The sequence below is a fragment of the Pongo abelii genome, chromosome 11, assembly GCF_028885655.2.
Source record: "Pongo abelii isolate AG06213 chromosome 11, NHGRI_mPonAbe1-v2.0_pri, whole genome shotgun sequence".
In the NCBI taxonomy this organism is placed as follows: domain Eukaryota; kingdom Metazoa; phylum Chordata; class Mammalia; order Primates; family Hominidae; genus Pongo; species Pongo abelii.
Window position 1 is genome coordinate 50,061,209 of NC_071996.2, and position 1,134,067 is coordinate 51,195,275.

The 1,134,067-nt window shown below is 37.4% G+C and overlaps 4 protein-coding genes, 1 non-coding gene and 4 pseudogenes across 52 annotated transcripts; 6 read left to right on the forward strand and 3 right to left on the reverse strand.

Annotated features, from left to right (window-relative positions):
• The first annotated feature begins 121,893 nt into the window (after positions 1 to 121,893).
• LOC129057820 (large ribosomal subunit protein uL24-like) lies at positions 121,894 to 153,646 on the forward strand (annotated as a pseudogene).
• A 24,438-nt stretch (positions 153,647 to 178,084) lies between these two features.
• Positions 178,085 to 264,594, forward strand: ACVR2A (activin A receptor type 2A). Of its 3 annotated transcripts, none has more exons than XM_054549362.2 (11): positions 178,085 to 180,108; positions 231,521 to 231,728; positions 234,688 to 234,797; positions 234,974 to 235,128; positions 250,379 to 250,522; positions 252,475 to 252,618; positions 253,637 to 253,782; positions 255,443 to 255,557; positions 258,194 to 258,332; positions 262,672 to 262,802; positions 263,724 to 264,594. In XM_054549362.2, exons 1-11 carry the CDS (start codon positions 180,054 to 180,056, stop codon positions 263,916 to 263,918), a joined length of 1,542 nt encoding a protein of 513 aa, XP_054405337.1. In that variant the 5' UTR covers positions 178,085 to 180,053; the 3' UTR covers positions 263,919 to 264,594. The 3 variants fall into 3 exon arrangements, with proteins under 3 accessions (XP_054405337.1, XP_054405338.1, XP_063568867.1); XM_054549363.2 differs by having other exon boundaries at positions 179,271 to 179,612; XM_063712797.1 differs by lacking the exons at positions 178,085 to 180,108; positions 231,521 to 231,728 and adding an exon at positions 233,491 to 233,554.
• On the forward strand, positions 212,558 to 212,673 carry LOC112132444 (U6 spliceosomal RNA; annotated as a pseudogene).
• A 2,427-nt stretch (positions 264,595 to 267,021) lies between the features above and the next one.
• ORC4 (origin recognition complex subunit 4) lies at positions 267,022 to 359,901 on the reverse strand. Of its 23 annotated transcripts, none has more exons than XM_063712508.1 (17): positions 359,567 to 359,706; positions 327,371 to 327,418; positions 321,132 to 321,162; positions 319,831 to 319,984; positions 313,675 to 313,748; positions 311,199 to 311,275; positions 310,491 to 310,581; positions 293,806 to 293,881; positions 293,304 to 293,389; positions 290,282 to 290,330; positions 287,308 to 287,459; positions 282,973 to 283,146; positions 278,367 to 278,453; positions 274,111 to 274,219; positions 273,264 to 273,359; positions 273,115 to 273,182; positions 268,922 to 270,668 (listed from the first exon to the last, which is right to left on the reverse strand). In XM_063712508.1, exons 5-17 carry the CDS (start codon positions 313,729 to 313,731, stop codon positions 270,480 to 270,482), a joined length of 1,311 nt encoding a protein of 436 aa, XP_063568578.1. In that variant the 5' UTR covers positions 313,732 to 313,748; positions 319,831 to 319,984; positions 321,132 to 321,162; positions 327,371 to 327,418; positions 359,567 to 359,706; the 3' UTR covers positions 268,922 to 270,479.
• Positions 359,091 to 834,686, forward strand: MBD5 (methyl-CpG binding domain protein 5). Of its 24 annotated transcripts, XM_063712781.1 has the most exons (21): positions 359,676 to 359,806; positions 363,106 to 389,854; positions 390,274 to 390,360; positions 392,758 to 392,816; positions 405,385 to 405,461; positions 450,437 to 450,560; positions 451,887 to 451,971; positions 479,481 to 479,602; positions 514,528 to 514,621; positions 567,404 to 567,554; positions 669,496 to 669,618; positions 779,198 to 779,866; positions 783,574 to 783,676; positions 784,732 to 784,912; positions 789,417 to 791,552; positions 804,235 to 805,260; positions 806,868 to 807,076; positions 810,516 to 811,724; positions 823,559 to 823,632; positions 831,189 to 831,264; positions 834,002 to 834,686. In XM_063712781.1, exons 12-21 carry the CDS (start codon positions 779,754 to 779,756, stop codon positions 834,071 to 834,073), a joined length of 5,199 nt encoding a protein of 1,732 aa, XP_063568851.1. In that variant the 5' UTR covers positions 359,676 to 359,806; positions 363,106 to 389,854; positions 390,274 to 390,360; positions 392,758 to 392,816; positions 405,385 to 405,461; positions 450,437 to 450,560; positions 451,887 to 451,971; positions 479,481 to 479,602; positions 514,528 to 514,621; positions 567,404 to 567,554; positions 669,496 to 669,618; positions 779,198 to 779,753; the 3' UTR covers positions 834,074 to 834,686. The 24 variants fall into 24 exon arrangements, with proteins under 24 accessions (XP_063568843.1, XP_054405322.2, XP_063568858.1 ...); XM_063712777.1 differs by lacking the exons at positions 359,676 to 359,806; positions 363,106 to 389,854; positions 479,481 to 479,602 and adding exons at positions 392,300 to 392,417; positions 402,195 to 402,237 and having other exon boundaries at positions 450,437 to 451,971; XM_063712783.1 differs by lacking the exons at positions 363,106 to 389,854; positions 390,274 to 390,360; positions 405,385 to 405,461; positions 479,481 to 479,602 and having other exon boundaries at positions 359,693 to 359,806.
• On the reverse strand, positions 594,637 to 594,771 carry LOC112132486 (small nucleolar RNA SNORA48). The gene has a single exon (XR_002914252.1). It is a non-coding gene; the product is annotated as a small nucleolar RNA SNORA48 (small nucleolar RNA).
• Positions 629,221 to 727,789, reverse strand: LOC103889956 (ubiquitin carboxyl-terminal hydrolase 12-like; annotated as a pseudogene).
• Positions 834,687 to 914,978: 80,292 nt separating the features above from the next.
• LOC112132366 (small ribosomal subunit protein uS14-like) lies at positions 914,979 to 915,149 on the forward strand (annotated as a pseudogene).
• A 50,541-nt stretch (positions 915,150 to 965,690) lies between these two features.
• Positions 965,691 to 1,108,459, forward strand: EPC2 (enhancer of polycomb homolog 2). The gene is made up of 14 exons (XM_002812468.6): positions 965,691 to 966,137; positions 1,011,140 to 1,011,299; positions 1,064,575 to 1,064,720; positions 1,074,916 to 1,075,122; positions 1,082,739 to 1,082,887; positions 1,083,632 to 1,083,764; positions 1,085,915 to 1,086,106; positions 1,090,123 to 1,090,212; positions 1,091,765 to 1,091,910; positions 1,092,017 to 1,092,360; positions 1,102,491 to 1,102,627; positions 1,104,479 to 1,104,638; positions 1,105,553 to 1,105,886; positions 1,107,199 to 1,108,459. The coding sequence occupies exons 1-14, from the start codon at positions 965,985 to 965,987 to the stop codon at positions 1,107,269 to 1,107,271; spliced, it is 2,424 nt and encodes an 807-aa protein (XP_002812514.4). The 5' UTR covers positions 965,691 to 965,984; the 3' UTR covers positions 1,107,272 to 1,108,459.
• The last annotated feature ends 25,608 nt before the right edge of the window (positions 1,108,460 to 1,134,067 follow it).

Genomic DNA, 1,134,067 nt, shown 5'->3' on the forward strand with positions numbered 1-1,134,067 from the left:
GCTCAGATCATCAGAGCACTCCAGCTGAGCCCAGCCCAAGTTACCAATTTGTGAAAGCATCACTTAAATAAATGGTTATTGTTTTAAGTCATTGTCTTAGTTCAGCCCGCTAAAACAGAAAAAAATAAACAACCATAGTGTGAGTGGCTTAAACAACAAACATTCACTTCTCACAGTTCTAGAGGCTGGGATGTCCAAGATCAAAGTGCCAGCAGATTTGATGTCTCATGAGGGCTCCCTTCCTGGTTTACAGATGGCTGCCTTCTTTTTGTGTCTTTTCACGGCATACAGACAGAGAGTTCTAGTTTCTCTTCCTCTCCTTATAAGGAGGCCATGGGACTCCACCTTCATGACCTAACCTGAACCAGTTTACTTCCCAAAGACCCCTCCCTCAAATACTATCACTTTAGGGGCTAGGATTTTAATATGAATTTCGGGGGGAATGCAAACATTCAGTCCATAGTAGCCACTATGTTTTGGGGTGATTTGCAATGCAGCCAAAGCTCACTGATGCAATCTGAAAGTTTTTGTAATTATTAACTAATTCATTTTGTTTTCCTCTATTGGAGTTCCTGTTTACCATTTAATTTCAGTTGCTGGCCATCCTGATCCCTGCTTTATACTGCTTTTGATCATGCCTTGGGCAAGAAATAAACAATATTAAACAAGACTAGCACTCCAGTAATACACTTTCTTGGGTGAGAAGCAAACCTATTCTCTTTATACCAAATTTCATGCCTTGATAACTTGCATTATAGCAAAGTACCCAGGAAATTGCCAAACATAGAGTAGAAGAATTGAGTTCAACTGTGAATAATACAGATCCAACTATGACTTTAATACCCATAGATTCCCACCACATTTACAGGTGAAAGAAGACATACTTTAGTCAACCTAAGGCTAATATTGGGGCTCCACAAAGTCATCAAGTACCCAGGCTTTTTCTGTCTGTTCTGCCACACACAACTTTCATAGTCCAAGATGGCAGTTTTCCAGCCATTACATCTGGATTCCAAGCAATAAGAAGATGACATAAATTTCTTCCCACCCCTGTCCCCTGTCAGTTAATAACTCTGCCCACACAGCACTACTCTTCATATCTCACTGGCAAGCACTTTAGTCACAGGGCCACACATCACTACAAAAGAGGCTGGGAATAGCAGCCCAGGTTCCGTTGCTAAGGAGGAAAGGTAAATGGATGTTGCAAGGTCATTCACTATTATCTGCAATAGACGATATTTCACTATCTTCGTAACAAGGTATCAGGTTGTTGGCAATACAGACCAACTTGGTGTCCTGCATCATAAAAGTCTAATAAACTCTCAAGAGGCATTGGAAATAATATCAATTGGAAGATTTATTTCATGGAGAGGGCTGATAGGGCCCTTTTGCCAACAATCAAGATCTGAAGTATTGGTTCCAATACCTGAAATGTTTACCCAACCATGATTCAGGCAGTTATTGGCAGCAATTTGCAGTCCAAACTGTACTGCTACCTCCAGACTTGTATATCCAGCTACCTACTCAATATCTCCTCTTAGATGTTTTAAAGTTGATGCAAATCCAATGTGTTCAAAAGTAATTTTGCTCAAAAAACCCAGTCCTCTTCCAGTATGTCTCATCACAGTGAGAAATACCACCATTCACCCAGAAGCTTAAGCCAGAGTCCTGGGTGCCATCCTTGGCCTTCCCATTTCCTTAGCACTAATAACTACTCAGTCACCACCTCCTGCCAATTTTCACTCCCTAACGCCTATTAACTGTACTTATTTTTCTCCATCTCCAAAGCTACTGCCCTAATCCAAGCTGACTTCATCTCTCGCCTGGACAGCAGAAATAGTTTCCCAATTGGTCTCCCCACATCCATTCTTACCATACCTCCAAACCCACTGTTTACATGACAGCCAAAACATTTACTTAAAAACATAGATGAAATCATATCACATCTCCTCATAAAATGCTTCAATAGTTTTCCATTACTTTTAGCATAAACACTTAAATTCTTCACATGGCCTGCAAGGCTAAGTACTTCTCCTGTTACCCAGTTCCACTTATTCACGATGACCTAGTCACACAACCTTCTTCAGTTCCTCAAATAAATCAGGTTCTTTTTCACCTCAGAGGCTTTACACGCACTGTTCCTCTGCATTGAAGGTTCCACTTTTTTCCTTTACCTGGTTAACACCTCCCATGCTCCAGAACTCAGTTCAAATGTCACTTTCTCAAGGAGTGAACTAATCAGGCTAGTCCAGTGCCTATTATCAGAGACCCTGATAGTACACCACACTTTTCTTCTATTGTCCTCTTCACAACTGTAATTGAGTATTCAATCATGTCTACTGGCTTCTCTGCTTGAAAGGAGGCTCCATGAAGATAGCATTGTTCTGTCTTGCTCAGAGCTCTATCCTCAGTTCCTGACAGTGTTGAGCATTGTGCTCTCAAAAAATATTAGTTGAAGGGTAAGTGAATGAATAAAGAAGTACTGTACCATGCAAGCAGAAAGTCTCCTCATCTTAGGATGTCAGCGGTAGATTTGACCCCATCAAGAGAGAAGATTCAGTCATTGGGGAGGGTAGTATGAGGAGGATACCAAGAAATAGGGTGAATATGGAATACTTTTAGTCACCGTAAGATTAGAGTTGGACAGCAATTATGTCCGGCAAGCAACTGAAATGGGGGGTTTTGTACTCATCCCAGCTAGGACTGGTTAGATTCCAGGTCCTTGGGCTAAAGCTGATGGGTATTTGATAGGCTCAAGTGTAACCATGAGGGTCACTGCTATGGCAAGTTGGCCTCATCAAAATATAAACTCCATGATGACAGGGGTCTGATCTAGTCACTGAGTATCCCAAACACCTAGAATGGTGCTGCTAGAAATCAGTGCTCAGCAAATATTTGTTGCATAAATCTCAACATTCATAGCCACAAGTAAGAAAGAGGTAAGTATTAACAGTCACAAATTTTAAACAGACACAAGAGGCAGGGGATGATTAAAAAGTATACAGGCTTGCATTAAAAAAAAATTAAAATTAAAATTAAAAAAAACTTTTTTACAACGGGACCCTGTGCAGTCTTTAGTCCTTTTTTACCCAAGCACAGAAGCTGCAGACCATCTCACTTTAGTCACATTTTTGGCACCTTTCAATTTCTTCTTAGAGCTTTGCCACTTTACTTTGCCTAAAATGTGGTGTTTCAATACCAGTTAATTCCTTTATAGAGCATATTCTTATACCATTTGAACCACACCACAAACCAATGAGTTAAGGTGTATTCAGTCCCACTTGGCACATGAAAAAAAAAACGAGCATCAGGAATGTTAAGGCATTTGCCCAAGTTAGCACAGCTCACAAAGTGGCATAGGTGAGATGTAAAGAAAACTAGTTTTTTTTCTCTCTACTCACACTCAATGCAGAACACTTGTATTACCAGAAATGGCAGGAGTGGGGGTTCCCTACACACTAAGCAATTCTCCAGCAGACACCAACTTCATGTCCTCTAATTCAATTCCATTCTGACACTGTCTACCAGAAGATAGTGTCAGATTCCACAGGGTGAGGACTCAGTTCCACAAGACTGCTTCCCATTGCAGATGTGAATCGCAAGTAGTAGGTTGTCCTCTATACTTGTGACTAACTGGCTATAAATCAGGGTTCCCACTAATCCCTCCCTGGATTCTATTAATTTGCTAGGATGACTCACAGAACTCAAGGAAACACTTACTTGCATTTACTGGTTTATTATAAAGGATATTTTACAGGATATAGATGAACAGCTACATAAAGAGATGTATAAGGCAAAGTGTGGGGAAGGATGTGGAGACACTTCTACCACTCAGAAAATTTCAATTGTTTTAAGAGCTCTTGGACAGGAACTGGGGACAATTATCAAATATATTCCATGTTACACCACTTGACATGGTATAACAAGGGGACTTAACATGGTCTTTTACTTCTAGAGTCTATTCTTCTACCATACTCACTTCTGGGTGATGATCGTGGAGAATGGAATAGCACATTGAAAATCAATGTTTAGGTCTGGTGACCTAAACATAGAGAAACTATTAAAAGTTTAAGGAGATCATCATTAAAACCCTGCTTATAACAGTTCTCTTTTCTTACCTTCAAATGCACAATTTCTGTCTCTCTGACAGCTTCTTCTATTATGGTTTAAAAAACAATGCATGTGAGTCTCACTTGAAGTTTACTGGTGTGGAAAGCATATGATGATCAAACGTTCTGCATTGACCGATACAAGATATGGTCACATGGGGATAGATATTTGCTTTCCCACAACATACTTTAATACATTTTAAAGACCCAGTTTTCTAGAACTCATCTTCCAGCTATCCTGAAACAGTCAAAGGAGAAACAGTTTTCGGCTTCTTCTTCCTAAATTATTCCAACTGTCACTCTAATCTCCACTCTCTGTCTTGCATTTGCTCCAGAGTCCGGCCTGCAGTGTTTGTTCAGGCAGGATCAAGAACCACACATGGCAAGCTTTTCTCATTGGAATGGAGCTGTGATTCAGGGCCCCCACTGATTCTGCACAATCATGGTAGACTGGAGCTGGGAGGTCTGAGCCACAATAATCAGATTGAAAGTAGATGCTCTCATGGGATCACTCTTCTGAGGTGAGGAGCTTGTTAAAATGCAGACTCTGAATCAGTTTTTACTGTGGTAGGATCTTCATTTCCAACAAGCTCCCAAGAGATAGCAATGCTGCTGGTGAAGGACCTCATTTGGCATAGCAAGTCCCTAGACTAGGTCAACACAGCCCCCTCCCAGTTCCATGCTGTCATTGTACATGTACTTCATAGCATATTTCAGTGTGTCATTACATGTTTATGAGACTATTTGAATAATACCTGTTCCCATTTTTAAAAACTTTAAAGTATTGGGATTGTATCCCATATTAGTCCATTCTCACACTGCTATAAAGAACTATCTGAGACTGGGTAATTTATAAAAAAAAAAAGGTTTAATTGACTCACAGTTCTGCATGGCTGGGGAGGCCTTGGGAAACTTACACTCATGGCAGAAGGTGAAGGGGTAGCAAAGCACATCTTACATGGCAGCAGGAGAGATAGAGGGGAAGTACCACACTTTTAAACCATCAGATCTTGTGAGAACTCACTCGCTATCAGGAGAACAGCATGGGGGAAACCGCCCTCATGATCCTATTACCTCCCACCAGGTACCTCTCTCAACACCTGAGGATTACAATTCTAGATGAGATTTGGGTGCGGATGCAGAGCCAAACTATATCATACCCCTCAAAGCCTAGTCAGGTAAAGAGAGACCACACCAGATAGTCTAACGGAAGGAATTCAATTTAGGAAACTAGTTACAAAAGTGTTGGAGATACTGAGAGTGAAACAACCCAGATTTAAGCAAGAGCAAAAAGCTGCTACCATTTTTAGGGCTGGAGGAACAAAGAAAGAAAGGTATCTTACAAATCCCAAGGCCTGGGTTGCCTGTGGAAGCTGGATTCATGGCAGAAGCTACCATGGGAGCTGGAACACAGAGAAGATGTAGCCACTTCCCAAAGTGGTAGGTGGGGGACACAGTAAGAAATACCATTGCTCCTCCTCTTCCTCTTGCTCTATTATCTCCTTCTAGTGTCTCCTATTAGTCAAATATACCAAGAAGCCACTTGACAAGGGTACCTGGAAATAGAATTTGCAGAGAAAGATTAGGAAATGAATCTACTTGCAGATAACAGTAAGAGCATGTCTACACTACTTACGCTTAGAGCATAGTGCCAAGCATACAGTGGGCACAGTCAGTAAATATTTGCTGAAAGACTGAACAACTAAAGGAGGAGTAAAAGCCAGATACCCTTCTCATGCACACACATATACACACACTACATAGACACATACTTATTAAAACCGTGGTAATGATCATCAGTGACCACTAGCCTTGAAATCCTCAGCCTCTACATCATCCAAAGTTTACCACCATGCCCAGACTCTAGCCAGTTGAATGAATGGTTATCCTGCAGCAGTGAATGTGGCAAGCAGCTACTATAGTTAAACAAATTTGTTCTTCAGTAGACTGTGGTTCAGCCTTGAGAGAACAGGGATAGGTGAGCATAAAAGACTCTCAGGACAATTCAGTTTCACTATGGCATTATCTACAGCCAGTGCAAGCCTGATAGCAGAACAAGCAGAAATTTAATTTCTCCTAAAGATTCATCTTTTGTCAATACAGCATCCTACCAGCCATTCACTTATAGGACAAGCTCGACTAGTATTGCTTACTACTTGGCTCTTAAGAATCAACACGGACTACAGAAATCACTTATAATAGCAGCCACTATTTACCCAGACCTCATTATGCACTCAGTGCTTCATCAAAAACCTTTCATGTTTTGTCTCACATAGTCCTCACCACAACTCTGTGAGGTTGGCACTATTATCACTTCCATCTTACAAGACAGGAAACTAAGCTCATCAACTAAGTTTTCCTGCTTAAGATCATGCAGCAGGTAAATAACAAAGCTGGACTGAAACCCAGGCAATGTGACTTCAAAGCCACTTTCCACCTCTGATTCATCAGGGAAGATTCCCATCATAACGACAGGGATTCCCTATGTGGGCTTTGATATATGACTTCCTTCTTCAGAGCACAGCACTGTGCTGACTACAAAGTGAAACTGATATTCCTCACATCTACTTGTATGTGCCTTTCTCAGCATCTGTATATCACCTTGACTTATTGTCTTAAGAAAGGACTTAGATGTTCAGTACCTCTTCATAATCTCAGAAAGTTTTCCTAGAGATCTGAACAGAGACTAACAGCCCTTCTTAGATTTCTAGCAGCATTCTAAAGCATAGCTACGCAAGACAGAGCAAAATGGATCTTTTGAGCAGTCCTTCCTCACTCCTTTGATGATGGAAAATGACTATGACACAATGCCATCAACTCTGACCCACCTGACCAACATCCACGATGCTCAGCGATTTTCTCTGGCAGTCTATTAGCATTTGTCAGAGCAAGCTTTACTAGGAAAGACAGGCATTCTAGAAAAACTGTCAAATGAGATTTAGACTCCAGAAGGTGTACTGGGTGTTTGTCCTCTGTCAGCTCCTCTTTAAAGAGGACTGTGTCACCCAGCAAGGTATCCTAAAACTCACCAGAGCCCAGGGAGGTGGGGCAGGGAGAGGCTTCACTTTCATACAGAAAACCCACAGAGCAACCCACCCAGCCTCCTCACCTTCCCCCTTTCAGGGGCTGCCTCTGGGGCCTTCTTTCCCCCCTTGCTGAAAAGTTTTAGAAAAGTCATCAGCGTTAGTTCAAGAAAGTTCCCATTTTTCATGACTATGTTTATAGTACAGGCTCAGAATCCCTTATATGACATGCTTGGGACCAAAAGTTTTTCAGATTTTTAATTTTTTTCAAATTTTGGAATGTTTGCATATACATAATGACATATCTTGAAAATGGGAACCCAAGTCTAAAGATGAAATTCATTTGTTTCATATACACCTAATACATGTAGCTTGAAGATAATGTCATACAATATTCTTAATTATTTTTTGCATGAAACAAAGCTTGTATACCTGAGGTCAGGTGTGGGATTTTTCCACTTGTGATATCATGTTGATGTTCATAAATGTTCAAATTTCAGAGAATTTTGGTTTTCAAATTTTCAGATTAGGGATGCTCAACCTGTATTAAAATCCTTGACAGTATCTATTAACCTAATCTATCAATTACTGTTTATTTATTGAACACTGGTAAAAAAAAAAAAAAAAAAAAAAAACATAGAAAAGATGTGGTCCTGCCCTCAAGGAGCAGTCTATTTGGGTAGTGTTTCAGTTCTACATTTCCATAATAACACTGACTAACAAATAATCACATGCAAAATAAGTGCTTAGTGCTTGCCTATTGGAGGTTGTCAGGTGGATCTGCTGACCATGGCTGGGTTGTGTCACATATCTGGGGCTTGGCTGGCTATAGGCTGGTCTAGCATGGCCTTGGCTAGGTTGACCAGGGTGACTCAGCTCCCCTCACACGTCTTTCGTTCCTCTTCTGGAACTAGTAGGCTACCCTAGGCATATCCCTCTCATGACAGCAGCAGAGTGCAAAAACACAGTCAAAATGCACAAGCACTTTTTAAAATAGGTCTGCAAACGTCTTATTAGCCAAAGCAGGTCACATGCCCAAATCCAGATCAAGGGAGAAGAACAGACTCTGCCTGTCTAGTAAGAGGAACTGCAATGTCAAATGGCAAAGAGGAAGGTCACAGAAAGGGGTGAGAACTGGGTCTAGGAATAGAATCAATCTACAGCAGATAGCTAAGAGGGAAAATGCAGGAGGGAATCTATGACCAAGCTCCTTGGGCATGGCCTTCATGATCTGTCCAGTTCTGACCTACAGCTCAAGCCTCCCGGTCTCTTCTCCACTCACCATGTCTCCTTCCCATCCATATCACTCCATTCCTCTCACTAAGTGACCTAAGTGTTCTCTCACTTCTTGCTTGGCTTGGGCCCATTTCTCTCTGTCTGAAAGGCTCTTCCTTCCCCATCTCACCTGACATTTGCCCAGTAAGCTCCTAGCCATTCCTCAGGCCTCAGCTTGGCCATCAGTTCCTCTGGCAAGTCTTTTCTAAACTCTAAAACTTGAGTTAGAAGCTCATCTATATGCCCTCCAGCAGCCTGTTCCCACTCCATCGTGGGTATTGTCATTTTCTGTTTACCTGTCTCTAGCTTCCACTAGACTTCACATTAAGCTGTGTGTTCAAAGAGGGTCAGTACTGCAGCCCCAGGGCCTCACACAGCCCCTTGCTCAGAGCTCTAAAATCAATAAGTGTTTGATGAATGAAACTGCTTAGGGCCCTGACACAGATGGGGTGGGGAGAAAAGGGCAGCAAAAAATGCATTCAAAAAGGGAAAGGGGCCGGGCGCAGTGGCTCACGCTTGTAATCCCAGCACTTTGGGAGGCCAAGGCAAGCGGATCACTTCAGGTCAGGAGTTCGAGACCAGCCTGGGCAACATGGTGAAACCCTGTCTCTACTAAAAATACAAAACTTAGCCGGGCGTGGTGGCAGGCACCTGCAATCCCAGCTACCCGAGAGGCTGAGGCAGGAGAATTGCTTGAACCTGGGAGGTGGGGGTTGCAGTGAGCCGAGATTGTACCACAGCACTCCAGCCTGGGTAACAGAGTGAGACTCCATCTCAAAAAAAAAAAAAAAATTGGAAAGGGTGGATTTTTCCTAAAGCACATGAGTAGGAATGGTGCAGGTTAGAGAAGGCCCTGAAAACTAAAATGAACATGTAGACCATGGATGGGAATAAAGTACCACTGAAAGTTTCCAAGAAAAGGCATGTGGGGTAGATCAGTTTTCAGCAGATACTTGGGAGTGGCACTGTTCAACAGAAACATAATATGAGCCACAAATGTGGGCCCACTTATGTAATTTTACATTTTCTGGAAGCCACATTTTTAAAAAGTAAAAATAAACAGGCAAAATTCATTTTAATAACATATTTTATTTATCCCAATGTATCCAAAAGATTCTCATTTCAACATGTAATCAATATAAAAAATGACTAATGAGATATTTTATGTTTTTTATACTACATCCTTAAAATCTAATGTGTGTTTTACACTTAAAGCACATCTCAGTTTGAACTATCCACATTTTCAGGGCTAAATAGCCACAGTAGCTAGTGACTACTGTGTTGAACAGTGCAGCTCTGGGGCCAAGTAATCATCTGGGACTAATCCAGGATGATAATAGTAATGAAAATGATGACAGTATTGAGAATGGAGAGAAAGGCAAGTGCGTGACATTCCACTGGCAGAATTAGTGTGTCAGCTTATCTGAGAGCCGGAGCACTAGTAATGTATATTCACACATTTGGCGTTCAGTCTGTATTGGAAAGGAGAATCGGTTCACATACAAGCTGTGATTTTGTTCACATTTCTGTTCTCAGAGATAACTATTTGTTAGTGAAATCTACCACCTTTATCCAAGCCATGAAAATAGTGAAAATACTTTCTGAGGCTGATTCCTAGTGTGGAACGCAAGATTTGTGAAATTCGAGCATACTTGGTATAATTCAAACCCATTTTTATGTACTATGGGTCACAATCAATTCAATTCAACAACCATTGAATGAGTTCCTACTAATTGGAAGCCTGGGCTACTGAGCAATTATCCTTAGGAGAAAAGTAAACAAAAGCATAATTTATTAATATACTTGTTGTTCTCCCAGTTATACAATTAGTTAACTGTTATACACTTATTTGTTATGTGTCTGTATGATATGAGCATGTGCAGATATATTTTATTAGACTTTATGTTAAACCATACTTAGAAGATCTATTCTAAGTGTATCTCTAGCTTTAATTTCTTCATTTTGCAAGTGAAAAAACTGAAGAAGAATAAAGAACTTGCCTAAATGTAGCCGCTGGAAGATCTGACGAGAGAATCCTGGTTTCTTTCTCTTTCCAGGCAAATGCTTCTTTTGGGGTATATTTTACATAATGTAATGAGTTTCATAGAAAAAGTTAAATAAGCATTCACAGACATTGGGTTATCTTTAAAGATATTTCTAAGGCTATGTGTGTGTATAATAAACAAAAAGTATTAATTAAACAATTTCCCATTTATGGAAATATTTTAAGTGTACATGTTTCTAATAAAATGGATTTCAAGCAAAGATCTCAAGGCTCTTACTGCTAAATTTGATTTGTCCCCAAACTGTATCTTCATATTAGCTGATAACTCTCTTACTCTTATGAGCATCTTTAACATATCTTTTTAAATGATCTGGATTGACTGTCTAGACTGTTTCAAGTTCCCTGGATAATTCTGCAACTCCCTCTTTACTCTAACAGTGTGCATGTGACCTTGAGTTAAATTAGAGAGATTTCTTCTAAGTGCTTCATATGCACTACATACATTACTTAATATTGAAGACTTTTGCTTTATAAGTATAAGGGGAAAATTTCCTGTTGAGAAATATTAAATACCACTTATCTAAGGTTATCAGGTTATGTGACTGCACATTTCCAGCTCTTTCTTTCAGAAAATGAATCCATTGTTATTGAAATTTAAAGAAATTAATGCATTTTTAATCAGATCAATATACATTTACTATAACAAGCACACAATCCATCTTGAGTTGAACACTATGTTTTTTGAAACTAACAAAATTACTGTAGGTCAAGAAACAAATATATGGGAACTTAAATGTATATATATTTGTTACTAATAATAACTTATTTTCTTCAGGAGCATCTGATAAATCTCAAGGATGTGATAAAGTCAGGAACACTTTGCAATAGGAAGCAGATATTGAGAACATTCTCTTGTTCTGCTTTTTCACTTGACAACGTGGGCAATTAAGACTTCATAAATTGGCAGGGGGTGGTGGCTCACGCCTGTAATCCCAGCACTTTGGGAGGCTGAGGAGGGCGGATCACCTGAGGTCATGAGTTTGAGACCAGCCTGGCCAACATGGCGAAACCCTGTCTCTGCTAAAAATACAAAAATTAGCTGGGTGTGGTGGTGAGTGCTTGTAATCCCAGCTACTCGGGAGGCTGAGGCAGGAGAATCACTTGAACCCGGGAGGCGGAGTTTGCAGTGAGCTGAGATCACTCCATTGCTCTCCAGCCTGGGCAACAAGAGTGAAACTCTGCCTCAAAAAAAAAAAAAAGACTTCATAAATTAGTTTAAAGGACATTCATTTCAGGATAAACTCATCTCATGAAAATATAAGGATCCTGAAGGCTTAGACCCTTTGGATTCAACAGGTAGTTTCCAAATTGGACACGAAGCATTTTTTTTCCTTACAGAATTTCAACCCCTTAGAGGAAGGAGGAAGGGATACACCCCGAGGCATCTCATAACTTTCACTAATTATATATAGAGCCACAGAATATCAGAGACTCTTGGAATTATTCTAATCCAAGTCTTTCAATTGCAGATTCAGTGTGAAACATAAACAAATCCCATGTCCACCTGTTAGCATGTCTTGAGGTAAACATCCACAAATTTGTTAAGCACCCTCTTAGAATTCTACAGCATTTCTTTTGTATCACTAAACTATTTGTAAAGCTGCAGCTAAGTGCAATGAGTTAGCCCTTTAAGCTTTAAGGCATTGACCAGGGCTTTAGCTTTCAGAGATTTGGTGAGCAAGTCTGTATTCACTCTTCCAGACCTTTTGTGACTTTATAGACTTCAATCACACCCCCGCTAGCCTTCATCTTTCATATTAGTCCATCCAAACTAAAGACATCTGAGGATTTGAAACATTTGGAAGCATTCCCTTTCATTTCCAGCCAAGACAAAAATAAAGGGTTCCATTGTGCTCTCAAGGAAAGAAGTCTATGTTTTTGGTACTTGGGGCTGTCTCCAAAAATGGGATCTTACAAAGTATAATCCTGTAGAAGGCATACCAATGGGAGCCACTTGGACCTAGAAGAGACCCAAATATAAATATCTACATCCACTTTCACCTTGAAAACACTACTCTTGCTAGCAGCAACCTTTCAGAAGTGGGGATGCTGCCTCATTTCCTTCTTTGGTATGTGTTGAGAAAAACATGTTACCAGAGGAGGAAAGGTACAATGTTTCAAGGTATTTCTTCCACAAAATATTTCTTCTTTACCTTTATCTTGCTATAGATATTGCTGATGTCTTTGATTTAACAGATTCTATGGGTTTTTTTTTTCAAGTAAGAATATTTCTCCTAGCATGAGTTGTAAAATGCAACTGCCTCTGCATTAATTTAGCCATTATCTAGTCTCATTGTGAACTGCTTTAATCAGGTCGCTTTCCTGACTGATACCCACATACGATGAACACTAAGAGAACCGTGAGTTCTGACTGAGAGAATAAAAAGAGAAGTCCCGCGCACTGAGAAAAACATAAGGTTTGCATTGGCACACCAAGATGAAGCATTGGATCACCAGTGGATAGTCTGAGGTTCATGACTTTTGGGTAGAGAGAACTAAACAAGAAAACACAGGGAGGAGAAAGAGAGGCATGGAGGAGAGAGGGGAAGATGCCAACACACCTGGACAACGGTAGGTGTTTTCAAAAAAACATTGATTGAAATTTTACATTCATTATGTCATTTAACACTCACATGTCTTGCACATTATAGATTATTGCATCGATTTACAAATATAAAAAATGAGGCTCCAAACATCACATCTAATGAAGTTTCCAAAGACCGTAGGGATAATCTGCCAATAATTGAATATTGTGTACTAAATCCTTTACAATAATTTTTTCATATAATCCTCACAACAATTCTGCAAAGTAGGTATTATTATCTGCATTTTAAAATTGAGAAAACAGAGGCTTGAGGTACTGAAGATATTATCCAGAGCTAGTAAGTCACAGAGCTGGGATTAGAACCCGCTTTTTCTGACTCCACAGCCATGGCTCCAGACCACTAAGCAGCACTTTCCCTCTAGCTCAAAGCCAAAGCATTTCTGTTACCCTACAGCAGCCCAGGGCCTTGATGGTGAGAACCCTAGTTTGCTGCTTAGGGCCTTTAGTCAGTAGTTTTTCTGGGAGGGTCTTTGTGTAACCCAACCTCCCTTCCTTTCTTGATTAAGATTACCCAGCAGATTATCACTCTATCTTCCATTATGCATGTTTGCACACAATAGTCTTTGTCAGAAAATCAGGTGTGTTGGGTAATGGTTCCAGACCTTCCAACTCCTCGTCGCATGTTTCTAGATCAACCACAGAGTCACTAGGGAGAGAGTCACATCTCTGATGTGAGGGAATTGGAGGACTCCTGGCAACAAATTCCACAATCCTATCACAGCCTTCTGTCAACCTGATGTCCTTTACATCTTTTCCTAAATATTGAAACTTGGCGTATGCTCAGCAGGTCCTGGAAGAAGTGGAGAATGGAGGCAGAGGATGTGTTGTTTAACCTCCATTGTTTCTTCTGCCACACACAAGGTAGTGTTGTTGGGAATAACATGCATCTATTGTGTTCTTGGTGCAGATACTCCATAATATTAGCTGTGAGGCTTGGATGGTGTTTGCTTATTTTGTTTTGCAAGCTGGATTACACACTGTCACTAAGAGTAAGGCATTTATCCATTCAACATCTATTGAGAACCACATATGGGCCAGGATCTAGAAAAATAAACACAATTGTTGATATTGGCTCCAGTGGGATTTCACAGTGTAGAGGAGGAGCCACACAATTAATTATTATAGCTAGCTAACCTTTAATGAGCCTCCAATATATGCCAGGCAGTGTTCAAAGCATCCTACGTGGATTATCTCCCTGAATCCTCATACCAGCCCTCTCAGGTCAGTACTAGCGATGCCCTCATTTGACAGAGGAAGAAACTGAGTCTCGGGGAGTTAATTAACTTGCCTAAAGTCACACAAATGGTAAGTGGTGGAGCTGGGATTGAACTTCAGCCTTTAGGTTTTATTTTATTTTATTTATTTGAGACAGGGTCTCGCTCTGTCACGCAGGCTGGAGTGCAGTGGTTTGATCATGGCTCACTGCAGCCTTGACTTCCCAGGCTCAAGCCATCCTCCCAGCTTGGCCTCCCAAAGTACTGGGATTACAGGCATGAGCCACAGTGCCCGGCCAGCCTTTAGGTTTTAGCTTATACACTTGCCTTCCTTGCTATACTATGTTCTTACAGCACTTGTATTAAGAGTTGTGTTAAAGGCATCGATGGGAAACTGTGGGACAAGAGATAAGGGAACACAAGACCTAGCTAGAGTTTCACAAATTTGGGAAAAAATGTACCTTGAACTTGAGGCCACTGATTTTTCTTCAGTGCAAAGTGGGGAAAGGAAAAGGGTCTTTCCCTCAGTATTAATTTATCAAATGCATTTTAGTTAAATATTACTTATTATTCATAACATTAATATTAGAATTGAGAAAAAAATTTATTTCATTAAAGGAAAAGGGATCTGTAGAAACACATCTACTTTGGAATTATTTAGTCAGGTTATTTGTTTTAATTCAACACAAACTCTAAAACTATTAGGACAAGTATCATGAGGATAAATTCTGAATAAGTGCAGAGCTATGGAGCAAAGGATAAACTTAATGACTTCACACATAGTGTTTAACAAACCAGTGGAAGGTGTTTCTTTTTAAGGCTCTCTTAATAGTGCTTCAGAAAAAAAAACTTTTAAAGAAATGTGATTTTGCTTCATGTTAAAAAAAAGAACAAAGGAGGTGGTAAATGTTTTCTGAAAACACCAACCTGAGACCGTCAACACGGAAGTTTACTTTTGACATCCTGGGCCAGCCTCATCTGGCCTCTTTTGGTTATTTTCCCTAAGCAGAGTTTCCATTCCAACTCCATTTTCTTCCATTGCTATGTCGTTTAATTTAAAATCAAAGATGAAGTTCAGACTAGACAGTAAAAATAGTCTTGCTATTGGGATATATTTGTGGGGGTCAGAAGGGTAGAAGAGTGAGAACAAGCACTTCCTTGCACATTATCAACCCCCTGTGATGATACTAAGGCCAGTCATCTATGTAACCTCTAGGAGATGGTGAATTTCTACAGAGCTTTCCCACTGGAAGAAGGGTGGCAAGGAAGCCAGAATAAACCACCCAACTTTTAGGGTCATGCCCATGCATGCTTATGGCAAAGAGCATTGACAAGCTCTTTTCTCTACCACCACCTCTCATGCATCCCTACCAAACCTTAAGGCAGAGTTATGACCCATGCCTGACATTGAAAGCAATTCTCAGGTCCTGATGTACAATCTGTAGCCCCAAGGCCTAGACACTGGCTAGCTAGAGTCTTTAACCAAGCACTAGCAAGCAAGAGCTTTTAGACTTAATCCTCTCACTTTCCTTTCCCCACTTAACCTACTGGCCCTGTATATATCGCCCAAATCCCCAAGAGCAGGTTTTACTTACCTATCTTTTACCTATCTACCTCCCAGATAGTTGTTTGAAGATGACTCCCTGAGGATAATTGACTAGGAAAATTCTGTGTCTTGAAACATCTCTAATAACTTCCTCATTTTTGTCTAGTTTTATGCATGCTCCAGAATGCATCTGAGATCTTTTACCAAACAGGTTTTTTATTTAGCCTTTAAATCATTTTATTTTATTTTTAATTTTATTTAATTCTCATTTAGTAAGAAAGCAGAGGACTGAATAACACCATTTCTTTACATCACTTTCAACTTCAAGATTTTATGATCACATAAGAATTTGTAGTAAAAGTATTAAGGCCAACAAAGAAAAGCAACTATAAAAGTGAAACAGAATTGGCTTGTGAAACACAAAGAAGGAATTTTTAAATACCTGAATATGTTAAAACTAGGACTTTGTGGAATGCTTTTTTTTTTTTTTTTTTTTTTTTTGAGACCAAGTCTCATTCTATTGCCCAGGCTGGAGTGCAGTAGCAAACTGCAACCTCCGCCTCCTGGGTTCAAGCAATTTGCTGTCTCCACCTACTGAGTAGCTGGGACTACAGGTGCCCACCACCACGCCTGGCTAATTTTTTTGTATTTTTAGTAGAGACGGGGTTTCACCATCTTGGCCAGGCTGGTCTTGAACTCCTGACCTTGTGATCTGCCTGCCTTGGCCTCCCAAAGTGCTGGAATTACAGACATGAGCTGCCGCGCCCGGCCTGTGGAATGCCTTTCTATGGTAGACATTGAGGGTAAACTCATTCTATCTTTGAGGATAGACTGAACTTATTTCTTGAGCTTCTTCCTCTCCTAAGACAATTTTATTTATACCTTAAATCAGTGTTTCTCAAAATGAACTCAGGGACAATGACTTCAGAACTACTTAGGGCATTCCTAACTATTATGATTCCTGAGCCCTACTTAGAATGTAAATTTTTATCAAGCCTCCTAGTCAATATTTATACACCCTAAAGTTTAAAAACTACCACTGAATTAAGAAAAGACCTCCAAACAGTATTGCCACGTCTTGCTCACCAGGTGCAAATTAGATATCTAGGTGGAAACCTTAGCTCTTAAATATTGGCCCCTTCTGTTAATACCAAGTTACAATGCTAAAGAACTCTGAAAAAGGAAATTGATCCCTTAAGCACTTGACGTTTTAGTCTGCTGAAGTACTAGGTTGATTTTTTAAAATTCATCATAGAACTTTTAAATGCTGAAGAGCCTCAGAGATTGTCCTGACCCAACCCTCTTGCTTTACAGAAGAGGAGACTAAGGATAGAAATATTGCAGCTTACCCAAGGTCAGTCAGCTTGGAGAGTCAACAGAGGGCTTAGAATGAACCTCTTGGCTCCTGTTCCACTGCTCATTCTACTTCACAAGGTCAATTTCTATCTATATGGACCACTTATAAAATATATGCTTTTAACAACTGCTCTTTGATTTATTCATTTTAATGAGTGCTTCAAATTTATTTTAAACCAAAGATGAGCAAGTCACAAAATCAACCACTTGGTATTACAACTCACATTTTACCAAAATTTACCAAGGCCATCCTTTAGTTTCCCAGCTTGGGTAGTAACAACAACTATATTTTGGAAAGAATGATAGATTGATAGATAGATGATAGATAGATAGATAGATAGATAGATAGATAGATAGATAGATGACACACATATACATATGGTGGCTGGGATAATCCTCAGAGACATTTTTAGCAGAGCTATTGAATTTTCTAGAAACAGCGTCCCCTGTCACTCTGTTCTGATATTTATATATTCATTAAACCAATATTTACTGAATGCCAACCATGTGGTAGGTATGATGCCATTCCAGTGTAGTTTCATTGTGTTCTAGGGTCAGCACTTGAGACAAAAATCATAGAGAATCAAAATTATCCTTACAAAAAAATCCATTAGGAAGACACATAATCCCATTTTCCCTCATTCTTTCATTGACCATCAGATGAAATTGTTAGTTTGCTTTGAGTGGCCATGTTGTTTGAAAATTATCTTATTAAACATTCAAATCACTCATGGTACACACAGATACTCCACGTGAGATGCACATAAGAACTGAGACCATACTAGGAGACATCCTGGGTTCATATCTCCCATCTCAGGCTCATTCATTAGGTAATATGGCAAACAGAATCACTCCCCCCATTTAAATTATTCTTTTCTCTTTCCTTTTCTCCCAAGGAGACAGAGTTGAATCCAAGCCATTTAAATTTAGGTATGTTGGGATCTCTCAACATTTGTCATTTTGCCCTCGTTTTGCTGCTTAACCTAGATGCTATTTTCTTAAATTGGCCACCCTAGTTCATTTTGTGTTGCTGTAACAGAATACTCAAGACTGAATAATTTATAAAGACAAAAAGTTTGTTTAGCTCACAGTTCTGAAGGCTGGGAAGTTCAATATTGAGTGACCACTTCTGGTGGAGTCTGGTGAGGGCCTCATGCTGAATCAAAACATGACAAAGAAACGAAGGTGAACAAAGTATATGCAAAAAAAAACAAAACAAAACATGATAGGCAACCTCCCTTTACAACAACCAACCCTGGAGGAAACTAATCTAGTCCCAAGGGAATTCATCCATTCCCACAAGAACCAATCTAGTCTGACATCAATTCGTATGAATGACCTAATCACTTCATAAAGGCTCCACTTTCTAACACCAATACATTGGCAATTAAATTTCAACATGAATTTTGGTGGGACAAACCATATCCAGAACATAGCATTGGCTTCCTTCACCTACTGAAGAGAAAAATGTAAGAGACTTTTTGTCAAGAAGGAGCGCCTCAGTTTCAAACTCTCTATTACTAGTATATTAAGTCTGTTATTCAAGTCTGTGCCCAGTGTTTTTCCATCTTCCTGTCCTTGGCCCTCATGTGTCCTTGGCCTGAAGACTGCTCACCCTTTCCATAGTGCTCTCTAGGCTATCAGGCCGATGATGGAGTCCAGCTTCCTTTGACTCTCACAGTTCTTGCCTCCTATCATGGCCCCATTCTCCATGTAAGCCTAACAATCTTGGAACAACTCCAAATCACATATCTGGATCAGTAATGAAGTTTGGTTACACTTCTTTCTATCAAATTGCCTAAGCTCTTAGGACGGGGGATAAATTGTATATAAATTGTTTCCAGAAACCATTCCATTCACAGCCCATTTATCAACCCTATGTAAAAAGGGATACCATGTGGCACTGAATTACGGGGATTCTTGTTCATTAAAAGTAGGATTGACAGCAACAGCTTATTTCACAGGATCCTCTAAATGGAGGTCATTAAACCCAATGTCTCCTTGATTGGCCCTAAACTGAGAAATGAAAGATGAAAGACTCCACATTTCCCATCTCTAATCTCATGAGCCACTCAACCCAAATCCAGGGCTTTATTGTCAAGCATCATACTACATATAGCAGCATAACAAACCCCTTACCAGATCCAGCTTACCCAAGATATAGCATAACAGTATTGGCATTAGTAACTTCCAGGCTAGTAACCATAAGCCATGGAAAGCTAACATTTCTCCAGCTTTGGAAAATGTGCAAACATCATGCCACCAAGAGAAATAGTAATGGGACAGCTGGCAAGCACTGGAACTTGGGACTCAGTTGTATTTTATTTTGCTTTTATTTCCCAGTTCTCATTATGTTTCTTGCCTCCCTCCTTTTCAATAAATGTATCTTAATGAAAGACTTCAAGAAAAAAAGTTACTAGAAACATGTAAAGAAATAATTCTTTAATACACAAGTGGTAATTAAAATGTTAGCATGTCCTGAGGGCAGAAAATGGATACCTCTGTTAGGAATTTCAAAGCTAATTAAATACAGCAATATAAACACACCATTAAGTTGTATTGTAACCAACAAACAGATATGTGAGTTATTGAGCCATACATAAACTTTGGGACCTGACTGCTGAAAAGGGCAAAAAGCAAACCAAAGAAAAAGGCCCAAATTAATTGTACAAGTATAGGATCCAGGAGAGTAAAAGGCTTCAAACTGGAACAGCTGATGTATTGAAGCATAGATTCTCAAAAAGAAGAATCCCAAGAGGAGAAAGGGAACAGAAGAGAATCAACATAGAAAAGTTCAGAGGTTGGTCTGGTAAATGTATACCTTGTGGTTTAGATCTCAGCATTGATGCCAACCAGATTCTGAAGACAGAACATGCTTCTAGAAGCACAGCTGTGGAAACAAAATATGATTCTGTTTTGAATATAATATACAGCACTGTCTGGATCCTTCTTAAAAGTCTACTGTGGGCTTCAATAATGGAGTATTGAGGACCAGATTTACCCTCCCACCTTAAATAACTTTAAATAATAAACTAAACATATGAAAACACAGTTTTCAGATATTGGACAACAGAGAGTGCAGGACAGTGATCCCTGACAGAAGGGAAACAAACCAGGTGAGTTCCACCTTGATTTCTCCCTTTTATTGCCTGGAAAGACTTCCAAAGCTACACCAAATGGAGGAAGCCCAAACAGAACCTGGCTTTCTCCCTGAGTTGAGGAGGTAGAGTCGAATGTTCAGAGAGGGAGACCACGATGGCTAGAATTCACAGCACACAGGACCAGAGAGGAAAGAGCTGCACAGACAGTAAGTACCCTGGAGGTCTCCGTGGGTTCCTCTGTGTTTTCTGCTGAGCACTGACCAGCATGCTTCCTGTGTAGGAAACTACTCAGGACAGATAAAGGCCACTGATAAGGAGCAATCCACAGTGCCCACACAGCTCTAGAAAGAATTCATGCTTCCCTCCATCAGAGTGGAAAAGCTCACAATACACAGGGCATCAGGTAGAGTACTCATCCACCTAGTGCCTCAGTAGTGGGGAAAAATGTTCCCTAAATTAGAAGTTACTCTGGGCCCAGCTGAAAAAGTTTAAAAACACGCCTACAGGATCACACTGTCTGTGAGTAACTTAAATGTGTCTAGAACAAAGCTCAAGAATATTTAAAAGAATACAAAAATATCCAGTACCCAAGAAGATAAAATTCACAGTAGATGGCATCCAGTAAAAAATTACCAAACATGCAAAAAGCATAATGAGAGAAAAGCCAATTAATAGAAACTGACTCAGAGATGATACAGATGGTAAGACAAATGGACAAAGACATTACAACAACTACTCTAACTATATTGCATATGTACAAGAAGGCAGTGCAGGGCTTCTCAACCCTGGCACTGCTGACATTTTGGACCAGATAGTTATTTGTTGTGGAGGCTGTCCTGTGCATTACGGGATGCTCAGGAACACCCTTGACCTCTACCCATGAGATTCCAGTAGCATCCCAGCCCTGTTGAGACAACCAAAAATATCTTCAGACATTGCCAAATGTCTGCTGTGGGGCAAAATCACCTCCAATTGAGAACCACTAAGGTAGAGGAAAACATGAACAAGTTAAGAGACATGGATAATACAAAATAAACCCAATTCGAATTTCTATAAATGAAAAATACAGTGTCTGAGGTTACAAAAAATACACTACAAAAATGAACAGGTTAGACACGGCAGAAGAAAACCTTAATGAACCTGAATATATAGCAATAGAAACTTTCCAAAATAAAACAGTCTACCATGTAGTATAGTTACTTATTGTAGCAAATGTTCAAAGAATGGAGTTAGGAATATTAGCTACAGGGCTATCATAGCAACCCAAGCTAAAGAAAGCGGACGGTAGGGTGAGAGTAACAGTAGTGATGGCAGTACATTAATATAACTACTGCTATTATATCAGTAAAAGGACTAGCTAATATTGAGTTTTTGCGCCATATATTTTACCAAGCATTTAAAATGCACTTCTCATCAAATATTCACAACAATCCTGCAGTGTAAATGTTATCACCCCCTTTTAAAGATTAGAAAGTGGAATTTCAGACAGTTTAAATAAAAAATAAAGATCACAAGGTCACATAGCTAATAGTAGCAAAGGAAGAATTTGAACCCAAATCTGTTCTACTCTAGAACCTGCGCTCCTAACTACAGGGTTTCCTGATACAAATTGTTTGGTTGAAAGGAAATAATTTGAGAGATACTTTGAAGATGAATTAAAGTAGAATTTGATGACTGACTTGAATGTGGAGGAAAGAGAATACTGCACATGGAAAGTATATTGCCCACAAAATAGCAAAAGGGTCAAAAATATAAATAAAGTTGTACACATGTGCAGCCCATTGAACTTTAGTGTTGAAAGGAATATAAAAGATAATTTCTTCTAGACACATTTGTGCACATATGCGCGTGCACGCGCACACACACACACACAATTTTAAACAGTAAAATAAACACAGGTCTGGAGAATTTGCTTTCCTTCCTTACATTTGTTGAGTGCTTTAAATGACTTATTTAGTAACCCCCACTAGTTAGAGATCATGCCAAGACTAAAGCTCTAATTGTTGTGCCCTTGCTACTTCAATACCCTGCTTCTCCTGAATAAATATGTAAATGTTCCTACTCCATGCCTAGCACATGGCAGATTCTTAATAAATATTAGATGTTTCTATTGACAACCAATTAAGCTATTCAAAACGACTTATGTATATAGACACAGCATTATTGCATAGGCCAGACCCACTCTAAAATTGGCTCAGCCTTTTCTTCATGGAATAATCTTATTTACTATCAAATGATGTAGCCAAGTCACAGTGACTAGGGGAAAGAGCAGATGTTCTTAGGATTATTTTCTCTCATATAGTATGTTCTTGAAACCCTCTCATGCTACAGTGCCTAACACCCAAACAGAATGGGAATAGAATAAACATTTTCACATAAACATTGCCCATGTTTACAATCATTTTCACAGGAGGGATGAGTTGATGAAGGCAGCCAGTCTGAATGTACAATTACATGAGCATGACAGAAGCCAGGTAAGCCATTTTCCACAGGGCTGGCTCTGTAATGTTCAGACTCCGTTTCGGCCCCACACCAAAAGGCTGGTCTTAATCACTTTATCCCCACATTCTGCTCACGCAATTGGTGTGCCCAGTTAGAGATGGCTTTCTCTGCATGAGATTGCTGTCCTGAGCAACATGTGACACAGTTTGTCTTTAATGAGCCTCTCCATTGCCCTTGGCACCAACATTTCCTAATGTTTATGTTTTTAAGATGAGAGTGTTGGTGATAAAGCTCTTGGTCACACGGAGGTGCCTTTTTGCTCTGGCGGTTCACAAGATCTTCAGTTTTATTTAATGGCTTAACTGCTTCGTAATTGCTCATATTCAGCTGCTCCTAAGCCTGAATGATCTCAGCTTTTAATATGGCTTGTCTAATTTTTAGGTACATCAATCTATACAACTAGCTCATCACTACTCTGAAATGCTAATGGTTGTCACATATTTCAATCGCCTCTATAAGACCTTGTTCCTGTGTTCATAAATCTTGTTAACATTTTAGGACCTTTATTTTCTTGTCTAATGATTTAAAGATATATACACACACATATATAAAAGGCCTAATCTTCTTCTCCAAGGTTGGAATTCTTTAAAAATATAAAATTAAAAGGATAAGAAACCTATTTTTTCACTAGTGCTGCATAAAACAATTTGTAATTATTTGTAGCGTTTTATATCCTTACCTAATTTTTATGATTATTTTTATGTTTTTCTCACCTCTCCTTTTTTATAAACACCTTGGGATAAGCAAGGAGAATAACTAAGGGGCTTGGGGAGGTTGTCTAGAGATTGGGCGGCCAGAGGCCACCCTGATAGATGGGATCTGAGCTGGGACCTGAAAACTGGCAAAGATCAGCAGCAGTGAAAACTGGTTCAATATTCTCACATCCTCTAGTGTAACAGCAAGCTAGTCAGCCAGCCACTCAATGACAGTGACCTATTTCATCAAAATGCTAATTTCTTTTTTTTAAGACAGGGTCTCACCGTGTCTCTCAGGCTGGAGTGCAGTGGTTAGACCTCAGCTCACCACAACTTCCGCCTCCTGGACTCAGTCTATCCTCCCAAGTAGCTGGGATTACAGGCACATGCCACCAAGCCCAGCTAATTTTTGCTTTTTTTTTTTTTTTTTTTTTTTTTTTGATAGAGACAGAGTTTCACCATGTTGCCCAGGCTGGTCTTGAACTCCTAAGCCCAGATGATCTGCCCACCTCAGCCTCCCAAAGTGCTGAGGTTATAGGTGTGAGCCACCAGCCCCAGGCAAAATACTAATTTCTACAGTGAGGTTAAGTGATGACATCATCATAAGGGGATGGAAAAAAAATAAGAAAAAGTTTCCAGAGGTACCCTATAACAGGGCAAACTAGACACCATGTCCAAGTTGAGATTCACAAAGATCCTCTGAGTTGATGATACCATATCTCTATATTGATATGATGATAAGTATGTGCTGATATATTAGTCTCTCCAACTACACTGAGAACTCCTCCAAGGCAGAAACCATTTCTCAAATGTTACCTCTGTATCATTGTTATTGTTCATTGCCTATCACTTCCACTAAAATATAAGCTCTAAGAGTGCAGAGACCCTGTTGTCCTAGTTCATAACTGTATACTCAGCCCTCGAATAAAGGTCATAATAGGCACTCAGTGTGCTAAATAAATAAATGATACCAATCTGGTATCAATGTGAACATAAACTGGTCATCAACAAGACTGTATGTCCCCTGGGTCAAAAGAGAAGCCTTTATAACTAACTTAAATGGTGTTTATTTTTAAAACCAATAAAGTAACACTAAAATAAATGACTCTTACAATAGTCCTATATTCTTTAGGCTGCAAGTGCTGGATGTGGCAGACCTGACCAGCATACTATGCCTGCCCCTCTTTCAATGCCATGTACCCCGGAGACCCAGGCCCAGGGAGAAAGCAAAAAAAAAATGGTCACAGGAATCTTCTAGCAAGAACAGGTGCTCATAAAGGGCACTTTCAGAGCACTACTATTGGGTTTAAGAAGGCTGACCATCTGGTTCCCAGCTCCCAGCCCTCCCCCTCCTTACACCCTATTCTAAGCAGAAAATGTATAGGCTTTCTCTCTCTTTTCAGGAGCCTAATAGCATATAGCACCACAGATTCAATTCCTACATGTAAATATCCATTTGCCTTAAACCCAGTGTCATCACCTTCAAGGGCATAATCATTTACTGGACTAAGTGTTTTTAGGTGTATCTACCAGAAATCATCCTTACCCAAACCCAAACACTATAAGATCACTTACAGATCATGGTGTTCCCCATGAACTGGAAAATATGATACTTAACAGAATTCTCAACTACATTAACTGGACCTTCCATGAATGTTCCAAGAAAAGAACTGTTCAATCTTACTCTCTAAGTACTTATTACCCTTAATAACACCTGTTATGACTGAGGCCTTTAGCAAAAAGAACGTTAGCTTAAAATTATATGTTGTTAGTTATAATTCACCTGCTGGGGAAAATGTTGCCTAAGAAATAAAAACATTTTATTCATACAAAACTAGGTCAGAATTTAAAGACATTCCCTCTCCAGCTACCTTTCTCCTCTCTCCTTAATTTGTGTTACTTTCCAAAAGCTGCAAGTGTTCCCAGGAATGATTACAGCAGCTGGGGCAGGGTTTGTCTTACAAGGCCATCCCTAGGAAAAATACCTGGATTGGTCAATTGGCTTCCTGTGTTCTGGCCTCCCTTTTCTGCAACATGTTACCTTTATCATCCCCCCACCATCCACTTTCATGAATGCACTCACACTAAAACATCAGAGGCATGAGAGACTTAGTAAGTCACCCCATGCAGGGTATTTGTGTTTCAATAGAAGGTATGAGAAAGAAAGGGCAATGTTTAAAATGAAATAAATTCCTAATAGTGGAATTTAAAAAATGATGAAAGATCTACAACTGTCCTTCCCATCGGCCAATAAAAGCCAACTATGTGCAGATCTCAGAAGGCATTCATTTTGTCATTCATTGATTCAGTCAGTCACCAAATATCAATTGAGGGTTTATTATATGCCAGTCACTGAACCGGGGCTAAAGATGTATTACATGGTGGGCCTAGACCTTGACCCCACAGAACTTATAATACACAATTCTCTTGATCTTGATTCAAAAAAAAAAAAACTGAACACTGATTTCATATTTGGGCCAATGTATTTCAAATACTCTTCACTTATTAAAGGCCTCCAAATTCCCAAAACTTTTAATACTAATTTTAGCTAAAAAGCATCATTTAGCTCTGATTTCTGTTGTCTTTCATTTATCTTCAGCCTCTGTGGAAGAAAAGATAATCTGCCACAAGTGTTCCAAAGCTTTTCTCAGAAAGTCTTCAGGGTCCATTTCAAACTTACAAACTAGAGAGACCCCTTAAAGAGTTTCTACGTAAAATCATTCTCAAAGTAGAGGTAGCAGCTTTCTTCAAACAGAAAAGCTGCTCAGCACTTTAGGAAGCAAGACCCCTCTTTTCCAGAAGCCCATCACAGAGAAATAAGTAGCAGACCAGCGGCCCCAGAGCTTGAGAGAATTCAGGCAGTAGGAAGATTCCACAGGAGGCCACCAGTAACAATAAGCACCAGGACAATAGTAACAGGTATTTACATCCAGCCTGTGTTGTGATTATCAGTGCCTATGACTTACTCCTAAATATACCCCCTTTTAATCACTTTTTTTAAAAAATTTCATATAGGTTCTTTCTGTTTTTTTTTCCTTTTTTTTTAATACAATGATCATATTTAGGTTCTTTCTGGTTTTACTCAACTCTCTATTTTCCTACTTTGTTTAGGCTTGTCAATTTAAACATGGATAGTGTGTCTTTATTCCCTCCTGCAGAACCCTGGAACAAAAGACGATTTTGCGACTGAAGCCCAAAGTTTGCCATCAAAATATGAGGAGATTTATTATAAAAAACAGTAACAGGCAGAAGACTCATTCCTACATGATCTGGAGGTTCCAGGTGAAATTTTCAGTGGCTGCACAGGAGCACTGTGGATGACATCCATGATCAAAAGCACACTGAACTAAATAAAGTTGTAGTCATAGTGAAGCAAAAGGATGCTATGGTAGAACAAACAACATGGGTAAATGTGGGCATGGCTAACTTAAATTAGTAGGGTGAATAGAAAGTTAACTATTTCTGGAGACAATTTTCTAGAACTTCTCTATTAGACTTTGAGGACTAGGACTTAGAGATACTTTTAAAAAGGATTTGATCTATATACAGAGAAAAGAAGCTACGTAAAGGAAAAGGAAATACTGAACTGGTCCTATATGAAGCAGGGCAAAATCTTCTCCAGTGATTTTTTGCATGTAGAGCCATGCTTCAGTTTCTTTAAAATGATTAAGCGAATAACTGGAGCACCCAAACAATATTACAGGTCTTTAGGAGGCTGTAAATCTGTAATTATTAGGACATTTGGGAGATAAGTTTAAACAGGTATACAAATCTTAATGATGGCTAAATAAATAAATGTTCCAAACAAAAACAAAAAACCTGCAGATAATAATGATCAAGATTTTATATTTCTCCTTTGGATTTAAGCCAAAGACATCTACATCTAAATTTGACCTACAACTTTGGCCTTCTCATATCTATTTTTGGTGGGCATTATCCATCTCCTGTCTTAAGATTTTATGATTAAAGCATAAAAATCCTCTCTTGCTATTATCCCCAACTTCTTTCTTGCAAGGAGACAGACAAGACATATTCAATATTTGAAAGAAATTCCTTATTGCCGCAGCCCCTGCATACACACACATTTTCTTTTCACACACATTTTCTTTTCACACAACCACTCTTCCCAGCCATGCAGAGGGGCTGGCACTTGGGAATGGTACCCTCACACTGTCCTGACTACACATGTCCACAGGAACCACAGTCTGAGGAAGGGGTCTTTCAAATTAGAGCTATGGATTCATAATCCTTGCTCATGAATTTTTCCCATCTCTATGATTCAGGACATTCTACTCTGTCCCCTCTATCAAGCCAAATTCTACCTGCACTTCAAGGTTTCATTCAAGCTCCACCTCATCCACACACATTCCCTGATCCATCTAAACACTTTCTCCACTGAGCCACGTGACCTCTACAATAAGGACACTATAGAATTTGGGGCTATCCCAACCGGGATAAACACTCCTCAGCCACTGACTGTGCGTGGTTGAATAATGTCCACCCCAAGATTCATATCCACCTGGAACTCAGAATGTGACCTTACTTGGAAATAGGTTGGTCAGACTTCCAGAGGTCCCATGGCTCTGTTTTGCACATACAGTTAACATGGTGTGTCCGGAATTGGTGGGTTCTTGGTCTCACTGACTTCAAGAATGAAGCTGCGGACCCTCGCAGTGAGTGTTAGTTCTTAAAGGTGGTGTGTCCAGAGTTTGTTCCTTCTGATGTTCGGATGTGTTTGGAATTTCTTCCTACTGGTGGGCTCGTGGCCTCGCTGGCTTCAGGAATGAAGCTGCAGACCTTTGAGGTGAGTGGCCATGCGTCTGGAGTTGTTAGTTTCTCCCATCAGGAATTGTTTGTTCCTCCCGTCAGCAGTTGTTCATTCCTCCTGGTGGGTTTGTGGTCTCGCTGGCCTCAGGAGTGAAGCTGCAGACCTTCACGGTGAATGTTACAGCTCATAAAGGTAGTGTGGACCCAAAGAGTGAGCAGCAGCAAGATTTATTGCAAAGAGTGAAAGAACAAAGCCTCCACAGTGTGGAAGGGGACCACAGTGGGTTGCCCCTGCTCCTTGGAACAGCCTGCTTTTATTCTCTTATCTGACACCACCCACATCCTGCTGATTGGTCCATTTTACAGAGAGCTGATTCATCCATTTTACAGAGAGCTGATTGGTCCTTTTGGACAGGGTGCTGATTGGTGTATTTACAAACCTTTAGATAGACACAGAGTGCTGATTCGTCCATTTTACAGAGAGCTGATTGGTCCTTTTGGACAGGGTGCTGATTGGTGTATTTACAAACCTTTAGCTAGACACAGAGTGCTGATTGGTGCATTTGCAATCCCTGAGCTAGACACAGAGTGCTTATTGGTGCATTTACAATCCTCCAGCTAGACATGAAAGTTCTCCCAAGTCCCCACCAGATTAGCTAGACACAGAGCACTGATAGGTGTGTTTACAAACCTTGAGCTAGACACAGGGTGCTGATTGGTGAATTTATAATCCTTCAGGTAGACACAAAAGTTCTCCAAGTCCCCACTAGATTAGCTAGACACATAGCACTGATAAGTGAGTTTACACACCTTTAGCTAGACACAGAGTGCTAATTGGTGCATCCACAAACCCTGAGCTAGACACAGAGTGCTGATCGGTGTATATACAATCCTCCAGCTAGACATAAAAGTCCACCTGACTCAGGAGCCCAGCTGGCTTTGCCTAGTGGATACCACGCCAGGGCTGTGGGTGGAGCTGCCCACCAATCCTTTGCCGTGTGCCTGCACTCCTCAGCCCTTGTGCAGTCAATGGGACCAGGCGAAGCAGGGAGCAGCACCCCTCCGGGGAGGCTCAGGCGGCACGGGAGCCCACTGCGGTGGGCTCAGGCATGGCAGGCTGCAGGTCCTGAGCCCTGCCCTGTGGGGAGGCAGCTGAGACCCGGTGAGAATTCCAGCGTGGCGTGGGCGGGCCAGCAGTGCTGAGGGACCTGGCATCCCCTCCGCAGCTGTTGGCCCAGGTGCTAAGCCCCTCACTGCCCAGGGCCGGCAGCACCCGCCGCTCCCAGTGCAAGGCCCAGCAAGCCCACACCCACCCAGAACTCGCACTGGCCCGTGCAAGCACCACATGCAGCCCCGGTTCTGCCCGCGCCTCTCCCTCCACACTACCCGGCAGAGGGAGCCAGCTCCAGCCTCTGCCAGCCCAGAGAGGGGCTCCCACAGTGCAGCGGCAGGCTGAAGGGCTCCTCAAGCGTGGCCAGAGCAGATGCCGAGGCCGAGGAGGTGCTGAAAGCGAGCAAGGGCCGCCAGCACATTGTCACCTCTCAATGGGATCACACTGGCTTAGGATGGGCCCTATTCCCATGACTGCTATCCTCATAAGAGAACAGACACAGATATGCAGGGGGAAGACAGCCATGAGAAGGCAGAGACAGTTATGCTGCCCCAAGCCAAGGGACATGAAGGAGTGCCAGCAACCATCAGAAGCCAGGAAAGGCAAGAAAGTTTTCTTCCCTAGAGCCTTTGGAGAGAGCATGGCTCTGCTCACACCCTGATTTCAGACTTATAGCCTCCAGGACTTGAGAGATTTCTGTTGTTTTAAGCCACGATGTTTGTGGTGATCGGTTTCACCAGCTCTAGGAAAATTTTATAATAGTTCATGTCTTACATTTGTGTTTCTTCAGATTTCACAGAGCTGTGAGCTCATGGCTAGTAATCAATAATTGATAATTCTTGACTAACAGGAAAATGGTCATGAGAGTCCGGGCAGCTGGCCTGTGCTGACAAAAGTGAGAGCTAGTCTTTAAGTGAAGACAATGGACCATTTTCAAGATACCTGTGAAGCACAAGAACCCTGTTAGTGATTTTCTAGTGCCATTCAAGTTCAAGAGGTGAGCAAGAGAAGTTTTATGGATTTGTTATTTGTCGTTATTTGTAACAAAATATATTTGTTACATTAATATATTTTCTATTCTAAAGCATCTTCTCTCAACTATGTGTCATCTTCTCTCACCTACATATTATTTATTTACTCCTCTTTTGAATGAGAGCTGATAGAATGGCATTATAAGCAGGGACAAAATTTCACCTTAAGAATCGTTTTGCTCTGAGTCTTTGATATGCTAATTTGATCATTAACTTCAATGACCATATATAGTTTTCAAATTTTCCATATTTATTTTATCATGGATTACTTTGAGTTGCATGGATTTTGAATTGCATATTTTGAGAAGCTGACCTAATTAATTATTCTTGCCTGTTTTAAAATATTTTTAATTGACACACAAAAATTGTACATATTTACAGGATACGTAGTGATGTTTTAATACACATAATGTGTAGTGATTAGATCAGGATAATTAGCATTCCATCATCAGAAACATTTATCATTTCTTTGTGTTGGGAACATTCAATATCCTCCTTCTAGCTATTTGAAACTATGTAATATATTATTGTTAACTATAGTCATCCGACAGTGCTATAGAACAATAGAACCTCTTACTTCTATCTTGCCATGAGAGTCTTTGGACTGAAAGTCATGGAGAAAATAATTCAGAGTGTCTTAAACCATAAGAAAACTATTTTCTCCTATAAGAAATTTATTAGGGGTCCCTAGGGTGGTTAATTCAGCCAGTCAGTGATGTCATCAAGCCTTACAGACTTTGTCTCTCTTTGTCTTTCTCAGTATTTGTGTGCCTCTCCTCATGATTGCAATAGCATCAGCCATCACAACCATCTACCCCAATGTCTACCAGACAAATATTCTTTTTCCCCGACATGTTTCTTTAGTTGGAGAGGCAACCCTTTTCCAAAAACCTCCTGTCCAATTCCCCTTACACCTCATTGGCCAAAATTATGTCACACTTCCATGTTTAACCCAACCATTGGCAAGAGGAATTGGACCACCATGATTGGCTTAGATCATTTACAAATCATGATTTATTCTTTAGAACTGGGAAGGTAGCCTCCCAGCATGAATGAGTCACACTCCCATGATAGTGTGGAAGAGAAAACGCAATAAAACTGTGGTTGGTTCGTGTATCAGACACTGTTGGCTGGCCCCTCAGCAATCATCTACTCCTTCTTTCATACCAATAGAACCATGATTTTGTGCAGAATAGCAATGTGCTCAGCCCCCACATGTTTGAACCATGTTTAGCTAAGCCATTTCTAGCAACCTCATTCATTTTTCCCAGATATTTGCTTTGCTAGACTTTTGTATTGTGGGTGACCATAGAACACAGTTCTAGTCAATCAGATATGAGTGATAGTCTTCTGGGTCGTCTAAATAATATATCTCTGTATCTGTATCTAACTGTATCTGCCTATCAGTCTATCTACACACACAGAAAGAGACACAGAGAGAGATGCAGAGAGAGAGAGAGAATTAGCTTAATTAGCTTAAGCCACTTTCTCTCTCACCTACCCCCACCTCTACTCTCTTCTTTCTGCCTATGAATATGGCCATATTGCCAAGAGCTATGACAGCCACCCTGTAGTCATGAGGTAACCAGCACAAGAGCCAATTGCCAGCACACTGAGAATGACTGAGCGTTAGACAAAAAGAGCCTGGTTCATGGACGTCATCACTGAGCCACAGAATACTCTTTATATAACACCTATTCCCATCAGACAGAACATCTAGAGAATACAGAAAGCATGACTCTGGAACCCCAAATTCTAGAGTGGAGACACTGCCACAGCTGAATAATCCCCTGTCTCCCATCCCATCAAGAAAAAAGGAAAGAAAGAAAAATATTGGTTGGAGGAAAGTATGTTAAAGATAGTCAGAAAAGCACTCACAAGGCAAGTTTGCCTACAGTTTTCACTCATCCTACACCATTTGGAGATGCATGAGGGAGGTGCTCAGAGGTGCCTCTGTACTCCTCGTGTTGTGGGAAAGGACACACACAGTGCTTCTGGGCTGCAAAGCAGTATGTTGGAGACTCAGGGAAATCAGGGATGGGGAGAGGAGGCAAGTATTTCCCTGCAGGGATTCCCATGATAATCATTTTAACCAGATTTTGACTGCACAAAACCATGAGGTAGAAAGAAATGACCCATCCAGGATTACTGGCACTGGTTCTGAACCCCAGGATGGTCTTGGCAATAAAACACTCTCTTGAGTACCTCCCTACACTCCTCCCCCAAATTCCTTCACAGTCTCCTACTGATTTGTGGCCACAATTTTCTAAAGTGCAGGCAAAACACTGGACTTTGCAAGTATGCTTAGAAAAAAGGAAGTGAAATCAGTAATGAAATAAGCATCAGTAATGAAATCTGATGATAATGAAATCTGATGATGAGCTGGCAAAGCAAGCACACACTGGAGGCTGAACCACTGATAAAGAGGAACTTGACAAGGGTGTGGAATCAGCCTGCTCACTTTCCTCAAATTATTATCACGCCTTCATTCTTACCAATAGTACAAGAACCATATCATATGCCTTCCTCATGCATCTTCATCATGTATCATGTAAGTTTAAAACACTCTCTTTCATTTATTTGTGAATTATATCAGTTTAAGAAATATACGTATGATTCATGGCTTCTGAAATTTTAAAATCTGAGTTCAGGTCAAATGAAAGAGGACAAAGAGGAAGACTCTGGAATGAAGGATGAGGAAAAGAAAAAGAAGTAGACTTTTTAACAAGAGGTCTCCATACAGGTTTCCTCATTTTACACCCTTCTCTATTCAGGCAAAGAACAGAGAAATTAGTTTTGTGCCAGGATAGGAATCTGTATTTCTACATTTTTTTCTCCATTGCTTTCCTCTAAGGACTCATATTTTAATTAAACACAAATTTGTCAGACTGAAGGGTGGGAGAATTTTAATCATAAATTATTTGCCTGGTAGCACATTAAGAACACACCATAAAAGATATACATGCCTTGAAATACATAAAAGTATTGCCTTTCCTACCTTCTAGCTCTTTGATTGGTATCATCAGTGATATTGATTAGGCTCATAATAGATGATGGACTAAAAAATGCTTTAAAAGGCTTTGCAAGCAGGATTGTGGCATCCATCATTGGGCTTTCCAACCAAGAGATTATCAGGACTGACAAATATTCAGCCAAAAATGCTATCCAAAATCACCGAAGGTCTTATGAGTCCAGATCAATTCCCCCGCATCCTTAAGGAGTGGTAGAAGCAGAGGGAGTTGGGGAGGAAGGTCCCACGGATGCTCTAAGGCTTCAGGAAATTCCTCTGGCTCTGCCTTCCAGAGCTCCCTTCCCAGCCTTCTGGTTCTTGCTGGTTTGCATCTTGCATCCTCTCATGGCCATGTCATTGATTTCCATCTCTACAGTTCCCACAGATGGAAACTTCAATTTGGACTGAACAGTGGACTCTCATCTGGTCAGACTTCCAGAGGTCCCATGGCTCTGTTTTTTCACAGTCAGTGAGCCAATCTCACCTACTCCATGTCCCCCATCTCCCCAAGTCCTGCTAGCTCAGGTCAAACCCTTTGAACTCAGTTGGGGATCAAACATGAGCAAAAATGAGTTTTGTCAGCTTTGCTTTGAAAGGTGAGCAAAGGGAAACAAATGGAGAATGAGCATAGATTTGGCTTGAATATATGGCCAAAAAACCCAATTTGGAAAATGTCTATGTCATACCTGGAAATAGCACTGTACCAGGAGTTAGAAGACCTCTAAATAGCTGTATGACCCTGATTAAAATAGCTCAGTTTTCTAAAGTCTATGGTCAAAAGATTTGCACTACTTAATCCATGTGGTTCCTTCCAGATCTAAGATTCCATGCTGTGATGAAGTGAATGGATCAGAAAAGTTGAGTATATAAACTTTCTAGTAACAAATGTTCCTTTAAAAGCACAAGAGGACTGGGGGAATCTAGGAGGGGGCATCAAGCAAGCAAAAATTAAGATAGCCAAATTCTCCTCCATTCCCTCATCCCTCTCCTAGAGAAAACAACAGAGATGTGGTTCTAGGAATGCTCACTAACAACCCAAGAGAAACCAAAGGCATTTATTTACAGGATTGCCAAAACCTAGCCATTTCCCCAGATCAGTGAATGTTGAATCATGATTAGGAAGGTAGATGTGTGGTATTGTAATCTGATTCTTTTCAAGTTCCAGAGGTGGTTAATTTTATGTGTCATCTTGACTGGGATAAGGGATACCCAGACAGGTATTTATTATTTACCCAGATAGGCATGATAAAATATTTCTAGATGTGTCTTTGAGGGTGTTTCCAGAAGAGATTAGCATTTGAATCAGTAGCCTGAGTAAAAAAAAATGACCCTTACTCAATATAGGTGAGCATTATCCAGTCCACTGAGGGGCCAAATAGAACAACAACAACAACAAAAAAAAAAGAAAAAAAAACAAGAAGGGTGAATTCACTCTGTTTCAGCTGGGACATCCATTGTCTCCCGCCCTTGCACACTAGCACTCCTGGTTCCCGGGCCTTCAAACTCAGACTGAATTACACCACTTGCTTTCGCGATTCTCCAGCCTGCAGACAGCAGATCATGGGACTTCTTGACTTCCATAACTGCTTGTGCTAATTTCTGTAATAAATCCCCTCATATAAATACAGTTGACCCTTGAACAACACAGGTTTGAACTGTGCAAATCCTCTTACATGAAGATTTTCTTCCCCTTCTGCCACCCCTGAGGCAGCAAGACCACCCCCTACCCTTCCTCAGCCTACTCAATGTGAAGACAGCAAGGATGAAGACCTTTATAATGATCCACTACCATTTAGTAATAGTAAATGCATTTCCTCTTTTTTTATGATTCTTTAACATTTTGCTTCCTCTGGCTTATTTTATTTTAAGAATACAATATCTAATACATATAACATACAAAATACATGTTAATCAACTGTTTGTTGTTGGTAAGGCTTCCAGTCAACAGTAGGTTATCAGTAGCTAAGTTTTGAGGCATCAAAAGTTATATGTGGATGCTCAGGGGTTGGCACCCCCAACTCCAGCATCGTTCAAGGGTCAACTGTATGTGAATGTGTACATACACACACACACACACACACACACACACAATGTCCTATTAGCACTTTTGTTCTAGAGAACCCTACCTCATACAGAATTTATTATAGAACAATTTTCATCTGATTTGGAATAAGTCTGAATATTAACTTTTAAACGGTCCAAACTTAAAGTATATACAATGAAATAAACAAAACCCCCTGAGTTATATTCAAATACAGTACAGAATATACATTTTGTCACAATTTAATCATGTATTCAATAGAATAAAGCACAGCAAACATACAAATGCTGAGATTTAGCCTGCTAAAGTAAGGAAGACATTCAGAAAGTAAGACTTACCCCCAACAAACCCTGGCCTCCACTTCCCTTGCTTACATATCCAATTTCTGCTGCTCTTCAACCAGTTTTCATTGCCCAAAAACCTTATTCTTGCTGTTTATCAACCAGGCTGTCTATAGATAATGCCTTTTATCTAATAGTGCTATTTATCAACCAGGCTCTCTATAGATAATGCTTTTATCTAATAGTGGTTTAATGTGTTTCTTTTCCCAGGTGTATTTCCATATATAAGTGGAAGTTTAAACAATCAGCATCAGGTTTAATGAACTAATTAGATGAGGGGGGTAGAAAGGTAGAAACTAGGAAGGTTTTGGGGGTTTTTTGTTTGTTTGTTGGAAAATTCTCAATTGGCCAGCTCCCTTTGTCAAAGTCCAAGGGAAAGAGAGTTGCAAACAGATATCAAGGTATTTAAACCAAAAACTGTCACCTGCCGAACTTTTATATTTCTTTGACTTGAAAGTAACAAAAATATTGGACTTTGCTGGCTCATGATATTCAAGAAAGGAAAGAAGAGTACAACATGGGAAGAGCAGGTACATTGTTGAACTTCTGAAATTCCTAGAATCGGGACTCAAACACTCACAAATGCACTCCGTTCTTCGTTCCTGCCTCTCGGCCTGTCAGCTTCATTCTCTCCCAGCAGATTGGCAATCTTTAAGTGAGAGGATACATGGCCCTTGACAGTTGCTAATTAAGTCTGTGAGACATCCTGCAGACTTAACTTCTAGAAAGGGATTGCACTCAATCTCCTTCTAGTTCCCTGTCCACCGAAGGAAAGGACTCATTAGCCAAGCTTGAATTGGCCCTTGGACAAATCACCTGGGGCCAGAGGAATAGCCACCAGGATTGGGCATTTTCAGGGTGGACTTGTCAGGTGGGAACTCAAAATAGAGACATGAAAGGTACTCAAGTGTTTGTTCCTATGAGAAGAGAGTAAGGGAAGAGGGAGTTCTTAGCAAAAGGATCCTGGCAGTTAATCCTAGATGTCAGATACCCTCTGCATCTGGACACAGCACAGTGCTGCTTTACCCTCAATGTCTCACATTGGCAGAAAATCCTCAATCCTTCAATATGGAACACTACAATGTCTTCAGCTCACTGGGGACCCTAAAAAAACAGTAGCTTTCTTGGATAGAACCATTATAATTTAGAGGTAGCAGCAAGCCAATATTGAGTAAACACTCAAACAGGGGGAAAGGATTTGGTAGATATACCATATACTGATCTCCACTGGACCACACCCAACAGACATTCTCTGGGAACTCTCAGAAATATTGTGGGGTGGGGAAAGGAAGAGTTGCTGCAGACTAGAGTTTCTGCAGTAGTAGTTAGATGCTGCAGCCAGCAATCTAAGAATTATTGCAGTTAGTGTATGACACAACATATGGGGCTAAGAGCTGGGGTTCTGGAGTTTGACTTTCTGGGTTTGAATTCTTTCTCTACTACTTCCTAGCTGTGGGACCCTGCATTCCTAATGCCTCTGTGCCTCAGTTTTCTCATCTGTAAAATGGGAATAATAGCAGTACTTACCTCACAGTGCTGTTCTGAGGACAACATAGGTTTATATATATATATGTTATATATATTATATATATTTATATGTGTGCGTGAGTGTGTATAAGAACTTTAAAAACTTCATTACCAGAGAGGAAAGATCTTCTAACACTAAAACATGTCCAGATCCAAAGAAATGACTCTCTAGTGGTAAAATTGCAGATATTAAGAAGGATATTTCAGGGCAGAGAGTTATGCCAAAAACCCCTCAATCTACCCACCATATAGACACCTAACACCCTGATTTTGGGTTTCTGTGCCAGGCAGGAAGGGGCTGTTTTCATCATTATTCTCCTCCTACCATATCTCTAAGGGTCTGCTCTCAAGCAGCTTTATGATGGCTTCGGAATTCTTAGGTCCAAGTCATAAATCAGACCCCCAGTTTTTGCCCCCTCATTCTAGTCTCTGAAACTTGGAACTACTGAAACCTGAAACCTACGAATTACTGGTCGGGCAAGAAAAGGGAGATAAATCCTGAGAGAACTGAGGAATATCTCACCAGGGGCCCATTGAAGGAGGTAAGAACTAAATGAGAAAAGTGTGTATCTGCACAGCCTGGTGTAATGGTCTAGCCTGTCTCAGAGACAAATCATAACACCTAGCTGACCTCTAGGACAAGGTCAAGGCAAACACATTCATCCTTGACCACCTACCATGGCTCTGAAGTACAAGGGAGGCAGAGGACAACCACATTAATCCAGGGAAGCTAAGACCAAAGGGTGGCAACAGCAGGCAGTCTGTACACGAAATCAGAGAAGTGTCAACTCAGACACAAAATGGAAAAGTGGACTCCTTTGAACTGTCAACTGAAGACAACCATTGGTTGTGAGTGCAATGAGGGGTTTGGGTTTTTTTTTTTTTTTTTTTTTTTTTTTTTGCCTCTTTAAAGGAAGTTGCTAAACTTGTTACTGGAAAGAGTTTGATTCCTTAGATTGTTCCATATGCCCAAATCTGACAGTTACACTGGCACACTTTGATTCCCCATTTCAAAACCGTGTGTGGAGACAAAACTGAGCGACTTCCATGTCACATCCTGTTCTCTCAACCGAGCTTTGACATTTGCAGAGGACTCTTCCAAGGGAATAAACTAAGCGCAGATAGAACTCAGTCTTTTCCCTTTAAGCCATCTCTTGCTATAACATATTCTTTATCAAAGATGCACTAGAAAACACTGTCTAGTGTGTAGAGAAGGTGTAATTTTTCAGTTTCTCACTGAGACGCAGGTTGGCAAATAGGTTAATTTTAACTTCGCAGATTGCAAGGTGTGTGAATAGAACAGCTATATCAAGAACAAAATAGAGCTGAGAAGAAAGAACTGCTCTGAGCCACCAAGCTGTTTCATCCCTAAGGTCATAGAGGGCATCAGGGGCCACCACGTTAACTACTGAAACAGCACTGGATTGAGGAGCCTCAACAATATATGCCCTTTTCATTCTTATCAAGAATAGAGAAGTGTGTGGAACACAAAAGGAAAAAAAAGGACACCTAAAATTGTCATAGATAATAATTATAGCTAACATTTATTGAGTGTTTATTACATGCCGAGCAGTTGGCTAAGAATATGACATGCACGATCTCATTGAATCCATACAACTCTATGAGAAAGGGACAATTTCAGTCTCCTTTCATAGATGGGGAAGCTAGGGCTCAGACAAATTAAATAATTGCTTGGAATCACATAGCTGTGGATGGTGGAGGTAAGATTTGTACCTAGGTTTGTCTGACTTCCAAACTGGTACCCCGTTTCTCTATTCTGGCTTGTGCCACAATCCCAATGACAAGAAAAGATCATTTACTACCAGCCCCTATTTTCCCAGGGTTCCTCGCACAGTTTGTGGATTATACAGCCTCTTGCTGCTTTCTTCCCAGCACCCATTTGTTTGATACTCCATCAGAGGAGTAATGAGCAGGGACTTAGAGCAAGGGAAAGAGGATACACAGAGCGATTGATCAGACCCACACTGGCATCAAACCCATCAAGGAAGTAATTAAAACGAATATATAGAGTGAGATTTCAGGATTATCTGCATGTTTCAGTTATCAAAAGCATTCACTGTTCTTCATAAACCTACATATCAGGTTGGCTCCAAAGCTGTTTTGTTTGCTTTGTCCTTTTCCCAACCTCATTAGCCTAGACAAAGACTTTACTTCTGATTTTAGATGAACAAAGTCAATCTGTATGAAACATAACTGGTTCTACAAGTCATACAGCATCAAGGTCCCGCCTTTAGATTAAATACAATTTAAGGCCAGTAATGAATAAGATCATTAAGTCATTTTAAGACCTCTTACTCCTACTGTCTACCAAACCAGGGTGTGTTTATTTATTTTCAAATGCCAGAAAAGTCCAAAGAAGCAAATCATGCTCACCTTAATAATGAGTGAGTCTTAAAGGGTTTAGCTTACAAATGACTTTGATTCATAGTTATGTCATTTCCTGGATATACACCTAATGTTAGAAAATACACACAAACACATACTCAAACCAGTGTTTTAAATGATAAAATATTTAATTAAGTAAATGCTTTGTTTAAAATTTTAAATGCTTTGTTTAAAACTGAGTAATAGCCTTGAGATACTAAATAGCTGCCTTTGCAGGTGAAGACAGAATGTTATTCTTGTTTGATTTAGGGGCAAAGCAGCCAAAGGTAGGGCAGCATGAGGTGCTGAAGTTTTGCAAACTTCAACTTTGAAATAAATATATCTCTTTGGATGAAGTCACAGGTATTCCAATGCCTTGGAAAAGAAGGGCTCCCTTTCAAATACTTTTGAGAAAATTCATCCCTTGAATAAAGTATATCTATTTCTATAGATCACAACAGCTATTAATTGATAAATGGACACTGGGCAGAAACTGTTGATTAAAACCCGTGTTCTCCACCTATTCCTGGGAGCACAGGTAGACTGTATTTCCCAACCTCCTTCTGCAGTTTAGATGTTGCCATGTGGCCAGTGAAATGTGAACAGAAATGATGGGTGCCACTCCCAGGTCTGGCCCATACAACCCTCCCATGTATGCCCCCTTGACCCTTTTCTCCTACAGCTGTGCAAACTTGGAAGCCATATGTTGAATATGGCACAGCCTCCATTGGCCTGAGCCTCTCAATGACTTCATGAAAGAGGCCACTCCACTGACCTGTTCGCTTGCCCAGTATCATCATGTGAGCTAGAAATAAACTTCTGTTGTGTTTTAGCCATAATATATGTTGGGGTCTCTTCTTATGATAGTTACCCTTCCCTAACTAATACAGACACATTTTTCAGTTAAAAATCAGCTCCAGAATTATTTAAATCATTTCAATCTTGACTGATCTCCTAGGCATTACTCAGGGGAAGCACTAACCATCCATAAATAAAACCCTGTAATTATTTCTCTAGAAGCACAGCCACATAGAGTTGCCCATGTGAGAAGCAGCTTGACTGCAAACTGACAACCTTAAATCAGAACATCTGCCCTGAGATTTTTCACTTAAGATTCATTTTGAAACAATGGTAGGTTTTCTCTGTCAAGGGTGCCTTGACGCAGGTGAAGCATCTTTCCCCATTCACAGGCCAAGAGTTACTAATGATGTCTTCATTTCAGCCTCTCTGGAAAATGAGTATCTATCTCTTTGAAGTGGCCCACAGGAACCTCACAAGTGAGTTTCTGATAAGCCATATAGTGATCATTTAAGTAAAATTATTAAACTTTGTATGCACAAATTGTGCATCAATTCCTATCTCAATTGTAGATATAGAAGGAATTTTCAATGTTTTGAACAATGTGCGAACCAACTAGAAAACAATGTGCATACAACCAGTGGAGAGTAAGTGCTGTTTTCTTTACTATTCCATTCAATTACTCTGAAGTATTTTTTAAAAATAGTTTCAAAACTGTTTTTAAATTATTTATTTTTTTAAATCTGCATAAACAACATGTATAATTTATTTGTTGAAACGTGAATTATTTTTCTACATAGAAGAATGCCAGCCCTTCCTTCCTTCCCTATTACTGAAGAGCTGGCATTTTAAGGAAGTTATTTGGTTCCTTCATTTCTGCCTTCACAGTTTCCTGGAACAGGAAATCTGAATAGGGGGCAGAGCAAAGGCCAGTCCTAGAAACCGGAGAGAAAGTTTAGGGAGAAGATAGTAGAGAAGATGTGAGGGAGAGGAAAAGAATCTGAGCTTAAAAACAAAGGAAAGGAAGTACTATACTCAGAAAACCAGGGAACATGGAGTTGAGAGCAGGGGAACTGGAGAGTGACAAGCAGTTGGTTATGCAGTGACTGATGGGGAGGGTGGTCAGTGTACAACCCCCTCATAGGCTGCTTGAACCAGCTCAGTAATACAATCAAGGTATTGAGATTTAATTTACCTACAAATTTCAGAGTACATCTACTTTTAATTCTCACATCACAATGGCTCTCCCTACAAATCAAGATATCAGCTTCCCTGCCCAACCACTCCAAAAGGCTCCCCTACATTGCTTGTAGGAGCCTCCAAAGGAGTAAGTCCTCTGTGCTTAAAAAGAACTGTCTGCTGAGGCAGGAGAATCACCTGGGCCTGGGAGGCGTCGAGATGGCACCACTGCGTGTCCACCTGGACGACAAAGTGAGACCCTGTCTCGAACAAACAAACAAACAAACACAACTATCCACTGGTTACTAGTCAGTGTCTTCTATAGTTGATGCCCACTTCCCTACTAGAAGAAGCTTCTTGGTGGTCACTATTAGCACACCCTTTATGATCTCTATCACTAACCAACTCACAAGGGAAAGCTGGGATGCTGATGGCTATGGTAAAATGAAAAAGCCAAATGAATGGCCTGGGTCTGGATATCCACCTGTCCTCTCATCCAAATTCTACTCATGTGAAGCACTGGCCAAATTAAGTGATTCTTTGGTGGTATGTTATCTCCACTTTTCGGTTGTTCCTCCACTTCTTCTAATCTCAATTTCTTTGGACACATGTCTTGTATTAGTCTGCTCTCATGCTGCTAATAAAGACATACCCAAGATTGGGTAATTTGTAAAGAAAGAGGTTTAATTGACTCACAGTTCCGCATGGCTACGAAATCTTCAGGAAACTAACAATTATGGAGAACGAGAAAGCAAACACGTCTTTCTTCACATGGAGGCAGCAAGAAGTGCTAAGCAAACAGGGGGAAAGCTTACAAAACTATGAGATCTCATAAGAACTCACTCACTATCATGAGAACAGCATTAGGGTAAACACCTCCATGATTAAATTACCTCCCACTGGATCCTTCCCATGACACGTGGGGATTATGAGAACTAAAATTCAAGACGACATTTGGGTGGGGACACAGCCAAACCATATCATGTCTTCAAGGCAAAATAAATCTGATCTCAAAATGGATTCTTGTTTTGGTTTTTGAGGTCTGCCAATAATTTGTACCATCTAAGGGCATCGGGAGCAGCTATTTTGACCATAATCACACGGCTCCAGCTTTCCAAATCATCTGTATCTTCAGCATAACTTTTTTTACATTTGTTTTATGGAAATTTTTGTGAGTCTATTGGTATCTTTATTTTAGCAACAAAAATTTCTCCAAGGAACATCTTTTTGGCCTCCCCCTCAGCTTTTTCCTAATAGTTGAAATTGTGAGTTTAAAATATAAATCGAATAATCTGTTCAACTTTATAATGCTGCAAAGAAATATCAGTAACTGTTTAGTCAGCCATGCAATTTATATAGACAAATTAGTCTGGACCCAGAGTCTCAATATCTCAACCTCCTTCCTCTCCTTCCTTTCTCCATTCCACCCCCCAAAAAAAACTTAAGAAGAAAAAAGTAGTAAATAACATATGCTATAGATAGATAGATAGATAGATAGATAGATAGATAGATAGATAGACAGATAGATAGATTAGATAGATAGATAATCATTAGGAAAATAAGGTTATGCTTAAGCTTGAATTCCAACCAAACTGGGCATAAGATGTGAAGAAGACCCTCAACCCTTTGAGGTTATTATAATAAAGAAGTAACAACTGAGATTATTAACAGTAATTGGTGTGATCAGGAGAGAATGTAAATGGAAGCAATGGAACAGCCATAATTACTGTCATTGGACTGAAACTCACATAAGAATATGCAGCCTCTTTCTCTCTCTCTCTTTCTGTTTAGAGACATGTTCTTCTTTAGAACAACAACATACATGATCCTCATCTCTTTCTTCCAAACGGTAGCAGTAGGAGGTGGTGACTGAGAAGTTTACACAAGACCAGCAGATCTTTTGCATTCATTCCAGTCCTTCAACTGGATCCTTGTGCAGGTTGGTGTTACTCTGGCCATACAGTGATAAATAATGCCTCTTCCAATAGAGCATACCCTGGGAAAGCCTTTGAATGACAGTTAGAAAGGAGTAAATGAGACAAAAAAAGGGAAGAAGGCTGGCTGTGAGGTGGGGCAGAGGGTTGAGGGTGGAGACGTTATTGTAGAAGCAAATGGGTTGCAGTATTAATCTGCATTTTTCTGCACCTAATTTCATTTTTTATACTAGTCCTTAAGTATGTGGAAAAATCACACACTTTGGGTTAATAGACTCATTTTGGAGGTGGCTCGAAGTCTATCCCTCAACTGTGGGGGTCCTTATTTGCACCAATTGTAAATCAAGAACAATTCCTTATGATTTTTTTAGGGAAATGCTGGGAGTTTGAGATGCTAACATGTTGGTCGTTATACATTTCAGTTTCGTATTGTCAGGATAGGCTGGATATGCCAAAGTTAATAACAACAAAAACTGAACTAAACTAAAATATCTGTGACATAAATAACACAAGTTGATTACCTCACACAAAGTCCATGGCAGATAGGAGCCCTGTCCAGGGCAGCGGCCCTCCAAGTCTCAGGGTAGCAATCCCTGCCACTTAGATCCTGAGACTTCACCATCTCAAGGCACACTCCCTTATGACTCTGGTGGTACAGGAGGAAAGAACCTGGAGAGACCAGTGGCACTGCCACTCACCACCTTGGCCATAACTTGTCATATGATGTCTCCCAAATGCAAGGAGGGCAAGGAAGGAAGGTCCCAGAGAAATTGAGAAGTAAAAGTCTCTTTCACAGAGTTATGTCAGGAATACAGAAAGTATATTTTTAAATGATACAAAATATGAAAAACATAGTTAATAGCTTAGAAAATTATCAGTATGCTCACAAGTACCTAAAAAACAGAATCTTTATGCCCAAGATACAGCTACACGCTAAGGGAGCTGTATTAGTCCATTTTCACACTGCTATAAGGAAATACCCAAGACTGGGTAATTTATAAAGGAAAGAGGTTTATTTGACTCACAGTTCTGCATGGCTGGGGAAGCCTCAGGAAACGTACAATCATGGCAGAAAGCAAAGAAGAAGCAAGGACCTTCTCCACATGGCAGCAAGAGAGAGAGAAGCAAGAGTGCGGGAAAAACTAACATTTACAAAACCATCAGATCTGATGAGAATTCACTCACTATCATGAGAACAGCATGGGGGAAACAGGCCCCATAATCCAATCACTCCCCTCCTTCAACACATAGGGATTACAGGTTCCTCCCTCAACACGTAGGGATTACAATTCGAGATGAGATTTGGGTGGGGACACAGAGCCAAACCATATCAGGAGCTGAAGACAATTCTAATAATAGTCCCTTATTTCAAGGAGCTTTCACTCTTCTGGTGGTGACAAGATATATGCTTCTAAGGATCAAGGCAGCTGGAAGTAGTGAAAAGAGCACTCTATTAGGAGCCAGAGTTCTTAGATTCTAGTACCAGCTCTGACACTTACTAGTTGTATCAACATGGACAAGCACTTTAGCCATTCTCAGGTTCCTCACCTGAAAGCCATCTATATGAGCATTACTTTATCCACCTTCCAGGGCTGTAGCAAGGGCCAGATGAGATGACAGACATACTTGCCTGAGCACTGTAAAGGATAAAGTGTTTGTCACATGTAAGCTATAACTAGAGAATACAGAATATAATGGCAATAGTGCTCAATCTATTTCTTAAGCACCTACTCTTTTATAAACACTAGGCTTTACATAGGATTTCTCTTTTTGCAATTTCATTGTGGATTTTAACAGGAAGGGAGAAGAAAGAAATTCTATTGCACATGTGGAGCAAAGTTTGAAACAGAGGGGCTGGATTCCTACGCGTTTAAGACAAAAAGAATGTAGGTCTGAGTTGCACAAATGGTTTCTAAGAACTATGTGGAAGAAATCCGAGTGGTTGAAGGAGGGGCCTGTTGATGGAGAAATTTTGAAGGCAGGCTGACAAGAATGGTCTAGATCTAGGGGTTCAGAAGAAGCCTCAGTCAGTTCTTGGATAGGAAAATGACATGACAAAAATGCTGTTTAACAAGATTAATTGGGCACAATATTGAGGGTGGCTTAGAGTAGAGAGAGGCTAGGAGCAAAGACCACATACAATTATGTTTTACATGGAGCTAGGGAGTGGGGAGGAAGAAAACTTGGCTATGAAGACAAAAATTAATGCTGTGCCAATGGTTAGTTAGAGAAGGGGGATAATGGAAAGAGGATAGTCAAAGATGTTCCCAAGTTGGAATCTGGAAGGTAACAAAAGCTACTTTGCACCTTTGATCATATAAAGATGGCAACTTAAATATTTTGACACATGGAAATTATGTGATTACTTAATAATAAAATGAGAGCTAATAACAAATTGTTCATTTAAATCCATTTGAAATGGCTACATGAGTTCTCATAAGAAAAGTGGGGGTCTAAGTGAGGTTTGAGAAGTATAGATCATACCCCTGCTTCACCCCCTTTCATGGCCATCTCCTCATTACCTCTGAATAATCCAGTCTCCAACATAACACTCAAGGCCTTGGGGAATCTGGCCATAGGACACCTTTTGAACCTTTAATTCACCACATCGTCCCATACGCCTTCATGTTTTCCACACCAAAAATGCTTCAGGCATCTGCAAGCAGGCCAGGTACTTTCTCACCTTCATACCTTTGTTTCTTTAGTCTCTCTGCACAGAATGTTCTTTCCCTCTTCTCTGTGAAGGAACTTGCCATGCTTTACCATGTGCCTCAACACAACTTTGTGCTTCTAGTATGCAACTTGATTTATTTGATTTGGGGCTATGACTAACTGAATAGATGTTCCTCTATCTCTAGGGTGACCAGCTCATCCAGATTTGACTGGCACCGCCACCATTGAAAACTGAAAAAATCATGTCCTAGGAAATCCATCAGTCCCATTCAAACTTGGATGGTTGGTCACCTTATACCTTCCTTGCTGTATATCACAAGCCCAAGGACAGAGAGAACATCCTAGTCTTCTTGAAACTTACACATTGCTGAGCATATTAACCTGAACACAATAGTATGTACTCATGCTATATGTAAGAGGTGTTTCTCCAAGAACTTTATATGTATTATTTCAATCACCACAGCCACCTAAGAAAGGTATTGTTATTCTATTTTACAAATGAGGAAACTGAGGATCAGAGAAGGTATGTTGTCTATGCAGCATGTTTGGAAAATGGCAGGGCTGGAATTGGAACTTAGGAGGTCTGATTTCTGAGTGTATTCAATGGGGGCTCAGACAAGGAGTTGGAATAAGACATAGACAGATGTTTCCCATGTTTGTCCTCAAGCCAAATTCTATTTTTCTTAATAAAGGGATGTTTGTTCTACATTCCAGTTGTGGCAATGACTAGTTAATAAGCGCTCGGTAAACACTCATTGAAATGAGACTAATTGATTGATAAGTGCCTAATGTGAAGAATAAGAGAAATGGATCAAGGGTAAGGGAATCATAAAGGAGAACTATTAACTAATTTTTAACATTACAAGGGAGAAAGAAGGATGGGAATGATGCTTCTAGTTAGCGCTTAAGGTAAAATTCCATCTAGTCTGACTGCTCTCCCAAGTCTCACCTCTTTTCAATCAGATACAAACTAGGCCCTTTTTTCATCATTTTCTCAGAACATTTCCAAGTACTACTTCTCATTATTCTTATATTATTCCATTTGCATTTTAAGTATACAGTGTAAAGGCTGGAAAACAATGAAACATGCAAATAAGGAAGCTGAAAGTGTTCTTTGAAAAGTTAAGTGATGAAAAGTAATGGCATTGAAATTCTTTAAATGCAATACATTATCTCTTAAATCAACTTTCTGTGCTTTTCCTACCTTCCCCTGCTTTTGTTACACTGTGCTTTTAAATTTTAAAAAAATGCACAATAGTATTTTTGCAGGGAAAAGTAACTTTTAGAGATTGAATTATTTGTTTTTAATCTTCTAAGCATAATACCCTTTTTCAAAAAGAAAAGTTTAATTTGAGTGGATAATTCTATGACAATTCTCTATCATTGCTATTTAAGATAGATTATATAATTAACAGAGATGTATATCACACTGAATATTCTTACATTTTGAACTATAATGGCAATCAAAGGTTTTCTCTCTTTCCAGGTGAGGGCTAATGACTTGAATTCCACTAAAGAATGTTTGTAACCAATTGGATCATCACATGGCCATTCAGAGTTTCATTGTGAGGAGTTACAGTTTATCACTTCTGTTTCTATAAAATAAGCTTTTAATTGTTATCTTTAATAATTGTCAAGCTTTTAGAAGAAAAGGAAATATTTCTACTTTATTTTCCTGCTTTTTAAATTGTCCAAGATAGCCCTCCACATGGATCAGTTCAGGAAAAAATGTATCTACATGACAATGGGGACCATAGCCACCGAATAATGGATGCTTCCAGGATACATTGGGTATCTATTTTTAAATACATTAGAAAGATCTCTGCAGCCACAGCATGTCTTATGTAAGCCATGCCCCAATCTCTTCAATATAAGTCCTGGGCTCCCACCCTTGACTTTCACTTCTGAGCCCTGGTCAGACTCATTCTAGATTCTGGTTCTGTCTATGCTGTCCCTAGACAGATAATCTTGGATAGCATCGGGCTCTAGGCAACATATCTTCTGTGTCAGAAAACAATTTACCTTAGCTAGGAAATTATAAGTACAGGTTTTGGGTAAGCCAGGAAGTAGGTGAAGCTTTTCTCTTGCTCTGTCTTTAGGGTCTTACAGTGTCCTCATTCTGCAGCTTTCCCCACACCAAGCTTTCTTTCTCAGTGCCCTGGAAGGTTCCTCCTACTTCTCCTACCTTCACAAGCTACTATCCCAGGTTTTCACCATCTTTTCCTTCCAGGAGTATTTGCATTTTAATCCAAAAAGGGCCCCCCACCCAATTAAAGAGCTTTATTACTTTTAATTATGAAATCAATACATATTTGTCTTAGTCCATTTTGTGTTGCTATAAAGGAATACTCAAGGCTGGGTAATCTAGAAAGAAAGAGGTTTAGTTGGCTAATGGTTCTGTAGGCTGTACAAAAAGCATGGTACCAGCATCGGCTTCTGGTGAGGGACTCCAACTGCTTCCACTCATGGTGGAAGGTGAAAGGAATCCAGTGTGTGTAGAGATCATATGGCGAGAGAAGAAACAAGAGGTCGGGGAGAGGTGCCAGGCTCTTTTTAACCAGTTCTCATGGGAACTGATAGAGTGAGAACTCACTCACCCCCAAGGGAGGGCATTACACTAGTCTATTCATGAAGGATCTGCCCCGATAACCCAAACACTTTCCACTAGGTCACACCTCCTAACACCACCACCTGGGGATTAAATTTCAACACAAGATTTGCTGGGGACAAACATCCAAGCCACAGAAATACTTGTCTCATAAAATTTGGAAAATTATAAAGAAGAAAATAAAAATTACTTATTCCACCACCTAGAGATAGGATGTGTTCTAAATTATTTTCTAAGCTTACCTGCATATACAAGTGAATGAGACCATATATACATACTCTATTATAACCTGCTTTTCCACTGTACTATTGAGTTAATAAGGGCACTCAAAGCTCTTTTTTAAAGTGCCTTAATAGGCTGGGTGCTGTGGCTCACGCCTGTAATCCCAGCATTTTGGGAGGCTGAGGCGGGCGGATCACTTGAAGTCAGGAGCTTGAGACCAGCCTGGGAAACATGGTGAAACCCTGTCTCTACTAAAAATAGAAAAATTAGCCAGGCATGGTAGTGGGCATCTGTAATCCCAGCTACTCAGGGAGGCTGAGGCAGGAGAATCGCTTGAACCCAGGAGGCAGAGGTTGCAGTGAGCCGAGATTGCGCCACTGCACTCCAGCCTGGGTGACAGTGAGACTCCATCTCAAAAATAAATAAATAAATCAAATAAAGTGCCTTAATACATTTTAGCAGAATGTGAATCTAACATTATGTCTTTTCCTGATAGAAAAAGATCTGCTGCATGCTCTCTCTGTCCACACCCCAACACCACCAACATTTGGCCAGAATAATGTAGAGAAAACTCTTCATTCAGTAAGTAAATCACTGTTTGCTCTACATACACAGTTCAGAACAATTCACTAAATGTGGCAAATCTAACTCTCCCCTACACTGGGCTCCCCAAGGGCAGATATCAGGTCCTGTTGTTTTCCTTTGTGCTGCTGGGTGCTCAAAGCACAGCCTTTATGGATTCACTGAGTAGGTCCTTGCAAGCTGAACATTGGTGTATTTCAACTGTAAGGAAACTGTTTTCTTTTCCTTGATTATTTCTTCTTCATGTTCTCTGTTCTTTCGTTCAGAACATGTTGGACCTCTTGGATTGGTTCTTTTATCTCATGTGTTTTCATTTATTTCCATTTCTTTTTATTATGACTTTACATTCCTGGAGAGTTCCTGTACTTCACTTTCTAGCTCTTGCACTAAATGTTTTTATAGGCAATAATATTTTTATTCTTTAGAGCTCTTATTTTTCTGTTGCTTTTATGTAATATTTTCTTGAATCTCTCTGAGTGTTTTTTAAAGTTTTATCCTGTTTATAAAGATCTTGGTTTCCTTTAAATTTAGGGATTATTTTTTCTGTTTATCTTGATCTTTCTCTTTCATGGTGTTAGTTTTCTTTGTATTCCTTCGCTGTCCTATCACACTTAAGAAAAGGGGATTAAGAGGCTGCTGAGGGTTTCACTGCTGCTGCATAAGCCAATCTATTTCTTGGAAGAGTTCTCCCCTAAATTGGAAACCTAATAGATTTATTAAACTATGTGTCCATGGATAAAACATAAATTAGCAAGCTTCATGGATTAGTCCATTTTGTATTGCTATAAAGAAATACCCAAGGCTGGGTAATTTATAAAGAGAAGAGGTTTATTTGGCTCACAGTTCTGTAGGCTGTACAAGGAGCACAGCACCAGCATCTCCTCTGGTCAAGACCTCGGGAAGCTTACAATCATGGCAGAAGACAAAGAGGGAGAGGGCACATCACATAGCAAGAAAGGGAGCAAGAGAGAGGAGGAGGTGCCAGGCTCTTTTTAATAACCAGGTCTTATGTGAACAGATAATGTGAGAACTCATTTATCACTAAGTGGATGACACCAAAACATTCATGAGAGATCTGCCCCATGACCCAGTACCTTCTACTAGGCCCCATTTCCAACACTGGGGATCATATTTGAACACGAGATTTGGAGGGGACAAACATCTCAACTATATCACTTCATTTAGGAAGTGAGGGTACGAAGCCCACTCAGAGGCTAAAGACACTACCACTACCCAAGCTCCCAAACGAAGAATAAGAAGGTCTTCCCTCCAGGGCACCAGTACCCACACCACTGTCCCAACTGTCCTACAAGGGTTTGTTCAATTATTTAAGAGATGAGGTCTCAGAATATCTTTCTGGGAATAAATGGCCCTTTAGGTTGCTAGTGATAAAAACCAATTCACACTAGTTTAGGCACAAAAAAAAAAAAAAAAAAGCCAACATTATTAGCACAGGTGCACAATCTCATTTCAGTTCTGATATCCAAAGAGCTCTGAAAACCAAATGTTTTTTTCCAAGCTTGGGGCTGACTCTTTAGGTGGCAAACCTGACCTGAATTGATTGCAGCTATTACGATCTTGGTTCATCTTAGTGTGAATAGCCAGAGGCTTCACTGTAGAAATATGAAAGGCTCTGATTGTGAGGTGTTATCCCAGATCTTTCTAGGGTATTATAATATGTAAAATATATATTCCTCCAAAACACCTTTCTTTCAAAAGGTTTTCTCAAAACAAACAAACAAAAAAATTGGCTACTCAAAAGGTAAACTAAAAAAACAAAAAACCTGATTTCCATTTTTAATAGTTATATTTTAGTAGTAATTTTGTTGTTGAAGGTTTTGTTGTTTGGTTTTGGTTTTTTTTTTTTTCAATTTATACCTATAAAGGTTTTTGGGTTTTTTTTTTAGTCTTAAGACTGAGTACAGGAAAATTATTGGTAATCCGTTAATCTATTTTATCACTTTGAGTTGATTGTATGTTGAGTTTTCTTGCCCCCTTCCTAATTTTTTTTAGGCCTGGATCAGTTCTTTAAAGAACTGACTCTATGTCTTCTGACATATGTATAATGGTGAGATAAATTAACTTAAAATCTGTAGTGAAAGATCATGGTGAAAAAAATATGATAATAAAACTTTCATTTAGAAATGGCTTCTCACCCAGAGCCATTCATATCAGCTACATATAATTCACTAGTTATCTTAGCTGGTCAGAATCATATTTCCAGTTGCATATGGAGTCATAAAGCAGAAATCCGATTAGCCTCTCTCTTAACAGAGCCCAAAGCTATTAATAATAAATCCAAGAGACACAGTTTAATTAAAAAAAAACTAGAAACTATTGTCAGACAGAAATCACCTAATAAAAAAGTAATTTATAATGTACCCCCTAATTAATAATTTACCTCCTAGGGTGAAAAAATATCAAGAGTAATTACAATTAGAACACACTATTTCTTTTTTCACAATAATAGGATAATACTCAGAAGCTAGGGTAATATCAAGTAACAAATTCAACTGCTGCTATCATTCCTTTCTGTCAAAACTTATGCTTAATTTTTAATGCTTTTTTTTTTTAACACAGAGGTTCCTTTGCCTCAGCTCACAGTCCGCTACACTGGTCATTGTGACTTCATAAGTGTTAAAAACTTCTAAACATAGTCTGGTATAATCCTATCTAAAAGAGATATCCACTAATTTAAAAGAATTTGAGAAACAAGAACCGAATGCTTAAAGCTTAGATGAGAAATTTAAATTGGCGTAAATTAGGCCACATTAAATTACTGATCTAGAACCAATTTCTGATTAAACAAGAGACTTCAAGGAAGGAGATTAAATACAAACAACCTTCCCCAGGCAATAAACATTATAAGAACAGGAATTTGATGCATATTTTTCATTCATATCCCCAGCCTCTCACATAGTGCCTGGTAAAAATTATACACTTAAGTATTATATTTTGGTTAAGTAAATGAATGATTAAAGAATGACAGAAAAATGTATGTGAATATAAACAGCTGTGGTGGGTGCTCCAATGAGCTTTCCAGATCTCCCTTAAAGAAAAGGACTTCCTCTCCCCAGCTGGGGGCAGATGCTGCTGGCTGATACCTCTCAGTGGGTAGCCCTCTTCATGGTTCTATTTATCAGTGAAGAGGCCACCTCACCCAAGATCACACCTTTTTCCCAGGATGGCCTGCATCCAGGAATAGATCTATGTAGCTGTAAAAGGCCCAGCCTCCCCAACCCCAGCTCTGGAAAGGTGATCCTTGCTTCCAAATTCCCTATAGGGTTGTCTGAGAAATCAGCTGAAATTGCATCATAGCTCAATTTCTTCCCTCTGCCCAGTTCTGCCTTCTTCCATTTTCTTTGAATATGTTGATACCAAGAGAACTCCCTAATGAATCTGTTTGTTCATCTCCATTCCAGAGTCTGCTTCCCAGGGGACCCAACCTGTGACCAGATGTACCCTTTAGTTGAGAAAATTAAAGATTTAGAAAAATAAAATATTTTTAAGACATAATGCCCTAAGTCCTTTTGTCAATTACTGAATTTACAACTAAACTTAGTGAGCCAGTGAAGAAAGACTGGAGACGGCTGATTTCAGTTGAGACAGACAAAAATCACCACAGGCAGACAATCAGGCAATGCCATGTTGTTGGAAGTCAGTCTTGAAAACAAGTGTGAACCTAATTTGTCTCCTTGATATCTGGCAGAAGTGGTACATCAAAGGATTATTGCATGGTCATCAACAACATGGAATTAGATGTCAAATGAAACTGGATTGGAATTCCTTATCTACAACTTATTGGTTCAGTGACCTTGGGCAAGTTACTTACCCTTCTAAGCCTCAATAATGGAGATGATAATATATAAAGTTATTGCAAAATACTTAACAAAGTAGCTAGCATATAGTACGCACTCACTAAATGGCAGACATACTTAATTTTTTAAAATATTGATTGCTAAGAAAGCAGAAAGATGATATCCTTCCACTCTCAGTCTCCCAACCTGAAAACTAAATGACTTCTATTACTGACAAGAAGAAAAATAATCCTCTACACCCTGGTTATCAGCACTCGGAAATGAGAACACCGAGTATTCACAAAGAAATTGAGGAAGAGGTATGGGAAGAACTTAAAACCTGTTTGCTTCTTGAAGGATGAGTAATGCATGGAGTATGCCCATTTGGGGACATACTGTCAAATATAGTGCATGTCTTTTGGAATATGGACTGAGCTTTTATACTTACATGCAAAGAGTATGGACCAGCTCATCTTCATTGAAGATCTTGTCACTAAAACTAAGCATAGGAGACTTGCAACTTCTACCATGACACAAAAAAGGCAGTCAAAAAAATCCTCTGTCCCAAAAGCAAATATAAAGATGGACAACACACTAAAATGCAACCATCTCAGCACTCTGGAATTTGACCAAAGATATAGAACAAACGGAGATGCATTTATTCCTGAAAACCACTTAACTTTAGATAAGAACAGCACACGTCTCTGGAATTTTGCCTGGGGTAACTACCATCCCTCCTTCAGCTCTCAGCCCAGTAGGTGAACCAGAGTGGGTCAGGCTATGAAAATAATATGCTTTCCTGATGCTGCTTCTGCTGCTGCTGTTTCTGGTGCTGCTACTGCTGTTGCTGCTGCAGAGAACTCACTTGATTTAGAGCATTGTTAGTAAAAGAGGAGATCTTGGAGGTTGGACATGGTGGTTCATGCCCACAATCCCAGCACTTTGGAAGGCTGAGGCAGGAGAATCACTTGAGGCTAGGAGTTCAAGACCAACCTGGGCAACATAGTGAGACTCTGTCTATACAAAAAAAATTTTAAAATAGCTGGGTGTGGTGGTGCATGCCTGTAATCCCAGCTACTAAGAAAGCTAAGGCAGGAGGATTGCTTGAGAGCCTGGGAGATTGAGGCTATAGTGAGCTACAATTGAGCCATTGCGCTCCAGCCTGGTGACAGAGCAAGACCCTATCAAAAAAAAAGAAAGAAAGAAAAGAAAAGAAAGGAACAAAGGATAAAAGAAAAGAAAAGAAGATCTTGGTGTCAAGAGAGGGCCAGAGCTACAGCAGCCTGATGTAATTGGCTTCTTTGAGGCAAAATAATGGACTGGCAGACTAGCCAGAGTTTTAACAGGGAGTTGTGGAAAATGAGACATCTAAAGTGGACCTGATAAACTTCAAATATCCTGGATTGACCAGAAGTTATGCTACTCACACATTCCTGGTTGACATAGCTGAATTGAAGTACATGAAAAGGAGATTAAAGAAAGCCCAGAAGAAAGTAAAAGCTCGTGCAAGCTTGAAAATGGCCTGAAGTTTCAATACACTCCCCTGGCCTACACACAGGTCTATCAACAGAGAATTGAAACTATACTGGCTCAAGGTGTTCAAATACAACCTCTGACCAATAGTTGGCTGAACAATAAACCATGTTGACACAGATATGACTCCCAGGAAGTCAGGCTTAAAAATAAAAACAAGAAAAAAGAAAACTGAGTAGAGGCATCTGGGGCCATACATTTCAGAGGAGACAGACTACAGATTTGGTCCAAGCAAGTTATTAAACAAACAATAATAAATCCCTCAGAAGAAAAGGTCACAATTCAGAGTTGCTAAAGCAGATACCTACGATGTTTGGTATTCAACAAAAAGAAATTATGAGACATGCAAAGAAACAAGAAATTATGACTCATACTCAGGGGAAAATAGCAGTCAATAGAAAACTGAGAGAATGCAGATATTGGATTTAGCAGAAAAAAGCTTGAAAGCAGTTCTTATAAATATGTTTAAAGAACTAAAGAAAACTTTGTTTAAAGAATTAAAGGAAAATAGGATGGCAATGCTTGAGCAAAAAAGAGCATCTCAATAAAGAGATACATATTATAAATGAACCAAATAAAACTCTGGAGATGAAAAGTACAGTAACTGAAATGAACAATTCATTAGAGGGTTTCAACAGAAGATGTGACATGGCAGAAAAATATGGAAATTTGAAGATAGATCGATAGAAATTATACAATCTGAAGAACAGAGAGAAAAAAAGATAGTAGAACAATGGAAAGAGCCTCAAAGACCTGTTGGTGCGCAGTATTAAACACAGCAACATATATGTAAAGGGAGCTTCAGAAGTAGAGGGGACAAAGAGACAGATAAAGTTTGAAGACATGATGGGCAAAAAGTCCCAAAATTGAGAAAAACATTAACCTGCATATTCAGGAAGCTCAATAAACCCCAAGTAAGACCAACACAAAAAGATCCACATATAGAAGCATTAGAGTCAGACTGCTGGATGACAAACACAAGCAGAAAATCTTGAAAGCATCAGGAGAGAAATGCCTCATCTTGTACAGGTAAACCCAATGCAACTAATGACTAAACAATGGAGGCCAAAAAATAGTGGAATGTCAAACTCAAAGTATTAAATTTATTGAATAGTACTCTTGCCATATGTGAATTTTATGGCAGATAAACAATAATTCAATAAAGCTGTTTAAACAAAAACAACTGAAGAGTGAAAGATCACAGCACAGAAATACTTGAACCACGTATGAAAGTATTCTGTCACTCCCCTTCTCTCCTTTTATTTCCTCTTTCCCTCTTTTGATTTCCCCTTTTTCTTTATCCCCCATCACCATCTTTTCCTTCTCTCAGGCAGTGCCATCTGTGGCAGCTATAATCCATGGAGATTGCTCAGGCCCAGAAAAATAGAGAGGCTCCAAACCCTATCTCTGAGTGATAGATATTCTCCCATCCAAGTACTAACCAGGCCTGACCCTGCTTAGCTTATGAAATCAGGCATGTTTAGGGTGGTATGGCCATAGACTGAGCATTAGATATTCTGAAATCAGCCTTCTCTGTGTTCAGATCATTCCCCTTTCTTTCTTAGAGAAAAATTTGTATTTCCATTGAGCAGTCTGACTTTATAAATCTTTATAAAAAAGCACAAAAGAGGCAAGTTGGATATCCAAAAGTACAATTTTAGGATGCCTAGCATTCAAAGACAGCTTAAGAAATTTACTTGGCTTTGGCTCCACAATTTGGCACGGCAGTAATTTTTATGTAAACCTAGATGCCTCAACATAATGGTCAACTGTTCACAGTATGCTCTTGTTATTTATGCTGATATTTTATATGGAAAAAACACGATTTACTTCTGTGCATTAATTTGAAGCAAGTTTTGGAGAAAGAATTCCTTGAAAATCACCACACACTACAGGCAGCCTCTTTCTGTAAGATGAGTCAGATACAGGAGAAATTGGGCAGCTTTTTAAAATTAACACTGAAAATGACAGATAGGGGCTAGCATCAGGTGGGAAAAGTTACACAATGTTCTTGGAGCCCGGTGACGTTACTGTACTGGCTAAGCTGGTACACTTAGTTGGTGAAGTATGCTACAAGGACATTCAAATTAAGCTCCTTTTTACAGTGCCGAAAGGACATAATATGATGCAGGCTTCACAAAACAAACTTTTATCAAAAGTGAAATATCAATTATTAGAATTCGACCCAAGCCAGCAGCTTGATCTGGTGGGGAAATCTAAGGCAGCAGACCCTGATAGCAAAGCCTTGTGCTGAAAATCAAGAATTCATTCTGGTTCTACTGCTAAGCAGTTAAATAACCTAAAACATGGCATTTACATTCTTTGGACCTCAGTTTTCTCATCTGTAAAATGAAGGCTTTAGATCATCTACCCTAGGTCCCCTTTCAAGCTTAACTAGAAATGAAGCATATAAAATAGTCACCAAATCCATCTCAATTTTGTTAATTTCTAATTCAGAAATCATTTTTTAAATGTTTGCCCGGTACTGGATGTTACCCTCCCTGAACAATCTGGCAGATGATGATCATGAGGGCTCCAAAGATACCAGGGAACAACTTGTTATAAAAATTTACCAAATTATTTGTGTTATTAAGGAACTTTCAAAGCCAAGTCATAACTAGATATGAAAGAGCTTGAGATTAGCATCCATAAAAATGCCTTCTTCCAGACATCTTTTTGTGTGTGTAATCGTGTCTGGAATTTCATCACAAGATATTCAAAATATTCCACCCACTTTCCATGGAATTGTTAGAAGGTTTAGTCAGATATGAAGCAGGGATCAATTTACCAGCCTTTTCTACTCAGGTTATTCACCGCCTTTGTGCCTAACAAAATGTACCCCCTTATGCTTCTAACATTTTTTTGGAATGAATTTTCCTACCCCAGAAGGAAACTGTGGAGTGCAAACAGACAGAGGTAGAGGGTCTACCCAAACATGTTGTATTTCACTTCCAACAGATAGTCAATGTTGAGTGAAGAGAAAGCAGACAAGAGATGAGGAGAAAATGAGAAAAAGCACATAAATTTACAAATTGAGAATCTGGTCAGTCTGCTCCCTACATTGAGTAATAATCTTACCATCAGATCCCTATTGCCTCCTATGCTCCCTGAGTCAAAGCTCCTATTTTTGTGTTTTTCTTCAGCAACTTATTGCTAAGAAATTTATGTTTTAAGCTATCTATTTCCCTGAATCAATTGATAGAAATTCTTTAATTTGCATTAGCTCTAGTCTAGTCCTGGGAACCTGTCCAGTAAAACAGGAACAGGGAAATTTGCATTTGGGCTCACTGATTTCTCATAATTTAATCAGCAGGTGAAAGAGAATAATCTTGCAAAATACACATTATCTTTAGATGGTCCTTGGTTATCAATAAACAAACTCTTCAAGGATTACATCTGACACTAAGCATCATTTGCTTCACTTTACAGCTCCTTAGAGTAGCAAAGTTGCAACAAGCTAGTAAGAAAACAATGATTTATTTTGGCAAATAGTAACCTTCTTTCTCTAAACCATCTCTGTAATATCTCTACTAATTTTTTTTACACAAATTCAATTCTTAATAAATCAACAAGAAATAAATTCCTTTCATTAGTCATTCCCACCAGCCTCCCAGACTCAATGTTATTTTACTACTGTAGATTTTTATTGACTGTATTCATTCTCTCCAAGAATCAGGAATAAAGGTTCAACTGAAGATGCACGACAATTGGACATAATTCAGGGATGCTGTGCTTGAAACTTTTCATGGTCACACCTCCCCTCCTTGCCTGGCCAAAGCTTACTTATATCACTTCTTATGGTGGGAAGGACAGACTGCCATCTGTGATTTTTAATGAAAGATGATCCCAAGCCATAAGACGCAGCTAACCCTTACCACAGCAGCTGGGCTCTGTCTCCAAAGAGAGTTACAGGAGAATCGTTGCATGCATAGCATTGCTTTGGAAGAATCTGATTAGATACAGTGTGGTAATCAAAAATGTGAACAAGCACAGTACAACTTCAGAAAGTGAGATTTACTATTCTATTTTCAGTTCCACATTCTTTCTAGATTACAAGTAGAAAGCCATTGTCTCTAACTTTCATAGAAGCAAATTATTTTACATTGTCTATCTAGAAGTAAATGTATGGAAGGAGAAAAATTTAATGGAGGTGTGAAAATTAAAGCCAAGTTTATTCCTCCATCACCGCCCCTAAAGAAGGGACAGAGTAGAAGGGGCCCTATACAGGTAGAATACATATTCTTTGTAAGAGCGTAAGTTCAGAAAGGAATGAGAGGAAAACTGAGATCTTGTGAGGCAGAAGAAGTAATATGTGTAATGAATTTAACAAATTTAAGAGTAACTAAAGTTTTTCCACAATGTTCCTTGAAACAAAGCTCAAAAACTCACACCATTTTAGAAGATCACAGAAAAGGGAAAAAAAAAAAAAAAAACCCTAGCAAATGCAAGGATAGCAAATGAAGGAACCTACAGAACCCAGGAAATTGGTTGTGATTTGAGAATGCAAAACCCCTTGGCGCCAGATCTTTCCATTTGTTAAGAAATGTTAAAAATCCTACATTAAATTTCCTGACTTTTAAAAGGACATGTAGCCTAAAAAAGAAAAAAAAAAAAAAAAAAAACCTGTGTGCCTTAGATTTAAACCATGAGCCACCAGTTTGCAACCCTCTCATATCACAAAGTGAGTACACTAACACTCAGGGAGTTTAAACTCAGCATCAAATAGTTACCTGTGGGCAAATCCTGATACCAATTCTGTGTTCTGTCCATGTCCTTCAGCAACTGGATTACCCTAAATATGTCAACAATATGAAGACTATGGAAAAGAAAAAATAAAACTACAGGTGATAAGGACCCTTCCATTTTCCCATATTAGCTACCCAATTTGTAGTTAATGCTGCTGAAGAAAAGAACCTAAGCCTTCCTAACAGGACTAGGCTACAAGAAGCAAGATGCTTACGATGTGTAGCCATGGATCTTTTCAGAGATATGCAGGGATACACAGGCACTTCTCAGATTAGAATCTGACTCAAGGAGTGTAAATCATCTTCTTCTAGGATTGTGACACTTTCTCAAAATGACAAGCATGTTGACATAAGGCAATAAACACAACTGACCAGTACTTTTCTATGAAGATTTTACTCATTAATGCCTTGAAATAACAAACACTATTTTAAAACATTTAAAAATAACTCATACTGCAGTATTTACTTGTTCTTGTTGAGAACTGCAAACAAAAAAAAATAGACACTCATGGAGACTTGCCTGAGTGTACTATGTCTTTCAATAAAATCAAGACCAGTTCTCTAAGGTCAGAGGTAAAATCTACAAAACTTTAACAAAACGAAATAATGCAAACTAAGAGGGATATTTCATGCCTTTAAAAAATGTTCTATGTAAGAATGTTATTGGGATATTGTGACTTGCATCTTACAAGAATGTAGAACGCATTATGTATGCATAATAGATTTGCAATAAAGATGAAAACTGATATTGAACAACTTTCCCTTAAAGAAACCTTCAGCCATGGGCTCTAAGATCTGAGAATTTAAGTCTATGAATACAAATCAAAAATTTTCATGTTAAATGCAAATATTCCTTTTGCAAGTAAGATTTGATACATGTAATACATAGATATTTAATATATTTTTATAATAAAGTTGAATCAAAGCATGGCTTGGCACATTCACTGACTGAAATTCTTTCATCTAGCTAAGAAGAATTCCTTTAAGAAGAGTTGATTAATTTCTTTTCAAATGTTACTATCTAGGTGGTCTGTTTTCTGTGACTCCATAGTCTCTGAAGACTCTGGAAGTATGAAATAAATCATACTTACCAAAGAACATACAACTAAATATCTTCTTATGTTATCAAAAGGAATCAAATTAGAACAGGAGCACACTGTAAACAGCTGGTCACATGATCAGACATTAAACTAGGAGGTCATTTTGTTAGGACGTAGGAGCTTTAAAAAGATCTAAGAACTCAGGAAACTGAACCAATAACTAAATACTACCATGATCTCATGCTTCATTTTGGGAAACAGTGTAGAGGCAATAAAGAGAATTTTAGGACTATTTTAGATACAAGTATGCAAGGATGGTGAGCTTGCTGTCTGCAAAGGAGCTAACTGCTCCCTTATAAATGTCAGAACCGACTTAAGAAGGATCTGGGCCAATATAACATCATCTCAAAAAATAACAGCTATTATTATAGATCATACTGCAAATGGTGTTTTGAATCATGCCATCCATACCAAATTAAGTTTGCAAAAGGTAAATTATGTAATTCTATAACACTTCAGTGGCATACAGGTTCTTAAGACCCACTATTTACATAGGCAAGAAATGTTGGGCCACTATTTTTTTATTGTATTTCTTATAGTGAGAAATAATTTTGCTCTTCCAAATGTGCCATACTTTTTAAATTAACATAAAAATTCCAACCTTATATTATAGCATTTGTCATCTCTCACGTACACATTCCTTAAAGGCAGGAACAAGATTTATTCATCTTTATATTTCTTACCATCTAATGGTACTTTTCACATGTATATTTAAAACATGTTTATAAGTTGATATTCATGAAAACTCCCTTTCGTTTATCTACTCAATTTGCTATTCATTCAGATAATTCACATTTTTAAAGATCAAAATATAAAATTTGTGGTATTGCTTCATATGCTTTTTTTGATACACTTTTATCAGTTAAGTGTTTTTTAAACCAAGTTTTCTGCAATTCTATGAAGCATGTTTTCTCCCTTGACATTCCTAGATTTAGTGTTGCAATTAAGGGAAAATAAAATACTGGTTTAAATGCTGTTTTATAACAGAAATATCGTCCTTAAATCTCTTCCCTACACGTAATGACATATAAGAGTTCCATCATCTCATGGAGAACTTACAAGGGTTGCAATACCAACCTCTTGTGTCATGAAATTTAATCTCCTAATGTCTGGCCAAGTTTAAATTGGAGCACATCCACTGTGTTTTCATAATCCAGGAAGATGCAAGCAGGAGTTCTGGGACCATTTATCTCCTCCTTCTTAGTTAATGGGGGTCCCTTTCCCCCATTACCCTGAGAAATATCATTTGGCAAGGTCCTTAAGCCACTGCTGCTTTTGGATTTTCAGTTAGCAGCTTGAGCTGACAGTGTTAAATTCTGGCTGTGTTAGGGCAGAGACTGTGGCCACTCTCTGAGACTCACACTTCTGCTGATTGCCTACCTCGTACATCTCCAGACCAATTTTCTAAGCAGCATATGGCAAAGAGAGAGATTAGAGCTGGAAGGTAAAAGACCTGGCTTTTGATCCTAGCTGTCACTATTTTCAGTCAGATAGAGCCACCTTTCAAACGTATTTCTTCATGAGTAAAATGAAGAGTTCGAATAAAAATGTTGTCTAAGATACCTTCCAGAGTTGAAAAATCTATTGTTTCAATCTCTTACGGCCATAATTTTCTCATCTGTTAAATGGGGACACTGTACAGATCAAACTAGATAATAGAAATATTAAGGGCCAGGTGTGGTGGTTTATAGGGCCTGGTGGGGTGGCTCATGCCTGTAATCCCAACACTTTGGGAGGCTGAGGCAGGTGGATCACTTGAGGTCAGGAGTTCAAGACCAGCCTGGCCAACATGGTGAAACCCCATCTCTACTAAAAACACAAAAAATTAGCCAGGTATGGTGGTGGACACCTGTAATCCCAGCTACTCGGGAAGCTGAGGCAGGGGAATCACTTGAACCCGGGAGGCAGAGGTCACAGTGAGCCAAGACTACACCACTGCACTCCAGCCTGGGCAACAGAGTGAGATTCCGTCTCAAAAAAAAAAAAAAAAAAAAGAAAGAAAAAAGAAAAGAAAGAAAAGAAAAGAAAAAGAAAAAAGAAATATTAGGTCAGGGAATTTAACTCTTGTCACTGTGATAGCCCAAGTGATCAGAACAGTGCCTGCCATGTTGTAGGCACCCAGTAAATATTTGTGGAGTTATAAATATCAGTGGATGCTTTAACCAGGAGCAACATGAATATAAGTCCTTCTAATTGCTGGCTACATGAGTGCTAACCACGGAAATGATCCAATAGTCTGCCTGTCTACTGAGTAGCACCAGCCACAACAGCTGTCCCACACTTTACATCTTGTCCACTTATCTCTGGTGCAATTTAACACCATGCCTATCTTGGAAATGTCCCATGGTCTTCCCCCCAAATCTCCTAACTACCTAGGCAGCAGTGATAGAATTGTAGGAATGTTCTGGATTACCCCATTTTCAGTATCGTGCACCCACTTTTTCAGTGATGCTGCCAACTTCTGAAAACAACTTTGGCAATGGAGGAACAAAGACACTTGTTTTCAGATGGCTGCCTGGCAAAGTTTGTCAGATCTGGACCACTCCCATCACCCTCTTGGCATGAGGCACACATTGATCAAAAGTCTTGGATGATTTGAAGTAGATCCAATATCAAATTGTCTACTATGAGAAAGCATATTAAGTTAATTGTACTAATTTTTGCTTCCAGGTATGTATCTTCTCCCTTCCCTATTTACAATTCTTATTCAGGAAATTTAAGATATCATTTTATTTCCCAAAGCATTTTCCCTAAAACCTAGTCCTCAGAAATGTTCTGTGAAGAGAGAATTTTTGTGGAAAATCATCTGGGGAGGATATTGGATACATAATGAACATTACCATGTTAAAGGTTTTGAGAAGTCCTGTAGAGAAGAAATCAACTTGTTTTTCTAGTGGTTCCCCAATCTTTTCACCCAGAAATATTTTTCTTTTCCAGGAACACTTACAAACACCCATGGAATGAACGAACACATTTTGAGAAATGCTCATAGGTCGATTTTAATTGGGGGCAATGAAGGAAATACAACACAATTTATGAAAAAGAGACAATCTTAAAATTCATACTGATAAAGACATTTTAACCATAAAATTTACCTATGAATAAACTTCACAGTCAGGAGGCAGCTCTAACTTTGATAAATGCTAGCATTAAACTATTGAAAGCCTGGGCCCCACTGAGGCATGCTTTCTTTATAAGGGAACAGCCTGTAACCTCAGCTATTACAGCCAAATTTGAGGGTGTGGAGGGAGATGCATTTGATAGATTCAAACAGTAAACTGCAACAGAGAAAAGGGCTTCTGACCAACGAGAGAAAATCTTCCAGGAGACATGCAGACAGACCATCTTCTTCCTGCCCACATAACTCCCTACAGATTCACTTTAGATATGATCAAAAATTTTATTTTGTTTTGTTTTAAGTTGAGTTTAGAGCATGTATCCACATTGGAGGAAAACAAACATCCCAAATTTATCCCATTTGCTCCATTTGCACAAGAGCAACAGAAAAAGTTTGAGTCGAAGATGAATGCAAATTGACAGAGGTCGTGTGTGAAGTCAGAAATTATTTGTACTAGAGAATAATGTCCAAACAGGACTGATAACTTTATGGGCACACTGCCCCTGAGAGGTAGACATGGAGCCCAATACCTGCGGAGGGATGTTCACAGGTCTCTTGACTGCTTAATACAACCATAAGTGGCTCTTGCCTTCTTCTGATTTGACCAAGGGGTGCTCTGTGGAGAATTAGGTAAACTGATTAAGTTAGCTGCCCTCTGTGGGTTGGGCATCAGGCACCCAGCCACCTACACTTTATTAACAGTTCTACAACTGATCCTGAGGCAGCCAGAACTGAGTACCACTGCTCAGTTCTCACCCAGAAGATGCTTAATCTCCCTGGCAATGCAGAAAAAGAAAGCAGGAAAAGACAAGAGGCCAAAAATAGCCAAAGCCAGAGTCACAAGATTCTTGCTTCTGTGGCAGACTCTTCACCTGTCAGGTAGGAACTCCCTATGTGACTTGGTAATTGGTTGCAGGGGAGAACAGATCAGAGCTAGAGAGCTAGAGACTGAAACTGACTTTAAGTGAGACCAGTTTACAGAGTAGGGCCGACCATGGTGACAGTGAGCAGAGGGAAAACAAGAAGGCTTTTACAAGCCCCAAGAAGGTTTTCGTATAATAGTATAATACTATTCCTTGTAGCAAATTCACTGTAACCAAATGCCCAAAGACCAGTTTCTTAATGCCATGACATTTTAAGAAAAATATTTGTTTTGCAGAGTTCGTTGTTGCAACGTCTACCCGAAAATTCCAACTGCATCTTCCCATCAGATAGGCACTAGTAACACTAACATCTATTGGGCCTTCATCACATGCCAGGCAACATGCTAAACACTGTAAGTACAGTAGCTCATTTACTCTTCACCACAACCCAATGCAGTGAGTAAAGTTATTCTTCTTATACACAGAGAAAAGTGAAGGTTGGAGAAGTGACGTAACTTACTCAAAGGTACACTGCTAGCAAGCAAGCAATGGAGGCAGCATCAAGTTAGTCCCTGTCTGACCAAAGTTCCTGCTCTTAACCACTGTATCTGACTGCCAGGATAGATGAAGTTTAATTACCTGCTACACTATCCCCAGAGTATGCATCTGTGTTCCGAGCAGAGACCAGGCCGACCTCTCCATCTTTCCTGCTGTGAAAGGATGCTAGAACTAGGGACTCTCCTTATCCCACTGCTTCCTCAAGGCAGAATAGTGTTTCCCTGTGGATCAAATATCTTCAGAACTTACACATTCTCAGATGACCCAGCTTTCACATTTTCTTGGATTTGTAAGCAGGACCCTTACACAGCATCACATGAAGGGTATGTCTGAGAAACACCAGTTCATCCGTGGTGGATCCAGGTGTCATCTGCCAGGTGTCATCTGTCCTAGCTTTGTATCTGGTAGTGTTCATAGCTACATTGGTGATCAGCCTTGCTGCTCCCTCTAACAGGGTTCACTCTGTTGTGAATGGTGTGCTCTTTAACCTTCATATGTGGCACGTATCTGACTGACAAGGGAGCCTATTGTCTGTAGACATTGAACACATGTCTTACAGTATAAGGAATAGTATATTCCTCTCTTCAATTGACTTTGGCCAAATAATTGCAACAATTTCTAGAACAGATTGTGAGTTTCATTCCAAACAGGTAAATTATCATTTAATCAGTTCTGCTTAGTACAGCAATTTCCAGGTCTCCATGGTAGGCCACAGTTACAGCGCTTTGCTGATCTGGTTTCCACACACAAAAAAAATCTATTAAAAGAAAATTCTTTAGAACAGATGTGTTGACAAATCCCTGTCCACAAAGCAGTCAAGCTATTTAACAAAAATGTTAGTTCAGTATTTGTTCTATTTGTTGTAACTGTATGAGTTTGCTGAGTCTCAGCAGGGGTGGATGGAGGAAGTAGCGGGGAGAACAGGGAAAGAAGCATTAGCAGAGCCAGGTGAGGATGAAAGAAAGCAGCAATGGGGTGCCATAAGGGGGAGTCAAAGAGGGAGAGAAAGAGAAGACAGGGTGGGACAGTTGAAACCAAAGTTTCAGAGACAGTGCCAGAAAGCAGGAAAAAGTATTCCGTGACTTTTACCATTCTAGACAATGCTAATCCCAACAGTCTTTCCTCTGATGCAGCAATCTTAAATCATCTTCCACCTCATACCTTCTCCTCCCCCTCTCTTAGGAAGAGAAAGCACTGGATTTTCAAGCCTGATATGAGTTTTCTTTGACTCCTCTCTCTTTGTCATACCAGCATTGAGTCAACCACCAAGTTCCAACAATTCTTCCAATTTATTGTTGCTCAAATCTGTCCCTTTCTCCCCATTACTGTCATTAGCTCTCCAGCAGGCTTTTCCAGTCACCCCCTACTGCCCTCAGGCACACCCTCCTTCAATCCATTCTTCACTCAGCAGCCCAGACAGTATTACTTAAAACCCAAAACATCACCTAATTGTATCCACACACAGTCTTTCTAATCCCACTCTTAATTCTTTCCTTCAGCACTCAACACCAACATGATGCTTAAATGCTCCCCCATGGCATTCCAAATAAAGTTCAAATTTTTTAAATGGCAAACAAAACCGTTTTATATTAGACTCTGTCTACACTTCCAGCTTCATCTTTTCTCCCATCACTCTTACCAGTCTCAATGTGTATTCCAGCCAGCATCCTTAGCCCCTGAGTATTTTCTAACCTTATACCTTTGTACATGCAGAGCCCTCTACATAAATTGTATCAGCACCCTCACCAACTCCTCCTCCTTTCCACTCTTCAATTCTTTTGCTCTGGTAGTGAAATTGGAAGCAAGGCAATTTTAGATCATTTTAATGCAGTTATTCCAGCTGAATAATTCCCCAGATACATAAAAAATTTTAGATAGATGATAGATAGATAGATAGATAGATAGATAGATAGATAGATAGATAGATAGATAGATATAGACAGATACCATGTACAGACATATGGCACAGATTGAGCAGACTCTCCCACTTGCCTTATCCCTGAGCTGCCACAATCCTTTGGACTTGCCTTTCTTAGAGCCGTTGTCATTGTCTTTTGTCTTTGACAAGCCACAGTCTTTTAATCACCAGAAGTTTTTAATCTCTTCAGGAGCAATAACTCTTTCAGGACATTATCAACATCAGCTGAATGCTCCCACACACAATAGCTATTGCTTCTTAAATGGAAACAATTCTTACCCACACCAAAACTTTCAATGCTGAGAAATTATTATTTGCAAAGAGTGCATGCCACAGCAAGGAGGGTAGAAAGTAAACTTTCCATACCCTTCAGTAATCGATTTTTACTTAAACACAATTTGAATTTAACAAAATCATCTAATCCCAAACAAGCAAAAGCTGAATGAACTCATCCCTACTGGACCAGCCTTACAAGAACTGCTCAAGGGATTTCTGCATCTGAAAGCAAAAAGATGATAATCATCATAAAAACAGGTAAAATGATAAAACTCACTTATAAAATAGAAATATAAAGGAGAAAGTAAAGAATCAAACCTTATCACTACAAAAAACTCACCAAACTACAATGATTAATAATGACAGAGGAAGAAAGGAACAAAGGATATAGAAAACAACCAGAAAACAATCAACAAAATGACAGGAGTAAGTCCTCACCTGTCAATAAACTTGAATATAAACAGATTAAATTTTCCACTTGAAGGATAGCTTTTAAGATAAATTCCCCAGCAGCTGAATGAAAGATAACATGACACAACTATATGCTGCCTACAAGGAACTGACTTCACCTGTAAAGACACATGTACAATTGACCCTTGAACAACACAAAGGTTAGGGGCAGCAACCCCCATGCAGTCAAAAATTCCCATATAATTTTTGACTCTAAAAAACTTAACTACCAATAGCCTATTGTTGAGTGGAAGCCTTAATGATAAAATAAACAGTCCATTAAAACATATTTTGTATGTTACATGTATTATATACTTACAATAAAGTAAGTTAGAGAACAGAAAATTTTATTAAGGAAATAATGAGAGAAGAGAAGATATATTTACTATCCATTAAGTAGAAGTGAATCATCATAAACATCTTTATCCTTGTCTTCACATTGAGTAGTCTTAACAGGAGGAGGAAGAGGAGAGATTGGTTTTGTTGCCTCAGAGGTGGCAGAGCCATAAGTGGTAGAGAAGGTGGAAGAGGAGACAGGAGGGTTACACTCAGTGTAACTTTTATTGAAAAAAATATTGCATGTAAGTGAACCCATGTGGGTTCAAACCCATTATTCAAGGGTCAACTGTAGACTGAAAGTGGAGGGATGGAAAAAGACATTCCATGTCAACAGAAACCAAAAGCAAGCAAGAGTAGCTATACTTAAATCAGATAAAACAAACTTTAAGTCAAAAAGTGTAAAAAGAGATAAAGAAGGTTATTATATAATGATAAAGGGGTCCATCTGGCAAGAGGATATAACAATTATAAACATATATGTACCCAACACCAGAGCACTCAGATATATAAAGCAAATATTATTACATCTAAAGGGAGAGATAGACTGCAAAACAATAATAGTTGGGGACCCCACTCTCAGCATTAGACAGATCATCTAGACAGAAATCAACAAGGAAACATTGAATTTAAACTTCTTTAGACCAAATGGGCCTAACAGAAATTTACAGAACATTTTATCTAACAGCTTCAGAATACACTTTTTTTTTCATCAGCACATGGAGCATTCTCCAGGATAGAACACATTAGGCCACAAGCCAAGTCTCAACTAATTTAAATGAATTGAAATTATATCAAATATATTTTCTGACCACAATGGAATAAAACTAAAAACCAACAATAAGAGGAACTTTTGAAAGTGTACAAATACCTGGAAATTAAACAACATGTTCCTGAGTGACCAATAAGTCAGTAAGAAATTAGGAAGAAAATTTAAAAATGTCTCGAAACAAATAAAAATAGAAACACAACATACCAAAACCTAGGGGATACAGCAAAAGCAATATAAGAGAGAAGTTCACAGCAACAGACACCTACTTCAAAAATGTAGAAAGATTTCAAATAAGCATCCTAATGATGTACCTGAAGAAACTAGAAAAACAAGAACAAACCAAACTCAAAATTAGTGGAATGAAAGAAATAATAAAGATGCGAGCAGAAGTAAATAAAACTAGGTCTAAAAACAAGAAAGTGAAAAGTTTGTTTTTTGGGAAGATAAATAAAATCGACAAATCATTAGCTAGACTAACCAAGAAAAAGAGAGAAAAGACACAAATAAATAAAATAATAAAGAAGGAGACATTACTATTGATACCACAGAAATACAAAGTCTCATTAGAGACTGTTATGAACAACTGTATGCCAACAAATTAGATACCTAATGAAAATGGTTAAATGCCCGGGCACATGTAACCTACCAACATTGAACCAAGAAGAAATAGAAAACCTGAATAGACCCATTGTGAGTAATGAGATTGAATTAGTAATAAAAAGTCTTCCATCAAAGAAAAGTCCAGGACCTGATGGCTTCACTGCTAAATTCTACCAAACATTTAAAGAATTATTACCTATTCTGAAACTCTTCCAGAAAATTGAAGAGAAGGGAATTCTTTGAAATTCATTCTATGACACCAGCATAACCCTGATACCAAAACCAGACAGCAGCAAAACAAAATGAAAAAAACTATAGGCCAATATCCCTGATTAAAACAGACATAAAAGTCCTCAACAAAATACTAGCAAATTTAACCAAGCAGCACATTAAAAAGATTATTCATCATGATCAAATGGGATTTAACATTTACAGCACATTTGATGCAAGAATGGTTCAACATATGCAAATCAATAAACATGATACCTCAACAGAATGAAGGACAAAAATCATATGATCATCTCAATAGATGTAGAAAAAGCATTTTATAAAATACAAAATCCCTTCATGATAAAAATCCTCAACAAACTGGGTATAGAAGAGCCATACCTCAACACAATTAAGGTCATATGTGTCAATCCCATGGATACTATTATACTGAAAATTATATTGAACTAACATTATACTGAAAAGCTTTCACCTTTTCCCCTAAGAACTGGAAGAAGACAAAGATATTTACTCTCACCACCGTTATTCAGCACAGTTCTGGAATTCCTAGACAGAGCAATTAGGCAAGAGAAAGAAATAAAGGGCATTCAAATTGGAAAAGGGGAAGTCAGTTGTCCCTGTTTACAGATGACATGATCTTATATATAAAAAACCCTAAAACATTCACCAAAAAACTCTTAGAACTAATAAGCAGATTCAGTAAACTTGCAGAATATGAAATCAACATACAAAAATCAGTCATGTTTTTATGTACCAACAGTGAACTAACAGAAAAAGAAATCCAGAAAGCAATCCCATTTATAATAGTTACAAAAAATAATAAAATACCTAGGAATAAAGTTAACCAAGAAGATGAATGATCTCTACAAAGGAAACTATAAAATACTGGTAACAGAAATTAGGGAGGTCACCAAAAAATGGAAAAACATCTATATTCATAAATTGGAAGAATTAATATTGAGAAAATGATCATACTACCAAAAGCAATCAACAGAGACAGTGCAATGCCTATCAAAATACCAATGACATCCTTGAAGAAATAGAAAAAACAATGTTAAAATTCATAGGGAGCCACAGATGACCCCAAATAGCCACGGTAATATGGAGCAAAAATAACAAAACTGGAGGCATCACACTACTGAACTTTCAAATATACTACGAAGCTATAGTAACAAAAACAGCATGGTGCTGGCACAAAAACAAACACATAGACCAATGAAGCAGAATAGAGAACCCAGAGATAAATCCATGTATTTAAGACCAACTGATTTTCGACTGGGCATGGTGGCTCACGCCTGTAATCTCAGCACTTTGGAAGGCCAAGGCAGGCAGATCACTTGAGGTCAGGAATTGAAGACCAGCCTGGCTAACATGGCAAAACCCTGTCTCTACTAAAAATACAAAAATTAGCCAAGCATGGTGGTACACACCTGTAGTCCCACTAATTGGGAGGCTGAGGCAGGAGAATCACTTGAACCCAGGTGGCAGACGTTACAGTGAGCCGAGATCACAACACTGCACTCCAGCCTGGGTGACAGAGTGAGACTCCATCTCAAAAAATGAAAAAATAAGTAAATAAATAAAACCAACTGATTTTCAACAAAGGTGTCAAGAACATTCAGTGGGAAAAGGACTGTCTCTTCAACAAATGGTGCTGAGAAAACTGTATATCCATTGGCAGAAAAATGAAAATAGATCCCTATCTCTCACCATATACAAAAATTAAATCAAAATGGATTAAAGACTTAAATGCAAGACCTGAAACTATAAAACTGCCGGAAGAAAATATTGGGGAAACACTTCAGGACATTGGTCTGGGCAACATTTGTTGGATAAGACCTCAAAAGCACAAGCAACAAAAGTAAAAATAGACAAATGGGTATTGATTGGGCACAGTGGCTTAGGCCTGTAATCCCAGCACTTTGGGAAGCTGAGGCAGGCAGATCAGTTGAGGTCAGGAGTTTGAGACCAGCCTGGTCAGCATGGTGAAACTTCATCTCTACTAAAAATTAAAAAAAAAAAAATTAGCGGGGCATAGTGGTGCATGCCTGTAATCCCAGATACTTGGGAGGCTGAGGCAGGAGAATCACTTGAACCTGGGAGGCGGAGGTTGCAGTGAGCCGAGATCATGCCATTGCACTCCAGCCTGGGCAATGGAATTTTTTCTGTCTCAAAAAAAAAAAAAAAAAAAGAAAAGAAAAGAAAGAAAGAAATAGACAAATGGGATCACTCAAACTAAAATGCTTCTGCACAGCAAAGGAAACAATCTACAGAGTGAGTAAACAGAATGGGAGGAAATATTTGCAAACTATCCATCCAACATGGGATAAACAACCAGAAAGTATAAGAAACTGAAACAACTCAACTGCAAAAAAAAAAAAAAACAAAGAGTCTGATTAAAAAGTGGGCAAATGATCTGAATAGACATTTCTCAAAGAAGACATATACATGGTCAACAGGCATATGAAAAAAGTGCTCAACATCACTCATCATCAGGGAAACGCAAAAAAAAAAACACAGTGGGGTATCATCATCTCATCCCAGTTAAAATGGCTATCAAAAAGATAAAAAATGGCTATCAAAAAGATAAAAAATGGCTATCAAAAAGATAAAAAATAACAGATGCTAGCAAGGATGCAGAGAAAGAGGAATGCTAGTATACTACTGGTGGGAATGTAAATTAGTAAGAACACTATCGAAAATAGTACAGAGATTCCTCAAAAAACTAAAATAATAAATCTACCACAATCTTCAGCTACCCCACTGCTGGATATATACCCAAAAGAAAAGAAATCAGAATATTGAGGAGGTATCTTCAGGCTTATGTTTACTGTAGCACTATTCACAATAGCCAAGATATGGAATCAACCTATGTGTCCATCAACAGATAAATGGATAAAGAAAATGTGGTACATATGATGGAATACTATTCGGCCATAAATAAGAATGAAATTGTGTCATTAGCAGCAACATGGAAGGAACTGGAAATCATATGTTAAGGAAAATTAGCCAGACACAAGAAGACAAATCTCATATGTTCTCACTCATACGTGGGAGCTAAAAACATTGATATCATGGAGGTAAAAAGTACAATGATGGGTACCAGAGACTAGGAAGGGTAAAGAGGCAATGAGGAGAGGTTAGTTAATGGGTACAAAAATACAGTTAGCTACTCGGGAGGCTGAGGCAGGAGAATGGCGTGAACCCAGGAGGCGGAACTTGCAGTGAGCCGAAATAGCGCCACTGCAGTCTGGCCTGGGAGCCTGGGTGAAAGAGTGAGACTCTGTCTCAAAAAAAGAAATACAGTTAGGTGGAGTAAGTTCTACTATTCAATAGCTCAGTAGGGTGATGGTAGTTAGTTAATGATAAATGATTATGTATTTCAAAATAGCAGAAGAGAAAATTTAAACTGTTACCAACACAAAGAAATGATCAATGTTTGAGGTGATGGATATCCTAATTACCCTGATTTGATTATTACACATTGTGTGTGTACCAAAATAGCACATGTACCCCATAAAAATATGCAAGTTATTATGTATTAATAAAAAGCTGAGTAGCCCGTCTGATCGATTAAAATGGAATTTTTTACCTGCAAATATGAAGAAGGATTTTTTAAAACATTGTATAGTATCTGGATAGTTCTCTTTGATGGTACCTTATCTGGAATTTAATCACAGTGTTTATTGATGTTTCCATAAATATATCTGTATTGAAGCACAGTTTATTTTCTGGACCACAGAGCTCTAATTTCACCCACCCCAGAGAATACTCATCATTTTCATCCAATTCCTTGACTTTATAGGAGGTCTTCCTTCCTCTTCAATGTGAGAAATGAACCATTTTCCATCACTTAAGCTCACAGTAGCTGCTATAGTAGAAGTCCTTTGCACAAGAGAGAATGATTCATTAGGCACTCAGCAATACTACACTAAGTACCATGAGGAGAAATTAAGGACCTAGATAAAGACCCTGCCATTGAGGGATATCCATTTTTAGATGTGAATAGTCAGCAACTTTGAAGAAGCTGCTGTTAGTGCTCCCTAATCTTCCCAGTCTATAAACTTCTTTTCTCTGTTTGCTTTTTCTTTCCCTTTCCTGCTTTACTGGCCTTAGGCCTGACATTAACACTCCCAGGTACTCAAATTCCCAGAGTGATACCAGACTTTTCTCTTGCTTCTTCCTTTAACTTCTACAGCTCCCAGCTCCAAGGGCAGAGTCCCAGCACCCCCACTCTGCTAGTGAGAAATTCTTCTGTAAAGTATTTAACTTCTCTGCACTACAACTTCTATTAATGGAAGTCACATCTGCCTGTTACAGAAAATCAGATCTGGAAAAATCTGGAACAATCTTACAAAAGTTCACTATCTCAGATAAGATAATGAATATAAAAATATGCTACCACCATAAAGTGCTACACAAATCTTATCATGATGACATTTATAATTTTTTCAGTGAAAAGATAAGAAGCCTATGATGCCACCTGGACCAAAATAGCTCATTTGACCTTCATTTACAACTCTGCCCAAATTTTAAGAATCTATATGATGGATAGGTGAGAGTGGATAAGGTGAGTGGGTGGGACTGGTGCAGAGGGGATTAGAGATGGGGGAAGGGTAAATTCAGTGACAAAAGACAGAGATTTCCACATAATCTCTTTGGGAAGCGCTGCTCCCATTGGCTCTAAGGACTATAGTAATAACAGTGTTGATACTATATAGGTAGTATTTATTAAGCGATTTGCTGTGTGCACTAGGCACACTTTTAAGAGTTTCATATGTATTCACTTTCTATCCTCCCAACAAAACTATGAGAAAGGAATTGTTATTACTCTCATTTTACAGAGAGAGAAACTGAGGCACATGAGGTTACATAACTCAGCATCTGAGACTGGAGCCTACAATTTTGACCAGCATGCTCTATTGCCTTTCAGTACAGTACTGTGCACTTAAGCACATGGATTTATAGCCCCAAACTGCTAGGGTTGAAGTCTGTGCACCACTTACAATTACCCTCAGATTAATGAGAGAGTAAGTATCAGGTGCATGGTAAGTACACAGTAGATGTTAGCTAGCAACACATTGGCTCAATTTGCTTTTGTTTGCTCCTCAAACAATGAACTGACTCTTTTGATTGTCCCAAAGCAAAGCCATTTTTGAAGGCAACATATTTAAAATAAAATGCCAAGTGGAAACTCACACAGATGCACAGTGAACCAGCTGAACTAAGATCATTAAATGTGTTAGACTCAGACCCTCCCAAGCTTTACAGTGGAATGGGGCAGCATTCACTTGCCATTTGTGCAATGCTAAGACGATCCAATGTGAATAGAATTAATTGAACTTTTTGTCCCCAAATCAATCCATACAGGGTAAAGCAGACACAGCCTAAGGTCTGTCTCTCTAAACAGATAAGGTGAATGAGGGAGCAAGGCAATTTGAGATAATTTTAATGTAACTAGTCCAGTTGAATAATTTAAGCTAAAGCTCCCTGTTTAGCCTTAATGAAGGTTTTTAAAAATGAAATAATTTGGATAATTGTCCCAGATTTCCATTTCACTTTGTGTCTATTGACAAAGCTTAAACTTGCAATTGAGAAACTTGTTTTTAAAAAGGACTAGAACTTAGCTATCTGTTTAGATAGAAGGGAGAATCTTCTGCAGCCTATACTTATCTGATCAGGACATCCTTAGGTAGTCTTCTTTCACGAGTCCTCTGTCAGTACTTCCCCTCTAGTCTCTCTTCTGATAGAAAAGATATGATCAATTATTTCATAATAGGGTGTGAGTTACACAGTATGTTATACCTCCCTGGAGTATTTGCAATTCAGAAAAGAGCCACTATATGAGGAAAAAGCTCAACAGAAAGCAATGAATCATTATCAGTGGCATTTCAACTATCCACAGTAGGCCTATATCTTTGAGCAGGGAAACTTCCCAGCTTCCTGTCAAATCCACAGGCATCTATTTACACTCTATCCATCGAAAACACTTCAAAATTACTGGCATTTTAAGAGTCAGAAATAGTCCATCATGATATTATAAAAAACAAAGCAATACAAACCTTCATTAACGGAAAATAACAGACAGTATAATTATGTATTCAATATACCAAAAAGCTATGAAATAACAAAAAGCATTTTCCCACTAAAAATGTAGATGTCTCCTATGCCTTAATACAGTATGGAAGCTACAGGAGATATTATTTTCAAACATAATGACGCATATGCATTTTAAAAGCCCTGCAGGTAAGTCTGACCATATTTGGCACCAGACATATGATTTTTTTAGATATGAGACGGGGAAGTGTAGACAAGCACATTTGTCACACAGCAGAGGCACTGACTCATTAAATAATACATGTTTTCAGAGGAAGTTAAACAGTCAGAGTATGTGTGAGGTAGCTGTGTCTCTGTATGAACATAACATGTATGCATTTGCACACACAAAAAAGAAAAACACTTCCAACTAAGCTGTAGAGACATGATGCAATGTTTTAAATTTTTACCAGTTTTTCTTAATCACTATTCAACACCATGATGATCTTTGCAAAAATTGTTTTAATGTGCCTAGACACGTCTTTGTATAGTCATATCTTAAATCCAGAATTCAGAACAATTGCATTATGTAAGGATTTTGACCACTCTCATCATTAGAACTACTGCCTTCAATAGCAAAATTACATTGTGTATGTATTATTGGACATAGCACAATACTATATAGTATTTCAGTTCATGAAATACTATGTGTAAGAATATTATTTTAATTGTGAAAAAATACACATGATGTAAAATTTACCATCTTAGCCCTTTTAAGTGTACTGGTCAGTATTAAGTATATTCCCATTGTTGGCAATCAATCTTCAGAACTTTTCATCTTGCAAAACTGAAACTCTGTAGCCATTAAACAACAACCCCTCATTTTTCCCTCCCTGCAACGCCTGAAAACAACCACTCAATTTTCTGTTTCCACGAATTTGATTACTCTAGATACTTCATACAAGTGGAATTATACAGTATTTTTCTGTTTGTGACAGGCTTATGTCACTTAGCCTAATGTCCTCAAGGTTCATCTATGTTATAGTATGTCTCAGAATTCCTTCCATTTTCAGGCTGTATAGTAGTCCATTGTATGCATAGGCTACATTTTGTTTATCCTTTCATCCGTCAATGAATACTTGAGTTGCTTTCACTTTTTGACTATTGTGAATAATGCTGCTATGAACATGGTGTACAGATATCTCTTTGAGACCCTGCTCTTAATTCTTTTGGATATATACTCAGAGTTGAAATTGCTGGATCATATGGTGATTCTATTTTTCATATTTTGAGGAACTGCCATACTTTTTTCATACCAGCTGCATCATTTTACATTCCCACCAACAGTGTACCAGGCTTCCAATTTGTCCACATCCTCACCAAAACTTGTAATTTTCTATCAACAAGTGTTGATAGTAGCCATCTTGATGGGTATGAGGAAGAATAATTTTTAAAACACTTTTTTCTAAAGTCAAAGTCAAAGATTATTCTCTGATTGCACTCAGTGCTGTTTTGTTGTTTAAGAAAGGATTTGGGTTGGGTGCAATGGCTCATGCCTGTAATGCCAACACTTTGGGAGGCTGAGGCAGGCAGATGACCTGAGGTCAGGAGTTCGAGACTAGTCTGGCCAACATGGTGAAACCCTGCCTCTATTAAAAATAAAAAAATTAGATGGGCATGGTGGTGTACACCTGTAATCCCAGCTACTCAAGAGGCTGAGGCAGGAGAATCACTTTAACCAGGGAAACAGAAGTTGCAGTGACCCAAGATTGCACCACTGCACTCCAGCCTGGGCAACAAGAGTGAAACTCCATCTCAAAAAAACAAAAAAAAAGTATTTGGAAGCAGACATACATGGATTTAAATTACAACTCCACTATGTTCTAGTTTCTTCTCCAGTGATATAGGAATATTTATACTTTCCTTAAAAATTATTCTAAATACTAAGATAATGTAAATAAAACACTTGGCACAGCAGCTAGCATATTGTAAGTGCTCAAAAAATAGTAGTTGCACTGATATTGAAATAAGAAGACTTATGATACCTACTCATAAGAAACTTATCATCTTGTTGAGAAGAGACCACTAACTTACATGAAACATCTAAATAATGAAAGTGAACCCTGGGGCATTCAGAATGTGTTGGCGACATTCCATAAGACAGAAATCAACCTGTAGAGTTCAAAGCACTTAATGTTCATGAAACTCTTGGAGAGGATGAAGGAAAAAAAGCTTCTTCCATCCCCTCCTCCTTCATCTCCATGATTTTTTTACCTCTAGGTTCACTCCCCCATCCAAGAGAGATCCAAGTTGACTTTGTCATTCACTCATTGTACCTCCATTTAAAGAGTCAAACAGGGAGTGAGTGGGTGGCAACTCCAGTTGGCAGGACCTGGAGACACAGATATGGCATTAAGGAAGGAAACCTGAGATGACAGACAAGTTTTAAGGAGTTAGGCAGAAGGCAATAAGTGAAGGTCTAGGAGAAGGGGTGCTTAGGTCTGCTATCAAGTATCAAGTCTTCAGCCACAAGAGTTAGGAGACCAGGGATAAGACTCTAGAAATTATATGTATTCTACAGCAACTGCTATATCAGGCAAATTATCAAGGTAGGCCCAGAGCTATGTTTTGAATACTTTCTCCAAGACACATATTGACATTTAATTGCCATTGTAACAGTATTGAAAAGTGAGATATTTAAGTAGGTCATGAGGGCTCTGCCTTCATGAATAGACCAATGCCATTATCTCTGCAGTAGTTACTGAGATCGTGCACTCTTGATCAAAAGGATGAGTTCAGTCCTATTTTTTCTGTCTGTGCTTCATGATCACTTGCCTTTCCACCATGTTATGATACAACACAGAATCCCTCACGAGATGCCAGCATCATGCTCTTAGGCTTCCCAGCCTCCAGAACTGTGAGCCAAATAAATTTCTATTCATTATAAAACCACCCAGTCTGTGGAATTCTGTTATAGAAGCAGAAAACAGACTATGACAGAAAACTGGTACCAGAGAAGGGTTGTTGCTGTAACAATTATCAAAATTCTAGAAGAGGCTTTGGAACTGGTGGATGGCTGGAGACTGGAAGAATTTGGAGGCACAGGCTAGAAAAAGCCTTGACTGCTGTGAGTGGAGCATTAAGGGCCATTCTGGTTAAGGGCTTGGAAGAAGAGAAGTACTGTAGGGAAAGTCTGAAACTTCTTAGAGATTACTTAAGTGGTCATAATCAGAATGTTGATAGAAATATAGAAGGCAAAGTTCACTGGATCAAGTCTAAGATGGAAATAAAAAATAAGGTACTGGAGTGAGGGCCATCCTTGTTATACAGTTGCAAAGAACTTGACAGAGCTGTACTTGTGTCCTAGGGCTTTATGGATTGCAGAACTTAAGAGTGATAAACTAGGATATCTGATGGAAGAAATATCTAAGAAACAAAGCATTTAATCTGCAGCACAGTTACTTTTAACCACATACAATGAGATGTGAGAGCAAAGAGATGCCCTAAAGACAGAATTTACGATTAAAAGAGAAGCAGAATTGAAAGATTTGGAAAATTTCATCCTGGCCATGTAAAGAATGAAAGAGTATGTTCAGGAGAGAATACCAAGGACTCAGCCAAGTGACAGTTTGCTAAAGGGATTAACATGAATAAAAGGGATTCAGGTGCTGTTCATTAAAACAATGGGAGAGAGATTCTGAAAGCATTTTAGAGATCTTCAAGGCTGCCCAGGGCTGCCTCAGGTCTCTGCTCCCTGTATTCTGGTGTAGTGCCCCTCAGCTACCCCAGCCATGGCTTAAACAGACTCAGGTGAAGCTCAGCCCACTGCTCCAAGAAGGTGCAAGAGGCAAGCCTTGGCAGCATCCACATGGTATGAAGTCTGTGGGCTCACACAATATGAAAGCTGTGGGGGCCATACCTACCTTTACCTAGATTTCAAAGGATGTCATGTACCATCAGGGAACCCAGGCAGAGGCTTGTCACAGGAGTGGAGCCACCTCAGAGAGTCCTCACTAGGGCAATGATTAATGGAGCTATGGGAGAGAGGTCACCTCAGAGACCCCAGAACTCTAGGGCCAGCAGCATGCAACACTAGTGTAGAAAAGCTACAGGCACAAGATTCCAACCAATGATAGCTACTGGGCGGACTAAGCCCAACAAGGCATAAGGAGCAGTGCTGCCTGAGGCCTTGGAAGCCCAGCCCCCACACTAATGTGTCCAAGATGTGAAACAGCCAACCGAGAATATCATCCAGCTTTAAGAGTTAATGTTGTTCATGCTGTTGGGTTTTGGACTTACTTGGGACCAGTTACCCCTTTTTGCTTCCCTATTTCTCCCTTTTGGCATGGGAATGTCTATCCTATTCCGGTCCCATCATTGTATTTTAGAAGTAGATAATTTTATTGATTTCAAAGGCTTACAGCTGGATGTATCTGCTTCAGGATAAATCATGCCTTCATTCTCACTCATATCTGATCTAGATAACTCTGGAATTTGGACTTTTGAGTTGATGCTAGAACAAATTAAGACTTTGGGAGCTACTAGGATGAAATGAATGTACTTTGCATGTGAGAAGGGTATGAATATTGGGAGGACTAGAGATGGAATACTATGGTTTAAATGTCCCCTCCAAAACTGATGTTGAATTTTAATTGCCATTGTAATAGTATTAAGAGATGAGACCTTTAACAGGTGATTATGTCGTGATTGCTCTGCCCTCATGAATGGATAATGCTGTTATCATGTAAGTGGTTAGTTACTGTGGGAGCAGTATCCTGATGTAAAGGTTGAGCTTGGCCTGATTTCCTCTCCCTGTCTTATATGTTCCTTGCCCTTCCACCATGTTATGATGCAGCACAAAGGCTCACAAAGATGCCAATGCCATGCCTTTGGACTTCCCAGGCTTCAGAATCATAAGTCAAAATATTTCTGTTCAATATAAATTACCCAGTCTGTGATATTCTGTTACAGCAGCAGAAAATGAACTAAGACACTCAGAAAAACAACAATATCATTACTGGGATTGAGTACTGAAGCAAAACAATAGCCTATTAGTCCTCCACAGATATAAGAGGTGAACCAGCAAGCACAGCCTTTGGCTCTCTGGATTGTCCCTCTAAAAAACAAAAATAACCCTAACAAAAAGCAGCCTCAAAACAGCAGACAATGCAGTGGCTCCATCCAAAAGAACCAACAGTGCCATGGAGTCAAGGAATCAGAGTGCTTCAAGAACCCTGCCCTCTGCTAAAAATTGGAAATGACCTGGAACATAGACTGTAGGGTGAGCTTACACTCTAAACAATAACTATTTGTTGAATCAATAATTTGTGGCTATGAATCCTCTCTAGCATGATGCCTATCACCTCCCACCACAATCAGATTATTCATTCATGTCTTCCACCAACATTCACTGAACACATTCTATATATTAGTCCCTGTATGTGCTGTAAGTGCTATGAGTACAGAAATGAATAAGCCACAGTCCTGAATGGCTCTCAAAATGCTCCTGATCTAATGGGCCATGAAAATCTCTTGACAACCACAATTCTTTATATCAGACACTGTTCTCCATGGATTATTTCAGCTTTCTACCAATGTTATACCATGAAACTAGAAAACGAGGGGAACATAATTCATATCCATATGATTTCATATCCATGATTTCATATCCATATGAATTCACACATTGTACCCACACACAGGGTAGAAAGGAAAAATGGGAATTGCTTCATTAGTTTTCAGAACATTCTCCAACCACTTAGGCTTTGGTCAAATAGATGGACTGGCTCCTTTATTTACTAGCCATGAAACACTGGACAAGAATTATAAATCTCTGTGCTTCACTTTTCTCATCTTTAAAACAGGAATGATAATGGTATCTACCTCAATGGTAATATTATATATGGAACAAAATAGCCACTCCATAAAAGCTGATATTTTATAAACTTATGCTGCTTTTAGCTTCATACTACAGTTATTAAAATTCTGAGTAGTGAGATTAACTTGGCCACAGTGGTTACTTTAACCAGTGGTGAAGATGAAAATAATACTCAAACTTTGTCTCTCTAAAATTCCTTCTAACATATGTTGCTGGTTCTCCTCACCACAAATCTGAAATATCAGAAATCTTTCTTCAGTATTACAAAGAAAAAAAACCTTTATATCTCAGTAATATGCCACAGCTTAAAAATATATATCTCAATAATGTACCATAACATTAAATAAAATAATTATGCAGTATATTTTTTAAATAAAAGATGAAGGAAGGGATGAAGGGAGGAAAATAAGAGATTGCAGTTATATTTGAGGTTAAAATACATTGCGTTTGGTACTTGGAAACTGGCCCGAGATCTTTGAAATGTGTAATTATCTATTATTCATTCAATAAATATTTATTGAGTACTTACTATGTCCCAGGCACTATTCTAGGTGCTGGAGATTCTACCATGAGCAAAGATAAAATCCTGACCTCATGCAACGTACAATAAATTGAGAGAAATTGGCAATAATCATACGATCGTGTAATATAATTTAGTAAATGGCAGGTAAAAGGAAAATAAAACAAGTTAAAGTGGCATATGAGGGGGATACTTTAGAGAGGGTGACCCCTCTAAGAAGGTAGTGTTTGAGACCAAAATGGAAGAGGAAGCAAGGTAAGCAATTATCTGGGGAAATCCAACCGAAGAAACAGAGAATGTAGAGGTTCTAAGGGAAGAATGAGCTTAGTGTATTCAAAGAATAACAAGAACACCAGTTTGCAAACTACAGAAAGAAATGACAAGAGATAAAAATCACAAAGGTAGGTAGACACTAGATCACCTAGACCATAAAAGGGGGCTGGAATTTGTTATAAGTATGATAGACAGTCACTGGCTACTTCTTAACAGACATGTGACATGATCTGACTTGTTAAAAGCTCATCTTGAATGCTGTGTGGAAAATAAACTAGAAAGAGACAAGATTGGGAACTGAAGGTTATCTAATTCATCTAGATAAGTAATGATGTTAGGAGGACTGGGTTGGCATAGTGGAAGCAGCAGTAGCAAGAGAAAGGATAATAGCAGAGGTAGTAATTAGAATTGGTAGGTTTCAGGATATATTCTAAAGGTGGAGCTGGGTAGGCTTACTGATGAATTGGCTATTGAGAGTGAGAAAAAGAGAAATCAAGGATGACTTCTATGTTTTATCTTGATCAGCTGATGGAATGGCAGATCTCTTTAGTGAAATGGAAAGTACTTGGAGTGGAAGGGGGTTAATCAAGAGTTATACTTGAGACATATTATATTTGAGATGCCTATTAGAAATCTAGGTGATGTTGAGCAGGCAGTTGACAAAAGTCTGGGCAAGAGGCCAGAATTGGAGTTGTAAGTTTGGAAAGCATCACCTCTTATATAGAAGAGGAGAAACTTATATAGAATAGGAGAAACTCATTGATAATTAGTAGAAAAATAAAGAAAAAAAAAAGCTGGAGACAGAGCACTGGGACATTCCAGCATTTAGAGATCTATAAAAGAGGAAGACCCAGCCAAGAGACTGAGATCAACCAGCATGGTAGCAACATCCAGAAGAAAACAAATGAGTAAAGGATAGGAGAATATCGTTCATAAAAAATAAAACACAAATAGCTCTTGGAAACAAAAAGATATTCAGCCTCCCTCAAATAAGAGAAAACAAAATTTAAACTTCATTGAGATACTATTGTTCACCCAACAGATTAACAAAAATCACAAGTTTAATAACGCACTATATTGGTGAGGCTATAGGGAAACAGTCTCAGATATTGTGGTGGGAGGTGGTGCACAAATTGGCACATTCTCTTTCAAGAACAACTTGGCAATATCAAAATTTCTGGTGTAAATATACTCTTTGACTAGGCAATTCTATTTCTCAAAATTCATCCTATAGTATATTTATTTAGACATATTTAGACATATGCAAAATGGCAAACAAACTAGGACATAGATCCCCAAATTAAATTCAATAGCAAAAGATTAAACCAATTTGAATATATATCATCATAGAACTACTTAAATAAATTACACTTCATCTTGAAAATGAAATACTATTCAGTTATTTAAAAGAATGAGGTAGCTCTATAGCTACAATATGGAAGGCTCCTGAAGATATATGACTGAATTAAACAAGTCAAAGTTTGTATCTTTAGTATGTTAATATCTTCAGTATGTTACCTATCTTTTATATAAGAAAACAAAGGAATAAAGAAACATATATCATTGTATACGCCTAGAATATCTCAAAGGATACACAACAATCTAGTTACAAGGTTACCTCTGGGCATGAGAACTGTGTGGGATAGAAGAGAAATTTATTCTCAGTTCATATCCTTTTGTATCTTTTGAATGTTATAGCATATACATGTATTACCTATTCAAAAAGTATTTTTGAAAATTTAAAGAAGGAGAGCTCCAAGAAGTCAAGTGAAATAAGGACTGAAAATTGACGATTGTTAAGGCAAGATGGAGGTTCTTGGTGGCCTTGATAAGAGTGAGTTCACTGGAGTGGTAAGCATGAAAACGTGATTGGACTTTCAGGAGAGAATGGGAGGTGAGCGGTGATAGTGAATGTAAGTTCTATAAAGGAAAGAATACTGCATTTTATTTTAACTTCTGATTCAACCATTTCTTACCCTTTCAACCTGGACAATTCACTTAATTTCTGTGAGCCCCAGTTACATCACAAGTAAGATGAAGAAAGCCATGTTTGCCCTCCCTACTGTAGAGCATCCTTGTTGAGCTCACATGAGAGGGTGTCTTTTAATTGGTAAGCTGTAAAACTCTGACAGGACATGCCATTATTGTTAATAATATACAAGCACTCTTGCATTACAGGAAAAAAAATCTCAAAATAAGTATTTTGGAGAGTTTGAGATTTTTGTTTTTGCTGTACTGGTCCATTTTTCTAATGTAACCTATATTATATTATAGGTGTCTCTATACTGTTGCTTTCTTAAATGCCTCTTTTTTCCCAAAGGGAAATATATTTTATTTCTGATTTTAAACTCACTGGTTTTAAAACCATAGCTTTAGCAAAAAGCTTTTTTTTTTTTTTTTTAACTTATTTATTTATTTATTTTTTTTTTTTTCTTTTTTTTTTTCTTTTATTATTATTATTATTATTATACTTTAGGTTTTATGGTACATGTGCGCAATGTGCAGGTAAGTTACATATGTATACATGTGCCATGCTGGTGCGCTGCACCCACCAACTCGTCATCTCGCATTAGGTATATCTCCCAATGCTATCCCTCCCCCCTCCCCCCACCCCACAACAGTCCCCAGAGTGTGATGTTCCCCTTCCTGTGTCCATGTGTTCTCATTGTTCAATTCCCACCTATGAGTGAGAATATGCGGTGTTTGGTTTTTTGTTCTTGCGATGGATGAAATTGGAAATCATCATTCTCAGCAAAAAGCTTTAAAAAACCTATTGGTTATCTTTTCCTTAACAATATTGTGATAATAAAGAAATACATAAAGTTAAAAAAAAATCACAACAGTCTCATTTCTCAGAGATAACCACTATTAACCAGTACATTTTAAAAATCTTTCCAGACACTTCTGTATCATAGTCAGCAATGCAATCAATGTCCTTGTATGCATTTACTTTGGATTTAAACAAAAACAAGTTGACCTCTCCTGACAGTTCTTAATCCAAAACCGAAACTTAGTCACAGTGTCCCACCTCAAACATACATTACCCATCCAGATTTGACTTACAATAGGAAAAATCAAGAGCTTTTTTTCTTCTGGTGTGAACGGAGTCCATGTAAAAGTGTGAATAGAAACAACCACTTTTGATATTAGTTCCTTCCTAAATGTTAAGTTTCTAGTTTGAGCAGAAGTTGTTGTAGCTAATTTTACCCTGCCAAATAATTCTTATCTTATTGGAAGCTGGGGTAATAATGTGGATGAATGCCTTGCAGAATAAAGAATGCAAAACTCCCTCTGCTACTAACTTCTTTGACCAAGATAATTAGGAATCACCTAATTTATCCCCGAACATTCAAAAGTGAATAACATATTCTCATTTGAAAGAATGATTTTAAGACATAATAAATATTCTTTTTAATCAAATTAATCTTTGTTTGCATAAGCAGACCCATCTCAAGGGCAGGCCCAAGAACAGAATTTGCTCATACATTATACAATACACCTCTGTCTACAACTGTGAATTTGCAAGTGGCAGAAACTTAGCATGCACTGCAGGGATGAGTATACTTCTTACTTTCTAACTATAATGTCAGTACTTGCAACATCACCAAATCAATGGGAAAATAGCCGAATTTGGCCATATGAAAAAAGTATTTTTTAATTGGTTGTTGGCTGCTCATCTCTCATAACAAAATCCCACCTACTATGTGACTTAAACAACAGAAACATGTTCTCTCACAGCTATGGAGGCTAGAAGTCCAAGATCAGGGTGGCAGCATGGTCAGTGTTTGGCAAGAGGTCTCTTCCCAATTTACAGATGGCTGCCTTCTTGCTGTGTTCTCATGTAATGGAGAGAGGGCCAGCAAGTTTTCTGGTGTCTCTTCTTATAAGGGGCTGTAGTCCTATCATGAGGGCTCTATCCTCATGACCTCATATAACCCTAAATACTTTTGTAGGATCCTATCTGCAAATACCATCACACTGAGAATTTGGGGCTTTGATATCTGAGTTTTGGGGAAACACAAACATTCAGTCCATACCATTAGTCCTTTCTATGGTGATTTTATAATTAAAAGAACTATAAAAAGAATGAAAAGTAGTGAAAAATGTCCTGGATTAGAAGTCAAGAGATTTGAGTTGTATTACAACTCCTTGTGTCCTTGAGCTAGACATTAAATATCTCTCAGTTTCTTTCATTTGTTAAAATGAAACAGGTACACAAGAGACTCACCACCAAAGCTAATATTCCATTTATTCAAAGCAAAAGAAATGTTATAGAACTTAATTTTTCTAACACTGGCTAAAATTAATTTCTCTCCAGCTGTGAAAAGGCAATTGAATTACAACCTCCTTTTCCCTTTCAACAATTATCTTTTCCAAACAAAAATCTAGTTTCGTTGCTAGAAATAAATCCCAATATCTATAGGAGAGACAGTTTAACATTGCAAAACCATGTATAATGTATATCACATGACTGATGAAGAATTAACAAAGAGACATTGGAAACAATCCACTGGAGAAAAAGTTTAAATTATTTCAAATTTCTTATTAATTTTCTCTCATCATCTCACCTTCATCTCTGAATTCATTCCTTCATACTATAATGTTATCAGGACCAGATTTAATAAAATTAGTTAATAATCTTTCCACTTTCATAGTGATACATAATTGCCTAAGCTTCATTTTATGAGGGAAATATGTAGGTTACATGACTGTCACAAGATACTTTTAGATACCATGAAATTTAGATAGTAAGTATTTGGGGATTTTGTTATTCACAGGATTCGGACACCTCACAAACTCTAAGAATAAAAACAAAAACTCGAAAGTTACTCAATAACTATTTATTGAGAGTTTAATAGTGGCATGTAACTCAATCAATGCTTAAATTTTTTAAATTAGAAGTAGGCATAGAAAATACTCCACAGTGACACTAGGAAGCCATAAAAATGATTTCTACACAACATGGGATCATTTTCTAGGTGGAATCCAACCAGTGGCTGTTTCCTCATATCAAAAAGCCACAGAAATACTTCTAATGACTTTCAACCCCTCAATATAGAACAGATCAAAACCTCTCAGAGATTCTAAGCTGCAGCAATGCTTGCAAAGTACAATCCCACTCCAAGAACCAAAATGGGGAAAAAGATTTTACAGAGTATAGGGGAAGCACAAGAATCCTTATATTTGATGAAATTATAGAGTTGAAACAAATTACATTTGATGCAATTAGCTAAAAAATGGTTTATAAAGTGCTACTTAGAGATTGTCCTGTGTGATTGTAAATGTAGCAACCAAATATCCTCTTCTAGTCATAACCCAGACTCTGAGGCAATGCATATTCATTCTGAGACAGGTAGAAGTAGGACATGCAGACTGTACGACCTGGAAAAGGAGCCACACAAAGGGACCAACACTGGGTCGGAGGCATTTCTCTGATTCACACTCACCTAAGGTTTCATCAATTTCCTCACGTGAAGGGAATGAATGTTGCTGTCAGAATAATGTTCAATATCCATTGTAGTTTGCTGGATATATGTTCATGTTTAACTTAATTTGAATTATAATAGTACTAATTTTATAGCATGGTTTCAGTGATTAATTACACACATTTCCTTCATACCTTCTTAAAGAATGTTAACTGGGCTAAGTGGTTCCCAAGGCCCCAGCTAACTGCAGTCAAGATTCAGTTGCCCAAAGTGAATAAGCTAAGTGAGCATTACTCCTAGCAGAGGGTGTCTGAACAAGTTTTATATACACCCTACCTGGGTGTATATAGAGTACACCAGCCTTTAAGTAGGTAATAAATGGATGACTACTCTAGAAACTTATTACATAGTTGAGAAGGCAAAAACTAATATACATACACTCACAAATGTAGCAAACGAGGGTCTAAGTGTAAGACACTATGCTACGCAGAATACAAAGATGAACAAGACACGCATGGTCTGGAATTCAAAATGATCATAATCTTGTAGGTAGTAGAGGAAATAATAACAATGACATAATAATTTAAAATATATAGGGCTCACATAATGTGGCAAGGACTACACCAAGAGACCCATAGCACATTCTGTTTAATCCTTTTATTAATACTTATGGGGTAGGTATAATTATTCTCAACTTACAGGAGAACAAACTAAGTTCACAGAGTTTAAGTAAGCAGTTCAAGTTTATAAAGCTACTTAGTAGGACTTGTCTGTTTGACTCCAAAGAGCATTAGCTCCTTTCTGTGACATCATATTTCCACACACAGGCAAATCACTGTGATATGGCAAACACCACAAAAACAGACCAAAAAACTGAAGGACTTTTACAGCACTCATTTCCAGCCAGAGGAAACTAGAAACGTTTGGTGGAAGAGGTGTCCTTTGAGCTGCCCCTTGAGGACTCTAACAGGGGATGAATTACTGTAGAAAGCTGGATTATTCCAGGAGGCAGAAGGCATGGGGGCAAAAACATAGAGGTAGGAGAGCCTACGTTTTGCAAAGGAAGAATGATCAATAATCTATTTTGGTGATAGCCTAGAAAAAATATGGTGGAGTGGTGGGAAAAATGGGTTGGAATTAGGTTGGAATCAAATGGCAACACACAGGTCTGGAATGTGACTTTAAGAAGTTTAGAATATTTGATAGGTACCATTGACCTACTGAAAAGCGTTTGAGGAAGAAGGGCTTAATCAAAACCATGCTTTAGTGTGAACAAACAAACAATAATCCGGGGATATGTGACAACTTAACAAATATTTGATAAAATCTAATGTCAGGAAATATTCTTGTTGTAACATAAGGAGAGAACTAGTAGGCTGTTGAAGTTTGATCCCCCTAGAAGAAATAACAAGAAAAATAAAATAATAAATTATAATAATAGCTAACCTTTGTTAAACTCACATTATGCACCAGGCTCTGTCTCCAAGTTCCTTATAATAACAATCGAGTATTCACTCTGTGAGTCCAGGTTTGCTGCAAAGGAGGTTGTAAGTCAGCTGTCCCCAACCTTTTTGACACCAGGGACTGGTTTCGTGAAAAACAGGTTTTCCACAGACCAAGAATTCAAGTGCATTACGTTTATTGTGCATTTTATTTCTATTATAATTACATTGTAATATATAATGAAATAATTATACAACTCACCATAATGTAGAGTCAGCGGGAGCTCCGAGCTTGTTTTCCTGCAACTAAATGGTCCCATCTGGGGGTGACAGGAGACAGTGACAGATCATCAGACATTAGATTCTCATGAGGAGCACACAACCTAGATCCCCCACATGCTCAGTTCACAATAGGGTTCACGCTTCTAAGAGAATATAATGCTGCTACTGCTGATCTGACAGCAGGTTGAGCTCAGGCAGTAATGCATGTGATGGGGAGCAGCTGTAAATACAGATGAAGCTTTGTTTGCTCACCCACCACTCACCTCCTCCTGTGCGGCCCAGTTAGTTCCTAACTGTTCATGGCCCAGGGGTTGGGGACCCCTGCTGTAAACTATTTAAATCAAGCTGTTAGAGATCAGAGAATTCATCTCTTTTCAAGTGATCAGGCCACTAGTGACATCAAATATAGTCTCTTCCTCCTGTTGAGTGGGCATGAATAAACACTGAAAAATACTCTCACCAACTTTTTCTTTCCTAAACTCCATAAGGACCATTTGTCACTAACATGCCTCCATTTCCAAGATTACAGTTTCTTTTACATTACTTATATTTTGTGGTGCTTGTTTCCCAGCACTTCTGTCCCTTCAGTAAACTCTCTTCTCCAAATCAGACTGTAGGATGGGTTATTTCTAGGAAAAGCTCCTCCAAATAAACTGATTCCACCCACTATGTATTCATTCTGATGTCTTGTTCCTGCAATTTAAAGCACTTTTGGAACCTGAAGCTCACAATTTATAATTGCTTCAACTTTCTCAATGTAAGGAGGGGCAGGGATTGCAAAACAAAAAGCAAGAGAAAGATTTTGCGACCATTATCATTCTTAACTAGCAAAGGAGAATTAGTCACCCATGTTCTCATTCACAAAACACTATCTGTAAGTAAGCTGTGTGCTTACAAGCTACATGAGTACAGAGTACGGGGGAATAAGCACAAGTTTGAGCCAAATTATTACATATCAGTTCTTTAATGATAGAAATTACTTCTTAATTATTTTTATATCTCTGAATTGCCTAGCACAGTGAACTGCACACTCTAGACACTGAATAAATATCTGGTGAATAAATGAATAAATAAATGCTTTCTTAGCAAACTATAGATTAGTAAAGGGAGAGAAAGTAAAATTCAAATGTGAATAATTCATATATTTTAACACTTTGGATTAAAGTATCTCATGAAGAATGAGGATAATGGCTAAATTTGAGCAGAATGTTCGATTTTTGTGGAGATTTAATTATCTATTATTTAACATGACCAATGCAATAAATGCCTTTAATAATAATATTCGATTATTTAATCTGACAACTCAGGCTGTTATCAGGTGTAGCCTCCAAAAAGATATGTCCAAGCCCAAATCACTGAGACCTGTGAATATTGCCTTATTTGGAAATGGGGACTTTGCAAACATAATTAAGTGGAAGTTCTTAACTAAAGATTATCCTAGATTGCCTGGGTGGGCCCTGAATTCAATGACAAGTATCCTAAGAGACAGAAGAGCAGGATGCAACATGACAAGGGAGGCAGAGATTGGAGAGATGCCACCGAGAAATGCCAATGAATGCTAACAGCCACCAGATGCTGAAAGAGACACAACATGGATTCTCCCCTAGAACCTCCAGAGGACATAGAGCCTTACAGACACGTTAACTTTGGACTTCTGCCATGCAGAACTGTGAGAGAATACATTTTTGTCATTTTAAGCCACTCAGTTTGTGGAAATTTGTTACAGCATGCCTAAAAATCTAAGATAAATAAAGACCCCTTCTTTCCCCTAAAATCAACCTTGATTTGCATCTTTTGTTCATCAACAATCCATCCAACAGCACTGCTTTTAAAACATACCCAGCATCCAACCACTTCTCACCACTTTCACCGCTCCCACTGATCCTAGCCACCATCCTGCATTAGCCTCTTAAAGAGTCTCCTTGATCCCACCCATCCCCACTACAATCTATTCTCAGCACCCAGGCTGCAACATTTAAACTTAACTCATATCATGTGAAAACACTGAAAGCCCCCACCCCCCCACATTACCTCCAGAGTAAAAGCAAAAATCCCCACATTGGCCTACACAGCCCCCAGTCACCTACTGACCTCATTTCCTACTACTCTCCCCAGGCATCGCTCTGCCCCAGACTTGGCCTCTAGTCCTCTTTGCTCCCCTCCTGCACTCCAGGCATGGTCCCACCTCAAGGCCTTTGCACTGGCAGTTTCCTCTGTTCTGTAAGTCGTTTCCTCAGGCAGGTACCTTCTTGTTCTAATGTCACCTTCTCAGTGATGTGTAAAAATGTATTGAATATGTAACAAAGAAAATATTTTTATAACATCTTTATAATTTTGTTTACTTTATTGTTTTCTCTATTATTGTTCTTTTTTTATCATATGACCTGGTCTTAGTGTTCCATGCATATTTTCTCAGCTTGTACAGAACTAGATTCCTCTATAATGTCCCATGTGTTAAATCTACAATTTGTTAGTGACTTTGGATATTTGAGAAACATACAATAATGTCCAACATTTTCTGAAGTAGTACATCATGCCTTGACCATATAATTAATTATTTTTAATTTGTGACTTAAGTAAAATAGTCTTTGCTTTATGATCAGGGAGACAATTGTGTATCTCCTCTTTATTTCCAAAGTTACAAACTACTCTCAAAAGCACAAATAGTGATTAGTTAATGAATAATGTAAGAGAGTAGTGAGAATAACATAGAAATTTAGCTTCAAAAATGAGCAAATCTATCAAAGTAAAAGCTATTTCTCCAATATGGTCAGGATGGTAGCAGGTATATTATCACTACAGGAAGCAAATTTGACTGTCAAGTTGATGAGGAATAATTACTATTGTGAGGCAGAGAAATGATGAGATTGTGGGAAATTGAGCATTCCAAAATTCTCATGAAAGTGTTGACTTCATGTCATAGTCCCCAAACTCATTTTAATGCTATAAGATCCAACTCACTTTTCCAGAAGTTATTGTTGCCAGTTTTCATCCTGCCAATTGTGAGATGTTCCAATGTGATTTTTGTGTTTGTTTGTTTTGTTTGGGAATTCATTATCACATTGTCAGATTTCTAGGTCATTGCTTGGAGAGGCAATTCTAGTAGTGTTTTAAATCACCCATGTGATAAACCTTTTCTTTGGAAAGATCTCTCCCCCAATCATCCAAAATAATTTCATAATCTCTCTTGGTTTGAAAGTTTATAGATTTGAGGCCCACATAATTCTTTCCTTGGCTAAGATAATATGCTAAAAAGAACTTTCCCAAACTATATTGAAAACAAAATTATGACATTCTACTAAGTATCCATTTCAACAAATACTTTTTTAAAAATTTAAAGCAGATCAAATACTTCTACAAGTTAGGCATTGTGGGTCCCCTTCTATTTTGTTAGGTGCATGGCTTGTGGAACTCCTAAGACCGCAGCACTTCCTTTGAAATCAGTATTCTTGAAGGCTCTAGAGACAGTGGGCTCAGAAAAGCGCCTCAGGCCTCTATACAGGAGACAGACCTGGTATAATTTGTACAACAGCCCACGGCATTACCAATTCACCCTGTAATTTTGCCAGATCTTATAAACTAAGCAGGCTTGGCCCTAGTCATTACAGAGATGGGAAGCCTCCAGGGTAAACCCAATTGCTGCAGAAACTATCATTAAAACTATTATTGAACATCTATCTGGTGCCAAAAATACATACAACTCATTGTAGTCATTTGGATCTGCAGCAAGACGATGCTTCTGCACTTCACAAGAAACACATGAATGCCTCGGCAATTTTAACCTAGGGAAATGCTGAAATGGAAAAGCACTTGTCCCAAAAGGCACTCAGGCAACATCATGCTGCCCCCACAACCCCAGACTGGATCACTGCCAGTTCCAGCATTCTTTATCATTCCCTCCTGTAGCCAAGACTCTGAAGGGAGACCCAGATACAATTTGGTCATATTTGGACAATTTTATCACTAAAATGCTTCTCAGTCTATCTCCTCTTTCTTCATGCCAAATACCATTGCCTTAGTTTAGTCCTTCACACCTTTGACCTGGACTAACACAAAAGCTTCCTAACTGATTCTCTTAACTCCTGTCTACCTTCCTCCCACACCCCAGATCTATCCCCTTACATACATCCTCCACACTGCAGACAGAGTGATCTGCCTGAAACACACATCCGATCATTTCACTCCCAAGTTTTGAATGGCTGTGAATTCACTCATTGATGCACTCATTTAATTCATTCAATAAATACCCAGTGCTTGGCACTAGGAATACAACAGTAAACAAAACAGACACATCTCTACCTTCTTGAAGCTTACATTCCTGTGGACAAGATGGGAAATAAGCAAACAGATATAAATACATATATATATGGAGAGAGAGAGAGTAAATGATGGGGTGGGGGATCTTTAGAAAGAGTAGTCAGGACAGTCCTTCATCGACACATAGGGATGAGGGGAGAGAGTCAGCCATGAGGCAGGGAGAGGGGGTGTTGGACCAACTCAAATGAGGCCTTGCCTTTCAGGCCTTGGTAAGAATGTGGATTTTATTCTAGATGGGGAAGAAGCCATTGGGGGTTTGAGTACTAGGGAATGACATTATCTAACTTGTGTTTTAGAGGAAACACTCTCGCTCTGTGCATAGGGTAAACCATAGAGGGTCAGAAGTGGGAGCAAGGAGACTTGATTACCAGACTAATTGTGGAGCCATTGATGTGATCCTGGTGGAGGTAGAAGTAGCTTAGATTAGCTTGGTGATGATGATCAGATTTGGGATATCTGGTCAAAAGGATTTGCTGAAGGATTGAATGTGGGTGTGAAAGAAAGCAAGGAATGAAGGACTCAGCACTGCCTACAGAAAAAAACAACCCACATGTGGCATCCAAGCCCTTTCCAATCTGACTCCTTCTTCTCTCTTCAGCCTTATCTCACACCACTCCACACCAGAAACATTTCCTTCCAGTAATTCTGAATTCTGGCAGTTTCTTCACTCAGGCTTGCACACAGCAAAGGCTCAATGAATGCTGATCTGAACTGAACTCCTAAGAACTCTCCATATCATCAGGTCAGCCAGATCACAGACCAGAGGAATGATATCATCAGAGAAAAATGGAAAGCAATGCTTTCCTGGATAAATCCCCTTGCACGAGAGGGTGTGCTGACCACATGAATCAGGAGCTCTTCCTATGGAGTCAAGTCCTGTGGTCAAAGTTAGCCAGCCCCAAAACATCTCTGGATGTGACAAAGATAGGCATCAAAGATAAATGGCTTGGGGAAAAAGAGAAAAAGAACACACTTGCCTGTTCTATTTTACAATGAGGGTAACAGGCATCTAGAAAAATGAAAAAAACAGGCGCTAGCTGCCTGTTACCTCCACGTGCAACCTCAACGGCAGCCCATGCTGCTTTTCACAGTCATGCCTGGTAGACAATGTTGAGAGAATCAGTCTGCAAGCTGCAGGTACAAAGCAGTGTTCAGGGGATCTATAATCATGTTACATAAAGTGGGGTTTATATAAAGTTGACAGAATGTGCTGATGTGAGCCATTTACAGTTCAATTGTAACAGAGCAGTCTGGCAAGCAGCTAGCTTTATCTGGGATACGATGTACTTTGGATTCTGCTATCAAGTCAGATTTAGAATAACAATCTGAAGGGAACGCAATCCCCCTTTTAAAAATCCTGCCTTTTCTTTCTTGGATCTAGGAAATAAAACTAGGTGAGTCTACATAATCCCAGCAAACTTTTCATTACTTTATAAAGAAATAAAAATCATCTAAAAATTTTGTTCAAGGAAAACATATTCAGTGCACAGAACTTGATTTAATACAGTGGACAAGAAATCTTTAAAAATATACATATGTTTCCTTGAACTTAAGATATTTGCCAGATAAATTAATCTAATATTTTAATGTATTTCAGCATAGCTTTACTACGTACCATAGAACACAAAGCCAGTGAAAATTCTACATAAGGATTAAATTACAGAAGAGACACAGACTACCAGTCTATATGTGTTATGTGTGTGAAAAGATTGAGAACTGTTCTCCTTAAAAACACAGGACTATATTGTTACCTGATTTTACTTTCAGATGCATTTTCAAATATGTGTTTAAAATTTAAAATGTTTTCCAAATTTGTTTTAGATTCTTCTGGGTTTTTAAATCTTTTTACTATGCTGAAATTTTTTATTTTTATAGATAAATAATTCAATATTTTCGTGTGTGTGTGTGCGTACATGAGCACGCATGTGTGTGTGTGCTCGTGTTGGGAAAAGGCTTTCCCCACCACAAGAGTGTATATTAGCCACGCTTGTTTGTTTGTTTATACTTCTATTATTTCAGTTTTTCACTAAATATTTAATCCATTTAGGATTAAAGTCAGTATTGGTCTCTTTTTTTCCTGAATGACTAAACAGTTTTCTTCACTATCATTACATAATTCACATTTTTACACTGCCAACTTTATCATAGATTTTGTTCCTCTATTTACATTAGTCTCTTTCTGAACTCATTGTTATATTTCATCCTTCTGTCTATTCCTGTGCTAGGAGAACCACGTACCTTTACTTATCCCTCATCACTTTCCTTTTTCAGAATTTTATTGGCTATGATATCCACTGGCTATTATTATTTTTTTCAATATTGCTGGATATATTTATGTATTTATTTATTATTTTTATTTTTATTTGTTGAGGGGGACTGAGTCTCCCTCTGTCACCCAGGATGGAGTGCAGTGGCACAATCTCATCTCACTGCAACCTCCACCTTCCGGATTCAAGCGATTCTCCTGTCTCAGTCTCCTGAGTAGCTGGGATTACAGGTGCATGCTAGCATGCCCAGCTAAATTTTGTATTTTTAGTAGAGATAGGGTTTCGCCATGTTAGCCAGGCTGGTCTCGAACTCCCGACCTCAAGTGATCCACCCACCCACGCCTTCTGAAGTGCTGGGATTATAGGCGTGAGCCACCGCACCTGGCCTGTTGTCTATATTTATGATCCATGATTATCTTTAGAATTATTTTGTCAAATTCCCTCCAAAAAACGCACTTGTGGTTTTGATGAGGATTACCATTCACATATAGATTTTGAGAACACTGTCATCTTTACATATAGTGTACATTTCTAGCCAAGAAAAGATGTCTTTCCATTATTGTTATCTTCTTTTATGCTTCTTTATTAGTCCATTTTCACACTGCTATGAAGAAATACCAGAGACTGGGTAATTTATAAAGAAAAATACGTTTAATGGACTTATAGTTCCACATTGCAGGAGACGCCTCACAAACATGGCAGAAGGCAAAAGAGGAGCAAAGGCGTATCTTATGGCGGCAGACAAGAGAGCATGTGCAGGGGAACTGCCCTTTATAAAACCATTAGATCTCGTGAGACTTATTCACTATCATGATAACAGCACAGGAAAAACCTGCCTCCATGATCAGTTACCTCCCACTGGGTCCCTCCCACGACACGTGGGGATTACGGGGGCTACAATTCAAGGTGAGATTTGGGTGGGGACACAGCAAAACCATATCAGCCCCTCGGTACATTTTATCCCTTTCTTCATAGGTTATACACATTTCATGTTACATTTATACCTCAGTATTTTGGGTGTTTGCAATTTAGAAATTATAATTTTGTCATGTCCTATACATCAAGATTCAAAAAAAGATCTTAGCCCCTTTCAGTCACACCCTGTTAACGAATCACTAATTTTAATTGCTATCTCATCCCAAAATAAATGTGTCTTTACTGAGTTTCTTCAGTCATAGCCTTTGGAATTTTATCATTTATAGCGGCTTGGTATCTTTTAAACACTCTCAATATTTTGATAGATTCTCACATTGTGAATCCATCCTTGCCAAAGTAGAATTAAACAAAACAAAAGGAAAACAAAAAACACTATTCCTTCCAGACTCACTTGCAGCTACAGTACAAGCATCAGACCTAGACTGTACTAAGCAAATACAACCATAGAAGACTAAACTTGCAGAAGGTAGCAACATGACTAGTGGCCACATGGGGGAAACTGATATGGCAAATGTGGTAGTGTAGGCATCTCATTCTTCAGGAGATGTCTGACTGCTGGTATGTGGCACCACACACAGTCAGTGAAGGGTGGCAGCTGGTTTCTTGGAGATATTAACCCTGCAGCATGGTGAGGCAGAGCTTCAGCCTGTATTGGTGGAGAATGTGTTGCATTGAAAAGGGGTTGATGGCCCTTGCAGAGATTCTGTGAGCTACCTGAGATACTTTAAGACGTCTCTCTTGGAACTATCCAGAGTGGACTCTGGGATTTGCGACTAAAAACCATGACCAATTCATAAATGAAAGATGGAAATTCATGCAACAGGCACTAAGAAGAAAGAACTAGAAGCAAAAGTGGATGGATTTTGTCTATGCTTATCTTTCTAGTCCTCTGGCATTTATTTAATTACCGCCTTTACCATGCAAGCCTCTAATTAGTAAACAAGGCTTCTGTTTGAATTCAAGTGCTGGTAAACTTGGCTCCCTGGTGTGAAGAGCAAACATACTTTCATAACACAGGACTTCGATCCCTCAGTTGTTTAATTAACAATGCCTTTTGGAGAAAATGTGTGAATTTGCTCATTTTTTTAATCCTTATTAATATTGGCCACCAGTATGTCTAGAGAAGATTTAAGTATAGGTATGCTTAAATACACAAATTATGCATTCATATATAACTATTAATCCACAAATAAGACAATAAACATATATATATTGCTAAACTACATACTGGTCTCACCTACACCATTCACCACCAATAATTCTACATATTTTTACAGAGTTTTCAAGCCACGTTAATAAGCTAGAAGAGACCAAGTTTTTAGAATTGAATGGGGACTTATTGCTTTGGTTATTGGTTTCCCATTCCTGAACACCAGCTGAAGATGAAAACAAAAAAAGGCTTTCTTTAAGGTTGCTAGGTATAACATATGGAAAAATGAATCCCAATATATATTCCATTTTTTCTTTGTCTAATTCCATTTTTCTCTCCCCATCTCATACACATAGTTGACCCCTTTACCCTTTTTTGTCTCCTTTCCATTTCCTCAACTATATAGTGAAATCTCTGCTCTGTTCTTCCTTAGTCAAAGTTGAAAGACACCTAGGACTTCTATTTGTCTCAACCAAGACTAAGATCATCCCTATTGATTTCCAAAAATACACCTCATACTCTGTTTAAGTCATCTGCTAGTCTTTAGAAGAATAATGATTAACAGAGGATTAATTCCCAGAATGCTCACACCACCTCGAGTGCCATTTTATTTCTCAAGCTCCAGAACCTGTAACTTCCATTTTAATTTTTTTTTTTAATTACCTTCTCCAGAGCTTAACACAGTCCCTGATACATATGGGGTGCACAAGCAATATTTATTAAATGATGTTTTGGTATTGATCAGTTTCTTGAATATATGTGAAAATGCATTATAACTACATTTTAAATTTCCAATGCATTTGAGGTGGTCCATGGTTCAAATAGCAAAAATATTGTTCATCAGTGCATACTTTTTCCTTCTGAAATTTATTTTTATAATTTACTTTAGAAGAGAGGATGAAAGTAAATTCATATTCATCCAAAAATTGCCTTACATGAATACATTTTTTGAAAAGTTGATGGTTCTGCTCATATTAGCAACTACATGCACCAGACATAGCTTATTCAAATGAAGTAATCAACAGAGACCATTTCACAAAGAGTTGAACTGAAACATTTATCCAGTGAGAGTCAGTGGGATTATCTTCACTATTGTAATAATATACATTATTAATATATTTTGGAATGAGTACTTCTAGACTCTATATTATATTATTATGTGGAAAATTTTCTATCAAATTGAAAAGTCTTTTCTTTTTTCTGATCTAATAGGCCGTCCTATCTAAAGACTCTTTTCCTGTGAGGACATGGCTAAAATGAGTTTTTAAATACTTGTTTCTTTGGCTCTAAGGTTATTCGATTGTCCCTCTAACAGATAAGCCACAACTCAGGTAGCTGCTATAAATTTTATTTTTTGCGCAATGATTCATTTTTCTCCAATTGACCTTCCTTTTTCAATAATAATTGCAATAAAAATTAATAGCATTTGGGAAATCAAGAAGGATTTTACCCAAGAAACTTGACAATGTAAGAAAAATTGAACACTTCAAAGGTAGTGGCCTTTATAAATACTTTCTTGACATCTTGTATTTATTGCTTCAGACTAATCATGTTGCTTGTAATTACTGGCTTGCATATAAATACAATTAAGAAACATTTTCTTTTCATATAAGAAAAGATGGATACTTGTTCTCTAATAAAGCAAAAATGATGACAGAATGAAAAAGGAAAAGAAGGTAAGCTCTCCCAAACCTACAACACTGTGATTGATTCTTCTTTTTAAAGAATACAAAAGTGTCCTTTCTTGGCCCTTTATACACTAGGAATTTATATCCTCAGCTTCAATCCTATTTAACAGGAATCTTATGGTTTAATGCCTATATATCACATTGAAAAGAGAGGACAAGGCGGGTAGAGCCAAGATGGCCGAATAGGAACAGCTGCAGTCTACAGCTCCCAGCGTGAGCGATGCAGAAGACGGGTAATTTCTGCATTTCCAACTGAGGTACTGGGTTCATCTCACTGGGGAGTGTCGGAAAGTGGTGCAGGACAGTGGGTGCAGCACACTGAGCGTGAGCTGAAGCAGGGCGAGGAATCGCCTCAGCCAGGAAGCACAAGGGGTCAGGGAATTCACTTTCCTAGTCAAAGAAAGGGGTGACAGATGGCACCTGGAAAATCGGGTCACTCCCACCCTAGCACTGTGCTTTTCCAATGGTCTTAGCAAATGGCACACCAGGAGATTGTATCCCATGCCTGGCTCGGAGGGTCCTACACCCACCGAGCCTCGCTCATTGCTAGCACAGCAGTCTGAGATCAAACTGCAAGGTGGCAGCGAGGCTGGGGGAGGGACGCCCACCATTGCCGAGGCTTAAGTAGGTAAACAAAGCCTCCGGGAAGCTCGAACTGGGTGGAGCCCACCTCAGCTCAAGGAGGCCTGCCTGCCTGCCTCTGTAGACTCCACCTCTGGGGGCAGGGCATAGCCAAACAAAAGGCAGCAGAATCCTCTGCAGACTGAAATATGCCTGTCTGACAGCTTTGAAGAGAGTAGTGGTTCTCCCAGCATGCAGCTGGAGATCTGAGAATGGACAGACTGCCTCCTCAAGTGGGTCCCTGACCCCCAAGTAGCCTAACTGGGAGGCACCCCCAAGTAGGGGCAGACTGACACCTCTCATGGCTGGGTACTCCTCTGAGACAAAACTTCCAGAGGAAAAATCAGGCAGTAACATTTGCTGTTCACCAATATCCGCTGTTCTGCAGCCTCTGCTGCTGACAGGCACAAAGGGTCTGGAGTGGACCTCCAGCAAACTCCATCAGACCTGCAGCTGAGGGTCCTGACTGTTAGAAGGAAAACTAACAAAGAGAAAGGACATCCACACCAAAACCCCATCTGTACGTCACCATCATCAAATACAAAAGGTAGATAAAACCACAAAGATGGGGAAAAAACAGAGCAGAAAAACTGGAAACTCTAAAAATCAGAGCACCTCTCCTCTTCCAAAGGAATGCAGCTCCTCACCAGCAACGGAACAAAGCTGGACGGAGAATGACTTTGATGAGCTGAGAGAAGAAGGTTTCAGATGATCAAACTACTCCAAGCTAAAGGAAGAAGTTTGAACCCATGGCAAAGAAGTTAAAAACCTTGAAAAAAAATTAGACCAATGGCTAACTAGAATGACCAATGCAGAGAAGTCCTTAAAGGTCCTGATGGAGCTGAAAACCAAGGCATGAGAACTACGTGATGAATGCACAAGCCTCAGTAGCCGATTCGATCAACTGGAAGAAAGGGTATCAGTGATGGAAGATCAAATGAATGAAATGAAATAAGAAGAGAAGGTTAGAGAAAAAAGAATAAAAAGAAACAAACAAAGCCTCCAAGAAATATGGGACTATGTGAAAAGACCAAATCTACATGTGATTGGTGTACCTGAAAGTGATGGGGAGAATGGAACCAAGTTGGAAAACACTCTGCAAGATATTATCCAGGAAAACTTCCCCAATCTAGCAAGGCAGGCCAACATTCAGATTCAGGAAATACAGAGAATGCCACAAACATACTCCTCGAGAAGAGCAACTCCAAGACACATAATTGTCAGATTCACCAAAGTTGACATGAAGGAGAAACTGTTAAGGGCAGCAAGAGAGAAAGATCAGGTTACTCACAAAGGGAAGCCCATCAGACTAACAGCTGATCTCTCAGCAGAAACTCTACAAGCCTGAAGAGAGTGGGGGCCAATATTCAACATTCTTAAAGAAAAGAATTTTCAACCCAGAATTTCATATCCAGCCAAACTAAGCTTCATAAGTGAAGGAAAAATAAAATCCTTTACAGACAAGCAAATGCTGAGAGATTTTGTCACCACCAGGCCTGCCCTAAAAGAGCTCCTGAAGGAAGCACTAAACGTGGAAAGGAACAACTGGTACCAGCCACTGCAAAAACATACCAAATTGTAAAGACCATCAAGGCTAGGAAGAAACTGCATCAACTAACAAGCAAAATAACCAGCTAACATCATAATGACAGGATCAAATTCACACATAACAATATTAACCTTAAATGTAAATGGGCTAAATGCTCCAATTAAAAGACACAGACTGGCAAATCAGATAAAGAGTCAAGACCCATCAGTGTGCTGTATTCAGGAAACCCATCCCAAGTGCAGAGACACACATAGGCTCAAAATAAAGGGATGGAGGAAGATCTACCAAGCAAATGGAAAACAAAAAAAGGCAGGGGTTGCAATCCTAGTCTCGGATAAAACAGACTTTAAACCAACAAAGATGAAAAGAGACAAAGAAGGCCATTACATAATGGTAAAGGGATCAATTCAACAAGAAGAGCTAACTATCCTAAATATATATGCACCCAATACAGGAGCACCCAGATTCATAAAGCAACTCCTTACAGACCTACAAAGAGACTTAGACTCCCACACAATAATAATGGGAGACTTTAACACCCCACTGTCAACATTAGACAGATCAATGAGACAGAAAGTTAACAAGGATATCCAGGAATTGAACTCAGCTCTGCACCAAGCGGACCTAACATACAACAGAATATACATTCTTTTCAACATGACACCACACCTATTCCAAAATTGACCACATAGTTGGAAGTAAAGCACTCCTCAGCAAATGTAAAAGAACAGAAATTATAACAAACTGTCTCTCAGACCACAGTGCAATCAAACTAGAACTCGGGATTAAGAAACTCACTCAAAACCACTCAACTACATGGAAACTGAACAATCTGCTCCTGAATGGCTACTGGGTACATAACGAAATGAAGGCAGAAATAAAGATGTTCTTTGAAATCAACGAGAACAGAGACACAACATACCAGAATCTCTGGGACACATTCAAAGCAGTGCATAGAGGGAAATTTATAGCACTAAATGTCCAAAAGAGAAAGCAGGAAAGATCTAAAATTGACACATTAACATCACAATTAAAAGAACTAGAGAAGCAAGAGCAAACACATTCAAAAGCTAGCAGACGGCAAGAAATAACTAAGATCAGAGCAGAACTGAAGGAAATAGAGACACAAAAAACCCTTCAAAAAAATCAATGAATCCAGGAGCTGCTTTTTTTGAAAAGATCAACAAAACTGATAGACCGCTAGCAAGACTAATAAAGAAGAAAAGAGAGAAGAATCAAATAGATGCAATAAAAAATGATAAAGGGGATATCACCACCGATCCCACAGAAATACAAACTACCATCAGAGAATACTATAAACACCTCTACGCAAATAAACTAGAAAATCTAGAAGAAATGGATAAATTCCTCAACACATACACCCTCCCCAGACTAAACCAGGAAAAAGATGAATCTCTGAATAGACCAATAACAGGCTCCGAAATTGAGGCAATAATCAACAGCTTACCCACCAAAAACAGTCCAGGACCAGATGGATTCACCGCCAAATTCTACCAGAGGTACAAGGAGGAACTGGTACCATTCCTTCCGAAACTATTCCAATCAATAGGAAAAGAGGGAATCCTCCCTAACTCATTTTATGAGGCCAGCATCATCCTGATACCAAAGCCTGGCAGAGACACAAAAAAAGGAGAATTTTAGACCAATATCCTTGATGAACATCGATGCAAAAATCCTCAGTAAAATACTGGCAAACCGAATCCAGCAGCACATCAAAAAGTTTATCCACCATGATCAACTGGGCTTCATCCCTGGGATGCAAGGCTGGTTCAACAGATGAAAATCAATAAACGTAATCCAGCATATAAACAGAACCAACGACAAAAACCATATGATTATCTCAATAGATACAGAAAAGGCCTTTGACAAAATTCAACAACCCTTCTTGCTAAAAACTCTCAGTAAATTAGGTATTGATGGGATGTATATCAAAATAATAAGAGCTATTTATGACAAACCCACAGCCAATATCATACTGAATGGGCAAAAACTGGAAGCATTCCCTTTGAAAACTGGCACAAGACAGGGATGCCCTCTCTCACCACTCCTATTCAACACAGTGTTGGAAGTTCTAGCCAGGGCAATCAGGCAGGAGAAGGAAATAAAGGGTATTCAATTAGGAAAAGAGGAAGTCAAATTGTCCCTGTTTGCAGATAACATGATTGTATATCTAGAAAACCCCATCGTCTCAACCGAAAATCTCCTTAAGCTGATAGGCAACTTCAGCAATGTCTCAGGATACAAAATCAATGTGCAAAAATCATAAGCATTCTTATACACCAATAACAGACAGAGAGCCAAATCATGAGTGAACTCTCATTCACAATTGCTTCAAAGAGAATAAAATACCTAGGAATCCAACTTACAAGGGACGTGAAGGACCTCTTCAAGGAGAACTGCAAACCACTGCTCAATGAAATAAAAGAGGATACAAACAAATGGAAGAACATTCCATGCTCATGGGTAGGAAGAATCAATATCATGAAAATGGCCACACTGCCCAAGGTAATTTATAGATTCAATGCCATCCCCATCAAGCTACCAATGACTTTCTTCACAGAATTGGAAAAAACTACTTTAAAGTTCATATGGAACCAAAAAAGAGCCCGCATCACCAAGTCAATCCTAAGCCAAAAGAACAAAGCTGGAGGCATCACACTACCTGACTTCAAAATATACTACAAGGCTACAGTAAGCAAAACAGCATGGTACTGGTACCAAAACAGAGATACAGACCAATGGAACAGAACAGAGCCCTCAGAAATAATGCCGCATATCTACAACTATCTGTTCTTTGACAAACCTGAGAAAAACAAGAAATGGGGAAACGACTCCCTATTTAATAAATGGTGCTGGGAAAACTGGCTAGCCATATGTAGAAAGCTGAAACTGGATCCCTTCCTTACACCTTATACAAAAATCAATTCAAGGTGGATTAAAGACTTAAACATTAGACCTAAAACCACAAAAACCCTAGAAAAAAACCTAGGCAATACCATTCAGGACATAGGCATGGGCAAGGACTTCATGTCTAAAACACCAAAAGCAATGGCAACAAAAGCCAAAATTGACAAATGGGATCTCATTAAACTGAAGAGCTTATGCACAGCAAAAGAAACTACCACCAGAGTGAAGAGGCAACCTACAGAATGGGAGAAAATTTTTGCAACCTACTCATCTGACAAAGGGCTAATATCCAGAATCTACAATAAACTCAAACAAATTTACAAGAAAAAAACAACCCCATCAGAAAGTGCGTGAAGGATATGAACAGACACTTCTCGAAAGAAGACATTTATGCAGCCAAAAGACACATGAAAAAATGCTCATCATCACTGGCCATCAGAGAAATGAAAATCAAAACCACAATGAGATACCATCTCATACCAGTTAGAATGGCGATCATTAAAAAGTCAGGAAACAACAGGTGCTGGAGAGGATGTGGAGAAATAGGAACACTTTTACACTGTTGGTGGGACTGTAAACTAGTTCAACCATTGTGGAAGTCAGTGTGGCGATTCCTCAGGGATCTAGAACTAGAAATACCATTTGACCCAGCAATCCCATTACTGGGTATATACCCAAAGAATTATAAATCATGCTGCTATAAAGACACATGCACACATATGTTTATAGCGGCACTATTCACAATAGCAAAGACTTGGAACCAACCCAAATGTCCAACAATGATAGACTGGATTAAGAAAATGTGGCACATATACACCATGGAATACTATGCAGCCATAAAAAATGATGAGTTCATGTCCTTTGTAGGGACATGGATGAAGCTGGAAACCATCATTCTCAGCAACCTATTGCAAGGACAAAAAACCAAACACCACATGTTCTCACTCATAGGTGAGAATTGAACAATAAGAACACATGGACACAGGAAAGGGAACATCACACACCAGGGCCTGTTGTGGGGTGGGGCGAGGGGGGAGGGATAGCATTAGGAGATATACCTAATGTTAAATGACAAGTTAATGGGTGCAGCACACCAACATGGCACATGTATACATATGTAACTAACCTGCACGTTATGCACATGTACCCTAAAACTTAAAGTATAATAAATTTTAAAAAAAGAAAAGAAAAGAGGGGACAAAACTGTAAATCGGCATGTAAAGTGATGAGTTTGCTGTTAGAGGTCTTTCAAAGCCATGCTGAAGAAAATCAAGTCCCTAACTGTTGGAAAGAAACAACAAAAAAAGTGACAGTTACTAATAGTAAGTGATCACTTACAAAGCAGAGGATTCTTTTACTCCTAAAGTCTCCACATTGTTGACTTCAGTCTGGATGACCCATTTCTTTGCTATTTCAAATTTGTGTCAACCCCAGTGATCTCTTTTCCTTATGTGCCACACTGCAGATTAAGGTCACTGATTTCACACAGAGCAATATGAAGGGGAAGAAAAGAAAAACAAAAACAAAACAGAACAAGAACCAATTCCAATCAGTAACTATGAGGAAAAAGGTCAGTCTGTTAACAATTATCTATTAAACAGCCACTATGTGTGGAGGCCTGGAATAAATTCTGTGTAGGGAAACAGGAAACAGACGATAGTAACCATACCTCTTGAAGAACTCAAAAGCTAACAGGGATAGAACAAATCTAACAGAGAGAGAACAATTATAAAAATCATGACATACAAAAATCTAGGAAAAAATACATATGAATGGCCTGAGTTTTCCATGCAGGAACAAAATCGAAGATCTTCACTACTTTGCTGAATTTTAAGGGGTAGACCATAGGACAAGAAACCTGGGTCAAACAAACACAACGCACATGTATCAACCTTTCATCATGCAAGTGTCTGAACATTTCAAAGTTTATCCCTTACTTGTGAATTCAAAGGTTTAAAGAAACCTTTTAATATCAAAACTATATTCTAGATAACCATTAACTTAAATCTTCATTGGAAAGTGAATGTTTCCCACACCCTTCTGGTTTAATAAAAACAATTCAATTTTATTACTATTTTTCACTGGATTCCTTGAGAAAAACAATTGGAAAAAAAAATTTCTCCATTTGTGAATCCATGCCAAGGAAGCAGAAGACTATGTGAAAAAACGAAAGATGGCTCTGGCTACCCCGTGGAGCATCAGGGCTGTGTGACTGCTGCTTCTCCTCATAGGGGAGCTGTCCAAACAGAGGGAATTTTTGAAAAATGGTAGAAGATGAACACAGAACAGCAACCTGGGAAAATTCACCAAGCATGCCAAGCTTGCCAAGGAAGCTTTCCCTTCCTTCTTTTGTGCTGGCAATAAGCACCACAAAGACACAAGGTCACATGCATTAAAATTTTTCAAGACAAGTTCCTGTCTCAAAAATAGCAAGTTCCTAGTGGGAGCAGAATAAAAGGTATGTTGATTCTTTTGCAGATAGATGGTTACTGCTGTGAATGCCAGTGTTTTTGTTGGGCTTGGGTTTTTTGTTTTTTTAAGTACTCAAAAAAAAATGCCATCCATCTGTCCTTAATCTGGAAATGACTCAATGGTTTAAAAGCTTTTGTTTAAAGCTCACAGGATTGCTATACATTGACTTGACTGCCTAAATGTGAAACTCAGGACTTCAATTAGACACCCAAGTGAGAAAATTATGAGTAACAGAATTGTGTTTTTTAATAACCATTTATTGTCATCAGTATATTTAACTTAATATCTTATGTCTTCCTTGACATCTAGTTAAAATGTTAGTCTCATTTCACTGAAATTGATGAAATCTAAAATGTATAATTAATGACCTCCTTTGCAGAAGAGTAGAAAATTAACTTTATTTCTTTTAGAAAAGGTGTTATTCTCATGAATAACCAAATTTATCTAAGTTGTTGGAAGTAGTTTAGCTTAATAGTCTTATAAAAAAAGATCACAGAATTTTTATTCTTCCTTTTGCAAAAGAAATAAAAGCTGCATGTTCTGTAACACTAATTCTCAAAATCAGAAATTTTATACTGACTACTTTCATTCTTAGCCCCTCGCCTCATTGCTTGCTATAACCCCCCTTTTCTACCCTTTTGAATTATTTCTGCATTTCTGTGCCCCCTACCCCACTCCCACCCTCACGAGACAGTAAGCTCTTTGGAAAGCAAGAAAGGGGTCTTACTCATTGTAAGTTTCAGGGCTTCCATCTCCTAGTCCAACAATGAGTATCTAGTAGGTGCTCATTAAATATTGGCTCACAAATATTTTAAAATCTAGATTAATAAACAGGCAAAATACTTTTATTTTGTTTCCATATACAAAAAGGGAAAACTGTTGACATCACAGCCCTGATGATGGTAAGACTTCCAAGTAGGCAGGTGATATGTGAGCAATCCCTTGCCCAACTCCACCTTCCCCATCTGGCCTGGAGCTGCCGTTAGAGTGAATCACATAACATTCCTTCCTATCCTTAAGGCTATTCTTGATACCAGAATAAGTCATGTGCTCCAAGATTGAGAACCCACGTCAGGAGAGCTTAGCCCTGATGGTGTCTTATCCCAAATACATATATGGCCTTGGCCTGGAGAAACCCCGCTAAACTTCCCCAGGTCCCTAATCAGTAGGAGGAGTCCATTGCTTGCCTGAGCAGGAAAATGCAGAGTTCCTTAGAGAATGTGCATATGCTTTAGGAAGATGCTCCAATAGCCTAGGTCTGTTTGAAGAAGGAAAGATTTCAAGCTGCTGGAAGTTGGTGATCTAGAGCACTGCAAGCATGGAGGGGGTGAGTATCAAGACTCTGAAGAGTGTTTGTCTAAATGTTCTTGGAGTCAACTGTGTTTCTGCAATCAGCAGATCCTGTGCTCCATCACACATGGGTTAGAGTGTTTGGCTCTTCACTGTCCATTCACATTCCACCCTGGTTAATATCAGGGATCCTCAGTAGGGAATGAAAAGGCTGGAACAGAAACCCTTTGGCTTCAACCTCCCCAGCTCCAAGAGTAACAGCATCTAGGAGAAGAATGATCAGGGTTAGCTTGAGGCTGTGGCCAAATGGGGCTCAAAGTCCCACTCCTGCACTAGATAGCTCAAAGCGTCAACCCCAAGCATCAAGCATAGAACAGAAATAATAGTTCTAAGCACAAGATTCGCTGTGAGAGGCAGAGGGCCAGTGGGTTCAGAGGCAGAGCTGCGATGACATGGCAAGAGTGGAAGCCTTTATTGGAGTTCCATATACAAATCCGCCAACAAACAGGAAACTGTTAGTGGCCATGCTGGTTTGTACTTATTGTTTTCTCAGTACCCAAGAATATCAGAATAGGAGGAGAATCTTATAGGATCCCAGAACATGCCCTTCCAAGAGGTTCTTAATTTTTGAGTTGTTTGTTTCCCAAAATCAGAATCAGAGAATCACCGATTGGCTCTGGGAGGAAAAGAGCATTGATGTGGAAGATGACAAAAATGATATGAAGGCAACATTGGCGATGGCACCAGAAAAAGCCCCAGGGAAGTCAGCAAAAACGAAGACCCATCTATGGTTCCAGGAGTGGCATCCCTGACTGAGACCAATCAAGGGGAAGCCAGAATAACTCTAATACTTGTACTAATGTGTTGCCTTCACCAAGTAACATAAGTATTTGAGTTACACGAGGCACACATAAGGCACAGTTTTCTAAAGGAAACAATCAGGATGCTACACTCTCCTGTAGTATATAAATTCTGTGCCTGTGAAGTAACTGCCACAGTTAGATTGTATGGCTACAACTTGCCTTTAAGAAGGAGGATTCATGTGAGAATGGGATTCACCTGGATGCTTCATGCACAGGCAGAGGGGAAGAGGGGGCCTTCATTTGTCATCTGCATAAACATTCTTCAGCTATTCACTGAATGACCAGTAGGCATAAGATTTTGTTTTAGGCACTGGTGATAGATAGTAGTGAGCAAAAAAGGTAAAATCTCTATCCTCATGGAGTTTTCTTTCTACTTGGAGAAATAGTTCAATAAGCGAAACATATTTTTGAGATGGTAGGAAGCACTGTGTAGAAAATATATCAAGGAAGTTTCTATATATAGAAAATATATAAGGAATGTTGGTGGGGGAGAGTTTACAATTGCAAATAAGATATCCAAACAAGGTCTCACCGAGAAGGTGATGTTCGTTTGACAGGTGACATCCTCAAGCATTTTTTTTACCATGAAAATGCATATTATCTTTAAATAAATATGGAGAGCTGTGTAGAAAGATAAAAGAAGAGGAAAGGATGTCACATAAGGGGTAAGGTGTCTGCTGAGAATTATACGTGAAAATGGGGGAGGACTTGCAGCAGGTCCAGCACTGAAGCATTTATAAGGAACTTGGGAGTTCCCTGGGGCCCCCACCTCCTCCTTCAGGGAAAGGGTGCTTTCTGTCCTCTGGGTGCAATCACAGCCTGTTCTTACTGCTGGTCCTCTCCAGAAGTGGCTCCCTCCCTGCTGGCTTCTTTGTGGGATGCCCTTCAGGACCAGACCTCTACCTGGAGCTCAGAGAACCCAGGAGAGGATGGAATGGAATGGAATGGGCATCGTTTCCTTTTGCTGCACAAGCCTTTTAGCTTCCAAAAAAATAACTCACTAGATTGCACAAAGGCAAATTTCTTTTCTAAAGGATTAGTGGAATTTCAGAAGGGAATAAAACAGGCAGAACAAATATTAAAATTTCATCAATTCCAGCACTTTGGGAGGCTGAGGTGGGATCACAAGGTCAGGAGTTCAAGACCAGCCTGGCCAACATAGTGTAACCCTGTCTCTACAAATTAGCCGGGCATGGTGGCAGGTGCCTATAATCCCAGCTACTTGGGAGGCTGAGGCAGGAGAATCTCTTGAACCTGGGAGGCGGAGGTTGCAGTGAGCTGAGATCATACCACTGCACTTCAGCCTGGGTGACAGTGCAAGACTCTGTCTAAAAAAACTAACAACAAAAATAAAAATATCAACTTGAACTTCTTCCTTGAGTGTCAAATGCACCTCACAGATGCACATCGAGACTTAAACCTTCACAAAGGATGGTCCTGACTTTCCCTAGCTCCAAGTATGTTTCTCTTACTCTCTCTCTCTTTCTCTCTCTCTCTCTTTCACACACACACACACACACACACACACACACACTCCCACACACTCATACAACCAACCTTCCCTCCACCACCACCTCCTTACAGATGGCTATTGATGCTAAGGAAAAACAAAAAAACAAAACGATGTAAAACAATCCTCTCTGGTTTTTATAGGTTCCTAAATGTCACTTGGCTGGTACATACATAAATCCTTCAGTAGTGGGTCTCCTGGATACTTTCTTATTTTTTAGTACTATCTGATAGAACTAGCTCTATATTTACCCTGTTTCCAACCTATAACCAGCCATTTAGTTCCAAAATCCTAGGGGTTTGTCCTCCCATCCTTTCCTAAATTGACTCTGTTTAAGAGACAGCTTCAAGCACAAAAGCAGCATGGAAATTCAATCACATGGAAAAAAATGATTTGAAATAGGAAAATTAACCCAAATTTCCCTCCATACCTAGAAAATATACTTTGAAATTCATCTCTGAAAGTTCTTCTTTGAATGGACATCCAAATGAATAAAGAAAATAAGGTTACCAGTATATCATTTGTTGAACAGCTGTGAATACTCAGAAGAGTGAAGGTTGAATGATTTGCTATTAAATATTTTTGACCTAACAAGCTATTATAGAGAAAAAAGGGCCAGTTTAAACATAACCCACACTGAACCATGCCTCAGCATGGGAAACACATGAGTGTGGCCACTCAGATTTGTCAAGGGTCATTTTAATATTTAGTAGAGGAAAATGTGACTATTCTTCTAACATTTAATTAGAGGAATGTCATCTTTGAGAGCTCAGGGCACTCATGTTTTCACCTCCATCTGATTTAATGAGCACTGTCCCTTTTTCTCCCTATAGATTATTTTCCTGTAATTTTTTCTGGGTAAGATTGCATTTTCATCTAACTAATATTCTCTTTATGTAAATAGATGTTATTTACATATATAAAACTGGTTAAGAAATCAAAATGACATTCAATTGATATTTACAGGCAATTTCATGTGCTTATTTTTCAGTTTCATAGAATTTAAATTTAGCATTTTCTGACTTGGAATCCATTAGGTTGGTATACTTAAGAGTTAAGCTGATTTTCTTTCATTAAAGTTTAGTTTCTCTGGTTTAATCAGTGAACATAAAATTGCTTAAAGTATCCACTTTATAAGATTTTTCAATAAATTATCAAGGATGTTTAAATCTAAAAACTGATGCTATTTCTGTACTTGTGGTCATAGATACACAGCACAATTTTTGCAGCTAGTCAGCTTGCTGTACTTTAATCTAATAAGCCAGCTGGAAAAATGGTTCTGTTTTCTCCCTGCGGATTCTTTTTCCTATATGAATATGACCATTTCATACTCTATCATTCTGTTTCAAAGGCCATCAAGCTTTACTTTTAATCATTTCTTGATTTATCAGGTATACTTAATATTGATTGAGAGCTTACTACATGCTAAGCACAAAGTAATAGATTAACTCATTTGCTCCTCATAACAACCTAGGAGATATCTAGAAATAATGCTCACCTTCCATGTTTGCCATGTCTTCAATAAGTGCAAGAATATATATGTAAAGCATGTAGCTTTGTGAGGTCTGCCATGTTTTTATTACATGCGGTGATATATGTGAAATGTGCAGCATAATACCTAGCATCATCTTCGCACTGTAAGCATTCAACTAGAGTTAGCTCCTGTTGTACTTTCTGTATACATTCCCCTATTATAGCAAGTGGCTCACCACGTTCCAATTATGTATTTAGCTAAATGAACTTAAAGTGCTTAACAGCCAGCAAGTAGCATGGCAGGATTCTTACCTAGGCAGTTCTTGCACTGAGTCCTAGCTCTTAATCAGTACCATATAGTGCTAGATAAACAATGAAATATTAATAATTCCATCAAATCAACACATGTTCCCCCTTACTACACTATTATGAAACACGGGATAACCCTATTACCACAGTTACCGAGAATATCATCCATAGTCAAATCTACATGACAGTACCATGGGGTAAATACCAAGGGAAAATATAAATATGAAATAAGTGCACACAGTAAAAGGTGTAGTCTGTAGTGAGCACTCTATAAAACCTAGTTAAGATTGGGTAGGACAAGAGCATGAGTCACCTAACTCTGAAGAAAAGGGAAAATGCAGAAACCCAGTGCTAAAATAAGAAAGGGATAAATGAAGCGTTTCATTCATGGCCTTCATCTTGGTAATGCTTTTAAGTCAATAAAGAAATTAGTGAAGTAATTATAATTTGTAAAACTTTTAAAGATAGAATCATTCTTACCTGCCACCAGATTGCTCTTTCTGAAACACAAATCCAATATTCCTTTGCCGAAACCTTGTGGAGGCTGCTCACCACCCACGAGGTTCCCCGTGATCTGGTCCTGTCTCTTGCAGCTGTCTCTCCTTTCCTCACCTTGCACTAACCACTTAACGTGGTGGAGAGAAGTTGGGTTTTGAAGCTAGAAAGACACATTGAAATTCCTTACTCCATGACTGCAAACTGAGTGATCTAGAGGAATTTACTTAACCTGTCTAACCCTGACCCTTAACCTCTTTGATTCCTTCTCTGTAAACTGCAGATAATTACACATACCTTTAGGGTAATATTATTAGGATTAAATGCAAAATACATACGTATATATACGTATATATGTGTGTGTGTGTATGGCATGTAACATAATGCTCAACATACCGTAAGTATTGTAGCATTCAATTAGCTTTAATCCCATTATATTTTATTTGCATATTTTTCTATTATAGCAAGGCTCACACTATATTCCAATGCTTTCAAGGTCCTTCATTTATTTAGGCCCCATTTTCCTCGTCTTCAAAATGGTCATAAGAATACACATTTACCTAGAAGAATTTTATGGGGATTAAGGAAAATAAGGAAAGTGAGCTCTTTTGTAATCACTCCATAAATGGTAGCTGTGTTTTATCACTGTGCTGCTGTCAGCCCATGAGCTTCTCCAGGACAGGACTCTGTCTTCTTTTTATCCTGGTGTCTTACGTAGACAGCACCAAACAGATGCTATGCAGTAGGTGTTCAACAAAATCTCAAAGTGTGAACAAAGGACTTTATTCACTCCGCCCTGGAGGCAGGATTCCTTGGGATCCTCCAACAACACTGGAATTTACAGCAGTTTCAAATCTCATATTCTTAGTCCTACTGGAAATTTCAGAATCCAACTTTATTAACGGAGGTAAATATCTACAATTGCTATAGCAGACAACCCCCAAACCTCAATAGTTCAACCCGAAGAGTTTATTTCTTACTCATAGTACAATCCATAGCATGTTGGATTCTCAATGGTTTGTGATGGGGATAAAATTACCAAAAGCTTCTAAGTTCCTTTAGAGTAGGATCAGTGTTGTATAGCATATTTATTTATATATGTGACTTTCTCAATCACCACTACCCCCTTTGTCTATAGATATTAGCACAGTCTCTTGTCCTCTGTAAGAATATTTATTATTTACAAATCAAACCACACAATAAAGTCAGGCCATTGTCCATATATTTTAGAAAAATATTCTCTTATTAAAGAGAAGAGAACTGGAATATAACTTTAGGCAGCTGAGCTCAGAGCCTATACTTTTAACCACCTCCTCTACTGTAACTGTAATAAAGCATGGATTGAAGAAAAAGAATGTATTTTTGGTTTTCAACTACTGTCTTGGTCTTTACAAAAAACTGTGTAGAAAACCACCTGGGCAAATTGTCATTAGAAACAATATAAGCACAATTGTCTTTTATTATTTTAGCTTTTAAAAAGCTAAAGCTTTAGAATCACCTAAATTGACAGCACTTGAGTTATGAATTAGCTTGGGAGCTGCTTTCTTTGATGCCAAAAAGGCATTTGATTTGATGTAGCAAAATAATACAATCCAGTTTTAAGGGTAACATTTGAGCTGAACTTAAGATTTGCTTTTTAAAAAACAATCTGTAATCTTCAGTTACCAATGGCTGATTTCCAGGTTCTATTTTGAAAGTGATAATTAGGCCTGAAATTTTTTTTGCTAACTTTGTTATGTAAATCACACCTTTGGGGGGAAAATTGGACAAAATAACATAATAGCAATAAAAAACCATTTTACCCTGAATGATTTTTTAAAATCTATTCAATCAGATGAGATATATGCTAGGCTTTTTGTTACACTCCATGATTTCTAGAGCATTTAAAATTTCAGTCCTTAGTTTAAAAAAGAATGGTCCTATTTTTGTTTAATCCAACCTCAGATATAATCTGAAGTTCCTTAGGTCTTGAGTCTTCATCCCTTGACTAGTTAGAGGCTCATTATAGAATCTCAAATGTTAAACATTTTTCTCTTTTATATCACATTCCCTTCCCCACCCCTCCAACCCCATTTGTAACAACTCTACTCTGGAAAGACTATAAATAAATCTCCTGTTCATAATTTTTCATTTCTATTTCTACACTTTTTTAAAAACTTTGAGATTAAATTATACAACTCCTGAAGACTTTTCTTATTCAAGGCTATGGCTAAGTAAAAACCCTATAGCCTGCACTGCACAACCAATGGGAGATGGCTTGTTGGGGACATACAGGAAAAAGAAAGAATAACTGTATCAGTTCTTTTGCTGCAGTGCTGCATCACAGTGGGAGACAAAATAAAAATGGTCCTACTGAATAGCACTGAACATCCTATTCTGACTCCTCAAGAAGCAGTGTCTGGTTTTGATGGGAAAGTCCAATTCCAATGACAGACTCAAGACATCTGCAGAACTAAATATATCTCTAAATACAGCACAGCTTGAAAAACAGACCAGATCTGGTTTCAAAACACTATGTTGTTAACCCTTTTCAAGATGTGGAATTCCTTGAAACGATTATCCTCATAGTTATAGAGAAAAAAAAGTCATAGAAAATCATTTGGATCCAAATATTTGCTTTTATCTTAAGATATGACATTCACATAGTGGCTGCATCCTACCTTAAATTACTTACTGTATGGTATCCAGTGACTTACCAATTGCTAAAGCCAAGAACAAAAGCAAATGGATATAATTCTCCCATTCATATGTCGAGGTCAGAACAGAGAGGCTGACTCATCATAGAGTCGTTAGCAAGTCATAGTCCTTGCTACTATCAGTTTGTTCATTTGTTATTATGAGCTATTCAGTTGCTGTTTTGCTTTATTCATTCAGGGCAGAAACATAAGGTCTAGGCCAGAGAGAATGGAATCCTTAATGGCTCTTTTCTCTCTCATTTCCCCACTTGACAGGATGGCCAGTTGGCTTACGAAGCCAGTTGGATACAAATGCCTTTGTCATTTCGCATCCTCATGTCTTCCTGCATTAATCACTTGCCAGTGTGCTTTTGTCTCTTGTCTGTTGAGAGGGTAGTTTTGCTGAGCACATATGCTCTCTTTGTTGCTAGATATGACATTTATCACAGTGCAGCTTAAATTTAATGTGTGTTTTAACAACGCACCTACTTTAAGGATGTCACTTTCCCTTAATTCACATTCTTCCCGATGATGAAGACCCCACATGAATAAGGGGACCTTGCTTTTTCTAACTCCAGATTCTAACGTATCTAGGTTTCAATAAACATGCTGACTCGAAGAAATTTTCTCTAATATCATAATATTTCCCTTTTCTTTCCCTTGGCAGTATTATTTGGAGTACATATTTAATATCTTATTCTATTCTTTTTTAGTCTTGGCTTGCCTGTCAGTGGTTCCCAAATCTATTGTGTATTGGAAATGCTACTCCTGTGCATTGACTCAGTAGTCCCTGAAAAACCCAGAAATTTGTATTGTTTTTAAAGCTCCTACAATTTTTTCTTATTCCCACCCACAAAAAGAGATTGCTTGCATTGCACAATGTGAAACAGATTAAGAGAAGTGCAATGTCTATGAGGAAGTGGCCTGGGAATATACTTTTTTAAGTTCCATTAACGATTCTCAGGTAAACAGTCCCCGGGCCAGTAATTGAGAATTTTTGTCAGCAACTTATAGTAGAAATAGGGGATGTTAAAGTGGAGATAGGAATGCAGAGAAGACTAGCGTGGCTGGAGCATACAAGTAGGGACTAAAATGATAGGTTGGACTGAATGAATAAGGACCTCAAAATGCTAAGGAATGTGGACTTATTTTGTAGATAATGAAATGCTATCAAAGCTTCTTAGAAAATGGGTGTCGGCCAGGTGCAGTGGCTCACATCTGTAATCTCAGCACTTTGGGAGGCCAGGGCAGGCTGATCACCTGAGGTCAGGAGTTCGAGACCAGCCTGACCAACATGGCCAAACCCCATCTCTACTAAAAATACAAGAAACTTAGCCAGGCGTGGTGGTGGGCACCTGTAATCCCAGCTAGTCGGGAGGCTGAGGCAGGAGATTCGCTTGAACCTAGGAGGCGGAGGTAGCAGTGAGCCGAGATCACGCCATTGCACTCCAGCCTGGGTGACAAGAGCGAAACTCTGTCTCAAAAAAAAAAAAAAAAAAAAAAAGTGTCATGATCCAGCCACAATTTTAAAAATATAATTTTGAAAGCTTTAGAAGGGTGGCATTGATGACAGAAGAGACTAGAGTCAGGTGAAACCATTAATGGACTAGAGATGAGGAGGGTCTAATTAATGAAGTGAGGGAAAGAAGAAGTAAATGTGAGATGGCAAAGGAAAACTGAAAACTGTCAGGTGTTAGTGTTAGAACAAAGATGGAGAGTCAGGTGGCAGGAGGGATTGAAAATGAATCTCAAACCTCAAACTGGATCACAAGAAAGTGTGTAATCCCATTACTTTAAAAAGGAGGCACAGGTTTTGAGGGAAAGATGATGACTATAGCAATGTATTTCTTACTTATAAATCAGACTCAACTTAATTTTGGAAAGATACTCGGTAGCCAGTTGGAAGTTTAGGTTCAGAATTCAGGAGAGAGTTGGAAACTGGAGAGGTATGTTTAGAGTCATCTACATAGAGGTACTATGTACTTCTCAGGGAACTAGAATATTGAGAGTGTAAGGAGATTGGGATCAGTGGGGGCCTTAACTTTGAATGTAGGCTAGCTGCATGTTCTTTCCTGAATCTATCGGCTCAGTGAAGAGACCATTGTAGGGAATGTGAGAAGGAATAAATCGAGGAGGAGTAAAAAATCATCTAGCAGCATCAATGGCTGTATCAGGCTTTGCCAACTGCTATCTCAAACAGCCTCCAAAAGTCAGTGGCTTAACACAATAACAGTGTATTTCTTATTTATGTCACAGTTCAATGAACGTTGGTGGTGGCATGGGAGGAGTAAAGGATTAGAGTCAGTGATGGGCTTGCCTCTGCTCTGTGTACTCATTCTGGGACCCCAGTTTCTTCACTCTTCAACAGTGGTGTTAAGGCCAACCTGGCATCATCCAACCAGAGGATGGGAAAAGGCATATTGTGGTGGATTTATAAGACATTTTAGAGGTCTGGCCCAGAAGAGGTGTATATTGCTCCATCCACATTCCACTGGTCAGAACTCAGTTAGATGGTTTCATTCAACTGCAAGAGATGCTAGGATATATAATTTTGTTGCATGACCAGTGGAAAAGAAGACAGACTTGGTGAGCACATGGAATTGTCTTTGCCCTTCTGGTCTCCATATATCTGTTTCAGCCCCTCCTCCTATACACAGAACAAAATCACCACCTCCCCACAAGAGACAATCCCAGTCCCCATTTAATCACCACATCCAGCCAGAAGACCAGGATCTCTAAGTCATGATCAGATGCTCTATCAAGTCCAGCTAAGAGTCCTCAAGTTCTTATAAACTATGAACTAAAAGAGACACAAGGTGTCTGCCCTCAACATACACACAGTCCCAAAATTCAGTGGTAGAATGATCACAGAATGACCATCAAAAAACACCTCCCATTTGGGAAGAGAAAGCAGGCATGAGTTAAAGCAATTCTAAAATTATGCTGGGCAGGCACTGTGAGGGCCTCCTATCCTGGAATGGGGAAGGGGTGGGGGTAGGAGAAGATTTTAGTGTGCAGACCCTGATTCTACTCTTTGGGAGTTGACCATTTTATCCACAGCACTATCCCTTATCCAACAGCTTCTCCAGCCATGTGTGAAATGGGCACTACGGAGTATTTCCTTCTTGCAGACTGCATAGCTTTTATAGGCTGCTTCCTGTTAGAGCAACTTGAAAGTCTAAAAATTGTCTTATTGCTTGAACAGTCAAGTTTTTTTTTTTAAATCCAAGTTTGCAGTGTTTATGGTTCCCTCAAAAGCATAGAATGTCTCTGGTCTACTTTACTCATGTTCATTCCATTAGCTAAATAACCATCGCAAAGTTATTTCTTAGACGAAATTCTCAAATGTGCTTTGTTTCTTTTTCTTTCTCACCCTGAGCCTTGCTGTCTCAATTTAATGACAGTTACCTCAAAGCCATCAAGCTTCACTGTAAAGCCACATCCTTAACCTGATCTTTGCCAAATGCTTGGCTCTTAATTGGTTTGGGGATTTTTTTCAATCTTCCTTCCTACTGATTGGGGCTGAGAAATGGTCACCTTTGCCAGCCCATCAAGGCCCCAAATTTCTAGACTCTTACTTTGATTTCTGCTTGCTAAGTGGCCAATTCTTTCCTGATATGATCTTTTAAAAATATTTTTCAGTATGCAGCCAACAGGAGTCAATACACATGGATACTTTCTTTCCATCCACTTCCTCTAGAGTTATTCCCTCTATAGGGATGTCATCTGCTTCCCGAAATATAAGAGGTGATACTTTTACCAAACCATTTACTACTGTGTAACATGGAGTGCTATCTTTTAGCTTCTAATATCAGTTTACTATCTGCTCCCTCCCCTGAAAACTGCTAAGCCAATGCCACATATTTTCCCACAAAACATGCTATGAAAAACCCATTTTCTTGTCTTTGCTCACACTTTTCTTGCCTTTTGGAATATCAACCCCATCCTTCTCTGCTTATCAAGCTAAGTCCTACGAATTCCTCAAGTCTCTTCTATGCCCTCCTCTGTGGATTTTTCTAAGTATTGCAGCCCACCTCAATTCTCAATTACTAGAACTCACTATTTTATAATATTATTTTAGCATACTATCCTTAGACACCTTTTATACAGCTTCTTTCTGTCCCCAATAGACTTAGAATAAAATGTATTTTTATATTTCTAAACTTCTCAGGCTTTCAAAATTCATTTGTTGGCTAGAATATGTTTGCATGAATTACCTGTTCATTTGCTTCTTTCAAAGCCATAAATTGGCAAATCTTTTTTCAGTGTGGTGTCTAGATATGGCCTTCCCTGGTCAAAAGTGTGAAACAGATAATGTTGTGTAGTCTTTCAAAGCTTTTTCCTGCATATTTTTTCCTTTTTAAAAAAAATGTACTCTATACCACCTTCCTACCACTGCCAGGGTATCAAGGGCTGCCTTAATTGTGTAGTTCTATCTAGGATAGCTCCTATGACCATAGATATTCTTCAGTTTTCTCATCTCTCCCCTAAAAAATATACTCATCCTCTCTTCCACCTCCAGGTGTCCAAACCTAATCTGATAAACAATTTTAAAGTAAGGTATAGATGCTCAAGATGGCAGCAGTTTCATGACATTCAGGATTGTTTGTGAAATTGTAGGCAGTGAGGTAACACTGAAAGTGGGAGGGCAATGTGTAAAGAACTTTGCATGTCCCTCAAATAACAAAACCACATGGGCTAAACTCAGTGGTCCAAGGGTATCCAGTAAAGTATCATCAATGTAAGAGGGAGAAAATTCTTCTCAAAATTGATTTGAGTAGTGAAACATCATAAAATGAGTAATCTATAGAAATAATTTTAGTATTGAGGATTTGTATTCCTATTGTAGCTATTGTGGCTGTCTCTATATTAGTCTATGGTTATAAGAGAACTGCATAGAAGCTGAGCAGCTACTTAATATAAAAGTTTATTTTAAAAAATAATCATTTTCTGACTCATAAACATCTAGTAAGAGAGATATAATAACAAGCAGTGCTTTAGAGAACACCTTTCTGTTTAACAGTAAATTCATCTAATAGAAAAATAATGACTAGATATAAGCATGAAAATATCTACCTTTTCTGCAAGACAAGCTGGATGGCAGGGCCACAAATATAATGACCCAGGCCCTCCAGACATAGTCCAGCCAGGCACTGACCACTTCTGAGAGATAGCTGGAGATGGGCAGGCTCTACTTTTAGATTATGAGCCACATATACCTGGAGACGACCACGTCTCATTGATTCTCCTAGAATACTCTTGCATAGTACCATGTGCATTTTTAAACTCAACTTTCCTTCAGTGCTGATATCAAAAAGCTTTTCATCTTTGCACAGAAGAGAAAACTTCACCTACACTCAAATGTTCCCATACCATTTAAGGCCCAGCAGCTGAGACGTCTTCCCCCACTCCATCATAAAATATTTTATTATGTCAATTATGGGAAACCCAATCACTCAAATAATTCATAGTGAGCTGGAGCAAAGTACCTGGAGAACCATGGGGAATAGTCGTAAAACTGGCGATGGATGTGAGTACCATGGTATATACGTCTTTCTAATTTCAATGATTCCTGATTCCTAAAAATAAAGGAAATTAATCATTCATTCCTCCTTTTTAACTACAAACCTAGATATAAATGGATTTAAATAGAGGAGTTAGGCTGAGCATCATAATCACCAGTTTTCATTATGGATGAGGTCAATTCAAAGAAAGAAGAAAAAGACAAAAACTAGTAACATTCTCCTTCTGTTTCTCCCTGTATATATATATATATCAGTTCTCTATATATCTCTAGAGAGAGAAATATAAACATACACACACACAGTTATCCCCGGCATCCCCGGGGCATTGGTTTCAAGACCCACAAAGATATCTAAACCCTCTGATGCTTAAATTCTTTACATAAAATGGTACAGTATTTTCATGTAACCTACGTATATCCTCCCATATACTTTATAGATTACCTATAATACATAACACAATGTAAATGCTACATAAGTATTATAATAGTTGCTATACTGTATTTTTGTTATTTTTTATTGTTTTATTATCTTTATTGTGTTTTTCAAAAATATTTTGATCCTCAGTTAATTGCAGAAACTGCCGATACTAAGAGCAATTCTGTATGTGTGTGTGTGTGTGTGTGTTCATTAGCAAATCAAGCTTCACATATTTTCATTTAATTTTTGAATAAAAGTAATTTAAGGATCTTTGTTATATAACATCAAAATGAAAGACAGAGTTAATCTCTTCTTTCTTTCTTTTTAAAATAGTCCTACCCATTAATAGGTATTTTAAAGCACATCGAAGGGTAAATTGTTAATTATAAAACTAAGGCATACTGATTACCTGTAATGTTCTTAGCTATATTTTTCTTTACCACACAAAACTACTCTTTTGGTTTTATTATTCTTTTTGTTTTCCATTTCAACAATTTTGCCACCAACTGAATTAATATTAACATGTTTGTGAATTTTACAGACAAACAAAAACCTGTAGAATTAAAAGTCTGCCTAATAGCCTTTTTGTTGTCAGAAATTCTTCTTTTCCACATCTTTGCTGTTACCAGAAAAAGCCAATCCTAAATTTTATTATAAATGACAAACATTTTAAAAAGAAAAATTGGTTTCAGTGAACCTTTTTCAATTCATGGCAAAATAATTTCTCTGATACACCAGTGACAATGGCTTTGCACCATTCCTCATGAACACTTTTCTCTGTCCTATAATACCTAACCTCTCTGGCTTCAAATAACTAAAGGCAGATGCAAAGCTGCAAAGAAGCACACCTTTATGCCTTTCCAGAGAGAAAGAATGAAGTTCTGTGGCTACATGGCTTCATCTCTGAATGGGCGATTAGTCAGCTTTCCCTTCCTTGTGTTCTCTCCTCTGCCCTGGAATGTGCACCCACAAATGTAGGTGGTGGAAACAGGTAGGGTGGCTGTCACAGGTTCAAACTCCCCTATTCGTGGCTGAGTCAATGGGATCTGTTCATGGCCTCAAACATGTTTGTGATGACAAAAGAAAGGAGAAAATACAAAGAAGGGACTTCTCTACCCTTGGCTATTTGAACACTTAAAGATGTCCTGCACCCACCTCCAACAAGTTACTGTTCCTGCAGAGCCCTGTTCAAATTAGAGCATTCATCTCCAAAGAGTGACTTTTCTAATGGTCCAAATAGACAACCTACATTCTCACAAGAAAAACACAGTCTCATTTACTTAAAAAACGTCTTATGTGCTTGGAACCAAAACACTCTTCTAAACAATATCATGTGGTGAAAAGTGAAAGTAATAAAAGATGTTTTAGTAACTGGGTTTTGTTGTGTTAAATAAATGCAGCATGAAGTTTACATATTTATGTGGGTATAATGATGTAATCCAATCTCTGAAAACTCATACATTAACAAATTGATGTTGGGTTATATGCATTCCTGAACAGTGACATTAACAATGCATTTATATAAAACTATAAAAACTGTTGATGAAAAAAATTGGCACTGTTAAGAGAAGAAAAATAAAGACAAAGGCCAGCCATTCATGTAAAGTATCTTGATCAATTCTCTGTTAGCTTAAAATTGAATTAGTTCAATTTTCTCCTTCCAGTTTAACAGTCCAGCAAATTCTCCTTAAGTACTCCTAAACCATCCTGAATCTTCTTTTCCTATTCTTATTTCTTTAATTTTACTCTAAAATTTCCTCTATTTTTTATCATATTATATTGTACGTAAGCTACCATAAATTTTTTTTTGAACAATGTGAAAAAAATACCCATTCATATCTCCTTTCCCCAGTCCCAAGAACAAGATGGTACCTACTCTGCCTTCTTCAGACAGTCTGTGTCCAAAGCTCACCTCAGAACTGCCTTGGGAGAATTACTCAGCCCTCATAGCAGCTCCACTCTTAGCTTCATGTGGTAGAGAAGTTTTGCAGGGATGTGTGTGTGTGAGCATTCAAAATCATCATGTAGAAAGCCTGGCTTGAAGAACATACAGGATCAGATACTATATGTTAGAGCAGCTACAATTAGACCTAGCTCAAGTCTGCCCCTTCTTCCAGGTGACTTCAACAAATTGATTGCTCCTTCATGCCCTTTCCCCAATAACACTAAACTCCTAAGTGGCAGGATTATGGCCCCAACACTCCTGGCATTCCTCTTGCATTTCTTATGACCTCATCCAATCCTGTATACACAATGCAAATATTTGTTGAGCACTTACCATATGCCCAGCAATGTTCTACTACCTACTTAACATATATGAGTATTACTGCATTTAATCACATCAACAACACTATGAAGTAGGGATTAATTTTATCAACATTTTTTGAATGATAGAACCAAGGCACAAAGATGCTCAGTAACTTGCCAAAGTACAAATCCACTTTATAAGTAGCAAAGTCAGAATTTGAAGACAGAGTCTGCAATTTTTTTTTTTTTTTTTTGAAACAGAGTCTTGCTCTATCACCCAGGCTGGAATGCAATGGCACAGTCTCAGCTCACTGCAACCTCCACCTCTCAAGTTCAAGCAATTCTCCTGCCTCAGCCTCCCAAGTAGCTGGGATTACAGGCGTGTGCCACCACACCCGGCTAATTTTCGTATTTTTAGTAGAGCCAGGGTTTTACCATGTTGTCCAGGCTGGCCTCGAACTCCTGACCTCAGGCAATCAGCCCGCCTCAACCTTCCAAAGTGCTGGGATTACAGGCATGAGCCACCGCGCCCTGCCAAGTCTGCACTCTTGACCACTAAGCAACCCTTCTTCCTACTAAGCACACTAAAGATGCTTCATTTTTGTTTGTTTGATCAATTTTTGACATGAAAATGGGTGATTCCAGCAAGCAAGATCATGAAAATGGGAGAAAGCAGTTGAAAGGTCAATTGTTCAAATAAAAAGGTGGTATGGTTTGGCTCCGTGTCCCCACCCAAATCTCATCTTGAATTGTAATCCTCACATGTCAAGGGAGGGATCTAGTAGAAGGTGATTGGATCATGGGGGTGGTTTCCCCATGCTGTTCTCATGACAGTGAGTTCTCACAAGAACTGATGGTTTAAAAGTGTTTGGCGGCTCTGCCCTCCCCCTTCCTGCTGCCTTGAGAAGAGGGTGCCTGCTTCCCCTGTGCCTTCTGCCATGATTGCAAGTTTCCAGAGGCCTCCCCAGCCAGGCAGAACTGTGAGTCAATTAAACTTCTTTTGATTATAAATTACCCAGTCTCAGGTAGTATCTTTATAGCAGTGTGAAAATGGACTAATGAAAAAGGAGAGTATCCTTGATAATTCAGAAGTTCTACCTTATATCATGTGTTCAGCCACTGTGAATGCCACCTCTTGAGCCAGACTGTGTTGTGGACACTGCCATTGCCTAAATGACAACAGAAACTTCCTACCTGGCCTCCTTGTCTCCAATCTCTCCCAGTTTCAAACCATGTTCTCTGTTTTTCAAATTGATGATATTAAGGGTTCTAATGTAGATTGGATCAAAATAATTTAGTAAAATTATTTGTCTCTTTTATTTGTCTCAAAATTTAAGCTCACTGAGATAGGGACTATATCTTATGATTTTTATGTTTGCTATATTGTCTTTCAAGTAGTAAACCCCCAAAAAATGTTGAAATTAGTTTAAGGAGAACCTTGTCAGGTTTGGCTACTTTTCAGGGGGCTGAGTAGGGTGACCTTGATTGACAAAATATTCTGGAAAGAGGACCAAGTGTAGATATATGATGAGAACCTTGTCAGGTTTGGCTACTTTTCAGGGGGCTGAGTAGGGTGACCTTGATTGACAAAATATTCTGGAAAGAGGACCAAGTATAGATATATGCAAAATTATGCCTATATACAGTTTCTTCCTCCAATTCTGTATTGTTAGGAATGTGTTCAGCTTCAACAAATAGATTAGCTACATGTTTCAAATGAACAGAGTTTCTTTTTCTTACATAGCAAGATTAAGAGTAGCAGTTGCCAGGATTAGCTCAGCTGCTCAAGTATGCCTGGGGACCCAGGCGCTTTCTATTCTGCCCTTTCACCATACTCAATGTATTGGCTTTTCCTCTGCATGATTTTTATCCTATGTTTGAATGGTGGCTCTGGACATCACATCCATAGTCAGGGCAGGAAGAAAGGAAAGGGACAACACCAGCCATTCCTTTTATCAGGAAAGTAGTACTTTACCAGAAATTTCTATTCCCACCCCAAGCAGGCTATTACTTATGTATCATTGGTCAGCATTCTGTTACCTGGCCATCCATCTAAAAGGAAAGCTGAGGCAGTACATTGTCTTTTCCAGCCTTCCCAGTGAAAGGAGACAAGAGAGAAGGGGGACTGGAAATTGCTATGGTTTGGCCAGCCAGCAGTGCCTGCCACAGATTCTTCCCTTCCCATCTTCTTTGCCCCCATAAGAACGTCGTCTCTGGGAAATTCAGATATATGTGCTCTTTTCACCACCTCTTACCAGTCTATATATCAAAACTAGTTGTAAGGAAAGAATCTGAAACTTAGGGTAAATTCTGAGTGACAATGACAACTCTGGTATTTACATGTTAAAAGAAACCAAAGCCTTAAGCTAGACTATCAGTACCTCTCACCACATGCAACATTGACGCTGGGGATGGGCTGAGTCGTTCCGCGTAACTGACGGCTCATGCAAGATAGTCTTCATTGTCCCTGTCCCCCACCCTAACTGACTGTACTAATCCAAAATGTTTCCTTTCATTTCCAAATGTCCTGTAAAGAATCTCCAGTTGAGAACCACTGAGCTAAAGGAATGGACCTCCAGGGTATGATGTCAGAAATCACCAGCTGGAGACTGGGTAAGAAATTGGGTTGGGAAAAAGTGTGAAAATGACAGTCTAATGAGTCAATAAGACCTCCTCAGAACCCCTGAAAAGTTAATGCCATCTGAAAAAGAAAAAAATCTAAATAACTTTTCATTATTGTCTGCCATTAGCTCTTCAGAAAGAAGAGATCATTTGGGATTCTTATCTGACCAACATCACTGCATTCCACAATCCATCAAAGACCACAAATGGAAAGAGAACAGGGTTGGTGAAGTAAGTCTGCCACCCAGTTTAGGGAATGGCCAAGGCAGCAGGCATTTACACACACACATACACACACACACACACACACACACGTTATGCAGAATTTTTTTTAAGTTATATTGCAACGTCATCTGCATACCATACAGTTCACCCACTTAAAGCATACAATTACGGTTTTCTTTCCAAGATGGATTTCACTCGTGTCTGAGGACTGAAAGGTTGGGCTCGATGGTCTCTAAGGGATTCTCCAGCTTGCTGTGCTCTTCTACTTTTCTCATTTCTGGGAGAATAAAGGATGATGGCAAGAGGATTGCCTAGCCCTGGAATCAGTGCCATGGGCAGAGACGCTCTCTGCTTCACCACCCTGCACCCAGTACACTGGGAATGTGGTGTCACTGAGCAATAATCATAACAGTTATAAATATGTATTTAATAGTACCATCCTGCAAAGAGCTCAAAGATACCATTACTTTACAAGAGTATTTATTTTCACGTCTGCATTAAGTAGGTTGGGGTTGAGTATGAATATCTTTACTTCACTGATAATGAAAATGAAGGAATTTGTTTTAGGTGGCTTAAGCAAAGTTCCATCATTTCTCACTGGGTTAACTGCACTATTTCCAGTGAGAGTAATCTGCTTTTGGCCAGGAGTGGTGGCTCACGCCTGTAATCTCAGCACTTTGGGAGGCCAAGGCTGGAGGATCACCTGAGGTCAGGAGTTCTAGACCAGCCTGGCCAACATGGTGAAACCCCGTCTCTACTAAAAGTACGAAAATTAGCTGGGCGTGGTGGCGCATGCCTGTAATCCCAGCTACTGAGGTGGCTGAGGCAGGAGAATTGCTTGGACCCAGGAAGCGGAGGTTGCAGTGAGGGAAGATCGCACCACTGCACTCCAGCCTAGGTGACAGAGAGAGACTCTGTCTGGAAAAAAAAAAAAAAAAAAGAGTGCTCTGCTTTTATCTCTTAGGAGAATAAACTTTAATGGCAGTTTTCAACAAAATTGAAGAGAAAACATTACAATAAAATACAATTTTTGTACAATATGCTTAATGTGCTCTTTCAAACTTGATCTTTTGTTACTAACAATGAAGATTTAGCACTTATGTAGCACTTTTAATCCACAAAGCACTTTCCAAATGTTAACTAATTAAACATCACAAGAACCCTAGGAATGAGAAAGTTATTGTTAGAATTATATGCTTTCTGTAACATGTATATTAAATACTTCATTTTGAGTTCATCAGAATATTAGTGAAATCGATGAAGGAAATTTCATCTTAACTAATTTAACTAATTAATTGTCTTCTTTACATAAGGCAATAGAAAATGTTATTGAAAGTATTGATTAGATATTCTGAAATTTTCATTTAAATGGAATAATATATGGCTTGAGACTCTTAATATCTATTTGCTGTGACATATTGTGATTTGAAAACACAATAAAGTAATATCATTAACTAGGATCATTTTAAATCAACCATTGAGAGGGTAAAAAAACATCAACAATAATAAAAATTGCTTACATTTATCAAGCCTCCTCTATGCCAGATACATTTCTAAGTGGTTTGCATTTATCAGTTTAATCCTGGGAATAACCTTGTAATCAAGTATACAATTATTCCTGTTGTACGGATGAGGAAACTGAGGAAGAGAGCTTAAATATCCTAAACAAAGTTAGGGTTAGGGTCCCAGAATCTATGTTCTATAATTATATAATGTACTATTAAATTATACAATAACATACTATCAGTCTCAGGACTCTGAGAGGCTGAGGTGGGAGGATCGCTTGAGGCCAGGAGTTCAAGACCAGCCTGGGAAATACAGTAAGCTTCCACCTCTAAATCATTTCTTTGTTTAATTAGCTGGGCATGGTTGTGCACGCCTGCAGTCCCAGCTACTCAGGAGGCTGAGGCAGGTGGATTTCTTGAGCCCAAGAGTTTGAGGCTGCAAATGAACTATGATCACAGCACTGTACTCCAGCCTTGGCAAAAAAAAAAAGAGATCCCCATCTCTTCCAAAAACAAAAAAGGAAAAATAAAAAGATTTTGCAATCTTAAAGGCCCATGAAAAGTTACTAGTATAAAATCTGTTCAGGCACCTTAAAAGTCTTAAACATATTTAATTGTGAATATAGAAAATGAGCTAAAGTTCTGGCAATGTTTCAAATTTGTGGAAAATAATGATAGATTTCATATTTTTCAAGATGATTTTAATGTTTGATAATTACTTTAAATGCGCATATATTAAAAGTATTCTCCAACACCAACCACAGTTAAATTTTTGAATTTTTAATTTGTCTGTTAATAACATCTAAAAACAACTGTTAAACCTAACACTGAGTGGGGAAAAAAAGCCATATGTAAAATGTTTCCTGTAGATATATAAAGTACCTAAAGATGTGTGTGGTTGTGTGTGTGTGTGTGTGTGTGTGTTTTACATAATATAAGCTCAGAACAAGTGGAATAAAATACTTGTATCAGGAAAGAACCAAATCTATAACCTTGGTAAACATATACTGTTGCAAATACCATAGTAAATTCAGTGGGTATTCAATAAGCATTCTTCATGCACACAGCATCTATTGAGCTTCTGCTGTGAATTTTTGGCAAGGAAGAAGAAATTTAAAAAAAAAAAATTGTCTAGCATCTTATCTATAATTGAGTATATTACTACAAATATCTTCATAGAAAAAGAAATGCTCATTTGCTAGGATTTAATGTGCCAAGATACATGACTTAACATCCCTGTTGAATCAAAATAATGTGTCATCCTGCAGTTAATTGTTTCATTTTACTATGGATTAGATGTATACTTCAATTCAAATAGTGACCTTGAGTTTCTCTCACTAAAATGCAGGAAAAAAACCTTAAGTTATGAATGTAAATTTTGTATCTGATACCCATGTTATAACAGTGGTTCCATTGTATCATCAATGTTTTAAAAGTCATCTTTGAGAAAGCTACAGAATCCTCATCTCCTTGTTGAACCAACCCAGAGCAAATTCCCCACTCTTTGCCCCTCCTCTTGCCATCCTTCTCCTATCACAATGCCCTCCCCACCCCCACCTGCAGAGTAAGAGGCATACCCCTAAAAAGCCATGTATGGTCAAAGACACTAAAAATAGCTCGAATTTTAAAAAACACTCTAGCTATGATGTCACTTATTGGGAAGATATATGCATTATACTATTTTGTTACTTTTTCTCCCCTGTAGCATTTCCATCACTTCCATATTCCTGGAGGTATAAACATACGCTCAAAACAGTTAAAAACAACAAAATTAGTCATGGATTTTACAAACCAAACATGTCAATGATATTTTGAAATGCTTGTTAATGTCAGCCTTATTAATCCTCCACTTGGAATAACTCATTTCTTTTGCTTTGTCAGAAAGACAATTAACTATTTTAAAGGTGTATATCACGATAGGAACAATAAAACTTATAATGCTTAGTGCATAGAAATCAATAAGACATTTTACATTTACCTTCAAGACTGGCAAGTTTTTCTTTCACTTTCCCTTTGTTTTTTAACTACAGCTTCAGGAATAAGAAACACTGTACCTAATATGTGTGTTATGTAAGGCCAGTTGAGACAATACCACTCACAGGCACTTGTAAATCTTAAGCAAAGCTCTCTGATTCAAGATATGGAGCCTAACCATCAAACAAATCTTCCAATTAAGAAGTCAATCATTTTGATAAAAAGCACCAAATTTGGTGATGTTAAAAGAAAGTTACAATAAAAAGAAGGAAATGTGACAAAACAGCAGGGCATACTATATTCTAACTTGTCTCACTAGGGAATTAATGTGCTGTAATGTTTGATCACAATCTAGTTGTTAAGTGAAATGATTGTGTGACAAATGAGTGTAACATAAGTGTCACAAGGACTATCTAGATAAGGAGTGTTTCGTGCCTAAGAAGGACAACATCCTATTTTAATAAATCTATGGTAGGAAGGCATTTGTTTAATAAATGTTTATTTTTTTATCATAAAGATAATGTTTTCCTTTCTGTGTCCACATAGTTGACACTGTATTCTCTATAGAACTATATTTGTATTATATTTGTGAGTATGTATGTATGTAGATTTTTTGTTCTGCTTTTTTCATCTTGCATCTAACACCACATTTTCTTAAGAAAGAGTTTTGAAAATATAATTAAGGGATTCCTATTCTGCTACACAGCCTAAGTCAAAGGGAAGGAAAAGAAAGAGTGAAAAAATGGACAGCCAGAAGCAGGACTTTCATTTACCATCCCCCCAAAAAGATTCTTATCACCATTATTGAACACCTCAGGTTTAGGCATATAAATAAGGGTGTGGCATGTCAGTACATCACTCTATGTTGCAGATGACAGAAAACCCAACTCAAACTGCCTTAAATAATAAAAGAAATGTGTAAGGCTTAAGGAGTTGAATTTCTTCGGGAAGGCTGGATTTAACAGCTTCATTGATTTTACCAATGAGCCAGTTTATCTGTATTTTCTACATTTTACCTTCCTTGATGTTGATTTTATCCTTCAACACCATATATTTGCCCCTAGTGGCTTCATCTGCAGCAGCTGCAAGCCTGACATCTTTATAACACACCAACCAAGAAAAGAAAGACTTCAAAAGTCAAAGACAAATCTTTGGTTCAGGATCTCCTTGGTCCAGGTTGAGTCACATGCCTAACTCTGAACTAATCATGAGGGCCACAAAGATGAGATATCAATAATGCAATAAAGGCCCAGTCCATGACTGAGAATAGTGTCAATCTCATCAACCAAACCATTGGCATGGTTTAGAATGGAGGAAGATACACTGGGAAATGACAAGGATTGTGAGACAGAATAAAATCAAATAATAAAACAGTAAAATATGTACTCTTTGCCAGACCAGTATTGTTCCACTGTGGTTGCTTCAGATCAGACTTTCTTGGATCTATTGTCTTCACAAAATAAAATGGGAAATGTTAAAAATGTGCAGATGATTCATAGATGAACAACAAAAATAACTAAAAGTATTTGGCCCTCTTAGCCTAAGGAAGGAAAATCTGAAATCTGATCTAACAGATTCCACAAGAATTGTTGTTTAAAAAAAGCTACAATCTACTTTATTTTTCCTTGTGGAAGGACAAAGTTGTTGATCTCTTAGATTTTCCCCCGTGACTGAATTTTTCTTGCTGTTACACTGCCTGTTCTACCACAGAGCCAGGCTAGAATGCTCTATCGCTGTATTATGGCTTAGAGTGGCAGAATTAGCCAGGTCTCTTGGCTAAGCATATTGTCACTCACAAGTGTAACAACCACAACAAGGGCCAACTCTATTGACTGCTTACTATGAGCCAGACAGTGTGCTAAGAGCCTTACATGCACGCTTTTTAAGGTTCACAATTCCATTGGGTGGTAACTGTTATTATCCTCATCCTATATATGAGGAAACAAAGTCGAGTTTCTTCTTCAAGGTCACATTCTCTAAGTATTGCAGAATTCTTTCTCCACGTCCAAATGAAAAGCAACATAATTAACCTATTTATAATAAGCCTATTGTAGGGCTCTTGTTTAAGGTACTACTTTTTTAAAATAAGAGACTCATTTTTCTTGAGGATATATTCATGTACTCTGAGGATAGCTACCAAGTTTTATGCTCTTTGAATGACTGTTACAGCTATCCTAGGACAATGACCATAATTGGCCCATATAGACTATATTAGTGGAGGATTAATCTGGTCAAAGATAGTTTTAAGCTATTGTTCAAATATATCTCTCTATTTTATAATGACACATAGACTCAGTTGAGTTTCAAGATTTCTTTTTCATGCTAAGTCTGTAGGTATGGATTTTATCTTTACAATTAAACCCTTTTGTAACAGATAGCTATTTCTCCTTAACAAACTGCCCCAACACTCAAATCAAAAAAAAATAAGCATTGATTATTTGTCATGTGTCTATGGGTTAGCTGAAGTGTCTTTGCTTCAGACTGGACCAGGACTACTCTGCTTCACTGCTGAAGGGGTATGACTACCTGGGGTGTATACTTACCTTGGTGGAGCCAGAAGAGAAATAAAAATAATCCTAGTGTGGAAGCATATGCCAAAACTTTGCTCACATCATATGCTCTAACATCCTATTGGCAAAGGCAAGGTACATGGTCAAGATCCACATCAATGGGATAGGGAAATGTACCTCTTTTATGGAGGTATTTGAGGGAGAAGAGACTAAATGTTGTCTGAACAATAATTTATCACAACTCCTTAAATAAATGAGAAGAAAAGATTAACATGTATTAAGCACATACTCATTTATGCATCATTTTAGAAAATATTAAAGAGTAGGTACAATGTAGCAATTTTGTGCTAGATAACTGAGGCTGCAGTAATGAACAATAACCTAGTGGCAAAACAAATGTTTATTTCCTTGTGAGCCCTAATAGCAATCCCACTGCTAGACATACACTCTTCCTTATTTTGCAGCTGAAGAAACTAAGGCATCAAGTGATTAAATAATTTGGCCAAAGCCACACAGATAGGTAGCAAAGGTGGAATGTAAAGACTAATCAGCCTGAGTAGAAAGCCTTAATTATTTCAACCTCATCAATTTTGCTTTCCAGTAATAGATAAAATCTTATATGGCTTCAGAAATTAATAATGAAAAATAGACCACCATGGGTATGAGTTAGGGTTCAATCAGGTAAGCAGGGCTAATATGAGTGACAGAGAATAAGAAATTCATTTATTAGAGAAATTAGCCCTTACACAGTTGAGGATGTCTGTTGCCTCTAAGTCTGGTGCTGAGCCCGAGGGCCAGCAGTCAGGAGGAGAAGATGGGTATTAAGTAGGAGAGACCAAGGACATACGGGAATCTTTTAGGAGAAACTAAACATTCACCAAATCACTCATTACCTCGAGTTCTAATGACTGGGTGACTTGTGGGATAGGCCAGCATCCTTTAGCATAGAGCTGTATGTGCCCATGACTCTCAGAATCCGAAGGAGTCTAATGAGAGCTGTAGCAGCTGTGGGCCCAGCAGCTGCCCCTTGCCAGCAGCAAATCTGTGACACCGCACACAAACTGCAACTGCACCTGCCTGACAGCAATCTTCAAAACCTAAAAATGGCTCCCCTCTACTTCCAAACCCTGCCCAAATAATTATCATGGCCAACCCTAACCTGAAACCACATAAGAAGGGAATTTGAGGAAATTGACATGGTCCAAAGCCAGCATACTCTCTTAGAACTCTTACTATGAATCAATTAAAAGTAGTATTTGAAACAGGAATATATAAAAGTAAAATGATTCACTAGAATTTTCAAGTGCTGTAGTATGGGAAATACTGAGAGAGATCAGAGAGTTTGTGTCCAGAAGCTTTTCCCCTGCTTTATTGTCACATCTGGGAGTTATTCCTTTTAGGGGTTGGTGACAGATTATGAGTACTTTTCATTTAACATTAAATTTCATGCTTAAGGATTCTTTTTTTTTTTTTTTTTTCAGACGGAGTCTTGCTCTGTAGCCCAGGCTAGAGTGCAGTGGTGTGATCTCAGCTCGCTGCAACCTTCGCCTCCTGGGCCCCAGTTCAAGCAATTCTCCTGCCTCAGCCTCCGAGTAGCTGGTATTACAGGCACGTGCCACCATGCCCAGTTAATTTTTGTATTTTTAGTAAAGACGGGGTTTCACCATGTTGGCCAGGATGGTCTTGAACTCCTAACCTCATGATCCACCCATCTCGGCCTCCCAAAGTGCTGGGATTACAGGCGTGAACCACCACATCCGGCCACTTAAGGATTCTTAACACTTGTTTTTTTCTCAGCATAATTCCTCTCTGACGTATACTATTTTGGCTACAAGTGATAGAACTCCAACTCAAACTTGCTTAAGCAAAAAGAAAATTTATTGGCCCAAATGCCTGGAAATTCAAGGATGACTCTTGCTTCAGGCATAGCCTCAGTTCAGGAGTACAAATTGTATCATTAGGATTAGGCAGTATCCCAACTATGCTAGCCTCTGCTTATCAGTGTGTGTAAGGTTCACATTTTCCTATGTCAAATGGACTCTCTTCACATGGAGGAAAACCTAAGTGCCCATATTCCCAAGTGTGCATCTTTACATCTTGAAATGCAAAAATAAATAAGCCATTTCTCTTCCAACACATGCACACACTGACATTCCTCACAAACGGACTCTAAGTTGTCCTGTCTGGGTCATGCGCCCACCACTTGCATCAAACACTGTAGGCAGAAGGAAGAGATACCATGATCAGACAGGCTTGGGTCTTCTGCCCATTGTTACAGCCACAAGCTGGCCCTTCACTAAGACTGACGTTTCCACCAAAACCCCCGGCATGAGGGAAGAGCAACTCCTTAAAGAACATGAGTGTTCTGGTGAAATTAAAATGACTGGTATCTGATTCAAATGTACTTTAAGGGAAATAATTGTAAGGCCTCCTTTAATTGAGAGAGGGAGGATGTTGACACTTACATTGTTATTTTCCCTTTTCTAGAAAGCATGGCAGTGGCATAAAGAAGCACCTTTATTAGTTTTCTGATAACAGATGGAATATAAGGAGAGAAACACACACTGGCAATAGAACAAAATGCAATTTTCTATAGATAGCTCCGTCTACTACTATCCCAATTTAAAATACATTCAAAAAATTGCCACCAGATGAACTCTTTATAGCCAGCTTTAGCTTTGAGGGAAATAAAAGAAATCTAATGTCCAAGTGATATCTTGTAGTGGTTTGCTTTTGTTCGGGATTTTTTTTATTAACAAATAATCATGCATGCAGCTGTTACACATTGGTCATTCACAACTCATATTTTTATATGAATTTTCTCATATTCTTATATGTGTGTGTGTTTATGTGAATGGAGAGGCTTCTAACAGTGAAGAATGGCCTCTAATTGTAATGGATTTTACTTTTAGGTAAATTGGTAAAAACTAATTTTTATAGCATGACTTTAAATGATTATTTTTCTTAATGATTTTTTTTCCAGACAGAATGTGAATCCAGAAGTAATAAAGTACTGAAACCATTTCACAACTAAAAGTACTAAAGGATTTATCATTCCCTCCTTCCTTCACTCTGTATTGATGGGCTATCTTATGTCATGCACTGAGCTAAGAACTAGGGATACTAAAAAGAGTAATACAGGTCCTTGCCCTGGATAAGCTCACAGAGTGGTGGACGAAAATTCAAGAAACACAGAAAGTGCTATAAGCCACTTATGTCCCAACAACTATTACAGCACAGAAGAAAACACATCTCATTTTCCTGAGGGTGTCAGAGAAGGCTTTTTAGATGAGATATTTATGGAAAAAATAGCAATTTTCTAATCAGAAGCCTAGAAAAGGGTATTCCAGGAAGAAAAAGCACCATCCACTACTATAGAGCTCTTTGAACTAACTAGGTCACTGGCAGGACAAGGGACAGTGGGTAGGAGTGCCCAGGAAGCTGATAGGGGTGAGATCAGACAGAATGGGATGAGAACAATATGTCATGCCAAGGAGTTTGGAAAGATAACTCCAGAAGCAAGGAAAAGGGTTGTGACAAATGAGAGAGACTGGTAACACTGAGACCTTATAGGTTGTAGAGAAGACTTATAGAAGGTTGTAGACAAAGGGCCTAAAGGAAAACAATGGAGAATGAAGACTTCTCCAATTAGAATGGAAATTAAATAATGGATTGAATGAAAGAGCTAAGGAAGAAGAAGGAATGAAAATATTTCTCATGCGTCTAGTTTAGGAGAAATTAGTTGGATGCAGTTACCATTAAATATATTAGGGAAAATGAGAAGAAACAGACATGGGGTAGAGATCGGGGCAGCAATGAATTAGAAGAGAGAACAGAGCTATGTTTGCCTGTGCTACTAGGCATTAATTTTGTGTTCAGTGCGACAGTGCATAAAATAATGTATTTTAATCATAACATATTATTCTTTGATATATTTTGAATAATGTCACTTATGAAAGTATTCATCATGTCGATACACGTTATTAAATAACAGTATGGATCAAGTCACCTATTTCCATATTCCTAATACTTTATGAGAAATAGAGTATTTTGAGTAGCAGTAATCTCATAATATATTTAATATTCTGTCTTCATAATTAGTATATTTATTATAGATGCTTTTGGGGGGGGAGATACTGCCTGTAAGGTATGTGACTGCACAATATTTTGAGACAAATAATTTCTGCTGACCTCAACTGGTGATCTCTTTATTAAAGCTGAGAGCTAATACAGTTCATATTTCCTAAGCTCTATTTTTCATGTAGAGATGTTTTCATCTATAGGGGTAAAACAAATGTTAAACCTTTTCAAATGGTGTCTTTTGGTTTAATTTGTGAAACTGGAGGACTACAGATTCTGTTGGGCTGGGATTAAACTGTGTGCACCAGAAACAATAATAGCTAATGGTTGTTGAATATACACAGCATTTTTCAATGATGCTCTGAGAAACATGCTTACTACTACAGTTTAACTTTCACAGTGATCTTAGATAAGGCAATAAAATGTATTGCAAAAGAGGTAGCTAAGATTTTTTTTCTTATCAAATGTCGGGTCGCAGGGGGTGGTTTGGGTGTCTAGTCTTATTTCACACTGAGTCTTTTTCATTTACTTTTCTTAATGCATTCAAAAGTTGTTAAAGTTTCTTATAAAAAAATATGATTGATTGTTACAATGACAGTAATTGCATTTTAGCAAAAGTAACCATTATAGTAATTTTCTTCAGGGAAGAGAAATCTAACTAACTAAAGTAGCTAGTTACTTCCTCGCACATTAACTTTGAAAATTTTTAACATAAAAATACTTTATAAGGGAAGTACAGAGTGAAGAACATAAAATGGCATGCAATATTTATAAAACTACTTCCATTAGGTGGCTCACAATTTTATGTAGCTGTTAATCACAAATTAAGTGAAACAAAGTAGAGAGAAAAACTAAAATTTCCTTGCTATTGGGTCAATTAAACTAAGTCCTCAATTGAAGCCTTTTAAAAATGACTCTCAGATATTTTTTTTCATTTGTAAACTACAGAAGGTAATGATTTTTTAAACCAAAAAGATTTATTCATAACATGGCCTTAGAAGACTGAATAAAATAACTACATGAAGATATTATGATTGCAAAGAAAAAAACAACTATTATACATGTGCATAGACAGGGTAATGTAGCATATAGTAACTTGTACATGTTAAATCACAAATGAAGCAGCATTAGCATTTAATTCTATGTATTCCACTGCACACCTGAATACTAATTAGCAACTAAAATAAGAAATGTGTGGTACTGCATGTATTGATAAAATCTCAGTTTGGTATTCTTCAGACACCATTAATTTAATATGGATTGCATACTGGGAAAAGAGTTTATCATTTTTACAGTTTTATTTCTAAAATCATTTTTCCTTATTATTGAAAGCAATATACTAATTTCAAAATCAGTTGAAAGTAAGTGGAATGCTGGCTAAATCTGGAATTGCATTTTTAAATATTTATTGTTAACAATGTATAGACAGCAGCTGCCATTAGGAGTACAAAGCAGAAGCTGCAAATTCAGTATGCAAATGCATGAACAGTAATTCAAGATAACTTAAATCAATTGAGTCAACTCAAATTGTTCATTTTTAGTGAGGCACAGAGAACACTGGTACTTTGTCTCTGCCCTTCCTTAACCCTGTTTTTGAAATGGCCCCCAGAACTGCAAAAGAAAGATTTATTTTGAAGGCTGAGATACAGAAGAAAGAGTTTAAACTTCATGATTTTCCCCTGGCCACCTCTATTCATCTCTCTCCATCTCCATTCCTTTGCTAGCCTCTGTATTTAAATTGGCCTTTGCACTACCATTTGATTTATTTTTGAAGTTATTGTTATAGAAGAAAATTTCATTCACAAAACCACATTTCTTTAAATTAATACCTTCCTTTATTTTTCTATTATCCCTATAGATTACAGATCCCCTTCCATTCATTTGTACCATTCTGCCCATCTATTGCATCTATAATGCAAACTAGCTCTTATTATATATGGCAGGGAGTTCAGTGGGGGAAATTGCAGGGGGGTGTGTGTGTGTGTGTGTTTGCTTTTGAGTTGTAGTCTAAGTATTTAGTATACAGTTGGCTTATTGTATTCTTTCAGCAAAGTCCTATTTGCTTAATGCATGGCTGGTGTCTCATGTATTTATTAACAGAACACAAAGGTAAAAGGTAATTTTAAAATAATCACGGTAGCAGACATCAAAATAAAATGTTTCAAAGAGAAGGACTCAATAAATATCTACCAAGAAAATCACAAGGACTGTATTAGTCAGGATACTTCTAGTTATAAACAAAAGGAAATCCAACTCAAATTTGCATAAATAATAAAGAGAATTTATGGATTCATATAAGTAATAGTCCAGAAGATGGGAGACTTAGGTGCAAATGATCAGTTCCAGTTCTATTTGGCTGCCATTCTCTCAGTTCTTTCATTCTTTGATTTTTGGGTCTGCCCTTAAGCTACTTTCTTTTTTTTTTTTTTTTTTTTTTTTGAGACGGAGTCTCGCTCTGTCGCCCAGGCTGGAGTGCAGTGGCACAATCTCGGCTCACTGCAAGCCCCGCCTCCCGGGTTCAGGCCATTCTCCTGCCTCAGCCTCCCGAGTAGCTGGGACTATAGGCGCCCGCCACCACGCCCGGCTAATTTTTTGTATTTTTGGTAGAGACGGGGTTTCACTGTGTTAGCCAGGATGGTCTCGATCTCCTGACCTCGTGATCCGCCCGCCTCTGCCTCTCAAAGTGCTGGGATTACAGGCGTGAGCCACCGCGCCCGGCCCCTTAAGCTACTTTCTTTCCAGGTTGCAAAGCTCTAGCTAGCAGCACGCGGGGTCATGTTATTTCTCATTTATATCTCCCAAAAGAAGGCATGTTCTCCTTTAGCCAAAAAAACATCGAAGTCTGAGCTTCATTCTGATAGGCCCAATTTGGGTAATTCTTGAGTCATTTGTAGTGGCAAGAAGGAAAGATATATTGGTAGGGACCAACTTCAGCATGTACCTGGCACACGCTGATATAACCCCATAGGTATACAAAATATTGAAATGCTTCTATACCGGAGGATAAGTAGCCAATATTCTAAGTTCCCCTCTCCCTCCGCTAAAGTGTTCACTGTACCAGCATCCCAGCCTGGAATGCCCCTGACTTCTCTACTACCCAGCAGTTAAAAAGTTAATACCTGCAAAGCAAGGATTCATTTGGACCCTGTTCCAGCAATGTAGCAGACACCTCTTCTGTTTGGGTGGATCATGTACTGGTTGTTAGACGTGTTGACAGACATACAAGCCTTCAGCTGAGGGCAGGATCAATCACACTATATTGGTTGCATAGAGCTGCCGTAACAAAGTACCACACACTGAGTAGCTTATAACAATAGAAATTTACTCTCATTATTCTATAGCCCTAGAAGTCCAAAATCTAGGTATTGGCTGGGCCATGCTCCCTGTGAAGGCTCAGGGAAGAATCCCTCCTCATCTCTTCTAGCTTCTGGTTGTTGACAGTAATCCTTGGTGTTCCTTGGCTCGATACATAACAATTCCAATCTCTGCCTCTGTCTTTACATGGTGCCTTTATTCTGTGTCTCTGTCTAAATTTCCCTCTTCTTGTGATTCAATTAGGGCCCACTCTAATCCAGCATGACTTCATCTTAACTTGATCATATCTTCAAAGAGCCCTATTTCCAAACAAGGTCACATTCACAGGTTCTGAGTGAATATGAATTTGAGAGGAGAAACTATCCAACCAGTACACTAACCCAAGTGGAATGGCTGTTAAGCAGCAGGAAAGTAGCAAAGTGATGTTGGGGAAATGACCACAATGTCCACTACAGATACCAGACTCTCTGGGCCTTTGCTCTCCTCACTTACCTAGTTGAAGTCAACAGCTTCATGGTTGAACTGGCATTTCAGATTTTATTTGCATAAGACTTTCAGAGTTGGCTCCCATACTGCTTAACCTCATTTTTAACTCTAAGTCCTGAGTCCATGGACTTCAAAAAGTAGTTTAGAGAAGGGGTTTGGCAAAGAGTTCTTAAATCCACATACCAGTTCACACAACATCAGTAGAGTGAACAAGCAATACATCTCATCTGTGTAAGCACTATTGTTTTTCAAGTGTATGTAGCTGTGATTAATTAAATAAAAATTTACTTAAAACCTTCTTGCATTTATAATACCTCATTGTTATTATGTATTTTCTCTATCAACAGATAATAGAGAACAACTGCTACTGTACTTTAGCACACTGGCCTCTATTAGAAGGGCCATGGCATTCAAGTCTGGCCTCTGTAGCAAAGGTGAAAACAACAATGGCTCAAATAAATAGTCATTGATTTCTTTCTTATATAAGTGCTGGAGGGCCAGACACAGTGGCTCAAGCCTGTAATCCCAGCACTTCGGGAGGCCAAGGTGGGCAGATCGCTTGAGGTCAGGAGTTTGAAATTTACTAACATAAGCCATTTCTAAACGACTTACATGGCTCTGCTCACTGAAAACACTGGCTATCACCTCTCAATGTTCATTACCCCAATTTTCTACTTTAGATGTTTATTTGTAAGCCATTTCTAAATTTACTAATCCTTGTTCAAGGCTTTGGGTTTTTTTTTAGAGACTTTAGTGTCTCTGGTATGTAGATAATTTTTTGGTCTACTTTCCATAGAAATTTCCTTAAGTTTTCTGGAGTTCTAAGCTTCTTAACCAATAGATATGCAATATTTGTTATTTCAAGGAAGTAAACGTCTCACTCTCTAAAAGTTTGAATTGGGAAGTGAGGTGAATATAGATAGATTTCCTCAAAATGTATTCCCCAAATTACATTTTATTATGAGCAATACATTGGCAAGTCAGATAGTCCCTCCTCATCTCCAGCTTTTCTTCATCCTAATGTTAGTGCTAGTGGGTCCCAGGACTTAGTCTCTTGTCTACATATACTCATCTTCTGGTATCCACAGTCTACCTACATGGCTTAAAACTCTAATGAACATTTTCTCTTCTTGGTCGAATAAGCATTTTAATCTCAAACTTATCTGAATGAACACTTCTGATCTGTCCCCCATTCTCATTTCCAAACATGTCAATGTCTCAGTCTTAATCTTTCATTTACCAACGACTCCAGTTTCTTAAGCTAAAATCTTTAGAGTCATCCAAAATTTTATTTGCCTCTTTTTTCTCACACCCTACAAAAATCCTTCAGCCCCTATATGCAAAATATATCCAGATTACAACCCCTTCTGACTGCTTCCTCTGCTACCCACAACTCTGATTCAAGTCACCACCATCACTTGTATGGATTACTACAGTAACCTCCTCATTGATCTTCCCTGCCTCTGTCCTGGTCCTTCTAGCAGTATCTTCTCAACAGAGGAGTCAGACTGCTTTCTGGTTAAACCATAGTCAGATCTTGTCATTCCTCTGCTCAATCCCCTCCATTCAGAGTAACACCCAAAGTCCTTACACCGCCTCCAAGGTGCCACATGACGTGGCCTCGGCTATCTTTCTGGCTGCATCTCCTACTCTACCCCAGACACACCTGCCTCTTTGCTTCAGGATAATGTACTTGCCATTATCTCTTCCACCAGGTATTTAAATGGTTCACTCCCTCCTGTCCTTCAAGTCTCTGCTCAAATGTTACCTGTTCCTGGCACAACTTGTTCTCCTACAATGGTGATCATCATTTGATATATTATATATTTCACATGTCTATATTGTTCACTGTTTGTCTTCCCCAGAAGAATATAAATTCTTATATAAAAGTAATATTTCTTAAATAGTCTCAGTTTTTTCATTTCATTTTTTGGGTTTGTTTGTTTGTTTTGAGACAGGGTCTCCCTTTCACCCAGGCTGGAGTGCAGTGGCTTGACCATGGCTCACTGCACCTTAACCTCCCGGGCTCAAGTGATTCGCCTGCCTCAGTCTCCTGAGTAGCTGGGACCACAGACATGAGTCACAGCACCTGTCTAATTTTTAAATAAATTTTTTTTTGTGCAGATGGGGTCTTACTGTACTCCCCAAGCTAGTCTTGAACTCCTGGATTCAAGTGATTCTCCTGCCTCAACCTTCCAAAGTGCTGGGATTACAGGCATAAGCCACTGTGCCTGGCCTATTCTAAGTTTTATTTACTACATATTTTCAGCTCTTAAACCTGTACCTGGCATGAAGAAGAGCACAACAATATTTGATGCATGAATGAAAGGTTTTTTTAATTTTTTAAACATAAACCCTTTCACAAAAGTAAATAGGCATTCAAATATCCCAAATAAATTTAAAAGAAACTCATACATACAGAGTGCCAACCACGTGTCAGGCTCTGGGTAGCACTTTACAAGTATGGAATTTTCATAGCAGGTCCTGTGTGATTGGTCTTATTATAAACAACTTATGATGAGATGTTACATAACTAATTTTAGAAGTGGAAAAAGTCAACACACGCCTAATAAGCTCAAAGTCTGACTTATCTGACTCCAGAGTCCATTCTTTCAACACGCCTCACTGAACAAAAAAAAAAAAAAAAAAAAAAACACCAAAACAACAACAATAAAAAAACATGCGCAGGGGCTGAGTGTGGTGACTCACGCCTGTAATCCCAGCACTTCAGGAAGCTGAGGCGGGTGGATCACTTGAGGTCAGGAGTTCAAGACCAGCCTGGCCAACATGGTGAAACCCCGTCTCTACTAAAAATACAAAAATTAGCCTCGCATGCTGGTACGTTCCTGTAATCCCAGCTACTCAGGAGACTGAGGCAGGAGAATCGCTTGAACCCAGGAGGCAGAGGTTGCAGTGAGCTGAGATCGTGCCACTGTACTCCAGCCTGGGTGACAGAGTGAGACTTAGTCTCAAAACACAAAACAAAACAACAAACAAACAAACAAAGAGATGTCATCAAATCTTTGTGTAAAAGAGTACAGCTAAATGCCTAACTAGGATTCCAAGTGTGTGAAAATTACAAACACAAACTTTCAGAAGAAAAAAAAAAAACTCAGTAGGCCAGGCAATAGACTGAGTGCAGATTGGAATGGAGCACCTGTACAGTCAAGCAGACCAAGAGATTCTGGCTAGAGAAAATGCTCTGAAAACCCCATCTTCTCTTCTCTTTTGTGGCCATCACTGAAGCAGCAGCAGCCAAAACAAAAGCCAATCCCTTTGTGATACTTGACCAGAGCAAGAACTGGAAAAGTCATTTCAATGCACCTTCCAACATTCACAAGAAGATTATGTCTTCCCCACTTTCCAAAGAGCTAAGACAGAAACGAAACGTTCAATCCGTGTTCATCCAAAAGGATGATAGAGTACAGGTTGTCCAAGGACACTACAAAGGCCAGCAAATTGGCAAAATAGTCCAGGTTTAGAGGAAGAAATATATGATCTACATTGAATGGATGCAGCAGGAGAAGGCTAATGGCACAACTGTCCCTGTGGGAATTCACCCCAGCAGGATGGTTATCACTAAGCTAAAACTGGACAAAGAGTGCAAAAAGATCCTTGAACCGAAAGGCAAATCTCACTAAGTACAAAAGGGAAAGGACAAATTCAAGGAAGAAACAATTCAGAAGATGGAGAAGGCCGGGTGCAGTGGCTCACGCTTGTAATCATAGCACTTTGGGAGGCCGAGGCGGTAGGACTGCTTGAGCCGCGGAGTTCCAGGTCACAGTGAGCCATGATCACGTCACCACAATCCAGCCTGATCAACAAAATGAACCCGACAAGAAAGAAAGTAAAGGAAGGAAGGAAGGGAGGGAGGGAGGGAGGAAGGGAGAGAGAGAGAGAGAGAAAAAAGAAGGAAGGAAGGAGGGAGGGAGGGAGGGAGGGAGGGAGGGAAGGAAGGAAGGAAGAAAGGAAAGAAGGAATGGGGAAATAATCTTATATACAATTTTTATTAAAAACTGCTAAAATATTTTTAAAAAAATCTTAGCCCTATTCCTGTGGTACACCTGCTACCCCACATTCCCACCACTCAAAAGGCAGAGGATGGTTTTAAGTTCTTACTTAGTGATTTGATATCAATTTGCACCAGAAGAAAGACATAATCAAAGACATCCAGGAATACAATTAGGGCCTTCTTTATGCAAGAGTTCTCCTGTCTTTGTCAATTATAAAACAGTAGAAAGGGCATTCCTTTGCCCTGCTGCTGACCATGTGAAGAAACCTGAGCATGGCTCTACCTCTGTTCTTCTGGAAGTCTTCTTTCCTTTGAAAGATGCATTACCTTTGAAAACAACTATGTTTTAAAAATAATCCAAAGAGGAAAAAGAAAGAGGGCAAAAGTAACGGCACACCCTAGATATAAGGAAATGTTCTTGGGAAACATTTGCAAGTAGGTACCTGAAATTTTTTTAAACCACATCAATAAAAGAAGAGATTATATGAATGACTTTTGAATATTGAAACTTCAAGTATGTTGGCAAACAAGAAGGCCCATAAAATAAGACAACACCCTTTCTGCCTTCCCCTAAGGTCTCTAGTCCATAAACAGAGATTCTACAGGAACATTTATGTAAGTAATTTCTATCTGGAGCCAACAGAAGCCTCACAATTGCCAGAATCTCTCAGATAATAAAGACAATAATAAATGCCTTAAGATTTTGATTCTTCATGTTATCTGATCTGAAGTTTCACTGGTTTTGTTTCAGAATTTGTCTCAAAGAAAACTAAAGTTTATATAAAAATCTGGGATTTTAAAAGCATTTTATATCTTGGCTTTCTTTAGAGAATTTTGTAGAAGACAGATAAAATATTAAAACCATAGCTGAAACAAGGCAATAAATTTGAATTTACTAGAGGAAAGTCAGAATTTTAGTACCAATAGCATAAATCTACATATTCACAAATTCATTTCTCTATTGTACATATTTTATATTAACTGACACAACTATCTAATATCCATGCTTATGTTTTCTCTAACAATTAGAAACATGGCTTGAGATGTACCGCAAATGAAAGTATTCTTCAACATACTAAATTTCACATTATAATGGCTAGCTCAGTACTAAGACTTGGGTGACAGCTGCAGCTCTTCAGAAACTAGCATTTAAAGGTAGTAATATTCTAGGAAGCACTTAAAGAAGACACGTTGTCCCCATCTAATTTAAGGTAGAGAACTGTATATATAGAAAAAAAAAAACTGGCAGAAATTCAGCAAACAGAAGCCTGTGTCTCATAGCAAAAGACAGTCAGACAACTTCTTCAAAAGATAGCAAGATATTATTTAAGTCGAACACTTATTTCTCTACTAACTAGGAAAAATTAGATTATCTCATCAAATCCAATATGTGCCATTTTTAAAAATTACATGCCCATAATTAAGTGGTTGAGTTCACCTACATATTTGAGCTAACGTATCAAACAAAGAAAACAGGCTTGGCCGCAAAGTCAATGAAAGTCAAATAAAAGGCCAAACTAAACAGATGAGACACCATGCCCTGAAGATCAACAAAGGAGATCACTGTTAGGTGAGGCAGGTTTAGAAACTTTTGGCAAGGAGGATTTGCTGTGCCCATCACAAACACAAAGCAACTCATTCAAGCTAGTTAAACACAATCGTACTGCAAGATTGATGGATAGTTGATTGCCTGCAACTGAATTTCTTTTTTTTTTTGAGACAGAGTCTCACTCTGTTACCCAGGCTGGAGTGCAGTGGTGCGATCCTGGCTCACTGCAAGCTCTGCCTCCCAGGTTCACGCCATTCTACTGTCTCAGCCTCCCGAGAAGCTGGGACTACAGGCACCCGCCCCCATGCCTGGCTAACTTTTTTTGTGTGTGTATTTTTTTAGTAGAGACGGAGTTTCACCGTGTTAGCCAGGATGGTCTCAATCTCCTGACCTTATGATCTGCCCCCCTCAGCCTCCCAAAGTGCTGGGATTACAGGTGTGAGCCGCCGCTCCAGCCACCAATTTTTCGTCCTTTTTAGTAGAGATGAGGTTTTGCCATGTTGGCCAGGCAGGTCTTGAACTTCTGACATCAGGTGATCTACCCACCTCAGCCTCCCAAAGTGCTGGGATTACAGGCATGTGCCACCATGCCCGGCTGAATTTCTTTTACCATACTGTACTAAAGTTAAACTCCAATGAGCTTTACATAGACAGCCGAGAGATATTTTTTAAATTTTTGGTAATAACAGAGTAGTAATAAATAGGTAGTTTTGTATTCATTAATTTTTTTAAATAAAGAGAGGGCACTATACATATATATATATGAAATGTGATGGCAAGAATGATGGCTGATGTTAAGATAATAATGCAGTATTCCTGTTTTAATACAATCCTCATTCAGGTGTATCCCTCCTCAAATAATTCTATACCTTTTTGAACACCTGTCATCACCTGGTCTGGTCTAGGGTACCAAAGAGTCCAGAATATAACCATATTTGCCATTTCTAGGACTTGTCAGAAGAAACCACCATTCATTAAACTTTACAAAGCACAATTTCTTCTCCCTCGTGGCATTCATCGGGATTCTTCCTGCAGGTATTACAATCATACACCTAGAAAACTCAATAGACTTGACTAAAAAACTGTTTAGTAAAGTATTAAGGCACAAAATTAATATACAGAAGTCAAACAATAAACAGTATAAATGTGTAATGGAAGAAAGGACCCACTTACATAGAAAAGCAAAATAAAATACACAAAAGTGTAAGGGACTTTTGAGAGAAATACAAGAAATTTTGAACAAAGGGAAGATGTACCTCATCAGTGGAGTTAACATCCAAAAAATATCAATTCTTTATCAGCTAATTTATCATTTCAACATGAGCCCCATAAGAAAAATATTGACAGTGGGTTTTTGTGGAACTAGGCAAACATCATAGAGTTTATAAAGAAAAATAATTTACCAAAATAAATCAGGAAAACTGAGAAAAAGGAGCAGAGAGGGAATTAGCACTATCTGATATTAAAACATATTATAAAAACCTAAATACTTAAAACAGTGTGGTGTTGGTTCATCAGTACACAAACTGACCAACAGAACATTATAGAAAGTCCAGAAATAATTACAAAAGCATACTTCAATTCAATATATGATAGAGACAGCATTTCAGATCAGTAGGGAAAAGATGAACATTTTAATAAATGATAATAGACTATCTGAGGGAAGAGATGTCTTTTCCTATTTAGATAGGTACTTTCTTCCATTATATATTCATACTAGTTGTTGTTTGATTTCTGTGTATTAATTGTGTGCCCCAGTACTTTGCTAAAGAGTTTCTCTGTCAAGTCTCTTGAATTTTCTAGATATACAATTATAATATCTGGCAGGAAGGATTTTAATGGATGCTGAGAGGAGGCATACTCCAGTAAAACCAGTATAAATTTCAAATGAATCAAAGATCTACACATAAAATACAGAGAGCATATAAATATTAGAAGAAAGCACAGAATTTCTTTTTTAACATTGCAGTGGAGAAGGGAGTTATATTTGTGACTTAAAATTCAGAATTCATAAAATACAATAGTAAATTTAATAAAAAAGCTATAAACAAAGTCAAAAGATAAATGATAAATTGAGAAACTCAAATCATAGACAAATACTAATCTCTCTAACTCATAAAGAGCTACTAGAAACTAATAAGAGCCCAACCACATAATAAGAAAATCAGCCAAAATACGTATATTTGAGTCATAGAAGATAATGCAAATGGCTTGTAAACATAAATAGATGTAAACATAATTAGATGATCAAGTTCACTTAAGATAAATACATGCTGAAACTACACTGGAATACCTTTTTTTCCAGAATGGTAATGGTGTAAGAGCTCGATCGTAGTTAAACAGACCCTCTTATACATTAGGGACAGCTGAAATTAGACAACTCTGATGGAAGGAAATTTTGCAATATTTATTAAAACCAAAATTGCATATACCCATTGATGCAGAATTGTACTTCAAAGGAATTTATACTTATACTTGCCCACATGTGAAATGACTAATGTGTAACTGTATCCATGCCAGTATTGTTTGAAATTTAAAACATGTTTTAAATGTTTGAAACAATTTGAAATAACTCAAGTACCCATCAGTAGGAGAATGGTTAAAAAGTTATTGTACATTTACAGAGTGGAGTACTACACAGTGGTATTTTTTTAAAAAAGAATGAGGAAGCTCACTAGTATTGAGCATCAAGATGTATTGCTAAATGCAAAATTAAAAGCAATGTATAAAATAGTGTAACTTTATGCTGCTTTTTGTAAAAAGTGAAGGAATAAGACTGTATATTCATATTTTCTGGTGTATGCATAAAGAAACTCTGCAAGAACATTTAAGAAAATAACAACAGTGATCATGGTTGTGTGTGTGTAAGAGGGTTGTGGAAATAGTATACAGAGTGAGAGCAACACTTTTCACAGTGCCTTTTAACTTTTTTTTTAAGTTTGAACTATGTGAATATATGACATTTTAAAGAAGGGGTTTGAGGAGACTGTTCTTGCCAAGAGGAGCTCTTCCATCACAGACTTAGTCACAAGACAAACCATTTGCTGTTAGGGAGAGTGGGAAGTCAATTAAAACTACCTTCTTCATTGACAGAGGACTCCTACTAAAAAGTACAACATTAATGCTACACTTTGGGAAGAGAAGTAACATACGTTTTTATTTATTTTTGTGGCTTTACCTAAAAAAAAGGGAATTATGACCAAATAGAATGTCTTCTCCTTTAAGTTTCTCTTTTTCTTCAACTACTACTATTTTTTTTTTTTTTTTTTTTTTTTTTTTTTTGAGATAGAGTGGTGTGATCTCGGCTCACTGCAACTTCCACCTCCCAGGTTCCTCGATCTCTTGACCTTGAGATCCACCCACCTCGGCCTCCCAAAGTGCTGGGATTACAGGTGTGAGCCACTGCGCCCAGCCTCTTCAACTATTCTTAAACGTTTTTTTAAAAACCCACTCCTCACCTTCCTTGTAACCTTGTTTTGTTGTTGTTGTTGTTGCTGTTTTGTTTGAGAAGGAGTCTTGCTCTGTCACCCAGGCTGGAGTGCAGTGGCGCAATCTCAGCTCACTGCAACCTCCGCCTCCCAGGTACAAGCGATTCTCCTGCCTCAGCCTCCCAAGTAGCTGGGATTACAAGCACCCACAACCACACCTGCCTAATTTTTGTATTTTTAGTATAGACGGGGTTTTGCCATGTTGGCCAGGCTGGTCTAGAACTCCTGACCTCAGGTGATCCACCTGCCTCGGCCTCTCAAAGTACTGGAATTACAGGTGTGAGCCACCGCGCCTGGCTGTAACCTTTTTAATGTTATTTTGAAAGCTGAAATTTCCTCTATCTTTGTTGATTTTGCCATTAACGTGGGAAATGATTTCAGTTTGTCTAAAGAACTTTAAAGTTTTCTCATCAAGGTGGAAACACTGTTTTAGTACAAGCTTGTCAAATGAAAAGTGTAGTGGAAAGGATTGTTTCTCCAACTGAATTTATGAGAGTTTCTTTGTGCTTAAGGCTCACCTTGTATGTGTCGCCTCTAATTTCACACTCTGGCTTCAGACTAACATCTTACCAACTTATCAAGGTCATTTTTCTCTCCTCTAAGATATTAATTAACAAACCACCCATTTCAGCTCCCTATAAGTATAACAATATGTTTTGAATTCTTTCATCAGGAAATCAATGAAATATGAAAACAACTACACTCATCACAGCTTTGCACGATCATTTGATTCATTTCCTCTAGAAGCATGGCTATAACTGACTACTCTTCAGCTGCAACTTTGCCAAATTGTTCAACTACCTAGAAGTGGGGTAAACCAGACTGTACTATTTTAGTTCTTTGAAAGCTTCTTCCCTCTTCTTGCAGCTGCTGCAGCTGCTAATACTTCATCATAAGTAGATATCCTTAGACCTCAACCTGCCTAGATTGAAACTGATCCAATCTTCTGTCCAGAGGTTTCACAGAAGAATGCATAACTATGACAACACCAGTTTAATGAAAGAAAAGTAAACTCCAATAATCTAGAATTCCCTTTAGCCATTGTTTCAGAGAGGAATTTATCACACTTTGCATTGTAACTTGGCATATGTGGTAACAATAATATGAAAGAGCTACTGCTGGAATTAAAAGACTTATATTCAGTCCATTTTTCTTTATCTCCCCTCCGCCTCACCACTGTTTTTTCCCCTTGTGCTTCAGTTTGGTTTCAGGACTGTATATAGAATAAAGGGCAGATTGATCTTGGCGGAAAACAATTTTAATGCAATGTGGTGACCAAAAGTGTTTGTTTAAAAAATAAACATAAGCAGGCTGGGCTCGGTGGCTCACGCCTGTAATCCCAGCACTTTGGGAGGCCAAGGCGGATCAGCAATTCAAGACCAGCCTGGCCAACATGGTGAAACCGCATCTCTACTAAAAATACAAAAATTAGCTGGGCATGGTGGCATGCACCTGTAATCCCAGCTGCTCGGGAGGCTGAGGCAGGAGAATCACTTGAATCTGGAAGACAGAGGTTGCAGTGAGCCATGATGGTGCCACTGCACTCCAGCCTGGGCAACAGAATGAGACCCTGTCTCGAAAACAGAAATAAAAATAAAAACATAAGCACACTATAATAACTGAAGTAGCTAAGTGGTAGATCCCTGAAGGTTTAATATACTCTCCCTCAACTTTTGTGTAATCCCAGCACTTTGGGGGGCCGAGGCAGGCGGATCACAAGGTCAGGAGATCGAGACCATCCTGGCTAACATGGTGAAACCCCGTCTCTACTAAAAATACAAAAAAATTAGCTGGGCGTGGTGGCGGGCGCCTGTAGTCCCAGCTACTTGGGAGGCTGAGGCAGGAGAATGGCGTGAACCCAGGAGGTGGAACTTGCAGTAAGCCAAGATCAAGCCACTGCATTCCAGCCTGGGCGACAGAGCAAGACTCCGTCTCAAAAAAAAAAAAAAAATCCATATCAAAATACTAAAATCGGTAAGTATTAAAGTACATTCTCATTCTCTTTTGCTGGGGTGCATCTTATCAGATATCCTCTGAATTACCCTTTGCTTCATCCCCCCAAATTGGATTTAGATCCAGAGACAGGGATTAAAATATAATTGAGGTAAAATGTGCTGTTGTTTTGTTGTATTTGAGAATATAATGGGGAAGGTACAGAGATAACAGCAAAGTGATAGTGATCCCTGAATGCTAGAAAATGGGGGCCACTCAGGTAAGTTGTTGATGTTGATTGTGTATGTTTAGAGACAGGGAGGAGAGAACATGGTGTGGGGTTACACAAGGTTGCTGTGAGGAAATAAGGGTTTAAAGGAACTCTGAATCCAGACAGTCAAGAACACAAGGGGAAAAAAAAAAAAGAACATGCTCAGAAGGTGCTGAGCTCAGGCGATCTCTGGATATTTTTACATTTCCAAAATAAAGGAAAGAAGGCTGATCATGAGATATCTGTGGTTTCAATCCCAATGGCTCTGGATAGGCTGGACACTCAGATGACTACAAGGATTGCTGTTTTAATCTGAAGCTCATCCAGGCAGAAAAAGACCCTGAATCTATAAGACATAGTTTTTTTAAGAAAGGTTTATTTGCCCTTGCTTGAGAATGGAAGTAGAGTGAACTAGAAAGGAAAGTGATGTCACAGGTTAGGATTCAAGGGAAGAGCAGCAAAAGAGAGAATTGAGATTGCTTAAGAGAGATGGTTTATGGCTTTCAGGCTGTACTGAGCTAATGAAGCAACATACAGCAGTAACTCACCTCATCTAGCTATAGCTTGTCCCTGAGATTGCCCGAGAAGATAGTAATATAGTTGTGGGATTGATCAGATTGTGTGTACTATATTTGATGAATGTAATGGAAAAGGTGTGCTCCAGATAGGAAAAGGACTATCAGTCTGTAGAGAGGTATTTGGAAAAGAGATCCCTCCTGGCTTGAATCTTTAAATGGTTGAAAGGTAAGCTTTTGCTCAAGATGAAGGTCAGAGAAAACCCAAGTGAAGTTGCTTTCTGTTTGGGACTTGAGTGTGGTGTTTCATCAAGTATTTAGAACCTAATTGCAAAAGCATAAATAAATTTCCCAAGCCCCTTATTCTCTTTATAAATAGCACCTTCTCACTTATATGCTATTCTTCATTTGCCTGAAAAACAAAATAAGGCTTTCTAGTATCTGTATCTATCTACAGATACTCAGCAGCTTTGTGGGTCCTGCTTTATTATTCTCGTTTGTGATTTCAGAATTTATCTTGAGAATATGCTTATGAAACTCGCCAAAGATGCAAAGTTAGTTGGAATGCCCATTACTTAAGAAAACATGATTAAATTCTAAGTCATCTTCACAAATCTGATTACCTTTAATAGGGGCAAAAGCAGATTAAATCACTTAAAAGAAATAGATGTTATAAATTTATATAAGAAGGCAGAATATTATCTAGTGTCATGACGTATCAGAAACAAACAAACAAACAGAAACCTCTACATTGATCACTGACCAGGTCTTAATCAGGGTACTGTTTTTTTAGGAGAAAGCCTTGTAATGCAGATGAAATGACAAGGCAAGGATCTCTTCTGAAAGGGAGAAATTCAACCAATATGTCAAGGTTTACTAAATGACAGAAGGAAAGCTTAAATGAAGTAGAGAAAAGATCACTAAGGTAAGAAAAGAATCTAATAATCTTCAAACATCTAGAAAGGAATCATAGAATTGTGATCAATCACTCTACATTTGAATAGAAGGCAGGGAAAGAGCAAGTTGTAAAAATACTTATTATTATCATGGAATGACTTCCTTATAAAAAGTATGTAAGATTATAATGAGTAAGCATTAAGAAATCTCATCAAAAGACATGCTTAAGTTGGGATTGGGCATGGTGGCTCACGCCTGTAATCATAACACTTTAGGAGGCTGAGGTAGGAGCATTGCTTGAGGCCAGAAGTTTGAGACCAGCCTGGGAAACACAGCAAGACTCCATCTCTACCAAAAAAAAAAAAAAAAAAAAAAAAATAGCTGGGCAGTGGCATGCACCTGTAGTCCCAGCATCTCAAAAGGTGGAGGCAGGAGGATTGTTTGAGCCCAGGAGTTTGAGGTTGCAGTAAGCTATTATCACACTACTTGCACTCCAGCCTAGTAACAGAGTATAACGCTGTCTCATAAAGAAAAAAAAAAGATATGTTTAATTTGGATGACGAATACTCTTCTGTCTCACAGAGAGCATTAAAAGATGAAATTCAAAATTCTTTCTATCCCTGAAATCCTAAGATTACCTGTAGAATCAAGAATTAATATTGTTCTTTATGAATGACCTAACAGAGATTCTGAAACTTTGGATACCTATCTAATTTTGATAAATTGGTGACTAGTAATATCCTAAAGAAACTGACATGGCAGTAAGTGTGGTAGAAAAGCATAATAATCCTAGAGTAAGACAATCCTGACTCTCTCCTCACAAATCTTATGACTGTCTACATCTGAATCTCCACATTTGGAAATTACTACATTTGAAATCCAATTTCATGAGTTGTACAAATGATAAAATAATATATGTGAAAGTTTAAAAACTATAAAGCATTGTAGGCATATAAGTTTTTGTTAATAGTAGTAATACTATTAGAAATAAATCATTCCTATTTCTCAGTGACACATGCATGAATCTCTCTACTGTGAGTATAAAACCTTTCTCTCCTTGCACGAAACTATGCAAGGGAATTTATCCAAGAATTAAAGAAGGGCCTCAAGGTTAATCATTTACTTTTATTTGTTTTTAAAGTTGTTTTTACAAGAGTATACATTCATATAACAAAGTACACAAAGTGTATTGCTCAAATAATTTTAATAAATGAATACACCTGTGCATCCACCATTCAGGTCAAAATATAGAACATTACCAACATCCTAGAATGTTCTCTTACGTTAATACGTCCTCCTCAAAGATAACCACTGTTCTGACTTTCATTTTAACTATCTTAGAAGTTCACATAAATAAAATCATAGTGTGCACTCTTTTGTGTCTGGCTTCTTTGGCTCAACATATTTCTATGAGATTCAACTATGCTGTTGCATGAAGCAGTTGTTCATTCTTTTTATTACTATAGGCTATTTCAATTTAAGAAAACACCAAAATAGAAGCACTTGTGGAATGACAAAGTAAGGACCTCTGAAAATGTCTACCTCTATAAAAGCAAAAGAACACTAGTAAAAATGGTCAAAACTAACTTTTTCAAAAGTCTGGAAACAAAAAATTTACACCAATCTGAGCAGCATTAATTAAAAACACAACTGGATTTTGGTAAAAACAGTGAGTTTTGTGGCATTTTAACTTGACTTTTTACCATAGTCCTCTTCCCACCCAGATCCAGGGTAGCTTTGAAAATCAGCAGACTTGCGTCATGTTTTGTAAAAACCACCCTAGCAGTCACTGAAATGGGAAAAAGGGTTTCGGGTTCCCAAATACTCCTCAGTGAATTGTCAGTATTCGATCTATCTGGCAGCTCCCTGGGAAAGCTCTTTTCACAAAACTTGTTGTTTTTACCTGACTCAAGAGTTCAGTCAGCGAGGAGAGCTCTATCCCCAAGACAATTTTCAGAAGGATTCAGTGACAATTGTTTGACATTATAGCTGCCTAGGCATTTTAGCCAAATAAGAGGCTTGCCAAAAAACTTTAAATGGAAATTCTGGAAAATGAGTGCATAGTGGATTTTAAAAAAACTCCAACACATTCCTTGAAACGCAGAAGGCCACATGCATGCCCCAGAAAGACCTGGAAAAGCCCTATTCTTTTATCTCTAGCACAATTTGAGGCTCTGTGCAAGTAGGAAGTGAAGGCTAAGGCAGGCTTATAAGATACCTGAACACTGAAGGCATGTTCCAACACAAACACACATAGCGCCTCTGGGCAAAATCTGGGAGACTTATTATTTCAAGGCATTTAAGAAAATCTTCCTCCAATCATTAGCTGACCACTAAGCTAACCAAGCAGAGACTTCAGTGGCTACATGCAACAAAAAGTACAAATTTTACAGAATTAGTCCAGGAAAATCACCAAACAAAAAAGAACAACAACAAACAGTAACAACATTAAATGCTGGAGGGAGGAATTCTGATTTCTGACGTTACCACATTATATTATATAAATAGTCCAGTTTTCAAAAACAAAAACATATAAGACATGCAAAGACACAGGAAAGTATGTCCCACACACAGTGGGGAAAAAAGTAATTAATAGAAACTGCCCCTGAAGTATCCCAGGTGTTGAGCTTTCTAGGCAAAACATTTAAATCAGCCACTAGAAATATTTTCAAAAAGTTAAAGGAAATATGGCTAATGAATTAAAGGAAAGTGTAAGAAAGGTATCTTATTAAATAGAGAATATAAAAAAATATATAGAAGTTACTTTTTTAAAAAAAGAATCAAAGAGAAAATTTGTAAGAACTAAACTGAAAAATCTGTAATAACTAAATGAAATAACTAAAATGTACAATTTACAGAAGAGTTCAAGACCAGATTTGAGCTGGCAGAGGAAGAATCAGCAAAATTAAAGAAAGGACAATTAAAGTTGTCAGTTCAGAGAAATACAATTTTTTATGAAGAAAAATGAACAGAGCCTGTGGAACACACTGAAGAGTACCAAAATGTGCCTAATGGAAACTGCAGAAGGAAGAGAGAGAGAGAAAGAAACAAAGATTATTTGAAGAAACAATGGCCAAATACTTCCCACATTTGAAGAAAAACTTTAATCTATAGATCTAGGAAGCTCAACAAACCCAAATGTAATCAACATGAAGAGATGTATCGCTACATAAATAATAGTCAAACTGCCAAAAAACAAAGAATAGAAATGTAATTTTGTTCATAACACTTTTCTTCTCCTGAATGATTTAAAAGGTAGCTGTATAAAATGATTATAGAACTCTTTTGATGGGTTTTGATGTATAAAAGTATAATTGGTATGATAAACACAAATAGCACAAAAGAATGGGGACGGAAGGAGCTACAGTAGAGCAAAGTTTTGGTACATTCTTAAAATTAACTTAGTATTAATTTAATGCAGATCGTTTTAACACATCAAATGCAATCTCCATGGCAACCACTACGAAATTAACTCAAAATAATAGAAGAAACAATAAAGGAATTAAAATGTTACACTAGAAAGTAATACAAAAGCAGGCAGTGACTGAGAAACAAAAACACATAAGACATATAGAATACAAATAGCAAAATGGCAGGTGTAAATTCTACCTTATCAGTAATTACATTAAGCGTGGATGGATTAAGCACTTGAATCAAAATACAAAGACCGGCAAAACAGATTTTTAAAAATATGACCCCACTATTGAATCTAAAGTCTTTAAAAGACATACTTTAGATTCAAAGAGCAAAGAGATTGAAATTAAAATAACGGTAAAAATCTCTGGGGTTGTAACCAAAGAGACTTAGTACTCAAACGAGACTTTGATTGGCTATATTAATATCAGAAAAATAGAAGCGAAGATTTAAAAAATGACTATTAGAGACAAAAAGAACATTTTATAACAATAATTGGGCCAATCCATCAAGATGGCTAAACAATTATAAACATATATGCACCTAGCAGCATAGCTCCAAAGACATGAAGTAAAAGGTTATAGAATTGAATAAAGAAATAGACAGTTCAAAAACAATAGTTGGAAATGTCAATATTTCACTTTAAATAATGGATATAAGAAAACAAGAGAAGACTAACAAGAAAATAGAAGCCTAGAACAATATAAGCCAACTAGACCTAACAGGCTTCTGTAGAACACTCTCTAGTAATAGCAGAATTCACATTTTTCTCAACTGAACATGGAATAATTTTCCAAGACAGACTGTGTGTTAGGCCATAAAACAAGCCTCAATACATTTTAAAATACTGAAATCATACAAAGTATGTTCTCCAAACATAATACAATGAAATTTAAAATTAATAGAAACAATTAAAGAAATATACCAAAAATGTAAGCCATGAAGTAAAAACAGTGCTCAGAGAGAAATGTATAACTATAATTATCTATATTTAAAAAGACCTCAAATTAGTAATCTAAACTTCCATGTTAAGAAAATAGCAAAAGAACAGCAAGTTAAATCTGAAACAAGCAGAAAGAAATTAAGAAATATTAGCAGAGGGAACAAATAAAATAGATAACAGAAAAATAGAGAAAAAACAAAACCAAAAGTTGGTTCTTTGAAAATATCAACACAATTGGTAATCCTTTAGCTATACTGACCCTCTCTGCCCCCCACCAAAAAACACTGGAAATAGAAGGCTCAAATTACAAAAATCATAAAGGAAAAATGGACCATTACTACAATCTTACAGAAATATAAAAGATTATAAAAATACATTATAAACACTGTATGGCAACAAATTAAATAAACAAGATGAAATGAACAAATTGCTAGAAAGACAAACTATTAAAACTAACTCAAGGAGAAATAGAAAATCTGAATAGACCTATAAAAAGGAAGGAGCTTCAATTTATCATCACATACGTTGCAAAAGGAGAAGTTCAGGCCCATGTGATTTCACTGGTGAAAATTACCAAATGTTTAGAAAAAAAATACCAATCTCTACAAGCTCTTGAAAAAGTTAAAAAAAAAAAAAAAGGAAGTCTTCTCAAGTAATTCTATGAGGCCAGTATGAACCTGATACCAAACCAGACATCACAAGAAAAGAAAACCGCCTGTAATCCCAGCACTTTGGGAGGCCGAGGCGGGCGGATCACGAGGTCAGGAGATCGAGACCATCCTGGCTAACACGGTGAAACCCCGTCTCTACTAAAAATACAAAAAATTAGCCGGGCGAGGTGGCGGGCGCCTGTAGTCCCAGCTACTCGGGAGGCTGAGGCAGGAGAATGGCGTGAACCCCGGGGGTCGGAGCCTGCAGTGAGCAGAGATCACGCCACCGCACTCCAGCCTGGGCAACAGCGAGACTCCGTCTCAAAAAAAAAAAAAAAAAAAAAAAAAAAAAGAAAACCACAGGCCAATATTCCTTAAAAATATAGATGCAAAAAGTTCTCAACAAAATATTAGGAAAGCAAGTCCAGTTACATATAAAAATGATTATATGCCATGACAAAATGAGATTTAACTCAGGAATGCAAAGTTTGCTTAACATTCAAAAGTCAATCAATGTGTTACATCCTATTAATAGAATAAAGAACAAAAATCACATGACCATCTTAATAGATGCAATAAAAAAGCATTTGATAAGATGCAACACTCCTCTGTTAAAAAACACTCAAAAGCTAGGCACAGATTTCCCAAACCTGATTTAGAGTATCTACAAAATGTACAGCTACCACCATTCATAAAGGTGAAAGACTAAATGCTTCCCCACAAAGGTCAGGAATGAGACAAAGATGCCCTCTCTTGCCACTTCTATTCAATATTGTATTGAAAGTTCTAGCCACAGCAATTAGAGAAGAAAAGAAGTAATAAAAGACATTCACTTTGCTAAGGAAGAAGTAAAACTATTCATAGTTGCCAATGGCATGATATTATTATTTACATAGAATATCCTAAGGAATGTGAATGTGCACTAATACATATATTTAGTGTACGTAAAATTACATGATACAAGATTAATAAATAAAATCAATTGTATTTTTATACACTAGCAATGAAATTTCTAAAAATGAATTCAAAAAGACAATTCTATTTACAGTAGCATAAAAAGAATAAGTACTTAGAAATAAATTTAATGAAAGAATGGCAGTGCTAAAAACTACAAAACATTGTCTAAAGAAATGAAAGAGGTTGGGCACGGTGGCTCATGCCTGTAATCCCAGCATTTTGGGAGGCCAAGGCAGGTGGATCACCTGAAGTCAGGAGTTCAAGACCAGCCTGACCAACATGGTGAAACCCTGTCTCTACTAAAAACACAAAAATTAGCCAGGCATGGTGGCACACACGTGTAATCCCAGCTACTCGGGAGGCTGCGGCAGGAGAATCGCTTGAACCTAGGAGGTGGAGGCTGCAGTGAGCCGAGATTGCACCACTGCACTCCAGCCTGGGTGACAGAGTGAGACTCTGTCTCAAAAAAAAAAAGGAAAGAAAACCTAAATAAATGGAAAGACATGTAATGCTCATTGACTGGAAGACTTAATATGGTTAAAATGCCAGGCACAGTGGCTCATGCCTGTAATCCCAGCACTTTGGGAGGCCAAGGTGGGCGGATCAGCTGAGGTCAGGAGTTCGAGAACAGACTGACCAAAATGGTGAAACCCCGTCTCTACTAAAAATACAAAAATTAGCTGGGTGTGGTGGTGCACCCCTGTAATCCCAGCTACTAGGGAGACTGAGGCACAAGAATCACTTGGACCCAGGAGGCGGAGGTTGCAGTGAGCTGAGATGGTGCCACTGCACTCCAGCCTGGGCGACAGAGTGAGACTCTGTTTCAAAAAAAAAAAAGTTAAAATCGCAGTATTACCAAATTGATTCACAGATTGAACATAATTTTTATCCAAACCCCAGCTAGCTTTTCTGCAGAAATTAATAACTTGATCTTAAAACTCACAAGGAGGCCGGGTGTGATGGCTCATGTCTGTAACAGCACTTTGGGACGCCAAGGCAGGTGGATCACCTGAGGTGAGGAGTTCAAGACTAGCCTGGCCAATTTGGTGAAACCCTGTCTCTACTAAAAACACAAAAATTAGCCAGGTGTGGTGGTGCGCACCTCTAATTCCAGCTACTCGGGAGGCTGAGGCAGGAGAATAGCTTGAACTCGGAAGGCAGAGGCTGCAGTTAGCCAAGATCACGCCACTGCACTCCAGCCTGGAGGACACAGCAAGACTGTCTCAAAAACAACAACAACAACAACAAAACTCACAAGAAAATGCAAAGGACTCCAAATTGCCAAAATGATCTTAAAAAACAGGAACCTACTTGGAGGCTAACACTTCCTGATTTGAAAACTTACTACAAAGCTACAGTGACAAAAATAGTGTAGTATAGGCATAGAGTTATTGGGAATCCAGAAATAAACCCTTACACTATCTTCAATTGATTTTAACAAGCTTGCCAAGACAACTCAATAAGGAAAGCTCAATCTTTTCAACAGTTTTGAGACCACATGCAAAAGTATGAAGTTGGACCCCCACCTCATCCTGAGAGGTGACAGCGGGCTCGCTCTTGGCGCCTCCTCGGCCTGGGCGCCCACTCTGGCCGCGCTTGAGGAGCCCTTCAGCCCGCTGCTGCACTGTGGGAGCCCCTTCCTGTGATGGCCGAGGCCGGAGCCGGCTCCCTCAGCCTGCAAGGATGTGTGGAGGGAGAGGCACGGGGGGGAACCGGGGCTAAGCGCGGCGCTTGCGGTCCAGCCAGAGTTCGGGGTGGAGCGTGGGCTTGGCAGGCCCGCACTTGGAGCGGCCGGCCGGCCCCGCAAGCCCCGGCAGTGAAGGGCTTAGCACCTGGGCCAGTAGCGCGGAGGGTGCGCCGGGTCCCCCAGCAGTACCGGCCCACCTGGCGCTGGGCTCGATTTCTCGCTGGGCCTTAGCTGCCTCCCTGTGGGGTAGGGCTCGGGACCTGCAGCCCGCCATGCCTGAGCCTCTCCCCGCTTCCCTGGGCTCCTGCGCGGCCTGAGCCTCCCTGAGGAGCACCGCCCCCTGCTCCACGGCGCCCGGTCCCATCCACAGCCCAAGGGCTGAGGAGTGCGGGCGCACCACGCTGGATTGGCAGGCAGCTCCACCTGCGGCCGCAGTGCAGGATCAACTGGGTGAAGCCAGCTGGGCTCCTGAGTCTACCGGGGACTTGGAGAAACTTATACACCAATCAGCACTCTGTATCTAGCTCAAGGTTTGTGACCACACCAGTCAGCACCCTGTGTCTAGCTCAAGGTTTGTGGATGCACCAATTGGCACTCTGTATCTAGCTAATCTGGCAGGGACTTGGAGAATCTTTATGTCTAGCTAAGGGATTGTGAATACACCCATCGGCACTCTGTATCTAGCTCAAGGTTTGTAAATGCACCAATCAGCACTCTGTATCTAGCTCAGGGTTTGTAAATACACCAATCAGCACTCTGTATCTAGCAAATCTAGTGGGGAGGTGGAGAACTTTTGTGTCTAGCCCAGGGATTGTAAACGCACCAATCAGCACCCTGTCAAAATGAACCAATCAGCTCTCTGTAAAGCAGACCAATCAGCTCTCTGTAAAATGGACCAATCAGCAGGATGTGGGTGGGACCAGATAAGACAATAAAAGCAGGCTGCCCCCAGCCACCAGTGGTAACCTGCGGGTGCCCTTCCACGTTGTGGTAGCTTTGTTCTTTCGCTGTTTGCGATAAATTTTGCTGTTGCTTACTCTTTGGGTCCACACTGCCTTTATGAGCTGTAATACTCATCACGAAGGTCTGCAGCTTCACTCCTGAGCCAGGTAGACCACAAACCCACCAGAAGGAAGAAACTCTGAACACATCCGAACATCAGAAGGAACAGACTCCTGATGTGCGGCCTTTAAGAACTGTAACACTCACAGTGAGGGTCCGCGGCTTCATTCTTGAAGTCAGTGAGACAAGAACCCACCAATTCCAGACACAATATGGTACAGAACAATTAATTCAAAATGCAGCAGACACCTAAATGTAACATGTAAAATTATAAAACTCTTAGTAGAAAACACTGAGTTAGAAAAAAATTAACAAAATGAATTTTATGAAAATTAAGACCCTAGCTGGGCGCAGTGGCTCATGCGTGTAATCCCAAGCCTTTGGGAGGCCGAGGCAGGCAGATCACTTGAGGTCAGGAGTTTGAGACCAGCCTGGCCAACATGGTGAACCCCGTCTGTACCAAAAATACAAAAACTAGCTGGGAGTGGTGGCACACACCTGCGATCCCACCCGAGGTCCTGAGGCAGGAGAATCACTCAAACTCGAGAGGCAGGATCACCTGAACAGTGAGCCAAGATTGTGCCAATGCACTCCAGTCTCAGTGACGGAGCAAGACTCTGTCTCAAAAAAAAAAAAAATTAAAATCCTAAGCACTTCAAAGGAACTCCACCAAGAAACTGAAAGTGACAGCCTACCGAATGTGAGAAAATATTTTTAAATCATATATATAAGGGATTACAACTCTTTTTTTTTTTTTTGAGACGGAGTCTCGCTCTGTCGCGCAGGCTGGAGTGCAATGGCACGATTTCGGCTCACTGCAAGCTCCACCTCCTGGGTTCACGCCATTCTCCTGCCTCAGCCTCCTGAGTAGCTGGGACTACAGGTGCACGCCACCACGCCCGGCTAATTTTTTGTATTTTTAGTAGAAACGGGGTTTCACCGTGTTAGCCAGGATGGTCTCTATCTCCTGACCTCGTGATCTGTCCGCCTCGGCCTCCCAAAGTGCTGGGATTACAGGCGTGAGCCATCGCGCCTGGCTTATTACAATGCTTATAACTCAATAATAGAAGGACAAATAACCCGATTTAAAAATAGGGAAATTATTTGAAAAGACATTTTCCGAAGAAGATATTCAAATGGCCAATAAGTACAAGAAAAGATGCTAGACATCATTAATCATTAGGGAAATGCAAATCAAAACCACAATGAACTATCACTCCACACCAACTAGGATGGCTAAAATAAAAAAAAAAGATAGAAAATAACAAGTGTTGTTAAGGAGGTGGAAAAATTGGAACCCTCATATGCTGCTGATAGGATTGTAAAATGATGCAGTCCCTTTGGAAAATATCTTGGCAGTTCCTCAAAATGGTAACCATAGTTACCAAATGACTCAGCAATCCTACTCTTAGGGTCATACCCAAGAGAAATGAAAATAAATACACAAAAACTTGAACATATATGTTCATAGTAGCATTATTCCTAATAGCCAAAATGTGGAAACAACCCAAATATCCATCATCTGATGAACAGACAAATAATATGTATACTATACATACAGTGGAATATTCTTCAGCATTAAAAAAATTAATTACTGATATATGCTACTTCCTGGATGAACCTTGAAAGCATTATGATACATAAAAATAGCCAGTCAAAGAACACCACATATTATTTGATTCTTTATATATGAACTGTCCAGAATAGGCAAATCCATAGGGACACATAAATTAATGGTTGCCAAGGGATGTAGGGGAAGTTAGGAGTGACTGCTAATGAGCATAGTGCTTCTTTTTGTGGTAATGAAAATGTTATAAAATTAGATAATACTGAAAACTCCACGACTCTGAACAAACTAAAAACCACTGAATTGAACACTACAAAGGTGAATTTTATGGGATGTAAATTATATCTAAATAAAGTTGTTTTATAATCACATACATAAAGCTGTTAGATACGTATCATTGTATTTATTCATCCTACTGTTTATGGTTGTTTTTAGAATTTGGGTATTATAGATAAACCTTTATGGACACTTTTGTACTTGTCATGGACATATGTACCCACTTATCTTGGATATAGAACTAAAATTGTATTTGCTGGGTCATAAGTTAAGCAACTATAGTAGACATGTTAGTAGAAAGTGAAGCAGCTTTCAAAAATACATGTATCAATTTATGTTTTTGCGAGCAACATGTGAGAATTTCAATTGATCTACCTTCTTGCCAACAATGGAATGGTCATTATGATAAAATTTTTAGCTATTCTGGTGGATGTGCATTAATGTCTCATTGTGGTTTCAGGGAGCATTTTCACTCCTTACTAATGATATTACTTTTTCATATGTTTATGAGATATTTGCCTATCTTCTTTTGTGAATTGCTGGTTCAAGAAATTTGCCTGTTTTAAAAAATTCGTCTGAGGAATTCTTTATATACTCTCTTTAAACAGTGTCTTTGATCACAGAAGTTTTTCATTTTGTTACAGTTCAAGCTTTCATCATTTTTTATGTTTAGGTGGTTTTGTGTTTTGTTTTGATTATCTTTAAGAAATCTTCACCAACCCTAAGCTCATGAATATATTTGCCTGTGCTATCTTCTAGAAGATTTGTTACTAAATACTTCTCATGGAGATCTATGATATATCAGAAATAGAATATCATTTTTATGTATGATGTGAGGTCGGGGACAAGTCTCATTTTTATCTATAAGACTGTCCAGTTTATTCAACTATTTATACAACATACCAGCATTTCCTCACTACATTGCAATGGCACTTTTATCATAAAACAGGTGACTGTACACATGTGGATATGTTTTTGGACTGTCTGATTTGTTCCTTCAGGTTTTTTTTTTTTATTCTTGAGCCATTACCACACTGTTTTAATTACTGTAGCTTTACGATAAGTCTTAACATCTGGATGTGAGCCCTCTTTGCTGTTTAAGATTTTTTTGAGCATTTCAGACTGTAATTTGTGATTTCATATTTTAAAATTAGCTTGCCTATTTTTATCAATTTATCTAAATTCTAGCATCACTGTATCCAATTGCCACCAAACTAAAAACAAAAGCACAACCTGTTATGCTTTTCATTAGCAATGCATTGAATCTAGAGATGAATGAAAGGGAATTGAAATCTTTATAACATTATCTATTTCATGAACATGGTATGCCTTTATTTATGTAGATCCTCTCTCATTTCATTCAGTAATATTTTGTAGCTTTCTGTGTAGAGGTATTTTATATCTTTTATTAGTTTTACTCCTAGGTAACATATTTTTAGATGCTTCTGAAATTGGTGTTCTTTAAGCTTTCATTTTCTAATTGTTGCTAAATGTTGATATACAATTGCAAATTGACTTTTTATCAAGAGACTGCTAAATTCACTTTGTAATTCTAGCAGTTTATCTGTGGATTCTTTTGAATTTCCTACATGTTACAATTATGACATTTGTAAATAGAACAGTCTTATTTCTTCCTTTCTAATCCTTATTTATTATAATACTAACACATCCAGCATAGTGTTGAATAAAAGCAATGATAGCAGGCATAATACTTCCTTCCCAATTTAAGGGTGAAAACTCTCAATATATCATCATTAAGTCTGATGTTAGCTATAGTTTTATTTTGTTTTTATTTGTTTGTTTGTTTTGCAGATAGTGTTTATCAGATGAAGAAAATTCCCTTCTAGTCCTAGTTTGTTAAGAATTATATTTTTAAGTTACAATCAGGTGCTGAATTGCATTTAAAATTTTTCTGGATCTATTGAAACATATCTATTGAAATCAAGAGGCTTTTCTTGTTTATTATGTTAATACTGTTAATTACATTTTTTTGATGTGAAATTAGCCATTTATTTTTAGAATAAACACAATTTGATCGTGACATATTGCTTTATTAATATATCACTGGATTTTATTTGCAAATTTTTCTATAGGATTTTTCTGTCTCTTCATGAAAGTTATTTTCCTGTGATTTTTCTTTCTTGTAATGTCTTTGTTAGATTTTGGTATCAAGGTTAAATTCTCTGTAATAATAGCGTTATTTTCTCCTGTACTATTTGGAAGAATTCACAGGTGAAATCATGTACACCTGGAGTGTGTGTGTGTGTGTGTGTGTGTGTGTATGTGTGAGAGAGAAACAGACTGTGAACAGTTTCTTATTAAATGTTTTAATTTATTTAATAGATATAGGATAATTTAGATTGTCTAGTCATCCTGTGTCCATTTTTCTAAGTTTTCTTTTTTAAGGAATTTTGCAATTTCATCAAAATATTCAAGTTTATTAGCAGTACATGTGACAATATTCTCTAGCCTTTAAAATATTTATAGGGTGATGTCACCTTTTAATTTCTAATACTGATAATATTAACTTTTTCTTGATTAGAGTTGCTAGGGCATTGCCAATTTTATTAATCATTTCAAACAACCAAGTTTTAAATACTTTCTCTATTTTATATTTTATTGATTCCTGTTTTTAACTTTATCATTTACTTCCTTTTGTTTTCTTGCATTTACTTTGCTGTTCCTTTTTTAGAATCTCAAAATGGAATCTGAGCATTGATTTTCAGCATTTATTCTTTACTAAATGCACTTATGACTATACATTTCCTGCTATGCATTTTAGCTGCAAGCATTAGTTTTTGTATACACATTTTTGCTAACATAACTCAAATATTTTCTAATTTCCATTGCAATCTCCACTTTGGTCCATAAGTAATTTAAAAATATATTGAAAATTTCCTAACATTGAGGATTTTTGCTTCCTTTTCTGTTAATAGTTTAATAGTTTTTAGCTTCAATCTATTGAGGTCCGAGAATATACTCTGTATAATTTAAGTGATTTGAAATCTACTGTTAGTTGCTCCAACTATACATAGTTGTTTTGAGCAATGTTCCATGGGAATTAGAAAAATGTTTACATTCTGCAGTTGTTAGGTATAGTGTTCTTCACCATCAATTACTAAAATAGGTGTTAAAAAGATCTTCAACTATGGTTCTCTAATTTGTCTATTCTATATTTTATTTCTGTAATATCTTTCTTCCTGTATTTTAAGGCTATATTATTACCCTTAAATTTAAATTTAAAATTCTATTGACCCCTTTATCATTATGAAACTATTATTTTCTCTACTAATAACTTTTGCTTTAGAATCTGCCTGATATGAGTACAGCTGCACCATTTTCTTTTGGTTATATTTTTATGTTATGTCTTTCATACTATTACTTTCAACCTTCAAGAGTCCTTATATTTAAAATGTATATCTTATAAGCAGCATATTGTTGGGTATTATTTTTATTATTTACTCTGATCATCTTTGTCATTTAATTGGAGTGTTAATACCACTAGTTTAATGCAAGTATTGACATATTTGGATTTATATTACCATCTTACTATTTTCTCTATTTTACTGTTTTCTGTTTTTCTTTCTATCAGGTTAATCAAATGTTTATTATTCCACTTACTCTACTAGATTGTTAGTTATATATTTATTATTTTATTTGTTACCCTAAAATAATAGATTCAAATATTAATCCTTGCTTATTACAGACTACCTTAAGTTAGTACATTTGTTACTCCTTGAATAGTGCAAGGACCTTACAACACTCTAACTTCATCTATTCCTTATTATGAATGGAATGTCCATAATGAAATTTGTGTATTGAATCCCTAATCCCTAGCATAATAGTATTTGGAGGGGGGTGCTTCGGGATGAGCCCTATGATAGAATTAGTGCCCCAATAAGAAGATAAAGAGATCAGAGTCCTTGCTCACTTGCGCACTCATGCATTCTCTCTCTCTCTCTCTCTCTCTCTCTCTCTTCCCATGCAAAGACAAAGCCAGAAGGTGGCTGGCTGGCTGCAAGCCAGGAAGAGGGCCCTCACCAGGAACTGAATCTTTTGGCACCTTGATCTTGGACTTCCCAGCCTCCAGAACTTCGAGAAATAAATGCTTGTCATTTAAACCACACAATCTATGATATTTTGTAATAGCAGCCTGAACTGACTAAAATACTGTATTTTTACTTTTTGTGCAATTGCTGTCATGTATTTTAATCTTACATCTGTTTTTAAAACCTGTAATACATTGCTGCTATTGTTTATATTTAGATTTACTCATATATTTACCCTTCCCTGTGTTATTAATTTTTCTGCAGTTCCATGTTTAAATATGAAAAATTAAGCTTAGGTCTAGAAACTAGAAAAAAAAGGAAACAAAAATAAAAATGAAAAAAATCCTTACATTCTCTTTTAGTGTGAGTCTACTAGCAACAGACTTGCTCCAATTTTGTTTGTCTGAAAATATACTTATTTAACATTCCTTTTTGATGGATATTTTTATGATTATAGAATTCTTGCTTGGCAATTGTATTCTTTCAGAACTTTGAAGATGTCATTCCATTGTTTCCATAGTTTCCATTGGAAAGTCAGCACTAAGTCTTATTTTTACTCCTTTGAAAGTAATGTGTATTCATTCTCTATTGTCAGTATTTCATTTTTATCATTGTTTTTCAGATATTTGAATACAATGTTCTAGGTGTATTTATAAACAAATTTATCCTGAATTCAGATTGTGGAGCTTCTCAGATTCATGACTAGATTTCTTTCATTAGTTTTGTAAAATTAGTTGCCAACAGCTTTTCAAATGTTGCTTTTATTCAATTAATGTTCTCCTATCCTTCTGGGATTCCAATTACAGATACATCAGAACTTAAATTGTCCTACATATCTCTTATGATCTCTTCTGTATTTTCCATCCTTTTTACTCTCTATACTTAAATCTGAATATTTACTATGTCCTTCCTCTCAATTCATTATTGTTTTTTCTGCTGTGCTTGATCTACTATATACCCATATTTTAATTTATTATAATTCTTCTAATTTTGGTTACAGCATTTCCATTTGGCCCTATGTTTTATGTGGTTGGTAATGTTTCAATGAATGCTGGGCATTGTGAAAAATTGCAAAAACTCTACATTAAGTTATCTTTTTCCAGAAAGAATATAACTTGCTCCATCAGTCATATAATGTATGGACTTATACCAATTTAGTCATGCTGGATTTCAGATTTTAGGGGGCTCATCAACTTCCAGTTTGTCCTAAATCTTAAAGCTTAGCCTTTACTTTGCAAAGAATAGTCTTCTTGAGTTCTCATCTGAAATCCTGACGTATTTTACCTGGGCTCTCCCTCCTTGGTGGTCCCCAAATTCCCATCTCTGGTTCCCAAGGTCTCCAAAATTGGCAAAATCTTGACTAAACTCTTTAACCTCCAGCTTGCTCCTTTACCCTTAATTTCTCTACATTTCACCCTGCATAGTTGAGGAGTCAGCACCTGCCTTGAAGGAATATTGCACAGAATTTTGGACTCCCTTTTGGTTTTCTCAACTCCTGGACCTTAGTTCCTCAAGTCCTAATCGCTTTGGCACCTCAAACTCCAACATCTGTCTCCCTAACCCCGTGAAACTACATAAGCCCAGATTGCTACTTTCTTCTTAGCCTCTATTACTCATGCCATGAATCTGCAAGTACCAAAGTGAAAAGCTTAGGTGAATGTGGGGCTCAATTCAATATACTTCTCTCCTCTCTGGGTTCTTTGTCCCCCCAGTACTGTCTTCCTTAGTTCCTCTCTAGTGGCTTCAAATAGTTGTTGAATAAATTATTTTAAAATAGTTGTTCATAATAGGAGAGTTAATGTAATACAAAGTATTCTATCATAGCCAGAAGCGGAAATAGAATTATTTACTTTTAATTTGCAATTTAAAAAGAATCTACTTTCAATAATCTTCTCATTTGTGGTTTTAAAATTACAGAGTCAAAATTGAGTGAAAAACAATTGTGTACCTGGGTGGACTTGAAATAAGAGAAATGAGTCAGGAAGGCATTTATTCAAATATTAAATAAAATTTGTACAATTGCTATTTTTCTATGATTAGCCTAAATAACAAAGGGTAAATTGGATGCCTGAATTATCTTGGTGTTTATCTGATACAGCAAATTCACCATTCTGTGTAACCCAGGTTTCATGATAGCATTGAAAAACAATATCAGACATTCTTTTGGTTTTATAACTATAAAATTTAGTGCTTTTTTGTAACAGTTATTTTGTATTACTTTTTGAATTGATACCAGTTATTTCTTCTTTAACAAAAAGGCAAGTTTAACAGTTCTGTGGCCGGGGGGTGGTTTTATTTGTTTGTTTGTTTTTGTTTTTTTTGTTGTTGTTGTTGTTTGTTTGTTTTAACTAAGTAAAAGAAGTAGGTCTTTCTATTGTGTTGCATAGGTCTTCTGGATGGGACATGCTCCATTTAGAGCTCTGTTTCCTGCTTGAAGGAACAATTAATATGCTTACTACTTGAGAAACAGCATGGCTCATTGGACTAAGCTTTGAGTCAGTAGTTTGGAGTTATAATCCCATTTCTGCTACTGATTCAATTTGTGCCCCTGGGCAAGCCATTTAACCTTTGTATTTGTTCAGCAGAAAATAGGATAAAATTATTACTTCATTTCAGGAGTAGCTAATAATAACTGCTTTTGAATATAAAGAAATGCACATAATGTATTTTGACCAGTTAAAATCACTGCAAACATTCCTACAATTTAGTTTCCCCTAAAGCTTCAGTATGGCTTTGATTAAAATTCTTCTGATTTAAGTTAAAATGAAGCACAATAAAGTGCAGTTAAGTGTTTTGTTTAATTTGCATTCTTAAACAGGTGGGCAAATCCAGTGTAGTTAAGCCTAAGAAAACAAAAATTTAAAAAAAGAAAAGAAAAGAAAAACAATCGTTCTTTTCTTTACAGGCTTTAAAAAAAAAATGGTAAAAAGTACTGTATATCATTCTCTGTCACCAAAGTGCAAAAATTTACATTCATACCAAATAATATTAAACTTACACCTATTATTTTTCTTTTCTTATTTATAATTCTTTAGTAATAGAGTATTCTGAGATGGGCGGATCACCTGAGGTCAGGAGTTCGAGACCAGCCTGGCCAACATGGTAAAAACCCATCTCTACTAAAAAAATGCAAAAATTAGCCAGGAGTGGTGGTGGGCTCCTGTAAACCCAGCTACTTGGGAGGCTGAGGCAGAAGAAATAGAGTATTAAATAATAATCATTCCTAAAATGTTATGATAATTTTATCTCAGCACAGATTGACTCATCCAACACCCTGGATGCTTTGACATCCCAATTCTTGGACCACCTCATCACCAGTGACCATTTTTTCTATCACTACTATGGTAACTCCCTGGCCATTGTCATTATCAGACACAATTCCTCTCCAAAACCTTGTTAATTTCTAGTCTCTGGCCATAGCTCCTATCCTTCTAGCTCACTTCCTTAAATATCTGCCAAGAAGCAATGGATCCTCCTAATGATGTCAGTCCTCTAATCCAGCGGTCCCCAACCTTTTTGACACCAGGGACCGGTTTTGTGGAAAATAATTTTTCCATGGGGGTATTGAATAATTTCAGGATGAAACTGTTCGACTCAGGTTATCAGGCATTAGAGTCTCATTAGGAGTGCACAATTTAGATCCCTTGCATATGCAGTTCACAATAGGGCTGGCGAGGATCTAATGCTGCTGCTGATCGCTGGAGGTGGAGCGCAGGTGGTAATGCTTGCTGGCCTGCTGCTCACCTCCTGCTGTGCGGCCTGGTTCTTAACAGGCCACAGACCAGTATAGGTCTGTGATCTGGGACTTGGGGACTCCTAATCTAATCCATTCTCCTATCAATTGTTTCTATCCACATAGCCTCTTCTAGACCGTCCTTTCTTTTTGTCCAACTCAAATTCTGTGAGTCATTGTTCCAATGGCTCCCATATAATTCCCATAACTTCTTTACTCCTCACTTTCTCAAAATCACTTACTTAATAAATCCAGCCATGTAAGAACTCAATCATCTGCCTTCTCCATGCCTGCCAATACCTCTATGTTGCAGAAAATAATCACACAGCTGGGTAGACTGGAGTCACCAATCTCAAATGGGCGCTCAATCCTGGCAATTCCACTATAAACCCTCTCTCTCCAGTCTCACTTAGGACTCTTTCATACCTTTTCATCATGCCCCCTTCACTTTAAGGTGAAAACCTTGCTTTATATGTCAGAGAAAAGAAGAGCCCTCAGCTGGGATTGCCATCATTCTCCAGTGTTCAGTTCTGTAAACTCATCTGCTTCTGCAAACTCATCTGCTTCTGCTTGCCCTTCCTGCCTCAAGAGGAGGAGGAGGAGGAAGAAGAGGAAGAGGAAGAGAACAACCACTCTCTTCTCAAAGGCCAACCTAACTCTCTTATGTTCTGAAGCTTGTCCTTTCTTGCCTTCACAAGTATTTTGCCCATTCAGTTTTCCTTTCTTCTGCATTTTCAATCTTTCCTCCTATGGCACCATACCTATGAGTTTACATATATAATTTATGATGTCTCCTCTAAAAAGAGAAACAAAATAAAATCCTCTCTTAATTGTGCATTTCCCTTTAGCCACCAACCCATTTATTTGATTTTTTTAAATAGCCAAATGTCTTTAAGGCTTTGTTATTTTTGTATTTTGTTTTTATTTATTTATGTATTTATTTAATTTTGAGACTGAGTCTTGCACTATCGCCCAGGCTGGAGTGCAGTGGTACAATCTCAGGTCACTGCAGCCTCCGCCTCCCAGGTTCAAGCAATTCTTGTGTCTCAGCCTCCTGAGTAGCTGGGACTTCAGGCACACACCGCCACGCCTGGCTAATTTTTGTATTTTTAGTAGAGACAGGGTTTCGCCATGTTGGCCAGGCTGGTCTTGAACTCCCAACCTCAGGTGATCTGCCCACCTTAGGCTCCTAAAGTGCTGGGATTACAGACGTGAGCCACTGCGCTGGGCCAAGGCTTTGTTATTTTTGATGTTTCTAAATTTTCATTTACCATTGACTTCAAATATTTCTGTCTAGCTTCTGCTGAAACTACTGTCAAGGACATTAATTCCTTCTATGATGCCACATCCAATGGCTTACATTTTTGTTTTTCATTTTCCTGTATGTCTCTATCAGATTCAACACTGTCCCTATCTTCCTTTTGTGAAACAGGCCCACATGTGACATCCGTCGCCCCTGGTTTTTATTTCATCTCTGCCTGCCACTTCTTTATCCCCTTTCCTGGCTTTTAATCCTCCACTTGATTGCTACATTTCTTCTTCTCTCTCTCTCTACTCCCTATTTAGATACTCTCATTCATTTCTATGGCCTTAAATACCATTTGTATGGTGACAACTCCCAGATTTATATCTGTAGCATTGCATGTTGCTCCAAACTTCAGTCACGTAGATCCACTTGCTTATGTTACATCTATCTCCATTTGAGTGTCTCACAGGCATCTTAAATATAACATTTTTAAAACTAAGTATTTTCACTATTCATCTTTCCAATTTCTGCCCTATAATATCTCTTCCCTTTAAATCTTCCCCATCTCAATAAATGACATGACGTCTACCCATTTGCTCAAGAAAAAAAGTAGGAGTCATCCAATCCATCAGCATATCTTCCAGAATATATCTTAAATCTGCCCACTTCCTTCTGTATTAATTTACAATATTATCATCTCATGTCTGACTTACTGTAATACCCTTCTAACTAATTTCTCTGCTTGCTTTGGTAATCTCTTGCAACTCATTCTTCATGTAACAGCCAGAGTGATCTACTAAACATAAGCCAGACCACACAACTCCCTGACTTAAAACCCTCCAATGGATTGCTACTTCACTTTGAATAAAATCCAAGGATCTTACCTTGGTCCATAGGCTGCTGCATAGACTGGAGCCTATTTTCCTCTCTCTCCTTATTCATACTACTCTCCTCATTGCCATGAGAGCCTTCTTTCAATTTCTTAAATACATCATACATACTGTTTCTTCTTCACTAGCTTCTTTCATGGTTATCTCCTTTTCATCTTCCAGGTTTCAGTTGAAATGTCACATCCTTTGTAAGTCCTTCCTGAATCATTTTCTCTAAATAGATCCCCTCTTCCTATACTATCCCATTGCTCTTTATCTTAGCATTCTGTCTGCTTTTATAAATAATCCTTTCCATTTGGGAATTACTTGTTTACTGGCTGTTTTCCTGTCTTCTTTGTGATACCGTCAGCTCAGTGACGGTGGAGACTATATCCATTTCATTCGACACTTGTACAACCAAAATCTAGCACAAATTCTGTACCTAATAATTACCTGTTGAATAAATGAATGCCACAGAGAGTGTAATGAAAATGACTGACCCTTATGCAGACTTGTATTATAGAAAATTTCAGGACTATACCATCAAAGCTTATTCGAGATTTTAAGCACTTGTCAAAATGGATGAAGGATATTTTTTTGAGAAAGAATTGTGTATATAGTCTGCTTTCTACTCCAGTAGGAAATCCACTCTTAGATTCTCTATGATGAATTTCCAATCTATGAGACCTTCGTGAAGTCAAAGTACAATAAAATTGAATTACTAAGAACTTGAGGCCGGGCACAGTGGCTCACACCTATAATCTGAGCACTTTGGGAGGCTGAGGTAGGCAGATCACTTGAGCTCAGGAGTTCAAGACCAGCCTGGGCAATAAGGCAAAACGCTGTCTCCACAAAAAAATTGAAAAAAAAAATTAGCCGGGTATGTTTGGCACATGTCTGTAGTCCCAGTTACTCAGGAAGCTAAAGTGGGAGGATCACCAGAGCCTGGGAAGTCAAGACTGCAGTGAGTGGTAATTGCACCACTGCACACGAGCCTAGGTGACAGAGTGAGACCTATCTCAAAAATAAAAACAAAAAACAAAACACTTGAAATTAAAACAATAATAAAATATAAGCTCAATTATTTTATAGCTAGTTTCAACAGACATAATTATCAAGTTCCTATAAAACTTTCTGAACAATTGTTGTCTGTGTCCATATATATCTCATTAAATATTAGTAACAAATCTTTTGAGACCAGCACTGGCTTGAGACCTACAATTTGAGTAGTGCAGGTTTACTCCATCATCCTTCCATTTGATATTGGTTTAAGGTAATAGATCTCAAATCCTGAACTATTCTTTGTTGGGTATGCTAAACGCCCAACCTCCTGCAGAGTATTTAGCATCCTAGTCCCAGGACACTAAAAACCAGTGCCATCACCCTTACCAGTTATTGTCCAAACCAACACCTTTGCCACCTCCTACCTACCAATGGGGGAGCATCAGTAACGCCATAATTTGGAACCACTTGGGGGTGTGGGTTCTGACAGTTGCTCAGTAGTGTTAGCGTAGGCACTGTGGTTATCAGCCTGGGGAGGAATTGAGTCCTAGCACCTGTTCAAGAAAATTAAGCCACTGTGGTAATGAATTTAAAGGGAGGGTGGGAAAGAATCCTTGCCAAAGTAAGCCTGTTAGTTTTGTTTCCTACACATTTCTCGAATTTTGAAGGGGGTGATAGTGGGGAGAAAAAGTCAAATATTACCTTTGGGATGTTAAAGAGAAACCAATTGGTTGTTGAGATTTATATTACATCACAGTTTCTCTTAACTCTTCTAACTCACTTTCATCACCTAAAATCTTTTGTCTTAACACTTTTCCCCTTAACCATTCCCACATTCTTATCCTCCTCGATATGTCTTTTTGACCCCATTGGCACAGTGCAATGCTATATAGATGGACTTAAGTAGAAGGGGAGGAATAAATAGCAGCAAAAGCTAGGATGTAGAGAATTTTCTTCCCACCTTGGGCACTTAAGGAGAGGGGGGATATTTATAAAAGATACATCGATCATTTCTCCCTTCCTTGGACTCACCAAGTTACCAAATTTATTCCCCATGCATTATGCCTTACAGCGTTGGCATATAAGAAATTCGTTACTTGCGCCACTTCAAGAATGCCCATGTTATCTGAACACAGGAGATTTTTATAGTAGCTAGAAAGCAGCACAAAAGCTTCTAAATCCTTCATTTAAGGGGAACTTAACATCTTTCATACTCCAAAGGTTTTCAGTCACCTTCCTGAAGATGAAGGAAAAGAGATTAGACGTGTTGCTAAAGTGTCTGTTGGTGGGTCCAAATGCAAGCTCAATTATAACCCAGTTCATTTACAGCTCTACTTCAGAACTGAAGATTTAAACTTCTCCACATCTTTTTGAGCCATGACTTTGTTAACACAAAAAGAAATCTTTTATTCTGGAAGCAGTCTGTGTCACTTATTTATCTCTACCTCCTCATCCAGCCAACACTCTAGATTGAACTGGCTTCTCAAGATTCTTCCACCTGGGAATAATTTTCAGTTCAATTGAACTTGGCAGGACTCTGAACTTCAAATTCTAGCACTGGAGTGGCCACAAGGCTAGGTCTTGGGGCTGAGAAGTGAATGAAGTTAGCTAAAGATGTTTATTTCATAATGCCCGACGCTCTGGTCGATTAGAATTCATATTTCCTTTTCCTTTCCTTTCCTTTCTCATTTTCCTCCTCAAACCAGGTTTTACACCTGCAATGTGTTAGGAAGTGGTTGTTGGATTTGTGGATTTTAAAAAGTGATTCTAGAAAACAGGGAGGCAAGTAGGGCAATGGGGTTAGCCGTAGCTACCTCTTTTTAAGCGTTGAAGCTCCAGTGGAGATTAGTCACAATTCCTTGTCTTTTTAGGTTACATTATTTTTGAATAAAAAAAAAAAAAAAGAAGGGGTAATTGAACACATTTAGGAACAGAATAGCTACTGTTACTGGTTGTTAATACTTCTCTCATGGGGTTTTCTGTCTTTGTTAGAAAGGAATATCCTCGTGAAGACTGGCTGCTTCTCTTTAATACTACAGAAAAATAATTTTCGTGCTCTTGTTCTTATACTGGCAAATTTAGTTGGTAAGATAAGGAATATATTTTCAAGTTTCAGTTGTATTACTCACTATTCCAGTTATTCCACTTGTTCTGGCTTCACAATTAAAGAAATATTGAAGTGATGCACAGATAAGACAAGAGTGAGGCCTGACCCTAACTGACATCAAATTCTGTAATGAACTTCAAGTGTTTCTAGAGTAAAATATACTCTTCCATTACAGAACCGTTAGTACAACTCTTAATTCAACCAGAGAATGGAAGGCTTATACATATTCCTTTGACCAACTCATAAAGATAGGAGAACTACATGAGATCATTCAGACACCTTTAATACCGACTTGGGACTTTGTAACTGTTGCAAACATCAGTCAAATTCTGAGCACCACGATTTGAGAACTGGCAATCTTGGAGAGAGTTTAAAGAGCCACAGTGATTATTAATAACCCTGACAAGTTGTAGAAATGGGCAGATAATTACAGGATGAACTTAATAGACAGAAATACAGAGTAATTTAGAGGAAGTAAACTACTATAAGTGAGAAGACTTGGCTTTGTGGGAAAAGGTGGGAATCAGTAAACCACAAGTGAAACATGAATTAGCCATATTATACAGTTGCTTTATTAAAAACCAAAACTTTGTAGAGTACATTAACGGAGACTGTATTTAAGAGAAAAGCAGTCATCCCTTAGTCATTTATACAATTATTTATTAAGCACTTATGTGCTAGTTGATACTTCTGGGTGCTGGAATAAAATAAGGAAAAAATCAAGATCTCTACCTTCACGAAGCTCACTAAAGTGTGGTAAATGACACAGCAACTACCTTCAATAGTCTTTAGTTTGTATTCTGCAGCCAACTGAATACAGCAAATACTAAAAGCTACTTGAGGTAGGGATCCATCCTATTTTTACCTGTTGGATCCCATTCCGTGCCTAGCACACCAGCTTGTAAGCAATCAACATGGATTAAGGGGTAAAAACAGGCCCTTAAATAGCTAAAATTTTGACGAGTAATCACTTGTCTGATCATCAAATATGTCGTTCCAAATTCTCATTTTTTTCGTCAAAGCGCAGTAAACAAATATTTGCGCACCTATTACGTGCAAAACAGTTTTCAACACAATGCTTTGTGTGTAAAAGGAACGGCGGGAATGGATTCAAGTTGCGCATCGTGATAAATGGCTTGAGTATCCTGAGCCGGTGGACAGCCCTTTCTCCGTGAGTTTTTCTTTTTCTTTCCTAGTCACCAAGACAGCACGCGTGTGCAGAAGCTGCAGCGGTGGGACGCAGTGCTAAGTCTGGGGGCGCAGACACCAGCTAGCGCGTCGCGAGCTCGCCTGGGCAGCTCGGCGGGCGCGGCGAAACAGCTCCCACGTCCGCCTACCACCGACTCCTCGGTCTCAGAGCGGACGAGGCGTCCCCCCAGAGGAAAGACTGGGCGCCGCAGACGCCCCTTGGAGAAGTCCCCGGCCACTCGCCCCCCCTCGGGGTCCTGTTCCTCTTGGGCTTCCCTGACCCTTCGGGTGGGCGCTCCAGAGAGGCCCGTGGGACGCGATTTGGAAACGGGTCGTGCCCGGCCCAGCCCGCATCTATTCGCCTGGCCACAGCCCAGCCGCAGCTTAGGGACTTTGAGGCGCCCGCGCCCCTTTGTCGCGGTATCTCTCGCCCAAGCAGGCCGGGCGCCGAGGCCTCGCGGTATCGAGCCTCCGTCCGCCCCGCCTCCTCGCCCTCCACTCGGCCCCGCCCTCGCTCTCTCACCCCTCCCCCGCTCCCGCCTCGCTTCCCCGACAATCTCCTCGCGCTCCCGGCCCGGCACGCGCGCTGCGCCCGGCCGCCGCTCCCGCCGCCGCCGCCGCCGCTGCCGCCGAGCGTTCCTCCGCTGCGCCTGGCTTCCAGCTTCGGGCCGGAACCGGAAGTTTGGGGGGCGGAGCCCGGCGGAGGCCAGGAGACCGAAAACGCGGCCGAGCCCGGAGCCCGGAGCCGGAGCCAGAGCCTGGACCAGAACTTGGCCGCCGCCTGCACCGCCGCCGCCGCTGCCGCCCGCCGCCCCTTCCCCGCGCCGCAGCCGCCTCGCCGCCACCGCCGCGAGCTCGGCCGCCAGTGGTCCTCGGACTTTAGGTGTCCGGGTTGAAGGTCGGTCCGGACGTCGGACCCAGTCGGTTCCCAGACTGTCCGGGCGGCAGCGGACGCCGCTGCCGCCGCCGCCTCTTCGTCGCCTCAGCCTGGCGTTTTGTTCCGAGAGACGGGAGAGGCGAGCGGAGCTGACAATGATTTTGACAGTGATTTAAACCCGCTTTTGTTGTTGTTGGCTTTTCGTTGTTTGGTTTTGTGTGTTGTGCGTATGTGTGGCGGTTTTTCCCCCGTGGTGCATTTTATTTTTTATCGTTGTGCTCTTTTTTTTTCTTTTTTTTTTTTTTAAACCCAGTGAACGTTTTTTTTTTTTTTTTTTGGTCTGGGCTTCCGAATATGTTTTATGACGGTTGATTTTACACCAGGAGGTTTGTCTCCGAGGAAGACCCAGGGAACTGGATATCTAGCGAGAACTTCCTCCGGATTCCCCGGCGCCTCGGGAAAATGGGAGCTGCTGCAAAGTTGGCGTTTGCCGTCTTTCTTATCTCCTGTTCTTCAGGTAGGTGCAGGGAGCGCGGCGCGGTGGGGCTGCTCCTGCGGCCGCGGCGGCCGCTGCTGGGGGCCGCGGCTGGTGTCGAGTCGGAGAGTCCAGTGGAGCCTGGGGAGGTTGCCCACTCCCTGCGCCCCTCGGCTGCCACCGCCCCCCCCCCGCCCCCAGGTCTGATTGTGATCTGGAAACCTCCATGCATTTTTCTCTTTTTGAGTTGGGTAGGCGAGCTGATAAGAGTGAGTGCTGTGTTGTTGTGGAAGTGAGAAAGTCATGTTTTGTGGCCATAACACTGGATGACAGCGCTGGTTGGGTTGCAATTAAGCCGCAAATACCACAAGTGACAATTTATGCAAAGGTTGAGATCTGAAAGGAGTATTTAGTGTGGGCTCCTCCAAAACAAGAGTTGCTTTTTGTCATCGTTTAATTAGTGCTTCACCGGTGAATATCACGACATAGATCAAGCCAGTTGCTGCTTAATTTTGGCTGTGAGAAACAATACATCCTATCAGCAATTTAATCTGGGTCTCCCCTCACGTTTTCTTCAACTTCAGCGTCCAGCAGTGTTAAAAATAGTTGTAGTTGTTGTTGGAGTATTAACTATAACCCAGTGCAGAAGAGGTATGCCGCTTGGTATTGGTAATGTGCTGGCGTTCAACCACCATTTGTGTGCTCTTTTGGGGCATAGATTTTGCTTACCTACGGAATACTTATTTTAAACGCTTTGTATTGAAGCATTGTTTTCGGTGTAGAACAACCCATGTGAAATTGTTTTTGTTAAATATAGTACACTCATAAAATAGGTTTTAGCTCAAGGTTGGGGGAATAAACTGGCCATTTTATATTGGAAATTTTGATTTTGTGAGGACGTTCTATGGTTGCAACCAGTGGTTGGAAAAACTATCTAGTCTTTTGTATTTGAAATTCTATAAATAAATACAGCATCTAGCTCAAAGGTGTGCAGATGTACATAACAGGAGAGTTAGTTCAATAGATGAAACATTTTAAATAAGTCTCATTGGATCTATTTATCGTAAAATTTAATATTCAGTTACAAGCTTGTGGCATAGAATTACGGGGGACTCTTGGAAGGGGGGGGCGAATTGACAGGTTTCATGGCCATGTCTTTATCTCGTTTGCCACAGGAAAATTAAAGGGTGGTAGTCTTCTTTGTGTACCTCTGTGGGGGGGGGTGTGTGTGTGTGTGTGTGTGTTTGTGTCCGTCTTCCCCACCCCCCTTTAAATAGAATCTTTTGTAATGTATAGAATTTTGCTGAATGGTACATTTCCTTGTGGTTAATAAATGGATAAAGTCTAGTCTTATGTCTGTAGTGGTATTGATCAGTTCCGGGTGGGCTGAATGTGTTGTGAAATGGCGATCATTGCCAGAGATTAACCAAAAGAATCATGTCTGTTTAAATGGAAGAAGGAACATGCTTAAGGCAGGCTGACAGTTCTTTTTGTGCACGGTTTGGGAAGGAAGCTAAACAATGGTGTGTCTGAAATGAATGAAGGCCTTGATAACATTAAACCTCTTGCTTTTGTGACATGACTTGACCATGTAGTTTTTATCTTTCCAGTAGTACCCTTTTTTCCTCTGCTTCTATATGTTGTGGCTGGTGAACTCCTCTTGTTCAAATCCCTTGTTCTGATCTCTTGCCCTTGAGGAGGAGGGGCATCATGGCCACTGACCAAGGAATTGTGGACATTATTCCCTCCCATACCCACCTGAGTCACACTAATTGATGAAGGAGGTTATTCTTGAGCAGTCTCAAGGTATTACTTCTTGAAAAGCAGGCTGTCGCTACAGATCTTACAGCTTCCTCTGCTTGGTTTGGTAGTAAAAATAATTGAGCATTAGTTTCTTGTGGGATTATTTTCATTGGGCCAGGATTATTTTCAGTGGGCCAGGAGGTTAATAGCTATAATTTTGAAATAAAGTGATTTTGTTGCTGTAGGGCATATGGATATTCCACTTATATTAAACTAATATTATGTTGTTGCATAGGCTTTTTAAGATGAACATTCCCAGTTGAACTAAAATATGTGATTCTGTTGAAGATAATTGAAATAATCATAAAGACCTTAATCCATATTTATACATGAACAATTTGAGTACTTAAAATGTCTGATTTTTAAAAGCCTTTTGTTATGGATCAGATGCACTCTAAAAAAGGATTATTGTGTTTCTCCAACTAATTGATTTTTCTACAAAATGTGTGATCTGACATGTTGGAAGCATGAGGTGACTATTTTCATGAGAATTTAAAAAATTCTCAGGTTGTCAGTTTTTCATTTCTAGATATTTGATTTTTTTTTTTAAATCAAAATGGGAAACAATAGTGAGGAACAGTTTTGTTCCAGGTGTTTAGGAGGGATGTTTACTATTTCGTGGACTCTGATTTTTCAGTTTCCATCCCATGGTATGTGTTCTGGAGACTGATTATGCAGACTATTCCTGTAGGATATGGCCAAGTGTATAATTTCCTCCTCTGTCTCATTCCAGGGGAAACATTTTAAATTTTGCCCCCATCCTGGAGTGCCTTCAGATTACCTTTGATTTTGAATTTTTTCATTCCTCTCATACTTCCTCAGATTCTGTTTCAAAACATAAATCTTAGTTTTCTTTTTATAGCCATTGTGGTTTATTTGTGTCTTTCCCCACAGTTTGTTGAAGTATGAGAATGACTTTAATACTTGCCTTAGTACTTAGATTTATCTTATCTAGATTTATGCAGCTATTGTGGTATTTGAGTTGCATAGAAGTAAGTTGAGAATTCCTTTGGATTTTGTGGGAGCTGGAGCAGTATGGTCAATGTATTTGATGAAAGAGGAAATAGAAATATGGTAATTATGTTTTCTTCAGTTCAGCTAGGCAGTACTGTGTATGTGTGAATGTATGTGTGGTTGGAGGGGGAGTTGGCAGTACAGAGAATCTTTTGGGATTCTTTTGAACTTTGATTAACAAGTGATGGATGATAAATATTTTGTTTTCTAAAAGGCAGAATCTCTTATAAATGGTGTCTGTGGTCAAATTCAAATATAATACGTTGAAACATGGAGACCAGAAACAAAATGAAACAAAATTCTCCCTCCATTCATTTTCTATTTTTTTTTTCCTGTTTATGATCTAAGCCAACAGCTCTCAAGCTGGGGTGAGTCCCCCTCCCTACTTCCCCAGATCCCCATCCATGGGACATTTGGAGCCATTTTTGGTTGTCACAACAGGGGGCGGGGTGTGCTACTGGCATCTAGTTGGGTAGAGGGCAGGGATGCTTCTTATCGTCCTGCAATACATGGTACAGCCTTCCACAACAAAGAGTTAGCTGGCTCAATATGTCAGTAGTGTAGAGGTCAGAAAACCCTGTTCTAAGAAAACCAAATACCACATGTTCTTATAAGTAGGAGCAAAATGATGAGAAAACATGAAAACAAAGAACAGAACAGCAGACACTGGGGTCTACTCAAGGATGGAGGGTGGGAGGAGGTAGATGAGCAGAAAAGATAACTATTGGGTACTGGACTTAATACCTGGGTGATGAAGTAATCTGCACAGCAAACCCCATTATACGAGTTTACCCATGTAACAGACCTTCACATGTACCCCCAAACCTAAAATACAAATTAAAAAAAAAGGAAAAACTCAGTTCTAAACTCTTAAATTTTAAAAGCAGTAGTTTATTAGTAAAAGGGCTCTGCTCTCTTCCCCCTAAAGTTCATAATCTAAATTTTACAAGTACATGGTATTGATGATCTCCAGGTGGCCTTGTATTGAAAGATTTTTATCTTTTCATTATCTTTTAAATTAGAATATGATTAAATTAGAGAAACAGACTATAGATACGCACATTCTTTTATCCTTGATGAAATGCTTGAGAATTGACCAGTATAGTATAATATTTTATACTATAATAAAATATTCTGATGTCTTATGGATAAACTCTCCTATCACCACCTGTTTTGATAGAGTACTCATGAAGACTGCATGTTCCTGGACATGATGAATGATTGGTTAAGGTATCAAGTTTAATTATATTTGCTTTAGATCCAGGATTTTCTTTGCCATGATAAGATCTTTAAGGATATTTGCCTTTACTTTATTCTTACTGACATCATTGGTCTGCCTTCTGGCGGTATTCATGTGTGTGTAACATGTTGCCTGAAATATGTTCACTATTACATGTTCCCTGAATAGTTTCAAGGTAGAAATTCTGTTTTTTTAAAAAAGGTATTTCTTTTGTCTAGCTAACTTTAATTTCAAGAAACTTTTAACCTAATCTCTTAATTACATAATTATCTTCAGAATCATTAGCTGGGTTTTGGTTACCGTTAGACTAATTTACGATACAGTAAGTAATATTTTATGATCTATTGCAGATCCTTTCCCTTTTTAAGGTTAAATCTTGACCATAATTAATAAAATGCTTACCTTGTTTTGAACTCTGGTTTTAAGGGAGTTAACCTAGCCAACCAAGATAAGAATTACAGTGAAACTCTTAGCAAATTAAGGAGCATTATACCATAGAGAGGAAAATTCTGAAGACATTCCCACAAATGGTGTCCAAATGAGCCTCACAGTGTCTTTGTAACACAACTCTCCATACCCTTCTCTCTGATACTGACATTTTCACCTTTTGGGTCCACCAGACTCACTGTTCTTAAGAAGAGAAGCACAACTAAACCAAATGAGATTTTAGTAATCTCTGAATTGTTTCTTTAGATTCTAAGACTTTATTTTGTTGCATTTTGACTTTTTAAAGTGCTACTCTGATGTTCTCATCTTTGATATTTCATGAGTCCATGATTTAAATTTGTGTTTTCATGGTCTGTTATGTTGCCAGTTGCTATATTGTCTCAGATTATAGGTAAGGTTGGCAACATTTGATACTAGGGTCACTGGTGTGCCTTAGCGTTTTGCTCACTGCTCCGTAACTCATTGTTTTTTTCCTTCCCTTTCATTGTTGTTCCCTTTCCATTTTCCTCCCTTCTTTGTCTACTCCCTTTTCTTCCCCTGACCCTTCTGTACTTCCTTATACTGCTTGCTTGTGGAACCCAGTTGTGGCTTAGCATCATGAGTGGTTCCAGAGGGCTTACCCGTGGTTTTAATGAAAACGGATTGAATTTAGAATGCTTGAGAATTGACCAGATAGTCTTTTCCACTGTTTTTTCATTTACTGGTTTCTGGACTACCTCGCACACCCCCTTGGGAGTAGTGTTACTCTCTTAGAATCAAATGGCTTGAACTTTAGATTGCTCTTATTCTCTTTTTTTAATATTCAGGTTTTCCTTAACTCTTTGCTGCTTCAGAAAAAGTTTCACTCATATTATTATTCATTTATCATCTCTGTTTAAGCCAAAACTTGACTAGAACCAAGAGTATATTTATTGCTGCTGATAGGACCACATCAGACTTCCTCTGTGGTAGATTTAATTCTGTTAGAGTGTAAAATAGTCATGTCTAGACAGAACATTGATTTCAAATTGACTATTGAACATGAAAATTCCAGGAATAGTGTATAGAGGAAGGAGGAGGAGGAGGAGAAATCAAGAAGGTAAGAAAACTACTGTAGATAGCAATTGACTTTCTGTCATTCTCCACCTAGATTTCTTGTTAGTCACTTTTGTATACCCAGTGCATCTAGAGGTCAGGCTTTGTTTTAATAAAGGGACTTAAAGGAAATATGTTTTTGTCTCTGAGGCTGGATTTTTTGAACTGTTAGAGTGGTGGGCCTAAGGGAAAAAATTGGAAAGTTCCTATGGATAGTAATCAAGAATGTGGTCATAGAGGTTGGTAGACTTGAGCTCTGGTGTCAGTGCTGCCAGTATCTAGCTTATCTATCATTTTCTGTTACTTGATTATTGTAGCACTTTTCTAGCTAAGATTCACCAGTTCCCTATCACTACTTCCTTTTCTTTCTAGTCCATCTGCATAGCTGCTGGAGTGATCTTATTAAAAAATTAATCTGAATATGTTACCCTTGCTTAAAACCTTTCACTGACTGTGAGTCACCTTTAGCATAGAATCTAAAGTCTTAGAATGTCATAAAAGGTCCTTCATCGTTTGGTTCCTGCCTATTTTTTCTAACCTCTTGGTATTGGTTAAGGGTATAGACTCTGGATGTAGACCTAATTGGTTTAAATCTTGGTTTCATAACTTAACCTTGGTCAAGTTACTTCACCTTTGTGTGCCTCAGTTTTCTCATCTACACAATGGGGGGATATTAATAGTGCCTACCTCAGAGAGTGGTTTGAATATTAAATGCTAGGTATTCTTTTGCAGCTTCTCCTCAGCATGAGTACTATATTCCATCCATACAGACTTGACTTGCAGTTTCTTAAATGTGTAATCCTTTATTGTATATCAGTATGGTGCCTTTGTACATGTTACTCTTCCTCTTCTACCTGGCTAACCCCTTTTTGGTCTTAAGACTGAGAAGTATCACCTCTTTAGAAACATTTTCTTTGTCACTCAACCTAGATTGAGTTAGTTGCTTTCTGTTCATCTAACACCTTGTAAATGACCTTGATTTCAGTAATAATTGCAAATGTTTACTTGCCTGTTTCCACTTTAGACTGTGCAAATGTTTACTTTCCTGTTTCTACTCTTTGAAGACATCTTTCCTTTATCCACACACCCATTCCTAGAACCTGGTACACAACAGGTGCTCAGCAAATGTTTATTAAATGAATGAAATGAAATTATTTCACTTCTCTGAGCCACAGTTGTCCTCTTAATGTATTGAAGTGGTGAACTTGGATTAGATGATCCCTGTTTTTTTTTTCCTACTCTGAAAGCTTTATGGTTCTATAATTTTAAGGTTAGAGTTCAGTGGTGACATTTTATTAAGAAAAGATGATTTTGCTCATTGTTTGGATATCTTTAAGTTATGTTCAAATTTCAATTTTTTTAAATAATTAAAATTAGAATTTGAATTATATAGATTTAGAGGGGATCTTAGGTCTCCTCATGTTCCATGGCTTTCATACTTTTTTGACTATAATACATAGTAAGAATTACACATTGCATTATGACTTAGTTCCCATGTAGTAGTAGGGGTGTATGTATATATGTGTGTGTGCATCAGAAATGAAAGTTTCATGAACTGTGTACTCTTAACTATGTGCAGGACACTTATGTATTTTTATATTACATTTCATTTAAAAAACGTTGATCGTGACCCATTAATTGATTCATTGACCAGCTAATGGATTGTAAATCCCTAAAACCAGTGACCTAGTTCAACAATCCTTATTTTCTGTATTCAGTACTCTCTTAGTGGAAAAGGAAGCTTCATACATAAATGTGTGCAATGAAACATATATGCATTGAAAAATATGGTCATTAATTAATCTACAATAGAGACTGTGTGCCTAGGTATAGAATATAGGGAAAACTGGTCTCAAGGGAGAACATGGCTGTTCCCTAACTAAGCTCTTCTCTCTTTTGGACTAGTCGAATAAATTAAGCACACACGAAGATGCTGAAACAAAATTAGATTGCAATTTTGGGGAGTTGGGATTTTTTAATTTAGGGAAGACTTGCTGGACTTAGTACTGGAAAAAAAGTCTTAGACGGAGATTAGGAAGGATGTTAATATGAAGGAAGAGACACAAAATAGCATCAGGAACACAATAGCCACTTGAGAGTAAACTTGACCATGGATGAAGGCAAGGTGGGATGGAGAAATTTTGACTAAATCTGAGGAAGAGATTTGTGTGATGAAGAGAGTTCACAATTGCTTGAAGAAGTAGGACAATCTCAGGGGGTTAACTCTTAAATTCAGATGAAAAGTAATTAAAACTGAGGTGGCAAGAGTGGATGATACATATCCTGATGCATGTCCCAAATACCCCATATGTGGATATAGGACTGAAAAGCAACTCGAAGACTAAAGTAGAATGGTAGCACTACTAAATAAAATTGGTAAAGAAGTAATGAGCCAGAAGAAAATTGAAAGTGCCTTCGTAACTAAAAAAGTTTACAGATAGATATAGTTTTAGATGAAAAGCATGAATAGAAATAAAGACACATATTTGGAAAAATAAGAGTACATAATAAAATATGATAGCATGTAATATTCTCTTAAAAGCACAGACACTGTATGATGGATATGTCTTCATTGTGATGTCTAGTTAAAGAATTCTAAGCATTAGTGGCTCAATATGTTGTTTATGTTTAAATGATGGTCAAATTTCAGTAATTACTCATACCGGTCATCCAGATTATATTCTTTGAAATCTGTATGAGACCCTACAGTAAAATATACTGTTCTAAGGAAGTAGATTTAGATACTTTTCTGAATTTGGTATATGGTATTCACGCTTGAAACCTAAACTTTTCAATGACCATTCTTTTGGACTAGTTTTTTCTTTGGTTAGCTGTAGTCACACTGGGAATTACTTTATTCCCTAATATTGCTGAAGAAAATACATGTAAATCAAGAAGAGAGTTACTAAATTAGAAGGACTGGCTACACATGTGGGGAGGGGTTGCCTTTCAAAAGATTTTAAAAATGAATCAAGTCTACATATTGTAATAAAAGTAAGCCTATTTATAAAGGTTAGAGGGAGAAGTTTTCGTAGTTATGATTATTAACTTTAAAGTTTTTATTTTAAAGGAAAAGTTTGTTGTTCTTCACATCTTCATAACTATATGTGATATATCAAGCTTGCTCCAAGGCATTATTTCAAGAGGAAGGGGCATGGACAAGTTATGAGATCTTGGCACATTTTTAAAACTCTGAGATTAACTTTTAAAATTTGTAAACCAAGATGTATTAAATGAATTGATAACTCCACATAACACGGTAGCTGGTCCAGAGTAGATCTTACATATTAGTTTTTAATCTATCTTTAAGTCCCATTTAAAAGGATATGGTATGTAAAACATTAAAAAATATAGATTTGGTTCTTGGGGGATATTTACATTTGCAGGTTACTTATCAGTCAGTTAATGTGAAATGATACTCTGACTAAATGATACAGCCAAAGAACGTATCATTATAGAGAGCCAGATAGCTGCCAATAAATATCTAGAATATTCAGATATCGTGGTTCCTTACAAAGTTAAGGTCTCACTGTTTTAGCATGCATTAAAAAGAAACAATGGAGTAAATCATCTCTATTTATTAGTGGGAATTTAAAATATCTTTTTTTCTTGGACAACTTCTCTTAAACTTTTTAAGTGTTTTAAAACTTTTCAGTAGCAGTAAAGTTTTGAAAGATTCTCAAGTCTGTTTTTAGGTACCAGCTACTTTAAGCTTTGAAAACACAAAGGTTTTCAATGACTGTACTTTGAGATCAGTATTTTGAATGTGGTATATTTTGGACTAAAACTTAAGAGTCTGTCATTCAAATTCCTGCTTTCCTACTGACTCTTCTTTGACCTTTGACAGCCATTAAGATTTCACTTTACTCATCCCTAAATTAAAGAGGGTGAAATAGGTATTCATTCACTTAACAAATCAATATTGAACTACATGCTAGACACTATGGTAAGTGCTTGGGATACAGTATTAAACAGGAAGACAGATATGAATATGAAGCTTATAGTCATAAAGTAAGTAGTCGAATGAACAACATAATTACAAAATGTTGTACGTGCTCTGACAGAAACTGACAGGGTGCTGAGAGGATTACTCTTTATTTGCCTTATCACATATCACATCTGTTTACTTTATCTGCCTATTTCTCTTTTTTTTTTTTGAGACTGAGTCTCGCTCTGTTGGCCAGGCTGGAGTGCAGTAGTGCGATCTTGGCTCACCACAACCCCAGCCTTCCAATTCCAGTGATTCTCCTGCCTCAGCCTCCCGAGTAACGGACTACAGGCGTGCGCCACCATGCCTGGCTAATTTTTGTATTTTTGGTAGAGAGGGGGTTTAACCATTTTGGGCAGGCTGGTCTCGGACTCCTGTCTCAAGTGATCTGCCCTCCTTGGCCTCCCAAAGTGCTGGGATTACAGGTGTGAGCCACCGCGCCTGGCCTATCTATTTCTTATTTGTCCTTTCCAATATTAGAGTGTAAGCTCTACTGGGGCGGGGGAGGGTGTGACTTTTTCTTAATACTTCCAATGCATGGCACAGTTTCTAGCACAGAGGCAAAGCTCAGTAAATATTTAACTAGCTGCCTGAAGCAATGAATGCAGGGATGGGACTGGAGAGATAGGGACAGGATCATGCAGGTCTTTGATCTAACAGGGGAAGGAGTTAGAATAAAACGCAAACGGCAGTGCGAAGCAGAGAGTTTTAAGGAAGAGCAGATCTGGGTTACGTGTTAAGATCACTTTGGCAGCTATCTGAAAAACATACTGAAAGAGTATAGGAGTGAAGAGGTGAGACCAGTTAGGAACCTGTTGCATCAGTGTAAGCTAGAGAGACTCTCCTAGATCCCTTCCAACTTTGAACATTCTCTGATTGTATTGTAAAGCTTGCCTACACTTATCAGTCTTCTTTTGTATCTTATTTTAGTCATCTTATTTTTTTTCCTACTTGTCATTGCTTAAAAAAAAAAACCATGAATGGATAGGCTTCTTGTGCATATGTGAACTTTGAATACAAATTCTCAGAAAAAAGAAATAATGAAATGCAGACTAGAGGTTTTTTGTAACAAATTTCTGTCTTTAGATTTTGTACATTTGCTAATTTTTATATATTCTTATTTACCTAAGCATTCCCATTTCTCTCTGAAATTGGCTTTACTCTTTTTCAGGTGTCTATTTTTTTTCACAAGCTTACCACCTCTTTATTGTTTCAAATGTAATATACTATATCGTTGGTATGGTTGAAGATTCAGAAGTAGAAACTCAGTGTATTTTATATCTTAATTCTTAGAAATTTGATATCTTTTCAGGTTATCAAGGTCTTACAATAAAGGCTGAAAGGATAAATACTTAATACTTTAGGCTGTTAGTTTTACTCAGGGCTGCAGCCTCTAACTCTAGGTATTCAGCTTGAATGTTTTTATCTGGAAAGATTTCAATCCTCTCCTGTTGGTGGTAAAGAGGTGGTGCTTGGCACAGGGAAATAAGCTCTTTATTATGGCAGAAGTTCAGCTGCAGCATCTGTGCCTAGGAAAAACTACATTATTACACACAGGTAAAACCAGAAGAGATGTTAAACTTTACTGAATTTAAAAAATATAATGGTGCCTGCCTCTTTTCATCTGGTTTCACTTGGATTTTTTCATTTTGGAAGCAGGTAAAGCTAATCATCTTTGATAAGCCACCTTCTGTAAAGTTCAGTTTCACCCTATAAATACTGTAGGTCATTTTATTTATTATTACCTTAAATAAAATAGTTCTAGAAAAAGAACTGGATGCTAGGCCTTTCTTTTACCTGGTAGTGGAGTTTCATACTTTAGGATTAGTGAATACAATTTGCTAATTAATTTTATATAACCTAAGACTCGGAATGAACTTGTAATAATCACTAAAATTATATGAGGAGAAATGAAAAGTCAGTGAGTAAATGAGGATGATGATAAATAATGAATAATTGCAAGATAACATATACAAGACGGATATGGTAATAGTAAAGTAATTTGATTAGCAGGCATTCAAAGTAGAATAAAACACCTTTCTGAATGGCCAGAAAAATGGTTGAATAGCCACTGACCATCTTTTTAATTCTATATTATATAACAAATCTTTCTTGGTAATCTTTATTTATTTTCCTGCTCAGTTCTTTAGAGATACATATACCTGGTTTGGGTGTTGAATTAGGAAATTAATTGCTAATTGTAGTTTTTGTTAAAATGTAAATAGAGATTGCTTATTAGCCGAGAGGGTTAGAAATAATAGAGGAAATTAAATTAGCAAGCTTTTACTGCTGGGAGGGCCTAACAAACTGTCAGGTACTATTTTCTCCAGTAACTGCCTTTATCAGAATGATTCTTAGGAAGAATAACTACTCAAGCTGATCCTCACTTCTGAAGGATGGAGTAAAAGTAAAAGGTTAGGGTCAGAGAAGAAGAGTGGTTATACTTCATTTTCCTTTTGAATCATTGAAGAGTAGTTTTGACTTTTTACCCGCAGATCTTATTTTTCACTATTTAGCCCCAGAATATCCCCCACATCAAGATCTGTAGTTTCTATTAGTCTAGCAACATATATTTAGCAGTCCTCAATTAGACAGTATTTTTGTAATTAATATCTAGCCTTGCATCTATGATGGAAGGAAATCAGCTCACTAAGCCAGAGCACAGAAGAGTAGAGGAGCCTACTCTGTTATAGATAATGGAACCATTGAAACGTTATTTGTCAGTTAGGGCTGGTTAATAGAAATAAAAGCTCATTTTGTTGGTACATATGTAGCTGTTGGCAAGAATGGTTTTCTTAAAAAAAAAAAAAAAACCACCCCTAACATTTGCTTTATCTTCAAATTCAATGAAAGTAATTAATTATGCAGATCTTTGGGTTGATATAGTAGAAAGACCAAACATTCTGCCAGGAGAAAACCTGGGTGTTGTGCCTGTCTACCACAGTGTGGGATATCATGTGAACTTGGGAAAATTCCATTACCTTAGTTTCTATTTTATAGTACCTACTTCAGAGATTTGAGTAAGTATCAAAGGCTACACACACAAGCCCAAGCGTACTCACATAAACATATATACATGCGACTTAAAAAAAAATTATTTTAAGTTCAGGAGCACACGTGCAGGTTTGTTACATAGGTAAACTTGTGTCATGGGGGTTTGGTTTATGGATTATTTTATCACCCAGATATTAAGCCTAGTACTCATTAGTTATTTTTCCTGATCCTCTCCCTCCTCCCTCCCATAGGTCCTAGTGTTCCCCTCTATGTGTCCATGTCTTCCCATCATTTAGCTTTCACTTGTGAGGACATGTGGTATTTGGTTTTCTGTTCTGTGTTAGTTTGCTAAGCATAATGGCCTCCAGCTCCATCCATGTCCCCGCGAAGGACATGCGCTCGTTCACTTTTATGGCCATACATGCAACTTAAAGTTTTTTTCTTCTCTCCTACTTTCTGCTGAACATGCAACCTTTAAAACTTTGAAATGCTATGCCAAATATTTATAATTAATACGGTTATGTTTTTCAAGGAGTAGAGAGTAATAGGAAGGATTGAAGGGAACTATACCAGCACTTCGAATTCAGAATTTATGATGCCTGATGGGTTGACATTTATCTTTAGGCTGTCTGCAAATAAAGGGGTTAATTCCATAAACAACCAAATATTAGATATTAGAGGGTTTATTCCTTACAGTGACCTTAAAGGCTCTGTATGATATGGCCCCATTCCATCCTTATCTTTTGCCGTATTGGCCCTCTGGTAGTTCCTACAACAAACCAACTGCTTTTTATTCCTCTGAGCTTTTTTTCACTTGTCTTCCATTAATATTTATGACAAGGGCCATATCAGACTTATAATGTAGTTTCCTCCATGCCTGGCACATAACAGATGCTTAACAAATATTTATCAATGAATGTTGAATGCTTTCGAGCACTTAGAATGGGGGTCCACAGACTTTTTTGTAAAGGGCCAGATAGTATTTTAGGCAGTCCCTTTTGCAGTTTCTCAGCTCTGCCAGCTGTAACACAAAAGCAGTCAGACAATATGTAAATAAACCAGTGTCACTGTGTTCCAGTAAAACTTTATTTGTGGGCACTGAAATTTGAATTTCATGTGTCACAGAGTATTATTCTTTTGATTTTTTTTCAACCATTTAAAAATGTAAAAACCATTGTTTAGGGGCTGTATACAGACTGGATTTTGACCTGTGGGCTGTAGTTTGCCAATCTCTTGGACATTGTATAGGTGGCACCCCTCCCCCAACTTAGAAATATGTTTAAAAAACTTTGTTCGGGAGCATTTTTTTTTATAGAATTATTGTTACATATATAGGTTAAGTTCCTAGACTAATCCACAATCCTGTTTTACTTCCAGTGTTTTAGTCTAGCAATACAACTTTGTTTTACCCCCAAGAATAACTCTGTCTCTGAGGGAAAATAGGTTTAGTATTCCTTCTTGGACCAGAAGCAGCACATGTTCTCCCCAGCACTGTCACAATTTCCTTCTTGCCTGATCTCTCTTCTGCCTGCTGGGGTTTGCATCCTAGGAAATACTCTTCTAGGGGCTCCTGTAGGGTGGAATGGCAACAAAACTAAAAAGAGCTTTCTGTGTGCGGTTAGGAGGGCATGGGAGGAGAAAGGTGGAGAGGGAGAAGAGTGCAAAGTAGTTTCTTTTCAAACTGCAGATTACAACCCATTTGAGGGTTATAAAATCAGTGTAGAGGGTCACCACACACCAAAAAAAAAAAAAAAAAAGGAAAGAAAATAGAAAATATTAGAATGAATCACCCATAGCATAGTATTGTTTCGTGAAACTTCAGTTGTGTGTGTGATTGTATGTGTGTATGTACCGGGTCACAGTGAAAAATGTATTTCTTACTGCGCTATGTGGTCAGAAAAGTTTGACAACCTGTGTTCCAAGAGTTTGGGGTACTGATTCTGAGTTTTTTTTGTTTTGTTTTTTGTTTTTCCCTTACTGTATATGAGGCACATGAAAAATGTAAAGGCAGTCTCTTGACTTCTTGCTACAGTACGTTTTTGGTACTCAGCTACCTTATGAGGTAGTTAACTGTTTTACAGATGAGAAAACAGGGTCATACAGATAAAAAGCTTCACAACTGAGATTGAAACAGAAGCTCACCAGAAGCTCACCTTATTTTAGAATATGTTCTTCTTCCATTATACCATGTTGTTTTTCCTGTAGGAAAAGGAGCTATGTACGACTTCCTTTGTGTTTTAGAGGGCAAAAATTATTCCAGTTGGCCACAGCTCACTGATTTCTTGAGACAAAGCATTGGTTTTAGTGATAAGACAGGGCCACTGAAAGGTGTGAAGAGAGCGGTTAGGAACTCAGTAGAAAGGATGACGTAGTATGTAAGAAAGGAGGGATTTCACCTTTATTTGCTTCTTTGCCCTCTGTAGTACTATCCCTGCTCCTTCATTCCTCACCACCAGTTGGGCTCTTAACTCATGCTAGAAATAGCACGGAATTGAGGATGAGGTTTAGTGAGGAAGGGTAATATAATCATGTCTTTAGCTGAAAGGGGAATGAGGAGGGAAACCCAAGTAGCAGGGCCACCTGGCCACCCAGATGGGTTGGCTGTTCCCAGGTGGCAATTTACAAGTGGGTGTAGGTAAAACAGGGCCTGCTATTAATTGTGTTACAAGCAGAAGTCTTGGCTGTGGAAATTGGTAGCTTTGATATGCTAATTGAAAATAGTTCTTTTTAAAGTTATATTAAGGGAAAGCCTATCTTAAGCAACACTTGGTTAGTCCAGAGTCAGTTACCCATTTTAAGTACTTAAAAATCATAATGTATGTCTTTTAAGAAATCTCTTTTTCTTAGTTTCTGGTAAAAACTAATTTATGCCTCATTCTGATCTCTACCTTGATTTGGAATGGTTTTGGGAAGAAAAAGATTGATGGGAAGGCTCTTCTTCACTAGGAAAGTAACAGAACCATAGCAGACAGGTTGGTTAATTGAACAGAAAGATGAAAGATCCTTACAGAATGTGTTCATCTTCCCCAGGCCGAGTTGGGATTCTTGCTTTTACAATGGGAATTACTGTTTCATAGGGAATAAGTTTTAACTATGTAGTAGTATCTGAAGACTTAGTATTTTTTAGCCCATCACTTGCCCATTCAGTATTGCTTACCATTCTGTATTATAATATCTTGTTAATGTGTCAGGCTCCCAGCTGACCCACTAAGTTGTTACAGATTTTTCAGTGTAAAGTTAGTGTTCAGCTTAGGTTAAGAGTATTGAAGCCAGATGCCTGGTCCTCATCTGGAAAATGGAGATAATAAGGGTAACCTACTTTATTATCCTAATATATTATATCCTACTTTATTATCCTAATATCCTACTATATTATAACAGTTGTTATAAAGTGTAAATGAGTTGATAGATGCAAAGTGCTTTGAGTGATTTCTCACATGTAGCATTCTAAATAACTAGATAAATATTAATTGCTGATGCTGGTTGGTGTTACCCACCAGTGTCAAGCTCTGAACTATTTATTGAATATGAACAAGTTATAATGTAGTGAATGTATTAACAATATTGAGGACATTCCAGTATATTTATTGAGAAACTGTACCTTTGTAGATGGCCATGCTGTTTTGTTTAGGATGCAAGTAGTGTTTATTTATAATATTTATATTTATTTGACTCTGATTTAATTCTAGAACATCATCTGGTGTTCAGGGAAGAATACTAATATTTTCAATTATGTAATTTATTGGTATTGTTTTATGTAAAGATTTTGGGGAGGATCTTTTCAGAAAAGTGTAAAGTAGCATGTCATTCAGTAGTATACAGGTTGAGCATGCCGGATCTGAAAATCCAAAATTTGAAATTCTTCAAAATTCGGAACGTTTTGTGTGACAGCATGATGCTCAAAGGAAATGCTCATTGGAGCATTTCAGATTTCAGATTTTCAGATTTTGGATGCTCAACTGGTATACCACCAATATTTTGAAATATTGAAATATTTGAAATCCGAAAAAAAAATCTGAAATCCAAAACACTTCTGATCCTAAGCATTTTGGATAAGGGATATTCAGCCTGTATTCCCGAATGAGAGCACCTGAAAACCTTCTTTCCAAAGTGAGAGAAAGATAAAGCAGTGCAAATGTGAGAGGGGAATAACTGAAATTTCTAAAAGGGTATCTTGTTTTATTTTCTCAGCATCTGAATATTAACATTTCTGGGTAGTTTCCATGTTTTATAGTTTTTTAAGTGATTTCATGTCTGTTTCTGTTGATCCTATTTGAGCCTGTTTGAACTAGGTTCTGTGTTTTGTTTTAACTCAAACCCTGAGATAATGTAATTTGCTTGAAGTCACTAATCAGTGGAGCTAGAACTAAAACCCTGATTTTCAAGTTCAGTGTTCTTTTGTAGTAGCCAAAAATGCTTTCTAGCTTTTAGAGAGTCCTCTTCCGCTGTCTCCCACCCTTAGTGTTTGCAGTGATTTATAGAGTTGGTTGCTTTGCAGATAATTTTTGTACCACACTTTCAGAAACTCATGTTTAGAGTCTGGGGAGCCAGAAGTAGCAATATAGCAATAGTAAGCACCAAAGAGAACTCTTAATTCTAGGGCAGATTTTTTTTTTTTTTTTTTTTTGGAGTAGGGGGTCTTGCTTGGCTAGCTTGATGTTGTAACTATAAATCCACATGTTAATTGTTGCCTGAAGTAAATTTGTAGGTAAATCCTGCCATTGATTGCTGCAGATGTGCTTTTCTCAATCACTTTTGCTTTTGATTAAGAACATTTAAAATTGTTTTCCTGGGCAGGGCACCATGGCTTCATGCCTGTAATCCTAGCAGTTTGGGAGGCTGAGGCGGGCAGATCACCTGAAGTCAGGAGTTTGAGACCAGCCTGGCCAACATGGCGAAACCCCGTCTTTACTAAAACTATGAAAATTAGCCGGGTGTGGTGGCACACGCCTGTAATCCCAGCTACTGGGGAGGCTGAGGCAGGAGAATTGCTTGAACCCATGAGACGGAGGTTGCAGTGAGCCGAGATTGCGCCACTGCACTCCAGCCTGGGTGACAGAGCGAGACTCCGTCTCAAAAAAAAAAAAATTGTTTTTCTAACAGTCCATTGCTAGATCAGTCTCATTACACGTGTGCCAGAATTTTACATTATTTTTACATTACTACATTACTTGGGTCAAAATTGGAACTGGCGAGTTATGTCACAGCACAACCATTATGTATAACAATAGTATTGCTAATGATTACCATTTGTTAAAACTGTCATTATTAACCACCACTTATAGCATGCACCTTGCTAAGTGCTATTAAGTTTTCATGTTAATGTGCCTGACTAGCCCTACAAGATGATTGTTATCCCCATTTTATAGATAAGGAAACTGAGACTCAGTGACTTGCCTAAGGTTACGTAACTAAGTAAGTAGCAGAACTTAGGTCTGTAAGGCTTACATCTATTCTTTGGAATCTACTATGCTAAAATAATGAGTTACCAATTCCAGGACTGTGTGATGTTTTTTGAACCTGTTCTGCCAAGGTTCTCTGTACTGTTCAAGTTAACAGCAGCTACTGTTGCCAGTACCCCTTGAAACCTATGATGTGGTAAAAACTGCTGACTTATCAAATTGAGGTGAATGATGGTCTATTTGTTTCCTGTGGCTGATATAGCAGAGCTTTCTCCACCTCTGAAATGAAAGTACACTGCTTGACCCTTGAACAATGTGGGGATTAGGGGTGTTGACCCCCTGTGAGGTTGAAAATCCAGATATAACTTTTGACTCCACCAGAACTTAACTAATAATACCCTGTTATTGACTGGAAGCCCTACTGATAACATAAACAGTTGATTAACACATGTTTTGTATGTTATATGTGTTATACATATACTTACTATTTTGTATGTTATATTGTATTCTTACAATAAGGAAGCTAAAGGAAAGAAAATGCTATTAAGAAGAATCATAAGGGAGATAAAATATTTTTACTCTTTATTAAGTGGAAGTAGATTAGTCTTGCTGTCTCAGGGATGACAGAGGTAGAAGAAAGTCTGCATACAGGTGGATTCACACAGTTCAAACCCATGTTTGAGGGTTGTTTGAGGGTCAGCTGTAATTGTCCATAGCTGCTTAAAAACTGAGTAACAGAAGTTGTTCCTTTTGGTTATATAGTGAGCCAGAATCAGAACTAGGTCAGAATTCATTTGCTCTGATCACCACTTGAGTAATTAGAGAATCAAATGTTCAAAGTAAATGCATCTTCTTAAAATGATTATACCTTGACTCAGAGAAGTTGAATTAGTTGAAATTTGCTCATGTAGAAGAAAACAAATCCATGTTGCTTTTGACTCATATTTAGAACATAATTTAATGTTAGTGGTTATTAATTGCTCATTGGTGCCTGTTTCCTGTGTTGGGTGAGTGAGGAAGAACACGCTAGATAAGTATGAATAGTTCTGGCATTAGGATTTGTGGTTCCCCTCTTCACATTATTTTTTAAGACAAATTGATTAAATGATGTAGCATACTTTGTTTTTCCTAATTGAAGGACCTCAACTTTCTGTTACTGTAACTTTTTGTTTTTTTTTGAGAGGAAGTCTAACTCTTTCACCCAGGCTGGAGTGCAGTGGCGCGATCTCGGCTCACTGCAACCTCCCCCTCCCAGGTTCAAGCGATTCTCCTGCCTCAGCCTCCTAAGTAGCTGGGATTACACGTGCGCTCTAGAACGCCCAGCTAATTTTTTTTTTGTATGTTTTTAGAGGTGAGGTTTCACCATGTTGGCCAAGCTGGTCTGAAACTCCTGACCTGGTGATCCGCCTACCTTGGCCTCCCTAAGTGCTGGGATTACAGGTGTGAGCCACGTTGCCCGGCCTGTTATTGTAACTTTTAAAGTATTGATTAGCTTGCAGAAACTGAGATATGAAGAGAATAGGAAGAAAGGGAAATTTCTTATCTGTGTTTTTTAGTCTAGGGAATATGAATAAAAGATGGCAAAGGAGTAGTGAAGACAAGTAACAAATTCCTAGGGACTTGATTTGAATTTAAGGGATGGAATTTATAGAAAACCAAATATAGCCATAATCCGTTTAGTTATAATTTCCATTATAATTAAACAATAATCCATTTAGTTGTTGAAATCAACCAACAATTCAGGGGACCCTGTTATGTTCTTCTCATTGTGCCAGGTACTATGGAGCTTACAAAAAGAGTGTAAAGTTTTTAATTGTCTAAGAAAACAGTCACTTTGGAATGATAAACCATATGCTCTAAAAATACACATTCTGAAACTAAAAATGCAATATAAAAACATGAGACACATTGATTACTAAAATTAATGATATCTGACACCAAGTGACTTTTTTTTTTGGGAGGCTTGGCTTATCTTTTAGGACTTCACTAGGTTGGGGATGCATTTCAGATTCTACTCCACCTAGTCTTGGTTCTTGGCCTTGTTTCTTTCTGAATTTATTGCTGCTAAAATACAAGCACCACGAGGATAGGGATTGTGGCCCTCGTGTTTATTACCACAGTCCTAGTGTCCAGTGCTCAATAAATACTGTTGAATAAATTAATATGAAAGTCTTCCTTTTTCCTCTCACCATCCAGTTTCTTCAAATGATTCCTCTGTATGTGGCTCCACATCTGTACCTTTTGTTCCCTCTTTAAGCAACTGTTAACCTAAAGTAAGTGACAAAATTCTCTCAAAGATTAAGGATTTTTTAGTAGCCTAATCTAAAGCATTCTTATTATATTTGATTATGAATTGACTTTTCTGTAAGTTTGACGCTATTGTCTGCCCGTTCCTTCTCAAAGTTCTCTTGTCCTGTTACACTCCCAATTCTGTAGCCCCTTGCTACCTCAGTATTCATTCTGCCCATCCTTTTTGTGTTGCTGTTTCTCAGAGTTTAATCCTTAAAGGAATTTTGCTCTACATACCCTTCCTGTTGAAGTAATCCCATCTCATCTTCACTTTTTGACTAAGTGTAGGAGATGTCCAGAGTTACCTTGCTGATTCTGATCTCCCTCCTGAGCTCCAAACTTATTTATTAGTCATCTAGTAAACATTAAGTATATGTCACAACTGGGAGAAGAGATGAATAAGACACAGTCTTTACCCTAGAGGATTCATAGCCTAGTGGGAGGAAAATGATTAGTAAACTGGCATTTATGCAGCACATGGAATCTATGTTAGAGTCCCTTGGGGTAGCAGAAGCAGCTTTTGGAGTGGGGTCAGGTAATTTTTCCTACAAGGACACTTGAGGTGATCTTGAAGGATGGATGATTAGGAGTTCACCAGGTAAATAGAGAGGGAGAAATATTTTATGTTTTCTCTGTCAGGCCTGGTGAGTTGCTCCCTGGTGGTGGGACAGCTCAGTGTGGACAAGTTTTCCAAGGCCTGAGGACAGTGAGAGAGTAGGCCCAGAGGAGCCAATGTCATGGCCGGCAAAATGGTATCAAGCATTAAAGCCAGAGGGTTAGAAGTGACTGAGAAAACAGGGAAGTTAATAACAAACGAAATACATGACTACTCATTCAAAGCAGTGTATGTAAGGGAATGATTTAGACTAAGACTCTGAAAGTGGCGTGTGCTGGGTTTGTCCTTTTCAGTGATACCTGTTGTATATTGCCGTAGCCATCATGATAGATTAAAGCAGTGCTTCTCCAGCTTTAATATGCATAGGAACCACATGGAGATATTGTTAAAATGTAGATTTTGATTTGTTAAGTCTGGAGTGGGGCCTGAGGTTCCGCATTTCCAAGAGGCTCCCAGTGATGCCATGCTTGGTTCAGGGACTGTACTTTCAGAAGAAAGAGATTAAAGGAGCCAAGAATGGCCAAATGCAGAGGAAACAATTTATACAGGCACATGAATAATTGTTATGTGTTTGAGGAACTGAGATTAGTTCAGGACACTGAGATCTTAAGGCATATATGGGGGATGGAGCAGTGATGGGGGACGAGTCTGCAGAGGTGGGTAGGGGTCAGGTTATGAGGGGCTGGATTTGCTAGGGAGTGTTAACTTCATCCCAAAGACTGTGGAAGGGCCATTTTGAGCAGAAGAGTACTATTATTATTCAGTGCTTTAGAATGAAGAGATGAATTAGGTTTTTATCAAGTTGAGTTCAAAGTACTTGTGGCCCATTCTGATAGGGATATCAAATAAGTAGATAGAGGTAGATCTAAGCTGGACAGAGAGATTTGAGTATTCAGCCAATAGATGTACAGCATGAAATCAACTAGGCAGAATGAGGAATGAAAAGAGACCAAAGATCTAACTCTGGGGAATGCTGTCATTTTTAGAGCAGGGAGAGAAGTTAAGGAAGAGCTTGTAGAGAAGACCAAGGTGTGTCCAGAAAGGTAGAAGGAAAACAAGTATCGTTTCATTGTAAGAAATCTAGATGGAGATAGTATTAAAAAAATGTCAGCTCTAATAAGGTAGAGCCTGAAAAGTCACCACTAGATTTGTCAATTAGGAGATTATTTGTAACTTTACCAAGAGACATTTCGGTAAAGTGGTGGAGACAAAATCCATGTTGTAGGAGATGAGTAGTGAAATATAGATGAGGAAGTGGTTTCAGCTGTGGTCTATTACTTTTCAAGAAATGTTGGCTAAGAAGGGATGTAAAGAGGTGGGGAAGAAAGCCAGTCGAGATGTTTCTGTGCTTAAGAGTTGGGTTCAGGAGAGAGCTTACAGAAAGGGGAAAATTAGAATTGAAACCATTTGGAGCCAGAAACTTGGCTGCCATCTTCAACGTGTTCTTCATAATGTTCTTCAAAATCCAAGCAATTACTAAGTTCTGTCAGTTTGACTTTCCATGTGTTTCTTGAGTCTATACTCGCTTCCTTTCCATTACCAATGTGTTAGTTCCATCCTTACCATCTCGTATCTGGACTCTTTAAGTGGACCTGTTCCTCCCTTACTCCAGAAACTAAACAAAGCAAACAAAAATGCACCAGGGAAACAGAAAACTTCCCTTCCACACTCTTTGCTAGAAACCGTGGAGATTACAGAAACTAAGGGATCTATGAAAATGTACAGATCAGCCCCTGACAGTTAACTTCTTAAAACCCCTTACTCACTTCTTGTCACTTACAAATGATGAAGGTCAAGTTTTTAAACAATACACGCAGTACCCCCAGGATTATTCTTTTCCAGCTTCATTTCCTGCCACTCACTGCCTCCCACTTTAATCTTACAACACTAGAAGACTTCTGATCTTTACTACCCTTGTGCCTTGTGCCTGTACACTCCACTGATTTTGTACTTCCTGCAATTACTGTGGGACACCTCTATCTCACCTCTTCCCTAGCAAGTTGTTAGATGCTTCTTTCTGTGTTCCCATAGCACCTTACTCATTTACTGATTGTTACACTTTCTACATTATTGATATTTTCTCTACTTCTCTCTCTTCACTTTAGAACTTAACAAGTTTTTCTTATTCATCTCTGTATCCTCCGTGAGTGGCTCAGTGCTGGTGGAATCGGTGCCCAGTTCACGTTCACTGAAATGTGAAAAGAGTAATACAAGGAGGTAGTGGCATTTGACTGGACCTTGGAAGAATGATAGGATGTCACCAAGTTCACTTTGATGGGGAAGAGGATTCTATACAGAGCGGCTAGCATACGCAAGAGCTTTGAGGCAGTCAAGATGATAATATTTATAGATAATGCTGGAAACTCCTTTTAGACAGGAGAGAAGAGGTAGAAAATGTAATGGCAGATAATGTTAGAAAAATAAGTTGGGCACAGATGAAATGGAGCCTGGGATGCCGTGTTTTCAGATTTTTCTTTCCTTTTTTCCACTGTAGCAATGGGCAACCTTTGTATATTGTTAAAAAGTAGAAAGTAACAACAACTCTTGAATTTTGAGGAAAGGTTCTGTATTTTCTGGAAGTATCTGATGTGGATAATCTGGTTTTTTTTTCCCCAAGGTTTTAGTCATTTCTGTTTCTATTTTATTTATTTATTTATTTATTTATTTATTTATTTATTTTGAGACAGGGTCTCCTTCTGTAGCCCAGGCTGGAGTGCAGTGACGGGAACATGGCTTACTACAGCCTCCACCTCCCAGGCCCAAGCGATCCTCTCACCTCAGCCTCCTGAGAAGCTAGGACCACAGGCATGCCACCACACCTGGCTAATTTTTCAGTTTTTTTTGTAGAAATAGGGGTGTTGCCATGTTGCCCAGGCTGGTCTCCACCTCCTGGGCTCAAGCAGTCCTCCTGTCTTGGTCCCTCAAAGTGCTGGGATTACAGACGTGAGCCACCATGCCCAGCCTTTTTTTTTTTCAGTTTCCTTCCTAAAGATAAGATGTTTTGTTTTTGTTTTTTTCAGTTATCTTCCTAAAGATTATAGCATGTTGCCCATTTTGGGTATAAGTACTTTCTGTCACTATTCTTTCATATCTTTAAAAGCAGTCCTTGACGAGTTCTAGATTTGTTTTCTCTCAGAGATAATTATTTAATAATGTACCTTGCATTATTTTTTTCTTTAATATTAGAAAATATTCTAATACTCACCTACTTTCATATTCCTTAGAAAACTTTCTACATTTGTTTCCTTTTGGCTGGTAACTTGCTGTTCAGAATTGCTTGTTGAAATTGATAAACCTGGAAGTGTTAATATACGTATGCTTTTCCAGGTTATTTGTAAAAGTGTTGAAATTGATTTTGCATCATTCATAAGAGAGACTGACTATTCTTCCTTGACGTTTGCTTATTCCCTTAAGCCAATAATCTAGTTTATGATTGCAAGACCCTCGCAGTTGTGTTTGGGTGTGTTTAAATGTGGTGTTGTGAAGTTATGGAAGGAAATCCAGGGATTGAATGTGTTTGGGGAACTGTTAGACAAGATTAGGTTAAATAGGGGAATAACATATAGGGTAACAGCCATTGAAAAGCAGTGTGCCTTTTATTTTGTTGCTGTGGAGAAAACAGAAAGCTGTGGCCTATGCTTATGCTCTAGTTGAAGGGAGAATTCTATATTTAAATCAACAGTAAATGTTACAATATAGTTTATATTTAAATGCAAAATTGCATGAGAAACCAGATGAATACCAGCTGAGTAACTAAGAAATCCAGGACAAAGAAAAATCAAGAGGCAAAGTAGGCTGGAAAGCTTCATGAAGGAAATGGGACTTCAGTGAACCTTGAAAGATGAGTTAAAATCTATATAGCTGAAAAAGTGGTTGTGGTTGAGGGGGTGAGAAGTTGCAGGGAAGGCAAGGGAAGGGGCATGAACTAAGATAGGGTGGGACAGTGAGAACAGTATGTTTGCAGTTGTAGGGTTTAGAACTGGGTTGGGAGGGTAAATTATTGCCAGGTTATTTATGTAGGTCCTTGAATGTCAGAGTAAAAGAGTTGGAAAGGTGTTTGGGGCTGTATGAAGGGGTATAGGCGGGTGTAGGGGTATATGGGAGGATGTATGAGGAGGGGGGATGTGAAGGTGTTGTCAGGTGTGTGAGAGGGTCTTGATGTGGTGTATTCTTTAAAGCAAAAGAAAAAAATTAGTAGAGTGAAAAATGTCTGACCTATAAGAAAACCTACTATATCATAAATGCCTGTTAGTCATTGTGATTAGCATAACATTACATTAAGTATTGGCCTATTTTTTCCTCTCTTTAATATTCTACTTGATCATCTTTACTTGTTATTAATTTAATAAAAAATGCTACTTTTAATATGAAATAACTCTATGTATCTGCCCTTTTTTGATTTAGTCTTTGGGTGAAGTATACCTTGCCAGAATGCTGAATTTAACATGCCACTTCTGATTTTTCTTGTTAGAGTGTTTGAGTCTTGAGAGCAGATGTCACATTTCGTACAATTCTTTGGCCTGTCTAGTACCCTGTGGGCTGCCCGGTATGGAGTTGGCACTAAATATTGGAGATCTATGCGTTAACCCTTACGTCTGCAGGCTTGGTAACCTATAAAGTCAGTATGCAGTAACTCTGAATATCATAGATAATTGTCGTGAGTCTTTTAGTTGCCAGAACTGTTTACCCTGATTTATCTCATTTCATTCTCCTGTTTAATCCACTGACTATATCGTGAAGACGACCCCATTTTTCCTTCTTCCCTTTTAATGAGTTTCCTTTTTCATTACTTCTCAGTACAGACTGCTTTCTGCATATGTGCCATTCTTTTCCCTGAGTACCCTCTTCCTTCTTTATATACTTCTTTTTATACTTTCCAAATATAGCTAGAATCTTTTTCATATACTGCTTCTATGAAGCCTTTTTTAATTAATCTTTTTTATTCCTTTTAGTCTTTATTCACATTCCTCATGTATTCTGTTTGCCAATAAGCTATAAATTATTTTCAATAAATTTCTAAATTCTTGATATATTTGATATTCAGAATGAATTGCAGATTCCCCAAGGGCAGAAAAAGACTCTTCTATTTCTTTTGGTGTGTTTCCATGATGTTTTGCATATTCTGAGCATTTAGATATGGTTATTGTTACAAGCTCGGTCTCCTCTCCTGTGCCCAGAGCTCATGTGTGGAAAGGTGCCTCCCCTGCTTTGTTAAAAGTCCTCTGGTTCTCAGACTTGATTTTTTTTTTTAGATATACATTTGCTAGGAAGAAATTGTTTTTCCTTTCTCTTTGTCAATGTTGAGTAAATGCCAATAAGTTAATATATTAATACTACTTAAATTAGTGGTTGAATACGCTTTATTCTGCACTTAGCTCCTGCTAATAATTTTCTTTGCATTTTAATACCTAAATTCTAAGAACCTGAAGGGACATCAAGAAATAATTTAATTTGATCTGCTTTTAGGTCATGGTTTTATTCAAGTAAGAAAATTTGCAGAATATCTAGCCTAGATGCCTCTGCATTTATGTAGGTATGTATAAAATTATAAGTATATTTTTATATCAGGTATATCAATATTTTGTGAAGAAAAAGTAAAAAGAAAGAACATGCTATTTGCTGTATGTTCTAGCAAGCAAAAGTGTAGAATAGCTGCTCTTATGCCTTGCACTGCCTTTTCAGTTTCAGTGGAATTGAGCAGATATATATTGAAAAATTCATTGTATAATATTCTGAGGACTAAGTCTCCTTGTTAGGCATGTGTTAAGATTTCATTTTAAAGACAAACTTGCCTTCTACTCTTTGGGGTCACCTATAGAGCTGCTTAAATTGCCATCTTCTTGCTCTTCTTTTAATTGACATCTTGTTAATTTTTCTGCTCATTTTCTTCTCTTGTTTCTTTCTCCCATTTGCATTCCTTATGACTTGATTTCATTTGTTCGTTGATCTTTGGCATGAGTAGGAGAAAAATAATTTGTTGAATGCCTACTGTATTAGAGATTTTTATTTATGAAGATTGCTTGTTCTCTGATGCAAGTTATTTTACCCAACATAGTGACAAACCTGATCACGTATTTTCCATTTTCTCGTTTGAGTTAACATTGAAAATATGGAGCCCGTGGTTTGATATGTATTTATTCTACCAGAGCAAAATTTTAATGATTGATAGCTCACTTCTTAAGTGTGTTCCACCTGCCACTTTTGCATCTACCAAAAAAAGTCATACATTATTTTTGCACATTAGCCGTAGTGTGTAAAGCCCAATTAAAAGTAAGCCATGCGCTGATGCAAAAAGCTTATTATGTCTTAATGGAAAGTTAATATCATGGATATTCAATGTGTCATGTAATTGATTTAAAGCATTGATAGCTTACCTTATGTTGTGCTTAGTATTTTCAGAATACTTTTCAACAGACATTTCTCTCTCTTGCCCCTTTTTCAGTCTGGCAGCAATAGACTGCAGTGATTTTTTTATTTGATGTTTTGGTTTATCACTGCCACTTATGCAAATTCAAGAAAGTTGTCAATGATGTATTTCTTGGCCCATACAATTAAAGAAGTATTGGCTTGATCTCTTCCTTTGACATACAAACTACTAGATGACCATGGTAGAAGTCTGTTGTCCCTGAGTCATTTTGTTGAGCAGGATTTGTTGTAGATGTTTAAATGCATCCTTTCTGAAAATTATGATTTTTTTTTCTTAATAACACATCTTTTAACTCCTAGCATTTTGTATGCATTTAGTTTTACATATAGATATTTTACTAGTAGAAGTTATACTTGTCTTTCTATAGTTTCCAGGATTTTCTTTTTCCTTTGTTAGAGGTAGCCATTACTTTACCTTCTTGGAGGCACATTTTAAGTACACAGGAGAGAAAGCAATAAGAAAAGTTCCAGAAATTACTTGAGAGAGTAATTTCCAAGTACAAGACAGGACTGTTTCTAGGGTAGGCAAGTTGGTTTATGTGTTCATTTGTTTGACACCTGTGCCCATTTGTTTGACACTTGCGTTGGAGACACTCGTGTTAGCTTGTAGTTTTCCTTGAAATGCCCACATACATTATTTGTGATGAGACATCATTTTAGATTTTTTAATTGGATGAACTAGTTGGTATAGCATTGAGGAAATGATTGAACAGATAGAGTGGCTGTGTTCTAAGAATGCCTCATATGGCATGGGTTATAATGAGGTCATTGGGACAATCAAGTTTAGCACTATGGAGTGTCTAGAGTGGTGCTGCAAAAGAAATGCAATGCAAGCAGCAAATATGAGCCAAAAAATGAAATTTCAGATTTTCTAGTAGCCACATTAAATGTTTTTAAAATAAAATTAATTTTAGTAATGTATTTTATTCAACACAGTATATTCAGAATATCATTTCAATGTATAATCAATATGAACATGATTAATGTGGGTTTTTTGGTACTAATTTTTTGAAATCCAGTGTGTATCTTGTACTTACGGCACATCTCAATTCATATTAGCCACTTTTCTAGGACTCTGTAACTATACATGGCTAATGGCTACTGTATTGGACAGCTAAAGTCTAGAGCATTTGGTGAAATTGTGAAATTGTGATGATGCCAGGAAATTGGGGAAGCATAAGAGGAGCAAATATGAATCTCTAAGGTAGACCTTGTGCAGGGAATTCTATAGGAAATGATATCTATATACTTTTGGGAGAGAGTCAGAAACTGGTGTGAAATGAAACTTTGATGATGGTGAAACCATTTGGAAGATGAGAATGGCAGAGATTCGAAAGAAAATGAAAATGGGAAACGGCAGAACTCGACAATGGTTAATATTCTATGACAAGGCCAAAATAGTTGGTTCTTTTTAAGAAAAACATCTTTTTCATCCAAGGGCTTTTTAGCCTACGCTGTATCTATATAGCATGGAGGAGAGAAGTAGTTATTCATGAAACACAAGAGAAACCATTGAGATCAGCAGATAAAATTGATTGCAGAGGAATAATGTGGATAGCAGGGTGGCATGGAGGATGAATTATGCTAATATAGTAGAGAGGAAGAGTCTGAGGTAAATGATTGATTTTTGTAAAGTAATAACTGGACAAAGTTCTTGGTGACTTAAGAGCAAATGAAAGATTAGGCAGAATACTGTATCAGAATTTATTGCTTTGACAGTGAAATAAGATAGGACCTAGTGATAGGGACTTTGGTCACAGTATATAAGTGGTTAAGAGCTCATGCACTTAACTTTAATCCAGTCTTGACCACTTAACTTTGTATTTCTTTGCAAGTTAAAATTATCCAAGTCTCAGTTTTTTCATCCATAAAATGGGCAGAAACACCTACTTCATAGAATTACATGGATTAAATGAGATTATATATGTAGCAACTTTGACTAGTATGACACATCTTCCTGTTATTTGTCTTAGTTTGGGATATCCAGAGGGAAAAAAAAGAGTTACCATCGTGTTTTCTTGGAATACATGTTTATACCACATCTTCTAAGTTGTTACCCCTTAAAGCAGTTTTCAGAGTTCAGCTTGGTGAAATCTCTTGATTAGTAGTTGATGAAATTTCTTTATACATAATTCCTATTAGGTGAAGAAAGAAGTTTCTAAGTCTCATTTTGTGATTGGTGTTGAAAATGAAAATGAGGACAGACGTCTGGGATTGAGTCTCAGCTCCACCATATAATGACCTAATCACTTCATCTGTCTGGGTCTTAGTAGGACTTGATTATTTCTCAAACTGTGGTGTGAGGACCTCTGGCATTAGAATCACTTTGGTTGTTAGATAAAAATACAGATTCTTGAGCTGCACACTAGGGCTGCTCAGTCAGTCTCTGAGAGTAGAGCCAAGGAAGTTTTATTTAACACTCAAATATAGCTGTTGCATATCACATCCAATTGGAGAACCACTAGAATGGATGATTCTGAGATCTGGTTTGGTTCAAGATGAATCTACTATGCACTGTGTTAATCTAGAGTAGGAGTTGGGTAGGAATAATAATACCTATTCCTGTTTACAACGTAGGATTGTTGTGGGGGATGAAATAAGATAGTTTTAAGTTTCTAAAGGTAGGTTTAAGTTAAAAGATATTTGAAGGTAAGACTCCTGTAGATTATAACATCTAAAGGGCAGTGACTTTTCTGTACTAGGTGAGTCTAGGTGGATCATAGTTCTCATTAAGTTGTTTTTGATGACAAATTTCATGTCCACCAAATTATGAGCTTATTTTTATCTCTTTCATCCACATTTAATTTTTTGCTTATTTTAGTTGTGTAGAGGTGAAGCGGGATTATAGACGTTCAAACCAGATGGATACATAATTTGAAATATTAATATCTGTTTAAATTTAGAGGTTTAGAGTGTGTCAGTATTATAAATTTTTTTCTCACAGTCTCTGTAACTCATTAATCATTTAAGGTAGATTGTTCTGTTTAAGGATTATCTGTAATCTACCCATAATACTCTTTTTCCATCAGTTAACCCCTTCTGCTCTCAATTAATGATAAAACCAACCCAGAACAAAGAGCCACCCTACCATGAGTGTACTTTATGGGGATAAAATACAATCTCCCATTTTCTCCATTTCCAGAGAGATATATATGCTCTCTTATTGAGCAGTGTAACTACTTTGTGTTCATTACAGTGTTTCGTGCTTTAAAAATTTTTATTTAATCCTGCACATAACTAATAGAATCTCTTTTTTCCCCTGTGGAAATAAAAAAACTGCTTATTAAAAATGCAGAGCCCCAGACGAACAGTACACTTTGAGAGAATTTCAGTGGGTCTGGAATAGGCCTGGAAATCAGCATTTTGATGATTTTGATGGAGGTTGTGCACTGTGAGAAACATTGCTCTGTTTCTTATTACCTCCAGAGGCATAAACATGTAGGTACTGTCTACATGAAATAAATTAGGAATGGTATGCTTCTAGCTTGAAAATGAACAAATAAATGTACATATCCATGTATGTTGGTGTATGTTTTACATAGGAACTGAAGATGATATTAGCACAGATGTCAGATAAAGGGACAAACCTACCATCCACAGGTTACAAGTGTTTAGTATTACAGAAAACATTTTTATAAAAAGGAAGATCATAGGACATGTAACCTCTCAAAGTTTATACTTCTCAGCCTTCCCTTTTAGGTTAGCTTCAGGGATCTAGAAGCATTACCATCTATCACAGAAAACTGTAAAAGATTATGTGGCAAAATAGGGAAGCAGAAATAGAATAGACAGTGTACTTATGTTAAGAAAAAGTACTTCTATTAAGAAAAACTATTGAGCTTTATTGGATACCGAGTACTGTGCTCTTGCAAGCATCTTCTACAGCACTAGTGTTCACCTCTTAAAAGCATTAAATGATACTGGCATTGCCTTCATTACCTTCAGTCCTCAGTTTTTGGTCCTCTTTCCTCTTCCTCATTTAAACAGTCTACTCACTCTTATTCTATTCTTGTAATTATCTCACTTTTTTGGCTTCCATGACTTCTTGCTTTTCTTTTTTATTGTATAGTATAAATACAAAATGAATAAAACAGCTTCTAAAAGAAAATTTAAAGTATGTATCAAAACTGAGCAAAAAATTTAAATTTGGTTTAATAAAACCCATTTTCTATATACCAGTGTTGCTGTTTTCTCTTTTAGGTATTTACCCCAAAATTATGCCTTGAGGCATATGCCTCAAGGTTGAGGTATATGCCATAAATTGCTTATTTATATTTTTAAAATGCTAATATTAAAGGCTGAGATCTTGGACTGTGTGGCACCTAGGGACATAATTCTCATCAGCCTGTCACTGTCATTCACTTCATCAGACTTATAAGGGCTTTTAACACCTGTAGATAAGTAAGTTCCTCTTGGGCTCTTTCATTGCAGTTGTTTCCTCTTCTTAATTTGTTTTTAAAAAGCAGAATTATTCTTCATTAGAAATTGGAGCAGGTGGATTAAAGTGATGAACAAGGAGAGGATATATGAGTTCCACTAGGAATTGGTCTTCAAATTTAGTGGAAGGCCAGGGATTAGAATTGGTGACCCCTGACTCATCTGCCAGCCAGTTGCTTAAATTGAGAGCAGTTCTGATAGACAGTTGTTCCTTCTGTCCTTTCAACTACATTTTGTCTCCTTTTCTTCTATGTGTTGCTCCTGTCCCTTCCCCATGTCCTCAATGCACAGATACGCCACTGAGTTTGAAAAGGGATAACTGGTAGCCTTATTAGTAAAAGCTGCTGTGTCTCTCTATTCTTTTACTTTCTTCTACACATGTCTTGATCGCAGGATTTTATGCTCTGAGTAGACCTGAACGTAAAAGTTGACCAGCTGTGGCCTTATTTAGTTTTTGGCGTTCCAAAAGTAGCTTTTAACATGGAGAAAAGTGCCCTATTATTTGAACTTTTTTGAATCTTTTGGTATCTTTCAGTGGCCCACTAGTAAGAATTTTTTTGTCTATGTTTAAATGTTTCACTAATAGAAGACTGGGAACAGTTCCCACTAATTATTATGGTTCTGTGGATCTTTGTTTTTTAAGAAAATGATGGATGTAAACATTTCTCTGAGGAAAGAAATGGGGGAATGACATTCAGGATAGGTTAACAAAAGTCACAAAGTTTTTTTCAAGACATTTGTTTTATTAAAACATAAGCAAGGTGCTTGCTTTGGCAGCACGTATACTAATATCGGAATAATGGAGAAAACATTAGCATGGCCCCTGGTCAGGGATGCCATACAAACTCATGAAGAACATAAGCAAAGAAAGATATATCACCTTGTTAATTTAACTCTTCCACTATTGAATTTAAAGTAAGGAGTTAAACTTTGTTTATTATTCTTTAGTTCTACTTTTCCTGAAAAAAAAATTGCTTTTACTCTTTGCTTAGTAAACAGTTTTTCTTATTTTATTAGTTCACATAGATAGTAAAACTTATCAGTCATTGATTATTGTTGAAGTAAACATGACCTTTCAAGTGAAAGTTATATTAGTGAAGTTGATAAAATTTGTAAACTAAATGTGAGTAATAGGCTTTACAGATGTTTATATGAAAGCTTTCTGTTTCTGTAGGGGGCTAGTCTAGGCTGTGTTGTCCATGTTTTGTTGCTGTGTCTTATCTATGTTCTGCTGTAACTTTGATCCTTGCTTTAAACTTTACATTTATCATGCTGCTTTTTTTACTCTTTGAAAACTGTATTTCTCAATTACCGACTATACAGAGAAATGTGAATACTTATAGTAGAAGCTGTTGCCTGTAGTATGTGATTTTTTTTCCATTAAATTATGAGGGCAAAATCTATAGAGCTACTATTAAAATAATTCTTTGTGGTAATTAACATAGGACAGAACTGTCTTTTTGTTAGATTTTAGGCAGTGTTAATATAACAAGACTATAAAAGTGTCAGAGGAAAATTTTTTATTTTGGTTTACAAGACAAAGAATTAAGCTGGATTTGGAGGAAATGTTTTTAATTGTAAACGTGAAAGATTTAAATTAAATATACTTTGGAATATTAAACAAAAACGTGTGTGAATCTGGTTTTATTATTCCTGCTACTCTTCTTTTATAGTACTTATGTAAGCCAGTATCGAAAACAACTTTGGTGATTGTTGAAAGGTGTTGGGTTGAGGTTTTTACCTTTAAAGTGGACAGACATGACTTTTACAAATAAGACTTTTACTTTTTTTTTTTATTAAGAAAGAGGCCAGGAACTATGAACTAGATTTAGATATTTATCTGATTTAGAATGTTTATCTGAAATTTTTGGTTGCCTTTTCTCTGAGTTTGAAGGGAAGACTGCCCTTGTTTTGTGTTACAGTGACTTAGGGATTTTTAGAGAAAGGCTATTAAAGTCTTTCCTAGGCTGGGCATGGTGGCTCATGCCTGTAATTCCAGCACTTCAGGAGGCCGAGGTTGGTGGATTGCTTGAGCTCAGAAGTTTGAGACTAGCCTGGGCAACATGGCAAAACCCTGTCTCTACAAAAAAATACAAAAAAAAGAAAAATTAGCCGGTGTGGTGGCAGCCACCTGTAGTCCCAGCTATTTGGGAGGCTAGGGTGGGAAGATCAATTGAGCCCAGCAGGTTAAGGCTGCAGTGAACTGTTACCATGCCACTACACTCCAGCCTGGGTGACAGAAAGAGACCTATCTTAAAAAAAAAAAAAATCTTTTTTTGGAGGAAAAGGTAATGGTTATAGAAAAATAATATAAGCTTAACTGATTATTTTAATTTTTTAAGAGTTTAGAGAATAGTATGATAGTTTCTTGGGAGTAGACCATATGGTAAATGTATGTTTTTCAAACTTACTAAATGCAATCAAACTGTTTTCAGTGGTTTAAGAAGTATTTGCGAATTTGAGATGATATTTTGCTTTTTTTCATTTCATTTTGTGAACTGGTGATAACTGTTTTTCAACTTTGTTTTACTCTGTTTTGTGTTGCTATTACAGAATACCTGAGAGGAGGTAATTTATAAAGAACAGAAATTTCTTCTCTTACAGTTCTGGAGACTCCAAGATCAAGGCAAAGGCATCTGGTGTGGGTCTGTTTACTGTGTCCTCACAGGGCAGAGGGCAGAAGGACAAAAGACAGCCCACTCCTAAAAGCCCTTTTTATAAGGGCATTAATCTCTGACCTAAACGCCACCCATTAGGCCCCACCTCTCAATACATTGGCAATTAAATTTCAACATAAATTTGGAAGGGGTGAACATTTAAACCATAGCAAACTTTTTCAAGCATTTTCTCAATGTTTTACTCCACTCCATTATCTCACCTATTAAAAGGAAGTTAGGGATGGGGAGAAAGTGGTAGAAAGAATGTATCAAGGCCTGAGATAGTTTGATGTTCAAAGAGTATCCACTTGTCTGATGTGAGTTGAGGCTAAAGAAGAGCCAAACTGTGGAAAGCCCTGTAAGATTTGTTAAAGATTTTGATTTTAAGGCCAAGGGTAGTGGGAAGCCATTGAATGGCTTTAAGTTGGGGTAGTGACTTGATTTTGTTTGCTTTAGTAAATTGTCTGACTTCTGGATGAAGAACTGATTGGATGAGATAAAATGGAAGCTGGGAGACCAGTTAGAGGCTGTTGCTGTAGTGCAGGGAGAGATGTTGGTGACTTGCAGTAATAACCTTCCAGTGACACTCACATTCTTTAAAAATCTAACTTAGATTTTCTAATTCTAATGCTTATGCCTTAAACCTCTTCCCTGATGTTCTTTTTTGTTGTTGTTTCAATTATCTGTAAATTCTCATTTGACAAGCTAGATAACATGGTTTTATTTTGATTAAGAGTGCTAGTATAAGTGGGTGATATCTTTATGACTAGTATGAATTCCTTTATAGAGGGTTTATTTACTTTCTAAGGTATCATTACTACCTACCATCAAGAAGCTGTTATGGTTGCTGCTCTGTGTTATGAAGCAGTGATGACTAGTAAGCATTTTTTAATTAAAAAAATTTTTTTTATAGCTATGTTGCTTAGGCTGGTGTTGAACTCCTGGGTGTAATTCTCACACCTCTGCCTTCCAAAGTATTGGCATTGCAGGCGTGAGCCACTGTGCCTGGCCCCAGTAAACATTTTTTAATGCCAACTCAGGATACTTCAATCATTTTTTTATATTTCTTTATTAATCTTTTTATTTTCTAAAGTCAGTTTTAAGACAAAAATCTACTCTTTCCAGAGGTATTAACATGATTTTAAAAATAATAAAGTACATTGGTAAAGATGTGTACTTGAAATCCTGTCTTTATGATCTTCTGGTTACTTGTCTGTCATTCTTTGCTTCTCTCTTACGTTGCAGGATAAATTAGAATAGGCCTTAGTTGAGTTTCAGAATTATTGAAAGATTTGTGAGTTCTTTTACTTTCTACTTGTTGTGTCTTTTGAAAATTGAGCTTCTGATTTTTCTCTTCCTTTCAAGAAGTTAGCTATTTCTTAAACTTTGGAATTACTTTTTTACTATTTCTGTTTAATACCTAGGTGTCAAAGTGCCTACAACTAGTATGACAGCATTAGATATTTGTTGAATGCGTAAGATGCTGTACCTGTGTGAAAGACATAGTGTCCTCTAAGATTTCTTGTAGCATGTCACCAGAATAGATTTCAAAGTGTCCTGCCCAGGGGTGGAAGGGCTAGAAAGGGTAAAATTTTCTCATTCTGAAGGGGAAAACATTGGGCTCCTATTTTTCCCTCTTTGTTTAATGGAAATCTATCCCTTTTATAATGTTATGAGAAGCTTACGTATATTGGTTAAAATGAGAAGAAAGCAGGTCTTTTCTTAAAACCATTTCCCGTACCCCCTTTTTAATTATTAAAAAGGCACAGGGAAGTTGAGATCTGGAACATTTTCAGGCCTTCTTGGCCTGTCCTAGCAAAGCAGTCCTAAATGTGGTCCCAGGTGTTATTCCGTTGAATGATAAACCCGAAGTTTTGTGATTTGCTCTTTTCCTGGTTCCTGTTGTTCTATATATACTTTTTGTATTTAGGAAAGTGAAGTTTTTTGATAGTTGATTTTAAAATCAATGTCTTTGTTCTGGGCTACCAACCAAATAATAACAATTTGAAGTATATTTCTTCCCAACAAGATGTCAAGTCATTTCTTAAGAGTGTTAGAACAGTTACCTTTAAAAATGAAATGATTCTTGGTTCTGATGCCTTCATATTGTAATTTTTCTGCCTGTACATCAGTGTGTCTGTATCTGTGACTTGAATTTTTTTTTTCTTTCCTTTAGGTCTTTTTGGAGAAAACATTATAATGGATGTCTAGTTATTTAGTAATTGAATGCAGGTTAGTTAGCATCTTTTTTTTTCTCCTCCTCTCAAGAAGAAGGTGCTTTGTGTGTGTGTGTGTGTGTGTGTGTGTGTGTGTGTGTGTGGGGGGGGGTTTTTTTTTTATATTAGATTAACAGGGCCTAAAATGTTGCATTGCCAATACAGAAATTTTATTTGAAAATTTATTCTTTTTTCATATATCTAACTTGTCTATCAAAAGTCTTAAGTTTGTGAGAGGATAGAAAAAAAAGATGCTAACTAACCTGCCTTCAATTACTAAACTAAATAACAACAAGCCCTGTGTAGAGTATCTTCTGTATTTAGAGAAAGGTTTAAGAAATTTAAGTCCTCTAAAAATTTTGTTAATACAGAAATGTACCGTTTGTGTTGAACTGGATCTACAATTTAAGTGAATTAAGAAACAAACTATAAATAATTATTTTAAAAGGGTGGCTGCTTGTCTCTTTTATAAAAGGAAATTCTACCATTACAAATTTGCCACTCTCTTTGGGACTCTCAAACCTTTATGTTGAGGCATTTTAAGAAAGAGATTTGAGAAATTGATTGAGTTATTCAAATTTTGGTCTGTATCCAGGTAGATATGTATTTATTTGGAGCCATCTGTGGGGATAATTAGTCATTTAAGTGTTAACAATATCGAAATACGTTTTAGGTGCTTGCCTTTGTAATTTGTCAGGAATTAACATTAGAAGTCCTTAAATAAGGCTGGATGCAGTTGCTCATGACTGTAATCCCAGCACTTTGGGCGGCCCAGAGGGGCGGATCACTTGAGGTCAGGAGTTCAAGACCAGCCTGGCCAACATGGCGAAACCCTGTCTCTACCAAAAATACAAAAATTAGCTGGGTGTGGTGGTGTGCGCCTGTAATTCCAGCCACTTGGGAGTTTGAGGCAGGAGAATCGCTTGAACCTGGGAGGCAGAGGTTGCAGTGAGCCGCTAAGATTGGGCCACTGCATTCCAGCCTGAACAACAGAGTGAGACTCTGTCTCAAAGGAAGACAGCAACAAAAAGAAGTCCCTAAGTAACTAGTGGTTAAATGTTGACTTCCAAGTATTTTTACTCTCCTTACACATGCCACATGCACATTGTCTAGTGCCCCAACATATAATGTTTATATTTTTAGTTTATTCTGTGCTAGTTGTGCTTTTAGTTTAGTAATAGAAATATATTACTTTAGTTAGATGGATGGAATCTTGTAATGTTTTGTCAGACTGATAGTAAGTACTAAGTATATGGGGTATTACAGACAAGAGGAAAAAGAATTTCTGGGAAGAATGCCAGACAATGTTTGTGTTTTCCTTTAGAAGTGATTGTTTGGTGGTGGGAAGGGGCTTAGTTTAAAAAAAAAAAATTAGATTGACAGGGCCTAAAATGTTGTATGGCCAATGCAGAAATTTTATTTGAAAATTTATTCTCTTTCTTCATATATCTAACTTGTCTATCAAAAGTCTTTTGGGACATTTTGGACTTTATGATAACTTTTGAACAGTGTTACTTTTCATAACGCTTAAAAGCAACCCAGGGCAGCCAAACAGGAAAGGTGACTGCCTCTAGGATGTGTATCAATATAGAAGAGAAAGGATATCAAAAGACTCAATGTGTAGTAAAATGAGGTTTTTTTTTTGTTTTTTTTTTTGTTTTTTAATGAGATGGAGTTTTGCTCTTGTTGCCCAGGCTGGAGTGCAATGGCACGATCTCACCTCACCGCAACCTCCACCTCTCAGGTTCAAGCAATTCTCCTACCTTAGCCTCCCGAATAGCTGGGATTATAGGCGCACGCTACCACACCCAGCTAATTTTTGTATTTTTGGTAGAGACAGGGTTTCGCCATGTTGGCCAGGCTGGTCTAAAACTCCTGACCTCAGGTTATCTGCCTGCCTTGGCTTCCCAAAGTGCTGGCATTATAGGCATGAGCCACTGCGCCTGGCAAAATGAGTTTTCAAGTAGGAAAGAAACTACATAATACACAAAAGTAATAAACAAGACATTTAGATTTTTTTTTAATACCCATAATCTTGCTTCTTAAAAGTTGAAGCAACATAGTTATGAAAAAAACTGTTGGTGATTATGGCCTGTTAAGTGATTCTGTATCCATTGTTATTTAAGGTCATTATGAATTATCAGCTTACCATCTTTTACAGTATTTAAAGCTATGTAATATATATTGTTAATTTTCTTCATTAGCTGATTTTAAATGACCAAATATTGCTTTGATGGAAATGTTTGTGATGAGGTTTTTGTGCTTTGTTTTATTTTTGTTTTTCAAATTTCTCACTCTTAACATTGCTGGTTCCTCAAAGATGATTTCACCTTATCTTCATAGCAAACAGAAGTGATCCATTTTTACTCTTTCTGTGACAGATTGATGTTTTATTAAAAAGAGGGCATGCATCTTCCCAAGTAAAATAAAGAACTAAACAAACCCTTAATGTAGGTAGTGTCTTTTCAGTGTAATTGACACTTTTAGGTTGGTTTTAGTAGGAACTAGTAGGAACTATTGTGTGCATGTTTGTTTCTTTAATCTTTTTTAGGAGCTCTGTTCTGATTTTGAGAATTTACCTTTTATCTCTTATTCTTCTAAATTTCTGCCCAATTTTGTTTTTTTGTGCATTCAAAAAAATAGCCTATAAATTCTGCTGCAAGTATTGGCCTCTAGCTGCAGTCACCATTATCCCTTCTCCCCGCAAAGAAGAACATCTAATATTAGAAATCTGTTTTGCACAGCCTAGTTAAAACTTGTATTTACTTGTACCTGTTTTGATGTAATTCATCTTATGAGTTAGGGCCGGAGAACTGCATGGAACTATTTTAATCTTAAAACCCGGGCATTTGTAGATACTCTACACATTTTGTGGCTGTAGGCAAAAAGAATTTTCTGTTGTGTGTTAGGTATTTTTGAAGATGCCTAACTTATTCTGGGCAATATACAGTGTATCTTTCATGACAGTAAGACAAATATTAGGAAGATAATTAGCAATGAAGTGAAACATAGGATAATTATGTATAGAAGCAAGCTTTGTTTTCTCAGAAGTTTATAAGATAAAACATTTAGAAACAGCTAACTACCCAACCCAATAAACCAAATCATTTTTATCTTTTAGTTTCTTATGCGTAGGGAAAACAAATAAGGGACTGTGGAAGGCAAAAGCTTCATCTTTGTGTTCTAATTTGACAATCCATTTGATACCTGTGGCCATTTAATCAGCATAGATATTGTATACCCCTTGTTTTTATTGGGTAGTTAGTATAGTGTCCTGAGTTTTGTTCTCTTCCAACAGTTTACTCATCGTTTTCTGATTAATCTTTAAAATACTACCTTTATTCTTTTGATGACTTCCAAACCTCTCCTGACTATACCCAATACTACAGAATATAGAATGCTCTAGTCCAATGAGGGCAGTCTTGTCAAACACTCTGGTTATTCACAACCCTGTTTATTTGGTCTTCATCTTCCCAACCTCTGTTTAACTTACAGTTCTGTGTCTCCTTAATAGCCCTGCTTTAGTTACATTTTCTCTGCAAAGCCCTCTTTTTTCTATTCTAGGCCTTGTGAATTGTTGATTTAGTGCAAATTTAACTGAATTCCTATACTGTGCTAGGCACTGATGATACTTCATCTGCATATGTCCAGTATTAAGCAAAGTTTTCTATAAAAAAAAATTTCTAAAAAAAAGTCATCTTATATTTGAGTCCTTAAAAAGTTTTTCATATTTTGAGCTCTCTCTCAATTATTTTATTTTGAATAGAAGTATAGTATTTGGAGAAGATAGATGAGCTTGAAATTATGTCAGTCAGTACTCGTTTTAAAAGTCTATAGGGGTTTCCTGAGGGAATAGATAGAAGGGAAAAGATAAAAGTTTAAACAAATTAGAAATTATTTGTGGGCAGGGAGTTATACTCTTATAATTTGTTGTGAAAAAAGCCTTTACAATCACTTTTAAAAGAGATGTGTAAGCAGTTACATTGTGAAGATCATAGTATGTATGTACCTGTAGCACAATTAAAAAACCAACCATCTTAGAATCATGTGAATGGATATTTGTGGCTTGGAAAAACATTTTCAATGATGGAATTATGACTTCCAAAAGTATTGTTTCTCAGAACAACTTAAATGGAAGTAAAGATTATTCACTTCATGATACTTACAGATCACTCAAAAAGAAAGTAACGAGATACTTGTTGAAGATGTAGGTAAAGTTTGAATAAAGTTATTTTGTAAAATTTATGTGCTTTGTGATTTTAAAACATTCATAAGACTAAATTAATACAATTATATATTGGACTGTATGATGTACATGGAAAGGTTTGTATATTTCAAATTGGTAAAAATTTAAAAAAAGAACTTTTTATTGGGGAAAATTGGGAAATCCTTTGTGTTGAGGTTTGCCTGGTACTCATTTATTTATGGTAGCTTGCAAGTTTCTGGGCAGTAGGATGATTATTAAGCATAGTCAGAGACTGTTAAATAATACCTGCTGAATTAATAAAATTCTGTATTCATTTACCGATTGATGCCATGAAAGATTGTACTATACCAGAATTTTCCAAGTACCTAAAATCATTCTTTTGTATAGTACTTTTGATACTTTAAAAAAAATTATACTGTAAGATGTTTTGGATTAAAACCATCATTCAATTTAATCCATCTTCTATAGCTGATTCTTTGGACTTTTGGTTTGTCCCCAAAGTGGCAGGAGCAATGACACATGAAAGGGAAACAAGAATTGCTTTTTAAGTTGGATTTATTACATTTGAAACTTCATTAACTCTTCCCAGAGGACTAAGTTGCCTGTGGTAGGCACAAGTTTAGGAAAGAGATTGTTTCATACCTCTTTATACTATTTCTCAATGACTTTTTGATGATTTCAGACAGCATTAGAATGTTTTTCCAGAAATTCCTCAAATTTGTAAGTTCCTGAAACAGTTCTTATTTTTCTGCTTAACGTTGGTTGCATACATAGGAGAATTGTGATAGGTAAGCTAGTCACAGGACTATGAAAGACATTGTCATCTTAATCAGAAAAAAGTGTAGTGAAATTGATAATTGTTAAAAGATTTACATTTCATCCACCTGTTTCAAAGAGTAGAGGGAAAACAGTAGTAATTGGGTTTTTATTCAGTTGTTATAATGTGTTTTTGCATTTTATCATTCATTAAGTACCGTTTGTGTTTAGAACTCAAGTAAGATGGATAGTCTTAGACCCTAGTGGCATCATTTTTTTTTTTTTTCTTTTTGGAACGTTTGTTTTACATTGATATAATTCAAAGCTGCAGACTACAAAAACTCCTTAATGCCAATGATAAAATTTTTAGGTATTTCATCATATTGAGAATGACACATTCTAAGCAACTATAACTGTACTGTACAAGAAGACAAGGCTGAGTGCTTCGCTCACACCTGTAATCCCAGCACTTTGGGAGTCAGAGGCAGGAGGATCTCTTGAGGCCAGGAGTTCAAGACCGGTCTGGGCAAAATAGCAAGACCTTATCTATACAAAAAATAAAAATAATCAGCAGTATGTGGTGGCACATACCTGTTGTCCTAGTTACTTAGGAGGCTGAGGCAGGAGGATCGCTTGAGCCTAGGAGCTCAAGTCTACAGTAAGCTATGATTGTACCACTGCATTCCAGCCTTGGCTATAGAGCGGGATCTTATCTCAAAAAAAAAAAAAAGAAAAAGTTTAAAGAAGGGAAACTAGTGAAAATGTGATTAAAGAATGTAATAGATGGAAGAGTTTAAGAAAAAAAGAACTCTAATTTTATATTAAGCTACATCCAGATATTTTTTGATTGACTACATCTATGTGTCAATTTACCAAATGTTAATTGAATGCCTTCTGAGTTTCAAGAATTGTGCTAGATATTAGGGATTCAGTCATGAAAATATTACACTATTTGCTTGCAAGAAACTGACAGTCTGGTGAAGGACATGCCATTCTATCACCACCTTCTATCTTCTTTCTAAATAAAGACATGTCAGTTTAGGCCATTCTAACTCATATATCTTCTCTGGTCCTTAAATCAGGTATCTATCATTATTTTTATAAAAAATTAATTTTTTAATTGACAAATAATTGCATATATTATCAACATGGTTTGAAATATGTATAAGTTGTGGGATGGCTAAATCAAACAAATTAACATATCTATTGCCTCACATATGCAGTACTTATTTTTTATGGTGAGAACACTTAAATCTAACCCCAATGGAATTCTGACATGTAAAAGAACATATATAGACAACTGATTTAAAAATCAGTGAGTAAATATAAAACAATTACATTGGATTGCAAGAAGTGTGCACTTTGGGAGAAGGAGGAGTCTTGATTAAAAGATTTTTAAGATTTTATTATGCATACCTTGAGAAAACTTGGAAATTGTCACCATATGAGAGGTTTTTCTGGGAGGCTTTCTACAAGAGCTGGGCCTTCTGGAACTACTGGAATAATAGAGTGAGGACATTCAAAATGTATTTGCCTGAACCATGTCTGATTGCTCCAGCTCCATTTGTTGGAAAAGCTATTCCTTTTCCATTGAATTGCCTTTGCTTATTTGTCAAAAACGAATTAGACGTGTTTGTGTGTAGATCTCTTTCTGGGTCCTATATCTTTTTCACTGATCTATGTTTCTGTGCCTCTGTCAGTACCTTGCTGTCTTTATTATTGCAGTTACATTTTAAGCCTTAACGTCAGGAAAGCGGGTAGTGATTTCTCCTACTTCATTATTATTTTTCAAAAAAAGTTTAGAATATACTTGTTTACAGTAAAACTTGCTGAGATTTTGATATGAATTGCATTACACCTATACATCAATTTAGGGAGAATTGACATCTTTATGTTCAATCTTCCAATCCATGAACAGTTTGTGTTTCCAAATGTTTAGGTTTTATTTGATTTCTTTCATCAGCATTTTAAAATTTTAATCATAGGGATCCTATACATGTTTTGTTAAATTATACCTAAGTGTTTTATTTTTCTTCGGAGCAACCGTAACTGGTGTTGCATTTTTAATTTTAGTTTCACTTGTTCATTGTCACCAAATAGAAATGCAATTGATTTTTGTGTCTTGTTCATCTATCCTGTGACCTTACTTAACTCACTTATTAGTTCAGGACTGCTTCTTCTTCTTCTTCTTTTTTTTTTAAAGATTCCTTCGGAATTCCTCTGTATACCAGCATGTCATCTGCAAATAGAGGGAGTTTTATTTTTTCCTTTCTAGACAGTATGCCCTTAAGTTCTTTTCCTTGCCTTATTGCAGTAGTTACAACTTTCAGTACTGTGTTTCAGTACTGTGTTAGAGTGTTGAGAGTGAAATTGTTGACTTGTTTCTGAGCTCAGTGAAAACATTTGTTCTTTCACCGTTAAGTATGACATCAACTGTAGGTTTTTTGGTAGGTGCTTTTTATGACATTGAGTAAGTTCCCTTCTATTCCTAGTGTACTGATAGGTTTTTTTATTATTATTATGAATGGTATTCAATTTTATCTAATGCTTTTTCTGCAACCACCGATATGACCATATGATTTTTCACTTTTAGTCTGTTGATTTGTTAGATTGTATGATTGATTTTTGAACCTTGAGACAGCCATGTATGTCTGGAGCAGATCCCACTTTGCTGTGATATAATACTTTTTCTTTTAAAAAATATGTTGTTGGATTCTCTTTGCTAAAATTTTGTTGAGGACTTTTGCACCTAAGTTAATGAGAGATACCGGTCTGTGTTTTTCTTTTTGTGCTTTGTTTTTGATATCGAGATGATACTGGTCTCATAAAATGAGTTGGGAAGTCTCTTTTGTTTCTGGAAGAGGTTGTATAAAATTGGTGTTGATATATTAATCATGTTTTTGAAAAACAAAACTTGAATTGTCCTCAGATACAGTTGCTTGGGGTGAAAATTTTCTCATAGAAGTAGACTTTTGGCCGGGCGCGGTGGCTCACGCCTGTAATCCCAGTACTTTGGGAGGCTGAGGCGGGCCGATCACGAGGTCGGGAGATCGAGACCATCCTGTCTAACATGGTGAAACCCCGTCTCCACTAAAAATACAAAAAAAAATTAGCTAAAAAAAAAATTAGCCAAGCTTGGTGATGGCCACCTGTAGTCCCCAGCTACTTGGGAGGCTGAGGCAGGAGAATGGCATGAACCCGGGAGGCGGAGGTTGCAGTGAGCCGAGATCGCGCCATTGCACTCCAGCCTGGGCGACAGAGTGAGACTCCGTCTCAAAAAAAAAAAAAAAGTAGACTTTTGCAGAGTTATGGTAAAACATTTTACTAAATTTCAGATTCTGTGTATTGCTATTTTTTTTAATGGTAAGAAGAATGAAGCAGTCAGTACTAGTCAGTAAACCATAAGCAGTACTTTGAATATAGAACTATTATATAAATTAACTCATACTAGATTGTGTGATTAGACTTACTGATTTACTGTAAACTGAGTGTGAATTATGGTTCTGGAAAAGAATTTGGAAATTGAATCAATCTGCTTGATTTTACAGATGTGGAAACAAGGTAGTGAGGGATTTGCTACCTTGTCCAAGGTCACAGTTTGTGAAATAGATTCCAGATTCAGGCCAAGTCTATTAAGCCGGTGGGTTTTACGTAGGGAGGAAAATTAGATTACCACTGGGTCTTTGCAGAAAAACAAAAACAACAAACAAACCCCACACATGGGCATGTACTATATTCTGTATACATTGGAAGTAGCAGCCCTTCTTCTATAGAATACAGGTGAGACAGATTACCAGAAGAGTTTGCAGTATGTCAGTTCATGCTATTTTTTCTTCCGTAGTTGAGAGGAAGTCCATGGCACCATTAGTATAGTGTGTGTGTGTGTGTGTGTGTGTGTGTGTATACACACATACATGTACTCTCTATGTATAGTAGCATATATATATATAGTGTATGTATGTGTATATTTATATATATTCTCAAAATAAACTTTTCAGCTGCCCATTCCCAGGACCTACATAATGGCACTCAGACATGAATGTGAGAAAATATAGAGGGGATTCTGATGCACATCATTGGTTAAGAACTGCTGTACTAAACCCTGCATGCAAACCTTTTATACTTATTTATTTCTTTTGAAAGTGTCAGTAGTAACTATTTAGAGTTACTTTGATAGAATAAATCTGTGGGTAGAGATTTAAAGTTTCAGAAAATTTTAAATTGGGAGATGTCGTTAAAACTTAATATACGTAAATAACCATGCCATCCTTTTTAGAACTATACCTTTAAAGTTGTAATGTAAGCTTAAGAATATAAAAATACATATAATTTACTTATTTTTATAATCATTATGTTACTATATTGAGTTTTTTTAGAGACTTGATGGGATAGAGACTGATTGCAGAATCAGCTTGAGGAGGGGTGGGGAAATTGTCACAGCATTCCCCATAAGCCATTATCTTTCTACTTATGAAAAATGTCACTCTAGTTTAGATCTAGGAAACCATCCTGAATCCTATTTACCTTAAAAAAAATGGTGGAAGTATCTTTTTAATAAATAAAATGGCGCTTTGTTTAGCTTTTTTCTAGACTAGGATGGCAAATACAAGACACTAATGCTGCTCCCCTTCCCTTCCAATACTATGAGATCCTCTCTAAAAATATCCTCAAAATCTTTCTTGGTATAGTGCCCCACGCAGCCATTACTAATGCTGGTTGGAATTGACTCTGAAGGTAAAACCTATTTGGCACTTTTGCTATAGGCAGTGTTCAATTTTTTTGTCAGTTTTGTTTAGTTTTCAGGGTGTTCCTATGCCTGAGTGGGATTCTTCTTTTGGAAATTGGAAATAGTTGCATAGTGGTTTTTAACATGAATTAAATGGGTGATAATTCACAGAGCCCCCTTTCCCAACAAAATAAACAAAAGGTAGGTTAGACGGACTATTGGGATTAGGATGTTGTTTTAAGCCAGGAGGTGGCAGACCGCACAGCCTATGGGCCAGATCCATCTTGGAGCTAAGAATGATTTTTATATTTTTAGATGGTAGCAGAAAAAAAAATTCCAAAAAAAGAGTAATATTTTGTGAGTTGTAAGAACTACCAAAAAAATCCAAAAAAAGAATAATATTTTGTGAGTTGTAAAAACTACTTGAAATCCAGTTTTCAGTGTCCATAAATAAAGTTTTAATGCAACATAATCATGTTCATTCATGTATTGTCTATGGATGCTTTTATGCTACAAGGGCAGAGTTAAGTAGTTGTGACAGACCACATGGCCTGTAAAGCCTGAAATATTTACTGTCTGGAACTTTACATAAAAAAATTGCCATTCCTGTTTTAAGATAACAATGGGGGCATTGAATATTGCTTTTGTATTATTTGGTAAAGGAGGAAACTTACCTTGCTCATATTTTCAACATGTTTCTGAAAATAATTTAGAAAGTGTCTATTGTTTGCATACAGATAAGTGGTGGTAGCAGCCCTTCTTTTTTTTTTTTTTGAGACAGAGTCTCTTTCTGTTGCCCAGGCTGGCGTGCAATGGTGCGATCTTGGCTTACTGCAACCTCCACCTCCTGGGTTCAAGGGATTCTCCTGCCTCAGCCTCCTGAGTAGCTGGGATTACGGGTGTGTGCCACCATGCCCAGCTAATTTTTGTATTTTTAACAGAGAAGGGGTTTCACCATGTTGGCCAGGCTGGTCTCGAACTCCTGACCTCATGATCTGCCTGCCTCGGCTTCCCAAAGTGCTGGGATTAGAGATGTGAGCCACCGTGCTGGGCCCATTCTTTTATACACAGTTGAGATGGAGTTACCAGAACATAGTTTTCCCTGTCAGTTCATGCTATAATTTCTTCCACAGTTGAGAGGAAGTCCGTGGCACCATTACTGCCCACAAATACTGGCAACTTACAACTACGTCTCTGTGCTAGTATATTGTAGAACCACTGTTCTCAAACTTTTTAGTCTCAGGACTTCTTTAGAGCTCTTAAAAATTAAAGACCCCAAAACTTTTTAAAAATAGTGATATATATCAATATTTACCATATCAAAAATTAAAGAAAATGTTTAAATATTAACTTATTTAAAATAGCAATAATAATCCATTATATGTTAGTAAAGAACAAGTTTTTATGAAAAATATTTTCCAAAACAAAAAAATTAGTAAAATTACAATCGCTTAATGATTGTTATAGTAAAAGAAAACTGGATTATTGTATCTGTTTCTCCATTCAGTTTGTTGTGATATGTTATTTTGATTGAAGCATATGAAGGAAATCTGGTCATATACAGATACATAGTTAGAAAAAAAGTAATAGTATTTTAATAATTGTTTCTTTGGTGTGAGTGTTTTTCTTTGATATCATACCATAACTCAAGATATGGTAGTTTCTTTTGTTTTTTTTTGAAGTCAATTTTATTTACATAGAATAAAATGTACTTTTTTAGATACACAATTCCATAAGTTTTGATTAGAATATATGAACCATACATATTATACAATCATAATACACCCCAGTCAAGGCGTGGTGTACCTATTTCCTTCATCCCACAAAGTTTCCTCATGCCCTTTTGTAATCACCTCCTTTTCCCTCACTCCCAGCTTCTGGCAATCTGAGCTGATTTCTGTTCCTATATTTGTGCCTTTTCCAGAATATTATGTAAATGGAATCATACAGGACAGCCTTTTGAGTCTGTCTGCTTTCACTTAGCATAATGTTTGAGATTCATCCATTTTGTTGTAGGTATCACTAGTTCATTCCTTTTTTATTGTATGGATGTTTGCTTATCCATTCACCATTGATGGACATTGAAGTGTTTTTAGTTTTCAGAGATTATCAATAAAGCCACTCTGAACAGTCATGTACAGATTTTTACATGGACTTATGTTTTTATCTCACATAGATACCTACACATGTGATTGCTGGGTAGTATGGCAGGTGTATGTTTTAACTTTAAGAAGCTGTAAAGCTGTTTTCCAAAGTGGCTGGGCCATTTTGCTCTATCACCATCAATATGTGGAAGTTCTAGTTGCTCACATTTTCAGCAATACTTGATATTGTCCATTTGTGTTTTTGTTTTGTTTTAGTCATTCTAATTACTGTTAGTATTTCATTGTAGTTTTAGTTTGCATTTCTCTGATGATTGATAATATTGGGTAGCTTTTTTCAAAAAAAATTTTTATTCTTTGCCCTTTAGCAAAGGACCTATTTGAATCTTTTGCCCATTTAAATAATTGGACAGTGTTTTTTCCTATGATTGACTTGTAAGAGGCCTTTATATTTTCTGAGTATCAGTCCTTCTTTAGAAATGTGTTTTGCAAGTATTTTCTTCCAGTCTGTGACTTTTTTCGTCCCCTTAGCCTTCAAAGAGTAGAAGTTTTCATTTTAGTGAGGTTCAGTTTATCAATTCCTTCTTTTGTAGGTCATATGTGTTGTTCTAAGAAATCTTTCATAAATCAAGGTCACAAAGATTTTTCATGTTTTCTTTTGGAAGTTTAATAGTTTCAGGTATTATTTTAGTTCTATGATATGTTTAGAATTAATTTTTGTATGTGGCGTGATATATGGGTTGAAGTTTTTTGTTTTTTCTTTTTGCCTATAGATATTCAATTGCTCCAGCATCTGTGGTTGCCATGACTATCGTTTTTCTATTGAATTGCCTTGACATCTTTTCTCTACATCAATTGACCATTTATATGTGGGTCTATTTCTGGGTTCTCTGTTCTGTCCCATTGATACATGTTTCTGTCTTTTCACTATAACCATACTGTTTTAGTTGCTGAAGTTTTATAGTAAGTCTTAAAATCAGTAAGTATGAATTCTCCTTTGTACTTCTTTTTCAGAATTATTTTGAGTATTCCAGTTTCCTTGTTTTTCAAATAAGACAAGACATCATTTTGTAAATGCTAGTTGCAGTGGGGAAGCTGAAACCATTGATGAACTTTTTGTCTTTTGTAACATTAAAATCTGCTTTGTCGTGCACATTGAGTGGATTTTTTTTTAACCCATGTGATTTTGTAATATCACAAATCATTTGGAAAATATTGGTTCTCTGAATTATGTAGACTTTCTAAATACTGTCACATTTCATTATTCAATATTTAAAAGTCACATTTATTGATATCACCGCTGATCTCATCAGAAAATTCTTTGACTGTTGGAAAGGTTGACACCATCACCTATTGCTGATGGTAGTAGATAAAAATTTTCAAAATTTTTATTTTTTGCTTGAAAACTTAAATTTTATCATTGGAAATGCATACTTGTTAGTTGCTTTTCTTGAAGTCACAGGTTCACTTGGTTTACTTTTGAGAACATGCCTGTCAGATACCCAAGTCTAAATAGCCATAGTTTGTTAGTTTACAACTCAGTCATATGTGGGCTTTTTCTTGAGGCAATCATTGTACGGTTGATCCTTGAATAACAAGGGTCTTAATTGTGTCAGTCTACACATATGTGGATTTTTTTCAATAAATATGTTGTTAAAGGCTTTGGAGATTTGGGACAATTTGAAAAAATTCACAAATGAACTTTGTAGCCTAGAAATATTGAAAAAATTAAGAAACGATATATGTCATGAATGCATAAAATATATGTAGAAATCAGTCTTTTATCATTTACTACCATAAAATATACACAAATCTATTATAAAAAGTTAAAATTTATCAAAACTTACATACACACTTACAGACCATAGATGGCACAGTTTGCAGTTGAGAGAAATGTAAACAAATGTAAAGATACAGTATTAAATTATAATTGCATAAAATTAACTATAGTACATAGTGTACTACTGTAATAATTTCATAGCCACCTCCTGTTGCTATTGTGGTGAGCTCAAGTGTTGCAAATATCTACTTAAAACACCATATGATGCTAATCATCTCAGCTTGAGCAGTTTGTCTCTCGAGTAAATTGTATATCGCAGTAAAAAGTGATCTCTTGCGGTTCTAGCATATTTTTCATTGTGTTTAGCGCAATGCCGTGAACCTTGAGTAACACCATGGGACCCATAAAAAGTGCCACTGGTGGTACTGGAATTGATCCTAAGAAGAGAAAAGTCTTGACATTACAAGAAAAAGTGGAATTGTTTGATACATACCATAGATTGAGGTCTGCAGCTGTGGTTGCCGTTTATGATTTATTTTATGAACAGAAGATGTAAACTTACAGTATCGATAAGTACAGTTCAGTACTGTAAATGTATTTTCTCTTCCTTATGATTTATTTTGTGAACAGAAGATGTATACTTACAGTATCGATAAACAGTTCAGTACTGTAAATGTATTTTCTCTTCCTTATTTTTAAAATAACATTGTCTTTTCTTTAGCTTACTTTAGTGTAAGAATATAGTGTATAATATGTATCACAAAAAATATGTGTTAATCGACTATTGATGCTATTGGTAAAGCTTCTGGTTAACAGTAGTCTATTGGGAAAGTTTTTGGGGAGTCAAAAGTTACACACTGATTTTTGTTTGTGTGCAAAGCCAGCGGTCCTTACCCCTGAGTTGTTAGGGGTCAGCTCTATTCACTATGCAGCAGAGTTATGTTTGCTTAGTTTTTGTCCCACACAATATTAAAAAGTAGTCTACTCAAGGGCCAAGGTTTCATAAAATTAACAATTTCTGTGGCTTTTCATCAAGGACATTCTCAAGTGAAGTGAAACTAGTGGTGTTCAGAGAAATACTGTGATATATATTGTTATTTCCTATTATAATGGCTATTTTTATATTTAAAGTGCAGGGATTAACTTGGAAACCTAAACCCAAAGTTTAAGTGGGAAGACGGTGAATTACACTTTAGGAATACCTAAAGTTGCTATCTTGGGAAACAGTCTTTTATTTTAACAGCTAATGTGGTTATATTGTTGTTTTTATTATCTTATAGGTGCTATACTTGGTAGATCAGAAACTCAGGAGTGTCTTTTCTTTAATGCTAATTGGGAAAAAGACAGAACCAATCAAACTGGTGTTGAACCGTGTTATGGTGACAAAGACAAACGGCGGCATTGTTTTGCTACCTGGAAGAATATTTCTGGTTCCATTGAAATAGTGAAACAAGGTTGTTGGCTGGATGATATCAACTGCTACGACAGGTAAGAACACATTTAAGATTTTATGGTAGTATTGAGTAATTTTCACACTTCCCCTCTTTTTGAAAGGGGAAAGATCAGTGCATGAATTTTCACTTAAATGTTTCTTGCTTTTTTAAAAATGGGATTATAAAGAACATTATAACATGCTCTAATGACAGTATATTTTAAAGTAATAAAATAAACATGGCATATTTATGTTTTATCTTTGATATATTTTGAATAATCTACCCGGTAGTGAGAACTCTGAAATAAAAACCATTTTCCCCAATGTTGTTAGGACTGTAAACTTTTAAAATGCCAGTTTTCAGGAAAACATTTAAAAAATTACTTTAAAAGAGTATATCTGTTGAAAATCTGTCCTCAAGAAGAATAAAACTTAATCATGTGTTTAATTTTCTTTCAGTTTCCTTCTTTATGTATCTGGAAGAAATTGATCTTACTACATTCCCACCACCCCCCTTTTTTTTCTTGCAAAGTAGGCCTTTCGCTCTTTACCCGAAGAGACTTTTTTTTTTTTTGAGACAGAGTTTTGCTCTTGTTGCCCAGGCTGGAGTGCAATGACGCAATCTTGGCTCACCGCGACCTCCGCCTCCCGAGTTCAAGCAATTCTTCTGCCTCAGCCTCCCAAGTAGCTGGGATTACAGGCATGCACCACCATGCCCGGCTAGTTTTGTATTTTTAGTAGAGACAGGGTTTCTCCATGTTGGTCAAGCTGGTCTCGAACTCCCGACCTCAGGTTATCCACATGCCTCAGCCTCCCAAAGTGCTAGGATTACAGATGTGAGCCACCACGCCTGGTCTACCCCAAGAGACGTTTTAACTTGACATTCAAAATTTCATCAGAACTAACAGTCCTCAAACTACATACTTGTTTTAATTGCTTTACTGTGTACTGGAAGTAAAATACAGTGGTCATGTTATTGACTGCCTGTGATCTTTCTGTATGGAGTCCCATAGCTGTTAGGGTGATCCCTTAACTGCCTGGGCCACAGGATTTCTACTGTGGGTAGGTGCTGAAGACAGGCAGAAGCTGTAAAGTCCTAGATAAACAGACGTTTTGGAGCCAAAAAGTACTGCTGTATACAGTGAACACTAGATACTTCTGGATCACTTTTGAGAGCCTCAGTTGATTACCTGGAATCTGTGTTTGATTAGCTATATGTGACTAAGAGCAAAATGCATTGAATAAGCCCTTGAAAATTGGATTAACTACACTTTTTGTGAGAAATTACAATACAGTCATTTAGATTTAGATATATATTTCATATTTAGGATGTACTTCTAAGTATGTGAATTTTCCAGGGATTATTTCTATGTACTTATATATTTTAGCTGCATTTCTGATTATCAGCCTCTGCTAACAGAAGTGGTCAAGTGATAACGTGCTGTTATGAAAGGTACACAGGAAGAAATTGGGGAAAAATGAGTTTGGGAATCATCTTTATCCCAAACTATCTTTTATCATTTAGTTGGAATCAGGGATTCCTATTCTTTTTTGTAGTAGAAAACTACTTTGCTCTTTACCTAAAGATAATACTCCAGCTACGTGAGACTCGGATAGTGCCAAAAAGAGTAGTGAGCCATTTTCACTGGAGTCTGCAAGTGTGTTATTCATTGCAAATACTTGCTCCTTAGAATGATAATTACTATGCCACCTTTGTGTCTGGAGGTTAAATGCTAATTTTAAACTATAAAATTTTTGTTTTTATACTCTAAATTTGATTGAAAACAAATAGGATAGTAAGAGAAGTAAGAGGAAAAGAAGATTCAAGAATTGTCAAAGTATGGAAGAAAAGAAAATGATAAAAGAAGAATGAAATTGAATGGTGAAAAGTAACTTTATTGAATTAATTAGGCTAAGTAATCATGTTAATCTGTTGTAATTTGAGACATGATTTTAAATATGTTTTTACATTTATATATTTCTCTTTATAAATTGTTAAAATTTAGCTTTCATTTGTCTTTAAAAAGCCTCCTGCCAAATAGGTGTTGATGTTGAGTATATTTTAGTTTGATTTTGTTGAAACTCCTATCTCCCTGAAATTTCTTCAGCTTTTCACTTAAGAATTAAATTCTACCTTATTATTCTGACAACTATCAAAAAAGTTCAGTTTATTATTAAGATACATCTTTTAAGTTCATCTGATGTTGATTTTTTTTTTTTAATAGGTTTAGCTGTTTATTAGTGGCTGATGAGGATTTGTTCTAGAGGCTAAATCCAGGTCTTTTCATGACTTAAGGTCCTATATAGAAGGCTACTTTATTTTTTTTTTTTTTGGTTTAATTCTAATCCGTTTGAGTTAGTAGGTGCTATATGATTATTGTTTACGTGTTTGTTTTCTACTTATTGCTCATCTCAACCCTGTTCATTGCATTCAGGGAATTTAAATCTACACTCTAAAAAACAGTGACAGTATTAATTTCTCAGCCTAGTTTGGGTTTCTGATGTTGAAATGTTTCACCCATGAGATACGAGCTTTTATCACTTAGCATGTGTGTATGTATTTATATGTATACATACACACACATACACAGTTTTATATATAGTTTTCAGTTTTTGTATTCACAAAATGGAAATACTATATTTCCTGTGAGCAAAAGCACTCTTAGACCAAATTGCCTCATTGACTTTATGTCCTCTTCAAGCTTTTCTAATAATTAAAAAATTAAAAAAAGATGCTTGCCTTAGGTTGCTCATTAAAAACCAAATTACAGCAATAGTCTCTAGTAGTCAATGTGATTGTTATAAAATCAGTTGTTAATTTTTTTTTTTTCTAAAGAGATTTAGTAACAGGAATCCAGGAACATTTTTGGTTTTTAAGAATTATTAGATATTAATACGAATCTTGAATTTGAATATAAATGACTAATTCATTATTTTATTGCAGAATAAAAACACCTGTTGTAGGGTCAGTATAATAATATTGATTTTAATAATTTTTTCTCTGCTTATTTATAGGACTGATTGTGTAGAAAAAAAAGACAGCCCTGAAGTATATTTTTGTTGCTGTGAGGGCAATATGTGTAATGAAAAGTTTTCTTATTTTCCGGAGATGGAAGTCACACAGCGTAAGTTCACAGCGAAAATACATAGGTTTGCTCAACTGTAGATTGGAAACAAAATATATTTGTGTTGATGGAATAATTTACCCCTACCTCTTCCCCAAAATTTGAGACTATGACAGATATTTATTATAGAATTTTGTAGACCAAATCTGAGTTATTTTTCCCCCCCTTTTCCACAGCCACTTCAAATCCAGTTACACCTAAGCCACCCTATTACAACATCCTGCTCTATTCCTTGGTGCCACTTATGTTAATTGCGGGGATTGTCATTTGTGCATTTTGGGTGTACAGGCATCACAAGATGGCCTACCCTCCTGTACTTGTTCCAACTCAAGTAAGTTATTGTCCTGTACTTTGTAGTGTTTTAAATTTTATATTTTTGAGAAATATTACTGTGGTGAAACCCACTAACTTATTACAAATTATTTTCCTTTGGAGTTAATTTTTGAATGTTTATTGTCATGAGAACTCTAGCTAATTTTGCAAACTTATTAATGTACCGTGTCCTTAACTTTTCTCACTTTAGGGTTGAGGTCGAGTAGAATGAAGGGATATTCCCATTTCTATTCCTCTTTGGAGAGTTTTACTCTCATGCTAATACTAACCTGCTTTGCTTCTTGAGAAGTCATTTATGATGGAGAAGTGAAATCATAACCCTGTTTTTGCCCTCTGTCCCCTCCTCCATTTCTAAATTTCTGTGCCTTTTTCAAGACCACTTGGCAAAACATTTTATCCATGGGGACAGACTCAGGAAAGTAACCAAAAAAGTATAGAAAAGAGAGGTTTCATAAAGGCTTCAGGAAGATACCTCCATAAAGATGTTTTTGTAGGGAAGAGGAGCAGAAAAGTAACCTTTCTTACCATATGTTGTTGGTAGATCAAGTATTTTTTTTGGTTGCCTCATATCAAGTGTGTACTGAAGACAAAACTTTTTTAAGGCTCTTGATTGTCACACATCACACCCCAAATATTTCTGGAAATATAGGTGTGGAGAGTGATCAGATTAAATTCATTAAATTTTCTGCATTCTCTTATCATGTAGACACTTTGTGCAGGTCTGGTATTTATAAGGACTTTTCATGGAAGTAGTTAGTATTCTGCAGGCCTACGAAAACTGATAATTTTTCGTTTTACTTGCTTGAGACATCTCTGAATTCTAGTTTTTACTGTGTTTCTTTTAACTCTTAAGATCACATTACCTCAGCCTTCTGAATCTCTTGGTGTAACTTTGCTTCTTTAATACCAGAAGGATTAATGGTTAAAACTTGATAGAAGAAAATGGTAAAGTCCTATAATTTAATGATCAAAACAACTCCTTCCCTCTAAGCTTTATTTATGTAACACATTTATTTCTCAGTGCTTGCAGCAATCTGTTAGCATTAGATCATGGATTCCCATCTTTGTAAGATGTGTATATAGAGAAATAAACCCAAAGGTAAAATACCATGTTCGGTAATTAGGTAAACATTATTTCGTACACCTTGAGTATTTTAACTTTTAAACAGTAGTAACTAAGTTTGTGTTCATTAAGAATCATTTCTAAAAAGTGTTTTAAAATAAAAAGTTTCAGTACCTAGTCTATGTAGTTTACTCCAAATGGCCATAGGATACACTTTACCTTCTGTCAGTGATAACTTTTAAAAAATTTGTATTAGTATCAAAATTTAGAAGAGAGATTATTCAGTATTATAATAGTTTCCTGAATTAACCAGATCTGTGATATGCTAGGAACAAGCCGGGAACCACATTTATAAATAAATTTGTTAAGGTTTTTATAGGAGGAGTTTTAAATGTAATCTTATAGATAACACTGATCTGTATACAGTATTGTTACAAAAATGTGCTTAAAGCTTTTCTTAAAGGGCTTTATATCCTATGTATGTGGTCAGTTTTTTAAGAAAGACTAAATAATTTACGGGTTTGGACTTTTAAAAAGGATTGATATCATTCATAAATAAGAACCAGGGATTTTCTGTGAGTATCCGTACATCTCTGTGGGTTTAGATATTTGTTATGGTTAAGGTTACTGTACACATTTATTTAGTACTTACATGCTCTGTCATGAGTTTATATGAATTTGTGTGAATTTCTGAAAAATAAGGAAGAAATGTAAAGATTTTGTGATAAAGTGACCTGGTGTGATCAAGCTTTGGTATGAAAAATACAAGACAGGCCTGATTTTATACTTTCCTTCTGTCATAAACTATGTTGTGGAAAAGGGGCATTGTCATCAGTGTGGAACTTCACTTTTGTCATCTCTCGCAGTCTCTGAAGCAGTATGGTTTCGTGCTTCAAATCTTGTTTTTGCTGAGAGGTTTATGCAAACTGTTCTTCAAGACCACTTCGTGGCCATCATGTAACAAAAGGCTTAGTTTTATCTTCTATTTCAAAATAATGATAATGACATCAAGCATTTATTGAACATTTTACAGTGTACTAGGGCACTGTTAAGTTACATTATACATAAAGATATAAATTATATGGGAATATATAAAAAGCATAAAATATTTTTTTTTCACTGATTTCCAAGTTGTGAGACTGATATCATATTTGGAATTTGTTAAAAAATACAAATTTTGGGACCACACTCCTGAAAGTATGGAATGGGGCATGGGATGTTATGTTTTTAATAAGCTTCCCAGGCGATTCTGGTGACCAACCAGGTATGGAAAATACTAATTTACTTTTATCTCACAGAGTTGTTGATGTAGTAAAATCTCCATTTTATAGATAGAAAAATCTGACCCAAGGAGTCTTTGACACTAAAGCTTTGTTCTTATTACTTACGCTGTTCTGCCTCTTTTTTCATAAAGCAAATGCCTTTTGTTTCATATAATTCAGTAAACTTTTCTGCCATCTCAAAATCATCCTGTAGGCTAATTTATTTTCCTGCTTTTGGATATTGAATAGTTTGTATGACTACTAAAATGAGGAATAACATCATCTTATGTAAACATTGTCTCACATAAGACAAAAAGAGAAGTAAAGAAGTCATAGATACATAGAAGGGCATATTCATGTGTTCTCCATTAAAAATTTCCAAAAATTCTAAAGTACATTTTGGAATAGAGTTGATGACCCTTTTTAGAATAGGGTTTATAAACATGTGATTGGGCTGTACATAAAAATTTCTGTGCTTGAGTTGATACTGCCAATTCCTATTAAGACTTTTTCGAAGGGTAGGAGAAGTAGGAGAGAGATATTTGAAGTCTTAAAGTGACTTCTGTATTTCACCCCATATTCATGTCCCCATATTGCAACTTTAATTCTACACCGGTTAGGAAAAGATCTTACAGTCTTGCCACGGATTTTTGGAACATTCTTCCTCTGGATTCTTTAAGTGCTTTTAGACAGTGCCATAACATTTGTCATTCTTTTTCTTAGGGAGACTTTTCCTCAAAGCTTTGGCTAAAGGATGGTTTGTGAATGGACTGGTCTGTTGTAAGACATTGTTCTCATTATTAGTAAGCTGGTTCTGGCAGTTAGGTGAAGGATTCTTTATCTCTATGACATCAAATTGTTTAGAATTTTTCCGGGTTGTGTTAGTATTTTATCCTGAAGAAGTGATGTAGGGGTATAAGTACTTTAAAATCTGGTCTTTCATTATGGTTCCTAGTAACCGATAAAAATACAAATTCTATAATAAATTTAGCACAGTTGAAGGCATAGAAAAAAGCAGTTTGCTGGTCATTTTTTTTTTCCTTAAGTCCTATATTTCTGTCATTGTTTCATGGTATCACTTTATTCTTATTCATCCTGGATGAAAGCCTTGGAGACAACTATTCTTGGCTCTGTCATTTACCAAGTCCTGTTAATTCACCTTTTCATCCTGATTGATCCTATTGTAGTTCAGGACATTATTACTCCTAAGGCTAAGATTATTTCTATAATCTCAAAGTTGGCCTTCTTGCTTCCATTTCTCTCCCTTCATCTGTACTATAGCCAGAATAGCATTTTACATGTTTGATTATGTTACTTATGTGCTTAAAATATGTGTGGGCTCTCAGTGAGCCACAGCAAAGAATACAGAGTTGGAGCATGACATGTGGTCTTCCATACTCTCTTTGTCTTTTGGTACTTTCTTCCCATTACACCCCAGAACATCTGTCATATGCATCTAACATTGTATTAGTTGTAATCCTCCTTGAAAGATTTGAGAAAATAGTGCTTGGGTCATTCTTTCATTTGTCATTCAGATAAATAACCCCAGTTGAGAAGGGCTCATAATGTGTTTTATTCTCCCACTAGATTGTAAGCCTCTTGAAGATGAGATATGTATTGTAATTACTACTGTGTCTTACACAGTATTTGTATGGAATAATCATTCAGTAAGTGCTGAATTGCTGAATTGAGTTTGTTGCATTTGGAATTATACTGAGATGATAATGAAATATGTCCAGGGACTCCGTTAATAAACATTCAGGTGCTTTAGGGCTTTGCCTTGAGAGAAATCTTGAGGCCATGATTTTGCGGGGGGCTGTAAAATAAGTTGAAGTATTTTAGGCATTTATAAGAGAATGACATTATTCAGTTCTTTCTGTAATCACAGACTGAAGCATGCTGTTTTCGTTATCCAGCTCACTTTTCTTTTGCCTGTGCTGAAACTATCTTCCCACATATAGGAAGATGCTTTTATAATATGCATTGAGTAAACCGAATGCAAACTGGTTTTTCTAGTGACAGTGAGTCATGAATATGAGGGAATTGATGGACTCTATTATTAAGAAGTCTTATTGTGGTTAGAGTTAATGCAGTTTCAGTAAAATGGCGCCGCTTTCATAACCATATGTGAGCTTGTTTCCTGCTTATAAGATCTATATTTGTGCTGATAAAATACCACTTGATAAGAAAATGAATTTTAAGGGTTAGAAATGACCTACCTTTAACAAGGCACGAAGTTAGCTTCTTGTTTACTTTTAAAGGCTATATAAGTAGCACTTCAGTATTGAAAATTAATTCTCTCTTAAATTTAACATCAGCCTGTTCAATCTTTACTTTATGATAGTTTGTCTAGGTGTGGGTCTGATAAGGACTAAAGCTTTGGGATACCCAAATTAGGCATACAAAATAATCCTTTTGACCTTAGCATTAAAGTAATAATAGGTTGTCATTTCATGCTATGTTAGATTGCTATTCACTGAGAAACGAAGCCATCTGTGAAAATGCTTTGTAGGATTTTATTCTTGAACATGAGTTTATGTATTTAAAATTAATAAGAATCTGAAAGGGTAGGAAAACATTTTTCAGCCAAGTTAATTTAGAAGAGTATACTGCTTCCTTATTGGGGGAGGGTGCAGGAGAAATTTATTGAGTATTTAATATGCTAATAACAAGTTATACTTACAAAATAAATATTACGTTCATAGAAACATGTCTTGAAATAGGTTGACTACTGATTGGAGTTTATGAACACATCTCTTTCTCATCTGCTTTTTCTCTCTTCATTTAAAATTCTCTTCTAATTAAAAAGTTAATATAAATACATGCTTGTGGTATCAAGACAAACTGTACAGAAAGAAGTATGAAAAAATAGAATCATTTTCTCCTCTTTTCCCTTTCTCTGTCACTTTCCTGAAATAATCAATTTTAACAGATTGGTGTGTATCCCTTGGCACCTTTCTCTAGCCTTATTTTTTTTAGTATATATGTTTTCTTTTTTATAAACTATAAACTATTCCACAACTGGCTTATTTTAATTTAACAGTATATGGACAGCTTTTCAGATAGATATTTTTAATCTTTTGTTTTATTAAATTATGTGTTTTTAAGTGAAATGTAATGTATGCTTATAAAATACCAAAATTTGATTTTTTGGTAAAAATTGTGTATATTTAAGGTGTACAATGTGATTTTTTTAAAGCTTAGAGTTTGTATTAGGTTTCTGCTAAGACAGAGAACTCACATCTCACAAATATTTGCAACTGTATTTTTTTAGTATGTTTGAAATATGACATAATGCTGTTGTCTTATGCGTGAGCATTCTTTTGTGTGTGTGTGTGTGGGTGTGTGTATGTGTATGTCTAAGAAATAGTATAGGGCTACTATAGATGTTGTTCTGTGTCCTACCTTGGTGTGTGATTATTTTTGTATTGGTAACCTACATTACAACTTACTTTAATATATACTTCTAATTGTGGGGAGAAGTGTCATAAATTATCTCGACATGCAGCTTGACAAAAAAAAAATTACTCTCATCAGGCATATATAATTTATTCCACTTAGAAATGCTCAGACAAGGCCAGTTGGAGATTGTCTAAAATTCTGTGTCCAAAAGCAAAAAGGGAGGTAAAAAATTTAAACCTTTATCAGTAGCTTAAAATAAGGTAAAGTTGCACATTAAAATTAATTAGTGCACCTTATTTCTAAAAGTGACTTCTGTTTAAATTTTGAAATCTTGAGTTCAGGTTTTCTTTGGCTTGTACAGGGTCTCGTCTGTCAGTTGATTGGTGCATATGGACCAGAGTATATAATTTATCCTCCTTCTCTGGCAAAGAGATGTGTATTTAGGAGGAAGTGAGTTTGTTTTTTTCCTGTGTTCTTCATTTCCTGGACTTCATCCTAGACCTTGTTCTTTCATTCCTAGTTACTTCATTGCTGTCAAATCTTTTTTTTTTTTTTAATTAAGATAATAGAAATGAAGAACGTCCCATTGTTAGCCAAAGCTGCTTGTAGCAGATGAGCTAGGAATTGTTCAGGGTTTTCATTTTTGCTTAACCGCTCACTCCATGCTTGATTGCCTATGGTGTGCCAGGCACCATGCTGTGTGTATGGTAAAAGTGGCACGAGGACAGTACTTGCTTCCCTTTCTGGGGCCTACAGTTAATATGTAGGTGAAGTAACACAGGATGATTGTTTGACTGTAGCCTGGAAATGAAGGGTAAAGACTGTAAGAAGTGAGTTGCTTCAACAATTTTAGGCAAAGACTGGAAGAAGGGAGGAAAAATGTCTGATTCCAGATCTGTACTGATGGGGAGAGGAGCCACATGTGGGTGCCTAGCTAATGCTAAGTGCTCAGTAAGTATTCACTGTTATTGGTGTTAGAGTAACAACTTCAAAATTGAACTCAAACAGAATCATTTTTACTGAAATTATTGTTGATATATGTTAATACTTTGAAATTAACTTGGTGTAATAAAAGATTCATTTTGAGTATTCTGTCAGGCACTATACAGATCACTTTACACATATTAACTCATTTAATTTGTTAGTACCATGGGGTTCTGTCCTATTTATCGAGTCCATTTTATTTTAGTTTATTTTTTTATTTTATTTTTTTACTTTAAATTCTGGGATACACGTGCAGAACATGCAGGTTTGTTACGTAGGTATATCTGTGCCACGGTGGTATGCTGTACCTATCAACCCATCAGCTAGGTTTTAAGCCCCACATGCATTAACTATTTGTCCTGATGCTCCCCTTCCCTTGTTCCCCTGCCCCTTGACAGGGGAACCCAGTGTATGTTGTTCCCCTCCCTGTGTCCATGTGTTCTCATTGTTCTACTCCCACTTATGAGTGAGAACGTGTGGTGTTTGGGTTTCTGTTCCTGGGTTAGTTTGCTGAGGATTATGGCTTCCAGCTTCATCCATGTCCCTGCAAAGGACATGATCTCATTCCTTTTTATGGCTGCATAGTATTCCATGGTATATATGTACCACATTTTCTTTATCCAGTCTATCATTGATGGGCATTTGGGTTGGTTCCATGTCTTTGCTGTTGTGAATAGTGCTGCAGTAAATATACGTGTGCATGTGTCTTTATAATAGAATGATTTATATTCCTTTGGGTTTATACCCAGTAATGGGATTGCTGGGTCAAATGATATTTCTGGTTCTAGATCCTTGAGGAATCACCACACTGTCTTCTACTATGGTTGAATTAATTTACATTCCCACCAACTGTGTAAAAGTGTTCCTATTTCTCCACAGCCTTGCCAGCACCTGTTGTTTCTTGACTTTTTAATAATCAGCCATTCTGACTGTTGTGAGATGCTATCTCATTGTAGTTTTGAAGTCCGTTTTATAGATAAGAAAATTGAGCCATTCATAGATGAAGTGACTCGGCTTAGAGTCACCCTAGTGGGTGGCAAAGCCTGGGCATTTATATCCAAGGATTATTGCCCATTGATTGAATGGCTTATTTCAATAAATAATTAAGTGGAGTCCATAAAAAAACCAAAGCAGGGGCTGGGTGTGGTGGCTAAGACGTGTAATCCCAGCACTTTAGGAGGCCGAGGTGGGTGGATCATCTGAGGTCAGGAGTTTGAGACCAGCCTGGCCAACATGGGAAAACAACATGGGGAAAACCCCGTCTCTACTAAAAATACAAAAATTAGCCAGGCATGGTGGCGCACACCTGTAATCCCAGCTACTTGGGAGGCTGAGGTGGGAGAATTGCTTGAACCTGGGAGGCGGAGCTTGCAGTGAGCCAAGACCATGCCACTGCACTCTAGCCTGGGTGACAGAGCGAGCCTCTGTTTCAAAAAAGAAAAAAGAAAAGAAAAAAAAACAAAGTAGGATAAAGAGATCAGAGTGTATAAACTACATTTAAAATAGTTTTCATAGTGACTATATGTGGCCTTGTAGATAACCATTTTACCATCTCACAGTTTATTCATGTGTAACATGGTTTCTTTTCTGGTTTTTTCAGCTACACTTGCAGAATGCAGATATGAAAATAAATCAAAATAAACTTCTGTAGCCAGTCATAAACCTGATTCTTTTAAGCAGCAACCCCAAAAGGAGAATGGGCATACCTACGTTTCTTTCAGACTTTTAACTCCAGTGCTGGCTACCTTGAGGTGCTCTACTTAGGGAACATATCCAGAATCTTCATTTCACCTGCCTTGGCCTTTCTTTGCTTTCCTTTCAAGAGGAGTCGGATGAGAGAAACTGTAGGAAGTAGGAATTATCACAGAGGAATTTTGACGATCTCATTGGCTGGAATCATTGCTGTGCAATTGACATGTCAATATTGTTGAATCTCTTAATGTATGTCTTGCTTTCCTTAGTTCAGAAACATTGTCCTCGCATATACTGTATTATTTATAAATTCTGTTTCTATTCTGCTTGGCAGGATAGTCTTTTTAAAATTTAAAATGGTAAAATTTCTTAGAATGTAAAATAATTAGTTGATATTAAGAGGAAACAAATTCAGAATTTGTCAGTTTTCATATAGTTTGGATAGGAGGACCTTAATTCATCTTGGTAGTCCTAAAAAGTTGTTGAGTGAGATATCTCCACTCCCAGAAAAAAATTAGTCTCTCTCTCTCTAGATACAGAGATTCAGATATTTCTTGGAATGGTTTGAATAGTAAATAAAAGAAAACTTATAATACATATCATACAAAAATCTCTATTTTCTAGAAAGATTTTTTGTATTCCAGATCTGTGTATCTGTTTACTAAATAGCTCCATTTATATGTCTCCAAGCACTTACCATTCACGGGTAGTGACTGTCTCTCACAAACCTGGTTCTCAGTAAATGGAACCACTGTCCATTTGGTTGCATAAGCCAGGAAACTAAGATGTCTCAAATCTGTTTTTCACCTTAGCTGCTTCCCCCTAGTACTTACTCCATTTCTCAAGGGTGTTCTCCAAAGGGAAATCTTCTCAGACTACCTGTCATTATAAGTCAGGTTTCTCTTTACAGATATTGAAGGTACTGAATTCCTTTTTATTAGTGTGAATTGTCGATTAGTCCTTCTGTCCTGCACTGCTGCAGGCTTCATGAGAGCCTGGCTAGTCAGTGCCTGGCACAGACTACTCAGTAAAATTTGTTGGATGACTGAATGAATGAACGAATGAACTATTCTTCATTCTTTTCTGATATTTGGCAGTAGTTTTTTTCCACCTCAGGAATAAGCACCAAGTCTTTTTCTCACCTACAGACCTAATAGCTTGATATTAATGTGCAGATTTGATTTTCACTGTTACCTACTGTTATAGTATATAATAGTCAAGCTACATTTTCTATGTTGTGAATCCAGAGTTTTGTTTGCTTTTTGCTTAGTTGTATATTTTAGTGCATTTTATTTTACTTTATTTTTATTTTTGGAGATGACGTATCGCTCTGTCACCCAGGCTGGAATACAGTGGCATGATCACAGCCCACTGCATCCTCAACCTCCCAGGCTCAAGATGTCTTCCCTCCTCAGACATCCGAGTAGTTGGGACCACAGGTATATGCAACCACGCCCAGCTAATTTTTAAAAAATTTTTTGTAGAGAAAGGATCTCCCTATGTTGCCTAGGCTGGTCTTGAACTCGTGAGCTCAAAGACCCTCCTGCCTTGGCCTCCCAAAATGCAGAGATTATGGGTATGAGCTATCACACCTGGCCATTTAAAAAGATTTTGTTTTACCCCTCTTATTTTGTCATGTAGTTTATACATTGAGAACTGTTGCTGGTGTCTCTTGTTTGTTTATTCTAATCCTCATTTATTGAGAAGTCTATTAAGCAAACATATGTGGTTATTTTGTATTTATTCATGTACTTAAGTGAATGTATTTTTTAATTCTGTTTTTACCCTTCATATTTTGTTGCATAGTTGATATTTTGAGGCTTGTTCTTGGTGTCAGTTTGGGTTATTTTATAGCTTATCCTAATGTTCATTTCTTGGGAAATGTATTGGGCAGAGACATACTTTTTGGTAAGATGTATGGATAGCACCTACTTGCACAGTGCTAGTATAGTGTCATCTTTATCTCTGAAAACACCTGTATTTAAACAAGATCTGAGAGATCCTTGAGCCTTTGGAAACCATAGTCTAGTTATTCAGTTGGCATGTATTTCTTTCAAGGGATTAATTTTACTCTGGAGTACTGGATAAGATGTTTTGATAGTAGGATTATCTCAGCCTTTTGGATGAATTATAAATACTCTTGAATCATTATCACAGGAATAAAATCTAGAAGGAAGAAAACTAGTTAAGCAACTGGTACAGATAAATGAGTTGTCCGTTCTGTTTTGTCAGTGCTATTGTTCTCTATAGAAATATTGGAAACTGGGGAACATAACCATCATCCATTGGAGGAATTCTCAGCCTTCCCTACCACTGGTGATCATATTTCTTTTAATTTTAAATTTAGACCCTTACCTATTTTGGGATGACTGGAAAAATGAAAATCCTGTTCTCTATCAGTGTCTTGAGTGTCTTTAGAATGTGAGATGTGTGATTACTTGTTCCCAGGGCCACCACTGCTTAACTGCTTCACCTTGATGTGCTGGGCAAGTAGGTTTGATAATATTCTATCACTACGTTTTACTTAATTCTGATAATCTTGTTTTTCTGTCTTAGTTTCTTGCCATGGTGTATTATGGTGCACGCACATAGCCACCAGAAACATTTTTCTGTCTCACCATTATGATTCTGTCTTCCATGAAAGGGAAGTGAGGCAGTTCAGGAAATAGGAAATTCTAGAGGTTCTTAAGACAACTATCAGAAAGTCTGAGAAACTGATTCTAGCTATATATAAATTTGTTAGGGCTGCTAGCTCGTTTTTGCTAAAGGCAATACTGCCCTCTAGTGTCGAGAAGGCAATTGCAATTTGTAAATTCCTTGTTTTATAATTTAGACTCTAGAGGCTCTTAGAAAAATAAATAATCATTATTTAAGACTTGATTTAGTTTGTTTGCAGGCATGAAGTCATTGGATCAGTTAACTTGGGATTATACTGGAGTCAAGAATTTGTTTACTACCTATCTCTCATATCTAAGGGGTTCTTTTTGATATTACTTTCCTCTGTTTATAAGGAAAGTGTTCCCTATCTTTATTTAAACAGTGTAAAACATTGGATCATTGCCAACTTTTAAAATACTAAACCATTATTCTCTTTCCTTCACTTTTGTAACTGATGTGTCATTTTTCATTTCATTCTGGATATGAATCATAATTTCTTTTGCCTGTGTTTTTTCTTCACAAGCACGCCTTTCATATAATGATAGAGGTAAGATGCATTGATGTTTGTTTTATGGTTGTGGAACTTTCTGTGGATGCATACTAAACATTTTGTTCTTAGATTTTTGTTGTTGTTACTGCTTTACTGTGCATCCTCTATAATTTATACATTTATGTCATGAAGGGTTCTCCCTCACCCAGCTTTTATAATTAAAACATGATTGATTCGACTTAGGAATGGCTTTTAGTTTTAAGAGACTAAGAGTGTTTATATTTATTTAAGGTAGGATGTAGAAGAAAACGTTTTACTTGATTAGAAGTTAACACCTTAACGGCTCCATTCGTCTCAAAAACCTTGTATTGGTTAATTTTTATAATATGTCATTAACTTAAATGTCAGCATGTGTTCATTTTTAACGGGTCTATTTTCTAATCCAGCCCATTGTATTTAAATGTGAAATAGATATTTTTAGATAGCTTCATCTTTGGCATCTTTAGCAAATGAACTAGCTACAGGAGTATAACTTCTGATGATATTTTTCTATCTGAGGTTTAAGCGTTTAATTAGATTAAAATTCACCCTTCAAATGGAGAACTCAGAATAAGTAAAATGATCAGAGATGACTTTGTAGCTTCGCACCTCTAATAATTTATTCCACTGTTGGTTATAGTAATGATATTGGGTAGTGGTTTGGGGGCAGGAGATTACTTTTTACAGGTTATCATTTCAGTATGTGTTCTCAACCTGATGTCTTCTGATACCATAATTTTCACATATAAATGAGTAAAGAAGAAATGTAATCAGGACTGTGTTCGAATGCATATCTTTTTAATTTTGCAAAATAGCATGGATGTTGTAAGAGAACTGGAAATTTAGGGAAGTTTTTAGGAATTCTGAAATCCTTATAGGTGCCTCTCTGCTCCCCATTGGTTTCTCTGTGTAGCCAGGTAAAGCCATATTTTGTGGATGACATCAGAAATTGGTTGTCATTTTGAAATTTATGTCTACATTTGTCTTCCCAGGGGCTCATATATTTTAAAGGTATACATTTTTATTTTTAGAATCAAGTATTGATTTTTTTGTGAATAAATTACTATAATGATGCCAATTAATTGAAAATCATTTCTACTATTCTTATAGGATGAGTGAAACTTAGAGATGAATTTAAAATTTCATTCTAGTAATTTTTTATTTAAAAAGAACTAGAGATTTTATAATCTGTCCTACAGTTACTCATTTCTGAACCCAATCCTTTGAGTATTAAAGAATATTATTTAAAATTACATTTTTGAAAAGCTCATGTCATTGCTAAAGGTTTCGAGATTCTACAGGAAGACCTTGTAGACCTTTTTCTCACCCTTTCAAAATTGACCAGTATTCTTTCTAATTGAAGCTTTTACCTTTTAAGTAATTTTGACAACAATATTTGTTCTGGCTGTTACTATACAATATTGAATAAATTATAGTAGGAGGGTGATCTAAGATTATTTCTTTCTGAAATAATGGTAGCTTAGAAACTTATTAAACAGAGCCTTGGGAATGTATGGAAACTTGAAGTATATGCATTTGGAAAATATTTAATGAACTTTTTTTTTTAAATGTAGATATTGAAAATAATTATGTTTTCTAAAATTAATGTTATACTAAAATCATAGTTTGAATTGCTGACATATTAATTGTGGATTAAATAATCTAGATCTTATTTTATAGACTGAATCACATTTATGTTGTTGCTATCCTTTAGAACAGAGAATGGGTAATGTGTAGATTAACTATAGAGACATTACCAGTCAGTGTACATAAAAGCTATTAAAAATCTTAATATTGTAATTTAGCACTGTATTCCCTCTACCTAGTTATTTTTCCTCTTCAGCTTTCAGCCATTTTCTGCATACTTTAGTTTTTAGTTTTTGGTATCCTCTCTGGTTTGAAACCTGTGTCTCTACCTTTCTAACATTCTCTATTTAGTTTAAATATGTCTTTATGCAGTTATACAATAACTCTTTGCCCTTGAGGACTGAATGGTTTCCTTTCCTGTAGAAGAGTTGTTTTCAAGCTTTTTTTCTCCTGTCTCCACATTCATATAAGCAGTCTGCTCTGATCAGTAGAATCTCTCGGATAGAGATGATCAGTTGACGAATGAGGGAGGGAGGGTGTAATTTTTAATAAAAACTCTCTAGAGGTTCTTCTGTCCCCTCCACTGAGAATCACACTTGAGAGCCCATCCTTCCTAGAAGATTTATATCTGACCTCCTTGACCCGTCACTCTGCTAAACAGAAACGTTCTTTCATGTTTTGAATGTGGGAAGGACAAACAACTTGTAGACCAAAAAAAAAAAAAAAAAAAGTCTGAGTTTGAAATGAGTCACAAGAAGTCTTTTGTTTTATCTTACTGTTTAAATAGGAATTCTAAAGCCATTTTATAAAGATGGTTTCATTTAGAAGAAGAAATTGCATGTTTTTCCTACGTAACACCTTGCAATGTTTCTGTTGCTGAGGTTCTTTCTAGTACACAGTAAACTTTTAAAACTCCTGAGTGGCACCAGTGAGCTGAGTGATGCCTAAAGAAAGCACTAACTGTCTTTGAGGCATTAGAAGAAGAGATAAAAAGAAAGGCAGAGAGGATGCATTGATCTGGGATCACATACCATTTCCAAGTGTCTGAGGTGCCACCCAGTGTCATCATATCAGTTGCTTTTGCCACAGAAATTTTAGTTCCTCCTCAAAATACTCATTATGCAGCCCTCCAAACCCTTCTGTTGCTTTTCTCTGGAAGCTTTCCGAAAGGCTTCCTGCATCTTGCTTTAGTTGCAGATAGGGAACTGAGAGAATGCTTTCAGTGAAGGGTTGCATTCTGCTTTGATAGGATTCCCTTGTGATTTGTAGATGCTGTATTCCTATTTATATATTATGTTTGCTCTATTTTTAAAAAACTATAGCAGTGCACGTTTCTTTCGTTTACCATATCCTGTTATCTACTATGATGACCACTTCTTTTCTGGATTTTTATTCGTACTTCTTTGCCAGTCAGTCAGTTCCAGAACACAAATGATTTTTTATCTCAGATCAAAGGGATGAATTGTTAATATGTTTAAAATTAGAATGAACCAAACAGTTTGGTTAAAGAAATATTTACTTACATATTTCCTGTATGTGCTTTGTATTTGATATACCTATCTGCAATGTGTTTAAGAATGACTGCCGGTATCTCTGAGATTAATGAAGAAAAAATTTAAACAGTCACTGGAGAAAGTAATAGATCTTCAGGAGAGGTTTTTGCTGATATATAGTCATAATTTGCTGTTTCTGGCACTTTTCAAATCATCCTCCTCGAAGTACACACTGGATGAAACAAATGAAATATTAGGAGTATTTCATAGTTCACAGAAAATCTTAGTGGGGAATATTAGTGAGACTGATGAGAAAGATTTTAGATCTTTTCTCCTGTGGTACATATATAGCAATAATGCTGAACATTATTATGAAACTCTTAATTCAGGTTGCCTGCCTTGTGATCACTATAGATAATTAGTAATCTAATTATGGCAACATTGAAGTTAATGTCATCCATATGTGTTTACTGTTTCTGTCAGTTGACTTTTCAGTATACTCACTTTTTTTTCTCATTTTCAGAGTTGATGTGTATCATGTTCTGCTTATTTATAGTATTATTATTATTTATCTGTAGGACCCAGGACCACCCCCACCTTCTCCATTACTAGGTTTGAAACCACTGCAGTTATTAGAAGTAAAAGCAAGGGGAAGATTTGGTTGTGTCTGGAAAGCCCAGTTGCTTAACGAATATGTGGCTGTCAAAATATTTCCAATACAGGTATGTTTATTGCAGTTTTGTCATCTTACATATATGTTTTATGGCTAGGTCATCATAACTCAGAAATAGTCTCAAAACAGAAGCCATATGTTCCAAGATGGTTCTTTGTGATACTGGGGAAAGCAGTTAGCTCTTTTAATGCCTGCCTTTGCATCTGAGAAATGGAATTGTTAGTATAACAATCATTATGTTTGTCTGGAGTGGTGGAATTAAATGAATGCATAGTAGATCTTTTGCCAATGAAAATTCTATAGAAATGTTAAATAAAGATAAAGATTCCAATAAACAAGTCTAATTGAGTGGTTAAATTTTAATATCCCCCTACATTGTCAGAAAAAAGCAAACAAAAAAAACAAAAGAGTAGTATACTTTGTTTTAGAATTGGTATTTGGAGGTATATCACCAGACTTGACTTACTTTCATTCTACTTTGAGTGTTTAATTATTTCAGTTTTTGTCTGATGCATTTTCAGAGGCAATCGAGACTTCAAATAATTGGTTTAATGTTGAATTGTTTTTGAAGTTGGCTGGACTTCTCATAAAACTCTGATCTAATGTACCTCTGAGCTATTCTTGTGTTTTGTTTTGTTCCGTTGGTGGTATAGATTTATGATGATTCTGTCTTCCCCATCTCTTGCTTATATACCCTGGCAGCTCATGATATCCTTGGTACTGACGTCTTGGCTGGATTTGATGTTGCAGGCTCTACCACTATACTTAGAGAGTGGATGTTTCTTTTTCCAAAGTTATCATATAAGCAATTTCTTTGTCTTAATATACCTAGATTTTAACCTTTTTACCTCCTCTGTTCAATCTTACCTCCTCTGTTCAGTCTATGAACTGTTTACATAGAGTTTATGAACTGTATTACATTTTTTTTTTGGTAGCTGTAAACCACAGTTTAGTTTTCAGAGAGAAAGTGTATTCTGTTGTGCCAAGATTCATAAATAAGATAAGGGAAGAAATTATTTCCATGTGTAAGGAAGCATAAAGATAAGAGAAAGGCATTTGGATGATATTACCAAGCCCAACAACAGCAGTAACAGTAGCTAACATTTTATTGTATGCTTTTATTGGGTCAGGTAGGGGTATTTTACATATATGAGTACTCACTAATATGTGTAAGTATATTACACACGTACATAAAATGCAACATATAATACAACAATTCTATAAGACAGACACTACAATGCCTGTTCTACTTAATGAGGACACTGAAGGATTATGTAACTTGCCAGAGGTTAGTGGGAGAGCCAGGATTTAAGTTTGGACAGTTTGGATGCAGAGAGTTTCTAAGGGTTTCTAACCATTATGCCATAGTGCCTCTCACTATTATTGTCTTTTAGCAGTGAAAAGAAGCTAATCTTTTATAAGTAGATACTTAGTAGACATGGATTGCTTGCAGGCACAAATGAACATATGGTGTCTTAAATTATTGCATTGCATATCTTTGCCCCTTGCTTTCTCATAGACCTTGTAGGGTATGCTAAACATTTTTGAAGGATGTTTGATATTATGTTAGTTTTTGAAAAGAAGAAATTTTCTGTTTAGAGGAAGTCATTCTGCCGGAATTTCATCTTTCAAGGAGATTATTCTGAATAGTACCACAAGTAACTTCACACCATGGTGAAATTACAATGTAATACTTGCAGTAACTTATGTGTTGCCATTCATTGTAAGATACAGAATGCAGTGTTTCGGATCAACTTCTGTGTTTGTAAACTAGAAACACAGAAAAGTACGTTTTGAGGGAATGGACAGGGCAGGCATTTAGTATAAATTTGTTAACCTATTGTCAGAGCTTTTTCTTATTACAAAACAGAACAAAAAAAATTTTTAATACTTTTTTGTTTTGTTTTGTTTCACTTTGGAACTTATTTGAGTAATCTCTTAGGCATGGTTTATGAAACCTGTATTCCTTGTGTTCTTACTATTCTTTCTTTTTGACTCTAGGACAAACAGTCATGGCAAAATGAATACGAAGTCTACAGTTTGCCTGGAATGAAGCATGAGAACATATTACAGTTCATTGGTGCAGAAAAACGAGGCACCAGTGTTGATGTGGATCTTTGGCTGATCACAGCATTTCATGAAAAGGTAAAACTACTTAACGTTTTACTTTAGTAAAGTCTGAGTTGGCCTGCCTACCTAATGCTGGCTATAAATCCCTCAGAGTTATTTTTCGAGACATCTTATAGTTGATTAATATTTAGCCTGAAAATAAAAATCATTCTTGAATAAAAATCTTTTAAAAGGTAGTTTATTTTAATAAAAGAGCAAAGATGGCAACTTTTTAACCTAAAACTCTACTCATATAAACTACCCTTTTGTTCCTTATTTCTTGTGCTGTAATTACTCTTACAAACATTTATTTTAGTATAGGTAATGCTTAGTAATTTTCATTTACCATTTACAATTCATTTTGATTACGTGAACCATTTTTTTCAGTTTTAATCAGTCTTGCTTAGTGACAAAACCAGAGACAGGAAATTTATCTGATCTTTGATCTGTCACTAACTTGCAGGGTAATTATCACCAAAACATAATTGCTAGTTTTCCTCAATTTTTCTACTTTTAGAGTCAGTGTGAAAGTACCATTAATGAAGTAGGAAATTATGTTTTTGGTAATTGGTTTCATCATTGTGAAATGTAAGTGGTTCTTTTACTTCTCTTATCTTGACCTAAAGGACAACAATAATCTAGAGGAATATTCTACATATTAGTTGTTATTTTATGTTGTTATTTTGTGTTCTGCTAGTCCCATGATATAACAACTCTATAGTCAGGATATTTTAACTTTTAAAATATTTTCTAGAACCTTAGATTTTCAACTAGACTTTTAAAAAAAAAAAAAAACTTGTCTTATAGATTGGTGGAAATTGACTATTCTTGTAACAAAAGTTTAAAGCTCTGGTATTTCTTTCTGGTCAAATGTTTATTAATGTGAAATGGAAGGAAATTTGAACCATTTGAACCATTCCAGAAAGATTGTTTCTTGGATATTATTTTTCCCTGAAAGGGAAACTCACAGCCTCTTATAGGTAAAAAGAAAAGTCTCCTTATACATATGGCCTTTGTCAAGAACATAAGTTTCTTTTTTTCCCTCTTTTTTTAGGGTTCACTATCAGACTTTCTTAAGGCTAATGTGGTCTCTTGGAATGAACTGTGTCATATTGCAGAAACCATGGCTAGAGGATTGGCATATTTACATGAGGATATACCTGGCCTAAAAGATGGCCACAAACCTGCCATATCTCACAGGTAGACTAAATTTATATTGTTTTCCCAGATAATTGAGTATATATTTACTAAACTTTTAAGCCCCTGGGTAAATTTTAATTTTTCCTTTGTTATGCAATCGTGCTTTACAAGACAGTCGATTTTCATTTGTTTTTTAAAATTAGCTTTGAGATTGGCCAGGAAGTATTTTTTGGATAATGTATATGTTAACATTATTGGTAAAGTTTAATGATCTACTTCATCTCATTTCTGAAAACATGATTGAAAATAAACTATATTTTCTCGATCTCAAAGGAAAAAGACATTTGTTTTACCTCAAAACATGATTTATCAGTAGGGATTATTATCCAAGGGCATGTAATGAAGGAGACTTTGAATGTCTTCCTTCCTTGTTTTTTGAATGACCTTCTTATCTTTACCCTGAGACAAGTCTTAGAGGGAGGCATCACTTAAAACAGTTGTCCAGTGAAGAAATAGTACTTAGACCCAATAGTTGTCATGCCTGCAAAAGGAAAAATGATTGTGTCTTAAACATGGAATTCAGCTTGCCATGTATTTAATTTTCTTGAATGTGGGATTCAATTTGTTGTCTCGTGTTCCATTTAAAGATGGTTGTTTGAAAAGTAGGCATTAACTGATTCACGGAACAGATACTTAGCTGAGTGCCACCAGGTGATGTTTTAGGTTGCTGGGAGGCACTATTGTAAGTCAGCCTCTAATTTAGGTTCTGATTTTGCAAACTTTAAATGACGTCTACCTCAGAAATAACTCTTTCTTCTCACTTTCTTACATGCAGTCTATTGGCCTCGTCTTCGATTTTCCCTTGCCCTACCTGGTCACATAGGGAATTAATCCTTAGGGACCCCCAAAGTTATTAAGAAAAGGGCCTGAAAGTCTTTTGAAACTAAGACCGATTGGCTTTTATAGCATTTGGGAGTGTCTACTTGTGCTTTCAGTATCCCATTCTTGGTCTATATGTCTGTACATAAATTTAACCACTAGTCATTGGCATAGATGTATTTAACTAGGGTATAGTAATCTCTAGGATGAGCCAGTTGAGACAGGTGTGTAGAAGAGGATATCTTACTGCCTTAAAACTGTTACCCTTTTCAGAACACCAGGATCTAGCTAGAGCAGTGTCTGTTTATGGTAAAAAGTTTCTGTTATTCATTCCATAAGATGCTTTTCTACAACCAGGTGGAAGAATATAAGAACCTCTATAATAAGGGATTATTCTAAAATGTAGGTCTCTACCAATAAGCAGAAGGCCCCAATTCAGCTATTTTTTAAAAATTTCTTCATTTTGCTTTAAAATTTCAGTTTATATGGGAGTTTGCAAGTAAGAACTCTGAGATGTTATCTTAAAAAACAGTAGTTTTATGATTGGTAGGTAGGTGACATAGATAACATATCTTTTTGGCATGGCAGATTTTTATATAACTGCTTTATAGGTATGATTCTTTCTTATTGTCCATGTTATGAATCGGGGTTTGTCACCGTGCTCTTGTGTTTAAGGCTGCATGGGGCTCTGAGCTTTTTCTCTCTCCCTTTCTCTGCATTTCATAATTTTAAGTAACTATTTTTTCATAGTGTACATATTCCCCCTCTTTTCTCCTTTCAGTAAAAAATTTAAAAAGGCAACTAGTTTAAACTTAATTTGAATACTCTTTTTATTTGCAAGGGACATCAAAAGTAAAAATGTGCTGTTGAAAAACAACCTGACAGCTTGCATTGCTGACTTTGGGTTGGCCTTAAAATTTGAGGCTGGCAAGTCTGCAGGCGATACCCATGGACAGGTAAGGATGATGATTATAAAACGTAAGAAAAAATAAACTTGTTCCATATTTTCTTAGAATGGCATGTCCGGACTGAATTAGTCTAAAATTGTTGTGGTGTTTAAATCAGCATCTAATAGAGTTATGTGTTAAAGTTTCTGAGGAAGACATTTTCATATGATGGTAGAGGACTCAGGTGGTTTAGATCAGGCACTTTGTAAAGCAACCCTCAGACACATGTCATAGGATTCTTTTTGAAAAATTGATCAAAGAATAATCCAACACCTTTTAACAGACCTCATTCTTAGGGAATTCTTCGTATGAACTCAGTAGTTTTAGTCTGTTAGTTCTTTCACCACCTTAAGAAGAGTGGAAGAATAATTAGTCACTATCCTTACTACCGTGTATTAAGATTCCCTGTCCATTTTCCCATGCAATAATAGTTCATTGCTTCTTGTTGTTTACTGCTTCATTAATTTCTTTAATCAACTTGATGGCTTTTCTCCAAATTCTCTCCAGAGTTCAGAGCACTTGTAAACCCCTGAATTAGGTAACTCGTCACACCTCTGTATACATCTATGTGCACAGAGATCTTAGTAATGGGAACCTCTAGGGAGGCCAAAAGGGAAAAGAACATTATCCATACATTTTATTCTCAGAAACTTTGAGGCTGGAAAAGATGTTTTCATTCCTACAAGATCACCTTTTATTTTTATTTATTTATTTATTTTTGAGACAGAGTCTCGCTCTGTCACCCAGGCTGGAGTGCAGTGGCATGGTCTTGGCTCACTGCAGCCTCTGCCTTCCAAGTTCAAGTGATTCTCCTGGCTCAGCTTCCTGAGTAGCTGGGATTGCATGCATGCACCACCGTGCCCAGCCTAATGTTTGTATTTTTAGTGGAGATGGGGTTTCACCAAGTTGGCCAGGCTTGTATCGAGCTCCTGACCTCAAGTGATCCTCCCACCTCGGCCTCCCAAAGTGCTGGGATTATAGGCGTGAGCCACCACGCCCAGCCAAGATCACCTTTTAATCAGGGAAACCAGTTCAACCTAAAAGGTGATATTTTCTGCAAAGCTAAATGATTCAGGCCTTCGACATTATCATTTCTTCATCTTTCATGTCATGTAAGTTATTTGGCCAACTAATTCTTAGGTTTCTTTTCCCCAGCATATCCTATTGGTTCCTGAGGACACGTTTTTAAGCAGTCATGGCACCACCAATTTTGGCAATATTGACTAACCGTTTAAGAATGTAGTTTGGGGTAATGGTCAGTAGCCATATAGCTCTAGAAAAGTTGACTGCAAATGTATATCGGAATGGAGGCAATTTTGTGGAGAATACTACCAAGATTGTGTAGGAAGCCTGAGGACAAACTTCTAAGCTAATTGAATGATGACTATCATAAGACTAAATTCTGGGAACATATTCTTAATTTGGTACCTCATAAGCCCTCCCTCAGTTTTTGAGAAAAAAAATTTGTGACTCATTCATGTCATATTTTTAACTCCTTCACAATTGGGTTTTATGATTAGTTAAAAATTATTGGCTTACAGTAATGACTCCTTGACTTTAGATTTCATGGACCAGAAAATTTCAGAAATATCTGGAGGGACTTGCACGTTATTGCACATTTTATATAGTACAAAGAACACATAAAAGAGGGAACATTTTATGTCAACATGGTAAATAAACCATAATCTTATAATAAAAGAGGTAGGTACTTTGGATGGCATACATTTACCTGTAAGAGAAAAGTAGGCTTTAGGGAAACACTTGCTGATAGCACAATTAAAATAATTATTCAGAGTAGTAAGTTTTTTAAAAGTAGAGCCACTTTTCCCTTTAATGTGTTCTCCTTGAACTTTAGTCTTAGTGATCTGTCTTTATTCTTAAAAAATATCTTTACATGTATATTTGCATAAATTGCCCAACTTTTAGTCTAGAGTAGAGATTATAGCCACCTAAGGATGGAGCGTTATGGACGTACCAATATCTAGACTACTCTCTAGTCCTAATACATCGCAAGTATGTTGTGATATACCCAGCTATCTCACAAATATTTTTAAGCATTCGTATATGAATGTTGTCAAGCACCAACCAAAGCTAGCTGTACTAGCTTAGTAACCATAGTTACAGTACTAAGAAATACCAAATTGTTGGGGACAGATATAAATAAAGGACTCCAAGATAGAAGAATTTATGAATAAACAAATACATAGATTTTGTACAGATAGAACTTTTTAACATCAGTCTGTCCTTTACTTAGCTAATTCTTTTTACAACATTTTATTAGTTTTTTTAATATAGAGAAAAGACCTCAAAAAAAGTTTTTTGTTTTAAAAGCTACATTTCAAACAGTATGCAAAGGTACAATTGAAAAGTATGCAGCATCCTTCTCCCAGCTGACAATTGGTTCAGTTTCCTGTGATTACATCGAGAAAGGGGGACATAAAAACTTCTAAGTCTGTACCAGCATAGTGTCTGTTGATATATTTTTTAAGTATATGGAGAAAGGATCTTTCTGTTTATACGCTGTAGTCTGTATAACTTACCCTGGTAATAGACCACATTTGGTTTTGATTCATCTTACAGAATCATACAGTGTTAGTTCATAAAGTTAATGAATGAGTACTCTTTGCTTTTAACATCTTTTTCAGGTTGGTACCCGGAGGTACATGGCTCCAGAGGTATTAGAGGGTGCTATAAACTTCCAAAGGGATGCATTTTTGAGGATAGATATGTACGCCATGGGATTAGTCCTATGGGAACTGGCTTCTCGCTGTACTGCTGCAGATGGTAAGGGAAAAAATATTTTTAAAAAAGATATATATGCCTACCACACATGAATGAAAAGGGATGATATACCCCAAGGTAATATTTTAAAGTACAGTTTTTTTTTTAATTGACTCCAAGAGATGGTAGAGAATTCAGGAGGCAGAGGAGCAGTGGGTGGGGTAGGAGAGGAAAGGAATTGCTATGTATTGATCCTTTACCATTACTAGCTATGTTGCTGGACATTTCACATACCTTAAGGTTATTTCCTAAAACGGTTTCAGAGGTAGTTATTATGCTTTACATATGAGGAAATTGAGATGCAGAGAAATAAAGTAGTTTGCCTACTTTAGCCGCAAACTGGTGAATGATGAAACCTAGATTTGAAACTCTGATCCAGACATAGGGAGAGGTCTGCTTTAAGGTCATATGGGTCCTGACCCCAGGTTAAAGGGTTTCTATTACTTGTTCTTGTTATTGAAGTCCATGTTCAAGTCTTATAGATATTTGCTTTTATTTATTTATTTTTCTGGGTAAATTTTCAGACGATTTTTCCAGTGTGACAGAACTATAGTGTTTCGAGCACTCTGTCTGTTAGTACTCCTTCATAAGGTCTTTACTCTGTCTTCAAGTATGTTGCAGCATTTTTTGTTTTGAATAATATAAGGCAAACTTGCCGACTGCTAAACTCCTAAACAGATGTAAATGAGCTTGATCTATTTCTTAAGTTTTAATTTATAATTGCCTAAAAACTGCCTGTGATTGTCAAAGACCATAGAAGAAATCGTGAATATTTTAAGTTATAACCAACGTAACCTATGTTACTAACAATATTTTATTTTCTGAGTACTGTAATAGGCTCTCGTTGTAGGACACACTGCCACTGGAATATGAAATTCAATATGGGGTACTATTAAAGGGAATTTAATAGAGTGCTCAGAAATGGGCACTCTATAGGCATTCTTCCAGGATTGAGGGATTGGCTTGGGAGTCAATGCCAAACCTAAGAAAAGTTGAAGCAATTTTGGAATAATTTTAGAAGTCTTTAGAAAGAAGAGTAAGAATTCAGAGTGTTTTGACTCTAAGAGGAATTACATTTATGATGTGCATTTATGGAAGCAGAAGTAGGTTAGATGGCAGATGTTATAGGAAAATATATTTTATAAGAACTTTATTAATGTGAACTCTCCATAACAAATCATTGGATTAAGTAATTTAGGAGACACAAGACCCTATTCTCAAGTAATATACAGTTTAGTTAGGGCAATAAAATATATCCTGGACAATTAACTCTAGAGTAAGTTAAGTGTGAGTTGTCTAGCCCATTCCCCGGTACATAGGTATTCAATAAATGTTTCTGGGTTAGTGCAATACTTAAGAAATACAAGCATGTGTTTTAGGAGTTTAGGGGAGAAATTGCTTTGTTTATGGGGAAGAGAGGTTTCAGAGAAGTTCTTTTGGAAAAAGAAAAGGCCTGATACTGCCTTTTCTTAAATGCCATGAAATAATTTCAGAGTCAGGCATTTCTGACTCTTAAGTCAGAACCCAATTGTTAAGTCAGAAATTGGGGTAGAGAGGATAGTGTGAGCATTGATTGCTAAAGTAGGTGCTTTCACATTTGTTGATGGTTACTTGTTTGTTAAATGAAGTAATTCTCAAACTTTAATGTGTCATACCAGATTCTTAGGAATCTTGTTAAAATTTAGATTCTGACTCAGTAGGTCTGGGTTGAAGCCTGAGAGTCTACATTTCTTAAAAGCTAAGCTACCAGTTGATGGCAGTGTTGCTGGCCTGTACTAGACACCTCAGAATGTCAGTACTTTGTCACTGGAAGTACTCAAGCAGAGACCAACTGTCCAGCCATAAATAATTCTTATATTTGAAGAGGGTTAAGTTAGATGACCGCTTTATGATTCATTGTATTCTATCCAGGAGTATTTAGTGCATTTCAAGAGCTTCACAAAATTTGTGTTTATGCACACATACATCTATCTGGTCATGAGATTGCTCAGTGGTGACCTGTGTCTGTCAAAGGAAGGCACTCCAGTGATTGAAACCAGACTTCAGAGTTATTCAGAGAGTTGGGTTCAATTCCAGCTCTACCGTTTAGCAGCTGTATGTCTTTGTGCAAATTATGTAACTTTCTGAGCTTCTTATCAGTAAATAGAGGTACTGCCATCTTAACCCTGTGAAGTAAGTAATATATGTAAAGTTCTTGATCAGGATAGGTGCTCACTGGATGTTAGTTATTATTAACTCCTAAATACAATTTTCTATTTATCTGAGTAGGCCTAAGAAAAAAGGAATTATTTATGTCGTTTAATCTTGTCTGTGAAGGCACATCCTGACTTGTTGGGACCCCTAGTTGGAGAGCCTGTTTGTGATTTTCTAAAAAATAAACATGTACTTTTTGGCAGCTGTTGTGAGGGAGTGCAGAGAAGAGGTATGACTCTGAGGTGCATAATTCCTCATGTGGGGCATGCAGGGGGTTTGGATATGCCATAGAATAAACATGGTTATAATAGATTGAACCTAGAGCCTCCAGAGATGGAAGCACCACTGTTAACATTCTTATCTGAATTGTAAGGATTAGGTACCTTAAAGGGATATATATATATTTTTTGAATTATTATTATACTTTAAGTTTTAGGGTACATGTGTACAACGTGCAGGTTAGTTACATATGTATACATGTGCCATGCTGGTGTGCTGCACCCATTAACTCGCTATTTAGCATTAGGTATATCTCCTAATGCTATCCCTCCCCCCTCCCCCCACCCCACAACAGTCCCCAGAGTGTGATGTTCCCCTTCCTGTGTCCATGTGTTCTCATTGTTCAATTCCCATCTATGAGTGAGAACATGCGGTGTTTGGTTTTTTATCCTTGCGATAGTTTACTGAGAATGATGATTTCCAATTTCATCCATGTCCCTACAAAGGACATGAACTCATCATTTTTTATGGCTGCATAGTATTTCATGGTGTATATGTGCCACATTTTCTTAATCCAGTCTATCATTGTTGGACATTTGGGTTGGTTCCAAGTCTTTGCTATTGTGAATAGTGCTGCAATAAACATATGTGTGCATGTGTCTTTATAGCAGCATGATTTATAGTCCTTTGGGTATATACTCAGTAATGGGATGGCTGGGTCAAATGGTATTTCTAGTTCTAGATCCTTGAGGAATCGCCACACTGACTTCCACAATGGTTGAACTAGTTTACAGTCCCACCAACAGTGTAAAAGTGTTCTTATTTCTCCACATCCTCTCCAGCACCTGTTGTTTCCTGACTTTTTAATGATTGCCATTCTAACTGGTGTGAGATGGTATCTCATTGTGGTTTTGATTTGCATTTCTCTGATGGCCAGTGATGATGAGAATTTTTTCATGTGTTTTTTGGCTGCATAAATGTCTTCTTTTGAGAAGTGTCTGTTCATATCCTTCACCCACTTTCTGATGGGGTTGTTTTTTTCTTGTAAATTTGTTTGAGTTCATTGTAGATTCTGGATATTAGCCCTTTGTCAGATGAGTAGGTTGCGAAAATTTTTTCCCATTTTTTAGGTTGCCTGTTCACTCTGATTGTAGTTTCTTTTGCTGTGCAGAAGCTCTTTAGTTTAATGAGATCCCATTTGTCAATTTTGGCTTTTGTTGCCATTGCTTTTGGTGTTTTAGACATGAAGTCCTTGCCCATGCCTATGTCCTGAATGATAATGCCTAGGTTTTCTTCTAGGGTTTTGATGGTTTTAGGTCTAATGTTTAAGTCTTTAATCCATCTTGAATTAATTTTTGTATAAGGTGTAAAGAAGGGATCCAGTTTCAGCTTTCTACATATGACTAGCCAGTTTTCCCAGCACCATTTATTAAATAGGGAATCCTTTCCTCATTGCTTGTTTTTCTCAGGGTTGTCAAAGATCAGATAGTTGTAGATATGCGGCATTATTTCTGAGGGCTCTGTTCTGTTCCATTGATCTGTATTTCTGTTTTAGTACCAGTACCATGCGTTTTGGTTACTGTAGCCTTGTAGTATAGTTTGGATATTATATAACCTTAATTTACAAATACTGATTGTTCCTTATGTCCTCTGTGCAGATGGAAATAGGCATCCTTTATACCTAGATAAGAAAGCTCCTTATGCAATCTTTAAGGGAATTACATGCCAAATTATAGACCTTTTCATTTCCCATACATTAGTTTGGTCACACTGTGGTATAAGTACAGTTGAGAGTCTGTTTCTCTTCTGTCCTCATAGCATGTAAACAGTTGGGAAAAGGTGACAGAGTATATTTTAGAAAGTTTGTACCAGTTTGAAAGTCAGGAGGATTTTAATGAAAATGATTTATTTTACTTTTCTTACTTTTCAGGACCTGTAGATGAATACATGTTGCCATTTGAGGAGGAAATTGGCCAACATCCATCTCTTGAAGACATGCAGGAAGTTGTTGTGCATAAAAAAAAGAGGCCTGTTTTAAGAGATTATTGGCAGAAACATGCTGTAAGTTATCCAGTTAGCTTTTCATTTGAAATTCCAATAAAACACTTTTCAGAGGAATTATTTATCTCTGCACATTTCTTCTTCAGGTATTTTCTGGGAGGTGATCTTCACACAGGATATTCTAGAGTTCTAGAGGCAGAATTAGGGCTATGTCTGTATACCCCTGAAGGTGATTGTAAAGTTATAGAGCTTTAGAGGGCTTTTGTCTCAATGGTCCTGTGCAGAAGATTGTGTCATCTATTTAAAAAGTTTCCCAGGGAAAAGGCATGCCAGACTCGGAACCTGTGAATAGTTGGGTAACTTTGCTGATGACCACTTCCAATATGATAACATTTTAAAGAGTTTATGAAGCACCAGGTTTTCTCCTCTCCATGGAAGTTTGTTGTAGCCTTTTGATTTCGGCTTAGAGAAGACTTGCAAGTCCTAAGAGTGCTTTAAAACTAGAGACCAGGCACATAACAGTATTGCCCTGTTTATTTTGGTCTAAATATAACTAGAAACATGGCTAAAACCAGGCAGAGAAATTTCAAGGGTGGCTTTCTGATCTTCTGTTTAATTGTAAGATAGAAATGCTGATATTAACTAAGAAAACAATAAAAATTGGTAGGTCCCCTTTTTTCCTTGATTTTTGAGTCCAGTTGAAGGGTTAGCATTGAAATGACCTGGGTTATGAACAAGGGATAGAGATTTTTTTTTGGAGTTAAAAAAAAATTCCTCTTGTGATAGTCTCATGCTTAAAAAAAAAAAAAGTTCTCTTTGTGCTTTTCTTTATGATTCTGCACATGGTAGTCAATAAAAGTGAATGCTGACAGAAACTTCTTTGACCCAGAAAAATAGCCATTTCTTCATGAAAATTTTATTGTTTCCTAATAGAAAACAAAAATTGCTGTGGCGTTTGAGTATATGTTTTTCTCCTTTTAGGGAATGGCAATGCTCTGTGAAACCATTGAAGAATGTTGGGATCATGACGCAGAAGCCAGGTTATCAGCTGGATGTGTAGGTGAAAGAATTACCCAGATGCAGAGACTAACAAATATTATTACCACAGAGGACATTGTAACAGTGGTCACAATGGTGACAAATGTTGACTTTCCTCCCAAAGAATCTAGTCTATGATGGTTGCACCATCTGTGCACACTAAGAAATGGGACTCTGAACTGGAGCTGCTAAGCTAACGAAACTGCTTACAGTTTATTTTCTGTGTAAAATGAGTAGGATGTCTCTTGGAAATGTTAGGAAAGAAGACCCTTTGTTGAAAAATGTTGCTCTGGGAGACTTACTGCATTGCCGACAGCACAGATGTGAAGGACATGAAACTAAGAGAAACCTTGCAAACTCTATAAAGAAACTTTTGAAAAAGTGTACATGAAGAATGTAGCCCTCTCCAAATCAAGGATCTTTTGGACCTGGCTAATGGAGTGTTTGAAAACTGACATCAGATTTCTTAATGTCTGTCAGAAGACACTAATTCCTTAAATGAACTACTGCTATTTTTTTTAAATCAAAAACTTTTCATTTCAGATTTTAAAAAGGGTAACTTGTTTTTATTGCATTTGCTGTTGTTGTTTCTATAAATGACTATTGTAATGCCAATATGACACAGCTTGTGAATGTTTAGTGTGCTGCTGTTCTGTGTACATAAAGTCATCAAAGTGGGGTACAGTAAAGAGGCTTCCAAGCATTACTTTAACCTCCCTCAACAAGGTATACCTCAGTTCCACGGTTGCTAAATTATAAAATTGAAAACACTAACAAAATTTGAATAATAAATCGATCCATGTTTTGTAACAAATTCACTGTGTTATTTTAGGAAAAAAAGGTAAGCTATGCTTAGTGCCAACAGTAAGTGGCCATTCGTAAAGCAGTGTTTTAGCATTTCTTGTGCTGGCTTGTAATGGAGGGAAAAAAAGTGCTGTTTTTTGAAAAGATGGTGTCATTTCCCCCTTCTTCCCATGTTTTAAAGCCCCATCTTATATCCAGTTCCCAAAATTTGCATACTTACCTATTTTTTTTTTTTAGGTGTGCTGTGTTTGGGGAATATTTGAAAATTTAAAGCATGATTTAAAATTTTTTTAAGTGAGCTGTGACACTGGAAAGCTCTTCATTTTATCTTTTAAAATAGAGTTTTTTCTATTTATATATGTAAAATTGTAGTGTATTTCTTTTCACCAAACAGTGTGTGGGACATTCTTTATCACTGTTTTAGGATCACCTCAGGAAGTGTTGTTACCCAGAATTCCTCACTGTCTGCTTTGAGACTTGTAACTTTATCACTATACTTCTGCTTGGTGCCATCTTGTCAGAGTAATATTTGATGTCTGTGATATGTAAAGAATTATCCTAGGATAGAGATATTAAACTTTAAGCAGATTTCAGATGTTACTGCTTTAAAACAAATCAGGGATAACAAATTAAACGTGTAACTTAAAATATGCAATGACATTTAGAGGTAACCAGTGTTGATATAGATAGCATAGCCTAGCCTCCTCCCCAAAATTGCTTTTACAACTAACACTGATATTAATTTAGGATAATTCATGCCTTATCCTTGCTAAGAAAATGGAATTGATGGTAGGCAGGTGCTAAAGTGCTTTTCAAAACAATATTACGTTAGAATACAATTGGATTCTTCCTCAAATTTATACAGGCCAAAGTAAAACATTAATTTCCTGAATTTCCAGATTACCAATCAATAGCCAGTATTATGCTGTGTATTTCTGTCAGGTCATTTTAAAATCCATGTTAATTTTATAAAAGAATTTTTTACATGTCACTGTCAGGAGCTCACTGTGAATGTGTTGTCTTCAAATGGTTATTTAACCACACAGTACACTACATTTTACATATATGTACGTAATCTCTGGGAATAGTAAATTATGTTATTTATAAACAATACATAGGTCAACAGACTTTAAGCAGGGAGGAAAAGAGTAATAGCGTCTGTGTGCTGCAGACCATTCAGAACTGTCACGTGTGTCCCCATGGTCTCATTCATTGTATTCCTAGCAATTCCCTTTTCAATGTTGAGTTCACCTCTTTATTTCACAAAGTACTTGGTCTCTCAATTTCTTGATCTGGTTTTGCTTCCATTTAAAAACTAATCAAGAAGGGAAAATATTGAGAATGTGCATACAAGAAAATCATTAATTTCCTGAAGATGAATTTCTACCTGTTGTGAACATTTAACTTTCTTTTTAAAAGTTAAATCAAAACAAAAATAAACAAGGGATATTATGATGAATGTTTGGCTTATGTGAGTACTAGAGATAAAGCCAGTTATTCACAATATAAAATGTTTTCAAGTTAGAAAAAATTTTTAGAAATCCTGGGTATTGTATTTAACCGTAGCTAACCAATTTTAAAACTTGTATTCTTTTGAGAACTATTATTAATAGAAAAACTTTTTATAAGCAGTAAAATAAGAATTTTCCAGTGACTACCTGTCCTTATACCTAGTCTTGTTAAAACTTCCTTTTGCAGGGTATTTAGTGTTTGGTTTACAGTCAGTGCAGAGTGGGCAAGTTAACAAAAAGTTTGAGCTAGAGATACTGGAAAAAAAAGATCAAAGAATGAGAAAAATGGTGATCCATTTTGGGGCAAACAGAGACCCCCCAGATAACTCTTTCCTCATGTGTATGGTGCTCCTCATGACTCGTCTTGTATTTTGCCTTTCTGATACCCATCAGAACTGCTGCTGCTCTAACTTATACTCTTTACCTTGCCCAGATCTCCGCGTAAGGAATGCTTTATGATCAACTTGCCATAGGACTGATGGATTAACCAGTGTTCGGCTTTATTTGAAGTCTATGCCCTGCACAGCTCTTGTATGTATTTTAGATGCTAGAAGTTTTTTTTAGCATGTGATGTGTGATTCTTGTTTGAATTCTAGGTACCTTGTGAATTCCAGAAAAAGAGACTGTGCTTTACGATTGTTAGTCCCATGAACTTGCACTATCTATCTTTCATGGTGATGTTTTGAAAATACAATCAGGAAAAAAACCAACACCTTTGGAATTTAAAATAGAATCGTATCATGAAATTTAAAAAGAATCTCTTCTGTTGCGTTTCCTCACCCCTAAGTAACAGCTACATTTAAGTAAAATGCAGGTGGTAGGGGAAAAAAAAACCATGGCCAGATGGTGGTTTAGTGGAATAAACTGATTACTGGATTTTTTTTTTTTTTTTTTTTTTTTTAAAGAAAGAAGCTTCATCACAGATATTTTCCAGTTTCTCTTTTATACTTTTTTGAAAGATTACTTTTTAGGAACATTTGGTATGATATGCATAAAATTATTTATCAATTTATGGGCAAAATGATACAAGTAGCATCTTGATTGAACATCATTTACCTCAGATATTCAACCAGCAGTACGTTTTTTATGCAGTCTCAACCCATATCCCATTTGTTACCTCTCAGAATATTGGTAAGCAGTTATTTTCGCTTTACTCTGTATTTCTTGTGTTTTGGGCACAGGTTATTGTACTACTGTCAAATTGTACTTGCTATTTTTTCTGCAAGTATTTAACAGAAAGCTTAAAATCCCCATAAAACCCCACCTTGGATAAGTGATTGTTAAATATTGTACAAATAAAATGTATGCTATCCCCATTCCATCCCCAAGTTAAATAAAAAAATGAATATGGTACCATTTGCATATGCAGTTTTTCTTTAGCTATGTGTTCTTAAAGGGGAGTGGTAGCTTTGTAACTTATAGTGAGGCTTACGCCTTGACAACTGCAAGAATGAGGATAGTGGTGAGTGAAGGGAGATTTGTTAATTATGGCATTTCCCTCTATTATTATCGTCTAAACAGATTATATTCCCACTAAAGTATGTGTGTTGGTCCTGCCAGTATTAGGAAGCCTGAGGCTTGTTGGCATTGTGTCACACAGTACACACCAATGGATTCTCAGATTTTCTAGGGTAAAGGTGAAGGATGGGGCAGCACTTAGGTTATGGTGGTTTGAAAGAAACTGAATTGCTTTCTAAACCAGATGAGGATGAGAATGCGAACCATGGTGAAATATGCATGGAAACTCTACAGAAAGACTGAAGTGTTTCTTACAGTGTTTTCTGCAAAACGTGATTCGTTAGGACATTAACAGGTATTACGTTTTCAACATATACAGCATTATGATACAGTAAGTTTGGACCAAACAGGTATTCATTCCCCAGAGCCTTTCACATGCATGAGAATCAGTCATTTTAACAAGAATTCTGTTTCTGGTGGGCCACTTGAAGGGAACACAGATGTAAAAACACACTGAAATATTCCTCCTTCGCCTGCTTTTCAGTCTGAGGTAATCAGATTGAAAAGCAGGAGTTCATGCATTTTTTGGTTCTATTTTTCCTCCTCTAGTAAATGAAGAAAATAAGCTGTATGTATAAGTTTACATTATTCTTGAACCGCTTTTTAAACTAGGGTTTTTCAGATTTGTTTTTACTGATGACAGTTTAAGCAATTTAAGAGACAAAGTTAGCTCAAAACTCTTGTGAATAGATTTTAGCTTTTTTGTATGAGGGAATATGGAAAGGCCAACAATCAACACTGTTCCTCCCCACAAAAAATGCCTTGGGAATATAATAGGCATATACTTCATTTGTGTAACTTTTCCTAATGTATTTTTTTTAATTTGCTTTATAACGGTTTCATGTTTGTTTACCTCAATTGGTAGTCTTAAAATCTGTATATTTGGTTATTGATGAATCTTCTGTAGCTCTTATGTAGCCAGTGAGACAGATGAGGGCTGTCAGCTTTTAAGTGACATCTTAAGCTAATAAGAAATTGCAATCCTCAAGTCATTTCTTGAGGCTGTTACCCTTTAAGACAAATAATACTTCCCTCAAATAGTTCAGAAAATTTTTAAAAGGATCAATTACAGCACAAGTGTAAAATTCTTGCTTCTAGTATATAATAGTGATGTTACCATGTTAAGTATTTTGATGAAATATCCCCTAAAGATGTGTAGACTATGGCGCAGAATCAGTATGCAAGCCTTAGCTTGAATGAGACTGCTGAAAAGTAAATGACAGGGATCTGAATACTTAGAAGGCTTAACTTTTTGCAGGGAAGGAAAGGCTATGTATGCAAAAGAATAGGTTGTAACTACTGAAGAGCTACTTTTATGCTCAGAAATCTTTTATTCCACTTTGTATCCAAGATTTCATTAAAACATTGTTCCTTAGAGCATACTTTTAAGAACTATTTGGTAAGGAATCCACTGTCGAACTTCAGGTCTTAATAGCACTGGCTTTGGTGTTAAACTGAGTTGAATTCCAAGCCTGTTGGCCATTCCCAGCATTGCCACTGCTGTATTAGTTTTCTCATCTGTAAATAACAGTGCCTACATCTCACAGGGCCTCTAATAGTTAAATAGATTGTAAGCTGCACAAGCATAGGGACAGTCTGTCTTTTGTAAACCTCCCATGCACACAATAGACAATCAAATATTCTTGAACAAATGAAGTCACTAAGTGCTTATTAAATTTCATTTTAAATACATGCCTCTGTTAATTCATGGATCTTGGAACTTACTTAAAAGACAATGCTTTGACTGACATTTCCACATTCCTCATAGGGATTTACTTTTTGATACAAACAGGTTCAGTTAACATTGCCATACACATCTCATTACTTTTGGGAGTGCTTTTCCAGAAATCTCTGGTACAGTCACGTCACTTCATGATGGGGCTGTGTTCTGAGAAATGTATCTTTGGGTGATTTCATCACTGTATGAACATCACAGAGTGTACTTACACAGATCCTGATGGTATGTATATAGCCTGTTACACACTTAGGCTATACAGATAGCCTAGCCTATTATTCTTCAGCTACAGCACTGTACAGAATGTTACTGTAATCATACTGTAGGCAACTGTAACACAATGGTAAACATTTGTATATTCAGACATAGAAAAGGTACAGTAAAAACATGGTATAATCTTATGAGACCACCCTTATATATACAATGTCACTGACCAAAATGTTATGTGGTGCCATGACTATACTTGTTAAGAAGGCAAATTCCAATCCTTTCGACCCATGGTAGGCTCAACAATCTGTAATTTTAGAAAATCCTACAAGGGATTCTGATGTGGATGGTATGAGTACCACATTTTGAGATGTCTAGAAGAAAAATCTTCAAACTCCTTGGCCTTTTTCTTCCATGGAACCATCTTCTGACTAAGCTGGTTAGTCTCTTGAACTAGAAAACCTGGGTCTGGGATAGAATCCAAAATTTGCATGTGGACAGAAAAAAACACTGCAGCAAACCTGCTGTACCAAAGGTTACTTATTATACTTCAGTGCTTACCTTTTTTTTTTTACTCCTTTGGTTTAAGGTTTGTAAAGACATCTAGCCGTTAGATTGAAGTGAGCTCTTCAAATAGACCATTATATATGTAAGTGTTAAAAAAGCACATGGTCTAGTCCCTAAAACAGTCATATTTTATTCTTCTGAACAGCTACTTACAAAGTAATCTCAATCACTGAAATCATAAATCATGTAACTGTTCATGATTAAAAGGCAAGACACAGCCAAGACAGTAGATGTGCAAGTCTCACATAAATACAAAAATGTTTATAGAATGTTTAGTGTATCATGTTAATGGACAATAGTTTTTCGTTCTCTACAGAAGTATGAATGAAATGCCAAAGTTGAAGTCACTGGTTATATTCATAACCAGCTTAGTGAGGATGTTGCCCACTGCCTCACATCTGTAGGACAGTTGGGATATTTCTGCAGAGCATTCATAATTTGAGTATTATCCAAAAGCAGTTTCATCAGCTGGTACTCTCTCTGTGAATTTCCTGAAGTTCTTTCCATGGGCTTTATTAATTCTAATTGCTGCAAGTGTTCAAAAGCCTGAAAGATGAAATAAATAGTTTAGGTTGAATAGGAGAGGAGAGTGACACAACTCTCCTGTTCTCTCCCAGAGAACAGTTAGCATTTTGGTCAGCTGCAGAACAGAGTACTGGGAAGCAAAATGTAACAATCAATAGGATTAAAAAAACTCTCACAACCCCATGAAAACTCACATTATCAGGTAAAACAGTGTCAGTACACACTTACTTGTCCATATATTGTTGAATGTAAACACGGCAAACTTTAATTCAATATATACAATATGGTTTTCTTCCTAGCCTCATTCTCTATCATAGCTCCTCCTAGTACTTTAATAAATAAAGTGTTTCCAGTTCTCTGTAAAAACCTAAGAATCAGATAAGACTTTCTGATCGATTCCCTAAGCTACTCAGATTTGCATTTATATTTTGTCTGTCTCTATCTTTGCTTTGCTATGTAAAAAGTTAACACAACTGTAACAGAGGGAGGCAGAAAAAGACCCTTGAGTCAACTAGGCATATTCAGCTGATCCTGTAAGTAAAGGATTCAGCAGGGTAGTATGGACATGGAGGAGAGGGGACAGGCTCCTGTTTCCTCTAAGAAGTCTGACTGAGACTGTCACAACCTTCCATCTTCCCCATCTTAATAGGGCTCTTTCCTGTCTGCTTCCTCTTATCCTTAATATTCATGTATTATGTCTTTTCTAACCTTGAGTGTTGTGTTAGGTACGTTATTAGGTTATGAAAAAAAAAACCATTAAATCATGATATACTAACCATTAAATAATGATACACTGAAATAGATTCCTGAAGATTCTATTATATTCTTACAACTCACTGTAAAAAACATCACTGGAACATATTCTCTATGTATCACATAAATTCTTCTGATAGAGAAACAGCTCAGATACCTTCATATTTGAAAATGAGAAAATACTGGAGGCTGCAGGTGTCAGAGCTGAATAGAACTGTGCAGATTTAAAACATTTCTAAATAGCAAAATACTTCATTATTGAAAATTCAGAAATGAGCAGCTACAAATTATTGAGAATTTAAATGCAGGCTGGGCGCAGTGGCTCACGCCTGTAATCCCAGCACTTTGGGAGGCTGAGGTGGGCGGATCATGAGGTCAGGAGTTCGAGACCAGCCTGACCAACATGGTGAAACCCTGTCTCTACTAAGAATACAAAAATTAGATGGGCATGGTGGTGCACGCCTGTAATCCCAGCTATTCAGGAGGCTGAGGCAGGAGAATCGCTTAACTCAGGAGGCAGAGGTTGCAGTGAGCCAAGATTGCACCCACCACTGTACTCCAGCGTAGGCAACAGAGAGAGACTCCATCTCAAAAAAAAAAAAAAAAAAAAAAATTAAATACTTGGGTAACCTTTCCATTTTCACAACTCTCACAAAATAAGACTATTAGGGGGAAAAAACCCTCCAGTATTGTAAAATACTTTTCCTGTTTCTTTGAAGAAATGACAATGCTCTGTACTCATTTTTGTTGCTACAAGAAATGAAATTCTGATTACTAGGGCCTATAAGGGATGCCAATGGACTTGGGGAATCAATCCACTGTTTTAAAAGTTTCTTTCCTTAAAATCTTCAACAGCTGCACTGTCCACACTAGGCTACTGAGCACTTCAATGTGTGACTCAATTTTTATTTAAACTTAAAAATGGATATTTAGTTCTATTAGAAAAGTCTGAGCATGTTTAGAACAATTTCAAAATGTAAATTTACTTTCTCAGCTTTACATTTTATGGAATCTAATCAGCAAGAATTTCCAGTAAATAGGCCATTGAGATGTGCTGTAAGTATAAATGTACACCAAATGTTAAAGACTTAATTCAAAAGAATGTAAAATACCTTACTGTTCTTCTATAATGATTATAGAATGACACATTTTTGATATGTTGCATTAAATATAATATATAATTAAAATTACACCTTTTTATTTTTCTTACAGGTCCTAGAAAATCTAAAACTACATTATGTGGCTCACATTATCTTTGTAGTGGACAATGGTAATCTACATGAAGTCCTGAAGTTATAAAACTCATGACTCAGCCCCCAAATAACGCTTTCTCTGTATGCCCTCACAGGCCAGTGAGATTTTGTCTTTTAAGTTTCTTAATGGCTCTAACTTTCATTTTTTTCTCCTTTTACTGCTGAGATTATAAAAGCCAATCCTTGGGTTGGAAAGGGAAAGGTTATATCGCACACTATACTGAATAATTGTTTTTGGGATGCAAGTGCTCTGAAGAGACAGCAGAGGGCAGTATACCTCCACAAACTAAACTGGTCGCTTCCTCAGATTTTTCCAAAATATTTTTAGATAATTTTCTTTTTTGAAAAAAATCTCTATAATACATAATGTTTAAAAATGAAAGTGCAATTTTAATACATAATCAAATTGGATGTAAAAAATATACTTGTCTGTAGAAAAATAACAGCAAACTAAATCTTACCTTCATGACAACAGGTTTTTCAAAATTATAAACAGAATGCGCTTTCCTTTGAACAAACTTCTGAAACTCTGAGTAGAAAGCAATGACAACATTATACCTTCAAATAAGCAGTGGGGAAGAGTCAGAAAACTACTTAAGTCTCATCTCACCATTATAGACCATTTGAAAATTAAATGGCTCTTCCTCATAGATGTCATTTAAATGTTTCATTGCTATTATAAGACAGATTTCCAAGACTGATAGACCTACAGTAAAAGGGAAAAAAACTATCAGTTTAATGACACATAAGACTGAAATAACTGTTCTCCAAAGAATACAATATAGTGAAAGATCTATAGCTTTGAGGGGTGAAGCAGGTCAAGATTCTTCTAGATTTCAATGTGTTTCAATCACTACTATCTATATAAATTTAAGTTACTTAACCTCCCTGAGCTTAGTTTTTTTCATATCTGCAAAATAAGGATAGTTTTAAACTTTTAGAAATGTCACAAAAATTAGCGAAATATTATCAGGCACTCAACATATGGCCCACAGTAAACAAAATAAACTTCAATTGTTATGTGACTTTAAATCACATAGGGCCTTTGGGTAGGATTTATCTAGAGACTTCCTAAACTCCTGGAAATTATATCGAAATTTGTGTATTCCTTTTTTCCCTGGAGACAAAAAGGTTCATTACATTTGCAAAAGGAAATAACGAACCCAAAATGGCTGAAACCCAGGGAATGCTCTTCAGTAGCTCTTGATACAATGATAACATCAGCAACATAGTCTTACCTGGATTTCCAATGTGGCAAAAGAGGCACAGCGTCAATTTTTTTTTTCACTTTAAATGGGAGTGATAGTACCTTTAAAAGGACTAGGTTAAAGGCTACATGGATACGAAAGTATTTTATAAAGCATTATGCCCATGTAAATTGTAATTTTAAAAACATTCCATTATCTAAATTCAAAGTTTTAAAAACCACAATTTAAAAAATAAGGCTGGGTTCTCACCATGTACAATATTTGCTTTCGAGTCCATGCTACACAGTTGGCTTGCTTCTATTAGATCTACGGCAGTCATAAATGGGTGTGATGCTGTTACTCGATTTAAAGCAAGCATCTAGGGAAAGATGGATCAGAAAAACAATTACGTATTTACATGGGCATTTTGGAGATACTGTGCAAAACTTCTGAATTTGTATAGTTAATTCTTAAGTGAGAGTAAATATTAATGCTTAGGAAGGTATTCTCAAATTCAGCTCTATTAAAATACAGTATTTCAATTTGTGTGTCACATAACTGCAGATGTAAAGCATAAAAAAAGTTCCTGCTGCTCTCTCTAACCCATCCCACTTGCATAACTTGTTTACTTAATGCTCGGAAGAACAATGTTTAAAGAGGAGTAGGTCAAGGAGAAGAAACTGAAAATAATTAAGAATACTAATAAAAGCCCCAAACCCAAGCCCAAAAGGCAGATCTATGCCTTACTCGTTAACTTTTTCACCACCCAATCATCCAGCCACGTTAGTATTAATTTAGACAGAAGTTAGCTGTTTTATGTTCAATTGTACAAAAAAGAAAAAAAAATACCACATTTATACTCAGGAATAACTCTCCTTGAAAGCACAGTCTCCTTCTCTTGTGCTGCTTCTCTGTTCAAAAATGAACAGAGGTCCTGGACCAGAGTTGCTACTCAAGTATTTGAAGATTTCCTTTCTTCCTTCTTTATTTGTATTTTTCATGAAAGTTAAATTTGGTCATTTAGGGTTAGAAGATTTAGCGGATAAAAATGCATGACCTCTGGTTAAATTTCAATTTCAAATAAATAGTTTCTTAGTAGTATGTGCCATGCAATATTTGGGATACAATTATTCAAGAAACTCTCCTCCACCTTAACAAGGGCGCAACTGATTAGCTGGGCAGAGAGTTTGGCAATCCTTGTCCTTCATTCTCCTACTGGTTGGGACCTAGATTGCCAGTGCTCCCTCCCTTTCTCTCTCCTTTCTTTTTTCCTTTAATTATTAATTTTTTTTAATTTTTATTTTTTAACTTCATTTTTCCATAAGTTACCGTGGTATGGGTGGTATTTGGTTACATGAGTAAGTTCTTTAGTGGTGATTTGTGAGACTTTGGTACATGCATCACTCGAGAAGTATACACTGCATCATAGTTGTAGTCCTTTATCCCTCACCCCGCTGGAAAACAATGTGGAGATTCCTTAAAGAACTAAAAGTAGAACTACCATTTGATACAGCAATCCCACTACAGGGCATCTACCCAGAGGAAAATAAGTCATTATTTGAAAAAGATGCTTGCATGTGCATGTTTATAGCAGCACAACTCACAACTGCAAAATCGTAGAACCAACCCAAATGCCCATCAATCAACGAGTGGATAAAGAAACTGTGGTATATATATACTATGGAATACTACAGTCATAAAAAGGAATGAACTAACAGCATTTGCAATGACCTGGATGAGACTGGAGACTATTATTCTAAGTGAAGTAACTCAGGAATGGAAAACCAAACATCATATGTTCTCACTGATATATGTGGGAGCTAAGCTATGAGGACACAAAGGAATAAGAATTTTTTTTTAACATATACAAAGGCAACAGAGAATAATAAATATCCATGACTACTTTCCCTGCTTAAGAAATATGATTTTAGAGTTGAAGCCCATCTCCTCCGGATTGGACTCTACTCTTCCCCACATAAAACCACCAAGTATGTCTATACTATTAGGTTGGTGCAAAAGTAATTGCCATTTTGGGCACTGAAAGTAATGGTAACTTTTGCACCAACCTAATACTGTATAATTCTACTACATATACATGTATTATACAACAGAGTAATTTTCAACTTTTATATAAATATATTGTATCTTCACAACTCTCTTCACTGTGAGGTTTTACCCATGTTGAGGCAGTATCAATTCTGGTTTATTCATTTTTTTGTTATATTTCTTTGTATATATCCACAATTATTCATTTCCTAATTTCCTATTGACAGACATCTGTCATTTCTTTTTTTTCCCAATTATAAACAAGACTGCAATAAACAACCTTGGACATGTCTTCCTGTGCATTAGGTAACCAGAGTTTCTCTAATTAGTGTAAGTATGTTTCTCTAGTTACCTAATTTGCTAAATTGCTCTCCAAAGCACTTACACATATTTATGTTGGCAGCAGCAATAAATATTAATAGTCACAGTCATGATACCATCAAGCATAACCTTTAACACCCACTAGATTGGCAAGAAAAAAAAGTTTAATTGTAGTATTTCTCTGGTTACTGGAGAGGCCGAAAATCCGTAATCTATAATGAGCTTCCACAGTAAGACAATGACAACAAATAATGGGATGAGCTAAGAATATGAGTAAGCAGCCCTGAAAGCAGAATCCCATATGACAGAAAACAAGCCATTATTTAATTCATTACCATGAATTAAAAATGTAATAGAAAAATGGCAGAACAATGGCCGTTAATATTGACAATACTGAGGCAGAGATATTTTCCCAGATGGAGATGTGTGTGTGTGTGTGTGTGTGTGTATATATATATATATATATATATATATGTATATATGACAAAATCCATGTATATATATATATATATGACAAAATCCATATATATATACACACACACAGACACACACACACACACCTCCTCTAAAAATTACTAGTCCCCAAATTCCTTCATGATAAAGACAGCTGTTGCTGAAAATGGCAGTATGCTTTTGACAATAGAGGAAAAGTAAATAGGGATAAAAAGACAAATTTCCTCAGCAGAAGCAGCAATGAGGAAAGAAAACTTGTATATGAGCATGGGTGAACGCTACAGCCAAGTAGGACACAAACTTGAAGCCAGAGAGCTTTGGATTAAGTCCTGGCTTTGTTATCTACTAGTAGTGTGACCTTTGGCAAGTTATTTAGCTTTAAGGAGCCTCAATTTCTTTAGGGGTAAGAATAAAAAATAAGATTATTCCAATGGCCAGACATAATATAGGTACTACTAGTATCAACAGTACTTGGCTCATATGCTAGTCCATAAATGGTAGCTACTGTCATTATTATTCTATTATTATTATTAAAAATGACCTTTCTATGAAACCAAAACTATCCTGTCTTTCAAAGGTATTTGCCATAATTTTCTAGATATATTAGACTAAAACCAAATACTCTTAGTGAAGAAAGTTAATTTTCAGAACAATTAAGTCATTCTTGTTTGATATTGGTATTATGTAAGCTTAAGATATAATTACTTGGCAAAACATCATAACCAAGTAGGATTTATTCCAGGTATATAAAGCTGGTTCAACACTCAAAAAATAATGTAATCAAATATATCAACAGGTTAAAGAGAAATATGATCATGCAAAACGATCGAGAATAAGCATTTGACAAAATCCAACACCCATTTATAAGAAACTCTCAGCAAGTTACAAACAGATGAGGATTACCTCAACCTGATAATGGTAAAAGTTTGAATCCTTTCTTCCTAAGACTGGGAACAAGAAAGGATGTCCACTCTCACTGCTCTAATTCAACATAACACTGGAAATTCTAGCCATTGCAAAAAGGCAAGAAAAGAAATAAAAGGCATACAGATTGGAAAGAAAAAAAAAACCGTCCTATTTGTGAAAAATGTAATGGTCTACATCAAAAGTCCCAAGGAATCTATTAAAAAATCTCTTAGAATAAATGAGTTCAGCATAGACTATAAGTCAATCACATTTCTATATACTGATGTGTATATATGTAATCAATCACATATTCTATATGTAATGGATATGTGGGAAATGTAATGAATATGTGGGAAACCAAAACTTCAAAACACCATTTACAATTGTTCTAACAAATTAAATATTGGTATACACATTAAATAAGTACATCATCTGTGTAGTAAGAGCTATAAAATGCTGATGAAAGTAATCAAACAAGAAATCAAATAAAAGGAGATATGAACCCTATTCAGAGATTGGAACACTCGATGTAGTGTTCCAATGCATGTCGATTCTCCCAAAATTTACCTACAGGTTTAATCAATTCCCATAAAAACTTAATTATCTAATGAAAGATAGAAAATGATAAAAGTAGGCTGGGCACAGTGGTTGATGCTTGTAATGTCAGCACTTAGGGAGGCAGAGGTGGGAGGATGGCTTAAGGCCAGAAGTTCGCAACCAGTCTGGGCAACAAAGTGAGACCCTGTCACTATTAAAAACAAAAACAAAGCAACAAGCAATAAAACAAAACTAATACAAACCAATAGCATGTGTAATGACCGCAGGTTTTTGCTGATATTGAAATGCTTCTGTAGTACTTCTTGCACACTTCTATCTTCTGAGAGATACTAAAGGGAAAAGAAAAAAAGAAGCCAAAATTGAGGAAAGATGTAGTTTAAAACCTAAATACAATCCTGTGCCTTACTGTTTGGTGTACCTTACTAACTCTATCTAATATTAATTCATTATTAAATAGATGTTGGTCTTATTTGTAGAACACTAAAACCAAAATAAAGTTTCCAGTCTACTGATTTTCTTATCCTGTTCTTTACGTTAATTCAATAAACACAATGATAAAACAATCCTTGCTAACCCCAAATTCGTACCTGAATAAGGGAAACTACTACACAGTCATACTAGTGAAATAAACAAAATGCAGCACAAAAACAGAAGTGCATGAGTTACTGTACCTAGGGAAACAAGGTAAAGCAGTATAAAGAATGCTTACACTGGATGAGGTAAGAGATTTAAAAAAGAAGGAAGAGCATTCCAGTTACAGGGAACAGCATGAGTAGGAGGAAAATTATCACACATTGGCAGAAAATGAGTAGTCACGTACTGGAGTTTCAATTACTGGCAAAGTGAATGTAGAAAAAGAAAAGGCAGAAAAACCTAATTGGAGGTAGCTGTCCAGACAAGAGGTAAAGTGGGTCGGAATTATCTGAGTGTTATGAAGACAAAAGAGAATTAAGATGTTTATAGGAGATATATCTGGTAGAGAATTAAGTGGTAGCAGAAGAGAAGGAAGGGTTTGAAAGGTAGAAGATAAAAATCAAAGATGATCTATGGGAAACAAAATGGCCTGTGAAAAGTGAAATGTGGTCAAAAAATGAATCTTGGATTATTAATATTTAAGTAGTAGGCGGGAAAAGAGAAAAACTAAGAAATTAAGAAAGATACCAAAGACTGGAAGAGAATCTAAGACAGAGCAGAGATCTAGAAAAAAAGGGAAGAAAGTTTTAAGAGAGAAGTGAGGTTCAACAATATAAACTACTTTGTAAAATTAAGATATATTTGAGTAGAGGCTAATGGCTTTAGAAATTCAAAGATCACCAGGGCCCTTTGAGAAAGTACCATCTAAAGAGGCAAGTGACTGCAGTAATTAGGGTTGAATGGAAAGTGAGGAACACTGGCATTGAAGAAAAGATTAGATGAAAAAAGAGTAAATTCAGAGGTAGCAGAGCCAAGAAAGGCCTGGAAAAGACTGACATAAGTTTTCAAAAATCATCTGCATGGAATAAGGATTCTTTTTAAAAAAAAAAAAAAAAAAAAAAAAAGCCCAGAAAACTAAGCATTTCTGTATTTTCTAGAGCTGTAATTATATGTCTTTGTCCACTCTAAGAAGACCAGATTCAGAAGTAAGTTCTAGTCTACTGGAATAAAATTTTATACTCTCAGGAAATATATTATCTTAATTATAGTTCCCACTCCCTTGCTATTGTTTCTAGTCTTCTCTTTGTATTTTAAAGGACTTCTGGTTACTATATATACCTTTTTCTATCACAAACATGGTAGAATATCCTTGGAAGTACGCAGGGTGAACATAAAAAAAAAAGTAATACCTTTTGGAAATTTAAAAAAAATTTGTTTAGCTTTGCCACAGTTTTAAAATTGCAATATGGAAGATATGTGGCTAAATATCGCAGGCAAACTATAGTCTTGGCTTCTGTAATCTGTAACTTGTAAAAGTTGACGTGGTAAAATCGGAGCACTTAGGAAAACTAAAGAAAATCACCTGGGACAAAATTGAAGAAATTTTCTCTGCAAGAATCAATTATTTTTAAAACCTGTATTTGCCTCTCCTTGACATGATGCTTCAAAGGTTAATCTTCTATACTCCACCTTCCTACTTTATCTCTTTATTTTTAGTGGTTTGACTCCAATTCCCCCTCTTTCTAAAAGCTATCACCTTCTTGCTCTATAATTACTTATTCTGCTTTTTAAAATGCCTACCTTATCTACATAAGCCACTTAAACAAAAAAAAATTGTCTAACCTTGTTCATTATATTTTTAATTCCATCTTGATTCAAACACTATACTCTATTTGAGGATAAGGCTATTATCAACAACCACATAAGCTACAGTACTTTGGGGGATTTCATTTGAGGAGAATAAGGTATGATTCTTTTAAATGTTCTTTTTAAAGGATCCCTCTTATACTGCCATGCTAAGATACAGTCTACTCTGCTTATTTGACTCATTTGAAGTAGGGCTAAAACAAACCTTCAAATTAGGCAGGATATCAAGGTTCAATCTTATCCTGAAGATATTTCTTGGAGGAGATTCCATGTGTGACCTGTTATCTGTATCACTGCTATTGGCTTAATCCTGCCATTAAAAATAGCTTCCTGGATAATCAGCACTATGAGAAAGAATAGCTCCCTTAATGCAGCTACCACCCTACTCCACAAGGCAGGGACTCTGACCATGGTGCTGACAGATTTTTCAAGTGAAGCTCATTTTATTCACGTACCAAAGAGAGGCACAAGATGATCAGGATAGGGGAAGAATATATTAGAACTCAGAGACAGAAACACCAGTGACACTGGTTCTACTTAATGAAACTGACTATTAAGTCTGTCAAAATGATGACAAGATAGTGCTCACATTCAGGGGATTTAAGGTCTGCAACAAAAGTCCAGAAAGTAGATTAGTTACGCTACTAACACATGGTTACCATTTTCTAAGTCATGTTCACCCAGCATCCTCTTTATTTATAGACTCAATTTGAGATGCTCAGAATGCAACACAGTTGGGAAGGAAAGTGGACGAAAAATGGCACAGTGCAACCTAGACCATGTAGTTACCTTAAGAAGATTAAGTGTGAGCAGGTATGGAAAAAAAAAAGCCCATGGAAAGTACAGACATTTAAATACTATGAAAGACTACATTTGAATCTCTAAAACAGCCAGAAAAACATACTGGTGGAATAAGACAATCAGTTCAGGAGTTGTAGAAGATGAAAGTCTGTGAGGCACTGAAAAGTAGATCTAAAAGCTGAAGATCCAGAGGTCTGGTCCACACCAGACCCCAGTAAAAGTGGACAATGTGGGAGTACCAACTACAAAGAAAGTGCTCCTATAGATGGAATCCTATAATTAGAAATAGTATCAAAGACACTTGGTCAGGTAATTGAAATATCCGAGTCTCAGGAAAGATTTAGTGGAAGGGAGGATCCATACCTAATTATATCAAGGCATAATATCTGAATTTTAAAGATAATGTCAGCTATTTTTACATACAATTATGTATAGTTGTATTAAGAAAAAGAACAGGGAATTATCAATCATAACGATGGGAAAAAAGTAATATAAAAATATGTAGGCTTTGAGTCCTATGTAAAAACAACATATTTAGCATGTATGTAAACTCTGCAATGTTGTAGACCAAGTATTCCATAGTAGAAGAAAGGAGAATTGATACAGTCTTAAGGGAAACTTCCACTGTTTGTCATGTATTCTTTTGCAGTGATTACATTTTGTTCAATAAACTTTTATGATATTTTTAAAAAATGAAACGTGTCAAAATAGTGCTTACATGAGCAGACTATATTTTATAATCAAAACAATAATCATTTAAAGAACAAACTAAATGCAGAACGCTTCCAATTTAGTATTAGTATTTAAAAATTCATGGTAAAAATACAATCTACCACTACTGCTTTAAAATAAAACAATCTTTTTTATAGAGTCAGTGAATATAGACTGTGTAATTCTATTCAAAGATCTAATTATCCTTACCGGTATTTTAACACTATAAATCAGTTTTTCCCAATTCCTTCAGAGCCAGGGACTCTATATTATTTTCCACTCTCACAAGGCCAATATTTTTTGAGATTCTAGTATAAGGGACTTATTCATTAACAATGTTTTTCAATTATGTTATTAAATACACACACACATGCATACTTCCTCCTTTCTCTTTGCCAACTGAAACTTTTTGACAGCGTAAGATTAAAATGCTAGTGTGTTGAGAATATTTTAAGCACAGGTAAATTTATAGTCTCAAAGGTGTGGCAAATCTTTAAAACAACATATGAACCTGCCTTTGTATCTAAGACTCTCAGGTCTCCAGGGACTGTGAGATGTGATCACCTATTAGATAATATAACCGGAGGTGCACAGTCTGTACTGCCTCTTAAGGCCCAACAAAATAAAAGCTGAAGTTGCTAATGAAAACTGGAAGAAAAAAAAAATCCACACAGAATAGGTATGAGTCACTAACATTTATTTATCATTATTTACTATTATTATTGCTAAATATGTAAAATATATAAAATAAAATTATCTAAAATATAAACCACATATAGATAAAACTAAAGCCTCATTAAAGTTTACTTCAAACTAATAACATAAATCCTAAAGCTTAACTGTGATGTTCTTTTGAGATAGAATTCAGGAGATACGACATTTCAACTGTCTGTTATAAGAAGAAAATTTTTAAAAAGTATATAATTTGTATTCCCGCAGCGTTATCCCTCAGCAATATTAGAAACTTTGTGTTAATTTACTAATTTCTAAAATTTGTGTTTTAATTGTTTTAAATCATATAGCAAGGAACATTTAGCTTTATTGCCTTTAAGTTACCTGAACATTTTCATTCCACTTCTCAGCAAAAACCTTGTCTGGAAACTCTGCAGGTAGAGATAACTGTTCTTTAAATATTTTAACATACTGTGGAAAACCAAATGAATTCATTAAGTGTATCTGCCGGTGAGAAAATCTTGACTTCACTCTTTTTTCTAAGAGTTCCAAAATATCCTTAAAAACAAACAGAAATCTCTATAAGGAAGACGAATGTTTTTAAAAAAAAACACTGTACCAATGTTAGAGGTATAAGTAAACTATCACCTATAATTAGTAATGTTTAGTCTACAATACATAATTAAACGTTTAAGACATTTTATGCAAACTAAATAATCCACCTCCAGGCATCTGCTGGGTTGGTGATGTCATGCCTTTTTCCCACCATGTTACTCTCAGCTAATCTGTAACATTCCAAGACCCAACATGACCGTTTAAAAAAACTGACAATATTGAATAGCTATATGTCACAGTAACACCAAGAGTGTCAATAAGGAATTCTGTACATTCTATGAAGAACTGAGATTAAAAAATTAATAGCATGATAGGTAGCAGGAACCAACTTTAGGAGACGAAAGTGGCAGAAATGCAACATGGCATTTGTAAGTTATCTTCCGGCTTTTTTTTTTTTTTTAAATAGTAATGCTTTTAGACTCTATTTGTATTTGTGTTATTTTTCCTTAAAAAGAAATCAGGAATCAAATTTACTGTCAAAGAACACGAAAAACCAAACGATAACTAATATGTACTGCTTGTAAGGACATACGAAGTGTTCTTAAATGAAGAAAACACTTCCATAAAACTGATAGACATTCAAACTATCCAAGACATTAAAAGCACAATAAGTAAGTTGTCTTCCTAAGTCACATATATTGCAGGAATTGTCATTCCTAAATCTCTTTTTAATAATGAACTTGAGCAATTTTTCAAAATATATTATAGTACACAGCATAATATATAATATATATAATTTATATATATGTATATATACATCTATATATATATAGTATAGTATAATATATATTACTTAAGTTACACTCCAAGGTATACAACCAAGACAAATGAAACCAGATAACCACAAAAAAAGTGTATGTGAATGTTTGTAGCAGTATTATTTTTAATAGCTTAAGAAATATAAACAACCCAAATGTCCATCAGCTGATGAATGGATAAACAAAGTATGGTATATCTACACAACAGAATATTATTTGGTAATAAAAAGGAATAAAGGGCTGATATATGCTGTAACACAGATCAACTCTGAAAACATGTTGAAGACAGTCACACAAAACTATACGTTGTATGATTCAAAAATTACTATACAGTCAGAAAGTGGATTAGTAGATTAGTGGTTGCATAGGGCTGGGGAGGGAACAGGGGATTTGGGGTGATCACTAAAAGGTATGTGGCTCTTAAACTGTGGTGATAAATGCACAACTCTATGAATAAACAAAAACCCTGTTAATTGTATAATTTAAATGAGTGAATTGTATGGTATAAATTACATCTCAATAAAGCTGTTTTAAAAAGCCCCCAACCCCAAATTTGAACAGTGACATGATATTTGATGACTTTAAGGAATTACAGCTAATATAACAATTATATTAGGGAAATATATTTTTAAAGAGCTCTTATCTCCTAAAAATACATTCTAAAATACTTACTGATAAAATGATATAATACCTAGTTTTTGCCTCAAAATAATACAGGAATGAAAGGAGATGTTGAGGATAAGTAAAATTAGTCTGTAGTAATTGAATCTTGGCAATGAGTGGAGAAAGGAATTCAGGGCTCAGTATTTATTCTTTCCTATGTATATTGTTGAAATGTTATAAAGTTTTTTAAAAGGGGAGTAGTTTAAGCCCAGAAACATACATTTCCACATCTAGCCAGATGACTCTCATAATACCTACGTGAAGAAATCATGATATAGAGGAAAGAATTCAAGTGATCAAAATGGGATCATGGTTAGTTTGGGAAGGAGGACAGGAAAGACTAATAGCCCGAGGTAGGAGGCTGGAAGGTGAATAAAAAATTTTGAATGTTTTTATGAGGTCAAAGAAAAGTATAGTGCCAGCATGAGAATTAAAAGACAAGAAAGGTTATATTCAGAGATTCAGATATTGCACATTTATTTTCTATTAAGAAAGAGTTCTAGGCCACCCATATAGGTAGACAGTGGAAGTAATAATCTATACAAGCAACAATTCAGACCCTAAATTTGGGAATGAAAAGAGATGGAAGTAAATACTGTCTTTGTAGTAGGCAGTAATGACAGAAGTTGGCAATGTGGGCATACAGGAACTAGTAAAACCAAAACAAAACCAAAAAACAAAAATGAATTACTCCCAATGGAGAAGAAGATGCTTGCTGGCAAAGTCACTACTCCCTCTACACTTTTGTTTTCTCCCTATAAGCATGGATACACAGATAAAATTATACTTGAGGCCAGGCACAGTGGCTCACGCCTGTAATCTCAGCACTTTGGGAGGCCAAGAGGGGCAGATCATGAGGTCAGGAGTTCGAGAGCAGCCTGGACAACATGGTGAAACCCCATCTCTACTAAACATACAAAAATTAGCCAGGCATGGTGGTGTGTGGCTGTAATCCCAGCTACTTGGGAGGCTAAAGCAGGAGAATTGCTTGAACCCGGAAGGTGGAAGTTGCAGTGAGCTGAGATTATGCCATTGTACTCTAGCCTGGGCGACAGAGCAAGACTCCATCTCAAAAAAAAAAAAAAGAAAAAAATTACACTTGAAAGAACTACACAGTTGGAGAATTATATATATACAATAAAAAAGAACATCTGACAACACTGCTAAGAAGTTACTGGCATTTTATTTGGTCCGTCATTGGGTCAACAACACTCACCACAGCCACTTCCACCCAAAGGAAGATTTTTTTTTTTTTTGGCAAGAAGGAGGGTGCTTCTTTGATCCTTGTCATAGCCTGCTGCTTTTGGCAAGGAGGAATAAAGATATGTGCAGCACCAGCCAGTGATGTATGAGGGGTGTTTATACTAAAGCCATGTATCATAAGCTCTAGAGCACAGGGAAGGAGGGGCAAATGACAGTCACTCTATAGGGAAACAGCACTGGAAGGAGGACTGTTGAAATATGAATTAGTAAAAAGTTTCACTTTTCTGAAAAAGAAAAAGGGCTGTAGGAAAGGAGATGTGAATGTGTAAATGTGCCTGACATGTCTGCCGAGAATGGAGGGGGAAGAGGATTGCAAGAAAGCTATGGAGGCATGGCAGTCACAGCATGAGAAAAGAGACAACTTTGCTATGGTTTGGATGTGGTTTGTCCCCACCAAATCTCATGTTGAAATTTAATTGCCAGTGCAACAGTGGGAGTCACTGGAGTGGACCCTCATGAATAGATTTAATGCCCTCTTACTGGAGTGAGTTCTTGTTCTCATGGGGATAGATTAGTTCTTGAGACAGCGAGTTGTTATAAATTGAGGTTCCAACTCCTATCTGGTTCGTTTCTGCACATATCCGTTTCCCATTTGACCTTCCACCATGTTATGCAGCATGAAAACCCTTGCAACAAAGCCAGTGCCATGCCCTTGAATTTCTCAGCCTGCAGAACTGTGAGATAAATAAACCTCTTTTCTTTAAAAATTACCAAGTCTCAGGTATTATGTTATAGCAACACAAAATGGGCCAAGGCACTCTTCAATACCAGTTTTATCTGAATTCAGTAAGGAAGTTCATACTACAAGTAAGAAGGTAAACACAAAAAGGCCTGTACTGCTGTCCAAAGGTACACATGGTTCAATATGTACAGAGCCTTCACAAAGCAAAGTGATAGTGATATTTAGACTATAGTTAAAATCATTCTAAAATATCCCATGGAATGAAGAAGCCACTATCTACTGTCAGTGCTTGGTAGAATCTTTCCCATTTCTGGAGATGTGTACTTTGAAAGTTGGAATAGTATTACTTAGAGTTGATTTCAAGCCTCTTCAAAATATGGTAAAAAATCTTAAAAACTATTACCAAGTTTTCTCAAATAGTGGTGAGATTATTTAACCACCTCATTACTTGATAATGTAGAAATTATATTTATTAGCATAATCTGATTTCATACTTTTTTCTTCAGTAATTTCACTGGGAGGAGGGAGGTATTCATTAATGGGCTAAGGTAACTATTAAATTGTTTTCCTCAATTTGAGCTGAAAAGCAGGATAAATACACCAGGCACTGCTGAAACAAAATTTTTAAAATGCCTAATATAATGACCTAAATAAGTGAGAAAAGACTAGTAGTGTCAGCAATTAAGCTTGAATTTTAAAATATTATAATCAATTTTTTTAATGAACAGAAAGACTTACCAATCTACATGTAAGACCAATAACTGCTACTGGGGTCTGTGCAGACTGAGAAATGTCAAAAAGATTATAGAGAAGTGTTTGGTTTTTATGATGAGCAAAAAGATCAAATTCATCTAATATGAAGACCACTGGGCAACTGCTAGTTCGGTCACCTAAGATAAAATAAGAGCATTACATTAATAAGAAATTATATCCACCTTTCCTAAATTTCCAAACTATTTACTATATTTCAGTTTTTAAAACTCAATTCTATAAACATTCTGATAGCCTACTTTGGGTAGGGGATTTACTGACGCATATACGTTCATTCAACAGAAAAAAATTATTCAAAGGACAAAGACAGCCCCGACTGCTCTCAAGAAGTTCAGTCTAGGCTGGGCGTGGTGGCTCAAGCCTGTAATCCCAGCACTTTGGGAGGCCGAGGCGGGTGGATCACCTGAGGTCAGAAGTTTGAGACCTGCCTGACAAACATGGAGAAATCCCATCTCTACTAAAAATACAAAATTAGCCAGGTGTGGTGGCGCATGCCTGTAATCCCAGCTACTCGGGAGGCTGAGGCAGGAGAATTGCTTGAACCCGGGAGGCAGAGGTTGCGGTGAGCCAAGACCGTGCCACTGCACTCCAGCCTGGGCAACGAGAGTGAAACTCCATCTCAAAAAAAAAAGTTCAGTCTAGGCCAGGCATGGTGACTCACGCCCGTAATCCCAGCACTTTGGGAGGCCGAGGTGGGTGGATCACCTAGGGTCAGGGGTTTGAGACCAGCCTGGCCAACATGGTAAAACCCCATCTCTGCTATTAAAAAAAAAAAAAAAAAAAAAAAATTAGCTACCTGGGAGGCTGAGGCAGGAGAATCTCTTGAACTGCAGAGGCGGAGGATGCAGTGAGCCGAGATCACACCATCCCACTATTGTATTCTAGCCTGGGCAAGAAGAGTGAAAGTCCATCTCCAAAAAATAAAAAGTGCAGTCTAGTTCCTAGACTCTAGTAGAGTTTGTTGTTTAAAAATGTCAAAAATCATTTAAATGACTAAAGACTATTATTTTTATAATTACGTAAATATAATTCTTATTTAATGATTATAAAATTGACAGTTTTCTATACCTACACAGAACCAAAACACTTTAAGATTAAAATATAAGGGGAGTCACTAATTAATGAACAAAACTAATGCTTTAAAAGAGAGTTGTTTATTTAGTAGAAATACAACGTACATTTCTTGTAGAAATACTTTTTATAAAACAAACTTTTAGATTATAAAGTTCAACTAAAGCCACTTAAACTCCCTTGAAGCATAACTTTTAGCATTTCAACTAAAATGCTTTTCATGGGGAAAGTTCCACATCACCCTCTGGTTACATTTTTCTCACTTCAATAATGGAAACAACTTTAGTAAAAGAATCCTTTTTACCTTAGGTTTAACGCCTTTATATTTGTGTTAAAAAGTGAAACAAATATCTGATAAAAGAAAGACTTATTTCAACAAATAACAAATACAATAGCCTAAATGACTTAATACTGGTACAAAACCAAAGGGATTACTCAAAAGTCTGGAAAGAGACTTATGTACTAATATAGAATTTTAGTATTTGATAAAATATTGCATTATACATCAGTGGGGAAAATTAGTCTATTGAAAGATCCCTACTTTACAGGTAAAATCAGAATTCCAAACAAATTATAAATTACAAATATATATATTAAATAAAAAGATGGATCAATGTTTTTATAATCTGAGGAGAGAAAAAACTTTCTAGATAAAATTAACTATGTGGAAAACATAAAACTTTAGATCAGCAGGGAAGTCCAAACCAAACTTAAGGGAAGAGAAAAATAAAACACAAAAATTCCGATAAATAAGCATAAGATAAACATTACCACAATAGGTCAAAGATCCAACAGGAAATACAGTCGTGTGTCCCTTAATGACAGAGATATGTTCTGAGAAATGTATTGTTAGGTGATTGCATCATTGTACAAGCATCCTAAGAGTATACTTACACAAGCCTAGATGGTATAGCCTACTAGACACCTAGGCTATATGGCATAGCCTATTGCTCCTAGGCTATGAACCTATGAACATGTGATAGTGTAGGCAACTGTAACACAATGGGAAGTATTTGTGTATCTAAACATATCTAAACACAGGAAAGGTACAGTAAAAATATGGTTTTATAATCTAATAGGACCACTGTCACATATGTGGTCTATCATTGAATTAAAGGTTGTTATGTGGCACATGACTGTACATAAACCAGGAAATTTCAAAGGTCAATAAAAATATGAAATGACAAGCATCACCACTATCAGAATTATGCAAATTAAGCAACCAGAATTATGCAAATTAAAGAACAAAATTATTCAAATTAAACTAAGAGATGAAAGTTTTTCTATTATATGGGCAAACATAAAAATAATAATTGTTTTTGAGGTTGTGAAGAAAAAGGTATTATCAAATATTTTTACAAATTAAACCTTTAGGGTAGTTTTTAAATGTAAAAGATGGTGCCTTTTAACCCAGAATTCTACCCACAGAAATTTATCCCAGGAAATATCTGGATGATCATCTAAGTATCTCTTCTTAATTATAAAAAATTAGAAACAAAAGCCCGTAATTGGTGACTAATAAATAGCACCTTATAAAACAAGAACCATAAAAATGATGATGCAGACCAAAATCTGCTGATTACAAAACAATAGGTAAAATAATTTTATTGTTGTAAAAAGTTACATTTATCTCTATCAATAATATACTGATATAAAGATCAGTATATCATTGAATAAAGATAAGAAACCAAATGCTAATTGAGATAATCACTGTTATAGTGGTGGGAATACGGTGAACATTGTATTCTTTTTAATGTTTCTGTATTTTATGAGAGTTTTTTTTTGGCAAAAGCTTGTATTACCTTTATAATCAGGGAAAAAATAAAGTTAAAACATATCTTCTGAAATGGCTGAATATGTTAATATTTACCTTTTTTTAAAGCTTCCAGAAGAAATGAAAGGTTTTCAGCAAAGCTTCCCTGAACAACAAAATGAGATAAAATGATTAAAAGTTTAGTGAAATAAAGAACAAAAGATGGCTGTCTGATTCTCAGATTTTATATAAACACTGTATATCTTCTAGTTATTAGAGTCACTGCCCAGACTCTGCTGAGTGTCTCTATACTTCCTATCTAAAACTTAAATACTTAAGCAAAGATGGCACAGCACTGAAAATGGCAATTACAATGTCATCTTTGAAATTTTATATTTTAGAACTTGAGGATAAAACAGTCAAAGAAGAAAAAGAAAAGTAAGAAATTTTATATTTTCCGGACAAAATCTGAAAGAATGTTAAATTTATTTGAAGGTAGTTTTGTAGAACTGCCATATTCTAAATATAGTTTGAGACCTAGAAATGGATTCTACTTTGTGTCTTCAAACACAATTGGGGTCTTGCAAGTCTCTAATTTGTACCGGTAAAGAAATAACCATGAATTTAAATGAGATACAAAAAGAAAAGGCTTTTTTGAAACCTTAGATACTATAACAATGTTTGTCTATTCAAGAGTATACTGAAGAATTTATGTATATCACATCATGTTTGGCTATGTTTACTTGGAATATAGCCAAAACATTTTTGGATACAATTAAATATTCTTGATGAAACTTAATGTAGTAGATGCATTATCTAGGTGCGCCAGATTGTGGGTAGAAGCCCCATTAAAATATTTGTTTCATTAAAATTATTAATTTTTACTTCATTCAGAGTTCATAATTAAAAGAAACAGCCAACTTTAAATTTGAGGAGATATAAAGGAGAAAAGAAACACACTTATTCATTCTCCAGTTGAGAGATCTAACATAAAAATAGCACAAAAGTTTTAAAACTTTCACATATTGTGATGTTGTTATGCTATTTCCAAGGCAGGCAGACCAAGAGGTGTTATTCATAATTTACTGTAATATAACAAATCCTCAAAGAGACAATCTGTTGGGAAATCAGTGGTCAGTTACTCAAAGGTAGCTTGCCTTTCAGGCTTTTTGCTTAAAAGATTATTATATCTGATACTAAGTATATGCTTCTATAAAATACGTATTTGTGCATGTATAACATACATATATATGTCTGCTTATATCAATCAAACCAGAAAAGCTGTGGGTTGAATTAAGTGACTTAGGTTCTTATAATGTCCAGCCTCTGCCATTTTATGACCTTCGGCAACGTAATTATGCTCTCTAAGCAGAAGCCAAATTTATATAATGAAGGAATTAAACTAATAATTTCTATAGCAGTATTTCTCTATTCAAGAGTATATTGAAGAATTTATGTATATCGTATCATGTTTGGCTATGCTTACTTGGAACACAGCCAAAATATTTTTGGATACAACTTAAACTAATAATCTCTATATGATAATAATAGCGAAGATTAGAACAGAATGATAAAAAACTGTGCTATTTATTATTTCACATAAAACCAATATGAATATGTAACATTTAAAAATGTCAGAAACACCTATCCAGATCAACTGGGAACCAAAAGCCAAACTGACCATACTTAATAAGAACTGTCTGGCTCAGTATAGGCCACTAGCTTCAGCATCACATTCTAAACAGGAGGTAGAATATTAGATTTATAGATGGGGCATTTTGAAATTGCACTTCAAAGACCTACAGACTTTGGAAGGGACAAATTTACTCAACCTTTTAGATTAGATTAATATTTTATATTAATATTTTAGATTAATATATTAATAATTTAGATTATATAATCTATAATTATATAATAAACTATAATTATATATAATCTATTATATAATTATACAGATATGACCTATTATAGAATTACATAGATTATATAATTATATAATAATTTTATAGATTATATAATTATATAATTATTTTTAGACTATATAATTATATAATTAATAATTTTAGAGTATATAATTATATAATAATTGTATAGATTATATAATTATGTAATTAATAATTTTATAGATTAATTATTAAAGAAAGAAACTCATAAGTGCTAGGAGTCTTACACAACTATGGCAGTGTCATTGCAGCACAAAGCACACAGTTCAGAAATTAGAGTGATGCCACTGCATGGTCACCAGTAACCAGAAAATGAAGTTGGAATGTATATAATCCACTCCAACTGCATAAGCAGTATGAGGCTAGGTAATTTCATCATGAAAATTCAGGTAGCTGCAAAATTAAATTATCATGTTTTCCTTAGGCCCTATATATAAGGTGAAAAGTAAAAGTTTAATACAAGTTTCAAAACATTTCAAGTCAGTTTCTTTTACTGATGTTGTTCACTGTCCTGAGACTATAAGATGATATGATAATGAAGTATGAATAAATTTCTGAAAACAGAATAAGATAACTGACATTTGTACAGCACATTACCATCCAGCAAATTATTTTTTAAGTTAAATGATGTGTAATGTTTTCTTTCTTCTTCAAAATAATCCTGTGAAGTATGGATAATAAAATAACGCCCAATTAACATGTCAAGAATCTGAATTCAGAGATACTTGTTAGCTCAAGATTATCAGGTAGTCAAAGGGTTGTAAGGCATGACTGAAACCCACCTATTGCAGCTTCAAATTTAGCACATTTTCTACTATACACAGGCTACTCCAGTCTCAAAAAAGTAGAAATAGGCTGCTGGAGCATGGTATTTTTAAAAATGTGTTAATCTATCTCCAGAGATAGAGAATCAAAGTATTCACCTTACAGAAAATGAAATAAACTCAGAATATCTACATAAACTTGGGTTTCTTAGCTATTTTACAGCTAGTATAACCTACTATGAAAACATCCAAGTATTGTAGACTTAATGACTAAATGTATCCTATACATTACACATTTTTATGAAAGAATCTCATATATTTCAATTTAGAATTTCTGAACCTCTCCCTACCCTTCCAGAAATATAAAAATATATATGGTATAAAGACATTACCTTAAAGTCTATTTAATAAAATAACTGAAATGATACTTACAAAAACTTTATCTCCAACTACATTTTCCAGATTTAACTGCCTTGTGATTTCCTTTAGGGCGATTTTGTCATTGATCTGCAGCAGTCCTAAAATAAAGTCCATTTAAAAGTATTTAATTAAAACGAAACACATATTTGATACAGCAGGTTGTTTTCCAGTTAAGTAAATCTTCCCAGTCAAAGCCTGTTAGTTCATATCACTTTCTTCTTAAAACTTAGCAATAAAGACATTCTGTAGAATCAAAAAACAATCCTCCTTGGGATTAGAATGATTAAAAAAAAAAAAAACCCAAAAAACACACAAAAACCAGAGTCCTTCTGAGACTCCTTCATTATTTTAATTTCTAAAAATACTGCATATGGTGTGCTAAGTAAAACATGGATCTAGCTTTCAAAATCTAACTATTAAAATGGATTTGAAATATACAAGTGAATTTAGTTTCATCATATAAAAACCCCACAAAGTTTATATAATTCCAATGGCAAAATAATGGCATACTTACCATTTAAGTGAACTTGTAATACATTTTCACTCACTTCTTCTATTTCCATGAGTTCTTTCAAAGCATGATTTATTAACTAAATATGAAAAGTTTATGAAATAATAATAGGTAAAAGATAAAAAGAAGTCCATATTCTTTTTTAAACTACAAGCGGTAAGAACAGAATATAAATAAATTGACCTCTTTAACAAGTAAGTTTTCAAATTCTTTACAGATAAAAGGTTTAACTAGAACATCTCATATCTGACTCTTTTTAAGAAACAAGAGCCAGGACTGATACAATATTCTCTCAATCACCTACCCAAACTTCTAACACAAATTTAGAAACAACCAAGTTTTAAAATAAATATTTCTCTACATGTCACATTAAACATGTGACATGGCCGTTATAAACTTCATGTCTCAGTTAGTACATTACACATCTCTCTGACAATTACTCTACTAAATATCATTGTAAGCAGTTCAAAGCCTATTGAATTAAAGGTTTCTATGCAGCATACTTTTTAAAATAACATTGTACTGCTCTTGTACTATGATATCATATATCTCTCTTCATATTACTAATGCATTCATTTTTTTTTTAAAGAATCTGAAAATGAACGTAATTAAGAAAAGCGAAAAACCTATTTAAAGAGTAAAGATGGACGGTTCCTTCCAATATTAAAATATAGGTACTATCATAAATAAGTGAACTGGGAAAAGCAGTTGTATATACAAAATATTAATAGAAATGACATCAAAACTTCGGACAAAAAGGATTACTCAACGAAGGCAATGGGACAACTGGTAAACTATCTTCCAAAACAAAATACTATTTGTATTTGCAATATGCTACTTATTTGTCACTGCAACACCTTATCTAAAAGGAAAAAAGCAAATATGATCCTCATTTTAAATTACATATGTTTCATAACAAGATACCAAAAAAAAAAAATTCCTGTTATACCTGCATGGTTTTTAAAGCATAGGGAATTCTAGGTCCTCTGAAAAGGAGACAATCTCAAGATATCACCTGTCATACTACCAGTAATAGCCCAACTGAGAAGTGACATTTAATGAGAAGTAACATTAAAGGACTGTACAGAGGTACTTCTTCACCTCTGGATCAGGTCAGACACTATAATAAGAGTACATCCCTAGATGATACAGAGTTGGTCTCTCAAAACAGTGCTTTCAGCAAATTTTTTTTTTTTTTTTTTTTAGCAATCCATGGTATTTTCTTTCCTCCATCTTCTGATACTTTGCTTAACATATTTTTTCCTAGGTTATGATTTTGTTTTAATTCATAAAATGTTTTATGTTTTGATGAATTATTCAAAACCATTTCAAATCCTTTGCTAAAAGGAATGGGGATTTTAATGATACCTTACATTTTATATACGCATAAGGAGAGTTGCAACAGGTTTATAGCTTTCTTTCCACTCAACTTACTTTAAACACCAACTTATGCTTTGCTTAGATCAGCCCACTAATATTTTATGGGTTGTGTGTATGGTTTGAAATGATAAATATATTAGCAAGTGAGTCTTCAAATAATGTTAGCTCTAATCTGGGTATTGTTAAAATTTATTGTTTAGTTTATGCAATCAACCATTTAAGTTAGCTTTTTTCTTGAATATGTTGTTATCATTTCAAATATTTAAACTATATTATGCACTAAACATATTTAGTTGGTTATTAATGTCACACTGACCGACATAACCAAATTTGGTCATCTCCTTTCCACATTCTTTGTGCCTAAAATTTAATTTTACAAACATACCAAGATAATTTTCTTAGACCTCCCAACATCAGTAATTTTTATGCTCACCAACTATTATACTATTTCCAAATATTATAATAAACACAGGTTTCACCAATATGCAACTAGGAGAAATATCCTATTTAACCATCTAGCAAATCTGTCTACAGTAAATTCCATGTGTAAGAGCATTTTCTAAGGGTGGGTACAGTGGGTCACACCTGTAATCTGAGTGCTTTTTTTTAATTCTTTTATTTATTTTATTATTATTACACTTTAAGTTTTAGGGTACCTGTGCACAATGTGCAGGTTTCTTACATATGTATACATGTGCCATGATGGTGTGCTGCACCCATTAACTTGTCATTTAACATTAGGTATATCTCCTAATGCTATCCCTCCCCGCTCCCCCCACCCCACAACAGTCCCCAGAGTGTGATGTTCCCCTACCTGTGTCCATGTGTTCTCATTGTTCAACTCCCACCTATGAGTGAGAACATGTGGTGTTTGGTTTTTTGTCCTTGTGATAGTTTGCTGAGAATGATGGTTTCTAGTTTCATCCATGTCCCTACAAAGGACATGAACCCATCATTTTTTATGGCTGCATAGTATTCCATGGTGTATATGTGCCACATTTTCTTAATCTAGTCTATCATTGTTGGACATTTGGGTTGGTTCCAAGTCTTTGCTATTGTGAATAGTGCCGCAATAAACATACATGTGCATGTGTCTTTATAGCAGCATGATTTATAATCCTTTGGGTATATACCCAGTAATGGGATGGCTGGGTCAAATGGTATTTCTAGTTCTAGATCCCTGAGGAATCGCCACACTGACTTCCACAAGGGTTGAACTAGTTTACAGTCCCACCAACAGTGTCAAAGTGTTCCTATTTCTCCACAGCATCTCCAGCACCTGTTGTTTCCTGACCTTTTAATGATTGCCATTCTAACAGGTGTGAGATGGTATCTCATTGTGGTTTTGATTTGCATTTCTCTGATGGCCAGTGATGATGAGAATTTTTTCATGTGTTTTTTGGCTGCATAAATGTCTTCTTTTGAGAAGTGTCTGTTCATATCCTTCACCCACTTTTTGATGGGGTTGTTTTTTTCTTGTAAATTTCTTTGAGTTCATTGTAGATTCTGGATATTAGACCTTTGTCAGATGAGTAGGTTGCGAAAATTTTCTCCCATTTTGTAGGTTGCCTGTTCACTCTGATTGTAGTTTCTTTTGCTGTGCATAAGCTCTTTAGTTTAATTAGATCCCATTTGTCAATTTTGATTTTTGTTGCCATTGCTTTTGGTGTTTTAGACATGAAGTCCTTGCCCATGCCTATGTCCTGAATGGTAATGCCTAGGTTTTCTTCTAGGGTTTTTATGGTTTTAGGTCTAACGTTTAAGTCTTTAATCCATCTTGAATTAATTTTTGTATAAGGTGTAAGGAAGAGATCCAGTTTCAGCTTTCTACATATGGCTAGCCAGTTTTCCCAGCACCATTTGTTAAACAGGGAATCCTTTCCCCATTGCTTGTTTTTCTCAGGTTTGTCAAAGATCAGATGGTTGTAGACATGCGGCATTATTTCTGAGGGCTCTGTTCTGTTCCATTGGTCTATATCTCTGTTTTGGTACCAGTACCATGCTCTTTTGGTTACTGTAGCCTTGTAGTATAGTTTGAAGTCAGGTAGTGTGATGCCTCCAGCTTTGTTCTTTTGGCTTAGGATTGACTTGGTGATGCGGGCTCTTTTTTGGTTCCATATGAACTTTAAAGTAGTTTTTTCCAATTCTGTGAAGAAAGTCATTGGTAGCTTGATGGGGATGGCATTGAATCTATAAATTACCTTGGGCAGTATGGCCATTTTCATGATATTGATTCGTCCTATCCATGAGCATGGAATGTTCTTCCATTTGTTTGTATCCTTTTTTATTTCATTGAGGAGTGATTTGTAGTTCTCCTTGAAGAGGTCCTTCACATCCCTTGTAAGTTGGATTCCTAGGTATTTTATTCCCTTTGAAGCAATTGTGAATGGGAGTTCACTCATGATTTGGCTCTCTGTCTGTTATTGGTGTATAAGAATGCTTGTGATTTTTGTACATTGATTTTCTATCCTGAGACTTTGCTGAAATTGCTTATCAGCTTAAGGAGATTTTGGGCTGAGACAATGGGGTTTTCTAGATATACAATCATGTCATCTGCAAACAGGGACAATTTGACTTCCTCTTTTCCTAATTGAATGCCCTTTATTTCCTTCTCCTGCCTGATTGCCCTGGCCAGAACTTCCAACATTATGTTGAATAGGAGCGGTGAGAAAGGGCATCCCTGTCTTGTGCCAGTTTTCAAAGGGAATGCTTCCAGTTTTTGCCCATTCAGTATGATATTGGCTGTGGGTTTGTCATAGATAGCTCTTATTATTTTGAGGTACGTCCCATCAATACCTAATTTATTGGGAGTTTTTAGCATGAAGGGGTGTTGAATTTTGTCAAAGGCCCTTTCTGCATCTATTGAGATAAACATGTGGTTTTTGTCTTTGGTTCTGTTTATATGCTGGATTACATTTATTGATTTGTGAATGTTGAACCAGCCTTGCATCCCAGGGATGAAGCCCACTTGATCATGGTGGATACGCTTTTTGATGTGCTGCTGGATTCGGTTTGCCAGTATTTTATTAAGGATTTTTGTATCAATGTTCATCAAGGATATTGGTCTAAAATTCTCTTTTTTGGTTGTGTCTCTGCCAGGCTTTGGTATCAGGATGATGCTGGCCTCATAAAATGAGTTAGGGAGGATTCCCTCTTTTTCTATTGACTGGAATAGTTTCAGAAAGAATGGTACCAGCTCCTCCTTGTACCTCTGGTAGAATTCGGCTGTGAATCCATCTGGTCCTGGACTTTTCTTGGTTGGTAAGCTATTGATTATTGCCACAATTTCAGATCCTGTTATTGGTCTATTCAGAGATTCAACTTCCTCTTGGTTTAGTCTTGGGAGAGGCAGAGGCAGGAGGACTGCCTGAGCCCAGGAGGTTGAGGCTTTAGTGAGCTATGATTGAGCCACTGGGCTCCAGCATGGGTGACAGAGTGAGAGCCTGTCTCTTAAAACAAAAAAAGGTATTTTCTAGGGGTCAATCTGTCACTTGAAGCCATATCATTTTTTTTTTTAAATAAAATGCTTGTAATATTATAAGCCACACTATTGCCTTTTTCAATTAACTGTAGAGTTAGCATTTTTGTATTTCAGACAGTTTGGCCAAGTATAGTGTTTTAAATATACTATAATCTTGGGGTTAGGATTAGGGGTTAAAACAAACATAAGACTACAGTCTTATGTTTTAAAATTTGAATTTATATAATTATACTAATGAGGCTAGGCACAGTGGCTCATGCCTGTAATCCCAGCACTTTGGGAGGCCAAGGTGGGTGGATCACTTGAGCCCAGCAGTTCCAGACCAACCTGGTAAACATGGTGAAACCCCATCTCTACTAAACATAAAAAACTTAGCTGGGTGTGGTGGCACATGCCTGTCCCAGCTACTCAGGAGGCAGAGGTGGGAGGATCTCTTGAGCCTGGGAGGCAGAGGTTGCAGTGAGTCTAGATAGTGCCACTGCACTCCAGCCTGGGCAACAGAGTGAGACTCTGTCAAAAAAAAAAAAAAAAAGAAAAGAAAAAAATTATACTATCGAGAGTTCTTGTCTAAAAATAAATTATATCTGACAATTTATTCAATCCATATTTTCACTCAGGATAGTCCCACAGATACAACAAATTACAAAAATAGCACAAGTCAAACAATGCTCATCTCTTCAACCTGCCAGCATCAGAGTACATCAGGAATACATGAAACTGTATCAAAATGGAATGCCATGCAAGGGACTCTTCCAGATTCCACTATAGTGAAACCCAATAAATGACTGCAAAGCATCACAATAGGGCTCTGGTTTAAGAAGCAAAAAGTAGATAAACTGTCAGTGTGGCCAAGAATAACTGATCCATTTTATTAACTGATAAATACTATGACTTAATGCTTTTGCCTTTAAATTTCAGTACATTGATTAAACCTATAGGGGTGTATGAAAAGGTGCTATAACGTGGAAGGGAACAACAAGCAAATTAAAAAGACTAAGCGCAGATTTAAAATATTAAGCAAGATGGCTGATTAGAGACTCCTGGTGCTTGTACTCCCAACAAGAAAGCACCACAGCAATGAATGAACAGCTAAGATTTGACTGGTGTGTTGAAGGGAGAGTGCTGGAGTACAGCAGGGAAGGAGAAACACATGTGCACTGACTGAAAATCCAGGAGGGTAGTGTGTAGGCACCTGGCCTCTGCAGCTACATCTCCCGCACCCCAATCAAATCTTCCCGTAGTCAGGAGAGACTTCCCGTTTTGGGGAAAAGGTAAGCAGAAGATCCCCACCAGTCTTCACTGCTATCACAAACACCTACAGTCCTTACCACAGGAGAATCCCATAGTCCTAGCAAGCCCTAAGTCAAAGTGGACAGCTGCTGGGAATTCAAGCAGTTGCATTGCTCCAGATCATGAGAATAAGGTATGCACTCTCCATCCCTCGCCTACCTGTAGGCCAACCGGCCCTGCTGCAGCATGGCACCGTTGAGGCCAGAGCCACCTCTGTTGTGCGCCCTGCTCTGCGGGCCAGTAGCCACTGCACCTCTCCATTACTAGGGGTCCATCTGCATTCCACCAAGCCCACATAGGTGGCTGAACACCACAACTCTAGCTGCACAGAGACTGAGCCTATAATTGGTTATGACTCTGGTCCTACACAGCAAGGAAACCAACCCCTTGCTGCCACACTTCCAGCCAGAGGACCAATCTGGCAGTCCAACCCAGGGCAAACTCTCACTTGAGGTGACCAAACCAGTGTGGGGCTCTCTCCCAAGAAGGAGAGGCCCCTGAGCATCCAAGTAGCTGATACACCCCTTGCACTGGCAGAGTGGCTATGCACCCACACTCAGAACCTGAGAAACAGTCCCACAATACCGTGCATCCCTCCCTCCCGCAGACATACCCCTAGCTTGCCCAGTGGTCCTGTGCCCACAATCAGGGCCTGAAAAATAGCCCAGAAGGTTACCCCTGGCAGGCATGCCCCCAGCCCAGCCGAGCAGCCATGAGCCATGACCTGTACCTGAGAAACAGCCCTATGGGCCACCCATGGTGAATACACCTCCTACAGGGTGGCCAAGCATCCCTGTGAACACATACTAGGCCTGAGAAGTAGCCCTTCAGGCCATTCTTGAGCCTGCCAAGCAGTCTTGTGCTCACCTCCCAAACCTGACAAACAGCACAGCCTCCCTATAACCCCACCAGACATGCCCCAGGACCAGCCAAGAAATCGTGTGCCCACGTCCCTAACCTGAGAAGTACACTCACCAACTGCCCCTAAAAGACACATTACCCTAGCTGGCTGAGCAGCATTACACCCTAGGCCTACAAATCAGCCCTGAGGGTTGCCTCTGGCAGACACTCTTTTGGGCCAGTCGAGCAACCCTGCTCCTACTTCTCAGGTCTACAAAATGGTCCAGTGGGCCATCCGCTGCTGAAGTTCCCAGGCCAGCCAAGCAGCAGTGTCACAGGCCTGAGAAACAGCCTCACAGGACGCCTCTAGTGGGCATACCCATAAGCCAGCTGAATAGCCTTGTGCCTGCATCCTAAACCTGAGAAACAATCCTGTGGAACCCCTCAGCAGATACGGCCCTAAGCCAGTCGAGGAACTGTATCCCCACACCTCTGTTGGGATCAAGCAGCCTTGCACCTGGATCCCAGGCATCTCCTGGGCCTGAGAAACAAACCAGTGAGTTGTTCCTGGCAAACATTCACCAAGACCAGCTAAGCAACCGCATGACTATGCTCCTGGCCACATTAATAGCCCCATCTGCCAGTGTGTCAGATCCCAAGGTGGTTGACCCACCATATGCATGCATATGCCCCCAAACTGAGAATCAGCCCAGCAAACCCACCCCTTGCAAAGCTGTACAACTGCCACCACAAACTCTCAGCCTAGGCCATTGAGACACTTGTAAATGACACTAGTGTGGATTACAGCTGAAAAAACTACACAAAGACCACACTACTGTATCCAACTAGAACCAAGGCCAATGAACCACACCAAACTGACACCTCAAGACACATTCACACAAATCAATACTTCCTTACGAGATCAATTCTGTAAGATTGGAAAAGACAATTTTACTTTTCTACCTGAGGCATATCAATCAACATAGGGACACATTAAACATAAAAAAGCAAGAAAACATGACACTTCCAAAGGAAAACAATAATTCCTCTAGTAACAGATAAGAATCATAAGGAAATACAGAAAATGCCAGAAGAATTTAAAATAATAATCTTGACAACACTCAGTGAAATTCAAAAGAATACAGATAGAAAATTAAAATCAGAAAAACAATTTGTGATTCAAATAAGAAATTAACAGAGATACCATAAAAAAACAAACAGAAATCCTACAGCTGAAGAAGTTAATGAATGAAATAGAAAATACAACTGAGACCTTCAATAACAGACTACACAAGCATAAAGATTTCTTAAATTGAAGAGAAATTGTTTGAAATAACACAGGCAGACAAGAAAAAAAATAGAATGAATAAAGTCTACAGGATATATAAGACTTCAATAAGTGAGCAAATATTTGTATTATTGTCCTTTCAGGAGGAGAAAAGAAGGAAAAGGTGAGAAAAACATATTTAATAAAACCATAGTTGAAAACTTCCCAGTTCTTGAGAGAGGAATGGACATCCAAAGGAAGCTCAAAACTCCAAACAGACTCAACACAAACAGAAGGTCTTCTCTGAGGCATATTATAGTCAAATTGTCAAATGTCACAGACAAACAATTAAAACAGCAAGAGTAAAGTGTCAAGTCACTATAATGGAATCCCTATTATACTAACAGTAGATTTCTTCTTCTTTATAGCAGATTTCTTTTTTTTAATTAAAAATTTTAAACTCTTTATCATTTTTTAAAATGATATTTTAAAACATCTTTCATCCTTCTTCTTTACATTTTAGCTGATTGTCAGAATATACAACAGCAGATTTCTTAAGAGAAATCTGACAGGCCAGAGGGAAATGGGATGATACAATCAAAGCTCAGAATGAAAGAACTGTCAGCTAAGAATATAATACCCAGTAGCTTCAGAAATAAAGGAGAAATAAAATCTTTCACAGACAAGCAAAAACTAAAGCAATCCGTCATCACTAGACCAGACCTATAAGAAATGTTCAAGGGAGTCTAACATCCTCAAATGCAAAGATGATAACCACCATCATGAAAACAGGGGAAACTATAAAACTCACTGGTAGTGCAGATACATAAAGGAGAAAGAGAAAGGATCAAGCCTTATCACTACAGAGAAGCACCCAACTGGAAAAATAAATGAGAGGAAGAAACAAAGGATATACGAAACAACCAGAAAACAATCACTAAAATGACAGGGTAAGTCTTCACTTATCAATAATAATCTTGAATATAAACCAATTAAGTTTCCCATTTAAAAAATACAGAACAGATTAAAAAAAAAAAAAACTCAATTATATGCTGCTACAAGAAACTCACCTCACCTGTATAGACACACAGACTTAAAGGTATGAAAAAGATATCCTATGAAAATGGAAAATAAAAGTGATAAGAAAGTTGTAAAAACAAAGAACATTATATAATAATAAAAGGACCAATCCAACAACAGAATATAACAGTTGTACATATAAATGTACCCAACACTGAAACACTCAGATGTATGAAGCAAGTATTATTAGATCTAAAGAGAGATAAATTGCAATAAAATAATAGGAACTTCAACACCCTATTCTCAGCATTGGACAGCTAATTTAGACAGAAAATCAACAAAGAGAGATTGAATTTGCACTTGACCATAGACCAAATGGACCTAAAATACATTTATAGAACATTTCACCCAACAACTACAGAATGTACATTCTTCTCATCAGCACACAGAAGATTCTCCAAGACTTACCTTATGTTAGGACACAACAGAAGTCTTAAAACATTTTTTCAAAAAAAGCAAAATCATATCAAGTATCTGATCTGGCCACAATGGAATAAAACTAGATATCGATAATAAAAAGAACTGGCTAGGTGTGGTGGCTCACACCTGTAACCCCAATACTTTGAGAGGCCAAGGTTGGAGGATCCCTTGAGCCCAGGAGTTTGAGACCAGCCTGGGCAACATAGGGAGACCTGGTCTATATTTTTTTTAAAAAGTAATAATAATGACAGGAACATTAAAAACTAAACAAAAATATGGAAATTAGATAACATGCCCCTGAACAACGGGCAACAGAAATTAAGAATATTACAGATTCCTCGAAACAAATGAAAATAGAAACACAACATACTAAAACTTAAGGAACACAGCAAAAGCAGAATTAAGAGGCAAGTTTATATCAATATATGCCTACACTAAAAAACTAGAAAAATTTCAAATAAAGAATCTAACAATGCAATCCAAAAAATTAGAAAAATTTTAAATAAAAAACCTAACAATGTATTCCAAAGAGCTAGAAAAGAACAAGCCAAACCCCAAATTAGTCAAAGGAAATAAATATCAGAGAAGGAATAAACAAAATTGAGACTAAAACAATACTACAAAAAAATCACTGAAACAAAAGTTGCTTAGCTAGACTAAGAAAGACCAAAATAAATAAATGAGAAAAGAAAAAGGAGACATCACACTGAACATCACAGAAATAAAAAGGATCATTAGGGACTACTATGAAGAACTATACATCAATAAATTACAAAACCTAAAGGAAATGGTTAAGTTCCTGGACACATACAACCTTTCAATATTGAAGCAAGAAGAAACAGAAAACCTGGAGAGACCAGTAACAAATAATGAGGTAGAATCAGGAATAAAAAGTCTTCCAACAAAGGAAAATCCAGTACTGGATGGCTTCACTGCTGAATTCTACTAAACCCTTCAGGAATTAATGCCAATTCTTCTAAAACTATTCCAAAAAATTCAAGCAGAGGAAATTCTTCCTAATTCATTCTATGAGGCCAGCATAACCCTGACATCAAAACTAGACAAGGACAAAACAGCAACAAAAACTACAGGTCAATATCTCCGATGAATATAGATGCAAAAGTCTTCAATAAAGTATCAGTAAGCTGAATGCAAAAAGATCATTCACCATGATCAAGTGCGATTTATCCCAGGGATGCAAGGATGGTTTAACATATGCAAATCAATAAATCATACACCACATCAATAGAATGGAGGCCAAAAACTATATCATCTCAATGGATGCAGAAAAAAACACGTGATAAAATTCAACATCCCTTCATGATAGGAACTGTCAAAAAGGTATAGAAAAAAAACACCACAACATAGTAAAGGCCATATATGACAAACCCAAAACCAACATCATACCAAATGGGGAAAAACTAAAAGTTTCTCCTGTAAAAACTGGAACAATACAAGGATGTTCACTCTCCCCATTCTTATTCAATATAGTACTAGATGTTCAAGCCAAAGCAACTGGAAAGGAGGAAGTCAATTCATTCCTTTTTGCAGATGACATAATCTTATATATAGAAAAACCTAGAGACTCTACCAAAAGACTCTTAGAATTTCAGTAAAGTTGAAGGCTACAAAATCAATATACAATAACCAGTACTGTTTGTATATACTAACAACAAACTACCTGAAAAAAAAAAAAAATCAAGAAGGCAATCCCATTTATAAGAGCTACCAAAAAAACGTAATTACTGAGGAATAAATTCAATTAAGGAGGTGAAAGGTATAGTTCTGTACAAGTAAAACTACAAAGCACTGAAGAAATTGAGGAGGATACACACAAATGAAAAGACACCCATACTCACAGATAGAAAGAATGAATATTGTTAAAATTACTATATTACCAGAAGCAATCTACAGTTTCAATGATATTCCTATCATAACACCAATGATATTCTTCACAGAGATAGAAAAAAAATCCTAAAATTCATATGAAAAAACAAAAGACACCAAATCACCAAAGCAATCTTGAGCACAAGGAATAAGGCTGGAGTCAACATACTGCCTTACTTCAAATATACTACAAAGCTGTAGTAACCAAAACAGCATGGTACTGGCATAAAAACAGACATGTAGACCAATAGAACAGAATAGAGAACCCAGAAATTAATCTGCTTATCAACAGCCAACTGATTTTTACAAAGGCCAAGAACACTCACTCATTAGGGAAAGGGCAATTTCTTCAATAAATGGTGCTGAGAAAACTGGATATGCAGAAGAATTAAACTAGATTCCCATCTCTCATCCTACACCAAAATCATTTCATAATAGATCAAAGACCTCAATGTTAAGACCTGAAACTATAAAACTACTAGAAGAAAATATAGGGGTAATACTTCAGGACACTAGTCTAGGAAAATATCTTATGAATAAAAACTCCAAATCACAGACAACATAAAAAAATAGACAAATCTGCTAACATCAAACTCAAAAGCTTCTGCATAGCAAGGGAAACAATCAACAGCATGAAAAGACAATCTACAGAATAAATGAAAATACCTGCAAAGTATTCATCTGATAGGGATTCATATCCAGATTATACAAGGAACTCCAGTATCTCAAAAGCAAAAAACCAATTTGCTTAAAAAACAGGCGAATTATCTGAACAGACATTTCTGAAAGGACATACATATAGCCAACAAATACATGAAGAAATGCTTAACATCATTAATCATCAGGGAAATGCAAATAGAAACCACAGTGAGGTATCATCTCACTCCAGTTAGGATGTCTATTTTCAGAAAAACAAAAAATTATAAATGCCGGTGAAGATGCAAAAAAAAAAGGAAATTTTATACACCATTGGTGGGAATGTAAACTAGCCAATATTGAAAACAGTACAAAGGTTCCCCAAAAAACACTACAAATAGAACTACCATATGGTCCAGCAATCACACTACTGAGAATTTACATAAAGGAACGGAAGTCATTACATCAGAGAGACATCTGCACCCCTGTATTTATTGTTGTACTATTCACAATAGCCATGATATGGATCAACCTAGTTGTCCAACAACAGATGAATGGATAAAGAATATATGTATATACACACAATGGAATACTGTTCAGCCATTAAAAAAAGAAATGAAATCCTGTCATTCACAGCAACATAGATGGAACTGGAAGAAGTTATATTAAATGAAATAAGCCAGGAAAAGAAAGTTAAACATCATGCATTTTCACTCATCTATGGAAGCCAAGAAAAGTAAATCTTACAGAAGTCAAAAGTAGAAGAGAGGATAGGGTAGGAAGAGTAGGAGGAAAGGAGGCATAGGGAGAGATTCAATAATGAATACAAAATTACAGCAAGATAGGAGGAGTAAGTTACAGTGTTGTACTATCATTGTTCTGTAACTATAGGATGACTATAATTAACAATAATATTTTCCAATAGCTAGAAGAAGGATACTGGATGTTCCCCACACAAATAAATGATAAATGTTTGAGATGATTGATATGCTAATTATTCTGATATGATCACTATACACTATATGCATCAAAACATCACTATATATCCCATGAAAGTGTATAATTATTATGAGTCAACTTAAAAATAAAGTATAAAAAGGTTAATTACTACTTAAAATGTCTATTTTATGAAATAAATGTTTTGAGCTATTTAAGCCAGACTTAGACAAGAAGAAAAGATTCTTAGAAAACTGAAATGCAATATCAGATTAGAAGCAGCAAATGACAGCACTGGCAGTAAAGAAAATCACATTGGCCATATGATAGAACGCTGAGAGAGGGGGAAAAAAAACCTGAAAAAGATGGTAGACACAGAAAAATGAAAACAAAGATTTAAGAACTGACTATTCTAACATTGGATATTCATTTTTTCTAATCATAAGAAAAAATGAAAGAGAATATTCAAAAATAAAAGAATATTATTCTTTAGTGAATACCCTCTAAATTTATACTAAATCAGTATGCAGAGTATTAGTGAATTTTATGATTAACTGTTAGACATAGTCTATGAATAACTAATGCAATAAGAGAAGAAAAGGAATAAAAGTATGGAGATAGGGAAGGAATAATTAAAACTGTCTTTATGGAGATAGGGAAGGAATAATTAAAACTGTCTTTGTTGACAGATAACTGTCTAAGTAAAAAAATCTCAAAGAATTGACAAAAAAACTAATGGAATTGAGAAGCAATTATAGCAAGGTTGCAGAATACAAGCAAATATACAAAAGCCAAGTGTTTAGCTATCTACTAGCAATGAAGACTTAGAAAAGGAAATTAAAAACACAGTACTATTCGCACTAGCACCAAAAAAATGAAAAATTAGGTATAAATCTAACAAAACATGTATAAGATCTTTATCAAGAAAACTACAAAAACTGACAAAATTCCTAAATAAATAGATACTCCAAGAACGGGAAGACTAAATATAGTTAAGATGTTCATTCTTCCTATTGTGATGTATAAATTTAACACAAAATCTAGCAATTCAATACAAAGATTCCCAGAATTTTCTGGATATGTACAAAGTGATTCTAAAGTTAATATGAAAAGGCAAAGTATGCAGACAGCCAACACAATACTGCAGAAGAACGAGGTCAGAAGACCGACAATACTTACCTTAAAGACTCACTAAAAATCTACAGTAATCAAAACAATGTGATATTGGCAAAAGAACAGACAAAGCAAGGGAATAGAAAGAGAACCTAAAAATAGACCCACATAAACATAGTCAACTGATCTTTAACAAAGAAGCAAAGACAATCCAATGGATAAAAGATAGTCTTTCTCCAATTGGGCATTCATTTACAAAAAAAAAAAAAATGAATCTAAACACAGACCTTACACCTTTCACAAAAATTAACTCAAAATGAATCATAGACCTAGATATAAAATGCAAAACTATAAAGCTTGTAGAAGATACATAGGAAAAAATCTAGATGACCTTCGGTTTGGTGATGAACCTTCAGATGCAATACCAAAATCATAATACATGATAGAAAAAACTGACAAATTAGATTATTAAGATCAAAGACTTCAGCTGGGCACAGTGGCTCATGTCTGTAATCCCAGCACTTTGGAAAGCTGAGGCAGGATTGCTTGAGCTCAGGAGTTCAGGACCAGCCTGGGAAACATAGGGAGACCTCGTCTCTACACAAAATTAAAAAAAAAAATTAGCCAGATGTGATGGTGCATGCTTGCAGTCCCATGTACTCAGGAGGCTGAGGTGGGAGGACTGCTTGAGCACAAGAGGCCAAGGTTACAGTGAGCTGTGATCATGCCACTGCACTCCAGCCTGGGTGAAAGAGCAAGACCCTATCTTGTAAGTAAGTAAAATAAATAAATACAAACTACTCTACCAAAATACAGTTAATAGTATGAAAAGACATGGCAAGATCCCATCTCAAAAATAAATAAATAAATAAATAAAATCTGTTCTGCCAAAGACAATATTATTAATAGTATGAAAAGAATAATATTCTTTTAATAGTATGAAATAATATTAATAGTATGAAAAGAAAAGCCACAGACTGTAAGAAAATACTTGCAAAACTGAAAATCAGAAATATAAAGAACTCTTAAAACCTATCAATAGGAAAACAAATAACCCAAATTAAAAATGGGCATAAGACACCTCACCAAACATATACAGATGAAAAAGAAGTGTATGAAAAGATGCTCAACAGCATATGTCATTGGAGAATTACAAGTGCAAACAATGAGACACCAATATATACCTATTAGAATGGTTAAAATAAAAAGTTTCTTAAATTTAAAAATTTAAAAATTTGAAATTTAAAAACATTTCACATAGCCCTCTTGTGAAAACTACCCAAAATAACAGTGAATTCAAATGCAAAGAAAAACCATAATAAAAAACTCAAGAATAAAGAAATAGTGATTATAGAAGCTGAGTATGAGGACTAAAACAAATTAAACATAGATTTGAAACTAAAAAATTACTATAAATATGACTATACATAAATGTGAAAATTTGTGAAATATTAAAAGAAATTACCTAGATATAAATTCTCAATTTATATTAAATAATACTTCAGATGAGTGATAACAGTAAAATCCTAATGTACTCATCTTAATAATGTAATTTCAATATACATTGCTTAAATGTTAAAAAAATTTTGCTTCTCATCCTTTTTTTAAAGTACATTAGTCAAAAATTGAAATTTATTGTATATAATACCTGAGAACAGATTTTACACAGACTACTTAGCATTGAAATTAATTACTTTCAAAAGTTAACACCCATAATTTGTCTCCTATATTGCATAAAGGATATCAAAGAAAAGAGTAAAGGGAAATAAAAAGAATATCTTTTTGAGGTACCTAAGCAAATATGATAAAGAGGGAAAGGAGACAAGAATGATATAAGATGTGAGCATGCACTGAAAAACTGTGTAAGTTAGGGTTAAACAATAAATAGTAATGATGTAGGAAAAATAAAAAGAATGCATGATATGATAGTTCCCTAACCTATAACAAAGGGAAAAACCCTACCTTGCAGTGTTGATGTAAAGAATAAATGAGAGAACATAATAAAAAGACACATAGTACATGCTCAATAAATGCTATTTTCTTTTTCCACTGGAAATCTCTACTTCTTTAAGGACAAAAGACCATGTTGGAACAAACATCAATTGACAATTTTTCACTAGGAGGACAAATAAGGGGGAAAAAGGTCTGCCACACTCAAATATACCACCCTAAGTTTATAAAGTTTTACATGTCTTCTATGATTAAAAAAGAAAAAAACAAAAAAGTAAAATGTTACAAAATAATGAAAAGTATTTTCAGTATTATATAAAATAAGATTTATATATAAGAATTTATTTATTCTTATATAAAATAAGAATCATCACATGCCAAAAAACACCAGAAATCAACAGCTTTTACCATAGTTTTTCCTGATCCTCGGGGTCCGATAATAAGGACAGAGTTACTCTCTCCATGGAGAGCGGTTCTTTTCAGCAGCTCACTTAAGTGTCTAAAATGATATAAATAGGACAAAATTTTAAAAATGAAGCTGGAATACTTTGTTAGGTTGTAGTTTTTAAAAGGCATATTTGAATATGCACAGAAATTTCCTCTCTTCTCTTCCTCTGGGTACTTGGCCTAGCCTCTGAATGGTCCTAAAATAGAAAAATACAAAAGAAATAGTAGGGCAGTATTGATTCTCTGAAATCTTCAGGTGAAAACATAGTCAGATTGGAATATATTGATTTATATGATCGTAGGGGACAAGGGACAATAGCGGCAACTCTCAGGACCCTTGGATTCAAATCTCTTTTCCTACTAATACTCTGGACTTTTACTCCATAGCTGGCTGCTGGGTATTAAAGGGCAAGATGGTTAGAATTCTCTCCACAGTATCAGATAACAGAAACAAAATAAAATTGAAAGTTAAAGTGCTATCACATTATGGAAATATTTGTATCTGCTCCTGCTTCATGCTATGTGGTGTTTCTATTCACAAAGCAAAATTTTTTATTTCTATAAAAGTGTTGGTTAGCTTTATTTAATATCAAATTTGTACAATTTTTGCAAAACCTGGAAGGCATCTGTAAGTAGGTCCATAACAGTCAAGAGGACAGCTAGACTTACTTGTATTGTACTTGCACTCCAAATAGGTTACTATGTGGACTCTGATGACAAAATCTTTCACGTAAAATTCTTTGTACCTGATGAAAATAAAGTGAATAAATATAAATAAAAATATTACACGATATAAAAAATGAATAAGAAAGCACATTTACAATAGTCAGAATTAGGTATTAATGAATCAATTCAACCCTCCCTAAATTCTTATCCTCTAGAGTTCTGGCACCATTTTCATACGTTAAAAAATTAATGGTTTTCTTACCTATCTCAAGTCCCATAGGAAGAATGAGAATTTAGTTGTGAAGGTTTCAACAAGAGGGAGAATCACTGACTTTAGCTATATTAGCAACTTAAGGGCCGTTGTAATGCATGTGAACGAGTTAAGAAAAAAATTCTTATAAGGAGCTATATTTCGAGTTCATCTTAGAACAAAGGCCTTAGACTTAGTCATGAAAAATTATGTCAGATAATCTACCATACTCTTTAAAAAGATGGACCATTAAAGTCATTCCTTTTTTGGATCTGCAGCTAATACAGAGGTCTTTCAAGGACAACAACCTGAGGGTGCTATCTCAGATTTGGCCCCATGAACTGGAATAAAAAGGCTCCAAGAATATTTGCTTCTCCTAGACTGACAGCATGGAATTAATCCTTCAAGTACCAAAGAAGTAAATCTGAGTTCTTGTCCCATGTACCAAAGAAGTAAATCTGAGTTCTTGTTCCATGTACAGAGGCAAAGCAAAGAAAATGATTCATTAGGGACAAAACAATACATACTTGTTCATTATTGAGGAAGTTAAAGAGTAAGGACATTGGCTCCAGAAGAGTCTATTATATGAATTTTAAAAGGTTAAGTCTGTTCTAAATTTTAATTTATCTATAAAATAGGGACAATAACATCTTATGGCAGGCTTGTTTTAAAGATTAAAAAAGGGGGCTGGCCGCTGTAGCTCACGTCTGTAATCCCAACACTTTGGGAGGTCGAGATGGGCAGATTGCTTGAGGTTAGGAGTTCAAGACCAGCATGGCCAACATGGTTGAAATCCCTTCTCTAATAAAAATTCAAAAATTAGCCAGACATAGTGGCGGACACCTGTAATACCAGCTACTTGGGAGGCTGAGGCAGGAGAATTGCTTGAACCCAGGAGGCAGAGGTTGCAGTGAGCCAAGATTGCACCACTGCACTCCAGCTGGGGCAACAGAGCAAGACTTAGTCTCAAAAAAAAAAAAAAAAAAAGGTTTAAAAAAGGCAATTATTTGTAACACAGATAGGCTTTGTACAGGTAATAGCTAATATCTGTAAAAATACATAAAAGAACATATATATGCCTCAACTAATCATAATGTGTATTCCTCTACCTAGATGAGATCAAAAGAAAAAACTCAAACCTTTCCTTAAAAAAAAAAACCCAGAAAACATCATTAAAATATCTTAGAGGCAGTAACGGGGTATAAAATATAAGCTAGATAAAGCTACAGTGACTAGTCAGAAGGTTCACAAATCCCAAAGTGATCTGGCATGGAAGTTAAATAGGTATACACATGTATTGATATTAAGTCAGCTGTACATGGAGGATTCGTGCACTTTACATACAAAGGTACGTAAAGCATATTTCAGTTAAAAATTTTTTTTTAGAAATAAGAGTTAAACTACTTCCTTCAAAAAGAAAGCCAAGTCTTATAAAGGAATACCAGTAACATTTAATTTTTATTTAAAAACTACATGTAGTTCAGGTCAAGCTAGATAAATACAAATGCCAGGGTAGAAATACCATGCTCATTTCCTTAGTAGTCGATAAGCTTCTTAAGAGACATACAGATAGATGCTCAGCACTTGGAATACAGTATGCACTTCTTATAACATTCATTATAAAAACACTCAACAGATGAGGAAACGTAACGGAACTTCCTCAACTTAATAAAGGGCATCTACAAAAAAATCCTACAGCTAACATCATATATAACAGTGAAAGACTGAATGCTGTTTCTCTAAGATGAAAACATAGACAAGAATGTCCATTCTTCCCATTCCTATTCAACATTTTAAAGAAAGTTCAAGCCAGGGCAATTAGGCAAGAAAAGGAAAAAAAAAAAAAGGCATCTAAATTGGAAAGAAAAAAGTAAAAGCTAGAATTCTGACTACCCAGACTTAATAAGGATAAAATTAAATTATAGTATAAAACACTAATATTAAAAAAATATGTATGAACTGACAAAAAGGGTAAAGAACAATCATAACAACAAAATCTGTTGGTCCACATTTAATTTTGACAGAGTTCGGAAAATTTTGCTTCCAGATGATTGTTCTTACGACCTTGTGCTGGTATCTCCTTAAGGTCTCGTACTGATATCTCCTTAAGGTTAGAAAGAGTGATTCTTCCTAAATGCTAAAGGGAAAATTCAAGTTAAGAAGATAACTATTTCTCTGAACAGCTTTACAGGGTAAAAGATCTTGAGATTAATGAAAATACATACTAACCTGTGAAAGGCACTCTGTGTGAATTAAGCTGTTATTCTTTGATTTACGACTGCTCATTTCAACAAATTCAAATCCTTTAAAAAAAATTGGCATAAATATTATAAACATAGTGACTTAAAGAGATTACTTACGAATTTACTGTTCTAGAATTAAAATAAACACAAGTTTTTAAACGTAAAAAATGCTCAAACCCTAAGACCTTCAAAATCTTCGATGGCTTCATTTTGTCCAAGTACAGGCTTATTCAACACTCTCATACCCCACTTTAGGCACACTTTGTTTTACTGTGCTTTGTTTTAATGTGCTTCGCAGACGGTGCATTTTTTTTAAAAAGTAAATTGAAGGTTTGTAGCAACTCTGTGTCCAACAAGTTGATAGGCACCATTTTTCAAACACCATGTCCCCATTTTGTGTCTGTCAGCATTTTTTAGCAATAAGGTATTTTCAAATTAAGGTATGTACATTTTTTAGACATGCTACTACTGCACACTTAGTAGACTAGTATACTGTAAATATAAATTTTATATGCACTGAGAAAAGTTTTGGGTGATGCGCTTTATTGTGATATTTGCTTCACTGCAATGGTCTGGAACTGAACCTACAATACCTCCAGGCCTGTATGTGGTTCTTACAGCTACTCCTCCCTTTCGATTAAATCTTCTATTCACCTTCCCTTTCTTCCTTTTTCTTTTTTTTAACTTACATGCTTCCTTTATGATTCTCCCACCCATATATCCCACAGGATCATCCCTTATAGAAAACCTTCCCTTTCTTGCTCCACTCACCAACCATACACAAATAATCATTACAGACTAGGTTAAATGCCTCTCCCTTAAACACTCATAAGTACCTGTATTTTGCTTTATTATTGAATTATTTTAAACAAAATTGTCTGTTTAATTGCTAGTGTTTCCAAATTGAGATTTTTTGTATTCCAAGCATTGTAGCATAATGCCCAAAACAAAGTTGGCAATGAATAACTGGAATGAAAAAAAAATTAATGAAAAAATTATAATTTTTGTAAAATTCTCAAGTGTACCATACTCATAGACAAATGAGTGTACCATACTCATAGACTCATGACTAAAGACCTAATTTTCTTAGCACTGATTTCCTATAGAAGTAAACTTTAACAGATAGACAGTAACAGCTTAAGCAGTGTTTACTTAGGTATCAGGAATTGTTACCAATGCTTTGCATTTATCAACTCATTTAATCCTCAAAACTATCATGTGGAATAACTACTATTATAATCCTCTTTTAAAGTTAGAAGACACAGATAGGCTAAGTATGTTGACCAAAATCAAACAGTATATAAATGGAAGAGCCAGGATTTGGATCCAACCAAGTTAACCACTTTTTTAAAAAAGTGTACTCTGGTCTCATCTAATCTCCAGAAGGAACACAGCTTTGCTGACACCCTGAATTTAGCCCACTGAAAGACATTTTGGAACTTTTTTACTGCCAGAACTCATAAAACTCAAAAAAAAGCTGACCTATCATCAAATCACCAATGATTAACATTATAATAATGCAAGAATGACAGCAGCAAGATGAAATAGGAGGCCCTTCAGCTTGTGTCCCCAAATAGCAACAATAATTTCACAGCCACCCACGGACAAAACTGTCTTTGTGTTAGCCTTGAGATTCAGGCAGGCGTCTGTGAAACCCCAGTGGGGCCCAAGACCTGGAAAAGTCAATTTGAGGGCAGATCTTCATTCACATGACAGATTCCCCAACTGTGGTCCAGGCTTCAGACTTGGAAAGGGTCCTGTCCTCCTGATAGGACCTTGTTACCATGTGCTGTAGCAGGATATGAACCCTATCCGGTCCCTTGGTGGACTGGACTTTTTCTAGGACCTCGGTCTGTACAGCGGATGAAGATATGCAGAGAAAAGACCTGTTACCAGGTGTGTGGATGGTTTGGCTTTCTCTGGGAACCTGGGACGGCTCCTAATGGATCACTGAGTAGAAACAGGCAGTACTGCCTAGTCCACAGCTGAGTGGGACTGGATCTAAGTTACAGTGTTGCTTCAGGGCCTACAGTCAAGACTTAGGTCTTCAGGCCTAAGGTGTCACAAACCTGCATGTCTCCCTTCAGGTCCTTAGGTTGGCAGCCCTGCTGTACTGAGGGGCTGGAGCCACTTTTCAGGGGTGTTTCAGGGACTGATGAGGGACCTAGGTCAGGTGGCCTGTGTGTAGAGCTATGGACAGCCCCATCTCCCTCCAGGATGCTGGGTAGGCAGAACTGCTCTCTGACCACAGCTGAGAGGGGCTTATGCCAAGATTCAGGGTCATTTCAGGACCTGCTATGGGACTAAAATCTGCCTGCCTGTCCTGAGGACACGGAGGGATGTATCTCCTGACTATAGGAGGATTTCTGTGCAGTATTTCTGTAAGACTGTGGCTGAGTGGAGCTGGATCCCCGATTCAGAGCTTTTTCAGCATATGCTATGGGACAGAGATTGGCAAGTCTGTACTGATGGCACAGACAGGTGAGTCTCCTAGCAGTTCCTTGTGCAGGCAGGGTTGCTCTCAGGCTGCAACCAAGAGTGGCAGGAGCTGAGCTTCAGGGCTGTTTCAGTATCTAATGCAGGACCAAGTTCAGAAAGCATGACCCAGGGATTCAGACAGTTTTGTCTTCTTGTGGGTCCTTGAACTGATCTCAGACCATAGACAAGTTAAAGTGTCTTATCAGGGTCCGCAGTTGAGACTGAGGACAGTGGACTTATTTTCTGAGGTACCAGTGTGTATGACTTTTCCTGGGCCTCTTGGTGAATAGTTTCGGTAGCAGGCCAATATCCTTGATGAATATAGTTGCAAAAATCCTCAACAAATACTGGCAAATCTAATTCAACAGCACATTAGATCAATTACCATGATCAAGTGGGATTTATCTTTGGAATGCGAAGACGGTTCAACATATGTAAAACTATAAATGTTATATAATGCATTAACAGAATGAAGGACAAAAATCACATGACTGACTCAACAGATACAGAAAAAGCTTCTAACAGAATTCAATATTCCTTCAGGATTAAAAACTCTCAATAAATATATTAGGTATAAAAGGAATATACTTCAACACAATAAAGGCCATATATAACAAACTCACAGCTAACATCGCACCCAAAGGTAAAAAGTTGGAAGCTTTCTATCTAATATCAAGAACAGGACAAGAATGCCCACTTTGGCCATTTATATTCAATATAGTACTGCAAGTCCTAGCCAGAGGAATTAGGTAAGAAAAAATAAATAAAAGGCAACCAAATCAAAAAAGAGAGTTAAATGGTCTGTTTGCAGATAACATAATTTTATATAGAGAAAACCCTTAAGACTCTACCAAAAAACTGTTAGTACTAATACATACAGTAAAGTGGCAAGATACAAAATCAACATACAAAAATCAATAAGATTTCTCCACACTAATAACTATTTGATAAAATTAAAAACCAGTCCTAATTACAATAGCATCAAAAACAAATTAAAAAGAAATGTAACAAAAGAGGTGAAAGGTCTGTCACTGAAAACTATACAATATTGATGAAAGAAAGTGAAGACACAAATAAATGGAAAGATACTCCATGTTCACGGACTGAAAGAATCAATGTTATTAAAATGTCCCTACTACTCGAAGTGAAGGTTCAAAGTAATCCATATCAAAATTCTAATAACATTTTTCATAGAAATAGAAAAAAATCCTAAAATTCATATGGACCCACAGAGACATTTAATAGCTAAGACAATCATGAGCTAAAAAACAATGCTGGAGGTATCAGACTACCTGATTTCAACACCTAGTGCAAAACTAACATAATTCAAAACAACATGGTTCTGGCATAAAAACAAACATACAGACCACCAGAATAGAGAGCCGAGAAATAAATCCATACTTTTACAGTCGACTTACGTTCAACAAAAGTGCCAAGAACACACAACGGAGAAAGGACAGTCTCTTCAAGAAATGGTGTTAGGAAAACTGGATATCCACAGGCAGAAGAATGAAATTGAACCCTTATTCCACACCATATACAAAGATCAACTAAAAATGGATTAAAGACAAACATAAGACCTGAAACATAGGGGAAGAAAACACAGGGGAAACACTTTTTGACACTGGACTCGGCAAAGATTTTTTTTGGATATGACTCCAAAAGCACAAGCAAGAATAATGAAAACAGACATAAAACTAAAAAGCTTCTACAAAGCAATCAATCAACAGAGTGAAGAGACAACCTTCAGAATAAGTGAAAATATTTGCAAATCTTACATCTGATAACAGATTAAAATCCAAAATATGTAGTCGGTCCTCATCAGCAGGATGAGGTAAGAAAAAATAAATAAAAGGCAACCAAATCAAAAAAGAGAGTTAAATGGTCTGTTTGCAGATAACATAATTTTATATAGAGAAAACCCTTAAGACTCTAAGGGTTAAGAGAGTCTTAAGACTTAAGAGAGGGAAAATTAAAAGGGGAAAAAAAATGCAACAATAAAAATTAATACAAATTTAAAAAACAATACATTATAATAGCTATTTACAAAGCACTTACACTGTATTAGAAATTATAAGTAATCTACAGATGATTTAAAGAATATGGGATATGTGTAGGTTATATGCAAATACCATGCCAATTTATAGAAGGGACTGGAGCATCTACAGATTTTGGTATCTCAGGGGAGTCCTGGAACCAGTTTCCTGTGGATACAGAGGGATGACTGTATAAGGAACTAAAAAAAAAACAAAAAAACAAAAAAAACTCAATAGCAGGGAAACAACCCAATTTAAAAAATGGTCAAAAAGATTTCTCACAGGACATAAAAACGTCATACAGGTTATTTGAGAAAATTCTCAGTGTTACTCATTTTCAGGGATTTTCAGGGAAGTACAAACAAAACCACAATGAGATAACATTTCACACCTGCTAGGAAGGCTATTGTCAAAAAAGGCAAAAGATGATGAGTGTTGTTGAGGATTATGAAAAAAAGGAAACCCTTGTACACTGTTGGTAAAAATGTAAATTAGTATAATCATTATGGAAAACAGTATGGAGGTTCTTGAAAAAATTAAAAGTCAAATTACATAATCCGGTAATCCCACTCCTGAATATCCATCAATATATACAAAGGAAATGAAATCAATATGTCAAAGATATATCCTCACTCCCATATACATGCCAGAATTATTCACAGCCAAAATACGGAATCAACCTAAGTGTCCATCAATGGATGAAAAGATAAAGAAGATGTGGTATATATACACAACGGAACACTAACTCAGCCTTAAACAAAAAAGAAATCCTGTCATTTGCAGCAACATAGATGCATCTGGGAGATATTATGTTAGCTGAAATAAGCCAGGCACAGAAAGACAACTACATAATCTAATTTATACAGTAGTCTCTCCTTACCCATGGGAGATGAATTCCAAGGTGCCCCTCGGATGCCTGAAATCATGGATAGTACCCAACTCTCTCTATATACTATGTTCTTTTAATCTGATAACCTAGATGGCTACTGAGTGATTATGGGACACATACAATACACAGCATGGATACGCTGGACAAAGAAATTATGTATGTCCCAGGCAAGATAGAGCAGGACACTGCAAGATTTCATCACACTACTCAGAGTGGCATGCAATTTAAAACTCATGAATTATTTATTTCTGGAGTTTTCCATTTAATATTTTGGAACTTCAGCTGACCAAAAGTAACTGAAACAATGGAAAGTGAAACTGAGGATAAGGGAGGGACTACAATAGGTGGAACCTCTAACAGGGGAACTCATAGAATGAAAGCAGATTTTAAATTTTCTTACTACAGAAAAATTGTATGTAAGGTAACGGATATGTTAATAGGCTTAATTTTGTCATTCCACAATGTATACATGTATTAAAACATCATGCTGTATACCATAAATGGATAAAATTTTTATTCATCAATTAGAAAAAAATACATATAAAATATACATCAAAAAGCAACTAAGTGGCAGAGCCAGGATTTGAACCCAAATAAGTTATACTCTTATGCAACTGTTACTTATTTAGCAAACTTTTTAAAAAAAGAAGTACAAACACATTTCAATAACCTGAAGATCAGCCAATATATTTTACATTCACATTTATTAATTTCATATAGTGACAATTAAAAAGCAAACCATGGTAATGCTGTTTTCTTCTCTAGAAACGTTAACAGGTCCTTAGCTGAGCCAGGCCTTGACAGACAGACAGCAAGCAAATCTGTGTCCTCCTTAATGTGTAAGCCAGGTAGCTAAGGCCTCAGCCACCAAAAGTCCTCTGGCTCCAGGCTTCCTAATTGAAAATTAAATAACAGAGTACTCAATTATTGTCTTGACCCTTAAGCATCTTCTTTCTTAGAAGAAAAGTGGTCTTCTCACCTGTCTTAGGATACCTTCTAAAAGTCTTTTATGTCTAAAGTTTTATCTTATTCTATTTAAGTTTTTATTTTTCCTAATCAGTGTTATGAGAGGGAAAAACCTTTTTAGCTAATAAAATATCCTCAACTCTGGTTTACGATGCTCTTGACTATCAGCCAAAATCTAAAATCACAAAGAACTATGTAATAATTGTCTCCTAGATTATAAGGCTAATTAAAATGTAAAAAGGAGAAAGGGCTTTTGCAGTATGTTTTATTTTGCAGAACTACATTAGCTATCTTACAGTATTGTTAGAATTAAAAGATATTTTTTTACCCACTTCATGAATTAAGAAAGAATTACTCCAAAAAGCTAAATAAATGTCCACAGTTCCAAGGTAGGTATCTAATCTGCCCCTTTGCATCATATATAAATCAGGTAAGCTATTAAGATAATTCATTTTTTCTTCATTTGGGGCCAGCATTCATAAAAGAAACAACAAACATGCCACTATGGTATCTACCTTATAACCTACATAAATTTTGACTGTAAATAAAGTTTTAGTCCAAAGGTTATTTTGATATCTTGCCCCTTCATGTAATGGTCAAATATCTACTATATAATAAAGAATATTTCAAAGAGAATTCTAATAGTACAGATGAGACAAGCTTCAGACTGGGAGAAAATACCTGCAAACCGCATATCTGACAAAAGATCTGTATCTAAAGAACCCTCAAAACTCAATAATAAAAAAAAGAAGCAATCCAATTAGGAAATAGGCAAAATACATAAGTAGACATTTCACCGAAGATATGCAAATAAGCATATGCAAAGATGTTTAATATCATTATCTGCTAGGAAAATGCAAATTAAAACCATAGTAAGATACCACCACACACCGATTAAGGCAGCTAAAATAACTCAAAGATGGTGTGGATGTAAAGAAAATGAATCTTTCATTTAACCACTGGTGGGAATGTATAATGGCACGGCTACTCTGAAAAGTTTCTTGACAGCAGTTTCTTAGAAAACTACAAATACACTTACCAAGCCACATAGCAATTGCACTCTTGGGTACTTACCTGACAGAAAAACTTATGTTCACACAAAAACCTGTAACACATATGTTCATAATAAATTTACTTTGTAATAGTCAAAACACTGGAACCGATTCACTCAATGAGCCAATGGGGTTAATGAATTAGTTCCACTGATGCTTTGTCACTGAAGTCAGGAAGTACCCAGACAGTAAGGGACTGCCTTTTAAAGTTCTTCTGATATTGGACAATGCCCCTGGCTACCCAGAATCCCATGAGTTCAACACTGAAGGCTTTTGTCTAAGTAGTCCACTGGTCCCCAAACACAAACTCTCTAATTCAGCCTGTAGATCAGGGGGTCATAAGGACCTTTAAGGTTCATTACACAAAGAACTCTACACCAAAAGGAATGTGAACACTATGGAAAAACCTCCACAGACAGAACATGATGAAAGTCTGGGAGGATTATCCCATTGAAGATGCCCTGTTGTCACAGAAAAAGCCATGAAAGCCAACAAGCCTGAAACAAATTTCTGCTGAAGAAATCTATGTCCAGATGTTGTGCATGACTTCACAGGATTTACTACAAAGCCAATCAAGAAAATCATGAAAGAGATTGTAGACATGGCAAAAAGGGTGGGGAGTGATGGGTTTCAAAATACGGGTCTTAGAGAAATTCAAGAGCTAACAGATACCACACCAGAGGAATTAACAGAAGACAAGGTGGAGACAGATACTTCTGAACCACTGCCAGACAGTGAGAAAGATGCAGAAGAAACAGTGCCAGAAAACAAACTGACATTAGACAATCTGGCAGAACGGTTCTGAATATAGAAGACTGCTCTTGACTTCTTTTACGACATGGACCCGTCTATGATACAGGTACTGGAATCAAAGCAAATGGTTGAGGAAGGGTTGATACTATATAGAAACATTTTAAAAGAAATTAGAAACCAAAAGAGATAGACAGAAATTACCTGTTTAGTTACACCCAGTGTGCCTAACCTGTCTTGTCTCCCCTTCTACCTCCTCCACCTCTTCTACCCCTAGGCAACAAGATCAACCCCTCCTCTTCCTCCTCAGCCTACTCAACATGAAGATGAGTAGGATGCAGACCTTTACAATGAGCCACTTCAACTTAATGAATAGTAAATATATTTTCTATATATAGTAGATATATTTTCTAAATATCTCTTCTTTACCTTACTTTATTATAATAATACGATATATAATACATATATAAAATATATATTAATCGACTGTGTTACCAGCAAGGCTTCCAGTCAAGTAGGCTATTAGCAGTTAAGTTTCTGGGGAGGCAAAAGTTATATGCAGATTTTCAACTGCTTTGGGTAGGGAGGGGGTGTTTCGACCCCTAACCCTGACATTGTTCAAGAGTCAACTGCATATGGAGGAAATTCTCACTACTGCAGTTCCAGAGCACTACTATATTATACATTAGAGAGCTACTGACCATTTTAAATTTACTTCTGTATCGACAAAGGACAAAAATTACAGGAATTGTAAAAATGTGTCATCTAAAGCTGTCTGCTCTCTAAATGGCCTATGTGCATTTCCCCATGACAGTAAGTCCCCTACAATCTATACCTTTACAAAGGAAGGGATGAATTCTGAAATATATTCACTGACCACTACTTACTGTATCTGTATTTGAAATTTTATAGTTACATGCTAACTAAAGCAGGATGACTAAATAATCTCGACTCAATCACATGTATATTCATACTCCCATTTTTCAACTGAAGTGGCTTATTAATTGTAATTCTCCATTCCTATGCTTTCCAAGGGTTGCTTGTTGATAAATTCTAAAAAGTATGAAGTACATCCTTTACTGCTCTTGAGGTTTCATGAGTACTTATAACTCTTCTTTCTCATGATGCCTTCCTCAGATCCAAACCCTCACTCAGAGCCTCTATGTCTACCTCACTGATTCTGCATAATGTATTTTAGACTAACTCTGTTTGCCCAACAATAATGATAACTATTCAGTAAACTCTATGGTTTTTTTTTTTTTTTTGAGATGGAGTCTCGCTCTGTTGCCCAGGCTGGAGTGCAGTGGCACTACCTTGGCTCACTGCAAGCTCTGCCTCCCGGGGTTCACGCCATTCTCCTGCCTCAGCCTCCTGAGTAGCTGGGACTACAGGCGCCTGCCACCACGTCCGGCTAATTTTTTGTATTTTTAGTAGAGACGGGGTTTCACCATGTTAGCCAGGATAGTCTCGATCTCCTGATCTCGTGATCCACCCGCCTCGGCCTCCCAAAGTGCTGGGATTATAGGTGTGAGCCACCGCGCCCAGCCTTAGTAAACTCTCTTAACATCTAAAGACAGAATTAGAAAATAGCTGACACTAATAACTTATTCTTACATATAGCTCAACAGCCATTCAGATGTCAAATGTTTTCCTGTCTTAGAAGTAGAACATAAAAGCCCTCCATTTAGTTTGCACAACTAACTTAAGCTCCTCATCTTAGGTTAGTTCTCATCACTGTTTTTTAGACTAACATAATCCTAAACTCTGTGGGAGAAGCAACCTGGATGAACTCCTGGTGACAGTCCTTCACGCCAAATTTGAAGTTTGGTCAATTTACCAAATACCTCTCTGCTTGCTGACTAGCAATGGTATACAACTTCTATCTATATTATGAGCATATTACAACTAACTTAGAATAGCTTCTTAAAAGAATTCAGAATTATCAAATCTTACAAGGGCACACACATGAGACGTGATTTGGAATACCACACCAACTCCATCTGAAAATAAGCTGCTCAATAAATTATTGTTGAATGAGTACGTTTCAAATATATGTTTCAAAGTATATTAATATATGTTGAATATATTAGGTGATTAATACAAAATATGTTTTCAACACATTATTGCTTCACCTAAATAATACTGTTGTCATAAGTCACTCACAAGTCCTTTCATGCAACAGACTGTACACACTCAACTTGCTACTGTCAGCAATGTAAACAGGATATAAATTTTCTGATGATGCTGAGTTAAGCTGTGATAACAATTCATGATTAATGAAACATGACCAAGCACCACAGATTGGCATATCTGCTCAATTTCCATACATGTGTTTCTGTATGGGTAATAGATATATATATAAATGAGTTCATGGTTTTAGTTTCCAGCATTGCTTAAAGATGTATTTTCACTAAACTGAAAGGCAAATTTTTACTGGAATGACATTACAAATGATCTAGAAAATGAACATATTTTGAAAAAGGATTAAATAAAATGTTTAATCTATATAAACTGTAGTTAATAAGACAACCAAGTAGCTACAAGTCAATGCTAGACCTTCTCAATCAATTTAACCTAACTTTTTAGAGTTTACTTATTACAAGGCTCTGTGACAAGCACTATGGGAAAGATGAGAAATATAAAATTTGGTCTCTATCTTAAAAAAACTTACATTCTTGTTGGAATAATATATATGTGTATATGTGTGTGTACATATGTATCTCCCACAGATAAGGCAGTATCCGCATAAAACAAGGGATATACTCACTGGGTTAGTAAAGAAAGGGACCTCAAAAAACACATAGTACTACCTATAGAAGTGAAAACAAACACAAGATTTTAAATGACCTGCCCAAGATAACATAGCTTACTTAACAGCAGCAGTAGCTGTTAGGTCTATTGACTCCCAATCAGAGGTTGGTTAGTCTCAACTGGCATGAAAAAAAACCCTGCAAACATCAGAAAAGTCATCAAAATCATCACTGGGCTTTTCTTTAGGAGACAAAACATAGCAGAGGAATACATTCTGAAAGAACACAGTTATTATTAACAGATGTTCAATACCGACAATTCACTTCTCTTTGAATGTCTATGTGTACAATTTGTATTTTTTTCTGTAGACATCTTTAAGATCATAAACTTTCTTCCCATCGCTAAAAAGGAATACATGTTTCGTATAGAAACTTTGGAATTTTAATTAGGAATTGTGCAGATAAAATGGTAAAAAATGGAATCAGAGAATCTTTTTCCTCTAATAAAGCAAAACAAAAAATTGTTAAACAGAAATACTTTAGCAGTAACTAAACAAAGAGACAAGTTAATAATAAACAAGCCTAGAAAATTCTACAGTTCTCCATAGTTCCTAACTTTAACCTCACTCTTAAAAGCTATACTGGCATCAATAAAATCTCCTAAACTCTCATCAATGTATCAAATATGAAAAGAAGAAAACTGATAAAAATTGTAATTCAATTATCAAATTTCAAGCCCCAAAAAAAGAATTCATTGGGACTTAGGCTGAAAAACACCTACAAGGGAGAAAAAAAAATGCTAAAATATGGTGTCATAATATCTACAAAGTTCTGAGAGAGAGACCAAGACTCATACCTAGCAAAGATGTCACTCACATATAAAGGTAACAGGTATAGCCTTATCAAATAAGAATGAACTTATTTAGTACACAGAGACAATAAAGCCTTGTGTGGAGTATGTGTGTTGCAGGGGGACATGGGGAACTCAACGACAAAATCCAGCCAACTAAAGCATAATTAAAAACACAATTTTATACACACACACACACACACACACACACACACACACTAGTAACCTTTGAATCCACTAAAATAAAAAACTAAAACCAAAAAAAGGTAAATACTTATAGTAGCAGGTGGAAACATAAGTCGTTACAGAGTGAAAATATTCAACAAAAAAAATGAAAAAAAAGTGGCATGAATGCATAAGGTTGCTAATTTCATTTTTCAGAGTAGAAAGATAATGTCTAAACTTAAAACATGGAGTGTAAAAAAGAACTTAAAACAATTTTTTTTTAGACCCAGGGTCTCACTATATTGCACAAGCTGGATTTGAATTCCTGGGCTCAAGAGATCCTTCTGTCTCAGCCTCCTAAGTAGCTGGGTCGACACCTTGACCAGCTTGAAACTTTTTTTAACCTAAGATTGAGATCTTTAAAAAAAAAATCTCTTGGGTTTAATAAATATCTGAAGTCCAGCAATTCCTTTAATTTTTATTAGGTTAAAAATGTGGCATGTCTACATACACACATACTTTTTCAACCAAAATGGGCTCTATTTCATAATATTTGTCACTTAACAAGAACTTTCCATATATAGATACATATGTATATGTGTATGTATGTATGTATATGTATATGTGTATATATGTATATGTGTGTATATATGTATATGTGTATATATGTATATGTATGTATATGTATATGTATGTATAATATATAATATATAATATTTATTAATTATATTATATATTATATATTATATAATAGAATATATTATATATAATATAAATATATAATATAAATATATATTATATATTATATTATATATAATATAATATATAAATATATATTATATATTATATTATATATAATATAATATATAATATACAATTATAATATATATAATGTATATTATAATATATATTATATACATATATATACACACACACACACAAAGTAACATATTTTAAATTTTTTTTTTACAGCTACCATGAGGTAGCCACCATAAGGTAAAAAACAAAATTTTTTCTACAGCTACCATAAGGTAAAAAAACAAAAATAAGAATTAGTGGATCAAATTGTTTAAGAAAAAGAACCATGTACCTCAGCTGGATAATCAAAAGTACTCTAGTATTATGAGCGTCTTACTAGTAATTACGATGCCAGGAGCTGTAACACTGTGTACCAAAAAAAAAGCATTTGAGGAGAAAACAGGTGTGAACATGTCCTATTTATTTAGTTTCAAAGTTGTCCAAGCATAGGTCAAAGAGGCAACAGATAAACAATTTTTTCTATCTTTCATATAAATGGTCAGTAAGGTGGCTGGTGCAAAATAACCCTCTGGAATAAGAAAGTATTGTAGGCTGGGCGCAGTGGCTCCCACCTGTAATCCCAGCACTTTGGGAGGCCGAGGCGGGCAGATCATGAGGTGAGGAGATCGAAACCATCCTGGCTAACATGATGAAACCCCATCTCTACTAAAAATACAAAAAATTAGCTGGGTGTGGTGGCGGGTGCCTGTAGTCCCAGCTACTTGGGAGGCTGAGGCAGGAGAATGGTGTGAACCCGGGAGGTGGAGCTTGCAGTGAGCCAAGATAGCGTCACTGTACTCCAGCCTGGGCGACAGAGCGAGACTCCATCTCAAAAAAAAAAAAAAAAAAAGAAAGTATTGTAATATGTTTACCTATAAATATCCATCCAAAAAATAAGAGCTAAATTAAACTTAACTAATATTTAATATATAAATTGACAAATTTTACCTGGTCTCTGTATCAGCAGGTCAAGTCATGTTACTCAACCCAGAAGCCCTAAGGAAAGGGAAGAGTTCAAGATCAATAAGAAGAAGGGGTTCCAAGTGGCACCATCACATATTCATTTACTTTCGGCTCATTAATACACAATGTAGGTATATGAATCCAGTTTGGAGACATTACTGAATCCAGCTGACTTGCTGAATTTTTTTTTTTTTTGAGACAGAATCTCGCTCTGTTGCCCGGGTGGGAGTGCCATGTTGCAATCTTGGCTCACTGCAACCTCCGCCTCCTGGGTTCAAGCTATTCTCCTGCCTCAGGAGATAGTAGCTGGGATTACAGGCATGTGCCACCATGCCTGGCTAATTTTTGCATTTTTAGTAGAGATGGGGGTTTCACCATGTTGGCCAGGCTAGTCTCGAACTCCTGACCTCAGGTGATCCACCCACCTTGGCCTCACTTGGGATTACAGGCCTGAATCAACACGCCCAGCCTCACTTGCTGAATTTAAAGATGTTATTATTTTTAAAATGTAAGTGAAATAATCTCAGCTGTTCCAACTGCAGCTCTTTCCTGGAATGAAAAATGGCTGCCTGTCAACAGCATGCTGCTTAGTAAATAAAAAACAAAATGCAAAAAAAAAAAAAAAAAAAAAAAACAAGAAGAAAGATTTACTTCATCTGGAATTTTAAAATAAAAGTAGGAAAGAAACTGCTTTTTAAAAGAAATTTGTGTTATAGGAGATTTTGAAAATGTTTCCAACACTGATTTTATAGCCAAAAATTAGGTATTACCTATAAAAATTCTCATATCTATACACTTAAAACATTTATAAACAGAACTTTTTATTCTATTCACAAATATTTCTGTAAATAATGTAAGTAAGTTTTATATGTGTTGACCTAAAAGGAAAGAAGTTGAGGCAAACTTAATAACATGCACAGAGAGTTCATTTGGGCCAAGCTTGAGGGTTACAACCAAGGAGCATAGATTCAAGTTGCCCTGAATATGCTCATTAGCAGCAGTTACGAGTAGATTTTTAAAGAGAAAAAGAAAAATAAAAAGGCACATTCTGAGTTGTTCACCAAGAATCTACATTAAAATAACAAACTATCCATTGGCTACAGAGTGGCAGGGGGTAGGGAGTTAGGGGTGGAGTATGGGGGCATAACTGAAGTCCCATTCTACTCACATCTCTCTGGGCCTGCATACCTCAGAGCTCAGACTGTTCGAAGCATTTTTTGTTTTCTCATACCCATTTGTTAAAAATATAAAAACATACCACTTTTCGGCTAGGCGCAGTGGCTCACGCCTGTAATCTCAGCACTTTGGGAGACTGAGGTGTGCCCACAGCAGATCACTTGAGGTCAGGAGTTTGAGACAAGCCTGGCCAACATGGTGAAACTCCATCTCTACTAAAAATACAAAAATTAGCCAGGTGTGGTGGCACGTGCCTGTAATCCCAGCTACTCAGGAGACTTGAGGCAGGAGAACTGCTTGAACCCAGGAGGCGGAGATTGCAGTGAGCCAAGATCGCCAACACTGCACTCCCACCGGGGCAACAGGGCGAGACTCACCTCAAAAACAACAACAGGAACAACAACAACAACAAGAAACAAAAACCATGCACCACTTTCCAAGAACAACTAATTTATATCAAGTTTTTCTTAGTTTGGAAGAAGAACTAACACATCAAGAGAAGATGAAATTGGCTAACAACTCCTACAAAAACCTTGGTAAAATTGGTGGATGAGACTGGAAAATACAATTCAAAAATACACAAATGATCATGTATTATTTTCTTTAACAGCTTTACTTTGAGGCAAAACCTTACAGCTCCAGCAGATGGGGGCATTACCTTGTGAAAAGAACTCTTAGTAAATTAAAAAGATGTTTAATACTGTTCTCTTTCCAGATGGTGGCAGAAGAAAACACCAAAAACAATACCACTCCCCACTCCCTTTATTAGAAAAATGTTAAAATACAAATTCTATTACTGTTTACCTAGGACCTAACTTCACACAGCTGACATTTCTCAAAGACAGGTAAGTATGGACAAAAGGTCAGAACTTTGCCTCTCTTCAGTTAGATAAAATGTTCTTGAATTGCTAGCTAAACAGTCAAATAACGTAAAATGAAAGGTATTTTAGAAGAAATTTGAAGGTGGTTTCCATGTTTTGTTACTGTCCTTTGAGATGAAACTGAGGCAAGAAAAATACATTTAAGCTGTTTTTTCAGTCCATCAGAATTAGTTTTCATTCTTTTTTTTTCCCCCAGTTGGATTGTTTGTACAGAGGTAAAGATTAAAATAGAGTTAAAAGAATGGTTGAGGGTGGGGAGAAATAAGGGCCAATACTGATATAAATTCAAAGTTAGAAAATAAGTAAACTCTATTCGTTCTTCCTAAAGAGATCAGCTCAAAAATGCTATCTATATCAAGTTGGGGCACAGCCTCTGGTGAGATGTTTCCTTGAGTTCTCCAGAGCTGAAGAATAATTCCACACAAATCAACTTTTGGACCACAGGTGAATAAACCGTGGTAATTATTGACAGTTTTGTAAAATCTTTTTTTCTCCTCATTTGTTGCCAGTGAATATTAAAAGGACACAATTTACTTAAGCACACATTCAGATTAAATGATTCCAAGGTTTGATAATCTTTAGTTAAGTAATATGATGCCATGATATCTTCTCATTGATATTAAAATGAAGAAAAATATTTTATAATGTCTTGGTACTTAAATTGATTAAATAATTGAAAAGGCTTGCAATTCTCCAGAAAAGCCATGTTCTCTCTAACCTCTGAATTTCAGTAGTCTTCACTAGTACATGGCAGTATGTCTGGAATCATATATACACAGACACACACAACCACACATACATATATATACACATATATGAATATAAACATATATACATATATATCTTTTTTTTTTTTTTGAGCTGGACTTTCTCGCCTGGCTGGAGTGCAGTGGCCCCATCTCAGCTCACTGCAACCTCCGCCTGCAGGGTTCAAGCGATTCTCCTGCCTCAGCCTCCTGAGGAGCTGGAATTACAGGCATGCGCCACCACGCTTGGCTAATTTTTGTATTTTTAGTAGAGACGGGGTTTCACCATATTGGCCAGGCTGGTCTCGAACTCCTGACCTTGTGATCCGCCCACCTCAGCCTCCCAAAGTGCTGGGATTCCAGGCGTTAGCCACCGCACCCCGTATGTATATATCTTTTAATAAGTTTACTTACTTTATAAAGTACCTATTAGAGCCTTGATATTCATGAATAAGCCAATAAAGTTGTTTTCAAGAACATGGGAGGTCAATAGTTATGAAATAAACAACCCCCAGAAGAATAATCACAGAGTTAATACTATGATATCTTCAGTAAGGAAAGACATTTAGAAATTACTACAGTTGGCCGGGCATGGTGGCTCACACCTGTAATCCCAGCACTTTGGGAGGCTGAGGTGGGTGGATCACCTGAGTTCAGGAGTTTGAGACCAGACTAGACAACATGGTGAAACCCCGTCTCTACTAAAAATACAAAATTAGCCAGGTGTCGTGGTGCGCACCTGTAATCCCAGATACTCGGGAAGCTGAGACAGGAGAATCGCTTGAACCCGGGAGGCGGAGGCTGCAGTAAGCGGAGATCGCACCACTGCACTCCACGGGGCAAGACAGAGCAAGACTCTGTCTCATAAAATGAAACAGACATTACTACATTTGTTTTGATTATTAACCATGGAATACACCTTGTAAATGATACAAAGTATCAATTCTGCAGTAGTGTTGATGAATGAATAAAAAAGAAATACTAGTTGGAGGACTTCTTTAAAGTATATGTCTTAAAATAAAATGCATTTACTTCTGAATTATATAGGCTAACAAAAGAACTAACACAAATTTGCAACCTATTTAGAAATCCTTTAGAAGCTTTGGAAATGCATTATATGATCTTACTGGCACTGATATAACTACCTTACATCTTAAATATTATAGTGATCAACAGTAGTCTATGTTCTCTGAGCACATGGAAGTAGGCTACCTTCTCTGACTAAAAACATGCTGAAGAGGAGGAGAATTTAAGCTTGTGAATCCAAGCTAATGTGTTTACTTGGATGGATAAATAGTATAAGGGCAACAGACACTTGAATCAACAAAAACTTTTTTTTGTTTTTGGTTTTAAGAGATGGGGCTTCCCTCTGTCAACTAGGGCAGTGGCACGATAATAGCTCACTGAAGTCTCGAACTCCTGGCCTCAAGCAATCCTCCTGATTCAGCCTCCTAAATAGCTGGGATTACAGGTGTGAGGTACTGCCCCTGACAAAAATATCATTTTTGTGAAGGATGGTTGCATTATATGGGACATAAGATTTAAGACTAGGGCACTAAAATCAGTCGGTGAGAAGGCACATGTAGACAAATTTTCCTTGAAAAGCCCCAAACTTCCCATAAATTACAGAACTGTACTTTCTTGCAATACCAATTACTTCAGGGTATATGTTCATTTGAGAAGAATAATGAATAGAATACTATCCACTATTCAAATAAATTTTTCCTTTGCCATGTTTACAGACTTGAGTTTACTTAAATGTACGATATTGCTAGGGCTCAGGAAATGATACTCCAAAATAAAGTCCTCCAAAGCAGCTCTCTCTGACCATCTCCTAACTTCCTGTCTCTGGCCTCTCATTCTCCTGAGGCTAGCCACCGAAACTACCATCCCTCATCCCCAAGGTAGTTCACAGAAACCAGAACCCCCTTTCCCCAAAGCCAGCCACAGAACCTAAATATATTACTCTAATGTTCCCTGCCCTCATCTTTCTGTGTAAAAACCAACCATAAAGAAATATCTGACCTATCCTGTTTGATTGTAGGTCATACGACCCCCATTCCAGAAAGGGTGCTGTTCCATACCCGGAAGGAAAGAATGCTGCACAGAGAGGCCAAGAAGAATCTATACAGACAGGCAGGCCTTGCTGGGTTTCCCCACTCAGTACACAGCTGTCCAGACTTTGCTAAACCTAGGCATACCAATGGACAGTTTTCACCTGTATCTTTAGGTCTTTATTCTGAAGACTCCCATGTCACGTAAAACCAAGATCAATTAAAATCATATGCCCTTTCTCCTATTAATCTGCCTTTTTTCAGCTGATTTTCAAAGAACCTTCAGAGGCTGAAAGGGAAGTTTGTTCTTGGCCCCTACAATATGCTACAACTCCAGTAAATTAATTAGTAAATATTAAACTATTTTTGGAAGGAAAAAAACTGAAAATAACATTGCTTTAGAGATAAATTATTTAAGAATTGCTAGAAATTACCCTAGAAATTATCCTAGAAAAATCTTTAAATTTTCCCTAAAAACTTTTAGGAATAATACATTGTTTCTAATGAGACCCTTCAGCTTATGCAGAAAGCACAGGAGACCAAATTCTAGAGTCAACGAAACGATATTCTCCAATTCTGTTTTGCTAATGAATATGTTGTCCATCCCCCCATTAGCATGCTTAGGTAATCTTGCAAGGATAAATGGAAATGTCAGTTGACATTTACAATGAAATAGGATTTTTAGACAGCTGTGCTTTTTGGGTGGGAAAAGGAGAGCTAAAAATTGGGGGGGTGGGGGCTTAAAAAAGACAGTATTATATGGCTTAGAACTTTGGTACCCTACCTTCATCCTTTTCTGCAATCCCTTTTACTCCCCAAAGTTAAAAGGCTATCAATGGGACAATAACTGATGATCAACTATGAACAAATAGGCTCAAATACACTGTTTTATTATATTTTTATCATTCTTTATATACCTTTTCTCATCATTCTTTGTCCCAATAGTATGCTATGATTATACATGTAGAAAATCCCAAAATAACAACAAAATCACTGGAACTAATAAACTACTGCAGAAAGGTTGCAGGATACAAGGTTAATATACAAATTGTCAACTTCTTTCCTATGTATCAGTAATGAACAACTGATATTAGAAATTAAAATAATACCATATACATTAGCAACAACAACAAAAAACACTCACCAAAAATGTAGATATAAATCTAACAAAATATGTACAAGATCTCTATGAGGATCACTATAAAATTCTGATTCAAGAAATCAAAGTCTAAATAAATGAGATCATTCAAGAGTAGAAAAAATTCATATTGTTAAATGTCAGTTCTTCGAACCTTGATCTAAAAATTCAATGCAATCCCAATCAAAATTCTAGACAGTTATTTTGTGGATATGACAAACTGATTTTAAAGTACACACAAAAAGAAAGACCCAGGAGAGCCAACACGATACTGAAGGAGAACAAAGTCGGAGGACAAAACCTACCCAACTTCAAGACATTATAAAACTATACTAATCAACACAGTGTGGTAATAGTGAAAGAACAGACAAATCAAGGGAACAAAACAGAGTCCAGAAACAGGCCCACATAAACATAGTCAGCTGGTCTTTTACAAATAAGCAAAGGCAATTCAATGGAGAAAAGAACAATCTTTGCAACAAATGGTAAAGGAAAAACTAGACATACACATGCCAAAACATGAATTGACACAGACCTTACAACTTTCACACGCAAAAAAACTAAAAATGGATCACAGACCTAAATATAAAATGCAAAACTATAAAACTCCAAAAATGGCTGGGCACAGTGGCTCACGCCTGTAATCCCAGCACTTTGGGACACCAAGGCAGGTGGATCACTTGAGGTCAGGAGTTCGAAACCAGCCTGACCAACATGGTGAAACCCCGTCTCTACGAAAAATACAAAAATTAGCTGGGCATGGTGGCAGGCGCCTGTAATCCCAGCTACTTGGTGACAGGTGAAGCCAGCTGGACTTCCTGGGTCGAGTGGGGACTTGGACAACTTTTCTGCCTAGCTAGAGGACTGTAAATGCACTAATCAGCACTCCATAAAAAAACGCACCACTCAGCGCTCTGTGGATTAAAGGATTGTAAATGCACCAATCAGCACTCTATAAAAATGCACCAATCAGCGCTCTGTGTCTAAAGGATTGTAAATGCACCAATCAGCACTCTGTAAAAATGCACCACTCAGCGCTCTGTGTCTAGCTAAAGGATTGTAAATGCACCAATCAGCACTCTATAAAAATGCACCAATCAGCACTCTGTGTCTAGCTAAAGGATTGTAAACGCACCAATCAGCACTGTGTAAAAACGCACCACTCAGCGCTCTGTAAAATGGACCAATCAGCAGGATGTGCGTGGGGCCAAATAAGGGAATAAAAGCTGGCCACCCGAGCCAGCTGTGGCAACCCGCTGGGGGTCCCCTTCCATGCTGTGGAAGCTTTGTTCTTTTGCTCTTCACAATAAATCTTGCCGCTGCTCACTCTTTGGCTCCGCACTACCTTTATGAGCTGTAACACTCATCATGAGGGTCTGCGGCTTCATTCCTGAAGTCAGCAACACACAAACCCACTGGGAGGAACAAACAACTCCAGATGCGCCACCTTTAAGAGCTGTAACAGTCACTGCAAAGGTCTGCTGCTTCACTCCCGAAGTCAGCGAGACCACAAATCCACCGGAAGGAAGAAACTCCGGACACATCTGAACATCCAAACTCCAGAAACACCATCTTTAAGAGCTGTAACATTCACTGCGAGGGTCCGCGGCTTCATTCTTGAAGTCAGCGAGACCAAGAACCCAATGGAAGGAATAAATTCCAGACACATCGGGAAGCTGAGGCAGGAGAATCACTTGAACCCAGGAGGCGGAGGTTGCAGTGAGCCAAGATCGCACCATTGTACTTCAGCCTGGGCAACAGAGCGAGACTCCATCTCAAAAAAAAACAAAAACAAAAAAACAGGCCAGGTGCAGTGGCTCATGCCTGTAATCCCAGTGCTTTGGGAGGCAGAGGCTGATGGACCATGAGGTCAAGAGATCCGAGACCATCCTGGCCAAGGTGGTGAAATCCCGTCTCTACTAAAAATTCAAAAATTAGCTGGGCATGGTGGTGCGTGCCTGTAGTTCCAGCTACTTGGGAGACTGAGGCAGGAGAATCACTTGAACCCAGGAGGCGGAAGTTGTAGTGAGCCAAGATTGTACCACTGCACTCAAGCCTGGCGACACAGTGAGACTCCATCTCAAAAAACAAACAAACAAACAAACAAAACTCCAAAAATGTAAGGCAAAAGAAAATCTAGGTGACCTTGGTTATGGCCATGTGTTTTTAGATACAACACCGAAAGTACAATCCATGAAAGAAAATAAAAAATTGATTTAGACTTCATTAAAATTAAAAACTTCTGCTCTACAAATGGCACTATTAAGAAAATTAAAACACAAAATACACACGGGGATAAAATATGTGAAAAACACTTATTCTGTTACACGAAATGTACAAACAACTCAACAAGGAAATAAACAACCCAGTTTAAAATTGGCATCCAAATAAACATCTCACCAAATAAGATATGCAGGTGGCAAATAAGCATATGAAAAGATGCTCAACATCGTACGTTAATAGGGAATTACATAATCAAACAATGAGATACCATTGCACACCTATTACAATGGCTAAATCCAAAACAATGACAATATCAAATACTAGTGAGAAGGTAGAGCAATAGGAACTCTCATTCATGGCTCACGGAAAAGCAAAATGGCACAGTCACTTTGGAAAACAGTTTGGCAGCTTCTTATAAAACTAAACATATTTGTTTTACATAATCTAGCAATCATGCACCCTGGTTACACCCAAATGAGTTGAAGACAGGTCCACACAAAGACCTATACCTTCCTGTTTATAGCAGTTTTATTTATAATTGCCAAAACTTGGAAGTAAGTAAGAGTGTCCTTCAATATGTGAATGGATAAACAAACTGTGGTACATCCATAAAATGGAATCTTACTCAGCATGTCAAAGAAATAAAGACATGAAGGAAACTCAGATGTATACTGCTAAGTGAAAGAAGGCAATCTGAAGAGACTACCTACTGTATGTTTCCAACTATAAGATATTCTGGAATAGGCAAAACTACAGAAATAGACGTTTTAGTGATCTTTTCACTAAAAGATCAGTGGTTGTCAAGGGTTGTCAAGGAAAGAGAAGTATGGAACATGAGATTTTTAGGGCAATGAAACTATTCTGTATGATACTGTAATGATGGATCATTATATATTTATCAAAATCCATAGAATGTACAAAACAAAGAATGAATTCATTCATATGTTTGTCGTTTTTAAAGAAATAAGACATTTCAAGAACATTTATACACTAAAGTAAGAAAATTTTTTATATCTTATTTTTCTTTGTCAACACCAATCATTACACTATTCAAGAGCATAATTCCTAATGGTTGAGAAGAGACTCTTGCAACATAAAGCAAACAAACATATTGTTATTTTGTAAGTATTTAATGTAATGAAAAGATGTTATCTATGATTATTTCTTCTCAAAGTACATGACAAAGCTCTATGATCCCATGCTGCTATTAAATGTATAAAAATATAGTTTAAAAAGACTAATATTACACATATTAGCATCTTGGAATTATTTCTGGGTGCAAAGGTTATAGGTAATTTTCATTTTTTAATACTTTTATACTGAATGTATATTACTTATGTTTGTAACTTTAAAATTTTTCTTGTACATTTAAATCAAATCCTGTACGTTACAATTTGAACATATAAATTTCTAAGTGTAAATTATGATGCTAAAATTCTATTTTAACTTTTAAACATGTTACAAACATAAAATGTGTTGTAACATAAAATTTTAAAAACATAATGCTCACCAGATATTACAGCAATGTTAGTATAACATGTTGGACATAATTAAAAAAACACCAAAGTCTAATAGGTATTAGCTGAAACCCAGCTTTTTAGGGAAAATAGTTTTGGTATTTACTCATTATAAAGTAAGTTGACTGAGACATATACAAACCATACAAGTGGTCATATTAAGAGTGCATTTAAGACTGACATTTCTGGGTTATCTGTATTAGAAAATGTATATTTTTGTAAACAATACAAAAAAGAAACAAAGGAGAAAGTGAAAATGTGCAAGTGAAAAGCCAACAGATCAGAACTTAATTCTTGAAAAGTCTGACCTCAACTCTTTGGTCATGCTATAATTTGGATTTGGTTTCTTTATCACCGCCAAAGCTAATGTGGAAATTTGAACCCCAGTGTGGCAACGTTGAAAGGTGAGGCCTAGAGGGAGGTGTCTGGGTTCTAGGGGTAGATGCCTCATAAATGGCTTAGTGCTATTCTGGAGTTAGTGTGTCCTGGCTCTCATGAGACTGGATTAGTTCTCTGGCGAACGGCTTAGTTCCTTCCCACAAGAGTGGGTTGTTATAAGGCCACTATGCACTCCTCAGATTTTCCTCTCTTTGAATGTTTCTTTTTCTCCTTTGACCTTGTCCACCATGTTGTGAAGTATGAAAGATCTTGCCAGAAGCCAGGTCTATGCTCTTGAACTTCTCAGTCTGCAGAACTGTGAGCTATAAAACCTCGTATCTTTATAAATTACCCAGTCTTAGGTATTCTTTTATAGCAATACAAAACAGACTAAGGCAGGTCAAAATTTCACACTATTCTCAATTCCCCTATTAATCCAAAAAGTAGTATAGAACTAAGAATTTGTTATGTTTTATGGGAGGTGAGGAGAGACATGGGAAAATATAAGATAAAGGGTAAAAAGACATTAGGAAAAGGTAGCAACCCCAAAGCATGTTTAAGATAAGTGCTTTGAGCAAGATCAGGAATGAAAAGACAGAATAAAACAGAAATGAAAGGATGGGAACAGCTGTCAATTCCAGGTTTCATTTACCTTTTGGTTTATAATCTTCAACTCATGTCTTATTTTTCTACTTATGCATTTAGTAAAATATACAAAGCCATCCAGTCTCGTCAGCCAATACTCTAAATAATATAAACATACAACAAGTTCACTTAATAACTGGTCTTTTAATTTGGGCTAGAATTCAATGAGAAAACCATTTCTAAAAGACTTGCAGTGCTAACACAGCTTAAATTAAACAGAAGCCCCTAACCTACTTCATCAAAGACCATGAGGCTTATTTTCTATACAGGGTAAGACAGAAGAAATCTACCCTGGGGACACAAGACACAGCAGAAGGTGAGGGTATCAGACAAAAAAGTTTTGAGGGGGAGGAGAGGATTAAGAGAGTGTTTATATATTGAATGTTGAGGCTCTCTAGCTCTCTTATTTCACATAGTTCTCATAGCACTGGCAATCAGACTTATACCCTAAAGCAGGGTTTCTCAGGATAACAATTTAAACTTGATTGTTCTTCCTTGTTGGAGCTGCCCTATGCACTGTAGGATGTAACAAGACCCCCAGGTTCTATGCATCAGTTTTCAGTAGCAACCTATCCGCGGCAATCAAATAAATCTCTAGACACTGCTGAATTTCTCTTAGGGGGCCAAATTGTCCCACTTGAGAATCACTAACCTAGAGGCAGAAGACTGGAGAACTCTTCTTATTAGACTCTTATTAGCCCTAGAAAAAAGGTTTCCAAACCTAAAGATAATGACACCAGGGGTTTCCACCCACAAAATGCCCAGCCATATTCACAGAGCTCTAAAATAGCTTTCTAATGCCCCTAACATAAATTTGAACATGTAATCAAAGATTGCTACATAGCTGAGGAAAGCCTCAAGATTAAAAAGACGAAAACATATTAACAGAAAGAATAACCTGGAAAAAGTAGAGAAAGCAGGAAGCAATAAATTTCAAAACAAAACAATAATTTTAATTAAATTCATAGAAAGAAAACAACAGGATATAATAAAAAATTATACAGAGATCAAAAAAGGCCTTGGAAGTTAAAAGTATGATAGCAGAAATCAAAGTCTCAAAAGTTTGAAAAAGGTAAATTTTCCAGAAAGTATGAAGAAAATAAAAAAAACATAAAAAATGACAGAAAAAAAATAGGTCCAGGAGGTAGAATGTTTAATTAGAGTTCCAGAACCAAAAACAAAGGCAAGAAAATTAAAGAAAAAATATGAGGAATTTTCCCAGAGTTGATGGACACAAATTGTCAGACTGAAAGGACCCATAAAATGCATGGCAAAATGAATGACTATAGACTCATAATAAGTAACATGGCTGTGACATTTCAGAACTCTAGATACAACAAAGAGAAACATTTGATAAGCTTCAAAATGAGATTGTATAATCTTCCACAGAGGAGACAAAAGTGATCTGAAGAGTGATGGAAGTAAGAAGGGCTTCTAATTTTACAACAGATGCTATGAATTCCTTCAGAGCTCTTAAGAACAATTTCACCTTTATAATTTGAAAGCCAGCTAAACTAATAGTTGGGGTAAAATAAAGACACTTACATAAATATAATACCACAGAACATTTGCCTTTCAGAAAGCTACTAGAAAATGGAATAAACCAAGAGAAAACACAAGCCAAAGGATTACATAGGATATAGGAAACAGAGGAACTAGCATAGGATAGAAACTGCACCAGCAGCAACTATATCAAGCAATGGGCTAAAACTGCAGCACATAAGAATGCTCTGGGAGAAATTTCTTGATAATGGATAAACTGATAAAAATACTTGATACCTCTGAATATATGGAGAGGCTATTTTGACAACCAGCAGATAGTTTGGGTCTAAATGACTAATAAATATTTAGAACTATACAAACGCTCAATGGTCGTATATGAAAAATTAAACTATCAATGGGAAGATGGGGGAATGGATGGGATGTTTGTGGAAAAAGGCTAAATCTACATCATCTATAGTAAGTCAAGAGATAATGCCTAAAACTGAAAAAACAGGAGGTAGCAATATAAAAGGTTATTTAGAGATACAGAGATATATACCAAAAGAATAAGCCAAAAAAAGTTTTAGAAGTATTTGCCTCTAGATGGGGAAAACTGGGGTAGTGACAGCTACCTTGTCCAACATCACAGCCTTCCTGGGATTAAGCAAATAAGGCGATAAAGGCCCAATCATTTTGTTGCACCATAGTATCAATCTGAAGGAAAATATTCTGAAGAACCTAACCTGTGACAAAGAAGTAAGAACTCTTTTTAATAATAAGCCATGGAGAAGCAGTTAAAAACTTAAGCATGTGTTCTTTTACCTTTGCAACAGTTAAAAGAAAAAGAGAAAGAGAAGAAACAGGCTGCTTAAAAATATTTTCTAATTTCATTAACTTGGCTTCTTATACTGCAGAGCTGAATGTTATTTTAGAAATTTAAAGCCCATCACACTAACAACGGATCTCTCTGCAGGAGCCCTACAAGCCAGAAGGGAGTGGGGGCCAATATTCAACATTCTTAAAGAAAAGAATTTTCAACCCAGAATTTCATATCCAGCCAAACTAAGCTTCATAAGTGAAGGATAAATAAAATCCTTTATAGACAAGCAAACGCTGAGAGATTTTGTCACCACCAGGCCTGCCTTACAAGAGCTCCTGAAGGAAGCACTAAATATGTAAAGGAAAAACTGATAACAGCCACTGCAAAAACATACCAAATTGTAAAGACCATTGACACTATGAAGAAACTACATCAACTAACAGGCAAAATAACCAGCTAGCATCATAATTATAGTATCAAATTCACACATAACAATATTAACCTTAAATGTAAATGGGCTAACTGGCCCAATTAAAAGACACAGACTGGCAAATTGGATAAAGAGTCAAGACCCATTGGTGTGCTATATTCAAGAGACCCACCTCACTTGCAAAGACACACAAAGGCTCAAAATAAAGGGATGGAGGAATATTTACCAAGCAAATGGAAAGCAAAAAAAAAAAAGCAGGGATTGTAATCCTAGTCTCTGATAAAACAGACTTTAAACCAACAAAGATCAAAAAAAGACAAAGAAGGGCATTACATAATAATAAAGGTATCTATGCAAAAAGAAGTGCTAACTATCCTAAATATATATGCACCCAATAGGGGAGCACCCAGATTCATAAAGCAAGTTCTTAGAGACCTACAAAGAGACTTAGACACCCCCAACAACAATAGCAGTGGGAGACTTTAACACCCCACTATCAATATTAGACAGATCAACAAGACAGAAAATTAACAAGGACACTCAGGACTTGAACTCAGCTATGGACCAAGTGGACCTAATAGACATCTACAGAACTCTCCACCCCAAATCAACAGAATATACATTCGTCTCAGCACCACATCGCACTTATTCTAAAATTGACCACATAATTGGAAGTAAACCACTCCTCAACAAAGACAAAAGAATGAAGTCATAACAAACAGTCTCCCAGACCATAGTACAATCAAATTAGAACTCAGGATTAAGAAACTCACTCAAAACCGCACAACTACTTGGAAACTGAACAACCTGCTCCTGAATGACTACTGGGTAAATAACAAAATTAAGGCAGAAATAAATACATTCTTTAAAACCAATGAGAACAAAGACACAACGTACCAGAATCTCTGAGACACAGCTAAAGCAGTGTGTAGAGGGAAATTTATAGCACTAAATGCCCACAGAAGAAAGCAGGAAAGATCTAAAACCAACACCCTTACATTACAATTAAAAAAACTAGAGAAGCAAGAGCAAACAAATTCAAAAGCCAGCAGAAGACAAGAAATAACTAAGATCAGAGCAGAACTGAAGGAGATAGACACACAAAAACCCCCTCAAAAAAATAAATGAATCCAGGAGCTGCTTTTTCAAAAATATTAACAAAATAGGTAGACTGCTAGCCAGATTAATAAAGAGAAAAAAGAGAGAAGAATCAAATAGACACAATAAAAAATGATAAAGCGGATATCACCACTGATCCCACAGAAATACAAACTACCATCAGAGAATACTACAAACACTTCTACACAAATAAACTAGAAAATCTAGAAGAAATGGATGAATTCCTGGACACAGACACCCTCCCAAGACTAAATCAGGAAGAAGTCGAATCCCTGAATAGACCAATAACAAGTTCTGAAATTGAGGCAGTAATTAATAGCCTACCAACCAAAAAAAAAAGCCCAGGACCAGATGGATTCACAGACAAATTCTACCAGAGGTACAAAGAGGAGCTGGTACCATTCCTTCTGAAACTATTCCAAATAAAAGAAAAAGAGGGACTCCTCTCTAACTCATTTTATGAGTCCAGCATCATCCTGATACCAAAATCTGGCAGAGACACAACAAAAAAAGAAAATTCCAGGCCAATATCCCTGATGAACATCGATGCAAAAATCCTCAATAAAATGCTGGCAAACCAAATCCAGCAACACATCAAAAAGCTTATCCACCATGATCAAGTCGGCTTTCCCTGGGAAGCAAGGCTGGTTCAACATATGCAGATCAATAAATGTAATCCATCACATAAAGAGAACCAATGACAAAAACCACATGATTATCTCAATAGATGTAGAAAACGCGTTCGACAAAATTTAACACCCCTTCACGCTAAAAACTCTCAATAAACTGAGAATCGATAGAACGTATCTCAAAATAATAAGAGCTATTTATGACAAACCCACAGCCAATATCACACTGAATGGGCGAAAACAGGAAGCATTCCCTTTGAAAACCAGCACAAGAAAAGGATGCCCTCTCTCACCACTCCTTATTCAACATAGTATTGGAAGTTCTGGCCAGGGCAATCAGGCAAGAGAAAGAAATAAAAGGTATTTGAATAGGAAGAGAGGAAGTCAAATTGTCTGTTTGCAGATGACACAATTGTACATTTAGAAAACCCTATTGTCTCAGCCCAAAATCTCCTTGAGCTGATGAGCAATTTCAGCAAAGTCTCAGGATACAAAATCAATGTGCAAAAATAACAAGCACTCCTATATACCAATAATAGACAGAGAGCCAAGTCATGAGTGAACTCCCATTCACAATTCCTACAATGAGAATAAAATACATAGGAATACAACTTATAAGGGATGTGAAGGACCGCTTCAAGGAGAACTACAAACCACTGTTCAAGGAAATAAGAGAGGACACAAACAAATGGAAAAACATTCCATGCGCATGGATAGGAAGAATCAATATCATGAAAATGGCCTATTAGGTCCACTTGGTCCATAGCTGAGTTCAAGTCCTGAGTGTCCTTGGTAATTTTCTGTCTTGTTGATCTGTCTAATATTGATAGTGGGGTGTTAAAGTCTCCCACTGCTATTGTTGTTGGGGGGTCTAAGTCTCTTTGTAGGTCTCTAAGAACTTGCTTTATGAATCTGGGTGCTCCCCTATTGGGTGCCACAGTGTCCAAAGTAATTTATAGATTCAATGCTAAACCCATCAAGCTACCACTGACTTTCTTCACAGAATTAGAAAAAAACTACTTTAAATTTCATATGGAACCAAAAAAGAGCCCGCATAAGCCAAGACAATGCTAAGCAAAAAGAACAAAGCTGGAGGCATCACGCTACCTGACTTCAAACTATACTATAAGGCTACAGTAACCAAAGCAGCAGAACAAAGCTGGAGGCATCACGCTACCTGACTTCAAACTATACTATAAGGCTACAGTAACCAAAGCAGCATAGTACTGGTACCAAAACAGATATACAGACCAATGGAACAGAACAGAGTCCTCAGAAATAACATCATACATCAACAACAACCATGTGATCTTTGAAAAACCTGATGAAAACAAGAAATTGGGAAAGGATTCCCTCCCTGTTTAATAAATGGTGTTGGGAAAACTGGCTAGCCATATGGAGAAAACTGAAACTGGGCCCCTTCCTTATACCTTAAACAAAAATTAACTCAAGATGGATTAAAGACTTAAACATAAGACCTAAAACCATAAAAACCCTAGAAGAAAACCTAGGCAATATCATTCAGGACACAGGCATGGGCAAAAATTTCATGACTAAAACACCAAAAGCAATGGCAACAAAAGGATACGAACAGACACTTCTCAAAAGAAGACATTTATGCGGCCAACAAACGTGAAAAAAAGCTCATCATTACTGGTCATGAGAGAAAAGGAAATCAAAACCACAATGAGATATCATCTCATGCCAGTTGGAATGGCAATCATTAAAAAGTCAGGAAACAACAGATACTGGAGAGGATGTGGAAAAACAGGAACGCTTTTACACTGTTGGTGGGAACATAAATTAGTTAAACCATTGTGGAAGACAGTGTGGCGATTCCTCAAGGATCTAGAACCAGAAATACCATTTGACCCAGCAATCCCATTACTGGGTATATACCCAAAGGATTATAAATCATTCTACTATAAAGACACATGCATACGTATGTTTATTGCAGCACTGTTCATAATAGCAAAGACTTGGAACCAACCCAAACGCCCTTCAATGACAGACCGGATAAAGAAAATGTGGCACATATACACCATGGAATACTATGAAGCCATAAAAAAGGGTGAGTTCATGTCCTTTGCAGGGACATGGATGAAGCTGGAAACCATTATTCTCAGCAAACTAACACAGGAACAGAAAACTAAACACCGCATGTTCCCATAAGTGGGAGTTGAACAATGAGAACACATGGACACAGGAAGGGCAACATCACACCCTGGGGCCTACTGGGGGGTTGGGGGGCGGTGCTAGCGGAAGGATAGCATTAGGAAAAATACCTAATGTAGATGACAGGTTAATGGCACATGTATACCTATGTAACAAACCTACATGTTCTGCACATGTATCCCAGAACTTAAATTATAATAAAAAAGAAATTTAAAATAGACGTGTTTTTCCTTGCAGAGGAGGCAGAACAAGATTGCTGAAGAGAATCCCCCAGGAATCATCCCGCAGCAGGAACACCAAACTGAAGAATTATCCATGCAAAAACAAAAAACAAAAAACAAAAAACCTTCATAAGAATCAGATGGCACAGTGGTACATGCCCATAATCTCAGCACTTTGGAAGGTCAAGGCAAGTGGATCATTTGATCTCAGTTCAAGACCAGTCTGGGCAACCTGATGAAACCCTGTCTTTACAAAATGTGAAAAAATTAGCCGGGCATGGTGGCATGTGCCTGTAGTGCCAGCTACTCGGGAGGCTGAGATGGGAGGATCACTTCAGCCCAGGAGGTCGATCGAGGCTGCAATGAGTTGAGATCACACCATGTACTCCAGCCTGGGTGACAGAGTGAGACCCTGCCTCAAAACAAACAAATAAACACACTAACAAACAAAAAATCCAAAATCAGGTGAGAAATCATGGCACCCGGTTTTAACATAATATCAAGGAAAGAGGCATTGAAAAGGGTAGGAAAGACAGTCTTGCACTGACTACACCACCCCTCCTCCAACCCCAGGCAGCACAGCACTGAAACAGAATCTGTGTGCTTCAGAGACAGAGCGAAAGTAAGTATGGGACTTTGCATGGGAACTCAGCGCTGCTCTGTAACAGCAGAACACAACACAGGGCATTCTGCTGGTGCCCACAGAAGGAGCATTTAGCTCAGTCCTGGGCCAGAGAGAAATCCTCCACCCCAGGGGGAGTAATCGGTCTTCATCACATTCTGACTAAAGTGGTCTAGGGCCTGGAATAAATTTGAGTGACAGGCCACAAGGACTCCATCCTTCGGCAAGCCTTGGTACTGCACTGGCCTTGGAGGTAATGGACTTAAGATAAAACCCAGTGCAATACTACCCGTGGCAGCTAAGTGAATCCCTGAGGCACCCTTCCCCAACTACTTCAGCTTGGGGTAAGGAGAAGGAAGAGTAGACAGAACTTTGTTTTGCAACCGGAGTATTGGTTCAGTCACTGTAAAATAAAGCAAAAGACAGATTTCTGAAGCTTTTGATAGCAAGCTTTTGCTCCGTGATGGCATTTATAGATTGACCCTAGGCAGGAAGGGAATGGCTGCCCTGATGGGATGGACTCAGTCTTGGAAGAATTCACTACCTGCTAACTAAAGTGGCCTTTGGCCTTGAATAACCAGCGGCAGTCACGCAGGACTGGCCGTGGACCTTGGGTGAGCCCCAATACTGTGCTGGTCTGCAATGCTTCAGAGGCAACTCAGCACAGTTCCAACTGTGGTGGCTACAGGAAATGCCTGTATCACCCCTCACCAATACTGGGCAGGCCAGTACAGAGAGAGACTCCTGATTGAAGGAAAGGGAAGGTAGAGAGCAAGAGACTCTGCCTGGTAACCCAGGGAATTCTCCCAATTATCTTCCCAAGTCCATCAGGACTGTGTATGTAGGAGTCTGCAAGACTCACAGCATTCCTGTGCTTTGGATGCTCCTTAATGCCAAAATGGCTGCAGTGACTACAGGCTTAGATCACAACACTCAATCTGCTTTGATTTCTTGGAAAGCCCCCTGGAGAGTGACAGGAATGAACAAACCCAAACTGCGAAGACTAGCTCTTCGATGCCCAGACATCAATGAATATCCACAATTATCAAGAACATCTAGGAAAACAGGACCTCATCAAACAGACTAATCCTGGAGCAATAAAGATATGTGACCTTTTAGATGGGAAATTCAAAATAGCAGTCTTGAGAAAGCTCAGTTTAATTCAAGATAAAAGAGATAAAAAATTCAGAATTATATCAGAGAAACAACAAAGAGACTAAAATGATAAGCAGAAATTCTGAAGCCTGAAAATTCAACAATCTGAAAATGCATCAGTCTCAACAGCAGAAGAATGAATTAGTGAGCTTGAAGACAGGTTATATGAAAATACAGTCAGAAGAGAAAAAAATAATAAGACAATAATGAAGTATGCCTACAAAATCTGGAAAATAGCCCCCAAAAGTCATAATCTAAGAGTTACTGGCCTTAAAGAGGGCTTAGAGAAAGAGATTGAGGTAGAAAGTGTATTCAAAGAAATAATAGCAGAGTACTTTTCAAACTTAGAGAAAGATGTGAATATACAGGTACAAGAAGGTCTAAGAACACCAAATAGATTCAACCCAAATAAGATTACCTTAAGGCATATAATAATTAAAGTCTCGAGGGTAAAGGACAAAGAAAGGATCCTAAAAGCAGCAAAAGAAAAGAAGTAACTTCATATGAAGGAGTTATACTACATCTGGCAGCAAACTTCAGCAGAAACGCTACAGGCCAGAAGAGAGTAGGATGACAAACTTTAGCAGAAACCCTGGCAGGCCAGAAGATAGTAGAATAGTATTAGGTTGGTGCAAAAGTAACCACGGCTTTTGTAATTACTTTTAATGGCAAAAACCACGATAACTTTTGCACCAATCTAATACATCCACCGAAATTATCCTTGAAACATGAGGGAGACATGAAGACTTTCCCAGACTAACAAAAGCTGAGGGATTTCATCAACACCAGACTCACCTTTCAAAAAATGCTAAAGGAAAGTTCTTCAATCTGAAAGAAAAGGACATTAACAAGCAACAAGAAATCACCTGAAGGTATAAAACTCACTAGTAAAAGTAAGTGCACAGATAAATACAGAGTACTCTAGCCACTCAGAATACTCTAACCGCTCATATCTTTAGCAGGAAAATTAAAAGACAAACCTATTGTTAGATGAGTTCTAAACTCTACCTTATGTAAAGAAGCTGCTTCTTTTAGAAAATCAAGCAAAACAACTAAGCCAAGACATGTTAAGAAAAGTTTGAAAAGAAAGCTGTAAGGAAATACAAGGGGAAGGATTGTTAGATATGAGTTCTAAATTTCTTTTCAAAGAATTAATATGTCAGTATGTTCAATTCTTTGCCTTCTACTTTTAAACTTAACTTCCTCGTAAAGCAACCTTTTTCGATTACCTACGCCACCCTGACTCATTCTGATCACCTGCTCCACCCAACATTCCAATCACCTGCTCCACCCTAACTCATTCCGATTACCTGCTACCTGCTCTGCCCTGACTCCTGCCAAAGCACTCACCCTGTCATTCTCTTTAAATTAGCCAATTGGAATTAGTTAAGCCTGTGCGGTCTAACCCCAGCCAATAGGGGAAGGATAGAGCAGCAGGGGCCACATGCGTCAGGCATAAGAACCCCTTCCCATCTCTTGTCCAAATGTGCGCTCACCATTGTTCCATCTGTAAGGGCGCACTCTTCTATATAGAAGTAGCTTGCCTTGCTGAATATTAAAAAGAAAATTTTATATTTGAGTGCTATTACTTTTGCAGCATCGAAACTTTCTATATAACACTATCAAAAAAAAAACTACTCCAAAACTTAAAATATAAAAATATATAGAGACAAAAAGTCAAAAAGTGAAGGGATGGAGTAAAAGTGTACAGGTTTTTAATTTTTTCTGTGCGTCTACTTTTTCTTTTCTTTGCAGAGTTGTCATCAGTTGCAAATAATTGGCTATAAGTTGTTATTTGCTAACCTCATAGTAACCACAAAACAAAAACCTCTAATAGGTACACAAAAAAATAAAAAGCAAGAAATGAAAACATACTACCAAAAAATAACTAGCACAAAGGAAGACAATGAAAAAAATGGGGGAAAAGCCCAAGAAAATAACCAGAACAACAATAAAAAGGCAGTAGTAAGTCCTCACCTATCAATAATACTGAATGTGAATGCACTAAATTCTTCACTATAAAAACATAGACTAACAACAAAAAGACGGAAAAAGATACTGCATGCAAACAGAAACCCAAAAAGAGCCCAAGTAGCTTTGTATCTATTTTTAGATAAAATAGATTTCAACATAAAAACTATGAAGAGAGAAAAAAGGTTATCATATAATACAAAAGGTTTTAATTCAGCAAGAGGATATAAAAATTATAAATACATATCTATCCAACACAGAAGCATCTAGATATATAGAGTCAAGTGTATTAGAGTTAAGGAGACAGAACCCAATACAGTAATGACTTGGGACTTCAACAGCCCACTTTCACCATTGGACAGATCATCTAGATGGAAAGAAACAATGAATTTAATCTGCACTATAGATTAAATGGACCTAATAGACATTTACAGAAGCTGTCATCCAACAGCCGCAGAATACACATTCTTCTCCTTAGCACATGGAACATTTCTCAAGGATGGATCCTAAATTCTCCAATCAAAAGACACAGAGGAGCTGAATGGTGAAACAAAACAATACTTGCTTATACCTGCTACATATAAGAAACCCACTTCATTTATAAAAGCATAGATAGACCAAAAGATAGAAAGAGACATTGCATGCAAACAGAAATCCAAAAAGAGCACCATCATGTTAGGCTGTAAAACAAGTCTGATAAAAATTAAAAAGTATATTTTCTAACCACAATGGAATAAAAGTAGAAATAAATAACAAGTGGAACTTTGGAAACTATACGAACATATAAGAATTAACCAATACGTGCCTGAACAACCAATGAAGTAATTAAGGAAATTAAAAAATGTCTTGAAACAAATGAAAATGGAAACACAACCTACTAAAACTTATGAGACACAGTTAAAGCTAACACTGAAGGGAATGTTTATAGCAATAAATGTGCAAATCAAAAAGTAGAAAACCAAGAAATAAACAACCTAGTAATGCATCTTAAAGAACTAGAAAAGCAAGAGCATGCCAAGCCCCAAATTAAGAAAAGAAATAATAAAGAAAACAAAAAAAAATAAAAAACAGAAATACAATTGAGACAAAAAAATAGAAAAGATCAATGAAATGAAAAGGGTTGTTTGGAAAGATAGACAAAATCAATGAACCTTTACCCAGACTAAAAAAAAAAAAAAAAAGATCCAAATAAAATCAGAGACAAAAATGGAGACATTACAATTGATATCACAAAAATTCAAAGGATCATTGGAGACCATTTGAACAACTGCATGCCAATAAATTGTAAAACCTAGAAGAAATGAATAAATTCCTAGGCACATACAGCCTAACAAGCATGAAACATTAAGAAAACCAAAATCTAAATAGACCAATAATAAGTTTCAAGATAGAAACAATAATAAAAAGTCCCCCATCACAGAAAAGGCCAGGACTTCATGGCTTCACTGAATTCTACCGAACATTTAAAGAAGAACAAACATCAATCCTACTCAAATCATTCTCCAGAATCAAGGAGGATCTCCAAATTCATGAGGCCAGATTTATTCTTTTTTTTTTTTGAGACAGAGTCTCATTCTGTTGCCTAGGTGATCTGCAACCTCCGCCTACCGGGTTCAAGCGATTCTCCTGCCTCAGCCTCCCGATTAGCTGGGATTACAGGCATGAGCCACCATGCCCAGCTAATTTTCATATTTTTTGTAGAGATGGGGTTTCACCATGTCGGCCAGGCTGGTCTCAAACTCCTGGCTTCAAGAGATCTGCCTGCCTCAGCCTCCCAAAGTGCTGGGATTACTGGCATGAGCTACCATGCCCGGCCCCAGATTTATTCTGATACCAAAACCAGATAACGATACAACAACAACAACAAAGAAACTACAGGCCAGTATCTCTGATGAAAATAGATATAAAAATCTTCAACAAAACACAGCAAACCAAATTCAACAGCACATTAAAAAGATCATCATAATCAAGTGGGATTCATCCCAGAGAGGCAAGGATGGTTCAACATATGTAAATCAATCAGTGTGATACATCATATCAACAGAATGAAGAACACAAAAGTGTATTGTCATTTCAATAGATGCCAAAAAAATCTTTTTTGATAAAATTCAATATCCCTTCATAAAAACTCTCAGCAAACTGGAGACAGAAGGATCACCCCTCAACATGATAAAGCCATACACAACAAACCCACAGTTAGTATCAGACCGAATGGGGGAAAAACTGAAAGCCTTTCTTCTAGGATCTAGAAGAAGGATGGGCACTTTCACCACTATTACTCAAGTTAGTAACAGAAGTCCTAGCCAGAGTAAACAGACAAGAGAATGAAATAAAGGGCATTTAAATTGGAAAGGAGTAAGTAAAATTATCATTGTTTGCAGCTCATGTGATCTTATACTAATCTAAAGACTCCAACAAACAACTATTAGAACTAATAAATTCAGTAACATGGCAGAATACAAAATCAACACACAAAAATCCATAGAATTTCTCTATGGCAACAGTGACAACCTATCTGAAAAAGAAATCAAGAAGGTGATCCCATTTACAATAGTTACAAATAATATTAAATATCTAGGAATAAACTTAACCAACTACAATGCAAACTATCAAACATTGATGAAATTAATTGAAGAGGATACAAACAAATGAAAAGACATCCCATGCTCATGGGTTGAAAAAAATAATATTGTTAAAATGACAATACTCCCCACAGTAATCTACAGATTCAAAGCCATCCCTATCAAGATCAATGACATTCTTCACAGAAATAGAAAAAAAAATCCTAAAATTGTATGGAAGCACAAAAGACCCCAAATAGCCAAAACAATCCTGACCAAAAAGAACAGAGCTGGTAACTGGTAGAGTTATCACACTACCAAACCTCAAAATATACTACAACGCTATAGTAACCAAAATAGCACGATAGTGGCATAAAAACAGACACGTAGAACAACAGAACAGAGAGTCCAGAAATTAATCTGTGTATTTAAAGCCAATTAGTTTTTTACTAAGGTGCCAAAAACACTCATTGGGAAAGGACAGTCTTCAACAAATGGTGTTGGGAAAACTGGATGCCCACGTGCAGAAGAACAAAAGTAGACCCCAACTCTTGCCATATACAAAAATCAAAGAAAAATGCATTAAAGAGTTACATCTATGAAACTAATAAAGGAAACCATTAGGCAAAAACTCCAGGACATTGGTCTAGGCAAAGACTTCTTAAATAAGACCTCAAAAACACAAGCAACTAAAGCAAGAAAATAAAATAAAATATCAACCAATGGGATCTCTCCAAGCCAAAAAGCTTCTGCATAGCAATGAAAACAATAAAATGAAGATATAACATGTAGAATGGAAGAAAACATTTCAAACTAATATCTGACAAAGGATTAATAACCAGAATATGTAAGAATCTCAAACGACTCAATAGGAAAAAAAAATCTGATTTTAAAATGGGCAAAAGATCTGAGGAGACATTTCTCAAAAAGACATACAAATGGCAAACAGGCATATGAAAAAAATGCTCCACATTATTAATAATCAGAGAAATACAAATCAAAACTATAATGAGGTATCATCTCACCCCAGTTAAAATGGCTTTTATCAAAAACACAGTCAATATCAGATGCTGGTGAGAATGTGGAGAAAGGGGAACCCTTGTAAACTGTTGGTGGAAATGTAAACTGGCACAGTCACAACAGAGAACAGTATGGAGCTTCCTAAAAACACAACAAATAGAACTATAATCCAGCAATCCCACTACTGGGTATGTACCCAAGAGAAAGGACATCAGTATATAAAAGATATCTGTACTCCCATGTTAACTGCAGCACTATACACAACAGCCAGGATATGGAATCAACCTGTCAATCAATGGATGGATAAAGAAATGTGGTATATACACACAATGGAATGTTATTCAGCCATAAAAAAAAGAATGAAATCTTGTCATTTTCAACAACACGGATGTGACTGACATTATAAGGGAAATAAGCCAGGCACAGAAAGGCAAGTATCACATGTTCTCACCCATATGTGGAAGCTTCAAAAAAAGTGAAGTCATAGAGATAGTTAGTAAAAAGATGTTAGCAGAGGCTGGGAAGGGTAGTGTTGAGAGGAGAATCAAGAGGAGATGGTTAATGGGTAGAAAAATATAGTTACATAGAAGGGATAAAATATAGTGTTCAGTAGCACAATATAGTAATTACAGCTAACAATAATTTAGTGTATGTTTTAGAACAATTAAAGGAGTGGAAATGAAATGTCCCTAACACAAAGAAATGATAAATACTTGAGGTAATGGATATACCAATTACCTGACTTGATCATTACACATTGTATGCTTATATCAAATATCACATACTCCCCATTTTACGTATCCATGGTAATTAAAAATTAAAATTTTTAAATATATGACTTAAGTTAAAAAATTTTTGCCTCAAAGCATAAATATATTAAAATCAAATCTCAAAAGTAAAAAAGACAATTAGGGTTTTATTTATGGTAGTGGCAGACAGGACCAACCTTTCTGCTGACGCCAACAAAAAAACTAAATAATGAATGAAATAAGGTAATGTGAAATAACTTACCAAATTCCATGTGAAGGTAAACCAGAAATAAACCATACACCAAGTAACTTTTGTTCTGAGGACATTTTCCTATCTAGAAGAAAGGGCTGAGAAAAAAGGCTGAGCTAATGGAAGATGTGCCGGTCTATGGCAAAAAAATCAAAGCACAAGGCCAGGTGTGGTGGCTCATGCCTGTAATCCTACGCTTTGACAGGCCAAGGCAGGAGGATAGCTTGAGCCCAGGAATTCAGGATGATTGTGCGCAATATAGTGAGACCTCATTTAAAATAAAAATAAATAAACACAAAAAATCAAAATCAAAAATAAAAATAAAAGCACATTGCCTGCCAAAGCTGGGGACTCAGATATACTACCCAATTTACGTTCAGAGTTTGAGGACAACATCATTAGGATAAGAGGAAATTGAAGGAAAACAGAATTCATGATCTTAAAGTCTTCCTTAATGTCATGTGTATAACAGAAGGAATCCAAACTCTTGAACATGAATAGTGACCTGGGACTGACAGCACTCCTAGAGACCTTTCCTAGAAAAATGTACCTTCTTAAGAAAGATACTATTATTCTAGGACTCATATATTCCTATAATTTTTTAAATACAACTGGTACTCAAGGCACACAAGAAAAAAATATCATGAGCTAGCAGACACAGACTAGAAAATTTAGAAACTGGAATTATCTTCAACAAACAACAAATGAACTACGAATATAGTTGGCCCTTCATAGCCACAGATTCACTCAACCAAGGATTAAAAATACATGTATATTTTTAAAAACACGACTATAAAAAATAATAGAAATTTTTAAAAAGCCATGACAGTATAACAATATTTACATAGCATCTACATTGTATTAGGTACCATAAGTAATCTAGAGATTATTTAAAATACGTGGGAGGATGTGTGTAGGTCGTATGCAAACATGATGGCATGCTATATAAGGAATTTGAGCTGCCTGTGGATTGTGTTATCTGCACGGGGTTCTGAAACCAATCTCCAGCACATACTAAGGAGCAACTATACTAGGCCAACAAAAGCAAGATTGTAATTTTCAGCAGGTAACTAGAAACAGTAAGAATATCACCAATATCTTTAAAGATACTGATGCATTGATCTAATAATCTCGATGAATACAGGGCAAGATAAAGAATTCCACACGGTGATTTAACATTTCCTCTACCCCCACAACCACACTTGACTAGGAGAAAAAAAAAAAAGAAGAATTCCACACAAAAACATCAGAGTGAAACAGCAGAAAAATTACGACCAAAAAAAAAGAAACAAACAAAAAAAAATTCTAAAAGAGAGATTTCCTTCAAAGCAGCATGAATTATTAGGCTGGTACAAAATTAACTGTGGTTTTTGCATTGTTGGAATTTGCCATTTGATATTAGAATACATTCTTTTTTTTTTTTTGAGATGGAGTCTCTCTCTGTTGCCCAGGCTGGGCTGCAGTGGCACGATCTCGACTCACTGCAAGCTCTGCCTCCCGGGTTCACGCCATTCTCCTGCCTCAGCCTTCTGAGTAGCTGGGACTACAGGCACCCGCCACCACGCCCAGCTAATTTTTTGTATTTTTAGTAGAGACGGGGTTTCACCATGTTAGCCAGGATTGTCTCGATCTCCTGACCTCATGATCCGCCCACCTCAGCCTCCCAAAGTGCTGGGAATACAGGTGTGAGCCACCGCACCCGGCCTGGAATACATTCTTAAATAAATGTGGTTATGTTATACATCATTTTAATGGGCATTTCTCGCTTTTTTTTTTTTTTTGCTAGTGACTTATTACTTGCTGTTTATATTTATTTTGGACTACGGAAATGATGCTAGACAAAAAGCAAAGTCGAGTGTTTTTTTATTCAAGTTCAAAGTGGGTCGTAAAACAGCAGAGACAACTTGCAACATCAACAACGCATTTGGCCCAGGAACTGCTAATGAACGTACAGTGCAGTGGTGGTTCAAGAAGTTTTGCAAAAGATACCAGAGCCTTGAGGATGAGGAGTGTAGTGGCAGGCCACTGGAAGTTGACAACAACCAATTGAGAGCAATCATTGAAGCAGATTGATCCTCTTACAATTACATGAGAAGTTGCTGAAGAACTCAACATAAGAACTCAACGTCGACCATTCTACAGTTGTTCAGCATTTGAAGCAAATTGGAAAGGTGAAAAAGCTCGATAAGTGTGTGCCTCACCAGCTGAGCAAAAATTTAAAAAAACACCGTTTTGAAGTGGTGTCTTCTCTTATTCTCCACAACAATGAACCATTTCTCAATCGGACTGTGAGGTGCAACAAAAAGTAGATTTTATACGACAAGCAATGACCAGCTCAGTGGCTGAACCGCGAAGAAGCTCCAAAGCACTTCCCAAAGCCAAACTTGCACCAAAAAAAGGCCATAGTAACTGTTTGCTGGTCTGCTGCTGGTCTGATCCACTACAGCTTTCTGAATCCTGGAGAAACCATTACATCTGAGAAGCATGCTCAGCAAATCAATGAGATGCACTTAAAACTGTGATGCCTACAGCCAGCATGGGTCAACAGAAAGGGCCCAATTCTCCACAGTAACACCCAACCGCACACTGCACAACCAACACTTCAAAAGTTGAACGAACTGGTCTACAAGGTTTTGCCTCATCCGCCATATTCACCTGACCTCTCATCAACTGACTACCACTCCTTCAAGCATCTCTACAACTTTTTTCAGGGAAAATGCTTCCACAACCAGCAGGATGCAGGGAAAAGCTTTCCAAGAGTTTGTGGAATCCTGAAGCATGGATTTTTACATTACAGGAATAAACAAACAAACTTATTTTTTGTCGGTAAAAATGTGTTGATTGTAATGACCTATTTTGATTAATAAAGATATGTTAGAGCCTCGTTATAATGATTTAAAATTCGCTGTCCCAAACCACAATTTCTTTTGTACCAACCTAATAGATTGACAGCTGATTTCTCAAAATCAATAATGAAAACCAAAAACAGTGAAATGTTATCTTCGAGGTACAAGTAAAACAACCACAAATCTGTAACATCCCCCAAAACATTCTTCAAGATTGAAGGCAAAACAAAAAATTAAGACAAAGCAAAAAATTAAGAGAATTGGCCATCAGAATGTCTGCATTATGAAACGTCTACTGAGTGTGCTAAAGTAAAAGTTAAAAGATTCCAAAAGAAAATTCAGAGACGCAGGAAGAAATTAAGACTTGGTAAACACATAGGAACATCTAGCTCAAAGTACTGTCCAGCAGAAATACAGTAAAAGTGACATAAGTAATTTAAAATTTTCTAGTGTTCACACTAAAGGAAAACAAGGTGAAATCAATTATAATTTCAACATGTAATCATAATGAAAAGCTGAGGTATTTTACATTGTTTTCATACTGTCTTTGAAATCTGGTGTTTATACAACATTACAATGCAGATGCTAAATTAAAACTGCCATATAAAATACTTGATCTATATTTTTATATAATTTGCAGCTAATGCTGGGTGCAGTGGCTCACGTCTGTAATCCCATCACTTTGGAAGCCCAAGGCGGGTGGATCACTTGAGGTCAGGAGTTTGAGACCAGCCTAGCCAAAATGGTGAAACTTTGCCTCTACTAAAAATAAAAACATTAGCTAGGTGTGGTGGCACATGCTTGTAATCCCAGCTACTAGGGAGGCTGAGGCAGGAGAATCACTTGAACTTGGGAGATGGAGGTTGCAGTGAGCCGAGATCATGCCACTGGACTCCAGCCTGGGCAACAGAGCGAGACTCCATCTCCAGGGGGAAAAAAATCTCCAAAAATTAAAAAATAATAATTTAATAATTTGCGGTTGAGAAAGGTGTATGTATCTGAGTTGTTCCAAACATACAGGTTTTACAGTAACTGAATCAAGTGTCAGTTTTTAAACTTAATTGAACACTAAATAAAACTAAAAATTCAGTTCCTCAGTCACACTAGCCACATTTCAAGTGCTCAAAGGCCACATGCAGCTAGTAGCTGCTGCAATGAATAGCACAAGCATAGAACTTGTTACCTGGAGTTTAAACTACATATAAAATTCAAAGAACAATGATAGCCTATAAGACCTACATGAACATAAAAGTTGCCATCCCAGAAGAGAGTAATGCTCCAAGCACAGAGAAGATATTGGCCATACTGCTAGAAATCCCTGAGTAAAACAGACAACCCAATTAAAACAAAAAACAAACAAACAAAAAAACCTCCGCAAAAGATTTAAAAAGGGAGGGTGAGGCAGAACTGCTTGAACCCAGGAGACAGGTTGCAGTGAGCCGAGATCGCGCCACTGCACTCCAGCCTGGGAGACAGAGCGAGACTCCGTCTCAAAACAAAAAACAAACAAACAAACAAAAAGAACCTACCCAACAGAATTAAATACCAACATAATAAATAGGAAGAATTTTAGATTCTTGGTTTTTAAAGAACATACAAAGATGATACTCCTTCAAAATACCTTTACAAAACAACTGAGATTGTAATGCTTTATATTGATTGTATGAAAACAACGTGAAACAAAACGAGTACTATTTCACTATAAAACCTTTACTAATGTAAATTTATAAATCCTTTCTTAAATATTTTGAGTTAATTCTAATTTTATGATAGAAATTCATTATTTTCAGCAAAAACAGCTGGCATTTGGGAAACCAAAGGCTCAAAAACTAAGAATAGTAACCAAAGAAACTTGACAAAACAGTCCTTTTAAAACTCTCATCTACACTATAAGGGGAAACTTTGATCACGTCCCTTCTCCTTCATCAATCGTAAAACTCAGCATTAAGGACTACACAATCCCACATCCCTCTCCGAGAAAAAGCAAAGGCTTTGTGTTGTAGCAACAACGCAAGACATGGAGGAAAGCTCCACTCAAGACTTCCCTGCCTGCTCCTTCCCCAAAGCCACTCTAGAATACCAGGGAGGGTTGAGGTAAGGCATGAAGGGCGCAATATCCAATACGAGCAACGCGTGTGATGCATCTGGTCAAAATGCATACAGAGGACTTGTCTCTGTCCCTAGATAGAGGTCCCCCGTTATGCAGTCATGAGGGTCAATTGCTGAGGCTTCACAGTTCCCTTCTCTCTTACACTCGGACCGTCACGCTCCTCACCTACCACCCCGATGCAGAGCTAGTCTCAGGACTCCCTGCATTTGTCAAGGATTCGTCGGCAAGCTTACGCGGCGCGGGGGGGGGGGGCACAAAACAGAACTCGCCTGGTCCTGGCCTTCCCGGCCTATACAAGCCTGCCCCCTTCCCAATTCCCAATCTCCACAGCCTTCCATCCTCCCACTTTCGATTCACCTTTCGCCACCGACGCCCCTGGCCTTCGTTTGCAGCAAGTTTACCCCACCATTACCTCTCGCATAAAAGCCTGCATTTACCAGGACAAAGAGGGGAACCAACGCCTGCAGTAAGCGCTTCACCGAATCGCCTGGCCGCGTCCTCTGCTAGACTTCACCTGCTGCTGCCGACCGTACACAACCACTCCCGGCATGCCCCGCGCACGCACTACCTCCCCCACCCCGCCCCTCTCCAGCCCAAACACGTGACCTCCTTTCGTCTCCGTCCACGCCCACTTCCGTTCCTCCACTTTCCCTTAGGAAGGAGGAGGGAGCTGAGGGTGTTAAAAGCGTAGCGACTTCCTCCTCCTCCCCGCCCCCGCCCCTGTACCTCCTGCTACAATGTCTTCCGGGTCGCGAGCGCCTCGGCGCCTTCTGGGAAAATAGCTCATTTCCTCCCCTCCCCCTCCTCCTGTCTTCAACCAACCAGCCACCCGTCAGAGAGGGACATGCGCAGTGAGTGCCTCCCGTCTCTTCTACCCGAACCCCCCCTCCCCCCCAAGCAGAGAGACCCCAGCAGCAGCAGCAGCTGATGATGAAGAGAGAGGCAGTGGCAGAGGGGGGGCATCTTTTATTTCTATTTTTAAAGGGACAGGACACTAATTCTACCCCACTTCAACCTTGAATTCAGGGGGGTGGGGGGAAGGCGGCTGAGTTCCTTCCCCCACCCTCCAGCCCTGAGCCCTGAGAGGGGGATTGAGCCTGAGAGAGAAGGAGAAGGAGTTTCTTCTTCTTCGAAAACCCCCATCCACGACTCCTACCCCCTCACCCCTCCAACTCGCCTCCCTCCCGAGCCCCCTCCACCCTCCTCCTCTTTGGCCGTGAGAGGAGGAGAGAAAGAAACCAAAAGCCTCTTAGCAACACAGACCCTTTGCTGCTGCTGCTGCTGCTGCTGCTGCTGCTGCTGTTGCTGCTGCTGCTACTGCTGCTGCTGCTACTGCTGCTGCTTGGCCCTGGCTGGAGACATCTCACTACACCCAGGAGCAGCCACTTCCCCAGCTCTCCTCCTCCTCCTTCGCCTCCTCCTCCTCCACTCCCCCCCTTTATTACCCTTTGTGTCATCCTCCACAGCTCCAGGGAAGGCACTCAAAAGTGGGGGGCAGGAAAGGTAAGTGTGTCTGTGGGGGCTTCATTGCCTTCCTCTGGCTCTGACTTTCACTCCGGGGCAACAGTAGCACCAAACCACATACGCAGTGGAGCTCCGGGGTGAGGAGGGGGTGGTGCTGGGGGGGGGTAAAGGAGGGGTTGGAGTAGGGAGGGGTGTGTGAGGTGGGGTGCCCATCCTGTCAGGGGAGGAAGGGCACTTTTATTTTTATTTGCTGTTGTCAAAAGTGGTTTCTCTCCTCCATCTAACATCTGATTGTGTCTTGCTCCAGTGGGGGAGAATACAAAAACAACCCCCTCCTTCCTCCAATGAGGCGCCAGGGAAAGAGACAGAAAGAGGCACACTTTCTAGATGTCACTTAAAAAAAAATTCATTGGAGAGCTCTTTTTCTCCAGGAAAAGCTTCACTGCATTTGTTTCTGAGTGGGAAAATGTCGGGATCTGGATTGTATTGGAACTGCTTATCCATTTGTAGACCTGAGTGTTTTCCCCTTTTTGGTCCTGTATGAGATTTGGATATTGACTTCAGTGTTGGAAGACTTGATTGGTTTTTGCTTTAGGGGTTTCATTTTCCATTTTTTCGTTTTGTCTGACTTCCATGGAAAATTTCAAATTTTTAGTTGGTAGAGGCCTTTGGTTAGGTTTTGACTTGCATTATTGCTTTTTTGTTGTTGTTGTTAAATGTCTGTTTCATATATCAGTATATAAAGTCCAAAGCTCTAAAATGCTTGAAGTTTAAATGCCACTGCTATTGTCTGTTCCCACATACGTTCCTGATACTTATTTTCCATATGATGAGAATATTAGCTATTTTATAATTAATCTGGGTATTTTTGTAATCTTTGTAACTTGTCTGAACAAGTAATCCCCATTGAAAACTTTATGTTGTTCTGGCTGCATGGAAGGCCAAACCTCTCCATCAATAGTTTGCTGGATTGGTACCACTTTCAGTTTTAGCTGAATTATTTATTTACTGTTGTAAATTGAGATGAGTTTTTCATCTCAATTTCTCTTGGGGTTCTGAACCAAGTTGCCCACTATATGTAAAAGGACACAAATTTCTAAAATATGTTTTCATGAGTCAAAGAAATCATAAACTTATAGTTAGTATATTAATTTCAGTTAGCTATAAATTGAAAGGTAAATCCAGATTTAAGTTTATGCAATAACAATATTGATAAAAATCACTTCATTTTTTGTATAATATGTTCTTAGTGCATAGCTTTAAGATTCAGTGCTGTATTTTATTTCACAAATGTTAGAAAGTATGTTTCTGATGTATGCCTTTTACTAGGGCTTATATTGGAAAGTGTTATTTTGTTTCATATATACATTTCTTTATTCTTTCCTTGAAGATGGATGCACACATGCATATACACACACTCTCTTTCGCTCTCGCTCTCTCTCCCTCACACCCTTTTTTTTTTTTTGTAACTGCATTGGTATCTCTGATCCCATAATTTATGTCAGCAAAAAATATTCTTCTGTAAAGCAGCAATTTTGTGATCAGACTGGCAATATGAAAACAGCAATTTGATCAACTAGAAAGGATTGAAGAAATATAAATCTAGAAGGATATTTGGCATAAATATTATAAAGACATGATAATACTTCTAATTTTTTATTTTCTTGATGGTTAAAGCTAAAACATAATATATTTTAGTGACAGTGAGGCATTGCATATGTAGAAACTTGTTCTGTAAAATTTTAATTATCAACTGTGTGCAAAAGTAGACATTTACATACCGAAATAAAAAAGCTTTATAGCAGTAAACAATATGATCTTATTTCCCTTCTGTTATAAATTTGAACAATTTTTTACCTTTCTCTGAGATGTAATTAGTGCACTTAAGCAGAAATCTGTGCCAAGTTCAAGTTTTTCTCCCAACATCAATACTGCCATTCCAAGTCCTTGTAAGGTTTCTTGTTCTCACCTTAAAACCTCAGCAACTTTAAAGGTAAGAGAGAGACAGTAGAACTTACTGAAAAAATTAATTTTAGATAAGGGAATTATGTAGATAATTGGGGTGGTAGTTGCCCAGTAGGCAGCTGAGTAAAAATTTAGTCTTGAGTTTAATGTCTTTACTTATTTTGTTTCTTTTTTTTAAAAAAACATTTTTTATCACACCCCTCACCCTCACCCCATGATCCTTTATGGTTAGAAAATTGCTGACTTTATCTAAGTTGGATAATGGTTTATGTTTAGTAAACCTTTTTAAGTATTAAGAACCATTGATACTTTAGGATTGTAATTGTTCAACCGGGTGGTATCTTGGAGGTCACTTTATCCAGCTCTACATATTGCTGAAGTTCTGAGAACTTGAACTTGCCTGAGGTTCCAAGGCCTGGAAGTGACAGAGCAGGGACCAGAGAACTCAGGTCTCCTGATGCTCACTATGCTGCACTACCTCATTTCCTTTGTCAGAAATGAAACTATTATGTACAGTTCTGGGTATACCACTTGAGGGTTTCATATGGGGGCATATTATTGTAAGAATATTAAGGTAAATGGCTTTAAAGCTGTTATTTTGTCTACTTAAATTTAGTAATTTGTTAATTTTTTAAAGAAGTACTAATTGCACTTATTGTAGGTTATTACTATTTTGAAAATAATTTCAGCTTTCTCTACTACTTATTTTCCTCCTGCACTTACAATTAATCAGTAAATATACTTACTGTTGTATTAAGGACGCATACTTATAAGAATAAATGGAATGCATATTCTATTATAAATGCTTACTTGTGAGTCTTGCCCTATGAACTGCCTAAAAACAAACATTTTTGTTTTTTTAGCACATCATTCTACTCTCGGCACAATATCTGGTACACAGTAGTTCCTACTGGTAGCTTGTCATAATCCATGTTAGTTTTAGAGTTAGGCATATTTGAATTTCTTTACTTCCATATGTGGAATTCCTTTCCTCTCCTTTTCTTGTCCTCCCTTGCCACAATTTTCACGATCATGAACATTTTTTCTTTATCTCTACTGTGGCTCTCATTTTATCTAATTAACAGCCAAATTGAATACTGTTAACAATATGGTACTCATAGTAACAAGACACATTCCCTTCTTATACAGGAAACAGTTTGGCAAAAGTGATTTATTATGAATAAGCAATAACGATCCAACACATTCCAGTTAAAAATATACTTGTAAAAATTGTTCAGGATGCACTTAAATTTTGTTTCATTGACCGGTGCAATAGGTTGTTGGAATGATTAGGCCGCTTTTACCAGCTCTATAAAACAAGTGCTACTTAGGTGACATGTTTCCCTGACTTTGTTTTTTTGGTCCTTACCCAGACAATTATCAACTTTCCAGTTTTCTATGGATATGAAGATTTACTCCTAGTCATCAGTGGGACCCCCATGAAGTCAGCCAGAAAGCCTATATCCAACTTATGTACCTTTGCAAACTTGTCTGGATTTTGACTGTATGTGCAAAACAGATTGTACTTAGCGATTCATTAAACATCTTTTGATCATCTGCTGTCTGCCAGGCACTGTGCTAGGCATCTGAAAAACAAAGATGGTCCCTGCAGTTTAATGTGAAGAGCTATCTTAATTGTATTCCACAAGTGTATTGGTCATATCTTTGTTTTGGTGTTTCTACCTAAATAAATTTTATATTAACTAAATGGATACTGTTAGGTGGAAAAATGCATGTTTAAGAAGGATATTGCTGTTATTTTATTAAAATACAAACATATAAGGAAAAATTTTCCACTTAATACTGTATTCTAGGGATTTATATTCTGTATATAGTTAACACATTTTAGACAATGAAAATAGCCTATGTGGTTGCCTTTGCTGGATTTTTATTGCTAACCGTAATTCTTTTAAGATGACCAACAATGTTCATTAAATTATCTCATTAAATTTTTCCAAAAAAAAAAAAAACACCTCAAACTCTTTAAACTTAAATCTTTTTCTCAAAAGTAACTTTTTTCTTTTTTATCTCATATAACAGATTATCATTCATGATTCATTGGAAGACATTGTACATTTTCATTTTGAGTTTTCAGATATTTTCTACCATATTTTAGCAAATCTAACAGCATGATTTAATTATTCTGCAGTAATTAGTGTGCACTATTTAGGAGTTTTGGAATTTTTAGTATGTAGTAGAAATATCATTGCAAAATCCTCATAAGAAACTTCCCAATTCTAGTTCTAAGTCAGTTGTAATTTTTAATCTTTATTAAGTGGTATAGTTTCTATAGCTTTAGTAAAATGAATTGGAATTTTCTTAGTAGATGGATGTTTCAAAAACAAAGAATCTTATCGCAGTTTCTGTCACGGCTTTCATGTGTAATCGAAAAGTATATTAGAAAAAGTACTGGATTCAATTTGCCCTTCTTAAAGTATACCTTTTACAAAAGTATTGATTTGCAGGTAAAAAGAAGGTGGGGATGCCTCTGCTGGTGCAGTATCTTGTGAAGATAAATAGACTCCTGAGTGGTGAATTCTGATCTCTTTCACATCCATTCTTAAATTTCTATTTTAGTAATCATAGTTACCATTTATCATAAGTACCCAGCACTGTGATAAATTGAATTCGCATTACATTTATGACACTTTCTAATTCAAAACACAGTCACAGTAGAGTTTTTATCAATCTGTACACTGGTAAGCAATGGTAAAATTATGGCCCTGATAGCTTGACAGACTAATCGAAAATTTCTGAAAGTTTACAAGTATAGAAAAACAAAGAAAAAAAACCCAGTCTTCTATAAGGAATGTAGATACAGACCATTGTACAGTTTAAAATATACATAATGTCAGTGTTTTCTTTGTATGGCAAAAATGACATTTGGGAACTGCTCATGGTGACTCAACGCTTGTAATGTAATCCCAGCTACTTGGAGGCTGAGGCGGGAGGATTATTTGAGCCCCAGATTTTGAGGCTGCAGTGAACTATGCAATCCAGCCTAGGCCACAGAGCGGGACCTTGTCTCTAAATAAATATTTTTTAATAAGGTCAGGTGGAATAGCTCAAACCTGTAATTCCAACAACTGGGAGGTGAGGTAGGAGGATTTATCACTTGAGGCTAGTAGTTCAGGATCAGCCTGTGCAATATAGTGAGATCTGATCTCTACAAAATCAAAATAGTAGCTGAGCTTGGTGTGGTGCACACTGTAGTCCCAGCTACTCAGGAGGCTGAGGTGAGAGGATCTCTTGAACTCAGGTTGAGGCTGCAGTGAGCCATGATCATGCCACTGGACTCTGTGCTGAGCAACAGAGTGAGACCCTGTCTCTAAATAAATAAACAAACAAACATAAAAATAAACAGAAAAAAGTTCAGTTCAGTCCTTCTCTATATTAAACTTCCTTTAACTTGCGTGGAGTTACATTTAATATTTTCTTATATGAAGTTCAAAGGTTGTAACAATTTCTGATCCAATGAATATTTACTATAAAATTTTTAATATAAATGTGTTGATGGTGTAAAAACCCATAAAAAATGGGAAGTTTGTATTGTCTTGTGCTTTGGTGTATGTATACACATTACCTTCTGGACTCTATCATACATTTTCATAATTACTACATTACATATATAGGATTAAGTTTAATGTACTCTTTTTAGTACTAAAGTCAGAAATATTTTAGTATAAGAATGATCAACTTGTTGGGTTCTCTAGGTGCCTAAATTATTTCATATTTGTACTTAAAAGCTACTGAATTAAAATACTTTTTAATACAGCTCTCTTTGGGTAGTTGAGTTTTACATCCTTTACTTTTAAGAGAAAAAAAAATTAAAAACTTTTTTTCCTGTTTTTATTACTTAAGTAACTTTTGTGTCTCTTCTAAGTAAATACATGTTCATATTATAAACTTATACAGGTTGAGTATTCCTAATCCAGAATTCCAAAATCCGAAATGCTTCAAAATCTGAAACTTTTTGAGCACTGACATGATGCTCAAAGAAAATGCTCACTGAAGCATTTTGGAGTTTGGATTTTGAGGTTAGGGATGTTCGATAGATATATAATGCAAATATTCCCAAATCTGTAAAAATCCAAAATTCTAAATACTTCTGGTCCACAAAACCTTTTGAATAAGGGATATCAACTTGTATTGACTCTATCGTCCTGCAAATATTATGCCAGTACATAATGACCTACAGAGTTTGGAAACATTTTTAAAGCTAAAGAAATATTCTTTATCATCTGTTATACATTAGAAAGAAAAGTTTATTGCAAATTTTTTTTTGCTTATAAGAATAATCTGAATAATCAGTAGTATGATCTTAAATAATTTCTTGAAACAACCCAAAGACAATTCAGTTAAAAGTAAATATTCTAACTCTAACACACTTAAAGAGTATTTCTGTTTGAGGTATTTCTGTGTCATGTAAGATGTCAGAAGCTGGAATGACTCACTGTAACTCACTATAACTCTTCAAAGAGACAGTGAGATCCAGGCTTAACTTATATTACCAACTTAAATTGGTATAATTTATTCAAAGTTGGATATGACAGATTTTGATTTGAGTCCTTATTTCAGTTGACCTATATAACCTTTTATTAGAGAACTTTTAATTAAGTTCATTGTCATTGAGTAGATTATTAGAACACATTGTTTTAAAGGACTAATATGAGTTATGTAAATCAGTCACCAACCTTGAAATGGTGAAAAGTTTTTGTACACATATGCTTCACTGAATTCTTTTGCCAACCAATCAGGATTCTAGCAATGGGAGGAAAATTTTCTGTGTGGTGCTAATGTTAAAACTTAAGTTCATGTGTAGCTTTAAAAAAAAAAATTTTAATGTCTGTATCTCAGAAGTTAGAAGTAATCCCAAAGTGTTTTTTAAGATTGACTGTGTGCTAAATTATATTTAGAGTTATCCTTGTATTCACAATTACTGTTTTTTATACAGCATGAGTCCAGAAGTATCTGCTAATCTGTTGGCCATCAACTAACTTAATCCATACATTCTTAATATTATTAGGATCTAAAAATAATAATTTAGACTGTATAAGTACATTTACTGATGTTGGGGGAGGGAAATATTCCACATTCAATAAAAGCAAATATTGATTTTTAAATAGCTTTGTTACTTGGGATATACTGACCTAAAAAGAGTTCGCTGTGTAAGATATAAAATATTCTTATTTGAAAAGTTATAAAGTATCATTAATGAGTATTAAATAACAAAAATATTTAGGAAATCAAATACGTGCTCCTGTAATATTCAGAGGCTATTTTTTTAGTGTTATTCCAAAATCATTTTCCTTCTATATTTGTCACACTGGAGTTTGTGCTGAAGGATTTCTTGGCCATTTTAGACAATGTAATCTAGTTAAAAGGTTTGTTTATGCTTCCCATCTCTGTTCTGCTGATGGTATTAGAATGCAGGCCAGAGCCAGACATCTAACTGTTTATAACATTCAAACTTCAATTAAAGCTACAGTGTTCAGTTTACTATGTATCAGAAAGCTCTTACTAGCTACAAATATCACTAATAGTGATGAGAGTGATGTTGACTAGCCGTAAGCTTTCCTAAATCATACCATTCCTTAAGAATACTTTTTTTAAAATTTAGGTGTTAACCTTTAATTCTTTCATAGAAGTGTAAAATTAAGCTTTTTTTTTTTTTACTAGAAGTAATATAGTCTTTTCCTTTAACACTTTCTGTAATAAAACCTAACAGCATATATTATTGCATGTATTATTTAAATGGTCCACCTTAGTTGTTTTGAAATTAATAAATTCTGTAGAAGGTGTTACTTTGCTATTCAATTTATTCGAATTTTCTTCCCAGCTTGAAAAATATAGCAATATGTTGCCCACTAGAAAATAAACCTAACAGTCACATTAGTCAGATGTTCTTGCATGTATGAAAGGAGTTTAGTCCCACATAACACACATTTTAATTTAATATTATATTGCTTTTCTAGGCTGCTGTTCTTATTGTTTTAAGTATTTTGGTACATTGTTTTAGAAGGGTTTTTTGTTTTTAAAAATTATTTAGAATTCTTTAAAACCATTTCTTCAACAGCTTCTGTTTTTGTGCAGTTTACCTCGGCCAGTCAGAAAAGGACTTGAATTTTACGTGTGTTTAATTTTTCTAATTAATAGGCAAATTTGCTATATTACATTGGTTTCTTTTTTTTATGAAACCAAATTTTAGTTTTTATTAATTTTAGACCTTGAATGACTAAATCTATACATTCTTTATGTATGTACATGTAATTTTTATTGACATCCAAGTTTATAAGAGGTATAAGCAACAGATCATTTAGGAAAGATGAAAAATCATATTAAATCGAATGAATTGCTGGCAAAATGCTTTTAATTAAAAAGTACTACGATGGAGATATTAAAAGAAACTAAGTAATATTAAAAGTTAGGGGCCAGGTGTGGTGGCTCATGCCTGTAACCTCAGCACTTTGGTATGCCAAGGTGGGTGGATTGCTTGAGGTCAGGAGTTCGTGACCAGCCTGACCAGCATGGTAAAACCCCATCTCTATTAAAAATACAAAAATTAGCCAGGTGTGGTGGCACATGCCTGTAATCCCAGCTGCTTGGGAGGCTGAGGCAAGAGAATCACTTCAACTCAGGAGGCAGAGGTTGCCTCCTGAGTGCAGAGATCATGCCACTGCACTTCAGCCTGGGTAATAGAGCAAGACTCTGTCTCATAAGAAAAAAAAAAAGTTGGGAAATACTCTCAAGTGTATCTGAAGATAAGAATGAAAAACAACCATGCAAAACTTAGATTTATAGTTTAAAATCCATGGAAAGATCTCTAAGATAAGCTAGGTTGAAAAGCACATCACAAAATAATATGCACACTATGATTTCATTTATGTAAAAAATGGACAGAATAATAAGTATGCAATGTTTATGAATGTATATGTTTATATCCATACAATACATTTTTATACTATCTATACCATAAAGACATAAAGTATATGCCATATATATTACTACCTCAGTACATTAAGAAAAAATCTGGAAGATAGGTATCAAATTACATGCTTTGTATACAGAAAGTATATATGTGGGATGTGGGAAGGTTGACGAATTCTTTTTATTTAATCTTTAGCATTACTTGGATTTATTTGTAGCAATAAGCTTATATTCATGTAATGATTTTTGATGAGAAAATATACTTATGTATTGAAATAAAAAATGACCCAGGAAAATTGCAGTTCTAGTCTAAATAGTCACATGAATATACCCCTAGAATATCTTGAAGAGAATATAGTATTGGCTAACAGTCATCATAGCTTGATAGAGAATAAAGTCTGTCAAACTTACCTTATCTAACAGGGTGAAAAGCCTAGTCAATTGAGGAAGGAACAATGGATATAATGTAGTTTTTAAATATTTTGCTTCTTACTGAAAAATGCACTTCTCACTGTCCTGGAAAAATATAGACTGGGCTGCTGGTGATAAAGGATGTCAGTTATAAAGTGGTAGACAATTTCAATCTGAGATAAGATACAATATATGGGAATAAGATGAACTTTATTATTTTAATCAGTGATCCAAATTATTATATGTTCACTCAAAATACAGATAGTATAATCATGTACTATTTTTGTAATGTTTTCTATAATCAGGTACTGGTTTGAATAGAGGACAAAAATAAAACAGAAGGTTTGAAGACTAAGTACTTCTTTTTAAGTGACTGAAACATGTACTTGAAAAACACTTTAAGAACCTTTGTAAAATAACATTAAACTGAGTGTGTAAATATGCCTTGTAAAAAAAAAGCAATTAGAATTCTTTAGAGTTAATCACAGTGTGCTTTTGGGGAGGACCTGAGTTAATCAGGGTTTAGGTGGAGTTTAGATACTAGTTTGTCACAGAAGAGGGTAATTCAGGTAAAGACAAAGCTTCCAATGGGTGAGAGGATTGGGAAGCTTATTTTTACTAGTTTGAAAGCTGGGATTAAAATTCAGAGTAGCCTGGTAAATTAGAGAAATGATTAGAAATAATATACCGTACCTTTACTTTTATGGTTCTAAAATTTTATTTCCCTGAATGTAGTTTCAAAAAGAAAGAAGTAGAGAAAGGGGGAAAAATTATTTGCACAAAAAATAAGGAAATGAATAGGTCCTTGCAATTATGACTAGAGAGTCCATTGGAGTCTGAAGTAAGTGTTTTCTGAATATGAGTTGGAAATGAAAACACTAGTGAAGGCAGCAAACATGCAAGAATACTAGCTAAGGTTCTTTTTTCTTTCACAAATAAATTTTTTACCCAGGTTGATCCCTAGGATCAATAGTAAATAGTACACAATTAAAACTATAAATCATATATAAATGCTAAAAGTAACAAAGGATACAGCTTATGTTTTCTCCATTTTATTTGTAAGTTTTGTTTGCATCTAATTTATTTCCAGGTACCCCTATGATGTAAATTACCATCCAGTCTTCACCTACTACCAGAAAGTGAACGTTTTTATTTCTTCTGAAAGTTTAAAGAGCTCTAATATGGCTCTGTATTTTTTTTTGCTAAAGAGTCCTAGTGAATTTCTTTAAACGGTAGTTATTGTTGACTCAGTGTTTATCTCTTTTTCACAAAGGGTTTGCCAATGTCTTTCTTTGACAAACAGTTGTTGTTACTATTATGTGCTCACTGGGATAGTGAGCAAAAATAGACATAGGTCTTGATCTCCCGAAACTTATATCTAAAGATAGAAAAGGATATTAATGAAATAATCATACAAATAAATGCAAAGTTGGAACTGTTTCAATTGCTGTAGAGAGGTACATAATATGAGGGCTTTTAGAAGGAGAATTTACTCAGTGTGATCAAGAGGAATTTTTTTTTTGGAGGAAGTGTTTATTTAGCTGAGATCTCAAGTAAGTTAATTTGATCAAGATGAAGAAAAGAGTTTTCTGGGAAGAAGGAATAGCATATACAGAGGTTCTGAGTGGGAGGAAGCATAGTACCGAATATTAAACAAAGGTCAATGTGGCAGAAGTTTAGAGCAAGACGTTGTATGGTAAGTGATGATGCTAGGGAGTTAGGTAGGAGCCAAACTGCAGAACTTTGTGTAGGCCAAGCTTTCCTTTATCCTTAGGTTTAATATTTAAACTTAGACTAATGTTCCTTAGGTTTAACAAGAAAAACCTACTATTAGTTATAAAAGATTTGTGTTATAGAAGTTCATTTTTATTTCAGTTTAAAACCAATAATGCTTTTTCCCATAGAATCATGGTTACAGTGACAGGTCTCATAAGAAACCCTTTTAACAGAAATAACATTAGAAACCAGTCAACGTAGTGTCATAAATATACCAGGTAGAAGTTAGAAAAGAAAAGGAAGGGGATTAAAAATTATGTCTGTATATATTCAAAAGAGAATGTCCTGGGTATGATTGACTAAGCTGTGAATAATGAAGAAAAAAGCCTTACTTCAAGTGCATTAGGCAGGTGCAAGAGATCCTAACAAATGATGGTGAGGGACACATTCAGCTGGACAGCTTAGAAGATCCTTAGCTGGCACCTGGATATAGAACAGTGTGATAATATCGAGCAAACCAAGGTAGAAGGAGAGTAGAAATATCACATTCATAATTTGTTCTGAATCTAGCACATATTTGTGTCAGTTGTTAGAATATAAACATTTAAAAAATTATCTACTGGTAAGAAATATAATGCACAGCTACCAAATGTCAGCAATACAGATGCCAACTTTATTTTGATTATGTTTAGAGTGATTTCATACAGTTAGAAGTGATTATAAATTGCTCAGTTGTACTATTTTAGGCCATAATGTTAGCTTTGAATATCTTAGTGTGTATCACTTGGAGTGATACTTTAAAGAGGAAGTTGAAGAAATTTAATTTTTTAATTCTTATTTTTCTTTTAACTTATTGTCAATAAATTATCTTCATTTCATGTTGATCTTAAGTTTTAAGCCTCTTTAGACACCAGTTTCTGTCTGTATTAAGTAATTAACAATCTAATAACTGAAGATTCAAGGAATGCCCAAAATATTAAGAGCATTATAAAAAAATAATTGATTAAGCCACTTTTATTAAGAAGAAAATATGACAAAGGTGTAATAAATTGTAAGAGACAAGGAAGATATGTAGAAGTCTTCATTAAATAAACAGCGTACCACATAACAGTTGATGAATTCTGCCAATGCATGAAGTTGAAAATTGATGAAGGTACTTCATCAGGTGATCTTGAACTTAATTTTCTCACATTCTCAAGTACAGCAGACCATGCTTTTACAGCAGATTGGCATCTAAAAATAAGAACTATAGAATTTAGAGCTTATTTATTTGTTTACTTATTTTTAAAACATTCCAATTGAGACAATACCAGCATTCATTCATTTTCCATGCAGTATCTAGCAGGCTACTTTTAATTAATAGACCAACAGTGTTCGGAAAGCTTATTAGAATGTTTGACAGCCTGGGCACCACGGTGAAACCTCATCTCTGCAAAAAATGCAAAAATTAGCCAGGCATGGGGGCAAGTGCCTGTAGTCCCAGGTCCTTAGGAGGCTGAGGTAGGAGGATCACTTAAGCCTGTGAGGTCAAGGCTTCAGGGAGCCGTGATGATGCCACTGTACTCTAGCCTGGGTGACACAGTAAGACCCTGTCTCAAAACAAAAGAATGTTTGAAAAGACAGTTTACTAAATTTATCTAATAATTCTAGGAGGTCAGTGTATCTCTTAAATAGAAATGAAGTTTCACTTGTGCATTTTTCAGGGATTGAGACATTTCTTCTGTTTTACAGCTTTCTACTGTCATTTAGCAAAGTATATTCCAAGGTCCTCTAGTTCTGTGATAACTTAATAGGTATGATTATCCTTGCACCTGAAAAAACCCAGAAGGCTGCTTTATCAAATAAGGTTTAAAAACCATGATTATGATTAACGAATGCTGGATAAACATTTTTACTGCAATATTTTTTCAAGGGGTCTTAATATGTAATTCTTCTGAACTTCTAATAACGGTCACTAACATTTATTGAGTACTTAACTTTGCACCACTCATTGTGCTAAACGTTTTGTAGACATTATCTTATTTCATCATTGTAACAGACAAATATTCTGAGAAACATACTTAATGAAGTGTTTCTTCATATTTCACTGCTTATAAACACCTACCCAAAAACTTAATGTGAAGAATACAAAAGTGAGACAAACATCATTTTCTTTTGTTGCATCCTTAATGGCTTTGAGAAAGAAAGGTCATGAAAATTATTTTTAAAGTTAAATGCTAAGCTTATCAATATGTTTTTACACTCTTCTAATTACTATTACTCACAGATGACCAATGATAAACATTATACCCTTTTTATTAATAGGCAACAACCTGTAGAGCTTTCAGAGACATTCCTGGGTTTGAACATTGGCTCCATAGACTGAATACTACAATACAGAACCTTTAACGAGCTGTTATGGTTCTGAACTTTAGTTTCTTTATCAGTAAAATTAGTATATCTCAGAGTTGTCATGACTATGAATAATAGAGTATGAAGTCCTAGAATGTTGTGGACATTCACTAAATTTTTTCATTTTCCTTCTCTCGTATTACTAATAGCATCTACTACCATAGTAGATGAAAAAAATGAAAAAAAATGGATTGTTACCTTTATTAAGAACAAAATATCACAAAGATGTAATAAATTGTAAGAGAGGGAAGATATGTACAAGTCTTTATTGAATAAGCAGGGTGCACTATTAGTAATAGTAGAAGGCGAGAAGGAAAATGAAATTATATTACTATTAATAACTGTTTTAGAATCTTTATGTTATGCGTTAAGAATTTTTTCTTTTTTTAGAAATAAAATTATCTGTTAATCTTAAAGCTATTTTAAAGCTTTCTTGAACTCCTACATTTTTCTGAGGACCTGATGTACTTCATTTTTGTGCCGTTCTGCACTTTGCCAACACAGTAAGACCAACAAAGTGGACATCTGTAAATGTGAAACTCAGATGGTAGAGAAATTTGAATAAATGCTCCCCAACTTGGTTAATGTAAATATTCTACTCATAACTTACAGCATTGGTTTTGGTGATTGTTATTAAGTGAACAAATATGTAAATATATTTTCTTTCCTTGTCTTTGTTTCCTCACGTTAGGTAGGCAATATTGCAAAAACGTTAAGAGCACGGACCCTAGAGCCAGACTGTCTGGATTCAAATCCCTGCTCCACCACTTAACTAGCTATGGGATATTCTGTGCCTCAGTCTCTTCATTAGTAAAATGGGCCTAGTCAGTTGTGTCCACCTCAGGGTTATTTAGTGAGTTTAGATTTAAACAATGCTTTAGATGTATACAATGCTTTAAAAATGCCTGGTACATGCTAAGCGACACAAAAGTATTAACTGTTATAGTGATTATGTGTTGTCTTTATATTAGTTGTACTATAGAAAATAGTGACTAGTATATTATGGTAAATCTTTAACTTGGTAATATTTCATTTGGTACAATAAAACAAATTCTATTTCTAGTTCTTTGAAATGTGTACCAGACTTTTCAAATGGCACTTTTATGTGTCTTTTTACATTTGCCAGATTCTTTACATTATTTTTTTACTTCTTGTTGAGGGAGATAGTGGGAAAAATATCTTTGTTGTTTCTCATAAAGAAACAGACATACAGAGTGTTTAGGACCTTTTAAAGTATAGCAATAAGAAAGTCAGCGGAAAGACTAAAATTAGAACCCAACATATTCCATGTGCCAATGTGTTGAGCCAAGCTATCTGTTCTCCTTATTGAGAATTCAAACAACAAAACTATTAGTTGGCATTCTCCTCATTGAGAATTCAAACAACAAAACCATTAGTTGGCATTCTCCTCATTGAGAATTCAAACAACAAAACCATTAGTTGGCAAAGTAAATGTAAAGATACGTTCTTCTGTTCATTAAAAATTGTATTAGCTTGTGTCTGCTTTGGATATATCCTCTTACTTAAGGTTGGTTCACTCAAAGATTACTTGAAAAGTTTGATTTAAATGGGTGTAGACAATTAAAGTTAAGTATTGGGCTAGCCATCCCTTAGGATATTTAAGGGCTGAATATCTTTTTTAGCCATCAACTGGCTTTTTCTCTATCTTTGATGAACTAGGTCAAAAACTCCTATTTCTCATAGTCAGTACTCTAGTAGTATATATGGGCTCAGTGTGCTCTTGTGAGCCATCCTAGAAACTTAACTGTCATGCTTAATAATTCGTTTCTATTAAGTGATTCCAAGTTTCAGGGAATAAATTAGTGAGCAATGAGGTTTTGAACAGCACTAGATTTATAAGGTGAACAGTATCTATATTTTAATTTACATATTAAGGAACATTTTAAATAAGTTTTTATTTTTTCTTATTTAAACTGTTACAATGTGTATAATTCATAAGTTTAAGAAAGTGATGAACAGTTTGGTTGGGGGACCCAGAAAATAATAAATATTGGCAATCAAAACACTCAGAAGCATTTTTAAAGAGATAATTATAAATGGTTGCATAGATAACAAAAAGTGTCTAATTTCAAATTTATAATTTATGCTCATAATTGCTTAAGATGTAGGGTTTTTATGTAAAGGCAGAATGAATTTTCTCTTCCAAAATAACCAAACTTAACATTTAGTATACTACTCTAAAAATTGCAAACACTTAATGGAGATTTTTACATAAGGGCCACTTTTATTGTAGAAAACTAAACAAAGATAATTTGTTTGTTTCAAATAACCAAGTATTGACTGGATTCTGGTACACAATATCCCTGGTATTTTTCATATGAAATAATGCTTAAATGTTATAAACAAGTTCTACAAAATGTTCTAAAATCTTTTTTGGTATTTTCATATATTCTTTCTGCATAGAATCAGGAAACCTAATCACCCAGTAACCCAGTTTGAAAACTCATATTATTTTGTAAATCCTGATGTAATTAAACCAGTTTAAATTTCTGCTAAAAAATATCAAGTTATATTTACATATGCTTTTTTAAAGTTATGCCTTGTGAAAAATATTATTATCTTTAAATGAGACAGAGACATCTTAAACTATTAAGGTTAACATCAGCTGCTAAGCGACGTCAAATCCTGATTCAAGAGAATAGTAATATTTTCATAAGCAGAAATTTTTCTCAAAGAGAAAAAACATAGAATGTGCAGTGTATTCGCATTATAAATGCAGTTAGGAAAAATTCATTTACAGAAAGTTCCAGGACTTGAGAAGCAAGCTCAGGTTTTTCATAGTGATGTAGAGAAGCATAAATGTTCATTAATTCAGTTACTCATTCTAAAAATATTAAGTACTTGCCATATGCCAAGTATTCACCTATGAATAAGACAGGCAAGGACTATGGAACTTACAGTCTTTCCATTGAAGACCAATACTAAGGAAATATTTATGAGTGATCTACATTATAAAAGAACAAACAGTTCTTTTCAGCTATTTAGAGAATGCAGATACAAGTTGAGTTGTAAAGCAAACATTTCTAGGTGATAATAAAAGCATTAATTTTTCATTCTCTCAATGTTTTGGATAAGGAAAAAGACACCCAGAAAAGGTCTCTTATCCAAGGTTATATAACAACTGGTGTATCTGGTACCTCGGTCCCCTGCTTCCTAGTGTATTAGTATCTGCCATAAGAAATAAAGCAGGAATGTGAAAGAGAAGAAAGTCAGGCAGGATGCCTAGAAAGTTCGACCAGACACTGGATTTCAGTGTAGTCTATATAACAGGAGGAATCACATTTTTAAAACTTTTTTTATGCTTGTTTTATACATTTCTTTTCAGTTTCTTTTAGCATTTACTAAATCTTTCAGGACTTTGCCAAGTTCCATACATCTACAAAATTTCTAAACAGGAGTCTTATGTCCCTGGAAGCGAACTGTGTTGGTACTATGGTTCCTAAATGTCATCTCTACAAAAACTTTTCAGGGTTATATCTTTTTTTTTTTTTCTCGGTAAAGAAGGTTGTTTTCTTTAATTACCTTGAATTTAATAAGTACAGTCTTATCATTGCTGACAAAAAAAAAAAAAAAGAAAAAGAAAACTTGAGGATTTGGGGAAATTAAGGACACATTTTTTTTTTCCTGGGATGGTTTTGATGTAACACCAGTTTGCAATCTTGTTACTGTGAATTAATCGTCACTGTATCTGATAATAAAAGAGTTTATAATAAGTTAGAAAGCGTATCCCATCAATCACATTTAAGGTTTTGACTAAACTAATGGATAAAGATTTGTAAGGAAGTTAGGTGATTTTATCTTACTGTCCATTGTATTTTTTTAATTTCGTTTTTGATGTTACTGTTTAAATTATACCAGGTTAACAAAGGGTTTGATTTTTGCTTCAAAAAAATATATTAAATAGAAGAACTGAGTACACATCCTAATACTTTGACTTGGGGACAACAAAGCACAATTATAGGATCACACTTTGAGAAGTAAATAAACTGTTTGAAAATTGAGTCTGCAAAGCTAGACATAGTAACAACAGGAAACATCCCACCTACAATGCATATGGCAAAGGAGAAAGATAGTGCAGCAGACTACAGACAAAAATAATAGCTGAGAGCTGAAAACAAGTATTCTGCTTTACAACCTTAGATCTGTCATCTCAAAAATAGAGATAATCTTTCTTCAAAATATAATATGGTGATGTGAGCATATTTTAATTTATAAGAAAAATCTTTTTCTTTAGGTATCCCATTTCATATTTTTGGATTCTTTATAGTTGAGGGTACAATGTCTCTGTATGTTTTAAACCTTATTATTTTTCTGGTGTATATTTGTTGTTTTGTCTCCTAGGGACACATACTATTTTTACTTTACTGATGTGCCAAATTTTAAGAAATTTAATACTTTAAAAACTGAATATGCCAAGTTCGTAAAGTAAATGGTGAAAAGATTTCACTGAAGAATTGCTTTAAATAGAAAGCTCTTCTGATGTACTTAAGTGTTTGTAAAGTCACTTCCTACCCTGGGCTAAAAGAGACACAAGAAAACTCGAGGCTTAAAATGTTGGAAATCACTGTTGCTTGGATAGTAAGCAGAAATGAAGGTAAATCATTTCTGAAATTTTAAGTATAAACTAATGAAAAATTGCTCTGCTATAGAAATTGCATTTTCATCTAATTGTCTGAATATATTCATTTTATTAAGTGGGTTACTACTGTGTATTCTTTAATTTCATTATCTTTAAGATTAATTTACAGAGTCTATATGAAAATACTATGTGGAATAGGAGTTATATTTTATAAGGAATTGCTATGTTTTAAGGAGTTATGTTAAAATGACATTATCTGGTGAGTATCAGTTAACCACAAGGGTACTGGCCAGTCAGTTATGTTTCAAAATACCTGTTACTTAGTTTGAGAAAAAGTGACTTTGGGCACATATTCCTGCTTCTTATTTTGTAAAAGGGAATGCTGTGGTTTGTAATACTAGGCTATTGTCTAGTTTGATTCAAAGCACCCTACTCCATTCAGCCTGGGCAAGATAGTGAGACCCCGTCTCTACAAAAAATTTAAAAATTAAGGGTGGGAGGAGGGAGAGGATCAAAAAACTATGTATTGGGTACTATGCCTATTTCTTGGATGACAAAATAATCTGTGCACCAAACTCCCATGACATGCAGTTTACCTGTCTGACAAACCTGCACATGTAACCCTGAACCTAAAATAAAAGCTAAAAAGTAATAACTAAATAAATAACAAATAAGCTAGACATGGTGGCATGAGCCTGTAGTCCCAGAAGGAAGAGGTGGGAAGACCCCTTGGGCCAAGAGGTCAAGACTGCAGTGAGCCATGATTGTGTGACTGCACTCCAGCCGTTCACAAAAAACTCCCTGCAAAAGCACCCTACTGGTAGATAATATCTTCTTTAAAATTATAAATAATGTCATGTTCATTAAATCTGAGTGTGTATACTATATGGACAGAATAGATTATCCAGCCTTTTGATTCTTTATCTCTCTGTGATCTAATTAAATAAAACTAAGTTACTTTGATGTATATATGGGTATTTATATCATTATTAATTCATAATAGGCAAAATAAATAATTGCTGTAAGTGACAATGATAGCTTTTTAAAAAATATAGCCAACATTATTTCTGTTATATTTATTCAAACTCCCAATTTTGATAACAAACACAATTTAATCTTTATCATATATATGTATCCATTAATTTATTTTTGGCCCCATCCTTAACAGTTAAACATATTATGGCAGTAGTTTTTGTTTTTGCATGCGTTTTTCTCCTAGGTCTGGAATAACGATTCTTGACCCTGTGGGTGCACATTAAAATCATGTAGGACCAGGCCCTAAATTTTAAATCAAAATCTTTGGGGGTAGAGGCCCTGGTATTTTTTAAAGCCCCTCACGTGATGGCTTTACAAAATAAGCCACAAAACCACTGGTAGATGTTATCTACCAGTGATATGCTTTTGTGGGGTTTTGTTTGTTTGTTTGTTTTTGAGTCAGGATCTAGCTCTGTCACCCAGGCTGGAGTACAGCTGCGTGATCATTGGTCACTATAGCCTCGACCTCTGGGCTTAAGGGATCCTCTAACCTCAGCCTCCTGGGACTACAGGCTCATGCCACCATGCCCAGCTTATTTATTGAAGTCCAGCCAGTATCGAGAATTACTGTGCTAGGGCTATGATCCCCTGTGTTAACATTTTTTTACCTTGCTCTTGAAGGATCGTTAAACACCAGTTCACAGGGAGTTGGAGGGCTGATGACACTACAGAATCTGGACTCTATGACTTGTTTTGGGAGTAATAGGAGGGTGTGATGAGGAATTTCTGTGAAGGTGACTTCTGGATCCTCAGCTTCAATTACTGAAACTATGGAGAGACATGAAAGCACCCCACCCTGGCTCAGGCCAGGAAAGAATTAGGAGAGGGGACTTCTGACTGGTTAGGTGAAATTGAGGAAGGGTTAGAAGTTCAGGAAAGTAATACTTAAAAGTAGCAGATTGTATAGACACTCTTGTTCTGAAGTACCTTGAAATGGATTTGGAGAAGAACCACCATCAGGCATCATGGATGAACTTTCTCAGGAGAAAGATGAGAACCAGTTTACAACAGGCCATCTAGTTTAACAGCTTTCACTGTTGTACCTGTACACACATTACACACTTATGCATACTCATGTACATCATACACACAAACACTCGTTATTCTAAAGCAAGTAAGATGACATGTTTTGATGCAGAGATTGATTACTGGGGCAAAAGAAGGTTCTGCCTTGGTCTTCACTGCCTTTCTTCTGCTTTCCACCCATCTTTCCTCTCTCCAAAAATGTAAAAATCCTTTAATACCTACTTGCTTGTACTTGAAATTTTTTAAGGGGAACAAACTTTCTTCTTAAACAGATAAAGTCTTAACATGGAAATATACACAGAAATCTTCTCAGAGCATTGTATAGTCTTTTAACAAGTTAAGGCCATCTTTATCCTTTCCTATATTTTAATCTGAGAGAGAGTGATAAGGAGAGAAAAGCTCTGGCCCCCTAAAGGGGACTGTCTTCCACTTCGTTGTTTACTATTTACTTTTAATTGTGAAGAAAACCTAAAAATATATGTGCAAAAGTACTTATAGCCTACCAAACCTCTGCTGAGCACTTTAGTTGCAGATACATCATTAGCATATAATACTCTTGCTTTCAAGAGATGTGGAATTTCTCTTTTATAAGAATCTATGTGGATATAAATAGTAAACACTATAATAATGAGAATTGTTAGGTGGATATTACTGTGATTCAGAAAAGACATGCTTTTTCTTCTCTCTTTTCTACATGATAACCATTAAAAAAAAAAAAAAAAACTAAACTAAGAGTGCCTGGTGATCAAGGCACTCTTATACTAAGAGTTCAGTGATGATACATCTCTGTCCTTTCTTGGCAATTTTTGCTACCATTTATTTTTAGTGCCTATATAACATTTTAAAGTTGCATCCTCCTTTTTATGACTGATGAGAAGCATATGCCTCTATGAGGAAGAAAAGGTATTTATGACTTACAGAAAAAAATTTCTCACAGCTATGAGTAAGCTATAGGGAACTGAAAACAAGAGGCCAAAGAACCTTTTTTTTTTTTTAATGGCCTTGGATACATAAAGATATTTAGACCAGCTTTCAAAAATAAGAACAGTTTTTAAATTACCATATCGAGCCTCAGTACATTATTCTAAAACACAGCTTTATAGTTCCTCTACAATCTACATTAAATGAAGAGTAAAATAAAACTACAAATTTAGGAAGATGAGGAGGACCAAAAAAGCTACAAATAAGGTAAATAAGAAAAATTGCAAAACTCGAATCTCTTACAAAGAAAATTATGATATTAATAGTTTCCTTACTCACATTTGGTAATTGTATAAAGACTGCAGAGTGACTGCCTGTACATCTGAAAAAGGGGAAAAAGGACCTAACTAGTGTTGCTGAAAGATATTTTACAAATAAAGGGATCGATCTGGTAGCTGGTCAGGTTTATTATTACCTGGGATTTAGGGCTTCGTGATGCAATGTAGCCTTTACCCTTTTTTAGGTCTTAGCTCCCTTTGAAAATTTGATGAAATCATTAGATTTGGGGGGTAGGATGTCTTGTATAAAAAATTTTCTATGGGCTTGTTTACGTATTTCAGGGGGTTTGTGAGTGCTCTGAAAATGAATGAGCTCCTAGACCACCTGTATCAGAATCACCTGAGTTGCATATTAAAATTGCAGACTATTGGACTCCACCCTAATCTTATTGTATTAGAATTTCTAGGCCTGGCGCTGTGGCTCACACCTGTAATCCCAGCACTTTGGGAGGCCAAGGCAGGTGGATCATGAGGTCAGGAGATTGAGACCATCTTGGCTAACACAGTGAAACCCTCTCTCTACTAAAAATACAATAAATAAATAAATAAATAAATAAATAAATAAATAAATAAATTAGCTGGGCGTGGTAACGGGCACCTGTAATCCCAGCTACTCCTGAGGCTGAGGCAGGAGAATCGCCTGAACCCAGGAGGCGGAGGTTGCAGTGAGCCAAGATCGTGCCACTGCACTCCAGTCTGGGCAACAGAGCGAGACTCCATCTCAAAATAAATAAATAAATAAATACGTACGTACGTACATACATACATACAAGAATAGACGTTCTAGTTACTTGGGCTCAGGAATCTAGATTTTAACAAGGATTCCCTGATGGTTCTCTTTTCATCACTAAAGTTTGAGAATCAGTGCTCTAGAGCTTTATGGATTACACCAGTTCTGCCTTTGGCCTAGAAGCAGGTTTTCTTATTCCCTGTTCAGTGATACTTGACTCACCATATGTTGCCTACCAATTTCTTACCCATCTACAAAATCAGGATTGTAAAGAAAGATATTTGTGCTGGGTTGATCATTTTAGTTGAAGGAAATAAGTCATTAGAAATACATATTTTAGATCCTGGGTCTGTCAGTACCTATGATTTGCAAAATAAGTAAATTTAACTTATTTCCAGTCTTTTGTAAAACATATTTATTTGCTCTAAAAATGTATCTGCAGTTATTTAAGTGTTTAATACGTCAGACTGGGATTTTCAATTATAGCTACTTGAAAATACTGCTAACTCAGAATAATTGAGGTTGGATCCAGTGTAAATTTTGAGGAAGCATGACTTACAGAATTAAATTAAAAATATGTGCAGTTTAACTTCAGATGTACGTAGTGATATGAACTGTCTCCAAGAAGAGTCATCTCTATATCTGAATAAAGCTTATTTGTAATGCATATATTAAGTGGTGTTATATAAATCAATGCTTTTAAGATAATTTAAAAACTGCTTGAAAATAATATGCAAAATTTGACCAAACATTTCCTTGCAAATCTTGTTATAGTCTTAATTTATTTTTGCTGGTTTACTTCACAGATAAATTTAGAATTGAACTTTAGTCTAGTAGGGACATGCCATTATCTCATTTCCAATTATTGGATCTGGATTAATGAGTGAGGATGCCCATGGGGCTGCACTATTTAGTATTAAGCAGAAACATTTTTATACCATGACACTGAGAACCAGGTTCTAAGTCTAGTATTCCCGTGACTTTTTTAAGCACAGAAGAAAAAGTTTCCTAGACAAGGATTATGCCATGTATTTTAGTCAACTTTCTCATCAAATGTGTTGTTGGGAGACACGGGAGACCAGGTAAAATAATGTAGATGACTCAGTGAAGGATACTTGTTGCTAAGAGGAAATAAATAAATATAAGATGATTAGTGGGTAAGTCAGAAATACCTTTTGTGTGTGGGAAAAATATATGCTATTGTTATTATTATTCATTTGTATAATAAAAGTACCTGTTAATGTTTATCTGTGTCTTTCTTTCTTAAAAGCAAATTAAAATTAGTTCAGTAAATATTATGTAAAATCTGTTATTCCTAAAGTCCTTATTTCTGGGAAACTACATGAAAATACCTTATAAAAATTTTTCATGTCTCCTGTGGTCATCCAAATTTATGTAAAAATAATAGTTTTGGTAGTTACTCTACAAAGATTAAAATTTAGTTGGTGATTTTCCTGCTGCCTCTTATTTTCCTCAGTAAAAATTTATGTTTTACTATAAGATGATACTGCTTTTTGTGGTATATTGTTTGGTGACTGTTGAATTCAATTTCTTGGTTCCCTTTGACTTTGTCCTCATGTATTCCTCAGTGGCGCACACGTGCACACATACACACAAATACATCATTATGTCTGTGTAATAAGAGGTGTATTATATTTTCCTATTTGACAAAATGGAATGTAATGGTTATAATAGCAGCTTACTTTTGATAAGCATGCTAACTGGTACATAGTAAATACATACTGTGCATGCATTATGTCATTTATATCCACACAGTCACCTTCAAATTCAGTACAATTTTTATTCCCATTTTACAGATGAGAAAGCATATTTTGGTGAACTCAACCAAGGTTACACGACTAGTAAATTTTAAATGAGATTTAATTTCAGTACTTATTAACCATTATGCTTTGCTAAATTTGAACATTAAAATATAACTTCTAAAATGTTCATATTAGAAACCTATAAATATACATAGATTTGTCTCCTCTCTTACGAAGAACACATGAAGGAAAGAAAGATATTAATTTGGTGGCTTATCATATGCCAGACATAGATATAGATGCTTGTATGTATGGCATTTAATCCTTATCTGTGAGTTAGGTCTTTTTATGCCTTTCTATAGATTTAAATTAAAGGTTCAGTTTAGTAACTTGCTCGAGGTTATACAGAATGTGGCAGAACTAATATCTGACCCCCCATAGTGCTTATAACTGGTAAATAAAAAACAACTTGGATTAGGTCACTTTCTCAAGTGTACTGGAGACTAATTGCTCCAAGATAAAAGGCAGATAGACTGTTACCTACTAGTAAATGTAAAGAGGAAATGTCATTTCTCTTCTTTCTCCATTGTCTTTATGCTATTAAGTATGTTAGAATTTGTATATAGCAATCTAGAAATTTTGAAAACTTCCCCTCTTAATCCTAGAATGGATAATAAAATTGTTTCCTAATTTATGTACACAATCATGGTTCACACAAGTCAAACAGTTCACCAAGGGTTTGTTGTTAGTATTGTCTTAATGAAGGGCTTTTTTTTGTTTTTTTTGTTTTTTTTTTTTGAGACAGAGTCTTACTGTGTCACCAGGCTGGAGTGCAGTGGTGCAATCTTGGCTCACCACAACCTCCGCCTCCCAGGTTCAAGTGATCCTCCTGCCTCAGCCCCTCGAGTAGCTGGGACTACAGGCGTGTGCCATCACACCCAGCTAATTTTTGTATTTTTAGTAGAGATGGGGTTTCACCATGTTGGCCAGGACGGTTTCAATCTCTTGACCTTGTGATCCGCCCACCTTGGCCTCCCAAAGTGCTGGGATTACAGGTATGAGCCACTGCACCCAACCTTAATGAAGGCTTTTTATATACTAGTGATGTTATGAAAGAAAGAAAATGCAAGGTTTTCAAAGATTTTGTGACTGGTTGAGAAATCTACTTAACACATCAAAATAATTCAGCATATGATTAAGTTGTAGACTGAGTGGTTAGCAGTGAGTCCCTGAGGTCTTTCAAACTCAGTATTTATGTAATTACTCATTAACATCTCCCACAAACCTCTTTTGCTTATATTTACTTTCTTGGATGGTGCCGTCCCTGTCTACCCCAATTCCCCAAGTTAGAAATATCATAGTCCTCTTCCACCGCTTCTTTACCTCCATAGTCAGCCTATCACCAAATCTTATAGAATTGTTTTCCTTCCTAATCCCTAAGTCCACTCAGTTCTATCTTTGTGTTATGCATATTGCTGCTACTTTAGTTCATTCCTTGACTAAAGAATGGTAGTAAGTAGTCTCCTTAGCTAATTAATCTGCCTCTGACTTTTCTGTACTCTGGGCCATATTCTGTCTTTTGCTGAGTTGTTACCAAACATGAACCTGGTTATGTCACTACCCTGATTAAAAACCTTGTGGATTGTTCCTTTTTCTTGGTTTATATAAAATCCTATTTTCAGTCTGAAGTGTAAGTCCTTCATCTTTATATCTTATGTCAACTTAGACCTCCAGCTTCATCTCCCATTACTTTTCTCCTTATGATGTCTTTCATCGCAGCTAACCAACCCACTTCCTCTTCAAGATTATGTTGTGCTCCTTCAGGTCTCCTTGGCTTTGTTCACATGCTGTCTTTTGTACAGTGCCTCTTGCCTTATCCACCGTCTCCCCAACATAGTTTTACTGCAAATCCCAAATCAGGTGTCACTTCTTATCAAATCATCCTGGCCATCCTCAATTTTCCCCTTCTTAGTTAATGATGCACTCATTTAACTTTTATGATCATATAAGATGGTTGTCTTTTTACTTTTAGTGTCAATCACCAAGATTATCAAGTTCTTACTTTGTTTTCTTTTGCACCTTCAAATCTAGCTCAAGCCATAACTAAGACCATGACCTTTACTAAGGGTCATACAAACCTGAATTGAAGTAAGGGCTCTGCAACCAAAAGAAATGGAGTACATTTTACGTGGAGACAGAGGAAGTTTTAAAAAGGATCATGGGCAATGGCAATTCTAGATGTTTTTTACATCCTGCTTGGCCAGAATTAAGCAGATAATATCTGAATATACCAGAAGGCCAAATTGGGAGATGTAGAAATTGTTAACCAATATTTTCACCAAGTGCCTTGATAAATGTTTGTGTTTGTGCCACACAGGCACTAGGGGTACAAAGATGAATAAGAAGGGAACTCTGCCTTTGAAGAAATTTAGAGTGACTAGGGGAGAAAGACATGTAAGTAAATGTATAAGGTCATCTAGAGTATTCATTTAATGAAGTAATTGTAAAGAACAGCAAGCAACCACTTATGATGAGAATACCTCCTTTGGCAGAATGGCCCTAAGTCCAAAGTGATACCTTAGCTAAATTTTAAGTTACGAGTTGGAATTCTACAATTGCATAAGATGGTAAGGGCTTCCTAGACTAAGGGAACAGCATGTGCAAAGACACGAGTTACAAAAGCAGCAAAACTAGAGAAACCATTGTTTGTGAGATCTCATACATAGGGTTGTTTATTTTAGAAAGCCTCACAAAGAAGCCTCTAGTAAGATACTATAGATAATTCCCAACTTAAATATGCTGTCTTGAAACAATCCTCTTATATCAATTTATTCATCGTTCTTTCCCTTTGAAGTCTAATGTGAATAGGAGCATAAACTTTGGTGATGATTAATTTAAGTTCAGATCCTGAAATATTCACTCTCTGTAAAGCATTATTTTACCTGTTCAAAAAAAGTTTACTAACTACCTCCTTCTCATGGTTTTTTGGAAGATTCAGAGAGATAATGCATACAAAGTTGTTGACACAATGCCTGGTCCGTCTCAGTAGGACTCGAGAAATGTTAACATATATTAAGTCTCCTGATAGGCCTTTTTTGGTTTCCCACCCATTTATTTAAGAAATTATTTTTTAAATGCTTACTACTTATTAGGTGCTGGAATTACGAGTATGAGTAAACACAACATCTGCCTTTGAAGAATTTATGGTTTAGTGAGGATATGCACATACCTATGTTGAAAATCAACAATAATAATACAGCCTGGCAAATGCTTTAGCAGAGAGTTTTGTGAGAAAATAAGAACTGAGAAAAGAAGCTGCCAAATCTATTTTTGGACACTAGGAAAGTCTTCTTCAGGGAGCACTGACGTGAAGAATGAAGAGCAGTTTGCTGTTTTGGAGTTGGAGAGTAGAGAAGAGTAAGGCTTTCCTAGGAATGAGGAAGAACATATTCAAAAGGAGGGTCAAGGTAACATGACTTGTTCAGTAAAAGACAAATGATAAGAAAACCACTAAAAGAGAAAAGAATAGATGAGAAAACAGGGGACTGAATGTACTCAGGGGGAACTCTGTGGTTGAAAAGTCCCCCAGAAGGCCTGAAGTTACTACTTTGCTCCCTTGAGAAAAGAAGTGAATAAATTTCCTAGGGTGGATATGAGATAAGCCTCTCTGTGAAAAATTGCCCTGTCTCATCCTGGGATGTTGGAATAGTCTAGTCCACTCTTCTGACATGAATTCTTGTGTAGTCCCAGAAAGTACTGCAGTGCTCAAAGGGTGAGGCAGGAGGAGCAAAGAAATAGAATTTCATTAGTGATGTTAGTGTCTGAGGAGTGGTGCCAGCAAGAGTCATATTGACCACATTGTGGGAAATGGTAAAAAAGAAGCATTTTCCTGTAGTTGCTGGGAGTTTCTGGTAACATGTGATGGATTGACTGGACTGTGGCTTGACTAGACAGTGGCATCAACCTGTGTATTCACTGGTTCTCAGCTGCCCAGTGATTGTACCCAGAAATTGGACATCACCTTAGCTCTTTAGAAGCTAGAAATCTTGTGGCAAGTGGATTTCGTGCATCATCCATTCTTCACTTTGCTTTGAACCAAGGGAGGAATTTGGATAGCACTAGAAATTTATGGAAATCTGTCAGTGGGAGCTAGCCATAGAATAATTGTTATGCTGTGGTTTTGCACTCCAGCTGTACTTCTAGCTAGTTAGGACTATGGCAATATCTTTTGAACAAGAAAGCAAAGAGGAAAAATAACTGAAATTTGTTGAGTAATTACTGTATACCTAGTACTGTAGTACTTGCTTTCTGTGGGGGAGAGGGGTGGATTTCATTTTTTATTGAGGTAAAATCCACATAGCATGAAATTTACAATTTAAATCATTTTAGAGCATGCAATTCCTTGGTTTTCAGCATATTCACATTTTTGTGGAGCCATCACCAAATCTAATTCCAGAATATTTCTATCTCCCTGAAAGGAAACCTTATACCTGTTAGCAGTAACTTCCAAGTACCTCCCTCCTTCCCATATCATCTGGCAACTTCTAGTCTACTTTCTAACTATATAGATTTGCTTATTCTGGACATTTCATATAAATGGATTTATATAATATGTGGCCTTTTGTGTCTGGCTTCTTTCACTTAGAATAAGGTTTCGTTCATATGCTAGTGTACATCAGTACTTCAGTCTCCTTTATGGCTAAGTAATTTTTCATATGAGGATGTACCACATTTTGTTTATCCATTAGTCAGTATTTGATGACGGACATCTGGGTTGCTTTCACTTTTTGGTTATGGATAATGCTGCTGTAAACATTTGTGTACAAGTTTTTGTGTTAACATATATTTTAACACATTCCTAGGAATGTAATTGCTGGGTCTCATGGTGACTCTATGTTTAACATCCAAGGAACTACCAAACTGTTTTTCAAAGTAGCTGCACCATTTTCATTAGCATACGAGGGTTTCAGTTTCTCAACTTCCTTACCAACACTTGTGTCTTTTTTGTTACAGCCATCAAGTGAGGTTGAAATTTTATCTCATTTGGTTTTGATTTGCTTTTACTGATGGCTAATAATGTTCCAAATGTTTTCATGTGCTTATTAGCCATTTGCATACCTTCTTTAGAGAAATGTTTATTCAAATTCTTTTCCATTTTAGAGAAATGTTTATTCAAATCCTTTTCCACTTTTTGGTGTTTGCCTTTTCATTATCTTTTTATTATTGAATTGTAAGAGTTCTTTATACATTTTGGATACTAGACCCTTATCATATATGATTGCAATATTTTCTCCCATTCTGTGTGCTGTCTTTTCACTCTCTATAATGTCATTTGATCCACAAAAATTTTGTCTCATTTATTTTTTCTTTTGTTACTTTAACTTTTGGTGTTAATTTAATAGATTATTGCCTAATCCAAGGTTATGAAAATTTACATTATATCTTGAAGAGACTGTATCCCCCCATTGAATTGCCTTAGCACTCCTGTCAAAAATCTATAAATCAAAGACATATGGGTGTATTTCAGGCTTTCAGTAATATCCTGTTGGTCTGTACATCTCTCCTTATATCAATACTACACTGTTTTGATTACTGTAGCTTTGTGTAGTAAGTTTTGAAATCAAGAAGTGTGTTTCCTAACTATAGTTTTTTTTGTTTCTTGATTTTTCTAAGATTGTTTTAGCTATTCAGGGTTCCTTATATTTTCATATGAATTTTAAAATCAGCTTGTCCCTTTCTGAAAATGAAAAACAGACTGTTGAAATTTTAGTAGGAGATTGTATTGAGTCTGTGGATCAGTTTGGGAATTATTGCCATCTTAACAGTAGTAACTCTTCCAATCCATGAACAGTATGTCTTTTCATTTCTGTACATTTCCTTTAATTTTTTAAACAGTGTTTTGTAGTTTTCAGTGGACAAGTCTTACACTTCTTGGCTAAATTTATTCTTAAGTATTTTATTCCATTTAATGCTATTGTAAACAGAATTGTTTTCTTAATTTCATTTTTGGTTTGTTCATTGCTAGTTTTTAGAAATACAACTGCTTTTTGCATATTAATTTTGTATTCTGCATCTTTGCAGACCTTATTAGCTCTAAAATATTTTAGTGGATTCTTCTGGGTTTTTTTATACATAAGATTATGTCATCTGCAAATAGAAATAGTTTTACTTCTAATCTGGATGTCTTTTCATTTCTGTTTTTCTTTTTTTTTTTTCGCCCAGTTTCCCTGGCTGGAATGCTTAGTACCATATTGAATAGAAGAGGTGTGAGCAGACATCCTTTTCTTGTTCCTGATTACTTAGGGGAAAGCTTTTACTGTCTTACCATTATGTTAGTTTTGAGGTTTTCACAGATGTTCTGTCAGGCTGAGGAAATTTCCTTCTGTTCTGTTTGTTGAGTGTGTGTGTGTGTGTGTGTGTGGTCATGAAAGGATGTTATATTTTGTCATATGCTTTTTCTGCATTTGTTGAGATGATCATATGGTTTAATATAATCATTTAATTATGATATAATAATTCTTCTAGATTAAATTTTATAGTGTTTTGTTGAGTATTCTTGGATTTATATTTATAAGAGCTATTGATCTATAGTTTTCTTGGGATTTCTTTGGCTTTTGTGTCAAGATATGCTGGTCTTACAGTATGAGTTAAGGAGTATTCTTTCCTCTTCTGTTTTTTTAAAGAGCTTGATAAGGATTGACGTTAATTTTTCTTGAATGGTAGAATTCGCCAGTGAAGCCATCTAGTCCTGGGCTTTTTATTTCTATAAGGTCAGTAGTGACATTTTTGTTATCATTCCTAATTTTGCCCTTCTCTCTTTTTTTTCTTGGGTAGTCTAGCTAAAGGTTTGTAAATTTTGTTGATTATTTTAAAGAACAAACTTTTCTTTTGTGGGTTTATTTTTCTCTTTTGTTCTAGCCTCAGTTTTGTTATCTCTGTTGTAATGTTTATTTTCTTATGGTATAAGACTGTTATTGAGATTTTTTTTTTTTTTTTTTTTTTTTTTTGAGATGGAGTCTCACTCTTGTAGCCCAGGCTGGAGTGCAATGGTGCAATCTTGGCTCACTGCAACCTCCGCCTCCCAGGTTCAAGCAATTCCCCCGCCTCAGCCTCCTGAGTCGCTGGGATTACAGGCATGTGCCACCACACCCAGCTAATTTTGTATTTTCAGTAGAGACGGGGTTTCTCCGTGTTGGTCAGGCTGGTCTTGAACTCTCGATCTCAGGTGATCCACCTGCCTTGGCCTCCCAAAGTGCTGGTGTTACAGGCCTGAGACACCATGCCCAGCAGAGATCTTTTTTATTGTGGGCATTTCCAGCTATAAATTTCCCTCTTAGCACTGCTTTTTCTGCATACTATAAGTTTTCATATGTTATGTTTTCGTCTTAATTTATCTCAAAGTATATCTAACTTTCCTTCTGATTTGTTCTTTGACCTATTGATTATTTAGGAGTATGTTGTTGAATTTCCACATATTCATGAATTTTCCAAATTTTCTTCTATTAAATTCTCATTTCATTCCATACAGTCTGATAAACTCACTTTGTTTGGTTTCAAACTTTAAAAAATATATTGGTGGTTGTTTTCTATACCATAAACATGTGACTTATCCTGGAAAATGCTGTGTATTTACTTTAGAAGAATGTGTATTCTGTCACTTGAGTCCAGGAGGCAGAGGTTGCAGTGAGCCAATATCACATTACTGCACTCCAACCTGGGCAACAGACCCAAGGGTTCGTCTCAAAAAAAAAAAAAGAGACAATGTGTATTCTGCTACTTGGGGTGGAGTCTCCTATAGATGTCTATTAGTTTCTAGGATTGTACAAGCCTTCTATTTCCTTGCTCATCTTCTATTTAGATTTGTATGTTCATTATGAAAAGTGTAGTGTTGAAGATGCCAACTGTTATTGTTGAACTGTCTATTTCTCCTGCAATTCTGTGAGTTTTTGCTTTATGTATTTTCGGGCTGTATTGTTAGGTGCACATATGTTGATAACTGTTATATCTTCTTATTGAACTGACCCATTTTTCATTATATGATGCACTTTTCTTTCATAACAATTGTGTCTCAGTACCACTGTTTTTACAAAATACTTTAGCATTTACATTTAAAATTTTTTATTGCCTAATATTTAATACAAAATAAAATACACAACATAGTAAATTTTGAAGCTTAATAGTAAATATCTATGAACCTGTAATACCATAATAATGAGAATATAAACATTTTATTATTCTGTGTTGCTCTCTTATCCTATCTGCTTGACTCCTCCCAGAGGTAACTACTAATGTGAATTTTGGGTTTAATCATCTCTTGCTTTTTAAAAAATAGTTATATAGTCTATTTATCTTTAACAGTATATTTAGTTTGGCCTGGTTATAAAATTTATACAAAGGGACTTACACCGTATGCATTCTCTGGCTTATTTCACCCAGTATTATATTATTTGAGATTCATACATATGTTGGTGTTGGTGTGTGTAGCTATAGTTTGCTCATGTTCATTGATTTGAAGCATTCTATTTAAATGTATTATAATTTATTTATCCATCCTACTAGTGATGGGTATTTGAGTTATTTCAAGTTTATTTATTTGCTGTTAGGAATACTGATCCAATGAAGTTTTTTTCTTTTCTCTTTCTTTTTTTCTTTGTATCCTTTTATCTTTCTTTCTTTCATTCTTTTTTTTTTTTTTTTTTTCTATGACAGGGTTTTGCTTTGTCATCCTGGCCAGAGTGCAGTGGCACAATCACAGCTCACTGCAACCTCGACCTCCTGGGCTCAAGTGATTCTCCCACCTCAGCCTGCTGAGTAGCTGGGACTACAGGTTGGCGCCACTACACCTGGCTTATTTTTAGTTTTTGTAGAGACAAGGCCTCCCTGTGTTGCCCAGGCTGGTCTCAAATTCCTAAGCTCAAGGCGATCCTCCTGCCATGGCCTCCCAAAGTGCTGGGATTACAGACATGAGCCACTTTGCCCAGCGTGATCCAATGAACTTCTTTGATTATGTATAAATTCTCTTGGTGCATATGTTCAAGAATTACTCTGAGGCTACACTACTACAACAGTAGCCACTAGCCATACATCATGACTTACATTTAAATTTTATTTGATTTAAATGAAATTTTAAAAGTTAGTTATTCATCTCTTTTATTTGTGCTTAACAGCCCACATATGACAGTGGACATAGAGGACAACGCAGATATAGAACATTTCTTTTATCACAGTAAGTTCTTTGGATAACACTGCTCTAGCACAATACTTTCTAAAATGTGTCCCATGAATCACAGTGGTGATCCGTAAGCTGTCACTGGTCTGCACAAAATAAGTACAAATATTGAGACTTTTTAGAAAATTTTATGGCATCTTCACGTTGCTGCAACATCCAAGTACATGATCACTTTTGCAGTCATTTTAGAAATTTAGTATTTTAGAATTTAGTAATTCATTTTGATTGTATTTTACGTAAGTATTAATTAGCAAAAGATTAGAAAGAAAGAAAAACAAGAGTTTGCTCACAATGGATACTTTGAGAAACACTACCCTTGGGTATGTTTAGGTGGAATTGCAAGATCACAGTGTATGCTTATGTTCAACTTTATAGGATAAATTCACTACGTTTTCCAAAATTATTGTGTCAATATTATATTCCCACCATCAGAGTATGAGAGTTTCCATTGTTTTGCTGTTTCTCTGTTCCTGGCTTTTGTGTCCCTCATTTTAGATTTAAATTTTGCCATGTGATGGATGTGAAATGGCATCTTATAATTTTAATTTACATTTCCCCAGTTGCTAATGAGATAAATACATTTTTATAAGTATATGATGCATTCATGATTCTACTTTAGATTCTTAGGGATTCTTTTTATGTTCTGATACTGATCTGCTTCTTAAGTGTGTTGCAAATATCTTCTCCAAATTTGTGATTTGTGTTGTCTTTGATAAATAGAAATAGTTAATTTTAACTTAGTAGAAATTATCTTTTGTGTGTGTGTGTGTGTGCGTGTGTTGTGTTTAAGAAAGTCTCCTAGAATTCTTTTTTTGTCTGTTTAAGTTTTAAAGCTTTATCTTTCACATTTAGGTCTTTATACCCATCTGCACCTGGATTAAATTTCCTTTCAGGGTTTGGGATAAGGATCTAATTATTTTTGCCTTCTTTGATTAACAATCCCTTCATTGCTTATTGAATAGGTTTTTCCTTTTTTTTTTTCTTTTTTTTTTTTTTTTTTTTTTGAGACAGAATCTTGCTCTGTCGTCCAGGCTGGAGTGCAGGAGTGCAGTGGTGCGCAATCTCCGCTCCCTGCAACCTCCGCCTCCCGGGTTCAAGCGATTCTCCTGCCTCAGCCTTCTGAGTAGCTGGGACTACATGCGCGTGCCACCACGCTCGGCTAATTTTTTGTATTTTTAGTAGAGATGGGGTTTCACTGTGTTATCCAGGATGGTCTCGATCTCTAGACCTCATGACCCGCCCGCCTCGGCCTCCCAAAGTGCTGGGATTACAGTCGTGTGCCACCGCGCCTGGCCGTTTATTGAATAGGTTTTTCTTTACCATTGATTTTCAGTGTCTACTTGGTCTTATAATTGTATTTCCATATGTGTATGGGTCACCTTCTGAACTCATTATTGTGTTGCATTGGTGAAGTAGTTCTAAATCTTCCCTTAATTGTTGTAAGTTTAGATAAGTCTTGGTAGTTGATAATGTAAGACATGTCACATAGTTCTCTGTTAGAAATTTTATAATCAGTTTGGCATGTTCTGTAAGAAATCTTGTGGGGATTTTGATTGGAATTGATCTAATTATTATAATTTAATTTTATGTCCAAGACCATGGAATACCTCTCCTTATATTTTACTCTACTTTAATGTCTCTCAAAGTTTTGAAATCTTCCCTATAACTTTCTTATGTGTAGTCTTGGTACTTTAAAATTCATTTTCTACCTCTTGCTTATATAAAGAAATGCAGTTGTCTTTTGTACATTTTTTAAATATATTTGTTTAGAAAGCTTACTAAACATTCTTTTTAAATCTGATAACGTATTTGTGGATTCTTGGGTATTTTTAAAAGAGATGATCATTCTCAGCAAATAATAATGCTTTTGTTTGTTCTTTTCCAAACCTTATGCCTTTTATTTCTTCTTTTGGCTTTTTGTGGGCTAGAATCTACAATGCTGATAATGAGCATTTTCTTGTAATGTTGCCAATCATAAAAAGAATACATTCCAGGTGTTACCTTTAATTATTACTCTTTTTTTCTTGTGGATGCCTTTTATTATATTTAGAAAGCTCAAATTTTTGTATAAAAGTTTATATCACGCACAAATATTGAGTTATATTAAATGTGTTTATTGAGATGATGACTGTATAGTTTTTTCTCTTTTAATCTGTTAATGTAATGAATTATATTTCTATGATTTCCTAAATTTAACCAAAGCAGACTTTGTCATGTTATCTTTTTTATACTTTCTGGATTAGTTTAAAAATGTTTAGTTTTGGCATTTTGCATTTCTGTTTACGAAGTGAGATTGTCCTGTAATTGCCCTTTTTAAAAAATGAGTCCATACCTTTTTTCTATTCTCTGGAAGTTTTGTATAAGATTAGAATTGTGTTTCTTGAATGCATAGTGAAATTCATCTATAACCTATTAAGGTTGCTTTTTGTGTGTGTGAGGGCATTTTTAACTTTTGATGTAATTTTTTTTTAGTTGTCAAAGGATTATTTAGAGTCTCAGTTTATTCTTTAGATAATACATTGTATTTTTCTGTGAATTCATCTAAGTCATCTGTGTTTTCACATTCATTGGCATAAAGTTCTTAATATTCTCTTATCTGTTTAATGTATGCATTATTTGTTGTTTCATTTTAAATATTTAATATTTTTATTTATGCTTCTCTTGTTCTTGAATAACCCTGTAATAAAATTAGCAATTTTGTTAATCCTTTTGAAAAGGAACCAGTTTTTTGTATTACTGATATTTTCTATTGTGTGCTATTTACTATTCCATTTATTTTTGTAACTGTCTTTTCTGCCTTCTACATTTTAATTTTGCTTTATTCATTATGTATTCTGCTGACTTTTAACTTTTAAATTTATGTACTTTCTCATTAATTTTCAGCCTTTTATCTTTTTAAACTTTAAGTACTTACGGCCATTAATTATCCTTTAAGTACTGCTTTAGCTATATTTCACAGGCTTTGTTATATAAGGTTTTTGTTATTTTTTTATAAGTGTCTTCTAATTTCTATTGTGATTTTTTTTTTCAGTGACTCCTGAGTTTTTTAGAAGTGTTTTTGCCCCAAGCCTGTGAGAATATCTTTTTTTGTTATTGATTTCTATGTACATTTAATGGCATTGTGGTCATGGAATGTGGACTGTATGAAGACCTTGTTACTTAATTAGTAGAAAGATTATAATTCTTAGAAACCCATACTGCAATACTAGGATAAATTTTTTCCAATTTTAAATTCAATGTGCTAGAAAATCCCACAACAATATGCTTTAGGGTTTGTAATTTAACCAAATGAATTTGCAGTACTCTCATTACTTAGGTTTCTTCCCTTGAATCTGAGATCTTAAAGTTTAGCAGCTGCATGAAGAGAATGTCCACAAAATTCTTTTCCTAGTTAAAAAAAATAAAGTTAGATTCTAAAAACGTACTGAGTTGTTGTTGTTTTATTGCTGCTTTGTAATTTGCTTTTGTTTTCTGGGTCATGCAATAAGCACTAGTGTAAATCTGGTTCAAGTTTATTGATTTTAAAGAACAGATATTAAAATCTTCAATGTGATTCATAGTTTATTCCAGAAGACATTACATCAAGAATGATGTTTTTTACCCTGTACATTTCAATACTTTAAACTTCACAATGAATACTATTTTTATAGTGCTGTTTTTCAAAATTTCTCACCTCCCTACCCTTTACTTCATTTGGGGTCTGCATTGTTTTCTTTGTATTTCCCCTTGCCCTTACTTTCTTCTTATAATACGTATTACATTTCTGTAGCATTTAAACTTTCGATGAATACTTTCCCCTGGTACTATTTCTTGGATACTTACAGAAACCTACAAATTAAGTAATGTCCATCTTTTCCAGATAGTGAATCCAGTACTGAAATGTTAAATTAATTGTTCAATATTCCTTAGCTAGTAAGTGGGAAGAGCCAGAATTCAAACCTATCTCATCGCTTTATACTTAAATTTTTTTTCTATCGGTCTTTTTTCAGTATTTGCGATTTTATTAAGAAGGAAGTTTAGACCATGGGTGGCTTAACATGCCCTAATAGGTGAATTTTTTTTTGGCTTTCCAGATTGCTTTTATTTATTTGCATTGCAAATGCTTTTTTTAAAAAAGAGGTTTTCTGAGGCTCTTAGTTGTTTACTACTTAATATTCTCCACTGTCATTTCTCTTTAATGACTTCATTAAAAATAATTGAAAAAAGTATTATAAAGTTTGATTCTATCTCCTAACATATTTTTCCATTATCGCTAACTACTATGTAGGACAGAAAAAATGCTTGAAGTTTCCTCAAATAGATTTTATTATTTAATTCTGTCTGACTTTAAAAGATTTGCTTAAAAAATGTCTTTTAAGCAAAAAGTATGCTTGAATTACTAATTTAAACACTTCCTGCCAGAATGCATTTTTTTGCGTATTAAACATGGCATTCCAGAAGAACATAGTGGCCTTATATGAGCTTGGTCAGAACTTCTTTTGGCCATCTGAGTTTGTAAATTGTCATTGGAACACAATGAAAGTGTTTTATGAAGTGTATTTGATGGATAAGTGAGTAAATCAATGAAAAGCTTGCATATAGTTTTTTTTACAATAACTACTTACTTGCATGTGTACCTTTGTAATGTTGCTGATATTTTAGAGGCAACAACAGAACAAAGACTTCCAGATGAAGAACACTGAGAAGTACTGTGTATAAATTGTTTATTATGATATTATTTGCTTGTATTAAAAGTCATGTATCTATTTCTGTAGTTTGCATATAGTCTAACATCATTTATAAATATTTAACTGAAGAGTTGGCAATGGCTTTTTTAATATGAAAATATTTTCAAATGTGTGAAAGCCGGTTCTGACAATTAAAAAAAAAGTTTTCTACTTAGTTTCTACATATACAATAAATATACACACTTGGTAATTTAGTACTGGTAACCCGTAAAGAACTTTCCTGTCCTATTGCAGTTACCGTTACTGTTAAGTTTGTATACAGTAAAACAATTTTACCTTAATGCATTAGTGTAGTGGAAATTTACTGTTAAGTTAGATATGTAAATATAGTAGCATAATTAAAATGTTATTTAATAATCTGAATGTAAATACATTTAAAAATTACTTTTCAATCAAGAAATGTTGATGGAGGCCAGGCACGGTGGCTCATGCCTGTAATCCCAGCACTTTGGGAGGCCGAGGCGGGCGGATCACGAGGTCAGGAGATTGAGACCATCCTGGCTAACACGGAGAAACCCCGTCTCTACTAAAAATACAAAAAATTAGCAGGGCGTGGTGGCGGGCGCCTGTAGTCCCAGCTACTTGGGAGGCTGAGGCAGGAGAATGGCGTGAACCCGAGAGGTAGAGCTTGCAGGGAGCCGAGATCGCGCCACTGCACTCCAGCCTGGGCAGAGTGAGACTCCGTCTCAAAAAAAAAAAAAAAAAAGTCAAAGGAAATTCTTCTAGTTCCTTTAAGGATTTCTCTAGCACAGGATCAGGGAGGATCTTGGTTATTGATGACTGGTGAGATTCTTTTGGGTGTTTGGAAGCTTCAAATGCATGGAGCCACACCTTAAAAATGTCTCACTGGAGGCAGGCACGGTGGATTATGCCTGTAATCCCAGCATTTTAGGAGGCCGAAGCAGGTGGATGGCTTGAGTATATATACTTCGCGAGCACCGTGGGCAACATAGTGAAACCCTGTCTCTACAAAAAGTGAAAAAAAAAAAAAAAAGCCAGGCATGGTGGTGCAGGCCTACAAGTCCCAGATATTTGGGAAGCCATGGTGGGAGGACTGCGTGAGCCTGTGAGGTCAAGGCTGCAATGAGCTTTGAACACACCCATTGCACTCCAGCCTGGATGACAGAGTGAGACCCTGTCTCAAAGAAAAAAAAAAGAAAAAAAGAAAAGAAAAGTTTCACTGGAGAGGCATACTTTATATATCTTTTAATTATATGTTTTGTAAAAAAAAACAAATTTTATCATTCATTCTTGTGACACTTGATAAATTTTCACCATATGTTTCCTTACCACAGTAGTGAAGGTTAATTGTATTTGTCTGCTTTCATGTTGTATGCACTATAAACTGATTATTTCAGGACCTAACTGAGGCATGGACTGATCTCACATATTCCAAAATATAGTGACATTTTTAAACTTAAAAGATATTTACTTGTTTTTAGTATTCTTAAGAATGCCCAGAATTTTGTTACAGAATTAAACAGAAGACTTCACAGGTGAAATGGAAAAAGCAATTACTTTCAAGTTTCCTTTTTTTTATAGTGATTGATAGGGTATGATTATTTTGTTCTATAAATATATTTTTGCCATTTCTCCCTAAATGCCTTACTTTAGTCAAATCTACGATTTTTACCATTCTTCACAGAGATATTTCAGAATTAGAGATAATTCTGCTGTTTATCTCATTGCCTGACCATTTCACTATCTGTTCATTGGCTAACCAAAGAGGCTTTATATGTTTCCAGTAAGATTGTTAAAAAGTTAGATAGGACTAATTCTGGTGCTGATGCTATTTATCCCTTGTTTTATTCTTCATATTCTTTCTCATACATTTTCTTCTCCATTGTAAAAAGTTTTCCCAATCCCAGAATGACTCGTTTTTTGAAATAGTTTTTGCGGTTTAATTTTGTCAAGGTATTTAAAAATCAAATACTAATAAGTATTACTGATTTTTTATTTTTCAGAGTTTATAATCAAAGAGGATTTTATTTTGATCATTATTCCTTTACAAAGTGTTCTTCCCCTGTATCATAACCCTGCTTTCCTGTTCGTGATGTTAAGTCTCACTGATAGATAAGATTATTGTAATTATAAGTAATTGGTAATAGCATTCAAATGATCAGTCGCTCAGTGTCCATTTCTTTTTTTCTTTTAGTGTTTCTCTTTTTGAGTCCACTTCATGCTTACTTTAGCAAATCTAGGAAGTATTTAAAATTAGAAGAGTTTGGCACATTTCTTTGTCTTTCCTCTACCCTTCCCCCAACTCTTCCCCCCTACATAATTGACATCATATTGTGCATCTAGTTTTTCTTACTCATTGAAAAAGGGAAATCTACCATATCATAAATATATTTTCATATTATTAAAAATTGTCAAATGTCATATTCCTTTATATGTGTACATCGTAATTAGCCATTCCCTTAATGTTGGGCCTTAGGTTATTTACAGTATTTCATTATTATATTACAGCAGTGAGTGTGTGTGTGTGTCTGTGTGTCTGTGTGTGTAATACTTTGTCAACATCTCTATTTCCGAAGACTAGAATTCTTGAAAATGAAATTCTTGAATCAGTCTATGAAAACTTTTAAAGCTATTGATTCATATCATAAACATAATTTTTAAGAAAAGTGAAGTTGATTTATATATCCTAGCTGGCAGTATATCAGAATGTCTAGACTGTATCATTGAAAGCTTTAGATTTTCTCCTCTTTAAAATCTTTAATTTTAATTTTTTCAGGTCCTCAGGATTTTAAATATTTCCCATGGGTTTTTTTTCCATTTTTATTTCCTTTTGTTTGAGTAAAATATATATTCATGTACCTTTTTTTTTACATCTATAGAGGGCTTAATTTTTTATTCATAAATGTGTAAGGATGTATTTTATAGTATGCATAGTAACATTGCATTGTCATGATGTCTGAAAATATTTTCCCATTTTGTTTACATATTAGATTGAAAGCAGAATTATTATAGAATTGCTCAACTAATTCTCTTTCTGTTGCCATCTTAACCTTAAGATGAATAGATGTAACAATATGGATATACATACACATATGTATATATATGTATCATTTTAGCTTTTTTTTCTGTCAGAGGAAAGCTGCAACATACTAAAGTTTGACAGTAATCCCTAGAATCTTAATTTGTAAAAAGTAAAAAACTACAAGGTTTCTACTTTCAAAACAGTTATAGTCTTTATTCAAAATGTAAATTAATAAATGTATAAAGTTTGTAATAGTATAATAATGTATAATAATAGTATAAATGAAGTTGCTTAACATGCTTTTAAAATGTATGTAATTTTATGTATTATATTTGACAACTTAAGCATGATAAACACGTAAATGTTTATATTCTACAAGCTCAGTGTAATGTAAAAAATTTGCTAAAGTCATTTTGTTTTAACTTCAAGTAAACAATGTTTTCTGAATTTTTTTTGGCATACGTGTGATTACTGTTACAGGTGATTAAATATCTTGTTTGAACTTTGGTTTAGGAAGTTTTAATAATTAATAGTATTTGAATCATAAAATCACTCCTGAGTTTCATTAACCATGGTGGTATGATTCTTTGAATGTTATTTCTCTTTTCTTTGCCAACATACTCTTATATGGATTTCTTAGATTTTACTGCTGTATTTACAACTCTAAAAGTAAGAAAAATCACACTCTTTTTCTAGAAAGTTTCTTAAATGTATATAGTGGTATTAACCAAATATAAATGCAGTTACTTATATTTCTTACATAGCTATAACCACCATCCTCATTAACACAATAAAGTACAACCAAGATGAAAAATAATTACAAATTATCTTGGAGAATGCCAAAATTTCTCAGCACATATTTGCAGATTCCTTGAGATCTATGACCCAGTTTGTTAAACAGTTCACTTAACCACTTTATGTTTTAGTATTCAAATAAAAACATTGCTAATAATGATATCTCCTCTTGAGTACTAATTAATAAAGAAAAACTACAAATGTTTTTCAATGAAGTTGAGGTACATGTTACTTTTATAATTTCCTTTAGGAGTTGTGGGTGGGTTGAGTACCAATGCAGCTTCATCACAATTTAAGTTATTAGTTTTGAATTTGTCTTTCCTGTGATTTCAGGATCTTTACTCATTTATTGTCTTCATTTTAGTATAAATTTTGCTTTTGAAAAACATTCAAATTTTAATTGACGTGAGAAATTGAAATAAAATAAATGGCAGGGATAGAAGTTGGGGATCGTTAGGGTTCTTTCCAGATTGTATTACTCTAATGCAGGTGTCAGCACACTTTTTCTGTAAAGGGCCAGACAGTAAATATTTAGGCCTTAGGAACCTGGCTCAACTCTGCTTTTTTAGTGCAAAAGCAACCATTGACAATACATAAATGAATGAGCATTGCTATTTTCCAAGAAAACTTTTTTTTTTTTTTTAAATACAAAAACAGGCAGCAGGTCTTAGTTTGCTGACTCCTGTGCTACGCATATTTTGGATGACACTGCCTATGTGAACAAGGGCTCACTTATTTATTTTTTTAAGTGGAGATCTTAATGGCCCTCTATTGGTGGCTTTTCCCACCACTGTACAATTTACACGTCCTGAAAAGCCTGTTAATATACCAGTTATAATATTGCTGCTTTCTTATTTTCCAATATCTAAGCTCTTTGACCTGTGGACTCTGCCCAACCTGTTCCTGAGCCAAGGTATTTAATAATCCTATTCTTGGATGGGAATTAATCTGTCTTTTTAGTCCAGTAATCAGGTGCCTATATTGAGTCCATAAGTGCCAACAAGCTGTAATTTTCCCCTACCATTGCCACTCTGTTTGCTCAGATTGAAGATTGATAATATGTCTAATACTAGCAAACTTTTTTTTCCTGGGTTCTGGTGGGACTATAGCTTCTTACACCCAAGCAGGGAGTCTTTATGCTCTTGCTCTTTCATATATAGGGTGAATCTCAAGGAAACATACTATTCCCACCAGCTGTCTTTTTTTTTTCCTTTTTTTTTTTTTTTTTTGAGATGGAGTCTTGCTCTGTCGCCCAGGCTGGAGTGCAGTGGCGCGATCTCAGCTCACTGCAAGCTCCGCCTCCCAGGTTCACGCCATTCTCCCGCCTCAGCCTCCCTAGTAGCTGGGACCACAGGTGCTCACCACCACGCCCAGCTAATTTTTTGTATTTTTAGTAGAGACGGGGTTTCTCCGTGTTAGCCAGGATGGTCTTGATCTGCTGACCTCGTGGTTCCCCCGCCTTGGCCTCCCAAAGTGCTGGGACCACAGGCGTGAGCCACCGCGCCCGGCCCCCACTAGTTGTCTTTAAGTACCGCCACTACACGAAGATTCTTTCCATAGTGTGCCTTCTACCAGATGAGATTATCTAGAAACTGGTAGTAGCCTGGATCAAAGCTATATTCTTCTTCATAACCGCTTGGATACTCTAATATGGCTGCTAGATACCTTTCTTTGAGGCAAACTGATTCTCCCAGCCCCAACCCTGCCTATTCCCAGCTATTAATTATTTTGCCTAGGGCCCATCAATCCTTACACCTGAAATCAATCTTCTCTTACTCAAGTGACAAACAAATTAAAGGAGCAATAACTTTAAGATAACTTCCTGAAAAATAATTGGAGGCTTTATATTGGCTTATTTTCTTCCCCTTCATTGTTTCTTACTTTTTTCTTCCTTACCTTTCTTCTTTCCTTCTTTTATTTCTTTAGTAATTGATGTATGAAAAACAGAATAATTACAATCTTGACCGTTCTTTCTTATATATAGCCCACTACTTTTATGTTAATGTATTTCTGATAACATACCTGAGAGCTGAAATTATGTATTACAGTCACTTCCTAAAATTATGGTTCCTGCTTGTGTCCTACTTCTTTCAGGCCCCATACACCAGTAGTCAGGGGAGATTCTTCCCTGCTTTGGAGTCTGATAGAGATGGAGTTGTACAGCCAGCATCCGGAGATAATAAATTTAGAATTACCACTTTCTAAAAGGAAGATTAGGGATTTGATAGCTGCTGACTTTATCCACAGTCTTAAATATGTAAGCCCAACCTGCTTGGGTAGTACTCAGGGAAAGGCAAACCATTTCTGCTTTCCTCTGGACCATGCATCAAGAGGGACCTAGCAGATCTTTTTTCAGTCTTTGTGATGAGCCTCTCCTGTCTTCAAATGGCCTGGTATTTTCCAGCGTTGTTAGGGTAGGAGGGGGAGGAACGTTTTGTGAGAACAGCTTTAAGATTGGAGGAGGCTGGACCAGTACACCTGTGTGACCCATAGGTGCAGTTAGGAGAGCAAACCCATGAGTTTGTGAGATGCTTCTGTGTTCTCCTAGCTTGTGAGCATGCTCTGTCGTGTGGTGGAAACCAGACTATTTCCTTTAACAGTAACAGCTCAGAGGCAGTATTATGAGCATTTGAAATCATCATTCAACAAAATATGTCAAAAAAATCAAACTCAGAAAAGGAAATTAATATAGGATATCATAGTTTAATGAAAGATCACATGAGTTGCTTCAAAGTTGAATGTGTTGAAGTTAATGACTGCCTATCAGGTAAACCATAGATGACATGGAAAGTAGGGAATAGGAACATCACAAAATAAAATGCTGAAGTTTGATATTCTGTGAATTATAGACTTTTCAGTAGAAAACACTAAACTCTGAGCCTTATGTGAACTTTCTTAAAGGTAGGAAGATTATTTATGTTCATTGCCTGGAATATATACAAAACAAAGCTAAAAAGATGAACTCAGCATTTAATTGATGTGTAGTTAATAAGACATATCTGTAATTTGTATGTTCCAAAATTAAGCTTATGCTATTGTTAAGGTTTTGGGTTGAGGAGGAGACAAGGGACATTTCTAGCATTATTTTCACTGGGTAGATTTATAAGCATTAATTTTAAATGCCATTGTTGGGCCAGGCACGGTGGCTTCCACCTGTAATCCCAGCAGTTAAGGAGGCAAAGGCAGGAGGATCAAGACAAGCCTGGGCAATATTATAGTGAGACTTCATGTCTCCAAAAATTTTTTTTAAAAAATGAGCCGAGCATGGTGTCGTGTGCCTGTCATCACAGCTACTTGGGAGGCTGAGGTGGGAGGATCCCTTGAGCCCAGGAGGTGGAGGTTGTAGTGAGCCGAGATCACACCACTACACTCCAAATCCAGCCTGGGAGACAAAGCAAGACCCTGTCTCAGTCAGTCAATCAGTCAATCAATAATAAATGTATACCACTGTTTTACTAGGTAAATATTTTATATTTGTCTCCTGATGAAGCCTCATTTTTTCTTACTTCCTCACTATAGTATTTAGTGTTTTCTTCAGCAATACTAAACTGTATTTAGATCTACCGCATATACAATTTTTTTTCTTTTTTTTTTTTTTTTTTGTTGAAACAGAGTCTCGCTGTGTCACCCAGGCTGGAGTGCAATGGCATAATCTCAGCTCACTGCAACCTCTACCTCCCAGTTTTTCCTGTCTCAGCCTCCCGAATAGCTGGGATTATAGGTGCATGCCACCATGCCCGGCTAATTTTTTGTATTTTAACAGAGATGGGTTTTCACCGTGTTGCCTAGCCTGATCTTGAACTCCTGAGCTCAGGCAATCCACCTGCCTTGGCCTCCCAAAGTGCTGGGATTACAGGCAAGAGCCACTGTGCCCAGCTACCATGTTTTTTTTCACCTCAACACCTTTGCTCAAGCTCTTTCTTCAATGCAGAATGTACTTCGTTTACCTGCGTTTGTCTCATTCTAACTTAAGATTTGGCCTAGACATCCTGTCAGAAAGACTTCTTTTCTCATTCTTCAGTGCACCCATTCAATTTTGTACTCTCTGTCATTATATTAGAATTTTGAGAGAACACCTGGAAAGCAGAAGTGATGTTCCCAGTACCTACCACAGAGCATGGCACACAGAGGTATTCAGTAAGTATTTGTTGAACTGAGTGTAGGTTTAAGGTTAGCTATGTCCATTCTGGTTAATGCTAAGAAACACTAATTGATGTTGATAAAAGTTTTGGTTATGTAGGTAATAGCTGTGCAAAATAGAATGCAAAAGTACAGTCTCTGAATGTCATCAATTCAGCAGTTCTATTGAGCACCCACTCTGAACCACATACTATATTAGACATTGAAATGTCTATGATCTTTAAATGTATCTACATCAAAGAACCATTTTGAACTCCAATTAATAGCCACTCAGCAATTGCTAGTGACAATAATAACTAAGGTATTTTTGTCATAATTGATTTTCTTTACTAATTATCATTAGACATAGAGCAAGCTAAACAAAACTTTAAGATTTTAATAAACATTTTATTTGCCAAGACATAAAATTTTCTTAGGTTCTGATACCTCTAAGGCTCAAGAGGTAAATCTATATTTTATAGATTCATTCTAGATGAATTATTTAAATAAAATAGTCTAGGACCTCACTCTACTTGCTTACAAAATAAAAACAGTACATTTAGATCTATTTTTATTAAACTGCTACCTAGAATTAAAGCAAGTAGAAATAAGATGTTGTTCAGAGTTACAAGAAAATTTTCTGCGATTCATTTCCCTTGTCTTACATTATCCCCAGCCTCCTATTCTCTCCCTACCCTCAGCCCCATCCCCTAAGCTGGCTTCTAACATCTCATAGCAACTGAATGGTCATTCTTACCTCAACTCTTACCAGTGCTATAAGAAAGTATATTGCCCTGTGTGGGCAAAAGTTTAGCAAACTCTTTTCCTTCAGCATGAGAATTTGACCTTCTTTTAACTCTAGCTCTGTTTCCTTGGTAATCTGATAAGGGTAGTATGTCAAATATGTTAATAGACAACATTGCTTATGGTAGAAATAACCCCTAATTGGTAAACTTCATCTGAACTGATAGCACTACAAACACCTGGCAGGAAGCCATATCTTTGGGCCTCTCTGTATGTGGTGACTTATAAGTGGACATGTCCCTTGATTCTGGCAGCTGTGGCCATTGAGTTGTTACAAGAAATACTGGCTCTGGTGGGGCATGAAGCCTCTAGGTCAGTGCAGCTCCCTCACCTGCTTGATGTAAATCTCAAGTTGTACCTAAGCCGTGATCTAAGAGGCCAGGAAAAAAAACTCCTAGGTAGCTATGTGAACCACTACATGGAACCTGCAGAGACTCCTGCAGAAGAGGAATACCTGATTCTGCCCTGCTCACATGCATTGGTTCTTGTCCTGTAACATTCTGGGTGGACAGGTGCTCAGGATGGCCTATGGTTGTCCCGTGAATTTGCACATTCAGTTGAACCTAAGGAGACCTCTTAGTGGGCATTGAAGATCTGACTGCCTTTTGTTTCTTGGATCTTACTGAGAGAGAGAGAGAGAATGTAATGAAAGAATGGAAGCGAAGATTTTTGATTGGTTATTTCACAGTGATGCTGTCTCTGTGTAATAGTACCCATATCTTCTGAATCTAAGAGCTCTTGTCACACAAGATTGTTGAAGGAATACTTCCAGCAGCTAACTTCTGTGGCAAAAAGTCTGATGTGGCTGTACACTACAGTATTTGTGCATTCATCAAATATTCTCCTGATCATGTATTGATAGGTTCCTTTTTTCTGTTTTTATGTTTTAGAGACTATCTTAAGAAGTCAGGAGGTGACTGGTGATAATTGTAACTAATTAGCACTTAGTGGATACATTATTTCACTCTTCACTATATTATTGTTCTCTGTATCATGTTGATAAGATTCTTCTTCTAATTTTACTAATAATTTGATTCTTTTGTTTAAGATTTGACCTTTAAGGTCATTTATAAGGAAGCTATTCAGTCCTTGATTATAATTTTAAGTAATGCATTATAACCAATAGGGGAGAGAAAATATCACAGTTTTTTAATAATTGAAAAACACTTAGACTAAAGCCAGTTTTTCTAGTAGTACAGGATTCACTCATTTAAATTTTTGTCTGTGTTACAGAAACAATGTGTCTTCTCTTTTGGAAAATTAAAATGTATGGATACATGAGAAAAAAATTCAGAATATCTAATTCCCTTACTCAGAGATACCCAGTGTTAGCAAGCATGTTTTGCATTCCAAACCTTTTGTTACTCTGTGTGTATAAATGGAGAGAAAGGTGAGGGGGAGCAAGTAAGACAGAGGAGAGATGTGTTTATTTCTATTATTTTTGTAATGGGATCAAAATGTGCATACTGTTATGAATCTTTTTTTCACTTGATCCATCTTGAATTTATTTTTATGTCAATACATATTCATCAACATTGTTTTAAAATACAGAATAGAAACTAAATGGAAGTATCATAATTTATTTGATCAATCCACTATTGTTGGCATTCATAGTTTTTTTTTAAATGATAGGAATCTCTCTTTAACAGCTCACAATAAATGATCATCCAGCTATTGCTTTTTTCTAGATTTAACATTTATACTAAATATCATCTTATAGTATGTTACTGTGTTTAGAAGCTATGTCACAATGCTGGGTAATAAGGAGTTAGTGGGGAACTAGAGCAGGCAGTTTTTGTCTATACAAATCGCTGCTAAACCAGTTTTCCCTGACCTTTTTAAAGTCTTAATTAATTAATTAATTAATAAAAATACTGAGTAAAAGCAAAGGACAAAGGTGGATGACTCTCCCTGAAGACCTCTCTATACATTGGCATAGCACTCTACTTTGAGAAGCAAGATTGTTAAGCCATTGGTGATTCTTTTTTAATTTTTTAAAGTGATACACAATATTTGTACCTTTTTATGGATTACAGGTGGTATTTTTTTACATACATAGACAGTGTAATGATTAAGTCAGGGTATTCAGTTTAGCCATCATCTTGAGTAGTTATCATGTCAATGTGTGGGGAACATTTCAAGTCCTCTCTTCAAGCTATTTTGAAATATGCAATAATTGTTGTTAACTGTAGTCACCCTGGTCTGCTGTGGAACATTGGAATGTATTCCTTCTATCCAGCTGTATGTTAAAGCCCATTTACCAACCTCTCTTCATCCTCTCCATTCCCCCACCACAAACAGCCTACCTAGCCTCTGGTTACTATCATTCTACTCTCTATCTCCATGAGGTCAACTTTTTTAGCTCCCACATATGACTGAGAGCATGTCATGTTTCTCTTTCTGTTCCTGGCTTACTTCACTTAACATGATAACCTCCAGTTCTATTCATGTTGCTGCAAATGACAGGATTTCATTCTTTTATTATGCCAAGTAGTATTTTATCATTGGTGCTATGTGATAGTGGACATTTAGTGATTTGATATTGGTAGCATGTTTGCTACTAGTAGGGCAGAGAGCTAATCCCTACTATTTTTTCCAAAAGTATTACAACCATTGTTAAAACATAAATCATTAAGAGAGCCACTATAAAAAGAAGTTTAAAAAATTCTCAGGCAAAATGACCATTTTGTTTTTATCATGGTGGTACCAAGATTACTTAACAGAGAAATTGGTAGGATAGAGGGTATGAAAGTCTGAGGGCTGTATCTCCAGTTTATATTTCACTGTTTTGTCCAAAGGTATATGTTGGAAATCCTTGGTTCATTGCTTTGTTAAACTTCATGCCATTCTGATACTACCTGGCACATTTTAGATTTTTAGAATTATAGAAAAGCCTGGCAACTTCTCTAGTGTGAAAGTTGAAAATGCAGAAATAACATTAAACAGGATCTTAATACTATTTTATTTACACAACAGTCTATTTAAAATGGAAGTGTAAAAATTAACTATAATAATACCATGAATTAAGAATTATACCAAGTTTTTTGTTTTTTGTTTTTTGAGATGGAGTCTCGCTCTTGTCATCTAGGCTAGAGTGCAGTGTCACAATCTCAGCTCACTGCAGCCTCTGCCTCCTGGGTTCAAGCAATCCTCCTGCCTCAGCCTCCCGAGTAGCTGGGATTACAGGCGCCCACCACCATGGCCAGCTAATTTTTGTATTTTTAGTAGAGACAGAGTTTCACCATGTTGGCCAGGCCGGTTTCGAACTCCTGGCCTCAGGACCCACCTGCCTTGGCCTCCGAAAGTGCTGGGATTACAGGTGTGAGCCACCACACCCAGCCAAATTATACCAAGATTTAACAAAATAACAGACATATATTAAAATATTGAGAATCATTTTCTTCAAAGTCAAAAATCACTAATACGGGCCTTTTTCTTTCTCTCTCTCTGTGTTTAGAAATATCTGTATATATGTGTGTGTGTGTGTGTGTGTGTGTGTGGGTATGTGTGTGTGTAGATATGGGTTTATGTATATGTAAATGTGTGAATATTTAGCAGGAAGCCACGATTATTGAGGCAGGTATTGTGGTAAGTCACTTTATATTCTCATTTAATCCTTCTAATAATCTAGTGAAATAATTACTATTTTTATCCCCATTTTTGAGATGAGAAAAGTGACTTCTAGATACAGGAAGCAACTTGTGCAGGATTACACAGTCATTAAATTATAGACTTTGGAACTTAGATAAGATCTCTCAGTGCTTTATGATATTGTAGCTAATAGATATGCTCAATATGTTTTTACCTGTCGTAGAATCCAGATCATTAAAAGAAGAGATATTTGCTCTCTGATAATTCAGCATTACATTTATCTTCTTAAGTTTTCTCTGGCTTTCCTCTGTCTTTAGAATGCATTCTATGTCTAAACTTTTGAAAAACAAAGCCCATTGCTTTTGTCCTACAAATATTTCATAGAGGATGCTACGTTGGCTGTCTCTCTTTTTAAGTTGAAAATAGAATAAGAATTTAACTTCACATAAGAACATAAGAATAAGAATGCTCTAGGTTTTGTAATTGTTAAGTTTAGTTTTTAAAAAATGTTCATTGTGAATCATAATTCTAAATTTGAAAGATCATGTGAAGAAAATGTTAAAAGCTTATTGGACAGTACATTTAAAAAGGTCTTGCATGATCAGACATTTTCATCCTCTAGAGGAAATCATAGCTCAATATACATATCTGTACTTCTTGTTTTAGCCTTTGTATACCAGTGTTTATTCACCTAGAGAATTCAGTATTCTAATTTGAAGATAGGTTCTACCCTGATCATACTATTCAATATAATAATAGCACTTATCGTCATAGATATACTGGCTTGAGACTTGAAATTCAAGTAAAAAATACCTTTGGGTAATTAAACTACACAAACATATTTAGTTACCTGAAATCTGCATAGTAAAAATGAATCATCATTTAGTTTTAAATAAATTTACTAAATTATAACATCTGACACAACGCCATCCAGTAGGATAACATATTTAAAATGTATGGGCCGAAATGTAGACTTTAGTATTTATAGGTAAGACTTCTATTATATAATGCTAGATGATGAGTTAGTGGGTGCAGCGCACCAGCATGGCACATGTATACATATGTAACTAACCTGCACATTTCGCACATGTACTCTAAAACCTAAAGTATAATAATAATTAAAAAAAAGACTTCTATTCTAGAAATCATCATCATGGTTTGCTTTGTATCTGAAAACAAATTCTCTCTGTATATAAGTTATATAGTATAAACAAAAGTAGTAGATCCTTTTGTGAATTATTTAAGCTTAGAATTTTTTTTCTGGGAATAGAACATATATACCAACCAAAGGTTTGATTCAGCGGTAAGTTGAATGATTTTAGATTTAATACGACGTGCCTCTTCAGTTCTTTAGGCACATGTGAATTAATTGTTGCATGAAAACTGAATAAAGTGACACTTGATTGCCCCTGATAATGAGATCCTTACTTTCTGTAAGAGGCTGCTGTGTTATGAATACATCGGATTTAGTTATTAACTAAAAAGTTTTATTCCAAATTTTTATGTCCTAGGAAGGCTAGATCAATTGGATCTGACTGGGGGTAATATTTCTTTTCAACAGTGGTAAATGTTTATGAATCTTTCCAATAAGCTTTCTAAACCACAGTGATTTGGTTGAGAAATACAGATTTCTGGTTGTATTTTGTTAATGTTCTGGAGTACCTATATCTAGCTCTAAAGTTTAGCTTTTTAACAAAAAATGATATAGGAGATGAAGTGATAGACAGCTGGTGGGTTATTCCCAAGGCCTTAGGCACCCTCCACCCCCACCCCACCACCATAGAACTGGCTGAGAATCCTTAGATAGAAATATTTCAGGTTTTTTTGTACTGATTTAATCTAAATAACTTGCACTTCTTACTTCTTAGAAGTGTGAGTTTCTCACTGTGATAGTTTTCTATCACTGTATGCCAAGGAGATAGATCAGCCTAAGACCCCTACTGTGGTGATGAAGTCAGTGTAGAAGAGAAAATGCTCACCATTGTCTTAATTCTAGATTTATCATTTGGGGTGAGGGGTAGTAGGTATAGGCAATCACACAGCCCAATAAACATTTTCTCCTGATGTACAAATTACACTCTTGGAGTTAAGCAGTGGGGATATTAATATAAGGGGTGGTTTTGAATTTGATGTTAAAAGTCATTGTCATAGTTTTTCATGAATCAAAACTGTATAAATGATTTTATCACTCTTCCTTCCTTGCTCTTACATTTAAAAGCATTGCCTCAGTGGAAACAACTTAAAAGTCTATCAGTAGGGGATTATTTAAATATATATGGTACATTCTTATAATGGCATACTGTATAACCATTAAAAATGACTTCTAGATACATACAAGTAAAAGTTATTAATATTTATCAAGCACATACACTTAATGTGCTAGACACTATTCTAGGAAATGACCATGGAATGTCTCATTGTATCTACACAACAATCCCATGAGAGAGGTGCTATTCTTATCCCTCTTTTAAAGATGATTTACTTGAGAGTGAGAAAAATAAATCACCCAAGGTCACACAGCTATCAACAAATGCCAAGTTATGGACGTAGGCAGTCTGATTCTATAGCAAGTGTTACTAACTACTGTGCCATATGCCATAACTACTATGTGGCTTGTATAGAAATGTGCATTTTTTATAAATCAACAGGTAAAACAGCATATCATGTATAGCTTGATACTGTTTACATAAAATCGTTGCCCTAGTTATTTTCGGCTTATAGGATACCAGATAATCTTTTTTTTTAAGGTTTTTTTTATCAGTGAATATTTAGGATTTTTCTAATATAAAGATATCAATAAAACTTTTGTATTTTGTAAACAATAAGTAAATCACTGCTCAAACTAATTTCTCCTCCACTTCTCTCAGTTAAGTGTTTCTTCCTTTCCCTATCAATTTTGGTGCTTTGACTTCTATAAAGCAGCAATAATACTGCTTAGTCTGCTTACCTTCAGCAACACTCTAAGTGTTAAAAGGACCTTCTACATTTGTAATTTGTTTGTATCTTATTTGTAATTCCTTTGGATTCTTTCTCTTTCCTTTGTAAAACTCTATCATATTTAGCTTGGTGTTCATTGGACTTCCAATAAATATTGATGAGGTAAAAACAAATGTGAGCATTCTGGTTTAACAGTTTTATAGGTTATACTATTTCCTTTTAGAAAGAGTTTTGGATATAACCGGAAACCAGTAACTTCAAAGGAATAGATTTTTTTTTTTTGAGACAGTCTTGCTCTGTCACCCAGGCTGGAGTGCAGTGTCGCCATCTCGGCTCACTGCAACCTCTGCCCTCCCCAGGTTCAAGCAATTCTCCTGCCTCAGCCTTCCAAATAGCTGGGATTACAGGAGACTGCCGTCGCACCCAGCTAATTTTTGTAATTTTAGTAGAGACGGGGTTTCACCATCTTGCCCAGGCTGGTCTTGAATTCCTGACCTTGTGATCCACCCACCTCGGCCTCCCAAAGTGCTGGGATTACAGGCGTGAGCCACCATGCCCAGCCAGAAATAGAATTTTACATGAGGATGTGGCAGTAATGATTTGGAAATTATCATATGTGGCTGGAGGAATGATGTTCTTCTCTTTCCTCCAAACTCTGTCATAGTATTATTCAAGGGTCTTGGAGAATAAAGACCTCCTCTAGAGAGGACCACCAGAGGAAAGCATCCTCTGGGTTTCTGTTAAGACAGAGGTGTCAAAAAGCATTTTTGAAGACATGAGGCATACGGGATTGTCAATTGTTAATTATGAAATATAGCAGCAGTAATAGAGATGCAGTAGAAAAGCTATGTGGGAAGAGATTATTGGAAAGATGGCTCAGGGAAGAAGCAGCCCAGAATAGAATAAGGCAACTAAGGAAGACTATACATGACTGTGGAAGAGGGGTTTACGTATCAGAGTGTGGCCAAAGATGACAGGGCTGTAAGGGAGAAACTGAGGCTTAAATATTCAGTCAGGTTTATTTCTTTGTTTTTTGATAATCAGAGGCAAAGGTAAAAACGTATTTACTGTTTGAAACCAGAATGAGGGTCTAGAACCCTGCCACCATATCTCTTTTCCTTGCCTCATTTCCATCCTGTGGCCCATCTTACATCAGGCATTAGCCTGGGCTAAGAGAAATGGAAATAGTTTTCCTAAAGAAGTCATAGCATCAAGTTATTAAAACTTTTTTCATCCGTAAATATTTCTGTCTGTATATCTAAAAGATAAGGACTCAATTTTAAAATTACTACATTATCACACTTTTAAAAAATTAGAAATACTCCTTAGTTATGAGCATTGCACCAGTCAGTTTTCAGATTTTTCTGATTGTATTATAAGTGACTTCTTGTGGGTCTTTTTTTTTTTTTTTACAGTTGTTTGTTTGAATCAGGATCTAAATAAGATCCATATGTTGCAATTGGTTAATGTATTCTTAAGTGTTTCTGAATCTATAGGCGTCTCACTCAGGGTTAATAATTGATTAGACTTTTATAAGTACAGTTCCTGTAACTGTAGTGATTTTAAAAAGTAATAATCTATATTGCAAGAGTTAAATATATCAGAAAGATCTATTCTCAGTATGGGCTTAAATATAATTAAAATTCCATAGCTTGGAATCGTATCCAGTTTTTTATTCAGTGCCCACATAAATGTATTAATGATCAAAATAATTAGTTTGCAAGAAATCAGGAGCCACTAGTAATTGGCCAACTTATTCTATTGTAAATAACGTCTATATAGTTATTTTCTTAATTTGCCCTATAATCATGGCCTTAGAAAGTAGTAGTATCCTGATTATCCAATGCTAGTTAAAGAAAACATATCACAAAAATTAAATGTTTAGAGATTTTTCCTACTTTACCAATAGGAACTAATTTGAAAACTCAAAGTCGTCGGTTTTTTTTGTTTGTTTGTTGTTGTTGTTGTTTTTGCAGAGTGATAAAGATGTTTCTATCTTTCTGCTTTGTACTACAGCCCAATATTGGTTTTAAAAAAGGCTCCATGTAGCCTGAAGAAGCAATAATGATTGGTAGTATATCAGTCAAGATGGGCTATATTATGAAGTAGTCAGAAATAACCACAAAACCTCAGTGGTTTAAAAACAACAAAGGTTTATTTCTTGCTCTCCTTGCATGTCCATCATGGTCAGCAGCATCTCTGCTTGTAATAGTCACTTAGGGACTTTATGTAGCAGCCACCATTTCAATCATTGCTTTCATCATGCTGGAAAGAAAGACAGAAAAAGAGGCCTCAAAGATCTGACATCTGCAATTAAATGTTCCAGCTTAGAAGTCACACATTCAATCACAAGGAAGCTGCGAAGTTAGTCTTCTAGGTGCCAGTGAGAGAAAGACCAGCTATTGGTGAGCAGTACAGATAACTAACAGAAGTTATCATTGTAATAATAGGTTAAGTGATAATGCTGTTACTAGCTTCTGATAAATCTGTTCACTCATTTATTCATTTACTCAGTTATTCATCAAATATTTATTAAGTAAATGCTATGTACAAGTTACTGTACTAGACAGTGGGAACATTGAAGTGAATAAAACGCATCCATCCCTCTTCTCTAAGTTCTCATAGTCTAGTTGAGGCAAACCACAAGTAATTTTATATTGGAGATTGGCAAACTATTGCCTACAGGCCACATCTGGCCTGCAGCATGTTTTTGTGTGGCCCATAAGCTAAGAATGTCTTTCACATTTTTAAAGGGTCAGGAAAAGAAATGAATGAAGGGGACTATGCAACAGAGACTGTTAAGTGGCCTGCACACAGCCTGAAATATTTACTCTCTAATCCTGCACAGAAAAAGGTTTGCTGACATCTGTTCTATAATAACTGTACTTAAATTTGAAGCTCTTCAAACTAATTGCTCTCTAGCCCATTGTCAAATAAAAGTCACACAATTGTCTTGTAAGCTCCACATATCTCTTAATAGTGTGCCTTTTGTTTAATCTGATACTTTATTTCATGGAAATATAAATCTTTTCCTGTGTTTTTGAATGGAAATTTTATTGGCATCTTGAGTTGTCTTGTTACTGGGCATTGTAGACATAGGTGACTATTTGATTTGTTGCATAGTTAGGTAGCTGTGAGATGGCCAGACTCAAACGTCTTTATGCAGATACTAAGTAATGACTTGTTTTGGAACAGGAATTATAGCAACCAAGAGGATATCTGCTTCCTTAGTTTTAGAAATCGAAGTCAGAGAATGGAAGTACATAAAAGTAGATTTTTATTTTCTCTACTATGGACTGGGTAACTCTATTGAGGATGATTTTAAATGGAGTAAGAGACTGTGGTTCAAAGTGTATAGAATGTAAAAACAATATATAGTGTCCTGCTCCATATGAAGCACTTGTTGATAATACCTAAGGACGTGTAAGAATCACTCATGGTACTCAAGTTCATAATAGAGGAGGAGGGTATTCTGATTCAGACTGAGAGGAGTGGGAGTGTATAAAACAAGTCGGGATTGTATAAAACAAAGTCTGCAAAAGATGTGACTTTTATAGCATGAGGGTAGGTGAGCAACAGGAGGGAAAAGATGCCTTGAACTTAATACATAATATACTCTCATATTGACCATCAGAGCTTAATTTATGATAGAGTTGGGGGACTTGATAGATTAAAGAAGTCTGCTAAATTCCACACCAACTTTAGGATCTACTTAAGGTGTAAGGTGTTCTGTTATGTGGAATGTAGAATGTCAATGCCAAAAACACCTGTTTAGCAACAGTTTGTAGAATTCTAGATGGCCTTGGTAAAGGACATTTCCTATGCCGTTGAGTTGCTTATAGGAACTAGATTTTTATAGATTTGGGAAAAATCCTCTTTGAGATCTGTTGCTTCAGAGCTTGTATCCTTAACCATCAATCTGAACTCTTATAAGGATTAGAATCAATTTCCTTAACAATTAACAAGTGTATTTTTCCAAGTGATTCCTAAGGTTCTTTCTAGTTTTTTGGCTGATTATGACAGTCAAAAATGACAGCCCTGGCTCAGGTCTGTGACTCCAGTAACTCTAACCAGATTCTGAGCTTATATACTAGATGTCCTATGTATCCAGTGGGTGCTCATTTACTTTTATGTCAGATTGACAAAGTATTTTACCAGCCTTCTATTTGTTTGGAGACTACCAGATACACACAAGATATGCCAGTGCTTACTATGGATTACATACAGTCCACTTCTCCTGGCTATTGACTGTTGCTATATGTAATTCTGAGATTATCATTTAAAATCTCCTTTTCCTTGTATAGTCATTTTATTGTTAATTTCCATAAAATGAACTGCTCGACCACATAGTCCCTGCAAATGTACCATTATATAACAAGGTCGTATGACTGACTGCTCTTTCTACAGTAGCTAAAATAGTGTAAGTATATATTATCCACTGGAACATCTAACACATTCTTTGACCCTTTCAGAGCTGATATCTACATTACAAATATAGTGTTTTTGTTGGTAATTGTGGGCTTCTTTTGGTTAATGATAATTGCAAATGTAACTTCATGTAACTGGATATCATAGCCATAAAGTAATTTGGATTAGCCAATAATCCTGACTTTATGTTGGAAAATTTAATATTGTAAAAGAACAAGTGTGTTAATTATTTTATTAACTGCCCCATTGTTCATGGAGATAAGTGCTACTGACTGGAACAAATGACCCCATACCCAAGTTTTAAGACATGCTTATAGGAAAATGTTTAATATTGTTCACTCATCTCCCTATGGTAGTGATCTTCTTAAGGCATAGCTTTATAGCTTCCGTGTCTTTATTTTGACCGTCCACTGAAATGTATTTCCAGGTCAAAAACATTACAGTTTTAAAAACAAAATTTAAGTGGTCAAGTGTCTAAAGTTATTCATTGCCACCTAAGCCAGTGCTAATTCATAAAATGCTGACCTGGGATCTCAGCAGAATTGTGAATAGTTTGCTTCTATCTTCCAATTTCAAAATGACTGACTTTGTGTGTTTGGTCTAGCCTCATCCAGCCTTAAGCAATGATTTTCAAATGTTTTACAGGGTGATAGTAGTATTGGCAGCAAGCTCAATCGATGAGGATATTGTTATAGTTATAGAATCATAGTCAGTTTTGATAATACAAACTAGAGAAAATGAAGCTTCATAGAATCTTCTTGGCTAGTGAGCATATAGAGAAAATACACCATCTATATGTGCCTGAAATTCTCAAGTCAGAGAGGCAGTCTCTGCCAATCCACTGCATCTCCATCTCACTTCTACTTGTGTCTACTCTCCTCTCTTAAAACTTGCTTTTGGCCTGGTGTGGTGGCTTATGTCTGTAATCCCAGCACTTTGGGAGGCCTAGGCAGACGGATTGTGAGGTCAGGAGTTCGAGACCAGCCTGACCAACGTGGTGAAACCCCGTCTCTACTAAATATACCAAAATTAGCCGGGCATGGTGGTGCACACCTGTAATCCCAGCTACTCGAGAGGCTGAGGTAGTAGAATAGCTTGACCCCGGGAGGCGGAGGTTGCAGTGAGCTGAGATTGCACCATTGCACTCCAGCCTAGGTGACAGAGGGAGATTCTGTCTAAAAAACAGCAACAACAACAACAAAAACTTGCTTTTACCCATTTTCCATAAAGTCCAGAACCCCAAGGCTAGTTAATTTAATAAAGTGTGTTGTCATGATGTTAATAGATTCTAATTTATCTCTATCAGGTAAAGACATTGAATAAAATAGTGACTCTTCTGGAATTATTAAAACAAAACAAAATCAAAACAAACAAGAACAATAAAAAACCCTTGGTCTTATTGTGCAAAGGAAGTTTAGGATCAAGGTGAAGGTGATGTCGGAAGGCATGGAAATAGGGGCAGCAGGTTAATCTTTCCCTCAATTACAGCAGGCAGGCATTCATATACTAAATATTTGAGTCGGTTGTGGTACAACAGAAGCATTTCTGTCTCATAATGTATTAAAATCATAATCCTTCAATAAAATTAGTGTATATGGAAATTCATTATATTTCATATTTAGTTTCAGACACATCTCCTATAGATAGCTAGTTTCCAAGTAACTTCAAAAAATGATCTAGGAATATTGAATTGTAAGAAAAGCACAGTTTAGTTTGGATAAATATTCTTTTCTTTTAAAGGTATGATTCTTTAACTTTTGATTTATGTGTTTGGAACCTGATATTTTACTAGTTGCTAGTGAAATATGTTTTAAAAAGTGATCGCATTAATTTTGTTTGTCCTAGAAACTCTTCTGAATGCTAAGGATAAAACAACTATTCCTAGCAGACAAGAATCTCACACTATTTTTTTAAGTGATTTTATTAATTTTATTCAACAGCAAATTTGAAGTACAGATTCATGATAATATGAAAACAACTTTTTGCTCTATATATAATAATGCTTTTTTAAAAAAAATCTGGCATCCACTTTTGAAACTAGCATTGTTTAGGCTTAAATCTTTTAGTATTGGACCCTAATTTAAAGACTAGTTAGGTTTAAATAGACATTTTATTTCCATTCTTAAAGTTTTTAGATGGCCTGGGGGAAAGATCAATACACATCTTGCTGTTTTGCTAATTTGTGAATCTACTAAATTTAAAAGGAAATAAAATTATGAAGTAGTGAAAATATATAACATACAACCTAGGTCAAAGGTATTTGAAATTATTATATAGTGTGGTAGCAACTATGTAAATATGCAATGGTTTAAACATTTAAAAAGTATTAGAAGCAAATGTATGGAAATTCTGAGTGATTGTATTAAGGTGCTAAGATGAGCCTTTTTTCTTCTAGATTCTGATTTTTCTGTAATATGGTTGTACTTTTATGATGAGAAGAATAAATACGTTTTAACAAAATGCAATATAGGAAGCTAAGATTAAATATAGAAAAGCATTTGCTGCTTCTAATTATGGAAAATGTTTCAACGGCGCTTATATTAAATATAAGGATATTTCATGTACCCAAAAGACCATATTTTCTATAGAGTATATTTCAGCATAAGAACCAGCTCACAGCTCAGAGTGTCAGGGTGCTAGGCAATCTTCAAAATTAATGTCCAATAAATTTTAATGTTAAAGGGTCTAAATAAATGTTAACTTGTTTATTGTCTCCTCCAAACTTCTTCATTCTCTCCAACAGTTTGAATAAAAGCTGTACAAAGGTAGGGTTCTTGACTGTCTTTTAAAATTGTTGTATCTTTAGCATTTAGAACAGTTTCTGGGAGAAAGTAGGAGCTTAATGGTATTTGTTGAATGAATGAATAAATAACAGATGAGGGAGATAATGCAATTAACTCCTAATTATATATGCACAGATATTTCCAGTATAAATTGCTTATGTTCTCTCACCATCTCTCCTGGTTTCGACTACAATACTAGAGAAATATTAAACTTTTTACAAGGATTGAGGATACGTTGAACTAGCTGAGAAAGAATATAGCAACTTGGGGCCAAGCAATACCAGCCATGGTAAGGAGTTACATCCCATCACTCATATCACCCTGACTGTAATAAGGAATAAGAGTACAGTAGATAGGGAAGAGAGGTAAGAGGAGCATATTGTAAGTCCTGGTCTGCTTTTTTTCAAATGGACCCTGTGTTGCCGCAGAACCCGTGGTGCCATCCACTCAGAAGGCTTCCTGGATGGCTCTGTGCATGCTTAAGATGAACGGGTCTACCTTTCTTTGCTCCTTCCCCATTCTTATTCTACATAGTACCTACTGCACTGTAACTTATGGTTTTATGGGAGAAATTCCACGTATCTTAGAATACAGAATCATATAAAAGAGCAGTAACTACTCATCTTGAGGGTGATTGCATTTATTTCATAGGTAAGTAATCTTGCCCATAGCTAATACACTTATTATTTCCTTTTATTCACTTCCGCATGAGTCTATATAATTCATTTTTAGGCTCTTCTGAATCATTTTGCTTCCATTCTGTAGCATCATTCTTTTTGATTGCTGTTTTCTTCCATACTTTATTCCTCTTTGAGGAAATACTTAACACTTCATATGCAAAACCAGAGGGATTTCTCATGAATCCTTCAGATTATGAGAAAGCAAAATTTCTTTTCACAAATCCCACACCTTTCCACAGTTTTAGGCTGAAACTGCTCTCTACAAGACCTTCAGAATGCTTATACAACAGAATCTTTTATCTGAACCCTGAGTTTTTCCATTCTTTTCATTTATTCAGTGTCTTCTGTGGTGTCTTCCCTTTTCCAGAGCACTTATCCTTCTCTGTCAAGCTTCTTTCAAGTATCTTTATTCCTTTTGGCTGTAACAGGTTCTCTGAACTCTTCAGGTCTATGCCATTTGCCCAGTACTACCAGCATCTCAGTCTGGATTATTCATCATCTTAGATGGTCATATTTTCTATTGTTCACCTTTTTGTCCTTCTATTTCTTTTCTGATTGGCATTAGCATATTCATTCACTTTTTCAGTTATTCATCAGATATTTACTGAGTCACTACCATGTACCAGAGCTCTGCTAAATGTGGGAATAAGTGGCAAAAGAAACAGACATTGTCCTAGCCCTTACAGAGTTTACTGTCCACTTGAAGAATAAAACAGTAGGCTTACGCATCTACAACTCAGTTATACCTCCATGACTTAATCTGCATGTGATTTCAGAGGAAGGGGTTTTTTATTATGGAACTCTCTTGTTTATTTGCAACCCAAAAAGTAGTAAAATAATCTTACCTTTTTGCTGGTGGCCTTGGAACAAATTCAAGATCATCTGGTTTGTTTCCAACAAAATACATAGGTTATCCTCTATAAAAGTATTATTAATAATTGTAAACATTTATTAGGTATCATCTTATCGTCTTTCTTGCCCTTTGTAGGCATGATCTCCTATAGTCCAATAAATCTGTGACAAAACTGGGGCCCAAAGTTGGCACTTGCCCAAAGTCATTCAGATACTAAGTGAGAGAGGGGATTTAAATCCAAGTCTGTTTGGTCCCGGAATCTGAGCTCTGTTGTCATGTTTGCCAGTTTTCATCACTAGTAAAAGGATTCAAAAGCTGAATGTCTAAAACCTGTGTTCTTCTTTTGCGCTTATTAACCATCCAATATTTCTGCTATATAAAATGTTAAAGAATCTTCATTGCAAAAATCAGGATATCAATAAAATCCATTCACAAAGCAACTTTATAGATGGTTAATTGGTTTGGCTTATTAATGAGATTATGGCTTTTGAAATACTAGGAAATATTTACTATCAGGTGGAAAATATTTTTGTGAAAGGATTGATTATAGTTTAGCATTATTTATTATTTTAAATCATAGTCTCTGGTTAACTGAAACCAGGGAACATATTTTCTTTGTTAAAAATGAAATTTTTAAAAATTGAGAAGATAAAAAGACATATACATGGTCCATCTAAAATATAATATGTATATTATTTTAACTTTATGCTATTAACATATTTTATTCAAGAATAAGAAATAGAGGATCGCAATCAAGGTCCTATATTACACCCTGTCCTTACTCAAATAGTTTCATTTTTTATTTATTTTTATTTTATTTTATTTTATTTTTGAAATGGAGTCTTGCTGTGTCACCCAGGCTGTAGTGCAGTTGCGCGATCTTGGCTCACTGCAACCTCTGCCTCTCGGGTCCAAGTGATTCTCCTGCCTCAGCCTCCTGAGTAGCTGGGACTACAGGCGCACGCTACCACGCCCGACTGATTTTTGTATTTTTAGTAGAGATGGGGTTTCACTATGTTGCTGAGAATGGTCTCGATCTCCTGACCTCATGATCCACCCGCCTCGGCCTCCCAAAGTGCTGGGATTACAGGCATGAGCCACTGCACCCGGCTGAATAGTTTTATTTTTATTCTTTGTTTACATACTTTATTTTAAAAGTATTTTTGTACCCTTCACATTTTCAGTACCAGAAGACTTTTCCCCCTCAAGATGTAGTTTACACAAAAAGATTGAAAACTTGATGTATAAATGCTTTATAAAGTCTCTCTTGTTTTGCTGTTTGCAATACAAGACGAACTTTCATATGGTAGAACACAGATCTGTGTAGTACTTATTGCATTTAAAGTCAAATACTAAGATCTTATGTCACCATTAATATTGGGCAGATCACTTAGCCTTTTCCATGTTTCTGTTCTCCTGTGGGGATGCCACCAACTCCTTATGACATGTCTAGTTAGAAGATTTAATCTTTACATTAGGATTATATTATGTAATTCTGCCCAACTAGAATTAAAAATATTCTAACATGAAGGACATATAAAAGGTATTGTATTATGATTGACAAAATAAAACAATTTTGACAGACCTCAGGTAATATCTATTCTAATTATCTGCCTTTTAAAATATAGTTTTAAAAATACTTCAGTACAGTGTTTATTGATTTCCAAGTCATTATTTCAATATAGATTTTTCAGCATTGTTACATTAATCTTTCTATGGAAACTTAGGCCAACAGAGATCTTTGCCTCAGAAACAACACAATATCTTTAATAGGTTCTGCTTTTTTTTAGGGCTAAGTAATTAATCTGCAGTATGTGAATATCATATACTTTTGGTTATTTAAATTTAGCTGATTTTTGCTTTTCATTTTTTTTAAACTTTTCTGGACATTAAAAAGTGCGTTACCATGAAATTTTTGGGAACCAGCCATTATGTAAATACAGGGTATCATGTAAAATATTTTTGTCATTTTCGTGTAGTGATGGCTGGTTTTTATCCTGAGGCATTTGCCCACATTCTTAAGAAATCCACTCCCTAACTCTGTACCTCTGGCTAATAATATTTCCTTGTTGCCATCATTTTTTCTTAATTCGTAAACAATAGAAGGTGGAGTCCAATTTGAAGTCAAATAATTCCATCAAGGCATAAATGAGTTGACTCCAACTACTGAGATAGAAACTGTCACCAAAGGGGTTAGTAGGAAGAAGAGAGAAGGAAACACCCATGCAGACTGACCCAGAAATAGCATCGCCTGTGCCACATGTATGTGTTGGTCTGTGTAAACAACACAGCAGGTTATGACCACTGAAACAAGAGCAGAGGTGAACAACATTGCCCAGTTTCAGGGAGTTTTGCTTGAGTGAGAAGAAACAAGGAATGGTGGGTTTTGTTGGCAGTCCGTGTAAAGCAAGGTTCCCCACATCACTATTATTATTGTTACTGGTAATTGTGGTTGATTGTGGCTAATTTAAGATTAGAAACTAATTTAAACCTCCTATTTTGAACAATGTCATTTTCTAACATCCAAAACAAGAGAAATTTTGTTCTTTTCCCATTACTGAGACTCTTGAAACTTTTACAGGAATCCTTGGGCACCAGAGCAATTACTTCCAGTGCTTTTAAAAGTTTTGGAGCTGGTTAGAAAGCCCAAAATTTCTCCTTTAATGGTAATCATGAACCATCCATATAAAGACACTGAGAGAATAGAAATACTGATATAAATGTTCATAGTCCTTTATCTATAATTCTGAATTTCCAAAAAGATCTGGAGGGAAAAATCTACTCTTTTATTTATAAGAAAATTTACGTAAATGTATACGTAGTTCACACAGCAAAACCTGACTTGAACTAAACTCTTGGTGGAAGTACAGAGCTCAACTTCCATGATACTGTTTATAGGCTTTATATTTCCCATATGTGACTATTCTTATATTTCACTACAGAGATACCGATGCGTGTGATTCTCAAGTGCTGCCTCAGTCACTTCTGGGCTATTGCATCATATATATAGTATATGTACTATATAGCCTTTCTAAAATTAAATATACATATGGTATATCTTTTATATGTTTAAAATGTGTTTGTGTGTGTGTGTGTGTGTGTGTATGGTTTCTGAAACTTTACTGGCCCCAAGGATTTCTAGAGAGAGATATTTGTATACGATTAGTAGTATAGTCATGTGACTCTGGAGTCACATATTTTGTAACTATTAACCATAATAGATTCCATCATCCTGAAGAGACAATACAGTCAATCTCCAGTTTGCATATCAGTTTTGTCATTCAGAATCTGTTTTCTCATAGAATTTTTTTTTACATGGTGGTTATGCATGGTGATATTATGTTTGTTTAATGTACCTAAGGCATAATATTAGTTCTATGGAACTTATGACAGTGTTTTAATGCAAAATATTTTTAAAGTATACCTGTCTCCTTACCTGACCCTGGCTCATCCCCAAACGTAAACAAACCCCTACCACAGCCTTCACATAATTTCTGAGACTCACTTATCCCACTCATGCAATTACAGTAGGAATTGGAACAGGCTCAGACCACTGCTAGAGTTACATTTACCCAACAGGATACAGAGTAGGGGTGGGATTCTTTTTGTATTTCCTATCTTCACTGTTCTCTTCCTTCTTTTCTTCTTTAGATCTTAGGAAGTGCCCTGTCTAAATCCTTTCCTTTTTATGCTACCTGTAGTTCTGGTATTTATTTGGAAGTAAATGGGACTAGACTTCCATCTGTCTTTACTACCTCGCCTTTATCTTTAATTTTGAATTACCCATTTGACCCTTCTCTATCTCTCAATCTTACTTTCATAAGGAAGGCTAATGGTTTTTGCCACAATAATGACAGAAAAGAGGAAGCAAAAATACATGATAGGTGAGTGCAGTTATTAAAAAAAACTGAGGCTAGAGGTGGAGGGAAGATGACAGATAGGAGACAGGGCTGACCTGCAGCTCCCACTTGGATGAACAGAACAGCATGTGGAGACTCACACCATGGACTTTTGCTCCAGGAACCACCACAGGAGTATACCAGAAAAACTGAAAGAAATCACCAATCCTTTGAAAGCAGCAGCAGGCTGCTGCAAATTCCATGAGACTGGCAAAAAACTCTGGTGCTGTCTCCAAATTGCCACCTTCTGGCTGGAGGCCAACCAACTCAGGACATTATAGCAACTCATGAAACAACAACCCCGCTCCAAGGAAAGAGAAGACAACAGTGAATTCTGCTGCCTGCAACATCCTGGCTAACCAGTGATCCTGAGTTTGTCCACGTGACTGTCACTGCTACTATAACCAGCATTCGAGAATGCCAGCACACTAAACACTTCTACAACCAATTACAGAGTCTACTTCACTCCCTGCCACCTCCACCAGAGAAGGTGCTGGTATCCATGGCTGGGAGACCTGAGTATGGATTGCATCACAGGACTCTTTGCAGACATTCCCCAGCACCAGCCCAGAGTCTGGTAGCCCCACTCAGTGGCTAGACCCAGAAGAGCAATAACAATCACTGCAGTCTGGCTCTCAGGAAGCCCCATTCCTAGGACAAAAGGGAGTGCACCATATCAAGGGATTGCCCCATGGTACAAAAGAATCTCAACAGCAGCACTCTAGTTCCACATTTTTCCACTACAATAGTCTACCCAAATGAGAAGGAATCAGAAAAGTAATTCTGATTATAAGACAAAACTAAGTTCTGTAACACCCCCAAAGACCACACTAGCTTGCTAGCAATGGATCCAAACCAAGAAGAAATCTCCCAATTGCCAGATGAAGAATTCAGAAGGTTGACTATTAAGCTATTCAAAGAGATACCAGAGAAAGGTGAAAACCATCTGAAATAAATTTTTTAAAAATACAGGATATGGATGAAGAATGCTCCAGAGAAATAGATATCATAACGAAAAAAAAATACAACTTCTGGAAATGAAAGATAGACTTAGAGAAATACAAAATGCATTGGAAATTTCAACAATAGAATCAAACAAATAGAAAGAAGAACTTCACACATTGAAGATAAGGCTTTTGAATTAACCCAATGAGACAAAGGCAAAGAAAAAAGAATTTAAAGACATAAATCCTCCAAGAAATTTGGGATTATGTTAAATGGTCAAACTTAAGAATAATTGTTATTCCTGAGGAAGAAGATAAATTTAAAAGTTTGGAAAATATATCTGAGGGATTAATTGAGGAAAACTTCCCTGGCCTCACTAGAGATCTAGACATCCAAATATAAGAAGTTAAAAGAACATCTGGGAAATTCATCTCAAAAGGATCATCACCCAAGCACATGGTCATCAGGTTATCCAAACTCAAGACAAAGGAAAGAATCTTAAGAACTGTGAGTCTAAAGCATCAGGTAACCTATAAATGAAAACCTGTCAGATTAATAGCAGATTTCTTAGCAGAAACCCTACAAGCCAGAGGGGATTAGGGTCCTATTTTTAGCCTCCTCAAACAAATAATTACCACCCAATAATTTCATATCTGGCAAAACTAAGCTTCATAAATGATAAAGAAATAAAGTTTTTCAGACAAATACTGAGAGAATTTGCCACTATCAAGTGAACACTACAAGAAATGCTAAAAGGAGTTCTAAATCTTGAAACAGAATATTGAAATGCACCAAAATAGAACCTTCTTAAAGCATAAATCTCACAGGACCTATAAAAAATACCACAATGAAAAAAATCCAAGGTATTCAGGTGACAACTAGTATGATGAAGTACCTCAAATCTCCATACTAACATTGAATACAAATGGCCTGAATACTCCACTTCAAAGGTACAGAATGGCAGAATGGATAAAAATCCACCAACCAGGTATCTGTTGTCTTCAAGAGACTCACCTAATGCATAAGGACTCACATAAACTTGAGGTAAAGGGCGGAAAAAAATATTCCATGCAAATGGAAACAAAAAGCAAGCAGGAATAGCTGTCCTTATATTAGACAAAACAGACTTTAAAGTAACAACAGTTTAAAAGACACAGACAGACATTATACAATCATAAAAGGATCAGACCAATAGGAAAATATTATAATTGTAAAGATACGTGCACCTAACATAGGAGCTCCCAAATTTATAAAATAATTATTACTAGACCTAAGAAATAAGATAAACAGCAACACAATAATAGTGAGGGGACTTCAATACTCCACTGAGAACACTAGACAGGTCATCAAGACAGAATGTCAACAAAGAAACAATGAACTTAAATTACACCCTAGAGCAAATGGACTTAACAGATATTTACAGAACATTATACCTAACAACTGCAAAATAGACATTCTTTTCATCACCACATGAAACATTCTCCATGATAGACCATATGATAGGCCACAAAATAAGTCTCAATAAATTTAAGAAAATAAATTATATCAAGTACCGTCTCAGACCACAGTGGAATAAAATTGGAAATTAACTCCAAAAGGAACCCTCAAAACTATACACATACATGGAAATTAAAGAATCTGCTCCTGAATGATCTTTGGGTCAACAATGAAAACAAGATGAAAGTAAAAAATTATCTGAACTGAATGATAATAGTGACATAACTTATCAAAACCTCTGGGACACAGGAAAAATGGTGCTAAGAGGAAAGTTCATAGCATTAAATGCCTACATCAAAAACTCTGAAAGAACACAAATATACAATCTAAGGTCAGACCTCAAGGAAGTAGAGAAACAAGAACAAACCAAATCCAAACCCAACAGAAGAAAAGAAATAACAAAGATCAGAGCAGAACTAAATGAAATTCAAACACAAAACAATACAAAAGAAAATGAAATAAAAAGCCGGTTATTTGAAAAGATAAACAAAATTGATAGACCATTAGCAAGATTAATGAAGAAAAGAGATGATTCAGATAAGCTCAATTAGAAACAAAATGGGAGATATTACAAACAATACCACAGATATACAAAAGATCATTCGAGGCTACTATGAACACCTTTACACGCACAAAATAGAAAACCTGAAGGAGATGGATAAATTCCTGGAAATATACAAGCCTCCTAGATTAAATCAGGAAGAAGTAGAAACTGAACAGAAAAATAACAAGTAGCGAGATTGAAACAGTAATTTAAAAATTGGCAACAAAAACAAAAAAGTCCAGAACCAGATGGATTCACAGCTGACTTCTATCAAGCATTCAAAGAAGAATTGGTACCAATTTTACTGAAACCATTCCAAAAGATAAAGATAGAGAGAATCTTCCCTAAATCATTCTACGAAGCCAGTATCACCCTAATAGCAAAACCAGGAAAGGACATAACAAAAAAAGAAAACCATAGGCCAATATCTCTAATGAACATAGATGCAAAAATTCTCAACAGAGTACTAGCAAACCGAATCCAACAGCATATCAAAATGATAATACACCATGATAAAGTGGGGTTTCATACCAGGGATGCAGGGATGGTTTAACCTAATGCAAGTAAATAAATGTGATACATCACATAAGCTGAATTAAAAACAAAAATTATATGATTATTTCAATAGATGCGGAAAAAACATTTGACTAAACACAGCATTTTTTTATGATTAAAATCCTCACCAAAAACAGCATAGAAGGGATATACCTCAAAGTAATAAAAGCCATGTATGACAAACCCACAGCCAACATCATACGGAATGGGGAAAAGTTGAAATCATTCTCCCTGAGAACTGGAACAAGACAAGGATGTCCACTTTCACCACTTCTATTCAACATAGTACTGGAAGTCCTACCTATGACAATCAGACAAGAGAAAGAAATAAAGGGCATCCAAGAGGAAGTCAAACTATCGCTGTTTGCTGATGATATGATTATATACCTAGAAATCTCTAAAGATTTTTCCAAAAAGATGTGATAAATGAATTCAGTAATGTCTCAGGATTCAAAATCGATGTGCACAAGTCAGTAGCACTGCTATATGCCAACAACGACCAAGCTGAGAACTCAACTTCTTTTACAACATCTGCAAAGAAAATAAAATGCTTAGGAAATCTACCTAACCAAGGTGGTGAAAGGCCTCTACAAGGAAACAAAACACTGCTGAAATAAATCGTCAACAATATAAACAAATGGAAACACATCCCATACTCACAGATGGGTAGAATCAGTGTTCTGAAAATGACCTTACTGCCAAAAGTAGGCTACAAATTCAATGCAGTTCCCATCAAAATACCATCATCATTCTTCACAGAACTAGAAAAAACAATCCTCAAATTCATATAGAACCAAAAAAGAACCTGCATAGCCAAAGCAAGACTAAGCAAAAAGAACAAATCTAGATGCATCACATTACCTGACTTCAAACTATACTACAAGGCTATAGTTACCAAAACAGCATGTTACTGATATCCAAATAGGCATGTAGACCAATAGAATAGAATAGAGCACCCAGAAATAAAGCCATATGCTTACAGCCAACTGATCTTCAACAAAGTAAACAGAAACATAAAGTGGAGAAAGGACATCCTATTCAAAAAATCATGCTAGGATAATTGGCAAGCCACATTTAGAAGAATGACGCTGGGTCCTTATCTCTCACCTTATACAAAAATCCATTCAAGACAGATCAAAGACTTAAATATGAGACCTGAAACCATAAAAATTCTAGAAAAAAAAACACATTGGAGAAACTCTACTAGACATTGGCTTAGGCAAAGAGTTGATGACCAAGAACCCAAAAGCAAATGCAACAAAAACAAAGATAAACAGATGGGACCTAATTAAACTAAAAGGTTTCTGCACAGCAAAATAAATAATTAGCAGAGTAAACAGACAACCCAAGAGTATGAGAAAATATTCTGAAACTATGCATCTGACAAAGGACTAATATCTGGAATCTACAAGGAACTCAAACAAATCATCAAGAAAGAAACAGTCCCATCAAAAAGTCAGCAAAGGATATAAATAGACATTTCCCAAAGGAAGACATATAAATGGCCAATAAACGTGGAAAAATGCTCAGCATCACTTATTATCAGGTAAATGCAAATCAAAAGCATGATGAGATACCACCTTACTCCAACAAAAGTGGCCATAATTAAAAAATCAAAAAATAACAGATGTTGGCATGGATGTGGTGAAAAGGAAACACTTTTACACTGCTGGTGAGAACGTAAACTAGTACAACCACTGTGGAAAACAGTGTGGAGATTCCTTAAAGAACTAAAAGTAGAACTACCATTTGACCCGGCAATCCCAATACTGGGTATCTACCTAGAGGAAAATAAGTCATTATACGAAAAAGACACTTGCACATGCATGTTTATTGCAGCACAATTTGCAATTGCAGAAATACAGAACCAGCCTAAATGTCCATCAGCCAACAAGGGGATAAAGAAAATGTGGTATATATGTATATACCATGGAATACTACTCAGCCATAAAAAGGAATGAAATAGTGGTGTCCACAGCAACCTGGATGGAGTGGGGACCATTATTCTAAGTGAAGTAACCATTATTCTAAGTGAGTAACATTGTGTGTTCTCACTTACAAGTGGGAGCTAAGCTATTAGAATGCAAATGCATAAGAATATTATAATGGACTTTGGGTACTCAGGAGTAAGGGTTGGGGGTGAGGGATAAAGACTACACGTTGGGTACAGTATATACTGCTCAGGTGATAGGTTCACCAAAATCTCAGAAATTTCCATTAAAGACATTAAAGAACTTTTCTATGCAACCAAACACCACCTGTTCCCCCAAAACTTTTGAAATAAAAAAAAAAATTTTTAAACAAAACAAAAACTGAGGCCAGGAAGAAGGAATATTGAAGTACTGTTTCCAAGAAGTTAGAAAAGCTAGCTTCTTATCTATCATGACCTTTTTTTTTTTTTTTTTTTGATGGCGTATCGCCCTGTCACCCAGGCTGGAGTGCAGTGGCGTGATCTTGGCTGACTGCAACTTCTGCCTTGAGGGTTCAAGTGATTCTCCTGTCTCAGCGTCTCGCGTAGCTGGGATTACATGCCACCACGGCCAGCTGACTTTTTGTATTTTTAGTAGAAACAGGGTTTCACCATGTTGGTCAGGCTGGTCTTGAACTCCTGACCTCAAGTGATTCACCCACCTTGGCCTCCCAAAGTGTTAGGATTACAGGAGTGAGCCACCGCACCTGGCTGGTAGACTGCTTTTAAACTAATATCCTAGAAACTATCCATGCAAACAGGCAACTTATAAAGTAATCTCGTAGGAGGCTATGTGCTTATGTCATTAATGCTGCTTTGCTTAAACACTGGAAACTCTTAAGGTTGTCTTCAGAGACTTTGATGTTATTTTGAATGTTATTTGTATTATCAGTCATTTTTTTGAGGGTTATGTTTGATTTTTACAGACAGCTGTCTTTGTGAATAATGTCTGATGAGGCAGATTTTTGATTTTGTGTTTTGTTTGTTAGATTTTTGGTCAAATGCAAGTAAAAATTAAAAATAGATTTTTGTGGAGCTTTAAAATTCATTATTATACTGGGTCTAGAAGAGAGTTCAAAGCTATTTTGAATAATTGTAGCCCTGTGATCTTATACTTTAAATGGAGCAACATCTATTTAGTATAGGTTTTTATATATTGATTTAAAATACATGTTCATTATTATTCTTAACTATATTAGTGTACAAGTGTATTTAAATATTCAGATATTGACACACATATAATATGTGTTCATTGAGATGTTGAGGCTATGGAACTTTCAGTGTAAAAGAAAGAATTTTCTTAAAAACCTAGCATGTATCAATGTATCTTTGTTGTTTTGAGATGATGAATCTATCTGGAAGAGCAGAAGAAACTGAATTGGAATAACATAATTATTATAAGAACTACTTATTAAGTACCCACAAAATAACAGGTAATTTCTGAATATTGTGTATTTGTTATCATATTTCATTTTCATAACAATTCTTGGAGAAACTTGTTGTGTTCTCTTTTATAGATAAAGAAACTAAGGTTCAGAGAGCTGAAGAGACATGCCCATGATCACATGGTTATAAGTGGCAGAGCCTTCCAAGCCTCTGACTTTTTTTTTAACTGCCCTAAATTTCTTAGACCATGCTTAATGCTACTGGCACTATACTTCAACTAACTGAATGTATACTGTTACTTGTATGATGAGACCTTGTTTTTGTAAATACAGTTCCAACAGATTAATTGTAGTGCTCATTATTTGTACTCTACTGGCAGTATTTCAAAGTGTGGTGTATTGGAGCTCTTTCCTTGCATAAAACTCTACAAATTATTTACTCTGACCCAAAAGACATGATTGATTTGGCCACCCTCATTTATAATCCAAATTGACTTGCCAATTTTGGACACACCAAGCTTGTTTCCACTTCAGATCATTTACACAAATTGTTCCCTCTGCATGTTCTTACTTTCAGTCATTCAGTGTCTGGTTCATGTTAGATCTCAGCTTGAATGTCAACTCCTAAGAGAAGTTATCATAGAAGACTTGAGAGAAATCATTTTCATAGGTACCCTTTAAGTAGTATTTAACTATACTTAGTGGTATGACTATATAAAGCAGTTCCAAAAAATGAATGAAGCCAGGGTGTTATCTGTATTGATATTTTGAAATATTGATGTTTTTCCTATCAGGCACAGTACTAAAATCCTTATTTTGTAAAATCTGGATGAGAATGTTATTAAAAACAAATCACAGTTAATTTTCTAAAAGCCTAATTAAATATTTAAGAAGAAGAAAAATATATCATGGAATGCCAGCTACAAGCCAGGTACATACAGCTATACATAGAGATAATAGGTATAGAATCTGCTGCTCAGAGAGTAAGATAAGTGACTTGACTAAGATTCTGTAGGTACTTTGCTGTACAACAGGATTTAAACCTAGGTGAATCTGATTTCAAAGCTAGTGTTTTTTCTATACTCAGCGCTGCCTCATAACTACAGAGTATAAAAGGCCAGGTGAATTATCCTGAATTATTGGAAGCTAGCAGGATATAAATAATAAATGAATAAATAAAACTGTAGCAAGTGATTTTACTTTGTTCACTAAATATAGTTAAAAGATTGACATTCCCAGCATATGCCTAATCACTTGGAAATGTTGGATCACTTTTAGTAAATCCAGATTCAGCAGCCTTATTTAACAGGTGGAAAAATGTTACTTGTTATAAAAATGCTTATTTTCAAATTCCTAAAATAACACAGTGAATATTCAGATAACATTTTTTAAAGTACTTGAAAGTGAACAATTTTCCCTTATTCTGTTGCTTAATAATTAAATTACTTCTTTGTGATATTTCTACATTAGATCTTATAGGAAATACGAAATATAAATCTGCTCAAGAAATGATTTATAGCTGACCACCTCATATTTTGTATTATTGGTTTCATTATTTAATCTCTGTAATACACATGCAATCTGTATGTAAGTAAAAAGTGTATAGGATTTACTTAGTATTAAAGTGCTATAGTAATATAGGGTGTATTTTGAAGACTTTATTTTTAGGTGCGTAAAACTAATTCCTCTCTTATAAAAGGTGGAAACAATTATCGATTAGATTTAACATTATAAAGTATTGTAGGGTGTGCAGAATAAAGCAGATGTGTACACTTATATAAATTACTTATGAGCAATACATATCTTTATGTATAATACCTATTTTAAAATTAATTCAGTTACTCTGAGTTAGATTTTTTTTTTTAACTTTTCTGGCTACCTTCATCAGACTTGAGAAAAATGCTGTGAACGACAAGCATTTTGAGATGTTCTGTGTTTGGCATGTTAAATGTTAATTGGATTCTCTAGCTATAAAGCCACCTTAAACCATCTTATGTGGGGAGAAGGAAGGGAAATTGAGGTACACTTTTCTCTTGAAAGAGAATATAGAAAAAGTAATTGAAATGCTATTGAAAGTTAAAAGAGTGATATTATTAATTTTTAATTTTCTAAGGACAAATCAGTTGTCCTTGTATAATCAATTTAACATTTACATTTTTCCACTTTCTTTTTCTGGTATGCTTTTGACCATTTCAAAGCAAATTATAAGAAAGCACAGAAGAAAAAGGAAATGACACAGACTATAAACATTTAACTGGAAATTTATTAAGCATTCTGGAAAAAAGCTAGCAGATAAGTTGCTAAAATGACAAAGCTGTAGAATTATACAGTATTCCTTACTGCAAAGCAGCAGTTCTCAACTGGGAGTGATTTTGTCCCTCCAGGCACATTTGGCAATGTTTGGAAATAATTTTGACTGTCCAGACTGGAGTGCTTGGGGTATTGCTACTGGCATCTACTGGATACAGGTCATGGATGCTGCTAAACATCCTATAGTGCACAGGACAGCTCTCAATAACAAAAAATTATCCAGTCCAAAATGTCAACAATGTGAGGTTAAAAAACCCTGCCATAGAAAGTGATGTACATCTCTCATTTTAAAAATAACAGAAGTACAGAGATATGCTTGAGGCCATACAACTACTGAGTGAAGTGGCCAACACTTGAACCTGGATCTTCTGACACCAAGCCATTGTGCTTTCCTTGGCTCTGATTGTTCTGAGAATCAAAACCTCAGTTGTCTTTGAAGTATTATGGGGAAAAAAATAAGAGAGAGAAAGAATCATTAAAATCAGTGCTATGTCCCCATTTTTGTTATGTTTCTTTTAATTGTACTGTCATTGGATTTATATTTTGTTCAACAATGTCTTCTTAATACAACACCCAGAAGTACCCTTTGTTTTGAAATTGATAGCTTCATTAAAAATATAATACATATTATCAATGGTTATTCAATTCAAGGCACCTAGTGAGGCATATTATAGAGGTATAACAAAATATTAAGACAAAATTCAAACTTTCAAGGAAACCAGTGTAAAAAAGAAAATGAAACCTTTGAAATATGGGCAAAGTTATTCAAAATGTAAGTTGAACAGTGGTAGAAACAATCTTGCATCTGAAATTGATTGCAGGAAACTACCTAAATGTTCAAGAATAGGGAATATTTGGGTACGTGACAGTATTTCTATAAAAAGGAATATTATATACTTATTGTAACTGATATTTATGATAAATTTATAATAGCAAAGGTATATGTTTATGTTAAGTGAAAAAAATAGGATACAAAGTTTACACAGCTACTTTTAACTAAGATGAAAAGTTATAGAAAAATACTAGAAGATAAACTATTTGGTGTACAGTATTATAAATTCAAAGTGGTGGCACTACTGCATTGTACTAAACAAGGTAAGTTATATTGATCCATTCATTCATATAGTGAATAGTTTCTCAACACCTTCGATGTTTCAAGCACTTGCTAGATCCTTGTAGTCTTATTAGGGAAGACAGGTGAGCAACGAGTTGTGTTAAGTAATAAAGAAGTCCTGTGGGAGTGGAAAGCTGAAGCTGTGTATTGTTATTAGTAAGGGTAGGCTAAGCTAAGCTGTAGTAACCAATTAACCCAGAAACCTTCATAATTTATCACACAAGTTATTTGTTTTTCATTCAAATAATGTCCAATTTGTATTAGGTGGCCCTTATCCATCTTGCAGAAGCATATGGTTTCTTAGGTCTCCAAGAAAGAGGAAGGGAGAGTTTGAGAATCCCACAGCATGTTTTGAAGGGCCAGTCTTGTAAGTGGTTTGTAAATCAGCTTTATTTCCCCAACCAAACTGGAAGCCAGCCTGGGCAATGTAGAGGAGGTACATTTGACTATTTGGTAAATACCAACTCTGCCTCTGGTCTTTACCACAGATTGAACAATTCAGGAAAGGTTTCCCCAGAAGCCATAGCATTTAAGTTGAGACCTGAAAAGTAAAAGGTAGTTAGCTAGAGCAGGAAGGAGGTAAAAAGATTCTTTCAGGTAAAAATTTTGTGCCAGTGCCTAGAGTAAGAGAAGAACTTCATGAACGTTTAAAACTTGAACATTGAATGTAGGGGCACAGCAGGCAGGGGCACAGTCCTAAAGGACTTTATAAACTGTGTAAGGGTGTTTAGAAATTAATTCTGATGGCAGTGGGAAGTCACTTGCAGGTTTCATGTGTGATAAAGTTTGAGTAACATCAGGAGAGTAATGTGATAAAGTTTGTATTTTAGAACGATCACTCCAGTTGCAGTGAAGAATGTGGATTGGAGGAGAGCAAGATAGCAGGTGGGAGACCAGTTTAGAAGTTCTAGCATCAGTCCAGTTAAGCAATGGTGGTGGCCTGTATAAGGAATGGGAATGGAAAGAAACGGATAGATTGGAGAGATATTTAAGAGATATAGTTATTGGAATTTAGTATTCTTTTGGATTGGCAATAGAGGAAAGGGTTACACGAGAGAAAGGGAGTGATTGGTTCAGTTTGGCACATGTTTGAATTGGAAACATTCAAGATATCAAAGTGTTTATATCCAAATGAGACAAGAGATCCTAGCTAAATATATAGATTTTTCAGCATATAGATCCATGCTATATGCTGAAAGCCATGAGAGTACATGAGTTTGCACAGCGGGAATGCATACCGAGAGAAGAGGGTGTATGACGGAGCCCTGTGGACAGTCAGGAAGAGGTTATTAACTTTCACGTTGCATCTGAATCACCTGGTGAGCTTTTCAAAAATATCATACCTAGGTTTCTCACTCCAGTAATTGCAAATCAGTTGGTCTCAGGTGTGTGCTAAGGTAATCTACTGTTTCAGAAGTCCCGTGGTGATTCTAATGTATAGCCAAGCTTGAGAACCATTGATGTAAGAGTTAGGCAGAAGACGAAGAGAGGCCAGGTGCGGTGGCTCATGCCTGTAGTCCCAGCGCTTTGGGAGGTGGAGACTGGAGGATTGTTTGAACCCAGGAGTTCAAGACAGGCATAGGCAACATGGCGAGACCCTGTCTCTACAATAAAATAAAATAAAATAAATTAGCCAGGTGTGGTGGGACACACCTGTGGTCCTAGGTACTTGAGAGGCTGATGCAGTTGGATCGCTTGAGCCGGAGAGGTCGAGGCTGCAGTGAGCCATGATCGTGCCACTGTACTCCAGCCTGGGTGACAGAGCAAGACCTCATCTCAAAAAGTAAAAATAATAAGACAAAGATAATACAAAAAAGACTAATGAGAGTGGGCAGTGGACAGGAGGAAAACTATCTGGTATTTCCAAGACAAAGAAATAAAAGTTTTAAGGTGTGAGTTTTTAGCTGAGTCAAAAGCTGCTAATGAGTAATGAACTTACTTATAATTAGTATTGAGGAATGGAAGTAAAAACTTACAAGAATTAGAGAAAGTAATCTTGGAATCTTTAGTTAGATGTGCATATTTTATCTCCAAAAAGAAAATTGTGATACATCTTATAGAATACTTTTGTCAACTCATGAATGTGTTTATATATTTTTATAATGATATTGTTATTTCTTATAGTTTCAGACTTAATGAAAAGGAAAAAAAAGCAATTAGTACTGCCTTGAAATGTACCAAGTGCATGAGCTTTTAAATATGGGACACTTTTAATGGCAGCTCTGGAAAAGTTCGGCAATTTGGGGCATTTGGAGGTTATCGTGAGGTTCTACAGACTTGGGTAATAAAAGAAAAGTGAGAGAGTGTGTCGGGAAAGAAAGGTAAAATGAGCTGAGGGAGAACTGTCTGATATGTAAAATTTTCTAGAACCCAAATCAGACTGTTTTACCTCTGAAATTCATCAGATCTGATGCCTTTGGTATATTTTGGGTGTTCTTAATTAGGAAGGACTCATTTGGAAGGATGCTAACTCCAGTTTATCTTTGTTCAGTTCTAACCTACTGAATTTCTGAATATCCACTTCCTCCAGTTTTCCAAGGTCTACTTTTTCAGTCCATGTATCTTTCAGCAGGGTATAGGTGGAAATGATCATTCATTCACATAAAAATATTAATCCAATTGATATTTATTGATCATCTGGCATTATTTGATGCTAGGTATGAAATGGTAAATAAAAGTCATGCCCTCAAGGAGCTTACAGCCTAGTGGGGTAGACAGATAATTAAACAATTGGAATATAATGTGTTGAGTTTACTAAAAATCTGATAGACAGGGCACCCAAATCCATCCCTTAGAAGTTAGATGAATCTTCTGGGAGAATGTGACATTTCAAGTGAGACCTAAGATCTTTAAGGAGAGTAGGAACTTGCCAAGCGAAGATCAGAGTGAGTGTTGGGTCACTGGGAAGGAAGAATGTGCCCCAGGCTGAAGGAAGAGTTAGAGGACAATGTTCTTGAAGCAAGAGAAAGCGAAAAGCCGTGTATTGACTATGAAAATTAGATCACGTTAACTTCCCCTTGGCTTCTCTAACTCAGTTATCAGGTATACTCAGATTTTCCTATAAGTTCAAACCTCTATTTATAGCCTTCAAATAATGGCAAATAATAACTAAACCTTCTTTCAGTTATCTCCTGCTGCATAACAAATTACCCCAAATTAGTGGAATAGAATAGCCATTTTATATACTCACAGATTGTGGGTCAGAAATTCAGACAGGGCACAGTAGGGATGGCTTTGTCTCACTTTCATGCTGTTTGGGGTCTCAACTTGAGGACTAGGAGGCTGTGAGGGCTGAAATAATCTGCAACATTGTTTATTCGTGTGTCTAGCAATTGATTGTGTTTGGCTAGGGAGCTCAGTTCTCCAAAAGGGCCTGTGCCATATGGTCTCTCCTCATAGGCTATTTTATGCTTCTTCACAACATGGTGATCAGGTCCCAAGAACAAATATTTCAAGAGGAAGGAAACTAGGTGGAAGCTTTATCCTTTGTATGACCTATTCTTTGCCATACTCTTTTGGTTAGAGCAGTTGTAAGCCTTTGCCCACATTCAAGGGACGGGAGCATACAACTTACTTCCCCTCTCAATGGGAGGAGTGTCAGTCACATTGTTAGAAGAGAATGTGGGATAGGATTGATTGATTGATTGATTGATTGGCATCTTTGTAAAGTACAACTTGCACACTCCTCATTTCAGAATGTTTACAAATAACAAATCTATGTTCCACTGCATGGGTAGGTCACTAATTATCATTTTTAGTTTTAGCTTACCTGTTGGTTATTCATCCATGATGTCTTTGACCTTACTTTTAAGGTATATTGTAAATTTTTTTGTGGCCCCATTCTTTCTTAATATTTGCAAAAACGGAAAGAAGCCTAAAAGTGGTAATAAGAAAAATTAGGTCAGGCACAGTGACTTCTAGTGCTTTGGGAGGCTGAGGCAGGAGGATCACTTGAGGCCAGGAGTTCAAGACCAGCCTGGGCAACACAGTGAGACCCCATTTCTAAACATTAAAATTAGAATTTAAAAAAATTAGCCAGGCGTGTTGGCACATGCCTATATTACTAGTCATTCAGGTGGCTGAGGCAGGAGGATTGCTTGAGCCCAGGAGTTTGAGGTTGCAGTGAGCTATGCTCACTCCACTGCACTTCAGCTTAGGTGATAGAGAAAGACCCTGTCCCTAAAAGAAAAAAAAAATCATATGGTTCCAATGGAAATCAAAAATACTTTTAATTAAAATAGTGATAAAACTACTGCTTATGTGTTGTCACTTTAGTTGTCACATATATATAAATGGACATCAATGAACATTCATAAACTGTAGATATTTTAAGTAGAGGACGTTCAGTACTATTTTATCATCTTTACAAACATGCTAGCTAGTTAGGACAGTGTTTTTTTTTTAACTTCATCTTATTGCACTATGCTGTCTGCTAGCTTCAGCTGGTAATATAAGCAGAATATTAAGCTAGAAAAATTGTGTTCTCTCAGTAAAAATAGGTGCTAAAATTAAAAACACAATATATTACACTTCTGTTTGTTTTGTCTTTTGGTTGGCCCTGATATTCTTGTGCATAGAATTGTTTAATATCTATGTCTGTGTGAGTTATGTGTGTATGTGTGCATGCATGTATATACATACACACACATAGGCTGAACAATTTTAATGTCATACTTGCATAGTTAGCCATAAGTCTGAAATTAATCCTTTTCTTGTTTCTATCTTAACCCATCACTGACTCTTTCGATTTAAAATGTTCCAGGAAGGCCTGAATTAAATTGAAAGGAAATTTTTTAAAACTCATATATCTGTTCCTGATATCAAGTTTGCTGTTCTAATACATCCTATCTCCCCTTCTTCTGCCTCAAAATACTGTAAGAACAAGGTTGAACTGTAAGAAGTTAAACAGGATGCTATTTTCACTTACTTTGTCCAAATCTCAGAATCAGAGACCTGAAAACAGCTTTCCAATGATTTTATCAAAACCTAAGTTAAGATTTTACAAAGGCGGTTTCAAAAAAATCAAAAAACAAAAAACCTAGTTTAAGAAGATGGTAGTGTCCACTGTTTCTGTCAGATGCTTTACATTTGTTACCTCATTTAATCCTCACCGTTCATAGGAGTGTGTATTATTCTTTATTTCACAGAGAAGAAAGCTAAAGCTGGAAGAAATGAAGTAGCTTGTCTGTTACACAGCTGTGACATAGTGAGGTTACACAGTGGTGACATAGTGATGACTGCAGAATTCTAGGCCATATCTCCCTAATTCCAAATACTGTGTTCTTTCGGTGGTATCAGTATTGGTTGCTTTTCTGTAATATTTCTTAGTTATTTTGATTTTGATTTGACATTTATATGAGGAGTCAGAATTAAATTGCTTATTTTACACAGAGAGAGAGAGAGAGAGAGATCCCACACACACACACACACACACACACACACACACACACAGAGAGAGAGATCCAAATCGTTTGTATAGGGCATTTGTAGGAGCAGTAGAAGACGTAGGAAAGCAGAACATTGGCATTACCAGGAGCTCACAGTCTGTTCACTGGCAGATCAAATGTTTTGTGGGGAATTTTTTTTAGCTCTTTGTTATGACCAAAAAAACATACAAAAGAAACTATGAAAAGCATAATTTATTATATGTTGTACAAGACCAGAACATTCTAACTCACCAAGAAACGATAGATGAAAAAATTTAATCAGAACATATTGAATTGTCTGTAAAAATATTTATCTTATTCTGTAAGAAATCAGACTGTTGTCTTAGAATAAATTCCTCAGATATCCATGTAAGCTACATGAGGAAAATTAAATGTGCTTTATCTGCTTGTATTATGTTTTTCTTTATTGTTCCCAAGCCAAACCCGGCTCCAACTATGTTGCTACTTACTGATTGACCCTTCTGTTATTTTGCTTTCCATCAAAGGCTTTTTTTCTCTTCAGGGTAGCATATACTCTAACACTGGGGTTGCATTTCTAACAGATCAAAATTAATCTGATTGAAAACATTGCAGCTTTGAAAATATTTTAATATTTACTGTAGTGTCTCCTGGGTAAATATTTCTGGGGCCATAGAAAAGTTAAGATAAAAGTAGTGGTATGAGATACTCTCTCCGAAGCTCATCACTGATAGAGGCAGAGCCAGGACTGTGGCCTTAGTTTAGGGAACCTTTCCAGGAAGCAACACAACCTGTTGATGTTGCGATACATGCTACATGCTAAGTAGGCAAATTAGTGCATATGGTTTTGAAATAGCCTTGGAATTCAGTGAAGTGCCCTTTCTTTGTTCTAGACCAGAGATATACCCACCTTTTCCATCCCATCATAGATCCCCTGGATTTTTTCATACAGTTTCTAGCCATACAGTGCGTAGAAAACTCAAATAAGATGGATGTGATTTTCTTAAAAAATTTCATTATATTTTAGTCAAAAATGAATCTCTGAAGTTTTATTTCAAATTAAATAAAGGTATCTGTGCCAGAGCTAGGAGAATAATTTAAAAATATTATATAATTCATATTATTAAAACTTGTTTTGAGCATTATTCAGTAGTAAATTTAAATTCCTACTCCTTAGGAAATAATTGTTATAGCAAGTACCATGCTTGACCAAGGCAGTATGGCATATGTGTGCATGATGAGGCTGTGAGAATATGAGATTTTGCAGCATTAACCTGAGTACCCTACTCTTCCCTTTCCCCTGACTAACTCTAATTTATTCTTTAATAAACAGCTTAGAAGTCATCCTTTCGGGAGATAATCTTTGATCTCTTCATTTTAGATTAGGTGTATCTCCCCTGTGAACATCTGTAGTGCCCTGTGCTTGCTTCTGTCATGGTACATCTGTTTATTCTCTCCCCCTCACTGGACCATAAGACTGTTTGTTGTAAGCGGACTGTTTTTCATCTTGTATCCTTAGCAGCTAATCTTGTACCTGATACTTGGTAGGTACTAACATCTTTGTTCATTAAATGCATACATGAAAAAAATGAATATGAATAGATTTACAGGTATTTTATGAAGCACAAATTCATAGAAGATTGTGTTTGCAGAGGAAAAGGCCTGAATTTGTTACCCATGAAACACTAAACCAGTGTCTTTGTTATGCTTCTTTGTCCCAACCTGCAATATTATTTTTGTTCCTTTGGATCTTTAACCTATTGCATTAAACAAAAAATGATTGTCATTTAAGTTAAGTTTTACAACTTTGTCAGTAATATTTTAACACCCAATCTTAACAGTTTAAAAAATGAGTGTTTAAAAATTTTCAGCATTCTCGATTTGCAGTTGTATTGTTAATTTTCTTCCCAAAGAATGTAGCCTTAGTGCATGCCAGTAGCAAATTAGATTTGCCTTATCATGAAAACTTGACTTTTTGGTGGACTCTTTGGAATATGTCTTTGTTTAGAGTTATGGGCTTTCTGATTTAAACCTAAAATTGGGTGAATAATATTTTCAATTTTTATGACACTTTCAGGTTTACAAATTGCCTTCATGTACTTTTTAATGTACTACTCAAATAATAAGCTCGTGAGATATTTAATGCTTGTGAGTTAATATAATAGGATATTATAATATCCCATTTTTTGAGTAAATGAATGAAGAATTATAGAGGTTAAATAACATCCTAAATTGTACAGCTAGTCTTGGAATTTTATCTGTGGGTAGATATTTACTGTTGAGCCCATTTCTTTCATAGTATTATTCGGATTTTTCTATTTCGTCTTGAGTCAGTTTCAGTAAGCTGTATTTTTCTAGGAATTTGTCCATTTCATCTATGTTTTCAAATATATTGGCATGAATTTCTTTTAATATTTTCTTATTATCTGTTTAATGTCTGCAGCATCTATAGTTATATAGTTAGATTATAACGTTTCTTTCTTTTTTTTTTTTTTTTTTTTGAGACAGAATCTCACTCTGCTGCACAGGCTAGAGTTGAGAAGCTCAATCTCAGTTCACTGCAACCTCTGCCTCCCAGGTTCAAGTGATCCTCCAGCCTTAGCTTCTCAAGTAGCTGGGACTACAGGCGTGTGCCATCACACTGGGCTAATTTTTGTATTTTTAGTAGAGATGGGGTTTCACCATGTTGGCCAGGTTGGTCTCGAACTCCTGACCTCAAGTAATCTGCCGGGATCGGCCTCCCAGTGTGCTGGGATTGCGGGCATGAGCCACCACGCCCAGCAAGTTACATAGTTTCTCATGTTAGCAATTTGTATGTGCCTGCCTCGTTTCTTCCTTCTTCCTTACTGCTTTTTGTAAATCTCTCCAAAAGTTTGTCAGTTTTTTAAGACTTTTTTCAGGGCCCACTTTTAGCTTTCTTGTCAGTTTCATTTTATTTTTATTTTCTATATCATTAATTTCTCTTATTTTGATTATGTCTTTTCCTTTGTTTCATTTTGTTTTTCTTTTTAAACCTATTCTATTCAATTCTCCGATCAGTAACTTTCATCCTTCTTTTCCATATGAAGCATTTACAGCTATAAAGTTAAAATTCTCATGAAATATTGCTTTTGCTATATACCACAAAATTATATTTAGATTTTTGTTTTCATTTTGAGATTTTTAGAAGTGTGCTGCTTATTTTGAAAACAATTGGATTATTTCTAGTTATATTTTTGTTAATAAATTCTAACAATCTCATTGTTATTAGAAAATATGGTTTATATATCAATTATTTAAAAATTTTTCAGTTTTACTTTTTTGTCCTAGTACATGATCAAGTTCTGCATATGTTTCATTTTGGAAACATACTTAAAAATAATGTGTATTCTACAACTGTTGATGCAGTTTTATATATATGTCTTTTATATAAGGATAATTGTTGTTCAGATCTTCTGTATTATGGAATTGTCTTCTTTACCTTTCAATTACTGACCTACATTAAATGTCTTCCATTTTGGGGTGTTCGTGTAGTTCTTGTTAAATTTTGCTTTAGGTATTTTGAAGTGATGTTATTATTTACATACAAGTAAATAAATTAAATCTTTTATCATTTTTAATGATACTCATATCTAGGAATGAATTTTTCCTTAGAGTATATTTGCCTTAGACTAATAATAATATAGTTTTTGCTAATAGTTTTCATGAAAATCTTTTTCTACCTTATACTTTATGTTATGTAATTGTCTCTTGAAAAAAAAAAAAATAACTAATTTTAAAAATCCAACCTGACAATTTTTATTTTTTGCTGTATCATATGATACATTTATATTTATTGTATTTGCTGTTATATTTGAATTTATTTCCACCACTTTGTGTTTTTATTTTCCTATTATTTTTTACTTTTTTCTCCTTTATTGCCTTCTTTTTGTATTACTCAGTATTCTTCTTATTATTTGTTTTCCCTTCTACTAGTTTGGAATTCATGCAGTCTATTTGTAGGTGTTTACTCAAGAAATGTTATCATGTGTACTTTTCAATTTATGTACATACTTTTACTGTCTAACCAAACAAAACAAAGGCCTTAATACAGAATATTTTGATTACATTTTTCCAATTTATATATTTCTGTTTTATTCATTTAATTTTGTCATTTTAACAATGTAATAAATAATTATTGTTTTATAACATTTATATTCCTTAGGTTTACTCACATATTTATCATATTTTTTCTTATCATTCCTTTGGCATTGCAGATCTTCTGTCTGTTAGTATTGTCCTTTTGCCTGGAAGGATAAGATATCAACTTATCCTACTTACTCTATCTGGTATTTTAGTTGTTTTAAGTGGTATTCATCCAATAATATCCTGTGAGGATATTAGAGTAGTAAAACCTCTCAATCCTTATTTATCTCCAAATGACCTTATTTCACTGTGATTCTTAGAAGTTATTTTGAGGGGGTATAGAATTTTAGGCTGTGAATGAACTTCTGTAATGTATTGAAGATATTATTTTAGTGTCCTCTGGCTTCTACGATTTCTTTTGAAAACTCATTAGTCTTTCAGTCCTTTGAATGTTTCCCTTTGAGATCTTTTATTTTTCCTTGATTTTCTGCAGTTTCACTATGGTATGTACAGTGTGTATTCTTTGTTATTTATACCAGTTGGGATTCATTGGGTTTCTTGACTATTTGAATTGAGTTTTTTTATCAGATATGAAAATTATTTCACCCAGTATAGGCTCTACCTTCTCTCTTTGCTAGCAATCCAACTTAGATATATTTTACATCTTGTCATGTTATTTTTCATGCCTCTTCCTCTCGAGACTATGTTTGGTATAATTTTTATTTCTCCATTCCAGTTTTCTAATTCTCTTTTCAGCTATATTGAAGTTGCTGTTTAACTTATTCATTGACTTTTTTGCTTTAATTATCATGCTTTGCATTTTTAGAAATTGTTTTTTTTTTTAGTTCATGGTTATTTTTGCATTATTTCTTGAAATATGTGATACAGTTATATTGTATGTATAGTGTGTAGTAATTCTAATACCTCCATCTTCTTAGGATTGATTATGTCATATATTTTTGTTTGTATGTTTTACATATAATGTCTTATTTTTTAAATGAATTTAAATGATTTTTTATATCTTGAACTACTTATTTTTTTAACTTTACATGTGAAGAGAATGTTTCTGTTTCTGTTAGATGCCTGAGAACAGTATTAGTACAATACTGTTAATGTAGGATCACTTTAAATTCTTAGCTTGAGGTTTTGTGGATCAAATGAGTAGTGAGGATTCAAACTACAGACTTCAATGAAGGCTCTCTTGTGGTTACAAATTCTCAGAGAAAATTTATTTTCCCTCTCCACCCAGTTCCGAAGTTCTGTACAGCCTATTTTCCTTGCATTTCCTTAGGGAAAAGGGTTGTGGGTGGGTGAGAAACTAAGTACTGTGTCATAGTGCTTTAAAAGCACAGTCTCTAGACACAGAGTATCAGAATTTGCATTTTGGATCTAATACTAATTAATACTAATCTAATACCAATTAATACTAATTTACCATGAGCAAATTATTTAACCTTTCTGTGCTTCACTGTCTTGACCTCTAAGGTGAGGATTACAATGGTACCTTTTTTATAATTTTTGTGAGGATTAAACGAGTTGATATCTTTGACACACTTAAAACACGGTAGGCTCTATAAATGTTTGCTGTTGTTATCACGATCAATGTTGTGTGTCTAGTTTACGCTTACACTAAGTAGCCTTTTGTGGTCCCAGCATTATGGATGGTCGGCTATTGGGTGTCCCACCTTCTGAGGCAAGAAAAAAAGAAAAAAAAAAAAAGCTAACACTCAAATTCAGCTGATTCAGCAAATATTCTCAAGGTAAAAAACGATTTAAGTGCTTGCCGTAGCACTTTCAGTACCAGTCTTCACTTAATCTTGTCCTCATCATTTCTTTTTTTGCTAGCTCCTGGGTACATTTAAGAGTTTTTGTTTGTTTGTTTGTTTGTTTTACTCTATCTGGTATTTTAATTGTTTTAAGTGGTACTCATGTTACAGGACGTAGAAGTCTATCATACAGCTTGTAAATGCCAAAACTAAGGCTAAAATCCCAACTGATTATGAACATGTGCTTCAAAAAATAGCTGGACAAAGAACATACGTAGACACTTCCTAAAGAAGAAATGTTGCATGGGCATTACATTTGCAAAGTCACTGGTAATACCAAAACAATACCATTTTCTTATCAAATTACGGAAAAAAGGATGAAAGGGACGGAGGGAGGGAAACAGAATTTGAAACCCATTATTGAACATTCAGGAATTCAAATGCCTTCGTATCGTTTACTAACAAGAATGCTAATTGCAGTAGCTCCTACGCAAAGCAGTTTGGCAATGTATGTCCAAATTGTTAACAATTGTTAATTGTTTGGCCAGGCATGGTGACTCATGCCTATAATCTCAGCACTTTGGGAGGCCGAGGTGGGAGGATCACTTGAGGCCAGGAGGTGGAGGCTGCCATGAGCCATGTTTGCACCACTGTACTCTAGCCTGGGCAACAGAGTGAGACTCTGTCTCAAAGAAAAAAAATTATATTTGTGACATAAATTTCAAATCTAAGAATTTATAAAAATAAAGTTATGTGCAAAGCTTTAGCAACAATATGGTCATTGCATCACTTTATAGAAAATTAGAATATTAGAAACATAATTATTTCATCATAAGAGAATGGATTGATTTGACTATTAAATAGCCATGCTATATGGCAATTTTTAAAGATGTCTTTGAAGGATAGGTATGCCATGGAAGAAAGTGCATGATAATTTGTCTACTAGAAAAAGAGATGATTGCAAATGAAAATATACAAATGATCAAAATTTTTTTAAAAACCATGATTATATATAACCATAATCAAAGAGTTCAAAGTATCCAAGCTCATCAAATTGTGTACATTTAAAATGTGCAGTTTTGTGTGTATCAGTTATAACTCAATAAAGCTGTAGGTTTTTGTTTAAATGGTTACAAGTAACAACTCTTGGGAAAGTGGCTTGGGATGATTTTCAAAACATTCTCATTTTGCTTATTTGTATTTTCTACAATGATCTGAACATTATTAAAATAGATAACATACCATTTAATAAATTCCTCAATAAGTTATATGGTTAAAATTATTTTGCATCTATATTTTATAATCTGCCACTTTCTTGGCATGTTCTAAGTACTTTTCCATGTTTCTTCATGGTTTTGGAATTATCCCCCAATGACCACATCATATTCTATTTCTTAAAGTACTAAAGTTAATATATTTTCACCATTGGTGTAAATATTTACTTTGTTGTCATTTACTATGAATAGCATATCAATTAAAATAATTCTGAAGATAATAGTAACAGTTACAATTTACTAAGTACCTTTTTGTTGCTCCACAAAAGTTATCACATTTAATTCTTGGAATAATTCTATGAGTTAGGTATTATTAGCCTCTTATTAAAAATGATGACACTGAGATTCAAAGATGCGAGTGATTGATTAGGGCTAGTGAGAGGTTGAGCCAGAATTCAGTCTAGGTTTGTCTTATTGTTTCTTGATTTGTCTAAATCTTTTCTGGTAGTGTTTCTAAAACTGTTTTGTGATTGTTGACAGGAAATATGATCAGGAATGAAAGTTAGTTTGCATTAATTCTCTTTTCGGGTTCTCATCTGTATTTCTGAATTTTTAAGACTTGTCTTTTCCTTTAGAGTATTGTTATTAAGACTGATACCTTTCAGATTCTCATCTTGTGCATCAGAGCTCCCCTGTTGAATCTCTAGAAGCTTTTAAGATCTTTTTCCTTAGTGTTCTATTCTTTCTTAATGATGCACCTTCTTTTTTCTATTTTTATCCTTTGGTCTGGAAATTAAGTAAACTTCTTCCATTTGGGGATTGTTCCTGTTTTTTTTTTTTTATATATATACTTTCTTGTCTTCTCATTTTGTTTGTGGTGATGTTGCTGCAGGATCGTTTTTTAGCTCTCATCTTATTTGGATGCTGGTCCTCTCAGGCTGGTCCTCTAATTGTCTTACCTTTTTCTTTTTTTTCCTATGGTTAATTTCTCTATTGTTTAGTTCTACCCTGTAAGAGACTTCTTTAGCTTTGTCTTCTAACCCTCTTTTTATAAATTTATGCTATTTTTATCATTTCTCATGAATCTTTCTTGTTCTCTGAGTTTCATTTCTATAGCTTCTGATTCTTGTTTCCTGGATACAACAGTTTCTTATTTCTATGAGGTTTTTATTTTAAATTTTTTTTGAAGTTTCTTCTGTTCTCCAAATTTAATCGGGGGATATTTTGGCTTCTGTTTTCAATTAGTTCATTATTTTTTAATGTAAGGACATGCTCAAAAACTGAGGAGACATGTCCAAAGGACACAGAAGCTGGTTTAAAGGGGATTCCCTCTGGAATATATTTACTAATTAAAAAGGAAAAGATACCTTTAAAATAGAGAAATCTGGCAGATGTTGTCTTAGCCAAAAGATTAAATTTCACAGCACCAATAAAGCACAGCCTAATATCCTGTGCCTTCAACTATGGTAAACTCCAGAAGGAAAAGATGCCACTTTTGTTCCTGCCAATAATGTTTAGCCTAAGTCTAACCATGGGGAATTTACCAGCACATTCAAATTGAGGAACAGTCAGCAAAACTACTGACCTGCACTCTTCCAAAATGTTAGTGATGTGAAAAACCAAACAAGATTGTAGAATTGCTGTAGGTGAAAGGAGAATGAGAGTGAATTATCCTAAATTGAAGGGGAAAAAAAGCAAAAACAACAAAAGGTTGTCTAGGACACTTTGCAGGCAAATGGAAAAATGCAAATATAGATTATAGATCATATCACATTAAACATAAATGTTAAATGTCCTGAATTTATCATTATATTATCACTATTATATATGAGAATATCATTGTTCTTAGGAGACATCTACTGAAGTATATATTTTCACAGTGTGTGCAACTAATTATCAAATGGTTCAGCAAAAATTATAGTATACATACAGATACACAGAGGTCCCACTTTGTCTGTGGGGGTAAGTTCCAAGGTCCCAGTGGATGCCTGAAACCACTGATAGTTCCAAACCCTATATATACTATGTTTTTTTCTATACGTACATACCTATAAGTTTAATTTATAAATTAGAGACAGAGATTAACACAAAGAATTAATAGTAAAATAGAACAATTATAACAATATGCTGTTATAGAAGTTATATGAATGTGGTCTATCTCTCTCTCAAAATATCTTATTGAACTGAACTCACCTATTTTTGGGCTGCAGTTGACTGCAGGAAACTGAAACCATGGGAAAGGAGCAACAACTGTACATATACACAAACATATACCCAGAAATAAGGGAAGGCAAATGTGACAAGAGCCTAGAAATTGCTTAAACGAGATGAAAGGTAAATGTTCTATGGGAATACTGTTATTGGAACTTTTCTTAGGTTTGAAATTTTTCAAAGAATTTATAGTTCTCTTAGCCTATATAAGAAACTATGTGAATATGTATTTGTGTACGCACACATGCATTTTTGAGAACATTTAGGGTATTTACTAAAATCCTACTTCCCAAGGAATCTCCTCAGCGTATGTATATTTTATTAGTAGTTCTGCTCTGTCATAAATATCCTAAACTAAAATGTTCTGTTCTTCTCTATAAAATTATACCATTTATAAGGTTTCTTGAAATGTTTTCCTAAAATGGCCTAACAAACCTTTGTACCAAATACTTTATACTTGGTGCAAAATGAACGTCTTTATGAATTTTTAACACTTTGCAAAGTAAAATAAGCATGAGGAATTATCACATGAGCCTCTTTGCAGTTCATGGTTTACAGTACTTAATAAAAATAGTCTTAGGTGCTATTTCTTCTCCCAACAAATTTAGTTTTAAATGCTTATTGTTGAATCATTATCTCATTTGTTACCCAATTATACTTTCATTTTATTTAAATCTAATTCCCACCATAGTCTGTTAATGGCTTGTCCATCTCATTTGGTCTACCATGGTGCTGAAATTGGAAAAAAAAAAATTCAATCTGGACTCAGAAATCCCAGGAGTCCCTTTCTGGCACTTACTACTTCTAAAACTCAGGCACCTGTTTGATCATCTAAAAATCTCATTGGCCAGGCATGGTGGCTTATGCCTGTAATCCCAGTACTTTGAAAAGCTGAAGCAGGAGGATTGCTTGAAGCCAGGGGTTTGAGTTTGAGTTCGAGACCAACTTGGGCAACAAAGCAAGAACCTGTCTCTTAAATAAATAAATCAATGAATAAATAAATATCTCATTAGACCAGTTACACAGATAGCAATCACCAGTATTACTTCTACTTTAGCGTACAGTGAGTCAGCCATGTCCCTCATTATTATGTGGCTTCTACAGCTGTTCACTCACAAGCTATAGCTAAAAGCTTGCTGCTTTTATCACACAAACTCCTAATACTTGAGGTGCAGTTGGGGTTATAAATAGGTGGTATGACCTGCAGTTTCTTCTTACCCTTTGTAATAATTCATTCTATGATCTAGTGATCAATGCTTCCTTTTTGTTCATAAAGTTAAACTTTTGTGTAACGTTAGGTGCATTGTGTTCCATCTCCTGGGAATATTACCTTGTCGAAAACTTTTTTTTTTAACAGTACTTACTCTCTAACTTATACTATTGATATTTTTGGCATTTACTATTAACAGATTCTAATCTCACTCACTAAAATGTTGTTGACATCCCCAGTTTTGTTGGAGGACTAGAAGATAGAGGAGCTTAAAATAACATGTGTAGAGAAATGATTTCGTTGCTTCTTCTGTTCCAGAGGAACGTGAGTAGTCTCAATATACCTTAGTCTGTTATAAACAGCTAATTTTCAGTATGAAAGCAGTTGCTAGGAAAAGTTCATCAGTAGGACAGAATGCTGAAACTGGAAAATGATGTGCCCATCCATCACTTTGCCTTTCAACTCCATTTTTTTCCTCTTTGTAAATAATCTGAACTATGTCTACTAAGTGGTTAACATAACACACAAGTTTGATTCTTTTATATTTTTAAACTAATTTTCTGTTAGAAAGTAATCTTTTTTAGAAAACATAGAAGAAAAAGAGGAAATAAAAATCACATGCAGAGATAATCATTTTAGCCCTCATTCTTCCAGATTTTTGAGGGATTTTTTTTTTTTAATTAGTTTATGTTACGTTGTTACCTGATTCTTTTCATCAACAGTATATCGTGAACATCTTTCTAGGTCATTTAATTTTCTTTTGCACTGTTATTGGCTGTATAATATTGTATATTTGGCTGTATAATATTGTGTAGTTTTTCCATGATTATTTAAACAGCTTCCCATTATTGGTTCAAATATTTTATATACTAGTGCTCTGATTACGTTGATGAAATAAATCTTTGGACACAATTTCTTTTGAGTAAAAAATACAGTTGCTAGGTAAAGAGTATTCCCATGGCCAGGCATGGTGGCTCACACCTGTAATCCCAGCACTTTTGGTAGGCCAAGGCAGGCGGGATCACAAGGTCAGGAGTTGGAGACCAGCCTGGCCAACATGGTGAAACCCCATCTCTACTAAAAATACAGAAATTAGCCAGGTGTGGTGGTGCGCACCCGTAATCCCCGCTACTCGGGAGGCTGAGGCAGGAGAATCACTTGACCCTGGGAGGCAGAGGTTGCAGTGAGCCGAGATTGCACCATTGCACTCCAGCCTGGGCAATAGAGTGAGAGTCCATCTCAAAAAAAAACAGAGTATTCCAATTTTAAAATTTTTGATACATATTGCTGAACTACTTTCTCTTAAGGACTCTATACCAAAATGGTTTAATTTAATTGTTAGAGAAAACCAGTAAAGGATGTGGCTGGTTTAAATACTGTCTGAGAATTCCAGATAACCTCTCAGCATGCTGAAAAATTGTTGGTTAAAGTTCTGGAGGTGAGAATAAGTTACTTACTGTGTGCTATCATTAGAAATAACATATTAGGAATTACCAGTATAAATTGAAAGGAATACTTATGTAACAGCACAGGATATTTTACCAATATATAAAAGCTATGAGCTATAAGATAGGTTTGGTTAATGTAGCTTCCCCTTCTTTTTTCTTAAATTGGAAATGTCTTTATTGCTGATTCTAATAATGAAAATGTGTACGTTGAAAAAAAAAGTCTACTAGTATACAGAGAATAAAAATTCCTACCTGTAACAGTACTCCTTATAGATAACTACTGAAGTTTGTGTGTATGTATATATATGTATATGCGTATGTATAAAGTATCCACATATACATACATATATATAATTATGTATATTTAATTTTTTAAATTTATTAAAGTGGGAACATACTCTAATCCTTCTGTACAAGTTGCTTTTTAAATATCTATCAATATACTGGTAACATCTTGTCATATTAGTACGTATAGATTTATTTTATTTCCTATTGATAATCATTTAGATCATTTTTCTTTTTTCTTTGTTACAAATAATGGGTGTATTGATTATCATATACAGACATCTGTGTGCTTTATTGTTATTTTCACAAATAAATATTTCTGCAATAGTGGAATTGTTATTGGTGAGCAATGATAAGACTCTGAGCTCCGCTAAGAGAGCTTGCATCCCAGCCTTCGCCACTGACATGCTGTGTAATTTTGACAAGCTAATTAACCTCACTATAAAATTGATATGATTCTTGAAGCCACTTTACAGAATTGTTGAGAATTCTGTATTATTTATTAACAAGAAAATGCATGTAAGGTATTTAGTATGGGTACCTGGCACATAAGAAGTAACTAAAATATTCCCTATTGTTAGGAATTTCCTCCTTTAGCGAATTTTCTATTTATTTCTTTCATTTTTCTTTTGGGTAGTTTATGTTTTTTATTGATTATAGGAGAATTTTGCATACTAAGAATAGTTACTATTTTGTGAGCTATACATATTTTTCCTAATTTATTATATCTTTTGCTGCATTTACATATTTTCATTTACTCAAATGTGTCAGTCTTTTATGGTTTTTTGCCTTTGTGTCATGTTAACAAAGAACATCTCTACTGCAGTATTATAAAATATCTTTCTGTATTCTGTTCCAGAGATCTTATCATTTTTATTTTTTACATTTATTCATTCATTTGAGATAGGGTCTCACTGTCGCCTAGGCTGGAGTGCAATGGCATGATCATGACTCACTGCAACCTTCACCTCCCCAGGCTCAGGTGATCCTCCTACCTCAGCCTTCCAAGTAGCTGGGACTACAAGTGCATGCCACCATGCCCAGCTAACTTTTGTATTTTTTTGTAGAGGTGGGGTTTTGCCACGTTGACCAGGCTGGTCTCAAACTCCTAGGCTCAAGCCATCCGCCTGCCTCAACCTCCCAAATTGCTGAGATTACAGGCATGAGCCACTGCACCTGGCCCCATTTTCTACATTTAAATATTTACATTTACCTACATGTTTTTTTAATGTGGCTAGTACTGTTCCTTCTTCCCTCCACCAAGAGACATATTGGAAATTATAGAGTTCTTTATAGGTTATCACCATGACTGAGAAGTCACTACTGGTATCCATTGCTCAGAAGCCAGAGATGTCTGCCAGAGTCCTGTAGTACAGGGGATTGTCCCTCGAAAAAGAATTCCTGAGTCCAACATGACATTGAAATGTCCTGCCAGACCTCAGAATCTTACTATTGCTTTCTGCCAACAACAAACATGTGAAAACTAAGCATCTAAGAATTCTAAGTAACAAACAATGGGATTCATCTGTTGCTTCTCAGATTAACAGAGCTTAAAAATAATTATACCTCAAGATGTGGAGGAATTCTGAATTTCATATACCAGGGTGGATGTGTAGATTAGTTCAACTTTTTTTGGTTGTTTTATTATTGATTTCTCGTTTTCTTTAGTAGTATAGTTCTGTTTTATTGACACAATTCCTCTCCATATAACTGAAAACAAAGTTAGAAAATTTCAGTCACCATTCCTGTTTCTTGCAGTATCTCTCTTCATTGAATACCATTTATACTGATTGCTCACATTGATCTTTCTCTTCTTAGCTGCTGATTCTACTTTTATATCCAGTATTCCTTATTCATGTAGGTCTCCACTAATAGTATTGTTTGCTTTCTTGCCCTTCCACAGCACATAGGTAGGTCTGATTGCAGGGGTTCCCTGGCAGGAGTGGGCTAGGGAACAATGATTTTAACTATTGATTAAGTGTATGATGAACTGGTAGAATGGAAGCTCATTCCTTTTCTATACATTAAGGTAGATCAGTCATTCCTTGTTATTTTATACCTTTTGGTTTAATATAGATAATGTACAGTAATTTGAGTTTATAGCCTTCTGGTGGTAAAAGTTTATTTAAAAACAGTATCTAAAAGGTTGATAAACATATAACTAACAAATAATTTTCCATAATACCATTTTTCTCAGTGTTTTTTTAAAGCAATTACCCATAAGAGAAGCTGAAAAAAGGCATTTCTAGAATGTGGAAGCATCTTTAGAGATTATGATGAAAAGTTAGATAGCTATAGCTTTTATAGAATTTCAGTAACAAGTACAGTAATAGATCTCTTATGGTTCTTTCTTCTTTCCTTTTTCAATGAAAAACAATGGAGGCTCAGAGGACTAAGATATGTGTAGCCCAAATTTATAGCCTTTTGGAAATTATGTTTTCTCTAACAATAGAACTTACAATATTTAGAATAATGAATGAATTACATCACCTTAAATAATTTCCCACATATTTTTCTCTGCTAGACCTTGCATAGATACTGTATAGAAAGCAGTTGTTTGTAGATGCCAGTCCAGGACATACCTATATTTTTTTTAAGCCAGATGAAAAAATAGGTAAAGTTAATATCCTTTTAAAATAATTAGACTAACCAAAGCACATACCTGGATGGAGAAATAATTTGCCTCTGTAGATAATATCCTTTTAAAATAATTAGACAGAGTAACCAGAGCACATACCTGGATGGAGAAATAATTTGTCTGTGTATATAAAAGAACAAGACTGCTGCCATCTCCACCATCAAAATTATCATTATTATGTTTATTAAGTATATAACTACATGGCAGACAATAATCTATATGCCTTCAATGGATTATCTCATTTAATTCTTGTAAGAATCCAATATAATACATATTATTATCCCCATTTTGCAAATGTAGAAACTGAGACAAGGAGATTTAGGTCACTTGCTCAAGGTCTGATAGCTAGAATAAGACCTAAACTGCCTGAATTAAAAATGTATGCTTACAGTATCATCTTCAGTAAAAAAGAGTTTTTGATCTGCTCCAGCACATGGGGTAAAAGTTTTGGCTGAGTCCTGGAAATCTGCACTACAAAGCACCATAAAGCATCTTGTCCTGTGTCTTACTAGAGTCGGTATTACCGGTATTACCAGTATTCCACTATAGCCCCTAAAGAATGGTCACCACCATTACCCAGAACTTATCACAGTGCCAAGCTCATAGTTGGTAAGTAGTGAATATTAACAGAGAATGAGAGAATATCTGTAATCATGTTCCCATGAACTGACTAAAATGATGGATGACAGAGTCTCATTCTACCAAATAAGTTAGTGTCAAAATGTGCCCCCCAAATTACAAATATGAATTAATTTGCCATATTACCTTATTGCTGTAAGTCAATTATGTTATTAAGAATAACTATTAACCTGGCACAGTGGCTCATACACGCAGTCCCATCTACTTAGGAGGCTGAGATTGGAGGATGGCTTAAGCCCAGGAGTTTGAGACCAGCCTGGGCAACATAAAAATATATATATATATATTTTAAATTAAGCTGGAATGGTGGTGTACACCTCTACTCCCAGCTACTGGGGAGGCTGAGGCGGGAGAATCTCTTGAGCCCAGGAGTTCAAGGTTGCAGTGAGCTATGACTGTGGCTCTACACTCCAGCCTGGGTGAAAAAAGAAAAAAAAACTATTAAAATTCATCATTTTGGTTTATATTACCCGTCACAAAAACCCTGTATCCATTAGTGATCACTCCCCATTCTCCTCTGACCCTACTCCCAGCTCTAGGCAATCACTAATCTGTTGTCTTTCCCTATAGTTTTGCCTATCCTTGACATTTCATACAAATGGAATCATACCATATATGGTGATTTGTCACTGACTTTTATCATTTAGCATTAAAGTTTTCATGGTTTATCCATGTTGTAGTATATCTCCTAACTTCAGTACTTTTTATTGACAAATAATATTCCATTGTATGGATATATACCACATTTTGTTCACCCATCAGTTGATGGACATTTGAGTTGTTTCCACCTTTACTTTTATGAGTAATGCTGATATGAATATTATGTACAAGTTTTTTTGTGGACATATGTTTTCACTTCTCTCAGGTATGTACTCATTATTGGAATTGTTGGGTAAATTTATATTAACATTTTGAGGAACTTCTAAAGTATTTTCAAAAGCAGCTGTACCATTTTACATTTCGAAAAACATAATGAGCATTCCAGTTTCTTCATGTCCTCACCAACATTTTTATCTATCTTTTTTTATTGTCGCCATTTTAGTGAATGTGAAATGGTATCTCGTTGTTTTGATTCACATTTCCCTAATGACTAACAATATTTAACATCTTTTTCTGTCCTTATAGGCCACATTTATAACTTCTTTGGAGAAATGTCTATTTAAATCCTTTGTGCAATTTTTAATTGAATTGTCTTTTTATTACTGAGTTTTAAGTGTTATTTATGTATTTTGATTATAAGTTTTTTAATCCTATGTGATTTACAAATATTTTCTCTTATTCTGTGGGTTTTCACCTTCTTGATGGTGTTCTATGCAGTACGAAATGTCCTAGTTTTGATGAAGTCAAATTTATTATTTTTTTCTTCTTTTACTTGTGCTTTTGGTGACATACCTAAAGAGTTCTTTGCCTAACCTAAGGTCACAGAGATTGTTTCCTGTGTTTTCTTTTAAGATGTTATAGTTGTAGCTCTTACATAAAGGTATATGATCATTTTGAGTTAATTTTTATGTATGGTGTGAGGAAGTGATCCAATATCATTCTTTTTCATGTAGCTCTCCAGTTTACCCAGCAACATTTATTGAAGGTGATTCTTCTGATTGAATGTTCTTAGTACCCTTGTCCAAAAACAGTTGACTGCAAAGGCAAGGATTTACTTCTGACTCTCTGTTCCATTAATCTATATGTCTACCTATGCCAGTACCATCTTGTCTTGATTACTATAGCTTTGTAATTTGCCTTTTTTTTTTTTTGGAGACAGGGTCTCACTTTGTCACACATGCTCAAACATGCTCAAATACAGTGGCACGCACACAAAAGCTCACTGCAGCCTCAATGTCCAGGGCTCGAGCCATCCTCTAATCTCAGCCCCCTAAGTATCTGGGACTACAGGCGCACGCCACCATGCCTGGCTAATTTTTATATTTCTAGAGATGGAGTTTTGCCATATTGCTCAGGCTGGTCTCAAACTCCTGGGCCCAGGCAATCCTTTTGCGTCGGCCTCCTAAAGTGCTGAGATTACACGTGTGAGCCCCCGCACCTGGCATGTATACATTTTGAATTGTAAATTGGGAGTTTTCTAACTTTGTTTCTCTCTTTTTAAGATGGTTTTGGTTATTCCTGCATTTCCATGTGAAAATTCTAATCAGCTTGTCAGTTGCTGCAAAATCACCAGCTTGAGTTTTGATAGGGATTGCACTGAATATGTAAATCAATTTTGGGATTATTGATATTTTAACAATATTAAGTCTTCTAATTCAGAAATGTAACATGTCTTTTCATTTATTTAGGTTTTCTTTAATGTCATAAAGAAATGCTTTGTAGTTTTCACAGTGTAAGTCTAACACTTTTGGTTATTCATAAGTATTTTCTTTTACATGCTATTGTAAATGGAATTATTTTCTTAACTTCACTGTCCAACTGTTTATTGCTAGTGTGTTGACATACTGTTAACTTTTGTATATTGGTCTTGAAACCTGCTACCTTACTGAACTTATTTATTACCTCTAATAGGTTTTTTGTTGATTTCTTAGGATTTTGTCTGCATAAATCATGTCCTCTGCAAATAAAGATTGATTTAATTATTCCTTTTAAACCTGGCTGTCTTCTATTTCTTTTTCTTGCCTAATTTTCTTGTCTGGAAACTCCAGTACAGTGTTTAATACAGACAGTGAAAGTCTTGTTCCTGATCTTAGAAAGATAGCATGTAGTGCCTCTTCAATAAGCATGATGGCTATGACTTTTTCATAGATGCCCTTGATCAGATTGAGGAAGTTTTTTTCTATTCCTAGTTTGTTGGATGTGCTGATTAAGTTATTGATTTAAAAATGTTCACAGCATTTTTACAATGAATTCATCATTTTATATTTTAGAATCCAGATCAGATGGAGACTAAAGTAGCCAAAATATCTTTCAACTTTATTAACAGCATTGTCTAGTGCATCCATTTTCTAGCTGTGTTACATTGGACAACTTTAACTTCTGTCGACCTGAGTTTCCTCGTCTGTAAAACTGGGTTTGATTTTAGTGCCTACCTCTTAAGGTTTTGTAAAGATTTAACTACTTACAAGTAAAAGATTTAGAGTAGCAGTTGACACTTGTTAGTGCTAATATATCTTGGTCATTATTAAGAATGTGCATAATTTATGCATGGATTACATCCAATATATTTTTCACATGTATAGCCTTTTTACAAAGGCATGCCTAAAAAAATAAGATTTTATTTAAAGCTTTATTTCTAACCTTTGGGTTTTTTTTTTCTTTTTACAATGATATGCATTTCTCTCAGTAGTAAAACATTCAAGCAAACTTCTCTATGGCTATATATCTAACACCTACAAAAGCAGGTAATGTAAGATTCAAGAAACCATTATTCAATTATTGGAAACTTTTTAAGTCCATTTGGTTTGTTTTTATACCTTGCCTGTTTTTACAGAAAACTTCAGTTATTCAGATCATTTTTCTTTTAAAAAGCCATGTACCATGTCTGAAAAGCTTGAGAGACATCGTCCTGGTTTTGGTATATAGTTAGCTAAACTGATTCCTTTGAGAACCTGAATGAATGGATATGAAAAGCAACACATCTTGCCATGAGGGGTTAGATTCACTAAGGATACTCTAAAAACTGAAAGAACTACATTTCTAGGCTTTTGTATCCACGTTTTTTAAAAAATTATTTTGTACTTAGAGAATTCCTTTGGATATAAGTTAAAAGAAAGAAGGGAGACAGATATTATATTTTCTTATTTTCTAATGTTGAGAGTTAGACATATAAGTCTAAGAAGAAATTTTAAAAAGAAATTCTTTGGATTCTTTGGAGTCAACTCTCAGTTTCAACATGTTAATTTCTTTACATTATGGAAACCCTTGCATATGATTTACTGTCATCTGATAAGACTTGCATCCCATTTTTAAATCATTCTTTTAAAACTCTAGATTTAACTGACCTCCGCATTTTTGGTCAGAAATAAATTTTTGCACAAGCGACCATTTGAGCACAACTAATACAGAGGTAAAATAACGTAAAGATCCAGAGCCCTGCAAATAATTATCACAAAACTCTTGTTAAAGCAGGTGCCTTTCTCTTTACACCCTCACTAAATTTATTGACTTTTAACATTCTAATTGTCTGGTATATAAAAGTTTAGAAACAATACCTGATTATAGAGATTTGTGGAAGTATTTTGGTAGAAAAGAGATTGCCTTAATTAAAAGAGGAATCTTAAAAATGAGAGACACAAATGACATATGAGAGTGTATCTTAATAGATGGACTAGAGTTTTTAGGTAAAGTTAAAATTATTCTTTGCCTCTCTACTTGTGAAGGCAGGGAGGTACATGATATGTTTTAGAATGCTTTTCTTCAAAAGTTGTTAATTTTTAAAAATTTGATGTTTGAAGAGGTAGAGTTACTTAGAAAATTGGTTATGTCAAGCACTTCATTTTCTAAAAACTGCATAAAAGAAGTATTTTATTTTCTTAACTTTTTCCTCGAGGTGGCTTGATGAAACTAATGGATACCATTACCCATTCAATATGTTGACTGTCTTTTGCCTATAGTTAGTAAACTATGCTATGTTGCACTTAAAATGTCCAGTGAACAGTGTATAAGTGAATAATTATGTTAAATGCAGTGGATGTGAAAACAGCCTTTGTAAACTGTGAAATGCTTTATAGAGTTAAGTCTTGGCCATTTTTATCACCTTCAAAGCTACATTTTATTTTACTTTCACTGTTGCCTTCTTTTGTAAGGGACATAGGATAGTGAATAAGAGGCCATATATGAGGCCAAATGACTTAGCCAAAGGCAGAGATAACTAAGGATAGACAGATTGGGGTGAGCAATGAAGAGGTGGGTGGATCTAATGAGAGCTAAGAACATGTAACTTTGTGTTCTCACCAAGTGCTGCTCTTCCTATCTTTTACCTCCAATCCTAATGGTTTTCTGAAGTCTTTCTCCTGTTTAGTCACATATGTGGGCACACAATGAGTACTTATTAAATATTTGTGAAATTATTAAAAACTGAAGAGTTTGAGCTCTATCGTAATGGGAAACTTCAAATTTTTGGAAACTTTTCAAATTTTTAAGTTAGAAATGTCAGAGGAACAGATATATGTCTTAAGAAAATGACTATGATATGAATTGACATGAAGAGATTAGAAACATAATTTAGAAAGCTATTATAATCCAAGTATGGGACCTTGAAAGACGGGGAAATGTTAGAAAACAGTATACCACAATGGTGGTGTAAATTTAACACTTTTTGGTGACTATTGACTGACTTGATTGAGAGCCTTGTAAAAAATATAGTCAGAGGTGATTCTGAAATTTGTAGCATGAAAGTTTATGATTTTATTAACCTAGATGTAGAACAAGGGTCAAAGTAGGATGGGGGATGGATAATATAGGTTGTGTTTTGAATGTGTTCTTTGTGTGTTTAGTATGTGATATCTGCCTAGAAATGTTCACCAGACAACTGGAAATTTACCTCTAATATTCATACATGAGAGGTTAGGATTAGTGAACAAATTCTGAATAGTTATGAGTTGACACTATTAAAATAGGTGAAGTCCTCAAGGGAGGTATCTGTGCAGGAAGAAGACTGCTGAGATCTAACACTTGCAGCAACATATGTAAAATTGAGCAGAAGAGTATCCAGTAAAGGAAATTCCATAGAACACATGGGAAAACAGGAACTCAGAAGAGCAAAGGATCAAACAAGACAAAGGACAGATTACTTCGGTGGTGATGGTAATTAACAAAAATATCTGTAGTGATTTTTTTAAAAGAAACGTTAATTTCAAGAACATCTGATTGTGTTGTTAAAAAATCACTGCAGGTCACTGTGGCTCACACCTGTAATCCAGCACTTTGGGTGGCCAAGGCGGGTGGATCACTTGAGGGCAGGATTTCGAGATCAGCCTGGCCAACATGGCAAAACCCCATCTCTACTAAAAAATACAAAAATTAGCCAGGTGTGGTGGGACAAGCCTGTAATCCCAGCTACTTGGGAGACTGAGGCACAAGAATCACTTGAACCCAGGAGGCAGAGGTTGCAGTGAGCCAAGATTGCCCATTGCACTCCAGCCTGGGTGACAGGGCAAAACTGTCTTGAAAAAACAAACAACCAAACAAACACAAAACAAACAAACAAGAAAACCCTGAAGGTTGGGCACATTTGCTTACACCTGTAATCCCAGCACTTTGGGAGACCAAGGCAAGAGGACTGCTTGGGCCCAGGAGTTCAAGACTTGACTGGGCAACATAGGGAGACCCTGTCTCTACAAAAAATCTAAAAAGTTAGCCGGGCATAGTAGCACATGCCTGTGGTCCCAGTTACTCATGAGACTGAGGTGGAAGGATTGCCTGAGACCAGTAAGTCAAGATTGCAGTGAGCTGTCATTGTGCTACTGTACTCCAGCCTGGGTGACAGAGCAAGACCCATTTTCAAAAAAGAAAGAATAATTACTGAGGGTTTTAAAAGGTAGAAAGTGAAAAATAAGTGTCTCTCTCCTAAATTGTTCCTGGAGTGTTAAGGTTAGATTTTTTCTGCATATTTTTAAATCATTTTTCTTGCATATACGAGCATAACTGTATTTTCCCTATTTCAAAATGCAAAATTTTTTGTATTTTCATATTTCTGAAATCTGGAGTATCCTACAATTGATGTGTATATTTAATTTAATGGAATTTTTCAGAAAGATTGGTATTTAATATGATTTGAGAATCAAGGAATAGTTATACATAAAGAATAAAAATATATGTACATATATTATAATGTATCAAAGAAAATACAATAAATAAGTATAAGCTATGCATGATATATATGTAAAAATATATATAAAAGTGGGATCAGGATTATACATATATATTTATTTATATTGAGATATATTATTCTAGAACACACTTTTTAAACATAAGGTTTAATTATATCTAAAATTACTGTATTTCATCAATTCTAAGAGATACTTTCTTCATATTTTGACATCTCTGAACTCAGGTTATATTTAATCATTCCAGCATCTAGACGTGAGGAAAATAGTTTTTATTCTTTCTCTTTGCTGTATATTATTCTGTATGAATCTTTCATAATTTTTTTAACCAGTTCTTTATTTAGGACCTAGGGATTTTTCTGTTTATTGTGGTTTTTGGCTTATGTTTTCTTTTTGTTTTTAGCTTTTTACTATTACCAAAAATGGTTTAGTAAGCATTCTTTGTCTACCTCAAATGTTGTATTTATTTCATTTTATATAATGCTTACAAGCTAAATTACTATTAAATATACATTATGAAAATGGAATCATGGTTAAAATCATATTTTTACCTTTTTAAATTTATTCCTCATATTACCTTAGTTGACTTTCTAAAAGATAAATATGATCATAACAAACATATAATTCAGTATATAAATTCTGATGATATTCCCTCTGTTGGAAATACCCTTCCCAATTTTTCACTTTCCCATTCATACCTCAGGGCTCATTTTTGGTGTCATCTTGGAAGACTATCTACAACCTCTCTGATTTCTCCAGCACAGCCTGATGGCTTCCTATGCTTAACTCCTTTTAATACTTATCACTGTGTAGTGCAAATGCCTTACTTAATTTTCTGTCTCTCTTACTAGGCTTCCTTGATGTCTGGGACTGTGTAGCTAACACAAGGGCTATGGCTGCCACTTAATAGGTCAATAAATATTGAAAGAATGAATAATGCTATAAAATGTTTTGTTTCTAAATTTTCTTAAAGGTGGCTATGAAAAGTTCTTTGCTATGCTGAAAAGGAAAGTAAAAAGAAAGACTTGTAGAGTCCCATGACTAGCTTAGAAGGAAATGAAAAATACATTGGTAGTATAAGTACATGCTTTCTTCTCTAAAAATCCCTCTTTAAAGGAAGCAGCAATTATTAATAAAATAAAGATGTGTTCAAGAGATCGGTTTACTAGCCAGCCAGTGTATCATGGAGAATTGTAGGTTAAGAAGTAGGCTGGGCACGGTGGCTCACACCTGTAATCCCAGCCCTTTGGGAGGCCGAGGCAGGCGGATCACCTGAGGTCAAGAGTTTGAGACCAGCCTGGCCAATGTGGTGAAACCTCGTTTCTACTAAAAATACAAAAAGAATTTAGCTGGGCGTGGTGGTGTGTGCCTCTAGTCCCAGCTATTTGGGGAGGCTGAGGCAGGAGAATCGCTTGAACCCAGGAGGCAGAGGTTGCAGTGAGCCAAGATCGTGCCACCGTACTCCATCATGGGTGACAGAGGGAGACTCCATCTCAAAAAAAAAAAAAAAAAAAAAGTAGGTGTCTTTACAAAGGAAAAGTTACTAAAGATTTTGGATGAGGAAATACACTTTTAGTTATTAGATGGCTACGTATTACCTTCCAGCATTTGCTGTATATGGTAAATGTTTTCTCCCAGGTGTTCCCCTTCCATATTCTCCATACACACCAAAAGGGAAAAACAAAGCAATCCTTGTTTATACTTACATTTTTCAGGATGAGGTATCATATGAATTACAGTATTAAGAGGAAGCCCCTAATCTGGGCAATTTGAATAATAGAAATAATGACAGTAATGCCATCTTTTTCCCCCGGCTCTTTATTCTTAAAAAGCAGTCGGGAATCTCTTATCCAACATGTTAGATAGTAGTCATATGTACAACACACTGCTTACCCAAAAAAGCATGTCAGAATGCACTTTTATTGAGAGAGAGAGAGAATATAATTCATTGTATACTGATAGTCTTGAATTCTCCTTAAATTAAAAATATGTAAGATGTTTTACAAACTTTAGCAGTAAATTATTAGTAACAAAGTACTGTTGGGTTGTTTTCTTCAGCTTTTTTCTTTCTTTTTTTTTTTTTTAGACGGAGTCTCGCTCTGTCTCCCAGGCTGGAGTGCAGTGGCGCGATCTCGGCTCACTGCAAGCTCCGCCTCCCGGGTTCAGGCGATTCTCCTGCCCCAGCCTCTTGAGTAGCTGGGACTATGGGCGCGTGCCTGGCTAATTTTTTGTATTTTTAGTAGAGACGCTGTTTCACCGTGTTAGCCAGGATGGTCTCGATCTCCTGACCTTGTGGTCCGCCCACCTCGGCCTCCCAATTTTCTTCAGCTTTTATTTCAAGTTCTGGGGTACCTGCGCAGGATATGCAGGTTGGTTACATAGGTAAACGTGTGCCATAGTGGTTTGCTGGACAGATCATCCTATCACCCAGGTATTAAGCCCAGCATCCATTAGCTATTCTTCCTGATGCTCTCTCTCCCCGCAACTCATGACAGGCCCCAGTACCTATTCTTCCCACTATGTGTCCACGAGTTCTCATCATTCAGCTCCCATTTATAAGTGAGAACATGTGGTATTTGGTTTTCTGTTCCAGTATTAGTTTGCTGAGGATAACAGCTTCCAGCTTCATACATGTCCCTGCAACGGACATGATCTTCCTTTTTATGCCTGCGTCATATTCCGTGGTATATATGTACCACATTTTCTTTATTTAGTCTATCGTTGATGGGTATTTGGGTTGATTCCATGTCTTTGCTATTGTGGATAGTGCTCCAATGTATATACGCATGCATGTATCTTTATAACAGAATGATTTAAATTCTTTTGGGTATATACCCAGTAATGGGATTCCTGGGTCAAATGGTATTTCTGCTTCTAGATCTTTGAGGAATCACCCACACTGTCTTTCACAATGGTTGAACTAATTTACACTCCCACCAACGGTGTAAAAGTGTTCCTTTTTCTGCACAATCTCACTGGCATCTGTTGTTTCTTGACTTTTTAATAATCACCATTTTGACTAGTGTGAGATGGTATCTCATTGTGGTTTTAATTTGCATTTCTCTAATGATCAGTGATGATGAGCTTTTTTTCATATGTGTGTTAGCTGCATGAATGTCTTCTTTTGAGAAGTGTCTGTTCATGTCCTTTGCCCACTTTTTAATGGCGTTGTTTTTTTCTTGTAAATTTGTTTAAGTTTCTTGTAGACTCTGGATATTAAACCTTGTCAGATGGATAGATTGCAAAAGCTTTCTCCCATTCTGTACATTGTCTGTTCACTGTGGTAATAGTTTTTTTTGCTGTGCAGAAGCTCTTTAGTTTAATTAGATCCCATTTGTCAATTTTTGCTTAACAAAGTACTGTTAACTCCCTGGCTAAAAAACCCTACTTTAAAAAGCATGTCTACCTATATTACTTTTTATGCATATAATGTATGTATTATACAGATATGTATTATACAGATATGTATTATTGATCCTTATAATAGCCTTGTACTTTTAGTAGAACAGGTTGTAGCATCCTGAACCCAATGACAAACAGTTGTCCAAGGTCACACATTAATTAGAATTGGAGCAAAAACTAAGTCTCAAGTTTCTTTGTGGGACTGTCCTTTTTTGTTCATACCACATTTCTATGTCATGGACTGTAAATGACAGCACAAAAAAGTAATGCATAAATCTTTATATACACATATGCATATATACACATATATGCATGATTTTTATACTTAAAAAGCAGTTGGTAATCTCCAACATGACTATATGGTAGATAGTAGTCACATGTACAATATATGCCTTACTCAAGAAAGCATGTCAGAATGCATGTATGCATGTGTGTATGCATGTATTGCCAGTGAGCCACTCTTTAAGTGTCTGAAAATTACTCTATCAGCAAGCATATAAGGCTTTACTTTTACCTCCATCTTAGAAAAAAAACTTAGTTAAAAGTACTGGATTTCATGTGCATAAAATGTTTCTACTTATTCAGTATAAAATGACAATTCTTGTTTCCTTAAGAAAATGATCTGGCATCTGATTGAATGTTTCTATCAGCATAACTGTGCAAAGATCTAGTGCAAAGGTGTGATCTCTAAGAGTTGAAGCTTTAGTCTATTTATTTTAGGCTAGCAATTTCAAATTGCCTTTCGTCTTTTTTATAAGGACCTTTATAAGGACCTTTATAAGGACCCAATTTTAATTATTTTCACACTCCCAGGAAATTAAAAGCAGCAAAGAACCATTAGCAGTCTTGACCAAGAAAACAGAACACAAAGATGTCTGAGGGAAACTTAAGGAACTTCTTAAGCAAAATAGTGGCCCAGACCGGGTGCCATGGCTCATGCCTGTAATCTCAAAACTTTGGGAGGCAGAGGCAGGTGGATCACCTGAGGTCATGAGTTCGAGACTACCCTGGCCAACATGGTGAAACCGTGTCTCTACTAAAAAATACAAAAATTTGCCAGGCGTGGTGGTGTGTGTCTGTAATCTCAACTACTTGGGAGGCTGAGACAGGAGTAATCACTTGAACCGGGGAGGCGGAGGTTGCAGTGAGCCAAGATCACACCACTGCATTCCAGACTGGGCAACAGAGTGAGACTGCTTATCAAAAAGAAAAAAGAAATAAATAAAATAGTGACCCAGATATACTCTATCTCTAAAAAGATAGGCTCTGTGAAAATACAGCTGATACATTGTACAAAGAAGGTTGTCACTGTATTGAAAGTGCCACTAAGCATTAAAACAAAAAACATTTTATTGGTAGTAAGTTTTAAGAGCATAGCAATTTAGGAAAATATTGAAAATCTGGGGAAGAACTGTTTTATAACTACTTGCCATTTTGTGGCTTTATAGTATAATAATTGATAATTCAGACATTACAAATGTAATTCACTGAATAAGTGAATAGACAAAGGTAGATTTGGTATTCATATTTAATTTGTTATTCTAGAACATGGGCCTTTAATTTTTTAAACTCTCTGTACTAATTTCCATCTACACACTACTTAAACAAAATTTATTAGCATTCTGAAATTTGGATTACCTCCCTAAATAACACCATCAAAATGTTTGAATTAATAAAATTTTTCTATTGTTCCAAATAATTGTGATTCAAATACAGTTTTCAAATTTAAGCAATTTCATGACATGGCAGACATTTAGGTGACCTCTGTAGGCCTTAAAATAACTTCATTATAGAACCATGAATGTAGAAATTGTCTTTGAACATTTAGGAAAATAATAGCTTCAAGCCCATGCATTTTGTCTTAAAAGAGATGACTATAACTATCATCATTATTTTGAAGAAATGTGAATATAAATTTTAATTTAATTATTTAAATAAACTTTATCTTCCGTTTTCTCCTGACAGCTCTCAATTTTTCTTACATAGCAGTTAGAACTAGTGTACTTCTCATAGCTGATGCAGTATAGCAATGACCCTGTACATCTCAGATGCCCCTAGAGTATCATTCTTTTATAGAATGGTACAGCAAATGATGAACTAGGTCACTGAAACCATGCAAAATTATTTTTGTATGCTGTCCTTTATGATGGATATTTCTGTTCATTGCTATATAAACATGTAGAAACAAGCATGTAGAGAATTTTCACCAAGTATGAAACATTTGTATTGGATAGTCCAACAAAATACTGGCTGTGTGATATAAAAAAAAAAAAAAAATGCACTTTGGGGATCAGAGGAACCTGTCTCACAGACCGGTTAAATTACAATACCAAAGAGGTTCTTATGACTCCTCATCAGGAGAGACATGCCTGTGTATTAACACACTGTAGAAAGAAAAAACAGTCGTGTTGAATATGAGTCACCAATCAAAAGTCCCAAGGATGGATCTGCCAAATTGCAGGCTTTGGTTTGCTATCCAGCTCTTTCTCGTGTAGCATACTCCAGAGTGAACAGCAGCAGGAATTTACTCACTTAGTGATGGTTAATGATTCTCCTGGGCAAGGTTGGGGAGACTAGCTAATATGTAATGTATTTTTAAAAAGCTCACCAAAGGTGATTAGAATCAAAATAGTTTGGGCACTTAATAAGTGAAGCTTCACTTAACTGAAAACTGCATCCATCCATAACATCTCATTTCCTGATAATACAAGATGAAAGAGAAGTTCTTTGGCATAAAATGTAGTATACAGGTTATTCAAAGGGACTTACTTGTTGCTGTTTTTATAAAGAGGAGTTATAGGTCAAGTTATATTATCAACTAATGCAATGATTAATTCTCCATATTCTAAGATAGAAATTAATGAGAGCTTACTAGTTTGAAAGCACTTATTTCCCTGTCTTCACAAACATTAGACTATGAGGGTTTTTTTGTTTGTTTGTTTGTTTTTTAGTTCAGGGAATATCTCTTGGTCATCTTTATTTTATTGTTACCTAGATACGCTGTATGACATGTAATGAGTGGTCTATAAATCTTGAATGAATGAATGAATGGCCTTTCATCTTTTCTTACACAATTTTCATAAGAACTAGCTTGCATTATCAAAAAAAATAAGTTATTGGGGGAATTTGGTGGCTCATGCCTGTAATCCTAGCATTTTGGGGGGCTGAGGCAGGAGGATCACTTGAGGCCAGGAGTTCAAGTCCAGCCTGGACAACATAACAAGACCCCATCTCTTCAAAAAGATTAAAAAATTAGCCAGGAATGGTGGCATGCAGCTTCAGTCCTAGCTACTCAGGAGGCTGAGGCAGGAGGATGATGAGCCCAGGAGTTAAAGGGTGCAGTGAGCTATGATTATGCTACTGTGCTCCAGTCTGGGTGACAAAGAGCAAAACCCTGTTTCTAAAACAGACAAAAAGCTATATTCATTTTTTAAGAAATAAGGAAATTTTTGTATGCATTTAGAAAAATTCTCTTAAATATTTTAAATGGTAAATAGAGTGCTATATTTTATTTATCTGGAAAAATCTTAAAAGTTCTTAATTCCTTGATGGTTATAGATGAGTGGGATGTTATCATCTTTTCAGCATGATGGCTTCTTCACCTAAGGGGTGTGTGTGTTTTCGTGTGTGTGCTTTTTTTGAATGCTATTCACTAAAAACTACTTTGCATATAGTCAGCTTAGAGTTAAATGTTTTTGATAAATGATGATTCCATTATTTTAAAAAGCTTTGAAGTCAGACTTGAGCTGCGATTCTGCTCATGTGACCTCTCCAAGTTTGTTTCCTCACTATTAAAATGAGAATAATTATGCTTACTGCATAGATCTATTACAAGGCTTAAATGAGATAATCTACTGAGTATAATGCCTGGCACATTGAAAGTGTTTAATAAATAGTCAAAACTATTGTTAGAGGATTACAGAAAGAGAGTTTTATATGAACTGTGGTAGTTTTTAAGGGTCTGCTCCTTCACATTTTTTATTTTTCTAGAGACCTTCAAGTCTGCTATTGAAAAACTGGAAAAGAAATTATATTTATATATATATATATATATATATATATGATTCATAAATTATCCTCTGTTGCTTTCACCTTATTGTAAACAAAAACTCTCCAGGCTTTCAATACGAATGAATCTTAAGTGAAGTACGTCCATATGGCAATTCTGAAATGTAAAAATGAACTGCTTTTTTAATATTGAATAAGCATAAAAATCAAATTATGTTGCTTAAAAAGGAATCCTCATACATCTTTTCCCATCTTGCATAGCACAAAAATAGCTAACTGCTTTGCTCAAATCATATTTGGAGGGTGACTAAGCATGAGACAGTTCCCAAACAAATCTTTGAGAAAGTTATGCAGGAGTGAAAGTGAGATTTCAGCTGTAATCAGTCTCTTAATCTAGGTTAGCTCAATGAGAGTAGGCTGGTAAATTTTTAAATTCATCAATTAATCATACATCATTTTTCAAGATATTTTGGATTTTGCTGAAATATTAAAAATTGATGTGCTTTCTTTTAAACCACACATGGTTTTGTAGGCTATAGCTACTATGTACTTTTGTCTTTACAGGCACATGCACGTATTTTCATAAGAATGTTATTAATTTACATAAAATGCATTAAACAGTGAAACCTTATCTTAAGGCTGACTTAAAATGTAACATATTATATATTGGTATATACTAAAATACCTAAAAAGATTTTTTACCTAAAAATAATTGGATGACCCATGTGTAACAAAAACAGCACTTTTATTGAAAAGTGGGGATATCGATAGTACTATAACAGAATGTTAATTTTATTAAAAATTTACGGTTCATGTCTCAGAACACATAATTTAGAGGGATTATGCAATCACTTTTAAAGGAAGCAAAAAAATCTATCTGCTGTTTCTTAGGTTCAATAGTAGTTTAATTTCTTAAAAGACAATACATATATTTTTAGAGAAATCTTTAATTTTCTCTTGGAGTTGTTAAATGCCATTTAAGATATGTTAAGATATTTGGTATTGCAGTTTACCTTAATTAGCCTTAGATTCACAAATTATACCAAGCCAAGAAAGTTATTCTCAGTAGAATATTGAGATATGAATTTGCCCTTGTTTATATCCAACTTCTGATTTCCATTTGTATAAACTTTGCTAATTTGAAGCTTCTGCTTTCACTTTTTTCTTTGTTTTTCTTGTCATTTTAGTTGTCAAATATAGAAAATAGTATGTTTAAATAAAACCATACTAGGCCGGGCACGGTGGCTCACGCCTGTAATCCTAGCACTTTGGGAAGCCAAGGCGGGTGGATCATCTGAGGTCAGGATTTCAAGACCAGCCTGACCAACGTGGTGAAACCCTGTCTCTACTAAATACAAAAAATTAGCCACGCATGGTGGCACATACCTGTAATCCCAGCTACTTGGGAGGCTGAGGCCGGAGAATCGCTTGAACCTGGGAGGTGGAGGTTGCAGTGAACTGAGATTGTGCCATTGCACTCCAGCCTGGGCAACAAGAGCAAAACTCAGTCTCAAAAAAATAATAAAATAAAATAAAATAAAATAAATAAAACCATACTATTTTCAGGAAATAAAACAAGTTACATATACTACTTTCAAATTATTTTGAAAAGTTACTGTTCAAAACTAACATTATATCAGGAAAATTTATTTGCCAGGGTAATGAGGACAGATATTCATCCAGCCAATTGCTGTGAATTTCATAGACATTCCTAAAAGAAAATATTTATCCAGAATATTCCAAAATATGAATTTTTTTTTCTGCTGATGGCCATGTATTAGCCAGTTTTTGAACTAAATTTGATTTTACTTACTGCTAATCATGCCCAGCTCTTATTTTATTTTCATGATAGATAGATAGATGATTATAGATAGATGACAGGTAGGTAGATAGATAGATAGATAGATAGATAGATAGATAGATAGATCGATCTACCGATAGAAAGTAACAGAGATACAGATATACAAACACCCATATACACATATATGTTGAAATTCTTGGCATTAAAACAATGCAAATATTTAGTACTCTCTTTTCAAGTGTTTTTTTATAAAATATCACATAGCTGGGCTTTGCTTTTTAACCCAATCTGAAATTTTCAATATTAAGTGGATTATATTTCCTTTGCACATGGATAATAGGGAAATTCTTTGCTTTGTATTCTGATATTCATTATCTAACATGTATTTCTCCACAGTCATCTGAAAAGTATGAACTAAATAAACACCCTACAGGTATGCTTTATTCTCTTCTCCTAGATGAAAGCTTAAGAATGTTTAATTCCCTATTCCATTCTTCCCCCCAAATTAGACCTCTAGGATGCTTTTACATTTCTCCACCGTCTTCTAACTCCTCGGTTTTGCTGACGTAGTTCAATACTTTTGGTTTTAGATTTATTAGCTTTTTCCCTTACCATATGTCTCTTCTATTTTAAGAATTCTTACTTAGCTGTTATGTTATGAATACCCAGTCACAATTCTTATCCATTTAGTTTTAACATATATATTGCAAGGCTTATTGCACTCTTTTCTATTTATCTTCGTGTGTCTTGAGATTTCTATTCTGATTCATATGTTGTTTGGTTCAAATACCTCTTGAGTAGTTTCCTCAGACAGGGTATAGGGGTGGTTTTATCTCTCATCTTGGATATCCACAATTGTCTTTCTTCTAACCTGGAAGATGAATGATAACTTACTTGGTGGGGCATAGAATGCTTTGCTGGCAGTTCTTTTCTCTCTGTCCTCAATAGTCCAGTATCTTCCAGTTTCAGGTATTGAAGATGCAATGTAAAGTGCCAGTCTGGATTATTTTTCTGCTGTAACTTGTTTCTTCTGGATATTTGAAAGATTTTCTCTTAATCTTTAGAATATAGGAAGTTTACCAAAATATGTCCGGTTGTATGACTTGTTTTGATTAATCTACCTGGACTTTAATGAGCCCTTCTATTCACAAATAAAATTCTTCAAACTGGGGAACTTTACTTGTGTTATTTCTTTTTTCCTAATCTCTATTTTTTTCCCCCTGAAGGTTTCCCTCTCTGCATTTGCTGCATATTTTCAGCTGTTTCTTCAATTTGGTGTTAAAAGCCAGTTATTGTGGGCTCAAAGACAACATACTTTATTTAATTATTTTTTAATTTTAAAACATATTTTTACATTCTAGAATATGTTTTAAAGTTGATCACTCTTTTGTATTGCTTGTGTTAAAAGTTTTCTTCTATCTTCTCCAGCAACTTTATTCTAGGAGCCACCTAGGTTTTAGGGCTCTACTTGTTTTTTCTGTCTTTGGTTTGTGTCCCCTTGAATACATTATCATTTCCCTTTGCCTAACAATGGCTCTGTATAGCCTTTGAGTGGTGAGGAGCCCAGGATTCTTTGCTCTGTGAGCTTTAAAAACACCATTGGTAAGCTTATTCACAACTTCTTGAGGCAAAAGGATTATTTTTGGTTAAAGTTCTCCTTAGGGATATAGAGCAACTCTGACCATCTTTGTGTCTGTTTGGAAGTCTTCCACAAACACCAGATAGACCTCCTAGGACCACATATGTGGGCAGGCACTTAACTTTCAGCAAAGGCAAAGACCTCTCAGGGCCCTATAAATTTTGGTCATACCTTCTGAGCCCCAAGCCACAGCACCTCCAATCTCCAGCAGCCCTAGCAGGGAACAAAATTGGTTATCTGATGCTTCCTTCTGGAATTCTGGCATACCTGTGGCCTTGCACATGTTATAAACTATCCAATCATCAGTCTAGTATTCATAGTGGGGGGTGGCGGGTGTCAGAATTGGGAGATTAAAGCATCAGGGACACAGTCTCAGGTGACCACATTTCCAACAAGTTAAATGGAAAGAATTTGTTTAATTTCAAAGTACAACTTTTTCAGAAAACTACAGAATCATGGTCTTATGTGTACTCTAATTGTGATATCTTGTTTTACAAATGAGGATCCTAAGACAGGAACTGTATTCTGTTTCTGTATATTCAAATTGAATTTATAATCTGGGGGGTAGGGGGAAGAATGGCCATAGACAAGTTGTACATAGATAAAATAGAAAAGCGAGAAGTTGAAATTTTGGCGAAAAGAAGAGAAATTTCAGGAAATTTGATATTGGGAAGGTATACAAATGAACAAATTAAGCAGATTGTGTTGTGACAGTGGTCTCTCTCTGGATACATTTGTTGTAGCCATCACCAAAGATTTAGAATCTCTTTCCAGAAAAATCTTTGGTCATATAGCTGTTTCTGTTAATTTCTCCCTTACTTTTGAAGGCATTAGGTCAATAAAGGAGGTAAACAGTTATTAGGTCAATAAAGTTACTTGGCTAACATGTGAAGTTTCATCAGTTGCCAGTCAAGCAGTAGCTAAATTAGGCAGTAGTTGGCTTTACGCAGAAATCTTACTTAGAAAATCCTTAATAAAAGAATCTTCTGTTCAGTTTATTAATTTTTTTTTTTTTTTTTTTTTTTTTGAGACAGAGTTTCACTCTTGTTGCCCAGGCTGGAGTGCAGTGGCACAATCTTGGCTCACTGCAACCTCCACCTCCCAGGTTCAAGCAATTCTCCTGCCTCAGCCTCCCAAGTAGCTGGGATTACAGGCATGTGCCACCATGTCTGGCTAATTTTGTATTTTTAGTAGAGACGTGTTTTCTCCATGTTGGTCAGGCTGGTCTCAAACTTCCGAACTCAGGTGATCGGACCGCCTCAGCCTCCTAAAGTGCTGGGATTACAGGCGTGAGTCACCGTGCCCAGCCCAGTTCCTTCTTAATTTAGTTTATTTGTACATTATTATTAGCAACTTGCAGCTCTTCTTAATTTCCTTTATACCCCTTGCCCAAGTTCCCTAAATCTCCTGTTTGTAGCCAACGGGTCTGTTCCTCCTGATTTTCTCACTTAACACACAGTATTTCCATATCATACTTGCTAGGCTTAGTCTTCCTGAAACTTTTTCATAATGTTACTCGCTACAAATTTTTCAATGATGACTGGTTCAAAATCTGTCATCACTGACCGCTATTTCTATTTTATCCTGAGCTCCATCCAAATTGGGCCACTCTGCTGCTGTCTGTACTATCCTTGCATTGCACCACCTCTGTTCCTTTTCTGGTTTCTTCCCTTCTTCTGGAGCATCCTCCTCTTCCATCTTTGCCTATTAAAATCTTACCCATCTGGCCAGGCCTCTTGGCTCATACCTGTAATCCAGCACTTTGGGAGGCTTAAGCAGGAAGATCACTTGAGGCCAGGAATTCAAGACCAACCTGGATAACATAGAGAGACCCTGTCTCAGCGATCAATCAATCGAATCAAGTCGTACCTATCCTTCAAGGTCCATTCTAAACTTTACCTCATAGGATGTGATGGATGATACTGTGGTCATGTGCCACATAACAACATTTATGGCAACAATGGACTGCAAATAGGACTGTGGTCCCATAAGATTAAAATGTTGTAATTTTACTGTACTTTTTCTATGTTTAGATATTTTAGATATGCAAACACTTACCATTGTGTTAAAATTGCCTACAGTATTCAGTACAGTAACATGCTTCATGGGTTTGTAGCCTAGGAGCAATGGGCTATGTCATATAGCCTACGTGTGTAGTAAGCTATATCACCTGGGGTTTTTGTAAATACACTGTGATGTTTGCATGATGATGGAATTGCCTAACAAAGCATTTCTCATAATGTATCCCTGTCATTAAGTGACACATGATGGTATTTATATATGTCAGATTACAAATTGCAAATTATGTCTTAGATAAAAAAGAAACTTAAATTTCAGGTAACAACAAGGACAAAAATAACAACAATAAAATGTAGAGCCACTAGCAATAACTATCTTTACTGATGGCCTACTGTGTGAGAGATACTTGCAAAGGCCTCATACACAGTGCCACATGAATTGTAAAACTTATATGTATTTTTACATATCTTTGTCCTTAAGATGATCATATGAGATATTTCTATTATGTTCATGTTACAGGTGTAATAAATGAGGTACGTGAAAGGTGAAGAAATGTGCTTACAGTCATTGAAATCCAGACAGCCTAGCCATAGATTTTAGGCTTAAATTTCAATTAGAATATGGAGAAAAAGCATTTATGAAGGAATTTTGCCGAGATTCATTTGGAATAAATCTTATTCTTCAAAGAAAATGCACACATAACTTTTTAGAATGTAGCAGGTACCATGATGTGACTTATACTTGTATAGAAGAATGTCACCTCGGGAAAGATAATGGAGAAATTGTTATTTATAGGAATCATTATAGAACACAAAATGAAGTGGGGAGATTGGGAATTTATTATACTAACCTAAGCAAGAGATGGTGTGATTTTAAACTAGTCAAGGCAGTGAGAATGCAAAGAAGAATTTGAATGCTTGAGATAAAGAAATTGAACATATTTGACCTGACATTTGAATGGATATGGGTAGGGAAAGATAATACTTAGGTAACTCAAATCCCCAAATTTTCTGTCTGCTGACTCCACAAGTTAAATCCTTTTAGAAAGAACCGCTAAAACATTGGGGTTTGAGTTTTGAAAAGTGTTTACCTTGGAAGAATGATTAAACAATTGATTTGAGTTTCAGATCAAGGCAACAGTTCAAATATATTTCTTCTCAGGAGATGCAAATCTCAGAGAATGCAGTTTCTAGTGTTGTGTTTTGTTTCTTTTTGAAAGCTAAATTCATTCTTTGTGACATTACTAATTTATTTGAAAATTATTTTTATATATTGTTTTAGAGAAATTTTTACATTTTTGAGTTTAGCAAATTTTGAAACTATTTTTATGCCCTATTGATTATCTATAATTTATACAGAGACTGGGCTCAGAGGATGTATTGGTCCAGAGGAAATGGTCAATTTCCTGAGTATATTGTCCCAAGATCGTTTTTTTAAACTTTTTTTGTTTTTTTGAGACGGAGTTTCGCTCTTACTGCCCTGGCTGGAGTGCAGTGACGCAATCTCGGCTCACCGCAACCTCCACCTTCCGGGTTCAGGTGATTTTCCTGCCTCAGCCTCCCGAGTAGCTGGGATTACAGGCATGCGCCACCACGCCCAGCTAGTTTTGTATTTTTAGTAGAGACGGGGTTTCTCCATGTTGGTCAAGCTGGTCTCGAAATCCGGACCTCGGGTGATCTGCCCGCCTCGGCCTCCGAAAGCGCTGGGATTACAGGCGTGAGCCACTGTGCCCAGCCTTCTTTAAACATTTTAAGGCAATATGTAGATGTGAAAGTTGTTAAGTCTCTGATGCAAAAACAAAAAAAGCAGTGTGAAATCTAGGCCTTGGTATATGTAAAGAAAATAGTCCATAGATACGATTTTTTCATGTCCACTCTCCCCAGACAGCAAAAAGTACAGAACCCATCATTCTTGTACCTTTCTTCCCAGGATGACTTCTCCACTTTTAAACAATAACTACCCCCCTGCACCCATTATCTCTCAGTATGTTCACCAGATGTACACATACTGGTGCATCTCTGAGCTTTGGTTTTGGCTTTTCCCTGGCTTCCTGGGCCCCAACATATCCTGTTCACCTCCCAGCCTTTAAGGTCAAGCTGCTGCTCAATAGTAATGGCAGAATGAATGATTGTGACAAAACCTAAGCATACAAATTGTAAAACTAAATTCATCACCCAAATTATCAATTAGTAAATATTGTTGCTGTGAAAATGATTACATTGGGGTAACTGAACTTTCAGTGATACAGTGGCCTTACTTAAAGATTATCTAGTCTAATGCTTTTATTGAATAGTGGAGAAACCTGAGGCCCAGAGAAATTAAAGGATTTGTCTATATTTGAAATATTGGTAATGTCCTAGAACACAGATTCTTTTATTCCCATTTCAGTGCTCTTTTTACCACATCATATTGGAACCATTATTTAAGTATATATAACGAAAGGCATCTTGTTCTTTTCATATATATTGACAATGGATTTTTGCTTTGAATTTTAGACAAATAATGCATTTTAGTGTAACTAAACTGAAAGCACCAAACACTACTACTAATTTTAGTTTTGTTTAAATATTCAAATTTTGTAGGTTGTTTTAGACAAAAGCAGATAAAAAAAATTATGTTGTACATTTACTTTAAATATTTTACCACTTTTTTTGGTAAGTTTATTTGCATTTTGCCATCCCATGTAAAGGTAGTTAACTAGTCACAATTCTCCCATTTAGTTAATCTCTTGAGGAAATTATTCAAATACTGTTTCTTATTCTATAAAATAAAATAGATGATCTGGAATGATAGCTTAAAATTCTTTCTAGCTCTATATTTATCTGAATAAGAGCTATCTAAAACTTGAATTTTAAAATGCTGTCATACAAACTACTTTTTTCCTAATACATTTTTTAGATAAGTAGGATGTATAAAACATTGATAATATATTGTGAAAATCTTTGGAAATGTCTGAAGTAATGTGAACTTTATTGTTGGTAATGCTGTTCTTTTTTCTTTTTTTTTTTCCCCTGTAGATAGGGCCTATTGTATTGCCCAGGCTGGAGTGAAGGCAGTGGTGTGATCTTGGCTCACTGCAACCTTTGCCTCCTGGGCTCAAGCAATGCTGTCACCTCAGCCTCCTAAGAAATTGGGACTATAGGTGTGTACCACCTCGCCCAGCTAATTTTTTTATTTTTTACAGAGATGAAGTTTCACCATCATCATGTTGCCCAGGCTATTCTCGAACTCCTGGGCTCAAGCAATCCACCTACCTCAGCCAACCAAACTGCTGGGATTACAGGTGTCAGCCACTGCGCCCAGCTGGTAATGCATTTTAAATTGACAAATTTAAAAGTGTAATCAGAATTAGCTATAAAATAATTTTCACAATGTCAGACTAGGTGAATGTATTTATGAAATATCCTTGAGATTGCTGTGGGTTTTGGAAAACCTACTCAATGTAAAGTTTCAGCCTGTATAGTAAAACAGAGCAAGGAAATATCTCTTTACCATTGAGACCTCTTGAAAATTCAAGCAAGATCTTCAGGTTCTTACAATTGGAGACACTCCTACAAATAGGCCATCTTATCCGATTAACCTGATTAACCCCCAGTAAACTCCACTAGTTGACAAGTCCTACCCACTCATTTCCTTTTGGTACTTCATTCTTAACATGAATAAATGTCCAACAATTCATTCCAACAGTTGTCTAATAATTGAAGGAAAGCCTTTAACATGAAACAAAATGAAACAAATAGTATAATGGAATTTGGAGGAAACTGACAATGAAAGTTGTCAGAAAATTAAAATGCAGTAAGGTGCTATTTAAATTTTTAAAATTATATCCACAGGCAGAGCTTTGAAATACAAAATATGATAACATAAGTAAAAACCAAAAGCCAGGCATGGTAATTCATGCCTATTGTCCCAGCTACCCAAGAGGCTAAGCTAGGAGGATCACTTGAGCTCAGGAGTTTGAGGCTGCAGTCAGCTGTAAACATGCCACTGAAGTCCAGCCTAGGTGACAGAGCAAGACCCCGTCTCAAAAAAAAAATGTTTTTAATAAAAATAAAAATTCAAGACTGGGCACAGTGGCCTACACCCGTAATCCCACATTTTGGGAGGCTGAGGCAGGAGGATTTCTTGAGCCTAGGAATTCAAGGCTGCCATGACCTATGATTGAGCCACTGTACTCCAGCATGGGCAACAGACCATGGCACTGTCTCAGTAATAATAATAATAAATAAAATAGTTTAGAAACTTAAATAGGCTGGAAGAAAACCTGTGGAGAACTCCTAGAAAAATAGGACAAAAAAATCGAAGCGATAAAAAGGCAGACAAAACCATGAGACTCAAGGCTTAGAAGGCCTATCGTATAGCAAATAGGAGTCCCACAAAAGAAGAACCAAAACAATAGAGTGAATGAGACATGATCAAAGAAAGAATATGTTAAATTTTCTCAAAATGGAAGGATATGAGTCTGCACATTGAAAAAGCCCACTGAAATATCCAGCACAATAAATAATAAATACCCACACTCAGGAAAATAATCACAAAATTTCATCATAATGGAGATAAAGAGAAGATTGTGAGGTGCTTCCTAAGGGCAAGGAATATGGATGGTTCACATTCAGACACATTCAGAGTAGTAGAATGGCATTGAACTTCTCAAATAATTTAAATTATGGAAGAGTTTCTTCAAAATTGTAAGGGAAACAAATTTTATTACATAGAATTCTATATCCAACCAAATCAAGTGTGGTGATAGAATAGAGAGAATACTACCCTCGCACCCAAAAATACTTTCCGTGGACTGTTTCTTCGGAAACAACTGGAGAATGTGATTCATTGAGATAAATAAATAAATCGAGAAAGAGAAACACATAGACAAATGAAAGCAGGGTCCTATCCAGGAAAGGGGCAAAGAAAAGTACCAGCATGGCTGTTATTCAGCAAACTAAGAGCGAAACCAAGTCCAGACTGTACCCTAAAAACAGAGCCTTCAGGAAGGAGCTCTCCAGGAAACTAAGGAAATTGATATGTTTGAACATATTAAAAAAAATTGATACCCAGATAGCAGTGGTGTCAGAAGAGTATATAAAAATTTTACTAAGTACATATAAAACTAGGTGATTGAAAAAATAATGCAATTAGTAAATCCAGGAGAAATAATACCCATGTTCCTAGTTCACTTTTGGGCCTATAATATTTATAAGTCATGATAATACAGACATTGACCATTCATTTAACCCAAAATTATAACGTTACTTTGGCATTAGAGATGGGTAGAAATGGCAATTATACGGATGCAGAAGAACTAAGTCTTCATATATGATGAGAAGTCAACCAATAGGGTTTAAAAAATTGTTAAGTGAAGAAGTAGAAGTACAATAAGTCCTCACTTAATATCCTTGATAGGTTCTTGGAAAGTGCAACTTTAAATAACCTACAGCAGGTCCTCAAATAATATCCTTTCAGTTGGTTTCATTATACCTGGTTTTGCTTAAAGTCGCAATTTCTAAGAATGTATTGACTATGTTAAGTGAAGACTTACTGTATAAGAATATCATTTAGAAATAGGCTAATCCCAGAGAAAAAAGACAGAAAAGTTGAGGATGTTTGCCTCTGCAGACAGAGAGAGTAGAGAGAAACATGGCAGAAGAATGCTGGTTTTTACTATGAGCCTATTAATATTATTTTACTTCATACACTATATACATTGTCTTGATAAAAATGAAACGAATTCTTTTTTTTTAATTATACTTTAACTTCTAGGGTACATGTGCACAACATGCAGGTTTGTTACATACGTATACATGTGCCATGTTGGTGTGCTGCACCCATTAACTCGTCATTTACATTAGGTATATCTCCTAATACTATCCCTCCCCCCTTCCCCCCACCCCACAACAGGCCCTGGTGTGTGATGTTCCCCACCCTGTGTCCAAGTGTTCTCATTGTTCAATTCCCACCTATGAATGAGACCATAAGGTGTTTGGTTTTCTGTCCTTGCAATAGTTTGCTGAGAATGATGGTTTCCAGCTTCATCCATGTCCCTACAAAGGACATGAACTCATCATTTTTTATGGCTGCATAGTGTTCCATGGTGTATATGTGCCACATTTTCTTAATCCAGTCTATCATTGATGGACATTTGGGTTGGTTCCAAGTCTTTGCTATTGTGAATAGTGCCACTATAAACATACGTGTGCATGTGTCTTTATAGCAGCATGATTTATAATCCTTTGGGTATATACCCAGTAATGGGATGGCTGGGTCAAATGGTATTTCTAGTTCTAGATCCTTGAGGAATCACCACACTGTCTTCCACAATGGTTGAACTAGTTTACACCAACTGTGTAAAACTGTTCCTATTTCTCCACATCCTCTCTAGCACCTGTTGTTTCCTGACTTTTTAATGATTGCCATTCTAACTGGTGTGAGATGGTATCTCATTGTGGTTTTGATTTGCATTTCTCTGATAGCCAATGATGATGAGCATTTTTTCATGTGTTTTTTGGCTGCATAAATGTCTTCTTTTGAGAAGTGTCTGTTCATATCCTTCGCCCACTTTTTGATGGGGTTGTTTGTTTTTTTCTTGTAAATTTGTTTGAGTTCTTTGTAGATTCTGAATATTAGCCCTTTGTCAGATGAGTAGGTTGCAAAAATTTTCTCCCATTCTGTAGGTTGCCTGTTCACTCTGATGGTGGTTTCTTTTGCTGTGCAGAAGCTCTTTAGTTTAATTAGATCCCATTTGTCAATTTTGGCTTTCGTTGCCATTGCATTTGTTGTTTTAGTCATGAAGTCCTTGCCCATGCCTATGACCTGAATGGTATTGTCTAGGTTTTCTTCTAGGGTTTTTATAGTTTTAGGTCTAACATTTAAATCTTTAATCCATCTTGAATTAATTTTTGTATAAGGTGTAAGGAAGGGATCCAGTTTCAGCTTTCTACATATGGCTAACCAGTTTTCCCAGCACCATTTATTAAACAGGGAATCCTTTCCCCATTGCTTGTTTTTGTCAGGTTTGTCAAAGATCAGATGGTTGTAGATGTACGGTATTATTTCCGAGGGCTCTATTCTGTTCCATTGTTCTGTATCTCTGTTTTGGTACCAGTACCATGCTGTTTTGGTTACTGTAGCCTTGTAGTATAGTTTGAAGTCAGGTAGTGTGATGCCTCCAGCTTTGTTCATTTGGCTTAGGATTGACTTGGCAATGCGGGCTCTTTTTTTGGTTCCATATGAACTTTAAAGTAGTTTTTTCCAGTTCTGTGAAGAAAGCCATTGGTAGCTTGATGGGGATGGCATTGAATCTATAAATTACCTTGGGCAGTATGGCCTTTTCACAATATTGATTATTCCTATTCATGAGCATGGAATGTTCTTCCGTTTGTTTGTGTCCTCTTTTATTTCGTTGAACAGTGGTTTGTAGTTCTCCTTGAAGAGGTCCTTCACATCCCTTGTAAGTTGGATTCCTAGGTATTTTGTTGTCTTTGAAGCAATTATGAATGGGAGTTCACTCATGATTTGGCTCTCTGTCTGTTATTGGTGTATAAGAATGCTTGTGATTTTTGCACATTGATTTTGTATCCTGAGACTTTGTTGAAGTTGCTTATCAGATTAAGGATATTTTGGGCTGAGACGATGGGGTTTTCTAAATATACAATTATGTCATCTGCAAACAGGGACAATTTGGCTTCCTCTTTTCCTAATTGAGTACCCTTTATTTCCTTCTCCTGCCTGATTGCCCTGGGCAGAACTTCCAACACTATGTTGAATAGGAGTGGTGAGAGAGGGCATCCCTGCCTTGTGTCAGTTTTAAAAGGGAATGCTTCCAGTTTTTGCCCATTCAGTGTGATATTGGCTGTGGGTTTGTCATAAATAGCTCTTATTATTTTGAGATACATCCAATCAATACCTAGTTTATTGAGAGTTTTTAGCATGAAGTGCTGTTGAATTTTGTCAAAAGCCTTTTCTGCATCTATTGAGATAATCATGTGGTTTTTGTCTTTGGTTCTGTTTATATGCTGGATTACGTTTATTGATTTTCATATGTTGAACCAGCCTTGCATCCCAGGGATGAAGCCCACTTGATCGTGGTGGATAAGCTTTTTGATGTGCTGCTGGATTCGATTTGCCAGTATTTTATTGAGGATTTTTGCGTCGATGTTCATCAGGGATATTGGTCTAAAATTCCCTTTTTTTTGTTGTGTCTCTGCCAGGCTTTGGTATCAGGATGATGTTGGCCTCATAAAATGAGTTAGGGAGGATTCCCTCTTTTTCTATTGATTGGTACCATTCCTTCTAAAATCAATTCTAAAAATACAGTATCCCACCTTTTGTGAAAATAAGTTAATGGTATATTGATAAGACACTTTGCAGAACATTTAACAACAACAACAAACTCTTTAATTAATGCCCAATTTATTTTGGTTACGTAATTTATTGACCTACAGTTGTTTATAGTGAGCTCTTAATCTTATTGTAGATATCTTGTATATGATGAATTTGTTTTTTCTTGCCACTTACAAATTATCTCTTTGTCATTGCCATTTGCTTTGTTTTTTTGAGACAGGGTCTTGCCCTTTTGCCCAGGCTGAAGTACATATTATGATCATGGCTCACAGCAGCCTCAACCTCCCTGGCTCAAGTGATCCTCTCTATAGGTGTGCACCACACACCTGGCTAATTTTTTTATTTTTTATTTTTATTTTTATAGAGATTATATCTCCCTGTGTTGTCCAAGGTGATCTCTAACTCCTGGGCTAAAGTGACCCACCTGCCTCGGCCTCCCAAAATGTTAGGATTATAGGCATGATCCACCCCTCCTGGCCTTGTATTTGCCTTTTGACATTTTAGTTTAATGTGTTTGGGTATGTATGTCTTTGAGTTTATACTATTTGAGTTTGTTGAGCTTCTTGGGTACTCATATTAAGGTTATTTTTTCAATTGTATTTGGGAGCTATTTAAAAAAATTATTATTACTGCCCCTTTCTATTGCTTCTTCTGGGACTCCTTTATGCATTGTTGGGATGCTGGATGGTGTTCCACAGATATCTGAGGCTCTTTTAATTTTTTAATTGTATTTGCTTTTTGTTTCTCATATATGATAGTCTCAATTAACCTGTCATTAGTTCATTGTCACCAAGTTCACTGATTCTTTCTTCTGTGTTCTGTGACCTCAAATATGCTGCTGGTCAGACATTCTAGTAAATATTTTGTTTCTGTTATTACCTTTTTCAACTCCAGGATTTCTATTCGTTTCTTCTGAAAGATAATTTCTTTCTTTTTACTGTTATTTTGTATTTGGTAAGACATTATTGTATACTTTAATTCATAGGCATAGTTTCTTTTAGTTCTTTGAACATATGTATTATAGGTGCCTTAACATCTTTGTATAATGAATCTAATATTTGGGTTTCCGTGAGAACAATTTCAGTCGGCTGCTATTTTCCCTTAGTATAAGCCACACTTTCCTTTTTGCATATATCATAATTTGTTGTCAAAACTGAACATTTTATTTATTTTTATTTATTTTATTTTTTTTCTGAGACGGATTCTCGCACTGTCACCGAGGCTGGAGTGCAGTGGCACGATCTTGGTTCACTGCAACCTCTGCCTCCCAGATTCAAGCGATTCTCTTGCCTCAGCCTCCCGAGAAGCTGGGACTACAAGCGTGCACCACCCCACCCTGCTAATTTTTGTATTTTTAGTAGAGACGAGGTTTCACCATGTTGGCCAGGCTGGTCTCAAACTCCTGAGCTCAAGTGATCCCCACCTCAGCCCCTCAAAGTGCAGGTGTGAGTCACCACGCTCAGCCCCAAACTGAACATTTTAAGTAAATGTTAACTGTCAACTCTAAAAATTAGATGACCCCCTCCCCTCAGTTTGTTGTTATTTGGTTTTGTTTTTGTTGCTATGTGTTTTTTGAGTGATTTTTCCTTAAAACCTGTATTCTTTGTTGTGTGTGGCCACTAAAATTTCTGCTCTTTTACCTTTATGGTCAACTAATGATTAGTGGGAGATTAAGCCGGTAAGTTTCCCTGCCTTTGTGAAGGGCCTCTGTGTGTGTGTTGGGTGATGACCTCAATGCTCCAGCAGACTGTTTACTACTCTGTCTTAGCCTTAGCCTTCACTTTCTGCTTGCACAGAGCCTCAAAGTCAGCCAGAGGTGAGAGCTTAGAGTTTTCTCAGGTCTTTTGTGATCATGCACAAGTCACCATACATGGCTGTATAGATTCCCAGAAATATGGTAGTCCTTTTTGTAGACCCCTATGAACATTTTACTCTTCAATTTTTTTCTTTGATTTTTTTGTAAGCCTCTTGTTAGCTCCAGCTATTAAAGCCATCTCCTACACCTGCATTGTTAAACAGTTGCCACTGATTATTTTTGAACAAATATTCTGTAGGTAGCACTGGTTGCATAAAGGCAGTTCTGAGTCAGCTGAAGTGAAGACAATCCTGAAAACGGAGCTTAGTGAGCTGCCGGATAGGTCAAATGGTGACTATTCTATGAGAATGCACATTTGGGAACTCCTAAAACTGTAGAATGTAGAATTTAAAAACTGTTCTAACCTCTTAGTGACTGCTCAGCTGCTAGTTTACACAGCTACCATAATAGTGAAGCTTTTGGCTTTCGGCCTACTCTACAACTGGAGAAGAGGATGGGATTAGTGCAAATTAAAATGCCACAAGATTCGCTCTTCATATGGAAATTCAGCCACTTTTCTTGAATAAATATTCTTTGGATTATTTTAAGTTTTTAATTTCTAGAGTTCTGAAAAAGGTGATTTTGACAATATTTGCCAGTCTTATTACCTCAAAGTTTCTAATTCAATAAATCTGAGTTAGGGCCTGGGAATTATTTTTCCTTTATTAATATTCTCCCTAGTCCTTTGTCTATTCCTTTTTAGATGTCTTTGCTCTTCTTCTTTTGCCTACTCCTTAAATATTTGGTATTTCCCAATTTCTGTGGGTTTTATAAATTCTCTTGATCCCTTATGCATTGTCTATAGATATGACATGCTTGATAGAACCAGCTGAAACGTTTCCCTTGTGCACCAGTTTAATGTCTCAGAGACAGCCCGTAATTTAGCATATCTTAAAATGAACTTATCATCTTCTACATGTATTTTTCTCTCTATATGCCCATGTGGGCAACACTGTACAGTTCTTCACTGAATCATTAATTAATTAAATAAATATTTATTGAGTTCCTACGAGGTTCTATAGGCCCTGAGGGTGCAATAGTGATATAAACAAACAACAAATATTTACCTCTCCAGAAAGGTATATTTCTAGTGAAAGAGACAAAGCAAATAATTAAAATATGTTGTGTGTCTGATATTGACAAATTCTTTGGAGAAAAATGAGCGGGAAAGATTGCTAAGGAGAGCCAAGATGAGGACAAAAGTTGCAGTTCTAAGTAGGACGCTTAGGGAAGTCATCACTGAAAAGTTACCATTTAAGCAAAGATCTGAGGAAGTGATAGAGCAAGCCACGTGGGTACCTGGGGGAAGACTGTTACAGGATGAGGAAACAGCAGCTGCTCAGTGTGAGGCAGGAGTGTACCTGGCATTTTGGGAAAATGACGAGGTAGCCATTGTGCCTGGCTTGAGCGATAGGAGAGGGTTCAGACAGGTAACAGGAAACATGATTGTCTTGGTCCTGAATTCCTGTTTTCTTAAAAATTGGGAACTGTCCTTCAGAGATTAAGTAATTTCTATCATTCTTCTCTTTGTCCTTTGTCCTCCACATCTTGTAAGTTGTCACATTTTATTGATCCCAACTCCTATGTTACTCTCCTGCCTATGCTCTTCATCCTTGATACTTTTGCCTTCATTTGGGCTTTTATCATGGTCACCCAGCTGGTCTGCTGCCAGGCTCACATACCATATTCAACACTCATTCACAAGATATTTGTTGAATACCTTCTGTGTTCTAGGTCCTGTGCTAGATATTGTGGATATAATGGTTATTAAACTTGAAATGATCATTGCCCTTAGAAAACTCATAGTAACTGGTGTATAGAGACTGTTAATGACATAGAGCAGTGTAATAAGCACTTTGAGATCAAGCACTCTTAGTAGCACATGGGAGGCTGGTAGCTCTGATTTATGAGTGCCAACTCTCCAGAGTAAGCTATACTCCTGTTGCTATCTGAAAGATAAGAGGGAGTTAGACCTTCAGGGAGAAAAGAAACACTGTCCAAATGAAGGGACCACTTGTACAAATGCCCAGAAAATGGAACTGAAAGCAGTTTACTGTTACCAGATGCAGCATAGGGGAAAGTGGCTCAAAATCAGCCCAGACAGGTACAAAAGAGCCAGATCATACATGGTATCTTTAGGCCCTATTAAAGTATTTGGTTGATTAAATGATTTGGTTGACCAAAACGATAATTTTAAACGATCATACAATAATTTATCTCCCAGAATCAAAACCCACCAATGATTCCCTGCTGACTTTAGATTAAATTTAAACTGTATAACATAGCAGCTGAGGTGCTTTAATCTGGCTTTTGCCTCTTCAACATCAGCTCCCACAGGCCCCACTTGTCTGTTTATACACTATCAGGAACGAACTGCTTATAACTACTCCCCAGAAGAAACATTTCAAGTCTCCAGGCCACGACAGATTCTAAGAGTGCTCTTTGGTTCCTGCCAACCTCATGAATTCATATTTGTCCTTCAAAATTAATCTCAGATGTCATCTTCTATAAGAATCTTTTCCTGAAAATTCAAATAGAGTTAATCATGTCCTCTTCTGTGCTACCAACACTTCTGTATGATCTTTTCTTGCAGTTATCATGATCTACAAAACCTGTTTACATGTCTAACTTCTCCACTAGTGTGAGCTCTTTGAGAGTCTGTGGATTTTTTTTATTTTTATTTTTCGTCTGTGCATATTTTAGCATAGTGCCTTTCACTTAGCCAAACTTAATAAATAGTGAATTTAGTTACTCTAATAGAAGGCTTGGTTAATTTTGACCAAAAACCAATGATAATTATTTATAGGAAATAACATAAACTTATAGGTCATTTAAATCAGAAGATTGTGATAGTGCTCAGCACACTTGTTATTTATTGAATGATAGCCAACCTTACTATAATATAATTTTCGTGAGAACAGAAAGCTTATCTGCCTATTGACTGCTCCTCTTCCATAGCTAGCACAGTTCCTGGCACATAGAAAGATACTTCATAAGTACTTGTCCCTATCACACTTGGTACATTATTATAGTTTATATGATTTTTTAAATTCTTTACTTTCAATCACATAGCAATATGGTCACCATTAAATATTTAAATAATTTTGTAAGTTATTATTTGAATCAAAACATCTGTTCATTTTTATTTTACTTTTTTTTTATTATTATTATACTTTAAATTCTGGGATACATGTGCAGAATGTGCAGGTTTGTTACATAGGTATACATGTGCCATGGTGGTTTGCTGCACCCATCCACCTGTCATCTACATTAGGTATTTCTCCTAATGCTATCCCTCCCCTAGTCCCCCACCCCCCAACAGGCCCCAGTGTGTGATGTTCCCCTCCCTGTGTCCATGTGTTTTACTATAATAATGCTTTAAATTTTCAATTTGTGTTTATTGTTTTTTTAAAAGCATAGTATTTTATCATAGACAATAGGTTGTCTTCTCCAAAGTGAGTACTTAAGTCCTAAAAGCATGAAACTACCTTCTAGGCACTTCAGAGACCTTGAGCAGTGTCTCTCATCCAGCCCAAGCTCAGGTATTCCTTACATAGCAGCCTGCAAAGCATCCACCGTAAAAACTACTACAAATGCCTCACAGATAACGTCTCAGAATTATCTCATCACTGGGGGCAGTTCTGAAAAGAAGAAACTTAGATAGCAAGTAAATATTTTTAAAAGGTAAAGCCTTACTAGTAATCACTGAAATTGAAGAACTACGATATATTAAACCTTTCTCACTATCAAAGATTTTTTATTTTTTTGATACTAATAATACACATAGAAGTAAGTGTGCTATGAAATGGGCTCTCTCAGGTGCCACTGGTGAAAGTGTAAATTGGATTAACTTTTTTATTCCAGAGGACAGTTTAACAATATATATTGAAAACATTTAAAATGTTCATACTCATTAATATCTCAAAAATATTCATCACGATGGAAATGTTTTAGAACTAGATAGAGGTGGTGGTTACACAATATTGCGAATGTATTAAATGTCATTGAATTGTGCACTTTAAAATGGTTAATTTTACATTATATGAATTTCATCTCAAATTTTTTTTAATAATTATCCTAACAAAATAATACACTAACATTAATTAGAACGTTAATTTCAGCATTATTTACAATAGTAAAAATTTAAAAATAAAATAAATGTTTAATAGAATAGTGATTATATATGATCCATCATATGCTAGAATACTGTGCAACCATTGAAAATAATATTTTAAGGGATTTTTAATGATATGGGGAAGTGCTCAAGAGAAAATGTCATGAAAAATGTTGAATATAAAAGTATACAATTAGACAGTTACGCAAAACAAGCATACAAAGCAAAAGACCTAAAGAAAATTATAAGTATTACTTGAACGCCTTTAAGCACATGAAGCCCTTGTCTCAGGGGTTTAAATGGCAGGTTTTTCTTTAAGTCTCTTGCTTCTTTAAGACTTTTGGCCATTTGGGACTCTGATTTTGTCAGTGGTCTACTCATTATACCCAGAGCCTAAACCTTCGTGGTACGAAGAGCCAGGACAAGAGAAAACGTTACTAGTATAACAACTTGGGAGGTTATACTTGGCCGTTTATACTGTCATTTAACTATAAATGGATTAAGTATGATTTGGAGGACTAGCTTAGAGCATCAAAGTTATTGAATGTTTACCATGTGTCTGACCATATACTAGATATGTTCACATCCATTATTTCCTGTAATCTTTTTGTTTGTTTGTTTGTTTTATTTATTTATTTTTGAGATGGAGTCTCTCTCTGTCCCCCAGGCTGGAGTGCAGTGGCACAATCTCAGCTCACTGCAAGCTCCGCCTCCCGGGTTCAAGCCATTCTCCTGCCTCAGCCTCCAGAGTATCTGGCACTACAGGCGCCCGCCGCCATGCCTGGCTAATTTTTTTTGGTATTTTTAGTAGAGACGGGGTTTCACCATGTTAGCCAGGATGGTCTCGATCTCCTGACCTTCTGATCTGCCCACCTTGGCCTCCCAAAGTGCTGGGATTACAGGCGTGAGCCACCATGCCCGGCCCCATTATTTCCTGTAATCTTTATAAAAACATGGTAAAGTAAAAAACTGCTTTTATACCTACTTTACAGATGGAGAAACAAAAAGGGCCATTGACTTTCTCTGGGTTACACAGGTAGTTAGTTAATCAAGACTCAGACACTATTATTCTGTTTCCAAATCCGTGCTTGTTCTCATGTACCACATAGCTGTTATTCCTCTATGCCACACTGGACATCACAACACAAAGCCTCAAATACAAACAGTCCTCATTTTGCAGATAAGTTGTCTTTTAACTATATTTCTGTTTTGTTGTTGTTGTTCTTATTGTTTTGAGACAGGGTTTCGCTCTTTCTCCCAGGCTGGAGTGCAGTGGTGCGATTGGCTCACTACAACCTCCACCTTCCAGGCTCAAGCGATCCTCTAGCCTCAGCCTCATGCCCGGCTAATTTTTTTGTAATTTTTGTAGAGATAGGGTTTCACCATGTTTCCCAGCCTGGTCTTGAGCTCCTGAGCTCAAGCGATCCACCTGCCTTGGACTCCCAAAGTGCTGGGTTTACAGGTGTGAATCACCACACCCTACCCTAACTGTATTTCTCAATTAGCAGTATATATATGTAATGCTTTTTCTCATAGGTATAGCATTATACTCATTAAGACTCAACCCCCAAGAGTGTTTCTCAGGTCTGAATTGGCAAATAACTCAAAACTCATAATGCCTCTTCTGTGACAATTCCTAATATTTAGTTAAGCTTTCCGTGTGCAGGTACTAACCCTTTTAATCCCCTCAACAACTCTAGTAAATATGAGCATTATCTCTGTTTTCATAAAAGGAAGCTGAAGTACAAAGTCAGACAGGTAATTGGTACCAAAACCAAGATTTGGATCCAGGCAGTCTGAACCTGCACTGGCTTTAGTACCCTTCTTAACATGGTGTTTCAGGCAGCAATCAAAATTGGCACTCAAGAAGAAATCTGTGTGCTATGTAAAATTTGTCTGTGTTCTGAAAGTGTGTGATGCACACTGGCTGTCAACCCTGGCTGCACATCAGAAACACCTGTGGGGTTTTCTAGACATAAAGAACCCAAACCCAACTATGGAAATCTGTGTTAAGATGTTCCACAGAGGCCGGGCGCGGTGGCTTACGCCTATAATCCCAGCATTTTGGGAGGCCGAGGCGGGCAGATCACGAGGTCAGGAGTTCGAGACCAGCCTGGCTAACATGATGAAACCCCGTCTCTACTAAAAATATAAAAATTAGCCAGGCATGATGGCGGGTGCCTGTAATTCCAGCTACTTGGGAGGCTTAGGCAGGAGAATGGCTTGAACCCAGGAGGTGGAGGTTGCAGTGAGTCGACATAGCACCACTGCACTCCAGCCTGGGTGACAGAGCAATACTCCATCTCAAAAAAAAAAAAAAAGATGCATCACAGATTATTTTGGTGTGGTATATAAGGTAGTTATAAAAATGTGGAAATGTACCTGGATATTACAATAAACAATGAGTAGTGTGGCCATTACATGCTATAGAGAACAATCATAGCTTTTGGAATCAGGTGAGAAAGCTTCCTAGAGGTGATGGCGTTTTGAGTGGTCATGTGAAATATGCGAGAAACTGTTGAGTAGGATCATTTCGAGGGATAGGATGTACTGTAGGAGATACCTTTGAGAAGGATAAGCAGAAGAGATTTATATGTTTTTTCACTGAAAATTATAATTAGGGATGAACTTGCATCTAAGCCCCTTAGTATTTGATTTTTAAATCTTAGTCCACCAAATTTTAATTTGCTTTATATCAGTTCTTTAAAAATTACAAAGGAATTAATAATCCTTCCCTCCTTTTAGCTTGGATGGCATTTTATTTGTACTTCTACTTTTATAGTGATTTGTGTGTATTTGATATCCTCAACTCTGTGTTCTTAAAACACCCGAGAGTACCTAAAACTTGCTTTGCATGTCGTAGGAGTTCAAAATATTATTATATTGAATTATGGGAGAAGACTCAGTTATCTTCTGCATTATTAGTTTTATAGAGGAGCTGTGATGTATATATAATGCTAACAATATGGAAGTCTAAACTGCAAACGTAAATCCAATTATATGTAATATATGGAAACATATACAATAGAGTTAATAAATTATTTGTAGCTTAGAGAGCCAGGTTTATTAACAAAACAGGAAAGATGTTTGGTAGGTGAGCTTTTGTAATTTCTTCAGAGATATATTTTAGTCATGGTACTTAAATATCATTGTTAAACTAATGATACTTATCTATTTACTATAACCTGTTTGGAGACGTAATGAAGAAGTAAGCAATATCATATTGAATCTCTATATCTGAAGCGCAAAAGAGAAGGAAGAAAGGAAGGAAGGTGGTTAAGCAGGTAATCAGATAGGAGAATTTAAAATGTATGTCATTATAATTTTGTCCCCTCATAAGAGGTTACAGTGACTAGCTTAAAGTAGAGGACCTGGAATGTCAGATTTTCAGTAAACTACAAAGTACCACATCTGCTAAGAAAACCAAAGTATGTGCTGATCAAGAACATGCCATGCAGATGGGACTGAGCCAGTGTGGAATTAAACTTCATTCCCTTGATACATTTTCCACCACGTCTGTCATTGAAGAGGCACGTGAATTTAAGTATTGACAAACACACTGGACATTTTCCCTTTAACCCAATTGAGGGGTGTATCAGTTTTTCACAATGGTGAGGAATTTGTTATGTCACAAGGCCCAAAAGCATTTATGGGATAAAAGCCAGGCTAGTAGTAAATCTTGTTATACTGCACACTATTTTTGTATTATGTTAAATAGATACACTGCTTTTTTCCAGGAGGAAATTGTGGCTTGAATTCTAATTAATAAATATTCAACTCTTTATATAATAATAAAATATTCAACTATTATAACATCACTGGGCCTCTCATGCAGTTTCTGTTTTAGTCATGATATTTTGAACAAAACTGTACCTTGATAAAGCAGGTCTTACATATTAAATGTTAGTGTATTATCCATCATCAATAATATATTTTAAACATTCATGTCCTGCTGTTCGTTCTTAATCTTAAACCTTTGCCACTTATAATTTTCCTTTGAATTACTTTTCTCACATATTTTTTCGTTTACCTTTTTTTTCCCCTCCGCAGGTTTTCACTTTGTTACCCAGGCTGGAGTGCAGTGGTGCTGTCTTGGCTAACTGCAACCTCTGCCTCCCAGGCTCAAGCGACCATCTTGCCTCAGCCTCCCAAGTAGCTGGGAGCACAGGGGCATGCCGCTGCACCTGGCTAATTTTTTTTGTATTTTTTTTTGTAGAGCCAGGATTTCACCATGATGCCCAGGTTGGTCTCGAATTCCTGAGCTCGGGCGATTCACCTGCCTCAGCATCCCAAAGTGCTGGGGTTACAGGTGTGAGCCACTGCACCTGGCCTTATTTTCATTTTAATATGAGGTGCTGGCATTTTGTAAGCTACCTTGATCACTTTGGAATAAAACAGAGACAAATAAATATTTTTAAAATGTGATAAATATTAGTTCTGGCACAACCATAAGCTATTTTCAGAGGAAGCATAAAACAGCATGAAAAGATGACAGAATACTAGACCTAAGTTCTGGTTCCAACTCTGCCATTTTCCACCAGAGATTTTACTTCTTAGTCTCAGTTTTCTCATCTGGTAAATGAAGCTAACACCTATACCCTAAGATATTAATGGTAATTAAAGAACATTGTATTTGAAAAAGTATATGGCGTAAACCAGAAACTTAGTAGTAAATATTAGTTGAATCTGGATCAGATATTCACAGTTTGGGAAAAAGTATTTTCATTTTTATCCCTTCAAAATCTGTCATTCCTATGGCTAAGTTGTTATGGTTTGTTCCATTCATTAGGAGTATGAGTCAGGGCACTTTGAAGTCAGAGAATTTGATTTGTTAAGGCCTGATAAATGCTGCATTTGTGCTGTATCTGGGGACCTCCTCCTAAGAGAGGAAGTACTACTCTCTGAGCCTCCATGTTGCCTCTTTGCCAGTAGACAGCATCCACTACAAGAGAAAGGTGTTTTTCTAGCCTTCAAAGAAGGAACATAAAGCACATTTTCTTATAGAAGCTGTGCTATAAATAGGATTACTTTTTCATTTTTTTTTTCACCAAAGGCTATTTCACTCAACATAATTAAACAGTTGTGCATTTGTGAGAGCATCACTTTACTCTCTACATCTTTTATTGCAAATGGACCTTTCCCTCAGCTGGATGTAGACTAGTCTTGTCAGTTCCATGTTGGCCTTCATTCTGAGCCTGCTTTTGGAAGATTGGAACTTCCTTTAACCTGTTTCACATCCAAGCCAACAAACCTGTATCCAGATGATTTGTTAATGAAGTAGGATGATATTGTTACTTAAAAACCTTTTATGGATTAATGAAGAACCATATGAGTACTCTTTTCACACTTGTATGTTGTTTTGGAGTGGCGTGAAAAACAATAAAAACAATAGGCACAGTGGAGGGGGAAAGGGGGAAAGAAAAACTTTCAGTTAGAGTGCTGGGATAATTTTTAAAGATGTTATAATACCCACTTTTCCCCTTTTCCTCAGTTTGCTTAATTTTAGAAGGTATGCCTTTTAGAATATGGCTTTATCTTTGAGACTGGTGACTTGCTATAAATTTAAATAGAATTACGGTAACTCAGATATATTTCATATTAATGGAATTGCTAAGAATACAGTCAAGGCCTAGTTCTTAATATATAGCCACATACAAACATCTTTTCTCAAGTATTCTCTTAGTAAGAAAATGAATTAAAAGTAGAGATATGCAGATTTGAAACATGTTCGTGTTGGGAGGTGGTACAATGCTAATAATACTTCTTGAGGTATTATTTATGTTGAAGGTATTACGTTGTGGAGCTTGAATGAAAAGCTCTTCAAATTGCAACCAAAAAAAAAAAAAAAAAGAACTACGTTAGTAATATTTTTTATTTGTTTGTGAAAAGGACATTTGAAAGAAATGGGGAGACCTGGATGCTAGCCCATCTGTCACTGACTATGACCTTCAGCAAGTCAGCCTTTTTGCTGTGTGTTCCCTTTATCTGGAAAAGGAAGGCAAGGTCTCAGGGACTGCTAAGGTTCCTTTCAGGTCTACATTTCTGTTTCTATTAAAACTTTAGATAAGAATTTAGTCATATACTACATAAAATGTTGCTTTACTTGGGAGTTATTTATAGTATATAATTTTACATTGCAAACAGCTCTTTTACAATATACAAAAATTCTACTTTATTCTTTTTCCTAAATGTTTACTGCTTAATACATTGTATTTCTTCTCCAGATTTTTTCATTTTTAGAAAGAAAATATCTTTTTTTAAGGTAAATCTCCCATCCTTCTCAGTTCCTGCTACCTCTCTCTTTACGACCCCACTTCTCCCCAAAAACCCACTCCCACACTTTAAAAGTAACTCTGGCAATCACAGAAACCTACAGAATAATGACATAGGCACCCTGACAAATTCTGGGGCACTACTCTGCAGTAGCAATAGACCAATGCCTGATGACTATGCTGTGAAGATATCATTCAGAGGAAGCAAATGTATGCATAATTGACCCAAATAGTATGATTTTATAGCATAGCACAGTTTAAGAAGAAATGTCATTTCTTCATTTTCTTGCACATACTGCTTTCCACCTTTTCCTCTCTGTACTCTCTGCAAAAAGTAATCACAACCATGAGTCAGTTTCACAGCTACAAATATTGGTCCTGGTACCGATATATAGTTTACATACACTTAACTTTTTCACTGATACATTTAGCTTTCAAGAAATTACTACTCTTTAATAAACCCACATCAGTGGGCAATATGTGACCACAAACACCCCTATCTTAGGCTTAACCATCCAGTCTGTTTTACCCATCCATTCAGCTGTGAGCTCTAATCCAGAGTGGGACATTGAGCAAAGTGAAGATCCAGAAATAACCCATTGGACTTAGCATCTCATTGACCAAAGAAGCTCTGGCATTATGGGGATGCTGGGATCTGGACCTGAGCCCTCCTGGTCATCATCTTTACCTGACCCAAAGGAACACAAATGCTGTCGAACAATTCAAAAGAAGGAGGCCCTAAGATTCAAGGCAGAGGATTATGAATAGGGACCAAGAAAGACTTTAAAGCTAAGGAAAAATTTGAAGCTTAATAAGAAAAATCTTACTTAGATTGAGGAAGTATTGTCTACACAGAGAAAGTATTTGTGGATCCTCCAAATGACTTTAATCCATACTCGTTTTTTTTCTTAATAGTATCTTCCTTCACGTTGCAGTAGGAGTGTAGCCGTTTACTAGGGGAACAGACAGGCTGATTATTTGGGACAATGTTTCACATCCTTGTCTCTTGCTCTGGTGGATGTTTGTTCTTGCTATAATTTGGATCATACCAGGAACTGTAAAGATTATTTCTTGAAAGAGTCGGAGCATAGATTGATATTATTATTCTTTGAATTTTTCTATGTCTTCTAGTATCCTGATACCAGGCTCTTATTTTGTTAGCATTTTGAATTGAAAAGTTACAAACTCATTACTGTAACAATACTTAGCTATTGTTAGTGTATTTTCAGATAGTTTGCCAAAATTTCGCCAACATTTAGGGCTAAATTTACTTTGTCAGAACTATCACTGTGGTAATTATGGATGCTTAATGGTTTTGCTAATGTAATAAGTGATGTGAGTGGTCTGCTCATATGGTTTGAAATCCCTTGCCATTTTGTGCACACCTGCCTTCCAAAGGCCAGCACCTCCATCTAAGCTGTAAGACTGCCTTTGAGCTACTAGGAGCCACTAGGGGAAGACCTTAAGCAGTGATGGGCAGGTTTCAGCATATAAACACACTAACTTCTTTGGCCCTTACTTAGCCAATTCTAAGGCATGTGCCTACACTATTTGTCAGAGTTTCCCCTACAGGATTAAGCTTCAGTTGGCGCCTGTGATTGCTATCTTAATATATTAGCTGCCTTCCCTTCTGTTATCATGTTCCCCACCCCCCTATCTGTTTACTGAGACCCTCCCAAATAACTTATCTTCACTCATTCATTGTCTCAGAGTCAGCTTCTGGAGGAACTCCAACTAAGACAACTACCTAATTAACCCAACGATTAGAATCATTCACATTTAGGCTGATGTTAATTTATTTTACACTGTTATGATAAATTGTTTAGAATAAATTGACAATTTTTCTAAATTGCTATAAGGGTGATCTGTTTGAATTTATTTGAGATTTAAAATATTTAGGATGACAGATCTCTTTTCATTTTTTTGTGACTCAAAATTGTTAAAATTACTGGCTATCAAATACTAGTAAAAATTAGCAATAGTGTGTGAGTAAAAGGGTGTTACATGGTCACTTATTAGCATTCTAAACACAACTTTTAGTAAAATCAATATAAGTAATAAAGTCTTAGGAAAAATACATTCTAACAAAAAAAGAATATAATTCTAACAAAAAGTTTATGGAGATCTATAGTCTAAAATGAACCTTAATACCTCTAAAATGCTCAAATATTAATGTTTAGGGGCACCTAAAATGCTAAAGAATTGAAAACAATAAAAAATGGTAAATAAATAAGATCCTAAGACAGTAAAAACTAATATTCAGAGAACTTAATGTACCAAATAAACTAATAAAGTACTTAACAGCCACCTTGATACTAAAAGTAAGTTGTAATAAAATGCTCAAATGAAAGTATTAAGACAATCCACTTTATGTCTCCACCCATCTTATCTGTCTCAGCCTGCTTTTCCTCAAACCACCAGCATGTTAGGATAATTCAGTATACTTTTCTTGTTCTTTTGCTTAATTTGACCAGTTTTGTTTATATCACAAGTTGAGAAACTGCCACGTATTTTTTCTAAATGTTTTGGTTTTTAAAAAATGTTCTTTTATAATTCAAATAACTCCAAAGACATTATAGTATAATGAATAGGATCATAGGTCTTGGAGCCTAAGCCTGGACTTTAGGCCCATTCCTGGGTCCAATCCTGGTTCTGCCACTTTCTTGCTAAGTGACCCAAAGCACTTTACTTCTTCTCTTAGCTTTGATTTCCATCAGTTAATTTGGGGATGATCAGAGCATACTATCCATAAAGTTGCTTTGAGAATTAAACTACTTTTTTTTTTTTCGAGACGGAGTTTCGCTCTTGTTGCCTAGGCTGGAGTTCAATGGCGTGATCTTGGCTCACTGCAACCTCCATCTCCCGGGTTCAAGCGACTCTCCTACCTTAGCCTAGCAAGTAGCTGGGATTACAGGCATGTGACACCACGCCTGGCTAATTTTGTATTTGTAGTACAGATGGGGTTTCTCCATGTTGGTCAGGTTGGTCTGGAACTCCCGAGCTAAGGTGATCCATCTGCCTTAGCCTGCCGAAGTGCTGGGATTACAGGCATGAGCCACCATGCCCGGCCAAGAATTAAATAACTTAAATGTACAATATTTAGAATAGTGCTTGGTATGTATGAATGTTCGATAAATGTTCAATTTTTTCATGTAGAAAACAATGTATTATGGGTAAAATTATAATTTATAAAGTTGAGTTGAGTAAAAACTGAGATAAAAAGTGGTTGACATATATAACCACTTTTATATAATGATTAGTATGGGGAAAATGCATTCTAATTACCAGACTACTGACTTCAAAAATGAGTGTTTGAAACACAACTCGTTTGTAAAATACTACATCTTTTACTAATTTTTTCATGTAGTGTTTACTATTTTTCTAGTAAGGCAAAGTGAATGATATGCCTACTGTGTGCTAATCAGCACTTTTATGTCATTGCATGTAATCCACAAACAGTCCTACTAGGTAGCTAGTAAGAACTTCATTTAAAAGGAGGAAGTTGAAATTTTAGAAGGGTCCAGGGATTTACCCAGATAGTAGCTGTTGTAATATAGCCTCTTTAACTCCAAGCTCAAAGCTTCCGCTACTATCTTCTGTTATTAACAGAGGAGAGGTTTGATACATGTAACAACTGTTATGCTATAGGCACCAACCATTCTGGCATTATAGTGGATGCCAGAATACTAGAGGATCCCTGTTGTACCAGGTGTTAACTTTAGGGAATATGGAGGTGTCTTGGTCGGGGTAGGGTCCATAGAGAAGGGGACATTTGGAGAGCTTGGAGCAGTGGCCATTTTCCAACCAGTATTTAAGTATTATATTATTTAGTATTTTAACAACTAGTACAGCCACACTGTTCTTTCTGACCATACATTAGCCATATCAAAATTTTGATATAACTAGTGTTATAATTAACTATAAGAAAAAATTTAAAGACCATATTAATTTTTGTTTTCATGTTTTTTTCTACAAGACGTTTTTAGGACCTGGCACAATTGAGAATTTCTTCCTTGTAATTCTTGCTAAACTATAAGTACATAAATGTTTGGTCCTGTTTCACTTACATTGATTGATTAATCACTGGTTGTTTCAGTTCATTTCCTGTTGCCATAACGAGAATACCTGAGACTGGGTAATTGATAAGAAAAGATAATTATTTCTTACAGTTCTGAAGGCTAGGAAGTCCAAGACTGAGCAGCCAACATCTGGTGAGGGCCTTCTTGCCTTTATTATTTTCAGCCATTTTTTAAAAACTTTATGAACTTGCGGTAATTTAGAGGAAGAAGCTTACATGTCCAAAATATTTCTTAATCTATTATAAATATCATAAAAGACTTTATTGTTTACTTGTTTTCCAAATGTGAATTTGTTCTCAGTTATAACTTTCCTCTTGTTACATATTCTTTATCATCAAAGAATAAAACAACAATCATTTTTACCTAACAATCTACATATTATGTGCTCAAATTTGCTAAAAGATCCAATCTCTTTATTTCGTAGTTTGGAAGCAACACGAATCACTGATTGTATTTGTTCCTTTTTTATCTTTTTTATGTGGTAGAAAAATTATTTTAATTACAGATGTTAGACAGTGAATATATTTTTCTTCATTTAGATTGTAATATTACATAGAATGAAATGAATTAAATGTTAACTGTAATGCTTTTAGCCTGAACCATATGAAATTACCAATATTTGACCTTTTTACCAATAAAAAGGACAATTTCTCCAATTCAACCCAATATAGAAGCATATATTGCCAAAAATATTGAGTACTTTGAGGTAATCTTTTTATTATTTTCTCTGTTTCTGAAGTGAATATTTAATTTTTGTTTCAGTTACTAATGGTTATTTGTTCTCTGTTGCAACTAGCCAATGAATAGATGTTTTTATATATTTTATATTTGATTTTTCTGGAAAATGAACCCATCGTACTAAGATTAATTTACATGTATTGATTTGCAGTCTTCTGTGCCAATTTAAGTTTTTATGTAACATGTTTTTATATAGGGCATATTTTATTATAAATATCTATGTCTATATCTGCAACAGTATCTACAGCTCTATTCTCAGTGCTATAAAATCATGAGAAAATCATAGCATTATAAAGGACAGCAACATAGGGAACATTTAATATTTGATTAGTTTTAAGTAGCATTTGAGGCTATGTGTGAGAGGCAGTATTAAGCCTTAAATCACTCATATGGAGCAAACTGATAATATTTTGGTTTAAACATTTGAATAGTTATTTTTCTGCCTAGTGATTTCAGTTCATTATAAACAGAGAAGATTCAGCAAGTTTCTGGAAATATTTAACATACTTCACATTTTATTTTATGGCTTTTGTATTGTCACCTATGAAATCTAAAATTATATTCCATTTATTTTTTGTGTATCTTAAAAAACTTGACAGGACAATTCTCTAAATGTAAAAAAAAAAATCTAATAAACAAGAATGACTCAGAAGCTCTTTATGGTTGCACTTGCTCATTCAGATTTTATTTTTTGATTTGCGAGTTATTGCGAAGTCAGTAACGGCCCCATCTTTATTTACTCCTGTACATAATTTATGTAATCCAGACATCTTTTTTTGCTTATAAGGGTTTTATTTTCATGTCAGTGTGTTATTTTCCCTATCTAAACTCTTCATTATTTGTCAGATTGGCATAATATTGTGCTGCTCTGGGTAGGATTTGAAATATTATTCTCATCTGGTAAAAGATAGCTGTTTCTAGACATGATAAAAATCAGGCATTACTGCTGGCTTACAGAATTCCTTACGTAAAATGGTTTCTTTTACTGTTGTGGGTGCCTGCACCAAAAATCTGCAGAAACTCAGAGCCTAGTGTTTCTCCCAAGTGCTGGCTGTTTTGATGCTCTAGTCACATTAACTAACCTCCTTTTCCTACATCACTGAGGATGATAGGATGCTCCTGTTCTTCTGTGTATTTGCATTTTCTCCGCCTCTCATTTAATTCTTTAAGTATTTTCACATGAGGGTACTTCTCCACCTCCTTGCACAGAATTCTAACACCTCTCTCTGCTGTGTTTTTTTGTGTGTGTGTGCCTGCTGGAAATTGTTGGAATTATTTGTGCCTATTGGTATTTGTTTTGGTTATGGCAGAAATTTTCATTTTGGTTTGTTTTCTTCTGTATTTCTTTTATGACTTCTTAATATGTTCCTAATATGTAACTACTTACTGCATTTTTTTTGTCAATTATGCTGGCTGAAGTGTTTTCCCTTGAGGATTTATTAATGAGGATTCTTTAATTGGGGGTTGTGTTTCTGTTTTTTTGATAATTTTTAAAGTCACGTAGGCTGAAGTATGCATCATCTAAAAGATTATGCTTTACATTGTTAATGTCATAAATACTGGACAGAGATTGTTTATCTAAAGTCTTGTAACAAATTTGATCTTTGTATATAAGCAGTTTATATGCTAATTTTAATCATCTATAGCTGCATTTTGAAGCTGCTCCTTTAAAACATATCTACAGGAAAAGAATTTTTAGTCTTTATGCCCATTAAAATGGTATTTATTAAAATTTTTTTCTATAAATTAATTCAAATATATCTTCCCTCTAGTTCCCCTCAAATTAGCCTTAATTATCAAATACTGATTCATGAGTCTACCATATCTTATTGTTTAAACTTATATGATTTCCTTCTGTTTTTATACAGAGAATGTCTTCTAAGAAGACTGTAAGTTCTGATTCAGTATTTTCTGCTTTAGCTCCTACAACACCCTAGTGATTTGTTCTGTTGAACACAGTGGAGTCACTGTTAGACCTATTCATTTCTTTGCTACTACCATGTAAATAAAGGATTGTAGTCTACATTCTAGATTTTTTTTAAAAGCATTGAAGTAGATTTATGATAGCTGAATGAAATTTTTCTTTATAATAGTGTTTTTCTTGGAATGGTAGTGTCTTACATGTCCAGTGCCCAAAAATGTTATCATTGCACCATTAAAATACTGGAAAATATGTGAACGTCCTTTAGGATCTCCTAATTTTTGTTGATAAAGACAACAGCGCATCCCTCTGTCCTCTTCCCACTCCAGAATCAGGGAACCATTTTCTACTTTATCATCAACAGGAACATCATTTTTTTGTTGAGCCAAATCCCAAATCTTTTGCTATTTTTTATCTGGTGATTTGTTTGTTTCCTTGCTTTATTTTGTTTTGTAATGGTGGCCCACCACCACTTTATTATATTTTGTGTGTTTTCGCTTTGGGGCTAGTTAAATATGTTAGGTAATAGACTGCTTACTGGTAAAACTAATGCCTATATTTTACCATATTGCTTTAGACCTTTTTAGAAATCATGATACCCTGTTAAGTACTTATTGGTTTCTTTTGGCTGAATCCGAAAGTGGGCAGTACAACTTTGGTGTTTAATTTGTGAAAGTATTTTTTTCTTGTTTGCTCCTACAAGTTCTAGTTCTATTCATCTAATTTGATGAATTAGCCATTCATCAAACCATGGAGTTGGAAAAGACCTTCAAGGCTACCATGATTCAGAAGGAATTTAAATATGCCCTCTGGTTAAATTCCTTCTTCAATAGCCCTGTTTCTTATCCAGTAATTTCATCCATATTTTTAGGATGAACCTGAACAGTGAAATCAGCAGTAGTTGTCACTGTTGCATTTCTTCCCTTCCCTTCTTTTTTCTCCACTATAGAACTTTCTAGCACTGAAAAATAATTTCTGGCATTCTGGAAATGTAGGCAATTCCTGTTGGTGGTCATAATGAGAAAAAGAGGAATATGATATGTGAGAAAAGTAAATGACGATGATGTCAGTGGTAGTGATTTTTTAAGAAAGTCATGAAAATGATAAAGTGGGAAAGTAAACCTGGGATTTCAAACTGCACTCCATTGGAACCACTGAGGAGGGATATACTACTAGAAATGTGTAATAGCTGGGCATGGTGGCACACACCTGGAGTCCAAGCTACTTTGGAGGCTTAGATGGAAGATCATTTGAGCCCAAGAGGTCAAGGCTGTGGTGAGCCATGATTGCGCAATTACACTCCAGCCTGGGTGCCAGAGCGAGACCCTGTCTCAAATTAAAAAATAAAAATAAAAAAGAAATGTGTCAGAGATATCGCTAAGGACTCAGTGCAGCAAGAAACAGAACCTGAGAAGATATAAAGAGAAGATAGCATAAACATACTAGTCATAAACTTCTAAAGGTGCCAGTATTTGGATGGAAGCAGACAGTAAAATTATATATATATATATATATTCCAAAAGTAAAGTAGCTTCATAAGCATTTCTGTAACACTGCCCAGAGGAAGTTCTTGAAAGGTACTAGCAAGAATGGAAAAATAAATGGAAATTACCCCTAAAGTTAAAATATATGAATTGTCATTGATCATATCTTTAGTTTGCTATCCTTCTAAAAATTTTGTTTTAGTGACTATAGGCCTATTGACATAGACTTTCATGTTCATGTGATCTTAATCACCTAATTCTGTTTTTCTTCATAATATATTAATTTTCTCAACCTTGAGTTCTTGATCCAGAGAGATTTTCAAGAACCCTATTTTTGAAGTCAGGGAGAAACTATATAGATTTAAGAGTAATGAATGAGCTGTCAGCTCATTCACTGAGTCCCAGCCTTATTAGATCATTAATGTCAACAAGCCCAATACATTGATAACGTACATGTTCTTGGAACTATATTTGATACAACATTGTACTTCTTCCTCTCAGAAAAATCTCTCAAGGTGTTTGCATACAAGTTACACAAAAATCACTCACTGGTCTTCCCCAAGTAATGGATATAATAAAGGTGGACTCTCAGAACCAGATTGCTTATTTATTCCAGCTGGAGAGATACCTTATGCAGATCTGATAGATATTTTTAGAAAATGCTTGTGAGGAAAAAAAGAGTGCTTCTTTTTTAATCTCTAATGAAAATATTTCATTTACTGTTGATACTCTGAGTAGCCTGGTTATTATGAACTTTCACAGAGATCTTTAGATTCTTTGTACTTTTTTTCAGTGAGCTCACATCCTACTGAAGCCATATTGTCTGGGCAAATTGCAAGAGGGGTAAACACAAAGCTTAATTTGGTGGACAGGATTTAGAATTTCCTTTGGTTCTTTGTTCCCGAAAGTGACCTGGTCATACCCAATAAGGGATTTTTCTTTTCTTTACAACAAAAGGATAGTAGTTGCATTAAAATCATTTTAAAAGTAATTTAAGGCCCACTAAGAGAGTAATCTGGAATAAACCTACTAATAGTCTGAATTAGTACTAAGTAATGGCTGAAGTATGCTCAGGCTAAAATTATTCTCTGTGATAAAAACATTGATAAAAGAAATCTGTGGATTGCATGATTAGAGCTATGGTTATACTGAAGAAATTTGGAATCTTTTAAAAAGCGAATATAAGCTAAAAAGATTTTTAATTCATTGAATGTTTGATTTCTGTTGAAATAAAGGATTCTTTGCGGTTTTATTTTATTTTATAACTTCTTGCTATGATCGGTTTCTGTTCAACTATGTATGATATTTGTGAATTAGAATTTTTTTTAAAAGTCACCTGTCAGATCAGAATGACTGGGATCTTGAAGGCTATGAGAAAGTTGCGTAATACTAATACTATGAAAACAATCACTGTTAAAAGTTTATGATTTGATACCAATATCTCAGGGAAGTAGAAAGCATATTTTCTTTCTGTATGAATTGCCTTATTTTAAAACTAGAATGCAATTTTATTGGAATGAAATGGAAGAGAAGACATTAGAACTGATTCTACAGAAACAGAATGGATCATAAGAGACCACTATGAACAATTCTACACCAACCAATTAGATTACCTAGAAGTGGATAAATGCCTAGACATATGCAGCCTACGAAGACTGAATATGAAGAAACAGAAAATCTGAACATACCAATGACAAGTAAGGAGATTGAATTAGTAATCAAAATCTCTCATCAAAGAAAAGCCCAGGACCTGATGGCTTATGGCAAAATTCTATCAAACATTTAAAGCAGAACTAATACCAGTCCTTCTCAAACTCTTCCAAAAAATCAAAGAGCAGATAATACTTTCAAACTCTTTTTATGAGTCTAGCATTACTCTGATACCAAAGCCAGACAAGGACATTAAAAAAAAGAAAATTACAGGCCAGTATCTTAATGTATATATTATGCAAATATCCTCAACAAAATACTAGCAAACCAAATTCAACAACGCATTAAAAATATCATCCATCATGATCCAGTGTTATTTATCCCTGGGATGCAAGGATAGTTCAAAATACACAAATCAATAAATGTGATACTTCGCCTTAACAAAGTGAAGGACATATGATCATCTCATATGGATGAAGAAAAAATACTTGACAAAATTCACCATCCTTTCATGTTAAAAACTGTCACCAAATTAGGTATAGAAGGAACTTAACACAATAAAGACTATGTATAACATTCAGCTAACATCACACTGAATGGGAAAAGCTGAAAGCTTTCCCTCTAAGAACCAGAAAAAGACAAACATACCCACTGTTACCTCTCTTTCTCATTATAGTACTGGAAGTCCTAGCCAGCACAATTAGGCAAGAGAAAGAAAGAAAAAGCATCCAGATAGGAAAAGAAGAAGTAAAACTATCACTGTTTGCTGATAACATGATCTTATGTATAAAAAACCCTACAGGTTCTACCAAAAAACTATTAGAATAAACAAGTACAGTAAAGTTGCAGGATACAAAAAATCAACATACAAAAATCAGAAGCATTTCTATACACTAAGTGAACTCTCCAAGAATAAAAAAAAAAAAATCCCATTAAAATAGCTACAAAAAAATTTAAGAATAAATTTGCCTGGGCACTGTGACTCACACCTATAATCTGAGCACTTTGGGAGGCTGAAGTGGGAGGATCGCTTGACACCAGGAGTTCATGACCAGCCTGGACAGCATAGCAAGACCCCATCTCTACAAAGAATTTTGAAAGTTAGCCAGGTGCAGTGGCATGTGCCTGTAAGTCGCAGCTACTCAGGAGGCTGAGGTGTGAGTGATGTCCGCAATGGCCTGTCTGAAACTGCCCCTGCAAAGAATCCAGCTGCAGGTGGGGAGTTGCAGCCAAAGCTGGGTGCTCTGAAGAGCCTGCAGGAACCAGGAACAGCACCTGCAGCCACCCAGCAGTGGCTGTAGACCCTGGCATCCCTGCGCTGTCAGGGGCCTGGGAAGCCCACCCTGCCCCTGCAGGCTCCAAGACACCTGCTCCTGCTGCCTGGCCTCTCCTTGCTCCCGGTGCCTGCTCCCATTTCAGAGCAAGGTTGAAGGCGAGCTGAGGCACTCTTGTGACCAGTCAAGTGTGCGCATGCTCGGGGCTGTGCAGACCTCAGCCCTCCTGCCACCTCAGCTCCCCCTGCCACCTCAGCCCCCTCTGAAACTTTGGGCAGGAGGCCTGGGGTTGGGGAAGGCAGAGGGTGGCTGGGGCAGGCCTGTAAGCACCCCTCCACAGGAATAGGCTGGCTGCCCTGGTTGACATGATTGATGGCAGCAGGAGGCAGACAGGCTCCTGGGTGGAAAGGGGCAGGTCCCTGGTGAAGCCCCATCTTCAGACTAGGGACAGCCTGAAGCGTGGGGGCTAGGCTGTCAGTTCCAGGTGGAGTCCGCCAGCCAGAGTGAAAACATGGTGCTTTTTCCAGACCCGCCATGGCTGCCCATGGACCAGTCACCCATGTACTTCCTCCCTTCTGAAGCCCATAAAAACTCTGGAGTCAGTCAGACTCATACAGACCATTGGGACTACCAGGTGCGGGAAGGAGCTACCCATTTCAGGTCTCCTCAGCTCTTAATTACCAGCCTGCAGAAAGCAGCCAGCCACCATGGGTCTCCTCGCCACTGAGAGCTGGACACTGATCAGGACGACCTGCCTGCGGAAAAGAGCTACCCACTTCAGATCTCCTGAGAGCCGCTCTGTTGCTCAGTGAAGCTCTTCTCTGCTTTGCTGACCATCCAGTTGTCCGCGTACCTCATTCTTGCTGGATGGTGAGACAAGAACTTGGGACCCGCCGAATGGCACCACTGAAAGAGCAGTAACAAACAGGGCTAAAACATGCCCCCCACTCACCACAATGGGGGCGACTAGAAAGAAGAGACGAGCTGTAACCCTTCTGGGAGCCCAAACCAGGGGGCTTCTTGAGCCAGTGCTGTGACACCCTCTTTGTGGCTCTGTGTATCCTGGCATCTCCAAGCTTCCAAGCGCCACTGTGTTCCCAGGTGTCTGCAGTGGAAACTGCTTGCGGTATGCCTCGTCCAGCCATAGCCTTGCACGTAGCTGGTACCTTTGCCAGCGCCTGGGGCAGCCCACCCCGCTGCAGCCAGTACGCCTGGTTCTGCGCAGTGGTCGGACCCCACGCTTGCTCACACACCCGTTGCCACTCCTTGCCAGGCTCATCCTTGGCAAGTGTGGATCTGGGCCAGTATCATGAGCCGAACTCAGTCTGCGTGCACAAGTGGACAGAATGAGCCCAGTGGACCCGAGCAAAACTCAGGCAAAGGCGCCACTAGCCACAGAGGTTTCTGGCTGGCAAAGTGACACCCCAAGGATCCCGTAATGGGAGATTTGCTTGTGCCCAGCAGTAAAGAGGCTACAGTGAGCTATGATCCTGCTTCTGCACTCCAGCTTAGGTGACAAGGCAAGACTCTGTCTCATAAATAAATAAATAAATCTAACTACACAGGTTCACTGAAAACTAAAACATTGATGAAAGAAATTGAAGAAGACACAAATAAATGGAAAGATATCCCATGTTTAGCATTGAAGAAACTAATATTCTTAAAATGCTCATATTACCCAAAATTATCTACAGATTCAGTGCAATCCATATCAAAATTCCAACATCATTTTTCATAGAAATAGATTAAGAAATCCTAAAATTTATATGGAACCACAGCAAAAACTTGCATAGCCAAAGCAATCATAAGCAAAAAAATCAAAGCTGGAGTCATCACACTACCTGAATTCAAATTGTACTACAAACCTATAGTAATTAAAAATGCTGTAGTGCTAGCAAAAAAATTAAAATAAAAATGAACACATCCCCAGTGGACTGGAATAGAGAGCTTAGAAATGAGCCCATGCATGTATGATCAATTGATTTATGACAAAGATGTCAACAATAACCAATGGCAAAGGATAGTCTCTTCAATAAATGATGTTGGGGAAAGCTGGATATCCACATATAGAAGAACGAAATTGGACCCTTATTTCACTCCATATACAAAAATCAACTCAAAATGGATTAAAGACTTAAATGTTAAGACCAGAAACTGTAAAACTACTAGAAGAAAACTTAGGGGGAAAACTGCGAAATTGGTCTGGGTATTGATTTTTTGGATTTGACCCCAAAAGTGCAGGCAACAAAAACAAAAATAGATAAAGGGGATTATATCAAATGAAAAAGCTTCTATACAGCAAAGGAAACAATGTACAGAGACAGCCTACAGATTGGGAGAAAATATTTTCAAGTCATACATTGAATAAGGGGTTAATGTCCAAAATATATAATAAGTCCAAACACCTGAATAGCAAGAAAATTTTAAAAAAATTAAAAATGGGAAGGGGACCGGAATATAGAGTTCTCAAAAAAAGGCATCCAAAAGTCCAACTGATATATGAAAAACTTCTCAACATTGCTAATCATTCAGGAAATACAAATTAAATCTGTAATGATATATAATTTCACACCTCTCAGAATGACCATTACCAAAAAAAAAAAAATACAAAAGATAACAAATGTTGACGATGATGTAAAGAAAAGGAAACCTTTGTACACTGTTGGTGGAAATGTACACGTGTGGAAAACTGTGTGACGGTTCCTCAATAAACTAAAAATAGAATTATCTTATGATCCAGCAATCCCATTTCTGGATATTCACCCAAAACATTTTAAATTAGTTTGTTTTAAGAGATGTCTGCACTCCCATGTTCTCTGCAGAACTGTTCACAATAGCCAAGTTACAGAATCAAACTAAGATGATGAATGGATAAAGAAAAAGTAGAGTATGGTAAAATTCAAAATTGCTAAGACAGTAAATTTCAAATATTCTCACCACAAAGAATATTAAGTATTTGAGGTGGACATGTTTACTGGCTTCATTTAGTTATTTTGCATTGTATTCATAAATCATAACTTCACTTTGTATTTTATAAATATATATAGCTATTGTGAAAATACAATAAAACATTGAAATTGCAGTCATATTTTAAGAAGGTATAATTTTTTGTAAGAGAATTGAAAATGTTTTAAAACCACAAATTTGTACCTCAGTATTGAACCATACGTAATGGATCTTAATGTGATTAGGCACATAGAATATTACATTTAGAAGCAAAACCAAGGTTTTAAGAAAACTCTTCGTGTCATAGAGACCTTATTATTTAGACTGCACAGGAATAATAGAATGTATGTAGAGCTAAGTGGGGCTTAGTAATCATCTTTTTTTGTGAGGAAGAAGCAAAGTTGGAAGTGGACACCATGGCATTTTGTTTGCAGATGGAAAACCTGACCAAAGATATCTTCATATTAATTTCTGAGGCTTCCAGAGTTATTGGAGATTTTAGGTTACTGGATGGGGCCTTCAGAAAATACCATAGTTAATTGTAGACTGCTGGAGTTTGAAATCCAGTTCTTCTAGTTATTAGCTATGGAACCTTGGATAACTTACGTGGTCTATGTTCCTCACTTTCTTTATCTGTAAAATATAGATGATAATAGCACTTCTTTATTTTCTAATTTTTAAGAACATAAGCACTTCTTAGGATTGTTGTGGGAATTAACTATACTACTTATAATTTAGAACTCAGTAAATGTTAGCTATTATTTACTATATTTAAAAGCAAGAAATAAGTTTTAGTAATTTACGTGACAAATGTTAGTGCTACTTAACAATGCCTGTTATCTGGAAACTTGTATTTTTAATCATTAAAGATTAATATGATTGAATTATTTTGTGATGTAGACTATTTGTGACTTACAGAGATATTGGTTCTTATTAAAATATGCAGAAAAAGATAAACTGCAATGATAAACTGTCGATTGATTTGAATTTGTAGAAAATCTGAGATCCTTAGCATTACATGCATGTAAAAAGAATACTTTATTAAGAGAACTTCAAACTAGGTAAGGAAAATAAGAGCTAAAGTATAGTTTTCTTCTCTGGTTTAGTAGTTTTTAAGGTCTCCATCCTTGTTATATGTAACAAAGACTCAGATAATTACCTCTGTTTATTAGAGGTTTTTCTTTTTTCCAGAAAAAAATCTTAAATGGTATATGTGTATGAATATATTTTTATTGGAAAGTATTTGGGGACCTGTTTATAAGAATTTTCTTTTTTTTTTTTTTGAGACAGAGTCTTGCTCTGTTGCCCAGGCTAGATTGCAGTGGCACGATCTCGGCTCACTGCAACCTCTGCCTCCTGGATTCAAGAGATCGATTCTCCTGTCTCAGCCTCCCGAGTAGCTGGGATTGTAGGCGCAGACCACCACACCCAGCTAATTTTTGTATTTTTTAGTAGAGACAGGGTTTCACCATGTTGGCCAGGCTGGTCTCGAACTCCTGACCTCAGGTGATCCACCTGCCTCAGCCTCCCAAAGTGCTGGGATTACAGGCTTGAGCCACTGCGCCCAACAACAGTTTTCAAAACTAAAACATTAATAGCCTATTTCATGTCATTTTTAGTAGTTACGAGAGAGAGAGAGAGAGAGACGATTCAAGACTTTATAAAATTTTTGACTTTGTATTTAAACAGAAAACGAAGCTAGAAGTGCTTCTCCCCAGCTTGCCACCCCCACTAATTTAAGGACAAAAAAAAAAAATTGATTCTGAGCCATCAAGGGCATGTTTCTAGTTATATGTGAGGTTTTCAGTAAAATTTTCATTATGGAATATAACATTTCCCTCTTTTTTGCCACAGTATTTTATTGATTGTCTACCTACACAGTTTATCTAAGAGGATAGCAAAGCTTACAAAAGATGTAATCCATAAACATTATTTTAGTATGTCTACATTGATTTATTGCTGAAGTGCTATTTACTATATGTTCAAAGTTCCTTCCTAAGCTAGTGGGTCTTGGGATTATCTTTAAAGATTAGAAATATAATCTTAGAAAACTCAAGAAGTATTTACATAAATGCTAATAATGAGAGTCTAGTAATAGTCAGTGTTCATATGTGTGCTTTAGATCACAATTCTACATGGACTGTAGATCTACATTATAATCAAGATGCCTGTAAAGAATAGAGAATCTGCCTCAGCCTAGTTCTGAACGAGAACTGTGGGCATGCACCTGGGGTTCTAGATTTTAAAGTACTACTTTGGTCCTTAAGTGCATTACAGTTTGAGATTCATGCCAGCTACCAATTGCAACATGCTTGCATCCTTGTATCTAAGATATTACATGGTCATTGAGGTATGTTTGTGTGTATCATGGAAGCTTTCAAATCATTTTGACATTTAGTATTTGTATTAGAAATAACTCAATGTTTTTCATAGACATCTGTAAATAGTATTTTTGGAAGTTAATGTCTTATTAATATGTAGAAACTAAGCTAAATAGTTGCAGTGAAATTGTTTCTCAACTGGAGAAAAAGATATCCTTCCTTCATGCTTTTTAAAAATACCTGAGCCCTGGCCCTACCTCATACTAATTAAACCATAATATGTAAAGAATATGCTGAGTGTGAATATATTTTAAAAGTGTTTCAAGTGTTTGATTGTACAGCTGCAACTGAAAAACCGACATATGCACTAATGACCAAAAGGAGCAATGATATTGCTAATCCAAAAATCATTTATGTTTGGCTTGAGAATCTACAGTACTCAAAACCACTTACTTGGGAGGATGAGATAGGAGGATCTCTTGAGCTCAGGAGCCCAAGACCAGCCTGAGCAACATAGGGAGACCCTGTCTCAAAACAAAACAAAAATGAAAAGTACATACTAAGTATGGCACTGTAGCTTCCAAATCCTGTTTCCCTAACTGCATTGTCAAGGAATTCACAATCAAGTTCTTTAGGCAAAAAACGCTCTCTCTGGATAATCACATTTGTCTATTAGAGGAAATTTTATTTAAAGGGCTTTTTTTTATGCTAAGTTTAGCAGGTTGGTGTAAAGTACTGACTGGGGAGATTTAAGTAATAAGAGGAATAGAATTTTGAATTTTTCATGAGGACAGAATGATGAACTAATTGATTTCTATGATTTTGGCTTTTATAAGCAACTCAAGTGTAATTAAGAATATTTTTGTAATAATTTTGAGCAGGGACACTATTTTTTAGAATGGGGCTCTGTTTCTGCAGGACACCAGAATTTATGTATTTTAAATCGTATAAAAATTTTGCATAGAAACTAGGTAGCCAGATCAAATTAGTATTATAGAAAGTACTCAACTCTGTGAGATGGATCATAACATATGTTCCACAAAACATTCTGATTCTTCTAAAGGGTAAATCTTAGTGTTATTGCTGTTTGTTTACATAAAATATGTCCTATAATACATCCCTTTGCCCAGGCTTATTATATAAAGTCATGAAGAATAATTTCAATTTTTTTATATTTAAAATAAGTGAAGCAATATCTATAATCTCAAATTCAATATATTTTCTTACGCTTCTCTTTTAGATGTACATTGAAGATGTCAGTTTCTACATGTGGGAAGTAGACATTGAAGGCTTTATGGTTTACAGACAAGATCTTTAGAAGTTAAGCACTAAAGGTAAGTAGTAACTATAGCCCCATATATAATTCCATGTAAATGGTTAGGGTTGTCAGATTATAATTCGACTTGTTAAACTTGTTTACTTTTTATCACTGCTCCTAAGTTACCTCACAACTGCATTCATTCATATTCAGACACAAATTTTTATTCCATAATATCATCTTGACAGAAAGTATCAGATTTCATTTGTAATAAGCGGTTGGTTAAAAAATAATAAATTGTAATACACAAGTGCAAACCAGTTAAGAATAAAGAATAAAAAAAGTAACTTCTGGCCGGGCACGGTGGCTCACGCCTGTAATCCCAGCACTTTGGGAGGCCAAGGCGGGCGGATCACGAGGTCAGGAGATCCAGACCATCCTGGCTAACACGGTGAAACCCGATCTCTACTAAAAATACAAAAAAATTAGGCGGGCGTGGTGGCGGGCGCCTGTAGTCCCAGCTACTCGGGAGGCTGAGGCAGGAGAATGGCGTGAACCCGGGAGGCGGAGCTTGCAGTGAGCCGAGATCGCTCCACTGCACTCCAGCCTGGGTGACAGAGCGAAACTCTGTCTCAATAAAAAAAGTAACTTCTATCAAACCTGTGAATACAACTCAGCAGAATTTAATGTGAAAAAATAATTAAACAGAAAAACTATCATTCATTGCACTGTTTTCTTTTCATGTATTTATTAATCAGCCCCTTTAACAAGTTAAGAACTTGTTCTTTATCCACTCCAAAACACTCTGTCATAGTTTCATATACTCATAACATTATAACCCCTGAATACAAACTTCTTTTCATTTTGTCATGGCTCCCCCAAAATTTCTCTTTACCTAGCATATTCTTTCACGTAGTACCTTCTGTTCACGCCTCCCATGACTGCTTACATACTTACATGACTAAGTAAATTTCTGACCACATTTTGTTAAAATTTCAAGTGAGATACAAGGGGAATAAACCTCCAAAAACAATATTTTAATGTTCCTTGCCAAATGGGGACAATGGAAGCCTGGAGAGTATGTGACCTGTAAACGGGTTGCTCCTATTCAGTTCTAGGATCCTTGCTCAATGGAAATTAGATGCTGTAAAATCAATTCTCAGTAGTTTTTTTAAAGAACAGAAATAAATTTGAAAAATCCTTATTTTTGAATAGCAGCAGAAAATTTTTCCTTTGAAAAAAAGTCCACTTTTGCTACTACATAAGCCAAGTAAAACAGTTTACAGCCCCTAGTGCAGGAGTGTTTTTTCTTTTTTCTATTTTTCTTTATTCTTCTAGAGTGCAAGTATTTAGAGTCTATTTTTTCTCCTTAATTTGTGGTTAACTGTTTAATGATTTTTGCCAGTTTTCTATAATGAATATTATTGTCAGAAATAACTTCTTTTGAAAACATAAGTGATATTACTTATTTCTAATTCATTTACGTAGTTATATATGGTGACTTGGTTACTTGGAAGAGGTATTCAATTGTTTTCTGAATTATAATGATTAGATAACTATTTTTATGGTTCCTTCTTCTCCACAGTCTAAATCAGATCCTTCTAGTAAAAAAAAAAAAAATTTATATATATATATATCTTTTACTTTAAGAGATGTAGTCTCTTTAAGTTGCTCAGACTAGATTTGAGCTCCCAGGCTCAAGCAGTCCTCCCACCTCAGCCTCTCAAGCAGCTAGGACTACAGGTGTGCATTAACCATGCCGGGCACTTTCTGGTTTTTGTTGTTGTTGTCGTGTGTTTGTTTGTTTGTTTTGAGACAGGGTCTTATTCTGTTGCCCAGGCTGCAATACAGTGGCATAATCATGGGTCACTGCAGCATCGACCTCCTAGGCTCAAGCCATCTTCCTGCCTCGGCCTCCCAAAGTGATGGGATTACATGCATGTGCCACCTTGCCTGGCATCTTTTTTTTAAAAGACCTTTTACACAAAGAGAAAGCAGAGTTAATCACACTCTTAGGTCCATGGGGCACTGTCATTACTGGTTCATGCAAAGCACTTCTTGTTTTATTTATTTATAAATTTTCCAGTCTCATTCTCCTGCCCTTGACCCGTAGGAAATCATTCTAATATTATGATATTCTAAAATAATATCTATTGTACTGTTCTATTTTGTTTATATTTTCATAATGAGTATTGTTTTGCATGCATACATTTTAAAATTTTTATATGAGAAATTTCAAATAAATAAAAAGGAAAAGGGAGAATATTATGAACCGCCACATGTATGTCAGCTTCAACATTAGCATCTTATGTTTTACCTCTGACCTCTCCTCACCCTGACTTATATACATGAAATTTAAATAAAAAAAACAATTTGTTTTACCTCTGACCTCTCCTCACCCTGACTTATATACATGAAATTTAAATAAGTGTAAGTGAGATCATGCTGTGTATCTCATTGTGATTCTTACTATTTTATTTCATATAACCTTAAGTTTTAAACTTTATTTATGTTGCCATGTTTTTACTGCTTCTTACTGCTACATGGTAATCCACAGTATATGGCGGCCATATTTTCACTACCCATTTTCCTCAGTGTTTGCCATCCAAATTGCTTTCAATTTCCTTTTACCACAGACATCATGACGAACATTCTGATGTTCATCATGTCCTATCATGGAACTTTGCAAGGATTTCTTTAGAATATATACCCAGGAGCAGAATTGCTGGGTGACAGAATATATGTTTATGATTAATTTAACCAATCCCTATCAGATGCTCCTCCACATAAATACTTTGGTCTTTACAGCCTCCAGCAATAACCTTCTCATCATCCATGTCAGCCCTTAGTGTTATCCAGCTTACTCATGTTTTCAGCCTAATGTGTGTAATTTTATAGATCATTGTTTTAATTTGAGTTTTTTAAAATCACTATTGAGTTTGAGTATCTCATCATATACTTGTTGGCCTTTTGATTTCCCTCTTCTGAACTTGCTTCTCATATTCTTTATATATTTTTTCATTTGGGTTCAATTGTTTTATAGGAATTTGTTGTATGTGCTCGATATTAATTTCCTATCAGTTTAGATATTATAAAATATCTGCTTCCATTCTTTCAACTTTTAAATTTTATGCATGATGTTCTTTAAGTAGACATTCAGATTTTAAATATCCCATTAAAAATATTTTCTTGATGTTCGTTGCTGGAGTACATGAGTGCTACTGATATTTTTAAAAGTTTATCTTTGTTCTAACTATATTGCTAAACCCTCTTAACAGATTGTTCTTTTTTTTGAAATAGATGACTATAATCATTTGAAATTAATGATAATATTATTTCCTTCCTTTCCATCTTTATATTTAAACTTCTTTCTTCTTTCCTATATCTTTTTTTGTTAGTTCCTCTGGAACTATGTTAAAGAGTAGTAGTGATGTTGGCCATCTCATGTCTCATCATAAAGGTGAACCTAAAGTTTCTCAATTAATACTTACAAAATGTTTTTAATATATAACATTTAGCAAATTAAGAAAGGTTCTTCTATTTTTAGTTTGCTAAGCAGTCTTATAAATAGCTATTGAAACTTAACAATGCTTTTTATGATGTGTATGTTAAAATAATCATAAGGTATTCATCCTGTGGTATATTAATGTTATGTATTACATGTATAGAATTTCTAATATTAAACCATCCATGCATTCATAGTTTGCATCATGAAGTATTACCTGATCATGATGTATTATTCTTTAATACACTGTTGTGTTTGGTTAGCAAATATCTTATTGGAGATTTTGGAATCTATATTTTTAAGTTAAATGCAGTGTAATTTTTTTATTTTCCTTGTTTGGTTTTATAATTAAGATTACACTAGCCTTCTAAAATTAGATGTGCATGTTTGCTCCTTTTAAGAAAGGAATTTACTGTTTCTTTAATGTGTGCTAACTCAAATGTAAAACTATCTGGTTCTGGGGATTTTGGTGAGGACGTATCTTTGACAGTTATATGCATCTTTAATGCTTTTTGGTCAATTCAGGTTTCCTTCTCAGCTTCTTCCACTCCCCTTCCAATGTCTTTTGATGGCATCTGGTATTCTTCTCACCCTCAGGTATACCCCAGACTGAGTTTCCTTTGAGTCAGGAAATACTGAGCCCACATTCACATTCACAGGAAATCTCAGTGCCCACATTCAACTAAGCCATGTAATGGTCACCCCCCTTTTGGACTGACTGGGAATTGATTGTCCTAACCCTGACCACTGGTCTCTGATCTGCCTGGTCTTGCTTCGTTAAACTCCCTCTGCCACTTAATCCTGCACTACAACAGTATCCTGCTTTTGCATAACTAGAAATTTCAGTTAATAATGCCCTGAATTGACTTCCTTATAGCTCTTAAAACTTCTGGTTACATGTGTCAAGATGAATATTTTGATAAAAGAATAAGTAAAGCATCATGTTCAAGAAGGTGAGTGTTGCAGAAGAAATGAACAACGATATGGTCTGATGTCCTCTACATTTGATATATAGTATATATCAATTTGATATATAGTATGTATCAATTTGATATATAGTATATATCAATTTGATATATAGTATGTATCAATTTGATATATAGTATGTATCAATTTGATATATAGTATGTATCTGATTGTAGTTAACTCCAGGAGATTTTCCCCTTATCTTAGAGTTTGAACCATATAGTGACCATGTATTATCAGAAGAAAAATGAAGGGTATTTCCCCTTACAAAAAGAAAAAGGAGTAAAGATCATAAGCAGGAAGTTCATGGACACACTAACAAAAATAAATGAAATAGTAATTATAATTGTAATTGTTTATACATTACAGTGTGTGTCACCATTGTCGATATTTAAGTTTTCCCCACACTTTGAATGTTTTCTGAATTTATTTTGAATCTTTTATTACTAAAAAAAAAAATTGGATGTATATATATCTCTCCTACAAAGAATCTTGTACATTCTGACATCCCTTTGTCTCTTCATCTTCTCCTACCCCATCATTTGCTACTATCTACTTTAAATCCTAAACCATTATGCCCCTATGTTCTCCTTTTCATAGCTGTTGGCTATTTAAAAAAACAGCACATTTTGCCAAGATATTTTATCAGCATTACTTCACACATCTTTTAATTATCTTCCGTATTTGTTTCTATTTAAGCATTTTATCAAAAACTGTCTTCTGAGGTCTTGTATGCTTGGAAATATATGTCATCATAGCCTCATATTTGAATGACTGCATTGTCATATGTAAAAATCTAGGTTTTAAGATTTTTCCTTCAATACTTTGAAAATCTGTGATATTCCCTAATCACCACTGTAAAAAAATTTTTTTTAATTAATTTAAAAAAATAAAATCCATGATTTTTTTTGTCTTGTTCAACTCCATCATTCCTTCAAATACATCCTTCTTAATTTTTTTTTTTTTGAGACCGTCTGACTGTGTCACCTGGGCTGGAGTGCTGTGGCACACAATCTCGGCTCAACCTCCTCCTGGGCCCAAGCGATTCTCGCACCTCAGCCTCCTGAGTAGCTGGGACTGCAGACACACGCCACCACGCCCAGCTAATTTTTGTATTTTTTGATAGAGGTGGGGTTTCACCGTGTTAGCCAGGCTGGTCTTGAACTCCTGACCTCAAGTGGTCCTCCCGCCTTGGCTTCCCACAGTGCTGGGATTGTAGGTGTGAGCCACCAGGCCCAGCCTGTTTTTCTTTCTGAGTCTCCTGTTATTGAGATGTTAGCACTGTCAATCCTTTAGCCTTTCTTTTATATTTTCTATATCCTTGTTCTTAGGTTTGAAGATTTCCTCAAACTGATCTTCGGATTCATTAATTTACTCCTCATTTAAATTCTATTATTTATCCAGTCTATATACTTCAAGTATTATATTTTTGTACCTAATATTTCTGCTTGCTTCTTTGTTCTCTTGTTCTTATTATATGCTGCTAATATCTTCCCTTATCTCTTTTAGTATGTTTATTAGGCTTATTTTAAGTTCTTGGGACATCACATTTAATATTTCTGCTTCTCTTAGAATCTGTATGCCAATATTTTATTTTTCTTTGAAAACAGTTGTGCTTCTTCAATGTCTTGATATGTTGACTTGTAAGATAATTTCCCTCTGGGGATATTGGCTACTATGACATCACATGTGGGAAGAAACTAGTATCCAGTCTGTGGCATTTTCAGTGAGCCCAAAGGATGAAAGGTAGGTAGAAAATCCCCAGGCTGCTTGAAAAATCACAGTTTATCAAGTCTACAAAATGACACCTCAGATCTCTTCTTCACCATCTCTCCCCTCCTCCCTGATCCCACCAGGGAGAACAGCAGCCAAAGCTATTTATTGTAATTTACCAGCTTTACGGTTTAGCAGGAAAGGGCAGAGAAATTACTGCCTAAGGTTAGTTAGTCTCCACCTGTTTTCCTCAGCTTTTTATAATATGGTTTATTTCTGAGGGCATTTGGACTGTAGTCTGAGTCCCTGTAGATATGGGAACTGTAAGTTTTTTACTCAAGTCATGGAATAGTCAAAAGCAGAACTCCAATAGTTCATTTCCTGTTTTATCCTCCCACATATTTGAAAGACTGCCTCCTGCCCCAGATCCAAGGCCCAAGCCACCAGCTAGCACACTTACCAGTTCAAAATTGTCCTTTTTCACCCCACTTTCTTCCCTGGGAGTTTTTGGGTTTTCTTATTTCTTGGCTTTTCTTCTTTGTATTTTCTATAGGAGTTGGTCTTTGGAGAGGGAACCAGACAGTATACTATTCCAACATCTTGGTATTATCTTTCTGAAAGAAACTCAAACAAAAGCTATACGTATGTGTGTACCCTTTCACCCAGAGATTACATTTCTAGAAATTTCTCCAAAATGTGTTATCAAGAACTATTTAATCATGATATTGGAAAACAATTTAAATATCCAAAAGTGGGGGTTAATTAAATAGATATATATTCATGGAATAAACTATTCTGAGTAATACACTACTGATTTCTGTGTTTTTAAAAAATTGATGTTCAGGTGTGGTGGCTCATGTCTATAATCCCAACACTTTGGGAGACTGAGGTGAGAGGATCACTTGAGCTAAGGAGTTCAAGACCAGCCTGGGCAACATAACGAGGCCTTCTCTCTACTAAAAAATATAAAAGTAAAATATCAGCTAGGGATGGTGGTACATGCCTGTAGTTCCAGCTATTCAAGAGGATTGCTTGAGCCTAGCAGATCTTGATCTGTTTCTAATGACTATCTTTTCTCTTGGTTTTAGGTCACATTTTCCTACCTTTTAAAATGTCTTCTAATTCTTAAATTGATGGGTTTGCATAGGATAGTTTTTAAATGTGGATATTTAGCATGATTTGCATATCTCTATTAAAGTACTTCTCAAACCATAATTATTTCTTTACCTCTATAACACACAGAATGTTAGGGCTGAGAAAAGGATGACTGGAGCTGGCAGTTGAATCACTGGTTTAGTTGCAGTATAGTACTAGAATGAAAGTAAAAATATAAATAAATAAAGAATGAGTAATATGGTTTGGCTGTGTCAACACTCAGATCTCATCTTGAATTCCGACGTGTTGTGTGAGGGACCCAATGAGAGGTAATTGAATCATGGGGGCGGGTCTTTCATGTGCTGTTCTCGTGATAGTGAATATGTCTCATGAGATCTGATAGTTTTAAAAATGGGAGTTTCCCAGCTCAAGCTCTCCCTTTGCCCTCTGGCATGATTGTGAGGCCTCCCCAGCCATGTAGAGAAGCATATACCCATTGTCAACAAGAGGGTAGATGCAGCATCATGGAAACACTTTACAGTGCTTTGAATATTACCAAAATCAAAGTGCCCTTAAAAAAGTAAAGAGAAATTAAAACAGTCATGAAGAAAAGAGCCTCAAATTAAAATAGAGACTTTTGGAGATTTTTTAATAACAGGACATTTTGCCATTGTGATTTGGAGAAAGTTTTTCCTTATAGTTTTTAACCAACTTGAGAATAGACACAAAGAGCCAGATGGGAAGACAACTAAATCTAAACATTTTACAAAACCTTGATACTGATCAGCATCTAGCCAAGAATTATAAGACATGAAAAAGTAGGAAAATGTAACCCCAAACCAAGAGAATAGACAATCAGTAGAAACAGAGCAAGAAATGACAGCAATAATGTAAACAGCAAAGACTTTAAAACATCTAATTGTACACATATACAAGGATATAAAGTAAAACATTAAAATAATGAAGAGAGTCTTAGAAAATATATTTTTTAGCTCTAGGAATTCCCATATCTGAATGGAATATCCACTGGATGGGTTTCTCAATGCAATAAACATTGCCAGTTAAAAAGATCAATAGACTTGAAGTAAGTATGAAAAACTGAACTGCTGCTGGGTACAGTGGCATGTGCCTATAGTCCTAACTACTCAGGAGGCTGAAGTGGAAGAATAGTTTGAGTATAGGAGTTTGGGGCTGTAGTGTGCTATGATCACATGTGTGGATAGCCACTGCACTCCAGCCTGGACATACTAGCCAGTCCCCAAGTCTAAAAAAGAGTAAGTAAAGTAAAATAAAAACTGAATTAGAGAGTAAGAAAACTGAACCCTCCCCCTTCCTCCGTACCCAAAAAAAAAAAAAAAAACCCAGCACCTAAGTGTCCTGATACCATGAGGTATAACAAATATGGAATTGGAGTTGCAGAAGGGGTGAGGGCATAAAAAAATATTTGAAAAAATGTGGCCAAAATTGTTCCACATTGGATGAAAAATAGAAACATAAAAATCCAAGTTCATTTAACTTCAGATAGAAAAGAAAACCACACCAAAACATATCATTTCTGAAACCAGTGATAAAGAGAAAAGTCATAAAAGTAAATGAAGAAAAAGGCACATCACAAACAAAACGCAAGACAAAAATGAACTGACTTCACATCAGAAACAATGCAAACCGGAAGATAATGGAATGAGATCAGTATCAAAAGATGAAGACTTATAAATCTTAAATTCTATATCCAGGAAAAAACATCTAAAATGATGACATTTTCAGAAAAAAAAAAAATCCACTGAGAGAATTCATTGCTAGCAGACCTGTTACAAGAAATGTTAAATAAAGTCTTAAGGCAGAAGAAAAATGATACTAGATGGAAACTCGATCTCTTCAGAGGAATGAAGAACCCCAGAAATTGTAAATATATTGGTAAACATAAAAGACTGTTGTTTATATATTTAAAAAGATAACTGACTGCTTAAGTAAAAAACACTGAAAAATAAGAATGAATATTTTGTTATCACATATGTAGAAGTAAAATATATGGCAACAGTGCAAAGAATGGGAGGGAGAAATTGTAGTACAGGTGGAATATTCCTAATCCCAGAATCTAGAATGCTCCAAAATTCAAAACTTTTTGAGTGCCAACCCGATGCTCAAATGAAATGATCATTGGAGCATTTCAGATTTTGGATTTTTGGATTAGGGATTCTCAATCTGTTTAACACAAATATTCCAAAATTTGAAAAAATTCAAAATTTGAATGAATTCTGGTCCCAGACATTTCAGATATTGTGTCTTAAGCTCATTATATTATTAGGAAATTATAGGCTATTATTTAAAATTGGGCTGTGATAAGTTAAAGATGCATATTTAAACCCTAGAGCAATCACCAAAGATTTAAAACAAAGAAATATAGCTGATAAATCAATAGAGGAAATAAAGTAGAATACTAGAGAACTGGCTAGGCATGATGGCCAATGCCTGTAAGTAAACACTTTGGGAGGCCAAGGGAGGAGGATCACTTAAGCCCAGGAGTTTGAGACCAGCCTGGGCAACGTAATGAGACCCCATATCTACAAAAAATTAAAAAATTAGCCAGGCATAGTGGTGTAAACCTGTAGTCTCAGAGGCTGAAGCTGAAATGAGAGGATAACTTGAGCCCAGGAGGTTGAGGCTGCAGTGAGCCATGATTGCACCACTGCGCTGTAGCCTGGACAACAGTGTGAGACCCTGTCTCAAAAAAAAAAAAAAAATTAATCATTTCAAAAGAAGACAACGTTAAAAATGAAAGAACAGATGGAATAAGTAGAAAACAAATAGCAAGGTGCTAAACTTAGAACCAACTATATCATCACTATATTAAGTATAAATTGTCGAAACACTCAGATTAAAAGGCTTTTTTTTTTCATCAGACTGATAAAAACCCAATAAACAACTCCAGGTGTTGGCAAACTTTTTATTAAAAGGACACATTATAAATATTTTAAGATTAAAGTTCATACTGTTTTCTGTCACAACTACTCAACTCTCTTATCAGAGGTCAAAATGTAAACAAGTAGGTATGTCTATGTTCCAATAAAACTTTATTTGCAAAATAAGCAATTGGCTTTTTGTAGGGGGTTAGATATAGTGGGTAGACTCCTGCTATACTAAATAGGAGTGCATTTTAAATATAAAAACACAGGTAAGTTAAAAGTTAAAGGATGTGTTAAATATACCATGCAAACACTAATGATCAGAAAGTCAAGATGACTAAAATAATATGAGAAAAAGTATGTGTCTGGACAAGTGTTTTAACAGAGATAAAGAGGAAATTTTATAATAAGATAGTTCAAGAGGATTTATTCTCCTAAATGTATATCCACTTAACAATAGATCTTAAAAATATATGAAGCAAAAACAGGTAAGAGTTGAAAGAAGAAATAGGTAATTCCACAGTTATAGTTAGATATTTCAACCTTCCTCTCCCATAAATAGTTATAACAAGTAAACAGAAACCAATAAGAAAATAGAAACCTTCAACAACACTAAAAACTAACCTGACCTAATTGACATTTGTAGAACATATGACTAATAACAACAGAATACACATTTTTTTCACTGTGCATAGAACATTCATCATGATAGAACATATGCTGGCCCATGAAAATCAATAAATTTTTAAAGATTGAAATCATCCAGAGTATGTTCTCTGAACAAAACAGAATTAAGTTATAATCCAATACCAAAAAAGCAGGAAAACCTCTCGATATTTGGAAATTAAACAGCACACTTCTAAACTTATGAGTCAAGAAAAAAATTCACAAGAGAAATTAGAAAATATCTTGAATTGAATTGTGATGAAACCACAACAGAAAAATGTAAAATGCAACTAACACATGGCTTAGAAAGAAATTTGTAATTTTAAAAATAAAAGCAAATTAAACTAACTAAAGTAACAAGGCAACAACAAGGAAATAATATAAGGAATGGATGGGAAGTCATTAAAATAGCAGGTGGGAGATCTTGATGATGACAGCCCTCAAGTTGAGTAACAACTTGTTGCAGTCTGGCCTGGCTGTTATCTTTGCACAGGTATCATTGGTATCACTCATCCTCTTACATGAGGATTTCCTTTCTCCTATGTTGAAACTCATGTTTCTTAATCTTTTTTTTTTTTCCTTAATTTTGCCCTCTCATTTTTTGGAGCAAGTCCTCCAGGAAGTTCTTGAGAAAGAATGTATAGGAGGTAATTTTTTGTAATAGTTCCATTTCTCATTGTTTTAAATTTCCATGAATGTTAGATCTTTCCACTGTGGTTTCATTTATATTGCCGTAATCTGTTATGACTAGTGTAGGTAATTAGATGTAGCTATTTTTAAATATTTTTGTGCCACTACTAAAAAAAAAATTGTTTCCTTCATGTAATGCCTATAACTATATGAGGGAAGCATTCTGAAAGAGTCCCTTTCATAAGAAAGAAAATTCCAGAAGATATTGGTATTAAAAGAATCAATCTCTTAGGTAAGCTTTGTTACTCAGAATTGTGTTTACCAAAATAGGTACATCTCCATTTGTGTATATTTCTTCTATGTAAAATTAAAATTTTTGTCATCAGTAATAACAGTATGACTTACTATCTTTAAAACTTGATGTCTTTTATGAAACGCAAGAATGTAGATCATCTGGTAACCTAGGTTACCAAATGGGAAATCTGTGAGCCAGAGCTAGCCATGATTCCTCTTGTTATTTTCTATGAATTTGAATTGCCTAATTCATTCATGTTTGGGATTATTTTATTGTGTCAGACAAAGTAGGCTATTTTATAGGCAAACGGAGTGGGGGTGCCGTTTGCATTGTTGTGTGTGTGTGTGTGTGTATAAAAAAATCTGTATGTAACATAGATTGTATAGCACTTGGTGTACCTCCATCCACATGTGCCAAAATTGGAAAATTAATATATCTCACTTGAACAAAAGTATGGCAACTTATATTTGCCAAAACCAGCTACAGAAATATTCCAGATCCCACATGCTCTTTATACTCTTTATACTCTCCCATCAAGAGGTAGATTCCATTTCCCCTCCTCCTGAAATTTGACTTCTTTGACCAATAGAATACAGTGGAAGTGACTCTAGTTAGCTTCAAAGGCTTAGGCATAAAAGGCAATCCCATTCTGCTAGGATCTCTCTCAGAATACTCACCCTTGAAATCCCAGTCCCCATATTGTGAGGAAGACTGAGCCACATGAGAGGCTACAACCACACCAAGCATGTGATGGAGCAAGTTTTCAGATGATTTCAGTGCCCAGCCTTAAAGGTGCCCCAGCTGGCACCAAGTGGAACAGAGACAAACTATCCCTGCTGAACTCTGCCTAAATTTTTAAACAAACTAATTATTGTTTGTTATATAGCAGTAATTAATTAGGACAAAAAAAGGTTCTGTTTTCAGGTAAGTTTGGAAAGTACCACATTAAAGAACAGCAAAGGAAGTTTCCTTCCTGCAAGAAAGCCTTCAGTGTGCTAATGTGTGTAATGGTCTCCAAGATCATATAGCATGCACTTTGCAAAGAGCATGTTAGTTCTATGTTCCATGGAACTTGAGAAACCCTTCTCCATATTCATTATTTTAATGGTTATGTATTCTATTAATAAAGTATGATGCTTCATTCTTCTGTGCTTGAACACTTAGGTTACTTATAACATTTTGCTGTTACATGTGATTTAGTGTTTTCCTTCTTTTATTTATTTCCTTAGGCACTACTCTTTGGAGTAGAATTACTGTGCCATAGCATCTGAATTTTTTTTTTTTTTTGAGACAAAGTTTTGCTCTTTTTACCCAGGCTGGAGTACAATGGTATGATCTTTCCTAACTGCAGCCTCCACCTCCCGGGTTCAAGCGATTCTCCTGCCTCAGCCTCCAGAGTAAACTGAAATTACAGGGACCCACACCATGCCCAGCTAATTTTTGTGTTTTTAGTAGAAATGAGGTTTCACCATGTTGGCCAGGCTGGTCTCAAACTCCTGACCTCAGGTGATCTCCCTGCCTCAGCCTCCCAAAGTGAAATTCTTAATGACTGGCTACACTAACTTACAAAAAAATTAAAATATTTTACATTGCCATAATCAATACAGGTTTTTATCTCCAGAGTCTTGATAGCTATTAACATTTTCCTTTTTTTCACTAAAATATAAAATGGAAATATAATTGTTTTGATTTGAATTTAATGTCTATCAAGATTGCATCTTTTTTATTGTCTTTGTATGTGTGTGTAGATCCAACATGTTTATCACCACAACTACCTGAGTTCTAATGGTCCCAAGACAACTCTACCACCAAATTTCCACCTTTGTTTCTCAATGTTTCTGTGCATCGGCTTCCTCTGTAAAGGGGAATACAAAAATTACCTGTTTCAGGTTGTTACAAGGAGTAAAGGAAATAATGTACATAAAGCATTTGGTGAGGTTTTATAAATTATGATATCATAATATATAAAGAACAATAAATAAGTCTAGGTTTTCTCCTATAGATGAATTACAGTGATTTTTACATGTTATCATAGTAAGTTCATCATATATATTAGATATAAGCACTTTGTTTTATTTTTTATTGTCATTTTTCTTATCTTTTGATTTCATTGTATAAAAGTTATAAATATTTATAATGAAATGGCAAGAAAAAAGCTTATAAATGTTCATATGATAACTTCTTCTGCTTCTTAATGGTTAAAAGTACCTTCCATCTACCTATGAAATTAAAATATTCTTCTATAAATTATTCCATCAAGAAAGCATCGTGCTATGAACTATATTAAACACAGGGATCATAAGAAGACATAATGACTTTCCTAGAGTAGCTTCTAATCTGGTCTAAGAGAAAGATTGTATTGTTCAGGGTTCTCCAGAGAAACAGAATCAGTAGGGGGGAATATATATATGTATGTATGTGTATATGTATATATCTGTGTATATTATATATATGAATATATCATATTTGTATTTATGCATGTATATGTACATTTACAGAAATTTATTTCAAGATATTGGCTTAAGCAACTAAGGGACTGGCAAGTATTAAATTTGTAAGGAAGGCCACATGCTGAAAACTCTAGGGCAGGAGCTGATACTGCAGTCTTGAAGCAAAATTTCTTCTTTAAGTATATCTCAGCTTTGCTCTTAAGGCCTTTCAACTGATTGGATGAGGCTCATTCAGATTGTGGAAGATAATCTCCTTTACCTAAAGTCAACTGATTGTAGGTATTAACCCCAGTATTGTTTAACTGAATAACTGGGTACTCTAGCCTATCCAATTGAGGCAGAAAACTAACCATCACAAAGGCAAATAATGTGGCAGACTTGTAACAGTAATTTTCATATTAATACATTTCAGCACTTCAATATTAAGTCATTCTTTAAATTGTGGCCTTTAATAAATAAACAAATAAAATGAATAAACTAATATGTTGAAAGGGAAAAGATGGCCAGGCACGGTGGCTCATGTCTATAATCTAAGCACTTTGGGAGGCTGAGGTGGATGGATCGCTTGAGGCCAGGAGTTCAAGACCAGCCTGGGCATGATGGTGAAACCTCATCTCTACAAAAAATTAGCTTGGCATTGTGGCTTATACCTGTGGTCCCAGTTACCCTAGTGGCTCAGGTGGGAGGATCACTTAAGCCCAGGAAGTTGAGGCTGCAGTGAGCCAAGATTGCACCACTGTACTCCAGCCTGGGTGACAGAGTAAGACCCTGTCTCAAAAAAAAAAAGGAAAAGATTTGTTTTCAATATAAATGTCATGGATTTCTTTATTATCCCAGCTCTCTATAACATATATCCTATGAGTGTCTCTCTACAAAAAGAAACTATCATATGCAGTATACAAAGTATGACTAAGAAATAAAGTGATTTGATTTTTAAACTACTACATCATGCCATCCAAATGAATGTTAAGTCTTCCAAAATAATCATCTTAGGAAGCTGTACATTTATCTTATGATAGAAAAATTCCTTAATCGTTTGCATATCCTCTTTTAAAATTACCTCAATCTGAAGTGCATTATTTTGACTATATTGATAGTTTCCTCACCTTCTTTAAACTTTTGCTCAAATGTTACTTCCTCAGTAAGAATTACTCTGACCATTGTATTTTAAATTGCAGTCCCCCCATTACCTTACTTTCTTTTTCCCTCCAACATTTAAATTTTCTAATGCATATGTAATCTACATATTTATTGTCTGCCCACACTAGAAACTACATAACACCGAGGCAGGGTTTTTGCAATCTAATAGAGATACTTTCTCAAAGAGTTTGTAGATATACAATCCAGTTTTTATAAAAATGTAACACTTAAAAGCCAATGTAATTCAGACCTAAGTTGTTTTTGAACAGAAATGTGATCTGGGGCTGGGCGTGGTGGCTCATGCCTGTAATCCCAGCACTTTGGGAGCCCGAGGCAGGCAGATCACGAGGTCAGGAGATTGAGACCACCCTGGCTAACACAATGAAACTCCGTCTGTACTAAAACTGCAAAAAAAATTAGCCAGGCGTGGTGGCGGGCGCCTGTGGTCCCAGCTACTCGGGAGGCTGAGGCGAGAGAATGGCATGAGCCCAGGAGGCAGAGCTTGCAGTGAGCCGATATCACGCCACTGCGCTCCAGCCTGGGTGACAGAGCGAGACTCTATCTCAAAAAAAAAAAAAAGAAATGTAATCTGGTTTCAACACAGAAAAGAAATGACATTATACGTATACTGATGACTTTTAAAAATACTTCGCACATCATTAAGGAACACTTTAAATGTAAGAACTTCTAAAGAAGTTCTTCTAATCTAAATAGTTGGCCTTTGTATACTTTATTTTAACCTATTAAGGCAATTTTTTTAAAAGCTGCTTTAAAACTTTTTTTAAAATTCATCATTGAAAACATGATCCATTTATTTATTTGTTAATTCATTCATTTAAAAATAAAGCAAAGTTGTGTACCAACCATCTGCCAGGGATTATTCTAGAGATGCAGGATTTTTCTTGATTACTTTGTCAATCAGAGACCTCTGGGCAACGATGCCCCTCCCCAGGCCTTGCTCAGGCCTGGGCTTGCCACAGGAGATGCCCTGTTTACTTGACCTGCCAGGCCATGCCCGGCTTGCACTCTAGCATGGATCCCACGGCTGCTGCAACTGCGTGCTCAGTCCCTGGCAGAAGGGGATGTGTGTGCCAGTGAATGCAGGGTCTGGCTGGTCATTCCAAGCACTGGCACAAGAGTGGGCTCCACATGGGGCTTGTTCCTGGACCAGGTGTGTTGCAAGTGACTCCCACAGTGGGCTCTGGTCTCCAGATGAGAGAAACACAGGGGCACCCAGGCAGGAGTACCCACGACCCTGAAGCCCCAGAGGGGGGTGTTACAGCATGCTAATGAGCTCTTTTAGTCCCGTTGTCTGCAGCCTGACAGAGGCGCCTTAACAACTCTGTCTACCCTGTTGCCCTGCTCTAGCGTGCACCTCCAGGGCTGCCTTGGCCTTGCTGCTGCTTCCTGTCATGTGGGATGGCTGCCCTCTGCTGGCAGAGGGCCACAGTGTTACAGCCTTCTGTGTACCCGTGTTCAGTGGGTCCGAAGTTCTTGTCCTGCATCCAAGAAGAATGAAGTTACGCTGACAATCAAAGGGCGAGAAGGGTGGAGAAAAATTTTATTAAGCGACGAAACAGCTCTCAGTGGAGAGGGGGTGCAAGAGTGGTACCCCACCTGAAGTTGGGTGGTTTCTGTCTCAGTGTGGCTGGGTCTGGGGCTTTTATGGGCTCAGAATGGGGGCGTGTGTGTTGACTGGTTTGTGAGTATGGAAAAAAGGCCAAAACAAGGCTCAAGGGGCACAACAGTGTAGAAAACAAATTAGGAAAGGGTAGGTACATGTAAAATAAGGGAAGGGTAGGGATGAATCAGAGGAAAGCATGCCAAACAGGAAGAGAAGTTCTCAGTCCGGTCTGTGGATTTACCTGAGATTTGTAGCTAGGTTTTAAACTGTCACTGGCTTGAAGGTTGGGTTTCACTGGCCCTGCCCCTATCTGCCTAGGCATTTGACTGCCTCCTGCCACTATCACTAGGAGCTGGCATAAACAGTGAAGGAGATGGAGTCCTTGCCTCCATAGAGCTTACTACCTTATTAGGGAAGACAAACAATAAACAAGTAAATAATTACATAATATAATTTCAAAATATGATATGTTCTAAAGAGAAAAATAAAGCATGGTAAATAGATAGAAGGTAATTGGGTTTGGAATTGGAAGTCCTATTTTGATTAAGTGGTCAAGGAGGCCTTCCCTGAGGTAGTGATATTCAAGCAGAAACTTCTAAGATGATGGAAGTGGTGAGCAATGTCTAGAAGAGTGACCTAGGGAGCAAAATGAAACAGCAAATGTAAAGACTGTTGATTCAGCAAAAACAATTGTACTTGAGGCTCAGCAAGAAATCTAGTCTGCTGGTATGGAGAAAGTGGGAGAAAGAGTGGTTTGAAATGAGGTTGAAGAGATTACAAGGCCAGAAATGTAAGGGGCTTATAGATCATATTAAAGAATTAAAAATTTAGGTTTAATTTTAATCATGAAGAGAAACTATTAGTGAGTTTTACACTTGGGATTGATGTGATTTGAGAAATTTAAAACATCTTTGGAACATATATTGGATTTTTTTAGAGAGAAGTTCAATGGTAAATAACTTTTTTGTTTAAAAAGCAGTTCTTTAGGCCAGGTGTGGTGGCTCATGCCAGTAATCTCACCACTTTGGTAGGCTGAGGTGGGAGGATCACTTGAGGTCAGGAGTTCAAGACCAACCTGGCCAACATAGTGAGAGCCCATCTCTTAAATAAATAAATAATAAAAAGCAACTCTTTAAAAGCTGTAAAATAGACTGGCCAACATAGTGAAACCAGTCTCTACTAGAAATACAAAAAAATTAGCCGGATGTGGTGGCAGGCACCTGTAATCCCAGGTACTCCAGAGGCTGAAGCAGGAGAATCGCTTGAACTCGGGGGGTGGAGATTGCACTGAGCCAAGATCGCACCATTACACTCCAGCCCAGGCAACAGCATGAGACTCCATCTCAAAAAAAAAAAAAAAAAAAAGCTGTAAACTAATAATTTTTAATTTTTTACCATAACAATTTTTAATAATTAGGAAAGTTCACAAATTAAAAGGCACTAATGAAATTAAAAGGAAACCTAGGAACTAATATTTGGTAGATGCAACAAAGAAGATGCTGATTTTCTTAATATGCAAAGAGTTGTAACAATTAAATATGGGAAAGACAGCCTATTTGCATAAAAGACCTGAAAATGCAGTTTATCAAAGAAGAAATGCAAATGGCTAATAAACTTGTAAAAATAATTTTCCAACAATTCCCTTGCACTCTGATGACATTTTTCTAGTGCTTGCTCGATGTCTGTGTGTTTTGCTATTCTTTTTATTCTTTTCCTGAATTATCTTTGTTATTACTACTGTTCTTCTTCTATTGCTCATGACAGAATATAATGGTTTTACCAGGCTACCTATTTTCAAGAGGTGTGTGTGCATTAGGAAGGAGGGTCAAGGAAAGGGTGGGTTCACATTATTGTTGCAATTTTGCAAGTCTTCACAAGAGGGTAATCTCTGCTGTAACAGAAACAAAATCCTTCCTATAAGAATGGCTTGTCTGTGGATCCTTTGTGTAGCCCTGTCTTTTATGCTTCTCTAAAGCTGAGTCTAGCAGGATTCTGCTGACAACTCATCTCACCTTTGTTCCCATACTTGTGATTATAAGCAATACCTGTAGCAACATAGGGTATGTTATATATACGATCAGAGAATAGATTGTGGACATCATTTTCTTGGAACTACACTGCAGAGCCCTTTACTGTGGATAAATTTCTCCAAGACTGCTTCTGTTCATGTATTTTCATGTGGCTCCTTCTAATTTTGCATCCCCTTTTGCCTATTTTAGAGTACAAGGGTCAAACCTGAACTCTAATTTTGCTGAAAATATAATGCTTAGCTTTCTTCTGGAAGAAAGAAAAGGAGAGAGGGAAAGAATGGGAGAAAAGAGAGAAAATGAATAAAGCAATCACTTTTGTCGGAAAAACCTACAATCCAGAAAGCAAGGACTCTGGAAAAGACATCATGAAACAATAGTAGAAGATGAATTATGAGCTGGCCAAACTTAGGAAAAAAGGATTTATTTCAAATATTAAATTGAAGGAGCGCAAGAAAGGCTAGACATCATGGAAAGCACCTTAAGGAATATTATGGATTAAAATGTGAAGAATGAATAAAATAAACCAAAGAAAAAAAAGATTAGAAATAAAATTTTGTGAATGTATATAGATAGACTGAGATAGAGAAAGACACAAAAGAAAACTAAAAGAGTAGAAAAGAGTGAATATTTAAAGATAAGACTCAATAATATAAAGTATAATTTTGATCTACATATTGAAAGAGCATACCATGGACCAGGGAAAATTGACCTAGAACTATCAATACTGAGACATGTCCTCATAAAATTGCTGTACGTTAAACATGAAGAAAGAATAGTCAAGTCAATAATAGGAGGGGAAAAAGTCAGACTTGTCTCTGTCTGATCCACATCAACATTTAGTACCAGTTGGCAGTGAAGTAACAGCTACAGGATCTTATAGAAAGGAAAGTGTTTAATATTTTAAATTTAGCCCAAATGTCTTCAAGTTTAAATACTAAAGACAGTTTTGAACTCAACAAATATAAAGACAGTTTTGAACTCAAGAAATACTTTTTGAAAACATTCTTAGAAAATGAGCTACTGCCAATCAGATATAAATAAACAGGAAAATTACCATAGAAGGACTGTCAGCAAGCATTGAAAGGATTTAACTGTAAAAGAAAGACTAAAATGTGGGAATTAGAGCTAAAGAACAAAATGTAGACACTATATATAAATATAAATATAAAATGTTTACTAAAATTCCCTAAAAATAAAATATATTCCCTAAAAATATACCACTTCTACCTGTTTTCTCCACTTTTTTTTCCCAGTCTTTACAATTGTCTTAATTTTTTTGTTTGTTTGTTTGTTTGTTTGTTTGTTTGTTTGTTTGAGGCAAGTCTCTCTGTTGCCTTGGCTAGAGTGCAGTGGCGTGATCTCGGCTCACTGCAACCTCCACTTCCCAGGTTCAAGTGATTCTTCTGCCTCTGCCTCCCAAGTAGCTGGGATTACAGGCACCCTCCACCACACCTGGCTAATTTATTTTTATTTTTTTGTATTTTTAGTAGAGATGGGGTTTTACCATGTTGGCCATGCTGGTCTCAAACTCCTGACCTCAGGTGATCCACCCACCTCAGCTTCCCAAAGTGCTGGGATTACAGGCGTGAACTAATTTTCTCATCTTTAATACTTGGAAGTCAAAGAATATCAATTAAAGCTAACTAATTTTCTCATCTTTAATACTTGGAAGTCAAAGAATATCAATTAAAGCTGACAAAAAAATAAAAGTATCAGCATAATTTAACAATACAAGGAAAAATAGTGAAAAACATTAACTGAAATATGATGGATGAAAGAAAAAGGACAGAGTAATAGAAAGTATGCAAATATTATAATTGCTTATAACAGTGAACTAATAGATTTTGAATACAGAAATAAGGACAGATATAAACTACATGTTTATTTGTAAAAACAAAGTTGCATAAAATTATAAACATAACCACTGGAACAAAGATACAGAGAAATTATCCATGGAGAAAAATAGGATAAACAGTACCAATGATATTTTTGTTTAAAAATATGTAGAATATAGGCAGGCTGCAATGGCTCATGCCTGTAATCCCAGCACTGTTGGAGGCCAAGGCAGACGTATCCCTTGAGCCCAGGAGTTTGAGAACAGCCAGGGCAACATGGCAAAACCCTGCCTGTACAAAAATACAAAAATTAGCCAGTGATCCCAGCTATTTGGGAGGCTGAGGTGGGAGGATCACTTGAGCCCGGGAGTTCCAGACCACCCTGGGCAACATGGTGAAACCCTAACTCTACAAAAAATACAAAAATTAGCCGGTGGACCCAGTGACTTGGGAGGCTGAGGTTGGGAGGATTGATTGAGCCTGTGAAGTGGAGGTTGCAGCAAGCCGAGATCGCGCCACTGCACTCCAGCTTGTGCAACAAGAGTGAGACCCTGTCTCAAAAAAAAAAAAAAAAAATACATATAGATATATATATATATATATAGAAAGAGAGAGAGATTGAGAGAGACCAGCTTATATATGTAAATGTATATATTATATACACACATATGTGTATACAGAGAGAAAACAAAATAACAGAATGAAGAACAATTCTTTTTGTTAGATGCCCAGTCACATTATCATTTAACATTTTACTAAGGGGAATCAGCCAAGAGAAAAATTAATGTAAGTGGATTTTAAAAACGTTTTGTTGAAACATAATTATACACATTTATGGGGTATATATGATGTTTTGATACATGTATACAGTGAATAATGATCAAATCAGGGTAATTGGGATATCCACCACCTCAAATGTTTACCATTTCTTTGGGTTAGAGACATTTCAAACCTTCTCTTCTAGCTATTTTGAAATATACAACAAAATATTCCTATTTTGCTATTGAACCCTAGAACTTATTCCTTCTATCTAATGGTATTTTTGTACCCGTTAACCAGCCTCTCTCTATCTCCCCTCCCCACAACCTTCCCAACCTCTCACTTTTTAAAAAGTAGATTTCTGACCAAATCATAGAGCACTCTATTCTCTGATATGTTTAAAAGATACAATAAAATATCTTATAAATGTCAAAACATAAAGATGAAAAGCCAGATAAAGGTAACCAAGGTATTTATATTAGACCAGAGAAATTCAGTCAACAAAAACCTTAAGTGAGATGAACACAGTCGCATTGTGAATACACATGAAGATGAAGCAGTTATGAATATCTACAGATTAAATAGCATGGCATCAATAATTGGAAAGACAATGCAGGTACCATTGAAAATAGAAACACTGAATACAGGTTCAGCTGCTTGCTGCTTGCAAAACCAAATTACAAGGACAAAGTTCAGTGGAAGAAGAGTGACTTTATTTCCAAAGTAGCATTGGGGAAATGGTCTAGACTTCCTGCCTTGAAGAAACCATTTCAAATTTTTGGCCAGAATACAGTAAGTTAAAAGTGAAATTTGATTTGAAGGATGTGCAGGAGGGGCAAGGAGGTGCAGGACCACATAGCTTGCTTCAGTGCTTTATTCTGCGCTATTGTCCAATCTGGTAAATGGGCTGGCACTATCTTGAGCGTATATAGGTTGTAAATTAACTGTACACTCACCTAATCTCTTGTTGGGAGATAATTGCATAGGTACCTGGATTGTCTGAAGATTCAGTCACAGAAACTTCTAAGCAGACCTATAATTAGATAAGCGAGCAGTGCAAGGGAGTGCCTGGGGGAAAGAAGGAGAGTAAAGGTCATTATTTTATTATTAACAAGGAACAGGCACCAAATAAGGGAGGGAAGGACAAAAGAAAAAAAAGGACAAAAAAAAAAAAACCCTTAAAAATAGGTTACTCGGTTACAACACCACTAGACTTGGAAAAGTTACTAATTGTCCCCTCAGTCCATAACAGATCATTCAGGGGTGGGAGATGGTGGAGGAATGAGGAAACACTGGAAGCATTTGTGCAAAAGTCAGGAACATTGTAAAGATGCCCACTGGCATGACTGTTATTTAACATTGTACTAAAGGGAGCCAGCTGAGAGAGATATTAGAAGTTAGAAAAAAAAAAAAAAAGATGACGTTAAACCCCGGGTGTAGATGACACGATTATATACCTGCGTTCACCACCCAAAATAAAATCAACTAACTATCACAAATAAATTCCCTAAGATATATGGCACGACATTAATATATGTTCATATAGATAATTTTTCATGTATACCAAAATAACTTTCAGTTAAGCCCTAGCGCCCTAAAGCATACTGTTTGTGTATTAGTGTCCTGTGGCTTCCGTAACAAATTACCACAAACCTGGTGTCTTAATGCAAAAAATAATTATTTTCTCATAGTTCTAGGGGCCAGGAGTCTGAAATCAGTATCACTGGACCCAAATCCAGTGGGTCCGGTGTGTTGGCAGAGCCATTCTCCTTCTAAAGAATAAGCTGTTTCTTACCTCTTCCAGCTTCTGCTGGATGCTGCTGGGGAATTATTATTAAGATTAGTTAATCAATTGATTTTATGTAGTTTGTATATTATTCAATCTAGAAAACATGGAATAAGGACACTCTACCTTGTGTTTGTTTCCCCTATATACCTACTTTTATTTTATTTTACTTTATTTCATTTTATTTTTTGAAAATAGGGTCTTACTCTGTTGCCCAGGCTGGAGTGCAGTGGCATGATCTCAGCTCACTGCAACCCCTGCCTCCCAGGTTCTAGTGAGATTCTCATGTCTCAGCCTCCCAAGTTAGCTGGGACTACAAGCACACGCCCCAACGCCAGGCCAATTTTATTTTAATTTTTAGTAGAGATGGAGTTTCACCATGTTGGCCAGGCTGGTCTCGAACTCCTGACCTCAAGTGATCTGCCTGCCTCGGCCTCCCAAAGTGCTGAGATTACAGGTGTGAGCCGCCACGCTAGGCTATACCTACTTTATATAATGACTGCTCATCTCTTTTAGGTGAAGTGTGTGGCTGGAAACAATTTTGTGATCTTCCTGCCTTTTTCATTTTTGGTTATCTGTTCTTTTTTTTTTTTTTTTTTCCAAGGTTGCCTGTAAACATCACTTGACTATTACAATTATTTTTATAGATTACTTTTACTTGATGGTTACTTGAAGGGACTCTTCATTCCCCAGCTTTTCTCTTCCTTTAACTACTTATTTTTTTAGAAACTTTAAAATTAACTTTTATAGCAAAGCAAATATTTCCATGAATTATAAAGTTAATAGAAATAGTATCATCAAATGCCTCTGTTCTATAAATTATAATCAAAGGAATTTATTTGAAGCAAATTGTATTTTAATTGTCTCTAGTTATGTTTTCACATGGGATTGATTAAACACTGCTATATGTGATACTACATTTTTTCAAATCCAAATGTTATTTTTAACCTTCATTATTACTTCTGTCTTTTCATTGGCATTGGCATAATATATTGTAACTTTTTCATTTTGATTTTACCATGAATAGATAGTTTTTTAATTACATTCTAAAACTGATTATGTTGACATAGGAGCATACAGCTAAATTTGCTACATATGATCATTTTATTATATATCTCATTGTGTTATTTGAGATTTGTAGTTTTGTGTATTACTTAGTACTCTAGTCAGAATGTTTCTGTCTACCCAAAATTCATATGATGAAATCTCATTCCCAATCCAATAATGTTAAGAGGAGGGACTTTTAGGGGCCAATTAGATCATGAGGGCAGATCCCTCATGATGGGATTAGTGCCATTATAAAGTGGCCCAAGGAAACTTGTTCTGCCATTTGAGGACACATAAAAGGCACCATCTATGAAGAACAGGCTCTTGCCAGACACAGAATCTACCAGTTCCTTGATCTTGGGCCTCCCATTCCCCGTAACTGTGAGCAATAAACTTCTTTTTTCTTCTTCTTTTTTTTTTTTTTTTTTAAATAAATTACCCAGTCTAAGGCACTTTGTTATTGAAGCTCAGACTAAGACACTGTGTTAGGTTATTTTTGCATTGCTATCACGGAATAATGAGACTGGCATTTATAAAGGAAAAAGATTTAATTGGCTCACAGTTCTGCAGGTTATATAAGCATGGCACCAACATCTGCTTGGCTTCTTATGAGGGCCTCAGGAAGCATACAACCATGGTGAAAGGCAAAGCATGTCACATGGTGAGGGGAGGAGCAAGAGAGAGAAAGAGGGGAGGTGCTACATACTTTTAAAAACCATATTTCACATGAACTCAGAGTGAGAACTCACTTGTCACCAGGGGATGGCACTAAGCCATTCATGAGCTATTCGTCCCCATGATCCAAACACCTTCCACCAGGCCCTACCTTCAACAGTGAAGATTACACTTCAGCATGAGATTTTGAGAGAACAAATATCCAAACACATCAAACACAAATATAAAATAGAAACTACTACCTCTTGGAGGAAGGCATTTGTTTTTCATTGCTTTTTAGTTCCAACTAAAATTCTAATGTGGACTTTAGGAAGCCTAACAAATACTTTTTGATCACAGTATGTTACATCATAGATCTTAATTTTATTTTCATTTCACAAAGAAAAGCCATAAAACTACTTATTTAGAGCTACAAGCATTAGCCTAATTCCTACATTTTAAATAAGACCTACAGGCTGATTTTCATACAAACCAGTTGCTACTACTAAATTATCTTCGTTTATGTATACCCTACCCCTTTCTACCTCCAATGTTAAGGATGTACCATTTAGAAAAAAACTGCTTAATTCTTTTTTTTTGAATACCTCAAACATACCTCATTTATTATATTGTTCAAGAGATAATAGGCCTTATAAAATGACTGGCAAGCTCATATTTTGCTAAATTACACAGATCCAATTATATTTTATACTTTTTAAATATTGTTAAACTTTTTAAATAATATTAAACTTGTATTATCTTAATAGGCCAAAACAACAATTTATAAAAATTGTGATTTACCACATATTAGGGTAAATATTGGGAGCTGCTTAAATTTAGCTCATGTCATATGTTAGAATCTAGTAATCATCTTATTATATTATAAATCAAAGTTTACCCATTTATTTTACTTATATTGCTTAACCTGAAGAACACACACAAATTATAAAAAGTAACTTAGATGACTAAATAAACATTGGTAATGTAAACATTTTATCTTGTTAATTTATTTTCTATGAATATTAAAGAAAGTATGCTGATTTTTCATTACATATATACTTTTTTCACTTCTACTAAACTTTCAGTTGTATCTAGTTTTGATTACTTAAGATCTTAAAAAATCCTGTCTTTAGATAGTTCCCTTTTTATATGTATGTACAAGAGAAGATTATGTGATTGTAAATTCAGTGTAGACTTTCCCAATCTGCTGAAGTAAATTTTTCTCCTTATCCATTGCTAACTAGCTGTAATCTGCCAGTGGGAGGGATCATTCAGCATATTTTCATACGTGAATCGGCAAACCAATTTATAAGTTTTATTCAGTAATATTTTATGCTTAAGCCTAATAGAACATCAGTCTAGGACCCAAATGAATTCAGATAGATTTAGGGGGACTGAGATACATTTAGGGGGACTTTGCTGTCCCTTTCTTTCTTTGTTTCTTTTTTTCTCTATGAATTATCCTTTACATATTAAAGCTGAAGGTTGTTCAAACTTAGTTTCCAGTTTCTTCATTCTTTCATTTTTCTAGTTGAATCTTCAAATTTACATTTTCTTCAGTTTTCAGAAGCCATGGTTCACAGTGATCTTATTGTAGTAGCTTTAAATTCATTTATAAACATTCCTAACCTCATTTGGTATAAAAAGAATGTAAACTTTGGACTCAGAGAAAACTGCAGGATTAACTCTTTAAAACTACTTTCAGCGTTTGATTGAAATTTTCAATTTTTGTTATATTTTTTGGAATAAGCACACTGTAGCCCAGCCTTGTTCTGTTATTTGATAATTTTCCTATGTTTATTTATTCATACTAATTATAGATGTTCCATGATTATATTTATTTTAAAATATGAAGTATCTGAGGAACTCTTTTACAATTTTTTTTTCCAGTGGATCTTACAAGATCCATGTGGCTATTCAAAGTCACAAACAAGTACATCCCTACAGTAATTCATCTTGATGGCTTATTTTAAATACTTTAAAATGTGCATGTTCACGAGATAAAAAAATATGAATTTCTTTTTTGAATCAGGGTCTTGCTCTGTCACCCAGGCTGGAGGGCAGTGGTGTAATCATGGATTAGTGCAGCCTCAACCTCCCAGGCACAAGTGATGCTCCCACCTCAGCCTCCCAAGTGGCTGCACTACAGGCGTGCGCCACCATGCCCAGCTAATTTTTTTCTGTATTTTTTGTAGAGACAGGGTCTTACTATGTTGCTCAGGCTGGTCTCAAACTTCTGGACTCAAGCAATCTTCCTGCCTCAGCCTCCTAAAGTGCTAGGATTACAAGCATGAGCCACCATTCCCAGCCCATTGTTTTTTAAAGAAAAGATAACAGCTTTATTGAGATATAATTCATGTCATAAAGTTGAAAATTTTAAATTGTACAATCCAGTGCTTCTTAGTATATTCACAGTGTTGTATATCATTCATTACTGTTCAATTCTAGAACATTTCCTCACTCCAAAAAGAAACCCTGTATCCATTTCCTACTCCATTTCCCTCAACTCCCAGTCCTGGCAAACACTAGTCTACTTTCTGTCTCTTTGGATTTGCATATTCTGGATGTTTCATATAAGTGGAATCATACAATACATGGCCTTTTGTTTCTTTCACTCATGGTAATGTTTTCAAGGTTCATCTGTGTTGCAGTATATGTCAGAATTCCATTCCTTTTTATAGCCAAATAATATTCTATTATATAGATATACGGTACTGCATTTTATTCATCAGGTACTTAGAGTCCATTCTTTTTGAATCATTATCAATCATTAATGATAAAAAGCCTGAAATTATAGTTTGGTATAGAGCAGTCTTTGATGTATATTTTAGACATTAAAAAGTTGTGTGTATGTGTATGTGTGTATGTTTTAATTTTTATGTTTTAATCTTACCTTTCAAAACTCTAAAAAATTCTTAGTTCTAAAACACTGATTTTCCAAAGGTTTTGGATGAGGGATTTTTTATAATAACTTGAAATTAAGAAGGAAGAGGATTTGGTCATCTCTAGAGGAAAATTTTTAGCATATTCTTTTTTTCTAGGTAAACATTCACTAGACCCTTTCTTTCTTCTCCTTATATCTCTAAATATAAGGCATCTCATTGACAACAATTTTAATTCTTTATCTTTCTTCCCTCATCTAATTGGTCAGGATGCCCAGTGTGTTCTACCTTATTAATAGTTCCCATTTGTTCTTTCTTTTCTGTTCTCACCACCAGAAACTGAGTTCATCTTTATTCTACGTGATAACAGAGTGGCTTACTTTACCTGTATTAGAGAACCTATCAATCTTTGTACTTGTCTCCTTCCAGCCACCAGCCAGTAAACTCTTTGAAAGCAGAAACTGTCATTTTTCTCTTGGCTTTCTTCCATAGTGGCTGGCAAAGAGTTGTACTCAGCTGTTAGCTGAAAAAATGATAAACAAGTGGTATGAATAATATTATCACTTAATTTTTTCCCTCTTCTTTAGTATAGTGTTCCTCAATGTTTCTTAGGAGGTAAACCTTAAGATTTTCAAAAAAGGATGTTATCATTTTTTAGTTACAAAAATTTCAGAAACTATATTGTCAAGAATTATATCATTAAATTTATTTTAAATATAAACTAATTTATTTTAAATATAAACTAATATGCATAATAAAGACATTTTCACTTTTAGTAAATGATCTGCTTTTATTTTACTTTAAATTATGTGTGGGGCAGGGAGCAGGGAATAGGAAGACTTACCAACAGTAACTATAAAAGTCAGATGATACTTAAACAGTATTTGACTTTGAGGCCAAACTAGTATTTAGGTGGATATTGGAAAGTAAATTTAAGTTGCCGCATCAAAAGTACATGCAAAACTGTGTTTATGGTGTTATATTTTAGAGTTTTTTATATTTTATTCTTTCTAAATTAACTGATTTTAATTTCTAAACCAGAAAATTTTGGATTTGATCATCACCAAATTTCTTTTAACACAGACTTTTAACGTATTTGAGACTTACCCCTTTTAACTACATAAATACAACTTTTTGATGTGGTGATGGTCATCTTGAGGCAAATTTATAGACATCAAAGAATGTTTATGCTTCTCATTAATTGTATGTCACCAACTGTTTTTTTTATTCTGTCTTTAGCCAGCAATCTGTGAGTCAGTAAACTTTAAAATGTCAGACTGAGAGTTAAATAATTTAAACCTGTATATTAATAAAAAATACCATGGTGTCTAGAGGTCATCCAAGTGATCAACTGACTGAGTGGCTAAGATGTGAACATGCTTCTTAGCCTCTAGGATATTCATTCATTTGCCTCAGGTGCTTTCAAATCATTCCATTTTAAAGGGAAGAAATATTTAAATAACTATGCATTTACTCATTTTTAAAATTATAAGTTAAACAGATGTTATTACTGCCTTTAACATTAACTCTATGACCTTCTAGATGAGAGGCCAGCAAATTTTTTCTGCAAGAGGCCAGATGGTAATATTTTAGGACTTGAGACCCAGGTTGTTGTGGAGCTACTCAACTTTGCTTTTGTAGTGTGAAAGCAGCCATAGGCAATACATAAATAAGCATGGCTGTGTTTCAACTGTATTTATAGACACTGAAATTTGAATTTTACGTAACTTTTTGCTGTCAAATATCTTTCCTCTTTTAGCATTTTTTGAACCATTTAAAAATGTAAAAAACCATTCACACAGGCAATATAAAAACAGGTAGCAGATTGGACTTACTCCATGGGCTGAAGTTTGCCAACTTCTGCACTAAATGGTTAAATTCATTGGTTGGAAAAATCGCTTTTGTAATTCATTCTTAAATTTCCCCAGTATCACATCTATCATACCACCCCAAAGTTCTTGCTAATCTGAGCTTATGCCTGATAACCAAAAGCGTTCAATTTGTTACCAGTAGCTCCTCTATGACCCGTGTTATGTTGCTTCTCTACCCCATGTCGCAAGTAGATTATGGAAGTAAATAAAAAGGAATTTCAACACTGTCTGCTGTGAAACCTGTCTTTGGTTGTGATTGGGTAATGTGGTATAAAGGAAATAAAACCAGGAGATGTGAAAACCAGGCTATATTCCTGGTTCTACCACGAATCAAAGTGGTCAAGTTTGGTGGGCCTCTAAGGCTCCAATTTCTCACCTGCCCATCTGACAGATTATTAAGAAGTTATAATAGCACATATGAAATTACTGGTAAGGTAGCTTTAGCATTGCTATTTACCTTTATTGTCATTGTGGTAGTTAGTCGTTGTACTTTATTATTGCTCTTAAATTTGACTATGGCAGGGCTCCCTTCATATGTTAATATATCACTTAAAACTAGTTATAGGTTAAGGATTGCGCATTAATTTCCTCTAAGCATTTTGTGTTTCTTACCCTCACATTTTAAGCTACTCTAATCTCCTCACTGTGGTACTTGTACCAGGTTCATTACTAACAGTAGTGTGAAATTTTATATTCTACATATTCTTTCTTACCCCTACTCTGTGAGGGCAAAGACTGTCTCTTTTGTCCCTGCTACATCGCCAGCACCCAAAATAGTGTCTGGAATATATTTGAGCACTTCTAAGTAAATCAGTGACATAAATAATCCCATATGTTCACTTGCCTTGAATTATCAAAAGGAGTAAACAAAGCTCAATAGAAATAAAATGTTTTAATGCATAAAATACATAAGATTACAAAAGTTATCTACTTTATTCAGTTTTACTGATATATAGTTTATCCACAGACTCCTTGCGGGCCCATGGACCCTGTTTTTGTTTGTTTGTTTGTGTCAGTTTTTGTTTTTGAGTGGGCAGGTTGTGGGCGGGGTTTTTTTTGAGACAAGGTCTTAGTCTGTCACCCAGGCACCATCATACCTCACTGCAGCCTGGAACTCCAGGCCTCAGGTGATCCTTCCACCTCAGCCTCCCAAATAGCTAGGAATGCATGTGTGCAGCACCACGCCCGGCTAATTTTTTTTTTTTTTTTATTTTTGTAGAAACAAAGTCTTGCTATATCGCTGATCTCAAACTCCTGGCTTCAAGTGATTTTCCTACCTTAGCCTCCCAAAGTGCCAGAATTACAGGCATAAGCCACCGTGCCCAGCCAGACCTTGGTTTTTGAAAATATGGAAGAATTTTTAATGAATATCAGGGGACACATTGTCCACAACTATAAATTGCAAAACTACTTTGATAGGATATAAAACAAATGCAAGCTTTATTTGGTCTTGTCTTTAAGAAATCCTCCCTCTGCACTTTTAAATTATAACAGAAAAAAACAATGGATTTTTAAACTTTTGGTTAAATTTCTTAAGATTACAAGAAGAAAAACAAATTTTGGCAAGCTTATACAAAAAGGGTATTTTCTGGGGAAATACTGGAGTTTCTAATGCAATTGGAAGGTGGGAAGGAAGGGAACAAAGATAGCTCTGGACAGTAGCTTTCTCCAGAGTGGAGCCAATGATAGAAATGCCCAGTCATGGGTCCAAATTTGAAAATATTAGAAGAGAAACCTGGCTGATCAAGCTTAGATCACAGATGCATGCCTCAATTTGTCAGCCAGAGCCAGAGAGTAGAATCTGTAGTAGACCTGTTAGCAGTGAGGTCCATTATTTGGTATGGGGATGAGCTACTAAACTACCCCAAGAGCTGTCTATAATGTAGTCTTATTAATCTGACTCCAGAAAGCAGTGCATTTATATTATATTATTGATGTCTCAAGATAAAAAACTTTTTTTTTCTGTAGATTAGGTTTATTAGCACCAACTTCATGACTTCTAAAATGTGACTGCTTTCATGTCCAGATAGCCTGAATACAGGTATCTACCAGTGATATGGGATGGATAATTAATAATGCTTGGCTACTTGTATAAAGACAATGTTGCTTATTTTTCAAAACATTTTTTTTACCAATTATATTCTTCCCTTCTCCCCAAGAGGTGGGCAGAAAAGCATTGTTAATCTCCTTTTACAGATGAGGAAAAACAAGATCAGAGGTGCTAAGTGCTGTAGCCTAGTGCTAGGTCTTTTGTCCCCAATTCTGGGTTCTCCCCAAGCCCATGTTTCTCCTTTCTCACAATCTTTACTTCTTCCGCTGACCCTCAGCACCACCGAAAGTACTTTTAGTTCTGGAAAGAAACCCAGCTGCACACTGGCACACTTGACCTTCATGCAGCCAGAAGCTTTGGATGGTTCCCCATCCAAAATATTAGAGATGAGATGAAAGCAAAATAGACATCTGACAAAAGTTGCTTTTTCCCTTCTGCATTTTAGGACCTCAAGTAATGTTTATCCAGAAACTGCTGTCATACCATAGATTCATTGTACATTCAACAACATAAGCATACAATCTGGCAAATTAAAAATCTCTTAACTTACACTCCAGATCCCTGCCCAAATTTAAGAAAAGAACTAGGGTGGACACAGTGTTTTTTCCATGTCACGTCTTCTGTGATGGGGCTACGGTATGTGGGAGCAGAGAATGGGGTGGGTGGGTGAAGCATATGCCGGATGAGGATCTATCAGCAATGGGAGGGATCCTTCGCTTTAACATCTCCACCCCTGCTCCTCTCAGAGGACGGCCTTTCATTGCATTCAGCTGTGATGGTAGCAAGAACACAGGCACACCGAAGACAAGGAGAGAGGGAGCCTTGTGCCCTCTCTCTGCATCTCAGGCAGGACAGCACAGGGTACGGAGCAGTCTGCAGAGAGGCCAGCTCATCAGCTCTTCATGGAAGCACTTGTCTTCCACCTTGGGCTTTGAGCACTGAGCAACTGGCCCCTGGGGATCAACAGAATAATCCTAAGCAGACTTACTCTATGTCACACTATGGAATGTTCCAAGTAGGTGGCCATGTTTTCATAAGATGTCTTTTCCTCCTTTTGTTGTTGCCATTTCATATGTTTAGGATTGGGTATGTGTTTCTTCTCTCTGAATGGCACTCGAATGTTTGCTGACTCCTACTCTGTATGACTGGGGCGTACAGCTGTGGACTGATGCATGCCATCCCATCGTCTTTCATGATCAAAGCAGTCTCTTCTTTTTTGACAGCTGAAGAAGCATCAAGTCACCCTTACTCTGCCACTAATTTATTTCCTTCTTGCTTAAATGATGAGAGACATATAATCTCCACCCTCACGGAGTTGTCATCACCCTTCTTTTCAAGGGCCTGTTTCCCTTGCCTCCATAACTGTTGTTGGTACTGACGGGCCAGGCTTCCAAACCTCTTAAAACTCCCCCGATAAAAAACATTTTACTCCAAATTGCAAGACACCTTTGTCCATTGATGTATATATAGACAATATAGACAAAATTATGAATTTTAATATGTGCCAGATCACTCACTAGAGTATTAATACATAATGTAATATCATATAATATAGCCAGTACAGTGTAGTGGCAATATAGCATGGGACTTAAGAGTATAAGCCCTTGACCAGATTTGCATGGCTTAATATCTTAGCCCTACCACTGGATGAGACCACTGCATAGGTCTCATCCAGGCTGGGCTCAGCTGGACTTGGTTCTTGGTAGAGGGTAAGTCTAGGTTCATATCACATAACTCTCATCTTCCTTGGATCAACAGATACCTGAGGCACTTTTTTTTTCTCAGTAAGAACAGCAGGATTGCAAAGGAACAGACTAATCTGCATAAGCATATTTCAAAGTTCTTCTTAGGTAATGTCTGTTATTATTCAGTTAGCTAAGAGAAGTTACATAGCCAAGCCCAAAGTCAAAGCACAGAGAGGTGCACACTTTCTGTGGAGGTGTGGTAGTGAAACAGATGGTAATCTATTCTACCACAGGGGATAATACAGTCATGCATTGCTTAATGACAGGAGTACTTTCTGTATTGTTAGGCAATTTCCTCATTGTGTGAACAGCATAGAGTGTACCTACACAAATCTAGATGTTATAGGCTACTATACACTTAACCCTATAGGGTATAGCCTATTGTTCCTAGGTTACAAACCTGTACAGCATATTACTGTATTGAATACTTTAGAGAATTACAACATAATGGTTTTTGTGTATCTAAACAAAAAAGGTACAATAAAAGTAAGATGTGAAAGATAAAAACTGGTACATCTGTATAGAAGATTTACCATGAATGGAGCTTGGAGGACTGGAAGTTGCTCTGAGTGAGTCAGTGAGTGAGTAGTGAGTGAATGCGAAGGCCTAGGACATTACTGTATACTACTGTAGACTTTATAAATAATGTAGACTTAGGCTACACTAAATTTATTTTAAAAGTTTTTTTCTACAATAACAAATTAACCTTAGTTTACTGTAACTTTTACTTTATAAACTTTAAATTGTTTAACTTCTTGATGCTTTTATAATAACACTTGGCTTAAAACACAAAGCACAATCATGTACAGCTGTGCAAAAATATTTTCTATTTATCCTTATCCTATAAGCTTGTTTCTATTAAATTTTTTTTTCTTTTTAAACTTTGTTGTTAAAAACTAAGACACAAACACACACATTAGGCTAGGCTTACTGAGGGTCAGGATCATCAGTATCACTTTCCTCCACCTCCATATCTTGTCTCACTGGAAGGATCTCAGGGGCAGTAACCCACACGGAGCTGTCATCTGCTATGTAACAGTGGTTTCTTCTGGAATACCTCCTGGAGGACCTGCCTGAGGCTGTTTTACAGTTAACTTTTTTTTTAATAAGTAGAAGGAGTACACTCTAACAATTAAAACATACAGTATAGTAAATACTAGGCAATAGGAATTTTTTGACTTCATTATAATCTTATGGGATCATTGTCATATATGCGGTTGATAGTTGACCAAAACAGTATTATACAGCACATGACTAATAGAGAGTTGTAAGGTTAGTGTATGTAAAAAGCTTAAAATAGTTTCTGGTGCATAGAAAATGTTCAATATGTAACAAACCTGCACATTGTGCACATGTACCCTAAAACTTAAAGTATAATAATAATAAAATTTAAAAAAAAGAATAAAAGATATAGATCTCTGTAAAAAAAAAAAAAAAGAAAATGTTCAATAAACATTTGCTATTATTAGGCATACAGAAACACAAAAAAATTCATTATTGTGTAACTGTAACATAAAATACATATTTGGTGAATGTGTCACTAAGTGACACTTTTTGCCATCCTAAACAAAAAGAACAAAACTGGGGAAATCACATTACCTAACTTCACATTATCCTATAAAGCTATAGTAACATTTAAACAAACAAACATGCTTAAATTTAATTGAAAAGCTAGTGTGAGCCAACCTCTAGGATAGTCAAATATTATCACAATTATTTACTGTTAGCAGAATCAGAATGGCTAAAGATCACCAGGTTTTATCCACTCATTTGACAGATAATGAATCAAGCCAAAATGGTGAGATATGTAAGTCAAAGAGGAAAAAGTGGATGAATGGAGGATGGATAGATGAATAATAAATAGGTAAGTAGTTAATAGAAAAAGGAAAGGAAGGAAACCAACCTAGATCTCTAGAACTCTAGTTGAGAACTCTTCCCACTGTATCACACAGACCAGGTGTTGTTTCCTGTAGTTTATATAAACACTGTTTATCATATTTTTTCTATCCTTCTGCCTTTCATTGAGCCTTAAAAGAAGAAATAATTTTAATAATATTTTTAAAAGTTCAACTATTGCTTCAATTGAGAGATGACTGTAGCACAAGATTTACTTAAAATGTAAAAATAACACAAAGCTAATCCTTACAGAGGCCTTCATTTGTCCACTTAACTAATATTTATTCAGTCATTATTATCTGTTAGCACTGCACTACAGAGCAAAAACAAAACAAATCTTTGTTCTTGTGAACATGCATTATGTGGAAGAGACAAGCAATTAACAAATTAATAAGTAGTATGTTCCACAATCCCTTATCTGCAATTCTAATATCAAAAAGCTTGGGAAACTGAAAATTTTGACAATTCAAATAGTGGTAAAATCTGAATCAGATTCATTTAGTAGTAAAGCTGATATGAGACTAGTCATAGTCTTATTTTTTATTTTAATTTTTGTGGATACCTATGTGTACATATTTGTAGGATATATGAAATGTTTTGATACAGGTATACAACATGTAACAATCACATCATGTAAAATGGGATATTCATCACCTCAAGCATTTATCTTTTGTGTTACAATCAAATTATACTTTTAGTTTTTTTCTAAGACATCTTGTTATAACAATTTTTACTTATTTTAAATATACAATTAAATTACTATCAACTTAATCCAGTCTATCGTTGTTGGACATTTAGGTTGGTTCCAAGTCTTTGCTATTGTGAATAGTGCCACTATAAACATACGTGTGCATGTGTCTTTATAGCAGCATGATTTATAATCCTTTCGGTATATACCAAGTAATGGGATGGCTGGGTCAAATGGTATTTCTAGATCTAGATCCCTGAGGAATTGCCACAATGACTTCCACATGGCTGAACTAGTTTACAGTCCCACCAACAGTGTCAAAGTGTTCCTATTTCTCCACATCCTCTCCAGCACCTGTTGTTTCCTGACTTTTTAATGATCGCCATTCTAACTGGTGTGAGATGGTATCTCATTGTGGTTTTGATTTGCATTTCTCTGATGGCCAGTGATGATGAGCATTTTTTCATGTGTTTTTTGGCTACATACATGCCTTCTTTTGAGAAGTGTCTGTTCATATCCTTGCCCACTTTTTGATGGGGTTGTTTGTTTTTTTCTTGTAAATTTGTTTGAGTTCATTGTAGATTCTGGATATTAGCCCTTTGTCAGATGAGTAGGTTGCAAAAATTTTCTCCCATTCTGTAGGTTGCTTGTTCACTCTGATGGTGGTTTCTTTTGCTGTGCAGAAGCTCTTTAGTTTAATTAGATCCCATTTGTCAATTTTGGCTTTTGTTGCCATTGCTTTTGGTGTTTTAGACATGAAGTCCTTGCCCATGCCTATGTCCTGAATGGTATTGCCTAGGTTTTCTTCTAGGGTTTTGATGGTTTTAGGTCTAACATGTAAGTCTTTAATCCATCTTAAATTAATTTTTGTATAAGGTGTAAGGAGGGGATCCAGTTTCAGCTTTCTACATATGGCTAGCCAATTTTCCCAGCACCATTTATTAAATAGGGAATCCTTTCCCCATTGCTTGTTTTTGTCAGGTTTGTCAAAGATCAGATAGTTGTAGATATGCGACATTATTTCTGAGGGCTCTGTTCTGTTCCATTGGTCTATATCTCTGTTTTGGTACCAGTACTATGCTGTTTTGGTTACTGTAGCCTTGTATTATTGTTTGAAGTCAGGTAGCGTGATGCCTCCAGCTTTGTTCTTTTGGCTTAGGATTCACTTGGCGATGCGGGCTCTTCTTTGGTTCCATATCAACTTTAAAGTAGTTTTTTCCAATTCTGTGAAGAAAGTCATTGGTAGCTTGATGGGGATGGCATTGAATCTATAAATTACCTTGGGCAGTATGTCCATTTTCACAATATTGATTCTTCCTACCCATGAACATGGAATGTTCTTCCATTTGTTTGTATCCTCTTTTATTTCATTGAGCAGTGGTTTGTAGTTCTGCTTGAAGAGGTCCTTCACATCCTTCGTAAGTTGAATTCCTAGGTACTTTATTCTCTTTGAAGCAATTGTGAATGGGAGTTCACTCATGATTTGGCTGTTTGTCTGTTATTGGTGTATAAGAATGCTTGTGATTTTTGTACACTGATTTTGTATCCTGAGACTTTGCTGAAGTTGCTTATCAGCTTGAGGAGATTTTGGACTGAGACGATGGGGTTTTCTAGATATACAGTCATGTCATCTGCAAACAGGGACAGTTTGACTTCCTCTTTTCCTAATTGAATGCCCTTTATTTCCTTCTCCTGCCTGATTGCCCTGGCCAGAACTTCCAACAATATGTTGAATAGGAGTGGGAGAGAGGGCATCCCTGTCTTGTGCGAGTTTTCAAAGGGAATGCTTCCAGTTTTTGCCCATTCAGTATGATATTGGCTGTGGGTTTGTCATAGATATCTCTTATTATTTTGACACATGTCCCATCAATACCTAATTTATTGAGAGTTTTTAGCATGAAGGAGTGTTGAATTTTGTCAAAGGCCTTTTGTGCATCTATTGAGATAATCATGTGGTTTTTGTCTTTGGTTCTGTTTATATGCTGGATTACGTTTATTGATTTTTGTATATTGAACCAGCCTTGCATCCCAGGGATGAAGCCCACTTGATCATGGTGGATAAGCTTTTTGATGTGCTGCTGGATTCGGTTTGCCAGTATTTTATTGAGGATTTTTGCATAGATGTTCATCAAGGATATTGGTCTAAAATTCTCTTTTTTTGTTGTGTCTCTGCCCGGCTTTGGTATCAGGATGATGCTGGCCTCATAATATGAGTTAGGAAGGATTCCCTCTTTTTCTATTGATTGGAATAGTTTCAGAAGGAATGGTACCAGCTCCTTCTTGTACCTCTGGTAGAATTCGGCTGTGAATCCATCTGGTCCTAGACTTTTTTTGGTTGGTAAGCTATTAATTATTGCCTCAATTTCAGAACCTGTTATTGGTCTATTCAGAGATTCAACTTCTTCCTGGTTTAGTCTTGGGAGGATGTATGTGTTGAGGAATTTATCCATTTCTTCTAGATTTTCTAGTTTGTTTGCGTAGAGGTGTTTATAGTATTCTCTGATGGTAGTTTGTATTTCTGTGGGATCGGTGGTGATATCCCCTTTATCATTTTTCTTGCATCTATTTGATTCTTCTCTCTTTTCTTTTTTATTAGTCTTGCTAGTGGTCTATCAATTTTGTTGATCTTTTCAAAAAACCAGCTCCTGGATTCATTAATTTTTTGAAGAGTTTTTTGTGTCTCTATTTCCTTCAGTTCTGCTCTGATCTTAGTTATTTCTTGCCTTCTGCTAGCTTTTGAATGTGTTTGCTCTTGATTTTCTAGTTCTTTTAATTGTGATGTTAGGGTGTCAATTCTAGATCTTTCTTGCTTTCTCTTGTGGGCCTTTAGTGCTATAAATTTCCCTCTACACACTGCTTTGAATGTGTCCCAGAGATTCTGGTATGTCGTGTCTTTGTTCTCTTTGGTTTCAAAGAACATCTTTATTTCTGCCTTCATTTCATTATGTACCCAGTAGTCATTCAGGAGCAGGTTGTTCAGTTTCCATGTAGTTGAGCGGTTTTGAGTGAGTTTCTTAATCCTGAGTTCTAGTTTGATTGCACTGTGGTCTGAGAGACAGTTTGTTATAATTTCTGTTCTTTTACATTTGCTGAGGAGTGCTTTACTTCCAACTATGTGATCAATTTTGGAGTAGGTGTGGTGTGGTGCTGAAAAAAATGTATATTCTGTTGATTTGGGGTGGAGAGTTCTGTAGATGTCTATTAGGTCCGCTGGGTGCAGAGCTGAGTTCAATTCCTGGATATCCTTGTTAACTTTCTGTCTCATTGTTCTGTCTAATGTTGCCAGTGGGGTGTTAAAGTCTCCCATTATTAATGTGTGGGAGTCTAAGTCTCTTTGTAGGTCTCTAAGGACTTGCTTTATGAATCTGGGTGCTCCTGTATTGGGTGCATATATATTTAGGATAGTTAGCTCTTCTTGTTGAATTAATCCCTTTACCATTATGTAATGGCCTTCTTTGTCTCTTTTCATCTTTGTTGGTTTAAAGTCTGTTTTATCCAAGACTAGGATTGCAACCCCTGCCTTTTTTTGTTTTCCATTTGCTTGGTAGATCTTCCTCCATCCCTTTATTTTGAGCCTATGTGTGTCCCTGCAAGTGGGATGCGTTTCCTGAATACAGCACACTGATGGGTCTTGACTCTTTATCCAATTTGCCAGTCTGTGTCTTTTAATTGGAGCATTTAGCCCATTTACATTTAAAGTTAATATTGTTATGTGTGAATTTGATCCTGTCATTATGATGTTAGCTAGTTATTTTGCTTGTTAGTTGATGCAGTTTAAAATGTGGCACATATACACCATGGAATACTATGCAGCCATAAAAAATGATGAGTTCATGTCCTTTGTAGGGACATGGATGAAACTGGAAACCATCATTCTCAGCAAACTATCGCAAGGACAAGAAACCAAACACCGCATGTTCTCACTCATAGGTGGGAATTGAACAATGAGAACACATGGACACAGGAAGGGGAACATCACACACCGGGGACTGTTGTGGGGTGAGGGGAAGGGGGAGGGATAGCATTAGGAGATATACCTAATGCTAAATGACGAGTTAATGGGTGCAGCACACCAGCATGGCACGTGTATACATATAACAAACCTGCACATGTACCCTAAAACTTAAAGTATAATAATAATAAAATTTGAAAACAAATACATAAATAAACAAATAAATAAATAAATGAATTACTATCAACTATAGTCACCCTGTTGTGCTATCAAATACTAAGACTTAATTCATTCTTTCTAGGAGTTTTTGTACCCGTTAACCATCCCCACCTACCCCCAACCCTCCAACTACCCTTCCCAACATCTGGTAACCATCCTTCTATTCTCTATCTCCATGAGTTCAATAGTTTTGATTTTTAGATCTCACACATAAGTGAAAACATGCTTTGTCTTTCTGTCCCTGGATTAACTTAGCATATTGACCTCTAGTTCCATTCATGTTGTTGCAGATGACAACATCTTATTCTTTTTGATGACTGAATAGTACTTTATTGTGTATCAGTACCACACTTTCTTATATTCATCTGTTGATGGACACTCAGGTTGCTTCCAAATTTTGGCTATTGTGAACAGTGCTGCAACAAACATGGGATTGCAGATAACTCTTCAATATGCTGATTTCCTTTCTTTTGGGTATATACCCAGCAGTGAGATTACTGAATCATGTGGTAGCTCTATTTCTAGTTTTGAGGAACCTCCATACTGTTCTCCATAGTGCTTTTAGTAATTTACATTCCTACCAAGACTGGGGTTCCCTTTTTTCCACATCCTTGTCAGCATTTGTTATTGCCTTTCTTTTAACTAAAAGCCATTTTAACTGAGGTGAGATGATATCTCATTGTAGTTTGGATTTGCATTTCCCTGATTATCAGTGATGTTGAGCACTTTCTCATATGCATGTTTGCCATTTCCATGACTTCTTTTGAGAAATGTTTATTCAAATTTTTACCCATTTTTTAATCAGATTATCAAATTTTTTCCCATAGAGTTGAGCTCCTTGTATATTCTGGTTATTAACCACTTGTCCGATGGGTAGTTTGCAAATATTTTCCCCAATTCTTTGTGGTGTCTCTTCACTTTGTTGTTTCCTTTGCTGTGCAGAAACTTCTTAAGTTGATATGATCCAATTTGTCTATTTTTGTTTTGATTGCCTGTGCTCGTAGGGTATTACTCAATAAATTTTTGTTCAGACCAATGTCTTGGAGATTTTCCCGAATGTTTTCTTGTAGTAGATTCATAATTTGAGGGTCTTAGATTTAAATCTTTAATGTATTTCTATGTGATGTTTCTATATGGCTTGAAGTAGCAGTCTAATTGCATTCTTCTGCATATGTATATTCATTTTCCCCAGCACCATTTATTGAAGAGACTATCTTTTCCACTGTGTATGTTCTTGGCACGTTTGTTGAAAATGAGTTTACTGTAGGTGTGTGAATTTGTTTCTGGGTTCTCTATTCTGTTCCATTGGTCTACATGTGTGTTTTTATGTCAGTACCATGCTGTTTTGATTACTATAGCTCTGTAGTATAATTTGAAGTCAGGTAATGTGATTTTCTCAGTTTTGTTCTTTTTGCTTAGGATAGCTTTGATTATTTTGAATTTTTTGTGGTTCCATATACATTTTACAAAATTTATGTGTGTGTGTTTGAAGAATGTCATTGGTATTTTGATAGGGATAGCCCTGATTCTGTAAATTGCATTGGGCAGTATGGACATTTTAATAATATTGATTCTTCCAATCCATGGACATAGAGTATCTTTCTGGTTTCTTTTGGTGTGCTCTTCAATTTCTTTCATCAGTATTTTATAATTTTCACCATAGAGATCTTTCACTTCTTTCATTAAGTTAATTCCTAGGTATTTATTTGTGGCTACTGTAAATAGGATTCCATTTTTAGTTTCTTTTTCAGGTTGTTCACTGTTGCATTTTGAAATGCTACTGTTTTTTGTATGTGGATTTTATATCTTGCAACTTTACTAAATTTGTTTATCAGTTGGAATAGTTTTGTGTGTGTGCGTGTGTGTGTATGTGTGTGTGTGTGTGGAGTCTTTAGGTTTTTCCAAATATAATATTATGTCATCTGCAAACAAGGATAATTTGACTTCTTTCCTTCCAATTTAGATGCGCTTTGTTTCTTTCTCTTGTCTGGTTTTCTAGCTAGGACTTCCAGTACTATGTTGAGTAACAGTGATAAAAGTGACCATCCTTTTCATCTTCCAGATCTTATACAAAAGGCTTTCAGCTTTTCCACATTCAGTATGATACTAGCTGTGAGTCTGTCATATATGGTTTTTCTGATGCTAATGTACATTCTATATCCAGTTTTTTAAGGGTGTATTATAAAGGGATGTTGAATTTTATCAACTGCTTTTTCACCATCAATTGAAATGATCATATGGTTTTTGTCTTTCATTCTATTGATATAATATATCACATTGATTAATTTGTGTGTGTTGAACCATCCTTGCATCCCCGGGATAAATCCCACCTGGTCATGATGAATAATCTTTCTAATGTACTGTTGAATTTGGTTTGCTAGTATTTTGTTGAGGATTTTTACATCACTATTCGTCAGAAATACTGGGCTGTGGTTTTCTTATTTTTAATGTGTATTTGTCTATTTTTGGTATAAGGGTAATACCGGGCTCATAGAATGAGTTTGGAAGTATTCCCTTTTCTGTTTTTTGGAGTAGTTTGAGTAGTACTGATATTCATTTTTTAAATATTTGGTAGAACGCAGCAGTGAAGCCATCAGTTTCTGGGCTTTTCTTTACTGGGAGACTTTATTACAGCTTCAATCTCATTACTTGTTACTGGTTTGTTCAGGTTTTGGATTTCTTCATGGTTTAATCTTGGTAGGTTGTATTTTTCTAGGAATTTGTCCATTTCTTATAGATTTTCCAATTTATTGGCATATGGTTTCTCATAGTAGTAATTAATGATCATTTGAATTTCTGTCATATCATTTGTAATGTCTCCATCTTCATCTCTGATTTTATTTATTTGGATCCTCTCTCTTTTTTTCCTAGTCTGGCCAAAATTTTGTTAATTTTGCTTAACTTTTCAAAAACTAACTTGTTTATTTCAATTTTATTTATTTCTGCTCTGATCTTTATTTTTTCTTTTACTTATTTTGGGTTTGGTTTGCTCTTGCTTTTCTAGTTCTTTAAGATGAATCTTTAGGTTGTCTATTTGAAGTTTTTCTTCTTTTTTGATGTAGGCACTTATGGCCATAAACTTCCCTCTTAGTACTACTTTTGCTATATTCCATAGGTTTTGCTTGTTGTGTTTCCATTATCATTTGTTTCAATGAATGTTTCAATTTTCTTTTTAATTTCTTCATTGACCCACTGGTCATTCAGGAGCATATTGTTTAATTTCCATGTATTTGTACAGTTTCCAGAATTCCTCTTGTTATGGATTATGAGTTTTATTCCACTTTGGTCAGAGAAGATGCTTGATATTATTTCAGTTTTTTGAATGTTTTAAGATTTGTTTTGTGACCTAATGTCTTCCCTTGAGAATCATCCATATGCTGAGGAAAAAAATGTGTATTCTGCAGCCATTCGATGAACTGTTCTGTAAATGTCTATTAGGTCTATTTGGACTATAGTGCAGATTGTCCAATGTTGCTTTGTTGATTTTTCCATCTGGACAATATGTCTCTATCTGATGCTGAAAGTGTGGTGATGAAGCCTCTAGCTTTCTTTTTTTTTTTTTTTTTTCTTTTTTTTTTGAGATGGAGTCTCACTCCTTCGCCAGGCTGGAGTGCAGTGGCACCATCTCGGATCACTGCAACCTCTGCCTCCCGGGTTCAAGCAATTCTCCTGCCTCAGCCTCTTGAGTAGCTGGGACTACAGGCGCACGTTGCCATGCCTGGCTAATTTTTTTTTTTTTTTTTTTTAGTAGAGACATGGTTTCACCATGTTGCCCAGTCTGGTCTCGAACTCCTTAGCTCAGACAATCTGCTCTCCTTGACCTCCCAAAGTGCTAGGATTACAGGCGTGAGCCACCACACCTGGCAGCCTCTAGCTATTAGTGTATTGGGGCCTATCTCTCTCCTTAGCTCTAATAATATTGGCTTTATAAATCTGGGTGTGTCAGTGTTGGGTGCATATGTATTTAGAATTTTTTTTTTTTTTTTTTGGCTGCATTGACCCCTTTATCATAACATAGTGACCTTTTTTTGTCTCTGTGAAAGTTTTTGACTATAAATCTATTTTGTCTGATAAAAGTATGGCCACTCCTGCTCTTCTGGTTTCCATTGGCATGGAATATTTTTTTCCATCCCATTACTTTCAGTCTATGTTTGTATTTATAGGTGAAGTGTATTTCTCGTAGGCAACAGATCATTGGGTCTTGTCTTTTTTTTGTATCCATTCAGCAACTCAATGTCTTTTGATTGGAGAGGTTAGTCCACTTACATTCAGTTTCTTTATTGGTAAGTAAGGACTTACTCCTGCCATTTTGTTATTTGTTTTCTGGTTATTTTGTGGTCTTCTTTCCTTCCTGCCTTCCCTTCAGTGAAGATGATTTTCTTGGGTCTTGCCTTTTATGTTTTGTGTATTAGTTGTATTTTTTTTTTGTGGTTTGAGGTTACCATGAGGTTTGGAAATATTATCTTATAACCCATTATTTTAAGCTGATAACAACTTAACACTGTTTATGTAAACAAACAAAAAACTAGTAAACACTCTATGCCTTAACTTCATCCCCCTGTTTTTTTGACTTTCTGTTGTTTCCATTTATATTTTCTTGTATTGTTTATGTCTTGAAAACTTCTTATGGTTATTTTTTATTTATTTTATTGCTTAATTGTTTAGTTTTTCTATTTAAGATAGCAGTCTACACACCACAGTTACAGTGTTATAATATTCTGTGTTTTCCTGTGTACTTGCTATTACCAGTGAGTTTTGTACTTTCAGATGATTTATTGCTTATTAATGTCCTCTTCTTTCTGATCAAAATACTCCCTTTAGCATTTCCTGCAGAAAGTTCTGGTGTTGATAACATCCCTAAGCTTTTGTTTGTCTGGGAAAGCCTTTATTTCTTATTCATGTTTGAAGGGTATTTTCACTGAATATACTATTCTAGAGTAAAAGTTTTTTCCTTCAGCACTTTAAATATGTCATGCCATTCTCTCCTGGCCTGTGAAGTTTGCACTGAAAATTCTGCTGTCAGACATATTGGAGCTCCATTGTATGCTATTTCTTTTTTCTTGCTGCTTAGGATCCTTTCTTTATCCTTGACATTTGGGAGTTCAATTATTAAATACCTTGGGGTAGTCTTCTTTGGGTTAATTCTGCATGGTGTTCTATAACCTTCTTGTACTTGAATATTGATATCTTTTATAAGTTGGGAAGTTCTCTGTTATTATTCATTTGAGTAAACTTACTGCCCCTATCTCTTTCTCTACCTTCTCTTCTAGGCCAGTAACTCTTAGATTTGCCATTTTGAGACTATTTTCTTTTATTATTATTATTATTATTATAATACTTTAAATTTTAGGGTACATGTGCACAACATGCAGGTTTGTTACATATGTTCACATGTGCCATGTTGGTGTGCTGCACCCATCAACTCATCATTTAGCATTAGGTATATCTCCTAATGCTATCCCTCCCCCCTCTCCCCACCCACAACAGTCCCCAGTGTGTGATGTTCCCCCTTCTGTGTCCATGTGTTCTCATTGTTCAATTCCCACCTATGAGTGAGAACATGCGGTGTTTGGTTTTTTGTCCTTGTGTTAGTTTGCTGAGAATGATGGTTTCCAGCTTCATCCATGTCCCTACAAAGGACATGAACTCATCATTTTTTATGGCTGCATAGTATTCCATGGTGTATATGTGCCACATTTTCTTAATCCAGTCTATCATTGTTGGACATTTGGGTTGGTTCCAAGTCCTTGCTATTGTGAATAGTACCACAATAAACATACATGTGTGCATGTGTCTTTATAGCAGCATGATTTATAATCCTTTGGGTATATACCCAGTAATGGGATGGCTGGGTCAAATGGTATTTCTAGTTCTAGATCCCTGAGGAATCTTCACAATGACTTCCACAATGGTTGAACTAGCTTACAGTCCCACCAACAGTGTAAAAGTGTTCCTATTTCTCCACATCCTCTCTAGCACCTGTTGTCTCCTGACTTTTTAATGATCGCCATTCTAACTGGTGTGAGATGATATCTCATTGTGGTTTTGATTTGCATTTCTCTGATGGCCAGTGATGATGAGCATTTTTTCATGTGTCTTTTGGCTGCATAAATGTCTTCTTTTGAGAAGTGTCTGTTCATATCCTTTGCCCACTTTTTGATGGGGTTGTTTGTTTCTTTCTTGTAAATTTGTTTGAGTTCATTGTAGATTCTGGATATTAGCCCTTTGTCAGATGAGTAGGTTGCAAAAATTTTCTCCCATTCTGTAGGTTGCCTGTTCACTCTGATGGTGGTTTCTTTTGCTGTGCAGAAGCTCTTTAGTTTAATTAGATCCCATTTGTCAATTTTGACTTTTGTTGCCATTGCTTTTGGTGTTTTAGACATGAAGTCCTTGCCCATGCCTATGTCCTGAATGGTATTGCCTAGGTTTTCTTCTAGGGTTTTGATGGTTTTAGGTCTAACATGTAAGTCTTTAATCCATCTTGAATTAATTTTTGTATAAGGTGTAAGGAAGGGATCCAGTTTCAGCTTTCTACATATGGCTAGCCAGTTTTCCCAGCACCATTTATTAAATAGGGAATCCTTTCCCCATTGCTTGTTTTTGTCAGGTTTGTCAAAGATCAGATAGTTGTAGATATGCGGCACTATTTCTGAGGGCTCTGTTGTGTTCCATTGGTCTATATCTCTGTTTTGGTACCAGTACCATGCTCTTTTGGTTACTGTAGCCTTGTATTATAATTTGAAGTCAGGTAGTGTGATGCCTCCAGCTTTGTTCTTTTGGCTTAGGATTGACTTGGCAATGCAGGCTCTTTTTTGGTTCCATGTGAACTTTAGTTTTTTCCAATTCTGTGAAGAAAGTCATTGGTAGCTTGATGGGGATGGCATTGAATCTATAAATTACCTTGGGCAATATGTCCATTTCCACGATATTGATTCTTCCTACCCATGAGTAGGGAATGTTCTTCCATTTGTTTGTGTCCTCTTTTATTTCATTGAGCAGTGGTTTGTAGTTCTCCTTGAAGAGGTCCTTCACATCCCTTGTAAGTTGGATTCCTAGGTATTTTATTCTCTTTGAAGCAATTGTGAATGGGAGTTCACTCATGATTTGGCTCTCTGTTTGTCTGTTATTGGTGTATAAGAATGCTTGTGATTTTTGTACATTGATTTTGTATCCTGAGACTTTGCTGAAGTTGCTTATCAGCTTAAGGAGATTTTGGGCTAAGACGATGGGGTTTTCTAGATATACAATCATGTCATCTGCAAACAGGGACAATTTGACTTCCTCTTTTCCTAATTGAATGCCCTTTATTTCCTTCTCCTGCCTGATTGCCCTGGCCAGAACTTCCAACAATATGTTGAATAGGAGTGGTGAGAGAGGGCATCCCTGTCTTGTACGAGTTTTCAAAGGGAATGCTTCCAGTTTTTGCCCATTCAGTATGATATTGGCTGTGGGTTTGTCATAGATATCTCTTATTATTTTGACATACGTCCCATCAACACCTAATTTATTGAGAGTTTTTAGCATGAAGGAGTGTTGAATTTTGTCAAAGGCCTTTTGTGCATCTATTGAGATAATCACGTGGTTTTTGTCTTTGGTTCTGTTTATATGCTGGATTACGTTTATTGATTTTTGTATATTGAACCAGCCTTGCATCCCAGGGATGAAGCCCACTTGATCATGGTGGATAAGCTTTTTGATGTGTTGCTGGATTCAGTTTGCCAGTATTTTATTGAGGATTTTTGCATAGATGTTCATCAAGGATATTGGTCTAAAATTCTCTTTTTTTGTTGTGTCTCTGCCCGGCTTTGGTATCAGGATGATGCTGGCCTCATAAAATGAGTTAGGAAGGATTCCCTCTTTTTCTATTGATTGGAATAGTTTCAGAAGGAATGGTACCAGCTCCTCCTTGTACCTCTGGTCGAATTTGGCTGTGAATCCATCTGGTCCTAGACTTTTTTTGGTTGGTAAGCTATTAATTATTGCCTCAATTTCAGAACCTGTTATTGGTCTATTCAGAGATTCAGCTTCTTCCTGGTTTAGTCTTGGGAGGATATATGTGTCGAGGAATTTATCCATTTCTTCTAGATTTTCTAGTTTATTTGCGTAGAGGTGTTTATAGTATTCTCTGATGGTAGTTTGTATTTCTGTGGGATCAGTGGTGATATACCCTTTGTCATTTTTTCTTGCGTCTATTTGATTCTTCTCTCTTTTCTTCTTTGTTAGTCTTGCTAGTGGTCTATCAATTTTGTTGATCTTTTCAAAAAACCTGCTCCTGGATTCATTAATTTTTTAAAGGGTTTTTTGTGTCTCTATTTCCTTCAGTTCTGCTCTGACCTTAGTTATTTCTTGCATTTTGAGGCTATTTTCTAGCCTGCTTTGCTTCATTGTTTTTTCTTTTTTCTTTTTTTTTTTTTTGTCTTTTCTGTGTATTTTCAAACAGCCTATCTTCAAGCTCACTAATTCTTTATTCAGCTTGATCACATCTGCTATTAATGGACTTTGATGCATTTTTCAGTATGGCAGTTGCATTTTTCAGCTCCAGAATTTCTGCTTGATTCTTTCTAATTATTTCAATCTCTTTGTTAAATTAATCGGATAGAATTCTGAATGCCTTCTCTGTGTTATCTTGAATTTCTTTGACTTTCCTCAGCACAGCCATTTTGAATTCTCTGTCTGAAAAGTCATATATCTCTGTTTCTCCAGAATTGGTCCCTGGTGCCTCATCTATTTCATTTGGTGAGGTCATGTTTTCCAGGATGGTGTTGATGTAGTAGATGTTCTTTGATGTCTGGGCATCTAAGGGTTAGGTATTTATTGTAGTCTTCACTTTGTGGACTTACTTGTAGCTGTCCTTCTTGGGAAGGCTCTCCAGATATTCAAAAGGACTTGATTGTTGTGATCTAAGTGTTGTGATCTAAGCTGTATCTGCTTTAGGGGCACCACAAGCCTGGTAATGCTGTAGTTCTTACAGACTCATAAAGGTACTGCCTTGATGGTCCTGGACAACATCCAGAAGGATTATCTGGATTACCAGGCATAGCCTCTTGTTCTCTTTCCTCACGTTCTCCAAAGTGAATGGAGTCTGTCTGTCCCACTCCACCCCCGTCTCTGTCTCTGTCTCTGTCTCTCTCTCTGTTCTAGGCCATCTGGAGCTGGGGATATTGTGACATAACCACCTCTGTGGTCATCACCACTAGAACTGTACTGGGCCAGACCTGAAGCCAGCACATCACTGGGTCTTACCTGAGGCTTGCTGTAACCACTCCTGGGCTTCAGCCTGTTCACTCAAGGCTTTAGGGCTCGACAATCAGCAGGTGACAAAGCCAGCCAGGCCTGTATCCTTCACTTCAGAGTGGCGGGTTCCCCCAGGACATGCCCAGGCTCCTGGCTCCATCCAGGAGCCAGGGACTAGAGTAAAAAAATCTTAGAAGTCTACCTGGTGTTCTATTGTACTGTGGGTGAGCTGGCGCTGAACTCAAAAGATGTAGTCCTCCCCACTCTTCCCTCCCCTTTTTAAAGGCAGAGGAGCCTCACCCTGTGGCTACCGCTACCACATCTCCATGGGGAGTGCTGTACCACTGAAGGCCCAAGAGCTCTTCATTCAACTTGTGTTGCATGCTGCCTGGCCTGATACTCACCCTTCAGGGCAGCAGGCTCTCCTCTGACCCAGAGCAGGTCTAGAAATTCTATTCAATAGCCAAGTCCTGGAACCTGGGACCCCAAGAACCTGCTTGGTGCTCTAACCCCTGTGGCTGAGCTGGTAACTAAGGTACAAGACAAAGTTCCCTTTGCTTTTCCCTTTGATTTTCTCAAGAAGAAGGAGTCTCACCCTGTACCCACCACAACTAGGAATGTGCTTAGTCTCACCTGAAGCCAACAAGTCTTAGAGTCTCACCCAAGGCCCTCAATGTAGTACCTGGGTATTACTGCTGGTTGTTCAGGGCCCAAGGTCTCTTCAGTTAGAAGATGATGAATGCTGCCAGGACTGGGTTCTTCCCTTCAAGGCAGCAGGTTGCCTTCTTGCCCAGGGTGTGTCTAGAAATGTCATTCAGTAGCAGAATCTGGAAAGGGGGCTTCATAACTCTAACTGGTACCCTACCCTGCTGTGGCCGAGCTGGTATCCAAGATCTCAGACAGAGTCCTCTTTATTCTTCCCTCTTCTCTCCTTAAGTGGAGTGAGTGGGTCTTTTTTGGAGCCACCAGCTATATATCCTGTGGTTAGGGGGAGGTGATGCCAGCACTCCCTTCCCCACCCTGGCTGGTGTCTCAGTAAGTCACATGCCCCCCTCCCCCAGTCCACTGTCTCTGGCCCAAGTTCAACACTAGGACTTGCCTTGGAGTTGCAGTCCTTATGGCCTAGTCTGCCTTTCCAGTTTATTTTGGGCCCCAGAACACTTTAGCCTGCACTGATGAGGCTTGCAGGAACTCAAGTTTGGACCACTGGGATTGGCGATTCCTTTCTGGCTAAACAGCCCTGGTTAAAATGCTCCTTTTTTGGGTGGACATCAGCTGTGTTTGGTCTAGTTTTGTTTTCTGTTATAGTAGGGCAGCACTGAGCTCAGTGCCTCATAAATGCTACAATCTTCCTCTCTCCAGCACACCAAACACTCTCCACACCATGCCTCTGCTGCTGCGGGAGAGGTGGCATCAGCTATTTAAGACTGTTTTTCCTATCTGTTCAGTGCCTCATTAGTGATATGAAGTTAAAGCCAGGTACTGTGAGTGCTCACCTGATTTTTGAGTCTTATGAAGGTGCTTTTTTTGTGTAGATAGTTCTTGAATTGGTGTCCTTGCCTGGGGGGACAATCAGTGGAGATTTCTATTCTGCCATCTTGCTCTGCCCCAAGTTGTAGTCTTTGAAAAATCTCACTTAGAATGAATATATGTTTTACTGCAAGTTTATTAACATATTTGACTTCAGAGTGCTTTCCCAGACCTCTTGAATGGGAGGGGAGAAGGGTAGGAGATGTTGCATAATTATAGTATATGTACTATATTACCTTAAAAATACCAAAAATACTTAATTCTAAATGACATCTGGCTTCACCGGGATTGTGGGGCTACATAATATTTAGGAATTATAAATACTGTGAATGGAAATGAAGCAGGTATGGATATAGAGAATGAAGGCCAATGGTGAAGAGGGTAAAAGTTGGAGGTGGAGGTTTTTTAGCTAGACTGGTGAGAGAATCCTCTCTGGGAAGTGATATTTGAGAAGATCCAGAAACAATCCTGGAGCTTTCAAGGAAAAAGAGTGTTTTAGTCAGTGGGAACAGACATGTGGTTATCTAAAGAGACATTCCAATCTGAGAGAAGACAAAGGTCAAAGACTTAAATCAAGAGTGTTCTTAGCACGTTTGAAGAAGAACATGAAGGCCACTAAGGCTATAGAATACGAAACAAGAGGAAGAGTGATCAGATAGGCTTTCAGAAAGGTAACCAGGATCCAAGTCCTTGCCTTAGATGTTATGGAAAGTCTTTGGGGGATTTTGAACAAGGGAGTCTTAAATTCAGTTTTCTTTTTAAAAATGTCATTCTGTTGCTCTATAGATAATTTTTAAAAATCACTCTTTTGTTATGTGGATAGTAGAGTAGTAGATGGTTGCAGTTGTGAAGATTGGAAAAGATAAGTGATCATGACAATGGATGAAACTCAGAAATTTAATGATGTGTAATCATATAGATAGTTTTTTTTTTTTCAAGAAAGCGTCTCACTGTTACCTAATTGGAGTGCAATGGCATGATTGTAGTGCATTGCAGCCTCGACCACCTGGGCTCAAGTGATCCTCCTGGTTGAGGCTCCCAAGTAGCTAGGACTATAGTACAGCATGCAATACCATATCTGACTTTTTTTTTTTTTTGGTAGAGACATAGTCTCACTATGTTGCCAACACTGTATAGATATTTTTTAATAAAATAATGTCCTATGTTATATTTTAACAAAATAATATCTTTTAGGTATCTGTTGCATGAATGATATGCTATGAATTGATAATCTAAATATTATGCTATCATGCTTTTTGGTTTTTGTTCTAGATTTTTCCCTAAGTATTAGAGCTAAGAAATCAGCTTGGTCATTATAGTGCTCTTGCCAGTCTCCTTCTCTTTTCTCAAAGAGGGAAAGAGCCCCAGCTAGAGGAAAGTGCCCCCAAACTTGGAGTAAAAAGAACTGTTTTCTCATCTCCGATCTGCCACTGACTGTAACATTGTTTATTTAACCTCTTTTGATTTTGGTTTTCTGTACTGTTAAGTGGATTGAATTACCTGATTGATATAGCTCTTTTTGAATCTTCAGTCTTAAATTTAACAAGCCCTTTCTGTTAGAGTCTAAAATTCTATGATTTTAAATGAGACTGCATAAAAATCTCAAAACTTCCTTAGATATGAATGTAAAAGAATACAGAATAACTGGATGTGTTCAAAATTGGTAAGTTCACCCTGGTATCGTTTTTAACAGGACCAAGGAAATAAATACCAGAAATCAAGAAGAGCACAGACCATTTTCCTTCATCAATCCATAGAACCCTAATGCTTCTTTAGTTCCATCAAACACAGAGGAATGACCACCATGGCAGATGGCAACAGAGGATGTCAACAATTTTTTGGAGGCAAGCAATGAAATATTTCTACTATGAGTTTTCTGTTATTAATCATGTAGACACAAGTAGAATTATATTGGGTTTTAATTTAAAATGAAAAGTATTATTTACTATAGGAATTTATGTATGCATGTCTTTTTATTTTTTTTTCCTCTTTTAACACTATTGCATGTCAAAAATTACATTAAGATGCATTTGCCCTTACCTCTAGAGTAACAGATAGAATAAGGCTATCTTAAATCCCGAAATACAGAACAAGGATTTAAATAACCAAAATTAAGTACCTATATTTGAAAACAGGGCTTTTTCATATCTCTCTTGGACACATATATAACTGTAAATACTAAATAAAATTGGAAATCAGAATTATTTTCTATTTATTTTAGAATTAGTCATACTGTTTATGAATTTTATATAGTTAAAGGTATCCCAACATTTTTCCTCCCTTTTCTTTAACAACTAATCTACAGTGCTCCAAAATCTTGGGAAGCTATCCCTTTACAACTCTCACAGCTTTACATTTTGTGAAAATTCTGCATCAAAATATTTCATTGAACTTTTAGTTAATTCCTTGACAGCTCCTATTGCTCCCAAAGAGCATTTGGGCAAGGATTGTGGACCACAATGCCACCTTCAAATTTCAAATTAATTACATTACCTTTAAAAGAAAAGCTTGCTTGGAAAGAAATTGACCATATATATTTTTAAGTGTATAAGGAATCTGGCTTTTTTTCTACATTCATGAGAAATAGAGACTTAAGTAGATGAAAATAAAGCAAAATAAAAATATACACTTTTAAAATTTTAAGCAGAATTCACTGAAATGTAATCTTTAAAGGGATTTCATACAAAGAAACTATATATATATGCTTAGAATTTTTTATTTAGTTTTAATTCAACTCATCAGCCTAAGGTCATCCATGAAAACGTGTCTGCTTTTTAAGTTTCACATTAAGAGGAGTGCTTTCTATAAATAAAGAAGATGATAAATGTTTAAAAAGCCCAGTGTAGAGATTCTGAGTTTTCTTTCGGTAACTAGAGTCAAAATTAATTCTTGCTTTTCTGTTGGAGAAAATTTCATCTAATTACATTCAATTTATTCTGCAACTTTTTGGACAGCAAATCCTGATCACCAAAGAAAAAGCAGCTGTGTTGCCCTTGCCTCACAATTATAACAATAGTATTATTATGCAGTCAACAGAGTTTATGGAACCATGAAGTGGTTATATCCACTGGCTGTTTTCTGGCAGAGACACACCTAAAACTTTCTGAACTGCTGATAATATATGCCTTCTATTTCTAAGGATCTTCAAAGAAATAGATTCCACTGCTTCCTTCAGCAAGCCAATTTAGTATAACAGCTCTCAGAAGCAGAAAATTCTTTCTTATAACCCTTTATGCACTTTTATTAACTGTTTCTAAAACTGATTTTCCTGGTGCATTGTAAATATTATTTAAATACTTTCTTAGTTTGGTATAATCCACTTAAGTATTTTTAAAAACTACTAAAAATTGATCATTGTTTAATTAGTAGAAATATTCCCATAAACCATGCTTCCTCATAAGTAGTCTACGTTTCTCCCTCGGTATCTGCAAGGGATTGACTCCAGAACCCCCTACGAATACCAAAATCCAGGAATGTTCAAGTCCCTTATATGAAATGATGCAGTTTTTGCATATAACTCACATGTATGCTCCTTATCCTTTAAATCATCTCTATATTACTTATACTACCTAATACAACCTAAATTCTAGGTAAATACCTGTTATATTTTTTTATTCTGATTATTTTTTATTGTTGTCATGTTATTTTTATTGTCTTTTTTCTGAATGTATTTGATCCAAGCTTGCTTGAATTTTTAGATGCAAAACTTGTGAATACAGAAGACTGACTATGCTATCAAATTTATTTTTCTTACATTTCCTTTTCTAACTCATCCACATATATATTATTTTGAGCTTCAGTTATTCTTTAACCATCAGACTGTATCAATGGTATATAGCTTTAACTTATTAAGAATCAAGCCCTTTGTTTTTTATTAATTTCATTCTATTTGTGACCATGTAATTAATAAGCCACAGATGTTTATAATTCTAATCCAAAGTGCTATTTCATTTATTTTCCACATTTTTAGGGAAAGTTATACTGGTAAAAACTTTTAGAGGTTAGAAAGGCAGTTGAACATAGCAGGTATGATTTATAAGAATGCTACAGGCATACCTCAGAGATATTGCAGGTTTGGTTCCAGACTACCACAATAAAGCAAGCCATACATTTTTTTCCCAGTGCATATACAAGTTATCTTTGCACTACACTGTAATCTGTTCAGTGTGTAATTGCATTATGTCTTTAAAAAACAATGCACATGCCTTAATTTTAAAATAGTTTTCTAAAAAAGGGGGGTGTTTTGGGGGGTGGCGGGGACAGGCTCTCACTCTCTCTTCCAGGCTGGAGTCCAGTGGTGCAATCATGGCTCACTGCTGCCTTGACTTCCTGGACTCAAGTGATTCTCCCACCTCAGCCTCCCGAATAGCTGGGAATACAGGCATGCGCTATCACACCAGGCTAATTTTTATATTTTTTGTAGAGACAGGGTTTTGCCGTGTTGCCCAGGCTGGTCTTGAACTCCTGGGCTCAAGCATCTGCCTGCCTCGGCCTCCCAAAGTGCTGGGATTGCAGGTATAAGCCACCATACTGGCCTCCTTTTGATAGTGAAAGGTCTTACCTGGATGTTGATGGTTGCTAACATTCCGGGCAAGACCCTTTATTATGGCTGAAGATTGGGATAGCTGTGGCGATATATTGAAATAAGACAGCAAGGAATATTGCCACATCAATTGACTTGACTTGACAAAGTAAATTGGTTTTCAGTTTACTTTGCCCAGATTGGTCAAAGGATTCACTATCTGTATTTGTAAGGCAGATACTATTTGTAAGGCAGATACAGCCTTACAAAATACATTTCTTAAGTAGACTTGAAAGTTGATGGACTTTTCAAGTTAGAAGAGTTGATCCATGGACTACAGAAGGAATGTTATGTTGACAAGCATGAGAACAGCATGAATCTCCTTGTGTATCCTTATCACAGCTCTTGGATGACTAGGTATACTATAAGTGAGTATAATTTTTCCAAAGGAGTATTTTTTTTCTGGGCAGTAGGTCTCAACAGCAAATGTAAAATAGTCAGCAAATCATGCTGCAAACAGATATGCTGTCCTCTAGGCTTTGTTGTTTCATTTATAGAGCACAGGCAGAGTAGATTTAGCATAATTCTTAAGGGCCCTGGAATTATTTGAATGGTAAATGAGCATTGGCTTGAACCTAAAGTCACCAACTGCATTAGTCTCTAAAAAGAGAATCAGTGGTTCCTTTGAAGCTTTGAAGTGGGACATTGACTTTTCCTCTAGTTACAAAAATCCCAGGTGGCATCTTCTTCCAATTGAAGGCTGTTGTCTACACTGAAAATCTGTTGTTTAGCATAGTCACCTTCATCAATGATTTTAGCTAGAGCTTCTAGATCACTTGCTGCAGGTTTTCCATCACTACTTGCTGCTTCACTTTGCACTTCTGTGTTGCGTAGACAACTTCTTTCCTTAAACCTCATGAATCAACTTGCTATGCTAGTGTCAAACTTTTCTTCTGCAGCTTCCTCACCTCTGTCAGCCTTCATAGAACTGAAGAGAGTTAGGGCCTTTCTCTGGATTCAGCTTTGGCTTAAACAAATGTTGTAGTCAGTTTGATCTTCTATCCAGGCCACTAAAAGTTTGTCTGTATCAGCAACAAGGCTGTTTTTCTTTCTTGTCATTCGTGTATTCACCGCAGTAGCACTTTTAATTTGCTTCAAGAGCTTTTCCTTTGCATTCACAATTTGGCTAACTGTTGGGAGCAAGAGGCCTGGCTTTCAGCTTGTCTTGGCTTTTGACATGTCTTCCTTACTGTGCTTCATTATTTCTAGCCTTTGATTTGAACTGAGAGACATGTGACTCTTCCTTTCATGTGAACACTTAGAGGCGATTATAGGTTATTACTTAGCCTAATTTCAATATTGTATTTTGGGGGATTGGGAGGCCCAAGGAGAGGGAGAGAGACAGGGAAACAGCCAGGCAGTGGAGTATTCAGAACACACAACATGTATCAGTTGAGTGTGCTCTCTTATGTTCGGACAGTTCATGGCACCCCAGAACAATTACAATAGAAACATCAAAGATCACTGATTACAGATCACCATAACAGATATTATAATGAAAAAGTTTGAAATATTGTGACAGTTATCAAAATGTGACTCAGAGTCATGGAGTGAGCACATGCTGTGTGTGAAAACTGCACCAATGGACTTGCTCAGTGCAGAATTGTCACAAAACTTCAATTTGCAAAGTACAATAAAGCAAAGCACAATAAAATGAGGTATGCCTACATATAAGAACTCAAATTCACAGAACTGATTAAGGCTGATTTATTAACCACAACCGTGCATTCTACCAGCTGTGTGACCATGGGCAAATTGTTGATTTTTTTCACCCCCAATTTGTGTATCTTTAAAATTTGAGTGCTAATAATAATATAATTGTGAGGATTAAATGGAATAGATAATGTAAGTAATAAGCTTAGGTTCTTAGCACTGCCTAACATGTAATTCAATCAACAGATGACATAGTTATCCCACTCTGCAAAATAATTGAAAACAGGTTTCTTCATAGGAAGCTCAATTCTTAAAAAAGAACAATGAATTTGCTCATTCTGTTTATGCCAAACTTGTTTTACATCATTGTATCTGTTTTACTGCTGCTAAATTTTGTTCACATTGAAGTGTCCAAACAAGCAGTTTAGCGTTCATGTTTAAAAAATATGAAAATGTGATTTATACAGAAACCCCATTAGAAAACATTATACCAACGGTTATTAATCTGAGTCTCATAGAAACTATGTACATTCCAAATTTTGTTTTAAAATGTAGGGTATGCATGGACTGTTCTAAAATTTTAACTGAAGTCAACCACTATTATTTGGAGAAATATTCCATTTATAGGACAGAGTGATTTCAGGAATCTTCTTGGGATTAAATCTCTTTTATGTATACATCGATCAGATGTTTATTTGGTCTGAAAAACTGATTCAATATTTCCACTAGAAAAATAAAAAGAAACAGATAATTTTGTTCTATTAATGTTAGTTTTCTAGGTCTGCTATAACAAATTACCATAAACTGTGTAGCTTAAAATAACAAGTTTATTCTCTCACAGTTCTGGAGGCTAGAAGTCCAAAACTAAGTTGTTGGCAGAGCCTTGCTTTTTAAAGGCTGGTGGGGAGAATTTGTTCCTTTCGCTTGGCTGTGGTGTTGCCAGTAATTTTTGGCATTCCATGGCTTGTAGACATATTACTTCAATCTTTGCGTTCATCATCACGTGGCATTCTCCCTGTGTGTCTGTTTCTCTTCTGCTCTTCTTATAAGGATTGGATTAGGGCCTACCCTAATTCAGTACGACCTCATCTTAATTACATCTATAAAGACTATATTTCCAAATAAGTTCACGTTCATAGGTACTAGAGGTTAGGACTTGAACATATCTTTGGAGAAACATAATTCAAGCCATAACTCTATCATATATATATATATATAATATATAATACACATATATATGTGTGTGTATAAGTGTGTATATACGTGTGTGTATATATATGTGTGTGTGTATATATATATAACTGAGAATAGAATTAGAAAAGAAAAATGAATTTTGAAAACAAATTTCTTCTGTTCAGCCTCTGAAAAGATGTTATTTCACTTGTGATAAGACATGATCTATGACTAGATCTACATGTTTTGCCTAGTAATATCTGGCACCACCATTTCTTGGACATCGACAGTTCCTTAATCATTCATTTTCCTATCTACTCTCTAGCTTTATTTGTTAAAATTTAAAGCAATAGCTATCATTTTGCTTGCTTTGTTTACTTGACATCACAGTTTAAACAATAGGTTTGCAGATTCAAGATCACAGGATACATACTACATGCATCAACAAATGAAATGCCCTATGACTTTAGAGATGGTATAGCATTTATATTTATAATCATACTTATAGTTATACTGTGTAAATGAACTTAGGTAAGATTTCCTTTTCCATATTTGTTTAAACTAGGGCCATCTTTTATTATTATGGGTAAGAAATTAAGAAAAATTGTTGACATTTATGAGTAACGTTTATGGATAACATTTATGGGTTATATCATGGGTAAGAAATTAAGAAAAATTATTGACGTTTCAAAATGAACAAGTTTATTTTATTTACTTACACACACACACAAACACACACACACACATATTGAGATAGGGTCTTGCATTGTAGCCCAGGCTGGAGTGCAGTGGCATGAACGTGGCTCAGTGCAGCCTTAACCTCCTGATCCTCCCACATCAGCCTCCTGAGTAACTAGGACTACAGCTGCACGTCACCATGCCCAGCTAATTTTTGGATTTTTTGTAGAAATGGGGTCTTGCCCAGCCATCCCATTACTGGGGATATACCCAAAGGATTATAAATCATGCTGCTCTAAAGACACATGCACACGTATGTTTATTGCGGCACTATTCACAATAGCAAAGACTTAGAACCAACCCAAGTGTCCGTCAATGATAGACTGGATTAAGAAAATGTGGCACATATACACCATGGAATCCTATGCAGCCATAAAAAAGGATGAGTTCGTGTCCTTTATAGGGACATAGATGAAGCTGGAAACCATTATTCTGAGCAAACTATCGCAAGGACAGAAAACCAAACACCGCATGTTCTCACTCACAGGTGGGAATTGAACTATGAGAACACTTGGACACAGGGTGGGGAACACCACACACTGGGGCCTGTCGTGAGGCAGGGGGAGCGGGGAGGGATAGCATTAGGAGATATACCTAATGTAAATGATGAGTTAATGGGTGCAGCACACCAACATGGCACATGTATACATATGTAACAAACCTCCACATTATGCACATGTACCCTAGAACTTAAAGTATAATTAAAAAAAAAAAAAAAAGAAATGTGGTCTTGCCATGTTGCCCAGGCTGGTCTCAAACGCCTGGATTCAAGCAATCCTCCTGTTTCAGCCACCCAAAGTGCTGGGATTATAGGCATGAGCCACTGCACCCAACCTCATTATGAATTGTTAACATTAATTCAACTTCTTATTCTAGTAAAGCTCATTCTAGTGAAGACTCTTTCTAATCATTACTACATTTTTAGTATATATCTTCTTTTTGATCATGTCCCATATAGTATTCAGGCAATTGTCACAGATATTTCATGTAATAAAACTTACGTAGAACTAACTATTCTTTAGAAATTTCTCTGTTTCTTCAAGTTCACTGGCTGGTTTCTCTGCCATATCCAATGTGCTTTAAGCCTATCCAGTGAATTTTTCATCTTGATACTATACTTTTTAGTTTCCTAATTTGCATGTGATGCTTTTGAAAAATATTTGTTATGGTAAAATATATATAAAATTTTATCCATTTTTAGGTATACTTGGTTCTTTTTTATTGGTTTTATTTCTCTGCTGAAATGCTATTTGGGCATTTATTATGATGATCTTTTTCTTTATGTTCTTGGTAATAGCTGCCATAAGGTACATGTATGAATCATCTCAGAGTGTGTTCTATTGGCTGCTTTTTCTGTGGACTTTGGTTTATATTTTTCTGTTTCTTTACATTTCTAAGAAATTTTTTATTGTATATTAGATATAGATGACACACTGTAGAGACTCTAGATTCTGTTATCTTCTTCTGAAGAATATTGACCTTTTTTCTAGCAATTAAATCAGTAGCTGCTCACATTTATCTAGTGAAGGCTTGGTTTGATGTTTTGTTAGAGAGTGGATCTATTTTGGTTTTGTTCTTAATCCTTAGGTGACTTCCTTAGTATGGGGATATAATATTTACTCCTAAAATGTGGTCCTTTATGGATTTCTGTGGAAAGCCTGAGGTGTTACTAATATGCTTTTATTTGATGGGATTCAAACTCGAAACTCTTTGTCTCATGTAATGGGCAGTAGAAGAAATCCTTATTTTTGCTTTCCAGCTGTTACTTTCCACTGGGTTTTCTGGAGTCTTCCCCATGCATGTACAGTTTAGGTGCCAGCGTAGGTCAGAATCAATATACAAATATTGTAACTCCTCCTCTGTATTTTCTTCCTTTCTGGGCCCCCCCCCCCCACCCCGACCCTCGATTTTCGGCCATTCTCTCAACCCTGAATTCTGGCCTCTGATACTTCAAGCAAGTAAGACTGTGGCTTTCTGCTTAAGTTCTACTTGCTCATATACCATTGTACCTCAGGAGAGCCATGCAAATGTAGAATTATATGTTGCCCAGTGATGTTATCTTCTTTCAAGGGTCAAATCCTCACTCTTTCTATTTCTGCCTACATTTGGTCACTCTCTAGTATGTCTTCAAATAATTGTGTTTTGCTTATTGGCTTTAGTATTTTTTCACCATTTACAGTTATTATCAGTGGGAGAGTTAGTGTGATTTAAGTTATTGATTAATTACTTGAATTGAAATTACTGGGTCTTTTTACTTTCATATTTACCTGTTCGCTTTATTATTTCATTTCATCATTAGTGTAGTCACTTTGACCTAGGTTTGATTCCTGGTTCTGCTATTTATTACCGTGTTACTTCAAATTTCTGATCTTCAATGTTCCTGTATGTAAAGTGGAAATGATCATATGTATCTCAGAGTTGCTTTAGAATATTAAATGTGAAAATATACGTAAAGCATGTGACACATAACCTAGAAGTTGACTCTTGTAAATGCTACTTCCCTTTATTACCATAATTATTCTATAAGGTTGGAAGGTCAAATATTACTATATGGGATGAATTACTTAAGATCTTACTACTAGATACCAGAAGTACAGTTTAATTATATTAAATATGTAAGGTAAGTTTATGCCTGCCAGAGGTTCATTTCTATATTACATATATATGTATACATATATATACATATATATATATATTCATTTCTATATTATCACATCAAGAAGAATTAACTGCGATTCTGAGGAAAAATAGAAAAACAAGTAGGACATTATTGCATGGCCAGTGTTCTGGGCTGTGTCCTTTTTCTCTTCTGGGTACACTTAAAGCCAGCCCACTGTCAGGTCGCCAGAAGATATTACTGCAGTATTTCTTTTCTGTCAAAGAAGAACGAGTCTAAGGAAGTTTCTGATTTTAGAGCCAGATGGAATTTCCAGTGAGAAACCAGGCCCAGTGAAATAAATATGTGTGTATGTGATCAGTGAAGAATGTATTAAAAAACTACCACTATATAACGAGCTATTCTATCGTCAGAGTTTCCTTATGACTAAAAAGTGAGTGATTTGTACCCTTGCTAAACATGTAATTTTAGAAACTGCTTATTGAATGGTCTTTGCAATGAGTAGTTAACGTAAGTGGCTGTCCTGCCTATTAGAATCATATTTTGAATGTGTGTATGTATAGATTGTTTTGTGTTATTTTTAAGCAGTGCATAGGATTTTATGTGTGGGTTTCAAAAACATTTTGCTGTAGTGGAAGTAATGTTATGCTGAAGATAACAGGGGAAACTGGTTGAGGTTGCATTAACTCTCTCTGTAAGCATTATTACAGTTGCCATTCACATTTGTGCCTGTTCAAATAGAAGCCCATCAATCATGTAAACTTAGGGCCAGATCCTGATCTCTAATGCATAGCATGAATTGCTACATATCTTTTTTCCACCAAAAAAAAAAAAAAATGCTCAGTAACATCTGAGATTAAAATCTGTCCTTTCAAATTGATTTTATTTTTATCTAGACTAAGAAGCAAAGTATAGTGTCAGTCCTGTCAGGATGTGATTTCTTTTTTTATATATAATTCTTACAGAATCAAGTGTTTATGTATTTCTGTAATCATAATAATAGCTCTGAGAAATATAGAAAAATTTTTGTTATACTTTTTAAAATGGAATCTTTTTATCTCTATGCAATCACATGTGGATTGTAGGGAAAAGCTGTATTATTAAAAATAAATTACCTAAGGTTATAATATATGAAAAGCAAACAAACCTGTTTACGTAGATTATTCTGTTTATCAGAATATATTTTATATTTTCCATTAAAATTTAACAATCATATTAAACCTTACCAATAAAGTAAAATATTTAAAATAATAAAGCTATCTTGTTTTGGCATTTGTGTGAGGGTTTTTTTAAAGTTGTAAGATAATTGACAAAAAAATTGGAAGATAACATTTTTATTTAAATTTTTTCTTACCCAAGGAAAATTAGTTCAGTTTATGTATATTTTTATATTTAGCAGTGTATATTGAAAACTTGTTATGACCAAAGCTCCAGGCTAGACCTTTTTTGGGGACCCAAAAAGATGAATCTGATATCACCCTGCCTCAAAGAAGCATATAGTTTAGTAGGACAAACAAAAGCACACATATCACACATAGATAAGTATAGAGTGGAGAAACTGTCAGACTCTACTTCTTAGCACTATGATTCTATAGAAGAATCTGGCTATGTGTCTTTTTTTATGTGTATTTCTGAATTACAAGTGATCTTTAAGGGAACCTAGCATAGTGCCTGGAACATAATAGGTGTTCAAAAATGTTGAAAAAATGGGCGAATATTCTCTAGTGCCTGGGATAAGACAGCATGCTAGATGTAATGTGAGCCTATGTATGTATGTTAACTGTCTCTGCTGGAAAACAAAGTATTTTAGAATTAAACTGATTTTATCTGGCTTTCACCATTTTATAGAACAAAATAGGCAAATTATTTCTTTGAACTCTGGTTTCTTCATCTGTAAAGTGTGGTGACAATACCTATCTTATAAGTTTGTCATGAAGAGTGAATGAGATAATGTATATAAAGCTTATATTTTTATAGTGGCTATAAGAGTTTAGATTAGAAATTAGTGTTACAGTTACTATTACTATTATTTTTACTAATAAAGGGTGGGTAAAATTGCCACATTATGAGACAGTAGTTAAACCATAAGATTGACTTTGCATGTGTGTAAGAAGCAGAATTTTTATTTTGAATAGGTAGCCCTTCATTCAATCTATATTATGTGATTTTTTAAAAATTAAGGAAATATGTCATGAGCTATAAAATTAATTCATTATTTTACTTTGTACTTGATCATTTTGTCTTTGTATGTTGAAAACTCAAATAAGTACTTAGGAATTAGTATTTACTTTTTAAAAATGTATTCATTCAACAAATATTTACTGAGTGCTATTTGCCAAGCATTGTAATGGGCACTGGTGACAGCAATAAACAAGGCTGATGAAGTCTCTGCCCTCAAAAAGTTTACCTTTTCTGTTTCATTTTTAATGGACCTGGATTTGCAGGTCTGGCCCTTCAAAGCTGGTTCACAGATGATTAATGGTGTCCTAAACAGTGTGCTTGAGATGTAGGGAGTAGTTGTCACAGGAGTGAGACATGCGAGGTTTTTTTCCTATGACCCATGAATCATAACCAGGCCAGATACCAAGTGTAAAAAGTTACTACATTCAAGCCCACATTCCTGGAAATTATATGTAATTGTTCTCCTTTGTCATCTTAAAGAAAAGATAAATTTTAGAGCATGCTTTACAAAATTATGAGGGCCTAGGTACAAATGAATAACAGAGTTAGTTAAGGAAGGCACATGATCACTATTGAATCTAACTTGTTAGCAATATTGTACTTAGAAGTTGAGCACTGTGGCTCACACTTGTAATCCCAGCAGTTTGGAAGACTGAGGCAGGAGGATGGCTTGAGCTTAGGATTCAAAACCAGCCTGGGAAACATAGTGAGACCCTGTCTCTACAAAAATTTTATTTTGATTTTTTAAGACAGAGTCTCGCACCGTTGCCCAGGCTGGAGTGCAGTGGCGCTATCTCAGCTCACTGCAACCTCCGCCTCCTGGGTTTAAGCGATTCTCCTGCCTCAGCCTCCCGAGCAGCTGAGATTACAGGCGCCCACCACCATGCCCGGCTAATGTTTTGTATTTTTAATAGAGACGGGGCAAAAAAAAAATTTTTAATTAGCTGAGTGTGGTGGTGTGTGCCGACTTGTGCCTGTGGTCCTAGCTACTCAGGAGGCTGCAGTGGGAAGATGGGTTGAGCCCTGGATGCTGAGGCTGCAGTGAGCTCTGATTGTACCACACTGCATTCCATCCTGGGAGACAGAGTGAGACCCTGTTTCAAAAAATAGATATCTATATATTACTTTAAGTATAAAGAATTAAGTTTCTTTTTATCTTTTGAGTATTAGAAAACCTTGGGCTTTGGGCTGATACCTAGGTTCACAGTTATTTTCTGTTTGGAAATTTTCTTCTATCTCTCCCACCATTAATCACCTTATAGCTAAGTTTATGGTAAAAACATTCTACTAAGCAGAATAGACTATCACTTCTTATTTTCTATGCTTTCCTGTTTGTTTACATGAGACATTAAGTAAACTAAGAGGATACAGTTTTCTTGCTAATTTAATTTCTTACTAATAGGAGAATTGGGGCAAGTTTACTTAATCTCTTTTGCTTAGCTGTAAAGTATAGATGATAATATTAAACTGATTGGTATGTGATTCAGATTTCAAAATGAAAATGAAGTCGTAGGATACATGAGGTTTCATGTAGTTATTATTGGCAAGAAGAGAGATAATCATTAATGATAGAAATTGCTGTTAATTGAGCATTTTTAAGTGCCCTATGCTACATATAGATTATAGTTAGGCCTCAAAATAAATCTGCATGATAGGAATCATTATTTCCAGATTCTGTATAAAGGAATATACTCTAAAGAACATTAACTGACTCGCCCAAGGACTTTCAAGTTAGTCAGTTAGTGAGCCAGAATTCAAATTGGGATTTGTATGTATCGGAATCCAGCACTCATGACATTACATTGCCTTTCTTGGGTGCTAAAACACAGAGTGGAGTGAAAATGCACATGCAACCTTAGATTCTCTATTATGGCCTTACTCTTTTCTTCTTTTAAAATTTTTATTCATGTATCATGTGTACATGTTAAATAGTACTGAGTGCCCCAACCCTTGGAATTCATCTACAGATAACTGCTTTTAATTGTGCCTAGCCAGGCACAGTGGCTCATGCCTGTAATCCCAGCACTTTGGGAGGCTGAGGCGGGTGGATCTTGAGGTCAGGAGTTCAAGACCAGCCTAGCCAAGATGGTGAAACCCCACCTCTACTAAAAATACAAAAATTAGCGTGGTGGCAGGCACCTATAATCCCAGCTACTCAGGAGGCTGAGGCAGGAGAATTGTTTGAACCTGGGGGGCACAGGTTGCAGTGAGCCGAAACTGCGCCACTGCACTCCAGCCTGGGTGACAGAGTGAGACTCCATCTCAAAAAAAAAAAACAAAAACAAGAAAATTGTTTGCTACTGTTCAGGTACCTGTTTCTAAATATGTTTTTTTTTTAACTGCTATCTCTAGGTTTACCAATATGAGACATTATAGAAAGAAGTTATAGATCATTTGTCTATTATCACGGATGATTACTTAGCATACTTTTACCACCTAGTACCTCTTTGTTATCCCATCCTTGAAATATAGTTAGTTAAACCAAAGACAAATGTTTACCTTATTGATGTTATATAAATATTATTCTCTGTAACACCAAATAGTTATAATTACATTTCCTTTCTTGTAAAGCTTTTTTTTAAATTGTCTAGAATTTTTCTCTCATTCTGTCATCAGCTTTTTATAATATAGAAAAAAAAACTTCCACCTATTTCTTTTCCTGTCTCTATCACTATTTCTTGAAACCATGGTTGATATAAATATTACTTTTTATTCAGTTTGTTTCTTGAATAAATTTTGCAGCAGATTTTCTTGCAGACTCTATGACTTATCTCTGTCAGAAATCAATTTTAGTTCTTAAAGAGCCTCTGTCCTTGTTTCCAAAAGTTTACCAAAAACTACATTTGAGCCATTTTTGAATAAAATACACAAGCTTTAAAACAAACATTGGCAATCTTTTTTTCACATCAAATAACCTTTATGGTAGGAGGAATATTTTAATCAGGCCATCCTTTAAATAAGTTACCATGGGTTTTCAGCACATAGCCAGAGAAGTAGTAGCCCAAAGCCAGTTCAGATATTGAGTTCCTTTAACAAGCATAACAGCTACATAGGGACATTCTAAATTTAAGCTTGTACAGCATATTGAATGGTGGTATACGGTGGTAAGTCCACTGAGCCTAACAATTTATAAAATTATAAATATTATATAAGAGCCAACAATTAACAGTGTCTTTTCCTTGGGGTTATGTGGAGGGTGGGATGGGGGCTACAACTTTTTACTTTTATACTTCCATACCATTTGAATTTTTTTCAAAATGAGTATTTGTTTCTTTTTGAAACCAGAAAGAAAAAGGATTAAAGATATTCTAAAAGAAACAACGTAAAGGATAAAGCTGAGGGAAAAATAAAATAAAATTTAAACTTTATGTCTTGGTAGTATGGTGAACTTAGGTACCCTGACATCTCATGATAAACAACTAAAAATAATGTGAAATATAAAAATAGTGTTTATATGCAACTATGAACTGGAAAGATGGCAAATACTAAAAGGCTAAAACAAACAAACACAAACCCTACATAAAAGTAGTGTTCAGAGAGTTAAGCCTTAAGGATACCTGCTGAACCTGGTAAATTCTGGGTTACAATTTTGTTTTCATGGCCTCCTATTGAAAGAGTAACAGGAGACAGTCAAAATCCTGGACACATCCAAGGTGGAGAGTCTATACTTAAGGTCCCCTCAGTATGGACGTCCAAATATCTACATCTTTATTGGAAGGGTACCTAGTAAAATCAGCTATCACTTCCCATGACACTGCAAGGAAAATTGGTTAATTTAAACCTTGACATTGAGCATAGGAATGAAATATCTCTTTGATCATTTGAATATCAAGCTGGTATTGTGGGTTTGCTATTGAAGTTCACACTACATAAGTGACACCAAAAAACAAAACAAAACAAAACAAAAAACAAAAATTAAAGCCAAGAACTTAAGGTAGTCCCACATAGCTGGCAGAAGCAAACATAAATTCTCATTGAAGGAATCTACCTTCAATATAGGACCCCAAAAATTTCCACAGGTAAAATTCCCCCAAAATATGAATTTACTGTCAAAAATTATAAACCAAGGCATCATGAATGAGTGTCAGAAACCATGTTCCAAAGAAGCAGACTCATAAATATTTTATATATTAAAAATTATCAGGGAGAATATAAAATGTCTGTTTAATAAAGAAATATGAGATTAAAGATAATGATATGACATTCTTGAGGAAGAAGAATAAAGTAGGGAGACTTATAAGATATGAAGATTAATATAACACTTTAGTGATTAGTAGAGTGTGATACTGGTAAAAGATAGACAGACTGACCAGTGGAACAAAATAGATTGCTTAGAGACATCTATCTATAGGTGGTAAGTTGGTATATAAAAGAGCTAGCATTAGGATAAGGGTTGACTTTTCGATAAGTATACTGGGATCATTGATTATCCATTAAGAGGAAAATGAAATTTGACCCCTACTTTATATCATATGTAAATATCAACTCTAAGTGGAGTAGAGACTTAAATATGAAAAGCAAAACTATACAAATTTTAGGAGAACATCTTTCAAGTAGAGAGAAAATGAAAAAGCCCATTAAGGAAAATATTGTTAAATTTTATTGAATTACAGTTGTGATATTCTTTTCATCAAGAGTCACCTTAAAAAGAATGAAAAGACAAGTTGCAAATTAGAGAAGATATTCACAATATATGTAATTGAAAAAGAATTATTACAAGTTAATATAAAAAAGACAAAATTGGAAATTTGGCAAAGACTTTTTGTGTCTTAATCTGACTTTGCTTTCCAATAACCCTTTATTTCTGATCATCTCAACCTGTTTGACCACCTGCCTACCCATAAAAGGGGCAAAATCCACTGCCATGAGTTCTTCAGTTATTGTTTTGGAAAAAACAATAAGTAAAATAATTAAAAGGAAAATTTAAATCAGCATACTGAAAAAGTTACTCCTGAGCTTACTCACTTTCATATCTTTTTCTCTACCCCCACACAATTTATTTTTCTCTTCTCTCAGCTTCTGACCTTTGACACAGTTCATTACATTGCATTCACTCTTCTTGTGTAGTATCAGGTAGATACTGTACTATATACTGGAGAATTACTACTGATAGTTTTCCCCTGACGTGATTTATATAAATATATATCATTTTTGTGTTGATAAGTCTTTTAAAATTGTACTTCTTTTTAATTGTGAATTTTGTGGGCAGTATTATTACTTACCTCACTCTTTCCTCCTCCTTTCTATTACCATCTAAATCAGTTGTTCTCATCCAGGGGAATTTTGCCTCCTAAAGGAACATTTGACAATATCTGGAGACATTCTCAATTGCCATTACTGGTGGGGTTTGACTGCAGGCCAGGGATGCTGCTTCACATCCGACAGTGCACAGGATAACCCTCCACAGCAAAGTATTATATAAAATGTAAATAGTGCCGCAGTTGGAAACTCAGCTGTTAACTTTTTTTTGCTACTTTCTTATTATGCTTGTCTTCTGTTTTTGGCTCTACCTCTTATAACTACCCTTGTAGACCCACTCATCTTCCTAATACAATAAAGAATATGTTCTCATTTGGCTACTACAATTAATATATAGCCATAAGATACAACTTTTTCAAACAAGATCATGTCTTTTGTGGGAACATGGATGGAGCTGGAGGCCATTATCCTTAGCAAACTAATGCAGGAACAGAAAACCAAATACCACATGTTCTCACTTATAAGTGGGCACTAAATGATGAGAACACATGGACACAAAGAGGGTAACAACATATACTGGGGCCTACTTGAGGGCGGAGGTTGGAAGGAGGGAGAGGATCAGAAAAAAATAACTACTGGGTGACAGCAATAATCTGTACAACCAATCCCTGTGACACAAGTTTACCTGTGTAACAAACCTGCACATGGACCCCTGAACCTTTTTCTTTGCTGAGCCCCACAGAATAGTACTGAAAGTGGAGAATGGATTGGCAGAAACAGGTTTAATTGAAGATAACTAGGGCTTTTCTGCTCTTGAAGATCAGGGCTTTTTCTCCATAGAGATTATGAAATTTAGACCAATTAACGTAATATGATGAAAAACTTCACCAGCTAGTAATCTTACCTTGTTTTTCTTTTCTGGACTTTATGGAAAAGAAACATTTAATGAGTGGCTAGTTTTATGTGCTAGTCATTATACTATGGTGGTGCATTCAGAGAGCTAGCTTGTTAATTCTCAGAACAACTTTAAGAGAAATGTTATTATTCTTATTTCACAGAAAAGAAAGCTGGGACTTAAAAGAAAAGTAGATGTAAATGCCTTGCCCAATGTCACTCAGAGGAGCCTGATCCCAAGTTTTCTAACTCAAGTTTAGTGTTCTTTCTGCCGCCCTATTTTGCCACTTTATCACTTGCAGCATGCATGCCTGTTTCATCTAGTTCTTTTTAAAGTTTTTGCTATCTAGAAAATAAATTATTTTTAAAATAGTGGGGTTTTTTAATATGGTTTTTTTTTTTTCGCTTTTTTCATTTTTTACCCGACACAATTCAGAGTGCCTAGTATAGTGCTATAGGTCCTAAAAAACGATAAATATTCTTTAAAAATAAAAAAGGGTGTTGGGCAAAAGGGTACAAAGAGGAAAGGCAGGAGTGCCTGACCTCTTCAGAACAGTGCGAGAAGTCTGCCAGAGCAGTTATTTTATAACAAAAAGGGTTAGATTTTTCAGTCTAAATAAGGACTTAGTTAACATTTCCATTTGACTCGAGAAATACTGTACTTCAGAAGCCTTTGTTACTTGATGTATTTGAATCATTTATTTAATGGATTTTTTTCCGGTTGCAGTGAGGTTAAATGTCATAATAAGAAAGGCAAGAATTCCCATGCATTATGGGCTTACATGTGACTCATCATTCTTATCATCAAAATACAACATGATTGGTCTTCATTTTCATAATTTTGTTTTACAATGAGAAAAAAGCATTTGAAAGTATTTAATACCCATTTATGATATTAAAAATAAAGTTCTCAGTAACTTATACCTCATAAGCCAAAGTAGAATGGCTAACATAAATTTATTCATAGTATACATTTTACGTAATTCCTATTCAATTGAAAATACCTCTCGGTCATAATTCTTGAAGAGTTGTTATTTTTCAGAGTCATTCCTTTATATTTTAAGGTGTTCCAAATTCTGCGTATTTAGTTAAATGTTAGTATGTGTAAAAATGTTTAAAAGATAACATTTAGCAAATGTACCTGTGGTCAACAATTAATGCAATTGTTGACTTTTCTAACATTTGACTACTGTATGTCCAAAAAGACGGGTCAGTTTGAGAGGGAAAGAAGTAATCTTTGCAATTTCCCTGCCTTGCTATCATGAGTGAGATAATTGTATTAGGTAAATGAGTACATTTTAGAAGTTACATGAATAATCCAACTCAAAATGATTCTCAGCCAAGTGTGGTAAATTTTGTTTTCCTGCACCTCACTCCTGCCAGAGACAGTTTGGAAATGTGTAGAGGCATTGTTGGCTGCCACAGTGATTGGAGAGAGAGAGCTATCAAGAGGGTCCAGGAATATAACATTTCCAGTGGAGCAGGGGATAGTTCCATAGAACAAAGACTTTTGCTATCCAGAATATCTGAAGTGTCCTTATTAAGAAACACTGTCTGGTCACGGTGACTCACGCCTGTAATCCCAGCACTTTGGGTGGGTGAGGTAGGCTGATTGCTTGAGCCCAGGAGTTCAAGACCAGCCTGAACAAAGCTAGACACCCTCTCTACAAAATACAAAAAAAATAGCCAGGCATGGTGGTGTGCACCTGTAGTCCCAGCTACTGGGGAGACTGAAATGGGAGGATCACCTGATCCCGGAGAAGTTAAGGTTGCAGTGAACCCAGATCATGCCACTGCACTCCAGCCTGGGTAAAAGAGTGAGATCCTGTCTCAAAAGGAAAAAAAGAAACACTGACAGATAAAGACTCATATTCTAGTTATGAATAGATGTGAAATACCAGATACCACGTATCTTTATGGAAAACCTCTGCAAGTTAGTGGATCTTTAAGTGGATCTGTCTCCCAGGCTGGAGTGCAATGGTGCAATCATGGCTCACTGCAGCCTCACCTCCCAGGCTCAGGTAATCCTCCTGCCTCAGCCTCCCACGTAGCTGGGACTGCAGGCATGCACCATGATGCCCAGCTAATTTTTGTATTTTTTGTAGAGACAGGATCTCACCATGTTAGCCAGGCTGGTCTCAGACTCCTGAGCTCAAGCAATTTGCCTGCCTCAGCCTCCCAAAGTGCTGAGATTCCAACAATGAGCCACTGTACCCAGCCTGGATAATATTTTAAATTTAACAAATATCTAGCCATGAGCATGTTTATTGGAAGAATCGCATTTACCCACGTCATCATGGCATTGTGGTGTCTGAAGAATGTGTCTTGAACTATTGTTATGGACATTTTTCTCTAGTGTTCACTTTTTAAAAGAAGGCCCAGAAATGGAAATAGGGACTTAATCTCCTATTATGAGGAGATTATTAGGGTTTGGATTCTGAAACTCAGCAGTAAAAATTGGCTTAGATCTAGGTAAAAAGACTCACCTAATGGCCTAGTACTTCATGCAAAAGGTCAAAATAAAAAGCAGAGGGAACTCTACTAGGAGATTGTAATACCATCATCTTCACCACAGACTGAGATAATTGATAAAGAATTGAAATATATTGACCTCCTACTCTTTCCTAGGCATTGAAAAAAGACCTTTATATGTAGTTATTGATTTATTTGTACAATAAAATTTCCCTGTCATGTACAATAGGAAAACTGCTGGGGAAATATATAGCTCTTACAATCCAGGGACATCAAGTATGATGATGGAGACAGAGAAGCAGTCAGTTGTAACTATATATGTTACAAATGCTATGATATGTAGTACATATTGGTTGCCATGGGGGCATATACAGGCATACCTCAGAGATACTGTAGGTTCAGTTTCAAACCACCCCAGTGAAGCAAATGTTGCAGTAAAGTGAACCATAGGATTTGTTTTGTTTTCCCAATGCATATAAAAGTTATCTTTATTCTATACTGTAGTCTATTAAATATGCAGTCTCATTATATCTTTAAAAGCTATTGTCAGGTTCTAACTGAGGTCCGAGGGGAGTCAGTGGGTGAGTGGCAGGTAGCTGGAAAAACACTCAAGGAATTGTAGACAGTTTCAACATGGCTTTACTCTCTCTGTGGGCATGAGCAAGCCATATGTGCAGCATTAGCAGGGTAATTATACCTTTTACAGACAATAGTGGCTCCAAGCCAAGCACGAGCTCATGTGGGTGATCACCTAATGTGACTCACGTGACATGGTTACATAAATTTGCGGGGTTGTAAACCTGCACTCCAAACCCACTGAGTCATGCTGTGCTGGAAGTCTATCCCAGCCTACTCCTGACTAAAGCACAGCCATTTCCCTTACTTTCCACCCTCTAGGCCAGGGGCATCCTCTGGGCAGAAACACATACCCATAGGGCAGAGCCCTGAATCCATAACTCACAACAACAATACAGAGAGCAACAGCTCACTACCAGGATCCCAGCTATGCTACTCATGACTATTAGGGCCTAGCATAGGCCAGAGCCTAGGGATGCCCACCCTCTCTGCAGGGGTTCATCAGCAAGGCTCTTGACTGCCTTAATCTCCCATGACACCCCTTGCAGGGCCGCTGTTCTTTTCTGCTGATTGTTAGGGATAAAGGTACAACATTGTGTTCCTAAAAGGGCACAGGTGCCTCCTTAGGCAGCAGTTACTATGTCTAAGGCCATTGGGTTTGCAACACCACCCTTCTGATCTGATCAACCTCATCTGTTAATAGGAGGAGGCCACTCAGGTGGAATTCAGAACCTGAGTGGTGTGCTGTGCAAGAACAGTAACTTGTAATTCTACAGTTATGACACCTGCTCCAGGGATAGTCATTGTCAAGGGGTAGAACCACCAGGGGGCTCATCACACTCGCAGAAGCTGAGAGCATAGCACCTCCCATTTATGCAGGCATCTGGGCAACATGGGGAGAACAGTGGCAGGTACATAAGGTCACTCCCAGGTACAATGTCTGCTGGTAGGTAAGGCCACCCTGTGTCCTCACAGACCCATAAACTCCTAGGGGGGCACAAAATCCATTGGGGGCCAACCTTGGTGGGACCGCTTGTTCTACCATATGTTCAGTGTGATGACATGTGTTATGTTTACACAGGCTGTGATGGGTATCCATCCCACACAGTGGTGTTACCCCAGTGTTGCTCTATGCACTGCTTTGCTTGGGCTGGGGCTACTACATGTTCCCCCACTAGCCAGCCCCACCCATCATAAACACTATGGGCCAGCCAGGGGGCAGGCATGCTGTGGGTCTTGAAATGTCCTTTGTCCAAAGCTTGCTGCATCATGTTCCAGGCATTGTTATGGAACCCCAAGTCTCCAGCATGTCCAGTTCTCTGCAGATGCTGAATGCATGTGCCAAGGCACAGCTGCTGCTGGAAGGGTGGTACAGACCAACAGCTGGAAACATTGGTCATCTCAGCATAGGTGTGGGCCCAGTCCACAATGCAGTTGGAGCATGTTAACCTACGGTCAAAATGACAGAGCAGGCACAGGTACTAACAAAGGTAGATCATGTCCCTCAGGCAACATAGAGGCGAACTTTTCATCCCGGGATAACAATGCAGCTGCCAAGGGCTTCTGCCCTGGGCGATGGTACCACACCTTCTCAGCTCCCCATGGTTCCTTTGGGTCCTGTATCTGTGCCAAAGTCACAGGGGAGCTCATAATAGGCCACACAGACAGTACATGTGTCCCCCGGAGAAGGGCTCTTTCCCTGGCCATTCCCCTGTGAGCAGTCAACCACGGGGCCATGTATTGAACACCCAAGGAGTAACATGCAAGTCATACTGTAGGCCTTTCCCCCAGGGAGCTACAATGGCCAACCACTGGCAATGGGGAGCTTGGAGGGTCCATGGCCACAGCCAGGTTTTCTATTCCCCTGCCTTCAGGTGCACTAGGTCAGGTAACAACAGGTTACCATTCATCGCCATACCTGGTTGGAGGAGGTCATCCTTAGTGTGTATCTACAACTGAGCCTGTTGTAACAAAACCTCCACCAGGGCCGTGCTGCCTTTCTGTGGCTGTTCATTTGAGGTTTAGAGCACCAGGTCCAGCCTGGAACTCCAGCCCCACAAAGACAGGAGTGTGACATGCAAGTATAACCCATTCTTCAAGAGCCCATTATATTGCCCAATCATACCTGCAGCTTGCGGGTTGTATGGCACACGGAATCTCCACTTTATGTCCATTTGTTGTGCCCAGTGTTGTAGGTGTCATCCAGTGAAATGTGTTCTATCAGTCTCAACGGCCAGAGAGCGACCATACAGGGGATATAAGTGTTTCAGGGCCTGGATGGTGTTCTGTTGGTCAGCCACCCTGCAAGTGTAGGTGAACAACAGGCCTGTGGCTGTGTCCACATCTGTTAGCACATGCGTATACCCTTGTGACTTTGGCAGCGGCCCGATGTAGTCTATTTGCCACCTGGTCAAGGGCACTCGCCCTGTTGTTACTTGTTGTGTAACATTGGACAGCTGCCTCTGTTTAGGGCGTGCCTGAGCACACGCCAGGCATTTCTGAAAAGCCTCCCAAATGTCTTGCATGGGCAGGGACAGACCGCAACGTGTATAGACATGTTGTATCAGTTTACCCCCTGCATGTCCCAGTTTCCAGTGTAGCCACAAGGCCACATCTCATGTAGGTGCCGACTCTAACCATTGGACCTTGGCCAAGCATCATTGCCGGGGGTGGCCAAAGGCATATGGCCTGACACATGATAAACAGTTACCTGTTTCTGATGACCCATTTCCCAGAGGTCTTGCCACATGGCTTGACCCCAAATGGGTTGGTGGCCGACTAGCAACTTCTGTATTTTCCAGGTAGTTAGCCACAAAGTTAAGCCTTGGTAGACCACCCAGCTATTGATACAGATTACCATCAGTGTCACCTCCTTGGTGATCACCATCCACACTGCTCTAAGTTCAGCCCATTGGCTACTTTGTCCACACCCGGTTTCATACCATATGGTGTCAGTACTAGGTTGGACTGCAACAGCGGTCCAAGCAGTTATAGCACCTTGGCTAGACCCATCTGTGTACCATGGCCTATCGAGAGTGGAGGGACACCCTCCTTTAAACGCTGAAGGCTCAGGGTCTTTAGGCCCCATGACCTTATCTTGCATTAGGACTATAGGTCCCAAGACCTCTTGCAGCTCTGCTGCTAAGGTACTTGTACTCAGCATACTCCACTGCTCCAAGTAGGCACTCCACTTTGCCAAAGTGGATGTCTGTGCCATCCCAGTCCAGGGGGTCGTTACCCATGAATGCACCCATCCTGCTATAGGCTAAGTCATCCACACAATGACTGCACCCTGCCCTGTCACACTCTCACAAGCCTGAAGGGTGGCATATATAGCTGCTAGCTGTTTCTCTATCAAGGAATAACAGAACTCAGCTCCCTTCCATAGTTGGGACCAAAAGCCTACTGGTGTTCTCAAGTGCTCTGTGCACTGCCACAGGCCCCAAACAAAACCGTCTGTGTTCATCTGTGGTCACATGCACATCTAGCTCAAATAGGCACCCCTGGTCCACTACCCATAGGGCTTATGCCTGCTGAATAGCCCGCTTGGCTGCCAGGAAGGCAGTCTCAGCTGCATCATTCCAATCCCAGGTAGCTCCCTTCTTTGTTAATCGATGGAACGGTTTTATCATTTAAGCTAAATGAGGCATAAATGCCCACCAATATCCCAGGAGGCCCACAAAAATTTGCAGCTGCTTCATTGTGGTGGGCTGGAGATATGCCTGAATCTTATCAACGATAGCCTCTGGGATGGCCTTTGTCTTACCCAACCAGATAACTCCCAAGAATTTGACAAATGAAGCAGGCCCTTGGACCTTAGATTTGTTGACGGCCCAACTGCATGCTGCCAAATGTCACCACAAGAGGGGTGCCACCACTTCTAAATCTGCAAGAGAATCAGAGGTTAACATATCATCAATATAATGGAATAGGTGGACCACTTCTGGCATTGGCCAGGCAGCTAAATCCGTGGCAACTAGACCATGACATATGGTGGGGCTATGCACATAGCCCTGCAGCAATACTGTAAAAGTTCATTGTTGGCTGTCCCATGTGAAGGTGAACTGTTCCTGGCTCTCTGGAGTGATGTCGATGGAGAAAAATGCATTGTCTAAGTCCACTACATAGTGGTACTGTCCCACTTCCATCATCAAACGGTCCATCAAATCCATGTTTGACGATACAGCTTCATGCAAAGAGGGTGCTACTTTTTTCAGTTCCCACTAGTCCACCATCATCCGCCAGTTTCTATCAGGCTTTCTAACTGGCCACACTGGAGAATTGTAGGGGCTATGGGTGCCATGCACTATCTGCACCTCTTCCAACTTTTTGTCTCAGTTATCTCTGTATGTCCACCCAGCAAGCAGAATTGATGGGTGGAAGTAACCCATCAGGGTTGTGGCAGAACCTGAGGCTGGTGATGCGTATGTCCGTGCAGCACCAGCTACACCACATGCACTTGGAGTCTGAATTCCCTGGCTGTGGTTTGTAATGCCAAGCCATGTAAAATGTCCACCCCCAGAATGTATTCAGGTATGGGAGAAACACACACAGTATATAAACGGGGAGCCAAACAACCGATGCCAAGTACAGAGATACAGGTTTCACTTTCACTGACTCACTTTCATAACCGTCAATGTAAGCAGGTTTGCCCAGAAACGTATTCAGGTTCCCATAAAGAAGGCTGCAATCTGCACCAGTATCCACCAGTGCCAGCACCTGCACCCACTGTACATTGGTTGGGGACCAATGGATTGCTAATTCCACATGTGGCCTCCAATCGTCCAGTGTCCCCCCAAACTGGGCATCTCGGCAAGTTCCCTAATCAAACAGAAACAGCTCTACATGGCCACCTGGCTGCAGCAAGTAGTCTTTGAGCTAAAGCACCCGGGTGGGACCAGGTGGCGCAGCAGTGTACTTCTTCCCCTTGGGCATTTTCTGGAATTGCTGCTCCGGAGACAACTGTCTCCACAAAGCTAAGAGTACTTCATTGGGCTGCTTATTGATTTTCTCTTGGTCAACCCCAGCCAAAATCAAATCTATCCATATGCATGAGCGTGTCACTTGTTGAGGCCCCCTTTTCTCCCATGGGGGCACCCCTGTGGGCGGGGCATCTTCCCCTTCTTTAAGGCGCAGACCCCTTGGTCCTGCCAGTGGCCTTCTGCTTCCCTGAGAGCCGCCATAGCAGTGGTCACTTCATGTATGTGTCACCCTGCGTACAGGGTGGGGACAGCAACTAGGGAGCCAAAGGCACTCGGGTGCAGAACCCAACATGAGACTCCTCATGTGGGAGTGAAATGTTCATCATCTGGCCTCTGGGTATTCAGGTCAAACATAGCCTGCCGCATACCCATCTCCCAGATGACTTGCACCAAATCAGCATATGACTGCCATTTACTCACAGTTTCAGGTATTTCACCAGTGTCATTCCTCACAGTCCGTATGGCTGCCCATAGCCACTCAATCAGGGTGTGGTCACCTTGCCCTTGTGCCAACTGCCCGCTCACCTGCAACCAATGCGCTGCATCCCTCAGGGACTGGATGTGTAGTTCTTCTAGTGCAGTCAAAAATGCCCATCCAACTTTGCAAGCAAAGACTCGTTCATTCTCAGTGCTCTGTGCTTCCAGCTGCTTCAGCATCTTCTCCATGCTCGCTAGGGACCCATCTACCTCTGCCCATGTTTCCATCAGAGCCCATCCAAGCAGCACAGCTGCCACTGTGTATCACAACCCATGTTGTGGACACATGGCCGACCCAGAATCAGTGGGGACCGAAGGTTCACTTACCTCAGGATCCTATTTGATATGCCAGTTGTCAGGTTCTAACTGAGATCCAAGGGGAGTTGGTGGGTGAGTGGTGGGTAGCAGGAAAAACACTCGAGGAATTGTAGACAGTTTTGACATGGCTTTACTCTCTCTCTGGGTGCAAGTGAGCCATATGTGCAGCATTAGCAGGGTAATTATACCTTTTACAGACAATAGTGGCTCTGAGCCAAGCATGAGCTCACATAGGTCATCATCTAATGCTCCTCACGTGGTGTGGTTGCATAATGTGCAGGGTTGTGCACCTGCACCACAAACCCACTGAGTCATGCTGCACAAGAAGGCCACCTCAGCCTACTCCTGACTGAAGTGCAGCCATTTGCCTCACAGCTATGTAAATACCTTGATTTAAAAATAGTTTATTGCTAACAACAACAACAAAAAGCTAATGATCACCTGAGCCTTCAGCAAGTAATAATCTTTTTATTAGCGAAGGGTTTAGCCTCAATGTCGACATCTGCTGACTGGTCAGGGTAATGGTTGCTGAATGTTGGGTTATCTGTGGCAGTTCTTTAAAATAAGACAATGAAGTTTGCCACATTGGTCAACTCTTCCCTTCATGTAAGATTTCTCTAGCATATGATGCGGTTTGATAGAATTTTAGCCACAGTAGAACTACTTTCAAAATTGGAATCAATTCTCTCAAACCCTGCTGCTGCTTTATCTACTAAGTTTCTGTAATACTCTAAATCTTTCGTTGTCATTTCAACAATATTCACAGCATCTTCACCAAAAGTAGATTCCTCCTTCAGAAGCCACTTACTTTGTTAGCCGTAAGAAGCAACTGCTCATCTGTTCAAGTTTTATCATGACATTGCAGCAATTCAGTCACATCTGCAGGCTCCACTTCTAATTAGAGATCTCTTGCTCTTTCCACAACATCTGTGATACTTCCTCCACTGAAGTTTTGAACCCATCAAAGTCATCCATGAGGGTTGGAATTCACTCCTTCCAAATTCTTGTTAATGTTGATATTTTGACCTCTTCCCATGAATCAAGAATATTCTTCTCTCCTGCCCCCATATTTTCTGCACATGCACCAGGTATAGGCACAGACTAAAAGCCAAGCTGGGATAAACAAGGAATTGCTGTATCTCTGGCTGATATGAGATGGGCACCACCAACCAGATGCTGCTCTACCCAGGTCAGAGATAATGAATATTCCTAATGGCATCTAGAATGGTAAGTCCTTTCCAGAAGGTTTTCTATTTACTTTGCCCAGATGCATCAAGGAAACAGTGTGTATGGCAGGTATAGCCTTACAAAATGTATTTCTTAATTAAAAAGACTTTTAAAGTTGATGCATTTTCAAGTTGAAAGACTTGATCCGTGGGCTACAGAATAGATACTGTTTTGGCAAGCATGAAAACACGTTAATCTCTTTGTACATCTCCATCACAGCTCTTGGATGACTAGGTGCACTGTCAGTGAGCAGTAATATTTTGAAAGGAGTATTTTTTTCTGAGCAGTAGGTCTCTCAACAGTGAGCTTAAAATAGTCAGCAAATCATGCTGCAAACAGATGTGCTATCCTCTAGGCTTTGTTATTCCATTTCTAGAGCACAGGCAGAGTAGATTTAGCATAATTCTTAAGGGCCCTAGGATTTTTGGAATGGTTAATGACCATTGGCTTCAACCTAAAATCACCAACTGCATTAGCCTCTAACAAGAGAATCAGTGGGTCCTTTGAAGCTTTGAAGTTGAACATTGACTTCTCCTGTAGCTGTGAAAGTCCTAAATGGCATCTTCTAATAGATAGATGGCTGTTTCAACTACACTGAAAATCTGTTGTTTGTTCATCAATGATCTTAGCTAGAGCTTCTAGATAACTTGCTGCAGCTTCTCCATCAGAACTTACTGCTTCACTTCGCACTTTTATGGAGATGGCTTCTTTTCTTAAACCTCATGAACCACCTTGCATTGCTAGGGTCATACTTTTCTTCTGCAGCTTCCTCACCTCTCTCAGCCTTCAGAGAATTGAAGAGAGTTAGGCCCTTGCTCTGGATTAGACTTTATTTTAAGGAAATGTAGCTGGTTTGATTTTCTCCCCAGACCACTAAAACTTTTTATCAGCAAAAACGCTATTTCACAGCAAAAAGGCTGTTTTGCTTTCTTATCATTTGTGTATTAACTGAAGTAGCACTTTTAATTTGCTTCAATAACTTTTCCTTTACATTCACAACTTGGCTACCTGTTCAGCACAAGAAGCCTAGCTGTCAGCCTGACATGTCCTCCTTACTAAGCTTAATTATTTCTAGCTTTTGATTTGAATTGCGACATGTGATTCTTCCTTTCACCTGAACACTTAAAAGGCCATTGAAGGGTTATTACTTGGCCTAATTTGAATATTGTTGTGTCTTAGGGGAGAGGGAGACAGATGGGGAACAGCCAGATTCTGGGGTAGTCAGAACACACACAACATTTATCAATTGAATTTGCCTTTTTTATATGGACATGTGTTGTGGCACCCCAGAACAGTTACAGTAGAAACATCCAAGGTCACTGATCACAGATCACTATATTAGATGTAATAATAATGAAAAAGTTTGAAATATTGCAAGAATTACCAAAATGTGACACAGAGACATGAAGTGAGCACATGCTGTGGGAAAAAATGGCACCCATAGACTTGCTGAATGCAGGGTTGTCGCAAACCTTCCATTTGTAAAAAACACAATATCTGTGAAGAGCAAAAAAACAAGATGTGCCTATACATTTATTCCTGCACTGGGGAAATGGGAGATCAAGGAATGTTTACCAGAGGATGACATATAACATGAATCTCTTTTATCATCTAAAGTAAAAAAAAAATTATGTATATATATTATTCCTATTTGTAGAAGAGGAAGAGACTGAAGTACAGAAAGGTTATACATTCTATTTAAGGCCATATAATAATAGCATACATTTATATGGTTCTCACTCTACAAGAGCTTTATGTTCATTCATGTAACCCTCACAGCCACCCTATAATACAGATGCTTTTGTCATTTCAGTTTTATAAAAAAACTGATCCCTGTGGAAATAAATAAATAGAAAGAAGGGAAAAAAATTGAGCCCTGTGGGGTTAAGTAATTTGTCCAAGGTCATATACCAAGGTCGTATATGAAAAGGCAATGCTGGGATTTGAACCAAGGCAGATAGACTGTAGTGTCTATGTGCTTAACAACTATGGCATACACTGTCTCTTCCTCCTAGTTGGTCATTAAGCCTGATTGAAAACTCAGCAGTCAGACTGGAGAACCCATACAGTTAAGTAACAGAATGCCATTGGCATTTTAGATAGATTGTTTTAACTGTAGTAAAAACAATAGCCTTAGGTGGGACTGATCTGGAGGTGGGAAGACCAAATAGAGGAAAGCATGGATGCTAGTCTGATCTAGGCTAATTGCAATAAATATGCAAGAGATATTTAGCAAATTGAACAATCAACTTCCTGATTCATGAACACTGAGTGTGATTCAAAGGAGAAGGTCAGGAATCACGCGTTGTTTGATTGACTAGGTGAAAAGTTGATATTTGGGTGGAGAATACAAGAAAGAGACAATTTAGGGGAAAAGTTCATGAGTTTTTTATTTTCCATAAATTTCATATTTGAAATGACCATAGGGTGCTCATATGAAGATATACAGAAGGCTGTGGAATTTGTGAACTGAGCTCAGGAGAAATATCTGGGCTGAGAAATAGAGAAAAGGACTAATCAGGGAAATGTAGGATTGCTAAGCATTTTTAAAGACACAGTGGAGTTTTTAGATCAAAATATATCGTGGCACAAATGTACACAGTTGTGGTGTGTGCATTGGGAGGCAGAGAGAGGGAGGGAGATGAAGAGAGGGGAAAACTTTTTGTAAGCCATGGGAGAAGATAACAGATTATTAATACTTAAAAGTTTAAAAGTTTTTCCCTGTTTCCTGCTCAAATTAAGGGTCAACTTTTCGTGCTGTTTTATGTATTGGGAAAGGAGGAAACTTGAAAGAAGCCAATAAAGCTAGAATCACTTACATTAGGAAGTTTGAGGGAGAATATAATCAATCTTCAAAGACCGGAAAAGTGGATGTATTGAAGGAAAAAGTCATATTGGGTGGAGGTTAGAATTTGAGGAAGATTTGGGTGTGTGAAATAAGATCCTGGGACAGCTGCCCTGCTGCACAATTAAGGGAGACGCCAAAAGAATCTAATTATCTTTTACTATGCATTAGTAATGAAATCCTACATTAGTGTATCTTCATGAGAGTTCAGTAATGGTTTAAGTTGTTTTTCATTTTTCAATGCTTTTTACGTATAGGCTCCTGTTTTATTTGATTTTAATCTGAACATAGTTTTATGAGTCTGGCCAAAAGCCATCTTGGCTGTATATGGGTTACTTCTAATTTCTCTAGCAGTACTCCAGCAACCTATGTATAGTATTGAAGAAAGCAGACATTTGCATTCATTTATAAGAGTTTCATAACCTAGTGAGATAGAGTTGATAGTATTGACAAATAGTGTTCTAGATAATGGAGATATATACATCATCTCAAAGTGCACATGTAGATGTGGACCATGAAATACCAGAAGAAATTTAAGAATTTGAGATAAATATGAAAGATGCAAAATGTTAACGTTGTTGGATCATCAAAAATAGTTTACAGGCTCAGTAGGATGGCTTATACCTGTAATCCCATCACTTCGGGAGGCCTATGTGGTACAATCGCTTAAGTCCAGGAGTTTGAGACCAGCCTGAGCAGCATCGTGAGACCTCGTCGAAGAAGAAGAAGAAGAGGAAGAGGAAGAGGAAATAATAATAATGTACAGATGAAGAAATTAAGACTGAGAGAGGTTAGGTCTGTTGTCTAAGGTCACACACAACTAGCAATTATAGTAGCTGGTATTCAAACCTGATCAGTCTGGCTTCAAAGTGCATTCTCTTTCTAGTATGCTTTTGAACTGCCTAGAAAAATAATGGCAATTTCTGAAATGCAAGAGTATGATTCACGATAGTTGCTAGGCATTGTACCAATCAGAATTCTTAGTTTTAAACAATAGAAGCCAGCTTTTTCTAAAGCAGAAAAGGAATATTTGGTAATATCATAGAGCCCGCAGAATCTGTAGGGGTGCTGGAGTACTAGACTTAAGAAACTAGTAGAAATGAAGAAATGTAAAGCCTTGCCAATGTCATACCATAGGAAAATTCTGCTTTGAAGTCTGCTGCTGATACAGTTTCCACTGGACAGCCTTTAACATGCCACTGGGTTCTGCTGCCTTTGGACACTCATTGAAGTTTGCTGTTTCAGTGTGACCGCAGCTTCCATGAGTAACCTCTGCCTCACTCTCACAAAATTCAAAGTCCTGGGTGGGAGCATTAGTTTGGTTAACAAAGGTCACATGACTGATGATCAATAACCAAATAACTAGGAAAGGGACTATCCCAGACTTTTTGAGATTTCCCAAAATAAGGAATGTGTTCAGACACTGGGCAGCCATCAACAGACGTAATTTACACGTATGTGTGCGTGTACACACACACACACACACACGCAAACACACATATTCAATGATTGCTTCCCAATGCCAGAGATTTCTCATTAAATTTGTAACAGCATGGTGTTCAAATACTTTTCTTTTTAAATTTATGTTTTACTACCTAAAACGTAATGTTTCATGGTCTAAAGGAAGAAAAACACAAGTAAAGGAAAAGAAATAAAAAACTTTTAAAATTCCAGTATCTGATTAAAACAACAGCAACATTTTTGTGTATATTCTTCCAGGCTTTGTTCAATACATAGAAATGAACTCTTTAGCCAAAGTAGGATGATAGTACATATTATAGTAAGACCATCTTTTTAAAATTCACAATGTATTCTAAACATCTTTCTATGGCAATTTTAGAAGGACATACTATTCTGTTTTATGGATGTATCATAATTTGTTCAAAAATCACAGATTATTGAACAGTTAGATTATTTACAGTTTTTTGTCATAAACAATGCTTTGATAAAAAACTATTTTTCATACCCTTTTCACATTATTGAATTACTTCAGAAAAATAAATTGCTAGAAATGCACTTGCCTCCTCAAAAGATAACACATTTTAAAGGCTTTTAGTTGTTACCCTCAATTTACTCTTTCAAAACATTATATTAATATATGCATAAATATGTACATTTTGCAATATGGATATTACAAGTTTTTGTATTGCAAATTTGATAGATGAAAAGTAGGATTTCATTTATTTGTTCAACAAGTATTTTTGAGACTCTGCTATATGCTTAACACAGACCTCATTTCTGGAGATAGACAAGCTGCTTTTGTGGAGTTTACATTCTAGGGAGTATGTGAGGTGGCAGGCTGGGGACAAAGAACAAGTTCAGGAAAGAGAAAAAAATAAATGCTTAAATAAATTTGAAAAGAAAGGGAGGATTAAGAGGATAATTCAAATGGTGACTTAGATTAGGGTGGAGAGAGAGAGAAGTGTTTCAAGAAAAGAGGGAAAGCTTCTCTTTTGATTTTAATGTCTAAATCAGGCAAAGATAATACAAGAAAGAAAAATTATAGGACAGTCTCACATGGAAACTTCGATGCAGAAACCCTAAATAAAATATTGACAAATCAAAGTGAGTTGTTTGTGTTGGTATCTCCTGACCACGTAGGCTTTATTTGAGGAATTCAAAAATAGCTCAATGTTTTTCTTTTTAAAAATCTATCAGTGTAATCTATAACACTGAACAAATTAAAGGAGAAAAACCATATGGTCATCCCAATAGATACATTAAAAGCATTCAATAAAATTGAACAATAATTATAAGAAAAATTCTTGGCACATTAGGAATAGGAGGACAATTTCTTAATATGATAAAAAGGTATTTACAAAAAATAAGAAAAAAATTTTAAGAATAGCAAGCATGCCACTTTAAAGTATGAAAGAAAAGGTTGCCTGTTGTCATGCAAACTTGTCAACATTATAGTAGAAGTTCTACCCAATGCAGTAAGAAAAAGAGAAAGAAGAGAAAAAGATTGAGTAGCAAGACAGAACTGTTATTATTTGCACATGTTACTATTGCCTATATAGAATTAATAGAAAATGTCTGCAAATATGCTGGACTAAAAATCAATTTATAAAATAGTAACTCCCCTATCAATAATCAATTGATAAAAAGAAAAAGCTTACCAGTAATAATAACAAAAACTATAGAATAAGAAGGATAAACATAACAGGCACTTATAAACAATTTATCTAAAGAAAACTATAAAACTTTGCTGAGAGACATTTAAACAAATAGACTGGCAAGACTAACACAATAAAACGCAAATTTCTTCCACATTAGTCTATAAATATAATCCTAGGTTTTCAGGTGTTTTGTTGATTAAAAGAAAAGCAGAAGAACAGATAACTTATTCAGTGATTATTGTATGTCACACTCTGCGGAGGCTGTTGGGATACAGCAAAGAATGAAACAAGCTTTATCAGGAATCATTGAAGATCTTCTAACATTTACTATGAATACTATAAAGAACAAAAAACATGCAGGAGGTATGAGGCTAATGTTGATTTGGGAGGTGATGAGGGGTGTGAGTAGAGGGAGGAGATATGCAGGCTTTGACATCTATCAGTTTAAAAATGTATTATAAGGGGTATTGAGACCACAGTAGACAGATTAAAAAAGAATAAAAAAGACAGAAATAGATCTGGGTATAGAGCAAGTTACAATTTGTTTTAGGTGGCATTTCAAATTAAAAGAGAGAAAGGATGAATTGTTCAATAGAGTTGTGAAAATTGGGATAAAATGAGTACACTAATCTCACAATTTAGCGTCAGCCCAAATAAAGATCAGATGGATTAAAGATGTTTACATTTTTCTAATTTTACTTTTCCTTATGAAATATTTTGAACATATTAAATAGTACAGAAAATAATGACATTGGTAACTTTTAATCGAATCACATCACATTAATTCTGATTTCTCTCCCATTTTTTTAAAGAAATAATATATTACTGACAAAGCTAAAGCCCATCTCCATTCCTTCCCCTTGCCTCCCTCTCCAGAGGTAACCATTATTCTGAAATCAATGTGTTCATATGAATGGATATTTTTATATTTTTACTAAATATACGTTATTGTTAAATAATATATAGTGTTCTTTAACTTTTTAAACATTTATGTTTGTTTGCTTTTATGTGTAGGTCTTTAATCCACCTGGTTTTGTTTTATGTATGACTTGGGGTAGGTATCTAATTTGATTTTTTCCATATGAATTACCTATCCTGCAGAAGAATCAATCTTATTCCCACTGATTCTAATAATACATCTTCTGTTTTATTTATTCCAGGTCTATGTATTTTTGGTTGCTATTGTGAACGATTTTTTTTCTTTTCTCTCTCGCTCTCTTTTCTTTTCTTTTCTTTTTTTTTTTTGAGACAGGTTCTCACTTTTTCACCCAGGCTGGAGTGCACTGGTGTGATCTCATCTCACTTTGACCTCTGCCTTCCAGGCTCAATCAATTCTCCCACCTTGGCCTCCTGAGTAGCTGAGACCACAGGCATGCACCACCAAGCCCACCTAGTTTTTGTATTTTTTTGTAAAGCTGTAGTTTCACCATATTGCCCAGGCTGGTCATGAACTCTGAGGCTCAAGGGATCTGCCCGCCTTGGCCTTCCAAAGTGCTGGAATCAGCTGGGATGAGTGCTCCCTTCCTTCTTTTTTCTTTTGTATAGCCTGGTCTCCCAAAACTGCCCCCAGGCTGGTCTTGAATTCCTAATCTCACACAATCCCCCCACCCAGGCCTCCCAAAGTGCTGGGATTACAGGCTTGAACCACAGCATCCCCCTCTCTTTTCTTTCTGTTATACTTCGTTATCTTTCTATTTGTATGAGGCTCTGCTTGTTTTTATTTTTATTGTATATTTATTTTTTAACAGTCCATCTTTTCTGAACTTTATTAATTTTGTTGGTAGGCTTAGTTTTTTTCATGTTGATTATTTTATCATTAGTAGTTAATGGTAATTCTAAATCTTTGCCATTATATATAATATCATGTTCTTATCTGGTTGTGTTGGCTAATTCTTACAGAATTATGTTAAATAAATGTACCATGTACAGTTTCTAATTTGCTATGAGTATTTTAAATAAAAGTGGATATTGGTCATTATCAAAAAACTTGAGTCATTTATAGTGATAGTCATTTGGTTTTTTTTTTAACCTATTATTATAATGATATATTTTATTAAATTTCCCAACATAGACATTTCATATTCTCCATTTAAACTCTACTTCATCATGTATTTGGTTTGCTTATTTTTAAAATCTAATATCCATAGAGGTGGGTGGGGATTTCTATTTTTATTTACTCATTTTTATTTATCTTTCATGCCTGGTACAATGCTTGGCATAGAATAGACTCTCAGTAAATATTTAACAAATGAATGAATAAGTGAGATTGGTTTTCAGGTTTTATTTTGTCTTGTCATTGTCATGTTTTGTAGTAAACTACACTAGTTTGATAAATGAAATTAAAGACTATCTTTCTCTAAGATCATTGAAAGTATTGAAATATCACTAGAATCATTTGTTGTGTTTGTCTTTAAAAGGGAGCAGCTTTTGTTGTAGTTGTTCAAGTCTGCCTTTCTGGTTTTTGTTTCATTTATTTGTATTTATCTTTATTCATCTCTTATTTTTTTCTGTTTCTTTAGGTTCATATTTTCCTTCTTTTCAGTTTTCTTGAATTCAATGCTTGGTTTATATATTTCCATTTTTTTTAATTAGGTTTAAAGCTCCAAGTTTTCTTCTCAGATCAATCCTAAAAAGTCTGTAATTTATTATAGATTTCTTCTTCAATAGAGGTATTAAAGGATACATAGAAGATAAACTTTTAAGTCCTTGTATTTCTAGAAAATTTTTATTTTACTTTCATATTTGAGAGCTGCTTTCCCTAGATATGAGTACAAAATCATTTTTCTCACAACTTTTAAGACATTGTTTCATTTCCTACAGTGATGTTGATCACATAATTGATATGTGACTTTGTTTCTTTCTGGAAGCCTTTAAGATCTCCTTAACTAGTGGTCCCAAATTTTATAGAGATATATCTAATTGTGAGTTTTTTTAGTTTTTTTTTTGTTTTTTTTTTAGTGTAGTATACTTGGCATACAAGGACTTTCAGTCTGAAGTCTTATACCCTTTTTTATCTTTAAAAAATTATCTTCTATTATATCTACGATTATTTTTTCCTCTATATTTCCCTACATATTCTCATTCTGGGATTCCTTTTAGTTGAATGTCAACCCTTTAGAATCAATCTTCTCTCTTAACTTTCTCATATTTTACCGACCTAGTGCTAATTAATATTCTACTTACTGAAGATTTTTTACCTTAGATTTCCAAATCACTTATTGTATTTAGCAATCATATATTTAATTTCCAAGACCTCTTTCATATTTCATGCTTATTCTTTCTTTAAGATATCCTCCTCTTGTTCATGGATGCAGTGTATTATAAGTTTTTCAAAGTTATTTTTATATTTTATAAATATTCTCCCTTTTCTCAGTGGTTGATATCCTGCCCCCCATTTGTTGTCTTTCTTTTTCTCTTCACTGTGGTAGATGTGATTCATGTGTCTGATGCCTGTTTACTTTTTAAATAAAGTAATAGGAAAGCTCTGATTTCTCTGTGTGTGAACAGACTAGTGTATTGGCTGGCTTGTCTTGAATAAGGTATGCATGACATTAACCTTATATTTTGCAAGCCCTAAATATCAAAGCTGATGTCTCTGATAGAGAGAGCATTACCTCTCATTCTAGCCATCCTTGTTCTCAGAAAAATTGTGTTCAATATTTTAGAGAGGAAACTTCCATTACTTCCTTTCTATTTTTTTTTTTTTTAGACAGTCTAACCCTGTCACCCAGACTGGAGTGCAGTGTCAACATCTCGGCTCACTGCAACATCAGCCTCCAGGGTTCAAGCGATTCTCCTGCCTCAGCCTCCCAAATAACTGGGATTACAGGCATGCACCACCACACCTGGCTAATTTTTGTATTTTTAGTACAGACGGGGTTTCACCATGTTGGCCAGGCTGGTCTCGAACTCCTAACCTCAAGCAATCCTCCTGCCTTGGCCTTCCAAAGTGCTGGCATTACAGGTGTCAGCCACCATGCCTGGCCTTACAACTTTGTCTTCTGACTTTCAATTTTTTTTTGTTTTCAGCCTCATAGGTCTCTACTAAAGTTCATTGCATTTTGTGTTTCCAATTGCCCTACCTTTCTTGGATTCCTACAGCAGGTTGGCCCCCTCCTCACCTTTCATCCCTTCCTCTACTGCTCTTTATCACTGAGCACTCCTTCTGATTTCCTTCTTTCTGAAATTTTTTAATTCCCTTTTCCACAAACAGCCCTTTATTCCTTTTCCTTATTGTTTGTTTTCCCTTTAGAAATGTATTTATTTACCAGTATTTTAAGGAGATCTCAAGAGAGAAAAGATAGGAATATGAGCTCAGCCTCATATCTCATATCTGACTCTCATAACAAAGACCCATCTTAAGAGCTTTAAGAGCTTTTGCTGCCTTTATTTTTATTGTTAAAATATGGAGTCTGTAATTGATGTTTCAGTTTCCTCTTTGGAGAAAGATTTTTAGGCTCTAGGTAATTTTATTTATACTCTTTATCTTTAGTCAGTTGTTTCTAGTTTTATTACCCTATGATTAGTGGCTGGCCTATAAAATTTTTAATTTTTGGAGTTCAGTGATGTTTTCTTTGTAGTATGGAATATAATCAATTTTGGTAAACATTCTGTGGACATTTGAAGAGAATTATGTTCTCTGTTATATACAACGTTAGGTACATCTGTTATATTGGTTAATTCTTTAATTTACTTTTGGATGTTTGATTTATAAATGACTTTTTGAAAGAAGTTATTTTCCCAAGACGATTATTTCCGTGTTTTCGTGCTCTCCATGAATTTCAAATAGCTTTTATTTTATATTTCAGCACTATGTTATTTCTAGTATAAAAGTTCATAAAGTACATATCCTCATTGTGGATCTATACTTTTTAATCAGTTTAAAATAATTCATTTTGCCTATATAATAAATTTTGCTCTAATTTCCGTCGGTATGCTATTGATGTTTCCACTCTGCCTTTTATTAGTTCTACTTTTTTAATTGTCAAAAATTGTATATATTTATGGTTTTGAAATATGTATACATTGTGAAATGGCTAAATCAAGCTAGTTAGCATATGCATTACCTCCATTTTTAGCATTTTTTGTGATGAGAACACTTAATATCTACTTAGCAATATGTCATTTTGTCATAATACACATTTGTATTAACCACAGTTGCCATATTATACAATAGGTCCCTTGAACTTATTTCTCCTGTCCAACTGAAATTCTGTGCCCATCGACCAGCGTCTCCCCCATCCCTTCCTCCCCTCCAGTCTGTGGTAACCACATTCTTTTCTCCACTACTATGAGTTTGACTTTTTTAGATTCCACATGTAAATAAGATCATGCAGTATTTGTCTTTCTGTGCCTAGCTTATTTCACTTAACATAATTCCTCCAGGTTCATCCACGTTTTCAGAAGTAACAGGATTTCCTTCATTTTAAGGCTGAGTAGTATTGTCTTATGTGTTCATACACCATGTTTTCTTTACCTATTCATCTGTTGATGGACACTGAGGTTGATTCCATATCTTGGCTATTAGTTGTATAATGCTACAGTGATCATTGGAATGCAGATATATCTTTGAAAGACTTATTTCATTTCCTCTGGATAATACCCACCAGTGGGATCATGTACTAGTTCTGTTTTTAAGTTTTTTGAGGAACTTCCATACTGTTTTCCATAATGACTATACTAATTAACATTTCCACTTACAGTGTACAAACGTTCTCATTTCTCTACATCCTTGTCAATACTTATTTTTTTTGTTTTTGGTAATAACTATTCTAACAAGTGTGTAGTGATACTTCATTGCGGCTTTAATTTGCATTTCCTTGATGATTAGTGATGTTGAGCGTTTTTCCATGTACCTATTCACCATTTGTATGTCTTCGTTTGAGAAATGTCTATTCAGGTCCTTTGCGCACTTTTTAATCAAGTTATTTGTTTGCCTCTTGTTGAGTTCTTTGTGTTCTGTATGTATTTTAGATATTAACTCCTTATTAATTGTATGGTTCACATATATTTTCTTCCATTCTATAGATTGTCTCTTCACTCTATTGTTTCTTTTGCTGTACCAAAGTGCTTTTTAGTTTGATATAATTCCATTTATCTATTTTTACTTTTTATTGTCTGTGCTTTCTGTTTGCATTTGCCTGATATATCTTTACATATCTTTGTATTTTCCTTTAGTTTTAACCTTTGCCTAGAAATTGCTAAGGTGCAAGTATTATAAGCAACATAAAATTACATTTTGTTTCCTAGACTAGGCTAAAAGTCGTATATTTCTAGACAAAGTACGGAATGATCTCACTGTTATTGAGAAAAAAACATATTTGCTCTCATTTTATGCTGTTTTTTTCACTTCTTTTTAGAAAACATTTCTCTTTGTTTCTTTATTATCTCATTTCCTATTGAAATCACCCTTGCAAAAATTATGACAGTGAGAGAAATCTGACAGAGCTGACTCCATCATGCTTCCAACCTCACAAAATGCCTTTGCTCATTCCTGGGCGTCGGTCAAACTGTGCACTAACTATGGGAGGAATTTAGTTTACAGTTTAAAACAAAGATGATTAACAGTCTCTCCCTGAAGCTAACCCCCACTTTGCTTGGGGATTGAAACTGCATTTGTAAGATTAACAAATTGGCCACACAGTTAAAACTATGGTTCAAGAGTCATGTAGCTGGAGGTCACAAGATTTGTAACTCCCCACTTGCTCCTGTATATAACATCATTATGCTAAAACTTAAGACTGGTGTTTGAGGTATTTTTCAGACCTTGCATTCTGATGGACGAGCTGGCGCCACCCTGACCAGTAACCCCTACCAAGAAACTGACTCAGCAGGTTGTGACACCCCCACCCTCAGGAATAGAAACAGCGCAAGAATACAGCTTCAACCCCCTGTGATTTCATCCCCAACCCAACCAATCAGCATTCCACATTCTCTAGCATCCTACCCACCAAACTCCTTGAAAAACTCTAGCCACCAAATTCTCCCAGGAGGCAGACTTGACAATTATCTCCTGTCCTGCCACTGGACTGCCTTGTGATAATTAAACTCTGTCTTTGCTGCAGCACTTCTGCTGTTCTCATTATATTGGCATTTTTGGGCAGCAGGGAAGAACCTAGTTGGGCAGTAACAATACATGTACTGGAAAGTGTGAGTGCTTGGATTTTCCTGTGTCCCTTATTGATATGGGAAGTCCACTTTCATCATTTGTACTTTTCAGTGCTAGATAATACTTCTTTGCTATTTTATTTTTCTCTTCCTTTATTCTGCTATACCCATCAAGTTTTTCTTAATCTTTTTTTATTCTAGTTCTCATTTGGAAGTGTTATGTCATATTCTTATTCTACTAGTGCTTCATTTCTCTTTCAGTGTCAAGAGCAAAATTGTCTAATACTTTCCCATGTGTACAATGAGACATTTAACATGATTTTACTTTCTACTATTCTTATCCTCACCCCCGACACCACCACACACACAAACCACTTTTTTTTTTTTAATTATACTCTAAGTTCTGGGGTACATGTGCAGAACGTGCAGTTTTGTTACATAGGTATACATGTGCCATGTTGGTTTGCTGCACCCATCAACCCATCACCTACATTAGGTATTTCTCCTAATGTTATCCCTCCCCAGCCCCCCACCCCCTGACAGGCCCCGGTCACACATCACTTTTTTGTTGAAATAATCTCGATTTTTAACTTTAGATTAATGTTGCTTATCGTTTTACACTATGTAAATTTTGTTATTTGAACTTAGGCATAACTCGATATTTTACTGATTTTGTTGCTAATACTCCTTCACAGTTAAAATATTTTGCATTTCTTTAAGTCCTAATTTTTTAAGAAGGATGGTAAAATTTCTGGGTCCTTGCATGACTGTGAAATACTTAGTGCCTTTGGAAATGAATGATAAAGCTAGGCTGGGTTTAGAATTCTGTTGTAAAAACCTTTTACACTTAAAAATTAATTGAGGGTTTTTTTTTTTTTTTTTTTTTGAGATGGAGTTTCCCTCTTGTTGCTGAGGCTGGAGTGCAATGGCGTGATCTCAGCTCACTGCAACCTCTGCCTTCTGGGTTTAAGCAATCCTCCTGCCTCAGCCTCTAAAGTAGCTGGGATTATAGGCGCATGCCACCACACCTGGCTAATTTTTGTATTTTTAGTAGAGATGGGGTTTCACCATGTTAGCCAGACTGGTCTCGAACTCCTCAGGTGTTGACCTCAGGTGATCCACCCACCTTGGCCTCCCAGAGTGTTGAGATTACAGGCATGAGCCACTGTGCCTGGCGTGTTTTCTTACATATGGTTGTGTGAGAGAAATCTGATGTTAATCTGATTATTTTCTGTTTTAGATTATATGTTTTCTTATGCAACCTATATAAGATTTTGTTTTCCTTTATTCTTTAAACTCGTTAAATTCATAAGCATCACTAGGTTATTCTACGTCTCTTTTTTGACTGCATTTGAATAAGCCCTTTGAGTATGAAAATTTATATTTTTCTTTATTTCAGGAAAATTCCCAGTATTATTTCTTTGATTATTGCTTCCCCTCCATCCATTATCTTCTTACCTTCTCACATTTTTATTATTGGACTCCTGGATTTGTCTCTCTATTAGTCAGTGTTCTCCAGAGAAACAAAATTAGTGGGATGTATGTAGAGAGAGGGATTTATTTTAAGGAATTGTCTCACAGGAGTGTGGGGTGGGCAAGTCTAACCTATAGAGCAGGCCAGCAGGCTGGAAATTTCTGCAGGAGGGAATATTAAAGTCTTGTATCCCAAAGCAGTCTAGGGAGAATTTCTTCACAGGAGACCTCATTCTTTTCTCTAAATACCTTCAAGTGATTGGATGAGGCTCATCCACTTTATGAGAGTAATATGCTTTACTCAAAGTCTACTGATTTAAACTTTAATCATATCCAAAAATTACCTTCACAGCAACATCTAGACTGGTGTTTAAGCAAGGAACTGTGCACCATAACGTAGCTGAGTTGAAATATAAAGTTAACCATCACAGCCTGGAAATCACTGTTTTTTTTTTTTTGGCTCTTTTTTCTTTATTATCTTTATATGAGTTCTAGGAGAATTTGTCAAAACAGTCTTCTAAAATCACCTGTTTGCTACTTACAGCATTTACTGCTGTTATAAATTTGTTAATTTTTATTTAAAAGTAATATTTTCTGATTTTATATTTTTCATAGTTTCAAAGTTTTCTCATATTTTATTGAAAAAATGGTTTAATTTGAAATGTTTATTGGATATTTATATTTTTGTTTTGACTATTTTTTAAACCTTGGCCAAGCATGGTAGCTCATGTCTGTATTCCCAGCACTTTGGGAGTCCGAGACAGGGGGATCACCTGATGCCAGGAGTTTGAGACTAGCCTAGACACCAAAGCAAGACCCTGTCTCTACCAAAAAACAAACAAACAAAAAGTTAGCCAAATGTAATGGTGCATGCCCATAGTCCTAGCTACTTGGGGTGCTGAGGCAGGAGAATAGCCTGAGCCTAGGAGTTGAAAGCTGCAGTAAGCTATGATCATGCCACTGCACTCCAGCCTAAGTGACAGAGTAAGACCCTATCTAAAATAAATAAATAAAAATAGAACTTTATTTAGAAAAATGTCAAAGCTATAGAATATTTGTAAACATACTATAATTAATATTATTCCACTTTTCACTTAATCAATTACCATTTGCCATATTTGGTTTATCTCTCACCATACACATGCATCACTTATTTTGCTAAACCATTTAAGAGTAAATTGCAGACCTTATGAACTTTTGCTTAAATACTTAAGCATGTATCTCTGAACAAGGCCATTCATTTACATTATTTAAAATAGTTGTGAAATTCAGAAAATTTAACATTGATACAGTATTAATATAGTCTATGTTTAAATTTTTCCAATTATTTCAGTAATGTCATTTTACAGCAATTTTTTCTCCAATCTGGGTTCCACTTGAGAGTTATATATTGCCTTTAGTTATCATGTAAGAGATTTTTTTGAAGTAATTTGCTCTTTCTTGACATAAATCTGTTTCACAAAGAAATATTTGATACGACTCCTTAGAATGTGCCTCTTGTTTTTATATGTATGATGACTTTTCTTTATTGCCTTTAAAGAGCAGTTCTGCATGTTTCCAGTATCAGGATTTCAGAATTTGGGGTAAAAATTCTATTGGTTCTTATTTTAAAAAATTAAACCCAAAGGAGAAGAGAAAGTTTGCATTTTCTCTCATTTTGGTATACTCAGTTGTGGTACTTTTGGCTCTGTGGCTTCGGAGAACAATTGTTCTTCCTTTCTTCAACATCACTCTTAAGGGACAATTTTCAGTTGTCCACAGTGACATAGAGTGTCATGTTAAGTCCAGTTGAGAATGCAAAGTTTGCAGTCTGGTTCAATGAATAATAATTATTAAGGTAAGGCAAGTAAAGAGCATTTGTGAGACATGGTAAGAAGTTATGGAAAGTTCAAAGCCTTGGGTCTAAAAATATGAATAATATTTGGGTGATAGGGGAAGCATTCCTGTTAAGAGTTTAGGATACATATAGACCATTAAAATTTGGTCTTAGTGTAACAGTAGGAAGCATATCGTAGAACTCATTCCTTTATTTAAATTTTACCAGAGAAAACACAAACTTAAGTATGTAGCTAATACATATTATGCATATAATACAAACAAATATAAATATATGTATAAATTGTTCAGTTCATCCAAGCTGTCGAATATTTCCTAAAGTTGTTTTTAATATTCTGTAACTTATTTTTTAGAGACAGGGTCTTGCTCTGTTGCCCAAGCTAGTCTCTTGAACTCTTTGCCTCAAGCAATGTAGTTTTTTGTCTCTACTTTACCTGTAATTACTCAAGCAATGTAGTTTTTTGTGTCTACTTTATCTGTATTATGTACTCTTTTTCATTCATAATGCCTCTATTTGTGCTCATTTCATTTTCTTCATCAGTCCTGCTAGAGATTGGTCTATATTATCATTATTGTCCTCTTTCCTCTTTCTTATATTTACTCTTATTTCTTTTCTCACTTATTTGATTGGGACATAATTGATTAGCTTTTGATCTTTGTTTTTCTGATTTAATAAATGCATTGAAGAAATGTTTTTTATTGTTTTAACTAACTGAACTGTTTTTAATATCAGGTTAATTAAGATATAATTTGCATAAAGTCAGATCACCTTCTTAGTGTATAGTTCTGAGTTTTGGCATGTGTACACATTCATTTAACCACCACCATAGTCAAGATACAGAATCTCCATCACCCACGAAAATTTTCTTGGGTCCCTTTGTAATAAACCTCTCTCCCAACCTCAGCCCTTAACAACCAATGATTTGTTTTCTGTCTCTGTAGTTTTGCTTTTTCCAGAATGTCATATAAACATAATTACACCATAAGTAGCCTTTGATTCTATCTTCTTTCACTTAATATCATGTATTTGAAGTTCATCCGTATTGTTATTATGATATTGTGATCAGAGGGCTGGTTTATATGACTCTGATTGTTTGGCACTTATTTGGGCTTATTTTGAGGTTTAGTGTGTGATATGTTATCATGAATGGTCTGTGTGTGTGTTTGAAAGGAATGCTCTATTTTTTAGTACAGGGTTGTATATATATATAGCTGATAGGCTTGTTGATTGTGTTGTTCAAATCTATTTTTACTAATTTTTATCCTTATTATCCATCAGGTTTTGATGGGGTTGTGTATGTGTATGTGAAAGTCTCTCACTGTGTCTGTGGATTTTTCCATTTCTTTGGGTAATTTGTATGTTTTTAAGTATATTAAGGCCATCATTTTTAAATCTTCATACATTTTTAATGCCACTTTTTTCTCATTTAATGTTTATTTGCCCTAAATTCTATTTTTTTTTAATTTATTTGTTTTAGTCAGGGTTCTCCAGAGACAGAACCAGTAGGATATATCTAGAGGTATGTGAAAGGGATTTATTAGGGGAATTGGCTCACTTGATTATGGAGGCAGAGAAATCCCATGATAGACTGCAAGCTAGAGAACCAGGAAAGCCAAAACACTCACTCAGTCCAAGTATGAAGGCCTCATAACCAAAGAAGCTGATAGTGTAATTCTCAGTCTAAGGCTGAAGGCCTGAGAGCCCAGTAGGCCACTGGTGTCAGTCCTGGAGTTCAAAGGTTGGAGAACCTGGAGTTCTGAAGTCCAAAGTCAGGAGAAGGGTGGCATGACTCCAGGAGAAAAGTGGTGAAAAATTGCCCTTCCTGCAGTTTTTTGTTCCATATGGTACCCCAGGCGATTGGATGGTGCCCACCCATGTTGAGGGTGTATCTTTTCCATTCATTCCACCAACTCACATGCCAGTCTCCTCTGGGAACACCATCACAAACACACTGGGGCAGCCTAGTCATTCTAATCAAAAGCGAAGCCATTAAGGTGTGGTAGCTCACACCTGTAATCCCAACACTGGGAGGCAGGGTGGGAGAATCACTTGAGGCCAGGAGTTCAAGACCAACCTGGGCAACATAGGGAGATCCCATTTCTTAAAAAATGGGAAAAGTTATCTGGGTGTGGTGGCACGAGCCTATAGTCCTAGATACTAGGGAGGTCAAGTCGGGAGGATCGTTTAAGCACAGGAGTTCCGGGGTGCAGTGAGCCATGATTGCACAACTGCACTACAGCCTGGGCAACAAGCAAGACCCTGTCTCTATAAAAAAATAAAAATAAAGCAAAACCATCTGAGTTTCTCTTTCAGCAGAAAAAGGTCAGGCACAGTGCCTACTGAAACATTGAGAGTAATTAATGCTTTACCAGCTGTCTGAGTATCCCTTCATCCAGTCAAGATGACACCCACAATCCACTATCACAATATTGCTTTGCTACTTTTCTTTTGGCAAGTTTTTGCTTAGAATATCATTTCCATTCTTCTTTATTTTCATTTAGCTCTAGATGTATCTCATCTGAACATCATAAAGCTGGATTTGTTTTTCTAATTCCATTCTGATAGTACTTTTCCTTTAAGAAGTTAATTTAATTTATTATAGTTACACATTTGGACTCTTTCTTTTTTAAGAAGTGTATCTCTCTGTGTTGGACAGGTGGAGTGCAGTGGCTATTCACAGGTGCAGTCATAGTACACTGCAGCCTCAAACTTCATGGGCTCAAGTGATCCTCCCGCCTCAACCTCCCAAGTAGCTGGGACTAGAGGCACATACCACCACACCTGGCTTTGGGCTCATTTTAACCATTTTATTGTGGTTTTGTTTAGTTAATTTTTCTTTACTTTTTTTCCTTCTTTCATGACATCTGTTGAACTGATATTTCTCTTGGTTGCTTCTGCTTTTTTCTTTTTTCTCATTTCCTGGTTTGGAAGCTATAGATTTGTATTTCTATTCTTTTAAAAACTAACTGCAAAAAAAAAACAACAAAAAAGAAAAAACAGAAAAAAAATTAACCATAAATTTTAACACACATGTGGACTATATAATTTTTCTCACAGAGTCTAAAATCGCTTAGTGTATCCTTTAGTTAAACAATCCTTGCACATTTAATCTGCTGCCTTTCTTTACAGGTTTTTCTAGAATTTAATTCACCTTTGTATTTTGTCGATTTTATTTTAAAAGGGACAGTAGTTTGATTTCCATCCTCACAGTTACTTCTTATGTCCCTTGCCTTTCCTCAATGTTCAGTTTTCTTTTTTTCTGCTTTTTGTTTCATTTTTCTTGAGGTAGGTATCTCACTCTGTCACCCAGGCTGAAGTGCAGTGGCACGATCACAGCTCACTGCAGCCTTGATCATGCAGGCTCAAGCCATCCTTCCACCTCAGCCTCCCGAGTAGCTGGGACCTCAGGTGTGCACTCCCTGCCCAGCTTATTTTTGTATTTTTGGTAGAGAGGGGTTTTGCCATGTTGCCCAGGCGGGCCTCAAACTCCTGCACTCAAGTGATCCACCCATCTCAGCCTCCCAAAGTGCTGGGTTTACAGGCATGAGCCACCACGCCTGGCCTAAAGTTGTTTTCTTGCTGTGAAAAGTAGTTATTTCAGCAAGCATATGTAGCAGGTAAACTAGTTTTTGTAGTTCTGAAAATATCTTTATTTTGGCCTCTCTACTTCATGGTAATTTAGCTAATTTTAAGTGTTTAGGCTACAGTTATTTTTCCCTCAGCAATTTGAAGATCAGACTCTAATATCTTTCAGTGTCTTTTGAGAGAAAAGAAATCTACCATTTAACTATTGTTACTTTACAGATCATCTTTTTCTAACCTCTGATAGCATTAAGACTTCTTATTAACCTTGATTTTGTCCTTGCTCTGTGGTGGATTGAGGTGTGGATATATTTTTATGGATTTTATCTTCTCTGGATTGATGATAATGATGCTTTTAATCTAAGGTATTCTACTGATCTTTAGTACTGGGGATATCTTAGACATTATCTGTGCAAACATTCTTGTCTGCCATGCCTTCTATATTCTATTTCTAAAATTTGTTCTATGTTAAGGCCTGTATCCTACATGACTTTTAACGCTGTTTCAGTTTTCATCTCTCTGTATCTCTGTATCACATTCTCAGTGAACTGCTCAATCCTGTTTTCCAGTTTACTAGGTGCCTTTTCTACTATATCCTTTTCTAATATATCCTGTCTACTAGGATTTTCTTTTTCAAATAATAAATTTCAATTTCCAAGAATTTTTGTCATTTTTTTGCATACATCAATTCTTATATTTTCTTTTGATTTTGTTTTCAAAATTTCGTATTCTTTTTTAAGATATTTCTTCCTTTACTTCCGTATGAATCTTCAACTCTTATTTTTATGTTTTCTGATTGCTCTGTAAATATATTTCCTCTTGCATTTTTTTAAAAATTCATGATCTTTCAATTGTGTTTGTTGACTTTCTTAGCTTTAGTTTTCCTTGAGTGCTTTGGAAATCATTTTGCAGGTTCATCCTGACAGTGACTTTTTTTCTCTCTATCTCTATCTCCTTCTGTTTATCCCAATCATTGAGTCAGTGGGTGGATTGGCTTAAGTTTTAGGAGCTAGGATTTATCTCTCTCCTCTGTCTTCCTGGTTTTGTATAATGGTTTATCCCCAAAAGCTTTTTTCAGCTTCTTTTCACAGTTTGGGGAATCACATCTTAGTGCCATTTTTATGCACTGAGACTTGCTCAAGTCTTTTGCCAGGTGGTTCTTTTTAATCTCCACTAACATGCAATATTAACCCTTGGTGCATCTAACTGCTACTAGACCTGGAGCTTAACTATTCTATAATGTCAGCCTCGCGTACTACTTTGTGTTCTGTTACACAGTGACTTTTATTTTTAGTACAGCAGTATCTTGATTTTTTTTCTTTACTATATCTCTCATACTTTATTCTGTTATACTTTTTCAATAATATATCTTATACTTTATCGGTAATTGCTGAGTACTGTTTTAAATAGAGAAGTCTTTAAAGTGTCTATTGCCAGTAACATCTTGACCAGGAATCCTGTCAAAACAGTTTGCACATACGTATTTGGAAATTAGGATATGAATCTCTGTCAAACCCATCACCTTTGGCATATATATGATTCATTCTATTTATTTGTTTAATGCATAGATATGCTACAGCAAAACAAGTATAAGAATACCAATTCATGTTCTCGCGGCATGACTTCCAGACTCAAATTGGATGGATTCAAATCCTGGCATTGATATTTGCTTCCTGCATGACTCATCTTTTCAAAACCTTTGTTTCCTCATCTGTATTTATGACATGTCTGCTTCATAGACATCTTGAAAGGATTAAATGAAATCTCAAAAACTCATGTTGTTCAAGGTTAAAAAAATATGTGTATATATGGTGTGTGTGTGTGTGTGTGTGTGTGTGTATATATATATATATATATATATATAATTAGCATAGCATTGTGAACCCTCAATGAATGTTAGCCATTACTTGTACAGTGGAGTTGCATGATATACATGTTTAATGTATAAATTCACTTATAGCCATTCTCTTTTGTAAAATACATGTAGCATAATAATTTTAGATATATATATTACTATATATGATATATTAATTTGTACTTTAAAGTGAAATATTATCAAGGTTATTAAACCTCCCCCACACTGTATTTCTGTACTTTCTGGGTCATTTAAATGATCCTCAAAAGTAATTTTGACTACTGGATATTTTTTCCATACAGACTGACTTTTAAGACTTAACCCCCTGCCCACATCAGATGCAATTATTAGTTGTCTCTATACTAGTCAGTGTATTTTTATGTCAGACATTGGCAATTATATAAAGCTGTATAGTACTGAAAAATCATTTGGGCTCAAAATCAGAAGATCTAGGTTCAAGTACGGCCTATCCCATTATCCAGTCACCTCACCTTACTAGATGTCCGTTTCTTCATTTATAAAACAGGGATGATAACACTCACATATCAGAGTGTTTGTAAAGATTAAATGCAATAAGGTATTCTCAGAATGCAATCTATAAACTAAATCACTAGATATGTAGCTATGATTGCATGTCTTTGTTACAGCAGCTTCCTTCCATATTTACATAGTCATATGGAAAGTAGGTAACCCTGAGCCTGGAAAGTTATTGGATCTCCAATCCATCCTGCACTTTTTGCAGTAAGGAAAAACTCTCAGTGAGAGTTTTATGAATAATGATTCTTTGGGGATGGGAGTGAAGTAGATATACATTATCTGGTATTTGTATTTGACAGCTTTAACTGCTAAGACCAAAGTATTAGAATCCTTTGCTCTTTCAGCCACAGCGTACAATATTTAGTTTTTAGCAATTCGAAGCAGAAATAGGAAACCTAATTTTAGTCCTGAGGTAAGTAGAGCAGGCATTTCCTTTCCTATTCAGATAAAATTATTACATACCTGTAGTGGAATATGCCAAACAAATCTAAGAACTAAGCCATTTATCCGTCACTGATGGCCCTATTTTAAGTCACAAGAAATGTGCTCTCCACTGAAGTCCCCAATACAGTTTTCTCCTCCTCCTTCACATGCAAATGTAGCCAAAAGTACTCTAAATGGACCATGCCTATGCTTACTAGAGCAGTGCAAAGGTTAGTAAAATTTCTGCCTCTGGGAGCCCAGAAAAAAAGTTAGCACACAAACATAGCTACACTGAGCTGCTTTATAACCCCTTTCTTTTTTAACTATCTTCCTAACTTGCCACATTTGATTCAAAAATCAAAGCAATATTACAAGGTATACACTGAGTATCCTGCTTTTTACCCTGTTCTTCCCCCGCCGCCACCTACTTCTGGTCACTGTTATCACTAGTTTCTTTTGTACTCTTCTGATGTTTGTTTATATAAACACAAATATAACAATATAGATACAGATGTATTTTCCCTCTTCTTACACAAATGGGAGCATACTATATATACTATTTTGCCTTTGCTTTTTTTACTGAACAATTTATATTGGAGTTTGGGGAATTAAATCTCCACACATAGGGAGCTTCTTCATTTCTCTTTGGAGTTACATCTTATTACATTAGAAGTATATGCCATTGCTTATTTAACCAGCCCTTCATAAAGGAACACTTTTTTTTTCAATCTTTTGCTGATGTAAAACCAGCACAGTAAATAACCTTAACTATTGTCATTTTGCATATGCACAGGATATCTCTAAGATACATTTCCAAAGGTATGATTATTGAGTCAAAGAGTGAATGCATTTTTTAAGAATTTTCTATTGTTTCAATCACCTCAAAACAACAGATAATGAGGGCATCAGGGAAGGAACCTGGTGGCCGTGTTGCGCAGGCAGACTTGTATTTGATCTGGGTTTCATCCTTGACTTGATGCATGGCTTTGGGCAAGTTACCCCTCTCTCATGGAGCCTTGGTATCACCCTCTATCAAAAGTGGGGGCTGGTCCCTATCTCAGTGGAGTAATTATTAAATTAGATGAGATAATGGATGGGTCTTGTCTGTACTGCCACCTTTAAGATGCTGGGATTATTAACAAAAAAATGGCTACAAACCTGATGCCAAGCTCACTTGCTTTTTTTCTTTCTTTTTTGTTTTTAAATTATCAGATTGTAAAATGACTTTTTCTTTCTTTTGATGTACTGTTCTATCAATTTTACTATATACATAGATTTGTGTAACTACTCAAAATCAGAATACAACATAGTAAATATTTTTAATTTGGATAGATACTGGCTAGTTGCTCTCCATAAAGGTTGTCTACCCACACTGCACTTTCCCCAATAATATATGAGTGTCTTTTTCCTCACAGCCTTGGCAAATGATAGAGTTGGTTATTTGTTTGCTATCTGTTATTACAGCCTTCCCCATGCAGAAACACAGCATCAGACTAGGGCCACAGCAGCTGTCTGGTCCTTCTTCTCTTGATTAAAGTTGCTTAAGCCACAAATCTGAAGCTTAAAAAGAAAAATAAATACTAAACAGAGGCCTCATATTTTAATCACATTTCAAAGCAGCTACTTTCCCCATCTGCTCTTCAAACAAATAGTCAGCTTAGTTTGCAGCACTCTGTTATTCTGAATAACTAAAGGATAACTGAAAGAGAGTAGAAAAAGTCATCTCAATAACAGTTATATACCTTTGACATGGTAACTGTTCTTGTTCACAAGTTCCAGTGCACATACAACCTCTTTTTTCTCATCTGCCTCCTACCTAATGTCAAAACATTTAGAAATGAAAGCTGATTAAGATCTTATCATGTTGAATTTTGTAAACATACTAAAAGAAAGAATGATATTAATAGAATTGACATGAGAAAGTTGGACTAAACTGTTTGAAGCATCTACTTTCTTTATTGTAGATGTAAATTAGCCACACTTAACCAAAATATTAGATTTACAAATCTCTTGCTTATGGGCCAGATTCAGCCAACAGGCTTGTATTGCTGGCCTCACATAATCTTTCAAAATTAGGAAATATTACATTAAAATCCAGATTTTACTGAATAATGAGAATATCTGAGAATAATATGCCCATATTATCACATCACCACTGTTAGTTGGGCATATACTCTAATTCACCACATTTTTTTTTAAATAGAGACAAGCTGTCACCATGTTGCCTAGGCTGGTCTGGAACTCCTGAGCTCAAGCCATCCGCCCACCTCGGCCTCCCAAAGTGCTGGGATTACAGGTGTGAGCCACTGTGCCTGGCCTCTAGTTCATTACATTTTATATACATTAAATTTTATACAATTTATATTTTATTAAAGTGATTTTATATATCACTTTATTCATTTTTTTCTACTTATTCTTCAGAATACTGTATAATTTAGTAAAACTTTTAATAAGTTTTAATAGCAGAAAACACTTCTTTTTATTATTAGTATTTTCAGGTATCCATATAGTATTTAGCAATAATATTTCAATTGAAAGGATTTACAGTTATTATGACTAAAGTGTTTGTTCTTACAGACATGAAATTTGCCATTTGACTTAGTAGTTGGATTATTTATCATAAAGCTTTTTTTCCGTTTTAATACATGAACATATTTTCTTACCATTTTGGGAAACTATTACTGATTTTTATTACTTTCTGAAGATTCTTGCTTTTTATCATCTGATATATTGATTATTTCATATTCACATGTCATTTGACTTTTAATATATATCTTTTAAAAACTTTAGTTGCTGAGAAATGTTGTGCCAAGGTTCATCAGAGTTATGATCATATTTCTTCTGCATTTCGATCCCCGAGCTGACAAGCAGACTTACCCATATAACTTCTCATTGATTTTAATTTTCCAGACTTTGCAGACCTCTGTTTATTTAGGTAAGCTGTAATCACTTTCTCAGCCTACTCCCAACACTCTCTGCATTAAAATCTATCATTTTATAAACAAAGATTGCAGATGATGGACATTGCTTCCTTTGTTAACACTGTAACAGAACTGTGAATGCTTTGTTTATGAGCACAATTAATTAAGGTTTGCCTCTGTTTTAAAAAAGGAATTCATTTAATCTGGTTGTACTCATTTTTAAGAAGCAAAATTATTTTTATGACTTGTCCTTTATTATTATTATTGTTGTTATCTAAGAATAATTGCAGCCAGGACAAGGAATCTAAATGAAATAGGAACCAAATACTTCTGGTAAAGGAACCGAAGATTTACGGTAAATAGTAGTGGTAAGTTTAGTGGGACTTAGTTATGAAAAATATTTAACTGAAGGCTATTTAAATGCAAGTTATAATTTTAACTGTGGGAATAATGAAGAGCAAGAAAGGATAAATGACATTTTAATTTTCATTTTTGTAATTTCTAACAAAGTTGATGATAATGCAATATGACATCTTGCCTTTATTGTTTAACTTTCTATTATGGTTTTTAAAGAGATTCTTTTTTTTGCAAAAATATTCAGAGGGTTTTTTAGTTTTCCTAAAGGTGTCTCCAATCATTAATGTTTATATTATTCTCCTTTCAAACACCCATTGAATCATGATCCTTGCTTATTTTCTTTATTTCACTTTTAACTGCTCTTACTGGCTTTATTTGTGATGTGAGTAGTGTTCAAATATAATTTTCATTAACTCCATGAAATCCCACATCTTTCCCAATATTGACTTTGCATAAATTTGCATATTTTATAGGGATAGATCGCATCCCAAAAGAACAGATATGTTTACACCATCCATTGATTAGAGAAAGACTGACCAACAAAACTTTTGTCATGAAGAGTAAGAACAGGCTCTTTAGTGTTGAGTAGGGAAGGATATTTGAGAAGGGCCCAATTAGTAAGTGATGTATGTTATCAGTCAGTTTTTTATGCTGATAGAACTTTTGATTGGGTAATGAATATTCAGTCTTGTTTTGCCTTCAGTCTTCTGAATATGGGAATTGTCTTAGTCCATTTTGTGTTGCTATAACAGAATACCACAGATTGCATAATTTATAAAGAAAAATGTATTTCTCACGATCCTGCAGACTGGGAAGTCCAAGGTCAAGGGGCCTGCATCTGGTGAGGACCTACTTGCCACATCATCCCAATGGCCAAAAGCAGAAGAGCAATAGAGCATGTGTATAAGAGAGAGCAAGAGAGTGTCAAACTCACTTTTATAACAAACTCACTCTCACAATAATGAACCCATCCTATGATAACAACATTAATTCATTTATGAGGACAGAGCCCTCATAACCTAATCACCTCTTGAAACTCCCACTTCTGAACGTTGTTGCATTGGGGATTACATTTGCAACACATGAACTTTGGGGGACACATTCACTCTGTAGCATAAATGGTGAATTTCTGGATAGCAAGATTCTGAAGCTTTTCAAGTTTATTATAAATGCTTTCTCATCTCAAATAACTCATCAACTATGGCATTTTTAAGTACCATGAAAGTGTGTGTTATGTTGGTGTGTGTGTGTGTATAAACTTCAGACCTTTAAAAAAGTGATTTCTTCACAGTAATAAGATGGAAATTCATTCATAGCATTGACTAAAGTGGGCTGTCAGTGTTGATAGTGACATTTATTTAGCATGAATAATATTCTACTATCCAAGAAAGATATTTTGCTATGTCATAGCTATGAACCAGAAGAACCTAGCACCAATTGATTCACCATTATATTATAATAGATGCTCCAAAAACAAATACATACCAAGGGAAAAAAGCCCTGATGATCGGACTAGGTGAACCATAGGTGCAATTAACTACTCAATGCAGGGATGTGTTTAGTGTAATCTATCACAGGATACTTTGTTAGAAGTGAGTCTTGAAGTAGAAATAATAAAAAGGAAAAAAAAAACAGTAATCTAAAATGAAATGATTAAATGTTATAAACACTAAACAGAATTTTTTAAAGGCTGATACTTATGGTTCAAAGACTTTTGAATAAAGACCAAGACTTCTCTATGTTTTCTATATATTTAGTAAGTTCTGTAATTAATAAATCTTATCCTAACCTAAAGTGATCTCTCTCATCTGAATTTCCAGAGGCTTCATTTTTCTGTATTATATCTTTGACAAATAATTTTGTGCAGACCCTGAACAACTCTTCTGCTGTTTTCTGAAACTATTTATTTAAATCTCATATGGTTATTGAACTACTTTTGTGCTTACAACTTCCCAAACTATAAGCTTCATTCATTACAGTGCCTTGTTAATAGTAGAAATGGCCAAAATAGTTTTTTTATTTGACTCAAGCTGCTACAAACTCATTCTTTTCCAGAATAAGAAAAATTAACTTTACTCCTATTTAATGTATAATACATTTATCTCATAAAACTATGCAAAGCCTTTATAGCAAATATTAACAATTTCTCCTTTTATGAAACTTATAATGAGTTCTTCTTTCAATGTAGGTTATGAGTGGAATTTTAGATTCATGTTCTGGAGATTTGCTAAGACAATAGTGCTCATGAGGGTAAGATGACATGTTTGTGAAAATGTCCAGAAACAGGTATTTTCTTACACTGTGGGTAGGTATAATTAGTACAACTCTTGGAAAACAACTAATCTATGTATGTATACCATACCTAAAGATATTATTATCCTTTAACTCAGTTTCTAAAAATCTATTCTAAGGAAGCATAGAAAAAGCACTATCCACAGGAAACTTTACAATATTATTTATAATAACTAAATTTGGAAACAACCTAAATGATAAAGAGTAGTGAATGGTAATGAACAAATTACAATGCAATAATGTGATGTTATTATACATAATGTTTTCAAATAATTTGCTTAAATGTGGACTTTCTCTTTAAAAATGTACGAAATTTAGTATTGTCACTGCTTTGCAAAAAATGAAAGCAGAAAAAAAGTCTGATAAAGTTATGCAAAAATATTAACAGTTTAATAGTTATTTGGTTTTAAGTAATAGGACTGTTTTCATTCTTACACTTATTTGTATTCTCTAATAATCCTATAAAAATCATGTATTATCTTTTTTTTTTTTTTGAGATGGAGTCTCACTGTGTCATCCAGGCTGGAGTACAGTAGCACGATCTTAGCTCACTGTAACCTCTACCTCCTGAGCTCAAGCAATTATCCTGTCTCAGCCTCCCAAGTAGCTGAGATTACAGGTGCCCACCACCACACCCAGCTAATTTTTTTGTATTTTTAGTAAAGACAGTGTTTCACCACGTTGGCCAGGCTGATCTCGAATGCCTGACCTCAGGTGACCTACCAGCCTCAGCCTCCCAAAGTCCTGGGATTATAGGCGTGAGTCACCACACCCAGCCAAAAATAATGTATTACTCTTTAAATGAATGGAAAAGTAAGCTGCTTTTTTTAAAATCTAAGAAACAATAAACACTTAAATCATTCTCTTGGGAAAGATATATTTCTTAAGAATGAGATTCCTGCCTTTTAACAGGCTTTAGGAATTTCAGAATAAAAAAGGGGAACTAGAGCAGTTTAAAGTACTGAGCAACTGATCAAATTCACCATTGCACTGCCATGACTCTCCTTCTAGATGAAAGAGGCTTCAATACAAATTATCAGTCTCCTCATACCTTAACTGACCTTCTCTTGACTTATCAATACTAAGCCATTTAATGACTGTATGTTTTCAGTGTGACAACCCCAGGCTCTTCCTCGCTCATTATTTTCTCTTCATTTCCTTTTACTTAGTACAGTATTTTTAATGTTCATCAATATTGTAGCGTGTATCAGTAATTTTTTCATTTCTATTACTAAATAATATTTCAGTTATGACTATACCACATTTCATTTTATTCATCGATTGATGAATATTTGAGTAGTTTCTACTTTTTAGCTATTGTGAATAATAATACTATAAATATTTGTGTACAGGTTTTTATGTGAATATATATTTTCATTGCTCTTTGTTATATAACTAGACATAGAATTACTGACTCATATGTTAACTTCATGTTTAACATTTGAGAGACTGTCAGGCTGTTTTCCAAAACAGCTGCACCATTTACAGTCCTACCAAGAGTGTATGAGGGTTTCAGTTTCTCCACATCTTTGTCAATACATGCTTTATTTATTTGTCGTGTCTATTCCATTGATCTGTATGTGTCTATCTTTTTGTAGGTACCACACAATTACTGTAGCTTTGATAAGTTTGAATTAAGGAAGTAAGAGTCCTCCAATTTTGTTCCTGTTTTTTAAAATGGTGTGTTTGGGCTATTCTATGTTCCATCAATTTCCATGTGAATTTTAAGATCAACTTACCAATTTTAGCAACAAAGCCATCTGGGATTTTGAGAGAGATTACATTGAATCAGTAGATCAATTTGGAGAATTTTATCATCTTAACAATAGTAGAGCTCAGATCCATGAACATGAGATGTCTTTGTATTCACTTAAGTCTTTAATTTCTTTCACTGATATTTTGTAGTTTTTAAAATGTAAGTTTACTCTTCCTTTGGTAAATCTATTCACAAATATTTTAGTTTTTTAATACAATTTTAGATGGAATTGTTTTATTATTTCGTTTCAGATTATTCATTGCCAGTTTAGAGAAAATAACCAATTTTTTTAACATTGAGTCAATGGCAAAAGAAAATGATTGATTTTTGTATATTGATCTTGTATCCTGCAATCTTGCTGAACTTGTTAATTTTTGTAGATTTTTAGAACATTCCTTTGGCTTTCTTATATATAAAATCAGTGTAATGCCTATCAAAATACCAATGACTTCCTTCACAGAAATAGAAGAAACAATCCTAAAATTTATATGGAATCACAAAAAATCCAAAATAACCAAAGCTGCTCTAAATAAAAGAACAAAACTGGAGAAATCACATTACCTGACTTCAAATATACTACAGAGTTGTACTAACTGAAAATAGCGTGGTACTGGCATAAAAACAGACACATAGACCAATGGAACAGAATGAGAACCTAGAAACAAATCCATACACATACAGTGAACTCATTTTTGACAAAAGTGCCAGAAGCATACGCTGAGGGAAAAGATAGTCTTCTCAATAATTGGTACTGGGAAAACTCAATATTCGTATGCAAAAGAATGAAACTAGACCCCTATCTCTCACCATAAACAAAAACCGAATCAAAATACATTAAAGACTTACATCTACGACTTCGAACTATGAAATTACTACAAGAAAACATTGGAGTAGCTCTCTAAGACATTGATCTGGGCAAATATTTCTTGAGCAACAGCCCATGAGCACAGACAGCCAAAGCAAAAATGGATAAGTGGGATCACATTAAGTTAAAAAGCCTCTGCACAGCAAAGGAAACAGTCAAGAAAGTGAAGAGACAACAAACAGAATGGGAGAAAATATTTGCAAACTACCTATCTGACAAAGGATTAATAACCAGAATATGTAAGGAGCTCATAAACTTTACAGGAAAAAAAATCTAACAATACAATTTAAAAATGGGCAAAAGATTTGATTGAATAGACATTTCTCAAAAGAAGACATACAAATAGCAAACAGGTATATGAAAGGGTGCTCAATCATTAATCATCAGAAATGCAAATCGAGACTACAATGAGATATCCTCTCACCCCAATTAAAATGACTTATATCCAAAAGATAGGCAATAACAAATGCTAGCTAGAATGTGGAAAAAAGGGAACCCTCCTACAATGTTGGTGGGAGTGCAAGTTAGTACAGCCACTATGGACAACAGTCTGGAGGTTCCTTTAAAAACTAAAAATAGAGCTACCATATGATCCAGCAATCTCACTGCTGAGTATATACCCAAAAGAAATGAAATCAGCATATTGAAGATATATCTATGCACTCCCATGTTTGTTGCAGGACTGTTTACAGTAGCTAGAGATTCAGAAGCAAGCTAAGTGTTCATCAGCAGATGAATGGATAAAGAAAATGTGGTACCTATACACAACAGAATACCATTCAGCCATTAAAAAAAAAAAAAAGGGATCCAATCATTTGCAACAACATGGATGGAACTGGAGATCATTGCTAAGTGAAATAAGCCAGGCACAGAAAGACAAACAATGCATGCTCCCACTCATTTGCGGAATTAAACAAAACAGTTGACCAGGTGCAGTGTGGCTCATGCCTGTAATCTCAACACTTTGAGAAGCCGAGGTCAGGTGGATCACTTGAGCCCAGGAGTCTGAGACCAGCCTGGGCAACGTAGTGAAACCTTGCCTCAAAAACAAACAAACAAAAAAAATGAGCCAGGCATGGTGGCATGTGTCTGTAGTCCCCACTCCCTGGGAGGCTATGGTTGCCAGAGGCTGGGAAGGGTAGTAGGGGGATTGGGGGAGAGGTGGGGATGGCTAATGGGTACAAAAACTATAAAGAATGAATAAAATCTACTATAGTATTGTGATAGCATAATAGAGTGACTATAGTTAATAATAACTTAATTGTATATTTTAAACTTAAAGAATGTAATGGTTTATATCTCAAAGGATAAATGCCTGAGGGCATGGATACCCCAGTCTCCATGATGTGTTTATTTCACATTGCATGTCTGTATCAAAACATCTCATGTACCCCGTAAATATATATACCTACTATGTACCTACAAAAATTTTTTTAAAAAAGATCATATCATCTTAAATCAAGATAGTCTTACCTCTATCTTAGTCTTTCCTGATCTGTGTGCCTTTTATTTCATTTTCTTGTCTAGTTCCCTTGGCTAGAACTTCCAGTATAATGTTGAATAGAAGTGGCAAGACTAGATATTTTTTGTTCCTGATCTGGGGGGAAAACATGCATTAATTCACCATTAAGTATGATATGAACTGTGGATTTTCCATAAATGTCCTTTAATGGTTGAGGAAGTGCCCTTCTACTTCTTGTTTGTTGAATATTTTTTAAATGAAGAGGTGTTAGATTTTGTCACATGTTTATTCTGTGCTCCTTTATGTTATTCTTGTCAGATATATTTTTATATGTGATAGGCCCAACAGTACTTTATGCTACAATATTGTTTTGTACAATTTCTTTTTCGATCAATTAAGGAAAGAAGGAGATGAAATATGCATTCATTGTATCTTTTATAATTACTTTTACTTGTGCTGCCCCTTTTTGTTTTCTTGATGTCAGATTATCAACTGGATTCTTGAAGAAGTTTCTTTAGTATTTCTTGTAATGTAGGTAGATGTGTTATCAATAAATTTTCTCAGTTTTAGTTTCCTTGGAACATACTTATTTCACATTCCTTTTTGAAACAGAGTTTGGCCAGAATTAAGTTTTTGTTTTTTTTTGAGATGGAGTCTCACTCTGTCGCCCAGGCTGGAGTGCAGTGGAGCGATCTCGGCTCACTGCAAGCTCCGCCTCCCGTGTTCACGCCATTCTCCTGCCTCAGCCTCCCAACAAGTAGTTGGGACTACAGGCGCCCACCACCACGCCCGGCTAATTTTTTGTATTTTTAGTAGAGACGGGGTTTCACTGTGTTAGCCAGGATGGTCTTGATCTCCTGACCTCGTGATCCGCCCGCCTCGGCCTCCCAAAGTGCTGGGATTACAGTTTTTTTTTTTTTTTTTCAGATAGAGCTGGCTCCATCGCCCAGGCTGGAGTGCAGTGGTGCGATCTCGGCTCACTGCAACCTCCACCTCCCGGGTTCAAGGGATTCTCGTGCTCAGCCTCCCGAGTAGCTGATATTACAGCCACACACCACCATGCCCAGATGATTTTTTTTTGTATTTTTAGTAGAGACAGGCTTTCACTATGTTGCCCAAGCTGGTCTCGAACTCCTGGTCTCCAGTGATCTGCACACCTCTGCCTCCCAAAGTGCTGGGATTACAGGCGTGAGCCACCACGTCCAGCCCAGAATTAAAATTTTTAAGTAACAAGTTTTGGGGTTTTGTTTTCCTGTCAGCACTTTGTTTATATCATCCCACTGCCTTCTGGTCTCCATTGTTTCTGATGAGAAATCAGCCACTGATCTTTTTGAGCTTCCCTTGTATGTGAGGAATTATTTTTCTCTTACTGCATTCAAGATTTTCTCTCCCTTGAACATTTTTACTTTGATGCGTCTGAATATGATTCTCTCTGTCCTCATCCTACTTGGAATTTGTTGAGCTTCTTCAGTAGGTCAGTTAGTGAATTTTCATCAAATTTTGGAAGTTTCCAGCCATTATTTCTTTGAATATTATTTTGTTTCTTTCTCTCATCTCCTTCTGGTACCCCTCTTATGCATATGCTGCTGTGTTTAGTAGTGTCCCACATTTCTCTGAGGCTCTGTTGTTTACTACCTTCTTTTTTCTCCGTGCTTTCATTACATAATCTCTATCAATCTATCATCGTGTTCACTGATTCTTTATTCTGCCAACTGAAATCTATGATTGAGCCCCTCTAGTGAATTTCTTATTTCATTGTATTATATATTTATTTCCATCCAGAATTTCCACCCTTCTCTTTTTTTAAAATCCATAGTCTTTGCTTTATTGTGTGCAAAGAGTATTTGTGGCTTTTGAGCTTCCTGCATTTCTATTTTCTTGAAAAATTGGTGTTTGATTCTCTCCAAAATAACCAGAGAAAAATTGGTGTTTGATTCTCTCCAAAATAACCAAAATAAGGCAGAAAGTATGTCCTCCTCACAGTCTCCACTCAGTTCCGAGACTAATAGAAAAGAATGTAACCAGACTCTGAGTTCTTTGTGATATCTGAGGTCAATACATAGAATTCTTCAGTAATTTGTGCATTCATTTTTTTCTACAGTGTCATCAAAGGACAAGCAGAAATTTGATTCTTAACTATTACAATATAATGGCGTCACCTGTGACCACTTCCACAGTAAATCATAATAGCAACAAGGTCGTGCATTCTGTCTGGATTGGTTGCATCCCCTGAAATGTTACACAGACAAAGTTCTAAACGAAAAACTACCTAGTAAGAAAGTTTCGTACATCAGTGAATTTAATCCATATATTTAAATATTTTCAGATGTAGAGCTATAATCATGGGTGGTTTTTAAACTTTCATTCATTTGTGTGCTTCCTGTTTGCTACAACACTCTTCACAGTAATGTCTGTATTCACTTCATAGAGTTTCTGTGTTGCTAAAAACCCTGAAACAGTGAATAACTGATGTATTTTGTTCTATATCACAGGAAGTTCTTTAAAATCTTCATCTTTGCTCTTATAGTTTCACAAGTAATACATCTGGTTTCATTAGTTAATGTTTTCTGAAAAATTTCATGAACCTACATTGGGTCTGGTGTGCTGTTGTTATTTTCAGTATCAATATTACCATTTGGTAAGTGACCATTTTGTTTATCCTGCCTTCTCTCTTCTTATAGAATATCAGCAATTGTATTTAGTAGGTAATTTAAGAACCCATGGGTATCTTGTTGCATGCAGAAAAGCTCATTTTCTTTCTGTAATCTTGTTTTGAACTTCTTGGGAGTTATTACTTCAACCTTTTCCTTCTGTGTGGCTACACAGTGGAAGAAAGTTGCTGAGCACATTAAAATTTTCCTTCTACCTAGGTTGTCTTATATGCTAGAACTTTTTCCTGAAATGGATGACAAAAATAAAGTGCATGAAGAACTGAATTCCCAAAATTGCACATATTCCCCAAATTGACTAACCCAAAAGTGCCCATTGCAGGTATTCCCAAAATTGACTAACCCAAAATAGTGCTCATTGACTGGAAACTGTTCTGAGCCAATCTCTTTCTCTAATGCTGAAGCACTGGCACTCGTGGTCCAGATGGAGACAGGGGAGGAGAGAAGCCAGGCCACCCACTTGCATTGCAAAGCATGGACCACAAACCCACACACCAAACCTGCCCAGCCACCATTGCCCGATTTTTTTTTTACAATTTCTGTCTCTTTATTAATATTGTATATCTGTTAAAATGTTGTAATCATACTTTCCTTTTGTTCTTCAAGCATTTTAAGCATAGTTTGCTTTAGTTCTTCCATTTTTTTTTTTTTGGAGACGGAGTCTCACTCTGTCGCCCAGGCTGGACTGGAGAGTACAGTGGCACAATTTTGGCTCACTGCAACCTCCGCACCCCGGGTTCAAGCGGTTCTTGTGCCTCAGCCTCCCAAATAGCTGGGATTACAGGCACCTGCCCCCACGCCCGACTAATTGTTTTTATTTTTTGTACTTGTAGTAGAATCAGGGTTTCACCATGTTGACCAGGCTGGTCTGGAACTCCTGACCGCAAGTGATCTGCCCACCTCAGCCTCTCAACATGCTGGGATTTACAGGCGTGAGTTACCGTGTCTGGCCTCTTTGCATATCTTATAATATTTTATTGAAAACTGGACTTTCTAGATAGCATATTGTAGCAATTCCGAATATGAGTCCTCAATACTTGTCATTGTTCTTGGCCTGTTTATTCATTTAATGACTTCCCTGGACTATTTTAACAAAATCTGTTCACCACCCATGTGAAGCTTCTGATGTTACTCTTCAGAGCACGCAGTCTTTCCCATGCATATAGTCCTCCTGGGATAACAGTAGCTATGATAGACTCCCTTTGATTGTCTCTTTCCCTGATCTGTTATGCGTTTGCTTCTATTGGTATCATACCTACCTGTTAAGCTCTACTAATTGCTGGGGTAATGCTTTATTGTTTCCAATAATACCACAGGGAACAAATTGCTGTAGTCTGTTCCAATTAAATTCTGTCCCCTATACTGAACTAATTTTGAGGCCATTCTTTGAAGTTTATTCTGACTCCAGGAGGATTGTTCTTAACTGCCTCTTTGATTCTCTGGCAAACACCTTCATGTTTTGGGGAGTGTTTTTCTGTTTTGTTTAATAAATGATATCCAGTCATTTCCTATTGTTCACTGAAATGACCTACTACTTAGCTTATTTCTCTCATGGAGATACTAGCCTCCTCTTGCTTACCATCAAAATCTTCATTGTTTCAAGAGCACTTTTGGGCTTGAACTCTCCCTCACTCTATTCTCAATAAAGTCAGTTCTCTTGGGGAGAGCTTTGGAGTTCTCTGTTCTTATGACATTCTCCTCCCCCTGGGCAAAATCTTGGAACTACTAGCCTGAAGCTAAGGTTAGAAACAGCGGCCCACTTTTCATGCAGTGGTAAACCTGTTTTATGAGCAGAGCAGTGTGCAGAGGAGTAGGCTCTAATCTCTTGGCTTGCTTCTCCCAGCATGGAACCTGTGCCCTAAGGGTGAGCTGGGGCATGGATGCTTTAAGCTCCAGTGTTCTCAGTCTGCCTTTCTGGAGTAGAAGAACTTTTGCTCTACAGGAAAGGTCTTGGTGCAGAAAGGGAACCCCTGGCCTCTCAACTGTACTTGAGTAGAATTTTACATCTGTAATACATAGCTGGGGTCACGAGAAATGTTGATGCTTGCCTTCTGTGGAAGATATCAGAGCCATTGGCTGGGAGGTGGGGAGAAGGGGAGCCCTGTAATCTTGACCACACCTACCTGGAGTGGAGCCTCTGTCCTGCTGAGCTGGTGAGTGGGAGTGAGAAAGGCAGTGGGTTGTGATTCAAGTGCCAGTGACTCTCTTTGTTCTTCCCAAGAGTTAGTAAATTGTCTTGCATAAATGTTTCTTCATTGGCTGTGTGCCCTTAAGACAATTTTCAGAGATTTTAAATGATTGTATTTGTATAATTTTTTACCAGTTATGGTTGTTTCACTGGGGAGCTCCTCACTCCTCATCCATTCCAGAAGTGAGTCTGGGCTATTATCTTTTGGACAGTATCCCATAAACCTCTCTTCTTCTTAGAAGGAACTTTGTTACTGCATGATTTATAATTTATCAATATATTGCTTATAGCTCTAGAAATCGGCATCATGCCGTAAACCACTTTGTACACTGCATGTCAATATATTACAGCATCCTCATATATCAATATTGTATGCATAGACTTAGTGCCAGCATGTATGAATAGAATAGGCACAACCTAAGTACACCTGCTTATATACATGGCATTCGGTAGGTCATATACAAGGAAAAAGAATAAGCAATTCTGGGTTACAGCCAGTCTCAGTTGTAGTCATGCTACTGCCTCCAAATCCAGTGTGACAAAGCAAGGATGGGGAAACTTTCTCCTTTCCCCATCCTTGATGGTCCCCCAGTTAACCCAGGATATGCCAGGTCAAGTCAGGCCCTTTTTCTTCTCTAGCAGTTTCTTCCTAGAACCTCCAAGCAGAAGGTGGGCTTTGCTCCATCCTCTGTTTAAAGAACTTTCTTTTTTTTTTTTTTTGAAACAGAGTCTAGCTCTGTTACCCAGGCTGGAGTGCAGTGACATGTTTTGGCTCTCTGCAACCTCTGCCTCCCAGGTTCAAGCAGTTCTTCTGCCTCAGGCTCCTGAGTAGCTGGGATTCCAGGCATGTACCACCACACCCAGCTAATTTTTGTATTTTTAGTAGAGACAGGGTTCCTCCATGTTGGTCAGGCTGGCCTTGAACTCCTGGCCTCATGTGATCCACCTGCCTCAGCCTCCCAAAGTGCTGGGATTACAGGAATGAGCCACCATGCCTGGCCTAAAGAACTTTCTTTAAAGAACTTTGTCTAAAGTTGTTTGGAACTTTAGGAGTTCTTCTTTGCTCCTGCAACCCTCTATTCTCTCCAAATGTTCATTGACTACTAATGCCCTATTCTATTTCACCTGAGAAAAATGAAGGACCGACCTTCTGGATCTATTGCTTAAGCCTTCAGGTGCCTGCATACAAGATATATAAAAGGCTCAGTTTTATTCCATTTCCTGGGGTGTTATGTTTTGTTTTAATAACTGATATCCAGTCATTTCCTATTTTGTTTTCTGAAGTGTCATGTTATGTTTTACCCATATGCAGAGTTAACAAGTTTCTATTATGTATGATCTCCATTTTCAAAAATGTCTGAGGACCTGTAGAGTGCACTTTAAATGCTTCAGGAAGTCAGTCATAACCTTTTATATTTGTCCATAGTTTGCTTTCTTGCCTCATCTCTGATCTCCCTGAGCTCCATTTATACTGGGCCAAAAACTTACTGCTTTCTCTTAAGCAGACCATCTATTTTATGTGTCAGTGCTTTTGCTTTCACAGATGCTTAACCAAATGATTGTCACAGAATATCCTAATAGTAATATGAGATATCAGGGACCCAGTACATACCTATTGAATAAGTGACTACATTTGGGGATTTTTTTTTTTTTTTTTTTTTGAGATGGAATTTCACTCTTGTTGCCCAGGCTGGAGTGCAGTGGCGCGATCTCAGCTCACTGTAACCTCCGCCTCCCAGGTTCGAGCAATTCTCCTGCCTCAGCCTCTCAAGTAGCTGGAATTACAGGTACCCAACACCACATCCAGCTATTTTTTTGTATTTTTAGTAGAGACAGGGTTTCATCATGTTGGCCAGGCTGGTCTCGAACTCCTGACATATCATCCACCTGCCTTGGCCTCCCAAAGTGCTGGGATTACAGACATGAGCCATTGCGCCCGGCCATGGGGATTGTTTATTAGAAAGCTCTTCATTTGATTCTAAAGCTACTTAAGAACCAATGCTATTCTCTCTTCTTTTCCTGCAGTGTCCTCCCTATCATCACTTGCTTTCACTTTGCTTGACAAAGTCTTGCTTGACAAAAAGAAGAAAGAAAAAAAAAAAAACTAGACACAACTGAAATATTACCTTCCTTGAAAAGTTGTTCTCAATTCTGTCTGTATTCCTCAGCTAGTGGATATTTGTTATTCTTGGATAATTAGTATTAGAACTCTCTTTCTGGGTTTAGGGAGTACCCTACATTCTGAATCAGAGACATTTTCTATCTTACAGGCTTAAAATGCCAACTACTTACTCTCCCAGTCTCTGTTACACATTGGGCATGAGTCCATAAACAGGACTGCCAATCAGGCATACTCACCACAGACTTTGAAACAAAAATTAGAGACATGAAAAAAATGTAGACTACAGACTCCATTTCTGGAGTCTTCATTTCTGAAGTAGCAGTAGCAGCTACTTCCAGTTTCCAAATATAACAGAAAAGTTATTATAGTGGCAACATCTATCCTGCAGCTTCAAGACAGTAGCATTGCATGCTGCACGCTCCTTTCCTGGTTGGGTAACTTCCAAGGCTGTTTCTATAGCATCCCAAAGAATTCTATGAGGTGCTTCCTATCCTTTAATAAATGTATTTTCTGCTGAAATTACAAGTTGGTTTCTATTGCTGGTAACTAAAATGGAGGGACACCTCTGTACCCCTAAAGCACTTCATTCGTAAGCCAATATAGCAATAAACCAAACTATCTTATAGTTAATTGCCAATAGAATATGAGTTAACTGAGTCAAGAAGGAAAGAAGGCACATTCTAGGCAGAAAAGCATAGCAGGAGCCTGTGTAGCTGGAAGGAACATAGAAAGTATGTTCTATGGGACTAAAGGGACTCAAGGGACAGTGTGTCTGGAAGATAAAGTGAAGTAACTGGTGAAGAGTGTCAATGGATAGGAAATTGTTAGAGGAATTAAGTAACTGAATCATACTGTTAACAGTGGTGAATCCATATGGGTTTGCAACAACCGTAATTCTTACCTCCTCAGAAGAAATAATTCAACAAAGGGGCATAAGGGCAGAGTGGGAGACTGAGGCAAGTTTTAGAGCAGGAGTGAAAATTTATTAAAAAGCTTTAGAGCAGGAAGGAAGGAAAGTAAAGTACACTTGGAAGAGGGCCAAGCAGGTGATTTGACAGATCAAGTGCACGGTTTGACCTTTGACTTGGGATTTTATATGTTGGCATGTTTCTAGGGGAATTAGTCCCTTTTCCCCTGATTCTTCCCTTGGGGTGGGCTGTCCTCATGAGCAGTGGCCTGCCAGCACTTGGGAGGGGCTATATGCATAGTATATTTACTGGAGTTGTACACATGCTCACTTGAGGCATTCTTTCCTTACCAGCCTAGTGTTCTTAGAAGGTCGTATACCAGTTAAACTCTGCCATTTTGCTTCTTAGTGTACATGCTTGATCCCACTTGCCTAACTCCTGAAATATTATCAGAAAGCTGCTGATCACCAGTTTCAGGTGTTTCTATCTATTGGGAGACTGCCGTTCCCTGGCACCAGCTGTGACCAATTATTATTTTAGAGAGACAGACCATCCACCTGACTATCACCTGATGGTGCCTGACATTCTTGGTTGGGGATGGGGTCCCTCTCCTGCCTTGCTCGTGTCTGACTAGCTACCTACTGTAACAATACTAGCTGTATAAGACCGTGTGAAGATATTTTTAAGTTCAAAAATAACATAAAGCTATTGAGTCTTTATAAATGGCAGATATTATGCTCAGATTCATATTTTGAAAAAAATCCTCTTGCTGTGGGCATGAAGAATGGATTGGAGGTGGGAAAATACTGGTGATTTTAGTTGGATTTGTGATTTGCTCATAGTGTTAAGTTCTGTATTATTGTTCCAAGTGATCACTGCCTCCAGACCAGATCTTTCTATTAATGCTTACTTTTTCCTTTTGGAGCAATCTGGAATGAGGACTTTCCCTCCCCATCAAAAAGCCTTTTATTTTAACCTTTAAAGCTACCTAAGACACAGAACAGGCTAGAGCAATATTTTCTCCATGCTTCTTGCTGTTATTAATAGCTCTTGCTAATAGAGACGTAATTTTTTAAAGTCAATATTCTGCTGAAGAGACTTAAACTTATATCAAGTCCATTTAATTACATATAGATGTGGGACTTAGATTGGATTATTTTTCTATGCAGATATTAAAGCAATTCGGTTTTGGGGTTTTGTTTTTTTTCTGGGTTTTCTGGAGACACGGTCTTACTCTGTCACCCAAGCTAGTGTGCAGTGGCGCTGTCATGGCTCACTGCAGCCTCAACCTCCTGGTTTCAAGTGATCCACCTTAGCCTTCCGAGTAGCTGGCACTACAATGTACACCACCCTACCTGGCTAATTTTTTTTTTATTTTTTTAGAGATGAGGTGTCACTATCTTGCCCAGCCTTCTGTTTTATTTTGAAAGCATGGTTGCTTTCATCTTACTCTTTTCAAACTAAAGTAAAAAGTAAAATGATATACCACACTAAAGCATATATATGTTTCATTATATCATATATACATTGTATGTTATACATTATTATATCTATTATATATCTTTATTTGAAGAGCTATTCAAAAATAAAATTTGAAGATATTATGTATATTTTTAGTTGGTCTCAGAAAGTGAAATAATGATTGCAGATCGCCGGATTGCAAATGGCCAGCAAAATAATTGGAGCTGCTATTGGTATTTAATAAGTGGAACCTTCTGAATTTTAGTAAATCCAGCAAATCATTACAAAAGTCATTCAGTAGTAAATCAGACAAACAATTTGGTGTTTCGTTAATTAGTATATTCAAGCCATTTAAGCTTCTGAAGAATAAGGTTGCTCTGCCAGAAAATCTTTCCAAGCATACTTAAAAAAGCAGTATTCTAAACAAAGGCACAGCATTTGGTTGCTAATATATGCAAAGTTGGTAGGGAAAAGTCTGTGTGGCTACATGTCGGGCCAGCCGGCTTACCACAACAGCACAGCAGGGAGGAAGGGGAGGTATTAGAGGTTAAAGGCAAAGACAAAGAGGAGTTCTCCAGTTCCAGAGTGTTATTTCATATAAGAACGATTTTGTTTGCTGTTGCTGACCTTATCTGTCCACATCATTTCTTAGTTATTTTAACTGACAAAAAAAGAAAAGTGTAGAATATGAATAAGAAAAAATAAAAGCATATATTCTTTGTCTAAGTAAAATTCAGGAAATATTAGGTTTAACAATTTGAAAAGACCTGTCATTTTTGCGAGTCAAAAATGATTGATTATGGACAATTTCATGTGGTTCAACCTAATCAAACCTACCAGTAGATTGTAATATACCACAATATACAGCATGTTGCAAATACAGTTTGCTCACTCTGAATAGATTTGGATATCTTTTTCTTTTTTTGTTATCAAAAATTATTTGTAACAAAATATTTACTTGTATCAAATAAATCTAATTTTATTAGGTGTCAGAAACACTTGATGTGGACATTTTTAATAGAGATTATCAAGCCCAAAAGAAGCCTTTAAAGTAATGAGGGGGCAGTAGAGTACAAATGACCTCAAAGCCTAACGCTGATGAACTGAGCCAACTTATAATGCCCTCATCAATCTCTCAGCTGATATTCCAGGATTCAGAGATTTTCCACAGCCATATATCCACACTGCAGATCTCTCCGATTCCTAGGACTCTGAAATCTCAGGAAAGATGACAGTCAATGTAAGTAGTAATAATAATAATAGCAGCTAACACTTAAACAGTATTTACTGTACCCAGGCACTGTTTTAAGTGTTTTACATATATTAATTCATTTAATCCTCAAAGCAATCCAATTAAATAGGTAATATTAACATCAAGAAATAGGCGAGGAAATGCAGGCACACAACAGTTAAGCAATTTGCACAAAAATGCCACAGTAAGTACCTGAGCCAAAATTTAATCCCAGGTGTTCTGGCACAAGAGTCAGTACTTAACCAGCAGCAAACTGCTTCTCAATATAAAAAAAAAGTCTAGCATCACTGAATCAATTCTAGTACATTGTGGGTTGCAAAATTAGTTGAAATACCAACATCCTTAATAAAGCTTTTCAAGCTTCTTTTCATTCTAATAGCTACTATTCTGGACTACGTTAAAGAAAAATATTATGGATGACATTTGATAAGACAATAAAGAAGACTTTGTTCAAGGGACTACTGCATTGGGGACTGCAGCGGGAGAGAGAGATTGGGCCAACTCTAACTCCAATAAGGGCAGTGGGTATCTATACCCAAGGAGCAGAGTGGGTGTCAGTGGATGGAAAATTACTGAAAGGAACATCAGAGGCAAGGAGAATTCTGGCTAAACTGACTTGACAGGGTTATTTTAAAAGGCAGGCCATTTGATCAGATATCAAGGATGGGAGATTTTTGCTAACCTGATCCAGCAGGATACTTCCTTAAAGTGGACTAAACAGGCAGAGTCACTAGACTAAGGATGGAGCCCAAGATTGAAGCCTTGTTAAGAGGAGGACTCAGAGGAGCCTAATGTTTAGTCAAAGGAGAGAGTTTCTGTCAATCCTTCCTGTTGTTCAAAGGAAAGAAGAGTCAATCTTCTTTTCTTTAAATAATAAAAGTCCATTCCTCATTTGGTAGAGGATGTCTGCCGGATGGTATGAACAATCAGGCATTTAATGAGTGGCATTTCTATGAAACAGAAAAAGAAAAACCAAGATTAATGTCTACAAACCCAGTTTCTGTGTCCAGAGGGCAGCCAGTCAAGAAGATTTCTGGATATTGGGCTCAAAGCATCTTTAAATGGTCGACTGAGGGTGAGAGAAGCAACCCCACACATTTCCTGGTTTGCAGTTTGAATGTGTTTAGCGATGACATCGGGTGAACTTTCTGAGGGGCCCAAACAGCAGCAGGCATGATGTCGCCTGTACACAATCTGTTATGGTAATTTGTTTGAAGTTCATGTCAAGTTGTCCAGCTTCAGCTTGCAGAGCTTTGGGAAAATGGCAGTTTTAGTTCTTAGTGATGCCAAAGCAGAAGGATGGGAGAAAAAATTAGAATGTTAGTTTGGACAGTTGTAGCCAGATATCAAAGGAAACTAGAGGAATTTTGGATACCTTCCAGTTTATAAGTATATAATGAAGCCCCAAAGACAATGAACAGAGCTAGAATCTATTAACAGGTCCACTAATAGTTTTCCACTGAAAAAAAATTTTTTACAATCTCCCCCCTTTTTAATTTTTTATTACAAAATAAATCTAGTGTCATTCGATTTGGCCTGATTATTTAAATAAGCATAGCAAGAATGGTAACTGATCACATAGGCCTTTTAAAATTTGCTTTGTTTGAACTTTTCATAAGGAATCTCAGATTAAACTTTTAAAACCCAGGCTAGGATACCAAGCCAAGAACTCACCACCAGATTTTGCCACCTATTATGCCTACCGATTTGAGTGAATTCCTCTCTTCTCTAGGTCGCCAAGGTATCCAGAGTTTCCTGGGCCTCCCAGGAAGATACTTCTGTATTCAATTGTAAGAACGGGAACCCTGTAAGCCAGGTACCAGGCTGGTATCTTAAGAGAGCTTTGTAAGCATTGGCTTATAAAGTTGACTCTAGTTTCTTAAATCTGTTTAGTCATATCTGATTCTGTGTACTTCATTCTAAAATATGCCATTCCAGTCAAAGCCTTGGTAATATAATCAATGTTTCCAGCTCTGTCCTGCTATAATAAAAACATATTTTTATTGAACTTATACAAACAACTATATTGCCATAAAAATAATAATACTCAATAATAGTATCCATATTTTGGAGAGATTAGGCAAGGATAAAAAAATAAATGTTTCATTTTGTTTACAAAGGCATAATCTATAAGATTGCTGTAAGTTATAGTTTAAGAGAAAAATGTTTCTTTAAATATGGAAAACAAAACAACAAAGAACCAGCAATGTTTCAAACAAAAACTAATAAAAAGTTCATTCAGTCTCATGTAATTAATTTTTGTTCTGCTTGATCTTGAATTAATAGTTTTATGAACTCATCAACTTCTAAGGATCTGATAACAATTTATTTGAAAAGAGAATTTGGTTGTTTCTCAGACACACAACAATAATAACCAGAAAAGAGGATTTTGGCAAAGTCCTATGAACATCACACAATTTCTGGAATATTTACATCAATGACATATACTCATAGAAATAGAAAATAAATAAGCTTAAATATCACATTTTATTTGACAGTGCTTCCTTGTAATTTAACATGTCAAATACACCAATGTAGGGTAACATCCTTCTTTTTACAAGATTAGAGCATTTAGGATTTGATTTGGGGAACTTTGTCAAAAATGTTAAAAGTTGGAACACTTGATTAAATGGGATCACAGGTCACTGTGAAACAATACTTAGTTGTTTATTTAACCAAAGTAATTATAAAAGGTTTTGCAGGCAAATATAGAAATTTACATAATTGTAAAAAAGAAACCTTAGGTCTTTTAAAATTGATAAAACTTAGGTTTTTTAAGTAATTGAAAACAGACTAGAAAACTTTATTCTTTTAACAAAGAGAAAACCCAATTGTAGCTTTTCATCAGAAAATTATGAGCTCTATTTTTTTAAAGAACTTTATAAGTAAATCCATCCAATCTTAGCAACTTGACTATACAAAATTTCTTTTTCACAAACCTTTTACAACCATTTTACATCCATTCAGTTTTTATCATACTCTTCCTCTTCTGCATCCTAAAACAACAGTCATCTTACTTTAGTAGAAAACTATCCCTTTTTCCTCAATGAAAACACATTTTTAAATCGTTTATACTATTTCTTACTAAAAACACATCTTACCTTTCTTACACATTTTGCACACAAAGTTGTTTCCCTTTCCCTTTATTATTTCTAGTAGCTTAAATTACATATATTGCTTATACTTTTTTTTTATTATACTTTAAGTTCTGGGATACATGTGCAGAACGTGCAGGTTTATTACATAGGTATACATGTGCCATGGTGGTTTGCTGCACCCATCAACCCGTCATCTACATTAGGTATTTCTCCTAATGCTATCCCTCCCCTAGCCCCCCAGCCCCTGACAGACCCAGGTGTGTGATGTTCCCCTCCCTGTGACCATGTGTTCTCATTGTTCAGTTCCCACTTATGAGTGAGAACATGTGGTGTTTGGTTTTCTGTTCCTGTGTTAGTTTGCTGAGAATGATGGTTTCCAGCTTCATCCATGTCTCTACAAAGGACATTAACTCATTTTTTTTACAGCTTCATAGTATTCCATGGTGTATATATGCCACAATTTCTTTATCTAGTCTATCACTGATGGGCATTTGGGTTGGTTCCAAGTCTTTGCTATTGTGAACAGTGCTGCAGTAAACATATGTGTACATGTGTTTTTATAGTAGAGTGATTTATAATCCTTTGGGTATATACCCAGTAATGGAATTGCTGGGTCAAATGGTATTTCTAGTTCTAGATCCTTGAGGAATCACCACACTGTTTTCCACAATGGTTGAATTAATTTACCCTCCCACCAATAGTGTAAAAGCGTTGCTATTTCTCCACATCCTCTCCAGCATCTGTTGTTTCCTGACTTTTTAATGATTGCCATTCTAACTGGCATGAGATGGTATCTCATTGTGGTTTTGATTTACATTTCTCTAATGACCGGTGAGAATGAGTTTTTTTCATATGTTTGTTGCCCTCATAAATGTCTTCTTTTGAGAAGTGTCTGTTCATATACTTCTCCCACTTTTTGATGGGGTTGTTTCCTTTTTTGATGGGGTTAAGTTCCCCGTAGATTCTGGATATTAGCCCTTTGTCAGGTGACTAGGTTGCAAACATTTTCTCGCGTTCTGTAGGTGGCCTGTTCACTCTGATGAGAGTTTCTTTTGCTGTGCAGAAATTCTTTAGTTTAATTAGATCCCGTTTGTCAATTTTGGCTTTTTTGGCATTGCTTTTGGTATTTTAGTCTTGAAGTCTTTGCCCATGCCTATGCCCTGAATGGTATTGCATAGGTTTTCTTCTAGGGTTTTTATGATTTTAGGTCTTACATTTAAGTCTTTAATCCATCCTAAGTTCATTTTTCTATAAGGTGTAAGGAAGGGGTCCAGTTTCAGTTTTCTGCATATGGCTAGCCAGTTTTCCTAACAACATTTATTAAATAGGGAATCCTTTCCCCATTGCTTGTTTTTGTCAGCTTTGCAAAGATCAGATAGTTTAAGATGTGTGGCATGATTTCTGAGGCCTCTGTTCTGTTTCATTGGTCTATATATCTGTTTTGATACCGGTATCATGCTGTTTTGGTTACTGTAGCGTTATTGTACAGTTTGAAGTCAAGTAGCATGATGCCTACAGCTTTGTTCTTTTTGCTAAGGATTGTCTTGGCTATATGGGCTCTTTTTTGGTTCCACATGAAATTTAAAGTAGTTTTTTCTAATTCTGTGAAGAAAATCAATGGTAGATTGATGGAGATACCATTGAATCTATAAATTACTTTGGGCAGTATGGCCATTTTCACAATATTGATTCTTCCTATCCGTGAACGTGGAATATTTTTCCATTTGCTTGCCTCCTCTTTTATTTCCTTCAGCAGTGGTTTGTATTTCTTCTTGAAGAGGTCCTTCACATCCCTTGTAAGTTGTATTCCTAGGTATTTTATTCTCTTTGTAGCAACTGTGAATGAGAGTTCACTTATGATTAGGTTCTCTGTCTGTTACTGGTGTATAGGGTGATTTTTGCACATTGACTTTGTATCCTGACACTTTGCTGAAGTTGCTTATCAGCTTGAGGAGATTTTGGGCTAAGATGATGGGGTTTTCTAAATATAAAGTCATGACATCTGCAAACAGAGACAATTTGACTTCCTCTCTTTCTATTTGAATACTCTTTATTTCTTTCTCTTGCCTGATTGCCCTGGCCAGAACTTCAAATACTATATTGAATTCAAAGTCCTGAATAGGAAGGGAGAGAGAGGGCACGGTTCTCTTGTGCCAGTTTTCAAAGGGAATGCTTCCAGCTTTTGCCCATTCAGTATGATATTGGCTGTAGGTTTGTCATAAATAGCTCTTATTATTTTGAGATACATTCCATCAATACCTAGTTTATTGAGAGTTTTTAGCATGAAGCGTTGTTGAATTTTATCAAAGGCCTTTTCTGCATCTATTGAGATAATCATGTGGTTTTTGTCATTGGTTCTGTTTAAGTGATGGATTATGTTTATTGATTTACAATGTTGAACCAGCCTTGCATCCCAGGGATAAAGCCAACTTGATCATGGTGGATAAGCTTTTTGATGTGCTGCTGGATTCAATTTGCCAGTATTTTATTGAGGATTTTTGTATCGATGTTCATCAGGGATATTGGCCTGAAATTTGCTTTTTTGGTTGTGTCTCTGCCAGGTTTTTGTATCAGAATGATGCTGCCTTCATAAAATGAGTTATGAAGGAGTCCCTCCTTTTCTATTGTTTGGAGTAGTTTCAGAAGGAATGGTACCAGCTCCTTTTTGTACCTTTGGTAGAATTCGGCTGTGAATCCATCTGTTCCTGGGGTATTTTGGTTGGTAAGCTATTAATTACTGCCTCAATTTCAGAACTTGTTATTGCACTATTCAGAGATTCGACTTCTTCCTAATTTAGTCTTGGGAAGGTGTATGTGTCCAGGAATTTATCAATTTCTTCTACATTTTCTAGTTTATTTGTGTAGAGGTGTTTATAGTATTCTCTGATGGTAGTTTGTATTTCTGTGGGATCAGTGGTGATATCCCCTTTATCATTTTTTATTGTGTCTATTTGATTCTTCTCTCTTTTCTTCTTTATTAGTCTGGCTAGTGATCTATGTATTTTGTTAATCTTTTCAAAAAACCAGCTCCTGGATTCATTGATTTTTTTGAAGTGTTTTCATGTCTCTCTCTCCTTCAGTTCTGCTCTGATCTTAGTTATTTCTTGTCTTCTGCTAGCTTTTGAATTTGTTTGCTCTTACTTCTCTAGTTCTTTTAATTGTGATGTTAGGGTGTCAATTTTAGATCTTTCCTGCTTTCTCCTATGGGCATTTAGTCCTATAAATTCCCCTCTAAACACTGCTTTAGCTGTGTCCCAGAGATTCTGGTACATTGTGTTTTTGTTTTCACTGGTTTCAAAGAACATTTTTATTTCTGCCTTGATTTCATTATTTACCCAGTAGTCATTCAGGAGCAGGTTGTTCAGTTTTCATGTAGTTATGCGGTTTTGAGTGAGTTTCTTAATCCTGAGTTCTAATTTGATTGTACTGTGGTCTGAGAGACTGTTTGTTATAATTTCTGTTCTTTTGCATTTGCTGAGAAGTGTTTTACTTCTAATTATGTGGTCAATTTTAGAATAAGTGCTATGTGATGCTGAGAAGAATGTGTATTCTGTTGATTTGGGGTAGAGAGTTCTGTACATGTCTATTAGCTCAGCTTGGTCCAGAGCTGAGTTCAAGTCCTCAATGTCCTTGTTAATTTTCTGTCTAGCTGATCTGTCTAATATTGACAATGGGGCATTAAAGTCTCCCACTATTATTGTGTGGGAGTCTAAGTCTCTTTGTAGGTCTCTAAGAACTTGCGTTATGAATCTCTCAGTGCTCCTGTATTAGGTGCATATATATTAGGTTAGTTAGCTCTTCTTGTTGCATTGATCCTTTTACCGTTATGTAAAGCCCTTCTTTGTCTTTTTTTACCTTTGTTGGTTTAAAGTCTGTTTTATCAGAGACTAGGATTGCAACTCCTGCTTTTTATTGCTTTCCATTTGCTTAGTAAATATTCCTCCATCCCTTTATTTTGAACCTATGTGTGTCTTTGCATGTGAGATGGGTCTCCTGAATACAGCACACCAATGGGTCCTGACTCTTTCTCCAATTTGCCAGTCTGTGTCTTTTAATTGGGGCATTTAGCCTGTTTACATTTGAGGGTAATATTGTTATGTCTGAATTTGATCCTGTCATTATGATGCTGGCTGGTTATTTTGCCTGTTAGTTGATGCAGTTTCTTCATAGTGTCGATGGACTTTACAATTTGTTATGTTTTTGCTGTGGCTGATACCAGTTTTTCCTTTCCGTATTTAGTGCTTCCTTCAGGAGCTCTTGTAAGGCAGGCCTGGTGGTGACAAAATCTCTCGGCATTTGCTTGTCTGTAAAGGATTTTATTTCTCCTTTGCTTATGAAGCTTAGTTTGGTTGCATATGAAATTTTGGGTTGAAAATTCTTTTCTTTAAGAATGTTGAATATTGGTCCCCACTCTCCTCTGGCTTGCAGGGTTTCTGCAGACAGAGCTGCTGATAATCTGATGGGATTCCCTTTGTGTGTAACTTGACCTTTCACTCTGGCTGCCCTTAACATTTTTTCCTTCATTTCAACCTTGGTGAATCTGACCATTATGTGTCTTGTGGTTGCTCTTCTCAAGGAGTATCTTTGTGGTGTTCTCTGTAATTCCTGAATTTGAATGTTGACCTCTCTTGCTAGGTTGGGGATGTTCTCCTGGATAATATCCTGAGGATTGTTTTCCAACTTGGTTGCATTCTTCCCATCACTTTCAGGTACACCAATCAAATGCAGGTTTGGTCTTTTCACATATTCCCATATTTCTTGGAGGCTTTGTTCATTCCTTTTCATTCTTTTTTCTCCAATCTTGTCTTCACACTTTATTTCATTAAGTTGATCTGCAATCTCTGATATCCTTTCTTCCACTTGATCGATTCGGCTATTGATACTTGTGTATACTTCATGAAGTTGTTGTGCTGTGTTTTTCAGCTCCATCAGGTCATTAGTGTTCTTCTCTAAACTGGTATTCTACTTAGCAATTCCTGTAACCTTTTTTCAAGGTCCTTAGCTTCCTTGCATTGGGTTAGAACATGCTCCTTTAGCTCAGAGGAGTTTGTTATTACCTACCTTCTGAAGCCTACTTCCGTCAATTTGTCGGACTCGTTCCCTGTCCAGTTTTGTTCCCTTGCTGGCGAGGAGTTGTGATCCTATGGAGGAGAAGCATTCTGGTTTTTGGGATTTTCAGCCTTTTTGAGCTGGTTTTTCCTCGTCTTCCTGGAGTTATCTACCTTTGGTCTTTGATGTTGGTGACCTTCAAATGGGGTTTCTGTGTGGATGTCCTTTTTGTTGATGTCGATGCTATTCCTTTCTGTTTGTTAGTTTTCCTTCTAACAGTCAGGCTTCTCTGCTGCAGGTCTGCTGCAGTTTGCTGGAGGTCCACTCCAGACCCTGTTTCTCTGGGTATCACCAGCAGAGGCTGCAGAACAGCAAAGATTGCTGCCTGTTCCTTCCTCTGGAAGGTTTGTCCCAGAGTGGCACCCGCTAGATGCCAGCTGGAGCTCTCCTGTATGAGGTGTCTGTCGACCCTTGCTGGTAGGTGTCTCCCAGTCAGGAGGCACAGGGGTCAGGGACCCATTTGAGGAGGCAGTCTATCCCTTAGCAGAACTCGAGCACTGTGCTGGGAGATCTGCTGCTGTCTTCAGAGGTGGCAGGCAGGAACATTTATGTCTGCTGAAGCTGCGCCCACAGCTGCCCCTTCCCCCAGGTGCTCTGTCCCAGGGAGGTGGGAGTTCTATGTATAAGCCCCTGACTGGGGCTACTGCCTTTCTTTCAGCGATGCCATTCTCAGAGAGGAGGAAGCTAGAGAGGCAGTCTGGCTACAGCAGCTTTTCCAAGCTGTGGTGGGCTCCGCCCAGTTCAAACTTCCTGGCGACTTTGTTTACACTGTGAGGGTAAAACCACCTGCTCAAGCAGACGCACCTCCCCGCTCCAAGCTCGAGCCTCCCAGGTCGACTTCAGACTGCTCTGCTGGCCACAAGAATTTCAAGCCAGTGGATCTTAGCTTACTGGGCTCTGTGGGACTGAGCTAGACCACTTGGCTCCCTGACTTCAGCCCCCTTTCCAGGGGAGTGAATGGTTCTGTCTCATTGGCATTCCAGGTACCACTGGGGTATGAACAAAAACTCCTGCAGCTAGCTCAGTGTCTACCCAAATGGCTGCCCCATTTTTGCTTGAAACCCAGGGCCCTAGTGGTGTAGGCACCCAAGGGAATCTCCTGGTCTGCAGGTTGTGAAGACCATAGGAAAAGCAGAGTGTCTGGGCTGGAATGCACTGTTCCTAATGGCACAGTCCCTCAATGCTTCCCGTGGCTAAGGGAGGGAGTTCTCTGACCCCTTGTATTTCCTGGGTGAGGCAATGCCCCACCCTGCTTCTGCTTGCCCTCCATGGGCTGCACCCACTGTCTGACCAATCCCAATGAGGTAAGTTGGATACCTCAGTTGGAAATGCAGAAATCACCCGCCTTCTGCATTGATCTCACTGGGAGCTGCAGATTGGAGCTATTCCTATTCGGTCATCTTGCCAGCCACCCTGCTTGTACTTTTTAGCCATCAGTAGTCTTTTCCTTACAGAGAAAACTAGGAAGTAGAAAACTGTAAACTGTCTGTCATAGATCAGCATTTTATAAACATATCATCTCACAATTCCTACAGACATATGCTTCCTCAAACTATAGTTTTTCATGTGGCAAAAGGAAATTTTTTTTTACAGACCTAGATATCTTAACTTCTTTATATTGTATGAAAACAAGATGCCAAAAGTTTATAAACTTATGTTCAGCAATTAATGTTTCAGTGTTACGGTTTTTTTTTTGTTTTTTTGAGACAGAGTCTTACTCTGTTGCCCAGGCTGGAATGCAGTGGCACCATCTCGGCTCACTGCAACCTCCACCTCCCAGGTTCAAGGGATTCTCCTGTCTCAGCCCCCCAGGTAGCTGGGATTACTGGCAGCGCCACCACTCCCAGCTAATTTTCTGTAATTTTAATAGAGATGGGGTTTCACCTTGTTGGCCAGGCTGGTCTCGAACTCCTGGCCTCAGGTGATCCACCCTCCTCGGCCTCCCAAAATGCTGGGATTACAGACGAGATCAAGCGCATTCAGGGTGGTATGGCCGTAGACAAGTGCTGGGATTACAGATGTCCGCCACTGCGCCTAGCCTGTTTCAGTAGTTTTTTCTTTCTTAGAAATTATTTATATTCAGTAACTATCTCTTACTCAACATAGCATAACTCTAAAGTTTCACGTTACCAAAAAGATTTTGGCAGCTGTTTTTAGGCATATATATATAGTTATTTTAGGGATGGTTATTATTGAAAAGCTCATTTATAAGCTTTTATCGACTTATATCCATTCAATTCACTTTTTTGTAACAACTATGTTTGTATTGTTCATGGATTTTCATGAGACATTAAACAAAGCTACCCATTATCTTTTTTTCTTTATTTTCTTTTTCTGAGGAGATGGGGACTAAGAACAGAGCCCAAGATTGGAGCCTAGTTAAAAAGAGGACTCAGAGGAGCTTGATTAAAATTTGGTCAAAGGAACTTTTTCCATAGTTCTTTAGCTAGGTTACAGATCGTTCATCTCCATATTCTAGACCAACCTGCATCCTGCTGCTACATTAGTATAAGTAAATCATCATTTTAATCCTGTTACTACCTTGCTCAAATCCCTCTTACAGTCCCGTATATCCACTGCCAGAAAAGGATGTAAACAAAGGTAGCATAGCTGAAAGCACCTCACCACAAGCTCAATATTTCCTTGAAGTCTCTTGTTTTACATTAAAAATTCACACATTTTACATTTCACTCCAAAATACATCTGTTTGTTTTAATATAAAAACAATGTTTTAAATTAGATATCACTTAAATTTCTTCACTTAATTCTTCAAATGTTCAAGTAAAGTTGAAGAGTCGGGAAGATGCTTCATGTTTATCCTGGGCCTTCCAGTGGACCATGAGGTATATATTTCTACTTGAAGAGCCCAAGTATACAGAATACATTTTAGGTGACTTTGCTTCATTTTTAAGACCCTCAATTATCTGGCCCCAGTCCAACCTTCCCATTGTATATATTGCTGTTTCCCTCCATTAATCCTCTGATAAATCCATTCCTCTACCCATCTACAATTATTTACAACATGCCCACCATGTACCAGGCACTGCATTCTGAAGATGTCTTACAATGTATACCACCCATGTATCTTTACTTTTGTCCTTTCTCCCTACTTAGAATATCTTCCCTCTTTACTTCGTGCTAATCTTCAAGACTAATTTTAACACCAGTTTTATTAGTCTGTTCTCACATAACTGTAAAGAACTGCCTAAGACTGGGTACTTTATAAAGAAAAGTGGTTTGATTGACTCACAGTTCCATAGGCTGTACAGGAAGCATGGCTGGGGAAGCCTCAAGAAACTTAACATCATTGTAGAAGGTGAAGGGGAAGCAGGGATGTGTTACATGGCCAGAGTAGAAGGAAGAGAGCAAAGAGGCTGGTGCTACATACTTTTAAACAACCAGATCTCATGAGAACTCACTCCTTATCATGAGAACAGCCAGGGGAAAATCTACCCCCATGATCCAATCACCTCCTACCAGGGCACTCCTCCAACACTGGTGATTGCAATTTGACATGAGATTTGGATGGGGACATAAATCCAAATCACAACACCTGCTTTTCCTGACTACCCCAATCAGGACTCTGAATTCCTGTAAAACTTACTTGATACTTATTATATAATAGTCTATATTCTTGATATTTTTAAGAGTAGGTCTTGTAAATGTTTTAAGGAAGAGTTCATCATGCTGAGAAGCATGTAGATTACATTGGGTATATAAGATGAAAGTAAACATGTATTTATAGTTTCTTATTTATTATATGCAATCTCATATCCTCAGCTTGCTACCAAATTAGTGGGCATTTAGGAGTTGTTCCCACCAGTAATATAACATTATAACCCTTGAAATAGACCCGTTCAGTGACTCAAGATTTAAGTTAAAGTGTAGTGATACCTTACATATCTTAAATAAAATCATCGTATTTCTTAAAAAAATTAAACCCAGAATCTGGCATAGTACTTGGTTCATAGCTGATATTCAATAAATACTTCTTACAATAATAAATGAATGGATGAACAAATAGAAAAACATGAAGTTGATGGTTAATAATATTTTTAAAAGGAAAAAGGAGGAAAATTGTACATACAAGATAGAAGCTTATTTTACATCAGAGTGTTTGGTAACAAGAAAAGTCAAGAATATGCAGAAGTAAGATTAAGTTGATTAGTCTTTCAGACCAGGTCAGTTTTTTGTGTTGAGCTTGTGCTTTGTTATTTATTGTTTTGAGGTTTTAAAAGCATTTAAATGGAACTACAGTTACACATCTTCACTTAATGGGAAAAGCGTCAGGGTACTTGAAAACGTAGACGATTTTCTTCACAACTTAAACCATGCTAAAAAAGAGATTAATATTATCCCAAAACTCCAGTATAAAGCAGTGGCTCACACCTGTAATCCCAGCACTTTGGGAGGCCAAGGCTGGTGGATCACCTGAGGTCAGGAGTTCAAGACCAGCCTGACCAACATGGAGAAACGCTGTCTCTACTAAAAAAATTAATTAATTAATTAAAAAATACAAAATTAGCCAGGCATGGTGGCGCATGCCTGTAATCCCAGCTACTCGGGAGGCTGAGGCAGGAGAATCACTTGAACCCGAGAGGCAGAGGTTGCAGTGAGCCGAGATCACACCATTGCACTCGAGCCTGGGCAACAAGAGCGAAACTCCGCCTCAAAAAAAAAAAATTAACCACATCTAAAGAACCATGTTTAAAGCCTCTAAAGTAATAGATAGGGCCAAAGTAATTATTTAAAAAAAAATTATTTTAATTTTAGTATATTTAGTGGGTACAAGTGCAGACTTTTACATGCATTTATTGTGTAGTGGTAAAGTCTGGACTTTTATTGTATTTGTCACCCAAATAAGGAACAATGTACCCAATAGGTAATTTTTCAATCCTCACCCCTTCCCACCCTCCCACCTTTTGTTGTCTCTAGTGTCTATTATTCCACTCTGTGTGTCCAAGTGTTTCCATCATTTAGTCCTCGCTTGTGTGAAAACAGGCAGCATTTTACTTTCTCTGTCTGAGTTATTTCACTTAGCTATAATGACCTCCAGTTCCACCCATGTTACTGCAAAAGACACGATTTCATTCTTTTTTATGGCTGAGTAGTATTCCATGGCATATATATACCACATTTTCTTTATCCAGTCCTCTGATGATGGACACTTAAGTTGATTCCACATCTTTGGTTTGTGAATAGTGCTGCAATGAACATGAGTGCAGGTATCTTTTTGATATAATGATTTCTTTCCCGTTGGGTATATACTCAGTGGTGGAATTGCTGGGTCGAATTGTAGTTCTATTCTTAGCTCTTGAAGAACTTTCCATACTGACTTCCATAAAGGTTGTACTAATTTACATTCCTACCAATGGTGTATATATATTTTCTATTATCCCCATCTTCTGCAACATCTGTTGTTTTTTCACTTTTTAGTAATAGCCCTTCTGACTGGTGTAAGATGGCATCTCATTGTGGTTTTAATTTTTATTTCTCTGATGATTAGTGATGTTGAGCATTTTTTCATGTGTTTATTAGCCACTTGTATGTCTGCTTTTGAATAATGTCTGCTCATTTGCTTTGCCTACTTTTTAATGGGTTTTTTTAAATTATTTTTTCTTGTTGAGTTGTTTGAGTTCCTTGTAGATTCTGGATATTAGCCCTTTATTTGGATGCAGAGTATACAGAATTTTTTCCCATTCTATAGATTGTTTGTTTTCTCTGTTAATTGTTTCTTTTGATGTGCAGAATCTTTTTAGTTTAATTTAGTCCTATTTGTCTATTTTTGTTTTTCTGGCATTTGTCTTTGAGAACTTACTTATAAATTCTTTGTCTAGGTCAATGTTCAGAAGAGATTTCCTCGGTTTTCTTCTAGGATTTTAGTTCCCAAACTTACATTTAGGTATTTAATCCATCTTGAGTTAATTTTTGTATATGGTGACATACAAAAATTCTTATGCATATGGTTATCCAGTTTTCCCAGTACCCCTTGTTGAATAGGATGTACTTTCTCCAGTGTATTTTGGTTTTTTTCTTGAGACAGAATCTCGCTCTTTCCCAGGCTGAAGTGCAGTGGTGCAATTTCAGCTCACTGCAACCTCTGCCTCCTGCGTTCAAGTGTTCTCGTGCCTCAGCCACCCTAGTAGCTGGGATTACAGACAAGCGCCATCACGCCCCGCTAATTCTTTTATTTGTAGCAGAGACAGGGTTTCACTGTGTTGGCCAGGGTGGTGTGGCACTCCTGGCCTCAAGTGATCTGCTAGTCTCGGCCTCCCAAAGTGCTGGGATTACAGGCATGAGCCACCGCACCCAGCCTTTCAGTGTATATTTTTGTTGACTTTGTTGGAGATCAGTTGGTTATATGTGTATGGCTTTATTTCTGGGTTCTCTATTCTGATCCATTGATCTTTGTATCTATTTTTATACCAGTACCATGCTATTTTGGTTACTATAGCCTTGTAGTGTAAACTGGAGTCAGGTCGTGTGACGTCTCCAGCTTCATTCTTTTTGCTTACAATTGATTTGGCTATTTGGGGTCTTATTTTTTAGTCCCATATTAATTTTAGGATTGTGTTTTCTAATTCTGTGAAAAATGGTGCTGCTAATTTGACAGGGATTGTGATGAATCTGTAGATTGCTTTGGGCAGTCTGGTTATTTTAACAATACTGATTCTTCCAATCCATAAGCGTAGGATGTTTTTCCATTTGTTTGTGTCCCCAATGATTTTTTCATCAGTGTTTTGTAGTTCTGTTTATAGGGATATCTCACCTTGGTTAAATATATTTCTAGGTTTTTGAGTGGTTTTTTGTAGCTATTGTAAATGGGAGTGCCTTCTTCATTTGGTCCTTTACTATATCATTATTGGCATATAGAAATGCTACTGATATCTGTATGGTAATTTTGTATCCTGAAACTTTACTGGATTCATTGATCAAATCTAAGAGGTTTTTGGTGGAGTCTTTAGAATTTGCTAGATATAAGATCATATTATCAGTGAACAGGGATAATTTGAATTTCTGTTTTCCAATTCAGATACCTTTTATTTTTTTATCTTGCCTGATTGCTGTGGCAAGGACTTCCAGTACTATGTGGAATAAGAATGGTGAATGTGGGCATCCTTATCTTGTTTCAGTTCTTAGAGGCAATACTTTCAAATTTTCCCCACCAAGTATGACGTTGGCTGTGGGACTGTCATATATGGCCTTTATTATTTGGAAGTGTGTTTCTTCTATGCCTAGTTTGTTGAGGATTTTTATCATGAAGGGATGCTGAATTTTATTGAATGCCTTTTCTGCACCTATTAAGATGATCATATGATTCTTGTTCTTAGTTCATTTTGTGATGTATCACATTTATTGATTTGTGTATGTTGAATCATCTTCACATAAATCCTACCTAATCGTGGTATGTTATGTTTTTGATGTCTTGTTGGGATTCTATTTGCTAGTTTTTTGTGGAAGATTTTTGCATGTATCTTCATCAGGAATATTGGTCTGTAGTTTTGTTGTTGTTGTGTCCTTGTCAGTTTCGGTGCCATACAGACCTCATAGAATGAGTTAGATAGAATTACCTCTTCCTTGATTTTCATCTGCTCCTGCACTTTTGTTTTATTGGGAGTTTGGGTTTCTTTTTGTTGTTGTTGTTGTTTTTGCCTTCTGTTTTGGTTTGGTTGTTTGACAGAATCTCACTCTGACATTTAGGCTGGAGTGACAGCCTGAGTTATGGTTCACTGCAGCGTCAACCTCTCAGGCTCAGGTGGTCCTCCCATTTCACCCTCCCAAGTAGCTGGGACTACAGGTGCATGTGCCACCATGCCCAGCTAATTTTTGTATTTTTTGTAGAGACAGGGTTTCACTATATTGCCCAGGGTGGTCTCAAACTCCTGGGCTTAAGCATTCCACCTGCCTTGGCCTCCCAAAGTGCTGGGACTATAGGCATGAGCCACCACACCCAGCCCTGTTGGGACATTTTTTTATTTACTGACTTAATCTTGCTGTTCATTATTAATCTGTTCAAGGGCTCTATTTCTTCCTGGTTCAACCTCGGAGGTTGTATGTTTCTATCCCTCTAGGTTTTCTAGTTTTTGAGCATATAGTTGTTCATAATAGTTTGATAATCTTTTGTATTTCTGTGGTATCAGTTGTACTGTCTCCCTTTTCATTTCTGATTGTGTTTCTTTGGATCTTCTCTTTTTTAGTCTAGCTATTGGTTTATCAATTTTGTTTGTCTTTTCAGAGAAGCAACTTTTCATTTCATTGTTCCTTTTTATTTTTTGTCTCTATTTGATACCTTACATTTTAAATGAAGGGAAACTAAAAAAAAATTTTTCAAACCTAAATGCCAATAGGAATTTCATAACAAAGGAATTCTGTGGTCAAATTAATTTGGTAAAATATACTGGATTGAACTATGTTATGCAAGCATGTATTGCATTTCTGTAGATGTATATTGTTCAATGCAATATAACTTAGTAAACAGTTACATTATTCCAAATTATTATAGACCAAGGGTGTCCAATCTCTTTGGCTTCCCTGGATCACATTGGAAGAAGAATTGTCATGGGCCACACATAAAATACACTAACACTAATGATAGCTGATGAACTAAAAAAAAAATTGCCTAAAAATCATAAAGTTTTAAGAAAGTTTACAAATTTGTGTTGGGCTGCATTCAAAGCCATCCTGGGCCTCATGCAGCCTGCAGGCCATGCTTTGAACAAGCTTGTTATAGACATTTGAATTGTGTCCTGTCATGCAGATAGGTTCCCAAGGGCCATTTTTGTGGTACCTGTTTTTGTCCCCTAGGTGTACAGGTGTGGGAAAGCAGACCCACTCAGATCCCTACTAACTTGCCTAGGAGTAACATCTAGACTAACCCTCAAGATACCACTAATACATCTATAAATCAATCACAAAAGCCTGGAATTCTGAAAATACTGGATTATAAATATTTTTAAAGCATCCCCAGTACTTTTTTACCTTTGTGCTTTTGCAAACCTTTCCCATTCCATTTGCCTACTCTCTCTTTCCTCTATTTCTATATATTAAAATCCCAACTCTTTTTTTAAGAGACGAAGTCTCACTATGTTACCCAGGCTGGTCTTGAACTCCTGACCTAAAGCAACCCTCCTGCCTCAGCCTCCTAGAGTGCTGGGATTACAGATATGAGCTGCCACCCCGGCCTCAATTTTTTTAAAATGCCATACTCTCTTTGAACCTTTCTCCAAGCTCTCCAATGGGAATTAAACTATTCCTTGTTTGGTTTTCTCATTCTCACTTTGCATTTATTTCACTGATAGCACATCTAACAATCTGCTTTATTGATCCATACAATTGTTGTGCATATACTCTACACTAGACTCCATAATATGACCTCTAGTTCTTCCTCGCTCTGGAGAAGCTCGTAGGCTAGCCGAGGAGGCAGATACATAAGCAAATTTCTACAGTGTAAAGTGATATGTATTCATAAAGATATACAATACTGATGGTAATTGGATTGACCTGAGAAAATATGGACTAAAGTATTTGAATGTAAATTGGCTTATACAACTAAGCTTTTAGCTTCATTTATAACGTTCAAGTCTAAAGTAGAATGTTGTCATTCTTGTTGTACATAACTTACTATTCAACAGCTTGTAAGTGCCTTGAGGACCTGACCTGTGTATTTTTCATTTTTCTATTTCCTATTGTACCTAGTACTACTTTAGTTACCTAGAATACATTCAATAAATGTTTGTTAAATTTCATTAGTTTCTAAGAGTTGCTCATTTTTATGAAATTTGATCTTAATCTGCAGTTTAATCTATCTTCATATTCAGACTCCTATTTTTTCCTACTTTAAAATGTAATTGTAGGGAAGGAGACAACACACAAGACTTACATACCTTGATTATTATTTGACTTTCTCAGTAGCAGTTTGGAAACTGTAGACTTACTCCATGTGCATTGCCTTTGCACAAAATATTTACGGAATTGCTTTTGTTCCACACTATTTTGAACACACATGTTAGTTTCATCAGAATTCTTAGTCCAACTAAATGTCATCTAAAACTAAGTTTAGTGGGTCAAAAGTTATATATATAACTTTTATATATAAAAACCTGATGAAGTAGATGCAAAAGTTATATATATCTTTTTAGATCAGAAACAACAGGGCATCTTTAATTAACGTTATCTTTAATTCAAGAACATCATTCTTATTTCATTGTTTTCTGTCTTTTAAAGAAGTCATTATAGCTCAATTTTTAAATTCTTAATTGAATATTTTTAATTGAGAAAATGTATACATTCATGCTCATGATGATTTTTGCATTATTACATTCACTGTCATTAGGTAATGATAATAGAGGGTGAGACAAAAATCATCCTCATTAGCTGATTATCTGACCCTTTACCTAAAGGATCCTAACCTGGAGATAAAACCAAGGATATATCAGATGGAGCAAATACTATAAAACAACATTTATTTCAACTGCACTTACTCAGTTTCTGAGAAATGAAACAGTAGTTGAGCTGAAGTTTACTTCTCCTTTAGCCAGAAAGAAAAGAAGTGCCAGTCAAATTAATCCTATAGACATAAATAGATAGATATATTTAAGAAAACAAATGCTTTTTTAAAGGCTGTAAGCTTATTTGGAATATCCATTTACTTCCAATTTTTATTCTGACTTCAAAGTATTTTATTTTATAAGTTTATGAAATCATCTTTTTAAAAATATGGACTAGGTACCTTTCTTCAATTTCCCCTTAATGTTTTATTTATAAATAATAAAACAATTGTACTTCTCCATACTGTACTAATTAAGCCCGGTAAAATTCACTTATAAGTAATTAGTAGAGAATACATATTTTCATAAGGCTTCAAATAGGTTTATGGAGCATAAATATCACAGGGCAAAAATAGAGATTTGAGGGGTACTAGCTTAACCTTTTATGTTTGTTGTGTAAGAAAGGCAAATGAGCTGCTGTCAGAGGCATAACCTGGAATGATTTGAGCAACAATTGCACATTCTTATATTTTATACAAAATATATATTCACAAATAATATCCAACGTGTCAAGACTTTTAACAGGGTACTTTGGTTTTTATAAAAATTGTTTATAACTGTTAAAAGGCATAACTTGCTTTGTGTAGACATTAAGCTTGTTTTATAAAAAACTATGTTAATAATAACAGTTACCATTTGCATGCTGCTTTGAGTTTACCAAATATTTTTATATTTATCATATCAGTTAATCCCAGAAACATTGAAGATAATACCTATATGGTAGGCAAGAGTTAAGACTTCCTTGGTTGTAGGTAAGAACACTCCCTCCACCACACACGCACACTGCCTAAAGCCCTCCTGCCATACACACACACACACACACACACACACGCACACGCACACACACACACACACTCTACCTTAGGCCAAAAAAGGGTATGGTGGGTCATAGGATGAAATGTTCAGATAGGTTGATATGAGACTCCCAGCTCTCTCTCTCTCTGGATTAGCGGCATTGTTAACTCCAGTCTTGGTAGCCCTGACAGTTTTGAGCATCATTGGCCCGGATTTGGCTAAATGCCAATCTCTGGACCCATCACTGTAGACAGAGAGAAGGATATGCTGATTGACTCTGGCAGCTAGACACATCTCTAGAGGTGGGGTAAGATTTCCAAAGGAAAATCCATATACGGCTACCAGAAGTGGCAGGAAAGAATGGTGAGAAGTCAAATAACAAACATCCACTCCAGCAGATGCAATCATCTCCATTCTACAGATGAGAAAATGGATACTCAGGCTAAATGACCTACTCAAACGTAAGTCTTCTCATTACAAATCCTGCTATAGATTCCTTAAAGGAAAAAAGGGATGGAAAAGAAAAGAGACGTGGTTTCAGGTATGACATCTATTTCTAGTCTGTGTTTTGTAGTTAATCAGGCATGATTGTCTTTAGGGTGATAAGTGAGTTTGATCTGTGTGGGGTAGTTGAACAAGACATTTGTGTGAAATAAAATGTCCCAAGATCAGTGTGGAGGAGTAGGAAGAGGTGCAGTGGACATTATCCTTACAATCCAAAGTTAGGAATTTTGGAATACTAAATCAAAATAGCTAACAAGTATTAGCTACTTACTATGTCTCAGGCATTTTGGTAATTACTGTTCATGTATCATTTAAAAATTACCACATTCCTATGAAATGAAGATTTTACAGATAAGGGAGCTTAAGCAAAAAGAGGTTTAATATCTTATCCAAGATTATATAACTAGAAAGAAATAGAGTCAGGATTTGAATCTAGTCTAGAATCTATGCTCCTACCCACAATAGTGCCTGTTTTTGTCATGGTTACCAAATAAAGTAGTGATGTCTACATATCTGCCATATGCTGGCTTCCATGGCAGATACTTGTCTGGTACAATACCTGTTTTCTAGAAATTTCTCCTATAAAGTTATATGAGACCGCAATTCATATGCAGCACACTTAAGAATTTATAAATGCCTACTTAATTTCCACAGATTATTAAAGTTAATTTTATGCTTTTTTTAATCTATCAAAGTTACACATCAAATTATTTTAAAAATTAAGTAGTCGTACAAGACTTACAACAGCAGTCCCCTGCTCTAAGCCTCCTTCCATCAGTTTCCAATCCCCAGATGCAATCATTTTCAATTTTTTTTTTTTTTTGGTCATTTAAGATTTACTTTTGTAAAGCCATGTGGACAAAGATTAAATGTTATACTTGCATTTTGAACACTATAAATACAAAACACAAAACCAATGTTAAATACTGATTTCTCATGCCTGACGTGGATTTAGATATTGAGTGTTTCCCATTTTATAGAAAGGAACTTTCAAAGTTTTGTCAATACTTAAAGTATATACTATTATTCCTCACCAAAATCTTCATGAAATTTAAAAGGCTGATATTAAAAGTAGTTTTTTTTCTTAAATATGCTAAAACGTGAATTTGGATTAACCTTCAGATTTTCAAGGCGTGAAAGATATACAAATAGAGTACCCAAGAATATTTTTTAACACGTTTAGGATAAGTTTGTTTACAGTTGTGACAGGAATGCCTTTGACTTTCAGACATTGAAAAAAAATACCCTAAGCAAACATACATGTGTTTTGGGTCAAGTTACTTCTTAGTAAAAATAATACATTGTAGCAATCAATTTTTAAGCCAAATTCTTAAAATCACTCAAAAAACACTTGCATTTTATAATTGTCAAACAATGCATTTATGTAATAGAAGATACAACAAAATCTAGAAATAAAAAATCTCACACTGTATTCCAAGTACCAAAATAAGAAAGAAGAAATTTGCAAATTCTTTTTTAACTGTGTCTTTTGGTAATTATAAAACAGAATATCTCTAAATCACATGATTGTATTTCTGCTTCTTGATTTTTTCACAGATAATCTACTAAATCCTTACTATGCAAGCTATAGACTTAGATCTCTTTATTATCTCCTACCCTACTGCCACAAGCACACCATCATTTCTACAAAGTTATATAATGATTTTGTTAAGTTTAATATTCAATTGTGCATGTTATTATAATGATATAAACTCAGTTCATAGCTGAACCATATCCTGTATATAACTCTGCTTTTCCTAAAATTAATAACTGTCTTGTCATTTGCTTGATTCCCTATGTACTTATTTCTGATTTGGCTGAAAACTGTGTCTCACATAGTACAGATCCCTTTTCACTATCAACTTGAGGCTTCTTTCTGCCCCTCTTTTGAGATGGATCTCCCAGTTTTCATGTCTTTTCCTTCTTGAGTTGGTCTTGCCTGTCTGAAGATGTCTCTATTGTTTACTGACATTTGATTGATACTGTGGCTGAGTATAGGATTCCGGTTTGTAATTCATTTTCTTTCTGAATTTTTATGGCTTCCCTCCATTGTCTTTTACCCTCCAGTGTTGAAAAGTTGAAAGATAGTCTGATTTCTGTTTTATCTATTTTTTGTTTCTAGAAGCTATTAAGATTTTCTATTTCTATCAGAGATCTGAAATTTTATTAGGATATGCCCTTTTGGAGACCTATTTTCATTCATTCAGCCAGGTACTCAGTGAGCCCTGTTAATCTGAAAATTCATCTTCTTTAGTGCAGGAAAATTTTTATAAATTATTTTTTTGAATTTTTTTTCTTTTTATTTTCTTGGTTCTCTCCTTCTGTTATTTGGATGTTGAACCTCCCAGACTAATTTTCTAATATTCATGTCCTTTGTTTCCTATGTTTGTTTTCTTAGTGTCTTTACTTGCAGGGAGATCTGACCTTTCTATTGAGTTCTTCATTTCTATCATTATTTTGTCTCTCAGCAGTACTTTCTTGTTCCCTGAATGTTCTTTTGTTTTTGTTTAGACCATCTATTCTTCTTTCATGGATGTAGTTCTTCTCTTATATGTTAGAAACATTTTTTGAAATTTTATGTCCCTAAAGAGTCTTATTTTCTGTTTGTTTTACCCTCCATCTTTCCTGTCAAGGGCTTTCCTCAGAAGTCTAGTGGTCCTTGGCTGTCACCTTATAGTTAAGGAAGCAAAACAGTGGATACCTCGATAACATGTAATTGGGGCTTAATGACTATGAATTTTCTAGATCTGACTGCTGTTTTATCCAGGAGCCTAATATTGTTTTATTGAATATCTTCCTTTTGGGCCTGTTAGATTCACCAAAGAAGAATCTTCTTCCACTTTCCTACCTAGAGGCTATAAGATGGGCTGCTAGCATTGTGTAAACCAAGTAAAAGGGGACTTAGAGTCTCAATATTCAGCAAATAAAATTTCATTCAGTTTTCCTCTTTTCAGTAGAGTACCCTTCAAAATTCCCAAGTTCAAGGCTGGGCATGGTGGCTCACACCTATAATCCCAGTAGTTTGGGAGGCTGAGGCAGTTGGATCACTTGAGGTCAAGGGTTCAAGATCAGCCCAGCCAACATGGTGAAACCCCGTCTCTACTGAAAAAAAAAAAAAAAAAAATTAGCCAGGTAAGGTGGCTCATGCCTTTGGTCCCAGCTACCTGGGAGGCTGAGGTGGGAGGATCACTTGAGCCCAGGAGGCGGAGGTTGCAGTGAGCTGAGATTACACCACTGCACCCCGGCCTGGACAACAGAGCAAGACCCCATCTCAAAAACAAAAAAATTCCCAGTTCAAGAACCTTCTATTTTACTCACGCCAAAGAGTAAACTTTTAGTCTTCTGCTAGAATGAGAGAGGGAAAAGTACTTGGCCAGTTGTGAATGGTGGCAGTTAATTAGAAAGTATCTAATTCTTTTTAGTTTCTTCTTCTTTTGTTTGTTTATTTATTTATTTACTTTTGCCACCTATTCTTTTATTCCTCTAAAGAAAGTATCTAATTCTTAAATAAATTTCTAACCAAGTTTGTTCATAGTCTCATCTTTATCTCACTTCCGTAAGCACTGGCTGTCACCAATTTCTAAGTCTTTTGGAAACTGTAGTACAAAATTGCTCCCTAGCTTATCATTACCAACTGCTGGTTTAGAAACCAGCTTGCTTGAGTCTGCTAAGTCAGTTAGCAATAGTCCTGCTTTCTAGCTTCCAAACTGCGGTTACTGTCACTCATCTCTCATTCTCCTTTTTCTTATTTGTTTTGGTTTTTTTTTAAGAGACGAGGTCTCATTCTGTCACTGGGCTGGAGTGCAATGGTGCTAACATAGCTCATTACAACCTGGAACTCTTGGGCTCAAGTGATCCTCCTGCCTTAGTCCCCCAAGTAGTTGAGACTACATATGTGTGCCACTAAGCCTGACTACTTTTTTTAATATTTTATAGAGGCAAGGTCTTGCTATGTTGCCCAGGCTGACCTCAAGCTCCTGGTCTCAAGTGATCCCCTTGCCTTGACTTGCCAAAGCACTAGGATTACAGACATTAGCCATTGTGCCCAGCCTTGTTTTTGCTTTTTAATAAAATACTTAACATAAAATTATATTTTAGTTTGGTTTTGGAAAGGGATAGAGTTAAGTGCATATGTTCAATCTACCATCTTTATGAATAATAGATACTGTTGATTTTTATTCTGTTGTGAAGTTTCTTCTTCTTAACATTTGTTGGATTTGAGGCAAATATCTTTTAAAATGACAATATCTATGTGGAGAAAGTGGGAAATTATATATCCAACCCTTGTACTCAGTCTCAGGGTAAGACTTGAGGAGATTTCTGTTTATGTATCGTATATTTTATATTTAAATGCTTATATATTTAAATGCTTATATTATGCTTGCTTCACTGCATGTAAGGGTGTTTATTATTCAGTAAACCCAGGAACAATAAATAGGAGTCATATATTACTTAATATATATAGAGCTTAATCTCTTTTAGTTAGGACATATGATAAGATGATCAAATATTCCAAGTCAAAAGCTAGGCAACTGACCACGTGCAGTAGCTCATGCCTGTAATCCTAGCACTTTGATAGGCCAAGGCAGGCAGATCACTTGAGCTCAGGAGTTCAAGACAAGCCTGGGCAACAAAGTGAGACCCCCATCTCTACAAAAATTATCCAGGCATGGTGGCACATGCCTGTAGTCCCAGCTACTCAGGAGGCTTAGGTGAGAGGGTGGCTTGAGCCTGGGAGGCAGAGATTGCAGTGAGCCGAGTTCCCACCACTACATTCCAGCCTAGGCGACAGAGCGAGACCCTGTCTCAAAACGTTAATTAATTAATTTTAAAAGCCAGGCAACATAGTTTAAACTTTAAAGAAAGGCTGAGCATGGGGCTCACACCTGTAATCCTAGCACTTTAGGAGGCGAGGCAGGAGGATGGCTTGAACCCAGGAGTTTGAGACCAGCTTGGGCAACATAGCAAGCCCTCTTCTTTACCAAAGATAAACAAAATTAGCTGGGTATGGTGGCTCTCACCTGTGGTCATGGCTACTCAGGAGCCTGAAGTGGGAGGATCACTTGAGCCCAGAGGTCAAAGTTGCAGTGAGCCATGATTGCACCACTGCTCTCCAGGCTAGGTGACAGAGTGAGACCCTGTCTTAAAAAAGAATAATAATAATAAAATAATAATAAATAAATAAACTTTAGAGAAAGAAGATAGGTCCACCAACCATGAGCCAGACAATTTGCTTTGTATATTTTATTGTCTTATATAATATATGTATGAAATGATTTTTGACTTCTATATTTTATGAAGACTCAAAGATTCAAAGAAGTTATTTCCCCAAATTCATACAGCTAGTGTATGACAAAAGTCGAATTCAAATTCAAGATTCATTTATTTCAAAGTTAATGCTCTTTGGAACTGAGTCTGTGTAAGATAAGATGGCATGTGTGGTTTCTACATATGGGACTGCAATAAAGGTCCCAAAACTTGGAGAAAAGCCAAAGAAAGGTTACTATCAGAAATTGTAATCAGAAAATCCACCATTCTATTTTCTCACACCTATGTCATTGAATCCTTCTAACACCCCTAAGAGCTGGCTATGTAAGTTTAAGTTTTGTAGTTATTGATCTTAAATCTTTAAAACATTGTTTGCCTGTATCAAAAAATTGATTGATCTCAGTGTCTTTTCCTGGTACCCCCACCAATAGCATTTCCACAGATAAATTTGAAGTTACTTGGTCATTTCTGAATTAAAATTAATTTCAGCTTTAAACTAAGATTCTACTCCTATCTCCTATTTGTATCCCTTCTACTCTTCTTTTCCTTCCTTTCTTTTGAGACAGGATCTGGCTCTGTTGCCCAGACAGGAGTACAAAGGCTCAATTCTGGCTCACTGCAACCTCCACCTCCTGAGCTCAAACCATCCTCCCATGTCAGCCTCCCTCGTAGCTGGGACTACAGGCATGCACCACCACACGTGGCTAATTTTTGTATTTTTGGTAGAGATGAGGTTTTGCCATGTCACCTAGGCTTGTGTGGAACTCCTGGACTCAAGCAGTTCTCCCACCTCAGCCTCCCAAAGTGCTGGGATTACAGACGTGAGCCACCATACCTGGCCTCTTCTTCCCTTTCACTCTTCCTCAAGTTCCTGAGGGAGACTGACATATCCTGAGGCATCATCAACATGTATGGGTTTGCATATTCTTTTCTGTGCTTGCTGGCCTCTGTTGAGTAACTGCTTGGCCCTTGGCCTTTTGGTACCATGTGCCAGCATCTACTTATGTCCGTTCCGCTTGCTTGGCCTCTGGAATTCATATATTGGATCCACTGCCATGGTCCTTGCTGTAATTTCCAATTGTGAGAACCATGTATTCATTACCCTTCAAACCCCAGTCTCCTTTATGTCTTCCAGCTTAGTCTTAGCCACTTTTGCACCCCTCTCATGATGGAAGGTTCAATAACTTTTCACATGCTCTGCCACAATACAATGGAATGTTTAGGATTCAAAAATGTCTTCAGACAAATCTTCCCATCTACCTTTCTTAGCCTTTGTCTTTGGTACCCAATGCTCAGATATCTTAATCACAGCCCCTCCAAACTCTTTCCTGCCTAGTAGGCTGTACCTTATTTATTTGCATGAGAAAACATCTATTATATTCTCTTGCATTCTTGTGTACTCTATGTTTTTAGTGGTACTCTAGGTTTTTAGTGGTATGTTTTTACATAAAGAATATGGCCATATTCTTTATATAAAAGAAAATGGTTATATCCTCTTGCATTCTTGTTTACTCTATGGTTTTTATCATGTAAGCTTTATACAATGATGCTCTTAAAATAATAAGGCAGCTTTATATACACTGATATGATCAGTTGACAAAACATGTTACATGAAGAAAGCAAGGTATAGAACAGTATGCATAACCTGCTTCATTTGTGGAAATGTATGTGTAGTATGGCAATGCATTGAACATCTCTGGAAGGACATATGAAAGTGGTAATGGGGATTGCCTCTGGGGAGTGAAGAAACAGATGGCTGGGGAACAAGACTGAGAGAGAGATTTTTTACTCCCTTTTTATGTCTTTAAAATTCTATGTCATGTGAATAACCTATTCAAAAAATAGATACAAGATAATTATAAAGCATTTGTAATTTGGCTTCTTCACTCTTGCTAATGTCCAGATCTCCTATTCATAGCCACAGATAAAAAGTAGCTTTATTGGCAAAGATATCTTTTTTTCCTTCACTGCTTCCTGACTTTCCACTCTTTCTTGTAGGACTTTACTGAAGGCTGCATAAAGCAGCCAACCTGCTCCAGCAGTCTGAATTTTTCCCTTCAATTAGAAGGGAAATACTTCAGTAGGCAGATGGTCTGAGTCCTGAAATGTAACAGATGATAGTTTAGTTATTTTGCTAACTTGCCAGACTGAGATAGAGGGGTCCTCGCTACCCTTCACCTGACCCTCTTGGCCAAGCCAAGTCTACATTTTACTTACAAGAATTTTTACCTGCAGGGTTATTACACTGAATAGGTGTTTAATATTATTATAAATGCATGAGTGAATAATTTTTCTAAAGGAATAAAATACCTGAAATAGTTTTAAATGTGTTTTTGATAGAGATTCTTTAAATCAATATTTAAAATTTCCCAGTTGTCCATTAATTATAGATGTCTTTTTCCTCCTGATCTAAGGTCCAGTCAAGGTTCATGCATTGTGTTTAGTTGTTATAACTGCTTAATCTCCTTTAATCTAAAAAAAAAAATTCCCAGCCTTATGTTTCTGTCATGTTATTGACATTTTTTTAACTCATTCAAAAACATTTATTGGCCACCTATGAAATGACAGGCATGGTGTCAGGTTCTAGGTATTTATACATAATAATCAGTAAAATGTTATAAATACTACAGTAAAGACTGTATAAAGTGCAGAAGGAGCACAAAAGAGGAAGATACCTGTCCTCTCTCAAAGGTTCAGGAAAGACATGTCAGTGGGGAAATGACATTTCAGCTAACTTGAAAGATAAGCAGACAAAAAAGGGAAAGCAGAGATCATCATATGAGCAAAATATATGTATTACTTTTTATGTTTTTGCAAAGCACACAGATTAGAGATCTGAGTCACCTCTGGGGATATTACCATGAGACATGAGTCAGGAGAAATACACGGGAGCAGGCCTTTGTATGCTGGACCAATGAATCTGGACTTCATCCTGTGTTTGAGAATTCAAAAGCTTTAAGGGACAGGCAGAAAACAAACACAAACGTATGATGTGAAATGATAGACCTGTGGCAAACTGAATTGTATGAGTTCTGCCTAAAGACATTCAAATTTGGGCTGACCAAACCTTGCCAATGGGCTGGATTCCACAGGCAGGACCCAGTGAGGACTTTTGAGCAGGCACTCGTGACAACGTGGAGAGAAGCTAAAGTTGGGGATGATGGGGACAGGAGACAGATCACAGGTTGGATATAGACACCACAGTGTGAAGGAGGACAGATGCCTCGTGCCTATCAGGTCTCTGTGTTGACTGTGTTATCATCTCAGGCTCATTCTTGGCACTGGACATACATAGCATTCTGAAGGCAGAGGTGCTTCCATCCCCTTTTCTGCCATGTCTTCCTCTGGATGAAACACATTCCTCACTACCATCTCTATATATGATCTAAAAAAATCTTGGTTTTTTTTTTGTTTTTTTTTTTTGTTTTTTTTTTTCACAAAAAGGATATGGTAGGCTGGTCCTTTCCCTTTCCCAGCTTTCTTTCACTCACATGGGCCAAAGTGAGTGGCCCTCAAGTCTCCATAGTGAGTGGCCTCACTTTGCCCTCAAGTCCTTTAAGTTTCTCACCTAGGAATTTTCATCATCTCTGACTATGTTTTCCACATTTCTTCTCAAAGTATCATTTATTTCTGTATAAATAAGCAAGAAAATGGAGCAGAGTTTGATGAATCTCAATGAACTCATCTCTTATTTTCACATGAGCTTCAGAACACATCATGCCTCCAGATTAACAACAGCACAACACGCAGTCAACACTGGCCCCTGAGCAGAAGGCCATCCAAGCACTGTACTGCCTCCCTCACCCCTAAGAGCAGGGACAAATGTCCTAGTACCTGCCAACACCTAAAAGTCTTTCTTTCGTTCCTACAAACAATGATCACCAAACATTTTGGTCACATACTCTATACAAAAATAAATAAATAAATTTATTGTCTATCCTCAATAAAAATATATTTTAAAGATACTAGTGTTAATCTATATAAATATTACTAAAGCTTTTTTATTTTTATAGAAAACAGTTAAGTACTGATATTTCCTCCCCACATCAGCAGATTGTCTTGTGCATAACTATACCTGCTGTGTAATTCCCAGAGGCTGTATAATTTCCAGGGTTCAGATTGTTTTCTCCTTCCCTTTTTTCTCTGTATCAGTTCTTCTACTCACCAACATCTCAACACTGATTTGAGTCCCTCTCTCCCTTCAGAATCCTTTATTTCCTGGCTGTTTATTCTCAGCGACTCCTTCCATTCTGCCTAAAAACTCTTTAAAATCTTTCACAAACTAACAAACTTTAGTCCTTAGGACAAGCCAGGGTTCTCAAGTGAAATTTCAAATCTCTATGAGGCTTCCCAATACCTTCATGCCAGAAGGTAAACAAATTACTTGCCTATCCCCATCAAATTCTAGCCTTTGGACTCTAATCTCATTGACATTTTTGATTACCCTGGGCCAGTTGTTTGCAAGATGTCACTTTAGTTTGGATACTTCTGAAATTTTTCATTGTTAAATTTAGGTTAAATATTCTTTGCAAAAATATTACATTGGTGATGGTATGCCTTCTCAAGGTATGATATCATGTAAAAGGAAATTTTTAACACAGTAGACTACTATGGCTTGATGGGAGGTCTAATTTGAGTTTTTAATTCTCCATGTTTTAATTTTATAGTAATGAAGTAATTTCTTAGTGGTTTGGTACTCAAGATAGACTTAATATCGATACGTAGTGTTTTATCCAATTCATTGGCTATCATTTTGGAACAACAAAAAAATTTCCCTTTTAAGTTGATGAGTTTCTAATGATTGGGGGAGTTGATAAAATCAAGTTTCTGCCTTTTGAAGCTAAAAGCCAGGTGGTAATAATATCTACCTCATAGGGTTGAAGTGAGGATTACTTGAGATGTTAGCAGACAAAATATAACTGCCAGTAATATGCTCCTTGAAGGGGCTCTATTAATATAATTAACCCCACTCAGATATTTATTTTAAACCATGCATACACACAAACACACACATATATATAGCATTTATTGTTGAAACTGATACTTTAAGTGCTTTGTGAATGTTAATCCTTATAACACCTCTATTAGTTAGATACTGCTATTATCCTCATTTATAGATAGGAAGCTGTGGCCCAGAGAAGATAAGTAACTTTCCTAAGGTCTAAGCAAGTGAGTGGTAATATTTCCTGCTATTTTTCTGTGAGACCCCACTTGAAAGTAAGTGGCCTGTATAGCTACAATCTGTATTTGAGGATGATTTTCATTCAGCTTCTCCTCCTAGATAGTTGCTTTCCCCTGTCATCCTCCTCCCACCCCAATACTCTTTTACCAAATAATGATGGGTGTTTATTGAATGGCAATACCACAATCCATATAGGTGTGTGATACTGTGTGTGTTTTGCATGTGTGTGCATACATCAGGCTGCTTAAATGAGTTGTTTTTCTTACTTCTTTGTTGCTTTCTCCATTTTAATGTAAGTTTTTTTGTTCTTGTTCTCCTTTAGAGATTTTTAAGCATTAGAATTAGGCAGACCCAGATTTAAGCTGAACGTTTCTAAGACAGTGTTCTCATCTACAAAATGGTAATACTAACACCTATATCATGAGATTGAGTGAGGATTAAATTAGGTGATATTGCCAATTATAAAGGCTATATAGAGATATTTTGTATATATTTTATACTACATTTAGATGAGTTGTTGGGGATTTTTTGGTATTTTCCATTTTAACTTTAAAGGTTTGGAGTTTATTTTTGTTTTTAATGGTGATGGTGATAAGACTGGCAAACTTCTTTTAATTGGGCTATAATAGAAAGAGTAGGTTTGAAGTTAGACTATTTAATATTAAATCCCAAAGCCACAATTACCTCATTTTAAAGCGGGAATGTTAATGACTACCTTGTATCATTATAGTGATCACCATTATATCTCCAGTGCTTCCCGCAGTACCTGGCACAGAGCAATAAATATTGTTGAATAAATATCAAATAAAAAGATGTTAAGAGGATTAAATGAGATATAAAGGATCTAGCGTTGTGTCTGGTAGATAGTAGATATACAAAATTATACTACTATTTTTATCAATAATTTTTAATTTATTAAATATGTTTCTTCTGATTGTATTATTAAACATATGAAAATAAAGTATATAACATTTGCTTTAATTATTTCTGGTAGTTAATCATAGTATTTCTGAAGGATGAAGATACTAATACCTTGATTCTCTCTAGTTCTTTGGCAAAGACTCATTGATGTTTGGAAGTGAAAAAATGCCAACAATACTATTAATGATTTTGAAAACAAGCCTTTAAATAAATGTGTGGACTCATGTTATTTCTGTTCCAGAGAGAAGAGGTACTCCCTTATAGGGACTCGTAAAGACATAGAGCATCTGGAAATCAACTGCCTCCATTACGCTGCTGAGTCACACACAACGCTTGTTATGTTTTCATCACTTCTCTCCAGAAGGTAGGCATCATGGTTTCTCTTCATAGATTCTTCATACAATTGTAGTTTTTGTCTGCAGACTTAGTTTTTATTAAATGTGGAAAGTGTCTGACATCTATAGATTAAAATGCTGTATTTCTCCAAAGTTAGGATGCTTAAACACATTGCCTCTAAAAATTATTTCTATTGGAAAATGAATACATGTTTACTATTATTTTTTAAAAAAAGGTAATACAGAAAAATATAGTTATCCTACCACCTTCAGGTAACTATTCTTCATATTTTGTTATATCTCCCTGAATTTATTTTTATATGTGTATATTATGTATAATATGTGGATTTATATAGTTACAACAATTATGACTAGACACCGTAGGGCTTAAATGGTCTTTCCCTTCCCCGCTTATTTTACTTAGTGGTTTATTTCAGCCTTTTTTTTTAAAATGTATTTTTTTTTCTCCTCAACTTTTATTTTAGATTCAGGGGGTACATGTGCAGATTTGCCAACTGGGTATACTGCGTGATGCTGAAGTTTGTGGTATAAATGATCTCCTCACGCAGGTACTGAGCATAGTGCCTAGCAGTCAGTTTTTCAACCCTTGCTCCCCCTTCCAGCCTTTCCCCTCTAGTAGTCCCTGTTGTCTGTTGTTGCTATCTTTATGGCCATGAATACCTGATGTTTAGCTCCCACTTATATGTGAGAACATGCAATATTTGGTTTTCTGTTCCTGTGTTAATTATCTTAGAATAATGGCATCCAGCTACATCATGTTGCTGCAGAGAACATGAGTTCATTCCTTTTTTATGGCTGCATGATATTCCATGGTGTATATGTACCACATTTTCTTTATCCAATCCACCATTGATGGGCACCTACGTAGATTCTGTGACTTTACTATTAAGAATAGTGTCTAATATTGTGAATGCATATGTCTTTTTGGTAGAACAATTTGTTTGCTTTTGGATATGTACCAAGTAATGTGATTACTGGGTTGAATGGTAATTCTATTTTAAGTTCTTTAAGAAATCTCCAAACTGCTTTCCACAGTGGCTGAACTAATTTATATTCCCACCAACAGTATATAAGCGTTCCCTTTTCTCCACAGCCTCACCAACATCTGTTGTTTTTTTGACTTTTTAATAATAGCCATTCTGAGATGGTATGAGAAGGTATCTAATTATGGTTTTGATTTGCATTTCTCTGATGATTAGTGATAATGAGCACTTTTTCTTATGTTTATTGGCCTCTTGTATATCTTCTTTTGAAAAGTGTCTGTTCATGTCTTTTGCCCAATTTTTAATGGGGCTGTTAGTTTTTTGCTTGTTCAATTGTTTAAGTTCCTTATAGATTCTGGATATAAGACAATTGTTGGTTGCATAGTTTGCAAATATTTTCACCCATTCTGTGGATTGTCTATTTACTCTGTTGATAATTTCTGTGGATTGTCTATTTATTCTGTTGATAATTTCTTTCACCATGCAGAAGCTATTTAGTTTAATTAGGTCCCAATTGCCAATTTTTGTTTTTGTTGCAATTGCTTTTGAGAACTTAGTCATAAATTCTTTCCTAAGGCCCATGTCCAGGACGGTGTTTACTGGGTTTTCTTCTACCATTCTTATAGTTTGAATTCTTACATTGAAATCTTTAATCCATTTTTAGTTAATTTTTGTATGTAGTGAAAGGTAGTGGTCCAATTTCATTCTTCTGCATGTGGCTACCAAGCTATTCCATCACCATTTATTGAATAGGGAGTCCTTTCCCCATTGCTTAATTTTGTCAACTTTGTCAAAGATTAGATGGCTGTAGGTGTGTGGCTTTATTTCTGGGTTCTTTATTCTGTTCCATTGGTCTATGCATCTGTTTTTATACCAGTACCATGCTCTTTTGGTTACAGAAGCATTATAGTATAGTTTGAAGTTGGGTAACGTGATGCTTCAGCTTTGTTCTTTTTGCTTCAGATTCACATTGGCTCTTCAGGCTCTTTTTTGGTTCCATATGAATTTTAGAATAGTTTTTTTCCAATTCTGTGAAAAATGACATTGGTAGTTTGATAGCAATAGCATTTAATCTGTAGATTGCTTTGGGCAGTATGGCCCTTTAAAAAATATTGATTCTTCCAATCCATGAGCATATAATGTTTTTTCATTTGTTTGTGTCGTCTGATTCCTAGCAGTGTTTTGTAGTTCTCCTTGTAGACAGACATCTTTCACCTCCTTAGTTAGATGTATTCCCAGGTTTGTGAATGTGTGTGTGACTATTGTAAATGGGATTATGTTCTTCATTTGGCTTTCAGCTTGAACATTATTGGTGTACAGAAATGCTACTGATTTTTGTATACTGAAACTTTGCTGAAGTCATTCATCACTTCCAGGAGCCTTTTGGTGGAGTCTTTAGTGTTTTCAAGGTATAGAATCATATCATCCTATTGCAGCAATTTTTATGCCAGTAAATATCATCCACCTTAAATTCCAATTAAAGGTTATAACATGAATCATGTAACCACCTTCCTTTTATTAAATATATGGAAACATGACTTAAGTGATACGTATTCATATCTGATGATTTTTAAAGAGAATCTCTAAAAGTAAGTGTTATAGAACCTTAGCACCTAAACATTTTCTCTGATGGAAGGGTTCCATGACATATAACATAAGGAAAGACTTATTCACCATCTTAGAGATATATGTCCTAGTGTATAGTATTACCGTATACCAAGGTTGTAGAAATCAAACTTATTTAACCATGGAATGCATTCTTAAGATAACGTATGTCTTCAAGATGTTGATAATGAGGGAGGCAGTTTGGAGTTGTATTAGTGAGGGTTCTCTTAGAGGGATAGAACTAATAGGATATATATATATGTGTGTGTGTGTGTGTGTGTGTGATATATATGTGTGTGTGTGTGTGATATATATATGTGTATGTGTGTGTATATGTGTGTGTGTGTATATATATGTGTGTGTGTATATATATGTGTGTGTATATGTACATATGTGTGTGTATATATATGTGTGTGTATATATATGTGTGTATATATACACACACACACACACATATATTTGTTTCTGTCGTCTGTGATTCCTAGCAGTGTTTTGTATATATATACACACATATATACGTATATATGTATATACGTCTATACATATATATACGTATATACATATGTATATACATATATAAATGTGTGAGTGTATATATATTTTATATATATATATATATATATATATATGGAAGTTTATTAAGCATTAACTTACAGGATCACAAGGTCCCACAGTAGGCTGTCTGCAAACTGAGGAGCAAGGAGAGCCAGTTTGAGTCCCAAAACTGAAGAACTTGGAGTCCAATGTTCGAGGGCAGGAAGCATCCAGCACAGGAGAAAGATGTAGGCTGGGAGGCTAGGCCTGTTTCTCCTTTTCACATTTTTCTGCCTGCTTTACATTTGCCGGAAGCTGATTAGATTTTGCACATCCAGATTAAGGGTGGATGTGCCTTCCCCAGCCCACTGACTCAAATGTTAATCTCTTTTGGCAGCACCCACATAGACACACCCAGGATTAATACTTTGTATTCTTCAATCCAATCAAGTTGATACTCAGTATTAACCATCACAGGAGGCAAGGGGTATATGGGAGTCTCTGTACTTTCCACTCCATTTTGCTATGAAACTAAAACTGCTCTGAAAAATAAACTCTATTTAAAAAGAAGAAGAAGAAGAAGAGGAAGAGGAAGAAGAAATGGAAAAACTTTAAAAAGGGAAATTTTTTAAATGACATTTTATAAATTTACATTTAAAATTAAGTTTGGACTTACACAAACACAAATAACATCTGTCAACATCCCACTACACACTTTTGAAAATGCTAGATTATGATATATTCTTAAAAATGGAATCGGTAGATCAAATAGTGAATAAATTGAAAGATTATACCAATTTACATTTCTACCAACAGTGTTTGAAAGAATGAGAATGTCACTTTCTCTATAGTTTTGTCAACATTTGACATTAACTTTGTTTTTTATAAAACCTGATACAAGAAAAGTATATGACATTTTAATTTTCATTTGTGTGATTACTACTGAACATGAGTATCTTTTTATATTTTTATTTGAATTTTAAGTTCTTTTATGAATGTCCCATTCATGAGCCATGACAAATTTTTCTTGTGGAGGGGTCTTTGAATTTTTTCTAGACTGATAAGAATCATAATCATATTAATAATATTAAATCTGTAAATCATATATATCACAATTATGTCTTCTTTTTTATTTTTAATATTTTGTGTGCTTTATTTTTGTTATATAAAGTTATCATTTTTATGAGCTTAAATCTATCATCTTTTTCATGGCTTTTGGGTTTTGATGTTTCTTTGTACCTTGGCTTTATTTTTTTAAAAAAACTATTTATTATAGAAAGTCAGAAACAGAGGAGTTGACAGGATAATAAAATGAACCCCCATGTACCTCAAATCTGTCTTCATTAATTGAGAATTCATGGACAATCTTGTTTCATTTATACCTCCTGTATTATTCTGAAGCAAATCCCAGGCATTATATGATTTTCTCTGTTACTATTTCAGTGTATATACTAACTTTAGATGGAATTTGGCCTAACCCATGTTTTACATCTGCCATAGTTTGGCTGAAATCACTGACTTCCACTACAATATACTTATGTTATATCAAACATCGGCATTAAGCCTGGGCAACATAGACCCTGCCTCTGAAAAGAAAAATTAACTGGGCATGGTGATGGGTGCCTATAATTCTAGCTATTCAGAGGCTGAAGTGGGCAAATGGCTTGAGCCGAGGAGTTTTGAGGCTATAGTGAGCCATGACTGCACCGTTGCACTCCAGTCTAGGCAATAGAGTGAGATCTTGTCTTTAAAAAAGCAAATCAGCATTGGCTAAGATTATTGTTATTTAATTTACTATTTTAAAATGGTCTCTATAAGAATTTAATTATTTTAATATGGCATGCCTCACCAGCCTCCCTCATGCCATCCTCTCCTGCACTCCCTGCTCTAGCCTTTTAATTCCCTGAGCAAGTAAGCCCTTAGAAACTTCTCTATATGCTATTCTCTCTATCCAAAATGTTCTTGCCCCAAACTTCCCCACCTCCAGTGCCAACTTATCCAAAAGGCACAGTAAGCACAGTGCCTAGGGTTCACAAAATTTTAAGGGGTCCACAAAAATGTTTAAATTTATTTTAAAATAAGAAAACAAAGGACTTCTAGGTAAAAGAAAACATTTCAGTATACAGTATTAACTAACATATTTATCTTTTTACCATGTAAGTTGCAAAATATGATTTTTAGTTTTATTTTTTATGTTGGAAGGGGCCCATGATGGCAGAAGTACCTAGGGCCCATAAAAATGATAATGCAGCTCTTGCCTACCCTACCCCCCAATGCCACTTTTACTAGTAGAATCGTACTCATCCCTCAAGTTTCAATGAAAATGCCCCTTCTTCAGGGAAGCTTTGTCTGATTCTTCCAGATTATGTGAAATCCCCTGATATATGCAAGCCCATCACCTTGTACTATGGAAATAAAGTAAGTAATTGTATAATTCTGTATTTAATGAAATCAGGAACTGAGTCTACCTTGTTTAACACTATATCCCCAGCACAAAGCACAATGCCTTGTATGGAGTGATATTAGACCCTGAAGGACCGATCATCTTTCACTGTGACTCTCTCATGCCCTTGTATCCGGTGGTTGTTCCTCCCCATACCTTTTTGCACACAACTTTAGCCCGTACCTGTTCCTCTCCTTCCCTCTTGATAAAATCTAGATTGCCCAAACAGTGGCAACAAATCAGCAAAGACAATTCCTCCCTCTTGCAAAAACTATCCCTGGTTAACTCTTCCTCAACCTAGTCAGACTTTGGTTGATCCTCCTATACATTTCAACTCACTTTAAATTAGAATACACCTTTGAAGCCTTCTCATGTTCAGTATTTTCAAATAAAGGTTTATATGCCCTGGCTAATTTTGTTCCACAGTGGCCATTCAGTGAAGTCATACAGAATAAATTGCTGCTACATAAATTATAGGCTTGGTGTCTTGGAATAATTAAGAAATTTTTTGAGAGTAGTCTTGCAAATCTAAACATACTAAGTAATAGCTAACATGACAGTGAGAAATAATTCTAATAAGAATTTCAGTGTAAGTAGATTCAATTGTTTTTATTTGTGTTAACAGAAGGGGTTGCTGGTATAGACATTCCAACATTGTGAGCAATATCCATATGGCTCTGTTGTGGGTTTTTTGTTCGTGCATTCGAACTTGGGTTTTACGTTTTGGGGAGACTTTAGAAGTCACCAGAAAGTTGTCCAGTTTTCCTATCTTGCTCACAGTTCAGAACTGGTTTGCTTTCAATGTACATAACAGCCCCTGGAATAATGTTTGACAAATAGTAGGGCTTCAGTAATTATTTGCTGAATTAACAGAGCTAATATCATTTCAAACTAGTCAGGCTCAACTAGAAACAGGAGGACGGAGGGGTAGCTTAAAAAACATCCAAGCCCTATATTATTGCTTTGATTTATTTTGTTATTATATTTAATTTATTCTAAAAATGAAATAGAAATCGTGAGATTTTATGTTTTATCAAGGAAAATAGAAGAATAGATTTGAAAGGGTAAAAAAAAGTCTCAGTAGTTAAAAAGCACTATGCTAAATTCTAGGTTTCTGTAAGTGGGGTACATTTTAGTCCAATTTTCTGATCCTAGATTTACCAATGCTATTTAATCTCATTGAGTCTCTAATTGACTCAGTTTCTCATTTGTAAAATGGGGATAATGGATAATGATGGAGTTATGAATTAATATATGAGTCAGAATAGCGTTGGTATACAGTAAGCCCTATTTAAAGCCTATTCTCCTTCATATCATCAGATCGTTACTACTGCACTGATATTTTTATTGCTATCATCATCATCATTACTCTATAAATTGAGTGAGATAAGTAAATGTTTTGGTTTGTTAAATTCCCCCGTTTACTATTTATTATGTAAATATGTTTTTAAAAAGTGGGTGTCATTCTCACAACTTAAGTCACAACGTGTTAATGACGGAGAAGAAAACAGCATTAATATGACAGCAGGAAACTGAGGTTCTGGTAAATAAAAATACATAATTAGCCATGAATTCAAGACTTCAGGGCTTTCAAAATAGCCACACTAACCAGTTCATAATTTTGCATGTTTAGATGTGTCTAAAAGAATATTTTTGGCAATATACAATAAGTCAGAATTCTCTGAAATACAAATTTGCCATGAAAATCTAATAAAAATGAGAGAGAAAATTTGTTCTCTTAAATCTTATCTTACTTCCCTTTAATACACACCTAACATAGTAGAACACAATTTCAGTAGTGATTTTGGGGTTACAATGTTCACATGTAATTCCTTCTGCAGGTAAATAAAAATATAAACCCAGAACAGTAAAAATAACATAAGGTAACAGTAAAAGCCTACCAAGGCTTTTGTTTAGGTAAACATTTATCTTAACACTGGAGCTTCAGAATCCTGAGAAGACCCTTGGGATAAAGTGACAGACACAGGTTTGATTCTTCCTGGTATTTCAAACAATGCCCCCACAACCTAAGGACAATTTTTTGAGGATAAATGACTGGCTAGGAGCACCAATGTCCTCAGGCCTTGCTTGGGGCCTATAATCTCACCTAATCGTTATTCACTATCCCCCAGAAAAGCCTCAAGCTAAAATTGTGATTGCTATTTAGAACTAAACTTGCAAATTCATTTTTGAACATCCGTTCCTCTGCCCTCATGACTTCATTTTTTGTTTAATTCGTGTGCACCATTACATAGCAGCTGCACTAAGCATTAAAACCTACAGCAACAGTCAGTGTGTTCTGAGTGCTGGCCTTCTTTACTCATTTATAAAAAGATATTCTGATAACACAAATGCCTGAGGATTACATTACATAATTCATGCAACTGGATATCTAGTCATTAGAGGGGATGGGAAATGCAGTGATAGTGGGCAATAGGTCAGTAAACTCAGAATTTTGTAATACAGTTTTTATAAGCCAGCTTTCACTTGAAAAATCAAAATAATTTTTATAAGTACAAAAATAAGTTTAGAATGCAATGGTCTCTGAAAACCAGGGGATAAGCTAGAGTCAAATCAGGCTACAAATTTCATTAATGAGACTTTTCAGTTTTTCTTACGTGGGATGTAAAATATATTATTTCTTAGCATCTATCCTGCTAAAACTTCCCATTTTTGCTTTGTTTCTAGGATTGAGCATTGCAGTCCTTTCCCTGTTCTTCCAGTAACTGTCTGCTTCAGTTGATAGTGAGACACAATTTCTTACTGATTATCATATTTAAGTCTCTTTTATCTCTTTTTATATGCAATGCTATTCTTTTTCTAGTTGAGGCTGACTTTGTTTTTGTTTCTTTCCTCATTGAATAAGAACCACAACTGACAATATTGTGAACTCTTTCTGCCATTAGTTATTATGCAGTATTTTCCAATTTCCTGTGATGAGCTATTACATTCACTATCAAACCTTAACAGAAGACCTCAAGGTATTGCTTTTAGTTTTTAATACCTTAAAAACTAATCAGATATTCATCACATATAATAACACATAAAATTTTGTATTCTATTTAATCCAAGGACTTTTTTTCATTTCAAATATACAATTTAATATTTTTTACAATTTGGGGTTGTGCACCCATCATCACAGTTAATTTCAGAGCATTTTCATCACTCCAGAAAGAAATCCTATAAACATTAGTATTCATTTTTTCCACAAATCCCCCAGTCCCAGGCAACCACTAATCTACTGCCTCTGTGGATTTGCCTGCTCTAGACATTTCAGATAAATGCGATCATAAGATATGTGGCCTTTTGTGACTGGCTTGATTTACCTAATATAATAATTTTAAGGTTCATCCATACTGTACAGGAATCAGTACATCATCTCTTTTTATTGCTAAATAATATTCCATTGTATGTACATACCACATTTTATTTATCCATTCATCAGCTGATGGACATTTGGGTTGTTTCCACTTTTTGGCTACTATAAGTAATGCTGCTGCACACACTTGTGTACAAATATTAGTGTATTTATATATTTTTATTTCTCTCTGAGTAGAACTGATGAGTCATCAATCTGGTAAGTTCTTAAGGAATAAGGTTGTAAGAATAGACAAAAGATAAATATTCCTGATGTCTGAAACCCTTTCAAGTAAAAGCACCTCGACCCTAATCCCACACTTGCTGCCAATGTGTGTTTTCCTTCTAAGTGAAGAGTGCCTCCCAAGGTTCTGCTATGTAAGAATTGGGGCGTTTATTGCTGCTTCCCTCTACCCTTCATGTCCTTCATGTCAGATAACAGATGATCCTGGCATTGAAGTCTAAAAGTATAATCTCTGACTCTTGGTTCTGCAACCTATGTGTTTAGTGTAGAGATCCTATCTGTCCTTTGTACCCTGTCTGGCTTCCTTTTGAGGTTGTCATTAGATACTGGCAGGTTTGGTATCCGCAGAAATGATAGGAGCTTGGGTAACTTTTGGAGTCAAACCCTAATGAGTGGGGCCTTAAAAAGATTTGTGTATCTTTGCTTGACTAGTTCTCAGTTTTCTTGCCTTACAAAGCAGAGGAGGCTCTGGACAAAGTAGCTTTGATATAAAAGTAGCTTGATAAAGCCATCTCCCTCTCCATGTATCTCTCCTCCTTTGCTTGAAGGCCTGAATTACCATCACCCCACCTCCTTGCCACCAATGGAGAACAATTCATATTTTTATAATATGTACCAGCTTTTTTTCCAAATTAAACTTTTTATCTTGAAATAATTATATATTCACATGCAGTTGCAGAAAATAATACAGACATATGGTGTACCCTTTACCCAATTTCCCCCAATGGTAGTATCTGTCAAATTATAGAACAATATAACAACCAAGTTACTGACATTGATACAGCCAAGATAAAGAACATTTCCATCACCACAAGGGTCCCTCATGTTGCTCTTTTATACCACACCCATTTCCCTTCCCTCACCACCTGTTTCTTAACTCCTCACAACTCATTAATCTATTCTCCATTCCTATAATGTCATTTGAAAAAATATTTTATGAATAGAATCACATGGTATATAAACTTTGGGGATTGACTGTTTTCACTCAGCATGATTTTCTGGAGATTCATGCAGGTTACTGAGTGTATCATATGAGTAGAATCACATGGTATATAAACTTTGGGGATTGACTGTTTTCACTCAGCGTGATTTTCTGGAGATTCATGCAGGTTACTGAGTGTATCAGTAGTTTGTTCCTTTTTATTGCTTAGTAGTGCAGGCTGAGTATACCTCTTATGGAATGCTTGGAACCAAAAGTGTTCCAGATTTCAGGTTTTTGGAAGTTTGGGAATATTTGCATTATCAAACCCCGCAGAAGACCCTAATAAGGTATTGCCTTCTTTTGAAATGATAACATAAATACTAATCAGATATTGATCACATATAATAACATGTAAAATTTTATATTCTATCTACCCAAGGATTTTTGAAAAATAAAAACTGTCATGTTTCTGGAGAAAGCATATGTAAAATTTTACTCAAAAGACTTGGGAAATTCCATGATAGTATTCACAATTTAGTACATTACCTCCTGAGGATAGAGAAATAAAATTTATATAGTGATGGAGAGAAGAGCTATAGTTTCCAATAAAATATTACTTTAGTAAAAAAGGACACTGAGGGTTTTTGTGTATGTTAAAGGCTCTGCTTTTAACATGAGAGATTAAAAAAACACTTTTGTGTCACAAGTATTTAGTATAATTAAATTTTTATAGAGGCCATATTTGGGATTCTGACCTTTATCCTAAGAGTGATGGAAAACCTCTGAAGGGTGTATATGTGAGCAGATGTGTGTGTTTAAATCAGATTAAAACATGCGCATGGTTAAAATAAATGGTCCTTTGGCCCAAATTTTCCCATGTAAGCCTCGCTTCTCTTTCCATTTTTCCTTTGATATGTATCTCTATTTTTTCAGGAAAAAGTAATTTGCTTCCACCTGAAAATTTTTGTTAATCATTTTTTAGACATCATATATTAACAACATGCACACAAACATATAAAGGAGGCATTATATACTCACTCACCCAACCCTACCTCCACCTTTCCTGTCTCTATCATTCAGCATTTAGTTTGTTGTTGTTGTTTTGAGACATGGTCTCACTCTATCACCCAGGTTGGAGTATAGTAGCATAATTGTGGCTCATTGCAACTTCCGCCTCCCAAGCTCAAGTGATCCTCCCACCTCAGCCTCCCAAGTACCTTAGACTACAGGTGTGTGCCAGCAGGTACAGCTAATTTTTGTATTTTTTGTAGAGCCAGGGTTTCACCATGTTGCCCAGGCTGGTCTCAAACTCCTAACCTCAAGTGATCTGCCCACCTCAGCCTCCCAGAATTCTGGGATTACAGGTGTGAGCCACCATGCCCATCCTCCATTTAGTTTTATCTCTATTTTTAGTTTCTCTGTTGTAACTATAATACCTTTCTTTTTTTGTCCCATTCACTATAGGTACTTCTTTGTGATTGCCCTCATCAGATGAGGATATTAGTACACCCACCTTCTCCTTCAACTCTTCTTCTTCCTGATTTCATTATCAGGTCTTTCATTTTTGCATTTCTAAAATTAATGCCAGTTACATCTTTAAAAATTTTTTTTTATTTTACTTTTAGTTCTGGAATACATGTGCAGAACATGCAGGTATGCTACATAGGTATACATGTGCCATGGTGGTTTGCTGCACCTATCAACCTGTCATCTAGGTTTTAAGCCCTGCGTGCATTAGGTATTTGTCCTAATGCTCTCCCTCCCCTTGCCCTCCACCCCCCACCAACAGGCCCCAGTGTGTGATGTTCCCTCCCTGTGTCCATGTGTTATTGTTCAGCTCACACTTATGAGTGAGAACATGTGGTGTTTGGTCTTCTGTTCTTGTGTTAGTTTGCTGAGAATGATGGCTTCCAGCTTCATCCATGTCCCTGCAAAGGACATGAACTCATCATTTTTTATGGCTGCATAGTATTCCAGGGTGTACATTTGCCACATTTTCTTTATCCAGTCTATCACTGATGGACATTTGGGTTGGTTCCAGGTTTTTTCTATTGCGAATAGTGCTGCAATAAACATACATGTACATGTGTCTTTATAGTAGAATGATTTATAATCCTTTGGGTATATACCTGGTAACGGGATTGCTGGGTCAAATAGCATTTCCAATTCTAGATCCTTGAGGAATCACCACACTGTCTTCCACAGTGGTTGAACTAATTTACACTCCCACCAACATGTAAAGCATTCCTATTTCTCCACAGCCTCACCAGCATCTGTTGTTTCCTGACTTTTTAATAATTGCCATTCTAACTCGTGTAAGATGGTATCTCATTGTGGTTTTGATTTGCATTTCTCTGTGAGCTTTTTTTCATGTTTGTTGGCTGCATAAATGTCTTCTTTTGAGAAGTGTCTGTTCATATTCTTTGCTCACTTTTTGATGTACTTTTTAATAATTGCCATTCTAACTGGTGTGAGATGGTATATCATTGTGGTTTTGATTTGCATTTCTCTAATGACCAATGATGACACGCATTTTTTCATATGTTTGTTGGCCGCATAAATGTCTTCTTTTGAGAAGTGTCTATTCATATCCTTTGCCCACTTTTTGATGGAGTTGTTTGGTTTTTTTCTTGTAAATTTGTTTAAGTTCCTTGTAGATGCTGGATATTAGATCTTTGTCAGATGGGTAGATTGCAAAAATTTTCTCCCATTCTATAGGTTGTCTGTTCATTCTGATGATAGTTTCTTTTGCTATGCAGAAGCTCTTTAGTTTAATTAGATCCCATTTGTCGATTTTGGCTTTTTTTTTTTTTGCCATTGCTTTTGGTGTTTTAGTCATGAAGTCTTTGTTCCTGCCTATGTCCTGAATGGTATTGCCCAGGTTTTCTTCTAGGGTTTTTATAGTTTTAGGTTTTACATTTAAGTCTTTAATTCATCTTGAGTTCATTTTTGTATAAGGTGTAAGGAAGGGGTCCAGTTTCTGTTTTCTGCATATGGCTAGCCAGTTTTCCCAACAGCATTATTAAATAGGGGATCCTTTCCCCATTGCTTGTTTTTGCCAGTTTTGTCAAAGATCAGATGGTTGTAGATGTGTGATATTATTTCTGAGGTCTCTGTTCTGTTCCATTGGTCTATATATCTGTTTTGGTACCAGTACCATGCTGTTTTCGTTACTGTAGCCTTGTAATTGTAATATAGTTTGAAGTCCAGTAGTGTGATGCCTCCAGCTTTGTTGTTTTTGCTAAGGATTGTCTTGGCTATACAGGCTCTTTTTACGTTTCATATGAAATTTAAAGTAGTTTTTTCTAATTCTGTGAAGAAAGTCAATGGTAGCTTGGTGGGAATAGCATTTGGATAGCATTGAATCTATAAAGTACTTTGCAATAGCACTGAATCTATAAAGTACTTTGGGCAGTATGGCCATTTTCACAATATTGATTCTTCCTATCTATGAGTATGGAATGTTTTTCCATTTGTTTGTGTCCTCTCTCACTTCCTTGAGCAGTGGTTTGTAGTTCTACTTGAAGAGGTCCTTAACATCCCTTGTAAGTTGTATTCCTAAGTATTTTATTCTCTTTGCAGCAATTGTGAATTAGAGTTCACTCATGATTTTGCTCTTTGCTTGTCTGTTATTATTATTTTACAACCATAATTAACCATGTACATTATTGTGTGAAAAGGGCTTTTGCATTTGGTGTTCCCTCTACCTGCAACATAAATTCACTGAGATGACCATTTAATCCCTCTTTTTCTTAAATTCTTGACGATAATGGCAGCTGATCAGTAGGGCCTCCCTTGCCATACTTATTTTAAATAGCAACTTCCCATGCCTGGAATTTTTGCTCTGGTTTCCTTATTTTTTTTCTTCATAGCTCACGTTGTTAATACAAATTATATATTTTATTTTTCTTAATTTTTAAAACTACTGTCACTCTCCTCCACTGGACTGTAAGCTTCAAGAACACAGAGAATCTGTTCTAACTAATTTAATTCATTTTTTAATTCATTACTTTCCCCATCATTACTGTATTCCTAGTAGCTAATACAATGCTATATAACCAGCTGACACTAAATAAGTATTAATTTAATTAGTGATTAATTACAGTGCCAAGTAGTCTTCTTTGGTTATATTTTCTTAAGCAATTTTTCTGTTTTCTTAGAATTTCTAATTCCCTTTTTTTTCTTGTATCATATTTCTTTATCATATTCCCAGTTCTTTCCAACTCTCCATTATATAAAACATTCTGGTGTATCTCTTTCCTTTTCTTCCCCCTTTTCCTTGGGAACTGCTCTTCCAGAGTCTTGACATCCTCTGGCTGCACAACTGTCATCCTGAGACTCCCCTTTCCTGATCTTCTGGATGGTGCTATGTCAACCCACATTTTTTCTCTTTTCTTTTCTTTTTTTTTTTTTTATTCTGCTGTGATGAAGCATATCCCTTAGCAACTCCTAAGAGCAAGTATATGGATAATCAATTTTTAAAATTTTTATGTTTGAATTTTTTCTTATTTTATTCTCACAAGTTATCCAGGTTCTAACATTAGAAGATGCAAGCCTAGGGGCAGAGCCTTACAGGTCTGGGGGAAGGGAGAGACGTAGTGAGTGTATGCATCCACATTAGAAAAGGAGAAAACACATTTAAAAGGTGCTATTTTTGGCCACCTGCTCTACATGAGACACTGTTTAAAACTGACATTTTGTACCACTTTTACTAACTGTTTTTTATAATAGTCTTAACAATTCATCAAGTTAAAAGTTATAGAAAAGGCACACCTTTAAAGACTGTGGTGAGGGGAAGCCAATTACTATCCATTTTAATTGCTTGCCATCTTAATTCTAGTTTATCTGGGACTCTAGATTACAAATCTTCCCTCGAACTTGGAAGGTGATGCTCCACTCTCTTCAAACATTCATTTTTGTCCTTTATAGGTCATCTGCTTTTTTCTTCTGGCTTTTAGGATTTACTCTTTTTTTTTTCTTGGTATTTTGCAATTCGTGATATGTCTAGGTGTAGGCCTTTTAAAATTCATGTTGTACTTCAATTTTAAGTGGGTACTCTCTTCTGAGGAGTTGTGTCCTTCATATCTAGAAAATTATCTTGCATTATTTTCTTATAATTCTCCCCCAACCCACCTTTTTTTTCTTGTTCTTTCCTTTTATAACTTTTATTATTCTATGATGGTCCACATGGGCTGACCATTTGAAGTCTCTTCTTTTGCATGATACTTTGTTTCATTTTTAATCTACCTACAGGGAAAGCTCTGAACTCAAAACAAGAATTCATGAGAGGGTTGAAATATAAAATTATGTTTTTATTTTCTAAAAGTCTTTCATATTCTCTGTGGTCTCTGTGCGTCATTGTTCATTATACAAATATTCAGTAAATCTCCCCATTTTCAGCCCTATTTCTCCCTGCTGTCCTCTTACCAGGCATCTCAGAGCCCCTGAACCTCCCTGTGGATCTACAGATCAATGGGTCCTGTCTACTCTAGGCTGAGGTTTCCTGTGCCCACTTCAGCAGTTCTAATCTGTTTTCCTGCTCACCTTAATATATTGAAATCTCACATCTGTTAATGGCCCATCCTCCACCTATTGTGGTGTTACTTATTTTTTATTTCTGTATTGTCATTTTACTGGGTCTTAAAAGAAGTAAAAACATGCGTGGTCTACCTGCTATCTTTAACTAGAAGTCATTGAAAGTTTGTAGGCAAAAAAATGGCCAGAGGAAATGCCATTTTACAAAGATCACTCCTGATAAAGTTTGAGTTATAGCACCATAAACTAGCAGATGAGGTTACTCTGCATGTAATTATGTGATGCTTATAACACAGCCCAAGATATAGGTAATAGGGCTACTTATTAAAATAATATAGGAGGGATATAATTAGTATATTCTTACATATAAAGAAATAAGTGGATTAACATTTAAAGGAATGCAACACCTAGGAACAAGTTAAATACAATACTTTCTCCTATTATAAAGCAAAATAGGCTGGGTGCAGTGGCTCACGCCTATAAGTGCTCACACAGCACTTTGGGAGACCGAGGCAAGTGGATCACTTGAGCTGTGAAGTTCCAGACCAGCCTGGGCAACAGGTGAAACCCCCACTAAAAATACAAAAAAAAAAAAAAATAGCTGGATGTGGTGGTACACGCTTGTGGTCTCAGCTACTTGGGAGGCTGAGGTGAGCGGATTGCTTGAGGTGGGGGTTGGGGATGGTGGATGAAGGCTGCAGTGAGCGGCATGCCACTGCACTCTAGCCTGGGTGACAAGAGTGAGACCCTGTCTTAAAAAAATTAAAAGACAAAATATAATCTATTCTCCAGGGCAAAATTGAAGTGACTCTTTTCAGAAATAATCTAATAATCTCTACCTACTCTACCAGTGCTTTCTATCACTTGATTTCAATGTTATTTTGCATAGAGTAGCAGTAAGTTAGCTTTATACCAGCCTTGGACTTCTAGAAATTTATAGTCTTTTGACTGGGTGTGGTGGCTCAAGCCTGTAATCCCAGCACTTTGGGAGGCTGAGGCATGTGGATCACCTGAGGTCAGGAGTTCAAGACCAGCCTGGGCAACAAGGTGAAACCCCGTCTCTACTAAAAATACGAAAATTAGCCAGGCTTGGTGGCACCCCCTGCGCCTGTAGTCCCAGCTATTCGGGAGGCAGAGGCATGAGAATCACTTGAACTTGGGAGGAGGAGGTTGCAGTGAGGCGTTATCACACCACTGCACTTCAGCCTTGATGACAGAGTAAGGCTCTGTCTCCAAAAAAAAAAAAAAAAAAAAATTGTAGTGTTTTATTTTCAGTTAACAGCAATAAGGATCAAAATGCTATTTCATTTCGTGGTAATGATGAATAAAATGAGATAAAACATATCGTGTTCATTTTTGCTCTTTCTTTGTACTATATACCCATTTTTAAACCACTTCTAGAATATCTCCATAACTATAGTAAATTCTCTAATATCAAAATCCTCCTACTGTATGAAAATTTTGGTGCTTTAAAAGGGCACTATTGCCAAATAATGGAGTGTCATATGTAAAAAGCATTTTTCTTGCCTTCCTAAGTCTTAAGAAAGGCTTTCCAGTCTTAAGCAGCTCCTTTGTGTACTTGATTGAAAGATCCTTGTAAGCTTTAGTGCCATTAAAAAAATACATTGTTTATAGCCAGTTCTATAGATCTTTTTGATAATAGGAATAAACTCTGTATCAAAGCACGATCTCTATGAATCCTAGTCATTTAAATGTGGTTTTTCAATGTTACCCATCTTAATTGTTGTGCTGACATATGTGACTGCTCTTTATGTATTGCTTTTCAAATAGATTAAGAAAAATTCGCTGAAAAAGTTGTTTTCATTTCTATTTCCCTTTAAAAGAAGTATACATATATAAAACTTATATGTGGTAGCAGTTTTATTATAGATTATTAAGGACTCTCATTTTGCTGAGAGACATATTTACTTCCTGTCCTTCACATAAAAACTTGGAAAAAGGGCAAGGAGAAATTTTAAATCCATAGCTGAATAAATTCAGTAGATTTCAAGGAAAATAATAAAATTATAGTAAAGATCATTTCAGGTTTCAAATATCTGTAACTGTATATTATTATGGCTGAAAGAAATTGCAAATGCAGTGTGCATTTTTCATAATCAAAATGTATTATAAACCCTTCGTGTCTCTTTCATATAAATAAAAAGGATTATAATTTCAAATATCATTATTGCCTTTATTATAAGTGGAAGCTATGGTTTCTGATTACCTCTAACTACTGCTGGATTTTTCCCTAAAGTGTATATGTTTTTTGGATTAACAACACATTTATTTTTAGTATATGTTCTTTTTACCTGCTCCTGACCATTCAGTGTGCACATACACACATCTCAGAGAACAGGAAAAACAAAAGACATTTTATTAAGTAAATAATACTCTCCAAAGGTTTTATTTGGTTTACAGAATAGATGAGTAGTTCCTTTTTAGGGTACTGTCTTCTATTTTATGTAGGAATTATTTTTGAAACCATGATATCCTAGGGTTTTTTAAAATATATTTTGCATGTTATGATTTTCTGGTGGCTACACAGAAATCTTCCTGCTTTTTTCCCCTATTCACAGTATTCAAAGTAGTCCATGTGACCTAGATATTGAAAATCTAGGTAGAGTGTGCTGCATTGCTGATATTTACTGTGAAACCTTAGAAACATTCTGGTACCACATGCTGGAATTACAGAGTGCACACTGTTTAATATTGCTGGTATTTTTGTGATAGTCTATATGATCATTTTTCTAAGCTGGCATTAAAATTGTTGAAAAATATTCAAAAACAAATAAAAAGTAATGTTTTTATATTTCAGTTAAAATGCACATATAATCAATGTTCATTTTAAAATTTTAGCTCAGACTAGGTAAGTTTTATTATGAGTTTTCCCACCATTATTTACCTTGTATTTAGAATTATCATAATCTGCCAACTATAGAAATCTTCCCTCCCCTCCCCTCCTCTCCTTCCATGTTTTTATTGAGAAGAAAAATAAGAAAAAAAGTGCTGGGTTGGGGCCAGGCGTGGTGGCTCAAGCCTGTAATGCCAACACTTTGAGAGGCTGAGGCAGCCAGATCACAAGGTCAGGGGTTCGAAACCAGCCAGCCTGGCCAACACTGTGAAACCCAATCTCTACTGAAAATACAAAAATTAGCGGGGTGAGGTGGCACGTGCCTGTAATCCTAGCTGCTGGGGAGGCTGAGGGAGGAGAATCTCTTGAACCCGGCGGGTGAAAGTTGCAGTGAACCAAGATCGCACAACTGCACTCCAGCCTGGGTGACAGAGCGAGACTCTGTCTCAAAAACACAAACAAAACAAAAAGTGTTGGATTTACAGATTTCTTTTCAGTACCTAGTCTTCTGAACATCAGTTGGGACACTGACCCCCCTGTTTTATTAGTATTTCCAAACAGAAATCTGTTGCAGAGCCATTTTTAAAAGGTAGGATATATGTTGAATGACTGGCTTAACAATTTGTCCAATATTAACTAATGTAGCCTTTTGCAACATTGCCCAGGATCTAGGCTATGAAACAAGAAGGGCTCACATTATCTATATAGTCAGAGAAATAGGAACTTAACAATAGTTATTTTTAAAGACACGTTGCCAATCCCATAGTTTGGACAATAATCACTAGATGTTAATAAGAGCATCAAAATGGTGGTGGCTGCCAAGATAGCCGAATAAGACCAGCTCCGGTCTGCAGCTCCTAGCGAGATCAACGCAGAAGGCAGGTAATTTCTGTATTTCTAACTGAGGTACCCAGCTCATCTCATTGGAACTAGTTAGACAGTGGGTGCAGCCCTCCCCACCCGGGAAGCACAAGGGGTTGGGGAACTCCCTCCCCTAGCCAAGGGAAGACAGGAGAGACTGTGCCATGCCGAAGGGTGCACTCCGGCCCAGATACTATGCTTTTCCCATGGTCTTTGCAACCGCAGATCAGGAGATTCCCTCAGGTGCCTACACCACCAGGGCCCTGGGTTTCAAGCACAAAACTAGGTGGCCATTTGGGCAGACAATGAGCTAGCTGCCGGAGTTTTTTTCATACCCCAGTGGCGCCTGGAATGCCAGCAAGACAGAACCATTCACTCCCCTGGAAAGGGGGCTGAAGCCAGGGAGCCAAGTCGTCTAGCTCAGCGGATCCCAGCCCCACAGAGCGCAGCAAGCTAAGATCCACTGGCTTGAAATTCTCACGGCCAGCACAGCAGCCTGAAGTGAACTTGAGATGGTGGAGCTTGGTGGGGGGAGGGCCATCCACCATTACTGAGGCTTGAGTAGGCGGTTTTCCCCTCACGGTGTAAACAAAGCCATCAGGAAGTTTGAACTGGGCAGAGATCACTGCAGCTCAGCAAAGCTGCTGTAGCCAGACTGCCTCTCTAGATCCCTCCTCTCTTTGCAGGGCATCTAAAAGAAAGGCAGCAGCCCCAGTCAGGGATTTATACATAAAACTCCCATCTCCCTGGGGCAGAGCACCAGGGGAAAGGGGCAGCTGTGTGCCCAGCTTCAGCCAACTTAAACTTTCCTGCCTACTGGCTCTGAAGAGAGCAGCGGATCTCCCAGCACAATGCTCGAGCTCCGCTAACGGACAGACTACCTCTTCAAGTGGGTCCCTGACCCCTGTGTCTCCTGACTGGGAGACACTTCCCAGCAGGGGTCGACAGAAACCTCATACAGGAGAACTCCAGCTGGCATCTAGCTGGTGCTAATCTGGGACAAAGATTCCAGAGGAAGGAATAGGCAGCAGTCTTTGCTGTTCTTCAGCCTCTGCTGGTGATACCCAGGCAAACAGGGTCTGGAGTGGACCTCCAGCAAACTCCAGCAGACCTGCAGCAAAGGGGCCTGACTCTTACAAGGAAAACTAACAAACAGAAAGGAATAGCATCAACATCAATAAAAAGGAAATCCGTTCAGAGACCCCATCTGAAGGTCACCAACACAAAGACCAAAGGTAGATAAATCAATGAAGATGAGGAAAAACCAGTGCAAAAAGGCCGAAAATTCCAAAACCCAGAATGCCTCTTCTCCTCCAAATGATCACAACTCCTTGCCAGCAAGGGAACAAAACTGGACAGAGAATGAGTTTAACGAATTGACAGAAGTAGGCTTCAGAAAGTGGGTAATAACAAACTCCTCCAAGCTAAAGGAGCATGTTCTAACCCAATGAAAGGAAGCTAAGAACCTTTTTTTGTTGTTTTTTTGAGACAGAGTCTCACTCTGTCGCCCAGGCTGGAGTGCAGTGGCGCAATCTCGGCTCACTGCCAGCTCCGCCTCCCGGGTTCACACCATTCTCCTGCCTCAGCCTCCCGAGGAGCTGGGCCTACAGGCGCCCGCCACCACACCCAGCTAATTTTTTTGTATTTTTAGTAGAGACGGGGTTTCACCATGTTAGCCAGGATGGTCTCGATCTCCTGACCTCGTGATCCGCCTGCCTCAGCCTCCCAAACTGCTGGGATTACAGACGTGAGCCACCACACCCAGCCGCTAAGAACCTTGAAAAAAGGTTAGACAAATTGCTAACTAGAATAACCAGTTAAGAAAAGACCTGTTCTGTAGCCTCTCCTGGTGATACCTAGGCAAACAGGGTCTGGAGTGGACCTCCATACCTGATGGAACTGAAAAACACAGCATGAGAACTTCATGAAACATACACAAGTATCAATAGCTGAATCAATCAAGCGGAAAAAAGGATATCAGAGATTGAAGATCAACTTAATGAAATAAAGTGTGAAGACTAGATTAGAGGAAAAAGAATGAAAAGGAACAAACAAACCCTCCAAGAAATATGGGACTATGTGAAAAGACCAAACCTATGTTTGATTGGTGTACCTGAAAGTGACGGGGAGAATGGAACTAAGTTGGAAAACACTCTTCAGGATATTATTCAGGAGAACTTCCCCAACCTAGCAAGACAGGCCAACATTCAAATTCAGGAAATACAGAGAACGCCACAAAGATACTCCTCAAGAAGAGCAACCCAAGACACATAATTGACAGATTTGCCAAGGTTGAAATGAAGGAAAAAATATTAAGGGCAGCAGAGAGAAAGATCAGGTTACCCACAAAGGGAATCCCATCAGGCTAACAGCGGATATCTCGGTAGAAACCCCACAAGCTAGAAGAGAGTGAGGGCCAATGTTCAAAATTGTTAAAGAAAAGAATTTTCAACCCAGAATTTCATATCCAGCCAAACTAAGCTTCATAAGCGAAGGATAAATAAAATCCTTTACAGACAAGCAAATGCTGAGAGATTTTGTCACCACCAGGCCTACCTTACAAGAGCTCCTGAAGGAAGCCCTAAATATGGAAAAGAAAAACTGGTACCAGCCACTGCAAAAACATACCAAATTGTAAAGACCATTGACATTATGAATAAACTGCATCAACAAATGGGCAAAATAACCAGCTAGCATCATAATGACAGGATCAAATTCACACATAACAGTATTAACCTTTAATGTAAATGGGTTAAATGCCCCAATTAGACACAGGCTGGCAAATCGGATAAAGTGTCAAGACCCATTAGTGTGCTGTATTCAGGAGACCCATCTCACGTGCAAAGACACACATAGGCTCAAAATAAAGGGATGGAGGAATATTTACCAAGCAAATGGAAAGCAATAAAAAGCAGGGGTTGCAATCCTAGTCTCTGGTCAAAGAGAGTTTAAACCAATAAAGATCAAAAAAGACAAAGAAGGGCTTTACGTAATGGTAAAGGGATCAATGCAACAAGAAGAGCTAACTATCCTAAATATATATGCATCCAATAGGGGAGCACCCAGATTCATAAAGCAAGTTCTTAGAGACCCACAAAGAGACTTAAACTGCCACACAATAATAGTGAGAGACTTTAACACCCAATTGTCAATATTAGGTCAACAAGACAGAAAATTAACAAGGATATTCAGGACGTGAACTCAGATCTGGACCAAGCAGACCTAATAGACATCTACAGAACTCTCCACCCCAAATCAACAGAATATACATTCTTCTCAGCACCACATAGCACTTATTCTAAAATTGACCACATAATTGAAAGTAAACCACTCCTCAGCAAATGCAAAAGAGCAGAAATCTTAACAAACAAGTCTCTCAGACCACAGTGCAATCAAATTAGAACTCAGGATTACGAAACTCACTCAAAATCACACAAATACATGAAAACTGAACAACCTGTTCCTGAATAACTACTGGATTAATAACAAAATTAACACAGAAATAAATAAGTTCTTTGAAATCAATGAGAACAAAGACACAACATACTAGAATCTCTGGGACACAGCCAAAGCAGTCTTAGAGGAAAATTTATAGCACCAAATGCCCACAGGAGAAGGCAGGAAAGATCTAAAACCGACACCCTAACATCACAATTAAAAGGACTAGAGAAGCAAGAGCAAACAAATTCAAAAGCTAGCAGAAGACAAGAAATAAACAAGATCAGAGCAGAACTGAAGGAGATAAACCCTTCAAAAAATTAAGGAATTGAGGAGCTGATTTTTTTAAAAGATTAACAAAATATAGAGACCACTAGCCAGACCAATAAAAAAGAAAAAAGAGAAGAATCAAATAGACACAATAAAAAATGATAAAGGGTATATCACCACTGATCCCACCAAAATACAAACTGCCATCAGATAGTACTATAAACCCCTCTATGCAAATAAACTAGAAAATATAGAGGAAATGGATAAATTCCTAGACACATGCACCCTCCCATGACTAAGCTAGGAAGAAGTCGAATTGCTGAATAGACCAATAACAAGTTCTGAAGTTGAGACAGTAATTAATACTCTACCAGAAAAAAAGCCCCAGACCAGACGGATGCCCAGCTGAATTCTACTGGAAGTAGAGCTGGTACCATTCCTTCTGAAACTATTCCAAACAAAAGAAAAAGAGGGACTCCTCCGTAACTCATTTTATGAGGCCAGCATCATCCTGATATCAAAAGCTAGCAGAGACACAACAGAAATACTAAATCTCAGGCCAATATTCTTGATGAATATCAATGTAAAAATCCTCAATAAAATGCTAGCAGACAGAATCCAGCAGTACATCAGAAAGCTCATCCACCATGATCAAGTTGACTTCACACCTGGGATGCAAGCCTGGTTCAATATATGCAGATCAATAAATGTAATCCATCACATAAATAGAACAAATGACAAAAACCACATGATTATCTCAATAGATGCAAAAAAGGCCTTCAATAAAATTCAACACTGCTTCATGCTAAAAACTATCAATAAACTAGGTATTGATGGAATGTATCTCAAAATAGTGAAAGCTATTTATGACAAACCCACAGCCAATATCATACTGAATGAGCAAAAGCCGGAAGCATTCCCTTTGAAAACCAGCACAAGACAAGGATGCCCTCTGTCACCATTCCTATTCAACATAGTGTTGGAAGTTCTGGCCAGGGCAAGAGAAAGAAATAAAGGGTATTCAGATAAGAAAAGACAAAGTCAACTTGTCCCTGTTTGCAGATGCCATGATTGTATATTTAGAAAACCCCATTGTCTCAGCCCAAAATCTCCTTAAGCTGATAAGCAACTTCAGCAAAGTCTCAGGATACAAAATCAGTGTGCAAAAATCACAAGCATTCCTATACACCAATAATAAACGGAGAGCCAAATCATGAGTGAACTCCCATTTACAATTGTTACAAAGAGAATAAAATACCTAGGAATACAACTTACAAGGGATGTGAAGGGCCTCTTCAAGGAGAACTACAGACCACTGCTGAAGGAAATGAGAGGACAGAAACAAATGGAAAAACATTCCATGCTCATGGATAGGAAGAATCAGTATTGTGAAAATGCCATAGTATGCAAAGTAATTTATAGATTCAATGTTATCCCCATCAAGCTACCATTGACTTTCCTCACAGAATTAGAAAAAACTACTTTAAATTTCACATGGGACCAAAGAAGAGCCCATATAGCCAAGACAGTTCTAAGCAAAAAGAACAAAGCTGGAGGATTCACACTACCTGACTTCAAATTATACTACAAGGCTACAGTGATGAAAACAGCACGGTACTGGTACCAAAACAGATATAAAGACCAATGGAACAGAACGGAAGCCTCAGAAATAACACCACACATCTACAACCATCTGATCTTTGACAAACCTGACAAAAACAAGCAATGGGGAAAGATTCCCTATTTTATAAATGGCATTGGGAAAACCGGCTAGCCATATGCAAAAAACAGAAACTGGACCCCTTCCTTACACCTTATACAAAAATGAACTCAAGATGGATTAAAGACTTAAACGTAAGACCTAAAACCATAAAAATCCTAGAAGAAAACCTGGGCAATACCATTCAGGACATAGACATGGGCAAAGACTTCATGACCAAAACACCAAAAGCAATGGCAACAAAAGCCAAAATTGACAAATGGGATCTGATTAAACTAAAGAGCTTCTGCACAGCAAAAGTAACTATCATCAGAGTAAACAGGCAACCTACAGAATGGGAGAAAATTTTTGCAATCTATCTGTCTGACAAAGGGCTAATATCCAGAATGTACAAGGAACTTAAGCAAATTTACAAGAAAAAAACAAACAACCCCATCAAAAAGTGGGAGAAGTATATGAACAGACACTTCTCAAAAGAAGACATTTATGCAGCCAACAAACATATGAACAAAAGCTTTTTATCACTGGTCATTAGAGAAATGCAAATTAAAACCACAATGAGATACCATTTCACACCAGTTAGAATGGCAATCATTAAAAAGTCAGGAAACAACAGATTCTGGAGAGGATGGGGAGAAATAGTACACTTTTACACTATTGGTGGGAGTGTAAATTAATTCAATCATTGTGGAAGACAGTGTGGCGATTCCTCAAGGATCTATAACCAGAAATACCATTTGACCCAGCAATCCCATTACTGGGTATATACCCAAAGGATTATAAATCATTCTACTATAAAGACATGCTCATGTACGTTTATTGCAGCATTATTCACAATAGCAAAGACTTGGAACCAACCCAGAAGCTTATCAGTGATAGACTGGATTAAGAAAATGTGGCACATATACACCATGGAATACTATGCAGCCATAAAAAAGTATGAGTTCATGTCCTCTGCAGGGTCATGGATGAAGCTGGAAGCCATCATTCTCAGCAAACTAACACAGAAACAGAAAACCAAACACCACATGTTCTCACTCATAAGTGGGAGCAGTACAATGGGAACACATGGGCACAGGGAGGGCAACATCACACACTGGGGCATGTCAGGGGTTGGGGGGTTATGGAAGGGATAGCATTAGGAGAAATACCTAATGCAGATGACGGGTTGATGGGTGCAGCAAACCACCATGGCATGTGTATACCTATGTAACAAACCTGCATATTCTGCACATGTATCCCAACTTAAAGTATTAAAAAAAATAAAAAAATTTTAAAAATAAATAAAAACAAAAAATATTTAAAAAGAGCATCAAAATGTGTTTCACAGTAGTTACCTTCTGCTCTTACTAATTCTTGGTAAAGGGACTCCAACTGAAGCAGTACTAAGGCGGTCTTGTGTTAACGTAGTCCCAGCAGCCAAATATGGGGCAATTTGAGCATTAAAATAAATAATGATAATAATGAATTATAAGACACTATATAAAATGAGAATCTTATCAATCCAGACCAATATAAATGAATACATAAATGAAGGAGAACAGAAAATTCTTTCTTACATCAGAATGCCAACTAATGGAGGGGATAATAGAGTTATAAAATAATTTTCTAACTCTATTATCCCTTCTATTAGATGCTAAAATTAGCAAGTAAAATTTTATATTAGTTTCAAAATATTCAAAATTTAATTATAAAGGAAACCTACTAATTTGACAGTGGAGAAACCAATGGATATCACATTAACAAAGTGATCATAGTTACCCCCACCAATATTGTAATAAACTTTCATTTCATGTGTCTCCTGAAATGATGCATGGAGAAGGACACAGCATCGCCTCTGTAATATTCCCACTAAAATGCGTGACCTCAATTGAATTATGAGGAAACATCAGACAAATTCAACATGTGGTAAAAATTTTTAACAAAATGACTGGCCTACATTCTTCAAAAGTGCCAAAGTCATGAAAAAGAAAGACTAAGTAGTGGTTCCATTTTTCAAAAAACTTAAAAAAAAAAAAAAAAGTAGGAAACTGAAGACACTTAACAACTAAATGTCATGTGATAATTGACTGGTTCTTGGCCTAGGGTTTTTTTTTCAATCTATAAAATCCCACAAAGGGCATTATTGGGACAATTATAAAAATTGAATAGAGTATGTAGATTAGATACATTACTTTTTTAATTTGATAGTTGTAATTATGCAAGAGAATATCCATGTTCTAAGGAAATGAAGTATTTAGAGGTAAATTGGAACATTGCTCCAGTTTACTCTCAAAGATTCCAGAAGTACAAATTAAGCAGAGAGATGCTAAGATGACAAATTAAATAGAGAAAAATGAAAATTGTTGAGGAATCTGGATAAAGAGTTACAAGAGTCCCTCAGCCTATTCTTGCAGCTTTTCTGTGTGTTTGAATATATACTGAAATAAAAAGGTGTAATACTTTTTCTTTTTGTTGTAATACTTTTTGTCGTGATTGTTTTTATTTCAGTAGCTTTTGGTATACTCCTGTGTTCAAATCAATAAAATTATGAAGCAAAATTACAGTGACTAATCTGCCTCCCTCAAGAAAAGATAGTTTATGTTATATTTGTGAGCCATGGTAAATTCTTTATGTTAAATGTACCATTTGAATTCAGGATATTAATATTTTAAGTGATGCACTTAGGGGATGCATAATAAATAGCTATTTCAAAACACATAAAACTACTATATCCAGTCTCTTCCAATCCCCACCCCACCTACCATACATTTACTCATTCTTTATTCCCTACTTTACCTGGCTAATTGAAGTGTAACAAAAGCTTCATCCAGGAACATTTTTCTTCCTCTATATTTTATACTAAATTATTATCATCACTTTATAAAGGTGATAGATAGCATATTAAATTGAGAAACATGTTTTGTTAAAAAAGACTTTGTACAAGAAATTGCCTAGTTGTTGATACTTGCTTTGTATCATAAATTACCATAATGTTTGTATTTTTAAAATGGGACAATTATCAAAATATCCTCAATTTTAAATATTTTGCATGCATCATAGTTTCTAAAAACCTGGCACAATATATTTACATTATATTTTCTTACTTTAATATAAATTCTGCCTTCATTGTACTGATGAGCTATCTGGTCTGTATTCCCAGAAATGTAGTATTATACCTTTCTATTCAGAAGTTAAATATTACTGTTTGGTGGTTTTTTGACAATGAGAGTTAGTAAATTCAAAGTAAAATGCAGATGACAAAATTGCACGATAGCCTAGTTATTTATTTATTTATTTATTTATTTATTATTTACTTATTTTGAGACGGATTCTCACTCACACTGGAGTGCAGTGATGTGATCTTGGCTCACTGCAACCTTTGCCCACTGGGCTCAAGTAATCCTGCTGCCTCAGCCTCCCAAGTATCTGGGACCATGGATGTGCACCACTACACTTGGCTAAGTGTGTGTATTTTTGGTAGAGACAGGGTTTCACTGTGTTGCCCAGGCTGGTCTCGAACTCCTGAGCCCAAGAGATCGGGCTGCCTCAACCTCCCAGATTACTGGGATTACAGGCATGAGTCACCATGCTGGCTGATAGCCTAATTTTTTAAAAGATATTTACCATTTAATAGGAAATTAGGAGAAAAAGACTGTTACAGATTCAGATAGTACCTGCTTTAATTTTTTTAATCTAAGAGTCCAAACCAAAGCAAGAATATAGATGAGGGATAACTAGGAACCAAATATTTGCAAATATATGAGTATATTTGAAGCAGGATTTTAATATAGTTTTGGTGTTTCTGTTTAAGAAGGAATATTATTATTCTCAACATTATAAGCGTTAAGAGAGAAAGGATTGTCTTCTCATGGAACATTTAGTAGCTTTCTAAGGAAAGATATATGTATAAGCATTTCAACAAATTATTTCTATTTTCTGCTGTTCCTTAGTTTTTTTTTAATTCCATCAAGAATTTTAAAGTCAACATTTAAAATGTACTGAATAAAACATGTTAATACTCTTGCCCTTTTAATGACCATATAATTTCTATGAGAAAATGGTCATGTGTCATCATGTAAATGATTTTATAGAATTAAATCTTGGAGCTCTTATTTACAACAGAAAGAATTCCACATCAATGTTGACCTACTTCTTTTTTCCCCTCAATTAGATGTTTTTTAGCAAGAGAATAACTGTCTCACACCAGGATATGAAGCCAGAATTCTTATTGTAACATATTAAAAAAAGAGAAACTCTTTCTTGCTGTGTTTCTGTAATCTGAATATAAAGTTACACTGTATCAACAACCAACAGATGGAGAAAAAGAACACTCTAGGAAACTAGGCTATAAATACTACGTTAATTCCAGAACGTCCAAGATTTTCTAGATTTTGCTAAAGCATCCCTGAACTGTGTGATCTTTTAGTAAGAAATTAATAACTTAGAGTGGAAAAGGAGGGCACACAATTTCAAGTCAAGGCCTGTTTATTACATCAGGCGGTCTTCATCATCTTCTTATACTTAACGTGAGAGCCATTTTTGGTTCTGAATTCCTAACTTACAGGATTTCAAAGTAATAGCTCCATCAGGAATTAAAAAATGACTTTTTCCCTCCATCAGTGTTGTGATTCTCTTACACATGTAGTGACCTTCCTATGAAAACATCAACATATTAAAGTCACCCTTGATATTGGTGATTGAATACACTATTGAAAACCCTGCTTTGGCTTATATTCATTTAGCTTATATCATATACATATGTACCAAGTACTGTGGTTGAGCTAAAGCTATAGACATAGAAGATAGAGTCCCTATTCTCAACTTGTTTAAAACAAGCAAACTGGACCATGATAAGCTAATATAATAAACATGATAAAAGTAAGTAAAACACTCTATGGAAGTATGTAGTAAGAGCTGCTAACCCATATGGGGTAGTTATGAAAGTCAGTGATTTTGATTACCAAAGTTATGAATAGAAAAATATACATGAATTTTGGATCCAAATCACGTTATTTAAAGATAAACAGCAGTCTAAATAACATTACCAATACACTGAATGACTAGGATATGCTAAGTGTTAACAACAAATACAATCTTATCATCTATATTAGAGATCTAAAATAATAATAATGAAGATTTTTTCCTAAGAAAATATTTGTCTTATGTCTTCTGATTGTTGGGCTCTTTATTGTTAATTGGTATACAACAATTCAAGCCACACAATCGACCTTTTCAGAGCGACACAATGAAAAGAATATGGGTTTATTAATGAAAATCCATGCTTTACTACTAGAAACACAAGTCAAATTTGTGGCCTACTAATGATTGTTAGATCATGAGGTTCATCCTTATGTAAAGGACAGTAACCTCATGGTTACACCGTGAGCCCTCACTGGTGGGAAAAGCATTATGATATGTTGTTTGAGAAAAATAGTAGTGGTGAATTTGGAGAAATGGCCTTGGACAAAGAGGGAGATTACCAAATATAAGAAAAAGTGTGAATATAGAATTGAGATGAAAGACAAGAGCTTGAGAAAGGTTAGCAAAGAGAATGTAAGTGTAAGTGAAGTAAGTGGAAGAGAGTATAGTGGGCTCAAGAAACTCGAAGTGTTTGATAGCTAAATATCATGAAAAAAAGACCTAGTGGAAAGTAACTTCTACTTGAACCTGGAATGTTGGGCAGTCATTGTTACTCTCTATAATTTTTCCTCTGATTTTCCATCAACTCTGCTAGCAAGGCCACTGAGTAATAGTAATTTAGCCTTTGAGCAATTATTCTAATTAGCTCTCTGTAGTTTAATAAAGACCTACATCTTTTCTTTTGGTTATATGCTATAATAAACACATAGTTTAGCTGTAGATAGTCTTTACCATTTTTTAAAGAATTATGTTTTGATATGGCTACAATATTGAATTTTAACTTTGGTGAATAAATAAATTTTAATGAAAAATTGAAAGTCAGTTCTCTTTTACCACAGGAAAGCAAGAAGGCCTGTTTTTGAATAGGTTTCAATATTCAAAGCTTTCAGAGAACAGAGGGAAAGTATATCTTTGATAAGATTTTATTTATTTAAATTTTATTTCCACTCATGATTTTGGTAGATTTCCATCAGTTCTGGATATAATACTCTTGTTCATTGGTAGCATTGCATTACAGTGAGAAGTGCATATTGAATAACCAGATAATGACCTAACACAGTAATGAGCCTTGCTGATTTGGATTAATTATAGGGAAAAATACAAACATGTTCTTCTATATTCGTTATTGGAAGAACAAGTTTTACAAAGTGAAAGTTTAGCTTTCACTTATCATATATTATATGCATTATCCATCCAATGATAGATAAACCATAAGGCTTTCTAGAGCATACTATTCTAGAGCCTTTAAGATTTTCAAAATTTCAAAGTAATAGGACATATGTGGCATACATATTGATTAATTTAATCTAAATTTAAAAATAACAAACTCTCTATATGCAATTACCTGTTTTAGAGACTCTTGAGATGATTAACATTTATTAGAAGATTGTTAATGAAAGCACAAACCAAATAAGCTACTCTCAGTGATCAGGTGACTACAATTCTTTTAAAAATGTTTGTTGATCAGAATTATTCATAATACTTTAATTGACTTTGTGGCTTTCCCCTGTCCTCTGTCCTTATTTAGTGTGTTTCTTTCAGTGATGAATACAGGCTTACCTGATGTCAGTAGTAACATAATACAGGCTGGGCATCCATAACCCAAAAAATCCAAAATGCCCCAAAATCAGAAACTTAGCCCAACATAAGGCTCAAAGGAAATGCTCATTGGAGCATTTTGGATTTCAGATTTTCAGATTAGGGCTGCTGAACTGATAAGTATAATGCAAATATTCCAAAATTCTTCTGGTTCCAAGCATTTCGGATAAGGGATACTCATCCTATATACCAAAATGTTTGATTGGGTTGTAGTGACTTACTAGATGCCAATTTGCCAAACCCAGAAAGTTGCTTAACTTTGTACGTTGCACACAAGGCCCATTTACTTATTCCAAACTAAATATGTTTATGCATATACACACACACACACACACGAACATGCATATGCCCATGTATTTTTTTACTTCAAAGTCAGATGGTGGAACAATTCTGAATGTATATGTAGATATTTAACAGTCCTCAATTACCATATTGTCTCTTACAATGTAAAAGACCCTTGAGCAACATTAAACAATATGCGACCTGCTTCTATTTTTCTTGTTATAAGTCTTACTGAGATATCCAGTTGTTATTTTTTATTACTGCCATAAATTATAGTTAGGTAGCAAGTACTTATTGAATGCTTTCTAAGTGTAATGTAGAATTTAAAGTGATATTAAAGAAAATTAGGGCCTAGCGCCTGTTGACCTTCTGTTTTAAGTTTTTCTCCACAGTAGGTGGGCCTGAAGGTGACCCATATGCTCCTTCACCCTGAGGTGAGGGTACAAAAGACAAAGTACCTCCTCTCAGGATTCTGGGATATTACAGAAGATGATCTCTCAGGCAGATGTGCAAATTGGTACAATAGATACAAAATAATCATAGTACAAATTATACTATCCTATTGAATTGTCATGTCTAGCTTCCTTTCTCCCACACATGCGTATGACTATACTTATATTTTAAATAATTTTTTCTCCTATGTATGCTTTCTTCTTAATGTTAGAAAACAATACTATTTAAAATACTTGATTGCTTATCCAACTTAGTGATATTATTTTGAATTCATTTAAGTTCTTAGCTAACATTGCTTAATACCTGGTATGTATAAATATTATGTTAAATATCGATCCTGAATGCTACAGTCTCAGACTTCTCATAGTTTAGCATCTTCTCCAAAGTATAATACAAGTCATCAATGAAAATACAGTAAGTACCAGATTCAAAACATTATGGTTTGATAGCATATCTTAGGCCTCCTAACTGCTGAATCTTTAGTAACTTTATACAAAATAATTTAGGAAAGAAATATTTTTTACATTTTACACTTTTCTACCAGTCAGTATTCTTTATTGCAAACCACATAATCCTCACTGACCAGTATAACAGCAAAAGGAACATGTTAAAGGTATCGATGACTTTGCTAAGAAACATCAGCAAGACAAGAGAGCTGGCTTTGGAGTTGTCTAATCACTAATGTTGTGCAAGCACATTCAAGGAGCTTGATCCACTGTGTGCAGCACTTACTATGCACAAATCTGAACACCACTCTCATCCCCAAGGAACCTGATGAGTCTTCCAACAAATCAAATCCCTCAGGAAGATTTGCATCCCCAGTTCGTTTGCTTCCAATTTCAAATCATGTTCTGTGGATTCCATTGCTGGGATATGGGGTACTTGCCTTGCTGTTAGCAGTCTGGAAATGCTAGTTTTCTGATTTCTGCCTTAAGAAGATTGAAGCCATTTCATAGAAAATTACCAAAATATAAGGAAAGTGTTCAAAATTTGGGGGCTGTCACAGGTGATAGATGTCCACCAATACCAATGAATTAGATTAATTTTCATCTTAAATCTTCATTGCATTATTTTAAATTTCTAGGGGTCAGATATTTCTTTGGGAAATTTACCCCTATTTTTGCCTTCAGTAATCATCCAGATTATGTTCTCAGTAAATCACTCCCACCAAATGTTAGCTGCTCTGACTATCATCATCCATACTTGAGTGAAAGAGAGAAGCACATCTGGGGTTGTAGTACAGAATTTTTTATCCTTAGCACTATTGACATTTTAAAGTGAATAATTCTTTGTTATTGGGGCTTTCCTGTGCATTGTAGGATGTTTAGCAGCATTCCTGACCTCTGCCTACTAGATGCCAATAGCATACATACACATACTCAGAATGATAATCAAGGTTGTCTTCCCTTGAGGGGTCCTAAGGGAAGTCTCCAAGGTACTAGTTCTCTGTCCTATTTGACCTGATGCTGATTATATGGGTGTGGTCACTTTGTAAAAATTTGTTAAGCTCTACATGTATGATTTGTACACTTTAAAAATATTCATATTATATATATATATATTTTTTTTTTTGAGACAGAGTCTCGCTCTGTCGCCCAGGCTGTAGTGCAGCGGCGCAATCTCTGCTCACTGCAAGCTCCGCCTCCCAGGTTCACGCCATTCTCCTGCCTCAGCCTCCCGAGTAGCTGGAACTACAGGTGCCCACCACCACGCCCGGCTAATTTTTTGTATTTTTAGTAGAGACGGGGTTTCACTGTGTTAGCCAGGATGGTCTCGATCTCCTGACCTTGTGATCCGCCCACCTCTGCCTCCCATAGTGCTGAGATTACAGGCGTGAGCCACTGTGCCCGGCCAAAAATATTCATATTATATTTCAATAAAATGTACTTAGTATTTATGAAGAAAAAAATTGTCTTCATACATTAACAGATACTAGATTAGGGTACTGTATTGGTCAGGGTTCCCTAGAGGGGCAGAACTAATAGGATATATATATATAATATATGATATATTTGAGTATATAAATAGAGAGTTAGCAAGTACTTATTGAATGCTTTCTAAGTGTAATGTAGAATTTAAAGGATATATATAGAGAGAGGATATATATATAGGATATGTATACAGATATATATATATATCCTATTTATCCTATTAGTTCTGTCCCTATATATATAAAGGGGAGTTTATTAAGTAGTATTAACTCACACAATCACAAGATCCCACAATAGGCCATCTGCAAGCTGAGGAGCAAGGAAGCCAGTCCAAGTCCCAAAGCTGAAGAACCTGGAGTCGGATGTTCAAAGGCATCCAGCATGGGAAAAGGATGTAGGCTGGGATGCTAAGCCAGTCTAGCCTTTTCACATTTTTCTGCCTGCTTTATATCCTGGCCAGGATGGCAACTGATTAGATGGTGTCTACCCAGGTTAAGGGTGGGTCTGCCTTTCCCAGCCCACTGACTCAAATGTTAATCTCCTTTGGCAACACCCTCATAGACACACCCAGAATGAATACTTTGCATCCTTCAATCCAATCAAGTTGACACTCAGTATTAACCATCACAGGTAGTAAATTATTGCTGGTTGAGAACCAGTAAGGGACTGCTATGTCTTTGCTTCGTGGGCAACTAAGCAAACAAATAGATGCCTTGTATAACTATTGCACTTTCTCTGCGTTTCTTACAGTTTGACCACTGATGTTGTGATTATGTCTCTCTCACTGCTTCCTCTAAATTGTTTTCATCAAAATGTAATAAATTATATAAATCTAAAGAGGAGGCTGAAAGTTGTCTCTACTGTGGAGGCCTTCAGTAATTCACTCTGCTTCCTCCAATACTTCTTGTTTGTCCTCTGCCCCTTATGGACAGACAGTCTAAGTATTCTGCATCCCCTTCCTTCTTCGAGGGTATCCTCGACAATAGAAACCTACAAGAAGGTAAACAAGAGAGGGATAGTTAGTTCATACTTTGAATTTGAACTTTGTACTTCAGAAATTTGGTTAGTTGGGTGAGTACATATTTCTTAAGGTTATCATGGGAGCAAATGAAATAAAAGTATCCATTTTGTCTTTGCATTAATTTTACATGAAAAAGTGTTCCCCCTTTATAGAAATTAGCTATTATGTAGCTAAGATTTGGGATTGAGGCTGTAAACCAGTAACCTTCCTGTATTTCCTTTTGTAATTCAGAGTATATGCAGGAAACTGTAGATAAGCCATATGAATTGCCTTTTTCTTTTAATGCATTCTACAGAATTCATTAATTTATACGTATTTTCACTCCTTAAAAATGATACTGTATGTGAGTAAAATGGTTTTATATGTTAATCTTTAACTATTCCAAGCAAAGATAAAATACTACAAAAAATCAGTTTAATGACATTTCGTTTCCCAATAAATTTCAAAGTTGGCCTGAGTCATATTGCTGCTTTTTCACATTAACCTCCAAAATTGCTAACCTGTTTTAAGAGTTTAGGAGCCTGCCTTTCCAAAACTGAAAAGTAATATTTCATTTCCTTATTTTAAGCATTTCTTTTACTGCCTAATAAGTTATAGCTCTGCAAGTATGAGGACATGATTAAATTTTTTCCTCTCGCTTTTAAGTAGAATAAATAATTCCGTTTTTTTGTCAGAGTAGTTTTAGTTTTTATACTACATCATAAATACCTCATCAGCTGTGTTTGAGAGAACTTTTTTCTCACCAGAAATACTCAGCTTTTCTATTATTAAAAAAGATACAAAATGTTTATCTTCTTATGTCTTAAAATAAGTCAATTGTAATCAATTTTTTTTTAAATATTCATTTGGCTAGCTTTGTCTTAATGTGTTTATTTAGTACCCATATTCTAATTAAAATTCACTGAGAATTTGGTATAGCTTCAATATAATTTAATAATATATGTAGGAAAAATGCATATTTACAAATATGTGATTAGGTAATCACAAATGTATAGTTATTGGCTTTCCATTGACCAGTTTGGAAAGTAACAAATGTCTTGTGGCTTGAATCTTTCTATTTTTATATTTAGATACAGGTGAAGAGACAATTAGTGGATTGAGAGAGATTTTTTAAATGACACAGAACATAGCATAGAAAGAAAACTACATGAAATATGTGAAAGGTAGAGTTTTGTAGACTAAAATGTGAAATTCTGAGACTAGTAAAAGACACAAAGACAAGATAGAGCAAATAAAAGAAAGATAATATTTAAACAGCTCATGGCTAATGATTTTCCAAAAACAGTAAAGAACAAGGGTCTACAGATAGTGAAAACAATATATAACAAATGAGAAATAAAAAGAAATCCATACCTTGAGATAGTATGGTAAAACACAGGTCATCAAATACAAAAAAAAAGATGCTAAAAGCAGCTTAAGGCGGAAAAAACACAGATAACCTGAAAAGAAACAAGGAAATTTACCACAGACTTCTCAACAGCAATAATGGAAGTTAGAAATCAATGGAATAACATTTTCAAAGTGCTGAGAGAAAATACTTGTCAACTTAAGATTGAATGCCCATCAAAACTTTCCTTCAAGCCAAGGATGAAAAAAAAAGATAATCAAAAACAGAGAGTGTACTATCAAAAGACATAAACTAAAGAAACCTCTGAAAGATAATGATTAGAAAAAATTCAGTAAAATGACAGGAAAAGGAAAAATAATTTCAAAAGGAGAATCTGAGAGGCCAGAAGGAACATTGAGTGAAAAAATTGGCAAATGTGAGTAAATCCAATAAAATCTATATAAAACACCATTACTGCTGCTATTAATACTAATAAGTATTATTATCTTATCTAGTTTCAGAGATTGATAAAAAGGACAAAAATAAAATGTTAGACAAAAATTGCATGAAAGCCAGGGGATGGGGTATAACAGGGACCATCAGTATACCTAGTAAAATTTCCAAGGTAACCCACTAAGGGATTATAATCCAATAAAGGATTACAATCCAATAGAGGGAGGAAATGAAATAAATACAGTTTCAAACAAATAAATATAAATTTTGTAAGTCTATTTTTAAGACAATAAGAGGGATTTTAAGCATAGAAGAAGTGGCACAAACAGAAAGCAAAAAGTAAGATACTGGGAACAAGTCTAAGAACACTAGCAATTGCTAATGTACTCTGCAACATAAAAATGTGAAAACATTGAAGCTGAATGGATAGCAAAATGTTATGCCAGGCAAACACCAGCCAAAACAAAACTGGGCATCAATTTTAATGCAACAAATATGACTAGAGATAAGGAAGGTCACTGCATAATAATGAAAGGTACTACTCACTAGAAAAATATAAGCCTTTTTATCCACTTAATATATATAAAATTCAATTAAATTAAAGGAAGAAAATGACAAATTCAGTATTATAATAAATCTCAATAAACATTTGTCTGTACTGAACTCTGTACCCAACAATTAGAGAATATACATTCTTTTCAAGTGATTAATCATTTACAAAAACTGCCATAATTTTACCACAGTCTCAGCAAATTTCAAAGAATTGTTGTCTCATAGACCACATTCTCTGACAAATAAAAGTCCATATCAAAAAGATAAATTTAAAAATTATTACACATTTAGAAATGTTTTAAATCTTTGAATAACTCATTAACCAAAGAAGAAATACTTTTAACTGGACAAAAACTAAACATGTAAAATGTATATATATATAGTCTTAATCGCTTACATTAGAAAAAGAAAGGCTACACATTAAATGACATAGATTTTCAATTTATTGAGTTATAAAATGAACAAAAGCTTTAAAAAAAAGTAAGAATGAGATAATAAAGAGCAGAAATTAATGAAATGAAAACATACATTCAGCCAATGGGATCCACAAAACCTGAAATTACTTATTTTGAAAGACCCATAAAATTGACAAACCTGTGGAAGTTTAATTAGTTAAAAATTAAGAAGAAAAAACAGAGATAAGTGATAGGAGTAAAAAAGGGAAGCACACATCTCTGTGAGTAGACATTTAAAAGATAAGAAGATACTTTATGCCAATAAACATATGGCATATGTTTTTATATGCCAATAAACTGTGAAATCTAAGATGAACTCTACCCACTCCTAAGAATTATACCATACCAGAAGTGACTCAAGAAAATATTGAAAGCTGAAATGGTCCTGTAAATATTAAAGAATCAAATATTTAATTAAAAACTTCTAAATAAAAAATAAAAAGCTCTAGGCCTACATGGCTATAACTGCCCCTGGCCTTTCAAATGAAGGTCATTTCAAACTTATGCATTCCTCCAGAGAATGGAAAAAGATGGAATATCTCTAAACTCAGCAATGTACATCTATATCAAACCCTTAATAGGCAAAGACAGCAAGAGAAAGTAAAAGTACAATGCATTCTCACTCATTAACTTTAATACAAAATCCTAAACAAAACATTAGCCAACTGAATATAATAATGTATATATAAAAAACAAAATACATCGTGACAAGGAAGGCATCCAAAGAATACAAGTATGGTTTGACATTAGGGAGGAAAATTATTTAGCATATTAACAGATTAATAGAGAAAAAAATGATCATCTCAATAGATTTTTTTAATTCAGCTGACTCATTCATGAGAGGAATGAAAGAAAAAAAAACCTCTTTGCAAAATAGAAAGGAAGTCCTTAACATAATGAAGATTATCTATGAAGAACATACAGCAAGTATCATTCTTCCCAATGAAGTACTAGAAGCATTTACTTTAAAATCAGAGCAATACGATTGAACATTTTAGTGGAGGTCAGAGTTCCCACAGCAAGAACAGAAAAGAAATACAAAGTATAAGCATTAAAAAGAAAGAAATAAAACTGCCTTCATTTGTCTGAAGGACGTGACAAATGAAAATTAAATTATTAGATGTAATAAATAATTAGAAATAGGAGAATTAGTAAAAATAGTAGGAGAATTTAACTACTATTTATTTGACTATAAAATCAGTTTACAAAAATAAGTTGCATTTCTAATACAAAAAAGTTATAAAAGATAATATTTACTATAGCAACAAAGATATAAAGTACACAGAAATGAAAATAACAAAAATGTGTGTGATCTCTGTGAAAAAACTATAAACTTTATTGAACAACATTAAACATCTAAATGGAGTCTATACGAATATATTAGATCCAATATAATCAAGATGTCAGTTCTCTCCAAATTGATTCATAAATTAATTTGATTCCAGTTAAAAATCCTAACAGGGTTTTTGAGGAATCTAAACTTTATATGAAAAAGCAAAGAGCATGGAATAGCCAAGAGACGAGGAAAATAAGATGGAATTGGCTCTGTCAGAAAATGAGATTTGTTGTAAAGCTGTAGGATTTAAGAAAGTGTGTTATTGGTGGAGAAGAAGACAGCTTGACCAAAGGAACAAAATATATTGTCTTGTGATACCTAAATATGTGGTAAAAGTTTTTTTCCACGCAAAGGAATGACGAATATAAAATTTAGGAGAATGCAATTGAAAAATATGTTCGAAGTTGGATTTTGTAAATTAGTTAGGGGAGAATTGTTGGTTCCTATGTACAGATAATTTAGAGAAGTCTTTGGTGACTTATATATGAAATCACTGTGGATATAAACTATTACAAATGTTACTTTTGAACCATTTTATTTAAAAGAATACAATGTTTTCCTGGAAAAATAATTAGGATAGTAATTACTTCTGAGGCAGGGAGTTTGAGATTAGTATGGGTTTGTAAGCATGTGTTATTATGCTTCATAGCTCCCATATATGTGTATACGTATTTTATACACATTCATTCATGAATGAATTCATGATTCATTCATGAATGAATCAATTATATTCATTTTCTAGGGCTGCCTAAGAAAGTACCACAGACTGTGTTGCTTAAACAACAAATATTTTATATTCTCACAGATCTGGAGGTTGGAAGTCCAGGATCAAGGTGCTGGCAGGTTTAGTTTCTACTGAGGCCTTGCTCCTTGGCTTGCAGACAGCTGCCTTCTTGCTGTCTTCTCACATGACCTTTTCTCTGTGCATGCACATCTCTGCTGTCACTTCCCTTTTTTATAAGGACACCAGTCCTACCATTGGATTGGAGCCACACCATTATGACCTCATTTTTCAAAATTATTATAATTATTCAAAATTATTATAGTTTCAGGGGATACATGTACAGATTTGTTCCATGAGTATATTATGTAATGCTGGGGTTTGGCCTTCTAGTGAATCCATTACCCAAATAGTGAACATAGTACCCAATAGGTAGTTTTTCAACTCTCACCTCCCCCTCCTTACCCCTCTTTTGGAGTCCCTAATGTCTATTATTTCCATCTTTATGTCCCATTGTTTAGCTCCCACTTTTAAGTGTGAACATGCAATATTTAATTTTCTGTTTCTGAGTTACTTCACGTAGGATAATGGCCTCCTGCTCCATCCATGTTGCTGCAAAGGACATAATTTCGTTCTTTTTATGGCTCCATAGTATTCCGTGGTGTGTGTGTGTGTGTGTGTGTGTGTGTGTGTGTGTGTGTGTGTAATGTGATATAAATAGGAAAAAATATATATAAAAAAATAGATATATATATAACATTTTCTGTATCCAACCCAACCCACCATTGATGGGCACTTAGCTTGATTTTGTGACTTTTGCTATTGTGAATAGTATTGCAATGAACATAATAGTGCAGGTGTTTTTTGATGAAATGATTTATTTTCCTTTGGATATACACACAGTAGTGAGATTGCTGGATGGAATGGTAGTTCTATTTTTAGTTCTTTGAGAAATCTCCACATCATTTTCTGTAGGGATTGAACTAATTTGCATTCCCACCAACAGTGTATAAGCATTCCCTTTCCTCCACATCCTCACCAACGTCTGTTATTTGTTGACTTTTTAGTAATAGCTATTCTGACTGGTGTGAGATGGGATCTCATTGTGGTTTTGATTTGTATCTCCCTGATGATTTGTGATGTTGAGTATTTTTCACATGTTTGTTGGATGTTTGTATGTCTTCTTTTGAGAAGTGTCTGTTCATGTCCTTGGGCCACTTTTTAATGGAGTTATTCACTTTTTTCTTGTTGATTTGTTTAAATTCCTTATAGATGCTGGATATTAGACCTTTGTGGGATGCATAGTTTGCAAATATTTTCTCCCATTCTGTAGGTTGTCTCTTTGTTGATTTTTTCTTTTACTATGCCGAGCTCTTTAGTTTAAGTCCTGTTTGTTTGTTTTTTTTTTTTTTTTGCATTTGCCTTTGGTCTTAATTAAAAATTCTTTGTCTAAGACAATGTCCAGAAAAGTTTTTCCTAGGTTTTCTTCTAGAATTTCTAGTTTCAGGTCTTACATTTAAGTCTTTAATACATCTTGAGTTAATTTTTTAATATAGTGAGTGGTAGGAGTCCAGTTTCATTCTTCAGCATATGGCTAGCCAGTTTTCTCAGCACCATTTATTGAATAGGGAGTCCTTTCCCTGTTGCATATTTTTGTTGTCTTTGTCTAATATCTGTTGGATGTAGGTGTGTGGCTTTACTCTTGGTTTCTCTATCCTGTTCCATTGATCTGTGTGTCTATTTTTGTACCAGTACCATGATGTTTTGATTATTACATTATGACCTATTTAATCTTAATTACCTCCTTAAAGGCCGTGTTTCTGTATGCAGTCACTTTAGGGGTTAGGGCATCAACATTTGAATTTTCAGTCTATAATAATTATATATATATATATATATACTTTTTGAGATGGGGTCTCACTCTGTCGCCCAGGCTGGAGTACAATGGCATGATCTCAGCTCACGGTAACCTTGACCTCCTGGGCTCAAGTGATCCTCCCACCTCATCCTCCCAAGTAGCTGGGATTACAGGCATGCACCACACCCAGCTAAATTTTTGTAGAGATGGAGTTTCACCATGTTGCCCTGGTCTCGAACTCCTGGGCTCAGGCGAACCTCCCACCTTGGCCTCCAAAAGTGCTGGGAAGTCAGGCGTGAGCCACTGTGCCCGGCCTATAGTAATAATTGTTAATTAAAAATTTTAAATAAAATATACATCCTATGTACATCCTTTTTGGTGTTCAGAAGTTCTTAATAATATTAATCCCTTTTGGAATTTCTTTTCATATTTCTCTAAGGAATTCAATTTAAAAGGTCTATATAGGATAGGAATGATTACAGCCTTTAACAGGCATATTCACAAATCACTCTGCAAAGTCTGAAGTCTACATTTCAAGCCAATGAATGGAAACTCCCAAGACTCTTTAATAAACCTAGTAATAGATGAGACAAGAGAAGAAAATGTCCTGAGGTTTCTGAATATTTTATTTAATCAAGTCATATTTCAGGGTTATTTGTTTCTTCCATTAAGGGCTTACAAAAATGCTGATTATTTTTAGGTTTTAGAAAACAGTGTTAAAGAACAGTATTTACTAGGGAAAACATACAGCTAAATATAGTTTTATCATATGAGTATATATTTTAGCACAAACAAAAAAATTTACAGGTTTAATTTGCAGCTATATTTTTGACATTTTATTGCTTCACTCAGACTAAATGACTCAATGACTTAATATTTCTCTGCACTGCATACTAGGGATTTTAGCAAATACAGGATGATTTGATGTAATTTATGTTACTTAAATCTTTTTCCTGCCTGAATGTAATGTTTGACTTTATAATGTTTTTCTTTTGACATCATATATTTCACAAGTAATATACTTTGGGATCACCTAAAACAAGGAATGGGTTTCTTGTTTATTAGACAACATTCCTGTCTAATATGGTCATCGTCCTGATTTTAGAAAGCATATAAATAAAAATTAATGGAAGCTTCCAGATGTTTTTACAATAGGCACATTTATTTCAATTATTCTGTATTTTGTCAAAGCCTAATTCCCTGAAAGCTAATAGATATATTGATGAAGTTATCAGATAAAAGCAAATATTTACAAATCATCATTCTGAAAACAGATAAGTTAATGTTGGCTTAGGTTTTGCATCTGTTCATCAAGGAATAAAGATATACAACATGTATTTCTACAAAAGGATATTTCCCTTGACCCTTATATATGTGCAGTATTTTTTCCTGTTCTTTCTTCTTGTATTGCATTATTGGAAAACTTAATAATTTTTTTGTTGTAGCTTGCCTCCAAGTCTAGTATAGCACATTATGTAAATTTTTGTTTTTCTTTTTTCTCACAAAGTAGAAATTAGTTCATTGGTTTTTTTTCTGAATATAACAGTGATACTATTTATTACAAATGTCTATTTTTCTAATAATACAGACAAAGTTCATATTAGACTATGGTTTTTGGAAGACATGATATCACGTTTCATTACTGCAGTAGTTATTCCATAATAAACAATGTAGACAGAGACATAGCATGAATCCAAATTTCAAATCTTTGTTATGGTTTTTGACTGGCTTTTATTAGCAAAAATAAACTGGGGAACTGCCAAATACTCTATTTCTTTATGATATTATAGATCAGTGTTTTTCAATTTGTTGTGTCTAGACTTTCACTTCTATAAAAATTACCTGGAGTTGCTTGTTAAAAATACAGATGCCAAAATGCTACCCTAGTCTTCTCAATCTGATATCTTCAGTTTGGCCTGGAGTTGTCAATTTTCACGCACAATGCTGATGATTCTTAGGCTACAGTTTGAGAGCCACTTACGTACACCATACCCTGAATACTGTACAAGCTTTGTTCCCTGGCTTTTTTGGTGTGTTTAATTTTCCAAATTACTTCTCGAGAATATTTTATCTGTCTGACAGTTATTTTATGCCTTTATTTAAATCAAACAGCAATTTAAACCAATGAGAGCCGGCCTCAGCTCTGGCTCTGTGCTAAAAGGCCTTCCCTACTCCAGTTTACTTGAGGAACTTCTCTTCGTCCTTTACAGCCTGTTACTGGCCTGTGTTTGCCTTCATCAGGCCTGGGGTATAGAGAGCATTCGTAAAATCAGACCCATTCTTTCTTAATATAGTGAGCTTAGGAATTATTTTCTCTTTATTTATTTAAATAAATATTTAGTCCATTGTTAACTTAGGGGATAATGGTTACAATGAAAGATTTATTTTCATTTCTTTATTTAATGTCATTGCCAATTGGAAACATTTTTAAAAACTCACTGCCCTTCAGCCTCTTAAATATAGCCTGTAATCCTCTGCTAGGGGTTACAGTATATTTCTTTTCTGCATTTCCGGGATTTAGTTAGTCCTGGAAATATTATAGGCCATAGGACTTTTGATATTGTTTATTATAGAGAGGCCAAGGGAGCTAAAGATAAAGGCCTTCTAAAATTATTCAGTTCTCACTCCTGTGAGAGTATCTAAATAAAGGAAAACAAGAAACTACCAGCATGTTTTAGAGAATTGAGAAGTTTGGCAATCCTATGGGAAGGTATTTCCATGTAATCTTTTAAATTTATGCCCACCCAATCTGTTTTCCATAGGTTTCAGAATCTCCTCTTCAACTGCCTACAATGAAGAAATAAATCACCTCCAACAGTCAAAAGTCTGAAATTAAGGAAAGTAAACAGTATATTACCCAGACTAGTTAAAATAACAAGACAGTAAAGTGACACAGTCTATGATTGACGTCTCCTTTTCCAAGGACATCTCTCTCAGATGTAATCTTCACAGGTTAGCAGGGAGTTGATGTTGAAACCATACTAAGAAACAGATTGTGTACCCCCAAAATAAAAAAGAACAAAAAAAATTGATCCCTATGCACCAACACTATAAACCAGTGCTTCTAAATTATCTAAATTATCCTAACTCAAGTTAACCAGCGATACCAAATTTGAGGGTCAGCAGCCAACATCTCTTGTCCTTGTCCATTACCCTGGTCTCTTCTGACTTTATCCTGGTTTTGAATTTGAGCTTCTATTTTACCAACTTTGATAGATACAGAAAGCACAGCCTCCTTTCAGATGAACTGCAGATAGAACAGATATTCTTGGTGTTCACATTCAACTGTAATTCACCTGAAGGATTAGTAGCAGTGACACAATACAGTGGCATTGGAGGGGAAGTTGGCATGTTGAGGGCAATAGGACTTATTGAGAGTCACTGAGGATATATTGAAATTTTGAATTGAAAAGAAAAGGTCATGCTTATAACTAGGGTAGACATTTAGGCAATGTTACCTTATTGCTGTCTAGTGTTACTTGTGCTTTTTACTGCTTTATGTTACAAATGTTCTGATTTAAGATATACAAATAGCAAATGCATTTCTGCACCCATAAATATGTGGGGTCCTGTTGTTTTCTGACATCCTAAATTCACTGTGTGGCTATATTGTTTTTTCTTTTGTGGTATTATTTTAACCTTATGTTGGAATCAAGATTATAATAGCCTCATAAATAATAACTTGAGTAGTTTTTGCTCTGTCTATGTTTTCTGGAACAACTTAAAATAAGAATTCACTATACCTTGAAAATTTGGTAGAATCTACTAGTTATTTTACTCTGGGGTTTCCTGAGATGGATGGTCTTTGACTATCACTTTAATTTCTTTATTTCTTATTCAAGTTCTATATTATAACAATTTTGATATCCTATATTTTTCTAGGAATTCATATATTTCATTTCTATTTTCAAATATTTTAGTATATAATTGTTCATAATAACCATTCTTATGTTTCTTAATCTCTGTGGTGTCTACAGTTAATTCCCTTTTTTTCATTCTGTACTTTGGTTTTTTTTTTTTCATTTTTATTGTTCATTCCGTACCTTATTTGAACATTCTGTCTTTTGTCTTTTTATAGTCTCAACAAAAGTGTGCTTATGTTATTAATATTTTCAGGTAATCGGCTTTTGATTTGCTATTTTTTCTTGTTATTGTTTTGTTAGTGCTGTTCTCAATTTCATTCTGTCTTTATATTTATTATTTCCTTCCTTGTTTCTTTGTGCTTGCTCTGTGCCTCTCTTTTAACTTCTTTAGTTAGATGTTTAACTCATTTAATTTTAACCCATTTTGTTTCATGATAAATATATTAGAGTTATGAACTTTCTTCTAACTCCTATATCAACACCTTTTCTTACTTTCTTCCTAAGATCAATGAAGTTTAGGTTTTTCATTCCTGTTTGAGGCCAGCCATTTCCACGTTTACTTTTCCTTTCCTATCTCCTCCATGGCTTTGTTTTTAGTCTTTGTCTCAGTGGAGCTCAGGATGTTGAACAGAAAACCAATTCATGCTAAGAGAAAAGGTGAGTTAGTACAAGGATAGCAGCGGACCATACCTGGAAAGCTAGGAGATACCAAGGCAGTTCGCTGTCTCCCCTTAAGGGATACAGTTTCTCATGCAGCCTCTGCTTCTCTCTATTCATCTTTGGCCTGTTCTGTTTTCTCTAAAAGCTAGTTTCCTCGTGTTCTACTTCACAGATGTTTCCTTTAGCCACTTATGGTTTTTGTTTCATCTAACTTCAGCTTTAACATGGCTCATTACTGCTGCACCATCCTTTCTTTTTACACCACTACCCTTTCATCTGAGTTTCTACCGCTATTCAGCCAATTATTTCCATATTTCTTAGTTTATACTCCTAATAAAGAGAATCCATTGGCCCAACTCATCTTTTTTTTTTTTTTTTTTTTTTTTTTAACAGAGTCTCACTCTGTTGCCCAGGCTGGAGTGCAGTGGCGCAATCTTGGCTCACTGCAACCTCTGTCTCCCAGGCTCAAGCAATTCTCCTGCTTTAGCCTCCCGAGTAGCTGGGATCACAGGCGTGCACCACCACACCTGGCTAATTTTTGTATTTTTAGTAGAGACAGGGTTTTACCATGTTGGCCAGGCTGATCTCAAACTCCCGACCTCAGGTGATCCACCCTCCTCGGCCTCCCAAAGTGCAGGAATTAGAGGTGTGAGCCACCGCGCCTGGCCCCAACTCATCTTTTCATAATAGATAACAGGTCATTAACCAACGTGTATGCTTAATGTTAGTCACCTATACTGAGGGGTGAGGAATCACACCATATAAGCCACACTCTCATGGGCAAGGGCTGTGGGCAGGGTATTTCCCCCTCATGATGTGAACAGCCTCCAGCAATCTCTAATAGCCCTCCAGTTCTTATACATTCAGTTTTACTCCACTGGTTTTTTTCACTTTACACCTTAATGTTATTTGTCTTGTCACTCTAAAAAATACTCTCTTTTGATGTTGTTTTTTTCTAGCTGTGTTCAACTCATTCTTCTTTTCCCCTCATCCATTGTTCTCAAAAGTATAATATTTGCTGTGTTCACATTGTCATCTCTCATTAACTTTTTATCCCATTAAAACTGAGCTTCCTCTTCTATTACATTCCTGGAACTGCTCTCACTAAGGGAACCAGTGATCTTCTAGTTGTCACATCCAGTGGATACAGAGGCAGTCAACTGTGTCGGAGCCATGGTATGGAGACCTCCTTACTTACCCCTCCTCCTTCAGCTAGAGCTTAGTGAGCTAGAGCCAGAGCTGGTGTTAGAGAGCAATGGCAGCATGGTGACCATGCACAGAGGTGGCTACAAACAAAATTCCACTGCCCTGTTTTCAATATCTAACATTCATGGCAGCTTTCTTCCACAAATGTTCCACTCCCTTGATTTCCATGAATCTACACTTCCACAGTGCTGCTCATAACCTCTGGATATTCTTTCTTTTTTTCCTTTTGTAGATTCCATGCTTACCTACCACTCTTTTTATTCTGTGTACTCTCCACCTTTGTAGATCTGAGTATCACAGACAAGCTGCTGATTCCAAAATTCACATTTCCAACCTAGACTTATTCTCCACCTTGCTCTTTGTGCAGTCACCTTTATGACTACGTCAAAGAGCTTTCCTGCCTTCTGGCTTCCAGTTGGGTTTGGCCCAGTGAAAGGCATTTGGAAAAGATCAGAAGGTGGAAAGTGAGTGAGACTGGGGTATTCTTACAAGGTTGCCACAGGTTAGCTACATCCATTTACTGAAGGGCACAACTCTTGCCAACACCCAGGAAGTGCCCTTTTCTGACTTAGATATGATAATGGTTCTCCAATATTACCTGTGTCAGTTCCCCTAAACCTTGCCCATGTCCTTGTAGATAAATTTTTCTGCAAATTACACTTTTGAGCGTACTGTCTTGTTTTCTGCCAGGACCCTGACTCATATAACATATGAGTTATAACTTATTTACCATGCCTTTCCTAAACTCCTTACATTGTCTTGACGCCCCACACAGCCATATAATTACTAAGACTTGCTGATTTCAGATCCCAAATATTACTCAAGTAATATACCTTTTCTCTCTTTTCACTCTTAAAATCCTAGAGGCCCTTAATACATCTCTATGAATTTAAGTGTGAGATAGAAAAGGGCTGATTAAGGTAAACTGTGTATTAAAAATTGTCAACCCCCAGCAAACTGATTATATGGTCAACTTGATTATATTTGGCTTTATTATTCTCTAGCTAATACATGAATGTGCATCTTGTGACCCAAATGTTTCTGTCTTCGGATCCTTTTTTTTTTTTTTTTTTTTTTTGAGATGGAGTCTCGCTGTCTCGCCCAGGCTAGAGAGCAGTGGCAGGATCTCGGCTCACTGCAAGCTCCGCCTCCTGGGTTCACGCCATTCTCCTGCCTCAGCCTCCCAAGTAGCTGGGACTACAGGCGCCCGCCACCATGCCCGGCTAATTTTTTTATTTTTTACTAGAGACGGGGTTTCACCTAGACCTCGTGATCCGCCTGCCTCAGCCTCCCAAAGTGCTGGGATTACAGGCATGAGCCACCACGCCCAGCTTGATCCTTATATTTTATTTATTTTATTTTATTTTTTTATTATACTTTAAGTGTCAGGGTACATGTGCACAAAGTGCAGGTTTTTTACATATGTATACATGTGCCCTGTTGGTGTGCTGCACCCATTACCTCCTCATGTAACATTAGGTTTTTCTCCTAATGCTATCCCTCCCCCCTCCCCCCACCCCACAGCAGGCCCCAGTGTGTGATGGTCCCCTTCCTGTGTCCATGTGTTCTCATTGTTCAATTCCCACCTATGAGTGAGAACATGCAGTGTTTGGTTTTTTTGCTTGTGATAGTTTGCAGAAAATGATGGTTTCCAGCTTCATCCATGTCCCTACAAAGGACATGAACTCATCATTTTTTATGGCTGCGTAGTATTCCATGGTGTATATGTACCACATTTTCTTAATCCAGTCTATCATTGTTGGACATTTGGGTTGGTTCCAAGTCTTTGCTATTGTGAATAGTGCCCCAATAAACATACGTGTGCATGTGTCTTTATAGCAGCATGTTTTATAATCCTTTGGGTATATACCCAGAAATGGGATGGCTGGGTCAAATGGTATTTCTAGTTCTAGATCCCTGAGGAATTGCCACACTGACTTCCACAATGGTTGAACTAGTTTACAGTCCCACCAACAGTGTAAAAATGTTCCTATTTCTCCACATCTTCTCCAGCACCTGTTGTTTCCTGACCTTTTAATGATTGCCATTCTAACTGGTGTGAGATGGTATCGTATTGTGGTTTTGATTTGCATTTCTCTGATGGCCAGTGATGATGAGCATTGTTTCATGTGTCTTTTGGCTGCATAAATGTTTTCTTTTGAGTAGTGTCTGTTCATATCCTTTGCCCACTTTTTGATGGCATTATTTGTTTTTTTCTTGTAAATTTGTTTGAGTTCATTGTAGATTCTGGATATTAGCCCTTTGTCAGATGAGTAGATTGCAAAAATTTTCTCCCATTCTGTAGGTTGCCTGTTCACTCTGATGGTAGTTTCTTTTGCTGTGCATAAGCTCTTTAGTTTAATTAGATCCCATTTGTCAATTTTGACTTTTGTTGCCATTGCTTTTGGTGTTTTAGACATGAAGTCCTTGCCCATGCCTATGTCCTGAATGGTATTGCCTAGGTTTTCTTCTAGGGATTTTATGGTTTTAGGTCTAACATGTAAGTCTTTAATCCATCTTGAATTAATTTTTGTATAAGGTGTAAGGAAGGGATCCAGTTTCAGCTTTCTCCATATGGCTAGCCAGTTTTCCCAGCACCATTTATTAAATAGGGAATCCTTTCCCCATTGCTTGTTTTTGTCAGGTTTGTCAAAGATCAGATAGTTGTAGATATGTGGCATTATTTCTGAGGGCTCTGTTGTGTTCCATTGGTCTATATCTCTGTTTTGGTACCAGTACCATGCTGTTTTGGTTACTGTAACCTTGTAGTATAGTTTGAAGTCAGGTAGCGTGATGCCTCCAGCTTTGTTCTTTTGGCTTAGGATTGACTTGGCAATGTGGGCTCTCTTTTGGTTCCTTAAGAACTTTAAAGTAGTTTTTTCCAATTCTGTGAAGAAAGTCATTGGTAGCTTGATGGGGATGGCATTGAATCTATAGATTACCTTGAGCAGTATGGCCATTTTCGTGATATTGATTCTTCCTATCCATGAGCATGGAATGTTCTTCCATTTGTTTGTATCCTCTTTTATTTCCTTGAGCAGTGGTTTGTAGTTCTCCTTGAAGAGGTCCTTCACATCCCTTGTAAGTTGGATTCCTAGGTATTTTATTCTCTTTGAAGCAATTATGAATGGGAGTTCACTCATGATTTGGCTCTCTGTTTGTCTGTTATTGGTGTATAAGAATGCTTGTGATTTTTTCACACTGATTTTGTATCCTGAGACTTTGCTGAAGATGCCTATCAGCTTAAGGAGATTTTGGGGTGAGACAATGGGGTTTTATAGATATACAATCATGTCATCTGCAAACAGGGACAATTTGACTTCCTCTTTTCCTAACTGAATACCCTTTATTTCCTTCTCCTGCCTGATTGCCCTGGCCAGAACTTCCAACACTATGTTGAATAGGAGTGGTGAGAGAGGGCATCCCTGTCTTGTGCCAGTTTTCAAAGGGAATGCTTCCAGTTTTTGCCCATTCAGTATGATATTGGCTGTGGGTTTGTCATAGATAGCTCTTATTATTTTGAGATACGTCCCATCAATACCTAATTTATTGAGAGTTTTTAGCATGAAGGGGTGTTGAATTTTGTCAAAGGCCTTTTCTGCATCTATTGAGATAATCATGTGGTTTTTGTCTTTGGTTCTGTTTATATGCTGGATTACGTTTATTGATTTTCATATGTTGAATCAGCCTTGCATCCTAGGGATGAAGCCCAGTTGATCATGGTGGATAAGCTTTTTGATGTGTTGCTGGATTCGGTTTGCCAGTATTTTATTGAAGATTTTTGCATCGATGTTCATCAGGGATATTGGTGATCCTTATATTTTAAAAGATCATTGAATTCTTTCAGTTTTGTTTTATTTATAAACATAGAATGCTTTTATCTAATGGAATGTTGATAGAATCCTTTTTTAACTTTTTCTTTTTTACTTTTTTTAAATTCTTATTTTTTTTTCAGTAATATGGTATTCCCCAGAAAGAATCCTAATATACAAAATAAATTAAAGTGAAGCTGGTTCTGGTTAAAGCAGGGTTAGCACCTAAGATACAGCAGGAATGTTAAATCTCTATTACTGGTGTTTATTAAGTATTTGTTTTCTCCCAGTTATTTTCTCCAACTTTAACTCTATTGCCATCCTGGCCCTGGGCTGAAACCCTTATTCACCGACATAATCAGAAACTGGTTGTAATGAGATCCTAGCTCCCATTCCACCTGGGCAGGATGATTTTTCAAGAAAGATTCTTGTTTCAAAGGTATTTGGAATCTCCATCCAGGATGAAGATTGATTTATTCTTTTTTTGTATAGGAATTAAAGAAACTTGATGAAAGAAATATGGAAAATCTTTCAGTAAATCAGAAGAGTTCCCCTTTGTAACATAAGCTCTGAATATCACTTTCTGACAAGTGTGATCCTATTAGCCCTATTACTAACTATATTTATTAGTAGACTTATCAAACTTGCAGTTAGCCAAATGTCTTTTCTATGTCGTATACTATAAATTATATCTCTTCCATTTGATCTTATATTTAAGGTGATTTTTTACCCTTTTATGGATATTTGGATTCTAATTCTGTTCTGCATTCATTCTTGTTGATATTGTCTTCATCCTAGTTAATGGAAAATAATGTTTATTTGAATAGAACTGCAGAGAAAGCCTTTTGATCTACCAATAGAGAACTATCTAAAAGGAAATTGAGTCATAAATCTGTGGATGGTTGTTTAGTCAATAATAAATATATCTGAATTTTGAGATATCATCTAGCTCTTGTTTTGCCATCTGGTCCATAAGGAGATTTTTAATGACTTTGCCAAATACCTTCTTAAAATCAAATTAACTATGTCTAGAGCATTTTTCATATCTGCCAACCAAGTAATACTTTCAGAAAATGATTAAGATTAGTCTGACATGTCTTGTTCTTGATAAAGCCAAGCTTGCTTTCACTGCCTTCCTTTCTAAACGTGTAAAACTATCTGCTCATTAATTCCTTCAAGAAATCTTGCAGAGTTCAGCAGCATGGCTTAAAGCCTGGCTGGTTTATAATTTGAGGTCTCCACATTCTTTTCCTTTTCAAAAAAAAAATAGAAACAGTTTTATTCTCTAGTCTTCCAGCATGACTTCTATCTTTATAGTTCTTCAAAGATTACCATCATCAATCCAATCATTTCATCTCCAGTTCCTTGTATTCAGTTCTTTCAGGAAATCATGTGGGTCAAAATGATTGCCCTAATTTAAAGCAGGTGAAAGATCTGCTACTATTTCTTCATCTATCTGAGCTTATGATTTATTCTGGTTTTTTAAAAAAAATATTTTGAAATTATTTTAGAGTTCAGGAAGAGTTGCAAAATTGTGCAGAACATTTCTATATACCCTTTAAACCCTCTAATGTTAACATCCTGCCTAACCATAATCTAATTATCTAAACTAAGACATTAACATTGGTACAGTACTGTAAGCTAAAGGCTTTCTTTTCATTTCACCAGTTATTCCATTAATGCACTTTATCTTTTTCAGGATCCAATCCAGGATCCCATATTACATTTAGTTTTCATGTCTCCGTCATCTCCTCCAATCTGTTAGAATTCTTCAGTCTCTCCTTATCTTTCATGACCTTGACACTTTCAGTACTATTCAGGCATTTTGTAGATTGCCCCTCAATTTGAGTTCTTCTAATATTTTCGCCTTAGTAGATTAAGATTATGCATTTTGAGGACAAATACTTGGAAGTGATATCCTGTTCTCAGTGCTTTATAGTAGGGTCACATGATGTTCATTACGTCTTATTATTGATGAGACTAACCTTATTGCTTGGTTTAGAGGTTTACATCAGGCTTCTGCACTGTAAAGCTGCTATTTTCCCCCTTTGTAATTAATAACTATGTGGAAAGAGATACTTTGAGACTATACAAATATCCTCTTTCTTCCTAAACTTTCACTTACTATTTTTTAGCATTCATTGATGTATCATGCCTGCTATAATTATTACTAGAGTGGTCATTATAACAGAGTTTTTTTATTTCCTTCATTCCTTCTACTTTTATTAAGTGAAATTCTTCAATAAAGAAGAGCTGTTTCTTCTTTTATTTTTAACAGCCTCTTGAGATATAATTGACAATAAAACAGCACATATTTAAAGAGTATGTTTTTATGTTTTAACACACGTAAAACACTGCAATCAAGATAATGAAAATACAACCACCAAAAGTTTTCTTGTATTTCCTTCTAATTCCTCCCTCCTACTTCTCCCCATCTTCCATGCTGTCCCCAAAGAGTGTACTGCTTTCTGTCACTATAGATTAGTTTACATTTTCTGGAATTGTATATAAATGGAATAATGCAGTATATACTCTTTTGTCAATTGGCATCTTTCACTCAGGATAATTATTTTGAAATTTATTCTTGCCATTACATAAATAAATAGTTCTTTTTTTCTGAATTATGTTCCGCTATATGGATATACTACAACTAGTTTATCTATTGACTTGTTGATGGACATTTGGGTGTTTTTTGTTTTGATTATCACAAATGGCTATTCTGGCTTTCTTTTGATTAGTGTTAACAGAAGTTATCAGATAGTTGGGTTTTTTTTCTCTTAAGTCTGGGTGCTGGAATAGAATCAGGTAGTAGAGTTATCAGGCCACTGACAATTCTATTCATTTTATTTTCAGTTTCATTTCTCACTCTGTTTCATTTTGGATAGTTTCTATTGTTATATCTTCAAGTTCACTAATCTTTTCTTCTGCAATGTCTAATCTGCTATTAATCTCATCTAGTGTATTTTTATCTCAGACACAGTTTTTATCTCTAGAAGTTCAATTTGGCTCTTTTTAAAAATAGCTTTTATAACTCTTTGTCTTTTTAAACATATGGAATACAATTATAATAACTATATTAATGTTCTTCTTTTTTTTTTTTTTTTTTTGAGACAGGGTCTCACTCTGTCACCCAGGCTGGAGTGCAGTGGCACGATCTCAGCTCACTGCAACCTCCACCCCCCAGGTTCAAGCAATTCTTGTGCCTCAGCCACCCAAATAGCTGAGATTATAGGCACGCACCACCACACTCAGCTAATTTTTGTACTTTTAGTAGAGATGGGGTTTCACCATGTTGGCCAGGCTGGTCTCAAGTTCCTGACCTCATGTGATCCACCCTCCTTGGTCTCCCAAAGTTCTGGGATTATAGGAGTGAACCATCAAGCCCAGCCATAATAACTGTATTAATGTTCTTCTTGCTAATTCTAAAAATCTGTGTCAGTTCTGATGTTTCCATTGATTTCTAACTAAAAATTTAATTGATTTAATTATAGATTTGCTTGCAATTTTAAGAAATAATATAGAGAAATCCTATGTGCCTTTTGTCAAATTTCCTTCAATGGCAACATCTGGTAAAATTGTAGTAAAAAATCACAACCAGAATATATCGATACAATGCACTGATCTTGTTCAGATTTTCCCAATTCTACCTGCACTCATATCTGTATGTGTGTGTATTTGGTTCAATACAATTCCGTCCCATGTGCAGATTCATGTATCTACCTTCACAGGCAAGGTACAGATTTGTGCCATGGCCAAAAGGATCACTTATGTTACCCACCTCTCTCGTCCCCACCCTCACCCCCATTCCTAACCCTTGCAACAACTAATTTGTTCCCCATTTCTAAAAGTTTGTCATTTCAAAAATGTTATATAAATGAAATTATAGAGTATATAAACTTTGGGTATTGGCTTTTTCATTCAACATAATTGCCTGGAGGTTCATCCAAAATTGATTAATTTTTCTTCTCATTATGTGTTATATTTTCCTGCTTCTGTGCATGCCTGATCATTTTTATTGGGTGCTAGCATTGTGGGTTTTTTTTTTTCTTGTTGCGTCCTGGGTATTTGTTTATGCCTTTAAATATTCTTCAGCTATGTTCTGGGATGCAGTTAAATTACTTGGAAAAAAACATTTGATCTTTTTAGGTTTTGCCTTTAAGACTCATTAAGTGTTACTAGAACAGTATCAGTCTAAGTCCTCTTATTCTCCACTGCTGAGCAGAACACTTACGAATATTCTACCCTATACCTACAAGTTATGAATTATTTTAGTTCTGAGCCCTATGTGACTATCTTTCTTTCCAGCAACTATTTTATCAGCCTCAGTTATCCCCTCACATGCTGAATACTCAAAAGGAAACTTCTATAGATCCCTGCATTTCTCTCCCAGTGTGTTTCTCTCTTCTCCAGCATTCTATTCTGTAAACTCATACTGCATTGGTCTCCCTTGACTCTTCAGATATGTTTCCTCTACTTAGGATTTCTGCTGAGCTCCAGCTAGGTTTAACCTCTTTGCGTGCAGCCTGGAAACTCTCTCAAGACAATAAGCTAGGGACGTTCTAGAGATCACTTCATTTGTTTACTGTTCCTGAGGGATTGCACCTTCATTGCCTGCTGTCCATTGTCTTAAAAACCATTGTTTCATATATTTTCCCTGTTTTATTTTTGGTTGTTTCAGGCAGGAGGGCAAATCTGACCCTTATTTTTTCACGTTGACTTGAAGCCAGAGTCATTACTTATTATTTTACAGTCTATTACTTATTTTTTATCTAATTTATTTTATCACTTTGATATAAGGTTGAAATTTGAAATGTAATTTTATTTTTATGTTATTATTGCATTGTTCATCCAAGTAAAAGTCTTTTGCACACTATTCTTGTTGTTCTGAACATAACTTTAAAGATTTATTTTTATATCTTTAGGCTTTTAATTTGTTCTGGACTTGATAAACTTTTTGACATTTTTGTCACATAGCTTTTCATTTCCTCTCCCTTTTCTTTCTACCTTTATTCCTTCTTTCTAGTCAATAAATATGTTTTTGAGTGTGTATAATGTTTTTGATGCTGTGCTAAGCACTGGAAATAATGTCATGAAAAGGATGGAAAAAATCTTTGATCTCTTGCTTAAATTCTAGTGATGGGAGAAAGGAAATAAACACATAAATAAAATTATTTTAGTTCAGAATATGTGCTGTGTAGAAAATAACAAGCTTTTCAAGGTGATATTTGAACTAAAATAGTAACGAGTAGTACACGAGTGTTGAGAATAAGTCTGCTTACTTCCCACAACTAAGTAAGATACTTCTGAGTATTCCACCCTATGCCCCATGAATTATGAAGTGATGAGCAACAGCAATTATCAGAAGAGCTGGAAGAGCATGTCAGGAAAATGGAACAGCAACTGCAGAAGCCAAAAGTCAAGAATAAGTTCGACATGTTCAAGGAACAGAAAGAAGAACAGGATGACTGGAGGGTCATCCAGGAAGAAAGGAGTGCTACAAAGTGAGGTCAGGAAAGTATTCAGAAATCAAAGCACATAATTGCTAAAGGACTGAATCTTAGATTATGTACCTTGCCTTTTACTCTTGAAATATGGCTTCATTATACCTGAGGCACTTAGAAAATTCCCTGTACAAGCATTTGAGCCTGTACAGCCATCTCTTTAGGCTTGTATGTTCAGAGAGTCCTTTTAAAAAAAAAAAAGTAAATTAATAACTTCAAGACCTTCTTTGTCTTCCACATAACAGTTGCTGGTATCTGGGCATAGTGGCTCCTGCCTGTAATCTCAGCACTTTGGGATACTGAGGGAGGTGGATTGCTTGAGCCCAGGAGTTCGAGACCAGCCTGGCCAGCATGGTGAACCCCAATCTCTATAGAAAATATAGCCAGGGGTAGTTTTGTTTCATGTGCTGGTTATATACTAAGTTGATTTAAATAAATAAATAAATAAATAAATAATAAAAATTAGCCAGGAGTGGTGGTGCATTCCAGTAACCCCAGCTACTCCAGAGGCTGAGGTGGGACAGTCACTTGAGCCATGAGGCAGAGGTTGCAGTAAACCAAGATTGTGTCACTCCAGCCTGGGCAACAGAGTGAAACCCTGTCTCAGTAAGAACAACAACAAACATAATTTCTGGCCATGTACTTTTTTCTGGCTTTGAATACTTTGAAATATAGTTTTCCAATGTCTACAGTTTCCAATAACTGTAACACTCCCATTGTACATTTCTTAGGCTGTTACAATCTCCAAGAAAACATGACCCATTATTCCAATTATTCCTGTTATTATTGGTCAGAGTTAACTACAGAGAAGCAGCTTGAAGGGACAGCTATGAACAAGGCATCCAAAATTTCATCAGATTGTCAGCTTTTATCACAAAGACTTCCAGCAGATTGCTTCTTCCAGTCAATTCTCAACACAGCAATAAGAGATACCTTCCTAAAGTACAAATAAGGTTTTGTCACTCCTGTTGCTTATACTTTTACGATGGCTTCTCATTGCAATCAAAATAAAAAGCAAAACATGATGATGGCTAATAAATCCATACATGATTCCCTCCCCGCCTATTTCTCCAGCCTCATCTCATGCCAGTCCCACTTTCCTCATTACACTCAAGTTACACTTCATTACAGTGAATTCTTCCTTCAGCTTCTAAAACATACCTACCCAGCTTTTGTCCAGCTCTGTAGTTTTTCACATCCTGTTTCTGTTGCCTGGAATACTCTTCCCCTGATTCTCTTCCAACGGTCAGCTTCTTGCTCATCCTTTAGGTCTTGCTGAAATGCCACCCTCTCAGAAGAGACTTCCCATTTATCTAAAGCTGGTCTTTCCTGCCCATATGCTCTCTTGAACCCTTATTTCTTTCATAACATGACCTGCAATTATTTTACATATGAAGTTGGTTATTGGTTTTTGATCTGTATGCACCATTACAATGTAAACTCCAGGAGAGCAGGGTCCAGATACAGAATCCCCAGTGCCTAGCATTATGTCTGATACATAAAGTCCAGTAACGGAAAAAGGACATTTAGGTGTTGAAAATCCTCATTATCTAAATATTACTGATTCAGTATGACCCAATAACTCTTATGACTCTATTGTTGAACAAGATGAAAAAGATGAACATAAATGTTATTGTCTTATAACATGCATTTTTACTAAATATAATTTCATTTTTAGTTGTTTATGACAAATTTCCACTTGTATTTTGTAAGACTAATGAAGACTTGATAATATGGAATTTCCCAGTGGCTTTCTGAGTGTGTGTGTGTGTGTGTGTGTGTGTGTGTGTCTGTCTGTCTGTCTCTCTGTCTGTATGTATGTATGTATGTATCCTTGAAGTAGATTGAGGCTGCCAGAAATTTCTTCAAAAAACATAATTTGTATCGTAGTAGATGTTTGGCAATGCCTGATGTAAAACCATGGTTGAAAATATGAATTAGCATGGGATTTTATCACTTTTGTCATTCAGCATCAGTCACTTAATACTGTTAAATTATAGCACTCATATTACAATATCCTGGATTTCTTTTTCAAAAATAATATTATGTTGTTGAAGTGTTCATGCCTGAAACACTAGAGTTATCACTGCAAACACATCTATAGATTTAATTGTTTATTATGAGTGAGAAATGAACGGACGATCTAAATTTAAAGTTTATTTGAGGGTTTCAGGACTATTTTCTTATACATTTGTTAAATTCCTTTCATTTGTCCCTCTAGTTTTTAGTGTAAAAATTCATAGTTACTTTTCAAGGTTGCCCACTGTGTTTAATAGATGACTTATATGTCAACATCCGTTTTCTGATTCCATTTTGTATATTTTCCTGACAAAAACAACCAATCAATAGCTGGTAATACTGCTTAACCATGAGCTAGAATTAATATATGCTCCCACACATTACATAACCTATTTCAGAGACTGACTGTGTAGATCATTAGAGGCTAGTTTATTAGCTGATTGGTTAGTCAGACTCATCAGTATCCATCTTGAGAATTATAAAAATAAAAATTTTAAAACATCCCAATTGATGTTAAAAAAGAAAAAGCTGCAATAAAGAATAAAATCTTCAAATGGTACCTTCAGTTCAAAATAAAGAAATCTTTATATTTTACTCTGCACCTTTGCTTCTCTATCAGGTTGCCATGGAAATTTTTTCATTAACATTAGATTGGTTTGCCCAGAGATAAAATTGCTTGCATCATTTCATCTTTTAATGTTCCTGAAGCTTCCTAAGCCAACTTCAGTGTTTTAACCTCCAAGTTGTTCCAGATTCCGAAGAGTTTCTGCCTTGCTGAGTATTTTTGAAACTCAAACACAGCACATTGATTTCCTCAATGTTAGCATCAAGGTTGCTGTCATGTTTTCATTCTGCATGGGTGCAAAAATAATTTTAAGCATTTTGTGTCATCAAATAAAAATCTTGGATTATAATCTATAGAATTCTAAGGACATTTACATAATAAATATAAAGAAACAAAGACAAATGCTTGTATAAAGGCTTCTATTTAATGTTCTACCCTTTTTTGCTGTAAAACATTAACATCCATGTTAATGAAAATAAAAAATAGTATGTAATTTGGGTAATTGGGCTTCATACACCCCTATTTATGTGTTAAAATTTGTGATTGAACAGAAATATAACTGGCTCTCTGTATCTGAGGATTCTACATCCATGGATTTAACTAACCATGGATCAAAAATATTTGGAAAAGAAAATTACCTATGTACCGAACATGTATGTACAGGCTTTTTTTTTCTTGTCGTTATTCCGTAAACAATGCAGTATAGCAACCAGTCACATAGCATTTACATCGTATTAGATATTATAAATAATCTAGAGATGATTTAAGTGATATGAGAGCATGGACATAGGTTATAGGCAAATACTATGTAATTTTATATCAGGGACTTGAGCAGCCATGGATTTTGTTATTCGTGAGAGGTTCTGAAACCAGTACCCCATAGATACTAAGGGATGATTGTATTCCACTTGTGTATATTGTCTAAAATAAACATAATTTTGGCCGGGTGTGGTGACTCATGCCTATAATCCTAGCACTTTGGGAGGTTGAGATGGGTGGATCACTTGAGCCCAGAAATTTGAGACCAATCTGGACAACATAGTGAGACCCTGTCTCTACAAAAAAATAAACAAAAATTAGCCAGGCATTGTGGCATGTGCCTGTAGCCCTAGCTACTTGGGAGGCTGAGGTGGGAGGATTGCTGGAGCCCAGGAGGTAGAGGATGCGGTAAGACACAATCATGCCACTGCACTCTAGCCTGATGACAGAGCAAGGCCCTGTCTCAAAACAAAAAAAAAAAGAAAGAAAGAAAGGGAGAGAGAGAGAGAGAAAGAAAAAGAGATGGAGGGAGGGAAGAAGGGAGGGAGGGAGGAAGGATTTATTTTGTTCTAAGTACTGTGATTGCTTCATGCTACTTAAGTTAGCTCTGAAGTGGTTTCTAAAAGTTATTCCACAGATTTTGAGGGAACATACCATGTATTATTTCTCTTTTGAACACCTAGACATATATATAAGTAGACGCTCACTACATGTTTTATGCACTAACATTTAATTTTAGTGTCTAAAAATGAAGATACAAAGAATAGTTTTACTAACGCCAACCAGGGAAGAAAAGGTTGAAATCTCAAGATATTTTGTGTTAAAGGAACCCAATTTCACCATCTATAGATACTCAAATACTATATGTGTGATATTTAAATGTCGATAGTTTTACACTCAACATGTTCTTTGACTCACTTTTCTTCACTTGATAGTATGTATGGGGAGTCTTTCCATATCACTATAGAACTAGCTTTTTTAAGTGTTGTATTCTCTCTATAGTATGAATGTTTTATAGATTATTTATTCATTCCCCAACTACTAGGAATTTAGGGTTTTTTGTATTTTTTACTCTAATGTTCAATGCTACCAAGAATATCATTTTATGTAACTTGTGCACGTTTGATCATTTCTTCAGACCTGGTGAAGAACAATTGTTCTTCCAAAGGATATGCACATTTAAAATTCTTGTAGATAATGATACATTACCTTCCCAGAAGAATATAACAGTTTGTCCTTTTACCAGTGGTTTATAACACTACTTTTCCACATCTTTGATAAAACTTGATATTAGCAATCATTTTTAAATGTTTACAAATTTTATAAGTAAAAAGCAATACTTCTTTATTATTGTATTTTGCATTTTATGATTACTTCTAAGATTGAGCATCATTTATTATGCTTACTGGTCTTTTGCATTTTCTCTTCTCAGTCTGTCCATATGTACTGTCCGTTTTACTTTGCGGCTCTCTATCTTTTTCTTATTGGTTTTCTTATTGGTGTTCTTTATACATTCTGGATATTATTTTTTTGAGAGAGATAAAGGGTCTCACTCTCACCCACGCTGGAGTGCAGTGGCGTGATCTCAGCTCGCCACAGCCTTGACCACTCTAGCTTAAGCAATCCTCCTGCCTCAGTCCCACTGAGTGGCTAGGACTACAGGCGTGCACCGCCACACCTAGCTAACTTTGGTATTTTTTGTAGTGACAGAATTTTTCCACTTTGCCCAGGCTGGTCTTGAACTCCTGAACTCCAAGTGATTCACCTGCCTCGTCCTCCGAAAGTGCTGGTGTTACAGGCAGTGCTGGGGTTACAGGCATGAGCCACTGCACCTGGCCAGGATATTAATATTTTGACTCTTGAATATGTTGCAAATATTTTCCCCAGGCTATCAGTTGAATTTTAAGGTTTTTTTATGATTCTTTTGCAGAAGAAAAGTTTTAATTTTTTTAACTTTTATTTTAGATTCAGGGGTACATGTGCAGGTTTGTTATATAGGTAAATTGCATGTTACAGGGAGTTGGTGTACAGATTATTTCATCAGCCAGGTAATAAGCATAGTAACCAATAGGTAGTTTTTTGACCTTCACCTTCCTCCCACCCTCCATGCTCAAGTGGGTCCCGGTGTCTGTTGTTCCTTTCTTTGTGTGCCTGTGTACTCAATGTTTAGCTCTCACTTATAAGTAAAAACATGCAATATTTGATTTTCTGTTCCTGCACTAGTTTGCTTAAGATAATGGCCTTGAGCTCTACCCATGTTGCTGCAATGACATGCTCTTGTTCTTTCTTATGGTGTCATAGTATTCCATCGTGTATGTATACCACATTTTCTTAATCCAGTCTACTATTGATGGGTATTTAGGTTGATTCCATGCGCATAATTCTGCAATGGGCATATGTGTGCATGTGTCTTTATCATAGAATGATTTATATTCCTTTGGATATGTACCCAAAAATGGGATCGCTGGGTTGAGTGGCAATTCTGTTTTATGTTCTTTGAGAAGTCACCAAACTGCTTTCCACAATGGCTGAACCAGTTTGCACTGCCACCAGCAGTGTATAAGCATTCACTTTTCTCCAGGAACTTACCAGCATCTGTTCTTTTTTTTTTTTTTCTTTGTAGTAATTGCCATTCTGACTGATATCAGATGGTATCTCCTTGTGGTTTTGATTTGCATTTCTCTGATGATTAGTGATGTTAAGCATTTTTTAATGCTTGGTTGCTTGGAAGTCTTCTTTTGCAAAATGTCTCTTAATGTCCTTTGCCCACTTTTTAATGGGGTGTTTGTTTCTTGTTCATTTAAGTTCCTTATAAATTCTGGATATTAGAACTTTTTCAGATGAATAGTTTGCAAATATTTTCTTGCATTCTGTAGGTTGTCTGTTTACTCTTGATAGTTTCTCTTACTATGCAGAAGCTCTTTATTTTAATATTGTCGCATTTCTCACTTTTTGCTTTTGTTACAGTTACTTTTGGCATCTTCATCATGAAATATTTCCCAGGGCCTATGTCTAGAACGATATTTTCAAGGTTATTGGTTATCTTCCAGGGTTTTTATAGTTTTAAGTTTTACATTTAAGTCTTTCATCTATCTTAAGTTTGTTTTTCTATATGGTATAAAGAAGGGGCTCAATCTCAATCTTCTGCATATGGCTAGCCAGTTATCCCATCAACATTTATTGAATGGGGAATCCTCTCCCCATTGCTTGTTTGTCTTGACTTTGTTGAAGATCAAATGGTTGTAGGTGTGCAGCTTTATTTCTGGGCTCTCTATTCTATTCCACTGGTCTGTGTGTCTGTCTTGGTACCAGTACCATACTGTTTTGGTTACTGTAGCCTTGTAGTATACTTGTGTGTGTGTGTGTGTGTGTGTGTGTGTGTGGAGAGAGAGAGAGAGTATATATATATAGAGAGAGAGAGAGAGAGAAAGGGAGAGAGAGACAGAGACAGAGACAGAGAGACAGAGAGAGTGAGAGAGAGTTGGATAATGTGATGTTTCGACCTTTGTTCCTTTTATTTAGGATTGCTTTGACTATTTGGGTGCTTCTTTGGTTTCATATGAATTTTAAAATAGTCTTTTCTAATTCCATGAAAACTGTCATTGGTAGTTTTGTAGGAATAGCATTGAATCTGTAAACTGTTTCTAGTAGTATGGCCATCTTAATGATATTGATTCTTCCTCTCCATGGGCATGGAATTTTCTTCCATTTGTTGTGTCGTCTCTGATCTCTTTGAGCAGTGTTTTGTAGTTCTCCTTGTAGAGATCTTTAACCTCCCTAGTTAGATGTATTCCTAGGTATTTTATTCTTTTTGTGGCAAATGTGAATGGGATTGTGTTCCTGATTTGGCCTTAGCTTGGATGTTGGTATATAGGAATGCTACTGATTTTTGTACATTGATTTTGTGTCCTGAAACTTTGCTAAAGTTTTTTTTTTTTTAAATGAGATCTAGGAGGTCTTGGGCAGAGACTATGGAGTTTTCTGGATATAAAATCATATCGTCTGCAAACAGATAGTTTGGCTTCCTCTCTTTCTATTTCAATTACTTTTATTTCTTTCTCTTGCCTGATTGCTCTGGCCAGGACTTCCAGTACTGTGATCAATAGGAGTGGTGAGAATAGACATCCATGTCTTATTCTGGTTTTCAAGGATAAGGTTTCCAGATTTTGCTCATTAAGTGTGATGTTAGCTGTGCATTTGTCATAGATGGTTCTTATTATTTTGAGGTATGGTATGTCCCTTCAATGCCTAGTTCATTGAGGGTTTTTAACATAAAGGATGTTAAATTTTGTCAGAAGCCTATTCTGCGTCTATTAAGATGATCATGTCAATTTTATTTTTAGTTCTGTTCATATGATAAATCACATTTATAAATCTGCATATGTTGAAGTAATCTTACATCCTAGGGATAAAACTTAATTTATCATGGTGGATTATCTTTTTGTTGTGCTTCCTAATTCAGTTTGCTAGGATTTTGTTGAGGATTTTTGCATTGAAGTTAATCAAGAAGACTGGCCTGAAGTTTTCTTTTTTTGTTGTGTCTGCCAGCTTTTGGTATTAGGATAATGCTGGCTTCATAGAATGAATTAGGGAAGAGTCCCTCCTTCCCTGCATTTTTTTTTTTTTTGGAGTAATTTCATTAGAAATCGTACCAGGTCTTCTTTATACACCTGGTAGAATTCAGCTGTTAATCCATCTGGTCCTGGGTTTTTTCTGGTTGGTAGGATTTTTATTAATGATTCAATTTCAGAACTCATTATTGGTCTGTTCAGGGATTCAGTTTCTTCCTCATTCAGTCTTGGGAGGTTCTTTGTTTCAAGGAATTTATCAGTTTCTTCTAGTTTCTAGTTATGTGCATAGAGATATTCATAGTAGTATCTGAGAGTTTTTGAATTTCTGTTGAGTTGGTGGTAATGTCCTCTGTGTCATTTCTGATTGTGTTTATTTGAATCTTTTTTCTTTTTTTTCTTTATTAGTCTAGCTAGCGGTATATCAATCTTACTTATTTTCTTTAAAAAAAGCCACCTTTGGATTTGTTGATCTTTGGTATGGTTTTTTGCCTCTTAATTTATTTCATTTGATTTTGGTTATTTGTCTTCTGCTGGCATTGGAGTTGGTTTGCTGTTGTTTTTCTAGTTCTTCTAAGTGTGATATTATGTTGTTAATTTGAGATCTGTCTCACTTTTTGATGTAGGCATTTAGTGCTGTAAACATTTCTCTTTACACTGCTTTAGCTGTGCCTCAGAGATTCTGGTATGTTGCATGTTTGTTCTCATTAATTTCAAAGAGTTTCTGGATTTTGGCCTTAATTTCATTATCTACCCAAAAGTCATCCAGAAGCCGGTTAATTTCCATGAAATTTTATGATTGTGAGTGATTTTCTTAGTATTGATTTCGATTTTTATTGCACTGTGGTCCAAGAGTATGTTGATATGATTTCAGTTTTTTTGAAGTCACTGAGAATTCTCTTACAGCCATATGTGTAGTCAGTTTTAGAGTTTGTGCCGTGTGCATATGAGAAGAATGTATATTCTGTTGTTTTCAGTGGAGAGTTCTGTAGATTTCCATTAAGTCCATTTTGTCAAGTGTCCAGTTCAGGTACCAGGTATCTTTTTTAGTTTCCTCCTTGGTGATCTGTCTAGTACTGTTAGTGGGATGTTGAAGTCTTCCACTGTTATAGTGTGGGAATCTACATCTCTCTGTAGGTCTCCGAGAACTTGTTTTATGAATCTGGGTGCTCCTCTATTGGGTGTATATATTTTTAGGATAATTTGGTCTTCTTGTTTAATGGAACTCCTTACCACTATGTAATGCTCTTCTTTGTCTTTTTTGATCACTGTTGGTTTAAAGTCTGTTTTGTATGATATTAGAGTAGCAACCTCTGCTTTTTTCTATTTTCTAATATCTTGGTAGATTTTTTTCCATCCCTTTACTTTGAGCCTATGGGTATCATTGCTTGTGAGATGGGTCTCTTGAAGACAGCATACTTTTGGGTCTTGCTTCTTTATTCAACTTGCTGCTCTGTGCCTTTTAATTGGGGGATTTAACCCATTTATATTCAAGGTCAGTATTGATGTGTGAGAATTGGATCCTGTTATATTGTTAGCTGGTTATTATGCAGATTTGATTGTGTAGTTGCTTTATAGTGTCAATGGTCTATGTACTTGAGTGTGTTTTTGTGATGGCCAGTAACAGTCTTACCTTTCCATATTTAGCACTCCTTTAAGGACCTCTTGTAAGGTAGATGAGGTGGTAGTGAATTCCCTTGGCATTCACTTGTCTGAAAAGGGTCTTTTTACTTGTGTATTTATCAAGCTTAGTTTAGCTGGATATGAAATTCTTTCTTGGAATTTCTTTTTTTTAAGGATCCTGAATATAAGCCCCCAGTCTCTTCTGGTTTTTAGGGTTTCTGCTGAAAGGTCCACTGTTAGCCTGTTGGGGTTCCCTTTGTAGGTGACCTGCCTCTTCTCTCTTGCTGCCTTTAACATTTCTTCCTTCATTTAAACCCTGGAGAATCTGAGATTGTGTGTTGAGGATGTTCATCTTGTATAGTGTCTTGCAGGGGTTCTTGGCATTTCCTGAATTTGAATGTTGGCCTCTCTAGCGAGGTTTGGGAAATTTTCATGGCTGATATTATCAAACATGTTTTCCAGGTTGCTTGCTTTCTCTCTCTCTCATTCAGGGATGCTAATGAGTCATAGATTTGGTCTCTTTCCACAATTCCATATTTCTTGGAGGTTTTGTTCATTCTTTTTTATTATTTTTTATTTTTGTCTGACTGAGTTATTTTGCAGAACCAGTCCACAAGCTCTGAGATTCTTTCATCAGCTTGTTCTATTCTGATGTTAATACTTGTGCTGGTGTTATAAAATTCTTGTAGTGTGTTTTTCAACTCTTTCAGATAAGTTTGGTTCTTTCATAAAATGATCATTACATCTTTCAGCTCTTCTATCATTTTATCTAATTCCTTAGATTCCTTGGATTGCATTTCAACTTCTCCTGAATCTTGATGAGCTTTGTTCGGAGTCATATTCTGAGCTCTATTTCTGTCATTTCAGCCATTCAAGCCTGGTTAAAAACCAGTTTTGAGGAACTAGTGCCATCGTTTGGAGGTCAGAAGATGCTCTGGGTTTTTTTGAGTTACCAGAGTTCTTGCACTGGCTCATCAGTGTGGCTTGGTGTTCCTTCAGTCCTCGAAGTTACTGTCGTCTGGATAGGGTTTCTTTGCTTTTATCTTCTTTAATGCTTTTGCATTTGATTGTGGTCTAAGGTGGGTTCAGTTGATTGGCTTTGTTTCTGGAAGATTTTAGGGGGCCAAGGCTCAGCTCAGCACTCATGGGCTGCATGCTATAACTTTAAGGGGCTGGTACTGGGTCCCCAGCTTTGTTCTCTGGCTCCTTAAGGTTAGAAACCTGCTGCACCAGAAGGGCCAAGGTGTACTCAATCCACTGGCCACAGTGCTCCCATGGATGATGCCAGCCAAAGCAGTTCATTAGAGCAGTGGCTGCAGAATCCATGCTCACTCACATATGCCAGCAACCATGGCAGTGCAGCAGGTTGCACACACATCAGCTGGGGCCAGGCACTGATGGGGGTGGGGTTGCCAGCATCTGTGCATGTGTTTGCACAGGTAGTGTAAATATTTATGTAGTCGAATTAACCAGTCTTTTGTATTAGGACATTTGCTTTTTAATTTTTTATATATTTAAATTTTTTTATATCAATAGCTCTAGGGGCACAAGTTGTCTTTTGTTACATGGATGAATTGTATGGTGGTGAAGTCTGGGATTTTAGTGTACCCATAACCCAAATAGTACACGTTGTACTCCAATAGCTAGTTTTTCATCCCTCACACTCCCCCACTCTCCCTCATCTGAGTATCCAGTGTTCTTTATACCACACTGTATGCCTTTGCGTACCAATAGCTTAGCTCCCACTTAGAAGTGAGAACATGTGATATTTGGTTTTTGATTTCTGAATTACATCACTTAGAATAATCACCTCCAGTTCCATCCAAGTTTCTCCAAAAGACATTATTTCATTCTTTTTTATGGCTGAGTAGTATTCCATGGTGTGTTTATATATATAAATCAGTATACACCATATTTTCTTTATCCACTCATCAGTTGATGAACATTTAATTTGACTCTATTTCTTTGCAATTGTAAATTCTTCTTCTGAAAAAATACATGTGCAGGTATCTTCTTGACATAATGAATTTTTGTTTTTTAGACAGGATCTCACTCTGTCACCCAGGCTGGAGTGCAGTGGTGTGATCTCAGTTCACTGCAACCTTTGCTTCCCAGGCTCAAGCAATCCTTTCTCCTCAGCTTCCTGAGTATCTGGGTCTACAGACATGTGCCACCATGCACATTTTGTACTTTTAGTAGAGACGGGGTTTTGCCATGTTGCCCAGGCTGGTCTTGAACTCCTGACCTCAAGTGATCTTCCATCCTTGGCCTCCCATAGTGCTGGGAATACAGGCATGAGCCACTGTGCCCAGCTGATATAATGATTTATTTTACTTTGGGTAGATACCCAGTGGTGGATTGCTGCATCAAATGGTAAATCTATGTTTAGTTCTTTGAGAAATCTCCATGCTGTTTTCCACAGAGTTTGTACTAATTTGCATTCCCACTATCAGTGTGTAAGCATTCCCTTTTCACCAAATCTACACCAACATCTATTGTGTTTTGACTTTTTAATACTGGCCATTCTGGCTGAGGTAAGATGTTATCTCATTGTGACTGTAATTTGCATTTCCCTGATTATTAATGATGTTGAGTTTTTTTTTATGTTTTTTTGCCATTTGTATATCTTCTTTTGAGAAATGTTTATTCAAGCCATTTGCCCACTTTTTAATGGGTTGGGTTTTTTTTGGGGCGGGAGGGTGTTTTTTGTTTGTTTGTTTGTTTGTTTTGAGACAGAGCCTCACACTGTTACCCATTCTGGAATACAGTGGAGTGATCTTGGCTCACTGTGACCTCCGCCTCCTGGGCTCAAGCGATCCTCCCACCTCAGCCTCACGAGTAGCTGAGACTACAGGCGCCCACCACCACGTGCAACTAATTTCTTTATTTTCTGTGAAGACGGGGTTTCACCATGTTGCCCAGGCTGGTCTTGAACTCCTGAGCTCAAGCAATACCCCCATCTCAGCCTCCCAAAGTGCTAGGATTACAGGTGTGAGCCACCACGCCCAGCCTTATTTGTTATTTTTCTTGCTGCTTTGAGTTCCTTGTAGATTCTGAATATTAGTCCTTTATCAGATGCATAGTTTGCAAATATTTTCTCCTATTCTGTGGGTTGTCTGTTTACTCTGATGATTATTTCTTTTGCTGTGCAGAAGTGTTTTAGTTTAACTAGGCCCCACTTATTTATTTTTTGTTTTGTTGCATTTGCTTTTGGGGTTTTCATCATAAATTGTTTGCCAGAGAAATCAAGAAAGAAAAAGAAATAAAGAGTATTCAAATTGAAAAAGAGGAAGTTAAACTATCTCTGTTTGCCAATGATGTGATCTGATCTGATACCTAGAAAACAATAAAGAGTCCTCCGAAAGACTCCTAGATTTAAAAAATGTATTTAGTAATGTCTCAGTTTACAAAATCAATATATACAAATCAGTAGCATTGGTATAAACCAAAAACAACCAAGCTGAGGATCAAATTGAGAATTCAGTCCCTTTTACAATAGCTACAAAAAATAAAATAAAATATTTAGGCATATTCTTATCCAAGAAAGTAAAAGATGTCTACAAGGAGAACTATAAAACACTGTTGAAAGAAATTATAGATGACACAAATGGAACTATATCCCATGTTCATGAATTGGAAAAAACAATATCATGAAAATGACGATAGTGCCCCAAACAATCTACAGATTCAATGCAACTCTTATCAAAATACCAATGTCATTCTTTATAGAATTAGAAAAAAAAATTCTGAAATTCATATGGGACTAAAAAAGAGCCAGAATAGCCAAAGCAATTCTAACCAAAAAGAACAAATCTGGAGGCATCACATTACCTGACTTCAAATTATGCTATTATACAAGGCTATAGTAACCAAAACAGTATGGTACTGGTATAAAAGTAGATATACAGACCAATGGAACAGAATAGAGAACCCAGAATTAAAACCAAGTACTTAAAACCAATTGATTTTCTAGAAAGAGTACAGTAATATGACTTGGGGAAAGGACACCCAATTCAATAAATGGTGCTGGGAAAATTGGATAGCCACATGTAGAAGAATGAAACTGGATCCCTATCTCTTTCCATATGCAAAAATGATCTGAAGATGAATTAAAGACTTAAATCTAAGACCTGATAACCATACAAATTTGGGAAGAAACCCTAGGAAAAACTCTGTTGGGCATTGACCTAGGCATTTGCTTTTTATATCTTTTAGAAGGCCATCATAAATATGACACAAATACACAAATTCTGTATTTTTTAAAAAGCACATATATTTTACTTTGGTTTAGTTTTTAAGTCCTGAGTCATCTGGAATGCATTTTTGTGAATTTTATGAGCTATGAAAATAACTTACTTTTTTTCAAATGGGTATTCAATTGCTCCAATACCATTTATTGAATTAGCCAGCCTTTTTTCAGTGGTTTAAAATGCTACCAGTTTCATAACTAAATTTGCATATTATGTGGGTTTGTGGCCAATCTCTTGTTACACTATTTGCCTATTCCTGCACCAATACTATAGCTTTTAAAGTATATTTTACTATTTGGTAAGGTAATTTAGCTTGCTTTTTATATGTTAGTATTATAGCCAGCCACCCTTTACCTACCTTTCTCATTGGTTCTCATAATTTTTCAGTTTGGGTTTTCTAGGTAACTGATCCTATAGACTTCAACTACTGACAGTTTTATCTCTTTATTTCTATTAATCATACTCCATATAAGAGTTATTTGTTTTCCCAAACATTTAAGATCAGTCTAATTCCAGATAAACATCTCTGGAGGAACTCATTTCTATCAGCTTCCCCTGAAGTTTTTCTTCCTTCCTATCCATTCCTCACCCAAATTTAGTCCTTCTCTATTCATCCAAGGTGGATTTCAGTTATTTTTCCCAATTACTTTGAGTTATTCTAAGCCATATGTAAGCCTGGGGGAGGTAAGGAAGAGATTCAAAAGTGAAATATCCCATTATGACATTAACCTTTTCTGACCTGATATAAAATTGTTTTGAATTGTTTTTCCCCTTTATATGAGCATTTAATGACTTTTTTATTATATTTTTCATGAGTCTGTGCTTGTCTTCCCAGCGTTTTGTCTCTTTCCTGCCAGACTGCTCATCTTGCTTGTTATATGTCCAAAATTACTTTCCTTCCTCCCTTATACTCATACTGCAACTTCTTTAACTTCATGTAAACCTTTATTATGGCTTAGAGCCTATTTTCCATATTTTCAGTAACACAGCACATCCCAAACTTTATTACCCCTCTGTCTTTTGTCCCCCAACTTCAAAACCCATCTCCTATTTCATTTTTGTATTTTTCGTATATTTTAAAAACTTTATTTTTGAAATAATTTAACAATGACAGAGAAGTTGCAATAATTCAGAGTTCAACACAAATTCAGCAGTTATTAACATTTTCCCACATTATTATTCTTCTCTGCCTCAACTCTGTGTATTTGTGTATATGTTTTTAGAACAGTTTGATACTGTATTGCAAACATCACATGATCTGTTTTGTTTTCGCTTTTTCTATCACTATACTCAACAAGCCAGGTCCAGCTCTACCCATATTGCCCTCTTGTCTGATAAGTCATTTTTTGTTTTGTTTTGTGACAAGGTCTCACTCTGTTGCTCAGGCTGGGAGTATGGTGGTGCTATCTCTGCTCACTGCAACCTCCTGCCTCCCAGACTCAAGCAATCCCCCACCTCAGCCTCCCAAAGAGCTGTGACCACAGGCACACACCACCACACCCAGCTAATGTTTTTGTATTTTTGGTAGTGACAGGGTTTTGCCATTTTGCCAAGGCTGGTCTTGAATTCCTGGGCTCAAGTGATCCACCTGTCTTGGCCTCCCAAAATGCTGAGATTACAGGCATGAGCCACTACACCCATGAAAAGTGATGTTCTGCTGGATTAAGTCACACTTTGAATTCTGTCACAAATTTGTGATCACTATCCTCAAATTGCCTTTTAACATTGCCTGTGAGAGGTCTAATCTCAAAATGGCTGAACAGGAGCAGCTCCGGTCTGCAGCTCCCAGCAAGATTGATGCATAAGGCGTGTGATTTCTGCATTTCCAACTGAGCTACCTGATTCATCTCATTGGGACAAGTTGGACAGTGGATGCAGCCCATGGAGGGCAAGCCAAAGCAGGGTGGGGCATTGCCTCACCTGGGAAGCACAAGTGGTCAGGGTATTTCCCTCCCCTAGCCAAGGGAAGCCGTGAGGGGCTGTGCTATGAGGAACAGTGACTTCTGGCCCAGATATTGCACTTTTCCCATGGTCTTTGCAACCCGCAGACCAGGAGATTCCCTCAATGCCTACGCCAACAGGGTCCTGTATTTCAAGCACAAAACTGGGTGGCTGTTTGGGCAGACACTAAGCTAGCTGCAGAAGTTTTTTTTTTTTTTCCACACCCCAGTGGCGCCTGGAACGCCAGTGAGACAGAACACGTTCACTCCCTTGGAAAGGGGGCTGAAGCCAGGGAGACAAGTGGTCTGGCTCGGTGGGTCCCACCCCTAGGGAGCCCAGCAAGCCAAAATCCACTGGCTTGAAATTCTTGCTACCAGCACAGCAGTCTGAGGTCCACCTGGGACACTCGAGCTTGGTGGGGGGAGGGGCATCCACCATTGCTGAGACTTGAGTAGGCAGTTTTACCCTCATAGTGTAAACGAAGCTGCCAGGAAGTTCGAACTGGGCGGAGCCCACCACAGCTCAGCAAGGCTGCTGCAGCCAGACTGCCTCTCTAGATTCCTCCTCTCTGGGCAGGGCATATCTGAAAGAAAGGCAGTAGCCCCAGTCAGGGGCTTACAGATAAAAATCCCATCACCCTGGGACACAGCACCTGGGGGAAGGGGCGGTTGCTTCAGCAGACTTAAATGTCCCTGCCTGACAGCTCTGAAGACAGCAGTGTATCTCCCAGCACAGCATTCAAGCTCTGATAAGGGTCAGACTGCCTCCTCAAGTGGGTCCCTGACCCCCATGTATCGTGACTGGGAGATACCTTTCAGTAGGGGCTGACAGACACCTCATACAGAAGAGCTCTGGCAGGCATCTGACAGGTGCCCCTCTGGGAAGAAGCTTCCAGAGGAAGGAACAGGCAGCAATCTTTGATGTTCTGAAGCCTCTGCTGCTGATACCCAGGCAAACAGGGTCTGGAGTGGACCTCCAGCAAACTCCAGCAGACCTGCAGCAAAGGGGCCTGACTCTTACAAGGAAAACTAACAAACAGAAAGGAATAGCATCAACATCAATAAAAAGGAAATCCATTCAGAGACCCCATCTGAGGGTCACCAACACAAAGACCAAAGGTAGATAAATCCACGAAGATAGGGAGAAACCAGCGCAAAAAGGCTGAAAATTCCAAAAACGGGAATGCCTCTTCTCCTCCAAAGGATCACAACTCCTCACCAGCAAGGGAACAGAACTAGACAAAGAATGAGTTTGACAAATTGACAGAGTTGGCTTCAGAAGGTGGGTAATAACAAACTCCTCTGAGCTAAAGGACCGTGTTCTAACCCAATTCAAGGAAGCTAAGAACCTTGAAAAAAGGTTAGACAAATGGCTAACTAGAATAACCACTTTAGAGAAGAACATAAATGACCTGATGGAGCTGAAAAACACAGCACGAGAACTTCGTGAAGCATACACAAGTATCAATAGCCAAAATGATCAAGTGGAAGAAAGAATATCAGAGAAAGAAGACCAATTTAATGAAATAAAGTGAGAGGACAAGATTAGATAAAAAAGAATGAAAAGAAACAAAGCCTCCAAGAAACATGGGACTATGTGAAAAGACCAAATCTATGCTTGATTAGCATACCTGAAAGTGATGGGGAGAATGGAATCAAGTTGGAAAACACTTTTTAAGATATTATCCAGAACTTCCCCAACCTAGCAAGACAGGCCAACATTCAAATTCAGGAAATACAGAGAACACCGCAAAGATACTCCTCGAGAAGAGCAACCCCAAGACACATAATTGTCAGATTCACCAAGGTTGAAATGATGGAAAAAATATTAAGGGCAATGAGAGAGAAGGGTCAGGTTACCCACAAAGGGAAGCCCATCAGACTAACAGCAGATCTCTCAGCAGAAACCCTACAATCCAGAAGAGAGTGGAGGCCAATATTCAACATTCTTAAAGAAAAGAAATTTCAACCCAGAATTTCATATCCAGCCGAACTAAGCTTCATAAGTGAAGGAGAAATAAAATACTTTACAGACAAGCAAATGCTAAGAGATTTCATCACCACCAGGCCTACCTTACAAGAGCTCCTGAAGGAAGCACTAAACATAGAAATGAAGAACCGATACCAGCCACTGCAAAAACATACCAAATTGTAAAGACCATCGACACTATGAAGAAACTGAATCAACTAATTGGCAAAATAACCAGCTAGCATCATAATAACAGGATCAAATTCAGACATAACAATATTACCCTTAAATGTAAACAGACTAAGTGCCCCAATTAAAAGACACAGACTGGCAAATTGGATGAAGAGTCAAGACCCATGGGTATGCTGCATTCAGGAGGCCCAGCTCATGTTCAAGGACACACATAGGTTCAAAATAAAGGGATAGAGCAATATTTACCAAGCAAATGGAAAGCAATAAAAAGCAGGGGTCATGGCCGGGCGTGGTGGCTCACACCTGTAATCCCAGCACTTTGGGAGGCCAAGGCAGGCAAATCACGAGGTCAGGAGATCGAGACCATCCTGGCTAACACAGTGAAACCCCATCTCTACTAAAACTACAAAAAATTAGCCAGGCATGGTGGCAGGTGCCTGTAGTCCCAGCTACTCGGGAGGCTGAGGCAGGAGAATGGTGTGAACCCAGGAGGCAGAGCTTGCAGTAAGCTGAGATTGCACCACTGCACTCCAGCCTGGGCAACAGAGCAAGACTACGTCTCAAAAAAAAAAAAAAAAAAAAAAAAAAAGCAGAGGTCATAATCCTAGTCTCTGATAAAACAGACTTTAAACCAACAAAGATCAAAAGAGACAAAGAAGGCCATTATAATGATAAAGGGATCAATGCAACAAGAAGAGCTAATTATCCTAAATATATATGCACCCAATACAGGAGCACCCAGATTCATAAAGCAAGTTCTTAAGGACCTACAAAGAGACTTAGACTCCCACACAATAATAGTGGGAGACTTTAACACCCCACTGTCAACACTAGACAGACCAACAAGACAGAAAATTAACAAGGATATTCAGGATTGGAACTCAGCTCTGGACCAAGGCAACCTTATAGACATCTACAGAACTCTCCACCCCAAATCAACAAAATATACATTCTTCTCACCACCACATCACACTTATTCTAAAATTAACCACATAATTGGAAGTAAAACCCTCCTCAGCAAATGCAAAAGAACAGAAATCATAACAAACAGTCTGTCAGACCACAGTGCAATCAAATTGAAACTCAGGATTAAGAAAATCACTCAAAACCACACAACTACATGAAAACTGAACAACCTGCTCCTGAATGAATACTGGATAAATAACGAAATTAAGGCAGAAATAAAGATGTTCCTTGAAACCAATGGGAACAAAGACACAAGGTAACAGAATCTCTGGGACACGTTTAAAGCAGTGTTTAGCAAAAGAAACCACCATCAGAGTGAACAGGCAACCTACAGAATGGGAGAAAATTTTTGCAACCTACTCATCTGATAAAGGGCTAATATCCAGAATCTACAATGAACTCAAACAAATTTACAAGAAAAAAACAAACAACCTCATCAAAAAGTGGGCAAAGGATATGAACAGACACTTCTCAAAAGAAGACATTTATGCAGCCAAAAAACACATGAAAAAATGCTCATCATCACTGGCCATCAGAGAAATGCAAATCAAAACCACAATAACATACCATCTCACACCAGTTAGAATGGCAATCATTAAAAAGAGGATGTGGAGAAATAGGAACACTTTTACACTGTTGGTGGGACTGTAAACTAGTTCAACCATTGTGGAAGTCAGTGTGGCGATTCCTCAGGATCTAGAACTAGAAATACCATTTGACCCAGCCATCCCATTACTGGGTATATACCCAAAGGATTATAAAACATGCTGCTATAAAGACACATGCACACGTATGTTTATTGGGGCACTATTCACAATAGCAAAGACTTGGAACCAACCCAAATGTCCGACAATGACAGACTGGATTAAGAAAATGTGGCACATATACACCATAGAATACTATGCAGCCATAAAAAAGGATGAGTTCATGTCCTTTGTAGGGACATGGATGAAGCTGGAAACCATCATTCTCAGCAAACTATCGCAAGGACAAAAAACCAAACACCGCATGTTCTCACTCATAGGTAGGAACTGAACAATGAGAACACATGGACACAGGAAGGGGAACATCACACACCAGGGCCTGTTGTGGGGTGGGGGGAGAGGGGAGGGATAGCATTAGGAGATATACCTAATGTTAAATGACGAGTTAATGGGTGCAGCACACCAACATGGCACATGTATACATATGTAACAAACCTGCACATTATGCACATGTATACATATGTAACAAACCTGCACATTATGCACATGTACCCTAAAACTTAAAGTATAATAAAAATAAAAAAGAATTAAAAAAAAGAAGGAAATACACAAAAATGTCCACCAAAAAAAAAAGAGCTATGTATGACAAACTCACAGCCAATATCCTACTGAATGTGCAAAAACTGGAAGCATTCCCTTTGAAAACCGGCACAAGACAAGGATGCCCTCTCTCACCACTCCTATTCAACATAGTATTGGAAGTGTTGGCCAAGGCAATTAGACAAGAGAAAGAAATAAAGCGTATTCAAATAGGAAGAGGGGAAGTCAAATTGTCTGTGTTTGCAGATGACATGATTGTGTATTTATAAAACCCCGTGATCTCTCCCCAAAATCTCCTTAAGCAGATAAGGAACTTCAGCAAAGTCTCTGGACACAAAATCAATGTGCAAAAATCACAAGCATTCCTATACACCAATATCAGACAAACAGAGAGCCAAATCATGAGTGAACTCCCATTCACAATTGCTACAAAGAGAATAAAATATCTAGGCATACAACTTACAAGGGATGTGAAGGACCTCTTCAAGGAGAACTACAAACCACTGCTCAACGAAATAAGAGAGGACACAAAGAAATGGAAAAACACTCCATGCTCACAGATAGGAAGAATCAGTATCGTGAAAATGGCCATACTGCCCAAAGTAATTTATAGATTCAATGTTATCCCCATCAAGCTACCATTGAGTTTCTTCAAAGAACTAGAAAAACTACCTTAAATTTCATATGGAACCAAAAAAGAGCCCGTATAGCCAAGACAATCCTAAGGAAAAAGAACAAAGCTGGAGGCATCACACTACCTGACTTCAAACTATACTACAAGGCTACAGTAACCAAAACAGCATGGCACTGGTACCAAAATAGACATATAGACCAATGGAACAGAACAGAGGCCTCAGAAATCACACCGCACATCTACAACCATCTGATCTTTGACAAACCTGACAAAAACAAGCAATGGTGAAAGGATTCCTTATTTAATAAACGGTGTTGGGAAAACTAGCTAGCCATAGGCAGAAAACAGAAACTGGACCCCTTCTTTATACCTTATGCAAAAATGAACTCAAGATGGATTAAAGACTGAAATGTAAAACCTAAAACCATAAAAACCCTAGAAGAAAACCTGGGCAATACCATTCAAGACATAGGCATGGGCAAAGCCTTCATGACCAAAACACCAAAAGCAATGGCAACAAAAGCCAAAATTGACAAATGTGATTCAATTAAACTAAAAAGCTTCTGCACAGCAAAAGAAACTCTCATCAGAGTGAACAGGCCACCTACAGAATGGGAGAAAATTTTTGCAATCTATCAATCTCACAAAGGGCTAATATCCAGAATCTACAAAGAAGTTAAACAAATTTACAAGAGAAAAAGAGACAATCCCATCAAAAAGTGGGAGAAGAATATGAAGAGACACTTCTCAAAAGAAGACATTTATGCAGCCAAAAAACATATGAAAAAAAAAGCTCATCATCACTGGTCATTAGAGAAATGCAGATCAAAACCACAATGAGATACCATCTCATACCAGTTAGAATGGTGTTCATTAACAAGTCAGGAAACAACAGATGCTGGGGAGGAGGTGGAGAAATAGGAACACTTTTATACTGTTGGTGGAGTGTAAATTAGTTCAACCATTGTGGAAGAGAGTGTGGCAATTCCTCAAGGATCTAGAACTAGAAATACCATTTGACCCAGCAATCCCATTACTGGGTATATACCCAAAGGATTATAAATCATTCTACTATAAAGACACATGCACACATATGTTTATTGCGATACTGGTCACAATAGCAAAGACTTGGAACCAACCCAAATGCTCATCAATGATAGACTGGATAAGGAAAATTTGGCACATATACACCATGGAATGCTATGCAGCCATGAAAAAAGATGAGTTCATGTCCTTTGCAGGGACATAGATGAAGCTGAAAACCATCATTCTCAGCAAACTAACATAAGAACAGAAAACCAAACACCACATGTTCTCACTCATAAGTGGGAGTTAAATAATGAAAACACATGGTCAGAGGGAAGGGAACATTACACACCGGGGCCTGTCACGGGGTGGGGGGCTAGGGGAGGGATAGCATTAAGAGAAATACCTAATGGAGATGATGGGTTGATGGGTGCAGCAAACCACCATGGCACATGTATACCTATGTAACAAATGTGCACATTCTGCACATGTACCCCAGAACTTAAAAACTACCTGTATATTGATGACTATTTTTAAAATTGGCAAACGTATCGGTTTTTGGCAATAATGTTTTCTTATGGCATTTCATTTTTATGAGAATTTGACCAGAGCATACATTCTGTGTGAATTCAGTTGTTTGGAATCATTGAGATTTCCCTTGTGGCCAACTATTTATTTACAATTAATAAATTTAGTGCTTACTATTTAATGCTTACTTAGTGCCAGTCACTAAGCCCTTTGGAAATCTTCATTTATTGCATTTTCTGAACAATCTATTATCTTCATTTGGCAGATAAGGAAACTAAGGGATGGGGAGGTAACTGTCACTAAGTCTCACAGCAGGTAGCAGACTATGATGTAATCCTAGCAGTCTGGATCCAGAAATTATTCTCTTAACCAACATACTGTGCTAATTTTTTCACTTTCATATGTTGTTTTTTTAAAAACGTGTATCTATAATTCCTGTAAATTTATGTCATTCCTTGTGTGTTTCCAATAGATTGAGCACACTGGTTTATTATAGTTTAGATCTTGTATATCTTCATTAATTTCTTGCCTATTTTATTTATCCATTTTTGAGAAATGTTTGCTTACTGTCTATTAATCAGCTTCTCATTGTAATTCTATCATTTACAAATGTCAATTATTTTTAGGCTATTGTTAGGTATATTTATTTTCAGAGATTTTATATCTAATAGATATTTCCACTTAATATTACATACTATGTTCTTTATCAATGTTTTTTAAAATAATAAGAGAATAAAATGAAAAATCAACCTTAAACTCTAAACAACTTCATCATTTCAACATGAAATTCAGATTCTCACTCACAAACAATTAAGTATTACTTTTGTAACAGCAAGAAAAGGCCTCTTACCCAACACAATCTGAACCAATAGTTGGTTAATTGAAAAGATTTGTTTAAACAGAGAATTATCTAAAAGTACTTATAATTAAACATTTTGTTTTACCTTGAATAAATTTATACTGTTTTTTTATGAGTTTACTGATTGGAGTACAGTCTGTCTTTACACATAATGTAACATAAAACACTTTCCTTTTTTCCCCCCCACTTTGGAGAGGAACAAGAACTCAAAGCCACTTGCAAGGTGATCTGAGTATAGAATTATTCCAGATTTTTAGGATTCCTTTCCCTATAATTCTCCTCTCTCTCATTTCATTCAACCTTATTTTTTAAAAGGCTGGTGTTAAAACTTTGCTTTCAACTTATTTTTCGTAGAAACATTCACTTTTTATACTTGTATTTCATCAGTTTACAAAATATTTTATTAAATTTCGAAATTAGACCAATAAATATTATTGGCTCATACCACTTTGGAAACAACACAACTCATATTGGAAATCATACAACCAGTAAGAGCAGAAGTAAGCATTCTGTCTGGGTTTTAACATTTATTTTAGGTTTGGTGTACACGTGAAGGTTTGTTACACAGGTAAACTGCATGTCACAGGGGTTTGGTGTACAGACAATTTCATCACCCAGGTAATAAGCATACTACCTGATAGGTATTTTTTCTGATCCTCTCTCTCCCCCCCACCTCCACTCTCAACTAGGCCCCAGTGTCTGTTGTTCTTCTGTTATCCACATGTTCTCATTGTTTAGCTTGCACTTATAAGTGAGAACATGCAGCATTTGGTTTTCTTTTTCTGTATTTGTTTAGGATAATGGCCTGCAGCTCCGTCCATGTCTCTTCAAAGGACATGATCTTATTCTTTTCTATGGCTTCATAGTATTCTATGGTGTATATGTGCCACATTTTCTTTATCCAGTGTACCATTGATGGACATTTAGGTTGATTCCATGTCTGTCCTGTTTTGAATAGCGCTGCAGTGGACACACACGTGCATGTGTCTTTATGATAGAATGATTTATATTCCTTTGGGTATATACCCCAAAATGGAATTGCTGGGTGGAGTGGTAATGCTTTTTTAAGCTCTTTGAGAAATCACCAAACTGCTTTCCACAATGGCTGAACCAACTTACACTCCCGTTAGCACTCACTTTTCTCCAGAACCTCACAGCATCTGTTCTTTTTTTACTTTTTAATAGTAGCCTTTCTGATTGGTGTCAGATGGTATCTTCTTGTGATGTTGATTTGCATTTCTCTGATGATTAGTGATATTAAGCATTTTTTCATATGCTTGTTGGCTGCATATATGTCTTCTTCTGCAAAGTGTCTCTAATGTCCTCTGCCCACTTTTTAATGGGGTTGTTTCTTGTTCATTTGTTTAAGTTTCTTATAGATTCTTATAAGAATCTGGATATTAGATATAAGATTCTGGATATTAGACCCTTGTCAGATGCAAATACTTTCTCCCATTCTGTAGATTGTCTCTTTGCTCTGTAGATAGTTACTTTTGCTGTGCAGAAGCTCGTTAGTTTAATTAGATCCCATTTGTCAATTTTGGTTTTTTTGTTGCAATGGCTTCTGCTGTGTTCATCATGAAATCTTTGCCAAGTCCTATATCCAGAATAGTTATATATCTGCCAAGTCCTATATCCAGAATAGTTCCTAGGTTATCTTTCAGTGATTTTATAGTTTGAGGTTTTACATTAAGTCTTTCATCCATCTTGAGTTGATTTTTGTGTGTGGTATAAGGTAGGGGTCCAGTTTCAATCTTCTGCATATGGCTAGACAATTATCCCATCAACATTTATTGAATGGGGAATTCTTTCCCCATTTCTTGTTGTTGTCAACTTTGTTGGAGATCAGATGGTTGTAGGCGTGCGGCTTTATTTCTGGGCCCTCTATTCTATTCCATTGGTCTATGTGTCTGTCTTGGTACCAGTACCATGCTCTTTTGGTTACTGTAGCCTCGTAGTATAGTTGGAAGTTGGATAATGTGATGCTTTCACCTTTGCTCTTTTTCCTTAGGAGTGCTTTGGCTATTTGGGTGCTGTTTTGGTTTCATGTGAATTTTAAAATAGTTTTTCTAATTCTGTGAAGAATGTCATTGGTAGTTTGATAGGAATAGCATTAAATCTGTAAATTGTTTTCAGTAGTATGGCCATTTTAATGATACTGAGTCTTCCTATCCATGAACATGGAATTTTTTTAAGTTGTCTGTATTGTCTCTGATTTTTCTGAGCAGTGTTTTGTAATTCTTGTTGTAGAGATCTTTCACATCCCTGGTTAGCTATATTCTTAGGTATTTTATTCTTTTTGTGGCAGTTGTAAGTGGGATTGTGTTCCTGATTTGACCTCAGCTTTGATGTTGTTGGTGTATGGGAATGCTACTAATTTTTGTTCTTCGATTTTGTATTCTGAAACTTTGCTTAATTTTTTATCAGATTGAAGGAAGAGACTTTGGGGTTTTCTAGATATAAAATCATGTCATCTGCAAACAGGGATAGTTTAACTTCCTCTCTATTTGGATGCCTTTTATTTCTTTCTCTTTACTGATTGCCCTGGCCAGGACTTCTAGTACTATGTTGAATAGGAGTGGTGAGAGAGGTCATCCTTGTCTTGTGCTGGCTTTCAAGGGGAATTCTCTCAGCATTTGCCAATTCAGTATGATATTGGCTGTGGGTTTGTCATAGACGGCTCTTATTACTTTGAAGTATGTTCCTTCAATGCCTAGTTTATTGGCAGTTTTTAATATGAAGAGAAGTTGAATTTTATTAAAAGCCTTTTCTGCATCTATTGAGATGATCATGTAGTTTTTGTATTTAGTTCTGTTTATGTGATGACTCACATTTATTGACTTGCATATGTGGAACCAACCTTGCATCCCAGGGATGGAGCTTACTTGATCGTGGTGGATTAACTTTTTGTTGTGCTTCTGGATTCAATTTGCTAGTATTTTGTTGAGGGTTTTTGCATTGATGTTCATCAAGGAGATTGGCCTGAAGTTTTCTTTTTTTGTTGTGTGTCTGCCAGCTTTTGTTATCAGGGTGATGCTGGCTTCATAGAACGAGTTAGGGAGGAGTCCCTCCTCCCCGTTTTTGTTGTTGTTGTTTGTTTGTTTGTTTGTTTTCTTTTTTCTTTTTCTTTCTTTTTTTTTTTTCTTTTGAATAGTTTCAGTAGAAATGGTACCAGGTCTTCTTTATACACCCGGTAGAATTCAGCTGTGAATCCATCTGGTCCTGGGTTTTTTCTGGTTGGTAGGCTTTTTATTACTGATTCAATTTCAGAACTCATTATTGGTCTGTTCAGGGATTCAGTTTCACCCTGGTTCAGTCTTGAGAGGTTGTATGTTTCCAGAGTTTATACATTTATTCTAGATTTTCTAGTTTGTGGTCACAGCGGTGGCTGATGGTTCTTTTGTATTTCTGTGGTGTCAGTAGTAACATACCCTTTGTCATTTCTAATTGCGTTCATTCGGATCTTCTTTTTTCTTTGTCTAGCAACTGTTCTACCTATCCTATTAATTTTCTCAAAGAAACAAATTCTGGATTCGTTCATATTTTGTGTGGGTTTTCCTGGCTCAATTTCCTTCAGTTCAGCTCTGATTTTTGTTATTTCTTGTCTTTTGCTAGCTTTGGGGTTACTTTTGTCTTGCTTTTCTAGTACTTTTACTTGTAATGTCAGGTTGTTAATTTGAGAGTTTTCCCACTTTTTGATTATTTCGTTATTTACCTAAAAGTCATTCAGGAGCAGGTTGTTTAATTTCCATGTACTTGTATGGTTTTGAGTGATTATCTTACTGTTGTTTTCTGTTTTTATTGTGCTGTGGTTCAGGAGTGGGGTTGGTTGATTTTGGTTCTTTGCATTTGCGAAGGATTGTTTTACGTCCAAATGTGTGATCCATTTTAGAGTATGTGTCATGTGGCGATGAGAAGAATGTATATTCTGGTGTTTTGGGGTAAAGAGTTCTGTAGATATCTGTTTTGTCCATTTGGTCAAGAGTCCATTTCAAGTCCTGAATGTCATTTTTAGTTTTCTGCCTTGATGATCTGTCTAATACTGTCAGTGAGGTGTTGTGTGGGAATCTACACCTCTTCATAGGTCTCTAAGAACTTGTTTTATGAATCTGGGTGCTTGTTTTATGAATGTTGGGTGCATATATATTTAGATTGTTAGGTCTTCTTGTGGAATTGAATCCTTTGTCATTTACGTAATGGTAAGCATTGCTGTGGTCTTCATTGTCTTTCTTGATCATTATTGGTTTAAAATCTGTTTTGTCTGAAATTAGAGTAGCAACCTCTGCTTTTTTCTGTTTTCTATTTTCTTGGTAGATTTTTCTCCATCCCTTTACTTTGAGCCCATGGGTGTCATTGCATGTGAGATGGATCACTTGAAGACAGCATACCTTTGAGTCTTGCTTCTTTATCTGGCTTGCTGTTGTGTGCCTTTTAATTGGGGCATTTCATCCACTTACATTCATAGTTAGGATCAAATCTGTACATATCAATAATGTCATTGTGTTGTTAGCTGGTTATGCAGATTTGTTTGTGTGGTTTCTTTATAGTGTCACTCATCTGTGTACTTTTTTTGGAGTGGCTGATAACAGTCTTTCCTTACCATATCAAGGGACCTCTTATAAGGCAGGTCTGATAGTAATGAATTCTCTTAGCATTTGCTTGTCTGAAAAGGATCTTATTTCTCCTTCACTTGTGAAGCTTAGTTTGCCTGGATATGAAATGCTTAGATGGACATTTTTATCTTTAAGAATGCTGAATATAGGGCCCCAATCTCTTCTGGCTTATAGGGTTTCTGCTGAAAGGTCTGCTATTAGCCTGAAGAGATTTCCCTTGTAGGTGACCTGCCCCTTCTCTCTAGCTGCCTTTAACATTTTTTTCTTTCATTTCAACCTTCAAAAATCTGATGATTATGTCTTAGGAATGGTCTTCTTGTGTAATATCTTGCAGGGGTTCTCTGCATTTCTTGAATTTGAATGTTGGCCTCTCTAGTGAGATTGGGAAAGTTTTCATAGATAATATCCTCAAATATGTTTTCAAGGTTGCTTGCTTTCTTCCCGTCTCTTTCCATTCTGTGTCCAAAAGGAAATGCAATTTTGATTAATTCAGTGATTTGTTTAAATATAGAAGTCAGTTAAGAGAGTTTCCTCTGTAGTTCAAATCAGAATATGTTCTTCAAGTAAACAAAGGCAAATTCAGTGAAAAGTTATTCTACGTCTGATAGATGTTATCAGAAAATAGCTACATAGGAATGAAATTGCATTTGTAAGTTAAGATACCTATAGACCAGCAATGTTTCTGTTTATAGGGTTTCATGGATTTATGATACCAAGCTGTTTTTAGCTTATCTGTATAGGAATTCTGCCTGTTCTAGGAAGACTGACATGTTTTCTTAAATGTAATATTTCTTGATACTCCCTAACACAAGTTCTCCACTTCTGTCTGATCAGGCTCTTTCTTCTCCCATGAGTGTCTAATCTCAGTAAATGTGTACAAGATTTATTTGAAGAAATCAAAAACATCCTTATAAATTCTTTCTTGTTTTTTTTTTGTTGTTTTTTTGTTTTGTTTTGTTTTTTGACATAGTATTGCTCTGTTGCCCAGGCTGGAATGCAGTGGTGCAATCTTGGCTCACTGCAACCTCCGCCTCCTGAGTTCAAGTGATTCTCTTGCCTCAGCCTCCCAAGTAGCTGGGACTACAGGCATGCGCCACCACGCCAGGCTAATTTTGTATTTTTAGTAGAGATGTGGTTTCTCCATGTTGGTTAGGCTGGTCTCGAACCCCCGATCTCAGGTGATCCACCTGCCTCAGCCTCCCAAAGTGCTGAGATTACAGGCATAAGCCACCACGCCTGGCCCTTGCTTTTCTAGATTATGTAGAAATGATGGAATTGAAAGGACCAGAAAGAATATCCAGTTCACAGGAGCTTCTTCAAGGTTTTCCAAATGTTGGCTGCAACATTTAAATATTTTAAATACATTAAATATTTTAAGACTGTAATAAAAATAACATGCACACTCAGATGTGTTGTACCAAAGTGTAACACATTAGGGATCACAAAATAAAACTAAACTGCGCTACTAGTTTATATTTTTATGGACTACTGATTAAAGCTTCCCTACTAATTTTTATGTTGGTATTTGAACTTCCCATGAATATATGTTTTTATTTATTTTTTATTTTTATTTTTTATATTTTCACTCTGTCACCCACGCTGGAGTGCAGTGGCACGATCTTGGCTCACTGCAACCTCTGCCTCCCTGGTTCAAGCGATTCTCCTGCCTCAGCCTCCCAAGTAGCTGAGACTACAGGCGCGTGCCACTGTGTCCAGCTAATTTTTTGTATTTTTAGTAGACATGGGATTTCACCATATTACCCAGGATGGTCTCGATCTCCTGACCTCATCATCCACCTGCCTCGGCCTCCCAAAGTACTGGCATTGCAGGCATGAGCCACCACGCCCAGCCCATATATATTTTTTTTGTTATTATTATACTTTAAGATTTAGGACACATGTGTACAATGTGCAGGTTTGTTACATATGTATACATGTGCCATGTTGGTGTGCTGCACCCATTAACTCGTCATTTAACATTAGGTATCTCTCCTAATGCTATCCCTCGCCCCTCCCCCCACCTCACAACAGTCCCTGGTGTGTGATGTTCCCCTTCCTGTGTCCATGTGTTCTCATTGTTCAATTCCTACCTATGAGTGAGAACTTGCGGTGTTTGGTTTTTTGTCCTTGCAATAGTTTGCCGAGAATGATGGTTTCCAGCTTCATCCATGTCCCTACAAAGGACATGAACTCATCATTTTTTATGGCTGCGTAGTATTCCATGGTGTATATGTGCCACATTTTCTTAATCCAGTCTATCACTGTTGGACATTTGGGTTGGTTCCAAGTCTTTCCTATTGTGAATAGTGCTGCAATAAACATACATGTGCGTGTGTCTTTATAGCAGCATGTTTTATAATCCTTTGGGTATATACGCAGTAATGGGATGGCTGGGTCAAATGGTATTTCTAGTTCTAGATCCCTGAGGAATCACCACACCGACTTCCACAATGGTTGAACTAGTTTACAGTCCCACTAACAGTGTAAAAGTGTTCCTATTTCTCCACATTCTCTCCAGCACCTGTTGTCTGACTTTTTAATGATTGCCATTCTAACTGGTGTGAGATGGTATCTCACTGTGGTTTTGGTTTGCATTTCTCTGATGGCCAGTGATGATGAGCATTTTTTCATGTGTTTTTTGGCTGCATACATGCCTTCTTTTGAGAAGTGTCTGTTCATATCCTTCGCCCACTTTTTGATGGGGTTGTTTGTTTTTTTCTTGTAAATTTGTTTGAGTTCATTGTAGATTCTGGACATAAGCCCTTTGTCAGATGAGTAGGTTGCAAAAATTTTCTCCCATTCTGTAGGTTGCCTGTTCACTCTGATGGTGGTTTCTTTTGCTGTGCAGAAGCTCTTTAGTTTAATTAGCTCCCATTTGTCAATTTTGGCTTTTGTTGCCATTGCTTTTGGTGTTTTAGACATGAAGTCCTTGCCCATGCCTATGTCCTGAATGGTATTGCCTAGGTTTTCTTCTAGGGTTTTGATGGTTTTAGGTCTAACATGTAAGTCTTTAATCCATCTTGAATTAATTTTTGTAAAAGGCGTAAGGAAGGGATCCAGTTTCAGCTTTCTCCATATGGCTAGCCAGTTTTCCCAGCACCATTTATTAAATAGGGAATCCTTTCCCCATTGCTTGTTTTTGTCAGGTTTGTCAGAGATCAGATAGTTGTAGATATGTGGCATTATTTCTGAGGGTTCTGTTCTGTTCCATTGGTCTACATCTCTGTTTTGGTACCAGTACCATGCTGTTTTGGTTACTGTAACCTTGTAGTATAGTTTGAAGTCAGGTAGCGTGATGCCTCCAGCTTTGTTCTTTTGGCTTAGGATTGACTTGGCAATGTGGGCTCCTTTTTGGTTCCATATGAACTTTAAAGTAGTTTTTTCCAATTCTGTGAAGAAAGTCATCAGTAGCTTGATGGGGATGGCATTGAATTTATAAGTTACCTTGGGCAGAATGTCCATTTTCATGATATTGATTCTTCCTACCCATGAGCATGGAATGTTCTTCCATTTGTTTGTATCCTCTTTTATTTCATTGAGCAGTGGTTTGTAGTTCTCCTTGAAGAGGTCCTTCACATCCCTTGTAAGTTGGATTCCTAGGTATTTTATTCTCTTTGAAGCAATTGTGAATGGGAGTTCCCTCATGATTTGGCTCTCTGTTTGTCTATTATTGCTGTGTAAGAATGCTTGTGATTTTTTCACACTGATTTTGTATCCTGAGACTTTGCTGAAGTTGCTTATCAGCTTAAGGAGATTTTGGGCTGAGATGATGGGGTTTTCTAGATATACAATTATGTCATCTGCAAACAGGGACAATTTGACTTCCTCTTTTCCTAATTGAATGGCCTTTATTTCCTTCTCCTGCCTGATTGCCCTGGCCAGAACTTCCAACACTATGTTGAATAGGAGTGGTGAGAGAGGGCATCCCTGTCTTGTGCGAGTTTTCAAAGGGAATGCTTCCAGTTTTTGCCCATTCAGTATGATGTTGGCTACGGGTTTGTCATAAATAGCTCTTATTATTTTGAGATACATCCCATCAATACCTAATTTACTGAGAGTTTTTAGCATGAAGGGGTATTGAATTTTGTCAAAGGCCTTTTCTGCATCTATTGAGATAATCATGTGGTTTTTGTCTTTGGTTCTGTTTATATGCTGGATTACGTTTATTGATTTTCGTATGTTGAACCAGCCTTGCATCCCAGGGATGAAGCCCACTTGATCATGGTGGATAAGCTTTTTGATGTGTTGCTGGATTCAGTTTGCCAGTATTTCATTGAGGATTTTTGCATCACTGTTCATCAAGGATATTGGTCTAAAATTCTCTTTTTTGGTTGTGTCTCTGCCAGGCTTTGGTATCAGGATGATGCTGGCCTCATAAAATGAGGTAGGGAGGATTCCTTCTTTTTCTATTGATTGGAATAGTTTCAGAAGGAGTGGTACCAGCTCCTCCTTGTACCTCTGGTAGAATTCGGCTGTGAATCTATCTGGTCCTGGACTTTTTTTAGTTGGTAAGCTATTAATTATTGCCTCAATTTCAGAGCCTGTTATTGGTCTTTTCATAGATTCAGCTTCTTCCTGGTTTAGTCTTGGGAGGGTGTATGTGTCGAGGAATTTATCCATTTATTCTAGATTTTCTAGTTTATTTGCGTAGAGGTGTTTATAGTATTCTCTGATGGTAGTTTGTATTTCTGTGGGATCAGTGGTGATATCCCCTTTGTCATTTTTTCTTGTGTCTATTTTATTCTTCTCTCTTTTCTTCTTTATTAGTCTTGCTAGCGGTCTATCAATTTGGTTGATCTTTTCAAAATCCAGCTCCTGGATTCATTGATTTTTTGAAGGGTTTTTTGTGTCTCTATTTCCTTCAGTTCTGCTCTGATCTTAGTTATTTCTTGCCTTCTGCTAGCTTTTGAATGTGTTTGCTCTTGCTTCTGTAGTTCTTTTCATTGTGATGTTAGGGTGTCAATTTTAGATTTTTCCTGCTTTCTCTTGTGGGCATTTAGTGCTATAAATTTCCCTCTACACACTGCTTTGAATGTGTCCCAGAGATTCTGGTATGTTGTGTCTTTGTTCTCGTTGGTTTCAAAGAACATCTTTATTTCTGCCTTCATTTCGTTATGTACCCAGTAGTCATTCAGGAGCAGGTTGTTCAGTTTCCATGTAGTTGAGCGGTTTTGAGTGAGTTTCTTAATCACGAGTTCTAGTTTGATTGCACTGTGGTCTGAGAGACAGTTTGTTATAATTTCTGTTCTTTTACATTTGCTGAGGAGTGTTTTACTTCCAAGTATGTGGTCAGTTTTGGAATAGGTGTGGTGTTGTGCTGGAAAGCATGTATATTCTGTTGATTTGGGGTGGAGAGTTCTGTAGATGTCTATTAGGTCCACTGGGTGCAGAGCTGAGTTCAATTCCTGGATATCCTTGTTAGCTTTCTGTCTCATTGATCTGTCTAATGTTGACAGTGGGGTGTTAAAGTCTCCCATTATTATTGTGTGGGAGTCTAAGTCTCTTTGTAGGTCACTCAGGAGTTGCTTTATGAATCTGGGTTCTCCTGTATTGGGTGTGTATATATTTAGGACAGTTAGTTCTTCTTGTTGAATTGATCCGTTTACCATTATGTAATGGCCTTCTTTGTCTCTTTTGATCTTTGTTGGTTTAAAGTCTGTTTTATCCGAGACTAGGATTGCAACTCCTGTCTTTTTTTGATTTCCATTTGCTTGGTAGATCTTCCTCCATCCCTTTATTTTGAGCCTATGTGTGTCTCTGCATGTGAGATGGGTTTCCTGAATACAGCACACTGATGGGTCTTGGCTCTTTATCCAATGTGCCAGTCTGTGCCTTTTAACTGGAGCATTTAGCCCATTTACATTTAAGGTTAGTATTGTTATGTGTGAATCTGATCCTGTCATTATGATGTTAGCTGGTTATTTTGCTCGTTATTTGATGCAGTTTCTTCCTAGCATCGATGGTCTTTACAATTTGGCATGTTTCTGCAGTGGCTGGTACCAGTTGTTCCTTTCCATGTTTAGTGCTTCCTTCAGGAGCTCTTTTAGGGCAGGCCTGGTGGTGACAAAATCTCTCAGCATTTGCTTGTCTGTAAAGGATTTTATTTCTCCTTCACTTATGAAGCTTAGTTTGGCTGGATATGAAATTCTGGGTTGAGAATTCTTTTCTTTAAGAATGTTGAATATTGGCCCCCACTCTCTTCAGGCTTGTAGAGTTTCTGCTGAGAGATCAGCTGTTAGTCTGATGGGCTTCCCTTTGTGGGTAAGCTGCCCTTACCACTTTTTCCTTCATTTCAACTTTGGTGAATCTGACAATTATGTGTCTTGGAGTTGCTCTTCTCGAGGAGTATCTTTGTGGCGTTCTCTGTATTTCCTGAATTTGAATGTTGGCCTGCCTTGCTAGATTGGGGAAGTTCTCCTGGATTATATCCTGCAGTGTTTTCCAACTTGGTTCCATTCTCCCCATCACTTTCAGGTACACCAATTAGATGTAGATTTGGTCTTTTCACATAGTCCCATATTTCTTGGAGGCTTTGTTCGTTTCTTTTTATTCTTTTTTCTCTAAACTTCTCTTTACGCTTCATTTCATTCATTTCGTCTTCCATCGCTGATACCCTTTCTTCCAGTTGATCGCATCGGTTACTGAGGCTTGTGCATTCTTCATGTAGTTCTCATGCCTTGGTTTTCAGCTCCATCTGGTCCTTTAAGGACTTCTCTGCATTGGTTATTCTAGGTATCCATTCGTCTAATTTTTTTTTCAAAGTTTTTAACTTCTTTGCCATTGGTTCGAACTTCCTGCTTTAGCTCGGAGTAGTTTGATCTTCTGAAGCCTTCCTCTCTCAACTTGTCAAAGTCGTTCTCCGTCCAGCTTTGTTCCGTTGCTGGTGAGGAGCTGCGTTCCTTTGGACGAGGAGAGATGCTCTGATTTTTAGAGTTTCCGGTTTTTCTGCTCTGTTTTTTCCCCATCTTTGTGGTTTTATCTACCTTTGGTCTTTGATGATGGTGATGTACAGATGGGTTTTTGGTGTGGATGTCCTTTCTGTTTGTTAGTTTTCCTTCTAACAGTCAGGACCCTCAGCTGCAGGTCTGTTGCAGTTTACTGGAGGTCCACTCCAGACCCTGTTTGCTTGGGTATCAGCAGCAGTGGCTGCAGAACAGCGGATATTGGTGAACCGCAAATGCTGCTGCCTGATCATTCCTCTGGAAGTTTTGTCTCAGAGGAGTACCCGGCCGTGTGAGGTGTCACTACGCCCCTACTTGGGGGTGCCTCCCAGTTAGGCTACTCGAGGGTCAGGGACTCACTTGAGGAGGCAGTCTGCCTGTTCTCAGATCTCAAGCTGCGTGTTGGGAGAACCACTGCTCTCTTCAAAGCTGTCAGACAGGGACATTTAAGACTGCAGAGCTTATTGCTGTCTTTTGTTTGTCTGTGCCCTGCCCCCAGAGGTGGAGCCTACAGAGGCAGGCAGGCCTCCTTGAGCTGTGGTGGGCTCCACCCGGTTCGAGCTTCCTGGCCGCTTTGTTTACCTACTCAAGCCTGAGCAATGGTGGGCGCCCCTCCCCCAGCCTCGCTGCTACCTTACAGTTTGATCTCAGACTGCTGTGCTAGCAATGAGTGAGGTTCCTTGGGCATAGGACCCTCCGAGCCAGGTGCGGGATATAATCTCCTGGTGTGCCGTTTGTTAAGCCCGTTGGAAGAGTGCAGTATTAGGGTGGGAGTGATCTGATCTTCCAGGTGCCATCTGTCACCCCTTTCTTTGACCAGGAAAGGGAATTCCCTGACCCCTTGCACTTCCCGGGCGAGGCATTGCCCTGCTTCGGCTCACACACGGTGCACTGCACCCACTGTCCTGCACCCACTGTCTGGCGCTCCCCCATGAGATGAACCCAGTACCTCAGTTGGAAATGCAGAAATCACCTGTCTTCTGCATCGCTCACGCTGGGAGCTGTAGACTGGAGCTGTTCCTATTTGGCCATCTTATATGTTTTTATTTTTAAGTTTATAGCTGGCCTTTTTAAATCTTGGGTGCAATATTACATACCCAAATCAAATTATACAAGCAAGACCACTGCTGCAGCATATGTATGCCATGGATTTGGGTCATAATCCCAAAAGCCACAATCCTGAAGCCATAACCCCAAATATTGAAATCCTGAAACATTGAATTCCCTAGTGTCTAAAATCTTTAAAGTTACTATCTCAAAAGATCAAAATCTCAGAAATGTTATTCTGGAAAAAATAATTTTAAAAATTCTTTAAAGACTTTTATTTACACTTTGAAAAGAGGATCTATTTGACAAACATAAAAACATGTCACAACACTTCACAGGCCACTTTACACAATGAAATAGGAAATAATAACATACATATTTTTGCCAGCAGAAACAGATATACTAAAGACAGTCACATAGGTGAAACATTTATGAGCAGATGAACCCTATTCATGAAGAAATAGGCCAAAAAGTGAAATATATAAACACCTATTACTAAGGTTGGTAATTGTTTGCACCTAGCTTTATGACTGCAATCATCTGAAATACCATGACAGACAACCTAAGTCTTTTGATGAGATTAATCAAAAGCCTTAACAGGTCACCACCACATATGCCCAAAGAACCGAGATCATGAGAATTTTGGTTTTTATCTTTTTGAAATGCAGATATACAAAAAGGACCTGTCTTTATTTATTGAGGAAGTTACAACATTTTATGTACACCCACAATGTTTTCACACAAAGTCATCTTGTGATAATGTACTTTCATGGAGTCAAATTTGCAATAAATGCATAAAATGGATTAGAACTCTCTAAAAGTTTTACATATTTTGTACATCCAGTATTGGAAATGATGCAAAGATCAAATACATAGTGTATCATATTGGTGCTATATGTGAAGCTACAGAAGTCATACACAACTGATAATTTGGCAGGGGAGATTTTTTGTATTTTTCATCTGCCTTTTCACTACTGTGATCTTCAAAACACTCACTGCACTTGTATTTGCAGAGTCGTAGTGGCCTACACATTTTGTAAGTAAATGCTGTCACTTGAAATTCTGGTTACTGCTCAGACATTTCAGTTAAGCAATTTTCTGCTTTCACACACCAATAATAATCAGCTTTTAAACTTTGTATCTGTCATTATTAAGTAGCCTTGTACACTTACCTGATCCTAGCCCTTTTGCAACAGAATAGTTTCACAGATCTCTTCCGTAGCATTGTGAAGAAGAAGGAAGGATATTTGGCTTCTTGATACCAAATCTATATTAGACAGAGTTGGCCAGAGAGAGATAACCAAGAGAATATGTATATAGATATATGAGAGAAGATTTATTAGGGGACTTGGCTCATGCTATTACGATGGGTGAAAAGTCCCATTGCAGGCCATCTGCAAGCTGGAGACCCTGGGATGCCACTGGTGTAAGTCCTGGAGTCCAAAGCCCAGCAACCTGTAGTTCTGATGTCCAAAGCTGCAAAAGAAATGTGTATCCAAGTTCTCATTTGCCTTTTGTATTACTTCTCTCTAGGCCCCCAGCAGATTGGATGGTGCCTGCCAACACTGAGAGAAGATCTTTCCCACCTAGTTCACTCAGGCTCACACTCCTGGAAACACCATCACAGATACACTAAAGATAATGTTTTACTAGGTATTACTTAACCTAGTCAAGTTAACACCTAAACTTAAGCCGACCAGTCCACCTCTTATCAACCTGGCACCCAAACACATCCCCTTAAACCACACTTAATTTCCAAATAAAGACAAGAACAAAGTAACAGTTCCACCTAACATGATCCAACTATCTCGCGTACAAGTGAAAATCACTAATCTCTTCCTCAGAATTTGACTTTCAGGATTTCAGCATTTGAAATTTTGAGTTTTTGGGATTCTGATTTTCAAGATTTTAGACTTTAAGGATTTTGATCTTCTGGGATTTCAGCATTCAGGATTAGGGTGTTGAGGATTGTATCTCTTGGGGTTATGATTGGCACTAGTATGCTACATTAAGTATAAGCAGATGTAGGGACATCTTTCTGCCATGTGTACTTTAGCACTTTAAAGTAGTTTGCAATGATAAGTTAATGTGATAATACTATATTAAGGAAAGTTTTCTTGCTTCATTTAAGTTTTGGGTGGTTCTTGTCCATTTTTTATATTTGTGACCAGAAATATGAATAATGATTATAGTCCCTCGGTTTTGAAAACAAGATATTCTATACTCCTCATTCAAGCTGCTGGACCATTTTAATTGCAGAAATCTTAATATAGCCAAATTATTTTTTAAAAAACTGCTACCATTTGTAATAGTGTATTTGTGGTAATCAGAATTGTGTCAATATTTTAAAGCCAAAACAAAATACAGAAATAACATTGTTGATGAGGATAATTTAAAATTGCAATTGTCACCTATGTTCATTCTCTCTCTCTCTTTTTTTTTTTTTTTAGAGATGCAGTTTAGCCCTGTTGCCCAAGTTGAAGTGCAGTGGCATGATCATGGTTTATTGCAGCCTCAAATTCCTGAGCTCAAGCAGTCCTCCTGCCTCAGTCTCCCAGGTAGCTGGGACTACAGGCATGCACCACCATGCCCAATTAATTTGTAAAAATTTTTTGTAGAAACAGGGTTCTGCTATGTTGCTAAGCTGGTCTCAAGCTCCTGGCCTCAAGCAGTCCTCCCACCTTGGCCTCCCAAAGTGCTAGGATTACAGGAGTGAGCCACCGCACCTGGCCCCTATTCTTAATAATGAATTTAAATAAGTAGTATCATAATTTGATCTTATGAATTTTTACTAATGAATCTTTTCTGTTTTATTTAATGGCAGTTCCATTTACATTTCATTCAACAATGGAGACTACTGATAAAATAATTTGAAAACTAGTCTAATCTATTATTTTTACAAATTAAGAAATTAAAGATCAGTTTAAATGTGTCTTGCTCAAAGTTATAAAACTAGAAAATTGCAGATTCCAAACTTTCTAATCCTTAGTTCACTGTTTTTCTGATTTGTTACTTCATCTCTGTGTTCCTGTAATACATCTAGTTCAACAAGTCATTTTCTGTGTGCCAGGCACTTTTCTAGGCACTGGTGATATCCCCTGAATGTGGAATTGTGCTGAAAATAAAATAAGAAAAGTAGATTCTATTTGGCCTCCACTCAGTTTTGATTGAATACATACCTGCAGTTAGCATCTGTGTGTGTGTATTTACCGCTGGGTGATTTTAATATATTATTAAGAAGAACTTTTCTATCTATGGTTATATTTTAGGAGAGTAAAAAAAGCAAGTTTTTTAGTATTTTGAAAGAAGAGGAAAAAGAGTAATTAAACTTAAAGCGCATCGTTTGCATACTATGTACCTGACAATTTGTTTGGAAACAAGGAACACAAAGATAAATAAGACACGGGATGTGTGTATATTAAAACAGAGTTTGGCAAGTGCTGTAACATACATGTAACACACATAGGATGAAAGAGGAATAAACAGGTAACTCTAGGCAGGATAATAAAAGGTTACTTTAAGAAAATGGGGAGAAGTTTTTCTATGCCCAGAGAGCAACATATGTGAAGGCTTAGAGTTGTAAACACATTGTTCAGGCATTTCCAAGAAAGTTTAGTGCAACAGAATACAATGGTATCTTGGGAGGAGCTGTGAGTAGGCGTTCTTAGACATTGTTAAATGATTGAGAATGGAATTAATGACATGTGAGGACTTCTTCTTTTATGCCCTTGGTATTCCTCATGCTTCTTTCTATTTCATGCTTCATCCCTACCTCTATTCCTAAGTGTTATTTTAATTTTTTTATTTATTATACTTTAAGTTTTAGGGTACATGTGCACAACGTGCAGGTATGTTACATACGTATACATGTGCCATGTTGGTGTGCTGCACCCATTAACTCATCATTTAACATTAAGTATATCTCCTAATGCTGTCCCTCCCCCCTCCCCCGACCCCACCACAGGCCCCCCGGTGTGTGATGTTCCCCTTCCTGTGTCCATGTGTTCTCATTGTTCAATTCCCACCTGTGAGTGAGAACATGCGGCGTTTGATTTTTTTGTCCTTGTGATAGTTTGCTGAGAATGATGGTTTCCAGCTTCATCCATGTCCCTACAAAGGACATGAACTCATCCTTTTTTATGGCTGCATAGTATTCCATGGTGTATATGTGCCACATTTTCTTAATCCAGTCTGTCACTGTTGGACATTTGGGTTGGTTCCAAGTCTTTGCTATTGTGAATAGTCCCTCAATAAACATACGTGTGCATGTGTCTTTGTAGCAGCATGATTTATAATTCTTTGGGTATATACCCAATAATGGGATGCCTGGGTCAAATGGTATTTCTAGTTCTAGATCCTTGGGGAATCGCCACACTGTCTTCCACAATGGTTGAACTAGTTTACAGTCCCACTAACAGTGTAAAAGTGTTCCTGTTTCTCCACATCCTCTCCAGCACCTGTTGTTTCCTGACTTTTTAATGATTGCCATTCTAACTGGTGTGAGATGGTATCTCATTGTGGTTTTGATTTGCATTTCTCTGATGGCCAGTGATGATGAGCATTTTTTCATGTCTGTTGGCTGCATAAATGTCTTCTCTGGAGAAGTATCTGTTCACATCCTTCGCCCACGATGGGGTTGTTTCTTTTTTTCTTGTAAATTTGTTTGAGTTATTTATAGATTCTGGATATTAGCCCTTTATCAGATGAGTAGATTGCAAAAATTTTCTCCCATTCTGTAGGTTGCCTGTTCACTCTGATGGTAGTTTCTTTTGCTGTGCAGAAGCTCCTTAGTTTAATTAGATCCCATTTGTCAATTTTGGCTTTTGTTGCCATTGCTTTTGGTGTTTTAGACATGAAGTCCTTGCCCATGCCTATGTCCTGAATGGTATTGCCTGGTTTTCTTCTAGGGTTTTTATGGTTTTAGGTCTAACATGTAAGTCTTTAATCCATCTTGAATTAATTTTTGTATGAGGTGTAAGGAAAACTGGCTAGCCATATGTAGAAATAATTCCCTAGTTTTTCTCGTAATGATGTAGTTAGAGGAAGGTGGTATCCAAAACCAAACAAACACAACAATAGTCTGGATATGAAGGGAAGATCTCAATGGTGGGAGTACCCTGTGGAGTAACTGTGGTCCAGGGTAGCTCTTCCAGGTTAAAAACTTTTCTTATTCTCAAGAGTGATAAGCCCATGGGATCTAACACAGACCATCTATATTTACAAGAAATTAATTTATATACCAGATTATTTATTTATTTATGTGTGTGTGTGTGTGTGTGTGTGTGTGTGTGTGTGTGTGTGTAAGACTGAAATACTTGAGCTTGCTATCCGAGTAAGTAACTTAATTATATCAGAGCACCTATGAAATCCATCAGATAATCAGAAGGTTATCCAGTGGTGGCCATGGAGGTAGAACAAAATAAGTTAGACTGTTTCAAGGATTATTTTACCCAGGCTGAGGAAGAGCCTTGTCACACAGAATATAGTAATATCTCCCTGAAGACTAGGAGAAAGTAAACAGGTTATAAGATCTCAAGTATACCTTTGAAAGACTTGATGAATTTATTTGCTAAAAGAAAACAATCTTTTTAATCCAGAAAAATTTCAGTGGCATTTTATATATCCTAAAATGAGTAATTGTACAATTCGATTCCATAATTATTCGATTCCCAAAATGAGTTCCTGAGATAATGACAATGTGATATTGCCAATGATGGTGGAAAGAAAGAAAGAAAGAAAGACAGAAAGAGAGGAAGGAAGGAAGGAAGGAAGGAAGGAAAAAGAAAGAAAAGAAAGGAAAGAGAAAGAAAGAAGGAAAGAAAGAAAGAAAGAGAAAGAAAGAAAAGAAAAAGAAAGAAAGAGAAAGAAAGAAAGAAAGAAAAAGAAAAGAGGGAGGGAGGGAGGAAGGAAGGAAGGAAAGAAAGTAGAGGATTGAAATTTGATGGTTCTCTGTACCCTTTACCTCCTCTAAGTCAAGAATCACCACAGTCTCAATTTCCTTAGGAAAGTTACCTGTGTGCTTATGGTTTTAGCTGGCTTACTGGCCCTCCTACACACACTGGTAATGCATAATGATCTACTAAGAATTCATCATTTACCCTTCTGAAGAAACTATGAAATGTAGGATAAATGGTTATTTAGCAAAATAAGTTATACCTCTTGTCAAGGACTATAGTGAAACCCTCAGCCTTATCTCAAGGTACTTTCTATTCCAGAAGTTGAAAACCCACATGCCTATAGAGGCCAGGCTGATGGGAATGAAGCAGGAAGCTATTGCAGTGAATTGGAACACCAAGTCCTTTCTGGAGGAGCAGCCACTGCTCCATTCCAGATAATTGTTGCAAGGCAGGAATGTTGGCCTAATGTTACCATATTGTCCAGTTTCTTAGGTAAAGCAGGAAATAGAATTGTTATGTGAAATCTTTTGATTTAAATATTGTCAATTAATTTCCTTATATTATTATTCTTAAACCATGTGCAAGCCAAACACTTCGGTAGGTAGGGTTTGGCCCAGAGCCCTCCTGTGTATGGCTGGTCTTACATTTTGCTTATCTGTTTGTTAAATTAGAGACTTTTACAGTTTTTGCTTTTCTTCAGTACATCCTCTAAAACACTCTATGCCTCATTTGGTTATATTGAAACTCCCTCCCTCTCCAACCTGAGTACTTTGTGCCTAAGATTTCTGTGGCTGCTACATTTTCTCTGCCATCCTCATCATTCCAATGAGCAGTCAGTCAAGTACTGAATGGAGTCTCCTTGAGATACTTTTCATATGACGCCATTAAACATCCATGGGTTTTACTACTTGTTTCATTCCTGATATGTGAGCTACATAAACACAATAAAAGATCACTTATTTCATGGGGCTTAGAGATTATATGCTCTTTGGGCTCCCTTTTCTAAAATCTGCACAGAAATAATCTTCCTCCTCTTGTTTCATGAAAGATCTTACCTGATACTTTATTAGACTGTAGTTATCTTGAACATTTAATTATATTTGCTGGAGAGATTGATTGAACTTGAGTGTTCCTAGATACATATTCAGACACAGTATATTTGGGTGGGTGTCTTCAGTGGGTAAGGAGTTGTCTTATTTTTCCTTTGAGTAACCTGATTTTCAAGGTTACTAGGGGACTAGTAGGGTATTACTTTACCTCTGTTTGGTATTGATTTATTTATATTTGTTTATATACTTTATATAAAGTATAAATTACTTTACCTTTGTTTGGTATTGATTAATCCAAGTAGGAACTTGGCAGCCATTGCTAAATGAATTGAAGAGTGCTAAATATTTTTATAGTAAAAGTGCATATAAATATTAGTGTATATATAAATACACCATTTGGTGTATTGCAAATCCCCAAATGGACATAATTTGCATTATTTTATTCTCATCGAACAGGTTTGGGAATAAACAAAATTGATATACATCATTTTTCAACAAAGATTTGACGTTCATATATTAAGCTGCATCCCGAGTAGACAAAATACTAGTAATGCACAGATAAGATGTGAAAATTACCCCCCAAACCTTGTTGGTGTATTCTTAAATTTGTTATGTAAATGCAGCCAAGTTTTTTTTAATCAGTATTCCTTATGAGAAATCACCATATTACAGAAAAGCAAAAAATAACAGCTGTGCTAACAGCTAACATACAGGAATAAATCATGAATAATTTTTCCTTCAGAATTATAGTGAGTTTATCGTTTTGTTCATAGATGTTCTGGTATAACTCGTTGCTATTCTTTAAAACAATTCCCTACATTTCTTGAGTACATTCCTAGGTGGGTTTGCAGAAAATATAAAAAATAAATTTTTTTTGAAGATATGTATTTGAGAGCTGGTAATTGTTCACTTTTTGGCTTTAAAGAAAGGAAGTGTTTCATAGTAAGTATTTTCCACATATGCATATAGACCTTCACTTCCCACCTCCTTATATATTTTCGAAGGCACAAAGTGAAGCTTTAACCTGAACTTCTCTGTCTCAATTGCTTTTTCTTTTGCAGTCTTGTAGGATGTCAAGGGTGAAGAGAAAGCTCAGTTGTTTGTAATAATTTCTGTGAAGCAAAAGAACTGGATATTATATGGGAGAATTACAAGGGGAGCCTAATTTAAAGACTTGGAAAGTTAAGTAAAGATTAGGATGATGAGGGAAGACTTCTCTGAGAAAGTGACATTTAAACTGAGATAAATGGGAACTATTCAGTGAAGAACAAGAGGGTGAGATGGGAGACAATATTCCAAGTAGAAAAGTGGGCATGACACCCGGAGGCATTTTAGAACCAATCTGAAAGATAGCCTTAATTTTTATTTGCAGTATCTAGATCATAATAGGTTAATGCGGTATTCTTTCTGACTCTCCATATCTTTTTCTCCAGTTGAATAAAACAGAAAGAGAAATAATAGCATATTACTGGGCATGAAGCTTTCCAATAAAAAGCTTCCCTAATACTTCTAAGGATTAGGGAAACATTAATTAGCTCTTCTACAGATATAACACTTAATTCTTTGAAGATAGTATTTTCCCTGATTACAGAGCTAATATGTGTTTATTATAGAAAAATTTGAAAATCCAAAAAGGCAATGAGAAAGTATGTTTTTCTACTACCAGAGAACATATATAGTGGTGTTCTATTCCTATGTCTATATAAATAGTAGCATTTTTGTAAATTAAGATTAAAATTATATGTATAATTTTGTAGTATGTTTTTTCACCTAACAAAATCATGGTCCTTTTCCCAGTGCTATTAAAATTGCTGTAATATGACTTTGATAGCTATATATATGACTAATAACAATTTGGATAATTACTATGTGCTAGGCACATCTACATTAACTTACTTTTTTCCCAGAACAATCCTATATGGTTATAATCTCCATTTTATAAGAAAATTTAAAACTTGTGCAAGGTCACAAGCTAATAAAGGGTGGAGCCAAGGTTCAAACCCAGTCAGCTTCTAGCTTCTACTGTTAACCAGTAATGCTGTGTAGCCTCTCAATACTATGATTAAGTTAAACCCTATTTTAGGCTTTTTAATTGTTTTTAGTATGGTTTTTGGCTATTTGAAATAATATTTTTTATTCTGTGAGTTGGCAGTTAAGTCTGGGCCCAGCTCTAGCAGCTCATCCCTGTTCCACATGCTGCTGGCTATATTCACTTACAAGTCTAGGGCCTCAGCTGGACTGGCTGGACAGCTAGACTTCTCTCTTTACATGGTCTCTCATCCTCGATGGGGCTAGCTCAGACTGTTCACATGATGATGGCATTCCAAGAAACAAGAGTGAAAGTTATAAGGCCTTTTTGAGTTTTAGGTGCAAAACTTGAACAGTATCATATGCATCAAATTTCACTGGTCAAAGCAAATCACAAGGCCTGCCAAGATTCAGCATATGGAGTGATAAATTCATCTCCTGATGGAAGGAACTGCAATTTTGTGGCAGCCTACCACACTTAGCATTTAGTTCAATGAAGACTTCTATGTGATTAGAGTGTATAAGTTGCTGAATTTTTGTAGCACTATATGGCCTGGTATAAATAAACTTATTGACCAAGATGAGCACAGACAAGCATGGCTGCTGCCTTGACTCTGAGGACTGGCCTCACTCTCAGGAGCCTGTCTCTGTACCTTGAGAGCTGATGAAAAATATAACTTCCTACATCATTATGATCCCTCATTCTCAGGTTGTGAACTTTTACACTTTTCTGCAGTGAACGCTCAAGGACATCTGAAGCTAGAGAATTTCTCTCTACTGAGTGGCAGGGGCAGGAGAGATTTGCCTTTTTAGGGTATCCTTGTACAACTACATAAAACAAAAGTAAATGTGCTACCGGTAGTTTGAGTGATTAAGTGGAGCCTGGCAGAGTTATTGGGTCGCTTACAAAGGATGTATCTGAGAGGTATATTTTGGAAGAAGTGACTGCACAGTGAAGATAAGCAATGAAAATAATAACTAGACCAAAAATGGGGCTAATGTATTGCACAGTTTAAAAAATATGGAAAAAGATATAACTGCAAGATGTGTGCTCATAAATAAAAATGCATGTCTTGAATAAATAGGTGAAAGGTGACACAGATGGGGGGAGGTTGAATGAGGGATTGACTAGGTACTGTGAAGGAGCTGTTTGACTAATTGACATGGGGGTGAAAGATAATTAGAAAGGGGAAATGTCATTTAGGGTTACTCTAACAAGCATAATTCAGCCAATAATGATGGAAAGATTATGAATATGTTCATTTATTATCCAATAAAATGATAATTATGTTGTAGCCACTCAGACTTCCCTCTCCAAAATAGGAATGCTATTATTTTTAATCCAATCATGTCTGTTGTTACATGTATATATTGTTTTGGAATATAAACATAAGGGCAGGTTTTATGTAGGACTTTTCTCAATTGGAGAATATGAGGTGTTCGCTTTTGCAAGTATAGGAATAGAGTGGACTTCTTAATTATCTTTAAATATTCCATAAGCTAAGTTTATAATCATAGTATTAAAAGTATAAGCCATGATTTAGATATATCAAATATCTATGTTTTGCCTAATGTACATAGTCCCAGCTTGATAAATCAATAATTATTGGGTGTGGATTCTGTCCCACTGTGTCTCCCAGTATTCCCATCCACTGAGCACAAGATCATTGTGTGATGTCATTATAAACATTTTAATAGAATTTACTCATAATATCACATGACTCAAAAACCAATTCATTATTTTTATCATTAATCATTTAATTATTCAGAAGAATTTGACATTTGATGTTATTCAAAAAGATTTATGAAGAATAGCTATTTACTTATTTTCATGATGATACTTCATGTTGTTTTGAGTACAACTTTAAAAATACACATTTAAGCCAAGCATGGTGGCTCGCACTTGTAATCCTAGCACTTTGGAAGGCCAAGGCAAGAGGATCATTTGAGCTCAGGAGTTCAAGACCAGTCTGGGCAACAAAAGGAGACTCCCATCTCCACAAAAAAAAAAAATCAAAAAATTATCCAGGCCTGGTTTGGGCACCTGTGATCCCAGCTATACAGGAGGCTGAGGCAGGAGGATAGCCTGAGCCCAGGAAGTCAAAGCTGCAGTGAGCCATGATTGTGCCATTGCCCTACAGCCTGGGCAATGGAGCGAGACCTTGTCTCCAAAAAATTAAAGTAAAATAAAATACCCATTTAACACTTCATAAAGTAGTGAGTTTATTCTTAGGTTGACAATAATGTCATTAAAGCAAAATGAGGAAAAAAAGGTCTATTCCATTAATTAGCATCCTGTTGAAACATAAGTTTAATTTTTGTATTGCTACATTTATTTATTTTAGGGGTTCCTTTATTAATCCAATTAAAATGTGTCTATAAACCACTTAGTAAATAAAACTGTGATTAACTTTATAAATAAAATTTAAAGTTAGCATATTAACTTTGTTAGAAGCCCTATCACACTTTTTGAACACAGAAATTATCACTCAGAGATTGTGAGATCATCAGGGAAAAATCTAGAGCAAAAGGCTCTTTTGCTGTTTTATCAACATGCATAGTCATTGGCTTCTTTTAAAAACCTCTTTTGTTTTAGACACATGTGTTGCTAAAATTTTATAAGCCTACGTGGTAAAAAATCAGAATGTAAAATTAAACTGATGAATTAGAATATGCACAGTCTTTCGGAAGTATTTAAGCACCTACTGTATGCTAGGGATGATACCAGGAACTGGGAATATGACAAGGTCCTGCTCTTAGAGTGTTTACATTCCAATGGGGAGAGCTAGTCAATAAACACACAAATAAATGATAAACAATAATAATCATCATCAGATATTAAAAGTATCGTTGAATTAACAAAGTGTGAGAGAGTACCCCTAGAGTTTACATTACAGTCTTTTTGAGGAGATGATGTCTAATTTGAATGATGAATGGTCAGAAGAAGCCAATGTAAAGAAGAAAATTAAGTTGCTAAAATTGAATCCACCAAAAGCCATTTCCAGAGACTAATTTGCATTTTTAAAGGAATCAGGAAACTGAAAACATTGGTGGAATTGTGGCAGGTATCTCCCTCAAAACATACACACATGCACACACACACACACACACGCACACAATTTTGCATCTCATTATTATTGCTACTGTTTGTGAAATAAATATAAATTAAGTTCTAAGTATAAGATCTACTGTAGCTCCTGAGTCTTAGTAAGATGGAGGTACCTTCATATCACAAAATCTTTTATTTTTTGACCTATGCTTATTGGGCTTAAATGAAGCCATATAAACAAGGTGTGGGTCTTTGGGGAGGTGAGGCAAAATGCTGTGAAATAGGTACTTCTAAAAGCATAGTAATATTAAAGTGTTAAATTTGGAAAACAGGAGAAGCTTTAGTTTTTATAATATTATAATTATAAAATTATAAAAGTAAAGCCTGACTACATCTTGGATGAGTCTGTATAGAAGGTGAAGTTATCAGAATCATGAAGGCAAGTAGAATTGATTGTAATATTTAGCAAAAGAAGGCACGCATCAGTTTCAAAAGTTTAAGAAACATGGCCTGAAATGCTTTTCTAGTTCTACCCTCCTGGCACTTTAAGAAATGTATCAAGGACCCTAGAATTATGCAATTCTATGTTAGCAAATAATTTTAAATGAGTTATCAAGATGGGCATAGATTTATGTACAGGAATATTTTTATCAGATTTATTTGTCATTGTGAAAATTTGGGAGAAAAATCTATGTCCACCAAAGGAAAATAAGTAAAGAAATTATATATACATTTATCACAAAATTATATCCAACAATTAAAGATCATGTTTTGGGAAAGTGTTTAATGTCATAGTAAAATGCCCAGGAAGAAAAAAAAGTGGTAATGATTCAATATTTAAAAGACACACATTTACACATAGAAAATATTTGGAATCAGTACAACTGCTTCAGAGAACAATATGGCAATATCCGTAGAGTTGAAAATGTGCAGATCCATTAACATGATTGATATACCAATAGATGAATAGTTGTATAATCATATGATAGAATACAATTTCAAGGTTAAAAATTCATGAATTGGAATCCTATATCTGCAACAAAGATAGATCTATGTACCTCAATAGAGATGGCTCTCAAAACATGTTGAATTTTAGAAAAGCAAGTTGCAGAATTATATGTAGTGTATACCAGTATTTATATAAAATTTCAAAACACATATAACAGTAAAATATTGTTTATGTATACATATATAGGAAATAAACATATTAAAACATAACCCAGAAGGATACAGACGAGAATGATAATACTGGTTGCCTCTGGGGTGGAAGGGAGGGGATTGGGCCGAAAAGGAAAATGGGGTGGGGGTGAGGGATAGTATTTAACTTCATCTGTAATGTTTTCATCTTATTTTTTAAAATAAGCAAAGATGACAAAATGTTTACATTGTAAAATTAAAGTAGTGGATGTTGTTGTTTATTAAACTCATTTTTTATGTAAGCTTTTAAAACTTTCTAAAAACAAATGATTGAAAAAAAGCATATCAATGGTTCCATAGACATTTAGGAATTTTTTTGTTTCTGTGAAGAATGTCATTGGTGTTTGATACAGATTGCATTGAATCTGTAGATTGCTTAGGGTAGCATTGTCATTTTAACAATATTAATTCTTATAATCTGTGAGCATGGAATAGCTTTCCATTTGTTTGTATCCTCGCCTATTTCTTTAATCAGAGTTTTATAGTGTTTTTGTATTTTCAGTGGTTATTATTCAGCAGTGAGATTACAGTTCAGTTTTTATTTTCATCTTCAAACTTCTCTGTATTTTCCAAATTCACAAGATGAATGTTGAGAAAAAAAAAATGCCACTTAACAGATAAATGATAACTATATTGAATTTTTGCTATGAGGGCTTTCTAAGACCCTTACAATTGTGCTGCCTCTGGAAGGCTGAAGTAGCAGCAAAAAGGGATGATCCTCCCATACCCCATCCCCAAACCCTGGACAAAAGAAATTAGAGGGCTGGCTGCATGCAAGATGTAAAGCTGTAAAACCAGCCTTTTCTTGGGAAGAAAAGCAGACGGATTCGGGTGTCAGTCTTGATCAGGCATCAAACTTCGAACAGGCATCAGAACAAGCACCTAGAGGATTTACTAAGAAATAGATTGTCCCTAGAGTTTCTGATTCATTAAGTCTGAGATTGGGCCTGTGAATCTACATTTTTGACAAGTTCCCAGGTGTTACTGGTAATAATGATGTTTGTCCCAGAACCATGTTAGAGAACTGCTGGTTTAGGCAAAACCCAGCCATCAGATATTGGTATTTTTGATTACTGAAATGTGAGGGAAGCATTTGGCAGGAATCACTACAATGTTATTATCTGGCAGATCCACAAATTACTTAATGGAGTGAGCCAGCCAGTCTCAGGGAAGTTGGAGCCACATTTAAGAGCAGGCAGGAAAAAAAAAAAAAAAAGGTATCAAATAGAAAGCTGAAAAGTAGGGAAAATGGGAATGAGCCTAGTGTAATGATGAGACCACTGAAGAGATTTCTTTGGAAAAGCAAGGTGATAAAACAGGCATGAAAAGGGACTGTAAAAAAAACACGTTTGGTCATCAGAGTCTGTTGCTATTTGACAAAACTAGAGGTCCAGGATGACACAAAGTTCATACCACTTTCACAAGCACTAGAAATTCCATGAGGCCACAAACTCCTTGTGAACAGGGATTGACCCGTCTTAACTTCCTCATCCCTCCTGTCCTCTTTCCTTTTTGTTCTTCCACATTGAGTAGCTCATTAGTGCCGAATATTACACTGGGCTTTGGATAAATAGTACTTTGCTGTCGTAGTTCAGGCTGCTGTAACAAAACACCGTAAACTGGATGGCTTATAAACAACATGAACTTTTTTGTCATAATTCTGGAGGCTGGGAGATCCAAGATTAAGGCACTGGTAGATCCAGTGTCTGGTATGGGACTACTTTCTGGTGCATATGGTCTTTTCACTACAAACTCACATGTTGGAAGAGATCTCTTTATGGCCTAATGCCATTCATGATGGCTCTGCCCCCATGACCTAACCATCTCCCAAAGGCTCTATCTCCTAATACCATCACCTTGGGGGTTAGGATTTCAACCTACGGATTCTGGGGGGGACACAGACATTCAGACCACAGTACTTAGCATCTTGTACTCCCAGCACCTAGCATAGTACCTAGCACATATAGTAGCTGCTCACTAACTGTTGAATGAAATGTGAATAAACACAGACATGAACAGCAGGAGTCATGGTCAAAGGTATAGTGAGTGGAAGATGTTATGCCTGCAGGTGGGCCATTTCTGTGAGAAGTATAGCACAGTGGACTGGGGCCAGTGATGCAAATTACCAGCTTGAGACCCCACTGGGACTGCTACTACTTGGTACTTTTCATTATAGTCCGAAATTTTTCCCAGTAAATTTTTGATATTTTCCCCATTGCCTGCCAGTGTTTGCCACATCCATACCCACAGTTCCTTGTTTTCAGTTGTGAGTAAATGCTTCATTACAACACCTTTAACCTGTCTCAGAGCCAAGGCTGCAAATAAGGCATATACCTGAATATACGATGGCTTTTACTGCAAGATGGTCTCCTGCTTTCCTAATGAGAGATCCAAAAAAAGGTTTTGGGCCAACTTAAATACACAGACTTTTAGGAATGTAGTTAAGTAGTTATGTGTCTATTTACACTGTTTAATTTGTTACTTGATTAAGTTATACATGCATATTTGAAATGCATGTTGTCTAAAATAATACATTAGCTTTTTCACTTACGCATTTTAAAATGATTTTAATTTAATACTTTCATATGAATCTTAAGTCATTTAACACAGTTTTTCAGAGTATATCATCTTCACTTCCATTTAAATTGTTTGAAATATAGTATTTTTTGAATCTGTGGACAATGCTGCCACTGAAATATTTATCACAAACCACAAGTCCCATTCATTCAACACTAGGATAATTGTTTTTTATCCATTCTTTAGTGTAGTTTCATGAATCCCACAATGTAACTATATACAGTATATTAAATTGGTCATAAAAAGGCTTCTTTACAAAAACAACTAATACTAACAACTGTGAAGTTGCATTCTCCACAAGATTGGGTACTAAATCTTCTAAAAATTTACTTGCCATGATTTTTTATTTAATAGCTCAATCAAGATAACCTTTATAAGCATTCCACACTATCATTGATTACAGCTGTTTCAAGCTAGTATGTCCTCCTCAAATAGCACCTCGTAACTGAATGAGAATTAAAAGAGCACCCCATAATATAAGGAATTTTGTAAATTCTTGACTATAAAGCAACTTCCACTCATATTCAGTAATATAGGAGGGAAACCACCTCTTATATTTGGAAAAGTACTATAAATTTATTTCCTTCTAACTTTTTATTTTAAAAAAAATAAATATTTTCTTCTCTAGACCAAAACTGTATAATGATTAGAAAAGAAAACTGAATCAAAGGGTTATATAATATTGACTTATTAAAATATGGTTGGATTAACACACAACTCTGTGGTTTACAGGTCATAAGTAGTGATGGATATATTTTTATGTCAAGTTAGAAGGAAGCCTCATGTGTACGTTTGTATGTTTGAGTGTATGTGTATGTGTAATGCCATAATTACGGGTCTGTCTCTAGTAATTAGAAAGTTGGATATGCCGAAGAGCAAGTAGATTGGTTTAATTGGAGTAAGTGGACTAAGTTGGAAGAAGGAAACAACTTGAATTTGATGTATGATTTTGATAGCAAAGGACATCAATGTGATTAGGCACACTTCGTAGTTTATTCTATTTTAAAATTGTAAAGCTTCTCAGTTTTCAACATTAAATATACAAGTTCACATATTTACATATGTTTCAGGCTACATTATTGGAATTTTGAAGTCATGAAAACATCAGATGAACCAACCTGCAACACCTTGGATTCAGATTGGAAGATAAAGAGAAAGTTTAAAGAATGTGGCCTATAAAGGCGGGTACCTGGAAATATTAACCGACTCACACTGTTAAAATGAGACCAGTTTCTAAACAATAGAGATTGTCTTAGTACAACATCAAGGTTCAAGACAAATGTTGAACTAAAAACTTTACACTCCCCACCCCCACTTCAGACAGGTACCAGCATTGGTGAATTATGATTTTCCTTAGTCAGAAGCACTCATTTTTACCCATGTAGACCATCCTTAGGAATTAAATATTGGTTATTTAATGTAGATTATAATGGGAAGCTGATTTTTTTCACAATGGCAGATTTCAAGGACTTGGTTCCAAACTGAGCTGAAGCTTCCCAATGCGTTTTGTACAGTCTGGGAAAAACTGTGCTGCACTGGCCCACTTTTGAAGGCCATCATGCTCTGTAATATAAGGATATCATCTTATTGCTGATATCTTTGGAAAGTCCCTAGCAGACACAGAAAATGAATGGAGGCAAAGAGTGTGAAGGAGGGGACAAGGAAGGAGGTCTTCCAGCTATACAAGTTCCTGTGGGTTGGCAGCGTCGTGTGGATCAAAATGGAGTGCTTTATGTCAGGTAAGTTCTTATTATTACCTGTGGTACCTGCAACGTTGTACTCCAAAGACTAAGGAGAGAACCAAGCATGGTGACTGATGGCACCTCATATAAATGTGACAAAGTGACCTTTGTGCTAGAAACATATGAGTTTTTATTGCCTTAGATTTCCAGAGAGAATTTTTGTGCATTACTTATTTATATAAGGTGTCATTCTGCTTATCTCTGTAATGAGAATAAAGAAAAATATGAAGATTTCTAAAAGAAACATGCAATCATCATTACCACATTCACAGGAGAATGTAAAATACTGGAAATATCACTTGACCTGATGTCACTTGACAGAATTACTCTGTCCTTCAGAGTGTGTCAGCTGGCTTTTTTGATAAAATTGAGTTTTTATCCATAGAAAGTTTCAATTATTAGACTTCTTAATGCCTCATGTTAACTAAAAATACATTTCTTTTTTTCTGCATAGTCTTTAATCTATTTCCTTGCGTGTAGTAGTAAAAGTGAAAAAGTCATGGAGAAGGCTCTGCATCTTACTAGTAAATAGTCATACAAATAAAATGCCTACTGTTTTGAATGTCAGTGCTATACATCTCTTGTAGAACAAGTTGAATGGAATGACTGAACTGTTAAAAAGAAGTTTTAGTCTTACTTATTAAATAGTTGACATCTAAGTTCCCTACTTCATAGTTTTTCTGTAAGTGTCTGAAAGAAGATACCATAAGTCTTTCTTTGTGATGTAATGAAAAATTTTAGAAACAGACTTAAAACTTTTTAAAAGGTATCACATTCCATTATTAAATTGATGCTATTACTTTCAGTGTGGCTATTTATATCCCAGCTTCAACAGAATTTGCCAGTCCAGCAAGAATGTATTTATAGAAATGAGATATTTTTGGTTATGTAAACACAAACTATTTTATGGCATAATAACTCAGAAAATCAGTTCAGATTCTGTCCTGAGTTTGTTTGCTTGTTGTGTGTAAGGCGTTTCTGGAGGTAAATCTAATTATCAATTAAAAGCATTTTGTTACATAAATTTTACTTCTATAATATTAAAGATGTGATCCATATTTATTGGGGTGAAGGGATAAGAAAGCAGAGAATATGAAGCTCATCCCATGGTAGATGAGATGAACAAGCACACATGAGATAACTTCTTCAGAGTTTCTATTGCCAGTGCTGTTAACAAACTACCAGAAATACTTTGTTATAAATATAATATAGCAAGTTATCTGTGTTATATGTTTATACTTATGGTTGTTCTAGTTTATAAAGAGCAAATGTATATTCAGCATAGAACAAAAGACTAAAATCTGGATAATTTTTTTTCACTTCATTTTTATTCCTAGGAAAGATAGATGAGCTTTTTCAACTTCTGCGAGCAAAAACCAAACTAAATCTGGGAGTCAAAAACCAAGTTAAAGTCTAAGAAACTGTCATTTATCTTGTTCATGATTTTCCAAGTCTGACTAGACTTTATACCATCTGATATCCTTGTTAGTATGGGTTCTCCAACTTCAAATTTGTATACTGATAATTATTTTGGAAACAAGCTTTCCTAGGTTAGGTAAAACACTCTCAAATTAAATTAACCAGCATAGATTTAATTTGTTTGTATATAACTAAATTACTACTTGAACATGTATAGCTCCTTCTATAGCTCCCTGCTCAATGTGCAGTTTGCTCATAATTTTTAGGTTAGTCTCCATCTGCTCCTGCCTCAGGGTGGCATAGAGGCTACACATTAAATTTTCCACCTACTTCCAATCTTCTAAGCTTTATCTATGCTGTAAGTTTTTTAAACTATTTTTTACATTAATTATTACTCTGAGAAATTAATTAAAGAGATACAACTGAAGGAAAGAAGCCAGCTGACTTTTTGAGAGGAAATGTTTTTAAAGCGTCTGGAGTACTTTAATAGAATTAAGGAATTCATGTCTTCAGGTTTAATTTTACAATTAAATTCCTCTAGGATTCCGTCCATATACTTTCTTCTAAGTTAAAATGTTGGGCAGTTCTTTTCACCAAATTCATGAATTCTTCACATGAAAAATCAACAAGATATTATGCTTTTTTTCTTGTTGTTTTTGAGACAAAGTCTCACTCCGTCGCCCAGGCTAGAGTGCAGTAGCGCATCTTGGCTCACTGCAACTCCGCCTCTTGGATTCAAACATTTCTCATGCCTCAGCCTCCCGAGTAGCCGGAATTACAAGCACGCACTATCATGCCCAGCTAATGTTTGTATTTTTAGTAGAGACGGGGTTTCACCGTGTTGGCCAGGCTGGTCTCAAATTCCTGACCTCAAGTGATCCGCCTGCCTCGGCCTCCCAAAGTGCTGGGTTTACAGGCGTGAGCCACTGCACTCGGCCTGACTTAGTTTTATTGAAATCACCTGACCTCCAAAAACATCTTGTTGCCCTTCCCTGCTGTGGTTGAACTCGTCACTAAAATGAGAATTCTCTGCATATCACCTGAAAAAAAAAATAGCCTAAGTAAATGAGTAATTTGACAAAGTTGAGGATTTTTGTTTAGATTTTCTACATGCTGAAATTACTTTCATAAGTGTCCATAAATAAAATATGAATTGCATTTTAAAGCTGGTTCACTAATAGATTTTTAAAAAATACTATTTGTGTTTTTGTAGAGATAGAACAATCTGTGTCCAGTATTGTAATGTTTTGTATATGAAATGGAGATTATTGTTTCTGGATGAACTTGGTCAGAGGGCTTAAGTGAAGGTTTTGGTAATAGTCATAACTAAAAGATATTCTTAAGTGAAAAGGATATAATTTCAAATCATAATATGTATTTAAAGTTCAAACATTGACATGTTAATATAAAGTCCTAAAATGCAGATTGTCCATCTCACATAAAATAACACCCACTGTAAATAAAAATCAGAGACATCTCTTGTCATCTGAATTAGTACTTAATCTGTATGATGAATATTCACATATCTTACTGACTTTTGTGATCTGAAACTTAGTAACACTGAAGTACCTACACAATTACTAGCCTGAAGACCTGCAAGGCACCTTTCTGCTGCCTAAAACCCTATTTCCTCATAAGTTTCCTTTCTTTTGTCAACTCTGCTTAATTCCTCTCTCTCTCTCTCTGTACAGTTTGACTCTTCAGTGTATCTTCAGATATAACTGATCTATTATATCTTTAAAGAAACACACGGGTGAGGGGGAGATAAACCTGTTTTTACATAGGGACAACTTGGTTCTAGATTCTAAGATAAACAGGGACTTGCTCACTCCAACTTTTGTGGGCTTGCCAACTTTCTGGTTCGAACCTCTGTATTTCTAAATTTCTGTTTTTCCTCAAAGAGCTTTCAAAGTAGATATTCTAGTTTAAAATGAGAGTCATTGCTTTTATGTAGTTTTCTTGTTCTTTGTTCCTTTATTGCCTGCCTCTGTCCTTTCTTAAGAATAGCATTTTTACCACCTTTAGTCTACTCTTGGTTTTCAAAATACTTTTATTTAATTTTCTATGAAGATCTGTATTTTTCTGAGAAATATTTTGGTTCAAAAGAAAACACAATAGTGTTAAAGGCTATAATTTAGTAGCTAACATAATATTGACAAAGAAAATGCTTTTCCCTAGTGGGAAAATATCCCATAAAGGACAGTAAGACTATAAATTATGCCTTTTTTCATATAATATGTGTAGTCAAAATTATTTCCTGATGTTTTTTTAAACTATTTTTACAGTCCCAGTGGGTCTTTGTTATCTTGCTTGGAGCAGGTTAAAACATACCTGCTTACTGATGGAACATGCAAGTGTGGCTTGGAATGTCCTCTTATTCTTCCCAAGGTAACCATTTCACAATAGATCTACAGCAGTGTTTTATTTTTTAGGTATTTTGTATATTTGTTTTTCTCATTTGGAATTTTATTTTTTATTACTTTTCCAATCATACATTTTAATTCTTTATCTAATTCTCATATTTTGCATGTGTTTTGGAATGCTTAAAAATTGTGGAAAATAATTCATGTCTAAGAGTCATTTTCAAAGGTGTCAAATCTATATTCATGTTAAATATTTCATTAAAACCACCTTTCTACCTTTTCATTAGAGCTGTATCTAATATTGCTTAGCATTTAATAGTGCAATATTTTCTCTCATTACTGTAACTGCTCAAATCTGCAATGTTATTGTTAGCACTGGTATTGATAAATCTGCCACAGATATTCTCAAAATCACAAAACTGAACCGTCATAGCCAAAATATGAAACTGTTTTACTCATTTGCAAGGTAAAAAGTAAAATCATGTAAAATGGTAAAATATTATTTGCTATAGAAATAGGTCATTATTTTGTGAATGTTTATTACAATGCTAATTTTTAAAGTAAAGGTTAGACAATTTTTACTTTTCATTTGTGTGTCACCACATTCCAAAAAAAGGATTAGCATAATAAATAAATTTAAAAAAAACAAGTAATAGATTTTCAAAATCAGTGACAAGATAATATTAACATAATAATAAAATGAAGCCAAGGAAAAAGTTAATATGTAGAAATATCATAGCTTTTTGTTTTGTCTTTTTTAAATGTACTTCATCTGTTTTTACACTGTTAGAACATCAGGAGGTATCTAAAATTGAGAACATTATCAGATATTATACCTTTTCATATATTTATCTTGGCTGTCTTAGAATTAGGATAATATTCATTATTTACTTTGCCACTAAAAACTTGAGTTCAGCAGAAGTACTTACTAAGTTATATAAAGTTGCCTTTCTTAAAAACTTGAAAAAGTTTTATTCAGATTTGTGGCTTAATCTATGCACAACTTTTTTTTTAAACAAAGGGATCTTTTTTTTAATGTTTTTACAGACATATTCTAAACAAAGGCTGTGCTTTTTCCAGGTGTTTAATTTTGATCCTGGAGCTGCTGTGAAACAGAGAACCGCAGAAGATGTTAAGGCAGATGAAGATGTCACAAAGCTATGCATACATAAAAGAAAAATTATTGCAGTGGCCACACTTCATAAAAGCATGGAAGCCCCACATCCTTCTCTGGTGCTCACCAGTCCCGGAGGAGGAACAAGTATGTAATATGGTGAAAGGTTCAGGAATTCTCCTCTCCCTAGAGAAGGAGTTGCTAGAAATCATTTTGCCTAGCATTTTCTCATTCTACTTTTCAAGCATGCACAATGCTTTTAAAATTCTGTATGTCCCATAATTTTATTACAAATAGCAAACTAGTTCTGAAAAAATATAGTGAGGTTATTTCCCAAAATTTCTTACCCAGAGCATTCAGTTAAACAGGCAGAATAAACACTAATTAGTACATACAAATACTCTGCAAGTGTGTAAAGCTGAGCTAACAAAAGTTCCCTTGGTTTTTACGAAATAAATGTAGCCTTTTTCCTGGGGGTGGATTGGAATGTGTGGTATCAAGTCCCCAAAAGCAGTGTTATTCTTTTAGTTATTTGTCGAACACCTACTAAACAGAGATCACCTTGCTGAAAACTTCTTATATCTCCACCACCACACACGCACATGCATGGGGGCTTTCTTTTTTACATATTTCAAAGCTGCAGAAAAGTTGCAAGAATAGTTCATGGAGTATCCTTCATCTAAATTTACCAATTAACATTTTATTGCAGAAGTTGCAGTTATTGTGACAATTCAATATTTCAGAGTACAAGGGCACACTCCTACATAAACACAATCTAAGGCTTACATTCAGGAAATTTAACACTGTTATGATATTATTATCTAACATGCAATCTATATTCAGATTTCTCCAATTGTCCTAACAGTGTCTCTCATAGTTTCACAGAAATTCAGTCTTGACCAGGTGCAGTGGCTCATACCTGTAATCTCAGCACTTTGGGAGGCTGAAGTGGGAGGATCGCTTAAGGCTAGGAGTTTGAGACCAGCCTAGACAATACAGCAAGACCTGTCTCTAAAATAATTAAAAAAAAAAAAAAAAAAACTAGCCAGGCATGGTGGTGGCTCATACCTTTAGTCTTAGCTACTTAGAAGGCTGAGGTGGGAGATCTCTTGAACCCAGAAGTTGGAGGCTGCAGTGAGCCATGATCACACCACTGTGCTCCAACCTGAGTGATAGAGCAAAACTCTGTTTCGATTAAAAAAAAAAGAAGTCAGTCTTTTTAAAGATTCACAATGCAATCAAAGATTGTACTAAATGCAGTCGTTTAGTTGTTACATATCTTTATATCAATTAACAAGTCTTTTTCAATTTTTCATGACATTGAAATTTTTGAAGAGTCTAGGCCAACTTTGCACAATGTTCCTCAGTTTGGATTTTCCTCATATTTATGTTCAGGCTAAACACATTTTGCTAGGAATACTGCATAGATGATGTTAGCTCCTCATCATTAGACACATAACATCAGTTTATCCCATTTTGATAACATTGTTTGATTGCTTAGTTAGAATTATGTCCATTTGATTTTCCCATTATTGAAGTACCCTTTTCCCTTTATGATTAATGTGTACTCTGTGGAATTATACTTTGGGACTGAGGAACTTCTTTTTGTAAGGGATAGAATATGAATGCTCTCTAAAATATTATAATCTAATGTTTGAATATTAATTCAGAATAAAATATGGCTGAACACCAAAGCATTTGTTTATGAGGGATTATTGATACTTTCCCACGGAACTCTGAAAAATAGGGATGATGAGTATACCTGTAGTGATCAGAGAAGGCTTTATGGCAGAACTCAGATTTGGACCAGCCTTAGAAAATAGTAGGATTTAGACATATAAGGGGGATAGGAAAAACATTCTCCATAATGAGTGTAGCATAATAAGGGATGTTGTAGAAACTGACTTGAATTGAAGATTAGACTGATGTAGGTAAATTGGGGCCAAATTATTGATTGCTTTGGATACAAAGAAGAACAGTTTCCATGTCGTGCAGGTAATTAAAGATTCACACTTAGAATTCATGTGAAGAGGTGTAACTATGTTTTCATTTTTGCATATTACCGTGGACATATTCTTACCTGTGCTTTCTCTCACATCACATATCATACAGTTTTACCAGTTTCTACAGAGTCTGCTTATTGCCTTTCTAAAGACCCTGGCAGAATCTAGATCTCGCTTATTTGTCACACCTATACATACAAGTTTAATTATTGAAATTAAAGGTAAATATTTAACTAGCACAGGTAGTAATAGGTATACCTCCATTCCCTTTTAAAATGATACTCTTTATGGGATTGATTACTTTTACTAGCTTCAGACATAGCGTTTATTTTAGTTTCCTAATTTTAAACTATTATCGTAAGGTTGAGATTTGAATAATTAAAAGTTCAGAAGACTGACTTAGTAGTTCTTCACCTGTCATTATTTAAATACGTAAGCATCTGTTTCTGTTTATTCTTTTGGAAGGTCTACTTGAATATACATGAAAGCACTTGGTGGGTGCCTAGCATTTCCACTTGCCAACTCTATAACAAAACACCAGCCTGACTTTTGTTTATTTTGTATTTCAATTATTTTTAAAATGGTAACTATTTTTCCCCAAGTTTGGAAGAAATTTTTTCTGAACCACAGTTATTATCTAAATTCTGTTAGTTGAATATAAAAATTCCAGTGTCTGTATTTTTAATCACTGAGCTGTAGATAATTATATAAATACATTGATACCCAAGAAAAAATGCAAGTAAGTTGTTTTGTCACTAAAGAGAACATGGTCAGTCATAGGATAATGCTAACGATGTTAATGTTCTCACTATATGCCAAGCACAGTGCCCAAAATATTAATGTTTTTCATTTTATTCCTTTAATTACAAACTTAAAAAAATCTCTTTTTAACAAGAAAATAAGCTTCAGTTGAGTTTATCTGCTGCAATTCTCTCATATCATTGGATCTCAACTTTTCGTATATTATATCCAGAAATCATTCTATCAAAGAACCTCTACCATGATAAAATCAGAAATTCCACATTTTCCAAGAAAAACATATGTTCACTGCATTCTCTTACTAATTGAATGTGCTCTATGTAGATTTATTTGGACCCCAGGTTGAGAACCAATATCTCAGTAATTGTTATGATATGATTTGACCTGTATAGTGTCTTGCAGATAGGAAAAATATATTTAATCTTAAATGTATAATTATCCATTTAAGTAAGTGTACCTATTATTGCAAATGAATGTAACTCTACTTGCTAATATAAGTCTTAAAATAGGTATGGCAGATGTATAGTTTGAATGGTGCCATTCTCATCTCCTATGCCTGTAACAGACTCATTGGCATTTTCTCATGGAGCCCAGCTAGAGTTCAGCTTCCTTTCCAACACAGCTTTCTAAGCAGCTACCACCAATTGGTGGGAATTGGCATATGAAACAAATTTTACTTGCCATTTTCATTTTAAAAGGCATAACTTTATAAAATAGTTAGATATTGTAAGGGGCTAAAAAACCGAAACCTAGAATTCTGATGTGATAGAATGAAAATTCTGTATGATGAGTCTGCTTGCTTTTGTTGCCTGTATTCTGTCTGATCTCCAGAAAAACTGAAGGGATTCCAAAAAGCCAGAGAAGGAGAAATGCACTCATGTAAAAAGAGAATATGTAATTGGAGCCCAGTACTGAAGGTTTTAGCACTTCAACTAAATTTTACATGAGAAATCTATCCTAATAAAAGAATTGAAGTCTGTGGCCATACCACCCTGAACACACCCAATTGTCTAATGAAAGAATTGCAGTCTTTTACCTAAGTTGAGATAAAAGGCTGTGGCTGTTTTTACAATAATGACTAATTAAGGGCAAAGAAATTACAGTGTTAGAAACATGATGTGAAACTAAGCATGGGTTAGTTTGCAATATCACTGCATTTATTCTTCTTATTACTCCCATTATAAAAGATTTGGAATCCCATTAGACAGAAATCAAGTCTTATTCTCATAGTGAAAATGTTGGGATAAGGAAATATTACTGTATCTGTTCTGAGAAGGTTGCAGCAAGATAACAGAAACATTTTTTATAAGGGTGAACATTTTGTGGTGAAAATGGCAATTCATTTAAATCACCCAAGAAAATATTATGCCACAAACATTTTTTATAAGGGTGAACATTTTGTGGTGAAAATGGCAATTCATTTAAATCACCCAAGAAAATATTATGCCACACAGATCACAATTTTCTATTGTAACTGCATTCTTAAAAATTCTAAATCCAACAAAGTAGTAATATCACCATTTCCATCTGGACCGCTAGTCTTGATTTTGCATATTCTAAATATGATTAGAATGACTAATATCATTATGTATTGCTTTAGATGCCCATGCTTTCTCAACAGATAAAGAGTAAATAAGCATAATGAGCAGTTACTGAGAACCTTTGGTCAACAAAGGGAAAATAATGTACATTTTTTAAATCAAATTTAAAATAGTATTAATATATAGAACTATTTTTAATTGCATAGAATCACAGCTTTTATTTACAGATTCCTACTTCCAGATGCCCATCCTCCCTCTCCCTTCCTGATTTCCTCCATTCCTTCCCTCCCTCCCACCGCAAAAGAGTTGAGACTGTTAACAGAATTCTTTTTTTCTCTTTCACATCAGATGCAACTCCAGTAGTACCTTCTCGGGCAGCAACTCCAAGATCAGTAAGAAATAAGTCTCATGAAGGAATTACAAATTCTGTAATGCCTGAATGTAAGAATCCTTTCAAGTTAATGATTGGATCATCAAATGCCATGGGAAGGCTATATGTACAAGAACTGCCTGGAAGCCAACAACAAGAACTCCACCCTGTCTACCCCCGACAGAGATTGGGCAGCAGTGAACATGGACAGAAATCTCCATTCCGTGGCAGCCATGGAGGCCTGCCCAGCCCAGCGTCATCCGGTTCCCAGATATATGGAGATGGTTCAATCTCTCCAAGGACTGACCCACTTGGAAGTCCTGATGTTTTCACAAGAAATAATCCTGGTTTTCATGGAGCTCCCAATTCTAGTCCTATTCACCTGAATAGGACTCCTCTTTCTCCACCTTCAGTAATGCTACATGGTTCTCCTGTACAGTCATCCTGTGCAATGGCTGGAAGGACTAATATACCTCTTTCCCCAACCTTGACTACAAAGAGTCCAGTAATGAAAAAACCAATGTGTAATTTTTCAACTAATATGGAAATACCACGAGCAATGTTCCACCACAAACCACCCCAAGGCCCACCTCCCCCTCCTCCACCTTCTTGTGCTCTTCAGAAAAAGCCATTAACATCTGAGAAAGATCCACTTGGCATTCTTGACCCTATTCCTAGTAAACCAGTGAATCAGAACCCTGTTATCATTAATCCAACCAGTTTCCATTCAAATGTCCACTCTCAGGTACCTATGATGAATGTAAGCATGCCTCCTGCTGTTGTTCCTTTGCCAAGTAATCTCCCATTGCCAACTGTAAAACCTGGTCACATGAATCATGGGAGTCATGTACAAAGAGTTCAGCATTCAGCTTCAACCTCCCTGTCCCCTTCTCCAGTGACATCCCCAGTGCACATGATGGGGACTGGAATTGGAAGGATTGAGGCATCGCCCCAAAGATCACGCTCATCTTCCACATCATCAGATCATGGAAATTTCATGATGCCACCTGTAGGACCCCAGGCCACTTGTAGTGGTATTAAGGTTCCACCCAGGTCACCAAGGTCAACAATAGGGTCCCCAAGGCCATCAATGCCATCAAGCCCTTCTACCAAGTCCGATGGACATCATCAGTACAAGGATATCCCTAACCCATTAATTGCTGGAATAAGTAATGTACTAAATACCCCAAGCAGTGCAGCTTTTCCTACTGCATCTGCCGGAAGTGGTTCTGTAAAGAGTCAGCCTGGTTTGCTGGGAATGCCTTTAAATCAGATCTTGAACCAGCACAATGCTGCCTCCTTTCCAGCAAGTAGTTTACTCTCAGCAGCAGCCAAAGCACAGCTAGCAAATCAAAACAAACTTGCTGGTAACAACAGTAGCAGCAGTAGCAGTTCTGGAGCTGTTGCCGGCAGTGGCAACACTGAAGGACATAGCACTTTAAACACCATGTTCCCTCCTACTGCCAACATGCTTCTCCCAACAGGTGAAGGGCAAAGTGGTCGAGCAGCACTAAGAGATAAGCTGATGTCTCAGCAAAAAGACTCATTGCGGAAAAGAAAACAACCACCTACGACAGTGTTGAGTTTGCTCAGACAGTCTCAAATGGATAGTTCTGCAGTTCCTAAACCTGGACCTGACTTGCTAAGGAAGCAGGGTCAGGGTTCATTTCCCATCAGTTCAATGTCTCAGTTACTACAGTCTATGAGTTGTCAAAGCTCTCACTTGAGTAGCAATAGTACCCCGGGTTGTGGGGCCTCAAATACTGCTTTGCCTTGCTCTGCTAACCAGCTGCATTTTACAGATCCCAGTATGAACTCTAGTGTTCTTCAGAATTCACTGACACAGAACATACCTTTAAGAGGGGAAGCCGTGCACTGCCACAATGCAAACACTAACTTTGTTCACAGTAACAGTCCAGTCCCCAACCACCATCTTGCAGGTTTAATAAATCAGATTCAGGCTAGCGGGAACTGTGGGATGCTCAGTCAGTCGGGCATGGCTTTAGGAAATTCCTTACATCCCAATCCACCTCAGTCAAGAATTTCAACGTCCTCCACTCCAGTGATACCAAACAGCATTGTTAGCAGCTATAATCAAACAAGTTCTGAAGCAGGTATGGTTTTATTAGAAAAAAGTACCCAAAGGTACTAAACTTTTCTACTTTTTTAAAAATTTGTACCAAAATATTTATTATGATAAGAAATCATCCTTTCCCCATTGTGAAATTCTCTTCATTTCTTTAGTATTTATAATTTTATTTACAGAATGCTAGGGATTTGTCTATTGGGAAGATTAACAGCTAAGAGGATTTCATGTGTTTCCATTATTTGTTGTCAATCTGTGTCATTTTGAATATTGTTCGACTTTCACTTGGTTTTATAACCATTGGACTCCAAACTGCAAAATAAGCCATACAAGGCAGGGTTTCCTGGTTTGTGAGACATGTCCTTGGTCTATGCCAATATAAAAGCCATCTCCCTAGCTTTTGTTTGTATTCAGGTAAATGAAGTTTATCTTGGAAAATCCAAAAAGGCAAAAATAAATGGATTTTTTTTCTTGCTGCTGAACAGAAGTAGGTGAATGGATAGGAAAAGGTAACTAGAAGTTGTACGAAGTAGAAAGCTGTCTTCTAATGTGTTTTCTTATCCTAGTTTGCTATCCTTTATTATTATTTGTTTGAGAAAACTCAAAAATGGATATTGGCTACTCCCCTTTTTAAAAAAAAAGCTAATAATTTAAGTTTTCTAATAAAAAAAAAAGGCTTGAAAACCTGATTTCCAGAATTTTTAATCTTGAAATTGGTTTTTGATTTTCTTGTAGAACTAAACCATTTTTATCATTGACATTAAGGTTTTGAACCCAAATCTATTGTATCTCTTCATCCACCATTAATTAAGGAAACAAATTTATTTAAAAGTAGGCATATTAGAAAAAGACCTGTGTTTTGTGCAATAGAGTCCTCAGAAATTGTTATAAAAGCTGTACAGAAGCACCTAAGAGGTAAATGTGTTGAGGCATCAGAAAATTTGACTATGAAAACATTATTCAACACTAATGATTTATGAGAAATGACAAGGAGGAAATAAAAGATGGTTGTAAAGACATTATTGTTCACTATGAAAACAGTGTGCTATGAAAACCAGATTGCTACTGGAAATGAGAAAACTGCTGAGGTTTTTAATAATAAGCTAGTGTGCAGGTATAATACCATCATGCTGGAAAAGCATTCTAACCCACATGGCTTTGTTGCTGATAGTAAAAGCGTTTTCCTTCCTAGTGTTGCCATTTACACCTGCCATCCTTCACATCTTGTGTTATGTGTTATGTTTTGATGTCACTATTTAATGAAGAACTATTCAATGATCTCTCATGTTAAATATATATATATATATGGTTTAGAAGATATTTGAAATTATTAGTGCCTTCTTGATATTCTTAGTTTAAAGAATCTCATGAAACTTTATTTTTTATGTGTCTAACAGTATACTTATTCCATAGGGGGCTTCCAACTTTTCACTCACTCATCATATTTCTTTTTAGATAACTCAACACAAATGAAAATTTTATTTTATGTATTTAGCAGAAAAGTTACACAAAGTTCATAACTATTTAGAAGTACACCATATTTATTGAGCATACCTTAAATAATTTTGATGAGACATTTTTAGTCTCATTGTATTATACAGTTTTGATACCCCCTACCTCAGTTTACTTCATTTCAGGTCTGAGTTCATGTGCAAAGTGTATGTATTTCATTGATGTATTTCAATTCATCTATAATGGAAAAGACCAACATTTACTTATATTCTTGTTTCTTCTGATGGTCAAGTTTAGACTTATTTAATACTGTTTTGATCATTTATTTTTTTTTTGTTTCATGTATCTTTGTAACACATCTGACCTGTACTGTTACTGCTGGGGGTGTCAAAGCATATAGGTTAAAAATTTATTAGTGTCAGAAAAGTGTTAGCATATAAATAGCTAAAAAGGATAAGGATACATGTCTAGTAATGATATGAATATGACCAACTAGTGTAAACTAACAGGAAATATGTGCTTAATAAAACTCTAAGTATGAATTTTTAAAGTATTAAACCTAATAAAATTAAATACTAATTAACTTATATAGGTCTGATGTGCAGCTGGTTATGAAAACGGATTGATTTACTAATGAACGTAACTCTTTTGATGAGCTAAATATTGAAGCAGTCTCTAATGCCATGTTTCTTTTTGCCATGTAGTGAACTGTGTCAACTGAATGTACCATCACTGTAATTGCCTAGCCTAAATATCTGTTTACACTGACATTTATTCATTCATCAAATAACCATTGAGCCTTAAAGGTAGGCATTCAGAATGAGACAGTAAATGATAGTCACAGCTATCCCTGTAGGAGTATTACTGAGTATTTCTATGATACCAGAAAGACATTAGAAGAAAACCACATTTTATTCTTAAAATGTTGCTATAGCTATCTATCATCAAGTACCTTTTATGTACCAGGTGATTTCCCTATTATTTCTAATCTGTGCGGTTTTCTAACGTATAAAGTATTACTGTTCAGTTTTACAGATCAGGAGGCTGAGGCTAAAAAAACTTAAGTAACTGTTCCGTATCATATATAACTGAATCAGGATCTGAACTGAGGTTCATCTGATTCTAAAATCCATTTTCCTCCCAGCTGCATAAATTCTTCATCTGAAACATTTAGTGCTCAAAAGTATTGTGTTCCCTTTCAAAATCTTTTAAAATGTTCAATAGATAATGAATTAAACCACATTAATGCCTGTTAACAGCCACATTTGTTAACTATTGATTTACTTCAGATGAAAGTCAGTTATTTTTGCCAATATTATAGCAAATAATGACTAGAATTTTTATGTTAGTGCAGAAGAAGAAATACCCAAAATGTCAAGAAAACTGCCCCTTATTAGTGAATCACATTTGTTGACCTTTCTTTTAATTAATTATCACCTCACTCAAATTAGAATGGGTTTCCTAGTAGGTGACATGTCAGTAGGCCTTTAAAAGAGATGTAGATGCTAGTCATGTCATTCCAAGCATGGTAGCACAGTGAGGATGAAAGAAACCAACAGGTAACATGGTCCAACTGTACTCTGTGGTTACAGAGCTTAGACACAACTCAGGTGACCTCTTGCTCAATCCAGTGCCTTTTTCCACTCTTCTAAGTAAAAGTTCAAAAATATTACATTAAGACATTAACAAGATAAGAAATAACTTCCTCTGAAAAATGCTTAGTTCCATTGGTAATCTATTTTTAAGTCTTCTTTTAAGGAGAGTCTTCCTATGCAAAACAATCCAAATATTGATTTTTAGGCCTATATGTGAATTCTATGGGGTGCATTTAAAACATACAACTTAAGTATGGGAATTGAAGGCAAAGATAGTAACAAAATCAGATAAAAGATATTAAATACTTTGAAGAATTTCTAAAACTTATGAATATACAAGGCTTTATTAATTCTACTTTGTGTTTTCAAGTTGCCTTTCCACTAAAGCTTCAAAATACTTTGCATTTTAAAGTTTACAGTTTTCCACTGGCTTTTTCAATATCAAATTACAGGTAAAGTTTAATATTTCCATGTAACAGATTTAGAAACTGACCAGTAGGATACTTGGTGACATTCCTCAAGTTGTAAAGCAAATCTCTGTTGGATCTGGCAGCCAAATCCCAAAGTTCCCAGTTCTCAGTCCAAACACTCAAACTGCCAAATGCAGGTATGTTCTGGAAATCCATCAGTAGTAGACATTTAAAGCAACTTTCCATTTTTAAAGAGAGATGCATTTCAGCATGTGAGTAGCTATAGCACATGTTCTATAATATTATGACTTAAGGAAGACTCCAAAATCAAGTGCCCTTGCCTGGCAAACTTCAAAATGCCCGGGCCTCTTTAGTCCTCTAACTACTGCACCCCTGCTTACCAGATAACAAAAACACATGCCAGTAACCCAAGCCTCTGCAGAGGACTTAGCCCTGTTAGTATCCACACAATGACCCATCCTTTCCTTTGCCCTGCAGTTGTTCACAATTTTCAAAGAAGGAAAAAGATTTAGATTATTCTGCCAACATACTTATTAGCAACCCTACCTTCTTCCAATATGTTAAAGTCATTAAGTCATTCAACACAACATAACTTTTTTCACTTTAAAATGACTTTTATGTTCTCTTATTTTTTCCTAATTAAAAAAAAAGCATTTAATCAGCTCTTTTAAACACGTGAAAACTTAATCCTCTGAGGGGACACAATATGGGTTTGTGCCAGAAGAGAAAATAATTCAAACATTTATTTGCCTTAACTCTTAAAGATATACATGACAAGAATATAAATAAGCCTACAAATAAATAAATGTTCTTGAGTATTTATATACTTATATTTTTTTAACTGCAAAAGAAAGTTTTCTTTCAGCACAAAATACATTTGATTGAAACTCAGGACAGCCATTAATATGGTAGGTATAAGACAATGGAATAGTGAGACCACAAAAGAACACTTTGAGTAAAAGACTACAAAGTAGTGAGTTTGGTTTTTATGTCCTGTTTGTTCATTTGTTCTTGGAACATAGCAGTAAAGAAAATAAAGGGAGTTGTCATCCCTGTTTTTTCTAGATGAAGCTACAGGGGCAGAAAGATTAAGGGATAAAAATGCTCAAGGGTGGATTATACTATAAAGTATCCTTCTCAGGAGATGAGAGGTTTGTATAGAAATAATTCAGTGTTATATAGATTAATGTAGGCTGAAGAAAGAGGAAGAGCCTCCTTGAAGGCTGTGACTGAATAAATATGAGTTGCTAGTGAAAGTATTTTCACTCAAATTTTTAAATGCTTAGATTTTATCCCCCAATCTGATGCACAAAGTTTGTAGTTTAAAAATTGTTCTCTGCACTTGTTTTTTAACCAAACAACAGAACTATACTAAATTCTGGATTTTGTGATTAAAAATCTATGTCTATTATTTTAGTAAATTTTTGCAAAATGAGCCATTTATTCTTTGCTGTAACATAATCTTAATATAGTCAATGTCTTGTTGTTTAAGAAGGTCTCCTAATATCAAGGTTTCACCACTTATTTTGTTTACTTATTCCAGTTTAACGTTTCCTTGTATTAAAAAAAAAAGGAGTTAAAATATGTTCAGCTGTAGACGTTGAGTCTATGTAATCAAAGGTGATAACAGAACTCGAAGAGTGGTGATATGTTTGCTGATTCAGTGATCTATTTTGTACCTTTCAAGAAATAAATTGTCCCAGTGTGCAAATTGGGAGAATTTTATTCCATTACAACTCATTGAGCTCACTTATAAAGCCACTAGAAATCCTTCAGTTCTCTAGAAGATGCCCAAGCTACTATTTACTAAAATCAAGTGGTCCAAAAAACATTTACACAGGTGCAAAACGTACCCAGATTCTATGGAGTAATGTTAATCCTACAATGTTTGAGTCATAAAAATAATGCTAAAAAATATTCCTATGATGTCATCAAAATGGATTTCATTTTTTCATGCATGTAGTACTAAATACTTCAAATCATAAATAAAATTCTTACCTTCTAGGAACTTCTATCAAACAACATTAATGCCAGCCAAGCCAAGAGTAAAGTAAAAATTATTTATAAGCCTTATACTACTTGCAAATTCAAAGTAACAGCTCACCTTTTTACAGATTAAAAGAGGAGCTAGACAACAGAAGTCTGAAGGAGTTGCTGAGGTATTCCTGGGGTTGGAGCTAGTCCAGGGAAGTCCGGAGTATCTATCCAAGACCCATGGGCACAGGTATAAGAGAGAGTATTCATCACAGATATACTAGAGCAGGGCTCCTGTGCTGCATAACTCCACAGGGACCCCTTTCTCACTGTAGCCTGATAAATATGCTCCCTAGAGCACAGCTCCATAGACCATCTCCTACAGAGTTGAGCAACTCAGGGGCCTGATCCTAAAGCAATATTTCTCAACTTTTTAAAATTCTTCCCACAATAGGAAATTAACTTGCATTACAGTCCATTAGACATACATTTATAATGTGTAACAAAAAGTTTCATGAAACAAATACTTATTACTTGTAATAACTTCTGATTTTTTATCCCATTCTATTTTATCTTATTCTATTTGGTATTTTTTAATAACAGCCATGACTCACTGAAATGATTTTAATCACTCACAAAACAGATCATGACCTAGCACTCACGTATATAAGCTAACAGAAAGTGCTTCCACAAAATACTACCCTAGCTGTGCAATGTTCTTTACATTTCCTTTTCTATTTCATTTATCAAAAATATACTAGTTGGGGCATACTAAATTGATGTTGCAGCCCACTAATAGATCTCAATAATGTTTCAGAATATCCATGAGGTAATTAATTCAGCAAATATTTATTGAGCACCTAGGATGTGCTAGGCACTGTTTTAGCACTGCAGATAAAACAGGGTACAGTAGAAGAATACAAAGCTAAGCATATTCATAATCTAGAAACTCAGCCTGCTCTGCTCATTAAACAAAATGAGATAAGACGTCCAATTGGAATATTGATGAAGTGTTTTAACTATTAGGTACTGTAGTGCATATTCAGAGAACAGAAATTCTACCAGCAAGAGACTTATACTCTTTTCTCTACATTTGTTCTCTCACAAATATTTAGAAAAATGTGATAAAAGAGGAATTTTAAAAAAAAAAACCCTATTATTGAGTAAACTGAAAAATCCCAAGAATTTTAAAGTTAATTCCAACAGTTTTCAGAGTAACTATATGTGTTAAGAAAGGAAACAAAACATGATTACAGGGGGTGGGGGAAAGAAAAAAAGCAAACTCTTTTTCTGACTCCATCACCACCACGAGACTGAAAGGACTGATCCCCTTGATAGTCATAACTACACAGACATCATATTCCAAGATTCAAGCTGCATCCCTTCTACTGCTCTTTTCTCCTCCCCATCCTCTTGGCCCTGTTGAGTGTGGAGAGCATTTCCTCAGATACTGCCACAGCTCCCTTTCCCATCTTCTCTACCTTCTCCTAAGTCCTTTGGTTTAGGGCCCCTTCCTCCCTCCCTTGAATAGAACAAAGTAGCCTCTAGTCCCTAAGATTTTGTTTCTATTGCTGCTAAAAGAATGTTAACAATTTACATCAGAATCCAGAGCACAAAGATAGAGATTTTATATGTTTTTGTAAATACACATTACCATTCCCTCTTACTAAAACTTGAGAAAATAAAGTCTCATAGAAAAATCTAGTATTCTCATAAAAGTTATCTTTCAATTTATTATTGTTATCATTAAAAATCGGTCCTCTAAATATAGAGGAGAAAATTTACTATTTCAATGGGATTGAAAAGTGAATTATATTTATTAGACTTACTAAGCCATGATATTTTCTCTTATCTCTACAAGCATTCATTTTTATTAAGGATCACCATTGTCCCTGTTTGCAATGCAAGTACACTTACCAAAGCAAATGATAAAGGTCAGATGGTGAAGGCATACACATTCTGTATGACTTATTTCTTAGGTTCTTGAATTTTATAGATAAAAATCAGTGTTTGGGCATATTAATTTAGAAAAGGTTTCTTAGCATAAAGTAGTATTTGTTCAAAATTAGAGCTAAACAAACTGGTATAAGGAGGTTTTTAAAATACTTCATTGGTCTCTTTGATATGAGCTTTATATCCTATCTTGTACATATCCAAAGACATGTATAACAATATTATTAATATTTAAGAGACAGCCATATAAGAGTTTAGCACAATACAAACAATGACCAGGAAGAAGAGAAACGAATCAAAAGAGGTAGACATTAACTTTGTTTTGAAAAGTAGTTTTAAAAATGAGACAGATAAAACATGTCAAGGATTAAATTAATATTAGGAAAATATCCTTTAAAATTTACTCGTGCTATTTCCATGTACACACACATATGCGTATACATATATCATGAATTATAAGTGTGTGCAGAATACTGTTTACGTACAGAAATTTGTCTGGGGCAGGCACAGTGGTTCACGCCTGAAATCCCAGCACTTTGGGAGGCTGAGGCAGGCGGATCACAAGGTCAGGAGTTCGAGACCAGCGTGGACAATACAGTGAAACCCTGTCTCTACTAAAAATACAAAAGTTAGCCGGGCGTGCCACAGGAGGCTGAGGCAGGAGAATCACTTGAACCCGGGAGGCGGAGGTTGCAGTGAGCCAAGATTACATCACTGCACTCCAGCCTGGGCAACAGAGTGAGACTCCATCTCAAAAAGAAAAGAAAAGAAAAGAAACCTGCCCTACTGGGCAAGCTACCACTGTCATTTCCTCATTGGACTAGACTGTCTTAATCTCTGGCTGTCTAAGCATGAGATCTTGCACCAAAGTTTGTTTGGGTGGCCTTCCAGTCTTCTCTCCTACTCCTGAAAAGCAACAGAGACAATGAGAAAAAGAAAGTATGCCAGTTCATGGTGCTGCTGGCCAGTGTGAAATAATCATTTTTTCCCAGTAAAGGACTTCTCCGACTTACTAACTTGTTCCAGGATCCCAGCTGCCTTTTGGTTATTTAACTGGTAAACATGTAATGAATAATTTGCTTTTTAAAAATCTCAGCGACTGTCCTTTTTATTCGATTAAGCACAAAATATCTTGGCTACAAAAACAAAACAAAAAACAGCTTTAACGAAACATTTTTCCCCATGGTTTAACAGACCATAGGGTTTTTGTGCAGAACTATGAAATACGTTCACCAGAGATTCAAGATTAAGTGGTTCAGAAATAAGCAATTTCCAAATTTTCCTCCATCTATAAAATTTCATACAAATTCAGGGTCCTCTTTGAATGACTGTAAGCATGAATGAGTAACTTTAAGAACTCAGAGTAATTTGGGATAGACTTCTCCCTCTGTGGGGTGATTTCAACTTCTTGAAATATCTGGAAGCCTTCTTAGGTAATTTGTCATCTTGCACCCATCTCCTTTCCAATGTCCCTTATCTCCTGGCATTGGACTAATACACTGGAGAGTTCATTTTCACTTTCTCCACAAACGGGTGGTATTCTTTCCCTTTGTCCACAAACACACCAACACATAGCATCAAACTACCTACTTCTAAACATTGAGTGCAAGTTTTATGATTTTACAATCTTTTTAATACTAACAAACATTTTTTGAATGCCGATCATGTGTCAGAGACTGGGTTAGGTCTTGGAAATACAGTGATAACTAAGAAATGATTTTTGTCTTTGATGGTTTAGAAAGATGATTTCAAATGTCTTCACTGCTTATCTAAGGCAGCAGGTTCGACCATGGGTAGGAGGAGCTGGAAGCATAGGGAAACCCCACAATGTTTTCAGTCATATTTCTTTGTTTTGGGGAAGCACAGGACTCTTCATTACCTTCCATCTACTTTATTATGTCTTTGTTTTTTTTTTTTTTTAAATCATCTTGCTTCTGCATAGAGGCCCTTTTTATTTCCTTTTCATCTCTCAAATTCCAGACCAAATGTTATACCACTTGACTAGTTTTCCCTGACATGTTCAGTTTTATAGTGGTCTCCTTATTATACACCTGTTATACCTCTTAGCATATTGCCTTATAGTTATACTAGCAATATAAGAAAAGAGCTTTACATTTTTCTAGTTCATAATAAACTCTGAATAAATATATATTTGAGAGAAGAAAAAGACAGAGAGATTTCTGTGTTTCTTTCTTTACCTAAACTCTTAGTTCCTTCAGGAAAGAACAAGGGGTTTTTTTTAAATTTTATTTTTGTAGTTAGTTCTATTCTGTTGTCCAGCAGAGTACACCTGTTTGTTGAATAGATTTGTTGAAAATTAAAGAAAAATTTTAAAAACTATACCTTCATCTTTGTACTATATTTAAGAAGCTTGTGTTATTCACCACTTTCTTGATGGTAAGACAAAAATACACCCAGAGTATCTACACTTCGCTTCTTCTAATTCTTCAATAATATTTAGATATTTAGAGCTTTTATGTTATCCCAAAATGACTACTTCCTTGAATCATAAATGTGGATACTTGTCTGTTGCAAAATAAAGATTAAAAATTATAATAATCTCTAAGGAAAGCCTTCATCTACAAAGCCTTGCCATGTACACTCTAGAGCATTTTGAAAATGTGTTCTGCCTTTGGTTAGAGAAATTGTGATCTCTACCTCTAAATATGTCATTATTATTTAGCAGAGAGGAAAACTTGCCACAGATAGTGCCACAAGTAGTGATTACCAGTAAATAAGACTTTTTATTTAAACTCTTAAAAATATTTGTAAAGGTTTAATAAAAGTTTAAAAAAAATTAAAAAGATGGTGTCCAATAGAAATAATCCATAGTATCTATGGAAATAGCAGCAAGATTTAAGAAGCAATTAAATGTTTAAGGTTTTGATTATTTTGTAACAAATCTGAATTCGTATTTAAAGAATTGTATACTATATGCCTACTTCAGCATTTGGTATGTTTTCTTACCCTACTCTTGGTGAATGTGGTCATTATTTCATAAATATTTATGTATTTTCAAAGAGGGGTTTTTAAGATCTCATTCTTTAAAACACTGAAAACTCTTAAAAAAATAAAGGCAGACCATGACAGCCAGGAAAAATGACAAATCCTTGCTATAGGGATATTCTGTAAAGTGTGTTGGATGTGCAGATTTGTACTTACTACTATTACCACAGCACCACTACTATGACTACTAATGTCAATAATAATGATGACTCCTTTTATTTTTATAGACTTTTACATATTTCAGAACTTTTGCTTCCCTTTTTTTGATTCTCAAAATAATCATGCCAATTACGAAATTTTTTCTAAGGAAAAAATTCAAAGGTAGCAAATATCACATGTAGAAAGATATTTATCCCTGTATTATCTATAATGATGAGAAATCAAAATATGAATACCAGACTTTATCACAGTGGTTCAATAAATATAGTAAATACATACACTACACAGTTAAAATATAAATACAAAGTCTATTTATCAGAAAGGAAAAATCCTTGTGTTATTCTATTAGGTGAAAACAAGAAGAATATAAAATTATATTCATATTACTGTTACAACTATGGAAACATTTCTGTGTATTTGGATGAAGCCTCAATGGTAACATGATAAAATGTAAAGTTTTTTAGGATAGCATGGCATAGCATAGCCCAAAATGTTTGAGTTATTTTAGATTTTTGGTGACACTGGTGTTGTTCATTATTCCATATATGTGTTTAGTATTTTTAAATAAAACTAAATGTGTATTCTTAAAATAATAAAATATTTGTCAAATGCATGTATTACATAAAACAATGCATTTACAACAGGGAAAGACCATTTACAAAAAAGTGATTATAGGTTCCTTTTCAATAGATGTGGTTTTCACCCTATCTACCTCACCCCTTGTGCATCTGGATCACCAGGGGTGATTTCAAAGAATACTACTGCGCAGGCTGTACCCCGAGAGATGAGTTTTCAGCGGGTCTGGGTTAGGGCCCAGGTATTGGTTTGTTTTTGTTTTTTTAATTTGTCCAGATAATTCTGTTGTGCAGCTGGGGTTGAACATCACAAAAACAGTTATAAATAAGTGAAATTTTATCTTTTCAGATATTAAATTCCCAGAATTTTCATCTCTAGTGTAAGGCTTTTAAGAATAAGAATGCTATTTAAGACTGGTCTAATTTAAAAAATCATAAGTGCAAAGTATCTTTACGCAATCAGAATGGTAAAGATTCTTAACTATTGTTTTTATTCATTGTCAAAAATAATGATAAATAGAGTATTGGTGAGAGAAATGAGCACTGTCTTCCACTGCTTATAGGAATGTAAATTAAGTGTGTATTGATCAACTTCACAGGAGGGTAGTTTGACATTATGTATTCAAAGCTTCTAAAATATGTAAACCCTTTTGTCCCTGGAATTTCACTTTTAAGAATTTATCCTTAGAAAATAATTAGGTGAACTGGCAAAGAAGTGTTAATAAGAGTATTTGTCATAGCGTTGCTTAAAATAGTAAAAGATTGGAAATAATAAAAAAACTCATGACTGTGGATTGATTAAAGTACAGTATATCATACATGATACTAATAAAATGGTTCTGTAGCTATATATAAGCTAACATGGAATGATAATCACAATATATTGATAAATAAAAAAACTACAAAATAACATCATAGCATGATTCTATTTTTTAAAAATATATGTAATATATATATGCATATATATATATGCATGCCTGCATATGTACAGACATGCAGGTAGAAAAAGCCCAGAAAGCTATAAACTAAAATATTAATAGTTAATCTTCACAGGTACTTTTTATTTTCTGCCTTATAATTTTATGTGCATTCTACCTCTGTGGGTTTCTTTTCACTAAAAGGAAGTAGTAGTTTTATAAATAAAGACAAATAACTTTTTTAATGAAAAAAACTTTTTAAATAAAACTACCACTTTTATCTACCCAATTGAATGAAGAACATGGATTCTCCCATCTTCCCCTTTCACTTGTCTGCCTGTGAAAAACAAGCTATTTGATAGTCAGCAACAGCTATTTCTTTTTTTAAACCCCCCACCTCTCCTGCCACCACAACTCACCAGCTATTTCTCAATAAAACGTCTTCAATATATTTATTTTCAAAAGCATACATTCTAAACTTAAGTCCCATTAACAGATGTCAAGTGATCTGATTACAATTAATCTAGTTACAATCAATGAAGGTGCCATGGAACAAATAAATTTAAACTTATGTTAATGCATTTTTATGCCTAGTCTCACATAACATTCATGATTAATAACTGGGTTTTTTTTTTTTTTTCATTTTAGGCGGTTCAGGACCATCATCCTCCATAGCCATAGCAGGCACCAACCACCCTGCCATCACAAAGACAACGTCTGTTCTTCAAGATGGCGTCATAGTCACCACCGCAGCTGGAAACCCACTGCAGAGTCAGCTACCCATTGGGAGTGATTTTCCTTTTGTTGGCCAGGAGCACGCACTTCATTTTCCATCCAACAGCACTTCAAACAACCATCTTCCACACCCCTTGAACCCCAGCCTCCTCAGTTCTCTACCTATCTCTTTGCCAGTGAATCAACAGCATCTCCTAAACCAGAATCTATTAAATATCCTCCAGCCTTCAGCAGGAGAAGGCAAGTCTGAGATCAACCTCCACCCTTTAGGTTTTCTCAACCCAAATGTAAACGCTGCTTTAGCTTTTCTCTCCAGTGACATGGATGGGCAGGTATTGCAGCCTGTTCACTTTCAGCTCTTAGCAGCCTTGCTTCAGAACCAAGCCCAAGCAGCTGCCATGCTTCCCCTGCCATCTTTCAATCTGACCATCTCAGATCTTTTGCAACAGCAAAATACCCCTTTACCCTCATTAACACAGATGACAGCCCCACCAGACCATTTGCCAAGCAATCAGTCAGACAACAGCCGAGCTGAGACACTTTTAACCAGCCCACTGGGGAACCCTTTACCAAGCTTTGCAGGCAGTGACACTACTTTTAACCCCCTGCTCCTCCCAGCTGTCAATGGGGCCTCAGGATTAATGACCTTGAATCCCCAGCTGTTGGGAGGTGTCCTGAACTCGGCATCGGCCAACACCGCTAATCATCCAGAGGTTTCCATAGCAACCTCCTCCCAGGCAACCACTACCACAACCACTACATCATCAGCAGTGGCAGCACTGACTGTCTCAACACTTGGTGGGACAGCAGTGGTGTCAATGGCAGAAACATTGCTGAATATATCTAATAATGCTGGGAATACACCTGGTCCAGCTAAACTCAACAGTAACTCTGTGGTGCCACAGCTACTTAACCCTCTACTGGGGACAGGTCTACTTGGTAAGTTAAATTTTTTTCACAGATTTTTTACAAAAGAAACGTTTTTCTAATTCTATTTTCTCCTTTTTAAAAACTCCATTTTGTCACACTATTTTTAAAAATGTTTTTGTTATGTCACAGCTTGCTTAAGGAACTAAATATAACAACACCCACACACAACCATAGTTATACAAACATGAGTGACTTTTTCCTCTTTCCCCTATTCTAGCAATACTAAATATCATTTTAATCTGCTTTCTCTTCTAATTCTGATGCCACCTAAACCTAACCTACCCATCACCTCTTAAACCAAGTAGAGTCTCATTTTTCAAATAATAAAGCACAGGTACATCTTAAAAATCACTTTTATTTGAATTTTAGTTGGTGTGGCATCACAGGGTTAGTATGAGCAGCTGCACTGTGGATGGAAACAGATTGAGAAAGTGTTTTCCAGGTGAACCCTAAGTAAACAAAACTAAATGCTTGTCTAGCAAAACAAGAAACAAGATGTAAAAACACGCAAAGCTAAAGTTTGCCCAAGTTCAAGGGAACAGACAGCCCCTCTAGCTGCTACTAGATTTCCTCAGTCAGTATTATGTTTTTGACTTTTGTGGCTTAAAAACAAAGTTTTTCATCTGTATTATCCTATCACAAAATAGTTCAAAAATAATGCCAGGTATATTTAACTGATGAATATAGGTAACTATAATATACAGTGTAGGGATGGTGTCCATAAAGTCTAGAAACAGGGAAATGTACATGATGATGTCAATGGCATCTTCAAGGTGTAAAAAATAATTTGTTTATTATTTATGTTTTTTTGATTTTATGAATGCCTTTATAATATAGTATAATTAGTTCTATTTGGCATTGAAATCTTTGTAGTTAAATAACCTACAAAGCATTACAGATTTACATGTTTCAAGTTACAAGACAATTTCTATGACCTTCTCCTCAAGAAAATGTCAGAGTAATTTCAAAATAATTTTGAATTTTGAATATAAATTTAGTTATTAATCCTACTGATTATATATTTATTTTGAATGATTACGACAATGAATTCTTTTGTGTTGTTAGCTTTCTTTTCCATTTTAATTTTAGGTGACCAACCTTCTACTGCAAAACAAAATGCACGTTTCTAAACCAAATCAATGATTTGATGTGGTATCTATTGATGATTATGGCTTGAGAACTAAATTTTGTAAACAAGGCCTGATCAGGCTCACTTATTTTAATTATCTGGTCAGATACTTACAATTGCTAAAACATTATAGGACTAATTCCAACCTTTAATTTTAGGTGCTCTAAAATAGATCTAAAATCTAAAAATAGATCAAGGAATCATATGACACTGCAGCTCAATATATAAGGACTGCCTAATGAATAGAGCAAAGACTAAGTAGTCTTTCCATGATATAAAATTAAAAAACTAATTATACAAGATAAAACTAAATAATAAAGCTACTCTTTCCTTACCACTTAGTAAGACTTTGAGAAGTAAAAAAGAAAAGCATTACCCAAGTAAGCATAGCACTTAGTTTCTATTTCAGGAATTCTCAGGTACAAAGAGAGGCATAGAATCTCCGAAGAATCACATTTATTTATATTTTATGTTTTTCAAACTGTAGGTGATATGTCATCAATAAACAATACTTTGAATAACCATCAACTGACTCATCTACAGTCGCTGTTAAACAACAATCAGATGTTTCCTCCAAATCAGCAACAGCAGCAACTTCTCCAGGGGTACCAGAATCTCCAGGCGTTCCAAGGACAGTCCACAATTCCTTGCCCAGCTAACAATAACCCCATGGCTTGTCTGTTTCAGAACTTTCAGGTACTCTCCTCCCCTATGTCATTTTAGAAGAAAACAATGTCTGGGTTTGTTTAAACACTTAATTTGGGGGAAAGGGTGAAAAAAGTAGGTTATGTGCCCTTTCACCTCTATTTACTGTTATTTCTCAATCATGAGTATTGTTAAACATTCCAGTCTTTTGTGTGAAGGTTTTCTTGTTTTAATTTTGTCTGAAGTATCTCAGCAGTTCTTTTGGAGCTGTTAGTAAAAACTGATCGTGTGACCCTCATAAGCCATTTTGTCATTTATCATTGTTCTCATGACTGAGACTCACCTCCTTTGCATGCCCACCTGTCCGCCCTCTCCAGCCTCAGCTCTCACCACTCTTCCCCTGGCTTCAGCCACATGGTATTTCTTTAGTTCCACGAAGTGAATAAATTCCTGCTAGGTTAAGGAGGTAGGTGGAAAGAGTAACACTAAATCCACATAGGAAGAAAATATGGGCTTTTTAAAAATAATCTTGGGGTAGAAAAGGCTCTTTCAGCATGACAGAAAACCAAGGCAGTCAAAAGGAAAAGTAACAAATTTGAATACATAAAAATTTAAAATCTCTGTATGATCAAGCATATTCTAAACAAAGCTAAAGACAAATGACAACCTGGCAGAAAATATTTTCCTAATACATACTAAATAATTAACACCTACAACGTAAAGAGAGCTCCTACAAATCAGGAAGAGAAAGGACAATTGATTAGAAAAGAATTAGCAATAGATATGAACAGACAATTCACAGAAATTGAAAGATAAAGTATCCAAAACATATGAAAATGACAATCAGAGTTACATAAATTATCACACTAATGTGTCCATCAGATTGATGATATCCATTTCTGACAAGGGTGCAGGGAAATAGATTCTCTCAGATTACTGTTGATCTGATTATATGCTGATACAGTCCTTTTGGAGGGTAATTTGATAGCATATCAGATTTTTTAAATATCTTTTAACCAGAAGCTCAGCTTCTATGTATTAACATCTCATTTTAGAGAAATCTTCAAATATGAACAAACAAGCGCATGTTCAGTGCAATATAATTTGTGGTGTCAAAAATTATGAACCACTCCATCAGTAGGGAAATAGTTAAGTATATTATGGTACAGTATATCCATCTACCTGGTGGTTTAGAAAATTAGGTAGACTTACATAATCTGATATGGAAAGATCTGTAAGACTGCAAGACTCCAGTGCTATAGTATTGCAGAACAGTACTTTTAAATCTGGAAGCTGTAAATATAATCATACGCTAAAGGAAAGACCCAGAAAAGTGGAACATCTTTATGTTCAAGGGATAATAAATAAGGCAGGATTCCTGAGGAGGGGGTGTGGGATCCAGAATCTAGTACCATCCCATTTAGGTTGAAAGAAAGAAGGAGGGGAGCAAGGAAGGGAGGTAAGAATGATGCACTCCAGTGCTGGTTAGTTCTAAGAAAGGAAATAGGACTGGAGTTTAGGGTAAGAAACTGAGTTTGGGTGAGAAGTAATGATGAAGAAAACTTGTATCTTTATTATAATATATATATCTTCCATAGTAAAATAATTTAGAAAGGAAGAGGAAGTGCTCAACTGTGTCACTGAGAAAAAAGGTAAGATAAAGCCTGAAGAGAATCCATTAGATTTAGCAATTAGGACATCATCAGTGACTTAGTGGAATGCAGTTTTGCTGGAGTGGTGAGAGCAGGAGCCAGATGGCAAAATGGAAGAACAGTGAATGGGAGGTTAGGAATTAAAGAGTATAGATTAAAGAAGATTTTAGCTTTCTTGACACACACACACACACACACACACACACTACTATATGAGATGATAGGCTAATTTGTTTCACTATAGTAACCACTTTACCATCTGTATACGTATTCCATAACATCATGGTGTTAACTTCAAATACACACAACAAATTTATTTCTGAAAAAAACTTAACTTTGAAGAACATAAGAGAAATAGGGCAGTGCCCCAGCAGGGGGTCGGGGGTAGGATGAATGCAAACTTTAAAATATGTAAGCCATGAACATAATCATGTGCTATAGGAAAGACCCAGAAAAGTGGAAGAGATTGAACATAAAGGAGGGAAGGTATAATAAATAAGACAGGATCCTTGAGGAAGGGGCTTGGGATTCAGAACATAAGTGGAGGGCACACCCTCAGAGAGCAGAAGGGACCCCTCATATGGGAAGCAGAACAGAATTTAGGACAGGTATAGTTGCAGAGAAGTCTGCTGCCAGGGGGCAGGGAGTATCAGAGTACAAGAAATTGTGAGAATTCTTGCCTGATGGGCTTTATTTTCTCTATTATGTAAGATCATCTACTAAGAATAGTCTGGGAGATGGTGAAGAAGTTGGTGAAGATTTGAATAGTTGTGGAAATGATTGATAACTAACTAGAAGATCTAGGATTGATGGGCAGCAATAAGCCCTCAACTGAGGTTGGAAGCTACAAATTCCTATAGACAAATACTCAGCATCCTCACTGTAGATGTAGATAAGGCAGGCAGTTGAATTGATCCAAGATTGGGATTTTGCCTGGTAGATGTAGACAGGGTGATAATAGCAAGAGAGAGGCTGATGTGTCAACAGATCCCAAGTTCTGGATTAGCAGGGAAGGATGTAAAGAAAGAGAGAGATCATTGTGGAAAAAAAAAATCTGAAAGTCCAAAGTATCAAGGGTCTACAGCAGTAATTCTTAGGTGGTGCGGGGGCAGGGGGTGGGTGGTAAAATTAGAATTACCTTGGGCACTTTTTCAAACTGCCCTCATCCTTCCTATACTGGAATTCTGATATGCTCCCCTGGTAAGTATGCTCTCCCTCCACCACTTTCCAATTGAGAATCACTTCTGCCGACAGCCATGTCACTATTGACAGCATGGGGATGTAGCCTGAAAAGGTTGAGGAGCAGGTATTACTACCCCATCTGAAAACTAGTGTCATGTTATTATTAAGAAAGGAGTTTATATGTTTTTTAAAATTTTTATATTGTATTTCACTTAGTTAAGTGGAAACATCAGTGAGTTAGAAATCATTTTCAAAATCTTTCTCCTTTGCTAATTTGATTATCTGTGACTTGACTCTTTTTGAATCCTAAATTGCAAAGACCTATAATGACACTGAATAAATGGAGTCATCCCAACCTGAGTACGTTTTCTGTTCAGCCACCTCAAGTTTAATTTTTCTACAGAACGTTTCACAATGATGATTTTTTAAAATCTGTTGAATGATTTTAACCAAAGAAACAGCATGCAAATATAATCAAGACATAAGCTTTCCTATACAAAGCGACTTTTTATTTCATTTTTTGAGTCTTGTTCTTTATATTTCCTTCCTTGTTATATTTGTTTGTCTTTTGGTAAATTTTAAAATTATAGTCTTTCTCTTTGAGGCCTTTAAAATTATTTCCCTTTCTCTCACTGCTTCCTGTCTATTTCTTCAAGGTGAGAATGCAGGAAGATGCAGCTCTCCTAAACAAAAGAATAAGCACTCAGCCTGGGCTCACAGCACTTCCTGAGAATCCAAACACTACACTTGCACCTTTTCAAGATACACCTTGTGAGTTGCAACCGAGGATTGACCCATCTCTTGGTCAACAGGTGAAGGATGGCCTCGTTGTGGGTGGCCCAGGTGATGCTTCCGTAGATGCCATTTACAAAGCAGTTGTCGATGCAGCCAGCAAAGGAATGCAGGTTGTCATCACCACTGCAGTCAACAGTACAACTCAGATCAGCCCCATTCCAGCTCTGAGTGCCATGAGTGCCTTCACTGCCTCAATTGGTGACCCATTAAATCTCTCCAGTGCTGTCAGTGCGGTCATTCATGGACGGAACATGGGAGGTGTTGATCATGATGGTAGGCTGAGGAATTCAAGAGGGGCTCGGCTGCCCAAGAATCTAGACCATGGGAAAAATGTGAACGAAGGAGATGGGTTTGAATATTTCAAGTCAGCAAGTTGCCACACATCCAAAAAACAGTGGGACGGGGAGCAAAGCCCCAGAGGGGAGCGAAACAGGTGGAAGTACGAGGAATTTTTAGATCATCCAGGCCATATCCACAGTAGTCCTTGTCATGAACGGTCCAACAATGTCTCTACACTGCCATTTCTGCCTGGGGAACAGCACCCAATACTGTTACCACAAAGAAACTGTCCAGGGGATAAAATTCTAGAGGAAAATTTCAGGTATAATAACTACAAAAGAACTATGATGAGTTTTAAGGAGAGACTAGAGAACACTGTGGAAAGATGTGCACACATTAATGGGAATAGACCTCGACAGAGTCGGGGATTTGGAGAGCTGCTAAGCACTGCAAAGCAAGACCTGGTCCTAGAGGAGCAGTCTCCAAGTTCCTCAAATAGTTTGGAAAATTCTCTGGTCAAAGACTACATCCATTACAATGGAGACTTTAATGCCAAAAGCATTAATGGGTGTGTGCCTAGCCCTTCAGATGCTAAAAGCATTAGTAGTGAAGATGACCTAAGGAATCCAGACTCCCCCTCTTCAAATGAATTGATACATTATAGACCAAGGACGTTCAATGTTGGCGACTTGGTCTGGGGCCAAATCAAAGGACTGACTTCCTGGCCTGGAAAATTAGTAAGAGAAGACGACGTTCACAATTCATGTCAACAAAGCCCCGAGGAAGGGAAGGTATACCAATCTTTATCCATTGTCAAATACTAACCTTTGTTCAGATATCAATTATTGCTTTTTGTTATCATCACTTTGGATTCTTTGGATTTGAAATTAGGATTCTTCATGACTCATTGAGGTCTCACAAGCTTCTGGAGCATAAAATGAAGAGGGGATGGTTATAGTCAACAAAATGTCGTATCAACAAGGGGTGAGTTGTAAAGCATTTATAGATCACACTAGGGCTCAGGGTGGCTGTAAGCCAGGAACCAGATTTCCAGAATTTGGTCAACTCTGCCTTCCCTCTCTACAGTTACCTAGTTCTTCATTTCATACACAGAGGAGGAAGGCAAGTGTCAATGACTGGGGAAAAAAATCTGGTAGCCTTTGGAGGTCCAGGAGTGTGGCGGGGGTAAGGCCCCCCCAGGCAACCGTTGCGCCAGGGGATGGCATCTCTTCCATGTGCTTACATGTGGCACACACAGCTGGGAAGGGGGTACAGTCTGGGTGGAGTTGCAGCCGTTTCTGGAAGCAGCAGGTAAAGTCTGAGTTCAGAATGATGTCTCCTTTCAGGAAAAGTTCTGGGCCTTTAAAACATATGGAAATGTTTAACCTCATAGTCTGGTTCTACTTAACACAATTAGATCACATAAATTAAATGAAAGCTTCTCCATGAAACTACCGTTCAATTTAAAAGAAATTAGTAGGGGTCTTCTGGGCTTTTTTTTTTTTTTTTCGGCCCTTACAAAAATGGTGGAATTGGCTCACTAGGCAAGAAATATGCAGAGTGTTTAAAGTAGATAGAAAAATTTATATCTGACCAGGAGATAATTATGCACATTCCCCCATATGATGAAAAACATATAATTTTTCATCTTCTTAGGTAATAAAAATTACTCTTACAGGTATATATTATTCTCGTGAAGAGTATATTGTATAAAGCAATTTCAACTGTGCTCAAACTTTCACTGGCACTTAGGTTTAATGACAGGAAACCAAAAGCATTTTTGCCAGCACAATAAAAGGATTGTCTTTCTCCAAATGACTAGGAGGTCCTAAAACCTTGCTCATAATGCCTAATATATACTTGTCAGGATACACTCTGGGCATAATGTTTGTACATTTGATAAGAAAATGAATTCCATACCCCTATTCACAAAATATTTTATTCTCTACACTCTCTGAGATCAGACAAACATTCTTTAGGTTGAAAAACCCAAATATTTTTGACAGTTTATTCAAGAAATAATTAGAAACAGAAAAAGTGGGCTTTTATGATATAAATGGAACTGCTACAAATACAAGATGTAGACATTGAACTGTTTTACAATGTCTGTGCAAACGAACTAAGTCTTTTTTATGTGCCATTTTACCAAAAGCTTAACTAAAAAAAAAGATATGGCCTCCCTTCCCTGGAGGCATTCTCCCTGTGCTAAATGCCTTGTCTAAATATCTTTTTATGCCTTTAGGAGAATAAAGGCATGTACTTTTAACACATTTCACATTAAACAATGGTCTAGATCTTCTGATTAATCTCTGCTCGAAAACTCCTGAGACTGAGGTATTCACTGATGTTAGGGGAGATGTACTTTAAAAAAAAAAACGAAGAGAAAAATATTTTTCTTCACTTAAGCAAAGTAGTATGTAGTATTCATTCCACTATAAAATAATATTTTTAAAATCCAGATTCTTCTTCCTTAATTTTGGCAATAGATGAATTGTAATAGGAAACATAAAACTGTTGCTGTAAATTCATATATTCCTCCTCTCACTGGCTGACCTTGTCATTTTGGATTCTCAAGTAAAAACCTTTATATCAAGATATACTATACACTAAAAGTATTTTTAGTAATTCAGAACATTTAAAGCACACATTTAGAGGTGAAAAACTAAAACATGCAATCATATATTAATGATAATACATGAAACATTTATCTATCATTTAAAAAGCAAGGTATAACAGCCTTAGAAGCTCTAAGGACTCAGCATTTTTAAAAACCTCTGGTCCTTTCAGGACCTACCACACTTTTGCGCATAAGTAAACTAAGTACTACTTCATAAACATTCTTTATTCCTCTATACAACACAAAACAAGACTTCCCAATACCTTATTTAGTGATGCTCCGTGAGTCAAAGTTCTCATTTTACAACACCAGAAAAGGTAAAAATTCAAACAGAGGTCTGTCTGACTTCAAGCCAAGTGTCTGATATATTAATGGCCCTAGTACAGGAAGAAAAAGTAAAACTATGTTCAATATCTGTATAAGACAAAACATGATGTATTTCAGAGAGATATCTAGTAGAACACTTTTTAAAATTTGTACTCATTCAGGTGAACCAATTTTGATGTAATTTTATTTATGTAGAACTCCTTAATGCCTAAGAATGTTGGATAAAGCCTTGTAAACTAATAACTGGACTTCGGCTTCTAGAAAGGTAAGCATTGCCTTAGGTTACCTTCTGTACACTATGGCAATGCCTGACATTTTTATAAAGTCTAAAGCAGAAAGGCAGAGACTAGGTCCAAATCTGTTTATTATAGTAAAACCTTTCTCATTCCGCCTTGCTAATGTGGAATGTGGGATCATTTTCCATAGTGTTTATCTTTGTAGTGTCTAGGAAGAAAAAAATTGCCAAACAATTTTCCTACATTATCACTTTAAACTTTCTTAGCTTCTCAGCTTTCATACTATTTCTATGTCCACCAAAGAATCCAAGATTCTGTCAGATCACACCAGATAAAAATCTATGTTAACTTAAGTTTTAGAATAGATTTATTACCCCTGACTCACCCTACAACATATCATTTATTATTTTCAGTTACAGGCTTTGTTCTCAGCAAGCCACTCAAATTCTTTATGGAAGCAGGCAAAATAGAAAATAAAGATAATTAATTGACAGGATAGAAGATTACTATTTCAAAACAAGCTGGGTGCCTCTCCTATTTTTAGGTTGCGTGAATGGTCTCTGGTCTAAGGAAGTCAATGCTGTGTGATCAGAGCACTGATAATTGCCAAGGGCTGAGACCTCCCCATTGTCAATACATTAATATTTTAGCAGACACTGTTGGTCATAATAGTAACTGACTTGGTCAGCTTATGATCTTAGAAAGGCCTTTTTGGTCTTTGGTGGGATAGTAAATGTAGCAGATTATTGATATGCATTAGACATGTTCTGTAGTTTCTGACATGATTTCCTAAAAGGTATGGTTTCTAGACATCGAATACTATATAAACACAGTCTGCAGAGAACTAGAGAAAAAGCAGGGTGTAGCATAAAGAGGCATGGGTTTGGGGCACTCTGATGTGAGCCTAATCTTAGCTCTGCCAGTTACCTAAGTGGTCATAGTAGGTATATTAATCTCCTAGAAGCTGCAGGCTACTCACCTCTTTCAAGTGAGAATATTAATTTCTATTCAAAGAGATGCCGTAAGAATTCAGTGAAATACTGTAGATTATTATCTAGCACATCAAAGAGGTTCAGTAAACATTAACCTCCTATTCTCTGCCCTTTATGTTAGACAGTCTTATTAATTTAGGTTCCACCATTATGGAATTGTGGTAATTTGACCTTAGTTATCGTTTACCTCTGCATTGTCCATGTATAAAGGATTTATTAACCAGGTTGAGAGTAAAGGATTATAAGGATTACATTCAACGAATGAAATAGTTCATAACTATGTTTACAGCACATGTACAAGTTGGCATATCTGATTATAAGTTAGTGTTAGCTGTTAATTTCAAGCAGGAGTTCTACTTGAAAGCATTTTAAAGCACTCAGTTTATTGAGTGAGCTTGAAAGTTCCTCTTTCCTCAAAGTTTCTAAAAAAAAATCAACTCAGACTTTCTTCCTCTACCTTCTCACATAACTGTCTTTCACACGTAAAACAATATTAATTAGTGGAGATTTTTAACAGCCTGTGAAAAGTTGGGATGAATTGCCTGTATGTATTACTTTCCTAAGATTGAAGCTATGTGACAGCATTGGAGGACATTATGTGCCTTGTATTCTACCACTCAGGAAGTGCTATCTCCTTCCTAACGTGTTTTTTCCCCTTGGTTAACAATTTGTAATGAAGTACATTCTGGGCCGCTTGCGGTGGCTCACGCCTGTAATCCCAGCACTTTGGGAGGCCGAGGCGGGCAGATCACGAGGTCAGGAGATCCAGACCATCCTGGCTGACACGATGAAACCCCGTCTCTACTAAAAAATACAAAAAAATTAGCCGGGGTGGTGGCGGGTGCCTGCAGTCCCAGCTACTGCGGAGGCTGAGGCGGGGGAATGCCGTGAACCCGGGAGGTGGAGCTTGCAGTCAGCCGAGATCACACCACTGCACTCCAGCCTGGGCGACAGAGCGAGGCTCCGTCTCAAATAAAAAAAATTAAAAAAAAAATAAAAAAAATTGAAGTACATTCTGGGAGATGGTTATACTTGTTCTAAATAACTGGTGCAAGTTTCTCTCTGAACCATGAACCCTTTACTGTTCGTGGCTCAGTGAGCAGGAATAAGACCTCAGTGCTGTGCTCCAGTACATAGCCAGAACCGGACAGATTCACTTCCAGATCTTGGCATAATGTTAGGGAATTCTTGGGAAGAAAATGGCTACCTCTGACATTACACCTCTATGCCTTAATATGCAAACATTTTTAAGCCTATGCAACAATGGAGGAAATGGTTATCTTTATGTACCTATTTCAATAACTATTTAAATTTAAAGGAAATGCTCGTTTTCTAAAATATATTTTATAATTGTCATCTGTCATCTTTAATTTTATGTTAACTAGCTTAAAAGGGTTGCCTCTCAAGCAGTAATAATCAAAAACTAAAATTTTTATTTTTTTCTACATAGATCATTTTTACTTTTTGAACATCCTCCCACTGGTCTTCATATATCATTGCTCTTACATTTGATGTATATTCTGACCCAAGCCAAATTTAAGAAATAATTTATTACTAGACTGGCACCAAAAGGTTTCTTTTCAAAGAAATGACTGTTGTTGGACAGATACAGAGACACCTGATTACCAAAAAAAGGTCTACATCTCGGTTCTACACTACCTGGTCAAATGAAGACATTATTTTCAAAGCATAAGTGGGTAGGGTCTTCCCTCTTCAAAACTGCTCTTTGACTTTTTTCCATACAGTTATTTCTGGCAAGTAGAGATAAAAACAGCTCTCTGAATAGTCGTTCAAAACCAACAAAACTCATCTTTATTAAAACTCATAACCAAATCTCTTGGGGGGCAATACATTTTCTGTATGTCAGTTCAGCATCACACACACACGTGTTTTGACAGCATGGAGCATAACCAGAGACAACTTACCTCGCATTCTGGGGGTGTGTAACTTAAGAAGTTGAGCCCCGGGAACTAACTTTGGGAGGTGCGTCCTCCTGTGATGTTCATACATTTTACTTTGAAGAATGTTCTTTCTGTGTTTATCAGTGTTAGCTGTTTGTATTCTTTGGTACTATAATTCTCTGTTGAGAATGTTCTTGGTGTACTCACTTTGCCTTTTATATTTTCTTAACCGCTATTGGAAATGAATCCTTTTCTCTGTACCATAGCATCCTCAATACTTGGGTTGCATTTTGGTTGATGGTGTGACAGAGGCAATCAATGCCCTGTCAGCACCAGAAACTCCTTGAAAGGGAGCAAAATAGTTTTTCAAAAGTAATAAGAAAGATAAAATCCAGGCCAACAAAGTCAATTCCTGATCAGAATTTGAAAGATAATAAAAATGAAGAACTAGCAAAGACCAAAAATGTGAATATAAAGAAAAAGACTAAGTTGAGTACAACAACTGTAAACTTTACAGTAGTGAACTGTGAAATATTGTGAACTTTTTTCCTGAGCCAGATTAAAGAGGACTAGGAGGCCTATCTTCATTCGCATAGGTAACTGAGCCCAACACAGCCTACATGAGCCTGTCCATACAATTTCAGATAGGAAGCAGGAAATAGAATCTCAGGTCTGAGGCAACTACTTGCTTCTGTTACATGAACTTTTAAGCAGTTTCCTTAGAAATTACAAGTTTATCTGAAACATTTAATTCTATCTATGTGTTGTGGATTGATATGCAAATTGTTTTCACATTTAGAATGGATTTACCCCTGTCCTGTAATGTAGTTCCCCAGTGCTTAAAAACACTGCTATCCAAAGTGAAGAAGAAAGGAAGCACCAAAAAAGGCCTCAGATAATACCACTAAATTGTGATAAAGAGAATTTGGTTAGTTCATTTGAAAAAATTGGGATTCATTTAAAGGAGTGATTAGTACTCTGCCATGAGAACTATTGTACTATTGTTGGTCACAGGTGAATCAACTTTTTACTCTAAATTATTTATCATTTAATATTAATTCCCAGTCTTTAAAAAATATTGAAATATTGCACTTAAGTTAGCAGAAAATTTTTCAGTTTGAAGATGTTATTTTAAAAACATATATATTATTTTTAATATTTACTATTTAATAAATGTTTGATAATGAACCTAATAAATGCCTCATATTTGCTTTCTACTTCAGAGCTATATTTCCCAGACTTCAGCTAAAGCTGCATATTACATATATTATTATTTACTTAAATTTTTTCTTTAAATTTATCACTTAATTGATTCATTCAATAAATATTTATTAGGCACATATGTACTAGGCACTATTCAAGCCACTTTTTAAATTTAAACAACTTTAGTTTTATCCTAGGATATTGTATATTTAAAATCATAATGTTACTTGTATTTTTCTAATGTAAACTTATATGAATAATATAACTATTAAAAATATGCAAAGGAGGCCGGGCACAGTGGCTCACACCTATAATCCCAGTGCTTTGGGAGTCTGGGGTCAGAGGATCACTTGAGGCCAGGAGTTCAAGACTAGCCTGGGCAACATAATGAAACCCTATCTCTACAAAAAATTGTTAAAAATTAGCGGGCATGATGCTATGCACCTGTGGTCCCAGCTACTTGGGAGGCTAAGGTAGGATGATCACTTGAGCCCAGGAGGTCAAGGCTGCAGTGAGCATGCCAGGCATGGTGGTGCACCCCTATAATTCTAGCTACTTGGAAGACTGAGGTGGGAGGATCACTTGAGTTCTGGAATTCAAGGTTACAATGAGCTATGATCACACCACTGCACTCCAGCCTGGGTGACAGAGTGGAGACCTTGTCTCTAAAAAAAGAAACACTAAAAAAGAATATTTAAAGGTTTGTCCCTGTTTTACCTAAATAATTTTACATACCACCAGTGGCACTTTGACTGCTTTGGTGTTCATAAAGCACCTTCATGTTCGTGGTCATTTTAGACCCTTTCAATGAGCCACAAAGATGTGCAGAATTATCCCCATTTTACAGATGGGAGAACTGAAGCTCAGAGAAGTGGCATCCCAAAGAATACAAATCACAGGTAGTTAAGCCAGGTCCCAACCCTGGTCTTCTACTCTAAATGTAGCACTCCTTACATTATGCCATTCCCCAACAACAGGACTTTGTAGAAATGGAATGGGGAAGTAAAGACTGAAAAGGGGAGCTTGAGGTCAACTCTGTTGATAAGATCGATGATGTGGCTAGAGCTCCATTATTCTTTGACGTTTGCACAACAGCTGTGCTTCAGCAATAAGGAGCACCAAAGAATTCACAAAGAGAGGTGTTATCAAGATTAAAGCCTGCAGAAAATTTTAACATCATCTCCGGTTAATCGACTTTATTTAAAAGTGATCTAGGATCATTGATGCAGGTTCTTCGTTTTGTTTGTTTGGTTTTTGTTTTGTTTTTGAGACGGAGTCTCGCCCTGTTGCCCAGGCTGGAGTACAATGGTGCGATCTCGGCTCACTGCAACCTCCAGCCTCCCAGGTTCAAACAATTCTCCTGCCTCAGCCTCCTGAGTAGCTGGGATTACAGATGCCTGCCACCATGCCCAGCTGTTTTTTGTATTTTTAGTAGAGACAGAGTTTTACCATGTTGGCCAGGCTGGTCTGGAACTCCTGACCTCATGATCCGCCCGCCTCGGCCTCCCAAAGTGCTGGGATTACAGTCGTGAGCCACCATCCCCAGCCAGATCCAGGTTCTTCAAATATGTATCATACCTCTCTTTTGAGGTTGGTTTGGCTCTCTGAAAGGTTATGTCTTCTTTTGTCAGACTTTAAGTTTCTTCTGAGATACATGAGGTCCCACTGTGCTGACAGACACCAAATCAAAAACTTAATTAAATTACCAAATGTGTAATATGGGCCTTCTGAACAAAATAAGCAAATAAGCAACCAGAGATTCAGCCTTGTTCAGAAAAACTCTTAATCATCTACCACACAGTAGTGTCTGGCTTTATGAATATGTTTCTATCCGCACTGAACAAACTATAAAACTATTTATGTTGAAGAATTATTATATCCAAACAATTTGAATGAAAGAAGAGTTTTTAATAGTCAAAAAGTATTCGTAGGGCACGGTGGCTCATGCCTTTAATCCTAGCACTTTTGGAGGCGAAGGCAAGCAGATCGCTTGAGCCCAGGAGTTTGAGATCAGCTTGGGCAACATAATGAGAACCCTGTTTCTACAAAAAATAAAAATAAAAAAATTAGCTGGGCATTGTGGCACACAGCTGTGGTCCCAGCTACTAAGGAGACTGAGGTGGGAAGATTACTTGAAGCCCAGGAGGTCAAGGCTGCAACGAGCCAAGGTCACGCCACTGCATTCCAGCCTGGCCAACAGAGCAAGACCCTATTAAAAAAATTAACATTTAACATATGTGTATATTTATACATGAATAAGTGAACTATGAATACATATAAATTCCAGGTAGCTTTATGATTCTTAAATGACATGAGTAAAGAGTTACACCATGATGGCCAGTACTATTAGCATCATTGCTATCAGCATGAAACTGTGTGGGTAGATGATGAGTAAAGATAAATGATAAAGCCCTCTCCTAAATTCTCACTAAGATAGAGTTAAATAATTTATGAAACTCCTGGCTTGTGATCGTACAAGAATACAAGATTATAATTATAGATAAAAGTATTATCTTAAATTACTTGCTCCTTTAGTGTAAGTTTTATAAAAATATTTGTGTGTGTTTAACCTTTTTAATGTTACATTTATGTATTTGATTTCCTGGTACTTTTTAAAATTTACAAGTTAGCTAAGTAATTTACAAGGGAGTGTTCATTAAACATGATTTCTATTTAACTAGAAATTGAATTTATTTTGTTGTTCTCTGATACCATTTTGGGGGGATATCTTTAAAGTTTCTTGAATATTTTTCAATTGTATGAATATTTCCCCAGAAAAAAACACACACTCTTCATATATGTTTCACAACACAGTAAAGTGCTAAAATCCTGAAACAAACTAAACTTTCTTCTGAATATGTATGATCTTGTTATAGCAGAAATGCACAGTGGTATATATCTTACTTATATTTAGTTTCAGAAAGACTATCTTTGCTTTCTTTTTCGAGGTCATTTAATCCTTTATAAATAATATAGTTCATTATAAGAGTATGTTAGAGGCTTAGAGGCAGATTTAAATGAAGAAACCATGGTAGAGTATTAGTTCAGAAAAAATATCCCTGGAAAATTATTCAAGCATAAAAAATTGAATATAAATTTGGGCAAGTTGTCATCTAAATTTTGTAGAAATATAATTTTAAATAGTTTGACCTAAATTTTTGAGTGTGCCTGTGTGTGTGTGTATTTTATATATGTGTGTGTAATTTTATATATATAAATGCTATATATATATATAAAATGACTATATTTCAATGTACATTGGAGTTGGTATGGTGGAGAGAAGTTGAGCACTTTGCAGTCAGACCTGAGTTTCAATTCTGGCCACGTTATTTAAATGCACCGAGTCCCATCTGTAATAATATAAAAGTAATACTAGTTTGCAGTAGTATCATATTAAATGATAAAACAGTGCCTTTTACATAATAAATGCACAAGAAATGTTTTTACTGTCCCTTAGTCCATAATTAATTAAAAATAAAAATTGAAGACTTAAAAAAATAGTTTGACCTAACTTTGTTTTTTAAATTAAGACCAATGGGATAAGTTTTAATTGCTTTGTCTTGCTTTGTTTCATTGTGACTCTGACTCTGTGATCTGATCAACCCCTTCTGAGATCCCTCGCTACACCAGTTTAAGTCTAATAGAAGTTTATGTTATATAGCACAGCTCCTTTCCTGCTGCCAAGAAGCTTATTTAAATATAAGTGGAATCATTTATTGATTACAAAAATGAAATATGCAAAGCATCTTTCATATCCCCTTCATGTGAATGAATACAAGATGGAGGCTCATTTCTAACATGAAATATGAAAGTGCATCCAGGCATCTTTTTTTTTTAAACAACACATGGATACATTTAGCTCACTTTAGCTTTTCCAGTGATCCCAGTAACCCAATAGGACACTTTTCTTTATGTGAAGTGTCATTGGAACAAAGATGTCTCTTGTGCTGGCACACAGTGAGTTGGGTATGTATGAACTTGTGTGTATAAGACATTTGTTTGGGCAAAATCCAAAACCATGAAAAGGAAAACATTTCCATTATTTGACTGTTTTTCTCATTGAATATTAGAAATGCTTGTTTTCAGACTTAATAATGAAAATTTCTTGTTAATCATAACTGTGTTCTAGATTTGAAGGGGTCATAGAGAAGTTATTTCTAAAGGACATTCGTGAGTCAATCTTGGGGACACAAAGACAAAAGTTAATAATCATTTCCTTGCTTATTAGTGTTTATTTCCTTACCCATGAGGCATTTTGTTTAACTCTGTATTTTTATGTAACAGTGGATTGGAGGGGAGTAACAGGGATTGGAGGAGAAATGGGAGTAAAGTGGCTGGCTTTTGCCCCAATCGAATAGCTGAGTTACGTGCCTTGAAACTATGCTTACATAGCAAACAACACCATTTTTACTTAGATTGTGTGTGTGTGTGTTTACAGAATAAAAATAGCCATGTTTTTCTAAAAGTGTTTTTATTCCCAAGTCACATACAAGTTTTCCTAATTATTGCTTTTATTGTGGGGAGGTGGCTTCAAGAACCATGATAGAGATTCTCAGGAGTGTGCAGCAAAGGTTGCACCCTCCACACATACATATCCCCCCACCACACTTGGTGGCTGACCTCTGTTGACATAGCTGACCACACACAGACTGGCAGTGATAAAGCAAGACAAGACAAAGGACACACCCACAAGGCATAGCAACACCCTCGTCTCACGTTTTATGGCCTCTACAGAGCCAAATGTGTACTAGGTCATGATCGTTGCTGTATGCTAGGATAAGTGTTCAACAAGACTTGTCACATTTTAATTTTCACAGCAGTTCTAGCAGGAAGGTAGGTATTATTGTCCTCATTTTACAGAGGAGACTGAGGCTCAGAAAATGTGTTTTACTCCTACTAGGAAGTGAAAAGCAGGATTCAAACTTTGATCTGTTGGCCCAAGGCCCACCCACTTCACTAACTACCTCTCTTGTCTTTCCCTAATACTTATATCACAGTAGTCTGATACTACAGATTTGCAGTTGCTAAGAAAGTGAACCAGGATCTCTGATTTTTATGATTTTGTGAATTGAAGGTTGTTTAAATTCCAGGTTTTATTCCCAAAATATTATTTTCAAAATGTTGACAATTTTAAAGCCAAACAGCTTTTCACTTCCACTGATGTTGCAGCCTGGAGCCACAGAATCAACCTCTAATGATTGAGTGAGGACAGAAGATTTGACAAGGCAGTGAAGGTTAAGGCTCCCCTCCCCGCCAGTGCAGCACCTGCTTGTACGGCAGGAAAGTAAAAACCGTGTTTAACAATTACAGGTCTGGGTAATGTGGTTTGGTCTTCATACCTTCACTCAGGTGGAGCCCGAGAAGTTGAAGACACTAACAGAAGGTTTGGAAGCCTACAGCCGTGTCCGGAAAAGGAACAGAAAGTAAGCACTTTTCAAAAATTTTACTTTGTTTTTCAAGGATATAATTTGCTGTTTTTCCATCAAAGGGACAATGAAATCTCACTCATTCTGTCCATGCTGTGGCCTGCCTAAGTGAAGTTTGTTACCACCAAAGAGGACCATTATAGACAAGCCAAATTAGTGATTACAGAAAATATCCTCTTAACATTTTATGTTTACACTATGTGTAATATTTGCCTCTTCATCTGTTCTTTCTTCATTCCCTGCATCTTCATTCCTCTCATTTAGTGGAAAATAAAATATAATTAATATTCTCAACATATAGCAATTAAATAGGCTCTGGAAATGTAGTGAATCAATCCATTTGCAATTCAAATACTTTAGGGAGTAAATACCCCTCGTTGTACACATGTAAATAATTTTGGCAGATTACTAGTCAAAGTGATGCTAAATAAAGATTTTTTTTGTTGCATCGGGGTGTGGACTTAAAAGTAAGTTTTCTTTGGAATTACAACAAGAAATTGAATTTCAGGCCAGTATTATTCAAGTTTTTCTAAATCTTTATTTTCTGAATAAATGTAGTACGGACAAGCAGATAATATAAGAAACATAGTTTTTACTGTGATACAATGTATGTTTATGTATCATAACTATTATTTCATATTAAGGTAGAGAACTACAAATGTGCTTCTCTATATGTACATAGCTATTTAAAAATATGTAATTGATACGCCTGTTCAGTTGCTATACTAATTTCCACATTATCAAGCAACCAAAAATTATATATTAATTAATTTTTATTCATTTGCAAAATGATCCTCACATTTCCCCCCAAATATTGACACATAGGCTTAATGTGTTTATATATTATCGTCTTTCTAAAAATACCATTTTAACTTCTGTTTGTACATCAAGACTTACAAAGTGGAGATCAGAATGATTCATAGTGTATCTTGCATAGAAGGCTTATATAATGATATCAGTAATATCTATTAGAAAGCATTCTCTTTCACTTTATGGTGTTTCCCATAATTCTGGCCAGAGGCATAATTTTAGAAGTCAACAAATCTTAGGAAGACTCTTCACCTCAATAAAATGTATCTGAAAAGATGACAGCTGCAAGGGGCAAACTCCTATGTCTCTATGTCCCGGACTCCTTTAAAAGGTAGCAAATTGGTACTGGCTGTGTGAAAGGCCAAGTTAATTGCCGGATAACATCCCTCTAGACCTGATAAGGAAAACAGGGATCAAGGTCCCTTCTACTCTTACTGAAGCACACTTGCTAAGCAGAGCTTAGCAACAAGATAAGGCCGCTAAAATTAATACAAGGTCTGGATGAAAGGAGGAAAATTGCAAATTACCTACATCACAAATTTGCAGTGGACCAGTTTCTGTAAACTATTCAACAGTACCCATTTCTTTGGTGTAAAGGAGCCCTGAAAATGTTTCCTACAGTGAAACATGCCAGTTACTTGGATTATGTACAAAATAAAGTTAATAACAGAAATAAAATAACTCCTCCAAATATTCAAATACACTGCCTTGAAATGAGCTGGATTTTCCCCATGTATTTGCTATTAAGCAATTTCTGAAAGGTAATGAATAACAAACTACAATTTTAAAAATGTTTCTTCAAAGCCAATTTCCTATTTGTAGTAAATTAATGTGAGAGCTATCTAAAGGAATTCTCCTCATGATAACCATAAACTTAAAGTACAGCTTGGAGAAGTAAAAGTAGAAAATACAAAACTAACATTTATAAAAAGAACTTTATTTCCCATACTATTGTCTAAGCAGACAGACTTTCCTTTTCGATGCCCAGTAGAATGCTTTACATTTTGCACATGTAATTGCAAATTCATCATTTTATTCTCCCAGTCACGAGATGGTTCAAAATTACTGAGCCATTTGCAGATGCGGACACTCAGACTCAAATAGTTTAAATAATTAGTTGAAAGTCCCACAACTGATAAATTATATGTTGAACCAAATCATTTTTTAATTTATGCATTTATTCCCAATTTAAGAAGACAAATTTAGCAAAAAAAATCTGTGCCAGGAACAGTGCTACAATCCCTGAAGCTCACTGTTTAGTGAAAGAGACAGATGCAGAAACAAATAATTCAAATGTCAAAATTGCAACAACAGCAATATATATACTATATTTTGGGGTCACAGGGAAAAGGCAGGTAAAGGAAGGGTTCCTGGAGGAGAAGATATGTGGGCCAAGCCTTAAACACTACATAGGCATCAGCCACACAAAGGAAACAAAGACCAAGATGGGATGGGATAGTGTTTAGATGAGAGCAGCAGTTGGATTTGGGGGACTGTAAAGTATCGGATGGGAAGATATAAGAGGTATAAGCAGGAACCAGATCATGAAGGGCCTAGTAAGGGCCAATAGGATGTTTTATTGTTTTGGAAGTGCCTAAAGGGGGCAGGTGGTCGGATTTTTCACCTTAGGTAAGGCCGTGTACGAGGACAAATTTTAAGGCAACAATATTGAAGATGAAGAGATTGTTCAGGAGCCATGGCAGAATACAAGGGAGAACGAGGACCCAAACCAGGAGCTGGTGGAGTTGGGGATGAGGATGGAAAAGAAGGAATGTGGTCAAGAAAGACTTAGGAGGTAAAATAGACAGAAAATGGGGTGATTGATCAGAATATAAAGGAAAGGGAACAAAATCAAGGACAGCTCTCAGGTTTTCAGCTTGGGAGACGATAGGTTGTAGAAACACTGACTGAAGTGGAGGTTACAGGGGGAAGCTGTTGAGTACAGTTTGGGGTGCCTGTAGGATAGGCTGGACATACATGTCTGAAACTGGGGAGAAGTGGTATTTGACAGTATACAAATGACTGCAGTCACACAAAGATACTTTGACCAATTTGAAGAATAGTAGGCTAAGGACTGAACATACAATAGAATGAAAAAGATGGGAAGAATGGCCAGTGAGGAGGAGGAGAATCAGGGAAAGTAGACAGAGTCTCAGAAGTCAAAGACTGATAAAATGATCAACAGAGGTGCAGTAAGACAAGAACTGAAAAATCTCCATCAGATTGGGCAATTTGAAGGTCATTGGTAAACTTAAGTGAGAACAGTTTCCAGTAGAGTGATGGATATACACACAAAATGGCTATTAAATAAGAATAAGGAAATAGGGAGAGGAGATGTAGATTATTTACTCTTCTTTCTACCCATAATGTGAAAAATTCCTGAAAAATAACAAAGAAAGAATTTTTTAAATGACAAAGATTTGACTACTTTTGTAGACTGAGGGGAAGAAGAAAAGAGGAAAAGGCTGAAAAAGGAAGGTGTCATTTGGAGCAAGATAATTAAGAGGTTGGTTTTTCACCTGGACTCAAGTCCTGTTTCTACCACTTCATAGCTGTGTGTTCGTAATCTCCCTGAGCCTAAATTCTTCATTTCTAAAATGGGCATAATCCTATTTTAGGATTGTTATAACATAGATAATATAGAGAGAGCCTCAGCACAGTACTTGGCACATGGCAATAGCTATTTTTCTTATAAAGATACAGGTGAAAGAAAGAAAATTATCTGTTATTTTTGCCAGTTGAAACATTCTACCACCATATTAGATGTTTGGGATTTTATGTAGTCATTTTAATCCTCAGTATCCTCAATCAAACTGTACAACAAATAAATATCTTTAAACGTATGTTCTAATTATATCCTAATAGTAACATGTTTATTTAATACATTACTTAGGGCAATTTTGTACTTAAAAGCAGAAATAGCTTTATTACAGACAAATTCCACAGCTTTTACGTATGTTATAGTTTTCATTTAAGCGAGGAGCAAATCTTCTGTCTATATGTACGTATACATTTCTTGGGAAACCTGATTTTTTGTGAAGCTGGAAAACAATAAAGTGATTAAGTAAATCACACTTTCACTTTAAAACCAAGGAATGAAACTTACCATGTTAAATTTCCTGAGATCTGCATACATTCCCCATGGATTCAGTTTCAGAGTTCAGGGTTCTTGACTTTTAGGTCTCACCCAAATTTGTTACGTACTATATGAAGTGAGTCACTTAAACTCTGAACTGACAGTGTAGAACAACTTGCAATTTCTCATTTCCCTTCTATTTCTTGTACTACTCATAGAGGTTTAAAAAATTACTAAAGATAAAGATAATCTGTAACAGTGTAGGCAATGAAGTTGAGAAGTGGCAATTATCTCCATTAATAATTAGAAATGTGATTATATGAACATCTATTACTTAATCAAGTAGGTTTTAGAGTGTCCATTAGTAAAAATGTTTATTATTAAATGTCAGCAGGGAATAGAAAATAGTAGAAGAAACTCCACAGGGAGGCCCTCTGGACTGAAAGACTGAATTTTGACTAATTGTTCATTTCTTGAATTCATAGAGCTTTTTCTTCCTCTTTTAAGTTCATTCTTCCCTGACCTGACCAGTAGCTGGTCTGCAGATTTGACATCTGGGAGAGTCTCTCTTTACCTCTCAAATCTCATGATATATACAAATAATTTCATGCCCCACATCTATGTATTTATTTTCTCTTCCAAAAGTAGTCATTTCTCCCTCTATTAACTACTAAGTTGTGTTAAAGGTGAAACATTATACTAATTTAGCTTGAATTAATGCAAGGTGTTTACAAATATGTTAAATATCTTGAAGAATGAGATGACAAAACTCATGAAATTGTTTTTTTCAACAAGTAATGCTGAATCGTTTTTGTGCTTGGATGGTAATTGTTATTGCAATTTTTCATGGTTAGGTAAAAATTTTTTACCTATGACTCTTTATTACTTTTGAAAACTATAGTCAAATATCCATTTTCTTCATTACAAAATTAGAATTTCACCAATTCTCCTTAAAAAGTCATGAAGTATCACATACAAACAGTTGTCATAATACCTATTCCATCAAATTATCGTAAGGATTAAATGAGATAATGTATATAGAGTTTTAATACAATACTTGGGCCGGGCGCAGTAGCTCACGCCTGTAATCCCAGCACTTTGGGAGGCCGAGGCGGGCGGATCACGAGGTCAGGAGATCGAGACCATCCTGGCTAACACGGTGAAACCCCGTCTCTACTAAAAATACAAAAAATTAGCCGGGCGCGGTGGCGGGCGCCTGTAGTCCCAGCTACTCGGGGGCGGGGGCTGAGGCAGGAGAATGGCGTGAACCCGGGAGGCGGAGCTTGCAGTGAGCCGAAATCGCGCCACTGCACTCCAGCCTGGGCGACTGAGCGAGACTCCGTCTCAAAAAAAAAAAAAAAAAAAAAAAATACAATACTTGGCACATAGACATTTTTTAATAAATAACAGGTATTTCTTTTACTAAGATTAAATGTGAGAGAACCAAGGTTCTCTGGAGGTTTTTCATTAAAACATTGTAATTTCATTTCAAATATTTAGAACTTTATATAGTCAATTTTAAACTCCTAAGATATTTTAATCAAAATTGATAATAAATAAATGTCTTTTAAAACTTATGTTAATACGTCAAATTTATGTTCATACAAAAGAAATAGTAAGGATAAATTTATTTAACACATTACACACAATGTGATATTGTCAGGCAACGTGGCAATGATAATACTGTCAGAACCCTTGCCAAGCAGCCTGCACAAGGGGCCTCAGCCCAGCCTCAGCAAACCCTAGGTGGCCTTGCAGAGTGCTCCCAGGAGCTTGCTTGGCAGACACCTCATTAGGAAAACAACTGAGACTGACTCCATAAGATGACCAGGGCCCCTTGAAACTGGAACGGGTAGGTAAAAGGAAGACAGTACATACATAATAAAAACACTTCTTATATACCAGTTAGAAGGAATGAATAGGTTATACAAAGTAGATGGTATTTAAAACAGTTATCAGGAGAAAAAAGACAAGTATGTATATCATGACACCTTTTGTGTGTGTGTTTTTAAAAAAACACACATAAAACAATACTAGATTAAAGTATAAAAGCAGACTAAAAGTTGAGGGGGGAAGGTGAGGGAAAATGGGACCACGATAGATAACAAATGGCAACTCCAGCTTTATTTTTTTAATATAAAAGACTTAAAGGAAGTATGTAATTTATTAACATTTCCTTCCAGGAGGGGAATATGTTAAGTTTCTTTTATCCTATGTACTCCTCTGCATTTTTAAATTTCTAAAAATAAATGACAAAAATATAAAAGCTAAAGACTAGCTTACAGGGCAGCAAAAGGTAGGGGTTGATGCCATATTACCCTTATAATTTGGTTAAAACCAATACACTAATTTTTCCCTTCAGTTAAACTGACCATGTAAGTACATATATTTTTTTGAAACATAGGACCATCTGGGCCACCTTTGACAAATATTTTTATTTAGCAAATACATATAGCATCTATGGTATGTCTAGCACTATAGAACTCGGGGTGGAAAATTCGGAGTTCTCAAAGTGTAGACAGAAACTCAATGTTTGCATTGTCCAGTCCTGGTGTGTGAGGATAAAACCTAGTGAAAGCTATGGTAAACTGAACTAAAGTTCAAAAATGTTTCAAAACACTGTGCTAACCAAACTAAATACAACAGTAAGCCAAACTCTCCCACGACTGCGAATTTCCAGTCTCCATGGTAGATGCTGAGATAGGACTTAACTCATGGAAACCCATGCTAACCGCCTGTTGTGAAAACGTTACCTCCAGCAGCTTTTCTAGTAATTGTCATGACAGGATAAATGAAAAGAATCACCTTAGTACTTGGAAAAAATGAGTATTTATTGCATAAAGGAGGAAAAACAAGTTAACAGTCAGGATGGGCAAAGTGTACATAACCACAGAGGTGGGTGGCATTCATTTACCTGATTTTAGTTCAACAGCTTCATAGATCTAAGCTTCAAAAATGGCAGATGCACCGTGTGTGTTATTCGGGCCAAACATGTGTAATGGAATGCTAAGTGGAGAGAAAAGGTCAGAGAAGTGATAGGCACCCTGAGGCCTTACCTGTTCAAATAGTTACCTCATTTTGGCTTTTGGCCCTGGGGGTGGGGGGGCAGGGTCGGAGCCTCAGGTGCGTCAGAGTTAAACTGTTTCCCGCCCCGGAACACGCACCGGGATTTCAGCCTTCACTTGCTCAACTCCAGAGCCAGGACGCTCCAGAGAGGGCAGAGGGAGCTCCCTAGTGGCCAGAGCCTGCAGTTCAGCCCCTCCGCCCTTCCTCTGATCACACAGTCAGGCTGCCTGAGAAAGAAACAAGAAGCAATGCAGGGCCGGCTGGAGCCAGGGAGCATAAGGGGCGTCTCTGGGAGAGGGGAACCCGTGGCCCAACTTTCTTCCCAAATCACCAGATTGTGGAAGAAGCATGTGGAAGAGGAAAAAGTCCATCTCCCCGCCCCACAATCTGTTCAACTTTTTTTCAGTAGTTCTGTGACTTTAATCATTAGTATTCAGTGGTAAGAATCCCAGAGTGATGTTTTGTCATCTGAATTTTCCAAATGCGAGTATAAATTGGCTTTCTCTCGTGGAATTGGTACTTTTGTTTTCTGATTAGGAAATTAAATTGAGTTTTGTTTCTTTAATTTTTTAATCTGGTGTGTTGTTTTCATTAATTCCAGAAGTGGAAAGCTAAATAACCATTTAGAAGCTGCTATTCATGAGGCCATGAGTGAACTGGACAAAATGTCTGGGACTGTAAGTTAATTTATTTTTCCATTATACTGTGTTTCTTTGAAAATAAATTGTGTTACACTTTTTGGTAAGGTCTCTTGAATATTGTCAAACAACTCACATAGCAATACTAAATTACTAGCCTAGAAAAAGAAGACAAATATCAGAAAAGATTCAAAGTCATTTAAGAAAAAGAAACCTACCGCATTAACTATGTCTTTCTTCCTGAGATAAGTAACTTTTGTTTTGCCACATAACATTCTTTTAAAATATGAGCAGCAGAATATTGAAGTTCAAACCACGGCTCTCTGCACTCGACTCTGTGAATGGCCATGGTCATTACTGTTGCCTATATATGTAGTAATGCAAATTTTGTTCTGTCCATTGAACCAAAAAGACAGTGGGGTCAAGATCAAGAGTATATAGACCTCTCATATCCCATTTTTATTGAACTGTGCATATAATAGCATTGAGTGTGAGCAGTTTAATCGTTATCCTCCAGTTCACACATTGACTGATGTAAATATTTAAAATATAATTTTGGTAATCTGTTAAAAATGTGAATTGTCTAAAGCTATTTAGCCTGAAAAATAATCTCTTTTATTTGACCTTATGTTACAAGGTTATCTGAATCCCAACAAACCATCCAATGACAATTGAATGGTGGGATTAGTATAGGTTTTAGAGATTTTGTAATCCAACCAACCCATCATTTCGCAGATGGGTGAATTGAAGCCCTGAGACATTAAATTTCCTGATAAAATTATAGGAAAGATCTAGATTGGGGATTATAAACTCAAATGTTTTCTAGGGCCAAGCAAATAATACCAGTAAGTAAAGTGGGCCAGGTATGACAGCAGTTGGAATGGAGGAGAAATGCCAGTGAAGATCCATGGGTTAGGGTAGGCTACCAATCCAGAGGCTCAGCACAGTATAAGCCATTACCCACTTCAGTCTGGTGCTGGTTGAGAAAGGGGTTGCTCCACAGCAGGGCACAGATTCTTTCTGTATCTAGTGACCACCTCTCTTAGGACCTCAGAGTGCTCCATTATATCCTTTGCATTTTGCCTTGAAGTTAAAAGAAAAGAGCGTGCTAAGAATACTGCCAGCATAGGTTTTATGAGCCAGACCTGGAAGCTCATTCTGTTGACTTTCCACTGACCTGACCTAATCACATGGCCTTCTTAACTCAAGTAAAATAGGAAATAGAACATAGAATGTGCCTGCCCAGGAAAAAGAGAAAATGAGTTTGGCCATGGTCTCTCCAGACTCTGCCTCAGGACATTTGGTCCTGGTGGAAATCAGGTAGTTGAGAGTAATAAGGATCAGGGCAACCTGGGAGGCATGTGCTCTCTCCAGAAGACATTCCTTCCATGCTCCAGCAGATCTTAGACATCTGGGAAATTGTGTTCATGTTGCTAGATCTTTCCATTTTTCATATAAAACTAGAAGTCTAGAGGTAAATTTTCTCATTTTTATGTGTTGACAACTGTTTTTAAAAATATTAAAGTGCCATATGGCTAAACAAAATACAATTTCAGGCCACATTTTGTCCACAGATTACTAGTTTGCAGTCTCAGTTATAAAAAGTTTCTTTCCTCAGTTATAAAAAGTTTTGGCTCTTTACTACAGACTAGTGGTTTTAAAAAATGTGTATGGAGAAGATTAGGAGGAATAGGCAGATTGAAAAACCCATAAACATTATTCAAAATTTTTAAATACTATTTTTTAAAAGCATTCTGCATTTGAGTCTGGATAGCATTGCCCTTTGCTGCTGTCTAAACATTATTTTTAAGCATGTAATTGAGCCAACTTGTAGTGGATCTGGAGAGGCGATTGTACTCATCTCTTCCTAACTCTAAGTCCTGTGACATAAGGTTGGCCAGGGTAAAAGTTTTACACCACAGAAACTGGCAAAATGCTACAATGGACTTGTGTCCAAATGCTGATTAAGCATTTGCTACACCATTGCCTTGGGTTCATCCCTCCTCTCCTGGGTCTTGGACCTTGCTCCTTTCCACCAATAGCTACAAGACAATTTGATCACTCCCTCCTCCAAATTATACCTGCTATCTAATGCTGCTCAGCCACTGCTCAATCTGATGAACAACACTAAATGTTGCTAGTTCCTGCATTAGTACATAAAGAAAGGTGAGTTGTATTAACTGCTCCTCCCAGACTACACAATTTCAGATCTGCCAACAGATGATAGTGGTATTCTCTTTTCCATTTTGATTCTTCTCATGAACAAACATCCTTGGGCTGAGCTATGTGTGCATGTTCTTATAATTTGTGACCCTTCCTAGTCATTGTAAAATAAGTAGGGTAACAAAGTGAGAAAAAAAAAAGGGGCATGTTTGGTGTGTAATTATTCACTCTTCCAGGCTGTAGTGAAATTGGTGATTTAAGGTCTCTGACAGGGAAGGCTTTATTTTTGTTTTAAATGAACAATGGGGGTAACAACTGCACATTGCATTTCCCTTACTTGATTTTGTCCAGTTCATCCTTTGTTTTCCACTGTCTTTTGGCACTCCCAGAGTGTTGCACTGCTTATCAGTTTCTAGCATTCTGCATTCTCTGTAGTGACTGTGGGCACACTGACATCTGGGGTCTTGGTAAACATTTGAAGTGCCTCAGGATATCAGTAATTGAAAGTGAAAGCCAGAGTCTATTCTCTACCCTGTTTCTTTGTCAGAAATTGTATGGTGTTTGTGATTTCATCCTCTGTTGTTGTTTTTTTTTTCTACCTTTTTATTTCCAGGTACACCAAATCCCACAGGGTGACAGACAAATGAGACCCCCCAAACCCAAGAGGAGGAAGATCTCCAGATAACAGAGACTACTCCACTAATGTGCAGTGTTTATTAAAGGAACATGCACAGATGTATCTGTATATAGGTATTGATATAGCCACAGTTATATCAATATTTAGACTATGGCAGATAGCTACCACCACCACAGGGTGCTAAAAGAAACAGTGATACAAAATTTTTTTGATCAGGAAGGATAATGAATGCTGGAAAAGCCAATCAAAATCTCTGTGTGATGAGAGTGATAAATGGTCAAGAGATTACTGAGAAACTCTTTTTCTATAATACTAAATTGTGATTATAAGAAATAGTCCAAATGTTTCTGAAGAATTTTCAATGTTGTATATAGAAAATACAGAATTTCATGGTGATATCAGAAATGTAAATATTGTACAATATTGTCATGTACAAGCGTACCTAATGCACACTTTATCTTTTATTGTACAAAGAAATAGTGTACAAAATTCTTTGGTTTCTATGGAGTACACCTACCAGAGACTACCAGTGTAAAGTGATAAATAAAAATACAACCTAAATGCTTTTCTATGATAATGTAAAAGATGCTGTTTTTGTATTTAACAGCAGAGAAAAGGCATGATGATGTAATATCTGAATTATGACATACACTGCACACCACTGAGTGTCCATTTATATTGTCTGTTTGGAATGAACCTTGCCTGGAAGCACTGGACTCAATTTTGGGTGTCTAGGAAATTGCAACCTTGCAGATTTCTAAAGGGATGAGGGCTCACAGGTCTAAATTAAGAATTCAGAAACTGCAACCATTTGTTGCATATTTTTTTTACCTAAGTTTTAAAATAGAATAGGTTTTATAAAAAAAATCTTAGATGGAATATTTTACTCAGCCATTTCTGTAGTTAACATTTGATAGCCACCTGTTGAAGTAGATAGCTTATACTGACTGCACCACCGCTGGTGCTTAGAATTGAGGGTTTTTTTGCAAATGATATCTGACAAGGTAAAACTTTCTATTTCCGTACATGGAGGCAAAAACCCCACTTTGCAACCATTATCAGAGGTAAGGTTGATTATAATTCATTTTTTTGTAGTGGCAAAAATAAATATGAATCATCAAAGCAAGTTTCATATCCATTCATCAGTATTACTTAACCCAGAAGTTAAGGTGGCTTACGAAATTATTAGCAATGGTAATTTTTTTATCAGTATTGTGTAACATATCAGATTTATTTTATTTAAAGAATTATTTATACCATTAACAGATTCTTATATATATTAATGTGGCGAAAATGTGCAGGTTAAATCTATTAACCAAATTATTTATATTATATTAAGTAAGAAAAAATGTGAAACAAATGTAGAGAGAAAATACTACATTACAAGTATACAAACCTAAAACTGTGAGCCATTGTAAAGTACAAGGTAATTAATAAGAAATGTAGCACAACATAATTTTCCGTCTTCTTCTCACAATTTTTGTGGTGGTGGTATTACCCTATCTTCCAGGCAGTTAAGCAAAGTTTAGGCTTCCAGCCTGACTTCAGTTGATGGATTGTCAAAAGAAGGGATCTATTATCCCTTTATTCTTGGAACCACCAGTCCCTGCCCCAAACCCTTAAACCCCTAGAGAGCACTGCCTTGTCCTCTAGCCTGGGGCTCACGCAACACTCTGCCACTCAGGCTGCTAGGAGGTTCTCCAATAGCAGGCTCAGCACCTCAAACTGCCCACCACCTCTCCTAGTGCTCCTCTCCCACCCACCACCCAAACTCCTCAGTCCTGTCATGTAGCAGAGTTCCAGTAACTCAGGAAAATGGAGACCAAGGTCATTCCTTAAGTTGGTTTCTTGGGGCCACAGCACAGAGCATGCCACCTGGGCTCACTTTTGATAGCAACAGCTCTTAGTTATTCCCCTAGGTCTCCTGTGTCTCTCTGTCCCTCTGTTCCTACTTTCAACCTACCCCCAAGCCTGATGGAATGCAACTGGCTACCCTGGGCTTCATGACCTCAAAGTAGGAACCCTTCGTTCCGGGGGTGGGTTCATTTTGTTTCTCTTGTAATGGTGGGATTGCCTGCCCAGTTCCTCCATGCAGTCACATGACGTAATCTTTTGTGTAGTTTAGTTGACACATGTTTATAGTTAAAAGTTGATGTGGCTAGTATGTTTAAACCATTAATGTCCATTTTTTTTGCACCAACCTGTTTTTCTACTGTTTTTTCCTACACATTTTTGTTTATTCACAGACAGACAGACATGTGTGTTTGTATGCTGGGTGTGTCTGTATGTGTGTATGTGTTGTTATGTAGATTTTTTAGCCTTTGCTTTTCTGTCTTCAGGCTGAGTTGGTGTTGACCAAGCCTTCTTTTTGGTATTTTGAGCTAATTCAGTTTGTGCTTCCCTCCCATCGTATACTTTACATAAGTAGACCATGTAAAGTATGTTTGTGCCCATGATTTCACTGGTTGCTATGGCTTTGATATGGGTGCTAGGTGTAGTAGTTTCAGTCCACATGGGCTTTTTTCATCTCTCTTAGAGTTATATGGTTTTGTGTAAGCAGTTAATGTAAATATTGTTAGCATTACAGGTCATACAGTGCTGTAACATTTTTTTAAATGTTGCACCTACTTTACAATTAAAAAATTGGTCACTCGCATTTCAATTTTGCCCATAGAGCCATTTCTTTGTCTTTGTATTGAAGCCAATTCATTTTTTTAAGTGAAGGCTAGGCCTTCTATGTTACCAAAATTTTTATTCCCTAAAATAAACTTTTTAAGAAACAAATCCAAGAATGGAAACAGATGAAAAATTTTTTCTTCTTTGAAGAACATAATAGTTCCTGCTGGAAAAGGAAATCTAATTTTATTTTGTATCCCTTAACAGTCCTAGGAAGCACAAGGAGAATAAACTAAACCTCTAAGAAGGTTTTAAAAATTATTTCAAACGAGTGAAAATTAACTGAGCAGCTTTTGTGTGATTTGTCTTGTTTGTAGCATTAAAAGCAAACCAGGGTTTTTATTTATTTAAAGGAACATTTTTGGCTTGTACTTTTTAGTGCCGTTATGAATGAAAATGCTTTAAGAACATTCATCCCTTGTGATATCATGGGCCACTTTTAGTCTTTTATTTGGACCCTGACTTCGAGTTTTTGCTATGTCTGTTTTTTAAGTAAACACAGCCTTCTTATTTGAACGTAACACTGCAGAACTGCAGGAAGAGAAAAGGGCAGTTAGTTATTTCACTTTCTGTAAGTTTTAGGAAGATTCTTATATCCTACATGGTGACTCATTTTTCATTTTAGACCATGATAGCACATTGTTGTTAACTTTGGTAATCTTCCATGCAGTTTGCAGTGTTCCCTTGCAAGTCACAAGCATATATGCATTAAGATTTTAAAATCTAAGATGCTTAAGATGTTGGTGGCATTGCTCTTTCTGAAAAGAAAGCCAAAATACTAGGCCTTGCTGAAAATCGGATATCTTGTTTACTTTGCCCATTTATGCCCGAATGGTGTAATGCAAGACTCAAGACTTTTCAATGTAGTATATCAAATGAGTTGTGCATTGATTCATTTGGGGGACATGAACAAAAATTATCAACCAGCCAGAACTGTAATATTGAATTAGTTTATCTTTTTCTTTCATTCACTCTATCACATTTGCATTAGCCAAAGAGATAAGAACATTAGTAATTCATATGTGTAAACAACCCAGAAGTGAATATTAAATCAGTGAGCCAAAAAGCAATAAACAACTCAAGCACGGGAAATCCTGCTAACAGTGGGGAGTCTGATATAGAAAAAATATATAAAAAGCATTATCTTCAAATATGAAAGATTAATTTGTATCTACTGTAAATATGTATTACCAGCCTTATCTGCATTTATACACACTGTGTGTGTACCTCAGTGACCTTTTATAAACCGGAAAAATGGTTGATTTAATAATTTGTTATGTAAATACAAAGTTGTCTATAAATTGGAAAATTTGATGCCAGATGGCTTCATAATATACAAATGTGTTTTGTAACATCATGCCTTTATGGATTAAGTATAAATACACTGGATTGTCTATGTAGAAGTGTAGCAGTTTACATTTCACCTGCATTTCAAATGGATATTTTTGTCCAAATGGTTATACTAATAGGAAAAGAAAATGACTTGAACATTTTCAATATGAAAAACAAATATGGTTTTGATTTTACCAAAATTCCTTTCCACACCCAAGAATCTGTTCAGTTCCATGCCAAATGTTTTGTATTATGAGATTTCCTAGGAGATTAATTGATCCACGACAGGGATCTACCTAAGAAAACTCTCCAACTGAATTATTCTTTTTGAGAGAGAAGCTACACATCTTTCATTCTAACATTAGGCAGGGGAAGAGCCCAGCCTCTTACTGCTTTTTAACTTATTCTTGTCTTTGTTTCCATGTGTCTTAGAAAGCACCACACAGATGAATAGGGTCTAGCTTTTGTGAGCAAAGGTGGCTACAGAGTGTTGCCTCATCCTTGGGCTATTGACTTGGGCAACCTAGGCTTCCCAGCTTAGGTACTGTTGATGTTTTGGACCAGGTCATTTTTTGTTCTGGAGGCTGGCCTGTGCATTATTGGATATTTGGCAGCATCCATGGCCTCTACTCACTAGATGCCAGTAGAGCCTCCTCCTAAATTGTGACAATCAAAAATAACTCCAGACATTACTCCCAGGGTGAGAGGTGGAGGTGGGATAGGGGAGGGAGGGCAAAATGAGATTTGAAAACCACTGCCTTGATGGAATCAGTTAGGCTTGTGTCTGTGTGAAATATGGGCATATTTGCATGCAATAGTCAACAGGAACTGATTCCTAGAAGCAGCCAAAATCCATGCCAAATGAGTGCTTCTCAGTCCGTGGATAAAGGAGTAAATACATTAATGTCAGATTTACTTTGAACACCTTTGACGCTTTCGATCCTAAGACCCAGGATGATCATGTTTTGAGGATGCTCAACTAGTAGTTTAGTAGAGATACCTAAATACTCATGGCTCAGAGTTTGCAAGAAAACTGATAGCTCTCTTTGGGTAATACAAGGAGCTTCAGGTAATGGAAGACTTCCAGATGATAGTGTAGCTGCCTCCATTAGGCTGAAATGAGGAACTGGGCTAAGGGGAGCATGTTATGTATATATTTTAACAGCTTTCTACAGCAGCCTAGTTCAGGTGTCAGTGTTTGTGCAATCCCCTTATAAGTTCTGACAGAAGCAGTTCCATAGAGCTTGGTGGTATCATGGATATATTTATTCATTCAATACATTCTTACTGAGTGCCACTGTGTGCGTGCACAGTCTGTGTGTAGCCATGGGAATACAATGACGAATAAGACAAGCCCATTCTCCGCCCTTACAGAGCTAACGAAGGAGATGGCCAAACATGTAAGTAAAAGAAAGGATGATAAGGGATAGGGGAGCACATGGCAGGGCTGCTGACTTCATTTAATAGGGATGGGGGTTGAACAAGGATCAGAGAAAGATGAATAGAAAATAGGCAAAGGAAGAATGTGTGGCCTCAGAGAGGGTGAAGGACAGTGTGTTTGAGGCAGAGAGAATGGCACATGGAGAGGCTTGAAGGTCAGAAGAAGCAGGAGAGAAGAATGGCTGCAGAGTCGTGGAGGCCAAGGCAAGCCTTCTCAATATTTTGCCCTTAACATGGCAGTAACGGGGAATTATTGTAGGTTTTTAAGGAGGGGTTGATAGGATCAGGTTTGTGTTTTAGAAATATTTATTCTGGCTGCAGTGTTAAGAATGGGCAATTGGAGAGGGGTAAGTCTGAAAAGCACACAATACATATATCTCATTTCAGCACAGCATTGCAAAAAGCACATCCTTCCTCAACAATTAAAATAACAATTCAGACCCACCATAATTCTTCATATTACATTTGTTAAGCAATTTCCTTCTCAGTCTTGAGGTCAATGTAAATATATATATGTAAATTCATGTTAGTAGTCATGAAGAAATGTTCTCCAGTACACTTACACTTACTGCCAACATTATTCCCTACTTCTTCTACACAAATGGGAAAGCAATAATGTTCCTACTTTGGTGATTAAAGGTCAGGAACATTTAAAATCCTAGGATGTTTTGCTAACATGGTAGGAAGCAAGGCCCGCCAAGCAGAGCGCACAGGTAAGTGCAGGTGAGGTATGGGCCTTTGGTTTCCTACACGCCTCCCGCAGGATGCAGGAAGCTGCAGTGGAGAACTCAGGATGCCAGAGGTACCAGGTGAGCCCTGAGGATTATGAAAGCAAACGAAATCAGGACCACAGGCGGTCAGCGCCCAAAACAGGGCCATCTGGCTACCGGGATCTCTGCCACACAGCAGGGGAGACCATGGTGGCCTTTCATCATCCACTCCAGCCTGTGATTATGTACATGCTCTTCAGAGTATCCCCAGCCGCCCTTAGTTACCTCCTACACTCAGTAAACAGTGAACTTGAGGGCTTTTTAAAGTTAATTATCTATTTTTAAAAAAACAAACAGAGGCAGTGCAATAATAGACACTCAATCCTACGATCCTGAGGCCAGCCAATAGCCCCTTCCTCCAGCACAGGGCCCTGTACACAGAAAATGAACCCTCAACTGGGGGCAGCCCATTGGAACAGTTACAGACAGTGCCCTGAAGGGTCCCAATCTAGATACATTCAAATCTAGACTGTGCCACTAACTAGTTGTTGATTTTGGGCAAGTTACTTAACCCATCTATACTTAGCTTTTGACAAAAGAGTGGGTGATAACAGTACTTCCCTCGTGGGATTGGTTAAGGATTGAATGAGATAATGTAGATTTGATAAAGCTCTTCATGCCTGGCACATGCCAGGCACTCAGGGAACATTTATTATTAAACTGCAGTATGAAAGTTTTAGGTTAGCCAAGGGGAAAGGTGTTGTCAGACATAAGGAGGAGATCTGTCTAGAGTGACTGTATCGACTGTATCTTCCTGGGACACTTTTTTTTTTATCTTGAGACAGGGTCACACTCTGTCACCCAGACTGGAGTGCAGTGGCGGAATATCAACTCACCACAACCTCTGCCTCCCAGGCTCAAGCGATTCTCCTGCCTCAGCCTCCTAAGTTGCTGGGATTACAGACACGTGCCACCACCCCGAGCTAATTTTTTATTTTTAGTAGAGACAGGATTTCACCACATTGACCAGGCTGGTCTCGAACTCCAGACCTCAAATGATCCACCCGTCTTGGCCTCTCAAAGTGCTGGGATTGCAGGCATGAGCCACAACGCCTGGCCTTCCTGGGACACCTTTACAGGTAGGAGAGGGGTTTACTTGTCTAGGAAAGTTCTGCTGAAAGGGAACAGCATTGTGGCAGCCTTTTCTGTTTCTCCCCTTAGAGCCCAAGGTTTCTGGATCTGCTACTGAGAGTGTTTCCTAGATGAATTCCACTGTCCATGACGCCACACACAAAAATGGATCAGGGCAGAGTCACAATCTGTATAATTCAAGAACTTCTAACCTTCAGCCTGAGCGAAGCTGGAACCAGCTCTATAAATAAATAGCTCAGGACTCGAAAAGTATAAACAACCTAAAATCAGTCCAATCAGGGAATGCAGAGTTCAGTACAGGGAAAAGTATATTTTTAACCTGAGAGACTGAAATTTGGGGGCTTAGATCTTGGCACTGACTGGCTCTGTGATCTATGATTTGGTACAAATCACTAAAAAGATCCTGGAGCCAGACTCCTAGGGTGTGGATCCGGTCATTTCAGGAGCTCTGTGACTTTAGGCAAATTCCCCTGCCTTAGTTTTACTAACCTAAAAAATTGGGATGATAATAGAACCTACCTCATAAAATTATGTGAGGATTACCTAAATGAATACAGATGAAACACTTAGAAGGGTGTCCTCTATGGTAAGTGCTATGTAAGTTAGGTTATTGTTACTATTATTACCGTTTATATTAGAGGCTGAGCCTCACTCAGTTTATGGGAGTGATGCAGCCCTCATGTATCTTACAGAACCAGCCTTCCGTGCAGTGGTCACTTAAGAGGGTCCTGCTGTTCACATTTAACCATGTAGTTCTCTTCTTTAATTTAAACATGGATACTCTTGGAAGGAGTAAGATTTTGAACCAATCAAGAGTCAGGAAGTTCCCAGAAGATTTGGGAGTAAGAGAGTAGATGTAAGGGGGTGTTCATAACTATCTTAAGATTAGCTGTACTCAAAAGACTACCGTAAAAATGAAAAGAGATAATACACGGAAGAATGCTTTTAAAAGGGGAGAAGAAAGCACTAATATTCTAAGTGGTAGTATTTTTAAGTGCTATTAAGGATGATGATTTATTTCTTAATTGGAAGTTCATGTCTAAATTCTGTACCTAGACTTTTCCAGACTGAAGACTTGGGCATATCTTGCTAAAAGATGGGGGCAGAATGTGTTCAGCACCGGTAGAGGGTGTAGGTTTAGCTGAGCCTCTCTGAGGGTTTTAGCAGAGCCTCTGTGGGGTTTCCTGTGCTTCCAGCTCCCACTGCAGAACACTGTGTATGAGGAACACAGCCAGAAGGACTGGTGGCCTGAGGCTTTGGTCCCTGAACTGTGACCAGGTCCCCCTAGAACATAGCTTTCCCTGCCAAGTTAATCTTAAATAGCTTTGGTGGTCAGCGAGATAACCTGAGGAAAAATCTCCTGTGACCTTTTACAGACTCTGTCTCCCTTTTCCAATCAAATCAGGATTATTTAAAATCGGTGGATTCCTTTGAATTTCTAAATGAGCATGGAGTTCAGGAGCTTGTGATTTCAGGCTGATTCTCACTGTTCTGGTTTATTTGGCAAAATGGGAAGCAAACATTCACCAGAGCTGGGAGAAAAAAGCATGCAAGAATTGGAAGGAAGAGATGCACTGGGCTGCTTCTGGACAAGCTGTCTGTCTAGGCAAGAGTCAGCAAAGGCAAGAAGAGACCGTTTTCTCCCCTGTTTCTCTTGGTTTCCTGGCTCTTTCCAAATGTCCAGGGGATCCTGAAGAGGGTGAAGGGCAGGGGTGGTAGGGGAAGTGTGTGCCTTGTGCCTTCTAAGGCAACCATGTTGGCCAAAAGAATCAAGCCATGACAATGGCCATCATGAAGAGCCCGCAGCTTTCTGAGCAGAGAACACAGTGAAAGAGCTGTGTGGTTCCTGTCTCAGAGCATAGCTTTCGTTTCTCTAAGGCAATGGTCTCCAACCTTTTCATCAAGAATTCCTATCAGTAAAGTAAAAATAAAATTGAGGACATACTATGTGCATATACATATGTGTATATGTACTTTATGTGTGCTACTGAATTAATATAGCATATGTGTTATAAAACACACAAAATAGATACTAGGAAACTGAGATGAACTGATAGGTTTATATTTTCCTCCCTATTCCCAGTGGATTGCCCTGCATGGTGGCCAGGGTGTGTGTATTCAACTTTGGCAGTCTTGGCCTGAGTGACAGAATACTGGAAGGTCCTAATAAGCTTCTCCAATGAGCATAGGCAGTGATGGAACCAAACCATCAAAAAGAACTCTTCAAAGAAGAACCCAGGTTTTCCTCTTCAGCTGCATATGATCAATTCTAATTAAATGGTAAAGGAAAGAAGAATAGAAGGAACGATTCTTGAAAATCTGGTAACTAACATGGAAGCTGTGCTTTATATTAGGTTATGTGAGTAATCTTGATCTGTCTACAAGCTCAAAGTTTCTATCCAAATATGTTTATCTGGATCCGAGGCAGGATCACTGCCAGGCTCTGTCACCTGCTCGGGAGAGTCACCTACCCAATATGCAAGGGGATAACCACAGGGCACACCGAAGCCATTGCAGAACTTCCCAAGCCTGGGTCAGGCCTCCTGACTGCACACGCACGTGTACTCTACCCATTCCCAGCCTCCCAGCTTTCTTGACAAGTGCCCAAGGAGGGTGGTTCTTGGCAGCTCATTCATAAGGTCATGGTATTGTGGGGCAGGAGCTAACCTGTGTTCTATTTTCAGCTCTGTTGTTAGCTGTGTGAGCTTGGGCAAGTGCCTCACCTTCTCCGAACCTGAGTTTTTGCATCTGTTTAGGCCCTGATATTACCCTGCCTACCCCACAGTGTTATCACAAAGTTCACACGAACGTACATATGAAGGTGCTTTGCAAACACTGTACAAGTGAAATCTTAAGGTATCCTGACTCATGTGCTAAGGCCTTTTCAAGGCACAAGGACAAATGTTTCCCAGGGATCCTATAGTTACCCACCCTGAGGCATTTTCCCTTGAGGACCCCAGCCCTGAGGGAAACTGGCTCATGGCAGATTTTTAATCTGAACCCAGAGCTCTGGAGGCTTTATAAGCCTAAAGACTAAACCAGGTGAACGACAAAAACATCCATAAAGCAATTTGGGTAAATTTCCATGCTTCCAGGTAATGCCTAGGTTTCTAAGGGGTCGCATTTGTTTGTTCAGTCATTCAAGCATTTATAGATCATCTTAACTCTGAGATAAAGTGAAAAAAAGACCTCATGTTCCAGTGGATGAGAAAGACATGGAAACAGTCATTGCAAGACACTGACAGGAGCCACAAGCCAGGTATGCATTACAAAGGGCTTTGGAACACTGGGAGGCTTAAATAAATCGAGTTAAGTGACTTATGAAAGATGAAGAGTTCAGGCATGGCCAGCATGGGCAAAAGACATTCAAGAAAGAGGAAAAGAAGTGCAGAGATCAGGAGTGGGGCTGAGGGGTAAGGAGGGGTGGAGAACAGCATGATTTTCTGGGAACTGTAAGGGATTTAATAAGTCTTGAATGTAACATAAGGAAGAAGAGGGGTAGACAGTAAGCATAGAAAGTAAGCAGAAGCCAGATCATGGTGGAAGTGGGGTGGCAGCAGGTCTCCCAAGCCAGTAGAAAGTGGAAAAGGGCAGGTGCTCTGCCCTCAAACCCACTCCATTTTCCTTAGGAGGAGCAGGAAGAGATCTGGGAAGAAGAGACGTACCTAAAAGAAATTTTTTTCTTGAAAAGCCATTTATGCCATGTACTGGGCAACATAAACTCCCCTTCTGCCTCCAAAAATCTTTAGAGAAATTGCAAAAAAGTTATGACGGGTGTGGTATAATTGCTTTTATTGTTATAGCTAGTTTAGAGGCTGAGTTTTGTATTAAGGATGGCTCAGAATCAGCCCATGCTGATAAAGAGGGAACTGACCTCTAAGTTTTTAAATCATGCCCTGTAATGAATAGTTCATGTTCCTGACAAAGTAATCAAATTCATTAACTAGCTTTAGTCGTAGTAGGAGCCCCTTTATTTCAGGAATTGACATCAAGCCTAATCTGTTCCAGGAGGAATGAATCTCCTCCATTGAGCATATGCTTACCAAGTGCCTATCACACTTACCATATACAGATATGAAGAAACCTCAGTAAGACTAAATTCTATATTGAGGGACTGTTCACCTTTTTTTGCCCACTCAGGATACCAGGCATCTAATAGGAAGGCTGGGCCCATTCAGTCCAGATTTATAACAACTCCTCAAGGAATCTGTGAAACCAACTGCCAGTACTTGTTGAGACTAAGCCAACATTCTTTGCGGTAAGAACCAGAGAAATTTTATTCTCTGTGCTTAACAACAAAGAACTTCAAGAATTGCTTCTGTCTCTCCTTCATGAGAAAAGTGGCTGGCAATCACTCTTAACCTGTCTAGTTGAAGGCATAGCTCTGGTCTGATCTAGGTCACCATTGGGCTTCCTGTGCTGTCATCTGCTGCCTCTTGCCGCAGATTCCTGGTGGTATGTCTCAGCCTTTGCATGAAACACAGCCATGAAACACTAAGTGCCAATCATTTCCTATAAACTGCTTTGATTTCCTCCATGAAGCTCTTTTTAAAAATCTGGTATTGTGGTATTTACAGCTTCCTGTTTCTGCCACCTACATATTCTGATGGTTGTTGTGCTTTCTCTTTGGAGATAGATAAACATTCACAGCACCAAAGGGAGTAAGGGCTTTGTACCTTTTTTCATGGAAAGAGTTAGTCATGTTTAGATTGAAGTTATAGCTTAAAAAGGAGCCCTCGTTGTATAGAAACATGGATGCCATGACACCTCCATTGCAATATTTTTAAGCCTCTCCCTGCCATTGGTCACTTACATAGTACTGTTAAATCACTCTGTGGAATATTGTTTCTGTCTTCTAGAAGCTCACAATCTATGTCAGAAGATTAGACACGCAAGTGTCTGTTGACGTAGCTGGAGAGTGAGGAAGGAGGAGCGGAAGGATGGCCAGCAGCATGGAACCCACAAGGGGAGATTTCACAGAGGAGCCTCAGTGATGCGGGGGGTCAGGAAAAAAAAGGACCAGACAGTTGTGAATTTTGTTTCCAGGACATAAATAGGGGATTTCTAGCAAATACACCCAGGTGAGTGTGTAGAACGAGCAGTCAGATGCAAGGGGTAAAGGAGGTAGAGAGGGAGCAAAGCCATCTAGAAAGATTGTTCCTTCAACATGTGCAGTGAAAGAAACCAACATGGCGAAGGGAAAGCCAGGATTGAGGTTGTTTGGCAGGATGCTGCAGTAGGCATACTCAGGGGCTTCTGCTCTACCTGCTCTCCCTTCTCACAGTCTACCCCTACCCACGTGCCTGCTGAGTGGAAAGGGAATTGGTTATTCCAACTGTTATTCCAATCTCCTGGCCTTGGATGATTGGACCAAGATGAGCACCTGATTTGAGGAGGGCCAACCTAAGTTTCCAATGACATGTCACCTGACTGACTGGCCTCAAAAAGATGAATATGGAACAATCAGATCCATTCTCATAGGAAGCCCAAACCAAGAGGCACAGAGAGGAGATGCCCTTCAGGAATGGATCCTTGAGATGAAAATCAAGTTGATGAGAATAAAGCGGCTGTTATCAGGTCATGTGTATGCATAAGTCATGGGGAACCACAGGAAGTAGCTGGGAAAGAGAGGACAACAGATACAGGGAAGAAAGTGGAGAAGCCAGGAATGAGGAAGAACGATCACTTCTAGCACTTTCTGTATGCCAAGTGCTGCACTAAGTCCTTTACATTAAATTACCTTATTTATTTCTCATAGCAATCTTATGACATGGATGCTATGATTATCCTCATTTTACAGATAAGAAACCGAGGCATAAACATAGTGTGCCCAAAATGACTCTCGGGAAAGCCATGATGTAAAGTAAATAGGCTGGCTCCCTATTTATTTTTTTTTTTTAGTTTTACAAGTGCTTGCTTGTAGCCACCATAAATTACCACCTCTCAAAAGGGAGACGAGACAGAAGTGATCCCTGAAGCCACCTGAGATCCAACCCTTCCTAAACTCAGGTACTCAGAGTTATTGGATTTTCCAGAGATCATCTGACCTCATGATCCTGAATGGGTTTCAGTTCCTGGCAAGCAAAAGAACCCTAACCCAACTGGATAAGGAGATTGAGCATTCTGGGTGGGAGAGAATGATGTTATAAAAAGGAGTGTTGATGAAGCTGACCCACCTATGAGGAAGCACAAAGAGATGGGATGCATAGATAGGGAGAGATTTTTCTTCTCTGTTAGCCAAGACTATCCAGCTTAGTTTTACCATCCGGCACCCACAGCGCCACATGGTAAGTCAACTAGATAACCAAACCCACAGGGAGTGGCACATAACCCAGCAGCGGTGCCCTTCCAGCTGGCTCTGCCACCAGTGCAAGGTGAGGTTGGTCCTGTTATGCCTCCTCCCTTCCAAGCCTTCATTTCTCTGTCAATAAAAAGGGGATGATGACAAAAGATGGAGAGAATTTGACTTACTAGGACTCTGGGGGAGGCTGGGGAAATGCAGATTACCATGATGGGGCTGCCCCTGGGGGCAGCCAGACCCAGGTTTTCCAGAGATGGTCTCACAGAGGGAGATTGGCATGCAAGAAGTTTACCAGGGAAGCTTCTCAGGGTCAGCACTTGTGAGGGTAGAGAGGCAGCAGGACATTGAGCAGAGGGGGAAGTGGCAGCACAGTCATCAGCCAGTTCCACGGGAAACTGGAACTGGGGTGGCCTTTCACATTGCCCCAAAGGGAGGCGTAAGGGCTGTGCTTTGTACCCCACCTCCCATGGAGAAGTCACTGGGTGTAGGATGCCCTGTTGGGTGAGGCAGCTCCCTTCAGTCTGGGGCAGTTCCTGGGGAAGGGCTCAGCTGTGAGAGCTTCTGGGGGCAACATCCCATGCAGATAGAAGATGGTCTCCTCGGTCCTGAAGGGGAGCTGGGCAGGGCAGCACAGCATCAGCTGCACACGAGAGCTGGGCCACACTTCCCAGAAGCCAAGTAAACAGGGGAGCCCCAGCTCTGGGGAAGATGAGGGGCCGAGGGTCAGGAGGAGGTCGCAGAAGGTTGTTGCATGCAGATACGATCTGTTCTGTCTCCACCGGAAACCATCCGGAAGTTAAGTGACCAGGGAAAATGCTGCTTGTGTCTGGGTGTCAGTGTGTGGAGACTGTAAAAGGATGGACTTCTGTAGCTGGTCTGAGGCCAGCAGGCCTGAGGAACTTAGCAAGGAGTCAGAGAGAAGCTGGTGACAAAAAGGTAGGAAACTGTAGGGAGGCTGTAGAATTAAGAGTTTGGGCCAAGTTAACCTAAACCATTCGTGTCATATTAGACAAGGGTACTTTTCCCAGCACTCATCTGGGTTTTGAGGATTTCAGACCTGAAAGAGCAGAATACATCTATTCCCAGCCCATGCCAGGGGCTGTTGAAAGAGATCCTGAGAACTGTGCCAGGCCTGATTCAGGTAACAGGAAGAGATGTGGGAGAGGATAAGCCTCCGACAAAAACAGCTTCACTTCAGAGAGTTAAGGAGTTTTATAGACTGAATCATGTCCTCCCCAGAGTCATACACTGAAGCCCTAATTCTAGCATGACCAACTGCAAGCCAAGGAGAGAGGCCTCAGGAGAAACCAACCCTGATGACGCCTTGATCTTGGACTTCCAGCCTCCAGAACTGTTGTTTAAGCCACTCCGGTCTGTGGGATTTTGCTATGGCAGCCTAAGCTAAGACAGGGAGACAGGCCACCCACCAGCTGAGAAGGTGGGTGCCAGAAGCAAAGCCAACCCGTGTGTCCTTACCTCGCTCTCCCTGCTCTTTCCTGATCCACAGTCTCTGACTCTGAAGGGGACTGCTCAGCGGCCAGCAGATGCCTGGCAGAGGCACATCTTCCCCGCTACATGTGAACCCTGGACCCATGTAAAATGCCAGAAATCAGGAGCTCCCGGGTTGCTTTGCACATCTGCAAGCACCAGCTTCTGGTCCGGCTGCACTCACTTGACTTGGAGGGAAAGGAGCAGCTTCACACATGGGCCTCCTCGTCCCCCGCTGCTGGCCTGGCTGTCGCCAATGTCACTGACCTGAATTCAGTTTTCAAAGGAAATGTGTTTCATGGTGATTCTTTTGGTTCCAGTTCAGAACTTGGATAAAAAGTATGCTCCAATTTAAGAAAAATAGTCAATTCGCAAATCAAAACTGAAATCTAGAAAGGTGAAAGAGTTGACTCTCTGGGCCTCCTTATCTGAAAAATGAGGCAGTTGCACTAGATTTGTGGGTTTTCTTTAAAAGTTTTTTTTTTTAACCACAAGAAAACTTTCTTCAAAAGAAATATTACCAGGAAGCAGAAACAAAAGAGGGGCATAAGGGTTGAGCTGCTTGATCAAAAGGGGAGAGAAGGGTTGAGTTCCAGAATCCTGCCCTCCAAGGCAGGGCTTTGCAAAGCAGAGTCTAAAAGGCATTTTGCTCTCATCACCTACATGCTCCTCCACCCTCCTGTCTGAGGATCCATGAAGAGTCAGTATTCCCACACACCCGGTTGTAAACCCACCAGGCACCTCGGAACCAGTCACTGAGAACATGGGCCATGCCAAGAAGGGAGCAGGTACAGGGCTCAGCAGGGGCGAGCAAGCCTGGGTCTGGGTGAGCTTCCTCAGTTCCTTCTCCCAGACTCTCCATCCAGGAGCCAACACTGAGCACAGGGAGAGGGAGGGCTGGGTGGGGAGAGAGCCAGGGGAGGTGGGCCTACTGAAATTCCTCCACATAAAAACAGGAAGTGTGGGTCCAAATGTGACAAGTGTGGCACATCTTGTCACAAAGAAGGTGGAAGCAGCAGATGAGAATTCGCTCACCTCCCAAGGCCAAAACCACTTGGAATAAAGAAAATGTGGTACCTACACACGTGGAATATACTATGCAGCCATAAAAAAGAATGAGATCATGTCCTTTGCAGGGACATGGATGAAGCTGGAAGCCATCAACCTCAGCAAACTAACCCAGGAACAGAAAACCAAAGATCGCATGTTCTCACTCATAAGTAGGAGCTGAACAATGAGAACACTTGGACACAGGGAGGGGAACAACACATACCGGGGCCTGTTAGGGGGGCGTGGCAAGGGGAGGGAGAGCATCAAGACAAATAGCTAATGCACACTAGCTTAATACCTAGGTGACGGGTTGATAGATGCAGTAAACCACTGTGGCACACATCTACCTATGTAACAAACCTGCACATTCTGCACATGTATCCCAGAACTGAAAGTAAAATAAAATTAAAAAAAAAAAAAAAAACACTGGGAGACTCTCCCCAGGGCCACCTCTTCCGCGCAACTTCAGCCTCTCCTTCTCTACCAATCTCTTGCGACCATTAGGCAAATGTGTCTCACCTCGTGAAAGATCAAACAAAACTCGACAAAAAGACCTTCAGCCCCTTGTTTTCCTCCTTGCTAACAGCTTTTTGAAAGTGCCTGCGATTGTCTCCATCTCCTCATCTTGTATTCACTTTCTAAATGTTCTTTTCTGCATGTGCATGTCTTGATTCCTTGCTCTTTTCTGGGTTTGCATTGCCAATTCCCTGTCAATCACTTATTTTTGTGAATGGGTCACTAGTGCAGAGGTCGTGACCCTGGGCTTGTGTCTTTGCAGGAAGAAGTTGAGACATCCTCCAGGCTTGCGCAGCGCCCCTCCATTGAAACCAAGCACACTAAACTCACCACCAGCCTTCTTGGTGGGTCCATTAGTGCTCATCTCCTGTTCCCTCTGCCGCACCAGAACCTCAACTCCAGTCACTCACCAGCTGCCCCTTAAAGGCGCCCCTCACTGGCCACTCCCTGTCAGTGAAGAGTAGCTGCCTCCACTAGAAGGCCTCCCACTCCCTTTCCCCTAAGCCAATGACTGCCTCCCTAACATCTCTCAATTCTCTCCATTTCCACTGCCGCTGTCCAGTTGAGACCACCATCACCTCCAATCTGCATCACTGCTGATGCAGTCATGACTTCTGAACTAGGCTCTCGGCTTTGGTTCCCTCCTCTCTAATTAAGAATCCATATTGCCACCAGAGTAAGTAACAGACCTATCAAATCTGTTACTCTGCTGAGTAAAACTCAAGGGATAAAATCTCAACTCCTGAGTGCAGCTTGAATTGTGTCCCCCCAAATTCATATGTTCAGTCCCTAACCCCCAATGTGACTGTTTTTAGAGATGGGGCCTTTCAGGAGGGCATTAAGGTTAAACATGGTGAGATGGGTGGGTCCCAATCTGATAGGATGGGTGTCCTTATAAGAAGAGGGTGAGACACCAGCAGTGTGTTCTGCACAGAGGACACAGCAAGAAGGTGGCCCTTTGCAAACCAAGGAGCGTGGCTTCAGGAAAAAACAACCCTACCAGTCCCTGAATCTTGGACTTTGAGCCTCCAGAGCTGTGGGAAAATAAATGTTGCTTAATTATGTTGTTATGCCACGTGGTCTGGTATTTTGTGAAGGCAGCCGAGCTTCCTGGGATGGAGACCTTTCGTATGCTTTGCCCCAGCGTCTCTCTCCACCCAGCTCTTGGGCCTGCGCCCTTTCATGCCCATGCTCCAGCCAGATGGAGCTGCAGGCACATCCTTCAATGTGCCACACCTCCCTTAAATCATGCCCTCACCATTTCCTCCACGTGGATGTGTCCGCTGCGCTCACCATCTCTACCACCTGGATGGCTTCCATACTCATACTGGATGTGGGCTTAAGACAGCTGTCTAGAATTGTCATCTCCGCTTCCTCATCCCACTTAACATGTTTCTTTTACATGAATTAATGATCTATATTTTTTCTTAATTTTCACTGATGCTTCCTTACAGTTGTATCATTTATTCTTGTGTGTCCTCTGTGCTTTGTATCCTCCTCCTTCAAACTCATGTTAAAACTTGCCTACTCCACACCATGTGCCCAGACCAGGTGACTGACACCCACTGATGCTGGAGGACTTGCAAAGCTCCCTGGACTCCCTAACTCTGCTCTTCATGTGCGTCTCTGTACAGGTGTGTGTAAGTGCATGTGTGTGTGCAGGTGTTTGTATGTGTGCAGGTGTGTGTCTCTGTGCACGTGTGTGTATGTGTGTTTGTGTACACATGTCTGTGTGTGTCTTTGTGCACATGTGTATATATGTACATGTGTCTGTGTGTTTGTGTAAACATGTTCATGTGTCTGTGTACATGTGTGTATGTGTCTGTGTCTGTGTGTCCATATGTGCATGTCTGTGTGCATGTGTCTATGTGTCTGTGTCTGTATGTGCATGTGTGCCTGTGCACATGTGTGTCTGTTTGCATGTCTATGTGCCTGCATGTATGTGTGTGTGTATGTGTGTGTTTGTGTGTCTGTGTACATGTGTGCATGAGTGCGTGTGTGCACCGCTCCGGCTGAACCCTCCTTCCTGTCAGTGCCCTCTCTCCCACAGCCCAGCTGGATTTGTCTGTCCCGGGAATGATCCCACAGGGAATGTTGTGCCTGCAGGCTCTTGTTGATATCGAGCTAAAAATGCAACTGTTGATGTACCCAATTTAAGATTAAACTCTTCCCGCCCTCATGCACACCCTTGCCAGTCAGCTGCCTCCTTCAGTGACCTCTAGATGTCACAAACAAGCCAGGTATATCAGCTGCTAGTGCCCTTAGAGAAGGGGGCTTTTCCCAGCTGCCCCCAACCTGGGGTGGGGGGTGTTAATGCAAGAGCAGGAATGAGGTGGGCTAAACACCAACCGCTCTGAGGGGCCCGTGAGCACCGGGCAGCAGGCCTGCTCCATCCCAAGCCCCAGCCCCAGGACCACACTGTCCACTGGCTCCTCCCAGACAGGCTTAAGGCAGGATAGTGCCACCCTCTGACATCCCATGGTAATATTAAAAATCCATATAAGGGGAGTTCTAACATTTTCCTTCTAAGCTCAGTGGATTGACTTAGGCTTCCCTGGCTTCAGCATCTGCTGGGCACTCAGGGGTGCACAGACGCCTGAGGGGACATGGTATTGTGCCAGAGGCAATGGAAGCTGCAATAGACAGGACACGTTTTCATGGAGCATCAGTCATACTCAGCTATGAATGATTCAAAATACTTTAACATAGATACAAACACCGCGGTGTTATGGAGGAGGATACACCACTCACGCATGTTGTGAAGGTCCAGCAGGAAGACTCGGAGGAAGCTTCTGTGCTGTGGGACACTCTGGAATCTGGGCCAGATCACCAAGAGTGTGTCTTCTTCTGAGATAGGGGCACTTGGAGAAAACATTTCTAAAACAATGTGCTAAGTGGAGGCTGTGAGGCTTGAACGTGAGAAGGAGTTTTAAGAAACTTGGAGTTACTGGGTGGCTGAGTGTTAAATAAGAACATTTGTCCTTTACCCTAAATGAGCTTTTACTCACTCGCTCATCCATTCATTCAACAGATATTTCCTGAATGCCTACTCCAGTCCAGGCACCATGGAAGATGTTGGGCCAATTATTTGGGAAAAGTCTCATCTTAATAGTATCAGATATGGGGAGAAGGAAGGGACAATTATGTTTGGAAAATAGGAGTAGAGGTTCCTCTAAATCCCAAATATTCTTACGTATCTCTGTTTCCCTGACTGCAAAGATGGTTACAGAGAGGATGATAAAGGAGAAATACTTTGAAATGAAAATTGCTATTTATTTGAAAATTAATCTAAATTATGAGCATAATTTATTCCTCCGGAAAATATGAATTGAGCCCCAATGCATGCCAGGACTTGTGCTGGGCGTGGTGGGGAGGACAAAGATGGTCCCGAGGAGAGCTGCCCACACAGGGGAGCTTGGTAAGGAGACAGGAGACAGTACAGATGAAAAGCCTGGGATGGATCAATGAGTGCCACAGGAATTCCACTTGGGGAGAGGTGGTCTGCATTGTACTCTATTAGTGGTGTGGTTACTCCTTTTTCTCCTAAGATTTCACTATGCTTATAAATAAATAAGTACGATAACCAGAACAATGGCTATATTGTGAAGGCCTCTGAGCAAGTGGCTGGTTCGCCAGTGGTCATCATCAACAACGTCTCAGCAGCTCAGACTTAGGACTGTGATGAGCCTCATCATGCCTGCATGGACGAGGCACAGGCCCTGTCTGAAAAACACAAGCTGCAGGCAAGCGTGTGTCTGTGTGCTGGAAATACACTTGGGGAGGTGATGCCCACTGGATTAAACCCGTGATGCAGAGAAGAGTTGTAAGATCTGGTGAGTCGGTTAGCTAGAATGGAGGGGACCAAGAAGGTAGGTTGTACATGTGGGTCCTCTCCTCCCCTCTGTTCCCCTCCACAGACTGTTCCCCAGCCAGAAGCACCTGGTAAGCCTCTGCAAGTCCTCGGAACTAGAAGGATTAGAAAGAGAGAGAGAGAGAACACATGTGGATGATACCACAGTCAGTGAGAAGGGACTCCAAGCTCATGCCTCCGGGGGATGGCCTCATTGCCATCTCTGGATCCAGAGGGCAAATTATTAGCAGTTCTATTCAGAAAAAGGGTTAGAGAGCAGAGGCAAGAAATCATGCTTGCAGTTGCTCTTGAGGGCAGATGTATTAGTTTGCTAGGGCTGTCATGACAGAGTACTGCAGATTGGGTGACTTAAGCAACAGAAATTTCTTTTCTTACAATTCTGGAGGCTGGAAGTCCAAGCTCAAGGTATCAGCAGAGTTGGTTTCTTCCGTGGCTTCCCTCTCTTCTTGGCCGTCTTCTCCCTATGTCTTCACATGGTCTTCCCTCCCTGAGCGTCTGTGTCCTAATCTCTTTTTAAGGACACCAGCCATATTGTCTTAGGCCCCACCCATATGACCTACTTTCATCACCTCCTTAAAGGCTCTGTCTCCAAATACAGTCACATGCTGAGGTACTGGGGAGTTAGGGCTTCAACATAGGAATTTTGGGGGGACACAATTCAGCCCAAAACCAAAGTGTCTCCTTAACTTTGGTAAAATGAAGCAATAGGAAAAAAAATAATAAAAATAAATAAATAAAAATAAAAAATAAAAAAACAATTCTCTATGCAGAATGCTATAAAGGCCTCACCAGGTCCTGGTGTGGATGACATGAAGACTGCGCCAACCTGGCCCTTCTTGGCCAGGACCTTGGTAGGGACCGGCTCCTCGTGAAGGCCTTCTCTGCAGGAGGGTGGTGAGAATTCTAGGAGTCTGTTGACCCAACCACATGCATGAAAAGGGAGATCCTCCTTGATCCCAAATGTGGTATGGCCTCACTGCCCAGTGGAGTGAAGCCATCTGCACAGACGGCTGTCAGGGACCGGTCTGAGCTAGAGGCAGCACTTCCCAGAGATGGGCCCTGATGCTTCCTCTTCTTTCCCAAGAATGCGCCCCAAAATTCACGTTTCCCCACTGGCCCAGGCCAAATCCCCATCTTTTAGATGTGGTACCCCAGGAGGCCATGTGGTGTGGGGTTGAGATCTCTGTCCTGTAGGGTCCTGAGCTTTCAAGAACTTGACGGAGAAGCAGCTCCCCCGGAGTGTCACTTTCCTCTCCAGGGAAGTGTGGGCTTTCCTGGGTGCTGACAGCAGGAGGCATCTGTAATGCTGCTAACAGCTCTGTGTGGCTGTAATCTGGTTTATGCAAACCCAGTCACTTCGCAGCCCACAAGGAAAGCTGGAAGGAGGGATCTGCTTTGATCTCTTATCAAAGAAGATTTTGCATTTACGTGAGAATGGCTAATGCTAAAAATATTGCTGTTTGGGAGAAATGGCCCATCCCTGACCTGAATTTATAATTTATAACGATACTGTAGCATCTTGGAACACTCGTCATTAAACAAACAAATGTGAAACTCCTCCTTTATTCTTCACATAAAGACCAGATGATGAGAAGGCAAAGCACCCAAGTGCTCGTGCCTGTGTCCCACCCCTGCTCTTGCACAAGAGTCCTCCACCGCCCCGTGCTCCAGTCTGACCATAGCTTCCAGGACACAGGAAACTGCTTTCCCCTGGCACAGAAAGGCTGGGCTCCAGCAACTTTGTTTCAGAAAGAAGTTTCTTCTCATTCTGATCCAGCCCAAGGAAACAGGATTTAAGTCAGGAGACTGGGTCTGAATCTAAGCTCTGCCCCTCACCAGCTGTAAGGGATTCACCTGGGTGAGCTCTTACCTCTGAGTCTGGACTTCCTCATCTGCAAGATGGGAATGACACTATTTGACCTTCCTCCTTCCTCCTTCATGGGGTTTGACCTCCCCTCTTCGTAGGGTTTGGTGAGAATCAAATGAATTAGTGTATGTGAAGGTGCTTGTAAGTGATGAAGCTTCATATACCTTGCAGGGGACATTTTTTGGTTTTGTCAGCCAGCATCTGTTACCTCACCTTCTAGTAACAGTATAATGACTATACTATAACCTAAACTTCCTCTGGACTGTTGGTCGCCAGGCTACTGGTAGACTTGACCTTCCTCCTGTCTCCAGTGGACTTGACCTTCCTCTAGTCCCAGGAGATGAGTGTCACTCAAGGCCTGGCAAAGGGAAGCCTTGCCCCGCCCTACCCCCACAAGCCTCTTCCCACGGTGGACTGGCTCTCAGAATCTTTTCCAACCTCTCTCCAGTGTGCCATCCTGTATTACAACTTACAAGAGCTGTACGGCTAAAATCTACCTTTTCCTGACTATTCTATGGACAATGATCTGAATGTAAATTACTATCCAAAATGTTCCACTCAAGATTTGGAAGACAGGTATGTGACACTTGTGTCTTGGGTTTGAGAAGCAGATGGGTGGCAGTGCTGGCCTCCTGAGGCCTGTATTACAAATATGGCATGTGAACTTGAACTCAGTTGTTCCCATGGCAGTCTCCTGATCCCCCATCTTGCCAGGTGTTTCAAAGACCATAGCTCTCTGAAGCAGGTCAGTTCTGCTGTGTTCTGGGAGTCATTTCTGAAGACTCCTCCTGGAACTCACTCCTTCAGACCATCCAACAATTCTGCAAGCATCCCGTACCTGTGTTAAATCCTGGTCTGCTCTCAATATCTAGAGTGACTTCTGTGTTCAAAAATGAAACCCACCTGGTACCAATGAAATGGGCACTTGGAACCTGACTAGGACCCAAGAGTCAGATCACACAACGTCATTCAAACAGCTGAGAAATGGAGGCTAAATTTCTGATGGACTCGGAGGTTATAAGGCCAGAGCAGCTAGCAGCCCTCCTGCCTTCACAAGGGAGCTTGTCTGAGGTAAACAACCAACCTGAGAAGGGCCGCGCCAAGAGGAGAGGAGCCCGTTCTTGACACCTTTTGAGTAGCTGAACAAAACAATGTCTTGTGCCAAACCTACCTCTGGACTCTCCAGTTACGTGAGCCAACACATTCCTCCAGTCTAAGACAGTTGGCATCAGACTATTCCATCATTTGATCAAAACATAATGTATGAGGGATGTGATGCCAACAGGAGCGAAACCACATGGCAGCAGTGATCAGATGGTTACAGATCACATATTCTCAGCCAGAGGCTAGGGATCTCCTGGGAGCGTTTTATAGGATACACATGAACAGGTGTGAGCCTAGGCCTTCTGGATCCCATGAGGGACACATGCAAGCAACTGGAAAACCTCACAGGTGAAGGGGGTCCCATATGCACCCCTAGGGACGGGGGCTGCTATGGACCAATGCATCAGGAAGGAAAGGCCAACAATGGGTATTCCTTGGAAACACTTGAATGTTTGAATCCCAGTTTTAGGCACTAACATTATTTTTCACTTAATTTTGATTTTCTTCTTTTAGGGTTAAAAAACCCTTGCATTAATTCACTCAGTATTATAACTACCAGATAAGAATACTATCGAGTTAAATATTTCAGCCCAGCTTGTGTAAGCTGAAGCAGCTGGGCCATTTTTTAAAAATTGTAATAAATAAGTGAATGCATAATCAATCCTGTGAGTGTCAGCTTTCTGTTCTGTGTGCTCCCAGAGCTGTGTTTTTCATCTTTATTCTACGCCCCTGAAAAGAAAAGCAACATAGAGAAAAATGTTCACAGACTGTTCCCTGTGACCTTAACCAACAGAAAAAGGCTAAATTGTTGATGCTTATTCCAGAAGGTATTTCTACCATGGGCTAGGGTGGGTGCAGATTTAGAATGACCCTTCCTTTTCAGGGATAACTGTTTAATACCAAAAAGCTACCTGGGAAGAGAAGGCAGATGTTTTGATTTTGGGGGTCTGCTATCTGTAGAACCTAACAGTGTTGGGAACAGCCCTATGGAGTAGAGTGAACAGCCTCAGAAGAAATGTGGATCAGGCATTTTTGAAGTGCCTGGTCGGGGCTTGGATGGCCAAAGATGAACCAGGCATGCTCCATTGGTTCAAGAAATTTACAGTCTACAGAGGAGGAGGCTTGGTGGACAAGCATAATTATTTGACAAATGATTTTTATCTTTGGAATCAAACAAAAATTATTCAAAGGCAAAGCTGAAGAATAAATTGGGCGATCAAACCAGCTGACTCCAAAGTATGACTCACGAAATGGCTCTGAAGTCAGTTTTCAAAGATAATTTCTGAAAGTATCAAGAGCATTGTTGGAATGCATGGGTAACCTCCTGAGATACTGTTTTGAAGGGGCAAATTCATTCAATATGTAAGTTTCAGTTTGTTTTTTGTTTTTTGTTTTTTGTTTGTTTTTGTTTTTAGAACCATCCATGGGCAAAAGGGATCACATGATGAAATGCTTGGTTGATGGAATTTTCCTCTAAGCTGAATTTCCCTAAGCCTTCCTCAGATGTGGATGTTTGTTAGGCCACATAAATATTAACATTAAATTATACTGGGTCATTGTCTCTGCCCCGGCATCACCTTGAGCCCTGCTCCCTTCCCCCCCACCCCCCACTAGTATTGCTGGGGTCTCCCCTGTGTAAAAAAACAGCTTCCCTCTCAGGATCTTCTGCCTGGACCCCTCACTGATTGCTGCCCACGAAGCCACTCATCGGCATTTTGGCCAAAATCTCTGGGAGCGTGGCCGTCTTCTTGAGCTCCTACTTACCTGCAAATGTGGGAGAAAGACCTTCACCCCAACACTGTGTTGAATGCCAACCTCTGGACCGGGTCTCCAAAGTCCCTGTGGCAGGGAGCTCATTGACCTTCTGTCTGTAGCTTCTTTCCAATCCCACCCCTTACCCACAGCAGGGGGACAAACACCATCATGTCCACCTCCTTCCCTCCTCCTCATTAGGCTCTGAATGGAAGTCTGCATGGGCTCCTCTCTTCATGAAAACAGATCCCTGAGCACCTGGCTACCAGCTCATGGCAGCTGCATGCCGGGAAACTGTCAGATTCAGCCAGGACCTCAGCAACTTAGAAAGTAAGATCAGGGTAGGGCCTTACGAAGTTAGTGTCCCTCCCATCACTTCCTTTGGTTTCTGATGCAGCTGACATCAGGCCAAAGCTTACATTTGATGAACAAAATGGGAAATAGGCAGAAGTCTGTTCTCTGTGCACAGGGCAAGTCACAGTGCAACCAAGACACACGTCACAGACTCTGGGGGGCAGGGATGTTCCACACTCAGCAGAGCTGATGGAAATGAAGATGCCACAGATACTGTTTACCAGGGGCTTCTTTAGGGAGTTAGATTACAGAGGATGTTCACATTCAGCTTTTTTAAACCTGTAATGTTTTAGTTCTTTCACAGAAAGATATTTCCTCTAAAAAAAAAAAAAAAAAAGAGCCTCTACCTCATAAGGTTATGGGGAGAGTTAAACAAGGTTTCAGATGTGAGGGGCCAAGTTCTCCCTCTTTTCCTCGACACCCAGCCCCCTTCTCCCAGCAACTTCCTAGAACTGTATATTCTATTTGAATATTTGAGGAAAAGAATATATTTATATTAAAACAAGCATGAATAGATTATGGAGTAAGATGCAAAATTCACATGAATTTTTAAGATAGAACAAGGGACTTAAAAGAAATTTCCTATCTATGGCTCAGGGGCAGGCATTTGCTCTTCTTAGGGACACTTCAGCAGAAAAGTTCGAGAAGTTCTGATGTGGGCTCTGGGGAGCACAGGGCTGACGGTGTTCCAGAAGCCACTGTGAGGGCAGCATGGCGGCGCAGAAGGCACCGGTCAGGTGCCTTGGGCTCAGCCTCCAAGACATAGCTGTGCACGTCGCCTCTTGAATCCATCCAGGTAGCCTTGGAGCTCAGAAATCCACACACAATTCTCTCCAGGTACACACAACCAGCTCCATATTATTACACCAAAGAATAGTCAGCCTTGAAGAGGAAGAGCTCAAAGTCACATGGCTATGTCCAAACCTAGGCTGCTGAACTCCACCACGCTGCACCAGCTGACACTGTCCCATGCTTCCCATCTGATCCCCCACCCATCTCCGATATGGCAGGGCCCCCAGATCCCCTGTGACCAGGCCCACCTGTAGGACGCCTTGATTTCTCAGCCATCCTGGCTAGGGCTAGATGCTGGCCCCTGTGCTCTCTCTCTCTTTTTTTTTTTTTTTTTTTTTGCTTTGAGACAGAGTCTCGCTCTGTCACCAGCTGGAGTGCAGTGGCACGAACTTGGCTCACTGCAACCTTTGCCTCCCAGATTCAAGCAATTCTCCTGCCTCAGCCTCCTGAGTAGCTGGGATTATAGGTGTCCACCACCACACCCAGCTAATTTTTGTATTTTTAGTAGAGATGGGGTTTCACCATGTTGGCCAGGCTGGTCTCGAACTCCTGACCTTGTGATCCACCCGCCTTGGCCTCCCAAAATGCTCAGGTGATCTGCCCCCCTCAGCCTCCCAAAGTGCTGGGATTACAGGCGTGAGCCACCACGCCTGGCGACTGCATTTCCTGGCAGAACAGTCTCAGCTCTTCCACACGGAACTGCAGGATAAAGCAACTGATTTTTCCAGAGAGGCACATGGAAATGAGCTTCAGGTGTCTGTGGTTGACTCTGAAGAAAGGGAGTGGAAATGAAGCTCCCCTTACCCTGAGAAGGAGGCCGACAGCCGTCCATGGAGGAGAAGCTGCGTTCCCCAATGGCCTCATCTCCCTTCAGGAAGGCGAGCTACTCCAAGTGCCCATGTCCTTCCAAGGGAAGAAACCAGTGGCTCCCATGCATGGGGCCTCATGGGAACCTCACCCCACCCCCAGCATCCCAGCTGTGGTTTCTTCCACCAGACCTCTTTCTGCAGCCCAGGAGAGACACTGACTTGGGAACCTCCAAGGTTTCCACATACTACTGAGGAGGCAGGAAGGGGACAAGGACTCCCTCTCCCCTGGCACGCACTGCGGGGAGAACAGGGAATGGCTCCGGCTTTTCTTCCTCTCAGCCTGCGCTTTCTGTTTCAGGTCTGTAGTCTATCTTTGAGTGACATCAACATTTTAGAACAAACAGTAAGAAAAATGTCTGCTTGTGTGGAGAATGTCCAGAATTCTAACCAAGACATTTTCTCTCTGGAAGGCAACAGCCTTGCTTCCAGGTTCCAAACCGGACTCTGTCTACATCCATTTCTTTCCATGTTCTGTCCCCGCCAGCAGGAACTTTGTAGGTATGAATCTCTGTAGATGCTTAATTAAGAGGCCAAAGAGAGTCTCGAGGGGTTAGTTGGGGTCACACCTGATAGGCAGCCAGCCGATATTTATTTACTAATCATTGATTGTGTGCCAGGCACTGTGATAGCTGCTTGGGATGGAGTGTGGAGCACTGTGAACAAAATCTCTGCCCTTTTAATTGAATGAGGAAGAAAGTTTCCGTTACATCGAATATTTGAAGGAGACAGGCAAGATACAGTGGGCGCATGTAAAGAGGACGGGACTTAGCTGGAAGTGGGAGACAGAGGAAGAAAACTTCTCCTCCAAGAGGTGACATGTAAGATAGAACAGAAAGGAGTTGGGACTGTGGAATGAAGGGGCAAGTGGAGAGCTAACAGCTCCAAACCGAGGCATCAGCCTAGGTGGAAAGCATGAGGTGGGAAAATGGGGTGTGTGGCAGGGAGTCAAGATGTCCCAGGCATCTAATGGTGATGGGGGGAACATGGGCGTCGGCGTGGAGAACACCGTGGGCAGTGGGAAGTAATTGGCAGCTTCCAGGAAAGGAAAAGACACTATGAGATTTGCATTTTTGAAGGATCATTCTGGCTTTTGTGGAAAGAACTGAGTAAGTAAGCAGCAGCAATCAATTCAGAGAGACCATTAGGAAGTATTGCAATTGTCCGGATGAGAGATAGTGATGATTTGCACCTGGGTGGTGGCAGCGATGGTGGGAAGGACAGGAAAATTCATCAGAGACTGAGGAGCTAATATAGTGAAAAGTTGGGGATTGGCTGCCTGCAGTGGGCATGAGAGAGAGGAGAGTCCAGGACAACCCCTGCTCTCAGGTTTCCCCAGGTTATAAATTGCTTCCTGAAATGCTCAACACCAGCTCTCACTGGAAACCAAAGGAGAGGTCTCTGCTTTATGAATGACCCCTAAATTTCAGCCTTGCTGAGGCTCAGTTCAATGATACCGTCTGCTGGATTTCAAGTCCACTTAAGCATGAGACTTGGAGGAGGCGGAAGACCAGCAACTCCATCTCTAATATGGGGGACAAGCCAGAGCCCTTTGCAGGCTGCATGCCCTCCCCTGCCACGGGAACTCCTGGTCCGACAGCCAAGCCTTAGTATAGCCTCCCGCTCCTGCTAATGCCCTTCTCAGCATCTTGTGATAATAAAAATGGATTTGCATCATTTCTGTTACGAATATTCTGTCAGGGAAAGGGTGCCATAGGTATTTGTTATTGAACTGAACTGGGGTTCACTTACCCGGTGCAGCAAAGCCAAACACTGGTATCAGGATTGCAGCAAGAGAAAGTGAGGCACTTATTGCAGGGCACCAAGCAAGGAGAATTGGGCAGCTACCTCCCTGAACTCCCTGATGGCTTACAGGTAAGGGTTTTTAAAAGCGAAGAGGCAGAGGTTACAGGCAAAGTCATAAATTAGTGCATGGAGGTTATACACTGGTTTGACCTAAAAAGGCTTGACATCTCAAAGAGGGTCATAGGTGGATTCAAAGATTTTCCGATCTGCAAGTGGTTCAGGAGGCAAAGCTTTGTCTAAAAATTTGAGCTCAGCAGCCTGGGCAACAAAGCAAGACCCTGTCTACATACACACACACACACACACACACACACACACACACACACACACACACGCACACACATATAAATTGGTGCAACAGCTTACACTCATAATCACAGCTCTCAGGAGGTTGAGGCAGGAGGATTGCTTGAACTCAGGAATTGGAGGCTGCAGTGAGCTATGATCACCACTGCCCTCCAGCCTGGATGATAGAGTGAGACCCTATCTAAGATAATAAAATAAAATAATAAAATAAACTTGGGATCAGTAGGAAAGAGTGTTAGTTTTGGCCTAGGGTTGTGACCTCCTCCAGGGCCCTGAGGAAGAAATTGACAGTAATCAGAGTTCAGTCCTCAGTTCCCCCTTATCTGAGGTCTTTGTGCCAGTGGATGCAAAGTCTGCAGGAGACTGGGTGTCTAAACAACCACTCGGGGGCACATGTTAAGATGCGTTCTTTAATTTCTAGAGGGAACCAGTCATCCCATGATTCTAGCTCCTTGGCTATTGTTTTAAGCTACTATTTACCTTCTTGCTTATCAAGTTGCTTACTTACTTCTCAGGGCCAGCTAGGTGCCTGGAATTCCCCTTAAGGAAACCCAGGAATGCTAAATGACGAGTTAATGGGTGCAGCACACCAGCATGGCACATGTATACATATGTAACTAACCTGCACATTGTACACATGTACCCTAAAACTTAAAGTATAATTAAAAAAAAAAAAGGAAACAATAGGTGCTAGAGAGGATGTGGAGAAATAGGAAAATTTTTACACTGTTGGTGGGACTGTAAACTAGTTCAACCATTGTGGAAGTCAGTGTGGCGATTCCTCAGGGATCTAGAACTAGAAATACCATTTGACCCAGCCATCCCATTACTGGGTATACACCCAAAGGACTATAAATCATGCTGCTATAAAGACACATGCACATGTATGTTTATTGCGGCACTATTCACAATAGCAAAGACTTGGAACCAACCCAAATGTCCAACAGTGATAGACTGGATTAAGAAAATGTGGCACATATACACCATGGAATACTATGCAGCCATAAAAAATGATGAGTTCATGTCCTTTGTAGGGACACGGATGAAATTGGAAATCATCATTCTCAGTAAACTATCGCAAGGACAAAAAACCAAACACCGCATGTTCTCACTCATAGGTGGGAATTGAACAATGAGAGCACCTGGACACAGGAAGGGAAACATCACACTCTGGGGACTGTTGTGGGGTGGGGGGAGGGGGGAGGGATAGCATTAGGAGATATACCTAATGCTAAATGACGAGTTAATGGGTGCAGCACACCAGCACGGCACATGTATACATATGTAACTAACCTGCACATTGTGCGCATGTACCCTAAAACTTAAAGTATAATAATAAAAAAAGACAAAATGATAGCTCACCTAAAAAGTGATTAATCAAAACTGATTAAAAGTAATTTCTTAACATCTTCAAATTATGTAGTCAGTGTTCAAATTTCCAACTATCTTATATGTGACAAAATTTCTTCCTGCAATGCATTCAAGGGAAAGTTCTTAGAGATCAGTCTTGTCCTTCTTATCTTTCAAAATAAGGAAATGGAGATCAAAAAAGGTTTAATAGCTTACCCCAAGGCCATTAGATTTCTTTTAATTGATCATTTTATCCTGCCTCTTTTCTTGAGGCAGATCATCACACAGTGGAAGACACAAAAATTCATTCATTCATTTAGCAAATGTGGGTTGAGCATCAGCTCTGTTCTTAATTCGGCCAGTGTGGTCACAGCACTGGGATCTGTAATTAGAAGACCTAAGCTTCTACTCACAGGGCTTCTGCCTATGACATTAGGCAAGTCTCCCCTGTCCATCTGTCTTGCTGCCTGAAATCCCCATGAGAGTCACTCTTTTGAGTTAGGGAGTTGTCTTGGGAGACCCCCCCTTATGAATGTACACACATATTACTTTACTGGATAGTTGTTCTTTTGGGCTGCCCACATTGAACACTCGTCCTGTTTTGGAGAAATCCTAGAATAGGTGGTGGGGATGGGGCAGTGGGGGAGAAAGGGCTCCTCCCTCACTACAGAAACAAATGGATGCGTGGTCTTTTCCCATTCCAGGCAGCTAGAGAGGGACGCTGGGTCTCGGGCTTGCAATCAAGTGCCGCAGCCCGAATCATCAAGCTTGAAGGAGTGACACAAAGGCCTGGGGCCACTGAAGATGACCCACGGGTGCCTCTGCTAAGGCCAGCCCAGGGCAGTGGTGTTGACTGTCCGGAGCCACCAGGGTGGCACCAAGATGATGGTCCCCCAGGAGCCACCTCCGCTCAGCCTGGCCTTGTCTGCTTCCACAGCAATGCGGTTCCTTCCCATCTGTCCATGCTGTGAACTGCCTGTCCTTCCAGTAAGTGACGTTTCTGCTTAAATTGCCTAGAGTCACTTCCTGCAGTTGGTAACCAACATCTCTGACTAAAGGAGTCCATTGAGAACAATAATCTAGTAACACGTTAGGTGTTTTCCAACATTGTTCTGATTGGCTTATCAAGTTCAATAGTTGTCATCTGTTACAAGGCAAGGCGCTTGACTGGACACTGCTGGGGACATGAGAGGTTCAGAGCTGTAGAGACCCATGGCTGGGGCCTGGAAGTCTAGTGTCCTACCCCAGAATGCTGGGGGACCAGGTGTTGTGGGGTAACCTTCACCTCCTTTCCAAATTTGCTGAGGGATGACCCTGAAGAACAGGCCAGTGTGGAACAAGGATTTATGCCAGTGCCCAGCACTGTGCCTGGAAGGAGGAGACACATGTTTCCCTACAGCCCCAGACAGAGCAACCTGCTCTACCCACTCCAACCCATTCATTCTCTTCTGGACCCACAGCAGAGTCCCCTGGGGGCAGAGATCTGTAGGATGGTCTTGGGGATTAAACTATAGATGGCTGCCGGGAATGGTGTTTCCTTCTGGATCCGAGGGAACTTGGAGCTGTATCTGCTTTCCATAGGGGGTCTGAGTGGGCAGTGTCTAGCCAGGGCCTGGGCTCAGCTCCCACAGGAAGCAGCTCCACAACCCCCATGCAGTTCTACCAGTCCCCTTGCTGGAGTGTCTGTCAGCCTGGACTTGAGTCCACAGCTCAGGGATGTGGCTCAAAATGCCATAACTCTGGCTTCTCCCATGTGCTCATCCACTTCTAAGCCACATAAAGCAAGACCATCAGCTGGGTGAGCAGAACACCCACTGCCCTTCCAGCCTCAGGCAGGAAGTTGCTTAATGAACTCCTAAATAGTTACCCGCAATAACCAGATTTCCTACACAGAGTCTGTGGTTTCCTGCCCTCCAGAAGGTGCTCACAGCCCTCCTCCCCCACGTTCCTCACTGCCCATGAGTCTCCCTGGGCTCAGGTGCCCCCCTCCTTCCCTCAACCTCCCCTCTCCTCATTCTTGCACTACTTCCTCACTCTTTGCTCTTATTTTCTTCCTAACCTGTACCCTTATTTTTTGTCTGTTTTCTGAAAATATTTCCACTCTCAAGGGATTTTGTGGCCATCCCTGGATCTCCTTCCTGCTGCACTAATAGCTCAGAGGGCATACCCATCTTTAGCCCTAACCCCAATTTCTCCCAGATCCAATGATGTTATAGCTGAATGACATCCCCTTAAAAAGATATGTTGACATCCTAATCCCTGGTACCTCAAAGTGTGGTGTTATTTGTAAACAGGGTCCTTGCAGACATAGTTAAGAAGTTGTACTGGAGTACAGTGGACCCCTGATCCAATGCAACTAGTGTCCTTGTAAGAAGACAGCCATGTGAGGACACAGGCAGCTGAATAAATGAATGACTGCCTACATGGAGAAGCTAAAACTCCTCCATGCTGGCAGGGGCAAGAGAGGGAGTGGCAGGGCTGGAAACAGTGAATACGGTGGCCAAGTGACAGAGAATGAAAAAAAGCTAATTTTTCATTCATCTAATGAATCCAAGTGAGAGCTATAGTGAACGCAAGGCCTCCCTGGGTTCTTTTCCATCTTGTGATCACCATTTTTCTGCTGCTAGAGGACCTCAAATCCTTGGCTTTCAACTTGGCACAACCAGGTGAGCCCACCCTGGGTGACAGAGCCCACCCGGGTGGTTGCCATCCAGCACTCCAGCCTGGCGTCTCCAAGGTCGACCCTAGCCAGCACAACCAATGCATCTGATGGTTCCAGACCAGAACAAGGAGGCTGAACATAAGCCTTGGGAGGCGGGGGGGGGGGGGGAGCGGAGCGTGGGGTTCATGTGTTGCATGTTTGGAGGCTGAAGTGCTCTCCCTCACACTCTGGGCCTGAGTGCTGCACTCACAGTGAAGCTTTACCATTTATGAGGCTCCTGCTACTGCAAGGTATGGCCAAGACTCATCCGTAGACACACATTAGCAACTCTAAGGCAGAAATCAGTGCCATGGAACTGGGCAGTGGGCCACTGGAATTCAGAGAAAGAAGACGTCAGTACTGTGGAGGGCATGGTGGGTAGATGTCAAGAGACCCAGAAGTAGCCCTTGAAGGGAGAGTAGCCCTAGAATCCCGCTCCCTAGAAGCCCCCTCCCTAGAAGTCTCCTTTCTTCAAGGGCAGCTTCTTGAGTGGCAGGCATTTCATGGGAGGACAGCAAAGACATGGGTGTGGGGATACGTTTAGAAGACAGTCAGCCCCTGGCCGTACATGAGCAAACAAATAGCTCCAGGACAGACAATGCCAAGGTGGATGGTATCTGGACCTTCCCACCCAGGAACAAATGTGTCCTTGATGCCAAGAGATGCAGAAGGGCTGCTTTCTGAGTTAAAGAGGGAAGCATTGGCCTTTTTTCTACTTGGATGAATAACATCCTGATCGTTTTGGTAACTTCAAATAAAATATAAAGGCAGAAATATAATATAGCATCAGCCAAGTTATTATTAAAAAATAACAGAAGGCAGTCATTGGCAGTGTTGGACCAGAAATACAATCCCCCTGAGGAGTCGACATCATCCATGGGCTGGTAGAAGGGCCTCTCATTTGTTCTCTGGCTAGTGTGTCCTTGTTTCTCCACTGGCATCTGCAGGCTGGGGGGCTATTCAGGTGGCTGACCCAGAGGGACCCCAGTGAGTGCTTGCCTATTGGGAAATGGGCAGTGAACATTTAATGAAGGGAATGGGATGGGGGAAGAGAAGAGGCAGCGTGTGAATTACCTTCTGACAGTGTTAATATGGAATCAATTTTTAAGAAGAGATGAGCATTTACCACCAAGGTTAACATGATGGAATACGTGGATACAAGCCTTCAAGACTTTTAAACCAACCGTGTTCATGGTAGGCAATTGCTTTTCTTTATAATGAGAATTGTAGGCAAATTGATAACATGCTGTAGAAGTTATTAATTGATGTTTTAAAAGTTACCCCATGGCAGAAAATTAGAGAAAATGCGTTGCTGGCTTAAGCTTCTTCTCCTGAAGATCATCAAGATCTTGTCCAACGAAGTGTCTTCATTATGTCACACTTAACTCATCCATCTTCATTTCCAACTCAACTGGTTCAGCTGCTGTGTATCTCTGGGTCCCTTCAGCCTTTCTCCAGTACAAATACTATTTAGATGCTCACTTGATCATTAGATGTTTAATGGCTGGGACGTTTGCCACTTCTTGGCAGTCTCAGGGCCCTCGTGTGTTAGGAAGTGGGCCAAATGCATCTATTTGATGCATTTGTGAGTGAGGTGAGATGGAGGGGCTTTTGTGCTAATTTCTGTCTGAAAGATATGCGTACACTGCTTAGTGTGGAATCTGTCACAGGGCAGCAATGGGAATGCTTTTGGCGCGTCTGTCCCCGTCAGTCCATCAGTGATCTTTTGCCCCAGGCGAGGAAGTCATGGGAGATAGGGCTCTTTGCCACCCTCAGGGCCCAATTCCTGCCAGCCTCTCAGTGTGAGCACTCCACATACTAATATGATTCTTGGGCTTAAAAACAATACATTTTTTATACAATATGGCTCTTAGATGCAAGCCAACTACACATCCAGTGCTTGACCAAAGCAGTGACCTATCCTCACTCAGCCAGAAGAAAAAAGTGGACTCTGTATTGGACATTTTGACAGATGGTGCCTTGGTCTCCAATGTGGCACAAAAATACCAACCCTGTGGGCTGAATTCAGGTGTTTCGTTTGTTTGTTTGTTTTGTTTTGTTTTTTGTTTTTTGAGAAGGAGTCTTGCTCTGTTGCCAGGCTGCAGTGAAGTGGCGCAATCTTGGCTCACTGCAACCTCCACCTCCTGGGTTCAAGAGATTCTCCTGCCTCAGCCTCCCGAGTAGCTGGGACTACAGGCGCGTGCCACCATGCCCAGCTAATTTTTGTATTTTTAGTAAAGACGGATTTCACCATGTTGGCCAGGGTGGTCTCAATCTCTTGACCTTGTGATCCGCCTGCCTCAGCCTCCAGTAATTTGGACCTCATGCAATTTTCATCTTAGGAGCAACCCCTAGTTTAGACATGATGGCCCTGAGGACGGGACTCTAATTAGTCCTAGGTTACTCAGGCTACCATCACTGAGTCAGCCCCTCACAGCCCTGTGCCCCCATGCTAGTGAACTGCAATTCTCCAAACCCACCTCTATTCTGCATTCCATCCGAAGTAACTGCAGGCCCGGGGAGGAGGGCGTGATATGAGGAAGGGATGATGGAGCAGGGTGTACTGGGAAAAAGGCACTAAGTCTTGCCTTGCTCATCCTTGAGCCCTGGAAGAAGGCAGGCCTGTGTTTGCCCCTTCCCACTTGGAACAGGCTTAAAAATTCCAGCTGAGTGAGTCTTAGAGAGCAGGCCAGAGGCCTGTGGTAGGGACACTGACAGGGCTACCCTGCCTCAGCTGGAGGGGACCTCGGGGACTGTCCCTTATCTTTCCTCTGTGATGGGTCTCAGTTGAAGCCAGCAGTGGTAGGCAACTGAGTGCTAAGCCCAGCTTCTACCTTCTCATAGCAGCGGTCTTCAAACTTGGCTCAAGTACACCTGAGGGTGTACAGACCTTTCAGGAGGAAAAATGTCCATGAGTGATTTAGAGGAAATCCACTTCCACAGTCTTAATGTCCAAAGCACTGATTTCTAAAATCATCTCATGGAAGTTCCCATGCCCCACTCACCCATCGTGATCGCAACATGAAGATTTACTCTGGGGTGTAGAAACTTCCTTGAACCAAAAGAGGGGAGATACATCAATTGGTTTCTGGGGGCTTCTTTAATGATTCATCAAGGCATCTTCCATCCTCAGGGCGTGCTGTCTTTCCCTGTCTTATGTATATTTCTGTCAAGGGTGAAGCGTGGCCCACATTGAGGTGCTCTAAATTTAGAACAGCTAAGGCAGTATAGGTTAAAGCATTTTAAAATGATTTCTTTCAGATTCAGTCTGCATTATTCAGTAATTAAAAACTTACTTTATCAAACCAGCTCATGAAATACTATTCCAATTATAGTTAGTCCTCATCTTATTTCATCTTATGAAATGTTTAATCTTTTATAACTCCTAACAAAAATAAACTTTTAAACTAAGGAGGAAGCATTTAGATGTCAACTTTAATTTCTGCAAAGAGATATACAGTTGTTTAAAACTGTTTTAGGGAACGCATGTGCAAAAATATTTGGAGACCATGACCCAAGGGATCTTGTGCTCCCCGCCCCCGTATCCCACATGTGCAAGCTCCTCCCAGCCCCTCAGCTGCAAATACATCCAGGATGTAGTCACTAGCCACAGATGGCGATTAAAATTTAAATTAAGTTAAAAATTTAATTCCTTAATTGTACTAGCCACATTTCAAGTGCTAAGTAAGCATGTGAGGCTAGTGTCTGCTGTATTGGACAGGTCAGATACAGAATAGTTCCATTGTCACAGAAAGTTCTCTTGGACAGCCCTGGTCTAGACTATCCTGGGAACTGACAAGGCCAGGAGAAGCTGTGACATCATCAAACACATTCAATCATTTAATATTTTTAGAAAGGCAGTTCAAGCCCATGACGAAAAATTCAAAAGATACGAAACGGTCTATAGGGCAAAGTCTCTTCCTGCTCCGGCCTCCAGTCACCTGGTTTCTCCTGGTACCAGCTTCTTGGGATTCCCTCCAAAGATATTCTACTTAAGCTCATGAAAATACTGTACAGTATTTATGTTTCTGATATCGCCATGAAATTCTGTATTTTCTATATACAACAATGAAAAGTATTGGCTGTGCACAGTGGCTCACACCTGTAATCCCAATACTTTGGGAAGCCTAGGTGAGCAGATCACTTGAGGCCAGGAGTTCCAGACCAGCCTGGGGTTAACATGGTGAAACCCCATCTCTACTAAAAATATACACGCACACACAAAAATTAGCTGGGTGTGGTTGCGCATACCTGTAATTCCAGCAACCAGAGAGGCTGAGGCACAAGAATCGCCTGATCCCAGGAGGCGGAGGTTGCAGTGAAGTGAGATCATGCCACTGCACGCCAGCCTGGGCAAGAGAGCGAGACATTGTCTCAAAAAAGCAAAAAAAAAGAAAATTCTTTGGAAATGTTTGGACCATTTTTCAACACAATTTTAGTATTATCTCACATAAGTTGTCTCTGTGGCAGCTTTAAAACATGGCCATAAATCTTCCTGAACATTCCTTCCATAGAGAGGATAGCTTTGTGCTTTTATCCCCATGATCTGGGTGAGGTTTTGACTGCTTCCATCATTGCAACAGGGGAGAAGCAATCCTATGTGACTTCCAGGCAAGGTCATAAAAGGCCATGAGACCTCCACCCTGTCTCAGGAATACTCACTCTTGGAGTCCTGAACTGCAGCGTGAGAAGTCCCACTCCCCTACCCTGGCCACATTGGAGAGGCCACACACATGCACAGGTGACACTCCCAGCAGAGCTGTTCATTGGCGGTAGCTGGATTTGGGGGTGAAGAAGCAGTCTTGAATGATTACCTGTGACTCAAGAGAGGACTTTTGCAATTTGATTGGAAAGCTTAGCAAAAACTTAGTAATTAATATTTGGAAGACTAAGCAATGAAAAAACGAGGTAATTAGTAATTCCAAGAAAACCAAAGTTGACCCATAAAAGAATAACAGCTTATATGGTTCAGCTGTGAGTACTTACAGTAACGCTAGCACAGTACATTGATTTAGCCAAAAATGGTGCTGTAACGATGTTGAGAGGGTGGGTGGAGGGGAAATATGCACAAGGAGGGTGCAGGAAGGGAATAAGTGTCTAAAATTGAAGAACCTAAAAATAGCTGTATTATTTGGAAGTACAGATATAAATTACAGAAGAAACAGATGGGCGATACTGAAGCAGGTGTGTGTGCCAATGGGAACGATCCAGTAGCGAGGGAGACGCTGATGGGAGGGACTGAATGGATGATAGGAGGCCACTTGGACACAGCTGAGCAGAGGGAAGGGGCAGACGAGGCCAGCAAGTGTGGCTGTGCTTGTAGGTTTCTAGGTGGGGAAATGTGAGCATTTCCATCGGACAGCGTCTCTTTCCTCAGTGAAACGAGGAGAGTTCATCAGCTGAGACTAAAAAGCAAGGAAGGGCAGTGGGAGTTTTAAGGATAAAAAAGGAATGGAAAATAACCTAGAAGAATACGAATGCTGGTTTTAACAGAGAAACGCAGCAATATTGCTTAGGAGTTCCAAGTACCCCTTTGAGGTCTGCGATGAACCGAAAGTGAAAGCAGCCTTCTTGCTTGACTTTTCCATAGTAATGTCGAGCTGCTTGAGTGGAGAGATAGATGGGTGGGCTCACTTAGTATTTTGTAGCAGACTCCGTGGAAAGGCAAGGGGATTCTGAGGATGAGAGTTTTGGAAGGAAGTGTTTATGGTGATGAATGATAAGCCCTAAGCTGGACACAAGGAGTGAACAGAAAGGTGGCTGACAAATTGTAAAAGGCAGTGGAGCCAACAGAAAAAGAGATCTCAACAGAGTTGAAGAATTGTCACAGTAGATGCTCAAGCATGTGTCAAGGACAGAAAGCTTATGAGAGAGTGGGGTTTTGGGCTTGCAGCAGCAGAACAGTTTCTGGTGGTGACAAGGTTCAGGCTATGACCGTGAGGTGGAGTGGAGGGAGAAAACGTCATTGGAGATGAGAAGGTCCAGGAAACTGAGAAGCTAGGCTGCTAGATGGGACATGGTTACTTCAATGAGATTGTCAAGAAAGGCTATGCAGAGAAAAAGATGGGGAGCCAGGAGGTGCAGTACAATGAATGAGTGAATGGATCACATGAAAGAAAAGAAAAGAAAAGACATGTGATTGAGTGGTACAGTCAGGAAGCCAGAGCCTTTAATGGGCAGGACATTTTGTAAAAGGTAACAGAGGTTGAGTTCCAGGAGCAACAGTAGAGAACAAGCAGGCACCAACACTCCTTCCAGGCCCTAAGGTTTGCGGACTGTAAGGTATCAGACAGGCTCTGCCAGAAACAGCTGTGTGAATGTTGTACTCTTGGGACCAACCAGGCTCCAATTAAGGCAAGGAAGAAAGAGGGAAGGCTCTGATGTAGGCTGAGGACAGGCAAAATTGCAAGAGTCAAGGAGTGGGGCTTCCAGAAGGCACAGTGGAAATGTTTGGGAGGAAATAAAGAGAAAGGGTGGGAAACTGGACCAAATCAGGTGACGAGCACAGCAGGAAGGGGATGCAAGTCCAGGTGATAGTGTATGACTGGAGAGGTCTGCTCCTCTGGGGATAGCAGAGGAAAATGAACATCAGCTCTTGCCACTCCCCTGCTTATAATCTTCTGATAGCTTCCATCACACTTCAAGTATAACTGAACTCCTTACCAGGACCCACAACGCTCTCCATCAGTGGTTCTCCAAGTGTGGTCCTTGGACTTGCAGCATCACCATCACCTGGACCTTGTCAGAAATGCAAATTCTTGGGCCCCACCCCAGAGCTACTGAGTTAGAAACTCTGGGGTAGGACCCAACAACCTATGTTTGAACAAACCCTCCTCCAAGTGATTCTGATGCATGCTAAATTTGAGACTCTTTGGTGCACATAATCTGGCCCTTCTCTAGCTCTCAGACGTCAGAGTTTCTTAATTTGCTGAGCTCTAGCAACACTTGTCTCCTTTCTCTCTGTTCTCAAGCTCATACTCTCCCTGGGGCCTTTGCTCTCACTGTGCCATCTGCCTGGAATGTTCCTGCCCCAGGCTACCATGTGGCTGCTCTTTCTCCCCGGGGAAGGTCTCTATTCAGACTGATACTGCCTGACCATTTCATCTCACCCTTGACTCCCATTCATTTTCTAATCCATTACCCTCTTACTTCTTCAGGCACTTGCCACTTCCTGAAATCTTTACTTTTAAATGCGTTTATGTCTGTCTTCCCCACTAGAATGTAAGCTGCATGAGAATCGAGACCTTACCTGCCTTTTTAACCACTGTGACCCCAATATCTAGAACAGCAGGGTGTCTAGTGGGGTACCTGATAATTGTTAATAAATGAATGAGACATGATGGAATGAATGTTGATATTTCTTAGGCTTTGTGCATATAAATGGCTTCAGGGTCTGTTCAAATGCAGATTCTGCTTTGGGAGGTCGGGAGTGGGCCCTCAGATCTTGCATTTCCAACAAGTTCTCAGTGGTACCTGGCTTCTGGCTCACAGAGTTCACTCTGGCTAAGTTTTACAGTGAGCCCTTGGATCTGTCTCTTGTGGTCTCAAATACTTGATAGTTTGGTGGTTTCCAGACAATATCCTGAACATGCAGTTATATCTGTGATGATTCTATTTGAAACACCTTCCAGCCAGGAACAATAGCAGTTTTCCTAAACCAGCTCTCCTTGGGGAGATTTGATGTTTGGGCTCTTTCCAGAGTACAGGGTAAGGAAAAGGAGTTTACTAAGGAGGCTACTGCTTTAAAGGAGGCCAAGTTTTGCTGAGAACAACTCAGCAGAGACCAACTTCCAAGTTTCCAGATTAATAAAGAAAAGAGAGCCTAGATAATTACAATCTGTGGCTAATCCGCTAACTCTAAAGTAAGGAATAGCTAAAATCTGTTTCCATCCAAATTGTTTTCTAGGAAAGCCAACAAGAAACAGGTCAGTGTCCAAAACACATTTTTGTGTCTTCTTCTCTTCCCTGCCCAGACACCATGGGTTGGCAATTAGTTAGATATCAAAACAAGAAAATATTGGGGGCTATATCATTTTAAAACTTGGTTAAAAAATACTCTAATTGAAAACTATGAGCATCAGATATGCCTTTCTCATAATGTATTCTTAACAGGTGATAACATGCACTAAAGAGCTCTTTGACAAAAAATATTTTGGAAATCCCTGGCCTAAATGTACACCAGTCAGAGCTCCTGACTGCAGGACTTCTCAGAGCCATGAATTTGCTAACCTACTTATAACTCTCTGAGGACTTTCAGTACACAGCATTTCCCAAACTTATTGGACTGCAGAATTTTCTAAGAGTATCATGAAGAACCAGTGTTTCATGGAGCAAACCTTTAGAAGCTTGTGGAATGAGGTTGGCCTCCACTGAGGCATTGCTTAAAAGAAGAAGGCCAAGGAGAGATGGGAAATAAGACCAAGGAAAGAGGTAAAAGTATGTGGCTTGTCTCCAGGCCCCTCACTCTGCCTTCTGCCTGCCAGGGATTTCCCAACTTGAATATCTCACCTGTCCCAGCCTTTCCAAACAATGTTCTCTTAATCCCTCTCTTCTTCATTCCCCCATATTCCTGTCTCTCAGAGCCCTGATGAAGAACTAAAGGAATCAACCATTGTTGTGAGTTAATTTGATACCCCTGCCAAAGGTGTTAGTATTTTAAAGAGGATTTATGGAGTGGACCTATCTGACCCAAAAAGAATGGTTCTGCATGGGACTCTCAGGCTGGTGGGAGTGGGTTTTGTTTCAAGAGTGTGCCTACACTTACTGAGGGATGTCTTCTTCCTGATCCTGGAATTAAGGGGCAGGGGTCTTGGCTGATAAAGAAATGGCTCTTATCTCGATCTGTTTTATTCTGTGGAGTTCGATGGGAAGGCCTGGGATGCTACTGCTGCCCTGCAAGCCTTCAACCAGTTCTCTTTCAATAGGGTGTCTGGGAAATACCAGCTACAGTTCCAAGTAATATTTTACAAGTAGAACATAGTTTTCAGCATTTTGGGGTAACGATCAATTTTTTCCACCACACTTTGTTTATGTGATATTTCTGAATCAAATTCCTATTTTTCTTCCTCTAAACTGCACTCACTTTGACCTTGTAACTGTGTTACTCACCAAGTATATAATCAACAGCAGTACAGAAAGTGAACATACAAGTGTAGATGAATACTAGATGAACTGTTTCGCATTTATTTCCCACAACTTGGATGAAATATAACCTGGAAATTTTTTTGGCTTGGGGTTTTTGGTTTGCTGCAGCACAATCATAGCTCATGGCAGCCTCAAACTACTTGACTGAAGCAATCCTCCTATCTCAGCATCCTGAGTAGCCGGGACTACACGCATGCGCCACCACTCCTGGCGAATCTTTTTATTTTTTTGTTTTTTGTAGAGGCAGGGTCTCACTATGTTGGCCAGGCTGATCTCAAACTCCTAGCCTCAAGTGGTCCTCCCACCTCAGCATCCCAAAGTGCTGGGATCGCAAGCGTAAACCACTGTGCCCAGCCAGTTTTAAAAACAATATATAAGCACTTCAAGGAAAATGACCAAGATCTTATTCCCATTTCATTCCCCAGTGCTGAGTGCCTGGCATGTAACAGCTCTCATAGTTGTTTGCTGATGTGAATATCCCAGTTGTGTTACACAGAATTGTTTTTGTTTCACCTTATTTCTATTGTTACCTTATTGCTATTATTTCAGACCCTCTCCCCATTTAACATGGTGGTTGACTATAAATCTTTACACATTTTGTTTTGCTACTATTTTCAACCAAGCGTGAACACATATATATCATGGCAGGATTTTTCATCAAGATTTTTCAAGTTTTGAAATTATTTTTAAGATGCTAGGATATTTAAAACAATTTGACCATCTTTGCATTAAGACAATGTAGAACCAATCTAAATCTCCATCATTTACTAGGCTTCTAGCCACTGGTAACACCCCAACTCAAATGGAAATAAGGAGTATAGAAATGTATTATCTTACGTGACTGGAAGGCTGGGATAGGACCACCTTCAGGGCTGGAGGAATCACTGGCTCACCAATGGGCTCAAATTGCAGCAGCTGCAGGCATCATACCTGGACATGCCATGTCCAGGGGAAGAAGAGGAATAGAAGGGCCATCTCTTCCTGTGGTTCTCTCACGGAAGATGGAATTGTCCCAGAAACTCTCTAGATTTCCCGCTGATTTGGCCACATTTTGGACATGTCCATTCTTGGACCACTTGCAAGGGGAAGAGGATTACCATAATTGCTTGGAAAAACCAGGAATGACCCCTGGATATGAGGTGGGTTCAGCTTGCCCTGGGGCACAGGCTACCTACGGGTGAGGCAGACACCCATGTCAGCAGGCTTCAGCAGGAAACAGGTGGCTCATGAAAACTGAGTAATGTGAGGAGAGGTTAACAGTGAGACTACAAATGTATGAGTGGTCTAAGGAAAGCAAAACAAAACAAAACAAAAAAACCACTGCACCTGCAAGGCCAGTAACAACAGGGCATACTGTTACCATCTTACCATCTATATTGGTTTCCTGTGGCCACTATAACAAAATAACACAAATTAGGTGGCTTAAAACAACAGAAATTTATTCTTTCACAGTTCTGGAGGCCAGAAGTCCCCAGAGACCCCAGGTCATACTCCCCCTGGAGGCCTGAGGAGAGAATCACTCTTTGCCTCCCCAGCCTCCTGAGGCTGTGGGCACTCCTTGGCTTGTGGCTGCATCACTCCAATCTCTGCCTCCTCACATTGTCTCCTTCTCTGCTGTATGTCAAATCTCCCTCTGCTTCTCTTTTATAAGGACACTTATTGGATTTAGAGCCCACCCAGATAATCCAGAATAATCTCTTCATCTCAAAATCCTTAATTTAATTACATTGACAGAGACCTTTTTCCAAAAAAGGTCATATTCACAGGTTCTAGGGGTTAGGGTGTTGACATGATTTGGGGGGGGGAACCACCACTCAGCCCATTACACCATCCCAAGGCTGGCAAAGGAAGGCAAGGGTACCAGAGACAAAGAGAAGTGTGTGAAGAGAAGCATCCGAGGGAGACATGGCCTTTTGAAGAGGGTTGAAGCCAGCCTGCTGGGAGGAAGCCCGAGGGATCAACACCCAGCATTACGTTCCCAACTCCCTTTGATCTCCTGCTGGTTTCCCCTACTAGCCAAACCCAGCCAAGGCTTTTGATGTTGTCCATAAAGGTCAGCCTCCCTCCAGGACATAAAGTGGGAAAGAGAGAAGTGGAGAGTGGGTCTGGAGGGGTGCACGGAAGTCGCAGAGCACAGCAAAAGAGAGAATTGAAGGAAGGAAGAAGGGGGAACGGATGCTGGCAGGCCAGTAACAGGGCCTTCTCATTTACCCACGGCTCCCTGACTCTTTGACCTTTAAATGGAACTACCAGTTCAAATAGAGCTAGTGCTACCATTTAAATAAACAATTATTGTCCTCTGTTGACAAAAGCAAAGCATGTTGATTACAGAAAGTTTGGAACACAGAGAAAAACATGAAGAAAACAAATGTTACCCACAATGCTGCTACACAGAGATAACCAGTGCTGATAACCAGTACCTTCCAAGGCCAGCGGTGGAATGGGTGTATTCAGCAAAATAACTGGACTCTGTATCTGTACCTGCTGTTTCTAGCGTTGGTAATGCTAGCTTTTTTTTTCAGTTACAAATATATAATGAAGGCTGGGTGCAGTGACTCATGCCTGTAATCCCAGCACTTTGGGAGGCTGAGGCAGGTGGATTGCTTGAGCCCAGGAGTCCAAGACCAGCCTGGGCAACACGGCAAAACCCCGTTTCTAGCAAAAATACCAAAAATTAGCTGGGCATGCTGGTGCATACTTGTGGTCCTAGCTACTCAGGAGGCTGAAGTGGGAGGATCACTTGAGCCTGGAAGGTGGAGGTTGCAGTTAGCCAAGATCGTGTCACTGCACTCCAACCTGGGTGACAGATTGAGACCTCCATCTCAAAAAAAATAGATAAATAAACAAATATATAATAATTTCCCCATATAAATATTCTTAAAGAATAGCATGATTTTTAATGGCTACATAGTATTCTATTACATGGGTATACTATGCTTGCCTGGGGCTTCAGGTTTGAAATCACCTGGGCCCCACAATACCCCTGATCCCTGGAGAGGTCAAACTGTCAGTCTTTCCACAGGCCCTGTTGGATGCCTGGCCCAGCAGCTTGAAATCCAGTCCAGCCCATCAGGGTTGGCTTCCTCTCCAAAATAGCCAGGAGCAGATACCTGGGCTCGGGCTGAGCTAACCCATCAGCTTTGAGCTTCCTTTTCTTCCTTTCTCAAGCCTGCCCTCCTCCCCCTGAAGTGCTCCTCCAGGGATTCTGGTGCACCTCACTGCCTCCTGACTGAAGAGCACCCTACCTGTGGCACCCCTTAACTGAGTGTATAATAATGAACTTGGGGCCTCCCCATTTATCACCACACCTCTACCCACCATCACTACCTCCTCTGTCCCCGCCTTGCTAGCTGTACTTGCAGAAGCTTCCAAATGTGCATCCTATATTAAGATGTTCTTAGCGGAACGTTATCCTCTCCCTGGGTTTTTGCAGCTGTAAGGAACAATTTCTTCATATACCAGAAGAATAAGTCTCAGGAGTTTGGAGGAGAAACAAAACACCTATGTTCCTCTGTTCTGGTGAAGTCCTAGACTCTGTGTACTGAGACCTGTCCCAAAGATCATTCCTTAAACTCAGGGGCAGATCTCTTGCTTGAGACTGGCCAAGGGATGGGAGTGACTTCCCAGGTCTCTCCCCAGGCAGCCTCAGCCTTTTTCTTCTACTCTTCGTGGAGATGCCCAGGACTGCAGTACAGCCCTGACTGGCACCAACAGCACTGGCTGTGTTCCTGAAAGTGGCCCCAGCCACCTAGTACATGGCGCAAGTTTCAGAGCCTTTTCTTCCCAGAAAATCTGTGCTAACTCAGGATCCTGAACAGCTGGGAGTGATTAAGCAGGAATCGAAGTGGCAGCATCTCAGGGAGGCAGGGCCTCAAGCTGGCCTTTGGCCTCCAGGAGTTGATGCATCTGTCTCCAGGCTGATATAAGGGCCCCAGCTGGATGTTAACATATGCTCTGAGCAGTGCTGGGCAGGGGAGAGGCAGCCCAGCCTCTAGGACCAGGGCGGCTGTGGGTGGCCCTGAAGGGACTGAGCAACTGGCCCTGACGTTCCCCTTCATGCCTTGGACACTTGTCCTTCTACTGGAATCTGGTCCATTGCCTTGACTTAGCAACCTCACTGGACCTCTCAGGAGGTCAAGAGAAAGTGGACCCCAGGACAGGCTCCTAGCAAAATCAGGGCTGGTCAAGAGGTCTCGGTCAGAGCTCGTGCTTCAGGCCACCAGCCAAGCTGCAAAGCCTTTTTCCCAGGGCGTCTGTGAGAATTCAGGAGACAGGTAAGCCTTCGTAGGCCTATTTGTGTTCCTAAGGAAACGAGGTAATTCCTTGACTCAACTGTAGTTCCCTCATAGCCTGACTGGATGGCTATTATATTAATAGTTCCAACCGCTCTCTCTGGAATAGCCCTGCTGGAGCCCTCCTCCGGCAGGCCCCCTCTACAGCTGCCTCCAATTCCTTCCTTCCTAAGGCTGCCCCAGGCCGGCATCTCTCCAGCAAACCCGCCCCGTAGCCTCCTCCCTCCCAGGCACGAGGCTACTGTCTGAGAGGTTCTTTTCACAGCGCCTGGCTTGAGTAAAGATGGTCGAAGGTTCTTTTCCCCCCAGCTAGGGCTCCTTGAAGCCCCTTAAACTGTGGAAGGACTTCCAACGGCCGAGAGCAGCTCCTCCTCTGTGCTCCTCGGAGGGAAAACCTGGGAGCACCAAGAATGTGCTGGGACAGACCAGACTTCCTGCCTCAGGTGCCCTCTGACCTCCGGTAATTACAGCTTCGGAAGTGGTCGGCTCCCCATCTAGACATTGGAGATAATGAGCCCCGACTTCCTGGGGCTGCTGGAGGTTTAATTGGTTCATGGTGGCTAAGCGGTTGGCGATCCTGGCCTGGAATTCCGGCGGACGCTGCTCCGTCCACAAGGTAAGGGACAGCCCGAAGTGGGGACCTGGCTGGCTGCCAGCCTCAGCCCCAAGTTTCCTCTAGCCCCAAGTTTCCTCTTCCCCCACATCCTCAAGCTGTTCCTAAGTGTCCTGCTACTAGCACCTCTGGCTGGCCTGGGTGGTCTATTCCCAGCCCCCTCCTATTGCCCCTTTCCTTACCTGGAATGTCCACCCCGTATTTCCTTGTCTGTTGAATTTGAATCATGCACTGCAGAAATCCCGCGGTGCCAGAAGTCCTCACCGTTTATACCAGCCCTACTTGATTTCTTTTCTGTGAAGTCTATGGACAGGCATTTCTCAAACTCTCATGTGTGGGGGAATCTTACTGAAAGGCAGATCCTGATTCAGAAAGTCTGGGCAGGGGCCTGGGATTCTGCATTTTTGCCAAGCCCTCCATGCTGCCTTTGCTGCTGGTTTGCATGAACACTTGGGGGTGCGGGTCATGGATCTTCCCCTCCCAATGCCCAGGCCTATTTGTTAGTAGCACCGCCCTTTTCATTTCCCCCAAACGAAAATCAGTATGTCATTCAAATTTATAAGTTTAAACTTAACATTTACTTGTAAAATCAATTAGACTGTTCAATAGATACAAAAATTTGAAATTGAGTGCTATAGATGACAGTAGTCTTCTATCAGCTTCAGCTTCCAAATTTATTTCTGCATTTTATCTCAAACCTGGTATGCACAAATAGTTGGAAATATATATATTTTTTAATAACAGCTCATCTAGAAATTTGAGGAGATTCTTCAGAGTAGGTAATCTTGTTAGAAACTGTTCTCCTTTACAATTGCTGTGCCAGCAAGATTTAGTCCAGGTTCTCCACAAAACCATTTAATCTGGCAGCAGCATTTAATCCTTTGGTGAGTACAATGTGTTAAAATTTAGTATGTAATCTACGCAAATCAATAAACATAATCCATCATATAAACAGAATCAAAGATAAAAACCACATGATTATCTCAATAGATGCAGAGAAGGCCTTTGACAAAATTCAGCAGCCCTTCATGCTAAAAACTCTCAATAAACTAGGTATTGATGGGATGTATCTCAAAATAATAAGAGCTATCTATGACAAACCCACAGCCAATATCATACTGAATGGGCAAAAACTGGAAGCATTCCCTTTGAAAACTGGCACAAGACAGGGATGCCCTCTCTCACCACTCCTATTCAACATAGTGTTGGAAGTTCTGGCCAGGGCAATCAGGCAGGAGAAAGAAATAAAGGGTATTCAATTAGGAAAAGAGGAAGTCAAATTGTCCCTGTTTGCAGATGACATGATAGTATATTTAGAAAACCCCATCGTCTCAGCCCAAAATCTCCTTAAGCTGATAAGCAACTTCAGCAAAGTCTCAAGATACAAAATCAATGTGCAAAAAATCACAAGCATTCTTATACACCAATAACAGACAAACAGAGAGCCAAATCATGAGTGAACTCCCATTCACAATTGCTTCAAAGAGAATAAAATACCTAGGAATCCAACTTACAAGGGATGTGAAGGACCTCTTCAAGGAGAACTACAAACCACTGCTCAATGAAATAAAAGAGGACACAAACAAATGGAAGAACATTCCATGCTCATGGATAGGAAGAATCAATATCATGAAAATGGCCATACTGCCCAAGGTAATTTATAGATTTAATGCCATCCCCATCAAGCTACCAATGACTTTCTTCACAGAATTGGAAAAAACTACTTTAAAGTTCATATGGAACCAAAAAAGAGCCCACATTGCCAAGACAATCCTAAGCCAAAAGAACAAAGCTGGAGGCATCACACTACCTGACTTCAAACTATAATACAAATCTACAGTAACCAAAACAGCATGGTACTGGTACCAAAACAGAGATATAGACCAATGGAACAGAACAGAGCCCTCAGAAATAATACCACACATCTACCACCATCTGATCTTTGACAAACCTGACAAAAACAAGCAATGGGGAAAGGATTCCCTATTTAATAAATGGTGCTGGGAAAACTGGCTAGCCATATGTAGAAAGCTGAAACTGAATCCCTTCCTTACACCTTATACAAAAATTAATTCAAGATGGATTAAAGACTTAAATGTTAGACCTAAAACCATAAAAACCCTAGAAGAAAACCTAGGCAATACCATACAGGCCATAGGCACGGGCGAGGACTTCATGACTAAAACACCAAAAGCAATGGCAACAAAAGCCAAAATTGACAAATGGGATCTAATTAAACTAAAGAGCTTCTGCACAGCCAAAGAAACTACCATCAGAGTGAACAGGCAACCGGCCAGGCACAGTGGCTCACGCCTGTAATCCCAGCACTTTGGGAGGCCGAGGCGGGTGGATCACTTGAGGTCAGGAGTTCGAGACCAGCCATGGCTAACATGGTGAAACCTGTTTTTACTAAGATCACAAAAAATTAGCCGGGCATGGTGGCACATGCCTGTAATCCCAGCTACTCAAGAGGCTGAGGCAGGAGAATCACTTGAACCCAGGAGGTGGAGGTTGCAGTGAGCCAAGATCGTGCCTTTGCACTCCAGCTTGGACAACAAGAGCAAAACTCTGTCTCAAAAAAAAAAAACAGGCAACCTACAGAATGGGAGAAAATTTTTACAATCTTTCCATCTGACAAAGGGCTAATATCCAGAATCTACAAAGAACTTAAATTTACAAGAAAAAATCAACCCCATCAAAAAGTGGGCAAAGGATATGAACAGACACTTCTCAAAAGAAGACATGTATGCAGCCAACAGACACATGAAAAAATGTTCATCATCACTGGCCATCAGAGAAATGCAAATCAAAACCACAATGAGATACCATTCCACACCAGTTAGAATGGCAATCATTAAAAAGTCAGGAAACAACAGGTGCTGGAGAGGATGTGGAGAAATAGGAACACTTTTACACTGTTAGTGAGACTGTAAACTAGTTCAACCATTGTGGAAGACAGTGTGGCGATTCCTCAAGGATCTAGAACTAGAAATACCATTTGATCTAGCCATCCCATTACTGGGTATATACCCAAAGGATTATAAATCATGCTGCTATAAAGACACATGCACACATATGTTTATTGCAGCACTATTCACAATAGCAAAGACTTGGAATCAACCCAAATGTCCATCAATGATAGACTGGATTAAGAAAATGTGACACATATACACCATGGAATACTATGCAGCCATAAAAAAGGATGAGTTCATATCCTTTGTAGGGACACGGATGAAGCTGGAAACCATCATTCTGAGCAAACTATCGCAAGGACAGAAAATCAAACACCACATGTTCTCACTCATAGGTGGGAATTGAACAATGAGAACACTTGGACACTGGGTGGGGAGCATCACACACCAGGGCCTGTTGTGGGGTGGGGGGAGGGGAGAGGGATAGCATTAGGAGATATACCTAATGTAAATGATGAGTTAATGGGTGCAGCACACCAATGTGGCACATGTATACATATGTAACAAACCTGCACGTTGTGCACATGTACCCTAGAACTTAAAGTATAATAAAAAAATTTTAAAAAATAAGTATGTAATCATTTTTAGCATATCTGTTGTTTTATTACTATTTTTAAATAAAGGGTAGTTTTAAAAATAAAATCAAGTAATTATATTACCCTAGAGCAGCTTTCTCAACCTCTCAAAAAGACTGTTGCCATTTTGGGCTGGATAATTCTTTGTTGTGGGTTCTGTCCTATGCATTGCAGGATGCTCAGCAGCGTCCCTGCCCTGTGCCTAATAGATGCCAGCAGTGCACACCCTCCAAGGTTGTGAGAATGAAAAATGTCCCCAGACATCACCAAATGTCCCCTAGGGGGCAAAATCATCCCACCCTTTGAGAACCGTTACTCAGTAGGAACTAGGATCTGGGGTTTCCAGGGAACGCAGTTTTGAAAATAGTTTACAGCCTTCATTTAGCACTTGGCATATGCATCCCATGTTGCTATACAGCCCATACAATGACTCTTTATTAGACAGTAAGATTCTTGTAAGCAGGACCATAAGAAAAACTTCACATGAACAGTGACTTGCTCAGTGTGATGCCCGATAAATGTTTGTTGATTGACTGATAGAGATACTAGCATCTGCCCTGGCTGCCTTACATAGATATTTTGAGAGAAATCTGAGATAAGGAAAACATAAAAATATAATAAATTAAGGTGTTAATAAAACTGCCAATGTGCATTTGTTCATCCACATGTATCAACCTGTTTTCTCCCAACCAGAAATAGGAACAATGTAAAATTCTTTTTTGTTTCCTGAAATTCTCTTTTTCTGATAAAGTAATATCAGCTCTGCCGTTTATTAGTTGTGAGACTTTTAGCACATTACTTAGCCCTTTTGAATCTCAATTTGTGCATCTGTAAACCAGACACAATATTCATTTCACTACCATTTTTAGGGTCAAATGCAGTAATATAGGTAAAGACTTTACCCATCCAAAGTCACAAAGGAAGCACTTAGTAAATGTTAGTTATTTATTCTGCTTTGGAGTATCTTTATTCTCACTCTAAAGAAGAGAAGAGGTGGCAAAGATAATATAAAATAGCAGAAAAGCTAAATGTCTTTTCCATTTAGCTTTGCAAGGAGCCTTTCACTAACTTCACTCCTTCCGTTCATATGTACACACACTGCCCTACACACAGTCCTTCATCTTCATCCTGCATCCAGTGAGAAAGTTATCCTTCCACTTGCACACCCCGTGTCTCCTGAATCACCATGATCCACTCCAACTACCCAAACCGGAAACCAGGGAATCGTCCCTCCTCCTATCAATAAGTTCTTCGAGCTCCACTGATTTTGCTTCCATATAGATTCCTAGATTCCTTCCGCTTTAGCTCAGGTTTCATCTGTCCTGCTTGAGCCACTGCAGTAGGTCCCTAACATTTTTCCCACTGTCTAAGCATAGTCCCTTCAAAACCATTCTACACTGTGTTTCTTAGTGGCATTCCCCTGCTCAACACCCTCTGGTGATTTCTTACAGCTCGGAAAAATCAAGTTAAAGTGCCCAGACAAGACACCTGGTGTGCTGACGGAACCCTCACCCTCTAGCCTTATCTCCCTCTCCTTGCACTTTAGGCTCAGGTCATGCTCTAGTGCCTGTGCATTCTGGACTCATCACGCTGTGCCTTGTATTTGGACTGCTAGACACATTCTCCCCCCTGAGTGTTACGTCTGTCCCCCCCTGCTTGTCTGCTTGGAACCTCTTCTCCATCACTCAGCGGCACTCACATCAAGGCATGCCAGATTATCAGTGGCAGGAATATAGTCGAATGACATGTGTTCCCGCCCTTTACCCTAATGTTCCTGAGAATACATGAATTACTGGGTAAATTATCTTCATATTTACGTTAAGAAATATAATCAGGCTGGGCGTGGTGGCTCACGCCTGTAATCCCAGCACTTTGGAAGGCCGAGGCGGGTGGATCATCTGAGGTCGGGAGTTTGAGACCAGCCTGGCCAACATGGGGAAACCCTGTCTCTACTAAAAATACAAAAAATTAGCCGGATGTGGTGGTGGGCACATGTAATCCCAGCTATTTGGGAGGCTGAGGCACAAAAATCACTAGAACCTAGAAGGCGGAGATTGCAATGAGCTGAGATCGCACCACTGTACTCCATCTTGGGCAACAGAGCAAGACTCTGTCAAAAAAAAAAGAAAAAAATATATAATCAACTGAAAATTCTGTATAACATAACAACACAGATAACACCTATAACACCCGATATTATGTACATGACTGACTTCCTTCAGTGCCATCCATGTCTCCCCCCTGCTGTTGACACTGCATTTACTTCCTGGGCTGACATGTGAAACTTTGGAGTGTTTATCCTCTAAAGTTATGGCCTTTCTCAGAAATCAAGATACTGCCATTTTGGTTCCCGTGAGCCCCTGGGCAATGTGTCTTTTTGGACTGTGTAACTCAGTTCTTCTGCAAGGAGACTCCGACTTGGCACATGGAGGCATGGAGGTCCCTGGGAGACTCCCCATCCACCCAGTGATTTGCCTTTCATTTCTCCCCTTCTCTTCACAATTCCAGCCCCATCTTTTCTCTTCTCCCCATTCCCCATCTCTTGGGTTTTGCTTTTTCTTCTACTTTTATCCCTGTTGGGCAAATGAAAAGATTCCCATCACAGGAAGGGTAAAAGCAGATGTTCTGAAGTTGTCTATTAGCTAAGTCAGCACTTAATATGTACTAGAAACTGTGCTAACAGCTTCACACATGTTAACTCATTCAATCCTCACAATAAGCTTGCCAGACAGGAACTTGTGTTTCCTCCACTTTTATAGATGAGGAAACCATGACCCAGAGAGGTTAAGTCACTTGCTCAGGGCCCCACAGCTAGCAAGGAGCATAGGCCAAATTTGACCTTGATGTCTGACTGTGGCACCCACACTGCCATATTCCCACTGAGCCCTGCAACAGTTTTGCAAGCTGTGTCTCAACATCCCACAAAGGTGTCTAGTCCATGGGGCTTCTTGACCACCTCTCCTTCAAAGAAAAAAAATTTAAGAATAGAGAAAATAAACCAATAGCATTTCTTCCTATATGCTGTTTCCGTCCATGCTCTTATTATTGCATGTGCCACAACTCCATGGTAGGACTTTAGAACTATGCCTTTTTGGCCATCTTTCTATCCTAAGAGCTTAGTGCACAGAAATTTGTCTGGGTGAAGATATTTTTCTAGAAGCAGCCTAGTCGCAGAGCCATAGTCACCAGCTCATGCCACCACCACAGTGGTCTTCTTTCATCTCTTCTGTAGGTCAGCTGGCCGAAGCCACAGGACTGAAGCAGATGGCTGAGCCTGCAGATGGTGCAAGGCTTCTGATGGAAGGACCTAGCAATTGAGGTAAAAGTGCAGCAAAACGCTCAAGAAAAATATCTGAGCCTGCGGCAGACCACAGTCATCGTTGCCCTTCTGTTAAACCAGAAGGCTTCCGAGCCTGAGAGCGGGCATGTTTGCCTGACCACAGGCTGTCCTCATTGATTAAACAGTTTATAAATGAAAATGAAATAAGAGCTCTCTGCACTGCAGTAGAAAACGTTCCCTGTGGGGCCAGTGCTGCCCAGACCTGGGAATGAGTGGGAGACAGCAGCGTGGGTGTGTGCGAGTGCGTCACCTTGGCCGCATGCCGCCCTGCACCACTCCACAGCGTGCTGTGGGGTTACTCATCGTCACCACATCCTGGCTCAGCTGGTGCCCTTAGGTGCAATGTGGCGCTTCCGTGGAGCTAGCTTGATCAAAGGAGGCTCCTGGGCCTTCTAAAAACCCCCACACCAGCTCTTGGAAAAGGAGTCATAGAATAATGTCAGGGAGAAAAATGAGTGGGGGCTGGTGACCCCCCCAGAGGGAGCAGAGGGGACAGCGGAACAGGGCAGGGCTGTGCTCTGCCTGTGCCTGTTCCTGTAACTGAGTTCCAGTCTTGAGGCGTGAAGGCATCTGCTGGAGGAAAGTGGGCTAGATGGCTCTGCCCAGGTAATGGTCAGGAAAGAGAAAAGGAGAGCCTAGTCATTAGGACGTCAACCATGCGGCTAACAGGCCACTGCATCAATGCGTCTTGTGTCCCTTTAGTGACCTGAAGATCCTCAGATGACACAGCAGCTTCCATCCTCCAGGTCAGTCCTGGCCCTGTGTGCCCCACGGCCAGGGAACGGCTGAAGTAGCCACTCCTTCAATGCCCACTTGGCTCTCACAATGCCCCGCGTTCTGCCCAGGTGAGGCCAGGCTGAGGGTGGAGGGAGGGGAGAGGAGAGAATCAACGCCAAATCGATGGCAGCCTCCTGTCATCGCATCCTTGGCATAGGGAGTGGGCACCAGAGAAGGCACTGGGTGCAGGGAGGAGGCAGAGGATGCAGCATGCAACCCCACATCTCTGAACCCACTGCAAGATGCGGCCTTTCTCCCCACCTCCCTTTGTAGGATGGTACAATGGTGGGGAAGAAGCAGCTGCAATCCTTCATCTACCTTTTCTTGTTCATTCTTCTTACCCTTTGGGTCCTCCACCGATTCTGACATTCAAACATGGAGACTTATACATTTGAGACTGGAGAATCTGGCTAGAACGTACACAGCCACATTCTGGCTTTGTGCTGGGACTGAGGACAACAAAGGGACACCACCTGATTCATTCATTGCCTCTTTGACTTTGTTTCTGGTCTGCTCTCAATGTCTTTTTGGTGACTGACTCATGGATTTTGGTTAGGACACATTTAAAAAGGTGAACATTGATGTATTAGTCCATTCTGACACTGCTATAAAGAACTGCCCAGTGGGGCTCTGTGGCTCACACCTGTAATCCCAGCACTTTGGGAGGCCAAGGCAGGCAGATCACGAGGTCAAGAGATCAAGACCATCCTGGCCAACATAGTGAAACCCTGTCTCTACTAAAAATACAAAAATTACCTGGGTGTGATGGCGCACATCTATAGTCCCAGCTACTCAGGAGGCTAAGACAAGAGAACCGCTTGAACCCGGGAGGCGGAAGTTGCAGTGAGCCGAGATCGCACCACTGTACTCCAGCCTGGTGACAGAATGAGACTCCATCTCAAAAAAACAAACCAAAAAACTGCCCAAGACTGAGTAATTTATTATATAAAGAAAAGGTTTAATTGCCTCACAGTTCAGCATGGCTGAGGAGGACTCAGGAAACTTACAATCATGGCAGAAGGTGAAGGGGAAGCGAGGACCTTCTTCCTTCTTCACAAGGCAGCAGGAAAAAGTGCTGAGTGAAGGTGGGGAAAAGCCCTTTATAAAACCATCAGATCTTGTGAGAACTCACTCACTATCACAAGAACAGCATGGGGGAAACTGCTCCCATGAGTCAGTTACCTCCACCTAGTCTCTCTTTTGACATGTGGGGATTATGGGGATTTGGGGGATTACAACTCAAGATGAGATTTTGGGTGGGAACACAAAACCTAACTATATCAATAGAAATGCAAAGAAATGGTTTTGGGGTTGTAATGCTTCCTTTCAGATAAAACTACCTTTTCCGGTAGGCTGCAAAAAATATATTTAAAAAGCCGTGTCCTGCCTAGAAAATATCCCTTACTTCTCTTTGAGGAGACATTGACAAGCAGGCTGGATGGAGCACTTTTATTTTCATGCCTGGCTGTCCTTAGCTCTGTCACTGGTTAACAGGAGGTGTCTCGATGCCATTACAGGCAGAATGAAAACTGCCACAAAAGAGCAATGAGAAGCAGGGTTCTCTGGAGTCCGGCTCTGAGAGAAGCCTTGAGGGAAAAGGAAAATGACCGAGCCTGTAGAACTCCTGGCTTCTCTTCTGCTGCTGCAGTTGTCCAAAAGAGCCACCCATCAGCCACACATGCAAGGGGCAGAGGGATTCCTGGAATTTCTCTGCCACCTTACTGCGCTCTTCACCCTCAGTGTCACTTTTGCCTCTCGGGGATGCAGTGGTTGGTATCCACAAAGAAGCAGGTGGAGTCAGCTTCTCAAATGTCTAATCAGCTCTATTGTAGTTTGGGTTTCCTGGGAAACAGACTCTGAGATGGAGGCTTGAGTGCAGGGGGATTGTTGGGGAGTACGCTCAGGAACAACACTGTAAGGGAGTGACGGAAGCAGGGTGGATGAAAGGAGAACTCGAACTGCAATGCAGTCACAGTGAGGCCTCAGTTCTGAAGCTGGGGTGGCCCTCAGATGTGTCTCAAATTGAAGCAAAGGGTACAGGCCTTTGGGCCTCCACTTCCACTAGACCCTGGCTTACCTAGCAAAGGGCATAGCCTTGGCTGAGGTAGCTCCCTTCAGCCAAGGACAATTTGTGGGGAAGCCTCGACTGAGAACAAAGCCACCAGCAAGCACCACTCCTGTACGTATCAACTGGAGGAACGAGTGCCTCAGTCCTGGAGCGGGATTCTTGTGTCCGCTGCCTGGTGTCGCATAGCATACCTCCCTAGCTAGAGAGTAAGTCCCTTGATCCTTGTGATAGTTTGCAGGAGTCTATGTTAGTGGATGGAACATTCTGGAAGCCCTTGGATAGTGGTGCTAGCTGAGGCCCTGTGGGCAGGAAAGGTGAATCAAAACATGTCACATGTATTCTTTCCAGTCAAGAGGAATCAGTGACCCTCATGGGGTGGGAGGAGTCCAATGTTTTCAGCTTACCAGCAGTTAGTTGGTTGGTCTTCATGAGGGATGGTGCTTTATAGGGGACTCAGTGTTGGTTTCTGTTGCCAGGACTTCGGTCATTCTGCAGTGGCAGCTCTAGTGAGTGGGTACACACTAGAGTAATACAACAGATTATCTATTGCATTACTTGTAAATAATCAGCTTTTGGATTTATTTAATTGTACTGTTTTCAGTTCATTATTTTTTTCTTTTTTTTTTATTCATTTCTTCTTGCTTCTTCTAGTTTTTGTTTTGTTTTGTCTTGTTTTTTGTTTGTTTATTTTGTTTTTTTGTGGCAGAGCCTTTCTTTATTGCCCAGGCTGGAGTGCAGTGGTGCAATTTCAGCTCACTGCAACCTCTGCCTCCCGGATTGAAGTGATTCTCCTGCCTCAGCCTCCTGAGTAGCTGGGATTACAGGCACACACCACCATGCCCAGCTAATTTTTGTATTTTTAGTAGAGACAGGGTTCCTATGTTGGCCAGACTGGTCTTGAACTCCTGACCGCAGGTGATCCACCCATCTTGGCCTTCCAAAGTGCTGGGGTTACAGGTGTGAGCCACTGCTCCTGGCCTAGTTTTTGTTTTGTTTTTTTTGTTTGTTTGTTTTTCTTTTTCTGACCTCCGCTGCCTACCCTTATTTTTTCCTCAGCTTATCTCTCGAATGGCTTGTCACAGAAAGATCTTGGGTCAGGAGTCAGCCAGAATACTGCAGAGTCCACTGTCCCAAAGGCTCTGAAGTCCTTCCCTCCTCCCCACCCCTCTGAGGTGGATACTCTCACAGGTGGCCTGTCTTCATCTTGCTGTAATTTAGGGTGACCAAACACTTTGTTAGGAAGGCATCCAGGTTCCTTGCTAGGGTAAGAGGCCTGTTGTACTTTTTGTGATTTTTTTTTCTGGAACCTAAGGAGGAATTTTTCCTTTGCATCTTTGATCCTACCCTTGGCTTGGAAGGAAAGTAATGGAAACCAAAATGTTGGACCTTGGGCTCCAAGGTGAAGCCCTTCCTGTGAACACCACCAAATTGACAGGGGCAGCTCCAGGGTGCCCTAAACACACTTTAAGTTTCTGCAGCTCAGCTGGGGAGAGCTTTCCTTTAACCTGCTTAAGTGTCAGTTCCCTGCTCTGTAAAATGCCCTTGCTGGTTACTGTGTGGATTAAATGAAATGCCTAGCACAGAGCTTGGCACTCAGTCCTTGCTCAATAAATGTTCATTGTTACTGGTAGTACAGATAGGGTATTCCTTATTTGAAATGCTTGGGACCAGAAGTGTTTCAGATTTTGAATATTTTTGGATTTTAGAATATTTCATATACATAATGAGATATCTTGGCGATGAGATCCAAGTCTAAACAGGAAATTTATTTATGTTTCTTATACACCTTTATACACATAGCCTGGGGGTAATTTCAGTTTTCCCTTGGAGATGCTGAATAAAGTGCGTGTTGCACACTTGCGTTTTGACTGCGACCTGTCACATGAGATCGGGTATGGAATTATCCACCTGTGGTGTCACGTCAGCACTCAAAATATTTTGGGTTTTGGAATGTTTTGGATTTGGGGATTAGGGATGCTCAACCTGTGATGATCTCTGTGCTCCTTTCAAGCCTTCCTGAGGGCAGGCAGCTGTCTTAGTCACCTCATTATCCCCCTGAACTTTGAATATGTTCGGTGAATGCTTTGGAGGCTAACAGAAGAGTCTCCATCTGGAAAATGTGGGATCCCTGTAAAACTGCCCAGGCCTGATTTTTTTTTTTTTTTTCCAGTAAGCCTCTTGCATTCCTACTCCTTTTTCTACTGCAGCCCATGTCTGGGTGTAGGTATTAGGTCTCTTACCCAAGCACAGCCCTCACACAGCAGCACTTCATAATGATGCTGTTGATTGGGATTCCCATCACAGTCTCATTGGGCCTGGCCAGCCCAGGTAGGTTTGTTTATGATGCAAAAATTCACCCAGTGCAGATTTATTCAATATTGCTCAACCTTGGAAGCAACCCAGGTGTCCTTCAGTAGGTGAACAGGTAAATAAACTGGGGTTGATCCAGATGAAGGAATATTATTCAGTGCTAAAAAGAAGTGAGCTATCAAGCCATGAAAAGACATGGAGGAACCTTAAATGCATATTACTAAGTGAAAGAAGCCAATCTGAAAAGTCTGCATACTGTATGATTCCAATTGTTTGACGTTCCATAGAAGCTAAAAGTATGGGGACAGTAAAAAGAGCAGTGGTTGCCAGGGGTTGGGGGCAGAGCGAGATGCATAGAACATGAGGATTTTTAGGGCAGTGAAAATATTCTGTATGATACTACAATTATGGATACATGTCATTATACATTTATCAAAAACCATGGAAAGTACGACACCAAGAGTGAACCCTGATGTAAACTATAGACTTTGGGTAATAATGATGTGTTTGGGCAGGTTTATTAATTGTAACAAAAGTACCAGTCTGGTGTAATCTGGTGTGGGGTGTTGATAGTGGGGGAGGTTATACATGTAGGGAAAGGGAAAGGGGGTAAATGGGAATTTTCTGTGCTTTCCTCTTAATTTTGCTTTTAACCTAAAACTACTCTGGCAAAAAAAAAGAAAAAATCTATTAAAAAGAAAAAAGCCTGCCAGATGAATGAGTGTGGAATTATGTGACGGGGATTCTATATGGTCTGTGTGATAGGCCATGCATCGTGGGAGTTTGCAGGGAACATGAAAGCCTTTATGACTGGCTATCTTCCCTCATCTTTTCTTGGAAAGGACAAATTTAGGAAAAATAAAAATAGTTATAGCCACATCTCTTTTTAATCATTCACAATGAAAATAGCTCTTTTTGACTCTGATAAGAAGCATTTTCCTACACCCAAGATTACCTATTTTATTGAAAAAAAAGTAAAAAAAAATTAGTGCTAGCCTGCCACAGTGGCTTATGCCTGTAATCCCAGCACTTCGGGAGGCTGAGGCAGGAGGACTGCTTGTGTCCAGGAGTTTAAGGCTGCAGTGAGCTGTGATTGCACCACTGCACTTCAGCCTGGGTGTCAGAGCAAAACCCTGTCTGAAAGAAAGAGACTGAGAGAGAAAGACAGGGAGGGAGGGAGAGAGAGAGACAGACAGAGAGGGAGAGATAGAGAGAAGAAAGGAGAGAAAGATAAGAAAATTGAAGCTGATTTTACTTTTTAATTTTTATTATCTGGTCATGTTTAGAAAGTAGCAACATGGAAGCGGGTATCTAATTTTTTGCTTTGAAATCAGATAACTGGCTCTTGAAGCTCGGAGGATTATGGTTGGCTCTATCAGTTCTTGATTGTGCTGGTTGCTGGTGTGTGTTCCTGGATCTTACAGAAGCCAAAGCACACATAGGGAGCAATCAAAGGGCTGCGAGGAGCCATTGGGAAGCAATGTGCTTCAAGTGGTATTTTGTGAAGATTAATACGTCAGCTGTGATGATGGTAGATTCAGCCAGGGGAGAAATGGAGGCAGGGAGACCCATTGCATGATGTTATTGCAACAGATGTGAGGTGAAAAATATACAAACTTTGGTGAGAACCAGAGGACTGTAAGAAAGGATTGTGAGCTGTGAGGATAAATGAAAAGTCAAGACATTCATGGGGAGGAGGTGTTGGTCACTGGATGTAGATGGAAGGCCTTCTCCATTGGGGGGTGTGGCATAATACCTAAAATGAAGGCTCCACCCTTACGTGCTGCCTTGACAACTGGTAAAATTGGGAGAGCGGCAAGTGGCCTAATTCCAACTTCCCATACCCACTCAACTCCCATGGATAAGGTCCGCCAACCAAACTCCCAGCCTTATCAAAGGCCCCAGACACAGTTCCTGCTGGCCCTGAGCACCAGGTCTCAGTTCCCTGCCAGCCCATGGAACATGTCAAACATGACAATCACATCTTTGTGTGGGAGCCAGGGGTCACCTCACTCTCTTGACACTGCACAGCCCCTCGTGGTTCACTCTGTTCCCAAGTGCAAATCCTGTGTAGCCCTGCATGGCATGCAGTGTCTCCTCCCCCAAGCTGTGAGTACCTGTGACTAGTGTATACATATATGTCCACTGCCGGGTTCCTTTCTTTAGCCATCCCCATAACCATAGGGCAGGAATACCCTCAGCCCCCTCACCGACAAGGTGGATGGCAAGTGATTAAAACAGGATGTAGCATAGTTAGGGTGAGGCTGAGGGTAGTTCCACACATAGAGGCAAAGAATTTCAAAGCCAGAGAGCTGATCTCACCCTGTAGATAAGAAAATAGACCTAAAGGGCAGGGTTTCTGATTGTCTATGCCTCTTCCACATCTCAAGAAGAAGATTTGAAAGCTAAGGGCAGGAGAGATGTATATATAAAGGTAAATGCCACTGAATAATGGCATGAAAATTATAGATGTTCTAGATGATGTTATCTTCCTCCAGAGTAGACTGACTTTTTGCTTCTATAGGGCAATTAGAATAGGGCTGTTTGCCTTAATCCAACCTTGAATTGATCTGATCTGAGGTTAGGTTTCACTCTTCCTGAGACAGAGCTGTTTCTGGTTCTTTCTTATTCCTATGGTGTGGCCCTTCAGGGATCCCAACTGAGAACCTGAGGTATTTACCCTTGCTGCTTCTACTTGACTCCAACTTTTATTTCTTCAACCCTGTGAAACTACTGGAAATTCCAGTCAGTCTCTCTGTCCCTTAGCCATCTCTTTCTGATTGTATTCTCAGCCTCTCAGCCCCATCTCTCCTATGAATCAAATGCCTGGTTGGGATGGGGGGTAAGGGGAGTGGCTCCACTCGGGTCTGCCTCAATGTATTTCCTTTCTTTCCTGGACCTTGCCCCTAATTTATGCCTGCCTTGGTCACTCCGTTTGATGACTTCAAACAGATGGATCTTTTTACAAAAATTTAGCCATTCTAGTTGTTTTCAATGAAGAGTTGCTCTAATACAAGTTAAACTTTTGGAGCCAGAGTAGAAATCTAGCTCATGCAGCATTTCTTGAACATTTACTATCTGCTCAGCATTGTGGAGCTTCAGTGCATATAAAATAGATAAAAGACTCATTCCTGATCTGCATTCATTTGGGGAGATAAGACAATATCCAGAATAATTGTAGCGTACTACAAAGAGTACATAATTAGGTGAGAAATGAAACACTAGAGTGAGCCATAGTAAGCAAAGAAAGTTTCTTTGTTCCTCAACTCCTAATCCAAAACAATAGTAAAGTCTCGCTGTCAATTTGTGAAGATGTGTATGCAGGTGGATGTGCTCCTGTGCACAGAAATGCACATTTGGAAGGAGTGACTGGGTCTGGACTGGAGAGCGTGGGGCAAGAGTAGCCTCAAGGGAAGACCATGCATGTTGTCCCAGCCTTTGGCCAGTCTGATGCATCTGAATAAGATCTGCCTTGCAGTGAAGTTCTAGGTGTAGACAGGTGCTTCCACATTAAGCAGCCAGTTTCCTTTCCTTGCTTTGGTTGTCTCTCATTTGCCTGTTCATTCCTTTCTTGCCTTAGAATCAGGACTATATTGAGATATTTCTATTGAAAAAGGCAAGAGAATTTGCCTCTAAATGACCTGTAGAGTCAAAAACATTGTAATTCAGTGTATATTCAGTGACTTAATAGTCACTTTTGAAGTAGGAATCATTTTCCCTATTTGACAGATTTAAAGAGCAAACATTGAGGTTCAGAGCAGTTAAGTCACGTAGTTAGTAAGAACCTTTCTTTTCTTTTTGAGACTGGGTCTTGCTACATTACCCAGGCTGGACTTGAACTCCGGGGCTCCAGCGATCCATCTCCCTCAGCTTCTCGAGGCCCTCCCACTCCCAGCTGGGGCTATGGTGTGGACCACCAGCCTGGCTGTAAGAGGTGTTTTTACTCCAAAACGGATGCCCTTTCCACCACACCCACTGGGTTATGCTCCTTATCAGACACTTCTCAAACAAAATGTGCTTCCTCACTTTGATACCTTCTTGGTGTCCCTGGTTCCCCTGGGAAATAACCCCTTTGGAAAGTCTAATACCCAGATGTATTGGTAAATGATTTGGAGTAAGCTTTTCCCAATCTCTGGGAAAACTCAGCTTACGAAAGTTTCCCAGAGGCAAAATTCCCTTTTATTTTTGTTGATGTCAGAGCATTACGAGGACACAGTGATTGTAACTAGTTCGTTTGCTTTAGTTGTGAGCAAACGAACCAAAAATATCAAAGGAGCCAGCTAAAGCACCACCCAGCTTTGCAGCTCTATTCCACTGTCTGAGATGGGTAAAGGGTGTGCTCTCTGTAGCGAGGGAGCCAACAAGAAACATCATGGGCAGGTCGGAAAAATGAACCTGAGGCTTCAAGCCGAGTTTTCTGGAAAGCTATATTGACTCTTCCATTTATTTTCTGCCTCATTTGAACTCATTTCCCACCCCCCAGGTGTGGCATTTTCAGCTCATCCCACTGACCTCTTTACTCACAGATGAGCTTATTGCTCATCTGTGGGTCAGCGATTGTCTCCTCAGTGGGGGCTGCTGAGAGGGACAAAGAGTTCACAGCAGGAAGGCTGGCATCTTGGCTGTTTGAGAAAGAGTCCTAGATAGGTTGCTTCTTTGGTTTTCTGGAAAGCAGCAGGTAGTGACTTAAGCCAGAGTGACTTCTGAGAAGGGTCAGAAGAAAATGTCAAAGGGGGTGACAGCTTGAGAGAAGAGGTGGGGAGTGGGCAGTGGGGAGGGATGAGGAGAAACAGAAACAAAGATATGGAGAGTATGAGTGAGTTTTTGTTCTCCCACAGAGATGATGGGCAGGTTCTTTGAAATCAAGTCACTGCTTTCTCCCTAGCAATAGCTATTTCCTTTGAAGAATGATGATACCAAGTGAGACCAATGTCAAGTGGTCAAAAGACAGAATGAAACTGGGAGGAATTGCCCATTGTCTAAACAAGCCAGCTGTTGAGGAAGCAAAACATTTCTCAGTCCAGTAATATACATACAGCACAGAAAAAGGCATCCCTGTTACAGATGGAATTATGTCTCCCCAAAGCTGAAGTCCTAACCCTCAGTATCTTAGAATATAATCTTATTTGGTGGTAGGGTCTTTACAGAGGTAATCAGGTTAAAATGAGGTCATTAGCGTGGGCTCTAATACAATATGACTAGTAGCTTTAGGAAATGAGGACATTTGTCCACAGACACACCCACAGGGAGAATTCCAAGTGAAGATAAAGGCAGAGATCAGGATGATGCTTCTTCAAGCCAAGGAACACAAAAGATGACCACTCATCCTCCAGAAACCAGGGGAGAGGCACAGAGCAGATTTTTCCACACAGCCCTTACAAGGAACCAACCCTGCCGACACGTTGATCTTGGGTTTGTAGCCTCCAGAACTGTGAAACAATACATTTCTGGTTGTTTAAGCCACCCAGTGTGTAGTACATTGTGACGCAGCTCTTGCTAACTATTATATCACCTTTGGTATCAACACTAATTCTCAAATATACTTCCCTACATGATTGTAACTGTTTCCTTTCAGTAAAGAAACTGAGAAATTGAAGAATGTGAAAGGAAAAAAAATACATCAAATTATGAACAATGCAGTCAATCTTTCATAAACAAAACCCCAGGAAAATTTTGTGTCAGGAAAATGAAGGCAATATGGTTAGCACCTCATCTAATTTTCTGCCTGATAATTATTCCCTGTCAGTTAAATATCAATATAGGGAAAGAATTGACTTGACAAATGGGTGGTTAAAAGCTTTAGAGATGCTGGAACAATAAGAGAAAGCCTATTGCAAAATTACAAGAGGAAGGAGTAAAGAAATAGGGTAGAAAATAAGTTGATAAAGAGGCAATTTGGCAACAGGTGAAATGGGGCAAGTTATGATAACAAATGTAACAAAAAGAATGAGAGGCTTGAATCTATGTATTTTATATGTTGTATAATATAGATACTTGTTTATTTTTTACCTTCTCATTCTAGAAATCAGGTGTATTTTTTAAAGTGATAGGCCAGGTGTGGTGGTTCATGCCTGTAATCCTAGCACGTTGGGAGGCCAAGGCAGGTGGATCACCTGAGGTCAGGAGTTTGAGACCAGCCTGGCCAACATAGCGAAACTCCATCTCTGCTAAAAATACGAAAATTAGCCAGGCATGGTGAGGACACCTGTATTTCCAGCTACTCAGGAAGCTGACGCAGGGGAATCGCTTGAACCGGGAAGACAGAGGTTGCAGTGAGCCAAGATCGTGCCACTGCACTCCATCCTGGGTGACAGAGCGAGACTCCATCTCAAAAATAAATAAATAAATAAAATGAAATAAAATCTGATCAAGATCACAAAGTGAAGGTGTGAGTAACAGCATGCATGAGAGAGAGACCAAGTGAGGAGGAGGGTCATCTGTTTGTAAAATCTTCTTCCTGCAAAGATGCCATTGTACAGAAGTGAACCCTCTCCCTGCCAATGTCCCAATTTCCAAATGATATTATGGAATGAATCTGCGTGCGACTCAGGCCCCCAGAATTCTGAAGAACTTCCTGTTGCCCTTGTGTGCCTCGTCAGGGCACACAAGGATCTTTGCATGTCCAAGTAAGAAATTGTGGGTGCTTCCACTTGAGCGAGCATCTACTCGGGTGACACTCTTGGACACTCTAATTACATTTGCAGTGGCTAGTGCTGCAGCAGGTGGTATCTTCCTAGAATAACCTGCATGGAGCCTTACATATCAGCTACATAGATTGATGTCAAATAGTGAAGACTTCTATATCATGCAAGTATTGGAGGATAAGACTAGTATCTACCAATACAAGTGGACCATGCCAGAACGTGGCATAGTATAAAAATAGCTTATACTATTATATTAGTATAAGCTTCACAAAATAAGCTTGTCTCTAATATATCCAAATATCTGTAATAAAAGGTCTATTGTAGTAGGAAGCTACCATGATAAGAACACAATGTAATACATCTTGTATAGGATGTACAAAGGCAGCAGGATGTGCTACATAGATTCTGGTCTCCCAAATTGTTCAAAGGAATTCTTTCATAGAAGGTGATGTTTAAATACAACTTAGACTTACAAACACACCCACACATGCGTAATATGCCTCGAACATAGGAATTTTGTTCAATATCTGACAGCCCAGTCCCACCATAGTCAGTCGCAGCAAAGAGGGCAGCATTTTTCAAAGGTCAAATGGTTGACTCTAAGAAAATAAAGGAGAGTTACTCTCACAGAATTCAGTCCCTGGCTACCCAAGCCTATGGAACTCTTCTCCCTTGGTGCTAATGTCATGTCTGATTCTCCCACGGAAGGCACGCCTTGCCTAATCACACCTTGACCCTGGCAATGACGATCCCCGGATGAAGTAGGGGAGGGTCCAAGGACCTCCACAGCTGCCACAGAGATAGGTTCAGGGGTCTCTGATCAGTCTGTGGCGAAGGACTCATGCTTGTCATTTGCTGCTGAGGAGATGGGTAGTGAATGACTCATTGTAATCCATGGAGCTAGGAACAGTGGAGCTAGTTCATTATGCCTTCTTTGACTCAGGAAGGCTAATTTTTATGCCTTCTTTGACTCATGGCTGTAATGTGGTACTATGGTACTGCATCATTATTCCTTCATTAATTGAAGCCTATTTATTTATTTATTTACTTACTTATTTATTTATTTATGAGATGGAGTTTTGCTCTTGTCAACCAGGCTGGAGTGCAATGGCACAATCTCGTCTCACTGCAACCTCTGCCTCCTGGGTTCAAGCGATTCTCCTGCCTCAGCCTCCCAAGTAGCTGGGATTACAGGTGCATGCCACCAAGCCCAGTTAATTTTTGTATTTTTGGTAGAGATGGGGTTTCACCATGTTGGCCAGGCTGGTCTCAAACTCCTGGCCTCAAGCAATTCTCCTGTGTCAGACTCCTAAAGTGCTGGAATGATAGACATGAGCTATAATAGCTGGCCTTTTTTTTTCTACTTAACAGACATGTATTAAGCACGTGTGATGGGCTAGGCAGTATGGGTATGATGTTGAGAAGCTTCCCAATAGTCATCATTAAGATCTTCAACACACATTGAAGATAGGTACTGGAAATATAAGACCTGGCCCATGTTCTCAATAAACACAAGGAAAAATATTCTTTCTATTACACTGAAATCTCAATAAACTTACCACTCTGACTTACATATGCATGGTTTTAATATGATATGATAAAAACATATATTTCAAAGTAGTAGTTCTCAACCTTGGCCCACAGGCTGATCACATAGAGAACTTTTAAAAAACCCTGATGTCCACTGCCCCACTTCAACCAATTGAATCAAAATCTCTGGGAATGGGGTCCAGGCATTAGTATAAATTTTTAAAGATTCCAAGTGATTCTACTATACTGCCAGGGCTAAGAACAACTACATCAGAATTTCTGTTTTAGATATTTAGAGCCAGAAACAGTACCAAGCAAATAGTGGGCTCATCTGTAATGTATTTTAATCTACTACTTTACCCAACTCTTAGCAGGCACCCAGCAGAATGCCTGGCACAGAGTAGGGGCACAGTAACTGCCCACTCCTTTCCATTCTTCCTCCTTGCTAGACAGTACCTGGAGAAAACTGAAGCACATGAATATTTAGGATTGGAAATGTGCTTGTCAAAATGTACATGTTGAGGAACGCTTCCTCTCAAATAAATGATGTTACTCTTATTTGTATGGACTTATCAAAGTCCTTGATTATATATAATTACATGAGATAATGTCCTAACAATAACCTTTTATCACCCCCAACAGCAAATGTTGAGAAGCTAGTTGAGAAAATTTTTGAATATGCTGAAGAAATGTGACACAGAAATGAAATGGTGGCAACATTGGAGCCTAGAATGTTTTGAGTTCAGAATAGAAACCTGGAAACAAGGAATGAATAAGCTAAAAATAAAAGAATTTTCTCATATCTAAATATTAGAGTATGGCTCATGCAAAAGGATAGAATCTCCATGGTTAGGAGCAGCCCCCTGGCTTTTTGTTTGTTTGTTTTCTGATTGGCAAATTTCATTTGGCCATCCTAATAACCAATTTCTGCTTAGGCATTGGAAATGTTAAAAAATGGTTTTGATTTTATTCTGTTGTTAGGATGGCAGAAAATGATATCAAATAGCCTTTAGCAAAATTCCAGAGATTCCACAGGGGCTGAGAGGGAAAGGAGGATTTCTGGGCTATTGCCCATGAGGGGAAGTGATTTCACTCATTCATTTATTTAACAAATATGTGTTGAATGTTGAATAAATGAAGAAATTAACGAAGGAACAGGAGTTCTGAGATCAATAAGAGAGCCCTCTGGGCAATGCTTTCTAGAGAAATGTTTCCTCATAAAAACGCCCATGTCTTCTCCATGTAGAGGTAGACATTTCCTTTTTTATGTGAATAAATTAACCCATACATCTTTTACTTCATTTGGATGTTTGCACTTCAGGTGTTCATTTGGAAGCTTGCAGTTTGACAACATGTGACAGGTATGTTTCAGGCCAGTAAGTGCAGGGGTGTGAGGTGGTGAGATCCGGTGGGAAGAGGAGGAAAACGAGTGCTATTTTTATGTTAACCTCAGTGCCTCAGAAGGACCACAAGTTATGGTTTGGGGTTTTGATTTTAGTTTAAATTGGTGTTTATTTTTTCCCCTAAATGAAATAAACTTTCACTTCCTAAGTTTTCTGTGTAATGTGGTGTTCCTCAAAGACGATGGAGGAGAAACACATGAAAATCTCAAGTTTTTAATCCATCAGGATCCACTGGTCTCCTTGCTTCCCTGCCCTGGGATATGTCTATGAAGGACTATTTTTAGATAAGCCATGGTTAAGGTAGGCTTAGATGGCTAGAGCAGTGCTTCTCAAACTTTATTATGCATGCAAATCACTTGTGGCCAGGAAAAATGGCCAATTGGGCCAGATTCCAATTCAGCAGGTCTGCCATTAGGACCTGAGAGCCTACATTTCTAACAAGCTCCAAGCCATGCTCATGTCCACCAACCATACTTTGAGTAGAAAGGGCTTAGAGGACCTCTGGCTGGTTGTAATAAAGGAAAGAGCTCGAGTAGTTTCTAAAATCTTTTCTTCTCTAAGAGGCTTTCCCAGATTAATCAGAACAAACCTGTTTTCCTTATTTCCTAAACAAAATTCCAAAAAAACGTTTTTTGAAGCAAAGATCATATGTGTTTCCAAGTATCAAGAGATCTGAAGCTTTTTGCCAACATAAAGCTAATTAAACTTCAAGCTCCGGTACTTTCAACACAATTATCCTTACTTTGCCATGTAAATAGTTAATAAGATTTATTTTTGTGCTTAAAGAATATGTATTGTTGTATGTACTTATATCTGTCCATGTCAGTCTTGACCCTTAGATTTTGAATTTTGGGGCACAGGTGGTATATATCTGACTTATAATCACAGAAACACCAAACACAGGAGCTAAGAATATTACTAGGGGCCAGCTAGTTCCATGTCATCCCAACATGCCATGGCTCCCACTGTGGGTAAGAGAGATGATTTTAGGTGTAACATGAAAAAACATTTAGACTGGGCGCAGTGGCTCACGCCTGTAATCCCAGCACTTTGGGAGGCCGAGGCAGGTGGATCATGAGGTCAGGGGATCAAGACCATCCTGGCTAACATGGTGAAACCCCGTCTCTTCTAAAAATACAAAAAATTAGCCGGGCGTTGTGGTGGGCGCCTCTAGTCCCAGCTACTTGGGAGGCTAAGGCAGGAGAATGGCTCGAACCCAGGAAGCGGAGTTTGCAGTGAGCCGAGATTGCACCACTGCACTCCAGACAGGGCAAGACTCCGTCTCAAAAAAAAGTTAAAAAAAAGAAAAAACATTCTGTAAGTTTTTATGTTATGTATTTATCTTAATACATAAAATGTATTTTATATATTAGGGAAAGTTACAACTAGATTTTTAGGGAAAGCTAGCACATCTTGCCCAGGATTTCGTGGATATGATTATGAGGAAAATGCCACGTTAACTTACCTTTTAAAAGGGGGTTGCTGTAAAGAACAAATACGGTATGAATGTCATTATTGTAGAACATACAGATAGTAAAGATGGTGAGAGTTATTTGCGAATAACTGAGGTTTTGGAAATGGTATTTAATCCACCACTAACACTCACAACTGAGGAAACAAGCTCAGAAGAATCACCATGTTTCAGAGAATTTAAGATGCCATGGATCATAGGATGTGTCTTAATTTCCGAGATGCTAAAATGTGAGGAAATTTCAAGAATAAATGAAATATGAAAGTAGGTTTCAAAATCAGACATCTAGGATTAAGAGTATTTATTTATTTTTATTTATTATCAGTTTTTGAGCTAGGGTCTCACTCTGTCACCCAGGCTGGAGTGCACTGGCTCACTGCAGCCTCCACCTCCCAGGTTCAAGCAATCCTCCTGTCTCAGCCCCTCAAGTAGCTGGGACTACAGGTGTGCGCCACCACACCTGGCTAATTTTTGCCCAGGCTGGTCTCAAACTCCTGGACTCAAGCAATCTGCCCACCTTGGTCTCTCAAAGTGCTGTGATTATAAGCATGAGCCACCACACCTGGCTGGATTAAGAATATTTAAAGAGTAATTTCTTCTCTAAGAACCTTTCTACTTTAATAGGTGATAAGTGTTTACCCAAAGGAATAACATTCTCAGGATGGAATTTCAGGCATTGCCTGTGGTGAAATAGTTTTGGGCAACAGCCCTTCCAAGGTCCCCTGAAGTCATCCTTGTAGAAGCTGCCTGTTCTTCTGTCAATGTCCTCCAATCAAATATCACCAGGAACACAGCTGTAAATGAACAAGTTCAGTTTACTACTCATTGCAGTGAGGGAGAACTGTGAAGCATCTCAGCTAGAAGTGTTTGAAAGGACATATGGTAGGATTTGGGCTTGAATTATGTGATTTTGAAAAGGGTTTGAGGAAGCTGGGCCTTGGTCTGGAATAGATGCTGTCGGGGAGCCAAGGCAATTATATGATTTGGCGTCCTAATAAAACTTTGCTAGAGGGTGAGAGAAATGAAGGAAAGCTAAAGCTGGGATTAATAAGGAAACAGCATTCACTCCTATTAGCCAGGGCAAAGGGACGTTTGGCTATTTTGGTGGTTTGGACAATGTTCATGTTTTTGTCCATATTCAGATATAAGAGAGTGGTCTCGTCTTTGTGTTGAGCATCAGGATCACAGAGTGGCCTTATCTGATGTTAATGTTTATGAAATTGTTTATGTTCAACAGAATGAGACCTGGCTGTGAGTGCCATGTCAACCCCTGGATGTCGGGGCTGCTCTTCCTTCTCATACCCAGGCAGCTCTCTCCTAAACTGTCTTGCTCCATTTCGCAGAAGGATGGTTACCAGAGGCTTGGAAGGGTAGTGGGGGCTTGGGGTGGGGAGGTGGAGATGGTTAATGGGCACAAAAAAAAAGAAAGAATGAATAACTCCTAACATTTGATAACTTAATTGTACATTTTAAAATAACTAAACATGTAATTTGTTTGTAACACAAAGGATAAATGCTTGAGGGGATGGATACCTCATTCTCCATGATGTGCTTATTTCACATTGCATGCCTGTATCAGAATGTCTCATGTACCCCATAAATATATACACCTACTATGTACACACAAAAATTAAAAATTTAAACATTTTTAAAAATTAAAATGAAAACAAAATGTCAGATGCAAATTGTCAGCAAGTTAAGAGTTTAGTATAATGCTAATAAATGGAAGACCCAGACTTGGACTTTAGGATGGCAAATGCCTTTGTTTAACTCTGAAAGTAATGGCCCTGCTATTTTATCCTTCTAGAGAATGTGATCTTCAGCCATCCATGACAATCAATACTCTACTTCAGTAAAGGCAATAATCTGTGTGCTCATCAGTTCATCCTTCACCAGCCGTCTCACACACACCCTCTCTTTTTACATGACAAAGAGTAATTGCCCTACTGAGACTTCCCTGGGATTTCTTTGCTTGGTCAATAGCACTTACTGGTGGTGGCAGAGCAAGAAAAGTATCTTAGAAATAGAATTCTCTCAAGGCCTGTGATGCTAACGGCCACCACCTCCCAGGGCTAGAGGCGTTATTAACTAGAGGTAAGTAGGAGGAAATCAAGGTAGATTAGTAGTTGCCAGGAGCTGGGGATAGGGAGTTTCTTTAGGGGTGATGAAAGCATTCTGGAATTAGATAGTGGTGATGGTTGCACAACCTTTTGAATGTACTAAAAACCACTGAATTGTACACTCAAATGGATACATTTTATTGAATTATATATCAATTAAAAAATTGTTTTAAAGAAATGAATAACAAGAGAGGTCAAATAACACTTCAGAAAGACTTATCTTATTGGTCATTGTTGGATTTCATTTTTTTTTTTCAGCTGTTAAGTTTAGGGGTCACAGGCACGATGTGCAGGTTTGTTAATAGGTAAACGTGTGCCATGGTGATTTGCTGCACAGATCATCCCATCACCTAGGTATTAAGCCCAGCATCCATTAACTATTTTTCCTGATGCTCTCCTTCCTCTGACCCTCAACCCCCAGTCAGCTCTACCGTGTATTGTTCCCCTCTATGTGTCCATGTGTTCTCATCATTCAGCTCCTACTGAAGTGACAACATGCGGTGTTTGGTTTTCTGTTGCTTCATTAGTTTGCTGAGGATAATGGCTTCCAACTCCATCCGTGTTCCTGCAAAGGAAATAATCTCGTTCTTTTTTATGGCTGTATAGTGTTCCATGGTGTATATGTACCGAATTTTTTTTTTATCCAGTCTATCACTGATGGGCATTTAGGTTGATTCCATGTCTTTGCTAGGATCTCGTTTTTATTTTTGTCCCCTAAATTGTGGAGTTTTCTAGTTCATCAGTAATGTGGCATTTGATGTGATGAATTTATTTAGTAACAGGGTTGCTAGTAGTATCAAAGCTTTCTTCTCTGGCTAAAGGTAACCAACCAGTAGAATTGGTCATTGTGATTGTGGTTAATTCAGTCTGCTCAGCACAGCACAGCACTATCAGAAGTGGAAACTTCCTCTTTGGAATAGTGTAGACTGAACCAGGGTAGGGGATTATATTCTGTTCTTGTAACAGGAAGCTTCATTTTTAAGAAGTCAGTTGTGTTTTCAGAGAGAATCCATACTTGTCTTTTAAAATATTTTGTCATCAGTTCTAGCAAAAGTCTAAATCAGTAGTTTCTAAAGGATTTCTTCAAAGGCTAAAACTCAATTGAGAGTAATATATTAAGCCATCCTTGCATGCTATAAAGAAATACCTGAGACTGGGTGATTTATAAAGAAAAGAGGTTTAAGTGGCTCACAGTTCTGCAGGCTGTACAAGCGTGGCGCCAGCATTGCTCACCTTTTGGAAGACCTCAGGGAGCTTTTACTCACAGCAGAAGGCAAAACAGGAGCAGGCATATCACACTCATAAACGACCAGATCTCTTGTGAATTCAGAGCAAGAGCTCATTTATCGCCAAGGAGCTGGCCCATGATCCAAACATCTCCCATTATGCCTCACCTCCAACAGTGGGATTACATTTCAACATGAGATTTGGACAGGGACAAATCTCCAAACCATACAAAGAATTAGAAAAGTAATGGAAAGTATGTCATCCTGCACAGATTTATAATACACATAAGGATGCTCCCAGCTCATTCATTCATCTGTGTGCCATGCATTCTGCCAGGCACTGAGGGATACAAGGGTGAATTTGACACATCACCTGCTGCCAGAGAACTTCAAGTGCAGTAGCACAACTGAGCGTGCGTTTTATGTCATCTGGGTATACGGCCGGGCTGCATTTTGTTAGTTTGTTTAAGGTATTGTCTTATACCGATTCTATAATAATGGAAATTAAGACTCTGGACTTGGAAATAAAAGAGAAAAGATATCTTTATTCATTATTTAGGAAAAAACTTCTCTCAAAGAGAAATCTGGTCTTTCTTTGGGACCTCTTTGAATCCCTGGGATGATATTGTGTCAGTTCTGAGGGAAGGGACAGCTGCCTGGGCCGCTCTGTCTGAGGCCCACTCTGCCATTTCCTCTGGGAAGTATGATATTAGGTAGTATTCTCGTGCAGAAAAGAGCTCTCAAGTATTGCAAGCTTCCAAACATTTTTAAATATGAGCACCCCATTTTTAAAATAAAATAACAAACCTCTACATGATAGTGGTTTAAGTAGCCATTGATTGAGAAAATACATAATAAGTAGGTCAAATGAATGTAGTAATACTTTGATATGATTGTATATTTCAACAATCACAACAGCATCTGTATACACTTGAAACATAGAATAGCATTTACTCAGTTTACACACAATTCTTCTCAACCATCAGATCTCTAAAAATGTAAAAGTTTCCAAAAATTTAAAGTTCTAACTCTGTGTTAATGAGAGTGTGGCAAAATTCTGTGCCCTGGGTGGGATAGATTGCTTTTTGGAAAGCAATCAGACAATATCTATCAAAAATTTAAATTTAAATGTGCATTCTCTTTGACTCAGCTATTTCACTTTCACTTAAAAAAAAACAAAGGTCTGTGACATATTATTAAGAAAGAATTTAAGTTACAGAACAACACAAAGGGGATAGTCCCATTAAGATAAAATATATTCATATGTTTAGTCTAAAAGCCTACACAGATGCAAGAGACATTTTTTAGCTAATTTACACTAGGATTTCTCAGATTTGGGTAATGCATTGATCCCGTAAAGGGAAACAGTTCTTTGGATACTTACTATTGGCTTAAAATTTTCAATTCTAAATTTTACTTAACTAGGTATAAGTATTAGAAACCAGTGTTCTCTTTATGTTTTAGCACTCATAGGAATGTAAATCCAAAGACAATTTACAAATTAAATGCCTTAGGAATCTGTGTCATAAAAACCCAAATTCACAGATGATGTGCTAAAAATGAGGTTTCTGATGAAGTTACAATTGTAGAAAGATGTACAAGTCTATCATAAATCTTTTTCCATTTGGCTATGTCAGTATTCTTTGTATTGTTATTATGCTAGAAAAAAATATGAAAAAACTTCAAGTCTATGTTTAAAATTCAAGATAATCAGACCACATCAAACCAAGACTATAGACCAGTTTTAATGATATGACAGCTGATATGACACTTGACAACTCCACATTGGTTTTGGCCCCTTAAAAGTAAGGTTAATATTGGCCAGGCGCAGTGGCTCACGCCTGTAATCCCAGCACTTTGGGAGGCTGAAGTGGGCAGATCACCTGAGGTCAGGAGTTCGAGACCAGCCTGGCCAACATGGTGAACCCTGTCTCTACCAAAAATACCAAAATTAGCTGGGCTTGGTGGCGGGCGCCTGTAATCCCAGCTACTTGTGAGGCTGAGGCAGGAGAATCACTTGAACCTGGGAGGCAGAGTTTGCAGTGAGCTGAGATCACACCACTGCACTACAGCCTAGGCAACAAGAGCAAAACTCTGTCTCTAAATAAATAAATAAATAAAATAAAAAGTAAGGTTAATGTTGTGATTTTTTTAAAGTATTAAATATTCTAGGGGAACAGAAAATAATATCTGAATCTACTCTGTTTTTTGTAGATGTTGAAAAAAATGCATAGTTTCAACACAGAGTTAGCTCATAGTCAAAGTGTAGAAAGAAAATGCTAAAAGCTGGAAATGAGTCATTTATATCATTTAGAAAATAACCAAAATTCAAATATTATTCTATCTTTTCTATAATTGAAATGTTCAAGCTAGTATCAGCATGATGTCCTGTGACTTTCAGATAGGCCAAATGTATCATCTTCATATTAAGTCTGCTTCTGGTCTTTTCTCGTTACTCCTCATTAATTAAAGTAGTGCATTACTCATTTTAATTATGTTAATTTTCAGGATGTTAATTTGAATCCTCAACTTATTAAATAATTCTAAAAACTAACGTCTTTGCATTTGAAAATGTCACTCAACTGTAAATTATCACAGCCAAAGGGAGGCTTTGTCTTGATAACGAGAAAAGAATTCAATGTAAGGGTGACAGTTATCATTTCGATGCTGAGACCTGCCAACCTTATGGCAGTCAGGCTTGCTTTCTGACTCATAAATGATTAAAAACCAGAGAAGGATGGTCAAAGTGTTTATGGCATGAGTGGTAGCATTTCGAGTGACTTTTCCCTTTGCTTTATCCTTTCATGTAGTATCTGAAACTTTGTATATGATAGTGATTGTTTACACAAACTTAAAAGTAAATGATAAATCTAATTTCATTGTGGAAAAAATAAAAAGATAAAATGCTATCATTGTAAGTTTTCACTTGACTCCCAAAGATTTTAAACACAAATGAAACTGAGGATGATTGGCCGGGTGCGGTGGCTCATGCCTGTAATCCCAGCACTTTGGGAGGCTGAGGCGGGCGGATCACGAGGTCAGGAGATTGAGACCATCCTGGCTAACATGGTGAAACCCCGTCTCTACTAAAAATACAAAAAATTAGCCGGGCGTTGTGGTGGGCGCCTCTAGTCCCAGCTACTTGGGAGGCTGAGGCAGGAGAATGGCGTGAACCTTGGAGGCGGAGCTTGCAGTAAGCCGAGATAGCGCCACTGCACTCCAGCCTGGGCGACAGAGCGAGACTCTGTCTCAAAAAAAAAAAAAAAAAAAACATAAAAAAAAGAAAATCAGGGCAATAGAATTGGAGTCTAGCCTTAGTTTGAATGTGGTCATCATCTGGTATCCAGATGGTGGACTTTGTCATATTTAATCGTTGAGATGGCTATCCAAATGAACAGATAAAATTAAAAATAATTTTGTGGGCTGGGCGTGGTGGCTCATGTCTGTAATCCCAGCACATTGGGAGACCAAGACGAGCAGATCAACTGAGGTCAGGAGTTCGAGACCAGCCTGGCCAACATGGTGAAACCCTGTCTCTACTAAAAATACAAGAAGTAGTCGGGCATGGTGGCGGGTGCCTGTAATCCCAGCTACTCAGGAGGATTAGGCAGAGAATCGCTTGAATCTGGGAGGCGGAGGTTGCAGTGAGCCGAGATCTCACCACTGCACTCCAGCATGGGTGACAGAATGAGACTCCATCTCAAAATAATAATAATTATTGTTATTATTTATGTAAAGAACTTGTGGGCCTCAGACAATATGTTCAGAATCCCCAGGGATCCTTAGACCTGGCTGAAAAAATACTTTATATCTTTATGTGTCATTTAAAGTTTTTATGGTGAGCAAGATATAAATAAAGTGTGCTATCTTCTAGTCCCCCACCTTCTCACCTGCTCTCCCGTTTCCATTACAGGGTTCCCTCCCCTTGTGTGTCTACCTAGAACCTCTCCTGGTTCCTTTCAGTTGCTCTTGTCTCACCAAAAAGTGCTTTGATACATGGACAGGACTGCTACAGAAACAGCCAGCTATGCAGCATGACCAAGACAGAAAGGAACAGACCAAAGATTGAGTGCCACATGGGAAGCCCAATATGCACAGTCCCAGCTAGGGTTAAGAGGTGAGAGGGAGCCCAGAGTTTTGAAGCCTAAAACTGCAGGTATTGGCTCCATATTGGAAAGCAAAGTCTCTGAGTACTGCTGATTGGCAACCAGTGTCAAGGCTTGAGGCTGGGGAGCACTGAGTCCCCTGGAGGGTCTCCAGTGTACCTCTGGTGTCCACCCACAATGCTGGGTCCAGAGCCTCTGCTGTGTGAGTGATGTACCTGGATTTTGGAGCTCAACCAGGTTTGCAGGTTAGGTGCCCTGATGGGGATTAGTCAGCATCTAGAAGATGGTTTAAAGCACCCACTTTATAAGAAGACTCAGAAAGTTAGGAGAAAGCTTAAACATTACCTACTCTACCTCCTACAAATGGGAGAATATGAGTTTCATGGTGCTTATTGCTTGCCCAGTGGATCCATTGGAAATAGAATCCAATTATCTTGACTCATCTCAGAGCTCTTTGAAATTACAATGCATTGCAAAATCATCTTAAATGAAATAACCACCTTCTCCCTTTCAGAAAAACAAAATCAATGAGGGAAGTGTCCCTATTCAGCAAGACATTATAGGGAGCACCCATGAAACCAAAGTTTTGTCAGAAAGAGTTGCCTTTTATGAACCTCCCACTGCTTCCCCTCTCTCAGGCTGGGCTCCCCAGAAGAGGACTCTGACAGAGTCAGATGCATGTGCAACCCCAGTGTCAAAGAAAGTGCTTCAGGAAACCCAAAGAGAATGGGGAAAGCAGGATGGGGAAGGGAGAGAACTCAAGCAAGGGTATGATTCAGGCAAAGTCTAGAGAAAGGGAACCAGCCTGATCCCACAGGGGACACCTGGAGTGAAAGTTACACTTCAGAGTTCCGTCCTCACGACTTGAGCAAGAGGATTAGCGTTTCATACCCCACTGTCTTGACCAAAGGCCTGCCTGCAGTAGCTTAAACTCCTGGGTACCTCCAGCTGCTGCATAAGCAGGCAAAACTGCTCCAAGATTCCAAGGGCAGGCCTCTGCAGAAAGCCACAGGTGCAGGCCACAGAAGGCACAGGGGCCAGGGAGGGACACACAAAACAGGACAGGGGATGTGGAGAGGAGTGGCAGTATCCACGACACACCCAGAATCCCACAGTGCGATCTTCTGTCAGATCCTTTCCCTGTTTCTTCTATAAACCAAATTAAACAGATATACAGACTTGAGAAAAATGCATCATAACAATGAGGCCTCTAGATCAGAGGTCAGTAAACTTTGCCCATAAAGATAGAAAATATTTTAGGCTTTGTGGGCCATAAAGTGTCTGTTGCAACTATTCAACTTTGCCAAAAGCAGCCACAGACAATACATAAACAAATGGGTGTGGCTGTGTGCCAATAGTACTTTGTGGACACCGAAATTTGAATTTCACATCATTTTCACACATCATGAAATATCCTGCTTTTTGAATTTTTCCAAACATTCCAAAGTGTTAAAGCCATTCTTATCTTGCAGGCCATACAGACAATAGGCAGTGAGCTGATTTTGGCTTGAAGACAGTATTTTTGAGCCTTGGCTCTACATCAGTGGTTTGTGCACTCCTTTGACCATGACTGTAAGCAAAGAATTTAATTGTTTTTTTTTTTTTTTTTTTTTTTGAGACAGAGTCTCTCTCTGTCACCCAGGCTGGCGCGATCTCGGCTCACTGCAAGCTCTGCCCCCCAGGTTCATGCCATTCCCCTGCCTCAGCCTCCCGAGTAGCTGGGACTACAGGCACCCGTCACCACACCTGGCTAATTTTTTTGTATTTTTAGTAGAGACAGGATTTTATATTAAACCTAGAACATACATAAACACACATACACATATGTAATTAAAGCTGAAGTTTCATAAAACAGTTCTTATGTTTTCTCTGAATTGTAAACTCTGGTGTTCTCGTTTTCATCCTCCTTGATTTTGTTTTGAAATGCTGTCGTGATCCATTGACTTGTTTCTCCAATCCCCAACGGGTCATGCCGCTTCTGGTTGGAAAGCCCTGCTGTGGATCCATTGAAGTCTGTTCTCTTGGTGGTGGCGGGATTGTAGTCACAGTGGCTGTTTTGTATTCATCAGCTCTGACGTTACTTGGAATTTGTCAGTAAATAACATAAAGACCAAAAAAAGATGCTATCACAAACCTGTCAAGGGCAGCATGACAGGATTGCCTGCCTCAACCTGCCTGGCACCAGGTGTTTCAGGAAATTTCAGATGGCTCCCTGTCGTTCTTGATGTGTGATGCATGCATTTCATTTGAACTGAGCAGAATTCAGAGCAAAGAGAGAATTTAAAGTAACTGCAAGTCCCAGCCTGAAACCTCGCGTTTGGCAATTTTGAAGAGACTCTGGGCCATTTGCATTATAGCCATGTTTGTCACCAGCTGAGGTATTTGAAAAGTGTGACAATTTCAAATAGCAGCCTCCTGGTATAACTCAGCCAAGTATTAAGGTAGACTAGACCATGGTTGCCTTAAAAAACAAACAAACAACCAAAAAAAACTTCACTGTGATTAGAGGACAAAAGCTTGAATGCTCAGTATATTTTTCAAATCCAGGACAGCTTCGCACACCTCCCCTTACAGTTCACGGTTCAGGACTCAGCTCTGGAAAACAGGGACTAGATGAAACTTGCCTTTGTCATTTCCCACTGTCCATTTCCCTCTTGTCACTCTTCTCTGACCTCTCAGTCTTGCCTTCCTATCTAGATTTTAAAGGTGTGGTGAGGGAGGCAGGGAGGGAACACTTTGAAATCCTTTTAAAAGGCCAGGCACCCTAGCACATGCCTGTAATTCCAGCACTTTGGGAGGCCAAGCTGGAGCAATTTCTTGAGGCCAGGAGTTTCAGACAAGCCTGGGGAATATAGCAAGAACCCATCTCTACAAAAATTAAAAAATAGTGAAATTCGCCTTTGGCCTCGTTGCACTCCTGACAGCAAGATGGGTCACCAGCAGCTATACTGGAGTCACCCGCGAAAATTCAGCCAGGGTTCTTGCTCTTGTTGTGTCTGTTCAAACGGGCATGGTCTGATCTGGAAATATGGCCTCAATATGTGCCGCTAGTGTTTCCGTCAGTAAGCGAAGGATATCAGTTTCATTAAGTTGGACTAAATGATCTTCCTTCAAAGGATTATCCAAGTCATCTACTCAGTGAAAACCCATGATAGTTCTTTGTACATAAAATAAACATCTGAAAAAAAAATGCAATTCTATTAAAAGACTTTATGCTTATTCATATTTTCAGTATTCTCCTCCCATCTCCCATTCCCCCCAACCCCTAGGCATGATGATGATGGGGATCTTTCTGCTCTTTTCTTTCCCCAACTTCAGTTCAGTTTGGCTTAGAAAATATCTTTTGTGCACATTGCCTGTGCTAGACCCTGGGGATGGTAGTTGATGAGATAAGGAGGAGGAGGCAGTCATATTGAGCCACTCTAAGAATTTGGGCCTTTATATGAGTGAAATAAGGAAAATGTGCAGGGTTTTGAGGAGGACAGTGGCATGATCTAACTAATGTCTTACAAGGATCATGGATGCTCCTTTAAGAATAGACTTAGGTAGGGCAGGAGTGGAAACAGGGAAACCAGTAAGGAAGCTGTTGTGAAAATTCTCATGAGAGATGATGGGCTAGAGTGTGGCAGTGGAGACAATAAGGGATGATCAGATTCTGGATATATTGAAATGTAATGCCAACATGATTTTCTGATGAATTAGACGTGGAATGTGAGAAAAAGACATTAAGGATAAAGCTATGTGTATTAAGTCTCTATTGCTCCATAGAAATTAGCATAAAACTTAGTATCTTAAAACAATTAATATTATAGTCTCACACGGTTTCAGTGGGTAAAGACTTTGGAAGTGGCTTCTCTGGTGGTTCAGTCATGATATTGCAGTCCAGATGTTCATCAGGGTCATCTAAAAGCTTGACTGGAGCTGTAGGACCTACTTCCAAGATAGCACACTCATATGTGTAGTTAGTTGGTGTTGGCTGTGGGTAAGCACTTCAGTTTCTTGCCATATGAACTTCCCCATAGGGCTGTTTGTGTGTGCTCATGACATGACAGTTGGCTTTCCCCAGAGCAAATCTTCCAAAAAAGAGCAAGGTGAGTGCAGCTGTGTCTTTTAAGATCTAGTCTTGGCCAGGCGCAATAGCTCACACCTGTAATCCCGGCATTTTTGGGAGGCTAAGGCAGGCAGATCACAAGGTCAGGAGTTCAAGACCAGCTTGGCCAACATGGTGAAACCCCGTCTCTACTAAAGATACAAAAAATTAGCTGGGCATGGTGGCGCATGCCTGTAATCCCATCTATTCGGGAGGCTGATGCAGGAGAATCACTTGAACCCGGGAGGTGGAGGTTGCAGTGAGCTGAGATTGTGCTATTGCACTCCAGCCTGGGTGACAGGGTGAGACTCTGTCTCAATTCACAATTCACAATAGCAAAGACTTGGAACTAACCCAAATGCCCATCAATGATAGACTGGATAAAGAAAATGTGGCACATATATACCATCGAATACTATGCAGCCATAAAAAAGGATGAGTTCATGTCCTTTGCAGGGACTTGGATGAAACTGGAAACCATCATTCTCAGCAAACTAACACACGAACAGAAAACCAAACACCGCATGTTCTCACTCATAAGTGAGAGTTGAACAATGAAAACATGGACACAGGGAGGGGAACATCACACACTGGGGCCTGTCAGGGGATGGGGGACTAGGGGAGGGATGGCATTAGGAAAAATACCTAATGTAGATGACGGGTTGATGGATGCAGCAAACCACCGTGGCACGTATATACCTATGTAACAAACCTGCATGTTCTACACATGTATCCCAGAACCTAAAGTATAATTAAAAAAAAAAAAAAAGGAGAGATTGTGAAGATGGTTAGAGGTCTGCTTCTCCTTAGCTGCACTGAATGCAGTTTAAGAGAATGCTACTGTGAGGGGATGATCAAGACAATCACAGAGAACAGATCAACAAAATGTAGTATATCCATATATTGGAATATTATTCCACAATTAAAAGGTGAAACAAAAATGAGTCATGTACAACATGGATGAACCTTGAAAACATTATGCTAAGTGAAAGAAGCTAGACAATAAACCCCACGTATTATATGATTTAATTTATATGAAGTGTCCAGAATAGGCAAATCTTTAGAGGTAGAGAGTAGACCATTGGTTTTCTAGGGCTAGGAGAGGAGAAGGGGCTTGGGAATGACTGTTAATGGGTATAGGGTTTCTTTGAGGGTTGATGAAAATGTTCTAAAATTAGACTTTGGTAATGGTTGCACCACTCTTTAAATATACTGTAAACTAACCACATACTTGAAAAAAGATTGGCTGGGTATGGTGGCTCGTGCCTGTAATCCCAGCACTTTGGGAGGCCGAGGCAGGAGGATCACAAGGTTGGGAGTTTGAGACTAGCCTGGCCAATATGGTGAAACCCCGTCTCTACTAAAAATGCAAAAAATATTAGCTGGGCATGGTGGCTCATTCTTGTAATCCCAGCTACTCAGGAGGCTGAGGCAGGAGAATTGCTTGAACCTGGGAGGCGGAGGTTGCAGTGAGCCGAGATCTTGCCACTGCACTCCAGACTGGGCAACAGAGTAAGCCTCCATCTCAAAAAAAAAAAATCTAGTCTCAGAAGTTGCATACCGTAATTTATGCAAGTCCTATTAGTTACATAGGTAGGCATATTCAGTATGAGATGGGACAAAAAAAGAGAGGAATAGGGACTACTACTGGTGGCCACCTTGAAGCCTGGCTATCACAGTATGTCCCCAGAGCCCCATTTGTTCATGTCCCCAACATGCATAATATATTTCCTCCTGTCCAGACCCTTCCAGAAGTCCCATACCTTTATATCATTGATTCAAAATCCTGCCACCTAAATCATCTAACCATGAATGAATGGAGTGTCATTTACTGAGATGAGGAAAACTAGAATAGAAACAAGTTTAGTGGGGAATATTAAGTGAAGATTTAGGTATGTTAAGTATGAGATGTCTATTGAACTGCAAGTAGAAGTTTCAAGTGTACAACTCAATGTGCAAAACATGGGTTCAGAGAAAACACCTGGACTAGATGTATAAATTTTGGAGTTTTTGGTGTATGGGTAACAAAATTTAAATTGGGATAAATTCACCAGGGCAATGAGTATACATAAAAATGAAAAGAGGCTCTCCAACATTTAGATGTCAAGAAGATGAGGAGGCACAAGAAAAGAAATACATGATATGATTGAAAAAGAGTAAGAATAGTTCCATAGCCGGGCACCGTGGCTCACACCTGTAATCCTAACACTTTGGGAGGCCGAGGCGGGCAGATCACAAGGTCAGGAGATCGAGACTATCCTGGCTAACGTGAAACCCTGTCTCTACTAAAAATACAAAAAAAATTAGCTGGGCATGGTGGCACGTGCCTGCAGTCCCAGCTACTTGGGAGGCTGAGGCAGGAGAATCTCTTGAACCCAGGAGGAGGTGGAGGTTACAGTGAGCTGAGATCGTGCAATTGCACTACAGCCTGGGTGACAGAGTAAGACTCCATCTCAAAAAAAAAAAAAAAGAAAAAATAGTTCCATGATGCACTCATGCAAATCAGTCCCCTTATGTTATACTCCACAATGCTTCCTGTAGTTTCTTTCTTTTATTTTTTTTAAGACAGAGTCTCCCTCTGTTGCCCAGGCTGGTGTGCAGTGGCACGATCTCGGCTTACTGCAAGCGCTGCCTCCCGGGTTCACGCCATTCTCCTGCCTCAGCCTCCCGAGTAGCTGGGACTACAGGTGCCCACCACCACACCCAGCTAATTTTTTGTATTTTTTTAGTAGAGACAGGGTTTCACCATGTTAGCCAGGATGGTCTTGATCTCCTGACCTCATGATCCACCCACCTCGACCTCCCAAAGTGCTGGGATTACAGGCATAAGCCATGGCGCCCGGCCTGCTTCCTGTAGTTTTTAATGTCACACAACCATTATGACTGTATTAGCTGCAAATTATATAGCCTCAGCTTAGCTTCTAAAAGGACCCAGTCTTATTCCTAGCTGACTAGGAGTCAGAAGCCAAAAGATTGTGCAATCTTCTCCTTGTGTTACCTTCTGGTCAGTGTCAAGTTCTTATGCAAACAACAGAGGTCCTCTCTCTTTTAGTCTCCCCTCTACTTCCTTTTTCTACCCCTTTCTCCCCAGGGTCTCTGGCTCATTTTACCTCCACTTTTTTATTTGCACCAGTTATTCTTGTTTGCTCTTCACACTTTTCTCAGTGAAGAATGCTGAGATATTCTTAACTAGAATGACATGTTTTCATTGATGTCACTGCACCTGCCACCATCATGGCAGGCTGTACCTTCAAGGACTTTCCTCCGCATAGCACTCCCTGACAAAACATATCCACCAAAGTCCCTTTGGAACCAGTCATAGGAACCTTCTAACTTTGGGAAAATTCCAACACCACAGAGGCCAGCATGACAGATGACAGGAAGAGCAAGGCTGGACTCTACAGCTGCTAGCCTTCATATCCAGAGTCATGTCTGTGGTCCAACACCCCAGGGCTTGCCTGCTATGTGCCTATATCACCGATTTGCCTTTCAATCCTTCAGCTTTTCTGGAAGGAGCCAGATCCAGCAAGGGGATGTGTGTAGGCTTGGTTACTCTGACAGCTGCATTGTATTCCTCCTTTTCCTGTATCTTATCAAAAGCAGGGTGATGTGAGCAAGGCACATGGGCATCTTGGCTTCTGTGAGGCTGTGCAATCAACATTCAATGCTGATGGTTTGGGGCATGTACTCAGAGATGTGTGTCGATCCACAGGGCTGCTCTGTCTAGCCTGATGTTTCTCAGTGGAAGCTCTATTAGCAATTTGGGCAAGACAGTTCTTCATTGTGCGAGACTGTCCCAAACACTACAGGATACCTAATATCCCTGTCACACTCCCACCAAAACACTAGTAGCACCCACCAATCATTGTGACGACTGGTAGCTGCCTTGTGCTTCCTTACACAGTCCTGGTCCAGGTAGAGCAGCTCCAGGATGACCTCCCTTTGGCTACTATTGTGCTCCTCTCCTCAGCACTATTTTTATCTTTGAGAATAAGAAACTCACGCAATAGGCAGAATTCTAAAGATTCCCATCTCCTGGTTATTAAATCAAACATTTAATCTAAGTTCTGCTTTGGACTTGTGGATGCAATTAAGGTGACTAGCTGAATTTAAAGTGGGGAGATTATCCTGGATTATCTGAGTGGGTCCAGTGTAATCATGTGAGTCCTTAAAAGCAGCTGCAGAAGGCAGAAGAGTCAGTCAGAGAGATGGGCAGAAGGGGAAGTCAGGGACACTTGAAGCATGAGAAGGACTCAATCTGCCATTGCTGAACAGGAGATGCATATGGAAAGCATGAGAAGGAAGGCAGATGCCTCTGGGAGAAAAGATCACTCCATACTGGCAGCCAGCAAGGAAGCAAGCACTTCAGTCCTATACCCACAAGGAACTGAATCTGGACAACAATGTGAATGAGCTTGGAAGCAGATTCATCCCCAGAGCCTCTAGAATGGAATCCAGACCTGCCAACACCTTGATTTCAGCCTCATGAGGGTCTAAGCAGAGGACTCAGCAGAACCATGCTGTACCTGGACTTCCAACCCACAGAACTGTGATTTAATAAATGGCTGTTACCTCCTTGTAAGGAAATGTCTCCTTATTTATTGAACTAAGATTTTCACTCTGTTTCTTCCACCATCAGACCTAATTTTGTTTCTTGTAGCCATGTAGACTGACACTGCTATAGATTGAAGGCTATATCTGAGCCTTCTCCTCTTTGAACCAAAGATTCCCTGTGCATTCTCCACCCTGGTTACTTTTCTGTAAATGTATTTTATTTTGCTTAGGTCCCTGGATTTATATTCTAGATAATGGGGAATTCAGTGACAAAATAAGTTTTCAGAAAACCCTTACTACTCTGAGGTGTCTTACTCTTGCATTATAAAGAAGAAATTTTCTATCTTTATCACCAAAGAGAAACATCATTTTCTGGATCATCGACCATTCTATTGTCCATAGTAGAAAAGCATCATTTAGAATGACCTGGAATTGAGGAAAATGAAGTAGAAAATTGTCAGGAAGCTTTCACAAGTGTGAATCTGTGTGAACATTATTATAGGTTGTGATACTTAATGAGGATTAAAATTCGATGCTTAGGAAGCTAAAGAAATTTTGCTGAGTGAAATAAACTCAGCAAAAAGCAGCAGCATCTGGGAATTAGGATATTGTATTCCATCTGTCCAGCTGGGCTTCTGATTAGAATCAGTTTCCTTGGTTGGTTCTTGGAACATGGGGCAGGACCAAAGGCTTTGCCAAGATACCAGGGAAGGCAGGTGGGGCCGATTATTGTCATGATCCTCAACTGAGAGCTCCTGAAAGCTTCCAGCAGCATGATTCATGACTGACTAGAACAAAAATGGACAAAAGGAGAAGCAACAGCCTTATAATGGGAGGAAAACTAACAGGGGAAAGAACATTTGAGTCTTCATTAAAATTACTGAGTATGCCATAAAAAGTGACTTTAAAGATACGCAGACATAAGGAAATCATGGCTATTGGGAATACTTTGGAAAGTGACCAAAACAAACAAACAAACAAACTAGATTCAATAACTAGGAAGTGAGTAATTATCTTGTTTGCTTTGTATTGCAATTGAACCGTTTCCAGTTTCATACATACAGGGGTATTTTCCTCAATTAAATTTTAGCACTTTTGGAAGAATGTTACATCTTATGATTTCTTTGAATAAGATAAATAGCATGTTCTCAGAAACTCTTAATTAATTGAACTGAATGAAATTGCCTGTTGATTGGCTGAATAATGAATAAAATCATTGTTGTTCTAATTAGAATACAAGTCCTTTGGGAGAAAGCTAGATTGAGTTGGAAGAAACCATATGTTCCCGATTCCTCCATCCTTCCGGATTAAATGACCTACAGCCCTGGGGTTTTTTCAAAGTGTGGCTAAAAGACTTCTGCATTAGAATTGTCTAGAGATGCTTGCTAAAAATGAAGAATTCTATACCCTACTGCCCTAGACCCACTGAATCTGGAAGAGAGGGGTATTTGCCTTTTTCTAAAATTAAAGCACAATTTACATACAACTAAATGCACAGATTTTAAGTGCACCTTTCAATGGGATTCAACAAATGTATATAATCCACCACCTCAACCAAAACTTCTATCACTCTAGAAAGTTTCCATAGGCCTCTTTCCAGCCAGTCACCCACCCTCCCAGAAGTGACCACTGTTCTGATTTCTATCACATGTGTGTACTCTTTTGAGCCAGGCTTCTTTCACTTAACATAATGGTTTTGAGAGTCATCCATGTTGTTATAGATATTAATTGTTCTTTTTCATTGCTAAGTAATATTCCACTGTGCTACATATGGAATATGCTATAATTTGTTCATACAACCACGTGCTGAGGGGCATTTGGGTGTATGTTAGTTTTTTAGGCTGTATAACCAATTATCACAAACGCAGCAGCTTAAAACAACATACATTTGCAGGTTGAGTCTCCCTTATCTGAAATGTCTGGGACCAGAAGTGTTTTGAGTTTTGGATTTTTTTCAGATTTAGGAATATTTGCATTATACTTACTGGTTAAACATCCCAAATCCAAAACACAAAATGCTCCAAAGAGCATTTCCTTTGAGCATCTTGTTGGTGCTCAAAAAGTTTTGGATTTTGGAGCATTTCAGATTGGGTTTTCAGACTTAGGATGTCCAATCTATATTAGCTCACAATTTCCATGGCTTGGAGCTGAGGCATGGCTTAGTCTGGTCTTCTGCCAGGGTCTCGCAAAGCTGCAACCACAGTGTCAGCAAGCTCCATTACTATCTGGAGCTCGAAGTCCTCTTCCAAGTTCACATGGTTGTTGGCAGAATTCAGGTCTTTTCAGTTGTAGTACATGGATCTTGGCTTTGTACTGGCTGTCAGCTGGAGGCTGCCCTCTGCAGTTCCCTGCCACATGGCCTTTTCCAAGGGCAGCTTACAACATAGCTGTTTACTTCTTCAAGGCCAGCAGGAAAGTCTATCTCTCCAGCCTGCTAAAATGGAGTCTTATATATGTAACATAATCATAGGCATATGACATTTCATCACCTTTGCTATATTGGTTAGGAGCAAGTCATAAGTTCCACCCACACTCAAGGGGATTATACAGGCTGTGGATTTTTGGGAGGCCACCTTAGGGTGTGTCCACCGGAAGGTATTTTGCATTCTCAGCAATTATGAATATTAGCGCACAACTCTTTGTGTGACCATATGCTTTCACTTATTTTGAGTAAACACCTAGGAGCGGAATTGCTTGATCACAGGGTAGGCGTATGTGTAACTTTGTAAGAAAATGCCAAACTGTTTTTCAAAAAGGTTGTGCGGTTTTGTGCTCGTGTCAGCAATGGAATAAACGTCTCAGCTGCTCCACATCTTCACCAATATTTGCTGTTGTCTGTCTTTATCATTTTAGCCGCTTTCTACTGATGTGAAATGTGCATTTTTAATATGCTCTGTGGGTGCTTCTTTCACATCTTCCACCACTGCTTTTTAGAAATGAGTCATAGAGAAACTGCCCGAGACTACTCAGCTCTTGCTATGAGTCCCTCAGAAGTCAGTCCCCAAACCTAACTGATCAACCTGATTCACAGGGAGCATTTGTTAAGAACATGGACTCTTGGGCCTATTCCAGACCTCCTGAATGAGCATCTCCAGGAGTATAAATTGGGAATCTATTTTCCGAAAACCCTCAAGGTGATTATTTGAACTACTGGAGCTTGGAACCATTGCCTTCACTACTTCAAGACCCAAAAGTGTCTCTAGTGTGCTCCTCACACAAAGAACATGTCCATAAAGTGGGGCTAGGACCCTGCGATGGCACCACAGCTGTCCCTGCTTGTAACATTGAAGAATTGTAAGTTGAACCATTGTACAGAGACCATCTATACAATTAAATTGTTTCCAGTTTTTTATTCTTGATAACAATGCTGCAGCCAATAGCTTTAAACATTTTCTTTTATGCTGATGTGTGTAGGATAATTTCTTGAAAGTCAGGTTGCTTATTCAAAGAGGTAGGGCTTCTTTAATAACATCCGTTAGCATATTAGTGCTTATTTGCTTATTTGTTTCTTCTTATGTTAATGACACAACTTCATGGGAGAAAAGAAGTTGGGGGAATTACAGCTCAGGTGTTTAGCTTTGCTAATAAGACTTATATTTCTTATTTTCATCTCCAAATGTAACTCAATCATTGCAAGTCATATTCCCTTTCAATTTTCAGGAAGACATTAAATTTCTTTAAGAAGTAATTCATAGAAAAATACTTGTTGAGTACATATTATGTGCCTGTCAGGCCCTGTGACATGATGTGAGCACTAGATGGAAGCCTGGAAAGAAGACAGACAATAAACCAAGCAATTACAACCCAGGATGCTGGGTGCAGAGCCCTCTGGGAGCACACAGCTGGGACACCTAACCTGATGGGGAGTGATCAAGATTCCTCCAGGATTTTTTTTTTTTGAGATGGAGTCTTGCTCTGTCGCCCAGGCTGGAGTGCAGTGGCACCATCTCAGCTCACTGCAAGCTCCACCTCCCGCGTTCATGCCATTCTCCTGCCTCAGCCTCCCGAGCAGCTGGGACTACAGGCGTCTGCCACCACGCCCGGCTAATTTTTTTTTTTTTTTATTTTTTATTTTTAGTAGAGACGGGGTTTCACCGTGTTAGCCAGGATGGTCTCAATCTCCTGACCTCGTGATCCGCCCGCCTCGCCTCCCAAAGTGCTGGGATTACAGGCGTGAGCCACCGAGCCCGGCCCAGGATTCTTATTCTCTAACCTTCGTTTTGTTAAAAACACGTTCATATGAATAGACGTTCATGCATTCCTCTCTGATTAACAGTCTTTCCCCCTCAGGCCAGATCCAGGGTAGTTTACCTGTCTAGGATGAAACATTCAGGAGGACTGCTCAATCCCTTGCTGCCACTGCAGTGAGAAAAATGGAGGAACGGACGAACAGGAGGACAGGGGCATATGGCCAGCTACACATTCGAATGCCTGTGGTGAACAGTTGATGGGATGTAGAACAAGAATCAGGAGAGCCCTAGCTGTGCTGCTAGTTGATTTCTTTGGGGTTGCATACCTCTGCCTCTTCCACACGAAAAAACAAAATATCAGTGTCTCAACAACCTGTAGATAGAGGGTGTCCAAAATGTGTGGGGACATAAGACAAACCTATTTTTAAATGGTATGCTCAATAGTCTCTTTTTTCAATCTCCAGACAGCTTTTCAAGTAAAATTCTTCTAAATTTCAGTATATACAACAGAGGGTTCACAAAAGTCTGGACACAGAGAAAAACAAGTACTTACTGTATCTTTTCAAATGGACAATTGGACTCATTGCTTTAAATTGAGAAGTTCTTCACCTGAAAAGTTGTCTGGAGAATGAAGAAAAATAGATTGAGCACAGTATTGGAAAATATAACTGACATACTGTTTAAACATAAGTTTGTCCTATGTTGTCCAACTTTTCAAACACCCTGTACATTGTCCATTTAACCCTCAAAGCAAGTATGGTTGCTGGGTCAGGGAGGTTACACAAGTTGCCCAAGGTCTCCCAAAGACTCAGTAGCAGAACCATGATTTAAACTTCACATATCTGAGGCCCAAGCTCACCTGCTTTCTGCTTCAGGGCATCACCTCTGAGCTCAGACCACCACACAGTGTTATTGTAAGACCACAGTACCTTCCTGACACCTTGATTGCAGCCTGATTCTATTCAGCAACAGGCTCATCTCTTAGCATTGTGGGCTTCAGGAACCTTTTTGAGACACGAATGAAAGTTATGGACTCCTCTCTAGACAATTGGAATTTCGTGTTCCATAGTAAGGCATGCACAAGACCCCAAAATCTAACCCTAGACCCCTTTGGGGATTACAGACCCAGGTAAAGAATCATTTCTTTTGGCTGTCGAGTTCTGAAAGACAAAGTCTAGACCTTATGTTCAGGTGCCTTAGAAACTGTTGGAGGGAATGTAAGGAGCCAGTGAAGCAGAGAGGAAGGAAGAGAAAACCCTTCCAATAATAAGGATGTTATGGAACATCATAAGACTCAAGAAATGATATTAATAGTTCTCTTTCCTTTCAACAGAGCCATGTAATTATAAAGGACACTTATGAGGCAGTAGCTGTCGGTGCTCCACTTCTTATCTGTGTTGCTACCACAGCCTGTGAGTACATGAATGTGTACCCATACATGCACTCCAACCCGAACCTCTCTTGGAGTTAGAGGCACAAGGAAGGACAGGAACATGTGCATTTGGGTCTGTTCCATGGGGTACCCAGGAGGCTTAAAAGCTATTTTCTACCTCCTATATAAATAGAAACTGACCCCTTCTTTGAGGTGCTGGCCATATTTGATGTCAGAATTTTTTCATATTGCTGAGAATCAGAATGATCTATCATTATGTATCATTTCCTAGGAAAGGGATGCAATATTATACCAAGCTTCAAAGCACTTTTGAGTATAGAATGTTCACTCCCTTCAAGCTCAAGAAAGATGTTGGGAATGAATTAGTTTCCCTCAAATTTTCCTCCTGGGCCCTCCTTTTCCCTCCCTCCCTCCTACGACCACCCGGCATCCCCTGCCATGCCCTACGCACCCCATTCTGATGGCTGTATTGCCCCTCTGGGAAGCATTTCTTACAAACAAAAATAAGCAAAGCACTCAGCTCATACAACATCTTCCATCCTTGCGTAAGATTCTCATTCACTAATGAATGCCTCCCTGGGGCTTCACGGGTTGTGAAGGCAAACATAGGCCTGGGGACCAAAAAGTTAATTATTGATCGCTTGGTCACAAGCATCTTAATGAAGTGAGAACAAGCAATGAGCCCAACCCTTGGAAAGTCATTTCCAAGCTGTATCGTCTACCTTTTTAGTAAATGTGTTCTGTCCTTTGCCAGGTGAAGTAGACAGCTGCCCACAGAAAGAGATTTCGTGAGACACAAGGAGTGCATTCATTCATTCATTCATTCAATAACTATGAGGACTTATTATGTAGTAGGTACTATGCAAAATGTGGTAGATGCCATGAGCTTATCATTTAATAGGAGACACTTATAAGTGTCTGTACTAAAGGGAAACATAGGAGTCCTGGATGCAGGACTGCTTCCAGGCAAGATGCCAACAGCTGGGCCAGGGGTTGAAGACCTGTAGGAATTACCTGGAAGTGTCTGTGGGGAAGTAGAGGGCCTTAGAGAGGTCCTTCTAGGCAGAAAGAACAGAATGGGTGAAGACTCCAGAGGCAGAGGTGTGCTGAAGCCTGTTCGCACTGACGGGAAAAGGGGATTGTGGCCTTTTCTCCTAACTCCACATTCATGGATGTCACATTACTAGCTGGAAATCAGTCATGATGAGAGTATTTACACAACAGAAATTGGCAAATATTGTCAGGGCATTTTTTTTGCCCCTGAAAAGCGAGTTGATAAACACTTACCAATACCACTGCCCAGAGGTGAGGTGACCAAAAGCATGGTAGCCTGGGGCAAACTGCCAGAAGGTCATCATGTCTGCTGTTAAATACCGAGAGTAGTTAGCAGAGACAGGGTGGCTGGGTGTGTCAGCAGGGAGCAAGTCATGAAATGCCTCATAGCCACACAAAGGAATTTGGGAGTGATGCTATCTTGCCAAATTTGTTGTTTTTGTTGTTGTTGTTATTGTTGTGACAGAGTTTCGCTCTTGTTGCCCAGGCTGGAGTGCAATGGTGCTATCTTGGCTCACCGCAACCTCCGCCTCCAGGGTTCAAGTGATTCTCCTGCCTCAGCCTCCCGAGTAGCTGGGATTACAGGTATGTGCCACCATGTCCAGCTAATTTTGTATTTTTAGTAGAGACGGGTTTTCTCCATGTTGGTCAGGCCGGTCTCGAACTCCCAACCTCAGGTGATCCGCCCTCCTCGGCCTCCCAAAGTGCTGGGATTACAGGCATGAGCCACTGCACCCGGCTATCTAGCCAAGTTTTTGTGGTGGACATTTGTTGTTTGTTCTTGACCAGCATCTATACCTCTTTCTTCTGCTATAAGCAGTCCAGTTTTCCTCTAAGGAACCATCCCCTTCTACTTTTAGGTCTTATGGTTTCAGAGGTAGGTTTATAGCCCAACTTTCAGTAATTTAGAAACTGTCTTATCTATAGTCACAGAGGTGCAATGCGAGCCAGCCTTCGGATTTGTGCTGGGGCTACAAGGAAAGAGACATGATTTTTCCACTGGGATGGCTAAGTCTGGAACTGTTGGTGACCATCTTACCACCTCGAGCTAAGCGCCTACCTGGGACTGAAGCCAATGGTAAAGAAAGAACACCTGAGAGACTGAAAGAGACACATTCCTGATGATATTATTTGAGCACCTTGATTTAATTGTACTCTAACTGGACTTCATTATACGAGACTAATATATTTTCTTTTCTGCTTCTGCTGGTTTGAATTGGATTGCAGTCTTCTGAAACTGAAAAAGTCCTAAGGTAGTATCTGAAGTCCCAATCCTACTCCTCCCAATTCCTGCACTTTTTTTATTAAACATTATCTCTCTAGGAAGTGCCTCTTAAAATACAATTATATTATGGGCTTGGTGGTGTGCACCTTAGTCCCAGCTACTCAGGAGGCTGAGGTGGGAGGATTGCCTGAGCTCAGGAAGTCAAGATTGCAGTGAACTAAGACCATACCACTGCATTTCAGCCTTGTGGAGCAAGAAAAGAAAAGAAAAAAGAAAGAAATCAAAATTAAAAAAAAAGTTTAAAATACAATTACATTAAAAGAATAAAATAATAATAATATTATTTTAGCATAGATTGGCTAGTGAGCAGAAAGCATGTGTGATAAACACACATACACTCACACACACAAGAACACAAATGCATCCAAATCTGAATTAGCAGACTCTAGCAGGAACAACCGAATAAATGACAATGACAAGGAAATTACTGCGTTCTTTTATTAAGAATCTTTGTTTGGTGTCTATGCACACCTAAGATAATTACCTAGCTTCAGCATTAAGTGAAGCACACACAACCTTATAATAGTTCCTTGGGCCTCAAGAGTGGCAAACGGCAAGTTTCTGTGACAGCGATTTTAAGGGAAGAGAAAAGGCTTCCAGGAGACGGCTGGCATAGCCAAGAAGCCATTTCTGCCATTCTCCAAAGAGAAGCTGCTTGTCCTCATTAGAAACAATCAAACAATCTGCTTAGCTTTGGAATCAGGGCCACACAGGCATGGACACCACAGCACATAATTCTTGCAGTAAAAAATAATGGAGCTCTGTTGACACCCCAACAATCAGAGGTCTTGGGACTGAAAACTGCACTAAGACCAAAAGTGACTTAAGTTGCATAATATATTTGTAAGATAAATCAGCAATCACAAAGCTCTAGGTAGAGGAAAGCTGTGGATAGGGGCTGTGTTCTAATCTGAGCCCTAATGAGCTGTGGCTCACTGCATGGGTCAGGACCTTAATTCCCTACCTATAAAATTCTATTTGATTTTTACTCAGTTGTTTCTTCAGTTTCCTCACCTGTAACCCAAAGGGGCGGATCTCACTCTAAGATTTCTGAGGATCTTTTGAGTTCTAATATATATATATATGATGCTATCTTTCTCAGCATGGTTGTCAGGGTCCCACAGGAAATAGAAGGCATGCCCTGGGGATTTGAAGAGATGTGGGTATAGTTAAGGGAACTAGCAAGGGATGTTGAGTGTATCAGTTATCTATAGCTACCTAACCAACTACACCAAAACTTAGTGGTATATTACTTCTCATGGTTCAGGAGGTTGAATGGGCTCAGCAGGGTAGTTCTCACCAGGGTGTCTCATGCATTTGTAGTCAGACCATTGTCCAGAACAAGAATCATCGGAAGGTCACCTATTCACATATCTGCACCTAGACGGGGAGGCTCACACAGGTGGAACTGGAACAACCAGGGTCCTCAGACAGAGCTCTGTCTCTATGTGGTCTCTCCAATATGGTATCTTGTCAGGGTAACTAGACTTCTTACATGGTGGCTGAAGGCTCTAAATTTGCATGTCCCAAGAGAGCTAGGAGAAAGGTTTACCTGAAGGAGATGACCTAGCCTTGGAAGCTACATTGTGTCCCTGCTATTGATTCTATTTGTCAAGGCCAACACAAAAGCCATCCCAGGTTCAAGGGGGGCGGAGGGGACAAAGATTCCACCTTTTGATGCAGCAATGTCAAGGTTCTTTAAGAACAAGTAGGAGAGGAAATTCTATGGTTGTTCTTTTGGAAAAAACAATCTGCCACATTGAGGCACCCTGGGCGTAGCAAGAGTGGAATGCTGTTATCACACCCAGCTTGGCCTGAAGGCCAAGGAGAGGAAATAGTGACAGCTGAACCAATGAAAGACAGCAAACTGATAGGAGCTATAATCCTGAAGGTAAAGCCACTGGCTGACCACAGTATCAAGGACAGGGAGAATGTGGGGTAAGAAATACTCCAACTTCTCTATTCTCTGACTCTGATCTCCTGTAGATGCCTTCCATCAAGAAACTATAGGACAAAATGGGCTTCATGAGGTGGTGTATATGGGTGTACCTCCCCCCAATCTGGGGTGCAGAGAAGGGCAGTGAAGGGTGAAGAACAGATGGAGGAAGGGTGCAGATTAACCACCATATTTGCTGATGCCCTGAAATGACCACACATATTCACCTGAGAATTGTAAAATACAGCTAACTGATAAAAGCAGCAACTCTTACTCTGTGGCTAATAATTCAAGGACAATTTGAAAAGCGCTATAAGATTCCATCTAAGACTTGCTCCAGACAATAAAAATAAATTGTTTCCCTAGAACTTCCTCAAGTAAGAGAGAAACCATACCCCAAAGGAAAATCAGAGCATAAGCCACTAGTTTGATTACTGCGTGGAAGGAACAGTAAAGGGTTGGAACTGAAGAGGAGGTTAAAGGTAAGAGGCACAAATTTATTTACCCAGCATATTTATATGGTGCCAACAATATACTAGATGTTCTGAATATCTTTATTAAAGATGTCAGTATGGCACAGAAATAACAATTCAAAGCAAAAAATGGAATCTGGATCTAAAAATGAAAAAAAAAAAAATCTTTGAAGTAAGTATTGGTATTAGTATTCTTTTAACTGCCAAGGGTGGAAAACAACCCTCTGGTTTTAACAAAAAGAGTATCATTGGCCCATGTATCTGGAAAGTTCTGATTAGGGCTGGCTTTAAGTATTGCTCAAAGGATATCACCAACTCCCAGATCTCTGTTTTTCTCTTGAAGGGATAAATGTGCAGCCCCTAGGATCTGAATATGTGGGAACACAGCCCAGCTTTATCACTTAGTATCTGTTATCACCGTGGGTAGATCAGTTAACTTTTCTGTGCCTTGGTTTCTCCCTCTATTAAGTGGGAATAGTAAGAATACCCTCCTCATGGAGGGTTGTGAGGATTATCTGCCATAAAGGCTTTTCCCCCACTTTTCAATAAGTTATGTTATTTTATAAAATAGCTCAAAAGAATTACATGAGGATATTCTAGGTAAATAAGCATTTCAATTGTGGTAGAAGAAAAAATACATCTTAACATAAAGTCTTAAATTAGGTCTGCTAGTAAATATGACAGGTTCAGAAACTCTACCAATTGCTCTGAGAGAGGGTTCCAAGCAATGTAGCTTGCTGGGACTGGAAGAGGATTTGTTACTTTTGATTTGATCACTACTTTCCAATCTAACTGGGGGCAACAGACTGGTTGATGACACCTAGTTCGTGAACAGTCCTTGGTAACAAATGGAATAAGTTCTGATCATCCAAGTGTTGGCTTCCCCTGTGACTCTGTGTTTGTATTTGTATTGATTGGGTGGAGAATTGCAAATTGAAGATCTTACAAGTTCACCCACAGCAGTGTTTATCAAAATGTTGGACCAGGCTGGGCGCGGTGGCTCATGCCTGTAATCCCAGCACTTTGGGAGGCCGAGGCAGGTGGATCACCTGAGGCCGGGAGTTCGAGACCAGCCTGACCAACATGGAGAAAACCTGTCTCTACTAAAAACACAAAATTAGTGGGGCATGGTGGCACATGCCTGTAATCCCAGCTACTCGGGAGGCTGAGACAGGAGAATCACTTGAACCCTAGAGGCGGAGGTTGTGGTGAGCCGAGATAGCGCCATTGTATTTCAGCCTGGGCAACAAGAGCAAAACTCCATCTCAAAAAAAAAAAAGCTGGACCAATCACGTCAGAATCACTCAGTGGTTGTTTACAGTGATGAATCCTGGTTTCCATCCTAGAAATGCTTGATGAGAATATTTGCAAGGGATCTGTATTAACAAGTACCAGGTGATTCTTATGTACTCTAAAGTGGAAGATCTTAAGAATACATAGTATTTTTCTCTTGTGCATTCATCATCAACTACATTTATTTATTCATTTATTTAACAAATATTTATTTGTGTCAGTCCCTATCTGAGGTGCCGAGGAATAACGTGGTCTATAAGATCAACCAAGTCCCTGCTCTCAAGGGGCTTATACTCTGTGGGAGGGAGGAGAAGAGAGGCAATACTTTATAAAACAAACAATATAATTTTGGATAATAAGAACTATGGAGGAAATAAAGTGATGGGAGTTGGGGGCAACTGGCTCAGTGGTTTCTTTAGATCGAATAGTCAATAAAAGCTCAAGGTAGTGTTAACATTTCAGTTGAAAGATGTGCAGTATGATATTCTTTCCCCTGTTTATTCATGCTCAGGATAAAGTACACATATATATACACATGAATTATAGTCCTGTTAGACAAATTGAATGAAAAAATTCAATATTAGTTTAATTAAAAGGATTTTTTTTTTTTTTTTTTTTTTTTTTTGAGACGGAGTCTTGCTCTGTTACCCAGGCTGGAGTGCAGTGGTGCGATCTCGGCTTACTACAACCTCCACCTCCCAGGTTCAAGCAATTCTCCTGCCTCAGCCTCCTGAGTAGCTTGGATTACAGGCACCTACCACCATGCTCGGCTAATTTTTGTATTTTTAGAAGAGATAGGGTTTCACCAAGTTGGGCAGGTGACCAACTCCTGACCTCAGGTGATCCACACACCTCGGCCTCCCAAAGTGCTGGAACTACAGGCGTGAGCCACTGCACCTGGCCAAGAGGATATTTTAACTACATACTCACACATTTACATTAGACACATCAACCATGGTGCCTACCGTTATTAATAGGAACTGCCCCATTCATTGCCTTTAGGTAGGAGACTGCCCAAGACTGCCATGGGCTGAGCATGGTGGCTCACACCTGTAATCCCAGCACATTCGGAGGCCAAGGCAAGAGGATCTCTTGAGGCCAGGAGTTCAAGACCAGCCTGGGCAACATAGTGAGACCCTGTCTCTACTGAAAATTTTTTTTTTAAAAATTAGCCATGTGTAGTGATGTACACCTGTTATCCCAGCTACTGGGGAGGTTTAAGAGGGCATATCACTTGAGCCCAGGAGGTGGAGCTTACAGTGAGCTATGAGCTTGCCACTGCACTCCAGCCTGGGCTACAGAAAGAGACTGGTTGTTAAAAAAACAAAAAAACAAACAAACAAACAAACAAACAAAAAAAAAACGACTGTCATGCTTTGAACCACATGACTTTATTCCTAGTTTACAACTGGCTGTACCCAAAGGCAATCAATCCTCCGGATGGCCAGCAGTACAGAAAAAGATAAACAGGACCATCAAATTCTCTCCCAGAAAAAGGATGAGAAGATACTTGGTGCTACGGTTGGAGATTGTTTGTTTGGTTCTGCCTAGTCCCATGGTGAAATTTGATTCCCAGTGTTAGAGGTGGGGCCTGATGGGAAGTGTTTGGGTCATGGGGGCTGAACCCTCATGAATGGCTTGGTAATGAATTAATTCTTGCTCTGTTGATTCCTGCCAGCACTGATTGTTAAAAGGAGCCTGGTGCCTTCCTCCCCTCTCTCTTGCTCCCTCTCTCTTAACACATGACACACTGGCTCCCCTTTGCCTTCTGCCATGAAACAGTCTGAAGCCCTCACCAGAAGCAGATGCTGGTACTGTGCTTCTTGTGCAGTCTGCAGAACCATGAGCCAAATAAACCTCCGCTTTTTATAAATGACCCAGTCTCAGGTATTCCTTTATAGCAATGCAAATGGATTAAGACACTTGGTGAATGAGTCAGGGAGAAGCAAGCTCTGGGGCTGAAAGGGTATATTGAGAGAAATTGTGACACACAGTGGATCAACACGTGGCCAGAGACGCTAAAGGGAAACAGAAACTCTGAGTAAGATGGGGAAGCAAAAGCTATGAGAAAGCAAAAATAATGAGGTGGAAGCTCAGGCCCACCAAGTGTAGCTGGTTGTCACATGTATGGCAGCCTACCTGTGCGGAGTTGGACAAATTCCTCTTCTCCCTTTTACCTGACTCTACTCCAGTTCCTGTTCTTCCTGTGGCTAGGATATGTGGCTTTTCCTGGGTTCCTAAATGTTTTAAATCACCAGCAGCAGAAGTAGGAGAAGCACTGCTCTCAGCACACATTTTTTGAGATAACTTGAATGTGTCTCTGTCACTGAAACTATTTATAGTGTTGTTTTGAATGATGTAATTGTAGCAGGATTATAGCTTAAACACACACACAGACACACACTCCTTTTTTTGTGCCTGCTTCCTGCATGTGAGGGAAGTGAAGTGGTGTTATGCTTATTCATTTACACATAACTTCTGGAATTCCACTCATACCCCCCAAATACAGGCCATGACTCAAAAGTGCCCCTGGCACATTCTTGCTTACTTTTCTCGCTAGCAAGTGAACAGGTGAACAGACTTATTTTGTGGGTCTGCAACAGCTTCAAGGGATTTGAAGTTCATTGGTCCCAAATAATAAGAATACTTTGCAGTAACTGTCCTCCTAAGTTGATTTTATTCTGATGAACTCTTATCAGTGAGTGGTTTTTCCCTAAAAATAGTTCCTAAAAGGGCTTACACAGTGGCTACCTCCCTAGCAAGAAACAGAATGTATAAATGGAACATGCATCTAATTGTCAGACCCCATCCTCAGTTCTTTTGTGTAATATGAAAAAGAAATGTTTTAAATCAGTCAAGATATTTAGCTCTAAAAATTAGCCAGTAAGAAGCTACTTGGATAAAGTTGAGTACTTTTTTTTTTTCTTTTTACAAACCTCCCTTTGAAACAAACCAGACAGAGGTTCCTTTCACTTCCATGGGAGTTTTCAGCAAAAGGAGAAAGGAGGACTTCATAAGCTCTAAACAGCCTTGGAGGCCATTCACAGACTTCCTAGCATTCTCTGCCATTTCCCAGTGCTAAGGGCCCTGAATGTAGCTTCTCACTATCGTTATTGTCCCTCTTGGGCACTAGCCTGGCAGCTGAGCTCTCTGAAGCTTATAGCCTTTGGAGTATGGGAAGAAGTTACCAACAGACACAATCACAGGCTGCACAGAGAAGAGATGAGCCGGGAACTGGGGCAGTGAGAAGATGAAGAACATAGGGCTATTTTCACACCCTCCTGAATCCCGTTTCCTGTTTCCTGTGCCTGCTGCTCCTATAGCAAGTCTGCAAAAACCCCTGGGGTGAAGACACTCAGAAACCATCCAGACATGCACAGATTTCTCTGCCTCTGCCTCCAGAAACAAGACCTACATAGCCTGCTGCTTCTTCAAAATGTCCTCCTCATACTCTGTTGCTGCTAGCGTGGCACTGGCTTGGCTTCAAGAATCCTGTCTTTTAGGGGATCAGAGGCAGATTCTGATACCTGGCCAGTACTCCACATGCTAGTTTACTATTTCCTCTGCTAGAAAATCCTCATCCTCTTCAGGTTCCTATTTTCTCACAGGTATGATGGCATATTCTTTTCTAATTTCATTTCTCTCTTTGAAAGGGTAACAGGTATAGCTTTTGGAGTGCCCCACCACCATCTCCACCAAAACTTCCTTCATTGTTCTGCCAGCTCTGAGTGAATTTCCCAGATAACCTTTTTGGTAAGTGTTCAAAATAACTCAGGACAAAAGATCCTAAGAGTAATCCTAAAAAGATCCTAATGATATTATACCTAGAGAAATACCCTAAAAGTGGGATCTCAAGATGTCAATGCATAAGTCTCTTTAAGAACTTCAGTAATGTCCATCCCTGCTTAACTTAATTATAATAGCTGAACAAATCCACACAGATCCAGAGGGAAGTCCCCATTCTTTGCTTGTCTTTTCTTCCCCATAATATGGCCCCCAATCTCAGATCTCTGTGCTCTTTGAGATTAGAGCTAGGATGGGCTTTATAAGTAGGCTTATTTGAAAAAAAAAAACAAAAAGATGGTTTTTTTTTTTCATCAACTACAAATTATAATCTGGGAAACTTTGAAAAGACAGCTACATTTGCAATATATTGCCCTCCCTGTGTTAGATAGGAATGCTTTTGAATACAAATCACAGAGATATAATTGTAGTTTAAACCATTATTATTAAAGAGAGGCAGGTCCAGAGTTCAATCAGTGGCTCAGTGATGTCACAGAAATAGACACTCTCTACTATTCTGCTCAGACATCCTCAGGGAGTTGGTTTTTTTCCTCCCTGCCTGCCTGTTGCCTAATAGTCACATGGCATCATATCCTCAAACCAAAGTGGATGGACAGAAAAGGGCTCAAGAGCTTTCTTCTAATAGGAGTCTGTTTCTTTTATCTGAGAATGAAAGCCAGAACTCAGTCATATGTCCATCGCCAGACCAGTCACTGGTGGAGGAGACTCACATTCCTGTGACTGACTAGAGCAATCACTATCCATCCCTGGGGCTGTAAATTAGGGTTCGGCCCCACCTTCCCTGAAATCAAGGAGTCTAGTTCTTTATGAGGGAAAAGGGGTAAAGGTCAGGGGCGGGGGGTGGAAATGAGGAATGATTGTTGAGTAGGCAGCCAAAAATGTCTCCCATAACCACCAAACTTGCTGATACCTGGAATCCAATCCCATAATTTTTTTCACTGATGCTTTAACCCAACAGAGGCTCTGCCCCAGTGAAAGAACATTCCTTATATTTTTAAAGACATTTATATCCCCAAAATATTTAGTTCATCATATTTTTAGAACAATACCAAATAGGAAATTGAAAACCAAGAGCAAAACATATATTATCATGAGCAGTGGTGGTGTACTTGTAAATCTTTAGCCACTAGCTGGGGACGAACCCTGATTTATGACTGTTGATTTCTGTGGTGTAAATCTTCCCACCACAGTCGGTTTCAAGCTGCCAATGGTTTAGCAATTGGCTAGCAGAATTCCTGAAAATATAATAATCAGTTCTTGTGCATTCATACTAATCAACTCCAGCACAACATTGAGTGAGTCTACTCTATACTAACAAGCCGTGCACTTGTTCTGTATACTTTTGTCTGTGTGATATCTCCTTTATTCTAGCTCTTATAACACTTGTGAAGTAGGTACTATCACATTTTACAGATAGGAAACCTGGGCTCAAAGAAGTTGAGTCTTTTGCTAGTTGTTGCAGATTACAACCCAGTTCTTCTGACTCTAGGTATAGAGGAAGCCAGTGGCAGCTCAAGGCTGAGGCAGCCCTACATGCTAGCAATTTTACCCAAGTACCAAACAAATACTTATTACTAGAATGGTGTGTACTGTCAACTATTAATGACCTTGGAGTAATAAAGACAAAGTCAAAGTGAAAGTCACCAGAAGCCTTTATTCTTGTTTTGAAGAAAAAGAAAAATGTAAAGATCTCATCAGAAATATCCAAAACAGAATACCTTCTGTTCACATTGTGAATGTTCTACATTTGAAAGAAAGGTTAGATCCTCCTTGTTTTTCATGACATCAAAAAGAAAATTTTCTAAAAAGCATTCATATTGGCATTCATTCCTATCTTTAGCTTTACACCAAGGAACAGCCTTGTGGCTTCAATATATGGGCAGCTTTTACAACTTGTATATTTCCTTATTTTAAAAATATTTCCCGGCCGGGCGGGGTGGCTCACACCTGTAATCCCAGCACTTTGGGAGGCCGAGGCAGGCGGATCATGAGGTCAAGAGATAGAGACCATCCTGGCCAACATGGTGAAACCCCGTCTCTCCTAAAAATACAAAAATTAGCTGGGCATGGTGGTGGGCACCTGTAGTCCCAGCTACTCAGGAGAATGAGGCAGGAGAATCACTTGAACCCAGGAGGTGGAGGTTGCACTGAGCCAAGATCGTGCCATTGCACTCCAGCCTGGTGACAGGGCAAGACTCTGTCTCAAAAAGAAAAAAAAAAAAATTTCCCAGCATTTCTTCAAGCTGTGAGGCTTACTTTTCCCTTTGCCTTCCTCATTTGGTTGTAGTGAGGTACAATTATGGTCATGTAAAATGTGAAAATGCTCCATAATGGTAAAGTGCTTTGTAAAATGCAAGGCACCATTCTTTTTGTTATAATGAACAGCCTTGGCTTAGGTTGAGCTTTCTTCAACGAGCCTCTCCTCATGAGAAGAAAAACATTCTGGTTCTCTTTGCCTTTCTCCTGTTTCATAATCTTTTCCCTCTTGGCCATTGACACAGCAGATTAGGCACATTCTCTTGATTCCAACTCACCAGTCAGGGCTTCCAGCAGTGTCCATATCATCCATCATAGGGCAGGAACATGAGGTAGCTGCTGACCCATTTCTGAAATTCCATCACCATGTCCCCCTAAATGCCCTGCCTCCACAGTCTCAGAGTGAGGCCTGCCAGTCAGTGACATTCATCAGTGTTTCAGGCTCACTGGCCTGGTGCTACTGTGAGTTTTTGGTGGATACCTAAAATTCTCAGGGTGCAGTAAGTTCTGCCCAGCAGAATTCTGCCTGCACCATTTAGAGTCAGAGAAGATGCCAAAGAAACCCAGCAAATGTTGTTTTCCCTGACAACAGTCAAGCTGCACGGTGTGATGATTAATATAGCCTGTTCTCCTCTGTCTCCCATTTCATCCAGATTCTACCTCCATGGCCCCCTCAGCAAGGCTCCCCAAGCCTAGCGCCAGCCATGAAAACGCAACATCCTTGTTTGTTCAACATTACACATTAAAAGATGGGCTTACTCCTCTATTCACTGCTCTTGACTGTGAACACAGTATACTTACAGAGAACTGTGCTCCACCCTGAGAACAACTCTATGGCTGCAACATTCTTTAAAGGTACTTTTCATTTTAAACATAAAACCTTGCCCCCCAAATTAATAAAGCTGTCCTCACTCACAAAGTTGTCCTCTCCCAAATGTCATGAGGCATTTATTAATAGCCATGGAATGCTACCATCAGCACCCCAGAGAGAGAGAGATGTAGTGTAATTAGCCAGAAGTAAGAGCTCAAATCGGACTGGTGAGGAGTAGCCAAATTTCTGCCAAAAGGCAAATTCTGGTCTGTGAGACATCTCCTCCCTGAATTCCTCCCTCCTCCTCCTCCTTTTTCCCCTAAAAAGCAAACTCATATTTCTGTGTATTCTGAGAAACAGGAACTTGTAGAAGCCAGCAAGACATACTGACCATGAAGATTGTTACTGAAGCATATCATAGGCAAAGTAAGGCAGAGTTCAGAATCAGCACAACTATAATGTGTTTCTACCCAGATACTGTATTACTTCATCATTCTCATGCTGCTAATAAAGACATACCCGAGACTGGGTAATTTATAAAGAAAAGAGGTTTAATTGACTCACAGTTCAGCATGGCTGGGGAGGCCTCAGGAAACTTACAATCATAGTGGAAGGGGAAGCAAAAAAGTCCTTCTTCACATGGTGGCAGGAGAGAGAAGAATGATAGCCAAGTGAAGGGGGAAGCCCCTTATAAAACCATCAGATCTTGTTAAAACTTACTATCATGAGAATAGCATGGGGGAAACCACCCCCATGATTCAATTACCTTCCACCATGTCCCTCCCACGACATGTGGAAATTATGGGAACTACAATTCAAGATGAGATTTGGGTGGGGACACCCAAACCATATAAGATACATTGTAACAAAAATTGCCAAACCATATCAGATACATTGTAACAAAAATTGCTTATCTTGTCTATAACTGAGTCTCTCCTCTCCCACATTATTTTTCTTCTCCTGGTTCTGAAACCATTTTCCAGTCTCAGACTTACACTGTTTTACAGGAGCATTGTCTGGTCACATGATACTAGAAGATGTGCCTAACTCAGTCAACGGTATTTTCCAAGTGACCAAATACATGACATTACAAAATTACACCTAGGTCCATTCAAAGTGCAAGATAGAGGAATGAACTTTAATGTAACAGTATACAAATTTTCCTGATAGAGTTCCATATTTTATATTGAAATAGCCTTTAAGAAACTACCAATTGTTAAATTTTGGTATAGTATCAGAATATCCACAATTATCTAAAAGCGCTATTAAAAAATACTTCTTCTTTTTCCACCCACATACACCAATACTATATGTATATGCTATATGTGAGTATATATACATATATGTGTGTATATACATGTAGCAAATATATACACATACGTATGCTATATGTATATATGTATAATAGATATACTTCAACCAAAACAATACATGTTTTAAGATTCTCATTTTTAACTTTCAGTACAGTAAATATCAATAGATATAATTCTTATTACAAACTCTTTGAGGGTCGTCAATAATTTTTTTTTTTTTTTGAGACAGAGTCTCGTTCTGTTGCCCAGGCTAGAGTGCAGTGGTGCAGTCTTGGCTCACTGCAACCTCCACCTCCCAGGTTCAAGTGATTCTCCTGCCTCAGCCTCCAGAGTAGCTGGGACCACAGGCGCCCACCACCATGCCCGGCTAATTTTTGTATTTTTAGTAGAGATGGGATTTCAAATGTTGGCCAGGCTGGTCTTGAGCCCTTGACCTCAGGAGATTGAACCACCTCAGCCTCCCAAAGTGCTGGGATTACAGGCATGAGTCACTGTGCCCAGCCCTCAATAATTGTTAAAATTATAAAGGGATCCTAAGTCCAAAAGGTTTGAGGACTCTAGGCTAAACAGGCACATTGAAACACTAATTAGAAAGCAATAAAGTTATCTTGAACAGATGTGCTAGAACTTATGCAACCATTGAGTTGCGCCCTGTAGACTGTACACTGCTTAGGACTGCGGACATTAGGCAGTCATCAGCACCCATCTTCTGCAGGCCACACACACATGATCTTACCACTTTATAATCACAAGGCATTTTGAACTAACGTTAGGTTACCTGATTGTGACAAACTTGCTCATTGCGAATTGGACCTCAAAAGGCTTTTATCTATAAATAAGTAAAACCTACCCTCAGAGGAAAAGAAGTTTGCCTTCTCAGCAATAAGCAAATAGTAAAAAGCATTTGCCACAGACTCAATAATTTAGGTAGTATATGAAATTTTGCAAGGTTCTAAGATGAGAATACCAGAAGGGAGTCTATTCATTTATTCCTCTATTTGAAAGGTGTGATGTCTGCTATGGGTCAGTTGCTGAGATGAGTGTTGGAATATGGTGCTGAGCAAAACATACCCAGTCCTATCACTTGCAGAGCAAGACAAGACATTAGACAGTAAACATGCCAAGGAATATTTATTGAGATAAATGCAATGAAGGAGAAGAACAGGATGTATACAAACAGGAGAGACAGTCTAGGCCTCTATGAGTAGGACATATGGTAACAGACTTGAAGGGCGAGAAGGAGCCCATCATGTACAGCATGAGGGAAGGTGCTCCAGACCAGAAGGCATGGCTTATATGAAGGTCCTGGGTCATCTCCTTTCTGGTGGGTGAGACACATTCTGGGCACATGTAGCATAGTGGTTGAATCACAGGCTCAGAAGTCTGAATGCCTGGGTTCCAACCCCAGCCCCACCAGCAGGCTACCTGACCTCATGAAAGTCACTCAACCCTTGTCGTTCTTGGTATTTTCATCTATAAAACAGGACAGGTAGTATTCTCTTACATATAGGTATTTCCTACAGTTTGCATGAGATAATTCATGCAAAGTGCTGGGCTTATAGGAAAAAATCCAGTAAATATCAGTGACACAATATTGGTTTGCAGGAATTTGAGATAGTTGGCCTTGGCCAGGCTGATGTGCTCTTAACTTGGTTTAGCATCAGACCCCAGCAGCTTCTGGTTATGATATAGGAATAGTATATATGTAGAGCCAAGAGAGTGTCAAGAATTTTGAACAAGATTGGAAGAAATATATTGTTGAGAAAAGCAGTTATCACAACTTGGAATTCACACACATGCTAGGGCTAGAGTTTGCAGAAGGGGCTCATCAAAGGCACAAACACGTGGAGGCTGAGGTTATGAACGGGAAAGAGTGCCAAGCAGTGAGCAGGACAGATGGGAACATGGGCAACAGGCCCAGATCAGGACTCAAGAGATGATGGGACAGGCAGAAGCCAAGGCTTGATCTCAGACAGCAAGTACAGTCATCCCTAGTAGTCTTTGTTATCTTGAAAGGGAGTCTATTTGTAAGTGTGGCTGCCAACCCATTCCTTAAGTATTTGAGTCTATTAGTATGTTGAGCTGAGCTGTTCTTCTTCACCCATAAACCCTTCATATTACACTTGATGAAAGTGTTTTCTCTTCCTGGAAAATGGGGATGAGGGTAAAAGAGTTCACCTAGCCCTACATTGAGGCTGGCATCTCTGAGTTCCCATGCTTTTTGTACTTTCCTCCTAGAAAAGGCTGTCTGTCCAGATGGCCATCTGTTCTTTGCTTCTGTAGCCTAAATTAAGGCTAGGATAACTTGGGGTCTCTATCCAGTTTCTTCTTCAAATAAAATACTGGGATGCAATTTAAGTCTTTTGTTAGGTGTTTTAGAAAATTCCAAAGGGAAAAGAATGTAATATTGAATGACACACAGTCAAACAACCTAACATTCCTTTTTACTCATCTATTGCTCCAAGGTCCCTCTCATCCTAACAGCAACTGCTTCTCTTACTCCCTCCCTCCCTGAAAAAAAAAAAAAAAAACAAGGCTCAAACTTTCACTCATATCTCAGGCCATGGCTTTTTTTTTTTTTTTTTTTTTTTTTTTTTTACTTCTGCCTCTTCTACTTCCTTCATAGCAAAATGAAAGAGAAAATTTATGATGGTATTGTGTGATCCCATCACACCCCTAAAGGAGAGAGGTGGTGGTATAGTTAAGTTTTATTCCTTCAGTCTCTTTCCTGCAGCCATGCTCAAGAATGTCACAGGGGGCTTGGAGGTTGGTGCTAGCCTAGTTTTCAGTCTGAGCCAATACAATGGCTAAGACTAAATTATCAAGTCTCTGGGACAGACATGTAGGATTTCTTTATGTTCTATCTACTTTATACACCATCTCCCAGTAAAAACACTATGTCCCAAATTCAATGCTATTTTACAAATTGCTGGTGTCAAGTCTGAAATAAGTTGTGGTCCACCCTCTGGAAGTGGTACACAATGAGACATTGTGCTGGATATTTTCTGCCACCCTCCCCTCTCCTGTTTCCATCCTTCTTCTCCTTTCCTTGGGCCCCCAAGGGACTCATCTTTGTGGACTGAATCAGCAGGCAATTTTGCCTGCTTCAGGACTTGATTGCTACCAGTGAGGAGCAACAGCAGATGTGGGGGCCGGGGAGAGTGAAGAAGTTGGGCATTGATTTATTTTCTGTGCTGTCTGACTGCCTGGTCACTGTATCCCTCTTCTGAAGGCCACAGCTCATTGCAGGCAGCCCCCTTTATCTATATAGTTCATTCTCTCTCTCTCTCTCTCTCTCTCTCTCTCTCTTTCTCTCTCTCTCCCTGCCTCTCTCTCTCTCACTCTCTCCCTCTCTCTCCCTTTCTCTCTCTCTCTCTCCTTCCCTCTCTCCTCCTCTCTCCCCCTCTCCCCCTCTCTCCCTCTCTCCCTCTCTCCCTCTCTCCCTCTCTCCCTCTCCCACCACACCCCGCCAGGCCTAGTGTTGGCCTCACTGTTACCAGACCCTCGATATGGCACAATCCTTGAGGTTTCTCGACATGCTCCCTAAACAAACCTATATCAAGCCTATCTTTTTCCTGCCCAGATCCAGCCCTGAAATAAACAAACAAATCAAAACAAAAACAATTTAGAGCAAGAAAACATGAACAATTTAAGACCCTTTATTTAGATGGTCTTGACAGCAGATAGATAAGTGGAAATACTTTAGTTCCTGTCTTGTTTACGTCTTCATAAAGGAAAATCATCTGTTATTCATTCACTAAAGGAAAGATAAATTGTTGATTTTGTTTCAAATTTAGCCATGGATGCAGAATGCATCAGAAGCCAGGAGTAGATCCCACACATGCTCCCCTAGCTTGTCCTGGGTTCCCTTAAGGGCCACAGCTACTGCTACTGTCATTTTTTCATGCAGGTAGAGTCCTGCCATCTAAACATGGTATTGGAAAGTCCTTCCTGTAGTCTAGGCATTACATGAACCTCAGCTCCTTCTGGGTGGTAGCCTCCATGGCACAATTCTTGCAGATGCAAACATCTATCTCTGTCTGTCTCTTCATTCCCCTATAGTGTCTCTCGGAGACTTTCCTCCCACATTAGGTTCACAGCTGCTCTCCACTCTCTCCCAATTAGATAGAAAGAATATTATCAAAAGCACCCATCCCTTTCAAACGATATTGCCCGTGGCTCACACCTACGTTTTCTCTGAATTTTTTAAAGTTTTGCTACTGAGGGAAGAGATTACACCACTTGTTTATGGCGTACCTAATATAAGTCAGATACTGTGCTAAGGACACAGCATACAATAGTGAGCAAAACAGAGCCAGTTTCTACTTTCATAGAGCTTATAGCTTAGGAGAAAAACAATAAGCATGCTAATAACTGTGTAATCGCAAACCTTGATACATGCTATGAGGAAATGTTATACAATGTTATAAAAACATGTAATGAGATCCCAGCACTTTGGGGGGCCAATGTCGGTGGATTGCTTGAGCTCAATAGTTCAGGTGGATTGCTTGAGCTCAAGAGTTCAAGACCAGCCTGTGTAATACGGTGAGAGTCCATTTCTACAAAACAAAAAACAAACAAACAAACAAAATAGCCAGGGGTGGTGGCATGTACCTGTCATCCCAGCTACCTGGGATGCTGAGGTGGAAGGATGGCTTGAGCCCAGGAGGAAGAGGTTGCAGTGAGTCAAGATCACACTACTGTACTCCAGCCTGGGTGAGAGAGATTCTGTCTCAAAAAAAAAAAAGGAAAAAAATATATAATGAGACATTAGATTTATTCTGAGGGGTCAAGGAAGGCTACCAGCAGGTGATGACATATTAGTTAAAATATGAAAGATGAGCAGGAATCAGTTAGGTCAGTGATTCTCAGCCAGTTATTATTTTTGTCCCTACGGGGACATTTGACAATGTCTGGAGATATTTTTGGTTGTCACAACTTGGGGATGCTACTGGCATCTAGTGGGTAGAGGCAAGGGATTCTGCTAACATTGTAAGAAACACTGGAGAGTCCCCCAATGACAAAGCATTATGTGGCCCCATATGTCAATTGCACCAAGGTTGAGAAACCTCAACCGGGTAAATGATTCCAGCCAGAGAGAACAGAAGAACATGTGCAAAGATCTAGCCTCACACCTAGCCTGGCACAGAAAGGGCATCAAATATTCGACTAAATTTCTGGTTTAAATTGGTTGGGATATCATCTCTATTTTTCTTTTCTGTCATTACTTACGTCAGATAAAATCCTGTTTTAAAAGGCAAGGGTAGGAATGAATATGGTAAAACCATTTCTCTTCAAAATGTATGTATAACTGAAAGCTTGACTCATGCAAGAGAGTAAAATATAGTTGCCGGATGTGAGGATTTTTCTTTTACTCTAGATGAATGTTGCTTGAAAACAGAAAATGACCTCTTCCACTCAATTGGTAAGGTGACTCCCTAAAAGTAGACATTTGTGGATGGGGTCCCCATAGGAGTTGAGCTGAAATGGAAATTAGGGTTCTTAGGAAATAAATGGAATAGGGGATAGGAGAAAGGGTGAAAGAGAACTAAGACTTGTGGAGTACTTTCTAAAGACAGGGCCTATAGCTACTCTATTTCTTCATTTAACAAGTATTTATTGGGCTCAACTGTCCTAGATGTCAGGGCTTGGCAAAATAAAAGACTCAGGATCTAGTGAGGAGACAGATAAGCAAACAAACAATGATAACACAATATGAATAATGCTCCCACAGAGTTAATTTTACATGAAGTGCTGAGAGTAGGCCTGAATCAATGATGACCAAGGTGGGGGAGGATGAGAGGGCATCACTGTCAGGGAGTCTTAGCAGAGAAGCAGTTAATACAGATGAGATCTGACAGTGGGATAGGAGGATACCGAGCAGAAATTCCAGGGAATAGCATATGGAAAAAGAAGGAAATTGTGAAACAGCATGGTCTGCTTGGAGTGCAGTGGGTGTGTGCTATGACATAAAGGATGTGGATGTTGGGGCTTGGGTTGTGAGGGATGGAACAGTGGCAGCGGGTGAGGTTGTGGAGGGCTGTATGCCATGCTAAGAAGCAAAGGAAAGGCAGAAACAGATTTACATGTTCAGAATGAGCACTCTGGTTATCATTGTGGGAACTGGATGGGAGGAAGGCAAGAATGGGAAAGAGTATCTAGTTAGGAGACCACTGGAGCTAGAGACGAGCAGTAGTCCAGGCAAAAGCGTGTAGACATGGAGAAATGGTGCCACAACCGACAGCAGTGAGTGGGTGGGCCATAGGAATGAAAAGGCTACCACATCACAAGGAGTTCATTTTGTCTTCATTTTGAATGGTTTTAATTTTGCAAATAATCCATTGTTAGTGGCAGCCCAAAAGTTTAGCATAAAATAAAAACCACCAGAAATTTAGAACTAATGAAAGTTAGACTTCTACTGAAGATTATTTGAGACGTTGTCTGGTATAAATATACTTATCTTTAATCAATTAAATTGTTTAATTCCCTGTGTGAAGAGGGAATTAATTTTAATCTGAAGTGACTAGTGGCATCTGGGTCCTAGATCAGGACTGAGTTTATTCTTTAGGGATCAGTGGAGCTGGGAGGAGAGGCCTAGTGTGGGCCTAAGAGTAGTAGTTGTAAGAGTAAGAAATCTGAAATAGTGGCCACCATATACAGGCCAGAAGACATACCTGTCAGAGTATAGGAGAAGAAAACAGGGAAACTTGAAGGCCGCACTTAAAACTGAATCTGTAGCAAATTGATTTAATGTGAGTTATGAGTGTGTAATTTACCAAATGTGTACACAGCTGGTAAACTAGATTATATTACATTATGTAAAATAAGCAACCAGACTTCCCCTAGGAAGCAATTGGAAGTCTCAGTGCAGGACCTTGCTTGGTCTGATGCATGTGACTTATTCAAACTCCTTAGCTTGATGTTCAAGCCTTCCATCATTGGGCTCCAACCTACCAATAAAAACTCTATCCTCCTGTGTCTTCATTGGTTTGTGCTGCTATAACACATTGGTTTCGTTGGTTTGTGCTGCTAACACCCGAGACTTAGTCATTTATAAAAAGTAGAAATTTATTTCTCACATTTCTGGAAGTTGAGAAGTCCAAGATCAAAGTGCTGGCAGGTTTCATGTCTGGTGAGGGCTGCTGTCTGCTTCTAAGATGCCACTGTGTTGCTGCATACTCTGGAGGGGACAAATTCTGTGTCCTCACATGGCAGAACAGACAGAAGGGAAAGAATCCACTCTCTTAGGTGTTTTTATAAGGTTCCTAATTCCATCCACGAGGGCTCCACCCTCCTGACTTAATCATCCCCTAAATGCCCCACCCTTTAATACTATCACACTGACAATGAAGATGTAACACACGAATTTTGAAGGACATTCAGATCATAGCAATATATATAGCTTTTTGTGGTTTATATAGCATTTTCACACACTTTACTATATCGCATATTCACAATAACACTGTGGGATTGGCAGGTATTCCGTTATTGGCAACAATAAAAACTGAGAATGAGAGAAACTACGTATTTTGACCAAATAGCCATTAGTAGGCAGAACCAGAACTGGAAGCTTTGTTGATTACACCTTTGGATTCACTATGCTCCATCCTTTGGGTTCCTGATTCTGAAATGCATCCTATCCTTCCTCCCTTTGTGTGTTTGCTCGCACATTTCTTTTTTTTAATTTATTTCAATAGGTTTTGGGGGAACAGGTGGTGTTTGTTACATAGATAAATTCTTTAGTGGTGATTTCTGAGATTCTGGTGTACCCATTACCTGAGCAGTGTACACTGTACCCAGTGTGTAGTCTTAAACCCTAGTCCCACTCCCACCCTTCCCCCAGAGTCCCCAGAGTCCACTGTATCATGTTTATGCTTTTGCATCCTCATAGCTTAGCTCCCACTTCTAAGTGAGTACATATGATGTTTGGTTTTCCATTCCTGAGTTTTCACTTAGACTAATGGTCTCCAATTCCATCCAGGTTGCCATTATTCATTCCTTTTTATAGCTGAATAGTGTTCATATGTATATCACAATTTCTTGATCCACTCATTGATTGATGGGCATTTGGGGTGGTTTTGTGTTTTTGCAATTGCAGATTGTGCTGCTATAAACATGCATGTGCAAGTATCTTTTTCGTATAATGACTTTTCCTCTGGGCAGATACCCAGTAGCCGGATTCCTGGATCAAATGGTAGATCTACTTTTAGTTCTTTAAGGAATCTTGACACTGTTTTCCATAGTGGTTGTACTAGTTTACATTTCCACCAGCAGTGTAGAAGTGTTTCCTTTTCACCATATCCATGCCAACATCTATTTTTTTTTATTTTTTAATTATGGCCATTCTTGCAGGAATAAGGTGGTATTGCATTGTAGTTTTAATTTGCATTTCCCTGATAATTAGTGATGTCGAGCCTTTTTTCACATGTCTGTTGGCCATTTGTATAGCTTCTTTTGAGAATTGTCTATTCATGTCCTTAGCCCATTTTTTGATGGGATTGTTTTTCTTTCTGCCAAGAATGAACTTCTTGTCCCATTTCCACCTGTTCACATCTTTTTCAAGCACCAGGTAGTACTTCCTCCCTAGAGCTTTCTCTGACATATTCCCAAGCCCATCAGCCAGATGTAATCTCTCCATAGTTTCTCTCCCCATAGCATTTTTTTGGTGTGGGTTTCTCTTAAGATAATTATCACTTTCTATGTTGCACCATAGTTAACTGTGTCAGTGTTTTGTCTCCTATGCTAGGCAGTATACACTGAGAGTGGACACTTTCTCATCTTTGAACCCTCATAGCACTTAGTTGAAAGACTACTTACTCAGTAGAAAGTGTGGTAGGCATTACTGAATGTTCGGATGGATGAAGTGAGAAAGGTGAAAGTCCCAGAGACATGATCTATGGAAAAGGAATGTTTGTAACACCTTCCTCTGTCCCCAATATCTCCTCTTTATTCCAGGGATGAGAGCAGACAAATACTCTAAAAAGTTCAAAGATGCTTAGCCAGTGTGCTTTCTGTTTAATTTTTATGGAGGAGTCACCCAATTTCTGACATAAATTCAACCAGGCATAGAGTCTCAAACTTGGGTCAAGATATCTGGTAAACCAGCCAGGCACAATGGCTCATGCCTGTAATACCAGCACTTTGAGAGGCCAAGGTGAGAGGATCGCTTGGGCCCAGGAGTTCAAGACCAGCCCTGGCAACATAGAGAGACCCCATCTCTACAAATAAAAAAAATTTAGCCAGGCACAGTGGCATAAGCCTGCAGTCCCAAGTGCTTGGTAGGCAAAAGTGGGAGAATCACTGGAGCTTGGGAGGTTGAGGCTGCAATGAATTGTGATCATGCCACTGCACTCCAACCTGGGCAGCAGAGCGAGACCTTGTCTAAAAAAAACAAAAAATAAAAAAATAAAAAAAATTTTAAAAGGCTGGTAAACTAGTGTTTTGGTTAGTCATAACTTTTATCTTCTCTGATTAAGAACAATAACCCTAGGGCCATGATGGGGAAAGTCTTTGATTGCATTTGCCAGGGTTCCTTTCCACCACTTCCGAGTTTCACCTTCCTCAGCACACAGGTGGAAGTTTCACTCAGAATGCCTATCTGATACTTTGGAAAAGAAAGGTCCCCATTGACAGTTGTCTCCTGGCTCTGACAGACAGAAAAAGAAAATATGTACATGCAGTGGGGCATGGAAATTGGGATCAGCTCCACAAAACACCAGAAAATTTATCTCCAATTTACACCTTGGTTTTCTTCTTTATGATTTTCAATGGGTGGTCCCTAAATTCATTTCCTGCTTTTTTACTGGTTACATTAAATATTCAAACAAAACAATATAGAATTCAAGTTAATAACCACAAAAAAAAATTAAAAATGGGCAAATGACTTGAATAGACATTTCTCCAAAGAAGATATACAAATGGGCACCAAGCATACAAAAAGATGCTCAGTATTACTAATCATCAGGGAAATGCAAAACGAAACCACACCGTTTTGTGGATATCACCTCACACTGTTAGTGTGGCCACTATAAAATAACTACACAAAATTTCATGTTGGAGAAGAGGTACAGAGATTCAAACCCTGTGCACTGTTGGTGTGAACGTAAAGTGGTATAGCTGCTATGGAAAACAGCAGTTCCTCAAAAAATTAAAAATAGTATTGTCATATGATCCAGCAATTTCACTTTGGCGTATATCTCAAAGAATTGAAATCAACTGGGAGGAAGTGAGGAGCGTCTCTGCCCGGCCGCCCCGTCTGGGAAGTGAGGAGCGCCTCTGCCCGGCCGCCCCCTCTGGGAAGTGAGGAGCGCCTCTGCTCGGCCGCCCCCTCTGGGAAGTGAGGAGCGCCTCTGCTCGGCCGCCCCGTCGGGGAAGTGAGGAGCGCCTCTGCCCGGCCGCCCCGTCTGGGAGGTGAGGAGCGCCTCTGCCCGGCTGCCACCCGGTCTGGGAGGAACTGAGGAGCGCCTCTGCCCGGGCGGCCCCGTCGGGGAAGTGAGGAGCGCCTCTGCCCGGCCGCCCCGTCTGGGAGGAGAGGAGCGCCTCTGCCCGGGCGGCCCCGTCTGGGAAGCGAGGGGCGCCTCTGCCCAGCCGCCCTGTCTGGGAGGTGAGGAGCGCCTCTGCCCGGCTGCCCTGTCTGGGAGGTGTACCCAACAGCTCCGAAGAGACAGCGACCACCGGGAGCGGGCCATGAGGACGATGGCGGTTTTGTTGAAGAGAAGGGGAGGAAGTGTGGGGAAAGGAAGGAGAGATCAGATTGTTGCTGTGTCTGTGTAGAAAGGGGTGGGCATAGGAGACTCCATTTTGTTCTGACTAGGAGAAATTCTTCTGCCTTGGGATGCTGTTGATCTATGGCCTTTCCCCCAGCCCCCTGCTCTCTGAAACATGTGCTGTGTCAACTCAGGGTTAAATGGATTAAGGGTGGTGCAAGATGTGCTTTGTTAAACAGATGCTTGAAGGCAGCATGCTCTTTAAGAGTCATCACCACTCCCTAATCTCAAGTACTCAGGGGCACAAACACTGCAGAAGGCCGCAGGGTCCTCTGCCTAGGAAAACCAGAGACCTTTGTTCATGTGTTTATCTCCTGACCTTCTCTCCACTATTATCCTATGACCCTGCCATATCCCCCTCTCCAAGAAACACCCAAGAATGATCAATAAATACTTCAGAAATTAAAAAAATAATAATAAAAATAAATAAATAAATAAATAAATAAATAAAAAAGAAAAAAAAAAAAGAAAAAAAAAAAAAAAAAAAAAAGAATTGAAATCAAGATCTCAAAGAGATATTTGCATACCCGTGTTCATAGCAGCATTATACACAATAGTCAAGAGGTAGAAGCAACCCAAGTGTTCACCAACAGATGAATGGATAAACAGAAATGCAGAATTTTTTTTTTTTTTTTTTTTGAGATGGCGTCTCACTCTGTCACTCAGGCTGGAGTGCAGTGGCGCGATCTTGGCTCACTGCAAGCTCCGCCTTCCAGGTTCATGCCATTCTCCTGCCTCAGCCTCCCAAGTAGCTGGGACTACAGGTGCCCACCACCACGCCCAGCTAATTTTGTTTTTGTATTTTTAGTAGAGACGGGGTTTCACTGTGTTAGCCAGGATGGTCTCGATCTCCTGACCTCATGATCCGCCCGCCTCAGCCTCCCAAAGTGCTGGGATTCCAGGCGTGAGCCACTGCGCCTGGCCAGAAGGTAGAATATTAATCAGCTTTAAAAAGGAAGGAAATCTTGACACATTCTACAAATTGGATGAATTTGGAAAATATTATGCTAAGTAAAATAAGCCAGATACAAAATGACAAACACTGTATAATTCCACTTATATGGGGTATCAAAGTAGTCAAATTCATAGAAAGTGAATAGGGGAAAATGGGGAGTTATTATTTCATGAGTATAGAGTTTTGGTTTTGCAAGATTAAAAAAATCTGGAGATTGGTTGCACAACAATGTGAACATACTTAATGATACTGAACTATATGCTTAAAAATGGTTAAGATGGTAAATTTTATGTTAGGTGTATTTGACCAAAAAAAAAAAAACCAAAAAAAACACCTAATATTGAACTCTATGAAATCCAAGGAAATTTCAGGCTGTTGTTAAATTTTCTGATTAAGTTCTCTGTCCGGGTAGATGGGAGAAGTGAGAGCCTAATATTATTAATTTAGTTAATTGAGTACAGGAAGTAATACCTGCTTTGTAGGATGGGAAAGGAAAGGTATGTTTATGTCTTGCAAGGGGTAAGAGGAAACTTTTTTTTTTTTTTTGGAGACAGAGTCTCACTCTGTCACCCAGGCTGGAGTGCTCGGCTCACTGCAACCTCCACCTCCTGGGTTCAAGCATTTCTCCTGCCTCAGCCTCCCAAGTAGCTGTGACTACAGGCATGTGCCGCCACACTTGGCTAATTTTTGAAATTTTAGTAGAGATGAGATTTCACCATGTTGGCCAGGCTGATCTGGAATTCCTGACCTCAAGTGATCCACGAACCTCGGCCTCCCAAAGTGCTGGGATTACAGGCCACGGTCACCACACTGGGCCAGAGGAAACATTGTAAACTTCATTAGTTGCAATAAATTACAAAGTAACCTGTGCAAACAACATAGGTCAATAATAATGGATTGTTAAAGATTGTTACTGGATTAAATGAGGGCAACATCCATGTCTTTCTTACTCCCCATTCCATGCTCAGCTCTTAGGTTAGGCATAGCAAGTATTTAATAATTATTTGTTAAATGAATTAGAAGTGTCTACTATAGTGCCTGGTGATGAGATTGTGCCCTGAGTATCAGTTCTCTTCCCCACTGCTCCCTGCGATTTTTCTGTCCCAAGAGCCCTGTATGTCTTAATTCTATATCATAGTCTCATCTTTTTTATAAGCGTTCAGAAAATAATTAAAAATTTTTTTTCTCACATTATCCAAAGGGCATCTAAATATGGGTTGTGGTAATAATAAACTGATAATTTAACCCATTCAAAGTGTTTAATTTCTGGTACTTTCTTTAAAAGATAATCAAGATTTATATATATATATTTGAAACAAAGGCTCACTCTGTTGCCCAGTCTGGAGTGCAGTGGTACGATCTTGGCTCACTGCAACCTCCACCTACCAGGTTCAAGCAATTCTCCTGCCTCAGCCTCCCTAATAGCTGGGATTACAGGCGTGCGCTATCGTGCCTGGCTAATTTTTGTATTTTTAGTAGAGATGGGGTTTCACCATGTTGGCCAGGCTGGTCTTGAACTCCTGACCTCAAGTGATCTGCTGCCTCAGCCTGCCAAAGTGCTGGGATTACAGGTGTGAGCCACTGCACCCAGCCTAGACAAAAATATATTCTTAATAATAAAGAAATTTAAGAAGCCAGTATTTAAGAAGCCAATTTAAAACATTAGCCTCTTCTTAAGTTTATATTTTGCCATGCAGACTACTTTTGATTATGGTCTAACAGAAACAGTAGGAAATTTGGCAGCCTTTATATTTTGACTCTAGGTAAGATACTGCTTGTTTCAATTTTTTTTTAAGGACAAAAAGTCACCTATTCTGGATGCTGAAAATTTATCACTCACATCTGGCCCTGTTTATCTTGAAGCAGTACAGAAGAGTAATATGACTTCTTTTCATTCTGTATAATTTTAGAACTAAAATGAATATTGTAGATAACCCCTCACTTTAACGGTTGAGGACAATGCTACTGGAGAGGTTGCATAACCTAAGATCACAAGATTGACTAATGCCAGGGCCAAGTGTGGATCCAGGTTTCCTTGCCTCCTGAATTAGGGTTTTTCAAACCATATTGCTGCACTCATGTTCAGTAAATAGCCCATGACAGAAAACAACAAAAGTAAAAGGCCCATAAATAGATGGAGATTGGGGTCAAGGGCAGAGGGAAGAGATGAGAGCTGGAACTTCAATATTTACAAAGACCATTGGTGGGATTCTAAGACAATAGCTGCTCCAATCCCAGGTTTGCCATAAGAATTTTAAATGCAGCATATTTTAGTTGGAGGAGACAAACTTGGACAATTGCAAGTTCCGTCTAAGATCTCTGCCCATCTTCTCTTGACTCTGATGACATCCATCTGTAACCATGACTAGACAATTAGGTGGCATGATCCGTGTGCTACAATTAAAGAGGCACAGGGAATACACAGAGACCTTGTACTGTTTTGAAACGTGGCTTGAGGCTTATGAAATTGGCAGGATTTGCTTTCTCCTCTTTTCTTCACAACTGTCCAACCAACCTTCCCATCCCTGTCACCATCCCTCCCCAGCATCTTCCTACCCATACCTAGAGAAAAACAGAAAAAAAAAAAAAAAAAAAAATGGAGGAGGATAGAGCCAAAGACAGAAAGGAGACAAGAAACATAGGGAGAAGAAGAGAAAGATGAAAATTAGAGGGAAAAAAAAAGATGAAGAAGAAAAAAGGAACCAATGAGATGAAGCTGTGTAAAATATTCTGATGAAGAATCACCTGGTATATTTGTTAAATGTGTATTTCTGGGCCACATTCCAGATCAGCCAAATTGGAGTCTATGGGAGTAGCATCATTTAAAAATAAATGAAAAGCTTTTTGATATAATAATTACTCCCTTTTTGTTAATTTGATTTCAAATTTTGTTATTTTGATTTCAAATTTGCAAATCCAGTTGCTTCTTTAAATATGGCAAAAGAGAAATACTTCATTTATTTTCCTAAAAGCCTTTTCTTTTGTATTGTACATAACAGTTGATAATGTTACTATACATAAAAAAGTTGGTGTATTTTCACACACATCAAAGCAGCACAGAGACATACCACCTTCCATCAAAAGGATCTGCTCTAATGAGAGTAGCAGGATAATGTCAAATGCGTTCTTTTCTGCCACAGGCACTGGTGGTGTGGATGCAGGAAAATCCACACTCAACATAAGCAGTGTGCTCTGTCTTTTTCTTCAGGTCCATTTGTTGTGATGTTTTGTAAATTACAGATCTTTTGTTTATCATTAGGCTTTTTCGTATTGGCACTTGGCTAAAGATAGAATATTGCCTGCCATGTTAGCAGTCCCATTGGGAGGTCCTATCACAGCTTGTCTGCAAAGCCAAATCTGTTTCTGCTATGTCTGTGGTCAAATTTCTCTATGGCAGAGCCTGCTGTGCTAAAAGACCTTCTGCAGAGTATCTACACCTGAGTGCACACGTGGAGTTAGGTATAATATAATGTGTCCCCATCAAGCTGTTCTTGCAGGGATGGTGGTTGCATTTCAGTTGCATGCAAGGTGCCTGGTATATTAGTCATGGCCATGTTAGGAATCCATACTGAAAAGGGCCTGCTGTGTAGTGATCATGTTGTCTAACCATATTGAACAGTGCCTACTGGGTAAGTGATCATGTTGTGTATCCATATCTAACTGGGCCTGCTGTGATAGTGATCACGTTGTGTGTAATTGCATGGCCACCCTGGGAATTTATTGCTATAGATCAGGCTAGAGGGCAGAAGAGAAGCCAATATTTGTGCTTGCTCTGGGCCGTTAGCTGCACTATTGAGAGCAGGCATTAACTTCTAGGGTGGGAAACAAATCTTTGATTTGGGGATGAAAACAAAGTTTACATTTTCAATGCTAAGCATTTTGGGGTTATTCCCTCTTTTCTATTTCACATAATGGCAAACTATTTGTAATTTGGGTAAGATTACTCTATAAGTGATAAAATCTGTACACTTAAAGGTTATATTAAAATTAACATAAAAGCCAGGTGCAGTGGCTCATGCCTATAATCCTAGAGCCTTGGGAGGCTGAAGTGGGAGGATTGCTTAAGGTCAGAAGTTCAAGACCAGCCTAGGCCACGTGGTGAGACCCCCCCCCCACCCCGTCTCTAAATAAATAAATAAATAAGCAAGCTGTGTTTGGTGGTGAGCACCTGTAGTCCTGTAGTCCTAGCTATTCAGGAGGCTAAGGTGGGAGGATTGTTTGATCCCAGGAGTTCTAGGTTACAGTGAGCCATGATCATGCTACTGCACTCCAGCCTGGGTGACAGAGCAAGTCCCTGTCTCTAAAAATAAATAAGTAAAAAAAAAAAAAATTAAATTAACATATGAAAAAATCAAGCTTGATTTAAGTTTATTCACATAGAATGCCTTCAGAACTATTCATAATTTCATAAAACTAACAAAGAATAAAATATCCTGCCAGAGAACACAAAGGTAAGCCGGATATTTATTATTCTATTTTGGCTAATCTCTTGTTTGGAGAATTTTCTCACCTCTCAGGAGTCAGGAAAGGTTAGTAAAACCAAGGCTACCAGCCTTATGTTCCAATATTTTTCTTCTTAATTAAATTATATCAGTGGATAATAAAAAGGAGAGAAGGTCAGTAAGTGATGGACCTGGTTTAGTAAGCACAGGAATATACATACATCTGGATCAGTATGCTACTTCAAAGCAGAGACTTGGGCAAACATACCGCATTTTGGGAGCTTTTCTTTTGGAAAGACTTTCAGAGTTAGTTTACAAATCATATAAGCAAACCACTGTCATTATCTCCTTCATTACCAAAAAAAGAAAGAAAGAAAGAAAAGAAAAAAAGAAGAGCATGTACTCAAATGGCTCTGGCTCACTCAAATTTGACTCTCAGAGATGTTGACTATTAAACCAATGTGGATATGTAGATGGGGACACATTAGGATAAATATAATCAGACAGATTTGTTGAAAACAATCAGACAAGCATTTTCAAACATCATTTGTAAATTATTTTGGAAATTGTCCCACTATGTTATAGATGTTATGTAATGACTCCTGCTAATATCCCTTGTGAACACGGTAGCCTTATTTTGCAGGTGAACATAAACTCAGACACAGCCAGCCCACGGATTATGGGGGAATTTTTCATGGGTAAGTAGCCTAGCTCTTTCTGATTTCGAATAGGAGCTAACCATGTTGCTGTTCAGATAGAAATTTGGACTTTTAAAATTATCTTTAGAATTTCATAAATTAAGAGGAGGACAGAGGGAAGAAATGGCGAAGGAGAGAGGGTAAGAGGGAAGGCAGATGAAAAAGCAGAATACCTCCCCTCAAATCCAGTCTTGAGGTCATGTGATTCATCTCATAGTTATTGAAGAGAACTTCTGCACAACAAGAAACAAGTCTGACTTTTTAGAGTCTGATTAAGTATTTAGATATAAATGTGTCTCTCCAACAAAGAGACAATCTTCCCACTTTGAAGGCTCTAATGTCATCTTTTTGGCAGGGCCCTATGGCCATGAAGATTTGAATAATAGTTCCACTCTGTTCTTGGGTAGTTGATGAGCCCTAAACAAGGCTAGGGAATAAAGTGTCAACTGGGAGTGGGGAGGGGTGGGAGGGTGTATGTTCAGTTTACTCCAGTTTTGAAGAATTTAAAATGAACCATAAACTGGAGTAGAAACTCAAGATTTCATTTTTTCTGTGTGCTACAGTTCTAATTTTATCTAATTTTAATCACCTCAAGCCATGTAAATAAAAAGACAGAGGGAAAGGAATAGAAACAGTAGCTTTAATATTGATTGGGCCTGTGTGCCTGGCACTGTGTTAGCCAATTTGTATCATGTTATTTCATCTACTTCTCATAAGAAGCTGGTAAGATAGGCACGTTATACCCATTTCACAAAGTCACAGAGGTTCACAGAGGTGCAGCAATTTAACAAGGGTCATAGAATACAGGGAGACCAGCTTTGTCTCTCTCCAAAGCCCAAGCAGGTTCTATTATCAGATTGTAATTTTTAAATTTTTTTATTTTTTTGAGACAGAGTCTTGCTCTGTCGCCCAGGCTGGAGTGCAGTGGCACTATCTCGGCTCACTGCAAGCTCTGCCTCCTGGGTTCATGCCATTCTCCTGCCTCAGCCTCCCAAGTAGCTGGGACTACAGGTGCCCGCCACCACACCTGGCTAATCTTTTTGTATTTTTAGTAGAGACGGGGTTTCACTGTGTTAGCCAGGATGGTCTCAATCTCCTGACCTCGTGATCTGCCCACCTCGGCCTCCCAAAGTGCTGGGACTACAGGTGTGAGCCACCATGCCTGGCCTACTAGATTGGAATTCTTATATGAGTTTTTAAAACCATCTATCTAGAATAATAATAGAGAGGTTTATAAAGTAAAAAGTATTTCTCTTTACCATCATCCTTTCCTTGCAATCTCATTTCTCTCACTAAGGGGAATATTTTGGTAAAATATTCCAGACTTATCTCTATACCTAAAATAGGTTTCAAATGTTGTTTTCTTTGTTAGTCACTCAGGCACATTTTAAATGACTGGCGTCACTTCATACATGGGCTGGCACATACTATTTAAGCCATTTCATTCCCATGAAGTAGGGAAGTTGTAGAAGAAAAGACCATAAAAGTAGGGCCTTCAGGCACCAAGCTCCAGACCAAGCTATAACCACCTTCAAACCTAGTAGAAGGCATCAATGTGGTGGTGAAAATTGGTTCATGGGCAAATGGCATGGAGTCCCTTTGCCCATGCAGATCCCCCAAGATATTCCTAAAATGGCAAGTCTGCATCATCGGTTGGTATGGGCCTATGTACCAGCCCTAGAGGGGAACGCGCAGTGCTAGAAGAACTGCTGGACTGGTAAGCGTGAAAGATGGGGACTTGGTACATAAGTGTCCCTTGTATGGCTGAGTAGGAGGACCTAATGTCCTCCTTTAACAGAGGACACTCTGAAACTCAGTTTCCTTCAAAACAAGCCTTGCACAGTCTGCTGGGCTACAAAAGCTGCCCTAGAGAAGTAGCAGTTACAGATGGGGTGGCTCTCTTTCTAAGTAAGTAAAGGCACAATGTAAGCATTGGAAGCAGAGTCCACAGCTAGAAAACAAAGCTTGCAAACAACAGCTATACCAACTAGAGGACAACCTTCACACGGATGCAGTGTGCAGGAACAACCTTTCCCTACCTCCCCACCCCCTGATGCCATCTAACCTGAGATAGCAATGCACACCTTGTTTATGCAAAGGTCAGATTACCTCTTGGCTTTGCCAGTGGATACACCCTTAGCTCATTGCAAGAGCGGGAGGAGAGCTTTCTATTCAGGCACTGGTTCTTGTTAAGCTTCTTTCTTTCCAGAAAATATCCTCCACAACATGGTCATTTAAGGCATGTGGGCCTGCCCTTAATTGGGCATTTAGAAGAGCTACACTTCAGGCTATTGTAATAGTGCACAATTTTGAGCTCTCAGCAGGACAGTTTATCAGGAGACAGTTGAGAGAAAAAGAATCTTCAGGCAGGATTGCCTGGGGGCCGTAGGGTCCATTCATACTCCCGGATCTGTATGGGGTGGGGCTCATGGCTTCAGACATCCAGCTCCATTCTAACCTCTGCAGAATTGCTTGTGCTGGATTGCATATAATGCCGTCAGTGTATATGGAGAGTCACTATAAGAAACAGCCCTTAGATGCCCCTTTTGTATCTATTGTAAGAATACTGTTGAAATATGTTATATCACCTAGTTGCTCTATTTATAAAGACTCTCGGACACTGCAACGAGGACCAGGAATAACTGTAACTCTCCTGAGCAGTCATTTTATCTAATGGATATTGTGAGCTGTGAAGCTGACAAGGTTTCCTAATTTCATGTTACTAGGAAATTTAGAGCCCGAATGCTATCCTAGCATATTTTAGCAACTCTCAAAAGCCACCTGAAATCCTTTCTGAAACAAGGTGAGAGGTATGGGTGAGTCAGTAAATTTCTAAGTAATTAGTGTGTTTTATTTCAGTGGTCTCTGTTTGTTTCCCTGCCAAAGTCACCTCTAATAGCTGAGGAAAGACAAGTAAATCTGTCTTCTAATTTGGAGAAAACAAAGTTGCTTTCCTTTCTACCTCCTAACAAGTCACTGTGGAATTTAAGGGGCTCTCAATATGCTACTATCAGAACCTTTTCTTAGGAAACAGGTTATTTTGTTCTAGGGGACAACAAAAGATCAGATCAGTAAGGCATGGCTGTTAATAAATCAATTCACCGATTTTCTTCAATTCAGGATTCCAGCTGCATACGCCATTCACAAATCTGTGGTTATAAACATTTAATCCTTTGTTGGTGGTAGAGATTTAAAAAAATAGGTGAGAGGAACCATGTTTAGACTAGCAACCCAAGTTTCCTAACAATGGACTCCTCTTAGCTAACACTTGGACCCCAGTGAGCTCGGTGCTCTGAGCCTGCTTGTTGTCTGAGATGGGCCAGCAAAGTCAGTGAGACTAAACTGCCTTCACAGGGATTGAAACAATCTTCCAAGTTACCTTTCAGAGGTGCCTCAGGAGAAGAGGATGCACCAATGGAGACAGAAGCTGTGAAGAATATACATTTCAGGAGCCCTAAACCAACAGTGGGTGTACATCTGTAGCCCCCAAAGCCCCAGGATCTCCACTCCAACACCCTTATGAAAATAATATGAATCGTCCAGCTAGTTCCATGAATGTAATAGTGGCTTCAGCTGAATGACAGCTGTGCTGAATTTAGAGTGGGTTTCCTCCAAGTGTGGAATTTCTCAAGGGCAAGGTAGCTGGATTGGAAAGGATCCTATTTTTTTTTACCTCCCGTGGCCTTGCTCCAACAATTGTTTTTCTGTTCCAAACTCAGCCATTTTTAAAACCTCACTATCATCCAATTTTATTAAAATAAGTATTTATTTTTAAAAATAATTATTTTGCTTATTTTATTAAAATAAGTAGGCTAATATTCATCAGCTCAATGGAACCTAGTGCCTCTCAAAAATCCGAAGTCCAGGCCAGGTACGGTGGCTCACTCTTGTAATCCCAGCACTTTGGGAGGCTGAGGCAGGCAGATCACGAGGTCAGGAGTTTGAGATCAGCCTGACCAACATGGCAAAACCCTGTCTCCACTAAAAATACAAAAATTAGCCAGGCGTGGTGGCATGTGCCTATAATCCCAGCTACTCAGGAGGCTGAGGCAGGAGAATTGCTTGAACCCAGGAGGCGGAGGTTGCAGTGAGCCGAGATTGCACCACTGCACTCCAGCCTGGGTGACAGAGAGAGACTCCATCTCAAAAAAAAAAAAAAAAAAAAAAATTCCAAAGTCCTGAAATTACATCTACATAGCTTGCTTGCTGTTTGGACACACATAACTGTCCAAGTCAGATTCATTAGCTTCATCACAAGAGCTTTACTTATTTCTCTTATCCCCATCCAAAAGCCTGAGTGAGCATCGTCAATCTATTCCAAATGTGGAGCACTGGGTGTGTTTTACGGTCAGGGGTGGGGCAACAAATGAGACAGGCTGTCAGTGTGATTCAAAATTGGGTGTTGTGGACCCTCTGGAGCTGTGTGTTTTCAAATCTGTTTCTTTTTTTCTTAGTTAACAAAATGCAGAGCTTTCAGGCTGATTATTTTGGAGTCTATTTGGATCCTTTGTGGAACTGGGAAGTAAATCGTCAGCTTATACACAAGGTGGCACCCTGTGATTCCAACCAGGTCTGAGAGGAGCGATGCTGCTAAGAAACTGAGCCACAGTCACAAATTTTTATTTACCATCTGCTATTCCCACGGTGGCAAATGCAGAGGTAGAAGTAGATGTTTGGCAGGTCACCTCTCAGTGTAGTCTCTGTCCCTATGTCTCAAAGATGCAGAGCTGCCTCAGAAAAGGGCACTGGAACCACGGAACTGATTCCAGTTGATTGTAATGAATGCAGACCCCACATTCAGATTACATATGAAAAACAACGAAGCTTTATTAGTACTAGGCTCATTCCTGGGAACATAAGGGGGAGGGGTGGAGACGCAGTTCACATACTAACCCAATTAACTTTCAATTGGTTTTGCTGAAACCAGGAGCCAATTAGAAAGAACGTGACATTTACAAAACTCTAAAATAGCTGAATAGCAACTGTGTTTACTAGTTTTAAGATTCCTTTCAAAAAGTAATTTGTCCATTATTTGGAAGCTGCCTGCCTTCATTATAGTGCTGGGAGATGGACACTGGAATGTAATCCTAATTCTAACAGTTATTTGACATTTATTCTAATTTAGACTACATTTAGACAGTGATTTTATTTTGATATGGCTTTAAAACTGGTTTTAATTCTTGGGTGCTTATATATTATGTTTGCTGAGCTAAATGCATGTCATTTGGAATTGGTCTAGAGCATATCTGAAGTGGACTGATTTTAGAATGACTACACTTAGCGCATTGTATGTGGAAATTAAAATAGGCTATTAGGCTGCACACCCATTTGAGGCAGGTCTTGATAAAAATATTTCATGAGAGAATTTTTTATTTTATAAGAAGATATTTTTTGCTTTTAGCACTAACAATTATATGAGTATTCAACAAATCAATCAGAAATAAACTTTATGAAAAGTAATATTTATATACAAATAAAAGTTACTTTCCAAAAGTGAACAGAGGCATTCCAGTTTGGGCACTGAATTGGAAGCCAAGAAAACACAGGCTGTGTCTCTGTTGAAAAGCATATTGTGTTATTTGCCTCAAAAGGTTTTATTCCCAGCTCTATAATCATTGCCTACAGGGCAAGAAGAAAATGGAGATTTGGGGAAGAAATCTTTTACATGGTCAAAGTAAAAGAACAACAAAGAAACAACTACTACAGCAAAAATCCCTTCCTATAAATTCCAGGTTTCAAAAAGGTGTTTTTGAATAACATTAATTGGTTCTAAAATCTCTATGCACAAAGGTAGGAAGCTGGACAACAACAGGGCAGGCCACAGTAAGAACAAATATTGGCAGCAATAGCTAGGTCAGGTGACAGGCCAGTAAGGTATGTGAACTATAAGCTAGAGTGGCATGGGGTCAGTAGCAGTGAATTTCTTCATGGAATATCAGTCAACAAATATACTTTAGATGCCTGCCATATGTGAGGCATGGAACTGGGGATACAGTGATTGACAGACAGATGTTGTTCCTGCCCTCCTTGGTCTACTGCAACTTTAGGCTCTGGCTTATGCGCTCTCTTGGCCGTTGGTTGGAAGTTCTTAGTAATTAACTTTGAATTAGCAGCTTTAGAATGCTGACTGGTCAATAAGCTGAATAGCTTGGACAGCAGGGTAGCACCACTGAGAAAACCAGAGTTTTGGAGTCAGGTCAGACCTGAATTTGAGCCCAGTTCTGCAAGTTGTTGGAATTGAAATTTGGCAAATTATCTGATGCTCAGTTTTCTTATTGGTAAAATTATATTTTTTCATAGAATTATAATAAGAATTAAGTGGAATTCAACTAGTTGAGATAATATATATAACATGTTACTACAATGGATGGTATATTACACATACTCGATATTTCCTTTTCTGAGAGAAACAGTAAAACTAAACATAGGGACTAGAAGAAAGCTATCCTTCCTGAACCTGAGGAGGGCTGGGCATCCAGATGAAAGCTCTGGATGACTCATTTCTTCAACTATTGCTTTTTTCTTCCCTTTCAGGCTTGAACCCAGTGCTGACCCCCTCCCAAGAACTTCTTGTTCTTGCTTCCAGAGGATTGGAACTGTTCCAGAGGTAGCACTTAGAGAGCAGGACATGCCCATAAGCTTGAGGAAGGTACCGCTTACAAGAAATGAGTCACAGCAACTCCATTGTTTCCAACAACAAAGTGGATGAAAAACACTCAAGCCCCACTAAACAATACTCGGAGTTTTGCTGGGACAGACTGGTTAGACTATTTGGACACTACCATGAAGACTATATCCACCATTCTGCCTTCAAAGGAGGAGACTGTAGAGAGAAAAGGGGAAGAGGAAGAGGAGGAAAAAGGGGGAGGGGAGGAAGTGGAGGAGGGGAAGAAGGACGTAATAGAGGAAGAGATATAGTTTTATTGTCACAAAGAAGTGACAGTAGGAATCCATTTTTTCACTGTTGGTCTTTAGGAAATCATCTGCCTTTCTCTGAGTTAGGCAGAGCATTGATCAATTATTAGAAAATGGTAAAATGTGTTAAAAACTCTCTTTGTATGGTTTTGTGAGAAATGTGTAATGCTTAAAGACTAACCAAGAGCCTCTTGGCTAAACCAGGTTGATGTCAACAATAGCTAGTACTTATTTGAGTCACCTTGATTTTCCCTCCTCTTGAGAACTTTCTCTAACCAGTTTAGGCTGCAGTCATGCCTCCTTTCTCTGAATGCTCACAATTATTGCCTAGATCTCGTTTGGTAATTAATCATGTGCTACTTACTGCCTGTGTCATCTCTTGTATTGTTTTCTTAAAATATTTACACTTTTTCAGTTGTCATTTATCTTTCCAGCTGTCATTTTCTTCAACTATTTACGTCTCTGTTACTCATCTTTCCAGCCATCCTGGCATCCCATTAAGGTGAAAGCTCTCTGAGGCAGGAACCTTTTCTCAGATTTCTTCGAGTCTTCCACAGCACCCCACATTTGACACACATCTACTACTTCGCAAATGTGTGCTGCCTTGGTTAAATTTTTAGAAGCTGAACTTTTAGGAAAGCTACTATTTTTGAACTCAGAAAAATACCTACCATCCACTAAACAGCTGTACCGAAGTTTGGGTGACAGGGAACCTAAGTTCACTTGTTGCATCTGGCAGCCTCAAACCATGAACCCTCACTGCTGCCCTGAGCATCCTCCCCGCGAAGGCGAGGACGAACGCGCTGCCGCACCTTGGAGAGGTCTTTCGGACAGGGACGGAGGGGAGGGCGTAGAAGAGGGCTGGCACCAGCAGCGCGGTCCAGTCCTCCGAACTGACTGATGGGACTGATGGGAGAGACCTTTCGCACCTCTCGGAGATATGCGCCTCGGAGGATGCGAATTAGCCTGCGCTCAGGGCGCCTTGGGGATAAGCGCCGTCCGAGTACAGGCTTGGGTGATGGCTGGTGGGGTCCGGGTCGACATCTTCCCTTCCCGCTCCTGGACTTCTGCACACACGCGCTGCTCGGCGCAGCCGTCTTTGCCCGGCGCTTTCCTCCGGGACACCCAGCGAGAGGGGTGAACCCGACGGCGGAGGGAGAGGCGCAAGTTCCCGGGCGCGGGCGAACTTGCGCACCTGGCACCTGCCACACAGCGAAATCATCGGCCGGCGAGCGGAGGGGCGCCGCCCCCGCCCCCCCTCCCCGGAGCGGACCGAGACCGAGCACGCTCCCGCGGGCAGGCAGCGCCGCGGAGAGAGTGGGTGGGCAGGCGAGGGAGGGGAAGGGAGAGGAAGGAGGGAGGGAGGGAGAGGGCGAGGCGCGTTCCCGCGACGGGGGCGCGCTCTCGCGCGGGCTGCCGGGATCGCTCACCGCCGCTGTGGTAATGTCCGCCATGTTGGCCATGGCGCAGGGAGCGGATCGGGCGGGCGAGCGGCGGATCTAGTGTGTGGAAGCGGCCGCGGGCGGCGGGGGGCTGTTTTCGGGCGGGGTGGGCGCCCATGCTGTGGCCGGGGGCAGTGAGGAGGAGGAGGAGCGGGCCGGCCGCGCTGCACTGAGGAAGGAGGTGGAGGAGGCGGCGGGAGTCCTCCCCCCCTCCCCGCCCGCCCCGCCGCCGCCGCCCGGGCTGTTCCTGTAAGGCGGGGAGACAATGAGTAAACTCTCCTTCCGAGCGCGGGCGCTGGACGCCGCCAAGCCGCTGCCTATCTACCGCGGCAAGGACATGCCTGATCTCAACGACTGCGTCTCCATCAACCGGGCCGTGCCCCAGATGCCCACCGGGATGGAGAAGGAGGAGGAATCGGTAGGGACTCGAGTGTTTATTACCCCCCCCTTCCCTCCTCCCCCCTCCCCTTTGTCAGTCGGGCCTCGCCATTCACAGAGCGCTTTACGCTCGCTGGAGGGCGCCGCTGCCGCTCTAACGCACGGGACTCTACGCCGGCGGAGTAGCGTAAACCCTCTCGGCCGGCGTAGCGCCCGCCCGCGGCCGCCATGTTGTTGCGTCCCAGTGTTGTGATTAGCTCGCAGCGCTGCTTACGCTGCCGTAAGGGGGCCTTGCCGTAAGCGGCGGCCGGGAATGGCGCAGGGGATGCGCTGGCCGCACTTGGCGTACGGTGTCTGTTTACATTCCCACCTACCTCCCCCAGGCGCGGGGCTAATTAATAGCGTGGTATTATTTGGCTAGCCAAGATTATTATTTTTTCCATTTTTACCTTTGGTTTTGTATTGAGTTCTCTTTGAAATGACTGTGGAAGGGTGCTTTCAAAACAAACATCTTCCTCCCAGCAATGTAATCATCCTGGCTCCCCCGCCCGCGAAGGTGCAGCGGGATGAGGCGGTGCAGCACTGCGGCAGGGGAGGGCGGGGGCCACGACTACCGAGCGGGTCGTAGCGTCCGAGGGCCGCCCGCCGGCCAGTTCAGCCGACCTGAGCCGGGCGCGGGGCGGACGGGCTCTGCCTGCTCCGCCGGGACGGCGGTGCTCCGTGCGCAACGTTAGAGAGTAGCCGGGGATGCCCCGAAGCGAGCCGCCGGCGTAGCGTTGTCCTCGAGAATTGTCATTGCGAGGTGGTCCTTAGAAGTTGAGGATCTAGTGCATCTAAATTGGCAGTTGTAATTTTGATAATACAGCACCTTTTGGGAAAACTGCTGCTTTTCCTCCGATGGGTTAAATTTTGCAGACAGTTGGATTTCATCTGGCTTGACAGAGAGTGTTTATGACTCGAGTGGTGGTGTTACTTGCGTGCGAAGTTCATAGTAACTGCACCCTCAAGAATTTCTTCAATGAACCTGCAGTCCCGCCTTATTGTCAACCTCGGGTGTGTGTGGATTGGTTCTCTTGCTTCAGTGACTGTCAAAAGGAAGCTCGAGGTTTCCGTGATTGGTTTTCTCTTTTGACTATTAATATTGCAGGAAATGCTTTTATGCCTTTGATTGGCTGGTCGAGTTCTGACCTCATTATGTTACCCTGTTATTACTACTTTGCTCTGATTTAATCACATTTCTCTTTGATGTATAATTACTTGAAAGTCTTACATTTTCAGTAGAAAATGCATATGGCCGTAGCATCGGGATGAACTTAACTGTGTGTGTAGACACACAAATATGTAATACATATATATACACGCACATATGCATATATATTTGTGTGAGCATATATATATATATATATATGTTTATAAAAACCCACCATTTATCACTAAGGTTTGGAGCTGTGAGAACTTTTTTTTTGTATGTTAGAACCCTTTTTTTTTTAATTTGTTTCTAACGACTCAGTTTTCCATGGGAAGGAAAATTAAAATAAAATTATATTATATACAATAGTTAATTACATTGAACCTTAATAAGCACAACTTTGGATATTTTTGCTATTTTGTGGGTCTTGATCCGAAAGAAAGATGGCCTTAAAAGTACCAGTATTGTGTGTAATTACTTGGATCCTATTATTTTAGAACTTGAGTCAAATCTGTTCTAGGCCGGGCGCGGTGGCTCACGCCTGTAATCCCAGCACTGTGGAAGGCCGAGGTGGGCGGATCACGAGGTCAGGAGTTCGAGACCAGCCTGGCCAATATGGTGAAACTCCGTCTCCACTAAAAATACAAAAATTAGCCGGGCCTGGTGGTGCGCGCCTGTAATCCCAGCTACTAGGGAGGCTGAGGCAGAAGAATTGCTTGAACCCGGGAGGCAGAGGTTGCAGTGAGCAGAGATCGTGCCACTGTACTCCAGCCTGGGGGACAGAGCGAGACTCCATCCCCTCCAACAAAAAAAAGGAAATCTGTTCTAGAGTGAACAGTTAACTCCTGGAAGATATATTACTTTTTGCAATCACCAACATACGTGGTCCTTAGTATGCCACATATGTTTTGGTATTTTATCTTAATTTAGTAAGATAACTTACGAGTAATTTTTTCATGCTTCATTAAAAATAAAAGTGCTTAACTCGTGTTGCAATTTTTTGTTTATTTGTTTTTTGAGATAGAGTTTCGCTGTTGTCGCCCAGGCTTGATTGCAATGGCGCGATCTCGGCTCACTGCAACCTCCGCCTACCGGGTTCAAGTGATTCTCCTGCCTCAGCCTCCCGAGTAGCTGAGATTATAGGCGCCCATTACCTCGCCCAGCTAATTTTTGTATTTTTAGTAGAGTCAGGGTTTCACCATATTGGCCAGGCTGGTCTCAGACTCCTGACCTCAGGTGATCACCCGCCTCGGCCTCCCAAAGTTCTGGGGTTACAGGTGTGAGCCACTGCGCCTGGCCGCGCCTTGCAGATTTTTTTTTTTTTTTTTTTTTTTTTTTTTTACACCGAGTCTAGCTCTGTCACCAGGCTGGAGTGCAGTGGCGCGATCTCGGCTCACTGCAACCTTCGCCTCCCGGGTTCAAGCGATTCTCCTGCCTCAGCCTCTCAAGTAGTTGGGACTACAGGCACGTGCCACTATGCCCAGCTAATTTTTGTATTTTTAGTAGAGACGGGGTTTCACCGTGTTGGCCAAAATGATTTCGATCTCTTGACCTCTTGATCCACCTGCCTCGGCCTGCCGAAGTGCTGGGATTGCAGGCGTGAGCCACCGTGCCCTGCCGCGCCTTGCAATTTTTTATTAGCTCTTTTAGAAAAAATTATTTTCAGACTAGAGCATGAGTGCTAAACTTGGATACTTTTCAGTAGCCTACTTCAATTGCCCAATTTTAAGGAAGAAGAAATCCAAATTCTGATAAAACTAGAGTTGAAACCCAGAACCTCTGATTCTTTGTCCTGTCCTTTCTGCCTCTTTAATAAATGCTAAAAGTAGAGATTCTTAAAATCAAAATTAAGCAAACCTTAACAGTTAAGATTTATAGTCTGAAATCTTTTGCTTCCCAGAGTGTCCAATTGGAGTATTAGTTTTTCTTTTTCTTTCTTTTTTAAATATGTATGTCAGAAGACTTGTGTTTTCATGAGTGACAGCAAATTCATTTCTCTGGTCTTACAGGACTTCTGTTATTAAACAGAATTATGTATTTATAAAAATGGTTCTGCCTTGATAAATATTTCTAAACAGCAGTAAAATGTCATACATTTCACAAATGTTTTGTGTTTCACTTGAATTGTATTTTAAGTAACTTTCAATATCTAGATGTCCTTAACTCCTTATTTTTATAAGATTTTTTCTTTTAAATCAGTAGGCTTGTAACAAACAAACCTTGGCTTACGGATTCACAGTTGTTGCTGGGTGTCTCTGAACTGTGCTGTCCTGCTTGGTTGGCAAAATCTTTTGAAGCCTTCATGGATGGCTTTTTCTCATTCCCCCTCTATCCCCACCCACCCTTAAAATTAAGGCCTGTCTCCTCTGTGTAGCTATTGGGCTATCATTAGACTTCGTTTATATAAACAAAGTCATTATTCAGTTTTGAGTTACATTCTGACTGAGTTACATTCTGACAATGCCTGGATGAGGTGATTTAGGTGTTCTTGGGCATTGGTAACATTGTGTCATTGATAATCATGTCATTCTGTGTAGCCTCCTCTTTTGGACATGCAAACATCTTTTACTTTTCTTCCCTATCCTTATTATAATTGTCCTCTGCTAAGAGCTGCCAGTTGGCATCCTCCTTTAACTTGGTCTTTGTAATGCTCCTCACGGCACTTGGTCTAGGTCAAGTACTGCACACTTATGTTTATTTAGAATTTAGACCAGAAAAATCAGGCAGCCAGCGGTTCTGCCACCTCCTCATGAGTGTTGTATAGTGGTAGTTGATGTTTTTACTGATACTTGCCATTTACTGAATACTTCATATATCCGAGATACTGTGTTAAGGGCTTTACATATATTATTTCATTTAATCCTTTTTTAAAATAAACTTTTTTTGAGGTATACTTTACATACAAAAAAAGTACCTATTTACAGTGTGGAGTTTGATGAATTTTGACAAATGCATACATGCATGAAAACAAGACATAGAACATTTCCAACATTGGAAAAGTTCCCTTGTGCTCCTTTGCAACCAGTCCCTTTCCACTCCTAGTTCCAAGCAATTGTTGATTTGTTTTGTTTTACTGTAGGTTAGGTTGCCTTTTCTAGATTTTCATATAAATGGAATCATACATACTTTTTTGTGTCTAGCTTCCTTTATTCCGCACGATGCATTTAAGGTTCATCCTTGTATGAGTCTGTTCTTTTATATTGCTGAGTAGTATTCCAATGAATTTGATATGCTATCTTTATGCATCTCTCTGATTTTTTAGTTGTTTCCAGTTTTTGATTATCATTTAATTCTGGTAACAGCCCTATGAGGTATTACCATTTCTGTTTTATAGAGGAAAAACTGAAAGGTCTTGCTGCTAGTGCAGGGCTGAAATTCAGACCCTTGACATTGGTGTCACAAAAGCATATACTCATGGTCACCATGCTGCATATTCAGGGTTCTTAGAGAACCCACAGTTATCATCTGAACTGTGATTAAGTTCATTATAGTTTTTGTAAATAATATTTTACTTTTTATAATTTGGAAACCTTAAAAGTTGCCAATTTGGTTAGACTGTTAAATTATTAAGAAGTGTAGTTTTTTTCATTACTTAATTTGGTCTGACTTTTGCTCTTGGGTTTTCAGATTTTCTTTCTCTTAGCAGTTTGTTAACTTTGCTTTCCCCTGTATTGGCACCATTATATTTATCCCACTGTTTATGTTATCTTAAGCATATAAGAAATTTGTGGGAACTGTCCCATTGTATTGTTTACATTTTTCTCCTGCTAGAATATAATGTCTCTAAGGGTAAAGATCTTTGCTTATTTTGCTTATTAATATATTCCAAGTGCCTGGAACTGTGCCTGGCACATAATACATGCTTGAAAAATGTTTGTTGAGTGTTGAGTGTTTTTCTGTTCCAAGAGCTATATTTGTGTCTTTTCTCCCCCTCCCCCAATGTCTGTCTATATATAAAATTTATTAGCAGCGTTTGATAAATTCTTTTTCCAGGAATTCTTTTTGGTTGCTTACTTTGGTACTATGTATATCTAAATATTGTATTCTTTTTTCCTCTTGAGTCAGAGGCCTCTTTAAATATAGAATCTTTTCACACGCGGATATGGTTGTAATAATAAATCTTTATCTTGTTTTAAGTAACTCTCATAGGTGTGTATAGATTTGTGTGAGACACTTTTTCATACCAGAATGTACCAGTCTACATGAATCATGTGATTCACCTTATTTTTAAAGAAGATCCATGACTAATTTGAATTGCCATATTTCCTCTCATATGTTGTCTAATTTTTGCCATTATGTTAATATTTTAAGTGGTATTTTGAATTGATACGGTAGGAATATAATCCGTATTGATAACCTTTTCAGAATTACTATTGGCACTAATATATTTCATGTTTCATAATGGAGAGGATATAAAATGCAGTTTTGTAAATTGATACTGTAAAAACATGAAGCATTTCTTCTTTTAACAGAAGCAAATGACGTGCCAGGTATTATCTAAATGCCAGTTGTTATCTAAATAAGATATTGGGAAACTAAAGTATTCTGTATAGGAAAAGTATGTGTAAGGCTGTGTACTGAAATGTTAGGAATAAAAGAAGATGCAGACTTCGATTTCATGGAACTTAAATGAACCATTAAGTCCAAAAACATTTATCTGGAAAGTTAGCAAAAACTACAGGGTTAAGACAACCTGACAGACATCAAAAGAGCATTAGAGAAAGTTAAATGTTAGTGTAGTTGAGAGGCATGAGGTGATTCATTGCATGTCATAGAGAAGGCTTCTTGGAAAGAGGCGTAACAATTTGAGCTTTCAGGTTTGGTTGTATGGTGTATGTTGAAGCAAATATTTGAGCATAAGAATATCTAAAGGAAGTTCTGAGGATGCTGAGTAGACCAAAGGAAGGTTCTTCCATATTAGATGCTTTCTGTCAGTCATTTCCTATTCTTCCTGCTAATAGAAACTTTAGGAGGATAGCACTCTGATGTTGCTGACCATATCATTCCCCTGTTTTCATTCGGACATGCAGACATCTTTTGCTTCTGTCTTCCCCTTCATTTTATCCCTGTTATATCTTCAGCACTAGAAACTGTTTAAAACATAGAAGCACTCAGTAAATATTTGGTGAATGAAGGAGTAAAAATAGGGGTGGAGATTAGGTTGGAAAAAAGGTAGAATTAGACTAAATTATAGGTAGTTTTGAATGTTAGGCCTAGGAGTTTGTAGGGTGGTATAGATGAAAGACCACTGAAGTATGATTCTGGAGTTTTTGTTTCTAGTTCTGGTTGTCATGGATTAACCCATTTATGCCTAAGTGGGTTAAATGGCCATATAATTTGGGAAGTCGCTTAGCCTTTCTGAGCCTCAGGTTGTTCATCACTACTATCGCAGCTAACATTTGAGTGTGTGTTGTTGAGTGTGTTGAGCATGTGCCAGGCACTTTGTTAAACTTAATAGATGGTTTAGGGTTGATTTTAAGAGTAAGACATATAAGTGTTACTACTTCTTTTTCAGAGGAAGAAACTGAAACTTTAGAAATTAAGTAACTCGCCTAAGATCATCCATCTAAAAAAGAACATGGTAGAGTCAGGATTTGAACTCAGGCTGATTGACTCTGGGGCTCTTGCTTCACCGTTGTACTGCTTCATCTGTAAAACGAATGGGTTGAGAACTAGAAGATAGCTAAGGTCCATTATAGCTTTACTGTTCTATCATTTATTTTCCCATTAAAAGTTCAAAATTCCAGATGCTTGAGATAGAGAGCGTTATTGGTCTGGCTTGCATCAGGTATCTACCTCTGAGTCTGCCATTCAAAGAGCAGGGGAAGTTAGTATACCTATGTTGAGAAGTGTTACCCTCTCAGCTGGGGAGCTGCCCTGAGAGATCTGCTACCGATGGTAATATAGCATGATCAAAAGTTAGGAAGTTAAAGTATTAAGTCATTTTAATCCATGGTTTGTCCCAAGGCGAATTTGTATACTTAGTGTGTTTTTACAAACCATAAATTTGTAAGATGTTTTAATGAGCTTAGAATAATTTGTATGTATTATGTTTTAAATGAAATTTGAATCAAAGACTATAAAAGAAGTCTCCAGTGTCCTTTTAAAAAAAGCAAACTCTTCACACTTATTAATTTTCAAAGTCGTAAGGGATGAGTTTTGTTTGACCTCGTAGAAATTATTTAACCTTCCTGGCCCTTAGTTTTCTTATTTGTGAAATAGAATTGGACTGAGTGACCTTTAAAGTACCTTTGACTCTAAAAATTACTTGAACCTCTGAAACCGCATGTCTATCTGCTGGCATATTGTCCAGGATTATTATTAGATGAAAAGAACTAACAAATGTGACATTAAATATTGGGAAGAAATTAATGCTTAAGGTTGAACTCTTTAATACTGCTGAGATCCTGTCAATTTGGCTTGTCGTTCTTTAATGAGAATCAATTATATTCATCCACTATCTAATATTAATTTTTCCTAGAGCCTAGTAGAGCAATCCATTCTGTGTATGTTTTGGTTATGATCATCTTGCTTTCATGAAGTTTTCTTCACTTTACTAGGCTTACTCATTGCTGTAAGTATTCTGAAGTTCAGTAGTGCTTTTAGTCCTTACCCCTTGAGTTTATTTTAATTTTCTAGTATCATTTTTCTCACTTGAGTGTATGTGTAAGGGTGTGTGTGTGAATTTTATATATGTATGAGAAAGAGCATGTGCATGAGAGAGAGTAGACACTTATTTCCCCAACAAGACTAAATGTCTTGAGGGAAGGTATCATGTGTGTTGTATTCAGTACCCAAGACAGGCAGGATAGCAATCCAGGTACTTCTGTCACTTTCTGTCTTAAGTGATAAAAAGTTTGTAATACAGGCACTTAGCATGATGCTGGTCACTTGGATTGAGTTTCGTTGTATCGGTGAACAATGCAGCTCTGCATCTTCATTTAGTTTTAAGTAGAGTTGAAGTAGAAAAACAGTAATGGGTGCGTAGAGACAGCATGAGGAGGAGAGGCTGATAGGAATAAACCATGAAGGAGACCAATGCAGATGGCAGAAGGTCCATCGTGATTATTTGATTTTAACTTAAAGTTGATCATCGATTATTTGCCTTGTCTATACTATTTAAATGGGACAGAGCTTTAAATTTACATGTTCTATCATGCAGAACCGCTTCTTACAGGGTTAACACTGTGGAGGAAGATGCCAGTCACTTCCAGTTTCTCCTCAGCACTGTTTCATTGTATCTGTCTGCTTTTGGGTTTTTTGTTTTACTGTGAGCAGCTCTTGCTATAAAGTCAGAGGAATGCAGACTGGAGAGTCAGCCTATCTGCTACCTCTCTAACTCCTATCTTTGCTTCCCTGCTTGCTTGCTTTTTTTTTTTTTTTTTTTAAATGGGCTAAGGACGTGTCTCACGTTTTGGTTGGGGAGTCAACAAGTAGCATTCAGTTTTGCTGCTAATTTGGTGAAGTTGTTGGAGCTTTGAAATTGTGATTTAGGTTCCAATCCTGGCCTCTGCCACTTTCCTTATGGGTGAGGTAAATTACTTAACCTCATTGAGCCCCATTTCCTCATCTGTTTAATAAGTATCTGAAAAGTTAGTTTTAAAGATTACTTTTTTTTTTTTTTTTTTTGAGACAGGGTCTTGCTCTGTCGCCCAGGCTGGAGTGCAATGGCGCAATCTTGGATCACTGCAACCTCCGCCTCCCTGGTTCAAGTGATTCTCCTGCCTCAGCTTCCTGAGTAGCTTGGGACTATAGGCACGTGCCACCACGCCCAGCTAATCTTTGTATTTTTAGTAGAGATGGGGTTTCACCATCTTGGCCAGAATGGTCTTGATCTCTTGACCTCATGATCTGCCTGCCTCTGCCTCCCAAAGTGCTGGGATTACAGGTGTGAGCCACCACGCCCGGCCAAGATTACGTTTTTTTGTAAAAACTTAAGTCTGTGTCTTATAGGCAACACTCATTTTTTTGGTAACAATTTTCAGTTATACAGGATAACAAATACGAAGGTTGATGGAAGAGTAAAATGTGGAGTATTCCCATGCATTATTCTGTGATAGAGTTTCACATTTTTTCTCATGCCAATTAAACATTTTTACAGCTTGAGGCCAGGAGTTTGAGACCAACTTGGGCAACATAGTATGACTTCATGTCTACAAAAAATAAAAAAATCAGCTGGGTAGAGTGGCATGTACCTGTAGTCTCAGCTACTTAGAAGGCTGAAACTGGAGGATTCCTTGAGCCCGGGAATTCAAGGCTGCAGTGAACTGTGATAGCGCCACTGCACTCCAGCCTGGATGACAGAGTGAGACTGAGGCCCTGTCTCTTAAAAACAAACAAACAAAAAAAGAGAGCGCTTTCAAACATTACAAGTTAATATGTGTGTTTTCCTCCGTCCTTCTCTGTTTTCTGGCACAGCAGTTGACAACCAAATTGATTTTAAAAACTAAAGACCTTGAAAATTTTTTGCTAAGAGAACTAAATCTTCAATTAATCCGTAGAGTAATAATTGGGCCCTGAATAATTAATAAATATTGTTTTTGTTCTTCAGAATGATTTTTTTAAGGTTAGATGATTAGGTAGTTATGGGAAAGAAAAGTTTTAGTGATGAAAATCTATGCAGTGGGTATTGTACACTAGAGAAGTGAATAAAGAGAGACATTCCAGTATACCATTGAATTCTTGGATGAACACTTTTGTTTGGAAACTTTCAAAAGTATGGTATTGATGAGGGTAGTCATGCCATTTATTTGATTCTTGAGATGTTTCTCAACTGGGGCACTATTAGCATTCAATTTGTAGTTGGTTGTATGGGATGGTCACTGGCAAAACAAGTTTATTACATCTATCTTCTGCCCATTAATTTCTGGAACTTTCTAGGTGGAATAACCCCAAAATGCTTCCTCCTTCAATTTCCAAGTGAAGGGTATTGGCATCTGATTTGAGAATTATGATCCAGGGCTTCTTAACCTTTTTTTGGTGACATGGACTCTTTTGGCAGTCTGGTGGAACTCCTCAGAATGATGCCATAAATGCATAAAATAAGGTCAGATAAATCAATTATATTGAAATAAAGTTATCAAAATAAACAATTTTTAATATATGTACTTTATTAACACATTAAGTACAGAATCTACAGTTGGATCTAGTTATCGTAAATTCAAAATAATGATAAATATAAACAGTATTTTGACATAATTTGACATGAAAAGATCTAGATTTCTGTTGATATTGCTAGTACTACTGTGGTCTGTTGTCTACATTAGGAATTGAAGGAAATGTTAAATTTGTTAGAAGTTTATGTTTTCTTATCCAAGTTCATGGACCCCTTAGTTTTTTCTATGGATGTTTTAGGAACCTACGACCTGAGGTTCAGAAATCTTCAGGAGAATTTCCATGACCCAAATGGCAATCTCATTCCTGTGTCGTCCTTGTCTCAAAAGCATACAGGCTGCAGATTTTATTCCCATTACTATACAGGAGATGGTACTGTAGACAGAAATGTCTTATTTTCACATTTAGCACATTTACTACTAGCTTTTTAAAATTGAAAAATAATAGATCCACATGATTTAAATATAAAAATTTAACAGCACAAAAGCATATACATAAAAAGTGTCTTTCCTTCCTCAGGTTCACAGACACGCTACAGAGGCAGCTTCTGTTAGCTGTGTTTGTGTGTGTTTGTGTGTGTGTGTGTGTGTGTGTGTGTGTGTGCATGCGTGTATGTGTGTGGTTATTCTAGAAAATTTCTAGACAAAGACTTTTTTACTCGGTAAAGTAACCAAGTAATTCTCTTGTACTCATTTTGTAAGTGAGTAATATGTGATCTTAAAGTTAGCTTTTTAATCTAGAGTTACAAGGTCAGGCAATTTTGATTTTAAATTCTTTCCCTTTAACATCTCTGAGGAATTGAGAATTAGCAGAATGTAGCTTTCTGTTGATGGTTTGTAGTTTGGATAGCAAACCTTAACCCGTCATTCCTAAGTGGCAGTTTGGTTGTCAGCAAAGCCTTGCATTGTGCATAGGACTTTTGCTTGTATTCCTATTTTTATACAAAAAAAAGTCAGATTAATTATTAAGTGACTTGTCAGTGTTTTTACTGTAATATTTATTTATGGCCTCAAGTAGTAACTTGAGTCAGAAGAGCAACAATAAGATACTCTTTTGAAGAAAGCCGTTCTATTCAGGTATCATGTTGGCAAGCTAGACATTTCATATGGACTGCACTGTCTCATACTGTCACTGTAGTTGTTTGTGATGTTTATTCATTCAGTAACTTAGCCTCAAAAGCACAGGGAGCTTGTCTTTGTTACCTTTGTATACTCCATCATTTGGTATAGATGGCATATTGGTATTTGCTCAGTAAATATTTGATGACTGAATGTACAGCACCTGCTATGTGCTTTAGACGCAGAAAGGAGTAAGATGTGGTACCCACTCACAAGCAGCTTATAGCTTAGTAGGAGAGAAAGGGGTTTTACACAGATGAACACATTTCAAGGTGTTAATGTGGAAAATGAAAATGATACTGTGGAAATTTATATCATGAGGGACATGATTTGAACCAGAGTTTAAATATCAATTCATGTAATAGCTAATTGACTATAATATACTATTAGTTTTTACAAATTAGTCTTGAAATGATTCCTGTATGCCTGAATGCCATATGAGTTTTTTTTAGATGGCTGTTGTTACACTCATATAGGGAAGTGTGTGACACCCAGTAGAGTTGTTAAGAGAGTTGAAACAGTTTTGGGATGTAGTGTAGAGTCACCTTTTAGGACAGGCAAAATTGTATTATTAACAGTGCCTATTGAACGAGTTTGGAAGAACAGAAACTGTTACGGAGGATGGACTAAAGAAATAGTGCTGCTTGATTATTAATCAAGTAATGCATAGGTTTTACTTAATTTTGGCTTAAAGTGACGGATCACTTTCTGTAAAGCCAAGTACTTGGAAGAAGATTGTTTATACATTATAGGTGCTTGGTCAGTAGGAGTTTATTTGAAATAGCCTAGCCACCTTGCAGAATTCATCAAGGCTTTCAAAATACCTCCCACAAAAATTTCCAAAGATATAGGTCAGTGATTCTCAAGCTTTAGCATGCTTTAGAATCACCTAGAGGGCCTGTTAAAACAGAGATCACTGGGTCTTATTCCTCTTAGTGTCTGATTAAGTCTAGAATAGGGCCTGGGAATTTGCATTTTTAAGAAGTTCCCAGGTGATCCTGGTTCTGCTTGTCCAGGGACCCAACTTTGAAAACCACCAGTTTGAGAGGTAGTATTGTGGTTCTTATCTTGGCCACACACCAGAATATCTGGGATGCTTTTTATAAAGTACACTTAAAAGCTTTATCCTAGATCTACCAACCAAATCACAAGTTAGGGGTGATTCTGGATTCAGTAGAATTGATTTGTCTAGGTAGAAAAAAGGGATTGGCGTGTGTGCCCATGATCCATGCCTTTCTGCCTTACCATTTTACCACACCTTTCAGGGTTTCTTTCCTTGTGATCTAATTTATTGGCTTTCAAATGTTTTTTTGACTATCACTCATTGTGTGTAACTGAAATAAAGTGCACTTTGACAGACATATCTATATTACACATATACTAATACAGTTGATTTTCATGATTCGAGATAGTTATGTTCTGTTATGTTGCCATGAGCACAGAATTATTTAATACCTAAGCCATTGCTCCAAGGGAAATAATAGGGTTAAGTTCTCGCTAGACCCTGGTCACAACAGTTTCATCTGCTGATCAGTTTGTAACTTTGTTTTATGTATGTTTCTGTTTTTTTTAAATCGTGTGTTTAAAATACATTGTTGATTCATTGACATTGAACTCACAGCCGGCAGCATTGTAACTCATGTCTGAAGGAAGCTTATGTAACACATGTATTTTCTCCATAAGGCACATGACAGTCTTGTTGTGCTGAGGAACACTGGACTGCACTTCAGCACCATACTTGGGGGCCCCTTTAGACAGTGAAATTACCCACAAAAGGCATAAAAATGTGAAAAACATAGTACAAGTAGAACATGAGAAGGATGCTTGTTTATAGTATGAGAGTTGAAACAAGATGTCAGAGTGTCACCTTGTTTGACCTCAGCTGGGAATATATGTCAGGTGGGCAACTCAAATATTTCACTGTTCTGCACGTGTCTGCAAGTGACTGAGAAAGTGTCACAAATAAAATTTAGCAAGTAGGCGAATTTGCAAATAGGGAATTTGCAAGTAATGAAGATTAGCTGTGTGTGTGTATATACATATATATATATGCATTTTTCCCTTTTCAGTTCTATTTTGTTAAAAATAATTTTGGTCATGAGCTACTAGATTGATTTCATGATTCACTAGTGGTTCAACTCACAGTTTGAAAAACGCTGCTTTACTTAATTCAGCAACATGGGTTATATATTACTTACTACTTATGCAATGATAAGTGATAAATGATATTAAACTATATATGTATGTTATATAGTTTATTTTGTATGATTATTATAGTTTTATTGTTAAAAGATATATATGTATATCTTTTCCCTCTTTGTGTAGTAAATATAGAGTTTAGTCTTGATGGGGAACCTGGGTTTTGCAGGGTATATCCCCAAGTTTGTATTTGTAATAGATCATTATTGGATGGACTGTGGAGGCAGTGCATGGGTGGTGGCAGTGGCAGAAAACTAGAGACAAAACTAGTTACGAGTTTACTGAACTGTGATTTCTGACTGCATTTTCAGCAAATTTATGGCAGAATAAAAACAATTCGGATACTTTGTGGATTAGGGAGTTTCATTTAAATCTTCATCTTATGGCAGGGTTTCTTAACTGAGGTCTTTGGTGCCTAGGTAGACTTAAGGGAGTCTGTGAACTTTCTGGGTTTGTTTTGTTTTGTTACCACAGTTTCATATGGATGTTTACCACTTCCCTTCCAGAGAATCATCAGACCTAGAGTAAATGACCCTGATGACTCATTACGGAGGTTAAGAATCGCATTTTAGTTGATAATGCAGATTGCTTTTTTTTAAAAAAATAGTTAATCTTCATTGCATATGAATCACAAAGGTTTAAATTTTCTGAGAAATCTGAGGAGGTATTTTAAAGTTTCAGACTGAATTTATACTGATGTGAAATGCAGAATTTTACTTATTGATTCTTCGTTGTTTGTGGAAACATATTACTGATGAATAGAAATGTATTGAATATAAAGAATATTATTACTTTTAAGCACTAAAGTAAATCTAGATATTGTGACTAGGCACTCTGGCTTATGCTTGTAATCCCAGCCCTTTGGTAGACTGAGACAGGAAGATAACTTGAGGCCAGGAGTTTGAGACTAGCCCAGGCAACATAGCAAGTCTCTACACAAAAAAATTTAAAAAAATCTAGATACCATTTGCCTGTATTGCAGTGGAATTGTGTTTAGAAACAGTGGCGTAAATAAAAGTTGCCCTTTATTTACTGTTAGGACGTTAACACAGCACAGGAAGGTGCTGATTCTGTAGGGTGATAAAACAGTACAGATGGTCGTTGGAAATGTACTCAGCCACCTGAGCATATCTTGAGGTAGTTAATTTCTCTGTAAACCAGAAAAACAAAACCCCAGAATGTTCACATTATATTATTCTGTTTTTGGAAATACCTACTCTTCCATTATAACAATATCATGTGTGTTCATTTGTAAAAAAATTCAGAATATGCAGAAAAAGTGTGAAGAAGAAAACACAAATCCCTTAAACTTCCAGCTCTCTGAGATCTCTGTGGTTGACCTTTGGGTGAATGTACATTCTTCCATACTTTTTTTCTATGTAATATATTTGTATGTGAATAGGTATATGTGTGTAAGAGAGAGAAAGAGAAAGAGAGGTTTGTTTTTTAAAATCTACTTGAGATTGAAAAATTTCGGGAAAGAATTTCTTTAGCTCATTTTGAGCCATCGCTTCAGTTATTGGATTAACTTTATTCACTGTAGCCTGAGACATGGGTGGTGTAAGAGAATGGCAGCTTGTATTGGGTCACTGGTCTAAAGGGAGCTTGAGAGGAAGGAATAGTCATTTTCCAAAACAAGATAATTTTAAATATAGATATGGTCATTAAAGAAATTCTTATGTGCTGAGCATCAATTCTTATTTGTTATTACTGTAACTAGATAGTGGTCTGGTGTATATGTTGACTGTAATCTATTCAGTTCCATATTGAGGGAAATTGACATATCAGTCAGTTTTTTTTTTCAGTCCTTAATAAAAAATGCTTTTGGTTTTTGAATTAAAGTTAAGTAGATTTCCCCCTTCAAGTTAATTACTCATTTTTTCCTTAGAACTTTTGTAGTTTGTTCTAGTATACACTGCGTTGTAGATTAGTATATTCATTCAAGTGGATATCCAGTTGTCTAAACATCATTTAAAAAAATAATCTTTTCTCCCTGGTATGAGATGCCACCTCTGTCATATTTGAATTTTTTTTAGGTCATTTGGTGTATATTTTAACTTTTAATTTTGTTCCCTTTAAATTTTCCTTCAAAATTTTTTTTGTGTGCAAGAAACTATTTAAATCATTAATTGTTTTATCTTTTCAAAGATAAGATTATTAATTGTTTATTATCTGATCTTTTATCATTTATTTTTATATCTGGTAGAGCTAGTCACTTCCCCTTACTCATTATTCTACTTTTTCAGAGTTTACTGGCAGTTGTTTCTTATTTTTTCATATGAACTTTATCATTGTTTTGTCTAACTCCGGAAAATAATGTTGGCAGTTTTACTGGGATTCACCATACATTTATAAATTAGCTTATAGAGAATTGACATCTTTATGATGTTGACTTCCTGTTTTGGAATGTGGTTTGTCTCTTCATTTGTCAAAGTCTACTTGTGTATCCTGTTGGAGGGTTGGTTTTGTGTATTTTTTGTTGAGCTTATGCCTAGGAATTTCATCTATTTGGTATTGTAAATGGAATCTTCCCTCTCATACCTTATAACTTGTTAAAGCTGTTGATTTCTATATGTTAATTTTTATATCCTGCAACTTTATTAAATTGTTTGTACTAGTTTTCTCTGATTCTCTTATATAATTGAGTTAGATACCATATCACCACCTAATAGAGATAGTTCACCTCTGCTTTTCCAAATAGTATGTTTCTAATTACATTTCCCTGTTCTATTCGCAAATACTTCCAATTCTGTGTTAAATAGTAGTGGAGATAATGGGCATTTTTGTTTTGTTTCTGAACTTAATGTGAGTGTCTCTAGTGTTTATTTGTTAAATACGATGTAGATAATTTTGTATTGATTTACAGATGTAGAAAACAATATACATATTTATAATAGCATATAATACATATGTATGTAATACATAAAAGTACATAACATGGAAAAATTCTGTAGTGTATCTACCATGAATGAGTGTTGAATATTCTCAAATGCTTTTTTGGCATCTGTGGAGATTACCATATGATTTTCCCCTTAGGTGTATTTATAATTAGTGATGAATATTGTAATATTGAACCATACTAGCTTTCCTAGAATGAACACCGTTTGGTAATGAGGTGTTACTCTTTTCAAAAAGTTCTTTAGTTTTGGGCTAATATCCAGAATCTACAATGAACTCAAACAAATTTACAAGAAAAAAACAACCCCATCAAAAAGTGGGCAAAGGATATGAACAGACACTTCTCAAAAGAAGACATGTATGCAGCCAAAAAACACAGGAAAAAATGCTCATCATCACTGGCCATCAGAGAAATGCAAATCAAAACCACAGTGAGATACCATCTCACTCCAGTTAGAATGGCGATCATTAAAAAGTCAGGAAACAACGGGTGCTGGAGAGGTTGTGGAGAAACAGGAACACTTTTACACTGTTGGTGGGACTGTAAACTAGTTCAACCATTGTGGAAGTCGGTGTGGCGATTCCTCAGGGATCTAGAACTAGAAATACCATTTGACCCAGCCATCCCATTACTGGGTATATACCTAAAGGATTATAAATCATGCTGCTATAAAGACACATGCAAATGTATGTTTATTGCGGCACTATTCACAATAGCAAAGACTTGGAACCAACCCAAATGTCCAACAATGATAGACTGGATTAAGAAAATGTGGCACATATACACCATGGAATACTATGCAGCCATAAAAAAGGATGAGTTCATGTCCTTTGTAGGGACATGGATGAAGCTGGAAACCATTATACTCAGCAGACTTTCTCAAGGACAAAAAACCAAACACCGCATGTTCTCACTCATAAGTGGGAATTGAACAATGAGAACACATGGACACAGGAAGGGGAACATCATACTCTGGGGACTGTTGTGGGGTTGGGGGAGGGGGGAGGAATAGCATTAGGAGACATACCTAATCCTAAATGATGAGTTAATGGGTGCAGCACACCAACATGGCACATGTATACATATGTAACAAACCTGTACGTTGTGCACATGTACCCTAAAACTTAAAATATAATAATAATAAAATTTTTAAAAAAGTCTTTAGTTTTATTATTTGCTTTCCTGCAAAAGGACTTTACAGAGCTTTCACATATTCTTGGCCAAAAGTGGCTACCTCAAAGCTTCTAATTTTATTTTTTATTTAAGCAGCCAGCTTTGGCTGAGAATAGTGATTCAGTCTCATTTTTAAATTTCCAGGAGATGGAATATGATTGGCCTAGTTCAGGTCAAACATCTAGCTCAATATGGTTAACTGTGGCTGCAAGTAGGGTGAGATGATTTACCAGCTTGGCTGATGGCAGCACACTCTTGTGGGAAAGAATGGGAGAGAATGGTAGAGTAGACAGTTGATACATGGGACAGATGCCTTAAAAGGTATCTACTGTGTTTTTGTATTATTATTATTATTATTTTTTTTTTTTGAGACAGTCTCTCTCGTCCAAGCTGGAAAGCAGTGGCGCTATCTCGGCTCACTGTAAGCTCCGCTTCCCAGGTTCACGCCATTCTCCTGCCTCAGCCTCCCGAGTAGCTGGGACCACAGGTGCCTGCCACCACACCTGACTAATTTTTTTGTATTTTTAGTAGAGACAGTGTTTCACCATGTTAGCCAGGATGGTCTCAAACTCCTGACCTCGTGACCCACCCGCCTTGGCCTCCCAAAGTGCTGGGATTACAGGCCTGAGCCACCGCACCCGGCCAAGTTTTTTGTATTATTTAATGCAAAATTTATAGCTGTAGCTAGCAAAATTCCAGTTTTACTATATAGATTAAGATTTGTTTTTTTTTTTTTTTTTTTTTTTTTTGGTAAGAATCTTACCACTGAAGCCTGGATCATCACTGGCTTTGTTATTCACTCTATAGCAGTAGTCCCCAACCTTTTTGGCAGCAGGGACCAGTTTTGTGGAAGATAATTTTTCCATGGATGAGGGTGGGAGATGATGGTTTTGGTATGAAACTGTTCCATCTCAGATAATCAGGCATTAGATTTTCATAAGGAATGCACAACCTAGATCCCTTGCATGTGCAGTTCACAATAGGGTTCACACTCCTATGAGAATCTAATGCTGCCACTGATCTGACAGGAGATGAAGCTCAGGGTAATGCTTGCTTGCCCTCTGCTCACCTCCTGCTGTGTGGTCCATGGTCCAGGAGTTGGAGACCCCCGCTCTATAGTACACGTTTTCAGTGGTTACTTGGAACTAAGAAAGATCCTAAAGGACTCTGAGTCACCTACTACCCAATTCCCCAAAAGAGGAGGCTCTTACTCTTAGTATAGGCATACTGTTGTGTATTACGTGGAATTTTCAAAGAATTAGAGCTTAATATTTTATATATAGTGACATTATTTTAGCCAGAATTTTGTGTTTGGAAGCTATTGTTAAAAATAATTTATTAGGCTGGGCACAGTGGCTCACACCTGCAATCCCATCAGTTTGGGAGGCCGAGGTGGGTGGATTGCTCAAGTCAAGGAGTTTGAGACCAGCTTGGGCAACATGGCTAAACCCTGTCTTCACTAAAAATAGAAAAATTAGCCAGGCAGGGTTCTGTGTGCTGTAGTCCCAGCTACTCGGGAGGCTGAGGTGCAAGGATCACTTGAGCCTTAGAGGTCAAGGCTGCAGTGAGTTGTGATCGCACCACTGTCCTCCAGCCAGGGCGACAGAGTGAGTCAATGTCTCAAATAAAACGCAAACATTTATTGAGGTATAATTGACATACAGACTGCATGTATTTTAAGTGTGCAATTTGTTGTGTTGACGTTTGTGTTACACCTGTTTTCATAGTCAAGATAATCAACAGATCTCATCCCACAATCCCTCCACCTCCTGGTCTTCAGGAAAATGCTCATCTGCTTTCTGTTACTGTAGATTAGCGGTTTGCATTCTCTAAAATTTTATATAAATGGAATCACAGTATATACTCTTTTCTTTGCCCTAGCCTCTTTCACTCAGCATACTTTTGTTTTAGATTAATACATATTGCAGCTTGTATAAATAGTTCACTCCGTTTTGTTGCTGAATAGTATTTCAGTTTATGGCTGTATCACCGTTTGTTTATCTTTAGAGTGATTTTTGGCTTTGATCTGTTTTCCTTTGGGGTAAATAAATACCTGAAGGTGAAATGCCTTCATCATATAGTAGTTACATTTAAAAGGTTTAACTTTAAAAAGGATCAAACTGTTTTCCAGAGTGGTTCTACCATAAAGATACTTTGAGACATTTATCTAGTTTATAACTTTGCTACTTGAGTTTGGTCTGCAGCTACGCATTACCTGGGAGCTTGTTAAAATGCTGAACCTCAGGTTCCATCCTAGACCTGTGAAATCATTCTGTCTTTTTCACAACTTTGGATCTAATTCTTGGTTGTTTTCATATATAGGTATCTTGGAATTATCTGTATGGGTTATCTGTCTACCCTTAGTATTCAAGGAATGCAAAATAATTTTAGAAATGACTTTGTAAATCAGTAAGTAAATTAACTGAATATCAACTAATGTTTTTAAAAGTCAAATACCAGTAATTTATTCACCTACTGTTTTGAATTTTTTTTACTACTGTCATTTCCATTCTCGAGTGAATATTTAAGCTACATTGATGTTAGTGTCACCTTTCTAAGTTGGTGTTAAAGATGGTGGTCTTACTTAGCATTAGGAAATTGTTGATTTAAAACAAGGTTTTCGAAAACCCAACAATTAGATATGGGAACAAAAGAGTAAACATTTGTTGCATTATCGAGTGGTTACAAGTTAGCATTATACTTATAATTAAGTTTTCCAAAAGTTGATTTATAATTCAAATATTCTAGAATTATGATGTTTAGGATAACAGTTTTCTGCACAAGATTGTTTTCACTTTTATATTTCTGTTTAGGATATCAGTTACTCAGTCCGTTAAAGCCCTCCACTCACACCTCTTCTTCATACCCCTCACAGGCAGTTAAGATAGAGCAACTATGAATGATTCAGTTCTTATTAATTTAAAATTTAATACAGCTGTTTTTCAGGAGAAAAAAATCTTTATACTGTTATTAAATTCTAAAAGGAATTTATAGTAAATGGGCACTTATCTGTTTAGGTGATAAATGTCTTTAAATATAGTTTTACAGAAAAAACAAACATCAATAATGCGACTGCTTATTTTATTGATTTTTAGCTAAAGCTGATTTGTTTCTTTGGGAGGCAAAGTTCATGAAACTTATGTAATGTTTCCTACAAGCCAGTATTAAGAATATTAGTGAATTGGATGGATAGCATGTTCTTTAGGCCATGTTTTTCAAATTGTCTGTGGTGAAAGACCAGTTTTTGTGTTGTTATTTTTATTTTTATTTTTTTGAAACGGGGTCTTGCTCTGGGTCAGCCCAGGCTTGAGTGCAATGGCATGATCATGGTTCACTGCGGGCTTCATCTCCTGAGCTCAAGCCATCTTCCTGCCTCAGCCTCCTGAGTAGCTGGGATTATAGCCATGCTTCACCATGCCTGGCTAATTTTTTGACATTTTTTGTAGAGATGAGGGTCTTGCTGTGTGGCCCACGTTGGTTTTGAACTCTGGAGTTCAAGTTATCCTCCTGCCTTGGCCTCCCAAAGTGCCGGGATTACAGGCATGGGCCACTGCACCAGGCCAGAGGACCAATTTAAAAAAAAATTTTCATTTATTGCATACCGATACTTTTGTCAGGCACAATAAAAATAGAGAAAAATTTAAGATGTAGAAAATACAAGTTCACACTTTTTAAATTATTAGTTTCAGCAGATAAAATTACTGTCTGATTGCTTTAAACTCCTAAATGCTTACACTGAATTTTGTGCTTCTAGAGAATTGCAGTCTGAGTAGCACTGCCTTAAACTGGTGGTTCTCAGAGTGTAGTCCCAAATGTACAGCGTCATCAAACATCACCTGGGAACTTAGAACTGCCAGTTGCCTGGTTCCATCCCAGGCCTACTGAATCAGAAATTCTGGTGGTTTGGCTCAGCAGTGTGTTGAAGCAAGACCTATAGGTGATTCTGAAGCTGAAGCACATGAAACTTTAATAAGCCATTGTTAGACTTTTTTTTTTTTTTCAGGCTCAGAAGGTATTTCCTTCTAAAATGCTGATTATCTGTGCTTTTTTGAGTAGGAGCTGGATAGCACTCTTACAAGTCTTAAACTCTCTTGGAGTGCCAACTATGTAAATGAAAGACTGAAAGACATGATTGGTTATAAGTTAAATCTGTCACAGATTCTTAGGAAATAATATGTGTAATTGAGGATTGATATGGTTGAAAATATATGTGCTTAATGAAAAGGAAAATTCTGGTGTTTTAAGATACCAGTAGGATGGGCCACGTTATTAACATTCTGTTGATAGAATTGAGAAGCCTGTCTTGCTGTTCCGTAGATGAATGAAGGCTTTGCCAATCAAAACTCTTCGTCGTTATAAGACCTCAGGGTCGCATAGCAACTGAGTCAGACAGCCCCAAGTTGGATGTGTGGCAGGTTGTTTCAGTACAAAATAAAAGGAACTAGCACACTGTTATCTTTCAAACCACTAGAGATTGAAATGGGATCTTTACAGAGATTGTCTGGAATCTGTTTTTTCACTTCAGTGTCCTGTTGTTTGTAACTAGTATATAGAATTACAGTAGTTTTTTTGTGTATATTGATTTTGTATCCTTCAATATTACTAAACTCACTTATTGTAGTAGTTTTTTTTTGTAGATTCCATCAGATTTTCTGCATAGAGGATCATGTGGTCTGTGAATAAAGGCAGTTTTACTTCTTCCTCTCTCAGTCTGGATGTTTATTCACACCGTTTTTTTGACTCTCCCGACTGCCTTTCTTTTGTCTGATGATTACACTGACTAGAAACTCCAGTACAATATTGAATTAGAACAGTTGAGAATGGCTATCCTGAGAAAAATAGTTAGTATTTCACTTCTGTGTGATGTTAGTTGTAGTTTTTTTTGTAATGCCCTTTATCAGATTGAAGACATTCTCTTGTAGTTCTGGTTTTCTGTGAATTTTTGGAATGGATGTTGGCTTTGTCAAATGCTTTTTCTGTATCTGCAGAGATGATCATACAGTTTTTTGTTTTGTTTTTTTTTTTGAGACGGAGTCTCACTCTGTTGCCCGAGTGGTGTAGTGGCATGATCTCGGCTCACCACAACCTCTGCCTCCCAGGTTCAAGCGATTCTCCTGCTTCAGTCTCCCAAGTAGCTGGGACTACAGGCACACGCCACCATGCCTAGCTAATTTTTGTATTTTTAGTAAAGACAGTCTTTTACTGTGTTGGCTAGGCTGGTCTCGAACTCCTGTCCGTGTGATCCACCTGCCTCGGCCTCTCAAAGTGCTGGGATTAAAGGTGTGAGCCACCACGCCTGGTCTCAGTTTTTTATTTTATTTATTTTTTAAAGCTTATTAATATGGTAAGTTACATTTATTTTGAATGTAAGTCAATCCTGCCTTCCTGGAATAAGCCCCATTTGGTCATGTATTATCCTTTTAATGTATTATTGGATTCTATTTGCTACATGTTTGTTTAGAGTGATTGCATTTCAGTTCATAAATACCTATTTGTCCGTAGTTTTCTTTCCTTCCAATATCTTTTTCTGATTTTAGGATCAGAATCATACTGGCCTCGTGGAATGAGTTGGGAAGTATTCCTCCCTTGTCAGTATTTTGGAAAAAATTGTGTAGAGTTGGTATTGTTTTTCTCCTTAAATATTTGGTAAAATTCACCAGTGAAGTCATCTGTTTCTGGAGTTTTCTTTGTGTGAACTTTTAAAGTTCAGTTTCTTTAATACGTATAAGGCTATCAGTTTCTTCCCAAGTGAGCTTTGATTGTTTATTTCAAGGAATTTGTCCTTTTCAGCTAGTTGTTGAATTTATTGTCATGAAGTTCAGATATTCTCTGGAGTGATATTACCTCTTGTTTGTGATATTGGTCATTTGTGTCTTCTCACTTTTTTTTCCCCCTAATCTGGCTACAGGTTTATCAATTTTATGAATTTTCTTAAAGAATTAGCTTTTGGTTTTATTGATCTTTCTCTGTTGATTTTCTGTTTTATATTTTATTGATTTTTACTATGATCTTATTTCCTTTCTTTCTTAGAGTTTATTTTGTTCTTCCAGTTTTTTAGGGTAAATGCTGAGACTTTTTTCTATTTTAATACAGGTGTTTAGTGCTGCAAATTTTTTCCTCTATGCTGCATTATTACATCTTACATCCTGTTGTATTTTCATTTAGTTCAAAATAGTTTCTAATTTATTTCTCTTTTGATTTCTTCTTTGAGCCATAGGTTATTTAGAAGTGTGTTATTTGATTTTCATCTCTTGTGGTGTTTCAACCATTTACATTTAATATGATTTTTAGTAAGGTTAGGTTTGACTCTGTCATCTTACTAGTAGTTTCTTCTGGTTTTGTTCCCCTCTCCCTCTTTTTCTGCCACCTTTTGGATTGAATATTTTTAATGAGTCTCTTTTAATATCCGTTGAATATTATACTGTTGGGTGCTGGATATTTTTGTATTCCTATAAATGTCCTTGAGCTTTGTTCTGGGATGCGGTTAAGTTACTTGTAAAGGCTGGGCACAGTGGTTCACACTTGTAATCCCAGCACTTTGAAAGGGCAAGGTGGGAGGATTGCTTGAGGTCAGGAGTTTGAGACCAGCCTGGGCAACATGGCAAGACCCTGTCTCTACAAAAGAGAAATTTTAAAAATTAGCCAGGTGTGATGGTGCAAACCTGTTGTCCCAGTTACTCGTGAGGCTGAGGCAGGAGGATCACTTGAGCCCAGGAGATCGAGGCTGCAGTGTGCAGTGTTGGCACCAAAACAATCATCCAAAAGAGTTTGAGGGACTAGTGCCTGTTCCTAGCAAGACAGGAAAAACCTCAACATTTGTAAAGTTACTTGTAAATAGTTTGATACCTTTAGGTTTTGCTCTTTTAATTTGTTAGGGAGTCTGAAGCACTGGTCATTCTTGGGTTAATTATTCTCCACTACTGAATCAGTGTTTTTTGCTGAGTACTCTGTCCAATGCCCTTTAAATTTTGAGGTTTTTCAGTCTTGTTAGGAACAGGCATTGTGTTCCCTCAGACTCTTTTGGATGGTTGTTTCTCCAGCCTCGGGTAGTTTCTTCACACAGCTGTGCTGATCAGTACACTGCCAAGTACTCCAGGGAACCCTCTTTAGAGCTCCTGGGTTCTTTCTGTGCAGTTCTTTTCCTCTTTGGTACTCTGTCCTATGAACCTTAGCTACCTTGGTCTTCTGAACTCTGTCTCAACTCATGAAGTCTACTGAGCTTCATGAAGCCTTCTGCCTCAGTTTATTCTCTTGCTCCATACTCTGGGAACTAACTACTGAGGCAGCCATAGGGCTTACCTCATTTGTTTTACTTCTCTTAAAGATCACTGGCCTTCATTGCCTGATGTCCATTGTCTTAAAACCCATTGTTTTATTACTTTGTCGGGGTATTTTGCTGATTGCATCAGGTGGAAGGGTGAATTTGGTCCTTGTTACTCTTTTTTTTTTTTAAGTTTTAAAATTGAGAGACTTCATATAATGTAAAATTCTGTATTTTAAAGTATTCAAGTAAGTGTTTTTTAGTATATTCACAGTGTTGTACAGCCATTACCACTATTTTGTTTCAAAACATTTCTATCAGCCCCAAAAGAAATCTCTTACCCATTAATATGGGTTCATTTATAAGATAGGATTTATTTTTTGTTTCTTTTTGTATTCCCCATTGGGTTCTTTCTTCCAAATCCCTGTTGATTTTAATTTTTTATTTTTTGAGCTTGTAAAACGTGGTTCTAAAATTTGGAACTCTACAAACGGTACGCTTAGAAAAATTTCCTCTCCCCTCCTCTCCCTTGTCTATTCTCTCTCCTCTTCCCTGTCCCCTCCCTTCCCCTCGGTCTCACTCTGCTGCCCAGGCTAGAGTACAGTGGCAAGATTTCTGCAGCCTCAACTTTCAGGCTCAAGCAATCCTTCCACCTCAGCCTCCCAAGTAGCTGGGACTACGGGCACATGCCACCTATTTTTTGTTTATTTTTTGTAGAGACTAGACATCAGTATGTTGCCCAGGCTTGTCTTGAACTCCTAGGCCAAGCAGTCTTCCTTCCTCATCTTCTGAAAGTGCTGGGATTACCGTGTGAGCCACTGCACCCAGCCCCTATTCTTTCTCATTCTTAACTAATACATGAGCAATTTTTATGATGGTTTCTTGGGTACTTGGGAAGGAGGGGCCATTTGGGCATAAAGTCTGATATATAGGTGTAAGATCAACCTTATTAAGTTGCTTAGGTGTTCACTTGATTTGTTTCATGCTGATAGTGGTATATTAAAGTTTGCTGTTAGTGTGTTTTTATTTATCGGTACTTGCATATCTGGTAGCTTTTGCTTCATAAAATGTTTGCTACATTACTTGCTGTAAAAATAATCATAAATGCTAAATCTCTGTTGTGGATCATGATTTTTTTTTTTTCTTTGTAGCATTAAAAAGTCATCTTTTTGGCTGGGCATGATGGCTGATGCCTGTAATCCCAGCACTTTGGGAGGCCGAGGCAGGCGGATCACTTGAGATCAGGAGTTCGAGACTGGCCTGGCCAACATGGTGAAACCCTGTCTCTAGTAAAAATATAAAAATTAGCCAGGCATGGTGGTGTGCACCTGTAATCCCAGCTGCTTGGGAGGCTGAGGCAGGAGAATTGCCTGAACCTGGGAGGTGGAGGTTTCAGCGAGCTGAAATTGTGCCACTGCATTCCAGCCTGGGCAACAGAGCAAGACCCTGTCCCCCCAAAAAAAGTCATCTTTTCTATGGTCATATTTAATTTTCTTTGGCTTGAATTCTACTTGTCTTGTATTAGGATCTGCTTGCATTTCTTATTGTCTCCATTTACCTGGTAAACTTTTGTCCATCCCTTTATTTTTACCCTTTCTTAACCATCTTTGAGTAAGCTCACAAAAATTCAGCTTATTCTATTTTTTCCTCTTCCTCCTTGCATTTTTAGTTGCATTATTTTCATTTAGAGGAGAATTTTTTTTTTTTTTTTTTTTTTTTTTGGTATACAGTGTATATAGTTGAGCCTTGGATTACAAGCCAAATTGAAAACCTTTTTGTTTTAGTAGGTGAGTTAAATTCATTCACATTTGTTGATATGCCTGAATATGTATGGGATATTGGCCTATAGTTTTCTTAAAGTGTCTTTGAGTTTGTGAAGGATTTGTGTCCATCCTTCTTGAAATGTTTGGTAAAATTCTCCAGTGAAGCCATCTGGTCCTAGGCTTTTCTTTGTTGAGAGGTTTTTTGACTCAGTCTTCTTAATTATAAGAAGTACTTAAAAGTAAGTCTTATAATGTTATATATTACTGGTGAATTAACTCATTTGTCTTTATGTATCTTTATGTCTTTTGATGGTTTTTGACTAAAGTCTCTTTTGTCTGATAGAAGTATGGACATCTCTGCTTTCTTTCGGTTAACATTTACATGGAAATATCTTTTTTCATCTTTTCACTTTCAGGCTACGTTTGTCCTTATGTCTAAAGTGAATCTCTTGTAGATAGCATGTGGTCGGAGTCTTTTTGTTTTTCACGCCATTCATCTACTCTATATCTCACATGCTGACTTCCCTTTGTGCTTCATTGATTTTTTTATAGTGACATACTTTTATTTCTTTCATTAATTTTCTTGAAGGTATTTGTGGTGTGATTATCATGGGGATTACATAAAACATCTTACAGTGGCAACAGTCTAAAAACTTAAAAGCAATTAATTTTCATATACAAAAACTATGCCTTTTGCTCACCACCGCTTAATATTATAGTGTCAAAGTTATATTTTTTGTGTTTTGTGTGCATTAACGTAGTTTTTTTTTAATGTTTTTGTCTTTTAAGTTGTATACCAGAAATTAAAATAATTTGCATACCACCATTACAGTAGCATAGGTTCTCTATTTGCCTATATATTTACTTTTACCTAAGTTTTATATTTTTGCGTGGTTTCTTGTTGTTGTCTAGCATCCTTTTGTTTCAACTTGAAGGACTCCCTTTAGCAATTTTTATAGGAAGGGTCAGTAGCGATGAACTCCCTCAGTTTTTACTTATCTGGGAGGTTTTTATTTGTCTTTCATTTTTGGAGAACATTTTGTCAGATATATCATTCTCTTCTGACAGTTTTTTTCTCTCAGTCCTTTGGATATATTACCCTGTTTCCTGAGGTGTAACGTTTCTGCTGAGAAATGCACTGATAAATCTATGAGCTCTCCCTTGTACATGACAAGTTGTTTTTCTCTTACTTTCAAGATTCTCTGTCTTTGACTTTTGACAACTTGATTATAATTATTATAATGTGTCCCAGTGTGTGTGTTGTTGGGCTATTCTAGTTGGAGTCCTTCGAGCTTCCTGAATTTGGATGTCCATTTCCTTCATTGGATTTGGGAAATTTTTGCCATTATTTCTTCAAATAAGCTCTCTGTCCCTTCTCTCTCTAACCTCCTTCTTAAGCTCCTGTAATGTGTATATTGGTCCACTTGATTGTATCCCATAAGTCCCTTAGGGTTTCTTCACGTTTCTTCATTCTTTATGTTCCTCTGACTCAAAAATTTCAAATGACTTGTCTTTGAATTCACTGATGATTTGCTCTGTTGATAAGTCTGCTGTTGAACCTCTCTAGTAATGTTTCCAATTAAGTTATCATATTCTTCAACTTCAGAAGTTCTGTTAGATCTTTTAAAAACTAATCTATGTCTTTATTTTCATTTTATACATTAATTTTTCTTATTTATTTATTTATTTATTTATTTATTTATTTATTGAGACAGAATCTTGCTCTGTCACCCAGGCTGGAGTGCAGTGGTGCGATCTCGGCTCACTGCAGCCTCTGCCTCTTGGGTTCTAGTGATTCTAATGCCTCAGCCTCCCAAGTATCTGGGAGTACAGGTGCGCATCACCACGCCTGGCTAATATTTTTGTATTTTCGGTAGAGACGGGGTTTTGCCGTGTTGGTCAGGCTGGTCTCAAACTCCTGACCTCAAGTGATCTGCTGGCCTCAGCCTCCCAAATTGCTGGGATTACAGGCGTGAGCCACCGCGCCTGGCTTTCTGATTTTATTTACTTGTCTATCATTGTTCTCTTATAGTACATTGATCCTCTTTAAGACAGTTATTTTGAATTTTTTATTAGATAATTCATAGATCTTTTGGGTTGTTTTCTTGATTTAGTTTCTTGCTTTATTGGGATATTTGCCTGCTTCTTTGTGTTCCTTATTTTTTTTGCCATGACTGGTGCATTTGAAAAAACAGGCATCTCTCCCAGTCTTTACAAACGGGTTTTGTGTAAGAGAAGACCTTTGCAGATCAGTCCAGCTAGAGATTCTGGAGTTGCATCTTTGTTGTACTTGTACGTGTAATTTCCCAATTAGAGAGGTTTGCTAGTTTCTTTGTACTCTCTTGCTCCCTCTTGTCTCTGTGTGTGGTACTGCAGATTCTCTGGTGCTGCAGCAAGCCACTGAGTTCTTTTGTTCTCTACAGTCTCCAGGTTTCCAGAGTATGTTGGTTAAGTCAGTGCTTCAAGTCAGGAAGACAGAATTAGTCCCTTCTACATTCCACCAGATGGTCAGAATATTGGATGCATTTTCCACTCTTCCATTTCCTTCCAAAGGGAAAAGCCATGAACTGGACACTTTCTCCTCATCACACCAAATTGTGCTGTCTTCTACCTGCTGTGGTGCGGGTTCTCTGGTGCTACACAAAGTTGCTGAGCCCAATTCTGTTCTCAGTGGACCCCAGGTATCCAAAGTGTACCAGTCCATCAGGCAGACTCCTGAAAAGCCAGAATGTTGGACATACGTTTCACTCTTCTCTTTCTCTCCTGAGGAAGAAGCCATAAGTTGTGCTTTTTCTCCCGATAGTGTTGATGTGTGCTGGCTTGGGGGAAGGGCTTATGGCCTTTTAAACCCATTTCAATGCACATGTTCCTGGCTTTGATCTTGCCTGGGGTACTGCAATTTCTCAACTGGTTTCTGGATTTCTTAAGGCTTTTTGGACTGTATATTGTACAGTCAGTGTGTTTGTGTGGGAACGAGGTATGGGGCTTACTCATCCTCCATCTTGCTCCCTTCACTGGTATGTAACTTCGTAGTCTTTTGTTCCTAGAAGGTTTTCTTGGAATATAGTTTTAAATATTAGTTCTGTTGCATTGTTTTGTTCTTTAGGAACTCTACATTACTGTGATTCCTTCCTTGCCTGTTGCACATTCTGCTTACCACCTTCTGTCTTACTCATTTTATTTCTCTATTTATCTAATTTTCATTCAATTGGGTATTTGACCAGCTTTATGCAGCACACTTAAAGGTTTTTGGGGATATAATTTTCATTGGGCTTCTAATAATTGTAGTCTTTATTTCTGAGATTTTTTTTTTTCCTTTTCTTCCATTTATGAGTAAATTTCTTTCTAGGTCTTCTTTACCTCTGCCTTTTATATTCTTATTTTTGGAGATTTTCAGATTTCAGGTGATTTTTAAAAATTTTCATATCCCTAAATGCTACTTTTGAGTATATTAGGTTTGGAGCATTTTTCTTGAACATTTATTTTTTCTCCCCTCCCCAGAGTGAGAGTTGTTCATCAGTAGAGATATAGCTGAATCTTGTCTTCTCGTTTTAAGATAATTGAATAGATTTATTAAATTTTCTTCTGTTCATTTTTTTAGATTTGAGGTATTCACAACATTCTTAGTTTAATGGTACCCTCTTCTGTCTGTGTAAAATGGGCTTTCAACAAGTAGGCAAGGAAGTGCTTTTCTCATTCTAGCTCTTTCTAGCTGGTGTTCGTAAATCCCTATCATTTCTGGTTTTCTGTGGGACAGATGGGCCCAGTGTTTATCCTCTCTCCTGCTCTCTTCAATTTTAGTTTCCCAGAATTTTACTGCACTCTTGTGCTGATGGCTTATCTCATTCTTTTTGTCAATGTGGCTTTGTATGTTTTTTAGTCCATTACTAATAAGCTTACATTATAAGGTGGTAGAGTATATAAGGGTAGGAATTCAGTCAGCTATCTTTAGTTGGGAGTTTTAAAATAGCAATGAATAATCTTTGGCTATGTATGTAGCCTAATTCAGTGGATAAATCCTGAAAGCCAGGAAGTTGGGGCATGAACTTGGTAAGATGGAAAAGCACCAGACAAGGATTCAAATTTCATTCTTGTTGATTTCTACCAGTGTGGCCATAGAACCTTAGTTCATTCGTCCCCAAAAGAAAAACAACAACAATAACAACATACTTCTCTGCATCTTGGTACTCATTGTGTATGACTAAAAGTCATGAATTACTTAGTTTTTTTTTTTTTTTAAAGTCTGCTTTATTTACCATGTAATTTCATGTTTTCAGGGGAAAATAAAAAGTAGAAAGTGTATAATGTCTTTACAGAAACTCAGAAAAATGCTTAAGCGTAATTATAGTAGGTTTCAAAAATATATTTCAGAATGTCAAAGTAGCTATAAGGAGTGATTTTGTGTATCTTGGTGGAGAGGTGTATCTAGGTTTCAGAAAGATTTTTCAGAATGTCAAAGTACCTATAAGAAGTGATTTCGTGTATCTTGGTGGAGAGATGTTTCAATTAAAATGCAATATTTTTATAACATTAAAAAACTTACAAAAGTAATACAGATTAACTACAGAAGATTTAGAAAATACAGAGGGCACACAGAAAAAAATAACAATCACTTAATTAGTTAGCATTTTGTGGTATATTCTATTCATCTAGGCTCCTTTCTCTACATATATATGTATTTATATTTGCTCATGTTATTTTATAACCTGCTTGTTTACTTCATATCCCAGTTTTTTTTTAAGTGGAGATCTAAAGTTATGTTGTTTTTTTACTGCTGCCGAAGCAAGAGTTCAATCTTATGTGTATAGTGTGATTTACATAAGTAATTCCCTGTTTATTGACATTTAGGTGCTGTCTCTCTCTCTGTCTCTCTCTCTCTGTCTCTCTTTTTGTCTTATAAACAGTGCCATGATGACCATTTTTATATAGCCATTATTACCCACTTTTTTTAGGGGGGAGTGAATTCCATAAATAGAGTTGGTGGGTCAAAGGGATACCTTTTTAAAGGAAAGGAAATCAAGTAGTGCCTGTGCTTGAGTTTTGGTTATTTTTAAAAGCCTAGTAACCTACCAAAGTATAATGCAGCATGTAACAATGTAACAAGGAATTGATATTACCTCTGTTTACCCTTTCCCCAAAAAAGACAAACCAAAACTCTGGTACCTACTTCCAGGATTCTACATGTTTACAACTAGTTATGTTTATTATACGAAGCACAGTCCTCTAAAAACGATTTACTGTATTTTCTTCTGGCTTTTTGGTTTGAGAGACTGTCTCATAATCTGGTGAAAGAAATGACGATGAGATTTATTTTTAGAGCTAAATTTGGTCTATAAGTTAAATTGAGGGAGGATGTCATGATCTGGCTCCTTAATTTTTGGCTTCAGCTCCGTCATCTGCCAGCTCTCTTAACAAGAAGAGAGTCATCTGTGATCTGTTTAAAAGTTTTCTCATTTATGAAATTAAAATAAGGCCAGCATGCTGGCTCATGCTTGTAATCCCAACACTTTGGGAAGCTAAGGCAGGATAATTGCTTAAGGCCAGAAGTTCAAGACCAACTTGGGCAACATAGTGAGACTCCATCTCTATAAAAAATTTTAAAAATTATCTAGGTTTGGTGGTGTGCACTTGTATTCCCAGCTACTTGGGGGGCTAAGGCGGTGTGTCCGGAATTGGTGGGTTCTTGGTCTCACTGACTTCAAGAATGAAGCTGTGGACCCTCGGGGTGAGTGTTACAGTTCTTAAAGGTGGCGTGTCTGGAGTTTCTTCCTTCTGATGTTCAGATGTGTTCAGAGTTTCTTCCTTCTGGTGGGTTCGTGGTCTTGCTGGCTTAGGAGTGAAGCTGCAGACCTTCACGGTGAGTGTTACAGCTCTTAAGGCGGCGCATCTGGAGTTGTTCCTCCCGGTGGGCTCGTGGTCTCGCTGGCTTCAGGAGTGAAGCTGCAGACCTTCGCGGTGAGTGTTACAGCTCATAAAGGCAATGTGGACCCAAAGAGTGAGCAGTAGCAAGATTTATTGCAAAGAGCGAAAGAGCAAAGCTTCCACAGTGTGGAAGGGGACCCAAGCGGGTTGCCACTGCTGGCTCGCTCAGCCTGCTTTTATTCTCTTATCTGGCCCCACCCACATCCTGCTGATTGGTAGAGCCGACTGGTCTGTTTTGACAGGGCGCTGATTGGTGCGTTTACAATCCTTGAGCTAGACAAAGGTTCTCCACGGTCCCCACCAGAGGAGCTAGATACAGAGTGTTGATTGGTGCATTCACAAACCCTGAGCTAGACACAGGGTGCTCATTGGTGTGTTTACAGACCTTGAGCTAGATACAGAGTGCTGATTGGTGTATTTACAATCCCTGAGCTAGACACAAAGGTTCTCCACGTCCCCACCAGATTCAGGAGCCCAGCTGGCTTCACCCAATGGATCCCGCACCGGGGCTGCAGATGGACCTGGCTGCCAGTCCCACGCCGTGTGCCCGCACTCCTCAGCCCTTGGGTGGTTGATGGGACTGGGTGCTGTGGAGCAGGGGGTGGAGCTCGTTGAGGAGGCTTGGGCTGCACAGGAGCCCACGGAGAGGGTGGAAGGCTTAGGCATGGCGGGCTGCAGGTCCCAAGCCCTGCCCCACGGGAAGGCAGCTAAGGCCCGGCGAGAAATCAAGCGCAGCACTGGTGGGCTGGCACTGCTGGGGGACCCAGTACACCCTCCGCAGCCACTGGCCCGGGTGCTAAGTCCCTCATTGCCCGGGGCGGCAGGGCCAGCCGGCTGCTCCGCATGCAGGGCCCGCCAAGCCCATGCCCACCCGGAACTCCAGCTGGCCTGCAAGCGCCGCGTGCAGCCCCAGTGCCCGCTTGCGCCTCTCCATACCTCCCTGCAAGCTGAGGGAGCGAGCTCCAGCCTTGGCCTGCCCAGAAAGGGGCTCCCACAGTGCAGCGGTGGGCTGAAGGGCTCCTCAAGTGCCGCCAAAGTGGGAGTCCAGGCAGAGGAGGTGCCGAGAGCGAGCGAGGGCTGTGAGGACTGTCAGCACGCTGTCACCTCTCAGCGGGAAGACCACTTGAGCCTAGGAATTTGAGGTTACAGTGCACTATGATCATGCCACAGCACCCCAGCCTGGGTGACAGAGTGAGACCCTGTCACTAAAACAAAATAATATTGAATCCTCATATATTAAAGATGTATTTTGATAACTGAATCTAAAAATGTTTTGTACTTTGGGGAAAGTGAAGTATGTATCCAAAGAATCACTGTAAATAAATATGCTGCCATTTAGCTCAGTTTCTTCTTATTACCCGTATCTGTAGATCATCAGCATTACCAGGACAGGTTTTTCATCTTTACACTAACTGTTCTGTAGTAAGGATGGAGTAAAGAACCCTGGAATTAGTCTTGAAATTTGATTCTCTTGTAAAATGATGCCATAACTAAGAGCAAATCACCTGTTTCTTGAGTCTTATTTATAAAATAATATAGATATCTACCAATATATCCCAAGATTGTGAGGACCTAATAAGCACACGATTGCAGAGGCTCTCTGAGAACTGTAAAACATTACATAACTGTAAGGTGACATTGTATATTTCATCACTTTCTGTGACCAGCAAGGTGAGATGTAAGAAAAGGATAGGAAAACATGGGCTTAAATCGTTAGAAATTATTGATTCCAGCCTTGGCTTCCTAGTTCCTTGATGATGTTTGTTGTTGTAGGTGTGTGGTTCTCACTGTCTTAGCGCAAAAGTTTGTTTTTTGAGAGAGAGAGGGTCTTGCTTTATCTCCCAGGCTGGAGTGCCGTGTTGCAGTCACAGCTCACTGCAGCCTCCCGTTCCTGCGCTCAAGTGATCCTCCTGTCTCAGCCTCCCAAATAACTAGGACCACAGATGTGAGCCACCACGTCCAGCTAATTTTTATTTTTTTAATAGAGAATAATAGTCTCACCATGGTTGCCCAGGATGGTCTCGATCTCCTAAGCTGAAGCGATCCTCCTATCTTGCCTACCAAAGTGTTGGGATTATAGACATAAGCCACTGCTCCCGGCAATAGTTTTTACTACTAATAGATTCTAACTAAATTTGTAGTAATACTTGAATGGGAAAATGTATTTGGTGTTCCAACTTGGGATTCTGCCCTATTAAGAAAAATGTATTTCTGCCTGGTACTGGAAGCCCTTTTCTCAACCCTTTTTTTTTTTTTTTTTTTTTTTTAATGTTTTTGGACCTTTGTTCATTTTGGACATAATGTTTTCTCTGCCTCGCTTATTTCTTTATTTCTTCTTTTGCCCTGCTAAATCCCTATTGATCCTAAAAGTCACAGTTTAGATTTTACTTTCTTTGGGCATCTTTCCCTAACCTTCCAAGATGAGTGGTTTGACTAGTTGAGATTGGACATGCTTGTCAAGTTCAAACATGATTGCATACTTCAATATCTCTCTCTGACTAGGTAAGTTTCTTAACGGCAGAGACTGTTTCTCATTCAACAGTTCTCAATAACAGGATAATATCTGGTGTTTAATAGGTGTTCTCAAGTGTATAGAAATGATGCCTACTGATAAATAATTTTTAATTCATGCATTGTAGCATATTCAGCCATCTAGTTTCGTTTACTCTAGTGCACTTCTGTATCTTGAGGCCGGATATTTATTTCGTTTGGAGGTTGATAAATGTTCACTTAGAAAGCCTCTGTGGTGCTTGAGGACCCTGAAATATTTGTTGAGCCAACTTGGTCACTATAAACATAGAATGAAATTGACAGAGAAATTGATGACATTGAGGTAAGATGAGTCATATAAACCATGTATTCTAGACCTGAGTGAAGAAATGAGAGCTATAAGGGAATCTGATGAAGAAAATGGAAAGGTCAAGAAGCTAGAGATTTTCATGAATTTGAAGACTAGGCATAGTGAGTGAGAAGATATGTGTGAACTCAGGGAATAGGAAGTAGAAGTTGTATTCAGAAGAGGACCAGTATATAAAGAAACAAAAGCATAAAACAGTATGCTGTTACTGGGGAATAGCAAGAAGGTTGCTGTAATTTTAGAGAAAGATGTTTGGGAGAGGTATGGTGCTAGAATGATAATAGGTTGGATTGCTTCAGGTAAGACATGTTTGTCGAGCTCAAAAAATGAGACTTTATCCTGTAGATGGTGAGCAACTTGCCTTTTTCTTTAGTATGATGTAGAAGCTCCATGAGCTTATGGTGTGCCGGGCATTGGGAACAAAGTGGTGGATGCAAAACAGACACATTGTCTTGCCCCACAGTCCAGTGGAAGAAAGAGGCAGAAATCACATGGTTACAAAAACAGATATAAACGTCCATGTCTGAGAAGCCTATGCTGGAAAGGTGTGTGTTTCTGAGAACTGATAAAAGAGATTTTTTTTTTCCACTTAGGATGGTCAGGTTTCACCGAAGACGTGACATTTTAAATGTGGACCAGAAGGGTTTATTTAGGAGAAGTAGGGGATTGTTATTGGGGGAGGGGGCTGTGTGGAGAATGGCAGGTAGGAGAAATAGTTATTCATGTTGCTGTTTCAGAGTTTACAAATCTCTCAATGGCTGCATTTGTTTAATTTTGTTACAGGCAGTAAGACCTTATCAAAACACAAATGAGTAGTTTGAATATATTAGGGTTTTCTTAAAAACAGTTTTGACTGTGATCGACAATAAAAAACATTTTACAAACATATATGACTGAAATAACTTCTTACATTCAGTACTCTCTGATTTTTTTTCTTTTCTTTAAAAAAAAAAATTGCTGACTATGACCTATTAGTGGGTGCAGTTTGAAAAACATGGGGTAAAATGACCGGTTAGGTTTGTTTCTTTCTTTGTTTTTTAATTATACTTTTAAGTTCTAGGGTACATGTGCGCAACATGCAGGTTTGTTACATAGGTATGCATGTGCCATGTTGGTTTGCTGCACCTGTTAACTCGTCATTTACATTAGGTATTTCTCCTAATGCTATCCCTCCCCCTACCCCCTACCCCACAACAGGCCCCCGGAGTGTGATGTTCCCCACCTTGTGTCCAAGTGTTCTCATTATTCAATTCCCACCTATGAGTGAGAACATGCGGTGTTTGGTTTTTTGTCCTTGTGATAGTTTGCTCAGAATGATGGTTTCCAGCTGCATCGTTGTCCCAGCAAAGGACATGAACTCATCCTTTTTTATGGCTGCATAGTATTCTATGGTGTATATGTGCCACATTTTCTTAATCCAGTCTATCATTCATGGACATTTGGGTTGGTTCCAAGTCTTTGCTATTGTGAATAGTGCCGCAGTAAACATATGTGTGCATGTGTCTTTATAGTAGCATGATTTATAATCCTTTGGGTATATACTCAGTAATGGGATCGCTGGGTCAAATGGTATTTCTAGTTCTAGATCCTTGAGGAATCGTCACACTGTCTTCCACAATGGTTGAACTAGTTTACACTCCTACCAACGGTGTAAAAGCATTCCTGTTTCTCCACGTCCTCTCTACCTTGTCATTTTATGTTTATAAAATTACCAGTATTCATAAGCCTTTATCTCTACTAATTAATGAGTAGTGTTTTTGATCTGTGGTTACTGGGGTGCATTGAGTGCACACCAAAACCCTTGTTCAGTTTTAAAACTAAATATGTTTTGAAAACTCTCTAGTACATAATCTTATTATTGTATAGAGTTTTTTTGGGGAGGAAAGTTGCAGAGAGTCGAGTTACTCATATACTCAGTTTTATGGTACGTTGTTACTGTTGGTTTCTACAAGGGCCTTCTCTTTTCCTCTCCTCCCCTCCTCTCACTCTATTTTCATTTTTATTATGGAATTATTAAACATACACAAGTATAGTGAATCTCCATGTGGTCATCTTCTGCAGTTAATCACATATGGCCAATCGTGTTTTGTCTCTGCCACTGCAGTCCAATACGGCCTGAATTTGAAAGGGTATTGCAAGACTCCTCTCTGGTTTCCTTTATTTATTCTGTTCTCTCTCTCTTTGCTACTCCCATTCTTTTCTCTACCCTCTGGGGCAACCAACTAATATGTTTAATGTGTCTCTTTTGGCAAAATCTATACTGTTTTATGTACATTTGCTTTTAATTTATAGAAATCACATGTTATATCTGATTCTATTTCTTATGAGTTTTCTGAATTAACACTGCTTTTTTTTTCCTTATTCACAAAATATATCACAAGGATCTTAAAAAAATTTTTTTTTTAATTTCAATAGCTTTGGGGAAACAGGTGGTGTTTGCTTGCTTGGAAAAGTCCTTTAGTAGTGATTTCTGAGATTTTGGTGCACCCATCACCTGAGCAATGTACACTGTACCCAGTGTCTAGTCTTTTATCCCTCAGTCCCCTCTCATCCTTCCTGCCGAGTCTCCAAAGTCCATTATATCATTCTTGTTTTTTTTTTTTTTTTTTTTTTTTGAGATGGAGTCTTGCTGTGTTGCCCAGGCTGGAATGCAGTGGCATGATCTCGGCTCACTGCAACCTCCACCTCCCGGGTTCAAGCGATTCTCCTGCCTCAGCCTCCCAAGTAACTGGGACTACAGTCATGCACCACCACTGCCGGCTAATTTTTGTAATTTTAGTAGAGGTAGAGTTTCACCATGTTAGCCAGGATTGTCTCGATCTCCTGATCTCGTGATCCACCCACCTCGGCCTCTCAAAGTGCTGGGATTACAGCTGTGAGCCACCACACATGGCCCATTATATCATTCTTATGCCTTTGCATCCTCATAGCTTAGCTCCCACTTATAAATAATAACGTGATGTTTGGTTTTCCATTCCCGAGTTACTTCATTTAGAATAATAGTCTTCACCTCCATCCAGGTTGCTGCAAATGCCATTATTTCATTCCTTTTTATGCCTGAGTAGTATTCCATGGTATATATACACCACATTCACTCCTTAGTTGATGAGCATTTAGCCTGGTTTCATATTTTTGCCATTGCAAATTGTACTGCTGTAAATGCGTGCAAGTGTCTTTTTCATATAATGACTTCTTTTCCTTTGGGTAGATAATCCACTACCGGGTGGTAGTGGGATTACTGGATCAAATCTACTTTTAGTTCTTTAAGGAATCTCCATACTGTTTTTCCTTAGAGGTTGTACTAGTTTACATTCCCACCAGCAGTGTAAAAGTGTTCCTTTTTACCACATCTACACCAGCATCATTACTTTTTAATTTTTAAATTATGGCCATTCTTGCAGGAGTAAGGTGGTATCTCATTGCACTTTTGATTTGCATTTCACTGACGATTAGTGATGTTGAGCATTTTTTCATTGTTTGTTGGCCATTTATATATCTTCTTTTGAGAATTGTCCATTCATGTCCTTTGCCCACTTTTTGATGGGATTGTTTTTTTTCTTGCTGATTTGTTTGAGTTCCTTGTAGATTCTGAATATCAGTCCTTTGTTGGATGCATAGTTTGCAAATATTTTCTCCCACTCTGTGGGTTGTCTCTTTGCCCTGCTGATTATTTCTTTTGCTGTGAAGAATCTTTAGTTTAATTAGGTCCCATCTATTTATCTTTGTTGCATTTGCGTTTGGGTTCTTGGTCATGAACTCTTTGCCTAAGCCAATGTCTAGAAGAGTTTTTCTGATGTTATGTTCTAGAATTTTTATGGTTTCAGGTCAGTTGATTTTTGTATAAGGTGAAAGCTGAGGATCCAGCTTGATTCTTCTACACGTAACAGTGCTTTTAAGATGCATCACATTGTATATGCATCTGGACTGTTGATACCAACTGTTTTGTAATATTCATGATGAGCATCTACCACATTTGACTTCCCTACTGTCCCACTCATAGATACCCACATTGCCTCAAACTTTCCTCTACAGCAGATACCATTTCAGTGAACCCCTATGCCTACTTACATACCTGTGTGAGGTTTTCTTTGGGTTATACAGTCAAGACAGGAGTTGCTAGTTCACAGATTATGCAGATTCAGTTTGAGTAATTAATCACATTGCTCTCTGGCATGGTAGAAAGTCTGTGCTTCCATAGTCATACATGCAGGAAGTTGTATCATATCCTTGCCAACACTTGGCATTATTTTAGTTTTTTATTTTTGCCAGCCTAATCAGTATAAATCATCTCATAAAATTTTTTAAACTTGTGTTTTTCTGATTACTAATGAATTTGCACATCTCTTCACATACTTGTTAGCCTTTTGGGTTTTCTCTTCTGTAAATTGCCTATTTATATCTTTTACTCATTTTTCCTTTAGGGTTACTTTTCCTGTTAATTTGCAGGAGTTTCTTATATATTCTAGATAGTAATCATTTATAGGTTTTAGACTTTAAAATAAACATACTATTTTGTCATAAATTTATTAACTTTGTCCGTGGTGTCCTTTATTGAACAAAAATTTTTAATTTTAATATAATAGATTTCTTTTTTTTTGCTTTATTGTTCGTACTTCTGAAATTTTAAGAAGTTCTCTGCTCTTATAGCAGAAAGATATTTCCCTTTGTTTTCTTCTGTCTATGGTTTTATTTAGCATGTTTAGATATATACAGATATTGTAGGTTTGGTTCCAAGCCACCACAATAAAGCGAGTAACACTAAATAAAGCAAGTTACATGAATATTTTGGTTTCACAGTGCATATAAAAGTTATGCTGGCCGGGCACGGTGGCTCACGCCTGTAATCCCAGCACTTTGGGAGGCTGAGGCAGGCAGATCACGAGGTCAGGAGATCAAGACCATCCTGGCTAACACGGTGAAACCCCATCTCCACTAAAAATACAAAAAAATTAGCCGGGTGTGGTGGCGGGAGCCTGTAGTCCCAGCTACTCAGGAAGCTGAGGCAGGAGAATGGTGTGAGCTCTGCTTCGGGGGGCAGAGCCTGCAGTGAGCTGAGATTGCGCCACTGCACTCCAGCCTGGGTGACAGAGCGAGACTCCATCTCAAAAAATAAAAATAAAAAAAAAAAGTTATGCTTATACTATACTGTGGTCTATTACGTATGCACTAGCCCTGTGTCTAAAATATATACATTCCTTAATTTTAAAATGCCCTATTGCTAAAAAATGGTTGCTAACGGTCATCTGAGCTTTCGGTTATTCACAATCTTTTTACTGTTGGAGGGTCGTGCCTTGATGTTAATGGCTAGACTGATGAGGGTAATGTTTGCTAAAGGTTAGGTGGCTGTGGAAGTTTCTTATAATAAGACAATAGTGAAGGTTGCTGCATCAGTTGACTCTTTCATGAAAGAATTTGTTGTAGTATGTGATGCTGTTTGATAACATTTTACTCACAGTAGAACTTTTTTCAAAATTGCATTCTCAAACCCTGCTCCTGCTTATCAACTTTGTATAATGTTCCGAATCCTTTGTTGTCAGTTCAGCAATGTTCACAACATCTTCACCTGCAGTAAATTCCATCTCAAGAAACCACTTCCTTGCTCATCCGTAAGAAACAACTCCTCATCTGTTCAAGTTTTATGAAATTGCCACAATTTGGTCACATAATATTCTGAACAGGCTCCACTTCTAATTCTAGTTTTCTTGTCATTTCCACTACATCTTCAGTTACTTCCTTTACGAAGTCTTGAACTCCTCAAAGTCATCCATGAGGATTAGAATTCCCTTCTTTCAAACTCCTGTTAATGTGGGCATTTTGACCTCTTTCTATGAATCATGAATGTTCTTAATGACATCTACAATGGTGAATCCTTTTCAGAAGGTTTTCAGTTTACTTTGCTTAGATCCATCAGAGGAATCTATGGCAGCTATTGCCTTACAAAATGGATTTCTTAAATAAAAACTTGAAAGTCAAAATTACTTTTAATCCATGGACTGCAGAATGAATGTTGTCTTAGCAGGCATGAAAATAGCATTAATCTCCTTGTTCATCGCCATCAGACTTCTTGGGTGACCATATGCATTGTTGAGTAGTTGTATTTTAAAATAATTTTTTTTTCCTTGAGCAGTAGCCCTCAACAGTTAGCTTAGAATATTTATTAAACCTGTAGAGGACAGGCAGAGTAGATTTAGCATATGCTTGAAGGCCCTAGGATTTTTGGAATGGTAAATGAGCATTGACTACAATTAACATCACCAGCTGATTAGCCCCTAACAAGAGAGTCAGTCTGTTCTTTGAAGCTTTGAAACCAGGCATTGACTTTTCCTCTCTAGCTATAAAAGTCCTAGATGGCATCTTCTACCAGTAGAAGGCTATTTCATCTACATTGAAAATCTATTATTCAGTGTAGCCACCTTCATCAGTGATCTTAACTAGATCTTCTGGATCACTTGTGATGTTTCTCCATCAGCACTTGCTGCCTCACCTTGCGCTTTTATGTTATGGAGATGGATTTTTGCCTTCAACCTCATGAGCCAATCTCTGCCATCTTCTAACTTTTTTCCTGTTGCTTTTTCACCTCTCTCAGCCTTCATAGAATTGAAATGCCTTGCCCTGGATTAGGCTTTGGCTTATGGGAATGTTGTGGCCGGTTTGATTTTCTATCCAGACCACTGAAACTTTCTCTGTCTCAGCAGTAAGGCTGTTTTGCTTCGTTATTATTTGTGTGTTCACTAGAGTGGCACTTAGTGAGCTTAAAAAGGAGCAGAAAATGTGGCTTTATAATATTTTGTGATTTCTAGTAGGCAGGTCTCCGTTCTCATACCACATTTTCTGCTTCTTTTTAAGTTTACTTAGCTATTCCTAGACTTCTGTTCCTTAGCCAAATTTCATGGCATTTTTCTTAAATATGCTTATGCTTTCTTGATTTAACTTATTCTGACAAAATGCCAAAGAGATGCTGACTATGATGTAGTATAGATGATTATTTGGGGAAAAGCAGGTATGACTTGATTGGATCTGACAAAACTTGTGGGAGTCCCAATAGCTGCCCTGGCTTACTGTTCACTTGTCTATGGCATAGAAGCTTGTTGCCCACTTCCTCATATTGTATTTCTTTTCTTTCCCATTTGTTTTCATATGTCTGTCTCTCTGCTTTCTTTAACAGTAATTACTGGCAGAAGATCGTGAAATTAATGTCATTCTTTTCTCATTATTTGATATCTATCCCCCTCTATCATCTTACCTTCCTTTTAAAGTACTGGTTATAATCAAACTAATCTACTGTGTATTTTGCATAGAATGGACCTTCAGTTTAATTTTATTTATGTCTTGCTGAACGAAACTTTTCTTTTTGGATCACTACACTAATTCCTTTTGTATAATAACATTTCACATACCCTAAAGGCTTGAATGAAATTAAGACCTTCTGATTTCCAAAAAAATGGTGTAATATCTTAGGATTAAGAATTTTGGCTTTGCAAGACTTGGAACCAACCCAAATGTCCAACAATGGTAGACTGGATTAAGAAAATGTGGCACATATACACCATGGAATACTATGCAGCTATAAAAAATGATGAGCTCATGTCCTTTGTAGGGACATGGATGAAGCTGGAAACCATCACTCTCAGCAAACTATTGCAAGGGCAAAAAACCAAACACTGCATGTGCTCACTCATAGGTGGGAATTGAACAATGAGAACACATGGACACAGGAAGGGGAACATCACACACTGGGGCCTGTTGTGGGTTGAGGGGAGAGGGGACAGATAGCATTAGGAGATGCTAAATGATGAGTTAATGGGTGCAGCACACCAACATGGCACATATATACATATGTAACAAACCTGCACGTTGTGCACATGTACCCTAAAACTTAAAGTATAATAATAATAAAATTTAAAAAAAAAGAATTTTGGCTTTGCATATATATGTATATCCTGGATTGTATTTCTGTTTTGTTACTTAGAGCTGTTTGACCTCAACAACTTACGAAACATCCTTATGCCTCAGTTTCTTTATATGCATTTTGCATAGCCTGACATGTAGTAGGAATCCAGTAAAGATTTCATTTATTCATTCAGTTAATGTATGTTAAGCAGCTTCTATATTTTGGCCATTGTACTAGGCATTAGGGATAAGAAATTAACAAAACAAGCAAAAATCATTGCCTTCTTAGAACGTACTTTATGCTAGGGGGAGAGGGGCAGTAAACAAATGAGATCTTTACTATGTTAGATGTTGCAAAGTGGTATGGAGGAAAGTAAAACAGGAAAGGTATGGAGGAAAGTAAAACAGGGAAGGAAGGCCAAAGGAGGAGTACTCTTTTAGATTAGAAAAAAAAAGTCATGGAAGGCCTCTCTGCTAAGATAAAACTGGAAGCAATTTTGAAAGCAGACCATTTGGATATATAGAAAGAGCAACATCAGTGTGGCTAGAATTAAAGATTGGAGAGGAGAGAGGTCGAAAATGAGATAAGAGAGATGCAGAGTCTCGTAGGTCATTGAGTGAATTTTTTTTTTTTTTTTTTTTTTTTTTTGGGAACGGAGTCTTGCTGTGTCGCCCAGGCTGGAGTCCAGTGGTGTGATCTCGGCTCACTGCAACCTCTGCCTCCTGGGTTCATGCCATTCTCCTGCCTCAGCCTCCTGAGTAGCTGGGACTACAGGCGCCCGCCACTACGCCTGGCTAATTCTTTTGTATTTTTAGTAGAGATGGGGTTTCACCGTGTTAGCCAGGATGGTTTCGATCTCCTGACCTTTTGATCCGCCCGGCTTGGCCTCCCAAAGTGCTGGGATTACAGGCATGAGCCACCACGCAGCCATTGAGTGATTTTTAACCTTTACTCTGAATAGAATGGAGACCAGAAATCCTTTATGGGGTGGGTGGCATGACACAATTTACCTTCCAAAAAGTAAAACTGCTTTATTGGGAATGGACCATTGTAGGGGAAGGGAGGAAGGAGGGAAAATTCTATTTAGGATGCTATTTCAGTAAGTTGTGGAGGTAATGAAGTGATTAGAAACTGGATATATGTTATAGGAACTATTCATTTAACCTTTATTTAAAAATATTTTCTGCCCTGGTAGTAATAAAACTTGTTGAACATAATTTTATCTTTCTTTGAATTATTCAGAATTTTGTACTCTTAAAGTTTGAAGTAATAAATGCAGAAGATACTTAAAATCTGTGATACAAATTTATTTCCTGTAATTTGGAATTTTTCTTTCATCTGGTAGTGGTGACAAACACCTCAATTAATTTAGCAAACATTAATTTTTTGTAACTGAAATTTTATATTCTAGTTTCTGAGTATATATTTAATTTTGTTTAAATTCTACTTATGAAAATTGTAATAATCTAAGGTGATCAGTATGAGCCACAAGTATTAAGAGAGAATGATGGCAGTGTATCTATAGGTCTTTCGCAAAGGAACTATTTATAATTTATTCTTAAAGTACTTTGTGATTATTAAAGTAACTTTTATATAAAATTATGCATTGATTAATATTACTAAAACAACTTATGTTGCCTACTTTACATTTTCCAGGAACATCATTTACAGCGAGCGATTTCAGCACAGCAAGTGTTTAGAGAAAAAAAAGAGAGCATGGTCATTCCTGTTCCTGAGGCAGAGAGCAACGTCAACTATTACAGTCGCTTGTACAAAGGAGAATTTAAACAGCCAAAACAGTTCATTCATATTCAGCGTAAGTTTGTTAATTCATTGTTTTCTGTTTGTACTTTAAATTTATCAACCAGTGGAAATCTTTTCTTTTGGCTAAAGAAATTCTAATTTTTTAATTCATACACACTGATTAATAGAAATGTTAAACATTAAAGAATAAAATCCCTCTGTGCTTACATCTGAATTTGGAAATCATTTTGAGTTTTAAGTAACATTTGGAACATTTGATATTTATGTAGTATAGGATTTTGTATAGCACTTATACTTTATTACACAGCTAAAAGGTGGTGGATTACTATACCCAAATGAGATTTCCTTTTTTTTTTTTTTTTTTTTGAGACAGTCTCTCTGTCACCCAGGCTGGAGTGCAGTGGCACGATCTTGGCTCACTGCAATCTCTGCCTTCTGGGTTTAAGCGATTCTCCTGCTTCAGCCTCCTGAGTAGTTGGGATTACAGGCGTGTGCCACCACACCCAGCTAATATTTGTATTTTTAGTAGAGATGGGATTTCGCCTTGTTGGCCAGGCTGGTCTCAAACTCCTGACCTCAGTTGATCCGCCCACCTCGGCCCCCCAGAGTGCTGGGATTACAGGTGTGAGCCACTGCGCCCACCTGAGATTTACTTTTAAAGGCCCAGTGGCCCTAATGCCCAGGAGTAGTCTTCTGAAATTTTTCAGAATCAAATCTAATGCCTTTACTTTCATATAGTTTTTATTAAAGAATTCTGTGTAGTTCTGCCTCCTTAATACTCTTACTTTTCTCCCACTGTTAGTATTTAAATGATCACCACCTCTAGCATGAAGACTTTTAACAATCTCCTGTTATATTTACTGTCCTGTGTCTCCTGTCCCTATACTCTTCTAATCTAGCTTCTCTCCACAAAGAACTTCTAGAGTAGGATTTTTCAGCTGATTCCGTAGACAGATGCTAGTGTCTTGTTATCTTGTCAGGTGTGTAAAAAAGAAATGTTGGATAGCTTGTTAAAATAGAGATTCCAAGGCTCAACATCCGGATGGCCTACCTGAAGTACCCACCTGTCTGACAACCTACCTGTATGAGAATCTCTGGGTGTGAAGTCTGGTGATTTGTATTTTTAAAAAATTGCCTGTGTGATTCTGAAACATCACCAGCTTTAAGACTGACTATAAGATTGACTGCTTTTCATTGATTCTGAGATGCACTGTTTTCATCTTTGCGGTGAAATTGCATCTTAAATTGCTGTTGTTCAGGATTTAAGTCTTGTTCTTCTAAAGAGAATTTTCATTTGTTTCTGCCAGGCATTTGGGGACACTACCAACCAGAGACCATGTTAAAGTTTTTGCTTGTTTGTTTTGTTCGTTTGTTTTTGGACCACAGTGTTAGCTTTAATTTAGGCTGCAGATCTGCTCAAGGTTCAGTTCTCAGGAAGATTTTTTGCTTCTCCTTTCTACCTAAGGGCAAGTTGAGAAATACAAAATTCTTTGCTTTCCCTTTCTCCATGGCTAATTTATTTCTTTAATCTTACACTGAGGGCATAGCCCTTTGGTAATGTAGCTTTATTCAGTAGTATTCTATACTAATATTAACACCCAAGCATAAAGCTTTTTTCTTTCTTACGGTGCATATAGTAATGTTGTGTCTTGCAATTGATGGCAGTTTAGATTTGATAGAATTCTATAATAGTCATATTCTCTAGTATGAATATTAGGTTCTTTGTAATTTGTTCCCTGCTTTCTCCTTTAACCTCATTTATTTTTGCTCTTCCCTTCACTCTGTGTACCATAGGGACTACGAAAATTACCCACATTCACCTTCTTTCATATTTAACATTTCTTTGCATGTGCTATTGAAGTCTTCTTTCCCTTCCTATAGCTCATTAAAGACTTAACTCCCTTATGAAAGCCACCTTGACTTTTCTCACTCTACCTGTCTTCTTTGCTTATCATAGTATCTTTTACATACTTCTGTTAGAGGACTCACCGTACTTTATTGCAATTATTTGTAACCATTCTTTCTCTCCTTTTAGACTGTGAGCTCCTTGAGGGCAGGAACTATATATTTTATTTTCTCTTATGTCTTCAGAGTAAAGTGCTTGGCTTATAGATGCTCAATAAATGGTGTGTTTGTTGACTGAATTGTTTTAAAATGGCTTTAAAAAGTCTTTTGGTGGTACAGCCATTTTCCACAGATTTCTTTTCTCTGAAGTAGTCTAGAGAAACACACATGCAAAAATTATTTATGTATTTTTTTTCTCCTGTGTTCTTTGACTTTGAGTCTCATTAGCTTTTTGAATTTGCCTTTACCTTCTATCAGTCAGGAAGGAGATAACTATTCATAATAGGAATTTTAAGGATCTCTCTTAAGCCAAAGTATCAATTATTTTGTATTTTGATAATATTGGAGTTAGGCAGGAAGACCATTTGTAAAAACCATTCTAGGAAACCAAGAACTAAAAATCGGGTGTAACTCATGTGGGTCAGGCCCATTGAATACAATAAACATTATTCTTGTGTTGGTTTTTTTCATTTCATTTTATTCTATTATTGTAAAAAACAATAAAAATAATAGAAAATTATTTTACCTTTCATTTTTTCTTTTAGCTTGTCAGCATATACTGCATACTATACAGTATCTTACTGCACATATGATATTTATTCTGCCTTTCTAGTCATATTTTAAGTTTCTCAGATTTTTATATATAGTCATTTAAAATGCATATACCACTTTCCATCAGTTTGATATTTCACAATTTGCTTATTGGACTTAAGGTTATCTGTACTAAATTTTAAACTCATTACTGATCTTTTCCAAGGAAGGTTTAAAAAAATTTTTTTTATGTAACTTTTTGCTAAGCCTTTAAGGAGTTTCAGAAAATTTCACTCTGGATTTTTCCTTTTCTTTTAATGATAGATTAGAGAGAATCCGCATTCACTTGGCTAGAAAAAAACATTGTAAAGTTGCCGCAGTAGGGTGGCCTTGTTCAGGTTCATCACATACTTGCCTGATCCTTCTTGCCCTAGTCTTTATACCTTCCAATCCATCATCCACTGCCACTGTTGTAATTACTATCCATTTCAAAATTTTCAGTGACTGTCTGTTGACTATAGGATAAAATTTTTAACATCTTTGTGTGATGTATAAGGCACTCCTTTGTGCCTGTCTAGCTATGTTTCCCTATGTGTTCTTCCACTATGACACCAACCTTATTGAAATGAACTGTTTGAGGGTCTTTTTCTTCCTCTACACTGTAACCTCCTCGGGATCAGGGGCTCCATCTTACGGTACTTTAGAATTTTTATTAGCTAGTACAGTCCCAGAGTGTAGTCTCAATACACTTTTCCTTCCTAATTTCTTTAACCCATCATGCTTTAAGCTACATTAATAATGAGATCTTTGTAGCTCTTTGAGTTATGCCTTATTTTGTTATGTCTTCACATAGCCTTTTACTTCTCCACTTGTTAAAATACAACTTGCCTCCAGGATTACCTTTAGGAGCCTTTTTCTGACTTCTCTCAGCATTGTTCTTGGCACTGTTTGCCCCACCCCTCCTGTGTCCAGTGCGTTACTTTCGTTGTGGCACTGACCACCTTCAGTTGTGATTGTTTGCCCTCTGTTGGGCAGAGTTTATTGAGAGAAGGGACTTTTTTTTCTTTGAATTTCACTGCCTAGTACAGTACTTATAGCATGTGGTTAGGTGTGCAGTTAAATATTTGCTGAATAAATAAATGAGTGAAAGAATTAATGAAATTAAAAGCATATACTCCATGGCATTTTCGAGCCATCAGTATTCGTTGGACTAAAAATTGTACACCGAATCACATATAAGGCTAAAATTATTAGTGCATACAGTGAAATTGAGCAACCTGCTGTGTTAGAAATTAAAAGGTGAGTTCTGTTATTCACCAACTGTTAATTTAGCCCAAAAAGTGCCAAGAAGGAGTTGGGAGTGGACTCCAATCTGTTATGAAAGTGAGACAAACATTCTTGTTCCTTCCGATCCCTTTCAGTAGCAGTTCTTCATGGTCACCCTTATCAGCTTTATGCAGAACTTACTGAATCATAACACATCGAGCTGTCTTTACCAGGTGGGAAGCATCTTGAAGGCACAAAGTCTTTGATGACCTAAGATAGTAACACTCTTCAGTTGTGTGCCACATGCAGAAAAAAACGCTACCTACTTTCATTAAATTACATTTACTTTGGGTTCCTCAACGCAAATGTTATAATTTTCATTCCTCTTGGAGTTCAATAATTTTATTAAATTCAGTACCCAAACTTTTCTCTTTAAGGAAACAATTTTGTTTACATTTCAATAGTATCTTTATTTGATCTCCTATTACCTGTTTTATTTAATATGATAACATTTTACAGTTGGTACTAAATATCTTGGAATTGTAGAACACGAAGGAACTTAACATTCTCCTCCCTCTGCCCAAACCCCCCGTGACGGAGTCTTGCTCTGTTGCCCAGGCTGGAGTGCAGTGGTGCAATATCTGCTCACCACAACCTTCCCCCCCGCCCCCACCAGGTTTAAGCAATTCCTCTGCCTCAGCCTCCAGAGTAGCTGGGATCACGGGTGCGCGCCACCACGCCCAGCTAATTTTTGTATTTTTAGTAGAGACAGGATTTCACCATGTTGACCAGGCTTATCTTGGACTCCTGACCTCGTGATCCGTGATCCGCCCACCTTGGCCTCCTAAAGTGCTGGGATTACAGGCATGAGCCATCGCACCGGCCTGACATCCTTTCTTAAGTATTCTGAAGTTAAATTGTATCCAGTTTTGAACTCAGTTAAATAGTTCTTGGTAGCAGGACTCTCTTTTCTTATTTTGAAATGAAAGTTTACTTCCCCCATCCCATTCCCTTAGTCTTACAAACATAGAACAGTAGACTGTCTTGACTGAAAGAAGAGTTCAGGAGAAAGGATAGGTGGAGTAATAACTTGTCATCTGTCAGGCAGGGAGAGGAATGCACTCAAAGGGAATTGAAATGTACTGTTTGTGTCTGCTTCCAAGATTTTAAGCCCTGGCAAAATGCCTGTGTGTGGACACTGCTGTACACTGCTGTACACTTGAAGCTGACTCCTTCTCAGACTGATAAAGCTGACTGTTGTCAAGTCTACATTGGAAAAGAGAAAAAGTTACACTTACCAACATAAAGTGGACCTGTGTATACCACTAGGTTTTTCAGCATGGTTAAAATAGATGCTGGCCTAACATCCAGTTTCAGTCTCATTATCCTTGGAAATGTCTTTTGATATTCTCTGCATTATGCAAAAAATGATAATTGACCTGTTCTTTCAGGGCAAACATACTTTGATTGGAAAGAGTTGGGAAAGATTCAGAACAAATGAAGAGCATTGTTTTGTTTATACAGTAAGACTTATTGGTAAAAAGGATGCATTCCAGGAACATCATTTTCTTGTAAAAAAAAAAATACTATTGGATGTGTATTAAGAAATTGGACATAAATTCTGTGAAAGGACATCACATATTCAAATAAATAAAGACTAGTAAAACAATGTCATGGGTACAGAAGCAGATTTTGTCAGATTTGTGGAGAACACGTTACAGGTGAAGCTGGATCTCAATTTCAGGTGATTAGAAGGGACAGGGAACAAGGCCAGCCCCTGAGGGCAGCCCACATTCAGATCAGCTACCTCTAAGGATATTCCTCTCTCCTCAGATTGTGCACTAGCTGCAACCGTGTCCTATTCTTGGGCAAAGCTGTGAGTGTGGACATGGGCTGAAATGGTAGAGTTGTATCTGGGTAGGTACTAATCCAGGAAGGAGGAGAAGCCTCCAAACCTAGAAGATAATAGGTATGAAAGGAGGCCAGGCACAGTGGCTCATACCTGTTATCCCAGCACTTTGGGAGGCCAGCGTGGGAGGATCACTTGAGCCCAGAAGTTGGAAACTAGCTTGGACAACACAGTGAGACCTTGTCACTACAGGGGAAAAAAAAGGTAATGCCAGACATTGTGTGAAAAGCAAACTAATCATTGGGTAGTCTGAGATAAATGAAAGAGAAGCCTGAGTTTAAAGGAGAATGCCCCTTCAGGCTATGTGCATTTATTTATGTCCACTTTTCAAAAAAAGAAAAAAAGGTATTTGCAGTGACTTAGAGTAAAATACAATGCAATAAATTAAAGACCATGGTTAAAGAAATCAGGGAGAGAATAAAGACACTATAATAAGGCAAATTTGATGTATAGTGGCACATATTTTAGCCATGATGTGATTACAAAATATAAAAGGATTGGTCATAAAGAGTGCATGGTTCTTGGCCTTCAAGCATTTTGAACCCTCCTATGGGGCCTCCCAAAGAAGATACCCTGAGGTAACTCAGCAGAACTGATTGTGTTAGGAGGAGTTACCAAAGATAGGCCTTCAGCATATTCAGCTAGCGACTAATATCTCCATAAATGATTCTCCAATGATGCCACACTCTCTTGAGAGTACCTTACAGCATCTTGTTTCCCCTACCTTAAGAGACTAAAGGAAATTTGCCTTCCCATCTTACTCAGTAACATAATTCCAGGGGCTGTCTACCTATAAAAATACTTTCTCATGTGTTTATTTCTTGAAAATTTTAAAGAAGTCTAAACTTTTCTTTCCACAGTTATGGGTAAAAGATAGTAAAATAACATTTACCGACCTCTGTATTTATATCCTGTTATGGTTTGCATACATTTTTTGTATACTAAGCCAATTATTGCTCTAAGGAGCCTTCTGGACAGAGAATGTATTTCTCCCATTTTAAACCTAAGATTAAAGAGCCCAGGGTGATGCAGCTAGCAAGTGGAAGAGTCAGAATTCTAATCCAGGCCATCTGGCTCCAGCGTGTGCCTGTTTAACTGTTTTATACTGCCTCTTAGTCATGGTTCATCATTACAAGTTGCAAATATTTCTACACTTTAAACATAGAAATTCATTACCATTCAAAGGGGGTTGGTAATAGAATCAATAATGGATTCTTTTTTTTTAATGGATAAATTGCAGGGTAGAGGCAGGTTGCTTGCTGATAGAAAAGGCAGATGTATATAACTGTGATGACGCACTGTTTTCATTTGGCCTGGCAGAAGATTAATGAATGGAAGAGCACTATGAATGGGTCGGAGAAGAGGTGCCAAAGGGAGAAACTTGAAGAAAAGGGAACCATGAGAGTAATACAAGCACACACTTCGTATTTTACTATATTGCCTAGAGTAGTGAGGAGCTCTATTGAAAGGGAGTGAATTTTAGCTTTTGGGAAAGCCTAAGACTCAACTTTTAAAAGAGCCTTTTGAGTTTTATAAATCAAAGACATTAGAGGGAGAACCACTAGGGCAGCAATACAAGCTGATCCTTAAGTGCTTCCATTCAAACACATGCATGCATGTATGCACGCATACACTAGAAGAACACAAAAGAAGAGGGTCAGCCAGGACCTTTGGATTTTAGGGATTAACTCAGCAGAGCTAGAGAACCCATTCTAGTGCCTTTGGGTATACTGGTTTGCTGCAAGTCCAACCTATCTTTGAAAATAATTCCACAGTTTGAATAAAGAGAGGCCCAAATTGGGAAAGGGTGTGTGGCAGTTATTCATTTCTAAGCCTCCAACTAAGCACTGTGCCTGACAAAAAATAAGATTTGCTTTCAATGAAATTGGACCACGTAGGACCTCAGTCAGGTGGGCTTTATTTTCTCTATATGTTAACAAACAAAAAAAAGGTTACTGTACCTTTCATGGTTTTAGAGGAAGCTAAAGTAGATAACAAGTGATATAAAGGATGAGAGAATGAAAAGGTAGCCTCTATGATGATGATGATGTTGCTTTTTAAATAAGATAACTTAGTATTAAAAGAATTGTTTTCTCACTAACATTGTTCTTATTAAGAAACTAAAGTTGTAGTAAATACGCAATCTTCCCTCCATGGAGTTCAGTAAAGCCACCTCCCCGCCCCACCACCCCCTGTAAAATTGGACCTTGTTTGAAAAAGTTTTCTCATTACTGGCTTAAGAATCTCCTGTTTTGGCTGGGCGCAGTGGCTCATGCCTGTAATCCCAGCACTTTGGGAGGCTGAGGCGGGTGGATCACGAAGTCAGGAGTTCAAGACCAGCCTGTCCAAGGTGGTGAAACCCTATCTCTACTAAAAATACAAAAATTAGCCGGGTGTGGTGGTATATGCGTGTAATCCCAGCTACTCCGGAGGCTGAGGCAGAAGAATTGCTTGAACCTGGGAGGTGGAGGTTTCAGTGAGCCGAGATCGTGCCATTGCACTCCAGCCTGGGTGACAGAGCGAGACTCCATCTCAAAAAAAAAAAAAAAAAAAGAAATCTCCTGTTTCTCTGATAGAAACTAAGAAAGTAAGCTTTTTTATTTTCGAGAAGCTGATTTTCATGCTCTGATTATAATGAAAAGTAAAATGTTAATTGCGGGGAAAAATAATAATTCTGTCTCCCAAAGATAATTAACCCAGATAAAAGTTGTATTTTCTTCCCCTTTTTTTTTTTTTTTTAAAAAAAAGCATTATACTCTGTATAAGTGTGTATGTGTTTGTGGCTTTCGCTTTTTCACTGACTGTCATAGAGTAAGCATTTTTCCGTTGTAATCAAATAATTTTAATAGTCTTTGGAAGCTGTAAATTATTACAAGGAATTAGTTTTATATCCTTCTGTAGTCAGCAGGGATCTGTAAGAGGGCCAGTACTGAAGGTTTTTATTTGTTTCTACCTTAATTATCGAGAAGTTTTAGATCCAGATTATTAGTAAACTAGTAATTTGAATTAGTGAAATATGAATTTGTATGTCAAGGAAAAATAAGATTTTAGGCTTTTTAAAAAACAAATAAACTATATTTTAAAACACGATTTTAGATTTACAAAAAAAGCCAATAACAAAATTTTCATGTGCTACCCCTACACACTTTGTCCTACTATGAGTATCTTGTATTAGTCAGTACATTTCTTACAGCTAATGATGTTATTAATTAAAGTTCATAGTTACAGTTTGCTCTTTGTATTGTACAGTTTTATGGATTTTGAAAAATGTGTAACATTATGGATCCATGATTACAGTATCCTACAGAATAGTTTCATCACTCTATAAACTCCCTGAACTTCGCTGGTACATTCTTCCAAATCCCAGGCAACCACTGATCTTTTTGTTGTCTCTTTAGTTTTGCCTTTCCCAGAATGTCAAATAGTTGGAATTGTATAACACATAGCCTTTTCAGATTCTCTCATGTCTTTTTGTTGCTTGATAGCTCATTTCTTTTTGTCATTGAATAATGTTTTATTATATGGCTATATCACAGTTTATCCATTCACCTATTAAAAGACATCTTGATTGCTTCCAGTTTCACAGCTATAAATCTGCTCGAAACATTTGTATGTAGGTTTTTGTGTGGCTGTGAGTTTTCAGCTCAATTGGGTATATGCTTAGGAGCGCAATTGCTGTAAACATGTTTAGTTTTATAAGAAACTGCCAAACTGCATTCCAAAGTGGCTGTAACATTTTGCATTCCCACTGACAGTGAATGAAAGTTTCTATTGCTCTGCATCCTTATCATCATTTGGTTTTGGGTCAGTTTTTGGATTTTAGCCATTTTACTAGGTGCAAGATGGTATGTCATTGTTGTAATTTGCCGTTCCCTGATGACATAAGATGGTGTTCACCTTTTTGTTTGATTGACATTATTTATATATCTTCTTTAGTGTGGTGTCTGTTCAGATCTTTTGCCCATTTATTTATTGGATTTCTTGTTTTATTGTTGAGTTTTAAATGTTCTTTGTATATTTTAGATACATGTCCTGTAGAGATATGTATTTTGCATTATCTTCTTCCTCTCTGTGCCTTGTCTTTTCATTCACTAACAGTGTCTTTCACAGAGTGAAAGTTTTTAATTTTAATGAAGTCCAGCTTAACAATTTTTTTACTTTCATGAATTATGTGTTTGGTATTATTTCTAAAAGCTCATCATCAAACCCAGGGTCCCTGAGACTTTCTCCAGTGTTATTTTCTAAAAGTTTTGTAGACTGCATTTTATATGTAGATCTGCGATCCATTTTGAATTAATTTTTGCAAAGGGTGTAAGTTCTATATCTAGATTCATTTTTTTTCATATGGGATGTCACCATTCTAGCACTCATTGTTGAAAAGACTCCCCCCTCCCCCTCGCCCCGCATTGAATTGCCTTTGCTCCTTTGTCAAAGATCTTTTGTCAAAAACTATATTTGTATGGATCTATATCTGGGCTCTCTATTCTGTTCCATTGATCTACTTGTCTACTCTTTTGTCAAATTCTTGCTGTTTTGTTTATGATAGCTTCAGAGTAAGTCTTAAAGTCAAGTAGTGTCAGTCCTCTGCTTTTTTACTTTGTTTGTTTTTTGGTTTTTTTGTTGTTGTTGTTTTTTTAGCACCAGTTGCTCTGAACCTAAGTCCTCTGCTTTTTTTCTTCTTTACTCTTGTATTGGCTCTTTGGGGCTCTTGTCTTTCTATATGAACTAGAATCAGTTCTTCATTGTAACAAAATGACTTACTGGGATTTTTACTGAGACATTGTTGAATCTATATCACATTTGAGAAGAATTGACATAATAGTGTCTTCCTATCCATGAACATGGAATATCTCTGCATTTTTTTATTTCTTTCATCAGACTTCTGCGATTTTCCTCATATAGATCCTCTGCATGTTTTGTTAGATTGATATGTAAGCGTCTTTTTGTTGTTGTTGTTCTAATGTAAATGGTGTTGTTCCTTAATTTCAAATACCGAGTGTTCATTTTTGGTCTGTAGGAAAGCTATTGACTTTTGTATATTAACTTTGTATGCTACAGACTTACTATACTCTAATTAGTTCCAGGATATTTTTAGTCAATTCTTTGGAATTTTCTACATAGACAGTCTTGTCATCTGTAAGCAAAGACAGTTTCATTTCTTCCTAATCTGTATACTTTTTATTTCCTTTTCTTGTCTTATTGCATTAGCCAGGACTTCCAGGATGATGTTGCATAGAAGTGGTGAGAAGGAACATCCTTGCCTTGTTCCTGATCTTAGTAGGAAAGCTTCTAGTTTCTTACAATTGTGATATTAACTGTAGGTTTTCTGTAAAAGTTCTTTATCAAGTTGAAGAAATTCTCCTGTATTCTTAGTTTGCTGAGAGTTTTATCATGAAAGAGGGTTAGATTTTGTCAAATGCTTTTTCTACATCTATTGATATGCTCATGTGATTTTTCTTCTTTAGTCGATGAAGTGGATTAAATTAATTGATTTAGAATGCTGAACAAATCCCACTTGGTCTTGGTGTATAATTTTTATATGTTGGATTCAGCTTGCTATAATAATATTTTGTTGAGAATTTTTGCATGTATGTTCATGAGAGCTATTCGTCTGTCATTTTCCTTTCTTGTAATATCTTTTTCTGCTTTAGGATTGGGGTGATGCTGACCTCATAGAATGAGTTAGGAAGTGTTATCTCTGCTTCTGTTTTCTGGGAGTGATGAGAGAGATTGATATAATTTCTTTCCTAAATGTTTGGTAGAATTTATCAGTGAACTCATCTGGGACTGGTGTTTTTGGGAGGTTTTTTGATTTGACTCTATACTTATTATAGGTCTATATAGATTTTCTGTTTCTTCTTTAGTCAGTTTTAGTAGTTTGTGTTTTTGTCCATTTTATGTAAGTTGTCAATTTATGGCCATATAGTTGTTCTGTGCTTATCATAATATACTTTTATTATTGTTTTAGTGTCTGTTGGATGAGTAGTGATGACCACTATTTCATTTTTGACATTAGTCATTTGTCTTCTTTTTTTTTTTTCTTAGAGATTATTCAGTGTTACTGATCTTTTCAGAAGTCAGGTGGCTTGTTTTTGTAAACTGATTTCTTATCATTTTAGAAACTTGAAAGCTGTAAAAGGATTTTATGTTTTGGTAAGCTTTATTTGTCATTTCAGCAACAAAACAGAAAATCAAAATCTTGTGTTGTTAAATTTACCTAATGTAAAAATAGCTTTTTCTGGGGATTAGGAGATGATGAAAATTTGCCTTTTTCTCTCTCTCTTTCATTTTCCCTCACAAATATTCATAGATTAGAGGAATTTCAAAGCCAGTATAAACCTTAGAAATTGTTCAGTGTAACCCCTGCTGTGATTCTCAAACCCAGAATTAAGAGGTTCTGCAGGGCTTCCCCAGCTCTGAGGGCTAATGAAAGAGCATCTCTGGAATTGGGCGCCAGGAATCTGAACTTCTAACAAATTCTTCAGTTTTCTTTCTTTTGGGCATATACACAGAAGTGGATTTTTAACCAGCCTAGTCTCCTGCAGTGAGAACTGTTATATAGAAGAAGACTCAATACTGTGACTTCAGAAATCAGTAACAAGAGGCAGGGACATTAAATGACTTGTATGAGGGACCACACCTGTTGAATGAAAGCAATGAGACGAAGCCCTAAGTTGGGCTTGTTTAATTTGCGGCCCAGGACAGCTTTGAATGCAGTCCAACACAAATTCATAAACTTTCTTAAAACACTATGAGATTTTTTTTTTTTTTTTGCCGTTTTTGCTTTAAGCTCATCAGGCTATCATTAGTGTATTTTATGGGTGGCCCAAGACAATTCTTCTTCTTCCAGTGTGGCACAGAGAAGCCAAAAGATTGGACACCTCTGCCCTAAGTCCTTTGATTGCTTGAAGTCTTCCCACTGTATCATACTTCCTGATATTAAGCATTTAATGGTGCAGAGCACTATGGGTGATACACGTGTTAAACACAGTCTGTTTTTAAGGAACTTAAAATACAGGATTTTATTTGTTCATCTTAAGGCAGCCGTGCATTATCTCAAAATGAATAAAATGTGTTTGGTATTTTTTTTTTCCTTGTTGTCCATTTTAGAGTATTTTTGGTAGTCTGTTAATTGTGAACCTTCAATGGATCCTTAAGTTTTAATTATTAGCCATTAATCCTTACTCAGAGGAAAGCTTCTGTCCTATTTTTTCCTAAACTACATGTTTTCTTCCATTTCTGTCAGTTTATTAGATTATAGTGCAGTGTTTTTTAAAAAGTATGTTCTGGGGAGCTTTAGTCACCTTGATACTCCTTGGGATGGTGAAGTCAGTTTTTAAAGCCTGTTTTTAGTTATATTCTATCAGAATCACCTGTTTGGTTTTTTTTTGTTTTAAAGGAAACAAAAAACATTTTAGGATCCTTTTCTTTGGGAATGGGGCCTGAAAAATCAGGGGTTTTGTTCTTTTGTTAGTAGTAGTAGTAGTATTTGAGACAGAGTCTCACTGTGTTGCTCAGGCTGGAGTACATGGTTCACTGCAGGTTTCACCTCCCAGGCTCTAGCACTTCTCTCACCTCAACCTCCTGAGTAGCTGGGACTACAGCTGTGCACCACTATGCCTGGCTAATTTTATTTTAATGCTTTTAGACACAGGATCTCACTTTATTGCCCATGCTGGTCTCAAACACCTTGGCTCAAGCAGTCCTCCTGCCTTAGACCCCCAAAGTGTTGGGATTACAGGTATGAGCCACTGAATCCATTAAAAAATCAGTTTTAAAAACACGCATTATACCACCTCATACCCTTTAGAATGGCTACTATCAAAAACAGAAAATAACAAGTGTTGGCAAGGATGTGGTGAATTGGAACTCTTGTGGACTGTTGGGAATGTAAATGGTATAGCCACTGTGGAAAACAGTATGATCGTCCCTCAGAAAATGGAAGATAGACTTACCTACCACGTGGTCCAGCAATTCCATTTCTGTGTATATACTCAGACAAATGAAAAGAAGGTCTCAAAGAGATATTTGTGTACCCGTGTTCATAGCAGCATTATTCACAAAAGCTAAAACATGGAATTAATACAGGTATTCATTACTGGATGAATGGGTAAGCAAAATGTGGCGTGTACTTAGAATGAATATTATTGAGCCTTAAAAAGGAAGGCAGTGACACATGGTTACAATATGGATGAACCTTGAGACATTTGCCAAGTGAAGTAAGTCATTATCTGAGGTACTTAGAGTAGTCAGAATCATAGAGACAGACAGTAGAATGGTGGTTGCTAGGGACTGGGGAGAGGGAGAAATGGGGAGTTATTGTTTAATAGGTACAGAGTTTCAGTTTTACAAGATGAAAAGCATTATGGAGACAGATAGTGGGGATTATGCAACATTATGAATGTATTTAATACCACTGAACTGCACACTTATAAACAGTTGAGGGTACTTTTATGCTATATGTATTTCAACACACTAAAAATGAAAAAGGAAAAACATGCGTTATAGGTATATACTCAAATTTGAGAATTCCTGTTCTTCATGAGTCACAGTGAGTATCAAGTGGCATGTCCCCAAACTAATTGATAAAGTACTCAACATTTTTACTTATTTAGCCTCTGAATCCTTCCCCTGTATTCCCAACTTTCTTTCTAAGTGGTGTTCTTTTGTCCCTTTCAGGAACTGGAACAACAACAGGAATATAACTTAGCCCGGAGCTGGAGGCAAATTAGCTTTGCATATTGTGGCCACGGAAAGCCTTACACTTCTAACCTGGGCCATAGGCTCCCAGCTATGTCCTGGTGACATTAGGGATTTTTAATGTGTATCTTTTTTCTTTTTTTTTCTAATTTTGTTTGAGTGTTTTTATTTTTAAGGTAAAGGAATGAATAGTACGGGGAACCCAATGTATCCATCAGCAAACCATCAGCTTCATATTTTATTTCTCACACTTTTTGTGGTAATATATTTTAAAACAAATCCCAGACACTAGTTCACCCATAAATATTTCATTGTTTATCTTTCAAAGAAAAGGACTTGTGTCTTTTTCCCAGCATAACCACAGTACCATTATAACCAAATTAATAATAATTCCTTGATAGCAGCTAATTTATATGAACTGGCCAAATAGTACATCTGGCCTCAGGGCTGTCTATAGGTTCTAACCCTTAAGTAAGATGTTATGTTTTATATATTTACTACTGCACAGTTATCATTAAAAAAAAAAAAAAAAAAACTCTTATTTTCCCTACTAACAGTAGTTGAGTGATGATAAGTTTTAGAATATAAAATTCACGGTTCCAAGATGGCTGAATAGGAACAGCTCTGGTCTGTACCTCCCAACGTGATTGATGCAGAAGATGGGTGATTTCTGCATTTCCAACTGAGCCCTGAAGAGAGCAGTGGCTCTCCCAGCACGGTGTTTGAGCTCTGAGAATGGACAGACCACCTCCTCAAGTGGGTCCCTGACCCCCGTGTAGCTTAACTTGGAGACACCTCCCAGTAGGGGCCGACTGACACCTCATACAACTGGGTGCCCCTCTGAGACGAAGCTTCCAGAGGAAGGATTAGGCAGCAATATTTGCTGTTCTGCAACCTCCGCTGGTGATACCCAAGCAAACAGCATCTGGAGTGGACCTCCAGCAAACTCCAACAGACCTGCAGCAGAGGGACCTGACTGTTAGAAGAAAAACTAACAAACAGAAAGGAATAGCATCAACATCAACCAAAAGGCATCCACACCAAAACCCCATCTGTAGGTCACCATCATCAAAGACCAAAGGTAGATAAAACCACAAAGATGGGGAGAAACCAGAGCAGAAAAGCTGAAAATTCTAAAAACCAGAGCACCCCTTCTCCTCCAAAGGATCACAGCTCCTCACCAGCAACGGAACAGAGCTGGACGGAGAATGACTTTGACAAATTGACAGAAGTAGGCTTCAGAAAGTCGGTAATAACAAACTTCTTCAAGCTAAAGGAAGATGCTCGAACCCAATGCAAGGAAGCTAAAAACCTTGAAAAATGATTAGACGAATGGCTAACTAGAATAAACAGTGTAGAGAAGACCTTAAATGACCTGATGGAGCTGAAAACCATGGCACGAGAGCTTCGTGATGCATGCACAAGCTTCAGTAGCCGATTCGATCAAGTGGAAGAAAGGGTATCAGTCATTGAAGATCAAATGAATGAAATGAAGCAAGAAGTTTAGAGAAAAAAGAGTAAAAAGAAATGAATAAAGCCTCCAAGAAATATGGGACTATGTAAAAAGACCAAATCTACCTGTGATTGGTGTACCTGAAAGTGGTGGGGAGAATGGAACCAAGCTGGAAAACACTCTTCAGGATATTGTCCAGGAGAACTTCCCCAACCTAGCAAGACAGGCCAACATTCAAATTCAGGAAATACAGAGAGCACCACAAAGATACTCATCGAGAAGAGCAACCCCAAGACACATAATTGTCAGATTCACCAAGGTTGAAATGAAGGAAAAAATGCTAAGGGCAGCCACAGAGAAAGGTCGGGTTACCCACAAACTTTGGAAGCCTATCAGACTAACAGCAGATCTCTCGGCAGAAATCCTACAAGCCAGAAGAGAGTTGGGGCCAATATTCAACATTCTTAAAGAACAGAATTTCCAACCCAGAATTTCCTGTCCAGCCAAACTAAGCTTCATAAGTGAAGGAGAAATAAAATCATTTACAGACAGACAAATGCTGAGAGATTTTTGTCACCACCAGGTTTGCCGTTAAGAGCTCCTGAAGGAAGCACTAAACATGGAAAGGAACAACTGGTACCAGCCTCTGCAAAAACATGCCAAATTGTAAAGACCATCAATGCTAGGAAGACACTGCATCAACTAATGGGCAAAATAACCAGCTAACATCATAATGACAGGATCAGATTCACACATAACAATATTAACCTTAAATGTAAATGGGTTAAATGCCCCAATTAAAAGACAGACTGGAAATTGGATAAAGAGTCAAGACCCATCAGTGTGCTGTATTCAGGAGACCCGTCTCACATGCAGAGACACACATAGGCTCAAAATAAAGGGATGGAGGAAGATCTACCAAACAAATAGAAAACAAAAAGAGGCAGGGGTTGCAATCCTAGTCTCTGATAAAACAGACTTTATACCAACAAAGATCAGAAGAGACAAAGAAGGCCATTACATAATGGTAAAGGGATCAATTCAACAAGAAGAGCTAACTATCCTAAATATATATGCACCCAATACAGGAGCACCCAGATTCATAAAGCAAGTCCTGAGAGACCTAAAAAGCGACTTAGACTCCCACACAATAATAATGGGAGACTTTAACACCCCACTGTCAACATTAGACAAATCAACGAGACCGAAGGTTAACAAGGATATCCAGAACTTGACTCAGCTCTGCAACAAGCAGACCTAATAGACATCTATGGAACTCTCCACCCCAAATAAACAGAATATACATTCTTCTCAGCACCACATTGCACTTATTCTGAAATTGACCACATAGTTGGAAGTAAAGCACTCCTCAGCAAATGTAAAAAAACAGAAATCACAACAAACTGTCTCTCAGACCACAGTGCAATCAAATTAGAACTCAGGATTAAGAAACTCACTCAAAACCGCTCAACTACATGGAAACTGAACAGCCTGCTCCTGAATGACTACTGGGTACATAACGAAATGAAGGCAGAAATAAAGATGTTCTTTGAAACCAATGAGAACAAAGACACAACATACCGGAATCTCTGGGACACATTTAAAGCAGTGTGTGAGGGAAATTTGTAGCACTAAATACCCACAAGAGAAAGCAGGAAAGATCTAAAATTGACACCCTAACATCACAATTAAAAGAACTAGAGAAGCAAGAGCAAACACATTCAAAAGCTAGCAGAAGGCAAGAAATAACTAAGATCAGAGCAGAACTGAAGGAGATAGAGACACAAAAATCCCTTCAAAAAATCAGTGAATCCAGGAGCTGGTTTTTTGAAAAGATCAACAAAATTGATAGACCGGTAGCAAGACTAATAAAGAAGAAAAGAGAGAAGAATCAAATAGATGCAGTAAAAAGTGATAAAAGGGATATCACCACCGATCCCACAGAAATACAAACTACCATCAGAGAATACTATAAACACCTCTACGCAAATAAACCAGAAAATCTAGAAGAAATGGATAAATTTGTGGACACATACACCCTCCCAAGACTAAACCAGGAAGAAGTTGAATATCTGAATAGACCAATAACAGGCTCTGAAATTGAAGCAATAATTAATAGCCTACCAACCAAAAAAAGTCCACGACCAGACGGATTCACAGCTGAATTCTACCAGAGGTAGAAGAAGAGCTGGTACCATTCCTTCTGAAACTATTCCAATCAATAGAAAAAGAGGGAATCCTCTGTAACTCATTTTATGAGGCCAGCATCATCCTGATACCAAAGCCTGGCAGAGACGCAACAAAAAAGGAGAATTTTAGACCAATATCCCTGATGAACATTGATGTGAAAATCCTCCATAAAATACTGGCAAACTGAATTGAGAGGCACATCAAAAAGCTTATTCACCAATATCAAGTTGGCTTCATCCCTGGGATGCAAGGCTGGTTCAACATACATAAATCAATAAACATAATCCATCCTGTAAAGAGAACCAAACACAAAAACCACATGATTATCTCAGTAGATGCAGAAAAGGCCTTTGACAAAATTCAGCAGCCCTTCATGCTAAAAACTCTCAACAAACTAGGCATTGATGGAACATATATCAAAATAGTAAGAGCTATTTATGACAGACCCACAGCCAGTATCATAGTGAATGGGCAAAAACTGGAGGCATTCCCTTTGAAAACTGGCACAAGACAGGGATGCCCTCTCTCACCACTCCTATTCAACATAGTGTTGGAAGTTCTGGCCAGGGCAATCAGGGAAGAGAAAGAAATAAAGGGCATTCAATTAGGAAAAGAGGAAGTCAAGTTGTCCCTGTTTGCAGATGACATGATTGTATATTTAAAAAACCCCATCGTCTGAGCCCAAAATCTCCTTAAGCTAATAAGCAACTTCAGCAAAGTCTCAGCATACAAAATCAGTATGCAAAAATCACAAGCATTCTTATACACCAATAACAGACAAACAGAGAGCCAAATCATGAGTGAACTCCCATTCACAATTGCTTCAAAGAGAATAAAATACCTAGGAATCCAACTTACAAGGGATGTGAGGGACCTCTTCAAGGAGAACTACAAACCACTGCTCAACGAAATAAAAGAGGACACAAACAAATGGAAGAACATTCCATGCTCATGGATAGGAAGAATCAATATCGTGAAAATGGCCATACTGCCCAAGGTAATTTATAGATTCAATGCCATCCCCATCAAGCTACCAATGACTTTCTTCACAGAATTGGAAAAAACTACTTTAAAGTTCATATGGAACCAAAAAAAGAGTCCGCATTGCCAAGACAATCCTAAGCAAAAAGAACAAAGCTGGAGGCATCATGCTACCTGACTTCAAACTATACTACAAGTCTACAGTAACCAAAACAGCATGGTACTGGTACCAAAACAGAGACATAAACCAATAGAACAGAACAGAGGCCTCAGAAATAACGCCACACATCTACAACCATCTGATCTTTGACAAACCTGACAAAAACAATCAATGGGGAAAGGATTCCCTATTTAATAAATGGTGCTGGGAAAACTGGCCAGCCATGTATAGAAAGCTGAACCTGGATCCCTTCCTTACACCTTATACAAAAATTAATTCAAGATGGATTAAAGACTTAAATGTTAGACCTAAAACCATAAAAACCCTAGAAGAAAACCTAGGCAGTACCATTCAGGACATAGGCACGGATGAGGAATTCATGACTAAAACACCAAAAGCAATGGCAACAAAAGCCAAAATTGACAACTGGGATCTACTTAAACTAAAGAGCTTCTGCACAGCAAAAGAAACTACCATCAGATTGAACAGGCAACCTACAGAATGGGAGAAAATTTTTGCAATCTACTCATCTGACAAAGGGCTAATATCCAGAATCTACAAAGAACTTAATCAAATTTGCAAGAAAAAAATCAACACCATCAAAAAGTGGGCAAAGGATATGAACAGACACTTTTCAAAAGAAGATATTTATGCAGCCAACAGACACATGAAAAAATGCTTATCATCACTGGTCATCAGAGAAATGCAAATCAAAACCACAATGAGATACCATCTGACACCAGTTAGAATGAAAATCATTAAAAAGTCAGGAAACAACAGGTGCTGGAGAGGATGTGGAGAAATAAGAACACTTTTCCACTGTTGGTGGGACTGTAAACTAGTTCAACCATTGTGGAAGACAGTGTGGCAATTCCTCAAGGATCTAGAACTAGAAATACCATTTGACCCAGCCATCCCATTACTGGGTATATACCCAAAGGATTATAAATCATGCTCCTATAAAGACACATGCAGATGTATGTTTATTGTGACACTATTCACAATAGCAAAGACTTGGAACCAACCCAGATGTCCAACAATGATAGACTGGATTAAGAAAATGTGGCACATACAAACCATGGAATACTGTGCAGCCATAAAAAATGATGAGTTCATGTCCTTAGTAGGGACATGGGTGAAGCTGGAAACCATCATTCTTAGCAAACTATCACAAGGGCAAAAAACCAAACACCGCATGTTCTCACTCATAGGTGGGAATTGAACAGTGAGAACACTTGGACACAGGAAGGGGAACATCACACACCAGGGCCTGTTGTGGGTTGGGGGGAGTGGGGAGGGATGGCATTAGGAGATACACTTAATGTAAAAGAGAGTTCCCATATACCTCCTGTATCCATGCATGCACGTGCACACGCGCACACACACACAATCTTTCCCCACCGATATCCTCCACTATATTTCATTCAGTCTCTCTTTTTGTCTTAGGCTGGGTAGAGGCTTACTGATTTTATTGATCTTTTTAAGTAATCAGCTTTTGGTTTTATTGTTTTTTTCTATTGATTTCCTGTTTTCAGTTTGATTAATTTCTCCTCTTTTTTTTTTTTCTTTGCTTGCTTTGGGTTTCATTTGCTCTTCTAGTTTTCTAAAATGGAAGCTTAGATGATTGATTTTAGATCTTCTTTCCTAATATATGCAGTCAGTCATGTAAATCTTTCTCTAAGCACTACTTTTCTGTGTCCCACAAATTTTGGTGTTACATTTTCATTTTCATTCAGTTTAGAATATTTTAAAAATTTCTTTTGAGATTTCTTCTTTGATCCATGTATTATTTTAAATAACACATATTTAAAATACTTGGGATTCTAAGTATTGTGGGATTTTCCAGCGATATTTTTGTTATTCATTTCTATTTTAGTTCCATTGTGATCTTAGGACACACTTTATATCATTTCTACTCTCATAAAATTTATTATTTTTTTATGGCTCAGAATGTGGTCTTTTTGATGATTGTTTCCATGTGAGTTTTAGAAAATGTGTGTTCTGCTCTTTTTGTATGCAGCATTTTATAAATAAATGCCAATTAGATCAGTTGACTGATGATGCTGTTCAGTTTAAGTATGTCCTTACTAATTTTTTGCTTGCTGTATCTGTCCATTTCTGATAGAAGGCTATTAAAATTTCCAGCTACAATAGTGGATTCATCTGTTTTTCCTAGCAGTTATATCAATTTTTGCCTCACATAGTTTGTTGCTCTGTCGTTAGGCACATACACATTAAGGATTGTTATATCTTCCTGGAGTATTGAGTCTTATTATGTAATGTGCCTCTTCATCCCTAATAACTTTCCTTGCTTTGAGGTCTCTTCTGTCTCAAGTGATTATAGCTACTGTGGCTTTGTTTTGATTGGTGTAAGCATGATGTATCTTTCTTTGTTCCTTTAATCTGTATGTGTCTTTATTTAAAGTGGGTTTCTTGTCGATAGCAATTTGGTTCTTGTTTTTGTTCCACTCTGATAATCTCTTTCAGTTGGTGTATTTAGACCATTGATATTTAAAGTGATTATTGATTTCCTTGGATTAATATCTACCATATCTGTTAATGTTTTCTATTTGTTGCCCTTGGTCTTTGTTTCTGGTTTTATCTTCTACACTTTTTGTGCTTTTAATTAAGAATTTTATACTTCTGTTTTCTCTTTCTTAGCATATCTATCATACTCTGTGTGTGTGTGTGTGTGTGTGTGTGTGTTTGCCCTAGAATTGACACTGTACATTTACAGTTAATCCCAGGCCACTTGCAAGTAGCACTATAATGCTTCACAGGTTGTACAAGTACTTTATAATAAAAAATTTCTAATTCCTCCTTTCTGTCCCTCGTATCATTGCTGTCATTCGACACACAGACACACACACAGACAATGTGCCACATAATGTTTTGATCAACGATGAACCACATATACAATTATAATGGAACTGAAAAATTCTTATTGCTTAGTGATGTCATTGCCATTGGAATGTTGTAGAACAGTGCATTACTGATGCTGGTGTAAACAAATCTGCATTGCCAGTTATGTAAAAGTATAGCACATATAGGCCAGGTGTGGTGGCTCACACCTGTAATCCCAATACTTTGGGAGGCTGAGGCTGGAAGATTGCTTGGGGCCAGGAGTTGGAGACCAGCTTGGGCAGACACTCCATCTCTACAAAAAATGAAAACAATAGCCAGGTGTGGTAAAATATTCCTATAGTCCTAACTACCAGGTAGGCTGAGGCAGGAGGATTACTTGAGATTAGGAGTTTGTGGTTACAGTGAAGTATGATCACGCCACTGCACTCTACTCTGGGCAACGTTGTGAGATCCCATCTGAAAAAGTAAAAGTATAGCATGCTAGCCAGGTGCCATGGTGGCTCACACCGGTAATCACTTTGGGAGGCATGAGGCAGGAAGGTCCCTTGAGCCCAGGAGTTTGAGACCAGCCTGGGCAACATAGGGAGACCCTGTCTCAATAAATAAATAAATAACAATTATTCACAGTACTAATACTTGATAATAAATATGTTACTAGCTTGTGTATTTACTATTCTATACTTTTTAATCATTATTTTAGAATATATTTCCTCTACTTATTAAAAGATGTAAAACAGCCTTAGGCAGGTCCTTCAGGAGATATTTCAGAAGACATTATAGGAGATAATATCTTCATGCAAGTTTTTGCGCTAAAGAGCTTCCAGTAGGACAAGATGTAGACATGGAAGACAGTGATAATGATGATCGTGACCCAGTGTAGGCCTAGGCTAATGGGTGTGTTTATGTCTTAGTTTTTGACACAAAAAATTTATAAATAAGAAAAAGCTTATAGAATAAGAATTTAGAGAAAATATTTTGCACAGCTGTATACTGTTTTAAGCTGTGTTACAGAGACAAAAAGTTAAAAAAGGTAAAAGTTTAGGAAGTGAAAAAGTTACAGTAAGCTGTTTATTATTAGAGAAAAAAAATTTTTTTTAAGTTTAGTGTAGCCTGAGTGTAGTCTACAACAGTGTAATGTCCTAAGCCTTTGCATTCAGTCACCCCTCAACTCACCTAGACAACTTGCCATCCTATAAGCTATATTTATGATGTGCCCTATACAGTACATACCATTTTTTATCTTTTATACCATAGTTCTACTGTACCTTATCTATGTTTAATGTTTAGATACACAGATACTTCCCATTATTTCACAGTTGCCTACACTAGCATGCTGTACAGGTTTGTAGCCTAGAAACAATAGGCTACAGCATATAGCATAGGTTGTACCATTAGGTTTGTGTAGGTACACTCTGTGATGTTCCCACAATGAATGAAATCATCTAACAGATGCACTTGTCAGAATGTTTCTTTTTTATTTCTTGATTCAGGGGTACATGTGCAGGATGTGCAGGTTTCTTGCCTAAACATGTGCCATGGTGATTAGCTGCACAGATCATCCCATCACCTAGGTATTAAGCCCAGCATCCATTAGCTGTTCTTCCTGATGCTCTCCCTCCTCCCACCCACCACCCTCTGATAGGCCCCAGTGTGGGTCATTCCCCCCACCCCCATGTGTCCATGTGTTCTCATCATTCAGCTCCCACTTCTAAGTGAGAACATGCAGTATTTGATTTTCTGTTCCTGTGTTAGTTTGCTAAGGATAATGGCTTCCAGCTCCATTCATATCCCTGCAGGGGACATGATCTCGTTCCTTTTTTTTTCTGGCCACATAACATTCTGTGGTGTGTATGTAGCACATTTGCGTTAGCCAGTCTATCATCAATGGGCATTCAGGTTGATTCCATGTCTTTGGTATTGTGAATAGTGCTGCAGTGAACATGCATTCATGTATCTTTCTAATAGAATGATTTATATTCCTTTGGGTATATACCAAGTAATGGGATTGCTGAGTCAAATGGTATTTCTGCCTCTAGGTCTTTGAGGCATTGCCACACTGTCTTCCACAATGGTTGAACTAATTTACACTCCCATCAACAGTGTAAAAGCGTTCCTTTTCCTCCACAACCTTGCCAGCATCTGTTGTTTTTTTGACTTTTTAATAATTGCCATTCTGACTGGTGTGAGATGGTATCTCATTGTGGTTTTGATTTGCGTTTCTCTAATCAGTGATGTTGAGCTTCTTTTCATGTTTCTTGGCCACATGAATGTCTTCTTTGGAGAAGTGTCTCTTCATGTCCTTTGACCACTTTTAATCGGGTTGTTTTTTTCTTGTAAATTTGTTTAAGTTCCTTGTAGATGCTGGATTATTACATCTTTGTCAGATGGGTAAGTTGCAAAAAGTTTCTCCCATTCTGTAGGTTGTCTGTTTACTCTGATGAGAGTTTCTTTTGCTGTGCATAAACTCTTTAGTTTAATTAGATTCCATTTGTCAAGTTTTGGTTTTGTTGCAGTTGCTTTTGGCATCTTTTTCATGAAATCTTCACCCATGCCTATATCCTGAATGGTATCGCCTAGATTTTCTTCTAGGGTTTTTTTTTTTTTTTTTTTGAGACAGAGTCTTGCTCTGTTGCCCAGGCTGAAGTGCAGTGGCGTGATCTCGGCTCACTGCAAGCTCCACCTCCCAGGTTCACGCCATTTTCCTGCCTCAGCCTCCTGAGTAGCTGGGACTACAGGCACGTGCCACCACGCCCGGCTACTTTTTTGTATTTTTAATAGAGACCAGGTTTCACCATGTTAGCCAGGATGATCTTGATCTCCTGACCTCATGGTCTGCCCACCTCGGCCTCCCAAATCGCTGGGATTACAGGCGAGAGCCACTGCACCCGACCTCTTCTAGGGTTTTTATAGTTTTGGGTTTTCCATTTAAGTCTTTAATCATCTTGAATTGATTTTTGTTTTTGGTGTAAGGAAGGGGTCCAGTTTCAGTTTTCTGCATATGGCTAGCCAGTTTTCTGAGCACCATTTATTAAATAGGGAATTCTTTCCCCATTGCTTGTTTTTGTCAGGTTTGTTGGAGGTCAGGTGGTTGTGTTTATGTGATCTTATTTCTGGGTTCTCTATTCTGTTCCATTCGTCTGTGTGTCTGTTCTTGTACTAATATCATGCTGTTTTGGTTACTATAGCCTTGTAGCATAGTTTGAAGTCAGGTAGTATGATGCCTCCATGTTTGTTCTTTTTGCTTAGGATTGTCTTGGCTACTCAGGCTCCTTTTTGGTTCCATATGAATTTTAAAATAGTTTCTTCTAATTCTGTGAAGAATGTCAATGGTAGTTTAATGGGAATAGCATTGAATCTATAAATTGTTTTGGGCAGTGTGACCATTTTCACGATATTGATTCTTCCCACCCATGAACATGGAATGTTTTTCCATTTATTTGTGTCCTCTCTGATTTCTTTGAGCAGTGGTTTATAGTTCTCCTTGAAGAGGTCCCTCACTTCCCTGTTAGCTGTATTTCCAGGTATTTTATTATTTTTGTGGCAGTTGTGAATGTGAATTCATTCGTGATTTGGCTCTCTGATTGCTTGTTATTGATGTATAGGAAGGCCAACAATTTTTGAACATTGATTTTCTATCATGAGACTTGCTGAAGTTGCTTATAAGCTTAAGAAGCTTTTGGGCTGAGACGATGGGGTTTTCTAGAAATGGGATCATTTTATCTGCAAACGAAGATAATTTTACTTCCTCTCTTTCTATTTGAGTACACTTTATTTATTTCCCTTGCCTGATTGCCCTGGCCAGAACTTCCAATGCTATGTTGAATGGGAGTGGTGAGAGAGGGCATGCATCTTTGTCTTGTGCTGGTTTTCAAGGGGAATGCTTCCAGCTTTTGCCCATTCAGTATGTTATTGGTGGGTTTGTCATATATGGCTCTTACTATTTTGAGGTATGTTCCTTGAATGCCTAGTTTATTGAGAGTTTCTAACATGAAGGGATGTTGAATTGTATTGAAGGCCTTTTCTCCATATATTGAGATAATCATGTTTTTTTTTGTCTTTAGTGCTGTTTATGTGATGAATCTGTTTATGTTATGTGATGAACATTTATTAATTTGCATATGTTTAACCAGCCTTGCATCCTGGGGATGAAGTCTGCTTGATTGTGGTGGATAAGGTTTTTGATGTGCTGCTGGATTCAATCTGCCAGTATTTTGTTGAGTTTTGCATCGAGGTTCACCAAAGATGTTGGCCTGAAATTTTCTTTTTTGTTTTATCTCTGTCAGGTTTTGGTATCAGGATGATGCAGGCCTTATAGAATGAACTAGGGAGGAGTCCCTCCTTTTCAATTTTTTGAACAGTTTCAGTAGGAATGGTACCAGCTCTTCTTTTTACCTCTGGTATAATTTAGCTGTGAATCCGTCTGGTCCTGGGCTTTTTTTGGTTGATAGACTATTTATTACTGCTTCAACTTTAGAACTCATTATTGGTCTATTTAGGGAATCAGTTTCTTCCTGGTTCAGTCTTTGGAGGATGTATGTGTCCAGGAATTTATCCATTTCTTCTAGATTTTCTAGTTTATGTGCATAAAGGTGTTTATAGTATTCTCTGATGGTTTGTATTTCTGTGGGGTCAGTGGTGATATCCCCCTTATCATTTCTGATTATATTTATTTGACTGTTCTGTCTTCTTTATTAGCCTAGCCTAGTGGTCTATCTTATTAATTTCAAAAAAACCAACTCCTGGATTCATTGATTTTTTTTTTTTTTTTTTTTTTTTGGAAGAGTTTTTCTTGTGTCTGTCTACTTCGGTTCAGCTCTGATATTGACTATTTCTTGTCTACTGGTAGCTTTGGGGTCTGTTTGCCCTTTGTCCTCTAGTTCTTTTAGCTGTGTTGTTAGGTTGTTAACTTCAGATCTTTCTAGCTTCTAGATGTGGGCTAGATCTAGCTTCTAGATCTAGCACATCTAGATGTGCTATAAATTTCCCACTTAACACTGCTTTAGCTGCATCCCAGAGATTCTGGTACATTGTATCTTTGGTCTCATTAGTTTCAAAGAAATTACTGATTTCTGCCTTAATTTCATTATTTACCCAAGAGTGATTCGGAAGCAGGTTGTTCAGTTTCCATGTAGTTAGTTGTGTGGTTTTGAGTGCATTTCTTAATCTTGAGTTCTAATTTGGTTGTGCTGTGGTCTGACAGACTTTGTTATTATTTCAGTTCTTTTGCATTTGCTGAGGAGTGTTTTACTTCCAATTATGTGATCAATTTTACTCAAGTAAGTGCCGTGCAGTGATGAGAAGAATGTATATTCTGTTGTTTTTGGGTGGAGAGTTCTATAGGTATTTGTCAGGTCTACTCTATCCAGAGCTGAGTTCAGAACCTGAATATCTTTTAATTGTCTTTCTCTATGATCTAATATTGTCAGTAGGGGTGTTAAAGTCTCCCACTATTATTGTGTGGGAGTTTAAGTCTCATTGAAGGTCTCTAAGAACTTGCTTTATGAATCTGGGTGCTCCAGTACTGGGCACATATATATTTAGGTTAGTTAGCTGTTCTTGTGGAATTGAACCCTTTACCATTATGTCATGCCCTTCTTTGTCTTTTTTGATCTTTGTTGGTTTAAAGTCTGTTTTATCAAAAACTAGGATTGCAACCCCTGCTTCGTTCTGTTTCCCATTTGCTTAGTAAATTGTCTTCAGTCTCTTTATCTTGAGTCTTTGTGTGTCTTTGCATGTGAGATGGGTCCCTTGAAGATAGCGTACCAATGGGTCTTGATTCTTTATCCAGCTTGCCATTCTGTGTCTTTTAATTGGGGCAGTTAGCCCATTTACATTTAAGGATAGAATTGTTATGTGTGGATTTGATTCTCTCATCATGGTAGCTGGTTATTTTGCAGGCTTGTTTATGTGCTTGCTTCATAGGGACTGATCTGTGTACTTCAGTGTGTTTTTGTAGCAACTGGTAACTGTTTTTCCTTTCCATATTTAGTGCTTCCTTCAGGAGCTCTTGCAAGGCAGGCCTGATGGTGATGAATTCCCTCAGCATTTGCTTGTCTGAAAAGGATCTTACTTCTCCTTTGCTTATGAAGCTTAGTTTGGCCCAATATGACATTCTGGGGTGGAAATTCTTTTCTTTAAGAATGTTGAATATTGACCCCCAGTCTCTTCTGGTTTGTAGGATTTCCACTGAGAGGTCTGTTGTTAGTCTGATGGGCTTCCCCTTGTAGGTGACCTGGCCCTTCTCTCTGGCTGCTCTGAGCATTTTTTCTTTCATCTTGATTTTGGAGAATCTGATGATTACGTGTTTTGGGGATGATCTTCTCATGGAGTATCTTACTGGGGTTCTCTGTATTTCCTGAATTTGAATGTTGGCCTGTCTTGGTAAGTTGGGAAAGTTCTCATGAATGATATCCTGAAGTGTGTTTTTCAACTTGGTTCCAACTCCCCATCACTTTCAGGTACCTCAGTCAGTCGTAGATTCAGTCTGTTTACATAATCCCATATTTCTCAGAGGTTTTGTTCATTCCGTTTCCTTCTTTTTTCTCTAGTCTTGTCTGCTTGTCTTAATTCAGAAAGCCAGTCTTCCAGCTCTAAGATTCTTTCCTCTGCTTGGCCTGTTCTGCTATTAATACTTGTAATTGCATTGTGAAGTTCTCGTGTTGTATTTTTTTTAACTCCATCAGGTCATTTATCTTCCTCTCTGAACTGGCTATTCTGGTTATCAGCTCCTGTATAGTTTTAACATGATCTTTAGCTACTTTGCATTGGGTTAAAACATGCTCCTTCAGCTCAGTGAACTTTGTTATTACCCACCTTCTGAAGTCTACTTCTGTCATTTCAGCCATCTCAGTGTCAGCCCAGTTCTGAGCCCTTGCTTGAGTGATGTTGTGGTCACTTGAGTGATGTTGTGGTCATTTGGAGGAAAAGGACACTCTGACTTTTTGAGTTTTCAGTGTTTTTGCATTGATTCTTTCTCATCTTTGTGGGCTTATCTACCTTTGATCTTTGAGGTTGCTGACCTTTGGGTGGGTATTTTGTGGTTTTTCTTTGTTGTCGTTTTCTGTTTGTTTTTCCTTTCATAGTCTGGTCACTCTTCTGTAGGGCTGCTGCAGTTTGCTGGAGGTCTGCTCCAAACCCCAGTTGCTCTGGTTCTTCCCGTACCTGGAGGTATCACCAGTGAAGCCTGCAAAACAGCAAAGATGGTAGCCTGCCCCTTCCTCTGGAAGCGCCATCCCAGGAGGGTGCTGACCTGTTGCCACCTGAACGTGCCTGTAGGGGGTGGTTGGAGACAACAGTTGGGAGGTTTCACCCAGTTAGGAGGAATAGGATCAGGGACCCGCTTAAAGCAACAGTTTGGCCTCTTTTTGTTAGAGCAGCTGTGCTGTGTTGGTGATCCCTTTAGCCACCATTTGATCTGGGCTCTCCAAGCCCCACTGACTGAACTGGCTGCGGAGCCCGAACGGCCAAGGTGGCAGCCTGCCCCACTCTTCAGGCACTCCATCCCAGGGAGAAATTGGAGCACTTTCGGCCCATAGAACATGGGTGGTGACTAGAGGCTCTGGCTGGGAGGACCCGCCCCACAAGGACGAGTGGATTGGGGGTCCTGATTACAGAATCAGTCTGGCCATGCCTTGACAAAACAGCTGTGTCATGGTAGGGAACTGCCTCTGCCCAGGTAGCAGCCCTCCCCTCTCCTGGACACTTTGTCCCGGGGAGAGAGAAGAAAGGTAAGAGCTCTGTCAGGCCATGGCTGGAGGGCCTGGCTGGGAGGTCGCACTCAGTGAAGAGGAATGGATTGGAGCTCCACTTAAAGAAGTAATCTGGTCACTACCTGGCGAAGCCTCTGAGTTGTGCCACTGGGGGGACCCTTTCTCGTCCGGACCATTTGGACTCTCCAAGGTCTGCAGGCTGGAACAGCTGTGTTGACCAAACAGCAGAGATGGTACTGACCTCTCCCCACAGCCTATTGCTGGTGGCTGCTTGGAATTCCAAGCCAGTGGGTCTTATCTTGCGAGGTGTCATGGAAGTGGGCCCACAGAAGAAGGCTGCTAAACTTTCTGGATTCCACCCCCTCTCGGGGGGTATATGTGGACCTCCCACCTTGTCTGAGTTGCAGACACATTTGTTGGAGATCCCAGGACCGGAGTATGTAAAGCTCCTGGGTCTCTGTGCTTGCCTGAGCAGCTGCTCTGCTGAGACTCCACACAGCTCCGTGTGTTGGCCCCAAGGCCCTGGTGGCGTGGACTCATAAGGGGATCTCCTGATCCCCGGGTTGCAAAGATCCATGGGAGAAGCGTGGTTTCCCTGGGTCGCATAATCACTCATCACTTCCCTTGGCTGGGGATGGGGGTTTCCTTGGCTCGTGTTGCTCCCAAGTGGGCCGTTGCCCCACCCTGCTTTTCCTCATTCCCCGTGGGTCGAGCTGTTTCCCTGATGAGTCTCAATGCGACTACCTGGATTATTTCAGTTGAAGGTGCAGTATTCACTCGCGCCTTTCGTTCCTCTCCATGAGCGCCACGGACTGCAGCTGCTTCTAATCGGCTGTCTTGGCCCTGTCCCCAGAAATGCTTCATTAAGCAATGCATGGCTATATCTGTCTGTATGCTATGTGTAAGTAAACTGCTTACGTATATAAGCATTCATAATTGAATATATTGTTCCTATTATTGTTTTGAATAAACTGTTGTCTGTTAGATAATTAACAGTAAGAAAATAAAAGTTTTTATTTTACCCTTTCTCCCCAGTACTCTTCCTATGTTTATGTAGATCTGAGTTTCTAACCTATATCATTTTCCTCCTCTCAGAAGTACTACTTTTAAGATTTCTTGTAAGGCAGGCCTACTGGCAACAAAGTCCTCACTTTTTATTTGTCTGAGAAAGTTTTTATTTCTCCTTCACTTTTGAAGGGTAATTTCACAGAGTGCAGAATTTTAGGTTTGTAGGTTGTTGGGTTTTTTTTTTTAACTTAACACATGAAATATTTCACTCCATGCTGTTCTTACTTCCATGATTTCTGAGGAGTATCTGATGTGATCTTATCTTTGCTCCTTTGTAGCTAAGGTGTTTTTTCCCCTTTGGCTTCTTTCAAGGTTTTTTCTTTACCTTTGATTTTCTGATGTTTGAATATCATATGCCTAACTATAGGGTGGTTTTGTTTGTTTTTGTTTTGGCTTTTATCCTGCTTGGTGGTGTTTGAGCTTCCTGAATCTGTGGTTTGGTGCCTGACATTAATTTGGAGAAATTCTCAGTCATTGTTGCTTCTCATGTTGCTTGTGTTCCTTTCTTGGAATTTGCATTATGCATATTTATACCTTTAGTAGTATTCTGTTTTATTCTTTTTTTTTTTTTTTTTTGCTTTGCTTTTCAGTCTTGGAAGTTCCTATTGTCATATCATATTACCAGGCTCCAAGATTGTTCTGTCAGCTGTGTCCAGTCTGCTAGTGAGCCCTTCAGATGCATCTCTATTATATTAAATAGTAATTTGTATCTTTGTTTCTTTTTGGTTTTTTTTGTTTTCTTTTTCTTTTTTTTTCATAATTCTCATCTCTCTTCTTATATTACTCATCTGTTTTTGCATGTTGTCTGTTTTTTCCATTAAAGCCTTATAGTTTTCTGAAATTCCTAGTTGGAAAAATACAGCATTCTTGTCATATCTGACTCTGATTCTGATGTTTGCTTAGCTGCTTAGTATGTCTTATAATTTTTCTTGAAAGGTGGACATGATGTAACTGGGTAAAGGGAACTGCAGAAATATAGGACTTTAATGATGCGGTTTTATGATGTGTTTTGTGGGGTGAGATTTTGATGAGGTCTGTCTTTTGGTGAACCTGTGTCTCTGGACTGTGAACTTCACCAGTGCTTCTCTTTTTTCCGCCCTTAGGGTGGGACAGGCTGGCTAGAGGGGGCTGGAGTTGGGTATTTCTCTTCTCCTGCATGGAAGACTAGAGGTAGCTGGACTCATCTTTTTCCTTCCCTCAGGTCTGATAGGCTTTGATAAAACCCAACAGAAGACATACACACAGCTAACAAGCATATGAAAAAATGCATCACTAATCATTAGAGAAATGGAAATCAAAACCACAATTAGGTAGCATCTCACAGCAGTCAGAAAAGCTGTTATTAAAAAGTCAAAAAATAACAGATGCTGGTGAGGTTGCAAAGGGAATGCTCATGCACTGTGGGTAGGAATGTAAATTAGTTCAGCCATTGTGGAAGCAGTGTAGCGATTTCTCAAAGAACTCAAAGCAGAATTACCATTCAACCCAGCAATCCCATTATTGGGTATATACCCAAAGAATTACAATCATTCTACCATAAAGACACATCCACATGTATGTTCATTGTAGCGCTATTCACAGCAGCAAAGACGTGGAGTCAACCTAAATGCCTATCAACAGTAGACTGGATAAAGAAAATGTGGTACATATACACGATACATATACACATATACATAGCCATAAAAAAACGAGATCATGTCCTTTGCAGCAACATGGATGGAGCTAGAGGCCATTGTCCTAAGTAAACTAAGACAGGAACAGAAAACGGAATACTACATGTTCTCACTTATAAGTGGGACCTAAATAAACATTGAGAATACATGGATACAAAGAAGGGAACAAGAGACACTGGGACCTCCTTCAGGGTGGAGGATGGAAGGAGGAAAAGGATCGAAAAACTATCTATTGGGTTCTATGTTTATTACCTGGGGGATAAAATAGTCTGTATATCAAACCCCCATGAGATGCAATTTACCTAATAACCTACACATTGAGGCCCTGAACCTAAAATAAAAGTTTAAGAAAAAAAGCAGGTTATACTCTGATAAAATTGTTTCTCTTGATTGCAGGCATTGTTAAAAACAGAATGCTCTGGCACATTTCAAAATGCTTACCTTTCTGGAAGCACAAAGATATTTTTTCCCTAAGTATTCACTGTGAGAACATGGTCGAGTTCTTGAAAGGTGATACTCACAAAGGTGTAAGGGCTTCCCAGTGACTGAGATGCCTGGATTTTTAATCTCTCAGAATTGGCCATACTGAGTCAATTACAGTTTAGGTTTTCCAGCCCTCCCTCTCCCCCACTGGTTTTCAGGAAGGTTTCTGCTAGTGGGTTTCTGTTCTCGTAAGTTGTGATTCTGTGTATTCACCTCTGTCTCCAGTTTTGGGTTCAATGCTTTGCCGTGTGACCTCACAGATTTAAGTGTTGTTTATTTTCAGTTTGTTCAGCCTTTTACATGTTGTTAAGATGGGGCGGCAACTTCTAAGTTTCTTAGATGCCTACCTGGAAACCAGAAGTCTTACTTACAATTTTGTTTTCAGCTTTTTTTCCACTCGATGTTCAGACTTTTTTCCATATCGTCTTTGTAATTTTTTATTGGTTGCATAATTTTTGAGGTTGATATACTTAAATTTCTTCTGATTGAAACAGTTGGATTTATAACTTTTTAGAGGGTTTAACATTGATAACACTGCTTGCATTTGTAGCTTTGTCTTTTTAATTCTTAGAAAAAACTTTATAAAAAAACTTTAAAAATCTATAAAAAAACTATTAAAAAAACTTTAAAAATCTCTTGTGGAATTTTTAGTGTTTTAAAAATGTCTTCAGTAGTAATATTTGTCTTTTGACAGAATGGACTTTAATTTCAGAAAACCCATTCAGAACCAAGTATGGTCAATAACTTAGATATTATTTTGGTTTTAAAGAAGTTTTTGACTGTAAAATGTATGACATTTATATATATATAAATTTATAATCTTATTCTGAAGACAGTTCAGAGAGCAGTTCCTCAAATGCTTTCTTTATTTTTATTGGAATATCTATGCTCCCTAAGGATTAAGATAACTTATTCATTTATTTTTTAAAAAATAAATTTTTCTAAATTTTTTTGTTTTATAATTTTTAACTTTTACAGCTAATAGATATAATGTACATATTTATGGGCCACATTGTGATGTAGTACATATAAATGTTAGTGACCAGATCAGGATAATAGCATGTCCATCATCTCAAACATTTATCATTTCTTTGTGGGGAACATTCAGTTATGCATCAGTGCTGTAGAACACTAAGACTTATGCCACCTATCTAGCTGTAACTTTGTATCCATTAACAAATTAATTTTTTTTAAGTCTCGTTTTATCTTCACGTCAATGAAAGCAAAATGAGGTTTTATATTGTGTTCTGAAATATAAACAATTTAAGGCAATAGTTTAAAAAATTGGAGAATATTGCAGCTTATTCATTCACCAGTGTTAGTTGACCCACAATGTATAAGCTCAGTTTTCATGATATAAAGTCATTTTTTATCTCCAACCTCAGTCAAGAATTTTATTTTTTGTATAGTAACTAACAGTATTTGGCCACTTTTTTGGGAGCTGTTTCTAGTGAACTTTTAGTCATTGATGGTATTGAAGAGGAACTGTTGGTCGAGATGTCATATTGGGAGTTTAGGAATTTTAGTCCACTGACTATTGGAACCATTTCTGAAGGAGCTAGAATTATAATGTCAGATAGGCTGTTTTGAAGCGAACATGGATGGCACCGGAGGAATAAGGTTATAGTTAAGGAGTGAGACCCTAGCTGCAAATTCACCTCTTCTTTATTATTAGGTGGTTGGGGGCAGGAAATATTTTTCATCTCTTTGATTACTTTGGCTTTGTTCTAGTAGTATTTGGTATATAGTGTTAAGAGAAATCGAAATATCGATGAATTTTCTAATTTTTTGGAATATAGAATTCAATCTTTAAGAATCTTTATGTCTTAGAGTTGGCATAGATTTATATTAGAATACAAGAGATAGGTTCTGAGAAAGTGTTTAAACATTTTGTTTTACTTTTTATTTTGAGACTAATTAAATTTTAAAATTTTGGCCTTATTTCCAGTTTATAGAGAGAAGTTTCAAGAATAATATAATGAATTCTATCTACTGTTCTCCATGATTCATTAAATATTAACACTTAACAGTATTTGCTTTCTGTTTTTTTTAACTCTTTCTCTGTCACTTCTCTCTCTGTCAGCCTCTCTCTTTCTCCTCACCCTCATTATTTTCATTCTGAACCCTTTTAGAGTAAGTTGTAAATGTTATGCTTCTTTACTTCTGAGTACTTCAATATATGGTTTTTAAAAACACAGACATTCTTTTATATAACCACAGCATTGTTATCAAAATCAGTCAGTTGTCATTGATACAATACAGTAATCTGTTGACCTCATGCATAATTTAATAATTGTCCGAATAATGTCCTTTGCAGTGAAGGAAAATACCAAATAATGCATTGCCTTTACTTACCATGTTTCGTCAGTCTACTGCTGAGTCTTTTTGTCCTTCATGCCACTGACATTTTTAGATTACAGGCCAATTATTTTCTCAAAAGTTCCTCAGTTTGGGTATACTTGTTTCCTCTTGACATGATTCAGTTTCACATGTGGTTTTTTTAATGTTTTATTGTGGTAAAATATACATAACATAAATTTACCCTCTTAACAATTTTTAAGTGTACATTACAGGTATATAGTTTAACTATGTCACATTGTTGTACAACAGGTCTCTAAAACTTTTACATATTGTAAAACTTAAACTATGTATACCCATTGAACAACCTCCTGTTACCCTCCAGCCCCTGGCAACCACCATTCTGCTTTTTGTTTTTAAGAATTTGACTACTTTGGATACACCATATATGTGGAATCATACAGTATTTGTCTTTTTGTGACTGGTTTATTTCATTTAGCATAACGTCCTCAAGATTCATCCACATTGTAAACAAGATTTCCTTTAAGACTGTTAATAGTCTATTGTGTGTATGTACCATCCTTTTTTAATCAATTAATTGGTCCATGGACATTTCGGTTGCTTCCATTTCTTAGCCGTTGTGAATAATGCTGTAATGAACATGGATGTGCACACGTCTCTTCAAGGTCTTGTTTTCAGTTCTTTTGGATATATACCCAGAAGTGAGATTGCTGGATCATATAGTAGTTCTATTTTTAACTTTTTCAGAAACTACTCTCCTGTTTTTCATAAGGGCTGTACCATGGACAGTAGTACAGTAGTTACATTCTTACCAGCAGTGCACCGTTCCACTTTCTCCAAATCCTTGCCAACATGTGTAATTTTCTGTTAGTTTGATAGTGGCCATCCTAACAGGTGGGAGTTGATGTCTCATTGTGGTTTTGATTTGCATTTCCCTGATGATTACTGATGTTGAGCATCTTTTTGTATGCCGGCCATTTGTATATCATTGTGTTTTTTTGTTTGTTTGTTTTTTAATACTTAAAGATTTTTTTTTTATACGTCAAAAGAGTTGAGTATGTATATCTTCTTTGAAGACCTGTCTCTGTAGATCCTTTGCCCATTTAAAAAATCTTTAAATTTTTGCTTTTGGGTTTTTTTTTTTTTTTTTTTTGCGTTTTTTTGTTTTTGAGTTTTAGGAGTTCTTTATATATTTGGATATTAATTGTTTATCCACTACATGGTTTGCAAATATTTTTCCCTTTCCATAAGGTTGCCTTTTCAGTCTGTTGATTGTTTCCTTTGCCCTGAAGAAGTTTTTTAGTTTGATGTAATGCCATATGTCTGTTTTTTCTTTGTTACTGGTGCTTTAGTGTCATATCCAAGAAATCACTGTCAAATTCAATGTCATGAAGTCTTTCTTCCTGTATTTTCTTCTAGGAGTTTTATAATTTTGTGTCTTACATTTAGGTATTTAATCCATTTGGGGTTGATTTTTAAATATATGCTATAAGGTAAGGATCCAACTTCATTATTTTGCATGTGGATATTCAGTTTCCCCAGCTCATTTATTGAAGAGACTGTCCTTTTCCCATTGTGTAGTCTTGGTATCCTTGTCAATAATTTGACCATATATGTCAGGGTTTATTTCTGGGGTTTCTGTTCTGTTCCATTGGTCTGTATGTCTGTCTTTATGCCAATTCCATACTGTTTAAATCACTATAGCTTTGTAATATGTTTTAAAATCCAAAGACTACTGTTTCAAATATTTCTGATGTCTTCTGTATACTGAGTTTACATCTTTGTCCATTCGCTTCCTTGCTAACATTAGAACAACAACTCTGTTAAAAAATAAATACTGCTATTTAACTTTTCAAGTTCCTTACCATGTAGTGGCCTGTGAAGATATGTTCACTTTCTGTAACATATTTATCATTTTATACCATTAGATGTTCTTAGTGGAATTTCTTTTTTTGTATATATAATGTTATTTTAATGTTAGTTTTTACTGGTTAAGCTAAGGTATTGCCTGAACACAGATGTCTGAATAAAACTTTTTGCCTTCATTCTATGCTTGTTAAGAGTGAGTGAGAAAGATACTAGGTTTGAACAGAAAATGTGGGAGAATCTCAGATGATACAGAGGGATCACTGATCCGGAATATTTTTTAAAACACAAAATTATCTTTAGATTCACAAAATAACATGATCTTGTTTTATTTAAAAAGATAATGCATTCAAATGATTTCAAAAGAAAAGTGTATAAAAATAAACTCACTTCTGTACACTCTCCACTCCAACCACCCTTCCTTTATAAGCGACCACTTTTATTAGTTCATGTATTCTTTTAGGGTTTCAAGCACATAGAAATTTGTATTCTTTTCTTTTCTCTTTTGAGACAGAGTCTCACTCACTTCATCACCTAGGCTGGAGTGCAGTGGCATACTCATGGCTCACTGCAGCCTCAACTTTCTGCACTCAAGTGATCCTCCTGCCTGAGCCTCCCCAACAGCTAGAATCACAGGAGCTTACCATGTTGCTCAGGCTGGTTTTGAATTCCTGGGCTCAAGCAGTCTCCCACCTCGGCCTCCCAAAATACTAAGATTACAGGCACGAGCCACCACACCCTGCCAAGAAAGTGTATTTTTAAACCTTATCTTACATCTGTATGCTTTTTATAGCACCTTGCTTTTTTTGTTTGGGGTTTTTTGTTTTTTTGTTTTTGTTTTTGCTCAAGAATATAGTCTCAAAATTATCCTATATTAATATGTACATATGTTCTCATTCTTTTTTTTTTTTAATCACTGCGTAATAGTCCATTGTTTGGGTATGCTCGTTTATTATCCAATTTCCTAGAAAAAGCAAACTTAGGGCTGGGCACATTGCTCATACTTGAAATCCCAGCACTTTGGGAGGCCTAGACTTGAGGCCAGAAGTTCAAGACCAGACTGGTCAATATAGTGAGACCCCATCTACATAAACTAAAAAGTTAGCCAGGTGTGGTGGTGTTATGTCTGTAGTCCCAGCTATTTGGGAGGCTGAGATGGGAGGATCACTTGAGCCTAAGAGGTCAAGGTTACAGTGAGCCATGATCGTGCTACTGCACTGCATCCTGGGTGACAAAGTGAGGCCTTTTCTCTTTTTCTTTTTTAAAAAAAGGCCAGGCATGGTAGCTCACGCCTGTAATCCCAGCACTTTGGGAGGCCAAGGCAAGCAGATCATGAGGTCAGGAGATCGAGACCATCCTGGCTAACATGGTGAAACCCTGTCTCTACTAAAAATACAAAAAATTAGCCAGGCATGTTGGTGGGCGCCTGTAGTCCCAGCTACTCGGGAGGCTGAGGCAGGAGAATGGCGTGAACCCGGGAGGCGGAGTTTGCGGTGAGGCGAGATCGCGCCACTGCACTCCAGCCCGGGCGACAGAGCGAGACTCCATCTCAAAAAAAAAAAAAAAAAAAAAGCAAACTTGGATTGTTTTCTTTTTGTTATGTATTACAAATAGTTCATGGTGAATAATGGATAACTGTGAACAAATAGAATTTCATAGAGGTGTGATGATATCTGTTACAGAAGTTGCCAAATCACTCTATGGGAGTTATACCATTTTGTACTAGCTTGTAGAGGAGTGCTTGTTTTCCTATACCCTGTCAAAAGACTGCTTTTAGTTTTGAAATTTTGCTAATCTGACAGGTGAAAAATTACATACCTCAGAGTAGTATTTTTTTGAATAAGCCTTTTATTTTGGAAAATTTTTAGATTTGCTGAAGAGTTGGCAAAGGTAGTATAGATAGTTCCTGTATCTATACCTCTCATCCAGTTTTAGTTTCCTGTAATGTAACATCTTGCATTACCTGTGTCAGAAGTACATTATTATTAACTAAACCCCAGACTTTACTTGAATTTCTCTCAGGATTGTTTTAGTTTAGATTTCATGTTAAGAATGAGGTTGGGTATCTTTTCATCTGTTTAGGAGCCATTTGCATTTTTACCTTCTGAACTGTTACTGTCCTTCACCCAGTTTTCCATTTGGTTATTATAAAGCAACAAGGGATGGAAAATCTGATGAAGGAGAAAAAAACTAAGAAAATGCATAGTTAGAGGGAGAATAAAAGGGTAATTATCTTTACACAACTGCCTTTTAAAATCATTAAAAAATATATATTCTTGTATCCCCTAGATTCTGTCATTAGGCTCTGTCCTCTCTGTAATTATGAAAATCCTTCCCTGAAAGATGTACGGTATCCAGTTGCCCATTCTTATGGCCTGTGGTTCTCATGGTTGTCATCATTACCACTGATTTTGGCCAGTAATATTTGTTGTTTATATAAAAAGTGAATTTTGCAAAGGAGGAGAGGAGTGTAGTGTGTAGTTAGCTAGTCAGCAAAAAGACTAGGAATAGTCTTGATTATGGCGTGGACCTGGAGCTTTAAAAATTTTAAATTAGTCAGTAGACTTGAATTGCATTACCTTGTGGAATATGGCTTTGAACTTTTCTGCACTTTATTTTCTTGAGTTGTCAATTGGTAGAGGTGGGAGTTGTGCATATGATCTGCAGCCAAGTTTTATAATTCTAGGAAGTCTGGAAGATTGAACATGAAGAGTCCTAGGTATCAGCATTCAGGGTCTTTTAGTACATGTTTAAGCTAAAGTTGGAAGCTAGGTCAGAACTTTGGAGAGCTCCAAGCAAAGGAGATTATGGTGCTTGGGTTGCTTCTGAACTTTTAGATACATTTGCTTTTCATTAGCTGCCTTTAAGGTTATTGAAGCCTGAGAACCTTAAAGGTTTACAGATTTTTAAAGTTCAGTGTATTTCACAGTTACCACAAGTAAAGTTTATAATGTTTTAGAGCAAAGACTGTGGGTTTAGAGCAGTATTTCTCTAAACATGGTCCAACATCACTTGGGAACACGTTAGAAATGCACATTAACAAGCCCCACCCCAAATCTACTGGATCAGAACTGATGATCAGGCCCAGTACCCTGTTATAACAAACCCTTCAGATGATTCTGGTGAGTGCTAGAGTTTGAGAAACACTGGCTTACAGGCTGTCGTGATACTCACATCAAGGAGGGGCATCTGAGTCTTTGTCAGATCCCATGATCTCCTTAGGGTTGAGAAGTATACAGGCTCTAAGGAAAATATGGTTTTATTTAAATACTTCTTAGTTCATATGTCTACCTACTGAGAGGCCATTTTAGTATATACTAGGATCCATTTAACTGAAAGTTAGATATACAACAGCACTATTGCTAGACTTGTAAACTGTTCAACTCTGCATTCTTTAAATCTGCGTTTTATATTTGTGCATACAACTTCATTGAACATATGGTCCGAATATTTGTTCTGCTTGAAAATGGATTTGTATCATATAGCTTTTATCCAGTCTCATTTTTGATAATTTATATCTCTTGCAGTTAAGGATATCCTCTCTGCTTTCCTGTCTGTTCCTGCTGCTCTGTTCAGAATGCCCTTACATCTACTTTCTCTTTGCCATTTGGTATTAGTACCTAACCTAATTTAGAAGGGATACTGTTATACATGTTGTACTTGAGGTACAGTCAGTGTTGGTTATTACTGGATTCATTGGAGTGGTAAAAATAGTTTTGAAAAGTTACATAAGAAAGGAAATACAGAGTTGGAAGAGGATAGACCCAGGAGATTTTAAGTGAATGACACTTTTACAGAGTGCTGTTAATACTCAAAATAATCGCCTTTAGAAACAAGGCGTGCTTGTGTTTCTGTCTTATTTAGTTGCCTGCTATCAAGAGGTTTAAATATTGACAAATAATTTCCAGAAGTAAATATTTAGGATTTTTTTTTTTGAGGCAGAATTTCACTCGTCACCCAGGCTGGAGTGCAGTGGCACAATCTCCACTCACTACAACCTCCGCCTCCTGGGTTCAAGCCATTCTCCTGTCTCAGCCTCCCGAATAGCTGGGATTACAGAGGCCCGCCACTACACCCAGCTAGTTTTTGTATTTTTAGTAGAGACAGGGTTTACCATGTTGACAAGGCTGATCGCGAACTCCTTACTTCAGGTGATCTGCCTGCCTCGGCCTCCCAAAGTGCTGGGATTACAGGCGTGAGCCACTGCGTCCAGCCAGAAATTTAAAGATGCATGAAAGTAGGGGCTTTGTATAAACATGGATATTACTTCTCTTTACATTAAAAAACACCACCGTTGATAATTCGTAGATAAATGTTGGAAAGCTTAAATGTATAAGTCTAACAAAAATAATCTTTTATCTGTATCTTTGCTCCCTTTGACAGTCCAAAGAATTTTTCCTTACTGCTGTTATGATTAGAAAGGTTTAATTTAGCTTCTGTGTGGTATAGTGGGAAAAGTACTGAGCTCATTGTTCATTTACTAATGGGTAAGATTTATAAACAGTATCTCATTTATTTACAAAAAGCTACCACAGAATTTGCGGTCTTTTGTAACAATTGATAAAAAAGAGTGAATGTCAGTACTACATGGAAGTTGTCCTGGCTCTCTTATGGTTTTTCCTCACCAAGGGGAGCTAGAATCAGGAAATACAGTATAATCTTCAGTGGGAAGGGGCGAAAAGTTCTTTCAATTCTATTATTCTAAGAAAATTAAAAATGACTGCCTGTACCTAAGGGGTTCCTTTCCCAGAGAGGTGCACCCGCAGTCTTGCACAGCTCTTAGCTAGTGACTGGTTGCATTTTCTCCTGACGCTGTCAAACAGTGCTTTATTGCAGTCTGTTTGTCTCAGCACCCACACGTCAGTGATTCCATTCTGTTATTTTTGTCTTTTTTTTTTTTTTTTTGGAGATGTAGTCTCACTCTGTTGCCTAGGCTAGAGTGCAGTGGCACGATCTCGGCTCACTGCAGCCTCCGCCTCACAGGTTCAAGCGATTCTCCTGCCTCAGCCTCCCAAGTAGCTGAGACTATAGGTGCGCGCTACCGTGCCTGGCTAATTTTTGTATTTTTTGTAAAGATGGGATTTCACCATGTTTGCCCGGCTGGTCTTGAACTCCTGATCTCAGGTGATCTGCCCACCTTGGCCTTCCAAAGTGCTGGGATTACAGGCATGAGCCACTGTGCCCAGCCATTTTTGTCTATTTTTAATATCCCTTGAGGTAGTAGCCAACCACTCTGAGTGGCTTACATGGTCATCTAAAATAGCATTTATAGTTTGTTTGGACTCTGATAACAAAATGATAGATTTTTTTTATAAACCTGTATTTTTGTATACAATTTTGCATATAAAGGATTTTTTTTTAGGAATGTCTATCATGTTATAGCAGACATATTTGTATTTTTCATAATAATGTAAATCAAATTATAGTGGTCAATTCTAAATATTAAGTGAATAGCTCTTTTTTTTTTTTCAGTTAATAAAAAACAAGAAGCTAACTTCAGGGACGTAGACACAAATTACTGGCCAAATTCAGACTTGAACTTTTTAGAGCTAGTCAATCCTTAAGGAAGATTTTATTTTTTAAAGAATAATAGATTTCTTGCCGTTAGCTCCCATCCCTAAGAGTATTTCAAACAGTATCTCTTGATAATATCACATAAGATTGTTTTCTCTGTATATGGATGATGAAGCTGGAGAGAGGGCCTAGAGGAAACCATACCACAAAGAGTGAAATCTTGAAAATTGTACTTCCTTAGCAGCCTTTGCTGATCATTCACATTCCCAGTTTCTCAGAAATACTGTATTTTTCCTAACGAACTTAAACTAGTGATGAGCAAATCTATTTTGTGTAAAGGGCTAGTTAGTATATATACTGGGTTCTGGGAGGCCACTATTGATCTCTATCACATATTCTTCTCCTTTTCTCCTATTCCTTTTTATTATTACCTTTCTCTTTTCTTTCTCTCTCTGGCTTTTTTTTTTTTTTTTTTTTTTTTGATGCAGGGTCTCACTCTGTCACCCAGGCAGGAGTGCAGTGCCAGCATCATAGCTCACTGCATCCTTGAGCTCCTGGGCTCCAGCCATCCTCCCAGCTCAGCCTCCCGGGTAGCTGGTACTACAGGCTTAACGCCACTGCCCCCAGCTGTTTTTTTGTAGTGATGGAGTTTCACCATGTTGTCCAGGCTGGTCTTGAACTCCTGGGCTCAAGCAGTCTTCCACCATAACCTCCCAAAGTCCTGGGATTACAGCCGTGAGCCACCGTGCCTGACCCTTTTGACCCTTTTTATTGTTACTTTTAAAATTATCATTAAAAATGTAAAAATCTGTTTGTTTGTTTGTTTGTTTTGTTTTACCTTTTCACAGCCTTACTAAAAACAAGCCGCAGGCCAGACTTGTCTCACAGGCCATAGTTTGCCATTCCTTGGGCTAGACTATTTTAACGAAAGAAATAATTAGAATCCACTGGAAAGTAGCTTAGAATCACTTTTCTTTTCCAAGAAAATGGAAAACATATAGGAAAAGAAATGATTTGTGATATCACTTGTCTTTTACTTAGCAAGTCCCCATGCCTGGTTGTTTATTACTTCTTTTTTGCTTTAAATTAGAATTTTATATATATGGACTCACAGAATAATAGAAAAAATTATTCCTACATGTAACCATGGTTGGATACATGGTTATCCCCCTCTCTCTCTGTTTTTTTTTTTTTTTTTACTATGAATTAATTTGAAATGTTTCCCCATTGAAGCCCTAGTGACTTTAAGTTTTATAAATCAAAAGCACATTGGGTACAAGTTAATCTTTAAAAAAATAAGCCAGAGAAATAGATGTAGCAGCTCATACATGGAAAGTGTTAACCTTCAGAGAGGCAGAAATAAGTACTCTTTTTTGCAATACACTTTAATAATTTCCAGTTATTCATAGTTGAGGCAAAATTATTTAAACTAAAAACCATGATTTCTGTATACAACGATTATTAAGAACATTAATATTAAAAAGACCTATAAAATTGTATAGTACTTGACTTTCACTTCTGGCTAAATTAGAGGATAGTCTTGATCTACTAATAGGGTATAGTAATGGAGTTCAGTAATAATAATTGCTTGCCTTTATTGAACACATACTCTGTAGGGGGCAGTGTAATATGCACAAATTATTTCATTTAATTTCTACAAGAATCCTTTGAGATAAGTTCATTTATTGCCCTTGTTTTACAGCAACTAATCTGTTATCCATCTCTATTATTTTGTCATTTCAAGGAATGTTATATAAGTGAAATCTACAGTATGTATATAACTTTTTGGAATTGATTTCTTTTTTTTTTTTTAACTCAGCCTAATTCCATTGAGATTATCCAAGTTGTTGCATGTGTCAGTAGTTTGATCTTATTTATTGCTGAGTATAATTTCATGTACTACAGTTTGTTTGATTTTTTTTTAATCATTGAAGGACATTTGAATTGTTTCTAATTTTTGGCTATTATGAATAAAGTTGCTATGAACATTTGTGTGCATGTTTTTATGTAAACATAGTTTTCATTTCATAAATATTTTGTGCAAATATATCTCAGTTTTCCTATTCTTGATGAACATGTTTTTGCTTATATGAATATAATGTTATGAATGGCCTTGTGCATGTCATCTTGTCCACATTTGTGAGAGCTTTTCTAGGTAGGATGTGGGCCTATAAGTGGAATTGCTGGGTCTTATAAAAAGTACATGTTTAACTTTAGATACTGCAGAATTGTTCTTCAAACTGGTATCAGTTTATATTTTTGCCAGTAGTGTATGAGAGTTCTTGTTGTCTCATATTTTTATCAACACTTGTTACTGTGAAACTTTACAATTTTTGTCAGTTTGATGGGTATGAATTGGTATTTGTTTATTTAAATTTGCCTCTTATAAATCACAAAAGTGAAGTTAAACATTTTTATGTAGATTACCTTTTCCTATCTTTGGGTCCATTTTTCTCTGGGTCGTTTTCTTACTGAATTTTTAAAGAGGCTCTTTATATATTCTACATATTTATCTTTTTAAAAACTTTTATGGAAAAATTTTAACATTCAGAAGTAGAAATAATAATAATGAACGGTCATATACTACTGGCCAATATTGTTTCTCTATACTTATACCTTTTCTTCCACCTCCATGATTTTATAGCCATCCCAATATTATTTGCTCTGGGGATATTAAAGCATAGTTACAATACTATCTAAAAGTATTATAGTAATACTATTAATATGTAATAATACTATTAGAATAATATCACATCACTCCTTAAAAGAAAAACATCGTTTTCTTTATATCATCAAATATTTAATCAGTGTGCGTATTTCTTGACTGTCTTATAAGATAAATGATCTCCTTTATCTTACTTTTTTTTAACGGTTGATACTTTTGAATTGGGATCCAGAAAATTTCCATGTGTTATAGCTGGTTAATCAGTCTCTTAAGATTCTTTTAATCAGGAATCAAGCATTTATCTTTCTTTTCTGTGTACTGTATTTCAGGATCTCTGAATAATTGAGAAAGAGGAAGGTTCTCTTTTTAGAAGTATTCCAGCTAATGTAAATCAAGCAGGAATGATAAAAAATTATTTTGTAACCCCTAATGAATTACTGCATCAAGGTAATTGTGATTAATGGTTGCTGACATCACAAAAGAAGAGAAACAATGAAAAATTATATACTTCCTGATGGAGACTGATTTTTTAGTACTCTCCAGAAATGATTATGAGGATGTTTATTTTGTTTTAAAATCATTATGGATCATGGATTTATACATTTGTATTATATTTCAATCCATTGAATTTATTATCCTTATTGCTGTTTTTGGGCAGTAGGAACCTATTCAGGTTTGCTCTTGAGGTTCTTTTGACATGATAATATTATACCAGAAAGCAAGAAAACTAAAATGTGGTAGGGTTACCTTACATGTTTTCCTGGCCCAGATCTGAAGTCAGTCATTTCCACAGGGTGCTCTTGTTTCTTTTAGTGGGAAATTGTATTTGGAGACTGTAAGTTGGGTCCTAGGGGTATTCATTACTACTGGGTTGGCCATGTCTGTAAGATTGATTAGTGGGCCTGACCTGTGAATTATACACTTAAAAAATTTTGAGATAAAATACATCATGAATTTATATTACGATTTCTCTAATTCAAGACTAAAGGTTTTAACCTTCCACACTTTTTTCTACAGTTACTTTTTTTCCACACTTACTTTTTTTTAATATCAGTTCTTAAGGGCATCTGCATAATACCCATGTTTTGTCACAGTAGTCTCAGAATAATAATATCAACTCTTTCACCAACAATATAATTTTACCTAAAAAGTTTCAGGGTCGCACACGATGGCTCATGCCTGTAGTTTCAGCAGTTTGGGAGGCTGAGGCACGCAGATCGCGTCAGCCTAGGAGTTCAAAAGCAGCCTGGGGAACATGGTTAAACCCCATTTCTACGAAAAAAAAAAAATACAAAAATTAGCCACGCCTGGTGGCATGCATCTGTAGTCCTAGCTACTTGGGAAGCCGAAGTGGCAGAATGACTTGAGCCCAGGAGATCAAGGCTGCAGCCAAGATTGTGCCATTGCACTCCAGCCTGAGCAACAGAGCAAGACCCTGTCTCAAGAAAGAAATAAAACTAATTTCAGGTTTTTTTGTTTGTTGATCGATTGATTTTTGCTTTTATTTCTTAGGGTATTCCCACTAGAAATGTACAGTCACTTTACAGTATCTCAAAGACACTTTCAGTAGAACCCAAGTGACAATTGGCTTTACTTGTTCCATTTACTTTGTAATTTTAGGGATTTTTTTTTTCAACACGTTATTTCGTTTTGTAATTATGTAAAACATTTGCATGATACCAAAAGTCCTATCTATAAAATTAAATACATTCAAAGAGGTCTAGTTGTTACCTCTATCCCTGCTTCCCCACACAGTCTTATTCCTAGGTGGCTGACAGTATTTTTGTATTTATGGCTGAGGGGGGGTGCTGGAGATGGAGGAGTGGGATGGCAGTAGTGGAAGATTCCATGGTTCCATTTGTAGACTTCCACTACTCTCTTTCTCCTTAGGTATGGAGCTTTGTACTTGCCCACAGCGTGCCTAGTGCTTCAGAGTCTACAGGCTCTCTGAAGCAACCTTTGTAGGTCAGACGTTCAGTCTGATACTATTTGGAAGGAAAAATAGTTGCATAGCTACACTGAATGAGGGAAAGAGTAACTGTTGATTTCAGCTGTCTCAGGGATGTCCAATCATTTGGCTTCCCTGGGCCACATTGGAAGAAGAAGAATTGCCTTGGGTTATACATAAAATACACTAACAGTAATGATAGCTGATGAGCTTAAAAAAAAAAAAAGTGCAAAAAAATGTCATAATATTTTAAGAAAGTTTACGAATCTGTGTTGAGCCACATTCAAAGCTGTTCTGGGCTGCATATGGCCCGTGGGCCATGAGCTGGAGAAGCCTGCTCTGAGTCTTTAGATGGGGCCAGGGCAGGGGGTGGGAGTGGGTCCTGCTTCCTGTTGTCTGTCCCCTGCAGCCATTTTATATTTTAGCATTCTCTTTGTCTGCTAATACATGCCATTTATAACTCTGAAAATTTAATTGATGATTCTCACTTTGTTTCTGTTACCCCTAAAGATTTATGCCATTTGAAACAACAACAACAACAACAACAAAAACTCCTTTGCTTTTGTTTTAATGGGATTTTGAGATAAGTATGTGTTCGTTTTGCTTTATTTAACCAGAAGCTATCTCTGTGCTCACATTTCTGTTAGAGGAAATTTGGCCCAGGTACACTTTGAACCCTGGCTGTTTGAGAGCCAGTTGCTCATCTGTGATCCCACAGATACCTTGTGGATTGGAGTGTCACCTGTCAAACATGGCTGAGGAGAGTCTAGGGACAGGCACACACAGTGATTAACATCTATAAATACAGAGGTGGGTTTACATAGAGAGTTCTAAATTCACAGAATTAAGTTAGAAAAATTATTAGTGTGGTTTTTGTTGTTATTATAAAGCCTTAAAGTACTTTTGATTGGTTTACATTCAGTGTGTTAGGGTACTTGTGCCATATGTGCAATTGCATCCTAGTTGTGTAAATAACCAGAGAAAAGAGGGTAAGTGACATGAATTCTGGGTGTTGAGTATGTATTGTCAAAAGGACATATGATGGAGACTGAGTATAGAAAATAGAATGTTTTGGAGTCAGAATAAGTGTAGCCATTTTTAAAAATAAATTAGTGAGTTTATAATTTAGAGGCTTTAGGAAGGCAAGAAATAACATTCCTTTCTCTTCTGCTTTGAAACTAATTGATAAATAGACATGGACATAAAATTTCAGCTTTATTACTAATAAAAGTGGTGTGGAAGCTGAGATATTTGGCCTTCATGGACATTCTATTATTTAACCCCTGAATTAGACAAACATACTCTAACGCTGGTTGGTCACTGAGAGAGCAGGTCACCCCCTAATAGGAGCAGAGTCAGCCCCTGTGCTTACCATATAGTGGAGGGCTGACTAGAATGCTGCCTCTGCGAAGGAAGGAAGAACCACTGGAGAACATGTACCCAGAAGCTGTTGACCAGATAGGTCCTTCTCCCAGGTTCACAGTTCGTCACTTCTTCCTTGGCTGAGGGGAGAAAGAACAAGTGAAAAGAAGCTGAAAGTGTGCTTTCTAAACTTTTCCCTCCTGGAGATTTGAATGAAAATATGGAGAATAAATGTCTCCCCTAAACAGTTATATGTAACAGGTATTATATAGCAATCATATTCATATTCATAACAGTATTATGAAGTAATGGGCAGTAACTGGCCCATCATTATGTGCCACATTGAATTGCATGCTACTCATTTTATACCATGCTTGGTAAGCCCCCTTTAATCTGAAAATATCTTGCCATTTTTTGGCCCTGGAAAATTTTCCTCATACCGTTTCTTCTCCTGGGTTCTCTGTATTTTCATTCCATTAAATAGCTGTGCTTATTAGATATTTACATATGAATATGGCCAAGTACTAAGGGACTTTGAAAGGCACTTTTAATTAGAAGTAATATTTGCTTTACCAACTAATTTTAGACTGACTATATATATTTTGTAAGCTATAACCAGTCAATGTGTGAATGCTTTATATATTCAAACAGCAGGTTATACCCACTTCCTTACCTACGCAGAAGCTGTTGCTCTTTTTGCCAGAGAGCAACCAAATTTTCCTGAGCGGTGGTAGCTACCTGATGGCTACTGCAAGGAACTTCTCATCTACTTTCCTTCCTACTTCCTTTCTTCTTCTAATAGTAGTCATGCACCCTCTTAAATTCGCTTATTTTTTTTTCTTTCTTCCTTTTCTTTTTTTTTTTTTTTTTTTGGTTTACTGCTTGGTTAACTTCACTACAGGAAGTCTTCCATGTACACACAGACACATACCCTTATTAGCTTTGTCAATATCTTAATTCTGTTGCTTTGCTACATCAAGAAGTTGTCAAGTGTCCTGTCTGCCCCCTTCTTTATGTTGAGGTGGGAGGTATTGTTTTATCTGTTTTGTTTGGTTGACTGACCTATGAAACTAACCCGCTATTTTTAAGAGTGGATTTTTTAGCAGGAGAAAGCTGTCTGGGTTTCAAAAAGTGAGGTATCAATCAACTTAAAAAAATATTCTGCTTGTTGTTTAGAAGAATCTCTTCTTATATTTATATATTTTAGAAATGCTATTTTTATTCAGTAGCTTTTAGTATGTCCTCTTTTTTTTTTTTTTCTCTAAGTGCCATGTAGGGAGTATACAGGTATGACTAAAGTAATCGCTGCTTTTAAAGAATTTTTACCTCTGTCTGGTAGAGGAGATAATAGAACCTGAGGTAAAGAGAGGTATAGGCAGGCACCTGTACCTGGTTTAAAAGCAACAAAATCTCCAAAATCTATAATGATTCTTATATGGGTTTTGAGTGAAAGAGAAATGGTAGTATAGAATACTTAGAGTGCTAGTGCAAGTCTTTGCCCTGGTTCTGATTTAACACATTGTCAGATCTCCTATCAATTCTCACTATTAATTTTTCTAAACTATTTCCCAGCTTTTCTTGTTCCTTCCCCTGCCTCACAAGCTGGGGTGCTGGCTTTTGTAAGAATAGAATAAGAAGATAGAGCAGATAGGAGGTGGAGGAACAAGAGGTGAGTAAGATTAGGTAGGTGTATAAAAGATGGTCATGCAAAATTTGTATATATAGCCTTGCCCTTGAACTTTTGGAAACTTCTGTTTAACTTATAAATTCAGTATATTGTGTTAACTCTGCTCCACACTTTCCTAAATCTTTCTCTAAAATGTCTTCTAGCTGTATCAGCTACCTGATTTTATTGACTATTTGCTGTTAGTATGTGGATTAAGGCAGATCATTGGACTGTCATTATGTGCATTTACAAATACAACGTCCTTTGTGAAAGGAAGAGTAATTTTTAGTAATCTATGTAGTTTATGAGCTCTGTATCATTCTGTCATTGACTTTGATGCAGATTAGATTGACTTTTTTAAAGCATGCTTTTGAATTATTGATTATCATATAATAAAGACAAGGTTTTACATAAAAGATAAGAGAAAAACGCATTTTATTCTCAAGAATATTTTAAATGAATCATACTTACAAAATAGTTTTTATCATTAGTTCACCAATAGCTGTAACTCCTCTGATTTAACTTTAGATTATATCACATACTTAAATACAGTAACACAAATTTTAGAATGTGAGACTCATTGGGAGATGAAATACTGCCTACCACATAGGATGGTTGTGACAGTTAATTTAGTATGTTTAAAGCACTTTGAGTACTACCTTGCCCATAGTACTATATAAGTTTATAAGTGCTAGCTAACATTTATTTTTGTTTTTATTATTGTTATCTAGTGGTAAAACTTTCTTAAGCAATGAACTGAAGTCTAGATTTTTGAGATGTAGTCATTTACTGATTATAAAGCAAATGCCTTTAGATATTTTAACTTCATCAGTACTATCTGTAGTAGGAGGCTGATTTTACTAAAATAAGATAATTATATACATCTGTTCCTATTCCTTTGTTAGTACCTTTAAGAATGTCATGCTGAATCTCAGAATGCCAGGACATTTCATGTGGTATGAATGTAGGATATTCATTTGCACATCGCTGCACAGACAGCCTCTGTATAACCAACCTGTTGGTTATTGATATCTCTTTTACTGCCTTACTCTAAATCTTGTCATGTAATTTCAACACATAATTTGTGGCACTTTAGTTTTTTTACCCTTTATAGTTTAATAACTTATACGTGTACATGCTTAAAATGTCAAACAAAATGGGAACAAAGAAAATTGCTTCACCATCCGTGAACCCCTCCTTCCGTAGTCCCCTTAACCAGAAATAGAGATTACTAGTTTTAAATATTCTTTCAAAAATATCCTGTGCATTTACAAACACATGCATATATATCCAACCTTGTCCTTTTTAAAACACATATATTAGTGCGCTATATATACTATTCCTCCCCTTAGCTTTTTTCATTTAATATTCATGAAGATCAGTTTCATTCTATGTCAGTATACTTGGGTCAATGTCTTTCGCAGACCTTCAGTCTATATATTCCATGTATATGTAAACTATCATTTATCTAATCCTACACACATTGTTTGTTTTGTATTTTTTACTTCTTGCAATGTCATAACTAATACCCTGTGTACCTATCTTTGTTTCTGTGTATGTTTATATGTAAGATGAATCCTAGAAATAGAGTTGCCAAGTTCAAGAGGGTACATTTTTAATGAAACTAAAATTGCCTACACACATGGTTTGAGAGGGCTTTCTTCTGCTGCTCTTTCTAGAGTAGCATATTATCAAGTTTTAGATCTTTGCTGAGTGAAACCTATTGTCTTATTATTGTATATTTATCTATCTATCACTGAAGTTAAACTTTTTTTATGTTTAAAAGTCATTGACATTTATTCTTGGCTGGGTGTGGTGGCTCATGCCTGTAATCCCAGCACTTTGGAAGGCCGTGGCAGACAGATCACTTGAGCCCAGGAATTCAAGACAAGCCTGGGCAACATGGGGAAACCCCATCCCTACAAAAAATGCAAAATTAGCTGGGTGTGATTGTGCCACCTATAGTCCCAACTTTACTTGGGAGACTGAGATGGGAGAATTGCTGGAGCCCAGGGAGACAGAGATTGCAGTGAGCAAGATCGTGCCATTGCACTATAGCCTGGGCAACAGACAGAATGAGACCTTGCCTCAAAAAAAAAAAAAAAAAGAAAAAGTCATTGATATTTATTCTCCACTAAAATACCAATTCACATCATCTGCCAATATTTGTTGAGTTACTAGTTTTTTTCTAATTTGCAAGAAATCTTTAAGAAAATCAACCTTTTGTTTATATAGTACATCTTTTTCTTTTTGTTCTTTGTCTTCTGACTTAGTTTATTAAGTTTTCTAAGTAGAAATTTAAAAAGTTTATATAGTCAAATCAACCTATTTTTAATCAGTGTTATGGCTTCTGAGTTGCTGCCCGTGCAACATTCCCATCCTGTATGTTCTTCTAGTATTTTTATGTGTTTTACTTTTTACCATAAAATTTTGTTGACTGTGTCACTTACTGGTGTTAGAAGTAGGGTAGGAATTCAGCTTAATTTTTTTAAGATAACTAGTCTGTTATGCCAACACCTTTTTTTTTTTTAACCTGTTTTATCCTCAGTAATTTGAAACATCATTTCCATTATACTGTTTGTTCTTGAGCTTGTTTCTCAATTCTTAATTTTGGCAAAGTTTCTCATTATGCTACCAAACTACCGTGTCAACATATATATGTCATCTTTTTTATAGCTGCTGTTTTATATTCTGTTATACATTTTCAAAATAAGATATTTCTTAACGTTTTTACTGTTTAAATCATATATAAAGCAAAATTTTATTTTTTCTTCCCCTTTGCAGTAAGTCTCTGAAATTAATTGTAGATACCTGCTCCTGAGCTCCCCTTTAGTCAGTGCACTGTAATTTCGAGGTAGTCTGCAGTTAGATATGATGAACAATGTATAATTTCATAATTTCTCCTGAGTTTGAAGAATTTTTCTTTCTTTTCTAGCTTTTAATCTAGACAACGAGCAACCAGATTATGATATGGATTCAGAAGATGAGACTTTATTAAATAGACTTAACAGAAAGATGGAAATTAAGCCTTTGCAATTTGAAATTATGATTGACAGACTTGAAAAAGCCAGTTCTAATCAGGTACTGTACCATGTAAAGATGTCTCTTATCTTCTAGTTAACCCAATTTGCACCTTTATTTTGCATTTTTTTTAAGACCTGAGTGTGTTGCATTTTACTGTTTCTTGGATTTCTTTTCCTGACATCCTGGAATTTCTGTTTACAATGTTCCTTGAATGGAGAGTACTTAAGCACAATTTCCTTGAATAAGAGTATGAAGAGTACTGTTCTGACTGTTTTCCTGTTTGGATAAAAATAATACTGGTTACAATGTTATAATATTTTATTTATCCTTTCCATATGACTAGTATTAGTGGTTGCATAACTAAATTTGCTTGCTTGGGTCTTTAAGGCAGTCATCTTATGTCAAATCTTGCTCAGATATTAAGGTACTTATCATTTTAAATGGATTTTAATTTTAATTACTTATACATTATTTCAGTTCAGTGAGGGAAAAATTATTTACAAAAGAATATTCTTTACTGAGGTATTTTATATATGGCACAGGTAATTTAAAATGGTACTGTCTTTCTGGAAAGCAGTTAAGCAGTGTAAGTCAGGAGCCTAAAAATGTTTATGCACTGTGATTTAATAATCTCATCTCTTGGAATTGTTCACAAGAAAAATAATTAGAAAAAATGTCAGTGATTTTTGAGCAAGAATGTTCAGAATAAATAAGATGTCTCTGAGGTAGACTATAACACAGGCATTAAAAATCATGATTTTGAAGGAAGTCTAGTGCCATAGGAAATTGTACATTATATAATATCAGATTTAGAAAATAGGATACAGAACTCTTTATGTGGAAAACTTTGAGGTTTGTTTAATTATTTATATTTATACATGTGCATAGAAAGCAAAAGAATAAGGAAGTTTACAACAAAATGCTAACAGTGGTTATATTTGGGTGCTGGAATTGTTGGTGATTTTTATGTTCTTTATCCTATTTTTCTATGTTTTCCAAATTTATCATGAGCCATGTGTTGATACTGTAATTAGATTTTTAAAATAAACTATTTTTAAACGTAATTTTTGGTGTACCTGTGTGGTATATTAATGTGCTAATTGTTATTAACATACTAAGAAGTTAGAGATAGAGTTGCAAATAAACTTCTTACAGTAGATTGTTAAAACTTTTCATTAGTTTACCCATACAAATTTATTATTTTATTTTACCCTACAACTTAAATCTTTTAAGTCTCTAAGGCATTAGAAGCTCTTCAGAGCATTTTCCTTTGGAAAGTGACTTTGCTGCATATTTAGCCTATCAGTTTGCCCCCCCCCCACCACCATTTTGATGAAAAGTAATATCCACTGTACTATTCAAAGAAGTACATTTTGAAAATTGAATTTTGTAAAATTCATGTTACCGGTTTTGAGAGATTGTCTTACTTGATTTTTTGTTGGGAGTTCTAAAAAAGTACCAAATTGATGTTCATTATAATTGGTGACCCAGTTTTCCTGGGATTTTAGTCACAGGCATCAGGTAAAGTTTCAGTTTTTCTTTAGATGTAAATTTTCTTAGCAATCCTAGGCTGGATCAGCCTTTTGGTATTTTTATGATTTCCTATGATTGCTCAGAAACTACTCATAGTGGCTGAGATGATACCATCAGAAGCCTTCAGCTCTCTGTTCTGTAATTTGCTTTCTTTCAGTCAGTAAGCAATATTTAGTGTCCAGGTGGACAAGGCAGGTAATAGCAGTGAGTAAGACAGATGACAAAAATTCTGCCCTTGTTCAGCGTATTATCCACGTGGAGACAGGATAAACAAAAAAACATGTAAGCAATACAGTTAACTGTGCACATATAATCAGCCCCATCCTATTTTAGTTCTCTTTGCTCAGGGACAAGCTTCTAGGCTGTGAAACAAGTAGCTAGGCACAGAGCATGATAGCATCTACTTTCAGCAATGGAAGTAAAAGTGGAGGTTTTGTCATTGGAACAAAGTAATGGTCCTGCATTAGAATCAAGGATTAAAGATAAAAAAGGGCTATCTTCATTCCATTCCCTGATCTGTTAATTTATGGATCTCTTTACTTTTCCTTTATGAGGGCTGGCATAGTACTAAGTCCTGGGACAAGGAATCAAGTTTGTAGTTAAACTACTATTTATTAGGTTAACAGAAAACGACAAAAGATAGACTTAGGCAAACCTGCCTCTGTTATTCTGGGAGACTATTTCAATGAAGTCATGATTGAAAACTCCTGTTGCCAAATGCTGTAATTATTTTCAGTCCCAATCTGTTTATTTGATTTGTGCTCTCATATCTTGGAGCTGTCTTCACCTTTTTTAAAAAAATAAAAATACAGTTTATTCCCTCTGGTTTTATTGTTTCTCATGACCATTCCTTCTTTCTTTTGCTTGATCCCTTTCATTCAACTCCTGTAAACATCAGGGTTTCTTGAAATTCTGTTCTTGGTTTTCTTATCCTACATATTTTTGTGTAATATCAGCTCAGTGAGTATTTTTGTAGATATAATAATGTATTACCTTTGGCCTTGACCTCTTTCTCAAACTCCAGGATTTTTTCCCCCTTTTGGTTTTGCCTATTAACATCTTCACCTGGATGGTCCACAGTCCCCTCAACTTTATCCTTTTGGGAACTGAACTTACTGTCTTACCCTATGTAATCTTGTAATCCTTACCTCTTCAGTAACTCCCAAACTCAGATCCATCCATTTTTTATCCCTTTCCTTCATTGATAACTAATTCACTTCAGGGTTTGTCAGGTTTTATCAAAGCACTGAATGAAGGAAGGGGATTTGACAAACCCGTGAATTGAATGTTATCAAATTATTTGATTTAGTATCTTCTTTCCAACGTGACAGCTAATTGCAGTACCTAACCTGAGACTGAATCTTGTACTGGACGGGAGTAGGGGGATGCTATGAAGATTATTTTTGAGTCAAATTGACAATATTGGAATATAGAGAGTAGATTATGCAATATTTTCAATGTTAAATTTACTAAAGTTGAAGGCTGTGATTATGAAAGAAAATATCCCTATTCTTAAGAAATATACACTTAAGTATCTAGGAGTAAAGAACCATGATATGTGTAACTTCCCACCCTCAAAAGGATCAGAAAAAAAATTGTATACACACACACACACACACACACACACACAATTAGAGCTTGAATGCACACAAATGTTAAAGCAAATAAATACAGAAGCTAACAATACATGGGTCTTGGTCTAAACGGATATACAGTGTTCTTTGAAATGTTTTATTCTTGCAAGTTTTCTAAATATTTGAGATTAAAGTTAATTTTTAAAAATCACAAGCCATCAAATGGCATTCTCTTTCATAGGATTTTCTCTAAAATAAATAATAAAACACTTTCCAAGAAATGTGTTTTTAATTTTTCTTTTGAAAACCCTCAGTGTTTTAATGTATAAACCCTTATCTCATTCCTAAACTACTGAACACCCTATTTTTAGTTACTGATTAACCTTCTATATACCCTATTGACCTTTCACTGCTCTCCACTTATCACACATTCCCGTAGAAAGACCACTCCTGCCCAAAACAGAACTCTCCTTCTAACATCCTGGGTAATCATTTTCCATCATTTTCCTTCCTTTCTACCTCCACACTACCTTTTACTCCTGTAGAAGCATAATCCTAAACCCTTTCTAACTCTTCCTTGTGTACCTGTATAGTCCTTGAATATTTTATTTTCACTTATCTCTTCTCTCATTTCTTCAGTCTTTCTCTCTGCCGCAAAAGGTGCCCAAGTCCCTATTTCCAGGAGAACCCTTTCATTTGACCCCATCCTTCTCAGCAAACTACCACCCATTGTCTCTTCTTTTTTTGTCATAGTTAAATTTTCAGAAGTTTGGCTATACTTGATGCTTCTTATGTTTACCTTTTACTCACATCACAATCCATTTCACTTTACTGAAATTGCAGTGTTTAAGGTTACTAGTGGCCTCCTAATTGTCATCAGGAGACTCTTTTCAACTTGTATCCTACTTAATATCCCTGCAGTATTGAATGATGTTGACCAGGACATTTTCCTGATTGTTTTCTTCTTTCTTCATCTCCTCTCTATCTTCAATGTTGATATTTCCTTTGTTATCTGTCCCCTGCATTTTTTCGTTTATCTTAAGCTGCTAACAGTTTTTTGCTGGTTCCCAAATGCTCCAGAGCTGGATTTCTAGTGGAACCTTTCCACCTGAGCAAGTATTTCAAATTTAACATCTCCAGACCTCCTTTGCCTTCCCCAGTTTTGCTCTCCGATATGGTTTGGATTTGTGTCCCTGCTCAAATATCATGTGGAATTGTGGTCTCCAGTGTTTGTGGAGGGCCTGGTGGAGATGATTGGATCATGAGAGTGGATTTTCCCCTTGCTGTTGTCATGATAGTGAGTTCTCACAAGATCTCACAACATTGTTTCACAAGATCGATTCACAAGATTGTTTCACAAACTTGTTCTCACAAGAATGTTTAAGTGTATAGCACCTCCCCCTTCTCTCTCTTTCTTCTGCTCCCACCACATAAGATGTGCCTGCTTCCCCTTTGCCTTCTACCATGACTATAAATTTCTTGAGGCCTCCCCAGCTATGCTACCTGTACAGCCTGCAGCACCATGAGCCAATTAAACCTCTTTTCTTTATAAATTACCCAGTCTTAGGTAGTTCTTTATAGCAGTGCAAGAACAGACTAATATACTCTCTTTCTGAATTAATGATATCATTTTTGTCTTCCTTCTAGTTGGCCAGTTTGCACTTTAGTGCTGACTTCTTTAAAATCATCCCAAACATCACTAAATCAAACCAGTTTTTTGTTCCACAATGTTACACAGGTTGAGTATACCTTATCCAAAATGTTTGGCACCAGAAGTGTTTTGGGTTTTAGATTATTTCATATTTTGGAATATTTACAGATAAATAATGAGATTATTTGGGGATGGAACCCAACTCTAAACATGAAATTTATTTATGTTTCATATATACTTTATACACACAGTCTGAAGGTAATTTTTTTACAATATTTTAAATAATTTTGTGAATGAAACAAAGTTTTGACTGCATTTTGATTGTGACCTGTCAAATAACGTCAGGTGTGGAATTTTACACTTGTAGCATCATGTTGGGACTCAAAAAAAAAAATTGATTTTGGAGCATTTCAGATTTATAAATTAGAGCTGCTCAACCTGTATTTGTTGCTTGTACCATGTTCCCTTATTTTTATTATTTTTCACCTGGACCACTGCTATTCTGCCACTAGCTATTTTATTAAAAATTCATCTTCTTAAAAAGGAAAAACTTCAGTGGCTTCCACTGTCTATAAAGTAAAATCTGTACCACCTGACTCCAGCCATGCTGAACTTCTTTCTGGTCCTCTAATGTACCATACCTTTTATGGCTTTACATTGTTCCTTCTGCCTGTAATGCCAGGTCCTCTATTTATAATAGTTTTTAGTAAAATTATCACCTTGGGGTACAGACTACATGTTTACTAAGACCATAGTGTAAGACTAAATATTTGCTGTTCCAGCTATAGTCCTCATGCTGGTGGTGTTCATAGTACCAGCAGCAGTGGTTTCCCTACTGGATCAGTTCTGTGGCCTGATTTTAGGCATTATGGATTCCAAGCCTGATTCACCAATACTTCTGAAGATGTAGAACTATCTAGTATCTTGTAAATAAATTCCATCTATTGCTTGCAAATAGAAACTTTGACTGATACATGTTCTCAACCTTCATTGTACTTACAAAATTCAAATTAAAAGCGCCTAAAACTCAATATAATAATCACATCATCGGTTTTTTTTTTCATCATGCAGCATTTTAATTGTTTACTTGATACTGCATTATTGATTATGCTTTGGCTGGGGCAGACCACAAGCAGTGGCAGTTAGGAAAATGTAGTTCTCACGTGCATTAGGAACAAGTACATTTTTACATGGGAGAGGGTGCCTCCTGTATTTTTTAATTTAGTATGTAGCATGTTGAAATGGATATGTTCTTTACTATGATGTTAAAGTATTTGTGTATTAAAAATGAAATTTGGTCTAGATCTTTTGAAGCAGTCCCAGTGAACCCCATCACACAATAAAATTTTAAAACCATCACACCATGCTGTAATGTGTGTGTACATGTATTTTATAATTATGTTATATAAAGTTAATGAGCAGTCAGATTATAAAAGTAATTTGAATTTATGTCTTCCATTTCATCTCATTTAAAGTGTTATCCTATCCAGATTTGTTTTAACTTTGTATTATTAAAAGATCAGGGGGTCATTCCTGTGACTGCAGAGAAGATTAGTTTCAGCATCAGCGATCTATCAATATGTAGATAGAATTGTCTCCTAAATGGCAGATTAATAGAATTCTTGACAGTTTTTAAGACCTTAGAAGATTATTCATGGAATTGAAGAGATCTTTTTTTTCTGATCATTTTATCATTCTAATTTCCTTATTCTGTTTGTGGTTCAATGTGGGTTGGCACTGTTGAGAATCAGAAAACTATAGTGGAAAATTTAGAGGAAGAAATGAATTGATAAACAAATCCTTCTAAAATAGTCATCTCAAGCATGAAGATCGTATGTGTTTTAATGGATTAGTATCACCTTTCTATGGGAGAGAAAAGTATTTTATTTAGCTGTATAGCATTAGCAGTCTTCGAATTTACACAGCTATTTTCTTTTTTGATGTAGGCATATGTCCCTTAAAAAAAAAAGTAGCACATGGTTTATGTTTGGGCACTTACCCAAAGACAGGAGAACTTTATAACTCTACCAGTCTTTGTTGTTGTAGTCTGAAGACTTTTTCCATTTTCTGGGTCTTTGGAGAAGAAAATGTTTTCTCCTTAATTTAATTTATGCAGAATACTCAAAATGTGTTACCATGTATATTTTGATTTCATTGAATGCTGATGTTTTCATTTCAGATTGGCTTGCTGTAATTTTGTGGCATTGTGTAAATTAGGGGTCATTTGCTAAATAAGATGTTTCCAGTGTTATCTATTTAGAATCATAATTTCACTGTGTTGGTTTTGAGCTGTGGTCATTCATTCTTGAAGAGTATAAGGCAAAAAGTGGTCATTTAACTCTTTTTGAATTTAATGTAAATGCTTGTTATTTGGAAGCCTGCCTTTGGTAGTATTTAGGCTGTTACACAAATAATAAACCATAGATTTGAAAGAAGTAAAGTTAAAAAAGAAGTTGTGTAGCAAAGAGGTGTTCACTTATCAACCTTGAACACAATATAGGCAGTCCCAGATGGAAATTTGTCCTACTCTGCCCTGTATCTTATTACAGTAATGCTCAGTTCCAAAGTTCTCACATTGTTCCCTTATTAATTAATTTGTGTTTGTCTTACCTTTGTTGCCATGTCATGAGTTTCTTTAGGTAGCAAATTCATCTTAAAGTTTTTTCCCTTATCTTCCCCACATTCTATAACCCATTAATGGGCTGATGGTAGTTAATTTTTAATAACTTCCTAGTTGACTGTTTTGTAAATTAAATTACTGTTTAACTCAATGTTTTATAAATTAGAATACATTAATTTTTACATATAATGTATTCATGTATTCAAAATATATTTATTGAAATTACAGATTTTGTTGATTAACAAACTAAGTGGTCCTTGTCTTCATAGAGCTAGTAGCCATCTAGAAGAAAAGCCTATATGGTAGGATAATTTTTTTTTATCTCCCCATCCCTATAAGTAAATAATGTAAATCAACTCAGAGCTATCTTAGAAATAATAAATTTACCAGACTTTTTTGCCAGTTAAGTAACTGGTTTCTACTGCTTTTTAGTGAATGAATTACATGCTAAATGATGGAACATTTTTATTTTTAATTTTTTTAGAGTTAGGGGGTCTCAGTATGCTGCCCAGACTGGACGTGAGCTCCTGAGCTTAAGTGACTCTCCCGAGTAGCTAGGACTACAGTTGCATGCCACTGTGTCTGGCTGCTAAATGACAGAACTTTTTTTATACTGTATAAAAATAGTAAGGTTCTGTTTTTGCAGATTTTTAATCATGTGACATAATAATGTGTGACTGATTTATCTACAAGTAGTTCTTCCCCACTCAAATTGATGCTATACCCACAGTAGAGATACAGTGATACTAGTTGCCTCAGAGTAGCTAAAGATAATTTTTACAGAATTATTAAAACCAAGATTACTCATAAAATAGAAAGTTGCTTTATAACAACATACAGCAGTGAACTGAAAAAATAGTTAACACTGGAAAGAAATATCAGAATGTTTAACTGTAAAGTGTGTGTTGAATTCTTATTACTTGTGATATAAAGACGGCTTTTAACAACACGGCAATACACATTGTAAGCTGGAGCAAGAAGCACCAGAGAAAGAAATCTGAGCAGGTATTTTAATCTCAACATACCATGCAGGAGCATAGGAAGCAGTGTTAACCTGAGTATTGTTATATAAGAAACTCATTAACGTTCTGCTTATTGGTGGAAAGAGCACTTATCCTTCTCCCCATTCGGAGGTTAGATTAAGCTCTTGATTTAGTAGTGAAGATAACAAAATTTTATCAGAAGCAAAATGATCAAGAAGTTGAAGAACATGTAACACATCACAGAATTGTTTCCCTTGGCCTCCAGAACACATGAGAACTGCCTGTGTTGCTGTCAGCACAAGGTAGAATTTTATTAGATCTAGAAAGCTGTGTTCTTATTCTACCACTGTTGTTGTAGACTGGGGTTGACATCACCATTCCGGAGAACTCCAGCTAACGGTAGAAAGGTATCCACTTAAAGGGGGATGTTTGGAAATACTGGTTCTTATGGTGTGGTCTTATTTTCCAGACTCTGGCTATCCACTTTAAGGACCAAATGCAGCCTCTCAAATTAAGTTAAGCTACCTCTACTAAGAGATTGGGTAACCATAGAATGGCCACTTAGTATTTTAATGCACTAAATGTAATTGTGACATGGACTAGAATACTTGAGTTGATATTGTCAGTGTGTTCTCTTCCTGTGGTCAAACTAGGCAGACAAATTACAATAAGAAACCGATGAATTAATTCTAGAAATAATCATCATAGGACTTGAAGTCCAGTGATCAGTGCATTTATTCCATGAAGTTGTACCAACACAAGAAATCATGAGACATTTATTTGGTGAATTTTGACTTCTTCAGTAGACTTCATACAACATACAGGTCAATTTTTATATAGATCTTATATTTTCAGTGAGAAAAATTTTCATTTCCAAGTACTAGGGAAACATTTCTTGGAAAATATCTCAGCTTCTGAAAATGAGCCTTCATCTCTAAAATAATACAAGTAAAAAGATTGAGATAGCATCACTTCAGCGAGACTTCCCAGCCCTAAAATGGCATGATCTTTTTCTAATGTTTGCTGTAAATGGATATGTGTAACCCCCATTCCATCCTGCTAAAGCCGATTGTCTTATCTGATCTCAAGGTGCAAGGCAACAAATGTGACCAAGCAAATGTTTACAGCCTTAATTTGAGATGTGTCAGCATTATGCTGGCTGCACTGATAAAGAGGTAGGTCCCTGAAATACCAGCATTAGAGCTCTTAAGGGAACCATCCTAGGGCCACTGTCCCAGGACATGACATTGTCATTAGCAGAATGAGTGTTAAGAATAAGGATTCTCTAGTACTTAACACTTGGATAGAGGAATTATTTTATATGTCACTGGTACAAATAATTCAAGATTGCATAATGTTGAAACTTCTGGAAACATGCTAAGTTTGTTTTTATAATCAGTTCCGAAAGAGGTATATTATAGTAAGTTGCAATATATTAGAGAATATTCATCTTTTATTTTGGACGCACATAAAAAGAAACCCCCATACCTCCTACTTTCTGTAGGAGAACAAACAAGCTATTAGACTTGAAAACTGATAGATCCTCAAATGTGTATAATATCAGAATTTTGAAAGATCTTGGATGTCTTCTAGTCCAAGACTTGCCTGAGGCATGTATTTATTATAGTCTTCCCAAATATCATTCATCCAGCCTTCTTAAATATTTTCAGTGATACAACTCACTGCCTCTCAGGGAAAATTACTAATTTTTAGATAAATCTCCTAATGAATGAATCCTTCATTAGGTTGAATTGAATTGTGTCTTCACCTACCATAATATTATCTGTTTGTAGTTATTAAAACTGGTCACATTTTTTTCTACAGCCATAAGCTAACTTTTATTTCTTTTTGCAAACATTGTAACCAATGACATTTTGTATTTTTCATTTAGCTTGTAACACTTCAAGAAGCAAAACTGCTGCTAAACGAAGATGATTACCTTATTAAAGCTGTATATGACTACTGGGTGAGAAAACGTAAAAACTGCAGGGGGCCATCCCTCATTCCTCAGATAAAACAAGAGAAAAGAGATGGCTCTACCAACAATGACCCTTATGTTGCCTTTCGGAGAAGAACAGAGAAAATGCAAACTCGAAAGGTAATGTGCAAATTAGGTTTCATTGAAGGTAGCTTAATAGTATTTAATAAGATCAATCTTTTTTTTCTAATAACTTGAATAATTTGAACATAATGGGAGCTAATGGCATTGATGACTTTCTATAAGAAATCCTACCTTTCGTCTGGTCCATGGTCAGATGCGTTATCCATTGCGCCACTGGCCCACCACAAGAAATCCTACTTTTCAGTAGCTTCTGTTGGCCAGTTGTTTACGCTGTTTATCTGCTACCTATGCCTTTTATAAATTTACTGATCATACCATTTTATGCTTGCAGTTGAAGTGATGATGAATTTTGTGTCCTTATGCACCTTGGAAGTTTTGATCTCTTCAGTAAACTAAATATTCCATCACAGATCTCCTGTGTTTGGGAAGCTGATAACTTGAAATAATACTACTATTCCTTGTTGCTCACCTGAGACCTTACAGTTCCTTGGAAACCATATTGTAGTTCTTCCAAGTGAAAATGGACCTTGCTGCCTCTGGCTGCTACAGGGTCGTGGGAAGTAGGGAAGGGTTGGTTTTCAACCCTCTTCTGCAAACAGCAAAAGTAAGAGTGGAATCTTTCTCCTTTTCTGAGTTGTCAGTTGTGTTCGATTTCAAATTGATGAGCTTGTTCCCATCTGGCTTTCAGAAGCAGTATGAAGCAGAATTTTAAGTAAGAGAAACAGGATCTCATACTGTTAAATGATATGGTATAGAGGAAAGCACTATTCAGGAGGAGTATTCACTGTCTTCCATTTCTCATAATTAATAGTTAACACCACACACAGTAGTATATTCTCTAACATTGCAAAGTATCAGGAACGTATAAATGTAAAATAAGGAATTATAATTGGAGGCAAAGCATTTTCTGTGGATTCTCCTAACATTGAAAGCTTGTCCTTGTCAGCTGTTAATATAACAGCTGTGAAGCATGACAGCTGCCAAGGATAGTATATTTTAGGAGAAACTCTCTTCCTGGTTAATAACCAGAATTTCTATAATTCTTGAGGATGTTATTTTTTTAAACATTAGAGGATGGATTTCCCAAGTGTAGATGACATTCCCTAACCCAGACTTGAGTTTTTAATTTGGCATTCTGGTTCTTAGCTAAGGGAATCTACAATATTTTATGAAGATTTGGCACTTTTCTAAGACTGAAACGAGATAAGTTCATAAATATATTAAGACTTTATAAATGTGGACTATTGGACATGAGGAAAGAGAGGTTTATCTAAATCATTTGAAAAACCTGAACTATCAATCGCTTTTTGAAAGCAGTATACAGTCGTGAGAAGTAGGGAAGGGTTCATTTTCAACCCTTATAATATGTCATATATATGTTGCATAACATTTCGGTCACTGACGGACTGCATATGTGATGGTGATCCCCTAAAATTATAATACTGTACTTTTACTGTACCTTTTCTATGTTTAGATATGTTAGATACACAAGTACTTACCTTATGTTAGAGTTGCCTACAGTATTCAGTACAGTAACACACTGTACAGGTTTGTAGCCTAGCAGCAATAGGCTATACCTTCTAGGTTTATGTAAGTACACTGTGACATTTGTGCAACAAAGAAATTGCCTAACAACACATTTCAGATCTTTATTTGTTCGATTATTTCTTTAAGAGACTGGGTCTTACTGTATTGCCCAGACTGGTCTTGAACTCCTGGGCTCAAGCTGTCCTCCCGCCTTGGCCTCCCAAAGTGCTGGGATTACAGGCATGAGCCACCACATCCAACCCCTCAGATCTTATCTGTGTCATTAAGCAATGCGTGACTGTAATTAATTTCAGATATATTGCAAAACAGACCATTAGCAATGCCTTTTGAAGGAAATTATTGGACTTCCTTTAGTGAATGGGTGTGGAATACTTAAGATTAGCAGTATTTATTGGCATATTGACAATATTTTCTGAGTGTTAAAATATGTTTTCTTCTTCTTTTGTTCTAACCATTAGAGAATTGCTAGTAACTGGTTCTTGTGTTTAGGCATTTCTTCATTTTGTGATCGCTAATACAAGTTTTCCTGACACTCTGATTCCTACCCTTTCTCTTGTTTGTTATTTTTCCATTTTCCTCTGCAAAGAGGTACACTTTCTTTTCTGATGCTCTTTACTTTTTATTCCTTTCTGTTTTCAGTTGTAGAACCAAAGACGATTCCCTATCATGCTCACCATTGCTAGTTAGAAATGTTTATGCGTTTTGAAACGAGAAAAATGGGAAAGCACTCAAATAATGAATACTCCCTAGGTGTTCAGGAGGTGGCAAGCATTGGGTTATGCAAAAATGAATACAACTAACAAAGGCTCTCTGTTTTCTGTTTCTGCAAACTCAAAAACACTTGTGTAGTTGATGCAAAGGGTAAAAGGTCTTCTGAAATATTTGTTTGGCTGTCTAGAATTTAATTTTAAGTCACTGAACTAATATTTAATTAAGGAGCCTGTGAATACTTTGGGGCATTCTTAAATGAGATAGTCTTAAGGCACCAGCATGTCTTAATGCACTGATTGGGAAATCCTGGGTCAGCATATACATTTAATATATTTAACCACATAGATTCAACTCTTAGTGTCTGTGCCTTCTCTCCTCCCTCTGTGAGGCCCAGAAGAAGTAAGATAGTTAAGAGAGGAAATTCCCAGGGTAGTGGTTGTCAGTTCTAGCTGCTCTACGTAACAGTCACCTGTGAATCATCCTTGGTCATGAAAAGATGTACAGTTTATTCTATAGTGTAACCATTTGAGAAGCACTTCCCTAGAGATTTGGCAGCAAGTACAGAACTGTAATATGTAACTGTATTAGGGAGAAGGGAGTTGGCCCTGAGCAGAGATGGTTGTGAGAAGGAGTAAAGGGGGCAAGTGGATTTGAACACAGGGAATAGGGCCATCTTAGAAGAATAGAAAAAATGTCAAATGAACTTGTGGTTTTTAATATTGATATAGTTAGGGCTGGGCGCGGTGGCTCACGCCTGTAATCCCAGCACTTTGGGAGACTGAGGCGGGCGAATCACAAGGTCAGGAGTTCAAGATCAGCCTGGCCAACATGGTGAAATGCCATCTCCACTAAAAATAGAAAAAATTAGCTGGGCGTGATGGCGGGCGCCTGTACTCCCAGCTGCTTGGGAGGCTGAGGCATGAGAATCACTTGAACCCGGGAGGCGGAGGTTGCAGTGAGCCGAGATCGCGCCACTGCACTCCAGCCTGGGTGACAGTGCGAGACTCCATCTCAAAACAAAATATATATATATTGATATAGTTAGAAATAGATATAGATCTGTGCATATATGTACATACATATATTACATACATATTTCCTAGCTGTGTTCACTGAGAGTCTCTAGAAGCAGTGACACCCAGTAGAAGTGGGCATGTCTAGCATGTAGATCTTGATTTTAAATACTGTTTTTTGGCTGGGCATGGTGCCTTACGCCTGTAATACCAGCACTTTCAGAGACTGAGGCAGGTGGATCACCTGAGGTCGGGAGTTCAAGACCAGCCTGACCAACGTGGAGAAACCTCATCTCTACTAAAAATACAAAATTAGCTGGATGTGGTGGTGTGCACCTGTAATCCCAGTTACTCAGGAGGCTGAGGCAGGAGAATTGCTTGAACCCAGGAGAGAAGTTGCAGTGAGCCAAAATTGCACCATTGCACTCCATCCTGGGCAACAAGAGCGAAACTCTGTCTCAAAAATAGTAAAATAAAATACTGTATAAAATAAAACGAAATAAATCTGTTTTTCGTTAAAGGGAACCAGGACTCCTTAGGAAAATTATTCCAGGTCTAGGGCTGGAATACAAAGATAAGCCTGGAACACACATTTTGTTATGCCAGAAAATAAGAATATGATTGAAGAATGTTGGAGCCATGTCAGAAGGACGCAGGAGCCAGCTTGAAAGGGGACTCCACTGATAAGAGCTGGGAAAGTTTGAGCATCAAAATAGATTATGAAAGTAATGGATTCTACCCCATAGAGTAACCCATGAGTCCATACTGATGTGGGTGGGTGGGTGGGTGTGGATGGATGAATAGACAGCATTTCCTTACAGTAGATTTCCAAAGCTGTAAGTGTTAGCAGAATGATGGAATTAGAATTATCACTATTTGGCAACCACCATAATAATGCACATAATTATTTCAGGCAAAAGTTAGAACTAATGGATATTAAACTTAAGGGGGGAAGTTTGATGGTAAAATAGTGTTTCTGTAGTCCTACAACGTACTTGTTAATTAATTAATTTATTTTTTGAGATGGAGTCTCACTCTGTTGCCCAGGCTGAAACATAGTGGTGCGATCTCACCCCAGTGCAACCTCTGCCTCCTGGGTTCAAGTGATTTCCCTACCTCAGCCTCCCAAGTAGCTGGGACTGCAGGCGCTTGCCACCCCACCCGGGTAATTTTTGTATTTTTAGTGGAGACGAGGTTTCACTATGTTGGCCAGGCTGGTATTGAACTCCTGACCTCAAGTGATCTGCCCACCTCAGCCTCCCAAAGTGCTGGGATTGCAGGCATGAGCTACCATGCCCAGCCTAATATACTTGTTCATTTAAAGGGGAAAAATAGTATTTGACTAGGGTAACCTGGGAGATGCTATCTTAAGCAATCAAAGTTAATATCAGCAGTAATGGGACAAATAGTATCTTCTAACTCCTAATATGATATGAGAAGGATACAATACCACTTTTGTGGTAGTTGTACCAAAAATACATAACCTGAATTTAATCGTGGAAAAACATTAATGAAACCCAAATTGAGGAATATTCTACAACATAGTCTCTAGTCTTTGAAAATGTTAAGATCATAATCACTGAAAAATACAGAAAACAATTGTAAGGAGATTAAATTACAGAAGATTAAAGAAACATGACAACCAAATGTGGTTTTTAATATGGAGTCAGATCCTAGACCAGGAAAAAACGTGTTGTTATTATTATTACTATTTTGAAGACGGAATCTTGCTCTTGTCTCCCAGGTTGGAGTGCAGTGGTGCAATATCTGCTCACTGCAACCTCTACCTCCTGGGATCAAGCGATTTTCCTGCCTCAGCCTCCCGAGTAGCTGGGATTACAGGCGCCCATCACCACACCCAGCTAATTTTTGTATTTTTAGTAGAGATGGGGTTTTACCATGTTGGCCAGGCTGGTCTCGAATTCCTGACCTCAGGTGATCCAACCGCCTTGGCCTCCCAAAGTGCTGGGATTACAGGCATGAGCCACTGTGTCCGGCCAAAAAAAGTACTATTATAATAAAAGTTATTATCTTACTGATGTCCTTATAGCAGTAACTATATTTTTTGCTGTAAAGGACATTAGTGGGACAATTGTTGAAATATGAATAAAGTTTATATGTATAAAGAAATTAAGTAATAGGATTATATTAATGTTAATTTCCAGACTTTAATAATTGTACTGTTGTGGTTCTATGTGAATATCATTTTTTTTTTTGAAAATATATGTTAAAGTATATAGGGATAAAGGGGCATTTTATATCTTCAACTCCTCTTGAAATTTTTCAAAAATAGTGCTGCTGATAATTTATAGATGTGTGTGTTTATATTCATACATACATATATGTATACACATACAGAGAGATAAAGCAAATGTAAAATATTAACCTTTAGAGAATCTGGATGAAGATATATGAGAATTCTTTATACTGTTTTTGTAACTTTTTTATAAGTCTGAAACTATTTCAAAACAAAAAGGTTTTGGTTTTGGTTTTAAAAAAAAAAAAAAAAAGGACCAGACTGGGGAAAGGAAAGTTAGGAACGATAATTATTTGGGCATAAAGAGAACAGAGGCTGGGGGCAGTGGCTCATGCCTGTAATCCCAGCACTTTGGGAGGCCAAGGTGGGCAGATCATTTGAGGTCAGGAGTTTGAGACCAGCCTGCTCAACATGGTGAAATCCCGTCTCTTCTAAAAATATAAAAAGCTGGGTGTGGTGGTGGATTCGTGTAATCCCAGCTACTGAGGCTGAGGGAGGAGGGAGGCTGAGGCAGGAGAATCGCTTGAACCTGGGAGGCAGAGGTCGCAGTGAGCCGAGATGACACCATTGCACTCCAGCCTGGGCAACAGAGTGAGACTCTGTCTCAAAAAAAAAAAAAAAAAAAAGCAAAACAAGATATGAGTAAGACAGGGTAGAACCTCCAAGAGGAGCACTTACTGAAGAGGGGAGCCATCTAAAAGGTTCTGGTGCACTTTTGAATATTATTCAGCTGGCATGTAACCTCGTATTATTATCTGCCTTACGATTCTGTATATCTGTTTTCTGTCTGTCATCCTTACTAGATTCTAAGCCTTTTGAGGGTAAGGGACATGTGCAATACCCTGCACAGTGTAGGCACTTTAATAGTTGCTGTTGAAAATATTAATTTTTTCAATTGAAAGGTATTATTGCTGCCTGTTTAAAAAAATGCTTAAACATATGCTTTAGATTTTACCTTTTGTCATAGTAATGAAGAAGAAAAAGATGAATTTTTTAAAATTACACCAAAGAATGACTTATTTTTAATATTTGATGTGGAATACCATAATGGGACTTAGTGTAGGTTATTTTTAATATATGACTATTATTTTTCAAATGCAGGAAACTATACGCAAAAGAAAAAGAGTATAACTTTGACTTTTTCTCAATTGTTATTTTTCTCTTTTGTAATCCTCCAATATGAAACCTTTGGTATTCCTTAGGTTCTTTCTAATGTCATTTCAAATTATTAACTCAAGGCATGAATGATTGCTTAAGTACAGTTCACTCTGGATACATAGATTGGAGGGGTGGTAGTGGTCTATTTTTAAACAAATAGTTCCATGCCTAATAGTAAAGTGAGGAATCTGTGGATGTTTAACAAAATAGTTTATATTAGTAATAATTTTATATGCAAATAGATGCTGCTAATTACAACTGAGCCTTTTCTAGTTATGTAGCAGGGCTTTCACTTTGTATAATAATTAACTGAAAAGCTAATAAACAGTGTTCTGAAATACAGTATTTTTGCTAAATCTCTTTTCTACTCAGCAGTGGGGTGTTACATTTACATTGAAAAATGACAGTCTGATTTCTTGAAATGGTTGTTATCCTACTTTCAGTTTTCTGAGTTTCTGAAGTGAAGCTTTACTGGTCATTGTTCATGTTCACATAGTAGTACAGTGTATCAAACCATCCAGCCCCCAGTTACAGAGCTGGAGATGGATGGATGAGTGGATGGGGGGACTCATTTTGACTGTTACCTTGATCTGGACAGAACTGTTCCTCTCTGTCACTGGAAAATACTTTCCTACACGCTGACTGGACTACATTTTCTGATAACAGATTTTGTTTCAGGTGGACATTTTTTGTTTGTTTACATTGAAATTATCTCTTTATATCATTCTACCTTTTCAACAGCTGGCAACATTTTTTTTCTGAGTATTTATCGAGAGATAACTTGCTTGTACTTATATTTTCAGAGTTAAATAGTTATAGGTTATCTTACATAGGTTGCTGTTCAGATTTTTTTTTAACATTTTACTTTTATAGGATAAATTTAGGTCTGATAAGAGTTTATTGAATAAAGCCGGAAATGTAGATAACTGTGTTGTTTATTCTTCTAAAATTATTATTTTTAATAGAATCGTAAGAATGATGAAGCCTCTTATGAAAAGATGTTGAAACTGAGACGAGAATTTAGTAGAGCCATAACAATTTTGGAAATGATTAAGAGAAGAGAGAAAACAAAACGAGAATTATTGCACTTAACCTTAGAAGTTGTGGAGAAAAGGTAACATTGCTCCTGTTACAACAGTAAAATGACAACTTTACCAAATGATGGGCAAAATGAACCAAAAGATTTTTAGGGGGGAAGAGATTAAGCTTTATGGCAGTTGATATTGACTCTGTAAGAATTTGTATTTTTTAAAGATTTGTGGTTACTAGTTTTTATAGATTAAGTTATCAATTTGGATTGCAGATTTTGGGAGAGTTGTTAAACAAAATTAAGATCCTATACTTAATTTTGTTTTGGCAGAATCATTGAATTTTATTTAGTAAAGAACTCTAGTGATCATATTGTTTACTTCTCTGTATTAAAGTTTCTATTGAATAAAATCTGAGGGAAATGAGTTGATTTTATTTTCTGAGTAGGTAGAGATTTTTTGTTTCAATTCCTTTTAGAAATGTGTGCTCTAATATAGTATATTTTCCTACAAAATTAAATAGACTAAACAAAAACAGAATTTTGTATGATTCCTGGAGTAGGCATTCTAAACATTTCCTAGTGCTTGATTATATAATATATGTAAGAAATTTGTTTGCTGTGTACCTTAGGCATTTTTTTAGTTTTTTGGTTTGTTTTGTTTTTACCAAATCCCTGTTTCTTTATTCCTGCAAATTTTATCTTTTAAAAGTAATTTGATTGTTAGCCCTTTTTGACTAGGTGACTTCCAATTAATTGAGGTATCACTTATTTTCCTTCTTTATTGTTAAACTATGCAATGTTTTCTTATATTTTTGTTACTTTTTCAAGATACCATTTGGGAGACTATGGTGGTGAAATCCTTAATGAAGTAAAAATCAATAGATCAGAAAAAGAGTTATATGCCACTCCAGCAACTCTTCATAATGGAAATCATCACAAAGTTCAAGAATGTAAAACTAAGGTGAATATCGTCTGGGAAGAAGCATGTATGATAATGTTGATCAGAGGAATTATTGATTTCTGCAGATGTCCTAATATGGTTTGAGTAAAGAAAAAGTAATTAACATGACTTTAGTTCTTACCATGAGCCAGGCACTTTGCTAGGAGTATTTATATACATACTGACCAATTAATCCTCATAACAACCCTTAGAGATAGTTGTTGCATCTGTGTGACTTCTAGATAATAGCTAGTAAGTGGCACATTCAAAGTTTCAGTTCAGGTCTAACAGTCCGTCATGTTCAATATGCTATCTGCCTCCCTAGAGAATAAAGGTAATTAAAGTCTAGTTATTATCACTAGCCTTAGCAAACTTTGCATTGTAATGGAAGGAATCAACACCTCAAAGCTTTCTTCATTGAGACTATTGAAAATTATTCTTATTGTCATCATCATTTCCAGAGCCAGCATTTATCAATTGTTATCTACCTTGAGTGACTTTGAGAAAGTCCTGTAATTTCTGGGTCACAGTTTCTTCCTAATAAAAGAGCCAGACTCAGTGGTTATTTTAGTCACTTGGACTAGATAACTATATTTATTTGGTCCTCACTTGGTACATTAATTAAAGTATTTAATTGGGAAATATGAAAACTAATAAAGCCTTTAATTTTAAGGAGCATAGATTTAAATAAGAAACAGGTATTGACTGAAGCTTCTAGACAGTAGAGCTTTACTCTGTAGCAAAATTTTTTAAATGACCTAGGGTGTTTGTGGAAAATTCATCTTTTAAAAATGTACACAGTTCTCATTTTTCATGGGTTCATTCTTAAAGGTCAAGAAAGAGTGTGGAGCAGGAAGACTCCTTCATTCAGCTCATGTCAATTCAAACACTAAAGTTCTTTCTTATTAATCACAGGCATCTAGCCCACCATCCTGATTCTCTCTAAATCTCGCTTGCCTCTATAGCCAAAAAAGTTATCAGTGCAAATGTCATTTTGTAAGTTATTTTTAAAAATCCATTTTGTGTCAATCAGTGCTTTTCCTAGGTATGTGATTGTTAAGCGTTGCAATATGAAAAATCTTAACCCATAATTACTGACAGAATCAGCCTTTATTATATATTGATTCTTATTTTAGACCTCCTCTATGAATAAATACTCAGCCTTCCTAAATACTAACTTTAGGGATTTGGTTGCATCCACTGTTGTCCTACTCCATTACACGTGGTTAACTATATTTACTTTGTCACATATCCCACTTTAAAATATGGGAAGTTTCTGAAAGTTGGGGCTTTGTTTTTGATGTAATAGTTGTACCCATTATATGAAAAAATTTATATCTCACTAAATATAATTTGCCTTTCAAGCAATGTTTTTATTGTGTGTACTGTTTTTGACCCTAAAGTAGTTAATATCTGGACTAGATGTGGAAATGTATAAATTTTGTAGTTTGTACCTTGGTGCTTGGGACAGTCTTTTCCAACTTTTAAAGTGGTAGATCCCTTTTTATTAAAAGGAATGCCAGTATGTTAAAACAGTAACAGTGCTGCTCTGTTGAGGGGAGGTGGGGGCTGGAAACCTACCCCTTCAGTCAGTGTCTTTGCCAGATGGCCTCTCAGGAACCTCCACAGAAGCCTGGGGGACTTCAGAACATTACTGTTCAGTTGCTGCAGTAATTATACATTCTAAAAAGTGAGGGTTTTTTTCCTAGTTAGCTTATTTTTCTCAAAAGATTACCGTCCATAGAACAGACATTTTTAAAAATTGGATCTAAGTGTAGAAATGACAGTAAACTCATGATCCAGTTGAAGATTTTTAAAAATAAAAATAGTGGTTAATTTTTATCAATACAGCAGATTTAAATAAATATTGAATTTAAATACCTTTTAAATACTGGATTACGTAATAGAGTAATCCAAAAAATCACTCACATAGTTTAAAGTAGTGATAATAATGGAAAAAGCAAATTTAAATACCATAATTATTTTTCATCATAAGTCGCAGAAAGTAAAGCATGTTTCAGTTTATGAACACAGAATAATTTTTGCGTATTAAAAACAATAAAATCACCTCCTGGGTAAAAATGTATGTTTTTCAAAGAGCAGTAGTTTTTCATGATTTCTAAAATGATTTTTATTTCTTCCTTTTGGGGGAAAAATCGTCATGTAAACAGCACCCTCATCATTTGTCTTTGAAAGAAGAGGCTTCTGATGTGGTTCGTCAAAAGAAGAAGTACCCAAAGAAGCCTAAAGCAGAGGCTTTGATAACATCTCAACAACCCACTCCTGAGACATTGCCTGTGATCAATAAGAGTGACATTAAGCAATATGACTTTCACAGCTCAGATGAAGATGAATTTCCACAGGTGCTTGTTTTAAAACTATTTAAAGATATTTCCTCTTAGTATTTTATATTGCTATATTTTTAAAACAATTGCTATCTTAGAGTTTTTATTCTTGCTTTGTTCCCCTAATGTATATAGCATAAACATTTCCACATTATTTATGTAGCCATTGAAATGGTATTTACTCTGTATTACTTTTCATCAGTTGTATAGAATTTACTCTCTTGTGGAGCGCATGGTTTTTAGTTTTTCCGTTTATAAAAATGAACGTAGATTTTTTCCCTCTGTATTTAAAATAGATTCTCTTAGAAACTGAATTACTACTTACTAACCAAAAATTATCAATATTTTAAGACAGTTAATATATAATTGTAAATATTGAAAATATTCATCAACAATACTTTCCTTTTTACCACACTCCACCAGCATTGTGTTTTATAACTTTTAATGTAAACTTTGCTAATTTGTTAGGCAATGGCTATTTGATTCTAAAAAAGACTTAAAGGAACTGATTCAAGTTTTAACTCTTTGATAAATATTGCAGCAGCTTTATAGAAAAATGTGTGCTATTAAAAAATATTTTTATAAGTGCTGTTTTTAAAATAAGACTTTTACTTTATATATTAAAAGATCCAGCCAGGCGCGGTGGCTCACTCCTATAATCCCAGCACTTTGGGAGGCCGAGGCAGGCGGATCACAAGGTCAGGAGATCTAGATCATCCTGGCTAACACAGTGAAACCCCGTCTCTACTAAAAATACAAAAAAAATTAGCCGGGCGTGGTGGTGGGCGCCTGTAGTCCCAGCTACTCGGGAGGCTGATCCAGGAGAATAAAGACCTGGGAGGCGGAGCTTGCAGTGAGCCGAGATCGCGCCACTGCACTCCAGCCTGGGCAACAGAGCAAGACTCCATCTCAAAAACAAACAAGGAAACAAAAAAAAGATCCTTTTTTTTTTTTCTTAAATATTGTGTATCACCTGCTCTAGCAATACCCTCTTTTTAAAAATAGTATAGGAAACTTAACAGAAAATACTGTAACAAAGACCTTGAACCTACTACCGGCTTTATCATATTTTAACTTTTTGACTTGTTTCCTTTAAGGAAACTTTATTTTAAAAACCAACATTATAGATATGTTTGAAAGCAAGACTGTTTATAAAACTCTTCATTGCTATAACCATTTAAAATCTGGAGTTTGCATAAAATGTGTCCCTTTTGGCTGGATTTTATTATTTTTACTCTTTTTCACCAATTGGTTTTTCTACCCAGATAATATTCTGATAGTCATATGAATAGTATCAAATGTGCAAAGATATGCTTAATTTTATATTCCCTTCAGGAGCGCTTAATGAACCCATATATTGCTTTTGTCAGAGGATCATCTAGTTTGACTCAGGCAGAGCTTTGAATAGCCATGGGACATTCATCAGATGACCGGTTTGGAGGAATGAGGGATATAGTGCCCTACAAAAGAGTAATTTTCCAGATAGAAAGTATAGGGAAGGGTTCTAGGCACAGCATATTAGAGGGAACTCCTAGCAGTTTGGTATTGCTGGAGCACAAAACATAGAAGAGGAAGAGGGGATGAAAGGCTTGATGCCTGCAGTAATACCCAGATGGCAGATAGCCTCTATCTACATTATACATACTGGGAAATTATTTAAAATGTTAAGTAAGAAAATGACATAGTTAGATAAATATTTGTATATTAGGCTTATATTGGTGGTACTAATGAGAGCCTAGAAAGTTTTGCTATATATTCCCAGCCCTTTAAGAATGATGCTGTAGACCGGACATTGTGACTCATGCCTGTAATCCCAGCAATTTGGGAAGCCGAAGCAGGTGGATTGCTTGAGCCCAGGACTTGGAGACCAGCCTGGGCAACATGGTGAAACCCCATCTTTACTGAAAAAACAGAAACAAATGTAGAAAAATTAGCCAGGCGTGGTGACACATGCCTGTAGTCCCAGCTACTCTGGAGGCTGAGGCGGGAGGATCGCTCGAGCCAGGGAGATGAAGGTTGCAATGAGCCAAGGTTGCACCACTGTACTCCAGCCTGGGCAACAGAGCAAGACCCTGTTTCAAAAAAAAAAAAAGAATGATATTGTAGGGTGCTATGACCTATAGAAACTTTTATCGGTGAAATTAGTACATCCAGCCTGAAAGTAGAGCTCACTCAGCATAACTAGTCATATGTTTCTCATGCATTAAGGGATCTTCATTTCTGCTCCAAATTCTTGCATTGATTTATATAGTTTCCGGTTCCCATACCCACATGAAAATTGCATTTTGAAACTTTTAGGTTCTTCTGATTGTTTATATTAGGTCTTAGACCATCCTCATTAATTTTATGGTATCTCCATATTACTAAAGAGTAAGTATTAATGTTTACCTATATTTGGGCATCATTCAGTGAGGCAGCTATTCAGAGTGTACATCTTATAAAATCAGGATTTTATTGCTTACAAGATCATTAAAGTAATCATATTTTTCTTTGTCTAATAAACCAAGAACAGGGAATAGGGAGCCTTAAGAGAACAAACATTTTAACCAGACTTATGCCACTGAATTGCAGCTGAACAGAGCTAAAACTCTGCCTCTTCTTGATCGTGCTTCCGATTTTCCTAACATTAGCTTTGTCTTCCTGTGCCTCAGACTTCTTTTGTCCCCTGGAATCTACCCCTGGGGAATCGTAGTTAGGAAGGGGTGATAGATTTTATACACAGAATTTCTGAGACTTTGTGACACTTCCTGTGTATATCTTAGAATAGGTACATTATTTGCAAAGGAACCAAAGTGTAAAATTCACATTTGGGATTTCCTTTCAAATTTCAGGTTTGGGGCTTGGTTCCCCATGAAGAAGATTCAGCCCCAGCTTACTGTTTCTGTGTCTCCCCCATAGGGTTGGTGGAGGTATATTGGAACCTCAAACAAATACCTTTCTCCCCTGGATGACCCTGCTCAGTGGTAATTACCACAGTTTGGAAATAATATGGAGAAAACATTTTTCCTCTCAAAATAGGAAGAGGGGGATTTGTGAGGTTCAGAAATTTGCAAGTAAATATGGTTGAGCCAGCGTTTATCAGAAAAAGAGATGTACTACAAAGTGAGAGTGCGAGACAACTGAAACTTAAGTACCAAAACTTTTAAAAAAATTTTAATAATTATGGGTGGAAATTTATCTAAAACATATTATTTCCCTGTCTTCGGTGTATTTGTATATTATTTAATCTGTTTTTGTGACATTTATAAAGTGTGCTCTAATAGGTCAGTGCTACTGCCCTAGAAGTCCACTCAATTACATAGGGATATTTGACTTGATAGGACATGGCCTGGGAAGAGTGCTTTCTAATATGTGACAGCTTTTTGAAAGTCTTTATTCTTTTGCTCTAGCATTGTGGGCTTATCTCTTCTCTATAACCAATGTGCTTACTTTAGCAAGTCTTCTCTTCTCTTCTTCTTTTCTACTTCTGATCTGCTAAGTTTAAAAAGTGATTTTTGAAAAATGAGTTGGGAGATACAAGACTTTCCTTTGAATAAAACCTGGCCTTTATGGCCTTTGGGGTTTTTTTTGTTGTGGTGATTTTTTTGGCTGTTTATAAGTTGTTTTTTATGTCCTAGCTTTTGGCTTTATTACAGAGGGATAAAGTTATTGGATAAAAATACACTTAACCTATAGGTGAAGTAAATATTTAACTGTCATTAAATATTTATAGCCACATACATTATTTATAAAATATAATGGGATGTATAAAAACTGTATTAATTCTTTCTAAGACTTAGCACTTCATGTTTAGAAGCAATCAAGCAATGCCAATGCCATGTATACTTAACCTGAAAGAACTAATCCATTAAAAACAGTGATTTTTAACCATAGAAAATTTTTGCTAGTCATTGAATGTTTTGGGGAATTCAGTACTTATGATATGTAATATAGAAGTGATTTACTGTTTGTGATCAGATTTAAATTTTAGAGCATTACAGACATTGATCTATTGACTTTTGATAACTCCTAAATGGAATGTCTCTTTTGTCTAGGTATTGTCCCCAGTATCAGAACCGGAAGAAGAAAATGATCCTGATGGTCCCTGTGCTTTCAGAAGGCGGGCAGGATGCCAGTATTATGCTGTAAGAACTTTTGTGTGTATGTGGTGTTTTTGTGAACTGGAATTAACAGGTAACCCATGTCAAGATGACTTAGTCTTGATCTAAAAATGGGAAATGCATCAGTACTTTTTATTTAACATCCTTTATGTGGATACTGGTAAAAGATGCTAAAAGGTACTGAGTCCTTTCAAAGGGCGTCGGAATCCTCTTCTTGGAAATTGATAATTCCTCACATTTTAGAAATTTAGGTTCATTTTGGGCTCTAATTATAGCTTCAGCAGCTGTGAAAATTACTCAGTGTGTCATTACTAGAATTAGGTAAACCCAGAATTTGTAAATTGGTTCTAGAACCTTTGATGGCTGCTAGGTGTTTATTGAAATTTATTGTTATGCAAGCCCATCTTGTGCATACATACCAGTAAGTATCAAACAAAATAATAATTTTTAAACTTCCGTAATGGCAATGTTTTGTCTAATAATTGTATTCATAACTTTTTGACACACCTAGAAGTTGCTTTATGCTATGAAGTTGCATTATATCACTCTCCAAGGTTCTCAGATGAGATATAATGTAGCATTGTGAGGATGGCTTTGACTTTCTTATATGGCTTGTAGAGATCATTTATCTTGCTATATAATGGTAAGCATAACACTGACAGCTTTTTTAGAGTGTGTAAATTTAGGAGAGGTGGAGATTTGTTTACTAGTTATGTTGATGAGAGAAGGGAAAATTCTTAACGAAAGGGGACAGACAGCATGATAAAATGATGAAGGGAATGGGAAGACAGGGAACGGGCTGTTTGTTTCTTTATATTTATTTATTTACTTATTTATTTCTTTTAGAGACAGGGTCTTGCTCTGTCACCAAGGCTGGAGTGCAATGGTGCAATCATACAGTTCACCGTAACTTCAAACTCCTGGGCTCCAGTAGTCCTCCCACCTCAGCCTCCTGGGATTACAGGCACATACCACGACATGCTGCTAATTTTTGTAATTTTTGTAGAGATAGGGTCTTGCTACATTGCCCAGGCTGGTCTTGAACTCCTGGTCTCTAGTGATCCTTCTGTCTTGGCCTCCTAAAGTGCTAGGATTACAGGCATGAGCCACTGCATCCTGCTTGGATGTGTGTTTCTTAAAAGTAAAGAGGAAGCTTCAGTTTGACCCCATAGTGTTTGAAGTGCAATTTTTAGTCCAAAAAATATTCTTTCTGGTTTCTCAGTAGGAAGCCTACAAATTACTATGTAATTTCACCATCTCTACTTTGTACACAAATGTTAAAAGCTGCATTATTTTTAACTATATATTCCTTTTAAAGTATGATAGACCCTAAATGAATTTATATTTACAAACTAAAATAATCTTGGTGAGTAATCTTGGTGAGTGAACTTTTGATTCAATTTTGTAAAATTTAACCTGATTAATAGTCAATGAAGCCCCACTTTTACAGTTTTATATCTAGATTTTAATTGTTCTGCTAATGTTGCAGTTACTTCATGTTTATCATGATCTAACCTGTCTTCATTTCAGATTTACTCCATGAGTTTTTTTTTTTTTTTTCTTTCTTTCTTTGCAGCCTCGTTTGGACCAAGCTAACCATTCATGTGAAAATTCAGAATTGGCAGATTTGGATAAGTTGAGATATAGGCATTGCCTTACAACACTTACAGTCCCAAGAAGATGTATAGGATTTGCAAGGAGGCGAATTGGCAGAGGTGGAAGGTGAAGTATTTGTTTTCACCTGGTTTTTGTTTGATATCTGGAACAGAAGACAAAGAGAAAATGTTCAGCTCTCTCAGTTAATATTTGGTTTTATTTTGCTTTTCAGGGTCATAATGGACCGAATATCCACAGAACATGACCCAGTCCTGAAACAGATAGACCCTGAAATGCTGAATAGTTTTTCAAGCTCTTCCCAAACTATAGACTTTTCTTCTAATTTCTCTCGGACCAATGCTTCCAGTAAACATTGTGAAAATAGACTGTCCCTTTCTGAAATATTAAGCAATATCAGATCATGTCGACTACAGTGTTTCCAGCCAAGGCTACTAAATTTACAGGACAGTGATAGTGAAGAATGTACCTCAAGAAAACCAGGGCAGACTGTGAACAATAAAAGAGTTTCTGCAGCATCTGTAGCTTTATTGAACACCAGCAAGAATGGCATATCAGGTAAGCTGTTGCTGTGTTAAAAGTATATCCTGCTATTCTTTTTTACTTAATTTTATTGGGAAAGCAATTTTATCTTAACCTACTGCATTTTTTTTTCCAACCTAAGAAACAAAATTGTACTGTTCTGCCTCCCATTTCAACCAAATTGTCCTAACTAGTACCGTAAAACCACTGACATCTATTTCGAGTGTGTGCCTGGTATGGTAAATGTAGGCAGAATGCATACAGAGTTCCCTATGGCCACACTGCTTATAAGCTGCCACCAGATTATCACAGCACAGTACTATCTGCTGCTTATGTTAAAGGTAGTTTTCATTTTGGTGCGTAAACTTTCATTAAATGTAACCATTGCTCCTTGAGAGTACCTTTGAAAACTCTTTCTGAAAAATGATTTTTAGGAGACTCCCTGTGAATAATTTTTTTTTTTTTTTTTTTTTTTTTTTAGATGGAGTCTCGTTGTGTCGCCCAGGCTGGAGTGCAGTGGCTTGATCTCAGCTCACTGCAACCTCCACCTCCCGGGTTCAAGCGATTCTCCTGTCTCAGCCTCCCAAATAGCTGGGACTACAGGCGTGCGTCACGACGCCCAGCTAATTTTTGTATTTTTAGTAGAGACAGTGTTTCGCCATGTTGGCCAGGCCAGTCTCTAAATCCTGACCTCAGGTGATCCACCTGCTTCAGCCTCCCAAAGTGCTAGGATTACAGGCATAAGCCACTGTGCCTGGCCCCTATGAGTAATAATTTTTGTCTGATAGCTTACCTCTAGTTAAATCAGGAAGTTTTTTCATTTTTAAGAAATGTATTCAGGTTAATATTTTTATGACATGTACATTGTAAATAATGTATAATATCTAGAGAATCTAGGGTACACTTTTGATTTGTTTTCTTCTGTGATCTCTTTATCACATGTATGCAAGTATGTATAACTTATAAATATCTTTGTAATATATACATTGTATATATACATTGTATATATGCATTGTATCCCAAGACTAAAATAGATGTGGCTTGACTTACACTGTTGATACCATTTTTTTCTGTGTGTATTTCTAAATTATTTCCTGGATGATGCATTCTAGGATGTGAAATTATCATCTTAAACTTCTTTAAAGTGATCATAAATCACTTTAGCTTGAAATTTGGTCTCAATGATGTTCAGTCTCTTTTTAGCTCCTGAACTGCCTGTTTTCCAACTTGACTCGTACAGTGATTTGTTTAAAGGTTATAATGGAAAATTGGATTTGTTTGAATGATTAGAAATTGGCATATCATTTATCCAAATTGGTTGGTTAATTTTCTCCTAAACAAACTTAAGTAAGGAAAATGGCCTCCCATTATATAAAGTTCATGAGTCTGTGAAGTTGAAAGAGTGCTCAAAGCTGAAATGGATAAATGCGTAATATGATTTGAGGCTGCAGGATTATTGGAAATCTAAAGATAGTAGAAAGTTGACAAATATTAAATATTTTTTCAGCCAGCTCTAAGACAGAGTTCCAATTTATTTAACTAAATGGGAATTCCTGTACTAAGCATTCTCAAAATGAGTTTTCTCAAAAAGAGAGTTTAAAACATATCATATAGAGGCATTTATAATTACATTTGACCGTAGGCTGATTGTCTTCTCTGCTGATGTGTACCACATTAAAAAATGATTTTAGTATCTTCCTTCTCAACGTGAACATTGTCAGATATTTGCAGCTTTCTCCTATACATTCCAGATTAACTCTAGATTTAACTTGACTTTTTTCCAGAAAGTGTACATATGTTGTATATGTTGTTATGTCATCAATACAACATATGTGTTGGTCCAAAATATAACTTAATATGACTTAAATAGTTCCATTATAATCACCTCTATAATCCTATGACACTACCATACAACGTAAAATAAGCATTTAAACTGTTATCTTAGGCGTGCATGTACTTCTCAGGGAATTTAAGTCACAAGTAATCAATGTTAACATCATAGACAACAAGTTTTTTTGTATTCTTATCTTTACCTTACCATTAGAAAAAAATAATCTTTTTGGTCTGTGTGATTTTTCCTATCTAAAATTTTTTAATATCCTCAACACAGTACCATTTCTTTCTTCCCTTAAAAAATTTTAAGGCTTAAGCAACAGGTAAGGTACATTAGAATTCAGTGTTTTGAAATAAGATCTATCTTATTTAATAATTTATTCTTAGAGTAAAAGATTTTGTTTGAACTCATTCTTCTTCACTGACTGTGACCCCTCTAGTCACTGGGACCACAAGATTTTTTGTTTTCAACAGATGTCTTTTGTTTCAAAATAATAGGCATGACAACATAAATACATAATGAAAAAAGTTTTTTAACAGCATTTTTTAAAATAATTGAAAACTGATAATTTAATGATTTATATCAGTAACATTCATTTTGTAGATTTCTTAGTTCTGGTTAGATAATTTTAAGTGAATTCAGTTACAATTCCGTGAATATGGATAGGAATTTCCTCATCTACCTAAATAGAAGGATGAGGGAGTTTTAGAAAGCTATATTTTTACTTTTGATGGATATATACAAAAGAATGGGATCCTCATGTGTTTGGTTTTTTTAATCTATGCGTCTTGAACACTTTTTCCTTCTGCTTGTTCTTAGTGGCCTTGGTCATGAGAGCACAGTTGTTTTTAAGAGTAACAAGACAAAAAATAAAGGAACAAGACTAACACAAGATTATACTTTTCCCTAGCAGAGAATAACACTGAACTAAACAGATCATTAGTACTGAATTGTCCATTTCACAGCTGGGAAATCCCAGCAAATGAAGAGTTTAATGAGAAATAGAAACATAATGCACTTTATTTATATCACAAGTTCCTTAGTTCTTAAACAAAAATTAAAAAGAGGCTGCATCTTATGTGGAATTGAGGGCTAGTGGCAAATAATTTTGTTAATATAAGCCCTGATTAACATTTTCCAAGTCATAATCCATGTGTCCAAAATATATTCTAGGCCGGGCGCGAGTGGCTCACGCCTGTAATCCCAGCATTTTGGGAGGCTGAGGCGGGTAGGTCACTTGAGGCCAGGAGTTCGAGACCAGCCTGGGCAACATAAAACCCGGTTTCTACTAAAAATATAAAAGTTAGCCGGGTGTGGTGGCACGTGCCTGTAGTCGCAGCTGAGGGAAGAGGATCTCTTGAGCTCAGGAAGTAGAGGCTGCAGTGAGCCAAGATCCTGCCACTGTACTCCAGCCACGGTGAGACCCTGACTCAAAAAAAAAAAAAAAATATATATATATATATATATATATATATGCACTATTTGTTATCTTTTATATACTTAAAGGAAAATTGAAAAGTGTATCCTAGATGTTAGAACTAAAACTAAAGACTTTTCATTTGAAAGCAGAGATGTGTTTTCTTAACCTTTAAGTAAAATAAAGGTATATTCTCTTAATTGAAAAACACTTCTCAGGGCCAGGCGCGGTGGCTCATGCCTGTAATCCCAGCACTTTGGGAGGCTGAGGCGGGCAGATCATGAGGTCAGGAGATCGAGACCATCCTGGCTAACACAGTGAAACCCCGACTCTACTAAAAATACAAAAAAAATTGGCCAGGTGTGGTGGTGGGTGCCTGTAGTCCCAGCTACTCGGGAGATTGAGGCAGGAGAATGGCGTGAACCCGGGAGGCAGAGCTTGCAGCAAGCCGAGATCCTGCCACTGCACTCCAGCCTGGGCAACAGAGCGAGACTCCCTCTCAAAAAAAAAAAAAAAAAAGAAAAACCCACTTCTCAAAGAGTAAAAGCAGGATAAAGAATAGATTGATTGTGGTGAACATGACAATTGAGTAACCAAGAGAAACTAATTTCATACATTATTTAGTATCTGTTATATGCGAAACACTGTGTTAAATGTTTAAAAGTTGCAAGTTTTACAAGACAATACTTACCTTCAAGGAACTTAATTAATAGCACATGCAAATATTACATTCTTCATATAAACGGGATAATCCTTTGAAACTACAGTATTATTTAACTGTTCTTTGAAATGATGTTCTTAAATCCAGAACTCAAGAAAATACATTTCATATCTAAAAGTGCTTTGCTTTTTCAGATTTGAAAGGACAGATTAATTTACATTTAGTTTTAGTTTTCTCTAATGCATGGTTGCAAATTAACATAATACTTTTTTCTTTTCTTACCTGTCATAATATACAGAATAGATACCAGCAGCCTTTTTGACCAGCTTTAAATATCTTAATATTACCAATTTCTTTTCTGTTTTTTTTTGTTTGTTTGTTTGTTTGTTTGTTTGTTTGTTTTGAGACAGAGTCTCACTCTGTCACCCAGGCTGGAGTACAGTGGCACAATCTCAGCTCACTGCAAGCTCCGCCTCCCGGGTTCACGCCATTCTCCTGCCTCAGCCTCCCGAGTAGCTGGGACTACAGGCGCCCGCCACCACACCTGGCTAATTGTTTTTGTATTTTTTTACTAGAGACGGGGTTTCACTGTGTTAGCCAGGATGGTCTCGATCTCCTGACCTCGTGATCCACCCGCCTTGGCCTCCCAAAATGCTGGGATTACAGGTGTGAGCCACCACGCCAGGCCAATATGACTAATTTCTAAAATCATTAAGTTTGTACAGTTTTCCAAGAGAAATTCCTGATTTTTAATTTCTTCAGTTTCTCTTCCCATTAATTCTTAAATTGTAATAAATGTTTGCAACTATGATAGTTTTAGGATTGGTATTATGTGATTTAACATCTAGCTAAGGGTTAGGGTTGCTTCCAGAGGAGAGAAATGGATTCAGACCTAAGGGATTAAAATATTTTAGTTTGACTATAAAAGGAAATAATGAAGTTTCAATTGTAAATATTTGGCTTGGGTTTCAGAAGTTTAAGTGGATTTTTAGTCTTTCTTCATTATCCTCACATCTGTTTGTTCTTCATTCCCCAACCCCTCTTATCTTTCCTCTCCCCACCCTCAAATCAGTTGATTTGTTAGTTTGTCTTTCACTGTAAGAGTTACATTTGTAAGATGTATATAGTCCTGGAAAGGTCATGTCAACCCTCGTGGATATGTTTGTCAGCAGAGTAGCACCAGTGGTTTATATGAACTTTCATCTGACTTCCTACTCTAACCCAGAGGATCTGATGTAAGATCCCTCTCTCTACCCTTTAATCCTGCCCCAGATCTGCCCTTTAAAACAGACAAAAATTGCATATAGTCAGCATATCTTTGATAAAGCATATACCAAAACTCTTGTAACACTGGGTATAGTGACTCACCTCTGTAATCCTAGCACTTTGTGAGGACAAAGTGGGCGAATGGCTTGAGGCCAGGAGGTTGAGAACAGCCTGGGCAACATAGCAAGACCCTGTCTCTCTTTTTTTTTTTTTTTTTGAGACAGAGTCTTGTTCTCTCGCCCACACTGGAGTGCAGTGGCACGATTCCGGCTCACTGCAATCTTCACCTCCCAGGCGAAGCAATTTTCGTGCATCAGCCTCCCAAGTAGCTGGATTATAGGCACATGCCACCACACCCAGCTAATTTTTTTTATTTTTAGTAGAGACGGGGTTTCACCATGTTGCCCAGGCTGGTCTTGAACCCCTGACCTCAGGTGATCCACCCACCTTGGCCTCCCAAAGTGCTGGGATTACAGACGTGAGCCACTGCACCCAGCCAAAGACCCTGTCTCTTAAAAAAGAGAAAAAAAAAGAAAAGACACTCTTGTAACAAAGACTGACCTGGTAGATGAAGAAATACTAGATGATGTATTCTTTTTGACTTTTAAATAATCTTTACTACCAAATTAGGTATTCCTCATTAAGCTATGAAAATTTGGTCTAGGCTAGTATTTGAAAAATTCATGACTTCCCAAGAATACATCTTAGCCCAGTTTAAGAAACACTGCATTAAAAGTTAAGAGATGATGAAAAAACAAAGGCACAAGCACAAAAATCCTGTGTTCCTACTCTGTTATGGGATGATGATCCAGAAGATCCAGAGTGTATTTCTGTTTAGATTGTTCTTTTTGTTTGTCAACAAAAAAAATACAAAGTTAACAAAGATTTCCCATATACTCAAGAATACCTGTGGGCACAAGCTTAAGAAGCAGGGACCTAAAGCTTTATAATCATTATGTTAGTGTAAAATCTGTGGAGGTACCCAGAGTATGTTTTTAGTTGATCACTAAAAAGTCACCGTAGGCAGAGCACCATACAGGAACCACACACCTAAAAGGCAAAGGATGAAATGAGGGATGGCTGGGACCTTTGAAAACAAAGTCTGCTTTCCAAGGTTGGTGACAGATACCTAAGAAAAGGCATATGGATTTATCTGAGGAATAAAAGTAGACTGGTAATTACAAGATAGATAATGCATCAGATTTGTAGAAGATAGCCAGAAAGGTGAGGGGCTTTCGTGAAAAACAGACTGTTCTGTATACAACATATCTAGAAATGCAAGTATGTTACTAATGTCCTGAATGACATATCTGGGTATATAAAAGGGAAAATCGTGTAACAAGTATGCCAAATGTGTTATATAGAATGTGTTACCTAGGAAGTTTTGCAAAACATTTTACTTAGGGAAAGGAATACTTCTCATCTATCTGGAGTATTGAAATACTCCTACCTTCACAAAACAATCAGATTTATGGTTACTTTTAAATTGATAAGACTTGTGGGCATGTGGTGGGATAAATTTATGACCAGCATGAATTTCGCTTTTAAGCTAGCAATTTAAGATCAACTAGTGAAAAGAACTTGGCTTGGCCCTAAGCAAAAGAAGCAGAGAATCTCAGTTTCCCTTTTGTACATTCCCACTTGTCCATGGTGCCACCATCACCTCACCCAAAGCTGAGTCTCTAACTTGTATCTCATTCTGAAACAAATTTGTTCACTCTATAACTATTACCTCTTCCTGATGTACTTTGATGTGTGCCTCTTAGTAACCCAAAGCAATGTAAGAAATCTCTTAAGAATGTATTTCAGTAACTTATGAAAGAAAAAATAACTAGTAGAGAAAGTGCTTTAAATCAAATTTCTACCACCCGCCCCTGCCCCCCCGCCCACCACCAGTAAGTAAACCCTGAGAACCCTGAGAATTGCAATTCAATATTTTGTCCATCCTATTAAAACTATGCATTTCATACCACTTTTCCTCCTCCCTGAAATAATAAAGGAGTTAGAAAGGAGTTAGATGTTTTGTATGTGTTCCAGTTTTGTGTCATTGATTACTATTGGCAATTTTTGTCTAAAGTTTTGAAGTAATAATAAACAGTGCTCTAGAAAATTCTGAATGAGGAAAATCAGCTTGTTTCAAGCACAGAATACCTTACTTAATAATAAAGAGCTAGATGTCAAGAATGGATATAACATATTGAGATTGAGGTAAGAGGGAAAAGAAAAAAATGAATGTAATTTTTTAAAGCATATATATATAGAATTAAATTTGTGTCAGTGATTCTCAACCAGAAGTGGGATCAGAAATGAGAATTTTAGTAACAAAGTCCACCTTAGGTTTAAAAAGGTTAAGAAACACTGACCATTAATCTGAATAATTTGGATTGCAACCAGGTTGGGATTTTCTGAGTTTTCTATGAGGAGAAAAGAATAAGGTTCCTGAGCAAATTAATGGTCTCAAGAAGACAGGACAGTAAATGGAGACCAAAAAAAAAAAACCAGCTAATTTTATCTGTTTCCCTTTTTAATATGTACACAAATAATCATGGTTCATAAAAGCAAGTGGAACACAGCTAGTTGGCAGTATTTTGTTATCTATGGTCTGCCAACCCAAAAAATAGTTTTTGTTGTTGTTAAAAAGTAGCAATTTGGGCTGGTCACAGTAGCTCATGCATGTAATTCCAGCACTTTGGGAGACTGAGGCAGGAAGATCACTTGCGGCCATGAACTGGAGGCCAGCCTGGGCAACATAATGAGACCCTGGGTATACAAAAAATTTCTAAAATTAGCCAGGTGTGATGCCATGCACCTGTAGTTCCAGTCACTCAGGAGGCTGAGGCAGGAGGATTGCTTGAACCAGGAGTTCAAGGCTACAGTGAGCTATGATTGCACCACTGCACTCTAGCCTGGGCAATAGAGCAAGACTCTGTCTCCAAAAAACTGTTCTTTCTACTAATTTAGGTATATACTTTATTCTGAATTAGTAAGATCTTATCAACTGACTTAAAAGATTTTAGAAAGAAGAAAAAATTTTCATTCTTGTTTCTCAATTTTGAAATAGTAACTGAAAGTATGTATTCTTATTTGGCTTATTCCTCACTTAATGTTAATCACTGTGCCTCTCACCTTTTCACCAGAACATAAAGCTCAACTCTGGACACACTTGACACTGGACTTAAGGACTGTTGTGATAATACCAGATTCCAAGTCCATTTCTTTTGAATTGGTGCACTGTACACATAGGACTTAAACAGATGTATTCGGGTTTAATTTAAGATTTTTCTTTCTGCCTTTGTATCTAATAAACTATTTTTCATCTCTTTCCCCAAGGTTTTCAAACAGCTGGAAATTCATGAATACTTCACATTTTCATTTGAGTTTGAAGATTATAAATTTAGAATTAAAAAAAAATTTTTCATTTAAAAATAGAACACTTGCAGTGAATTTAACATGTGCAAAGAAAGACATTTGATTTTGTTGGTAATTCAGTAAGATAACTAATGTGTACTTCAAAAATACAGGTAATATAAAATTTTGGAGTGAGCACTGTAATAGCCCCCAGTTTTGAGTCTTTTAAAAATAAAATTGCTATCTAAGAACTGTTTTCCCCTTGTAGTCCAATACAAATTTTAATGGTAATATTGTGGAACAGAAATGAGATGTATCTAAAGCTTTGTTCATTTCTGGGGCATAACTCCTTTTTCATAGAAAATAGACTGTACTAGGCATAACTTGTTATATCTAATTTACCATAAAAAAAGCTTTTTGATTATTCATGTGTGATCCTATTCAACAGAAAACTTGGGAGAGTTAAGTAGGCTAGATTGAGGCTATAGTTGTCAATCTAAACTCCTTTAGGTCATATTGATTAGATCACTCAATTGCATGTAAAGATTGATTCATTAATTGGTATTTCTTATGTCTGTCTTTTCTTCCCAAATACATTCCAGGACTTTGGAACAGAGATCCTCTTCTTATTTTCCCCTGTATTCACTGTGACTCTTAGTGCAGCATTCTGCATTATAGTAGATAGTAAATATTTGTCGATTGAAATCATTGGGAGAAAGGAAAGCAAGCAATAAAGAAAATAGAGCAAAATTACTCTAAAGTACATGTATTATCATGTCATTTAATTTTTATTGACTCTAATATTGTAGTGACTTCCATGGAAATGTCTTTGTGTTCTCTAAATCAGCTTATCAGTGATCTACTTAAATATCAACGAATGAAATTTTGTTTACATTTCTTTGAGAAAAGTAGTTTCTGTAACTTAGCTGATTTTTTCAACCAAAGTTGTAGATGTCTTGTTTTCATTTGAAACACACTTTTAACACAGTTGGTCGCAGTAGAATTTACTGCATCTGAGGATACATAGTATCTTCAGTTTTCTGAATACTTGTCTGATTTCTAGCCCATATTTTTATAGATGGATTTACTTTAGGCATTGAATCTATTGGCTTAAACTATGGTTTATGGTTATGTTAGATGAATGTTGTTCTCTACCTTGATTTGTAATCAGAGAATAAAGTATTTTCACTTCAATGTTTTATGAAACCAGCAGTAAAAATCATTTATAGTCTTGCAGATGGTCCTGCTTTCTTATTAAGGCTATAACTTAGTCATCATTATTGTTAACATGAATAAATACAGTTTTTCTCATTACATGCTCTCCATAATATAGAGAATTAAGAGTGGTCTCAAAGATACTAAGTCTGAATAAATGGTAAAATACTCATGTTAGAACTGTATTATTCAACAAAAACTACATTTAGGCACTTTTCTTAGCATGTGTTGGAGATCATAGATACAAGCATACACCACACTTGCTGAAAGATTTGCCATTTTCATTAGATTATTTTCTGATAATCCATATTGTAATTTGTAATTGCTTTCATCTTAATTGTGGAATAAGTTTATATCATATTCTGCTTGTGTTATTAAAAATCTTTTAAAATGTACTCATTTCCAAAATTCATGTTCTTTACCAGTAACAGGGGGTATCACAGAAGAGCAGTTTCAGACACATCAGCAGCAGTTAGTTCAGATGCAAAGGCAGCAACTGGCCCAGCTTCAGCAGAAACAGCAATCTCAGCATTCCTCGCAACAGGCACATCCAAAAGCACAGGTAAACTGCTCTTTTTGTCATAGTTACGTTTGTTTCTATGAAATAAACATAAAGTTACATCATTATGTAGTTTTATTCCATTTTAGTCAAGTCACAGAAGATAATCTTGGTTTTGCCACTCTTGATTTGGGGTCTGTAACCTGAATTTCTTTTCAGTTAATGTATGTAATTTTAAGTGACTAGCTTATAAACTAATCTCTTGATATTTTGAGAAGAGTGCTGGAGCCAAATATGGTATTTTAAATTTTTTGAAGGGTTGTTGAGAATTTATAGAAGTAATTACATATGTAGTTGTAAGAATCATTCTCCACCTCCACTCCCCCAAAGAAGATTTTTTTGAAAGATAAAACTTTCCTAACCACTTCCTAAACTATGTGTTTAAGTGCCACGTGGATGTGCTCCATGAGCTGGGCAGTAATTCAGTTGAATTGTGCAATACATTAACAGCATAACCCCTTGCCATTGTGAATCACATTTCCCTGTTGAAGAAAATTGCAGCCAGGCACGGTGGCTCATGCCTGTAATCCCAGCACTTTGGGCTGCCGAGGCGGGCGGATCACTTGCGGTCAGGAGTTCAAGATCAGCCTGGTCAATGTGGCAAAACCCTATCTCTACTAAAAATACTAAAACTAACTGGGCATGGTGGTGAATACCTGTAAGCCCAGCTACTTGGGAGGCTGAGGCATGAGAATCGCTTGAACCCTGAAGGTGGAGGTTTCAGTGAGCTAAGATCGCGCCACTGCACTCCAGCCTGGGTGATAGAGTCAGACTATGTCTCAAAAAAAAAAAAAGAAAAATTTTTTTTTAATTAAAATGTTTTAAAATGAAGAAGAAAATTGCCACTAGGGGAAGTTGTTTGTAGACACCACTAAATAAAGATGCTAGAAATAAGATTAAAAATACTTCATAAAACCATAATTGCCAGAAGGAACCAGCCCTGCCAACACCTTGATTTTAACCCCATAAGCTTCATTGTGGACTTCTGGCCTGCAGAACTATATGATGATAAATTTCTGTTTTAAGCCACTAAAAACAAAACTAAGAAATCTATTTCAAATTTGAACCACCTGAAAAACATAAACCTTGCGTTTTAGGTCTTAAGTTTTATTGCTCTATAATTCTAAAACCACTTCTAAAGTAATAACTGAGGTTTACTCAATTTTGGTTATATTTTGTGAGCTCTCAGGCTAGAATCTGCCCATTGTGGTTCAGCCCATTCTCAAAGGGTCGGTCAGTACGCTGACTTTAAAGATCCTGACTCCAGTAACATGAAAATCTCAGTGACCCTGGAACCCAACACTCCTGTGACATCCAGGTGGATCTGGGACTTGCTCAAGGACTAGGGCTGTAGGACTTAGTAACTAGGATTTAGTAACCAGTTTTATACAGAATCAAGGAGGAATGGCCATTTAACTTTACTTTGTTTGCTTTTTCTGAGTCTCTTGGTTAACCAACCAAAAGTATTTTCATCCTGTTTCAGGGTTAGGCCAAGATACGTTTTCACATTGTGACAAAAATGTCTATTAATCATCTCTATGATTTCATTTTATCCAAGTATCTAGTTTGTCAAGCATTTTTAAAACCATTAATATTTATTGGAAAAATTAATAGAACATTAAAGCCTTGGGTTATTTAATCTCTAGTTCTTTCTCAGAAATAACTTCTCAGTTTTCGTTCATTTCCCTGCTTCATATGCCAAAAATCATCTATGGAATCGTAGATCTCTTAATCTAAACACTTGTAATTGTTCAAGGTTAGAAAGGCAACAGCCTCTTGGGTTTGCCCCATCCCTTAATATGTTCATAAAATCACATCTAAAAATTAGAGTGTTTAACTTTGTTCATTTTATAGGGCTCAAGCACCTCTGACTGTATGTCTAAAACACTTGACTCAGCCAGCGCCCACTTTGCTGCATCTGCAGTGGTCAGTGCACCTGTTCCAAGTCGCAGTGAGGTAGCCAAGGAACAGAACACTGGCCACAACAACATAAACGGTGTTGTCCAGCCTTCAGGTACAGCTGGGGTTTCACATGGTACCTACTTTCTTGAAGTTGTAACTCAGTGATTGGGAGTTTGTTTTTTGTTTTTTTATCCAAGGGGAAAATGTGTATAAGAAGTCAGTCAGGACTCTTTAGGATTTCTTTGGAAAGAGAGGGGGACATAGGTGGATGTTTTCTAGAATTCATGTAGAATCTACTCCTTGTTTTCTCCCTCATCCATTGAATACATACCTGTGTAACATTCTCCCCTTCCTGGTTTCATTCACATACTGCCAGTTGCCTCACATCTTAGGAAATCTGTTGAGCTAACCATCCCCATTGAATCATCCACGCATTGATAAAAAGGTGAAATATAATCCAGGACAGTAATAAATTGGAAATCAGATTTGCCTTCCCACTCTTACATACTGCTCATAGGCATACTAACTCTGGCTCCCTCTCTTTAGATAGAGTATTGCCGTGAAACCCTGTCTGCTTCTTAGTACCCTGAGTCTGCAAAGACTGGCTATTCCTATCATTCTTCAACTACCTCTCAGACCCTAGGATTTTCCAGTTGCTTTTATATATACCCGTGAGCCTGATTGTCCATTTTTACTAATATTAATGCATGTGTACATACTTAGGGAAACCCAACTGTCATTTCCATCTGTCCTGTTATACTTAACTCCACAGTTGCCAGATATAGGCGGCAGAATACTTTGCAAAGCCCTTTTATGTAGACCAGTAGAAAGAGGGTGTTTTGGGGATTGTAGCAGATTAGTACATTCTACTTAGTGATCAGAAGCTCCCTTTGGAGAGACCAGTGTGTGAAAAGTTAACTTGGCATTCAATTCAAATACAAATGTTCATATTTATTTTATTAAACTTCTAAAAATAGTTGTATTGATGTCTCATGATACTAATTGAATGACTTCTTTCTTTTTCAGGAACCTCTAAAACATTATACTCCACCAATATGGCTTTATCATCCAGCCCAGGGATTTCAGCTGTACAACTTGTAAGGACAGTTGGCCACACCACTACAAACCACTTAATCCCAGCATTGTGCACAAGCAGTCCTCAGACACTTCCCATGAACAATTCCTGCCTGACAAATGCAGTGCACCTCAATAATGTCAGTGTTGTTTCTCCAGTCAATGTGCATATCAATACACGGACTTCAGCACCATCGCCAACAGCCTTAAAACTTGCCACAGTTGCTGCCAGTATGGACAGAGTGCCAAAGGTTACTCCCAGCAGTGCCATCAGCAGCATAGCAAGGTGTGTGTGTGTGTTTCAGTGATTTTTCTCCCTTTGTGCTGGCTGTCCTATGGGAAGAAAAAGACTTTTTTTTACACTGCTCAAGCAATAGGTGTTTATTGACAGACTTGATTTTTCATAGATACTGAAGATCTGTATAAAGCTCTGTGACTTAGGTATTTGTTTAAGGTGCCTAGTAGGATGCTTAAATGCCAACCTAGTAGGATTGTTAGAGAAAGAGAGAGTAGTAGTAGAGAGAGAGAGAGAAAGGAAAAGAAAGAAAAGGACATCAAACTGTCAAACACATCAGAGTCTATGTTAGAAGCTTCAGTTACTCTTCCCCCCCACTGCCCACCCCACCCCCGAGATGGAGTCTTGCTGTCTTGCCCAGGCTGGAGTGCAATGGCGCAATCTCAGCTCACTGCAGCCTCCGCCTCCCGGGTTCAAGTGATTCTCCTGCCTCAGCCTCCCAAGTAGCTGGGACTATAGGCACATGCCACCATGCCTGGCTAATTTTTGTATTTTTAGCAGAGATGGGGTTTCATCATGTTGGCCAGGATAGTCTCAATCTCCTGACCTGGTGATCCACCCGCCTCAGCCTGCCAAAGTGCTGGGATTACAGGCGTGAAGTTACTCTTGTATTAATGTTTCATAGTTTAGGCAGTCTGGAAGATGGGAGTTGTTATGATTAACTCCATGCCAGAGTTTAGGTTTCACATCCAAATTTGTGTTTTCTTTAGCGTCATACACAAAGGGAAAGTAAATTACCTTATGTATATTAAAAATGAGAATATTCTAGGATTAACGTACATCTATAATATATTTTAGAATGTTTTTATATTTCTTGCTATGACACGAATACAAGGAGAACAATGAATCAGAAAAAAATTAATTTGCATAGGTTAATAAATACATGATCTTAAGCCTATAGAATTAAACTCTAGTGGAAAGTAATTTCAGTAATATTGTGCTCCTAATGGTTATTCTTTTTGAGTGTCATATGCTTCATCTCTCGAGAAAAAAAAAAGAAAAACTTGGTTTGTCCTGTGATACATATTTCATAAGTAATTTCTCATTGGCTTCTACTGAAATGCCATGTTAAGTTATTATCTTTCCTAAGTAAATAGCCATAATAAGAAAATTAGGAATTAATGGAATTTCTGAGCTGAAGAAAAGTTTTTCTCATTCCTATCTAGAAATGGCAAAAATGGGAATTGTTCTTGTGAAGTCATGTTTAGTTGTAATTACATAACAATGTTTTTGTAAAATACTAAGTGGTAACATCATGTTCTAGAGAGTATTGATATTTATTTTATCCTTTGCCTTACCATAGAGAGAACCACGAACCAGAAAGATTGGGCTTAAATGGAATAGCAGAGACAACAGTAGCTATGGAAGTGACATAACCTAAAACACGTGGCTCTGACCTGTGCTGATGGTGTGCAGTCATTCATATTCCAGCTGAATGCAAAAGGCAACACTCTGTGGATCACAGAGTGTAACAATGGACCTAAATGGACTATAGTATATTGGATGTTAAATCCATATATGATGTATATTTTGTAAAATTGGGAAAATCACTACCTTGTAAAATAGTTTATTTGTATCATCAATATTATTTCTGTTACTTGAATAGTAGATATTCATCATCATGCTTTTGCACTTGAATTTGCAACTGAATGGATTTTAAAAAATAATTCTTTAATGGGATCATGAGCATGAAATGGGATCCTGCATCACTTGTTTTAACTATTTATTTTGCCATGTTTACATTTTGTATCTTGTAAAAATAAATCCAACTTTGTGTCTAAAAAGTTAAAGATTCATAGCTAGGAAATGAAATTCTTGTAATTTTTTTCTAAAGGAACTGTAAAGTTTTCACTTGGTTCATTTTGTTTCACAATTTGACTAGATGGACTTTTTGGTAAATACTTAGTGGCATTTCACTGTCAAATATGAAGTTCAAGGCAAAATAGTATTTTCTATTACTGTGCAGGGGAAAGGGATGGATCGATACATGCAAATTTAATGTAGTAACTCACTTTTCCATATATTTTGAATGTATATTTCTATTTATAATACCAATTTATAAAAAATAATTACACAGAAAAAATGGAATAGGAAAAATTATGCATCTAGCACATTTAAACTGTGCAGATATGAAAATTTCGAGGATTACATTTTATCTGAAGGCTGCATATTTTAACTGGCTTTAAAACTGTAACACACCACATAAAAGATACTTTACCGGGTATGTATTGCATTATATCATTGCAATAATTATTGGAAGTCTAGATATCGAGCCATCCCAGGTGTTGGGAGGGGGGTAGGGTTGTGGCAAGATTGTCTTTTCAATTTTGGAGAGTTTTCCTGTGGCTACAAGGCAAGTAACGGGTTGGAAAAAGTCTGACTGTAAGCGTTGGACACCTTCATAGTGTAGTGTTTTAGTGACTTTTTTTATACGGTTCTTGTAAATTAGATACGTGTAGTGGTGTTTCAGAATGTTTGTTTATGCACTAGTTCAGACAACTTTCCCTGTTACTTGTTCTTGATAAGTGAAAACTGCAGGGAAATAAAAAATACATATCAAAACATGGACATGCTGCATATGTGTTTATTTCACAATGTGCACACAGTATAAGTGAAAATTTAAGGGAGATGATAGCACTTAACAGCACTTTTCATGTTCACATGCTTTCCAAGCATTAATGAAAAGAACTATAGGAAGCTCATCTGTGGGCTCTATTGGGTTTCAGATAATCCAATATAAACTACCTTTGATATGAAAGTTCGTAAGATTTTTTACAGAATGTAAGTAATTTGCAGTATCGGTCATTGAAATGTCATAAGTGAGCCTCATTTTATAAATAAAAGTTTAGAGTAGAATTATATTGCAAGGGGGTTTTGTCAAGTAAGTACTGGGAAATGTAAATATTTTTAATGAATACAATTAAAACCATTTCAAGCTTACATAATTTTATACTTTACATTTTTTATATCTGCAGTCCTGAAAGTTGTAAATTGATATGTCAGTTGAATTAATGGGCCAAGATTTCTGGTGAAAGTGGTTTTTATTCAGGTCCTAAATGTGTAAAGCAATTTATGGTCAAAACCATAGAAAAAATACTAATTTTGTCTTGGTTGTGACCTGATAGGATCCATGCTCGTTTCTGCCATACTACCTCTGGAGTTACTCATTGCTGATTATATAAAGGAAATAATTTTGATTTGATATGTATTATGACTGTGTTCATTCTGCTTATAGTTGGATGTATCTCCTTGCTATTAAGAACTTAAAACAACTTTAGTGCCAATTGCAGAGAAAGCTTTTTTCCCCGTTTTACTGAAGTAAAGCATGAAGTGAATTTGCCTTATGTGATATATGTGTTATAAATAAGTAAAACAAAAGAACTATCCATTTGTACGGTTTCTGGAGGTGGTGGCAAATCCAGAACTTATAAGACTGATGACCAATTGATTTGTTCCTTTTGAAGTAAAATAGAAACATAAGCCTTCCTTATTTTGTTGGTTGTAACTGTTTTATGGATGGCATTTCAGTTACGTACATACACATTTTCCATTGCTTCTCTAAAACTTAAGTGACAAATATTTGTTTTCACTTTATTAAATTGAAGAATAGTCTGTTTCTGCACTGGACAGCACTGCTCTCTTAGTTTTCTCAGGAAATTAGTGTTGGTACTTGGAGTCCAGTAAGCTTTCAGAATCCTTGGAGAATGTGTTTATTTGAAATAGGGGGAGGTGGTTAATTTTTTTAAAAAAATAACAAAACGGGTAACTCTCACGTGGTAGGATATTCTTAATTCAGCACAGATAAAAACATTTTTGATTGTATTTTTCTTATTTCTCTACCTTCATAAAGAGAGTACGCCCCCTTCCTTTCCCAATAATTCAAGGTCATTTTTATGATGTAGCTCTAAGTATATTTGAGGATTTGTTTTCTTTTGCAAAAGACCAAGGGAAAAACTAAAAAATTTATAGGGCACATTTTAAAACTATACACATAACACACACACACACGTATATTCTGGCTTTTTAAAAAACAGGAATGTATTTGCAACTGTGCTAGGTGTTTTTTTTATTACTAAGGTGGTTTTAGCGGGGAAGGTAGGGGGAAAACAAGGAGGACCAACATTACAGAAACTTACCTAGTATGTACTGCTGTATTTGAGTATGATGCTACACTTTTCAACAAATTTTGTTGATCAACAATATACTTGTGACTGAAGTGTTTTATTGTCTCTTAACTGACTTGGCAAACTTCCAAATTTTAAAAGGTAAGAATATCTCAAGGGATTATGAATATTATATCCTGTAAGATAAGAGATGTTTTTCATCACTGACAGCAGCATCATAATAGCCGACATCATGGAGCATGTAGCATTCTCTCTTAATGACTTTCTCATTTACTCCTAACAACAATTCTGTTTAGTAATATTATTTTTCCCATTTTAAAGATCAGGAAGATGAAGTTTAGAGAAGTTAGGTAACTCACTCTATGTCACATAGCTGTTAAGTTACTGAGGAATTAAACTTAGGAGTCACCACACCTAACCACACTGCCTTCTACCCTTAACATGAAAGAAGCCCTCCTCAAAGAAGTATTTATTCTATTTCTCAGTCCACTTGTTAGCAGCATCCGTAGCAGTTTAGAATTTCATTTAGAAGACAGCCACCCAACTATTACACCACGAGACTGAGTGAATTATATCGAACTGTGGCTTCTAGCCATCCACTGAGGAAACCCAAATATTCTTTTCTGCCTGCCGGACCTAGCGAGTAAGTGCTAAAGCTCTCAACACAAAGCAATGGGAGCGAGGTCTGGTCCAAGTCTTGGCTGATCTAGCACTTTCTAGACCTGTTTCCCCATCTATAAGATGAGCAAGTTCTTGAAACTCCATAAAAGAGGCCACACTGAGAAGCTTCGTGGAGGTGTGCATGTGGCTCGTGTGTCATTGGTTGCTTATTAAGGAAGTAAATTATGTGAGCTGTAAGGCTTAGCATACAGTTTAGAGCTTATATAAGCTCTAGACACATATATATAAGCTCTACACACACATATTTATACACACACACACACACTTCTGGGATACATATGCAGTTCTGGGATACATATGCAGTTCTGGGATACATATGCAGAACACGCTGGTTTGTTACATAGGTATACACATGCTGTGGTGGTTTGCTGCACCCATCAACCCGTCACCTACATTAGGTATTTCTCCTAATGCTATCCCTCCCCTAGACCCCCACACCCAACAGGCCCCGGTGTGTGATGTTCCCCTCCCTGTGTCCATGTGCTCTCATTGATCAACTCTCACTTATGAGTGAGAACATGAGGTGTTTGATTTTCTGTTCCTGTGTTAGTTTGCTGAGGATGATGGTTTCCAGCTTCATCCATGTCCCTGCGAAGGACATGAACTCATCCCTTTTTATGACTGCATAGTATTCCATGGTGTATATGTGGCACATTTTCTTTATCCAGTCTACCGTTGATGGGCATTTGGGTTGATTCCAAGTCTTTGCTATTGTGTATAGTGCTGCAATAAACATACAAGTGTTTATAGTAAATGATTTATAATCCTTTGGGTATATACCCAGTAATGGGATTGCTGGGTCAAGTGGTATTTCCAGTTCTAGATCCTTGAGGTATCACCACACTGTCTTCCACAATGGTTGAACTAATTTACACTCCCACCAACAGTGTAAAAGTGTTCCTATTTCTCCACATCCTTTCCAGCATCTGTTGTTTCCTAACTTTTTAATGATAGCCATTCTAACTGGCGTGAGATGGTATCTCATTGTGGTTTTCATTTGCATTTCTCTAATGACTAGTGATGATGAGCTTTTCTTCATATGTTTGTTGGTCGCATAAATGTCTTTTTTGAGAGGCATCTGTTCATATCCTTTGCCCACTTTTTGATGGGGTTTTTTTGTTGTTGTTGTAAATTTGTTTAGGTTCCTTGTAGATTCTGGGTATTAGCCCTTTGTCAGATAGATAGATTGCAAAAATTTTCTCCCATTCTATAGGTTGCCTGTTCACTGTGATGATAGTTTCTTTTGCTGTGCAGCTCTTTAGTTTAATTAGATCCCATTTGTCAATTTTGACTTTTGTTGCCATTGGTTTTGGTGTTTTAGTCATGAAGTCTTTGCCCATGCCTATGTCCTGAAAGGTATCGCCTAGGTTTTCTTCTAGGGTTTTTATGGTTTTAGGTTTCCAGTCTTTAATCCACCTTGAGTTAATTTTTGTATAAGGTGTAAGGAAGGGATTCAGTTTCAGTTTTCTGCAAATGGCTAGCCAGTTTTCCCAACACCACTTATTAAATAGGGTATCCTTTCCCCATTGCTTGTTTTTGTCAGGTTTGTCAAAGATCAGATAGTTGCAGATGTGTGGCATTATTTCTGAGGCCTCTGTTCTGTTCTATTGGTTTATATATCTGTTTTGGTACCAGTACCGTGCTATTTGGTTACTGTAGCCTTGTAGTGTAGTTTGAAGTCAGTTAGCATGATGCCTCTAGCTTTGTTCTTTTTGCTTAGGATTGTCTTGGCTATATGGGCTCTTTTTTGGTGCCATATGAAATTTAAAGTAGTTTTTTCTAATTCTGTGAAGAAGGTCAGTGGTAGCTTGATGGGGATAGCATTGAATCTATAAATTACTTTGGGCAGTATGGCCATTTTCACGATATTGATTGTTCCTATCCATGAGTATGGAATGTTTTTCCATTTGTTTATGTCCTCTTTTATTTCCTTGAGCAAAACCCCTCCAGGCTAAAAACTCTCAACAAACTAGATATTGATGGAATGTATCTCAAAATAATAAGAGCTATTTATGACAAACCCACAGCCAGTATCATAGTGAATGAGCGAAAGCTGGAAGCATTCCCTTTGAAAACCAGCACAAGACGAAGATGCCCTCTCTCACCACTCCTATTCAACATGGTATTGGAAGTTCTGGCCAGGGCAATCAGGCAACAGAAAGAAATAAAGAGTATTCAAATAGGAAGGGAGGAAGTCAAATTGTCTCTGTTTGCAGATGACATGATTGTATATTTAGAAAACCCCATCATCTTAGCCCAAAATCTCCTTAAGCTGGTAAGGAACTTCAGCAAAATCTCAGGATACAAAATCAATGTGCAAAAATCACAAGCATTCCTATACGCCAATAACAGAGAGCCAAATAATAGTGAACTCCCATTCACAATTGCTACAAAGAGAATAAAATACCTAGGAATCCAACTTACAAGGGATGTGAAGGAGCTCTTCAAGGAGAACTACAGAGCTCTTTTTTTAAGTCATTAATGTCATCAAGGCTGACTATGAATAATTACATCATGTAATGTAGCTGATCTTGTGCAGAACTAACCAACTTCAATAACTACAAGTCTCAAAAGAATTGTGTATTTTTTAGAGGGAGGACAGTGGAGAGAACAATTAGGATAGAATGTGGATATTCTATCATGGAAATTTGTTAAGCTGGGTTTTAATCCCTGCTCTGCCATTTAATTGGCTGGTGATTTTCTAGTCTTCATATCTCTGAGCTTGTATCATGCAATGAATGAATGGAATTGGATAACCTCAAACATCTGTGCCAGCTCCAATGCTATAGGAATCTAATCTCCTCACCCCCACCTCCCTAGGTGGCTATCTTGCTTTCAGAAAAATCTGCCTTTGTCAGCATCCGTGGACTTAACAGCACCACTCAAAAGTATCAGTAACAAATCAGACCCTATGCACCCTCCTACTACTACGTTTCCTCTTCCGGTTGTCCAAAGGGGAAACTGCTTATTTCAAACATAAGGGCTTTGTTGCTGTTACTTACTGAGTGCATTGTATCCAACTGTGGTTGAAATTTTAGCATAGGGAAGACAAACACTAAGCCACATACTTCTTTAGCAGTAATTTTAGGTTTGAAGTTTATGTCGTATCAAAATTAAAGTGTCCTGTGTGTACTTAAAGATACTGTGTTTTTCTCATGAAATCTCCCTTACAGTATTATTGCATATTTGAACAAAACCGTTGTTACACTAGCTGACTCAGTAACGTTGCAGAACAAGATGATAACATATTTCTGAACAGTGATTCTCAGTGAACACCTGTTATCCTCAGGAGAGCCTAGGATTCTGCAGTTACTTTTCAGTGCTAAAACAAGAGATTGACTACAGTCACAAAAGGAAAAGTATTTCACCTTCAGTATACAAATTTGATTTGGTGAACAGTATATTCAAAAGCAATGACATTTTCCTTTTACCAATGTTGAACATTTTTAACAATTATTGTTTAGAAGAACACTGTGTTCTTCCTCTGTTTTAGTTCCAGGGTGAGCAGGGGCCATGGACACACACAGCTCCTATCTTATGAATATCTGTCTTGTGTGCTCTTCTCACTACCATAAGGAGATTTTGGTCAGTGATCAAGTGAACCCAGATTAGAGATCGCCAAGATGTAAGAGTTCTGCTTTTGGCCTAGGACATCTATGTTAGTTATCTGCTGAGTAAAAACTATTACAAATTTAAAACAATAGCACATTATTATGTGGGTTTGGAATCTAGCACAAGTCTGAAACGAAAGTGGTGCCAGGGCTACATTCTCATCCCGTGGGCCAAGTAGAGAAGGATCTACATCCAAGCTCCTCCTCAGATTGTGACAGAATTCTTTCTCTGTGGCTGTAGAATTCGTAACAGTTAAGGCCAACAATGGAGAGTTTCCACTGCTTGGAGTCTCTTACTTCAGGGAAGATCTTGGCTCTTGGAAAGGGCTCGCCTGATTAGATCAGGCCCATGCAATGGGAGCACAGTCTTTGATTAGTTCAGTCAACTTATTAGGGACTTCAGTTATATCTGGAAAGGGCTTGCCTGATTAGATCAGGCCCACACAACACAGTGTTTGATTAGTTCAGTTAACTTATTAGGGACTTCACTTATCTCTGCAAAATCTCTTCACTTTTGCTGTATTTTATTAGTTAGAAGCAGGTCACTGGCCTTCCCCACACTCAAGGGGAGGGAATTACACCAAGGGCGTAGACACTAAGAGACAGGAATCATAAGGCCACCCAAGGGTGTGTCTGCCACAACATCAACATGATTGTATTAACCATCCCACCACCACACACTCCAGTCTTCTCCTATCTCAGGACCTGCCTCAATAGATTAACTCATACATTTATAAAGAAACAATTTAAGGTCCTCTTTAAATTGTTATTTTGTAAATCATAAATGCCACAGTCCTGGATACTGGGCAGGAGGTCAGGTCAAGACCAGAGATAAGACTGGCATCAGTAACACCAAAGGCTTTGCAGAAATTGGAATGGATGAGATCAGCTAGTAAAGAACAGACGGGAAAAGGAAGTGTGACCAGCAGAACCTCAGCATCTATGTGGCCAGGGCCGGGGTGGGGGCAGAGGAAGAGACGGAGTAGCAATAGGGAGGAGGATCTGGTCATCTAGGGCATTCTAATTTCCTTCAGAAGAGCCATGCAGAGGTGGAGGACAAGTGGTGGAGGTCAGTGGTTGCTAAGGAAATAGAAGTGATGAGAGTTTAGCAGTGACAAAAAGTAAAGTATCGAGGACAGATACTTAGGTTAGAAAGCTTGAGTACAAGTCCTGTCTGGTGCTTCTGGCATGTCAGAACCACCTGGGTGAGCTTTTATTTTTTTATTTGATTTGTTCTTTATTAACAACCTCTGAAAGAAACAGGCAAACTTTGAAAAATACAGATGTGTGGATCTCACTCATCCCAGGCTGAATGAATCAGGATCTCCAAAAGTGAGTCGGAATGCTGGTATTTTGTGTTTGTTTTAGTTTGTTTGTTTGTGTGGTTGATTGTTGGGTTTTGGTTCATAAACTTACCAGATGATGATTACAGCTAAGGTTGGGAATGACAAGTTGTGACTGGACAAGTAACTTCACTGTAAACCTCAGAATTTATTTCCTCAACTGTCAAATAAGGGCAATTAAGTTATTTCCCAGTTTCATTCGCTCCAAAAAAAAAAACAACAACAACAACAACAACAACAAAGAATGCCTCTCACTGAGCAAGCTCCATGGCCACTAGAAATTTGTGGTATGAACAATTCCCTATAACAAATGCCTTCCTTTCCTGCCCTTTTAAGATTATGAGACCATATGTTTTAAACAAGTAATTCTAGCCTGAGCAACATGGTGTGACTTCATCTTTACAAAAAATTTAAAAATTGGACAGGTATGGTGGCTCACACATCAGTAGTCCCAACTACTTGGGAGGCTGAGATGGGAGAATTGCCTGAACCTGGGAGATCAAGGCTGCAGTGAGCTATGATCACGTCACTGTACTCCAGCCTGGGTGATGGAGCGAGATCCTTTCTCAAAAATCATAATTCTTTCTTGGCAGTTCATTATAGATTAAAGGTAGAGTTACTTAAATTTTCTATAGCAATTCTTAAATATCCCCTACACTTTCCCATCTCAAGCCATCTAAGTTCCCAAATCACCCCCAGAACATCATGCTCAGAGAATTGTTCCTCCATGGTGCTCCAATCACTTTTCAAGTGCTCATTCATTCCCAGTGCTAGAGGTTTCCAGGCTCTCCAGACCATGGTTGTCAGTTACCCTTTCCAATCATATGACTGTAGTATTTGACTACAGGGGCAAAGTAGCCGTCCTGAAGCTATGTTCGGAGAATTTTGCTTGCCTAACGTATACAAGGCTTGTTGGAGCTTCTCAGTGTTTTTTCCTAGGATTCTGTGCCTCTCTGTACCATCTTTATCCTGGTGACATCAAAGTGTTATTTTTAGCCCAGAATTCTGTTCTGAATTCCATTCTCCTATATCCAATGCTTTGTTGACACCCCCACTTGGAAGTTTCACAGACATACCCAAACTTACCATGTGCAAAATGGAACAGTTTTTTTCCTGCTTTCTCCCTAACCTGTTTCTACCACCTGTGCATCCTACCCCTGCTCGCTCCAGTCCTTCCCGTCTCAGGATATGGCACCACCACCCCAACCCGATTACAACCCATCAATGCATCTTTTGATATGCACTGCAAAATAGATATTGAATCCGTCCATTCTTCTCCTTGTTCAGACTACCACCACCTTCTCCAGACCACTGCCCATCTCTTGCACTGCAGCAAGCTCATGACACTTCTCCCTACCCCCATTCTTATCTATTTCTAATCAAGTCACATGGTAGCCAATGTGGATCCTTTAACAATCAGATTTGATCAATTTCCTCCTGAAACCTCTCCCTTCCATTGCTTCCCATTGCACTTAACATCCAAATTCCTACCCTGGCTGTAAGACCTTTCATGGTCTTGTCCTGCCTTTCCCTCCAAACTCATCCATATTACTTCATCTCATCCACCACACTCGAGTCCCACTGGTATATCTGGTCTTCCACTTTAACAAACTATTTCCTGCCTCACTGCCTTTGTATGTGGACATCCCTTTTGCCAAGAACACTTCTCTGTGTCATCTTATCTTTTAGGGCTTAACCCTGTTCAGAGAGTTGCTCTCTGGTCCTCCTGTCTAAAGTTGCTCTCCGGTCATCCTGAATGAATGGGACAGTGACTTTCTGTCTTAGCCCCTTACCTGTGGGTGCCATGAAGGAAATCATTGTATTGATATGATTTCTTTGTTTACTTGTCCTTTCATCTGTCTCATGAGCCTCATCATGGCAAGGACGTGCTCTCTGTTTTATCTCCTGCCCTTGGCACAGAGTCTAGCACATGGTAGGTGTTCAAACATTGGTTGAATAAATAAGTGAAGAAATAACAATTAGTGCAATTAAGCAGAGTCGAGAGATTTCCTTTTTATTTTTTATTCTTTTTATTGTTATTTTAAACCAAAACATAATGATTGTTAAACGTAGTTTAAATTCTCTTGAACTTATTAGCCAAACAGGTTTGAAATCTAAAACAGGTTATGTTTCCAATGCTGACCTCTCCCTTCAGAAGCTGCTTTTCCTGTGAAGCTTCCTTGTGAGGTTGCTGTCATCTGCAGCTTCCATCAAGAGTCTAACAGATGGTTGTGGGTGGAGAGTGGCAGAAAATAGGCTTTGTTTTAAGAGTCCCAAGAGCTATTTTTCTGCTTATATTTATACGGAATTAGCAGTTGTACGCAAGTGTAGGAAAATCTGGGAGCAGGTTGGGTAGCCGCTGGTTTTGTCATTGTGTTTGTAAGCTAGAAAAATGTTCTCATTAATGATTTCTGTGAGATTCATATCTGGGGTCTGTGGATAACCAGTGTTTCTTTTCCTTCCCAAAGCACTGCCCTTTTAGGGTGTATTTTTGTCAAGGATCAGATTTCAACACACTTATCAGGAATTTAGGGAATTATCAAAGCTTTCCATTTAAACTATTTTGGAGAGAGGATGCTTGCTCACACCAAAAGCCACATCAGATGTTTGTCAAAAAAAATGCAAACGCTGTGTGTACTCAGCTGTTGATGTCTGACACCAGTTCTCTTCTAGAGGTGGCTTGACTTGGGGTTAATTTTTTCATCTGCAAACTCTTCTTTCTTGGCTGTTTTGAGGGGTGCTATTCTCCCCAACCCCCATCACTGGAGGTTGAAATTTGTTTCAGTGTTTATGAATGAGGAACAACCCTTTTCTCAAATGCTTTTTCCTTTCCCCATTCTCTCTTGGGGAATAGATTGCACAGAATTTTTATAACTAAAAAACAGCCCTACTGATGATCCAGTCCATCTCTCACCTAGGACCCAGAGAGAGGAAGGAGCTTGTCCAAATTACAGAGCAAGATGGTGCCGGATCTGGGACTGCTCCTAGAAGGATGCCAGTTCCCATGTGCTTTTCTCCACATAACCTTCCTCCAACAAATGGACCTTTAAGTGGTTTTCAGCTCTTAGTCATGGTTCTAATTTTGAAAGTGTCAGCCATGTTACAAACATTTAGATGGTTTATTTTATATATTGTATAGGTTAGGGACCCTTCTTAAGTACTACATGCCTTGAAATTAGTATTTTAAATGTTAATTTGCATTTAGGGTAATATTTAAGATTATTACATCTAAGAAGTACATAGAACTACACAACTTTTTAAAAATTGAAAGCCATCTGTTTAGAAATTTTTCATATATTCACTAATTCAGCCTAATTTCATTGGATTAAAAATACCTATTTGCATGTATTTAAATTAGATCTATCTTTCAAACTAGTAATTTCACTGGAAAGTGGTAAATTACTGCAATAGTGACCCTCAAGAAATCCATAAAGAAGATTGGATGAAAATCTGGACCCGTTGCCTTCTTTTGTTCATTGTATTTATTACTTTTTCAGAATAATTTGTTTATCATTTTATTCAGTAACTATTGAGTATCCATTGCGTTTAAGACATCCATGAGCACTGGCAAGGATGTAGAAATTTAAGATGCATGGCCCCCTGGGAAAAAAATATACAAGTGCTAGTGGGGAGGACGGGAACAGAAATCAGCTGACCAAGGTGTGGATCTCAACTCCTGCTCCTACCAGGTGTGATGTTTGCATCCTTCTAATGTGGCTCCCAAACTCCAAGCCTTCACATTTCTCATCAAATAAAAGCTCAACTCCCCGCCTTGGCCTACACCACCCTTCCTGACCTCTTCCCTGCCTGCCTCTTAGATCTGATTGATTTCTGCTCCTCTCCTGTGGCCACAGTGGCCTCCTGCTCAATCTGGTACCATCAAGCTTGCTCCTACCACAGACCCTTTGCATGCTGCCCCTCTGTCTGGAATGTTCTTTGTTCACTTCTTCACATGACTGCAGCTCCTTCTTATGCAGTTCTCAGCTAAAATGCCTCTTTAGGAGGCCTTCCCCAGCCAGTTAAACTCCCTATCACTTCACCCTGCCTTATCGTCTTCATCGGGTATGTGAAATGATCTTCTGTATTGGTCCTTTTACTTCCCTGCTGCCTGTTTCTTCTCCCTCTAGACTGCCAGTCTCATTAGAGCTGGGACCTTGCCTATCTTAGTCCTGGCTCTGTCCTCATCACCTCACGCAGCAGCGTGGCATGTAGTAGGTGCTCCATAGATAGTTCCTGGATAAATAAGTGAATGAATGGTGCTAGGCTGATTACATCCAGATTTCTTGAGAAGCTAAAAGAAAAACACCTCAAAAAGCCAGGCATCTGGGATATACCCTCAGAGATTCTGATGCATTATAGAATAAGTCCTAGAAATCTGGTTTTAAATCCCCCTACATGTATTCAGGTTTGGGAACCAATATATTAACATCAAGTGGCCCATCTTCCATCTCCCAAAGTGGCCCATTCCTGTTCTGACTGCTTGAGTAAAAAGATCTTCCGGATGCCGAGCTAAAACCTTCACTGAATTCTCACCATTGATCCAAGCTCTACCCTTTAGTTCCACATGGAATATGTCTTATTAATTAATTAATTCATTTAATAAATAAATGTCGATTGAATGCCTATTTCATATACCAGCCAATGTTGTTTAGGCACCAGGATTCAGCAACTAAAACACTGCATTACAGCCGGGGGTGGTGGCTCATGTCTGTAATCCCAGCACTTTGGGAGGTAGAGGTGGGCAGATCGCTTGATGTCAGGAGTTCGAGACTGGCCTGGCCAACACAGTAAAACCCCATCACTACTAAAAATACAAAAATTAGCGGGCATGGTGGCACACACCTGTAATCCCAGCCACATGGGAGACTGAGGCACAAGAATCACTTGAACTCAGGAGGCGGAGTTTGCAGTGAGCCGAGATAATGTCACTGTACTCCAGCCTGGGCGACAGAGTGAGACTCTGTCTTTTTTTTTTTTTTTTTTGAGATGGAATCTCACTCTGTTGCCCAGGCTGGAGTGCAATGGCATGATCTCGGCTCCCTGCAACCTCTGCCTCTCAGGTTCAAGTGATTCTCCTGCCTCAGACTCCCGAGTAGCTGGGACTACAGGCGCCCGTCACCATGCCCGGCTAATTTTTGTATTTTCAGTAGAGATGGGGTTTCACCATATTGGCCAGGCTGGTCTTGAACTCTTGACCTTGTGATCCACCTTCCTCGGCCTCCCAAAGTGCTGGGATTACAGGCGTGAGCCACCGCACCTGGATGAGACTCTGTCTTAAAAAAACAAACCAAAGCAAAACAAAACAAACACTGCACTAAGTCTGCCACCACTGTTCCCATTCACCTTTATAGGTGTCCATATTTCCATATTTATTAGTTTCTGGTTTGTCCTTCCAGTGGTTCTCAATGCAAATACAAGCTAAAAAATGCATACATTACACATACATTCTAATTTTCCTACTTTCTTACACAAAGTGGAGCAATGACATACATTATTTTGTGCCTTTTTTCACTTAAAAATATCCTGGAAATCTTTATCAGTGAAACGAGAATTTTTCATTTTTTAAAAATAGCCACATGGAATTTTATTGTGGGGATATACTATTGATTATTTCCACATTGCTGGACATTTGGGTTGTTTCCAATACCTTGTGCCTATAAGTAGTGCTATAATGCAGGCGATGGCAAATGTTTGCTGTAAATGGCCAGATAGATAGTAAATATTTTAGACTTCTTGAGCCAACAGATACAATTAGGGATATTATGCTGATGCTTATGTAAGAAAAAAGAAAAAAAATTTTACCAAATTTTTATTGGTGAAATTCTAAATTCATATATAAATGCTGAGATTTAAATTTTATATATTTTTCATGTGAAAAACTGTTTCTTATTTGGATTTTATCCAACTATTTATTTATTTGTTTATTTATTTATTTTTGAGACAGAGTTTCACTCTTGTTGCCCAAGCTAAATGGCGCGATCTCGGCTCACTGCAACCTCTGCCTCCTGGGTTCAAGCAATTCTCCTGCCTCAGCCTCCCGAGTAGCTGGGATTATAGGCATGCGCCACCATGCCCAGCTAATTTTTTGTATTTTTAATAGAAACGGGGTTTCACCATGTTAGCCAGGCTGGTCTCGAACTCCTGACCTCAGGTGATCTGCCCACCTCAGCCTCCCAAAGTGCTGGGATTACAGGCGTGAGCCACCGTGTCCGGCCTATCCAACCACTTAAAATGTTAATATCATTCTTAGCTTACAGCCTGTATGAAAACAAACTACAGGCTAGATGTAGCCAGCAGGCCATTGTTTGCCTACGCCAGCTTAATGAAGCAGATATATCTGGGAAATAGGTTCCCCAAATGGGATTAATGAGTTAGAAGATAAATGCATTTGCAATTCTGCATAACAGAATGGAGGTGTGTTTATACACTTCACAAATATTTGAGTAACATTTGAGTGTGCATTGCTGCCCACCCTCCCAGCAGAGTATGGTTTTAAACTGGAATTTTTGTCAGTCTGAAAGGTAAAAAAGTGTATCATTGTAGGTTTAATTTCTCTTAAAATGAAAGAGGTTGAGCGTCTTTCACATATTTAATGGCCACTTTTATGTCCTTCTATCAATTTTTCTATTAAATTATCGGTTCTTCTCAATTTCTGGAAATGCTTTATAAAATAGAAAAATCAGCACTTTTTCTGGGACAGGGCTTACAAGTATATGTCTTTGGACTTTGCTTATTGTGTTTTTAATCATGCAAATTTTGTTTTTTAAAAATATTTATGTAGTCAAATATACGAAGTTTTCAATGGCTTTGGTTATTGAGTCATGGTTTAAAAGGCTTTTCCCACTCAAAAGTTAAAAAGAATTTACCCCTTGCTATCTTCCAGGGCTTGTACCATTTCACTTTTCTATACTTAAATATCAATCTATTTGCAGTTTGTCCTGGCATTGAATAAAAGGTGTAGATTCAAATTTTCCTTTACCCAAAGTTGTAGCAAACCTTTGTTAATCAGTCCATTTTTTTCTTCATTGACTTGAGACGCTGCCTTTATCACATTTTAAATTCTTTTATATATTTGGGTCTATTTCTGGATTTTTTTTCTGTTCCATTGGTATTATCTATTAATGTGCCAATATCACATTGTTTTCATACTTGGGCTTTATAGTATTTTAATATCTGATGGAGACAGTCTTATGTCATTGTTACATTATTCTATTGTCTTCCATTTTATTTTTGTCTTTGTTCGGGCTGCTATAACAAACTCTCATAGGCTGAGTAGCTTATAGACAACAGAAATTTATTTTTCACACATGTGAAGGCTGGAATTTACTTTTCATAGGTCTAGTGGCTGAGAACTCCAAGATCAAGGTGCTCACAAATATGGCGTCTGGTGATGACCCACCTCCTAGTTCATAGACAGCCGTCTCCTCTCTGTGTCATATGGTGGAAAGGGCCATGAAGCTCCTGGGGGTCTCTCATCAGGGCACTAATCCCATTCATGAGGGCTCCACCCTCATGACCCAACCATCTCCTAAAGGCCCCCTCACCTCCTAACACCATCACATTGGGGATTAGGTTTCAACATATAGATTTTGAGAGAACACAAACATTCTGTCTGTAGCAATTTTTCAATATTAACTTTAGGTCATCTTGTTTGGATCGTCTTTCTTTGTCTTGTCTAATGACTTTTGTCTAAATTCTACCCTATGTGATATTAAGGCAGGGACTCCTCTATATTTGAATTTTCTTGATATACTTTTATTTTATGGAGGTAACATTAACATCACATAAAATTAACTATTTTAAACTGAACAATTCAGTGGTATTTACTGCACAATTCACAGGGTTTGGCAACCACCTCCTCAATCCAGCTTTAAAACACTTTCAACACCCTAGAAGGAAATACAACAGTTACCATTTTCCTTTCCCATCAGCCCTGGCAACAATCAATCTTGTTTCTGTCTCTGAGGATTTTCCTGTTCTGGATATTTTGTGCACATGAAATCATATGTGACCTTTCCAGTCCGCCTTCTTTCACTTAACATAATGTCTTTAAAGTTTATCCACAATGCAGTGTGTCAGTACTTCATTCCTTTCTATGACTGTGTAATATTACATCATATGGATATATTACATTTATCCATTCATTTGGTGGTGGATGTTCTGGGTTGTTTCTGTCTTTAAACTATTGTGAATAATGCTGCTATGAACATGTTTGTACATATATGTATTTAAGTATCTATTTTTTAATGCTTTGGGATATATAACTAGGACTGGAATTTCTAGGTCAATGTTTAACTTTCTGAGGAAGGACCAAACTGTTTAAACACAGTGGCCACATTAGTATTAACCACAGTGGCCAGGCTGTTTGACATTCCACCATCAATATATTTGCGTTCCAGTTTCTCCACAATCCTCGTCAATACTTATTTTCCCTTTTTAAAAAATTATAGCCACATAGTTTGAATTTGCATTTTCCTAATGACTAAAGAAATTAATTATCTTTTAATGTGCTCATTTGGCTGTTTGTACATCTTCTCTGGAGAAATGTCTATTCAAGTCCTTTGCCCATTTTTCAATTGGGTTGTTAGCCTTTTTATGTTGAAGTTCCTTATATATTCTGGATACTAGATCCTTATAAGCTTTACAATTTGCAAAGATTTTCTCCCATTTTGTAGCTTGCCTTTTCACTTTCCTGACAATGTTTTTTGATGCATAAAAGTTTTTAATTTTGGTAAACTTCAATTTAATTTTTTTGTTAATGCTTTTATTGTCATACATATCTAAGTCTATGAGTATTTAATTCTATATTTTTTACAAGAGTTTTATGATTTTTTTTTTGAGGCTGTTGCCCAGGCTGGAGTGCAGTGGCATGATCTTGGCTCACTGCAACCTCCACCTCCTGGGTTCAAGCTATTCTCCTGCCTCAGCCTCCTGAGTAGCCGAGATTGTAGGCACCCACCACCATGCCCGGATAATTTTTGTATTTTTTTAGTAGAGATGGGGTTTCACCATATTGGTCAGGCTGGTCTCGAACTCCTGACCTCAGGTGATCCACCCGCCTTGGCCTCCCAAAGTGCTGGGATTGCAGGCATAAGCCACCACGCCTGACCAAGAGTTTCATGATTTTTTAGCTCTAATACATATTCATCCATTTTGAATTCATTTTTATGTAAGGTGCGAGTTAGGGGAACAACTTCATTGTTTTGCATGTGCTATCCAATTGTCCCAGCCCCTATTTGTTGAAGAGATTATTCTTCCCATTTTGAGTGATCTCAGCATTCTTGTACAAAATCAATTGGCTATAGATGTAGGGTTTTATTTCTGGACTCTGAATTCTATTCTATTGATCTATATGTCTATTCCTATGCCAGTAACACACAGTCTTAATTACCATTGCTTTGTAGTAAGTTTCAAAATTAGGAAGTATGGGTCCTCCAACTTTCATCTTTTTCAAGATGTTTTGGCAATTTGGGGCCTTTGCATTTCATATGAATTCGGGATCAGCTTTTTCAATTCTGCAAAAAGGCAAATAGAATTTTGTAAGTGTTGCAATAAAACTGTATATTTATTTGGATTGTATTGCAATCTTAGCAATGTTAAGTTTTCCAACTCATTAACACATGTTGTCTTTCCATTGATTTAGGTCTTCTTTAATTTCTTTTAGCAATGTTTTGTAGATTTCAGTATACAAGTCTTTTGCTTCCTTGGCTAAGTTTATTCATAGGTGTTTATTCTTTTGGATGCTGTTGTAAATGGAATTGTTTTCTTAAAGTTTGTAACTTTACTGACTTTTTATTTATTAGCTCTAGTAGTTATTTTTGTGGATTCTTTGAGACTTTATCGGGGATTATCTTTATAGAAATAGTTTTACTCTTTCCTTTCCAATTGAGAGAACTTTTTTTTTTTTATTGTCTAATTGCTTTGGCTAGAACTTCCAGTATAATGTTGAATAGCAGTGGTGAAAGCTGGCATTTCATTGTCAATCCCAGGGTTTTGTAACTGATCTTAGGGGGAAAGCTTTCAGTCTTTCACCATTGAGTCTGATGTTAGTTGTGAGTTTTTCATAAATGTCCTTATATTGAAGAAGTCCTTTCTACTCCTCTTTTCTGAGTGCTTTTATCATGAAAGGGTGTTGGATTTTGTCAAATGTGTTTTTAGTGTCAATTGAGATAATCATGTGTGGTTTTTCTTCTGTAGTTCTATTAATGTGGTGTATAACATCGATGGATTTTTTTATGTTGGACCATGCTTGCATTCTTGGAATAAATCCACTTGGTCATAGTGTATAATCCCTTTGATGTGCTGATGAACTTAGTTTGCTAGCATTATGTTGATGATTTTTATATTTATATTCATAAGTTTTCCTATGGTATCTTTGTCTACCTTTGGTATCAGGGTAATACTGGCCTCATGGAATGAATTGGGAAGTTTTTTCTTCTCTTCTACTTCTTGAAATATTTTGAGAAAAATTTGTGTTAATTTTTCAAGTGTTTGGTACAGTTCACAATGATACTATGGGAAGATTTATTTTATTTTTATTTTTATTTTCTTATTATCATTATTTTTTGAGATGGAGTCTCGCTCTGAAACCCAGGCTGGAGTGCAGTGGTATGATCTTGGCTCACTGCAGCCTCTGCCTCCTGGGTTCAAGAGATTCTCCTGCCTCAGCCTCCTGAGTGGCTGGGACTACATGTGTGTGCTACCACGCTCAGCTAATTTTTTTGCATTTTTAGTAGAGATGGGGTTTCACTGTGTTGGCCAGGTTGGTCTCAAACTCCTGACCTCAAGTGATCCACCCACCTCAGCCTCCCAAAGTGCTGGGATTACAGGCGTGAGCCACCATGCTCAGCCTATGGGAAGATTTAAGCCATTATTTCTTCAAATGATTCTTCTTCTTCTTCTTTTCTTCTTCTCCTCCCCCTCCCCCTACCCCCTCCTCCTCCCCTCCTCGTCCTCCTCCTTCTTCTCCTCCTCCTCCTCCTTCTCCTCCTCCTTCTCCTCCTCCTCCCCCTTCTCCTCCTCCTCCTTCTCTTTCTTCTTTTTCTTCTTCTGTCTTCCACTTCCATTTCTTCTGCTTCTTCTTCTGCTTCCTCCTCTCCTCTCCTCTCCTCTCCTTCTGGAATTCTCATTATGCATATGTTGGTGCACTTGATGTCCCACCGTCCCTTAGGCTCTGTATTAGGCTGTTCTTGTGTTGCTTTAAAGAAATATCTGAGACTGAGTAATCTATAAAGAAAAAGAAGTTTAATTGGCTCATAGTTTTGTAGGCTGTACAGGAAGCACAGCTCCAGCATCAGCTTCTGGGGAGGTCTGAGGAAGCTTACAATCATGAGGAAAGGTAAAGTGGAAGCAGACACCTCACATGGCAAAAACAGGAGCAAGAAAGAGGGAGGTGCCACATACTTTTAAACACTCAGATTTCATGAGAATTCACTCACTGTCTTGAGGACAGCATCAACAGGATGATGCTAAACCATTCATGAGAAATTCACCCACGTGATCCAATCACCTCTCACCAGGCCCCAACTCCAATGGTTGGGATATAATTCAATATGAGATTTGGGTAGGGAAAAATATACAAACTATTATCAAGCTCTGTTTATCTTTCTTCATTCTTTTCTCTTTCTGCTCCTTAGACTCAATTATTTCAATTGATCCATGTTTTGTTTGCTGATTCTTTCTTCTCCTTACTCGGATCTGCTATTAAAGCCCTCTTGTGAGGGGCCAAACAAGGTGGCTCGTGGCTGTAATCCCAGCACTTTGGGAGGCCGAGATGGGCAGATCTCTTGAGCCCAAGAGTTTGAGACCAGCCTGGTCAATATGGTGAAACCCTGTCTCTACAAAAATTTTTTTAAAAATTAGCTTGGCATGGTGGCATGTACCTGTAATCCCAGCTACTTGGGAGGCTGAGGCAGGAGGGTCACCTGAGCCTAGGAGGTTGAGGCTAACAGTGAGCCATGATCATGTCACTGCACCCAGCCTGGGTGACAGAGACTCTGTCTCAGGGAAAAAAAAAAAAAAGCCCTCTAGTGAGTTTTTTTATTTCAGTTATTGTATTCTTAATCTTCAGAACTTCTATGTGATTCCTTTTATAATTTCTATGTCTTGATATTCTCTGTTCATACTTTGTTCTAGTTTCTTTTGCTCTTTGTCCATGCTTTCTTTTATTTATTTATTTATTTTGAGATACAGTCTCACTCTGTTGCCCAGGCTGAAGTGCAGTGGTGTGATCTTGGCTCACTGCAACCTCAGCCTCCCAGGTTCAAGTGATTCTCCTTCCTCAGCCTTCCAAGTAGCTAGGGCTACAGGTGCACATCATCATGCCAGGCTAATATTTGTATTTTTGTAGAGATGTTGGCCAGGCTGTTCTCGAACTCCTGACCTGAGACAATCCGCCTGCCTAGGCCTCCCGAAGTGCTAGGATTGCAGGTGTGAACCACCATGCCCAGCCTCCTTTACTTCTTTGAATATATTTAAGATAGTTAATTTAAAGTATTTGTCTAATAAATTCAATATCTATGCTTCTTCAGGGAGAGTTTCTGTTAATTTATTCGATGAATGGGCCATATTTTTCCCCTTGCATGCTTCATCATTTTTTGTTAAATCATATTTTTCCCTGTCCTCAGGGTTTCTTTCCTGCTATAGGTTGTAGCTATTTGTTTATTTAGTAACTTTTCTAAACTATTTTTGTAAAGTTTGTATTCTTTGTGATGTCTCTGAAGTTTATATTTCTTTATCTTGCACTCAGCTAGTGTTTTGAAAGAGATTTCCTTGGTTCCAGGATTCCTCTCACTGTTCACCCACAAATAAAATGAAACAAGGAGAAAGAGAGATACAGGGGGACAAAAAAGATGAGAAGCAAGAAATCCAACTTTTCCTCATTCTTTGCAGATTGGCTCTGTGTTGGAGCATGTCTTCAACTTTTGGTCAGGCCATTTACAACTCTACCTTAACCTTCACTTCCTCCTTGCACTGAGCCTACAGATCATTCAGAAGTGAAAATGCAGCATCTTCTCGGGTCTTATTATGTGTCCTGCCCTGGGGATGCATCTGGCCTTCTAAATTCCTAAGTATGGAAGGGCCCTTTTGAGTGCCCCGATTTCCCAAAGAAACTCTCTTCCCAGCTTTTTCACTCAGGCTTGTGACACTTCCTCAATCATAATCTTTTGCCCAAAGTGGCTGCAAGTAGTTTGGCTTACAATACTTTTAGAAAATGTCAGCCACTTTTCTGCTCTGTGTTGGTTCCAAGTTAGTTAAAACAAAAACAAGTACTGTGTGTCAGTCCTTTCGTTAACTCCCAGACCAGTTAGAATAGAAAAACACAAATCTCAGTAGTGCACACCTGTAATCCCAGCACTTTGGGAGGCCAAGACAGATAGATCGCTTGAGCTCAGGAGTTCAAGACCAGCCTGGGCAACATGGCGAAACCGTATCTCTACAAATACAAAAAAAAATTAGCTGGACATGGTAGCACATGCCTCCAGCTACTCAGAAGGCAGAGGTGGGAGGATCATTTGAGCCTGGGAATATCAAGGCTGCAGTGAGCCATGATTAGGCTACTACACTCCAGCCTAGGTGACAGAGTGAGACCTTGTCTAAAAAAAAAAGAAAAAGAAAGAAAGAAAGAGAGACAGAGAGAAAGAAAGAGAGACAGAAAGAAAGAAAAAGAAGAAAGAAAGAAAGAGAAAGAAAGAAAGAACAAAAGAAAGAAAGAAAGAGAAAAAAGAGAAACAAATCTTTACAAATAGGGTTTGCTCTACTCCTTCTAGAACGAAAGACTAGAGTCCCACACTCCGAACGTGAACCACCACCTTCAAGACAGTTGAGGAGCCCTGGAGAGGGATGGGACAAGAGCAAATAAAAACACTACAAAGCTGTCCTATCATTTCTGGATAGTTTCTTCTTGATACAGGATTTGTTTGTTATTGTAAGCCTTTGGCTTTTCTAGAGTTCTGACAAAGTTGATTCTGAAAGTTTGTGCTTGATTTTTAAATGTCTCTATGGAAGGATGGACCCTTGGAGCTGCCAACTCCATTTTTTTTTTTTTTTTTTGACATCCAGCAGAGATACTCTTGCCCATACTTTTGTTTTCTTTGTAATCTTTCCAAGTCACATTGTTTTGGGTATATCTCTGAATATGGCATAGAGCAGTGTACTACTTTTAATAGGTCATTTAAACCTATTTTCATTTTTTGATATGAGAGATATGTTTTGTCTCAGTCCTTTCATATTATTTTGTTTAATGTTTATATTAGTGTTTATGTGTGTGTATACATATTTGTGCAGGTGTTTATTTTACTATGTGGTCTGTTTTCTTTGTTCATTTTTGTTGCTGTTGTAGTCATGTTTGTGTTTAGGAAGGTTTGTATTTGCTTTAGTGGTTTCTTTCACATTTCTGTCTACATATTTAATACCCTTACTTTCTCCTTCCTTTGAACAACATTTATTGGTTCCCTACTATGAGTAGCAATTTAATATTTTGTCTTCTTTGCCCTAGTGCCCCTCTCTTATCATCCAGTTTTAGTCAGTAATAACTTGTTTTCACATTTGTATGCTAAAAATCCTCAAGCTTCTATTACTATAAGTAGCATCTTTGGATTCCCAGCAATTTTACATGAGACTATCACTAAGCTTATTTTACTTCCCATTTTCTCTCCCGTTATTGTTAGTTTTACTATTTCTACATTGTTAGAATACATAACATTAACCCTTTATTCCTGCCTTTAATTACCATAATTTTAATAGTTCTGAGTATCTAGTAGATTAAAGATAACATTTTCTAAATAGTCTTGCTTGTTCTTGAAACTTCTCTTTCCATATAAATTTTAGAGATAATTTCTTAGGTGCTAAGGAAAGCTCTGTAGGCAATTTGCTTGGAATTGTATTAAATCTTGGATAAATTGGATGGGATTTACCCATAAATACCTTTGTATATTTGTTGTTAGTCTTACTGCTAGGCATGATTCTTGTCGTTATCATAAATTATTGGAAACTGTGGTTTCTTCATGAATCTATTGCTTGTCTTTTCCATAACATGAACACTTTCCTCCCCTTGCTCCTCTCTGCACTGACCGCCAAGTGGTTGCCTGTCTCCTATTCCTTCAGTACACCTCAATACAGCTAAAGGGGCACAGACATCATTGTCTCATTACACTGACCAACCAGACAGTCAGTACTGGACAGAGATCACACTAGCCAATCCCTCGTCAGGGCCCAGCTTCTACTTTTCAGTCTATTTTGATTCTTGTGTTCTAATAAGCACCACTGTGTTTTTTTTTGTTGTTGTTCATTTGTTTGTTTGTTTGAGATGGAGTCTCTCACTGTTGCCCAGGTTGGAGGGCAATGGTGCAATCTCGGCTCACTGCAACTTCTGCCTGTGGTTCAAGCGATTCTGCTGCCTCAGCCTCCTGAGTAGCTGGGATTACTGGTGCATGCCACCATGCCCTGCTAATTTTTTAATGAGGGAGCTGTTTTTTTAGTCTAGGCAGGAACTGATGGGACCCTGAGCAGGCAGTGGGAGTGGAGAGAGGGTCAAGACACGAGACAATATGAGGTAAAGCTTCCAATATATGGCAAGTGGCAAAATGTGGGAAGCCCAGAAGAAAGAGGTGCCATGATATTTCTCTTCCTTCAGGCTCCTAGGATTGTGTGCCACGGACCTTCATGCTCTCAGAGAAAGCATGCCACAAACTTGCAATGAATGCTGTCTCCCTCAATTTCTTGTCTTTTTTGCACCTGTTTTGTGGTGGGCAGGCCTAGGCAAACCTACCCCAAAGTCTGAAGAAGCTGATAGGCTGAAGAAAGAGGCTGGCAAATCCAGTTTCTTGGAAACATTTTATGGAAGAAACCATAGTTTCCAAGTAATTTACGAACAGAAGCCATGTCAGTGTCTTGGGCTGCAATAAGATGAGACGGTGGATCCATGCATTATCCCTCAGACCTAGGGCTTCTACGCCATAGGGGAGGGGTGCTTCAGAAGGAATGTGTAGGATAATTGAAGTACTATGACATCAAGATTGTTTGACCTAAGGGCAGGATTTACAGTAAGTTCCTGCCCTTACCAAAAGAACAATAGATACACTGGCAATCTTAGAGGCTTCCTGGAACTGGGGTTAATCAGAATCCAACATGGCAGATTAGCATCCAAGATGGAGCTGCTTTGGCCCCCCAGCACCTCTCCCTCCTCTTCCCGAATTCTGCAACTCCAAGCCTGCCATCCTCTGGGTTCCCTGGCTATTTGCTGCCCTCTGACAATGAACTCCTATGCCTGACACACTTTTGATGCCCCAGGAATGCTATGTGAATAAATGAGGGACCACTATTGTATATGTTATTGTGTGTATTTCTGGAGCAGGTCAGGGTGGTAAAATCATCCCAAAACACATTTGGCACTGGTGTGGCTAATAAATCCACACATTGTTGCTGAATGCATTAACTCATGGTGGAACAGCCCTCTCTCACCTCTGAACCTTTGTGTGTGCAAATCCCTCAACTGGAAACACTGTCCTCTGCCCTCAGCCTCTCCTGGATTGCCAAAATATGCATGCATGTTCTTGTATGTAGAGGCCTTCAAGAGGCCTTCTCTGACCTTCAGATAAGGGTACCTTCTCCTTACTTCCCTTTCTCAACACTTACACTTTTTTTTTTTTTTTTTTGAGTTGGAGTTTCATTCTTGTTGCCTAGGCTGGAGTGCAATGGCACGGTCTCAGCTCACTGCAACCTCCGCCTCCTGGGTTCAAGCGATTCTCCTGCCTCAGGCACCCGCCACCATGCCCAGCTAATTTTTTTGTGCGTATTTTTAGTACAGATGGGGTTTTACCATGTTGGCCAGGCTGGTATCAAACTCCTGACCTCAGGTGATCCACGTGCCTCGGCCTCCCGAAGTGCTGGGATTACAGGCGTGAGCCACTGCACCCTGCCTGTACTTTAATTTATTACACAATGACCTCCTCCTCCTTGAAGCTCCTTGAGGGAAGGGAGGGACCACGAGTGCCTCCAGTGTCTGGCACATATTAGGCCTAAAAGAAAGCCTGTCAGACTGAATGAACTAGATTGCCTCTACTGGTGGGAAGAAGAACATTCTTTCCTTCTTCATGACTGTAGCTCTTCTGGGCTACGTAGATGGCTGTTTCGCAACTTAAGAGAGCCCCTCCACCGAGGAGTCTCACCCCAAGTTCACTACAGGAGATGACCTATGATTTCAGATCCTGTTTGCACATAGATCAGTGCTCCTCACACCCATGACTAAAGTGTGCAGGTGCAGGTGGCTGCTCGCTGTAGCACCCCCTCCTCTGATGCTCTGTGAGGTGGTCACTCTTCCAGCCTTGATGCCCCCACTCCTGCCCTGCACAGCACCAGGGTTTTCATGAGCGAGCCTGGTGACAGCTTTGTTTCTGTCCTTGGAATGGAGCCTTGGCCCCTTCTGCCCCCTTCCTCCTGCCCACCAGCACCCCAATTAGCTGAGAAGCTTTCCTGCAGCTGACACAGGGCCAGGGCTCCTGGATCCTGTGCCAAGAAACCTCTTGTACTAATTTATAACCACAATGCCTCCAAAAGTCTAACCTTGAGAATGTCTGTGAATCACACACACTTCCCAGGGTTGGCAGCCACACAAGAACATGCGGGGGAGAGGGCACGAGGCCGCTGCAGATGCTCGCTCCGGGCTCGCCCCTTGGCACTCTTTGCTGTTCTTTGTCTCTGCCTGGGAGCAGTCAGTATGGGTGAGGAGTGCGGAGCAGGGGTCTGCAGAGCCAGAAATGGGACACATTGCTTCTGGGCTTCATGGCTGTGGCTGGGTTGCCGGAACTGAGGTAGATTTCTCTCTCAAGAAATTGCTTGAGCATGAAGTTTTTGCTTTCAGCCTCGTCAACATCTCCTGCCCACCCCAGAGTCTCCCAGATCCTGATGGGTGGGTGCCAATCCCCAGCAAGAAGGATGTCATCCTCCACCAGGAGGAAGGTGTGGACTGTGCTCTGCTTTGTAAGCACACAAGTCTCAGAGCAGATTTTAAAGAGCTTCTTAATTTAATTTTATTTTATTTTGAGATGGAGTTTTGCTCTTGTTGCCGAGGCTGGAGTGCAATGGTGCGATCTCAGCTCATCGCAACTCCACCTCCCGGGTTCAAGCGATTCTCCTGCCTCAGTCTCCCAAGTAGCTGGGATGACAGGCGCGCACCACCATGCCTAGATAATTTTGTATTTTTAGTAGAAACGAGGTTTCTCCATGTTGGTCAGGACGATCTCGAACTCCTCACCTCAGGTGATCCGCCCACCTCGGCCTCCCAAAGTGCTGGGATTACAGGCATGAGCCACTGCGCCCGGCTAGAGCTCCTTGATTTTAAAAAGCCATCTTTTTATTGTTGTTGTTTTAGGATTTTACTTCCAATCACTATTAAGTATAGGCCAGCACTGTCC

Bases quoted from the DNA above. Each gene is read 5' to 3' on its own strand.
- ACVR2A (XM_054549362.2), top strand. From the start codon at position 180,054: ATGGGAGCTGCTGCAAAGTTGGCGTTTGCCGTCTTTCTTATCTCCTGT. The intron at 180,109-231,520 runs GTAGGTGCAGGG...ATTATCTTATAG, and splicing joins TCTTATCTCCTGTTCTTCAG to GTGCTATACTTGGTAGATCA. The intron at 234,798-234,973 runs GTAAGTTCACAG...CCTTTTCCACAG, and splicing joins GGAGATGGAAGTCACACAGC to CCACTTCAAATCCAGTTACA.
- ORC4 (XM_009237693.4), bottom strand. From the start codon at position 313,731: ATGAGCAGTCGTAAATCAAAGAATAACAGCTTAATTCACACAGAGTGC. The intron at 310,582-311,198 runs GTAAGTCTAGCT...ATATCATTTTAG, and splicing joins GGAGTGCAAGTACAATACAA to ACACTTAAGTGAGCTGCTGA. The intron at 293,882-310,490 runs GTAAAAGCTGTT...TTTCATATTTAG, and splicing joins GAGGATCAGGAAAAACTATG to TTAATAAATCATGCTTTGAA.
- MBD5 (XM_063712773.1), top strand. From the start codon at position 779,754: ATGAATGGAGGCAAAGAGTGTGAAGGAGGGGACAAGGAAGGAGGTCTT. The intron at 779,867-783,573 runs GTAAGTTCTTAT...CTATTTTTACAG, and splicing joins AATGGAGTGCTTTATGTCAG to TCCCAGTGGGTCTTTGTTAT. The intron at 791,553-804,234 runs GTATGGTTTTAT...TTTTCATTTTAG, and splicing joins TCAAACAAGTTCTGAAGCAG to GCGGTTCAGGACCATCATCC.
- EPC2 (XM_002812468.6), top strand. From the start codon at position 965,985: ATGAGTAAACTCTCCTTCCGAGCGCGGGCGCTGGACGCCGCCAAGCCG. The intron at 966,138-1,011,139 runs GTAGGGACTCGA...TACATTTTCCAG, and splicing joins TGGAGAAGGAGGAGGAATCG to GAACATCATTTACAGCGAGC. The intron at 1,091,911-1,092,016 runs GTGAAGTATTTG...TTTGCTTTTCAG, and splicing joins CGAATTGGCAGAGGTGGAAG to GGTCATAATGGACCGAATAT.